The following is a 1,082,690-nucleotide window of genomic DNA, read 5'->3' as shown; positions in this document are numbered from 1 at the left end:
CTTTTTTGCTAGAGTTTAAGTGGGGATGAAAGTTCACCTCCCTATTGGGCCCTGATAACACTGAGGAGGGTGAGAAGCTGATTATTGAGCAGCACTGCTTGGAACCACCTAGTTCAACCTCAGTGCTTTTGGGCCACCATGGAAGTTCATCCTGCTTGATACTACCCTGTTGGTGAAGCAGAGGCAAACTTACCTCACTGGGCTTCCCTGGTGGCACAGTGGTTGAGAGTCCGCCTGCCGATGCAGGGGACGCGGGTTTGTGCCCCAGTCCAGGAAGATCCCACATGCCGCGGAGCGGCTGGGCCCGTGAGCCATGGCCGCTGAGCCTGCGCGTCCGGAGGCTGTGCTCCGCAGTGGGAGAGGCCACAACAGTGAGAGGCCCACGTACCGCCAAAAAAACAAACAAACAAAAACTTACCTCACTGCCACTGGGTGTGGCCCTAATGGATAATTAATTTTTTATTTTTAGTGTTATATTCTGTATACAAACCATTTGTCAAATATTTGCATTATTAAAATATTGGTTTTTTGGATGCACAAAAATTTTAAAGTTTTAATGTGGATATTACCTAATCTATGATATATTTTAAGTTAATTTGTATAAGGTATAGGATTTAGGTCAAGGTTCATTTTTTTTGCTTATGATGTCTAATTGTTCCAACACTATTTGTTGGAAAAAATTATCCTTTGTCTATTCAATTGTTTTGCACTTTTGTAAAAGATCAGGTGGCCTACTCATGTGAGTCTATTTCTGAACTCTTTTCTGTTCCATTGATTTATGTATCTGTCACCCTACCAACACCACACTGTCTTGATTACTGTAGCAAAATAGTGATTCTTCTCCCTTTATCCTTCTTTTTCAAAACTGCTTTATCCTAATTCATTTGCTTTTCCTTATAACTTTAGATTCACTGGTTTTTTTTCCAAAAATGCTTAGATTTTGATAAGAATTGTAGTACACCTTTATATTACATGGGAGAAAATTGAAATTTTTACTGTGTTGAGACTTCCAATCCATAAGCACAATATGTCTCTTCACTTATTTAGATCTTTGATTTTTTTCATCGGTGTCTTCTGGTTTTCAACTCCTGTACATATATTGTTAGATATAAACTTAACTGTTTCATTGGCAGGAGAGGGATATTTTTGTTTTGTAGATTCCTTTCCATTCTTTATATAGAAAACAACGTCATCTGCAAATAGAGAATTTTGTTGTTGCTGCTGTTCTTTCCAATCTGTATGCCTTCTATTTACTTTTCTGGTCTTATTTCACTGGCTGGGCCTTCCAGATACACTGGTGAGAGAAGACATCCTTGCCTTTTTCCTAATCTTTGGATGTTTTCCATTTTTCTTTGGGATAAATGGCCAGTTAACTTCTGGAATGGGATTTTAAAACTGAATACTGGAAAAAGTTAAGTGATCAACAAAGCCCAAAATACAAAAGGCAACAAAAAAAGATGCAGAGCTAATATTTAAGAGATGAGACTAGCCTATTACTAGAGTAATTGTCACCTTTACAGAGAAAACTCCACTATTCTTTTCCTTGAAGTGACTTGCGTTTCAAATAACCTAATTGAGAAGGTAATTTAGATGAAGCTTTGCTCCTACCAGCAGGAAGAATCTTGATAAATACTGTGGGATCTAACTAGAGCTTCCTTCCTGGAACCACGGTTGAAAAACTATTGAGCAGGATGAGACCAAGTAATGAAGATCCCTATCAGTTCTAGCTATTTTCTCATTAACCATGTGCACCATCGAAGGTGTCCCTTGCTCATGAAGGTCTCACCATTATTAGGGATACTAAGACACATATCCAAACTGACCACTGAAGTCAGCCTTGTGATTTTTGATGGTCTAACCCATCGAGTATGCAGAGAAACAGGAATTGAGGCAGTCGGGGATAAGGTAGGAATCAGTTTTAGGCCTAATCTACAGTATGAAAAGAACATATGGAATTCCAAGAAAAATCTGACAGTATAATAGAGTGGTAGTGTGTGTGCATGCACACACACACTTAATTGTAATAGACCACAAGCAAGCAGAGTTGTGTTAGGATTTCTGTCTCTTCAAGAGAAGATACAAATGGCCAACAGGTACATGATTTACAAACATTTTCTTCTATATGTTATGTTTTCACTTTCTTGATAAGGTCTTTTTGTAGAAAAAGTTTATAGTTTTGTGAATTTCAATTTATCTTTTCTTTTGATTCCTGTGTTTTTTATGTCAAATCTAAAAATTAATTGTCAAATTCAAGATCAGGAAGATCTACCCCTATGTTTCTTCTAAGAATCTGATAATTGAACTCTTAAATTTAGGTCATTGTTCAATTTCAAGTTAATTTTTGTAAATGGAGTGAGGCAGGAGTTCACCTTGATTCTTGTGCATGTAGTTAACCAGTAGTCCCAGCAGATTTCTTAAAGAAACTATTTGTACCCCATTGAATTTTCTTGGCACCCTTGCCAAAAATCAATTGGCTATGGATATTTGGGTTTATTTCTAGACTCAACTCTATCCCATTGATCTATATGTCTGCCCTTATGTAAGTACCACATTGTTTTGATTACTCTAGCTTTGAAGCAGTTTTTGAAATTGGAAAGTGTGAGTCTTCCAATTTTTTCTTTTTCAGTGTTGTTTTGACTATTTGGGGACCCTTGAAATTTCATATAAATTGGAGGATCAGCTTTCCCAATCTGAAAAAAAAGTATTAGAATTTTGATAGGGATTACACTGAATCTGTAAATTGCTTCGAGGATTACTGCCATCTTACTAGTTGTTATGGACTGAATTGTGTCCCCAAATTCCTGCGTTGAAGCCCTAACCCACAATGGGACTATATTTGGAGATAGGGCCTTTAAGGAGCCAGTTAAGGTTAAATGATGCCATAAGAGTGGGACCCTAATCCAATACGAATTTTGTTCTTTAAGAAGAGGAAGAAATACCAGGAATGTGCATGTACAGAGAAAAGGCCATCTGCAGGTCAAGGAGAGAGGCCTCAGGAGACGTCAAATCTGCAAACAGCTTGATCTTGAATATCCAGCCTCCAGAACTGTGAGAAATAAATTTCTGTTGTTTAAGCCATCCAGTCTGTGGTACTAGGCAGACCTAGTAGAGTAATACAACACTATTACATTTTCCAATTGATGAAAATGGAATGTCCTTCCATTTAATAATGTCTTTAATTTTGCTCAGCAATGTTTTGTAGTTTTCAGTGTACAGGTCTTTCACTCCCATGGTTAAATTTATTCCCACATATTTTATTCTTTTTGACGCTATTATAAATAGAATTTTCTTACTTCCTTTTGTATTGTTGATTGCTAGTATATAGAAAAACAGTTTTTTTGGTGCTGATCCTGTACCCTATAATTTTACTAAATTTATTAGCTCCAGTTTTTTCCTGTGGACATTTTGGGATTTTCTATGTATAGAATCATGTCATCTGCAAATAGAGATAGTTTAGTTCTTCCTTTAGAATTTGGATGCCTTTTATTTTTCTTGACTAATTTCTCTGGCTAGGACTTCCAGTACAATGTTGAATACCAATGGTGAAATCAGATATTCTTGTCTTGTTCCTGGTGTTAAGGAAAAAGATTTCAGATGTTCACCATTGGGGATGATGTTAGCTGTGTGTTTTTCATAAATGCCCTTTATCATGTTAAGGAAATTCCCTTCTATTCCTAGTTTGCTGAGCATTTTTAACCTGAAAGTCTGTTTAATTTTTTCAAGTGCCTTTTCTGCATCAATTGAGATGATCATATTGGGTTTTTTTGGCCTTTGCTTTATTAATGAAGTGTATTAACTTCATTTATTTTCTTATGTTGAAGCACCTTTGTATTCCTGGATAAATCCCACTTAGTCAAGCTGTGCAATCCTTTTAATGTACGGTTAGATTTGGTTTGATAATATTTTGTTGAAGATTTTTGTACCTATATCCATGAGAGGTATTTATATGTGGTTTTCATTTCTAGTGGTATTTTTGTCTGGCTTTATATTAGGATAATGCTGGCTTCATAGAATGTGTTAGGGATAATTCTCTCCTATTTTTCAGAAGAGTTTGAATAGGATTGGTGTTAATCCTTCTTTAAAAGTTTAAATTCACTGGTGAAGCCACCTGGACCTGGACTTTTCTTTCTTGAAGGTCTTGAACTACTGATTCAACCTCCTTACCCGTTACAGGTCTGTTGCAATTCTCAATTTCTTATTGAGTCAATTTCAGTAATTTGTGTCTATAGATTTTGCATTTTATCTACATTATTTAATTTGTTGGTGTACAATTATTTGTAGTATTCTTTTATAATTCTTTAAATTTCTGTAAGGTTTGTAATGTCCCCACTTTTAGACAAAGCTAAAGGTTTGTCAATTTTGGTCTATTCAAATAACCAACTTCTGGTTTCACTGATTCTATTTTTAAATTTCATTTATTCTTTGTATCTGCTTTTGTCTATATTTTCTTCCTTCTGCTGGTTTTGGGTTTAGTGTGCTCCTCTTTTCTAGTTCCTTAAGATGTAAAGTTAGGTTAAGATTTTCTTCCTTTTTAATATAGGTATTTATAGCTGTACACTTCCCTCTGAGAACTGCTTTCATTGAATCTCATAAGTTTTGGTATGTTGTGTTTTTATTTTCCTTCAACTCATAGTATTTGCTAATTTCACCAGTGATTTCTTCTTTGACCAGTCGGTCATTTAAAGAGTATGTTGTTTAATTCCCACATATTTGCAAATTTTTCAATTTTCTTTCTAACATTGACTTCTAACCTTGTTTCATATTAGTTAGATACTTGGTATGCTTTCAGTTGTTTAAAATGAGAATTACTTTATGATCCTGGAGAATGTTCCATGTGCACTTCAGAAAAATGTGTATCTGCTGTTGTTGGGTGGAATGTTCCAAATATGTCTGTTAGGGCTAGTTGGTTTTTGTGTTGTCCAAGTCCACTTACTTATTGATCTTCTATCTAGATATACTTTTCATTATTGAAAATAAGGAACTTAAGTCCCCAAGTATTGTAGAACTATTTCTCCCAACAATTCTGTCCATGTTTGCTACATATATTTTGAGGCTCTGATGTTGAGTGCAAGTACGTTTATCTTCTAAATGCATTGACACCTTTATCAATAGATAATTTCCTCTTTGTTTTGTAACAATTTAGACCTAAAACCCATTTTGTGTTTTAATCTATCTACACAAGATCACTTTTTTAGTTCCTCTAGTGGATACTTTTATATCTTTAAAGATTACAACTAACTTTTAAACCTTTAAAAATTGAAATATAGTTGATTTACAATATTGTGTTCATCTCAGGTGTACAGAAAAGTGAGTTACATATATATGTATTTTTTCATATTATTTTCAATTATGTTATTATAAGATATTGAACACAATCTCCTGTGCTATACAGTAAATCCTTATTGCTTATCTATTTTATGTATAGTAGTTTGTTACTCCCATACGCCTAATTTATCCCTTCCCCCCTCTCCTTTTCATTTGGTAACCATAAGTTTGTTTTCTGTACCTGTGAATCCATTTCTCTTTTGTATATTCATTTGTATTATTTTTTAGATTTCACATATAAGTGATATATATTTGTCTGTCTGACTTGCTTCACTAAGTATAATATTCCTTAGGTCCATCCATGTTGCTGCAAATGGCAATATTTCATTCTTTTTTATGACTAATATTCCATTACACACACACACACACACACACACACACATATCATGTCTTCTTAAGCCAGTCGGACATTTGGGTTGTTTCCGTCTTGGCTATTGTAAATAGCGCTGCTACATGAACACTGAGGCACATGTATCTTTTGGAATTAGAGTTTTCATCTTTTCCAAATATTTACCAAGAAGTGGGGTTGCCAGATTACATGGTAGCTCTATTTTTTGTTTTTTAAGGAACCTCCATACTGTTTTACATAGTGGCTGCACCAATTTACATTCCCACCAACAGTGTAGGAGGGTTCCCTTTTCTCCACACACTCTCTGGCATTTATTATTTATAGTTTTGGTGATGGCCATTCTGAATAATGTGAGATGATATCTCATTGTGGTTTTGATTTGCATTTCTCTAATAATTAGCAATGTTAAGCATATTTTCATGTGCCTGTTGACCATCTGTATGTCTTCTTTAGAGTAATGTCTATTTAGGTCTTCTGCTCATTTTTAAATTATGTTGTTTTTTAATATTGAGTTGTATCAGCTGTTTGTATATTTTGAATATTAACCCCTTGTTGGTTTGCATTGTTTGCAAATACTTTCTCCCATTCAGTAGGTTGTCTTTATGTTTTGTTGATAGTTTCCTCTGCTGTGCAAGAGTTTTAAAGTTTGATTAGGTCCCGTTTGTTTATTTTTGCTTTTATTTGTTTTGCCTTGGGGAACTGATCTAAGAAAATATTGCTGTGATTTATGCCCAAGAATGCTCTTTGACTTGTTCTCTTCTGGGAGTTTTATGGTGTCATGTCTTAAATTTAGGTCTTTAAACAATTTTTAGTTAACTTTTGTATATGGTATGTTTTAATTTCATTGATTTGCATGTAGCTGTCCAACTATCCCAACAACACTTATTGAAGAAATTGTCTTTTCATTGTGTATTCTTGCCTCCTTTCTTGTAGATTCATTGACTGTAGGTGTCTGGGTTTACTCCGGGTTCTCTATTCTTTTACATTGATCTATATGTCTGTTTTTATGTCAATAACATGTTGTTGTGATTACTGTAGCTTTGTAGTTCTGTTTGAGGTCTGGACGGGTTATGCCACCACCTTTCATCTTTTTCCTCAGGATGGCTTTGGCAATTCTGGGTCTTCTGTGACTCCATATAAATTTTAGGATTATGTTTTCTAGTCTGTGAAAAACATCATGGGTGTTTTGATAGGAATCACACTAAATCTGTAGATTGCTTTGGGTAGTATGACTATTTCTTTTTATATATATATAAATTCCTTCCTCCCTCCCTCCCTTCATTTCTTTATTTTTTGTCAGTTGCTGTAAGACTGAGGGACAAGTCCTGAGAGCAGGTGAGGGGATTAAGAAGAGACAGGGTCAGGAGGGTGGTGTATAAACACACACACTTTATTTCTCATCAAACCTCTTTTTATATATTGCAGTAGACAATACATGTTTTTGTTAAAATCACCAAACTGAATCATCAGACAGCATTTCCTTAGTGTTGAAGTTATAGTACAAAACATTCTGCGAACCAGGATATAAACATGCATGAGAACAGACTGTGACTACCAAAGCATGCCAAGGACAAACTATAGTTAGAAAAACTGCAAGCAACTTCACGGGCCAAGACTCATATCTTCTCTAATAACTCTTTCGGGTCCTGTCAATGATTAAGCAGGACTTTGCCATGCTTTAAGCTGCAAGAACTGTGTCAGCTTGCAGCTGGTTCCTGACATGTCCCCCTTCTTTATTTTTTAATGTGAGGTAGTAGAGTCCGACTTGGAGTTCTGCAATTGCTCATAAGCCAATTCGCAGGAGGACTGGAAAACAACAAATACACAATAATATTAAAATACCAATAACAATTATAGGATAAAGAGGTTAATAAGAGAACTTGGGGCAAAAGTACGTGTAATCTGGGTAAATATGTCTCAAGCAATTTCCACTGGATTTACATCTAGGGGAGCTGCATGCTGGATATTTGTGATATCCCCATGTAAGCCAGCAATATCAAGGGATAGATTGGAATGAGACCAAATTCCCAATAAATGATTCTTAATCTGAGGCCAAGGCCACTGTGAATCGTTATATGGCTTAACAGATTGCAGAAAATTCTGCATGACAACGCATAGAACAGGCAGTTTTTAAAGCAGCTAATTGGTCTCCAAGAATAAGAACAACTTCTTCCAATGCATTAACATGACTTTCTAATTTTCTATCAATAATTTCTTGAGTTCCCAAAGCATTAGAGACATTAGCAGCTAAATTATTCACAAACGTGGCAGTATGAATACTTTTGAGTCAGCGCAGTATCAGAAGCAGCTACAGAAGCAATGACTGCAATGAGTACTGTAATTCCAGCTATAAGTAACCCCCAAAATCGCTTGGGCCATTGTAAAAGAGGGGAAAGTTCATGCCTGACCTGCAAACCTGAATTAGAATACCAAGGACCTGTAACATTTACAGGGAGCATAACAAAGGGAGGCTGATGAACAAGAAGAAATCCCCGGTTTGGTTCCCCCATGGTTATACAATTTGTCAAATTACAATTATCACAATGTATGTCATAAAACCCTTCTTTTTGAAAAACGTAGACAGAACCAGTAAGAATAGCATAGGGTGATGGAACACAAGCCATAACAAAAGCGGTTAAGTTCCTAACAGGATGTTGTTGATGTGAAAGGACAACAGGCCCCACAGCAGCCATCAACTTCCAGATATTATTTTGTGCATTTCCTAAATTGGTGGAGAGGACACCCTCCACCCATCCCCCTGGAGATTCAATCTTATTAATAAGAAGTTCAGCAAAAGGTTGAGGGAAAGACCAGTCCAAAACAGCTTCAGTAGTATGAGGAATTCGATGCCACAATGGTGTAGAATATTGGCATCGATGCCACGGAGGATATGACCATAAAGGTTCTGAGGGGTTAGAAAAGGGGGACAATATTTGTTGAATGCAGGGAGGCAAGTCCTTAGGAGGATCCTCTATAGCCTTAAAATAAGGAGTGGAGAGCCTCATAATATTCAAAATCCACTCCCTGTGAGACCATGTTTCATTCCAATACTGGAACTGATATGTATAAGAAGGCCTGGGTCCTACCGAAAGACATCCATGCCGGTATTGTTCATGTTGGTGATACCAAAATGCAGGAATGGAAAAACAGATAGGGGCACGCAAAGAAAAGGCAGTATATGAAAAACAAGTTACAGTGAGAGGGGTAATAAAATCACTGCTTGGATAGCCAAGAAGGGAAGTATCGTTAACATAAACAGGAATTGAGGGATCATTTCATTCTACAGGGTGAAGTAATGGAGGATCAGGGACATATGCCCATTAATTATCAGTATTACCCAAAACTACCTGACAAGAGGTAATAGCGAACATAGCCACAAACAACGTTTGTGGGGACTTAGTCACTTGCTGCTGCATCAACATCTCCTCTGCCTTCTGGGTCAGTCATTTCAATTGACCCCATGTTGGAGGGTTGGCCATCCACGTGGCACAGGAGAGACAACACTGATGAGCTTGGAGAGCTGGTTTCTCAGGAGGATTGGAAGTGTCGTCGAGCCGCATTCTCTTCATATGGTAGAGGAGAGAGTTCACCATCCGGTCCGGATCCATATTGCAGGGGAGGGAATTCACCATCCATCTGGTCCGGATCAACAGAATCTCATGAGGCGCTCAGGTAACCAACGAGGATCCTTAGTGTCCCTAGGAAACATACAAACATGCCCTCATCCCCATATTAGTATAGGATCCTGGACCATTCCATTGATTAGTAAGAGGATCCTGCCAACGGACTTCAGCAAAAGGCAAGGCATGAGGATGCCAAAATCCTTCTGCAGCTGTCTGTCCTTGCTTATCTACGTTCAAAAAATTTAAAGTATATAAAGAATGTCACAATAAATTGTGCGGGGTTGTGGTATATTCCCCCTTCTTTATTTTAAACCCCAAAGAAGATATATCTTCCCCCTGCTTAGAAGCTTGAAATAAAGCAGTTTGGAGTGGAGAAGAAAGACTCACAGGCAGAGAGGAAGTAGAAGAAACAGAAATAGACCCCTGATTTACTGAAGGGGACTCATCAGGAGCTTTTGCTGGCAAGGAAGAGCCAGAAGAATGCGCAATAGGGGCTAGGGAAGCATCTTGAGTAACATCGTGTAAATGTTTTACCCAAGTTAAAGCTTGGGCTAAAGCAGTAAATGAAGTTTTATCTAATATAGGAAAGTTTTCAGATTCCACAGGCACATTCTTAAGAGCTGCAAAAATGCCATCATCAAAATCAGGATTTTGATATCGTGCAGCCTCTTCCTGCAATTCAGTCTCATCCTCTGGGGATAGTTCATCATCCTCCTCCAGGGACTCTGAAGATGGCATGGTCGCCAACAAGGGAGGTGCAGTAGGAGAAACAGGTTCCTCAGGCAAATTTTGTAACTGAGGAGCAGAAGGGAAGCAGCATAAAAACGCTGCTTTGAATAATTTCTGAAGCTCATGAGTTGGGTCAAGAGTCATGAGTTGGGTCAATCTCTTATCAAATTCCAAAGTGAAAAAGTATCTACAGGAACCTTAGAAGGTCCATAAAGGGAATTGAAAGTTTTCAATTGTTGACCTATTTTTTCCCATGTTTGAATATTAACAGTTCCTCCCTCCGGGAACCATGGACAAAGTTCCTGCACAAAATGAAGAAAACGATCAAGCTGTTTATGCGTAACCTTAACGCCCTGAGCAGATAACATAGAGTACAGTAGCTGAATGAAAAGTTGTCGTTCCTTAGATTCAGTCTGCCCCATTTTTACTCCTGATGAGAACAAAACAGAAAGAAAGGTTACATCTAAAATATCCCCCAGTACAATCCAACTTACCCTGTATATGTCTGCGCGTGAAATATTTCCGGGGTCCCTCTCAACAGCCCACGTACTCAGGTCCCTGTTTGGGCGCCACTTGTCAGTCACTGTAAGACTGAGGAACAAGTCCTGAGAGCAGGTGAGGGGATTAAGAAGAGACAGGGTCAGGAGGGTGGTGTATAAACACACACACTTTATTTCTCATCAAACCTCTTTATATATTGCAGTAGACAATGCATGTTTTTTGTGAAAATCACCAAACTGAATCATCAGACAGTATTTCCTTAGTGTTGAAGTTATAGTACAAAACATTCTGCGAACCAGGATATAAACATGCATGAGAACAGACTGTGACTACCAAAGCATGCCAAGGAAAAATTATAGTTAGAGAAACCGCAAGCAACCTCATGGGCAACATCATGGGCCACCTCTTCTCTAATAACTCTTCCGGGTCCTGTCAATGATTAAGCAGGACTTTGCCATGCTTTAAGCTGCAAGAACTGTGTCAGCTTGCAGCTGGTTCCCGACAATTTTTGGCTGAGTTGGGTCTTTGTTTCTGGGCATGGGCTGTCTCTAGTTGTGGTGAGTGAGGGCTACTCTTCGTTGTGGTGCACAGGCTTCTCAACGTGGTGGCTTCTCTTGTTGCAGAGCACACGATCTAGGTGTGCAGACTTCAGTAGTTGTGGCTCATGGGCTCTAGAGCGCAGGCTCAGTAGTTGTGGCACACAGGCTTAGTTGCTCTGTGGCATGTGGGATCTTCCTGAACCAGGGCTCGAACCCATGTCCCCTGCATTGGCAGGTGGATTCTTAACGACTGTGCCACCAGGGAAGCCCCAGTATGACCATTTTAACAATATTAATTCTTCCAATCCAAGAGCATGGGGTATCTTTCCATTTCTTTGAATCATTTTCAGTTTTCCTTCAGTTTTATAGTTTTCAGCATATAGGTCTCTAACCTCCTTGGTTGTTTATTCCTAGGTATTTCTTTTTGATGTGATTTTAAAAGAGATTTTTTTTTACATACTCTGATATTTCACTGTTAGTGTAAAGAAATGCAACAAATTTCTGTATATTAATCTTGTATCCTGCTACCTTGCTAAATTGATTTATTAGTTATAATAGTTTTGGTGTGGAGTCTTTACGGTTCTGTATACAGAGTATCATGTCATCTGCAAATAGTGACAATTTTACCTCTTCTCTTCCAATCTGGATATCTTTTACTTCTTTTTCTTGTCTGATTGCTGTGGCTATGAGTTCGAATACTATGTTGAATAGAAGTGGGGAGAGTGGGCATCTTTGTCTTGTTCCTGAATTTAGCAGGAAGGCTTTCACTTTTTACTGTTGAGTATTTTGTTGCTTGTGGGTTTGTCATAAATGGTTTTCATCATGTTGAAGTATTTTCACTCTATACCCACGTTGATAAGAGATAATTTTTTTATCATGAATGGATGTTGAATTTTGTCAAATGCATTTTCTGCATCTATTAAGATGATCATGTGGTTTATGTCTTTCCTTTTGTTAATGTGGTGTATAACACTGATTGATTTGCATATGTTGAACCATCCTAGAATGATCCAACTTGATCATGGTGTATGATCCTTCTTATGTATTGTTAGATTTGGTTTGCTAATGTTTTGTTGAGTATTTCTGCATCTATATCAAAAATATTGGCCTGAAATTTTCTTTTTTGTAGTGCCTTTGTCTGGTTTTAGTATCAGGGTGATGGTGGCTTCATAAAATGAATTTGGGAGTGTTCCCTCCTCTTCAGTCTTTTGGATGAGTTTGAGAAGGATAGGTATAAGTTCTTCTTTGTATGTTTGGTAGAATTCCTCAGTGAGGCCATCTGGCCCTGGACCTTTGTTTAGAGGAAGGTTGGTTCTTTTTTAAAAATTTTTTTTTAATTCTAGATATGATTTCACTTCTAGTCATCAGTCTTGTTCAAATTATCTGTTTCTTCTTGACTCTGTTTTGGCAGGCTCTGTGTTCTAGAAACTTGTCCATTTCTTCTATCATGCCCAATTTGTTGGCATATGACTGTTCATAGTATTCTCTTATGATTTTTTGTATTCCTATGACATCATTTATTTCTCCTCTTTCATTTCCTATTTTGTTTATTGATGTCCTCTCTATTTTGTTTTTGGTGAGCCTGCCTAGAGGTTTGTTCATTTTATCTTTAAAAAAAAACAGCTCCCGGTTTTATTGATCTTTTCTATTTTTGCTGATCTCCATTTTATTTATTTCCTCTCTAATTTTTATTATTTCCTTCCTTCTACTGACTTTGGGTTTCATTGACTTTTCTAATTCTTTTCGTGGTAGGGAGGTTGTTTGAGACTTTTTTATTTCTTGAGGAAGGCCTGTATCTCTTTGAACTTCCTTCTTATAACTACTTTTGCTATATCCCATACATTTTGTAAAGTTGTGTTTTCATTTTCATTTCTCTGAAGGTATTTTGATTTCATTGTTGACCCATTCGTTTTTTTAGTAGCATGTTGTTTAGTCTCCATCAGTTCATTATTTTCCTGTTTTTCTTTCTGTGGTTGATTTCTAGTTTCATACTGTTGTGGTCAGAAAAGGTGCTTGAAATAATTTCTATCCTCTTTAAATTTGTTGAGGCTTATTTTGTGACCTAGTATGTGGTCTATCCTAGAGAATGTTCCAAGTGCACTTGAAAAGAACATGTATTCTGCTGTTCTTGGATGGAATGTCCTACAGATATCTGTTAAGTCCAACTGGTCTATTATGTCATTTAGGACCTCTGTTGCCTCTGATTTTTTTTTAAGGGAGGGAGGAAGAGAGGGAGGATGGATGGATACATGGATGGATAGAGGGATGGTGAGTGAGTGAATAGAGGGATGGATGGATGGGTGATAGATAATAACAGTGAACTTTTAAAATTAATATATGGCTGCATTGGGTCTTCATTGCTGCACACGGCTTTCTCTAGTTGTGGCGAGCAGGGGCTACTCTTCATTGTGGTGCACAGCCTTCTCATTGTGGTGGATTCTCTTGTTGTGGAGCAAAGGCTCTAGGCACATGGGCTCAGTAGTTGTGGTTCGTGGGCTCTAGAGCGCAGGCTCAGTAGTTGTGGTGCATGGGCTTAGTTGCTCCACGGCATGTGGGATAGTCCTGGATCAGGGATTGACCTGTGTCCCCTTCACTGGCAGGCAGATTCTTAACCACTGCTCTGCCAAGGAAGTCCCTACTATATGTTTTTGATTTGTGGTAACTGTGGAGCTCAAGTATGTTGGCCCATAACTATATCTACTTGTGTTAAATTGATAGTCATACAAGTTCATGTTCTAAAATATCTACATTTTAAACTCCCCTCCCCCACATTTTGTGATTTTAATGTCGTATTTTACATATTTATGTTTATCCTTTTGCTGTTACTTGTAGTTATCGCTTTTACAAAATTTTCTGACTTTTAAAATCTATCTACTGGCTCATTTAAGTGGTCTTCAATCCTTTTATATATCTGCCTTTCTTATTGTGGTTTTCCCTTTCCTATATATTCTTGCTTCTTGTCTATTTAGAGAAGACCCTTCAATATGTCTTACAGGGTAGGTTTAGTATTGTTGAATTCTTTTAGTTTTTGCTTGTCTAAGAAATTCTTTCTCTCTCCTTCTATTCTAAATGATAATCTTGCTGGGTAGAGTATCCTAGATTGCAGGGTTTTTTCTCTCAGAACTTTGAATATATCATGCCCTTCCTTTCTGACCTGCAAAATTTCTACAGAGAAATCAGCTAATTTCCTATGGGTGTTCCCTTGTAACTGTTTTTCTCTTGCTGCCTTTAGAATCCTCTCTTTAACTTTTGGAATTTTAATTATGATATGTCTTGGTATTGGTCTGTTTCGGTTGTTTCGGACCCTCTGTGCTTCCTGTACCTGGATATCTGTTTCCTTCTTTAGGTTTGGGAAGTTTTCAGCCATAATTTCTTCAAATACATTTTCAACTCCCTTTTCTCTCCCTTCTCTTTCTGGAAACCCTATTATGCATAGGTTGGCAGGTTTTATATTATCCCATAAGTCCTGTATGTTACTTTAATTTTTTTAAATGTATCTTTCTGTCTGCTGTTCTGGATTGGGTGACTTCCATTATTCTATCTTCCAGATCACTTATTCGTTCTTCTGTGTCATTTAGTCTGCTATTCATTGCTTCTAGACTGTTTTTTATCTCAGCAATTAAATTGTCTATTTTTGATTGATTCATCTTTATAGTTTTTAGTTCCTTATTACAGTGATTTGACTTTATATTGGTAATCTTTCTTAATTCCTTTAGCATTTTTATTACCTCCATTTTGAAGTCAGGGTCTAGTAGACTAGTGAGGTCTGTTTCATTATTTGTTTTTTTCAGGGGATTTCTCTTATTCTTTTAACTAAGATTAATCCCTATGCTCTTTCACTTTACTTAACTTTCTCTGTTCTATGAATTTAGAAGAAAAAGTTATCCACTGTGCTCTTGAAGGGCTGTTTTTATGTGGGAGCATCCCTGTGTAGGCTGTGTGTCCAATATTTTTGGTGTGAGGGCTGTTTTTGGCATGGATGCCAGCCATGTGTTTCCTCAGAGTGTGGTGGCCATTATCCCCTTGATAGGGGGTGTGATTTGCATTGTGGTGCCTTGAGCTTGTTCTGGATGTGAGGTGGGACTTCCTCTTTACCCTGTGGCTGTCATCACCCTCTCCAGGGCTGGGTCTGCTCTCCAGTTGTTAGGGTAGAAGCCCTGAGGTCAAGTTCAATCAGGTTCCATTGCCCTTGAGTTCATGTCTTGCCCCAAAGGAAGTGATTGCTAAATCAGGTGAGGCCTGTGTGGTCACAGAGAACCTATGCATGCACTGCCTGAGTAGGCATCTGCTCACAAGCAGCCCATGGTCGTGTCTTTCTGTTTTGTTCATCCCAGATGTAGTGCAAGGCTGTGGGGTGCAGTAGACTGGGGCTGGGTGTCAGGGTGTTGTGGCTGCAGGAATTGAGGTGGCTGTGTTGCTACCTGGCATCTGGTCTGACTCTGTGGCAGACTTCTCCCAGGATCTGTCTGCCCCAGATCTGGCACTAGGTGCAGTGTGCAGTCGGCAGAGCCGGGGCACCCTCACTGGGAAATGAATTGCTGGGTACTCTTGCCCAGGGCCAGTTTGCCTCAGTTTCAGCACTTAGCTGCTGTGTGTTCTTGTGGCAATGCCCAGTGAGTGTGCTGACAGTGTCTGATGCAGTTGGACCTGCTGCCGCCATTTGCATGCTTACAATAGGCTCTGCCACTAGAGCTGCCACTTCCTTCTACACACCGATAATGGGTTCCATAGCTCCCCCTGGATCACACCCCAGGCCCTTCTGGCTGCTTCATTATAGCTAGATTGAGTCCTCACCCAGGGCGAGGTGAGGATTCAATGCTTAGCCACTCCTGTGGCCACCTGGTCTGCACATTGCAATGTCTGCCCAGCTAGCCCTGCTGCTCCCCTGTGCATGCAGTAACAATGGTCTCCATGGTTCTGCCTGGATCATGTCCTAGGCACCCTGATCTATCTCTGCATAGTTAGACTGAATCTTTGCCCTGACCTCATGCCAGGCTGTAGTAAGGAGTGAGCAGGTCCAAGGTATTTGCCACTTCAGATTGGGAAGTGTGGCAAGGCAGCACACAACTACTGCAAGTCTCTCTCTGCATGGATTGTTAGTGAGCCAGAACACACACACCACTCCTTGGGAGTAGAGTCTAGGCTTCTTCAATCCTTCTGTCTGTCTCAGTGGATTTCCCAGTAGGCAAGGTGACTTGTCTCCTCTGTTCAGGACCCTAGGACTGGGATGCCCAGATTGTGAGTCAATATAATATGCTCCCTTTCCAGGGCAAGGGTCTACCCGTGTGGACCTTCTCTTCCTTACAAATCCCTCCCAGGGTGCCAGTCCTGACCTGATGCCTTTTTTCCCCCATCCTACCCAGTTACATGTTGATCTTTCTTGCCGCTTTGGTTGTATAGGAGATCTTTTGCCTGTTTCCAGTTAGTTTTCTGTGACAACTGTTCCACATGTGTAGATGTATTCTTGATGTGTTTGTGGGAGGAGGTGAGCTCCACATCCTACTACTCTGCCATCTTGACCCTCCTTCCAGATCTCTTTTGGTTGCTCTTCATTTGCTTAGAATATCTTTTCCCATCATTTATCTTTGAGCCTATTTGTGACTTGGGTATAAAATGAATCACTTGTGAGCAGCATACAGTTGCATCAAGTTATCAAAAAATCCATACTGCTTTGTTTTTAAATTGTAAGTTTATCTATATTTAAAGTGATTACTGATAACATAGTTCTTCTGTTTTGCTATGTTTTCTATATGTCTGATATGATTTTTATTCAGCTCTTCTTTTTTTTTTTTTTAACATCTTTATTGGAGTATAATTGCTTTACAATGGTATGTTAGTTTCAGCTTCACAACAAAATGAATCAGTTATATATACACATACATTCCCATATCTCTTCCCGCTTGCGTCTCCCTCCCTCCCACCCTCCCTATCCCACCCCTCCAGGCGGTCACAAAGCACCGAGCTGATCTCCCTGTGCTATGCGGCTGCTTCCCACTAGCTAACTACCTTACTTTTGGTAGTGTATATATGTCCATGCCTCTTTATCGCTTTGTCACCGTTTACCCTTCCCCCTCCCCATAGCCTCAAGTCCATTCTCTAGTAAGTCTGTGTCTTTATTCCTGTTTCACCCCTAGGTTTTTCATGACATTTTTTTTTTAAATTCCATATATATGTGTTAGCATACGGTATTTGTCTCTCTCTTTCTGACTTACTTCACTCTGTATGACAGACTCTAGGTCTATCCACCTCATTACAAATAGCTCAATTTCGTCTCTTTTTATGGCTGAGTAATATTCCATTGTATATATGTGCCACATCTTCTTTATCCATTCATCCGATGTTGGACACTTAGGTTGTTTCCATCTCTGGGCTATTGTAAATAGAGCTGCAATGAACATTTTGGTACATGACTCTTTTTGAATTATGGTTTTCTCAGGGTATATGCCCAGTAGTGGGATTGCTGGGTCATATGGTAGTTCTATTTGTAGCTTTTTAAGGAACCTCCATACTGTTCTCCACAGTGGCTGTATCAATTTACATTCCCACCAACAGTGTAAGAGGGTTCCCTTTTCTCCACACCCTCTCCAGCATTTATTGTTTCTAGATTTTTTGATGATGGCCATTCTGACTGGTGTGAGATGATATCTCATTGTAGTTTTGATTTGCATTTCTCTAATGATTAGTGATGTTGAGCATTCTTTCATGTGTTTGTTGGCACTCTGTATATCTTCTTTGGAGAAATGTCTATTTAGGTCTTCTGCCCATTTTTGGATTGGGTTGTTTGTTTTTTTGTTATTAAGCTGCATGAGCTGCTTATAAATTTTGGAGATTAATCCTTTGTCCATTGCTTCATTTGCAAATATTTTCTCCCATTCTGAGGGTTGTCTTTTGGTCTTGTTTATGGTTTCCTTTGCTGCGCAAAAGCTTTTAAGTTTCATTAGGTCCCATTTGTTTACTCTTGTTTTTATTTCCATTTCTCTAGGAGGTGGGTCAAAAAGGACCTTGCTGTGATTTATGTCATAGAGTGTTCTGCCTATGTTTTCCTCTAAGAGTTTGATAGTTTCTGGCCTTACATTTAGGTCTTTAATCCATTTTGAGCTTATTTTTGTGTATGGTGTTAGGGAGTGATCTAATCTCATACTTTTACATGTAGCTGTCCAGTTTTCCCAGCACCACTTATTGAATAGGCTGTCCTTTCTCCACTGTACATTTCTGCCTCCTTTGTCAAAGATAAGGTGACCATATGTGCGTGGGTTTATCTCTGGGCTTTCTATCCTGTTCCATTGATCTATCTTTCTGTTTTTGTGCCAGTACCATACCGTCTTGATAACTGTAGCTTTGTAGTATAGTCTGAAGTCTGGGAGCCTGATTCCTCCAGTTCCTTCTTTCGTTCTCAAGATTGCTTTGGCTATTCGGGGTCTTTTGTGTTTCCATACAAATTGCAAAATTTTTTGTTCTAGTTCTGTGAAAAATGCCAGTGGTAGTTTGATAGGGATTGCATTGAATCTATAGATTGCTTTGGGTAGTAGAGTCATTTTCACAATGTTGATTCTTCCAATCCAAGAACATGGTATATCTCTCCATCTATTTGTATCATCTTTAATTTCTTTCATCAGTGTCTTATAATTTTCTGCATACAGATCTTTTGTCTCCTTAGGTAGGTTTATTCCTAGATATTTTATTCTTTTTGTTGCAATGGTAAATGGGAGTGTTTTCTTGATTTCACTTTCAGATTTTTCATCATTAGTATATAGGAATGCCAGAGATTTCTGTGCATTAATTTTGTATCCTGCCACTTTACCAAATTCATTGATTAGCTCTAGTAGTTTTCTGGTAGCATCTTTAGGGTTCTCTATGTATAGGATCATGTCATCTGCAAACAGTGACAGCTTTACTTCTTCTTTTCCGATTTGGATTCCTTTTATTTCCTTTTCTTCTCTGATTGCTGTGGCTAAAACTTCCAAAACTATGTTGAATAAGAGTGGTGAGAGTGGGCAACCTTGTCTTGTTCCTGATCTTAGTGGAAATGCTTTCAGTTTTTCACCATTGAGGATGATGTTTGCTGTGGGCTTGTCATATATGGCCTTTATTATGTTGAGGAAAGTTCCCTCTATGCCTACTTTCTGCAGGGTTTTTATCATAAATGGGTGTTGAATTTTGTCAAAAGCTTTCTCTGCATCTATTGAGATGATCATATGGTTTTTCTCCTTCAGTTTGTTAATATGGTTTATCATATTCAGTTCTTCTAATAATGCCTTTTCCAATGTAATTCTTATTTCCCCTTTCTTTTTCAGTATGTTTTTAAGGTAATTTATTGGTTGCAATTTGGGAATTAATAGTTAATGCCCTAAATTTATACCAATCTGTGAATTGATACCAAGTGTGAATTGATACCAACTTAGTTTAACGACACGTTAACTCTGCTGTTATCCAACTCCATCCCAAACTTTTATGTTGTAATTTCACGAATTACATCTTTATACATCATGTGCCCACTGACATAGATTTATAATTATTGTTGTATGCATTTGTCTTTTTAGTCATGTAGAAAACAAAAAGAGAGTTACAAACCTGAAAAACAATGGTGATAGCTTTAATGTATACATCTATGTATTACCTTTGTCAATGATCATTATTTTTTTGTATTGCTTTGAGTTACTGTCTCATGTCCTTTTGTTTCAGCCTTAAGAACTCCCTTTAGCATTTCTTGCAGTGCAGGTGTAGTAGACATAAGCTCTCTTAGCATTTGTTTATCTGGAAATATATTAATTTTTCCTTTTTTTTTTTTTTTTTTTTTGTGGTACACGGGCCTCTCACTGTTGTGGCCTCTCCCATTGTGGAGCACAGGCTCCGGACGTGCAGGCTCAGCGGCCATGGCTCACAGGCCTAGCCGCTCCGCGGCATCTTCCAGGACCGGGGCACGAACCCATGTCCCCTGCATCAGCAGGCGGACTCTCAACCACTGCACCACGAGGGAAGCCCTTTCCTTCATTTTTGAAGGAGTGGTTTGCCAATATAGAATTCCTGGTTGACAGTTTTGGTTGTTGTTTTTTGTTCCACACACCCCCCCCCAGCATTTAAAATATTTCCTCCCACTGCCTTCTGACCCCCATGGTTTCTGATGAGAAATCAGCTGTTAATCTTACTAAGGATCCCTTGTTTGTGACAAGTCTCTATCTTGGCTGCTTTCAAGACTTTTCTCTTTGTTTTTTGAGAATTTTAGTATACTGCATCTCAGTGGGGATCTGAGTTTACCTTGCTTGGAGTTCATTAAGCTTCTTGGAGCTGTAGTTTCATGTCTTTCATCTAATTTGGGACATCCACTTTGGCTCACTGGTTGTTGACTAGGAGCTCACCTGAGGCAGTTGCCAGGAACATCTATATACAGCCTCTGTGTGGCTCCAATTTCTCACAGTATGGTGGCTGGGTTCCAATATGAAGCATCCCAAGAGTGAGTATTCCAAGATAACTAGGCAGAAGCACCAGCTTCTTATGACCTAGGCTTAGAAGGCACAGAACATTACTTCTGCCATATTCAATTGGTCAAGCTAACCACTAAGATCATCCTAGATTCAAGAAGTGAGGAATCAGATATCTCCCCACAATGGGAAAACATTGAATGATTTATGGCCCATTTTTAATCCACCATAAATATCCTGTTGATTACAAAAGAAAGAGTCAAGTTTCCAGAGCAAGCAAATGACAGAGAAGAGCTGTCAAGGATAGGTCTCCCATTTCCTGCATGGGAAGGGCAGGGATTTGGGAGTGTCCCACTTGTATCAGTAGAAGGAAAAGCCCTACATTAAAGACAGAGATACAAGGAACTCAGAAGTGAAAAGGAATAAAGACCCTGCCTCCTCAGGATAAGAGAAAAGGGTGCTCCCTCAATGATGTTCCTTGGAATGCGAATGGTACAGAAACGTAATTTGATTGAATTCAAGGACTAGTCATTGGGGCGAAAGAAACCTCCAATAAAGTAGGACTAAATGGGACCTTTCTTAATTATATGTAACATACACAGCAAAACCCCATGGCAAAATGTAGTTCATAATGAAGAAACTAGTCAATCCTTTTAAACATAGGTTACAGGAAAAGAATGACTGGTACCACTTCCATTGTTTAACATATTACTGGAATTCCTAAACAATGATTAACATATTACTGGAATTCCTAAACAATGATCTAAGATGACAAAAATAAGATGTGTGAGGACTGAAAAGGAAGGAATAAAACTCAATATTTGAGGACATTAAGATTCATTTACTTAGAAAATCCACCCAAGTGAACATGTAAACTATTGGACAACTATGACAGTTTGGCTAGTCTGCTAGATTCAAGATCATTTTATTAGAAACAATAAAATTTCTCCACACTAGCAATGACTATTTAAGAATTAACACAGAACACACAAGACCACTATGGAAAAACCTTTAAATTCTTAAAGGGGAAGTTTTGAATAAATGTAAAGATATTCCATGTTCTTGGATCAGATGACTTAGCAAAATGAAAATATCAAATTTCTCCAAATTTATATATAAATTCAATGAGATTCCAAATAAAATCCCAGTGGGATTTTTTGAGCTACCTCATAATCTTATTCTAAAATCTACTTAAGGACTTCCCTGGTGGCGCAGTGGTTAAGAATCTGCCTGCCATGCAGGGGACAGGTTTTTGATCCCTGGTGTGGGAAGATCACACATGCCACAGAGCAATTAAGCCCATGCGCCACAACTACTGAGCCTGCACTCTAGAGCCCGTGAGTCACAACTACTGAGCCCATGCACCTAGAGCCCATGCTCCGCAACAAGAGAAGCCACCACAATGAGAAGCATGTGCACCGCAATGAAGAGTAGCCCCCACTCGCTGCAACTAGAGAAAGCCTGTATGCAGCAACAAAGACCCAATGCAGCCAAAAATAAAGAAATAAAATGAATTTTAAAAAACAACAACTTAAGGTAGTTTTGGGAACCCCTCAGACTTGGAATTGGTGTCAGAAGTGAGAGCAATTTTGTGTGGACTCTTCCCTCTAGTTTTTAACTTTCCCATAGACCAATGGAAGTAAGTAGAGAAATACATACACACACACACACACACACACACACACACACACACACACACACATATATACACTCTTTAGTAGTGAGGAAATGATAAACTATTAGAAAATTATATTAGGAAAGTAGCTCATTACATGAGAAAAATGTAAGTGGGTTCTGACCATAACTCCTATACAAATAAGGATTCTAGGTGGAATAAAAACCTAATTGTGAAAGATAACTGGGAGAAAAATCCTGTAGAATATATTTGTGACTTCAGTTGGGGAGACCTTAAAACAAAATCCAAGGAAGCACAAATTATAGGTAAAAAAGAATTTCAAAGATGTCTTACACTATACCAAAATTAATGTTTATTAAGCAAAGGACCCCAAAGTTACCAGAAAAAAATGATAGGCTGAAAGAAGATATTTGCAACATCTAGCACTAACATGCAACTATCATCTAGACTATCAACTAGAATATGCTACTAAACTATACAAATCAAAAAGAAAAAAGTATATACCTCCAAGAAAAAAATATGAAGTCATTTTACCGACTGGGAAAACCAAATATTTAACAAGTCAAAGAAACAATGTTCAAACTTTTCAATAGTCAGATAAACAAAATTTAGACAAGATACCAATTTATACATAGCTGACTGTGAAAATCAGAAAGCTGGATAATGTCAAGTGTTGGTAGTGGTGTGGTGAAAGAGGAACTCTTACACACTACTAGCAGGAATATACAGTTGTAGTGGAGAGTGACCTGGCAGTTCTTAGTCAAATTAAGTATGAGTGAACCCTATGATACACCAATCTCATTCTCTGGGGTATATATCTCAGAGAAAATTTCACATTTCTGTAAGATATGTATAAGAATTTTAATCATAGTCTTTTTTGTTATGCTGTTGGAGGGGTGGAGTTTGTTGGAGGAATTAGAGGCAATCTAGTATTGCTCACTCAGGGAATGGCCAAATAAAATCAGGTGGAATATTATGGAGCAGTACAAACAAAAGAACTAGCCATGGTTTTGCTGAGTGAAAAAAGTTTTAAAGAGTCTATTGCGCCACATTGCTTATGTAAATTAAAAATAAAAGCAACAAAAAATGGGGCTTCCCTGGTGGCACAGCAGTTAAGAATCTGCCTGCCAATGCAGGGGACACATGCTTGATCCCTGGTCTGGGAAGATCCCACATGCCGTGGAGCAACTAAGCCCCTGCACAACTACTGAGCCTGCGCTCTAGAGCCCGTGAGCCACAACCACTGAAGCCCATGCGCCCTACAGCCCATGCTGTGCAACAAGAGAAGCCACCACAATGAGAAGCCCGTGCACCACAACGAAGAGTAGCCCCCACTCGCTGCAATTAGACCCAACACAGCCAAAAATAAATAAAATTTAAAAAATTAAAAAGCAACAAAAACCAATAACATTTGTCTTTTATTTTTTCACAAGGAGACAAACTTAAGGACGTGGTGAGTTTGAACAGATTAGAGATAGGGATAAAAGGGAGTTATGTAAAAATTACATTAAAATAATTGTAGTAAAAGTTACACCTGTGTATTTTTTTTAATATGTTACAAACAGCATGTATAATTTCAAAGAAGTTATTTTAAATGGAAAAAGTCACTCTGATAAATGTTTTAAAGACAACAGAAGGCTTTGGGAGAGCAGAAGAAAGTACGTGACATAGCCCTGGGGCGGGCATGAAGCCTTCCCTGAATAAATATAGACAGATTAAATAAACCCCATAAAAACTGGGAATACAGTAACAGATATTTTGATTTTAGGTAAAGGGAACCTCATGTGTAGTATCATAGAAGTGGCAGAATGAGTGGGGATTATGCAGACTGCAAGAAAATCATATGGAGTCCAGAGAGATTAGTTTAGGTAATCAGAGGCCAGATGATGAAGCATTTCATGCAGAAAAGATCAGGCATTTTCCACTGGATAAAGGGAAACAATAATAGGTTTAAGCTGGAAAGTGACTGTTGTGGATAGATTTTGGCACCATGAGGTAGGAATGCTGCTGTAACAAATGCCAAAAAAAAAAAAAAAAGTGGTTATGGCTTTGGAACTGGGTGATGGGTAGAGGCTGGAGGAGTTTTGAGGTGTATGTATGAAAAAGCCTACGGACTTCCCTGACGGCACAGAGGTTAAGAATCCGCCTGCCAATGCAGGGGACATGGGTTTGAGCCCTGGTCTCTGAAAATCCCACATGCTGAGGAGCAACTAAGCCCGTGCACCACAACTACTGAGCCTGCGCTCTAGAGCCCATAAGCCACAACTGAGCCCGTGTGCCACAGCCACTGAAGCCCGTGGGCCTAGGGCCCATGCTCCGCAACAAAGAGAAGCCACGGCAATGAGAAGCCCGCGCACGGCAACGAAGAGTAGCCCCTGCTCGCCACAACTAGAGAAAGCCCATGCGCAGCAATGAAGACCCAATGCAGCCAAAAATAAATAAATAAATAAATAAATTTAGAAAAGAAAAAAGCCTAGATTGCATTAATGGGACTGTTCGTAGAAATACAGATGTTAAAGGTGATTCTGGTGAGCTCACAGATGGAAATTATGAACATGCTCTTGGAAACTGGAAGAAAAGTGATCCTTGTTAGAAAGTGACAAAGAACTTGGCAGAACTGTGTTCTAGTGTTTTGTGGAAATTAGTGACAACTTTGGATTAAGCTAGGGAGATTTCTAAGCAAAGTGTTGAAGGTGTAGCCTGGTTTCTTAATGTTTATTATAAAATGAGGGAGGAGAGGAAGATAAATTGAAGGAACTTTTTTTTTTTTTTTTTTTTGCGGTACGCGGGCCTCTCACAGCTGTGGCCGCTCCCGTTGCGGAGCACAGGCTCAGGACGCGCAGGCTCAGCGGCCATGGCTTACGGGCCCAGCCGCTCCACAGCATGTGGGATATTCCCGGACCGGGACATGAACCCGTGTCCCTTGCATCGGCAGGCGGACTCCCAACCACTGCGCCACCAGGGAAGTCCCTTGAAGGAACTTTTAAGCAAAAATGAACCAGATCTTGAAGATTTGGAAAATTCTCAGCCTATTCACGTTGGAGAAAATGTGCTCTGGAGAGAACACCAAGAGTGTGGCTGGACAGTCACTCCATAAAGAGATTACCAATGAGTTTAATCAGCCATCTCAGCTGGAGCCAGGAAGAGAGATGAGATTATAGCAGCAGAAAAAGTGCCAGCTGGGACTAAAGGGGGACAGAAAATAGGATAGAATGAAGTCTGTTTTACTTCTAAGATTTCACAGGACAGACGGGTCAACAGAGCTGAATTTGGACATGCATTATCCCTCAAGAAAAGGGTGGAGTGAGGATCTAGTTTGAGATGGCAACATAGAAGAATCCTGAACTCATCACCTTCTCCCGCAGACACAATGAATCTACAGCTACATACAGAACAATTCCCTCTGAAAGAAATCCAAAAATTAGTTGAGGAACTCCCATGTATTGGGTAAACAAGGAAAAAATCCCCATCAAAACAGGTAGGAGATAGAGGGGTGGGATAGGGAGGGTGGGTAGGAGGGAGACACAAGAGGGAAGAGATATGGGGATATATGTATATGTATAGCTGATTCACTTTGTTATAAAGCAGAAACTAACACACGATTGTAAAGCAATTATACTCCAATAAAGATGTTAAATAAATAAATAAAATTTAAAAGACCAAACCGGTAGGGAGAGGCTGAGAGGCAGTCTCACCGTAAACCCCACCCTTGGCACGGCAACCTACAATTGGGAGGAAACTCACAACTCTGAGCTTCTCCCTGAGGAGCAAAGGATTTGAACCCCACATCTGGAACCGCAACTTTTAAGACCTGTACCTGAGATGAGCCACCAAAACCCCTGGCTTTGGAAGCCAATAGTATTTGCATCCACAAGACCCACAGGATAGGACAAACTGAGAAACAGTTCTTAAAGGGCTCCAGCAGACTCACCTGGCTATCCTCCCAGGGCCCAGCACAGAGGCAGCCTAATTGAGACAGGAGGGAAAGGGGTAGGACACAAATGCTAGATAATGAAGAAGGGGCACGGCTGTTGGGATGCGATAAAGACTATCTGGAACCAGCTGAAACCAAGATGGCTTTGAGAATAGCCCGGTCATTGACCTTTAGCTCATTATACCTTCATTGTAAAACTAAAAATCACTCCCTCTTACGCCAGCTCCGAGGAGGACCGTAAAAGACCAAAACGTGAACAGTGGCCCAATTCCTGGGATATCCCCACCCTACACCAAAATAGCAAAAATATTCCTCCCACTCATTAGCCTACGAAATTAACCCATAAAAACCTACGACCCCATGCCCAAGGGCCACTCTCACTTTCTGAGACAGTCTACATTCTGCCTATGGAATGTGTATCTCTCTAAATAAACCTGCTTTCCCTTTACTCTGACTTGCTCTTGAATTCTTTCCTGTGTGAAGCCAAGGACTCTCACTTTCTGGTCTGTCCTAAGGACTCCTGAAGGTCCCATGTCATGACATTTCCCTCTCCTGCAACATAATGAGCACCCAACTATCTATGAAAGAAGTGAATTTGCAAAGTTTTAGCCTGAGGAGCAGGTACCTAATTTAACACACATCTAGGTGCCTACTGAAATACTCTCCAAAAACCAGAGCCCAGCAGGTGCCATCTTTGCATTCTTCCTCCATCTTGCTCCAGGTCACCAGTATCTCCTGGAAAGGAGTTTATGCTCATGCCTGGGAGCCCAGTTTTTGTGGGTGCCACCCAGGGCACATCCCTTGGTTGCCTGGCTCTGGTGACCAGCAGGGCTTATGTTCCCAGGTCCCACAGGACTGTAATAAATGGAGAAAGAGGGTTTTTGTTTTTGTTTTTTTTTTTACTAGCTACCCATCCCAGGGCTCAGCAGAGAGGTAGCAGACTGAAATGCCCAGTCTTCCTGTGAAAGAGGCCTATTAGCTTATCTTCACAGCTGTGGGCTGAGGGCCCAGCTTCTAATTAAACACATATCTAAGGGCTGAGTGTAATCCTCTCCAGAGATCTGGGAAGGCAGGCACGATCTTCATGCTCTCCCTCAGTCTCCCTCCAGGTTGCCTGTATCTCCCAGAATGGAGCTTGTGCACACATCTGGTGCTCTGATTTTTGATGGCTGCAGCACAGGGTACACCCCTTGATTGCCTGGCTCTCGTGGCCAGCACGGCTTAAGTTTGCCAATCGGACTGGACTGTAACAAACAGAGAAATGTAACCGGGCAGGACCCTGTGAGGCCTTCCCAGAATAGACCCCCGCCCATGTCATCCTCCTGCCTTTTGCCTACAGAAAAACTTCAGTCAAAGAATAAATTTAATCAAAGAAGTGAGAAAATGCAGAAAGGAAAACAGTCAAGCAAGACAAAAATAATACTTTAGCCATTAAAGTCAAGGACCTTTAGTTCTTCCTCAAGGGCTATAAATGATATTCTGAGCCATGTCCTTTGAGCTGTTTTGCAGATACTGAAACCCCCATCACGTGGAAGAAATTAACTGTATGCTGCCCACAAGCATGTAGACCCCAGACTGGTTGGAACCAGAAGGTTGATGATGCTGACTCCCAATTACCTCACCACCAACCAGTCAGAAGAATGTCCATGAGTTGATCACACACACCACAAACCCCCTCCCTCACCCTGTCTTTATAAACCTTTCCCTGAAAGCCCTCAGGGAGTTCAGGTCTTTTAAGTATTAGCTGCCCTGGACTCCTTGCTTGGCGCCCTGCAATAAATGCTGCACTTTCCTTCAGCACAACCCAGTGTCAGCAGATTGGCTTCACCACACACAAGCAAGCAGACCCAAGTTTGGTTCGGTAACAGAAACAGTTCTTACCTGGCTGCTCTTAAAAGAAACAGCACAGATGTAGCAGCATGAAACACACCCCCAGGCTTTCTGTGAAAGAGGCCTATTTGCTTATCTTAAAGCTTCAGCCTGAGGGGCAGGCTTCTAACTTAACACATATCTAGAGGTCTACTGAAATACTCTCCAAAGATCAGAAAGGCTGGCAGGTACCAACTTTGCACTATCCCTCTGCCTCACTCCATGTCGCTGGTATCTCCCAGAAGGGAGCCTGTGCACACGTCTGGAGTCCCAGATTTTGTGGCTGCTGCCCAGGGGATGCCCCTTGATTACCTGGCTCTGGTGGCCAGCAGGGCTTATATTCACAGGTTGTATAGGATTGTAGCAAAAGAAGAAAATGTTCATAACAAGCTACACCCTGCTCCTCCCAACAATGGAGAGGTAGCTGACTGAAAAAGCCCAGTCTTTCTGTGAAAGAGAAACCATAAATTACTCAGCAATGCATTCACTGTAGGGCACTGATTTAGGGCAAGATTATTGCAAACACCTTTGCCAGTTCTTATAGTCTTGGGATTCTAGTCCAGGGGTTCTTGAGACTTTGGGAGTTGTTATGGACTGAATGTTTGTGTCTTCCCAAAATTCTTATGTTGAAATCTAACCCTCAATATGATGGTATTTGGAGGTGGGACCTTTGGGAGATTATTAGGTCATCAGGATAGAGACCTCATAAATGGGATGAAGGCGATGAAGGGACCAGAGCGCCCTCTTTGGGCCACATGAGAATACAAGGAGAAGCTAATAGTCTGTAACCTGGAAGATGGTTCTCACCAGAACTCAACCATGCTAGCTAGCACCCTGATGTGACTTCCAACCTCCAGAACTAAGAAATGTTTTTGTAAGCCACCTAGTTTATGGTATTTTATTATACCAGCCTGAGCTAGGACACGGGTTATTTCTCTGGGAATTAAGTCAAATTTTTAAAATCTGATCCCTAGAAAAATACACCTAGGCCCCAATATGCAACTCCATACATACAACTTCTGAGAGTTCAAGGACCTCTGGGAACCTGTCCAAGAATCCCCAAATTTCAGGTAAGGAGATCAGCTCCTTACTTGTAACAGTCCATTGGGCCACACTACACCCTGATGACAGAGAGCTGGTAAAGCTGACTCAGAGTTCCACATACACAGTCATTACTCAAACTGCATCAACTTTAAACTGGACACTTTAGGAATAACAATGACCCTGTGCTTCATCTCTTATCATTTTCCTGCCCAAACCCCTACCCCGTTGACCCACATCTCTGTGTTAAAGTCCTCCATCACAAACCTTCTTTTAAAGTCCTCCTAAAGAAGGTGGTCCCCATCAGGTCTCTCAGGACTATCTCCTCTTTGGCCTTAAAAACTACTATTTATGAGGTAGGTAATGTTACTGTATTTCACCAAACTGAAGACGCCATTGGTTGAAAAAAAGGCATCCCCAATTCAGAAATGTTAAAATGCAAAGAGAATGTATCAGTCTTAAGAGTTTTACATATTCATCTGTTGGTAAACAGCTGCTGCACAAACTACCTTCCAAAATGACCTATTCAAAACCTGGGACACCCGCCCTTCCCCAGTTTCCTCCAATCTTGAAATGAAAGGGTTCGTTTCAGATTTAAAAGGGTCCTTCTAATGCCTTGCTCCATCCCTGGCCTATGTCTTTCTGGCAGTGCCTGTGCCTCATGTGCTGGTAAATATTCCACATGACAACGTAAGTTACAAAGGTTTTCAGTTCTCTCCAAGATGTGTATTTCTGCATCATCAGGGTTGTGGGGAGCACAAAGTTCCCTGGATGGGTGGAATTAGTTTCCTGAATAAATACATGAAGAGAGGGTGGGGGGAGCAGGGATGATAAGAGTAAGAATTGGGTAAATTGAGAACATATCTTCAGCCCTCTCATCCCTAGGGATGCAAGGAACTGAGGACCAATTGCTCATAGAAACCTGTTAGGATAGCAAACTTTAGACAAAATGTCATGCATAAGTCATGATAAACAAGATGGTGTTAGAAGAAAGAGGGAAGATACCAACTCATCTGGGCCATGGCTTTAAGGCTTAAATGGTACAAACTTCTCCGTTCAGGCTCTTCTGGTGGGGAGTACAGAGTCCTGTAGGTCTGGAGGAGGAAAAAGGAGATAGAAGGCTGCAGGCCTGTCTTGCAGCTTCCAAGCACACAATTTGAAACTCACCCCACTTCCTTCTCTGGCCCCTGATAACACATGAAGATTCTTCAACCCCCCAAAACCCTCAAAAGCTGGAGTTGAGTCCCTTAGACACCAAGGTGCAGCCTGCATCCTTGACAAAATGGCTGCATTTTGCCACAGAACTTCCCTTAGGTTCAATGGGATGGAGTTCACAACTTTCTCTCCTGAACAGGGCAAGTACACACCAGAGATGTTCAAACGATGTGTTTAAATCACCTTAATAATTCTAATAGCAATAATGATATCAACAATACTAGCAACTAGGTAAGAACTTGTATATATTATCTCATTTGATTCTCAAAAAAGGAAAGAATAAAAAACAAAAGTGCAATGTTAAGTATTTCCCCCCATTTTACAGATGATGGAAACCAGGTTAACATAACTCATCCAAAATGACATGGTTTGGAGGTGATGGAGCCCAGAGTAGAATATAGGTTTCTCTGACTCCCAAACTAGCCCTCTTTAGGTAAGAGACAGTGCGGCCTTGAGGAGCATAAACTCCAGCCGTCTTCTCTTGGCTATGTGGGGCCACATCTGTGAATTCACATTACAAGACCGAGTCTGCAACTCAGGAGAATCTCTGTGCTTGGAAGCTTCAAACTGAAACTCAAATTCCTGCCTTCTCTCCTAGAGGTCATTTTCTCAGGGATTCTCTAAGGCTATTGCGGAAAAGGAGGAAGAAGCAGGAGGGATTCACAGCTGTAGGCATCAGAGACCCTAGAAAAGACCCATGGCCCGGGAGAACCATGATCGTGCTTCATGAATTGGTACTCATATCTCCGCTTGAGCCCACTTTTAGGCGAGGCACTACAGGGAAGAGGAATGCAGAAAGGCAAGGCTCAGGCCTTTCCTCCAAGGAAGCCAGATTCTCAGTCACTCACCCTATCTGTTTTGGTAGAGGCAGCCATATCTGAGGCAGAGAGAAAGGAAACGCTTCACGAACTTCACGAACACCGAGGAATCACTGGGTTACTAAGGGTTACCCTCGGCGGCAGCCACACAAAAGCTGTCGCACGCTCACACTGGCACTGCCACTGCCACACAGGGTCACAGAGTCTCACCAACGTGGTGACACAGCGCCAGAGTCACACAGGCTGCAACAATCTCCCCTTAATCACAGACCCATGGTAACGCCCTACACCAGATCATGCGTAGGCCCCACAAACACGCTATTATGGCATCACACACGCAACCCTAGTAGCAACACAAGACAAAAAGACACACACTGACACACACACTCGAAGGAGCAGCCTGGTAGACACACCGACGAACGCACGCCAACAAACCGGACGTACACGTCTCGCCCGGACAAAGACCGAGAGACAGCACCTCCTCGGCCCGCACAGGCTGGCCCCTCTGGAGCTTCAAGTCGCACCGCTTAGCGCCCCAGAGCCGGACGGAAACACACTTACCTGCCTCACGCTGAGAAACGCTAGCCACCGAAGCCGCTACGTCACCAGACTGAATCGGGCCGCAGTGGCCCCTGGGAAATGTAGTTGGAGCGGGGTGGGGGGGAAGAAGGCTGGAAACGCTCAGGTGCGAAGGGCTCTGGGGCTTGTAGTTTAGGAGGGAGACGCCGGTGCTTGGAGAGCTGTAACGCGCGCGAGGGGCGGCCCCGGATACGCCCCAGAGCCAAAGAAAGCCCCGACCCGTCCTCTGATCCGCTGGAAGAACTAGGGCTGGGGTCCCAAGTGGTGCCCTTGCACAGACAAGGGGCATTGCAGGGAGGGGTGGGACGGAAGGGACCGAAATCAGAAGTGGAAAGGAATAAGCTCCGTTCGGGGGAGTGGAGGAGGTGAGGGGAGGGTGAGTAGGGGTGAGACCGGAAGGAAGGGGTCAAGCCCCAGAGGTGGGAGGATTTTCCTAGGGGAGGAGCGCTCAGGTGCTGCTTGTCCAGGGGGACTAACAGGCCAAGGAGCTAGCAGCTCACGTTAATTTTGGTAGCTCACTGCATTATAACCGGGCTCAGAGTTGAAAGATACACTTTGAGAGGCTCGTTTTTCCTGGTATCGTTGTTTGTCTCAGGCCAAGCAGAGCAGGAGAAAAAGACTTGTGAGGGCTGCGGAAACAACGAGAATGTCTTCTTGGGTGAGGCGGCTCTTGTCTCCCAAATAGGAAGGAAACACTTGAGGAAACACTATGCCAGGGCAACCCATAATGTAGGTACAGTCTTTCATGGGTGCTGGACTCCTGGGGGGTTGGTGGAGGGGGGCTTCCAGCACCAGGGCCTGGGGGCTTCCAGCAACAGGGCCCACCAACCTTTATTTACCCCAGGTGCCTCCCAAGGCAAGGCAATATCTTCCTTTGGCCAACACCCATTATATGCTCAACTTTTCTACAAGAATTAAAGGTATTCAGTGTATATCTTGGGGCCAGAATAAGCTAAATACCTGGATGGATAGGAGAGAAAGGATTTTCCCCTTTATGACACTGAAGAGGAGGGGCTAGCAAAAGGGACCAAGAAGAAATGGTGCAGATCATTGTGCCTCCCAACCTTTATCATGGCACAAACAGAAGATGGTAATATTTGTATGGCACACTGGAGTTGTATAAGTTAGGGTGTAGATTATGCTGATATAATAAAGACCCCAAAATACTGTGACCTAAATATCATACATTTCTCCCTCATGTAAGAGTCTAAGGGTGAGCAGTCCAGGACTGGTGGGATAGCTCTGCCTTCCTGAACAAGTAGTTTCCATCTTTGCGGCAAAGGTGAGTATTAAAATTCTCAGTATCTCCCAGCAAATAGGGTAGAGGAAGGGCAGATAAAGCAGGCACAGAAATGATAATCATCCCTTTTGCTCACATCTCATTGGTTGGGTAAGATGGACTTCTTAAAAATAAAAATTAACTTTTGTGCATCAAAAGACATTATCAAGAAAGTGAAAAGATAACCGACAGAAAGGGAGAATATTTGCAAATTATGTATAGGATAAGGGTCTAGTATCCAATATATATAAATAACTTTTTATGACTCAACAACAAAAAGACAAACAACCCAATTAAAATTTGGGCAAAAGACTTGAATAGACATTTCTCCAAAGAAGATATACAAATGGCCAACAAGCACACAAAACGATGCTTAACATCATTAGTCATTAGGGAAATGCAAATCAAAACCACACGAAGTGCCACTTCACATCCACTACGATGGCTATAATTCTTAAAAAAGGAAAATAAGTGTTAGTGAGGATGTGTAAAAACTGGAAACCTTTTATACTGCTGGTGGGAATGTAAAATGCTTCAGCTACTGTAGACAGCAATTTGGCAGTTCCTCCAAAAGTTAAGCACAGAATTACCATATGATTCAACAGTTCCACTTCTAGGTATATACCCAAAGAACTGAAAACAAGTACAAGTACACACATGTTCACAGCAGCACTATTCACAATAGCCAAAAGGTGTAAATATACCAAACATCCAACAATGCACAGATAAACAAAATGTGGTACATACATACAGTGGAATATTAGTCAACCATAAAAAACTGAAGTACAAATAATGCTTACACGGATGAACCTGCAAAACATTATGCTAAGGAAGCCATATACAAAATGTCACATATTGCATGATTCCATTTATGTGAAATATCCAAAACAAATAAATCCATAGAGATAGAATGCAGATTAGTGGTTGCCTTAGTGGGGCTGAGGGCAGAATGAGGAGAAACTGCTTAATGGGTAAGGGGTTTACTTTGGAATGATGAAAATGTTTTGGAACTAGACAGGTGGTGGATGAATAGCATTGTGAATGTACTAACTACTACTAAATTGTTCACTTAAAAATGGCTATTTTCATATTATGTAAATTTCACTTCAACAATTTTTTAAATGTGAATGGTGTAAACACTGCAATTAAACAGCAGAGACTTGCAGACTGAGTTTTAAAAACAATACCCAATTGTATGCTCTTCACGAGAAACGCATTTTAAATAGAAAGACACAAATAGATTAAAAGTAAAAGGATGGGAAAAGATATGCTATGCTAAGACTAATTAAAAGAAAGCTAGAGTGGGCATATTAATACCAGATAAAGTAGGTTTGGGAGCAAAGAATATTGCCAGGGACTAAGAAGTTCATTTTGTAATGATACGGGGATATATTAGTTAAGAGTACATAATCCCAAAAGTTTAGGCATTTAACACAAGAACTTCAAAACACATAAAGCAAAAGCTTATAGAACCAAAAAAGAAAAACAGACAAATTCACAATTATAGCCAGAGATGGCAAAACCCCCTTTCTGAAAACAATTGACAAGAGATAGTAGACTTAATATAACAGGTATTAAAAGAATAGAAAATACATAAATGTACCAAACTACATCTGTTTATTTAGTATATGCTTGAGTTGACATTTACAATAAGTGGGAAAGGTGGATTATTTGTAAATGATGCTGAGAAATGGGGTAGCCATATGGGGGTAAAATGAGATTCTTACAAAAAACTTACAATGTAAAAAAAATGAAAGCACAGAAGTAAAGGAGAAATCATGTGAAACATTTTAAATTGTCTCAAGATGTAGGCCTTTTAAATATGAATCTAAACTTAAGAGCCTTAAAAGAAAATATTGGCAAATTAAAAATCAATTTTGCATGGCAAAGGAGGACTGTAAGCAAATTCAAAATACAAATACTACACTGGAAAAAAATTGCAAATCACATCATAAGGAGCTAACTTCCCTACTATATAAGTAAAAGGTCACTTTCCAATTGAATATTGGGCAAGAAATATAGACAACTCACAGAAAAGAAGCTCAAACCCATTCATAATAAGAAAAAAGCAAATAAAAACTACACTGGGATATGATTTCCCACTTATCAGATTGATAAAGATCTAGTAGTTTAATGGTTTGCCCTAACAGATGAGAAATTTATACTCAAAAGCTCAAAATACATATACTTTCTGAATATACATGTAACAGTTATAAAAATTGATTACATATGAGGCTATAAAGGAAGACTCATTCAATTCCAAACAATTAATATAAACCTCTAATGTAATAGCATTAGAAACAAATAACAAAAATATAGCCAATAATTGTGAGTTAAAGAGGAACCCCTAAAATAAATTACAAAACGTGGAAATGCATATGCAACAGGGTAGGACAGAATACAACAATGAAAACGCTAAATGCCAAAACTATAGGACACAACTTATGTAGTAGAGGGAAACATACAACTTAAGTACATTTTCAGAGAAAACAACTAAATTTTCAATTCAAAAATGTAGATTTGGAATATACAATGGAATATTACTCAGCCATAAAAAGAAATTAAATTGAGTTATTTGTAGTGAGGTGGGTGGACCTAGAGTCTGTCATACAGAGTGAAGTGAGAGAGAGAAAAACAAATATCGTATGCTAACACACATATATATATATACGGAATCTAAAAAAAAAATGCTTCTGAAGAAGCTAGGGGCAGGACAGGAATAAAGATGCAAATGTAGAGAATGGACTTGAGGACATAGGGAGTGGGAAGGGTAAGCTGGGACGAAGTGAGAAGGTGGCATGGACATATATACACTACCAAATGTAAAACAGATAGCTAGTGGGAAGCAGCCGCATAGCACAGGGAGATCAGCTTGGTGCTTTGTGACCACGTAGAGGGGTGGGATAGGGAGGGTGGCAGGGAGACATAAGAGGGAGGAGATATGGGGATATATATATATATATATTTATATAGCTGATTCACTTTGTTATAAAGCAGAAACTAACACACCATTGTAAAGCAATTATACTCCAATAAAGATTTTTTTTAAAACCACAAAAATGTAGATTAAGAGGACAGAGCACACTCAAAAAAGAATTAAATGACAAACATAAAGGGCAGAAGAAATCAATAAAGAATTAGGAAAAATAAGAGAAAAGGATAATAAAACCAAGAGATAGGTTTTTTGAAAATCAATGATCAATAAGTTAGGTAAACCTCTGTCAAAGCTGATAAAAATAAAAGAGCAAAGATGTAAATGAAAAAATGAGTAAGAATCCAAATGAAGTTAGAATAATTATAAAAGAATCTTATGAATGACTACTTGCAAACAGGTTTGACAACCTAAACAAAATTAATACATTTCTAGAAAATATAAAATACCAAAGTTGGCACAAGAAACAAAATTTGAATAAATCTGACACACTGAAATCCCCTCAGCGGAAGAGTAAGACGCGGATATCACCTTCCTCCCCACAGATACACCAGAAATACATCTACGCGTGGAACAACTCCTACGGAGCACCTACTGAACGCTGGCAGAAGACCTCAGACCTCCCAAAAGGCAAGGAACCCCCCACGTACCTGGTTAGGGCAAAAGAAAAAACTAAACAGAGACAAAAGGATAGGGACGGGTCCTGCACCAGCGGGAGAGAGCTGTGAAGGAGGAAAAGTGTCCACACACTAGGAAGCCCCTTCGCGGGTGGAGACTTCGGGAGGCGGAGTGGGGGAGCTTGGGAGCCGCGGAGGAGAGCACAGCAACAGGGGTGCGGAGGGCAAAGCGGACAGATTCCAGCGCAGAGGATCGGGCCGACCGGAACTCACCAGCCGAGAGGCTTTTCTGCTCGCCCGCCGGGGCGGGCGGGACTGGGAGCTGAGGCTCCGGCTTTTGTCAGAGCGCCGGGAGAGGACTGAGGTTGGCGGCGTGAACACAGCCTGCAGGGCGTTAGTGCACCGCGGCTAGCCGGGAGAGAGTCCGGGGAAAAGTCTGGACCTGCCGAAGAGGCAAGAGACTTTTACGTCCCTCTTTGTTTCCTGGTGCACGAGGAGAGGGGATTAAGAACGCTGCTTGAGAGAGCTCCAGGGACGGGCGCGAGCCGCGGCTAAAAGTGCGGAGCCCAGAGACAGACATGAGACGCTAAGGCCGCTGCTGCCGCCACCAGGAGGCCTGTGTGCGAACACAGGTCACTAGCCACACGCCCTTCCGGGGAGCCTGTGCAGCCCGCCACTGCCAGGGTCCCGGGATCCAGGGACAACTCGCCCGGGAGATCGCACGGCGCGCCTCAGGCTGCAACGTCACGCCGGCCTCTGCCGCTGCAGGCCCGCCCCACACTCCGTGACCCTCCCTACCCCCCGGCCTGAGTGAGCCAGAGCCTCCGAATCAGCGGCTCCTTTAACCCCGTCCTGTCTGAGCAAAGAACAGACGCCCTCCGGCGACCTACACGCACAGGCGGGGCCAAATCCAAAGCTGAGCCCCTGGGAGCTGTGAGAACAAAGAAGAGAAAGGGAAATCTCTCCCAGCAGCCTCAGAAGCAGCGGATTAAAGCTCCACAATCAACTTGATATACCCTGCATCTGTGGAATACCTGAATAGTCAACGAATCATCCCAAATTAAGGAGCCCTGTGGATGAAAGGCTCTTGGTGCTGCAGCCAGGAGTCAGTGCTGTGCCTCTGAGGTGGGAGAGCCAACTTCAGGACACTGGTCCACAAGAGGCCTCCCAGCTGCACATAATATCAAACAGCAAAAATCTCGGAGAGATCTCCATCTCAACGCCAGCACCCAGCTTCACTCAACGACCAGCAAGCTACAGTGCTGGACATCCTATGCCAAACAACTAGCAAGACAGGAACACAACCCCACCCATTAGCAGAGAGGCTGCCCAAAATCATAATAAGTCTACAGACACCCCAAAACACACCACCAGACGTGGACCTGCCCACCAGAAAGACAAGATCCAGCCTCATCCACCAGAACACAGGCACTAGTACCCTCCACCAGGAAGCCTACACAACCCACTGAACCAACCTTAGCCACTGGGGACAGACACAAAAAACAACAGGAACTACGAACCTTCAGCCTGCAAAAAAGGAGACCACAAACACAGTAAGATAAGCAAAATGAAAAGACAGAAAAACACACAGCAGATGAAGGAGCAAGATAAAAACCCACCAGACCTAACAAATGAAGAGGAAATAGGCAGTCTACCGGAAAAAGAATTCAGAATAATGATAGTAAGGTTGATCCGAAATCTTGGAGATAGAATGGACAATAGAATGGACAAAATGCAAGAATCAGTTAACAAGGACCTAGAAGAACTAAAGATGAAACAAGCAACGATGAACAACACAATAAATGAAATTAAAAGTACTCTAGATGGGATCAATAGCAGAATAACTGAGGCAGAAGAACGGATAAGTGACCTGGAAGATAAAATAGTGGAAATAACTACTGCAGAGCAGAATAAAGAAAAAAGAATGAAAAGAACTGAGGACAGTCTCAGAGACCTCTGGGACAACATTAAACGCACCAACATTCGAATTATAGGGGTTCCAGAAGAAGAAGAGAAAAAGAAAGGGACTGAGAAAATATTTGAAGAGATTATAGTTGAAAACTTCCCTAATATGGGAAAGGAAATAGTTAATCAAGTCCAGGAAGCACAGAGAGTCCCATACAGGATAAATCCAAGGAGAAATACGCCAAGACACATATTAATCAAACTGTCAAAAATTAAATACAAAGAAAACATATTAAAAGCAGCAAGGGAAAAACAACAAATAACACACAAGGGAATCCCCATAAGGTTAACAGCTGATCTTTCAGCAGAAACTCTGCAAGCCAGAAGGGAGTGGCAGGACATATTGAAAGTGTTGAAGGAGAAAAACCTGCAACCAAGATTACTCTACCCAGCAAGGATCTCATTCAGATTTGATGGAGAAATTAAAACCTTTACAGACAAGCAAAAGCTGAGAGAGTTCAGCACCACCAAACCAGCTCTACAACAACTGCTAAAGGAACTTCTCTAGGCAAGAAACACAAAAGAAGGAAAAGACCTACAATAACAAACCCCAAACAATTAAGAAAATGGGAATGGGAACACACATATCGATAATTACCTTAAATGTAAATGGACTAAATGCTCCCACCAAAAGACACAGATTGGCTGAATGGATACAAAAACAAGACCCATATATTTGCTGTCTACAAGAGACCCACTTCAGACCTAGAGACACATACAGACTGAAAGTTAAGGGGATGGAAAAAGGTATTTCATGCAAATGGAAACCAAAAGAAAGCTGGAGTAGCAATTCTCATATAAGTTATATATATATATATATATATATATATATATATATATATATGTAGTTTGCTTGAGTGCAGTGTTTTTTGTTTTCTGTACTGAATTCATTAGCATGGGTCGGTATAAAATTTAGCATAGGTCAATATGTAATTTGTAAACTAATAAGGTCTTAAAAGTGAGGAATTAAGTCTTTTAAATTTAATTATTTATTGTAAAGAGCAGAATAGCATACATAAACAGGTGCCTAAGGAAAACTTGTATTCTAATATGGAACTCTCATGAACACCTTTTTTTTTTTTTTTTTTTTTCTTCTTCTAACGGTATGATAGTAGGCCATTTGATTATTTTTATGGCTTTAACTTTACAACAATGAAATATTCGTAAATTTTAAAAAGTATTTTTCTTTATTTGATGCGGGTGGGATACTGGAGAAATGAAAGGTCAAACATCTATTGAGGAATCCATACTTGTCTATATATTGTGTACTTTTATTTCAAGAACTGATTTAAAATTCCTAAAAGGATGCTATAATAAGTTATTATGCCATTTTACAGACTGAATTAAGTGAATTTCAGGGAGGTATGAAACTTGCCTAAGGCTATCCAGCTACCAAGCGGTAGAAGTGAGAATTAAATCCAGGTATACCTATAAAAAAAAAAAAAAAAAAAAGAAGGCGAGGGCAGCACCAGGGTATGGGGTTGTTAGTTTTATAGGGGTGAGTAATTTCATACGCTGATGAGTGGGAGGAGTATTCCAGCTATTTTGGGGAAGGGGTGGGGATTTCTAGGAATTGAGCCACCGCCCACTTTTTGACCTTTATGGTCATCCTTGGAACTGTCGTGGCACCTGTGGGTGTGTCGCTTAGCTTGCTGATGTGTTACAATGAGTGTATACTGAGGCTCAAGGTCTAGTGGAAGTAGACTCGTCCGCCATCTTGGACCTATTTTGTTCTAATCAGTTTATGTTGTGTCCTCGGGCTATGTAATTCTTTTAAAGGTTGTGCCCTGCCCCCTTTCCTCCTGTTTCATATTGAATATATAATATTTACCAGAGTATGTTTTAATAATTAATACATGATATATTGTATAATTAATTTATATATCATATATATAATGATATCTATAGGTATTTGTTCTAATAAGTCATTAAAAATAAATGAATATTCTTTTTCTTTCATAAAAAAAATATATATAAACATTTTTCTATGTCAATAAATATCCCCCTCCATAAAAAAAAAAAAAGAAAGAAACATCCCCTCAAAAGAAGAAAAAGCCTAAAGCCCAGATGGACTTACAAGTACATTTTAACTAAACTTTTGTAAATAGATTTGATGGCCTATTTGATAAGAGATAAACATGGCTAAAAAAATAAAGACCCACTTGATAGAAGGTCCAAATGCTGAGGAAGTATAGAGATATAAGCTTCAACTCACCAGTAGTCAATAACAATAATGCAAACTAAAACATTCAAGGAAGATAAAACTTATCAAGTGTTTACAAGGACACAGAGGTGCTCTTGGGGAGAATGTAAATAGTTGCAGCCATTTTAGAAAGTAATCTGGTTGTACCTTATAACATTGTGCAAAAAAATCCTTTGCACAATATTCTACAGCAAGTAGTCTAACCTAGTTCAGGTCCACAAGGGGACACATACCAGGATGTTCTTTGTGCCAGCCAGGAGTTGTATGCAGAAATGAATAAATTAAAAGTAGTAAACATTTACTATGAATTACTATGCAAATGTTAGAAGCACTGAATAGCATAACAGCACTGTGCACAGAACACGATCAATCCAAAATATGGTACTGAGTAGAAAAAAGTGACACTTTTATAGCATAACACCAATAATATAAATTTCAAACATACAACATGACTTATTTGATAGGGGATATATACACATTTAAGGATGCATACCAAACACAGCTGTGTATGTGCCCATGGGGGAGATTAGGAATTGGGAACGACAGGGGGAAGAACCAAGAAATGAGTGTTAGACTAAACAATTTTGGTAATATACTAGGAATTGAGGTCCAAAAATATAAATGCAAAATTTAAAAACCAAGAGCCATACACTTCCTGGCCTCTATTTTAATAGAAGGCAGAGTCCTAACAGCCCCATATATCCCAACAGGGAGCTCCGAAGAGACTCTGGAACTGCAGTTCCCTCTCCAGGATCAGAAAGAAGGGCTAGGAGCACGGCTGTCTGAGACTCCATACACTGGGAAACAGGACACAGGGGCAGAATTTGCAATTCTGTCTCATATAAGCAGCTGGCTCTCAGGCATGCAATTCAACTTCCTACTTAATTTCATCATTAATAATTGCCATGTTAACTGTTTACATATATTACAGTCAAGTAATCCTCACAAAAACATGGAAGGCTGTAATTATTTTAACTTTACAGATAACCAAACTGAGTCTGAAAGAAGTATAATCACCTTTTCAGGTTCTCCCAACTAAAAGACCTGACATCCATGTGAAGGTCTAATGCCAACAACTATACATGTGCCAATAATCAAGAGTGGATACTTCCACTACTCTTTCTGGAAGAACATGTGAGAAATTCCCCCACAAAAATGCCTTAAGAAAGCTGACCAGGAAAGTGACTCATTCTTCTGTCACTAAAGTAGCCTCAACTCATGGCTTCAAGCAATCTGCTTTTCTCTATTATTGTCTCCCTGTCCTGAGCTCTGTGAATAAAGTAGGGTACGGCAAATAGTCTAAGAACTAGAATCAATATGAAATGATGCTCTAAAAAGGAAACATTTTTTCCAGCTGTCTCTAAAAGGGACCCAGTCACAATAGCAGCAAATTTGCCCCCAATTCATGTGCAGTCCTAGCATCCAAATACAGTAACTGCTAAAAGGGTACAGGACTCCATGGAAAATTTACTTCTATCAATATATCACAAAAACTTTTGCATTTGCTCAGGAAGAGATGTCTGAAATACTTTTAAAAAGAAAGAAAACCTTGTATTAGGAGGAAGAGAGCAAGTGGAATTTTAACACACCTGAAGAAGCTTAGCCACATTTCCTTTCGACTCATTTACATCAATCGAGGCAATTTTAAATTATCAAGTTTCAAATGGTTGTTTTTTAACAATGTTATTGAAACAATATTCACAAATCCTAAAACAACTTCAAGTTTTATAGAGTAATTAATATATATTTCTTATTAAAATGAGCTCTACTGTGGGTCATCTTTTTCTTCTTGGGCAAGAGGAACAATAGAAAATATAGTATATAAGGAAAATGCAATCTTACTTTACACTCTTTCTCAGGCCCCCAAATCCATCTAGCAAGACCTTTTGCTGAGGAAAATTATTTGAAAACTTCTATTTCTGATTTCATAACCTCTTTCTGTTCCTGACCAAGGTTCTTGGACTCCTTAATCAATAGAAATTGCTATGAGGCCAGATGAGAAATTCAGGCAGGTCTTTATTGGGACTCATGCTGCAGCACAAGGGAGCGAAAACAAGTAACAGATGCCCTTGCTCACTCTTGGTGTGTGCGTGGGGGTGTGAGCTGATCCCTAAATGGGGTGAGGGTCAGGCTGGAAGGGTGGCTTAGGTGGTCGGCCCACCTCCTTGGCGGTGCTGTGTGCAGGGATTATATGCAGTACCCTGATTTTGCCCTCGACACCTCAAAAGTGGCACTTGGGTTTTTGGTCTTTTTGTATCTTGTTCATAATTTGCCCCAACTGCGCATGCATGCAGTTATTTTTAGTCCTATATAGTTTTTTTGTATTCTGTTTCTCCAAGAGACATTTGTCCAGGTGCACGCACTGTAGCAAAGGGTGCCAGGTTCCAGGTCCCAGCCTGTCTCATTTCAAAAGTATATGCCTGTTTTCTCCCTCCCTAAATTCCTTGGAAGGTGGCTAACTTCATGACTTCGGACAGAAAACATTTAGGATGGGTCTGGAATATCCTTTTATTGCCAGAAAGTAAAGTTGCTTGCAGAGATGTCAGGGCAGCAGTGCTGAAGGGAGCAAGGAGTTAGCTTAAAGTGGCCCCAATGGCTAAATTCTGATAATTTGCGCATCAAAATATATATATACATTATAATTAAAATGTGTTAAGACTGTAGAAGGCCATGAGTTCATGACTAAAAGGAAAAATGTTAAAATGCAATACACAAATACAAAGGCATAATAAAATGAGAAAGAATTTAGTAAGAACAAAGTATAAAACATATATATACACACACATACATATACATATATGCATTTCCTTTCCGTTAGGTAGATAAGGGCTATACATGTGTATATGTGTGTACGTGTATGTGTGTATATATGTAGCATGAATAGACAGATCTCTTATCTCTCCCAGGTCTTTAATCAAAAGTTAACTTCAAAAGAGGCCTTCACTGGCCACACAATCTAAAATATCAACCTGGTCACCCAGCTCTTCCTTCATCTTTTTCTCTTTAGAAGTTACTCTTACATAGTATATGTTTTACTTATATATATTTTTTATTGTCTATCTTCTTCACTAGAAATTAGCTCTATGAAGGCAAGGATTTTTGTCTGTTTAACTCACAACTGTTACCTCCAAAGCCTGGATTAGAACAAAGCCTGCAACAGAGTAGGTGCTCAATACAAAAATTTTAAACAAAACACATACACATAAACACACAAATACAAACCTTCTACTTAAGCAAGAGTAAATAAAGAAAACTCTTCTGTATGACAAGCAAAAACTGCATAAACTGTAACAAGGCAGAAAGATACGTTCAGCACAATAACCAGATTAAAAAAGAAATCCAAAAATTCATTGCCATTGATCACACTCAACCAAGTGGAAAAGGTTTAACCAGTGAGTCCTAAATGGATTAGTTCATGTCCTAAAGATAATTAACTAAACAGACTCAAACTCTTATCTCTTAGGATAGGAAATCTCTAGCTGGTCCTAATATCTATAACATACTAATAAAGCATGAGTTATAATGCTAAAAGATCAAGTCAATATATCACAATAAGACAATGGATTGTATAGTTGCAGATAAACAAAATTTAGGTACCTCATTATGAGGAGAAACATCAGATTGTAAAGTACAAACACCTGTGCTAAAGGCATGGGTGTAACAGGTTTCATCAACATTAGAAGTTAAGTTTAACTGTAAAAACAGAATCAGTGGCTTGGGTTTATATCACCTTGGAGGAAGAAATCAGGTGCCATACTTAGATCAAGAATCAATTAGTGAACAACTCAGACTCATCACTGGTCTGAGTCATTATTTTTCTTCCTTTAAGCTTAGTAAGTTCAGAGTAATCCTGAGGAGCTTTCTGATGTAAGTTGTAACTAAACCCTTAGAACATATTCAAATAAGTGTTCCTATACCTCCAGAAAATATGAGAATAAAGAGATGATTACATGAATTTAGCTTACGATTATTAATATATTTTAGATTAGATATAATGCAAGTTTGGCAGTGTTTTAAAACCATTATATTTGTTTCTGCTCAAGGTTTGAAGTATTCAATTATACTAGGTCTGTAATTTAAGTTGTTCAAAGGGAATTTGTCTTAATATTTAAGAAAAATAATTTTCAGATTTTTATTAGATATAAGTATAAATTGACTATTAAAGAAATTATATTAGTAGTCATTGTTTTGCTCCACGCACATATATACACATGTAAATCCTTCACTTTTTCATAATTCATTTGTCCTGATCTGTTTTTATAGATGCTCTCCAGACAATGCCCAAGATTATAACTGGTTCTAACTGTTCAAAGTGGCAACGTCTCCATATTAAAGTTTACCTTCGTATATACACTCAGATAAAACAGGAACATACTGCCCCACACCCTCCTGTTCCTCATTACTCTGAATAGTAATGAGTTATACTCTAAAAATTTTAGGCTCCAACTGCTTTACTTTAACCATTAGTTGAAAATGGCTCATTCTTTTTGTCTGCCAGCAATGTCTTGTCTAATATGTCTCGTTCCAAAGAAGTTATCTATAAACTTCTTAAACCAAGTTTACAACCCACCCACAAAAGACCTCATTTACAATTCTATCTTATTCTATCACATGATATGTTTAAACCCACGCTGAAAGTAGAAAATCAAATAATTCCTTTAAGATGAAGAGCCATTCATTAAACTGATGGATCCATTATTCTCTTAGCTGGCCAATCTTTCTTTAAAGGTCTATAGTGAGTCACTGCCACAAATGATTTTAATTCCCTATGAGAAAGCCTGGTAATAAGTTTCACTAAGTGAATTTTTAAAAATTCTTCCTTATTGTGAAACAGACTAATGAATATTAAATTAGTTTTTATCAACAAATAAAATGTAACAATTCTTTCAGCTTTATGAAGGCTGTGTATTTAACTTTCATATACTTGTTATGAGGCTTATCCTCAGGATAAACAATTACGCCATATAAAAGATTAAGGCTTTCTCACATGTGTAGCCAACATGGGGTGTATGAGTCAGGACTCTGATTCCAAGAGGCAAAAACCCAAGTCAAATTAACATAAGCAGAAAAAAGAAAATTTATTGGATCACAAAAATGAAAAAGTAAAAGATGGTGTAAACTTCAGACATGATTGGATCCAGAAGATCAAACATCCTCAGATTTCTGTCTCTGACCTCAGTTTTCCTTTGTGTTAGATTTATCCTGGGAAGGCTTTCTTCATGTGGTGGCAAAAAGGCTACTGGTGAGTTTTTAACCTTACTAAATCCTTGAAATTTGCAATTCTGGGGTGGGGAAAAAAAATCTTTTCTTACTACCCATAACAATGACCCCCTAGGACTCTACTGGTCTAGACATGGCCATTTGTAAATCCCTTATCTATCATGAGGTTGAAGAAAATAATTGGCCTGCCTATGACCAATCTACTGCTCTTCCTGATTAAACAATTTCATCAGAATGATATGCATTGAGGGTGAGATAAGTCTCAAATAGGGTACAGAACAGATCCAAAAGTAACAGATGTCTACTACTCAGGCTATTTCAAATAAGGGATGCTCATGAACTGAAGGCTTCTCCATAGGTACTATGTTCATAGAATTACTAACTGAAGAACTCACTGATATTTATTTAATAAGGACTGAATGGTGACTAAATGTTTTCTTTCTTATACTTGTTATACATAATCAGAGAGCTTCTCTATTATGAATTTTCTGATGTCGTCGAAGAGCTGAAGCACAGCTAAAATTGTTCCCACATTCATTGCAGTTATAGGGTTTTTCTCCAGCATGAATTCTCTGGTGTAGCCTAAGGGACAAGATCTGATGGAAAGCCTTCCCACATTCATTACATTCATAAGGTTTCTCTCCAGTATGAATTCTCTGATGTTGATTAAGGTATGAGCCACAACTGAAGGCCTTCCCACATTTGTTACATTCATAGGGTTTCTCTCCTGCATGACTTCTCTTATGATGAATTAGAACTAAAGCATCACTGAAGGCTTTCCCACATTTACTGCATTCAAAAGGTCTCTCTCCAGTATGAATTCTATGATGTCGATTAAGTTGTGAGTCAGTCCTAAAAAACTTCCCACATTTGATGCACTCATAGGGCTTTTCACCAGTGTGAATTCTCTGATGTTGATTAAGGTGTGAGCGATAGCCAAAGGTCTTTCCACATTCATTACATTTAAAGGGTTTCTCTCCTGTGTGAATTCTTTGATGCAGAGTAAGGGCTATGCGTCTGCTGAAGGCTTTTCCACATTGATTACATTCATAGGGTTTCTCTCCAGTGTGAATTCTCTGATGTTGATTAAGGTGTGCACTCTGTCTGAAGGCTTTGTTACATTCCTTACATTCATATGGTTTCTCTCCTGTGTGAATTCTCTGATGTTCCACAAGGAAGGCATAACGGCTAAAGGCCTTCCCACATTCATTGCATGCAAAGGGTTTCTCTCCAGTGTGAATTCTCTGATGTTGAGCAAGGTGTGCACTCTGTCTGAAAGCTTTGTTACATTCCTTACATTCATATGGTTTCTCCCCAGTATGAGCTCTCTGATGCTCACTGAGAAAGAAGTCATGGCTAAAGGCTTTTCCACAGTCATTGCATGCATATGGTTTCTCTCTACTGTGAATTCTCTGAGGTTGAGTAAAGAATGAATAACAGCTAAAGGCAGCACCACATTCAACGTATCCATGGGATAATTTTCCAAGATGAGTTGTGTGATGTTGAGTAAGTAATGAGTGGAAACTTAAGAGATCTGAAAAATCATTACTTTCGTAATGTTTCTCCCCAGGAGGAATTTCTGCATCTTTACTAAGGTATGTATTCTGGTTGAATTCTTCACATTCATTACCTATCAAAGATTCCTTCTCAGCATGTAGTCCTTTATGTTCAGTTAGAACTGAATTTGGGGGGAACATTTTATCATAAATATCAAATTTATGTACTTGTTCTACTGTGGGAACTCTCTGTTGTGTTAAAAGTACTGAGTTCAAGAGAACATTTATCTCAGAATTATTATATTCATTGTCTCTTTTCATGGCAGAGATTTCCTTAAGAGTTGTCACTTGCCTGAAATGACTCTCCTGATTTCCCTGATGCTGCTCAAATTCACCCTTATATTTCCAGGCTTCTCTGAAACTGGAGGATTCAAGGCCATAACTTGTAAGTCTTTCCATTATCATCCCCTGGGATATTTCCTCTTCATCAATGTACCATTTTGGAGATAATGCCTTGATTTCATACAAAGAGTCCCATTCTGAAAAATATCAAGAAAGCAAATGTCTCCTTTTTACCCTTCCAAGGAGAAAGAAAACTGTTATAGAAGAAATTAAAGAATTTACTTGGAGGAAAGAGGGGAGAAAGTCATGGTTCTGACTTTTTTTTATCAATTTACATTCCTGTTAGCAACATGAAATATGTCTTCGAACCCATTCACACTGGTTAACATCATTCTAAAAATATTTGCCCTTACAAGTAAAGAGTACCTCATTATTGTTTTAATTTGCAATTCTATGATTATAAAATTGAGCATTTTCATATATATTTATGTACCTTTTATATATTTTGTGGTTTCTTCTTTGGTGAATTCCTTATTCAGGTACTTTGCATATATTTTAATTACACTGGCATTTCTTTTAAGTGGTTTATAGAAGTCATTATAAATTTAAGACATTAAGGCTTTTGAGCATTTTTCTCCCTCAAATCACATGTCATCTTCATTGATAATTTTATTGTCACGTCATCTTGATTTATAATGCTTCTGATAAAATTTTTTAAAAATTTGTATGAACTCAAATCTTCCAATTTTTTCATTATAGAGCCTGGCCTTTATGTCATTTTAAGAAAGACTTTCCAAAACCCAATATTATACAAATATTATCCATAACTTTTAAGAAAATCTTTTTACACCACTAATTTGAAAAACTACCTTTATCTAATACTAAATTCTCATATATACATGGGTGTATTTTTGTACATTCTTCACTGTTCCACTGATCTATTTCACTGTTCTTATATCAGACCAATCTCATGGATAACAGGCAAAATTCTTAAATATTAAAAATTGAATCAAGCAGTATATTAAATAAATAATACACATGATGAAGTATGCAATTCAGAAATACAAAAATTGTTCATCAATAGGAAATCCTTTACTATATTATTATATTATTATCTATACTTTCCTATATTTTTAACTTCATCAGTAAAAAAAGAAAAAAATATTTCCAGAAATAAAAACTTGACTCTCCATCCTGATAGAGAACATATCTACCAGGAAAAAGTGACCCAAAATGGTCAAGGCTAAAACATGTCCTGATAAAATGACTTTAAAATGAAAGGTTAGGCCCGTGAGCCATGGCTGCTGAGCCTGTGCGTCCGGAGCCCATGCTCTGCAACGGGAGAGGCCACAACAGTGAGAGGCCTGCGTACCGCAAAAAACAAAACAAACAAAAAACTGTGAGAGCTAAATCTGTTTTTATACAGTGAGAAACATGATGTTCCAGATGTATAGAACACCTGGATAAAATAAGAAAGCTACACATTTATGCTGGTCGTTTCAGGGAGTGGGAAAGAATGGCAAGTGGTAAAATATTATCTTTTCCTTTAATCTTTTTAAATTTCACTTGTTACAAAGAATTTGAATTACAATTGTACTTTAAAAAAGTAACAATGGAAATTTAAAAGAAAAAAAATATTGTGTGTTTAATTACATTTCATAGAATTATTATCCCTGAATCATAATTCTGTTAGTACACCAGTATAGAGATTATTGCTTAATATTTAGGTGAGAACCATTTCCTTTTGTTTTTGAGAATAATTCTGTAAAATCATTTCCAGTAATGGCACTGTTCCCCAAATCAAAGGTTTAACAAGGGAGATGCAAGCAGAATAATCACGAAAACACAAAGCAATACAACAGTAACAAAAAATTTCTAACTTCCAATAACAGCTCAATTTAGAAGAGGGTTTATGTCTTCAGAACAAAAGCATTCCTCCTTGACTTTCTAACCAGTCAAAATCTGTGTATTCTACAGAAAATCTGTGATGTTATTCCCATAAAACTACCCTTTACTGCTTCTGCCTCCATTAGATTTCCTAAGCACTAGTGTTTTAATGTACAGGTTTGAAACAAAATCCTAATGTGATTTATTTATAATGTGTGTGTTCTTTCTCTTATCCTAGTGTCTAAAGTCTTCTCCATGGCTGGACCCCGAATAATATACCTTTACATGCTAAGTGATATCTGGAGAGTGGGAGAGGTTTAATAAATACCCTAACCCTAAAGCGTACGCTAACCCTAACCCATACCCTAACTGATACCCTAACCGTAACCCGTACCCTAACCATAAACCATACCCTAACCCATACCCTAACCCTAACCCTAACCCATAGACATACCCTAACCTGTACCCATCTAGGAGATCAGAACAAAATATAAAGACACTTATACATAAAGGGAAAATATCAAGCTGGCATCAGACTTCTTTGTAACAACATTTAACACCAATACTATGCTATAAGCAACTTAAGGAAAGAATGGCCAATTATGAACAAGGTAGAGCTTAGGGGGACATTGTTTGCATGAACTCTTTTTGAGGAAACTGCTAGAGAGCAGATTTCAGCCAATCCAGAGATGTCCAGAGAAATTTCAGCAAAATGACCTAGTGGAAAACACTAAATATATATAACTACAGAATTAAGACAAAAGGAAAGGTTGGGATAAATGTGACACAAGAGCATGTAAATATAATATGCCTGGACAATGTAAAAAGCATACAAGTAACAAAATTTGGGAAAACAAGGTGGGGAGTATAATAAGGCTACTTATTGACACATCTGTAACAGGTAAAAAAAATCAAAGGCTAGTTTTTAAAGCTGACCAATCAAGTAATAGAAGGAGTAAATACTGTCTAAAGAAACAGAGCACTATAACCGTGAAGGCTCTAGAACAAAAGAAGAATCTTTCTAATTATTATAAAAACTATAGTATTACACGACCAAAAAAAAGCCTAGGAAAACAGACAAGCTAAAGTCTTTTTTAAAAACTGTAAAAATCAGAAAATATAACACAAAACAATGTACAGAACTAAGCCCAAACATATTAAAAACATGGTTGGACTTTCACCTATTAAATTGAAATGATATCCAGACTGGTTCACAAAGCAAAACTCAATTCTATACTACATATAAAGCTCACGTTTAAAACAAGGTGATTTTACAAAGTTGAAAATAAACAGATGATAAAAGCCCTAAAGAAAGCATAAAAAGGCAAGAAACAGATTCTCCCCGAGGGCCTTCAGAAGGAAGGCAGGCTGCCAACATCTTGATTTTTAGCCCTGTAAGACCCATTTTGAACTTCTGACCTGGATCCAGAGCTGTATGATAATATTTTTGTGTTGTTTTCAGCCACTAAATTTGTGGTAATTTGTTACAGCAGCCATAAGAAACTAATACAAAAAGCAGACAGGTACAACATTTTTGGGGAGGAATTTGGCAATTCCTAAACTACATATGCACTTACTTAGCAATCCTACATCTACAAAACAACCCTGAAAATAAAGCCTCAACAACAGGAACATACATATTTACAAGGTTATTTATGGCAGCATTGTCTGTAATTGTAAACTACTGCAAACATCCTAAATGTTCACACATTATAGATTCAATAAATTACCATAACATCCACAGAATGGAGTATTCTGCAGCTGTCAGAAAAATGAGGAAGCTCTCCAAGAACTCATATGGAGTGATTTCCTGTACAGCTGACCCCCGAAAAATGCAGGGGCTATGGGTATAACTTTACAGTCAGCCCTCCGAATCTGCAGTTCAGCATCCATGGATTCAACCTACCTCGGATCGTGTAGTAAGTATTTATTGAAAAAATTCGCATGTAAGTGGACCCTCTCAGTTCAAACCATGTCGTTATAGCTAAGTGAAAAGAGCAAATGCAAATCTACAGGTATATCTGCTCATTTGTGCAAAAGAAACATAAAAAGGACAAACCTGAAAATAAAGACTGGTGATCTACAAGGGGTGGGTAAGAAAGGGGCAGGAAGAAGTAGGGAACAGAAACAAGACAGTAAGGATGAGGAGGGAGCGACACTTTTCTGAGGATACATTCTTGTAAAGGTCTGATTCTTAGGAGCATAGTAATGTTTCAGATACAAAAAAAAAAAAAGTAAAATCAACCAGGATGTAGTAGGAATCAACAGAAACAAATGAACCTAGAAGAACTAACCTAAGTAACTCTGGAAAATAGTTTTTGACTGAATACTTAAGACTAAAAAAGTACATTTGTACCTAAATACAAATAATGTAATCTACTTAGTAAATTTATTTCTCACAGAGGAATAGGTTAGAAATTCTGAAACTACTTTGTGTGTACACTTAAATGGAGGAAATAGTTAAATACACTGCTTCTCACTGTCAGAAGAAGAAATTACAAATAAGTAAAGGAGAAAGGCTATGATAAACCCTGTGGAGGGTAGGACTAAAATCAAGGTATCAATATAAACCAATAATTTAATGTATTAAAAAAAATAAAGACGGAAATAAATATAAAAGTGTGTGTCTGTCTAAAAGTGTGTGTTGGTATACATACATATATTTTCCAGCTCAGTCTGCTGTGAGGGCCTAGAAGAAATCACTTCCAGTAGCAATAAGTACACCTAGTACCCAGACCTTGGTTTCTAAAGATCATTTCCCAATAAAAGGAACCAGGGCTCCTTAGAGAAGTGGTTGATTCAAGGCTGGGGAAAGGAAAACAAGATGAACCTGGAACACCTGGAACCATGAAGTGGGGCATGTTAAAAGGTCATAGGAACCAACTTGAAGAAGATCTAAATGGTCAAAGCTGGAACACTTTGAGCAACAAAATAATGATACAGTAGTTTTAACTCATAGGAAAAAAAAACCCCTCATTCCATAAATATGAAGAAATATTTTAATATATAAACAAATGGGAGAGATGAAACAGCTCTTCCAGACAGAACAATCCTAGTTAATATGTATAAATAAAAGAAGGAAATAAAAATGTCAACATTAGGTCAATACCACAACAGCGGTAACTGTTGCAGACAAGATCCAACAGGGCTGTGGATGCTAAAATTAGTGGGCAAAAGTTTCAGAAGAAACTGAATAGTATCAAGTATCTTCCCCAAATATTTATTAATTATAAATAGAAAAATAGTAACTTTACAATGGAGAAACCAGGCAGATACCACCTTCACCAAGTGATGAAAATTAACATCACTGATAATAAGATATATCAATATTATCAATCCTTTGGTATGATGCACTCACTGCGAAGGATACAACATTATTTCTGTGGCACTCTTTTCAAAAATGCACTACCTCAATCTAATCATGAGAAAACGTTAGATAAACCGAAATAGAATGCAAGCAAATGTAATGAGCCATTTGTCTAGAGTGAAGCATATCTGAAGACTCTGGAGAGATTTCTCCAAGAAGGTAAAATCACTAGATAACCTAATGTGTCTGAGTGTCTTAAGAGATTTAAACAATTGATCGGGAGTTAAGAATTGAGTTAGGAATATGTATATAGAAAACTAAGGAAAAAAAATAGACAAAACCCCAGATAATTATTAATGCCAAGAAAAAGAAAAAGTACAGAAAAAGTAACCTTGGTATATGCACAGCACAGCTACGACTAGCACTTAATAGCCATAATAATGTAAACACTGAACAGTGGTTCAATAAAAATTAAGATATTGGTATGGGACCTAATCAAACTTACAAGCTTTTGCACAGCAAAGGAAACCATTAAAAAAAACCCAAAAGACAACCCATGGAATGGGAGAAAATGTTTGCAAATGATGCGACAAGGGCTTAATCTCCAAAATATACAAACAGCTCATGCAATTCAACAACAGAAAAACAAACAACTCAATCGAAAAATGGGCAGAAGACCTTAATAGACATTTCTCCAAAGAAGACATACAGATGGCAAGCAGGCCCATGAAAAGATGCTCAACATCACTAATTATTAGAGAAATGCAAATCAAAACTACAGTGAGGTACCACCTCACAACAGTCAGAATGGCCATGATTAAAAAGTCTACAAATAACAAATGCTGGAGAAGGTGTGGAGAAAAGGGAACCCTCCTACACTGCTGGTGGGAATATAAGTTGGTGCAGTCACTATGGAAAACATTATGGAGGTTCCTCAGAAAACTACAAATAGAATTACCATATGATCGAGCAATCCCATTCCTGAGCATATACCTGGGCAAAACTATAATTCAAAAAGATAAATGCACCCTTATATTCATAGAAGCACTATTCACAATAGCCAAGACATGGAAACAACATAAATGTCCATCTACAGATGAAAGGATAAAGAAGATGTGGTACACACACACACACACACACACACACACACACACACAAAATGGAATACTACGCAGCCATAAAAAGAACGAAATAATGTTATTTGCAGCAACATGGATGCAACTAAGAGATTACCATAATAATTCATAAAGAGAAAGACAAATACCATATTATATCACTTATATATGGAATCTAAAAATATGGCACAAATGAACCTACCTACAAAACAGAAACAGACTCATAGACATAGAGAACAGACTTGTGGTTGCCAAGAGGGAGGGGGTGGGGGAGGGAAGAACTGGGAGTGTGGGATTAGCAGATGTAAACTATTACATATAGGATGGATAAACAACAAGGTCCTACTTATAGCACAGGGAACTATATTCAATATCCTGTGATAAACCATAATGGAAAAGATATTAAAAAAAAGAATGTCCATATGTGTATAACTGAGTCACTTTGCTGTACAGCAGAGACTGGCACAACGTGGTAAATCAACTACACTTCAATTAAAAAAATAAAACTTTAAAAATTACGATATCAGTGAGATAGGAAGACAGAAATTGTGTGTGTGCGCGTGCATGCTCACACACATGTTGGATTCAGGATAAGAAAGTACTAAATTCTTATTTTCTTAATGAAGATATTGGATGAGGACTAAACCTGAAAAAAACAATCAAGAAATAGCAACATAAACATATTTATTAGAGACGTGAAGGAGACACCAAAAGAAGCTGCCAAAGTAAAGAAAGTGGATCCCTCTAGGGAGAGAGAAACTGGGAAGCGGGCAAGAGACCTCCTTTTTTAAAGGAATAAGCCTTATAAAACAACTTGTCTCTTCAACCAATGTGCATGCATAACTTTGATAAAATTAAAACTCTAAAAAGAAATCTAGAAATGTATATAACTCTATCCATAAAGGGGAAAGAACTTAAAAGGAACAAGATTCAGGGTATAGGTAGAAATATTATTGAGAATATAACTTGATAGAAATAGAGAGGAAATGACCCCCTGAAGCCCAGGACAGCCTCCTCAAATGCAGGGCAGTCTTCTTATGACCACTTGTGCTGTCACCTTACAACAGCCCTCCCTGTTCCCCGTCACTCACCTGCATATTGACCATCTGACATCTCTCTCTCCACCATGCAAGGATCCTTCCCTTGCTCCAATAAGGAGATCATGTTGGGCTTAGAAATGGAAAGTCCTGTTTACAGGAGAAGAAAAATGAGAGCCAGCAAGACAGACAGATAGATAAACAAATCAACTTGCTATTGCTGTTCCAGACTCAGACTCAATCTCTTGGTCATTAGGCAAGAAAGGACATTAGAGGAAGGACCAGAGAATGGAAAGATGCTTGAATGGAGAATGAGACAGACAAAGCTTCTTTCATAGCAGCAGTTCTCAAAGTACTAGAGCAGAAGAACCATCACCTAGGAACTTATTAGAAATGCAAATTCTCAGGCTGCCCCAACCAGACCTACTGAATCAGAAGCCACAGTGGTTCTCAAATTTTAATGGGTATCAGAACCACTTGGAGGGCTCATTAAAACCCAGACTATTAGGCCTATTCCCAGATTCTGTAGGTCTATAGTGGGACCCCATAATTTGCAATTTAAAAAATTTCCACGCCATACTAATGCTGCTATCCCAAACCATCATTCTAGAGCAAAGGGAACTATACTCATTTATAACTCTATGAAACTACTTTGAATAATTTCCTGGGAACACGAAGTAGAAATCCAGCTAAGCATTTAAGATGCCCTAGATATTCCCAATGGAGGAAGCATAAACACCTCATAGGGAAGATTTGAATTATGGGGGATACATATCCTTACCAAGCCATACCAAGTTCCTGTAGTTCTCCAACATGACATCTCTGTACAAATCCTTCTGAGATGAGTCCAGCCATTCCCACTCTTCTTGGGAAAAATTTAGAGCCACATCCCTGAAGGTCACCAAACCCTGAAATTTTTTAAAAAATGCTGTTTGCCAAGTACTCCCATATGGTCCTAGCATCTTCCTCAGTCTCTCTCAGAAGAATTTAACTCAGTTGATCATCTCCTTGAAATGCTTTCTACTATTGACTCACGGGACCCACACTCTCCTGGTTTTCCTTCTACATCAGTCCTTCTTAGTCTCTTTTGCTGGTTCCTCCTCTTCTTGTCAGCCTCTTATATTGAATGCCTTAAGCTCAGTCCTTGGACCTCTTTCCTATCTACATTCGCCACAATCCTACCCTCAAGATAATCTCATCCTGTCCCATGGCTTTAAATACACTAATGACTCTCAAATTCACATCTCCAGTCCTGAACTCTAGATATATAATCAATACTTTACTTGGATATCCAACAGGTCTCTCGAATTTAATATATCTAGAACTCAATTCTTGATTCTTATCTCATCCCACCCTGTCTTCCCATCTCAGTAAATGGCATGACCATTTACACAATTGCCCAGGTCAAAAATCTTTGTAGTCATTCATGATTTCTTTCTTCCTCTCATACTCCACAACCAATCCCTGATCAAATCCCATATTTTATATCTCCAATATACACCCAGAATCTCACCAGCTCCAATGCCACCACCATGGTCCAGGAAGCTATCACCTCCCACCTGGATTATTGCAGCAGTCTCCTGACTGGCCTCCCTGCTTCCACTGTTACTTCTCTGCTATTTATTTTCCTTTTAAAACATAAATCAAATCACATCACAAATACCCCAATGTTTCTCCTTCACCTTTAGAACAAAAGTCAAAGTTCTGGTCATGACTTTTAAGGGCCTGCATAATTTGGTTCCCAGCTACTGCTCTAATCTCACAGTGCACATTTCTGTCTGAGGATACTGGCTTATTGCTATCCCTGGAACACATCAAACATGCTCCCAACACAGTAACTTTGTACTTGCTATTCCTTCTACTTTTTTAAAGCTCTTCCCAGATCGCCACAAAACTTACTCCCTACTTTCACTCAGGTTTTTCTTTGCTCAACTGTCACTTTCTCAGAAAAACCATCCTTGACCTCCCTATTTGATAATCACACTCCATCCTTTATTTCACTTGCATTCATCTCCAACACAACAAATCGTGATTCATCTAAAGAGGAAAAGTTCTGTTCCATCATACATTTAAGCACAACACTGAGTAAAAATAGCAACTAAATGTTTTGTAGAAGGATTATATGAACAAATAGTGGAGAGAGAGAAGTGAAGAATGTGCTCACTGGGCTACTTGTGACTCTCTCTGAGGTCCCAAAGTCCTGAAAAATGATGTGGAATTTCTGGAAACAAAGTGAAAACATCAACTTACCTGGGACATGGATTTACATAGTCCAACAGCCATTCTTCCTTCCTTCTTCAATTTTCTCTTTTGGAGAACAAAGTCCTGAGAAGGGAGAGTTAAACAAGAAAAAAAAATGGCAGAGCAGCCCTATGTTGCTGATCTGAGACTCACAGAGTTTTTTGGCCCTTTATGGTCGCTAGTTTCTTTACATGGACCAGCCCTACCCTGTTCCAAGATCTGACAAAAAAGGCCAAAGATGAACTTAACCCCTGAACTCCTGACTGATATTAAGGACACACAGCCTGAACTCAACAAAATCTAAAGTCCATCCTATCACCAATAAGACAATTTATGATCTAGCCCTGGCTGCCCCTTAGACCTCATTTCCCACTCTTCTCCCCCTTATTCACCCTACTCCAGGCATACAGATTTCCTTATAGCTCCTCAAACATTGTCCACACTCCTTTTTCAAGGCTGTGGCCTGGCTTTTCCTTCTGCCTGAACACGGCATATTCCCTCTCTTCATTCTTATCTGTGCTCAATTGTTAACAACATTGGAGGGACCTCCCTATTCTACCTAAAGGGAATCTCCCTCCCAGTTATTATTTTTCCTTATCTTGATTTATTTTTCTTCTTAGCATTTAACATCATTGGACATGATACTTTTTTTTTTTTCTGTTAACTGTTGTCTTCCCAAACAACAGTATAAGATTTAAGACAGCCAGGATTTGTTGGGTTCACTGGTATATCTCTAGTGCTAGAATAATGCCAGAACCACTGTAAGTGCTAAAAACATATTTGATAAACAAATAAATAAATCTTACTGTGGCTCCTGTAATATAAATAGCAATGTTACACATGTTGTGTATGTCATTATCTTATTTAATCTTCACAAAACTGCAAAGGTAGGTATTATTATCCCCATTTTACCACCAACTGAAATTGAGGTTCAAAAAGCTTAAACAGCTAACTCAAAGTCATAAGAGTCAAACTGCAGTGTGGCTCAAAAACTGGTCCTCTTTCAAGAGACCACAATGTTTGTATGGGAAATATTCAGCATAACCTGAGAAATCAATGCTATATGTTTTTCAGTGAAGCATATTCAGAGGTGGCAGGTGTTACCTCTGTTACTCCACAGAAATTCAGCCTGAGGCAAACATTGACAAATTTCAATACCAAACCAACAAGAAACTGCACAGCCTGAAACAAGTTCCTTGTCTTCTCAGAGCCAACATTTCTTCACTCTGAAAACAAAGATAGTTGTGTTTGACTTAGAATTTAAGATATACAATCCCCTAATTCTGGGCTACTCTGCACTAACCAACTCAATCTGTAAGAAAATTATTTCCTTAGTGTAATGCAGCTTGAATTTGTTTATAAAAGCCTTTGCAACCCAAGAGGAGAATCAGTGAAGTCTTCTCAGCACCTGGGAGCTCTAAGTAGCACCTGCATAAAAAAAATAGCTTTTAAATTGCTGTTTCAAATCGCTGTGTATCATTTGAATAATACTTTTCAAGTTTGAGATGAACCATCAGTCACTGAAAGGTGCTGTGAAAGACTTGTGCTTTATATAGACCCCCAGACACACACTGACTCTCCATTCCTTTCCTCATTGGCTACGTGACCTTGGGCAAATCAACCCAACTGTCAGAACCTTTCCTCACTGTCAAGATGCTTGAGCCAACTCCTGGCATAGAGAAGTGCCACCCTTATTGCCACTTAGATTTTACACACACAGTTGAAAAGGAAATGAGAGCATTTTTCTTTATTACGTGAAGTCAGAACCAAACACTTAGTTCACTTGGTATGTGAGAAAAAGAGCCATGGATCAGCCTCTCTCAGCACCAAACATGGAAGAGTTTTGACAAGGACAAACCTAAAATCTCAAACTCCATGGCCTAAGGAGAGGAAGACTGGGCTTTCAGGTTGGGCTTTCCTCCCCCAAAGGCAGCCAATATGAGGATGGTTTCACCACAGTGTCTTTAGATTGGGTTCTGTTACTCACAAGGGGACCAAACAAAGAGACCCAGGTTAAGTTCTATGTCCAGAAGGGTCCTAGTCCAAGACCACAGACAATACTCTCCAACACCCTCAGAACTCAGGGCCCCCATTTTTCACCCTCACAGCGTGGGAAAGATCAAGCGAGTTTAGCAATTAAAAGCAAGGCCTCTGGAGCCAAATTGCCTGGGCTTAAGTCCTGATTCTGTCATTTAGTAACTGTGTGAATGTGGGTGAGTAATTTTAATCTTTCTGTGTCTCACAATCACACACTAGGTCTGACATACACATACAAATTCTCACCCAATCACACACATATATATGGTCACATAATTGCGACTGTAATGTCACATACATACACAGTGGTATTAACACAAAGATAGAGATGACGATACACAGTTACTCCAACAGAGAGACAGTCACACACAATCTCATGCATAGTGACATACCATACAAAGTCACACATCCTGTCACAGTTACTCACACAAAATTATACCTGCAGATATAGATGGTCATGGGCACGTAATGACACCTTCTGTCACACACATTCAAACGCAGTTATATCCACAGGGACAAGGGGTCAAACACAGTCACACACACACCCACACAGCGACACACACACACACAAAGTCACACCCGCAATCTCTCACAAACCCATACACAATAACACAGTTACACCTGCGGAGACAGTCACGCACAAACACACATAGACTCGGAGTTTTATACCGGAGACAGACGGTCACAGTCGCACACAATTACATACACGGTGACACACAAGATCACACCCTGTCACACCCGCAGCCTGTCACACAGTCTCCTCGGCGGCGCCCTCCTTGTTCCTACCCCGTTCCCTGCCGGTCCACCCCAAGCCCGGCCCTGCCCTCTGGCTCTCGCGCGTAGCAAGGCCCTACTCACCTCCCAGCCCCGCTGGCTCTGGAAACACGCCCAACGACCCAAGACCGGCGATGTCGCCTCCCAGAATCCCCTGCGGGGCGGAGCGGGGCGGGGACTGAGGCGCGCGGGACACCGAGCTCCGCTGGGTAAACTCCAGCTGCGGGAACCTGGACTAGCGACTCGGCTTTTCCTTCCGACCCCGCGGACCACGAGCCCCAGAACGCTTTGCGCCTCGGCCTCTTTGCGGAAAGAACAACATTTCCCACAGGGCCCCGAGACATCGCGCCTGCGCTACAGGTGACCGCGGCCGCAGGTGCGGGTACACGGAACGCTGTGTGCGACCCTGGGCGATCTTGGGCACTCAAATGACTCTGGGCTACTGTGTGTGAGGGAGTGGTGAAGCTGTGCACGTCCGTGACTGTTATTGAATGCTCAGGTGGGGCGGTTTGTGTGTGCGACTGTCGCTGCACACTTTTGTGCTTGCTCACTACGGGGCAACGGGTTCTGTCGGTGTAGTGAGCTTCTGTATTTTCAGTCACGCCCATGAGTGTGGGTCGTTGTGTGACAGATTGTGGGTCTGTCACGCCAAGAATGAGAGAGTGATTGTGGGTGTGTGAAGAACTGTGGCTGACTTTGGGCATGACGTTTCTGTAACTGTGTTCTTATCCCAGAGATCGCAGGAGTTTACCCATAATGGGCGGTGTTTCTGGGCTTTTCTTTAGGGTTGAGTACGTGGGAGAAGAGTGTTTGTGTGTCTGTGTGTGTGCCTGTCTCCAGGTCTAACTGTTCTCCCACCCCCACCCAACCCCTCACCTCCGGCCATGGGTGGGGTCAGTGTTATGCTCATTTTTACTATCCCTTCTCTGATTGCCCCATATGTGATGCCAGACACAGAGGGTAATTATATTCCAGTTGTAGGAAGATGCTCATTTGCACCAAAGCCATTTATAATGTTGTAGCCAACAGCTCTGGAGTTTATTGCTGTTTCTCCTTTTCACTTTAAAACTTTAATTAGGGCCCAGCTTTAAGAAAAACTGTCCACAGTCAGGAGGAGAAGAATGTGAACCCCTGAGTGATGTTAAAGAAAACCAGAGCTGAACAGTAGTTGAGGGGTTTTTGTTTTGTTTTGTTTTTTTAATTCAGGAAATATTGCAATAGGGGGAAAGAGACTTCAGTATAGAACTGGGCTCAATTCCAAATATAGCAAGAACAAGTGGGGATTTATAGGCAAGGAGCAAGTTGGGGTTGGGGGGTGGTCAGTTCATGGGAAATTACAAAGAGGAGACATAAAGGGTAGGGGGGAATTCTCACTATACTGACCAACAGGATTCTTGCTGAGGGCTGGCCAGAGTGATCAGATACCACCTGGGTGGATGAGGAATTTAATTAGATATTGAGACTGATCAGATATCAAGAACTCAAGCTAAACTGACATGACAGAATTCTTGCTAAAAGTGGGTGTTGCAAAGACAAACATTGAAGCCCAAAGGTTGAAGCCTAGTTAAGAAGAGGGTTCAGAGGAGTCTGACTAAAAGTTTGGTCAAGGAGATAGTCTTTGTCAGTGAAGGTTCCAAACAAACCAACATTCTTCCCCAGACCTTGGAAGATCTGGAAGGTGCACCCAAGTCAAGATCTCGGTAAGTGGGGGTGTGTGGAAGCAAAGGGAAGTTCTTGAAATAAGAACACATCCTTGGAGATTCCCTCCAATCCCCTCCCGAGAAAGAGCCCTCTAATAGCTAAAGCCCCAGAGTCTTGGACAAAGGGAGTCTGGCTACTAGGACTAAAGTGATTTGCACTTTACTCTGTGAAACTGTTGTTACATTGCATTGTTACATTCAGAAGAAAGCAAGCAATTATTTTTTAAGGCTCCACAAACATTTAATAGTTGGGTTGCTTTAATGGGAAATTTACCCTTTAGGAATTCTTTGGATGATGGGACTTCCCTGGTGGTCCAGTGGTAAAGAATCCGCCTTCCAATTCAGGGGACGCAGGTTTGATCCCTGGTCAGGGAACTAACACCCCACATGCTGTGGGGCAACTAAGCCTGCCCGCCACAACTGCTGAGCTGGGGTGCCTCAACGAGAGAGCCCACGTGCCTCAAACTACAAAGTCCACATGCTCTGGAGCCCGAGCACCACAACTACAGAGCCCATGTGCCCTGGAACCCATGTGCCACAACTAGAGAGAGAAAATCTGCATGCCACAACTAGAGAGAAGCCCTCATGTCACAAGAGCCCACGCTGCAATGAAAAATCGCACATGCCTCAACGAAGATCCTACATGCCACAACTAAGACCCGACACAGCCAAAAAAAAAAAAAAAAGAATTCTTTGGATGATAATTGTGGTTTGGTGCTTGACAAATGCATCACACAGCTCTTCCCTGGACTTAACTATCACGCAGGTTAGAGATCTTCTTGGATGTTTCATTCTAAAGTGCTAGAAATTTAAGATACTTCCTGACTGGTAAGGTGTACCTTCAGAGAAACTGTATGTATGACTATCTCTTCATATGTCAGTAATTGATCATAAGAAGACTTTTTGTCCTTTATTTTTCTTGTCTCATACCACCAAGTCCAACACTGGTTTGAGCCCAGTCATCTCCAGTAGAGTACAGCAGTGGTCCTCAAAGTATGTCAACTAAGTGTTTGTACTGCTCAAAGAAATTGTTGTAGGACTCTGTTTATCAGGGTCTAATCAAGAAAGCAGAACTATGCTGGGAATTTCAAACAGAAGATTTAATTACAGGAAATTGATTACACAATTTTGAAGGAAGGCCTCAAAGAGCAAAAAGGGGAGAGATTTGTAACTTCAGGAAGCAGCTAAACCCTAGAGCTTGGGGAACAAAGGGGAAGAGATGGGTTTACTAGAACCTAAAAGCTCTGAAGAGGGGTGTCAGGCTGGCTGTTAACTAGGTTTGGTACTGGTGCTGGGAAAGCAGAAAGATTCTACAGGCAAGCTAGAGAGATTCTCCTAGAGATATACTAGATATATCTAGATGCTGCTAGAGAGATACTAAAAAATCTGGAAAATAGGAAGCGGGTTCCTTCTCCCTTTCTGTCTCCCAAAATCCCTTTAATGCCTCCATTGGCAAACTATAACAGGAAGCCAACTAGCAAGGGAGAATAGGAAATGTCTTTGTCAAGAGTCCCAGCCCTAGCATCACAGAATAAGAGAAAGACATGCTTGGAGCTGAAACAACAACAGGGAAGTAATCAGCATATGAGCGTTTTAAAATTTGCTGGAAAATAAATTCATATAACTTTCCAAGTTATATTTCTTCCCAGGAACTTTTCTTAACAATGTTTCTACTTCCTTATAAAGGAATCTTAGTAGGTAACAAAAACTGGCTCATATTTAGTAATGGTGTCTTAATAACAAAGCAATACAAATTGTGAAATAGTTTACATCTAGTTTAATATGTAGTTATTTCGATGCACTGATGTTTTTACCTATTTTGTTGTAATTTTTATAATGAATATATATTTCCCCAACTTTACTTATTATCGAATATAAATATTTCATGGTAAACCACTAATTGCCCTCATGATGTCACAGTCCTCAGTATCCTAACAAGTGTGAGAATCATGGTATGTGATTTGTTTTGTAGACTATTATGTATATTAGTTATTGATGTATAATTGACTTTTACATTTGTTTCAGGTACACAATGGAATGATTTGATATTTGTAAGTATTGCAAAGTGATCACTTCAGTAAGTCTAGTTAACATCCATCACCATACATAGTTACAAAAAAATTTTTTTTCTTATGGTAAGAACTTTTAAGATCTACTCTCTTAGCAATTTTCAAATATGCAATACGGTATTATTAACTATAGTTACCATGCTGTACATGTACATCCCCATGATTTATTTTATAACGGATCCCCTTCACCCATTTTGCCCAACCCCCGCACCCTGCCCCTGACAACCACCAAACTGTACTCTGTATTTATAAGCTCTGTTTTTTTAGTTGTTTCTTATTTGAAGGCAGTAGTTCTTCTTTGTATTGAGAATGAAGTAAAATTGAGAGTGAAGAAACCAAGAACAACTTCTTGTCTTAGTTATTTTAATTGACCATCCGTATTCTTTGCCCTAGAATGTTTTTATATAACCCTGTGGACTGAAGAATAAAGCACGATTTTACCAGGGCTTACTAGACACGGCTTATTGAGATGTTTGGAAAGCATTCATACCCTAACATTAACGCTAGTGAAGAACCTCCCACACCAAAATTTGTGATTGTCAAATCCAGATACATATAAAACCCACTACTAATTTCTAGGGAAGAGAATTTAAATTTAATGGGTAACTTCTAAGAGCCAAGAACTGTGTAATTTCCTTTGTATCAGAAGTGTGACAACTTATGAAAGTTCAGATAGCTGGTTTGGTACAGGGGTCAACCTTATTTACTTCTCAATAGCATACATGTCTGTGATGGTATACCTTGACACATCATTTACTAAGCTTGATCTTCCTTTATCAGAGCAGTGGTCTTTCATATATTTTGTTACATTCCCCTTGAAACAATTTTTAAAAATAATGTACTCCCTTTTACATTTTTAAGTTGACACCTACAATGTTTTCATAAGTTTAAATAATGCAAAGATATAATTTCTAGCATGTTTTCAATAGGCTAGATATCTTCATCATTCATTAAACACACACGAGCAAGCTCTTTTTTTTTTTTTTTTTTTTTTTTTTGCGGAATGCGGGCCTCTCACTGCTGTGGCCTCTCTCGCTGCGGAGCACAGGCTCCGGACGCGCAGGCTCAGCGGCCACGGCTCACGGGCTCAGCCGCTCCACGGCACGTGGGATCCTCCCGGACCAGGGCACAAACCCACGCCCCCTGCATTGGCAGGTGGACTCTCAACCACTGCGCCACCAGGGAAGACCTCTTTTTTAACATTTAGAAATTTTACATGGTACCTTTTACTTGAAATCATTTCCACTCCACTTTCATCACTCAATTTTATCTTAATGTAACAACTGCTTATCCTCAAAAATCTTTTATTAAATCTTGTTTTACTTCTCTGCAACAAAAATGAAATTTTAATTCTTATCCTGTGACCAAAATGCTCTGTGTCAAAGTTTCCTTAAAGATTTAGTTATTATAATTATTAGTACCCAGTTGATTAAAATAACAAATACCTCTAACATTTTAATAATTATTAACATACAAAGAGTCACACCGGGACTTCCCTAGTGGTCCAGTGGTTAAGACCCCACGCTCCCAAAGCAGGGGGCCCAGGTTCGATCCCTGGTCAGGGAACTAGATCCCACACGCACCTAAGAGCCCGCATGCCACAACTAAAAAAATAAAAAATCCTGCATGCCACAACTAAAAAGATCCCACAAGGGACTTCCCTGGTGGTGCAGTGGTTAAGAATCCGCCTGCCAATGCAGGGGACATGGGTTTGATCCCTGGTCTGGGAAGATCCCACATGCTGCGGGGCAGCTAAGCCCGTGCGCCACAACTACTGAGCCTGCATGCCATAACCACTTAAGTCCGTGCGCCTAGAGCCCTTGCTCCACAACAAGAGAAGCCACTGCAATGAGAGGCCCACGCACCGCAATGGAGAGTAGCCCCCACTCGCCGCAACTAGAGAAAGCCCACATGCAGCAACGGAGACCCAATGCAGCCAAAAATTAATTAATTAATTGATTAAAAAAAAAAAAAGATCCCACATGGCAACAAAAATCTCGCACTCAGCAACGAAAATCCTGCATGCTGCAACTAAGACCCGGCACAGCCAAATAAATAAATATATTTCAAAAAAACAAAAAGCTACAATTTGGCCCTCCTTTGGCCAAGACCTTTCCTTCCTGATGAGAAGTCCATATGCAAAGAGACATGCATGTCCAGAGCTCACAAACCCCTTCAGACCATGCTTTGGGTATCTGAGAATTCCTCACTCAAGTAGCATCAAGCTTGCTTCCAGAGCCTGTACACCTCTTCTGTGTCCAAAGCTCCATCCCTTGATCTGTCCTACAAAAGGTGAAAGTGTTGCCTATGTGTACATGGTGGTCAAGTGGAAGCTATTTGGTAAGATTAGACAGAGCTTAGACATGCAAGCTGGAGTGTCCAAACCTAAGGCTCCTTATGGCATGGGACAGGGATGGGGGTGGGAAGAGAAGGGCCTGGCTGGGGACTTCCACTTGTCCTGTTGACTCAGGTCTCTAATTGTCAGTGGGCAGTTTTGCTTCTATATGATTTATTTTGGAGACCACTGGTCTTAAGATATGAATGTGGTTTGAATTAGGGTAGTAAATGGTAAAGTCAATGAAAAATGGTCAAATTGGGATGCAGTTTAAGTGTAGAACTAACAGGAATGGCTGATGCTTGGATGTGCATATGAAGAAAAGAATAAGTTAGATATAATGCCTAAATTTTTGTCCTGAACATCTGGATGAATGGTAGTGTCATTTGCCAAGACAGAAAACAACAAGTATGTAGCAGGTGTCTAGGATGGGGGTGGGGGTCATGTTCACTTTGAGATGCTTGTTGGGTATCAAAGAGGTGATATCAAGTAGGCATTTAGATATATGTGTGTATAGCTCAGTGGAAAGGTTGGTACAAGAATAATAATTTAGGAATTTCAATTAAGATGGAAGTTATATAATGACCAACAGGAACTGGCTTTTACAATGAAGGTATTTGTTTCTCCACTTAGCAAGAAGTTCATCTGGCTTATCAGCTGAACAGTTATATCAAATGTATTTTATATCATTTATTTTCATAGTGGATACCTTTTATCAAGTGCAATCAGTTGATTAATTACAGAAGCTTGGTTTTAGTGGGAAATCATGTAAAATGATACACACTAAAACATTTAAATTTTATCCTACATTTACCATTGCAACAAAAAGAATAAAATATCTAGGAATAAACCTACCTAAGGAGACAAAAGACCTGTATGCAGAAAATTATAAGACACTGATGAAAGAAATTAAAGATGATAAAAATAGATGGAGAGATATACCATGTTCTTGGATTGGAAGAATCAACATTGTGAAAATGGCTCTACTACCCAAAGCAATCTACAGATTCAATGCAATCCCTAACAAACTACCACTGGCATTTTTCACAGAACTAGAACAAAAAATTTCACAATTTGTATGGAAAAACAAAAAACCCCGAATAGCCAAAGCAATCTTGAGAATGAAAAACGGAGCTGGAGGAATCAGGCTCCCATACTTCAGACTATACTACAAAGCTACAGCAATCAAGACAGTATGGTACTGGCACAGAAACAGAAAGATAGATCAATGGAACAGGATAGAAAGCCCAGAGATAAACCCACGCACATATGGTCACCTTATCTTTGATAAAGGAGGCAGGAATGTACAGTGGAGAAAGGACAGCCTCTTCAATAAGTGGTGCTGGGAAAACTGGACAGGTACATGTAAAAGTAGGAGATTAGATCACTCCCTAACACCATACACAAAAATAAGCTCAAAATGGATTAAAGGTCTAAATGTAAGGCCAGAAACTATCAAACTCTTAGAGGAAAACATAGGCAGAACACTCTATGACATAAATCACAACAAAATCCTTTTTGACCCACCTCCTAGAGAAATGGAAATAAAAGCAAAAATAAACAAATGGGACCTAATGAAACTTCAAAACTTTTGCACAGCAAAGGAAACCATAAACAAGACCAAAAGACAACCCTCAGAATGGGAGAAAATATTTGCCAATGAAGCAACTGACAAAGGATTAATTTCCAAAATTTACAAGCAGCTCATGCAGCTCAATAACAAAAAAACAAACAACCCAATCCAAAAATGGGCAGAAGACCTAAATAGACATTTCTCCAAAGAAGATATACAGACTGCCAACAAACACATGAAAGAATGCTCAACATCATTAGAGAAATGCAAATCAAAACTACAATGAAATATCATCTCACATCAGTCAGAATCAAAAAATCTAGAAACAATAAATGTTGGAGAGGGTGTGGAGAAAAGGGAACACTCTTGCACTGTTGGTGGGAATGTGAATTGGTGCAACCACTATGGAGAACAGTATGGAGGTTCCTTAAAAAACTAAAAATAGAACTACCATATGACCCAGCAATCCCACTACTGGGCATATACCCTGAGAAAACCATAATTCAAAAAGAGTCATGTACCAAAATGTTCATTGCAGCTCTATTTACAATAGCCCGGAGATGGAAACAACCTAAGTGTCCATCATCGGATGAATGGATAAAGATGATGTGGCACATATATACAATGGAATATTACTCAGCCATAAAAAGAAACAAAATTGAGCTATTTGTAATGAGGTGGATAGACCTAGAGTCTGTCATACAGAGTGAAGTAAGTCAGAAAGAGAAAGACAAATACCGTATGCTAACACATATATATGGAATTTAAGGAAAAAAAATTTCATGAAGAACCTAGGTGTAAGACAGGAATAAAGACACAGACCTACCAGAGAACGGACTTGAGGATATGGGAAGGGGGAAGGGTGAGCTGTGACAAAGCAAGAGAGAGGCATGGACATATATACACTACCAAACGTAAGGTAGATAGCTAGTGGGAAGCAGCCGCATAGCACAGGGAGATCAGCTCGGTACTTTGTGACCGCCTGGAGGGGTGGGATAGGGAGGGTGGGAGGGAGGGAGATGCAAGAGGGAAGAGATATGGGAACATATGTATATGTATAACTGATTCACTTTGTTATAAAGCAGAAACTAACACACCATTGTAAAGCAATTATACCCCAATAAAGATGTTAAAAAAAAAACCCACATAAAACCCCAACAAAGCAATAAGTGATGTTGACCAAAAGTGAAATGAATTTAAGCAATACGGGTATGTATATGTGCACTGGCAAACTTATATCGTGTGTGGACAGAATGGACAGATATGGACAGTCTATAACTGGTCATATACTCAACAGTACATTATGGACACATTCCAATGGAAATTGATTATAGATCAGCATCACTGTATTTAAAGGATATAGCATTGCATTATTGGAATTTACTTTGATTGACTGATTCTATAAAAACACTTTGGACAAAAACACTGTGTCATATATTTATGCATGATGATGATTTGTCTAAGAGAACTTTTTAGACATGAGATTGCCAGCTTAAAGGGAATGCCTATTAAAAGTGTGAATGTTGGGCTTCCCTGGTGGTGCAGTGGTTGAGAGTCTGCCTGCCGATGCAGGGGACACAGGTTCGTGCCCTTGTCCGGGAAGATCCCGCATGCCGCGGAGCGGCTAGGTCCGTAAGCCATGGCCGCTGAGCCTGCGTGTCTGGAGCCTGTGCTCCGCAACGGGAGAGGCCAAAACAGTGAGAGGCCTGCGTACCACAGAAAAAAAAAAAGTGTGCATGTGTGTATAAAAGTCACACATATATGCATTGTTCCCAAAACAATGAAAAATTTAAACTCACCAACAGCCACAAGTTTTCATCACAGTCACATAAACCTGTTTTCATCCCATTCCTTATGTCAGCAACCTGTGACATTGCTGATCACTTCCTTATTCCAGAGAGCAGAAATGTGATTTCAGGAACCTATCATGCTCTTTCTCCTATTTTTTTTTTTTTGTTTGCTCCATCTTCTAAACTGAGACAGTCATATCATCTTTACCATTTTTCTTTTGTGATCCTATGCTACATCAACTCTAAGGATCCCATCTATGTGTGCCAGGGTAATATCACAATATATTAAGCAGTATGATTTTATCACTACCATTTTCTCAGACTTAATGAGACTTTGCCTCTCGGACAAAATGCCAGGGGTCTTAGAGCACATCAAGAACGTATTCTTATAAAAGAACCAGGGGAACACAATCCAAAAGGCTCAACTTTAGATTTACAAATGTAATTTCTCCCTGCTGCATCCCAAGGCATTAAGAGAACGGGTATCTGGCAGAGTCAGTCTTTCCTGCTCACCCTTGACTGAATGAAGCTATGTACTTGATGAGTGAACAGAAATCTGAGTGAAGCATGGGGGTTAAACGTACACAACTATAACCATCAAGGTAAGTACCTTAAGTCAATAATAAAACAGCCACATAGTGTTTGGGGTTTAAATAGGAGATATTTTCTTCCCCAGGAATGGATAATGACGTGCCTAGAATCTCCCCAACTCATAAAGTGAACAATTCAGTAGAGAAGACATAGCTATGGACATGTCTAGGCAGGGAAGGCCTGACGTTATAGGTCTGCAGAGATCCTACATGCATTAGGCCAGAGGCCAGTTTTTCTCATGCTCCTGATAATGTTTGAGAAGTACAGTAGAAACAGAGCTAATAAAAGTCCTAGATTTAGGAACAAGGGATATAGCTGTGATGATTGAAGACTGATAAATAAGGATCAGACGGCTCCTACATAAGTCATCAGAGAGCAATGTGAATGGATTACATTAAAATAATAGCCCGACAAATTAAGTGCATGTTATTACATTTTATGAGCTCAATCTAGGTAAATTCAGAGCCTAACTGTGTGGGGAAGGGAGTGGTGAAAAGACCCTGAATTGGCTAAAGAAATACTGAATTTCTTAGGTTTTTCCAGATGTGACAGAAATTCAGTTTCTGTCATCTAACAGGTTGAGGAGCCAAAAAATTAATGCATTATTTAAACTAATTTTTGTTTGCTGAAATTTTGACACTGAAATTCCTAATTGAAACATATGGGTGAAATAGATAAAGTAAATAATGCTGAAGTATAAAAATTCACCTCTTCGGGACTTCCCTGGTGGCGCAGTGGTTAGGAATCTGCCTGCCAATGCAGGGGACACAGGTTCGGGCCCTGGTCCGGGAGGATCCCACATGCTGTGGAGCAAATAAGCCCGAGCACCACAGCTACTGAAGCCCGCGCCTAGAGCCCGTGCTCTTCAACAAGAGAAGCCACCACAGTGCAAAGCCCACGCACTGCAACAAAGAGTAGCCCCCGCTCACTGCAACTAGAGAAAACCCATGCGCAGCAACAAAGACCCAACGCAGCCAAAAATAAACTAATTTTTTAAAAATTCACCTCTTATACTACATAGTTTTCTGTGGAGCATTTTTAAAAAAACTTTTTAAATTTAGCTACTGGAATAGTACACAGTAATGCCTTTGTGAGACACCAAAAATAAAGAATATTGCTTTACATAGCAAAGAGATTACCAGAAAAGGAATATGAAGACTGTAATTTGGAGATAAGAACCACCTAAGAGAAGAATTTCTCCAAAGATGTTAACAGTAAGATTCCTTTAGATGGTCAAAAAATATAAGCTGACATTTCACCTCAGGTCTCCTCTCTGATCAGCTGATGTGTTACTCCTGCCTCACTCCTTTTCACTTACCTAAGCTTGTGGCTCCTGTCACCATTCTCTCTTCCAGCCGTGGCTCTTTCCCATTCTCAAGTAAGGAGATTACAGATGGTTTAGGCCTTCTGGTTCCTGCTTGAGAGAAGAAAAAGAACCTATCAATGCTATGAACTTCCCAGAATTGGGAAGCAATGCTTTGATAACCCAGAATAAGGAGAGTTATAGCTACCCTAGAATTCTTTTTCACACAATACTATCCCCAGCCAACTCTATCAGAATGCAGATTCCAGGGACCCATGTCCAACGTTCTCAAAATGAATCACCACGAGATGGATGTTCAAAATCAGAATTTTTACCATGCTTAAGGAGACTTAATATAAATAGAAATTTTAAAACTAATGGCCAAATAAGGATAAGAAAATCATCCGAAGAATAGGTAAGATCAACGTCCCAGCATTCTGAACATTATGAAACAGGCAACATGAACCTGCCCATTTCTAATTCCACAAAGCACCTAAAGCTTCAGAGTATAGGAAACATACTGGCATACCAATCATAATTTCCCCCAGAGTCATAACGTAGCAAACAAAGGAATATGGAACTCTTATTTTGAGTTCAGAAAGAATGATATACTTACCCAGTGAAACCAGGTTGCTTTAGTACTCCAACATCACACCTTTGTACAAGTCCCTCTGAGCAGGGTCCAGGAATTCCCACTCCTCCTGAGAGAAGTCAATGGAAACATCCCTGAAATTCACCAACCTCTAAAATGAGAAACCCTTTATGAGTATGATTGTGTATGCCACTTTTATCACAGAGAAAACTTTTTATTAAGGGCATTAATAAAAAGTCTTAATTTAAGGATTGTCTATGGTAGTGTTTCTGGTTTAGCTCCAAGAAAGGTAATTTTGAGTGTCTGCAATAATCCTAGTTTTTTAAACTCTACCTTAGCTACTTCAGATTTTACTATATTTTAAAGAACAAAGAGTTTTTACGCATAAGAAAAAATAGCAAACAACAAACAAAACTGAAGATTCAATCAAAAATAAAAGTGTATATGATACACACTGAATGCTTTAAAATCCTTACACATGAGAGATGAGGGTGGGCTATAGTACAGACCTGCATGCAGTCTTCTATAAATTGTAGGGTCAAATCCCATCATTCCTCAAAGAAAATAGTTCCTGGCTCACTGTCATTTACTCCAACTCAACTCTTGTCTTAATTCATGGGGATTTCATATAGGTTAAAGATCTATATGCTGAAAACTATAAAACACTGATAAGGAAAACGGAATATGATTCAAAGAATGATATCCCATGCTCTTGGATTGAAAGAATTAATATTTTTAAAATGACCATACTACCCAAAGCAATCTACAGATTTAATGTGATCCCTATCAAAATACCCATGACATTTTTCACAGAACTAGAACAAATACTCCTAAAATTTACATGGAACCACAAAAGACCCAGAATTCCCAAAGCAATCCTGAGGAAAAAGAACAAAGCTGGAGGCATAACCCTTCCATACTTCAAACTATATTACTAAGCTACAGTAATCAAAACTGTAGTACTGGCACAAAAACAGATATGTAGATCAATGGAAAAGAATAGACAGCCCAGAAATAAACCCACACACCTTGTCAGTTAATCTGTGAAAAAGGAGGCAAGAATATACAATGGAGAAAAGACAGTCTCTTCAAGAAGTGGTGTTGGGAAAGGTGGAGAGCTACATCTAAATCAATGAAATTAAAACACTCTAACACCATATACAAAAATAAACTCAAAATCGTTTAAAGACCTAAATATAAGACATGATACCATAAAACCCCTAGAAGAGAACACAGGCACAACATTCTGTGACATCATAAATCATAGCAATATTTTCTTAGATCAGTCTTCCAAGGCAAAAGAAATAAAAGCAAAAATACAGACGAGATCCAGCACATTCAGGGTGGTATGGCTGTAGACGGGAATAAAGACACAGACCTACTAGAGAATGGACTTGAGGATACGGGGAGGGGGAAGGGTAAGCTGGGACAAAGTGAGAGAGTGTCATGGACGTATATACACTACCAAACTTAAAATAGATAGCTAGTGGGAAGCAGCCACATAGCACAGGGAGATCAGCTCCGTGCTTTGTAGCCACCTAGAGGGGTGGGATAGGGAGGGTGGGAGGGAGGGAGATGCAGGAGGGAAGAAATATGAGGACATATGTATATGTATAACTGGCTCACTTTGTTATAAAGCAGAAACTAACACATAATTGTAAAGCAATTATACTCCAATAAAGATGTTTAAAAAGAAAAAAAAGCAAAACTACACAAATGGAACCTCATCAAACTTAAAAGCTTTTGCACAGCAAAGAAAACCATCAACAAAATGAAAAGACAGCCTACAACATGGGAAAAAATATCTGCAAATGATGTGACAGACAAGGGCTTAATATCCAAAATATACAAACAGCTCACACAACTCATTATCAAAAAACAAACAAACAACCGAATAAAAAAATGGGCAAAAGACATAAACAGACATTTCTCCAAAGAAGACATACAGATGGCAACAAGCACATGAAAAGATTTTCAACATCGTTAATCATTAGAGAAATGTAAATCAAAATTACAATGAGGTATCACCTCACATGGGTCAGAATGGCCATCATTCAAAAGTCTACAAATAATAAATGCTGGAGAGGGTGTGGAGAAAAGGGAACCCTCTTACACTGTTGGTGGGAAAGTAAACTGGTGCAGCCACTATGGGAAACAGTATGGAGGTTCCTTAAAAAAACTAAAAGTGGAGCTATCTTATGATCCAGCAATCCCACTCCTAGGTAAATATCTGGAAAAGATGAAAACTCTAACTTGAAAACATACATGCACCCCAATGTTCATTGCAGCACTATTTACAATAGTCAGGTCATGGAAACAACCTAAATGCCCATCGACAGACAAATGGATAAAGAAGATGTGGTACATATATACAATGGAATATTACTCAGCCATAAAAAGGAACAAAATTGGGTCATTTGTAGAGATGTGGATGAATCTAGAGACTGTCATACAGAATGAAGTAAGTCAGAAAGAGAAAAACAAATATCGCATATTAACGCATATATTTGGAACCTAGAAAAGTGGTATAGATGAACCGTTTGCAGGGCAGAAATTGAGACACAGATGTAGAGAACAAATGTATGGACACCAAGGGGGGAAAGTGGCAGAATGGTTGTGGTGGTGGTAGTGTGATGAATTGCAAGATTGGGATTGACATGTATACAATGATGTGTATAATATGGATGACTAATAAGAAACTGCTGTATAAAAAAATAAATTAAATAAAATTCAAAAAAAGGGAGTGTTTCCTTAATAACTCTTTCAGATTTTTCATCGTTAGTGTATAGGAATGCAAGAGATTTCTGTGCATTAATTTTGTATCCTGCTACTTTACCAAACTCATTGATTAGCTCTAGTAGTTTTCTGGTAGCATCTTTAGGATTCTCTATGTATAGTATCATGTCATCTGCAAACAGTGACAGTTTTACTTCTTCTTTTCCGATTTGGATTCCTTTTATTTCTTTTTCTTCTCTGATTGCCATGGCTAAAAGGATTAATCTCCAAAATATACAAGCAGCTCATGCAGCTCAATACCAAAAAAAACAAACAATCCAATCAAAAAATGGGCAGAATATCTAAATAGACATTTCTCCAAAGAAGATATACAGATTGACAACAAACACATGAAAGGATGCTCAACATCACCAATCATTAGAGAAATGCAAATCAAAACCACAGTGAGGTATCATCTCACACCAGTCAGAATGGCCATCATCAGAAAATCTACAAACAATAAATGCTGGAGAGAGTGTGGAGAAAAGGGAACCCTCTTGCACTGTTGGTGGGAATGTAAATTGATACAGCCACTATGGAGAACAGTATGGAGGTTTCTTAAAAAACTAAAAATAGAACTACCATATGACCCAGCAATCCCACTACTGGGCATATACCCTGAGAAAACCATAGTTCAAAAAGAGTCATGTACCACAATGTTCATTGCAGCTCTATTTACAATAGTCAGGACACGGAAGCAACCTAAGTGTCCATCGACAGGTGAATGGATAAAGGAGATGTGGCACATATATACAATGGAATATTACTCAGCCATAAAAAAATGAAACTGAGTTATTTGTAGTGAGGTGGATGGACCTAGAGTCTGTCATGCAGAGTGAAGTAAGTCAAAAAGAGAAAAACAAATACTGTATGCTAACACATATATATGGAATCTAAAAAAAAAAAAGCTTCTGAAGAAGCTAGGGGCAGGACAGGAATAAAGACACAGACGTAGATGTGGAGAATGGACTTGAGGACCCGGGGAGGGGGAAGGATAAGCTGGAAGAAGTGAGAGAGTGGCATGGACATATATACACTACCAAATGTAAAATAGATAGCTAGCGGGAAGCAGCCGCATAGCACAGGGAGGTCAGCTTGGTGCTTTGTGACCACCTAGAGGGGTGGGATAGGGAGGGAGGGAGGGAGGCACAAAAGGGAGGGGATATGGGGATATATGTATACATATAGCTCATTCACTTTGTTATACAGCAGGAACTAACACAACATTTTAAAGCAATTATACTCCAATAAAGATGTTAAAAAAAAAGAAAACAAATGTATGGTTGGTTACCAAAGGGGAGAGGGAGCGGGGAGGCATAAATTAGGAGCATGGGATTAACAGATACAAACTACTATACATAAAATAGATAAGAAACAATCACAGGGACTTATATGCAATATCTTATAATAACCTATAATAAAAAATAATATGAAAAATGTATATAGAGAGATATACAGATATATAAAAAACTGAATCACTTTGCTGTACACCTGAAACTAATACAATATTGTACATCAACTATACTTCAATTAAAAAAGAAAAATGAAATATCATACAAATGAGGAACTCTGAGCTATAAGTGTTGGCTGACATCTAAACTGTTTCCTTTGAACCTGTCTAAAAACATGTAAATCTCCACCACAGACAGCAAATTAGAATCAAGTGAAGAGCGCTTTCTCTGCAAAATATCTGAACAGAGTATAATCAAGGGAGATATGAGTAGTAAACCACTCCACATCAAAACCACAGTGCATCTTTTCTGGAGATAATCAGTACAAAAGTGCTTAGCATGCTATCTATGTACTTGTTCAGTAAATGTTAAATGCATCCAGGTAAGTTAATTTCATCAAACCAATTCCAAGGGTAAGACAGTTTGTCCTTTGGCCCCTTTATTATCTTTACCCAAATCATGGATTTAAGCATATCAAAGCCTTTATCACAAACCTTCAAAACACAGCTTACTCCAAGGTACAGTCCCCACTCCAGCCTGGCATTCAGCCTCTGGCTGACCTGTGCCCACCTAAGCTAAGAGGTGGTGAATCCAAAAAGAACTTCCCAGGCCAGGCAGGGGAAAGTCAAGGAGTGAGGCAAGGAGGGAGTGATTTGGTCAGTGGTTTCCACCTCAGTGTCCAGTGGAGCAAAGGGAAAGGTAGGAAGTGGAACTTGCTACCACTTGTGGACTTGGCAGGCCACGTCTAATTGGAAACTTCGCCAACCCAGAATGTGGACCAAGCACAGTAAGAATGACCTGTTGACAGAGAAACAGATTATCCAGATTTTTAGGTGAAAATTCCCTAGTATTAATGCTGAAAACTCATTCTAACTTAATAACTGTTTTCAATAAACCAAGTCCCTCCCTGGTGGACATGTGTACAGCTATTGTATCTTCAGCTGGTCTGCTTAAAAAAAAAAAATCAACCTTAAATAAGCTCATAGGCCATGACACTCTCCAAAACTTTGGCAAGGGCAGTGTATTTCCTGCCTCCCTCTTTCCCCCTGGCATGTCTTCTCTAGCCTACCAAATCCTGGAAGGCAGTCTGCCCATTCCCCCTGGAAGTCCTCCCACACTTCTCCAGCCCACGGGAGTCTCTGATACCTCTGCCCTCCTCCTACATCAACCACCACTGGCATTTAAGCACTGACATCCCTATTTTTTTGTTTGTGTGTTTGTTTATCATTTAACTTAGATTTATTATACTTTAAAAGAAATTTTATTGGAGTATAGTTGATTTACAATATTGTGTTAGTTTCAGGCATACAGTAAAGTGAATCAGTTATACATATATGTATATCCACTCCTCTTTTATCTTTTCCCATATAAACCATTATAGAGTACTGAGTAGAGTTCCCTGTGCTATGTAGTAGGTCCTTATTAGTTACCTACCTGTTTTTTCTTTAAATGCTCCACCTGTGCTGTTCAAAGGAAACCACTTTGTGAAATGCCACACGGATGGAGCAGAGAGAGCTGCCCCAGCAGGCTCCAAGATCAGTGCAGTTCAGACTGACCACAAGGTAGTGTCCAGGGCAGGAGAAGGAAATGGATGTACCAAAGGACAGTGAGGGTGAAATTTCAGTAAATACCCACCTTTCTTCTAATTCTCCTGAGCCTATCAGCCATTTTCACGTTTCCCTGAGAGCTTTCCCAGAGATGAGCATAGCCTCCAAAACGCAGATCTGAGGAACTGAAAAGAAATGAGAGGTGCTGAGAGAAAGGCCCTCTGTACCAGGTGAAGAGGGGCCTGTCCAAGGCCGCAAAATGAAGGCGAGGATTGCAGAAGACGCTGGCACTTCCCAGACCTCAGCTGATGGAAAAACGAGAGTCGAGAGGGGCCACAAGGCCAGTGGCACTAACTTCCAGTACTCCAGTCAGAGGAAGAGCCTCCAGCACCCACATGAGTTTAAAATGCCTCTGAGGGCTTCCCTGGTGGTGCAATGGTTAAGAATCCACCTGCCAATGCAGGGGACACGGGTTTGAGCCCTGGTTGGGGAAGATCCCACATGCCACAGAGCAACTAAGCCCATGCCCCACAACTGCTGAGCCTGCGCTCTAGAGCCCGCGAGCCACAACTACTGAGCCCACGTGCCACAACTATTGAAGCCCGCGTGCCTAGAGCCTGTGCTCCACAACAAGAGAAGCCACCACAATGAGAGGCCCGCGCACCGCAACGAAGAGTAGCCCCTGCTCGCCACAACTAGAGAAAGCCCACGCACAGCAACGAAGACCCAATGCAGCCAAAAATAAAAATAAATAAAATAAATAATAAGCTGCCTCTGAGCCCCCCCAGCTGCAGGAAAGGCTGGTTTCGAAACCCCTTTCCGGCAGCTAGTTCCAAGTAGGCGAGGCGCATGCGCAAGTGCATCACGTGGGCTGCTGTGCTTCAGGCTGGTTGGTGGGTTGATGGAGGGCGGGTGGACTGCAGGCTCCCCGGAAGCGAAAGTGGGGAGCTAGGACCTTGACGGGAGGTAGGCCTTTGAGGCAGAGAGGTATGAATATGTTTTTCTTTCGTATGCCTCAGATTAGGGTCCCGATATCTGGGGCTCACTTAGAATTCAGGATTAGGTCACACAGAAACTGTCTTAGTTTGCAGCAAGTCCATTTCACGAAGAAATTTGTTAAATGGTGAGGTCAGAACAGTGCTAAATCAAAAAGACTTAAGAGACAATTCATACCTGAAATACCATGTGTGGGCTTTAACTGGGTTCTGGTTTGCACAAGTCAACTGCAAAAGACATTTTGAGAAACATTATGTATATTTTAACCTAAACTGAAAATTAGATTTTGTTGGGGCATTATTGTTAGTTTTGTTAGGTAACCAGGGAAGCGGCCAAGGAGGAAAAATAATTCTAATTTTCAGAGACACATGCTGAAGTATTAACCGGCTAATGATGTTTGGAATTTGTTTCAGAATATTTAAACTTTTGCTAAACCAAGGATATGGAGTAAAATGGAAGGAGAGGAACTGTTATGGAAGAAACAAACCCAAAATACTTAGGACCATGTGAACTGAATGCAATAGATGGACCTTGCTTGGATCAGTATTTTTCTCTGTGAGAAAGCAGTTATCACAATTGGGGAAATTTGAACATTGACTTTTTATTATACAACATTAAAAACAATCTTATTATTAGGTGTATTAGGCTGCTTAGCTAGGTATTTTTAAGTTTTTACATATTAGATAGATACATGGGAGAATTTATCATTAACAATGTTATCTGGGATTTGCTTTAAACTCTTCCAGGAAAAATGTTGGTGGGGAAATAGATAACACAAGATTGGAAGTATTTATAATTGCTAAAACTGAGAAATAGGTACATGGGCAGGCTTATTATAGTATTCTCAAATATTTTCATATGTTTGAAATTTTCATAATGAATGTTTGAAGTGTACAATTTTCAATAGTGTAGTTTAGATAAAAAACAAACACTGTAGAGAGAACACTGTTTTAGTACCTGAAGCTGTTCATGCAAATAATCAATACATAATCTATAATAAGAATAGAAGAGAGTTTTGATTGCACCAAACTGAGGACTGTAGCCCAGGAATGCTGCCTCCACCAAGGAAGAAATTTCTCCAGAGAAGCATGGTTTTCAGCCCAGCTTCATATCTTATCAGAACAAATATCAAAATGACAGGGTTACACTCCTTCAAGTTTTCCAAAGAGACAGATTAGCACATACATAGTGAGTCAGCATGACCTTGGTGTCTGGGAAGGGAGCCTTATCTTCAAAGGAGTACTAGCATTGACATCATGGAGGGGGGTGGGCATTTATCCCTATCTTCAAAGTGGACCTTCTAAGCAATCTGGTAAATGTATTCTTTTCTTTAACGGTTAAAGGAGATGTACAAAATGCATGTTTGACAGGCCATGAGACAGGCTGTTCTCGTTAGCATAAAGTTCAAGCCATATCGTGTATAAGCCAGCATGACTTCCCCATACTTTAACATGTAAAAATTTCTTCCATCAAAGCAATAACTGTGAAAATTATTACTGTGGCTATCATGCGGAAATTGGAGGACAAAAGTTAGCCCAGGATACAAATTATTAATTTTGAAATATTGAAGTCCACCTTTTTAAGTTAAACCAGGGTTCAGCAAACGACAGCCTCTGAGCCAAATTCAGTCCACTGCTTGATTTTGTAAATAAAGTGTTACTGGAACAAAGCTGTGCACATTTGTTTATGTATTTTCTATGGTTGCTTTCCTGCAAGAACAGAGTTGTATGGTAGAGATTGTATGGCCAACAGAGCCTAAAATTTTATTAAAAGGCCCTTTATAGAAAAAACTTTCCAACACCAGGGTTAAATGAAAGAATATAGTTGGTAAGGGAAGTGATTACAGAGGAAAAAGAATGAAATTGAAAACTGTATCAATTATCCTTTGCTGTGTAACAAACCTGTCAAAACTTAGAGGCTTGAAACAACAGTGATTGATTAGCTATCACCTGAATGGTTTTCCTGCTGGTCTCACCTGGACTCAACCTTAAAATTCAGTTAGGGCCAGGTGGTTTGGGATGGCCTAGGAATGCATTACTTACATGACACCTGATAAGCTGGTTGGTGAAGGGAGCCTCAGCTGGGAAGGCTCATCTCTACTTCATATCCAAAGAATGTGTGCCCATTTGCAATTTACCACAAACATCTTCCATAAGGACAGCAAAAGGCATTTTTGTTTTTAATGGGTTTTTCCCCAACATATTTGACATACAATTACCTGCACATATTTAAAGTACATAATTTTGATATTACCTGGCTTGTGTAAATATAGAATAATAGAAAAATATATTCAATATAATTAGAAATATATATTATATAGTATATATAATCACTAGTAGCAAGGTAGTGAATATATATTCTGTCACTGTAGATTAGTTTTCATTTTCTAGAGCTTTCTATAAATGGAATCATATAGCATATACTCCTTTTTTGTCTGTCGTCTTACACTCAGCATAATTATTTTGAGATGCATCTGTTGGTGGATATTTGGGTTGTTTCCACTTTGGGGGTATTACAAATAAAGCTCCTAGGAGCATACCTGTAAAACTCTTTTTCTAGATGTATGTTTTAATTACTCTCAGGTGAATATCTATGAGTAGAATGGCTGGATCATTTGGTTAGTGTATGTTTAATTTTTTTTATTTTTTGAGGTACGCGGGCCTCTCACTGTGGTGGCCTCTCCCGTTGTGGAGCGCAGGCTCCGGACGCGCAGGCTCAGCGGCCATGGCTCACGGGCCCAGCCGCTCCGCAGCATGTGGGATCTTCCCGGACCGGGGCACGAACCCGTGTCCCCTGCATCGGCAGGCGGACTCTCAACCACTGCGCCACCAGGGAAGCCCTGTATGTTTAATTTTTAAAGAAACTGCCAAACTATTCCCCAAAGTAGTTGTACCATTTTACATTCTCACAAGCAGTGTGTGAGAGTTCCAAATCCTCCAGATCCTTGCTAACCCTTGGTATGGGCAGGCTGTCTAATTTTAGTTACTATAATTAATTAATATTTTATGGCTGGGCAGAATCCAGAGGATGCAAAAGAGTATAAAGTCAAAAGTCAGATTTCCCTCAGTACTCCTTACCAAGTCAATCTCTTCCCCAAGGGTAATCTCTGTTAACTATTTAGTGAGCATCTTCAATTCTGTGCATTTGTACACACACACACACACACACACACACACACACATACACTTGCATAGGTAGTTTATTTCCATAAGTGGGAAACATGAGCAATGCTCTAAGGTTCACTTTCTTAATTTACTCTCTTGGTAATATTCCACACACAGAGCTGAACTATAAGTGTGGGTATACTTTATTTGGGAGTATCATATCTTTTTAAAAAATTCCCGGGCTTCCCTGGTGGCGCAGTGGTTGAGAGTCTGCCTGCCGATGCAGGGGACACGGGTTCGTGCCCCGGTCCGGGAAGATCCCACATGCCGCGAAGCGGCTGTGCCCGTGAGCCATGGCCACTGAGCCTGCGCGTCCGGAGCCTGTGCTCCGCAACGGGAGAGGCCACAGCAGTGAGACGCCCGCGTATCGCAAAAAAAAAAAAAAAAAAAAAAATTCCCTGATACTTGAGTATGAGGATATTCCAGGAATTCTCTATTATAGACAATGCTCCAATCAGCAGTCACACGTATTATACTTGTACATATGAGCAAGAGTTTCCTTATGAGAGATAAGGAAAAAGATTCTCTGAATACATTTTAAATACTTTAGATCTTGCCAAATTGCCCTTCAGAAAGACTATACTAACTTAATTGCACCAACAAAGCTTGACAATGCCTCTTGCTCAGGATTGCCATATACTCCGAGTTTCAATACTTGGGATATACTGACAAATTAGTCACTGTTTATCACAAATTCAAATTAAACTGAGCATCCTGCATTTTTATTTGCTAAATCTGGCAATGCTTCTTTTTCCTGACATCTTACTGATACTCAATATTTTACATTTGTAAAAATCTGAAGGGAAAAATATTACACTACTGTTTTGATTTGTGTTCAGATCATATAAATAGGAGAACAACATAATGAAACTAATGAAAAAGTAATATATAAAAGAACAGAAATAAATGAAATTTAAAACTGTAGCATAAATATATCAATCCAAAATCTGGCGTTAGAAAATAAAATAAAATAGATAAATCACCTACTAATATTATCAAAGAGAATAGAAGAAGCACAAACACAAAAATAAAAAAAAGGGGGGGGGAATAACCAGAAATACAAAAGGTGTTACAAGAGTTATTACTCATATATAAATCTGTATAAGTGTATAAAAATAAATATGAATATCTGCTAGAAATAGATGTTATGCTTGTATTATAAAAGTTGACTCTAAATGTATGAACAAACTAAAAGGCTAATAACTATGGAAGAAATCAAAATGCTTAACTCCCAGAAGCTACCAGGTTCGGAGAGTTCACTGGTGAACTCGTTTCAAATTTTCAAGGAAAAAAATTACCAGTATAATTTTAAATTTCTAATGCTTTAAAGACAGAAATTTTCATGATTTAAAAAAACGGACTAATTTTTGGAACAGTTTTAGGTTCACAGCAAAACTGAGCGCCAAGTACAAGAGAGTTCCCCTATACTCCCTGTTCCAAAATGTGTACAACCTCCCCCACTACCACATTCCAAATCTCAGTGGTACGTTTGTTACAATTGGTGAACCTACATTGACACATCATTATCACCCAAAGTCCGTAATTTACATTACAATTCACTTTTAGTGTTGTACAGTCTATGGGTTTTGACAAATATATAATGATATGTATCCACAATTGTAGTATCATGCAGAATGGTTTGACTACCCTAAAAATCCTCTGCGTCCTGTCTATTCAGCCCTCCTCCCTAACCCCTAGCAACAACTCATCTTTTTGCTGTCTCCATAGTTTTGCCTCTTCTGAAATGTCATGTGGTTGGAAGTACATGGCCTTTTCAGATTTTCATCTAGTAATATACATTTAAATTTCTCCATGCCTTTTTGTGACTTGGTAACTTATTTCTTTTTAATGCTGAAAAATACTCCACTGTCTGGATGTACTAGAGTTTATCTAGCCATTCATCTACTGAAGGACATTTTGGTTGCTTCCAAATTTTGGCAATTTTGAATAAAGTTGCTATAAACATACCTATGCAGGTTTTTGTGTGGACCTAAGTTTTCAACTCCTTTGGGTAAATATGAAGAAGCATGATTGCTAGATCATATGGTAAGAGTATTAGTTTTATAAGAAACTGTCAAACTGTCTTTCAAAGTAGCTATACCATTTGGATGGGTGTGGCTCCCATCAGGTCCCTGGAAGGGCTGCTACTTAGTCACTGGATGGGCCCCTGGGTGGTAAGGACGGGCTCTGGACTGTGGCTGAGAGGGGCTACAACCAAGCCCCAGGGCTGTTTCACTTTCCACAGCTAAAATTGAGGTCTACAAACCTGGCTGTGGAGGTACAGATGGGTGTTTCTCCTGCCAGGTCCGTGGATTAGCTGGACTGCTCCCTGACTGTGGCTAGAGAGGCTGGAGCCAAGCATAGGGCCATTTCAGGATCTCCTGAGATGCAGATGTGTCTCCCATAGGGTCCCTGTGCCAGCAGGGCTGCTCATGGACTGTGGCTGGAAGGAGCTGGAGCCAAGTATAGGGCCTTTTCAGGATCTCTGGGGATGGAAATGAAGTGTCTCCTACTGGGAACCTGGACCCTCAGGACTGTTGACAGACTGTAGCTGCTGAGGGCCCTTTCAGGATCTACAGGGTCAGAGATGGGAATGTCTCCTGCAAAGTCCCTGTGCCAACAAGACTTCATGGACTGTGGCTGTGATGGCCTGGAGCCCAGTTATAAGTCTTTCAGAATCTATAATCTGACTGAGCTCAGATTGCTTTGGTGGGCTTACCTCCAGGGACTCCTGAACCCTGGCTGAAAAGGAATAGAACTTGTTCACATACCAATTCAGGGTCTACAGCTGGGACTGAGGTCTATTACCCAATGCATAGGTGCACGTTCATCCTTCCAGGTTCCTTAGTGTATGGTACTGGTGACAGAACCAAAGTCAAATGGGACTGTAGCTGAATTCTTGGGGGTACAGAGCCATTTCTTGGTCTGTAGCCAGGACCATGGTTGGTGGGTCAGTTGCCTGTGTATGAACAAACCTTATCAAAATGGCTCCTCAGCCTTGGACTCCAATGGGGTTTCACTGGATCACAAAGACCCCACAAAGTCACTTTTGTTCATGGGTGGATGCCAAATTATTGCTGAAGGGGGCATATAAGTGAGGGACATCTTATTTGGCCCTTGTTGGTGTCACTTCGTAGATTCAATTTCTTTAATATTTATAGGAATATTCATATTATGTTCATCTCATGGGTTTTGGTAAGAGAGTTTTTGTTTTGTTGTTTTTTTTTTAAAGAATTGGTCCATTTTATGTAAGTTATTGAATTTATGGGTGGAGAGTGGTTCATAGTATTTATGTATCCTGTTAATGTTTGCAAGGTCCCCTTTCTCATTTCCAAGTGGTTTGAGAGTTTTCTATTATTTGTTACTAATTTCTAGTTTGATTCCACTGTGGTTGGAGAGGAAACTCTGTATGATTTCAAGTATTTAAACAATTTTGAGGTTTATCATATAGCCGAGGATATGGTTGATTTTGTTATAGATTCTGTTGGTACTTGAAAAGTACATGCATTCTGCTGTGGTTGAGTGGAGTGTTCTGTCAATTGGATCCTGTTGACTGCTATTTATTCTAAATCTTTGATAATTTTCTGTATAGTCATTATTTCAAGTACTCAAAGAGGGGGATTAAAGCCCCCAAGTATAATTCTGGATTTGTCTATTTCTCATTTCAGTTGTTAGGTTTTACTTCATGTATTTTGAAGCTCTATTATTTGGTGCATACATATTTAGGTTTGGTATCGTCTTTCTCGTTTTTCTTTTATCAGTATGTAGTGTCTCTCTCTCTCTCTGGAAAATCTCTTTGCTCTGAAGTCTACTTTATTCTGGTATATCTTTTTCCATCCATTTACTTTTTGTTTTCAGGTGAAATTCAAAATTAACATAAAATTAGGGCTTCCCTGGTGGCGCAGTGGTTGAGAGTCCGCCTGCCGATGCAGGGGACGCGGGTTTGTGCCCCGGTCCGGGAAGAATCCACATGCTGTGGAGCGGCTGGGCCCGTGAGCCATGGCCGCTGAGCCTGCGCGTCCGGAGCCTGTGCTCTGCAACGGGAGAGGCCACAACAGTGAGAGGCCCGCGTACCGAAAAAAAAGAAAAAAAAAAATTAACATAAAATTAGCCATTTTAAAAAGTACAATTTGGTGGCATTTAATGAATTCACATTATGAAACGATCTTAGTTTCAAATTTTTCATCACCTCAGAATACCCCATACCCACTAAGTAATCACTATCCATTCCCCCTCTCCCATTCCCAGGTAGACTTTAATCTGTTTTCTGTCTATGGATTTGCTTATTTTGGATATTTCATATAAAAGGAATCATACAATATGTAACCTTTTCTTTTGGCTTCTTTCACTTAGCAAAATGTTTTTGAAATTCATTTAAGTTGTAGCACGTATCAGTACAGTACTTCACTCCACTTTGTGGCTGAATAATATTCCATTGTATGTATCTACTATAACTTCTTTATCCATTCATCTGTTGATGGACATTTGGGCTCTCTCCACCTTTTGGCTATTGTGTATAGTGCTCCTATAAATATTCATGAACAAGTATTTTTTGAGTACTTGTTTCCATTCTTTTGGGTATGTACCTAGGAATGGATTTGCTGGGTAATATAGTTATATGTTTCATTTTTGAGGAATTGCCGAACTGTTTTCCATATAGCCACACGATTTTACATTGTGCCACCAACAATGTATGAAGGTTCCCAATTTTCCACATCCTTGCCAACATCTTTTGTTTATTACAGCTATCCTAATAAGTGTGAAGCGGTATCTTACTGTGGTTTTGATTTGCCTTTCCTTAATGACCAATGATGATGAATGTTTTTAAATGCTTTTTGGCCATTGGTATGTATTCTTTGGAGAAGTGTCTTCCCAAGACCTTTGCCCATTTTAAAATTGTGGGGTTTTGTTGTTGTTGTTGTTCTGAGCTGTAAGAATTCTTTGTATACTCTGGATACTAAATCCTTATCAGATATATGATTTGCAGATATTTTCTACCATTCTGTAGGTTGTCCTTTCACTTTCTTAATATCCTCTGATGCAAAAAGGTTTTAATTTTTATGAAGTCCAATTTACTTTTTTTTTTTTGCTCATATGTTTGGTGTCAAATCCAAGAATCTACTGCCAAATAGAAGGTCATAAAGATTTATTCTTGTTTTCTTCTAATAATTTTACAACTTAGCTCTTATATTTAAGTTGTTGATCTATTTTGAATTAATTTTTGTATGTAGACTAAGGTAGGGGTTCAACTTCATTTTTCTGCATTAGGTTATCCATTTGTCCCATCATGCGTGTAACAGACGGTTCTTTCCCCATTAAATGGCCTTGGCACATTTATCAAAATTCTATTGGCCATGGCAGTTTAGGTTTATTAATGGGGCTCTCAATCCTATTCTGTTTGTCTATATGTTTATGTTTATGCCAGTACCGCACTCTTGATTACTGTACCTTTGTAATTAGTTTTGATATCAGGAAGCGGGAGTCCTACAACTTTGCTTTTCTTTTCCAGTATTGTTTTGGCTACTTCAGTCCCCTTTCAATTCCATAAATATGGGGACTAGCTTTTCTATTTTAGTCAAAAAGGCCATCAGAATCTTGACAGGAATTGAAGTGAATATGTAGATCTCTTTGGGTAGTACTGACATCTTACCAGTTTTAAGTCTTCCAATCCATGGACATGGCATATGTTTACATTTATTGAGGTCTTCTCAAATTATATAGTTTTATAGGTTTTTTTTCTTTTATGTTTTATAGTTTTCAGTGTACAAGTCTTTTCACATCTTTCATTATATTTATTCTTAGGTATTTTATTCTTTTTGATTCTGTTGTAAATGGGATGTTTTTCTCAATTTCCTTTTCTGATGGTTCATTGGTGGCATATGAAAATACTTTTTTAAGTATAGTTGGTTTACAATGTTGTGTTAGTTTCTCGTATACAGCAAAGTTGTTCATTTATATATATATGTAAAATACAACTGATTTTTGTGTGTTCATCTTGTATTCTGTAGTTTTGCTGAACTTATTAGGCTTAGTAGTTTCTTTGTGGATTCACCTGGATTTTCTTTGTATAGAATGATGTTTGCAAACAGAGGTAGTTTTACTTCTTCCTTTCCAATTTAGATGCCTTTTATTTCTCTTTTGTACCTAATTGTTTCTGACTATGGCTTCCAGCACTATGTTGAATAGGACACTCTATTCACAAAATAAGAGTATCAAGATGAAAACAAAGAATTGAGAAAAGTAAATACTACCAAAAAAGGCAAGTGCAACAATATTGAGAGCAGACTAATTAGAAGCACTGAATGGGTTTTTAAAGGGAAAAATTCATCAGGAAGAAATGTTATTAATTTCTACAGGTCTAAATAAAACAGCTTTGAAATATGTTAAGCAAAATTTGATTGAAATACATGAAGAAATGCTTCCTAACATGATCATAAATTTATTTATTATATCACTTACAGAAATGGAAGTACTAAGTTTTTAAAAATAATTAAGGCTTATTTCTTCTGCTGGCGTGAACATAATGGCATTTGTTCTATTAATAATCTTTATACCTACATTTATATCACAGATTTAATTTTACATGTGTTAAACATATAATATAAATTAATAAATAAAAATACAGATCATTAATATAAAACAACAGGAGAATAAAATAACTAGAAAAATATCAAATTTTATAACCGTTTGTATTAATTTTGGCATATTACTAAAATAGATATACACACACTCACACATTAAATACTTGCTTTACGTTACAGAGCTTGATCACATTCAAAACTGAACTTTATGAATTAAAATGGAAGAAATCACAAAATACACTGATTACAATGTTACAAAATAAAAAGCTAAATACTAGGATATTGTAAAAATGAATACGTCCATCTAGCCATTTGTAAGCACTCTTTGAAACAGTAATTCTTGTCTAAAAGAGAAAATAAAAATGAAAATTATATGCCACTTAGAAATGAAATGAATTTCAGAACAGTAAAAAGATAAATAAATCAAATTATGATTAAATAAGCTTGAAAAATCAATACAATAAAAAGAAATTAGCTTGAGATTAGTAAACAGTAACAGAAATTAACAAAATATAAAAGACACACTGAAGAAATGATTAAAAGCATAAAGCTGCTTCTTTGATTTAAAAAATAGAAAAAAATAATTGCCAAGTATAATCAGAAAGAGACATAGCCAAAAGCATGAAGGAGATTAATTATATCATTTAGTTCTAGAAGTGAAAATGCCCCAAGTTTGTGTTCTGTCTAGATAGATCAGCATACATCAGATTGTAGGTTTATATCTGTCAGTAGGTGTTAAGTATTTTCTTTGCATTTGTTTCTTCTATGCCTAGTTTAAATTATATAAAGCATAGATGTTAATAGTATGTTAGGTATTATAACATGTAACTTTTTTTCTGATGTGTGTGTGTGTGTGTGTGTGTGTAGTATTTTCAGTGTGGGTTACAGACCATAAACATCTAGAAACAACACACATAAAGGGGAAAAGTAAAGTGTTTCACTTTCACTTGGGTGTGAACATTTTCCACCATAAAAAAAAAAAGTGAGAAGAGTGACATTGTTTTATATTTTTGCAAATCTCCTTAATGTCCAGTTTAATAGAATATAGCTGGTATTTTATATGTGCTCCTGCACTTAACCTGTTGACATAAATAAAATCTGGCCTGACTCAGATATAGTTAGAAAATAGAGGAGTGTTTTAATAGCCTTTTCAGGTAATTGTCAACATTATCCTTTGATAATACACCAAAAATCAACAAGTAGTAATTTCTTAAAGGTTACTTATAATGTGGAATCTGGCTTTTATCTCTTGAAATCCATTTGTCTGTCTTATACTTTAATATACCCACAGATGATTTTGCAGCATTATGTACTAATTGGAAAATATTGGTTCAGTGAATTAGGCAGATCTTCCATCAACATATTTCATTATATGGTATTATAAAATCACATTCATTAAAATCATCACCAATCTCATCATAAAGGTGTAAGTATTGGGAAACTGTCAAGTTCTTGGTGGCAGAAAACTTGTTTTTCAATATTCTAATTTTTTTGCTTGAAAGTCAAATTAACAAAATTACTGTCAGCTTTCTTTACTGTTTTAAAAAATCACTTCATTTTTTTTTACAAATGTCTACCAAATATCCAAGTCTGAGTCACCTTATTCAAAATTCGTCAACTACTCTTTCAAATAAAATTGGTGTCCATAAAAACATAGCTGGTTCAGCTCGCAAATCAATCATTGAAGTGCACTTCCTTGAAACAACTTCATACATGAAGGACTTTATGTGTATTTCTCTTTTCATCACGTATAGTTTTTAAAAGATGTGTACATATCAATTTTAGTATCGTGGTTGTGATATTATAGTATCATTTTGTAAGACATTACCATTGAAGTAAAGTGAGTAAAGAGTACATGGGATCTCCCTATATAATTTCCTGCAACCCTGTGTGAATCTACAGTTATCTCAAAATTAACAGTATAATTTTATTATTATTTTTTATTTTTTTGCGGTACGCAGGCCTCTCACAGTTGTGGCCTCTCCCATTGTGGAGCACAGGCTCCGGATGCGCAGGCTCATTGGCCATGGCTCACGGGTCCAGCCGCTCTGCGGCATGTGGGATCTTCCCGGACCAGGGCACGAACCCGTGTCCCCTGCATCAGCAGGCGGACTCTCAACCACTGCACCACCAGGGAAGCCCTAACAGTATAATTTTAAAATGTTGTACCCAAAGGTCAAGATTTAACAAAATTAATTTTTCCTTTTCTATGAAGAACATTCTTAAGTGGAACTTGCATTTTTTTTTTTACCACAGTAGGGGGTGGTAAAAAATACAATAATACTAGTAGTACAGTTTGGTGACACTGCCTTGATTCATGCTAGAAGCCCAGCAGTTTTATCCATGATTGTTTCTGCACCATCAATGCAAATTTCAGCACAACAGAAAAAAGTAAGTAATGTCTTAGTGTTATAATGAAACTTGTTTTGACCATGCAGATCACTTGAAAGGGCCCCCAAACATCCTCTGACCATACTTAGGGAATCACTGATCCATAATAATAAATTAGAATTAAATGAAACAATTACATTAAAATTTACTGCTACTCCTTTTAAAATGGAACATCTCAATGGTGACCATAACAGGCTTAACGGATTTGAAGCAATATTCATTGTTTCATACTGTTCATCATCTTTTCTTCAAAATTTTCTGCAGTATAGTCTACTACTTACCATAGGATTGGTAGGATGGGCAGTGGTTGCTCTGGGGCACATTTTCTGTCTGTTTTAAACATCCAGAACTGTCACCTCAGGTTATGAAATATGGGGCAATAGTGGATGGATAGTCCAGACACAGATTGAAAGACAAAACCAAAAAAACCCTCCAAGACTGAGAGGATTCACATATCTGAATACCACGTGGTGTTTGCCTCCTAATTAGTTTCCAAATTTGCACACAGATTTTAATGCTAGGCCCTGGCAGACAACTCAGGTTACCTGTCCTAATTCTGTCTCTTCTGAGAGGTTCTAAGCAGAAGGCCTGATGTGGGTTTAAGAATCAGTAGAGGTGGGCTTGGGCAGGGTCAAAGGATGGGACTTCTTTCTACCTATTTCTCAGAACATTTCCAGATCTTTCTGTTTGGTTGCTGCTCCATAGGAATGTTTCCCAGAGTTTAAATCTCTTTGAATCTATTTAAATCTTCATATACCAGCAGTGCTCTATTTTTTCCTGTTGAGAGTTTTAAATAATTTAAGGCAAAATCTTTTATTTTTATGAGGCAATTACACTAAAAACTGAAATATTCCTTCCGAAAGCTAAAAAACTGGTGAAAGGTACATGTTTAATTTTGGAATCTTTATTTTTGTGACACTATTTTATGGAAAAGAGTAATTAAGTTCTAAGGCTTAAAGAGATTAAAACTCAAAAGGTATTTTTCTGTTGAGAAAATGTAAGAGCATGAGGCCAGGATTTACCATGGGGAGGGCTAAGAAGGGCAGGTCATGCCAGCTGCTCCATTTAAGATAGTATTTCATAATTTTTCACCAGGTTCTGCTCACTCCACTCAAACTTAGATTTTGAACAAAAATTATGACTCTTACACCTCATATTATTTGAGATAGTGATTCCCTAACTCTAACTCCTTTGGATATCGAAACTTTGGGACCTATGTTTATTTTTTCCCTAACTGAAAGCCAATGACCCAACCACTGAGTATTGTACTTTAAACCCTACATCACCACTTTCTAAATACTCATACACTTTCTCTTATGTTTTCAAATTTATTCTAAATACCTGTACAGAGATAAAAAAGATAAGTTATTACACAATTTCTACATTTTCCTGCCTGTTGTTAGAAAACTTATTTTCCAAAGAAAATTCACAGTCATTTAGTCAAGTTTCATGAAAAAAAACTGGGCCTTGGGACACGACTCTAAATGAATTTGTGGGATACTGCCATTTTCAAAAAGAGTATTCTCAACCAAAAAAGTAGTATATTTTACAATGGTTGGGAAAATTTAAACCAAATAATTACTAATGGGATGCTGTATGGTAACTCAAAGAATAGAAAGTAATTTCATTTTGTATTTCTGTATATGTGTGTATATATTTTCTTCATAACACTACATAGTACATTTCTAGTCTAAAAACACTAGTCAATAAAAACATTTTCAGTATGGATTCAACCTGAAAACCAGAGACAGACCCAGGAAGCAAGCAAAGACATGATATTTCCAAAAATGGACACCTCTTCCCAAACTCAGAGCTAGGATACCTACAATCTTTCTTACCTGTCAGCCTTTTGTATAATAAAACCTTCTACCCAAGCACTATCTCTGTCCCCATGAGTTGACCATTTTCCAAACTCTCCCTGAAGCTGACTCTGCTGGGTCATGCTCTGTGGAACCAAGATTAAATCAGCCATGGTTTCTGTCTCTTGTTCTCAGAAGGTAAGACAGACATCAAGAGATGGACTCTAGAATTGCTGTTTTTGTAACATCCAGGTTACTGTGGAAGGAGTGTTCAAGTATACTTGGGAAATGATATTGGAATAGTATCAATTCTCTAATTTCAACCTACTTAATAAGTACTCTCTCCATCAAGTTACCTGAGAGACCTTCCACAACCTACCATCCCCACTAGGGAAAGCCAGAGCCCCTGAAAATGGGCCAGCAATTCTCCTTCAGGTGGATTGGAGATGTTGACCCTTACCATTAGTCTCGTGAACACTCCCATCACACATAAGATGTTTCTACTTTAGAGTCTGGCAATGGCTGACTTATTACTAAAGTTACAGCCCTGGGTGGGACTTCTGGTGTCTCATGCCGTGTGACTATTGGCTAAAGGTTTCACTACTTGTCCACACAAGGTTTCTATCCTGAGTGTGTCCTCTGATGTCTGATGAGGTTTGATTTCCGACTAAAGCCTTGCCCACACTTCCTACAAATATAAGGCTTCTCTCCTGAATGGATCCTCTGATGTCTAATAAGGTGCGACTGCCGGCTAAAGCCTTGCCCACACTCCCTGCATACATGAGGCTTCCCCCCCGAGTGTGCCCTCTGGTGTGTAATGAGAGTTAACTTATCACAAAAGCCTTGTCCACACTCCCTGCACACAAAGGGTATACTCCCTGAATGTGCCCTCTTGTGCCTAAACAGGTTTGGCTTCTGGCTAAACTTTCTACCACACTCCCTGCATACGAAAGGCTTTTCCCCTGAATGTGTCCTCTGGTGTGAGATGAGGGTTGACTTATCATTAAAGCCTCGCCCACACTCTGTGCATACAAATGGCTTCTCTCCTGAGTGTGTCCTCTGGTGTGTGATGAGGGTTGATTTCCGGGTAAAGGCTCTCCCACACTCGCTGCATACAAATGGCTTCTCCCCTGTGTGTGACCTCTGGTGTTTGTTGAGGTTTGACTTCAGGCTAAAGCACTGTCCACATTCCAGGCACACATAAGGTTTAACCCCTGAGTGTGTCCTCTGGTGTGTCTTGAGGTTTGATTTCCAGCTAAAGTGACGCCCACATTCTGTGCACACATAAGGTTTCTCTCCTGTGTGTGTCCTTAAGTGTCTAATGAGGTGTGACTTCTGGCTAAAGCCTTGCTCACACTCCCTGCAAACATAAGGCTTCTCTCCTGAATGTGTCCTCTTATGTCTGATGAGGTGTGAATGCTGGCGAAAGCCATGTCCACATTCCTTGCAAATGTAAGGCTTCTCCCCAGAGTGTGCCCTCTGGTGTGTGACGAGGTTTGACTTCAGGCTAAAGCTCTGCCCACATTCCTTGCACACATAAGGCTTGATCCCTGAGTGTGTCCTCTGATGTGTGAAGAGGTTTGATTTCCAAGTAAAGCCTCGTCCACACTCCTTGCACACATACGGCTTCTCCCCTGAGTGTGTCCTCTGGTGTGTGATGAGGTTTGACTTCCAAGTAAAGCCTCGTCCACATTCCCTGCACACAAAAGGCTTTTCCCCAGAGTGTGCCCTCTGGTTTTTGATGAGGACTGACATACTGCTAAAGCTTTCTCCCCACCCAGTGTACATGTAAGGGGTCTCCCCTGTGTGTGTCTTCTGGAGGCTGAGCTGGTTTGACTCCTTGATAAAGCCTAGCCCAAACTCTCCATATTTGATTGCTCCAAATCCTGAGACTTCTAAACCATGTAATGTTTTGTCTGTTTCCTCAAGGTTTGTCCTCTGGGTAGGGCTGGGCACTATGTCCACAACTGTGTTGTCTTCCTTGGACCTTACTGGCTGTTCTTCCAGGGTTCTGGAGAATGCCTTTGAAGTGCTGCTTTTACTTACTCTCCCAAACAAAAGCTTGGAATCTTCTTCGCTCTCTTGAATTTCTGCTTTGTTGCTTGAGCAGGTTTGATCAAAGACTTGCTCCTGCTGCTGTTTCTGATCTTCTGAATATTGTTTCCCTGAATGGAGATGATTTCCTGCACGTAAACTTGAGAAAAACTGAGGGAGATGACTGAGCCACACATGTTGGCTGAGGGCTTGCTGACTAGAGAATGCCAGAGGACAGGAGGGACAAGGTTGAATTTCTAGCTTTGATCCTGCTGAATAAAGAATGTTTTCAGTCAAAGCAATCATAGGTAGGGCTGCCTAGGCCATTTTGCTTTGCCTACTGGTCATTCATATGTTCACATCACAAGCTGTCTCCCATTCAGCCATACTTCCCAAAATCTATTTTTTATTTCACATTTTATGCTTTACATTTTTATTGTAGGAAACAGTAAACCTGCTCAGTGGGCCAAATCCAGCCTGCAACCTGTTTATTTTATGGCTACAATATAATATCTAAAATATCCAGTTTTCAAAGAAACAGGAAAGAGTGAGTGACACATACCTAGGGAAAAAATTGCAGCCAATAGAAACTGTTGATGAGTGGGCCCAGATGCTGATACAGGGGAAAAAAAAAAAAAAGACTTCAAAGCAGATACTATGAATATATTCAAAGAACTAAAGAAAACAATGTGTGAAAAATTAAAGGTAAGTATGATAACAACTTAAAATGGAGAATCTCAACAAAGAATAAAAACTATTAATAAGAAACAAAAGGAAATTGTGAAATTAAAAAGTAAAATAACTAAAATTACAAAGTTACTAGAGAGATACCACAACATATTTGACTTTGTAACAGAACCAGTGAACCTGAAGATAAATCAATAGAAATTACCTAAAACAGAAGAACAGAGTTAAAGGAAGACTGAAGAAAAACAAAGAGCCCAGAAACCTGTAAGACACCATCAGGTAAACCAAACCTATGTGTAATGGTAACTCAGGAAGGAGAAGACAGATAGAAAAGAGCAGAAAAAAAATCTGAAGAAATTATGGCTTAAAAAGTTCCAAATTAAAAAAAAAAACAAAAAACTTCCAAATTAGATGAAAAACAATCGACAGATCCAAGAAGCTCAACAAACCCCAAAATAAACACAAAGAGATCCTAGCTAGACACATCATAGCCAAAATGTTGACTATCAGAAAAAAAAAGACAAAAAGGAAATCTTGAAAACAGCAAAGGAAAAATGACTCAACATGTACAAGGGGAAAAACCATATGACTAGTGCTAACTTCTCATCAGAGACAATGGAGACCAGAAGGCAGTGGAATAATGTATTTAAGGTGCTGGAATAAAAGAGAAAAGACTTCTATCTATGAAGAATTCTATTCTCACAAAATTATGCTTCAAAAATGAAATTGAGGGAATTCCCTGGAGGTCCAGTGATTAGGACTCCAAGCTCTCACTGCTGAGGGCCCAGGTTCAATCCCTGGTCAGGGAACTAAAATCTCACAATCCCACAAGCCACATGATTCAGCCAAAAAAAAAGAGAAATCGATATAAAGATATTCTCAGATTAACAAGTACTCAGAGTATCTGTTGATAGCAAACATGCCTTATAAGAAATACTCAGTAAGTCCTTCAGGTTGAAAAGAAATGACACGAGACACTAACTCAAATCCACAAGAAGAAATGAGGGCCACCGAGGGATGTCCCTGGCAGTGCAGTGGTTAAGACTCCGTGCTTCCACTGTGGGGGGGCGCGGGACTGATCCCTGGTCAGGGAACTAAGATCCCGCATGCCACGCAGCAGGATCAAAAGAAAAGAAAAGAAAAGAAAGAAATGAAGGCCACTGAAACTGGCAAATATGTGGGTAAATATAAAAGATAACATGTATATTTTCCTCTAAATTTCTCTAAAATACAAAAAACTATTATAAAAGTCAGTAAATATAACACAATATTGTGGGCTTTATAATATATGTATAAATATTTTACTGGAACTAAGTTAGTATTAATTAGAGGTAGACTGTGATAAATTAAGGTGCATATTTTATTTCCTAGAGCAGCATTAAGAAATAATTCCAAAACAAATTTAAAATCAAGAGTGATATGAAAATAGTACACTTAAATAAAAAAAACCCAACAATATGCCATAAAAGAGGCTAGAGAAATAAAGACATGAGACATATTAAAAATAAATAGCAAAATGGCAGATTTAAACCATATCAATAATTATATTAAATATGAACAAACTTAACACTCCAAACAAAAGGCAGAGATTATCCCACTAGATTAAAAAAGCAATATCAAACAATGTGCTATTTACAAGGGACACATTCTGGATCCAAAAACACAAGTAGGTTAAAAGTTAAAAGGATGAAAAAAGATATACCATGCAAACAGTAATCACATAATCACAAGGGAATTGGAATGGCCACTATATTAATAGTAGACAAAATAGATTTCAAGACAAGGATTATTGCTAGACAAAAAGAGAGGTATTTCATAAAGACAAAAGGGCAATAAATCAGAAAAGTAAAACAATTATAAAGGTATCCACAACTAAAAACAGAGCCCCAAAATACATGAGACAAAAACTTACAGAACTAAAAGAAGAATTAGATAATTCAACAATAATTGGAAATTTCACTATTCTATTCTCAATAATAGAAACAACTAGACAGAAAATCTCCAGGGATACAGAAAACTTAATAAACCAACTTGACCAAACTGATATGTGTGGAACATTCCATCCAATGACTGCAGAATGCATATTCTTTTTAAGTGCACATAGACCATTCTTCAGAACAGATCATATGCTACGCCAAAAAACAAATAACCGTTAAAGCTATATAAAGCATGTTTTTCTACCACAAAGGAGTGAAATTAGAAATCAACAAATGAAAGAAAGATGGAAAATCCACAAATATGTAGAAATTAAACAAGATACCTCTAAGTAACTCAGGGACAGAGAAGAAATCAGAAGAGAAATTGAAACATATTTTGAACAGAATGAAAACAAAACCCAGCATAATAAAATTTATGGGATGAAAAAAAAATTTATGGGATGTAGCTAAAGAAGTGATCAGAGAGAGATTTATAGGTTTAAATGCCTGCATTAAGGAAGAAGAATGGTTTCAAATCAACTGTCTAAGCTTCTATCTTAAGAAATTACAAAAAGAGCAAATTAATAAATAAGCAGAAGGAAAGAAATAATACATTTATAAAAAATTAATCAAATAGAAAACCAGAATGAGTAGAGAAAATCAATGAAATTAAAAGTTGATTTTTGAAGAGATCAACAAAATTGAACAATCTTTAGCTAGAATGAACAAGAAAAAATAGAGAAGACAGAAATTACCAAATCAAGAAAGAAAGAGGGAACATCATTACTGACCTCACAGAAATTAGAAGGATTAAAAGTAGTATAAACAACTTTATGCCAACAACTGGACAACAAAGGCAAAACAGAAAAATTCCAGAAAAACACAAACTACCAAAACTAACTCAATAAAAACTAGAGTATCTGAATAGACCTGTAATAAGTAACAAGATTGAATTAGTAATTAAAAGTCTTCACACAAAGACAAGCCCTTGTTCAAGTGTCTTCACTGGGGGATTCTAACCAATACTTAAAGAAGAAATGATACAAATTCTTCACAAGTTCTTACAGAAAATAGAGGAGAGAAAATTTCACCACTCATTATATGGAGTCATTACCCTGATACCAGAGCAGACAAAGATATCAAAAAGAAAGTAAAATACAGATAAATACCCTTCATGAACAGAGATGAAAAAATCCTTAACAAAATATTAGCAAACTAAATCCAGCAGCAAGTCAAAAAGAATTACACATTATAATAAAGTAGGATTTATTCCAGGAATGCAAAGCTCATTTAACATCTGCAAATCAATTAATGAAATACACCGCACTAACAAAATAAAGACAAAAACTACATGAACATCTCAACAGATGCAGAAACATCTAACAAAATCCAATACCCATTCTTAAAAAATACTCCACAAACTAGGAATTGAATGGAACTTCCTCAACCTGATAAAGGGCATCTATATAAAACCTACAGCTAACATCATATTTAATGATAAAAGACTGAATATTTTCCTCTAAGTTGAGAAACCAGACAAGAATGTCTGTTATCAACAACTCCATTCTGCACTGCACTGGAAGTTCTAGCCAAAAGGCTAAAGGAGGGGAGTAGCAGAACAAGGAAGAGGAGAAGTTAAAGATATTTAAATTGGAAAGGAAGAAGTAAACCTTTCTTTTTTTGTTCACAGATTATATGAGCCAGGACATACAAAATTCCAAGGAATCCTCAAGAAAGAGACAATAATTAATCATTGTATTTAATAAGGTAATATGATAAAAGCTCAAAATACAAAAATCAATTGTATTTCTACATACTAGCAATGAACATTCCACAAATGAAATTAAGAAAACAATACCATTCACAATAACATAGATAATAATAAAATATCGAGGAATAAATTTGACACAAGTATTACAAGACATGTAAGGTGAACATTTTAAAACATTGCTGAGAAAAATTAAAGTCCTAAATAGACAACCATAAATTAGAAGACTCAATATTATTAAAACAGTGATTCTCCCTAAATTGATTGATAAATTCAATGCAAACCCTATCAAAACGAGAGTAAGCTTGTTTTGTTTTGTAGAAATTGACAATCTGACCCCCAAATTTATGTGCCAATTCAAAAAACATAGAATAGCCAAAATAATTTTGAAAAAGTTAGAGTATTTACACTCCTCAACCTCAAAACTTAATATAAGACCCCAGTAATGAAGATAGTGTGCTATTGTCATATGAAGAAACACAGAGATCGATGGAACAAAATTAGGAGTCCAGAAATGAATCATTTACAGTCAACTGATTTTCGACAAAGGAGCCACGGCAATTGAATGAGGGAAAGCATACTATTTTTTTTTTTCTTAACACCCTCATTGGAGCACAATTGTCCCACAATGGTGTGTTAGTTTCTGCTCTATAACAAAGTGAATCAGCCACACATATACACACATCCCCACATCTCCTCCCTCTTGCGTCTCCCTCCTTCCCTCCCTATCCCACCCCTCCAGGTGGTCACAAAGCACTGAGGTGATTCCCTGTGCTATGTGGCCACTTCCCACTAGCTATTTATTTTACATTTGGTAGTGTATATATGTCCATGCTACTCTCTCACTTCATCCCAGCTTACCCTTCCCCCTCCCCGTGTCCTCAAGTCCATTCTCTATGTCAAGCATACTACTTTTAACAAATACTGCCAGGACAATTGAATATTCTTATGCAAGAAAATGAATTTAGACTTTCACCACACATGACACATAAAAATTAACTAAAAATGGATCACAGCCTTAAGTGTAAAAGCTAAAAATATAAAACTTCTAGAAGAAACCAAAGAAGAAAATCTATGTGGCCTCGAGTTAAGCAAACTTCATAGTTACACCACAAAAAGCACAATCCATTAGAAAACTGTTAAATTGAACATCATCGAAATTTAAAACATTTATGCTTGAAAAGACACCATTAAGAGAATGAAAAGACAATCCACAGACTTGTCTTTTTTCTGAAACTTCATTTCATAGTTGAAAATAATTGAAAATCCTGTATGTGATATAGGACTTGTGTCTTGAATATATGAAAAATTCTTACAACTCAAAAAGAAGACAAACAATCCAACTTAAAAATGGGCAAAAGAACTGAGTAGCTATTTCACCAAAGAAGATATGCAAATGGTTAATAAGCACATTAAAAGATTAACATTATCAGTCATTAGGGAAATGCAAATTAAACCGCAATGCAATACCACTACACACCCACTAGAATGTCTGTAATCAAAATTAGAGACAATTCCAAGTGCTGGCAAGGATGTAGAGAAACTGACACTCTAAAACACTGCTACTAGAAAATGCAAAAACAGAAAATATAAACATAATAGAAATGTAAAACATAAATGCTAATAGAAATGTACAGCCACTTGGGAAAATAATTATGCAGTTTCTTAAAAGGTTAAACATAAACATACCATACAATCCAGAAATTCTAGTCTTAGTTATCTACCCAAGAGAAATGAAAACATATGTCCACATCAAGACTGGTACATGACTATTCCTAGCAGCACTATTCACAATAACCAAAAAGTGGACAATCCAATTCACATCAACCTGTGAATAGCTAGACAAAATGTGGTATATCAATACAATGGAATATTATATGGCAATAAAAAGGAATGAATTACCAGTACATGCTGCAACATGGATGAACCTCAAAAACATTATGCTGAACCTCAAACATTATGTATTGAAGCCAGATACAAAGACAAATATATATTTTATGATACCATTTATATAAAATGTCCAGAAACAGCAAATCTATAGAGACAGCATATCATTGGTTTCCTGGAGCTCAAATGGGAGGAGAAATAGATGCAAATGGGCACAAGGTAACTTTTTAGAGTGATGGAATGTTTACTCAAAATAATTGAACTGTACACTTACAGTAAGTAGATTATGGTATTTAAGTTATAACTCAATGAAGCTGTTAAAAAAGGAGCTGTGGAACTGTATACTTCTAAAGAGAGGTTATTGAAATGGTCTATATTAAGAGAGACTAAATAGATATGCCACGTAAATGCACTACTGGGCCATGTTCTGGAGAGGAAAAAATATTACTGTGTCTACTGATGATTATGAGAGGTAGATGATAGGTATTAGATAAAATTATTGTGTTGAAGTTAAGTTTACTGAAGTTGATAACTGTACTGTGGTTATATGAGAATATCACCATTCTTAGAAAATCTTTTAACATACATCCACATATGAGCCTACATATATAGGTACACACAAATATATATACATAAACATATACATAAATACATACACATACGTATGGTGGAGGGAGAAGGGAGAGCATGCACACAAGAGACACACAAGCCAATGATAAAGCAAACTGGGTGAAATATTAGTAGGTGATTTTATGATACCATTTTATAAAAATATATATGCCATATATATTTATACATATTTGTGTATGTGTAGAGGACATAAGAATGTTCTTTGTACTATTTTTATTTTTGCAAATTTTCTGTAATTTTGAAGTAATTTCCAAATATCAAGTCAAAAATAAATAGGATGAAGCCCACTTCTGAAAATGGCAGCAGACTGAACTGGTCACAAGTATCCTCCGCAGAAAACAATGCGAAGTGAGAGGAAGGGAGGCTTCCTGGTGGAGGGATGCGACAAAGAAACCAGGAAAGTCCCTCCCTTAACTGAAGATGATATTCTGGAAAAGAGGTCATGCCAGGCAGCCTTACCAGGTATCTAGGGGCCTAGAAAAGAGCTTCCTCCCAGTACCTGAGAGATGCCTCATCCTTCCCTACCTGCCATGCTGCAGACGGTTCCAACTACCCTGTGTCACACTCACCTGGACAGAGACTCAGCGGACGTTGCCTCTCCTCTATCCAGGGCTCTTCCCCTCGCTCCAGCTGAGAAATGAGTTTTGGTTTGCAAAATGGAATTTCTGCTCATAAGGAAAGAAAAAAAGGAGACTCTTGGTTATGAGCTCAAGGGGCCATTCCAGAACTCAGAGACAAAATGGAGAGGGAAACCCAGAGGGTGATACAGAGGACCTATGAATAGTGAACTCTCTGCAGTAGAAGGGTTGAGTAAGAAAAGGTGACTCCAATCAGAAAAACAGCATATTAACACAGTGAATGAAAATCTCCTGGGTTTGGGGCAAGATAAAGTAAGAAAAAAAATGCAGAGTGGCATACACAATATGAATAAATCTACCTGCTTTCAACTCTACTGAATCCAGATCCACCTGAGGAAAAAGGTAAATTTTTGTTTTGAAGCCCAACCCTAAGACAAAGCTGCTTTGTGAGTAGCCTTTCTTTGTGACATATAGAAAATACCGTGAGCCAGACTTTAAGTGCTATGGGAAGCCATTCTTACCTAGTGAGACCAAGTGGTTATAAGTCTCCAGCATCACCTCCCTGTGCAAGGTCCTCTGAGCGGGGCTCAACAGCCTCCACTCCTCCTGGGTGAAGTCCACAGCCACATCCCCGAATGCCATGAATGCCTTTTAACACAAAACACACCTCTGCTCATCCAGGAGTCTGCCTTGTCCACACCTCAGGATTAGAGATCAAAAGGCATCCCTGAGGAGGTAGAGAAGATTTCTAGACCTTACTATGGATGATGAATAAAGGGTAACAGAATATACCACTCTAAAATATGCCACTTTGGCATAAGGATTATTTTGAGCTGAAGGCAATTAATAAGCAGACACAAGAAAAGCTCTCTGCCCTCTCCCATTTGCCTAAAAGCAGAACATAAATTTGCAAAGGTGTCCCCCTTCCCCTCTCTACCAGGAGGACAGAAATTAATCACCAGATACAACTCTAGACCCTTATCAGCCCAGGGATAGGCACCAGAGAAATCTACATAGCAAACCTTCACTAACTAGCCCTTATCTTCCATTAGTTCCCCCATATATTATTAACCTTCCCACAATTTGCTGCCTAGAAACTCAAAGTCCTTTTCCTTTGTCTTGTCACTTCTCTATAGTTATTGCTATTTTGTTAAGATGCTATATAAGCTCAAGTTCTAACCACCCCTTTTGAGTTACCCATCACTGAGTACTCCCATGTGTATGCATGATGCACATGTTAATAAATTTCCGATTGTTTTTCTCTTGTGAATATGTCTTGTGTCTAATTTATAGCCAATGAAAAAAAGAATTTTTCTCCTCCCATACATGACCTTCGTGCCAATAGTTCAAAGACCATTACTCTCCCATCTCTATCCAGCCAGCATCATTGTGCACCTATCACTGTCAACATGCTAGGCTCACTGCTATGGGGGATAAAAGCAAAAGTTCTTTCCCATTGGGAGCTTTAAATCTAAGCAGGAAGACATCATGCACACTACATTAAAAGAATAATTCTCTTGCTGAGTTCGAAGAATTTCAGAGACTACTTGGTCTAAGCATTTATGTTCTACATGAAGCAGCTCAGCCTCTGGGGCAGGGGATGAATAACCCACCACTATGTATACTTCAGGCAGGGCTCACTCCTTCCCCTCCCTCACACTGCCACTTGCACTGCTCAGGCCTGAGGAATGGAAGTGGATGGTGGTGAAGAGCCTGGATTCAAAACACTCTGCCTGGATTTGGAACCTATCTGTCCCCAGCTAGTGTACCCTTAGGCAAATTAGTTAACCTCTCAGCACCTCAGTTTCTTCTTCTCTGAACTAAGAATAACAGTGTTTATCTCCCAGGTTGTGCTGAGGATCACATGAGTTGATAAATGTAAGGACTCAGACAACTGACTGCTCCACACAGTAAGTGTGTGGTGAGGGGTTTTTTTTTGTTTGTTTTTTGGGTTTTTGTTTTGTTTTTGTCCGTGCCACGCAGCTTTCAGGATCTTAGTTCCCCAACCAGGGGCTGAACCCACGCCCTCGGCAGTGAAAATGCCAAGTCCTAACCACTGGACTGCCAGGGAATTCTCTGTGTGGTGTTTTTTTGTGTTTTTTTTTTTTTTTTTTTTTTGCGGTACGCGGGCCTCTCACTGTTGTGGCCTCTCCCGTCGCGGAGCACAGGCTCCGGACGCGCAAGCTCAGCGGCCATGGCTCACAGGCACAGCCGATCCGCAGCATGTGGGATCTTCCCGGACAGGGGCACGAACCCGCGTGCCCCGCATCGGCAGGCGGACTCTCAACCACTGCACCACCAGGGAAGCCCTCTGTGTGGTGTTTTAAATTACGGATTCTTGGGTCCCACCACAAATCAATAAAATCAGACTCTTCAGGGATAAGGCTTTTATACTTTTAAGGGCTCCTGTGTATAGTCATCGTTGCAAATCACTGGGTCAGAGGAATCTGGAGAGGGAGAGGTCACTGTAGGATACAGAGATCAGAAATGGTTTCATGAGAGGGCAGTATGATCTTGGTCTTAAAGGCTAGGCAGGATTCAAAGGATGAAGGAGCGTGGAAGGCTAGGTACTCCAGACAAGGCATGTGAGATGGGAGGGAATAAAGAATGAAAAGTGGCTAGTTGGGAAAGAGAGCAGGCAGGTTGTAGCAGCCTACAGAAAGTCTGAAAGGTCAAAGGAATATAAAACTCTGTCCTCTATTGTGCATTTAAGGCAATATTTGAATACTACCCTTGAACTGATGGTAGAGGACTACACATGTGAATAGACAGGTGGTAAAGCACATGTTGCAAAATACTCATCATTGAATCTAGGTGGTGGGTATGTGAATGTCAATGTACAAGTCTTTGTATTTTTTTCTTTATGTTTGAAGCTGTTCATAATTAAATGTTAGAGAGAAAGACTATTCACTCATTCAAGTTCCTGCCCAGTCCCTGTAGTGATATGATCTTATAGATCCTCCTCAGAATAAACACACACACACATACCTTGAAAATCTCTGACAAAGGAGCTACATTACAGACCAACCTACATCATTTCAACAAGTTTAATACAACTGGTATTCCTGCAGCTCTAGAAAGATTCATGGTTTCTTTGTCTGAGACCCATGCATGTAGGGAGGGTATGGTAAACACTAACTGGATGATCCATTTCAAAGCTCTCCCACTGAGTAGCAACATAGCTAGCAGTCTGGGGGACTAATTTAGAATAAAGAAAAAATACCTAATGAATTTTCACATCTGACTAAACAGATCTCCTGAAAGCCTGTTAAAAGCTTCAGTCGGATGCTTCTACCTAGCTTCTATACATGATAATGTATAGAAAGAGAAGAGTTAAAGAAACAACTAAGCAGTTCACAAGCATAATTTAGAGGAAATACAGACAAGCCAGGACTTGCTGGGTTGGAAAATAAAACTGTTTTACCTCTCCAGCCAACAAGAGTCTCAAAATAAGAAATGGCCTCAGGGTAAAGATCAAGAGTTTGGCTAAAAGACCCAAATGTTATGACCTCTGAAATTGTTAAGGTGATACCTAGTAGACAAAAGGGCTTCTGAGATTCTTACAGGTATTGTCCCATAGCACTGGCACCCTGCCCAAAGATTAGAGGCCTATCTGGAAAGGAAATGTGATTGTAGCTTTTTGTTTAATAGAGTAATATAATCTGATACATGGGAAACCCAAAGAGTTTTTAAAGAAGTTATATCAGGGCTTTCCTGGTGGCACAGTGGTTAAGACTCTACCTGCCAATGCAGGGGACATGGGTTCGAGCCCTGGTCCGGGAAGATCCCACATGCCACGGAGCAACTAAGCCCGAAAGCCACAACTACTGAGGGTGTGCTCTAGAGCCCATGAGCCACAACTACTGAGCCTGTGCCCCACAACTACTGAAGACCACGTGCCTAGAGCCCATGCTCTGCAACAAGAGAAGACACTGCAATGAGAAGCCCGCGCACTGCAACAAAGAGCAGCCTCTGCTCGCCACAACTAGGGAAAGACCACGCACAGCAACAAAGGCCCAACGCAGCCAAAAATATATAAATAAAAAATAAATTAATTAAAATATATATATATATATACTCTAAAGAAGTCATATCAGCTTTACTAAAAGGGATGGAGAGAGTTCAAAATGAAGAGGCCTCCTATGTGCCTCCAACTCCTTCCCTTTTTGAATGGGAGTGTATATTGCAGTTTTCCTGTCCATGTCTCACCACTGTGTGCTAGGTGGGTAGTTGGGGGTAGAGGGAAACAAATAAATTGTCTTTTTAGTATACATCTCTGACTCAAAAAGAGTTTCACTGAAGAAGCCTTAGCCACATCCAGACTGATATGCATATGATACTGGACTTTGAGGATGAAACTTCTGGGGATCCTGGGAGGGGGTGAGTTTATCTTGCACAAGGGAAGGACGTGGATCACTGGGACCAGAGGGTAGTTACAGTAATGAACCCCACTGTATAACATCTCCCTATATCTACACCCTTGTGTTAGTCCCTTCCACAACTCTGCACTTTGATCAAAGGGACATTAGCAAACATAACACGAGCTGAGGCTTAAAATGTGCTTGTCCATTGGGGTTGTCCTCTCTCTTGCTGTGTAGGGAAACCCAAGACCATCATTTGATCAAGCCTAAGCAGAGTCTCTAGAACAAACCCAAGCCTACATGGAAAAGAACCAAGAAAAACCAACACACCTGAGACAACCAGCTTGGTAACTGTCATGCATGGATAGTCACCCAGCCCCAGTCAAACCACCAGCAGACTGCAGCAACAAGAGCACAAGTGAAACCTGCAAAACATCCATCTGTGCCCAGCTCAAAATGCTGACCTATCAAATTGTCTGCTAATAAATTATTTTTTCTTTTTAAATATTTATTTAGTTATTTGGCTATACAGGGTCTTAGTCGCAGCACTCGGGACCTTCGTTGCAGCATGTGGGATCTTTTAGCTGCGATATGCGGGAACTTTTATTGCAGCATGCGGGATCTAGTTCCCTGACCAGGAATGGAACCCAGGCCCCCTGCATTGGGAGCACGGAGTCTTAACCACTGGACCACCAGGTAAGTCCCTAAATTATTTTGTTTTAAGTCAGTAAGTTTTGGGTAGTTTTTTATGAAGCAAAGGCTAACCTATACATTGATAAAGGAGTCATGTTATATGAAAAATACTTTGCAAGTAATATTAACCTTGAGATCAAGGTTAATTGATTGCCAAGATGCTCATGCTGTCACAAACGCCTAAGAGAGATTCACACAGCAACAGATTCAGTCCTCCCATTTCTCACTGCCTCCCAGGCATGAAGTCATTAGGTGATAGAGGAGATTTATTTGAATGACTTGAATAGTTATTTTTCTCTCTTTTTCCAGCCAAGTGCCTAAAAAGTGAATTTAATCTAAATTAAAGGTGTATATGAGATTACTCCACTGTGCTGGCAATAAACACATTTTCAGAATGAATAGTCAGAACATGATGTCATAAACAGAACACATTTGAAGTGAAGACTGCCCTGAATATCTAAGACACTGTTGTTGAGACACTGAAGGAAGACTTCTGAACAGAAAAGTGATGTTACTGTAATGTTTGGGGGACGTGAGGATTACAGATGCAATGGGTAGCAAAGGAACATATCAACATGGGGAAACAAATCAGGACATTATTGTGAACATTCACATGAGAGAAGAAGATCTGCACTGGTAGGTCTACCCTGGGAATGTAACACTGCACAGTGTAACAAAAACAAAAAAACTGCACAATGTAAAGTGAAACATGGTGATGGAAGAAAGGAATCTCAAAAAAGGAAGAAATAATGGATAGGATCACATGTTTTAGAACAAGCAGGGTTCCAAAGCTCCAACCGGTGTGAGTGCTCATTGCTTCAAAATATTTATTTCTACTCACTTTGTCATATTTTAGTTTTGACAATAAATACAAATCTATAAAAGAATTTCATGCACAAAGCTGACCACAGAAGCATTATTTGCAACAGTTAAATATTGGGAACAAGTTAAATGTTCCCCCAAATTGAGAATTAGTGGATTGGATCATTCAGTCAAAGCACTATTATAGGATAAAGAAGATGTGGCACATATATACAATGGAATATTACTCAGCCATAAAAAGAAACGAAATTGAGCTATTTGTAATGAAGTGGATAGACCTAGAGTCTGTCATACAGAGTGAAGTAAGTCAGAAAGAGAAAGACAAATACCGTATGCTAACACATATATATGGAATTTAAGAAAAAAAAAATGTCATGAAGAACCTAGGGGTAAGGCAGGAATAAAGACGCAGACCTCCTAGAGAACAGACTTGAGGTTATGGGGAGGGGGAAGGGTGAGCTGTGACAGGGCGAGAGAGAGTCATGGACATATACACACTAACAAACGTAGTAAGGTAGATAGCTAGTGGGAAGCAGCCGCATGGCACAGGGATATTGGCTCGGTGCTTTGTGACAGCCTGGAGGGGTGGGATAGGGAGGGTGGGAGGGAGGGAGACACAAGAGGGAAGACATATGGGAACATATGTTTATGTATGACTGATTCACTTTGTTATAAAGCAGAAACTAACACACCATTGTAAAGCAATTATACCCCAATAAAGATGTTAAAAAAAAAAAAAGCACTATTATAGAAATCGCTTTCAGTTGGATAAATGTTGGTTGTTCCTTCATCTATTAAAAAATGGGTCTGAGTAGATATAATGTCACTAGCTTTAATACAATACGATCTTATCATTAAGGTCTATCAAAATGTATGTATGTAGGGGTGTGTGTGTGTATGTATATAAAATTGACCAAATCCCAATGATAGAGAAATCTAAAAATAAAATGCAAGACTCATAAGTGTGCAGGCTGTGCTTTACACATCACTGAATGTAGTCTATCAAGAGTTCTGCAAACAGTAAACATTCAGCAAATTTGTTCAATGGAATCAAGGAGAAAATACTAAGAATTAGTAACATCATGTTCCTGCCAGCCCAACTCATTTGTTACAAATTCTACTTTACCCTCTCAGGCAGTGATAGCTAATATCCTACTGTATATTTGCTTAAATTGTTGCATGTAATTCAGAGGTCATGCATATTAGAGTACCTGGAAATCCTCCTCAAACCCCCTGAAATATGTGGTTAATTACATGCCCCAAATAACATATCAAAACAAACAGAAACTCCCTTGTTACTTATTAGTTCCTTCAAATTAATTTCTTTAAGGTGTGGTTCCTCCATGCACCAAACATATCATGTGTGCCAGGTACTCCTCTAGGCACACAGGTTTCATCTTAAACAACTTACACAATTCAAATGCTTGTGCACTTTCGTCAAGTTTTCATAATGCTTTTTCTTCTTTTTTCTTTTTTAAAGTATTAAGAGCAGGAAATGTCAGCTCACACAAATTTCTGGCTTTTCCCAGAAAATCAGAAAGCTTCCCTAGTAACATTATAAGTGGGGAAGAAAGTACACACAAAAGATTCAATGTTACCTTAGGAAATGCCCCAGATTTCCCATGCATTCTTGGTACTAACACTTTTCAGATGAATATAATATTTTACAAATAAGAAATGCAGAACTCTCAAAGTTGTTCTGATAATGCCTAGGAAATTGTAAATCTCTAACATGGAGACCAGGATTAAGAATAAACCAAGAAGGCTTCCCTGGTGGTGCAGTGGTTAAGAATCCGCCTGCCAGTGAAGGGGACACGGGTTCGATCCCTGGTCCGGGAGGATCCCACGTGCCGCCGAGCAACTAAGCCCGTGCACCACAACTACTGAGCCTGCACTCTAGAGCCCATGCTCCGCAACAAGAGAAGCCACCACAGTGAGGGGCCCGTGCACCATGGGGAGGAGCAGCCCCCGCTCACCGCAACTAGAGAGGGCCCGTGCACAGCAATGAGGACCCAACTCAGCCAAAAATAAATAATTAAAATAAATAAATTTATTTAAAAAAACAAGAAATCAAGACAACGAAGGCAGATCTGAAATAACAAAGTTAGTGCATATCAAAATGATAGTAAACAAGCCTGGCAACTGTGTTGGTGCTCAATAAATATCAGTCCTATTCAATTAAGTCAAACTCATCATAGTCACCATTCTCAGGGGTTAGAAAATTTCCCCTTAAGTTCCTATGTGCCTATAGCTCTGATTTCCTATGTCAAATCCCTTCTCAACATCCTTCAAAATCCATCTTACTTGACTTCCCTGGTGGCGCGGTGGTTGAGAGTCCGCCTGCCGATGCAGGGGACACGGGTTCGTGCCCCGGTGCGGGAAGATCCCACACGCCGCGGAGCGGTTGGGCCCGTGAGCCATGGCCGCTGAGCCTGCGCGCCCGGAGCCTGTGCTCCGTAACGGGAGAGGTCACAACAGTGAGAGGCCCGCGTACCGCAAAAAAAAAAAAAAAAAAAATCCATCTTACTCAAAGACAAAGTCTACACTCCTCAGCCTGGCACTTGACCTGGCCACCCAGACTCAGAGAGGTGGAAAATAAAAATCCTTCTGGGGCCAGGCAGGTAATAAAAATTACAGAGACAGGCAAAACGTTAGATTTCAATGGTTTCAACCTCAGTATGGAGGATACTATGGAAACTACAGCAAATAGACTGTGCAGGACCTGTCCAAATGATGCAGACACTGTTCAGCTCAAATTCCCTGACGCCAAAGTAGAGTGCAGTTTATTTTCTGAGAGGCAAGCAATCCAGAATTTTTGGTGAAATCTCCCCATTGCCAGATGCTGAAAATGCTCTCAAATGTAAAATTCAGGTTAGACTATATCATGTACTGGTGAAGATAGTCTGTATCTTCACCAGTACATTATTTAAAAATCAACCTAAAATACGATCTTCCCACACTGTGTTAAGGGCAGTGTGCCCAGTGGCCCAGCCTCAGACTAACCATTCTTCTTGCCCTCCCACTGGTATGTCTTCACCAATTCTCCAATGTACCAGACTCGCAGGGGTAGTTCAAACAGCCCTACTTCTCCTGGAAGTCCTCCCTAGCCACTTCAGGCCGCAGTCTACTCTGCTGTCCCTGCCTTTCATCCTTATCACTGGACAATTAAGCCTGGATGTCCCTGTATTTTTATTTAAATTGCTCCATGTGTGTTGTTCACAATTAACTACTTTGAGGATGACTGAAGTATGGATGGAGCAGAAAGAAATGTTGAGGGAAACTCCATGTAAGCCACTCCTCCAGGACCAGGAAAGAGCTTTGCCCAATACCAACAAGGCAGCCTCCAGAGCAAGAAAGGGGAATGGATTCATCCTCTTGACAGCCAAGATGGAATTTTCCGGAAATTCTCACCTCTTTTTTGGCTTTCAGGAGCCCCGTGGCCATTTTCCTGATCTCCTGAGTGCTCTCCCTGAAGAAGGGCAAAGTCTCAGAAGGCAGATCTGAGGATGTGAAGAGAAAAAAGAGCATGCCTAGTTGGAAAACCCCTCCCATGTGCAGGCGGGGTGTGCTCCAGAGCCCCACTACTGGGGATTGGGAGTGTCACAGAATTCACCACCACAAGCCAATTCCCATCTAGCCTCCTGGAGAAAGGGCCCAGGGTGACGGAGCACCCTCAAGCTCAGCCCCAAGCTCTGGCCAGAGAGTGAAGCCCATATCCTCCAGCAGTGGAGTAAGGGTTTGTCCCTAAGGCAGACTGTGTCCTCGTGAATAAAACCGGGACAAGCATGGGGACATGCTGAGTGGACGAGGCAGTGACTGTTGGGCACTCACGGAACGCGGGGTGCACGTTACCGATTCTGAGGCTGAAGCTCGGGAACCAAGAGCAGAGGTGTGAGAAGGACCCGAATACAGTCGTCTACACCGTTGCCAACCAGCCTAATGGGCGGACTCCACCGGCCGGAAGTGTTCCTGTTACGCCAACTCCTCACGCTCAGGGGCGAACGGAAGAGAGGGCGGAAGTGGCCGCAGAGGCCTCTGGAGAGTGTAGTCTTGGGGTGGAGAGGAGGAGGGCGTGGGCTTCTCCATGGCAGGGTGACTCTCACATCTGCACCTCTTTTACAGCCAAATTTAGGAGCTCGTTGTTAAGGTGCCCAGACCGCGAGGTTCACCAGTTTCTCCGCCGAGGGCCAATGAGATCTGCAGGCCACGAGAGCGTCGCGGACACCGCCGAGAAATCTAGGAAATGTGGTCCTGGAGCCCGGTGTTGCAGCGGCGGGTGACCAGACTGTGCGCACTGACCTTCAGCGGCGCGAGGGAGCTAAGCTTCCCCACCCAAGTCTCCACTGGTGTCCCCTTCCCGGAGCTGAAACCAGGGTCGGCACGGGCTGGACCAGAGGCGGGCCGATGTGGGCGCGGCTCAGAGTAAAGCACTTGGAGGGTGGGGAAGCGGGGTGATGCTCTGTTGGGACGCCCAGATAGGAGCGACACCGGCTCTACGTCCCCGAGGTTGGGAGGGGGCGCCACTATAGACAGGGAACACCAAGGCTGTTTTCGGAGAGAGCGGGATTGGCTTGGGCCAACTTGGAATGGCGGTGGGAGTGGCTTTCGTCTTGTGTGACCGGGATTTTGAGGAGTGGAGAGGCTGGACTTGGGTGAAGAGCAAAAGGTTCCCTGGTGGTAGTAGTATAATGAAGCCCCACGGCTCGAGCCAGCAAACCCTGGTACAGGCATCGCTTGGAGGAAACTTTCCGAGCTTGTGGTGGTGGTGGTGATGGTGAGGGAGACAGGGGTGAAGAGGAGGCATAATTTGACAGTTTTGTTCATCATGGATTGGGGGGAGGGGGAGATTTGGTTCATCATTTTTATTTTTAAGATAATACATTAAAATATTTACCTTGATTACTGAGTGTTTTTGGTGCTTCCTTAAATTCTGTACCCCAAATCCCCACATTAAGGAAAGGCATAGATAGATCTGATGCTACATGAACCTCATTGGCACCTAGTGGCCTATAGCTTTGATAAGAGGTGAGGGGTTGGCTTCTGGGCATTAAGTAGCCAGAAAGAGTCCTCTAGGAGCTTACCCTGAATTGTTGAATTGTCAGTGATCTCTTCTTTCCTGACTTCCTTAAAATCCACAATTTCCTGATAACTACTCCACTCAAAGCACCACCCTCAAGGCACCTCCAAGGCCCATCATGGTGCAAATATTCAAAGAATACTCTTAAATCTTAACACTCTACTCCAGAATCTTTCCCAATATCCCTTTGCCTGGAGAAGTAAAAAAGAAAAAGGTTTGCATGTTAGCATCAGCCTCCCCGACTGCACAGGGGTTCAGGAAGGAGGATCAGCCCAGCACCCTATTCCAATCCTTGACAGACCTCACCAAGGATTTCATATCCCTGAATGTGGAATGTTTCTAAAAGAACTCAGTGGGCACCAAAGTCAGGCATGGGGCTGAGAGGAGCACAAATGAAATGGAGGGACTGAAAAGTGTCAGAGAAGGGATGGAGGGTTGTGGGGGGGGGGAGAGCAGAGGAGGTGGGATCCTGAGATAATCCAGATCCTTATGTGTAGATATGTGTACACAGTCTGTGAAGAGAGATCCAGGCTGACAGGTTATCTATAATAAATCAAACATAACAGCAGATTGGGTGATGATGGGGCCCTGAGAACTTTCTCCCCTTTCTCCCTTCCACGGAGGGGAAAGGGACTGGAGATTGAATCAATCGCCAAAGACCAATGATTTAATCCATCACACCTATGTAATGAAGCCTCCATAAAACCCCAAAAGGTTGGGGTTTGGAGAGCTTCCAGGTTGGTAGAGATTCAGGGAGAGTAGCGTGTTCAGAGAGCATGAGAGCTCTGCACCCCTCCCTGATACCTTGCCCTATGCATCTCTTCCATCTGGCTGTTCCTGAGTTATAATCTTTTATGATAAACTGGTAATCTAGTAAGTAAAATGATTCTCTGGATTCTGTGAGCCACTCCAGCAAATTAAATGAGGAGGGGGTTGTTGGAACCTCCAGTCTATAGCCAGTTGGTCAGAAGCCCAGGTGACAACCTGGACTTATGCCTGGTACCTTGGGTGGGTGGAGTGGGGAACAGTCTTGCAGGACTGAGCCCCTCACCTGTGGAATCTGATGCTATCTCTGGGTAAACAGTGTCAGAATTGAGTTGAATTGTAGGACACTCATTTGGTGTCCCAGAATTGCTTGGATGTGTGGAGGAAAAAAACCCCACACATTGGAATTGGGGGTACAGAACCCTTTTACCCTGGACCTGAGTTTGCTTAATAAATCTAAGAGCTTTGAGATTTAATCTCTGTCCTTTGAGGAGTCCTATTTCCCACACTCCTATCTGGGCTCTCAGGCTCAAAGATGTGAAAATCCATTTAAATTATAAACACAATGGAAAAAAATCTAGTCATGCCTATCTAGGGAACATATCTGGTTACAATTAACATCAGATAAAAATCAGTTAAAAAGAAAAAAAGTGAAAAAATATTCTTTGAAATTAAAAGCCATATAAACTACTGTGTCACTGATAAGTTGAATAAGAAATTGACCTGCAATCTACAAAATCATTAGAAGAAACAATAGTGAAAATAACTTCAGATCGAAATCTGTGGAGTGAGGTTACCTGAGTACCCAGAGATACCACCTTAAACACAGTGCCAAAAAAAACAGGGCAAAAACTTCAGCTCTATATACATTTTTGGACGGAAGTTCTAGTTTCAGTAAGGTCAAATGTTTAAATAAAAATGACCACAAAAGGGAAAAACAAAACTACAGAACTGGGGAAGAAGGGCTAGTATAAATCACTGATGAGTCAAATTATTAAAAATTGATTTAATTTCCAATGAATGGTGAGGAATAAAACAGTGGTTAGAAGGAAACTTTTAGCCTGAAAGTAATCTATGACTTAGAAATTAAGGCAGAAAACTAAGAAGCTAGCAGTCAACTTTCAGGGCAGAAAACTAACAGAACAATAGGATATGAGAGAGGGAAGAAATAATTAGATGGGGGCAGAGAGAGGTGCTCATGGGGATACAGGAGGCAGGAAGAACATATGGAGTTTTTGCATAAAATCACTATAAAGAAACAGTCCTTGGGACTTCCCTGGTGGCGCAGTGGTTAAGAATCTGCCTGCCAATGCAGGGAGCACAGGTTCGAGCCCTGGTCTGGGAAGATCCCACATGCCACGGAGCAACTAAGCCCGTGCGCCACAACTACTGAGCCTGTGCTCTAGAGCCTGCGAGCCACAACTACTAAGCCCGTGTGCCACAACTACTGAAGCCCGCGTGCCGAGAGCCCGTGCTCCACAACAAGAGAAGCCACCACAATGAGAAGCCCGCGCACCACAACGAAGAGTAGCCCCCTCTCGCTGCAACTACAGAAAGCCTGCGCGCAGAAACGAAGACACACGCAGCCATAAATAAATAAATTTTTTTAAAATATATATTAAAAAAAAGAAACAGTCCTTAGGGAGGTGGATACACAAGGATTGTGCTAGATGTGGAACGAAGAAGACAGATACCCCTGGAGGGTATATTCAGGGAGTAACATTGGATGAAAAACAAGAGACAGTCAAGTGTGGAGGCTTTCCCATCTTACACAGAGATAGAGGGCAGCATGGATAACATTAGCAAGTGATGGGCACAAACGAGGACTCAATAAACACGGGAAACAGCCCCTCAAGAGGAGATGAGGAAAATGAGCACAATCCCTTCCTCAGAAAGACAGTTGCTTAAATCCATGCATGTGGGAACTCAGGTTCAGAGGCGAGACTAGGAATCAGTCAAGAGACAGCTGCCCACACCTCTGCTGTGTCACCTGCGGCCATAGGGTGGCAGGCAAGACCTTCTGTTCCAGCAGAGCTGGCCAGAGAGAGCAGTTATAACAGGAGAGGTGAGAGAGGATTCAGGAGAAGCCAGGACCTCCCAAAGGACCTTGAGTCCTGCGGGTCTCACAGTGAAGCCCCAGCAGAGGGAAGGCTCCACCGTGAAAGAGAAAACACAAAGGAAACATAATCTTTGTCTATTTTCAAAATAAAATATTTACTACATGTTCAGGTAGAGATGGGTACAGAGACAGAAGTAAGGTAGAGGAATCAGCTAGACACCACAGATATGTAATGATGGATAAATAAATGATATGTATGGGGAGATTACCCACATATGCAGACTTTATATGTTCACATAAATACTTATATTTATGCATCTCCCAGTAGAGATGTTTACATAAACTGCATTTATTACACTGTGAAGTTGACAAGGAGATAAAGTAAAAATAAAACAGCTATAGAGAGTGTCAGTCTCTCTGTTTAGTGGGAAACACATGAGCACAGCTTCTCCCTTCCCTTCTGAACACCCTAATGCCTGCAGCAGTAGGTGGCAAATCACAGCCTGGGCCACACCTCCCAGAATGTCACAAACATGGACATACATACCACAGAACTCACTAGAAACCAAAGCCAGGAAGCGTAGGGGCTGTGGAAGACAGCCTTCAAGTAGCAGGGACTAGAAAATTCCAGGATGGGGCACTGGGGAGTAGAGATTCCAAGAGGATCCAGATGCCTGTGCAAGGGCCAGGTAGAGAGCAGACGTGTGTCAGTAACTCAAATTTGGTACAGCAGACCCACCCAAAGGGCTTCTTAAAGACAGATTGCTGGGCCCCACCTCCAGAGTTTCTGATTCAGCAGGGCCTGAGAATCTGCTTTTCTAACACGTTTCCAGGAGACACTGATGCTACTGGTCCAAGGATCACACTATTAACTAATCTAACACTAGGTCTAGGGGAGGTACCGAAGAGCAAAGAAGCAGAAGGGACCTGAAGCCTTTGCTAGGGGTTTCTCTGTAAACTTCTCAAATATAAAAACTTTCAAGACGCTGAAAGAGCATTTTCAGCATCATGTCTACAAATACAAGGTACCAGTCAGGGAGTGTTCCATCAGGTAGTGATGGGCCCAACCAGGGTCCCCATGTAAACCTTTCAGAAAAATCTGTGACCCTGGCACTCTGAGAACCCCTACTTTCCACCTTCCCTCCTGGGGGAGTGGCGGGGTGGGGGGGGTCTGACACCTTGTTTCCTGAAAACACTCCATTATAGCACAGGAAAGAACTTCTTCAAGACACCCATTTTTATGTACTTTCCTAGGTAAAAGTCACTCCCATTCAAGTAGGAATTTTTTTAAATAAGTTATTCTGATATAATTCTATATCAGTTTAATTCTACATCAGTTTAATGGAAACCCTAAAATATATAGAAAAGATATAAAAATAATTATCAAAAATATTCAGTGAGGTAAAGCAATACTTAGAGTGAGATATTATAATCCTAAAATACATATACCTATATGTGCTATTTTTAAAATCAAGGCAGAAACATAAGGGACTCTATACAAACCTCTAAATTTATGATTTCTAGTTTAACTCTAAAATTAATTTAGAGATCTGTCAAGAAAGATACATTTTTTTAAATAAGAAACGTATCTAAGTCAACTAATGGGTCAAAGAAAATAATCATTAGGAGGTAATTGCAAGCAAATGCCCAACCAAGACAAAAGGGTGTGTCACCCCCTGAAATGGGGGTTAGAGGAATGTAAGACAGAAGAAATCAGGCCAGAATTTTAAGAAAGGAAATGATTTTCCATGTTAAAAAAAGATCATGACAAATGGAAAGAAAGGAGAGAGGGAGGCAATAGTCACAGACTCTGGGGGGTGTTGGGGCAAATGAGAATAAAGGAGGCAGGAAGAGAGATGGAGAGTGTACATAAAATCATTCTCTAGAGCTGTACTGTCCAATAAGGTAGCCATCTCATGTGGCCATGGAGCACTTGAAATACATCTAGTCCAAACTGAGAACACCTACGTGTAAAATACACTCCAGATTTTGAAGACACAGTGTGAAAAAAAAAGAATGCAAATTAACTCATTAATAAGTTTTAGACTGATTGAAGGTTGAAATCATGATATTTTGGATATACTGGGTTAACTAAGTATATTATTAAAATTAATTTCACTTGTTTCTTTTTAATTTCTCTAAAGCAGGTGCTAGAAAACTTTAAATTACAGGGCTTCCCTGGTGGCGCAGTGGTTGAGAGTCCGCCTGCCGATGCAAGGGACACGGGTTCATGCCCCAGTCCGGGAAGATCCCACATGCCGCGGAGCAGCTGGGCCCGTGAGCCATGGTCGCTGAGCCTGTGCATCCGGAGCCTGTGTTCCGCAACAGGAGAGGCCACAGCGGTGAGAAGCCCACGTACCGCAAAAAAAAAAAAAAAAAAAAAAAAATTAAAATTACGTATGTGGCTTGCATTATATTTCTCTTGAAAACCGCTGCTCTGGAAAGAAATGGTCTCTAGGGAGGCAGGAACATGGGGACCACAGTAGAGGTGAACAGAAGGGGATGGCAGACTCCCCTGGTGAGTACATTTGGCTGTTGACAGTGGGGGACACAGGAGAGATTCAGGTGCAGACATGCCGCCATCTGCACATAGCAGATGGGTAGCATGGGTGACACTAGTGGATACTGGGCTGACACACAAAACTACTTAGTTTTATAAAAAGTTTTAAAAGATACTGTTAAATCACTGACAGCTCCCAAAACAAATTGTAATAGAAATGAGAAGAGACTTAGGAAGAAATGATACATAAATACCCAATATCAAAATGGCTGGCTGAAGAGTGTCTCCTTCCCCCTGACTCCCATCCAAGTACAAACTGTAAGAGAACTGAAGCTCCAAATCAGTAAGCTGAGATTGTGAGGATGTTTCTTTTTGGAATAGGAACTTCATTTCCATGCTGGGGTTGAAGGCACCCTCTCGTCATCTCTATGCTATGCCCTTTTTGATTTAAAGTTACCTCTAATTTCTTTTGTTTTTTTAAATAAATTTATTTATTTTATTTTTGGCTGTGTTGGGTCTTTGTTGCTGTGCGCGGGCTCTCTAGTTGCAGAGAGCGGGGGCTACTCTTCATCGCGGTGTGCGGGCTTCTCATTGCAGTGGCTTTTCTTGTTGCCGAGCACAGGCTCTAGAGCGCAGGCTCAGTAGTTGTGGCGCAGGGGCTTAGTTGCTCCACGGCATGTGGGATCTTCCCAGACCAGGGATTGAACCCATGTCCCCTGCAATGGCAGGCGGATTCTTAACCACTGCGCCACCAGGGAAGCCCACCTCTAAGGTTAAGTTAGACATCAATAACAGAGAAAACTAAAGGAAAACCTAATTTGGATGTTTAAGAAAACAAAGTTCAAAATTCACTGCTAAGGACAATGAATCTTCATGGGAAATAAAAAATACCTCTTCATGAACATTAAAGAAAATTCTAACAGCCAAAATTTTTGAAATTAGGGTAACCCAAATGAGAGTTGAATCCTCTTAGAGGAATTTTAATTTCCCACCAAAAGTGCTTTACAGCTAAGGGTAGAAAATTATCTTTACAGCTTTTCATAAAGGATTGAAACTAAATATCCAAGATCATGTCTTCCCACTCTGACAGGAACTATTTCTGAGAACAGAAGAGGGATACAGGACCTGGACCTGGAAACTACTCAGGGAATCTGGAATATTCTCTGAGGGGATATCTACCTTCGAAACCTGGCGGTAATAATAAAACAATTACACAAACAAAACCAGACAACTCTTGTAATATGTTTGGAGCCTGAGGTCTTCAGATGGGTCATTTTCTATCCTGGGGTCTGAATAAGCCAACTACAACCCCGTAAAATGATGTGAACATAATGAAAGAGAAGGATTTGGGTTCTTTTGTAAGTCACTTACAAAAAAATTCAGCTGATCCCAGATTCTACCACAGCAAACACAGGGAAAAATGAAGGAATATCAGTACAATGTGAAGGGGGAGTTCTGTGACCCAAGAATTTTTTGCCTAGCCCAGATGCTGTTCATGTGCCAAGGAAAGGAAAGATAATGTGAGATATGTAATGCCACCTATCTGTTACTGATGCACCTCTCCTGAAAACCTTAACCAAAGCTACAATACCTAAACCTAGCAGACGAAACAAAATTAAGGTCTCAAGGTCTGAAAAGTTATAAAATGAAGCACTGCCACCATTAACCAGAGATTGTCTAAATAATTGACATAAATATAAGTAAATGAATGTCCAAGTCTAAAGGGATTCCTGGAAAACAGGTTATCAATTGTAAACAATGTCAACATTAATAAACATGTGTCCCACAATGTACCCCAGATGATATTGGCATGGCCTAGAAAGTTGAGCAGGGAAAGTTAAAATACATCGTGAATTCCTCATTTTAAAATGAGGAGTCCAAAGTTCTTGTATTATTGTTGAATTGAATAATTATAGAAAATGTGCCAGGAAAGATGTTTTTGAAAAGTATAAAATTAACCAGTTATTAAAACTAAATATTGGCTGTATGCTATCAACTATCACAAGAGAAAATAAAAGCAAAGAAAACATGGTCCAGGGGACTTCCCTGGTGGTCCCATGGTAAAGAATCTGCCTTCCAGTGCAGGTGGCACGGGTTCGATCCCTGTTCGGGGAACTAAGACCCCACATGCTGCGGCACAACTACTGAGCACGGGCGCCTCAACTAGAGAGCCTGCATGCCACAAACTATAGAGTCCATGCACTCTGGAGCCTGCACCACAACTAGAGAAGAGAAAACCCTCAGGCCACAACTAGAGAAGCCCCGCGCCACACAAAGAGCGCAGCAACAAAAGATCCCATGTGCTGCAACGGAGACCCAACACAGCCAAATAAATAAATAAATATATTTTTAAATGGTCCATAAGACAAAATAATGTAATGTGAATGAGTGAATGTATGAAATAGTATGATAAAAATAGAACTGAACATATTAGTTACAGTAATAAGCAAAAATGGCCTAAGGGACTTCCCTGGTGATCCAGTGGGTAAGACTCCTTGCTCCCAATGCAGGGGGCCAGGGTTCAATCCCTGGTTGGAGAACTAGATCCCACATGCATGCCGCAACTAAGAGTTTGCATGCCGCAACTAAGAAGTCCGCATGCCGCAACTAGGAAGTCTGCATGTCACAATTAAGAAGTCTGCATGCCACAGCAAAGATCCCGTGTGCTGCAACTAAGACCTGGCACAGCAAAAATAATAAATATATATATATATATATATATATATATATTTTAAAATGTGCTAAATTCACCAATGAAAACAGTACAAATCCAGTTTAATTACCACCATGCTATAAGTCCCCAAGTACTTAAGAATATGTGCATTAAAAAATAAATAAACAAGAAGAAGAAAGAGAAGAAATGGGGAGAAAAAAAAACAGATGAGAGATTTAAAGGGATGTACTTGCCTTTTTACTCTGGCCTTCAGGGCTCCTTGCTGCTGGGATGTCCAGTCCTAACTCTAGACCAAGAAACAGGAGGATTTTAGAGTGATTAGTAGTTTCTCTATTATCTATAATTATTAAACCATTCTCAACAGTGTATGTGAAAAATTAAAAAACCATCACAGGTGACTAAGACAGAGACTACAATACTTACACTATCTATCTCCCAGTTACCTACCCACAGGCTGAAGGGTCATTAAACTCTTAGGGTCACTGTCTCTATTATCACTATGATACTATGATATCACTATGATATCACTATGATACCAACTATTATCACTATGATATCACTATGATATCACTATGGTCACAACCAAACCACCAGGTACTACACAGACTGCATGTCTCAGCTGAAATATGCTGGGCCTGGAGAAGCACTTATCCAGTGGGGGGACACCAGGAGGTGACACACATGTATCTGGGTGTGAGTTTGAATGAGTGATCAAATTCTCACGCCCACAGCTCCTCTGTCCCTCACTAGCACTGCAGTGTGTGGCCTCATGTCTTTTTGGGGGTGGAACAGGGAAGGGAATACACATTCCAGCTATACCATGGGGAAAGAGGGAGACACTTTGGGATTTTTTTCCCTGATTTCTGAGGGTCTTTTCTCGTTTCCCTCTGGGTTATGTTTAGACTTTCCTACTATCCACAGTTTTGCCGCCCCAAACTGTGGCCCAAGTCACCTCCTGGGCCTTTCTCAGTGTGAATGTTGAAAGCTTAGCCTTACCTCTTCAACCTCTAGCAAGATATGTTCAAAATTCAGACCTAAAAGAATAAAAAACAAGATTTGCCTGAGAAGGTTCAGCCTTTCCCTTCTGAGGGGAAGCCCTTAAGTAATATCAGCCCCGTCTCGCCCCTGTTCAACAACAACTCATGAGCCTTCTTCAGGAGCAGAAGGCAAATTCTTACCCAGGCCCAACTGCTTCCATGAAGTGTAGCACAGCACAGATACACAGAGAACAATAACCCAATATAATTTAATATAATACAATGTCAGGAAGAAATGCCCACCATGAAATGTTTAAACAATAAAGTTGCAGTTGGCAGGTGGCAGGTGGGTAGGAGACTCTAAGGATGGGCTGGGGAGTAGGTCCTGAGAAACTCCGTATACTGGTAGAGGTCAGGAGTGGGCAATCAGGCTTTGAAGAGACATATAAGCCAAAAATTACATCTGTGCAAACACACACAATTAAGATCACACCAGGTTGAGTGAGGTGGTTTAGGAATGACAGAAAGCAGAGGAAGAGGCTGAAAATGTGAAGGAGCTTTTCTGTAAACTGTTTCAAGAATAAATGCCAGCCACACCTCCAGGAAGTGTTCATAGCAGCATTTCTTCAATTAACGGGCAAAGGTTCGAGGAGCAAGGACCAGATGAAGACCAGGCACTTCTTCTGGGTCATTAATGTGAACCTGGCAACTCTGGATACCACCACTTTTCTCATGATGAATCAAAGGCACAGAGAGGTTCATTGCTGGGTTCAAGGTCAGATAGCTAACAAAGACTGGATCTGGGATTTAAATGAGGCCTTTGGCCTCCCAGGCCTGTGCCTAATGCTCAATTACTAAAAATCAACCTATTTGGTGATAAGTGAAATGAAAGTTATCTCTCCACATCCCTCAAGTTATTCTTTTTGTTTGGTATTTGCTCTGGGAGCTAGACATGACAGAAGAAAAATAAGAAAATGAAAACTCAGGAAAGCAAACACACTTCTAAACTGATGAATGGTCATAAAAGAAAATGCAATATACACGAGGATGAAAATGCCATTTGGCAAAACCAGTAAGATGAGTCTAAAGACTGGCTTCAAATGCATCTGACACAGAAGAACAGGGCTGCAAAAGAATCTCCTAATCTCTATTGAGGTGAGAAAAACAGAAAAAAATTAAACCAGAAAAAAAGAAAGGTCACAGACTGATTTCTAAATCACCGCTGAGTCCAAGACAAATGAGAAAGTCCGGCCCTGACCAATAAACCAGGGCTGAAACTGTGCACTTCAAATCTTGGGAAGGAGCCTGAGCCGTTCTATGTCCTAGACCCTTCTTACATCTGAGAAAGTCCTTGAATCCTTCTCAGAATAATGCTGTAAAATGCATGCCATAAAATTCATAGGATTTCAAACAACTACATAGAAATGCAGCTATCACAATATTTAATTTTTTTTGATATATTAATAGATGTGTCAGTATAAAAGTTTTTCTTTAAATGGCTACACATTGCTTGACACTCCTTCCATTGAGAGGTGGGGTCCACCATCTGTCTCCTTGATTCTGAGTGGACTTGTTTGAAACTAACAGAGCACAGAAGTAATTCTCTGTAACTTACAAAGCTGTCATAAAAGACCATGCAGCTTCCACCTTGATCACTGCAACACCCGCCTTTGGAGCCCTGTGCCTTGTAGTAAGTCTGACTACCACGAGACTGCCAGGCTCTGAGGAAGCCAAGGCCATATGGAGAAGTCATGTGCAGGCACTCCACTGGATAGTCACAGCTGAGCCCAGGCTTCCAAACATCCCAGCCCAGGCACCAGACACAAGGGAATGAGCCTTCAGATGGTTCCAGCCCCTAGTTCTTGTGTCTTCCCTGCTGAGGCCACAGACATTGTAGAATAGAGAAAAGCTGGCCATGCTTGTGTCCTGTCTTCATTCTTGATCCCTACAGAACCCATGAGCATAATATTTTGTTTGATCCACTAAATTTGGGTGTAACTTCTTATGCAACATAGTCCCTGGACCAACCATTTTAACACAGGAGTAACAACAGTGAGTGGCAGGTTGTCATTAGGAACCATCATTGGGAAGCAGTGATAACCATAAAGGCTACTTGGAGATGCTGTATTATGACATAAAAACTGCTATGGACTCTACTGCTAACAAAGTTCCATACCCAGGGAGCCTACATTTAGGACAGAAGGAAACACTCCATTTCAGTTAGATGGGACTCCCAAAATTTAGATGGGACTTTCTCATGGTCCTCTAAAATTTGGCTCATGGAACTGGGAGTAAGGACTCCTGAGTTAGAGGGAGCTAAAGGCATCAAAATGCTAGTCATAAAGGAGCTGAGAGTCACAAACTCAAGTTTGGACAAGAAAAGAGAGAGAAGAGAAAAGAATGATAACTCAGCAGGGAGGTCAGAGGCTACACAATCATGGTTTCCAGGCATCCAAGAAAAGGGACACCCATTTGAGTAATGGATTCAGTACAAAGATGTGGAGAAATATCAGGGGGAGACAGTGGTTAGTGCTGGATATTTCTGCAACTCTCACATAACAACAAAAACTCAATTTAGTTTTAGGTACAATGTCAGGAGCAGAGGGATGCTGAGGATTAAGGACAAGGCCTATAAAGAGTGTAAGGGCTGCTTTTTAAAAAGCCCACATTAGGTCTCTCATCCAAACGTATGAAATAAGTCCTATGAAAATAAGGGATCTACCAAGTAATGTTTTAAAAGAGCTGGGAAGGTGGTGTTATTACCATTATTAAAAGAGTCAAAACCAGGATTACATTTTTTTTATTGAAACATAGTTGATTTACAATGTTCTGTTGCTTTCTGCTGTACAGCAAAGTGGTTAAGTCACATATATACATACATATATATTCTTTTTTATATTATTTTCCATTATGGTTTATCTCAGGATATTGAATATAGTCCCCTATGCTATACAGTAGGACCTTGTTATTTACAGGGTTACATTCTTTAAACAAAACAAAATCCCCAAACCTCCTTAGCTGGCTGTACCTTTCACAAAAGCCATTCTCTATATATCTGCCAAAAAATAAGATTTTAAAGAAACTGGGAATCATTACTAACAATAAAATACCCAAATCGGAAATTTATTTTCCTTTAAAAGAAAAAAATTCCAAAGTAACTTGCTGTGATTTTCACAGCCATTTCTCAAATTAAGATTTTATGAACCCTGAGAAGTTGCCGTTAGGACAGCCAAAACTAAAATTTTGTTTCAGTGACGACAACAACAGCAACAAAATCCCAAAGCCACGGTAATCCGCTGTCCTTATCACAAGACATCCCACTAAGTAATACAACTAGCAAGAATGGAATTTTTTAAAGGTTGGGGCGCTACAGTATTAACACACTCTAAACCAGGAATTAATTTTATTTAATAAACCTGAACCCGTCGGCCAACCACCGCCCCCCCGCCCCCGCAGGGCGTTCTGAAACAACCTTTAACAAACCAACCAACCCTGCGAAAAAATAAAAAGGCGTTTTACCCGGGTGTGCTTTAAAAAAAATCCCCGTGTTTACTTTTAATCCCGAGACCCTGAGAGTCGGAGGTTGGGAAACCAAGTAGATTAGCCCAAGCGGTAGGCCGCCCACCAAGTTCTGTCGGAAAGGGGAAGGGCCCGGCCGCAGCTCGGAGTTTACCACTCAGATTCCGAGCCGGAGTCCCGGTTCCCCCCTTGAGAGCCGACTTCCCAGGCGCGCTGCATGGACCCGGAAGACTTCCCGCCGCGCGGCACCTCCCGCCCAGCCGGGCCCCTTGTCCAGCAGTCCCCTGCCAGGACAACCACAGCTTCGCTACCACGTTTAGTACAGTCCGCCAGGACTGCTTTTATTGGCCCGGCGCTCGCTGGGGCTTCTTGTGAGGGCGGGCTTCCGAAGGAAACGGTAGCCAATGGGAAACACGATCAACTGTTAATAGACAGAACACCGTTTCCAGGCAACGCAAAGGAGGAAGGCAAGAATGCAGGTATCCTCAAATATGTATAAACAGAGCTCTTAGCCAATGGATGTGCAAAGGAGGGGAGGTTTCGCTCACGCTGGCCAATAAGAAGCGTTTGCGGGCTTCCCTGGTGGCGCAGTGGCTGGGGGTCCGCCTGCCGATGCAGGGGAATCGGGTTCGTGCCCCGGTCCGGGAGGGTCCCGAATGCCGCGGAGCGGCTGGGCCCGTGGGCCATGGCCGCTGGGCCTGCGCGTAAAAAAGAAGTGTTTGCGGCCGACCCGCCTACAAACATTAACAAAAGGTGTCCTGGGAGTCTCAGCTTCAGAATTCCTGCGCTGGGCACCCCACCCGGACTTTACAATCAACCCTTCGCGCTGTTTGCTCCTTCTCTGAGATTTACACCCGGCGCTGGAGACCCTCCAGCCTTGTCCAGGTGCTACGACCCCGTTAACTCCGAGACCTGACTTTGCACACAGCCGGTCTCATAAGTAATAAAATTAAGGAAATGGACAAGGGGAGACATTAATGCAAGAAATCCAACAGACGCTTTCTATGAAGCTGCCCTATGCAAAATCGAGCCCAGGGGCAGGTTGCACGTTTCTAACCAGCAATCAATACAGAGTGGGCAGGCAGCAGACATTGCATTTAATTCAAATTACAGCCATTTCAGTGTTCTACAGCTTACCTCAGGTTCTGAGCGGAACGCTGCGCTTATAAGCAACAACCGACTGGTTTAATTTCAGCAAATTCCTTTTCGTGTGCGTATTTAACATTTTTCCATTTCAAAGGGGTCGTTGGCCTTGCTGCATTTTTTTTTCTTGGTCGCTTCAGAGACCCACGGTGCTCCTCGACTTTAATCTCCACCCACAGAGTCCAGGGCCCCATTCTTCCACTTGGAGACTGTTCCCAAAATAGTATTATTATAGTATATATAGTTTAGTATTATGCAGAAAATATGCATAAAAACCTTGCCATTCTTCGATATAGAACCCTACATTACAAGCTGGTGAAAACTGAGAATTTTAACCAGAATATGTTTTTCTTCTACTTGAATCCAAACATTTCTATCTCCTTTACAATTGTTGGGTAGAGTTTCAAAATCAAGCAATAAACTCCCTTAAGTTTATCCTTATGTACAGTGCCCCCTCCACATATGTAGGATCAAATGCAGGCCACATCCTTCGTAGCACCGAGGATTGGGAGACTTACATCCCAGATTATCCACCTCAGTGCCTTCCAAGGTGTTAAAATCAAACTGCTCACGACAGAAAATGGATGCCTCAAGAAGTGACAGTGACCCAGCAATTCCACTTTTAGGTATATACTCAAGAGAAATGAAAACATACGTCCACACAAAATCTTGTACCTGAATGTTGTTAGCATTCATAATAGCCCCAAAGTGGAAACAACCCAATATCCATCAACCGATGAATATATAAATAAAGTGTGGTATGTCCAGACAAATGAATAATAGTCAGCAATAAAAAGGAATGAAGTACTGATACATGCTACTGTGAAACAGAATAAAGGAAATCTCATTTAAAATGGAGGCGGAAGGGGGAGACCTCACACACTACCATTTGATTTCAATTACACACCCCAAGAGGAAGTGGTACAGACCTGAAGGGGAAGAATTCTCCTTGCCCAGCAACAAGCCCAGCCAATGAGAAACGCTGCACCATGAACTCTTTCATCCAATGGTTTAGTTCAAAACAGCCCCTCCCAGCCTCCTCCTTTTTCTGTTCCTCTCATTTGCCAGTTGTACTTGCCTATAGTTTTTCCTATAACATGCTTGTCCTGAAATGCAGTTCTTCGCTTCTCCTGAATAAGCCCATTTTGCTCATAAAATAACTGGCCATTTTATTTTTAAGGTCGACACTACACCATGGATGAACTTAGAAAACACTGTGCTAAGTAAAAGAAGCCAGTCACAAAGACCACATATCACGTGATTCCACTTACATGAAATGTCCAGACTAGACCAATGTATAGAGACAGAAAGTAGATTAGTGGTTGTCCAGGAGTAGGGGAGTTGGGAGGAAATAGAAGAGTGGATTTGGGATTTCTTTGGGGGTAATGAAAATGTTCTAAAATTGTGGTGATGTTTGCATGACTTTGTGAATATACTAAAAGCCATTTAATTTTTTTTGTAACCTACTTGTTTTTTATTTGAGATATAGTTCATATTCCACAAAACTTACCATTCACCAATTTTAAAGTGTACAACTCAGTGGTTTTTAATATATTCACAGGGTTGTGGAAATACCATCACTTACTCCTGGGCATTTTCATGACCCCATAAAGAAACTCCATGCCATTAGTAGCCACTCCCCATTCCCTTTTTCCTAGCCCTGGAGACCAGTGATCTACCTTCTGTCTCTATGGATTTGCCTATTCTGAACACTGCATATAAATGCATATATGCAGTATCTGGATATTACATATATGCATGCATATGATTTGCATACATATGCAGCCTTGTGTTTTGGCTTCTGAGCAATAATGTTTTCAAGGTTCATCCATGTTGTAGTGTGTCGTCAGTGCTCATTCCTCTCTATGGCCAAGAAAGATTCCACTGTATGGAGAGACACATATTGTTTATCCATTCATCAGTTGATGGATATTTGTTCTCTTTTTTGTCTGTTAGGAATCATGCTGCTCTTAATAGTCAGGTACACATTTTTGTGAACATATGTTTTCAGCTCTCTTGGGTATAAACCTGGCTGGTCATACGGTAACTCTACGTTTACTTTTTTGAGGAACTGCCAAACTATTTTCCAAATCTGCTGCGTCATTTTACATTCCCACCGGCAGTGTATGAGAGTTCTGATTTCTTGATATCCTGGACAATGCTTGTTATTGCCCATTTTTCTTTTCCTGTACTCATCCTAGTGGGTGTGAAGTGGTTTCGCATTGTGGGTTTGATTTGCATTTTCCTAGTGACTAATGAAATTGTGTATATTTTCACGTGCTTATTGAACTTTTGTATACCCTCTCTGGAGAAACATCCGTTCAAATCCTTTGTCCATTTTTCAATTGGGTTGTCTTCTTATTATTGAGTTGTAAGTGTTTTTTTATATATTCTGGTTAATACATCCTTAGCAGATATATGACTTGCAAATATTTCCTTCCATTCTGTGGATTTTTTCACTTTCTTGAGAGTGTTCTTTGACGCATGAAAGTTTTAAAATTTGATGAAGTCCCATTAATTTTTTTCCTTGGTTGCTTGTGGTTTAGATGTCATAGCTAAGAAATCACTGTGTACTCTAAGGTCATAAATATTTACATCTATGTTTTCTTCTTTGTTTTGTTTTGTTGGCTGTGCAGCTTGCAGGATCCCAGCTCCCCGACCAGGGACTGAACCCCAGGCCCTCAGCAGTGAAAGCGTGGAGTCCCAACCACTGGACTGCCAGGGAATTCTCACATTTTCTTCTAAAAGTTTTACAGGTTACATTTGGGTCTTTGATCAATTTGAATTAACTTTTGTATATGGTATTGTTAGGGATCCAACTTCATTGTTTTGCAGTGGTCCCGGTACCATTTGTTGAAAAGAATATTCTGATCCCATTAAATGAGCTTGTCACCCTAATTGAAATCAATTGCCTATAGGTGTATGGGTTTATTTCTGGACTCTCTAATCTGTTCCATGAATCCACATGTCTATCCTGATGCCAGTACCACATTGCCTGGATTACTGTTACTTTGCAGTAAGTTCTGAAATTGGGGAGTGTGAGGTCCTCCAACTTTGTCCTTATTCCAAGGTTGTTTTGATTATTCTGGGTCCCTTGCATTTCCTAGTGAATATTAGGATCAGCTTGTCAGTGTGTTTTTCCTCACTTTGCTTTCTCTCACTCAGTGTCTCCTGTGGGTGGGTCCACATTACTGTAGGAACCGTCCTGCGGTTTCTAGCGATGGCAGTTCACTCCTCTGAAAGGAGGGACTAACTCATGTCACGTGGTTATTCTTGGTTTCGTGGTCAAGACAAGAAGGTCTACCTTCGTGTCCACGAGAGGCAGCTGAGGGTACCAGCGCCCCTCCCTAAATGGCAGAGGGAAGCCCTAACTTGGCCGCGGGGCATTGTCAACCCAAAGCCGAGTCCGGGAAGGGCCGGGTGCCCCAGAGGCCGCCCCACGGAGCACCGCAACCGAGCAAGAGCGCCCTAAAAGCCATTTAATTTTACACTTTCAGTGGCTGATTTGTACGGTATGTGAATTATATCTCAATAAAACAGTGTCTATCTTTTTATATAGTATTTCCTCCAAAGTCCACAATTTTTTTTGTAATTGACAAAGAAATGAAGATTTAGTTCGTGTCATTTCAGATGCCCTAGGACCATTTTATTCTACCATTATTTCTAAAACATCTCCGTGGAGTTTTCCCACTAGTTCCTAAAGAATTTTACTCTTTTTAAGGTTTCATCAGAATATTTTTAAGGAAACAAAGTATATATTTAGTGATCTGAGACAAGTGAATGAACTTATGATCTGCAGAAGCCAAAAACAGATAATATTTTTAAAACCCTCATTCTTATATCTGCATCTTTAGTGTCCTTGAATTATATACAAGAATTGTGACTTCTATGATTAAAAATAAATGCGTATGACAAGGATTCAATAAAGGATAGGCACTAATAAACTGTACTCCATACTTACTGGGGTGAGGTCTTTAAAGTTGCTACTACAGTAAGAAAAAAGAAAAAGAAAAGGCAGAGAAACTGCATTGGCCAACAAGATGCTAAAATCTACCTAAGTCAGTTATTCAGCACACACACACTAAATGGATGTATAAAATGGTCAACACAGTCTCCTTGAATATAACCCCTTATTAATAGGTCCGTGGAGTAAGAGATGGTGTTCTACGGAGTCAGGGATGGGAGAATATGCATTATCAGTGATGGGGTGTCTGTGAAATCAGTGAAGGGGCTACGTGAAGGCCAGACCTGTGGGGTTATTGATCAGGATCTGTGTGTCAGTGGTGGGGAGTGTGTAAGGTCAGTGAGTCAGTATGTGTTCGGGGTCCGGCCAAGTGCACCGATACCACCCACCACTGGGTGCGGTCTGGAAGGACAGTGACACCTCGGAGTGAAGGGCGGGGTTGGTGGTGGTTTTTTAGAGACGGCAGACATCCGAACACCGGAGGCTTTTAGGAAGCAGTTTTTGTCTGGGTCGCATCAGGGTCCAATGGGAGACCTGGTGGGAGGTACTACCGGGCTGTAAATAACTGGTGAAGGCGGGGCCTCTCAACAACAAAGGAGCCAATTGGAGGCCTGGGATGCTAGGCCATTGCTGTGAGTGACCGGAAGGACAAGCCCTCCCCAAAACAAAGGGCCCCTGGGAAAGAAATCTGTGAACCAGCGGACACTGAGACATTGCTATGGGAACAAAGGGCCTTTCAGGTCCAGGATCAGATCCTCTCTCTGACGATTTCTCTTTGTCTAACTGGCGAACTTTCGTCCAGCGCGTCCCCATGAGGGTCCAGTGTGCCGTCTCCCGCCGTTTTCTCTAATCTGGGGGCTATGTGTTTTCCTACGTCACTGCGCGAGTCTCACTCGTCTCCTACCCCAGGCATTTGCCGCGTGTTGCTAGACATGCCCTCTCTCGCTCTACCCAAGAGAGCAGTTGGGATTTGGGGGAAGGGGGCAGGTGCGGGGTAGCTATGGCGGGGTGGGGTTGGGGGAGGGGAAGAGAACAGAGTCCTTTACCACACCGTAGCCCACTTAGATTCCCCTGTCTGTGACAGGAGAATCATCTTTTCGCAGGGTTTTAAATCTGAGGCACTTGGGGAGAGGGCAGAGTTGCAGCATGGCAAAGTTGGGGATTGGAACGGTGGAAGATGTGTCAATGTGAGTCGGTATCATTATTCCTGGCACCCTATATTTGCCTGCTCAGGTTTCCCAGTCTGTACCAGGTGCACCGCTGACCCGCAGGGGTCTGAGGGGAAGTCAGTCCCAAGTCTCTGCTCCCCTGGGCTGGACTGGAATTTGGTCCCAGAGGCTTCAATCTCAACGTACACATCCTGGGTGGAGGGGATAGTGTCTTCCGACTTTTAAATATTCAGTTTTTGCATAGTTACATTTATCAGTCTCTTCCTTTATGGATCCTGGGTTCTCTTTCTTATATGCAAAGATATCCTCGTGCTTAGATTTTTTAAAAAAACTTTATGTTCACCTAATTCTGTTATAGTTTTGATTTTTTAATTTCCCTTGGAATTTATTTTGGGGTACGGTGTAAGGTAGAGATGTAACTATTTTTTTCCCAGATGGATAAACAATTGTCCAAACACCATTTACTGAAGAGTCATCTTTTCCCCCTCTCTTCCATGTTTGTTACTCTCCCAATAACACAATGAAGTTCTGCAGACTATCTGACTTCTGATAGGGCAAGTCCTTCCATTATGTAATTATCTTCCAAAACTTTTCTGGCTCTTCTGGCCCATTTTGTCTTGCAAATGAGTATCAGGATGGGCTACTCAAATTCTACTAAAGAAACGATGCTGGGATTCTGATTGAAATGGCCTAGAATTTATAGAATATTTTAGAAAGAACTGACATTTTAACATTAAATCTACCTATTGGGAATTATGGTATCTGTTTCCTTTTATTCAAGTCTTCTATGTCTTTCAGTAAAATCTTATACTTTTATTCAAGTAGATCTTCCATAATTCTTTTTAGACCTATTCTGGCTTTATTCTAAGACCTATTCTTAGACCTATCCTAAGTTTTTATTTAGTTTTATAATGATATATATTGTGATTATTACATTTTCTAAGTAATTGTTACCTGTGTGTATTTTTTAGTGTTGATCTTTTTTAAAATTAATTTTTATTTATTTATTTGGCTGTGCCGGGTCTCGGCTGCAGCATGCGGGATCTTCGTTGCGGCATGCAGGATCCTTAGTTGCGCGTGCGGGATCTTTAGTTGCGGCATGCATGTGGACTCTCAGTTGTGACATGCTAACTCTTAGTTGTGGCATGTGGGGTCTAGTTCCCTGACCAGGGATTGAACTGGACCCCCTGCTTTGGGAGCTCATAGTCTTAGCTACTGGACCACCAGAGAAGTCCCTAGTGTTGATCTTATTTGTTTTAAGAATATAAAACATATACAGAAATAGTTTCGTTTTGTGTATATAAATTATACATATTGTTTTATATCTGGTTTGATTAGTTAACATTATCTCTTGGGAATTTTTCCATCTTGGTACATATAGATATTATATTTCTGGTTTCTTTTAAGCTGCATATTGTTTCATAGTAAAAATGAGCCATGGGATTGGCTGGGCCTCTGCCGCGGTAGGTGGCTCCGAGAGGTAGGGAGGTAGGTGGGCCGCATCGCGCCGCCTCCACCTCCAGTCGGTAGCTTTGCCTCCCTCTCCTGTTCTGCCGCGGGCCCACGATGCCGCAGTACCAGACCTGGGAGGAGTTCAGTCGCGCAGCAGAGAAACTCTACCTCGCAGACCCTATGAAGGCACGTGTGGTTCTCAAATATAGGCATTCTGATGGGAGTTTGTACATTAAAGTAACAGATGATTTAGTTTGGTGTATAGAACAGGCCAAGCTCAAGATGTAAAGAAGATTGAGAAATTCCACAGCCAACTAATGCAACTTATGGTGGCCAAGGAATCCACAGTGTTGCCATGGAAACGGACTGAATGGTTTGAAATGAAGACTGTCATGTTCTTAGGAAGTAGATATCTTTTGAATTTGAGAAAGTGTTGGGACAGAAAATACTTTATGTAACTAAGTGGGCTATTCAGAAGCCAAGAGATCATTTTTTGTACTTTGTTTTTAATGTTTACTTTAGAGAGCTAGGAATGTAAATGCTTTCAGTTAGAAAACCTTTATTTTTGGAAATGGAACAAGGAATGCCTCTATCTTTTGCAGATCGTTTGATGTTAGGCAAAATAAATAATTACTCTCTGGTAAGTTTGTATCAGTAATTTGAAAATGAGCTTTCAAGAAAAGCCAATTCTTCCTTAAATTTAATTAATCTGTCTTTAAAATAAAATTAAATGTAACCATTTTGCTGGATTGATATATTTCTTTTGGAGCATGAATTGTGTGCTGTTGATGATCAGCAAATATAAAATATGGTAACTGGAATTAACTGTGCACAGCAGTATAGCTGATTATATATGGTAGTGTAGTCTCAATTATATCTAAAAATAACTATGAAAACAAGTATGCTTTACCTTAAACTTTACAAATTTAAACTACATATTTTGTTGTTGTTGTTTTTTAACATCTTTATTGGAGTGTAGTTGCTTTGCAATGGTGTGTTGGTTTCTGCTGTATGGCAAGGTGAATCATCTATACATAAACATGTGGCCCCGTATCTCCTCCCTCTTGCATCTCCCTCCCACCCTCCCTATCCCACCCCTCTGGGTGGACACAGAGCACCAAGCTGATTTCCCTGTGCTATGCGGCTGCTTCCCACTAACTATCTATTTTACGTTTGGTAGTGTATGTGTGTCCATGCCACTCTCTCACTTTGTCCTAGCTTGCCCTTCCCCCTCCCCGTGTCCCCAGGTCCATTCTCTACGTCTGTGTCTTTGTTCCTGTCCTGCCCCTGGGTTCTTCAGAACCTTTTTTTTTTTTTAAGATTCCATAAACTATATTTTTAAATACAAGGGATTCATAGTATCATTAACTTGTTGAGCAAAGACTTAACTTTGAATCTAATTTTCAGTGCTCAGAAACATCTGCCATTACTTTAAATGCATGAACAGAACACTCACTAATGGACTGAAACCACCATATTACAGAAATATCTGCCACCTATATTTTCTCAGAAGGGCTAAGGATCACTTGAACTGTTAAATTTTTGCATACCTCTATGACACCCCAACCCATTTCTCTCATTACTTAACCAAGGTGTTAAGCATGACTGTCACAACTGTTCTCCATTAAACCAGAAGTATGATATTATTTGATATTTATCTTATATTTGTAACCTGAATTTTATCACCTAAATATAATGTTCACATGTTGATTCCTATATTAAAATATTTTTTGTTAGGAAAAAAAATGAGCCATGGTTATTTACCCATTCTTGTACTGGTGGATATTTAAATTATTTTCAATGCTTTGTTTTCACTGAAAACACTGTACTGGGCATTTGTTCTAGGTGGAATTGCTCACTGAAGAGTCTGTGAATTTCAGCTTTTAATGGGCACTGAGACTGTCTGGATAAATGTTCTTTCCCAGAAGCCACCCATGAGGGTGCCTTTTTCTACCACAGCTGCCAACACATGACCACTCAGAACCATTTGTGGCCCCTTGGACCATTAGTCTGCAGCTTCAGGGTATAGACTATGTTTTCCTCCCCTTCTTCTTGGCTGCTCTTTCCTTTTAGAATTTCTATGAGATGAGAATACAATAGACCTTCAGATTCCTCCATGACCTTCAGCTGTTGCTTCATACTTGTCATTTGCACTGCATCCTGGCAAATTCCTCAGCTCTATCTTCCTGTTTAACATGTCCAACTTAAACTGTATTTATTCTTCCATCCAGCCCACTTACTATACTGTTTTTATTTCAGTGATTTCACTTTTTATTTCCAAGTTATTTTGCTGATCAGTTTTAAAGAAGTAATAACCTCTCACATCTCTCTGAGTAATTAGACTCATTCTAACATTCTGCCCTATTTGCTTTATTAGCCCTATCCCCTGGTTCTATAATTGTTTAACTTTTTAACTACAAGCTACGCTGAATGTTGCAAAAATAGTACAGAGAGTTTCTGCGTGGTAGCATCTTCCCCCAAATGTTAACATAGGAAATAATTATAGCACAATTATCAAAACCAAAATATTAACATTATACAATACAAAGTGGTTTTCTCCTAATAGGATATTTATACTTAACATATCTGTGTACTTATGATTTAAACTCACTACTCCCTTCATTTTCAAGGATCCTATCTATTTTGTTTTCCTCTTCTTTTCTTTCCTGCCTTTGGTTCTACTCATTTGTTTAGTTTTTTTCTCCTCTAGTGGTATAGAATTTTAATCTCCTTTTGCCCTATTTATTTATTTATTTATTAACATCTTTCTTGGAGGATAATTGCATTACAGTGGGCTGTTAGTTTCTGCTTTATAACAAAGTGAATCACCTATGCCATATTTAACATTATTCCTTGCTTTCTATTTGTTTGATATTTTAATATTGCTATACCTGAATCTTTTAACATTTTCCTGTGATATCTTTTTAAAAAATCCCTGTATTTGCAACCTGTACAAGTCTGTTTTAGTTGTTCCTTAAAAACAGCATGTAGCTCAAAATTTCTTTTCCAATCTTAGAATCTTTGTCTTTCCATCCAATAACTCAACACATTATTTTATTGAATTAATAATAATAGTAACATTAATTTGAACAATTATGATGTGTCAGGACTATGTGTAGTATTTTACATTGGTTATAACAATGGATTATACCATTTCATCCTAAGAAATGTACAATTATTCATATTTTTTAGATGTGAAAAGTAAGACCAGAAAAGACTAGAAAGCTTTGCCCAATGTTACACAGAAAGTGGAAAGCAAGAATTTGTACCCACAAAGACTGGCTTCCAAGTCCACAAGCTTAGTCACTGTGATATATTGCTACTTTTGGACTCATTTTTTAAAAATTCTGCTTTTCTTTTTCCCTATGCCTTCAGGCATTTTTGATCAGTTTTCTTCCTCCATTTATTTAATTCTATATGGAAAAGTCAGTATTCCCCCTCAAGCTACATCCTCCGACCCAGTTCAAATATTGAATATTGGGCTTCCCTCGTGGCGCAGTGGTTAAGAATGTGCCTGCCAATGCAGGGGACATGGGTTTGAGCCTTGGTCCGGGAAGATCCCACATGCCAAGGAGCAACTAAGCCCATGCATGTGCCACAACTACTGAGCCTGCGCTCTAGAGCCCGTGAGCCACAACTAATGAGCCCGAGTGCCACGACTACCAAAGCTCGCGTGCCTAAAGCCTGTGCTCCGCAACAAGAGAAGCCACCACAATGAGAAGCCCATGCACAATAAAGAGTAGTCCCCGCTCACCACAACTAGAGAAAAACCCATGCGCAGCAACGAAGACCCAACACAGCCATAAATAAATAAATAAATAAATAAATAAATAAATAAAATAAATGAATAAAAAGAAAGTACAGTTCATCCACCGGGGAAGGTGGGAAGGAAATTAATAGAAACTGTCCCTGGAAAAGCTCAGACAGACAAAGACTTTCTAGACAAAGACCTAATAGGCAAAGACTTTAAATCAATTACTTTATATATGTTCAAAGAGTGAAAGGAAACCACAAGAACAATGTTTCACCAAATAGAAAATATCAATAAAGAAAAAGAATTTACAAAAATGAACTACATAGAAATTCTGGAGCAGAAAAGTACAATAGTTGGTATGAAAAATTCACTAGAAGATTCAATAGCGGATTTGAACAGGCAGAAGAAACAATTGACAAACTTGAAGATAAATCAAATGAAATTATCCAGTCTGAGGAGCAAAAAGAAAAAGAAAAAGAAAAAGAAAAATGAATAAGAGAACTGTGGGACGTTTTCAAGCATACAAACATACATAAAATGGTAGTCTCAAACTGGGTAGGGGAGAGGAAGAAAGAATATTTGAAAGTAATGGCCAAAAACTTTCCAAATTTGATGAAAAACATGGATCTATACATCTAAGAAGCTCAAGAAACTCGAAATAGGACAAATTGAAAAAGATTCACAGGCAGACACGTTATAATCAAATTGTTGAAAGCCAAAGATAAAGAGAGAATACTTAAAGCAGTAAGAGAGAAGCCATTCATCATGTATACGGAATCATTAACAAAATTAACAGCTGATTTCTCATTAGAAACCATGAAGGCCAGAGGCAATAAGATGACATATTCAAACTGCTGAAAAAGAAAAACCAAAATTGTCAGTCAAGATTTCTATAACCAGTTAAACTATCCATCAGAAATAAAGAAGAAATTAAGATGGTCCCAGATGAAAGTTCATCAGTATTGACCTGCCCTTCAGGGAATGCTAAAGAGAGCCCCTCAGGCTGAAACAAAATGACACTAGACAATAACCCAAATCCACATGAAGAAATAAAGAATGCCAGTAAAATAACTACATAGGTAAATACAGAAGTCAGTATTAGTGTATATTTGGTCTATAACTCATTTTGACCCCTATATGAATTAAAAGACAACTGCGTGGGGACTTCCCTGGTGGTTCAGTGGTTAAGACTCCATGCTCCCAACACAGGGGGCCTGGGTTCAATCCCTGGTCAGGGAACTAGATCCTGCATGCTGTAACTAAGAGCTCACATGCCGCAACTAAAGATCCCACATGCTGCAACAAAGGTCCCACACGCAGCATCAAGGATCCCGTGTGCCACAACTAAGACCTGGCACAGCCAAATAAATAAATAAATAGTTTTTTAAAAAGCCAACTGCATGAAAAATAATTATAAATCTATATTGATGGGCACACCTGTAAAAAGATGTAATTTGTGACAATAATAAAAAGAGGGCATAGAGCTGTAAAGGAGCAGAGTTTTTGTATACTACCGAGGCAAAGTTGGTATTAATTCAAACTAGATTGTTATAAGTTTAAAATGTCAATTGTAGGGAATTCCCTGGTGGTCTAGTGGTTAGGACTCAGCACTTTCACTGCTGGGGCCCAGGTTCAACCATAGCTGGGGAACTAAGAGCCTGCAAGCCACACTGCACGGCCAAAAAATAATAATAATAAATAAAATAAAATGTCAATTGTAATCCCAAGAAATCACTAAGAAAAAAAAATATATATATACAGAAAGAGAAATGAAGAGGGAATCAGAATGGTACACTACAAAAAAATTCGATTAAAAATAAAAAATGGCAATAATGAAGGAATTTGAGGAACAAAACATGTATAACATATGAAACAAATAGCAAATTGGCAGAAGTCCTGTCTTATAATTATTTAAATGAAAACAGATTAAACTCTCCAATTAAAAGGCAGAGATTGGCAGACAAGATTTTTTAAAAGATCTAATTATATGCTGTCTACAAAAGACTCACTTTAGATGCAATGACAGTTTCAAAGTGAAAAGATGGAAAAAGACATTTTATGCAATTAATAATTCAAAGAGATTTGGAATTGTTATAATATTAGCCAAAATAGACTTTAAACCAGAAAACATTATAAAAGACAAGGACATTATATATTAATTAAAGTGTCAACCTATCAAAAGATATAACAATTGCAAACATACATGCAACTAACAACAGAACCCCAAAATATATGAAGTAAAACTGACAAGATTGAAAGGAGAAATAGTTCAATAATAATGGCTGAAGACTTCAATACCCCACATCCTTTAATGGACACACGAGATAGAAGATCAACAAGGAAATAGAAGAATTGAATAACACTATAAACCAACTAGACTGAACAGACATATATAAAACACTCCATCCAACATCAGAATAAACAGTTTTCTCAAGTGTACATGAAATATTCTTCAGGACAGACAATACATTATATCACAAAACAAACTTCAATAAATGTATAAACTCTGAAACCATACATAGTATCTTCTCTGACCAAAATGGAATGAAATTAGAAATCAACAGCAGAAGAAAATATGAATATTCACAATACATGGAAATTAATTCACATTCTTAATCAAAGAAAAAAATCACAACAAATTTAGAAAATACTTTGAGGTAAATGAAGACAAAAACACAACACACTAAAATTTATGGGCTACAGCTAATGCAGTACTCAGAGGGAAATTCATACCTATAAACTGCTACATTAAAAGGAAGAAAAATTTCGAATCAATAACCTAAACTTCCACCTTAAGGAACTAGAAAAAGAAGAGCAAAGAAATGTAAAGTAGGAAGCAGAAGGAAGGCAATGATAAATACTAGAAAGGATATAAACAAAAAATAGAAAAACAGTAGAGAATCAACAAAATCAAAAGTTAGTTCCTTGAAAATATCAACAAAATTGGTAATCACAGACTAAGAAAAAAAGGGAGAAGATTCAAGTTACTAATATCATGAATGAAAGAGGAGACATTACTACTGAACTTACAGAAATAAAAAGGATTATAAAATAATATTATGAACAATTTTATGGTAACAAATTAGATGACCTAGATGAAATGGGAAAATTCCTAGAAACACACAAACTATCAAAACCTATTCAAGAGAAGTATGCCTTTCTATGACAAGAGATTGAATCAGTAAACAAATAACTTCTGTTATGGACTAAACGTTTGTGTCTCCCACAAAATTAATATTGAAGCCCTAACCTCCAACATGATGGATGATATTTGGATGTGGAGTCTTTGGGAGATAATTAGGTTTAGATGAAGTCATGATGGCAGGGTGCCCATGATTGGACTAGTTAGAAGAAGAAACCAGAGACTGCACCCTGTCTCTCCCTCTCTCTCTCTCTCTGTCTCTCTTCTCTGCCATGTGAGGATACAGCAAGAACAGACACCATATCTGCTGGCCCCTTGATCTTGGACTCCCCAGCTTCCAGAACTGTGAGAAGTAAATGTTTTTTGTTTAAGCCACCCAGTTTATGGTATTTTGTTATAGCACCTTGAATTGACTGAGACAACTTCTAACAAAGAAAAGTTAAGAATCAGATGGCTTCACCAGTGAATTCTACCAAACATTTAAAGAAAAATTAACAATACTTCTCAAATTTTCCCCTCAAAAAGATAAGGAGGGAACACTTCCTAACTCATTCTATGAGGCCAATATTACCCTCATATCAAAGCCACTTATATACATCACAGAAGAGAAAAACTACAGACCAATATTGTTTATGAATATAGATGCAAAAATCCTCAACAAAATACTAGCAAATTGAATCAAGCAGCTTATTAAAAGAATTACTGTATGCACCATGACTAAATGGAATGTATCCCAGAAATGCAAGGCTGGTTCAATACTGGAAAATCCATTAATGGAATACATTATATTAACAGAATGAAGGAAAAAGGGCATGTATGGAAATACCTATAACTAATATCACACTTAATGGTGAAAGCTTTCCCTTCTAAGACAAGAAACAATACAAGAATATCTGCTCTCAACAGGTCTCTTAAACATTGTCCTGGAAGTTCTAGCCAGGGCAACTGGGCAAGAAAAAGAAATAAATGGTATCCAAATTGAAAAGGAAAAAATAAAACTATCTATTCACAGATAATGTGATCTTATAGAAAACTCTAAAGAATCCACTAAAAAACCATTAGAGCTAATAAACGAGTTCAGCAAAATTGCAGGATACAAAATTGATATACAAAACTGAGTTGTATTTCCATACACCAGCAATGAACCCAAAAATGAAATTAAGAAAACAATTCCATTTACAATAACATTAATAAGGTACTTAAGAATAAGTTGAACTAATGAGGTATAAGACTTGTACACTGAAAACTACAAAACATATTGTTGAAAGAAATTAAAGAAAACCAAATAAACAGAAAAGCATCCTGTGTTCATGGACTGGAAGACTTAATGTTGGTAAGATGGCAATACTCCCCAAAGTTACTGCAGAGTCAGTGCAATCCATATCATAATCCCAATAGCCTTTTTTGCAGAAATGGACAAGCTGACTCTAAAAGTCATATTGTTATTGCAAAGGAATAGCCAAAAATATCTTTTTTCTTGAAGAACAAAATTGGAGGACTCACATTTCTTGTTTTCAAAACTTACTACAATGCTACAGTAATCAAACCAGTATGGTACTGGCACAAAGACAGACATATAGATCAATGGAATTGATGTTGATTTTTTTTTTTTTGGCCATGGTGTATGGCAGGCAGGATCCTAGTTCCCTGACCAGGGATTGAACCCGGCCCCTGCTGTGGAAGTGCAGAGTCCCAACCACTGGACTGCCAGGGAAGTCCCAGCTTAGTGGAATTGACTTTAGAGTCCAGAAATAAACCCATACATATGGTCAACTGATTTTCAGGAAGGGTTCAAGACTAGTCAATGGGGAAAGAATAGTCTTTTCAACAAATGGTGCTGGGACAATGGGTATCAACATGGAAAAGAACTAATATGGACTTCTACCTCATACTATATACAAAAATTGATTAAAATGGATCAAACATAAATGTAGGAGCTAAAACTATAAAACTCTTAAAAGGAAAAATAGGTATAACTTTTTGTGACTTTGCATTATGTAACTATTTCTTAAATATGACAGCAAAAGCACAAGCATCAAGAGAAAAGAATAAATTGGACTTCATCAAAATTAAAAACTTTTACACATCAAAGGACACCAACAAGAAAACGAAAACACAATCCAAAGAATGGGACAAAATCTTTCCAAATAATATATTCATAAGGGCCTGGGATTATATAAATAACTATTGCAACTCAAACGCAAGAAGATAAACAATCCAATTTAAAAATGGGCAAAGCACTTGAATAGACATTTCTCTAAAGAAGATATACAAATGGCCAGTAAACACATAAAGAGAAGTTCAACATCATTAGTAATTAGGGAAACGTAAATCAAAAGCACAGTAAGATACCACTTCACAGCCACTAGCATGGCTATGATTAAAAACAAAATAAACAAACAAACAAAATATGGGAAATGACAAGTGTTGCTGAGGATGTGGAGCAAGTGGAGCAAGTGGGACCCAAATACATTGCTGATGGCAAGATTAAATGGATCTGTGGAAAACAGTTCAGCAGTTCCTCAAACAGTAAAACAGAATGATCATATGACCCACTAATTCCACTCCTCCATATATACCCAAAAGAATTAAAAGCATATGCTCAATGAAAAACTCGTATATGAATGTTTATGGTAGCATTATTCATAAAACCCCAAAACTGGAAAAAATCCAAATGTCCGTCAACTTAAAAATGGATTTTAAAATGTTGTATATCCATACAATGAAATATTATTTGGCCATAAAAAGAATGAAGTACTAATATATGCTACAACATAAATGAACCTTGAAAACATTATTCTAAGTGAAAGAAGCCAGACATAAAAGGGCACATATTGTCTGACTCCTTTTATATGAAGTGTCCAGAATAGGCAAATCTATAGCAACAGAAAGTACATTAGTGGTTGCCAGAGGCTGGGGGAGGGGGAAAATGAAAAGTGACTGCTTAATAGTAATGGGGTTTCTTTCTGGCCTGATGAAAATATTCTAGAATCAGACAGTGGTGATGATTGTACAACATTGTGAATATATTAAAAACTATTGAATACTATACTCTGAAATGGTTAAAATGGTGAATTTTGTTTTCTGAATTTTACCTTAATAAAAAAAATTTTTAAACAGAGTGATTCTTTGGAAAAACATTTTAAACAAATCTTTATTTTTTGAAGGTATAAAGATGACACAATATCCTAGTCTAGGATTTACTTTAAAATACTTCAGGACTGTGTGTGAGGGAGCAGGGTGGAATAGAATAAACAAAATTCATCATGAATTGATTACTGAAGCTAGATGATGGGGACATGAGTGTTTGTTACACTGTTCCATTTCTGTATTTGTTTGAAATTTTCCAAGTACATGTAAAAATCCAATGTACAAGACAATTAAGCCCAGTGTTTTACAAGTTTTAAAATACCCATCAAGGGACTTTCCTGGTGGTCCAGTGGTTAAAACTTTGCCTTCCGGGCTTCCCTGGTGGCGCAGTGGTTGAGAGTCCGCCTGCCGATGCAGGGGACACGGGTTCGTGCCCCGGTCCGGGAAGATCCCACATGCCGCGGAGCGGCTGGGCCCGTGAGCCATGGCCGCTGGGCCTGCGCGTCCGGAGCCTGTGCTCCGCAACGGGAGAGGCCACAGCAGTGAGGGGCTCGCGTACCGCAAAAAAAAAAAAAAAAACTTTGCCTTCCAATGCAGGGGGTGCAGGTTCAATCCCTGGTTGGGGAACTAAGATCCCACATGTCTCGCGGCCAAAAAACCAAAACATAAAACAGAAGCAATTTTGTAATAAATTCAATAAAGACTTTTAAAAAAATGGTCCACATTGAAAAAATCTTAAAAAATAAATAATTAAAAAAAATACCCATCAATTCTACTCCAAAGTATATACCCAAGAGAAATTAAAGGATATGTCCACACAAAGGTGTGTACCCAAATGCTCACAGCAGCTTTATTCATAACGAACAAAACCTGGAAAACCTGGAAATAACCCAAATGTAAACGTCCATCAACAGGTGAATGGACAAACTGTGGTTCATTCAAATAATGGAATACTACTCAGTAATAAAATGAATGAACCTCTGAATACATGCAACAACATGGATGCAGACATTGAGTGAATAAAGTTCTATATGAAAGATTACATATTGCGTAATTCCACTTATATGATATTCTATAACTTGCAAAATCAATCTATGGTTTTAGAAGTCAGGATAGCGACTCCCTTTGTGGGGTAGTGAGTGGAAAGAAGCATGCAGAGGTCTTTTGGGAGGGCTGAAAATGTTCTATTTCTCCATCTAAGTGCTGTTGATCTGTCCTCTTTTCTGTATAAATACTAATAAATGCCATACATCATTAAGCCTGATCCATGTTGTGCACCTCAGCACCCATGCCCTGGCACTCTCCCTGGCTGTGGAAGGCACCTGCATGTGCAGAGCCCAATCCTGGAAGCCTCTCCCTACAGTGCACTTTCTGGTGCGTCTGCAGGTGGACTCTCTGACTGAAGCCCTTCCCACACACAGCACAGGGGTAGGGCTTCTCCCCTGTGTGCACCCTCTGGTGCCTCTTGAGGGCCGAGCGATGCCTGAAGTCCCTCCCACAAGCCTCACACCTGTAGGGCCGCTCTCCCGTGTGGACCCTCTGGTGGATACCCAGGTCCTTGCTCCAGCTGAAGCACTTCCCACAGGCCTCGCACCGGAATGGCCTCTCCCCAGTGTGAACACGCTGGTGCAGGTAGAGGCTGGCTCTCTGGCTGAAGCCCCGGCCACATGTGTCACACACATAGGCCTTGTCTCCTGCGTGGTCCTGCTGGTGTCGTGCCAGCGTAGAGCGAGAGGTGAAGCCCCGGTCACATACCTTACAGGCATGGGGCTTCCTTCCTGTGTGGACACTCTGGTGGATCTGCAGGGCTGCCCTGCGGCTGAAGTCCTTGCCACAGTCAGAGCACCTGAAGCGTTTCTCACCTGTGTGGATGCGCTGGTGGATAGAGAGGTTGGAGCTGCGGCTGAAGTCCTTCCCACACACACCACATCTGTAGGGCTTCTCGCCTGTGTGTATTCGCCGATGGATGGACAGGTTGGAGCTACGGCTGAAGTCCTTCCCACATTCCTCACATGTGTGAGGTTTCTTTCCCATGTGGTCCTTCCTGTGCCTTCTCAGAGCAAATTCTGAGTTGAAGACTCTGGAACACTCCATGCAGCGGTAGGGCTTGCCTCCTGGAAGGAGCACAGGAAGGTTAAGGTCTGTTGTCCTTTCACTGAAGGCTCTTCCACCCCCGTCATATGGAGAGGGCTTCTCTCCCTTACGGGTTCACGGGTGAATTAGAAGGTTTCTGAGCTGGCTGAAGTCTTGGCCACACTGGGGATAGCTATAGGATTTTTCTCCTGGAGATACTGGCCAAGAGAGAATCCCATCATTCTCATCCCTGACTCCTGGGACAAAGAAAATTAGATGACGAAAGTGAGCAGAGGTTTTGTCTGAGGCTGCACGGTACTCCTGGACATACTTCGGCAGTACTGGTAAAGCAAAGAAGCTTCACTGAGTGAAGAAGTGTTGCTGCTGGTCTCTGTCCTCCTGACATTAGGTTTTTCATTTTTGCTTCAAGGGGAATGGGACGATACTGGGGACCTTTTCCTTAGTCAAGGAAACTAAATGTTACTAGAAACACCAAGTCAAATTCTATGAGCTACAAATGGGTTAATGTTGTCAAAATATGATTATCAAAAAGTTAAAAATATAACTTTCATACAATTATGGAGTGAACAACTGTCAAAATTTTAATGAGGAACTAAGAAAATGGTAATGCTGGTTCCAAGTGAATTTGAGGAGCTTGGGCATTTAATGCTTTCATAAAAAAAGATATGTGGGGGGACCTTCAAGATGGCAGAGGAGTAAGACGTGGAGATCACCTTCCTCCCCACAAATACATCAAAAATACATCTACATGTGGAACAACTCCTACAAAACACCTACTGAACACTGGCAGAAGACCTCAGGCTTCCCAAAAGGCAAGAAAATCCTCATGTACCTGGGCAGGCCAAAAGAAAAAAAGCAAAACCAGAGACAAAAGAATAGGGATGGGACCTGCACCTCTGGAAGGGAGCTGTGAAGGAGGAAAAGTTTCCACACACTAGGAAGCCCCTTCACTGGTGGAGATGGGGGGTGGGCATGGGGGGGAACCTTCGGAGCCACAGAGGAGAGAGCACCAACAGGGGTGTAGAGGGCAAAGCAGAGAGATTCCCGCACAGAGGACTGGTTCCGAAAAGCACTCACCAGCCCAAGAGGCTTGTCTGCTCACCCACCGGGGCAGGTGGGGGCTGGGAACTGAGGCTCAGGCTTCAGAGGTCAGACCCCAGGGAGAGGACTGGGGTTGGCTGCGTGAACACAGCCTGAAGGGGGCTAGTGCGCCACAGCTAGCCGGGAGGGGGTCCGGGAAAAACTCTGGACCTGGCTAAGAGGAAAGAAACCATTGTTTCAGGGTGTGCAAGGAGAGGAGATTCCTTCCTTGTCTGTCCACAGAAGGCAGAAAACCGCCTAAACAAGCTCCAGAGACGGGTGCGAGCCACGGCTAACAGCTCGGACACCAAAGACGGGCATGAAATGCTAACGCTGCTACTGCAGCCACCAAGAATCCTGTGTGCAAGCACAGGTCACTATCCACAACCCCCTGGGAGCCAGGCTGCTGCACTGTCAATTCCAATTATAACTACCGTACCCCTCCCTCCCCACCCCTTGCCCCCTGCCCTCCCCCTCCCCAGCATGAGTGAGCCAGAGCCCCCTAATCAGCTGTTGCTTTAACCGCATGCATCCTGTCTGGGCGGGAACAGATGGCTGAGGGCAACCTACACACAGAGGTGGGGCCAAAACCAAAGCTGAACCCCAGGAGCTGTGCAAACAAAGAAGAGAAAGGGAAATTTCTCTGTGCAGCCTCAGAAGCAGTGGATTAAATCCCCACAGTCAACTTGAGGTACCCTGCATCTGTGGCATACCTGAATAGACAGCAAATCAACCCAAACTTGAGGCGGCAGACTTTGGGAGCAACTGTAGACTTGGGGTTTGCGGTCTGCGACTGACTTGTTTCTGATTTTCACGTTTATCTTAGTATAGTTTTTAGCACTTCTTATAATCGGTGGATTAGTTTACTGGTTTGGCTGCTCTCTCTTTTTTTTATTACTCTTTTTATTTTTTAATTTTAATAATTAAAAAAAATTAAATATTTTATTTAATTTTCTTTCTTTTTTTCTCCCTTTTCTTCTGAGCTGTGTGGCTGACAGGGTCTTGATGTCCCGGCCGGGTGTCAGGCCTGAGCCTCTGAGGTGGGAGACCCGAGTTCAGAACACTGGACCACCAGAGACCTCCTGGCCCCACATAATATCAATCAGCGAGAGCTCTCCTAGAGATTTCCGTCTCAATGCTAAGACCCAGCTCCACCCAACGGCCAGCAAGCTCCAGTGCTGGACGCCCCATACCAAACAACTATCAAGACAGGAACACAACCCCACCCATTAGCAGAGAGGCTGACTAAACTCATACTAAGTTCACAGACACCCCAAAACACACCAGCGGACGCAGCCCTGCCCACCAGAAAGACAAGATACAGCCCCACCCACCAGAACACAGGTACCAGTCCCCTCCACCAGGAAGCCTACACAAGCCACTGAACCAATCTTACCCACAGGGGGCAGACACCAAAAATAACAGGAACTACGAACATGCAGCCTTTGAAAAGGAGACCCCAAACACAGAAAGTTAAGCAAAATGAGAAGACAGAGAAATATGCAGCAGATGAAGAAGCAAGGTAAAAACTCACCAGACTGAACAAATGAAGAGGAAATAAGCAGTCTACCTGAAAACGAATTCAGAGTAATGATAGTAAAGATGATCCAAAATCTTGGAAAAAGAATGGAGAAAATATAAGAAACGTTTAACAAGGACCTAGAAGAACTAAAGAGCAAACAATGATGAACAACACAATAAATGAAATTTAAAATTCTCTAGAAGGAATCAATAGCAGAATAACTGAGGCAGAAGAACGGATAAGTGACCTGGAAGATAAAATAGTGGAAATAACTACCGCACAGCAGAATAAAGAAAAAAGAATGAAAAGAATTGAGGATAGTCTCAGAGAAGTCTGAGACAACATTAAATGCACCAATATTCGAATTATAGGGGTCCCAGAAGAAGAAGAGAAAAAGAAAGGGTCTGAGAAAATATTTGAAGAGATTATAGTTGAAAACTTCCCTAACATGGGAAAGGAAATAGTCAATCGAGTCCAGGAAGCACAGAGACTCCCAAACAGGATAAATCCAAGGAGAAACATGCCAAGACACATATTAATCCAACTGCTAAAAATTAAATACAAAGAAATAATATTAAAAGTAGCAAGGGAAAAGCAACAAATAACATACAAGGGAATCCCCATAAGGTTAACAGCTGATCTATCAGCAGAAACTCTGCAAGCCAGAAGGGAGTGGCAGGACATATTTAAAGTGATGAAAGGGAAAAACCTACAACCAAGATTACTCTACCCAGCACGGATCTCATTCAAATTCGAAGGAGAAATTAAAACCTTTACAGACAAGCACAAATTAAGAGAATTCAACACTACCAAACCAGCTTTACAACAAATGCTAAAGTAATTTCTCTAGGCAGGAAACACAAGAGAAGGAAAAAACCTACAAAAACAAACCCAAAACAACTAAGAAAATGGTAATAGGAACATACATATCAATAATTGCCTTAGGGGCTTCCCTGGTGGCGCAGTGGTTGAGAGTCCACCTGCTGACGCAGGGGACACAGGTTCGTTCCCCGGTCCGGGAGGATCCCGCATGCCGCGGAGCAGCTGGGCCCGTGAGCCATGGCCGCTGGGCCTGCGTGTCCAGGGCCTGTGCTCCGCAGCGGGAGAGGCCACAACAATGAGAGGCCTGCGTACCACAAAAAAAAAAAAAAAAAGAAAATTGCCTTAAATGTGAATGGATTAAATGCTCCAACTGAAAGACTGGCTGAATGCATACAAAAACAAGACCCGTACATATGCCGTCTACAAGAGACCCACTTCAGATCTAGGGACACATACAGACTGACAGTGAGGGGATGGAAGAAGATATTCCATGCAAATGGAAATCAAAAGAAAGCTGGAGTAGCAATTCTCATATCAGACAAAACAGACTTTAAAATAAAGATTACTATAAGAGACAAAGAAGTACACTACATAATGATCAAAGGATCAATCCAAGAAGAAGATATAACAATTGTAAATATTTATGCATCCAACATAGGTGCACCTCAATACAAAAGGCAAATGCTGACAGCCATAAAAGGGGAAATGAACAGTAAATAATAGTAGTGGACTTTAACACCCTGCTTTCACCAATGGACACATCAGCCAAAATGAACATAAATAAGGAAACACAAGCTTTAAATGACACATTAAACAAGATGGAGTTAACTGATATTTATAGGACATTCCATCCAAAAACAACAGAATACACTTTCTTCTCAAGTGCTGATGGAACACTCTCCAGGATAGATCATATCTTGGGCCACAAATCAAGCCTTGGTAAATTTAAGAAAACTGAAATCATATCAAGTATCTTTTCCAACCACAACACTATGAGACTAGATATCAATTACAGGAAAAAAACCGTAAAAAATACAAACATGTGGAGGCTAGACAATATGCTGCTAAATAACCAAGAATCACTGAAGAAATCAAAGAGGAAATCAAAAAATACCTAGAAACAAATGACAATGAAAACACGATGACCCAAAACCTATGGGATGCAGCAAAAGCAGTTCTAAGAGGGAAGTTTATAGCAATACAATCCTACCTCAAGAAACAAGAAACATCTCAAATAAACAACCTAAACTTACACCTAAAGCAATTAGAGAAAGATGAACAAAAAAACCCCAAAGTTAGCAGAAGGAAAGAAATCATAAAGATCAGATCAGAAATAAATGAAAAAGAAATGAAGGAAACAAGGGCAAAGATCAATAAAACTAAAAGCTGGTTGTTTGAGAAGATAAACAAAATTGATAAACCACTAGCCAGACTCACCAAGAAAAAAAGGGAGAAGACTCAAATCAACAGAATTAGAAATGAAAAAGGAGAAGTAACAACTGACACCGCAGAAATACAAAGGATCATGAGAGATTACTACAAGCAACTCTATGCCAATAAAATGGACAACCTGGAAGAAATGGACAAATTCTTAGAAAAGCACAACCTCCGAGACTGAACCAGGAAGAAATGGAAAATATAAACAGACCAATCACAAGCACTGAAATTGAAACTGTGATTAAAAATCTTCCAAAAAACAAAAGCCCAGGACCAGATGGCTGCACAGGCGAATTCTATCAAACATTTAGAGAAGACCTAACACCTATCCTTCTCAAATTCTTCTAAAGTATAGCAGAGGGAGGAACACTCCCAAACTCATTCTGCGAGGCCACCATCACCCTGATACCAAAACCAGACAAAGACGTCACAAAAAAAGAAAACTACAGACCATTATCACTGAAGAACACAGATGCAAAAATCCTCAACAAAATACTAGCAAACAGAATCCAAGAGCACATTAAAAGGATCATACGCCATGATCGAGTGGGGTTTATCACAGGAATACAAGGATTCTTCAATATACACAAATCAGTCAATCAGTTTGTTAATACATCATATTAACAAACGGAAGGATAAAAAACATATGATAATCTCAATAGATGCAGAAAAAGCTTTCAACAAAATTCAACAACCATTTATGATAAAAACTCTCCAGAAAGTAGGCATAGAGGGAACTTACCTCAACGTAATAAAGACCATTTATGACAAACCCACAGCCAACATCGTTCTCAATGGTGAAAAACTAAAACCATTTCTTCTAACATCAGGAAAAAGACAAGGATCCCCACTCTCACTACTATTATTCAACATAGTTTTGGAAGTTTTAGCCACAGCAATCAGAGAAGAAAAAAAAAATAAAAGGAATCTAAATCAGAAAAGAAGTACAACTGTCACTGTTTGCAGATGACATGACACCATATATAGAGAATCCTAAAGATGCCATCAGAAAACTAGAGCTAATCAATGAATTTGGTAAAGTAGCAGGATACAAAATTAATGCACAGAAATCTTTTGCATTCCTATACACTAATGATGAAAAATCTGAAAGAGAAATTAAGGAAACACTCCCATTTACCACTGCAACAAAAAGAATAAAATATATAGGAATAAACCTACCCAAGGAGACAAAAGACCTTTATGCAGAAAACTATAAGACACTGATGAAAGAAATTAAAGATGATGCAAAGAGATGGAGAGACATACTATGTTCTTGGATTGGAAGAATCAACATTGTGAAAATGACTATACTACTCAAAGCAATCTACAGATTCAATGCAATCCCTATCAAACTACCAATGGCACTTTTCACAGAACTAGAACAAAAAATTTCACAATTTGTATGGAAACACAAAAGACCCTGAATAGCCAAAGCAATCTTGAGAAAGAAAAATGGAGCTGGAGGAATCAGGCTCCCTGACTTCAAACTATACTACAAAGCTACAGTAATCAAGACAGCATGGTACTGGCACAAAAACAGAAATATAGATCAATGGAACAGGATAGAAAGCCCAGAGATAAACCCACATATATATGGCCACCGTATCTTTGATAAAGGATGCAAGAATATACAATGGAGAAAAGACAGCCTCTTCAATAATTGGTTCCGGGAAAACTGGACAGCTACATGTAAAGGAATGAAATTAGGACACTCCCTAACACCATACACAAAAATAAACTCAAAATGGATTAAAGACCTAAATATAAGGCCAGACACTATAAAACTCTTAGAGGAAAACATAGGAAGAACACTCTTTGACATAAATCACAGCAAGATCCTTTTTGACCCACCTCCTAGAGTAATGGAAATAAAAACAAAAATAAACAAATGGGACCTAATGAAACTTAAAAGCTTTTGCACAGCAAAGGAAACCATAAACAAGACGAAAAGAGAACCCCCAGAATGGGAGAAAATATTTGCAAATGAAGAAACTGATGAAGATTAATCTCCAAAATATACAAGCAGCTCATGCAGCTCAATATCAAAAAAACAAACAACTCAATCCAAAAATGGGTAGAAGATCTAAATAGACATTTCTCCAAAGAAGATATACAGATTGCCAACAAACACATGAAAGGATGCTCAACATCACTAACCATTAGAGAAATGCAAATCAAAACTACAATGAGGTACCACCTCATACCGGTCAGAACGGCTATCATCAAAAAATCTACAAACAATAACTGCTGGAGAGGGTGTGGAGAAAAGGGAACCCTTTTGCACTGTTGGTGGGAATGTAAATTGATACAGCCACTATGGAGAACAGTATGGATATTCCTTAAAAAACTAAAAATAGAACTACCATATGACCCAGCAATCCCATTACTGGCATATACCCTGAGAAAACCGTAATTCAAAAGGAGTCATGGGGCTTCCCTGGTGGCGCAGTGGTTAAGAATCTGCCTGCTAATGCAGGGGACACAGATCCAGGAAGATCCCACGTGCCGCAGAGCAACTAAGCCCATGCGCCACAACTACAAAGCCTGCCTTCTAGAGCCCGCAAGCCACAACTACTGAACCCATGTACCACAACTACTGAAGCCTGCGCACCTAGAGCCCGTGCTCCGCAACAAGAGAAGCCACCACAATGAGAAGCCTGTGCACGTCAACGAAGAGTAGCCCCCACTCACTGCAACTAGAGAAAGCCCACATGCAGCAACAAAGACCCAACACAGCCCAAAGTAAAGAAATAAAATAAATTAAAAAAAAAAAGAATCATGTACCACAATGTTCATTGCAGCACTGTTTACAATAGCCATGACATGGAAGCAGCCTAAGTGTCCACTGACAGATGAATGGATAAAGAAGATGTGGCACATGTATACAATGGAATACTACTCAGCCATAAAAAGAAACAAAACTGAGTTATTTGTAGTTAGGTGGATGGACCTAGAGTCTGTCATACAGAGTGAAGTAAGTCAGAAAGAGAAAAACAAATACTGTATGCTAACACATATATATGGAATCTAAAAAAAAAAAAAATGGTTCTCATGAACCTAGGGGCAGGACAGGAATAAAGACACAGACATAGAGAATGGACCTGAGGACACAGGGAGAGGGAAGGGTAAGCTGGGACAAAGTGAGAGAGCAGCATTGACATATATACACTACCAAATGTAAAATAGATAGCTAGTGGGAAGCAGCTGCATCACACAGGGAGATCAGCTCAGTGCTTTGTGACCACCTAGAGGGGTGGGATAGGGAGGGTGGGAGGGAGACACAAGAGGGAGGGAATATGGGGATATATGTATACATACAGCTGATTCACTTTGTTATACGGCAGAAACTAACACAACATTGTAATGCAATTACACTCCAATGAAGATGTTAAAAAAAAAAGATATTTGCCTCCAATCAAATAAATATTTAAATATTTTCAATTAAATTATCAGCATAAAAAGTCAAATAATATATATTTTTGAAGTTGCTACCCATCCCTTCATGGATTCATAGGGTTATTAATGGCATTTTCTCCTGGCTGGCTGGTTCTCACCTGAATAGGAGCTTCTTGGTATTTTTTTCTCCATCCACACATCATCTTCTTGTTCAAAATGGGAAATCATTTCTGGTTTGGACAGCAGATGTCCTGCTTGAGGGGAAAGACTGGTGGATTAGGGCAATATGATGTGGCCAAGGACCCTGCCACAAGTCAATCTTATCACTTGGTATTCGTGAAGGTCCTATGAAGACTGGGAAAGGTGAATAAAACCACTGTGCATCAAAATCACATTTTATATTTATATATATGTAGACACACACACACACACACACACACACACACACACACACACACACACACATAAATAAAAAAACAAACAAATATTTTCTTCCCCAGAGAAAAAAATGGTTCCAGGAATTTCAGGAATTTCAGTGAAGAGGCCTATTTGCAATATACAACAGTAATAATTCTCAGTGGGGTGAACAGGCAGTAATGATTGTGTGTCCACCAGAGAAGCACTGCCCAAAGTGTGGTTTGTAGAGACTTATCAAAAATGCAGACTCCATCCCAAATCCACTGAATCAGCAGCCCTGGTGATAGAACCTAGGGACGTAGGTTTTTCGGATAACATTTTATTTTAGAGAAAGATAGCAAGAGTGATACACAGAACAGAATGCCTGTAGAATCCTAACCCATAGTCACCAATTGTTAATATTTGGCCCATTTACTTTATTATTCTCTCTCACACAATTCTTTTTTAAACCACTTAAGAGAAAGTTACAGGCCCCATGGCTCTCTATGACTAAATTCTTTCAGTACACATTTCCTAAGAACAGGGACATTTTTTTCCATAACCACAGTACAGCCATCAAAATCAGGAAACTTAACATTGATGCAGTATTAGTATCTAGTTCACAGTTAATTTGTAAATGATGCCAATTGTCTCAAATATGTTCCGTTTAGCACTATTTTCCATATTTTCTATCTAGAATAAGACACTGCATTTAGTTGTCTTATCTCTTTAGTCTCCTTTAATTTGGACAGGAACTGGCATTTCTTGCCTTCACCTCAGGTATTTCTATGCACTCTCAAATCTGATACCCACTACCATTAAGGGATCTGGAATATGTGGACCCCCAAATGCAAATCCCCTCAGGATTTACTCTATACAACTGAACCCGAGAGAAAGCAGATGGGTTCAGGAAGATGCTGTTCTCACCCAAGGAGATGAGATTCCCATAGTTCTCCAACATCACTTCTCTGTACAGGTGCCTCTGAGAGGGATCCAGATGCTCCCACTCCTCCTGGGTAAAGTCCACAGCCACATCCTGGAACGTCACCAGTTCCTAAAACAACAAACAAAGTCACCCTCACACATACCCATTCCCACAGAGGAATGCAGCTGACAATCAACAGTGACATCCATAAGTGGTCCTGAGAGTTTCCAGGGTCCTGAGTTAGACTAACTTAGGCACACATCCATGCACTTGATTGTGTCATATCATGTAGAAGATTGAAAAGATGCATGAGGTACATTTTTTTTTAACGCTTCAGCCCTTAAAGTCTCTTCGGGTGATAAGACTCAAACTTCAACCACAGTACACCAAAAGCTACACAATTTCAGAGGTGTCATCCACACAACATTCTATGAATCAGAATAAGCTTGAGATTTACTTGGGGAAGGGTCCAGAGAAGGACTCCAAGGTGGGTTGGGGCCATGAGGGCAGGTACCATGGAGAAAGCCAGGTACCAGCCTTGTGGGATGGTTAAAATGTGAATAGAGGGAAGGGAGGTGGGGAATTCCAGTTGGCAAGAAAAGTGAGTGGATAGTTGTGTGGGAAGGAACAAGACATAGATCAACAATAAGGACTCTGGTTAATAAGAAATGCTATATAGGAAACATCCCTCTGATAATTATATATTAACAATGTTTATTATGGGCCCCAAATCCCCACTCACACATTCACAATAGAAAGGATATATGAACACTGGCAGAATCACATGAAGGACTAATATTCAGTACCAATTCCCAAACTGTGGTTCAGGGACCCATGAGGTTCCCCAAGACCCTGTCAGGGGGGTCTGTAAAGTCAATATCATTTTCATAATAATTCTCAAGGCTTATACACTCTCATTCTCTTACAACAGTATGGAGGCTACATGTCGTGTGATCTTGCAACTGAGAAAATGTTGAAGCAGATGTGAGATTCCAGCTGTTTTCTATTAGGCCAGACATTAAAGAGATTAGCAAAAATATAAAACATTTCCATTCTTCTTTTTTATCTTTTTTTTGTTTTGGAAAATTAAGTATTTTTCATAAAATGTGACATTAACTGTAATGGATTAATTTTTGAATGGATTAATAAATATTTTAAATTTTTGTTAGCTTGAACCGCCAATCTGGTAATATTGATAACACACATAATGAAAGCCATTTTTTAAAGTGTAAAGGGGTCCTGAAACAAAAAGTTTTAGAAACTACTGCTATACTGAAATGAAAGTAAACAAACTACATATACATGAAACAATATACATCAATCTCACAACATAATATTGAAAAAAAACAAGCACAAAAGAGTACTGTATGTACTCTTGATTCTATTTAAAAAGTTCAAAATCAGACTAAACTAATCTACAGTACTAGAAGTCAGAATAGTGGCTACCACTGTGGGGATGACGGGGTTCTCTACTAGGAGGGGTTTGTTCAGAGCTGAAGCGAGAGGAGAAGGCACAGAACAGCTATAGATTAATTTAGCCTGTTCTAGAGCTTCATATTAATGGAATTGATACCAACTGGGGTTCTTCCCCAATCAATAGAAATTGACTAGAGGCCAGATAAGAAATTCAGGCTAGGCTTTATTGGGGCCCCTGCTGCAGCAAGGAGGAGCAAAAACAAACAACAGTTTCCCTTGCTCCCAGAGCGGGGGAAGGCGAGCTGGTTCCTTATATGGGGTGAGGGTAAGGGTGTGTCCAGGGGTCGGGCCAGAGGGGTGGCTTAGGTGTTTTGCCCAACCCTTTGGTGGTGCTGAGTGCAGGGCGCATGTGCAGTACCCAGCTTTTGCTCCCAGCTCTTCAGAAGTGGCAGATGAGTTTTTTTGGTCTTTTTGTATCTTTTGTCCAGAATTTGCCCCAACTGCACATGCATGCAGTTATTTTTAGTCCCTTATAGTTCTTTGTATTTTGTTGCTCAAGGAGACGTTTGTCCAGGTACAAGCACTGCAGCAAAAGGTCGAGGGCCCAGCCTGTCTCAGTCACATAGTATGTACTCTTTTGTGTCTGGCTTATTTTTTTTCAGCATAATGCTTTTGAGATTCATTCACGTTGTTATATGTATCAGCAGTTGTTTCCTTTTTTTTTTTTTTTTAATGAGTAGTTCTTAATTATATGGATTAACACATTTTATCCATTTATCAGTGGATGGACATTTGGGTTGTTTTTAGTTCAGGGCTATTATAAACAAAGCTGCTAATAGTCACATACAGATTTTTGTGTGGACATCTATTTTCATTTCTTCTGGGTAAATACAGTGGGATTTCTGGGTCAATGGTAAGTGTGTGCTTAATTATATAAGAAACTCTAAAACTGTTTTCCAAAGTATATTGCACCATTTTGTCACTCCTACCAGCAATGTTCAGACTTTGTTGAGAAACTGGAGTAACATATGTCTAGCCCAGGGCCAGCACAATATACATGTTATATTGCTCTCCTTCCCCAATCCCCAAAATGAGGTATGTGGGTGATATTTTGAGGGAGAGAAGGTGGACTCTAATTTACCTGTAATTTGGGCATTTCCTCCTCTTCCTGAAGAAGGGCAGAAACCTCAGAAGGCAGTGCTGGGTAAGAAGAAAGAAGCAGTGAAAAATGAACTTGGCTCACTGAAGCAGACCAGTATCTTAGTTACCAAGAAGGGAGAAGGGGCACATTGTATTCAGCTGGTAACACTGGTCCTTGTTTACCATTACCTGACTTTTCTAGGCCCTCCCCTAGAAAGCCTTTTCCTCTCTTTCTACTTTTACAGATGGCCCTTCGACCCAGACACTTTCTCCCTCCCTCCTTGCAAAAACCTACTGAATACCTACTGTGTGCCTTGGTAATGATTTAACTCTCACCTTTCTCCTTACTCTTTGAGGTCACACCAGCTTCTACATGGTCCCACATCTTGCCCTCCCTGTTAGGAGGGGAATCCCCTCAGTACCAGCAGCTCTGCTGAGGGAATCTCTCTTCAGCCTCTCCAAACTCCACCTGGAACATCCAGAGGGAGTTTCAGGAGATGTTGTCTCCACCAAAGATGGAACTCCTGCATGTGGGGAACCTCCTGCAGCCTTCATGCTCAGGTAGCTGTTTTGTTCCTGTAGGCAGGAGAGGAGATGTCCCAGCAGCCCGGACTTCAGGCTGGGTCCTGGACTTCTCTATTTAAGTGAGAGCACAGTTAATAAACTAAAGCACAGTTAAGGTGATAAACGTTTACTAAGCATCCACTGTGTACAAGGCATAACCCTACTTCCTAGGGGTACCCAGCTCTGACTTTCTCAGGACTGTAGCTTCACAGGTTGATCAAGTCACAGGGCAGCAAATTCTGCCTCCTCTGTGAAGATTTCCTGGAAACCTCCCACTTTGGGGATACAAATCCACAATTCTCAAAAGGTGAACTGGTGAAATACTTGAATTTCTCTTTTTAGCTATCAGATCAGTAAATGTTTTAAAATTTGAAAACCTTAACACTAGTGAGGCTGTAGGAAAATGATCAGTCTCATATGCTGTTAGAACATAAATAGGTACAGTCTTCTGGGGGGGAGCAATTTGATTGTATCCTTCAAATTGAGGGGGCAGGGAGGGTCAGGAAGCAGGGGTTACAAAAGTGAACCAGGAAACTTTGGGAGGTGATAAGATACATTGATTATCTTGATTGAGATGATGGTTTTATGAGTGTATAAAAATGTCAAAATTGAATATATTCATATATATTCATGAATATATATATGAATATAAAATTGAACACTTTATGTGCAGTTTATCATGCGTCAATTAATCCTCAATACAAAAAATTCAGTTCACTAAAAAAAAGTTTTTTAATGTACAGAACACCTTTGGTCCCACACTTGCAATTCTAAATGTCAGACTTGCACAAGAGCATGAAGATATGAGTGCAGAGATATTTATTGTAGTTACATTTGTAATATTGAAGAACTTTCAGTTATCTGAAAGTACACCCACACTGGACCACATAATACTGAATATCTGCTGAAGAATGAGGCAGCTCTGTATATACTGACAAAGAAAGGCAACTTTAGTGTAACTTTACAGAGAAAGCAGCCAAACTGTGTTAAGATTTACTTCTGTAAATTTTTTTTTTAAAGTATGAGTATTTTACATAGATGTAAATGATTCTCAATGCATTGGATGGGAAATTGGACACAGGATAATTCCACGTTCAACTCTATATCCAATTGTACTCTTCTATTTACAACAAGCAATATGTTTAACAAGCAAAATATTAAGCTATTTTCTTTTTAAACAAATATAAACTATGGAATAAGAAGTGACATAACAAAATGTTAAGGTGACAGCTGGATGAATTTCAGAGAGATTACGCTGAGTGAAGGGAGTACAAACTGTATTTATGCAGTTATAGAACTGGCAAAACTAATCAGAAATAATGGTTGCCTATGGGGGAAACTGGGAGGGAGCACAAAGGGAACTTTATAAGGTGACAGACATATTCTGTATATTTACTTGGGTGGTGATTGCACTGCTGTGTATATATATATGTAAAAATTCACCAAGATGTACTTAAGATTTGTGCAATTTATTGCATGTAATTTACATCTCACTTTTTAAAGTTTTTGCAAAAATTTAATAAGGTATGGTGATTCTAAAAAACTCTAATTAGCAAAGTCATGCAATAACACCCAGTTTTTTGTTGTTTTTTTTTGTTTTTTGTGGTACGCGGGACTCTCACTGTTGTGGCCTCTCCCGTTGTGGAGCACAGGCTCCAGACGCGCAGGCTCAGCGGCCATGGCTCACGGGCCTAGCCACTCTGCGGCATGTGGGATCTTCCAGGACCGGGGCACGAACCCGTGTCCCCTGCATCGGCAGGCAGACTCTCAACCACTGCACCACCAGGGAAGCCCTTGAATATTTTTGTTTCATTCCATCTTCACTGTGATCACCCCGATCCAGGACACAATCAGCTCTTATCTGGACCACTGTGGCCATCTTCTATATAAGATTCTATTCCCTCCCTGTCCCCATTTTGATATGCCTTCCACATGATAGTGACATCCAGCTTAAGAGATCTGTTCCCTTCCTCTCCAATCCTCAAATAGAAAAGTTACAGTGGAGAAACCTGGCAGACTCAACATTAATTAAGTGATCAAAGTTAGTATCATAATGAAACAAATCAATATTCTGTGCCAACTGATATGACAAATTGAGGACACATCACTTCTGTGTTACTCCTGCCAGAAGTGTGTAATCTTAATCTAATCATGAAGAACCAAAAGACAAATCCAATTTGAGGAACATTTAAAATAACAAGGCTGTACTTTTCAAAAATGTTAAGATCAATAAAGACAGAAATGTTAAGAAAGTATTCCAGATTAAAGAAGACTAAAGACATGTAAGGGCAGGGGGTGTGGGGCATAAAGAAACTTATTAGGACAACTGGCAAATGTTTATTATTATAAATTGGAGATTAGACAATAGTACTGTATCAATGTTAAATTCCCTGAATTATACTATGGCTATTTAAGGGACTGTCTTTGTCTTTAGGAGATGCATGCTGAAATAATTAGGGGTAAAAGACGATGTCTGCAACTTACTCTCAAATGATTCAGAAAATGACAAATACACATATAGAGATGGAATGATAAAGTAACTGGCAAAAAGTTGACAATTGATGAATGTGAATGAAGGGTATACAGGTGTAATTTGTACTATTCTTGCAATTCTTGTTAATTTAATACCACTTAAATTTTAAAATCCATTGCAGTAAGGAAAACAAACAAACCAACCACCTCAACAAGGCCTACAAGTCCTCAAGAAAAGATAATACTTCCCAATGTACACAGTGCACACCAGGGCATGTGCAAGAGAGGGTGAACCATTTGTGGACTAAATTAATGGAAAGTAGGGGCAAAGGTTAAGGTGTGCCAAGAGCTCTGATACCGATGGGGTCAAAGGGGGAGGTAAATTGAGGAGAGAGAGTGGGCTTTCCTCTAGAGTTTCCCAAAGCTGTGCCACGTTTCATGTTTGTCTTAGAGCCTTGGTGGGCACTTCGAGGCAGTGAACAAACATGTCATCTAACTGGGGACAGGGATTACTGCATGAAAGAGGTTAAAAATCACTCACTGAGGGTCTTGCTGCCAGGAATCCTGGGGCCATTTTCTCCTCTTTTCACAGATCTCTCAGGGCCAGCAGATTCCAAAGGGGGCAGAATGGGGAGCCAGGAGCAATGAGGACTGAGTCACATGCCAGAAATCTTCATACTTAGTCTCTGCAGATCCACCCTTACCTAAAGGAAAATAAAAGAGCCATGAGCCAACCTTGACCTGAAAGACCAAGGAAAATGTAGAGCATGTTCATCCCGCAACCTCTGCACTCAGAGAGGCTTTGCAGAGTTACAGCCAGGCCTGTAACGTACGAGTCACCTGTGATACCAAATTCACAACTGGGACACCTCCACCTTTAAAACCTGGAACTATAACTTCCAAAGAGACAACAAAGGAAATACAACTCCCCTACAGCCCTCACTGGCCAACAGTGTGGAGAATTCTCTTTTGCAGATAACTGTGGAGGTGATTATAGGTGTGATATTCCTGGCTTTGCTACCCCAGAGGCAAGTACCCAGGGGGAGGTCATTTAACTCCACAGCACCTGGGAAGCTTACAGAAGCTGCTGACCACTTTAAGCTCTGCGGTTTCTCAGATGCAAAGTGGCAGCAGGCCTTTGGCAATTCATAGAGGGCCTGGCTGGGGGAAGAGCCCACCCTGGTGGCTAGCACAATCTGTCCATCCCTCTGATAACACACCCCTTGGCTCACTTATAGAAAAAGCCCTCTGAGTCAGAGGTGACGGTGGCCTCACAGGAGCATCTACAACAAAAGGGGGGATCCAAGACTCTGGCCCCCCTCCTCAAAGTCCAAGTCACCTCCAAACTAAGGGATGTCAAAACATATTGTCACCATAAAGACCAAGACTCATGACCCTCACTATATCCCAAACCCAGGGGCACCCACTTCCTAATTCCTCCCCACATCTCCCAAACCCAAGCATGCACAGATCTAGTTGCCCAGACAAACACCTCAGAACATACAGCCCCAATATGCTCCCCCAGTGGACTAAGAATGCCGCCTGCCATATCAGTAAACAAAGGATGTTGTGGCCAGCAAGCCAGTACCCACTGCAGCCACCCCCAACTGTGAACCCTGAAGGGATTCAGGATGGAGAAAAGCAGGATACTGGCCCTAGATAGCTAAGGTGCATATCAAAGGAATGATTTCAATGAGCCCAGACTCTCGCATCTTCCCATACATAGAAAAGTGCTAAATTCATTAACTTGAGATGTCTGGTTTTTTCCTAATTAACAGTAATCTTTTGATGTTCCGACTGCCTGGTTTTTGTTGCAAACCTCCCCCCCTTACCTCTTCAGAGCAGTCCCTCAGAGCAGCGGTCCCCAACCTTTTTGGCACCAGGGACCACTTTCGTGGAAGACAATTTTTCCACGGGGTGGTGGGAGGGTACGGACATGGTTCGGGCGGTAATGCGGGTGATGGGGAGCGATGGGGAGCGGCATACAAAGCTTCTCTCCCTCGCCGGCTGTTCACCTCCTGCTGTGCGGCCTGGTTCCTAACAGGCTGCGGACCGGTACCCGGTGGCGGCCGGGGGGTTGGGGACCCCTGCCTTAGAGATAAAAGGCTGGGTCCTGGTCTTAAGTCCTCAGAAAGCTCACCAAATAAAACATAATTCTCAACTTTTAGGCTGTGCTTTTTTTTTTCAGTCGACACCCCCAAATCCCTGGACCCTGCCTCACTGTCCTGTCCCCACCAACCTGGGGTTGCAATGCACCAGAGGAGCCTCCCAAACCAAAATGCCCGTCATGGGCTGTCGGACCCCGCGACTCCCGGACCTTCGGTTTTCACGTTCCCCCTTCGCAGGACCCGGGGACCCCTGGCTATTCCTGCTGTCCTCAGCCAGCGAGGGGACTCACCTCTCTAGGCCCGGAGGTCTTGGGCATGGAGGTCGCCACGGGGTCTTCACGAGCCGCTGTTTCACGGAAGCAGCGCGACCTACCCGCGCCGCGCACCCAGAAGGCCCAGCCGGTGGTGCCCGTGCGCAAGCAGAAGACGCGGCCAGGCGGCGGAACCACATCTCCCAGAAGACCTTGCGCAGGTTGGGGCGCTCTCCAAGCCCCTCCCCAAGGCGCGATGGGGGCGTGGCGAGGCCGTCACAGGTGAACTGGAGGTCTCACGTGGAATCATCCACCTTGCTAGGACTGGACATGCAAAACCACACGGGTGCCTTCGCCCACCGTCTATAACCAGGAATGAATAAATAAATAAAGAAGCAAACAGTAATTTCTGTATTTAGGCATAGCTATATTTAAACTAATATCCTTTCACATAAATATTTGTATTTTCTTAACCTACTTTTTAAATCAGATGTATATTGAACATTAAGGGGTTTTCCAGAATATTCTGTAAATTCTACATGCCACTTATGTAATTAATGTTTCTCTTTATCGTTAGGTTGTTTCCAATGACTGGTATTACAGGCCACAGTCACTTGTGTTTGGCAGAGACTCAAAGGCAGGCAGGGGAGTGGCAAAACTTCATAGTGAAAAAAGAGTAGGCTTCAGGTATATTCTGAATGGAGGTTATTGGCATAGAGAAGCTGGAGGTGGGCCAACTACAAGCAGTGCAACTTATGTGATTGGTTTGGGGGTAATGGTTTGGCTTTCTCTGGTTGGTTCTGAGTTGGAAGCAGAGGCAAAAAATAGGGAAGCTGGTATTGACCAAGTTCTGACTGTTCTGGGCTGATTGCTGCCAAAGTTGTAGTTTGGTTTTCTGGTTGGAAACCAGTTGTTTACTGCAGAGTTTGTGGGTCAGAGTTCTGTTGTCGTATGCAATCTGGTATTGTTTTTGTATAACCAGTCTCTCAAGTTTAGTGGTTTCAAACAACAGCAACCATTTATTATCTTTCATGGTTTCTCTGGGTCAGGAATTCAGAAACAGCCTATCTGGACAGCTCTGGCTCCACTGAACGTGGAACAGTGTGAAGTTCCAGGAGCAACTGGGAGCTGGCTGGACATCTCTTGTTTCATGTAATCTCAGGGTTTCTCCAGGTGGTATTTCTGTGTAGGCTAGTTTAAGCTTCTTAATAGCATGGTAGCCTCAGACATCTTACATTGCAGCTCAAGGTTCTCAAGGCAAGAGTCCCAAGAAAGATCCAGATGGAAGTTGTAACACCTTTTATGTCCAGCCTCAGAATCACATAACATCATTTCCACTTACTCACAGTTTTAAAAGCCCATCCAGATTCAAAGGGAGGGGACATGGACTCCACTTCCTGATGGGAAAGTGGCAAGGTTCTGGAAGACCATGTGGAAACAAAAATATAGTCATAGCCATTTTTGGAAAATACGATTTGCCATAAACTGCAAGCAGATCAAAGCAGAAGAAGAAGTTTTAATTTTCAATCTGCCATGAAGACCACATATTTATATTACTGAGCTGAAGCCATTTGTAGTAAGTAGGAGTGATCAGAAAAATCATGATCTCTCATGATTAAATTTTAAGAGGATCAAAGAAGATCTAGCTCCACTGAGCATGTTTAAAGAGACAATGAGAGACAAAAATGAAGCTGTTTTCTTTTTAGCCTCTTGAGTATTGGGTCCAAAGTGATAATAATTGATAAAGATTATTCTGCACAATTAGGGTATTATGGCTAACTGGGGTCAATCAAAAAAGCCACAAAGAACTTCCTTATGTTCTCCATGAAAAAGAGATCTGGGACTTCCCTGGTGGTCCAGTGGTTAAGACTCTGCACTCCCAATGCAGGGGGCCTGGATTCCATCCCTGGTCAGGGAACTAGATCCCTCATGCCGCAACTAAAGATACCACATGCTACAACTAAAGATCCCGCATGTGGAAATGAAGATCCCGCGTACCGCAAATAAGACCAAGCACAGCCAAACAATAAATTAATTAATTAAAAAAAAAGAAATGTGAGAAAGTTGGTTTAAAACAACAAGCATTTATAGTCATTCACACATCTGCAGGTTGACTGGGGGTTAGCTTTTCCTCGCTGGGTTAAGCTGAGGTGATTTGACTGGGGCAGCTCTCATTGTCTCTGGACAGTAAGGTAGCCAGGGCACATATTTCTCATGGCAGTGGCTAAAAATGAAGAGGGAAAGTGGAAATATACAAAACCTCTTAAGGCCTAGGCTCAGAATGTGCACATTGTCCAAAGCAACTCACATGGCCAAATCCAAAATAAAGGGTAGGGAAACTATATCTCACATATAGTGCACTCAAGGCAAGAGTGTTGTGACTGATTGGTTTTTTTTTTTTCAAATAGTCGCAATAAGATCTCCTTATCTCACATATTCTTTCAATATGACTTTGAGAAGAAGGGAAATTCAGTGGTCCCTCTCCTTGAACTAGTTGAGCCTGTGGTTGGAAATGATAGTATATGACTTCCAAGGGTAGGTCACAAAAGGCAATATAGGTGGGCACCCACTCTGGAGCCCCTGACGTGATATGGCCACTCTGCTGTGCCCAGGGCAGGTGGATGGGGATTCAACATGAGAGACCAGTGCCAGACCCCAGGCCCATGTGCCTGGGCTGTGGCTGTGACCTAGAGACACTGCCAGTTCATGGGACCCTCCAGTTTTTGAAGCTGCTACTCTGCTTGAGTTAGATCTCACCCAGCACTCTATCTTTCTCTATGTACTTTGTGCGAATATGTTTTGGAGCATCAGTTAGGAGTCTATGGGTGAAATCTAGCTTTCATTCATTGATGAGGACTTATTCTTGACACAAGTATTTTAAAAGAAAAATCTTTACATTCTTGACACAAGTATTTTAAAAGAAAAGTCTTTTACAATAGCCTCGGTGGTAGTTAGTTCTGTTCCCACTACTGCTTCTTTTGGCGGTACGCGGGCCCCTCACTGCTGTGGTCTCTCCCGGTGCGGAGCACAGGCTCCGGACGCGCAGGCCCAGCGGCCATGGCTCACGCGCCCAGCCGCTCCGCGGCATGTGGGATCCTCCCGGACCGGGGCACGAACCCGTGTCCCCGGCATCGGCAGGCAGACTCTCAACCGCTGCACCACCAGGGAAGGTCCTCCACTACTGCTTCTTGTTTTGCCCTGTTACAAGTAGAGAGTGACAGTGCTTCTAATTCTGAGCCTGGAAAAGGTAAAGATTGGAATACTAGAAAGGATCACCTCAATGTGGCAGGGAGAGCTCATGTATGGGTTGATCTGACCATGAGCTCTGTAAGTCCTGCACCGCATCTTGGGGGGCTTTGTTCACCTGGATGTGCTCAATGACCAGAGAATCTACATCTAAGCCCTTAAGTTCAGCATTACTCTCTGCATTTTTGAGCATGTGCAGTAAAAATTCAGCACTCTTTTTGGGCCACCGACCCTGCATTCAGCCCCAGTGTTGGGCCTGGGCACACCTACCACCTCCAACTTTGTAACGGTGGAATAGCACACATTGCTTCTTTAAAGTGACATCCTTCAGATACTTGGTGGCTTTTCAGATATGCATACCCTTAATGGCCTGGGCAGTTTCACGAGTGTTCTTAAAGTGAACACAAGATTTGAACCTCTTGACTTGCATGATTTTGTGGCGTTTTCTGGGCCAAGTGAATAGTGAGCCATTTTTAGAGGTCAGGTCATCTCAGGCCACTTCCCGGAAAAGTCTAGTATTTTAATGTATGCATGCACACTGGGTTATAAAACTTCCAATACAACTTTGGCTGCCACTCACAGGTTTGTTTTTTTTTAATATTTATTCATTTTGGCTGGGCCAGGTCTTAGCTGTGGCACACAGGATCTTCATTGCGGCATGCGAGATCTTTAGTTGCGGCACAGACTCTTAGTTGTGGCATGTGGACTCTTAGTTGCAGCATGCATGTGGGATCTAGTTCCCTGACCAGGAATTGAACCCTGGGCCCCTGCATTGGGAGCACGGAGTCTTACCCACTGGACACCAGGGAAGTCCCACAGGTTTTTCAATTGTGTTCTCATATTCATTCACGTTTAAATAATGTGTATATTAAGGTTTTAGTTCCTTAACCCATGTTAACCAAGAGGGGACACTAAATTAATATTCAGATATTTGCTGGCCTTCCTTTTGTTACTGTTTCCCCCATTCTGGTCAAATAATGTGCCCTGTATATTTTCTTTTTTGGAAACTAATTATTAGGAAAAATATTCTTATCTCTTCCTGCTTATTTGACTGTGCTTTCAACTACCCATCATTGTATCAACAGGGTATTAGTCTTTGTGCAGCATAGAAAATAAAGTCTGAATGTAGATTACCCACGCAAACTTTTTTTTCCCCTTTTGAAATTTCATGCAGAATAATGAGTGATGGGGAAAGCTTTCCTATGTTCATTACACTTATTTCTCTTTTTTCATTATTAATTCTTGGATTTAGACAAAAGTAAACAACATGGTTAAAATCCTTTCCACAAATAATAATGACGATAATTATGAAAATGGGTGTATCAATGATAATAGTGGACTTTTACTAAACATTTACTACATGATAGGAAAAGTTCTAAATACTTTATTAACTCATTGAATCCTCACAACAAACCAATACATAGAATGTGATTATATTTACTAATACATAAAAAATAAAATGTCACTAACATATATAAGTAAAAAGTTTAAAAAACCTGGAAGCCTAAATAATACTGGTAACAGTAGTTAATTACCTTTCTAGTATGAACTTAGGGTTAGGGTTGATGAAAAGGAACAAAACAGTTTATAAAGGAGAAAATATGGATAATTTCAGCAACTAAAATAGATGCTTTAAAAGGAAAAAAACAAGCATCCAAAGATAAATTTTGGGTCATATTAGGGAAGATTTTATAACTGAAAACAATTAGATGCAACCATAACATGAATAATAAATAAGGTCATTTTAAAAAGTCATTAAGTACATCGATAAAGATAAAAATCTATATTTACTGAAATGGCAATCATATTTTATAGCATTATAAAAGCCAACACATGTGTATCAGGTGAAGGTGCAACATGTGTACCATGACTACATTTTCTTTAAAAACAAAGTCTGGTAGGATTTGCTCTACCAACTTGAGAGTCATCATCTATAGTTCGTATAATTACAATTAATCTTGGCTTTTTTAATTTCTAGTTTTCTGATATTCTGTTTTATAATAAAAAATATAAATTTGTGAAATGAAACAAAAAGACTAACAGTGACTTCAAAGAAAGGTTATATTGTAATTAATTCTACAAGGAATTACAAAATACAAGGTCACACAATTTAAACAGTGTGATGTTGGTATAAGCACAAATATATATATCAGAGAAGAAAGCATAGACTTAAGACTCAAGCAAATATAAACAGGAATATAATCTATCTCCAAGAAGGTAGAACAAAATAATAGGAAAGGAAAAAATTGTTGAACTGCTATTAGTACAAGATGGGGTTGGGGAAGTAAGGGGGAGAGACAGGCAAATGTCAATTTAGAACCCAAATTCATAACTTAGAGTAAAATATATTTGGATTAAAAAGAAATATAAAATAAAATTAAGAAACAAAAAATAGTGAAAGAGGGTAACTATCACACATGAATTTTTGTTGTTGTTGTTTAAAATATCAGGAAGGTGACAAGAGCTTTAGTCTTTATTATTCATCAGTATGAATTCCCTGATGACGTATGAGATCTGAGCCACTACTAAATGCCTTTCCACATTCCTTACAGTTATAGGGCTTTTCACCAGTATGAATTCTGAGGTGTCGAGTAAGGTTTGAGCATTTATTAAAGGCCTTTCCACATTCATTACATTCATATGGTTTTTCATCTGTATGAATTCTCTGGTGTTGAAAAAGCTGTGAGTTCTGAGTAAAGGCCTTCCCACATTCAAGACATTCAAAAGGTTTCTCACCAGCATGAATTCTCTGATGCTGACGAAGTTGTGAGCTCTGAGTAAAAGCCTTCCCACATTCCTTACAATCATAGGGTTTCTCCCCAGTGTGAATTCTCTGATGATTAGTAAGTGCTGAGCCACTACTAAAGGCTTTGCCACATTCTTTGCACTCATAGGGTTTCTCACCTGTATGAATTCTCTGATGCTGTACAAGCTTTGAGCTCTGAGTAAAAGCTTTGCCACATTCCTTACATTCATAGGGTTTCTCACCTGTATGAATTCTCACATGTTGAAAAAGCTGTGAGCTCTTAGTAAAGGCTTTCCCACATACTTTACATTCATACGGTTTTTCACCAGTGTGAATTCTCTGATGGTCAATAAGATTTGAGCAATAACTAAAGGCCTTCCCGCATTCCTTACATTCATAGGGTTTCTTACCGGTATGAATTCTCTGATGTTGAGAAAGGTATGAGCTACAGCTGAAGGCCTTTCCACATTCTTTACATTCAAAGGGTTTTTCACCGGTATGAATTTTCAGATGTCGAGTAACATGTGAGCCACAACTAAAGAATTTCCCACACTCCTTACATTCATAAGATTTTTCGCCAATATGAATTCTCTGATGTTGAAGAAATTGTGAATTCTGACTAAAGATCTTTCCACATTTCTTACATTCATATGGTTTCTCTTCACTGTTAATTATTTGATGTAGAGTAAAGAATGTCTGTTGAATAGATGTGGGCATGTATTCATGAGTGAATATTTCTTGGCTGAAATGCCCATTTTGATATCCCACTTGTCTTTCAAAGTGGTTTCTATATTCCAAAACATCTCTAAAACTGGAGTATTCAAGGCCATGCTTTGTAAGTCCCATCATCTCCCTCTGGCATGATTCTATTTCATAAACTTCCTTCTTTAGTGATAATAACTTGGTTTCACACATTGATTCCAGATCTGAAAGAAAATAAAATGGTAAATATTCTTCCCCCACCTCATTTGTGAAAAGTTAAACTTTTATAATAGAAATGGAAAAACTAAAGTGAAAATAATATCTGGTAGTGAATGACATAGAGTTCTCAAGTATATCTGTTTAATCTGAAAAATGGACAAGAAATGCACAAAATTAAGGAGATATAATGCAGGAAGCAGCAGGAGGAGACTATGGAAATAGGAAACCACAATGATTCTCAAATACTGATGTGGATCAGAATCATCTGAAAAGTTGATAAATATAGAATGCTTGGGCATATTAAAAGATGACTAGTTTTATATACATCTCTATAAGCTTGTATGTATGTGTATGTAAGAAACAGAGTACATCATCATACTATATATATTATAAAAAGTGGACAATTTGTTACCTCCATTAAAGGTCTACTGAGAGGAATAAACGCATATAGGGGGAGATTCTTGGGCTCTGTAGTATAATAAAGTATGAATTTGGTCTTTGTCCCCAGTTCCTAACACAGAGCTTGAAAAACCCTTTGAATTTCCTGAGTGATAGCAGTGTTTTCATTATGCTAATGAGGTGACTCATGGTGGACCCCTAGATAGTTTTAGGATGGGGAATGGTCACTAGAAAGACCCAGCATATGATTAGAGGATTGGGACTTTCAGCTTCTTGACCTCTGGGGTGGAGAGAGAGGCTAGAGATTGAGTGGCCAATGCCTTAATCAATCATGCCAATGTAATTAAGCCCTGATAAAAACTCTGGACACCGAAGCTCAATGGAGATTTTTGGTTGGTGAACACACTGAGGCGCTTCACCAGGAGGGTGACACACTTTGACTTCACAGGGAGAGGTTATGGAACCTCTGCCTCCAGAAGCCTACCCTAACTCATCTGATATGTATCCTTTACAGTAAAACTGCAATTGTTTTACTGTAAGTACAGTAAGTACAGAGCTTTCCTAAATTCTGTGAGTCATTCTAGCAAAGCCTGCAGGGGCCATGGAAATCCCAAATTTATAGCCAGTTGGTCAGAAGTGTGGGTGGTCTGAGGAACCCCTGAGACTTGCAGCTGGTGTCAGAAGTGAGGGCAGTCTTGTGTAAGACTGGCTGTTAACCTATGGGGTCTAAGCTAACTCTGGGTAGTTAGTGTCAGCATTAAACTGCAGTACAGCCAGTTGGGGATAAAACAGAATAGGGTCCATAATAAAGGGCATACTAGATGCAACTTAAAAGCGATTACAGAGGGTCAGCCAGATGGGGGAACAGCCTAAGATAAGTCAATGAACTGATTTGATGTGAGTGGCAGATAGGGAAGACTCAGAGCATGCTATGTTCTGGGGATTCAGTGAAAATACTGTTTGCCTTGGAATTCTGTGATGCTGATCTTAGGACAAGGGAGAGACTTGCTCATGTACCACTGCAGTGACTGAGAGGGGAGACTCCTGAAGTTTAAGGCAGACAGAGAGAAAAAAGACACAGTGCAACAGCAAAGGAAACAATAAACAAAATGAAAAGACAACCTATGGAATGGGTGAAAATATTTGTAAACAACACCACCAACAAGAGCTTAATTTCCAAAATATACAAATAGCTCATACAGCTCAATATCAAAAAATCAACCCAATCGGGACTTCCCTCGTTGTCCAGTGGATAAGACTCTGTGCTCCCAATGCAGGGGGCCCGAGTTTGATCCCTGGTCAGGGAACTAGATCCCACATGCTGCAACTAAGAGTTCTCATGCAGCAATGAAGATCCCACATGCTGCAACTAAGACCCTGTGCAACCAAATAAATAGATAAATATTTTTTTAAAAAATCAACCCAATCAAAAATGGGCAGAAGATCTAAATAGACATTTCTCCAAAGAAGACATTCAGGGGACTTCCCTGGTGGCGCAGTGGTTAAGAATCCGCCTGCCAATGCAGGGGACACATGTTCGATTCCTGGTCCAGGAAGATCTCACATGCCGTGGAGCAACTAAGCCTGTGCTCCACAACTACTGAGCCTGTGCTCTACAGCTTGCAAGCCACAACTACTAAGCCTGTGCACCACAACTACTGAAGCCCGCACACCCTAGAGTCCGCATGCCACAACTACTGAGCCCATTAGCTGCGACTACTGAAGCCCACACGCCCCAGAGCCCATGTGCTGCAATAAACTGAGCCCGCATGCTACAACTGCTGAAACCATGCACCTAGAGCTCTTGCTCTGCAACAAGAGAAGCCACTGCAATGAGAAGCCCGTGCACCTCAATGAAGAGTAGCCCCCACTCGCCATAACTAGAGAGAAAGCCCATACAGAGCAATGAAGACCCAACACAGCCAGAAAAAAAACAAAGAAGACATTCAGATGGCCAACAGGCACATGAAAATATGCTCAACATTGCTAATCATCAGGGAAATGCAAATCAAAACCACAATAAGATATTACCTCACAACTGTCAGAATGGCCATCATCCAAAAGTCTACAAATAATAAATACTAGAGAGGGTGTGGAGAAAGGGAGCCCTTATACACTATTGGTGGGAATGTAAATTGGTGCAGCCACTAGGGAGAATAGTATGGTGGTTCCTTAAAAAACTAAAAATAGAGTTACCATATGATCCAGCAATCCCACTCCAGGCATATATCCAGAAAAGATGAAAACTATAATTTGAAAAGATACATGCCCCCCAATGTTCATAACAGCACTATTTATAATAGCCAAGACATAGAAGCAAGCTAAATGTCCACTGACAGATGAATGGATAAAGAAGATGTGGTATATATATACACACACACACATACATACATACACACACAATGGAATATTACTCAGCCACAAAAAAGAATGAAACAATGCCATTTGCAGCAACATGGATGGACCTAGAGATGATCATACTAAGTGAAGTAAGTTAGACAAATACTGTATGATATCACTTATATGTGGAATTTAAAAAAATGATACAAATGAACTTATTTACAAAACAGAAACAGACTCACAGACCTAGAAAACAAACTATGGTTACCAAAGAGGAAATATGGGGGAGGGAATAAATGAGAAGTTTGGGATTAGCAGATACAAACTACTATACATAAAATAAACAACTAGGTCCTACTGTATGGCACAGGGAACTATATTCAATATCTTACAATAAACTATAATGAAAAAGAATCTGAAAAAATATATATATATGTATAACTGAATCACTTTGCTGTATACCAGAAACTAACACAACATTGTAAATCAACTATACTTCAATTTAAAAAAAGAACAATATAAGGGAAAAATAATTCTCAGGAGTTTCATCCAAGGATTGTAAAAAATAATAATAATAAGACACAGTGCAAGATACTACCATGGAAAGATGACAGGAGTCAGAAGCAGATTGATGAGAGCTGAGTCCCATCACTGAGAGTTACTTACTATAGGTTCCTAGGCAATTATTTAACCTTTCTAGTCCCCATTTCACCTGTAAAAGGGAGATAATCCTTAATTCATGATTACTAAGAGTGTGAGGAAAAGTGTAAGTGAATGTCTTTGAGTAAAGTGTTCAGTATTTGATAACTATTATTATAAAGCAATTTCTTACCCAAAATGGAGATTTTAGGCAAATTAAACAGTGTGAAGATATCAAAATGGAGCCTATTAGAACATCTCAAGCCAGAAACAGGGAATTCATTTCAGCATGTTCTTCTTCCTCCTAACTCCATAGGATCTTTCAGCAACTTTCATCTAGTTAAGCTCTTCAGTAGCTTTTCTATCTCCACTGCCAATACCCTATTCCAAACCAGAATCATCTGTTACTCAGACCACTCAAGTAGCCTCCTAACCCAGATCCCCACCAAGTTTTCACAGTCTTTAATCTCTTCAGGCACAAAAATGACATTTGGCCTGGCCTTCCACTGCTCAAAATCCAAACTCCTCATAACCACTGGCAAAGGCTGAATAATGTGGTTCCTACTTGTCTCTCCAATCTCGACTCACACTCCACTCATGCTTGCTCTTGGGCCCCAACAACGCTAGCTTTCTTTCAGTTCTTCAAACACACCAAGTTTTCCCCTCCTAGAAGGGCCTTCACAGGGGTTCTTCCCTCTGCCTGGAGTTTTCTTCTTTATAAACACATTAAAGAGTAAGACCTAGCAGTGAGCCTAATACTATAGTAATTCTGAAATAGTGATGAGCATAAATAGCATTTCAATACGTCAAAGCAACAATAAAATGATATGAAAATATCTGTGATTTCCATTCATGTCAAAGTCACAGGAACTACTAACACTACTACGGTTTGTTGCATATACCATAACAGGAAGAAATGCTAAATTTCAATTAGAGGATACTAAATATAAAGATGCTTTTTTTCTTTTCATCCAAGTTCATGAACTCCCTCAATTCTATCCAAAGGAACCCAAATCATTGGCCAGCAGCTATAAGGAAGACTAGTACTTGGAAGGGAGGGGCAGTGCAGATACATGCAGACATGCGCCCACGCGCGCACACACACATATACTATTTTGGGAGTTGTAACAGAAAACATTTAGATGAGTCGAAGAGGAAGAAAAGCTAGCAAGGAACTGAATCTAAAATATGGGTAAAAGAGTTTTCTTTGTGGGGGATGTGAAGGGCACCTTCTACTTGAAATTAAGAGGGGGAGTGGAAAAAAGTAGTAGAAAGCAGTAAGTGAGGGAAGGAATGAAACAGGTCATTTGTAAACTCGTGCTAAAAAGACTTAGTTTTTCCCACAGGCCTATGGTTTTATGGGAGCTTCCAAGATAACATCTCAAAGGTGCTGTTCCTTCACTGATCAACTGAGTTATTGCCTGTAGTGCCCTGCTTCTGTCCAATCATTTCTCACTCACCTGAACACAGGCCTCTTGTCAGCTCTCTGCCAATCATCCAGGGCTCTTTCCCCTGTTCCAATAAGGAGATAACTTGAGGCTTAGGAATGTAAAGTCCTGCTCACAAGAAAAGATATGGAACATGGTTACGCTGTGGGTAAATCTGATCCAGAAGTAAGATCCAGTCCCTTGATGATCAAGGAAGAGATGCCACTACAGGAACAGTCAAGCAAAGAGGATGAAGCTCAGCTACAGCCAATTGGAGCTGCCCATTTCCCACTCTTCCTTTTCATTTCAGTTCAAACCATTTACTTGGGAACAGGGAGCAGAAATTCAGCGGGTAGCTCGAAAAGCAGCTGAGAAATTCACTGTGGAAGAAACAGACATTCCAGAGAACTCAAAATTACTGGGATAGATGCCCTTACCCACTGACACCAGATTGCTATAGTTCTCCAACATCACATCTCTGTACAAGTCCCTCTGAGCAGGGTCCAGGAATTCCCACTCCTCTTGAGAGAAGTCTACAGACACATCACTGAACATCACTGATCCCTGAAACAACAGACACGTGTATTATTTGTGTAACAAAAAGAAATATTTCAGAGACTACTGTGCTTATATTTGGGAGTAAAGCAAAGAGCAATTATATGGGTGTCACTAAGAACCAGAATCTTTAGATCCTAGAAATAGGTGCAAGAGTTGTCAGTTTATTTTGTATTAAAAAAAAAATTCCTCACTCAGTCCATAGAAAAGGCCTAGAAACAATAATTAACCCAGTAGTGATGAGCATCCCTAGTGTCTAGATTGTAGTCTCTAAGTATCGTATTCAAATAAAAGTAACCAAAGTTGGGAAGGAGACAATTTCAGAATTGAGTCAAATGCACAGGATGAGTCTGAACATTCTGTTGTATCAGAAAACAAGAGAGCTATCAAAAACTACTAGAATCATGTTAAAAGGGCGCAGGAGCCTACTTGAAAAGCCTCCCATTGGCCAAAGACAGCATAATTTGAGGACCAAATGTAATGGACTGATGAGATCAAAAATGTTTAAATCCATGAGCTCATAACAATATTGAACAAAAAATTACTAGCCATCTTTGTAGGATTCTAAGAAACCAACTCATTATTTTAAAAACTGGTAAATAAGGGGTAAGAATCAAACATTCTTTTCCATACAAACTGTCCTTTAGGGTAATCAAACAGTTGATGAGACATTTTACTTTACAGAGAGTACTCTACCTAATCTATGAAGAAGGAATGACAGAATTTAGATATCATTTTGCAACCTCTAATGAATTAATAAATCTAGACAATAATCATCACTGGTGGCTAACATTACAAAAGGAAAGAGAACCAGAAATAATACGCCCCCTAATGGAATCACACATCACCACCTAGGAAATATTCCTGACAAAAAAATCCCAACTGAACCTGACCATGTTTCTAGACCTAACTACTGACTCTCAGGAAACACTTAAATGATACCAGAGAGAAGAAATCAGCAAAATCCAAACAGTGGACAAATGAATCTGTTTTTCTTTCCCAACAAAAACTGCACAGAAAGAAAAGAGATGGAAGGGGTACCTACAAAGTAAGAGACTGGAGAGACATATTAACCAATTGCAGTGCACAGTCCTTCTCTGGATTCTAATTCAAATAAATTATTAAAAAAGTAGACAGTTATGAAAATTTGAACACTGACTGGATATTGATATTAACAAATGATTTTTAACTTTTTCAGATGCAATAATGGGATAATGATTGTTTTTTTTTTAAAAAATAAACCTTATCCTTGAGAGATACATACCAATTTGAATTTGCTTCAAAAAAATCCTGTGTGTGGGAGTGAGGTTAAGGGAGTGTGCATGGAAGAAACAAGTAGAGGTATGGATGAAACAAGATTGACTGTGAGTTGATAATAATTGAAACTTAATGGTGAGCATATGGTAGTTCACAAGACTACTTTTCTGTGTCTGGAATTTATTATAACAAAGCTTTCTAAAGAAGGTTCTTCTGAGACCTCTGATCTCAACAATTTAGGAAGTGGCTGAACTCACTATAATCATCCATCATCCTTATCCTTATTTCTGAGATAAAGAAAACTGATGATTCATTTGGAAATTCCTCATGACTCACACTTCCTGTTCAAACTTAAATTCGACTTCTTCATGGATACCCTAAAAGAGTCATAGAGATCTGCCTGTATCAGCTACCAACCCAACAATCCTCCAAGCCCCATAAACCAGGAGACCTTGCAACACTCTAATATTTGGAGCTACCAATACCACCTCCCGTCCTATTTTACTGGAGAGTACTGATCTGTAGAGATAATCTTGGCTTTTCCATGTTTGTCTCAGCTAAGCAACTCATACCTCCACCTTGTCAAATCACTGCCCAGACAGGACAAGTTTATTCTACAAATCTACTCTTGTTTCCTTTAAGAAAATGCATTTCTTCTCCATCATAGTCCCTGGGAAAGGGTTGAGAAAAGAGATGCTCAATTATTTACTGAATGAAAATATTAAAACTGAGTCAAAAGAATAGGAGCACTTAGGAATGATAATAGGATTATCTGACTAGAATGAGAGGAAATAGGGACCAGGACCTGAAGGAACCCTCATAGCCAGAAATGTCAGGAGAAAGAAAGCAAATGCTCACATGCCCTTTAAAAAAAAATTTTTTTTTTTTCTTAGAAAGAACTGAATGTGAGGAAGGTAAGAAAGAGCATCAACTAACTCACCTGGGCCATGGCTTTCAGTATTACAGGAGATGATCACTCCTCCTTGGGGCTGTTCTCCTGGAAAAGGATAGTGTTCTGAGAAGGCAGGCCTGGGGAAGCAAAGAAATGCTCTAGAAACAACACTGGCTTTACAGTTTTCAGACTCTCCAGGCAAAACTACCTCTACTTCCCTTGGTCTTAGTATATAACTCTAGTGAGTGGGCGTATGGAATAAATCCCCCTCCTAACTCAGCTCCAGAAACCTCAGGCTTTAGCTGCAGTAAGATGGATCCTGGCTAGTTGATCCAAAGAAACACAGACTCCTATTGCCTCTCCTTCACCCAAGCAACCCAAGTTCCTGTCTCAGCCAGTGATTCAAGCAAGACCTTGCCCCATCTCAGTGCTGTTGTTGCTCTGAACCCAAGACAGCGCTGCTATGACTTGCCCTGAGCAGATCCCTCCTCTGCAGCCCTCAGGTCCCCAAGCCAGACTCACCTAAATGGTGCTTTTGGCCAGGAACACAGTTCAATCTAATTAGAAGGACTAAAGACTTCCCTAATCAAGTCTCATTTCCCAAGCCTGAGAAAGTCAAATTCCCCCACCACACCCCTGCACCCATACCCACACTGAGGCACTCCTCATCCTTATGTTCTAGCTCTAATTTGTTAAAAAACAAAACAAACAAACAAAAACTTTGCTTATGTGTTTTACCCACACAAAACAGTCAAAATGTCAACTTTTCTAGCTCTGGGGTAAGATCTTTCTTACCTATACATATTTATATAAATTTCTCTTTTTTAATTTTAATGCTTTCATTTGTTACATTTAAATCTTTAATCAATTATTATTTTATTTTGGTATAATATTATTTGGTAAAAGACAATGGAATAAGATTAGCAATTATAATTTTATTTTAGTATAAGAAATGAGTTAAGAATCCTACTTCATTTCCTCCCAGAGAGGGCTACCCTGGTGCACCTAAAACACATGCGAATAATATTTCATAAGACATAAAATGCACCATTATTTTATATGCCACTAAGAAAGAAAGAAACTATTTAAGATATAACCTGATTTCAGGTATGCTGAAATGAGGAAAAAAAGTGAGCCTTAGAATAGATGACTATGGAATGTATTTTGTCTACTGATTTAAATGCTACCCTTATCATAGATGATACATGTTTAGATTTATTTGTGATTCTATTTTGATTCAGTGATCTCTTTATTATTTTGCCAGTACCACATTCTCTATATAATTTAAAAATATGTTTTAATGTCTTAATAAAAGCTCCCTCCACTACATACCAATTAGAATGGCCAAAATCCAGAACACTGATAACACCAAATGCTGGCCAGGATGTGGAGCAGCAGGAACTCTCATTCATTGCTGGTGAGAATGCAAAATGGTACAGCCACTTTGGAAGACAGCTTGGCAGCTTCGTACAAAATCAAACATACTCTTACCATATGGAGTTGAGAATACCTAGTGGGATGGAGAAAAAGTTCAGGAAAAGGAAAGAGAAGCAATCATCAAAGCTATCTCACTGCAAACTCCTAGCTCAAGGAGTAGAAGGTTAAACTTTTTCTTTAAAGTTTATGGTATTGATTAGTTCAGTGAAATGGACACTGTTTATTATCTAACACTGACTGAAAAGCTTATCCATGGGCAAGAAATCAAATGGCCCACAGAGAAGCTTGATAGTAGAAGTTATGGGAAAGAACAAAGCAATTGTTTTCTAGTTGTTTCCTATGGAGTACTGCTTTTCTAATAGATTTAGGGAAAAAAATGTTAAATAATACTGTTGATAGTGCCTTCTCCCTGATATTACTATGAAGGCTTCTAGTATTTCACTATTAGGTATTAGGTTAGTTTTTTTTTAACTTTTTAATACAGAAATTTCCAAACATACATAAAAGTAGAATTTAAATAGTATAAAAAACCTTCCATGTACCCACTAAATGGCTTCAACAATTATAAAGTCACAGACAATATTGTTTTATCTAGATTCTAATCCACTAATTTTTATTGAGATATACCTCACACACCATGTAAGTTACTCATTTAAAGTATATAATTCAATGTTTTTTAGTATATCATCACAAACCAATTTTAGAACATTTTCATCTCCCGTAAAAGAAACCCCATTAAGAGTCAATCCCAGGACTTCCCTGGTGGCACAGTAGTTAAGAATTCACCTGCCAATGCAGAGGACACGGGTTCGATCCCTGGTCCAGGAAGATCCTACATGCCACGGAGCAACTGAGCCCGCAAGCCACAACTACTAAGCCCACGTGTCACAATTACTGAAGCCCGTGCACCTAGAGCCCATGATCTACAAAGAGAAGCCACTGCAATGAGAAGCCCGCACACCACAACAAAGAGTAGCCACACTTGCCACAACTAGAGAAAAGCCTGTGTGCAGCAACGAAGAGCCAATGCAGCCAAAAATAAATAAATAATTTTTAAAAAAAGAAACTGAGTTACAAAATTAAAAATCTATACTAAAAACAGAAATCAACATGTCTGATGAAGTTGAAAAGGTACTCAGCTTAATGATCACCAGCTCAGGTTCTAATGCTCTTATACTGTACAACCTAGTCCCAGGTACTGACCAAAAACTGGGAGCTCAGCTTTAAATCTATCCTGTAGTGTTTTTTCTTTCCTCATATCTAATTTGGTAATTTGTGTCTTATCTCCCCTTTTTTCTTTAAGTTTTTATAGAGGTTTATCAATTTTTATTGATTCCCCAAAATAAACTTTTGGAGTTATTAATTTTCTCAATTATATATTTACTTTATATTTCAATATACATAAATTTATATTGAGCTCTTATTCTTATTATTTTTTGTTTTCTTTGGGTTTAATTTAGTATTCAGTTTTATTTCCTTAACTTCTTTAGATGAAAACATAGATCATTAATTTTTCAACATTCTTCTTTACTAGAGTATGCATTTACAGCTATATATTTTCTTTAGGTTTAGCTTTAGCAACACCTCACATTTTGATGTTATATTTTCATTATCTTTCAGTTCAAAATATTTTTAATTTCCATTGCAATTTCTTCTTTGATTCACCAGTTATTTATAAATACAATTGCTTAAATCCCAAACATTGGGATATTTCTAAATATCATTCTGTTATTGACTTCTGCTGAATTCCACTGTGGACAGAAAACATACAGTATTATTTCAATCCTTTGAAAGTTACTGAGATTTCTTTTATGGTCCAGCACATGATCAATTTGGATAAATGTCTCATATGCATCTGAAAAGGATATATACTGTAGTTGTAAGGTACACTGTTCTACATATATTTAAGTCAAGTTTGTCAATCACACTGCCCAAATATTACATAGCTTTACTCAGTTTCTACTGATTATTCTATCAGCTATTGAAACAAGTGCTAAAAATCCCCCACTATGATTGTGATTTGTCTACTACTTCTTTTACTTCCGTCAAATATACTTGAAGTTGGGCTTCCCTGGTGGCGCAGTGGTTGAGAGTCCGCCTGCCGATGCAGGGGACACGGGTTCATGCCCCGGTCAGGGAAGATCCCACATGCCGTGGAGCGGCAGGGCCCATGAGCCATGGCTGCTGGGCCTGTGCGTCCGGAGCCTGTGCTCCGCAAGGGGAGAGGCCACAACAGTGAGAGGCCGCGTACCGAAAAAAAAAAAAAAAAATATATATATATACTTGAAGTCATTTTATGAAGGTCTATGTATTTAGAACTGTAATATCTTACTAGTAGTCTAACCTTTTTATTATGAACTATTGTTCTTTATCTCTAGTAAAGCTTCTTTTCCCACAGTCTAATTCCCATACAATGAGAGTGAGTCAGGAGTGTAAATTGATACAACTATTTAGAAAAACTGTCAGTATATATTAAAGCTGAATATTTGCATAACCTATGCCACAGAAATTTCACTCCTAGGGATATACCCAACAGAAATGCATTCATATGTGCACCAAAAGACATGTGCAAGAATATTCATAGCAGCCTTGCTCATAATAGGTCCAATCTGAAAACAGCTTAAATACCAATAGATAATGGAAAGGATAAATAAATTGTGGTATGTTCATACAATGGAATTTTAAGCAACAACAATAATAAATGACCTATACTACATGAAGCAACATGGATGAGTCTCACATATTCATACTACATAATATTATTAAGTAGTACATTCATATTACATGTAAAATGTAATGATGAATAAAAAGAAGTCAAGCACAAAAGAGTGGATATTGTGTGATTCTACTTATATAAAATTCAAGAACAGGTAAAATTAATCTATGGCTATAGAAAACAGAATAATTGTTATCTTTGGGAGAGGTGGATAGTGAGTGGATGGAACAAGAATCGGGCTTCTAGAATGCTGGTAATGTTCTACTTCCTGATCTGATTTGAGCTCTGGTTAAGCAAATATGCTCATTTTCTAAAATTCATCAAGTCATATACTTTCATTTCTGTACTTTTTGGAATGTATGTTATACTTTTAAAACCACGTGATATATGAGAAGAGTCATCAAAAATTAAAATACCAAGTGACCAAGTATTAGAATACAGGATGACTATGCTTATAATCTGCTGGTAAGAATTTAACTGGTACAACCATATTGAAAATCAGTCCGGCATTATCTAGGAAATTTGAAAATACACACGTATCTTATGGCCCAGCAATTCCATTGGTATGTTTATACCCTAGGAAAGCATGCATAGGTGCACCAGGGTACTTATAAAGCAACAAGGAAACCCCAGCGCACCTTGTATTTGGCTTGGTCAACAGCCATTCCTCCTTCTCCTCTGGGGACCTCTCTGAGAAAAGCAGAGCTGAGGAAGGAGAAGGGAATCATGAAATGCCAGGCCCTTCTCGTGGCTCAGACTGATCAGATCAGAGGTTACCCTGGACCCACACCTGCCACCCATGGAGAGGAAGGATGGAGAAAGGTCAGAGGAGTCTAGGCTGTCCTGAGCATTCCTGGTTTCAGAAGGGGAAAAGTCTGCGGCCCACGACCAAAATCTGTCCTGACCTAACACATCAACCACTGGGACATACACACTGTTAGCCTGGCACAATTACAGGCACCCTCCAACCGCACACTCAGTGCCACAAAAAGTTACATGATCACACTCACACATCCTCACACAGTCAGACATCAGTACACTTAGTACTGCTAACATTCATAAAACCACAATCACACGCAGCCCTCTGATAACACAGCCATAGCAACATAATCACAGATTGTCAGCACTCCCCACCGCCCCAACACACACAATGATACAAAGTTGTATGGACACACACAATCTCAGTCCCACTACGGAGGCACAGTCACACCTACACACACAGAGCCGCACACTTTCACAGTCACACACCACAACGAGGATATCCACAGTCACACCTGCACACAGAGCTCTGCGCGCATGGTCAGTCACAGTGACACACCCACCACAGGGATATACAATCACACGCGCACAGAGCGCGCACAGTCACATAAGGTCACAATCGCACACATGGAATCCCACACTTCACCCTCCCCCAGTCTTATCAAATCATACAGGCCCGAGACTCCGGACCCGCCTGGACCGTCCCTTCAGACTACTAGGGGTGCACCTCCGGAACCTAGTCGAGCCCCCGGGACCTAGGCTGCTCACCTTGCACTTCCCCTTCCCCGGAGGCCTAGGGTCCCGCAGGCGAGTGAAGGGTCAGCCCTATACCCGCCAGGGTGTCTGGGAAATGTAGTCCGGAGCCGGATCCGCTCGAACAAGATGTCACTCGACCCTCGGATTTTCTGCACAGCCTGGGCCAAGCCACACTTCTTCTCGCCTCTCGGAATTGCTGCCAGAGGCTGGAGATCCAGATACAGTCCCCACACCCCGGAGACAAGCTTCCTCCTAGGGCCCGGCCAATCTCAGGGAGCCATAAATTCCCTGAGAAATAGAAAAATGTCGCTGGATTCGCGCCGGAAGTTGATTGGAGCCGCAAGAGCTTCTGGGAAATGTAGTCTAGAGCTGGAATGGTGAGGCGCTCGCCCACGTGAGAAGATTGTCTTGGTTGGCTGCTTGCACAGAGCTTTCCGCAGTGAAGGACAGAGTGGCGGCCAGGACTATTCTAAGAGTTGTAGCTCACTCTGAGAATATTCCGCACTGAGGAAGGCGTCATTTTTGCCTTCCTCCGTGGATTACCGTGGTGTGGGACCTATGCTGATCGGGCAGCGGTAACCTAGGGGTCTCAGACCCGAACCGCACCAGGGAAACTAAAGGAGAGTAATCAGACAGCCTGGAATGGGGCTGATGGGGACGGGTTATCAGGAGCGTCCAGCAGTGTGTTTGCTGGGGATGGTAGTGTTGACTCTGATGATGGCCCCACTGTGTTAAGTCCATAGGTGAAATTGGATGAGTTACCTCATTTTCTTCATCTGGAAAACAGTGGTACTTCAGGGTGCATGTTCTGGTACCATCAGTTTTATTTGCCTTTTGGAAAAGCAAACCAATTCGTCTGACACAGTTTCAAACTTGTGTTTTATAAATCATATCTCTGTTCCTTGTATGGCTGTGGACCCCACACCCTTCCATGCCTTAGGGATCTTGTTTTCATGGGTACAGTTTGTCTTCCAAGAAAACGCAGAAGGCTGCAAATAAGAAAAGAGTTTATTTGGTGGGGTGTTAGGAATTGCACTTCTGGAGACAGATTTGGGTAAAACCGAAAGAGTGTTCCGGAAGAGAGTCAGGGGCTTATGAAGGCAAACCCCACAAAGTTATTAAAGTTGTCTGGAAGGAATTATGATTAACTCTAACCGCAGGGAAGGAAATATTTGTCCTTAAGGGATAGGCTGTCACTGAGTTATTTTAGGGGAAGTGTCTTCCAAGCATCTTGAGTTTCTGGAAGTTGAGATTCCATCTAGGCTGAGGCATGCATGTCATACTTCCTCCATGGCCTCCCAGCTACGTTTTAGAGAGCTCTCTTCATAATACCGACTCCATTTTGATTTTCCTTTCACAAATTTCTACCTCCCTTTGCAGAGTTTAGAGTTATATTTTATTCCTCTCCAGTCTTCCATGGTTTGATCCCTGACTCCCCAAACTCGGGGGGGGCGGGAGGGAGGGGGAGGAAGGGTTCATTACATAATGCAACAGCTTAGATATGATTTTTTTTTTTTTGCGGTATGCGGGCCTCTCACTGTTGTGGTCTCTCCCATTACGGAGCACAGGCTCCGGACGCGCAGGCTCAGCGGCCATGGCTCACGGGCCCAGCCACTCCGCGGCATGTGGGATCTTCCCGTACTGGGGCATGAACCCGCGTCCCCTGCATCGGCAGGCGGACTCTCAACCACTGCGCCACCAGGGAAGCCCTTAGATATGAATCTTATCCCTTTCACCTCTTGGAAACAATTAAAAGTCACAAAAAGGGACCAAAACAGAAAACTCCAGTTTCTGTGAAGTTTGGAGAAAGGAAAAGCCCATGAACTCCAAAATACACATGAGCACTTCCCAATACAGTTGATATTAGGTAAAAGCACGCTGAAGAATGAGGACTGGTGAACAGAAGTGAGAGTGATGCTTAGGAGCTAGTAAATCCTATTAGAGAAGACTCCAGACATAGGGGGAAAAATCATTTCAGGAAGACTAGGTGCTTATCTTGAAAGATAAACTTTGGAGAGGGAACTGCCATGAAGAGAGTAGAGGGCAAGCAGAGTAACAGATGGAAGCCATGTGCCAAGATCAGGAGTCAAGTTTAAGGGAAATTGATCCAGAAAACTAAAATATGTCTCAGTTTTGACTGAAGTTATTGGTCTGTAAGCTAGAAGAAAACTCCAGTATCAGAGAAAACCTACAGTTGCTTAAAGGAGAGAAACTTAAATTAGTGTCAAGTTTCTACTCAATAATATTTAGCACCAGAAATCAGTGGAACAAAGCCAAAAGGATAATCAAGAGAGTGAATGCCAATTATTTTTGTTCACAAGCTGCAATTCAGGTATAGATATAATTTAGGGTCACTCTAAAATGAGGATGTGAATTAGGGTGACTTGAGAGCCAGGGACAGTAATATAAAGGATAGGGTGGTTTATTTTAGTAGAATAAACAGGATGATGATTAATATGTAAAAATAGCTAAAAACAAAACAAATGAATAAAAAAGACATTAAAATGTTATGAGTGGAAGAAGATGGAGGAAGTAGATAGAATGAGTAGGACCTGATGGAGCAAAGTTTGCAGGAGAAATTCTTAGACAAGAAAGAAAAGTATGGATGCAGCAATTACAGAGGTGAGGGAAGAAAAGAACTGTGGGGAACAGAGTAAAATGTGAGATAAAATGGCTTGTTAGGAAGATTGTATGCTTCAGATTATGACAGGCCTGAGATTCAAATCCCAGTTCTGAAAATTAACTATTTGTGACCTTGAGCAAATGACATGTGTTCTATGCACAACATCATCAAAAATCTTGATAAAAGTATCTTTTTCTCATGAACATCATATGGATCAGGGAAAACGTGTGGATTAGTTTATACAAAATAATTGCTCAAAAGCTATTGAACACTTCTCAACTAATTCTTTGAAGCCAGTATCACCCTGATGCCAAAATCAGACAAAGAAATTAGGAGAAAAGAAAACTAGAGGCAAATATACTTTATGAAGACAGACACAAAAATTCTCAAAAATTACTAGTAAATGGAATCTAGCAACATATAAAAAAGATTATATGCCATAGGGCTTCCCTGGTTCCACAGTGGCTAAGAATCTGCCTACCAATGCAGGGGACACAGGTTCGAGCCCTGGTCTGGGAAGATCCCACATGCCATGGAGCAACTAAGCCCATGTGCCACAACTACAGAGCCTGTGCTCTAGAGCCCTCATGCCACAACTACTGAAGCCCACTCACCTAGAGCCTGTGCTCTACAACAAGAGAAGCCAACGCAATGAGAAGCCCGTGCACCACAACGAAGAGTAGCCCCCACTCGCTGCAACTAGAGAAAAGCCTGCATGCAGCAACAAAGACCCAACACAGCCAAAAATAAAATTTAAAAAATAAAATAAATTAATTTGTAAAAGATTATATGCCATAAATAACCAACTAGCATTTATTCCAGGAATACAATGATGGTCCAATATATGAAGACCAATCAAAATAATACATCATATTAACAGAATAAAAACAAAAGCCATATGATCATCTCAGTAGATCCAGAAAAGCATTTGATAAACCCAATAACATTTCATGATAAAAAACAAAACAACTCAACAAACTGGGAATAGAAGAGAACTTCTTCAAACTAATAATGACACCTGTGAAAAATGCACAGCTAACATCATAGTTGATGGTAAAGGGCAGAAATTTTTCTCTTGTGCTAAGTGCGATACATTGAATGTGTCCCCCCAGAATTCATATGTTGAAACCTAATCCTCGTGTGGTGGTATGTGGAGGTGGGTCCTTTAGGGTTAATTAGATTATGAGAATAGAACCATCATGAATGGGATTGGTGCCCTTAAGAAAGAGACTTCAGGGATCTCCCTTGCCCCCCTACCATGTGAGGACACAGCAAGAAGATAGCTGTCTGTGAACCAGGAAGTGGGCTCTCACCAGATGTGGAATTTGACAGCACCTTAATCTTGGACTTCCCAGCTTCCAGAACTGTGAGAAATAAATGTTTGCTGTTTGGGTCACCCAGTCTATGGTATTTTTGTTATAGCAGTCCAAAAGGACTAAGACAATCAGGAACAAGCCTATTCAAGAATGTCCATTCTCCGCATTTCTTTCTTTCTTTCTTTCTTTTTTTTTTTGCAGTATGCGGCCTCTCACTGTTGTGGCCTCTCCTGTTGCGGAGCACAGGCTCCGGACGCGCAGGCTCAGCGGCCATGGCTCACGGGCCCAGCCACTCTGCGGCATGTGGGATCTTCCCGGACCGGGGCACGAACCCGTGTCACCTGCATCGGCAGGCGGACTCTCAACCACTGCGCCACCAGGGAAGCCCCCACTCTCCCCATTTCTACTCAACGTTGTACTAGCGATTTTAGACAGGGCAATTAGGCAAGAAAAAGAAATAAAACGAATCCAGATTGGGAAGGAAGAAGTAAAACTCTGTTCACAGATGCCATGGTCTTATTCATAGAGAATCTTAAGGGATCCACACAAGTGAATGCACCAAGGTTTCAGGTTACACGATCAATATTCAAAAATCAATTGTGTTTCTATATGCAAACAATGAACAATCCAAAAATGAAATTAAGAATACAATTTCCTTTTATTCAAAAACTAATTACGGATAAACTTAGTAGAAGAAGTGCAAGATGGTGTTTACTAGAAACTGTAAAACTTAGTTGAAGGAAATTAAAGAAGACCTTAAAATGAGAAAGCTTTCCCATATTGATATATTGGAAGATTGAATATTGTTAAGAAAGCAATACTCCCCAAACTGACATACAAATTCAGCACATTATCAAAATCCCAGCCTGATTTTGGTAAGAATTGATAAGCTGACCCTAACATTCCTATGGATTGAAAGGGACCCAGAAAAGCAAAACAAAGTTGAAGGACTCACATTTTCTGATTTCAAAACTTACTACAAAGCTACAGTAATCAAGACAGCATATTCTTGGCACAAAATATAGACATCTAGCATTGAGAATGCAGAAACAAGCCCTTATATTTACAGTCAACTGATTTTTCAACAAGAGTGCCAAAACAATTTAATGGGGGAAAGAACAGTCTTTTCAACAAATGATGCTGGGACAACTGGATAGGCACACACAAAAGAATGAAGACTTTTACCTCACACCATGTATAAAAATGGACTCAAATGGATCACGGATCATAGATCGAAATGTCAGAGCTAAATCTATAAAACTCCCAGAAGAAAACATAGGACTAAATCTTTGTAACCTTTGGGTTGTACATGGCTTCTTTTATATGCAGCCAAAAGCACACATGACAAACAAAAACAGGTAAATTGATTTCATCAAACTCAAACAATATTGTACTTCAAAGGACACCAGTAAGAAAGTGAAAAGACAACCCACAGAAAATATTTTCAAATCATATATCTGATAAGTAATTTTTATTCATGATATATGAAGAATAGTTACAACTCAATAAAAAAACAAATAACCCCAATTTTTAAATGGTCAAAGTATTTGAATAGTCAAACATGCAAATGACCAATCACCACATTAAAAGATGCTCAACACCGTTAGGTGTTATTTGTATTAGGAAAATGCAAATCAAAACCAAAATGAGGCAGTATCTCACCCACACTCAGATGACTAAAAATAAAAAGTTTGTAAAACTCTAGAGATTCATCAGCATCAAACCTAGTATTTGGACGTCTTTTTGTTGCCAGTCGTCATTTTAACCCTTCCACCATCCTGAAAAGGTTTACAGAATATCTGAAGAGTCAAATGAATTAACAATGTAATTTTTAAAAAGGGCTCCCACATAGAAAGGATAAACTTTTCTCATTTTCAACAGCTTTTCCCCACATTGTGGGGACAATTAGGACAGCCCTTAACCACCTTGAACTTTTTGGAACTCATCAATCATGCCTGATAAATTCTCAGCGTTCTTTTTTTTTTTCTTACCTCTTGAGCTATACCAAGAAGGTGAGGGAGCAAGACTTTGGGGTTATCAAGTGGTCACCTGGGAAGCAATAAAGATGGTCTGGTGGAAAGATGCCCTGTCAGACCCCAAAGTTTATGGATTTGGAATCTAGCCTTGGAGAAAAGAAACATTTAAAAAAAAGTCAATAAATAAAATCCCAGAGAATACTGATCAATTGACAAGAATACAAGGAAAAATAACTGAGAATGACAAATGGCTGCAGCCTTAGCTGTGTTGAAGGCAACCCAGGGACCATTCAATTTTTTTACCTCCTACAGAAGTGAGGAAACTGACAAGAGTACAGAATTTCTGTACTTGTTGGAGCCTAATCTTGGTTTTTCAGTTGCTTATAGACATGAAGAGCCCCAAGACCTAAAAAGAGACTGTGTGAATAATAGCAGGCTTTTGAGACAGAAATTCACACTCTGGTGAGACAGCCATGTCTTCCACACATGTCCGTATATAATCTAGCCAAACAAAACATTTATTACAAATAAATTGCCTTCTTATCAAGCAACATAACATACTTTTTATCTTAAACATTTTTACTTTTTATCTTAAACATTTACTTTTTATCTTAAACATTTTTAGACATACACAAAATTAGACTGAATAGTATGAACATCCCCCTCTCACCCACCCAACCCATGTACCATTCAGCTTTAACAGTTATCAAACTTTTGCCAACCTTGTTTCAACTAGTCCTGTCTGAATTTTTTTTTCTGTAGTATTTTTAAAGCATATTCCAGACACTACAAATAAGTTTTTAAGTACAAACAATGTTTCAATGACAATGTAATTAAAGCTTTAAAACTCTAGTTTTTAATAATAAATTCATCTTATTGAATTTTTGTATTTGTAAATATTTATTTTACCATCACGGTTGTAGAGTTATACATAGATAGAAATAAATAAGTACTGACACAGCTGAGGTGTTGTTTTTTTTTTTGGTACGCGGGCCTCTCACGGTTGTGGCCTCTCCCGTTGCGGAGCACAGGCTCCAGGCGCGCAGGCTCTGCAGCCATGGCTCATGGCTCATGGATCATGGATCCAGCCGCTCCGCAGCATGTGGGATCCTCCCAGACCGGGGCACGAACCCATGTCCCCTGCATCGGCAGGCGGACTCTCAACCACTGAGCCACCAGGGAGGCCTGGCAGCTGAGGTCTTTGTGGTAACTATCTCCTCTCTCTGAATTTTAATTTCTCTAGAACTCAATATTGTATTAGTCTAACATCCCAAAGATAATTAGAAATTTTTGAAAATATATTTAGGATATCACAGTAAAGAACACAGTCATTGTTGATATAAGAATATATCAAAGAAAATGGCACTTTAAAACTTAGATACATAGATAGTGTAACTATAACTCTATAGATTCATATAATTTGCACTATTGTCTGAGGTTTACAAGAATCAATTTATAAAGATGAATTATTTCAACCACAACTCAGTCTAGTTGTATACCCACACTTATGCATATCTACACTTATGTAATCCTCAATATTAGTGCTTGTAATAACTTTTCTGTTGATAAGGCAAATGAGTGGTAAGCATGTTCCATTTAATTTAGGCTTTTCTGTTGCAACAGTGTAGTCTTCTATGAACTAAAATATTATTTTATCTCCCTGCCTCTGGGAGAAGAGCTTAAAGAGAATGAATGGAACTATAATTATCAGGGCATAACATTATTAAAGCAGTGAATCAGAAACATAAACGTTTTAGCGGTTATAGGTAACATCCAGAGGATATAGCAATGATCTCAGAAGGTAAGACCCAATGTCCTTTAGGACTCACTTGTGAAAACTAACAATGGCCAAGACTGTTTTATGGCTTAAAAGGCTATTGATGTTCTCTACAGCTGCAGCAGAGGACGGTCATGGGTTTTTCATAATCTTTAAGCATTTATCCAAGGATTTACTTTTATTATCAACTTGAAAAAACATGTTGGAAAAAACCGAAGTTTTTAGCATATGTGCTCAGATACTCTCACCAGCCATTCTCTATTTTTATTAGAACATGGTCACATTTGTTTGAAAGTTAATTTTAATAAATTATTTTCTTGAAATAGCATACGGTATGAGGTTAGTCCAAATTGCCTTCTTGGGACTTCCCTGGTGGTCCAGTGGTTAAGAATCCGTCTTCCAATGCAGGGGACACGAGTTCGATCCCTGGTCGGGGAACTAAGATCCCACTGCCTCGGGGCACAGCAACGAAGACCCAGCGCAGCCAAAAAAAAAGCAAAATAAAACAAATTGCCTTCTTATCAAGCAACATTTATAGACTAATTCTTCTTTTACCATTATTATGGACTAGTGCTTTAAGCATTTATTCTTAAACAGATTAACTTTTCAGAGTCAAGTTTCCTGTTCCTCTGGTTTGTTAGCTTTTACCTTTCCTCTCTGCCCGCAAAAAAAAATTCTGTTCTTTTTTACCATCAGTTAATTTGGTAGAAGTAAATCCCTGTTCTTTACGGAAATACTATGCATTATTCTTTTTTACTTTTAAAATTAATAAATACTTAGTAAAATATAAGAAAATGCAAACTTGTACCAACTAGAGAAAATTGCAGGTTTGCAATGTGCATACTTTACTGTATCATGGACAACTTTTCTTGTTTGTAACTATAAGTCTGGATCACAAATTTTTAGTTTCATAGTATTCTGTTGTATGGATTTGCTATCATTTATTTAACCAAAATCCCAATGATAAACATCGAGATTGTCTCAAAAAATTTTTGCTATTAAGAATAAAACCTCACCACTTCACACCCACTAGGATGGCTATAATAAAGAAGATAATAGCAAGTGTTGGCAAGGACATGGAAAAGTTGGAAACCTTATACACTGCTGGTGAGTATGTCAAGTGGGGCAGTTTTTTTAGAAATCTGTTTGACAGAACTCAAAAGTTTAAACATAGAATTACTATTTTAGGCCCGTGGCAGACTAAAGTCTCAAAATAACCATCTTATTGGGGTTTGGGTGCCAGTTTCTTTTATAGCACAGAGAGGAGGAAGTAAAGTAAAAAGGCCATACGTTTTGCAAATATCACCCAGAATGGCCAGAATGGCCAGCCTCGGGGAGGGGATGTGTTAATTTCTTCTTTCTTGTAGCCATCCACAGGTGGAACAGGTTCCGGATGTTTCCCTGAACAAAGGCAGTGTTCCCCAGGGCAGGCCATTATGCACAGACAGTATCCTTTTAGTGAACAAAAGCAGCAGAAAGCAAAGATTAAAGCAAAAGAAACAGAACCAACGTGTAGTCCAACTCTTCCTTGTTACAATCTCTGAGCCCTCTTCTGGAGTAGACCTTATCCTTGGCCTTCTGTCCTTGGCCGACTGCCAAACCAGTTTAACAAGAATCTCCCCAACTCTTGATACCTAACCAAGTTCCTCTTAGTAATTTTCCATCCACTGACTCCCTCGACCTGCCTATTGGCTATAAATCCCAAGCTGTCCCTATTGTATTTGGAGTTGAGTTCATTCTCTCTCCTACTAGAATAGACTCGACCCCTATTGCAATAGTCTGGATAAAGTCTTCCTTGCCTGTTTAAATTGTTCAGTGCAATTTTTCTTTGACCTTTCCATCCTCAAGGTCACTTCATGATCTGAAATGCCTACTGCCACTACAGCAAACACATACGCATTCTGGGAAGGAGGAAGGAAGAAAAAGGTTGTAGAGGATAAAAAGTGTTGACCTCTCACTTGGATCCCCTCTCTTCAAGCAGTCTTCTCAGGAAATATCACAGAAAGTAGTACACAACACTTTTGCTTCCATCTCAGGGACCCAAACTTAATCACATGGACACACCCAGCTTCAAGAGAGGCAGGATAATCCTTCAGCTGAGCACATTGCTGCTTCAATTAAAATCTGAATTCTGTTATTTAAGATAAAAAAGATAGTATATTGGGTAGCATGTAGCTGTCTCTGCCACAGGTGGTGGGATTGAAATTAAGTAAACCATATAGGAGTTATTATAATTCAGATAATTTATGTATTTTTTCCAGCCTTATTGAGATATAATTGACATATAACATTGTGTAAATTTAAGATGTACAACGTGATGATTTGATACATGGATATATTGAGAAATGATTTCCATGATAAGGTTAGTTAACACATCCATCACCTCACATAATTACCTTTTTTTTAATGTGTGTGTGGTAAGAATATTTAAGATCTACTCTCTTAGCAAATTACAAGTATACGATACAGTATTGTTAACTACTGTCTTTACAACTCCCACCCATAGTCCCCCAAAAGCAGGGGATGGGGGTGGGGATGTAATACAGTGCTGAAGTGTGCAGCCCTCTGTTACCCCGCACCCCATTACCAGGCAACAGTTACCCCGAGACCAAAAATGCAGAAGGTTAGAGCACCATAAGAGGTCCTGCTCAGCCACTGGTCGGCGCCGCAGTGGGCCCCTCCCCCAAGCAAGGAACTGTCCACAGGTGACCATAGAGGGGCACTGAGCCAAACGTTGCGGGAATCGGGGTCGTCAGGTGGAGAGTGAGGTAAGAGGGAAATCCAGGTCCTCTGCCGGGCGCCTTCCAGCTCATCCGGCCTCGAGCTGGCGGGTGAGTTGGGGGCCCAGGGAACAGGCTGGGGCTGTGTCCTACAGGGCTCCAGAGCCCTTGCCAAGACCACCCACTGGCCGGGCCCAGACCCTGAGGTGGTGGCGAACCTCTCCTGCGTCCCTGCCTCTGCGACCTAATGGCACAGGCAGTCTGCATGGGAGACGGTCTGTGGGACCTAGCCCCCACTGTTAGGGCGGCCTGAGGAGCCTGAGGGCCAGCTGGGTCCTGGGGACCTGGCTCCCTCAGCGATGACAGCAGCTAGACAGGGTCTGAGGAGCTCGCCCTGACGGAGCCACCAACTGAGAACTGCCTTTTCAGCCAGGCCTGGGCACTGGCGGGAGGACCCAGACTGGGTGCTGGCGAACACTCCAGGGCAGGGTAATTTCCCCCACACACACACACAGGGACCCCCTTCTCTTAGCCAGGCCTGGACCCCGAAGGCTGAAAGTTGTGCCTTGGGACCTTTCCCTTTCTTGTCAGAACAGAGAGTAACATTTGTTTGGTGGAGATTTACAGGAACATCGTTACCTGACTTTGACCTCATCTCAAGAATAGAGGATCTGACACCAAGAAGCTTCCAACAACTAAGCATGCCCCTCCTTCACCTATCCTATAAAAGGGCTTTGCTGAAAGCTTTTAGAGAGTTTGGGGTGTTTTTAAAGGCATGAGCCACCTATCTCCTTGCACGGCCCTGCAGTAACCTTTTCTCTGTTCCAAACTCTGACGTTTTGGTATTATGTGGCCTCACGGTGCGTCAGCACACGACTTGTGCTATGGTAACAGGGAGAGTGTTAGCTGCTCCAGAATTTCCATATAGGAGAAGCTAAGGGAGCAGTCAGACTGGACTTAAGGCTTCATTTATATAGTAAGGACATTGTTATTACTTAGATTTTAATTTACAAATAAAAATAGCAGTTTTCCTTAAGTGCTTTTAGTCACATGTTGACCATCTTAAAAACCGTTATTATTTTTTATTATTGCTGCCTACTATTGTTTTACTTGCAGTAGTTAAGGTGAAGGCTAACGAAGATTAATGGGGATTTATCAAGTCTCCATTCGCCCCACCAGCCCTTTAGAAGGTGACAACTTCCTATGGCTGTATCTCTCTGGAAAGGATAGGACTACTCTGAGTTCTACCCTATTTCCCCCAGTTCTTTCTCAAGTTAAGGGCTGTACCACCTTTCCTGCAGCTAATTGCCCGTTCTGACATTTCTCTGTTGCCAAGTGTTTTTGTCCAGGGGCAGACCTCTCCATTCTCCGAAAAGTGGATTGTAGCACCCTGACTTTCCCCGCCTCGTCTCCTGGTGGTTTCTCCCAGGATCCAGCCTTGGTACGTAAGACATTTGTCCTTCTCCCTTGGTGACATTTTTCTTTCAGGCCCTCCACATTCCTGGTGGTTTCTCCAAGCAGGTAATTGCTCTCTGCGTGGTGCTGATTCCTGAGGGGCAATTTAGGTTTTTCTAAACATAACATGGAGCTCGGGACCCCATCTCCAATACCTTCCTCCTCCCGGAAGCCCACCTAGTCCAGGGCCACACTCCCACATGCTCTGTGGCAACCCCTGCCTCGCTCTAAAAACCCGCAGGAGGCCTCTTCCTTCGCTGTACGGAACGGATACGCTTCCAAGATGGCGGCCCGCGCGCAGAAGCACACTGGGTGCAGCCATGTTCTCTGCCCAACAGCGCCTCTCAGGGAAACCGCGCAAGGTCCCTAACAAAGTCTGTTCGCCGTGTTGACTGTTGGCGGAATGCGGCTTCCAGGGTAATTCAGAGCATGCGCAATACCAACAGTCCGTATGGTGCTAGAGGCCCGACTGGAAGCGGAAGTGGCTCTCGGAGGCGTTTTTGCGGCTTGTGTCAGGAGCATCTTCATACGTTAATGCCGAGAGGTCTCTGAGGTGATTTTGGTTGCTCTTAATTAGGAATTCTGTGGGGTCAATGATGGAAGGCTTGTCCGTGGAGTTAGTGATGGTGGTTTGGGGATTCAGTGGTGGGGGGTGGGGTCTGTGGCATCCGTTATTGGGTGTCAGAGAGAGGTCAGTGATGGGGTCCTGGGCAATGGTGAATATCTTTGAGATGAGTGATTGGGATTTGGGGGCCCAGTGATGGGAGTCTGTGGTCAGTGATAGGGCCTGGGGCGTCAGCATGGGGAATCTATGGGGTCTGTGATGAGCTTGCTTTTTAAATACAAGCATTTTCTTTATTGCTCCCATTTCAGTGTTTGGGTTTTTGTTTTTTGAATTTCAGTTAATGTTTTCTTTGACCCATGAATTATTTAGAAGGGCATTCTCTATTTCAAATAATGCCTCTGGGAGACGCTCGAGTGTAAAAATTGCTTATGGCCCAGTTCAGGGTCAGTTTTCATAAATGTCATATCTATTACATAAAAACAATTGTATTCTTTATTAATTGTATTGTATTGTTTCATATAGATTGCATTATATATATTATTTTGTCTGCTTAATTAATTACCGAGAAAGGTAAACTCACACTGGAAAGGTTATTTATCCTCTTGCCCTTCCTTCAACCAGTTTCTGCTTTATATATTTGGAACTATTATTAGGAGCAGTTATGTGTATTTTCAATAATAGGTATAACTAAATAACTCAAAAGATATTATAGCAATTTAAGCACCCACCAGCAATTTATAAAAGAGCTCATTTTCCAAAATGCTTTCCAGCATTTAAAAAAAAGTTTTTACAGTTCTGAGGGAAAATTATATCTGATTGGTCTAATGCACTTTCCCGTCAGTAATGTTGGCACCTTTTGGGTTAATTGCCATCTAAATTTACTTTTCTGTGAATTTTCATGTCCTTTGTCTTTTTTTTCCCCTGGGCTTTTATTTGTTTTCCACTTGATTGCTAGATTTTTTTTTTTTTTAACAATAAGGATAACCTGTCATCACATATTGAAACTTTTGTGTATATATATCTTCATTTTTATTTTTATTAGGTGTATTTTAACATATAATTAGGAAATATCGAATCAGAAATATTTGGTTTTTCTTTTATAGTTTCTGGGTTTTCTCTCACGTACAATAAGATCACTCTGACTCCAACAGAGTGTTATACAAACGTATACTCCTAAAATTTATTTTAATATTCTTTGAGATTTTTAAAATACATATACTTAAAATATTTACTCATGTTGGAATTCAGTCTAATGTATAGTGTGCAATGGAGATCTAGTTTGTTTTGTTCCAGGTGGAAGGCCAGTTATGTCAGCAGCATTTATGCATTGAATGTCTTGTGTACACTCAATTGAATGTCACTTTTTTTTTTTTCCGGTACGCAGGCCTCTCACTGCTGTGGCCTCTCCCGTCGCGGAGCACAGGCTCCGGACGCGCAGGCTCAGCGGCCACGGCTCACAGGCCCAGCCGCTCCGTGGCATGTGGGATCCTCCCAGACCGGGGCACGATCCCGCGTCCCCTGCATCGGCAGGCGGACTCTCAACCACTGCGCCACCAGGGAAGCCCTGAATGTCACTTTTGTCACATACCTAAATCAGTATTGTCTGTTGTTTTACTTGCTTTGATTATATTGTTTTTTATATTAACTTTTAATATCTAATAGTGCATAGTAATTGCAGATATTTATTGAATGCTTTTTGTATTCCAGGGAAGTGTTGAGTATTTTGTAAGCATCATCTCATTTCATTTTCGTAACTCTATGAGGTAGGCACTTTCATTCTCATTTTTGAAACTGAAGCTAAAAATAACTTATTCATTTTCTCATAGCCAAAAAGTAGCAGAGCTGCAATTCAGATCTTCAGTAATGTCACTCCATAGCTCATGTTTTTTTCCCATATTTTACCATGACTAATAACCTATCACAGGTTTTGTTAAACTTCATGTTCTCCACAGCACTGGTTCTCAAAGTATGGTTCCTGGAACAGTAGCATTAGCATCACCTGGGTACTAGTTAGAAATGCACATTCTTGGGCCCTGCTATGATCTTAATGTTTGTTCCCCCCAAATTCATATGTTGAAATTCTAATACCCAAAAGTATGGTATTAGAAGATGGGGCCTTTGGGGGATGATTAGGTCATGAAAGTAGAAACCTGATGAATGGGATTAGTGCTCTTATAAAAGATACCCCACAAAGCTTCATAGCCCCTTCCACCATGTGAAGACACAGCTAGAAGGTGCTGGCTATGAACCAGGAAGAGAGCCTTCATCAAAACGTGATCATGGACTTGATCTTGGACTTCCTAGCTTCCAGAGCTGTGAGCAATAAATTTCTGTTGTTTATAAGCTGCCCAGTCTGTGGTATTTTGTTAGAGCAACCCGAATAGTCTGAGACAGGCCCTACCCTAGACCTACTGAATCAGAAACGGTGGGAGTGTGGGGATTTTTAACTGTATTTTAACAAATCTTCCAGGTGATTCGAATGCACACCCAAGCTTGAGAACCACTGTCCTGTGGTGTCTAGCTCAGGAAACTACACCTTGGAGTTCACTGGAGATGTTTATGTGATGACTGACCATGTGGACATTATCTTTCCAGGGAGCCCCTGGGTCAGATCTTCCTCCAGATTCCACCTCACCTCTTCTTAGCAGCTCTGCTTGAGTTTACAGATGTCCACCAAACTTTAGGCTCCTGAGAGAATAAAGGTTGAGACCCAGCATGACCATGCCAGCTAATTGGACCTCTCACCAGAAATCCCTGGGCCTGGCCCCAGAGGAACATGGCAGCTCATGTGAGGTGAGGAGGAGGAATTCCAGGGGGTGGAAATTCATTCTGGGAGTAGTTTGATCTTTACAACAAAGTTTTGTGTAAAGATATCTAAAATTATTCCCAATGTTGTTTTTGGTGTTTGTTTTGTTTTGTTTACCATATTAACCTTGATGTCTAAACCCATCGATGACAGTAAAAGAACTGAAAATTATGAACATAGATTCAGACATCAAATGTATTAACTACTCACAGCAAAACAATGTTCAAAAATAATCTAGAAAAATAACTTATCTCAATTTAAAATCTAGATGAAAGGGTGGATTTCTAGGAACATACTAAATTTCCCATCAAATCTTTAATTACCATTTACCATGTTTTCACTTGTAGTTGTTAAGATTTTTACTTAAAAAATTCTCCTTTTAATAAAATTAGGATTGCACCTTTGGAGAGATTTGTTTGCATTGATTTTATTCTGCTTTTGGAATGTTAACTTTGTGTATGTGTGCAAATTTTATGTTTAATATTTCTAAATGTTACAGAGTCACTTGAAAAGAATATTTCCAGATATGGACTTTGTTATCAATAAAATATGTAGTTAGGAGGTTTTTACAATGTGGCTTGTTTTTTCCTCTTTATCTCCTGGAGCTGAGAGATATTATTTAAAGTTTCCCACCATGAGTATATTTCTATCTGTATTGCCTATAGTTTCTGTTTATAAATTTTGATGCTATGTAATTTGTTGCAGTGATAGTAATGACATATCAAGTTCATTTTGGATTGTGTCCTTGTCCTGTTTAATATCTTTTCTTAGAATTCAGCTTTGTCTGATATTAAGATGGAGGCTGTTATTTCCTTTATGTTGGCATATCCAAATATGCCTTTTGCTTATCCTTTTACTGTCAGCCTTTGGAGTCCTTGTGCAATTTCTCTGTACAGCAGTGGAAAGATGCTTTTTATGTTACACTTCTGATGTGGATGTTTCTTTTACGTATCTTTCACTGTATACTCTGTATTTTTTGCTTTTGTTTCTGTGTCAGTCTGGTAATTAGGAGGGTTTAGATTCTTTTTTGTTTGGTTAGTTCTCTTAGTGTCACACTTATCGCATTAACTTTTTGAACTAAATCTTTTACTCTTTTAGACAATATCTATTAAATTTGTACTGTGAATAATGATAAGAGTTCTATACTACTACTTCAAGGATTCTTTTGTTTGTTGGATATTTTTATTAAACTCTATTTTTGTTTTTTTTTCTATTTTACTTTAAAAGTCCTTATTTCCATTTCATGTTGCTTACTTGTCTTAATCTGCTCTTGCCACTTTTTGTGTTTTCATAGAATGTTTTTATTGCTTTCAGAGAGAACTTCATTTCTGTGCTACTTTTTCTTTCTTTTTTACTTCTTTACTGAGTTCTGCCTTTTTTTTTTTCAAAAATTCAAATAACCATTTTCTTAACCTGTTTTTTCATTATTTCTTCTTTGGACTCATATCCCTATTTATTTCATTAAGTAGTTGATTGTTTTAGTGAATTCCTTGAATTCATGGTGAATGTGTTTTATTGTGTGGCAATTTATTTCTAGCATGTTCCTTTTAATCTCTCTCTTTTTTTTTCATTCTTTTTGCTTATAGTATCTTTGTACATTAGGAGATTTTTATTGTTATTTTTGAGTAAGGAGATTTTTCCTGGACAGATTGTTTATAAGAACCTCATTTGGTGCGGAGTCAAAGCTACGAATATGACATCTTCTTGATTCCCCATTTAATTCTTGATGACATAGGGTTTAGGGGCCAGGGTTTTGATGTGAGTAGGTTGTGAATATGCAAGTGTATGAAAGAGAAAAATTAGAGTATATGTATTCTTTTCAAGTATATAAGGAACATTTTCAAAGAAATGGCAATGTTCTAAGCCCCATAAACAGAATCAACACATCACAAAGAAGCAAACTGTAATCTCTGAACATAGTTAAATGAAGAAATAAAAAAGACAGCTTTTGGGCTTCCCTGGTGCTGCAGTGGTTGAGAGTCCGCCTGCTGATGTAGGGGACACGGATTCATGTCCCAGTCGGGGAAGATGCCACATGCCGCAGAGCGGCTGGGCCTGTGAGCCATGGCCGCTGAGCCTGCGCGTCCGGAGCCTGTGCTCCGCAACAGGAGAGGCCACAACAATGAGAGGCTGGCGTACCGCAAAAAAAAAAAAAAAAAAAAAAAAAAAAAGATAGCTTTCAAGCATCAAAATTTTAGACATTAAAAACACAAGTATCTTTAATACTTATCCTTAATACTTTCTCTGTCCTGTCCTTCCTGCATGCTCATTCCCTACCCTGAATTCAGTGACCTGCTCTGTATATTCAACTCCTGAATCATCATCTCCCTACTAGCTCTCTATCCACCTGCCTAGAGTCCATCCTTGTATATGTTTTATCACTTAAATCTTAGTATGTACAAAATATATTATTTATCTTTTTCCCCCAGCCCCCTCCTCTAGTCCTTAAATTCATCTGTGACCTCAGAATCTACAGCAACACAAAACTGATGACTGAGAGTTATCTGAGTCCTTTTTTCTCACCTTCACACTCGGTATCACTTTTATCTCCTTAATAATTAGTATCAATCTCTTCTATAGCCTTACTACAGCCTTACTTTAGATAAGTAAGAAATTTGTATTCTCTCACCTGAATTGTGCAGTGGTTCTCGTGACTTATTTTCTGGTCTTGCCCATTTCAAAATGCTCTGTTACGAGAATAAATAAACTTTCTTCAATATATTTTTTCAACGTTTTATTTATTTTGAAATAATTATAGATTCAAAGAGCATGCAGAATATAGTACGGAGAATTCTCCGATAAATTCCAGTTTATTGTGATGCATGATTCTTTTTATTCATTGCTGGATCCAATTTGGCAATATTTCATTTAGGATGTTTGCATCTAAGTTCTCAAGAGATATTGGTCTGTAGTTTTCTTTTTGGTACTGTCTTTGTAGTGCTTTGGTATCAGCGTAATAATACTGGCCCCAAAAAATTAGTTGGGAAGTGTTTCCTCTTCTTTTAATTTCTGGATGGGATTGTGTAAAAATGAGACTAACTCTTCTTTAGAAGTTTAGTAGAATTCTCTAGTAAAACTATCTCGGGACTTCCCTGGTGATCCAGTGGTTAAGACTCTGCTTCCACTGCAAGGGGCACGGGTTTGACCCCTAGTTGGGGAGCTAAGATCCTGCATGCTACACGGCGCAGCAAAAAAAAAAAAACCAAACTATCTGGGCCTGGAGACTTTTTTTTCCAGGAGCTTTTAAATTATTAATTTAATTTAATGGTTTATGGGATTATCAACTTATGTATTTCATAATGTTGAGTTTTGGTAGTTGTGGTTTTTGAGGAATCGGTGCATTTCTTCTAAGTTGCTGACTCTTAGCATAGAAGTTTTGTATTCCCTTATTTTTCTTTTAATGGCTGCCATATCTGTAACAATATTCATTCCTGACATTGGTAATTTGTATCTTTTTATCTTTGTCAGTCTGGTTGACTACTAGGTCAGTCAGCAAGATTTATCAATTTTATTGATTTTTTTCAAAATAATTACATTGTGTTTTATTGATTTTTCTCTAGTTTTTTTTTATTTTGTTTTCAATTTCCTTGATACCTGTTTTCTATTATTTTCTTCTTTCTGCTTGCTTTGGGTTTATTTTGCTTTTCTTTTTCTAGTTTCTTGAGGTAGGAATTTAGATTATTGACTTGAGACCTTTCCCCTTTCCTTTTTTAAAAAATTGATGTGTACTTGACGTATAACATATTATTTTCAGGTATACAACATTATTCAATATTTGTATATATTGTGAAATTATCACCATGATAAATCTAGTTCTCATTCATCACTACACATAGTTACAAATATTTTCTCTTGTGTTGAGAACCTTCAAGATCTCTCTTAGCAACTTTCAAATATACAATCCAGTATTAACTATAGTTATAGTTACCATGCTGTGCATTACGTCCCCATGACTTATTTTATACCTGGAAGTTTATACTTTTGACCACCTTCACCCATTTTACCCATCACCCGCCCCCTGCTTCTGGCAACCACCAGTCTATTCTCTGTATCTATGACTTCAGTTGCTGGTTTTTTTACATTCCACATAAAGTGAGATCATGAGGTATTTGTCCTTCTTTGTCTGACTTATTTCACTTAGCATAATGCCCTCAAGGTCCATCCATGCTGTTGAGAATGGCAAGATTTCCTTCTTTTTTATGGCTGAATAATGTTCCAGTGCATATATAAATACCACATTTTCTTTATCCATTCACCTATCATTGGACACAGGTCGCTTTCATGTCTTGGCCATTGTGGATAATGCTGCAGTGAACGTGGGGGTGTGTATATTTATTCAAGTTAACATTTTCATTTCTTTTGGATAAATACTTAGATATAGAATTGCTGGATCATATGGCAGTTCTATTTTTAATTTTTTGAAGAGCCTCCATAGTATTTTCCATAGTGGTTGCACCAATTGACATTCTTCCAGTAGTGCACAAGGATTCCCTTTTCTCCACATCTTTTCCAGCACTTATTATTTCTTGGGTTTGTGGGATTTTTTTTGTTGTTGTTACATTCTGACAGGTGTAAGGTGATATCTCATTGTGAATTTGACTTGTATTACCCTGATCGTTAGTGACGTTGAGCACGTTTTCATTATCTGTTGGCAATCTGTATATTTTCTTTGGAAAAATGTCTTATTCAGATTCTCTGCCCATTTTTTACTTGGATCATTTGTTTCCCCTTTTCTATAAATTTCCCTTTCAGCATCCCACAGATTTTGATACATTGTATTTTCACTTTTTTACAGTTCTATGTATTTTGTAGATTTCTTTTGAGGATTCCTCTTTGACTTATAGGTTATTTAGAAGTGTGTTGATTAATTTCCAGGTATTTCCAGACTTTCCAGATAGCTTTTGTTACTGTTTTCTAATATAATTCCTTTGGAGATTTTTCTGTTGTCTTTCTGTTATTGAGTTTTAGTTTGATTCCATTATTTTCAGAGAATATACTTCATATTATTTCATTTCTTTCCAGTTGAGATTTATTTCACAGCCTAGGATATGGTCTGTCTTGGTCATTGTTCTATGGATGCCTGAAAAGAATGTGTATTCTGCTGTTGTTGGTTGGAGTATTCTATAAATATTGATTAGATCCTGTTGTTTGTTTTTCTATATCATTGATAATACCCTGTCTATTATTTCTATAATTTACTGAGTGTGGGCTGTTCAGGTCCCTATAGATCCCTTTTTTAAGTGTTTGACTTCAGGTGGAAATAGCCATTCCTTTAATTATGCATTTCCAGATTAGATTTTTTTAATATGGAAGATCATGTTTTTTAAAAAACATTTTGCTATGAAAAAAATGTAAATGTATTGAAGAGTAAAGAGAATAGTATAAGGAGCCCATGTATCTATTGTACCTATCACTCAGCTTTATTAGTGATCAACATTCTGTCATTCTTATATTGTCTAAAACTACCCTCCTTCCCAGCTGCTAGATTATTTTAAAGTAAATCCCGAAAACCATTTTATCTGTGACTACTTTGATGTATATCTCTAAGAGATGAGAATTCTTTTTTTCTTCCTTTTTGTTTGACATAACCATTAAGCCATTATCACACCTAAAACATAATATCAATAATTCCTAGGTATCATCTGATACCCAGTTATTATTTGAATTTGAAACATGCCATAAATATCTTTTTAATGTTGGTTTGCTTTAATTAAGAGCCAGACACGGTCCACAAGTTGCATTTGGTTAGTATGACTCTGAAGTCTCTTTTAATAAAGATTCTCCTCCATATTTTTTCTGTTGTAATTTATTTTTTGAAGAAACAGGTCATTTTCTGCCTTCTGGATTTAGCTCATGTTTTGGTCTTGATATTGTTCAACATATTCCTCTATACTGCATATTACCTATGAATGATTTGTTGGATCTGGAGGCTTAATGAGATTCAGGTTGTATTTTTCTTTATATTTTGTAAAAGTACTTAATGGGTGGTATGAAATTAATTACTAGATCATGTCAGGAGGCACATAATACATGGTTATCTCTCTTTTTGTGATGTTAAAATTGATGAGTGGATGCCATTGTTACTAGCTGACTCATCCATTTTAAACTTCTTTTCAGCCTTTCACCTGAAACAGTTGAGCAACCCTTAATGATTATTGTCTAAACTCATTATTTCATTAGGAGTTATGAGATGATAGTATTCTAATTCTATCCTAACTTCTTCATTTTTTAGCCAGAAATCATTTTGTAAGGAACTGTTCCTCATCATTTATTTGGTTATTCTGCAATACAGATCTTATACAAAAAAATGTTTAATATAAATCTGACTACCTTAATTACCTTTACTTAAAATGGAAAATTCATACTTGTTCTATGAGCAAACTGTTTTTCCCATAACCACCTTCCTGGCTTGTCATGCAGACTTCTCTTCATTTACATAGAGCTATTTGCTATTCTCCAAACTCATCATGTATTTTCCTATAGCCACACCTTTGCTTGTCTTTTCTGGGAAATGACCTTCCTCACCTCCCCATTCTGTGTTATACTTCTCATCTTCCAACTTAAATTCCTTAACTAATAATAAACTTACACCCCCATGTGGAATGTATTTTTCCTTTTTGGGGACCTCAGTGTGTTCCACATAGAGATTTACTTTTTGACACTTTAGTGAACTTGTGTCTTCTTTTACTTTTCTTTTAAAACATAGGTCTTGTTTATTTTCCAAGTCTTTTAAGTTGCTAGAAGATTAGAAACATAAATAATTCATATTTGTGTTCCCAGGGCTAGCATAATGGCTGGTCCTAAATTGCTCAGAAATTGTATCACAGGTCATTCATCCAGTTGCTAGAAAACTACAAGAGAGCCTATTTCAATCTTCAGTTTTGAAAAACGAGTAATTGACTGACCATAGTATAGAACAATAGCAGAAATTCTTTACTGGCTTTCTTTCTTCCATAAAATATTATGTAAAACTAGATATTTAATATACACCCTATATGCAATACCATTTTTTAAAAAGTTCCTGGATTACACAGGTGTATACACTTGTCAAAACTTCAAATGGTACTCTGAGGACTTGTGCATTTCATTGTATGAAAAGCTTACCTAAAAAAGGTAAAAAAATGTTATACTCTACTTAATGATTTGCATTCTGAAGTATTTAAGAGGAAGTGTACTGGCATCTATAGTTTACTTTGAAATGCACAAAAAAGTAATATGGATTGATGGATGGGTAAAAGGATGGGTAAATGTGTGGTAAAACAACTAGAGTAAATTGTTAGGGATAGATTCTAAGTGGTGGTTATATAGGTTTTCACTACACAATTATTTTAAATTTTCTGTATGTTTGTAAAATTTCATAATAAAATGTTAGGGAAATGGGGGGTGAGTTTTTAAACAGAGGAGGTAAATTAATAACAACAAAACCTAAGTTCCATATTCCTAAATATAGTCTCTCCATCCCCCAAAACTAACTATTCATGCTGAACAGGAATGTGCCCTTACAGGGATCAGTGTCCTTCAGGGATGTGGCTGTAGATTTCAGCAGAGAGGAGTGGCAGCAGCTAGACCTTGATCAGAAAAACCTGTACCGGGATGTGATGCTGGAGACCTATAGCCACCTGCTCTCAGTAGGTAAGCACAGTTACCTGAGTGTCTGAAAGAAGGGCCCCACTGAGAGTGTTTTTATTCTCAGTTGCTGAATGCTGTGAGACACCTGACTTATATGATGGTTTTGTCCTTGATTTGTCCAGGATTCTTTATCCCTTTTGGGCACTCTGAATTTTACAGTTGACCCTTGAACAACACAAGGGTTAGTGGTGCAGATCTGGCACAGTTGAAAATTCACATACAACTTTTTTTTTTTTTTTTTGCGGTACGCGGGCCTCTCACTGTTGTGGCCTCTCCCGTTGCGGAGCACAGGCTCCGGGCGCGCAGGCTCAGCAGCCATGGCTCACGGGCCCAGCCGCTCCATGGCATGTGGGATCTTCCTGGACCGGGGCATGAACCCGTGTCCCCTGCATCGGCAGGCGGGCTCTCAACCACTGTGCCACCAGGGAAGCCCCACATACAACTTTTGACTTGCCAACACTTAACTCCTAATAGTCTACTGTTGACTGAAAGGCTTACCAATAACATAAAGTCAATTAACGTATATTTTGTGTGTTATACGTATTATATACTGTATTATTACAATAAAGCAAGCTAGAGAAAAGGTTATTAAGAAGATCATAAGGAAGAGAAAATACATTTACTGTACTGTATTTATCAATACTGTAAGTTTATGTCATCTATTTATAAGGCGAATCGTCTGTCAATGCCTACATCAATATTGTCTTAAATGATACAAAGCACTATAGATGTTATATATATTACAACACTAGACATCAAAAATGAAAAGGTAATGTGAAAAAGAAATTCATATTTATTTATAGGTGTAATGAATGATTCATGTATTGATAATGAAGAAGTAGCAATATGATTGCTTTATGGTAGCCTAGTGTAATTGATATGATGATTTCATGGTAGCCTAGCCTATACAGTAATGAATAAAGTGTTATAAAATTTTTATGGCATACAGTATTATAGTCATATTCATAATGCAGTATTGGAAACATTGTTACATTAAGAAAAAAAACACTTACCTGTGATGATAGGCTGATACCCAGTTTCTCCAATTACAAGAGAGGCATACTGTACAATAATGCACTTCTTGGAAAGCAGAGTTATAAAACAGTAAGAAAACTAACACTTATTAATTTTATATTAAATGGCACTCACCTTATGCCTATGTAAGGATAGGCTGTCCACCTCAATACAAGTCTTGTACATGGTGTTCTACGTGATGAATACTTAGTCAATGATGATGACGATGACACACAAACTCCTCATACAGTCCTTGCCGTACAGTTATTAGATTTTTACAGGAAGACACATGTATATACAACAGATAAGTTTATTAACTGTACAGCATGATGATTCTTTACTCCTTTTTAAGTGAAAGTGGATCATCATAAAGGTCTTCATCCTCGTTGTCTTCACATTGAATGGGCTGAGGAGGAGAAGGAAGAGGAGGAGTTGGTTTTGCTGTCTCGGGGATGGCAGAGGTGGAAGAAGTGGGGGAGGTGGAAGAGGGGAGGCAGGAGATACAGGCACACTCGATGTAACATTATGGAAATACATCATAATTTCTAACTTTTTTGCTTTTTCATTTCTCTAAAAATATTTCTATATTTTTATACCAACTCTTCTTCCACCATTTGCTTTAGTTTCAGTGCCCATATCATAGAAAGGTCCATGTGGTAAAAGAAGTCAAAAGCAGTCTTAAGTAAATCTGAACCCTTCTGCCAGACTGTCTAATGTCAACTTGTTTTCTGGCACTGCTTCTTCATGTTTTCTTTCTAATCATCTGGCATTGGTTTGAAAGCCCTCAGATTCATCAAACCTCTGCTGTGATGTCTATTAGCTCTTAAATTTCTCCAAGATAATCCTCCACACCCTCACCCCCACCTTTTTTGCCTTATTCACAATGTCTTTCTTGATTTCCCTTATTTGCTCTGTTGTAAATCCTATGCAGTCATACACAACATCTGGACACAGCTTTTCTGGCAGGAATTTATTGTTTCAGGCTTGATGGCTTTCATGGCTTTTTCTATAACAACGATGGCATCGTCAGTGGTGTAATCCTTCCAGCCTTTTATGATGTTCTCTCTATCAAGTTTCTCTTCCACAGTGTTGACAATCCTTTCCATAGACTACCATGTGTAATAAGCCTTAATGGTCCTTGTGACCCCTGATCTAGGGGCTGAATTAGAGATGTTGTGTTTGGGGGCAGGTAGACCATTTCAATGCCTTTGGTGTTGAACTCATGGGGTTCTGGGTGACCAGCGACATTGTCCAATATCAAAAGGCAGTTCCTTACTGGCTGGGTACTTACTGACTCCAGGGACAAAGCATCAATGGAACCAATTCAGAAAGAAAGTTCTTGTTGTTCAGGCCTTCTTGTTTTACAACCAAAAGACTGGCAGCTGGTGTTTATCTTTTCCTTTCAAGGCTTAGGGGTTAGCAGCTTTATAGATAAGGGTTGTCCTAATCATAAACTTGACTGCACTTGCACGAAACAGGGGAGTTAGTTAGGATTTAGGTTCCTGTCCTGGTGCTCGCTTCTCTTCCTTAGTCCTTTGTGGCATTTTTTCCAGAATATGGCACTTTCATCTGCATTAAAAACAAGTTCAGGCAGATATCTTTTTTCTCCTGAATGATTTTCTTTATGGCATCTAGGAACTTATCTGCTGCCTTTTGGTCATCAGAAGCTGCTTCTCTTATCTCTTTTTAAAGTCAAACCTCTTTCTAAAATTATCAAACCATCCTTTACTGGCATTAAATTCTCTAGCTTTAAGCCCTTCACCTTCCTTTTGCTTTAAGTTACCATATAATGACTTTGCTTTTTCTCAAATCATATTAGAATCTATAGATATGCTTTTTTAAAAATATATTTATTTATTTATTTGGCTGTGCCAGGTCTTATTCGCAGCATGCAGGATCTTCGTTGTGACATGCGGGGTCTTTAGTTGCACATGTGAACTCTTAGTTGTGGCATGTGGGATCTAGTTCCCTGCCCAGGGATCGAACCCAGGCCCCCTGCATTGGGAGTGTGGAGTCTTAGCCACTGGATCACCAGCAAAGTCCTGGAATGCTTTTCTTATAACAATCCTGTACCCACATAAAAACTACATTTTTAATACAAGATAAAAAAAAGTGTTTCTTAAAAAGTGCATGGTGGGAATTCCCTGGCAGTCCAATGGTTAGGACTCTACTCTCTCACTGCTCAGGGCCTGGATTCAGTGCTCCCTAGTTGGGGAACTAGGATCCCACAAGACATGCAGTGCAGTCAAAAAAAAAAAAAAAAAGAAAAGCAGGGTTTTTGTGTCTGCTGGTATATGCTTCATGTATTTCTTTTTTTTTTACAATGGTTTTTACACTTAATTCATTTATCTTGAAATGGCTGGCAACAACAGCTGCAGACCTCAATCAAGCAATTCAGCTTTTTCTTGTAACGTCATGAATTTTCTCTGTTCTTGGGAGCATTTCCAGCATCGCTAGTGGCACTTAGTATGTTAGTATAGGTCCCGTGATATTATTCAAGGTTTATGGTATTGCAATAAACATGAAACATATGTGAGAACCCAGAGAGATTACTTTTTACTGCTATACACAATTTACTGGAGAGAGGGACTGCTCATGAGGCAATGATTAGGGCATTTTAAGTGGATATTTACAGCACTGAGCTCACTGCAATAGCAATAGGAGGTGGCTACAAAATTCATGACATACCTAACTTTTTTAATACATTTTTTGATATTTCTAGGCTATGAAGTTTGTCTGAGTTTTTTCAAATTGTCACAGATCTCCAAAAGATTTTCCAATATTTTTGGTAAAATCCACTTATAAGTTGGACCCATGTGGTTCAAAGCCCTGTTGTTCAAGGGTTAACTGTACTCTGTTCTCAGAGATACACTGTTACTTTCCTGTAGAACAAAGCCTCATTGAACAAGACTATTGGTTGGGCTCTGTAACACAATTAGCTGGACCCACACCCTTTATCATTTCTCATCAACAGGGTATCAAGTTCCTGAAACAGAGGTTTTCATGTTGGAGCAAGGAAAGGAGCCATGGGCACTGCAGGGTGAGAGCCCACATCAGAGCTGTCCAGGTGAGTGAGTGTGACCCAGACTGATGGGAGACAGGGAAGTAAATCTCAGCCATCTTGAGAAAGACTGGCATCTTTGAAATGCTATTAAGCTGACTCTTCTGGAAGGTTCTGATTTTTTTGTATTATTTGAGGACCCTTGATATCGGCCTTTCAAATAACTAAATGCCTTTGTCATTTCTAACTGTCTTCTTCCTTGGCTTTTTGGCGTCTGGATCACATGCCAACCTGCCTCAATGAATATTTTCTTTTTTTCTTGGTTATGCTCCTTTTCTCTAACATTCTTTTTTTCTTTCTGCCTTTCGCATTGTCCAAGATTCATTCTTTATGTATTCAGCTATTCATGGATTTGCTTTCTTTAAAAGTTACTATATGTCACACACTCCCACTCCTGCTAGTCCTCTTTCATTTCTTTCTTTCTCATTGTGAGATGCTTTGGAACTTTATCTCCAATCATGCTCTCTTCCTTTTTTCTCCATAGTCACTGACTTAAGATTTCTCACTTTCCCATTCCCCATGTCTTTCATCCAACTGATGACTTAGAGGTCACTGTTGCTTAACCTTTAGGAGTACCTTTCTGACTTCCTTCCAAGGTTGATTGAGACTTCACACTGACTGGGGGCTGTCTACCTGGTTGGCTGATTTTTGAAATTGCTTTATTTCTGTACTTCACATGATGAGGTTTGAGTTTAATCATGTCTTCATTCAGGACACACTATCATCATCAGTATGGGTAAGGATTCTCTATTATTTTATTTTTTCAATTTATTCATTATTCCTTCTTTTCCCCATACTCATCTCACTTCCCATCATAGGCAGTTGTTTTATATGATAGAAACATATTTTTAAGTTCATATTTAAAGTGACTTGGGGTATGTATTATTAGTTTATATAAATATTATTGTGCTATATATCTTGTTCTTTGCCTTTTTTCACTTCCTGGCACAGTGCATTGAGTTCATAAAGTTTATTTTCTAAATAAACTGAATTGTATCCCAGAATGTTTCCTATCACCACTATCACCAAGTCTTCTCAGCCAATGATCCACCCTCACCGTTTTCACTGTGTTCAACCTGGATGAACCATATGACCCTCTTCTCTTGCCTCTGCTAGCTGCTCTTTGAGCTAAAATCATCTCATTCTCCTTTGAGAAGGAGAGTTTCGGTTTCAAACCTCACAGAGAATTTCTGAAAAACTTCTTTCTACATTGAGAGGAAAGGTGATGCTACAAGTGACGTTTTGTTGTATTTTATTCTAGAAGAATTGTGGCAGATTGATGACCAGATAGAGAGCTATCAACAAAGAGAAAAATCTTTAAGAGATGTTGCTTTCATCAAGAAAATATTGACTATAAAGAGGGATTATGAATATAAAGACAGAAAAATAATTCATGTGAGCCAAAACATTCCTTTCCCAAAGAGACCTCATCAGTGTGACTTATATGGAAGTGCTTTAAGCCATAATTTAGATTTACACAGTCATAATAGAAACAGTGGATCAAAGAACATTAATAAGATTACTGAATATGGTAAAATTTCTTCCTGTACTAAACATGAGTGTACTCCAACAGGAGAGAAATTATGGGGCCATAATCAATGTGGAAAAATCCTCAGCTATAAACAAGTACCCTGTCAACATCAGAAAAGTCATACTGGGGCAAAATCTTATGAATGTGCTGAATTTGGAAATATCTTCACCCAGAAGTCACAACTCAAGGTACATCTGAAAGTGCATACAGGAGAAAAACTGTATGTATGTATTGACTGTGGGAAGGCTTTTGTACAGAAGCCAGAATTCATTACACATCAGAGAACTCATACTAGAGAGAAGCCCTATAAGTGCAGTGAATGTGGGAAAGCCTTTTTCCAAGTATCTTCTCTTTTCAGGCATCAAAGAATTCATACTGGAGAAAAACTCTATGAATGCAGTGAATGTGGGAAAGGCTTCTCTTATAACTCAGATCTTAGTATACATCAGAAAATTCATACTGGAGAGAGACACCATGAGTGCAGTGATTGTGGCAAAGCATTCACGCAGAAGTCCACACTCAAGATGCATCAGAAAATTCATACAGGCGAGAGATCCTATATATGTATTGAATGTGGACAGGCCTTCATCCAGAAGACACACTTGATTGCGCACCGAAGAATTCATACTGGAGAAAAACCATATGAATGCAGTAACTGTGGGAAGTCCTTCATTTCCAAGTCACAACTGCAGGTACACCAACGAACTCACACAAGAATGAAACCGTCTATATGCAACGAATATGGGAAGGTTTTCAACAATAGTTCCAATCTCAATACACATAAGAAAGTACAAATGAGAGAGAAATCTTCCATATGTACTGAATGTGGTAAGGCCTTTACGTACAGGTCAGAGTTGATTATACATCAGAGAATTCACACCGGAGAGAAACCTTATGAATGCAGTGATTGTGGAAAAGCCTTCACTCAGAAGTCAGCACTCACAGTGCATCAGAGAATTCATACAGGAGAAAAATCATATATATGCATGAAATGTGGGCTAGCCTTCATCCAGAAGGCACACTTGATTGCCCATCAAATAATTCATACAGGAGAGAAACCTTATAAATGTGGTAATTGTGGGAAATCCTTTACTTCCAAGTCACAACTTCACGTGCATAAACGAATTCACACAGGAGAGAAACCTTATATGTGCACTAAATGTGGGAAGGCATTTACCAACAGGTCAAATCTCATTACACATCAGAAAACTCATACAGGAGAGAAATCCTATATATGTCCTAAATGTGGCAAGGCCTTCACACAAAGGTCAGACTTGATTACACATCAGAGAATTCATACTGGGGAGAAACCTTATGAATGCAATACCTGTGGAAAAGCCTTCACCCAGAAGTCACACCTCAATATACACCAGAAAATTCACACTGGAGAGAGACAATATGAATGCCATGAATGTGGGAAAGCCTTCAACCAGAAATCAATACTCATTGTGCATCAGAAAATTCATACAGGAGAGAAACCCTATGTGTGCACTGAGTGTGGAAGAGCCTTCATCCGGAAGTCAAACTTTATTACTCATCAGAGAATTCATACTGGGGAGAAACCTTATGAATGCAATGATTGTGGGAAATCTTTCACCTCCAAGTCTCAGCTCCTGGTGCATCGACCAATTCACACAGGAGAAAAACCATATGTGTGTGCTATATGTGGGAAAGCCTTTAGTGGCAGGTCAAATCTCAGTAAACATCAGAAAACTCATACCGGAGAAAAGCCCTACATTTGTTCTGAATGTGGAAAGACTTTCAGACAAAAGTCAGAACTGATTATACATCATAGGATTCATACCGGAGAGAAACCTTATGAATGCAGTGACTGTGGTAAATCGTTCACTAAGAAATCACAGCTCCAAGTGCATCAACGAATTCACACAGGAGAGAAGCCTTATGTGTGTGCTGAGTGTGGGAAGGCCTTCACTGACAGATCAAATTTGAACAAACACCAGACAACACACACTGGAGACAAACCCTATAAGTGTGTAGTCTGTGGGAAAGGCTTTGTTCAGAAATCAGTTCTCAGCATGCATCAGAGTATTCACACTTGAGAGAAACATTCTGAGAAAACCTCAGTGAGATCAGATTTTATTTTACATTATGGAATTTGTGCAACAGAAAAATATGCATATTATCGTAACTAGAAATGCTTCATCAGAATGTCATACATTACTATACAGAAGAGGACCTCTGAAAGGACCCTGAATGGGAGGACCCCTTCCCATATTGTCACCAGCCTCAGTAAACCTTGGGGCATTCATACTGAGAAGGAACTTTGTCAGTTTGGTACATTAGAAGAAGCCTTCTCATGAAAACTGTAACCGAACACTGTTAGCAAATTGTGCACTGGAAACATTATGTGAAGTCATGCTAATGATAATCCTGCTTACTGTGGAATAGATAATATGCCAACAAGTTGAATGGTAGAACAGCATAATATATACGATAACGATAAACCCTAAGTTCTGTGAGATGTTTGTTGCAGAACACATTGCCTAACAGAATTTTGTGTGTCATTCTTCTGTTGAATCAAACATGGTCTGCGTATCTAATCCCCCATTGCATATTTTTATCAAGAAAGGGATGCCACAATAAAAAAATTATTTATGTATACAGATATAAACCTCAGAGTGTATGTTGACTCCCCCATTATCCTCTAGCACCATGAATGGTACCCCCCCCCTTATTAGCCACCAGTAGAGTGTTTTCAACTTTCACACAGCACATTGTCTTCTGACCCCTATAATTGCATTATGACTGCCTATTCGTGTTGACTACCATTATCTCCCAGACTTACTGACCCTTAATTAGCCCCCAGTATAGTGTCCTGTGAGCTCCCATTACCTTCAGGAAAGCTTCTGAAGTAAGAATGTTCAGGTCACCTCAGTCAACTCTTCACCTCGGTCTCCCTTTTGCTGTTACAGTTTTATAGTGCTTCCAGCTCATTTGCCTTCCTTAATGACTTGACCTTTATAATGACAATAATGAATCAATAACTCATTAAAACAAACCCCAACATACCTTCACTGTCTCCTCTCTACCCATCTTCATTCCATGCACTCTTCAAGGACCTTCTCCCCCATGTGCCTCAAACGCATCAGGTTAGGTCCTGCCTCAGGGCCTTTGCATTTGCAGTGCCCTCTTCAAAGAGAACAGTTCCTCATTATATCTCTGTGGTTTACTCCATTGTGTCTTTCTTCCAATGGCATATCTTCACAGAGGCCTGCCCTGCCCTCCCCTGCCTGTCTGGCTTAAAATTCCATCATCCTCCCCTTCCTCCTTTATCCTCTCCATAGCACTTATTACCATGATGCCCTGTATATTTCACTTATTTGTCTATGGTTCCCACTCTAGAATGTTTTTCCCCATTTTGTTCATCACTGTGAGCCTAGACCCATGCCTGACATACAACAGTCCTTCTATGAGTGCACGTTGTGGAGTGTTGACCATGCTCATCCCATGACTTCCCTTTGATCCTTTCTGTATTGCAGCATAAGATGCTCCGATGGGGAGAACCAACTTGTCTAAAACACACAAGGCTTTTTCACCCCCAGTCTTTACCTGGGCTGTGCCTCCTTCCTGTTCTAAAAGTTGTAACATCATTGTAAACCTTTTGCTCTGATGCCAGCCCATTTAAAGAAGGGACTGAGGCACAGGAACTCAGTCCCACATAGATGGGACTTGATGCTTGATGTTTCAGGATTCCCTTCAATGATTCTGAAATACCACAGTCAGCTCCAAAGTGATCACAAAAGAGCCCACTCACTCTGCCCGAGCATGCACAGTCCTGCCTTACCCCAATTGCACCTTGATGGGGCCTTGTCTACCCCGTAACCTGACCTACAGACCTGCTTATCATGCCCTGACAGGTATGCCCAAAGCTAATAATATGGAGAGGCCAAGAGCAGAGAAGGGTTGACCTTCCTTAGAAGTTAGGTGTGCAACCTAAGACTGGGGCAGCAGTGGTGCATGCAGAGGGTCTGATTGAAAGCTCAGCTGCTGGGTGGCCAAATGAACCAGCAAAATGTTTCCTTCAAGTCAGTCCATTGGCAACGCTGAGAGTGGGAAACAGTTGGGTTGTACAGAAATGTTCTCACCTTTGTGAATAGCAGCATGAGGGTTGAGAATGGGGACAGAACCTGGTTAAGGGGACAGGTCTAAGGATTTTCCTGTAATCCCCTCACCCAAATTGGGCAGTGATTAGTGACATATCCCATTACCACACCTTAGATCCATGTCTAATCCATCATTAGCTCCCCTTTATCTCACCCCTTCACAGTATCTGATGAGCCACTGTACACCCTTCTCTATGTTAGAACAGTATCTGGTGACCCACTACCCCCTTTTACCTCATTCAGCACTACTTCTGGGGCTTCACTCAGTGTTTTACGACCCACCATTTTCCCCCAACTTAGGACAGTGTTTGCTGATCCCACAGGAGAGTGTCTGGAGATCTCTCCATTACCCCCTTCTTAACCTACCCCAGCACAATGTCTGGACACCCTCCATTATCCCCCTTTGACTTTACTCCATCACTGTGTTTGTCACCTCTTATTACAGGAAATAGTGTCTGGAGATCTTCTCATTACCTCTTCCAGTTACCTCCAGCATAATGTGTATTACTTCACCACATTTGTGAAACAGTCTGGTAACCTCCATACTCCCTATTTATCCCCACTTTCACCAAATAGTAACTGATGACCGCTTATTACAATCCTCAGAGTAGGAAACCATGATATACCCCACCTAATCCAACTTTTAACATTATCTCCTGATTCTTTCATTACACCTCTATCAGGATGGCTTGTGTTTCCCTCCATTTGTTGTCCATCACAATGATGGTGACCAGTTATCTTCCATTACTCCACCTAACAGTGTTTGTAACCATCCCCAACACAGTATGTGGTGATGCCCCCTATACTCTGAACACTGGTGTGTGCCATTAACCTGCTTCCCTCTCCCCAGATAAGGGCAATGACTGATAAGGCACCATAAACTTCACATTAGCCATCTCTGTAGGACCCCCATTAACAACTGGCACAAAGTCTGTTGGTGCCCATTACCCACTAATACAGTATCTGTGACTCTTCCATTAAATCCTGGTAATATCTGCTCGTTCCCTATTGGCCCTCAGTAACACAGTGTCTACTGATTCCCCATTGCCCACATTGCTTCATGAAGCCACTTAGTGTGGCTACTGCAAGTCCCCCAGTATTGCTTCTCCAAGTCCCCACTGTTTGCCTGGACAGGAACCCTGGGGGATGGAGAAGGGATGAGGATCAGGTCCTAGCCTCATAGACACCCTCCAGGGAATTGTTGGTCTGGAGTAGGCTGGGGAGGCTCTGGGAGACCCAGGAGATCACAAACAGCTTCCCATTTACTACAAGAGGAATGAAACAAGCAGAATAGTGAAAGCTGTCGATGTGGATTAATATCCAGGTGCCAACCCTGATGCCCAGTAACCTCCCCTGAGCCTCAGTTGCCTCACCTGTAAAATAGAGTTATGGAGGATGAATTGACTTAATATGGGTCACTTGAGGGGAGTAGGGCTAGTGGAGACAAATGAGAGGGTCCCTGTTGTTAATGATATTACTAGTTATAAGTTGACACAAGATCAACCTCTGTATGGCTGTACCAAAACCTCACAGAGGGAAATGTATGTTATTTTATTGTAAATTACTTTCAATTATTTCTCTTTTATATTTACTGTAACATAATATTATAGTACTGAGATATTTTTAAATTCAGCTTTATTGGGGTATAATTTACACACAGTAATAGTCACCCTTAAAAGTGTACAGTTCTGACAAATGTGTACAAATGTAATCAACATCACAACCAAGAGAACTGTTCCTTCACTCCCCTAAATTCCCTCCTATCCCTTTTTAATCAATCTCTCTATCCACTCCCATCCCCTCGAAATCACTGATCCGTTTCCTGTTTCTATAGTTTTGCCTTTTTTACATGTCATATAAATGTGTGTGTATACATATATATGTAAAAATGTGTCTCCTTTGGAGTCTGACATCTTTCATTTAGTGTATTTGAGATTCATCCATATGGTTGTATGAGATACAAATGGAAGTATGCTGATGAAAAGACATTCAACATCATTAGTCATCAGGAAAATGCAAATTAAAACCATAATGACATACTACTACACACTTATCAGAATGGCAATAAATAACAGTACAAAAGTTGGCAAGGATGTAAAGCAATAGACACTTGCATGCATTGCTGATGGGAATGATATACAATGGTATCTCCACTCTGGACAAAAGTTTCACAAGTTCTTATAAAGTTAACGATATACTTATCCTATGACCCAGCAATCCCACTCCTAGGTATTTATCCTAGAGAAATGAGAAATTATGTACTCGAATGTTCACAGAAACTGCATTCATAATCACCAAAAAATTAGAAACAATCCAAATGTCCATCAGTGGGTGAATAAACACAATGTAGTATATCTGTACAATGGAATACTACTCAGGCATAAAAAGGGTGATTTATGACACCAGAGAAAGGAATGATTCATTGACACAAGTTACAACGTGGATGAATCTCAAAAGTATTATGTTTTACCGTGTGATAATTTAAATTATGCTTGATAAAAGACTTATTAGAAATTAGATTATAAATATCTATACATAATTAGATTTGTACATTAGTTATAATTTTATACTGCATATCATTATATACTATAATAATGTATATTTGTAATATAGTGCACTGTAATACCATTTATTATTGTATATTCCTTATTACAATAAAAATGTTTATTTTATATGAATGTAATATGTACTGTATGATTATATATTGGAGTATGTAATTTTTTTCTATTTTGTATATCAATCTTTCACATAAAGTTTCAGTTATTTGTATTTTTACATGTTTACATTTAATGTAAAGTTATAACTATAATAAAAGAGGCCATAGGGTCTGAAGAACCTGCAGTTGTAGCTGGTCAACGTTTTTACTATCTGTCAACACGCCCATTCTGGCTGTTCTTAACATGGCTGAAGCCTTGTTTCTCTTTGGGCCTTTGCCTGGCTGTGTTCTCTGAGAGTACTCTGCTTCCCCAGTGTTCATACAGTTTGCTGTCCTCTCCTGTTTGGAGAGTTCACACATACACACACCATTGTATATGAAGTAACACACTTCTTGGGGTCACTTCCTATTTTGTACTATCTTTGTGCTGCAAGTACCACCGTCTGACCTAATATTAAATGTTTCTTTTTTTTGATTTATCATTCCTCCCTCCCCACTGGACCATCACCCTCATTATGTCAGGACTTTGTCTTTCTCCTGCTGTGTCCAAGGCAGCCAGCATGGTTCTAGCACAAAGTAGAAACTCAGTACAAATTTGTTAAATGGATGAATGAATGATAACAATAGCAGTGAGGTTGACCAAGTGCTCCACACAGTGAGCTAAATTTGTGGGGAGGATGGAGGGGGTAGGAGGGTGGGTTGGTTATAGGTCCTCTAATTTGAGATTTAGTTCCCCTCCTTATGCCCCGGCACAACCACGCCCTTTCTCCCCTGGCCATCCCATCCTTCCCCTCCCCAGCGTATCTGACCTGCATCCTCCCCCAGCATCCACAAGTTAGCGCTGTGTCTCCTTACTAAGCCTCCTCCAGGTTGTGGTGGGTAGGCTATGTAGAGCAGGGAGGACAATAGTGGGGGACACACAGGCAGGGGGCCATCCTGGCAGCATCCACCCCAGCACTTTCAATCTCGTAACCCATCATTCAGTCCAGTCTGTCCTGCCTGCTCTGTCAGAGGAGCCACCAGTGGATATGAAACCCAGGGGACAAGGGGAAGGTGGCAGGGCGGAGGATTCCAGGCCTAGTGTGGCAGGTGTGGACCCTGTGGCTAAGGTCTGGTTAAAGCCAATGTTGTCATGGGCACTTGCCCTAATGTCAGGGTGAGCTGAGACCTGCATCCTCAGCATTCAATAGGGCTACTTGTGCTGGAGTGACTGTTATCTATATTATATCCTACCCCACCTGAGCTCACCCCACTTTCCATACCATATGCCGTACCATACCATACACCATACCATACCACTTATTAACTATTTTACTTAATTCTACAATTATATTCTTATTGAAGTATAATTAATAGTTATAATTTATAACTAATATCAGAATCCTTGTCATTATTGTATGCCTCTAATTATTAAGATACCATGAATAACATCAACTCAGATACTAAGAAATCCCATGTCCCTTCTGCTTTCTGCTACCTTCTGGTTGTTGTTTGCATTATATTAACACAACAATAGCCCCACCCTTGGGGCAATGTTTTTTCTCCTTTGTGAAATAGGCACAATTAATTTACTCCTTTATTGATATTATTGTGCTATTTTAATATTATAATATTGGACATTGCTACTAAAACAAAAACTGGTGTTCTCTGTTCCCATCTAAGAAAGAGGACAATGTAAGCACAACATTAATACAATCATTTGAATTATATTAAGGTTATGATTATTATTAATGCCAATTCTGAGAACCCATGGTGGGTTCCATTGCACTCTGGAAAGTGGCACATTTATAATGCATTGCTGAGTAGGTTAGCTAACTATTTATTGCTATGTAACAAAGTACCCAAAACTTAATGGCTTAAAACAACAGTAAACATTTATTCTCTTACAGTTTCTGAGAGCCAGGAATCTGGGAACAGCTTAGCTTTTGGTGGTTCTGGCTCAGGAACTGTCCTGAGGTTGTAGTCAAGATGTTGGCCAGATGTTGCAGTAATCTGAAGGCTTACTGGGGTTTGTGGGCTCTGATTTCAAGCTAGCTTACATGACTATTGGCAGAAGGCTTTAATACCTCACCACATGGATCCCACGTCTTCTTGAATGTATTCACAATATGGTGGTTGGATTGGTTACATTGGTCAACCTTATTCATTGTAGAAGAGGACTACACAGAAGTTTGAATACCAGGAGGCAAGATTCATTAAGGGAAATCTTGCAGGCTGGCTACCATGCTGGCAGTGTGATTATTTGCATTTATGTTAATATTATCATAATAATTGATACCACTATTAAGAATGATGACAATCTTGTAAACCAAAGGGAGATGGTCCACACTACAAGGTCTCTGTGAGGTTTAAGTAACATGGAACTCAGTACACAGTGCTAATGATGATGATGATGATGATGATGGCAGCAAATTTTACTATTTGAGTGCACTTGTCCCTGCTCCAGGCAATTTAGATCTATAAGCTCAATCCAGTCCACACAACAGTGCTTAAGATAGGCTCAATTATTATTCCTATTTCACAGATGAGGTATCCGACTCCTTAAGAGTTGAGGAGCTTGCTCAAGGTCACAAAGCTAGTAAATAGCACAGGGGGAATTCAAACCCAGGCCAGCTGGCTACAAGGTCCATTGTATTAACCCCCATGCAATGTGACTCTGAAAGGTCATTGTTAGTATGGTCACTCATAGTGTTGTATACAATTATACTCTAGTTATAATGGAGTAGTTATAGTGTGGTTGTAATACTTCTATCTGAAAAGGCTGGTTATTCCTCTACCCCTGTCCCTCACTCACTCTATAGAAACAGTAAATTACTAACATCATTATTATAACTATGCCTATTATAAGAATGATTAACATTTCAATCTTTGTATGATTTGGCTTCATTTTAAAATTTATTTTTACCTGGGAGTCTTTTCCTACCTGAGCTTTATATCAGCATTTAGTGGTGCATGAAGCCAATAAAGAGTAGCTCCATGGAGTCCTATCTAATCCAAGTCCCACCTGTCTTAGCTTGGGCTGCCTAGATGAATACCATAGACTGGGTGGCTTACACAACAGAAATTAATTTTCTTACAGTCTGGGGCCTGGCAAGTTCAAGATCAAGGTGCCAGCCTGGGTGGGTTCTGACGAGGACTTGCTTCCTACCTGGCCACTTCTTACTGTGTTTTCACATGGCCTTTCCTAGGTGTACATGCCTGGAGAGAGCGCGATCTTCCTCTATTCTCTTCTTATAAGGCTACCAATCCTATTGGATTAGGACCCCACCCTTATGACCTCATTTAACCATAATTACTTCCTAAAAAATCCTTATGTCCAAATATAGTCACATTGAAGCATCAGGGCTTCAACTTGTGAATTTTGGGATGACACAGTTCAGTCCATAGCACCCTCCAAAGGACATTATTCTTTGAAATCTGTGGTGTTAACTACAGTCATCAAGGGATAGGCAGTGTCTCTGACTGTACAGCTTCAGCATCAGAGAGTTTGGAGTTTTCCTTGGTTCAGAGAGCCCCATGGTTCTCATGGGTGCAAGCTCCACTGGCTTTCAGAGCTAGAGGTTTTGGAACCTCATCTTTCATGTACAGGTCTTAAAAGTTGGGGTGCTAGATGTGGGGTTCAAACCCTTTGCACCTCAGGGAGAAGCTCAGGTTTGTGAGTTCCCTCCTCATTGTGGGTCACTGTGGCAGGGGTGGTCTTTATGGCAAGACTGTGTCTCAGCCTCTCCTACCTGTTTCAACGTGGGTTTTTACTCATTCACCCAATGTGTAGGAGCCACTCAGCTAGTTATGGGGGTTCTTTCATTGGAAATTGTTCTGTATGTAGCTGTAGGTTTGATGTGTCCATGGGAGGAGGTGGGTTCATGATCCTCCTAAGTGGCCATCTTGAACCCTACTACTCTAGTTATCTTTTCCTGTGATGTCTTTGTCTGACTTTGGTATCAGGGTAATGCTGGCCACATAAAATGAGTTTAGAAGTTTACCCTCCTCTTCAAATTTTGGAATAATTTGAGAATTATTGGCATTAATTCTTCTGTAAATGTTTGATAGAATTCACCAGTGGAGCCATCTGTTACTTGGCATTTTCCTTCTTGGGAGGATTCGGATTATTAATTCAAACTCCTTAGTACTTATAACTCCATTCAAACTTTCTATTTCTTGATTCTGTCCTGGTAGGTTGTATATTTTTAGGAATTCATTCATTTCTTGTAGTTTAACCAGTTTGTTGGTATGTAATTTTTTATAGTAATCTCTTATGATCCCTTTTATTTCTATGGCATCAGTTATGTCTCCTCTTTCCTTTGTAATTTTATTTAGTTTCATTATTAATCTGTCAAAAGTTTTGTCAACTTTATCTTTTGAAAAAGCCAACTTTTAATTTCTTTGATTTTTCTATTTCTATTTCTAGTAAAAAATATCTCTGCTCTAATCTTTACTATATCCATCCTTCTTCTAGCTTTGGGTTTTGTTCTTCATTGTCTCGTTCCTTGAAGTGTAAATCTAGTTTGGGTTTTGTGGGGTTTTTTTTGAGATAGTTCCTCTTTTTTAGGCATTTATTGCTATAAACCTCCCTCTCAGTACTGCTTTCGGTATTTGGTATTTTTGTTTTGTGTTTGTCTTGAGATCGCTTCTAATTTCCATTTTGATTTCTTCTTTGAATCTCTGGTTTTTCAAAAGTGTGTTTTAAAATTTCTACATAGTGAATTTCCATTTTCCTTCTGTTATTGATTTCTTTTAATCTATTGTCAGAAAGAAAAAACTTACCAAACCATAGTGCAAACATCATGTACAGGAAAGTAACTGAGACAACCTTCTTAACTAAACTGCAGACCTTATGGCAAATTCACCATTTTTTCACTAATGTCCTGTTCTCTGTTCCTGGATTGGCATACAAGTAGGAAGTAATATCTCCTCAGCTGCCTCCAGCCTCTAAAATTTCCTCAGTATTTCCTTGTCCTTCATGACCTCAAATTGTGTTGATTTGGTGTTAAGAAGAAAGGCTTCCTAATGAAAGAATGCCAAAATTCTATGGTGTCCGTTACATCAGTTTTCCTTATCAGCATGTATTTCTGAATGACTAGCCAGGTGTCCCAGTTGATATTCTTACCTCATATAAAGGAACTCGGCTTCCATACCAAATCAAAGGTCTATATATAAATCATGAGATGTATATGCTACACCTAGACTGTCCTTCACCTTCTACTTCATCATTATTTCTTTTTTTTTTTTTTGGCTGCATCAGGTCTTAGTTGCGGCACACGGGATCTTCATTGAGGCATGCGGGATCTTTCATTGAAGCGCACAGGCTTCTCTCTAGTTGTAGTGTGCGGGTTTTCTCTCTCTAGTTGTGGCGCACAGGCTCCAGGGTGCATGGGCTCTGTAGTTGTGGCACGTGGGCTTAGTTGCCCCGCAGCATGTGGGATCTTAGTTCCTTGACTAGGGATCGAACCTGTGTCCCCTGCATTGTAAGGTGGATTCTTTACCACTGGACCACCAGGGAAGTCCCCTGAGTATTTCATTTGCAATTTCCTTTCCATTCCTCAGTGGTAGAGTTACAATTCCACTTCACCTGTGTGTTCTTGTTCATGAACACTTAATCTTTTGGCTTCAGCTGATCTCACTGAGAAGTTAAAATTCAGAGATCCTTGAGATGAGGTTTGCTCCTTTGAAATCACTCTTATTGCTTTTTCTCCTCACACACATCCCCTCCCCAAGCCGCTCACATATTGGGTTGGCCTTCAGAGCATTTCCTCTGTGGTCCTGGTTATGGTTTTCATTCATGACAATTGTTGGGGTCTTAGGGGGATTCAAAGCATGGCTTGGGGTCATGGTTGGTCCAAGGATCCTCAAAGCTGTGTCTGAAGCACACTTGTTCCTCTCCATTGTCCATTCCTTCTAGGATCCCAGTTGGGCATGTAAGGCTGACATTTCTGTACCTCTTGCATGTATTCCTCTTCACTGTGTTCCCATTGCCCCGGTCCAAGGAGGAAGGTGCTAGAAAACTGGTGTGCCTGACCGGCAGGAAGTAATGCCCTCCATGGCCAGATCCCCCACAATCATGCCCAGGTGGTGGTAGTGGTGGTGGGGGGGTGTGTTGGGGACAGGTGAGGAGGGGGAACTTTGAACATTCTCTTGGAAGGCATTGAAAGAGGCAGGGAACCGTCCCCTGGGGTATGGCGCTAAGTCAGGGGCCTCCTCGGCCCACAACTAGGGGAGGTACTGGTAACAGGGAAAACGGATTTTCGGTGGATACCATCACTTTCACTGGAGACTCAGGGAACTTAATTGCCCCCATCTCACCATATTCCAGCCCTCCCCATTCCACTATCTGACAGCATTCCCACCCACCCCGACCCGAAAGTGCATCCACAGAGGTGCCTGGTGTGTCCTTGTCTAGCCACTGAGGCCAGCCGCCACCACGGTGGCTGTGGTGCTGGTGGTGGTGGCAGCAGCGATTCAGATATGTGAGATCTCGGTAACCTGAGTAGAGGAAGGTGAGCACACCCTCCCTATCTACTCGCCATCCGCCGCCCCTCCCCCGCACTACTCCACCCAGCCTCCCAGAGTTGCACCGACCCTTGAACTGCGCATGTGCGAGCAAGGAGTGCTGTGAGCATCGCAATGACCACCAAGGTTACTAAGCTAGAGTCCTCCAGGCTGTGTGGGAGCAGGATTGCCCTCTGGCAGAGGCCAGGTGCAGGCGCAGGCTGTGAAAGTTTCTCCAATGGGTGCCAGTGGCCTATGTCCTCCAGTGGGTCCAGCGAATGAATGGAGGGAAGGACAGATATATGGATGGAGGTATAGAAGGATGGATGGATATTTAGGACTCTTGAGAGTGGAGGAAGGCAAGGCCAGGTTGACCAAGGGGATCAGAGGCCTAGCAATGGTAGCGTTTCCTCATGATGGTGTTGAGGGTATACCTGGGACTGTCTTAGAGAGGTACTGCTCTCACAGTCAATGGATTTGGGGTTGACACTACCATCACATTAGTGGGGAATCAGGGATCTTCGTTTCCCCCATCTCACCAGATTTCATCACCCCCTCCCCCATTAGACTCCATTCCCACCCACCCCAATCTGGATTTGGCCATACCCTATTTCCATTTCTTTGGTTTGCTCCATTTTGTCTTTAACCTCATCAAAGAGACTCCACTCCCTGTCCAGACTGAGCATTTCCCTTCTGTGTCTTACCTATGATGAATGTATGTTCTTACCTCCCTGCACCTATCAATGAACTGTCTTTCATCATGATCCACATCAAATGAAAGGCACTGCTTTTCCCTTTGGTGTGTGATGAATTTTAGCAGATGTACCAGCGGGGGGTGTACTGCCACCACCAGAACTTTGAACATGGGAGGGGATAGAGCCCAGAAAGCCTTTGAAAGAGCTGATGGTGAAAATCACTGGGGCCTGGAAGAAACTGCTTATTCCTCACTGTGGTTCCTTCAGGAACCATTAGCAACCTTTTCTTATGATCACCATTGTGGAGGTGACGATGGCCTGACACAGAATTTCAGTCAGTGACCCAAGTACCCACCAGTGTACATGTCTGAGCCAGGATTCAAACAGCTGTCTTCAAAGTCTGGAGTCCTGGCACATCACCACCAAGTTCTTCTGTCCATCTTAAGACACACCTAAGACTAAGATGCCTTGCCCTGAAATAAACACAGTAGGTCAACCTCCAAACACACTTAGTTCTTACTATAGTGTTAGACTCATATCTTGCCTCCAGATACCCCTGCCCATCTCCCTTAACACTGGGCCCCCAGACACAGCCAGTTACCATGTGTGCCCACCTCTCCAAATGATGCCCAGGTCACTTCCTGACAGAAATAAGTGGCTGCAACAAGGCCCTGTTTGCCAACTCTGGTCTGGGGAGGAGGACCAAGGGTATCTCTCTGCTGGCTGGTTCAAGCCAGGCCACCCTTCTTCCTCGGCAAAACACAGCCTCACATCACAGCTTGGAGTTTTCCCTCCAGGAGGAGGAATATCCTTGCCAGGACAGAAGACCAAGAAAGGCTTGCCTAGGGACTTCTCTGGTGGTCCAGTGGTTAAGAGTCTGGGCTCCCAATTCAGGGAGCACGGGTTCAATCCCCAGTCAGGGAACTAAGATCCCGCATGCCGCAGGGCACAGACATAAAACAAACAAACAAAAAAATTGAGAATAGTATAATAAGCCTGCCCATGTACCTATTTCTCAGCTTTAGCAATTATCAATCTTGTTTCGTCTATTCCCCCACCGACATTTTTCCTGGAATAGTTTAAAGCAAATCCCAGATAACATTTTTAAGATAAATTCTTCCATGTATCTATCTAATATGTAAAAACTTAAAAATACGTAACTAAGAAACCTTAATACACCTAATAAAATGACTTTTTAAATGTTGTATAATCCCTTCCTTTCCTCCCATTTGACACTATTCCCATTCACCATGATCCAGATTTAGGTCCACAGAGGTACCTGGCGTGACTGCGTCTGGCCACCATGTCTAGTCACTGATGTGGTAGAGATCTGGGTAACCTGAGGAGAGGAAGACTGGCGCACCCTCTCTACCTCCCACCATCTCCCTTAAGTCCTCTCTCTCCTCTCCTCCGACAACCCAGCTTGTCAGAATTGAAGCCCACCCTCCAACAGCCCATATGTGGGATGTAAGCCAGATTGCAGCTGGCTTCACAATGATAAGCACTATTGTTGCTATGCCCCCAGTCCCCTATGCTCTGGGCGTGTGCTAGGTGCAGACAAAGGCTGTGTCTTGTGCTCTATTAAGGGCCTGTGACCTGTGTCTTCCAATGGTCCAGCGGATAGATGGAAGGATAAATGATGGATAAATGGAAAGATAGATGAATCGATGGATGTCCTGGGATGTCAGTAACCTGAGGAGAAGGCCAGCACACCTTCCCTACTTCCCACCATATCTTCCTTCTGTCCTCTCTCTCCTCCCTACTGACAACCCACCTTGCCACAGTTGAACCCGCCCTCCAACTGCGCAAAAGGGACCAAGCGCCGCTGGCTTCACAATGACAATCGCCACTGCAATGCGAAGCTCCGATAAGCTCCGATGGAGCGAGAGCGCCGTTTGACGGTTGGCAGGGTTAGTGTTCCGTGCTCTTTTTTTTTTTTTTTTTTTTTTTTCCGTGCTCTTTTAAAGGGCCCGTGGCCTGCGTCTGCCAGTTGTCCAGTGCATAGATGGAGGGATAAATGGATGGATCGATGAATAGAAAGATGGATCGTTGGGCTCCCGAGAGTGGAGGAAAGCCCTGCTTTCCAAGGCTTTCCAGGCTTACCAAGTAGGATTAAAGTGGGTGGAAGAGGTTGGGGCTGGAGAGGAAGAATGGCACTGCGAGAGGCAGGGACCCTTGCCCCGTGTGGCGCCAAGACGTGGACCTTTTCTGTCCATGTCTAGGAGAGATGCAGCTCTTGAGGGTCAATGAATTTTCGGGCGACAAGGACCAACACTTCAAGCGGGGACTAGGGATCCTCATCGCTTTCTGCCGCAACAGATTTCATTCGCCCCACCCCCCCGCCTCGTTCCTTCCATTTGACACTATAACCGCCCACTCCAGTCCGGATCTGGGTCCACAGAGCGTCTCACCACCAAGTCCAGCCACCACCCTCCCTCCCACCACCTCCCCTCTGTCCTCTCCCTGCTACCCTCTGCAAATGAGTTGTTGAAACTCAAGGGTCTTCATCTCTGTCTGCCGATGAGATTTCATCTCCCCTTCTTTTTTCATTTGACTCCATTACCACCCACTTAGATTCAGATTTGGGTCCACAGAGCCTCTCCTCACAAGGTCCAGCCGTCACCGTGGCATCGGCTTCGTGGAAGATGACGGCACAGACTCAGAGATCTGAGATGTCGGTAACCTAAGGAGAGGAAGGCTGGCACACCCTCCCTACTTCCCACCACGTCCCATCTGTCCTCTCACCCTTACCCTCTGACAAACCAGCTTGCAAGTGTTGAAGCCCGTTCTCCCACTGCGCATGCGCGGGACATGAACGTGGCCGGCTTCACAATGACAAGCAGTTGCTATTGAACTGGTCCACTAGGCTCTGGGGGAGGGTGAGCGCCTTTTGGCTGTTGGCAGGTGCAGGGGAAGGTTGTGTCCGTGCTCTGTTAAGAGCCTGTGGCCTATGTCTTCTAGTGGTCCAGCAGATAGATGGAAGGATAAATGGATGGATGGATAAATGGAAAGATGGATGGATGAATAGATGGATAGATTGTTGAGGCTCCCGCCCAGGCCAGGCTTACCAAGCAGGATGAAAGAGGGTGGGGGAGAGATGTTGAGGGGTGGGGGAGGAAGAACGGCTGGGAGGAGGGGCTTTCAACAGATTCCTGGAAGGTACTGGGAAAGGCAGGGACTCCTGCCCCGTGTGGTACAAAGGCATAGGCCTCCTCTGCGTATGTCTGGGGGAGGTACCGCTCTCAGGGTCAATAGATTTTTGGGCGACAGGGGCCATCACTTCGAGCGGGGACATGGGGATCTTTTTTTGCCGTCCTCAGTACTAGATTTCATGACAACTCCCCCCCCACACACACTTCCGCCCATCTGACAGCATTCCCACCAACCTGGATCTGGATTTGGGTCTACACAGCATCTCGCCACCAGGTGCAGCTGCCATTGTGGCGGTGGCAATGCCAGCGCAGGCAGCGTCAGAGATGGCAACATAGATACAGAGATCTGGGATGTCGGTAACGTGGGAAGAGGAAGGCTGGCATACATTCCCTACCTCCCACCAACTCCCCTAATTTCTCCTGTCTCCTCTCGCCTCAGACTACCCAGATTGCTAGAGTTGAAGACCGCCTTCCAACCGCTGGTGCCGGGGACAGAAACACAACAAGGCCGGTTGCTATGCAACAGGTTGGCTAGGCTCTGGGAGAGCGCCACCGTGGCTTCGTGGAACAGACTCAGAGATCTCGGCAATTGGCAGGCCTAGGCGAAGGCTGTGTCTGGTGCTCTATGAAGGGCCTGTGGCCTATGTCTTCCAGTGGTCCAGGGCACGGATGGATGGATAAATGGAAAGGTGGATGGATCGACGGATGGATGAATAGATGGATGGATTGTTGGGCCTCCTGAGAGTGGAGGAAAGCCAGGTCAGGCTTATCAAGCAGGATTAAAAGAGTGCAGCAATGAAGTTGGGGGGCTGGGGAGGAAGAATGGCGGGGAGAAGGGGCTTTCAACAGACTCCTAGAAGGCACTGGGAGAGGCAGAGTCCCGCGCCCCATTTGGTGCTAGGGCATGGGCATCCTCTGCCCACGTCTAGTGGAGGGAACCACTCTCGAGGTCAACGGATTTTCAGGCGACACGACCATAATTTTGAGGAGGGACTTGGGGATCTTTATCGCCGCCCGCCACACCAGATTTCATCCTCCCTCTCTCCAACCCCAACTGACTTCATTATCATTCATCTAGATCCGGAATTAGGTAGACTTTGCGTCTCGCCACCAGGTCCAGCAGCTACCGCGGTGGCGGCGGCGTCAAAGATGGCAGCACATACTCAGAGATCCGGGATATTGGTAACCCAAGGAGAGAAAGGCTGGCACACCCTCCCTACCTCCTATGATCTCCCTTATGTCCTCTCCCTCTTACTCTCTGACAACCCGGCTTGCCAGGGTTGAAGCCCGCCCTCCCACTGCGCATGCGCGGGACACGATGACAGCTATCTTCGGAAGGACAGGCACAGTTGTCATTGGAAGGGTAAGCTAGGCTGTCGGGAAGCCGACGCGCCGTTAGGCTGTTGACAGGGCCAGGTGAAGGCTGTGGCCTGTGCTTTCTCAAGGGCCTGTGGCCTGTGTCTTCTAGTGGTCCAGCGGATAGATGGAAGGATATGGATGGATAGAAAAATGGATGGATAAATGGAAAGTTGGATGGATGAATAGATTTTATGGATTGTTGGGACCCCGGAGAGCGGAGGAAAGCCCGGCCAGGCTAGGCTTACCAAGCAGGATTAAAGGGGGTGGGAGAGAGAGGTTGGGGGAGGGGCTGGGGAGGAAGAATGGCGGGGAGAAGGGGCTTTTAACAGATTCCTAGAAGGCACTGCGAAAGGCAGGACATCGGCTTCCTCTGCCCATGGGGACGTGCTGCCTTTGAGGTCGATGGATTTTCGCCTTACAAGACTTTTGCACTAATGTCTTTTTTAATTTCTGATCCAGGATCCACTTTGCATTCAGCTGTTACTTCTCCTTAGCCTTTTGCCATCTTCCACATTTCCTCAATCTCTCCTTATCTTTCATGACCTTTATGCATGTTTATTTTGTGTAAGTTGTAGAAAAAATAAAATGAAATTATAATAGAATTCTTTATTGTCATTTAAATCATTTTTTCTCACCAACATATATTTGTTTCTTCTGGGACATGCTATTGTCATATACGTCTCTGTTGACATGCTGTCTTTGTACAGAATTAATTTTTGTTTTGATGCAAAATCCTATTTCAGCTTGCTTCACATATCAATACAATGGGATGAAGCCATGAATTCATGGTTCTTCTTGGCCTTTTTATTCCTGTTGTCCAGTGATTTCATTTTCAATACGACCATTTTTCATTCTTAGATATATCCAATTGTGTTTAACTCTTTGCTTTTTCTTATTAGCACTTTATCTCATGGCTTCTACTATTTTTCATTAAGCCCATCCTAGGGAATTCCCTGGCAGTCCAGTGGTTAAGACTCGGTGCTTTCACTGCCGGGTTCAATACCTGGTAGGGGAACTAAGATGTGGCAAGGCAAAAAAAAAAAGTCCAATGCAATGGATTTGGTGCAATGTTTGCTCCTTTGAAGGCCATTCTTATTTTTCTGGAAGCTTCTAAGATCTTGTTTTTTGCCTTCAGCAAATTTCCTTTTTACGATCCTAGTTAGGAGTTTTGTTGTTGTTAGTCCTCTTGGGGTTCTAAGTGCATCTTAAAATTGTGCCTTGGTGTCATCTGTCAATTTTGGAATCTCCAAAAGTCTGAACTTTCTCTGTCTTGTTACCTTCTAGTATCCCAATTTCAAAAATGTGAGACTTTTACAAGGTACTGTATACCTTGTGCTTGTATTAGGTCTTAATTCTCTATCATTTTCTCCTCATACTCTATTCTGGAATTCATGTCATCTCTTCCACTTGGCTAACATTTTCCTCCCCCATGTCTAATCTCTGTTCAACCTATCTGTTGAGTCCTTTCTTTCAGTTATTTGAATGTCATGAAAATCCTCATTTGGATAATTTTTCTTCTATAACAGCTTCCTTTGCCAAAACTCAAATCGTCTATATCTTTTTATATACTAGGTGTAGTTACTTTTGTATCCAGGCTGTATGCTTTAAATTAGCTTTATTGTGGTAAGACTTGCATAAAATAAAAAAAAATACACTCATTTTAAGTATGAAGTGTGATGATTTGGGATAAACATAACTGGAAGTGGGGTATGGCCATAATAAAAACTTAAAATGTGGGAGTGGGCAGCCTTTAAGGATCTTTCTTTTTCATTTTGTTAACATACTTAATAACTATGTCAATTTAATTATTATAACCATTTTAAAGATGAAGAAACTGTGGCACAGAAAATTTAAGATGATTCCCATGTGCTCAAATAGTTTGTTTTTTAAAAAATATTTATTTATTTATTTTGGCTGCGCCGGATTTTAGTTGCAGCACACGGGGTCTTCATGCGGTATGTGGGATCTTTAGTTATGGCACGTAGGATCTTTATTTGCAGCACACAGACTTCTTAGTTGCGGCATGCACATGGGATCTAGTTCCCTAACCAGGGATCGAACCCACGCCCACTGCATTGGGAGTGCGGAGTCTTACCCACTGGACCACGAGGGAAGTCCCTCAAATAGTTTCTTATTTACTGTTTCCTGGGCCCTTGGCCATATGGATGGAACCTGAGAGTGGCCTCTAGCTGCTGAGAGTGGCTGCTGGCTGACAGCCAGCAAGGAAACAGAGATCTCTGTCCTGCAACCATAAGGACTAAATTCTGTCTACAACAAGAATGAGTTTGGAAGTGGGTTTTCCCTCAGACCCTTCAAAATGGGAACTCAGCCTGGCCACCACCTTGATTTCAGCCTTTTTTTTTTGCAGTCCGTACGCGGGCCTCTCACTGTTGCGGTCTCTCCTGTTGCGGAGCACAGGCTCCGGACACGCAGGCTCAGCGGCCACGGCTCACGGGCCCAGCCGCTCCGCGGCATGTGGAATCTTCCCAGACCGGGGCACGAACCCGTGTCCCCTGCATCGGCAGGCGGACTCTCAACCACTGTGCCACCAGGGAAGCCCCTGATTTCAGCCTTTTGATACCCAGAGCAGAGAACCAAGCATGCCATGCCAAACTTCTGACCTACAGAATTGTGAGCTAATATATGGATATGCTCTTGACCTGTTAAGTTTGTGGTCGGTTATGCAGCAATAAAAAGCAAATACAGCTTTTGGTGGTGGCTTGCCTTCCAGTTAATTAATTATGCCTTGGCTCCCATTTGATCAAAGAGATGCCATTTTTCATTGGTTTGGTCCAATCAGTTATCATCTAATTGTTCCCTAAGATAATTTTGTTTCAGAATCATGTAATTTCATTTTTAAAATTTTTATTTTTTTATTTAAGTGTAGTTGATTTACAATGTATTCGTTTCAGGCGTACATCAAAGTAATTCAGTTTTTCATATATATATATGTATACACACACACATACATACATATACACTCATACATATAGATAGATGTTCTTTTTCAGATTCCTTTCCCATATAGGTTATTACAAAATATTGAATATATTTCCCTGTGCTATACAGTAGATCCTTGTTTATTTTATATATAGTAGTGTATATCTGTTAACCCCAAACTTCTAATTTATCCCTCCCCCTCTTCCCCTTTGGTAACCATAAGATTGTTTTCTATGTCTGTGAGTTGTTTCTGTTTTATAGATACTTTTATTTGTATCATTTTTTTAGATTCCACATATAAGTGATATCATATGATATTTGTCTTTCTCTATCCGACTTACTTCATTTAGCATTGTAATAGGGGCAGGGCGGGCGCACAGCCTAGAGTAGATGGAACTGTTTATACTGACTACTGTTTCTGCAGGGTCTCACTCATGTGGTTCTGTTCCCTTGCATGACTGATTATCTGTGACAGCTGGCTGGTCACTGTCCCTGAAAACATTATGTGTGGAGGCATAGGTGTAATATAGGTATGCCCTCCCTCAGAGTGTATTCTCATTTGCCCTGCAAGATACTACCCATCAAGCCCACATCAAACCAGGTTCATAGTGTGAAGTTCCTGAATTGACTGATTCAGGTTGTGAGTCCATAATGTCCCATATCTGATAAACTTCACAAAGGAAAAAAAAAAGAATAAAGAAAAAAAGAAACTTACCCCAGGAAAAGCACGCCAGAATTGCTGAGAGTGGATCCCAATCATTAGAATTTTAAAAATCTGGGTGAATTTAAGATGTAGCTAGAATTGACAGCCCCTGGACTTGGGAGATGCGCAGGGTAAAGGAACCAAGTCGTAAAAGAGAAACATATTTAAACTTAAATATTATGTCTAAACATGAGCTTTAGCTGTGGTCACTGGTACATGGCACTGACCATAAGCAAAAGACCAGAATCTACTGTTTTTTTCTTTTTACCTTTTAATATAGAAAAGAAAAATGAGAAGCAAACATACACAAAAATAGAGAGAAAAGATTAATCACCATGTATTCATTACTCAGATCCAACAATTATCAACATTTCCCCAATTTTGTGTTAAGAAAAATTATCAAAGGAAAATATCCTGTGTGCCTTTTCAAAGTCATGCTAGAGCATGGTCTAACAAACCCACCCGAAGTCTAACAAATCATTTTAGAGAAAAGTTCCCTAAACTCAGCACTGTTCACATTTTGGGCCAGATAACTCTTTTTGTGCAAGGTTGTCCTCTGTATGGTGGAAAACATCCCTGGCCTCTATCCACCACATGACAGTAGCACCTCCCCTCCCCCTAAGTCATCTCCAGAGATTGCCTAATGTGCCCTGGGGATTAAAACTGCAACAGTTTGAGAACCCACTGCTCTAGCAGAATGTAACGTTGTTTGATGGGCTTTTTACTACTAATTAGAATGCAGACTATATAGATAAATGTTAACTTGGAGACAATTGGTACATTTCATATATTTGTCTGTTATAGATGCAAACTGATTCTGTGAAGAGAAGATAACCTTAAAGGTTATGGTTTTACTGCCGTGTAGGACATTAGTTTTGTATCTAACATTGCAATCTTATTCCAAGATTCTTTACTCCACTGACTAAATACCTATTTACTTTGAACCAAATTTCCAATCCTGCTAGTTCCCTCATTAGTAAGTTAAGTGTATCTCTGAATATCTGTAAGAACTCTAATTTTCAACTTTTTGAAAATTATACTTTGAGACTTGTATCGCCAGTTACCACCAGCACCACCATCCCTGGCTCCAGACAAGACAGGATGGGGTGCAGCCTCAGCTCATGCCAGGCTACTCTCAAGATCTTGATCCAGGGGACAGTCACATCCGTCACATCCTATCTAGATCCGGAACAGTCTTCACTCATGCAAGGGCAGAGCCCTATTCCTACTCAGGTCAGGGCACAGTCCTTTCTGCTCCAGAACAGGGAAGAGCTATGCCTCCTTTTAGGCCACATTTGGGGCCCGGTATCCCTTTAAATGATGACAGTGTAGAGGGCCACCACATCTGGTTCAACAAGCTGAGACCTATCAGCTGAGGGAATAAGTAAGAGCTGATGGTCAGTGCAGGCTGGGTTAGCCCAGAGCCTTTAATTTGCCAAACCACAAATCCTTGGAGGCTCCTTTCTCTAATTCCTCTGCCTAGAGGGGGCACTGCCAAAAGCCATAAGTGTTCATGATGGCCTTGCCAGGGTCTCATCTTTCCACAGACTATAGTAAAGTGCTGTCAGTTCTTCCATTCCTCTCTCTTTTCCCTAGACCACACGATCACTCAATACCCTGAACACTCTTTTTCTTCAAAAATTTAAGGTACAATTTACATATAATAAATGCACAAATCATTAAGTGTTTACTTTGATGAGTCTTGACAACTCTTGAAACCACCACCCAAAACAACATATAGAACACTTTCTTCACCCCAGGGAATTCTCTTCAGAGAATTCAACAGTCACTAGAATCAACTGCGTTCTGATTTATAACTCAACAGATTTGTTTTGCCTGTTCTTGACCTTCACATAAATTGAATCCTACAGTGTATACTCTTTTGTAAACACTCTTCTTTTTCCCATTTTCTCTTTCCTTGTGTACTCCGCCCCCCACCAGACCTCAACATCTTGAGTATCCTTTATTTTTATTGGAGACCTCAGTCTTCTCTTTGTTCCCTAATTCAGTGTCTTAAATATACTGAAGTAAAAAATTTAACAATAATGGTAATAATCCTTTACCTTCGTATAAAATAGACATACCTGGCTCAGAGTCCTTCTTTTTTACTTACTAGCTGAGTGATTATGGATTGGACACCTCACCTCTATAGTGCATTTTCTTTAGGATGGTGATGATAACATTGTTCTCATAGTGTTTGTGGACGTCTTTAAAGTTGTTCCTTAAATATTTCTAGCTCTCCCCATTCCAAGCTTATGGTAAGATTGTATTTCTATCATGTGGTTGGGTGACTACTCAGTGAGCAGTGAGAGGAAATGATATGTGTCATTTCTGAAACAGAGCATTTATTTCCCAGCATAAGACATTCCAAGGCTCTCTTTCCTTCTGCCTTTATGACTGGTGCTAGAATGAGGGTAGCCCTTGAAGTGAGAAGGCCAGCAACAGGCCAGGCATGTAACGGGCACTCTCTAAATGGTCATTTTTGTTAATTACTACAATCACTTCAAACCACTGTCACATAAACCACTTGTATTAATTCAAGTGAAGCAAGACTCTTAAACTCTTTGCTAAATTTTAAGTATGTAGCAGAGCCATAGGCCTTTAATTTCTCTATCATGCAGGAGAAGAGGAAATTGCTAATAATCCCCTCTGATTTGATAGAACAATCTCACAAGTTTAGGAACTTGTTTAAGGAATCCAGAGATGTCAATTATAGCATTTTTATCACAGCATCCAAGTTACCGATTGCTGCATAACAAGTTACTCCCAAACTCAGCAGCTAAAAACAAATATTTAATAGCTTACACATTATATGAAGGTCAAGGATCTGCTAGCTGGGTGGTTCTGAGTCCCTCATGTGGTTGCAGTCATCTTAAGGTTTAACTAGGGTACAGGATCTGCTTTCAAGATGACCCCTTGATACAAGAATGCATCAGTTCCTCCCTGGCTGTTGGCAGGAGATCTCAGTTCCTTGCTACATGGGCCTCTTCATAGGCTATCTCAGTGTCCTCAATGACATGGCAACAAACTTTTCCAGAGTAAGTTATTTGAGAGAAAGAGCATGAGCACCTCCAAGACAGAAGCTGAGGTGTCATTTTAATCTCAGCAGTTATAAGACATCACTTCTACTGTATACTATTAGTCTCACAAATCTGCCTTGGTACAAAGTGGAAGGGGACTACACAAGGGTGTGACTACCAGGAGGTAGGAATTGTTGAGCGTTATTTTACAGGTCAGCTATTATACCACTTGGTAAGACCACGAAATAGAATTTTTTTTTAAAGCTATTTTCATAGGACAAGGCAATCATTTCCAGAGATGTTCCAAAACAATGCCTGTGATGTGCAGAGCACTGCTTTGGATGCATTAAAATCAGGACTCTGGTGAATGCTGTCTCTACCCCACCACTTTGCCTGGGCACTCACCATGCCCATATGCTGATGGCTGGCTTCTTCCCAACTACAGACTCTGCCTCAGATCTGCGCATGAGGCAGGCTGAAAACGCTACAGCTTTAAGGCCCTTACAATAGCCCTCAACATTGAGGAACCAGAGATGACATATAACTATCTCAGCTTCATCAGCCCTTGAGTGGGACAGTTTGGAGGTGATTTCTACACAATCTCCCAGAGTTCCCCACAGGACTGAGCCACCATTGCTCACAGGGGTACTCTGGCTCATGGATGCACTCTGTGTTGGTTTCCATCCCTGCCCTGTCTCACTTACCCATCCTCTACCTGTCAAATTAACTGCTTGCACTCACACCAATATTTCAGGTCGTCTTCTGGAGCGTGAAAATAAAGGAAAACCTCACTCAAATGGAGTAGGGCGGCCTGAAAGGGGAGCTCTCAGGCAGTACCACTCCGTGTCAATTACAGGAAAAACTGACCCCAACAGAAGAATCGACAGGAAAGAATCATCAATCACAGGCCTCAACAAGAAGAGATGTGCATTGCATCTCCTACCAGAAATCCACTACCCCAGCAACTCAGCCAATGAGAAACTCTCATCGCTCTGAGCTTTCACTTTTCTCCAAAGGACTTTTCTTCAAAACAATCCCTCCCAACTACCTCCTTTTCCTCTATAAAATAACTGTTCCTCTCCTTTGTTTGGTGGACTTGCCTATGATTTTTGCTGTAGCTTGCCCGTCCGGAATTGCAATTCTCTGCTATTCCAGAATAAACCCATTTTCTGGTATTTCATTTTTAATGTCAAAAAGCGTCAATCCACCTAAGATAAAGACTCGGCTTTCGACGTATTCTTTCAGTAGCCGGCTAAGAACCTCCTACTTGCCCTCTCTTGCAGCTCCGCCCCCTCCGTAAAGTATCGCGGGGGCCTCAGCCTCCCCAACAGAAGAGCCTCTCTTCTTCGCTGTTCTCCAAATCCTAGAGCTAGCCCAGAAAAAGGTGTCACCTAGCTTTACAGACGTTCCTCCTGAGAGATGGCCGCGCCCATTGCACGTAAAAAGCGGTATAAACGGACGCGGCCATCTTACCTCACTGCCTGCGCAGCTGGAGACAAAGAAAACTCAATTTCCAGGTCAGGGAGCCTCTATATTGGTCTCAGGAGGTTTGGGCTTCTGAGACGCTAAAAGCAGCAGTGACGTCTGTGTTTAGGGACCCCGGAACACTTGCCTCTCCCCGCCCTAAAATAGCCTAATCGTCTAACAAATGGCCTAGTCATTCGCCGTACGGCACAGATTTAAACATGGCCGGCCCCAGCAAGAGGTTGTCAAGCAGGCGCGGCCATCATACCTGCCATTAAAATTCGGAAACCCAGAATCCTGTTCTCTGGAAGGTTGCCAGGTGGCGGCCGACAGCCTCAAAGTTGCGACTGAGTCTGCGCACGGCCACTCCGGATGGGAAATGCTCATACCGCGGAGAGGCGGCGTGGTGCGGCAGTTTCAGGTTATGGGCGCGGATGCGGGGAAAATGGGAAAGGTCAGTGTGAGAAACAGTCCAAATTCAGGACCTGTGTAGGAGGGCGACCAGACGGCTACGGTGGCCCAACTGGGTCAGTCATGGGAACCTGTAAGGCTCAGAGACTGAGGGTACTGAAGGGTTAAGTGATTGGGCGTCCGAGCCTCTTGGGGGAGGGAGTCTGGGGTGGCGGGTTTGTGTGAGTCAGTGTCAGAGTCTGTGAAGAAGATGGATTGGGAGTATATGGAAATCAATAAACGAGGGTTCTTGATTGAGAGAGTGCGTGGGGGTCAGTTTATGGTGGTCTTCAAGGGTCTGAGGCCAAGTGGGTTTCTTCGAAAACACTGATTTGGGCGTTAGGGCTCAGTGATCAGAAGCCTGAGGGGTCAGTGATTGGAGGTTCTAAGTTCTGTTTGGGTACCTGGAACTGGTGATTGTGGAAACTTCGGGGTTCAGTTCTGAGGGTGGTCAGTGAGGATCAGTGTTTGGAGAAATCTTTAGGCCATCAGTGATGAAGATTTCCTTTAGATCATCCATGGGGGTATCTGAGGGCATCAGTGACTGGACTTTTGTATATCAGGGAATGGGGAATAGAGGGATCAATGTGGGGGGGAGGTGTCAGTGATTGGGACTGTTAGTAATTGTGGGGGGAGGTAGGACAGTGGGAGTCCGCGATTGATCCCCAGTCTTTGGGATAGCATTGGAGATCAGTGTGGGTTCGCCATCAGGAATCTGTGTAATTCACTGTTTCACTGTTCGGCAACCAGAATGGATCAGTGAGTTTTGTAGTCACTGACTAAGTGGCCTTTGATGGTCAAGTTTGGCATTCCGGGATATCTGTGACTACAAGGACCTCTGGGAGTTAATAGATTGGAGACACCGCGTGTGTCTGTGATTAGGAGGCTTAATAGGGGTTGGTGTTGAGGCTTGCAAAATGCAGACGTTGGGGATGAGAGAGTCAAGGATTTGAGACTGCAACCCTGCACAGTGGGAACACACTTCACCCATGTGACATGCCCCAGCTGATGAGCAACCAGTTCCGTTCAGTTCGTTAGGGTGAAAGCCCACTTCAAAACTCTTTTTGAAACCTCCCTCTCTGGGAATTCCCTGGCGGTCCAGTGGTTAGGACTGTGTGCTTTGACTCCTGAGGGCCCAGGTTCAATCCCTGGTCAGAGAACTAAGATCCTGCAAGCCACGGGGAGCAACCAAAAAAAAAAAAAAAAGAAACCTTCTTCTCCCTTTTTTACTGTTCCCCACATGAATGAAAGTGCTTTGAAAGGATCAAGTGTTAGAATTCTCTAAAGTAACATCTTGTTAAAAATGCATATTTCTCCTAATATTTCCTTTAAGGTTCTTTCTGGAAAATGTAATGACATGTCCATCTGTGACAGCATCCCAAGAGTCAGCCTGGTTTCTGGAAATCTATTCTGACTCCATGGCAGCTAGGATGGATGTAACTTTGCCTGTGGTTAGAAAACGAAGGGTTTACTGAGTAAGTATCTAAACTGATGTAAAAGATTTTGCTGAAGGAGCAAACCTTGAGAGCATTCGGAAAATACTTTTATCTAGGCTTAACTTAAAAATAATGTTCCCACCACACACACACACACACACACACACACAGAAAGAAAAAAAAGTTATTACGTGAGATGATGGAGATGTTAACTAACCCTGTTGTGGTAATCATTTTGCAATGTATACATGTATCATGTCAGGGCATTGTATACCTTAAACTTGCAGAGTGTTATATGTCAATTATATCTCTATAAGACTGGGGAAAAAAGATGAATTATGGAAGGAAAAGAAACTGGATCTAGAAGTTACTGTGTTCTAAGAATTTTTTTGCTTCATTCTGTGTTTTTTAGGCATGGTACGTTTGACCTCCGTGAATCTGTGCCATATAAAATCCTGGTAGAACAATTCAATAAACGTAAAACCACAATAACAAGCGCAAAAACAAAAGTTAAAGCTACTTTTAGAAACTGTTCTTCACTGAAATTAAAGTCAAACTAATGGTGATTAAGATGGACTGAGACAAAATTACAAATGAAATGCAAATATGATTTTGACCATTAGCTTAATAAAAGGGTGAAATGCTGAAACAGTATTTTAATTGTTTTTATAAATATTATGTTCAATCCTTATGTAGTCTTTAGACAAAACACAATGAGTATATCACCTTAAGGAGCAAAGGAAGTTGAGAGTAAGGCAGGTAACATCTTTCAGAAGCCATACATGTCAAGCTTTCATTTTTAGAGCAGACAGTCTGTGATTTTTCCTTCCACAGAATCAAAGATACAGACCACATATGCAAGGGTAAGGAGTTAGGGCATTTTCTTTTTCTTGTAGCTCTTTTCCTTCATCACCTACACTGTGCTCAATGCCAGGTGTGGGAGCAAATACTTCTTCTTTTTTAAGTTTTTAACATAAATCTTTTATTGAGGTATAAAATGCATAGAAAAATATACATACAGCTCAATGAATTGTCACAAAGAGAACACCCCTGGGTGTTCAGATCACAAAACAATGTTCTAGCACCCTGAAATTCTCATGATACCCCCTCCCAGTTACTACCCTGCCACGGGGAACCATTCTCCTAATTCTAACATTACAGATTAATTTTGTCTGTTCTTGAACTTTAATTAAATGGAATATCTATACCTGATGGGGTGGCAGTATGTGGCTCTATGTGAAACATTTTTTTAAGTTTGAATACAGATTGTTTCATTTTATTTATGCAAGAAACATTTTTCCAGATCGTTTCCAGATCTGGACACAGATACACAGACAGTCAAATGTTCTTATGTTAAGGCTACAGCTCAGTGAATTTTTACATTGCAGAGAACTGTGTAAACACAACGTAGATCACGATATACATCATTTCTAGCATGCCGAAGCCTTCCTTATCAGTCAATACCCACTGCTGCCCCTGGGTCTAATTCAATGGATTAATTTTGCCTGTTTTTGAACTTGACTTAAATGGAATCATAGAAATAATCTGAAGCCAAAACATTCATACAATGTGGAAGTTTTGTCTGAAATACTGAAACCAGACACACACCAGGACAAAATTCTGTTCTATAGCCCTGGCTTGGCCATTTGAGATTGCCTGTTTTCTGTTATTCCCTCTGGAATCCAAAAACATAAACATTTAAGTGAACCCTGCAGTTTGGGGTGAATTTGGAGTCAGGATCCTGTTAATGAAGTTAACAAGTTAAGGCTGATTCTTCTTTGTAGGTAATTTGGAGGGGGACCTCAGAGCCCCCTGGTCAAAATCTCTTAGCCTTTGGAGACTGACCATTGGCTGCAGAGACTGAATAAGGCAGCTTGAAAAAGAGCCTGCAGGGAATTCCCTGGCGGTTCAGTGGATAGGACTCGGCACTTTCACTGCCGTGGCCCGGGTTTGATCCCTGGTCAGGAAACTAAGATACTGCAAGCAGCGGGGCATGGCCAAAAAAAAAAACCTCCATGTGGTTGCCTGCCTCCATTTGACAGTAAGTTGTAGACATGATAGCCCTTTTTACCCCTAATGTGAATTTCCTGAGTACAAGAACATTTTCTTATGTGACCACAATATAATTATCAAAAGCAGGGACGTTAACATTGCAACACTATTATTATTTAAAAATTTTTTTTCACATCTTTATTGGAGTATAAATGCTTTACAATGTTGTGTTAGTTTCTGCTGTACAACAAAGTGAACCAGGTATATGTATACAAATATCCCCATATCCCCTCCCTCTCAGGCCTCCCTCCCACCCTCCCTATCCCACCCCTCTAGGTCGTCACAGAGCACCAAGCTGATCTCCCTGTGCTACGCAGCAGCTTCCCACTAGCCATCCATTTTATATTTGATTGTGTATATACATCAATGCTACTCTCTTACTTCATCCCAACTTCCCCTTCCCCCTCTGTGCCCTCAAGTCTGTTCTCTACGTCTGCGTCTTTATTCCTGCCCTGCCACTAGGTTCATCAGTCCTGCTTTTTTAAATTCCATACATATGCGTTAGCATACTGTATTTGTTTCTGACTTACTTCACTCTGTATGACAGATTCTAGGTCCATCCATCTCACTCCAAATAACTTGATTTCGTTCCTTTTTCTGGCTGAGTAATATTCCATTGTATATATGTACCACATCGTCTTTATCCAGTCATCTGTTGACGGACATTTAGGTTGCTTCCATGTCCTGGCTATTATAAATAGTGCTGCAGTGAACATTGTGGTACATGTCTCTTTTTGAATTATGGTTTTCTCAGGGTATATGCCCAGTAGTGGGATTGCTGGGTCATATGGTCGTTCTGTTTTTAGTTTTTTAAGGAACCTCCATACTGTTCTCCATAGTGGCTGTACCAGTTTACATTCCCACCAACAGTACAGGAGGGTCCCTTTTTCTCCACACCCTCTCCAGCATTTATCGTTTGTAGATTTTTTGCTGATGGCCATTCTGATACCTTGTTGTAGTTTTGATTTGCATTTCTCTAATGATTAGTGATATTGAACATCTTTTCATGCATTTGTTGGCCATCTGTATGTCTTCTTTGGAGAAATGTCTATTTAGGTCTTCTGCCCATTTTTGGATTGGGTTGTTTGTTTTTGTGATATTGAGCTGCATGAGCTGCTTGTACATTTTGGAGATTAATCCTTTGTCAGTTGCTTCATTTGCAAATATTTTCTCCCTTTCTGAGGGTTGTCTTTTCTTCTTTTTTTAAATTTTTATATTTTTTTGCGGTACGCAGGCCTCTCACTGCTGTGGTTTCTCCCGTTGCAGAGCACAGGCTCCAGATGCGCAGGCTCAGCGGCCATGGCTCACGGGCCTAGCCGCTCTGTGGCATGTGGGATCTTCCCGGACCGGGGCATGAACCCGTGTCCCCTGCATCGGCAGGCAGACTCCCAACCACTGTGCTACCAGGGAAGCCCCCTGTCTTTTCTTCTTGTTTATGGTTTCCCTTGTTGTGCAAAAGCTTTTAAGTTTCATTAGGTCCCATTTGAAACAGTATTATTATTGTTATCATAGTAGCATCAAGTGAAAAAAAAATAAAAAACAAAACACACAACGTAAGAGCTGTGAGTTGAGTTTTATTCAGTGTCTTACTGAGAACTATAGCCCAGGAGACAACCTCTCAGCTCTGAGGAATTGCTACGAAGAGGCAGGGGAGAAGCCAGTATGTATATGATTTTTTTTGACTGGGAAATACATGTAGTCAAGCGTAAAAAGATTATTGCTAGTCACAAAGAATAGACATCTCAAGTTAATGATTTTAGTGCTTTTCTGTGTATGGAAGAATTTGGGGTGATTGAAATTCTTCCTTAGATATGCATCTTAACTATCTAGGTGCCCTTCTATCCAAAGCACAGAGTGCCTCCTGTCTTTTCCATTCTCAATTTCCCTCAGGGCACACTGTCAGTAGGCACCCACAGTGGCTAATGACTTGATACTTGTAGAACTGGAATGGTGAGCAACATTTTTTGTTTACAGCTGTCTCATCCACAGACCTTATTTAGATTTCTTGAACTGTCCCAATAATGTCCTTTATAACAATTATGTTTTTCTGGTCCAGGAATCTAATCCAGGATTACATGTTGCATTTATTGTCATGTCTCTTTAGAGTCCTTTAATTGGGAATATTTTCTCAGTCACTTTTTGCCTCTTTTGACCTTGATGTTTTGAGGAATACAAGCTAGTTATTTTTATAGGATGTCCTTCAATCGAGTTTTTCTGATTTTCCTTATGAAATATGTACATTTCTGATTGCTAGTTGGAATTATGGTGTGTCCTCAATGTCCCATATCAGGAGATGCATGATGTTGGTTTGTCATATTGCTGATAATGTTAACTCTGATCATTTGGTTAAGGTTATCCACTGTAACCTTAATAGTGGGTTGTCTACCATAAAGTTATGTTAATAAGTATCTTATGGGGGCATTTTTTGAGACCATGTAAATAACCTCAAACTTTCATTCACTAGTGTTAATATTATCCTTTAATGATTGTTGCCTGAGTCAATCACTACTGTTATGGTTGCCAAACGATGATTTTCTAATTGTATCATTCCCTTATATTGATTAGTTGGAGCTTTCCCTTATCCCCCATGTATTTATCAGTATAAATATAATAGTGCATCCTAGTTACATACAAAACAGGAGCTACACATTAGAAACTTACAAGCTGTTTACACTGTTGAGTTAGATCATGAGCCAGAGCTCAAACCTTCTAAATCTCAAAGAAAGCATCTTGGGAGATTGACTAGTTTACAGAGAAAGAGTTGTCAGATCATGTGACAAATAACCCACATAGACAGGAAACCTCTAGGGTCCCACTCTGGCCAGATAGATTTCTAAAGTGCTGTCACAATGAGGGATTTGGGAGCTAGAGAAGGAAAAGAAACAGACTGTCAGAAATGTAGCAGAACTGTCAAAACCTGATGAAATGATCCATACATATTGTAAAACCCAAGTCATGGTTTTGTTGATTCTGTGACAGTATATCATATTGTATTTTTAAAAACTCATGGTGGAAAAGGTCAGATGAGATTATGTGGGATAGTTTCTTCAATTGAGTTATACCAAACTGTGGGTAGTTTTCTGTGGTTTTATTTTCTGTCTTGATTAAATGTTTAATCAAAGAAGTTAGAAGATATATATGAAAAGTGGAAGGAATCATATCATCTCACACCGATCAGAATGGCCATCATCAAAAAATCTAGAAACTCCTGGGTTTGGTTTTGTTTTTTTTCTCAGTTCCCTGGCCAGGGATTGAATCCGCACCCTCAGCTGTGAAAGCCCGGAATCCTAACCACTAGGCCACCAGGGAACTCCCCTGGGTTTTGTTAAAGGAGGTAACTTTTGGAAAGCCCCTAAGGATGGGCTTTTTAAAATTACCATTTATCATTCCTCTTTTCACAGATGAGGAAAATGAGGCCCAGTGAAGTGAATTGTCTGGACTAGATCCCTTCGGTCAGTTAAAGGAATCACTGGCTTCAGACTTCTGTCTGAGTAACTCTCAGGCTCAAGTTCTTTCCAGAAGTTCCCCCTGCCCCAAACCCGGGGCACAGCCATCATTCAGATATGTCTACTGCCCAGTCTTCTGCAGGCTTCTTCCTCTTAGGCCTCAGAAAGTATTTGGGGAGGGTCTGTTTGATGACTCTCACCATGGGCTCTGCTTATCTTCAGGTTTCCTGAGTGCCCTGTATACCTTTGGGTCCCACCACCTCGCTGGACAGCAGGGCTCTCCGTGGGGCCCACAGGACCTTGGACACGTCTACAGAACGCCCTGTCAGCAGCTGCAGCTGAGGGTGAGTTACTGTTTTTTAAAAATATTTATTTATTATTTGCCATGCCACAGACGTGCAGGATCTTAGTTCCCCGACCAGGGATTGAACCCTCGCCCCCTGCGTTAGAAGTATGTAGTCTTAACCACTGGAACCCCAGGGAAGTCCCAGAGGATGAGTTACTGTTGAGAAATAGAGCTGTGAGAGCCTAGCAGACCAGGTAAAAGACTCTCTGGTCCAGGAGATGGGAATTTGGGACAAAAATCCCCTTCTGAAGGAGTCACCTAGGATCCAGACCTCTTGTGAGAGCAAAGATTCCTACATAACAGGAAATATCATCATCCCTGAGCCAGAAGTTTAGCAAGACTCAAACTGTTGTCTCTCCTTCCAGGGACCCTCCATGGCTACATGGTGGGAGAAGGGTTGGCCCAAAGATTCAGAGAGACAGGCAGAAGTGAAAGGAGAGGCAGGGAAGGCTATGTTCTCTCATGTGATAGGCATGTTCTCTCAGGGGAAGGGGACATTTGTCCAGCCCAGTGCATTCTGCCATCTTGTAGTGTGGCATGTGGCCAACCCACTCCCCTATTTTTTCTGGCCCTGTCTGGACTCTTAGCTGCGTAGCCATGGAGACCAGGCTGAGGCTGAGTAGCCAAGTCCAGGCAGGTGAGGGAGGGAGCGTAGTGGCCCAAAGCTGGATTAACTGCCCCAGGCCTTTCCTGCCAGCTCAATTCCTAATGGACAGTTCAGTTCTCTCAGAGAACCCCGTCCCCTTTTCGAACCCTCCTGTGACTTCCCTCATAATGAAAAAAGGCAGTGGGAAAATGAATGAAATATGTAATCAATGAAATGCATATGTGTTACAGTTACAGATTAGAGTAGGAAACATCTGCCACCCAAATCGAGCCACTGATAATATTTTATTGTATTTCATACCTAAAGTTTTTCTACATATATATTTCTTAAATAACGGGATTGTGGGATTTTTTTGTTTTTTAAAACTTGAGATGTAACTTACATAGAGAATAACATGTAGCTTTATGAATTTTTCCATATATGCACCTTCATGTACTCACAGCCCAGATCATGATAGAGAATATTTCCAGCTCCTCAAAGGCTTCCCCACTTCTCCCAAGCAGTGCCTGCCCAAAGCCATCACTTAGGTCAGGGTTGCCTGTTTCTGAACTTCATATAAATGAAATTGAAACAAGTTGATCATACCTTGTTTTTTAACTGCTTTTTTGACTTACAGATATAACTTGATTAATATATTATTTAAGCAAAGAAGTATCTGTATTTAACATTCAAGAAAATCACTTTTTATTTCTTCTGTAGAAGAGACAGGAATCTAAATAGTTCATCTTAATACCATTGAGACAAATTTGTTATATCTTGTGAACAGGATGTTCCTTAACAAAAGACACATAAGGGAGCTTTCTGGGTGATGGAAATGTTCCATATCCTGATTGTGTGGTGATTACATGAGTGAATAATTTGTCAAAACTTGTCGAACTGTACAGTTAGGATGGGTTCATTTATTATGTGTAAATTATACCTCAGTAAAGAAAAATCATTTTTTTAAGACACAGTAAGCTCATTGCTCAGTCTCTTCCGCTGCTGATACGATAGTTAAATGCCACTTTCACACTAACCATGCTTTATGACTTATGCTTTATGACCTGTACAGTATTTCAGTGCATTTAATGGATATTTATTGTCCATTAAATAAATGATATTTATTGTCCATTAAGAGAAAAGTAAAACATTAACTCACTTAGCACTGTAGTGTTAGGAATTTTTCCATATATGTACCCTCATGTACCCACCACCCAGATCATGATAGAGAATATTTCCTGCACTTTAGAATTATTCTCTTTTTCAAAAGATGATATGTCAGTAGTTCATGAGAAAGAACTTCTGTAAAACAAAGCAAGGAAAATGTATTCATTTGGAAACAATTTTTTCCCTTAAAACTAGTGTCTTCTGCCAATCACTAAACTAATTGGAAGCTGTTCACTTTCCTTAAAAGGAGAAACTCATAATTTTATTTACATTCTTTCAGAGGTTCAGAAGTGCTTCTAGAATTTCCTCTCAGAGAATCTTTATTTTTTCTTAGTAACAACTTGAACAGTTCCTCATCAACACTATTGGAATATATAAGTAACGCAAACAACAATTTTTACCAACATTATTAAGATATTGTATAAAATTCTTCCTAGCTTTTGAATAATTAGTAGGTCTGGACCTTAGGTGACCTTGAGGCCTCAGTCTTCATCCTGAGGTAGTTTGACCCAATGAACCCTCTGTATTATTAACATTTGGCATGCCTGGGCTATTTTACAAAGAAAGTTTACCTCCACTTGTCCAATTAGGACGAGTATTATCTCAGTTCGAGGATGATGATATTATAGGAATTTCACCTTCAGTGCTAAGCTCACCATGTGGGCAAGCTTAATATTTAGGGACACTGAAGTCCTTTTATACTTATATGACATTTGGAATAACTCATTTTTAAATTCTCAGGCTTACTTGACACATAAAAGTATAAAATTAAATAAAATCTGTTCTTCCAGCCGTGGCCAGTTCTTCTCAGTCTTCTCTGGTTAATTTTCTTTGATCTCAGAATTGACCAACTGTAAGAATAGGGCAGTCACTGATTAGTGTTGGAGGGATTATTCATGATTATGTAAAGAAACCTCAGGACAGTAATTTGCTAGACGTGTTTTTACAGGAGAGAACATCAGGATAGTCAAATGGTGTGAATGTCACTATACTCAGGAAAAGCTCTTCTCTGTCCTGTAGGAAAATTAGTCTCTTCTTTTTGCAAAGGAGAGATACTAGTTGCTCTGTTTTAAAGGTTGTCCCTAGACTGTTTCTCAGTGGGCAAAGCCTGGATCTGGGGGGAATCAGCTGTGGGGTTGACAAAGTTGGAGTTGTCAGCCATCAGGGCCACAACTCAAGAATGCCAATCAGGAGACAAACTCTTGTAGCCCCACAATGGTGGGATGGTTTTCCTGCCCTCAAAGGCGTGAATCAGTTCTGGTGGATGTAAAACTTATTTCATCTGAGCCTTGCCTTTTGCTTTTTGCCTTTCTTTTCCTTTTCTCTTTTACTGAGGTATAAAATACATAGAGCAAAATGTACAAATCATAAATATACAACTTGATGAATTTTTAAAATACATATACACACTCATTTAACCACCACTTAGATCAACATTTCCATCACCTTAGAGCTGGGGTTGGCAAACTCTAACCCACTAGCCAAATAGGGCCTGCCATCTGTGTTTGTAATTAGTTTTATTGGAATATAGCCACACTCATTCATTTACATATTATTATCTACAGCTGCTTTCGTGCTACAACAGCAGAATTGAGTAGTTGTGGAAAACTCCATATGACCCCCAAAGCCTAAAATATTTACTGTCTGGTCCTTTAAATGAAAAGTTTGCTGACCTACCTTAGAAGGCTCCTTTCTGCCCCATCTCAGTGACTCATTCCCTTCCCCCATTCTGACTCTGTCACCATATTATTCGTCTTACCCATTCTGGAACTTTCCAGAAATGGAATTATACAGTATATTCTCTCCTATGTTTGACATCTTTCATTTGGCATAATGCCTGTGAGATTTATGTTGCATGGATGTCAGCAGTTCATTCCTTTTTATTATTGAATAGTATTTCATTGTATGGATGCATCACAATTTATCTCGTTCTCCTGGGCAGTTTCTAGTTTTGACTCACTATGATCAAAGCTGCTATGAACATTCTTACATTAATACAAGTCTTAGTTGAACAATATTCATGTATTTCTCTAGTATATATCCAGGAATGGAACTGTGTTCAGCTTCAGTAGATATGGCCAAATGGTTTTCTAAAATGGTTGAACCAAATTACAGTCCCCTCAGTCATGTGTGAGAGCTCTTGTTGCTTCTGGATGTGGATTTTCAATTTCAGGCTGTAGATTATTGGCAAAGTATATTCAGGCCTATTTATAAGGTTTCTCACTACTGTGAGTGAAAAACTTAAAACATTCTTAACCAATGTTTGGTACAAATTTAGTTCCATATTTCCTAATATGGTGGATGTTTGTTCTCATCTGTTAAAAATTATTTTTTAGGGAATTCCCTGGGGTCCAGTGGTTAGGACTCAGCGCTTTCACTGCAGTGGCCCAGGTTCAATCCCTGGTCAGAGAACTAAGGTCCAGCAAGCTGCACAATGCGGCCGAAAAAAAAATATTTTTTAATGACAATACTTAATATAACTGCTGGGTGAATAACAAGGTTTAGCCTTTCAGTAATTATTTGTACCATACTTTAAGTAACCATTAGTTTTATTAATGTTACGCAGTTATTTTACTTCGCTTTGAGTTTTTTGTAATATTTTCATTACAGATATAGAAGCCCCTTTTCCAGAATATACTTGGGGCCAGTTATTTAAGTTTTAAGGATTTTGTTTTTTAATAACTTTCAGTTCTTACTTGGTAGCAACTTTCGTTTCCTGGTAAGTCTCCTCTGTGCATCCACATTCTGAATTGAATGGCAACATTTTTTTCTTCTACCCCAGTGATCTAAAGCATGGGTTTTTGTCCAAGATTTACAGGGAATTTGCAAGTTCTAAAACAAGCCTGGTCCCTCACAGCTCTGTTCTCTTTCTCCATCCTCCTCCCCACCCCCCCATCTCTGTCTTCACAGGCCGCAGATCTTTTTCCAAGAACAACAGAAAATGATCGAGTACCAGGTAAGTGTGACATTAACGAGCCAACTTTCGGGACTTCCTTGGCGGTCCAGTGGTTAAGACTCCATGCTTCCAATGCAGGGAGTGCGGGTTCGATCCCTGGTCGGGGAACTAAGATCCCACATGCCGCACGGCATGGCCAAAAAACAAACAAAATGAGCCTACTTTCCCTTCTTGGGGAAACTGTTCTAGAAAAAAATATATGCATTTCAACCACATATGCCTTGTCATAGGCTGGGTTCTCAGGAAAACAAACTTGGGGATGGAAATTTGCACACAGAAGGTTTACTAGGGAGGCTCTTGGAACACCTGTAAGTCAGTGAAGGAAGCAAGGTGGACAGAGGGAGTTGTTGAACAGAGGCATCAGCTGATCTTATAAGATGCTCTGGAGCTGGGATGGTCCTCAATGTTGTCCTGAATGGAGGCAAGGAGGCCTTTGTATTCTGAAATCAACCAGTCATTGGTTGTAGGCTGCCCCAGGGAGGGGACATAAACTTGGGTGGGGTCGCTTCCTTTGGCCAAGGGAAATTCTCTAAAGGTTTCACGCCGGCAACAGCCAGCCATCTCCTAGCAGCTGGGAGAAGTACCTCGGTACTGCAGGGAGATTTGGGTGGAATACCACAGCCTCTCTATACACATAGACACAATGGCCAGATACTTATTATACATACTACTCTACCCTTTTTTCCCAATTAAAATATCCTAGAGATTGTACCATATTAGTACTAAGAACCATGCCTTTTTTTTTTAAATAATGTACATAATGCTCCATCATATGCATGGAATACTTAACCCATCCCCCATATTATGGACATTCCGGTAGTTTCCAAATTTGATATTTTAAGCAATGATGCAAGGAACATTCTTTGTTGGAATACAGATGTACAAGGGGAGAGTCCAGTGAGAGTCAACTGTGGACTTCCTGGTAGCCCAGCAAAAAGGCAAACACAGCCCATGACTTGCATTGGCCATAAGGAAGAAGTGTATTGTTATTTCCAAGAGAAAACTAGCTTTCCAGGGCACTTCTTTTTTAAGAAGTGTCTTAGACATTGATGTTCCTGTGGGTTTGAACCTTCTCTGGGGCCTCTGGGGGTGGTTTCGTCCACTCTTAGGTTGATGCTGGTGCGTCTGCAAGTGACTCCCACATCCATACCTAAGCTGAGGCCTCCTCTGAGAGCTTCAGACCCCTTTGCCCAACATCTGCACCTGGCTGCCCCAGAGCACTTCAGATTTAATGTGTACAAAGTTGAACTCTTGATTTCTGTCTCCTCTTCCCTGTTTCTCATCTCAGGAGATGGTACCATCCCACCAGGCAAGCCAAGACCCTGAGATTTTCCCTTGACTTCTCCCCACCTTCCACCTCTCACACTCAGTCCCCAAGTCTTGCTGATTTTACAGCCTCAGTGTTTCTTCCATCTCTCTCCTCTTCATCCCTGTGTTTGGTGAAAAAGACATGGCCTTTTAGGTGCAGGATTACGTCTTTTCTGCTTTGCTCTGTTCTATTCCCTCCCATTCTGTTTCATCCTATCCTATCCCACTCCACCCCATCCCATCCCATTCCAGTTAGCTCTTTTTGGGAAATACTGCCCAGAACCTGTCGCTGAGCCAGGTCCTGTGCTCTGTGATGAAGCCTGACTGCTGCTCACGCACTACCACAGTACGTTGTTCTGGCATCAGAGAGGGAGTCTAGTTGGTACCTCCTTTGCGTGGGTCTTCGGGTCTCACGTGCCAGCTTCCATGGCCTCCACCCTAGTTTTGGTCCTGCCTTCAGATCCATCTGCCTGGGCCACTACTCAAGTGCTACTGTTGCAGGAAAAAAGAGTGGGGTACGAGAGGGTGGTCACATCCCAGGTCTCAGGTGAGTCCCTGGGACGGCTGTCAAGTGTGGGTTCTTGGCTTCACGCAGGAAAGAATTCAAGAGCAAGCCACAGTAAATTGAAAGGAGGTTTATTCAGGGAAAAACACACTCCACAGACAGAGTGTGGGCCATCTCAGAAGGCGAGAAGCGCCAGGGTATGCACGGGGACTGTCAGTTTTTATAGGGGTGAGTAATCTCATAGGCTAGTAAGTGGGCAGATTATTCCAACTATTTTAGGGGAGGGGCAGAGATTACCAGGAATTGGGCCACCACTCACTTTTTGGCCTTTTATGGTCCACCTTGGAACTGTTATGGCACCTATGGGTGTGTCATTTAGCTTGCTGATGTATTACAATAAGGTATACTGAGGCTCAAGGTCTAGTGGAAGTCAGTCATCCACCATCTTGGACCTAGTTGGTTCTAACCAGTTTATGTCGTGTCCTCAATAGCTGTCATTCTTTTAAAGGTTGTGCCCTGCCCCCTTCCTGTCTCACCACCTTAGGACCCAGCATTCTTCAAGGAAACCTACAGCCTCCTGAGAGTGGAGAGTGGCTGCTCTCAGCCCTTTCACCTCTGTGGGGCCCTATCAATGCTTCTTCTCTCCGGCCACTCCCAGAGATAGTGGGCCAGTGCCACTGGCACTGTGCGGTGCACTAGGGCTCTCCACCCCACTGACACCCAGGCACAGGTCCTGGGTGCCCCTCCCCACCTTTTTTTCTGTCCTTTAGAATTGTTTTCCCATTCTTAACAGATTTTTAAATAATGATTTACAATCTTTTTCTACTTAAAATAGGTACTTTTATATTGTGCTGCCATATGCCAGGCAAAGTTTATAAAGGCTTTACACATGTTAACTCATTTAAACCTCATAATATAATAACTAAGAGACACACACTGTTATTATCTCCATTTAACAGATGAGAAAACTGAGGCACAGAGAGGTTAAAGAGCTTTCCCAGGGTCGCTCATTTAGTGGCTGAGCCTGTATTTGAACTCGAGCAGTCCTGCCCCAAAGTTCATACTTTTAACTGATCTGCTCCATTGCCTCTTGCGTCTGTCAGTGACTGTAAAGCAGTGGACAGCAGTCCACAAAACCACCCTCACTTCTGACAGCAACTGTAAGTTTAGAGGTTCCCAAGACCCTCGGGTTTGATAATTCGCTAGGAAGACTCACAGAATGTTATATTCACAGTTAGGGTTCATTACAGCAGACGTATATGGATTAGAATCAGCCGAGAAAAGAGACACTTGGGGCAGAGTCCAGGAGAGCTCCACACACAGGACTTCCATGTGTCCTCTCCCAGTGAGTGTGGACAGTGCAAAATTCTCTCAGCAACCATGTGTGACAATACAGAGTATTGCCAACCAGGGAAGCTCACCTAAGCCTTGGTGTCCAGAGTTTCCTTTGGGGGTTGGTAAACTAGACATGACTGACTGCTGACTTCAGTTTCCAGCCCCTCTGGAGGTTGAGCTGATTGATGTCTGTGAGCCAAAGCTTCCCCCCAAAATCATGTTGTTAGACTATCTGGTGTGGCCCAAGGCCCCCAGGTAAACAGAGACACTCTTACCTAGGAGGATGTTACAGGGGCTTAAAGATTAACTTCTAGGAACTGAGGGCAAAGGTCAGACCTCTCCTTGGGCAAGGTTAAATTCTCTACTATACAGTCACTTGAAGATAATATCTTAGGTACTAAAGAAAAAAGTGTTTACTTACAGGAGTAGAAGTTTTTTCCCCACACCAAACAATTCTCCAATTCTATTTAGACCATACAAGTTAGGGGGTCAGTCTTACAAGACTGCCTCCCACTTCAGATGCCTATTTGATAACCCAGGTGGTCACCTGAACTTCTGAGTAGCCAGCTATAAATTGGCGGTTCACATGACCCCTCCTCAGTTTTGATAATTTGCTATAACTCACAGAACTCAGGGAAATACTTTACTTACTATTATAGGTTTATTATAAAGGATATTATAGAGGATACAAATGAACAACCAGATAAAGAGGTACGTAGGGTAAGGTACAGAAGGGGCCTGAACACAGGAGCTTCTGTCCCCATGGAGTTTGGGGTGCACACCCTCCTGGCTGTGTTCACGAACCTGGAAGCTCTCCAGGGTTTTTATGGAGATTCCATTATTTAGGCAAAATTGATTAAATTATTGGCCTTTGGTGATTAGCTCAATCTCAAATCCCTCTCCCCTCCCCAGAGATTGGGCGGTGTATGGCTACAGGTTCCAACCATCTAATACCTGGGTGGTTCCTCTGGCAACCAGCCCCCATCCTCAAAGAGTTATATCATTAGTATAAACTCTGAGATGATTGACACGGGCTTGTTACTACTAATAAAAGACACTCCTATTATTACTTCTGTCGCTCTGTAAGTTACAAAGGTTTAAGAAGCTCTGCGCCAGGAATCAGGCAAGAAGATCAAATATATATATATATATATATATATCTTTATTTATTTATTATTTTTGGCTGAGTTGGGTCTTCATTGCTGCGCACGGGCTTTTCTCTAGTTGCGGCCAGCGGGGGCTACTCTTCGTTGCGGTGCACAGGCTTCTCATTGTGGTGGCTTCTTTTGCGGAGCACGGGCTCTAGAGCACGGGGGCTTCAGTAGTTGTGCCACGTAGGCTCAGTAGTTGTGGCTCATGGGCTCTAGATCACAGGCGCAGTAGTTGTGGTGCATAGGCTTAGTTGCTCCGTGACATGTGGGATCTTCCCGGACCAGGGATCAAACCTGTGTCCCCTGCATTGTTGGCAGGCAGATTCTTAACTACTGCGCCACAAGGGAAGCCCTAATATATATATATATTTATATATATATATATATATATATATTTCTTAATATATATATTTCTTAATATATCACAATATCACAGATGCCTTCTTAGGTTAGTACCTGTGGGTCTTTCAGCAGCTATCTGGTTCCGGGGCACTGGGCTCTTTGGAGAATTTGTTCTCTGTGCCCTAAACCAGAGGACTGACTGCCCGGACAGTGTAATCTGAGGCTTGCCAGGCTTTGGAGCCTCCTTTCCAAACTTCCTCCTCTGGGTCTCCAGCTGGACTCTTCTGCCATTGGCCTCTTGTGTTTTAGTGTCCCTTGGGGCTCTGGCCTGAGTATCTGCTCATCCTGTCTCCTTGCTGAGAGAGACCACACTGTGTGACAACTTTAGCTACCACTTCTGTGCTGGTGGCTCACACAGCTTTAGCTCCGTTCCTGTTCTTGTTCCTGACATGACTCATGTCCATCCTGCTGCCTGCCGAGTGTCTCCCCCTTTGTGTCCCCAACACACCATGTCCTCTTTACTTTTGCAGTTTTTCTCAGCTGCAATTGACATTGGTGACCAGTGTCACCCAGTTGCCTTTGAGATACCACAAAGGTAAGGGTGTTACCCTTACGCCTTCTTCACACTGCACAACCAGTTAAGGTACAGGTTCTGCTCTTCTTTACGTTGGTCCTTCTCTATCTCACTGTTTCCGTCTTACTTGTGAGCATCATCTTCCACCTAGGTTAGTACAGAGTCTTTCCTTTCTTCTCGCTCCAGGTCACCCACCACATTTCTCTTTCCATCCATTCACTTTCAAACTATCTGTGAGTTCTGTATCTCTTGTAGGCAGTATTACTTTTTTTTGTTTTGCAGTACGTGGGCCTCTCACTGCTGTGGCCTCTCCCGTTGCGGAGCACAGGCTCCGGACGTGCAGGCTCAGCGGCCATGGCTCACGGGCCCAGCCGCTCCACGGTATGTGGTATCTTCCCGGACCGGGACACGAACCCGTGTCCCCTGCACTGGCAGGCGGACTCTCAACCACTGCGCCACCAGGGAAGCCCGGCAGTATTACTTTTTTATCCAGTCTAACAATCTCTGCCTTTTTGGAGTGTTTAATCATGTATTAAATAACCTTATAATTTAATATAGTTTAATGTAATTATTGGTAGGATTGGATCTATATCTTTTTAGCATTTAGTTTTCTATTTGTCCCATCTGCTTTTGCTTTGTTTCTTTTCTCTTGTGTGTGTATTTTTGTGCGGATTAACTGAATAGTTTTTAGAATTTTATTTACTTCAGTACACCTCTTTGCACTGAGTTTAGTGATTACTCTAGGGAGCAATGTCCCTCCTTAACTTTTCACAGTCTGCTTAGAGTTACCATTGTACAGCTTGACACGGAATGTAAGAAGCTCACCACATGCCTTCTAGAGTGTGCTTTCTACACACCCCACTCCCTTGATAGATTTCTCATTGTCTTAAAGTCCATCATTTCATCACTCACAGGCCTCTGTACTCTCTACTGTAACTAGTGATTTGCCATCCTTAAAATCACTGTTTGGCCCCCGTGCCTTTGTTCGTGCTGTTCCCTCTGCAACGAAGGCAGTTTTTCCATCTCTGCAGAGAAGATTCAGCTGCACAGATCCCTTAGCTCTGAAGCCTAACTAGACCCTGATAATTTTAGTGGACCATTCACTTCTCTGTGTGCCATAGCCCAGATGTCCTGCTGTCACAGCTCTTGCCCTTTCACCCTGAGGGCCTTACATATTGCTCTCCCTGCCAGGCTGTGAGCTCCTTGAGGTCAGGTGCCACCCATGACTGTGTCCCCAGCAACCAGGACTGGGTCAGACACAGTCTTCAGTCAATATGTGTTGACCCAAATATAAATGACGGTGGCTTCCAATCCCATCATATATAGTCCAAAGCCAGGAATATAAAAGGCATCCTAGATATATGATCATAATAAGCTCTGACCTATGAACATTATAAAAAGTCAGAACCATCCACCTCTGCCTACACTTTCCCCACATGACTCAATGTCATTTCATCTTCAGCAGAGACCTGTGTCATTCAAGGATGTGGTCGTGGGCTTCACTCAAGAGGAGTGGCATAGGCTGAATCCTGCTCAGAGGGCCCTATACCGGGATGTGATGCTGGAGACCTACAGCAACCTCGTCTCAGTGGGTAAGAACAGCTCTGCCACACAATCTAGATTATGCTTGAATGACCACCTTTCCTTTTTCAGTTGCTAAAAGTAACTGAAGTACCTAGAACCTCTGAAGTACCAAATACTTTCTATGTCTCAGACACTGTTTTAGCCACTTTTAAAATATTAGCTCATGTAATCCTCATAAGAGCCTTATGAGGTAGGTACTGTTAGTACCACTATTTTACACATTTGGGAACTGAGGCAGAGAAGGTGAAGTAACTTGCTCAGTGCCACCCATGCAGTACATAGCAGAGCCAGAGCAGGATTTGAACCCCAGCAGTCTGGCTGCACAGTGTGTATTCCTAACCCTTATACTGTGTGCTTCAGTGAGCTTGGCTTGAGTTTCAGTGGTCCTGGATTACTGCTTCCTTTTGAGTTCTGGACAAAGTGTGTGTACAGTCTCCTCCCAAGTACAGTGTCTGTTGTATAGCCTTTAATGCTGCCTGAGAAGACCAAGGAGCTCAGTCCAAGGCCTGGATCATTTCCTGGAACAGGTTATGAAGGCACCAAACCATATGTGATCCTCAGGCTGGAGCAGGAAGAAGCACCATGGATTTGTGAGGCATCATGCTCGGGCTGCCACTGTTGGGGTAAGTATGATAAATCCAGCAAAAGACATACTAAGGGAGGCTGGCACCTTTGGGATTTTGTTCAGGGTCCAGCTTTTAAAAGCCTTAGAGCTTTGAAAGCCGCTGGAGACATTTCTCTGAGAGCTTCAGCCTTCTTGGTGACCCTTCAGCCTCCATACATCCCACCTCCCTGTGTACTTGCTCCATCTCCTTTTCTCCAGAATCCTTGGCCTCTCTCTTGAGGTTATCAGTACACTTTCTCTTTCACATTCAGGCATTCTTACAAATAAGCTTCTGTGATTCTCTTGTTCTTGCCGATTCCTTCCTATTCTCTATTCTAACAGTTTTTGGGTAAAATGCCCCAGACCTGCCTGCCATACTCAGAGTCTCACTTCCTATCCTTTCCTTAATCCCTTAAGTTATCCCTGAGTCCCTTAATTTCCTAAGTCACAGACAAGGAAGCAGTGAATTCCAGGAAGTGAACAGGGACAGTTGGGTAGTGAAGGAGATGCCTGAGTTTGGTCTGTCTTAACCACTTCTATTTAATTTTCAGAATAACTGCCCCTCTCCCGTCAGCTCTATAAAATATCTCAACAATAATCCGTGGTATCCTGAGTGTTGGTAACCTACTCTTTAGAATGCCTCTGGACTTCTGCTTCTCCAATAGAGTTATGAGTTTAGCAAGAAGAGTCAGTGCCATCTGTTTCTGGATCTCTTTATGCCATTTGTACTTAGTGTTATAATCACATGATTGAATTAAATATTATATAAACCCCAAAAACATTCAAGTCATTTCATGCTTCTCCCCAAAATAATGTCTTTGAGATTACCACCATCCAGCTTTCACTGGTTGTAGTAGTAGCAGCAATAGCATTAGAATTTCTGGCCAACACTCAGTGTGTGCTCACTTTGTGCCAGGTCTGTTCTCAGTCCTTTACATATATCAACTCATTCAACCCTTACAATACCTGTGAGGTGTTTATTACCAGCCTTTATTCCCCCATTTACAAATGAGCAAACAATCACAGAAAGGTTAAGAAACTTGTCTAAGACCATATAACAAAGTAAGGGACCAAATGGGGATTTGAACCCAGGTGGTCAGGCTCTAGAACCAGTATTCTTTTTTTGTAATTTTTTAGCCATGCCGCGCGGCATGTGGGATCTTAGTTCCCCGACCAGGGATCGAACCCGCTCCCCCTGCAGTGGAAATGCAGAGTCTTAACCACTGGACTGCCAGGGAAGTCCCTAGAACCAGTATTCTTAACCATCACACTCTGATGCCCTCTGAGGTGAATTTTGCTTCATGAAACTGCTCGTCAACCTTCCTGAAACCATTGTAACCTGGCTATCAACTGCTTTTCTTTTCCCTCTTTCAAGAATTTTATATAATAACTGCCAAAAAATAGTATCCAGTCAGCCCTCCTTTCTAAGTTCTCTGTATCCTCTATTTCCCTGGCTGCAGCCCAGCCTTTTCCTTCCAAGGGACTACTGCATTTTCTGTTTTCCAAACTTGATTCTCTTCTCAATGGTGTAACTCCCTAAAGAAGTCATCCGTTCTGAGACCATATGATGCTCACAACCGGCCTCTTTGACATTTTGCCACTTTTGTCCGCCTTGTACCACCTAGGATCCCCTACCCCCCATTTTACCAGTCTGGATCATCTCCACAGTTATGTCCACTTATTCCTGTTTTTTGTCGAGCAAGAACTGAAGTCATCCTCTTTTTTGCTTGCTACCTCCCCTCCACCCCACATGCACGCAAGTGCATGCATATATATACCTCACCTTACTTTTCATTCCAGAGTTTTGCTACCATGAGCTCATTTTGAAGCTTCTGTCTCTGTCACCCTAATTGTTCTATGCTTATGTGCTAGTTTTGTTGGTTTTCCTTTGAGAAATTACTTTAAATCTTCCTGTCTACTTTTCATTTCCCACTGATATCTCCTAAAATTGGACCCAAATTACCTCATGCCTGAATGTCTTAAGTTAGGGGTTCTTAATCATTTTTGTGCCATGGAACTCTTAACCATTCTGGTGAAGCCTAATAGACCCCTTTTTTACATATTAAAAAATAATAAAACCCATAAGATTACATGAGATACAAATTACTAAAATACAGTAATTACTAAAATAAAGTTAGAGAATGCAATATCAAAACACTAATGATGTTAGTGATATTAATGATAATAGTAGATATACTTCCTTATTTATATATTAAATTATGAGATCTCCCGTCAGGTCAAATAATTGTCATGATCTCAAAGTAGAGATGATTGTAAACATATTTTGAGAAATCTGTGACAACTATAGTGTGACATGAAAATACCTTATTCACAAACTAGGACAGTTACAGGAGCTAATACTAATGTTTTGTTGTTCACATTCATAATCAAAGGAAATGCTCAGTTGTAGTTAGAACAGATTTCTATATACCAAGTTAAGAGCTCCTACTTTAAATTCTAGTTAGCTTCATTGATTCCTTCTTTTATCTAGTTCATCTTAGAGCCATTGCCATTTATATTATTACTAACATAAACTCTCTGACTGCTGTAACAGTGCTTGTCAAACTCTTAATATGATAACGAAGCATCTGGGCAACTTGTTAAAATACAGATTCTGATTCTGTAGGTTTGGGGGTGGGGCCCAAGATTCTGCATATCTGCCTACATATCAGTTCCCAGATGAGGGTGATGCTGACCATTGAGAACCATGCATTGGGTAACAAGGTGCTTTATGACATTTAAACCCCTTTCCTCTGTAACAGGGATCAGCAAACTTTGGCCTATAGGTCAGCCACCTAATTTTGTGCATAAACTTTTATTGGAACACAGCTGCACCATCCTTACATTTACATACTGGCTGTGTTCTCACCATACAATGCAAGAGTTAAGTAATTGTGACCGAGACCATATATCCCACAAAGCCTAAACTAGTCGCTGGTCCTTTAAGAACATGTTTGCCAACCACTGCTCTATAATATCTTCTCATCTTCAAAATTATTTCTCTCTATCATCTATGACATGTTTCATTACATTTGTGCCAGTTTCTGAATCTTCTATACTCGTATTGGTACCTTTAGTTATGATTCATGCTCTCTATTCATATACTGTGCACCCTTTAAACTTTTAGGGCATTTCTCAAATAGTTTTATTCCAGGTCATAATAACAGATTCATAAGGAAAGGTTTGCTGTACCTTCTCCAGAAAACATTTGGCAAGGTAACGTCCAGAAGAAAAGACGGCAAGACATGCTTTTGAGGCAAGGTACATTCATCAGCAAGAAAACGTTGCCCAAGGAAAGAAGCCATGAATGTAATAAGTTTGGGAAAATATCATATCTGAGCACTGATCTTTTTCCTTCAATTCAAAACCCTAATAACTGGGACTCTTGTGGAAAGAGTGTGAACCATAATTTAGACTTGAATGGTTTTAAGAGAAACTATTCAAAAAAGCAAGATGAGTGCTATGGATATGGGAAATTATTACAACATACAAAGCATGATAGAAGACCTAATGGAGAAAAATTCTGGGAATGCAGTCACTGTGAGAAAGCTTTCAGCCATAACCCAGCACTTATGTATAAACCAGCAGTAACCAATTCTCTTGTGTACAAACGGAAGAGGGTTCCACCTACAGAGAAACCCCATGTTTGTACTGAGTGTGGGAAAGCCTTCTGCTACAAGTCTGAATTCATTAGGCATCAAAGAAGTCACACTGGGGAGAAGCCGTATGGATGCACCGACTGTGGAAAAGCCTTTTCACATAAGTCAACCCTCATTAAACACCAGAGAATACACACTGGGATAAGACCCTTTGAGTGTTTTTTTTGTGGGAAAGCCTTCACCCAGAAGTCACACCGCAGAGAACATCAGAGGACACATACAGGAGAGAGACCCTTTGTGTGCAATGAATGTGGGAAGTCATTTGGTGAGAAGTCATACCTCAATGTACATCAAAAAATACACACAGGAGAAAGACCCTATCGTTGCAGAGAATGTGGAAAATCCTTCAGTCAAAAGTCATGCCTCAATAAACATTGGAGAACTCATACTGGAGAAAAACCCTATGGATGCAACGAATGTGGCAAAGCTTTCTACCAGAAGCCAAACCTCAGCAGACATCAGAAAGTTCATGCTCGGAAGAATGCTTATAGGAATGAAAACCTAAAAATTGTAGAAAAACCTTGAGCAAGATATCCTATTTCATTATATGTGGAGGAATTCATCCTTAGGAGAAGTCTCATTGATCTAATGACCAAGTGTTTTATCATAAGGCAAGTCATGCTCCAATTGTGACAGAAAATTTTATACTAAAGATTATAGAAAATATTTTATAAAACATAAACCTGTTCATTCTGGCTTATGAAAGTTTAAATGATAACAGAATACAAAATACATGTGAAGAAAATTAGAGGTATATTATGGTATGTCCCACAGTGAGCCACATAATAAGCACTATTTATATTTTAGAATTATAAATGTGAATTTAATAAATTATGAATATCAAGCACATATGTAGAATGCCATTCACCAAACTTTTTCACTCTAAATATCACCATTGTCTTTTGGTGTCTAACAATGCAAAAAACAATAATAGTAATAATAATAATATGGCCAACTATTTTTTAAAAAAGCTTGAACATATTAAACCAGCACATTTTCTCCATCTTTTCTAGCACAACTGGCTTTTTAATTAGGAAGAAAGTAAAGTTGAACCAACAGCACAAACCATACCAAAAAAAAATTGGAGGCGGACTTAAGATTTAAAATTTTAAAATAACAATAAAATTCTTGAAAGAAAATGAAAGGAGACTACATGTACAATCTAGGAATTGGGGGAGATTAACTTTACCAACCCAGGACACTCAAAAGCTGTTAAAAAATAAATACTTGACTACATAAAAATTGCAATCTTTTGCGTGGCAAAAGATGCCATCAACAGTCAATAAACAACGATTTTGGGGAAAATATTTGCAGAGCCAGTCAGAGAAAGAGTGGTCTTTGTACTGACAGGAAAAAAATAACCCAATAGCAAAACATGGGAAAGAATGAATAGACAGTTGAGAGAAGAGCAAATCCAGGTGGCTGATGGGCTTATCAAAAAAATGGTTAGCCTCAGTAGTTGTTGGAGAATGCAGATTAAAGTTATAATGAGATAACAGTATGCAATCAAGCTGACGAAAAAGAGCAGGAATGCTTTTTGCTGTCAGGACAAACGGTGTTCTTAAGACACTGCTGGTAGAAACATAAATTGTTACAGCTCTTTTGAAAAGCAATCTGACATCTATTATAACTTAAAATACTTATGCCACTTTGTGCAATCTTCTCTTAGAAGTAAAACCCCAATACATAAGGGACATGTACATTTATTGTGAATTGTTCCTAGTGGCAAAAAACACTAGAATCAAAATAGATGTCCATCAGCAGGGAAATTAGAAGAGGGAAGGAACTATAGTATATCCATTCCATAGGATGTTTATATAGCCGTTAAGGTGAACAAGTTAAAACTATGCTAGTGAACCTGAATGGAATTCCACAATGTTTCCTTGAGAGAAAAAAGCAAGGTAGAAGTGTGTAAAATGACTCTGTTTTTGTAAATCAGTTACAAAATGCTTCTAGGTGCTTATGAGTGATAAACATGTATCATATATGTTTGTGTAAGATTTTATATGCATGGAGAAAAATATAGAAGAGTATACATTGGGTTCGGGGAAGGTGGGTGATGCAGGTGGACAATGGGGTAGTCAAGAGAAGGAAAATGAAAGCCCCAAAGAAAAATTATGTAAATAACTGAACCAAGTATGATATGTCAAATATGTGATTAAGAAATTTGAGGGGGAAGCTAGAACTCTACTAATTTGTGGAGATATTTGTGGTATATTGTTAAGTGAAAAGAGAAAATTTCAGAATAATGTATACGAATCTATTTTTTTAATTAAAACACGTATATGTGTATTTATGCATGTGTGTGTTTATATGAACAAAGAGAAAAGTGTGGAGGGACAGATATAAAACAAGATATTAACATTGGTTACCCTGGTGGGGAATGGAAATGTAAGTAGTTTTTAAATTTATATATCTTTGTATTGTTTTACTTGTTAACAAACATATATTACTTTTGTAATTTGAAAAACAAAATAAAGGGGGGAAGAGTGTTTTGAAATACATGGCCTTGCAAATGTTTTTATTTTCTGACAAGATGGCACTCTGGCCTGGTCTATTGCCTCTCCCCTAGCTCAGTCCTTGGGATATCACCAGAGTAAAAGAAAATGTGTAGATCTAAAGAGCAAAAGGCAATACTTTGAGAACCCCTCAAGTAGAAATTTTTTTGATTTTATTTTGAAATAATTTTTGACTTATAAAAAAGTTGCAAAACAGTTCCCAAATATTCTTCACACAGCTTCCCCTAATGTTAACATCTAATATAACCATAATATAATTATCAAAACCAGGAAATTAACATTGATATAATACTGGTAATTAAACTATAGCCCTTCCCACTGATGTCTTCATCTAGCCCAAGATCCAGTCCAGATCCCACATTGCATTTACCTGTTATTTCTCTTTAGTCTCCTCCAGACTATGATAGCTCCCCAGTCTTTTCTTGTCTTTCATGACTTAGACACTTTTGAACAATACTGGCCAGTTATTTTGTAAAATATCCCTCAATTGGGGTTTGATTAACTGGGTTATGCATTAATATTACAGAAGTGATGCATTTTCAGTGCATCATATCAGAGGGTACATGATGGTGATAAATCTTATTGGTGATGTCAACCTTGATCATTTGGTCAAGGTGCTCAATGTCAGATTTCCCCACTCTAAATCTGCCATTTCTGCCTTTGTAGTTAATAAATATCTTGGGCAAGACACTTTGCAGAGAATTTTTTTAAAAAACATATTGGCCCCAGAGATTCTGTTTGATTAGCTCTGGCAGAGGGTTCAAGCATCCTCAGTAATTCTGATGGTCAGACAAGGGTGGAGCTGTGGTATGGATCACACACCTAATCATTAGCCCTGAAACAGCATCCTCCTCACAGAACAGATAGTAATGAGAAAAAATTATGATATCTGTTAACACTGGTCTCTAGCTTTGGTAATCTAAGTGTGTTAGTTACCTAGTGCTACCTAACAAATTATCACAAATTTAGTAGCTTAAGCCAACCCACATTTGTTATCTCACAGTTTCTGTCAGTCCAGACACAGCTTAGCTGGGTCCTCTGGTTCAAGTCTCACAAGGCTACAGTCATGGTGTTGCCAAGAACAGTGGTTTCATCTGATCCTCAGCAAGAGAAGGAGCTGCTTCCAAGATCACATGGTTGTTGGCAGAATTCAATTCCTTGTGAATTGTTGGACTGAGGGCCTCCATTTCATGCTGGCTGTGGGCCAGAGGCTACCCTCAGTACCTTGTCACATGGGCATCTCCAAAGTCCAGCTCACAACACAGCAGCTTGCTTCAAATAAGGAGTCTGCTACCAATACAGAAGTTACACTCTTATGTAATATTATCATGCAAGTGACATCCTGTCACGTTTGCTGTATTCTGTTGGTTAGATGCAAGTCACAGTTCCCAGCCACATTCAAGGGGGAGAAATTACACAAGGGGGATTCCTCTTTCCAGACTTCCAGGAGGTAGAAGTCATTGCAGGCCATCTTAGAACCTACCCACCTCACCAGGGAAATAGATTTGAAAAGTAAGAAGGAGTCAGGAAAGCTAGTGCTGGAGCAGAGATCTGAGTGAGCCACAGATTCTGGATGTGCTTGTTGGGAGTTCTTGAACTCTAAATAGAAGTAATATATCCCTTTACCCACAAGTGCATTCTGAGTGCTTACCGTGAACCAGGCACTGTTCTTGGCATTGGGGATACATCAAACAGAAAGGGAAACTGATAACTGTCAATGAGCAAAAAGTAAATAGGGAAAGGGTATATAAAATAGTAGGAGCGTTGGGACTTCCCTGGTGGTCGAGTGGTTAAGACTCCGCACTTCCACTGCACGGGGCGCAGGTTTGATACCTGGTCAGGGAACTAAGATCCCACATGCCATGCGGTGCAGCCAGAAAACCCAAAAACTAACTAACTAAATTAATTAATTAAATAGTAGGAGTGTTACAGAGCCCAAGCTCACTCTGCTCACTGCAGGACAGGCCAGTAAATCAGGAGATAAATTGTTCTGGCAAGGAATAACGACTTTAATTGGAAAGCTAGCAGACCAAGAAGATGGCAGACTAGAGTCTCAAAAAACCATCTTCCCTCAGTCCAAATTCGGTCTCCTTTTATACAGAGGAGGGGGAGGGGGAGAGGCCCACTGCGGTGCTGACTAATGGCTGAGCAGGACTGCTATAGGTCGTGCCTGCGCCTCCCCTATTACAGGAGGGGAGTGAAATTTTAGATACAGTAGCCAAGAAAGGCCTCCAAAGGGACCTCTGCATAAAGACCTGAAAGAAATGAGTGACCTAATAATGCACGTGTCCAAAAAAAAAACTATTCCGGGCAGAGGGAACAGCAAATGCAAAGACCCTAAAATAGGCAGTGTGCCTGGAATGTTGGAGACCAGCAAGGAAGGTGTACTCTCTATTGCCGAAAAACAAACTATCCCCAAAATTTACTGACTTAAACCAACAATAAACACTGTCTCACATAGTGACTATGGGTCAGGTTGGAAGCGCCATTGGAGCTGCACTCCCCCTTACTGCGGCTTCTTTCCCCTTGCCCTGCCCTTTCCCAAACCTTTGTCCACCCAGGGCCTCTTTCCCAACCCCATCAAGCCAGAGCCCAAGCGCCTTTTGCACTTATTGGAAGGTACCCCCTTGCCATGGCCTCTTCTGTGTAGGGACCCAGAAGCAGAATGTAAGATGCCTGGCACCTCCTCCAAAATGGTGGCGCCCAGGATGCCCTACCTTAACGCTAATAAAAACTGGTTGCAGGGCGCTGCCATCTTTTTATGAGCGACAACAGGTTGATTAAGAAGAGACGCTGACTGTTGTATTGATGCAGAAGTGGCAGCGCCAGAGCTGGAGTCCCTGAAGAAGGGATGGGAGCAGGTTGGTATCAGTCGCCTATCCTCCCTACAAGCAAAAACTGGGCCAGAAAAAGATTGGGGAATTGCCAGAAATGTACTTGATAATGGTTGCCCCCAGGGAGCCAATGGGCGCAGCTACCTGCTTCACCACCATAGACCCACCTGCAAAGACTGTACACAAATGTCTATAGCAGCTTTATTTGTTATAGCCCAAAACAGGAAATAATCCAGTGTCCATCAATAGATGAATGAATAAACAAAGTATGGTATACAATGGAATGCTACTCAGCAATAAAAAGGAATAACTATTCATACAACAATATGGATGTCTCAAACTATGCTGAGCGAAAGAAGCCAGATTTTTTTTTTCCTCCGCAGGGCGCAGCTTGCAGGATCTTAGTTCCCTGACCAGGGATCGAACCTTTGCCCCCAGCAGTGGAAGTGATGAGTCTTAACCACTGGACGGCCAGGGAAGTCCCAAAAAGCGTACATTCTGTATGATTCCGTTTATATGAAACTCTATATAGAAAGCAGATCAGTGGTTGTTTGGGGGATGGAGTTTTGCCCGGTGTGGGAGGGAGAGTTACAAAGTAGCACAGGTAACCTTTTGGGGTGATGGGTATGATCAAATATTGGTTGTGATGGTTATACGTGTGTATGTATATGTTGAAACTTATTACACTGTACACTTTAAATATGTGCAGTTTATTGTATGTCAATAACATCTCAATAAGTAACAGGGTAAGAAATAAATCTTTAAAACAATTATTTTACAATGAAATAAACAATTGTTATTTTAATATTTTATTTTAATTTTTAATATCTATATATTTGAATATTCGAAAGTATCCATGCATTTTACATACCTTAATTTGTGTAAAAAACCTGATCTTCAAAAAAAGTCCTATCACACATGTGAAGCATTAATGTGAAAATCGTCCCCCTGAATTTATTTAAAAACCATGTCTGCTTTCAAACTCTAAGTATAACCTATTACTGGCATATTTTAATGGTCTGAGAGGCTTTTTCATCATGAGCCATCCTGATGTGGGACTTCAGATGCACTGTTTTTTCAGATATGTCTGGTAGGTGGGAAGGAGAGAGTTGGGGCAGGACCAGTTACATAATTTGTGGACCTAGGGCAAAATGAAAACGTGGGGCTTCTTGTTCAAAAATTACCACAAATTTCAAGACAGCAACAGCAGAGTGTTAAACCAAGTGTGGGACCTTCTGAGTGTGGGGCTGTCTGCAGCTATACAGGTTGCATGCCCATGAAGCCAGCCCTGGGTAGAGGGGAGTGTCCTGGGTAATCTGTTAAGACCTGAGTGAGTTGCCTTGCCATGGCAGTCACTGTGTGTGTTGATGCTTAAAATTCCCTGGGTCTCTTAGTGCAGGAGCAATGGAAGCGGAGGTCCTCCATTGGAAGTCAGTAAAAATGTCTTACACAAGAGTCAGTTCCTCAGAAGTTACCCCAAGATCATCCCCTTTGTAACCTCCTTCATGTTCTCTTCCCCTGTTACCCCTCTAACTTTGTATTATGAAAACTTTCAAATATACAGAAAAGTTGGAAGAATTGTCGAGTGAACACTCATATACCACCATTAACATTTTACCCTATTTGCTTTTTTATCTTTCCATCTATCCATTCATCAGTCCATCTCAATTTTTCATTCATTTCCAAGTAAGCTGAAGAAATCGGAATATTTTATAAGTGTACATTTGCTGAATTTAAACAAATGCACTTGTATAACCCAAACCCTTCTGTAAAGCCCTTTTAATCTCAAGAAACTTTTACCTCCTGGTTCTTTATTCACCTTCTCTGTCCTTTCTCCTCAAAACCTTGTTTCCTCTTCTTTCTGACAGACTTTGCAAATCTGTTAAACCCAGAACCAGAAGGAACTCAACAGCTAATCCCCCTTTCTCCCTAGGAAGTGTTAATCATCTCTGAAACAGCAGATTTAGTGCTTTAGAGCTTGGTGAAGAGCCAGACAGTATTTTCAGCTTTGCAGGCCTGGCCTTACAGTCTGTCACAACTACTCAACTCTGCCCTTGTAGTGTAAAACCAACCACAGACATTACATAAACAAATGAGCATGGCTGTGTTCTAATAACCTTATTTACAGACACTGAAATTTGTGTTTCATGTAATTTTCACATATCACAAAATATTTATTCTTTTTGATTTTATCTTAACTACTTAAAATTATGAAATCTTGGGCTTCTCTGGCCGTGCAGTGGTTAAGACTCTGCACTTCCACTGCAGGGGGCATGGGTTCAGTCTCTGGTCAGGGAACTAAGATTCCACATGCCGCCAGTGTGGCCAAAAAAGTAAATAAATAAAATAGAATTATGAAATCTATTCTTAGCCATAAAAAACAAAGGGATTTCCCTGGTGGTCCAGTGGTTAAGACCCCATGCTCCCAATGCCGGGGGCCCAGGGTTGATCCCTGGTCAGGGAACTAGATCCTGCGTGCCACAACTAAAGATCCCGTGTGCCACAACTAAAGATCCCGTGTGCCACAACTAAGAACTGGCACAGCCAAGTAAATAAATAATATTAAAACAAAACAAAACCAAGCAGCAGGCTGATTTAGTCTGTGGGCTGTAATTTATTAATTCCTGCTTTAGAACCTCACTTCTCCTAAGGTGTCCTCAGACTAGCCCTATGGCAGCTTATTTGAAAGAGATTCTCTGGTCCCACCCCAGACCTCCTAAATCAGAACCTGTATTTTCACTGATTCCTGGATGATTCTTGTTCACATGAAAATTTGAGAAGCACTACCCCATAGCTTGGGTTTGGAGACCAGAATGCCAGAGGTTGAATTCATCCACTCTTACTGGATGAGTGACTGATGGTAAGTTACCATAATTGCAGGTTTAAAAATAGAATTCTACTTATTAGTAATTATGAGACAAATTAACAATTACTGATACAGATTGTGCACCTAAAAAATTGTGAAGGAAAAAACCCTAGCACAATATGGGAAAATGAAAGAGTTGTGAAATGAATGTTATATCTGATTGTTCACTTTATGTGTGGAATAAACTCTTAGAAGATATATACTGGCAAAAACTCCTAAATATTTATATACTTTAAAGAGACAAACAAACCTGATCTTACTAACAATTTAAAATATTATAGTGGTACAATTTGTTTTTAATGTGATATTGAATAAAGTATAGTGAATACTGAGGTGTGCCACCCATCTCTCTCCCTTTCAGGGCCAAAGCACCCATCCCCCTAGTTGCTGGGATTGTTGGCTGCTGACAACTCACAGCTGAGTCCCTCTTCAGCAATTGCAAAGGTACAAACAACCCACCTCCTTGCCATTTTTCGGGAAATCACTGACAGCCATCTTAGTTTTACACCACACCTGAATATCCATTTGGTGTCAAGGAACCCAGGATCCGACACAGATCAACAGGATATAGAAAGGACATCAGCAAAAGCAATACTACTGCAGTAGTGAAGACGCTCTTGTCTGAAAGCTAAAGAAACCAACTCTGGCTACCTTCAGCAGAAAAGGCAGTTAACCAGAATACTAGGGTAAGGAGTGGGTTGAAGAAAACCCTGGACAGCAAGAATTATCTAATAATCAGCTAGGGCTGTTTGGGGAATGCTTGAACCTTCCATATTGTGGCAGCTCCCAGGCTAGGCATGTCTCCCTTCCAGATTTCAGACTGCCAGGAGAGGGAAGGTGACTGGCTGAGCTTGGGGTGAGGGCAGCTCTGGCAGGGTCGGGAAGTAGGGGAAAGGGGAGGTGGTGGACAAGACGTAGTCAAGACTACTTATAGGGTGACCAACTGTCCTGGTTTTCCCAGGACTATCCCGGTTTTAGCACTGAAACACCTGCTTCCCGGGAAACCCCTCCTCAGGACATGCAAAGGTCCCAGTTTTTGCAATGGGTGCAAAGGTTGTGGGTAAAGTAGAAAACTGATAGGGTGGCCCCCAAAATAGGAACTGCTGAAAGCAACAGATTTTAGTGTCAAATGATACAGCAGAGGTTTTTTTGCCTTCCATACTGCCCCTGACTGCTGATGTTGATAACCATGATTGGTAGTTCACAATAAGGAATCATTCATTGTTGCATTGCTCTGAGTAACGCAACTTAAGTGTATTGTAATTAGGAGCCGTAACTGTCTTGGCCTGTGCCTGTGGATTAACTCATGCTTTGTATCAAGTAGTGCTAGTTTTAACTTCTGACATTGTGAATACTGTGATAATGTTTTCTAAGATTTTAGATAATGAAAAGAATGGCTACGATACCAACACCAGCATAACCCAGACCAAAAAAAGGCTAAGTGAATGTGTTCTTTTTTTTTTTTTTTGCGGTACGTGGGCCTCTCACTGCCGTGGCCTCTCCCATTGCAGAGCACAGGCTCTGGACGCGCAGGCTCAGCGGCCACGGCTCACGGGCCCAGCCGCTCCGCGGCAGGCAGGATCCTCCTGGACCGGGGCACGAACCCGCGTCCCCTGCATTGGCAGGCAGACTCTTAACCACTGCGCCACCAGGGAAGCCCGAATGTGTTCTTTTAATGACAAATGGAAGGACACATGGATTAGGGAGATAAATAACCAAAACAGAGACTACTGAACAATATGGAGAAAATTCAGGATTGAGTATTCGGGAGAAAGGTATGTAAAAGTACACACGGTGGCAATCTCACAAGTCTGGGAAAAGACAGGTAAGTACTTTTAACTTTGTCAAGGTTTTTCAGCTCCCCCAAAGACACCAATAAAAATAGTGGTGGTGAATTGGCTTAGGTATACCAAACACACATCATCATCATTCCTTTGACTGCTCTGTGAAACCAGGTACAGTTCAGGTGCAGTTAATTTTCCGAACTCAGAGCTTGCAGCTAAAACGTCCCGTGGGCAAGCTAAAGGGGAAATTTTGACAAGATATGTTGGTCCCTTACAGTCTAAAGCCTATTTTGTCAGATCTTGCCAGCCATCATGATCAGCTTTCTACAGTTTATCAAGTGGTGTGTGGAGTCATGGTAACAAAAATTTCCCCCTAGTTCTTAGGTACTCGAAAAATGGAGTTTCAAATCATCTTCTTGATTTCTATGAAGATTTTAATGAAACCACACCCACACAAACATAAAACGAAAGGGTGTTGATATCTTGTTCAATTAATAACTAGATTTTGTTCATCTATCTGCACATTTGGCAGACAATGTAGATGTAATTTTTGTAAATTCCATTCAGTCCCTAAACTTTTCACCGAAGAAAATAAGAAGATATTAGGGACTTCCCTGGCGGTCCAGTGGTTAAGACTTCACCTTCCAATGCAGGTGGTGTGGGTTTGATCCCTGGTCGGGGAGCTAAGATCCCACATGCCTCGTGGCCAAAAAACCAAAACGGAAAATAGAAGCAATATTGTAACAAAGTCAATAAAGGCTTTAAAAATGGTCCACATCAAAAAATCTTTATAAAAAAAGAAAATTAAAAGATTTCATCTGCACCACTGCAAAAAAAGGGGATGTGATTTGCTTATCTGAATACTGAGGCTTTCATAATGAAAGGTTTTGGTTATTTCTCGATTTCTTCAAAACATGCAGAAGCACTTGGTAAGATTTTAAGCTTTAAAGAAATGGACAGAGATGGCCTCCTTAGACATATGTGTACCAGATTGCTATTGATGCTAGCCATAGAAAAGATGTTAAACTGTCTTACTGTAAAATTATATTTTCCAAGTGTGGAACAAGCATGTCCTTCTCTAATTTGGAGAATGAGGATGAGAATGGAGAAAATGATTATAGTAAAACAAAAGATAAATGCTGTTTCTCCAGAATTGTTTGATGATCTGGTTACATAGAACTTTCTCAATTTCTTGGCTGAAACTGTTAACTTCAACTTCACAAGTTCAAATTACCTTTCTCATTTTCCCTGAGAGGGGTTAATTTAAAGTGACATTCAAACACTGAAGTGCTTAAAAATTGTGGACATTTTAGACATGGATAGCCTCTGATGAATTTATAGATCCAAGACCCAGCAAACAGCTGCTTTACTAACATAAGCCTTTTAGATACAAAGTGGATAGACATTTTTAGAGAGCTGGAAATGAATTCATCCAAATCTAAAAACCTGCTGTTGCTAGTAGATAAAATCATTAAGTATCCCACGCTCATATGCTTTTGTTTAGAAGATATTTGGCTTGCTGTCATCAAATTGGGGTGACACCAGGAACTAGCATAACGTGGGCTTGATAGGAGCAGAGCTCCAAGTCAAAGTGAATTTTGTATGTAGTCAGTTTTACCACTACTGTTCATACAAGAAAAGAAGTATGTCTTGAAGGCCACAGGCAGTTCAGAGAAATATTGACAAAGAAAACAGAGTAGGGCTTCCCTGGTGGCGCAGTGGTTGGGAGTCCGCCTGCCAATGCAGGGGACGCGGGTTCGTGCCCCGGTCCGGGAAGATCCCACATGCCGCGGAGTGGCTGGGCCCGTGAGCCATGGCCGCTGAGCCTGCGCGTCCGGAGCCTGTGCTCCGCAACGGGAGAGGCCACAACAGTGACAGGCCCACGTACCGCAAAAAAAAAAAAAAAAGAAAGAAAACAGAGTAAAAACATCCCACTATATCATGAGACAGAAATATTTCCTTTTTAAAATTAAATATAAGTATTATCTTTTCCATTAGGTCTATTGCATTTAAGTTCTCCTTTTAAAGCCTTAAACTTGGGGCTTCCCTGGTGGCGCAGTGGTTGAGAGTCCGCCTGCCGATGCAGGGGACACGGGTTCGTGCCCCGCTCTGCCGTGGAGGCGCTGGGCGCGTAAGTCATGGTCGCTTAGCCTGCACGTCCGGAGCCTGTGCTCCGCAACGGGATTATATACTGTAGATTATACATTAACATAGCCCACAGATTTTAAATATCCAATGGAGAGTTTTTAAAAAGTTAAACTGTTGTATCAGAGGAAAAAAAGAAACATAAAATATTGGGGTTTCTTCCTTGCATAAAGTATGTTTAATTTGTTCTACTATTAATTACTACTAATTATCACAATTAACTGATTCTATTGTTTTACTCAGACCATTGCATGATTTGCCCCTGCATCCCTCACCCTATCTCTCTCCATCCCTTTATACTGTCTTTTCATTAGAGCACTCACCTGTGTTTTAAATGTTTAACGTTGTCTATTGCTCAACTAGAACATAAGCTATTGAGACCCATCTGTCCTGTTCACTGCTGTGTGCCCCGCTTCTAGAAGTGTCCAGCACTCAGCAGGGACTCAGGCAGTATTTCCTGAATGAATTAAGTGATGTGCACAAGGCCACATTCTGAGCCACAGGAGAAGCCAAGAGTTAACAAGCTCAAGCTCTAGTCCTTTTTCTTGGTATAAATAGGTGTCATGAATCATGCACTCATTTTGTACTCAGAGGAGGTAAGATTTAGTTGTAAAGGGTAGAGTAAAATGAGATACAGTTGGGATTTAAAAAGAGCTGCTTACAAGTTCTGGGATCCCAGGGCAGGCCTCAGTTTTTTTTTTTTTTGCGGTACGCGGGCCTCTCACTGTTGTGGTCTCTCCCATTGCGGAGCACAGGCTCTGGACGCGCAGGCTCAGCAGCCATGGCTCACGGGCCCAGCCGCTCCGCGGCATGTGGGATCTTCCCGGACCGGGACACGAACCCGTGTCCCCTGCATCGGCAGGCAGACTCTCAACCACTGCGCCACCAGGGAAGCCCAGGCCTCAGTTTTATGGCATGTAAAATGGGGACAATAGACGCCTCCAGAACTGGAGCCCCAGGATGTAACATGGAAGCCTCAACCCCTGTCTTATTTATTTTTATTTTTATTTTTTGGCTGCGTTGGGTCTTCGTTGCTGCACATGGGCTTCCTCTAGTTGCTGCGAGCAGGGACTACTCTTCATTGCGTTGCAGGGGCTTCTCATTGTGGTGGCTTTTCTTGTTGCAAAGCACAGGCTTTAGGTGCACGGGCCTCAGCAGTTGTGGCATGTGGGCTCAGTGGTTGTGGCTCGCGGGCTCCCGGGCTTAGTTGCTCTGTGGTATGTGGGATCTTCCTGGACCAGGGCTCGAACAAGTGTCCCCTGCATTGGCAGGTGGATTCTTAGCCACTGCGCCACCAGGGAAGCCCTCTTCTTTACTAATATGTATATTCAATGCTATAAATTTCCTTCTAAGATCTGCTTTCACTGTATCCCACAAATTTTGATAAGCTGTATTTTTATTTATTTTAAGATATTTTAATATTTCTGAGATTTCTTGGACTTGTGTGATATTTAGAAGTGTGTTGTTTAATCTCCAGGTATTTTGGGGTTTTTCAGCTATCTTTCTGTTGTTAATTTCTAGTTCAGTTCCACTGCAGTGTGAGAACATACATTTTATTGTTTCTGTTTTTTTAAGTTTGTTAAGGTATGTTTTAAGGCCACAGATGCTTGCTGTGTTTATCTTGGTGAGTGTTCCTTGTAAAATTGAGAAGAATGTGTATTCTACTGTTGTTGGAAGAAGTAGTCTGTAGGTGTCAATTATATCCAGTTGATTGATGGGGCTAGAAGTCAACTGTGTCCTTACCGATTTTCCATTATTAAAAAAAGGGTGTTGAAGGAATCCAATTATAATAGTGGCTTTATTTATTTCTCCTTGTAGTTCTAAAAGTTTTTCCCTCACATATTTGGATGGTCCATTGTTAGGTACATATAAAGATTACTACTGTTTTGTTACACACCTGTATCATTATGTAATGGCCCTCTTTATCCTTGATAATTTTCCCTGATCTGAAGTCAGCTTCCTCTAAAATTACTACGGCTGCTCCAGCTTTTTTTTTTTTTTTTTAATAATACATGGTCTTCTCAGTCCATCCCCTCCCCCGACTCAATTTTGAATGAAGACGTGGATTTTGAAAGCTAATACCTTGTACTCTTACTTGGCGTCACTTTGACATTGTTTTGTTTTTGTTTATTTTGCGGTACGCAGGCCTCTCACTGCTGTGGCCTCTCCCGTTGCGGAGCACAGGCTCCGGACACGCAGGCTCAGCGGCCATGGCTCACGGGCCCAGCCACTCCGCAGCATGTGGGATCCCCCCGGACCGGGGCACGGACCTGCGTCCCCTGCATTGGCAGGTGGACTCTCAACCACTGCGCCAACAGGGAAGCCCCCAGCTTTCTTTTGATTAGTGTTAGCATGCTATACTTTTCTCTATTTTTTTTTAAAATCAGGGTTGAAACCTTGCTTCCTTTCTGTTAGGAGGTGCCATGTCATTTATTGAAACAAAACAAAAACAAAACAAGACAAACACATTTCTTAATAAGTGCAGTTTGTTAAAGTCCTGTTAAAACATATGGGTCAAGGGGAAGTAAAAATAATCAGAGGATCACTGTAGGAAAAACCTTTAGGTCTGGCACCTGGGAGACCTCTGGAGAGGAGGCAGTGAGAAACTTCATGTTCTGAAAGGAAGGAGCCCCCCAACTCCCTTCTTCCCTCTCATCCGATTAGTCCCACCAGAAACCACCAAGGTGCCCGGAATAGAAGGTTTCAAGTTCAATAGTCACACTCTTTCCAAATACAAAAGGCAGGTACAATTCAACTCAACACAGAAGGTTTTGTGCAAAGTTACGGGAAACTGAGACATTGTATAAAAAGTTAGGTTAAAGATGATTCTCTGGTTTTGTTTTGTGTGTGTTTTGTTTTGAGGGTGTGGCTCTTCCTCCATCACCTGAACTCAGCAAAGAAATGGTTATCCTGATGAAATATCAACAGCTCACCCACAGTAAAAAGGGACAAAGTCTAAAAATTAAAAAAAAAGCATAATTACCAAAAAAATATCTGTCACTTCTTCCTCCTGCTGCATTTTGCTTTTTTAAACTTGTGTGTTTTTAAGTTTTTGATTTTTTTTTAAATCCTGAAAAGTAGACAGTAAAACAGCTCCTGGAAGAATTTACAACCAACTGCATGAGAATCTGGGAAGCTGAGGGGCTGGAGCAGGGCTGGGACCAGAGGACAGGAAGGGGCCTTCCCCCCAGCCCTGTAGCCTCACTGTACGACCAAGGGAAGGGTCGTCTTTAGTCTAAAAGGAGGAAGGGAGGAAGAGGAAGAGGAGTGGGGTGGGGGGACAAACAAAATAAAAGGTCTGGGCTTCCCTGGTGGCGCAGTTGCCTGTTTGAATCCAGAGGAAAATGCCGGCCCTGTGTGGGGCAAGAGCCCCTTGGAGGGGAGGCAGCCCTGGGAGGACCCGTCCCCCAGCACCACATGACCTGGTGGGGTGGACAAGGGGAGCCAAGGTGGGCGCTGGTGGAGGAAGCCGGCAGGGGCTTCCAGGACACACTGGCTACTGTGTGCTTATGCCCCCCTGTGTGTTCCCGGAGTAGCTCCCGTAGTCACAGTTACCGTAGTACAGAGGCCACTGGCCCTGGTTCTGATTGTACTGGTTCCACTCCTGGGCATACTGTTGGTACTGGTTATAGCTGGGCTGAGGGTAGGTCTGTGCGGTGGGGGGCGGCGGAGGGGTGTAAGGGGCTGGGTTGTAGCTGCTGTAGCTCCCATAGGTGTAGGCAGGTGGTGGCGGAGGTGGAGATGGTGGAGCTGTGTAGCCCTGGCTGTAAGCTCCCTGGTTGTAGGGAGGTGGCTGGCTGTAACTCGGCTGTGGAGGGCTGTGGCTGCTGACAGTAGGGGTGCTGGTATTGGCGCTCGAGCCAGGGATGTTGCTGTTCTTAGCGTAGCTGCCGGCCCCTGGGGGGTTCCGAGCAGGGCTGTAGCTGGGTGGTGGTGGAGGCTGCTGTGGCGGTGGCTGTTGCTGGGGAGCCTGGTTGTAGCTGCCTCAGGTGTTGGAGTTGTTGTTATCCCGGCTGTTGTTACCCCAGCGGTTCTGGTTGTAGCCACCACCTCCACTGCGGTTGAAACCTCCTCGGTAGCTGCCTCCTCCGCTGCCTCCTCCCCGATTCTGGAAGCCTCCTCGGTTGCCCCCCGGGGGGACCTCGGTTGTCATAGCGCTGGAAACCGCCGCCACCCCCACAGCCCCGGAAGCTGCCACCACCTCTGTTGTCAAAGCGCTTTTCAGGGGGTGGCCCAGCCTTGCGGCCTTCCTCATTGTATTGCCTCACCAGCTTGTCTGCTTCCTCTCGCTGCAGCTCAATGAACAGCACCTCGTCCAGGAAGTCCCCAACATCTGGCAACGTGAAGTTGGCTTTCATTTCTAAGACCGCATGATCTGGGACATCCTTCGCTTCTTCGTTGTTTTGCTTTATCGTTTGGTCTTTTAGGTCCTCATCAGTGGGACAAATAGCAATAGCTTTGCGCTGGAAGCCTTCAAATGGTCTCATTTTTCGTCTCTGGGCTGACCCATAAACATTTGTCTGATCTAGGATATAGCTGCGTTTCTTTCGGGCAGCGATCTGCATGAGGCGGTTGAGGAACTGGGTGGCCTTCTGGATCAGGATGTCCCAGCGGCCGGCGTAGTTCCTCTGACGGTGTAGGCCCATCACCTGCATCTTATCCATGATGGCATTTGTACCCAGGATGTTGTACTTCTTGGAGGGGTTGGAGGCTGCATGTTTGATGGCCCATGTGGTCTTACCGGTGGCAGGCAGGCCCACCATCATCAGAATCTCACACTCTGCCTTGCTCTTTGGTCCGACAGTGCCCCGGATTCGCTCACTCAGGGGAAGGTGCTGGATGAAGGTGTAGCCTGGGAGGACGTAACAGTAGGGCTCTGCCCTCTGCCCGAAGTTGAACTCCACTGCACAATTCTTCACCAGGACATGAGGGTAGAGGGTCTGACCCCCTAAGGCTCCCTTCTGGATTCGGAAGGCAGTGCCCATCCAATTCCCATTTTTGGTGAAGGAAATTTCCACATCATTTCCACATTCAAAGTCCTCAAAGCAGCCAATCACATCATTCTCTGCAAACTTGTCTCCGTAGTTTTCAAACCAGCTGTTGATGGACTTCTTCCCAGTGCCTCCATAGCCATAGGATAAAGGCTCTTCGCCTAGCTGAGTGCTGCAGGAGTCCAGGGACCAACCAATACGGACAACGTGTGGGTCGGGCTCTGTAGATGGAAGGTGCTTCACAGAGACTTCCTCATTGATCTTTATCTCAAAGCACACACGGCCCCTTCTGACCCCATAGCTGGCACGGGCTGCTGACCACAGGTATGCAAAACCTTCAGTTGTGAGTGGGCAGCCACTACTCCGGTCTCAGTCCACCTTGAAGCGGAGGTCGCAGTTATATGTGTCGATGGCAGCAAGGGTGTTGTCAAAGTCATCTTCATCCTCTTCAGCGAGAGGCTGAGGAAAGCGGCCCCTCCTATCTTCCCGGTGCTCGAAACACCCCCGTTCCTGGTTTTCTTCATAAGGCCTCTTGCGACTCTGGAACTGCTGTCTGTCTGGTCTGGGTTGAGATGATTCGGGTGGGAGGAAGCTGGTGGGTGCTTCTTGCTTCATCTCTGTCTTCACTTCTACTGGGCGATAGGCCTGCTGCTCCTGGTCCATTTCCAGCGTTCTCCTCTCGTAGCCTGACTCATTCTCTTTCTTGATGACCTGCATCTCATAGAATTGGTTCTGCATGATAATATTGTCCATGACATCTCCTCGTTGTTGTGCCCGGGTTGCCCCAGTTCGTCGTCGGCCTCGAGCTCCCCGCTCGTCGTCGGGCTCCTCGGCCTCCAGCACTGCCTGCAGCCGCTCAGCAAGCTCGGCCTTGAGGCCACGAGTGTCCAGGCCGCGGCGCTGCAGCTCCTCGTGAAGTTCGTTCACCTTCAGTCGGCGTACATCCATGGCCCGGGCCCCCGGGGCGGCCCCCAAGCCCAGCCCGGCCTCCCAGGGCTCAGTCCCCCTTAAACCTTTCCTGTCAGGCGGCAAAGGGGGAAAGGGGAGGCCCTCACTCCACTCTATTTTTTAAATTTTATTTTTTATTTTTGGCTGTGTTGGGTCTTTGTTGCTGTGTGTGGGCTTTCTCTGGCTGTGGCGAGCGGGGGCTACTCTTCGTTGCGGTGCGCAGGTTTCTCATTGCAGTGGCTTCTCTTGTTGTGGAGCATGGGCTCTAGGCGCCTGGGCTTCAGTAGTTGTGGCACGTGGGCTCAGTAGTTGTGGCACGTGAGCTCTAGAGTGCAGGCTCAGTAGCTGTGATGCACGGGCTTAGTTGCTCTGTGGCATGTGGGATCTTCCCAGGCCAGGGCTCGAACACGTTTCCTGCATTGGCAGGCGGATTCTTAACCACTGTGCCACCAGGGAAGCCCCACTTTTCTCTATTTTTGATTTTATCTTTGATATGTAAAGTGGTTATTGATATAATTGGATTAATACCTATCATATTTGTTACTGTTTTCTATTAATTGTCTCTGTTGTTGTTTTGTTTGTTTTTGTTTAAACCTAGACTTCATGTGCTGGGTAAAAGGAACACTGGTAAGACCTTTAGTGATGTGGTGATAAGGTGTAGGGGGAGGGGTTATGTTCTATAGTCCTGTGATTAAGCTTCAGTCTTGGTGAAACTGCGACTGGACTGTGAACTTTGCCAGTGCCTCTCAGTCTACTTCCCTCCCTCAGGTGGGACAGGATGGCTAGAGTGGGCTGGAGCTGAGCATTTCTTTTCCCTCAGGTTGGTTAGACACTAATGAAACCTCAGTAGGTTATAGGCTCTGGTACAATAGTTTCCCTTTGCGGCATGCCTTATTAAGAACAGAATGCTTTGAGAATATTTCAAAATAGTGACTTTCCCCCTCTCTCTGCCAGAAACACAATGGAGATTTTTCTCCAGTCTTAGTGAGGACTTAGTGAGGAATTGATTGGGCTCCTGGAGGTAAAGCTCATAAAAGTGCAGGGACTTCTTAAAGACTCGGACCCCCTTGGAGCATTTAACTCTCAGATTTGTCCACAGTGAACCTCCTGCAATTTTTCCATTACAGTTTAGGTTTTCCATCTTCTGTACTGGTTCCCACAGAGGTTTCTGCTAATGTGCCTATGCTCTGGTAAGTTTTGATTCTCTGTATCCACCTGTCTGTGGGCAGCAGTTTACCCTGTGACCTTAATTCTCTGATGGATCTATGGAAGAGTTGATTTTCAGTTCATTCTGCTTTTTACTTGTTGTTATAATGGATTGATGACTCCCAAGCTCATTATGGACTAGAAACTGGAAGTCTTATCTCTAGTTGATTTTTTGTAGTGACACGTTTTGATTCCCTCCTCATTTCCTTTTTTGTGTATTCTATAAATATTTTCTTTTTGGTTAACAGAGGGATTACATATAACATCCTAAAGTTACAACAATCTATTTAAAATTGATACCAACTTCAATTGCATACTAAAGCTCTATTCCTTTACAGTTGGCTCCTTCTCTTTATGTTATTGATATCACAAACTGAATCTTTATATATTGTGTATACTTTAACCTAGATTTACAATTATTTTTATGCATTTGTTTTTTAAATCTTGTTTTAAAAATCCCCAAATTTTTCAAATCAAAATTACATTAATACTGTTTTTATATTTATCCATGTATTTACCTTTATCAGCGATCTTAATACTTTTGATGGCTTACAGTTTTGTCCGGCATCCTGTAGTGCCTGATATTAGGGAGATGGAAAATACTCCATCCCCAAATTCCTAGCTTACCTGTAATGATTTCTTTAATTTCATCCTTTGATTCATGATTTTAGCCAAAAAAAGAAATAAAAACCCAAACAGTTCCCAAACATATACACTTCCCAAAAATGTTATGAGCGATTAGGAGCAAATAGGATTTCATGTTCAAATTAGTTTGGATCACACTTGGATAAACCACTTAAGTGGGAGTTCTGTCTCTTTTTTTTAACTGCACAGTTAATATGCTGCTGTGCATTATAGGATGTGGGATTATAAGGCTATTGCTAAGATGCAGACATAGTATGTGGAGGTAACTCCTAAAGTCACGCATTATATCCACATTCATTTTATTATAGAATGTAACATACTGTTTTGTTTTTAACAAAATATTTTGCAAAGTGCATGGCAATGGTGAGATGCATTAAACTATAGGTGACTGGTGTTTTCTGGATCGCTAAATATTTGGAATGTGGACAGAATGGTAATGATGATAGCAGTGACATCACAGCAGATGGGGTAACAACTCATTTTGAGATCAGGTTGCATGTATGTTGACATATGTAAAATGGTGAATATATAAGAATATATTAAAAATCCAATTCTAGGGACTTCTCTGGTGGTGCGGTGGTTAAGAATCCGCCTGCCAATGAAGGGGACACGGGTTCGTGCCCCGGTCCAGGAGGATCCCACATGCCACGGAGCGGCTAGGCCTGTGAGCCATGGTCGCTGAGCCTGTGCGTCCAGAGCCTGTGCTCCACAGCGGGAGAGGCCACAACAGCGAGAGGCCCACGTACCGCAATAATAAAAAAAAAAAAAATTATAGGCTTTGCAAACCACTTAGTCTGTCACAGGTACTCAACTCTGTTTTAGTGTGAATGCAGCCAAAGACAATATGTAAGTGAATACATGTGGCTCTGTATTAAAAACTTTACTTATGAACAATGAAATGAATTTCATATAATTTTACAATATATTGTTTTTCTTTTCATTTTATTTCAACCACTTAAAAATGTAAAAACCATTCTTAGCTTGCGGGCCATACGAAAACAGGCAATGATCTGAATTAGTTTACTGACCCCTTAGAGTTTGATGGTAAGTTTTTTGTTTGTTTGTTTTTTGCGGTACGCGGGTCTCTCACTGTTGTGGCCTCTCCCGTTGCGGAGCACAGGCTCTGGACGCGCAGGCTCAGCGGCCATGGCTCACGGGCCTAGCCGCTCCGCGGTATGTGGGATCTTCCCAGACTGGGGCACGAACCCGTGTCCCCTGCATCGGCAGGCGGACTCTCAACCACTGCGCCACCAGGGAAGCCCTGATGGTAAGTTTTTATCGAAAGTATTTGATTTCTGAGTTTAGGTAATGGATTCAGATTATGATGAGTATCTGTATTCTTTTAATAGACTGCTAGAATAAATTTTCATGTTTGCAGACTTAGTACTATATGACACTCAAATTATTATATTTTTTACATCAGGATTATGTGAAACTCACAGAACAAGTTTTTTATCTCATTTGATTTGTAAATTCCTTGAATATTTGATAGATTTTGCCCATAAAATGATCTGGCTTGGTGATCTCTTTAGAGATTACATCAAAACATTATTTCTGTGTTATTTGGGTCTATTAAGGGTTTACGTCTTTTGGAGTTAATTCTGTCATTACATTTTCCTACAAATATCACATATTTTGCTTGATTTCCAGTTATTAATAAATATATTAATCTCTCTAAACATCATCATGTCCATATATAATTTATGTATTCATCTGTCTTCTATTTTTTCCATCAGAATTAGTAATGCTTGTATCTATATGTATTTTTTCTGACAAAGAAATAATTTTACTTTTTCCTTGAAGTATTTTTGCCTTTTATTTTTTACTGATACCTTTTCTTCTATATTTGGATTTAGTTTGCTTTTATTTTTCTAGCATTTTGTCTTGTACATTTAGTTCACTTATTAATAATTTTTTTTCTTTTGGCTGTTACACGGAGCTTGTGGGGTCTTAGTTCCCTGACCAAGGATTGAACCCCAGCCCTCAGCAGTGAGAGCGTGGACTCCTAACCACTGGACTGCAGAGAATTCCCTATTAATAATTTCTTCATGTTTTAATATCCACATGCCTATTAAGCTATACATTTTAATCTAAATACAGATCTGGCTGCCTGTCAACCCTCAACATTTTTCTACATAATGTGCTTATTTTCATATATACATAATTCAGGGATTGATTTCCTTCTTAACTAATATTTGGAGGGGTGTTATCAATATTCAGATATTGTTGGCTATCATATTTTTTTTCCCATTCTGGAAAAGAATGTGACCTACATGTGTTCTGCTTTGAGGGGGAAGTGATTATTGATATTTCATGTTTTGCTCTTTTTTGACAAATGTGTTTTCAACTACTATAAATGGGTTTTTTTGATGGGCATGAAATTGTGCAGCATGAAATATGAGGTGTGAATGTAGGCTTATTCACCCATTCTTTGTCTTTGAGTTTTCTTAGGATTTTAATTTTCTTTTTAAACTTCATGCTGAATAAGGAGTGTTGGTGAGATTCTTTTCTACAAACATTATACCCACTGGTCTTTCTTCATTATAAATTCTTTGATATAAATTGAGGTGTGAACATGATGAAACATGGTAAAAGTCCTTTCCACAAATAATAACAGTGAAAATATTACTGCTAACGTTGGATAACTATCAGCTAGTTACTATATATTAGTAAGAGTCCCAACCATTTTACACTTAACTCATTTATCCTTACAGCAATCCAAGACACACATCATCAGTATATATTTATACAAAAAAAATTATAAAGCAGCACTTTTTCTACAAGCATTTACTTATTTGGTTGCGTGTGCATGCATGTAAAAAAGTTTTTTTAAAAGGTCTCAAAGGATAGGGCTTCCCTGGTGGCTCAGTGGTTAAGAATCCGCCTGCCAATGCAGGGGACATGGGTTTGAGCCCTGGTCCAGAAAGATCCCACATGCCGTGGAGCAACAAAGACCGTGCGCCACAACTACTGAAGCCCGTGCACCTGAAGCCCATGCTCCGCAACAAGAGAAGCCACTGCAATGAGAAGCCCGCATTCCGCAATGAAGAGTAGACCCCGCTCACTGCAACCAGAGAAAAAGCCCGCATGCAGCAAAAAAGGCCCAACACAGCCAAAAATAAAATAAAATTTTTAAAAATGTCTCAAAGGATAAAAACAAATCTGTAATAGTGATTATGAGGGAATTGGGAGTTATTGGCAATTTTTTATAGGAAGAAAATGTTCATCAGTTATTTCAGCACTGATATTTAATGTTTTTAAGTTTCAAACAAAAAAAGTACTAAAGTTGCATTTAGAAGGCAACTTTTATAACTGCAAAGTTTAAACAGGCACCAAAATGTTTATTGGTAGTTATTTAGCAAAATGATAGTCAACCACAGAAAAGATTATTATGATACCATTAAAAGGAATGATACATAAACATCTATACTTGCTGAAATAATAGCATGATAAAAGCAGGTTATGGTACAGCATGCATGTCACAATTACACTAAATAAAGCCTGTAAGGATATGTTGTGATAATTTGAAGTAGTCATCTCTGTTTGATAGGCTTACAAATAATCTTTATTTTTTTCTTGGTGTCCTCTTTTTTTTTTTTACAATAAGAAAATATTAATTTTACAAAAGGTAAAAAGAATACAGCTGCCTTCAAAAACAAAGTTATAATTCCACCATGAATTCAAAGATAGCCTATGTAACACAATTTACAGTGTAATTTGGTAGGCCACAGATACAGAAAAGACGGCCCTAAAACATAGGTTAATACAAACTATATAATCAAAGCAGAGACTAATTGGGAAGGAATTATGGAATAAGTAGTTTTGGGATAGAATCTTTTTTTGGGGGAAAAGAGAGTTTAATTTAGACCTTGAATTCACATTTTAAAATACATTTGATTAACTTTATGTATAAAATTACAAATACTTTAGAAAAAATAGTGTTAACAGAGTGTAACGGGTTATGCTGAGGTCCTAACACCTGGTATCTGTGAATGTGATCTTACATGGAAATAAGGTCTTTGCACATATAATCAAGTTAAGATGAGGTCCTTAGGGTGATCCCTAATGCAATATGACCAGTGTCCATATGAGAGAAGAGACACAGAGAGAACACAGTGTGGAGATGGAGGCAGAGATTGGAGCAATGCGTCTACAAGCCAAGGTATGTCAAAAATCACTGTTACAAGAAGCTAGGAGAAGGGCATGGAACAGATTCTTCCTCAGAGCCCCAGAAGGAACCAACCTTGCCAACAACTTTGATTGTGGTTTTCAAGGCTCAAAAACTGAGAGAATAAGTTTCTGTTGTTTTAAGCCACCTAGTTTTGTGGTACTTGGTACTTTGTTATAGTAGCCCTAGAAAACTACTACAGAGAGGAACTTTGATCATGCATTATCTGGGATTTTTTGTTTATTTTTTGCATTACCTGTTTTAAAATATATTATTATAAAGGTTATCAAAAGGGTCTATCATTTATCCAATATGAATTCCTTCATGGTGGATGAGGTCACAGCAACTACCAAAGGCCTTTCCACACTCCTTACAGTCATAAGGGCCTATCATTTATCCAATATGAATTCCTTCATGGCGGATGAGGTCAGAGCGACTACCAAAGGCTTTTCCACATTCCTTGCAGTCATAAGGTTTCTCACCAGTGTGAATTCTTTGATGTCGAGTAAGGTTTGAGCCTTTATTAAAAGCCTTTCCACATTCATTACATTCATATGGTTTTTCATCTGTATGAATTCTCTGATGTTGAATAAGTTCTGAGCTCTGAATAAAGGCCTTTCCACATTCTTTACATTCATAGAGTTTCTTGCCGGCATGAATTCTGTGATGGTTAGTAAGTGTCGAGGCACTACTAAAGGCCTTCTCACATTCCTTACACTTATAAGGTTTCTCACCAGTATGCATCCTGTGGTGCTGAATAAGCCTTGAATGTTGAGTAAAGGCTTTCCCACATTCCTTACATTCATAAGGTTTCTCACCGGTATGAATTCTCAGATGTGGAAAAAGTTGTGAACTCTTAGTAAAGGCTTTTCCACATACTTTACATTCATAGGGTTTTTCACCAGTGTGAATTCTCTGATGATCATTAAGGTTTGAGCAATAATTAAAGGCTTTTCCACATTCCTTACATTCATAGGGTTTCTCACCAGTGTGAATCCTCTGATGTTGAGAAAAATATGAACTACAGCTAAAAGCCTTGCCACATTCTTTACACTCATAGGGTTTTTCACCAGTGTGAATCCTCTGATGTCGAGCAACAAGTGAGCCACGACTAAAGGATTTCCCACACTCCTTACATTCATAGTTTTTTTCAGCAGAATGAATTCTCTGATGTTGAACAAAGTGTGAGTTTTGATTAAAGGCCTTTCCACATATTTTACATTCACAGGGCTTCTCTTCATTAATAGTTTTTTGATGTGGAATAAGAAACGTGGGCTGAATAAAAGTGGGTATGTCTTCATGGGTAAACATCACTTGACTAAAATGTCTCTTCTTTAGAGAGAGTAACTTGGTCTCACACATGGATTCCAGATCTGGAAGAAAATAAAAAGGCATATGCTCATTTTTCCTATGCTGGGAAAGGTTAAACTTCTGAAAAAGAAATGCAAAGATTAAGCTGAAAATATTCGGGAAAGTAAATGCTTAGACAGTTCTCAAATATGGCTAGGCAATTTGTAAAATTGATAAGAAAAGCACAGACATTAAGGAGAAGCAACAGAGGAAGTTGAAGAGGGTTAATTAGGGAAATAGATGACTCTATAATCCTGGTGTGGATCAGAATCACCTGCAACTTCAATGAATCCACACTATTCAGGGCCATCCTCCACATTATACAGTGATTCTAATCATATATACATTTATATAAGCATATACTCACACACAGAGCGTCATACTATATGTTTTGTTATTTGTGGATAACTGTCATACCTATAGGACTACTGAGGAATAAATGTGTTGAAATGTACAAATGGGGGTGGGAGAGGGTCAGCAACTCTAAGCAAAGGGTATGTTGTTGGCAAATTCACACTGGGGGACAGCCCTCAACAAGTCTAGGGTGCTGAATGAAACTGGTGAGAATGGAGGACACGTAAATTTCTTCTGTGAATAGAGCCTCATGTATGTTGGGGATTCACTGAAAATAGTTTGCCTTGGAATTCTGTGATGCTGATGCTGGGAAAGAGAAACGGAATCTTCAAGTCATGGCAGTTACTAAGAAGGGAGGAACCTTGAGTGTTAGAAAGAAGAGAATAAGAATGAAACATTTTCTGTGAGAAAATAGGAACTCCATGTCAACATTTTCTGCCGCTCTGCATATGTCTGCTAATTACCATGAAAACACTATAAGTATTGATTTGGGGCTTACAAATAAATCTTAGGGAGTAAGTGAATTCATAAATAATCTGTGAGTAATGAGGGTCAACTGTATTTTTAATAAAAGGGGGGCATAATTTCTGTTAAAAATGGCAGACAGTATATATAAATTTACCAATTCTTGTTCAGAAATCCACAGGAAAATTATAATAAAAGCTTAACAAGGGGAAAGGAAAACCCCACTAGGACAAAAGATACTGGAGAAGAAACAGTAGCAATAAAACTTGGAAACTGGAAAGCCAATGGATGAGTGATAAGTGACTGCAGACTGGAGAATATCAAATTGAGCCAACAGTGGGTAAATTCCACAGTACTGATTCATGGTGCAAATCCCTACAAATGCACAAGAACTGGAGGCATCAGGCATTTCTAATAGTGGAGTGCAGAGAACAGTAAAAGCTGAAGGATGAATTCAAAGACTGTATCTCCTCCCCATCCCACAGGACAGGATGATTATAGTTGTTCATTCTCACAGAAAACTAGAAATCTAGAAAAATGGAACCAGAGAAAATCTGGACTCGGGAACATCCAGCATAGCTGTGGGCATGGGTACTGAACCGAGAAGAAAGAATTAACAGAAAATATACATACTTCTGATACAAAAAATACATCTGGTTTTTGTTTCCAGTTCCTGGCAGAGCTTCAAAAACCACTGGAACTTCAAAAACCACTAGACTGTCTTTTGTTATTCACAACAAGTGCCTTTTGATCATACCTGAATTTATGATAAGAAAGTGATTCACAATGGACCCTTAGTTTCAAGGGATGGGACTGGTCACTACTCCCCACATAATGACACCCCCAGTAAAAAACTTGGCAAGGATTGGGGGGAAGCTTCCTGGTTGGTGAACATATCTATGTACCAGAAGAGTACAATGGCAATAACACAAAGTGTGGGTAGTGAGAAGTAAAAGTGTTTTTGTATGTGATTGAAGTTAAATTGTTATCAACTTAAAACATACTGTTATATTTTTGAAAGCCCAATGATAACCACAAAGAAGATAACTTATAGAGATTACAGAAAAGAAAAATAAAAAGGATTCAAAGCATATCAATACAAAAAATCAAAGAAACAAAAGGAAGGCAGCAAGAGAGGAAAAGCGGGACAAAAGAACTACAAAAAGAACAGAAAACAACGAACAAAACGGCAATAGTAAATCCTTCAATAATAACTTTAAATGTAAATGGATTAAACTCTCAAATCAAAAGAGACTGGCTGAATGGAGAAAACAACAATATCCAATTATATGATGTCCTCCAGAGACCCACTTTAGATTTAAGAACACAGATAATGGCTGAAAGTGAAGGGATGGGAAAAGATAATCCATGCAAATGGTAACCTAAAGAGAGCAAGGGTGGCTATACTTACATCAGATAAAATGGACTTTAAGCTAAAACAGACTTTAACCTAAAGCTGTCACAAAAAACAAACAAGGATATTATACAATAATAAAATGGTCAATTCACCAGGAAGCTATAACAATTATAAACATACCTGCACCCAATATAAGAGCACTTAAGTATATTAAGCAAACATTGTCAAAATTGAAGGGAGACATAGACAAAAATACAACAGTAGACACTTCAATAGCCTACTTTCAATAATAGATAGAACAATCAGACAATCAAGAAAGAAACAATCAAGAAAGAAAAGTGACTTGAACAATACCATAGGGCAAATGAACCTAAATGACATATATAGAATATTCCATTCAACAGCAGCAGAATATATTCTTATCAAGCATACACGGAACATTCCCTAGGATAGATGACATGTTAGTTCACAAAATAAGTCTTAAGAAATTTAAGATGGAAATCATATCAAGTATCTTTCTGACTACAATGGAACAAAACTAGAAATCAACAGCAAAAGGAAAACTGGAAAATTCACAAATATGTGGAAATTAAAAACACACTTTTGAACAACCAATGGCCCAAAGAATTAGAAAATATCTTTAGACAAACAAAAACACTTATGGGATGCAGAAAAAGCAGTATGAAAATGGAATTTTATAGTTCCTACATTGAAAAAGAAGAATTGCAAATATACAACCTAACTTTACATTTCAAGGAACAAACTAAACCCGAAGTTAGAAGGAAGGAAATAATAAAGATTAGGGCAGAGATAAATGAAATAGAGAGTAGAAAAACAACAGAAAAGTTCAATGGAACTAATAGTTGGTTTACTGAAAAGATAAATTGACAAACTTTTAGCTAGATTAAGAAAAAAAGAGAGGAGACGCAAATAAAATCAGAAATAAAAGAGACATTATAACTGATGTAACAGAAATAAAAACCGTCATAAGAGAATACTATGAACAATTATACACCAAGAAACTGGATAAACTGGAGGAAATGGAAAAATTCCTAGAAACATACAACCTACCAAGACTGAATCATGAAGAAATAGAAAGGCATGAAGAAACAGAAAGTCTAAATAGAAAGTCTATAACTAGTAAGGAGACTGAATTAGTAATAAAAAGCCTAGGCTCTTCTTTGCTGGGAGGTTCACTAGTGAATTCTACCACACATTATGCCAATCCTTCTCAAACTCTTCCAAAAAAACTGAAGAGCAGGGAAGACTTCCAAACTCATTTTATGAAGCCAGAATTACCCTCAGACCAAACCCAGACAAGGAAGTCACAGAAAAGAAAATTACAGGCCAACACCCCTGATGAATATAAATGCAAAAATTCTCAACAGCACACTAAAAGGATCATACATCATGACCAACTACGATTTATCTGTAGGATGCAAAGATGGTTCAACATACAAAAATCAATGTGATATACCACATTAACAGAATAAAGGATAAAAATCACACAATCATCTCAATAGATAAGAAGCATTTCATAAAATTCAACATCCTTTCATGATTAAAAACTCTCAACAAACTTAGAAGTAAAATTGTCCCTATTTGAAAATGACATAGAAAAAACCCTAAAGGCTCCACATAAAAACTGTCAGAATTAAACAAATTTAGTTTTCAGTTGCAGGATACAAAACTACAGTGTTTCTATACACTAACAATAAACAATCTGAAAGGAAATCAGGAAAACAATTCCATTTATAATAGCATCAAAAGGAATTAAATACTTAGGAATAAACTTAACTAGGGAGATGAAAGACTTGTACAGTGAAAACTATAAAACATTGAAGAAATTAAAGATGACACTAAATGGAAAGCGATCGCGTGCTTGTGGACTGGAAGAGTTCCTACTGTTAAAATGTAATCTACAGATTCAACGCAATCCCTATAAAAATCCCAATGGCATTTTTTACAGAAATATTAATAGAAAAAAATTGGAAGAGCTAAAAATAATCTTTAGGAAGTGTAAGAAAGCTAATGGTATCACACTTTCTGATTTCAATGTATACAACAAAGCTACAGCAGTTAAAACAGTATGGTACTGGCATAAAAACAACCACATAAACCAATGAAACAGAATATGCTAAACATGTTTTAAAGATTTATTTAACTCATTAATGAGAGGGCCAGAGGAATAATCAAGCTAGTTCCAATTATCTAGGAGAGATTGAGTTCATATGGTACCCTAAAGAATGCAGGAATAACATCACTAAGTTGGATACAAAAACGAGTTACTGTGTTATAGGATAATAAAACCATACCCTTCAGCTACCTTTTCCACCAGACGAATCATTCGCAACTTATCAATCTTTTTAAATTTAACATCTAATTTTTAAGAGAACCTGGTCCCTAATGAGTAGTAAATAGTGAGACAATGATACATTTCCCAAGATAATTAAATAATCCTCGAATGGACCTGATAGATGATACACTGGTATGACATTTGAAAGACATGAAGTATTTATCCTTTTGCATTATTTTCAATTTTAGATATATACCCCAAAGTGGGGCATATGTATACCTGTTTAAGTAGTACCAGATGGCTGTAGAGAAAGGCAACACCACTGTATACTTTCACCAAAAGTGCATAAGAATTTCTTTGTCCCCACCCACAGTTGTCATTACCCAGCTTTCTACTTTCCTAGCCTAATAAGTGATATTTCATTATTGCCTTCATTTGCATTTCTAATTATTAATAAGTATGAACATCTGGTAGGCTTATTAGCATTTTAGTCTTGTTAACCTTTATTGGTATTTTTATTGGGGTCACTAACTTCTTCCTCTTAATTAGCAAGTATCTTCTAGTCTACTGTGCATTAAATTTATCTATTGTGTCCTTCATTTAGCAGAAATCCTTAATTCTGATGTATTTCCAGTTCATGTTTTTGCTGTATGGTTTGTACTTTTGGAGTTTTATTTATTTATTTTAAACAATATTTACTTAAAAGAAAAAGGGAAAAAGAAAAGCTTCAAAACCAGAGCGTGATGCCCTGTTAAGTATGTCTAATATGCATTCAAAGTACTGGAAAGCAATTTTACCAAAGGGCAATGTCACTAGGACATGTGGACCATAATTACAAAAGAAACTTTGAAACATAAAGGTGCCCATGGAAAAGAATAGAGAGGGAACAACGGCAAGGACACAGAACAATGAGCAGGTGCTTTGAGAGTAAGGCTTTAAGAAATGACTTGGACATTGGCCCAGGGCTGAGGTGGATATCTGGCCAACAGTCTGGGTTCCGAAGGGTAAGAGTACAATTAGCAGGATTAGAGAAGGCACTGCTTCAACCTCCAAACAAGTCTCTAGTTCTCATTCCCAAGTGGATATGCTTTCCAGATTTCAACAAGGTCTCCTTGGGAGGATTAGCTCTCTGCTGTGTAGTAATGATACAGAATACCTAAGAGAACATGGCCTATGATGGGGAAGATCAAATACGACCAGCAGCTTTTGCACGTGTTGCTTTTTGGAGGGTCCTTGCTACCACTTTCACATTTCTTTGTTTGTTTTTAAAATATTTATTTATTTTGGCTGCACCAGGTCTTAGTTGCAGCACATGGGTTCTTTAGTTATGGCATGCATGAGGGCTTCTCAGTTGCAGCACATGGACTCTTAGTTGAGGCATCCATGTGGGATCTAGTTCCCCAACCAGAGATTGAACCCGGGCCCCCTGCATTGGGAGCACAGAGTCTTACCCACTGGAGCACCAGGGAAGTCCCCCACTTCCAGGTTTAATGTAATTCAGAGGCACATCACCAATATAGTACTGCTTGAGCACTTCTCTGGCCTCAGACGAGTGGCCTACATCTTCAAAGCTTTCAGTTGCGTCTCCACGAGCTTGTTCCAGCAGAACCTCTTCTCCACCAGGATGCTCGTTAAGGAGGCAGGTGACATCACAGACTTGCCCGTGGATCACCAGCCATATCTCCTTCAGGGAGTTGCGCTTTGCCACCTCCTCCAATCGGTAAAAGGTAACTGAGGTCTCGACCTTCTTGCCCTTTCCCATTGCTGCTGCTTGCTTTCACAGTCGCCATTGGGCCTAAGCTCTTCTCCACCGCTATCCAGGTTTCCGCTGACAACTTCCTTGCGGTAGACTTCGTGCTCCTACTTTTGGAGTTTAAGGTAAGTTATCTTTCTTTGTCTATTTTTCACAAAGATTTTCTCTTTAAAAAGTTTAAATATTAAAAAATTTCCTTTTTAAACAATAGTTTTACCTTTCACGTTATATATTTAATACTATTTAATTAATTATAAAAAAGTGGAAAAAGAATAAACAGAGATCATGTGGAAAAGTATGGGGTCAAGGAAAGATAGAGAAGGGAGTGAGTAAGCAAGTTGGTAGGGAGGAAAAGCAATAAGTGAGACACAGGAAAATAAAAACAAAAAAAGCAAAAATACTCCAGAGGCTAAGTAAACCTTTGATCTGAAAAATAAGGTGATATTAGATATTAAAAAATACAAGCCAAAGAAATAAAGACACTCGTACTGGCATTATACCATAACAAGACAATAGAGTGCTGAGAAAGACTCATATATGCGAATTTATTATCCAATAAAGATGGCACCAGAAATCAATGAAGAAAGCTCAATTCTCTTACAGATGATAGAGAGGAAAATGATTCAATTTATGGAGGAAAAAAATTCTGGATCCCTGCTTATAAAATATTTAAGGCTAGCTGAGACCTATGGAGGGCAAGGAAGGAGATTCACAAACTCTTGCCTAGGTTCCTAGAGCTTTGTTGAATCCAGAATTCTCTCTCAATGGAAGCATGGTCTAATTCTATCACTATCTCGATAGGTTACATCTACTTCCAAGGATCCAACCATTAATTTCTATTGAATCAATACCACTTCCGTATTTTTTGACTGTTTTATAACTTTTTTCTGAGCTTCCTATTTGTTCTTCTTGTTTGCTGAATTCTACTTTGTAGAAATTATTTACAGAAATGTTCTAGCTCCCACATTAAACAATGAATTTCTTAATAAGTCTACATATTTTTTAAACTATGTAGCACCTAGCAGACTACTTGCACAAATTAAAAAATCAAACTTTTTTAGAAGACTGTTCCAAAATGTTAATTCTCCAGAAACTGATGTATAACTTTATTTTAACCTTAATCAAAATGTCAGCAGTTATTTTTATGTGTGTGTGAATATTAACAAGCTGATTCTAAAATTTATATAAGGACTTCCCTGGTGGCACATGGTTAAGAATTCGCCTGCCAATGCAGGGGACATGGGTTTGAGCCCTGGTCTGGGAAGATCCCACATGCCGCAGAGATACTAAGCCCGTGTGCCACAACTACTGAGCCTGCGCTCTACAGCCCATAAGCCACAGATACTGAAGCCCGTGTACCTGGAGCCTGGGCTCTGCAACAAGAGAAGCCACCACAATGAGGAGCCCGTGCACAGCAACAAAGACACAACGCAGCCAGAAATTTAAAAATAAATTTATGAAAAATAATTATAATAAAATAAATTAAATTTATATGAAAATTATCAAGAAGAAGCAGGAGAGCTTGCTCTGCCAAATAAGCCTTATTATAGACTACAGTACTATTATAGTGTGGTATTGGGACAAAGGTAGACAAGCCAATGGAACAGAATAAAGTTCAGAGACAGACTCACAGATATGGCAACACATGATTTATGACAAAGGTAGCATTATAGAGAAAGGGAAAAAGTCTTTTCAGTAAACATTGCCTGGTCAATTGGATATTTACATGGAAAAATAATGAAATTTGACCCCTACCTCATACTATAAACAAATATCAGCTCCAGGAAATTGGAGATCTAAATGTAAAAGGTAAAACAAAAAAGCTACTAGAATATAACACGGGAAGCATCTTCATGACTTTGGGGTAGGCAATGAGTCCTACACAGAACACAAAAAGCAACAACTATAAAGGAAAACATAGATAAGCCTGACTACTTAAAATTAATAAAATCAAAAGACAGCACTAAAAGGATAAGAAAGTAAGCTATAAGGTGGTAGATGATATTTACAAAGACTCATATACAGAATATACAAAAAACTCCTTCAAATCACTAAGAAAAATTAAGACAACCTAATGAATAGAAGCAAGAAACTTAAACGGGCAAGTCACAGAACACACACACACACATACACCTGCAGAATGTCTAAAATTAAAAGGTCTAGCAATATCAAGAACTGGCAAGGGCTTCCCTGGTGGCGCAGTGGTTAAGAATCCGCCTGCTAATGCAGGGAACACAGGTTCGAGCCCTGCTCCGGAAGGATCCCACATGCCACGGAGCAACTAAGCCCGTGGGCCACAACTACTGAGCCTGCTCTCTGGAGCCTGAGAGCCACAACTGCTGAGGTCCACACGCCTAGAGCCTGTGCTCCGCAACAAGAGAAGCCACTGCATTGAGAAGCCCATGCACTGCAACAAAGAGTAGCCGCCGCTTGCAGCAACTAGAGAAAGCCCACACGCAGCAACGAAGACCCAACGCAGCCATAAATAAATAAATAAAATTAAAAAAAAAAAAGAACTGGCAAGAATGCAGAGGAATAGCAACTTTCACACTGCTAGTGGAAGTATAAATTGGTATAACCACTTTGGAAAACTGGCATTATCTTTTAAAACTGAACCAACACATATCCTATTACCAGTAATTCCACTCCTGGGTATACACCCAAAAGAAATATGTACATATATGCACCAAAGGAATGTTTACATAGCTAAAAACTGGAAAACAACCCAACGGTCAATAGTAGAAAGGACTTATTTATAATAATTAGCAATATATAATACACACTATAAAATATATTCATAGAATGGAATACAGCATAGCACTGAGAATGAACATCAGCTATATGCAATAACATGGGTGATGTGTCCCATAAACATAAAGTTGAGAAAAAACAAAGGCAAAAGTATAAATACTGTATGATTCCACTTATATTCAGCTCAGAAAAAGGCAAAATTATTTCACGGAGTTAGAAGTCAAGAGGAGGACAAAGAGGCTAGTGATTGGGAAAGGGCAGAAAGGATTCTAAGGTGCTAGTAATTTTCTATTACTTGTCTGAAGTGGTGGTTACATGGATGCATTCACTTGTAATTCTTCACACTATACAATCACTCATGTAGTTTCCATATGTATGTTATATCTGAATTTTTTTTAATGGAAAAAAAAATCAAATGTTTGATAAATGAAACAATGAATTACTATCCAGGACAACCTGGTTAATGAAGTTAACAAATACTTAGAAAGTCAATAAAATGAAAACCAGTATTGAAACACATACACACAACACACACACACTTCTTAGGGTGGGAATATCTACTGTTAATACAAGTCTAAATGCAGCAGATGCTATGAAGGAATGAAATCTAAAAGGTGGGTAGAATAACTCTTAGAAATGACAAAGGAAGGTACTTGCTACATTGGACTGGGAATAAAGTATAAGAGAAAAAAAGCAAGATACCTCTTTTATGGAAGAGGGCTTGGGTTTTTGAGGGGAGTTTTCTGATAACATCTTATATAGGTAATACCTCCTCAGGCTCTGCTCCTGCTCTATCACCTCTCACTTACCTGAACAAAGGCCTCTCGTCAGCTCTCTGTCAACCATCCAGGGCTCTTTTCCTTGTTCCAATAAGGAGATCACAGTTGGCTTAGAACTGGAAAGTCCTGATCACAAGAAAAGACATGGGACATGGTTATGCTGTTGGTGTCCCAGAAATCAGATCCGGTCCCTTGGTGATCAAGAAACAGATGCCCCTATAGGGAAGGACCAGAGAAAGATGAAGATGAAGCTTCAGCCACAGCCCAGTGGAGCTGCCCATTTCCAACTCTTGCATTCCATTCCAACTCAACCATTCCTTGGGGAACAGAGTGCAGCAATTTTGCTGGTTACTTGAAATGTGTAATTCACAATGGAGAAAGGACACATTCCCAAGGGCAGACTCTGAATTTGGGGGGATAGTTATCCTTACCCACTGAAACCAGGTTGCTGAAATTCTCCAACATCACTTCTTTGTATAAATTCATCTGACCAGAGTCCAAGCACTCCCATTCCTCCTGAGAGAAGTTTATAGACACATCCCTGAACATCACTGACCCCTGAAACAACAAACATGCTTTCACAATGGAAAGAGAGAAGAAAAGATGATAGTAGATGAAGTGGTAGAGGGCGCTACATAAAAGGACAGAGATTATTAATCAAATCGAAGGAGATGGAATCGATTAAATCAATATAAGACATATCTCCTATATACAGAGGGGTATGTCTAGGAATGTGCAAACAGAGTGGACTTTTCCAATGAGATGAAATAGCAAGCATGCAGTTCAGTGCCTGGCCACAGTAAAGTCTGCATAAATGAGAATTCCTTCCCATGTTCTCTTTAAGCCCCAAGAGAGGGAAAAATGTGATGGACTTAAAAAAAAAACCTTATATTTTGGAGTAAAATTTCAGACTATCAGGGAAAAACAGAACTTTCTAAAAGCTTCTGTGGATCACATAAAAAATTTCAGGAATCAGAATGGCAATGGATTTCTCAACAGCACCATTTAAAACAAGAAAATGAAGTGATTCCTTTAATATTACAAAAGACAAAAAATTCTGGCCGAGAATTCCACACACAGCCAAAGCTAGTATGAAGATTATATACAAAGCAAGACTAAATACCAAAATTGGTTTGCAATAGTAAGTCATGCTTTTCCACTAAAAGGGGACGGAAGGGTGGTAATCCACGAGATAAGCTAAATTCTTAGAAGAATTCCTTGATCGGAAATTATGGCTTTGCATTTTGTTGTTCTATTTCCTGAAAATAACTTGGAGATGCTCCTGATTTGTCCACCTACTGCTTTGATTCCTTGGATAACACTCATTCTTTCACTTTAAGCACAAACAAGTAATTGTTGCAGACGTCTCTGTATTTTGCAGCTGCCCTCTTGTAAGGCGCACTTTTCCCAAATAAAACAATTTTTAAAACCCATTTAAAAAAAAAAGAAAGATTAAATACCAAGTTAGTGTGACGATTAAATCAAGACAATTCTAGGGACTTCCGTGGCGATCCAGTGGTTAAGACTCCACACTTCCAATGTAGGGGGCGTGGGCTCGATCCCCGGTTGGGGAACTAAGATCCCACAAGTCATGTGGTGCGGCAAAAAAAAAAAAAAGACAATTGTAGAACCATAGAGAATGAATGTTAAATTATCTCCTGTCTAGTTTTTCTTAGGAAGCTACTGGCCTAAGTGTTCCATCAAAACTAGAGAGTAAATTAAGAAAATGAAAGGTATTATACTCTGAAACTAGAAAACTAACATGAGAATGGTGAACTAAGTCCAGTATAATTGTAAAAGGCCAGTCCCCGAACAATATCTAGACCTAGAGAGCAGACCTAGAGAGCAACACCTAGAAGAGGAGGATAGAGGACTATAGTAAAGAAACTGACTATTGAGCGAAGAGGAGTTCAGATTAAAGAAACAAAGCAGCTTAGTAGGTCCCCCTTTTCACACTGTAAGCTTCTAGCTTGGAGCAAACCTGAGCTCAGAGAAAAGGCTTTAAATGAAATTTGCACATTATTATACTCAACTAGAGGTTGTAATTAGTAAAATGAGACTGATCTTGTGACTGAAAATAACCAAAGAATACCAAAGAGTGATCAAAACAATTATAGGGACTACACAAGCTTTCATTCAGGGCAACGAAAACATTAGCCATAGAGTTGAGAGTGGAAATTATAGGGGAAAGAAAATCCTTTTACTTGGTCCCTATGGAGTCCTGCTTATTTCAAAGTGTTGGTTATAAGTTGATTTGATTTTCCAGGTACACAGTCATAGCATCTGCAGAAAGTAATAATCTTACACTCTCTTTTCTAATTTTTAACCTAATTTTTCCTCTTGTCTAAGTGCTTTGGTTAATACCTACAAAACAATGTTAAATAACATTGGTAATGCTGTATACCCTTGTCTTTTTCTGATTTTACCTGGAATGTTTCAGATATTTCCTGATTAAACATTAGGTTAGCTTCTAAGAACAAAATTCATTTTATTCCTTTTAAAATTTATTTTCCACTACAGTATACTACCTCCCTAGAGTTACTCCCATTAATATTGGGCAATAATCTTCATTACAGAGATGGTGAGTGTAATTAGAGGTTGATGGGGGAGGGGAACCAGATGCTCTGTTTGGGCTTCGGCAAAGGAGAATGGATTAGGAAAGACTCAGACCTTTTCCGAAGAAATTCAGATAGAAAGGCCTTACACTGAACAGACTTGGGGAGACTGATTCTCATCCTGGTTTTCTTTGGCTCTGTACCAAACACACATTTTTAAAATTGAGAGTTCCAAATTTAGTTTCAGCTCCCAATTTATACCTTCAGAAAACACAATCCCTATTCTGAGTCCTCTACCTTGGTACACTCTAATTTTCAGATATGAGAATCATAAAGTGAACTGAGAGCCTTATGATTTGGTGAGCTCCCCAAGATTAGAAGTGTTGAAACATAACTGAATAAAGATTTTTTTTCTACCAGTTAGAGGAAGAACCCCAAAACTCTAGCTACCTGCCATGCCCTCCACTCCTGTCCTGAAACAAGGCAAAGTTCTTTTCCCTAATATTGCTTTGATTTTAGCTACAAGTATTAACTCTAAAAACCAAAAAGAGAGTAAGAGACCAAAAAAAAAAGGGGGGGAGAAATTATAACCTATGTATAATTAGAGCCTAAGAAGAAGAGAGAGAATGAGGCAGGGCAATCTTTTAAGATGGCTGAGGATATTCCTGAATACCTATCCACAAATTAAAAAAGCTTAACAAATTCCAAGCAGATAAATAAAAAGAAATGCACATTTAGGCACATCATACTTGAGTTACAGAAAGCCAAAAACAGAGTGAGTCTTAAAAAGAGCCAGAGGAAGAAAAGTCAAATTACCTCAAATAAGGAGCTAGAATAATTAAAAATAGGTTAAGTAAATAAACGGGATTATCGCTTTAAATATAAATATAGAATATTTACATAACCTTGGGACAGGGAAGGATTTCCTAAATAAGATACAAAAAGATACCACCAAGGGAAAAAAAATTGATAAAAAATTAGGGGGACTTCCCTGGTGGTGCAGTGGTTAAAAACCCGCCTGCCAATGCAGTAGACACGGTTCGAGCCCTGGTCCAGGAAGATCCCACATGCTGCAGAGCAACTAAGCCTGTGCACCACAACTACTGAGCCTGCGCACCACAACTACCGAAGCCTGTATGTCCTAGAGCCCACGCTGTTAACTACTGAAGCCCGCGCGCCTAGAGCCCGTGCTCTGCAACGAGAGAAGCCACAGCAATGAGAAGCTGTGCACCGCAATAAAGACTCAACGCAGCCAAAAATAAAAAAATATATAATAAAAGTCAGATTTTATTCGTAAAACTACCTTAAGGGAAGTGATAAAACAATCCAGATAGTAGAAAAATATAATCAATAAAGGATCCATATCCAGAAAATATAAAGAATTCCCATGAATCAATAAGAGATAATCCAGGGACTTCCCTGGTGGTGCAGTGGCTAAGAATCCCCCTGCCAATGCAGGGGACACAGGTTCCTGGTCCGGAAAGATCCCACATGCCACGGAGCAACTAAGCCCATCAGCCACAATTACTGAGGCCTGAGCTCTAGAGCCTGCGAGCCAGAATTACTGAGCCCGCATGCCACAACTACTGAAGCCTGCCCGCTTAGAGTCTGTGCTCTGTAACAAAGAGAAGCCACCGCAATGAGAAGCCCGTGCACCACAACGAAGAGTAGCTCTCTGCAACTAGAGAAAGCCTGTGCGCAGCAATGAAGACCCAACACAGCCAAAAATAAAATAAATAAATAATTTATATATTAAAAAAAAGATAATCAAAGAGCAAAATAAAAGGTTTCAACAGGTGTCACAAAAGAAGAAACCCTGATAACCAATAAACATATGAAGTGCTGTTCAATCTCTTTATTAATCATGGAAATCGCAACTCAAACCTACATGTATCTGTGTATATGTGTGTTTGTACAAATAAATATTTTAAATAAGTGTTAAAAGATTTCATGTCTGAAACAGCTCATCTGACGAATAAACCATAACTCATTCACAAAAAATAGTGTATCTTTGAAAAATGGTATTTACAAAGATCATTTGACAACACAGGAGAATGATACTTTTTAGTGAAAATGTAGGATATAAAATGATAAATGAAGCATAATCTGATTTCGGAAAAATAATGAAAATACACCAAAATGTTAACACTAGTTATTTGAGTGGTCTCATTTCATTTTTTCTTGGTAATCTGTGTTTTTAAAATCTCTAAAATAGTCGTGCTTTTATTTTAAAGTCATAATAAATATTGCATTTAAAAAGAAGAAAATTTGGGACTTCCCTAGCGGTCCAGTGGTTGGGACTTCGCCTTCCAACGTAGGGGGTGCGGGTTCGACCCCTGGTGGGGAAGCTGGGATGCCACATGCCTTGCAGCCAAAAAACCAAAGCATAAAACAGAAGAATATTGTAACAAATTCAATAAAGACTTTGAAAATGGTCCACATCAAAAAAAAAATCTAAAAAAATTAAAAATATAAAATATAAAAATAAAAAGAAGAAAACATGGCAAACTGAAGTGGAGCCATTTTCCAAATAAGTAAACATTAGGTATATGGGAGTTATTGTGCTTCAGTAGCAGGCTCAACTATCCTTTTCTCCAGTGGGAAAATTATAGGAACCTATAATCAAACGGCATCTTTATTAAGCATTAACTTTCAGAAGAACGAAAGAAAAGAGGAAACCCCAACATACCCTGAAAACTGCTTGTATAAGTTCAGCATGCATTGTTTCCTTCTCTTCTGCGCCTCACCTGGAGAAGGATAGAACTTGGAAAGTAGAAAGTCATCGTAAGACACCAGGTTCTTCTTGTTGCTCAAACTGGTCAGGTCACAGGTCAGCCCCATCCCCATCCCCCAGCACAAAAGCGAATGAGATCAGAGGAATGGGGCGTCCCTTCCAATCCCAGTGTCTCAGGAGAAAGCTGAGGTTACTGCTGTTGAGGTCAATAATCTAACAAAACCTCGCAGAGATTTCCTAAGGACAGAGTTCTGGAGTAACAATCGCACAGCTGACAGGAGCCTCATACCCATACACACAGTGCCACATACCTTAAGCAGTCATTCTTAAAACAAGGGAACACGCACTCCACATCCGCACACAGAGCCAAACATGGTATCACAGATACAATCGCAAATTCAACACGGAATACATACACTCGCACAGTCGCAGGTACCCCAGTGTCGCGGGGTCACAAGCACACACCACCATAGGGGGACACAGTCACAATTCCACAATGATAGGCATCCTATATCTGCACACGGGTCGCATAACCTCCCCCTTCTCACGCCGCTCCGCCCGCACAGGCCCAAGTACCGAGCTCCATATCGGCCTCCGGTCTCCTCAACTTAGGCCTTTCGGGTCCCCGGGGGTCCGAACCTGCAGAGCTGAACCAGTTCCCCCGGGGCCCACGATCTCACCTCAAGGATCTAACGCTCCCGCCAGGCGTGATGAAAAGTTCGAGTTCCCGCGAGAAAAGCGACGGGCTGCCGAGCCCTCTGGGAAATGTGGTCCACAGCGAGCCCCACGGCCGATTCCTCTCAGTGCCCTCGCTGCGTCCACCCGAAATGACTGCTCCTGCAACTTTCAGAGTTTAGCCAGGTCTCAGAGTTGCAGTTCGCGGCAACTCGGCACGCTCGGGCTCAGCCACCAGAACAGACCTAGCCCACCCGCCTCCTCCACACAGGAAACTCCGTCTCCGTTCTGGCCGGAAGTTGAGTCGGGTCGTGAGGGCTTCTGGGAGGTGTTGTGTAGTGGAACTTCCTTTGGGAGGCGGGCGCGGAGGGTTGGTTCGGCATTACCGGCACCTGGCCCGGGCCATCGTGCGTGTCACCTTCACCCAGCCTCCCAGAAACTGCGCGCTAGATGCGCACTCGGGCGTTTCCGGCAGGTGACGCTACCGCGTCCCCGGAGCGGGACTTGAAGGAGGGCCTCAAGCAATCTGGGCTGAACCAGCGCGCGCTGCTGACGGGGCGGAGCCTTTAAGCAGGCCCCGGGGATCTGGAGTAGTGGCAGTGCAGAGTGCTCGGGGTGGGAGTACGCTCCTGGAGCGTGGCTGGAGTTGTTAGAACAAGAAGCTGGTGGAGAGTTAGTGTGTGTGTGATTATGATGGTCTGTGAGGTTGTGATCCTGTGTGTATGTGATTGTGATGATGCGACAGTGATGGGGGTGTGGTTGTGTTGAGTGTGGTGGAGTAATTGTGATGGGATATTTTTGTCATGGTGATGTTTGTAATTGTCTGTGATTTATGATAACGTGTGTGGTGTTGTCTCTGATTGTCAGGTAGATGTGCAGTGTGTGTGAGTGTGGAGGTGTTTGCAATTGTGATATGTGTAGTGGTTCTTGTCTTACCACATTTGACTTTTGTGTAGCCTTTGGCATAATTGGTAACCGCTTGAAAAAATTTTCTGTATTTGGTTTCACGTGGTCTTTCCTCCCCACTGGCTACTCTTTCTTAGTCCCCTTTGCTGCCCTTTTTTCCCCTCAGCAGTTCTTGGCCCGCTTCTGTTGCTCTCCAGTTTCCCTTGGTGATCTTTTCCAGTTTTATTATTTATCTTCCTGTGTCTTCTTTTATTATATGTATTAGTTATTGTAATCATAATAATGCTGCCTAAGAAACCACTCTTAAACTCAGTGGCATGAAACAGCAAACATTTATTCTCCTGTTCACAGATTTGCAGGTTCTGTGTTCAGCTTATCTAGGCTGGGCTTGCCTGGGTGGCTGGACTGCAGAATCGATTGAAACCTGCTCCACGTGTGTTCTTTCTGCAGCTCAGGCTAAAAGGACAGTGGTTACCAGGACGTGTTCTTCTCCTGGTAGATCACCAGAGTGCAAGACTGATCATAAAAACACCCTTAAAAACCTCTGCTCCCAAGTATACTAATATTAGGTTAGCCAGAGCTATTCAGGTGCCTAAGTGTAACATTAATTATACGCAGTCAGAAGGCAAGGCAGAGTTAAATGGCAAAAAGTGTGAATATGTAATCCTCTTAGAAGGGGGTGAAACATTGGGACCAAGATTCCAATCTACGACAATAAGAAACATGCCTCTTTATCCTGGTGAATATCCTGGTGAATCCTGGTCCATATTCTCTTTTGTCTGATAATATTGCTTTTCGTGTTTTGTTATTGTATTTTCCAGGAATTTCATTTTACAACCCCTTCCCTTTATGTCTTTATACTTCAGGTCTGTCTCTTGTTAAGAGCATATTGCTGGGCTTTTCCTCTTTTTATCCTGTTTGACTGTTATTTTAATAGGTGAGTTTAATTCATTTACATTTATTGTGATTGCTGATAAAAATTTGTTTTATGTTCTATTATGCCTTATTTTTTATTGTGCAGGTTTACCTTATCCCCATTTCTTTCTCCAATGCTTTGGTTTCTTATCCTTGAATTTAAAAAAAAATAATTAATTAATTAATTAATTTTTGGCTGTGTTGGGTCTTTGTTCCTGCGCGTGGGCTTTCTCTAGTTGTGGTGAGCGGGGGCTACTCTTCGTTGTGTGGTGCGCGGGCTTCTCATTGCAGTGGCTTCTCTTGTCTCAGAGAACGGGCTCTAGGCCATGCGGGCTTCAGTAGTTTTGGCTTGTGGGCTGTAGAGCGCAGGCTCAGTAGTTGTGGTGCATGGGCCTAGTTTTTCCGTGACGTGTGGGATCTTCCTGGACCAGGGCTCGAACCCGTGTCCCCTGCATTGTCAGGCGGATTCTTAACCACTGTGCCACCAGTGAAGCCCTCTTATCCTTGAATTTTTAACATGCATGTTTAACAAAACCCTAACTTAAGATTTTAGAACACTTGCCAACTCCAAACTACCCACCCATTTCTATGTTATTCTTATCTGATATTTTGCTTTCTTCTAATTTTAATTACCCCAAATTAGTATTTATTCATTTGCTCAATATGTACAGCTGACCTTTGAACAACGTGGGGGTCCGATTCCCTCCTCACCCCTTGCAGTCAAAAATCTAAGTAGAACTTTACAGTTGGCCCTCTGTATCCTAGGTTCTGCAGCTGCAGATTCAACCAACCTCAAATCGTGTAGTAGTACTGTAGTATGTATTTACTGAAAAAGAAATCTGCCTGTAAGTGGACCCACACTGTTCAAACCCATGTTGTTCAAGGGTACACTCTGTGTGTGTGTATTTTTTTAATTGTGGTAAAATAGAGATAACATCACATGACATAAAATTTGCTATCATAATATCTGTACCCCTATGTTCATTGCAACAATATTCACAGTAGCCAAGATATGGAAACATCTATCCATTAACAGATGAGTGGGTAGAGAAAATGTGGCATGTATGTACATTGGAATATTATTCAGCCTTAAGAAAGAAGGAAATCCTGCCATTTGTGACAACATGGATGAACCTTTAGGACATTATGCTAAATGAAATAAGCCAGTTAGAGGACAAATACGTGATTCTTTTACATGGGGTATTGAAAATAATCAGACTCAAAGAAACAGAGAGTAGAATGGTGGTTGCCAGGGGCTGGGAGAGAGGGAAATGGGGAATTGTTTTCCAATGCGTACAAAGTTTCTGTTATGTAAGATGAATAAGTTCTAGAGCCCTGTACAACATAGTACCTATATTAACAAAGTGGTATTATGCACTTTAAAATACGTTGAGAGTAGATCTCGTGTTAGCTGTTCTTACTGGAAAAAAACCACAAAACACAAGGAAGTTTTTGGAGGTGATGTATATGTTTAGTACCTTGGTTATGGTACTGGTATTAACAGATGTATGCATATATCCAAACTGATCAGGATATATACATTAGATTTGTGCAGTTTTTTGTGTATCAGATATACCTCAATAAAGGCAAAAAAAATACACAAAAATTTTACCATCTTACCAACCATTTTTAAGTGTTCAGTTCAGTGGCATTACATCCATCATGGCTGTGCCACCATCACCATCTGTTTATCCATAGAACTCTTTTTATCTTGCAAAACAGAAACTGTACCCATTAAACAATAACTCCCCGTTCCTTCAGTCCCCCAGCTCCAGACAACCACCATTCTACTTTCTGTCCCTACAAATTTGACTTTACCTCATTATGTACTCCGTGTACCAGATCTTACAGTATTTGTCCTTTTGTGACTGGCTTATTTAACGTAGCATAATGTCCTCAAGGTTCATCCATGTTAAAGCATGTGTCAGAATTTTCTTCCTTGTTAAGGCTGAATAATATTTCATTGATTGTATATACCACATTTTGTTTATCCATTTATCTGTCAATGGACAATTGGATTGTTTGTTTCTTTTGACTATTGCAAATAATGCTGCTACAAATGTGTGTACAGATACCTGTTTGAGTCCTTGCTTTCAGTTCTTTTAGGTATATATCCACAAGTGGAATTTATGGATCATATAGTAATTCTATTCTTAATTTTTTGACTGCCATACTGTTTTCCCTAGTGGGTATACCAGTTTATCCACATATTTTTTGGGCACCTACTATCAGTGGCAAAAAGACAAAAATAAATCCCTGTTTTCATGTATTTTATATGAGGGGGTGGAAAGACAATAAGCATGATAAATTATATGGTTTGTTAGTGATAATTGCCATTCAAAAAAAAATAGAAACTGTGTGAGGGACAGTAGGAGTATATCCCAAGCATAACACTTCTCAAAATTTATTATAATTGAATGTTTTCTGTTTTATTATTTCTTTTCTATCATTCAGAGTAAGGATTAGTCTACTCTCTTGTGTATCATTTTTTTCACCATAGATGATAAATTAATGTCATGTGACAATGTCACTGTGACATGAGTATAATTCTCATTTCAAATGATGAGTATGGGAGTTCTGTGTTACAACTCTCGTTTATCTCAGTTGTCAAGATAGATAGGAAATGGAATAGCTGGACTTTTAATGCACCTCTCTTTCATACTAGATCTGGGGTTGATGAAAATCTGAATGTTTTTTGACTCAGCTTTATATCTGACACTGCATCAGGCCTACATCTTTATGCTCACAAAAGATATTTGAGGAGCAGATATTATGTGAACATCACTATTGTATTCACTTTGTTTCTAGACTCTTGATGTTTCTATTGGTTCAACCTGAGTTGCTGAGTCTTTGAGTTTTCTTCCAGACTCCTGCTGTCTCAGCATCTCTGGTCAGTGACTCCAGGGACTGTGAATTACAAGCAAGGAAGCTAATTGTTTGGGACTGTATTAATTATCTATTACTGTGTAATAAGGTACCTCAAAATTTAGTGGCTTAAACAACAATAAACATATATTAAACAACAATAAACATTTATTATCTCAGTTTTTGGGGAGTGGAGAGTGACTTAGCTGGGTATTCTGGCTCAGATATTTCATGAAGTTTCAGTCAATTGCTGGCAGGGCTGCAGTCATCAGAAGGCTAATGGGGACTGGAGGATTTGCTTCCAAGATGGCTGGCAAATTGGTGTTGGCTGCTGGCACAAGCCTCTTCCTAAGGCTTGTTGAGTGTCTTTGTGGCATGGTGGCTGGCTTCCTTCAAAGTGCGTGATTCAAAAATGTGCAAGACAGAAACCATATCTTTTATGATCTAACCTTGGAAGTCACACACTGTCATTTCTGCAAGATCCTATTGGTTATGCAGCTCAACTCTATTCAGTGTGGGAGGGGTGTATGAAAGACATGAATACCAGAAGACAACAATCATTGGGGGCCACCTTGGAGGCTGGTTCCCATAGGGATCCAGTGAGAAGACATCAGGTAAATTGGATTTATATCATAAGCCCACAGGTCCTGGCTCCACAAAGATAAGACAGATCTGTGATGTGAGGATAAAGAACAGTGAAGAGCAGGTATCTATCATGGAAGGAGACCTCCTGATCTGAGACCTTCCCTGGAAGCTGGGGAGTCCTGAGATAGAGTGGACCCTGAAATTGCTAGACGTGCACCCTATCTTAACCCCTCTGTTTAGAGTGGGAAAGGCCTGAATGACATCTCAACCTTCAGAGATCAGCAGTAGCTGTGTGACAACGGAGCATTTGACCCAGATGATGGAAGGAACAGGGGAGGTGGCTCAGAGATGGGCAGAATTTAGGAGAGAGTCTGTAAAAAGAGTTAGGAAGTTCAGTACTCCTACCAAGAAAGTTCACAAGTTATTGACTGTGTTGACCTTTGTTTTTTATTTTATTCACTTGACAACTGTTTTTTAAAATAAATTTTTAATATAATTCCTATTTTTCTTATATACATTTAGATTTTTTAAAAAGTGCTGTTAAATATATAATTGTAAACAAAAGTTTCCTGTTCCATTCCTTCCCATACCCTGTTCCCACTACCCATAGGCAATTACTTGGAACATTTTTTTCTGGATATTCTGGTATTCAGCTCTGCTTTCCTGAATAACATCCTCATACTGCTAATGTTTGATTTCAGTTTTAGATATTTCCTATTGACTTTTGACAGTAGAAATAAAGATTTATCTCTCTTTTCTATCTAACCCCTTCCTCATCACCCTCACCCCACCCCAACTCCCACCCACTCTTCTCCTTGCCCTTCTTTCTAATATGGTGTTTTGTTCGAGGTTGAAGGTTGACCAAATGTCAGGATCTGTATGCATTTTCTTTTGAGCTAGTCAGTTTTCCCAGCAAGAAGTCCTAGATTGTTTGAGGAGTATAAGCCAGGATTCCTGCTTTTGGGAGGCAAAGAAAGGAAAAAAAATTGAGGGGAACACTTCGTCTTTCAATCTGACAGCTTTTACTTAATTCCCTTATTTTCTCTACATTGCTTCAACCCCACCTTGTGTGTAGTTCCCTGTTTTTCAGCCCCACCCCAAACTCCTGCCTGTAAAATTACCTAATACCTCCATTCCTGAGCCTTTCAAGTGTTCTGCCATGGTTTCCCCACCCTCGCTTAAGCTTCATCTTTCTCTAAGTTAGAAACCAGTCATTTGCTCTCTATCTTTCAGAATTTTGTTGACATCTCTTTTCCGCTAAAATCTTCTGTATTCTTTGTCCTTGTGAGATTGTTTCTTTCGTTTTGGTTGTGTTTCAGAGAGAGCAGAAATAAATGCAAGTATTCAGTCTTCCATTTTTAATCTGAAGGCCCTGAATTTTTTAGGGTAAAAAATAAGTCAATTAAGTTATTTTAAAATGTCTTTAGAATTATAACTGCATTTCATTCCATCATACGAATGTTCCACAATGCCTGTAACCTGTCTCTGATTAAAGTTTTTTCCAAATTCTTTACAGTGCTTCATAAATAATTTAATCTTAAATCTTTGTGGTATTTATTATTATGTACTTAAAAAATCTCCTATTAGGAATAAAATAGCAGGAAACTAGGGAAATAGATTCATTGGGCACCCTAGACTTAGCCCTCCAGAAATTCCCATAGAACTCTATATGATTAAATTACAAGCCATCTTTGTACATTTCAGTGTCTCTGTAGCCTGATGGTGGTTAATATTTCTCAAAGCTCTGAGGATCATTATAGGTGATCTTACAACTGATGCTGAAGATTTCTCTAGTCCTTTATCTGGGGCTCTGAAGTAAACAGATTTTTATTTCTCTTTCCTCAGCTTGGTGTTCTCCAGATTCTGCCCTTTTCAAGGAAGAAGAGGATATGACCAGTTCTCTTGTACGTTGTGGGTTTTTTTTAATTTATTTATTTTTGGCTGTGTTGGATCTTCGTTGCTGTGTGCAGGCTTTTTCTAGTTGCAGCGAGCAGGGGCTACTCTTCGTTGCGGTGCACGGGCTTCTCATTGCAGTGGCTTCTCTTGTTGCGTAGCACAGCCTCTAGGCGTGCAGGATTCAGTAGTTGCAGCACACAGGCTCAGTAATTGTGGTGCACGGGCTTAGTTGCTCCACGGCATGTGGGATCCTCCCAGACCAGGGCTCCAACCCGTCTCCCCTGCATTGGCAGGCAGATTCTTAACCACTGTGCCACCATGGAAGTCACTTCTTGTATGTTTTAAGCATTTATTTGTTTCCTGCATTATTTTACAATGCAGATGCAGTGGGTTACTTTAACCTACCAGTAAGTTGGAAAAAACTAAATCAAAAATCAAGGTGAGGAAAAATACAGCCAGAAGGTCAGAACCTGGGGAAATTTGACATGTGGCTATGCAGAAACAGGTCCATACAGGATTATAAAACTTGAGTTCAAATTTGAGGGACTTCCCTGGCAGTCCAGTGGTTAAGACTTTGCCTTCCAATGCAGGGGGTGAGGGTTCAATCCCTGGTCAGGGAGCTGAGATCCCACATTTCTCACGGCCAAAATACCAAAACATAAAACAGAAGTAATATTGTAACAAATTTACTAAAGACTTTAAAAATGGTCCACATAAAAAAAAATCTTTAAAAAAATTTTTTTGAATACGATCTGGAGAAGCAAAAGCAAACTGAGACATAAAGTTCATCCCATAACTTGCACTACTTATGAGGAAAAAGCTTATAATTCAGGAAAGAAAAAAGCTTTTCATTGGCACTTAGGTCAAAAAGAAATCCAAAATAATTCCGTAATTCTTATGATTTTAAGCTCAGTTTATTAAAAGTCCTTCTTGGCCATAGATTAAAAACTAGAATTATTGGGAAGAGTAAATCGAGTACTTCTTTCAAACGATCCTCCATATATATTTCTTTCAGTTGAGACTTTTTAAGTTGAGCTAAAATATATACTAAAATTCTGTGGCAGAATTTTTTATAGTTCTGGTATCTATAACTCTCCACGTCTTTTTTTATGGTCTCAAAATATACAGTATTCTTCATCTTCTTACAAAATGACTCATCTTCCTCTGCTGTTGATTCTTTTCGTTTCCAACACTGGAATCCCTCACACTCCTGTATTTTAAATATTTTCCACTACCTCTTTTTCCTCAGCTCATACCTTTTCCATCCTGAAGCACACACACATTTCTATTGACCACATGATTGTGTGGCTTATCCAGTTATTTCTCTTTTGGCAGAGTGGTTTTCTGGGCCTAGACAGACTTGGGTTCAAATCTTGGCTCAGTGAGAGTAAGTGCATGATTATGGGCAAGTTTCTTAATCTCTTTGTCCTTAGTTACATCATCTGTAAATGGGGATAATAATAATACTTACCCCATAGGAATATTGGGAGGGTTAAATGCACATAGTAAGTGCTCCATAAATGATAAATATTGTTAATAATTATTAGCTATATAAATCTTTCTACCTGAAAAGGTCTTTGAATGTGTTCGCTGTATTCATTGACCTACTTTTTTAGTTTAACATATGAAACTGATAAGATAAAAGAGTAGATGCCTCATTTGTGTTCACAAAATTAATCCTTCTCTTCAATGAAACTACCATAAACACTGTAATAAGGCAAAACTGGGAACAGTTTTTGTAATACATATGCAGAAATATACTAACAATTCTTAAAAACCAACAATTAAGAAAATAGAAAATTGGGTGGAGAACATGAGCAAGCAGTTGGAAAAAATGGAAGTGGCAATAAATATTTTAAAATAAAAATGTCACAAAGAAACAGATATTCAGATTTGTAGATACATTTTTTAGGTGTATTTTGAATTAGTGGGTAATGACCATCTTTTATGAGAGGATTCCAAATAATTAGTTCACATGTGAATTTTCCTTATAAAGTAAAAAGCTGGAGATAAGGAGTTGTGATCTACAAATAGGACACTCTGTTAGCTTTCAAAAACTTCATTCAGTTCCTTTCAGACACCAGAGCCAGACATCTTGGTCTGGACTATCAAACAGAAATGGACTGCCTATGTTTCTGGGCATTCATTCTAGAATATGGATGTAAATATATTACATGGCAGCTTTTATTTATATTTGAATAGACTACATAGCAGCTAGAAAAATCTTCTACAGCAATAAGTATAATAGCTTTATTGAGTACCTATTATGTGCCAGGTATATTGTGCTATAAGCTTAACGTAGCTTATTTCATGTAATCGTTATCAGAAGTTTGTAAAGTAGATATTATTTTCATTTTTATAGAGAAAGGAAGTGAAGCACAGAGATTAAGAAACTTACATAAATTCATGCATCAAGTGTGCAGTAAAGCCAGGATTCAAACCCATACAACCTGACTCTAGGACCACACTCTTATGATACTGTACAAATGGAAATCCACTCATGAGTGAAGAAATGCAAATTTTGCCAATTGACTGTTCATATTATTTGTCCATTTTATGCCGTTAGTCCTTTTTCTACTTGAAATTAAGGGATTTTAAGAATGCCTGCTTCAGCATTAGGATTTATGCAGATATCTTCTTCTAATTTGTCACTTATATGTTATCATGTATCTTTTGTTGTATATAAACTTTAAATTTGGGTAGTTTCATCTAGCATATGATAAGTTTGTGCATACAGTAATAATTCAGTCAAAATTAATATGCAACATTAATTTTTATTGTTGTTGTTAAACTTGGGAAACATTTATTTTTACTTTCCCGTATCAGCAATCATGGATATAAGTGGTTAAATCTTGTATCTCCTCAGGAAGACATAGCACTGTTGAGTGACTATTACATCCCGTGGAGAACTTCAGTCTTTGGTCACAGCATTAAGAGCTCCTGGTTTTGGTCCCATAAGCCCTCTTTGAAATGACATATGCAACATTAATGTTTAATAGTCTTCTTTCATGAGTTTCTAATGTTGGTATTTTATAAGATATCTTTCCAATTATTATGTTATAGTTCCTTTTCAAAGATTTGCTTTTCATATTTAGTTTTTGATCCAACTGGAATTCAATTTTGTAATTGGTCCAAGGTAGGAATTTGCTAATTATATCAGTAAAATTATTTTTGCATGTAGGCGACCAGTGTTCCAATACCATTTGTTAAATAGATCTTTACTTTGTGATGCCACCTTTATAATATACATGCTTAATTGTTTCTAGGCTCTTTGTTCTGTTTCTTTAATCTGTTTGTCTACATCTATACCAGTACTATGCTCTGTGTGTGTGTGTGTGTGTGTGCGTGTGTGTGTATATGTGTTTACGTTGTCTTAACTACTTTAACTTTATAATAACCCTGTTTGCTTGGCAGGCATTTCCCCACTTCCCACTACACAAGTGTTCTAGTTTTAAAAAATTTCCTCAGCTACTTTGGGACCTCTATGCTTTCATTTGAATTTTAGAATCAGTTTATCTAGCTCTAAGGAAAAAACGCTGTTGGGATTTTAATTGGAATTGCAAAGAATTGTAGAGTACAGACCTTCCTGACTTACGTCCTGATAAAACCATCATAATTTGAAAATATCATAAATTGAAAATACATTTAATACACCTAACCTACCAAACATCATAGCTTAGTTTAGCCTACCTTAAATATGCTCAGAACACTTACATTAGCCTTCAGTCATCTAGCACAAAGCCTATTTGATAATAAAGTGTTGAATATCTCATGTGATTTATTGACTACTGTACTGAAAGTGAAAAACAGAACAGTTGAATGAATATAGAATGGTTGTAAGGGTGTATTGGTTGTTTACGCATGACATCACATGGCTGACTGGGAGCTATGGCTTGCTGCCACTGCCTGGCATCACCAGAGAGTATCATACCACATAAAGCTAGCCTGAGAAAAGATCAAAATTTAAAATTCAAGGTATCTATGTTTTCTGTGTGTATCACTTTTGCACCATTGTAAAGTCGAAAATTCATAAGTCAAACTGCCTTAGGTTGGGGACTGTCTGTAATTGGAGAAGAATTGAGTGAAACATTTTTTTTCTGTCTATCAGAAAGATGTTTCAATTTGAGGAAATCCATTAATATAATTTATCATATTCAAAAAAATATATAATCAGGGCTTCCCTGGTGGCACAGTGGTTGAGAGTCCACCTGCCGATGCAGGGGACACAGGTTCGTGCCCCGGTCCGGGAAGATCCCACATGTCGTGGAGCAGCTGGGCCCGTGAGCCATGGCTGCTGAGCCTGCGCATCCGGAGCCTGTGCTCCACGACGGGAGAGGCCACAACAGTGAGAGGCCCGCATACCGCAAAAAAAAAAAAAAATATATATATATATGTGTATATATATATATATATATATATATATATATATATATATAAAATCAGCTCCACAAAGCTACTAATTTTTTTAAAATCAGAATTTGAGATTTTTAAAAGAGGATCTATTTATAAAATAGAAGTAAAAGGACACTTCCTTAACATGATATTTAAAAAGTTATTCTACAAAAAAAAAAAAAAAATTATTCTACACACATACTAAGCTAAAGGCCAGAACCATGTTTCCTGCAGGAAATGATACATATTCCTACTAAAGTCAGGAACATGACCAGATTACTCATGGTACCACATTTATTTACTATAATTCTATATGCATATAGAAAAGAAAAAAAAGATAAACATTGGGAAGGTGCATACAAAATTATATCTAGGATACAATTATGTATGTGGGCAGTTGAAGAGGAAACAAGAGAATTCAATACAGTGTGGACACAAAATTAATATACAGAAATCAACAACATTTCTATATACAAACCACCAACCAGTTCAAAAGTAAAATGGAAGGTGGGAATCCCTGGTGGTCCAGTGGTTAGGACTCGGTGCTTTCACTGCCATGGCCCAGGTTCAATCCCTGGTCGGGGAACTAAGATACTGCAAACCTCACGATGCAGCCAAAAAAAATTAAAATTAAAAAGTAAATAAAATGGAAGGAAAATGTTAAGAGTAGAAAAAAATCCTAAAGGAAAAAGATTGTATCTGATGTATATGGGAGAAAGAAACCTTTAAAGCATTACTGAGACCTAAAAGAGGATTTGAATAGATTTTTAATACATACTTTTTTTGGAAAAGATCATCATTATTAAATCAATATAAATTCTCTTTAATCTTGAGATTTATTGGAATCTCACATATTCTAAATATTATTTTTAAGGAAAGTCTATTCAAGCTGACTGTAGAAGACATTTGAAAAATAAGTGTGTAAAATATCCAAGAAAAAATATGAAAAATGTGTGTTATGCTCTAAGTTTTAAAAAGAATATTCGTTTAATGTTTGTGTAACTTTAAGGAAAAAAAAACTTTTACAAAAAGTTGCCAGTCAGCATATATACCATAGAACTGACGTGTAATTATCTTTATGCCTTCACTGTAAACTTTGTTATTTTTTAAAAAAAGATTTATCATATTAAGTATTTTAAAAATAAAGCAGAGGAAACTTCTGTGATACCAGCAGGACCTCTGGAAATGTTAAGGCTTCCTTCCAGGGCCCAGGAGATACTCATCTTTTTCTTGGTTCTGTCTGACAGGAGGAGGAATAAAATTTAATGACAAGAAATGTGAATTTGTGTTTTTTAACAATCCTCTTTGTTCCTTGCTCCTAATATGGAATTCTTGACAAATGTATGTAAAGAGAGTCAACATCTTAGGAAAATACACTATTTGTTCTAAAGCACTGATTCATCATTTTATATAGTTAGAAATTAATCGATATTTACTTTTGTTACTTGTTTTATAATTTTTGTCAGGAGTACAGTTTTTTTTTGTATGAAATTTATGCTAATTTACTAGTTAGTGGGAAAGATGTTTTAATGCTAATTTACTAGCACTAGTAGAAAATATATTTTCTTTGTTGTTGTTCCCTATTTTTTTTAGTGGTTCATATTCCATAGGGGTTATCTATTCCTAAAACATTTATTGAATGATTATTGGGTGCCAACCTCAGTTCTGAGTGCTTCACAGTTTTTGGCCTCATTTAGTCCTCATAACAGCCCTTGGAGGAAAATGCTACTTTACAGATGAAGCTCAAATTTGGCCATTTGTCGAGTTTAGTTTAAAAAAACACTTTTTTGTTTTTGGCTGCGCCGCGAGGCTTATGGGATCTTAGTTCCCAACCAGGGATTGAACCTGAGCCATGGCAGTGAAAGTGCCGAGTCCTAACCACTGGACTGGCAGGGAATTCCCACACGATTAAATTTTGAAGCCAGGATTTGAACTCATGATGTCAGACTCTACAGCCTGTTAACCAGTAAAAATATCTAAATCCACCTCCATTTTGAGAGCCTAATTCTTTGAAAAATTTTCAATCAGGTATCTCTTCAGCTTTTCTGCTTCTTTTATGAGACCTTTATTCTCATGCAGGTTGACTATGTGGGCTTTGGGCTCTGCTTTGGGCTGCAGATCACCTGGCCCTGACTCAGGCTGTGGCATGGGCTCACATCTCCTCCACGTGTGTTCATTCAGGTGAAAGAGCAGCAGCTTTCTGGGGCAGGCTCTTCACTTGCCAGATCACTGGAGTACATGAACCAAGTCAAGGGTGTGTTTAAAAACAAAATTCAACTGATTACATTTTGAAGATCTTATTGGCTTTATTCAATGATTCATGAGTCAGGGAACATCCAATCTAGGAGATACATAGGAACTCTGAGGAGCTGTACCAAGTCAAAGATTTTTATAGGCAGAAGGGAGTGGGAATAAGGAAGTTATAGTAGCAGAAAGTGGATTGGTTCTGGCCAGGTTACTTTCCTTTAGGGGATGATAGGGTCTATCAGACAGATTACCTCACTAATGCTGATCAGGTGATTCCTGCTTGACTAGTTTAAGATTTTATTTCTAGGAGAGGCTGAAACTGTAGGTAAGTCTCAGTTTGGTGACATGAGGCTTAGCATAAGTGGCTCCATTTTGGGCCTGTTGTCTTGTTTTTAACAGGTGTAAGTGCATTTCAGGCCTCTACTCACATCATGTTCACTGACATTCCTTTAGCTCTAACAAATGGCTCACTCAAGGCCCACACTGGGGGATGGGACATTAGCTAGAGACACAAATGAATATTTGTGGAATAATAATCAAGTTAATCAGTAATATTTTCTGATGGAACTATTTTTATTGGAATTTTTTTTAAAACTTGAAATACATTGGAACAGTCTCACAACCTAAGAAAACTTTGTTGACATATAAGTCACATACCATAAAATTGACACATTTAAAGTATATAATGCAATGATTTTTAGTATATTTATGAGTTGCCATTACCACAATCAATGTTAGAACATTTCATCACCCTAAAAAGGAACTCTGTACCCATGAGCTATCACTTCCCATTTCCCCCCAAGTCTCCTTTGTACTTTCTGTTTCTATGGATTTGCCTATTCTGGACATTCATATAAATGGAATCATATAATATATGGTCCTTTTTGACTGTCTTCTTTCACTCAGCATAACGTTTTCAAGGCTCATCCATTTTGTAGCTTGTATCAGTACTTTGTTTCTTTTTATTTCCAAACAGTATTCTCTTGTATGAATATGACATATTTTTTAATAAATGTATTTATTTATTTCTATTTTATTTTTTTGGCTGTGTTGGGTCTTCGTTGTGGCAAGTGGGGGCTACTCTTCGTTGCGGTGTGTGGGCTTCCCATTGCAGTGGTTTCTGTTGTTGTGGAGCATGGGCTCTAGGCACGTGGGCTTCCGTAACTGTGGCGCAGGGGCTCAGTAGTTGTCGCCCACGGGCTCTAGAGCTCAGGCTCAGTAGTTGCGGCGCATGGCTTAGTTGCTCCACAGCATGTGGGATCTTCCTGGACCAGGGCTCAAACCCATGTCCCCTGCATTGGCAGGCAGATTCTTAACCACTGCACCACTAGGAAAGTCCTGAATATGACATTTTATTTATCTTTTTATCAGTTAATGGACATTTGAATTATTTCCACTTTTTGGCTATTATGAATAATGTAGCTAAGAATATTTGTGTACAAGTTTTTATGTGGACATATATTTTTAGTTCTCATTATATGTAGTGGAATTGCTAGCTTATACGGTAACTGTACATTTAACCTTTTAAGGAACTGCCCCACTGTTTTACACAACAGTTGTAAAATCTTACGTTTCCACCAGCAGTGGATGAGAATTCTAGTCTCTCCACATCCTCATCACACTTATTATTATCTGTCCTTTTGATTATAGCCATCTAGTGGTTGTGAAGTGATATTTCATTGTGACTTTAATTTACGTGTACCTGGTAATTAGTGATGTTGAGCATCTTTTCATGTGCTTTTCATGTGCTTATCTTCTTTGAAGAAATGTTTATTTAGATCCTTTGCCCTTTTTTTTTTTTTTTTTTTTTTTTTGCGGTACGCGGGCCTCTCACTGTTGTGGCCTCTCCCGTTGCGGAGCACAGGCTCCGGACGCGCAGGCTCAGCGGCTATGGCTCACGGGCCTCAGCCACTCCGCGGCATGTGGGATCTTCCCGGACCAGGGCACGAACCCATGTCCCCTGCATCGGCAGGCGGACTCTCAACCACTGCGCCACCAGGGAAGCCCTTTGCCCATTTTTTAATTGGTTTGTCTTTTTATTATTGAATTGTAAGAGATCTTCATATATATTCTAGATATGTTTCTTATCTGGTATATGATCTGTAAATATTTTCTCCCAGCCTATGGGTTGTCTTTTCACTTTCTTGATGATGTCCTTGAAAGCACAAGATTTTTACATTTTTCTGATGTCCATTTTTATTTAATTTTCTTTTTTTTGCTTGTGCTTTTGGTGTCATATATAAAAAAAACCATTGCCTATCCACAGTTACAATTTACCCTTTTTTTCATTATTTTTTCCTTTTCACATAGTCATAATATCTCAATTTTATTTCAACTCCTAGTTGTTTTTTTCCCATTTGTGTTATTAGGTTTTCTTTTATTCTGGTTCCTTGGCAATATATATAGCCTTTAGATTAGATCTTCATTCTCCATCCCTCATGCTTGTATCATCTCTCAACATTTTCATCTCTGGTGTGTGGGGCTGGGTCCTGGGCCCCCTGGTGGACAGGGTCATGTCACGGGTGGCTGTAGGCTCAGAGAATCTTAAGGCAGCCTGCTTGCTGATGGATGGGTCTGTGTCCCTGCCTGGCTAATTGGTGGGCCTGAGGAATCAGAGTACTTTTGCCTACAAACTGGTGGAGGGGGTGGAGCTGAGTCCCAAGGCTAATAAGCTAGAGAGAAGATTCCAAAATGGCACTTGCCAGCACCAACGTCCATGTGGTTGAACGAACTCTCCAAAGTGGCTGCTGCCAGTTTCTGTGTCCCCAGGGTGAGCTCAAGTTGCCTCCTGCCTCTCCAGAAGACTCTCCAAGGTCAGCAGTGGGGTCTGAACCAGGCTCCTTTCAAATTCCTGCTGCTCTCCTGAGTCCCAGAGCATGTGAGATTTTGTGTACGCCCTCTAAGAGTGGAGTCTCTATTTCCTACAATCCTCTGGGTCTCCTGAAAGTAAGCCCCACTGGCCTTCAAAGCCAAATGCTCTGGGGGCTTGTCTTCCCCTGTGCAGGATCCTCAGGCTCTAGAGCCCGATGTGGGGCTCAGACCCCTCGCTCCCTGTGGAAAACCTCTGCAATTGTAATTATTCTCCCATTTGTGTGTTTCCCATCCAGGAGTATGGGTCTTGACTATACATTGACTCTACAACTCCTACCCATCTTGTTGTGGTTCGTTCTCTTTATAGGTTCCAGTCTTTCTCATCAACAGTTGCTCCGTAAATAGTTGTAATTTTGGTGTGCCCATGAGAGGATGTGAGCTCAGGGTCTTTCTACTCCATCATCTTGAGCAGTATTTTATTTTTTCTGATGTTATTGTAAATGGGATTGTTTTCCTTGATTTCATTTTTGGATGTTCACTGCAAATGTCTAGTTATACAATTGGTTTTTTACTATTGATCTTATATTCTGCAACCTTGCTGAAGTTGTTTATTAGTTCTAATAAAATGTTAGTGGATTTCTTATGTTTTCTGAAAATCATGTCATCTGAAAATAGAGATAGTTGTATTTTCTCCTTCCCAATCTGGATACCTTTTGTTTTCTTGCCTAATTGCTCTGTTTAGAAACTTCACTGCAATGTTAATAGAAATCGTAAGAATATATATCCTTGTCTTGTTCCTGACCACAAGGGGAAAGCATCTAGTCTTTCACTTTTAGTATGATGTTAGCTGTGGGGTGTTTGTAGATGTCTTATAACACGTTGAGGAAGTTCCTCTTTTTTGCTAGTATGTTGAGTGTTTTTCCCATGAAAAGGTATTGAGTTTTGTCAAGTGCTTTTTCTGCATCTGTTGAGATGATCATATGGATTTGTTCTTTATTCTATCGGCATCGAGTATTACATTAGTTTATTTTCAGATGTTAAATCAGTATTGCATTCCTGGTATAAATCCCACTTGGTGATGGCACATAATCCTTTATATATTTGTTTGTTTGTTTGTTTTGCGGTATGCGGGCCTCTCACCGTTGTGGCCTCTCCCGTTGCGGAGCACAGGCTCCGGACGCACAGGTTCAGTGGCCATGGCTCACGGGCCCAGCCGCTCCGCGGCATGTGGGATCTTCCTGGACCAGGGCACGAACCCGTGTCCCCTGCATTGGCAGGCGGACTCTCAACCACTGCGCTACCAGGGAAGCCCTGTTTGTTTTTAAAGAGCAATTTCAGGTTCATGGCAAAGTTGAGAGGAAGGTACAGGGATTCCCCGTATACCCTTTGCCCCCACACATGCATAGCCTCCCCCATTATCAGCATCCCCCATCAGGGTGGTACATTGTTATAATTGATGGACCTATACTGACACATCATAATCACCCAAAGTCTAATAGTTTATGTTGAGGCTCACTCTTGGTGTTGTATAATCTATGGATTTGGACAAATGTATATACATGTGTCTGTCATTATAGTATCATACAGAGTGTTTTCACTGACCTAAAAATCCTCTCTGCTCTGTCTAGTCATTGCTCTCCTCTCCTCCAGCCCCTGGTATCCACTAATCTTTTTACTGTCTCTATAGTTTTGCCTTTTCCAGAATGTCATATAGTGGAATCATACTGTATATAGCCTTTTCAAGTCAGCTTCTTTTTTTTTGTTTTCAAGTCAGCTTCTTTCACTTAGTTATATGCATTTAAGGTTCCTCCATGTGTTTTCCTGGCTTGATAGCACATTCCTTTTTAGCATTGAGTAATATTCCTTTATCTGGATGTACCACAATTTATTTATCCATTCACCTACTAAGGGACATCTTGATTGCTTCCAGGTGTTGGCAATTATGAATTAAAGCTGTTATAAACATCTGTGTTCCCTTTTTATATATTGTTAGATTAAATTTGTTAGTATTTTGTTGAGGACTTTTACCTCTGTATTAATAAGAGATAGTGGTCGGTAGTTTTCTTTTTTTTTGTCTTTGGTATATCAGGGTAATACTGGCCTCATAGAAGGAGCATTCACTCCTCTTCTATTTTGGGAGATATTGTGAAGTATTGGTATTAACTGTTCTTTGGTGTTTGGTAGAATTTACCAGTGAAGCCATCTAGCCCTGAGCTTTTTTTTGTGGGTAGTTTTTTGATTACTAATTGAATCTCTTTACTTGATACAGTTTTATTCAGATTTTCTTTTTTTCTGTCCTTGAGCAGTTTCATTACTTTGTGTCTTTCTAGGAATTTGTCCATTTCATCTAAATCATCTAATTTGTTACCATACTGTTCTTCATAATATTTCACTATAATCCTTTTTAATCCTGTAAGGTTAGTAGTAATGTCTCCTCTTCCATTTCTGAGTTTAATGTTTTGAGCATTCTCTCTTTTTCTTGGTCAGTCAACTTAAAGTTTGTCAATTTTGTTGATCTTTTCAGGGAACCAATTTTTGGCCTTATCGATTCTTTCTATTATTTTTCTGTTCTCTATTTTATTGATTTCCTTTTTTAAATATTCATTTATTTATTTGGCTGTGTCAGTTCTTGGTTGCAGCACATGGGCTCTTTGTTGTGGCACACAGGCTCCAGAGCACGTGGACCCTGTTGTTGTGGCACATGGGCTGTAGCTGCAGCATGCGGGCTCACTAGTTGTGGTGTGCGGGCTCAGTAGTTGCGACGCACAGGCTCATTTGCCCCGCAGCATGTGGGATCTTAGCTCCCTGACCAGGGATCAAACCCATGTCCCCTGCATTGGAAGGTGGATTCTTAACCACAGGACCACCAGGGAAGTCTCCAGTTTTTGTATTAAAGTCTATTTTGTCTAATATTAGTATATTCACTCCAGTTTTTTATGGTTATTTTTTGCATGATATATTTTTTCCCGTCAATTTATTTCAGTTGACTTTTATGTTTGAACCTAAAGTATGTCTCCTATAGACGGCATATAGTTTGATCTTGTTTTTCTATCCAGTCTGACAGTCTCTGCCTTTTTGATTGTTCAATCCATTTACCACTAATGTTGACACTAATTTATGTCTGCCATTTTCCTTTCTCTTCTCCATGTCTCATGTCTTTTTTTTTACATTAAAAAAGGCACTCCTCATGTATTTAATTTAATTTAATTTATTTGTTAACATCTTTATTGGAGTATAATTGCTTTACAATGTTGTGTTAGTTTCTGCTGTATAACAAAGTGAATCAGCTATATGTATACATATATCCCCATATCCCCTCCCTCTTGCACCTCCCTCCCTCCCACCCTCCCTATCCCACCCCTCTAGGTGGTCACAAAGCACTGAGCTGATCTCCCTGTGCTATGCAGCTGCTTCCCACTAGCTGTCTGTTTTACATTTGGTAGTGTATATATGCCCATGCTACTCTCTCACTTCATCCCAGCTTACCCTTCCCCCTCCCTGTGTCCTCAAGTCCATTCTCTACGTCTGAATCTTTATTCCTGTCCTGCCCCTAGGTTCATCAGAACCTTTTTTTTTTTGATTCCATATATGTGTTAGCATACAGCATTTGTTTTTCTCTTTCTGACTTACTTCACTCTGTATGACAGACTCTAGGTCCATCCACCTCACTACAAATAACTCAGTTTCGTTTCTTTTTATGGCTGAGTAATATTCCATTGTATATATATGCCACATCTTCTTTATCCGTTCATCTGTTGATGGACATTTAGGTTGCTTCCATGTCCTGGCTGTTGTAAATAGTAAAATTTTTTGTTCTAATTCTTTGAAGAATGCCATTGGTATTTTGATAGGGCTTGTATTGAATCTGTAGATTGTTTTGGGTAGTATAGTCTTTTCACAATATTGATTCTTCCAATCCAAGAACATGGTATATTTCTCCATCTATTTATGTCATCTTTGATTTCTTTCATCAGTGTCTTATAGTTTTCTGAATACAAATCTTTCACCTCCTTAGGCAGGTTTATTCCTAGGTGTTTTATTCTTTTGTTGCAATCGTGAATGGGATTGTTTCCTTAATTTCTCTTTCTGATTTTTCATTGTTGGTGTATAGAAATGCCAGCGATTTCTGTGCCTTAATTTTGCATCCTGCATCCTTACCAAATTCATTGATTAGTTCTAGTAGTTTTCTGGTGGCATCTTTAGGATTTTCTATGTATAGTATCATGTCATTGGCAAACAGTGACAGTCTTACTTCTTCTTTTCCAATTTGTATTTCTTTCATTTCTTTTTCTTCTCTGATTGCTGTGGATAGGACTTCCAAAACTATGTTGAATAAGAGTGGTGAGAATGGACATCCTTGTCTTCTTCCTGATCTTAGTGGAAATGCTTTCAGTTTTTCACCATTGGGTATGATGCTTGCTGTGGGTTTGTCATATATGGCCTTTATTATGTTGAGGTAGGTTCCCTCTATGCCCACTCTCTGGAGAGTTTTTATCATAAATGGATGTTGAATTTTGTCAAAAGCTTTTTCTGCATCTATTGAGATGATCATATGGTTTTATTCCTTAATTTGTTAATGTGGTATATCACATTGATTGATTTACGTATATTGAAGAATCCTTGCATCCCTGGGATAAATCCCACTTGATCATGGTATATGGTCCTTTTAATGTGCTGTTGGATTCTGTTTGCTAGTATTTTGTTGAGGATTTTTGCATCTATGTTCATCAGTGATATTGGTCTATAATTTTCTTTTTTTATGATATCTTTTTCTGGTTTTGGTATCAGGGTGATGATGGCTTTGTAGAATGAATTTGGGAGTGTTCCTCCCTCTGCAATTTTTGGAAGAGTTTGAGAAGGATGGGTGTTAGCTCTTCTCTAAATGTTTGATAGAACTCGCCTGTGAAGCCATCTGGTCCTGGACTTTTGTTTGTTGGAAGATTTTTAATTACGGTTTCAATTTCATTACTTGTGATAGGTCTGTTTATGTTTTCTAATTCTTCCTGGCTCAGTCTTGGAAAATTGTACCTTTCCAAGAATTTGTCCATTTCTTCATGGTTGTCCATTTTATTGGCATATGGTTGTTTGTAGTCGTCTCTTATAATCCTTTGTATTTCTGCAGTTTCAATTGTGATTTCTCCTTTTTCATTTCCAATTTTATTGATTTGCGTCCTCTCCCTTTTTTTCTTGATGAGTCTGGCTAAGGGTTTATCAATTTTGTTTATCTTCTCAAAGAACCAGCTTTTAGTTTTATTGATCTTTGCTATTTTCTTCATTTCTATTTCATTTATTTGTGCTCTGATCTTTATGATTTCTTTCCTTCTACTGACTTTGGGTTTTGTTTGTTCTTCTTTCTCTAGTTATTTCAAGTGTAGGGTTAGATTGTTTATTTGAGATTTTTCTTGTTTCTTGAGGCGAGATTGTATTGCTATAAACTTCCCTCTTAGAACTGCTTTTGTGTCCCATAGGTATTGGGTTGCTGTGTTTTCATTGTCATTTATTTCTATGTATTTTTTAAATTTTTTCTTTGATTTCTTCAGTGATCTCTTGGTTATCTAGTAGTGCACTGTTTAGCCTCCATGTATTTGTGTTTTTTACAGTTTTTTTTTCTGTAATTGATTTCCAATCTCATAGCGTTGTGGTCAGAAAAGACGCTTGGTACAATTTCAATTTTCTTAAATTTTCTGAAGCTTGATTTGTGACCCAATATGTGATCTATCCTGGAGAATGTTCCATGTGCACTTGAGAAGAAAGTGTATTCTGCTACTTTTGGGTGGAATGTTCTATAAATATCAGTTAGATCTATCTGGTCTGTTGTGTCATTTAAAGCTTGTGTTTCCTTACTTATTTTGTGTTTGGATGATCTGTCCATTGGTGTAAGTGGGGTATTAAAGTCCCCTATTATTATTGTGTTACTGTCAACTTCACCTTTCATAGTTGTTAGCATTTGCCTTATGTATTGAGGTGCTCCTGTGTTGTGCATAAACATTTATAATTGTTGTATCTTCCTCTTGGATTGATCCTTTCATCATTATGTAGTGTCCCTCCTTATCTCTTGTAACAGTCTTTATTTTAAAGTCTATTTTATCTGATACGAGTATTGCTACTCCAGCTTTCTTTTGATGTGCATTTGCATGGAGTATCTTTTTCCCTCCCTTCACATGCAGTCTATATGTATCCCTAGGTCTGAAGTGGGTCTCTTGTAGACAGCATATATATGGGTCTTGTTTTTGTATCCATTCAGCCAGTCTGTGTCTTTTGGTTAGGTCATGTAGTCCATTTACATTCAAGGTTATTATCGATATGTATGTTCCTATTACTGTTTTCTTAATTGTTTTGGGTTTGTTTTTGTCAGTCTGTTTCTTCTCTTGTGTTTCCCACTTAGAGAAGTTCCTTTAGCATTTGTTTTAAACCTGGTTTGTTGGTGCTGAATTCTCTTAGCTTTTGCTTGTCTGAAAAGCTTTTGACTTCTCCCTCGAATCTGAATGAGATCCTTGCTGGGTAGAGTAATCTTGGTTGTAGGTTTTTCTCTTTCATCACATTAAGTATATCCTGTCATTCCCTTCTGGCCTGCAGAGTTTCTGCTGAAAAATCAGCTGATAACCTTATGGGGATTCCTTTGTGTGTTATTTTTTGTTTTTCCCTTGCTGCTTTTAATATTTTTTCTTTGAATTTCATTTTTGTTAGTTTGATTAAGGTGTGTCTTGGTGTGTTTTTCCTACGGTTTATCCCGTATGGGACTCTCTGTGCTTCCTATACTTGGGTGACTATTTCTTTTCCCATGTGAGGGAAGTTTTCAACTATAATCTCTTCAAATATTTTCTCAGACCCTTTCTTTTTCTCTTCTTCTTCTGGGACCCCTATAATTCGAATGCTGGTGTGTTTATTGTTGTCCCAGAGGTCTCTGAGATTGTCTTCAATTCTTTTCATTCTTTTTTCTTTATTCTGCTCCTCGGCAGTTATTTCCACCATTTTGTCTTCCAGCTCACTTATTTGTTCTTCTGCCTTAGTTATTCTATTATTGATTCCTTCTAGTGTATTTTTCACTTCAGTTATTGTGTTGTTCATCTCTGTTTGTTCTTTAGTTCTTCTAGATCTTTGTTAAACATTTCTTGTATTTTCTCAATCCATGCCTCCATTCTATTTCCGAGATTCTGGATCATCTTTACTCTCATTACTCTGAATTCTTTTTCAGGTAGATGGCCTATTTCCTCTTCATTTATTTGGTCTTGTAGCTTGCTCGTTCATCTGTGACATATTTTTTTGCTGTCTCTTTTTTTTTTCTTTTTTATGAGTGGGATATTATTCCTGTGTTACTGGTTGTTTGGCCTGAGGCTTCCAACACTGGAGTTTGTAGGTTATTGGGTAGAGCTGGGTCTTGGTGCTGAGATGAGGAACTCTGTGAGACCTCACTGTGTTGAGTATTCCCTGGGGTCTGAGGTTCTCTGTTATTCCAGTGGTTCAGACTCAGAGCTCCCACTGCAGGAGCTACAGCCTGACCCCGTGCTCATGAACCAATATCCTGAAAGCCACCTGGGACAGCAAAAAAAAAAAAGAACAATAGCAAAGTAAAAAATAAAATTAGACTAGGAAACTAACAGATATGTTAGGAAGAATATAAAATTTTAAATATAGATGTATAAACAACCGGAAGGTACATCTGTACCACAATAATAAAAAAGAGGAGTGAAAAGAAATAGATAAAAAAGGAGGGGGGGAAAGGCCTTGGCTGTGGAGGGCAGGGCCTAAGCAAGGGTGAGGTTTGGGTGGTTGGTGCGGCAAATGCTCAAGACCCACAGGGCTGGAAAAGGCCCTGGGGGCTGTGGGGGGTGAGGCTTAGGCTAAAGGAACAGAAGAGGCCCAGGTGTGCCCCCCACCCCTGGTCTCAGAGGGCAGCAGACTCTCTTGTGTTTCCAATTGTCTATCTTGAATTGGGGAATATTTTTGGGATTCTGAGACTTCCTGCTGACTTGGAGAAGTATAATATGATGGATAAAAACATGGGCTCTGCAGCTACACTGCTTGGGTTGGAATCTCAGCTCTACCACATAGTAGCTTTATGACCCTAGGAAAGTTAACTCTTAGTACTGGTTTCCTTACCTTTCAAATGGATAATAACAGTAGCTACTTCATAACCTTATTAGGGGAATTTTGGAAGTTAATATATCTAAAGAAATTCTAACAATGCTTGGCATATAAGTACTCAATAGATGACAGTGATGATGATATTGATGGTAGTAATGATCATAGAGATAGTTTCTGAGAAACATTAATTGTGATTCAGCTTTGGGTAATTTCCATTTGTATTTCCCATTTTTCTATCTTATTTATACTGTTTCTTGAATATTCTCCCAAATATGGGATATATATTTCTTTCTTAGAGCCTTTGCAGGTAAAGATTTTTCCTTATTTGGATACTGAAGTTTTTAAATGGAGAGGAAGAGTTGGTTTTTGTGATCAAGTAACATTCTTTTCTAAAAATTTATCATTTGTTTTTTAGTTTCTGTCACAGCACTCTCATAGTTTTGATTCTCATCCCACGACTGTAAATATAAGCAAGAAACAAAAACCTAAGACCTTTCTTTGATGCTTAATGGTTGATTCTGACCTTGGCCCTTTACCTACCATGTATGTTCTTTTTTTTTGAATTTTATTTTATTATTTTTTTAATACAGCAGGTTCTTATTAGTTATCTCTTTTATGCATATTAATGTATATATGTCAATCCCAATCTCCCAATTAATCCCAACAACAACAACAACACAACTCTGCCCCCAGTTTCCCCCCTTGGTGTCCATACGTTTGTTCTCTACATCTGTCTCTCTATTCCAGCTTTGCACACAGGTTCATCTGTACCATTTTTCTAGGTTCCACCTATATGCGTTAATATATGATATTTGGTTTTCTCTTTCTGACTTACTTCACTCTGTATGACAGTCTCTAGATCCATCCACGTCTCAACAAATGACCCAGTTTCCTTCCTTTTTATGGCTGAGTAATATTCCATTGTATATATGTACCACATCTTCTTTATCCATTCATCTGTCGATGGGCATTTAGGTTGCTTCCATGACCTGGCTATTGTAAATAGTGCTGCAGTGAACATTGGGGTGCATGTGTCTTTTTGAATTATGGTTTTCTCTGGGTATATGCTCAGTAGTGGGATTGCTGGATCATATGGTAATTCTATTTTTAGTTTTTTAAGGAAGCTCCGTACTGTTCTCCATAGTGGCTGTATCAATTTACATTCCCACCAACAGTGCAAGAGGGTTCCCTTTTCTCCACACCCTCTCCAGCATTTATTGTTTGTAGATTTTCTGATGATGCCCATTCTAACTGGTGTGAGGTGATAACCTCATTGTAGTTTTGATTTGCATTTCTTTAATTAGTGATGTTGGCAGCTTTTCATGTGTTTCTTGGCCATCTGTGTGTCTTCTTTGGAGAAATGTCTATTTAGGTCTTCTGCCCATTTTTGGATTGGGTTGTTTGTTTTTTTTAATATTGAGCTGCATGAGCTGTTTATATATTTTGGAGATTAGTCCTGTGTCCATTGATTCATTTGCAAATATTTTCTCCCATTCTGAGGGTTGTCTTTTCGTCTTGTTTACAGTTTCCTTTGCTGTGCAAAAGCTTTTAAGTTTCATTAGGCCCCATTTGTTTATTTTTGTTTTCATTTCCATTACTCTAGGAGGTGGGTCAAAAAAGATCTTGCTGTGATTTATGCCAAAGCGTGTTCTTCCTATGTTTTCCTCTGAGAGTTTTACAGTGTCTGGTTTACATTTAGGTCTTTAATCCATTTTGACTTTATTTTTGTGTATGGTTTTAGGGAGTGTTCAAATTTCATTCTTTTACATGTAGCTGTCCAGTTTTCCCAGCATCACTTATTGAAAGGCTGTCTTTTCTCCATTGTATATCTTTGCCTCCTATGTCATAGATTAGTTGACCATAGGTGCATCGGTTTATCTCTGGGCTTTCTATCCTCTTCCATTGGTCTATATTTCTGTTTTTGTGCCAGTACCATATTGTCTTGATCACTGTAGCTTTGTAGTATAGTCTGCAGTCAGGGAGTCTGATTCCTCCAGCTCTGTTTTTTCCCCTCTAGATTGCTTTGGCTATTCCGGGTCTTTTGTGTCTCCATACAAATTTTAAGATTTTTTGTTCTAGTTTTGTAAAAAATGCCATTGGTAGTTTGATAGGGATTGCATTGAATCTGTAGATTGCTTTGGGTAGTATAGTCGTTTTCACAATGTTGATTCTTCCAATCCAAGAACATGGTATATTTCTCCATCTGTGTCATCTTTGATTTCTTTCATCAGTGTCTTATGGTTTTCTGAGTACAGGTCTTTTACCTCCTTAGGTAGGTTTATTCCAGGTATTTTATTCTTTTTGTAGCAATGGTGAATGGGATTGTTTCTTTAATTTCTCTTTCTGATCATTTGTTGTTAGTATATATGAATGAAAGACATTTTTGTGCATTCATTTTGTATGCAGCAACTTTACCAGATTCATTGATTAGCTCTAGTAGTGTTCTGGTGGCATCTTTAGGATTATCTATGCATAGTATCATGTCATCTGCAAATAGTGACAGTTTTATTTCTTTTCCAATTTGTATTCCTTTTATTTCTTTTTCTTCTCTGATTGCCATGGCTAAGACTTCCAAAACTATATTGAATAATAGTGGCAAGAATGGACATCCTTGTCTTGTTCCTGATCTTAGAGGACATACTTTCAGTTTTTCACTATTGAGAATGATGTTTGCTGTGGGTTTGTCATATATGGCCTTTATTATGTTGAGATAGGTTCCCTCTATGCCCACTTTCTGGACAGTTTTTATCATAAATTGGTGTTGAATTTTGTCAAAAACTTTTCCTGCATCTGTTGAAATGATCATATGGTTTTTATTCTTCAATTTGTTAATATGGTTTGTGTATATTGAAGAATCCTTGCATCCCTGGGATAAAACCCACTTGGTCATGGTGTATTTTCCTTTTAATGTGCTGTTGGATTCTGTTTGCTATCATTTTGTTGAGGATTTTTGCATCTATTTTCATCTGTTATATTGGTCTGTAATTTTCATTTTTGGAGTATCTTTGTCTGGTTTTGGTATCTGGGTGATGGTGGCCTCATAGAATGAGTTTGGGAGTGTTCCTCTGCAATTTTTTGGAAGAGTTTGAGAAGGATGGGTGTTAGCTCTTCTCTACATGTTTGATAGAATTCACCTGTGAAGCCATCTGATCCTGCACTTTTGTTTGTTGGGAGATTTTTAATCACAGTTTCAGTTCCATTACTTGTGATTGGTCTGTTCATATTTTCTATTTCTTCCTGGTTCAGTCTTGGAAGGTAACACCTTTCTAAGAATTTGTCCATTGCTCATGTTGTCCATTTTATTGGCACAGAGTTGCTTGTCGTAGTCTCTTATGATGCTTTGTATTTCTGTGGTGTCCATTGTAACTTCTCCTTTTTCATTTCTAACTCTATTGGTTTGAGTCTGCTCTTTCTTTTTCTTGATGAGTCTGGCTAAAGGTTTATCAATTTTGTTTATCTTCTCAATGAACCAGCTTTTCGTTTTATTGAACTTTGCTATTGTTTTGTTTCTATTTCATTTATTTCTGCTCTGTTCTTTATGATTTCTTTCCTTCGTCTAAGTTTGGGTTTTGTTTGTTCTTCTTTCTCTAGTTCTTTTAGGTGTAAGGTTAGATTGTTTATTTGAGATTTTTTTTGTTTCTTGAGGTAGGATTCTATTGCTATAAACTTCCCTCTTAGAACTACTTTTGCTGCATTCCATCAGTTTTGGATCATCGTATATTCGTTGTCATTTTGTCTCTAGGTATTTGTTGATTTCGTCTTTGATTTCTTCAGTAATCTCTTGGTTACTTAGTAACGTATTGTTTACCTTTCATGTGTTTGTGCTTTTTTCTTTTTTCCTTGTAATTTATTTCTAATTTCATAGCGTTGTGGTCAGAAAAGATGCTTGATGTGATATCAATTTTCTTAAATATACCGAGGCTTGATTTGTGACCTAAGATGTGATCTATCCTGTAGAACGTTCCGTGTGCACTTGAGAAGAAAGTGTAATCTGCAGCTTTTGAATGGAATGTCCTATAAATATGAATTAAATCTATCTTGTCTATTATGTCACTTAAAGCTTGTGTTTCCTTATGAATTTTCTGTCTGGATGATCTGTCCATTGGTGTAAGTGAGAGTTAAAGTCCGCCACTATTATTGTGTCACTGTTGATTTCCTCTTTTATGGCTGTTAGCATTTGCCTTATGTATTTAGGTGCTCCTATGTTGGGTGCATATATATTTATAATTGTTATGTCTTCTTCTTGGACTGCTCCCTTGATCATTATGTAATGTCCTTCCTTGTCTCTTGTAACATCCTTTATTTTAAAGTCTATTTATCTGATATGAGTATTGCTACTCCAGCTTTCTTTTGATTCCTATTTGCATGGAATATCTTTTTCCATCCCCTCACTTTCAGTCTCTATGTGTCCCTAGGTCTGAAATGGGTCTCTTGTAGACAGCATATATATGGGTCTTGTTTTTGTATCCATTCAGCAAGCCCATGTCTTTTGGTTGGAGCATTTAATTCATTTACGTTTAGTGTAATTATTGATATCTTTGTTCCTATTACCATTTTCTTAATTGTTATGCGTTTGTTTTTGTAGGTCTTTTTTTTTTTTTTTTTTGCCATACGCAGGCCTCTCATTGTTGTGGCCTCTCCCATTGAGGAGCACAGGCTCCGGACATGCAGGCTCAGTGGCCATGGCTCACGGGCCTAGCCACTCCACGGCATGCGGGATCTTCCCGGACTCGGGCACGAACCTGTGTCCCCTGAATAGGCAGGCAGACTCTCAACCACTACGCCACCAGGGAAGCCCTGTAGGTCCTTTTCTTCTCTTGTGTTTCCCACTTAGAGAAGTTCCTTTAGCATTTGTTGTAGAGCTGGTTTGGTGGTGCTGAATTCTCTTATCTTTTGCTTGTCTGTAAAGCTTTTGATTTCTCCATTGAATCTGAATGAAATCCTTGCTGGATAGAGTAATCTTGGTTGTAGATTCTTCCCTTTTATCACTTTTAATATATCATGTCACTGCCTTCTGCCTTGCAGAGTTTCTGCTGAAAAATCAGCTGTTAACCTTATGGTAGTTCCCTTGTATGTTATTTGTCATTTTTCCCTTGTTGCTTTTAATAATTTTTCTTTATCTTTAATTTTTGTCAATTTAATTACTATGTGTATTGGTGTGTTTCTCCTTGCATTTATCCTGCCTGGGACTCTGCACTTCCTGGACTTGGGTGGCTATTTCCTTTCCCATGTTAGGGATGTTTTTGTCTATAATCTCTTCAAATATATTCTTGGGTCCTTTCTCTCTTTTTTTTCCTTCTGGGACCCCTCTAATGTGAATGTTTTTGCATTTAATTGTTGTCCCAGAGGTCTCTTAGGCTGTCTTCATTTCTTTTCATTATTTTTTTCTTTTTTCTTCACATCTTTATTGGAGTATAAATGCTTTACAATGTTGTGTTAGTTTCTGCTGTATAACAAAGTGAATCAGCTATATGTATACATATATCCCCATATCCCCACCCTCTTGAGCCTCCCTTCCACCCTCCCTATCCCATCCCTCTGGGTCGTCACAAAGCACTGAGCTGATCTCCTTGTGCTATGCAGCTGCTTCCCTCTAGCCATCCGTTTTACATTTGGTAGTGTATATATGTCAATGCTACTCTCACACTTCATCCCAGCTTTCCCTCTCTGCCATGCCCTCAAGTCCATTCTCTACATGTGCATCTTTATTCCTGACCTGCCACTAGGTTCATCAGTACTGCTCTTTAAAATTCCTTATATATGCATTAGCATACAGTATTTGTTTTTCTCTTTCTGACTTACTTCACTCTGTATGACAGATTCTAGGTCCATCCACCTCACTACAGATAACTCAATTTTGTTCCTTTATATGGCTGAGTAATAATCTATTTCATTCTTTTTTCTTTATTCTGTTCTGCGGCAGTGAATTCCACCATTCTCTCTTCCAGTTCACTTATCCATTCTTCTGCCTCCGTTATTCTGCTATTCATTTCTTCTAGTGTATTTTTCTTTTCAGTTATTGTATTGTTCATCTCTGTTTTTTGGTTCTTTAATTCTTCTAGGTCTTTGTTAAACATTTCTTGCATCTTCTCGATCTTTGCCTCCATTGTTTTTCCAAGGTCCTGGATCATCGTCACTATCATTATTCTGAATCCTTTTTCTGGAAGGTTGCCTATCTCCATTTCATTTAGTTGTTTTTCTGGGGTTTTATCTTGTTCCTTCATCTGGTACATAGTCCCCTACCTTTTCATTTTGTCTATCTTTCCGTGAATGTGGTTTTTGTTCCACAGCCTGCAGGATTGTAGTTCTTTTTGCTTCTGCTGTCTGCCCTCTGGTGGATGAGTCTATATAAGAGGCTTGTGTAAGCTTCCTGATGGGAGAGACTGGTAGTAGGTAGAGCTGGTGTTGCCCTGGTGGGCAGTGCTCAGTAAAACTTTAATCCACTTGTCTGCTGATAGGTAGGGCTGAGTTCCCTCCCTGTTGGTTGTTTGGCCTGAGGTGACCCAGCACTGGAGGCTACATGTTCTTTGGTGGGGCTAATGGTGGACTCCGGGAGGGCTCCTGCCAAGGAGTGCTTCCCAGAACTTCTGCTGCCAGTGTCCTTGTCCCCGTGGTGAGCCACAGCCACCCCCTGCCTCTGCAGGAGACCCTCCAACACTAGCAGGTAGGTCTGGTTCTCCTATGGGGTCACTGATCCTTCCCCCTGGGTCCTGATGTGCACACTGGTTTGTGTGTGCTCTCCAGGAGTGGAGTCTCTGTTTCCCCCAGTCCTGTCTATTTCCTGATATCAAATCCTGCCAGCCTTCAAAGTCTGCCTCTCTGGGAATTCCCCCTCCTGTTGCCAGACCCCCAGGTTGGCAATCATGACATGGGGCTCAGAACCCTCACTCCAGTGGGTGGTATAATTGTGAGTCACCCACCCAGCGGTTATAGGATTTGATTTTATTGTGATTGCACCCCTCCAACCATTTCATTGCAGCTTCTCCTTTGTCTTTAGATGTGGGGCATCTTTTTTGGTGAGTTCCAGTGTCTTCCTGTCAATGATTTTCAGCAGTTAGTTGTGATTCCGGTACTCTTGCAAGAGGGAGTGAGCACACGTCCTTCTACTCCACCATCTTGAACCAATCTACCATATATGTTCTTTACAACCACTCATATCCTTCTGCCATGGATTCAGCTCCCAATTTTCAGTTGATGGCTAACAAATTCTCATCTCCTTTCTTCATACCTCCTGCTGCATAGTGGACATTTCCATCTGGAAGTCCTAGAAATATCAAATTTTGCATGTTCAAATTTTCATACCTCTCCTCCTTCCTCCAGCTTTATTTCTCCTCCTTCCCCACTATTTCCAAGTCCTCTTTCTTACTAGATTACATAATTGCTTGGACAGGTTCTGAGCCAGTTACCTATGAATCATGTCTGTGTCATCTCTGTCACAGCCTAGTATAAATCAGTGACCACTATTTCCAGCTTCCTGAATAATAGATAATGAATTCATCAGTTTGCTGATTCAGTAATTAACATACTTCTACAGGATATTTCTATTACGGTATATTTTTTCCGTATAGTATAAATACAAAATTACGTAAATATGCAAGCCTGATATATGGTATCTGATCAGCTAAATGGGTTCTTAGATGTTTTGACCGCAGTGTTTAGTTTTGATGACTTCAAACTGTCTTTTTACAGGGAACAGTAACATTTAAGGATGTGGCTGTGGACCTCACCCAGGAGGAATGGCAGCAAATGAAACCTGCTCAGAGGGACTTGTACCGTGATGTGATGCTGGAGAACTATAGCAACCTAGTCACAGTGGGTAAGGGTAACTTTGCAATTTTACACAGAATTCTTTTCTATCTTTGAAATCTGTGACAACTTCAACTTGCCAGATGTCTTTAACTAGCCTTCCCTTTCTTCATTTCATTGTATGTGCTTGTCTTTAGGGTAAAGGCTAATTACTTTGTCTCACTGTGGAAGTTCCTCCATCCTCATCTTTCATAGGCCCTCAAGTCCTCAGGACTCAACCCAAGGTCTGGATGGTTGTCTCCAGCATTAATATCCAAGTCCTTTGTTGTCTTTCATAATAGGCTGCCAAGTCACCAAACCAGATGTGATCTTCAAGTTGGAGCAGGAAGAGGAGCCATGGGTGATAGAAGAAGAAATGCTTGGGAGGCCCTGTCCAGGTGAATAAGTGAAAATGCAGGTCTGAATGAGAAAGACACATGACAGTTGTTCAGGGGGTTGATACCATTTCACATTTTCCAAGATTTGCTTAAGTCTTCTACAGTGACAAAAGGTATGAATGCCTTGGATTATGGTGACACTTCCAAATACTGTATTGGAGCTATCTTCCTTTTTTCAAATTTTAGATACCAAAACTTCCCTAGTTCATTTACAGCGTTACTTTCAGGATTAGTGTCCCTCTCTATGATCCTTAAGCTCTCTCTTTGCTTTGTGTTCATAGGGTTTTTTCTTATGCATTCAGTATTTGGTAGATGTATAGTATTTTAAAAACACATTTGTTTCAGAGTTAGATTCCTTTTCTTTCTATTTTGAAAAGCCTCAGATTTGTTTTGTAACAATACTCACACTTTCCATTGTACTTCACAACTCTCACAATCCCACATAGGTTTAAAAGTTTCTGGCTTACAAACTGTTACCTCCTTCCTGCTTATTTACACCTTTCATTCCTTTAATTTTTTTGAAATATAATGTATGCACACTTAGTTAAAAAATATAAACAGTCCAAAAGATAACATTGAAAAGTGAGGGTCTCTTACCCTTGACACTCAGTCCCTTTCTTTTCCCAGTTGAGTACACTTTTTTTTTTAGAGTTGTGCTGGCTATTCTTTTTTTTGTTTTGTTAATTTTATTTACTTATTTGTGTCTGCATTGGGTCTTTGTTGCTGCACATGGGCTTTCTCTAGTTGCAGCGAGCAGGGGCTACTCTTCATTATGGTGCACGGGCTTCTCATTGCGGTTGCTTCTTGTTGCAGAGCACGGGCTCTAGGTGCATGGGCTTCAGTGGTCGTGGCACACAGTCTCAGTAGTTGTGGCTCGTGGGCTCTAGAGCACAGGCTCAGTAGTTGTGGCGCATGGGCTTAGTTGCTCTGCAGCATGTGGGATCTTCCCAGACCAGGGCTCGAACCAGTGTCCCCTGCATCGGCAGGCGGATTCTTAACCACTGTGCCACCACAGAGGCCCTGTGCTATCTATTCTTGATTGTTTATTTCACCATAAGAATTTTACATTCAACTATCTCTTTCCAGAGAAAAACGTGTTGGATTTTTTGGTGGGAATGTGTTAGAAGCATAAATTAACTTTCGGAGTGCTGACATCTTTATAACGTCGAGGTTTTCTATCCAAGAACGTGTTCTCTGTCTTTGTTCAGATCTATCTATTTTTATGTCCTTCAGAAATGCTTTCCAAGATTTCCTTTATACCTTTTGTAAATTTCTTACTAAGTTTATACCTAAGTAACAGACAAGAGAAAAAAATCAGTACTAGAAGAATTGGAAAGGGCCCTGTAAAACCATCTTTATTTATAGATGATAAGATTATATCCCTTAAAACACAAGAGAATCAACTGCAACAAATAGTAAGAGAATCCAGTGATATGGTAGGGTATCAAATTAACAAATAAAAATCAGTAGTTTTCATGTATACTTCAACAACCGAGTAGAAGATATAAGGAAAAGGAAACCACATTTATAGTCATAACAATATAGATAAAATACTATTCTGGGCATGGGCTCATGGAGCTTATAATTTAGTGGGAACTGGAGTCCCTGAGGTTTTGCAAACAAGCAAATATCTGTTTTTTAAAAACCTTTATATTTAGTTGATAGTTGGCTGTGTATACAATTCTTGAGCCATACTGTCTTTCCTAGAGGTTTTGTAGACAGTTCCCTGAAGACTTTAGATAGTCCTCTGCTGCCTCTTGGCTTTGAATTGTTGCTTGGAGAAATCTGAAGCCTGATTGTTTTCCCTCATAGGTGACTTGATTTATTTGCCTAGATGCCCATAGGTTTGTTTTTCTTGAAAGCTTTAGAACTTTATGAGCCTTATTGATCAGTTAGTATCAGTTTTTCCTGTAAGCTTGTATATTCATGTTTTTTGATTCTTGTAGTGTGGTATAGATCTGAATACTGGTTCCTTTTATAACTACATTCCTCATCTTTTTTTTTTTTTTTTTTTTTGCGGTACACGGGCCTCTCGCTGTTGTGGCCTCTCCCGTTGCAGAGCACAGGCTCCGGATGCGCAGGCTCAGCGGCCATGGCTCATGGGCCCAGCCGCTCCGCGGCATGTGGGATCTTCCCAGACTGGGGCACGAACCCGTGTACCCTGCATGGGCAGGCAGACTCTCAACCACTGCACCACCAGGGAAGCCCCATTCCTCATCTTTGAATAAGGTTATTTCCTGCTGGACCCACTATTTACAGAAGGAGAGTGCTGGAGATTGTCTAGAAAAATACTCTTGAGCTAGTAGGAAGCCTCTGTTGCTCTGTTGACTTCCTCTGTCATACAAGTTTTGGTGTTAAGAGTTGGTTTGCCCTTTACTTCTTCTGAATCAGAGATTATTAATTGCATGCTTCCTCTAGCACTCAGTATCTCTTCTACCCTCCTATGCCAGCATCCTGCTTATACAAGAATAATGGCTATTTGCATCTCCTTGTATAGCTCTGCCTTCCCTACCATTTGACAGGGCCAGAAGAAGACCATTATGTTCCTGCCACCATGCAGTCTTAACACATCTGGATTCCACTGTTGTAAAAAATGACTCATTCATTCTGTCCACAGGGTGTTCCATCTGTTTTGGAGAACTCTGTTCACCATGCTTTCTGTCTAAGATAAGAAAGAACAGCCAGTGTCTGGGTTTCTTCCCTACCTGGTTCAGTGTACCCTCTGGTCTTTCCTTATACTCTGGAATTGGAGTTTAGCTGTCTTTTAGTTTTATTGAGGATATATTTTCTTTTTTGTTTCTTCTTCATGTTTGCAGAGAGGAGAGGACACAGAGGTGTTTAATTCCACCATATTGAAACAGGAATTCCTCTTCTATATTTGATCCTGTGGATCACCCTTCCTGGAAATGTCTTCTTTTCTCTAAAGGATTCTGATTTCTCCTCAGTTCCTGTTTATTTTTTCTTATTCCTTTATGAACTGTGTTTTACATGACTCCTTTTCTCCAGCCCTTACTGAGCATTATCCAAAATAGTTCTAAATTACATATAGACTCCTTTTTCCTTTATGTACCTTCATGATATAGATGTATTCATGCCTTCAAATCAGTATATAACTCCAGGCTTTAAATTAATCCTCTGTTTTTAAAGCCCCACTCTTATCCCTGCCTTTTAAGTACCTAAATCCTCCAATTTTTGAGCTTTTCTAGTGTTTTGTTGTCAAATCACTTTGTTGTTGGACGTTTGCATCTTCGTAGCTCAAAACTTGAATTTCTTAACTAAGCTATCAGTTGACAGTTTTCTTACCCTTTTGCCTTCCAGTATTTCGTTGAAATGTCTTGTTTACCCTTATTTTTACTCCTATTTCCTTTGTTCTTATGGGTTTAAATCTTTATTTTTTACTGTCATTTCAATGGAATTTTAAGAAGTGGGAGAAATAAACATATACATTCGATCTGTTTTGTTTAACCACAAGTGTTAATTTTATCCTCTAGTCATTTGACTTGCTATCCAGTCATTTATGTGTTTGCCCTTTCATCTTAATTATTCTATTCATTTTGCTGATATCTGCATTGTATGTTTTTTAAATCAATCAGAGCAGCTTGGGCCTATTAATGGCAGTTTTCTCTCCATAATCTTATCTATAGGAGTTAACTTCTCAAATCTTAGAAACTAGGGACATTTGCACTTTGGATTTCTTTCATATTGGGAGACTAGAGCCAATATCAAAGATCAACCCCACTTTGACAAATTTCGAAATGTTATCAATAATGCAGTAGGAGAAAAATTCAAAAGTTATAATTTTTGGTCCTCCATTTTAGAAGTTTGGGAAGATGATGAACAGATCAAGGAGCAGCAGGAAACACTTGTGAGGAAAGTCACATCCATCTCCAAGAAAACTCTAATTAAGGAAAATGTCATTGAATGTAAAAAAGTTGCAAAAGTATTTTCTCTGGGCTCAGACATTGTTACTTCAAGACAAAACTTCTATGAATATGACTCATTTGATAAGGGTTTTGAACATAATTTAGACTTACTTAGTTATGAGAAAGGCTGTATAAGAGAGAAAAATTATGAGTGTAATAAGTATGGGAAACCATTTTACCATTGCTCATCACATGTTGTATCCCCCTTTAAGTGTAATCAGTGTGGACAAGACTTTAATCATAAATTTGACCTCATCAGACATGAGAGAATTCATGCTGGAGAGAAACTGTATGAATGTAAGGAATGTGGAAAAGCTTTCAGTAGGAAGGAAAATCTTATTACGCATCAAAAAATTCATACTGGGGAAAAACCATATAAGTGTAATGAATGTGGAAAAGCTTTCATTCAAATGTCAAACCTTATTAGACACCAGAGAATTCATACCGGAGAAAAACCTTATGCATGTAAGGATTGTTGGAAGGCCTTCAGTCAGAAATCAAATCTCATTGAACATGAGAGAATTCATACTGGAGAAAAACCCTATGAATGTAAGGAATGTGGAAAAGCCTTTAGCCAGAAGCAAAATCTTATTGAGCATGAGAAAATTCATACTGGCGAGAAACCTTATGCATGTAATGAATGTGGTAGAGCTTTTTCTCGAATGTCATCTGTTAATCTGCATATGAGAAGTCACACAGGGGAGAAACCCTATAAATGTAATAAATGTGGAAAAGCCTTCTCTCAATGCTCAGTATTTATTATACATATGAGAAGTCATACAGGGGAGAAACCCTATGTATGCAGTGAATGTGGGAAAGCCTTCTCTCAAAGTTCATCCCTTACTGTACATATGAGAAATCATACAGCTGAGAAACCCTATGAATGTAATGAATGTGGAAAAGCCTTCAGCCGGAAAGAAAATCTCATTACACATCAAAAAATTCATACTGGAGAGAAACCTTATGAATGTAATGAATGTGGGAAAGCTTTTATTCAGATGTCAAACCTCATCCGACACCAGAGAATTCATACTGGTGAAAAACCCTATGCATGTACAGTATGTGGGAAAGCCTTTAGTCAGAAATCAAATCTCACTGAACATGAGAAAATTCATACTGGAGAGAAACCCTATCATTGTAATCAATGTGGAAAAGCTTTCAGTCAGAGACAAAATCTCCTTGAACATGAAAAAATTCATACTGGAGAGAAACCATTTAAATGTAATGAATGCGGTAAAGCCTTCTCTCGAATCTCATCCCTTACTCTTCACGTTAGAAGTCATACAGGGGAGAAACCGTATGAATGTAATAAATGTGGAAAAGCCTTCTCTCAATGCTCATTACTTATAATACATATGAGAATTCACACCGGTGAGAAACCTTTTGAATGTAATGAATGCGGGAAAGCATTCTCTCAAAGAGCATCCCTTTCTATACATAAGAGAGGTCATACAGGTGAGAAACGCCGAGTGTACTAAATGAATAAAGGCCTTCTCTTAAATTCAATCCATGCTTTACTTAACTTTAAAATATCTTGGCATAGTCTCAAAAAATGAAAAAGATCTTTATGAAAAAATTGTAAAGCTTTGTTGAAGGGCAAAAGACTTGAGTAAATGGAGGGAAATACGATGGATGTAGATGGAAAAACCCAATATCATAAAATGTCTTTTCTCCCCAAATTAATCTATGGACCTAATATAGTTCCAAACATCTAACAAGAATTTTCTAGGGTCTTTACCAAATGATTCTAAAATCCATATGAAATAAAAGTCTATGGATTGCTGAGACAATATTGAATAAGAACAGAGAGGACACACCTTCTACCATATACTACACGTATTATGAAGTTATGGTCATATAATAGTGTGTGGTATTAGAACATTAATGGATAAGTAAAAAGGATTTACAGAATAGAATGCCTAGAAGTAAATGAATGAATATATGCAAACTTGTTATATATATATATGTTAGACATGACATTGTGAATCAGTAGAAGAATGACGGCCTAGTCAATAAATACAGTTGGGAGTATTTGAATCTCCATATTGGGGAAAATAAAATTACATACAACCTTACAACATATAAAGAAAAAGAATTCCAAAGGATTTGAACACTGAAATGTGAAAAGCCAAACTCTGAACTTCTTGAAAGGAAATAACAGGATATTGTCTATGACTTTGAGGCAGGGAAATATTTTTTAAAAGGACCCTGCCATTCCACTTCTGGATATACATCCTAAAGAAATTCATAAATATGAATAAAATATATATATATATATCTGAATTGAAAACAACATATATATTGAAGGGATAATGGATGAATAAAATGTGACATATTCAAATAATGGAATGGTATACAGCAGTTAAAAGAAATGAGCTTGGTCTGTATTGTGTAACATGGTTGTTATCTAAAATAATGTTGAGTGAAAAAAAAAAAGATCCAGATGAAACATACCATATAATAACATTCATGTAAATTGGAGTGAAATCATTCACGAAGAATAGAATTGTTTTTATTATTGAAATATGTATGTAAAACTATTTAAAATGGATTAAAAAGGACACATACCAAATTATTGATAGTGTTGTCTCTGGCAGGAGATTAGGATTGAGGGTGTTGGTCAAAGGGGGCTTTTAGCTTTACTTGTAATTTTTATGCCTTAAAAAAAGATGGGTAGCATATAAAATAAATCTTAAAAGTTAATGATACACAATGGTGATATGGATGTCTTAATAGTGTTTTTGTACTTATTTCTCAGGATTTATGGGCTAGGGGAAGCCTATACCCAGAGAATAAAATGTTACAATGGATTCATATGCCCTATCAGGTGCTGAACTATTTTTTGAAAAATATTTCCAGAAAAGTAGTAATTAAAAGTGATAGTTCTGTTTACTATATAATATGAAGTTAACATGTTTTATCAATCCCATGATGCTTTTTTCCCCCACATTTTCACATTCTGAATTTAGAACTCAGTTTTCAACCAAGTATATCTTAGATTCAAGGAAGTATATAATTATTTATTAAAAATTTGAAAATCAGAGGGCAGTGTGACAAATCAAATGTGATTTTATTTACTATTTTAGGGCATCATCAAGGTCTAATGATACCTACTCTTTTAATGTGTCTTGCTGACGTCTTTTGAATTTTCTGGTCGATTTACGACCCCAGGATTCTTTTTGACGGCAGGTGTCATTTACAGGCCTGCAATTATTTTGAATATTAAGTGACCAGTAGCGCTGGGTTTAAAGCTGCTGTTGTGTGAAACGGCCAGAAGGCGGCAGCATTTCTCCTTACCAAATCTGGTTACTAGGGCAACAGAGCCATAATGGAAGTTGTGCTGTAAGTTGTAAATTAGGACGGAAAGTGCCAGGAAAAGCCCCTTAAGATTATGTCTCATTACTTCTTGTTCGTTTTTTAATTTAATTTTTTATCACAGCCAAATCTGATTACAATGTTTTGTTTGTTCTAGGTGTGCAAGATGTGGTTCTTTACTATTTTAGGGCATCATCAAGGTCTAATGATCCCTACTCTCTCAATGTGTCTTGCATTATTTGGCAACTGACTTGTTGGATTCATAGCTAATAAGTTAGTAATATGCTTAGAGTCATTGTGGAGAAAAAAAGATTTTCCTGAGAAATTAACTCTACAATATTAGTCTTGCACTGTAAGTTTCCATACAACCAGCATAGGCATTAATATCATTGTTAATTATTACAATATTTTGAAACAAGAAAGCCTTTTATAGGCCATTTTTAAATATTTATTTATTTATTTATTTACTTGGCTGCATCGGGTCTTAGTTGCGACACACAGGATCTTCATTGAGGCATGTGGGATCTTTTGTTGCAGTGAGCAGGCTCCAGAGCACATGGGCTCTCTAGTTGTGGCACACGGGGTCTCTAGTTGTGGCACACAGGCTCTAGAGTGCGTCCTTAGTAGTTGTGGTGCACGCCTTGTGGGATCTTAGTTCCCCAACCAGGGATTGAACCGAACCCACATCCCCTGCATTGGAAGGCAGATTCTTAACCACTGGACCACCAGTCCCAAGAAAGACTTTTATTTTCTTGAGGTGGCCATAAGCAATTATGTAAAATTGCTTCACTCTTCTACAACCCTTGTTTTATGTACCTATCTAGTTTTGGTTGGAAGCAGTGGTGGTCTAAGACCCTGAGCAGTAATAAGAGTTTCGCTCAAAGGATCTCATTCTCTGTAACAATACATGAATCACCCCTTCAGGTAATTTCTTTTTTTAATTATACCACCTCTACAATATTACTTGACATGCAGAAAACCATTAGTGCCTTTTTAAAAACATGATTAGGATTGGTGATGTTGTTCAAAAGGAATCTTTAGCTTTGAATGTTTGAATGTCAGCCACATTTATTTTAAAGCTGATTTCACAAAACTAAATCTTTCTCAAACTAAATTTATGAAGTACAAGCATGAGTAATGTCAATTTTACTTTTATTAGCTATTTCTGAAGACTGACAGTGACTTATAATTGTAAATAGCAGGTGCTGATTTTTATGAAATCAATTTACCAAAACTTAAGTATCTAAATGAGTGTTGTAATTTCTAATCTCTTCTTTCATAGATTTTGTGCTAAGTCCAATTTTGCCAGCACACTTTTTTGTAGACTTCTTTTTTTAAAAAAATAGTTTTCAAAGTTCATGTGTTATATACATAACAAGATCTGTATATTTTTAGTTGCAAAACTTTTTTTTTTTGGTCTAAACTGTCATTTTTCACTCTGATTTTCTTCTTTTTAAAAATAATTAATTAATTTTAATTTTTGGCTGCGTTGGGTCTTTGTTGCTGCGTGCCAGCTTTCTCTAGTTGGGGCAAGCAGGGGCTACTCTTCATTGCAGTGCACAGGCTTCTTATTGTGGTGGTTCTCTTGCTGCAGAGCACGGGCTCTAGGTGCACGGGCTTCAGTAGTTGTGGCACATGGGCTCAGTAGTTGTGGCTCACAGGCTCTAGAGTACAGGCTCAGTAGTTGTGGCACACAGGCTTAGTTGCTCCACAGCCTGTGGGATCTTCCCGGACCTGGGCTCGAACCTGTGTCCCCTGCGTTGGCAGGTGCATTCTTAACCACTGTGCCACCAGGGAAGTCTCCTGATTTTCTCCTTCATGTTTTTTATTTTCATTTTTGTTTGTTCGTTTTTTGCTGCATCATGCAGCTTGCGAGATCTTAGTTCCCCGGCAGTGAAAGCACAGAGTCCTAACCACTGGACTGCCAGGGAATTCCCAATTCTTCATGTTTCTTTATTTGGCTCATATCTCATTTAAATCTTCTGCCCCTTTACATAGCTTTGGAGTCAACAGAAAATTTTAAAATTTCACCTGCAGTCCATAAGGACTACCTTAGGGGCCTCTTTTAGCCTCTCCCACTAAGAGTGGCTGTGCTTATTGGGTGAGATAAAGTGCCTGAGAGTAAACCTGAATCTCAAGTCTAGGAAGGCTGTTCTGCTGACTATATGTCAACAAGAAAGTGATCTGGTCTCTTAAGTTTTTTCCCTGTCCTAAGGAATAGAAATAAGGTCTAAGTGACTGAGATAACATCTGGAAAAAAATCATTAATCAAATTACGATAAATCCCTCTCCACTTGGACGCATGTGAACTGCTGCCTGGAGAATTTCCATTCTAGGTTTCAGACTTGATTTGAAGTTTGCTGATATGAAAGATGAGGAAAAGAGAGATAAAGGATAGCTCTTACATTTTTGTGGAGAGCAACAGCTGGATGGTCGCCATTTGCTAAAAATGCAGCAGACTAGGGAGAAACATTTTGGGGTAAAGATTGGAGGATGGAATCGAGTTCTATTGTGGACATTCTTTTACCTTGTATCTGCCAGAAGCAGACCTTAAGATGAGGATTCCTATGCAAGTGGTTTATTAAGGAAGTTCTCCCAGTAAGAATGGTAAGGGCATGAAGAAGCAGGACAGTAAAATGGAAGTTAAGGGTGTGATCTCAACTGTAGTCCTGCCATGGGTCGTTTCAGCCCGATCACTAAGGAAACTCTAGAATGTAAGTTATGCCTTAGACTTGTCAAGATTCCCCCCTCATTGTACTGCCAGCTGCTGAGGATCTTGACTGCCGACAACTCACAGCTAAATTCCTCTATAGGAGTTGCTCTTGCACAAAGAGAGCTGGGTCGTGCACGGTTAACACTGCCTCCCCAAGGGCAATTTAGAGCAAGTCCAAAGAGCCAATCCAGTCCTAGAGCTCCCCAACAGATTGCAACCCTATCACAGATCAACTTAACCTTCCACCCAATCTGCTTCCTCTCAGATTCTGTTTCCCAGGCAACCTGACTTAAGACAGGCAGACATTTTACAACAGCAAGTCTCAAACTGAAATAAAAATTTTAAATTCATTTAAAAATGAATAAACTCATCACATGTTAACATGATAACATTTTATGAATAGTAATTATTTTCCAAAACAAAAATAATGAGAGTGGCATCATTATATAATTTTTTAGATACCTTTAATAATTTAATGGAAAACAGCTGGTTTCTCCTATCTGCATTCATTCTTTAGCAATGTCACATGTTACATAGACTGGGAGACTCTACACTCATGAGAGAATGAAAGTGAAGAAGGAAAATAAAGTCTTGGAATTACTATGGAAATATTTTGACCTAAGGGACCCCTAGGGATTCTCCAACCACTCTTTAAGAACTGCTGTTTTGACATCTGCCCTGGTTTCTTCAAAAACTCTTTGTTAATGGACTAAAAAGTTGTGAAGGGAGGGGAACTGAGGAGAGGTGTTGGCATGCTATTTAAATATATAAGTGGTTCTAGATAGAGGATTTGAGAAACAAGAATAGTGGGCAAAGAAAATGTTAAAATGTGAATAAATAGAACAAATATTGACAGTGGAACAGAATAGCAGAATTGACTTATGGCATTAAAAATGACAGTGAAATTACTGGAAAACACTGGCATATGATTCACAGGATTGGTGTGGGTTTGATTTAAAGTATTTTAGGCCCCTTTATTGTTAAAGCTAATGTTTTGACTTACAGATTTAGAATGTAAGAGACCTCAAATAACAGTGCCTTAAAATAAAATTAAAAACTGATTTTTTTTATCCTTACTTCAGTAGTCTGAAGTTAGGTAGTACAGAACTGGTACGACTTCTCTTTCTTGTTTTCCAACACTCCTAGGGTGGTGACCTTACTCACACAGCCCAAGATGGCACACTGTCATATTCACATCCCAAGGAACCAAGTGGAAAAGGGAGCAGAGAGGCACATCAGTTTACTCTAAGGACAGGTATCTAAAGTTGGAGACATTACTTTCCTTCACATTTTACTGGCTAGCACTTAGTAACAAGAACAGAAATAGCTGCAGAGCCAGCTGGGAAATTACAAAGACATAACATCCAGCACTGATGATTATGCAAGTAAGTGAATGGTAATGAAGTGAAATATATGACTCTTTTGGAAATTAAAGTTTTCATACTGATTAAAAAATTCAGGATTTCTGGTTTCAGCTCTGACTTGGAAGTCATTGCTCCCATCCTTACAACAAGGAAGAAAAAAACCTGAACAAACTGAAAGTCAATGACTTCCCCCCACCTCTGAACTCTGGGAACCAACAATTATTACTATTATTTTTTTAAGATTTTTTTTTTTTTTTTGGTGGTACGCGGGCCTCTCACTGTTGTGGCCTCTCCCGTTTTGGAGTACAGGCTCCGGACGCGCAGGCCCAGCGGCCATGGCTCACGGGCCCAGCCGCTCCGTGGCATGTGGGATCTTCCTGGACCAGGGCATGAACCCGTGTCCCCTGCATTGGCAGGTGGACTCTCAACAACTGCGCCACCAGGGAAGCCCTAAAGATTTTTTTTAAGGGAAGTTTTCAGTTAACAGGAAAACTGAGGGGAAGGTACAGTGATTTCCCATATGCCCCCTGCCCCCACACATGCCTAGCCACCCCATTACTAACATCCCCCACCAGAGTGGTACATTTGTTACAATTGATGGACCTACTTTGACACATCATAATCACCCAAAGTTCATAGTTAACATCAGGGTTCACTCTTGGTGTTGTACATTCTATGGGTTTGGACAAATGTATCCACATATATCCACCATTATAGTATCATACAGAATATTTTCACTGCCCTTAAAATCCTTTCTGCTATTCATTCCTCCCTCACCCCAACCCTTGGCAACCACTGATCTTTTTGTCTGCATAGTCTTGCCTTTTCCATATAGTTGGAATCATGTAGTATGTAGCCTTTTCAGATTGGTTTCTTTTACTTAATAATATGCATTTAAAGTTCCTCCATGTCTTTTCATGGCTTAATAGCTTATTTCTTTTCAGCACTGAATTGTCTGGATATGCCACAGTTTATTCATTCACCTGCTGAAGGACATCTTGGTTGCTTCCAGGCTTAGGCATGTATGGATAAAGCTGCTGTAAACATCCGTGTGCAGGTTTTTGTGCAGACAGAAGTGTTCATCTCTTTTGGGTAAATATCAATACCAAGGAGTGTGATTGCTGGAATATTTGATTAGAGTATGTTTAGTTTTATAAGAAACTGCCAAACTCTCCTCCAAAGTGGCTGTATTGGCTTCCCTGGTGGCACAGTGGTTAAGAATCCTCCTGCCAATTCAGGGGACACGGGTTCGATCTCTGGTCCAGGAATATCCCACATGCCATGGAGCAACTAAGCCCGTGTGCCAAAACTACTGAGCCTGTGCCCTAGAGCCTGCGAGCCACAACTACCGAAGCCCATACACCTAGAGTCCGTGCTTTGCAACAGGAGAAGCCACTGCAGTGAGAAGCCCAAGCACCGCAACAAAGAGTAGCCCCTGCTCACTGCAACTAGAGAAATCCTGTGCACAGCAACACAGCCAAAAATAAATAAATAAATTCATTAAAAAAAAAAAAGTGGCTGTATCATTTTGCATCCCAACAGTGAATGAGAGTTCCTGTTGCTCCACATCCTTGTCAGCATTTGGTGTTGTCAACTTTCCAAATTTTGGCCATTCTAATAGGTATGTATAGTTGGTATCTCATGGTTGTTTTAATATTAATTTCCCTGCTGACATATGATATGGAGAATTTTTTTAATTTTATTGAAGTATAGTTGATTTACAGTGTTGTGTTCATTTCTACTATACAACAAAGTGACTCAGTTATATATATATATATTGCTTTTCATATTCTTTTCCATTATGGTTTGTCACAGGATGTTGAATATAGTTGCCTGTGCTATACAGTAGGACCTTGTTGTTTATCCATTCTATATATAATAGTTTGCCTCTGCTAATCCCAAACTCCCATTCCTTCCCTCCCCTACCTCTCCTCCCCCTTGGCAACCACAAGTCTGTTCTCTATATCTGTGAGTCTGTTTTTGTTTTGTAGATATGTCGATTTGAATCATATTTTAGATTCCACATATAAGTGATATCATATGGTATTTGTCTTTCTCTTTCTGACTTACTTCATGAAAACAATGACTTTTCTTAAACCCATCAGAGAATTGAGGTCACAGGGAAAACCACCACTCTGAATTGTGGAGAGATGGAAAATTATAGATAACAACCAAAATCAGCTTACCCGGAGCAAAAGCCACAGGAGCCACAAACTGTTAAGAACACTTAAATGATAGTTTTGATGAATTGCTGAAGGGTGAGTGTGGATTAGCTTGAGTGTGAGAAGCTCTGGGGGCCCAGCCTTAGGGAACCCCCACACTTTCATGTGTTTTATCTCTTGAGAACCCACCAGGTTCTCAAGGTAAATATCTAAGAAACACCCTCCCCTCATTTTTGGGACTAGGAAAGGGCAGCCTTTTTGAAATACACTTAGAGTGTTCTACATAATAAATTCCTGCTCTCCTAGGCAAATGGTGTTACCAGAGCCCTATCTCCTGGAGGGAAGGGCAGCTAGCCAGTGCCAGCCCCCTTTAACCTTCCTGTCTCACTGAAACGGAGAAGGGAAAAAAAGGCTGAAAAATACTTCCAAAATATTATAAGAGTATAGAATGCTTCCCTTCCCCCACACCTTAGCACCACATTGATAGGGCTTCTGTATAATAACAGTGGATTGCAATGGAAAGAGCCACAGGATACAGACTTGATTTAAGAAGGAGATCTTAGGGAAACCCAAAGACAACAGAGGAGGAAGGAAAGATGACACCAGAGAAAACTGAAGCCTCTGTCACTTACAGCTGTAGCAAACATTAAACATGGTCCAGCTACTGGCCAGATTTACATAAAATCTCACACTAAGGCATATTACTTCCCTTTATATTACCCAATACATCATATCCAGTTTTCAACAAACAATTACAAGCTATGGTAAAAGGCAAGAAAAAACTGAAGTGATGATGCAAGCATTAGAACCAGGCTCAGATATGACCCAGGTTTTGGAATTATCAGGTAGGAAATTCAAAATAACTGTGATTAATATGCTAAAGGACTCTAAGGGAAAATGTAGGCACTATGCAAGACAGTTGGATAGTGTAAGAAAAGAGATGAAAACTCTAAGAAAAGATCAAAAGAGAATGCTAGAAATCAAAAAATACCTTTGATAAGTTCATCAGTAGAATGAATATGGTCAAAGAATCGATGAGCTTGGAGCTATGTCAGGAGAAATTTGCCAAACTGAAATGTAAAGAGAAAAAACTGGTTTAAAAACAACTCCAAAACAAAACAAAACAAAAAGCCAGAACAAAATATCCAAGAACTTTGGGTAAATAACAAAAGTGTTACATACATGTAATTAAGATGCCAGAAGGAGGAGAAAAAGATAAAGGAGAAATATTTGAAATAATAATGGAGGAGAGTTTTCCAAAATTAATAACACCAAATGACAGATCCAGGAGGCTCAGGAAACACCAAGCAGGTGAAATACCAAGAAATCTACACATATGTACAGTTGATCCTTGAACAATGCAGGGATTAGGGGTGCTGACCCTCAGAACAGTCAAAAATCCACATACTGCTATCTCTGTCTCAAAAACAAAAGAATTGATAAATGACTCACCCAAGGACAGGAGGCTGAAACAGTTTGGATAGAATCAGGACTCAAACCCTAGTTCTTTTGATCCCACGTATTGTGATTTCTAATTGAACACAAACCTTTCCCCACACATAAAGATCTGTAAAATGAAAATATACGTACTGTATTTATTGAAAGTAATCCATGTATAAGTGCACCCGCGTAGTTCAAACCCGTGTTGTTCAAGCAGCAACTGTATATCATATTGAAACTGGAGAAAACCAAAGACAAAGAGAAAAATCTTGAAAGAAGCTAGGTTTTGTGGTGGGGGGAACACCTGAAGTCTGGAGAACAAGGATAAGAATTACATTGGGCTTCTCTCTAGAAACCATGTAAGCATGAAGAGAATGGAGTGAAATATGTAAAGTGTTGGGGAAAAAAACCCTAACATTCTATAAAGCTATAGTAATCAAAATGGTATGGTGCTGGCACAAAAACAGACACATAGATAAATGGAACAAAATAGAGAGCCCAGAAGTAAACCCACACATATCTGGTCAATTAATCTATGACATAGGAGGCAAGAGTATACAATGAAGAGAAAGCCTCTTCCATAAGTGATGTTGGGAAAACTGGACAGCTACATGTAAAAGGATGAAATTAGAACATTTTCTCACACCATATACAAAAATAAACTCAAAATTAATCAAAGACCTACTGTAAGACCTGAAATCATAATACTCCTAGAAGAAAACATAGTACACTCTTTACAGGTCTTAGCAATTTTTTTTTTTTTTGGATCTGTCTCCTTAGGCAAGGGAAACAAGAGCAAAAATAAATCAAACTTAAAAGCTTTTGCACAGCTAATGAAACCATCAACAAAACGAAAAAAGCAGCTTGCTGAATGGGAGAAGATATTTGCAAATGATATGTCTGATAAGAGGTTAATATCCAAAATATATTAGGAACTCATACAGCTCAGTAGCAAAAACAAACAACCTGATTTAATAATGGCCAAAGAACCTGAATAGGCAGTTTTCCAAGAAGACATATGGATGACCAACAGACACATGAAAAGATGTGCAACATTACTAATCATCAAGGAAATGCAAGTCAAAACCATTGTGAGATATTACTTCACACTTGTCAGAATGGCTACTGTCAAAAAGACAAGAAATAAAAAGTGTTGGCGAGGATGTGGAGAAAAGGGAACACTAGTACATTATTAGTGGGAGTGTAAATTGGTATAGCCACTATGGAAAACAGTATGGAGGTTCCTCAAAACATTAAAAATAGAACTACCATATGATCCAGCAATTCCACTCCTAGTTATATATCCAAAAAAAATGAAAACACTGATTCAAAGATACATGCATTCCCATATTTACTGCAGCATTATTTACAACAGAACAAGGAAAATTATCAGGGGAAAAGAGGGCATCAAATAATCATAAAGAGATCAATTGCTCAAGAAGTCATAATAATCATTAAAGTGTATAGACCTAAGAGCAGAGCATCAAAATGCATGAGGCAAAAACTGATTGAACTATATTCATAATAGCCAAAAGGTAGAAATAATGAAAATGTCCACTACCAGATGAATGGATAAACAAGATATGCAGGGGCTTCTCTGGTGGGGCAGTGCTTGAGAATCCGCCTGCCAATGCAGGGGATACGGGTTCAATCCCTGGTCTGGGAAGATCCCACATGCCCTGGAGGAACTAACCCCATGTGCCACAACTACTGAGCCTGTGCTCTAGAGCCCATGAGCCACAACTACTGAGCCTGCATGCCACAACTACTGAAGCCTGCGTGCCTAGAACCCGTGCTCCACAACGAGAGAAGCCACTGCAATGAGAAACACACACACCACAACAAAGAATAGCCCCCACTCGCCGCAACTAGAGAAAGCCCGCGCGCAGCAACAAAGACCCAACACACCCCAAAACAAATAAAATAAATAAGTTTTTTTTAAAATGCTGTATCCATTTAACAGAATATTATTTGGCCATAAAAAGGAATGCAGTACTGATACATGTTACAGTATAGATGAACCTCAAAAACATTATGCTACATGAAAGAAGCCAGAAGCAAAAGACCACATATTATATGATTATTCCATTTATGTGAATTATACAGAATAGGCAAATCCATAGAAACAGAAAGCAGATTAATGGTTTCCAGGGACACTGGGGAACGAGGGATTGGGGAGTGACTGGTTAATGGGCATGGGGTTTCCATTTGGGGTGATGAAAATTTTCTGGAATTAGTGGTGACAATTGCACACCGCTGTTAATGCACTAAATGCCACTGAATTGTACACTTTTTAAATGGATAAAATGTGAATTTTATCATCATATAAATGACTGATAGAACTGTAAGGAGACTACTACACCCCACTTTCAATAATTGATAAGTCCATGAGGCAGAAAATCAGTAAGGACATAGTTGAACTGAATAGCAGCATTGATCAGCTGAATTTAATTGATGCTTATAGGCTGTTTCATCCAAAAACAGCTGAGTACACATTCTTCTCAACTCAGTTCAAACATTCACCAAAATAGACCACATTCTGGCCATAAAACACACTTAACACATTTTGAAGACTAGAAATCATATAAAGTATGGCCTCAGGCCACAATGAGAAATAAACTAGAAATCAGTAATAAAAAGCTGAAAAAAATCACAAAATGTTTGGAGATTAAACAACAGATTTATAAATAACACATGGGTTAAACAATTATCAAGAGAAATTCAAATATGTTTTCAACCAAATGAAAATACAATTTATCAAAATTGTGGAGTGCAGTGAAATGAGTACTTGGAGAGAAATTATAGCCTTGAAGTACTATATTAGAAAAGAAGAAATATCTAAAATCAATAACTTAAGCTCCCACCTTAGCAAATGAGATAAAGAGGAGCAATTTAAACCTAAACCAAGCAGAAAGAAAGCAATAATAAAAACTAGAAATCATTGAAATTGAAAACAGGAAATTAATGGAGAAAATCAGTGGAAACAAAAGCTAATTCTTTGAAAAGATCAATAAATTGATAAAACCCTAATGAGTCTAACCAAGAAAAAAGATGACAAAACTATAAATCTCTTAGAAAAAAAATTTAGGGGACAACTGACATTGGATTGGTAATGATTTCTTGGCTATGACACCAAAAGCACAGACAATGAAAGAAAAAGTAGATATATTGGACTTAATCAAAATTAAAAACTGTGCATAAAAGTATACTATCAAGAGAGCAAAAAGACAACTCACAGAATGGGAGAAAAAATCATATTTCTAATAAGTGATTAACATCCAGAATATATGAAGAATTCCTAACAACAAATAACAATCCAGTTCAAAAATTGGCAAGTGCCTTTTATAGACATTTTTCCAGTGAAGATACACAGATGGCTAACAAGCACATGAAAAGATACTCAACTTCAATTGTCATTATGAAAATGAAAAATCAAGACCATAATGAGATATGACTCCACACCCATTAGGATGACTATTATTTTAAAAATGGAAAATAATAAGGTTTGGCAAGGATGTGAAGAAATTGGAACCCTTGTGAATTGTTGGTGGGAAAGTAAAATAGTGCAACTGCTGAGGAAAACTGTTTGGCATTTCTTCAAAAAAGTTAATCTTAAAGGGCTTCCCTGGTAGCGCAGTGGTTGAGAGTCCGCCTGCCAATGCAGGGGACACGGATTCGTGCCCCGGTCCGGGAAGATCCCACGTGCCGCGGAGCGGCTGGGCCCGTGAGCCATGGCCGCTGAGCCTGCGCGTCCGGAGCCTGTGCTCTGCAACGGGAGAGGGCACAACAGTGAGAGGCCCACGTACCGCAAAAAAAAAAAAAAAAAAAAAGTTAGAATTACCATATGATTCTGTATTTCCACACCTATGTATATATCCAAAAGAATTGAAAGCAGTAATTCAAATTGATATTTGTAAACCAATGTTCATAACAGCATATTGACAATAGCCCCAAAATGGCCATCAGTGGATGAATGGGTAACCAAAATGTGGTATATATATATACAATAGAATATTATTCAGCCATGCAAAAGAATGAAATTCTGATATACACTACAATATAGATGTAACTTGAAGACAGTGATGACTTTTGTCCTGAAAAACAGTTACCTTGGCTGGATTATTTTTTAATAAGAATCTTGATAGATGGAATTTTTTTTGATATTTATTTTATTTATTTGGTTGCACTGGGTCTTAGTTGCAGCAGGTGGGCTTCTTAGTTGTGGCTCACTGGCTCCTTAGTTGCAGCTCACCAGCTTCTTAGTTGTGGCAGTCAGGCCCCTTAGTTGTGGCTCATGGGCTCCTTAGTTGTGGCATGCAAACTCTCAGTTTGGGCATGCATGTGGGATCTAGTTCCCTGACCAGGGATCGAATCCAGGCCCCTTGCATTGGGAGCATGGAGTCTTAACCACTGCACCACCAGGGAATCCCTTGGCTGGATTTAAAATACAATCTGTCTCCCATGAATAAGCAGTAACTGAAATATCTGCTCCATTTTTCCAGTCTTCTAGTTGTTGATTTCCCTAGGCTCTTTGGAGTTTCCTTTTACTTGTAAGTTTCAGGCATCAGTCAAAGATTTGGGCAGAATTTGTATGTAGATCTTGAGTCTCTTTCTCTGTAGCTCCCTCCTTACTGGAATTTAACTATTCATTATTAAACCATTTCATGAAACTTCAAACGTCATCCTCCAACTTCTCAAGCCAGTATGATTGTGGCTTTCTACTTGTGTTCAGCTACCTCTTGCCACAGAGGCTGTAAAGTGCTCTTAGGTGATAATCTATATAAATGTTAATGTGTCACAGTGCATTTTTTGTTTTTCAAGGTTCAACTCCCCTTCAATTTTTGCCTACTTTTATTTGTTCCCCAATGCCTTCACATTGTGTGTGTGTGTGTGTGTAAAAACATAGTCCAGAGTTTATAGTTATTATCTTTGTGTGGATTAGTCTGAAATAAGCAAGTCTGCCACTACTGAAAGTGGAACTAGACAATGACATTTGAGCAAAGAATTGAAGGAGGTGTGGGAATGAGTCATGGAAATTTTTGAATAAAGAACATTTAGCTTTAGAGAACAGAAATTTCAAAGACCCTGCAGAGAGCATACATGACATGTTCAAGGAATGGTAAGAAGCAGGACATTATGGTCAGAGAAAAGAGAGGTAAGAAGGGACTAGTAAGTGATGAAGTTTAGAAAGAGATTGAAGGCCAGATTAAGTTGTGTCTTGAAGATGAGTCTAGGAAGGGATTGGCTTTTGTTTTGTAAGGAGTGGGAAACCATTGGAAGGCCATAAGTAGAGGACTAACACAATATGACTTATGTTTTAAAGGGATTGTCTTATAGGACCTATTAATATTAGAGGGCAGAGGAGCTAATGTGGAACCAGAGATACAAATTGAGAAGCTCAAGGTAATAAGGGCTTGGATCTGGGTGATAATGGTTGATGTATTGAGAAGTAGTCAGTTTTTTGAGGTATTTTCAAGGTAGAGCTATAAAGATTGGCTGATAGATTTGGTGTGGCTCATTAGAGAAAGAGAAAAATCAAGATGATGCCCAGATTTTTGGCCTGATCAACTTAAAAGATGCAATTTCTATCTGTTGACATGGAAAAGCTACAGGACAAGCTTGTTTGAGGGTCTGGATGGACAGGTTGCTAGGGAGAGGCCTAGATTTCCAAGCACAGAAGTCTACTAGACAACTAGATATGTGGATCTGGAATCCAGGAGGGACGTCTGACTAGAGATATACTTTCATGGGTTGTTAGAATAATAATTGTGTTTAAAGCTATGAGACTGGATGACAAGAGATCTAAGGACTGATCTTTGGGGGGAACTCTATCATTTAGAGGGCAGAGAAATGAAAAGCAAGCAGCATAGGAGATAAGAAAGTGGAGCCAGGGAGTTAGAACAAAAACCTAGGGAGGAAAATGTACTGGGAGCAAAGTGAAGAAAGAGTTTTTAAAAGGAGGGAATGATGAACTTTATCAAATTTTCCTAATTGGCCAAGTAAAAAGAAGACTGAGGGAAAAAAAAAGAAGACTGAGGGACTTCCCTGGTGGTGCAGTGGTTAAGACTCTGCACTCCCAATGCAGGGGGCCCGGATTCGATCCCTGGTCAGGGAACTAGATCCCACACTCATGCTGCAATTAAGAGTTCGCATGCCACAACTAAGGAGCCCTCAAGCTACAACTAAAGGAGCCCGCCTGCCTCAACTAAGACGTTGTGCAACCAAATAAATAAATAAATATTTTTTAAAAAGAAGAAGATGGGATACTGACCACTGAATTCTTTAGCAACAGTAAAGTTATTGGTGACCATGACAAGATCAGTTTCAGTAAAGTGGTGGTAAGTAAAACTCTGAAAGTAGATAGAATATGTAGTTAAAATGACTATAGTGATGGGAGATTTTACAGTCTCTCTAATTGACTGATCAAGCAGACAAAATGTTTTTAGGCTTATAGATAATCTAAGCAGCACACTTAACAAATTTGACCTGCTGGACATATCTAGAGCATGCATCTGACAACTTCAGAATATACATTCTTTCCAAGCAAACATGGAACATTTATAGAAGTTGACCATAAAGAAACTATCAAGCAAATATCAGTAGATTAATATCTTAAGCTGCAATCTCATCACATTGCAGTTAAACCAGATATCAGTTACAAAAAGCCTGGAACCTTTCAGTATATCAGAAAGCAAGAAAGTTACCAGATTACTGGGGTCATTTCAAAGGACACAGGAGCCAACTTGAAGGGACTCTCACTGGCCAAAGATGATTTTAACAAGGAAAAGATTAATGACTACAGAGGACTGAAATATAACAATTTGTGAAAATCCATAGGATCAAATTATGCTGGAAAAATAGCAAGAAATCAAAACTTATTTTTCACCAGTGGCTGGTGCACCAACTCCTTATATTGAAAATGTGATAATTAAAGAGTTCTCTGTATGAACTGTATTTCATAGTACACAAATAGTCCTAATAGTGATTGCAAATAGCTAAGTAGTTTAAAAAGAAAAGTCTGTACAGAGTAATTCTAGTTAATAAGTCTAATAAGTATGCTAGAAAAAAAGTATGCTAGAATTAGAAAAATTAACATTTTACAACCTTAAATGAAATAACTGATTCAAGCAATCATCATCAATCTATGCTAAAACCCTAAATAAATGGTTGATTGAGAAGTGGATATTTTTAGGATTCCAAAGTGTCACCCTACGTAAAAGGCAACTTAACTTTAAAGTGGAAAGATCACTGGTCAATCTCAGACTCAAAGTAGGACAACTAAATACTAGGTACCGATTGGTGTTATACAATACAAAGACAGGGCCAGTAATGTTTCATTGGAATCTAATTGAACGTTTAACTTATAATTTACATAAAGAGTAGAGGAAAATTAAGTAATGCCAAAAAGAAGCAATCAGGCAAATCCCAAATGTTGCATATTCTGTTGGACAATTGATCTATTCAGTTTCAGTAAGTCAATGGCATGAAAACAAAGGAACATTCTAGATTAAAAGAGACTTGAACCTCAAAATTCAGATAATTTAAATCCAATAAAAGTAAACCAAATTTTAAAATAAATAAATAGACTTGAGAGACATAACAGCCAAACACAATGTGTAGACTCTGTTTGGATCCTTTTTTTTTTTTTTAATTTATTTTTGGCTGCATTGAGTTTTCGTTGCTATGCGTGGGCTTTCTAGTTGCGGCGAGCGGGGGCTACTCTTTGTCGCGGTGCACGGGCTTCTCATTGCAGTGGCTTCTCTTGTTGCAGAGCATGGGTTCTAGGCACACAGGCTTCAGTAGTTGTGGCACGTGGGCTCTAGAGCGCAGGCTCAGTAGTTGTGGCGCATGGGCTTAGTTGCTCTGTGGCATGTGGGATCTTCCTGGACCAGGGATCGAACCCGCGTCCCCCGCATTGGCAGATGGATTCTTAACCACTCTGCCACCAGAGAAGTCCATGTTTGGATCCTTTTTTGATGAAACCAGTGGCAAAAGGATATTTGTGAGTATAGTGGTATTTTATTGCAGTACCTTTTTGTATATTATTGGCCATTTAGATTTGCTAAATGCCTGTTGTAGTCTATTGCCCATATATTTATTGAATTGTCCATCTTTATTAATTTGTGGATATATATTCTGGATATGTATCCTTTGTCAGATGTACACATTATCTTCTCTCAGTGGCTTGGTTTTTGACTCTCTTAATGATATCTCTTAATGAACAGAATTTCTTAAATTTGAGTGACATCAATATTTTTTCTTTTATGATTAGTGCTTTCTGTGTCCAATTTTAAAAATCTTTGCCTATAGGAGTATCATAGATATATTTCCCTTTAGTTTATTCTAGATGCCTTAATGTTTTATATTCCACACTTAAGTGTATTATCAATTTTGAATTATTATGTATAGTTTGAATTAAGGATCAAGGTTTATTTTTTTTCCTCACATGAATATCCAATTGATCAAGCACTATGAATTGAAAAGACCATTCTTTTCCCGTTGAATTTCAATGGCTTCTTTTTCATAAATCAGGTATGTAAATATGCTCAGTCTGTTTCTGGAGTTTCTATTCTGTTCTATTGATCTATTTATCTATCCTTGCACCAAACCACAGTCTTATTGGCTGTGACTTTAGCACAAGTCTTGGTAGATGGTAATTAAGTCCTTCAGCTTCTTCATATTTTCTTGGTTATAATAGAGCCTTTGCATTTCCATATCATTTTGGAATTAGCCTGCCAATTTCCACAAAAATTGTGCTGAGATTTTGATTGAGACTACATTGAATTTATAGATCAATTTGAATGAAAATTGACATAGTAACAACAATCTTGCAGTCAATGAACATGGTATATCTGGGCCACCATTCAATCAGTATAGATGGAGACAGCCTGTCAGGCCAGTGAGGAAAGAAGGGACAGTTGAATCAAAGGAGCAGGAAAAAATTGGTTTTTTATTTGGCAAAAGATGAAGTTCGGCCTTCAATAATACACAAGATCAACTCCACAAAGATGAAGGATTTTCATGTTAAACATAAAACTTTAAAACACTGGTTAAAAAAATATAGTTGCATGTCTTTTAGACATTGGGGTAGGGAAATATTTCTTAAATAAAACACCAAGGAGTTGATTAACAAAGAAAGAATTAATGTATTTGGCCATTTTAAGTGGTCATTCATCAAATGATATCTTAAACCAAAAAAAGAAGTTATAAATTAGGAAAAGACATTTGCCATACACATAGCTGACAAAGAATTGATATCAAGAAAACCCTCTACAAATCAAGGAGAAAAGCAAAACAACCCAGTAGGAATATTGACAGGAAACGTAAGCATTTCAAGAAAAAAATACATGAGATCAATAAATACATTAAGAGATGTTCAATGTAATTAGGAGTAGAGGAAATGCAAGTTCAAAACCACAGCAAAATATTATTTAACACCCATTGGATCAGCAAAAGTTAGAGTCTAACAATAATGTATCAATCCAGGCCTTGCAGGAAATAGGTAGTCATTCAAATTGGGTGCATTGAGTAGAGGTAATTAAAGGAACTATTTATAAAAATGTGGATAGAGTGTAGAGAAACCACAGTATCCTGAGGCAGAGATCCATTATCACCCTAAACCTGAGAGGTGTCCGGGAAAAAGAGTACCAGAACCCCCAAATAGAGAGGGCCATGTGGAGAGGGAATGTTTGTCAAAACCTGAGAACTTTAGTTGAGGGTAACAGCCAACATCATGCTTCCGCAGGGAAAGAATGGGGAAGGGATAAATGCCTCATCCACTTTCCTTTCTCCCTCTATCTCCTGGTAGGGCTCCCATTGAAGGAATGCAATTAGAGAAAACAAGTTACAGCTGGTCCGAAGGTAGTGCATTATCTCAATAGATTGTTCACAGTCAGTTACAGATCGCACTCCTCATTCTACTCTTCCCCCCCTTCTCACTACTGCACTTGACTAGTCTTTAAAAAAAAGTTACAAATTAGGAAAATATATTTGCTATACACATAACTGACATTGATGCCAGTCAGCCTCTCCTGCACAGAATAGGGTGAAAAATGATAGAGAATTGATCAGGGGAGGCAAAAGAAAGCTATTCAGTGCAAATCCCAAATGTTGGAGAGGATGTGTTTCCAAGTTCTGTCATTCGTTGCTGGTAGTAACATAAATTAGTGAGCCAGTTGTGAAGAGTTTGGCAGTTTAGTTTTTTTGTGTTGTTTTTTTTTTGCCGTACACGGGCCTCTCACTGTTGTAGCCTCTCCCGTTGCGGAGCACAGGCTCCAGATGGGCAGGCTCCGGATGCGCAGGCTCAGCAGCCATGGCTCACGGGCCCAGCAGCCGCTCCGCGGCATGTGGGATCTTCCCGGACCGGAGCACGAACCCGTGTGCCCTGCATCTGCAGGCAGACTCTCAACCACTGCGCCACCAGGGAAGCCCGGCCGTTTAGTTTTTATCTTCTATGGTTGAACATTTACATGCCCAGGAACTGTACTCCTAGGAGTATACCCAAGATAAGCTGTTACACATGTACACCAGGAGACACGCACAAGAATGTTCATCACTGCACCATTCTCAATAGCCAAAACATAGAAACAACCCAGATGTCCATCAACAGGAAAAAGTGCTTTACTCTCACAGTGGACTACTTATTAGATAGCAGTCAAAATGAATGAACTGCAATGACACAACAGTACAGAAAGTCTTAGTGATATAATAATATTAGAAGAAAAAGTAAATTCCAAAGGTTACATATAATGAAGTAGCTTTTATTAATCAAGTAAAAAATAATTAATAATATACTTTTTAGCAAAACATATGCAGTAAAACTGCATAAAAGCAAACGAAGGGACTGATGAACACAGGATTCAGGATGGTGATTACCGGGAGAGGAAGGGGGTTGGAGAGAGTTAACATATAGTTACATATAGGCTATTATCGAGGTTATATTTATTATGCTGGGTGGTGGGTTCATGAGTGCTTATAACATTATTTAAAATAACAAACTTCATTGATCAGTTTAGAATGAATTACCATGTTGTAACGAGTGAGTCTGAGATCTTAGTGACAAACAGCAAAGAATTATTTCTCACTCATTCATGTCCATTGTAAGTTGGCAGCTGGTCTGTTCCATGTTATCTTTATTCCAAGACCTAGATTGCAGAAGCAGCACTTATATAAAATGTGGCAGTCTCATGGCAGAGGGGAAAGAGAGATGGTGAAACCAAGCAACTACGCTTAAAGCTCCTGCTCTGAACTGGCACATGTCACTTTCACACATTACCAAGCCTGATATCAATGGGCAGGAAGTATAATCCTCTTCTAAGGAGGGGCCCAGAGAAAAGTGGTAAAAAGTATGGTATAATATCAAAGTCTACCACACTAGCCAACTAAAAAACCTAATGTGGGCCCTGAATGGACAAAGGCTGTTATTAATATAACTATGTGCACCTGAGGTAAAAATATCAGACAGGGACTTCCCTGGTGGCACAGTGGTTAAGAATCTGCCTGCCAATGCAGGGAACGTGGGCTTGAGCCTTAGTCCGGGAAGATCCGACATGCCGCAGAGCAACTAAGCCCGTGCACCACAACTACTGAACCTGCGCTCTAGAGCCCGCGAGCCACAACTACTGAGCCTGCAAGCCACAACTACTGAAGCCCGCGTACCTAGAGCCCATGCTCTGCAACAAGAGAAGCCACCGCAAGGAGAAGCCCACGCACCTCAACGAAGAGTAGCCCCTGCTCACTGCAACTGGAGAAAGCCTGCACGCAGCAACGAAGATCCAACGCAGCCATAAATAAATAAATAAATTGAAAAATATATATATATCAGACAAAACCCAGCAAAACCAAAGATAAAGTTAGGAGACATGGATCTGGTATCTACATTTCTTCTCAGTAGAATTACATTCCTTACAATTCTGAAGTCCAAATAATGTCTTCAAAATTGACAGAAAGACTTCAAAAAGAAACATCTCTGAAAAAAAATAAATAACCACCTACTTCCCAAGTCTGTGATTAAGATATAATGTCTGTAAAGTCGAAGTTTTCAGATGAAATTCTGATGGAAGTTAGTTGCCTTATGATTTTCAAAGGATTTGTTGGAAGTCTCTATTTCCATTGGACTGTGTCTCAAGAATTACTAGGAAGGGTGTGTAAGCATTTTGCTAAAGTAAGAAGGAGGGGTACTTGATTTATTTAATCATGTTTCATTGGCCTTTCTCTTTTGATTTAGTGCAATGGGCTTCAAACTTTGCCCAAAGGTACCCGAGATTTTGGTTCGTTTTGTTTGTGGGAAAATTGGATGGTTTTGGGTCCTGTAGAGGAAATGGGTTCAAGAAGATCTCTAATAAGAGAGAATTCCATGTCCTATTGATCTGCACTGGGCCTAGTGAAAAGTCCTTTCACCAGGAGTTGAATGGGAACTGGGTGTGTTGAACCAAGTTGAAATGTAGAAGGCAAAGGCCAAGATCCTTGGGGTAGAAGATTATTTCCAACTCAGAAGTGTGGGAATAAGGGAGACAAAATACAGAGGGGAGAGAGGAAATGAAGAAAGAGTCACTGCTACTTTAAGATTGCAATAAACTTAAAGGACTTATGAAGGCTTCAGTACACTTAAAATCAAATAAATGCAGTAAAAAAACCCACATGTAGCCTACATTAAAATTATTTTTATGTAGCTCAATAGAATTGTGTTGAATATTAAACCTGTCAAATTGAATTTTAGAGACATTTGACTACACATGGTAATTTTTATATCGTAGGTCTCATGTTTTAAAGCCTACACATAGGTCTGAAATATTTGTAGGCCCTAGAATAGTCCACAGGGGTCAGGTGGTTTGCCCATCATTACTTCATCCTTTACTCTATCCCTGACCCATGTCTCTAAAACTTCCCCACCTACTTCCTTAATGACTAAAGGTCTTTTAATGTCTTTTTTCCACTCTTTCCCTTTTAAAAAATTGAGGTATAATTTACATATAATAAAATATAAAAATATTAAGTATGCATCATGTGCATATAACTGTGTGTCCCTCACCCAGATCAAGAAATAGAATATTTTCCATTCCCTCAGAAAGTTCCCTTGGCTCCTTCCCAGACAACAGCTACCATCCTCTTCTGAGGTAATCACTCTTCTGACCTCCATTTCCATAGATTAGTTTTGCTTGCTTTAGAACTGCATATAAGTGGAATCATACAATGTCTTTGGTATCTGCTTCATTTGCTCAGATGTGAGATTCATCTATGTTGTTGTGTGTAGCAGTTTCTTTCTTTTCATTGCTGAGTAAGGGTACCACAGTTTGTTTATCAAATCACCTGTTGGTGAATAGTTGGGTTGTTTCCAGTTTGGGACTATTACAAATAAAGCTACCATGAACATTTGTATACAAGTCTTTGTATAGATCTATGCTTCCATTTCTCTTGGATAAATACCTAGGAGTGGATTGACTGGGTTCTATAGAAGGTATATGTATGAAGATTCTTAATTTTTGATACTGTTAATTCAGTCTCAGCAGTTTCATTTTCTTAGCTTGGCAACCCATGGAAATATTAGCCAGAGTGGCAATTTCGACTGATAATTTTGGACCAACAGATAGAGGTGAACATCAGCTGCACCAGGCTTTGGGCAGAGCGCCAGTGGAAAAGCCAAGGCAAAGCTTCAGCAGCTGTTTCTGGGGCATAATTAATGACTGTTTTAGTGTTCCCAGATAACCAGCTGCTAGTTCTTCTCTAACTAAATTTGACAACCAAGAGCAACATGAGCAGCCATTTTATGCAATGCTCCCGATAGAGTCTCTGTTAAATGAACTTGGCAGAGAGCTATACTATGACTGCTGCCCCATCCCAAAGTGGTTTCAAGCCACATGAATTTAAATTGGCCTCAACCTTCGTGAAATATTACTTTCTTGTTGCATGTTGGACAATACCTTTCTAAGATCTCCTGGTGTCTAGCGTGCAGGCGTGGTTTCTGCTGTCTGGGAGTTCCTTCAAGGGACAAATACTGAAGGCACAGAGTAAGTCATAAGTGTTATTTAAAATCTGAGGCACTCAAACTGATCTGATCTTTAAATAAAAACAGTGAAGTGAAGGTAGACATAAGAGGTGGTTGAGCTTGCAGCAGAAGACAAATAAGGTATGTCCCATGGGCTGACTGATGCCCCCAGTGTTAGAGGTAGAAGAGGGGTACCTCTGAATAAAAGAATTTATCTTTTGCACTGTCTTAATTAGGACACTAGTTTGGTCTTTAGTTATTTGGGGACATACAAATGTTACAGGAGGGAGATTACGGCTGGCCTTGAAATTTTCATTAAGGATATAAATGAGATTTTATTTCTTTGGTCATATTGACTAGAATACAGAAAACTATTAGCTATCTGTTCAAAAAACACTAAGTAAATATCCCATCCCATCCTTTGTCTTTTAAAGTAGTGCTTCTCAAATTGTGGTGAAAGACAAAATCTTTTTCCTTATTTAAAATTTTCAAACTGTTGTGGACCAAGACTTTTGGAAAATATAATAAACATAAATTTAATGAAAAATAAAAAAGACATACATAACACAGCCCCAATTTTTTTCATTTTTAGATTCAACAAACATAAAATTAGATTTTCATAAATATAATCAGAACAAACATAACAGGGAAAAAGAAAATAATATTAAACACTTCACATTGTTCATTAAAGTGTGCATAGGGGTGATACAAAATTACTGTTATACTCATAGCTTTTGTAGTTCCATAATCCTAACCAAAGAAAATATGAAGGAAATAGCAATTCTCCATACTGTGTCTATACACACACTTTGAATGAACACTGTGCATAACACGTTTTTTAGTTTCTGTGACAAATGAGCTATTTAAATTGTTGAGTAGGAACTTACCTCTTCTGTGCTACCCAGTTGCCATCTGCCTGTCACTATTACCTCTATCCACAGGCCTCAGAGTGTACACTCTTTCATCTACCCTGGTAATAAATGCTCCATCCAAAGCATCACCAGCGTCTGCCACTTCCAGGAGAGTCTCACCTTGGCCATTCCTCAAAGGTTTTACCAGGGGTTACTCTCAGGAGTGATGATTTCTGTTTCTAAGGCCAAGTTCTCTTATTTCCCTCCAAAGAATCTGATTTGCAGGTATCTCTAGTTCTAACAGTGTGATTTTTGCCCAAGTCTTAAGCTCAGAAACATTGTCTCTTTACCCAGAATCTTCACTCTGGGCCCAAGTTTTATCTTTCCTGCAAGAAACCAGTTCTCTTCTGGTGGGTGCTTGATGTTTGACAGACATAATAGACAGCCTCAGACCACCTTTACTTTGCTGATTTCCATTACAGATTTTGGAGGAATTCAGTATTTTATTTTCTAACCTACCTTGTGACTAAGGGCAACCATGTGCCATAAATCTGGCCAGTGATATATAAGCAGATATATTTGGGGGTCAGGGTGTCAGCATTTTCTTTCTTAATAGAAGGGGAACAGTTATCTAGCAAAGTCTTTCCCCTTAATTTTTGCCAACAGCAGAGACCAACCTTGAGTCCCTGATAAGGCACCATTCCCTGTGACGACCAGCCTCGTAGAAGGTCGATTACATTAGACATTTCCATCATGGATGAGGCAGAGATTCATCCTCACAAGTATAGACACATATTATCTTAGATTTCCTTTCCCTCCCTTTAATGCTTCTGCCAGCATCACTAACCACAGACTCATAGAATGCTTTATCTACCATTATGGCATCCTGCACAAATTTTTGTCTGAACAAGAAACTCATTTCACAGCAAAGGAAGTGCAGCAGTGCATTAATGCCCAGGGAATTAACTGGTCTTATCACATGCTGTATCACCTGGAATCAGCTTGCCCCGTTGAAAGATGGAATGGCTTACTGAAGATTCAGTTACAGAACCAGTTGGAGACATCACCCTGAATGGTTGGAGTTCTGTTTTACAGGATGCAGTATATATTTTGAATTGGAGACCATTATGGCCTACCCTATAGGCAAAACACATGCTCCAGAAATGAAGGAGTGAAGTGGGAGTAGCTTCTCTCACTATGACACCTAATAACCCACTCATGGAATTTGAGCTTTGCTGCTGTGGAGAGAATAGTTCCCAAGAGGGCAATTCTTCCACCTGGAGACACACCAATGGCACTTGGTCTGTGGAATTGGAAGATGAGACTTACCTCTTGAACATTTTGGGTTCCTTATACCACTGTACCAACGGGGGAAAAAAGTTAATCTGCTGGCTGGAATGATTGACCCTAATTACCAAGGAGAAATCATGTTACTGTTATACAATGGAGGTAAAGAGGGACATATCTGGACATCTCTGGCATTCCTCTTAGTACTTCTACGCCTCAAAGTAAAAATTAATGGAAAATGTAGGTAATAAAAAGAAAAAAATACAGAATGATTGAGGATACTGAATCTTCAGGAATGAAGGTTTGGGTAAATCTACCAGGTAAAGAATCTAGAACATCTGAGGTTCTTGTCGAAGGCAATGGAAATACAGAATGGATTGTTGAAGAAGGAAGTCATAGACATCAACTATGACCTCATATCTAGTTAGACATGAGGACTGTAGTAGCTTTACATATTTTCTCTTTGCTTGTTGTATTAGTTTATTTGTATGTACTAACTACTTTTTCTTCTTTCTTCTCATTTTTATTTTATATACAAGAAGTTGTTGGAGGTTAACTTTACAATTTATTCTCTAGGCAACAGAATATTCAGTGGGGCTATTACTGAATCCGACTTTGGCTTGAGGAATAATTAATATAGCCAAAAATTAATTAATTAGTAATCAATATAGCTAGCTCTTGGGATTGTACATTTTCTTGTTTGGATAGTTGTACCTAGCTAGGCAGATGTGTAGAGTTGTTTTGTTATTGTATGGGAGCTCAAATGTGTGTAGAAAGTTATTTAGAAACAGAGTAGCCAAAGGGGTTGACTGTGCCCAGTTATTGCCTCTCAGCTCCAAATTCACCCTTCAATACCTACTCTGTGACTATGGACTGGATTTTTAAAAAATATTTATTTATTTATTTTAGGCTGCATTGGGTCTTAGTTGCGGTATGAGGGATTTTTCGTTGTGGCGCACGGGCTTCTCTCTAGTTGTGGCATGCGGGCTCCAGAGTGCATGGGCTCGAGTTATGGTGCACAGGCTCAGTAGTTGCAGTGCAGGGGTTAGTTGCCCCAGGGCATGTGGGATCTTAGTTCCTACCAGGGATCGAACCAGCATCCCCTGCATTGGAAAGCAGATTCTTTTTTTTTTTTTTGAATTTTATTTTATTTTTTTATACATCAGGTTCTTATCAGTCATCAATTTTATACACATCAGTGCATACATGTCAATCTCAGTCGCCTAATTCAGCACATCACCACCCTCACCACCCCGCCGCTTTCCCCCCTTGGTGGCCATATGTTTGTTCTCTACATCTGTGTCTCAATTTCTGCCCTGCAAACCGGTTCATCTGTACCATTTTTCTAGGTTCCACATATATGCGTTAATATATGATATTTGGTTTTCTCTTTCTGACTTACTTCACTCTGTATGACAGTCTCTAGATCCATCCACGTCTCAACAAATGACCCAGTTTCCTTTCTTTTTATGGCTGAGTAATATTCCATTGTATATATGTACAACTTCTTCTTTATCCATTCGTCTGTCGATGGGCATTTAGGTTGCTTCCATGACCTGGCTATTGTAAATAGTGCTGCAATGAACATTGGGGTGCATATGTCTTTTTGAATTATGGTTTTCTCTGGGTATATGCTCAGTAGTGGGATTGCTGGATCATATGGTAATTCTATTTTTAGTTTTTTAAGGAAGCTCCGTACTGTTCTCCATAGTGGCTGTATCAATTTACATTCCCACCAACAGTGCAAGAGGGTTCCCTTTTCTCCACACCCTCTCCAGCATTTGTTGTTTGTAGATTTTCTGATGATGCCCATTCTAACTGGTGTGAGCTGATACCTTATTGTAGTTTTGATTTGCATTTCTCCAATAATTAGTGATGTTGAGCAGCTTTTCATCTGCTTCTTGGCCATCTGTATGTCTTCTTTGGAGAAATGTCTATTCAGGTCTTCTGCCCATTTTTGGATTGGGTTGTTTGTTTTTTTAATATTGAGCTCCATGAGCTGTTTATATATTTTGGAGATTAATCCTTTGTCCGTTGATTCGTTTGCAAATATTTTCTCCCATTCTGAGGGTTGTCTTTTCGTCTTGTTTATGGTTTCCTTTGCTGTGCAAAAGCTTTGAAGTTTCATTAGGTCCCATTTGTTTATTTTTGTTTTTATTTCCATTACTCTAGGAGGTGGATCAAAAAAGATCTTGCTGTGATTTATGTCAAAGAGTGTTCTCCCTATGTTTTCCTCTAAGAGTTTTATAGTGTCCAGTCTTACATTTAGATCTCTAATCCATTTTGAGTTTATTTTTGTATATGGTGTTAGGGAGTGTTCTAATTTCATTCTTTTACATGTAGCTGTCTAGTTTTCCCAGCACCACTTATTGGCGAGACTGTCTTTTCTCCATTGAATATCCTTGCCTCCTTTGTCATAGATTAGTTGACCATAGGTGCATGGGTGTATCTCTGGGCTTTCTATCTTGTTCCATTGATCTATGTTTCTGTTTTTGTGCCAGTACCATATTGTCTTGATTACTGTAGCTTTACAGTATAGTCTGAAGTCAGGGAGTCTGATTCCTCCAGCTCCGTTTTTTTCCCTCAAGACTGCTTTGGCTATTCAGGGTCTTTTGTGTCTCCATACAAATTTTAAGATTTTTTTGTTCTAGCTCCATAAAAAATGCCATTGGAAATTTGATAGGGATTGCATTGAATCTGTAGATTGCTTCGGGTAGTATAGTCATTTTCACAAAGTTGATTCCTCCAATCCAAGAACATGGTATATCTCTCCATCTGTTGGTATCATCTTTAATTTCTTTCATCAGTGTCTTATAGTTTTCTGCATACAGGTCTTTTGTCTCACTTGGTAGGTTTATTCCTAGGTATTTTATTCTTTTTGTTGCAGTGGTAAATGGGAGTCTTTCCTTAATTTCTCTTTCAGATTTTTCATCATTAGTGTATAGGAATGCAAGAGATTTCTGTGCATTAATTTTGTATCCTGCAACTTTACCAAATTCATTGATTAGCTCTAGTAGTTTTCTGGTGGCATCTTTAAGATTCTCTATGTATAGTATCATGTCATCTGCAAAGAGTGAGAGTTTTACTTCTTCTTTTCCAATTTGTATTCCTTTTATTTCTTTTTCTTCTCTGATTGCCATGGCTATATTGAATAATAGTGGTGAGAGTGGACATCCTTGTCTTGTTCCTGATCTTAGAGGAAATGCTTTCAGTTTTTCACCATTGAGAATGATGTTTGCTGTGGGTTTGTCGTATATGGCCTTTATTATGTTGAGATAGGTTCCCTCTATGCCCACTTTCTGGACAGTTTTTATGATAAATAGTGTTGAATTTTGTCAAAAGCTTTTTCTGCATCTATTGAGATGATCATATGGTTTTTATTCTTCAATTTGTTAACATGGTGTATCACATTGATTCATTTGTGTATATTAAAGAATCCTTGCATCCCTGGGAAAAATCCCACTTGATCATGGTGTATGATCCTTTCAATGTATTGTTGGATTCTGTTTGCTAGTATTTTGTTGAGGATTTTTGCATCTATATTCATCAGTGATATTGGTCTGTAACTTTCTTTTTTTGTAGTATCTTTGTCTGGTTTTGGTATCAGGGTGATGGTGGCCTCATAGAATGAGTTTGGGAGTGTTCCTTCCACTGCAATTTTTTGGAAGCATTTGAGAAGGATTGATGTTAGCTCTTCTCTAAATGTTTGATAGAATTCACCTGTGAAGCCATCTGGTCCTGAACTTTTGTTTGTTAGAAGATTTTTAATCACAGTTTCAATTTCATTACTTGTGATTGGTCTGTTCATATTTTTCCTATTTATTCCTGGTTCAGTCTTGGAAGGTTATACCTTTCTAAGAATTTGTCCATTTCTTCCAGGTTGTCCATTTTATTGGCATAGAGTTGCTTGTAGTAGTCTCTTAGGATACTTTGTATTTCTGCGGTGTCTGTTGTAACTTCTGCTCTTTCATTTCTAACTTTATGGATTTGAGTCCTCTCCCTCTTTTTCTTGATGAGTCTGGCTAATGGTTTATCAATTTTGTTTATCTTCTCAAAGAACCAGCTTTTAGTTTTATTGATCTTTGCTATTGTTTTCTTTGTTTCTATTTCATTTATTTCTGCTCTGATCTTTATGATTTCTTTCCTTCTGCTAATTTTGGGTTTTGTTTGTTCTTCTTTCTCTAGTTCCTTTAGGTGTAAGGTTAGATTGTTTATTTGAGATTTTTCTTGTTTCTTGAGGTAGGCTTTTATAGCTATAATCTTCCCTCTTAGAACTGCTTTTGCTGCATCCCATAGGTTTTGGATCGTCGTGTTTTCATTGTCATTTGTCTCTAGGTATTTTTTGATTTCCTCTTTGATTTCTTCAGTGATCTCTTGGTTGTTTAGTAACGTATTGTTTAGCCTCTATGTGTTTGTGTTTTTTACGTTTCTTTCCCTGTAATTGAGTTCTAATCTCATAGTGTTGTGGTCAGAAAAGATGCTTGATGTGATTTCAATTTTCTTAAATTTACTGAGGCTTGATTTGTGACCCAAGATGTGGTCTATCCTGGAGAATGTTCCGTGCACACTTTAGAAGAAAGTGTAATCTGCTGTTTTTCGATGGAATGTCTTATAAATATCAATTAAATCTATCTGGTCTATTGTGTCATTTAAAGCTTCTGTTTCCTTATTTATTTTCATTTTGGATGATCTGTCCATTGGTGTAAGTGAGGTGTTAAAGTCCCCCACTATTATAGTGTTACTGTTGATTTCCTCTTTTATAGCTGTCAGCAGTTGCCTTATGTATTGAGGTGCTCCTATGTTTTGCGCATATATATTTATAATTGTTATATTTTCTCCTTGGATTGAGCCCTTGATCATTATGTAGTTTCATTCCTTGTCTCTTGTAACATTCTTTATTTTAAAGTCTATTTTTTCTGATATGAGTATTGCTACTCCAGCTTTCTTTTGATTTCCATTTGCATGGAATATCTTTTTCCATCCCCTCACTTTCAGTCTCTATGTGTCCGTAGGTCTGAAGTGGGTCTCTTGTATACAGCATATATATGGGTCTTGCATTTGTATCCATTCAGCAAGCCGTCGTGTCATTTGGTTGGAGCATTTAATCCATTCACGTTTAAGGTAATTATCAATATGTATGTTCCAATGACCATTTTCTTAATTGTTTTGGGTTTGTTTTTGTAGGTCCTTTTCTTCTCTTGTGTTTCCCACTTAGAGAAGTTCCTTTAGCATTTGTTGTAGAGCTGGTTTGGTGGTGCTGAATTCTCTTAGCTTTTGCTTGTCTGTAAAGCTTTTGAATTCTCCATCGAATCTGAATGAGATCCTTGCTGGGTAGAGTAATCTTGGTTGTAGGTTCTTCCCTTTCATCACTTTAAGTATATCATGCCACTCCCTTCTGGCTTGTAGAGTTTCTGCTAAGAAATCAGCTGTTAACCTTATGGGAGTTCCCCTGTATGTTATTTGGCATTTTTCCCTTGCTGCTTTCAATAATTTTTCTTTGTCTTTAATTTTTGCCAATTTGATTACTATGTGTCTTGGCATGTTTCTCCTTGGGTTTACCCTGTATGAGACTCTCTGCACTTCCTGGACTTGTATGGCTATTTCCTTTCCCATGTTAGGGAAGTTTTTGACTATAATCTCTTCAGATATTTTCTCGGGTCGTTTCTCTCTCTCTTCTCCTTCTGGGACCCCTATAATGCGAATTTTGTTGTGTTTAATGTTGTCCCAGAGGTCTCTTAGGCTGTCTTCATTTCTTTTCATTCTTTTTTCTTTATTCTGTTCCACAGTTGTGAATTCCACCATTCTGTCTTCCAGGTCACTTATCTGTTCTTCTGCCTCAGTCATTCTGCTATTGATTCCTTCTAGTGTATTTTTCATTTCAATTATTGTACTGTTCATCTCTGCTTGTTTGTTCTTTAATTCTTCTAGGTCTTTGTTAAACATTTTTTCATCTTCTCGATCTTTGCCTCCGTTCTTTTTCTGCAGTCCTGTATCATCTTCACTATCATTATTCTAAATTCTTTTTCTGGAAGGTTGCCTATCTCCACTTCATTTAGTTGTTTTTCTGGTGTTTTATCTTGTTCCTTCATCTGGTACATAGCCCTCTGCCTTTTCATTTTGTCTATATTTCTGTGAATGTGGTTTTTGTTCCACAGGCTGCAGGATTGTAGTTCTTGCTTCTGCTGTCTGCCCTCAGGAAGCATATTCTTAACAACTGGACCACCAGGGAAGTCCCTGGACTGGATTCTTTAAGCATATCTTTACAGTGAATATGATGTGAAGCTTTGTCAGTAGAGGGCACTGGAGGAGGAAGGGGGCATCTCTTCCTGGTTCTGGTCACTGTATTTTGCTTTTTCTTGCTCTTGCTTCATGGTCTATGAGGTGTGTGTGTGTATGTGTGTGTGGTGTGTGTGTGTGAACCCTCAGTGATGCTCAGCACCAGCTGTGCTCCAGAGCATGCAGTCTCTTGGAGGTCTTGCAGACTTGAACTGGACCCAGTGACCACATTGCTGAGGCCCTCCTGATGAGACACTGTGTGCTCCAGACCTCATGCCCATAGTGGCACACCAACTCTCTCTGCATGCCTGCCCATCAGCTTTGGCTTGTATGTGCCTTGGAGGGCTGTTTCCTGGAACTCTCCTGATGTGGGTACCATGCATCTCAGGCCTCATACCTGTAGTGCTATTCTAACTTTCTTTGAGTACTTGGCATCCCAGCAAATTTCTTTGCCATCCAATGGGCTGCAACCACATTTTATCAAATGAGGTCTGAAACCCAGCTTCTGGGAGGGACCCTCCTTCCAAGTTTGTCCTTCCTCAGCCATAAAGGACCCTTTCAAATTCTCTGATGTCTTTATAGTTACTCTCCTATAATTGCTTTATAATTCTTTATATTAAACTTCTGTTTAAATTCTGGTACAATTTTTGTTTTGTGAATGAACCCAAACTGATACAAACTGACTATAGGAATTGGCTACTGGTACAAAAACTTCTCATTCATTTTTGGCAAAAACCCACGATTATTCACCAAGACCTTCACACTTAAGTTCTCTATGATACACAACTATTAAAAGTCTTCAGGCTTCCCTGGTGGCGCAGTGGTTGAGAATCTGCCTGCTAATGCAGGGGACACAGGTTCGTGCCCTGGTCTGGGAGGATCCCACATGCCGCGGAGCAACTAGGCCCGTGAGCCAAAACTACCGAGCCTGCGCGTCTGGAGCCTGTGCTCCGCAACAAGAGAGGCCGCGATAGTGAGAGGCCCGCGCACCGCGATGAAGAGTGGCCCCCGCTTGCCACAACTAGAGAAAGCCCTCGCACAGAAACGAAGACTCAACACAGCAAAAATAAATTAATTAATTAATAAAACTCCTACCCCCAACATCTTCTTTTTAAAAAAGAAAAAGTCTTGTAAGGCAGGATAGTTTTTGCCATATTCCTCCTTGACAGATCATTATCTCCACAATAAAGACCCTCAACTTTCTCTTCAAGATATGTGTTTCTGCCAATCAGTGTTCTTAACAGAACACTGAGCATGATGGAGAAGCTCAACAATCTGAAAGTGAATATTTGTTTACAGTGATGTTATATTTTTATGGGGGTTAAATTCAAAAGTCAGGAACAGAATAAAAAATTGGTTATAGTCTAAATTATACTATAAAATATCTTAAATGGTTCACAAGGCATATAACATGGATTGATTACCTAACACTGAGGAATAATGTATATATATATATGTGTTAATAATATATCATTAATACACATATAGAAAGTCCATATACAAAATACAATTTCATGGTTCATATTTACATGAAATATTAACACATATATTAATTTATGTAACATGTACCTTATAGTAAATATGCATATGATTGTTGAGAAATAGGATATTCATGTGGTCCTAAGTTATCAGCCCTCAGGTTACTCACTAGTTAGAGAGGAAAAAATATAACTTTACAATTAAGATATCTGGCCATTACCACCTTAACCAAATGATCAAATTTAGCATCACCAATAGTGACATGACCTGACTTCATGTTTCTCCTGATGTGATACAACAAGAGGACACAACACTGTCTACGTAGTATCCTTACCAAATATGTTTAACCTGGATTTTACCATGAGGAAATAACCAGATAAACCTAGAATGTAAGACATTCTGCAGAATAACTAAGCTAGAATCTTTTTTCTTTTTTAGTTTTTTGGTGACGCCGCGCAGCATGTGGGATCTTAGTTCCCCAACCAGGGATCGAACCCGCGCCCCTTGCATTGGAAGTGCAGAGTCTTAAAAACTGGACCTCCAGGGAAGTCCCTTTTTTTAAAAAAAATCAATGTTTAAAGAAAACAAAAAGGTGGAGGGACTGTTCTAGATTAAAAGAGACTAAAGAGACATAACCTCAAATATAATGCATAAACTTTGTGTCCTGATTAAAGAAAAACCTGTACAAGACATTTTGGGGACATTTGGGGGAAATTGCAAGTGAATTGTGGAATTATTAATTTCCTTGGCTCTGATCATGGTGTTGTGGTTAGAGATACATGGGATGTGCTACTGTGTTTACTGATGTGAGTGTGAGTGGTTTTTGTGGTATGTTTTTTGTGGTACCAAAACAGTTGAGTGTTTTTTGCGGTATGTGGTGATATATGTGTGAGACACTGTGTTTAGTGGTGTGTGGTAAGAAAATGTCCTTGTTTTTAAGATACGTGCTGACATATTTAGTAGTGAAGCATCATGATACTTGAATTTATTTTCAAATGGGAAATAAAGTTTATCAAAAGTGGCAAGTTGTTAACAACTGATGAATCCAGGGGATAGGCATGTATAAGAGTACTTTGTACTATTCTTTGAGTGCTTCTGGAGATTTGAAAATTTTCAAAATAAAAAATTGAAGAAAATGTGCCTGTTGAGTGATTCCACTCTACCGTATGAGAGAAATAAATGTGGGAGGACACTGAGATGCTTAAGGATGTACCCAAAGACCCCACTGGAACAGGAGAACTAGGGAGCCAGTTCCCCAATTTGTTTCCATAAAAGAAGTTTCTGGAGAAGGATTGCAGAATATCCTGGTTGGGCCAAGGGGTGGGGGGGAGGTGAAGTATCTCAGGAAGTAAGGCAGAAGGACTTGGCTTTCTGATGAATTGATAGGTCATTCCATTCCTCCTCCTGCTCTGAAGGAAGATTTACTCATCCAGACAGAGGTTAGAAGACTGAAATTGATCTTATGGGCTAAAATCAAGGTGTTGGCAGAGCAACATTCCTCCTAAAGGCTCTAGGGGAGCTTTTTAAATTTATTTTATTTTATTTTATTTTTTGGCTGCAGAGCTTGCGGGATCTTAGTTCCCCAACCAGAGATCAAAGCCGCGGGCCCCTACAGTGGAAGCGCAGAGTCTTAACCACTGGACCGCAAGAAAAGTCCAAAGGGGAGCATATTTTCTCTTGCCTTTTCCAGCTTCTAGAATCACCTGTACTCCTGGTTCATGGCCCCTTACTCCCTCTTCAGAGCACATCATTCTAACCTCCCCTTCTTTCCTCACTTCTCCTTTCTGACTCTGACCCTCCTGCCTTCCTCTTAAAAAGAACTGTATGATTACTTTGGGGCTACTCAGATGATCCAGGATAATCTTCTTATTTCAAAAGATCCTTAATTTTTTTTTTTTTTTTTTTTTTTTTTTGCGGTATGCGGGCCTCTCACTGCTGTGGCCTCTCCCGTTGCGGAGCACAGGCTCCGGATGCGCAGGCTCAGCGGCCATGGCTCACGGGCCCAGCCATTACGTGGCATGTGGGATCCTCCCGGACCGGGGGATGAACCGTGTCCCCTGCATCGGCAGGTGGACTCTCAACCACTACGCCACCAGGGAAGCCCCAAAAGATCCTTAATTTAAGCATATCTGCAAAGTCTCTTTTGCTATGTAATATAACATAGTCATTCACAGGTTCTGAAGCTTAGGACTTAGACATATTATGGGAGAAGGGGCATTATTCTGTCTATCACATCTTATTGGCATCATTTGAGATATATATATATATACTTTTTTCTCCTTTAATTTGTTCATGCAATACGTTTTGTCATTTTGTTGTTCTTTCTACATTAGCAAATTTTTTGACAAAATTAATTGTACAAATTTTATACTACATTATTGAAATCAGCCTTTTATTTGGAATTTTTGCATCTATAATCACAAATGTTAAAGTAATTAAAGAAGGAGGCTATTAGACTGAGGTGACTATAATGCCTTGGTAGCTTATGTAAGCAAACCAAAACCTAACCCAGAGTCAGTGCACTCAAATCAGAGAAAATAAACCTTAGGGACAACCAATCACAAACAGCCAACTCAGCTTTCCCAAATAAAATGACTGCTTAAGGTATAGCCAATCAAATAACTTCCTTGCTTTGCTTTGGGGTCTTCTCCTTAAAAACCTCTCCACTAGCAAATAGGATATTTGTTGAATGCTCCTAACCACTTTTGACTTGATGCTGCCTGATTCAAATTGATGTATGCACAAGTAAACTTAAAAAATTCTGTGTCTCAGTTTATCTTTTAACACAAATGAAACTGATTAATAACTTTTCTTTTGGCCTGTCATTATCAGGTTTTATGCTAGTTAAACAAAGTTAATTAGAGAGCATTCCTTCTTTTCCTAGGATCTGAATAAACTGAACAATCATTATTAGTTCAAAAATTAGCTAAAACTCAATTATAACCATCTGGTACCTTTTTAATAGTACATATTTTAAGATATATTTAAATTTCATTATAGCTAGTGTTCTGTTCAGGTTTTCTACTTCTTAGTAGAAATTAGTAATTTAAATTTTACTAGAAAATCTACAGTTACCTCTACTGTGGTTATAAAGTTGCACATAGCCTCAAAATTATTTTAAACATTATGTCTATGGTTTAAACTTCCACACTTCTAATGTTTTTGTTTTGATTTAATGTTTTGTTTTGTTATTGTTTATCGATATTGTGTTTATCTTTTAGAACCAAGTTGTGAATTTTAAAACTCCAGCCCACTTTTTTGTTTTCTAGTTCATCATTTTCAGAATCTATACTGATAGAAGAAAATTTCATATATTGAGGTATGGGGAAATCATTCTGGTTTATACATAATTTGGCCTGAACTTTATGTTCCTGGAACAGCCTTGTGTCCTGTTTATCATACATTACACATCTGCTTTAACCTTTAAAGAAAAAAATGCATGATCCAGAAGTAAAGAATGTCCACTTTGAAGATAAGGATAAATGCCTCCCTTCCTATAAGCCCATACCAGTTCTCCTTTAAAGATAGTGTTCCTTTCCCAGACGCCAAGCCTATACTGACTCACTGTGTACGTGCTAATCTGTCTCTTGAAAGCTTGAAGGAAAGTACCCATGTCATGTTTGATGTATGTTCTTTGTTCTGACAAGATATAAAACTATGCTGAAAGCCATGCTTCTCTGGAGCAGTTTCTCAGAACTACTGAGAGGCTATATCCCCTACTATAGTCCTCAGCACAGCTGGAATAAAACTCTCTTCTATTCCTTATTGTAGATGGTTTATTGATTATTTGCATCCACAATATTCATTTTATATTTGACAAAATTTAATAAGTAATGTTTTATAAGAAGGACATGAAAATGGCCAAAATATAAGGTGATACTCGTGTGTGTGTGTGTGTGTGTGGTACGTGGGCCTCTCACTGCTGCTGCTTCTCCCGTTGCGGAGCACAGGCTCCGGACGCGCAGGCCCAGGAGCCATGGCTCACGGGCCCAGCCGCTCCGCGGCACGTGGGATCCTCGCGGACCCGGAACCCGTGTCCCCTGCATCGGCAGGCGGACTCTCAACCACTGCGCCACCAGGGAAGCCCAAGGTGATACTCTTAAAGTAAAAAGAAAAAAACTCACACATCCTAGAAATTAACTACTGTTAACAAATGTTAGTGTGACTTTCCAGCGATCTTATTACCTGTGTCTTTTAATCTATATTTATGTACTTATAAAATGTTTGAAAACAGTATTACATAGTATACAGAGTTTAGTATTGGTATTCCATTCCGGACTCAGGGTTGTCCTTCCTGAACCTCCCCGGGCCCTTCTCAGACTCCGCCACCCTGAACTCTACTGCTTCCCTTCAGACTCTCCCCGCCACGTCCCCAACACGCAGGCTGGTACTACATTTCCCAGACGCCTTCAGGGTGGGCCCAGCCCCTACCGGGCGTCCCTGGGGCCCCGCCCAAATCGTGCTGAAAAGCCGGGACGGCAGGCTGCAGCTTTCCAGCGTTCCGGAGTGAGGACTGCACTTCCCGGCGGCGCCCGGGACCTGGGAATGAATTCTCAGCGGAAACTTGAGCATCCCCTTTCCCCGCCTGTGGGCTACATTTCCCAGAAGCCTCCACGGACCACAACCCTTTCTTACCCCTCCGCAGCCACCTATTGCTACCTCGACCTGTGAGTTCGCCCAGGTTCTTGGAGGATGTTCGCGTGCGGCTGGGCGGTCAGGACTGGGCTTCATTGAAGCTTGGAACACGACGCGACTTGGGGAGGAGAAGACTTGTGCCGGTTCAGGCTCTATTTGGATTTTTTCCCTCTCTGGACTACATTTCCCCGAGGGCTCCGCGGTGTATGCGGATTCCGGCCGAAGTTCGCTGGCCGGTGTGAGTTGCCGGGAGTTCGGACGCAAAGGATCGGGGCATTCCAGGTTGCCTCGCTCACTGGTTTGGGGCGGATTCAATCAGACTGGAGTGAGAGGACCCCGGAGAAGTGGACGGTGAGGAGGCTCGGGTCAGGGCTGGGGTCCTTCGGGAGTTTTAAATATGGGTGGCTGTCGGGCATGTCCAAGCTGCGTGCACGCGCTTGGAAAATAAAGGACGACGGGGAGGGTGGTGCTCTCCAGGCCGCTTGTCCACACTCGGGGGTGGGAGGTATGGGCCGCGCGCCATCACGGGAGGGTGTGGCTTCAGGCTGGCGCGGGGGCGGGCTGGGGATGTCTGGAGGTCAGGGGTCCCGTAGCTGTGTGGCCTCCTGCCTGGGGAAAGTCCGTGAGATACTCCCTGGTGTTGGTTTGTGCGCCAGACGACCGGTGCTCGGCAACCAGTGCCTCGCGGTGCTGTGGTGGGTACTCTATCAAAGCGGGACTCCCTGTGGCTCGGTGTGCGCGCGCCCAATGTGGCCACGTCGCAGACTCTGCCCTTTGGAGCTGGGAATGGCGCCTTCTTTGTACATTTTTGGTGGGCGCTGAGTGGGTTGCGCGGGTGGGTGTGTTCCGGGCGTCTACCTCAGGCCGGGACTGCGCTCCCATTGCACTCTCCAGCCCAAGAAGTGGCACAGCTGCAGCCGCTCGCTCTCCAGCGCAGTGAATGGCGCTTCTGGGGCTGTTTATGGTGGTGTCGGGGGGTTTCTAGAACTTTGGGCTGGGACGCCCTCCTACTTCCGCTTCTCTGTTCTTTCACCGTGTGGCCACCAAGGCCCAGGCAGGTGCCGCCAGCCTAAAGGACAGGAATGTGGGATTCTTTAACAGGTGAATCCAATTAGGATGTTTCTTGGAGCCACAGATCTGGGCTCAGTGTACGATACTGGGGTCTGAAAATACCCAAAGTCAGGTTCTTATGGAGGAAAGAGGCCACAGTCTGGGAGTCTTTCCCAAGACTCCCATCAGGGCCCCTAAGGTCGCCTGCTCTTCTTTTTGAAGATGAGACAGGGTGGTGGGGTTGCAGGCTTCTTTGGTTTTGGGCTGCCTCTCAGTGCCTGGGGTGGGGTAGGGATTTGTTCTGACTCGGCCTCCTCTGGGCTCCAGGAAGGAACTGCTGTCTCTTAGTTTCTTAACCATTTTCTACCTTTTTCCTTCTCTAAGAATCCAGAAGAGGAGGAGAAAAGAGCTGCTGTTCATCAAAAGTCATGGCGGAGGTAAGTTGTATTTGCAATTTTCTTCTTGGAAAGGGCTTCTCTGTTTTCAGGACACTATCCTATTTCAGGATTCTAGCCAAGAGATTTACAGTAGTGATTTGGAGAAAGGGGAAGAGATGGTTTCCTCCTAAACAAGCCAGGAACCTAAACCTGGGCTGTCTGCCTTGCATACATTGTCTTATCTAATCTGGATTTTCCATTTCCCTGGATTTTGTTCAGTGCTATAACAGTCTTGACAGGATGTGCCTCCGTGATTTGGCAGGGAAGTTGAAGAACAGAATAAGTTTAGTTAAGTCTCACTAATTTCTTTGTTGTCCCCTCCAGAGTCACATGCAGTAGCCTATTTGCTTCCAGATTTCTAACAGCCTGGAATGCCTGCCTGCCCCTTTCAGATTTAGATATCCCCCCCTCCAAATAGAAATAACCTAATTGCTCTCTTTCTAACGATTAAAGTTATATAGGATTTTTGCAAAAATTTCAAAATTTGAGTAAGTTATTAAAGTTTATGGCCCATGGTCCCATCACCTAGAGGTTAATCACTATTAATGTTTTTAAATTATTTTGTCTGCACGTATGTGTGGGTATGTAATTTTGTTCACAGAATGGGATCATATTACTAATAGAAGCAACTAACTTATTGGGTGTTTACTTTGAGCCACTTGTAGTTTGAAGCTCTTGATATGTGTTATCTTGTTGAATCCACATAACAACCCAATGAGTCAGTTATGACTGTTTTTCATTAATTCAGTGATGCTTTTTTCCCCCACATTTTAACTTCTCTGAAATCAGGATGGGTTTGTCAATTCCCTTTAAGTTATAGTTTCATTGATTGCATTTTTTTTCTTTCGTGGTATATAAAGTAATGGTGGCTTTACAGTCAGTGGCATCTCAGATTTTATGAAATATATTATTATTCTAAGTTGACAGATGAGAAAATAGATTCTGTTAAGTCACTTGGTCCAAAATTACAGTTAATAAATGGTACAGTTGGGATTTCTAAATTGCCTACTGATTTCTTTTGCCCATTTGTCAGTTTATACGTTAAGCATATTTTCTCTGTCATTTACAGGTTGTTTTAGAAATATTTTTTCACGGTTAATGTATCTTTTGTGTGTTTTTAAGATTCAGAGTTTTCAAAAAATGTTCTCTTTATGTCATGCCAGAAGGTCTTCTCTACAAAAATAGAAAGTCACTCATTTTTCTAAAGTACTTTTGTCTAAACAATTTAATCCTTAAGGTATCTGGTTTGAGATATAACTAGAGAATGTTGGCTGTAAAATTTCTAGTTGATTTTAAAGAATGGCATGGTATTTGTAGTATGTGAGATTCGGAGTTTTTTTTTCCTGGATGTGTCTGAGTGAAGGTCTTCCTTTATTAATTCTGTCCACTTGCTTTTCAAGGATTCTTTTCACCCTAAAGACTAAAGAAATATTCTTTCTTTTCTGGATGAATCTGTTTCTTCCTTTCTCTTTGACTTTTCTGAATGCTGTGAGAACTTATTGAATTTGTCTCCCAATTTCCATTCTGGCCAGACCCTTCCTAAGATTCTCAGAAGAGGACTACATTCTCCCCGTCAATTCTCAGCATATTTGGGTGAGGAAGAAAGTCTAGCTCCCCTTTGCCCTTCAACCTTCGACTGTCCATTTCTCCCTGTTTCCTCCTCTCCTCAGAGTGATCATTGTCCTTTCACTGTATTAATAAGAGGCTCTGCACGGCATAAAAGCGTAGAGTCTTACCCAATATCCACCATTTATTAGCTCTCAGACCATGGCTTCCTCATAACTTATTCTATATAATGTAGTCTACAGGGTTTGGGGAATATGGTGGTAATGGAAATTTACCTGAATGTGCGCTTACACCAGCAACCGGGAGGTCCCCAGCTCCTACTTCCTGATCTCCCCAACATTCAGAGTGGTGGCAGATCCCTTTGCATCTGTCCCTTTCCTGCTCCTTTTCGGTCTCGTGCCCTGTGACCTCACTCCACTGTCTCTGTGCCAGATGAGACTTTTGTGGAAGTGGGTGATACGTTGATTTAATCGTACTCCCTGGCTCTAGGTTATTCCTCAAAAATAAAATAGTCCAGTTATGTCACTTCCTTTATTCAGTGAATCCCTGTTACTTTCAGGATAAAGCTCTAGCTCTTTCACATTCATTGTTTATTTACTGAAAAGCACATTCTATATTTACTAGAGCACCAATCCTAGTATTGGAGTAAAGTGGTGAGTAAAGATGGTATGTTGAGTCCTGGCAGAGGTGACTGTCACCCAAGACCTTTCTGTTCTGATCCCTTTGGACTTCTTCAGCATCGCTTCTATCTACTCCTTGCCCAGAATCCCTCACCAGTTACCCCAGTGAACTGTCTGCTCCTCAGACACACAGGATTCAATTAGTCTCCCTCTCTACCTCCAACTTACCACGTTCACTCTGCTTGGAATGCTGCTTGGTCTGTTTTTGTTTGCTGGAGTTCTGTTCCTTTTCAGGGCCCCAGTTAATCTTCTTCTTGTTACAGGAAATTCTCCACATACCTCTCAACCTAAGTAAGTCATTGTACCTCGTTTCCCATAGGAAGTTTCTTCTACTTGTAATCGGAGCTCATGTATCCTGCTTAAAATCCCTGACCTGTGAGGGAATTCCCTGGTGGTCCAGTGGTTAGGACTCCACACTTTCACTGCCCAGGGCGCGGGTTCAATCCCTGCTCGGGGAACTAAGATCCCGCAACCCACGTGGCACGGCAAAAAAAAAAAAAAAATCCCTGACCTGTGAGAACCTCTAAAGGTCTCGCGAGCTGATACTTGTTTTCAGTCTCATTGCTCTGCTCCCTCTCTGACTTGACTTTAGCCTTTCTCAGAATGCCCAGTGATATCTCTGGCCTCCATGGCACAAGAAGCACAAGAGGGGAGCTTATCCCTCACCACCACTTTCTCAGGGTTCTGTGAAGCCTACTTCACTTTCCTGATTATGCTTGCTGCCTCTGAGTGACTGCATTCCCCTCTGTTGCATCTGTTCTTATCACACTGTATTGTAACTCTCGTTAAAAACTGCTTTTATTAAATATTGAATAGTAAAAAATGTTTATGGTGCGGTGAATGAGTGAACACCCATATTTAAGAAGTAGAGCATTAAGCATTGTTAAAAACCCCATGTGAGCTGTGAATCATCCCAATCCAATTCCCTTTTCTGCCCTTCACAGGTAACTGTTATTCTGAATTTTATGTTTTTCTTTCCCTTGCTTTTCTTTACAGTTTTAATCATATGTGTTTATTGTCATTTTAAAATTTGATATAAATAAAATCAAACTGTTTGGAATCTTCTGCAACTTCATTATTTGTCTCTCAACGTATATTCATGAGATTCATTCACATTGTGAATTTATCCTACTGTATAGCCATCCACTGTATAAATATATATTTTTTTTCTTTCATATTACAGTCATTATTCCTGTGAACATCCTTGAATTTGTCTCTTGGTATCATGCACAAGAATTTCTCTAGTTATATAACTGGAAATGGAATTGTTGGGTCATAGAGTATGTGCATCTTTAATCTCACTAGACATTGCCCAGTTGTTCTAGTGTTTATACCCAGTAATAAATCCTGTTACTTCATATCCTCACCAAATACTTGGTACTGTCAGACTTCAGTTTTTACCCATTTGGTAGGCATGAGTTGCTATGTTATTCTGAATTTAAATGTGCGTATCTTGGTTTTAAATGAGGTTGAGCCCCCTTTCATGCTTTCTCTTCTCTGAAGTACCATTTCATCTCATTTTCTAATTTTTCTATTGAGCTTTATATTTCCAGTTTTTCGTTCCCTTTAATGCTTTGTAAGCATCCCTTAAATATTGTGGATTGTCAGTCATATGTGCTGTACATGCTTTCTGTCATTTTTTGTCTTGACTTCTAACCTTTAGATAGTAGAAATTCTCAATTTTAATGCCATCAAATTTAACACTGTTTTCCTTTACTAATTTATGTATGTCTTGTTTAAGAAATCTCTTTTCTCCTAAGAGTAAAGATATTTTCCCATAATGTTTTCTATAAATGGTTTTGTTTTGCCTTTTGTGTTTAAGCTTTTAATTCACTTGGGGTTGATTTTTACCATGGTGTATGGCAAGGGTCCAGTTTTACTTCTTCCATTTGGATAAATTCTCCAACCACCCTCAGGTTCAACAGCTTATTAGAAAGACCCGCAGAACTCACTGAAAGCTATTAATTCATGGTCACATTTATTACAGGGAAAGGATACATTAAAATTAGCCAAGGGATCACTATATTGTACACCTGTAACATATAATATTGTACATCAACTATACTTAGATTAAAAAAAAACTTGCAGTCTTACTGGACAGATAGAACAACAACAGCAACAAAATTAGCCAAGGGAAAAGATGCGTAGGATAGAATCTGAGAGGGTTCCAAACTTGAAGTTTACCTTCCCAATATTGATATGTGACAACATGCAGGGAAGCTCACCTGAGCTCAGTGCCTAGAGTTTTTATTGACGCTTCATTGCATAGGCAAGATTGAATCATTTTCACGTGGTTAAATGCAATCTCCAGCATCTCCCTTCCCTACTTGCCTGGAAGTCAAGCTGCTATCACATAACCCAAAGCCCCAAGGTTCTGATTACATGGTTGGTCTTTCTTGCATGGCCAGCCCCTACCCTACATCGTTTCGTTAGCATAAACTAACATATGTGGTCTTGGGGGCCCACCATAAATAATAAAGACATTCCTGTCACTTGGGGAATTCCAAGTGTTTAGAGGTTGTCCTATTAGCTAGACAAAGGCAAGAATCTCTCTTTGGAGGCCAAATTTCTTACTCCACAATCATCCTTTCCTCTCTGTAATTCAGTGGCAATTCTGTCATAAATTAAGTTTATATATATATATATATATATATATATACGTTTTGGTCTATTCTGTCCTTTCTAATCCACTGGTGTGTTTGTTTTTCCCAGCTGGCCAATTTGTCTATCCCTCCAGCAAAACCACATTGTCTTAATTAAGACAGCTTGGTATTAATATTTGATATTTGGTAAGTCATGTTCCTCTACCATCATAGTCTTGTCCTCGAAGAGTGACTTAGCTGTTTCTGGCCTTTGGATTCTCCATATAAATTTTAGAGTTGGCTGATCAAGTTACATAGAGATCCAGTTGGGATATCAATTCGTACAACATTGAATCTTTGATCGTTTTGTGGAATGTTGACATTTTTACAGTATTGAGTTTTCCTCTCACTCTATGTGGTATAACTCTGCTGATTTCAGTCTTGTATAATGGTTTCTAATAAAGGTTTTTAACTGGAGTCTTACACGCCTTTTGTTAATTTTATTCCTAGGTATTTTAATATTTTGTGTTTTTTGTGAATGGTATTAATTTTTAGACTAATTTTCTCATTGTTTCTTGTATACAGACATGAAATTGATTTTTAGATAATGATTTTATATCCATCCAACTTGCTGAACTCTCATTTATTGTAATATCTTGTAGGTTCTTTTGGATTTGGGGTCATCTAACTTAGATAATCATATCATTGATGAATAAGGACACTTTTTGTGTGTAAATAATTGTGTTATCTGTAAATATTGATGTTTTCCATTTTTCAGTCTTCATCTGGTGCTAATTCTTGTCTTATCACACTGGCTCCATCTCCCAGAACAGTATTGACTGGTGAGAATGTGGGCACATTTTCTTAGTCCCAGTTTTAGAGAGGATTCCTTTGATGTTTCACTTCTATTTATGATGCTTTCTCTTGGATTTTTGTTTTTTTTCAAGATGTCCTTTATCAGGTTAGAGACATTACTTTTTATTCCTAATTTGCTCTGAATTTTTAATCACGAATGAATATTGAATTCTTTGAAACACATTTCTACATCTCTTGAGGTGATCTTATGGATTTTCTCTTTTAATTTGCTAATGTGCTTAGTAACTTTAATTGATTTCTAAAATCATTTATACTATGTTATACCAGGAGAAACCTAACTTGGCCATGATGTATTATGATTCTTTTTCATATTGCTGAATTCAGTTTGCTAATAATTTATTTAGAATTTTTACATCTGGGCTTCCCTGGTGGTGCAGTGGTTGGGAGTCCGCCTGCCGATGCAGGGGACACGGGTTCGTGCCCCGGTCCGGGAAGATCCCACATGCCGCAGAGCGGCTGGGCCCGTGAGCCATGGCCACTGAGCCTGTGCGTCCGGAGCCTGTGCTCCACAACGGGAGAGGCTGCAACAGTGAGAGGCCCGCGTACCACAAAAAAAAAAAAAAAGAAAAGAATTTTTACATCTGTAGCATGTGTAAGCTTGGCCTATAATTTCCATTTTTCATAAAATCTTTATGCAAGTTATGTTGTCAAGGTTACTCTAGTCCAAGAGTCAGCAAACTGTGGCCCTGGCCTGTAAGCCAAGAATGTTTTCTACATTTTTAAATGGTTAGAAAAAAAATTAAAAGAAGAATAATATTTTATGACATATGAAAATGGTATAATTTAGATTTCAGTCTCCATAAGTAAGGCTTTATTGGAACATAGCCACACTCATTCATTCATATAATGTCTACGGCTACTTCCATGCCCCTGTGAGAGTAGAGTAGTTACAAGAGACAGTAATGACCCACAGACTTTAAAATATTTACTTGGGCTTCCCTGGTGGCGCACTGGTTAAGAATCTGTCTGCCAATGCAGGGGACATGGGTTTGAGCCCTGGTCCGGGAAGATCCCACTCGCTGCGGAGCAGCTAAGCCCGTGCACCACAATCCTGTGCTCAAGAGCCCGCGAGCCACAACTACTGAAGCCCGCGCGCCTAGAGCTCGTGCTCCGCAACAAGAGAAGCCACCGCAATGAGAAGCCTGCGCGCAGCATCAAAGACCCAATGCAGCAAAAATAAATAAATAAATAAGTAAAATTTTAAACATAAAATATTTACTTTCTGTCCCTTTATAGAAAAAGTTTGCTGACTTCTGGTCTAGCCTCATAAAATATGTCATAGTGTTCCCTTCTTTTCTTTTTTCTTTTTCCCTTGGTTGGATGGGGGGAGGCTTTGAGTGCAGTGTTAATCATAATCTTCACTTCATGGCACATTGTTATTGGTCTGGGCAAGGTTGTTCACTTGTTCTGATTATTTATTTACTTCTCTTCCATTCCATTTCCCACCCACCCCCCATAGGCAATCCTATTAAGGTGCATCTTTTCATTAGTATGTATTCATGAAAAATGTTTCTGTCTTGTCTTAAAGTCCAGTGTGGTCAGTTTTTCTGAATCTTCCAGATATGATTGAGATGATTATTATTTGAGTTGGGTGCATTTTTCTGTATGTGGCCAATAAATCAAGCTCACTAGTTTTATTATTTAAGTGTTCTCTATTTTTACTGACTTTTTATCTGTGTTATCTATCAGTTATTTTGAGAGGTATGTTAAATCTCCCATAATGATGAGGGTTTATCTGTCATAATTCTGTTCCTTTTTGTTTTGTGTGTATGTACTATATATATTTATTATTTGTTAGGTGTGTACACGTTATCTACTAGCCTTTTACTTCCAGTCTTTCTGGATGTTTATGTTTTGGATGTGTCTCTTACAAACAACATATAACTGGGCTTTGGTTTTTGACCAACTGTATCTTTTAATGAGAGCATATAGTCTATACAGTAGTTGTAATTACTGACATAATTGAAAGTATCTTTGTTGACTTAGTTTGTGCTTTTTATTCTACCTTTTCTGTATTTTATTATCTCATTCCCTTTTCCCTTCTGTGAGTTTGAAAGTTATGAACTGTGTTTGTTTATTTATTGGTTACCTTAGACATTTTAACATACTTTTCTTACCAGTGTCTGAAACTAAAGAACATCTTTATGCTCTTGCTGAATAGTATAAGGAAGTAGATATTCCAGCTGATCAAGCAACTTATATTGTAGTCAGGTATTTTTCTTTCATTGTTTTTTTTTAGTCCATAAAACATTTTTATTATTTTATATATTGAATGTTAGCTTAGTTTATCCACATTTTTGCCATTTTAAAGAACGGCACCATTCACCATTCTTACATCTCAAACCCTCTATCTGGGAACACTTTCCTTTAGTTGGAAGTACATACATTAATGAATTTCTGTTCTTTTGGCTTTTTGAAAATGTTTTTATTTGTCCTCCCTTGTGAGAGAGAATTTTTATTCTGTCATCTCTGATTTACATTGTTGCTGTTGAATAGACATCTGTCAATCAGACTGTTATTCTTTTGTAGACAATGTCTTTAATATCAAATTACTTTTAACATAGTCTCTGTTTTTAATGCTCTTCAGTTTTTATATAATTGCCCTGGATTTCTTTTTATTTATTGTTTGAGACTCATTTGGCTTCTGAATAATGCTTTCTTTCGCCAGTTGTGAAAATTTCTTAGACACTATGTCTTCAATTACTACCTTTTTCAGTCCTTTCTCCTTTTTTCTTCTAGAACTCTAGTTAGATATCTGTTAAACCTTCTTGCTTTATCTTCTTAACCTCTTATACTTTCCCCCATTGTCTTTGATAGCATTCTGCGTAATTTCTTTTTAAATATTTCAGCCCAGTAATTTTTCTCTTCAGAGATATTTATTCCAGCCATTGTATGATTTAATTTTAGGTATTGTGTTTTTTATTCTAGAAGTTTTAAATTTTTTTCTTTTAAATCTACCTGTTATCTCTGTGGAGTTTTGTTTCTTAATACCTTACTCCCTTTTTAAAAATCATATACCTGTGTTATCTGCATAATATGTAAATTTTTACAGGTGTGATATTTTCCCTCCAACATTTTATTATGGAAATTTTCAAATATAATGAAAGTTGAAACAGTTGATTTTCCTGCCTCTTGGATCATGGAATTATGCCTCTTTGCATGTTTCATTTTTATTTAATTTTTTATTTAGGTGAAATTCACATAGCATACAATTAATCATTTTAAAGTGTACAGTTCAGTGGCATTTAGTTCATTCACAGTGTTGTGTTGTTTTATTATTTTTGACTCCTTGGTCATTTTCCTTGGAATTCTACCCATGGATTCTTGAGGTCTGGGTGAATGTTGTTCCTCTAGGACACATCTGGGCTTGCTTCTTCCAGGAGCACCGCCAAACCAGAACCACATTAAAGTAGATTCATAGATGGTAGGTTTTTTAGATTCATTTTAGTAATAGGAATATGAGCTGAGACCTGTGTGAGGGCTAATTTGTGGTTACAGTTCCTCAGGGGAGAATATTTTCCTTCCACCAGTAGCCAGAGTTCAAGTCAGGCAGTTTTCCTTGTAGCCCCTGAGAATGGGAGTGCTGCTTCTACTTTTTCCTTACTCTGAGGGCCTGGTCCTAGAGGTCCCAGGTCTTTGCAGTGCAGAACCAATACATTATGGACAGTTGGATTCCCTGGGATTCAGGGAAAGCAAAGGTTTGTTATTCTCCTTCAAGTCAAGAAAGAGAAAGAGAGTCTGTGCGTGTGTGTGTACACACTGGGTTGCCAAAAGCAGGAAGATAGGAACAGAGGAGGAAAGAGCAAAATTCATTTTCAGTCCTTTGGGAACTCTGAGGTCAGTCTGGTAACTCAGGGCTGCTCTTGCTTTTTCTTCCTTTGCCTTTTTAAGCTTTCTTTTCTCTTAGATGAGCCCAGGATATAAATGATCTGGTTTTGCAACCCTAAAAGCCATTGTTTATATGAACTGATGTTTCTTCTATCCTTCTTTGAAAGCATTTTTTATTCTGGAAGATTTCAACAGTGGATTTCTTTTTCCTGAAACTGCCTGCCTCCCTGAGCCTTTCCAAGGGACTTGTTCCCCACTTCTTCCTATTCCAATGAGTGATGCTACCAAAGGCTGCTGTCCCATAAGTGTCTCTCTGTTCTCTAACAAATGTTTAGCTATTTATTCAGAAAACCCCTTAGCATTCCATAAGTGCTTATCCTTCCACCAGGAGTACTGATGGAATGGGGAAATCAACCCTTGCTGAAAATTTTGTACCTCCCTTGTTCGAGCTGTGCTTTGATGAAGTGGAGGTGATTCATTAAGTGAGATTCCATGTTGCAAACCTGGGTTTTCCAGATAAACAAGAAGGTAATTGACACTGATTTGTTGCATTCTCAGTATTTGCCCGTGTCTTTAGCTTTGAGATTTTTTTTGACTGGGAATATGATAGATTCAGTATATGAAGTTATGTGATATTCCAAGGAGTCCGTGGGTCCATTTTGAACTTGTGTGGTGTATACTCATCTTGGGTCACATCAATGTGAGTCTGGATCTTACTTCATCAGTCCTGGTAGTTCTGGACCAAGGAGAGTATAGTTAGGGACAACTTATTGTAACAGGAACAGTTTAACCAGATGCATAAATTATTGAGAAGTAACGACTCTTGTAACCGCAAGAGAACTTGTTTAAGCTAGTGCTGCAAAATGAGAACATTGAACACATAAGATGGGGCATCATACAGCCAATGAAAATTATGTCTATTTATAGTGACAAGTAAAACAGCTAGAATTGAATATGAGCCTGAGTTTTTAAGAAATTAATTCACATAAATTATATCCAAATCCTATGTTCAGAGAGAGAGATTTTTAAAGATATCTATGAATTCTTCAGACTTTTTTTTTTTTTTTTTCTGTTCGCGTGGCTTGTGGGATCTTAGTTCCCCTATTAGAGATTGAACCCAGGCCCTTGGCAGTGAGAGCGCTGAGTCCTAACCACTGGACAGCCAGGAAATTCCTGAATTCTTCAGACTTCTAAACAAATTTTAAAAATGAGAGAATGGAAGGAGATGGTCACAGTGTTATGTGCTGAACATAGCATGTGCTATGTACATGTACGTACAGCTTCATTTAATAACCAATTATCTGGACTCTATCCACCCAGGCCTGGGAATAAACAGTGGAAGAGGATAATGCTGAGAGGTTATATCTGTAGTAGCAAGCATGTTTAAGAATGATTTGTACAACACAAGGAATGTAACTAATATTTTATAATAACTATAAATGGAATATAACTTTTAAAAATTGTGGATCACTGTTATATACGTGAAACATAATTTGTACATCAACTGTATTTCAATTAAAAAAAAAAATGATGTGTGCACCAAGAACGTGTGCTGTGATCATCCTTGTTTCCACACTGACCTATCCATGTTTTCTTTCTTTTTTTTCCCTAATAGAAGTATAATCAATTTATTGATACAATGTTGTGTTAGTTTCAGGTGTACAGCAAAGTGATTCAGTTATACGTATATTTTTTTCAGATACTTTTCCCTTATAGGTTATTATAAAATATTGAGTGTAGTTCTTTGTTCTATACAGTAGGTACTTATTGATTATCTATTTTATGAAGCGTAGTGTATATATGTTAATCCCAAACTCCTAATTTATCTCTCCCCCACCCACCTTTCCCCTTTGGTAACCATAAGTTTGTATTCTATATCTGTGGGTCTATTTCTGTTTTGTATATAAGTTCATTTGTATCTTTTAAAAAAATCTATTTATTTATTTTTATAAATTTATTTTATTTTTGGCTGTGTTGGGTCTTTCGTGCTGCGTGCGGGCTTTTCCTACTTGCGGTGAGCGGGGGCTACTCTTTGTTGCAGTGCGCGGGCTTCTCATTGTGGTGGCTTCTCTTGTTGCAGAGCATGGGTTCTAGGCGTGCAGGCTTCAGTAGTTGCAGCATGTGGGCTCAGTAGTTGTGGCTCGCAGGCTCTAGAGTGCACGCTCAGTAGTTGTAGCGCACGGGCTTAGTTGCTCCACGGCATGTGGGATCTTCCCGGCCCAGGGTTTGAACCCGTGTCCCCTGCATTGGCAGGTGGATTCTTAACCACTGCGCCACCAGGGAAGCCTGTATCCTTTTTTTTTTAGATTCCACATATAAGCAGTATCATATGATATTTGTCTTTCTCTGCCTGGCTTACTTCACTTAGTATGATAATCTCTAGGTCCATCCATGTTGCTACAAATGGCATTATTTCATTCCTCTTTTATGGCTGCATAATAGTCCATTGTATAAATGTACCACATCATTTTTATCCATTTATCTGTAGATGGACATTTAGGTTGCTTCCATGTCTTGGCTATTGTCAGTAGTGCTGCAGTGAACACTGGGGTGCATGTATCTTTTCGAATTATGGTTGTCTCTGGATATATGCCCAGGAGGGGCTTGCAGGATCATATGGTAGCTCTGTTTTTAGTTTTTTAAGGAACCTCCATGCTGTTTTCCATAGTGGCTGTATCAATTTACATTCCCACCAACAGTGTAGGAGGGTTCCCTTTTCTCCACACCCTATCCAGCATTTATTCTTTGTAGACTTTTTTTTTTTTCGGTACACGGGCCTCTCACTGTTGTGGCCTCTCCCGTTGCGGAACACAGGCTCCGGACGTGCAGGCTCAGCGGCCATCGCTCACGGGCCTAGCCACTCCACGGCATGTGGGATCTTCCCGGACCGGACCACGAACCTGTTTCCCCTGCATCGGCAGGCGGACTCTCAACCATTGCGCTACCAGGGAAGCCCTCTTTGTAGACTTTTTGATGATGGCCATTGTGACCGGTGTGAGGTGATCCCTCATTGTAGTTTTGATTTGCATTTTTCTAATAATTAGCGATGTTGAGCATCTTTTCATGTACCTTTTGGCCAGCTGTATGTCTTCTTTGGAGAAATGTCTATTTAGGTCTTCGGCCCATTTTTGGATTGGGTTGTTTGTTTTTGATATTGAGCTGTTGACTTACTCATGTTGAAAGGTCCAGCACATCCTGTTTTCCCAACGGTGTTCCCCTATTGAATTGCTTTTTCAAAATTTCTTTTATTTTATTGTAAAGATTTTGCCCGTTAATTTCTGTGTATTTTTATCTGTGGTTTCAGGACTTGAAGTTCAAAGATGTGGCCATTTACTTCACTCAAAAGGAGTGGGAGTGCTTGCACTCTGCTCAAAAGGATTTGTACCGAGATGTGATGTTGGAGAATTATAATACCCTGATCTCACTGGGTAAGTTTACCTGCCCTCCAGAATTCAGAATTGGCCTTCTGGAATTTTTGTGTTTATTGTTATAAATTTCTTGTGAGTGCCTCCCAAGTGCTTGACTGAATTAATGATTCTTGCTTACCAAAGAACGCTTTTTGTGCCTTGTGAAGTTAGAAATTGGCTGCTCCATCAGACTTTATCTTCTTCATCCTTTCCTCTGACCCTTAATTTACTTACTCCTCTCTCCTGATAATCATGGACTGATTTTAATTTTGGGACACTCACAACATAACTTGGTCCTTTTTTTCTTTCTTGAACAGGATTTTCTGATTCTAAGCCAGATGTGATCTCCTTATTGGAGCAGGGGAAGGAACCTTGGATGGTTAACAGCAACGAGACAAAAGAATGGTGCCCAGGTGAGTAATGGTTACTCATATGGGAAAGACCATGGCAGGTGGTCACCCACCTGGCCTGTGAGAAGGCAGGCAGCACTTCTGAGATGTTGGTAGGAAAGCTCCCTGAAAAGCCTGAGATCTGGAGAAGAAAGTAAGGATGTTTCGGCATGAGCCCCCAAATTTTCATTCCACTTACCACTTTCATGCTACCCTTGCTCTTATTCCTTCTGATTTCAGGAAGGAAGTGCCTTCCTCTTCCCCACGAGACAACCATTTACCCTGCACTTTGGGTCCAGTTTTGTTCTGACTTAAAAGTAGCTCTTTTGAGATATAATTGGCATATCATAGAATTCATTCATTTAAAGATACAGTTCAGTGGCTTTTAGTATATTCAGAGTTTTGCAACCATGACAACAATCTAATTTTAAAACATTTTCCTTTACCCCAAAATGAAATCCCATACCCATTAGTGGTCACTCCCCACACCCAGCCCTACGCAACGACTAATCTGCTTTCTGTCTATAGAGCTGGCTGTTCTAGACATTTCATATTAATGAAATCGCACAGTACGTAGTCTTTGTGACTGGCTTCTTACAATTAGCAGAATGTTTGTTTTCAAGGTTCATACATGCTGTAGCATATACTACTACTTCATTTCTTTATATTGCCAAATAGTATTCCATGTTGTGACTATAGCACATTTTGTTTATCCATTCATCAAATGATGGACATTTGGATGGTTTTCCACTTTTAGGCTACTATGAATAATGCTTCACTTTTCCTAGTTTGTCAAATGTGTTTATCATGAAAGGGTTTTAGAATACTTTTGTTAACTGCTTTTTCTACATATATTGAGATATGTGGTCTGTATCCTTTGTTCTATTAATATGGTATATTGCATTGATGCATTTTTGGGTATTAAACCAACTTTGCATTGCCCAGGTAAATCACACTTGGTCATGATGTATTACCCTTTCTATTTGTTGGTGGATTTAGTTTGGTTTTATTTGTTGAGGATTTTTGTGTCTATATTAAGTAAGGGATATTGATCTATAGTTTTCTTGTGATGCCTTTTTCTGGTTTTGATACCAGGGTAGTAGTGGCCTGAGAATTCATTGGAAAGTATTCCCTCCTCTTCTGTTTTTTTTGAAGTGTTTGTGAGGGATTTGTATTTGAAGTGTTTGTGAACGATTTGTATTAAGTTTTCTTTAAGTGTTTAGTAGAATTCAGCAGTGAAGCCATCTGGTCCTGGGTTTTTCTTTGTGGGAAGGTTTTTTTTAGTATTTTTTATTTTATTTATTTTTTTGGCTGTGTTGGGTCTTCGTTGCTGTGCGCAGGCCCCCTCTAGTTGTAGCCAGCAGGGGCCACCCCTCTCTGGGGTGTGCTGGCTTCTCCCTGCGGTGGCCTCTCCCGTTGCGGAGCATGGGCTCTAGGCGCACGGGCTGGGAAGATTTTTAAATTACTGTTCAATCTCTTTGTAGGCCTATTCATATGTTCTCTTTCCTCTTGAGTTAGTTTTGGTAGTGTCTTTCTAGGAATTTGTCCATTTCATCTAAGTGATCTAATTTGTTGCATATAGTTGTTCATAGTATTCCCTAGAAATTCTTTTAATTTCTGTAATGTTGGTAGTAATATCCCCACTTTCATTCCTGGTATTATTATGAATCTTCTTTTTTCCTTGGTCATTCTAGCTAAAGTTTGTCAGTTTGTTGTTTTCAAAGAACCAACTTATAGTTATGTTGATTTTCTCTATTTTTTTTCTATTTTATTTATCTTCTCTCTTTATTTCCTTCCTTCTGGTATCTTTGGGTTTAGTTTGCTCTTCTTTTTCTAGTTCCTTAGGTGTATAAGTTAGATTATGGATTTGAGATCTTTTGTGGTTTTAATATAGGCAGTTTAAGCTGTACATTTCCCTTTAAGACCTGTTTTAACCATATCCCATGAGTTTTGGTATGTTGAGTTTTCATTTCATTCATACTGAAAAGTATTTTCTAATTTCTCTTGTAATTTCTTCTTTGTTTCATTGGCTTTTTAAGAGTATGTTGTTTTCTGTTTCCTTGTTGATCTGGCAAGTTGACCTATCTATTATTGAAAATAGAGCATTAAAGTCTTCAATTTGTTGAATTGCCACTTTTTCCCTTTAATTCTGTAGGTTTTTGCTTCCATGTATTTTCGGGCTCTATTATTAGGTGCATATATACTTATAACTGATACATAATTTCCTGATGGATTGACCTTCTTATCATTATATAGTAATTATAAAATTATAAGATTGTCATTATAAAATGGTCAATTATAAAATTTCCTTTGTCTCTAGTTATAATTTTTGTCTTAAAGTCTGTTTTGTCTGATAATAGTAGTTATTGAAGCTCACTTTTTTAATTGAAGTATAGTTGATTTACAATGTTGTGTTAACTTCTACTGTACAGCAGAGTGATTCAGTTATACATATATATACATATTCTTTTTCATACTCTTTCCATTATGGTTTATCACAGGATATTGAATATAGTTCCCTGTGCTGTACAGTAGGACCTTGTTGTTTATCCATTCTCTGTATAATAAGTTTGCATCTGCTAATCCCAAACTCCCAATCCATCCCTTCCCACACCCACCCCCTTTGGCAGCCACAAGTCTGTTCTCTATGTCTGTGAGTCTGTTTCATATATAAGTTCATTTGTGTCATATTTTAGATTCCACATATAAGTGATACATATGATATATGTTTTTCTCTTTCTGACTTACTTCATTTAGTATGATAATGTCTAGGCCCATCCATATTGCTGCAACAACATGGATGGACATTATTTCATTCTTTTTTTATGGCTGAGTAGTAGTCCATTGTATATGTACCACATCTTCTTTACCCATTCCTCTGTCAATGGACATTTAGGTTGCTTCCATGTCTTGGCTATTGTAAATAGTGCTGCAGTGAACATTGGGGTACATGTATCTTTTCAAAGTATTGTTTTCTCCAGATATATGCCCAGGAGATGATGGCCTTTTTGATGATGGCCATTCTGACCAGGATGAGGTGGTACCTCATTGTAGTTTTGATTTGCATTTCTCTAATAATTAACAGTGTTGAACATCTTTTCATGTACTTGTTGGCCATCTGTATGATCTATTTAGGTCTTCTGCCTATTTTTTGATTAGGCTGTTATTGAGTAGGATTACATAGATTTTTATTGTTGTGTAAAACTGTCAATATTCTAGGACACTGGTGTACGCACATGAACAGATTTGCTCTAATGGCACAGGGTTGCTTCTGTGTTAACTGCCATATGCATCAGAAGTGATGTAGGGAGAGCATTTTGAAGCTGGGCAGGAATCAGGAGCAGGAAGACACCTCTATCACCTGTTAAATAATTAGAAGCATGGAGTGATAAGTGAATCTCAAGTCACTCTCCTAATCTCATTATCTTTAGCTTATTTCTCTTTATTTCCATTTAAATACGCTTAATCTACTGATTAGTTTATTTAACATTAATTGAACTGTATGCTGGGGTTGGTTATATCATGGAGCATACAATAAGTATTATGTTAGTTCTAGGCCACTTAGGGAGAAATTATACCAGTAGATAAACTGATGAACAAATATGTAATTCCAGAACTGAGAAAAAGATTGAGGGCAAAGAACAGGATACATGACAGAAAATTAAGATATTTAGAATGAGAGAAACTGGCCATGGAGAGATCCTGGAACACAAAACATTCATGGAATATGAAACATTTCCTGAAAGGGTCTAAGATGAGAAAGTAATTGGCATGATATGGGAGTCAAATGGATGCCAGTATAGTGAGCTCATGGTGAGTCAAGGTGAGAGCACCTCAAAATGAAGGTGAATAGGGAAGCAGGAACCAGATACTATAGAATTTTGCAGGTCTGGTAGGGAATTCTGTATTTTTTTTGAAGTGCACTGGGAAAGGCACTGTATTTAAACATTGAGTGTCACACTTTGCCTCAATCAGTGAGGGAGATTAAAAAAAAAAAAAACGAATGGCCATTCATTCACCAAACAGTCATTGAGTATTTACTCTGTATAGGTACAGTGAAGGGTGAGCAGACAATACAGAAATAAACAAGTTAAAATATAATCTGTTGAGTTTAGAGGTGAAGTATACTAATGTCTGCAAGATGGATTGATGGATGGAGGGGTAGATAGATGTGTGAAAACGCAAATATAGCCAAATGTTTATTGTAGAATCTAGCTAGTGGGAATATGGGGGTTCCCTGTCTGATTCTTTTCATTTTTCTTTATGTTTGAAAGTTTTCGTAATAATGTTGGAGAAATAGATTAAATGACATGTGTACTGCAGAAAAATGCAGTAAGTAGAGGGATGAGCGTCCTGTTTTGTAAAGTGTGGTCTCTTGGGGAATCCCCAGGTGGCCCAGTGGTTAGGACTCGGTGCTTTCATTGCCAGGGCCCAGGTTCAATCCGTGGTTGGGGAACTGAGATGCCGTGGGACATGGCCAAAAAAAAAAAAAAAAATAGTGGTCTCTTAAGTCAGCGTTTGCATAGAGGTCAGAATGAAGTAATTGAATGAGCCGTATTGATATCTAAGGGAAGATATTTGCAGGCAGAGATTCTGAAGGAGAGGTGTGCTTGGCAAGTTTGACCATCCAGTTGGTCAGGGAGCTGGAACAGAGTCAGCTGAGGGGAGGAGATAGCCAGTGAGGTTAGAATGAGGTAGTGCAGGACAAGTTCAGGGAAGGCCCTGTAGATCACAGGAGGATTTTGACTTTTACTCTGCATGAGAGGGAAATACAGTGGAGAATTTTGAGCAGAAGAATGGCATGATCTAGCTTATTTTAAGAAGAACAGTACAGCCACTGTGTTGGGCGTGGAATATAAGGAGGAAGTAGGGAGATACTCCAGGATAGTGTTTTGTTAATCTTGATGAGAGATGGCTTTGGACAACATGATCGCCACTAGAGATACTAGTAGAAGTAGTCAAAACCTGGATATATTTGAGGCTAGAGATGAGAGGATTTGCTGTTAGATAATGTCCTACTCCTTTAGATTCTCATTTAGTTGGTTGGGTCCTGGACATTATATTTTTAACAGGTTCCCCAGCTGATTCTGATTCTTACCAGAGGCAAAGAATCACCTCCTTCACAAGCTCCCCTCATTTTCTCTGTTCTTATTCCCCCCAACCCTTTTTTCAAGTTGCAATGCAGTGTTAAACGTTTACATTATTCACTATTTTTAGTTTGTCATTTCTACCTTAGAACTTTCCTTTCTCCTGCAACATGAAAATACCCACTATTTTCTTTGTTATCTTACAGATTGGGAGTCTAGAAGAGAAACCAAGATGCTAAAGGAGGACAGTTATGAAGTTCAGTCATTTCAACCAGAGATAACAAAAAGACTTACAAACTCTACCCTTGAGTACACTAGGGTCAGAAGTAACAGAGAAATCAGATGCCACTTGGAGAGGCTACAGGAAGGACGTTTCAGACAAGCCACAATAACCTCTGAAAAAAGATCCACTTCCATTCAGTGCACAGATCGTAGAACACCTCAGACAACTCATAATGGAGCAAAATCCTGTGAATCCAAGGAATGTAAGACTTTCAGGTACCAATCACACCATAGTCAACGTGAAGGAAGTCATAATAAGGAAAAAGAATCTAAATGTGGAGAATGTGGGAAAGCCTTTAATAGTAGGTCAGACTTGATTAAGCATCAGAGAATTCATGAAAGCAAAAAAAGTGATGAAAATAAGAAATGTGCCTTTATTCGTGATGCTCAGATTACTAAATCTCAGAGCATTAATACTGCCGAGAAACCTCATAAATGTAAGGAATGTGGGAAAGCCTTTCATTCTAACTCGCAACTTAGTAAACATCAAAGGATTCATATAGATGAGAAACCCTATAAGTGTACAGAGTGTGGAAAGCCATTTCCATCTACCTCACAACTTAATTTACATCAGAGAATTCATACTGATGAGAAATACTATGAATGTAAGGAGTGTGGGAAAGCCTTTACCCGTCCCTCACACCTTATTCGACATCAGAGAATCCATACTGGTGAGAAACCCTATAAGTGTAAGGAATGTGGGAAAGCTTTTCGTTATGACACACAACTTAGTCTTCATCAGATAATTCATACTGGTGAAAGACGCTATGAATGTAAGGAATGTGGGAAGGTCTATAGTTGTGCCTCACAACTGAATCTACATCAAAGAACTCATACTGGTGAGAAACCTCATAAATGTAAGGAATGTGGGAAAGCTTTTATCTCTGATTCACATCTTGTCCGACATCAGAGTGTTCATACTGGTGAGAAACCATATAAATGTAAGCAATGTGGGAAGTCTTTTCGTCGTGGCTCAGAACTTACCAGACATCAGAGAGCTCACACGGGTGAGAAACCTTATAAATGTCAGGAATGTGAAATGGCCTTTACTTGTAGCACAGAACTTATCCGACATCAAAAAGTTCACACTGGTGAGAGACCCCATAAATGTAAGGAATGTGGGAAGGCTTTTATTCGAAGGTCAGAACTTACTCATCACAAGAGGAGTCATAGTGGTGAAAAACCCTATGAGTGTAAAGAATGTGGGAAGGGCTTTGGTCGTGGCTCAGAACTTAGTCGACACCAGAAGATTCATACTGGTGAGAAACCCTATGAATGTAAGGAATGTGGGAAAGCCTTTATTCGTGGCTCACACCTTAGTCAACATCAAAGAATTCATACAGGACAGAGGAGTGAATGAAGGCATGTGGGAAGCTTGGAATTTAATTGACACCTGGAAATTCATACTAGTAAAACACAAACAAAACCCCCTCTAATTGTAAGGAATATGGGAAAGCATTTAAGGATAACAACTTAATATCAGAGTTCATACTGTGGATGTGAGGGAGTCCGGAATTGATATTTGTTACTGATTTAAAACCTTATAAATGTTATGAATTGCGAGGGTGTATTTGTGTTTCAGAATTTATTAGACATCAATCAATTGGTAAAAAAGTGAAAAACTCCATGAATATAAAGAAAGTGGAAAGGCTTATTAGAAAAGCAGTGTTAGAGACATTAATCATTCTAACTTTTTTCAACATCAAGGGTCAATTAGCCCTTATGGGAAATCAGAAGTCATAATATAAATATTTATATGGAGCACCAATTTGCTTTAGCTAACTAATTATTCATCTGATAATTCATACTAGAGGAAGGCTACATTGTTAAAAATGCAGCAGATTCTTCCATTCCATTCAACTCTTGTTAAATGTTTGCAAGCTCTGAACTGAATCAGAGTGGGAAAGGATTTAACCAATATTTAGTGTTTACTTGGCTTCACCATTATTACTCATTTCTTATAGGGCTAATGACTTAACCAAATTCTCTCATTTATCTATTAGTAATATTAGAACCATATTTCTTAGTAGCATTGTGTACATTGTATCCCTTAGAATAGTGTCTGGTTCATATTGAAAGTGTGTTAAATAAGAGGGGCTTTATTCTTTTTTTTTTTTTTGCGGTACGTGGACCTCTCACTGTTGTGGCCTCTCCCGTTGTGGAGCACAGGCTCCAGACGCGCAGGCTTAGCGGCCATGGCTCACGGGCGCAGCCGCTCCGTGGCATGTGGGATCTTCCCGGACCGGGGCACGAACCCATGTCCCCTACATTGGCAGGTGGACTCTCAACCACTGCGCCACCAGGGAAGCCCTAGAGGGGCTTTATTCTTAATTTTGTTTTCCTAATTGTGTATTAGAGATCATATGAGAGGAAGGCCTTATGTGTGCAGTGACTATATGAAGATCTTACATCATCTTTCTTCATGGAATGTTAGATATTTCCTTCTGGAGAAAAATTTTAAAACAAGCTTTTCATAGGTTGCCCTTTTCCCCATTAGGGGGTTCATAATGTAAAGAACCCCAGTAGAATAAAAGTGGGGTGCTGTGAGGTCAGAGGGAAGACTTAGATAATTTATTTTAAGACCTTCTAAAAAACAAGAGACATATGCCATGATCTCTGGTCTCTGTTTTAGTGAATTAGAAGATAAAGCCTCAGCCAAAATCCATTTCTCCACAAGGAAATTTAAGATAATTGTATAAATAATTTTTACATTAAAAAGGAAATCAAGGCAGGGCTTCCCTCATGGCTCAGTGGTTAAGAATCCACCTGCCAATGCAAGGGACACGGGTTCCTGCCCTGCTCTGGGAAGATCCCACAAACCGCTGAGCAACTAAGCCCGTGCGCCACAACTACTGAGCCTGCGCTCTAGAGCCCGCGAGCCACAAATACTGAGCCCGAGAGCGCCTAGAGCCCATGCTCTTCAACAAGAGAAGCCACCCAATGAGAAGCCCGGGCACTGCAACGAAGAGTAGCCCCTGCTCACCGCTTAGCCCATGCACAGCAACAAAGACCCAACGCAGCCAAAAATAAAAATAAATAAATTTTTTTTTTTAGAAAAGAAATCAAAGCAAATTATCATTAGGCAGATTGTCATTCAAATGAAGGACAAAGAGACAACTTCATGTTAAAATTTGTAGGATGCAACCAAAGCTTTACTGAGGGAATTTAACTTCTTTCAGTATATGTAGAAAACAGGGAAAATTCAAAGCAGGGGTTCATTCTCACTTCCTTATACTTAGTGTACTGCCTATTCCTGGTAGGTTCCCATTAAACATCTGTTGATCAGAGGAATAAGAGAGTGAATGAATAAGCATCCAACTCTAGTATGTTGAGGTGCTCTAACAAAATAAGTGCAAAGCCCCAAAAAACACCTTAAACTTTTTGAAGTGAAAAAGATTGCACCCTAGAAAGAAAAAACTCAAGCATCATAAGTGAGAAAGGATGTGTAACTACAGAAATGAAGGAGATGAAGAAATAAGCCAATATTGTTTGGCTGACACTGTTGGTTGCCTGTCCATTGGTATTAACCATTCTCCCTTTGCCAGGATTGCCTGCTGCCCACCTAAGTCTAAATGCCAGATGCTTGCCCTCCTAATTGCTTTGCAGCTGGGCATGTGTGTAACAGTCCCGGCCATAGAAGATCTAAGCAAAAAGTCTGCAGGTGAGCTTCAGTTAAATATTGTTTACTAACAAAATAGGAGGAAATGGTCTTCCTATATACAGGATGCATGTCTCTGTGTCTGTGTGATACCTGGAATTATGGCCATTTTACAACCAGGGGAGGCGAGAAACTGAGATTGGCACAGGAATAACTTGTGTCTTTGACATTATTGAGATGATGAAACAATTCAGAACTGCCCTGTGCCCGGACGGGTGTGAACTAAGAAATTCTGTGCCTATATGTTATAAGTTTATATTCAACTTTATATATCCGAGTCTTAGAAAAATATATTTTCCTATACATACACGTTTATTCCACTTTAGTAACATGAGAAAATGTTTATATTCAGCTTTTTATAGTGTATGTGAAATGATAGAAAAAGCATTATTTTCTTAAACGTATATGTGTGTGTATATATATACAACTTTGATTTGTTAAGATGTAGGAAATGTCTGTTTGCATTTAGCGTCTCACAGTATATGTTTATATGCAGCTTTTTTTAGTATGTCTGAAATCCAGGAAAAGTAGTAGTTTCCTGAATATAGTAAGAACCAAGAAAAAACTAATTAAAGAGCTACACCATATAATTCCTCTAGTACTAGAGTAGATAAAATCTAAGTCTTTAAGATATAAAGAGTATCAGCTATGAGGCTAACACAACCCTTATACCAAATTTGGAAAAGGCCAGCATCCAGCTCAAATCAGCTATAAAAATAATCCATTGTACTCAATGGTATATGAGTATTCCAATTAAAATAGCAAGTCAAATCTAGCAGCCTATTAAAAGAAAACAGAGGGGTTGTTTTGTCTAGAATAAAATGGTTCATGACCTGATCTGTCAGATTGTAAAAAATGTGATGTATAAATGTAGTGTTTGCACGTTGAAAACTAGACACTAAAACAACTTATCCACTGAAAGTAGTAAACTGTTAGCAGCATATGCATATTCAACTGCTGTGAGGTCACTGCATTGCCCTCTTAATCACACCTCATGGGGTGTAATCAGTCACAGTATTTGGAATAATCACCATCCAGTGTATTCCACCTTTGCCCCACACTTTAGAAAAATATTACGTACTAAGTTTAATGTAAACATGTATTATGTGACAGATTAAATCGGTCATAGCTAAATATCAATCAACCCATTGGAGGACAATTTATAACAAAAATTTGAGCATTTTTTTTAAAGAGGGAAATGATTACTAAATTTTATCTATACTTTCTCTACAATTTCTAACTTTTTGAGTTATAAATGTTATAATGAATGTCAAGAAATGATTCTCTGTAGACTGGAGGTTGCCAAGGGGGAGGGGGTTGGGAGAGGGTTGGATTGGAAGTTCGGGATTAGCAGATGCAAACTGGTATATATAGAATGGATAACAACAAGGTCCTACTGTATAGCACAGGGAATTATATTCAATATCCTGTGATAAACCATAATGGAAAAGAATATGAAAAAATATATGTATAACTGAGTCACTTTACAGCATTAATTAACACAACATTGTAATTGAACTATACTTCAATAAATTTTAAAAAGAAATGATTCTGATTTTTTGCCCATGTATACATATTTCTATTTTCAAGATTTGAGAGTTCTAGTCCAAATTTATGTAACATGTTTTGCCAAAAATGAGATATACTGCAAAGGTTTAAACAACACAGAAAAAAGAGCTATCTGTACCTATTTTCTGAAGTGCCAACATCAAAAGCCTTTCATCCTTTTCTCCATACCCTCTCATACCCACATTGGAGCTTTATTTTCGTAATGGAGGTTATGGCTGGGAGTGGTGTAGTTTGACTGGGATTGTGCTGACACATTGAAGTATAGCCTCCTTTTCTCACTTGATAACATACCAGTGGATTTCCTTCCAATCAAAACCTACAGATGTAACTAGTTAGCTTTAAATGATTACATAGAAAAAGCACATTAAAAAATGCCCAACATCGCTAATTATTAGAGAAATGCAAATCAAAACCACAAGTACCATCTCACACCATTCAGAATGGCCATCATCAGAAAGTCTACAAACAGTGCTGGAGAGGGTGTGGAGAAAAGGGAACCCTCCTACGCTGTTGGTGGGAATGTAAATTGGTACAACCATGGTGGAGAACAGTATGGAGGTTCCTTAAAAAACTAAAAATAGGGGCTTCCCTAGTGGCGCAGTGGTTGAGAGTCCACCTGCCGATGCAGGGGACATGGGTTCGTGCCCCAGTCCGGGAGGATCCCACATGCTGCGGAGCGGCTGGGCCCGTGAGCCATGGCCGCTGGGCCTGCGCGTCCGGAGCCTGTGCTCTGCAAGGGGAGAGGTCACAGCAGTGAGACCCCGCGTACCACAAAAAACAAACAAACAAACAAAAAACACCTAAAAATAAAACTACCATATGATCCATCAAGCCCACTCCTGGGCATGTATCTGGAGAAAACCATAATTTGGAAAATTACATGCACCCCAGTGTTCATTGCAGCGCTACTTATAATAGCCAGGACATGGAAACAACCTAAATGTCCATCAACAGAGGAATGGAGGAAAAAGATGTGGCATATTTATACAATGGGATAATACTCAGCCATAGAAAAGAATGAAATTGGGCTTCCCCGGTGGCGCAGTGGTTGAGAGTCCGCCTGCCGATGCAGGGGACATGGGTTCGTGACCCAGTCTGAGAAGATCCCACATGCCGCGGAGCGGCTGGGCCCGTGAGCCATGGCCGCTGAGCCTGCGCGTCTGGAGCCTGTGCTCCGCAACGGGAGAGGCCACAGCAGTGAGAGGCCCGTGTACCGCAAAAAAAAAAAAGAATGAAATTATGCCATTTGCAGCAACATGGATGAGATCATACTAAGTGAAGTCAGAGAAAGATAAATATATGATATCACATATGTGGAATCTAAAAAAACATGATACAAATGAACTTATTTACAAAACAGAAATAGACTCAGACTTCAAAAACAAACTTATAGTTACCAAAGGGGAAATGGGGGGGATAAATCAGGAGTTTGGGATTAACATATACACATTATATAAAATAAACAGCAAGGACCCACTGTATAGCACAAAGAACTATACTCAATATTCTGTAATAACCTTTATGGGAAAATGAAAAAGAATGGATATGTATATGTATAACTGAATCACTTTGCTGTACACCTGAAACTGACACATTGTTAATCAACTGTACTCCAATATAAAATTAAAAAAATTTTAAATGATTACATAATAAAGACAAACCCTATTCTACCAATGAAATTTCAGGTTTCTTATTTTTACAAATGATTGTACAATTTACTGCACATGTATTGTTTCATGTTGCTTTTTTAATTTCTGGAAGTGGGTAGATTCCTATCAGTTGGATTCCTTGCCTGACAACATAGATATTTAAAATGTAGTTAATGCCTTATTTTTTTTAATTTTTTTTATTTTTGGTGAAACTTGCCATTAAACTCTACAGGAATTTATATCTATTTCCAACCTAATTGCAACCAGGACTGAACCTTTTTTGTTAAATTGGATGAAGAAAAATAATGTGCCTTCAGTTTGCATTTTCTTAACTGCCAATGAGGTTGAGCATCTACCATGCCTGAGTTATTTGAATTTTATTTCTGTGAATTGTTTTTTTTAATCTATTCCTTTTAATTAGACTAGCTTTTAAAGCAATTTGTAGAAATTTTGTTAAGATTGTTTTGTCATATATTTTAGTGGGTTTCTTTTTTGGTTTTTTTGGGTTTTTTTGTTTTTTTTTTTTTGCAGTACGCGGGCTTCTCACTGTTGTGGCCTCTTCCGTTGCGGAGCACAGCCTCCGGACACACAGGCTCAGCGGCCATGGCTCACGGGCCCAGCCGCTCCACGGCATGTGGGATCCTCCCAGACTGGGTCACGAACCCGTGTCCCCTGCATCGGCAGGCGGACTCTCAACCACTGCGCCACCAGGGAAGCCCTGTCATATATTTTATAGTTTGTTTTCTTAGTCTAGCATGTATCTTCCTTTTTGTGACAAAAATTCAAACTTTTGTGAAGGGCCAGCCAGTAAATATTTTAGGCTTTGTGGTCGTACAGACTCTACTGCCTTTGTAATATGAAAACACGTAATAAACCAGTGGTTCTCAATCAGAGGTAGTTTTGCCTTCCCTACCCCCAAACCCCAGAGACATTTGGCAATTAAAGAGACATTTTTTGGTTATTGCTATGAAGGGGAGTGCCGCTGGCATCTCGGATGCGCTAAACATTCTACCCACCCTCCCCGCTGCCCACCCCCGCAACAGAATTATCTGGTCCAGAAAGTCAGTGGTGCTGAAGCTGAGAAATCCTGACCTGTAAGCAAGTGGGCATGGCTGTGTTCCAATAAAATTGTATTCAGAAAAACAACGGGCCACATTTGGCCTACAGGTTGTCATTTGTTGATGCCTGTTTTAAATTATCTTTTTGCTATATGAGATCTTGTTTTCTGGTTTTGTTCCTGAATTGTCTTTCATCTCATTTTTTCCAAATTTTCTTCCATTTTATTTTATGCTTTTAAATCTTCTTGACTAAATAAAATACAAAACAATAGCAACTACTGCCTAGTAATTAGGCCTCTTATTGTTTTGTTTTAAAAATGTTTTTATCTATTTTTGGCTGTGTTGGGTCTTCGCTGCACAGGCTTTCTCTAGTTGAGGCGAGTGGGGGCTACTCTTCGTTGTGGTGCACGGGCTTCTCTTTGCAGTGGCTTCTCTTGTTGCGGAGCACAGGCTATAGGCTCACAGGCTTCAGTAGTTGCGGCACGCGGGCTCAGTTGTTGTGGCTCGCGGGCTCTAGAGCACAGGCTCAGTAGTTGTGGCACACGGGCTTAGTTGCTCTGCGGCATGTGGGATCTTCCCGGACCAGGGCTCGAACCCCTCTCCCCTGCATTGGCAGGCAGATTCTTAACCACTGCACCATCAGGGAAGTCCCCCTCATTGTTTCTGATTAAAATTTTATAAATCATCTCAGAAATAGGTCAAGTCTTTTCCCTTTGGTCCTCCTTTTCTCCCTGGGTCTGTAGAAGCAATAGCAAACCAACACTTGGTGTACACATAGAAACGCATGGTATGAGGTACCACCTAAGTAACACAAGCAGTGATACATCTGTAATTTTCTTTAACAGTATTTTAGTAGGATCTAAAACTATTGAAAAATACTGATCTAATTCTTTTACTTGCTATTGTATTTTTATGCATTTATCAGTCTCTTTACCGATAAAATATAGAAAAAAAATTGCAGATAAAAATCCATTCTATTCTAAGCAGCAATGGATTTAATAAGAGGTATTTTGTAACTTGAAGAATTTTCAGGAAGCCAAGGAATCGGGCCTTTGGAGTGCACCATCCAGAAAAAAGTAGTAAGAATGAGGCCCAAATATAGCACAGATGCGCTGATAAAGGCTCAGATACACTGTTCCTTGAACAGTACTTGGATGGTACTGTGTTTAAGGAAAACTGCTGCTGCTACTTACTGCATATCACCTATTGTTCTATGGAATGGATGCTAGAAACTTCCATAGCTGCCTCAGGAGAACCAGTCACTCCTGCCACTGTGGGTCCTACCCCTGGATATGCTGCCACCACCTCATTATACTCATGTCTTCCATCTCCAGTGTTCAGGTAGTGCCTGTTAGAAGCCGGGGAGTTGCATGCCGGCTCCCAGCTACAGTGGGGTCCAGGTGAAGCCTGTGAATTGTAATGAGTAATCACAACTTGGGGGATGACAAGGCAGATTCATTCTTATTTAACACTGTCCCTTTAAATTTGGTAGAACAAGTACTTTCTCCGACCCCAGATAAAATCATGGGCAGACCACGTATAGAAAGCAAAACCTTTGCTTTTAATTAATTTATTATTATTATTTTTAACAGTAGGTCCTTGTTGGTTATCTATTTTAAACATAGCAGTGTGTATATGTTAATCCCAAACTCCCAATCTATCCCTCCTCCCCACCCTTTCTCTGACTTACTTAAGCATCGTTTACAGGTGGGCTTCTCCCTTCCCTTACCTCAGGCATGTTGGAGGGTGGGTAAGATGGCAGCTGAGAAAGAGACTGGAAAGGCAGAAGCCATCCATGTCGTTTTTTTCCTCATCTCCCAGCTGTCCTAGTTTCTGATTGTTTCCTTTATGGAGCTTAAGTATTGGAGAGAGAGTCAAGTTCCTATTTGCATGATAATGGTGATCCTGCCACACTGCTCCCTGCACTTGCTGGCTTTCTGCTGGAGTGCTTTAAGTTCTTTGCAGGCCCTCAGCATATAAAACTGATGACCTATTCAATACTCTTTTTGCATTCCTTTTTTTAAAAGAAATACACCTTTATTTTATTTCTTGGCCGTGCTGTGTGGCATGCAGGATCTTAGTTCCCCTACCAGGGATCGAACCAGTGCCCCCTGTGCAGAGTCTTAACCACTGGACACCCAGGGAAGTCCTGCATTCCTTTTCTGATTTGTGTCTACTTTAGTATTCTCAAGTTTATCTTTTTCTAAATATTTTTTCTTAGCTGTTAATGTGATGGATTACTAATTTGAGTCTGTTAAGGGTTCCCTCATGATTAAGTTCAGAATATGCATCTTTGCTTTTATGAATTTTTGACGAACACTAATCTCTCTTCAGACATTTGTGAAGGAATACATGATGCGACTATCTTATTATTGGTGATGGTAACTTAATCACCTGATTAAGATGATGTTTTCCAGGTTTCTCCACTGGAAAGAATATCTTTCTCTTTGTAGTTAATATGTAATATGTGGGGAGATGCTTTTAGATTATTAAAATAATTGTTTTCCATTAAAGGTTTAATATCCATTGATGATTCTTCATTGAATCATTACTATGATGGTCATATCCTATGATTCTAATCCTTTTGAGATTTGTTGAAATTTGTTTTAAGGCTCAGAATATTCTCAATTTGTATAAAAGTTCTGTGCTTGCTTTAAAAAATGCCCATCCATCGAATCACTATTTATGAGCTTCTCAGGCTGCTTCCAAAAGTTTGTACCAAGAATCATCAGTTCAACAAATTAAAGTGCAAGGTGTTTAGAACAGATCCTAATTGACCTGTTAACTGTTGATGAAGATAATACACATACTGTTATATAAATATTAGCTGCAATTTATTACTAACTTCAACAGTTGTAAATTTTCTATTATTTTATAGTAAATTCATATAATTTCAGCAGTGTTTTATTGTGGAATTGAGTCTTGGTTTCAGACCTGCTCTCCTAGGAGAGAAATCCAAAGTGGAAATGTGTTCTGTTGGTTAACATTTGAGAGGGAAGCTCCTTCGAGTATGGGTAGAAACCAACAATAACAGTTATCCATAGCCTTGATTGCTTTTAAAGATAACTTAGCACATTGCAGAAAACATTGTGACAATTACAGTGAAAGTGTGGCATAAAACTAGGAGGGTCCACATAGGATAACTAAACAAGGAACAGAATGACCAGAGAAGAGACAGACTTGTGATTACATACAGTGCTTATTTCTGCTTTCTCCCTTAAAATGACAGTCAAGTGTAAAATCAAAAGAACAGGGAATACCCTGGAGGTCCAGTAGTTAGGACTCAGTGCTTTCACTGCGATAGCCTGGGTTCAATTCTTGGTCAGGGAATTAAGATCCTGCAAGCCAGGCGGCACAGCCAAAAAAAAAAAAAAAAAGAGGATGGATGAAAGGGGAATTAACAGAAAAAATGACAGATTTTTAGAAGATGGAAAGCATATGAGGACTTCCCTGGTGGCACAGTGGTTAAGAATCCGCCTGCCAATGCAGGGGACACTGGTTCGAGTCCTGGTCTGGGAAGATCCCACATGCCGCAGAGCAACTAAGCCTGTGCACCACAACTACTGAGCCTGTGCTCTAGAGCCTGCGAGCCACAGCTACTGAGCCCACGTGCTACAACTACTGAAGCCCGCATGCCTAGAGCCTGTGCTCCGCAACAAGAGAAGCCACCACAGTGAGAAGCCTGCGCACCGCAACGAAGACCCAATGCAGCCAAAAATAAATAAATTTATTTTAAAAAAAAAGAAAACATAGGAGAATATCAACTGATACCACAAGCTTGGGAGCTTAATGAAGAAGTCTTGAAGAGAAATTTGAAGTGAGATTTTGTACCACAAAATACCAGAAAGGCCTGCAGCAGTCCCGTGGCAGCAATAGTGGTGACAGCAGAGGCAGTTGGGACAATGCCAAAAATTTGAAGGGAGGAAAACCTTTCTCTCTGACCAGAGGAACTGTGTTTCCAAAAACATGTGGGGGATCCTGTTGCTTTCTTTATATCTGTTTACTGCATGGCCCTAGAGGTTCACAAGAAATGCATGGTAGAACAGAAAAGCAAGTTGTCTCACCTACCAGAGGACAGGGAGGAGGGAGGGGGTCTCTGGGTAAAAAATATCCAAATGAAAATTTTAGAACTGAAAAATATAACTCATAGTTCACCATATGGGCTCAATATCAGAATGAAGGTGATAGAGGAAAGATTAAGTGAAGTTGATTAACAAAACTAATCTGTTTAACAGAAAAAAAAAATCAGGAACTTCTGGTTTTGGTGCTGAGATTTAAAGTGCTTGGAATTCATCACTCCCATCTCAAAACAAGAAAAAGCTGGACAAATTAAAAAACAAAACTTCTCTTGGGCACATCAGAAAACAGGTTGCAGGGCAATCCACTATCCTGAAATCTAGAGAGACGGGCAAACTCAGACACGGTCAAGATCCGTTTATACCTGCATCAGAGCAGACTTCAGAACAAACATTATCAGGATTAAAGAGGGGCACAACATAATGATAAAGAGGCAATTTCCAAGAAGATAATCCTAAATGTATGTACTTGACAACAGAACATGAAAGTACATGAGGCAAAAACTGATAGAACTGAAAGGAGAAATAGACAAATCCACTAGTTACAGTTGTAGACTTCACTCTCCTGTCAGCAACTGATAGATCAAACAGGTAGAAAATCAGTAACGATACGGTTGACTTTAACAGCATTACTGTCAATCCAGCATGATTGAATTCATTTTTTTAGTTTTGAGTTTTTTGTTTTATTGAGCTGACATACAGCACAAGTTTAAGGTGTACAACGTAGTGACTTGACATACTATCCTGTGCAATGATTAACCCAATAAGGTCAGTTAAATTCATCACCTCGTATAGGTATCAAAATTTTTTCCTTGTGAACACTTTTAAGATTTACTCTTAGCAATTTCCAAATGTACAAGACAGCAATGTTAACTATAATCATGTCGTACATTACATGCCCAATGTATTTATCTTATAATTGGAAGTTTGTACCTTTATAGTATACTCCATCCAACAATAGAATATACAATCCTGTGCTCCCATGGAACATTCACCAAGTTAGACTACATTACTGGCCATAAGACACACCTTAACAAATTTAAAGTAGAAATCATACAAATATATTTTCAGACCTCAATGGAATTAAACTAGGAATTGGAAAGATAGCTGGAAAAATCTCCAAATACAAGGAAATTTAACACAGTTCTTTATAACAGATGGAAGAAAAGTCTCGAGACATTTTTAATATTTTAAACTAAAAAAAAATAAATAAAACTGTAACAGGCTCAAAAATGTACTCCCCTCAATAATATCCACATCCTAATCCCTAAACCTGAGATTGTTACATTATTTGGGAAAAGTGTCTTTGTAGATATAATTAAGTTACAGATCTTGAAATGGAGAGATTATTCTGGTTTACCTGATTGGGCCCTAAAAAGGAGGAAGAGGGAGATTTGACACACACAGAAGAAAAGGTAATGTGAAGACACAGCCAAGGTATATTTGAAGATGTCAGTTCTGAGGGCTAAAGTGAAATCACCCAAAGGAATTACAGCAATTACCAGAAGCTTGAAAAGGCAAGGAATGGATCTTCTCCTAGAACCCCGGGAGGAAGCATGACACATGAATCCTTGATTTCAGCCCAGTTATTCTGATTTCAGACTTCTAGCCTCCAGAACTGAGAGAGAATAAGTTACTGTTGTTTTAAGCCATTGAGTGCGTGGTAATAAGTGAAAACGGTGCTTAGAGGGAAATTTATAGCATCACATGCATATGTTAGAGAAGAAGAAAGATATAGACTCAAGAACCTAAGCTTCTACCATAGGAAAGTAGAGAAGAGTAACTTCAGCCTAAAGCAAGTAAGAGAAAAAAAAAAAGTTTACAGCAGAAATCATTGAAATTGAAAACAGAATAGAGGAAATCAATGAAAGCAAAATTTTAGAAAAGATTAATAGAATTGATAAATCTCTAGCCAAGGTAAAAGAAAAAGAAAATGCCAATCACCAATATCAGAAATGAAAGAGGGGTCATCAGTACTGATCCCATATACATTAAAAGAATAATATGGGGGGTTTCCCTGGTGGCACAGTGATTGAGAGTCCGCCTGCCGATGCAGGGGACACGGGTTCGTGCCCCGGACTGGGAAGATCCCACATGCCGCGGAGCGGCTGGGCCCGTGAGCCATGGCCTCTGAGCCTGCGCGTCCAGAGCCTGTGCTCCGCAACAGGAGAGGCCACAGCAATGAGAGGCCTGCGTACCGCAAAAAAAAAAAAAAAAAAAAAAAAAAAAAAAAGAATAATATGGGAATATTATAAACAATTCTACAACTTTGATAATTTAGATGAAATGGACCAATCCCTTGAAGACACAAACTACTAAAACTCACACAAGGAGAAATAGATAACCAAGTAGCCCTTTATTTTGAAGAAATTGAATCAATAATTAATAACCCCCCAAGAAGAAAGACCAGGCACAGATGGTTTCAACAGTGAGTGCTATTAAACATTTAAGGAAGAAATGAAACCAGTTTCCACAATCTCTTCCAGATAATGGAAGCAAGAGAGAACACTAATAATTCATTCTATGAGGCCAGCATTATCTTAATACCAAAACCAGATAAAATTTATAAGAAAACTACAGACCAATCTTTCTCATCAATACAGATGCAAAAATTCTCACAAAAATATTAGCAAATCAAATTCAACAATATATTAAAAGAATTATACACCACGATCAAGTGGGATTTATTCCAGCTATTCGAGGCTATCAACATTAAAAAAAAGAAAAAAAATTAATGTAATCCACCATATCAGACAAAAGAGAGAGCATGTGATTATATCAGTGACACAAAAAGCTTTTGACAAAATCCAAAATCCATTCATGATAAAATAATTCCCAGATAATTAGGAGAAGAGGAGAACTTCCTCATCATGATGAAGAGCATCTACAAAAAACCTACAGCTAACATCATACTTAATGGTGAAAAACTGGATGCTTTCCTCCTAAGATCAGGAACAAAGCCAGCATAGCCTCTTTCACTATTCCTATTCAATATTAGACTGGAAGTCCTAACTAGTTCAGTAAGAAAACGAAATAAAATGTATACAGATTGGAAGGAGGAAATAAAACTTTCTTTGGTCATAGATGACACAATAGTCTATGTAATCCCAAAGGATCAAGAAAAACTCCCTGGAACTAACATGCAAGTATAACAAGGTCACAGGATACCAAGTCAACTGCTTTCCTATATACCAGTAATGAACAATAGGAATGTGAAATTTAAAGATGCAGCACCATTTATATTAGCATGAAAATAAATAATTAGGTATAAATCTGTCGAGAGTTTAGGTAAGCTACCCATAGTACTGCTGTCTTCGCATCCATTTTGTTTGGCCAAGCAGCCTGCAGAGACCTTCAACTGACACTAGCCCCCTCATGCTAGCTCATGCCCTAGATAACAGTCTGCAGAGTCACTAGCAAATGTAAGTTCCTGATATGACCTCCTCAATACCTTTGTGATCAACAATCTCCCCTGCCTCCCAGCACTTTCTTGTGCACCCCTTAGTCTTCTGCAGCCCCTGTGGGCCTTGTCAAAGCTCTCTTTTGATTTGAATTGGCCAATCCAGCCTTAGCCCAGGAACCCCGAAGCCTTCCTTCATGACCCTAATAAAGGTATGTGCCCCAGGTCCTACTCTCTGTCTGCACTCTGCCTTGACCTCCCCCAATGTCCCCTTGATGCATGCTGGGTACTTTCTCCAGGACCTGTGAGTAAACTTCCCTATTTCAATTTCTCTTGTGGTCTATTGTTGAATCATAGCTATCTGGCCCTGTGCTCCACTTAACAAGTATTAATTTGACAGACTCATAGCAAAATGTAAGTGTGTGTACATATATATATGTATTTATTTATATATAGGATCTATATGTGAAAGACTATAAAACTCTGATGAAATAAATCAAAGATCTAAATAAATGGAGAGAATCAAGTTCATAAATTTGAATACTCAAGGGGGGAAAGTGGCGGGTGGTGGTGGTGGTGTGATGAATTAGGAGATTGGGATTGACATATATACAGTAATATTTATAAAAGGGATAACTAATAAGAACCTGCTGTATAAAAAAATAAATAAAATAAAATTCAAAAAAAAATTTTTATACTCAATATTGTGAAGAAGTCAACTGTTCCAGACTTGATCTGTAGATTCACTCCAATTCTCAATCAAAATGCCAGAAATTTTATAGATATCAAAATTATTCTAAAGTTTATGAGGAAAAGTAAAATCCTCAGAATAACCAACACAATGCTAAAGAGGAAGAACAAATTTGTATGACTCACATTACATATTTAAGACTTATTCTAGGGGCTTCCCTGGTGGTGCGGTGGTTAAGACTCCGCCTGCCAATGCAGGGGACACAGGGTCGATCCCTGGTCCGGCAAGATCCCACATGCCGTGCAGCAACTAAGTCCATGTGCTACAACTACTGAGCCTGTTCTCTAGAGCCAGTGAGCCACAACTACTGAGCCCGTGTGCCACAACTACTGAAGTCCGCATGCCTAGAGCCCATGCTCTGCAACAAGAGAAGCCACCACAGTGAGAAGACCGTTCATTGCAAGGAATAGTAGCCCCCATTCACTGCAACTAGAGAAAGCTCACACACAGCAATGAAGACCCAATGCAGCCAAAAATAAATAAACTAATTAATTAATTTTTAAAATTCTTAAATATTTAAGGAGTCAGTTGATCCCAAGATGGAATGCATAATGTGATAAAATCTAAATGTGTTGTATAGTATTGTGATTAATTTTAGCAAGTCCATTATAACAAACATTATAGTATAGTATTTCAGCATTTATGTTGTTTGAACTGATTAAGGAATTTGTGGTTTTGTTGACATTTAGTGTTCTACAGTTCTCACATTCAAAAACATATTGGGTCTCTTGACAAATGAAATAAAACCAGAAACAAACAATCAGACCTCAAACTTAAAAGCTTTTGCACAACGAAGGAAACTGTAAACCAAATGAAAAAACAACCTACAGAACGGGAGAAAATATTTGCAAACGATGCTACTGACAAGGGGTTAATTTCCAATATATACAAACAGCTCATATCAAAACAACCTAACCAACAAACTGGGCAGAAGACCTAAGGAGACATTTCTCTAAAGAAGACATACAGCTGGCAAACAGGCACATGAAAAGATGCTCAACATCGCTAATTATTAGAGGAATAAAAATCAAAACCATGAGTACCACATTGCACCAGTCAGAATGGCTATGAAAAGTCTACAAATAATAAATGCTGGAGAGGGTATGGAGAAAAGGGAATGCTCCTACACTGTCTGTGGGAATGTAAATTGGTACAGCCACTATGGAGAACAGTATGGGAGTTCCTTAAAAGACTAAAAATAGAGTTGCCATATGCTCTAGCCATCCCACTCCTGGGCATATATCTGGAAAAGATGAAAACTAACTCGAAAATTTACAGGAACCCCACATTCATATCAGCACTATTTACAATAGCCAAGACATGGAAGCAACATTTATATCCATTCAACAGATGAATGGATATAAAGATGTGGTGTATATTCACGATAGATTACTACTTAGCCATAAAAATAAAAAAAGAAATATTGCCATTTGTAGCAACATGGATGGATGTATAGAATATCACACTAAGTCAGAGAAAGATTATTATATGATATCACTTTTATGTGGAATCTACAAGATACAAATGAATTTATCTACAAAACAGAAAAACATTCACAGACATAGAAAACAAACTTATGGTTACCAAAGAGGAAAATGGAAGGGAGAAAAGGCATAAATTAGGAGTATGGGATTAACAGATACATATATCAATACATATAAAATAGATAAGCAACAAGGATTTACTGTATAGCACAGGGAACTATACTCAGTATCGTGTAATAACCTATAATGGAAAATGTGAATATACATAACTGAATCACTTTGCTGTACACATGAAACTAACACAGTATTGTAAGAAATATATTGCATATTGTAACAAATGCAGTTGAGAGAATCCTTAATTTATCTGAAGCATTAAAATCACACTTTAAAGAAAAGGGCCTCCCAAGTTTGTTGACTTTTTTTTTTTTTTTTTTGCCGTACGCGGGCCTCTCACTGTTGTGGCCTCTCCCGTTGTCCTGGAGCACAGGCTCCGGACGCGCAGGCCCAGCGGCCACGGCCCATGGGCCCAGCTGTTCCACGGCATGTGGGATCCTCCTGGACGGGGGCACGAACCCGCGTCCCCTGCATTGGCAGGCGGACTCTCAACCGCTGCACCACCAGGAAAGCCCTATTTTGGATATTTTAAATTTATTTTATTTATTTATTTTTGGCTGCATTGGGTCTTCATTGCTGCATGCGGACATTCTCTAGTGTCGAGCAGGGGCTACTCTTCGATATGGTGTGCAGGCTTCTTATTGTGGTGGCTTCTCTTGTGGAGCATCAGCTCTAGGTACACAGGCTTCAGTACTTGTGGCATGTGGGCTCAGTAGTTGTGGCTCGTGGGCTCTAGAATGCAGCATCAGTAGCTGTGGCACATGAGTTTAGTTGCTCCGCGGCATGTAGGATCTTCCCAGACCAGGGATTGAACTGGTGTCCCCCTGCACTGGCAGGCAGATTCTTAACCACTGCACCACCAGGGAAGTCCCTGTTGACTTTTAAAATAACCTACTGAATGAAGCTTACTTGTTTATAGTTTTTAATATCTTTGTGATAGTTAATTTTGTGTGTCAATATGGCTGGACCATGGTGCCAAGATATTTTGTCAAACATTCTGGGTCTGCTGGATCATATGGTCCACGTGACAGAGCAGCTTGCATGGCAGCCTGGACCTGTTGCAGAGCCTTCTCTTGTTCTGGGCCCCACTTAAAATCACCAGATTTTCAGGTCACCTGGTAAATGGGCCAGAGTAGCACACTGTTGGGCTGCAAGCCTTGTAGTTGCCCAGCCTAGAGACCAAAGAAAGCCTGGAGACAGCAAGAGACGTCAATAGTTTTTTGGACAGGGGATCTTACAGACAGTGGGCAGGACACTGCAGCAGTCTTCACTACTCAGGGGAGAAGGAGGCTACCATTTATAGGGGGATTGATGTCAGCTTGGCTCATCAGTTACCAGGGAAACCAGCAGCTGGGGCACATCACTCACAGCCCCTCAGATTCACAAGCATCACTAGGGCAGATGTTTCCCTTTAGTAAACTAGGAGGTGGAGCCATTCCAGCCTGAGGATTAGAACCATTCGTAGCTAGGGCAAGGGGCAAAGACGTTCACGTGAGTAGGGTACAGGTAAAGAAAGGACTGATCGAGGGCTTCCCTGGTGGTGCAGTGGTTGAGAGTCCGCCTGCCAATGCAGGGGACACAGGTTTGAGCCCTGGTCCGGGTAGATCCCACATGCCACGGAGCAACTAAGCCCGTGCACCACAACTACTGAGCCTGCGTGCCTAGAGCCCGTGCACCGCAACAAGAGAATCCACCGCACTGAGAAGTCCGTGCACCACAACGAAAAGTAGCCCCCGCTCGCCACAACTAGAGAAAGCCTGTGCGCAGCAACGAAGACCCAATGCAGCCAAAAATAAATAAATTTATTTTTTTAAAAAAAAAAAAAAGGACTGATCGAGCAGGGGATGCACAGAGCAAGAGACAGCCACCTTGGGTGACCTGACCAAACACTCCACCCCTACATACCCTGCACGACCCTTACAATTTTGGTCCACCCCTCTTCCGAGATATCCCTGGGGTCAGGTATGTAGAGGCGCACTGCAATCGAATACCACAAATGCAATACGGACAACAGCATCTAAAGGATATCGAGAGTCCAAGAGGTGGAAAAACTTTGTAGCCAGATGCTTATCAGGTCAAGTTTTCATAGAAATCCAGAGGACACCAACAGCTTCTCACTGTAGACCCAGCAATCAGACTCATTTCACAGTGAGGCCTCCATTGTGGCCCAGTCCACGAACAAATTCCCTCCCCTCACACTAGGGACAAAATGTAAGATGTTTAACAGGCACAACACAGGGAAGGTCATGACCATTAAGCAAAATACAAGCAGTAATCACATTCTGAGATAATACCACCTCTGCCTGTGGTCCTGGCCTGCAGTACCATTCCGCCAGTCCACCCTTAGCCCCACAGCTTGCGCCGAATACTGGAGAGGCAGTGTAACAACCCACCACAGGGTTAATGTAATGGCGCCTTTCTCTAGTAAGGGGCCCGGAGTAATTACCTTAGTAGTCTCAGGTGGGCTGAGTAGGATACAGGTGAAGTCTGTCAGTCCCTTTCTAATCCTGTCCCCCATGGGGCGGCAAACTCCAAACACCCGGGACTTACCTGCCAGTCCCAGGGCCATTTTATAACGTGTTCCCCTGGAGGTAGACCCTGTGGCAAGGGCCAGAGTGAGTTACTGTCCTGACCAGTAGTTGGCAACCGTCCTTCGGTGGGCAACCGTTGAACTCGCATTGTGTTGACTAGTTGTCTCTGGGTTAATATGGCTTGGTCATTGGGAAAACTGCTCCTGAGATGTTCAGTTATAGTCCTTAGGGCTTGAGTTAGCCTCTGGTCCGCATATCGAGAGCATGGGTTTTCAACATCAGTTGTTAAGGAGTCCATTTATTCTTTCCATTAGCCCGGGAGCAGTGAGGTTGGAGGGCAGGTGGAAATGCCAGCGTATGTCATTTTTAATCAGCCCATTCCTGAACATCGTGGCTGGTAAAGTAGTTTCCTTGTTCACTGTTGATGTCCATGGGGGTCCTATATGTTGCACACAGGCGTTCTAGACCCCAAATAGTAGGGTTTTCTTGCATTGTTAGATGACTCAGGTAGGTCTTTGGTAATGTCTTCCGCCTTTGCAATGCACCGTAGATGCATATCGCTGTCATTCCATCACACTAGATTGTTGCTCTGCCCTCTGCCATAGCTGGGACCAGAAGGTTACTATTATTTTGCCATTGCCACAGGCCCCAACCAAACCCTTCCGGGTAACTGGCCACGTCCAATTCACAAGCCTATCCCTGAGGTAATATCCCTAAAGCTTGTGTATGTAATTGTTTAGGGGTGAGGGGTCGGAGGCTGAGGCTTGTCTTTTGTAGATAATCCAGGTCCTTGTGTGTTTTATTCATCAGCCATCCATGTGCATTCAGATAAGCCATAAGCATTTGGCTGCTACTTTTTAAAAGTTACTTATTTATTTATTTTGCGGTATGCGGGCCTCTCACTGTTGTGGCCTCTCCCGCTGCGGAGCACAGGCTCCGGACGCGCAGGCTCAGCGGCCATGGCTCACGGGCCCAGCCGCTCTGCGGCATGTGGGATCTTCCCGGACCGGGGCACGAACCCGTGTCCCCTGCATCGGCAGGCGGACTCTCAGCCACTGCGCCACCAGGGAAGCCCAAGTAAATATTTTAAAGTCTGTGGGTCATTACTGTCTCTTGTAACTACTCTACTCTCACAGGGGCATGGAAGTAGCTGTAGACATTATATGAATGAATGAGTGTGGCTATGTTCCAATAAAGCCTTACTTATGGAGACTGAAATCTAAATTATACCATTTTCATATGTCATAAAATATTATTCTTCTTTTAATTTTTTTTCTAACCATTTAAAAATGTAGAAAACATTCTTGGCTTACAGGCCAGGGCCACAGTTTGCTGACTCTTGGACTAGAGTAACCTTGACAACATAACTTGCATAAAGATTTTATGAAAAATGGAAATTATAGGCCAAGCTTACACATGCTACAGATGTAAAAATTCTTTTCTTTTTTTTTTTTTTTTTTGTGGTACGCGGGCCTCTCACTGTTGCAGCCTCTCCCGTTGTGGAGCACAGGCTCTGGACGCACAGGCTCAGTGGCCATGGCTCACGGGCCCAGCCGCTCCGCGGCATGTGGGATCTTCCCGGACCGGGGCACGAACCCGTGTCCCCTGCATCGGCAGGCGGACTCTCAGCCACTGCGCCACCAGGGAAGCCCCTGGGCTGCTACTTTTAAACTGGAAAGAGACTCTGAGGTTAACAGGATATCATTGATATAATGGAAGAGAAAGACATGCCTCATGGTAGTCAGCTGCCACAGGGCCCCACATGCTAGTGGACAGCCACCTCGGGATCACCCCCATAACTTTCTGTCCCCCATCTTTATATCCTGACCTCATGGCACTTGTGGGAGTTTCCTCGGCCTCCTGGCTGGCCAACTATTGCGCTGTACCCCACAGAACTGCAAGCCTTGTAGTTGCCCAGCCTCAAGACCGAAGAAAGAGCCCAGAGATGGCAACAGAGATATCAGTGGTTTATCGGGTGAGAGGATCTTACATACCTGAAGCAAGGTCCTGGAGTGACACCCCACAGTGTGCATCAGACAGCGAATAAGACACGGCAACAGTCTTCACTACTCAAGGGAGAAGGAGCCTACAATTTATAGGGGAAATGACGTCAGCTTGGCTCATCAGTTACCAGGGAAACCAGCAGCTGGGGCACGTCCCTCACAGCCCCTCAGATTAACATGCATCATGAGGGCAGATATTTCCCTTTAATAAAGTAGCAGGTGGGGCCATTCTGGCCGGAGGATTAGAACCATCACTAGCTGGGGCAGGAGGCAAAGACATTCACGTGAGTAGGTTACAGGTGAAGGAGGAACTGGTCGAGTAGGGGATTCACAAAGAGCAAGAGAACAGCCATCTTGAATGACCTGATCATTCTGACAGCTGTCAGAATGGCTATTATCAAAAAGCTGACAAACAATAAGTGTTGGCAAGAATGTCGAGAAAAGGGAACCCTGTGGGTGGGAATGTAAATTGGTGCAACCATTCTGGAAAACCATATGGAGATTCCTGAAAAAGTTAAAAATAGAACTACCATATGATCCATCAATTCCACTCCTTGTTATGTATCTGAAGAAAATGAAAACACTGATTTGAAAAGATACATGCACCCCAATGTTCATTGCAGCATTATTTACAATAGCCAAGACATAGAAGCAACCTAAATACCCCTCAACAGATGAATGGATAAAGAAGATGTGGTATTTATTATAATGGAATATTACTCCGCCATTAAAAAGAATGAAATGATGCCATTTGCGGCAACATGGATGGACCTAGAGGGTATTATGTTAAGTGAAATAAGTCTGACAGAGAAAGACAAATACTCTATGACTTCACTTATATGTGGAGCCTAAAAAACAAAACAGATGAACAAGCATAACAAAACAGAAACAGATTGATAGATACAGAGATGAAACAAGCCAGAGGGGAGGGGTTGGGGGAAGTAGAGAAATAGGTGAGGGAGATTAAGAGGCACAAACTTCCAGTTGCACAGTAAGTGAGTCATGGATATGAAATGTACCTTGTAGGAAATACAGTCAATAACTATGTAATATCTTTGTATAGTGACATATCATAACTAGACTTATTGTGGTAATAATTTTGAAATATATAGAAATATCAGGGCTTCCCTGCTGGTGCAGTGGTTGAGAGTCAGCCTGCCGATGCAGGGGACACGGGTTCGTGCCCTGGTCCGGGAAGATCCCACATGCCGCGGAGCGGCTGGGCCCATGAGCCATGGCCGCTGAGCCTGCGCATCCGGAGCCTGTGCTCCGCAGTGGGAGAGGCCACAACAGTGAGAGGCCCGCGTCCGCAAAAAAAAAAAAAAAAAAAAAAGTCTTTTTAAAAAAGAGAATGGAAATGTAATAGGACCAATTAAACAGATGTTACCTATATAAAATAAACAATAACATGTTTCTCTCCATCCCTTGGTATAGTAGAGTATTTTTACTCTTCTTTCCTTTTCCAATAATACTTCTGAACTACCTGCACCCTTTAAGACATCGTGTTATTCTTGTATATTGGTAAAATAGAATATAGGTAAACATGAAATTCACTTTGACATGCAGCTCTGCTCTTACTAAGCCCACATTACAAAGATTCTCGTCGTCAGCCTAATGTGATGACATCAAGTTAAATACAAAGCATTTGAGCATTCGTGGGATATACGTATAGAATTTTACTTACAGGCAGCATGTCCTTAGACTTGTAAGTAATCTCTAGGCCCGTAGAATGTCCTGCCTGATAGGAGTGTCTTTGTTTGCTTGGGGGCCCAAGCCACCAGTCTAACAATGTGATTTATGATAGAGGTTTTGGGACACACCATATCAGTTCTGACCACTGGAAGAACTGGAGACTTGAAACTTCGATGCTCATACTTGAAAGGTGTGAGCTTGAACCTTCTGAAGGAGTTGAAGGCTAAAGATCAGCCTAACCTCATGGACAGAATGTGAGCACCAACAAAAAATCTGGAGACCACAGACTTGGGCAAGCTTTCTTGTGCATATTGTCACAACTCATGGCCAAGAGGAGATAATAACATCCTTGTGTTCAAGGAGAAGATGACCAGAAGCTCCACATTTGGATCCCTCCCACACTTTGTCCTAGGCATCCATCTCTCCCTTTAGCTGATTCTAATTTGTATCTTTTCACTGTAATAAAACTAATCATAACTGCACTACATTCCTGAGTTGGGTCAGTTGTTGTAGTAAACTACTCAACCTAAGAATGGTTGTAGGAACCCCTGAATTTGTCAAGAAATCTGCATAATTCATCACATCAGAAAATTAAAGGAGAAAAAACAGGTTCACACCAACAGATGATAAAATAGCTCCCAACAAAATCTAACAGGCATTAAGTAGAACAGGGACTGAATGAAACTACTTACATATAACAGACTATTTACTCTAAGTCAATAAGCATTATACTAAATGTTTAAATAGATATGTGATTTCCATTAAATTGGAAAAATGAGGGAAGTTATTCCCACTAGTATTCAACTTTATTCTGAAAACTCCAGCTACTGCAATAAGAAACAGAAATAAAATAAATAATAAAAAATATTGAGGGAACTTATTTCTATTTGCAGATACATGGCAGAAAACATAAAATATAAAAAAGAAAAAAGAATACAATTATTTGGTATGGCTTAAAATGAAAACTGTATGCAAAACAATAAACACCATAACACAGTGAAAACACAAGCCACCTTGAGAGAAAATAAGTCCAACATTTATAAATGTGTAATACCTGGAATTATCAATACCTGGATTATTTTAAAAATCCTAAAAAAATCAGTGAGATAACCCAGAAAGAAAGAGAGAAAATGCATGAATAAAAAAAGTACTAAGGGGGTTTCCCTGGTGGCGCAGTGGTTGAGAGTCTGCCTGCCAATGCAGGGGACACGGGTTCGTGCCCGGTCCGGGAAGATCCCACATGCTGCGGAGCGGCTGGGCCCCTGGGCCATGGCCACTGAGCCTGCGCGTTTGGAGCCTGTGCTCCGCAAAGGGAGAGGCCACAACAGTGAGAGGTCCGCGTACCGCAAAAAAAAAAAAAAAAAAAAAAAAAAGCACTAAGGGAAACATAATTGGCCAATAAACACATATGAAAAAATGTGCTCAATTCACTTGCAATCAGGGAAGTACAGACACTCATATTCAATAACTGAAGGGATTCAGTAGTGGTGCAATGATGGAGCAATAATCTAGCAATATGTGAAACACAGTATACACAGCACTTCTAGATATGCACCTTTGAGTCTCAACTCTTCAAAGAAATAAGAAAACGGCTTTCAGCGACTGTGAAGCTGGGGAGGTCCCGGCTGGGAGAAGGACATCGGATCTCATTGTCCTCCCAGCCTTTCGACTCTCCCCCAAAGCCCCTCAATAAACTGGCTTGATTCCAAAAACTAAAAATAAGAAAAAAAACCCCGCACAAAATGGTATTCAATATAGCATTTTTATTACAATGAAAAATCATTTTGTCCTAATCACTGTTTAATAGAATATTTAAGCATGTTTAATACATACATTATCAAGCACCAGGCTGGAATCTTTTCCATTCTATAGAAAATCACTAGCCTTCCATTCAAGCAGGAAGCTGCTTTCAGAGTATAATGTGAGCTGCAAAAGAAAAGTGCCCTTCCTCACCCCTTCCCAACACAATCACTCACCATGTCTGAAATGACATCCTTGAAGACATTCATTGTGGTTATGGTAGCATCTACCAAAGTGGTTCACATTCTAAAGGTGTTAAAAGGTATTTGGAGTGAGAAGTGCACAATGAAGTAAATTTGAGATACACTATGTTAAATGAAAATTTCTTTAATACATCTTTCGACAAGCTGATAATGTGTACTCGGATTTCCCCCAGAAGTAGATACTTTATCCTTTGTTTCATTTACAGTTTTTCCCCAGATATATTTTTTAAAATATCATCAAGGACTAGTATTCTCTGAAGCAAACTTGTGGAGAATGTTGGTTAAACACTGGTCTTCTGGAGCTACTTTGTACTTGGGAAAGGCAAAACACTGGCCTATTAGTGAAGACTGATTTTGTAAGAAATTCTAAATATAACTATTTAGAATTATGAAGAATAGAATTTTCATAAGTGAAGTTGGTCTAGATTTTGCTCTTTATCTTCATCTAGTTTTGTATCAGATTATTTCACCTGTGTAAAATTAATTAGTAAAATCTTGTTAAGGATTATCTATTCTTAAGGTTTTTACCTACACAACTATCAGATTTTTTCCTTAAACAGGAACTTCGTACACACACACATTTATTTGTTGGTCTGTGGGTTCTAGAGCACAGTCAATTGTGATAACATACTTATAGAGAAGAAAATGTAATCCACCTGTATTTTTACATATATTGGAATACATATAGTACATACAGTGTTACCTTATAATTAAAAGGAAAATTTATTGATAATCTGTAATCACTTTTATCATAATGCTGAATGTTTATATTTCATTTTCTTTTCCTTGATTAGACCTGCCAAGATACAGTCATTAACATTGGAAGTCTACTAGTGTCTAATCTCTTAATTTCTACTTTCAATTGTACTTTGCTTCTCTTGTGTTGGTTTGACTTTGTTCTGTTTCTTGTTTCTTGACATAAATGCTTATTCATTCCTTTAATACATTTATCTACATGACAGGCCCAGCACTGATTGCTGCAGGTAAGTGAAGAAGATGAAGACTGGGCCCACAAACGAAGTTTCCTTAATGCATTCGGGGGCACACATTTCTCACTGAATAGAACTTTGGTTACATCTGACAAATTTAGATATGCAGGCATCTCATTAACAATCATTTCTTAAGTAGTGTATAATTTCAGCTTTGATTTTAAATATTACTTCAAATACATAAAAAGGTAAAAATGTTAAAACAATGAACCCTCCATAAACAGCTACTCTACTTCAGTAATTATCAACATTTTGCTAATCTACTTTCTAGCTCTTTGCCAATTTGCTTTCTTTTTCTTTTGCTGGAGTTATTTTAATGCAAATCTGGGTATCTTATTTCATATATATGTATCTCTAACACATAGGATGTTCTATCTTTTAATAACCACATTGACATTATCATCCCTAACAAACAAATCTAATATTTCTAAAAATCATTTAATACTCAGTGCATGTCCAGATTTCCCCCAGTCTCCAAAATGTTGTTTTACATTTTGTTCAATCTGGGTCCAAATAATACCCACATATTGAATTTAGTTGATATGCCTCATCTTTTTTAATCTGTTAACAGTGCCCTTCTTTTCTTTTTCATGCCACTCATTAGTTGAAGAAATCAGGTCATTTGTTTTGTAGAATTTTACACATTCTGGATCTGCTTGGCTGCTTCCTTGCGGTGCCATTTACTTTTTCATCTATTCCCCAAATTCTTGGCTTTAAAATTTTTGATTTAAAGGTTTGATTCCTTCAGTTCATTATTCTGGCAATAAGACTTCATAGGTAGTGGTATGTACTTCCTAATTGCATTGTATCAGGAGGTGCCTATTGTCTGATAGTCCCACCTTTATAGACGTTAAAATTGAATAAAGGGCTCAGAGGTGGTCAGCTTGATAAATCCAATGTAACGTTCTCACTATAAACTTTTTCCCAAATAGTTTTAATATCCACTGAAGATCATTTTCTGGACCCATTATTCCATTAGGAACTAGAAAATTTTTCTAATCCTATCAATTTTTCTGTATTTACTGGTGAGATTTCTTAAATTAAAAAAAAATTAATTTGATGAGTTTTGGGTGACTCTGAAACTTGATTCACATGGGAAAAGCAAAATAAATACTTATTTTTCCATTTATTTATTGGTTTTCAGAATAATGAGTTGGTACCCAAGCATTTCCCATAGCAGCCATAACTGAGCAAATTATCAAACTGCTATTGGGATCATGTGAAAAGACCCAACTCCCACTGGCTGAAGATGGGGCAATTTGAGCATCAAAAAGTATATTGACTGTAATGGAATGTTTTCTTTCTTTTATACAAGAGTATCATACACACACACACACACACACACACACACACACAATTAAATTTCCAAGTGGTTAGTTCCTTTATGCCACCTTTTTGATAATTTCTAATTAATTGAATGGTGGTCAGAGATGAGAGATTATAAAACATTTACTCTTTGGAATTTATTATGGGAAAATAATTTCGTATTTCTCTTTGATTCTTCCAATAGTTATACTCTTAACAACCTCATATTCGTAAAATTCATAAGGTTTCTTTTCAGCATGAAATTTTGGATGCAGCTCAAGTGATGAAGAACTTCTCACATTCAGTATAACCTCCTAGATTTTATCCAGAATAAATTATCTTAAGTTTAGTAAGTGCTGAGCAGTGACAGGAGGCATTTCTACATTTATTACTTCTATAGGATATTCCTCTCATATGAATTCACTAATACTAATGATGTTAATAACAACTATAGGTAATATTTACAGAAAACATGCTATGTGGCTGCTATTTTTCCAAGTATTAACTACTCACTCCTCACAACAATTCTATTACATGATGTAGCAGGCTGACTCTGAATTGGCCCCAGTGGTCCCTTCCTCCTGGCATTCATACTCTTGTGTAAGCCTGTTCCCTTGAGTGTAGGGTGGCCTAGTTCCTTGCTTCTAACCAAAAGAAGATAGAAAAGGTGATGAAATAATGTCATTTCAATGATTAGATTACACAAGACGATAGCTTCTTTGATGCTAGCAGCCTCTTGCTTCCTTGGCTTGCACACTCTGATGAAGTAAGCAGCCACCTTGAAGAGGCCCATGTAGCAAGGAATTGAAGTCAGCATTTAGCCAACAGCCAGCTAGAAACTGAGGACCTCAGCGCAACAGCCCTCAGTGAATTAATTCAGTCAACAACCACATGAGGTTGGAAGTGCATCCCTTCCCCAGTTGAGCCTTCCAATGAGACTCAGCCATGATTGAAATCTTGATTTTAGCCTTGTGAGAGGCCCTGAAGCAGAGAACCCAACTAAGTTATGCCTAGATTCCTGACCCACAGAAACTGAGATAATGTGTATTATTTTAAGCTACTAAGTTTGTGGTAATTTATTACACAGCAATAAATAACTAATATACATAGGTACTACTATCACCATTTTACAAGTGAGCAAAATGAGGCACAGAAATTTAAGTACCTTATCTAATAACACACTGGTAATAAAGGGGTGAAATGGTGATAATGATAGATAACGCTAAAGGTTTTCCTGCATTCATTATATTATTTCCTCATATAAATTTGCTGAAGATATACAATGTCTGAATGGTGGTGGAAGGTTTTAAAGCAACAATTTTTTCTGAAATATAAACTTCTTAATGCTTAGTTATGAGCATGAAACAAATTTTCTCAAAAATGAATTTTCTGATGTTCTGTAACATGTACATTTGAAAGCCTTCTTGTATTAAATTCCATTATGAATTTTCTGATGCTGAGTAAGGTGTGAATGTTGTCTAAAGGCCTTCTTACATTCCTTACATTTGTAGGGTTTCTCACCAGTATGAATTCTCTGGTGTTGAGTAAGAAAAGAATAAAGTCTAAAAGCTTTACCACATTCCTTACATTCATAAGGTTTCTCTCCAGTATGAATACTCTGATGTTGAGTAAGTTGTGAGAGCAATCTAAAAGGCTTTCTACATTCCTTACATTCATAAGGTTTCTCACCAGTATGAATACTCTGATGTTGAGTAAGTTGTGAGAGTAGTCTAAAGGCCTTCCCACATTCTTCACATTCATAAGGTCTCTCACCAATATGAATGCTCTGATGGGAAATAAGTTGTGAGTAACTACTAAAGGTCTTCCAACATTCCATACATTCATAGGGTTTCTCACGAGTATGAATTCTCTGATGGCGAACAAGTTGTTGCCTTAATCTAAAAGTCTTCCCACACTCTTTACATTCATAGGGTTTCTCACCAGTATGAATACTCTGATGGACAGTAAGCTGTTGGCATATTCTAAAAGCCTTTCCACATTCCTTACATTCATAGGGCTTCTCCCCAAAATGAATTTTCTGATGTATTCTAAGGTCTGGACCACATACGAAGGCCTTCCCACATTCCTTACATTCATAGAGCTTCTCAGAAGTATGAAGTCTCTGATGTCGAGTAAGGTGTGTACACTGCCTAAAAGTCTTCCCACATGCCTTACATTCATAGGGCTTCTCACCAGTGTGAATTCTCTGATGTCGAGCAAGCTGCTGATGTACTCTAAAGGCCTTCCCACATTCCTTACATTCATAGGGCTTTTCACCAGTATGAAGTCTCTGATGTTGAGTAAGTTCTTGGAGGACTGTAAAGGCCTTCCCACATTCCTTACATTCATAGGGTTTCTCACCAGTATGAAGTTTGTGATGTCTAATAAGGTGTGCACGCTGTCTAAAGGCCTGCCCACATTCTTTACATTTGTAAGGTTTTTCACCAGTATGAATTCTCAGGTGTTGACTAAGTGTTGAGCGACGAATAAAGGTCTTCCTACATTCCTTACATTCATATAACTTTTCTCCATTATGAATTCTCTGATACTCAGCAAGAAGATTATGCCTTTTGTAAGTGGACATTTTTTCAGAAGCAATTTTCACTTGCCCAAAATATCGCTCTTGTGGTTCCTTTTGCCCCTCAATCTTGCTTTTGCATTCCCAATCATTTCTAAAAAAGGAGTCTTGAAGGCCATAGCTTTTAATTCTTTCCATTATCTCCCACTGGAATGAATATATTTCATAAATGTCCTTTTCTGGAGATAAAGTGTTGGTCCTGTATCTGGACTCCAAATCTGAAAGAAAACAAGAAAGCAAACACACGCTGTTTTCCGGTTCCAGAAGAAAGAAAACTATACAGAAATAAAAAGCACCTAAAATAATGCCTATTACTGAAACTGAGCAGGACTCTGTGGGGCTCCTGGGCACGGAAGCCTTTCTGTGTTCCCCATTTCTTTGTTTGCAGGGAACAGACTCCAGCCTCCATGACCTTCCCTGAGTCCCAAAGGGCAAATTTGAACAGTTGCTCATCAGGGAAGGGAGGGGATGCAGAAACAAGGAAGGAGTAGTCAAGAAACAACAGTACAGCCTTGGGGTGTCCTGGTTCTACCTCAAGGGATACACATAACAGTATCTTTGAGTTCTTCTGCAGAACTAAAACCCGCACCAAACAGAAGATGTTCCAGAGAGAAAGTCACAGTTTGATAACCTCGAGACGCTCATCAGGAGACCACCTGAGGCCAGATTAAAGGAATACAGGCCCTGCACACAACCTGATCCTTATCAGCAACCCCGTCCTTGAACCACTGCTATAAAACTCACCAAATCCTCCTGGGTTGGGACACACAGTTCTTGAGGCACTAGGCTGCTGTGTCCCCGTTTGCCTGGCAAAGCAATAAAGCTATTCTTTTCTACTTCACCCAAACCTCTGTCTCCAAGATTCGATATGGCACTGGTGCACAAAGGCTGAATTTTCAGCATCATTACCAGTGAATGGATTAGACATCTCTAGAAGATAGGCATTCTTGCTACAATAACACATATGTGTACCTAAAAAAACCTATCTTCTGTAAAATTACACACCAAAAATTAGAGTTTATGGGGAAAACAGGGCTGGAGAAGAACACTCAAATCTATGCAACTTTATTGGCAGAGCACTAACAAATATAATAATTGATATCTCAAGAGATAACCTGAAAGGCAGCTCAACACAGCTGAAGGCTGCATCATGGATATTAAAATGCACACAAAAAATTGAAAACACTGGATTTCAGGTGCTGAGACATTGTACATGAAAATAAAGCCCTGAGCCAGTGAGGCTACCATTAAGATGGAAATAGGATGAAGTGAAACCTGTTATCAGCTAGGAGACATGCAAGGTTGATGGTATCCATGTCTGGGGAGGGAGCCTGAATGTAGGCATTTATTATTAATTTTCTTAATATGGAGGTGTAAGGGCTCTTAACAATAAAGTATCAAATTAAAGGCTTTTGCCTTTCCTGCTGAATGTTATAAATCTATTTCTACCATTCTGGCACTATTCAACCAGGAAAATTACCTGTGAAACAACTAAGTTCCACATTATACTGATATCATTCCCTACTTCATATCATTACTAAGCTAATTTGTATTACGGATTATTAACTGTATTATGGAACAGACTATATTCTCATACATTTCAAAACAAGGCAAAGGAAACAGAGAATAAAGAAAGTTCAGGAATGGAGGTGAGGTTGGTGATTAGGCAAACAAGGTAAATCAGTGGAGGCCTGATTTAAGTGTGTGTAAGAATCACCTAAAGGTCTGTTCAAACTATACAGAGATGTTTGACTGAAACAAGATCTACAGGACTAGTTCCTGCACATGTTTTTGTTTTGTTCTTTTTTATATCTGACAATAAATGACCCTGTTGCTGATCAATGTTTGAGTCTCTCTACTTAAACGTTTTCAATGATTTCTCTTTACAATTAGAATAAAACAGAAATACCTGAGCATGAATAATAAGGCTTCTGCTTATCAACTCCTCTCCCATTTACTTTCTCTGTTCATGCCATAAAGGCCTCTTTTCAGCTCACAAAATGCACTGTTTAATGTTTAATGCAACTGTTGCCATTAAATAGGGCTCTTGACAGGTTGCTCCTTCTTTGAGAAATCCTCTGATTTTGTGTGCTTGACTTCTCTTCATCCTCAGATCTCAAATCAAAAATCACTTCTTCAGAAAAGATATTCCTGCTGATCCTATTTAAGTCTAAGCACTTTATGCTCTATCCCAGAAACATGTTGCTCATCTCTATAACATTGCAATAACATATTTATTAATTTTCTCACTTGTTATTCCATTAGTCTCTTACCCCTAAGTTTTCCCAGTGGCAGAAACGATTCTAAGTTCACTTACTATTGAATAAGCAACCCCAAATTCACAATAGATGTTACTCATTTAATTCCCACAATTATGTAATCACTAACAAATATATACATCCGTCTCTAACCTTTTTTTTTATTTATTTTATTTCTGGCTGTGTTGGGTCTTTGTTGCTGTGCGCAGGCTTTATCTAGTTGCAGTGAGCAGGGGCTACTCTTCATTGCAGTGCGCGGGCTTCTCATTGAGGTGGCTTCTCTTGTTGTGGAGCACGGGCTCTAGGTGCTCAGGCTTCAGTAGTTGTGTCATGCAGGCTTCAGGAGTTGTGGCATGCAGGCATCAGTAGTTGTGGCACGTGGGCTCAGTAGTTGTGGCTTGTGGGCTCTAGAGTGCAGGCTCAGTAGTTGTGGTGCACGGGTCTAGCTGCTCCGCAGCATGTGAGATCTTCCCAGACCAGGGCTCAAACTGGTGTCCCCTGCACTAGCAGGTGGATTTGTGACCACTGCACCACCAGGGAGGCCCTGCCTCTAATCTTTTATACTGTACTACAATGACTTGCTTATCTCCACCAGAGTTCATACAATTACTACATCAGTGCTACATTTACTCAAACACTTGTTCCTCCATATCTTCCCTAGGTGCTCCTCTCCAATCCTACATAGCCGCAGAAACTTTCGTACTTCCCAGAGAATGATCTCAAATATTTTTCAATCATGCTAATATTGACAGGCTTATGAAATCCTGAGCAAAAAGGCATGTGTAGATATTGAGTACAGAAGAATGGCTGTCAACTATGGAATGGGATTTGGTATCACCTGAGTACAAGAGAGTACAAATAAAGGCTATGTTAGATGTGGGCTTGAAGACAGTGACCCAGATGGGGGACTTGAGTGAAGAATATCTAAATGCAAATGAAGTAAGAAAAGAGATGGGAGAAGATGGGATAGGAGAGATAGGAAAGTATTTTTCTGTGACTACCGTATAAATGTATAAAACTGTTGAAATGACTCAAATCATTGCTTGATCACTGTGAAACAAAATGAGAAATAAAATCTTAAAACCAAGAGACATCTTCACTTCAAAAATTTAAAACTATTTACTAAATTTAAAAAAATTGACGAATTTCTAGAATACTGAAAACACCACATTATCAAGAATCTATGAAATACAGCTACAGATCTTAGAAGAAAATTCATCAATACATTTAAATAGAGCAATAGAAATGAAAGAAAAAAATATATGAGTATCCCACTCAAAACTTAAGAAAAGAACAACAAAGTATACTGAGGAACCCAGGAGAAAATAAATTAAAATAAATGCAGAATTCCATTAATTAGATAACAGTAAAATAATGAAATTAATATGCAAGTGAAAAACCCAGGTTGTTTGAAAAAATTAAATGAAATATATTAACCAACTGCTAAGATAATAAGAAAAAACAGGAGGGACTTCCCTGGTGGCACAGCAGTTAAGAATCTGCCTGCCAATGCAGGGGACACAGGTTCAATCCCTGATCCAGGAAGATCCCTCATGCCATGGAGCGACTAAGCCCGTGCACCAAAACTACTGAGCCTGGGCTCTGGAGCCCATAAGTCACAACTACTGAGCCTGCGTTCCTAGAGTTCGTGCTCTGCAACAAGAGAAGCCACCGCAATGAGAAGCACATGCACCGCAACGAAGAGCAGCCCCCGCTCGCCACAACTAGAGAAAGCCCGTGCACAGCTACAAAGACCCAACACAGCCAAAAATAATAAATTAAAAAAATATATTTTTTTTAAGGAAAAAAAGGAAAGCATTCAAACAAAATAAAAAACAGCAACTAGGTATCAGAGCATATCTTGCAAGCAGAAACACTGACTACCTTTTTTCTGGACTATCATTTTGAGAATGTTTGTATAACAAATACCCTTGGAAGGCAGAGATACTCTCTCTCTCTAAATCAACCTACAGGTTTGCTAACTGTTCAATATAATAAAGGTAGTATCTCCCTCAAAGCAAAGGTCATGCATGTGTATTACCCATTATGAAAGATTTGGGTTCTCTAAACTCCGGGTCCTCTCCCATAATGCAGCTCACTGAATGCTCACGTATCTACCTGGACCATCCGCATCACCCCCATGGAACTTGTGCGCAGAGAGGAACAAGGCAAATATGTTGATGTTCATGCTGCTTGTTGTGCTTTGAGCAATAAAATCCTCTGCCTTTGGATTAGGAGTCTTGTGTCTTCTGCCAGCATCCATGACACTGCTGTAGGCTACTTGTTAGCTTGCAAGTAGGGTAAAATTTCAGACCCTTTACACTTCTTGACACTAACAAATTATTAATAAAACAGAATATTTTGAAAATCGTAAGGAACTACTGTGGCAATAAAGGGTAATTTTCTAAGAAAATATAGAGAAAGTAGTCAAAGACCTTCTCCAAAAACTATCTTGAAGATTATCAAAACTTTAGAAAGCATGTAGCACAATATTTAAAGTAGCCCAGCACATTAAAAATAAGAAAATAATTCCAAGTTATTTTTTTTCCAAGTTATTTTTTAAAGTTTATTTTATTTTTGGCTGCGTTTGGTCTTCGTTGTTGCACGTGGGCTTTCTCTAGCTGCAGCGAGCAGGGGCTACTCTTGGTTGCAGTGTGCAGGCTTCTCATTGCTCTTGTTGCAGAGCATGGGCTCTAGGCACTTAGGCTTCAGTAGTTGTGGCGCACAGGCTTAGTAGTTGTGGCGCATGGGCTTAGTTGCTCCATGGCATGAGGGATCTTCCTGGACCAGGGATCGAACCCATGTCCCCTGCACAGGCAAGCGGATTCTTAACCACTGCGCCACCAGGGAAGCCCCCCAAATTATTTTTAAGTGAGTTTAAAAATGAAATCTAAACCTAGTAAAGGAAAGCTATATGCCAATATCACTTATAAAATTTCATGCCAAAACTCATAGCACACTAAAAGAAAATATATCATAACTAACCGAGGCTTACCCTGAGAATGGAAGGACAGTTCAACATTAGTAAATCTTCTAAAAAATTTATAATATTAATTATTCTTTTTTAAAATTTATTTTTATTTTATTTTATTTTTTTGGCCACACAGCATGTGGAATCTTAGTTACCTGACCAGGGACTGAACCCATGCCCCCTGCATTGGAAGCACGGAGTCTTCACCACTGGACTGCCAAGGAAATCCCTATAATATTAATTATTCTAAGGATTAAAATTATACACTTATTTCTAAAGACACTGGAAAGCCATCTGACATTAACTCAGCACTCATTATTTATTAAAAAAAGCACTCAAAATAATAGGAATATACAGTTACTTCCTTAACATGATAAAAAGTGTATTTCTTAGCCCAAAAGCTAGATTTAACTTAGTGAAGAAACACTTGGGAGCATGAGGAGACTTAGGAACTGTTCTAAAAATTGATTGTAGTGGTAGTTACATAACTATATATGTTTATTAAAATGCCTAAAACTGGATACTAAAAAGAGTGAATTTTAATGTATGTAAATTATATATTCATCAATAAACTGAATTTTTTAAAGTATAAAAATGTAAACACAAAAAACATGTAGATTCCCACTAACTTATAAAAATAATGCAATCCTCAGGGAGTATGTGGAAAATTTCTGTACCTTCCATTCAATTTTGCTGTGAATGGAGACTATGAATGAAGTCTATTTAAAAAAAAAATGAATGTAAAGTGTCTTGTCCCTCTAACTCACCTATATTCTACTTCTTTTTATTTGTTCTGAAATATTTAATTATGAACTCTAAAAGTCATTTTTCTTTTTGCCCAAACTCTGTTCCAAAAATTAATTTGTAATGGCTTACTTTAGTCACCAGATTATCACCTAGAATGGAAAAAGCCTGTAGGTCAGAGATATAAGTGGCCTAATGCAATGCAATAATGCTACACTGATTCGAATTAAGGATCAACACTACACTTTAAATCCATTTGTGTAAATGGCTTTTAAGTATATGTTTTATTATTTTTAAAAATTTTTTAATTAATTTATTTTTGCCTGCATTGGGTCTTCATTGCTGTGAGCGGGCTTTCTCTAGTTGCAGTAAGTGGGGGGTACTCTTTGTTGTGCTGCGCAGACTCCTCATTATGGTGGCTTCTCTTGTTGTGGACCATGGGCTCTAGGCATGTTGGCTTCAGAAGTTGTGGCATGTGGGCTCAGTAGTTGTGGCACACGGTCTTAGTTGCTCCGTGGCATGTGGGATCTTCCCGGACCAGGGCTCGAACCCGTGTCCCCTGCATTGGCAGATGAATTCTAAACCACTGAGCCATCAGGGAAGCCCTTAAGTATATGTTTTAAAAGGATTAGCAAAATATTTTTGTTTGGGGTTTTCTACACAAATATATAGCTACTACTGAAAAACTGGGGTAACTGACACCCTAAATCCAGGTAAACCTCCACGAGATTACACTACACAGTCCCTATTTCTTAGGGTGACACAAGCAGACCCCAAAACATGGGAAGTCTGGAGGATGTCTCAGCAGGGCAACCAAAGAGATCAGGATATGACTCCACCTGAGCTGCAAAATTCTGAGACCTCCTGGATGAAGTGCTGCTCCTGCTTTGGAGAAAGCAGCTTTCAGAGAAATCAGCACCATGTGGTTCCTTCCTGAGAGATCCCAAAAGCATAAGAGGGGTGGCCATAAGGTGGCTTGCAGTTTTAACTGATACTCTGTGATTCTGAATCCCAGTGGAAAATTCTACTCAACAAGCGGAAGAAGAAAATAATTTCTCTTCTAGAACTAGAAAGTTAGTCTTTTAACAGAAATAATATGACAGTCAAATGATTTATTTCTTTCTTATAATGCTCCTTAGAAAAGCAATCTTGCTGTAAGATCCAACAGATGCATTTTATGCAAACAGAGAGGTAGAATAAAATTAACACAATCCAAATTAAAAATACCAATGAATTTATTTTTTCCTAGAATTAGACATGTTAATTCAAGAATCTATATGGAGAAATAACCAATAATTTTTTAAAAACTGGAAAAGAAGACTAATAAGAAGGGAATACTCCAAAGGTTAGTAGAGGCACACTAAAAAGCTCCAGTAATCATACAGGGACTTCCCTGGTGGTCCAGTGGTAAACAATCCACCTTCCAATGCAGGGGACGCAGGTTTGATCCCTGGTCAGAGAACTAAGATCTCACATGCCACGGGACAACTAAGCCTGTGCACGACAACTACTGAGCTCGTGCGCCTCAAATAGAGAGGCTGTGTGTCACTAACTACAGAGCCCACGTGCCCTGGAGCCTGCACACCACAACTAGAGAGAAGCCCAAGTGACGCAACAAAGAGCCTGCGAGCCACAACAAAAAGATCCCACATGCCTTAACGAAGATCCTGTGTGCCTGCAACTAACACCTGAAGCAATCAAAATAAATTACAATACATACTTTAAAAAAAATAAAAAATAACAAAAATAATATTGACATTGATGACAAAAAACTGCATTAAAATATTAAAAAATTTTCAGGTTAAACATATTGTTGAGAAGCAAGAAGAACTATAATCCTGCAGCCTGTGGAACAAAAACCACATTCACAGAAAGATAGACAAAATGAAAAGGCAGAGGGCTATGTACCAGATGAAGGAACAAGATAAAACATCAGAAAAACAACTAAATGAAGTGGAGATAGGCAACCTTCCAGCAAAAGAATTCAGAATAATGATAGTGAAGATGATGCAGGACCTTGGAAAAAGAATGGAGGCAAAGATCGAGAAGATACAAGAAATGTTTAACAAAGATTTAGAAGAATTAAAGAACAAACAAACAGAGATGAACAATACAATAATTGAAATGAAAGATATACTAGAAGGAATCAATAGCAGAACAACTGAAGCAGAAGAACGGATAAGTGAGCTGGAAGACAGAATGGAAGAATTCACTGCTGTGGAACAGAATAAAGAGAAAAGAATGAAAAGAAATGAAGACAGCCTAAGAGACCTCGAGGACACCATTAAATGCAACAACATTCGCATTATAGGGGTCCCAGAAGGAGAAGAGAGAGAGAAAGGACCCAAGAAAATATTTGAAGAGATTATAGTCAAAAACTTCCCTAACATGGGAAAGGAAATGGCCACCCAATTCCGGGAAGTGCAGAGAGTCCCATACAGGATAAACCCAAGGAGAAATACGCCGAGACACATAGTAATCAAATTGGCAAAAATTAAAGACAAAGAAAACTTACTGAAAGCAGCAAGGGAAAAATGACAAATAACATACAAGGGAACTCCCATAAGGTTAACAGCTGATTTCTCAGCAGAAACTCTACAAGCCAGAAGGGAGTGGCATGATACACTTAAAGTGATGAAACCTACAACCAAGATTACTCTACCCAGCAATGATCTCATTCAGATTCGGTGGAGAAAACAAAAGTTTTACAGACAAGCAAAAGCTAAGAGAATTCAGCACCACCAAACCAGCTCTACAACAAATGCTAAAGGAACTTCTCTAAGTGGGAAACACAAGAGAAGAAAAGGACCTACAAAAACAAACCCAAAACAATTAAGAAAATGGTCATAGGTACATATCGATAATTACCTTAAACGTGAATGGATTAAATGCTACAACCAAAAGACACAGGCTTGCTGAATGGATACAAATGCAAGACCCATATATATGCTGTATACAAGAGACCCACTTCAGACCTACGGACACATAGAGACTGAAAGTGAGGGGATGGAAAAAGATATTCCATGCAAATGGAAATCAAAAGAAAGCTAGCAATACTCGTAACAGAGAAAATAGACTTTAAAATAAAGAATGTTACAAGAGACAAGGAAGGACACTACGTAATGATCAAGGGATCAATCCAATAAGAAGATATAACAATTATTAATATATATGCATCCAACATAGGAGCACCTCAATACATAAGGCAACTGCTAACAGCTATAAAAGAGGAAATCGACAGTAACACAATAAGAGTGGGGGACTTTAACACCTCACTTACACCAATGGGCAGATCATCCAAAATGAAAATAAATAAGGAAACAGAAGCTTTAAATGACACAATAGACCAGATAGATTTAATTGATATTTATAAGACATTCCATCGAAAAACAGCAGATTACACTTTCTTCTAAAGTGTGCACGGAACATTCTCCAGGATAGATCACGTCATGGGTCACAAATCAAGCCTCAGTAAATTTAAGAAAATTGAAATCATATCAAGCATCTTTTCTAACCACAACGCTATGCGATTAGAAATCTATTACAGGGAAAAAAACGTAAAAAACACAAACACATGGAGGCTAAACAATACGTTACTAAATAACCAGGAGATCACTGAAGAAATCAAAGAGGAAATCAAAAAATACCTAGAGACAAATGACAATGAAAACACGATCCAAAACCTATGGGATGCGGCAAAAGCAGTTCTAAGAGGGAAGATTATAGCTATACAAGCCTACCTCAAGAAACAAGAAAAATCTCAAATAAACAATCTAACCTTACACCTAAAGGAACTAGAGAAAGAAGAACAAAACAACCCAAAGTTAGCAGAAGGAAAGAAATCATAAAGATCAGACCAGAAATAAATGAAATAGAAACAAAGAAAACAGTAGCAAGGATCAATAAAACTAACAGCTGGTTTTTTGAGAAGATAAACAAAATTGATAAACCATTAGCCAGACTCATCAAGAAAAAGAGGAAGAGGACTCAAATCAGTAAAATTAGAAATGAAAAAGGAGAAGTTAAACAGACACCACAGAAATACAAAGCATCCTAAGAGACTACTACAAGCAACTCTATGCCAATAAAATGGACAACCTGGAAGAAATGGACAAATTCTTAGAAAGGTATAACCTTCCAAGACTGAACCAGGAATAAATAGAAAAAATATGAACAGACCAATCACAAGTAATGAAATTGAAACTGTGATTAAAAATCTTCTAACAAACAAAAGTCCAGGACCAGATGGCTTCACAGATGAATTCTATCAAACATTTAGAAAAGAGCTAACACCCATCCTTCTCAAACTCTTCCAAAAATTGCAGTGGAAGGAACACTCCCAAACTCATTCTATGAGGCCACCACCACCCTGATACCAAAACCAGACAAAGATACTACAAGAAAAGAAAGTTACAGACCAATATCACTGATGGATATAGACATAAAAATCCTCAACAAAATACTAGCAAACAGAATCCAACAACACATTAAAAGGATCATACACCATGATCAAGTGGGATTTATCCCAGGGATGCAAGAATTCTTCAGTATATGCAAATCAATCAATGTGATACACCATATTAACAAATTGAAGAACGAAAACCATATGATCATCTCAACAGATGCAGAAAATGCTTTTGACAAAATTCAACACCCATTTATGATAAAAACTCTCCAGAAAGTGAGTATAGAGGGAACCTACCTCAACATAATAAAGGCCATATATGACAAACCCACAGCAAACATCATTCTCCATGGGGAAAAACTGAAAGCATTTCCTCTAAGAGCAGGAACAAGACAAAGATGTCCACTCTCACCATTACTATTCAACATAGTTTTGGAAGTCCTACCCATGGCAATCAGAGAAGAAAAAGAAATAAAAGGAATACAAATTGGAAAAGAAGTAGTAAAACTCTCACTCTTTGCAGATGACATGATACTATACATAGAGAATCCTAAAGATGCTACCAGAAAACTACTAGAGCTAATCAATGAATCTGGTAAAGTTGCAGGATACAAAATTAATGCACAGTAATCTCTTGCATTCCTATACACTAATGATGAAAAATCTGAAAGAGAAATGAAGGAAACAGTCCCATTTACCACCGCAACAAAAAGAATAAACTGCCTAGGAATAAACCTACTGAGGGAGACAAAAGACCTGCATGCAGAAAACTATAAGACACTGATGAAAGAAATTAAAGATGATACCAACAGATGGAGAGATATACCATGTTCTTGGATTGGAAGAATCAACATTGTGAAAATGACTGTACTACCCAAAGCAATCTACAGATTCAAAGCAATCCCTAACAAATTATCAATGGCATTTTTGCGGAACTAGAACAAAAAATCTTTAAATTTGCATGGAGACACAAAAGACCCCGAAGAGCCAAAGCAGTCTTGAGGGAAAAAAACGGAGCTGGAGGAATCAGACTCCCTGACTTCAGACTATACTACAAAGCTAGAGTAATCAAAACAATATGGTACTAGCACAAAAACAGAAATACAGATCAATGGAACATGATAGAAAGCACAGAGATAAACCCACTCACCTATGGTCAACTAATCTATGACAAAGTCGGCAAGGATATACAAAGGAGACAAGGATATACAATGGAGAAAAGACAGTCTCTTCAATAAGTGGTGCTGATAAAACTGGACAGGTACATTTAAAAGAATGAAATTAGAACACTCCCTAACACCATACACAAAAATAAACTCAAAATGGATTACAGACCTAAATCTAAGATCGAACAGTATAAAACTCTTAGAGGAAAACACAGGAAGAACACTCTTTGACATAAATCACAACAAGATTTTTTTTGATCCACCTCTTAGAGTAATGGAAATAAATACAAAAATAAACAAATGGGACCTAATGAAACTTCAAAGCTTTTGCACAGCAAAGGAAACAATAAACAAGATGAAAAGACAACCCTCAAAATTGGAGAAGATATTTGCAAATGAATCAATGGACAAAGGATTAATCTCCAAAATACATAAACAGCTCATGCAGCTCAACAATAAAAAAACAAACAACCCAATCCAAAACTCGGCAGAAGACCTAAATAGACATTTCTCCAAAGAAGATATACAGATGGCCAAGAGACACATGAAAAGCTGCTCAACATCACTATTATTAGAGAAATGCAAATCAAAACTACAATGAGGTATCACCTCACACCAGTTGGAATGGACATCATCAGAAAACCTACAAACAAGAAATGCTGGAGAGGGTGTGGAGAAAAGGGAACCCTCTTGCACTGTTGGTGGGAATGTAAATTGATACAGCCACTATGGAGAACAGTATGGAGGTTCTTTTAAAAACTAAAAATAGAATTACCATATGATCCAGCAATCCCACTACTGAGCATATACCCAGAGAAAACCATAATTCAAAAAGACATGTGCACCCCAATGTTCATTGCAGCACTATTTACAATAGCCAGGTCATGGAAGCAACCTAAATGCTCATCAACAGACAAATGGATAAAAAAGATGTGGTACATATATACAATGGAATATTACTCAGCCATAAAAAGAAAGGAAACTGGGTCATCTATTGAGACGTGGATGGATCTAGAGACTGTCATAGAGTGAAGTAAGTCAGAAAGAGAAAACCAAATATAATATATTAACGCATGTATGTGGAACCTAGAAAAATGGTACAGATGAACTGGTTTGAAGGGCAGAAATTGAGACACAAATGTAGAGAACAAATGTATGGACACCAAGGGGGGAAGTGGCGGGGTGTGGTGGTGGTGGTGTGATGAATTGGGAGATTGGGATTGACATGTATACACTGATGTGTATAAAATGGATGACTAATAAGAACCTACTGTATAAAAAAAATAAAATAAAATTCAATAATTCAAAATAAAATGATAAAGAAACATTGTTGATAACAATATTATGTACTTGAATGAAGTAAAGTAGAAGATATGTAAATTTCATTAGGACCCATCAGCCTTTCTTGAGGAATTCAGTAAAGAATAAATTAAGAAAAGAAAGAGAGATCTGGAAAGAAGGAAAATCAAAACTATGTCATAACAATTGGTATGAGTATTGAAACTTTTTAACTCTATGACTAATTTTAACAAAGTGTGTTAATAATGTGAGGATTAGGGTTACAGAACATAATTTACATGTTATTTACTCTAAAATATAGAAATACTATAAAAAGAGGTGGGAAAGGAGACTTCTGTTTCTGACTATGACAGAGAAGCTAGTTTTAGACTAACCCACCCAAGACAACTGAAATGGTTAATTAAAATAATTGTTTGATGATACTAATGAACAACCAAAGCAGCCAGGACTGGACAGCCAACGTCCTGGAGAGAAAGCAAACATGTTGAATTCAGACAACACTCTGCATGGAATTTCCCCTGAGGTATTTGCTGACCCTCAAACTGAGCATCAATCAAGGCCATGAAGTTAAGCAGAAAGTAACTTCTAAAAGGCTAAAAGTCCAAGCAGAGATTTTGGCAGTCTCCAAGTGCTAGGGAGACAGAAATTGGAGTCCAGATCCCTCTAAAGAGGAAGTTTCCTAATAATCATCCCAGACTTTCAGCTGAGACCCCAGAAGAGCTACCATCAGGCAGTAAACAGACTATTCTTAAATGGATGAAGTTGATCAGCCCATGCTCTGTATGCCTACCAGAGGCAAATTAAATCATCTCTGAAGAAAGACAACATATTGTTCAGAAACTTTCAGAGCCTCTAAAAATTTTCAAACACAATGTCCAGAATTTGACCATAAATAATCAGGTATAAAAGACTGGAGAAAAATGACTAAAAAACCAAGAGGTTAAGCAGACAACAGAAACAGACCCAAGCTATTACAAAACTGTGATTAATATTCCAAAACAACAGGGGCTTCCCTGGTGGCACAGTGGCTAAGACTCCGCACTCCCAATGCAGGGGGCCTGGGTTCAATCCCCAGCCAGGGAACTAGATCCCACATGCATGCCACAACTAAGAGTTCACATGCCAAACTGAGGAGCCTGTGTGCCACAACTAATGAGCTGGTGAGCCACAACTAAGGAGCCCACATGCCACAACTAAGGAGCTGGGGAGCCGCAAGTAAGGAGCCCTAGAGCCACAACTAAGGAGCCCTGGAGCTGCAACTAAGGAGCCCGCCTGCCGCAACTAAGGAGCCCACATGCTGCAACTAAGGAGCCCACGAGCCACAACTAAGGAGCCCACCTGCCACAACCAAGGCCCCACACAACCAAATAAATAATATTTTTCAAAAATTCCAAGAAAACAGCTAGAAGATGGAGAATTTAACCAGAGGTAGAATTCATTAAAAATATCCAAATAGAATTTTTATAACTTAAAATTACAATAAGTAAAATTAAAAATTTAACAGATAGCTTTATGGGAATTCCCTGGCAGTCCAGTGGTTAGGACTCCATGCTTTCACTGCCAAGGGTGCAGGTTCAATCCCTGGTTAGGGAACTAAGATCCTGCAAGCTGCACAGAGCAGCCAAAAAAAAAAAATTTTTTTTTAAAAATCCCTTTGCCTGACAACAGAGCCTAAAGATTAAAAAAAAAAAATTTTAACAGATAGCTTTAACAGGGCTTCCCTGGTGGCACAGTGGTTGAGAGCCTGCCTGCTGATGCAGGGGACACGGGTTTGTGCCCCGGTCTGGGAAGATCCCACATGCTGCGGAGCGGCTGGGCCCGTGAGCCATGGCCGCTGAGCCTGCGCGTCCGGAGCCTGTGCTCTGCAATGGGAGAGGCCACAACAGTGAGAGGCCCGCATACCGCAAAAAAAAAAAAAAGAAAAATACTTGATTAATCCAAAAATAGGCAGGAGATGGAAAAAAGGAAGAAAGGACATGTTGAATAAACAGAAAAAACTAGGAAGACAGTAGATTTAAGCCCAAATATATAAGAAAATTACTTAAATGTAGATGGATAAAATATACCAATTAAAAGACAAAGATGCTCCTTATCTACATAGGGGGGAGGAGGCTGTGTGAGGAGTCCAATCTGGGTAAAGAGGACATCCACTTGTGGGGGCAGCCTTGTATAGGTTGTTCGGGAGTTCCAGTGAGAAGAGGAGAGGATCCAGACAGAGAAGCAGCCCAGTATCTTCTGGACAAACCCACCATGAACCTAATATCTGTCATTCCACCAGTACCATTCAAATCAAAAACATTATCAGGGACTTCCCTGGTGGCACAGTGGTTAAGAATCCACCTGCCAATGCAGGGGACACGGGTTCGAGCCCTGGTCTGGGAAGATCCCACATGCCACGGAGCAACTAAGCCCATGGGTCACAACTACTGAGCCTGCGCTCTAAAGCCTACGAGCCACTTCTACTGAGCCCTCGTGCCACAACTACTGAAGCCCCCGTGCCTGGAGCCCATGCTTCACAACAGGAGAGGCCACTGCAATGAGAAGCCTGTGCACCGCAACAAGGAGTAGCCCCCACTCGCTGCAACTAGAGAAAGCCCACATGCAACAACAAAGACCCAACGCAGCCATAAATATAAATTAATTAATTAATTAAAAACCACTACCATATTCCACTGGGACAAATGAAATAGCCTCCTAATTGGTCTTCCTACTATCCATTTTGCCCCCATTCGATCTATTCTCCATAGAGTGATAATTATAAAATAAACCAGCTCATGTCATTCCCCTGCTCAGAAACCTCCAATGCCTTTCTATCACACTTCAAAATCACATGCCAGGAGTTCCCTGGTGGCCTAGGGGTTAGGATTTCAGGCTTTCACTGCTGTGGCCCGGGTTCAATCCCTGGTTGGGGAACTGAGATCTGGCAAGCGGTGCAACAGGGCAAAAAATAAAAATAAAGTCACATGCCTTCCCCTATGACATACAAACGTTTACAAGATTTAGCCCTTGCCTAACTTACTGACTTCATCTTGTCACTCTACTTTTCACTTACCTTTTGAGTAATCATCCTGGTCTTCTTGCTGTTCCTCAAACATCAAAGCCTTTTTTCCTCCGACCCAAGACCTCTGCATTTACTGTTCCATTAGGACTGCTCTTGCTTCTTGCTTTAGATATTCATATGGTTTGAGCTCTTTTTTCATGTTTCCACTCGAATATCACCTTCTCAAAAAGCCCCAACCACCCTAAAACAAACCTGTTTACACCTGCCAATTTCTATCCCTCTTCTTCTCACTTTTCTTAATAACACTTGTCAGTATATAATATTGTTTATTCATTTACTTGTTTACTTAATGTCCTTTCTCCTATTAAAATGTAAACAGCAAGACTGCTGGGAACTACCACTCTTGCTCACAATGGTCCTACTGGTGTCTAGGACAGTGCTTGGTTCAGACTGGGCACACAATTATTTGCCGAATAAATGAACCAACATATTTTTAGGCAAGCAAATACATATATATTAGTCAGACTGGAAAGAAACTTGATCCCATATAGATATTGCTATGGACCAAATTGTGTCCCTCCAAAATTATACATTTAAGCCATGACACCCAATGTGACTGTATTTGGAGAAAGTGCTTTTAGGAGGCAATTAAGGTTAAATGAAGTAATAAGGATGGAGTCCTAATTCACAGGACTGGTGGGTAGAATAGGATAGGACTGGTGGTCTTACAGGAGGAAGAGAGAGATTGTGCTCTCTCTCTTCACCATGTGAGGACAGTGTGAGAACAGGGCCATCTGCAAGCCAGGAAGAGAGCCCTCATCAGGCACAAAATGTTAATCTCAGACTTCTAGCGACCAGAATTAGGAGGAAATACATTTCTGTTGTCTAAGTCACTCAGTCCATGGTATTTTTTTATGGCAGCCTGAGCTGCCTAATACAGATTTAGATATAGATGAATTGTAGTCATTGATCAAGAAAAAAGAGTAGCTCCTCTCTTTGTCAAATCTTTTACCTATCACTCCCAACAGGACATTTTTATTTACTTTTTATTTTGAAATAACTGTAGATTCACAGGAGGTTGCAAAGAAATGTACAGGAAAGTCTCATGCAGGCTTCACCCAGCCCCTTTCAATGTTAACATCTTACAAACTATAGTACAATATTCAAACCAAGAAATTACCCTTGGTATAATCCATAGGGCTTACTTAGATTTCACCAGTTATACATGCCATCGCGTATGTGTATGTATATAGTTCCATGCAATTTTATCACATGTATAGCCTTACATAACCACTACCACAATGAACATACTCAACTATATCATAACCACAAGACTCCCTTGTGTTATTCCTTTATAGCCCAACCATCTCCTCCCCTCCCTATGTTCCTAACCCCTGGCAACCACTAATCCATTTCCCATCTCTATAATTTTATTATTTCATAAATATTAGACAATTAGAGTCATACAGTATATAACCTTCTGTGATTGGTTTTTCTCACTCAGCATAATTTCCTTGAGGTTCATCCAAGTCGTTGTGTGTATTAATAATGTATTCCTTTTTGTTGGTGAGTATTATTCCATGGTATGGATGTACCTTTTACCCATTTTTTAATTGGGTTGTTCATCATTATACTGTTGAGTTGTAGTGTAGAGGCTGGATACTGGTCCTTTGTTTTACTACTATTTTCTCTCAGTCTGTGACTCACCTATTCATTTTTTTATTAGTATATTTTGATGAGACAAAGTTTTTAATTTAGATAAATTGTGACATCAATTTTTAATTTTTATGGTTATTGCTTTCTCCTAAGAAACCTTTGCCTACTACCAAGTCATTCCCCTATGTTTTCCTCTAAAAGCTTTATATTTCTTATATATAAAATGTATACTTAGTTCTTAAATTTTCATTTTATTTTTTATACTTAGCTTTTATATTTGGCTTTTAAGATTTTTTAATGTTTAGTTTTTATATTTATGTTTAAAATACATCTCAAATTAATTTTGGAATGAGACAGAGTTCAAGATTTTTTTCCAGCTATTCCAGCATCAGTTGTTGAAGTCTTTCCTTTCTCCACTAGAATGCTTTGATGCCTTTGTCAATAAGTAAATGACCCTTTAAGCGCATGTGAGGTCTACATCTAGGGTCTCTGTTCTGTTTGTTGATCCTTAGCCAACACCATAATGTCTTGATTATTAGAGTTTTATAATATATCTTGAAGTATCTTGAAGTCATGTAGTCTAAGTTCTATAATATGCTCTTCCTTTTTCAAGATTGTTTTAGACATGCTAAGTCCACTGCTTTTCCATATAAATTCTAGAATCAGCTTGTTAATGTCTACAAAAAAAAAAAAAAGTTCCTAGGATTATGACTGGAATTGTGTTGAATCTATACAATAGACATTTTTACAATACCGAGTCCCCATCCCAAAAATGGTATCTTTCTATTCATTAGGTCTTCTTTTATTTCTCTTAGCAATGTTCCATCATTTTTATTATAGAGGTTTTACACATTTTGTCAAATTTATTCCTTAGTATTTTGTTTTTTTGACACTACTGTAAATTGACTTAATTGACTTTAAGTTTTCTTAATTGACTTTAATTTTCTAATTTTTTTCACTCTTAGTTTATAATAACACAATTGATTTTTGTAGCTCAACCTTGTATCCTGTGATCTTACTGTGATCTTCAAGTATTGCTTTGAGTATCTGTTATTTTGATTCCTTACAATTTTCTAAGTATATAATTATGCCATCTCCAAATAGTTTTACTTCTTCATTTCTGATCTTTACAATATCTCTTATCTCTTTTTCTTGCCTTATTGCAATGCTAGAACCTTCAATACAATGTTAAGTAGAATTGGGGAGACTGGGCATCCTTGCCTTGCTCACAATCTTGGGGGAAACTCTTCAATCAAGTATGATGAAGTTTATGATGTAGTATTTTTTCAGCAGATGTCCCTTATCAGATTGAGGAAGCTCCCCTCAGTTTCTAGTTTCCTGAGAATTTTTATTATGAATGGATGTTGAATTTTGTCATATGCTATTTTTACATCTATGGAGATGATCACATGGTTTCTCACATTTCTGTTAATATGTTAAATTACACTGATTAATTTTTTAATGTTAAACCAAGATAGGGTTTTCCTGGGATAAACCCTACTTGGTCATCATTTTTATATATTGCTGGATTTAATTTCCTGATATTTTTTAAACATTTTACATCTACATTCACAAAGGATAGAAATTACCAAAGGGAAAAAAATTATAGACTTATATCCTTCATGAACTTAGTAAAAGAGTTATAGTAGTCTCATAAAATGAATTGGAAGGAGTTCTTTCTTTTTCTGAAGGAATTTGTGTAATACTGTAATATTTCTTCCTTAAATATTTAATAGAATTCACCAGTGAAACCATTTGGGCCTAGCATTTTCTTTCTGGAAAGACTTCTGATAATGGATTCAATTATTTCAGCAGATATGAAGTTATTCATATTTTCTTTTTTCTCTTGTGTCAGGTCTGGTAAGCTATATTTTTCACGGATTTTTTCCATTTCATTAAATTTGTCAAATTTACTGACATAAAGTTATTCATGGTATCCTCTTTTTTTTTTTTTTTTTTTTTTTTGCAGTACACGGGCCTCTCACTGTTGTGGCCTCTCCCGTTGCAGAGCACAGGGTCCGGATGCGCAGGCTCAGTGGCCATGGCTCACAGGCCCAGCAGCTCCGTGGCATCTCCAGGACCGGGGCACGAACCCGTGTCCCCTGCATCGGCAGGCGGACTCTCAACCGCTGTGCTATCAGGGAAGCCTCTCTTATTTTTTTAATGGCTGTAAAAATGTGAAGTGAAAACCTCTCTTTCATTCCTGGTATTAGTAATTTATATTGCCTCTCTTTCTTTCTTGATTAGTCAAGCTGGTGTTTATCAATTTTGTTGATCTTTTCAAGAAATCAACTCTAAGCTTTATTAATTTTCACTTTTTTTCTTTTTCTATTTTGTTGATTTTAACTCATATTTATTATCATTTTTTTCCTTCTACTGAGAACAGTTTCTCTCTTTGAAGTGGGAGAGAAACATGAGACAAGAAACAGAGAGTTGTAATCGAGGCCAGTAGGAAGTTCCTTTGCTAGCCCAAAGATTAAAGATTAATTTGCTAGCCCAAAGGTTAAAGATTTTAATTTGCTTCCTAGGTCTCAGGGCTTTTCTCCACAGGCTATGTGCTTTTGAAGAGAGATGTGTAACATCTCGAGGGTATGTCTCTACTCTAACATACTTGGCTATTACATACAGTAATGACTTCCCCATGCCTGCTAAGCCCTCACTCACCAGGGTGATGTCTTCTTGTCCCTTCCCTTACAACCATCCAGGGCTCCTTCCCTTCATCCAATAAGGTAGTCACATCTGGTTTAGAAATGGAAGGTCCTGCTTAAAAGATAATGTGACATGAAATTATAAGCCCCAAAGTCCTTAGGTTCAGATTTGGTTAAATTTATAATAAACGATAGATCAAAATGGTACTTTATAAAGCCTAAGAGCAAAGAAATGCCAGGTAGTTGAAGAACACTCATACTAGGGTAACCTCAGGACCACAAGGAGTAGACACCAGATGCGTAAGAACAGGCCTTAAAACAATTTAAACTCATACCTCATACAAGCTCTGTTGAGAGGCAGTCTTTTGTAATAGTTGAAAACACAGAATATGGATCCAGACTGCATGGGTTCATATCCTGCCTTTGTTGCTATGTTACCTCTGCAAATTATTAACATTTTGTGCCTAAATTTTCTCATCTGAAATAAGGATAATAATAGCATATTTCTCATAGAGTTGTTGTGAGGATTAATTAATAACATACAATGCTCAGAATAGTATGTAAGTATATGCAGTTATATGTATATATACACATAATATGTGTGTATACTAGCTATTAACTTTTATTGTTATCAATTTGCTGAGAGAATAAGAAGCTTCCTCAGACATCCTCAGATTCTTATTAAGATATTCATTTAATGTTGAATGCAAAGTTCTTAGACTTTAACTTTCTACGACAAAGCAAGTAGAACTGAATATGTCTGTTATAGGAAACAGAATGCACTTACTTGAGTTTTAGATGAACTTTGTGGATCCACCTCATACTATGTAAGTTCTACAGGCTCCTCTGATTTTTAAAGAGACTCAGAATCCCTGAGTCTAGGTATTCTCTTTGCAGGTGGATTATAAAGGAGGGTTAAGCATCTACATCAATTCCGAGCCTGGTTTCTTGGAGAATGCGTCTGTTGTAAAAAACCCAGAATTCAAACCCAGCCCCTTGAATACTAAGGAAACATGGAAACAACAGAGCCTGGAAAGTCTGAAGGACCTAGCCTGCTGAACCTGAGAGTGATGAAGTGTTAAAAGGAGGGGCCTACTTCCAACCTAAAAAAGCTTGCACCATTCCTTTGGAACAGAGAGAAAAATTTTATCTAGTTTCTCAAAACATAGTCCTGATATTGACAGAAGAGAAAGCCAGTATAATTGGGGATAAATAGCCTTACCTAGTGAGATGAAGTTGCTATAATTCTCCCACATGACATCCCTATATAAGTCCCTCTGAGCTGAGTCCAGGAATTCCCATTCTTCCTGTGAGAAGTCTATGGCCACATCTCTGAATGTCACTGAACCCTGAAAAAATAAAACTCATGGATAACTTGTGAAAATAAATGAAATATTTTTTAAATGGAAAGAGGGATCAATGATTGCATTGCAGAGAGGGAGGGAGCACACAGCAAGCAAATTTATGACATGTGTAAGGACAGTAAGAAAATTAGTATCACTGAAGCATAGTGCTACATGCCTTGAACAGTCCTGTGAGTGCAAATAAGATTAAATTTTTACCCAAAAATATCTGGAAAGGAATAAAATAACCAAAAGAAGTTCCAATTAAATGAAACAGTGCACACAAACCCTCTGCAAGCTGTATCTCCACCACAAATTCTTATGAAATATGAGGTCTTCTACCTTCTTTCCCCTTTACTGATCATGAAAAAACATTGATAAAAATGAAATGTACTATGAAATCTCTAAGAAAATAGACTCAAGTTCACCATAAAGTCACATTTTATTATAAGCATCTTCCCTGTTACGACCAATTCTTTAGTAAATTTTTAAAAATTTGCTACATGGCAGTCCACATTTCAAATGTATTAAATCCAATCTTTTTTTCCTCTCTCTTTAGATGTCTGGATTCAATACAGTCTCAAAAATCTTCCTCAACTCTCACATTCTACTTTATCTATTACTTATGCATCTGGATGATCTTCTTACTATTTATCATCCATCATCCCTCACTGAACATCTTTCCTCATTCCTGAGTTAGAGGATACCGAATGGTAAAGGTATCACCCTGGACCAGTGGTTTTCAATGATGAGTGATTTTACTTCCCAGAAGACATCTGGCCATGTCTGGAGACAATTTTGATAGGCACAACTAGGGTGAAGGGGTGTGAGTGTTAGAAGTGTCTAACTGGTAGAGGCCAGGGATACTGTTAAACATCCTACAATGCAGAGGACAATCCCCCACAATAAAATATTCTCTGGCTCAAAATATTAATACAGTTGAAACTTGAACAACACAGATTTGAACTGCGTGGTACCAGTTATATGTATATTTTTTTCAATAGTAAATACTACAGTATTATGCAATTCTTGATTGGTTGAATCTGTGGATGCAGAACTGCATATGATGAGGAATTCCAGATATGGAGGAACGGCATATACAGAGGGCCAGATTTTCAACTGCACAAAGGATCAGCGTCCCTAATCCCTGCGTTGTTCAAAGGTCAAGTGTAGTTCCAAGGTTGAGAAACCCTGCTCTAAACCAGCACATCCTGTAAAACTACACGATGGACTCTGCTCCTATTATCCTTCTCTCAGGGGTTCCTGGAGATGATTCTTCCTCTCTGTTTGCAGTTCTGTTCCAATCACCTCCTACTCACCCCATTGCTGAAGGAGGGATCCCTCACCCTAAATGGTATGAGATGACTGAATATCCGACACCTGACAGATGAGACTGACAGCAGGTTATTAGTCACATATACTCACAGCCCGGGAGAGGAAGACACCACACATCATGCAGGGCCACACAGGGGTTGCACTCAGGAATAAGGTGAACAAGCAGGATCTGTGGGAGGCAGGCTTTATAGTAAAAAGAGGATGAGGGGTCCCTGGCCAATGCAGGAGGATGTGATGAGCTTGTTTGAATAATTCTGTGGGCTGGCAAGGAGGTGAAACCTATTAGGTTGAAGACTAAGAGGGGTTTAGCTGGTCTAGCTGATAGGGAAACTAGCCAGGTAAAGAGTCTTTTCCATCGCATGGGGGCCACATCTGGGGAGAGCAGCGTACTCTTGGTTAGGTCTGATAATATATCAAGGCAGCATATGAACTTTTAGGCCTCACAATACAAGGTCGCAATCATCTCCCTACCTTATCCACCCAATCCTAAAAGCCTTACATACCATAAGATCTCAACGCATACAAGGACTAAGACCAGCCAATACTAAATCTCATCTTATGTACTTAAAAAATTCAGGTCTGTGGAGAAGTTTGGAGTTTTCCCTATAAGCAGTCAAATAAGACCAAATTCTCTCTTTCATCAAACCACAAGATCATCAAGGAGTGTTCAAAACAGGGATCTCCCATTTAATATTAATAATCCATTCTTGAAAATCAAGACATTCTAACACTATTTTCCCACCATTTTGTGTGGGTGCCTATTTTCCCATCATTTTAAAGCAAAGAATTATACTGCATTATATATCAATTCCAACCCTCCAACTAGCTTCACATTTCCCACAGGACAGAATTAGAGTACACGTGGGTCAGTGCACACATGATATCTCTGGCTTTAGTACTTTCACTGTCTCTTACCAAATTTTTTTTTCTCACTTGCTTTGCTTCTTTCTCTACAAGTTTCTTCAATACTTTTCCAACTTCTTAGGAACTCATTTTACAAAATGACAAAAACAGGGGTTACATGTGAAGTGCACTTTGCAAATGTGCTTCCAAGGAGAACATAATGGCAGGCCTGGCTCACACTCTGTATGATGCTCTGAGGCCTCCCTTATCACCAGCAGTACCACTTATACACATCCCCTTTAATGATATCTGCATGCATTTCAAAACATCTGCAGATGGTTCTGATGATCCAGCAATTGTATTTGGAATATAGCAAGACTTCCTACACATTGTTTTCTGTTTTAAAAAAAGTTACATTGAACTATAAAATTTCACTTACATAAAGTTCTAAAAATAGGCAACATTATTGTATGGTTTTCAAAGTCAGGATTACATTTGGTTACATTTGGACTGGGTAGGTAGAAAGTGACTGAAAGGGGGACACGTGAATGCTAGTAATATTCTCTTTCTTGACCTGAGTGCTGATAGCATAGATATACTCAATTTATGAAAATTCATTCAGCTGCACACTTCTGATTTGTGCACTATTCTCTATGTACGTTATACAGCAATACAAAGTTAAAAACACTTTTAAAAGATGTCAAATTGTGTATCGGGGATGTCAATTTTTCCCATATAAAACTAGGCCCCAAATCACTGTAATTCAGAGAAATATGCTTTCTCTGAAGTTTAGGTATTAAAATCAAAAGCTAAAATCAAAAATGTTAACGGGGGGACATTCTGCAGAGAATACCCACATTCTTCTCAAGGCATTTCACTTTTGCTCCTTGATGACTCTTGACAGAAGATTCTGTAGATAGGAGATGGTCCACATTAGTGGAAAAAAGGGAAGGGGGCACATAGGGGACACTGGGCTATTTGTCCCTAACTCTGACAGGAATGAGAGGAACTAGAGTGGGTTCTTGGATGGAATTCTGTTAAATAGGAAGTTTCAGGATAATATTCCTTATCCTGAAACATGGCCTAGAAATTGGCAATATTTCAAAAATGAAGAAGAAACACCAACTTACATGGGCCATTGTTTCCAACTGCAAGAACCGGTCAGTCCTTTTCAAGATTTCTCTGTTGGAGAACTAGAGTCCAGATAAGCCAGATCTGGAAGAAGAAAAAGCAGCCATGAAACCAGATGTGCCTCAGAGCTCCCAAAATGACTTATGTTAGTATGAGCTTTTTTTCTCTTCCATTCCTGCTTCCAAACTACTCTTCACCGTTATACCCACATTGCTCTGATACCCAACTGGAGGAGAGTATAGGGAGTCTGAAGAAATCCAAGCCCTGACAAAACTCAGCTAAACAATAATGATCTTTGTACAGAGCCCAGATACTTTAGCGGGAGGATTTCTATCCAGTTCCCCATCTGGCAGTGTGGATCTGGTCCTGACACTGGATTCCTCAGACTTGTCCTGAGCAGCATCTCCCCTTTCCAGTACAATTTTTTCAGGGCTGAGAAAGGGCCACACCATCCACACAGAGCCTCCTATGAGCCCCAGGATCCTGCCTGAACCTCCTAAACACAAAGACTGAAAACCACACAGATCGGGCCTGGCAGCTCCTGACACTGTAAAGCTGCACTGGTCTTTCCCTAGCCCGGACAACTCACTACTCTGTTTCCCAGTCAGAACCTCTCACACCATGACGTCCTTTTCCACCCCCTCTTTCAGTAGAGGATTCATGATTGTTGCAGTTAGTCAACAACAAACATTCATTGAGAAATTTCTTGTGATGGCTGCTTTAGGTACATCACTCAGCATTGTTCTGCAAAGTAGTTCCTCTCTCCTTTCCATAGTTCAGAAAACTGATGCTCAGGGGTCAGATCATTTGCCCAGATTCAGTTATTAAGTGGCAGAGCTTTGTTTTGAGTCCACATTTCTCTAACTAAAAAGCCATCTTTCAACTTTGGTTTTTGCCTCTGAAGGGTAGAATTTCTACTTCACTGAGAGAAACCTGAGCAAGGGCAATTCACTAAAAAATAGAAATAACCTTTCAAAAGATACTAAACCTCACTCTAATTAACGAAATGTGTTTAAAGCAACCAAAAAATACCTCTTTACAGCGACTGGATTGGGAGATCTAAAAGATCTAAAGACTGATGATATTAGCAAGGTCACAGCACACTAGGTTGGTCCAAATTTAGAACTGTGTGAAACAGCATTTAAACCCCATAACGCTGTAAACCAGAAACTCCACTTCTGGGACTAAAGGAACTATTTGCACATGTACATAGAGATGTTTGCAGAGATGTGTGAACAGATTTGGTTTATAATGAATAAAAGCTGAAAATAATTAAACTGGGGAATGATTAAATAAACTGTAGTGTGGCCTCTTGCCTTCCAAGATGGCCCACACTCTGTCTATGAAGTGTGTATCTCCCTGAATAAACCTTCTTTCACTTTACTATGTCTTGCTCTTGAATTCTTGCCTGCACAAAGCCAAGAACACACACTTGGCGGCCATCCCAGGGACTCAGACATGACTTGGGATGTGACCATCCTCTCGCACCCCACTCTCTTTCCTGCAACATCTTTTCTGGCACCCAATGCAGGGCCTCAAAGGCCATAATCTTGATCCGCCTACTGGGCTATGGCTCCCCTCTGAAGGGTGGCTGGGACTCATCCTGAGCCATGTAGATTCAAGTAGCCCGTTAAGTGGCAGCTGACGTCGACTGCAGGATCTGGCAGAGACCAGTTCTCTGGCCGTGAAGAAGCGCACTGAGGCCAAGGCTTTTCCCCCTCAGTCTTTCTCATTCTCCTATTGCTCTATCTCTTTGGACTTGAAAAGATCCACCCAGACGACCACCAAACATCCAAATTAAGACTGCGTGGCAAGTAACTGACAACTTGGTTGGGTCTAAAGAACTCCTGCCAGGGGGCTAACCTGGTGGTGCAGTGGTTGAGAATCTGCCTGCTAATGCAGGGAACACGGGTTCGAGCCCTGGTCTGGGAGGATCCCACATGCCGCGGAGCAACTAGGCCCGTGAGCCACAACTACTGAGCCTGCGCGTCTGGAGCCTGTGCTTAAGGCCGCGATAGTGAGAGGCCCGCGCACCGCGATGAAGAGGGGCCCCCGCTTGCCGCAACTAGAGAAAGCCCTCGCACAGAAACGAAGACCCAACACAGCAAAAATAAAAAAATAAATTAAAAAAAAAAACACAAAAAAACTGTAGTGCATCTATACCACTGAAAACCATGCAAAGAGTAAAAAGTGATGATGTTGCCCTAACTTTGATGAAATGGGTAAAGCCAATATGTTAAATACAAAAAATCCCAGCATGTGTGGCCTTAAACTATTTTGACAGAAAAAAAAAAATCACATGTATGCCTAGAAGGACCAGTTAAAATGTTTACAGTGGTAGCTCACAACACTCACCACCATATTAAAAACAGTGTGACCCTAAAGTATGCAAATACTCCAAAGAAGGGAAAGACTTTCCCAATTCAAGTTTTCTTCCAGTCTTCTATTGAAGAAAAAAGTTCAGGATACTCTAAAAACAGCTGTTGTTTTTCCTGAGTGGCTCTTCTTCTTTACTTCAGCGTCTAATTCATGATTTAATCATGAACCAACTCCATGATTTAATTTACCCATATGTTAGAGTACTACCTAGAAAAGGATGACGAAGTCTCTCATATCTTTTAGGCACTGATGGCAGTCTCATGGCTGCTTCCTTTCACAGCGTCCTGACAAATGGGTTTCTTTTGCTTCTGAACCAATCCTTTGGGCTAAGATGCCTATGAAGCCCTCCAACTGCTATTAGATCTTCTTGTCCTATTTTTCTAACCTTGCATGTAACATCATTAAAATAAAAATTGTAAGGCATAAATCTTACTGTATGAAATCCTCCGTTTACAGAGACCTCAAAGCTATAATCTGGACATAACTTGACAGTGCTTGCTGTCATCATCTTAATATCACCCCCCTCATGATGGATTACTGAGTAAGGTGGGAAGGATTTGTTCAAGTAGATGTGATGATGAGATTTGGTATACTGTTGTAATTACTAACATAGGCTTTTCTGTCAAACTTCCAAGATATAAATCTCAGCTCTGACAGTTATTAAGTGTGTTACCTTGGATATGTTACTTAACTTTTCAGCCTTAGATTCCTCCCATATAAAATGGTGATAACTATAGATTCTATCCCAAAGCATTGTTATGAATATTAAATAAGACACTACATATAATAACACACTAAAGTAGCAAATAAACATTTAATAAACGTCAGCTATATCACTGAAGATGAAGAATACTACATACTTCTTCCCACAGTTATTAAAGAAAATTCTCTTCTGAGCTTTCTTTTTTCTTCCACAAAAAGTTTGAGCTTCTCAGCCCCGCTCTTCCTGAGAATGCTAATAAATTTCAGAGCTTCAGACTGATAGGCAATTCCTCTTGATTAACAACAATTTACAAAGGGAGGGTATGTGGATGAAGCATACATGGCAAAATCCTCATAATTTTTGGATCTGGGTGATGAGGAAAAACATGGATCACACTTTAATAATATCAACGAAATCTACTGAGTACTTATGTATCAAGCATTATCTGAGGACCTTACATATATTAATTCACCTATTCTTAGCAACCCTACACAGTAGGTTCTATTATTATCCTCTTTTTACAGATGAAGGAACTGTGGCACAAAGAGATGAAATAAATTGCCCCAACTTCACCCAGCTCTAAGGGTGAAGGATTAGGATTAGCACCCTGATAATTTGGCTCCATAACCCATATTGCAACTATACTAAACTGCCTGTCATAAGACCACATAAATATGTGGCCTGAAACAAACTCATGCCGTCAAAAACCTCAAACCAATTTTCAAATTTCTACTGATGTTTCCCTTCCCTCCCACTAGTAATCCCTTGTCTTGTTAACACAGAGCTCTCTGTTAAAAATCTATCAACTTACCACTCCTAAAAGCTTCAAAAGCATAAGACCCTGTCACCAATCAAACCATCTCCTATCTTTCCCTGCTTTTGACCTCAGGGCAGTGGAAAAGATCAAAACACCTAGTGTATGATTCCAACTAAACTGTAATAAATAAATCATAATAAATCACAGCCTAAAATAAAGCTCTGGGCTTCCCTGATGGCGCGGTGGTTGGGGGTCCGCCTGCCGATGCTGGGGACACGGGTTCGTGCCCCAGTCCGGGAGGATCCCGCGTGCCGTGGAGCGGCTGTGACCGTGAGCCGTGGCCGCTGAGCCTTCACGTTCGGAGCCTGTGCTCCGCAGCGGGAGAGGCCACAGCAGTGAGAGGCCCGCGTACCATACACACACAAAAAATAAATAAAGCTCTACAGTTAGCCTCCCTGCATGAGGTTTACCTGCAGACCATTCAAACTATTAGAAAGCAGCAGCTCACAGGTGGAATTAGACTGCCAAATGTTCATCTGAATAGCCACTGGAGAGGAGAGGATACCCTTGGTGGAGGTGGGGGGGACTCTACCCTCATCCTCTCCACCATTCACTGGGAAGGAAGAACAAAGTACCACGCCAATGGATAGGATATTCCGGTATTAAAGCCTAACCAACTGAAGACTACCTGTAACAATTCTGTACAGTCCAACAAAATAAGATTTATTGACTCAAGAGAGGGAGGAAATTCTACAGGAATGGCTGGAATGTGATGGAGGAGAGGGATAAGAAAAGCTCTTTTGTAAAGAGCTGAATTCCAGCTGAAGGATTCTGAAGAAGTGGGGAACCATACTTCAGTGACTGCTGCTTCTGAGGTGAGAATAGGAGCGGCAGGGATTAATTGGAGATTAAGTGCTAGAAAGTGAAGTGAGGGTAATTTAGTAACTGGGTATCCCCAGTGATAAAATAAAATCAGCAAGGCAGGTCTGGGGCAACACTGGTAAGAAAGCTATAAGCTCTCAAAAAGGGAGTCTTTATGGCATTTTACAACTGCTGCATGACCTGGGCAGAAATAATGTTTTCTATTAACTCTGCAGCTTGCTTTATCTGTCTATCCTCTCCCATCCAGATTAATGGCAGGGCCGCTTTATCTTTTTTCAGTCCGACCTGATTTTTCACTCTTTCACAGGAGAAGCAAACGTCCCCACGTCTAGAAAAAAATAAAAATTACATTTCATGGAACAAAGAGGAAACATAAACATATATATAATTATATACATATATATACACACACACATATATAATTGTATATACATAATTATTTTCTCCTTTCTGACTCCATTCCTAAAGATCAGCAGGTTGGGGGACGGAGACGGGAATCTGGACACATTGCGCCTTTTTCGGAGCTCAGCCTGTCCAGATTAAGGACACACCCCCGCTACCACATTTGCTCCCGCCATCCACCACACACATAACCCGATGGAAGTAAGAGGGAGCCTGGGGAGAAGCTGACCCTTCTGGGTGAGAATGGCCAGAGTACAAAGACCAGGGCTGGAATACGTCTCTGAGTTCTCAAAAGCTGCCTTGGGAGGGAGCTCTGGCTAAGCTGTGGTTCTGAGAGCTGTTGTTCTGCGTCTTTTTGTTAGGGGCCTTCACTGTGAGGTTCATAAATCTAACTCGGAGCCATTCTGGGCCGCTGCATCTGTGCGGCCCTGAAGCAGGAGGACAGAGGACGCACCAGGGTGCCCAGTGTCCAGTCAGCGTCACAAACTACACAGTCACTTCAGCCCAGTGCACACAGAGGGCCGCGCCGCCCCCGCGCCGCCCCCGCGCCCATTTCCTCAATGCACAAGACCAACTCACCTCTCCGAGCCGACACCAGCAAGGAAGCCGGAAGGAAACTAGGTGCAGAGGCTTGTGGGAAATGTAGTCCCGGTAGGGAGGGCCTGGTCCTCGCCCCAACGGGCTGAGAGGAATGCGCAAGCGCAGGCGCGAGCGATTGGGGCGGGAGCGGGCGGTGGACCTCCGGACTTGGATTTTATGTATTAGTTCATAGATGGAAGGATTTTTCTCCTCTCAAAAAACTTTAGAAGTTATCTGAAAATATCTAGGCTAATCTTAAATCTCATTTTTCGAACAGCAAAATATGTATGAAGTAGGAGATACATGAAAACTGCGATTGTGGATTTGTCTGTTTCTACCTTTAGTTCATTCAGTTTTTGCATCATGTATTTTGAAGCTGTTATTATAGCATACGCACATTTATGATTGTTTCTCCCCAATGAATTGACCCTTCTATTATGAAACATTTCTCTGTCTCTTGTCTTTTTTTTTTTTTTAACATCTTTATTGGGGTATAATTTCTTTACAATGGTGTTAGTTTCTGCTTTATAACAAAGTGAATCAGTTATACATATGTTCCCATATCTCTTCCCTCTTGCGTCTCCCTCCCTCCCACCCTACCTATGCCACCCCTCCAGGCGGTCACAAAGCACCGAGCCGATATCCCTGTGCCTCTGTCTCTTGTCTTGACATCTGTTTTATCTAATATTAGTAGAGTCACTCTAGTTTGCTTGTGCTTACTGTGTGCACAAGTATATCTTGTTCTACCTTTTTCCCTTGAACCTATCTGTGATTACATTTTTTTTTTTTTTTTTTTTTTTTTGCGGGACGCGGGCCTCTCACTGTTGTGGCCTCTTCCGTTGCGGAGCACAGGCTCCGGACGCGCAGGCTCAGCGGCCATGGCTCACGGGCCTAGCCGCTCCGCGGCACGTGGGATCCTCCCGGACTGGGGCACGAACCCGTGTCCCCTGCATCGGCAGGCGGACTCTCAACCACTGCGCCACCAGGTAAGCCCCTGTGATTACATTTAATATACATTTCTGGCAGATAGCATGTAGTTTGGGTTTCACATTTTTTATCCAGTGTGGCAGTCTTGGGGCTTTTCACTGAAATATGTAATCAATTTATATTGATGTAATTATTAATTTGTTTGGATTTATGTTTACTGTTTTGTTGATTTCTATTTGCCACATTTAAAAAAATTAACTATTTCTCCTTTCCTGCTTTTTTTTGAGGGGGTTGATTAATTTTTTCTGGTATATTTGAATTCTGTTGGCTCTTCAGCTATACCTCTATGCATCTTGTTAGAGGTTGCTCCAGGGATTAAATATGCATCTTTAATATAGTTTACACTAGAATTAATATCATACCACTTCATGTAAAATATAAGAACCTGTAACAATATCATTTCATTTGCACTCCTCATTCTTTTTATTTTTTTGGCCACACTATGGGGCATGACGATCTTAGTTCCCCAACCAGGGATTGAACCCACACCCCATAGGGGAAGCATGGAGTCTCAACCACTGGATCACCAGGGAAGCCCCTGAACTTTTTATTCTTTGTCCTACTGTTGTCATTTCAACTACATACCTTATAAAATTCACCGTACCATGTTACATTATTTTGCTTTAAACAGTCATATATTTTAATAACATTTAGGAAAGAAAACAAATTTTATAGTTACCCACATATTTTCCATTTCTGATACTCTTCTTTCCTACCTGTTGGTCTTTCCTTTCTGTATAATCCAATGTCAATTCCCTTCAACCTGAAGAACTCCCTCTAGTGTTTTCTATACTACAGTTCTACTGGTTATGATATAAATCTTCATTTATCTGAAAATATCTTCATTTCATCTTCATTTTAAAAGGATATTTTTCTCTGGGGATAGAATTCTGAATTCACATTTTTTTCTTTAATACTTTAAAGATGTTATTCCATTGTCTTTTGGCTTTTATTGTTTCTGATTAAGTCAGCATTATTCATATTTTTGTTTCCCAATATGTTATGTATTGTTTTTTTCTATCTGCTTACAGGATTTTCTATTTATTAGATTTGGGGGATTTTGGTCATAGTTTTTGTTCTACCACATTCTATCAATCCTCTCATTCTAGGACTCTATTTACAAGTACAGTAGGTCACTTAATACTGTTCCATAAATATCTTTCTTTTTTCAATCTTTTTCCTTTTCGTACTTAGGATTGAATAATTATTACTGATCTATCATGGAGATTACTGACCATTTCTTCTGATGCCCCCCATCTGTTCTTATGCTCATTCAGTGAAATTTTTGTTTGTTTTTTCAGCTATAAAACTCTCATTCCCAATTCTATTTTATCCTTTCCATTTTTCTGCTGAAGATCCTGTCCATTTATTCATTATGACTGTATTTTCCATTAAGTCAATAAACATATTTATACTGTCTCCTAATTAATTCCAATATCTGGGTAATCTCATGTTCTATTTCCATTGGTTGCTTTTTTCCTGCTTAGGGATCACATTTTCCTGCTTTTTTGAATGAGTAGTCATTTTTGATTGTATGTTGTACATTGTGGATGCTATGTTGTTGAGAGTTCAGATTTTGTTATCTTTCTTTAAAGATTATTGATTTTTTTTATAGCAGCCAGTTAATTTACTGGCAGAACAGTCTGATCTCTTCAAGACCTATTTTAAAACTTTCTTCCCTTAGATCTAGAGTAGCCTTTGCTTAGGGCTAGCATAACCGTACTCTAAAGGTGTGGCCTTTTTAGGGTGTGAGCTGACTACTACGGTGTCCAGAAGTGTCTGTCCACTCTGAATGTTTGGAATTTCCTTTTTCCCAGCACTTCTAGAATCTTTGTGAAGCTCATAACTCCCCAGAAGCTGTTCTCTGCTAGGCTTTGTGGAGTCTCTCCCTGTACATGCACAGATTAGTATTAATTAAAAATGTAAGAAGATCCCTATGCACAGTTCTGGGACTCCTTCTTTGCAGAAAATTATTCTCTTGACTCTACCCCACTAATTCCAGCCACTTAGCATCCCCAAACTCTTAGTCTTAGGCCAAATTCTTAGCCTACTCCGCTCAGTGAGGCTCTGAGTTTACTTGAGCTATACCTCTCCATACCATACTCCAGAAAGTAGCCCCAGGCAGAAAGCAGAGACAATCATGGGCTTACTTCATGTTTTTCTCCTCTATCAGTGATCACAGTCTTGCACTGCGTATTGTCCAAAGTTTGAAAACCATTGCCTCATATATTTTGCCTAGTTTTATGATTGTTTTTGGCAAGAAACCTAGTTTGATATCAGTTACTCCATCATGGTCAGAAGGCTTTAAAATTTTTTAAATTCCTGGAATCCATACCTCTCTTGTATTTCTAGTTCACTAGGATTGTTGGTTGGAGGCTGAACCAACATTCTTTGCTAGTTCACAACCTTAAGTAAGTTAATTAATTAATCTTTTAGTACATTTGACCTATCTAGCACTTAGGAATATATTGCTTTTATTACAGTGTTCATGATGTACTTGATTGGATTCAAGAAAAAGAATCTGCAGTTTCAGGCATCTCAGTGGAAAAATGAAACCGTGTCCTGCAGTGATTGTATTTTATTTTTTTAAATCTAAGATAACTGCATTTTTCTTTTACTTTAATGAGACAATTAGGCTTTTGATACCACCCTGTGTTTAGGTGTGATTTTTAAAATGTTAATACTTTCTCTTACTCACATTTAACTGAAAGAAAGTCCTTCATAATTTATTCACCAAATACTTATCATACACATAGACCAGGCTTTTTTTTTTTTTGGCCATGCTGTGTGGCGCAGCATGTGGGATCTTAGTTCCTAAGCCAGGGATCAAACCCGTGCCCCTTGCATTGGAAGCACAGAGTCTTAACCACTGGACTGCCAGGGAGATCCCAACCAGGCATTATTATGCATCAGATACATTAATTAATTAATAAGTAAAATCACACAAAAAGGCCCAGTTTCTACCCTCAATGAGCTCACAACGAAGAACTAAAAAATTACCATTTTATATTTATTTATTTTTATTTTTGCCTGCATCAGGTTTTAGTTTTGGCATGCAGGATCTTCCATTGTGGCACGAGGGCTCTTCATTGTGGTGTGTGTGCTTCTTTCTAGTTGTGGTGCACAGGCTCAGTAGTTGCGGTGTGTGGGCTCTCTAGTTGTGGCACACAGGCTCTAGAGTGCATGGGCTCTATGGTTGCAGCACGTGGGCTTATTTGCCCTGCAGTATGTGGGATCTTAGTTCCCTGATCAGGGATCGAACCTACATACCCTGCATTGGAAGGCAGATTCTTAACCACTGGACCACCAGGGAAGTCCCTGAAAAATGACCATTTTAACACAATATGTTAAGTACAAAATTAATCTGACAAGACTGGCTTGATCAGGACTCTTATTCACCATTTCATCAACAGCATCTCACCTAGTTCCTGGCAAATATCAAGTGCTTAAACATATGAAAAATGAACACATGGAGACACTAGGGTATAAAAGTCTCCTTTTAAGATTTGAATATATAGTATAGCCAATTATTGGGTGAGAATGTTTACATACACAATTCAGATATCAGTTTGTTCCATTGAGAACAGTAGCTATTTCTTGACTATTGAGTTTGGTAACACTGGTAGATTCTGGGCATAAAAATTATAGAAGGAGATTATAAACATAATGTCTAGAAACCAGTTACCCATCATTTGAATTCACAGGATGCAATGAGAATTCAAATGATGGGTAAATGGTTTCTAGACCTTATGTTTGAACTGAATCTTAAAGCACAAGTATGATTTTTTTCAAGAAATATATATGTTCCAACCAAAAGCATGGAGTTATATAAAAAGATAATGTTTGGAGAACTCATATTACTGATTTCAAGATTTTCTATAATGTAACAGCAGTTAAAACAGCATAGTATCAGTAAAAGAATAGATTAAAATATCAGTGGTGCCAAAGAGAGAGCTCAGCAATAGATCCACATAAATATAGTCAACTAATCTTTGACAATGGAGCAAAGGAAATTCAATGGAGAAAGGATAATCTTTTCAACAAATGGTGCAAAACAACTGGATGCCCATATGCAAAAAGAACAAAAAGCAAAATAACACAAAACCTTGGTACTCAAAATGGATCATAGCCCTAAATATACAACACAAAACTATAAAACTTTTAGAAAAAAAATAAGAGAAAATCTGTGTGACCTTGGGATGGTTGATGAATTTTTAGGTACAACAACAAAAGCATGAGCCATGAAAGAAAAGATCAATAAGTTAGACCTTATTAAAAATCAAAAACATTTGTTGTGTGAAAGACACTAAGAGAATGAAAAGACAAGCCATAGACTGAAAGAAAATATTTGCAAATACATATCTAATAAAAGATTTGTATCCAGAATATATTTTTAAAATCTTAAAACTCAACAATAAGAAAATAACCCATTTGAAAAATGGGCAAAAGCTTTGAGCATATACCTCACCAAAGAAGATATACAGGTGGCAAATAAGCATATGAAAATATTCTCAATATCATTTGTCATTAGGGAATTGCAAATTAAAACAACGAGATATCACCACTATCTTAATTTGGGCTGCTATAACAAATTAGGATAGGGACTTCCCTGGTGGTCCAGTGGCTAAGACTCCACGCTTACAATGCAGGGGGCCCGGGTTCAATCCCTGGTCAGGGAACTAGATCCCACATGCCACAACTAAGAGTTCTCATGCCACAACTAAACATCCCACATGCCACAATGAAGATCCCGCACGCGGCAACGAAGATATCGCAGGCCGCAACTAAGACCTGGCTCAGCCAAATAAATAAATAAATATATTTTTTTAAAATAAGGGGCTTCCCTGGTGGCATGGTGGTTAAGAATCCGCCTGCCAATGCAGAGGACACGGGTTCGAGCCCTGGTCCGGGAAGATCCCACATGACGTGGAGCAACTAAGCCCGTGCGCCACAACTACTGAGCCTGCACTCTAGAACCCATGAGCCACAACTACTGAGCCCGTGTGCCACAACTACTGAAGCCCACGTGCCTAGAGCCCGTGCTCTGCAACAAGAGAAGCCACCGCAATGAGAAGCCCACGCACCACAACGAAAAGTAGCCCCTGCTCGCCGCAACTGGAGAAAGCCCATGCACAGCAATGAAGACCCAATGCAGCCAAAAATAAATTAATTAATTTTTTAAAAAATTCTTAAAATAAATAAATAAAACAGCTGCTCCATATAAAATAATAAACAAAAACCAAATTAGGATGGACTGGGTGGCCAAAGCAACAAACACTTATTTCTCACAGTTCTGGAGGCTAGCCAGCAGATCAAGATCAAGGCATAGGCAGATTTAGTGTCTAGTGAGGGCTTGCTTCCTGGTTTGCAGATGGTTATCTTCTTGTTTCATCTTCACATGGCAGAAAGAAGAAAGAGCTTAAGCAAGCTCTCCTGTCTTCTTATAAGGGTACTAGTCTGAAAAGGCTACATACATACATACATACATTTTATATGACATTCTGAAAAAGGCAAACTATTAAGACATTAAACAGTTCACTGATTGCCAGAGGTTTAGGGATTTGGAAGAGTTGAACATGTGAAGCACAGGGAATTTTTTAGAATGGTGAAACTATTCTGTATGTTACTGTGGTAGTGGATATATAACACTATGCATTTGTCCAAATCCGTAGAACATAACAGCACAAATAGTGAAACTTAATGCTTACTCACAAAAAAAATAAATTAGGAAGTTGATTCTGAGGGATCCCAGGATGAAATTCAGACAATGACAAAAAATCCAATTCAATCCAATTGAATCCAGTTGTATTAAAAATGTATGATAGGGCTTCCCTGGTGGCGCAGTGGTTGAGAGTCCGCCTGCCGATGCAGGGGACACGGATTCGTGCCCCGGTCCGGGAAGATCCCACAAGCCGTGGAGCGGCTGGGCCCGTGAGCCATGGCCGCTGAGCCTGCGCGTCCGGAGCCTGTGCTCCGCAAAGGGAGAGGCCACAACAGTGAGAGGCTCGCGTACCGCAAAAAAAAAAAAAGTATGATAAACCTCATTGAAGAATATGGGGGGTGGGGAAAGCTGACTTAAGTAACTTTGGGAATGAGTAGAAACTGTAAGTCTAAAGACAAGTGTACGTAAACGGTGTATGGGTAAACAATTCTGAAACCACTACATGTAAACAAATAAATAAATGGATGAAAGACAATGAAAGCCAGGTTCCTCAGTCTTGGAGTGGGAAGTTCCAGACCACCCAAGGTGGGGAGATAAGAGGGTTCCAGTCACCAATTACAATGTGTGCCACCAAGCAATTTTCGGACACCAGCTGGATGTCCTACAATTCAACCCAATTCTGACACCATTTTCCCAGAGATAGCATCAAATTCCACAGGCTGAGGGCTCAGTCTTATAAGACTGCCCACTCCTCACCACTTCAGATGCCAATTGTAAGCCCAGATTGTTACCTGTGCTTCTGACCAATTGGAAGCTAGGTTGTTACCTGTTCCTGACCAATTGGTTATGGTCTCACAACCCCTTCTTCAGGTTTGATTAATTTGCTAGAATGGCTCATAGACCTAAGGAAACCCATTTACTTACTAGATTACCGATTTATTATGAAGGATATTAAAGGATATGAATGAACAGCCAAGTGAAGAGATATGGAGGGGAACATCCCAAAGGAGCATCTATTCTCATGGAGTTTGGGGCCGGGAACAGTGGCACATGGAAGCATTCTGGTTCCCTAACTTAGAAGCTCTCTGAACTCCCTCCTTTTGGGTTTTTATGGAGGCTTCATTATATAGGCATGATTGAACTCAATCTCCAGCTCCTCTCCCCTCCCCAGAGGTGGAACGGTAGTGAAGGAGAGGAAAAGGGGGACTGAAAGTTTCAATTTCTAATCACACGGTTAGCTCCACTGGCTACCAGATCTCATCCTTAGGTGCTTTCCAAAAGTCACTTCCTTAACACAACAAAAGACACCTTTATCACTCTCATCACGTAGGAAATTTCAAGGGTTTTAGGAGCTCTGTGCCAGGAATGAGGTATAAGACCAAATATATATTTCTTATTATAACACAATATCACAGAAGGCAGAATGAACTATTTGTTACTGGATTAGAGTCAGAGAAATCAATATGAATTCATATTTAGCTTAATACATACACATATATAAATAATATAGATTTGTATATATACCTGCATTAGTATACACAAATATGTTCTCCAGCTCTGTCTGCTGAGAGGGCCTAGAAGCAATCCCAGGAAAAATGAGCAATTCCTATGCCCAGCATTTGGTTTCTAATATCATTCAACAATGAAAGAAGTGTGAAATATGAAATAAAATGGAGTCACTAATGTCAAGGGGTTTTAAAATGGAGCCAGAAGGCCATTAGAAGGTGGACCTTATGCACGTCCTCACCAGGTGGAGCCAGGTGAGGCCAAACCACAGATATTCCAAGGACTCTGCAAGAACACCTGCAACTTGTCACAGTAACGGACTTTTACCTCACTGCAGTGGTAGCCTTAGTACCCAATCATGTTTAGCCGAAACTAGCTTCTGCCTCCAACTCCAGTTAAGAGTCTGTAATGCAAACTTCCTTTCTTCGCCTTTGAAAGTCCCTGACTTTTACTCCCTAGCGGGACACTGGGTTGTTACTAGAATCTATGTGCCTCAAATTGCAATTCTTCGATCCCAAATAAATGTTTTTTTGCTTGATTATTGCCTCTTAGGTTTATTTAGGTTGACAGGAACCAGAACTCCTTGGAGAAATGGCTGATTCTAAGGCTGGGCAGGAAATATACAAGATGAGCCTGCAATGTCTTGTAGCACCAGAAAATAAAGGAAGTGCTTCAAAAAACAAAATGATGGGGTATGTCAAAGGGACACAGGAGCTAACTGAAAGAGCTCACAATAGCCAAAGCTGGAACAATTTGAGAAAAACAAACAAAAACAAAAACAAAAATACATAATATTGAATTATAACCCAAAGTATAAAATAAATATCAGTGAGTCCATCCTGACATAAATAAATAGTTGAATAAATAAATGGGGGAGATTGACCAAATCTACCACATAGAAGAATTCTAAATAATTTGTGTGGATTACCCCTCCTCGAGTAGTTGAAGCATTACTCCCCACCCCTTAAGTGTGGGCTGTGCATAGTGACTTCCTTCCAAAGAGCATAGCCTGGGAAGAGGGATAAAATAACTGTACAGTGGAGAAATCTGGCAAACACTACCTTGGCTAGGAATTCAAGGCTAATATCATCAGTGATAAGTTATGTTGATAGCATATACCTCTAATATGATGTTGTAACAGTGGCAGTTAGTGTGGTCTACCTCCCCCAAATTCAAACTCCCAGTCTAACTAGGAAAAAAACATTAGACAGTCACAACTTCAGGGACATTTTATAAAACAACTGACCAGTACTCCTCAAAACTGTCAAGGACATCAAAAGCAAGGAAACTCTGAGAAACTGTCACAGTCTTGAGGAGCATAAGGACACAGAGGAATAAATGTAATATGGTATCCTGGATAGGATTCTGGAACAGAAGGACATTAGGTAAAAACTAAGGAAATTTGACTGGAGTATGGGCTTCAGTTAATAAGGATATACAAATGTACCATAGTAGTATAAGATGTTAACAAAAGGGGAAACTGGGTGCTCATTATTTGGGAACTCTGAACTATTTTTGCAACTTTTCTGTAAATCTAAAACCATTCTAAAAGAAAACCTTATTTAAAATAATGTAGGGACTTCCCTGGTGGTCCAGTGGTTAAGAATCTGTCTTGCAAATGCAGGGGATGCCGGTTCGATCCCTGCTTGGGGAATTAAGATCCCACATGCTGCAGGGCAACTAAGCTCGTACACCGCAACTACTGAGCATGCGAACCACAACTAGAGAGCCCACGCACCACAGGTACTGAGCCCACGTGCTCTGGAGCCTGCGCACAGCAATGAAAGATTCCTGAGTGTCACAACTAAGACCTGACACAGCCCATAAATAAATAAATAAATAAATAAATAAATAAATATTTTTTAAAATAAAATAAAGTATGAGACTATAGAACAAGACAATGGGTGCAGGAAACTTGCATTAGACCTTTTAAATTAAGGAGTAACAGTGAAAAGTGAGATTTATATAACTATACTAGAGTGTTTTAAGGATTCCAATGGCAAAAAAGTGGCTGGACCTCAAGAATTTGGAACAGAACTTTAAAAACTCAATTAAGCCTCTGCCTTGCCCCCCACCACTGCCCTCCACCTCACTCCTTACATTCTGAAACACCAGAAAAGAAAGAGTATGCATAAACCCAGATTAGGCTTTTTTAAAACCAATCTATTTTCTTGGAGATTAAACACATGAAGTAAATAACTCAACAGCTTGGCTGAATAGTAGAATTGGAGATATGTGGAAGAGTAGCTATAAGAATAGAAAAATCATGCTCAGAGTTTCTCCCAAAATTCTGTACAAAAGGATAAAAGTGGAAAACATGAGAGAAAATGACATGTGAAAGGCAGTGCCAGAAATTCTAATGTCTAATAGGAATTCTACAAGGAGAAACCAATAATAAGGAAGAAAAGGGAATTTTAAGAAAGAAAGGAAGACAGAGAAAACTTTTTGGAGGTGAAGAAAGACAAATTTTCAAGTAAAAATTATAAAAGCTAAAATTTAAGTGCTCTTTCTTTTCTTTTCTTTTCTTTTTTGCAGTACGCGGGCCTCTCATTGCTGTGGCCTCTCCCGTTGCGGAGCACAGCCTCCGGACGCGCAGGCCCAATGGCCATGGCTCACGGGCCTAGCCGCTCCATGGCATGTGGGATCTTCCCGGACCGGGGCACGAACCCGTGTCCCTTGCCTCGGCAGGTGGATTCTCAACCACTGCACCACCAGGGAAGCCCTAAAGTGCTCTTTCTTTTACCAGGCCTAGTTTTAAGAATGTTACATGCATTAATTATTTTTCATAACAATCCCATCACGTGGGTACTATTTCGATCCTCATGTAACAGACACAGAAACACAGAGAGGTGAAGCGACCTGTTCAACATCACAGAGCAATTAATGGAGAAGGCAGAATGCAAACCTGCTTTCTTTGTTAATGAAACTTTTTATTTTGACATAATATCAAATGTACAGAAAAGTTGCAAGAATAGCACAAAGAATTCCTGTATACCCTTCACACAGATTCTGTAAATGCTGACATTTACTGCATTTACTTTACGATCCTATTTTTTTCTGAACACTTGGAATTTCATTCAGAAAGTCAGTTACCCACGTAAGGCTCCTTTATCCCTAAATGCTTCAGTGTATACATCCTAAAAGCAAAGACATTCTCTCCCATAATCTCCATAATTACAATGATCAAAATTATGAAATTTACATGGATATAATACTTTTATTTTAATATTTACCTTATTCAAATTCACAATTGTTCCAATAAAGCCTTTACAGAAAAAAAAAATTTCTGTTCCAGGGTTATATATTACACTTGTCATGTCTCTTTAGTCTCCTTTAACCTGAAACAATTCTTCAAGCTTTGTCCTTCTTGACCTTGACATTTTTGAAGAGCAAAGGCCAGTTATTTTGTAGAGCATTGCTCAATTTGCATTTTTCTGTGATTTCCTTATGATTAAATTCTGGTTATGCCTTTTGGCAGGAATATCACAGGAGTCACTCTGTTCTGGAGGTACAGGATGTCATTTTGTGCCACACTGGTTATGTTAACTTTGATAACTGGTCAAGATGCTGTCTGCCAGGTTTCTTCACTGTAATGTTACTACTTTTCCCTTTGTAATTAATATTTGTGGAGAGAGACTTTACAATGGCATCAAATTCTGTTTCTCATCAAATTTTCACCCATTGGTTTTGGCATACATTGATGATTTTTACCAGAATCAATGATTACTGTGATGGTTGATTGATGGTGATTTTCTAATTTCGCCATTCCTTCTACATTTGTAAGTTGGCATTCTAATATAAAGCATGTTTCATGGATTCTTCTTTTAGTCACTGTGTTAGTCAATGGTTTTACTCAATCTGCTACTATTATGACCTGTTTTGATGCTCAGATTGTCCAGATTTGGCCAGTGAGAACTCCTTGAGATACTGTGACTTTTTGACATATTTCAACCATTTTTTGAGCGCTTCCCTACTTTCTACCACCTCAGAATGTTCCAATCTCACCTTGTGTTTTCTCTGCTCAGTGTCTTATGCTATTTCTCCAAGGAGCCCTTGTTCCTGGGATCTGGGTGCTGGATATTCTCATTGCTATGGCGGTGTAATTGCTTCTATGTCCTCTCTGCTAGGGGGACATACATACACACACCTTTATATGAATTTCTAATTTTTTTTTTTTTAAAGCATGACTTTGTAGTGATACCTCCAATTGCAATCCAACACCACAGGGTTCATCCTAGCCTCCTGCTCTCCCTATTGCAACGCCCTTCTCCAGCAACAACAAACTTGGCTCCCATTATATTTACTTACTCCCAAGTACAGTTACTTTTTTGCTTGATTCTAGAATACATGAAATAGTTCCAGAATTACTAATCTATATCACTATGTAAATCAATCCTACTAACAAGAGTTAATTACTTGTTTACGGGTTTTTTTTTTTTCTTCTTCTGTTTTTATCCTGAGGGAATATGGTCAAATTGTCTTCAAAAGTTGCTTGCCAGGCTTCCCTGGTGGCGCAGTGGTTGACAGTCCGCCTGCCGATGCAGGGGACACAGGTTCGTGCCCCAGTCCGGGAAGATCCCACATGCCGCGGAGCGGCTAGGCCCGTGAGCCATGGCCGCTGAGCCTGCACGTCCGGAGGCTGTGCTCCACGACAGGAGAGGCCACAACAGAGGCCCACGTACCGAAAAAAAAAAAAAAGTTGCTTGCCTAAGTCTTTTTTCCCCTTTAGTGTGAAGGAAACTTTATTTTTTTTTTTTGCTTATATTTCAACTTAGGTTCTCTTCTCTGTTATTCACTTTAAAAAAAAATTGAACTATAGTTAATTTACAATATTGTGTTAGTTTCAAGTGTACAGCAAAGGGATTCAGTTATACATATATATTCTTTTTCAGATTATTTTTCGTTAGAGGTTATTATAAGATATTGAGTATAGGGACTTCCCTGGTGGTGCAGTGGTTAAAAATTCGCCTGCCAATGCAGGGGACACTGGTTTGATCCCTGGTCTGGGAAGATCCCACATGCCGTGGAGTAACTAAGCCCACGAGCCACAACTACTGAGCCTGCATGCCACAACTACTGAAGCCCACGTGCCTAGAGCCTGTACTCCACAGCAAGAGAAGCCACCACAATGAGAAGCCCACACACCACAACTAAGAGTAGACCCCGCTTGCTGCAACTAGAGAAAGCCTGCGCGCAGCAATGAAGACCCAACGCAGTCAAAAATAAATAAATAAAATAAATTTATTTTTAAAAAAGATATTGAGTATAGTTCCCTGTGCTATACAGTAAATCCTTGTTGTTTATGTGTTTTATATATAGCTGTATGTTAATCCATACTCTTAATTTATCCCTCCCCACTTTCCCCTTTGGTTGTTATTGACTTTTAAAAATATTTATTTATTTATTGGCTGTGTCAGGTCTTAGTTGCAGCACGCTGGATCTTTTGCTTCAGCGCGTGGGCTGTTTGTTGCGGTGCGCGGTCTTCTTTCTAGTTGTGGCATGCGGGTTCAGCTGCCCCGCAGCATGTGGGATCTTAGTTCCCCAACCAGGGATCGAACCAGTGTCCTCTGCATTGCGAGACGGATTCTTAACCACTGGACCACCAGGGAAGTCCCTGTTACTGACTTTAGAAATTTGTAAAACATTAATATGGTCCCTAAAGTAAAAAAACACAAAAAACAAAAAATAGAATGTGTCACGTCCCTGTCCCTTTATGTACTAAAATCCCCTATGTATTTGGGTCTACTTATGGAATTCTGTTCTATTCCACTGGTCTGTTCATGCATGAGTACCACATCGTTTCGATTATAGGGACTTTTTAGTATTTTTAATTATCTGGTTGGACTAGTACCACTTTGTAGCTTTTCTTTTTCAGTGTTAGCCTGGCTATACTTACATAAAACCTGTATTGCTACCACTATAGATACTGTATACACTTCAGGCGAAAAGATTAACTGAATTGTCCCCCTCCAGTAATTCTCCTTCCCAGTATCTTTCTCTTCATGACCCTTATCAATATGTGAAGTTTTCTTAGTTACGTACTCACTGGTTGTCTGCTTTCCAGATTTTCCTGGAGATTGGGGATCTTGTCTTTAATATCCACTAGCATATTGAAATAGCCAGAGCACACCATGGCACCCTCCAGGTATGCATTATGCACAAGCATTTGCACGCATTTTTTTTATTAGCTATTCTGGTGGGTGTACAGCCATATCACATTGTGATTTTAATTTTTCCATTTTCTTGATAATTAACGAACATGAGCACGGTCTGATATCTTTATTGGCCATTTGGATATCCATTTTTTGGAAGTGTTTATTTTATTTTTGGCCATGCTGCACGGCCTCCAATGGAAGCACGGAGTCTTAACCACTGGACCGCCAGGGAAGTACCCCCATTTCTTATTTGGTTGTCTGTCACTTAGATTTGTAGTGGTTCTTTATATATTCTTGGTCAAATTTATGTATTGTGAATATAGTCTCCCAGTCTGTGGCTTGCCTTTTCACTTTAATGGTGTCTTTTGATGAAAATAGATTTTTTAATTTAATATAGTAAAATTTACCTTTTTTTCTCTATATGGTTAGTGCTTTTTGTGTTCTGTTTAAGAAATCTTTGCTATCCCAAGGCTAGAAAGATATTCTATGTTTTCTTCTAAAGTCCTTATCTTATCTTCTACAATTACATCATTAACACATCTGGAATTGGTTTGTGTGAAGTGTAAGATAAGAGCCAAGGTTAATTTCTTATCGATATGGATATGCAATTGATCCAGTGCTACTTATTGAAAAGAACATCACTTCCTCTGCAACCACACTGCAGAGGAACCTTTGTCATAAATCAGATGACCACATGTATGTAGGTCTGTTTCAGGGCTCTTTATTTTATTCTGTTGGTCTACTTGTTCGTTTTGCATCAGTATCATGTTGCCTTAATGACCAAAGTACACCTTATCACATTAACAAATTCAAGAAGGAAAATATATCTGTGCCAAAAAGGCATCTGACAATATTCAGCAGGCATTTTTTTTTTTTTTTTTTTTTTTTTGCGGTATGCGGGCCTCTCACTGTTGTGGCCTCTCCCGTTGCAGAGCACAGGCTCCGGACACGCAGGCCCAGCGGCCATGGCTCACGGGCCCAGCCGCTCTGCGGCATGTGGGATCTTCCTGGACCGGGGCACGAACCCGCGTCCCCTGCCTTGGCAGGTGGACTCTCAACCACTGCGCCACCAGGAAAGCCCCAGCAGGCATTTTTAATTAAAAAAAAAAAAAGTTAAATAGGGACTGAAGGAAACAAGTGAACCACACAAGGTCTGTTTACCTCAAACACAGAGCAAACATTACACTAAGTGATTTCCATTATGTTGGGAAAAACAACTAGATGCCCTCTATCACCACTAATCCTAAGTCTTGTTCTGGAAATTATTTCTGTTAGAGTAAGAATAATAAAATAATCACTATATTCAGGAAAAAATCATATCTATTTGTAGTTGACATAACTGATTACCTAAAAAATCAAGAGTCTAGTAAAAAATGAATTTTAAAGGTTATTGGGTAATAATGAAAGCAATGATTGTATCCATATTTAAAATTTTAATATGACAATATCACAATAAAAACAAATAAGCCACAGTCTGGGAGAAGGTGAGTCCATCATAATACTAGGTAAAGGATTACTATCTAGAATGTTATTTTTAAGAATCCCACTATTTTTATATGAATGTTTTTAAAAAAAGGAACATGGGCAATACATATGAATTGGCAAGCTATAGTATTTAGCAATAAACATATGTGAAAAGATGCTCAACTCATTATTTACCAGGAAAATATTAAAGCACATACCAGAAGTGGGGATATAAGGAAATAATATTTCACTGGTTGAAGGGGTTGTAAATTGGTACCATAAGGATGTTCTCCTTTTCTACAGCAATATCTAGCGAGGTTGAACATGAACATAACCTCTGACTTACCAATCTCACCTTTTGATAAATACCTCAGGGAAACCCTTGTTATGTATAGCAAGAAACTCAGATATTCAACAAGATATTTTTCAGTGAGAAATTATATATAACCTAAATATTGACCAATAAAAGGCCTCAATACATATGGTGTACTTATATAAAGAAAAGGACTGGGGGTTTTCTATTCTACTGAAAAGAACCATGTTAAATCCAAAAAAAAGCAAGCAGCTGGTTGGACAGCATGCTGAGTTGCTTGCCTTGCTAGATAACCATACACCTGCCACAATGCTGACATTTCCATCCTTGAAGCCTCTCCTTTTGGTTAGGGCAACATCTGCCAAAGTGGAATTACACCTACAATAGTATTGGGAATGGGAGTTCTATAGCAAAGTATGAGATACACTGAGTTAGATAAAATGAAACATTTTTGATAGTCTTTTGATAGGCACTTAATGTGATTTTTTTCTTCCAAGAAATATAGAATATAGAGCTTGCATGCTTGTTTGACCACAAAATCATTTTCTTCAAGAACCATTAAGTACTGGTGTTTTGTGGAACATATTTTAAGAAATTTTGAGTTAATGTACTGTCCCCAAAAGACTTCAGTTAACAAGAAAATGTTACCAGGGTGAAGAAACACCTAATAGCACTTAAAATGCTCATTGTGTATGTTACATATTTGTGTAAACACTGTGTAATGTCCACAAATTAAAAGCAATTTGAAATCATGAGTGGAAGAGATTTATTATTCTAGATGGTGACTGATTATTCAATGACATCTGCCCAATCTGCCCACTCTGAGCAAAATGGACTTAGAGGTACAAGTCAGTGTATGACAGTGACATTCATTTGGTTGAAAATAAAGTGCTGTGGCAATACTTGTTTTTCTTTTGTAGAAGGCAATAACTTTTAAGTATTGAATGCCTATTTTTCAAATAATCTTTCATTCCTTTTATAAAATTGATGAAGCTAAAATAAACGAGAAAAAGAAGAGAAACAAATGAAAGAAATTATTGGGGCAGGATCACATCATTTTTCCCAACACTGTTACACCGCTCAAGTTAGAAAACCTAAATGCCTAACTAAATCACAAAAGGTAAGGCCCTGGGTATTCCTGGTAAATCATTTTATGTTTTATAACTGTTTATTAGACTACTGAGTTCAACTTACTGAACTTTACTTGGAATGTCTGCACGTATCTTAAATGATATTGGTCTAGATTTTGCTTTTTAGGGATTACCCTCGTCTAAAATTTTATTATTGGGATATCTGCCTTATAGAATGATCCTGCAAAATTTTGTTAGAAGTTATCTAATCTTTAAAATTTTATTGCCTGAAAAACTATCGATTCTAGTTTTTATAAAAACAAGAACATAACTCCATTTAAATTTCCTTTGTTTACAGATCTCATACATTATAAAACTATAAAATCTATAAATTATAAATTGTTTCAAATATAAAATAAAATATAAAATCTATAGATTGTTCAGGCTTTCTATAGTCTCTTGAGTCAACTTTGATCATTTTGGTTTCTCTAGATAGCTCATTCTCTATATTTTTATACATACTGAAATATATGTATATAGTAACGCATAAATTTTAAAACTTTTAAATCTCTTTGATATATGTACCTATTTCACCATTCCCATACATAAAGCTGTAATTGAATCAACTTTTGTCCTTCAATAATAACTGCTGATTCTATATTAATGGTCTTTTCAAAGAGAATATTCTTGGATAAAATCTACTACTTTATTAACTATTCTTTTACTTTTTTAAAAAAAATTTATTTTTTAATTTATTTTTGGCTGCATTGGGTCTTCGTTGCTGCATGTGGGCTTTCTCTAGTTGCAGTGAGCAGGGGCCACTCTTCGTTGCAGTGTGTGGGCTTCTCATTGTAGTGGCTTCTCTTGTTGCGGAGCACAGGCTCTATGTATGCAGGCTTCAGTAGTTGCGGCACACGGGCTCAGTAGTTGTGGCTTGTGGGCTCTAGAGTGCAAGCTCAGTAGTTGTGGCTAAGTAGTTGGGCTTAGTTGCTCCGCAGCATGTGGGATATTCCCAGACCAGGGCTCAAAGCCGTGTCCCCTGCACTGGCAGGTGGATTCTTAACCACTGCACCACCAGGGAAGTCCCTCTTCTACTTTTTAAAAATTGTACTTTTACTTTTATGAATTAAAATGAATTACTTCCTGCTATTTACCTTAATTAAAAAAAAACGGGGCTTCGCTGGTGGCGCAGAGGTTAAGAATCCGCCTGGCAATGCAGGGAACAGGGGTTTGAGCCCTGGTCCGGGAAGATCCCACATGCCAGGGAGCAACGAAGCCCATGCGCCACAACTACTGAGCCTGCACTCTAGAGCCATCGAGCCACAACTACTGAAGCCCACATGCCTAGAGCCCATGATCCACAACAAGAGAAGCCACCGCAATGAGAGACCCGCACACCACAACAAAGAGTGGGTCCCACTCGCCGAAACTAGAAAGAGCCCGCGCGCAGCAACAAGACCCAATGCAGCCAAAAATAAATTAAATAAATAAATAAATGTTTTCTGGGAATTCCCTGGCAGTCCAGTAGTTAGGACTTCATGCTTTCACTGCTGAGAGCCCTTGTAAAAAACATGTTTTCTGGCTTATGTTAATGCTTTTTTTCCCCAACACTTTTGCCAACTGCCTGCTATGTGACAGGCACGGTATGTGTGGTAACAGAGTCGTGAACTAACTGCTCAATCCAGGTTTTCTAAATGCATTAAGGTTGTTAATTTCCTACAACGTAGAGCTTTGGTGGCTTCCCACAAATTTTTTTTTAATTTATTTATTTAATTATTTTTGGCTGCATTGGGTCTTTGTTGCTATGCACGGGCTTTCTCTAGTTGCGGTGAGCAGGGGCTTCTCATTGCAGTGGCTTCTCTTGTTGCAGAGCACAGAGTCTAGGCACCCAGGCTTCAGGAGTTGTGGCTCATGGGCTCTGGCACGCAGGCTCAGTAGTTGTGGCGCATGGGCTTAGTTGCTCTGCGGCATGTGGGATCTTCCTGGACCAGGGCTTGAACCCGAGTTCCCTGCATTGGCAGGTGGATTCTTAACCACTGCGCCACCAGGGAAGCCCTTCCCACAAATTTTTATCTGTAGGGATCAAATTATCATTTATCACTAAGTAGTCTAAAATTTCAGATTTTCCACTTAAACAAAAACTTTATTATGGAAGTTTTCAAATATATGCAAAGTAGTAAGAATAGCACAGTGAACCCTATATACCCATTACCCGGCTTCAACGATTTACAGCATTTTTCTGATCTTGTTTCATCTATCCTTCCCATTTTTTCTTTAGTATTATAAAGCAAATCATACATATAATTTCATCCTTGAATACTTCAGTATGGCTCTCTAATGCATAAGGATTTATACACACATACACACACGCACTCCCATGCCATCATCATGCCTAACAAATGAATAATAATTATTTAATATAATTTAATACCCACTCCAGGTTTACTTTTTCACAATAATGTAAAAAGTTGTCTTTTTTTTATTTGTCCAAATCAGGATTGTATTGCCTGTATTTTCTTATTTTCTGTATTCTTGATGCTCTGGCATTTGGGGACTTGATATTGGAGAGACTACTGCTTCTAGGGCTAGCAAATTCCTTGACAAACGACCCTCCTGGCAAGCATGCCGTTGATATACAAACCAACCAATCCAAAGTCCACACCCCTTTATCAAACATCTCCTTTATCAAACTCTCATACACCAAGCCATTATTTCTCCTGCCCTAAATCACCCCAGGGCCAGGTACTGGACAACTGAGGACCACCACTGGAGTTCAGAGCCCACAAAATTATTCAATCTACCCAGTCTTAAACTTGCTCAGTGTACCTACCTGGCATCACGTCACCCATTCCTTCCTGGGAAAACTCCAGTAAAGGTTCTGAGTCATGCTCTGCCCTCTTCCGCCTTCTGCCTCCTAACAGGACTAGGTGCTCCTTCCATGTTCTCCTACGTATACTCGGTTCCTCCTGTTTGCAGAAATCTCTGCATATAAGCGTCTTCCTTCAATGATAATCATTTCCATGTCTTCGTGACTTATCAAACCTGATTAAAGCAAATCCTGGGTACATTTTAACACAAGCATCTCAATATATTCCATACACTGTATTTAATTAATATGTCTCAAGTCTCTTTTAATTTGTAAAATTCTGTTTTTATTAACATATATTGGTTAAGAAACTAGGCCTTAAAAAAAAAAAAAAAAGAAACTAAGCCTTTTATTTTGTGGAATTTCCCACATTCTGGATTTGGCTGTTTGCTTCTTTGTGTCATGAATTTGTTCATTTATTTCCCAAGTTTCCTGTAAACTGGTATGTTTAGAGACTAAATTACACTTGTTTTTTTTTTTGTGGTACGCGGGCCTTTCACTGTTGTGGCCTCTCCCGTTGTGGAGCACAGGCTCCGGACGCGCAGGCTCAGCAGCCATGGCTCACGGGCCCAGCGGCTCCACGGCATGTGGGATCCTCCCGGACCGGGGCACGAACCCGTGCCCCTGCATCGGCAGGCGGACTCTCAACCACTGCGCCACCAGGGAAGCCCTAAATTACACTTCTGAATCAATATTTTGGACAAGAATACTCCACAGGTAGTATACATCCATTGCATTACATCAAGAAGCACACAGCCTTGCTGATTTAATTTAGAGATGTTACTATAGGTTAGCGGGTTGTCATTCTGCTCTGTCCTTTAAAACCTTCGATAATCTCTCACCTAATGGTTTTCACATCCACTGATACCATCAAGATCCATTATTTCATAAAAAAAAGTGTCACTTTTTGGATTCTATTATTCCTTTGACCTTTATTAGCTAGAATTCTCTAATAATAAAGAACTTTCCTTCACCAAGTTTTGGTTGTCTTGAAATATAGTTCATAGAGGAAAGGCAGGATAAATGCTCCATTTTCCCCCTTTATTTATTAATAAATGCCCTAATGTGCTCTGTATCTGACGAATGCATCTTGTTAGAAAAAAAAGAAGCTATCACAGGCTACAGTAATCATGATAAAAGGACACAGGATCCAAATTGAGGGGATTCCCACTGGCCAAATATAGGACAATTTGAGCATTTTTAAAAAAGGCTACAATGGATTTTTAAAAATTGATTCTGGACTTATAATATAGGTGATTTTTAATTTCCAAATAGTTTCTTTTTATCTTATTCTTTGTTAATTTTATTTACTTAACTGAAGTATAGTTGATTTACAATATTTTGTTAGTTTTAGGTGTACAGCACAGTGATTTGGTTACATATACACATGTATATGTATATACAAACATACGGTGTATATATATATATATATATATACACATTCATACATACAGTGAATATATATACATATATTCTTTAAAAAAATTATTTTCCATTATAGGTTATTACAAGATATTGAATATAGTGCCCAATGCTATACAGTAAATCCTTATTGTTTATCTATGTTATATATGGTAGCATGTTATCTGTTAATACCATACTCCTAATTTAAATTATCCCCCCCTCTTCCCCTTTCATAACCATGTTTGTTTTCTATGTCTGTGAGTCTGTTTCTGTTTTGTATATAAGTTCATTGGTACTATTTTTAGTTTCCACATACAAGTGATACAATATTCGTCTTACTCTGTCTGACTTACTTCACTTAGTATGACAATCTCTAGGTCCATCCATCCTCTGTTAATTTTAAATCAAATTTATACAGAGGCCAGAGAGTATAGATTGTAGAATATATTTTTTTATGAAAAAATTGAAAAAGGATTTCTCACTTTCACTATTTTAATAAGAGTAAGTTATCTGACATTCAATAATGGATGAGTGTTGGTGGAAGGCATTTCTATATTCACTATGCCCATAGTCATTTATATGGATTTTCAAGAAAGCAGTATTAATGATGATAATAGTAAAACAATAGTTAGTAGCTTAAAACAACAACCATTTAATTGTATCTCATGATTTTGTGGGTCAAGAATTTGGGCAGGGGCTCAGTTGGTGGATTTTTCTGTTCTACATGGCATCAACTGAGGTTATTCACTGGTATTGAGTTGATGGCTGGTTTGGAGGATCCAAAACTATTTCACTCAGATGTCTGCTGTTTTCATGGGCAATCTGGAAGACTGGGCACAGCAGAGTGCCTCTCCTTCTCTATGTAGTCTCAGGGCCTTTCCATATGGTCTCTTCAGCAGAGTAGCCAGACTTTTTAACATAACAGTTCAGGTCTGAACGTGAGAGAGTATTCCAAGAGATGAGGCAAAATCTACCAGTAAAATCTGGGTCCAGAAACTAGCACAGCAGTACTTCTGCTATTCTACTGATCAAAGTAGTCACAGTCTGCCCAGGTTCAAAGGGAAAGGATGTGGATTCCACATCTTGATGGGTGGAGTACCAAAGAATCTGCAGTAATCTTTATTCTGCCACAGTATTATAATTTTATAAATCAAGAACTTATAGCATCAAGCAGTTAAACATCCTGTTCAATATAACACAGGTAGGAAAGTGATGGGCTAGAAATGATGATAAGTGTCCTTCCCACATTTGTTATACTAATAGGATTAGTTTCTAGAATGAATGTGAAGATTCTCAGGTCTGAGTGATGGTGGAATATATTAAATTAACACATTCTTTATGATATAAACCCCGTTATGCCAAGTCAGGTGCATGGAGGAAGCAAAAGGAACTAATTACTACATTCATAGACTAAAAAGTCTTTCTTATATTTTTACATTATGAATTTTCAGATGATGGGTAAGGTGTGAATGTTGTCTAAAGGCCTTCTTACATTCCTTACATTCATAGGGTTTCTCACCAGAATGAATTCTCAGATGCTGAATAAGAGATGAATTAAGCCTAAAGGCCTTCCTACATTCCTTACATTCAAAGGGCTTTTCACCAGTGTGAATGCTCTGATGTAGAGTAAGTTTTTGGCGCAATCTAAAGGCCTTCCCGCATTCCTTACATTTATAAGGTTTCTCACCAATATGAATACTCTGATGTTGTGTAAGTTGTGAGAGTAGTCTAAAGGCCTTACCACATTCCTTACAGTCATAGGGTTTAACACCAATATGAATACTCTGGTGTGAAATAAGTTGTGAGTAACGACTAAAGGCCTTCCAGCATTCCTTACATTCATACGGTTTCTCACCAGTATGAATTCTGTGATGTAGAATAAGATGATAACCACGACTAAAAGTCTTTCCACATTCCTTACATTCATAGGGTTTCTCACCAGTATGAATTCTCTGGTGGAGTGTCAGTTGCTGTCGTACTCTAAAGGCCTTCCCACATTCTTTACATTCATAGGGTTTCTCACCCGTATGAAGTTTGTGATGTACCCTAAGGCCAGAGCCACACAAAAAGGCCTTCCCACATTCTTTACATTCATAGAGTTTGTCAGCAATATTAAGCTTCTGATGTCGAGTAAGGTGTGCATACTGTCTAAAGGCCTTCCCACATTCTGTACATACATAGGGTTTCTCACCAGTATGAATCCTCTGATGTAGAGTAAGTTGTCCACGAACTCTGAAGGCTTTCCCACATTCTTTACATTCATAAGGTTTCTCACCAATATGAATTTTTTGATGTACTCTAAGGTCTGGGCCACATATGAAAGATTCTCCACATTCCTTACATTCATAGAGTTTTTCACCAGAATGAAGTCTCTGATGTCGAGTAAGATGTGCTGTCTGTCTAAAGGCCATCCCACACTCCTTACATTCATAAGGTTTCTCACCAGTATGAATTCTGTGATGAAAGGTAAGTTGTTGGCGTACTCTAAAGGCCTTCCCACATTCCTTACATTCATAGGGTTTCTCGACAAAATGAAGTCTCTGATGTGAAGAAAAAGATGAGTATTTTTGGTAAGAGGACACTTTTTGAGATGTAATTTTCACTTGATTGAAATATTCCTCTTGTCCTTCAAATTTTCTTCTGGACTCCCAATCATTTTTTAAAATGAGTCTGTTAAGGCCATGGTTTTTAATTCTCTCCATTACCTTCCACTGGGATAAGTTTATTTCATGAATGTCATTTTCTGAAGATAACTTCTTGGTCTCATAGTTGGTCTCCAAAGCTGAAAGAAAACAAGAGAGCAAACATGTAGTTCTCTTTTTCTAAAAGAAGTAAAATTTCTACAGTAGAAGTAAAAGACAACCAAAGTACTACCCAATGAAATTCTAAAAATAGTTACATAATTTAAAAAGGCAACACCAGGAAAATGAGAGTTCATGAAGGAAAATGAGATTAGTGACTAAGTAAATATTTTAAGTCAGTGGTTCTCAAACTGAAACGTGAATCAGAATCACAAGGGAGCTTGTTACAAATACTATGATTTAGATACCACCTAAACCACTTGGATCAGATTCTACAGTCCTGGGCAGTCCTATATTTAATATCCTCCATATGATGATTTTGATGGAAATGAAAGGTTGGGAATTCATGCTTAAATTCTTTCAACAATTTCTCTTTATTCTTAGAATAAAATCAAACTTGTTAAAAGGCCTCTGCTTACCTATAACACATCATCTCAAACCACTGTTCTCTTTACTGCTACTTGGAGAGGCCTCTTTTCAGATATTAGAACATGTTCCCACTTACTTCCATTGGACTTTTCAGTCTGCTCTATTTCCCCACAAATCTGTTTGGGCTCTTTGCGTGGCTGGCTCCTTCTCACTCTGAGGTCTTATATTAAGTTACTTACTCTACAGCTGAATCTACTGACAGTACTTAAAGCTATGTGCTTATTATACAGTTGACCCTTGAACAACATGGGTTTGAACTGTGCAGATCCACTATATATGGACTCTTTTCAATAAATATACAAACATATATGTGTAGAACATCGTGTGCAAGACTTGTATTGAAGTGGATAACCTATCCTTACATAGGCATAAGGTGAGTGATATTTAGTATAAAATTAATAATGTGTTAGCTTTCTTACTGTTTTACAACTTTGCTTTCAAAGAATTACATTACTATGTAGTGTGCTTCTGTCTCTTGTGACTGGATAAACTGCATATCAGCCTATCATCACAGGTAAGTGGTTTTTAAAAACATGTAACAATGTTTCCAATACTGTTTTATAAATGTGACTGTAATATTGTATGCCATAAAAGTTTTATGCTGATTCACTCATTACTGTATAGGCTAGGCTACCGTGAAGCATTCATATCAATTACACTAGGTTACCGTAAAGCAATCATATTGCTGCTTCTTCATTACCAATGCATAAGTCATTATATCTGTAAATAAATATAAAATTTTTTCACATTATCTTTTCATTTCTGATGTCCAGTGTTAGTAATACATATAATATGTAATGTGTTTATCATATAGGACAATACTGATGTAGGTACTGACAGAAAATTTATCTTATAAACAGACAACATAAACTTATGGTATCAATAAATACAGTACAGTACTGTAAATGTATTTTCTCTTCCCTGTGATTTTCTTAATAACATTTTCTTTTCTCTAGCTAACTTTATTATAAGAATACAGTATATAATATATATAACATATGTGTTAATCGACTATTTATGTTATTGGTAAGGCTTCCAGGTCAACAATAGGCTAATAAGTAGCTAAGTGTTGGGGGAGTCAAAAATTATATGTGGGGACTTCCCTGGTGGTCCAGTGGTAAAGAATCTGCCTTCCAACGCAGGGGACACAGGTTCAATCCCTGGTCAGGGAACTAAGATCCCACATGCCACGTGGCAATTAAGCCCATGTGCCACAACTACTGAGCTCATGCACCTCAAAAAGAGAGCCTGCATGCCACAAACTACAGAGCCCACGTGCTCTGGAGCCCACGCGCCACAACTAGAGAGAGAAAACCCCCATGCCACAGCTAGAGAGAAGCCCGCATGCCACAAAGAACACCCAATGAAGCCAAAAAAATAGAAATAAAATAAATAAATAAAATAAATAAATATATTTTTTAAAGTTATATGTGGATTTTTGCATACGCTGGGGGGGCAACACCTTAAACCCTGTGTTGTTCAAGGGTTAACTGTATATCTGCATAGTTATTATACATATATTACATACAACATAGAGCTATGCTGAAATTATCTATTTATTAATTTTTCCAATTGTTATTCTGCTTATTTTCTTACCCCTGAACCTCATTAAGGGCAGAAACAATCCCTGCTTTATTCTCCATTCAATAATAAATCCAGAGCACAAAATAGATTTCACTCATTTAATTCCTATACTTATATATTTATTCTGAATATATTTCTCGGCCTCTAACCTCTCACATCTTACTACAATGATTAAATATCTCCTTTATTCATTCAAGCTAGCCCAGCTGACTATATAAATGAAAAATGGTGGTTGTATTTTCCTGTACATCCTTCCGTTGTTTATACCCTTATTTATGCAGTATTCTCTACATTGCCATTCCCTCCTTCACATAGCTATGGGTTGCTCTTTGTCTCCACATCACAACAAAGACACTGAGAAACTCTTACGTACTTCAGCTCCCTTTAAGCTTATTCTACTACTCATCCATTTTGCAAATGCTCAGTGAGTTTTGTTCCTTCATCCCCTTATTCTGGTCTCCTCCCTTCCATCCCCTCAGAGGCAAGACCATTCCTTATTTCCTAGAAATGTGACTTTCAGACAGGAAAATATGTTTATACCTTATTGAAGTTTATGAAATCCTTAGCAAAAAAAAAAAAAAAAAAAGATGTAATTTGTAAGTAACTCACTAATAGGGTCAAAGGGTTTTGCAGTAACTTGAGTGTGAAGAACTTGCTAACAAAGGTCATGATAGATGTAAACCAGAGGATGGTAAGCCAGGAGGAGAAATAGCCAGAGGGGAATTTAAGTGCTGAATGAGCTGTGTATGAGAGAGAGAAATGATGATGTTTTCAAGTATTATAATATAGTCTGTATAAGAAAACTGAAATCATATAGGTTCTACTAAAACTGGGAATTAATAATAACAACAAAAAAGTAAATTCACTTGGAATTTTAGAAGTCTATCTTAAATAACTCTTAGATCAATAGAGAAATAAGATCCCAAACGGTATTTGTTTAAAAAAAACAATAGTAACAATAAAAAAAAAACTACATTAAATTACCTGTAAAACTATAACCACAGTGCGTAGAAGAAAATTCAAAAACTTAAATACATGGGACTTCCCTGGTGGCACAGTGGTTAAGAATCCACGTGACAATGCAGGGGACACGGGATCGATCCCTGGTCCGGGAAGATCCCACATGCCACAGAGCAACTAAGCCCATGCGCCACAACTACTGAGCCTGCACTCTGGAGCCTGAGAGCCACAACTACTAAAGCCTGCGTGCCTAGAATCCGTGCTCTGCAACAAGAGAAGCCACTGCAATGAGAAGCCTGTGCACCGCAATGAAGAGTAGCCCCCTCTCACCGCAACTAGAGAAAGCCTGTGCACAGCAATGAAGACCCAATGCAGCCAAAAATAAATAAATAAATAAATTTATTTTAAAAAATATCTTAATACATACAGCAAAAAAATGAAAGAAAAAATTAACTAAAAATTCCACTCAAAAATATTAGAAAAGCAAGCTGAAGCAAAGCAGAAAAAAGAAATTAACTATATAAAAGCAGAATTAGAATAGTTAGAAAACAGAAAAAAAGAACTAACACACAAAGTAAAACCAGATTCTTTTTTTATAAATGAATCAGCAAAACAGATAACCATTAGTTAATATAGTAAAAATAGCAATAAATAAATAAATAAAAATAGCAAGAATGCACAGACGTAGAAATTTAAAAATGGCAAAGTGAAAATAATCATGATTAAATACAGAACATAGTTGGAAGAAAGATTACTTTGCCAATAAGTTTTAAAACACAGCTAAAATGAATAATTTTCTAAGAAAATATAATTTACCAAAACTGACCACAAAAGAGATACAATGTTTCAACAGATTAATTTCCATAAGGCAAACAGAGATTGTAGTCAGACTTACCATCTCCTTCTTCAAGGAAAAAGCTTAAAAAGGTTATTAAAGCTTTAAAGAACAGGCCATACAAATTCTGTTTAGACTGAGAACTAGGAAAAAGGAGGACTTCCAAACTATTTTCATGATGTAATAATATCATACTAAATCCTGCTCATAAAAAGAAAACTACACACCAGTTTTCTGAAAACTGATGTAAAAATTCTAAGCATCTAATAAAACAGTGTGTCAAAAGACCCAGTGTTGTTTATTCAAAGAATGTTAAAGAGGTCCAGTATGGGGAAATCTATCAAGATAATTCAACTCATTTAATACAGCTGAGGAAAGGGAAAAATAAAAATCACATGATCGGGGACTTCCCTGGTGGTCCAGTGGCTAAGACTCTGCGCTTCTTATGCAGGGGGCCCAGGTTCTATCCCTGGTCAAGGAACTAGATCCCACATGCTGCAACTAAAGATCCTGCACGTGTCAACGAAGATCCTGCATGCCGCAACTAGGACCTGGCACAGCCAAATAAATATATTTTTAAAAATATTTATTTGGCTGTGCTGGGTCTTAGTTGTGGCTCACTGGCTCCTTACTTGAGGCATGTGAACTCTTAGTTGTGCCATGCATGTGGAATCTAGTTCCCAAACCAGGAATCAAACCTGGGACCCCTGCATTGGGAGCTTGGAGTCTTAACCATTGCACCGCCAGGGAAGTCCCAATATATTTTTTTTAATTCACATGATCAACTCCATAGACGCTGAAAAGGCAACTAAAAAAGGGAAACATAACTGATTTTTCAAAAAAGCTCAATAAAGGAGGAATAATTACCTCCCTAAAATGATAAAATATATAATACCTTAACAAAAAGACAGCTCTGGAGTTATTAGTCAAGACACTTAAATATCAGAAAAAAATGAGCGATAGTCTTAAGAATTTAAAAGAAGAGATAAAACTGTATTTTCAGATGATAATTCATAATTGGAAAACTTAAGAGGTTTAAATAATATAAATAACAGAATTTAATAAGGTAGGAGGATATAAAAAATAAAAACTAATAGCCTTTATACATATATTTAATAATAAAATATGATGGAGAAAAAAAAGATTCCAGTCACAACAGTTTCAAGAGTAAACTTAAAATATATATATAACGTTTATGAAGAAAACACTGAAACACTCATGAAGCATCTGGCATTAGATTTTCTAAAGATATCACACACGAAATCACAAGAGGGAGATTACTCTGCACAAGGGGACAGCGGTCTATCAAGGGTGTTCATGCTGATAAGCTGAGCAGGTACGGAGACAATGGCAAACAACAGGGCAAATTCTGTATTCAAAGTAGCCAGGTATATCGAATCCTGCAGATTATCACCCCTGGGCCAGATAGCAACTTCTGCTGTCTGCCTGCAGAGTAGGCAACAGATATGCGGGCTAGGGCATGAGAGACAGGCCAGTGGCTTGTCACGTCCAGGGGATATGGCCCCCTCCACAGGCCCAGTTGACAAAGCACTCCTATCTTACAAGAGTTAACTGTGTTTGTTCCAAACAAGTTTAGGCCAGTCTCACGTTTTCCTGAAAGTACCCAATTTAATTAAACAATATGTAAACTTATAAGTAACTATGAGAAGAGATTGGTTCTATGAAAGTGAAATTGAATACTTTGGAAAAACTGGTTGTAAATACATTGTTAAAAATCATGGCTAACAGGGATATCCCTGGCGGTCCACTGGTTAAGACTCCGTGCTCACAATGCAGGGAGTACAGATTTAATTCCTGATCGGGGAACTAAGATCCTGCATGCCACATAGCACAGCCAGAAAAACAAAAAACAAAACATGGCTAACAAAAACTAAGTGTGGGAGGGACAACAGTAAAAGATGGGGAAAACATAATAATCAAGAAGTGTTCTGTACTTGTTGTAAATTTTGTTCTTGTTCTACTTAAAAAATTTTTAACTAGAAATAGTAATAGACTATAAATTGTGTGGTTTAGATGAAAAATTAAATAAGAGACACAATGGAAAGAAAGCCTTAGACACGTCGAAAGTATTGACAAAGAGCTATATTTTAATCTTGAGAGTAAAAATATTACTTTTATGGTATGTACATAAAATATCTAACCCTTTTTTATGAATAAACAAACCAAATACCAGTCCCAATTCTGTTGGATCAAAGGATTTCTATTCTATTACACAATGCTGATGAGAATATAGAAAAATATAAGCCCTTTCTTTGATCAGTTAAAAATATATAAATATAAAAAATCACAAATGTGATTCCCTCGTTTCAGAGAACCAGCTTTAATTAAATGGAAAATGTCACATAAATTACCTGAATTTAGTATTTAGTCTGTTTAGGCATTTTATTATTAACCACCTTGCTTTGTTGATACAAGACTAGGATATAGAAGATTTGGTTCCAAGGTAATCCTATTTGCATTTCAACACTGTGGACAGAGTACAAAGATCTGAAAATAATAAAACCTAACATCCGAGGAACTGTACTTCTGAAGTATCAATTTTAGTCACATCCTGAATAAGGCCATAGTGAATGCTACCACTGAATAATCCTCATTCTATTCATGATCATCTTTCTGATTTCACTGAGGAAATAACAATAGAAGAATATGCTGTCCTCTCTCCACTACCCAGACCAACTTACTTACATTCATAACTACATTGTTTTCCCTTTAATTCTCCCTTGTTCCCTAGATCCTATCCCCTTCCTCCACTCTCACCTCAAGGACACTGCTTCCAAATTTATGCTCTCTCTACTGCATCAATTTCCCCCACTTACAGAATCATTCCCATGGGCACACAAACATGGTCTATAATTGCACACCATAAACTACACTGCTTATAACCCAAATCCCCAGTGTAACTACCAACTCTATTTCCCAGCTTCCCTTCATACATACTTCTTCCAGAGTTGTCTTACACCCATCTCATCACTGCCTTACCTACTCTTTTTTTTTTTTTTGCGGTACGCGGGCCTCTCACTGTTGTGGCCTCTCCCGTTGCGGAGCACAGGCTCCGGATGCGCAGGCTCAGCGGCCATGGCTCACGGGCCCAGCCGCTCTGCGGCATGTGGGATCTTCCCAGACCGGGGCACGAACCCGTGTCCCCTGCATCGGCAGGCGGACTCTCAACCACTGCGCCACCAGGGAAGCCCTACCTACTCTTATTAAGTCACTCCAATCAGGTTTTCACCCTGACTCCACTAAAATCACTCTTGACAAGGTCACCAGCATTCTCCATCTTGCCAGAATCTGGGGTCAATTCTCATCCTCATTCTCTACTCCTTCCATTTTGAAACATTTTCTTTTGTTTTTATCAGTGCCTGCTCCTTCTGCATGTCCTTTGCGGCCCCCTCTTTCTAACGTCTGAATAGGGGAGTATCCCATGAATCAGTCTTTAGGGCTCTTCTCTTTATCTGCTTTCTTCTACCTGCATGTGTTCCTTATATGAACACATTCAGACCCATGGATTTCAATTTTAACCATAAAGTGAAGACACCCAGATGGACATCAGGCTGTACCTCTCCCTGAGCTCCATGTGTATATACATATTCAGCTGCCTACTCAGCATCTAAAACTGGAAAAATAAAAGACAATTCAAATTTAAAATATCCAAAACAGAAACTCTCAACATCTACCTGCCAACCTGCTCTTCCTATCTTCCCTACCTCAGTAAATTGTGCTTCCATTCACCTAGCTTTTCAAGCTAACACCCTTATCTCCTCCTTTGATATGTCTTTCTTACTTACTGCATTTATAAGTCCATCAGCATGTTCTTTTGGGACTCCCTTCATACATAACCTGAGTCTAACAGCTTCTTACTACCTCCTACGGCTGCCAGCTTTATCCAAACCACCATTACTTCCAGTCTGAACTGAAACTGCTTCCACACTGGTCCTTCCTACTTTTGCACTTGACCAGAGGGATCATTTTAAAACAGAAAGCAGACTATAGCTTCCAATTTCTCTTAATGATTATATTATATGGCCCTTGACTAACTCTGATCTCATCTCTTATTACTTTACCTTCCTCTCCATGTTCTAGCCATAATGGCTTTCAAACATGCAAAGCTAACTTCTTCCTTAGGCCTTTTCTATCTGTGCAGAATGCTCTTCCTCTAGAGTCAAATGGCTTGAGCCCTTACTTCACATCTCTCCTCAAATACCGTCTCCTCAAAAAAACCTTCCTTCATTTGTCCACTTTTCTATATGCATTTATACTTCAATAAAACTTAACTAAAAAGAAGAAAGAAACAAAGAAAGAAAAGGAAAGGAAAAAAATAATGACCTTGTTTAAGATGTCTAACTTTGAATCAACAGTTGTTATTTTGGCTAAATATTTCCTGACTAAACTGATATTATCTTATTCACTTGGAGCCACTGTATTTCATTATTTTTGTAGTATTAACAGTTGTAAATATCATTTAATCAGATGATAGAAAATAAGTTAGGATTGGGAAAAACAGCATATTTTTCTTTCCTTTGGTAGAAGGTGAATCAGAAGACATAACCTTATAAACATTATGGGCACTGAAATGGCTCTGGTGTTACAAAAGAACTTTTAGCCTAAAATGAGTCTCCTCTGTCAGACCTGAATATAACACAGAGCAAAATATAAAGTGACAACATATATCTCTATATCAAGAGTTTTAAGGATCTTTCTTTAACAAAAGGTCCAAAGAGAGATGAAAATAGCACAGAGGTAGAAGCTAAACCAAGGGATCATTTTCCATATAGTCTATTACATTCATGTTTCTTCCTGATGTGAAGGTAGATATAAACATACATGGAAAAAGGTGAATAAAAATGATATTCTGTAAACTAAGGATCTATCTTCTAGAGTAATTCACATGAAACTTCAGTTGCTGATAAAACATATGATATTATTACCACGTCAAGAACACTCATCTCCATAGTCTTCTATTTCCCATTTTTAATTTTATGAGAAAAGTTAGGGAAGAAAGGCTTTCCTGACCATAACTAAAACAATTTTCCCATCCCATACCATTCTCTATTCCCTTACTGTGCTTACCTTTATTCATAGTACTCCCTTATTACCTAACATTATATTTTCTATTTACTTACTATGTTTCTGTAAATCAGGGTAAATCCTCATAGGGACAGGGATTCTAGTGGTTATATTTACCATTGTATTGATGGTGTCCAGCATAGTGCCCGGCTCAGAGCCCAGTTGGTCGATCGATCTATCTGTCTGTCTGCCTATCTATCTATACATGCAAAAGAAGAAATCAAAATATAGATAGAATAATATTGGGAAGAGAGAGCACCTTTCCATACCTTATGCCCCCTTCAAAGGGGAGGAAAATTAGAGAGAACAACAACAATGAAAAAAGGAGAGTGGTAAATAGGATACAGTAGTACTATGAGTAACCCCAGCTAAGTCCTTAATTTGCTCCCAGGGTCTCAGACCTTTTCTCCTTAGGCCATGGTCTTTCAAAGTGGGTTTTCGAAACAACATCAGAAGGGTGTTCCTCTTCCTTAACTAGCAGGGAAGTTTTCTCTGGTGATGGTTTCCCCTACCCTATTGGCCCTCACTTACCTGGATATCGTCTTCTTCCTTTCCTCACTACTTTCCAGGGCTCTTTTCCTTGCTCCAATAAGAAAATCACATCTGGTTTAGAAACAAAGCATCCTGGACAGAAGAAAAGAAATGTAAGGTAACGTGGAAATAAAAAATAAATTCACAATTACTTTGATTCAGTTTTGGTTAAATTTTTAATAAACTATAGGTCAAATGGTAATTAAGACTTTAGAACAAAGAAAAGTGAGGTGATTAAAAAACATCATGTTAATATTACATAAGAAATGGAGATTGCAGAGGGAGGGAAAAGGTCTTATTTTCATTTATATTTACACAAGTACTCCTTTTCTTGAGAGCAATAGTGGTTGACAGACGTCTGGGTTCAAATTTTGCCTTTGCCATAACCCAGTAGTGTGACCTTGGACAAGTTACCACTCTGCTTTATTTTCCTCACCTATAAAATAGGGATAATTATAGTACCTATAATACATGATTGTTATGCAGGTTATATTAATATATATCCATATCTAAACATTGCCTAGAATATACACTAAGCGCTACATATATTTTATTAGCTATTATTTATTATAATTGCTTTTTTTTTTTTTTTTTTGCGTTATGCGGGTCTCTCACTGTTGTAGCCTCTCCCATTGCGGAGCACAGGCTCCGGACGTGCAGGCTTCAGACGCGCAGGCTCTGGACGCGCAGGCTCAGCGGCCCAGCAGCTCCACATGTGGGATCCTCCCGGACCGGGACACGAACCCACGTCCCCTGCATTGGCAGGCGGACTCTCAACCACTGCGCCACCAGGGAAGCCCCTATAATTGCTTTTTTTAACATCTTTATTGGAGTATAATTGTTTTACATTGTTGTGTTAGTTTCTCCTGTATAACAAAGTGAATCAGCTATACGTATACTTATATCCCCATATCCCCTCCCTCTTGTGTCTCCCTCCCACCCTCCCTATCCCACCCCTCTAGGTGGTCACAAAGCACCGAGCTGATCTCCCTATGCTATGCAGCTGCTTCCCACTAGCTATCTAATTTACATTTGGTAGTGTATATATGTCCATGTCACTCTCTCACTTCGTCCCAGATTACCCTTCCCCCTCCCTGTGTCCTCAAGTCCATTCTCTATGTCTGCATCTTTATCCCTGTCCTGCCCCTGGGTTCATGAGAACCTTTTTTTTTTTTTTTTTAGATGCCATATATATGTGTTAGCATACGGTATTTGTTTTTCTCTTTCTGACTTACTCTGTATGACAGACTCTAAGTCCATCCACTTCACTACAAATAACTCAATTTCATTTCATTTTATGGCTGAGTAATATTCCATTGTATATATGTGCCACATCTTCTTTATCCATTCATCTGGCGATGGACACTTAGGTTGCTTCCATGTCCTGGCTATTGCAAATAGTGTTGCAATGAACATTGTGGTGCATGACTCTTTTTGAATTATGGTTTTCTCAGGGTATATGCCCAGTAATGGGATTGCTGGGTCATATGGTAGTTCTATTTTTAGTTTTTTAAGGAACCTCCATACTGTTCTCCATAGTGGCTGTATCATATAATTGCTATTTTAATGAGAGGAAAATAAGAAGTTTCCTGAGGCATTTACTGTTTTTTCTTAGGATATTCATACAATGTTACATGCAAAGTTCTTGGATTTTTAACTTTTAATCATAAAAGTAGGTTGGAGTGAATATGTTTGTTTATTAATATAAGACATGAGTTCTCTTGAACTGTAAATAAATCCGGTTGATACCACTTACCACTAAAAAAATTATGTGTTCATTTGAGAGTCAGAGAAAAACCAAGATATAAGGTCTAGCTATTTTCCTTATAGGTACACCAACAAATAACAAAACACCTATAGCAATTCTGAGTTCAGATACAAAGTGAAGCCTGCTTTCTTTGACACTGGTAAGGTTGTAAATCACCCAGATTTCAAACCCAGTCCTTTCATCATTAAGGAAGACCTGAAGGCCACATAAGGATGGCCAAGATGAATATGCTTAGTGAAGGTGCTCACTTCCAAACAAAAAGAGCTCAAACCATTCCCTTGAGAACAGGGAGCAAAAATTTGGATCGTTTCTTGAAAGATATTCCTGAAATTTCTAGAGAAGAAAGCTAATTTTGCAGAGAACAGAGTCTAAATTTCTAGAGGCAGATAACCTTACCCAATGAGACCAAGTTGCTGTAGTTCTCCAACATTACATCTCTATACAAATCTCTCTGTTCCAAGTCCAGGTAGTCCCACTCCTCCTGAGAGAAATCTATGGACACATCACTGAACATCACTGATCCCTGAAATGACAAACCATACAACTGAAATTAAAGAATATTTGTTTTAAGATGGGAGAATAAAATGGAAGAGATACTGTAGGAAATGGATCATAGAGCAAGCAAACAGGCTTGGGCTGGAAGCCCGTAACACAGTAGTTAGGAAATGAGTGTGCTTGAAGCAGGATGCCTATATGTTCCTGAAGGATCCTGTTGCTACAGATACAGCCTCTTGTATACTCTAGCATATCTTAACTATCCAAACACATCTGGGAAAAAAATAATCAGTATGTATGCATGTATTTATGTATGTATGTATGTATGTATTTATTTATTTATGCTGTGCCAGGTCTTAGATGTGGCATGCAGGATCTTTAGTTGCAGTATGCAGACTTCTTAGTTGCAGCATGCGGACTCTTAGTTGCGGCATGCATGTGGGACCTAGTTCCCTGACCAGGGCGCAAACCCGGACCCCTTGCACTGGGAGCGTGGAATCTTACCCATTGGACCACCAGGGAAGTCCCTCAGTTTTCTAATTAAATGAAATACTGTGTATAAGCCTTCTGTCTGTTGTATGTCTCCCTCACAAATTCTCAAAAAATGTGTTCTTCCACCCTTTCCCCTTAAAGAACAAGATTTTTTTTTAAAAGTTTTCCTATGATATCTCTATGTTGGAAAAGGATCTGAATACAATTAAAACTTTCTTCCAAGTTCACCATTGAATCAGATCATAAACATTTCCCCATTTATGATAAATTCTTTTATGAAATTTTAAAAATTGGTTGTATAATAGTCTATGCAATAGATATCTGCATGATCTTATCTATCATTTTCCATCCCTCACTGTATGCATTCATTATGCCTGAGTTAGAGGATACTGATGTAGATTCTGGATACTGGTGATCCAGAATCACAAAGATGTCATTCTAGTCTAGCTCATCCAGTTCCAATATAAATGGTATACAACTCTTAGGGATTTCCAGAGAAGATACTTGAGCTCCCTTTATGCAAGACCCAACCATAATCCTACCTAGTCCTAAAAGCCTCATAAAGCATGAGATCTCACCATGTACTGAGGCTGAGGTCAACCAACAGCAAATCTTACCTACTTGGAAAACTCAAGTTTGGAAAAATTTAGCGATTTCCCATGAGCAGTCAAATGGGCCCATACTCTCAACTACTCAAAAGAGATGGTGAAACGTCTCCCTAAAGGGATTTCATTTCTGCTCCACTGCAGCTTTTAGCAGAAGACTGAGCACATATAACAGATGCTGAATGATTTGTTCAATGAATACATGAACAATGACTGGAAAAAAGAGGACTCACAAGGAGGGCATTGTACTATTTATTTGGTCTCATCTCTCACTGGATTTGGAGGAAATGGGCCCTTAGATGGGGCTCTGATAAGTAAGAAGTTTCAGGATAAAGAAAAGTTTATAGGAACTTAACTTCCAGAAGGTGAAAGAAATAGCAACTTACATGGGCCATGGTTTAGAAATTCAAGAACTGGTCAGTCCTCCTTGGGGTTTACTTGCCTGGAGAAGCACAGTTCACAGAGGCCAGAGCTAGGGGGAGAAAAAGGGGGCCATGAGATAGGCCTTAGAACTCTCAAAATGACTCAGTTTAATATATTCTTTCCCCTCCCTGGACCTCCCCACCACACACACACACACACACACATGGAAATTTGAGGAAGTATGGACAAATCTAATCCCTACTTATAAATTTCAGGGCTGATAAGGGACATCATCTAAACCAGAATCTCTTTCAAAACCTCACAAGCCTGCTTAAATTAAACAGATACAAAGAGAGAAATCCATAGGACCAATGCTAGCAGCCGTTACCACTGAGAAATTACTCACTGGCAGCCCTGCCTGCCTGCAGTCAGAACAGTAACTTCCAGAATCCTCTGAGCTCATCACTATTTTCAATCAGAATCATCCACATTGCTTTCCTGGATGACTTCATCTGTCATTCTGTTTCTTACAACCTAGGCTGAAGAGGTGTGAATTCATGTTGTCAGCAGTTAGACAATAACATATATCTATTTATCAAGACTTTTCACAAGAAAATGAAATAAAAGGCATCTAAACTGGAAAGGAAGAAGTAAAACTATCTCTATATTATATATAGAAAATCCTAAGGACCCCACAGGAAAACTGTTAAAATAAAAGAATTCAGTAAAGTTGCAGGATACAAAATCAATTTACAAAAATCAGGTGCATTTATATCTACTAATAATGAACTATAAGAAAGAGAAATTAAGAAAACAATCCCATTTATAATTGCATCAAAAGAATAAAATAACTAGGAATATATTTAACCAAGGAGGTTAAATAGACCTGTACACTGAAAACTAAAAGACACTGATGAAAGAAACTGAAGATGACACAAAGAAATAGAAAGATATTCAATGTTCATAAATTAGACGAATTAATATTGTTAAAATGTCCATACTGCCCAGAGCAATCTACAGATTAAATGCAATCTCTATCAAAATTCCACTGGAATATTCCACAGAACTAGAACAAACAACCCTAAAAGTTGTATGGAACCACAAAAGGCCCCAAATAGCCAAAGCAATCTTGAGAAAGAAGAAAAAATCTGGAGGCATCATGCTTCCTGATTTCAAACTATATTACAAAGCTACAGTAATCAAAACAATATGATATTGCCCCCCCTGCAAAAAAAAAAAAACAGCTATATAGGTCAATGGAACAGAATAGAGAGCCCAGAAATAAAACCCATGTGTACATGACCAATTAATTTACAAAAAGGAGCCAAGAATATACAGTGGGAAAAGGACAGTCTCTTCAATAAATGGTGTTGGGAAAACCAGACAGCCACATGCAAAAGAATGAAACTGGACCACTATTTCATACCATGCACAAAAATGAGCTCAAAATGGATTAAAGAATTGAATGTTTAAGATCTGAAACCATAAAACTCCTAGAAGAAAACACAGGAGGTAAGTGTCTAGACATAGGTCTTGGTGATGATTTTTTGACACTAAAAGTAAAGGCAACAAAAGCAAAAATAAACAAGTGGGACTACATCAAACTAAAAATCTTCTGCACAGCAAAGGAATCATCAACAAAATGAAAAGGCAACCTACTGAATAGGAGAAAATATTTGCAAATCATATATCTGATAAGGAATCAATTCCAAAATATATAAAGAACCCATACAATAGCAAAAAAAAAAATCTTGATTAAAAAATGGGCAGATCTAAATAGACATTTTTCCAAAGAAGTCATAACAGATGGCCAACAGGTACATGAAAAGATGCTCAACATCACAATTGTCAGGGAAATGCAAACCAAAACCACAATGAGATATCATCATACACCTGTTAGAATGGCTATTATCAAAAAGACAAGAAATAACAAATGTTGGCAATAATGTGGAGAAAAGGGAACCTTTGTGCACTGTTGGCAGGAATGTAAATTGGTACAGCCATTATGGAAAACAGTATGGAGGTTTCTCAAAAAATTAAAAATAGACCTACCATATGATCCAGCAATTGCACTACTAGGTATTTTCTGAAGAAAATGAAAACACTAATTTGAAAAGATTTATGCATCCCCATGTTCACTGCAACATTATTTACAACAGCCAAATTATGGAAACAACCTAAATGTCAATCGATGGATTAATGGATAAAGAAAATGTGAAACACACACACACAGGAATATTATTCAGCCATAAAAAGAATAAAATTTTGGCGTGGTTGGGGTTGGTGGCTGACTTCGCGGGCGCACGCCCTGGCCCACCAGCCGGATGGATTTGGACCCCCTGCGAAGGAAGGTCGGCTGGGGACGTGTCTCCCGCCGGGCGGAAGGGGCGGGGGTGAGGCGTGCACATTGCCGCTTCTGCCCCCCACCCCTGATTTTATTTATTCAAGAAATAAGGGAATAAAGGGAAATTTGACAAAATACCCTGGCCGTTTTCAGAGTTGAAGGCATCCACCAGGGATACTTCTGTCCCCAGCATCTACCCGGGCGGCACAAGTGGCACTGGCTGGAGCCCACCTCGACTCCAGGGGATTATCCCTCGCGCTGGATCAACACCAGCCTCAGGCCTCACCCCTATGTCCCAGCTCCGCCCGTCCCCTGGTCAGCAGTTTGGGTCACCGGCCGTGCTCCTTGACCCGTCTCTGCAGAGGTCACTGAGCGACCTTGGGGCGAGACGGGCGGGCTTATTTTTCAAGGCGGAAGAATACTAAGCGGTTTCAAGATTGCAACTTTTTCAAGAAGGGGAAAGTCCCTTCTACTTTGGCCCGTTAAGTTTTTTCTTCTTTTTCAGTAAAATTTATGGTAAGAAAAAAAAAAAAGAATAAAATTTTGCCATTTTCAGCAACACAGACGGACCTTGAGTGCATCATGCTAAGCGGAATAAGTCAGACACAGAAAAACAAATACTGTATAATCTTGCTTATATGTAAAATTAAAAAAACACAAACAAACAAACTCTAACCAAGCTCACAGGTACAAAGAACAGATTAGTAGCTTCCAGAGGTGGGGGGATGGGAGGGGTGGAGAGGGTGATACGGTTGAAGTGGGGGGGCAAAGGGACAAAATTCTAGTTTTAAAATTAATGTCATGGGTTGTAATGTATAGCATGGTGATATAGTTTATATATATAATATAGTATTGCATATTTGAAAGTTTCTAAGAGAGTAGGTCTTATCACAAGAAAAAGAAAATTGTAACTATGTATGTCTACAGATGTTAACTAGATTTACTGTGATCATTTTGCAATATATGCAAATATCAAATCATTATGTTGTACACTTGAAACTAAAACAGTGTTCTATGTCAATTATACATCAATTAAAAAAAAGAAGGGAAAAAAAGGACTTCTATATGATAGGTATTTTATATGTTAATTGTATCTGCAGGATTGCTATGTAGTATCGTAATTATCCTATCTATGCAATGGATCAGAAAATTCACACTAAAAGAAGTGAAATCACTTGCAGAAATTCAGTTAATAAGTAGCAAAGCTGCATTTGGAATCCTTATTTTTCTAACCACAAAGTCAGCTCTCTTTCACCTCTAGCTCTTGCCCCTGAAACCCAGAATCTCTTGTCCCAGTGAGAGAAACATGAGGAGGTATGACTCACTAAAACATAGAAATAACACATCAAATTACCTAAAGATATTAAACCTCATTTTAAGAGTACTGATGCCCATATTAGCAAGCTTGTAAGGATATGAACATTCTAACCTGTAGACTGCACAAAATTTAAAGTAGGTACAAGGAGCATTTAAACCATGAAAACCCTTTGATGCAGAAATTCTAACTTATGGGATTAAAGAAAATATTAAATAATTGTATATATGGACAAAAATGTAAAAGTGTGCTGACAGACATTATTCCTAGGGGAAAAAAGCTTTCCAGAACTGAAGCATCCTTCAGTAGAAATAGATTTAATAAATTATAAAGCATCCATAGAGTGAAAAAACTTTCCATTTAAAAATTATGATGTAGGGCTTCCCTAGTGGCGCAGTGGTTAAGAATCCACCTGCCAATGCAGGGGACACGGGTTCAAGCCCTGGTCCGGGAAGATCCCACATGCCGCAGAACAACTAAGCCCGTGCGCCACAACTACTGAGCCTGCATGCCTAGAGCCCGCGAGCTACACAACAAGAAAAGTCCCCGCAATGAGAAGCCTGCGCACCACAATGAAGAGTAGCCCCCACTCGCCACAACCAGAGAAAAGCCCACATGCAGCAACGAAGACCCAATGCAGGCAATATAAAATAAATAAATCTTTAAAAAAATTTTAATAAATAAAAATTAAAAAATTAAAATTATGATGTAGATCTTTAATAGGAAAGATGGAAATATGTTTACTACATGTTGCTGAGTGAAGAATGCAGGTAACAACAGTTGTGAGTACTGTGATCCTGTCATGGCAGGTAAAAACACCTATATGTATCTATATATTCATGTATGTGCAAAGTAATCACTAAATGCTAACCTTCACTATTAAAATTTTTTTTCGATTGAGGCATAGTTGATGGAAAATATTATATAAGTTTAAGCTTTAGAAAGTACACAGACATACAAAATATTCAAGATATGCAGTCTTTAGAAAAATAAAATGAAATGGTTATTATATTTGTAAAGTATACATATATATTGGCATAAAGAGGTACTAACAGGCATCAACAGACAGAAAAAAATCTGCAAAGATTGTTATTTCTACATTTTTTCTTCTTTTTGCTTACATGTACTAATTTTCTTCTTTTTGCTTACATGTACTTCATAATTTTCTTTTTTGCTTACATGTACTTCATAATTTTCTTCTTTTTGCTTACATGTACTTCATAATTTTATATGGCCATATATACCCTTGAAATATATATATATTTTAAAATTTTATAAACAGGAACTTCTTCTTCAAGTAGGTGAAAGAGATTTTTTAAAGCAGTCATCCCTTGAACCTGGAGGAAAAAAGCTGCTATTTTTTGATTTATTTCAGCTCCCAATATCTGAACCAACTCTATGATTTCTAAGTTTCTGCTGCCTCTCATAACTTTTTGACTGATGAATTTATCTTGGTTCTGAATTAGTCATTTTAGTCACGATGCCCTCCAAAGAGCTAATGCATTGTCTTTCTTCTGTTGGTCTCGCCCTGCATCAACATCATGAGGAAAAAATAAACTGTGAGACAAAGCTTATTACATAAAATCCAATGACCTCCACAGAAATCTGATGGGTTTGGTACTATTTGGTCACAACATGATAGTGCTTGCTATAATCAGATGATGTCTCCTTTCCAGGAACTCCCAAGCCATGCCATCAGACTTCTTCATTGACTTTATTTTAGTCTTATTCCTGTAGAGGTTTATCTACCTTGATAGATAAAAAGCAACTTAAGGATTTTAGTTACTGTATTTTCCCCAAGCACTAGCACAGGATCTGGCATGATATGAGTTCTTTTTAAATGTCTGATAATTTAACCTAGAAATTCCAATTCTAGGAATTTATCCTTAGGGAATATTTGTAAAAGTATACACAAAGAAGTATATGCAAGGAAGTTCTTCAAAGAATAATTTATAACCAAAAGAATACCTAACAATAGTCAACAAGCTAAATAAATTATGTTCCACTGTATGATGGCATATTATACAATTATTAATAATGATGATACTGGTTCATATTAATTAATGAAGAAAGATATCCATGATAAACTGTCAAGTACACTAGGCAGACTAAAAAGAATATGCACAATGTTGGGAGGTGATTGACTCTCACATATGAAAAACACAGGCTTTGTTCTCAGGATCCAGTATGTGAATCTAAGCTCTGACAGTTATCAACTAGGAGGCTTTGGACACGTTACTAATTTTCAGTGCCTCTGTTCCCTCATAGAAAAACTGGAGAATAATAACAATATCTAGGGGACTTCCCTGGTGGTCCAGTGGTTAAGACTTCGCCTCCCAATGCAGGGGGTACAGGTTCGATCCCTGGTCGGGGAGCTAAGATCCCACGTGCCTGGAAGCCAAAAAATGAAAACATAAAAACAGAAGCAATACTGTAACAAATTCAATAAAGACTTTAAAAATGGACCACATCAAAAAAATACAGTATCTATCTTATAGGGTTGTTGTGAACCATTAATATAATACATATAAAGAACTTAAGGCAGCTTATTATAAGCACTGAATAAAATGAAAAACATGACATGTCCATTCTATTTATTAAAGAAAATTATCTTTAACAATTTTTAATTAAAAATTTTTAATTTTTGATAAATCATCTCGAATAATTTTTTTTTAAGGAATATTTATTTTTTGGCCGCATTGGGTCTTCGTTGCTACGTGCAGGTTTTCTCTAGTTGCGGTGAGCGGGGACTACTCTTCGTTGCGGTGCGTGGGTTTCTCATTGCGGTGGCTTCTCATGTTGCGGAGCATGGGCTCCAGGCGCGCGGGCTTCAGTAGTTGTGGCACGCAGCCTCAGTAGCTGTGGCTCATGGGCTTGGTAGTTGTGGCTCACGGGCTCTAGAATGCAGGCTCAGCAGCTGTGGCGCACGGGCCTAGTTGCTCCACGGCACGTGGGATCCTCCAGGAGCAGGGTTCAAACCCGTGTCCCTTGCACTGGCAGGTGGATTCTCAACCCACTGAGCCACCAGGGAAGCCCTCTAATAATTTTAATAGTAGCATGCCCTTTCTCTTTTTTCTTAACAGTAAATTTTTTGAGATTTTCACAACTGGCCTTTCTTAACAGCATCAATAAATTTTAGAACTAGGCTTAAGAAAGTAATTAACAAAAATCAATGCCTCCATAACTAAAAAGTGTAAATTCTTGAAAAGTTTTTCAAATTAGAGGGGAACCATTGCACTCCCCTTTACCCTTCATAGGCATAACAATATAATAAATCTTATGACTGCACTGGATTGCTTTTTCATAGTGTTGGAGAGTCTTTCTCTTTTTAAATAACCAATTTTTATGATTCTGTTTTGCAAACCAAACATATATACACAAGTGCACAAAAAAATATTTGGAAAAACAAACATCAGAATTGTAATATTCATTAACTCTGGATGATGGGACTAAGGGCATTTAAAATTTTCTTCTTAAAACTTCCTTAGGTTCCTGCATTTTTTTTCTTTTTAAAATAAACCTGCATGAATTCTATCATCAGAAACAAAAATTAAATTACTATCTCCATATAAATAAAATAGAGTTGGGAGAGGGAGTACCTTCCAGTTGTTAAGAGAAATGTGAGTCATAGGCCTGTGACATGAGAGGGTTCTACACACACACACACACACACACACACAAACATGCACACACAAATTAGTATGGCAGAAATAAATAACTGTTTTTACTGTTCATCAAAACGATAAGCTATCTTCACAATCCTTCTCCTGTAACTGAACACAATGAAGGTAAACAGCATTCCCAAATTTAGAAAGAGTATACCAAAGCAGACAAAACAGTATTTGGTATACAACGGATGCTTTACCTCCTCCTTTCTCCACTGAATAACTATTAAATTTTCATATTAGATATATCATTGCAAAATGTCACACAAATCCCTAGTTTATTAAAAAGAATTCATACATAACTAAAAATGTCTTGAGTCATCTTGTTCAAAACTGTAACTATTGCTTAAAATTGATCATTTTACTTCTTTTCCTTCTCATGAGTCAATACCAATGGCATAAAATCGCATCACATGGATGGAATGTGATTTATTTAATAATGTCCTATAATTAGACACATTTTAATTGATCTTATCTTACCTCATTTTATTTATTTTTGGCTGCACCACGCAGCTTACAGAATCTTAGTTCCCTGACCTGGGATTGAACCCAGTGGCCCACGGCAGTGAAAGCGTGGAGTCTTAACCACTGGACCCCCAGGGAATTCCCATAGATACTAATTTTATATAGTTCTTATTTCAAAGAACATTCTCAGACATTAGCCTTTGATTCTAGGCCAATGGATCTGAATCTTTTTGGGTCATGTTTGATAATCTCATTAAATTATGGACTTCCTTCCCAGAAAAATAGCATATTATCAACTATTATAATTTCATATACAATCTCAAGGGGTTTCTGGTAAAGTGAAAGCCCCAAATGGATTTAAATTACCACTAGTTAAGAATTCCTATTCAAACCATTTGAGTACATCATTTTTTAAAAAAATTTTTATTTGAGTATAGTTGCTTTACAATGTTGTGTTAGTTTCTACTGTACAGCAAAGTGAATCAACTATACCTATACATATAGCCCCTCTTTTTTGGATTTCCTCCACATTTAGGTCACTGCAGAGCATTGAGTAGAGTTCCCTGGAGCACCTCAATTTTTTAAACTAGGAAATGTTCAACACAATTAGCATGGTATTTCCATTTTTCCTGATCTATTGGAGGCCGATGGGGAATTGCTCCAAATCACCACTTAACAACAAATAGCTAATGTTTATTAAGTACTTATGAAGTATCAGGCACTGTTATAAGACCTTTACACATAGTTAAAAAAAAGAAAGCTCTCAGAAGTAAGGGGAAGTATCTGCCACATGGATAATGCATATAGGCACTAGGGAGGGGAACTACATATCAAATTAATGGACAGGTCATACTAAGCAGAAGGAAGCAAATGTTTACAGGTTCTAAAAAATAAAAATGCATTTCACAGAACAAGTGGAAATACCCACTCGTCTTGACTTTGACTTTTAAGTGGGCAATAGCAATTCATTCCTCCTCCTCATCAGAGCCCTTTTCTTAGTTTGACAAGACTGAGGAAGAAGGGAATCTTAAAACAATATAAGCCTTTCTTGGAGCCCTGCCCACGCCGGCTAAATTAGGGCACGCCACGACCGCATCTGTCCCCACCACCCACCACCCACGCACGCCCAGAGTAAGGAAGAGGAATGGTACTGACTCTTCCCAGTAATAGAGAAAAGCCAGGGTCACGGTTGTGCGGAGAGGGAATTCCGTGGCTCCGAAACCTGCAGGTGGAAAGTGCGGAGCTGTGTGAGCAACCGTGCGTGTGTCCGCGCGCGCCCGCCGGAGAATGTAGTGCGCTGGGAATACTCCCAGGAGCCAGCCTGGGGGGCACCTTCAATTCTAACATTCTTATCCCAAGACGGGTCTAAGTCTTTTTGCTGGGAGTCTTTTCTCTGGCTCTCAGTTACCTGACTGGGGGCCATTTCTCTGTGGCTGGCAGAAGATTCAGCCGTGACGCTAGGGTCGGAGTCACCCAGTCCACGGCAACCGACGGTCACACAAGAGGCTCTGCACCCCATTCAGTCACACAAACGCCATCACCCACTAGTTCCGGCCTCACAACAGCACATAGTCCCGATGCCATACCCCGGTGCAGTCACGCCCACAGACACACCACACCGTTACACCTCCGCGGTTCTCACGCCCACTCGGGGCTGAGATGCTGGGCTCCCAACACTCTGAGGTGCTGCAGTGCTTCCCTTCCCTCTCCCTCAACCCCGGGCCGCAACGCCTTTCCTACCGATGGCCAGAACAAATGTTCCGAGCCAGGACTGCTCACCTGGGGCACCGAACCCGTCTCACGGTGATGCCCAGTGGAAGAGAGCGCGCGGCACCTCAAGTAAGTCCACAGCCCCCGGAGCCTAACGGGCCGCGCGCGGGGCTTGTTGGGAGCGCAGGCTGCACGCACTGAGTGCGCAGGTGCGGCCGAGCCCCAGGGGGCGGAGCGTCAGTGAGTGAGCTGCTTTGCGTGGGATGTGTCGAGTGAGCCCGAGATCCAGTCGCTCCGCAGTGGGGCGGGGTTCTCGGCTCTTTGTCCTGAGGAAGTCGCGGCTGGGCCGGAGCGGGGCGGGGACGGACTACAGGCGCATTAAAGAGGGATGTGTATGCGAAAATAGGACTCTCCGCGGGGCCAACCGGAGAGGTCCATGACCAAGGACAGCGCTTGTGTATCTGTCTTTGGAGTGGTTCCGGATGCGATTTTTTTCATTGAATGTGGCTGGTTGTGTTTGAGATGGTGCGACTGCTGGGATTGGAATGCGGTTTATGAAGATTTTATGACTGGAATTGTGTCGGGCTGTGTCGGACTGAGAATGTTGTGAGGGCCTGTGAGATAGTGGAGCTGACTGTGAGTGCATGAGGTTGCGTTTCTGTGAACGTGTCTGTAATTAAGCATTTATGTGGCTCGGTTTTGATAGATTTGTTTTCCTTGGGCCTTCTCTGCAGACCCTGGATGTGAGTCACTCAATGTGTGTCTTAGAAACGACCTGCCTGATTGTGTGGCGAGTGTGTGTGCTTCTGGTATGTTCCTGCAGAACTGAGGAGGTGGCTATCTGGATGATTGGATGTGACCAGGAGCCTCATTCTCCTCAGCACTGAAGAGGGAAAGGAATATTGCATCTTCAAGGAGCATCAACTTTACTGAAGGATTTAGTGAAAAAACGGATTTTTCTGGGAAATTATTTCACATTTAATCACAGGTTTCTTATGGAGAAAAATGCAAATAAGCATTACTTTAAAAATAAGATTTCAAAGGAAATTTCTGCATAGAGTAGTTGATTTGCTTCTGCCCCAAATTCCCATGAGTGGGCTTTCCCTCTCATGGGAAAGGGGGTTTTGTTAGGAAGATTTAAGAAGCCCTAGTCTATGCAAAAACATCTTTACACAAAAGAGAAGCAGTATGGCCAGAGCAGACAGTCCAGGATTAGGAAGTCAGATATCTTGAGTCCTGGATTAGACACTATTTTCCCTATGTTCAAGGAGGGCAAGAAAGACTCAAAGCATGAGTCCATACTGACATTACTAATTCAAATTTAACATTACAGTTTTATTCTTACTTTTTATTTTATATTTCTGCTTCTTTTCTCTAACAGAAATCCTAGTTCCTAGTAATATTAACATATTTATTTATTTCCCTTAGCCTAGAATTGCTATAAAATAGTTTAAAATTGTAATACCAATATTATTACTAACAATCAAGCCAGTAAATATAATTTTAGACTGTAGTTCTTTTAAAGCAGGGGTTGGCAAGCTATAGCCTGCAGGCCAAATCTGGCCTGCCACCTGTTGTATAGCTAGTGAGTGTCTATGGTGTTTGTGTTTTTTTAATGGTTTAAAAAATCAACGATAATAATCAAGAATATTTCATGAGGTGTGAAAATTATATATTTCAATTTGTGTCCTATACAAAGTTTTATTGGGACATAGCCATCCTCCTTTATGTATTGTCTATGGCTACATTTGAACTACAAGGGCAGAATTGAGAAGTTAGTGTAGACTGAATGGCCTGTGGATTCTCATTATTCATGGTAGTTATATTCTATAAAGTTGTTGCAAACACTGAATTAGTGAACTGTTGCTCCTAGCAGAGAAACAAAGTTAGTTTCCTAGAAACATCTGGTCACAACATTTTCCTCAACCAGTCAATACATAACATTGTTTTATGTGTTTCTATTTAAAGACACTTTTTATATGTTATTGATTTATTGACACTGAACTCAAGGCCAACAACAGCATAACTCATTCCTGAATGAAGTTTATCTAACACATGTATTGTCTCTGTAAGGCACATCTCTGTAATCCTTCTTGCCCTCAGGAACACTAGACAGCACTTCAGTGTAAACTTGGGGACCATTTTAAACAGCAAAATCACCAACAAAAAGCACAAAGATGAGGGACTTCCCTGGTAGTCCAGGGGGTAAGACTCTGTGCTCCCAATGCAGGGGGCCAGGGTTCAATCCCTGATTGGGGAACTAGATCCTGCATGCATGCCACAACTAAAGATCCCACATACCACAACTAAGACCCAGCACAGCCAATAATAATAATAATAAACAAATAAATTTTTTTAAAAGCACAAAAATGAGAGGAATAAAGTAATACTAACCACACTGAGAAAAAGATACTTGTTTATGGTATAAGAACAGAAACAAGGGCTTCCCTGGTGGCACAGTGGTTAAGAATCCACCTGCCAATGCAGGGGACACAGGTTCCAGCCCTGGTTTGGGAAGATCCCACATGCCATGGAGCAACTAAGCCCATGCGCCGCAACTACTGAGTCTGTGCTCTAGACCCCGCAAGCCACAACTACTGAGCCCGTGTGCCACAACTACTGAAGCCCGCGCGCCTACAGCCCATGCTCCACAAAAAGAGAAGCCACCGCAATGAAAAGCCCGCACACCGCAATGAAGAGTAGCCCCCATTCGCTGCAACCAGAGAAAAGCCCGTGCTCAGCAACGAAGCCCCAACGCAGCCAAAAATAAAATAAATAAAATAAAATAAATTAATTAGAAAAAAGAACCAAAACAAGAAGGCAGAGGGTCCACTATTTGACTTCAGCTGAGAACATGTGTGTCGGGAGACTCATTGGTCATCAATTTTCACATGCCAACGAATGACCAAAAAGGTTCTGGGAGTATTGACTCTGGGGTTACAAATGAATTTTAGCAAGTAGGTTAGTTTGCAAATATGGAATCTGCAAATAATAAGGATAGACTGCATTTACTATCTGGCCTTTTACAGAAAAAGCTTGCTGTCTCCTGTTTTAGAGTATATCCTTCTTAATTATAGAGTGTTTAAAAACTACTTGAAATAATTCTTTTCCTGTGCCATCAATAAATTCCGTAATTAATTATAACCCATTAAATAAATTAAAATCCATAAACAAGAGAAAAAGAAGAATGCCAGCTAATAAGTTTGTTTTACATGGCTGTGAACTCTGCTTCAAGTACATTTACAATATTTGGATTTGATGAAGATTTTTGTATAGAATGATGTTTTCCTTTAAGTTCACATTCATTTCTATTGTCTTCTCTCATGTCACCTATCATCTGCAGTTAGGTAAGATAGTGACATTGTTAAAATGGATACATCTTCATGGCATGAAGGCTAGCCATTGGTAGGATAATATTATAACACAATATATCAGGCAATACTGAGTTTTCTTTGAAGTCAGTCTCTATCTGATTTTTCCCAATGCTTAATGTTTGCCTTGCCTGCTGCTGACCAGCACTTCTGCTTCTTTACAGAGTCTTGACACTCATAGTGCCACTTGCATTGGTAGAAACAAGGTGCCCAGAGAATAGCTTTTCCAAAGCTGGGCAATAGCTGGGTGAATGAGTTCTAATTACAGAAGATGTGCTGGTAGTTTGTGTGCATCCTCAAATGTGTTTCTACTGGTCACTCTCCAGGGAGGGAGGGCACTGTTGCACTGCTCACTCCTTAGGTGTAGATTGCCTAGACTAAACCACATATTTGCTTACTAAAGAGTTCTGCATCCAATTTCAGTGTGTGTGTGTGTGTGTCTCTGTGTGTGTGCGCACGCGCGTGTGTGTGTGTTCCCCACACTGCCAAGCAATTCTCGGACACCAGCTGGGTATCCTGCAATTGGACTCAATTCTGATTCTGTGTACCTGGAGATAGTGTCAGATCCCAGAGGTTAAGGACCAAGTCCTACACCTCCCCACCCCCAACTTCAGATGCCAGTTGCAGGCATCTGGCATCCAGGTTATCACCTGTGCCTCTGACCAACGGGTTATAGATTGGAGGTTCGAACAACCCCCTCCTTGGGTTTGATTAATTTGCTAGATCAGCTAACAAAACTCGCAGGAACATTTTACTTACTGGATTACTGGTTTATTATAAAACGATATAACTTAGGAACAGCCAGATGAAGGAGATGCATAGGGAAAGGGCACATAGCTTCCATGCCCTCTCTGAATCTCCATGTGTTCTTGCACCACTATCCCTGAATCTCCACGTTTTCACCAAATCAGAAGCTCTCTGAACCCCATCCTTTTGGGTTTTTATGGAAGTTTCATTACATAGGCATGATTGGTTAAATCATTGGCCATTGGTGATTGATCCAACCTCCAGCCCTCCTCCCCTCCCTGGAGGTCAGGGGTGTGGGACTGAAAGTTCTGACCCACTAATCACATGGTTGGTTCTTCTGGCAACCAGCCTGCAGCCTTAGGTGTGGTCCATAAGTTACCTCATTAACATACCAAGAGACATCTTGATCACTTTCAGCACAGGATATTCCAAGGGTTTTAGGAGCTCTGGTGCCAGAAACAGGAAAAAGACCAAATATTTGTTTCTTATTATAAATCACAATATCACACTTACTCTCCAACATCATTGTTGCCATGAGCAGGTATGTTTCTGAGTGTGAAGTGCTACTCAGAACCGGCAGGACAAGGCATTCTCTTAGTGACTTCAAAGCCTATGAGAAATTGCAGGGAATTCCCATTGCGGTCCAGTGGTTAGGACTCTGCATTTTCATGCCGAGGGCGCAGGTGGATCCCTGGTTGGGGAACTAAGATCCCTCAAGCCACAATGCGCAGCCAAAAAAAAAAAGAGAGAGAAATTGCAAATGTATTCGTATCTTTACTGCAAATTTTCACATATTATTTAATGCAATGAAAGAAAGCAATAACAAACAGTTGAACATAGCAATGGAAAACGGATATGAATAGGCAACTAATAAAAGAAAAAATGCTGCTAATAAACACACATATTTAATCAAGTTAGTGAGAAGAAATATCTCAAAAGAAATAGTTAAAATGAATTTTTTTCAATTAGGAAGAGAAAATTTTAAAAGATGTAGAATACCAAGGTAGGCATAGAAGTGGAAAACAGCCATACTCATGAGCATTGTTTAGTAACATGTCTCAAAGGCCAGTGATTCAACTTTTAAGAAGTTATCCTAAGGAAAATTGGGACAAATGAACAAAAATATGTGTGAATGCTTGTTCACCACAGCATTGTTTATAATACTGGAAGTAATACCTGATCAGGGAAGTAGTTAACTTTGGGGGTCCCAATATAAACTATTAATCTAGACAAAAGATACTATATATAGATTTGTCTGGAGCTGAATGATGTATAAGTATATATTATTTCCAGATTAAATTAGATTGTGCAAATCACCTAGACGAGAATGACCTTTATTATGTTCTCAGGGAAAAATTTACTTCCTAGATATCCACAATAAAAGAAAAGAGTAATGAATCTATTTGGTATATTATAAAATCTATTCATGTAATCAGTGTTTAAATGTCACTTGAAATTTTCTTATATATTATGAATAACACACTTAAAATAACATAATGAACATTTAATTGATTGCATACCCTTAAGAAATATGCAATTTAATGGATAAATAATTTTTTTGTACTGATGTGGCTCTTTATTTTATACCTACATATTGATACATTTTCCCTTGATAGGGAAGTGGTGTCATTCTTTCTACTGTAAGGAAAAGTTAGATATTTGACATTGTTCATAGTCCCTGGAAAAGAAAATGTGACTCCATCTTCTGCTTGGTTTTTTTAGGTTTTGAATTATATCCTGGCCTGAAATTCATTTCATACAGAAAATGACTGCAAAGGTTCATTTTCCAAATAGATGATGCCTTCAGTGCATTCTTTCTCTAGCCCATGTGCTGGAAAAGGGACCAAGGAGGAGGTTACCAAAGCAAAATTAAGGTATCGGGAAGATGAGCTTCCTAGCATTTTAGAATAAACCTGGGCTACAGGCAGAATTTTTGGCTTCTTGCAAGTAGAAAATACACTTGTGTTCTCTTGTGAGCCTAGAAGATGAGTCCAACTTACCTTATTAGAGATTTTTCCCATTTCTCTGTTCAGGAAACCACCTGCTTTCTTGTCTGTATTTCTCCTTTAATGGAGATATACCAGTATAAAGAAAAATTAAAGTGATTTGACTTGATGCCTCTGCTGCAATTTGGACATTATTTTTCCTCTGATACAACAGTTTTCTCAGCCTAAATACCATTTCAGGCCAAGTGATTCATAAACAAATCATAATCTCAAACTACGTAGGAATATGAGTACAGAGTAAAGTTGTACATACGCTGTTTAGGCCAAGGCAGTGAGATACAACAGAGAGAGAGAGAGAGAAAGCTCTTCGGTTTGGGACTGTGGATTTCAGGTTGGTGGTCATGGTGGGAGATTTCAGCAATTGGTTTCTGAGCTAATATAGCATATTGTTCATCTATAGCTATTTGAGAATCCTTGGAGATTTGCTGGAGAGGGATGACAAGTGGCCATTCATTGTGTTCAAGTACAAATAATTGTTACCACTCTGCTTCCTTTAGATTTTAGTACTTAGAAAAGCAAACCGCATCTTTTATCTTGTAGACAAATCTATGACCAAAATTCCAGTGTCCCTCCTATGCATTGCGGAGCACTGGCTCTAGGCACTTGGGCTTCAGTAGTTGCAGCATGCAGGCTCAGTAGTTGCAGCACATGGGCTTAGTTGCTCCGCGGCATGTGGGATCTTCCCAGACCAGGGATCATACCCGTGTCCCCTCCATTGGCAGGTGGATTCTTAACCACTGTGTCACCAGGAAAGTCCCTTTTTTATTTTATTATTATATTTTATTTTGGCTGCACTGCACAGCTTGTGGGATCTTAGCTCCCTGACCATGAACTGAACCCCGGCCCTCAACAGTGAAAGAGCCACATCCTAACCACTGGACCGCCAGGGAAATCCCCGTTTTAACTATTTTAAAGTGTAACATTAAGTGGCATTCACAATGTTGTGCTTCCATCACCAACATCTAGCTCCAGGACATTTCATCATCACCCCCACCCCACCCCAAACAAAAAAATCCCATATACCCATTACATAGTCACTTCCCATTTGCTGCTTCCCTCCAACCACTGGCAACCACTAACATATATTCTGTGTCTATGGATTTCTTTTGATGGTGTTCCATTAAGTGCCAGACTGGATAATTTCAAACGAGGTGTCTTCTACAATAGTTCACTGATTCTTTCTTTTTATTGGTCTACTCTGCTATTGAAGATCTCTATTAAATTCTTTTTTTTTTTTTTTTTTTTTTTTTTGCGGTATGCGGTCCTCTCACTGTTGTGGCCTCTCCCGTTGCAAAGCACAGGCTCCGGACGCACAGGCTCAGCGGCCATGGCTCACGGGCCCAGCCGCTCCGCGGCATGTGGGATCTTCCCAGACCGGGGCACGAACCCGTGTCCTCTGCATCGGCAGGCGGACTCTCAACCACTGCGCCACCAGGGAAGCCCTCTATTAAATTCTTAAGTTCAGACATTGTATGCTTTAGCTCTAGGATTTTTTTTTTTTTATGATTTCTGTTTCTTTGTTGAACTTCTCATTTTGTTCATACATTGTTTTCCTAATTTAGTTTAGTTGTCTGTCTGTTCTTGTAGTTTGCTGAACTTCTTTAAGACGATTATTTTGAATTCATTGTCAGAGTTCATAGATCTCCATTTCTTTAGGGTCAGTTATTGGAGCTTTATTAGTTTCCTTTAGTGGTGTTATGTTTACCTGATTTTTTGTGATCCTTGTATCCTTGAGTTGGTAACTGCACATTTGATTAAATGGTCTTCTCTTCCAGACTTTACATCTTTGCTTCAGCAAGGAAAGAACTTCACTAGTTTACTCAGCTTGGGGTACTGGATTGGTGAGCTGGTAGCACCCATGAGCAGCTGGGGTTTGCAATCAGGGTCTCTAGATGGGTGAGGCCACTGCCCATGCTCTGAGGTCAGGAGTTGCCACTGCCTAGGCTCTGCTGTTGGGTGGAGTCACTAGCTGGGCTCTGCAATCACTTCTGGTCACATGGGGGTATCAGGCTGTGTTCCCTGACAGGGCAGTGCCACTGGTTGTCTTCTGTGATTGGGCAGGGTGGCAGGCTGTGCTCTGAACTGATCTTGGTTGGCTGGGCCTCAGGCTGTGCTTCCTGACTAGATGCTGCCACTGGCTGGAGTCTAAGTTCAGGTAGGGCCATAGACTGGGCTTCATGGTAGGTTGGGGCCTCAGGCTGTACTCTGCAATCAGCAGGAGCTGCAGGTTGTGCCCCAAAGTTGGGTGGGGCTTCAGGATGGGCTTTGTGACTAGGTACACCATTGGCTGTGCTCCACTATTGGGCATGGTCACTGGACAGGCTCTCCTGGACAGGGACTCCTGTTGTACCCCACAGTTGGGTGGGTCTGGAAACTGTGCTCCATGGTTAGGCTGGGTCATTGTTCAGGCTCCGTGACTGGGTGGGGCCACAGCCTATGCTGTGCAATTGGGTGGCGTCACTGGCTGAGTTCCCTGCCTAGGCAAGGACCCAGGCTGTTTTCAGTAATTGGGCAGGGTTGTGGTCCGGGATCTGCTACTGGGCGGAGATGTAGGCTGGGCTCTGTGGTTGGGCCATAGGATGTGCTCTGCAGCTGCTGAGCATCTGTGGCTATACTCCCCAGAGGAATGGAACTAGATGCTATGCTCAGCTGTTTGGTGGTACTGTTAGTTTGCAACCCTGCCTAGGTAGGCCAAAGGATATGCTCTGTGGGTCCTAGGTGTCTGCAGTCAGGCTTCCTGGTGGGGTTAGACTGGTAACTATGCTTAGCAGTTCCTCTCCTGCCTGAGTGGAGCCACAGAATGGGCTCCATGGCCAATACAGCTCATTGGCCGGGAATCCAAATCAGGTAGAACTGCCGACTGAGCTCCCTGGCCATGGGACCACTAGCTCAGTTTTACAGGTGGGCAAAGCTACTAGCTAGGATCTTTGCTCAGGCACTGCTGTAAGCAGGAATACAGTCTGTAAAGATCTAAATGCTGGTTGCTTCTTTGTCCACCTCCCTTCTTCATCTCTATCTGATCACTTGTGGTAGAACTCTATAGGCTTCCCCAGTGAATCCCATGAGGTAAGACCTGAGTGGGTTTCCTGGAAAGTGTCCCACAATGCTGGGGAAGCTACATGTCCACCTTGGGTCCTCTTTTTCCCAATGGAATAACTGTAGGCCTGGGGGGCCCTTCTTGGTACAGTGTTCTGCTGGCCTGGGAGAGGGGCAATGTGGTCAAAAGGAAGCCACTCTTCTTACCCTTCTATTGTGGTTCTTCTCATTCCTTGTGATCAAGCAGGGGTGCTTCAGCTCAACCCTGGGTTCTGGGATTTTCAAAATAGGGTCTTGTCTATGGATAGTTTCTGGTTGGTCTTCTTGTGAGGGGGATTGAAGTTGGGAATGATCGATGATGCCATCTTATGTGCCCAGTCTCTAAAATGTTCAGTTTCCAAGAAAAAATTGTGACACATGCAGAGAAACAAGAAAGTGTGACCCATACACAGGAAAAAAGCAAAAAACAGAAAATTTCACTAATAAGGTTCAGACGAAAACTTCAAAGTAGCCATTAGAAATATCTCAAAAGAACTAAGTTAAACCATACTTAAAGAAGTAAAGGAAGTTATGACGAAAATGTCTTACAAAAATAGACAACCCTCAGAATGCAGAAAATATTTGCAAATGAAGCAACTGACAAAGGATTAATCTCCAAAATTTACAAGCAGGTCATGTAGCTCAATATCAAAAAAACAAACAACCCAATCCAAAAATGAGCAAAAGACCTAAATAGACATTTCTCCAAAGAAGATATACAGATTGCCAACAAACACATTAAAAGAATGCTCAACATCACTAATCATTAGAGAAATGCAAATCAAAACTACAATGAGGTATCACCTCACACCAGTCAGAATGGTCATCATCAAAAAATCTACAAACAATAAATGCTAGAGAGAGTGTGGAGAAAAGGGAACCCTCTTGCACTGTTGGTGGGAATGTAAATTGATACAGCCACTATGGAGAACAGTATGGAGGTTCCTTAAAATACCAAAAATAGAACTACAATATGACCCAGCAATCCCACTGCTGGGCATATACCCTGAGAAAACGATAATTCAAAAGAGTCATGTACCAGAATGTTCACTGCAGCTCTATTTACAATAGCCCGGAGATGGAAGCAACCTAAGTGTCCATTGACAGATGAATGGATAAAGAAGATGTGGCACATATATACAATGGAATATTACTCAGCCATAAAAAGAAATGAAATTGAGCTATTTGTAATGAGGTGGATGGACCTAGAGCCTGTCATACAGAGTGAAGTAAGTCAGAAAGAGAAAGACAAATACCGTATGCTAACACATATATATGGAATTTAAGAAGGAAAAAAAATGTCATGAAGAACCTAGGGGTAAGACAGGAATAAAGACAGAGACCTACTAGAGAATGGACTTGAGGATATGGGGAGGGGGAAGGGTAAGCTGTGACAAAGTGAGAGAGTGGCATGGACATATATACACTACCTAATGTAAAATAGATAGCTAGTGGGAAGCAGCTGCATAGCACAGGGAGATCAGCTCGGTGCTTTGTGACCACCTAGAGGGGTGGGATAGGGAGGGTCGGAGGGAGGGAGATGCAAGACGGAAGAGATATGGGAACATATGTATATGTATAACTGATTGACTTTGTTATAAAGCAGAAACTAACACACCATTGTAAAGCAATTATACTCCAATAAAGATGTAAAAAAAAAAGATGTGGCACATATATACAATGGAATATTACTCAGCCATAAAAAGGAACGAAGTTGAGTTATTTGTAGTGAGGTGGATGGACCTAGAGTCTGTCATACAGAGTGAAGTAAGTCAGAAAGAGAAAAATAAACGCCATATGCTAACACACATATATGGAATCTAAAAAAAAAGTTCTGAAGAACCTAGGGGCAGGACAGGAATAAAGATGCAGACGTAGAGAATGGACTTGAGGACACAGGGAGGGTGAAGGGTAAGCTGGGACGAAGTGAGAGAGTGGCATGGACTTACATATACTGCCAAATGTAAAATAGATAGCTACTGGGAAGCAGCCGCATAGTACAGGGAGATCAGCTTGGTGCTCTGTGACCACCTAGAGGGGTGGGATAGGGAGGGTGGGAGGGAGATGCAAGAGGGAGGAGATATGGGGATATATGTATATGTATAGCTGATTCACTTTGTTATAAAGCAGAAACTACCACACCATTGTAAAGCAATTATACTCCAATAAAGTTGTTTAAAAATAGATAATATAAATAAAGAGAAAGAAATAAGAAAGCCAAATGGAAATTCTGGAGTTGAAAATAACAATAATCAAAATTTAAAATTTACTAGAGTGGCTCAGTAATAGATTTGAATTGGTGAAGAAGGAATTAGCAAACTTGTAGATTGAGAGAGATCTAACAATCCAAAGAACAGAGAGAGAAATGAAGAAAAGTAGACAGCGCCTCAGAGAAATATGGGACACCAGTAAGAGCACCAAAATATGCATAATGTGAGTAACAGAAGGAAAGGAGAGAAGTAAAAGAGCAGAAAAATATTCAAAGAAATCACAGAAGAAAAATTCCTAAATTTGATGAAAAACATGAATTTACACAGCCAAGAAACTTAATGAACTGCAAGATGGTTAATCACAAAGATATCGACACATAGAAACATCATAATAGAAACACTGAAAGCTAAACACAAAGAAATCTATTGAAAGCAACAGAGCAAACCAAATTGTAATGTATAAGAGAACACCAATAAAATGAATAGCTGACTTTTCAATAGAACAAATGGAGAAAAGATAAAAACTGAGAGATTTATTTACTAGCAGATACACGTTATAAGAAATACTACAGGGGGACTTCCCTAGTGATCCAGTGGTTAGGACTCCGTGCTCCCAATGCAAGGGGCCCGGGTTCGATCCCTTGTCAGGGAACTAGATCTCGCATGCTGCAACTAAGAGCCCACATGCCGCAAGTAAAAGATCCTGCCCACGTGCCACAACTAAAAAGATCCCACATGCTGCAACGAATATCCCACATGCACCAACTAAGACTCGGCACAGCCACATAAATAAATAAATATTTTTTAAAAGATAAGAAATACTACAGGAAGCTTTTCAGGTTAAAAGCAAGTGACCTCATACAGTAATTCAAATCCACATGAAAAAAACAAAGAGTACCAGTAAAGATAATTACATAATTATAAAAGTATATAAATGCATATTTCTTTTCTATTCTTCTCTTTACTCATTTAAAAAATAATTGAATAAAACAATATGTATATAATAGTATATAGGACCTATAACATATAGAAATATATTTGCCAGTAACAGCACAAAGAAGGTGAATGGGAGCAAAGATGTACAAGGCTAAGGAAACAACACCCAATAAACGGTGGAAACTCAAATCCACAGGAACAAATGAGACCCATAAATGGTCAACAAGGTTACTATAGCAAACTCTATAAATATATACTTCTCCTTTCTTACCTCAGCTTCTTTAATAACCATAAAATCATGTAAAGCAATAGTTAAAATAATGTATTGTGGGTTATGTAGCATATATAAGTATAATATGTATAACAATATAGCAAAAAAAGCGGGAGAGGGAGGGACTTCCCTGATGGCGCAGGTGTTAATAATCCACCTGCCAGTGCAGTGGACACGGGTTCGATCCCTTGTCTGGGAAGATCCCACATGCTGTGGAGCAACTAAGCCTGTGTGCCACAACTGCTGAGCCTGTGCTCTAGAGCCCGTGAGCCACAACTTCTGAAGCCTGCACACCCTAGAGCCCATGCTCCGCAACAAGAGAGGCCACCACAATGAAAAGTCCATACACCGAACGAAGAGAAGTCCCCACTCGCCGCAACTAGAGAAAGCCCACTCGCAGCAACAAAGATCCAATGCAGCCAAAAATAAATAAAATAAAGTAAATAAATTTACACAAAAAAAGAGGGAGAGGGAATAGAGCTATATAGGAGTAACATAACTATATCTCTAAATATGAAATAGATTCTGATAATGTAAGATATGTATGGTAAGCCCTAGAGCGACCACCAAGAAAATAACTTTTAAAATACTGTAAAAAAAAAAATCATTAAAAGAGGGCTTCCCTGGTGGCGCAGTGGTTGAGAGTCCACCTGCCGATGCAGGGAACACAGGCTTGTGCCCCGGTCCAGGAAGATCCCACATGCCACGGAGTGGCTGGGCCTGTGAGCCACGGCCGCTGAGCCTGCGCGTCCAGAGCCTGTGCTCTGCAAAGGGAGAGGCCACAACAGTGAGAGGCCCGCATACCGCAAAAAAAAAAAAAAAAAAAATCATTAAAAGAATTTAAATGTTATGTTAGAAAATATTCACTTAATGCAAAAGAAAGAATAATAATAGAGGAACAAAAAGGGCATAAGACATAGAAAACAAGGCAGCAGTAAATGCAACAATATCAATAACATTAGATGTGAATGAATTAAACAATCCAATCAAAAAGCTGAGATTGTCAGACGGTATTTATTTTTTAAAGATCCAACTATATGCTGTCTACCTGAGCTACACTTTTGATTTAAAGATACAAAAAAGTTAGTTGTAAAACAACCATAACAAAGCTAGATTGGCTATACTAATACCAGTCAAAGATAGAGTAAAACATGGGAATTCCCTGTTGGTCCAGTGGTTAAGACTCTGCGCTTTCACTGCCATGGGCCAAGGGTTTGATCCCTGGTCGGGGAACTAAGATCCCACAGGCCCCACGCATGGGGAAAAAAAAAAAAAAAAAATGTTACTAGAGATAAAGAGGGACCATTTATTATGATGAAAGGGGGCTTCCCTGATGGCACAGTGGTTAAGAATCTGCCTGCCAATGCAGGGTACACAGGTTTGAGCCCTGGTCTGGGAAAATCCCACATGCCGCAGAGCAACTAAGCCTGTGCACCACAACTACTGAGCCTGCAAGCCACAACTACTGAAGCCTGTGGTGCTCTGTAACAAGAGAAGCCACCACAATGAGAAGCCCACGCACTGCAACGAAGAGTAGCCCCCACTCACCGCAACTAGAGAAAGTCCGCGTGCAGCAACAAAGACCCAACGCAGCCAAAAATAAATAAAATAAATATTTAAAAAATTTTTATCTATGTTAAATGGGTCAATCCATCAGGAAGATATAACAATTTGAAACGCATAAGCACCTAATAATAGAGTCCCTAAATACCTGACTTAAAAATTAGAAAAAATGAAAAGAGAAATACACAATTCAACAATAACAGTTGGAGAATGCAATACCCCATTTTCAATAATGGATAGAAAAACTAAGTAGAAGATCAGCAAGGAAATGGAGGACTTGCACAACACTGTACACTGACTAGACCTAACAGACATCTATAGAATACACCATACAACAATTCTGGAATACATATTCTCCCCAAGTACACATGGAATTTTCTACAGGGTAGACCACATGCTGGGTTATAAAATAAACCTCAATAAATTTAAAAGGATTGAAATCATGTGCATCATGTTCTCTGATTACAATGGAATGAAATTTAAAATGAATAACAGAAGAAAATTTGGGAAATTCACAAATATGTGGAAATTAAAGAACACACTCCTAAAGGATCAATGGACCAAAGAAAAAAACTCACAAGGGAAATTAGCAAGTACTTTGAAATAAATGAAAATGAAGACACAGCCTACCAAACTTACAGGAAGCAGCTAAAGCTAATAGCATTAAAATGCATATATTTAAAAAAAAAGATCTGAAATCAGTAATCTAAAGTTCTGGACTTCCCTGGTGGTTAAGAATCCACCTGCCAATGCAGGGAAAAAGGGTTCGAGTCCTGGTCCATGAAGATCCCACATGCCATGGAGCAACTAAGCCCATGCACCACAACTACTAGAGCCTGCCCTCTAGAACCTGTGAGCCACAACTCCTTAGCCCGTGTGCCACAACTACTGAAGCGCACGCACCTAGAGCCCCTGCTCCACAACAAGAGAAGCCATTGCAATGAGAAGCCTGCGCACCACAACGAAGAGCAGCTCCCACTCGCCGCAACTAGAGAAAGTCCGTGCGCAGAAACGAAGACCCAACACAGCCTAAATTAAAAAAAAAAAAAATAAAGTTCTACCTTATGACACTGGAAAAAGAAGAGCAAACTAAATGTACAAGAAACAAAAGAAAGGAAATAAAGATTAGAGTGGAAATTAATGAAATAGAGAATAGATAAACAAAAGTGAAAATCAACAAAAATAAAATGTTGGTGGGCTTCCCTGGTGGCACAGTTGTTGAGAGTCCGCCTGCCTATGCAGGGGACGCGGGTTCGTGCCCCGGTCCGGGAAGATCCCACATGCCGCGGAGCAGTTAGGCCTGTGAGCCATGGCCGCTGAGCCTGCGTGTCCGGAGCCTGTGCTCCGCAACAGGAGAGGCCACAACAGTGAGAGGCCTGTGTACCACAAAAATAAATAAATAAATAAATAATAAAAAATAAAATGTTGGTTCTTTGAAAAGATCAACCAAATTAATGAACTTTTACCTACATTGACTAAGAAAAAGGAAAGACTCAAATTACCAAAATCAGGAATGAAAAAGAGGACATCATTATTAACCATACAAAAAGTTTTTTAAATTATAAAGGAATACTATGAACAATTATATAGCAATATATTAAATAACTGAGGTGAAATGGGAACATACTTAGAAAGACATAAAGTACTGACTGAAGAAGAAACAGAAAGTCTGAATAGATTCATAAAAAATAAAGAGATTGAATTAGTAATTTAACCACTACCCAAAGAGAAAAGACTGGGCTGAGATGCCTTCACTGGTGAATTCTACCAAACTTGTAGAAAATTACAACCAATTCTTCACAAACTCTTCCAAAAAATAGAAGGGGAGGTTATACTTCCCAACTTTGCTTTAAGTCCAATATTAGCCTAATTTCAAACCAGAAAAAGACATCACAAGGAACAAATTCTACAAATCAATATCTGTTATGAATATGATGCAAAACTCCTCAACAAAGTATTACCAAACCAAATCCAGCTATACATATACACCATGACCAAGTGGGATTTATCCTGGGAATGCAAGATTGGTTTAACATTCAAAAATCCATTAATGTAGTACACCATATCAATGAAATAAAGGACAAAAAAGTCCCAATCATCTCAATAGATGCACAAAAAGCATTTGACAAAATCCAGTTCCCCTTCATGACAAAACTACTAAACAAACCAGGAATAGAAGGGATTTTTTTTCAACCTGATAATGTTCTTCTACAAAAAATTCACAGATAACATCATATTTAATGCCAAAAGACTGGATGCTTTCCTCCTAAAATTAAGAACAAGATAAGGATGTCTATTCTCACCACTTCTGTTTGACATTGTACTGGAGGTTATAGGTACAGCAATTAGGCAAGAGAAAATAAAATAAAAAGCTTCAAGAATAAAAGGGAAGAAGTAAAACTATCTGTTTGAAGATGGCATGGTCTTGTGTGTAGAAAATCCTAAGGAATCCACTAAAAAACTGTTAGAACTAATAAATGAGTTTAAAGAAGTTGCAGGGTACATGATCAATATACAAAGATTAATTGTATTTCCATAGACTTGCAATGAGTTTCAGAATTGAAAATAAGAAAAAATTCCATTTGTAATAGCATCAAAAATTAAATATTTAGGAATAACTTCAACAAAATAAGTGTAAAACTTATACTGTTTAAACTATAAAGCATTGATGAAAGAAATTAAAGAAAATCTAAATAAATGGAAAGGCATTTCATGTTCATGAGTCAGAACACTTAATATTGTTAAAGTGGCAATAGTTCCTAAATTGATCTATAGGTTCAGTGCAATCCCTATAAAAATCCCACCTGGCTTCCTTGATAAGTTGACAAGCTGATCTGAACATTCATATTTGAATACAAGGGACCTAGAATAGTCAAAACAATCTTGAAAAAGAACAAAGATGGAGGACTCACATTTCCTAAATACAAAACAGTACACTACAGTAGTCAAGATAGTATGATAGTGGTATAAGGATCAATGGATCAATGGAATAGAACTGAGAATTCAGAAATAAACCCTCAGATTACAATCAATTGATTTTTTAAAAATAAATTTATTTATTTTTGGCTACACTGCGTCTTTGTAGCTGCATGTTCTTTTTCTAGCTACGGCAAGTGGGGGCTGCTCTTCGTTGCAGTGTGCGGTGTTCTCATTGTGGTGGCTTCTCTTGTTGCAGAGCATGTGGTCTAGGCACGTGGGGTTCAGTAGTTGTGGCATGCAGGCTCAGTAGTTGTGGCTCACAGGTTCTAGAGCGCAGGCTCAGTTGTTGTGGTGCATGGGATTAGTTGTTCCACGACATGTGGGATCTTCCCGGACCAGGGCTCAAACCCATGTGCCCTGCAGTGGCAGGTGGATTCTTAACAACTGCTCCACCAGGGAAGCCCTACAGTCAACTGATTTTTGAGAAGGGTGTCAAAACGATTCCATAGGGGAAGTAATAGTCTTTCAACAAATCATCTTGAGACCACATTTTCACATGGAAATGAATGAAGTTAGACCCCTACATCACACCATAAACATAAAGAAACTCAAAATTGATCAAATACTTAAATATAAGGGCTAAAAAGTATAGAACATCTAAAAGAAAACATGGCTGTAAATCTGTGAAACTTTGGATTAGGCAATGATTTAGATATGAAACTAAAAGCACAAGTAATAAAAGAAAAAATATATGAATTGTTCTTTATCAAATTTAAAAAACAATTTTGTGCTTCAAAAGACACTGGTGAAAGAAAGTGAAAAGAGGACTTCCCTGGTGGCGCAGTGGTTAAGAATCTGCCTGTCAATGCAGGGGACACGGGTTCGATCCCTGGTTTGGGAAGATCCCACATGCCGCAGAGTAACTAAGCCCATGTGCCACAACTACTGAGCCTGTGCTCTAGAGCCTGCAAGCCATAACTACTAAGCCTGTGCACCACAACTACTGAAGCCCACGTGCCCTAGAGCCCACATGCCACAACTACTGAGCCCACATGCCTAAAGCCCATGCTCTGCAATGAGAGAAGCCACCACAATGAGAAGCCCACGCACCACAACGAAGAGTAGCCCCCACTCACCACAACTAGAGAAAGCCCATGTGCAGCAACAAAGACCCAATGCAGCCAAAAAATTTTTTTAATTAAAAAAATAAAAATAAATAAACGAAAAATAGAAAGTGAAAAGACATCTCATGGAATGGGAAAAAATTTTGCAAGTCATATATCTGATAAGGAACTTTCATCTAGAATTATATAAAGACCTCTTACAACTTAACAGTAAAAAGACAACCCAACTTAAAAATGGACAATATATCTGAATAGACGTTTCTGCAAAGAAGATATATACAGGCCAATAAGCACATGAAAATATGCTCAACATCACTAGTCACCAGGGAAATGCAAGTCAAAACTATGAGATACCCCTTCATGTATTAGGATAGTTGTAATAAAAAAGACAGATAATAACAATTGTTGACAAGGCTGTGAAGAAATCAGTACACTCATACAATCCTGGTGGAAATATAAAATTGTGCAGCCTCTTTGGAAAACAGTCGGGAAGTTCCTCGAACTGTTAAAGCCATATAACCATACAACCCAGCAATTCCACTCTTAGATATATATACCCAAGAGAAATGAAACTATATGTCCACAGAAAAATTTCATGAATGTTCATAGCATTATTAATCATAACCAAAAAGTGAAAACAACCTAGATGTCCAACAACTAATGAATGAAGGAATGAAATGTAGTATACATACAACAGGATACTATTCAGCCATAAAAAGAATGAAGTACTGACACAGCTACAACATGGATGAACCTTGAAAACATGCTCTGTGAAAGAATGCAGACACAAAAGACAGCATATTATATGATTGCATTTACATTAAACATATTGAATAGGCAAATCTATAAAGACAGAAAATAGATTAGTGGTTGCCTAGTGTTGGAAGGTATGGGGGAAGCAACCCCAAGTAATTAAAGAATTGTGTTTGAAGTCTCAAAAAAATGTGGGCAAATGAATTTTGATATGCTCATACCATAGACTATTATTATAGAGTAGTCTTCCCTGACTCCCATATTTTTATTATAATTGATATATTACTTAAACTTATGACTTGAGCTTCTTTTTTATTCACTGCCCAAACCTGAATTCTTTCAATCCATTTAAAAATAAAAGTGATAAATCTTAGTTACCCTGGTTTAGGAAATATTTCTTAGATAGGATGTAAAAAGCATGAACCATGAAAGAAAAAAGAATGATAAATTGATTTCATCAAAACTAAAAACGTTTTCTCTTCAAAATCCACTGTTAAGTAAATGAAAAAGCAAGCTACAGATTGACAGAAAATAGTTGCTGACCATATGTCTAATAAAGGACTTGTATCTTGAATATACAAATAATTCATGACACAATAAGAAGGCAAATAACCCAATAAGGACTGGTAAAAGATTTAACAGATACTACACCAAAAATTATATGTGAATGGCATAACAAAACAAAATAGAACAAAAACCCACATGAAGAGATGCTCAACATCACTAGTAGATTAAAACAGTGAGATGTAAATTAAAATATAAATAAAATGTAAATTAAAACGAGATGATACTACACACTTATTAAAATGGTTAAAATTTTTAACTGAAAATATTAAGTGTTGGCAAGTTTATGGAACAACTGGAACTCTCAAACATTGATGGTACATATCAATGTTCTTATAAAGTTAAAGATATACTCAGCATATGACCCAGATATGACTTTATTTACCCAAGAGAAATGAATACCTGCTTATACAAAGAGTTGCACTTGAATGTTCATAGTAGCTTTATTCATACTGCCAAAAAATGGAAACCACCCAATGTGCATCAATTGGTGAAGGGATAAACAAATCAGAGTATTTCCGTACAATGCTGTATTACTCAGAAAGAAAAAAAGAATTAGATAATCTACTGCTACACAGAACAACATGAATGAATCTCTAAAGAATTATGTTAAATACAAGAAGTCTTACGTAATACATTATGTACTGTATGATTCCATTTATATTAAATTCTAGAAAAGTTGAAATTTTTGTGGACAGAAAGTAGATTAGTGGCTACCAGAGGCCAGGGCCAGGGATTGGGGAAGGGGTTGATGACAAAAAGGCATGAAGGAACTTTTTTTTTTTTTGGCTGTGCCACACGGCATGTGGGATCTTAGTTCCCCAACCAGTGATCGAACCTGCATCCCCTACATTGGAAGCATGGAGTCTTAACAACTAGACCACCAGGGAAGTCCCTGAAGGAACTTTTTGAAGTGAAGGAAACATTCTAAATCAGCTTGTGGTAACAATTACATGATTGTATACATTTTTCAAAAGTCATCAAATTGTACACTTAAAATTGGTGAATTTTACTGCATGTAAATTGTACCTCAATAAAGCTGATTAAACAACGCCAATAAAAATTTAAAAAGATTCTAGAAAAATAGGAGTTACATTAGCAAAGTTTTTAAATCGTCTCAAATCCCCACATAAATATAGAGCAAGCAGCCAGTAAAACCAAAAACCTATTGGCAACATTTAAGTAAAACTGGATGAAACAATTTTATGGGCTCAATTGCACCTCCCCTCAAATTCATATGTTGAAACCCTAACTCCCAGTACCTCAGAATGTGACCATATTTGAAGACAGGGGCTTTAAAGAGATGATTAAATTAAGATGATTAGTGTGGGCCCTAATCCAGTATCTTCTTATAAGAAGAGGAAATTTGGATACTCTGAGAAACACTAGGGAAGTGCTGGCCCAGTGGAAAGGCTATGTGGGGACACAGTGAGAAGAGGTGGCCATCTGCAAGCCAAGGAGAGAGGCAGGAAAAGACTTCCTGAACATCTTGATCTTGGACTAATAGCAACCAGAACTGTGAGAAAATAAATTTCTGTTGCTTAAGCCACCCAGCCTGTGGTAATTTGTTATGACAGCCCCAGAAAACTAATACAGATAACATACCCATTAATCCCCAAATAAAAGCAGATAGGGAAAAATCATAATGCAATACCTGCATGGTGAATCTGTGCATCTATGAAGAAGGAAGCCAAGCAAAGTAATTGGACATCTGAAGTAACCTGAAAGCAAGAGAACACCAAAACATACTCACTGGAAAGCAGAGTGGGCCAAGTTGAGAACAACAGCTGAAATGGGATGCAGTTTTGCACACACCAATGGGAGAGGAGTGCAAGTTGTCCACGACGGAAGATCTGAAGGGGCTTGTGAAGCTTTGTCTGTGTCAACTTTCAAAGTAGACAGCCCAAATTTCTTTCCAGGAGAAAGTTCCTCCCTGAGGAGAAAATGCAAAGAATGGGGAATCATAATTGAGCTGGACAGGGAAAACAGAATCGAAGTCAAGGTCCAGATAAAAGTGGGAGGGAAGAAGAGAGCAATTAAGTGTCAGAAAGGCCATATATGTGTGTGTGTGTGTGTGTGTGTGTATTTCTTTTTCAACACTGTGTGAAGCCTACAGAAACAGCTCTGTAGGTATAAAAAATTACCCTGAATCAAGCCTCCTTCTAAAGTGGTTCAGGGAAACTAGTATATAAAAATAAGTAACAGAAAGGTATCAGACCAACTCCATAAAAGTTACTATTTTAAAAGAGAGAGAGAGAATAAGGAATACAATAACATCCTTACAGACAATGAAAGCATATCAGAAAGATCAAAATTGGAACCGACTATTTCAAAATGAGCTAATACTGCATTTAGAAAATGATACAAAATATGAAAGAACAATATAAATTAGAACCAAAAAAATTCAGAAATGGGTACTAACTCAGAAAAGAATTAGAAATAAAAGTCATTTCAGAAATAAAGACTCTCCTTAAAAAGCTAAAAATAGAACTACCATATGACCCAGCAATCCCACTCCTAGGCATATACCCAGAGAAAACCATAATTTGAAAAGATACATGCACCCCAATGTTCATTGCAGCACTATTTACAATAGCCAGGACATGGAAGCAAACTAAATGTCCATCAATAGAAGAATGGGTAAAGAAGATGTGGTACATATATACAATGGAATATTACTCAGCCATAAAAAGAACAAAATAATGCCATTTGCAGCAACATGTGGATGGATCTAGAGATTGCCATACTGAGTGAAGTAAGTCAGACAGAGAAAGACAAATATCATATAATATCACATATGTAGAATCTAAAAAAAGGGTACAAATGAACTTATTTACAAAACAGAAAGAGAGTCACAGATGTATAAAGCAAAACTTATGGTTACCAGGGGATGGGGGGCGAGGGATAAACTGGGAAATTGGGATTGATATATCACACTACTATATATAAAATAGATAACTAATATGGACCTAGTGTATAGCACAGGGAGCTCAATACTCTGTAATGGCCTATATGGAAAAAGAATCTAAAAAAAGAGTGGATTTATGTATATGTATAACTAATTCACTTTGCTCTACATCTGAAACTAACACAACATTGTAAATCAACTATACTCTAATAAAAATTTTTTTTAAAAAAGGAAATAAAGACTCAACCAGAAGGAATACAACAATGACTAAACCAAGAAATACCTAAGAGAAATAGAAGGTAAAAATTAGGAAAATTTCTAAAATTGGAAAGAAATGAAGAAAGAAATTTAAAAAGACTTGAGAGACAGAGAAAAATATTGGAGACAGGAAAAGAAGATCAAACATATTAACAGAAGTTCCTGAAGAAGAAAACAAAAGCAAAGGAACAGAATACTAAAAACTTAGAGTAATAATAATAATACTGATATAAAAAAGATTTGCAACTGCATATTGAAAAAGTAGATGGTGTACCTGAGAATATCAATTCAGAACAACAAACTACAAGTCATATTAGTAAAATTACTTTAAAGAAAAGAAAAAAATTATTTGGGCACCTAGGGAGAAATAAATATAAGTGACTTTTTTTTTTTTTTTTGGCTGCACTGCTTGGCATGTGGAACTTCCCCAACCAGGGATCAAACCCATGCCCCCTGCATTGGAAGCATGGAGTCTTAACCACTGCACCATCAGGGAAGTCCATAAGTGACTTTTAAAAGGAAAAAAAAATGTCAGGTTATCATCAGACATTTTGACAGTAAATACAGTATATTTAGAAATATAAAATGGATTAGCATATTTTAAATACTCAATGAAAGAAAATATGAGCCAAATATTTTATACCCAGCAAAACTAAAAAACAGTTATTAACAGATGAGTATGGAGAAATATTGTAGGTTAAAAGAAACTTAAAAGACGTGTCAAATTAAAAAAAGCAGTAAGGTAAAACATAGTGTTTAGAGATGTACAAATGGATAAATTATAAAGAAACACAAGGAAGAAAAGTTAGAAGAGTGGTAGTGGTTACTTTTGGAGACAGGGCAAGGTAATGATTGGGACAGAACATATGGAGGAATTTCTGACTTATCTGGTAAATTTCTATTTTTTGACCTGAATGATGGTTACAGGGGTATTTGTCTTATAACAATTCATTTGGGTGTATTTTTGTGGTTTTTCTGTGTGTGTTTTATTTTTGCACTAAAAAGAGATTAAAAAAAACAACAACGATGAACAACAGAGTCTCAGGAATTATAACTTTTCTCCTCCTTCACAGCATGAAAACATGGAGGGGAAAAGTCCATGCTGTTGAAAGCCACTCAAGCCTGAAAACATTTGTATTTGCTGGAAAACTGTTCCAGTTACACAGAGAATGAACAAACACTGGAATTCTAAAAGCACAAGATATCATGCCTACTAGCCCTCAAGCATATTTAGAGTCTGAGTAGACAAAGCCTGTATGGGACAGGAATTCAAGCCCTGAACATGGTTTAAGGTAATCTCCAACAGGTACCCCTATCTTCCTGGCGGAAGTAATATTAATTGTTTCTTGATCTCAGGGAATCTTCACAAATAATTATTTTCAAGGTCAATGAGAAGCATGTGGTAAAAGAAACTAAGCCCTCAGTGAAACAAGGTATTATGAAAGAGAACCAGCAGAAACACAAGATAGTGACAATAGGCCTTCATTTGAATCATAGATACAAGTTACCAAAGAACTTTGCTTATGTTTAAACCTCGATTTTATTTCTTTAAAATATGTGTAGGGAACTATAAAAATTACAGATTTGAAAAAGAACAAAGTAAAACTTTCATATGGGAAAAGTACAATAACCGAAATTAGATACTTATTGTACAGGTTGGGCACAAAATTGGACAAAACAGAAAAGAGAATTACTTAACTGGAAGAAAGATAAAAATACACAGAATCTATCACAGAGAGACAAAATGAGGCTATATATAAAAGAGAGTTTAAAGATATGCCAGATAGAGTTGGAGTTGCAACTACAATATTAGAAGAAACAATAAATGAACAATTTCCAAAGATGATGACAGTCTCTAAACCATTGACTCAAATCCTTCAACTTAGACCCATTTTGGAGAAACTGCGTGAAATCAAAGACAATGAGAAAATCTTAAAACAGCAAACAAGAAAGGATAAATTACCTTCAAATTAGCCATTAGACTGACAGCTGACTTTTCACAGTAGCAATGAAAGTTAGGAGAGTGGAATGTTAGCTGAAATAAAATACTATCCACTGAAATAAAATAATAATGAGACATAGGGAAAATGATCCCCAATGGAAGTGTTGAGAAACAAGAATAAATGAAAAGCAATATAGGAATTATGGGGGCAAATGTAAATGAACATTGACTATAAAAAATTATGTCTATGAGGTTAAAAAAAGATAATAAATATGCAAGAAAACAATAATCTACATTGGTATATGGGTGGATAAATGTAGCTAAAGTACTCTAAGTATGTTCTATTGTCGTGGGAGCGAATAAAGATGTGAACTGTTTTAGACCTTGATAGGTTTTAGTATTCATGATATTTTCTGAAGTAACCCTTAAAGCATAGAAATAGTATGTAGAATTTCCAATAATAGAGGTAAAAACAAAATGACAATTTTTAAAATCATGAAGAAAACAAAGAGGAAAAAAGAATATAGAATTGGCAAAATAAACAAAAGATTAAAGATGGTAGATTTAAAGCTAAATATATCAGTAATTACATTGAATAAATTAGATCTAATACTCTATTTAAAAGACAAAGAATGTCATATTGAATTTAAAAAATGCAACTATATTATGTTTAGAAAACACATCTATAACTTAAGGATAAAAAAATTGAAATTTAATTAATTGAAATTAAATTATATCATACAAACAATAAGAAATTCATGTAACTATACTACTAGCAGACAACCTAAACTTTAAGCCAAGATGCATTAATAGAGATACCTGTTTGAAGATCTTGTCTGATGTAGTTATCTTGCAATAGTGTTACTTTTCTCATGCTCCCCTCCCCTTATATCGAGACCATAAATTATAATCAAATCTCAGCATATTCTGAAAGTCAAACCTAAGTATCAAAAACATTGTCTAAGGATAATGTAGAGAATATATGAAGAAATACTTTCACCAGTGGACACAACAGTGATTCCAATACAATGTAAAGTGAGCCTATAACTTGGCTATTTAGAGTTCCTTGTGACCCTGGACAACAGACCAAAGGCTGGGTGGAAGAAGAAGAAGGGTGTAAGCTGGCGTTTGCCAGGCTGATTGATCCTGGCTCTCAAGGGAAAGATAGATTTGAAATTTCCAAATGGAACATGGATAGAACACAAAGATTCCCCTGGGTCAACTCCTACTTCTAAATCATTTCCAGTAGTAAAAGTTAATAGAAAACTATAATAAGCAACAAGGATTCAGATCCTTTTTTCATAAAGGTTTAGGTCACTTTACCTATAAAAACTCCCCAATCTACTAAATTAAAAGGGAGTGTGTCACAACTGTCATTTACAGAGAAGAAGACTGGAGCATCTATCTAATTTATATATACCTATATATTATGATTACATTTCTTTTTACTCGTTTTCTTCTATGTAGGTTGTTACCACTTAAGACAAAGTTTACGGAATGTCTACAAAGGATCCTGACAGATAGAGAAGAGGTATAGACATTACCCAGCACATTTTCAGTTGAGTGGGGGAATGGCCATATTATTTTAAGTGAGGTTTTCATTTTCAGCTGTGGGAAGAATTATGTATGATTAATGGGATGCCATCTTAGAAACGCTGGCCATTCATTTGGCTGCCCAGTTCATGTGTACCCTTGCTATGGTGGGAAACATCTGTCTTTAAGAAGCAGAGGCTGGGGGCTTTCCTGGTGGTGCAGTGGTTAAGAATCCACCTGCCAATGCAGGGGACACGGGTTTGAGCCCTGGTCCGGGAAGATCCCACATGCTGAGGAGCAACTAAGCCCGTGCGCCACAACTACTGAGCCTGTGCTCTAGAGCCCGCGAACCACAAGTACTGGAGCCCACCTGCCACAGCTACTGAAGCCCGCATACCTAGAGTCCGTGCTCTGCCACAAGAGAAGCCACTGCAATGAGAAGCCCGCGCACCGCAACAAAGAGTAGACGCCACTTGCCACAACTAGAGAAAGCCCACGCACAGCAACAAAGACCCAACACAGCCAAAAATAAATAAATAAATAAATAAATAAATAAATATATATATATATATATATATATATGTAAAAGCAGCAGAAGCTGATCCTCACTAATCTGAAAATGTATCTGTCTCCCCAGCAGCTAATGCACAGGGATGGAACCTAGGCTTCAGCACTCAAACACACTCCTCTCCAAACAGCAAGCTGATAGTACAAAGGAACAAGGACTGTGGAAATTCCATCTGGGTGATGGGTAACCCCAGGTACACAGGTGGCAGTAGCAGGAACATCCAGAGCCCAGCACCCATGGTGTCAGTAGTGTAAGTTGGGGATTCTGTGTACAGCAGCAGCAGTGGTGATCTCACCACACAAGCTCTATGTCATCATTTGGAGCATTGTTTCTGGTTCTGTATCTTTGTTCTTCAGCACATTACGATTTTCCATGAGCAACTCAAAACCATTTGAATGAATTCTTTATCCACTCAATTTAATAAAATGTAAAACATATTGACTGTAATTAATGTGTTTTCATTAAAATTAGAAATAAAACAAAAATGGCTATAGAAAATTTTTTGTGGGTGATAATTAGCTATAACTCTCTCATCCTGATTTCTGGACTGATTGAGAAATAGGTCATTTTTTTGGTAATGCTTTATTGAAAGAGGCAGCTTGAACCTGGAGTTAAAATGCATAACCTAATACTTCATTCAAACTCTAGATATTGGGACATATACCAGAAGAGGAATGGGTCTGCAGAGTCAGCATAGAGAATCATAGCCTGCCTCAGGAAACATGAGAAATTCAGGGTCAAATAAAGGGAGGTAATTTAGTGTTTTAATACATTTCACCAAGGTAATAAATCATTTCTCTTATGACACACAAACAAGAGTAGGGATGAAAACAGGAAGCAGAAATTATCCTCAAAATCCAACTCTTCAGCCTGTAAAAATGGGGAAAATCTGTTAAAAAAGAAGTCCTGCTCAAAATCCACTGTCATCAGGTCTACAACATGAAATAAGACAAGAAAATAGGTGTAATACTGTGAGATGGGTATATCTTTTATCTGCACATTATAAAAGATCAAAAGAATCTATCTCTTTATAATCAATACCCTAATAAAATATGTTAAACTTTCAATTATTACTAGCATATCTTAAGGACTATATATATTTTATGTACATTATAAAGATATTAGAGAGTAAGGAGGATGAAGAGCTCTCAAAGAAATTTCAAGACATACATACATATTAATGAATATCCAGTCAGTGTCAATGATGCATTCATTTGGGATACTCTATATTTAAACTTAATAATTCAAAATATAATCCCAATGAGGAATTTTACTGGAACTGGATTAAAAAAAATTTTAATTCTAATGAAGACACATTTGTCTTTATTTTCAAATAAACACTATGTAATTATATGTATTTTTATTTACAAGTAATAAGTTACTGAAAAGTATAAATCAAAGATTGCTGGCAAATAGGTCTGAGGATATGAGCATTTAATATATGATAGATAGTATTTTAATTCAGTAGAAAATGAATAGTTTAATAGTTCAATACTTTAATAATTGTTTCTGGCATAATTGGCTTTATTTCTGGATGAGAACAAGCCAACATACTATATCACACCATATATAATAATCAATCCAGATGGATTAAGTGTTAAATCTGTGTGTGTACACACCCACATAAACACATATATGAAAACCTGCACTTTTTTCCTTTATCCTCTTGTCCTCTGAAATTTTCTATAAGCAATACTTTTCTAAGAAACATGGAAAACATTGGAAATGTTTTGGGAAACCTATTTTATAGAAATAAAATAAATAGACAAGAATATAATATATGAATGTTTATTGCAGCACTAATTTTAAATGGCAAAGGAGATAATATGAAATATCACAACTGGGGAAATACTGTAGTTGAGTAGGTATTGGTATAAGCATACTGTGGAATATACTGTAAGCATTAAAACAACTAAGTTCAATCATCATTTACTGACTTGAAAGAAACTCCAAAATGTACTGTTGAATGTAAAAAAGCAAATTACAGAGAAATGTATAAAGTATCATCCATTTGGGGGGGTAAAAAATACTAAAATAATTTATTTGTGTTACTGTTTAAGCTTGAAGAAGTATATGGGGGAGATACACGAGGTTTAGACATTACTCAGAAGGAAATAGACAAAGGGGAAGGGAGTGAGGAATGGAGAGGAGCAGAGATAATGTTTTTTTCTTTTTACTGGCATTGTTTCATTGGTTCAAGTGCAAATGCATTATTTCTGTAATTTTAGATGAGGAACTCAATAAATGACTTTAAAATGACAAAAGAATATAAAATTTCACTTAGTTCTCATTTTAGTGTAATGCAGAATATTAGAATAAAACAGCCTCGTCTTTACTAATTCTACCATCTGCAGATATGTTGCTCACTCTACTTATCTCAAATTGATTATTAAATATTTTACTTCTTCATGCCTCATAAAAAATAAAGTAGCTCAATGTTTTGTTTTGTTTTTTAAAGTCCTCTAATATGGGATCTAAGAAAAAAGAAAGTGGAGCATAGAAGGACAGATCTATAGTAACTTTGGATATATGGATTTTCCTTCCACAGAATGGTACCATTCAATGTAGCAAGCTGCTTGCTGAGCATGAAAATTGAGGCACAGTAAAGGCCCATCTCAAACACTAACCTAAACCTAAACAAAGCTAAGCTGTGGGACTTTTTTTTTAAACTTCAGGATTTCTTAAGAAATTTTAGTAGGCTTCCACACTATAATGGCAGAGGTGAGTAGTTGCAACAGAAATAGTATGACATACAGAGGGTAAAATATTTATTTTCCGGCCCTTTACAGAAAGTTTGCTGACCCTTGGTCTAAAACAGAATGCATAATTCCAGTGACATATTTGCTGCTAGAGTGATGGTCTGGCTAACCTATTTTTCTCAATAGGTTAACTCTTTATTCTTATTTTCAGCTGAGTGTGTATAGTTATATAGCTCAAGAATGGGATTACAACATATAAAATATACCCTAGTTTTTAAATGACATGATGCTAAGAATAAAAAACTGCATGTAGAAAATATGGGACTGGATCAAGTCCTTAAAAAAAAAAACAAACTGTATTTGGAGCTTAGCTACTTTATCTCTGAAAATACTTTTCACATCTAAGAAATTCCAGGTAAATTATCTTGTATTTCACTATTCCCCTGCCACCCTTAAGTCTCCTTGGGGCTAAGGGATTTGCACTATTAAAAACTCCTCCTGTGAGCCTTTTGCACACTCACTGCTCTAGTGTCCAGAACAAAAGTAAGCTATGGGTCACTTGCTACTTGCAGCGTCAATATATCTTTGGTCCATACCATGTTTAAAAAAAAACCAAACAAAACCCTAGCTGCCATTTAAAAAATCAAGGGCTATCACACACTGAAAAAAATGTAGATTTCTGGATTTTCCCAAAAGTCAGAAGAGCTGGCAAAAGAAGGCCTGCATTTTCTCATAGCACTCATTAGCTGGAACTGGGCACTGGGGATCCTCTTCAGTTACTGTCCCAATGCAGGTTCATTTCTGTTCATTTAATAGATACCTACAGTTTGCTATTTTCTTTAGTATGCTTGTATATATCTTCATGGATGACCCTGAAAAATAGCTTCCTGTTTGTGTTCTCCTAATCCTTATCTAACATCAGGATTATGTTAGAGTATGTTACGAGATGTCTACTTCTATATAACTAATAGTTCCTTGAATACTTGATAAAGTCTTTCCTGTTCTCATCACAAGAAAAAACATTCTGTAAGTATGCATGGTGGTGGATGTTAACTAGACTTATTATGCTGGTCATTTTCCAATGTATACAAACATCAGATTATTATGTTGTGCACCTGAAACTAATATAATGTTGGTATCAATAATACCCCAATTTTTTTAAAAAAGAGTTCTGCCTGAAAAGAAATTGGGTTTGATGCTTCATTAGTAATAGCTACTATATCTCACGCTAAATTTCCCCTTTTACCTGTGTTTATGAGTCTCCCAAGAGTTTAATTCTCTTTGAGTCAATACTGTAATTTTTATTTTCCTACAAAATAATTTTGTTTAGGTTTTCAAATGTATTGGAAGTACTGTATTCAGTATAACATTTAAAATCAGTCACTATAAAGTTTCTCTTTATGTACATATGCATATTCATTTTCAAACATAATGCTGTTTGTCTTTTCATACTTTTTAATCAGTGTCACCAATGTCTTGTCTATATTATCATCTGTCTTTATATTAGGTATTATATGATGTAGTGAAAAGGATACCAGTCTGAATACAGCCTTTCCTACTCATTACACACATTACTTTCCCCACCAACACCCAGGATTACTTCATGTTCCATAGGAAGTAAGTGATAATGGAAAATTTCTTAATTCATTACCTTCAATGGGTCTTTCTTCAATTATCTATCCTGTCTGATGTTGAGTAAGGTCTGTAGAAACAGTTGCTTTTCAACAAATAATACTAATAATGACAACGATGAATACAATTAACAATGACCAACATTCTGTGGGTATCTATTTATTATATGACAGGCACAATTCTAAGCACTTTGTGTCTCTTTATTTGATCCTCACACAAAATTATGAGGTAGGTATTATAATTATCCCCATTTTATAATTTCTACCAAAACATATATGTATAAAAACATAGAAAAATGCTCAGGAAGGATAAATACTAAACAAGGAGGGATATGGGTACAAGGATAGTTGTCAAAGACCTTACTTGTAATGTTTAAACCTATTATAAGGAAAATATATATTGAGGCATTATTTCTGTAATTAAAATAAAAGACATGACACAAAGATATACCTAGGGAGAATGCCCATCAGGGCACTGTGTATAATGGCAAAAACACTGGAGGAAACTACAATGTCTATCAATAGGGATTTGATGAAATGATATTACAGCAACACAAGGAAAACACCATGAAGATAGTAAAGGATCTCTATTTACTGAGTGGTAAGTCATTACACGAACGTTTCTACAACAAGAAAGTCTAAATTTTGTAAAGAGCAAAAGGAATAAGCTATCTTCAAAAATAAAGAGGTCACTGCTCTTGGGTATTAAAGGTATCTTAAAAATAAAGATATTTTATAAACCATGATATACACAGATGGACTTTACAGTTATATAAATTTAAATGGATTAAAAGCTTAAGAATATTACAACTATAGACAAATTGGGGGGAAAATAAAATGAAAATCACAGGATTACATTTCAGCATGTATTCTCCGATGTTTAAGATAAGGTTAGAAAGGTGCCAGAAGTGCTGTTGTCATTTTGAGTATTTACTAGACTGAATTACCTGATGGCAAGGGAAATAGGGGCTTTTATTAAATGGCTTCCAAAACGTATTCTACTCATAGGGTGTTTCTCCTACATGATTTTTCTTGGGCTGAACAAGCTGTAGTCAGCAAATAAGATGTTTCTACCTTATTCTATTTAGAGGGATTAATATAGAGATAAATTCTCTTTTGTTAAATAGTTGATGTTAATAGTTTTGAGCTGTAAATAAAAGCATTTGCACACATTTCATATATTCTATGTTTTATCACCAGTACAAATTTTGATGTTGAATCAGCTGTGAGTCATAATTAAAGGTCTTCCCACATTCCCTATATTCATAGGGTTTCTCACTAGTATGAATTCTATGATGACTAATAAGTTGTGAACTCTGAGAATAGGCTTTCCCACATATCTTACATTCATAGGGCTTCTCACCAGTATGAATTCTCTGATGTCGAGTAAGGTCTGAACCAGAACGAAAAGCCTTTTCACATTCCTTACATTCATAGGGTTTCTCACCTGTGTGGATTCTCTGATGTTTAATAAGTTGTGAGCTCTGACTAAAGGCATTGCCACATTCCTTACATTCATAGGGTTTCTCCCCTGTATGAATTCTCTGATGTTGAGTAAAGTTTGAGCCACTACTAAAGGCCTTCCCACATTCTTTACATTCATAGGGCTTTTCACCAGTGTGAATTCTCTGATGTCGAGTGAAGTTGGAGCCACTACTAAAGGCCTTTCCACATTCCTTACATTCATAGGGTTTCTCACCAGTGTGAATTCGGTGATGTCGAGTAAGGTCTGAGCCACAAATAAAGGTTTTTCCACATTCCTTACATTCAAAGGGTTTCTTGCCAGTATGAATTTTCTGATGATGACTGAGTCTTGAGGGATGTCTAAAGGCCTTTCCACATTCCTTACATTCATAGGGTTTCTCAACAGTATGAATTATCTGATGGGTGGTAAGCTGTGAGTCATGTCTAAAGGTTTTCCTATATTCCTTAGTTGCACAGTATTTCTCTTTATTACTAATGATTTGCTGTAATGTAAAGGATGGATGTTGACTAAAAGTGGGCATGCCTTCATGGGTGAATATCAGTTGACTGAAATGTCCCTCCTGAGAGCCATGTTGTTTCTCAAACTGGCCATTACATTCCCAATCATCTCTGAAACTAGAGCACTGAAGGTCATGTCTTGTAAGTCTTTCCATTATCTCCCACTGGGCTGACTCTATTTCATAAATTTCCTTCTTCAGAAATAATTTCTTGGTCTCACATCTTGACTCCAGGACTGAAAGAAAATATGAAAGCAATCACTCACATTTTTCTTGTTTGGGAGAAATAAAACTTCAATTAAAATGGGAGAATTAAACTGAAATTTTTAAAAATGGACAAGAAAAGAAGAGTGAAGAGAGATGACATAGTAAGGTGAGGACAGTAAGTAAGCCACTGGTTTCTAAACGTTGCTATAAATCAGAATTACTTATGGGAGCTTGCTAAATATACAGATGCCTTAGACTCCCTTGTTACAGGATGGCTCTAATCATACATACACACACACAAAATCTCACATCATATGCAAACACACATATAAAAGCGGCGCACAGCATGAACTGTAAAATAAGGGGAATGATCATACCACTTAATAGGGTGGTTGTCAGGATTAAATGAATATGTCTAAGGAAGAATGTTCAGGCGTTGGCAAACTATGTACTGCAGCCCTGCAGTAATTTTTATAAGTAAAGTTTTATTGGAACACAGCCACATTTATTCACTTATGTATTGTCTATGGCTGTTTTTGAGCTACAGTTGCAACAGAGACCACATTGACTGCAAGCCTAAAATATTTACTATCTGGCCTGTTGAAAAGTTTGCCAGGCCCTGGTGAGATCTGTATTGTCCATTACAGTAGCTACTAGCATATATGTCTATTTGAATTTAACATAATTAAGATTAAATAAAAATTCAAATTCAGTTCCTCAGTGACAATATCCACATTTCTAGTGTTAGAAATAGCCAAATATGGCTAGTGTCTACCATACTGGAAATCACAAATATCGGACATTTCCATCATTGCTGAAAATTCTAGATTAAGTAACTAGAGGCTTAGGTTCTCTTCAACCAATGACAGAGAAATAGAAGGTGGCAATCCAGATGGGAGAGTACCTTAAGAAAAGTCAGGTGCTGAATGAACCTAGCATGAGTGTTATATAGGGAGGATTTTCTGTGGCTCGATATGGTATATGCTTGGGGTTTGATGAAAATACTATGCCTTGGAATTCTGTAATTCTGAACTTAGGAAAAAAGAGGAGAGAACTTAACAAGTGCACAAGCACTGTGGTAGTGATGACCAACAGACAGGAAGGGCATTTGTAGGTTCAAAGAGAAGTGAAAAGAATATAATGGGAGGCAGTGTATTGCTATTGAAAGATCAGAGGTACAAGATTCAGTTGTATGAGTTTTGAACTAAAACTCAGTTAATTACAAGCTTTGTTTCCTTGGGCAAATTAGTTCATCTTTCTGAGCCCCCAACTGTCTGTCTATATGACAGGAATGATAACTAACTCTTATAATCATTGTGAGGACTGGGAATACTACATGAAAAAATACTTGGTATTAAATAATTATTTAGTATTTGGGAGATAATATTATGGAAGAATTTCCATATAAAAATACGGATGTTAGGCAAGTGAAGTGTTTTGAAGACCACTATGGACCCAGAGGAAAAACCTCAAGCCAAAAAAGTGAAGATCATTCTAGTACCATCTTATTCATCTTACTCTCATATAATTATTTAGCAAATACTGTTTAATATTGTTCCTAAATATATCCTGACACTCTTCCCTTTATGTTCAATATAATACCTAATATGAAATATCTCTCCCTTGGAATACTGGAATAGCCTCCAACCTAGTTTCTCCACTTGAGGTTTGTAGTCTTGAGTCCATGTCACTAGAATGGCATTAGCCTGCCAATGCTCTGCTTAAAATCCGTTGGTGGTTTCCTTTTATTGCTCTTACAATAAAAACCAAACTCCTGAATGTGGTCTACAAAACTCTGAATGATCTTGTTTCTGCCTGCCTTTCAACCAAATCTCACACTATGCTCCATTTTGGTTTCTAAGCTCCATCCACGTTGGTCCTATTTTATAGTTCTTCAAATGCTCCTAATTATTAGTCCCTGTTTAGATCTTTCTAGGTACTTTTCCTTATGTATAGAAGGTATTTTCTTTTACTCTTGGCCTTGGTAACTATTACTCATTTTCCAAATCTCTACATAAAGATCATACTTTTTGAGGTCTTCTCTGATCCTATGACCAAATTACACCCTCCTTGTAATTATATATTTAGCACTCTGTTCTCTTCCTTAACAGGATTTTCATAATTTGTAATTACATACTTATTTAGGTTCATTTACTATCTTTTCCTTCAATAGGTCTTAAGTTCTGTGAAGGCAAGGAAAATGTCTATTGTCTTCATCAATGTGTATCCAACTCTGAGCATGGTACATTGTACATATTGGAAGATCAAGTATTTACTGACTGACTCAATAAGAAAGTATTTAAATACATACTCCTTAATGAAAAATGTCTAAAAATTTCCTCTAGGGAAAAAGGACAGGGACTTCCCTGGTGGCGCAATGGTTAAGAATCCACATACCAATGCAGGGGACACAGGTTCAATCCCTGGTCCGGGAAGATCCCACATGCCACGGAGCAACTAAGCCCATGTGCCACAACTACTGAGCCTGTGCTCTAGAGCCCGTTGAGCCACAACTACTGAGCTCAGGTGCCACAACTACTGAAGCCCACACATCTAGACCCTGTGCTCTGCAACAACAGAAGCCACTGCAATGAGAAGCCCACACACCGCAACGAACAGCAGCCCCCGCTCGCTGCAACTAGAGAAAGACTGCGCACACCAACAAAGACCCAACGCGGCCCAAAAATTAATTGATTAAAAATAAAAAGGACACACTTTTTGCAAATATGGCACATTGAATATATGCATTTATTACTGCTCTTTCATGAAGTGCCACTAAAGATAGTAATGAGATTCAACAAAAGAAGAAACTCCATGAGGACAATGAGAGTGGGGAAAAAAGCATCAACAAAAATTTGGAAACTAGAGAATAGATGGAATAGTAATAAATGATGTATTAACCTTGAGCCTTGAAACCTAAGTCACAGATTAGTCTTACTGTAGAATACCAGATATTTTCAAGAATGCAAACACCAGGTACCCTTGAAACTAGGGTGCATAAGGGTTGCAAAAAGGATAATTACTTGAAAATCTGTAAGAAATAGACAGACTTCACATTCTCAAACCTACTCCATATAGCAGGCTGATTCCACAGTCCACTATACCCAGTAAACTCTCAAGAATCGGGCAGCCACGCTTATTTTATTAATTCCAGAAAGAAAGTAGAGGATCCCATTCTGGAGAAAATCAGCCCAAGAGAAAAGACCTGATAGGTGGTGTCAGCCAATGAACTGTTCTAGGCAGATCACTCTACAGTAACTACCACCAATAAATCTACAAATCCTGTCACAAACAAGCTCAAATCAGCTTTTTAATGCCACAGTTTTATATGAGCAAATAGCTTTGAGTCACTAGCTATTTCCGGAAAACATTAAATATAAGAGCTTAAGGGACTTCCCTGGTGGTGCAGTGGTTAAGAATCTGCCTGCCAATGCAGGGGACACAGGTTCGTGCCCTGGTCTGGAAAGATCCCACATGCCACGGAGCAACGAAGCCCATGTGTCACAACTACTGAGCCTGCACTCTAGAGCCCATGAGCCACACTACTGAGCCTGCATGCCACAACTACTGGAGCCCGTGTGCCTAGAGCCTGTGCTCGGCAACAAGAGAAGCCACCGCAATGAGAAGCCTGTGCGCCACAACGAAGAGTAACCCACACTCGCCGCAACTAGAAAAAGTCAGTGTGCAGCAACGAAGACCCAACACAGCCAAAAATAAATTAATTAATTAAAAACAAAAACAAAAAATAAGAGCTTAAAATACACAAACAGAAACAGGAGAGACAATGGAGGGAAAAAACCCAAAATTCAAAAGAAGAATGCTTCTAAAAAAAAAAAAAGAAAAGAAAATGCTTCTAAAAACAATGTTATATAGCAATTCCATAGAGAATGATGTCAGAAAAAGAAATACTGAAAATGTTTTTTTAAATAAAAATACGAAGATGAGAACCTAATAAAACCTCACAGAAAGTACAACATAAAAAGAGAGATGGAGGGCTTCCCTGATGGCGCAGTGGTTGAGAGTCTGCCTGACGATGCAGGGGACACAGGTTTGGGCCCCGGTCCGGCAAGATCCCACATGCTGCGGAGCGGCTGGACCCGTGAGCCATGGCCACTGAGCCTGCGCGTCCGGAGCCTGTGCTCTGCAACGGGAGAGGCCACAACAGTGAGAGGCCGGCGAACCGCAAAAAAAAAAAAAAAAAAAAAAAAAAGAGAGAGAGAGAGAGATGGAAACTAGAAAAAAGAAAAAAGAGCAGATACAAACTACTATATATAAAATAGATAAACAACAATAGATAAACAAGGTCCTACTGTATAACACAGAGAACTATATGAAAAAAATCTGTATATATACACGTATAACTGAATCACTTCACTATACACCAGAAACTAACACAACATTGTAAATCAACTATACTTCAATTTAAAAAAAAGAAAAAGAAATTCTAGAGGTAGCACAAAAAATTTAAGATCTGAATTATGAGTGTTCAATCATTCAAAAAATTTAATGAGCTCTTACTATGTGTCAGACATGGTGCCAAGCACTGGACATAAAAAATGATCAATAAACATTGAAACATAGAGAACAGAGAAAAAGAGAAAACAATGTGGAACAAATGATCAACAAAATTACAGAAGAAAATTTCAGAGATTTTTAGTTTCTGGAATAAGTGAGTGCCCTGGTACATGAAAGAATAAAATCAACATCATGATACCTCAACATGAAATATTAGAACATCATAAATAAATAACAAATGCTAAAAGCTTCCAAAGAGATTAAACAGGTCACTTAAAAGAATTAAGAACTGAATGGGTTTTGGACTTCTCTACAACACTAGATAACAGAAGATTTTAGAAATCCTCAGAGCAATGCCTTTAAAAAGTTGAAGTAAGTTTTTCCACCTAAAATGACATCTCCAGTCAAATTATCAATCAAATTAGGAGAGTGAAATGAAAACATTTTTATTCATGAAAGGATTCACAAAATATACTTTCTATTTACTTCTTTTGCATCCTTCCCTTGGTTGCTTTTGAAAGATGTGCTTCAGAACAATAAGGAAACAAATCAAGAAAGAGGAAGGCAAGAGATCCAACAGTCTAGGTATACAAAAGTATCCAAGGCATGCAAATACAGAAGAGAATCAAAACGAATTCAAAGGGAAGGAGTTAAGAGAATCAAAAGGATGATCTTAAGGGAATCCACTGGATGATAATAAAGGAAAATTCTAAAATAAAGCTATGTTACAATCACACCTGGGGAGGAAGAACAGAGGGTTAGAGGAGGGATATCTCAGTTAAAAAACAAACCACAGGAGAAAATATTTGCAAATGAAGCAACTGACAAGGGATTAATCTCCAAAATATACAAACAGCTCATACAGCTCAATATCAAAAAAACAAACAACCCAACAAAAACTGGGTACAAGATCTAAATAGACATTTCTCCAAAGAAGACATATAGATGGGCAAAAAACAAATGAAAAGACGCTCAATATCACTAATTACTAGAGAAATGCAAATCAAAACTATAATGAGGTATCACCTCACACTGGTCAGAATGGCCATCATCAAAAAATCTATAAATGGTAAATGCTGGAGAGGGTGTGGAGAAAAAGGAACACCCCTACACTGTTGGTGGGGATGTAAATTGGTACAGCCACTATGGAGAACAGTATGGAGGTCCCTTAAAAAACTAAAAATAGAGCTGCCATATGACCCAGCAATCCCACTCCTGGGCATATATCCAGAGAAAACCATAATTCAGAAGGATGCATGCACCCAATGTTCATTGCAGCACTATGTACAATAGCCAGGACATGGTAGGAACCTAAATATCCATCGACAGGAATGGATAAAGGAGATGTGGTACATATATACAATGGAATATTACTCAGCCATAAAAAGAAACCAAGTAATGCCATTTGCAGTGACATGGATGGACCTAGACATTGTCATATAGAAAGTAAGCCAGAAAGAGAAAGACAAATATCATATAATATCACTTATATGTGGAGTCTAGAAAAATGGTACAGATGGACTTATTTGCAAAGCACAGTTATTTCTTGGCTCTCTTTTGTTCCATTGATCTATGTGTTTGTTTTTATGCCAATACCATACTATTTTTACTACAGCTTTGTAATCTAGTTTGAAATCAAGAGGCATGATGCCTCCAGCTTTATTCTTCTTTCTCAAGATTACTTTGACAATTTAGGGTCTTTTGTAGGTTTCATACAAATTTTAGAATTGTTTGTTCTATTTCTCTGAAAGATGCCTTGGAATTTTGATAGGGAGTGCACTGAATCTGTAGACTACTTTGGGTTGTATGAACATTTTAACAATATTAATTCTTCCAATCCATGAAAATGGAGTAGCCTTCCATTTATTTGTGAATTCTTCAACTTCTTTCATCAGTGTCTTATAGTTTTCAATGTACAGGTCTTTTCACCTCCTTAAATTTATTTCTAGGTATTTAATCTTTTTTTTTTTTTGATGCACTTGTAAATGAGATTTTTTTTAAAAATTTCTCTGAGTGTTCATTACTAGTGTATAGACATGCAACTCATTTTTGTACGTGGATTTTGTATCCTGCAACTTTACTGAATTCATTTATTAATTCTAACAGTTTTTCTAAAAACAGAATTACCATATGATCCAGCAATCCCACTCCTGGGCATTTGGATTAGACAAAACTCTAATCCAAAATGATACATGCACCCCTATGTTCACAGCAGCACTATTCACAACAGCCAAGACATGGCAACAATCTAAGTTTCCACTGACAGAGGAATGGATAAAGAAGATGTGGTAAATATATACAATGGGATACTACTCAGCCATAAAAAAGAACGAAATAATGCCATTTGCAGCAACATAGGTGAAACTAGAGATTATCATACTAAGTGAAATCAGAAAAGGAAAGACAAATACCACATGATATCACTTATATGTGGAATCTAAAATATGACACAAATGAACCTATCTATGAAACAGAAACACACTCACGGACATAGAGAACAGACTTGTGGTTGCCAAGGGGGAGGGGATTTGGGAACGGATGGAGTGGGAGGTTGGGGTTAGCAGATGTAAGCTATTATATATGGAATGGATAAACGACAAGGTCCTGCTGTATAGCACAGAGAACTATATTCAGTATCCTATGATAAACCATAATGGAAAAGAATAGTAAAATAATGTATATATAGGACCTCCCTGGTTGCACAGTGGTTAAGAATCTACCTGCCAATGCAGGGGACACAGGTTCAAGCCCTGGTCCAGGAAGATCCCATGTGCCGCGGAGCAACTAAGCCCATGTACCACAACTACTGAGCCTGTGCTCTAGAGCCCGTGAGCCACAACAGCTGAGCCCGCGTGCCACAACTACTGAAGCCCACGTGCCTAGAGCCTGTGCTCCACAACGAGAAGCCACTGCAATGAGAAGCCTGCACACCGCAATGAAGAGTAACCCCCACTTGGCGCAACTATAGAAAGCCCGCGCACAGCAATGAAGACCCAACACAGCCAAACAAAATAAATAAATAAAAGAAAATATTTTAAAAAAGAAAACATTAAGAAGAAATAGTGCTTTTAAAAATGTATATATGTATAACTGAACCACTTTGCTGTACAGCAGAAATTAACACCACATTGTAAATCAACTATACTTCAATAAAATTAAATAAATAATTCTAACTTTTTTTAGTGGACTCTTTGGGATTTTCTATATATAATATCATGTTATCTGCAAATAGTAACAGTTTTACTTCTTCCTTTCTGATTTGGATTACTTATATTTCTTTTTCTTCCGTAGTTGCTCTGGCTTAGACTTCCAGTACTATGTTGAATAAAAGTGGTGAGAGTGGGGATCCGTGTCTCATTCCTGATCTTAAAGGAAAAACTTTCAATTTTTTACCGCTGAGTATGATGCTAGCTGTGGGCTTGTCACAAATGGACTTTAGTATGTTGAGATATGTTCCCCCTTTGTTCAGAGTTTTTATCATGAATGGATGTTGACAAAAAAACAACATAAATGAAATTTTACTTAATGTAATTTTAAAATTTATATGGAAGACCAAAAAGACAAGTATAATCAAATACTTCTGAAGAAAAAGGTGGAGGGACCTATCCCATCAGAGACCAGGACTTTTGATAAAAGCAAGAGAAATTAGGACAGGTACAGATAAAAAGGCCAATGGAATAAGAGTGACCTATGTATACATGGAATTTTAATATGTGACCGTGGATCAGTGGAAAACAAATGGACTCTTCATTCAGTGGGGCAAAAATAATTTGTTTTCTCTACGGGGAAAAAATTATAACTGATCTCATACCATTTGTGAAAATCAACTCCAGGTACCTTAACAGGGCTTTAATAAGAAAGTAAAAACATAAACATTCTTGGAAGAAAAAATAGGAGAAAATGGGGCTAGGAAAAGGTTTCTTATGACCCCAAAGGTGTGAAGCCTGTGAAGGAAAAAAGCAGAATTTTTAAATAAACTTATATAATTATAATTATGTATAATTATATAAAAATATATAATTATATATAATTTAACTATTAAATATATAATGTAACCATAATAACACAAAGGATTACTGTTCATCAAAAGATGTCATAAAGAAAATGAATAAATAAGCTACAACAGGAAAAGATGTCTATAAAACATGCTACTGACAAAAAATTAGTACCTAGAAAATATATAAGGAATTCCTATAAATTTTAGGAAAAAGACAAATAGTCTAATAAAAAAATGATCAAAATGGCATTATAGGGACTTCTGTAGTGGTCCAGTCGTAGAGAATCCATCTTATAGTGTGGGGGACGTGGGTTCGACCCCTGGTTGGGGAACTGGGACCCCACATGCTACGGGGCAGCTGGGCCCGCACGCCACAACTGCTGAGCTCGCGTGCCACAACAGCAGAGCCCATGTGCTCTGGAGCCTGCATGCCACAACTAGAGAGGAGAAGGCCTGCACACCACAACTGGAGAAAAGCATGCGTGCCACAGTGAGGAGGCTGTGCACCACAGTGAAGGATGCTGCATGCCTCAACGAGGATCCGGTGTGCTGCACCTAAGACCCGACACAGCCAAAAATAAATAAAATAAATAATAAATAAATCTTTTAAAAAAAAGTGCAGATTATCAAATCAGATGAAGTGGAGCATAGGGTCAGCTACTGCAATCAAGAGAAGGGAGAGATAGCAGTTTAAAAAAAAATGGTAACACACAGAAGAGACACTATTGGCCAAACATGTGGAAAAATAATCATCTTCAACAGTAACCAGGAAAACTCAATTTAAAACAATGAAATAAGATTTTTTTTTTTGGCTGCGTTGGGTCTTCATTGCTGCACACGGCAAGCAGGGGCTACTCTTCGTTGCAGTGCACGGTCTTCTCATTGAGGTGGCTTTTCTTGCTGCGGAGCATGCGCTCTAGGCGTGTGGGCCTTAGTAGTTGTGGCACATGGCCTTAGTTGCTCCGTGGCACGTGGGATGTTCCCGGACCAGGGCTCGAACCCATGTCCCCTGCACTGGCAGGCAGATTCTATTCTATTTATTTATGGCTGCATTGTGTCTTTGTTGCTGTGCACGGGCTTCTCATTGCAGTGCCTTCTCTTGTTGTGGAGCATGGACTCTAGGCGTGCAGGCTTCAGCAGTTGTGGCACACAGGCTTAGTAGTTGTGGCACATGGGCTTAGTTGCTCCGCGGCACGTGGGATCTTCCCAGACCAGGGATCGAACCCGTGTCCCCTGCATTGGCAGGCGGATTCTTAACCGCTGTGCTACCAGGGAAGTCCCAGCAGGCGGATGCTTTTTGTTTTACATCTTTATTGGAGTATAATTGCTTTACAATGGTGTGTTAGTTTCTGCTGTATAACAAAGTGAATCAGCTCTACATATACACATATCCCCATATCCCCTCCCTCTTGCGTCTCCCTTCCACCCTCCCTATCCCACCCCTCTAGGTGGTCACAGAGCACCGAGCTGATCTCCCTGTGCTATGCGGCTGCGGCAGGCAGATTCTTAACAACTGTGCCACCAGGGAAGCCCCAAAATGAGATTTTATACTCACCAATCAGACTGTTAAAAAATGAAAAAAATCTTACAATATCAGTTACAGGGAAAGATGGTGATACAGACACTTGGAAAACAGTTTGGTATTACCTGGTAAAGCTGAATAAGAAAGTATGCCTATTTAAAGTCAACTGGGCCACACAGCCTGTCTGGTGTGTTTTAATGTCCACTAAATTCTCCGACAAAGCCCCAGAAGACTTTACCCTCTTTTTTGGCTATATGTCTATACAAGCTAAGTGAAATAGAGACTTGAAGTGACTATCTAGAGATATCAGGATCAAACAGGTTAACTGATTTTTTAAAGCAAATTTAAGAAGTTTAATAAAAATCACCTTTAAAGGTGGGGGAAAAAAAAAAAGAATGTATGCCAAGACCCAGCAATTATATTCCTAGGTGTATTTCCTAGCAAATCTCTTGTATATGCAAATCTAGAGATTTACATGTTATTATCTTATAATTTTATGTTAGTTAAATGTTATGTATATCCTATTGTGCATGTACTATATTTTATAAATAACTATACTAATTAAAAAAAAACAGTGGATAAGCTGAAGAGCCAAAAGGTCACACATAACTGAATATATTAGTGAATCAATACAAATCGAGGCAAGGAATTCTATGTAAAGGCAGTATAAATGGAAAAAGAGATGAAGAGTTTAAGCCATTGGAGGTGATCCAGATGTTCTAATGTCTGTTTAATAGGAGCTTAAGGGAGAAAAGAGGAAATGGTAGCAAGGTAATGTTTGAAGAGATGACCGCCAAGGATTTCCTATCCCAAGAAACAGATATAACTCCTCAGATTTAAACATACAACCAGAAGCAAAATATGGCAGAATAAAGGTAACCACACCTGAATATTACAGTAAAAATTTAGCCCCTTAGAAGAAAAGTTTATAAAGGAACAACAATCATACATCGAGAAGAAAACATTGGAGAATATCTTTATGGTCTTATGGTAAGCAAAGGTTTCTTAAACAGGACTAAAAGTACAGATAGCATGATCTGTTTATATAAGATTCAAATATAGGCCAAGGAAGAATTTCTTACATAAGTCCTAATAAGTGTGAAGCACAAAAGGAAAGATTGATAAATTTGACCAAAATTAAGAACTTCTGTTCACAAAAAGAAACCATAAAGAGAGCTAAAAAACAATTCAGAGTAGAAGAAGATATTAGCAATTTTTAGAACATGGAATATACTCATAAGCAAAACATATAAAGAACTCTTACACATCACTAAGAAAAATACAGGCAATCTAACAGAAAAACAGGTAAAAAAGACGAACAGGCAATTGACTAAAGAAGAATTTCAAAAGATGAATAATGATATGAAAACGTGTTCAAACTCATCAGTAAAAAGCGAAATGCAAATTAAACCACACTGAAGTATCACTATATGCTCAGCAATTGGTAAAAATCTAAGTTTGACAATACCATACATTAGGAAGCATGTGCAACAATGGGAGCTCCTATATACTGCTGGTGGGATTGTAAACTAGTATACGCATTAAAGAAAAGTTTAAAAATGGACAGCTAAAGATATGATGTCTTATGATCCATTCACTTCTATCCTTTTCAAATAACATAGAAAATGTTCATAGTAGTGATTTATAACTGTCAAAAACTGGAAACAACATAACTGCCTATGAAAAGTAGAACTGAAAAATAAACTGTGGTATATTCATATAATCAAATGAATCAACTCTGACTATAAAAAATTGTGTGGCTCTCTTAGGTGGTAAAAGTATAAAGGGACACAAAGATACTATGGACAAAGAGAGATCTGTGCTGATAGTGTTGTAGTTCTTGACCTGGGTGATGGTTCCACGAGAATTCATTCTATAACTGTTTGAATATCTGCCTATAGTTTGTTACTTTTCTATAATTGAGATAATTTCCAATAAAAAGAATTAAAATATATTAAACTGTCTCCTGGGCCTGTCTATCTCTGCAGGTACAAGTGGATAGATGGATAAAAGAAATAGAAAAAGAGGCCCTGAAATACAAACTAACATAAATCAGAACTTATAACTGAACAGGCAGATAAAACAATGATGATATAAGCAGCTGTTCAGTAAATGGTGCTAAAATAAGGTATGGGGGCACGGGTGGGGGGATTGATTTGGACTCTCAATTTACAGCTTATTGTAAAAGAACTTTAAAAGGGATTTAAATGCTATTGAAAATAGCAGAAAAATGTTTTAAAAAGAACAAAATATCTATGAAGTTTGTAGAAGTCAGTTAATTTTCTAAAATTAGAAACTGTAATAACCACAAAAGAGCTGACTACAGACACATTAAAGCATACACTTAAAGATGCCAATCCAAATTAAAGTTTAAAAAGTAAAAAGCACCCTGTGGAAATGGGTATATAATGTTTTTATTTCATAAAGTCCATAAAAATTGACTGAAAAAAATTAGGACAGTAATAGATAAAAAGTGTAAAATATAGCACAAACAAGTTAAAAACAGTAGCACCATTACGGTGAAAATGTTCACTCTCACTAGTACTCAGTAGAATGACACTAAAACAATCCAGTGTACCAAGAAATCAGTGTAAAAGTTATTAGGGATGATAAAGCATTGAAGTTATATAAGGGAGAAAATTTCCATATTTTTTAGAATTACATATTGAGGTTATACAAGGGTGAAATGACATGAAGTCTTGGATTTGAAAATACTTTAATAATAACAACTGGGATAGATGAAGCACTGGCTTCCTGGCTGCTCCTCACACACAGCCAATGCATACCTGCCTCAGGCCCTTGAATGTTTGTTTGGCTTCCTCTCTCTGGAATGTTCTTCCTCCCAGTAATCACATACAATGATTTACAGCTATACTTCTTCAGGTCTCTGTCCCAATGTCATCTTATTGGAAAAAGTTTCTCGTACCATGTCACATAAAATAGCACCCCCCCATCCCCTTTCTCCACCTTGTTTGTCTTTTCAGCACTCACCATTGTATATTATATATTCATTTATTTGTGTATCTCTCCCTGCACCAGAGGGTAAACTCGGAAATAGAGAGTCTGCACATTCTATTCACTGCTGTAACCTCAGGTTGACAGTAGTGCTGGGCATACAACAGGTAGTCAATAAACATATACTGATCTATCAACAGATGAATGGATAAAGAAGATGTGGTACATATATACAATGGAATATTACTCAGCCATTAAAAAGAATGAAATAATGCCATTTGCGGCAACATGGATGGACCTGAAGATTATCATACTAAGTGAAGTCAGACAAAGACAAATAACATATGCTATCGCTTATACGTGGAATTTAAAAAAATAATAATACAAATGAACTTATTACAAAACAGAAACAGACTCACAGACTTAGAGAATGAACGTATGGTTACCGGGGGAAGGGTGGGGGGGGAGGGATAAATTGGGAGTTTGGGAATGACACGTACACACTGCTATATTTAAAACAGGTAACCAACAAGGACCTACTGTATAGCACAGGGAACTCTGCTCAATATTCTGTAATAACCTAAATGGGAAAAGAATTTGAAAAACAATAGATACATGTATATGTATAAATGAATCAATTTGTTGTATACCTGAAACTAACACAACATTGTTAATCAACTGTTCTTCAATATAAAATAAAAATTAAAAAAAATATATACTGAATTAAGAAATGTGCTGTCCTGGTTTTTCCTTTTTTAAAAAAATTTATCTTTGCTAGCACTAAGCTCTCAATGGAGGCACAGAGCCTTTTTTCCTTTTTTCCATTAAAGTCAATGACATGCATGCTCAAATCTCCCTCTATGATATCTATGTGATCAACTCCTCTTCTACCTCTTTAGCCCTCACTTTCTGCAGGGCTCCCTATTTTAACCTCACTTATGGTGCTTCTACATTTTAGGAGTTATATATAATATCCCTATTAAGCTATAAATTCTGAAATTGCTTATTCATTTTTTGCTTTTCAGTTTTGGCTGCACCATGCAGCTTAAGGGATCTTAGTTCCCCGACCAGGGATCGAACCCGTGCCCCCTTCAGTGGAAGCGTGGAGTCCTAACCACTGGACCACCAGGGAATTCCTGCTTATTTGTTTTTTAATCTCTTCAGTACCTAGTAGAGTACCTCACACACATTAGAAAATCAGTAAATGAATGAATCAATGAGTGTATGAGCTACTGTATCTTAAAAATCCTAAAGGAAATAAGTCTTTGGTAATGTAGAAAAAAAATATTTCAGGAAACAATGATGCTTTTTAAAGACTAAATACAAAAGAGGATGAGAAGCTGATAAGGAAGTAGATCCAAATTTGGAAAGAAAGGAATATTATTGGAGAATGTGGAGGAGGGCACCAGCTGTTTAGAATTGGGACAGAAGTACACGAGGAGAAGAGCAGGTGGAGTGTGTTAAGGGGAAAAGGTAAGATCATTTGAAAGGTCATGCTGAAAAGGCTTACTTTTGCACAACAGGCCTAAAGTTTTTAAGGGGAGCTTCCCAGATTTCATCTCAAAGGTGCAGTCTCTCCACTGACCAATTGGGTCATTACCTGCCATGCCTCACTTACCTGGCCACTGGTCTCTTGTTAGTTCTCTGTCAACCAACCAGGGTTCCTTCCCTTGCTCCAAGAAGGAGATCACATCTGGTTTAGAAATAGAATGTCCTGCTTACAAAAGAAGTAATGAGATAAGTTTATGATGAGAATGTCCCAGAATTCAAATCCAGTCCCTTCATTATTAAGAAAGAGTCAAAGAAAGATACATCAGATTTATGAAACATAACAGAGGACTTGAAACTTCCCTCATAACTCAATGCAGCTTCCTCTTTCTAACTCTACAGTATTAAAATTATTCCTCTGGAAACAAGCTGTAGAAATCCAAATGGTTACTTGAAAGGTAGGTGAGTGTAACACCAGAAGAAGTAGACCTTCTCAAGGCAGAATCTGAATTATTATGGACATCCTTACCCATTGAAACCAGGTTGCTGTAATTCTCCAACATCACCTCTCTGTATAAATCTCTCTGATCATCATTCAGGTACTCCCACTCCTCCTGAGAGAAGTCTATGGACACATCACTGAACATCACTGACTCCTGGAACAACAACCATGTTAAATTGTTAAAAATTAGATTGGATTAATAAACATAAGTGTTTTTGTGATGGAAAGAGAGAAGAAAAAAATAAAGCTAGAAGAGGGAATTCCCTGGTGGCACAGTGGTTAAGAATCTGCCTGCCAATGCAGGGGACACAGGTTCGAGCCCTGGTCCGGGAAGATCACACATGCTGTGGAGCAACAAAGCCAGTGCACCACAACTACTGAGCCTGCACCCTAGAGCCTGCGAGCCACAATTACTGAGCTCACGTGCCACAACTACTGAAGCCCACGTGCCTAGAGCCTGTGCTCTGCAACAAGAGAAACCACCGCAGTGAGAAGCCCGGGCTCTGCAAGGAAGAGTAGCCCCAGCTCACCGCAACTAAAGAAAGCCTGCGCGCAGCAACGAAGACCTAACACAGCCAAAAATAAATAAATTTATTTATTAAAATAAATGAATTAATTAAAATAAAGCTAGAAGAAGTGAAAACCAGCAAGCATACAGAGTGGGGTTGAATGTCTGGGATGCATCTGGAAGACTGTAAACAAATAAGCAGGACTGAATCACTGAGCTTCCACGTCATCTGTTTCCTCCAAGGAAATTGCCTGTGTATAATGGGACACTTCCATTATCCAAGTAAGTCTGGGAAGGTACAAAATCCAGCCAAGACGAGTTTCCTAATTAAATGAAATAGTATACACAAACAACTAGCAAATGCTTGTCATGTAATATGTTATGAATATATGTGACTGTCTTTTCCAAAATAGCTATAAGTAAAATTTCAGAATAAGGGATAAAAAGAAGACATTAAAAGCAGGTTGGACAAAAGCCATCAAGAATCAGAGAGGTGGGGCTTCCCTGGTGGCGCAGTGGTTAAGAATCCTCCTGCCAAGGCAGGGGACACGGGTTTGAGCCCTGGGCCAGGAAGATCCCACATGCCACAGAGCAACTAAGCTTGTGAGCCACAACTACTGAGCCCATGTGCCACAACTACTGATGCCTGCACGCCTAGATCCCGTGCTCTGCAACAGAGAAGCCACTGCAACGAGAAGCCCCCGCACTGCAATGAAGAGTAGCCCCTGCTCGCCGCAACTACAGAAAGCCTGCGCACAGCAACGAAGACCCAACGCAGCCAAAAAAATAATTTAAAATAAATTAAAAAAAAAAAAAAGAACCAGAGAGGCAATGGGGTTCTTAAGAAAACCTCTAAAAACAAGAAATGGTAAGAACAATTCAATATGCTGATGAAGAAAAGAAATTCTGATCTAGAAATCTATAACCAAATTTTCATTCTGTTGTGACAATTGAAAAAAGAAATTCCTAGATATGGAACGACTCAGCACAATTTCTTAGGAAACTACCAGAGGCTGTGCTCCACCAAAATCAGAGAGTAAACTAGAAAAGAGGAAGACATGGGATTCAAGAAATAACTGAATTAACATGGGAGAACAGTGAAGGAAAATCCCGGGGGGGGGGGGAAGGGAAATCTTTGGGAAACAGACCTAGAGAGCAACTAGATGGGAACAGGGTGAAAAAGGGAATAGGGATGCATGTTCAAAAGGAATTGATGTGTTTGACCAGATGGAAAACATATTGATTGGCATGTGGCAGTGATTCTGGAGATTTTGGATATAAATACATGGACAACTAAGAAAATGGGGGGAAGAAAGCAGTTAACCCCAGGAAAAATGAAAGGTTGTAACAGAAAAAAGCCATGAGCTGGCTCAGCAGTGAGTGATATTTGCAGTCCTAAGAATGTGTACACTATTGATTTAACCAAAAATTGTGATATAATAACAGAATCAGAGGAAATGAAGGGTGCAATATGTAAGTATAATGTCCTTTCCACTCTGCAGTAAGTCAGGAGATAATGAGTAAAACTGATTATCAATATTCAAGAGTTGAGGGCAGCTACCTTTTGGGAGTGGAACTGGTAGTGGAGCCAAATTGAAATAGCACTACTTTACTTCTGAACATGTATAATATGACTTTAAAAAATATTTTAAATTTGCATATAATTCAAGACTGATCCATTCTAATGTCACACTACTGTATAATAAGTTATTCCTTGTTAAATTCTTTCCATAAGCATATTTTTTTTCACTGAATAATATTCTATAATATGAACATAAATGACAACTTCTCCTTTGCTTTCAGACGTTGAGGCTGAAGGTGATCTTTAAAGACCTTTCCAACATTGGCCCAATCTCACCTAAAACCGCCCATTGCTCAACTGTAAATTTCCTTTGTTCCTGAACTACAGGAAATTGGCAGAATGTGATCCAGTTCCACACAATGGCATTACTGATGTCTATCATGGATGATCTCGTGGGGTGTCAGAGCTTTGTACCAACCACCAGTCATACCTTCAAACCTGAAAGTCTCATACATAGGAGATATTTTTGTGTGTTAAGAATGAAATCAAACAAAACCATTCCACATACTTTCTTACTGGAAAACCTAGGTCTGTGGAGATGATCAGGGGTTTTCCGTATGAGGTGCCCCTAATTACCCATCTCCATCCTATCAAATCACTGTCCAAAGCAAATTAGATTGACAAATGGAAAAAACATTTCTGTTCTACCAAGATTTCTGACACAACTCTGAGAGAAGGTGCTGAAGGACTTACTAAATGGATTTGTAAACACGGTTTAAAAGAAGAAGGGGGGACTGTGAGGGCACTGGGTTGTTTAGGAGGAAATAGGGGTCAGGTTCCTGAAGGGGGACCATGTTAACCAGTGAAAAAAACTTTCTTCCAAACCTGGTCTCAGTCAGACTGTTTTTACATTATGTAATTAACAATTTGTGGGAACAAATAAAGATACTTGATGAACTCCATAAGCAATTTTCTAATGGATTTTACTCTGATTAAGACCCCTTCAGAGAAACTTGTTAGCTACCCCTCAGCCCTCTAACAGTTATCTGTAATTTAAGAATATAAAGATCTTTAACCAGACATTCCTTCTTTTTTTCCAACAATGATTATCTAACCACTTATTTTTTCTATAAATATTTCCACCAAGAGAGAAATTTTTGAATTGGCTTATTAGAGACCTTTTCTTTAGAGCAAGAGGAAGAGAACTTTGGCATTGCTTATAACTAAACTGTCTGAAAGTTGTTTTTTTAAAACACCTAAAAGCTCATGATGAGGAAAGCAAATATTTACACGTATTGGGTAAAAATGACTCTATTTGAGCAAAAAGAAACAGTATCTCACCTGAGCCATGGCTTTGATATTTGCAGAAAAGGACCAGTCTTCCTCTGGGTTCCTCTTCTGGAAAAAGGCAGAGCTGGAGGAGATGAAAAGAAGCTATATAAGATCCCACTTGCCTCATAGCTCCCAGAATGATCATTTCCCCTCTGTTCACTCCACACAAACAGTTGAGGGATATCAGTGAGAAGAATGGGCAAATCTCTCATTATCCCCTACTCCAGAAACCTCAAGCTTTGACTAGAGCCAGATAGATCTGGACAACTTGACATGGCTTAGAGAACATAGCTTGTATATATACACATATGCACACAAAGATGTACTTTTTAAAAGTACAAATTATAGCATATTATACACACTGTTACTATTTTACTTAATATATCTTGGACCAGATCCCAACTAGTACATTCAGAGGTACATAATTCTCTTAGCTACATTGGATTATACTAAATGGATACATGTTAATTTATTCAACCAATTTGCTGCCAATGATCATTTGGGTTGTTTCCAGTCTTTCACTATAACAAACAATGCTGTGATATATATTCTTGTACATATATCATTTTACCTGTATATAAATTCTGAATGATTAATTCCTAAAAGTTGATCATATGCATTTTAATTTGGATATACATTGGTCAAACCAATTTTCAATGATCTTGGATTGTACAATCAGGTCCCAAGTCCTGACCAAGAAACAGCTAGTTGATAAACCAGATCCTCTAATCTTGCCTAGTTGAGAAGACTTTTGGGGTTAATGAGCCTTGACTTAAGAAAACTGAAATCCAGAAAAGCAAACAAAGTAATTTTACAGAATTTACAGTAATTTGAGGAAGATATTAAAATTAGCATAACAATATAAAGGAGTTAAAAACTACAGAAATAACATAGAAATGGACTAAACCCACATCACTGATGCTTTAGAATAGCTTTTGACTATAAGTATAGTAATAAAATTCATAATAATTGTGTATATTCTGTGTGCTTCTATACTAATAGAAGTCTAAAACTGTTTAAGGGGAGTAACTGAATTTGTCATCGATGTTTAAATGTTCAAGAAAATCTGTGGTTTTTTGTTTATTGGATATAGGAATGTAATAAACTGAGCATTATAAAAGTGTAAAGGGCAGTGAGCATCCTCTATATATACCAAGCTCCTTGATCATCAAACAATTTATCAATAATTTCATGTAAAACCACTCAGGAAGTAACACCATGGTATCATGTTATGAATTATTTAATGGCTACTTCTACCCCTAGTTACTCACTGCATTCCCCCACAGGTAAACACATTCCAGGAAATGAAAACCAAAGTAATCCACAAATGCCTCTTCCGTAAAACCTGAAAGCATTCCTTTAAATAACTATTATTACTACTTACTAAGTTCTTAGTATTTTTAAAAACCACATAGCCTCTTACATGCCAGGTATTGTGCTAAAAGAAGAAGGGGGGACTGTGGCGGGCACTGTTGATACTAAAGAATCAACAGTAATCCTGAAAGACTTGAAAAGAGTTCCTTCTGCTATACGCCTCATTTTTTTTTTTTTTTTTTGCGTTACACGGGCCTCTCACTGTTGTGGCCTCTCCCGTTGCGGAGCACAGGCTCCGGACGCGCAGGCTCAGCGGCCATGGCTCACGGGCCCAGCCGCTCCGCGGCATGTGGGATCTTCCCGGACCGGGGCACGAACCCGTGTCCCCTGCATTGGCAGGCGGACTCTCAACCACTGCGCCACCAGGGAAGCCCACGCCTCACTTTTAAGTCCCCCTTTCTGGTCTCTCTTCCTGGCTTTTCCCTGATTTTAAAGGGACTTCCTCAAGTGCTGTACCTTCCAAGCAGAATGGGCAGGAAACATCTCACTTCAATAACTCCATACTATGTTTGTCACATTCCCAACCCTCTTCATCTTTGCCCCAGATGGTATCCTCCCAGGCTGAATTCTTGCATCTGGAGGATCTGCTCCTCCCTTTTAAAGCCAACAATCTCTGTGGCCAAGACCATCGTATATTTGCAACGTGACCACACCTGGGGCATGGAACACTGCCAAAAGATACCACTACACAGAAGAGAGTCTTACAATCTAATAAGTAATTTAAAATTTTTGAGAATTTTGCACTCTTCTAAATAACACACCTCTTTTAATTTAAAAAGAATGTAATGTATTAAATATTTCCAGTATTACCCTGAAAATTTCCTGTATGCTAGGAACTGTAGTTGTCTGTTAGTAACAGAGAGCTGAAAAGCAGTTTAATTTTTCTTATATAATGAGAAGGCTAGAAGTAGGTAGTGGCTGGCTTTGGTCCCCATGGTTGTTTTAGACACAACATCTATCATACAATTAAAGATTACTAGACATGCAAGGAGATAAAAACAGAAAACAGCAGCAGAACCAAAGACAATTTAGATACTGGAGTTGGCAAACAAATAATTTTAAATGGCTATAATTAAAATGTTAAAGGCAACCAAGGAAAAGATAGGCAAATGGACGATAAGACAAACTAAACAGAATTGAAATCCATAAAATTTTGGCAAATTAAGAAACAAAGAAGTCATTGCATGGTTTTGAGATCAGACAAGCAGAAGACAGGATCACTGAACTCAAAGACAAGCCAACAAAAAATATCCACATGAAGTGCAGGAGAAAAAAAAATAACAGGAGTATAAAAGACACACAAGACACAGTTAAAAGATCTACCATAAACATTAAGTGGAGTCTCAGAAGGAGAAGAGATTGGAGAGGAATTAATATTTGAATAGAAGTATACACTGATGCGTATAAAATTGATGACTAATAAGAACCTGCTGTATAAAAAAAAATAAAATTAAAATAAAAAATTAAACAACAACAAAAGAGCCTATGGGGGAGACTGATCTGAAAAAAATTTTTTTAATTTAAAAAACATTTTTTAAAAATTTGAATAGATTAATTGATTAAAAGCTCAACAAGAGTTTCAAGAAGCTCAGCAAACCTGAAGAATAATAGATAAGAAGGTAAACAAAATAAACACACAAAACAAAAGCAAAACCACAACCAAGTATATCAGAGTCAAACTGCTGAAAACCAAGGAAAAAATTATTGATAGTACCCAGAGGAATGAAAGATCTATTACCAACAGCACTGATAAAAAAGAAAGGGTTAGGGCTTCCCTGGTGGCGCAGTGGTTGAGAGTCCGCCTGCCGATGCAGGGGACGCGGGTTCGTGCCCCGGTCCGGGAAGATCCCACATGCTGCGGAGCGGCTGGGCCCGTGAGCCATGGCCGCTGGGCCTGCGCGTCCGGAGCCTGTGCTCCGCAACGGGAGAGGCCACAGCACTGAGAGGTCCGCGTACCGCAAAAAAAAAAAAAAAAAAAAAAAAAAGAAAGGGTTAACATGAACAAAATCAGGAATGAAAAAGGAAACATTATTAAAGATAGTATTGACGTTAAAAAGATAATAAGAGAATACTAATAACTTTATATTCTTAAGTTTGAAAGCTTATATGAAATGGACAAATTCCTGGAAAAAATGCCAAAACTGACAAAACAATCAGAAACAACAGAATAGCTGAAAAGTTAAATTGATTCCATAATTTAAAATTTACCTATCAAGAAAATTTCAGGCCCAGATAGCTTCATTAGTGAATTGTTCCAAAGTTAAGGTTTAACTGTAGTCTTACAATGTAGTGAAAAGAGAACATAAGGAATTCTTCCCAACTCATACGAGGCTAATGTAAGCCTGACACCAAAACTTAATGAAGACATTAGAAGAAAAGAAAATTATAGGCCAATATTTCTCATGAACACACATGCAGAAATTCTACAAAAAGTATTAGCAAATCTAACCCACTGGGGGAAAAATGTAATACATTATGGCTAAGTAGGGTTTATTTCAGGAATAAAAGGTTGGTTCAACTTTTGAAAATCAACATAATTTACCAGATTAATAATAAACAATACCACATTTGATCCTTTCATAGACACAGGAAACGCATTTAACTAAATTCAGCCCTCATTAATGTAAAAATGTCTTAGCAAATGAGAAAGAGAACTCCCTCAACCTGATAAATAACATCTACAATAGGTGTTTTTGTAGATGCTAAATACAAGGACAAATACAAAAAGCAATTGTACCTTTAGCAGCAATTGGAAATTTTTCAAAATTAAATGCTGTATACAATTTCAACAATAAATGTCAAATAACCAGGTATAAATCTACAAAAGATGTGCACTGAAAACCATAGCTAACTGATGAGAGAAATTAAAGACCTTAACAAATGTAGATATAAGCCATATTTAATACTTGGAAGATGCAATATTGATGTCAATTCTTCCCATATTAACAAATAGATACACAAACAAAATCCCAGCAACGATTTTTCTTTTTTGGTGAGAATTAACAAGTTGATTCTAACATCTACAGGAAATTGATTTCTTGAAAAAGAAAAAAAGTCAGAGGATTAATACTACAGATTTCAAGACAGTGGTAATGCCAAAAGACAAAAAGTAAAAAAGAATACAGTTCAGAAAGAGAGCCACATATATAATACCACCTGATTTATGATAAAATCTCCTTTCAATTCAGATGGGTAAGGATGGTATGTTCAACAAAATAGTGGTGGAACAACTGGGTACTTGAATGGAAAAAAAAATAACCTTTATCCTTACCTCTCACCATACACAAAAATTAATTCAATATGAATCATAGTCTTAAATGTGAATGATAAATTTATAAAGCTTCTAAAAGAAAACATAGGAGTGTATCTTCAAGACCTTGGGAATAATCGAAGATTTCTTTTCAAGATATTAAAAAAACACTAACCCTAAAAGACAAAGCGCTAAAAAACTGCTAGAAAAATGGGGAAAGATATAAATAGGCAATCACAAAAAAAGATTTTAAAATGTTCAAGCACATTCATAATTAAAGAAATTAGAAAACAACACCGAGATACTATGTTTCATGTATTAGATTGGTAAAAACAAAAGGCATGCATGAGGACACATTCTGCTCCTAGGCTGTGGGGAGAAAGAGGCACTCTTACACACTGCAAGTGGGAATGAAAACTGGTACAACAGCTCTAAAGGAGAATTTAGCAATACCTAACAAAACTGCATACACACCTACCTTTTGACCCAGCAATCCCACTTCTAGGACTCTACTCTGAAGATACACCTCCAGCAATACAAAAATACATATATACAAAGTATTCATTGCAGCACTATTTCTAGTAGTAAAATATTGACCTAAATGCCCAAAATAGGAAAGTGGTTGAATAAACTATGATTAAATCCATATACTGGAATATTATGTAGCTGTAAAAAAGAATTATTAGTATCTCTTTGAATTGCAGTAGAATAATGTCCAGGATATGTCATTAAGTGAAAGAAGCAATGTTCAAAAGAGTACCTAGAATATGTTATCTTTAATGCAAAAAAAAGAGGTCATTCAAAAGAGTACCTGTATCTGCTCATTTGTGCAAAGGAAATACCAGAAGGATAAAAACAGAAACTAACGAGACTGATTATGTACAAGAAGTGGGCAGGAACCATGTTAATGTTTTCATACTCAAAATATTATGACATGTTACAATCAACCAGGATGTGAAGGAACCCAAAGTGTAACACACAAAGCTAAGTGTAGGAAAAATGAGTAACAAAACTATACTGAAGAGGGTAGTGAAGAAAACTAAATTGAGTAACTTTGGAAACAGTTTTGACTATATAAGTTTAAGTTAAAGAACAAAAAAGTTGCACACAAATACTTTACTGTACTTAGTACATTTATTTTTTACACAAGTATGGGTTAGCAATTCTGCAACTACTTTATATACATTCTAGGATATGTGTAAAAAAATTATTGATACTAAGAAGCAGGTTTCTCACTGTTGGAGAAAAGAGTTACAAATAAGGAAATGGCCAAACCTCAAGGAAGACAATTCTCCATGAGCCTTGCATGTTTCTGCACATGTTGCCAGATCAGAGACTAAGTGCTATTATTCTGGATAATTTCTGCAAGATGTTTACATAATGAACAGTCTTGGAGGACAGAGATAGTCTCTCTCTAGAGCAAAAGCCAGGCATGCTTATTACCCATTATAAAAGATTCAGGTTCCCTAAATTCAAGGGAACACATAAATACCTGTGTATTGTGCATCACCCTATGGGTGCAAGTGAACCAGTGCAAGGAAAATACTGATACTTTGGCTACTTCTACCACAATGAGCAGCAAACTTTCATCTCTGACTCAAAATCTCATGTCTTCTACCAGCATCCATGAAGCTGCCCAAGCTAACTTTTAACTTATAAGTAGGGTAAAATCTCAGATACTTCACAGTTCTTGACAGAATCCCATGGTATTGAACTGGAATTGAAAGTATGAGTATGAACTGGTGGTTTTTAAATATATACAAATAAAGATAGATAGATAGATAGATAGATAGATAGATAGAGATGTGTGTATATACATTTGCTTATTTTCTAGCTCTGTCTGTTGCCAGGAACTACAGGAATTACACCCAGGTAGAAATGAGCACACCAAGTGCCCAGAGCTTGGTTTATAAATCCACTCTCCAATAAAAGAAACCAGGGCTCCTTGGAGAAATTGCTGATTCCAGGGCTAGAGGAGAGAAAAATACAAGCCTGGAACATATTGGTGCAAGAAAGTAAGACAGTGCTCAAGAAAATAATGGCATGTTGAAAGGACACAGAAGTCAAACTGAAGGAGTTCCTAGTGGCCAAATCTGGGACAATTTGAGCAACAAAATATGTAACAATAATAGATTACGAACTCATAGAATAATATATATATATATATACATATATATGAGTTCATAAATAAATAATTGAACAAACATATGAGGAATAAGGGACAACTCTTCTTTACACTAGAATTTAAATTAATAAATGTAGAAGGAATGATGGAAAGGGAAAATCACCACTAGGCAAACATCACAGTAATAATTGTTACAGATAAGAATTATCAGTGGGGCTTCCCTGGTGGCGCAGTGGTTGAGAGTCCGCCTGCCGATGCGGGGTACGCGGGTTCGTGCCCCGGTCCGGGAGGATCCCACATGCCGCGGAGCGAATGGGCCCGTGAGCCACGGCCGCTGAGCCTGCGCGTCTGGAGCCTGTGCTCCGCAACGGGAGAGGCCACAGCAGTGAGAGGCCCGCGTACCGCAAAAAAAAAAAAAGAATTATCAATGGATATTAAAATTGATGAGTGAAAGTATAATGAGAAACAGTAGTTTTGCATAGTCCCAAAGCACCTCCCCACAAGATACTTATTAATTAAAAAGAGGAATACAGTAATTTTACAAAGGAGGAACCAGGCAGACACCACCTTTAACAAAGTGATCAAAGTTAACATTACCAGTAATGAGATATACTGATATAACTCCTGATATGACACATTGAGAAGAACACAACATCATTTCTGTGATCTTTTTGCCAAAAATGCATAGTCTAAATTTAGTCACGAGGAAACAGCAGACAAATCCAAATGAAAGATATTCTACAAAATAACTGGCCAGTGCTCCTCAAAAGTGTCAAGGTCATAAAAGATAAAAAGGACTAAAGAACTATGTCAGATGGGAGGAGACTAACAAAACAAGACAACTAAATCAATCTGGGAACTTAGATTGGATTCTGGAACAGAACAAGGCACTGATAAGACAATTAGCAAAATTTAAATAAGGTTTGTAAATTAGCAAACGTCTTGTATCAGGGTAAATTTCCTGGTTTTCATAATTGTACTGTGGACACCTGAATGAAGAGTATATTGGAATTCTTTGTACTATGTTTACAATATGAAAATAAAAAGTTTTTTTAATGAAAAAAATTAAAAGGACAAGAGAACTCTTTTAAAAATTGGATATTCAAATGGCCAATAAAGATATGAAAATGTGCTGAACATAATTACACACCAGGGAAATGCAAATTAAAACTGTGATGAAATTCCACTACACATCCACCAGAATAGTTAAAAGATTGATAATTTCAAATAATGGAGACGATGGGGAACACCTGAAACTCTCATACATTACTGGATGGAATGTAAATTGGTACAACATGAGATATTGGTAGTATCCATTAAACATGCCTGCCTAATGATCTAGCAATTCCACTCCTAAATATTTACTCAAGAGAAGAGCATTTACGTGTTCACCAAAACCACAGTAGAATGTTCATAGCAGCAACACAATTCGTAATAGCCCCAAATTAGAAAATATCAAATGTCCCTGAACAGTGTAATCAATTAATAAATTGCAGTACACCCCGAAATGTAACGAGAACTAAGTACAATTACACTCAACAACATAGATGAATCTCATAGACATAATGTGGAACAAAAGAAGCCAGGCATAAAAGAACACATGCCATATAATTCCATTTATATATGAAATTCAGGAATGGGTAAAATTAATTAATGGTTATAGAATTCTGAATACTGATTCTGGGAGAGGAATAACTGGGAAGGGGCATGAGGGAAACTTCTGGGGTGCTGGCAAAGTTCTTTATGTTGATCTAGGAAACTGTTTTATTGCTGTATACTGAAGATATGTGTACTTTACTGTATATGTGCTATATGTCATAAAAATGTTTTTTAAAACTATCAGAACCATGTTTTGGTAGGGACATGGAGCAATGAGATATTTCAAACACTGCTGTGCAAATATAAATCTGGCACCCTCTTTTGTAAATATTTTGGCACTATTTGGTTAAGTGGAAGATATATGACCTAGCAACTCGATTGGTAGGTAAACTCATGCATGTGTACCCTATGTAAAGAATGCTCCTGGCAGCATAGCCTATAAAGCCAAAAACTAGAAATAACTCAAATGTCCATCATTACTAGAAGGGATGAATAATAGTAGTATACTTTAAAGGATGGAATACAATATAGCAAGGAAAACAAATGAACCACTATTAGATCTAATATGCATAATTCTCAAAAACATAGTTGTACAAATAAGCAAAGTAAGAGATAAAAGACAGTATGGCAGCATTCATATAAAGTTTAAAAACGGGGGTAAACTACAGTATAATGCTTAAAGAGGTAAACATAAGCGAAAAAACTTCATACATTTAGCCAGTCACACAAACATAATCACACACAAACTTAAATCACCATGGTGACATACAGCTAGAGATAACCCACAACCCAACAACAGGGTCGCATACTCAGGGCCTCAAATGGTCACATAAGCACAATCACACATTTACCAAGAGGACAGTCATTCACAACCGGCACTGTCACAGGCACTGCACACCTGCACATGGTCGCACAGTCACAATCACACTAACCACAGATTAAAACCACACAGTATCCACAGGTATCCCCACGTGTACTCTGCAGCCCACAGTCACACCCCTCTACGGGGACAAATGCTATCACATCCACCGAGTCACAAGCTCCTCACACCCCCACATACAATGCCGCACGTGATTACACGCACATCACTGGGTCGCATCCCATCACACCAGCACAGTCACAGGCTCTCAGATTGTGCTGCACACGATTATCACTGGAATCACACACACGCTCACTACAGGAACAGCAAGACACAATCACGCGTTCATTCATCACATACCACTACACAGACACAATCACACAATTTCAAACTCACCCCCTCAGCGGTACAAAGCCGAGGCTCCTGTCCCGCCCTCTCCTCTGGTTCCGCCCTTCAGGTCTTCCAAGCTTCCAAAGCAGCACAACCTTCCACAGGACTGGAACAGTCACCCGTGCAGACCTGAGGGTCCCGCCAGCGCGTGACTATGAGGCTGAATTCAAGCGAGAATAACGTTCTTGCCGATAAGTCCTCTGGGAAGTGTAGTCAGAGACGTCCCAGTGGTGAGCAAGATGACCGCCGGCCGCCCGGATTCCTGTCAGAGCTCAGCTGAGACCCAGCCGAAAGGATTGCATTCCGTCATCAAACCGCGCATCGGAGGCCTCACGGAGCCTGGCTCAGCCTCGGGCCGTGACTCCCAAAGAAGCTCACTCTGAAGCGTTTGAAAATGGACTTTCCGGACCCGCCCTACTATCCCCTGGAGTTGAACAGGCTCTGGAAGAAAAGAACTAGTCCGCAAAGGGAGATAATTTGCACAGGCGAGCCTTCTGGGAAATGTAGTTAGGGAGCAGGAAAAGCGGTGGATGGGTCGTTTGAAATTCGTCTTGATTCTTCACAGCCTGCGCTTGGTCACACCCCGGAGACTTCTGGGAGTGTCACTGCGCCCAAGGAGTGCGCAGGCATCCTGGGTCGCCGTTTTGGCTTTTCGGGCATGAGTTTGGTTTGTGGGTTCCTCAGTGCAGAGGGGACCTGAGCTTCTGAGACCCAAATCTAGTCAGGGAGGACAAAGGGGAGGAAACCAGGAACCTGCAAAGATATTGGGGAGGTTGAAGGGGGAGGAATCGCTAAACGTGAAACAGGGAGGGGTAAACAAAACGGGATGCGTTTCCGATGCTGCGAAGGGGGTTGATGCTGTTCTGTGCTACTTACTGATTTCTCTGTGTAGTCGGGGAGTGAGGAGAATGAGGGGGCGGTGAGGCAGGTTGTGCAGGAGGCAAGTAACGAAAGCCCGGATGTGTGTGACTTAGGGTGTTGGGGGTAGTAGAGAGGGGCAGGAACAGAATTGTATGTGTGTGCCTGTGTCATTGATAATTTAAATGAGTATCACCGTATGTATGACTGGGATTGTATATTGGAAAATAATCCCTGAGACTCATTGTAAAACAATAACAAGAAGGATAGATCTGGAAGCATTTTCTTTCTCTCTCTTTTTTTTTAGATTTGATGGGAGAAAGGTTACGTAGTAGTAGTAGTGTCTGGTGAATGGGGCATCTCAAATCAGTTGGAAAAAATGAACTTTTCAATAATGGTAATAGGAACAATTTGGTAGCCTTTCTGGAAAAAAGAAAATAGATTATGCCATGTACTGAATCCAGAGTTAACTCCAAATGGGTCAAAACTTAAAACTTAAACAAAAAAATAAATAACTTACAAAGACTGAAAACTTAAATTAATTTATAACCATGGAATGAGGAAGGCCTTCCCAACTTCAAAATCCCAAAACCAAGATGTAAAAGATTGATCATTGCTACTACATGAAAAAAAAAAAAGTTAAAGTGACAAGCTGGAAAAAATTTGCATTTTTTGTTACAAATAGCTAATCTCCCTAGTATATAAGGAGCACTCAAAAAATTGATTAAACAAAAAAGACTAACAACCCAATAAAAACAGAACGAGATTAACAAAAAATACTCAGAACAGAGTCTACATATTGTTCTCAAGTATACAAAAATACACTCAACCTCATTCATAAGAAGATAAATGCCATTAAAACTATGTAGAGATACTGTTTCTTACAGACTTGAATGGCAAATATTCCCAAAATTTGAAAACTTACCTTGTTAGAGGGACTGCCGATTGGTACAAACTATTTGGAAGGCAATTTGGCAGCATCTTTCAAAATTCCATTTGCATTTATCCTTTGAGCAATCCCACCTCTGGGATTTTATCCTACAGATCTAGTTATGATGATGCATATCCAAGATCTTTGTGTTCATCACATTTCTTTTCAGAAAGGTATCACAACCCCATTCCTGACAATTTCCTTGACTTCCTTCAAAATTCTCTTTCATTTTTCTAATTCTAATCCTCTGATCACTAAAACAAATAATAACAGCAACAAAAACATTAGTGAATTGTTTTCCACTTGCCTTCTTAAAGTCAGGATTCTGTTATTGACCATCTTCTCTTAATCTGTAATTTTTTTCTTTTTGAGCAACTACATCCCACTACGATGGCTTCAGCAACATTTACTGACTCATGACCAACAGATTTGTTTCCATGCTAGGCCTATCTTTTTTGTGTATGTGATAAATTATGCATAAGATAAAATTTACCATTTTAATCATTTTTAAATGTATAGTTTAGTGGCATTAGTACATTCACATTGTTGTCCAACCACCACCACTATCCATCTCCAGAACTTTTTCATCATCCTAACCTGAAACTCTGTACACACGAAACAATAATTAGATAATTAGTGATCACCCCTCCCTTCTGGTAACCACTATACTACTTTCTGTCTCTATGAATCTGACTATTCTAGGTACCTCATGTAAGTAGAACCATATAATATTTGTTCTTTTGTGCCTGGCTTATTTAACTTAGTATATAATGCTTTCATGGTTCACCCATGTTGTAGCCTGTATCAGAATTTCATTCCTTTTGAAGGCTGAATAATATTTCATTGTATGTTTATACCATATTTTGTTTATCCGTTTATCTCTTGAAGGACATGTGGGTTGTTTCCATCTTCTGGTTGTTGTGAGTAATACTGCTGTGAACATGGTATACAAACATCTCTTTGAAACCCTGCTTTCAATTAATTGGTGGATATACCTAGAAGTGGAATTACTGGATCATATGGTAATTAAATGTTTAAGTTTTTTGATGAACCACCATACTGTGTTCCACAGTATGCTGCTTCTGTTTCTGCTGCTTCTTCTCCTTCTCCTTCTTCATATTGTTATCATTATCATTATTATTATTATTGGAGTATAATTGCTTGACAATGTTGTGTTAGTTTCTGTTGTACAATGAAGTGAATCAGCTATATATATGCATATATCCCCTCCCTCTTAGACCTCTGTCCCACCCCCCCATCCCACCCATCTAGGTCATCACAGAGCACCAAATTGAGCTTCCTGTGCTTTATAGCAGGTTCCCACTAGCTATCTATTTACACATGGTAGTGTATATATGTCAATCCTAATCTCCCAATTCGTCCCACCCTCCCTTTCCCCCCTGTGTCCACATGTCCATTCTCTACTTCTGCGTCTCTATTCCTGCCCTGAAAGTAGGTTCATCTGTACCATGTTTCTAGATTCCACATATATGTGTTAATATACAATATTTGTTTTTCTCTTTCTGACTTACTTCACTCTGTATGACAGACTCTCGGTCCACCCACATCTCTACAAATGACCCAATTTTGTTCCTTTTTGTGGCTGAGTAATATTCCATTGTATATATGTATCACATCATCTTTATCCATTCCTCTGTTGATGGACATCTAGGTTGTTTCCATGTCCTGGCTATTGTAAATAGTGCTGCAGTGAACAGTGGGGTATTATTATTATTTCACTGGCTAGGACATCCAGTATGATGTTGAATAGGAGCAATGAGAGCGGACATCATTGTCTTATCCCTGATCTGGGACAGAAGGCATTCAATCTTTAACCACTAGTGTTAGGTCCTCTATTAGGTTAAGAAAAGTCATTTCTACTCCTAGGTTGCTGAGAGTTTCTATTATGAATAGACCTTAAATTTTGTCAAATGCTTTTTCTGCATAAGTTGATATGATCATATGGTTTTTCTTTTTTTTAGTTTAATATGGTGGATTACATTAATTGATTTCTGAATATTAAACCAGCTTTGCATTCCTGGGATAAACCCAACTTGCTTGTGATACATACTGTATTGCTGGTTGTGATTTGCTAACTTTTTGTTGAGCAGATTTGTGTCTATGTTAACAAGGGTATTGGTCTGTACTTTTACTTTTTTTTTTTTTGGTGCTGTCTTTGTCTGGTTTTGGTATCAGAGTAATGCTAGCCTCATAAAATGAGTTAGGACATTTTCCCTTCTGTTTTTTTGGAAGAGATTATGCAGAATTCCCATTATGTATTCTTTAACTATTTGATGGACTTCAATAGCAAAACCATCTGGGTTGGAATTTTCTCTTTTTGGAATTTTTAAACTATGAATTTAATTTCTTTTTTACATTGAATTATATTTGATAGATAACATTGTGTAAGTTTAAGGTACACAACATGATGATTTGATACATTCATATATTGCAATATGATTGCCATTGTTGCATTAGCTAGCACCTCTATCATGTCACATAATTATCATTTCGTTTTTGTGGTGGGAATTATTAAGAGCTAGTCTGTTAGCTGGTGTGATGTTTATAATACAAATTTGTTGCATATAATCACTGTACTGTGCTATGTACTGTGCTAATGGTGATCCAGTGATCACCAGGACTTATTTATCTACTAGTTGCAAGTTTGTATCCTTAATGTCTCTCCTATGCCCCCAGCCCCTGGTAACCACCATTTTACTCTTTGTTCTTATGAATTTGGCTTTTTTTAGATTCCATATATAAGTGATAACATACAGTATTTGTCTTTTTCTCTCTGATTTTTCTCGCTTAGCATAAAGTCCTCAAGGTCCATCCATGTTGTGAAAATGGTAGGATTTCCTTCTTTCTCATGGCTGAATAATATTCCACTGTGTGTGTGTGTTTATGTATGTATATATACATATATATATATACATACATACATATATCACATCTTTCTTATCCATTCACTGTTGAAGAGAAATTAGGTTGTTTCTGTACCTTGGCTATTGTGAATAATGACGCAATAAACATGGGAGTGTATATATCTCTTCAGTATCCTGTTTCCATTATCTTTGGGTATATACCCAGAAGTGGGATTGTTGGATCATATAGTAGTTCTATTTTTAACTTTTTGTTGTTGTTGTTGCGGTTCGTGGGCCTCTCACTGTTGTGGCCTCTCCCGCTGCGGAGCACAGGCTCCGGATGCACAGGCTCAGCGGCCATGGCTCACGGGCCCAGCCGCTCCGCGGCATGTGGGATCTTCCCGGACCGGGGCACAAACCTGTGTCCCCTGCGTCGGCAGGCGGACTCTCAACCACTGCGCCACAAGGGAAGCCCTATTTTTAACTTTTTGAGGAACTTCCATATTGTTTTCCTTAGTGGCTGAACAAATTTACATTCCTACCAACAGTGTGTAAGAGGTTCCTTTCTCCACATCCTTGTCAACACTTGTTATCTCTTGTCTTCTTTATGATAGCCATTGTAACAGGTGTGAGGTGATGTGTCAATGTGGTTTTCATTTGCATTTTCCTGATGTTTAGTAGTGTTGAGCATCTTTTCAGGTACCTGTTAACCATTTGGATTCCTTCTTTAGAAAAATGTCTATGTAGTTCCTCTGCCCATTTCTTTAATCAGATGGTTTGTTTTATTTGCTATTGAGTAGTATGAATTCCTTATATATTTTGGATATTAACCCCTTATCAGATATATGATTTGCAGATATTTTCTCCCATTCTTTAGGTTGCTGTTCATTTTGTTTGTTTCTTTTGCTCTGCAGAAGCTTTTAAATTTGATGTGGTCCCACCTGTTGGTTTTTGCTTGTTGCCTTTGCTTTTGGTGTCCTATCCAAAATACTGATTACCAAGACCAGTGTTGAGGAGCCTCTTCTACATGTTTTCTTCTAGGCACTTTATTGTATCAAGTCTTATGTTTAAGTCTTCCATTCATTTCTAGTTAATTTTTGTTAGTAATGTATGACAGAGATCCAATTTCATTTTTCCACATGTGGTTATCTAGTTTTCCCGATACCATCTGTTGAAGACACTATCCTTTTCCCCATTCCAAACCAAGGGTGCTTGGCTCCCTTGTTGAATATTAGTTGACCATATATGTTGGGGTTTAATTCTGTGCTCTCTATTCTGTTCCACTGGGCTATGTATCTCTCTTTATGTCACTAGCATAACTGTTTTATACTATAGCTTTGTAGTATAGTTTGAAATCAGGGGGTATGATGCCTCTGGATTTGTTCTTCTTTCTTGTATTGTGTTGACAATTTGGGGTCTTTTGTGATTCCCTACAAAATTTAGGATTGTTTTTTCTATTTCTGTGAAAGATGCCACTGGAATTTTGATATGGATTGCATTGAATCTATATATGGCTTTGGGTAGTATGGACATTTTAACAATATTAATTTTTCAAATCTATGAATACAAGATGTCTTTCCATTTGTTTGTGTCTTCTTCAATTTCTTTCAACAAAGTCTTATAGTTTTTATTGTAGAGATCTTTCACTTCCTTGGTTAAATTTACTTCTAGGTATTTATTGGTTTTGATACTATTGTGAATGGGATATTTCTTTTTCAAATGTTTCATGGATATTGTATAGAAATGCAACTGATTTCTGTTTGTTGATTTTATACCCTGCAACTTTATTGAATTTGTTGATTAGTACCAACAGTTTTTTTGGTTGAGTCTGGGATTTTCTATATATAGAAATCATATAATCTACAAATAAACCCTTTTACTACTTTTTTTCTGAATTGTATGCCTTTTATTTCTTTGTCTTACCTAATTGCTCTAGCTAGGACTTCCAGTACTGTATTGAATAGAAGTCGTGAGAGTGGGCATCCTTGTCTTGTTCCTGATCATAGGGGAAAACTTTGAATTTTTCACTGTGTAGTATGATGTTAGCTGTGGTTTTGTCATATATGTCCTTTATTATGTTGAGGTATAGTCCCTCTATACCCAATCTCTTGAGGGTTTTAACATATTTTTTAAATTTTATTTATTTATTTATTTATTTATTTTTGGCTGCGTTGGGTCTTCATTGCTGCCCGTGGGCGTTCTCTAGTTGTGGCGAGTGGGGGCTACTCTTTGGTGCTGTGAGAGGGCTTTTCATTGTGGTGGCTTCTCTTGTTGCAGAGTACAGGGTCTAGGCATGCAGGCTTCAGTAGTTGTGGCACGCAGGCTTCAGTAGTTGTGGCTCATGGGCTCTAGAGCCCAGGCTCAGTAGTTGTGGCACACGGGCTTAGTTGCTCTGCGGCATGTGGGATCTTCCTGGACCAGAACCTGTGTCCCCTGCATTGGCAGGCGGATTCTTAACCACTGCGCAACTAGGGAAGCCCCCCAGTACAGTCTGGGTAGGTTGTGTGTTTCTAGGAATTTGTTCACTTCTTCTAGATTATCTCACTTGTTGGCATATTCATAGCAGTCTCTTATGATCCTATGTATTTCTGTAGTATCAGTTGTAACATCTCTATTATTATTTATTTATTTGAGTCTTCTCTCTTTTTTTCTTTGTATAGCTAAAGTTTTGTCAATTTTGGTTATGTTTTTGAAAAATCAGCTATTGGTTTTGTTGATATTTCCTATTGTTTTTCTGGTCTTTATTTATTTACTCTGATCTTTATTATTTCCTTCTTTCTGTTAACTTTGGGCTTAATTTGTTCTTCTTCTTCTGGTTTCTTGAGGTGTGAAGTTAGGTTGTTTATTTGAAACTCCAGTCTTTCAGTGAAAGAGGTTTATTTGCTCATCTTAAAAGCTGCGGCCTGAGGGGTATGCTTCTAATTTAACACATATATAGGGACTAACTGCAATTCTCCCCAGAGACCAGGACACCAGTTGGCCCCATCTTTATGCTCTCCCTCTGTGCCTGCATGCTGGAGTCTTCATGAAAGGAGCTTGTGCACAAGTCTGGCACCCCGGTTATGGTGGCTGCTGTCCAGAGGACACATTCCTTATAGCCTGACTCTGGTGGCCAGTGGTACTTGTGTTCATGGGTTCAATGGGATGGTAGCAAAAAAACAAAACAAAACTAAGCAGTTCTTAACTGGCTATTCCTCCAGGGGCTAATACAGAGGGAGCAGACAGAAACAGACATCTCCTAGTCTTCCCCAGAAGAGATATATCTGCATACTTTTTTTTTTATTTTAATTTTTTGGCCATACCACGGGGCATGCGGGGTCTTTAGTTCCCTGACCAGGGATTGAACCCATGCCCCCTGCAATGGAAGCACAGAGTCTTAACCAGTGGCCACCAGGGAAGTTTATATTTGTATACTTTAAAAGCTGCTGTCTGACCAACTTCTTTAAGATGAAAGAAAGGGTGCTAATTAGTAACAGGAAAACATATGAAAGTATAAATCTCACTGGTAAAGGTAACTATTTAGTTAAGTCCAGAATAATCTAGTGTTGTAATGGTGGTGGGTTAATCACTTATAAATCTAGTATGAAGGTTAAAAGACAAAATTAGTCTGCTGCTTCTGCGCCAAGCCCTGGGAGAATAGCCACAGTGATTCTTCACAAGACTGTTAAGAACTGTTTCTTAGTTCACTATAGCCTTGTGAGTCTTGTGGACACATCTCATTGGCTTACAGAGCTAGATATTTTGGGGGTCTGTCTCTCAGGTGGAATTCTTAAAAGTTAGGGTGCCAGATATGTGGTCCAAACCTTTTACCCCTCAGGGAGAAGCTGGGAGTTGGGTTCTCTCTTGACTGTGTGTCACTGTGCCAGCAGTGGGTTTTATGGCGAGTTTGTGTCTCAGACTTTTCTACCTGTTTCACTGTGGATTTTTTCTCATTTTCCTGATATGTAGGAGTCACTCAGCTCGTTTCTGGATTTCTTTCAGAGGGAATTATTCCATAGGTGGCTGTAGATTTGGTGTGTCTGTGGGAGGTGGAATATTAAGGAGCCTCTTATGTCAACATCTTGAACTCAAACCTCCACTGGCTTCTTAATCTGAGTCTACCTTTTGAGGGGGCTGAGTGAGTGAGCAAAATGTGGGTGTGACAACCAGACTGGAGGCTTGAGTATAGTAGGAAATGCTCACTAATCATTTTCAGTCCTCTCTCTTAACACTTCCAGTTCTGTCCATCCCACTGCTGCCTAATAGAAACTTTTCTTCCATGGTTTCAACTATCTTGGGTCCAAGTATTAAGTCCCCTTGGTCTGGAAAGTGAGCATGGGGCTTTCTCATTCATTCTTATAGATCATGTTGTGGCAAGTCTGGATTTTTCTCCTCCCAAGAGCTATTTATGGAAATTACTATAAGCAAGATCATAAAAGCATGGGATAGTCTGTAACATTTTTATATCATGTGACATTGTGTGCTGGGGCTTCTGAAGAGGCCAAGTATATATCAACCCATTTCCTCCCATGAATTTTATTCGACTGAGATTTGGGACAAATTGTTAAGACATATGGAAGCTAAATATTGCCTTTATTGTAGATAAAGGCAAATTGGAGGATGGTTTATGTGGGAGTCCAATGAGATTCATGACTGGACTCCAGAAATAAATAGACTGGCTTAGGAAATCATGGCAGTGGAAAAAACAGACTCTTAATACCCAGTCCCAAGGCGTGGCCTAGGGAATGCATGCTTTGTGCTCTATGCAGACAGGCAGATTCCACAGCAGAAGAGAAAAGAAGTAGGGCCAGGGCAGTCTAGGTTTAATCAGAAGACAGGAAACTACACAGTAACTGAAACAGGGAAGTTTAATATAAAGAATTATTAAGCAATAATAGTAATTATATAGAGCTCTTTTTATATACTGTTGAGATGGAAAGGGACTCAAGGGTCTCTGGGGCTGAGGCAGTGTACCTAAGGAAGGACCAACTTGGAAGGAGAGGGGTTCATACTTCATGAAAGACCAACTATAGCAGAGAAGTTTGCTGAGTCGCTCAGACCCCAGATATGATTTACACCAGGCAGTGAGATGAGCAGAAGCTGATAGATAGACATGTAGAGGGAGTTGGGGTATCACTATGGACACTACTGGAATGTGGAGCTATAGAGGCCTCCCTTTGTAGGTACCTAGCATATATCCATGAAAGGCTTGGGCCAGGACAGCTCCTGGTAGCTGTCAGCTGATAAAGGCCAGGTACTGGCTTACTAGATGGCTGGGTGCATGAGGTCCCCCAAGTGTGCATTTGTAGGGCTTTAGAAAGGGAGTAGAGCCCTGGCTGGGACACAGACACATTTGTTTGAAGAGCTCTGCTATGATGTCTGTGACTGAGTAAAGAAAACATGGTGGCCAAATGCTGGAGAAAGCTGTGCCAGAAAGGCACTTTGTACTGGAGAAAACTATGGAACCAAGCAGTAGAGAAGAGAGCCTATTTTCAGGAACTTGGAGAGAGAGCCACACTCGAACCAAGAACTCCTTCCTGCTGCATTGTTTCTCCAACACTCTCTAACGACGAAACTAAACGTCATGCTAGCTGGTGAAAGAAAAAATGTTTAAAAAGAAATCTCTTCTCACAGATCAGGCAACAAAGGGTTAATTTGGAGCTAAGCAGCAATAAATTCTCTAATCAGCTATTTTGCTCCACCTTTCCAGGAGAGAAATAAGAGGTAAGGCAAGAAGCCAAGAATATTTAGGGAAAATCTCTCCTCTTGAAAAATGGATTAGTGGGAAAGAAGCATTATTCACTAACGTTCCCCAGGTTTTGTTCTGTTAACTCAACGGATATGGCCAAAACCCTCTGGAGTCAATAATTTATTAGTATAGCCTTGCTTGCATCTTCGTGAGACCACTGCTCCACTACCAACCCTTGTTACTTGGGGCATCCTTTTGGACTGCTAATGAAAATGTATAATTTGCCTCCAGAAGTCTCTGAATTGGGTCATTCATAGCACATTAGTTTAATTAACCCCAAGGTCTTGCTTTGCCCAAAGGCCAACAATCCTGTGACAAAGATTCTTTGCCTGACCAAACTTTAGTCAGATTGTTGAACCATCTCCTAGGTCTATCTGTGCACTTATTATGAAATCTAGATGTAGCAAGAACTCTGCTAAGTCAGTTGAACTAGAACCCTCCACCCTTGACATCTGATCACTCTTGATATCTGATCAGGTTCCTCATCATCCACCATCCCCCAAGTGATGACAGATCATGCTGGCCTGCCTTCAGCAAGAATCCTGTTAGGTTGATTTAGCCAGAACCACCCTTACCCCTGATGTTTCCTCTGAGAATTTTTCATCCACTGACCCTGGCTATAAATTTCCACTTGTCCATGCTGTATTCAGAATTGAGCCTGAGGTCTCTTTTCCCCTATTGATATAGTCCTGAATAAAATGTATTTTTACTATCTTAGCTACTGTTCAGCTCTGGCTTTTCACATCAGTCTATAATTTTTTTCCATCCCAAATTATGCTTAGTTCTACTGTCTAATAAAGCCTATCACAGAGATTCTGCAATAAGGAATAATGAAATACCCAATGTAAGATGTACCAAATTTGAGAAAATTTTCCTTCCACTCATATTTCCTGTTTAAAGTCTAAAAACTAAAACCACTCAAAAGTTAAAGTCCAAAGTAGTGAACATTCAAAAGAGTTGAATCTGAAAACTAATCCTGTTGCTCCTTTGAAATAAAGTCCCATGGCTGAAAAATATTCCATTGTATATACACCACGTCTTTTTATTCCATTCATCCACTGACAGACACTTAAGTTGTTTTCATATCTTGGCTATTGTGAATAATTCTGCAATGAACATGGGAGTGCGGATATCTCTTTGAAATCCTGTTTTCATTTCCTTTGGATATACAGTTGACCCTTGAACAATGCAGGGGTTAGGGGCACAAATTCCCAATGCAGTTGAAAACCGAGTATAATTTTACAGCCAGCCCTCTGGATCTGCGGTTCTGCATCTGAGGATTCAACTAACTATGGATCTTGTAGTACTGTAGTATGTATTTACTGAAAACATCCATATATAAATGGACCCAGGCAGTTCAAACCCATGTTGTTCAGGGTCAACTGTATACCAGAAGTGGGATTGCTGGATTATATGGTAGTTCTATTTTTAATATTTTGAGAAACCTCCAAACTGTTTTCTAGTGTGGCTCCACCAACTTACATTCCCACCAGCGGTGCACAAGGGTTCCCTTTTCTCCACATCTTCACCAACATTTGTTATCTCTTGTCTTTTTGATGACAGCCGGTCTAACAGGTGTGAAGGGATAGCTCATGGTTTTGATTTTCATTTCCCTGATGATTAATGATGTTTAGCACCTTTTCATATACCTGTTGGCCATCTGTATATCTTCTATATACAATGGAATATTATTCAGCTACAAAAAGGAAGGAAATCTCATTTGTGACAAAACTAATGGACCTTGAGGGCATTATGCTAAGTGAAATGAGTCATACAGAAGACAAATGCCATATGATCTCACCTATATGTGGAAAGAAAAAAAAATCCAAAAACTAAACTCACAGATACAGAGGACAGATTGGTCGTTGCCAGAGGTGTGGAGTGAGTGGGGGTGGGTGGGTGAAATGGATGAACGTTATTAAGAGGTACAGACTTCCAGTTATAAAATAAATAAATCCTGGGGATGTAATGTACAGCGTGGTGACTATAGTTAATAATATTGTATTGTATATCTGAAAGTCTCAAAGAAAGTAAATCTTAAAAGTTCTCATCACAAGAAAAGAAAAATTGTAACTGTGTGGTGATGGATGTTAGAGTTATTATGATCATTTCACACTATATACAAATTTCAAATGATTATGTTGCATTCCTGAAATTAATATAATGTTACATATCAATTATAGGGGGAAAAGAGAAAGAACTATGAAAAGCAAATCTGTTAAACTCTTGAAAGAAAATATAGTACAATAGCTTTGATACCATGGAGTAGGAAATAATTCATAAGCAAGATCCCAAATGCAAACATAAAAGAGTAAGGTGATTATATTAAAATTTAAAACTGTTGGGCATCCAAAAATATCATAAAGTGAAAAAAGAAGTTGTAGTCTGAGAGTAGATATTTGCAACATGTATAACCGACAAAAGATTAGTATTCAGATTATATACACAATTCATACATAATTATTTGTAAATGCAAAAAAAAAAGTGGGTGAAGGGTATACATGAACAGAAAATCCACAGAAGAGGAAACTAGATGGACAAGAAACATTTGAAAAGAAGCTTATCCTCACAAATAACCAAAGAAATGCCAATTATAGCCATAGTGAGCTACCATTCCACAATCAATATGTTTGGGAAAATTAGTGTGAAAACAGGGGTTGGTGAGGATGTGGATCAGTGGGGATTCTCATACATTGTTAAGCGACTATAAATTGGTACAACAATTTTAATGCAATTTGGAAATATTTAATAAATATAGAAATATAGATACCATTTGTCCTAGTATTCCATTCGCAAATCACCATGAATCACTTGTGTGAAGGGAGTAAAAAAGCACAGTAGAAGTCATTCCCATTTTATCCAGGGCAGATAATGGAAATATTTGTCAAATCTGAGATCTCATCTCACAGTTCCCTGAGAGGTGGAATAATGTGAATATCAGTACCCAAAAGAGAAAGAAATCACTGCTTCCAAAGTCTGTGACCTTTCAAGGTCATTTGAGAGCCCTTGGAGATGACCACAAAAAAGAATGGTACAGCGGTTTAAGAAGAAGATAACTTTGTCTTTATATTGATGGAAAATGCTGAATTTCAAAATATCTACAAAATGTTTCCCTAACCCAGGGCTTTTTGTTATTGAAAAGAGCCCTGGCCAGAAATCAGGAATCCTGGGGATTTGTCTTTGTCTTCTATTTATCAGTCATAGGCAACTCACTTGTCATGTCTTGAGGGGGTTTATTCACTTCATTCATTCATTAATTCCTCAGATATTTATTGAGCACCTTCTGTGGTCCAGAAACTGTGCTAAGACTGTGCCTGAGTCTTGCAGCATAGATAGGGAGACAGATATTTATCAGTCATAAAAAAATGGAAATTCTCAGCAGTTTTAAGTGTTACAACAAGGATTTATATTGTTTGATGACCAGTAAAAATAGCAGTTTTGCCCTAATCAGGTATCTCAGAGGCTACTTGCCTGAGAAACTAACCACTGAGCTGATGAGTCAGAACCAGTCAGGTAAAGTGGGTGGGAAGCTGCTTCTAGCTTGGGGACAGCATATTTACAATTTCTGTAATATAGCTCTTGACCAATTGTACATAGGTTATCCTTTGCCTAGGAATGATCTTTTCTCCCTTCTCTGCCCAGTGATGTCACTCTCACCCTTCAAGACTCAGTTTAAATGTTACCTTCTCTGAGAAGCCTCCCCAGACCCAGCTTCAAAATTTGTCACAGGCTCTTCTTTACTCTTGCATATCTTTCACATGCTTCTATTCCACAACATTTATGATTATTTAACCCTATATCTGTTTCCTGTACTACACTATGTGAGCCTCAGGGAGCAAACTGTATATTACATATCCATTAGCCAACAGCAGGACCTGATTCAATGATGGGATCAATAAATAACTGAATGAAAAATAGATTTGACTTTTTGCACTTCATACTTAGGCCATTTGGTAAAGTATATGACTGAGGCTTTTCTAGAAACACATAGCTCCTCAATGGCCTGGGCTATAGTAGATGTTCAACAAATGTCTCTATGTTTACAAGATGGGAAAAATGTTGCCTGACATACCCTTCCTTTTCACATTTGAGGGATCACTTCAAATAGTTTCCGTTCATGACCCAGGTTGTCTATGGAGACTATGCCAAATGATTGCATTTTGGGTCACAGAATCTGGATTCAAAACCTTCAAGGGCTTGAGGTACTAGAGAGGAAAATCAATTATACTGGAGTTGGCAAGATTTACTCTTCCTGTACTCCATTTCAAGTTTTTCACATTGTATTCTTCCCTACATCTGCCTATTTTATTATATGCTCTATCCATATAAAAACCTCCTCTGATGTTAATTTTGCATTCCTACCTGAGATGAAAAAACTCTTTCAATTAGCATTGGTCTCTACCTTCTCTGAACAAATATTATTCTTTTAATCATAGCTTAGACCAATATTGTAGATTTATTATTTTTTAACTTACTGATGTGAGACTACTCATTTAAATACTAGATAATAATTATGATTAACATTTACTCATTGCATACTTATTACCAGGAAAGAGATTTTTTATTGTAGTAAAGTATACATAACACAACATTTACCATTTTAACAATTTTAAAAATTGAAGTATAGTTGATTTATAATATTGTTTAGTTTCAGGTGTACAGCAAGTGATTCAGTTATATATATATTTTTTTTCAGATTATTTTTCATTATAGGTTATAAGATACTGAATATAATTCCCTGTACTGTAGGGTAAATCTTTGTAATTTATCTATTTTGTGTATAATAGGTTGTATCTGTTAATCCCATTTTTTACCCCCCCCTTCCCTCTCCCCTTTGGTAATCATAAGTTTGTTTTCTATGTCTGTGAGTCTCTTTCTGTTTTGTATATAGACTCATTTGTATTATTTTTTAGATATAAGTGATATAAAGCATTTGTCTTTCCTCTGACTTACATCAATAACTATAACATTTTCCAAGTCCATCCATGTTGCCTCAAATTGCGATATTTCATTCTTTTTTATGGCTGAGTAATATTCCATTGTGTATATATACCACATCTTCTTAGGCCACTTATCTTGTTGATGGGCACTTGGGATATTTTGATGTCTTGGCTATTGTAAACAGTGCTGCTATGAACATTGGGGTGCATGCATCTTTTTGAATTAGAGTTTTCATTTTTCCTGGATATACACCCAGGAGTGGAATTGCTGGATCATATGGTAGCTCTATTTTTAGTTTTTTAAGGAACCTCCATACAGTTTTCCATAGTGGCTGCACCAATTTACATTCCCACCAACAGTGTAGGAGGATTCCCTTTTCTCCGTACCCTCTTGAGCATTTATTATTTATAGACCTTACAGATGGCCATTTACAGATGGCCATTCTGACTGGTGTGAGGTGGTACTCATTGTGGTTTTGATTTACATTTCTCTAATAATTAGCAATGTTGAGCATCTTCCCATGTCCCTTTTCATGTGGCCTTTAATTAGGCCATCTGTATGTCTTCTTTAGGGAAATGTCTATTTAAGTCTTCTCCGCATTTTTTGTTTGGGTTGTTTGTTTTTTCAATATTGGGTTGTATAAGCTCTTTATATAATTTGGATATTAACCCCTTATCAGTCTCATTGTCTGCAAATATTTTCTCCCAGTCCATAGGTTGTCTTTTCATTTTGTTGATAGTTTCCTTTGCTGTGCAAAAGCTTTTAAGTTTGATTAGGTCCCATTTGTTTATTTTGCCTTTATTTCTTTTACTTTGGAAGACTGATCTAAGAAAATATTGCTATGATTTAGGTCAGAGAATGTTTTGCCTATGTTTTCTTCTAGGAGTTTTATGGTATCACATCTTATGTTTAGGTCTTTAAACCATTTTGAGTTTATTTTTATATGTGCTGTGAGGGAGTGTTCTAATTTCATTGATTTACATGTAGCTGTCCAGCTTTCCCAGCACCACTTGTTGAAGAGACTGTCTTTTCTCCATTATATATTTTTGCCTTCTTTGTCATAGATTGACTGTAGGTATGTGGGTTTATTTCTGGGCTCTCTATTCTGTTCCATTTACCTATGTGTCTCTTTCTGTGCCAGTACCATGCTGTTTTGATTACCATAGTTGAGTAGTATTGTCTGAAGTCTGGCAGGGTTATGCCTCCAGCTTTGTTCTTTTTACCTCAGGATTGCTTTGGCAATTCTGGGTCTTTTGTGGTTCCATATAAATTTTAGAATTATTTGCTCTAGATATGTGGAAAATGTCTTGGGTATTTTGATAGGGATCACATTAAATCTGTAGATTGCTTTGGGTAGTATGGCCACTTTAACAATATTAATTCTTCCAATCCAAGAGCATGGGATATTATTTCCATTTCTTTGAATCATCTCCAATTTCCTTTATCAAAGTTTTATAGTTTTCAGTGTATAGGTCTTTCACTTCCTTGATTATGTTTATTCCTAGGTATTTTTTTATGTGATTTTAAACGGAATTTTTTTTTAACTTTCTCCTTCTGATATTTCACTATTAATGTAAAGAAACGCAACAGATTTCTGTATGTTAATCTTGTGTCCTGCTGCCTTGCTGAATTCATTTATTAGTTCTAATAGTTTTTGTGTGGAGACTTTAGGGTTCTCTATATAGAGTATCAAGTCATCTGCAAATAGTGACAGTTTTACCTCTTCCTTTCTAATTTGGATAACTTTTATTTCTTTTTCTTATCTGATTGCTGTAGCATCCTTGTATTTTTCCTGAATTTAGCAGGAAGGCTTTCAGTTTTCATTCTTGAGTATTATACTTGCTGTGGGTTTGTCATAAATGGCTTTTATTATATTGAGATATGTTCCCTTTACCCACTTTAGTGAGAGTTTTTTAGTGAGAGTTTTTATTGTGAATGGATGTTTAATTTTGTCAAATGCTTTTTCTTTGTCTACTGAGATGATCAGGTGGTTTTTGTCTTTCCTTTTGTTAATGCAGTATATCACACTGATTGATTTGCATATGTTGAACCAGCCTTGTGACCATGGAGTGAATCCAACTTGATCATGGTGTATGATCCTTTTTATATATTGTTGGATTCGGTTTACTAATATTTTGTTGAGGATTTTTGCAACTATATTCAACAAAGATACTGGCCTGTAATTTTCTTTTTTGATAGTGTCTTTATCTGGTTTGGGTATCAGGTTGATGGTGGCTTCATAGAATGACTTAGGAGTGTTCCCTCCTCTTCAATCTTTTGGAATAGTTTGAGGATAGGCATAAATTCTTCTTTGTATGTTTGTTTTTGTTGTTGAGTTGTAGGAATTCTTTATATATTGTGGATACTAATGTGTGTGTTGCAAATATTTTCTCCAATTCTTTTCTTTTCACTCTCTCTCTCTCTCTCGTTTTTTTTTTTTTGGCTGTATCAGGTCTTAGTTGCGGCATGTGGGATCTTCACTGTGGCATGTGGGATCTTTTGTTGTGGTGCACGGGCTTGTCTTTAGTTGTGGCATGCAGGCTCTAGAGTGCGTGGGCTTAGTTGCCCTGCAGCATGTGGGATCTTAGTTCCTCGACCAGGGATCAAACCTGCGTCCTCTGCATTGGAAGGCAGATTCTTAACCACTGGACCACCAAGGAAGTCCCTCTTTTCACCCTCTTGATAGTGACCTTTAATAAACAAGTTTTAAATTTTGATTTAGTCCAATTTATCTATTTTTTCTTTTGTTTGCCTGTGCTTTTGGTATCATGTCCAATAACCTATCACCAAATCTATTGTCACGAAGCTTTCCCCCTATGTTTTCTTGTAAGAGTTTTATGGTTTTAGGTCTTAAGTTTAGGTCTTTTTTCCATTTTGAGTTAATTTTTGTATATGGTTTTTGGTAAGGGCTCAACTTCATTACAACTTGAGCCAGTTTTCCTAGCAACATCTGTTGAAAAGATTGTCTTTTCCCCATTAAATGGTCTTGGCACTTTTGTTAAAAATCAGTTGACAATATACACAAAGGTTTGTTTCTGGGGTCGCTATTATATTCTGTTTGCTATTTGTCTGTCCAGTGCTGCACTGTTTTGATTACTGTAGCTTTGTAGTAAGTTTTGAAATCAAGATCAGCAAACCCTCTAACTTTGTTCTCTTTTTCAAGATTTCTTTGGCTGTTCAGGCCACTGAAATTTCATATGAATTTTAGGATACGTCTTTCTATTTCCACCAAAGCACCCCTGGGATTTTGATAGGGATTGTATTTAATCTGTATATCACTTGGAGTGGTACTGTCATCTTAACATTATCATCTTCTATTGATGAACATGAGATGTCTTTCCATTTGTTTATGTTTTCTTTAATTTCTTTCAGAAATATTATGTAGCTTTCACCATACAAACCTTTGATCTCCTTGGTTAATTTATTCCTAAGTAGTTTATTCTTTTTGATGCAAAATAGTTGCAAGTGGAATGGATGCTATTGTAAATGGAATTGTTTTTATAATTTGCATGGGGAGGGGTTTTCTCATTGTTAATGTATAGGAATGAAATTGATTTTTTGCATGTTGATTTTGTATCCAGCAACTTTGCTGAATTCATTTATTAGCTCTAATATTTTTTGTGGAATCCTTAGGGTTTTCTACGTAAAAGAGTGTGTCAGAGAATAGAGATAACCTTACTTCTTCCTTTCCAATTTAAATGCATTTTCTTTTTCTTGCCTAAGTGGTCTGTGTAGACCTTCCAATACTATGTTGAACAGAAATGGTGAATGCAGACTTCCTTCTCTTGTTGCTGATCTTAAGGGAAAAATTTTCAGTCTTTCAACATTGTATCATGTTATCTATGGGTTTTTCATATATGGCTTTATCATGTTGAGGAGGTTTCTTCTATTATTAATTTGTTGAGTGTTTTTTTTATCATGAGTGGGTGTTGGATTTTGTTAAATGCAGTGTGTTACATTAATTGATGTGTGCTGAACTATCCTTGAACATGCTGAATCATCCAGGAATACATCCCACTTGGTCATGGTGTATAATCCTTTTCATATGTTGTTGATTTAATATGTTATAGATATATCCTTATGGTTACCATGGGTATTACATATAACATCCTAAATGTTATAACAATCTAACTTGAATTAATACCAACTTATTTACAGCCACATAACAAAATTCTTCTCCTATACAGTTCTGTTCTCCCTTTGTTATTAATGTCAAAATGTGGCATCTGGGGGCTTCCCTGGTGGCGCAGTTGTTGGGAGTCTGCCTGCCAATGCAGGGGACATGGGCTCGCACCCTGGTCTGGGAAGATCCCACATGCCGCGGAGCAATTGGGTCCGTGAGCCACAATTACTGAGCCTGCGCATCTGGAGCCTGTGCTCCGCAACAAGAGAGGCCGCGATAGTGAGAAGCCCGTGCCCTGCGATGAAGAGTGGACCCCGATTGCCACAACTAGAGAAAGCCCTCGCACAGAAACAAAGACCCAACACAGCCATAAATTAATTAATTAATTTAAAAAAATGTTGCATCTGTATATAATGTGTGCCCAATAACATAGATTTGTAAATATTTTTATCTATTTGTCTTGTAAATTCTGTAGAAAATAAAAAGTGGAGTTACAAACCAAAATTATGAAAATATTTGCCCATGTATTTTACTCTACTGGAGTAGAGTTTCTTCATATACTGTATATCTTCAACCTGAAGGACTCCCTTTAGCATTTATCATAGGCCATCTGGCCTCTAAGGTTTTGGTGAGAAATTGAGTGACAGTCTTATTCAGGATCTGTTGTATTCAATGAGTCACTTTTCTCTTGTTGCTTTCAAGTGTCTCTGTCTTTGGCTTTTGAAAATTTGACTACATTATGTCTCAGTCTGGGTCTCTTTGGGTTTATCCTACCTGGGGATTGTTAAGCTTCTTGTAAATTCATGTCTTTTTAAAAAAATATTTATTTATTTATTTATTTATTTATTTATTTATTTATTTATTTATGGCTGCATTGGGTCTTCGTTGCTGTGCGTGGGCTTTCTCTAGTTGTGGCAAGTGGGGGCTACTCTTCATTGTGGTATGCGGGCTTCTCATTGCAGTGGCTTCTCTTGTTGTGGAGCATGGGCTCTTGGCACATGGGCTTCAATAGCTGTGGCTTGTGGGCTCTAGAGCGCAGGCTCAGTAGTTGTGGCACATGGGCTTAGTTGCTCTGAGGCATGTGGGATCTTCCTGGACCATGGCTTGAACCCATGTCCCCTTCATTGGCAGGTGGATTCTTAACCACTGTGCCACCAGGGAAGCCCCAGATTCATGTCTTTTATCAAATTTTTAAAGTCTGGGGCCACTATTCATTCAAATAACCTCTCTACCCCTTCTCTATCTCTTCTGTTTCTGGGACTCCGTAATGCATATGTTGATCTGCTGCAAGTCCCTTATGCACTTTTCTTCACTTGGGTTTCTATTTGCCTCTTACACTGAATATAAAATAATATATTATTTAATATATTCAAGTTTGCTGATTTTTTTTTTGTCTAATCATGTCCACTGTTGAACCCCTCTAGTAAATTTTTCACATCAATTATTGTATATTGTAGCTCCAGAATTTGTTTGGTTCCATTTTATAATTTCTGATTGTTGATATTCTCATTTTATTCATGTGATTTTCCTGGTTTCCTTCAGTTATTTGTCCATATTGTCACTTAGCTCTTTGACCATATTTAAGACAATTGTTTAAAAATCTTCGTCTAGTAAGTCCATGACTGGGCTTCCTCAAGGACAGTTCCTGTCAATTAACTTTGTTCCTTTTCATGAGTTATGTTTCCTGTTTCTTCATGTGCTTTATGTTTTGTATTGTAAATTGGACACTATTAAAAAGTGTTAATTCTGGAAATCAGATTTTCCCCCTTCCCCAGTTTCAATGTTTTTGATTGTTAAAGGCTGTGGTAATCTGATACTTTTTCTAATTATTTTTGCATAGACTGTTTCTTACATGCATGATAACTTAAAAGTCATTTTCTGTTTTTTAAAAATATTTATTTATTTATTTGCCTGTGCTGAGTCTTTGTTGTGGCATGTGGGATCTTTAGTTGTGGCATGTGGAATCATTTTTTTTAAGTTGCGACATGCGGACTCTTAGAGTCTTAACCACTAGACCACCAGGCAAATCCCTAAAAGCCTTTTTCTTTAGTTCATTTTGTGTATATCTGCTTTTAACTGTTTTGACAGAGATTTTCTTGAATGCCAGAAGCTGAAACAAACAACACACGAACACACACACACAAGAGAACAGCCACCTTCCCTAGTCTTTGCAGGTTGGTTCTGTGCTGGGGCATTCCTTCACCATTTAGCTAGAGTTGCTCTGAGCCTAGGTATCACTCCAAGGTGAAATCTTGACTTCTCAAGATTAAGTAAGACTTCTTGGCATGCTTCTTGTGTGGACATGTATATATCTTTTTTTTTTTTTTTTTGCTGCACCATGTGGCATATGGGGACATAGTTCCCTGAACAGGGAGCAAACCCGCACCCCCTGCAGTGGAAGCGGAGTCTTAACCACTGGATCACCAGGGAAGTCCCTGTGTGGACATGTGTATGTCTTAGTAAAGTCCCCCCTATATACATCTGCTTTTGAATGTCTTAATTTCCCAGAGTTTTACCCTAGCTTTTCCTCCAGGCCATAGTTTGTGTCCCCACCAATATCTCTTGCCCCAGGCATTCCACCTTGAAGGTTTTATGAGCAGTGCATGCTCATTTCCCCACCTGCATTCTGAGTAATGTGAAACAGTAATGTGCCTTGCATCAGTCCTTCAAGTATCCTCAAGATAGGTTAGAACAGAGATATACAATAATTTGCAAACATGGTCTGCTCTGCTCCCTCAAGTTTGAGGAGAAACTGGGTTGCCACCAGGTCAAGACCGAGATCACTGTTGTGCTGGGGAGGGGTGGGGAAAGAGTAAACATGCCACAAAACATTACTAACATTTTGAAGATGGCTTTTCTTAATTGAGCATTTTCTTGTTTCAAAAAACCCTTGACTGTTTCTCAGAGGTACTACAAAGTTGGTTCAGAAAGCTTCTGGGTTTTTTTTGTTGTTGTTTTTCAGTTTCTATGGGAAAACAATAGCTTGGAGCTTCCTAGTTCAACATTTTGGTAACGTCATTTGCAGGAACTGTATTTTTCACATATTTCCCATTCCAACAATTTTTATTTTAAAATGAAGAAATTGGGACTTAGGAAGTTTTACAAATTGCCAAAAATTACAGAGCTTTTTAATGGAGTTGGGATTATACTCTTCTAATGAGAAGTGGCTTTGTCTTATTTACCATATATCGGGAGCTCATAGCATCTGACAAGATGTTTACCTTATATTTAACTGGCTGGGGTAGAATTAAGCAGGAAGGGGACTGTCTTAGCTTGAGCTACTATAACAAAATACCATAGACTGAGTGGCTTAAACAACAGAGATTTATTTCTCACAGTTCTAGAGGCTAAGAAGTCCCAATAGCAAAGTGCTGGAAGATTTGGTGAAGGTCCATTTCCTGGGTTGTAGACAGCTGCTGTCTCACTGTGTGCTTGGTGCATACACGAGACATTCCTTATAAGGGCAATACTCCCATCATAAGTGTGCCACCTAATCTAAAACTAATTAATCTCCCTAAGGCCCCATCTCCAAATACCATCACATTGCAGATTAGGGCTTCCACACATGAATTCTGGGCTGGGGTGGAGGGGGAATTTCCTTATTCACCGAAAAGAAACTTTAATATAATGGTACTAAGCAGTGATGGGCTTCAAATTACTTTGTTCAGAATCCTCATGCTGAAGGACGTGAATCACAATTTGAACAAATGCAAAGGCATACTATGTTTTGGGACAGAAAGACAGTATCATAAATGTCATTTCTCCCAAAGTAAGTGTATAAATTTAGTGTAATTCCAATTAGAATATCAAAGCGTTTTTGTAATTTGAGAAAACTATCTTAATTTATATAGAAAGAAAATTAACTTAGATTAGCCAATAAAACTGAAAAACAGTGAGTGGGGGACTTGCTGTAATACTCAGTATCAAAATACAATAAGGCTAATATGTTATCAATTAATATGGTGTTAGTATAGGAATAGAAAAACAGATTAATGAAGCAAGAGAATATAGAAATAGGTCTTGGTATAAATCAAAATATAAGGCAGTTTAAGTTGAATGAAAAAAAGATCATATGGTTAAAGGATTACATAGCAAAGTTTTAGTTGAGTAGGAAAAGTGTGGTTATCAGTAAAGGATTAAGAACAGGTCTTTCCCACTGATTCATCTCTGGAAAAATGACTTTAGATTTGCCTTTCTACCAGTTTCCTTGAAGAAAACACCACTGTAAATCTCTCATCTGTAGCCTGTATCTGGATGGGGCGAACTGTTAACTGGCATGTAGACATTGACAGCCTATATAAGTAAGGCATCACAAGTCCTGGGAAACCAAGGCAGTGGCTTCTCTGTGCTTAAATGATTATCATTGTTACAAGTGGGTGTGCCCCATGTGATGGTGGCACACCGTGCAGATGCCCTGGTTGATTATTATAAAATATGCTGGATGAGAATGTTAATGTTTCCCAGTGCTGAGGTGAACCACGCCCATTTTGATCTTTTCTCCTCTGTGCAGTGCTGAAGCAGTGGAAGCTGTGCTTGCTTGGATAGTTGCAGGACTGTCGATGAACATGCTGTGAAGACATTTTTTTGTCAGGACAAATCTAATAATAAACTTAATGCCAGGTTAAAGCTTATTCTGTTCTCCCTCTCTCTTTTTGATTGCTAGTTCAAATCTGTGATTGCTTCTGGTGGACATGCAGGTGTCAGAGCTGTGTGACTTGCTGATAAACTGGCTGCTGGATTATTTTAACAAATTGTGCTTGTATAACTGGCAACCCATCTGGAAGAAAAGAAAATGAACCCTCATATATGACATTAAAAATTCAATTCTAGATGGATTAAATATTAATATATTGCAAAAAGGAAATAGACAATTTATAAGAAAACCTAAGAAATAACATATATAATCTAGAGATTAAAATATCTCTATAACCAATCCATAAACTTCCTAATGTCTAATACATGTAGAAGTCTTCAAAACTGACAAAAAGATAAATAATCCTATAGGAAAATAGGCTAATATGAAAATTTACAAAGAAGCAAATCTAGGAAAAGATGAAGTTTATACTCATCAAACATGAATTTTAGTATAATACCGCCTATTGCATGGCTGGAGAAAACTTGTCTTTTTGAAAATAACTGATTGCATCTTAAAATTTTAAAATAACACATACCCTTTGATCTAGCAGTCTGTTGCCTATAAACTATCCCCCAGAAATAAAAATAAAAGGTAAGGGCCAATATAAGGGTGTTTACTATAGTGTTGTTTGTGATGGCAAATAACTAGCAACAAGTTGAATTAGTAGGGGGGATGGCTGAATAAATTTATAGCACACAATATCACTGAATACTGTGCAGCAACTGCTTATCTTACTCTATCTGACCATTATAATCATTATTGTTGCTAGGCCTTGGCACTGACCAGCTATAGGCACCAAAAGGTAATCCTCCTTATTTGGTCTGGATTAGAGTTCCTAGTTGCTCTGGTGATTTCAAAGCTGCACCAGCACAAAGGGATAACACTTAAGGAATATGAGAGAATGCTTAATGAGAAATGGAAGAAAAGAGAGGATAATTTAGATTCACATAGATATACATGTATCTTATTTGGATACATTACCTCACAAAGTCAACCTATGGCATTTATAATCTTATCTCAAGACCAACCTTCAAATATGCTAATAATAAGCCATGCAGTGCTATAGTTATAGTAGCATAGTATTATTCTGGGTTTAAAAGAAATTGATATATTTGAAAGCAGCCTAAGTTTTCTGTTACATACTCATTTTTTATCACTATTCAAAAAGAGCACTAAATGCTTTCTATATGTCAAGTTATTGTGGAAAGGAATCAAAAATCCTCATAAAGATTTGCTTTTAATAAAAGAATTCTGTTTAGGTCTGAGATCTCCCTTTTCAGTGCCATTTTCCTGAAGGAAACAAACAAACTAGAGGTGGGGGAAATTGATTGACTGTGGCAGGTTAGAGAAAAAGAATAGTCTGAGTTTAAAACTCAAGCTGAAATGCAAGAGTTGATGTTTTACTCAATGGCATACAAAAAAATGTAAGAGTGACATGTTTTCCTCATTTAAAAAATGTCAAATTTCTAATGCCAATATTGGTTATGTGGACTATTAAAATTTCTGATAAATGTTTCTGAAAAACTAATTATCTCCAACAAGTTTGTGCATGTATTACTAAGTGATATGATCCTTAAATGTATGTGATTCAATCACCTGTTGCAAAATCATGCTATAATCTACTGTGGTCTCAGTAGAGACCACACAGAGATTAATGATATGATATTTGAGAGTAAATTTAAATAACTAGATTTGTTACCATTCCAATTTTTAAAATTCATATTTTATAGTAAAGTTATGATTGTAGAAATATCTTCTGTAAAATATCTGCATCTAACTGGGAATGTGAATCCACTATAACATGTACTCCATATAGTTTCCCTACTCCTATCCCTATCTTTTTTAATTTTCAGAAGTTTAAAAGAAACAGCATAAACAACAGAATAAACTCATATACTATTACAATTCAGATTTAACTAATATTTTGTTTTATTTACTTGGAATCTTTATTTCTTTTTAATGAGATAGATATTTAGATACAAAACTGAAGTATCCTTTAACTACCATGTTTGGCCCCATTTCCCTTCTACTGCCTTTCTTTTTAGAGACAACCACTTTTGGGAATTGAGTGTGTATTCTTCCAATCCATTCTTCATAGTTTTACATAAAAATGTTCACCATAACCAATGCTTTAATACTAGTGTTGATTTAATTCAAATTCATACAGGTATAATTATAATATATTCACTTCATTTGTTTTCACTCTACATGATTTTCATATCTTTCTCTATTAATACATATAGATTTAATTTGTTAAACTTAACTACTAGAGAATATTATACAGTGTGACTGTATCACATTTTATTCATCCATTTCAAAAGTGACAGATATTTGTTTCCAATATTTTGCTAATATAACTCATGCTGCAATGAACATAAAGGTACAGGACTCCCTGGGTACATGTATCAGTTTCTTCACTATATGTGTGTATACTCAAGAGTGGGTATTCTGGAATCTGTTTTCGAAATTCTTTCCTACCCTGAGGTTTGAAAAAATTCTCCTATAAAATTCTTATATTACTAAGTTTTGCTCTTTGCATTCTAATCTTCACAACACTTTTGGATTTTTAAATAAATACTTTAATGTATAACAACAGCAAAGATCTAATATTTTTCCATATGAAGAGTCAATTACCCTGAGACCATTTTTTAAATCATCCAGATTTTCCTACCAACTTGTGATTACCACCTCTATCAATTGCTAATTCCCCATAAAGATATGCATATGTTTCTGGATATAATATTCTGTCACAATCTTTGTTTTCTATTACTGCATCAAGAGCAAATAATTTTGATGACTATACATGTAGCAAAACATGTAACAAAAAAATGACAATTTTGGGCTTCCCTGGTGGCACAGTGGTTGAGAGTCCGCCTGCCGAGGCAGGGGACATGGGTTCGTGCCCCGGTCTGGGGAGATCCCACATACCGCGGAGCGGCTAGGCCCGTGAGCCATGGCCGTTGAGCCTGCGCGTCCAGAGCCTGTGTTCTGCAACAGGAGAGGCCCACATACCGGAAAAAAAAAAAAGACAATTTTGTCTCTTAATTTCACATCTTAATACCTCGCATATCTTTGTCTGAATGCATCAAGTAGGCCTTCCAGAACCATGTTGATTAGTGTCCATGACTGGATCCTTACTTTAATGAGAATGCTCCTAAAAGTACAGCAGGAACAATGTTTGTTGTGGGGGTCTTGGGGTGTAGGTTTTCATGATACTGTGATAGTTATTAAATTCTCAGTATATTACATTTTGAGCTGTTGCTGAAGGATTTTCCACATTCATGTGACTTTACTGTAAAATGAATTTTCTGATATACTGTTTAATACGAATTCTCTTGAAGGTGTTCCCAAATTCAAGGCATTCATAGAGTTTTAATTAGTATGAATTCTCTGGTGTCTAATATGATGTGACTTCTGGCTAAAAGCTTTTCCACATTCATTACACTGATAAGGTTTTTCTCCAGTGTGGATTCTCATATGCAGAGCAAGAGTTGAGAACTGAGAGAAGGCTTTCCCACATTCATTACAACCATAGGGCTTCTCACCTGTATGGCTTCTCATATGCACAGTAAGAGATGAGCTTTGACAGAAGGCCTTCCCGCATATTTTACATTCATAAGGCTTATCACCTGTATGAATTCTCACATGTACAATGAGAGATGTGATTCGAGAGAAGGCTTTTCCACATTTATTACATTCATAGGGTTTCTCTCCTGTATGAATATTGTGATGTTTAATGAGGTACTGCTTCTGCCTAAAGATTGTTCCACATTCATTACATTTATAGGGTTTCTCTCCAATATGAATTTTCTCATGCTCAGTGAGGTTTGATTTCCCACTGAAGGCTTTTCCACATTCCTTACATATATAAGGTTTCTCTCCTGTATGACTTCTCTGGTGTCTAATGAGGCTTGACTTCTGAATGAAAGCTTTCCCACACCCTTTACATTCATAAGGTTTCTCGCCAGTATGAATTCTTTGATGGATAATGAGGTTTTCCTTCTGGCTAAAGGCTTTTCCACACTCATTACATTTAAAGGGTTTCTTTCCACTATGGATATTCTGATGTTTAACGAGGTATTGCTTCTGGCTGAAGGCTCTTCCACATTGATTACATTCAAATGGTTTCTCTCCTGTATGAATTTTCTCATGCTCAGAGAGATATGATTTTCCATTGAAGGCTTTGCCACATTCCTTACATACATAGGGTTTGTTTCCAATATGATTTCTCTGGTGTTTAATAAGGCTTGGCATCTGAATAGAAGCTTTCCCACATTCATAATTTTTCTCTCCAGTATGATGTTTTTGATGAGTAAGCAAGTTTCCCTTCTGGCTGAAGGCTTTTCCACATTTATTACATTTATATGGTTTCTTTCCTGTATGACTTCTCAAATGTAGAGTAAGGGATGAGACTCGAGAGAATTCTTTACCACATTCATTACATTCATGTGATTTCTCTCCAGTATGCATTTTCTTATGCTCTATGAGGTTTTGCTTCAGGTTAAATGTTTTTCCACAGTCATTACATTCATAAGGTTTCTCTCCAGCATGAATTTGATCATGCTGAAGGAGATCTGACTCAGGCTGAAGGCTTTCCAACATTCTTATCATGCACAGATACCTTCTCCAACAAGAATTCCTTAGTATCTCTTGACATGTGACATGGATGAAAGCTTTTCCACATTCAGTAAATTCATATGGTTTCTCTCCAATAGTAATTCTCAGCTATCTAACAAAGTTGAATATATGATGAAAAACTTTTCACATTGGTTATCCTGTGATTAGCTGATTACAAATTGGGATGAAATATAGCATCCTCATTATATTCTTAATGGTTCTTGCTTAGACAGCTTCTCTCATATTTAAGTGTAAATTAAATGTTCCAAACTCGTTTAAACTGAGTCCCATACACAGAGGAGTTGTCTTAAAGAATCAATGTCTGTGCTCAGAAGAAATACTTTTCTGCTACCTAGGTTTTCTGAGTTTTTCTTTAGCTGTGCTTTCACGGAGAAGGATGAGACTTAACCCACAAGTCTTTCCTGTTGTGTCTTTATTTACTTATAAATTTCCCAGGCCTTTTCTAAAAAGGAGTACAAAAAAATCATCATTGAAAAGAGTTAATAACTGTAAAATATTTAATGCCTGGCATGTAGTAAACATTCAATAAAGTAGCTATCATCAGCATCAATATCACACTTGTAAATTTTCCCACTATTTTTAATAAAATTTCAAAAATATGCAATTTAAAAATAGACTTTATTTCAAACCTAACCTACCAGTATAAAAGAAAGCTCAAATGCAAATAACATCCATGGGTGCATGTAGCTTAAACTGCTTTTAAATGAAACAATGTATACTTTATAAATCAGTAAAGTAAGGGAAAACATAAAGAACAGGTGACAAACAGGACGAAAGACAAACACGTAACATTTGGAAAGCCTAGGATGAAGGGATAAAAAATAAAATGAATAGGAGTATTAATAAGGGCTATGTGGTTAAATAAGACATTTATTTCTACATTTTCCTGAAACTCCATTAAAATGACAATAGGGGATGAAGGGCATTACTCATAAAATCTAAAATGTTGAGGAGACAACAGTGAATGAAAGTATTAGGAAATTTTGAAAGGAAAGCAAATAAAGGACTGTAAATTAACAGCAGAACTGAGTGACTTAAATAAAATGCTAGCAGATGAGGATGCCACTTAGAAGCAAGGTAATCTGTGACACAGCTGTCAACAGAAAGGCACTATAACTGGAGACATTGCATGAGAGTGGAAGGGGGGGGCTTATAAAATGAAAGGAGCAGCTGATACACCCAATTCTCCTAACTGGAAAGAAATAGGAATTTATTATCCAGACAAAGTACAACTGCGAAACTCCAAATTTAGTGATGACAGGGAAAGTAGATGAGAGTACCATACTGAAAGAAGTGGATGAGTAAAACTTTATATATAGTATAGGCTCCCAACTTCTTTCTTCTGCTAGACTCTAAGAATGCTGGTAGTTGTTAGATAATGGAAGCGTTCTTGTTTGAAAAAATGAGATCATGAGAACACCTACAGATACTGACATTTGGAGTCATATAAAAGAAAGACTTAAATATCTGACTGAATGCTGCACAGTGAAGCCCACCATTTTACAAGACCCACCCATGGACACAGAGGTTACAATAATCTTTCTGGTACCTCAATGTATTAATGTAGAGTTAAAGATCACAAAAATTGGACAAAAGCCATAATGTGAAAGATCAAACAAATAGGAAAAAACAAGGCAAGGAACAGAAGAGCACATACATACAACATATAATTAGTATCACAGAAAGCTAAGAGATTATATAGCAATGAAATATTAACAGGATTCTATAAATAAGTGCTTTTGGAAATAAACAGTATGATGCTAACCTTAAAAATTCAATAGGTTGGGAAACAAAATACAGAATATCTCCCAGAATAAAAAAATTAAAAAAAAAAAAAAGGAAGGAAGGGAGAAAGGAATAAAGAAAGAGTAATGACTGGGAAATTAGTAGTTTAGTGGAGGAATCCAGGAGGTTCAAGAGAAAATATGAAGCACCAGAGAAAGGAGTTTCAGAGAAAATATGAAGAAAAATGAATGCAGGAAATTTTCTGAACCCCATCTTTCATATTAACATGTTGATAATGATTAAATTGATTACATTTAAAATAGGTAAAATAGCTGTATAAAATATGGGAATAAACACCAACAGACACAAGTCAAATGAGTTGAAAGTGGCTGTCTATGTGGAACAAAAACTGTGGGTGAGGAAGAATGGAGCAAGCATAGTTATAATCCTATTTGACTTTTAAAAGCCTCTATTTGTTATACTTACAGAGATCTTGAAGACTTGAGCCTTTTAACTTGACTCAGTCTATAATTGTATAATAACTATAGACAGTGCTCTTTTTATCTTCTTAAAACTGAGTTTCACATGGGCTAAACAGCAAAGTACACATATATTTAATGGGAAAGAAAATATGCCAGAAAATAGCCATTTTTACTTCCAAATCTGATTTTGATTTCTATTTTGATTATTGACACTATCGTTTCTTGATACAGAAACTGTCATTGCCATCAAATTCAATTTTCATTTATTTTTCTCCTTTCATTATGCCTGATATACTGGCACCCAAGCCCTTTTCTTGTCAAGAGCCCTTTCCTTGGCCTCTCTCTAAATCCTTTCTTTTATAACTGTTTTCCATCCACTCACTGCAAACCTTGGACATTATCCTGATCTATCTGTCTTAAAATTATATCCTCATTTTCTTATAAATCATTTCAAGAACTGATTAGTAATATGCTGCCACTCATATCAGTGCTATAATTTCCATAACTAGAAAAAATACCTCAACCTTCACTGCATACCATAAGCAAAAATTCACTCAAAATCAATTATAGACCTCAGCATAAGCATTAAAACTATTAATTAAAAAACTATTAATATAAAAGAAAAAGTGGTAGACTTCATCAAAATTTAAAACTAATTAATGCCCTTCAAAAAACACAGTTAAGGACTTCCCTGGTGGCACACTGGTTAAGAATCCACTTCCCAATGCAGGGGACACGGGTTCAAGCCCTAGTCCAGGAAGCTCCCACATGCCATGGAGCAACTAAGCCCGTGCACCACAACTACTGAGCCTGCGTGCCACAACTACTGAAGTCTGCGCACCTAGAGCCTGTGCTCTGCAATGAGAAGCTACCGCATTGAGAAGCCCGCACACTGTGATGAAGAGTAGCCCCTGCTCGATGCAACTAAAGAAAGCCTGCATACAGCAAGGAAGACCCAACGCAGCCAAAAAAATTTTAATTAATTAATTAATTAAAGAAAAGAAAAAAAAAAAACACAGTTAAGAAAACAAAAAGGAAAGCCATAGACTGGGAGAAACTAATAAAGGGCTTGTATCCAGAATATATAGAACTCTTGAAACACAATAATAAAAAGATAAACAATTTAGTTTTTTAAATGGGAGAAAGACTAGGGTAGACATTTCACAAAATAAAACATTTGTGCTCAAGAATGCAGACCAGAAGGATAGAAAACTGGCCTTTCTGCCAATAAGCTTCAATGTATGTCTCAGACATCAAAGCAAAAAATACAAATCTAACAGAGTATATACTTAAGATCCAAGTTGCTCTGGAAGCTACAATATAAGATGGAGATACAGAGATTAGAGAGATTGGGATAGAAGTGAGAGACAGTTTAATAAAAATGAAGTTCAAAGTTGAACAGTGGATAGGATTTTGATAGATGGATCACTGCACAATCAACGGCAAAGATGCAAAGAATTTCATACTATGAAGGGGGAGGTGAGAACAGTGCAACTGTTACTATTTAAAGCTAGAATAACAATCATAATCACCAACTGTGCAGTAAAGGGAAGAGGGAGACTGAAAATATTTATTGTAAAATGTATAAAATATACATCACTCCTGGTAACAGACAGTAAATAGATATGATCTCAAATCAAAGATGAAGACTAAGAAAATTATGAATATAAAGGCAACCATAAGAAAAAAATATAAACTTTCCAAATTTTCGGGAAAAAAGACATATATTCAAAACAAAGTAAGATCCTATAGCAAAAGATACAAAAGATAAAAGATGAGGCAGAATTTAAAACAGTTGGGAATTCCCTGGAGGTCCAGTGGTTAGGACTCCGTGCTTTCACTGCCAAGGGCATGGGTTCAATCCCTGGTCAGGGAACTAAGATCCCACAAGCTGTGCCACATGACCCAAAAAAAAAAAAAAAAAAAATTAAAACAGTATATAAAATAAAATCAGAGAATCAATACCAACCATATTGTTCCTGTCAATAAGTGCAACTAGAATAAAAATAACTATTAAAAGAGCTATGATAGGATCATACAGAAAATTCTCAGGCCTCAAACCAGACCTCCAGAATCAAAAAACCTGTGGGTAGGGCCCAGCAATCTGTATTTCACAAGCCCTTCAGGTGATTTTGATTCATGCTAAAGTTTAACAACTGATATAGCAAAACCCCCCTAAACTATATATATATATATATATATATACAAGATATGCATGTAAAACAATATATAAGAAATGGTGAAAATAAAGACTAAAGATAAAATAAAGAAGATAATCATGAATATATAAAATACAGAAATCCAAGATACAAAAACACATTAGCAACTGAGAAGACTACCTCTCAACCTAGGAGATCAAATCCATGAAATATGCAAACATATAAAAAATGGGAACATGAAATAAAAATATGCACTTATTTATAATACAGAGCTAACTAGTTTATTCTGCATCTTGAAAATAGATAGTGAACCATCTTTTAAAATGCTCAGAGAACATTCTCAAAATCAGTCCACATAGTAGGCCTATAAAATCTCAGGGCTTCCCTGGTGGCGCAGTGGTTGGGAGTCCGCCTGCCGATGCAGGGGACGCGGGTTCGTGCCCCAGTCCGGGAAGATCCCACATGCCGCGGAGCGGCTGGGCCCGTGAGCCATGGCCGCTGAGCCTGCGCATCCAGAGCCTGTGCTCCGCACGGGAGAGGCCACAACAGTGAGAGGCCCGCGTACCGCAAAAAATAAATAAATAAATAAAAAATAAAATAAAATAAAATCTCAAATATTCCACAAAGTAGAAAAGGACAGATAAAATTCTGACTAAAAAAAAAAAAGTCATAAATTAGAAAAATGAAAATCTTTCACGTGTAAATTCCAAAATCTACTGGCTTGAACAAACTCTTTGGTCAAAGAGGAAATTAAAATAAATTGTGTAATGTTCAGAATGTTATTCAGAACACATTGTATATCAGAACCCAGAACCCATAGAACACATTTGAAAATAATGCGTGGAGAAGTTTTAGCATAAATGTTTACATTATTTTTAAAAGAAATAATCATAATAAACATTCCAACTAAGGAATTACAATAAGGAAAAGTAAATAAAAGAAAAACAGAAAAATTAGTAAAGATAAGAAAAGAAATTAATTATTACAAACAAAAATAGAAGTAATAATAGATTCATGAGTTGATTCCTAGGGAAAAACTAAAAGGGAATAAAAGCAAAATTACAAAAATAAAAAATGATTATTTGGGAATAAGGATTGTAGAGATTATTTTGCTCAACCCTATGCAAATAAATTTGAAAACCTAGCAAATATAACCTCTGAAAACTGAGACCAGAAAAGACAGAAAATCTAAACAGAAAAATAAACATAGGAAAAAAAGAGATAATCATTCAGACATTTTATCACCCCAAAGTCCCAGGTATACATGGCTTAAGATGTGAATTTTACTAAACTTTTAATAAAGTACAGTAATACTATATATTTAAAATTTTCCAATTCTTAAATTCATTAAATTTGCAAAAGCATGATGCTCAACAGATCAGGACTAAGTTCTGTATTACTAATAAGCCAAAAGAAAACACAGAAATTATATCTCCTTGGTAATTAAAGCCGCTTGTATTTTTACAGGGATTATATCAACATCCTTCACACATACTTATCAAAACTGAATTTTTTAATACACCTTTAATGGAGTATAATTGCTTCACAATGCTGTGTTACTTTCTGTTGCACAACAAAGTGAATCAGCCATATGCATACATATATCCCCCAATCCCCTCCCTCATGAGCCTCCCTCCCCCCCTCCCAAAACTGAATTTTTTATACTGTGAAATGACAGTCCTGAACTGAACTAGGCAACATTGTCTGAATACCAGGCAAAATGGTCCTTTCAACAGCATTTATCTTGTGGTTTAAAAAGTATTTTCAAAGTATAAATCAAAATGCTCTAATGCCAAGCAAACTAACTGTGCTATAATGCCTGAGTTGAGTAGTTGCAACAGAGATCCTATGGCTTACAAAGCCTAAAAAACTTACTACCTGGCCCTTTACAAAATAATTTATTGACCCCCCCCCCAAACACACACACCCTAGAGTGGTGATTCCTCTCTCCTCTACCAGGCTGGAACAAGGATGCATTGCTGATCCAGCTTCAACCACAGCTAAATGATAAAGAGACACCTGGAAGAAATCTGGATCTTAAAGTACCACAAAGACCAAAGCTACCACGCAAATTTTGACTATTCAACACATAACTGATATGTGACCAAGAAATGAATTCCTACATTCCTTAAACCAGCACATTTTGGGGTTTATTATAGTCACTTAGCTTTACCATGATTGATAACACTTTTTAGTCCAGTTTCATTGCTTTACATATCACGTATCTGCAGATGCCAACTCAACTCAGGCATTATAGTTTGAAAGTAGTCTCAGACCCTAAGAAAATGAATGAACTTTTTACAAAAACACATAGCAGGGTATAGTTGCCAACCTCTGCTCTTAACAGGTCACCATTTAAACAGAATACATTGAGTTTGCTTAACATTTGAGCATTTTGATATATGTTACAACTCTTCTCAACATAGCAATCACAGTAATCTTGTCACAGTCAAATCATGTCACTGCTCTGCCTGAAAGTCTCCTTGTATACTCATAAAACATTTAGAAGCATACAATGTTAATAATTGCTGCTTCCAGGGAGCAGAAATGGAGAACTGAGAGCCAGGAATAAGGAGACATATCTATTCTTTTAATTTCTATCAAGTATATGTATTAGAGTTTAAAAATAATAGTACTATTTCCCTTTAAAGTAACAGGGAATTAAACTAGTAGGAAGTCAGCACTCATTTCCAAGCCTGCATTATTGTTAAAAAGCAGGAGGTGGAGAAGAGTTATACTATGATATCTGGAGGTAAGAAGACAATAAGGAATAAGGATAAAGGGGTAAAATTCAACTCTGAGGTATATAACGATAGAAGGAGGGAGAAATGATAGTTAAATTTTAAAGAAAAGAATCTACGTGCTAGTTTTTGAAAGATTACAGATCTATAATCCTTGGCAAGAAGGACTGAATGAGGAGTCTAGGCATATAGGAGTCTATAAAGGCATAAAGGAGTCTAGGCATATAGGGAGAAGTAAAAAATGGAGAATGTTAGTGAGAGGGAGAAGCACAAAATTTAGGCTGTAGAAGTCATAAAATTGAGACTGCAAATGAGGTAGAGAGGCTGGCGTCCGGAATAGAGGTTAGAGAGGCACCCAGTCCTCCAGAATCTGAGAAAAGAGCACCAATCCAGGAAGAACAGGTGGAAATGTTACCTAGGTATCTAAAGAATTCCTAGCAATTTTCACTCCAAAGGATGGGGGCTGATAAGAAAATCTCCTCAAAAAAAGTTTCAGGGAATTCCCTGGTGGCGCAGTGGCTGAGAGTATGCCTGCCGATGCAGGGGACACGAGTTCGTGCCCCGGTTCGGGAAGATCCCACATGCCGCGGAGTGGCTGGGCCCATGAGCCATGGCCGCTGAGCCTGCGCGTCCGGAGCCTGTGCTCCGCAACGGGAGAGGCCACAACAGTGAGAGGCCCGCGTACCGCAAAGAAAAAAAAAAAAAAGTTTCAGATGTTGTAAACTCACTGAATAACTGTAATGAGCTTTTATTCCATTCATACCTGCTGGGTTCTTCCTAACTCACCTGGAGAACACCTCCTTTACATTTCTTCCTCAATCATCCATTGCTCTTCTTGTTTGAACTGGTGACTTTAAAATTCGAAATACTAACATAGGACTTGGATGTTACTGCTGAAGGTCAAAGCAGCATCCCAGAATTCAGGCTGAGCCCTTAGACCCTCAAAGGAGTTGAAGGATAAGGAAAGTTCAGCTCCTGGGGATACAAAAGGAAGCTGGCTCGTGAAAAAGAATAAAGTAACGCTGACCCTTTGGCTTAAAAACTGGAGCACATACATACATGTGAGCACATGGAAAAAAGAGTATTTGTAATTTGCATCTCAGGCCAAACTCATTAAGCCATTTAAAGGCTCCATACATTTCAAAAAATGGGAAACAGAAGCTATCGTATTTTCAGAATTCAGGTTATACAGAGAAACTACAAGACTGAGTTGCTAGAGTTCTCTAGAATCACAACCTGTACGGGTACCTTTGAGCAGGTGTCACTTGTAGCCTTGCTCCTGATTGAACAGTCACAGTCACACTTTTGAGTATCATAATGACACTTTTCTCATAATTCTGAAGTCACCAACCTTGAGTGATATGGATAAAATATAAAGGGAATGACTGTGAAATAATTCATGAATCAGAGCTCTTAAAATTTTTAGAAGCCTAATATTTTACCTAGGTTATGTTACTCTAGGAGAAATTAAATATTTTAAGCGTCCTATAATTATATGGTCATTCAATTCATTGGTTCAGCAAACATATATATATATTTCTCACTTATTATATGTATTGAAAAGACCATGGTCTCCAATTTGTAATGGGGTATGATAGCTAAAAGGATCATACTTCCTCACAAGCTTGATCCAATGTAGTATGCTTAGAATCTGCCTGGACAGTGCTATTAATTGATGAAAACAGGTAATACAGAAGTGGGAAAGGATGGAGGCAAACTGCAGGAGGAAAGACATAAGTATAACATTCTGGACATAAAGAGTTTGAAGTTCCTATGCAACCTCCAGATAGTGCTGTCTATTAGGCAGTTGGATATATGCATGAGGAGCTCAGGACAAGCCTCAAAGAGGAATGATCATTTGTTAGTCCTGTGTCAGGTGAAGCCATAGCAGTGGAATTTTGTTGCTCATAGAGTTCTTAGAGGTGAAAAAAAATGATCGAAGTCAGAAACTTAAGAACACTAATATTTAAGGGAAAAACAGAAACGTTAAGTCACTAATGGAGGATTTTTCTTTTTTTTTTTCTTGGGGGGGGTTGTTGTTCCTTGGTTTTGACCGGAATTATAAAAATGAGAGAAGTATTATGGAAATCAAGGAAACGTTCAAGAATGAGGCAGTGATAAACACCTGTAAAGGAATGGAGTGAACACACAAATCTAATTCCTCCATCCCAATTAAAAACGGAAGTGTACAAAACATGCAAGCAAAAATGTGATTCTTATCCGTGCCCTAGCTGCTGCATCCCCTCACAGCTATTTTTATTTTCTGTGTAACTACAAATATACATTCCTATCCCCACTTACTAAAAAAAGTAGTGTATTACACCAAATATACACTTTACTTTCTTCATGTAACAAAATACATTGCAGACTTTTAAAATCTATCTAACATATTGTATATATTTCCATTTGCTCAAGTCTTCTTTTGGGTCTTTCATTAACATTTAAAAATAATCTTCATAAAGGTTTTATACATTTACTGTTTATCCCTAGGTGTTTTATCTGACTTGTTGCTATTGTAAATAAAGTAGTCTTCTTTATAACTATTACTGATTATTTTCTGTACGTATCAAAGCTATTATTTCTATACATGAATTTTTGTACTGCGGTACTTTTCTTTTTCGTTTTATTGAAAAATATGTTAAGTGTGATAAAATACTGGAAGAAATTCTCTTTGTAGATAAAAGAAAAATTTGTTTCTTTACATTTATAAAGGCCATTTCGTTTGGGGAAAACCTGGTCAAATTAGGAGTCAGACTGCCATGCTCACTGACAAACCAGGGAGTCTTAAATCCGTTACTTGATTTCTGCACCAAAGACAGGACAACTTGCTTCCCAATTCCGTCTGTGCTGTGTGCACTAGTGGAAACTACCTCTTAAAGCTATTCCTTAGTCCAGAACTTCTCAAAGCAGCCTTACCAAAATTCCTTCAAAGAATTAAGAAAATTCAATACCTACAGGGAGTCTAGACAACCAATAACAAGTTTCCCGGAAATCTTTCCTCTTTAAAAAGAAACAAAAAAACGAATGCTGATTTTGTTTTCTACTCTACAATGAGTCTACTTTTAGCCTTCTCCCTTTCTCATCTTTCACAGATACGGATGCTCCAGAGAGATGCATTCTTATCATTATTTTAGAAACTAGAAAAGTGAGGTTTACATGGTACTACCCCACTAAGTTCACAATGCCACCCAAACTCACAAACCTGGAACCATACAGGTTGCAACTCTATAACCCTCTCACACTCCCTCACAACCTTTGTCACCCCCCCGGAGAACCCGCCCGTTTCCTTCTGTACCCCTGCCCCCATCCACAGAAGCTTTGAACACTGCACGTCACAGGAGGCGATTCCTCCCCTTCAGTTTCCCCAGCCCGGTAGTAGGCTCCACAAAACCTCCCTTACAGCCTCCCCGACCGGATTCTAAACCCAGAAACCCAGGTCCCGCAACAAGATCTGCGCTTCGCAGAGCCAAAATCAAACTCACCCGCAGACAAAGACGACGAAGCCGAGCCGGAAAGCCTGCGCCTGCGCTTGCGCCTGCGCACTCCAGGCTGGTGAGCATTCCCAGAGGTCTCCTGGGTTCCACCAAGCCTGGGCTCAGTACCGGACAGAAGCAGTTGATGTCGGCCCGTTGTCCTTTTTTTTTTTTTTTTTTACTGTGGACTACATTTCCCAGAAGTTTCAGTGGTTCGAGTCGGCTTTTCGAGTCAGCTTTCGTGCTTTCTCAGCTCCACCGTAGTTTGTGGGACTGTCTTCCTGGTTGGGGGAGTAGTGTACGTAGGCCGAGCCTCAGGACTTAGGTAACACTCTACCCTTGCTAACTACATCTGGAAGAGGGCAGTGATGTGCCTTGGGTTATAATAAGCTCAGTTGAAGCACGCCAGGGTGACTCCAACTAGGAGCCACGGTGCAAGGCTACGCCAGGAGCGCCAGAAGACTCCAGGGCGCGATTCGAGGCTGGGGTGGAGTAGGGGTGAGGCAGGGAGTGATTGTGGGGATCTCTTTGGCAGGGCTCAAGCCCAGCGCCATCTTGTCCCTCGCGAGTGCGGCTCTGAACTACATTTCCCAGAGGCCGCCGCGTTCTCCGGCCGGCGGCTCTGAGCAGAGCTGTACGCGAGCCAGGTGTTAGTCTCTGAACTGTTGGCTGGCGCCGCGCACGGCAGATTGGAGGTGAAACGTACAGAGCTCGGGGCGGGGGTGGAGACTGAGTATTAAGTCTGTTCAGGCGGAACGGACGGGGTTGGGGAGGGGAGTGTCGGTTACGAAATTGTGTGTGGCTATGTGTCCCAGTGATGTGTGTGTTATTCTGTGTGTGATACCGTGTGTGTGTAGCTTTCTGTGGATGAATCTCCGTGGTATGATTGTTAATATGTGACCGTGTGTAATACTGTGTGCTGGTGTGGGCTACCTGTGACTGTGTGTCCCTGTGGTGGGTGTGTGGATTGTTTCTGTGGGATCGTGTATTCCTCTTCTGTGCAGGCATAGGGAGCTTTGTTATTGTGCCTCTGTGACTGCGCCCTAGTGGGGATTGTGACTGTGTAGCACTGTGTGCGGAAGGAAGGGGGAGTCTGAGACTGAGGCTGTTAACTTTGTGTCTACTGGTGGTGTGTGACTATGCAGCACTGGATGTGTGAATTTGGGGAGACTGTGTCAGTTACTGTGTCACATGTAGTCATGTATGAGATACAGGATGGCTCTGCCCCTGTAAAAACCCTGATTATTCTCTATGACGTTGAGGTTGAGATGGAAGCCCGGGTCTCCTCTGATAGCCTTCCCTGGTCAGGGAGGGGCAAGTGAGCAAGGTGACCTTGTCATCTGGACCTCAAGAAAGGTTTGTTGTCTCCTTGCCCCATCTCTGTTACCGGGCTCAATGGGTCTGTCCCTTGTGGTGCATAGCCAGTGCACACACCAAGTACTTTTGAGTAAAGCAGAAGCATTTATTACTTGTGACAAGTAAGGAGACAGAGAGCTAGCTCTCAAAGTACTGTCTCTCCAAAGCTGGACGGGGAAGTTTTAAACCTGGGGGGCATGCATAGTCCTGAAAGGGCAGGCATGGTAAAGAGATAGAGGTTACTCTAGGTTGCCAAAAACTGCAAGCAAGCAGGTGTTTTGGTTGTTTGTTTGCACTCTAACCTTTTTGAAACATCTGGGGGTTGGAACTTTCTGCAATTTAACAGTTTCTGCAAAACAAAGCACACTTTGGTGTGCTTTAACCCCATCCTTTCCCTACTGCTGCTTAGCTAACATATCCTTCTCCAAGAGAGATCTCCAAGGAGGAGAAAATAATGGTTGTGACATCTAAAAGTCGTACATAAGGTGGCTTGGTATTTTCTCTTTGTTTGTAAAATGCTTTATTTTTTCAGGAGGTGATTTTTTTTCTTTCTTGGCTAACTCCTAACAAAGACCCATGAAGTAAACCGGAACCTACTGTTTCTCTTTGGAAATATCTTCCTTGCATTTGTAATTTTAAAAATTAATATGTATGCTGAGTATTCTGATTTTACATATGTACATATATGGAACCATGTACATATATGTACACACGTATATATACACACATGTGTATACATATATATTTTTTAAATACTTTCATTTAAATGACGTTGTAACTTCCCACATAATTGAAAGTTATTTGAGAATATTTTTAATATTAGACAGTGTTGTTTTTTCATGTGTGACTAACCCAATATCCATTCTCTCCTTTATTGCTATAAAAATCCGGATTTTTGTTTGAAGGGGCAGTGTGCTCAGCTTAACAAAAAACAAATAGGAAGGGAATTCCCTGGTGGTCCAGTGGTTAGGACTCCCACGCTTCCACTGCAGGGGGCATGGGTTCGATCCCTGGTCAGGGAACTAAGATCCTGCAAGCTGCACAGCATGGCCAAAAACAAACAAACAAAAAACATGTTTTAGTTTCCCTTATAGTTGTAAACAAAAGCTGTTAGATTGGATTTCTTAGTTCTTTAAAGGGGTGGGGATGCGGCAGGCTCAGTGGGTATGTATTCTTTTGGCCTTCCTCCTTTCTCCTTCCTGCCTGGAAAGTGGATATAGAGCTGCATATGGAGCAGCCATCTTATAACCATGTACTTACTAGGAAAGGAAGCATAAGAAAATTTACGGTATTATATTAAATGAAAATAGGATTTTAAATGGTATATATTGTATGAAAGTTTTTGGTAAACAAAACAAAATTTACCTATAGGTGCATGAAATGTATAGTAGCATTTTAATTCTTTTCATTGTAATGTGGACTGAAATAAAAACACACGTGAGAACTGTGAGTTTCAGTTTTATTTGGGGACTTACTGAGCACTATACCTTGGGAGACAACCTCTCAGATAGCTCTGAGAAATTACTCTGAAGAGGTGAAGGGGTACACGCAGTTAAGGATACATCTCGGTAGAAGGTTACTGCTAGTCATGAGGAACAAATATCTCAAGTAATGATTTTACTGCTTTTCTAAGTTTGGGAAGATGCAAGAATCCAAGTTCATTTAAAAATTCTCCTGAAATAATTCTAAATATCTAAAGGCCCATTTTTGCAGAGCACAGAGTGACTCATCCTGAATTCCTTTCAGGATGTAAGTCAGTGAGTATAGTGGCTAAAGGCTTGATTCTTGTAGAACTGGATGGTGTACAACACTTTTTGTTTTACAGTTTCCCCCTTTTGGTCATAAGTTCAACCAAGGTTTGGGAGACATTTTGTGACCAATTTGTCCCATAGTGCTAGGAAGGCTCATTCCTAGGTATGGCGAGGATTTCATTGATGGGCCACTCAGTGTGCTGTTACTGGACTAGGCATTGTTAATGGTAGTCATAAAAGTTTCTGTACCATCTGTCTTACTAATCTGTTATGGTCTAGGAAATGATTCCCTCTTGCTGCTTCTTCCCATATCTCGGGTTACACTACTACAATCATTTTGATCTTATATGTATATTTAAAACTATATTTAGTTAATTGTTTCAGGTTGCTTAGTCATCATTATCTTTATTGGAGGCTCAGTCACATTTGGTAATGCAAAAAACAATAATTTTATAAAATAGGCAGAGTATAAGTAATACAGCTAGTAGCATTGATAAGATCATAAGTAAGAATTTAAACCAAGAGCTTCCATTAGGTATGGCCCAGTATATCCCCAGTCATCTGACCCAGTCTGTTCCTTACCAATCGCTATCTTTAAAGGTAATGATATATAAGCATTGTTCATAAGGCACTCAGCCCAATTTCCTAGTGTTATTAGGATGGTTACCTTTAGTATGATTTAATTGTTCCCAGCAAACAAATTGTTCCCTTAAACTTAAACAACCATAGCCTGGTATTAGCCATATAAATCCATCCCATGACTGAGGGAGGGTCCCTCCTAATAATCAGGAGTATATATTCTTTCACTGAAATTAGCTCATTTCTCTGAGCTTGAGTAACTTTAAAATTCGTATTTATGTCCAGGGTCAGAGCAAGTATGATTGGTTGGCCAACTGAGGGGGTCCCATCTAGTAATATCAATAGTGGCCCAAAGAGAACTATAACTTCTTTCTTCTATAATAAATTTCCTAAGGACTATCCAATCATTGTCTTGGAGAGGAGAAATCCACCAAGGTAACCCAAAAGTACCGGACATAGGTAAGTGACCATAAGCCCAACAATTAGATTAAGTTTTAAACTCTGTGTAGAATTTTGCCTGTAATAGAAAACATTTGATTCATATGCAGAAGTCCAAGAGATCACTATAAATAATCATACAAGTCAGGTCTAGCATCTTGGGATAGCTATTTCTGATGTTGTCTTCTTGTCCTGGTGTGTCATTTCCTCTCTGTTTGAGCATTGCTTTAAGGTGAGTTTGAGGTCAGCAGTCCTCTATATAGACCAGTACAGTGTAGGGGCCCATTTTAAGTGGGAAATATGATTCTAAGAGTGAATTTCTTCACTTTTGCTGCACATCAACTAGTTTAAGGGTCCTTTCATCTAGGTTGGAGACAGTCCTTTAAATCAGGGGTCCCCAACCCCTGGGCTGCGGACCTGTACTGGTCCGTGGCCTGTTAGGAACTGGGCCGCACAGCAGGAGGTGAGTGGCTGGCGGGTGAGTGAAGCTTCATCTGCTGCTCCCCATTGCTCCCCACTGCTCTCATTACTGCCTGAACCATCCCCCTCCCCCTTCCCACCCCATCCGTGGAAAAACTGTCTTCCACAAAACCAGTCCCTGGTGCCAAAAGTGTTAGGGACTGCTGCTTTAAATGATGCTTCTTCATATGTATATAATCTCCTGGTTGTAGGTCACAGGGCATCTGATCTTCATCTAAAGATAGACTACTGTGATAAGCTTCAGAAACAAACCTAGAATGTCTTTTAATAATTCAATTAAACTTTTGTAATAACACAACGTAGTAACAAGGAGTCATCCAGGAAGTGAGTCTTAGGTAGTAAACACAAACCCTCAGAAGCAATTAACAACACTAGAACTTAACATACATAAAGTAATATCACTAAACCATAATATTTCTCTCTAAAATTATGCTGATTTCTACCAAAGATAGTCAAATTAAGGCTAATTGTTTGCAAAATAAGTTTGGTTTCAATAAACTTAGCCTGATTATTCACATAAGTGTAATTCATCCTACAGGCTCTTTTAAATTGGCTGTGCTGGAACTTTTTATAAGGAATCTCAGATTGAACTTTTAAAAGGCCTCTTAAGGCCAGGAAAGCCCTGCCAAGGACTTGCCACCTGTGATGGGTATAGATTTGGATGAATTCCTCCCTTCTCAGTGTCCCCAAAATAACTCAAAATTCCTGTACCCGTCAGGAGGTGGCCTTCCTTATTTACCTGGTAAGGCTGCTGGGAACCTAGGAGTTTCCAATTTCTGGAGGGATCAGGTAGAAAAGATAAATGTTTCTACTCTGCTTACAAAAGTATAGTTTACCAAATTGCTGTCAGTTATAATTAGCTTAAGGGGGAGTGTTTCCTTATATCTGGAAAACAAAGATTAAAAGCCAGTAATATTTCAGACAAAAAAGTCATAAAAACTATCATTCAGCCCTATGTAGCTAATTCTTTTTGATCTTGCTCTTTTGTTAACAGTTTTATGAAGCCATCAGGGTTTCCATTAGAATTCTTTAATTTCTTACCCAGTTCAGTGGTATGATGTAAAAATTATCAGAAACCTGTACTGGTCAAAAGGTCCTTTCTATGGATCTTCTTGAAGATGAAGCATTTTTATAAAAGCATCAGAGTACAATAACTGCCTATAAATGACAAAAGACTTAAAAACGCATGGTCAAAGATCTGATTACAATGCAATTGGCAAAGAAACTTGGTTACTTCTGTGACATAGAACAATTAAAGATAATAACTAGAATTATGACTGATAACATTATACTAGAACATACCAGACTTTTAGGAATTCCATGTAATTTCTAGAATAGCTATATTAATAACATTTATCCATACAGTATATCCTAAGAGGGTTTATCACCATTCATTTGATAATGCTTCCCATGTTCTTTAATATACCAAATAAGCCTAATTAGTTTAATATCTTTCTGTGGTAAGGAGAGAAAACAAATCTCTTGAGATGTTCCAGGGGACCTCTGGAAAATGTCAAGTTTATTTCAGGTCAATAACACTTCATTTAGAGGTTGATTTTTGGAAAGTTTGTCAAAAACATCAAATAGGATTATAGGTGCTGTGAAACAATACTTTTTCACTTAACTAAAGCGAAAATAAAAGACTTCAAAGGCAAATACAGATAGTTACAACAGATTACTTAAAAGGTAAAGAAACTTTTATAATCTGTTATTAAAGCAGATCATTATTCCAGGAAAACTTTGTCCTCTTAACAGAGAGGGAAACAAATTCTAGTTTTGCACCACCTTACCTTTAATATTAAAATTCACTTACTCAATTAAATTTATTCTAATCTTAGTCCTGATCACACATTAAACTCTTTGCCCAGGGTTTCTTCTCCATTACCTTCTATAATTTCCTTTTTATCTCCAGATTTTTTCCATTTCTCTTCTATCTGACCTCTCTTTCAGACAAAATTACTTTCTTTTCCCTTAACAAAATGTATTTCAATTGCTTATACCTTCTTTTTCCCTGCTTACAAGGATATTTCCTAATTAATTTTTTTAAAATTTATTTTTGGCTGTTGGGTCTTCGTTGCTGCGTGTGGGCTTTCTCTAGTTGTGGCGAGTGGGGGCAACTCTTTGGTGCGATGTGCGGGCTTCTCATTGTGGTGGCTTTTCTTGTTGCAGAGCACGGGCTCTAGGCGCATGGGCTTCAGTAGTTGCAGCACGTGGGCTCAGTAGTTGTGGCATGCGGGCTCTAGAGCGCAGGCTCAGTAGTTGTGGCTCATGGAATTAGTTGCTCCGTGGCATGTGGGATCTTCCCGGACCAGGGTTCGAACCCATGTCCCCGGCATTGGCAGGCGGATTCTTAACCACTGTGCCACCAGGGAAGCCCCAGAAGTTTTTAATTTTAATGACATCTGACTTATCAAGTTTTATTTTTCAGGGACCATACTTTTGGTGTTTCTAGGAAAAATCATTGCCAAACCCAAAGTCACCTAGATTTTCTCCCATGTTATCTTCTAGAAGTTTTTGTGTTTTTGTTTTTTTTAGTTTTACACTGTAAAGTTAGGCCCATGATTTATTTTGAATTTTTTTTAAGTCGTAAATCCTGGTCCAGATTCATTTTCTTAATGTGGCTATCAAGTTGTTCCAGCAGTATTTGTTGATTGTTACATTTCTCTGTTGATTTGTCTTTGCTGTCTTGTCAAAAATCAGTTGGCTCTATTAGTTTGGATCTATTTCTGAGCTCTCTGTTCTATTCCATTTATCTACTTGTCTGTTCTTTTGCCAGTACACACTGTCTTGATTACTGTGTCTTTATAGTAAATCTTGAAGTTGATAGTGTTAGTCCTCCAACTTCTTCATCTTCAGTATTGTTTGACTATTCTGGGTCCTTTGTCTTTTCATATAATCTTTAGAATCAGTTTGTCAATATCTACAAAATAACTTGTAATTTTAATATAGCATTGACTCTATAGGTCAAGTTTGGAATACCTGTCATATTAACAATATTGGGTTATGAACATAGAATTTTTTAATATTTATGAACATAGAATATTAATTTATTTAGTTCTTTGATTTCTTTCATCAGAGTTTTCTAGTTCTTCTCATATATCTCTTGTAGATATCTTTGTTAGATTTATTCCTCAGTACTTTTTTGGTTCTAATTAAATAATTATGTTTTTAATTTCAAATTCCTATTTTTCATTGCTGGTGTATAGGAAAGTACTTGACTTTTGTACATTAACCTTATGTTTTGCAACCTTGGCTATAATCACTTATTAGTCCCATGAGTTTTTTGAGCATCCTTCAGGATTTTTACACATTCAACCATGTCATCTGCAAATAGCTTTGTTTCTTACTTCCCAATCTGTATACGGTTTCTTTTTCTTGTTGCATTAGATAGGACTTCCAGTACAATACTGAATATGAGTGGTGAGAGAAGATATCCTTCCCTTGTTCCTGCTCTTAGAGGGAAAGTCTTTAGTTCCTCACCATTAAATATGATGTTACCTGTTAGTTTTTGGTAAATGTTCTTATCAAATTGAAGAAGTTTCCTCTATTTCCAGTTTCCTGAGAGGGTTTTAATAATGAATGAGTATGGAATCTTTTCATATGCTTTTTCTGCATCTATTGATATGATCATATGATTTTTCTTCTTTAGCCTGTTGATATGATAGATTAATTGCTTGATTTTGAAATATTGAGCCAGTCTTGCATGCATGGGAGAAATCCCACTTGACTGTGGTATGTAATTACTTTTCTACATTTGTTGGATTTGATTTTCTAATAATTTGTTGAGGATGTTTGCTTTTATATTCATGAGAGATATTGGTATGTAATTTTCCTTCCTTACAATGTCTTTATCTGATTTTGGTATTAGGGTAATGACAACATCATAGAATGAGTTAGGACATCATTCTATTTTCTGGAATAGATCACAGATAATTAGTATTTCTACCTTAGACATTTGGTAGAATTCACCAGTGAAATCATCTGTGCCCGATGCTTTCTGTTTTGAAGGTTGTTATTCATTTCCTCTAACAAATATGGACATATTCAGATTATCCATTTTTGTGTGTGTGTTTTGGTAGATTTTGTCTTTTTTGGAATTTGTTTTGTAACTCATCTAATTTGCTGGGATACAGGTATTCATAGCATTTCCTTATTATACTTTGTATTTCTGTGAGGTTGGTAGTTAAGCCCTCTTTTTCATTCTGGATTTTAGTACCTTCTCCCTTTTTATTTTCATGGTGGTTTTAGCCAAATATTTGTCATTTTGTTGATCTTTTACTTGATCTTTAAAAATTTTTTGACTGTGCTATGTGGCATGTGGGATCTTAGTTCCCCAACCAGGGATCAAACCCACGCCCCCTGCACAGAGTCTAAACAACTGGATCACCAGGGAAGTCCCTTGTTGATCTTTTAAAGAAACAAATTTTGGTTTCATTTATATATTTTTTCTATTATCTCTTCCATTTATTTCTCATCTATTCCTTATTATTTCCTTCCTCTTCTTGTTTTAGGTTTTTCCCCCTAGCTTCTTAAGCTGCAAAGTTAGGTTACTGATTTGAGATTTTTTTTTCTTTTTTAAAATATAAGCATTTACAGCTATAAATTTACCTCTATGTGCTGCTTTATATGCATCTCATTAGGTTCATTTTCATCTGAAAATATTTTTTAAATTTTCCTTATTTTTTGTTTGACCCTTAGGGTTAATTAGTAATGTATTTAATTTCCAAATATCTGTGAATTTTTCAAATTTCTTGGATTTCTAATTTAATATGTGACTGAAGGATATACTTTGTATGACTTTAATCCTTTTAAATTTATTAAGATTTGTTTCATGTCTCAGTGTGTTTTATCCTGGAGAATGTTTTATATGTATATGCTTGAGAACAATGTGTATTTTGCTCTTATGGGGTGGAGTTTCTATTGATGCCTATTATCTAAGTGATTCATAGTTTGTTCAAGTCTTCTATTTTCTTGTTGACCATCTACCTAGTTGTTCTAGCTGATATTGAAACTGACTTTGAAGGCTCTACCTATTGTGAAATTGTCAATTTTTGCTTCATGTATTTTGGAGCTCTGTTTTTATGTGCATTCCATGTTTATTTGGGCATTTTTATATAGTAACTTTAAAATCCTTATAATTCCAACATCTTTGTCATCTTGGTTTGTTTTGGTCTTTTTTCATTCAAGTTGAATATTCCTTGTTCTTGCTAGGATGAGTAAGTTTTGACTGTACCCCAATGATTTGGGTTATAATCTTATGACACTCTGGTTTCTGTGTAAATCTTGCTACTTGTTGATAAGCAGGAATTTAGTCATGGCTCTGTTTACACACATAGTATTTGGAGCCCCCACTGGCTGGAAAGGGAAAGGACCTTTGTTACTGCTTCATTGGAGTGATAATTCACATATTGCCCCTGTAAATGCCTGTCAGTGCCAAGTCGCAACAGTAGTCAATGCCCCAGTTGTACTTACACCCTCCCAATGCATCTGCCAGCCAGGAAATGAGGTGTGCTTCATGGTTCTTGGGCTAGGTTGGCAGTCAATGCTCTAATCACATACATGATCTTTATAGATGCCCATTATTGATGGGCCAGGATGGCAGTCAGGTCTCTGCTCACACACACAGCGCCTGCATATGCCCATTGCTTGGGAGAAGAGGCATTACTGCTGGGCTGGGATCTTAGGCTGTGCACACACAAGGCCTCTGCAGATGCTTACTGGCAAGAAGGGAGGATGGTGCTGCTAGCTGTTTGCATAATAGTGTGAAAGATTGGCATTTTTAAAGTATTCAGCTAATGCAGAGTTGGCATTGTCAATAGGGTATTGTTCTGCAGGGCAGCAACCTTCTCAGCCCTTTGGATAGGAAAAGCAAGCATACCTTGTGTGTTTTATTTTTTTGTTATTGTTTGGTGTTTTGGTAGTTGTTTGCACCTGCTGGTATTTCTAATTTCAAGTCTCTGGTGCTCAGATAGGAATATATGGGGAGACAAAAACAACAAAACACCCAGTCTTCTGCCAGGGAACTCACCACTGGGCTGGGTTGTTATTCGAATCCCAAGGTCAATAGAGTTGGCCTTCATTACTCCAACTTTCAGATTCTTAAGTTTATTTCATGTATTTTTTCCATGGATTTTAAGTCTAATAAGTGGAGAGTAATAGGGCAAAATGTGTTTACTCCATCATGTCCAGAAGTATGGTTTCTTATCTTTGCTCTTTTGCACATACAGGATATTTCTCCCCCTCCCTGCTTCTAAGATTTTCTCTTTGGCATGGATTTTAATCAATTTCGTTATGATTCCCTTGGAGTAATACCCCCTGTCCCCCATGTTTCTTGTGATTGGGATAGGTTGAACTTCATGGACCTGTGGGTTTATAATTTTCATGAAATTTGGAAAGTTTTCAGCCATTATTTTAATTAATTGATTGATTGATTTTTGGCTGCATTGGGTCTTTGTTGCTGTGCGTGGGCTTTCTCTAGTTGTGGTGACTGGGGGCTGCTCTTCATTGTGGTGCACGGACTTCTCATTGCAGTGGCTTCTCGTTTCAGAGCATGGGCTCTAGGGTGCATGAGCTTCAGTAGTTATGGCATGCAGGCTCAGTAGTTGTGGCTCACAAGTTCCAAAGCACAGGCTCAGTAGTTCTGGTGCATGGGCTTAGTTGCTCCACCGCATGTGGGATCTTCCCAGACCAGGGCTTGAACCCGTCTCTCCTGCATTGGCAGGTGGATTCTTAACCACTGCACCACCAGGGAAGTCCCTCAGCCATTATTTCTTCAATTATTTTTTCGTCCCCTGCCCATTCTTTTTCCTCTCTTCTAGGGATCTCAATTACACATAATTAGGCTAGCTGAAGTTGTCGTACAGCTCTCTGATACTCTTATTTTCTCAGTCTGTTTTTCTGTTTCAATTTATATAGTTTTTATTGCTATGCCTTCCAGTTTACTAATGCTTGCTTTTGCAATGTTTAATCTATTAATCCTAGCAACTGTATTTTTATGTCTCAGACATTGTTGTTTTTACCTCTAGATTTGTTTGGGTCTTTTAAATATTTTCCACATTGGTACTTAACATGATCAATCTCTCTTCCTTGTTGGATATATAGAATATAGTTATGACTTTTGTATTGTCAGTATCTATTATTAAATACAAAATCTATTTTTGTCATTTTTAGTTCTGGTTGTGGTTCTATTGATTTTTTGCATTATAGTCATGTATGCCTGCTTATTTACACTTCTGGTAAAATTTATTTACTACAGACATTATGAAAGTTACCTTCAATGTGCTTGGTATTTTTGCATTTCTATAAATATACTCAAACTTTGTTCTGTAATATACTTATGTTACCTGGAAACAATTTGTTCAAGATTTGCTTTAAGCTCTGCTAGGTGGGACTAGGAAAGCCTTAATCTAGTGCTAACTCGCCTATCTACTGAGGCAATAGCTTTTTGAGTAATCTAACCAGTGCCCTATAAATTATGAGGTTTACCACTCTTGCTGATGGGGACACAAACTATTCCTGGCTCTGTGTGAGCTCCAAGGATTACCTGTGCTCTTAAGCATTTCTTTTGCTGGCCTCAGGTGGTTTCCTTGATCCCATGCACTGATGAGAACTTGGCTCAATACTCTGCCCTGCAGACTCTAGCCATCACTGCCTCTCTGGACTCTCAGCTCCATCTTGTCTACTTAGGGAGATTACAAAGCGCCCCTTGTATTCCCCCTCACAGTGCTGAGGTGTGGAAATGCTCTCTAGGCAGTAGGCTGGGTCAAATGTGTGGATCACATTTGTTTATACTTTCTTAGGCATTACCATTGTGTTGCCTGGTGTCCAATGTCTGAAAACCTTTATTTCTCATATTTTATCTAGTGTTTTGTTATTTTAGGCAGGAAGGTAAATCCTGCCTCTATTATTCCCATTTTGACTGGAAACAGAGTATTAAAAAAATAAATTCTGTTCTTAAGAATTGAAAGAAGAAAAAAAAAAAAAGAATTGCAAGAGGACTACAGAGTTTCCATATGCCCTTCTCCCAGTTTGCCTAATACTAACATTTTACACTACTGTAGTATAATGATCAAAACCAGGACATTAACATTGGGAACAATACTATCATCAAATGACAGGTTTGATTGAATTTCATCAAGTTTTCTCTGCTAATGTTCCAAAAATTGAATCCACAATCCAGCATTGTATTTAGTTCCCTTGCCTTTTATGACCTAGAAAAGTTATGAACTTTTGGAGTATTGGGCAAGTTATTTTACAAAAGGGTATTCATTTTGGGTCTACCTGCAGTTCCTTCATTATTAGAACATAGTTACGCATGTTTTGGTGAGAATACTACCCAAGTGTTTGCCCTTCTTAGTGCATCACCTTGATGCCAGTGTCTCATTGTTGGTGATTATTTGGTTAAAGGTGTGTGTGCAATGTTTTATCTTTGTAATTAAATACTTGGGAGAGATACTTTGAAACAATTCTAATATCCCATTTTTTCCTTATACTTTCACCTTCAACTCTTACCATCCATCAATGGATTTTGTATATAATTACCACTATTATTATGGTGATATCCTATTTCCCTCATTCCCTTTACATTTATTAATTAGAATTCTTCACCATTAAATTGAACCAGAATCCTTTCCTTGCAGTAGCTAATTTTATGGTTCAGGACAGCAATAAACAGGATAGGTCTGGAACATCCCCTTGTATTTGGCGAAAGAACCCAAAGCTTCCAAGTAGGCTAGGGAAAATGTGGAAAGGATAAAGGAACAAATGAAAATGGAAAGGAATAAATTTTATCAATTTGAGCACCAAGAAAAAGTACCAAATGTTACATTTTGGTTTATCAGATTAGCAGTCTGTGAAATGACAGGAGTTCATAACAAAATTCAAAGGAAAATGTTAATGTAATGTGACCAAAATATTAATGTAATGTGAACAAAATGTAGCTGTAATTACAAATAAGGGAGACAATAAGGATGTGTTGTATTTTTTTTTCATTTATTCATTAATGATTCAAAAAATAAGTGTCAAGCCACATGGTTATTTTATTTCTGTCATTAATTTTAAGTCCGTATATAAGGTTTGGATAGCTCATTGTTTTAGTTTGTTCGAGCAAGCAAAAAATATTAAAAACACACAAAGAAGAGTAGGGCAAGTAGCTCTGGAGTACTGTGCAAGAAGAGGGAAATTAATCAGCATTGATGGTAACTCAGAATAACCAGGTAGAGTAGGATATAAGAGCAAATCAGCAGTGTGGTCACATGACAGCTCAGTAAATAGAGTGAGCTATTAATAACAACATTAATAATTATAATACAATTGAACTATTTCAAAGATATGAAATAGCAAGTATCCTAATAAGGGTAACAACAGAGACCCATTCTTTTACTCTGTAGGACATGAATGATCTATCTGTTACATACTTTTAATAACTGCTAACTTAAGTAAATTACTAATAAGGAATATGTAAAGAAAACATAGCTCAGTATACCCAATGAGAAAACCTTACTTACTATTGCTGATCATGCAAAACTGGGCAAGATACCAATCTCAAAAGTTAAAATCTAATGAATGACAGTGATGTAAATGTATGTAAATATAACAGGTAAATTTTCTTATAAAAATCAATAACCAGTGGCTTTTGATCACTTTGATTATATAACCAGGTCAACTGTCATAAGAAAGAGGTGATGAGTAGCTAAGATTTGCAACCTTATTAACTGTCTCATTTTTTTGTTGTTGTCTTTTCGTTTTTCCTGAGTCAGGGGAGATTGCTAAAATCAAAGGTCTACTGATTTTCCAACTGCCAAAACACAGTAAGACAACCCTGAACGGAATAAAAAGGAAAATTATAAATAGATACAAAACCCAATTGAAGCCATGGTAAATAGCAGCGTTGTAAACCCTCTTGATTTTAGTGACCAGTTTATAATCATTGCAATAGCTGTAGGTTTTCTCCTACTTTTAAAGCTGCCTAACAAATTTAAGAGATGTAAGATTGGGTTAGAATATTTTATGAAATATTTTAAATGCTCATTTCATTTGGATGCCTACTGGTACTGCCTAGAGGTGAAAAGACTCCTTAAAGGAATTGTGTTGCAAAAGGTATTTAGGGAAATCTGTTGTGTCAAAACAAAATAGAAATTCAGAAAGAATTCAAACATTTGATGACAATGGAAAAGTTAAAACATCTACCATTAAAACAAAATCAAGAGAAAACAAAACAAATCTACACAAACACCTTGCAGGACCACAAAACTTTAAAACCACATAGTGTCTGGGGGTTCTAACTCCCTGGAGAAGATAAGTATGCCATATAAAACAGGCAAAAAATTAGAATGCAAAAGATATATTTGAGCAATATTACAAATCACTAAGCCAAAAACAATAAATAGCCAAAAACACAAACACCAAAAGTAACTGTAAGCAAAACATCCCTGGACAAGAAACTCATATGAGGGCTTCCCTGGTGGCGCAGTGGTTGACAGTCCGCCTGCTGATGCAAGGGACACGGGTTTGTGCCCCGGTCCGGGAGGATCCCACATGCCATGGAGCGGCTGGGCCCGTGAGCCATGGCCACTGAGCCTGCGCATCTGGAGCCTGTGCTTCACAACAGGAGAGGCCACAACAGTGAGAGGCCCGCGTACCACAAAAAAAAAAAACTCGTATGAAAATAACTCAAATAATTAATAATTAGGGAAATACATTTCCCATTTAAGAAACGGATTGATAGGCATCATCCTACATAAACGGATATTCAGAATGTTAATTGATATAAAAAGGAGAAATATTTGGTGATATTGAACAAAGCTGAAAGTATATCTCACTTATGAATGAATAATTCTAGTTCTAGAGTGGCCATAAAGTCTGGAAATAGATTTAATTGAGGTAGAATCTCTGCGATAACTTCTACTTAAATACACATATTTTTCCAATGAAACTCAGAAACAAATGGGCTTTATATATGTCTTTCATTCAAAAATCTTCTCACCAGTACAACTTGTTCAATGTCAAGTAAGTTGCCTGCCCACTCTAAAGGCATTCCCACATTCCTTACATTCATAGGGTTTCTTACTATTATGAATTCTCTGATGTTTTGTAAAGGATGAACTATGTCTAAAGGCCTTCCCACATGCCTTGCATTCGTAAGGTTTCTCTCCAGTATGAATTCTCTGATGTTCAGTAAGGGCTGAACTGTGTCTAAAGGCCTTCCCACATACCTTACATTCATAAGGTTTCTCACCACTATGAATTCTCTGATGTTGAATAAGGGCTGAAGTAAGTCTAAAGAACTTTCCACACACTTTACATTCATAAGGTTTCTGACCACTGTGAATTCTCTGATGTCGAGTAAGTTCACTACCTACTCCAAAAGCTTTCCCACATTCCTTACATTTATATGGTTTCTCACCAGTATGAATTCTCTGATGTCTAGTCAGGGATGAACTGTTTCTAAAGACCTTTCCACATGCTTTGCATTCATAGGGTTTCTTACCACTATGAATTCTCTGATGTCGAGCAAGTTCTCGACAGACTCCAAAAGTCTTCCCACATTCTTTACATGCATAAGGTTTCTCACCAGTATGAATTCTCTGATGTTCAATAAGCTGTGAACGAATTCTAAAGACCTTCTCACATTGTATACATTTGTATGGCTTCTCACCAGTATGAATTCTCTGATGTTCAGTTAGTTGTGAATGAAATCTAAAGTCCTTGCCACATTCCATACATTTGTAAGGTTTCTCATCAGTATGGATTTTCTGATGTCTAGTAAGTTGTGCATGCACTCTAAACGATTTCCTACAGGAAGTGCATTCATAGGGTTTCTCACCATCATGAATTCTTTGAAGTGCAGTGATTTTTTCAATTCTCCTAAAAGTCCTTCCATATTGCTTACATTTATAGCAGTTCTGATCATCACAGTGTACACTATGGTCTTCGCAAAAACTAAATGCATTCCCACATTCCATACATTTACAAGGTTTCACACCAGTATGAATATTCAGTTGTAGGGTATGTGGGTCATCTACTCCAAAGGTTTTCCAATATCTACTACGTTCAGAGGTTTTCTCAGTATATATTTTCTCATATTCATCAAAGTTTAAGTCACAACTAAGGACCTTCCCATATTCCTTACAGGGCTTCTCACTATCATGAATTCTCTGATGTAATGTAAGAGATTTATGATTTTTGTAATTGGGTACTTTTTCAGAGATGATTTTCATTTGACTGAAATATCCCACTTCAGGTCTTTGCACTTCAGTCTTCCTTTTGCTTTGCCAATCATTTCTGACAATGGAGTTCTCAAGGCCAACTAATTTACTACTTTCTATTACTTCCCACTGAGAATCATTTTTTTCAATAATGTCCTTCTCTGTAGATAAAGTCTTTTTGTCACACTTGGATTCCAAGTCTGAAAGAAAGGGAAAAAACAATTTCTTTTTTCATGTGTAACAAAGATAAAATAGTTATAAAATGCACAGGAAAAAAACTGAAAATAATTCACAGTATAAGTGAATGATTAAAATACTGTTATGAAGTTTGAGGAAAGGTAAAGAGAACTCAGAGAATGTTAAGAGTATAACATAAGGTTGTGAGGTTTGTGCTAAGAGAAATGGATTAAGTCAGTGGGTCTGAAATTTTGGTGTTGATCATCACCTAGTAAGCTTGTCAAGTACTGATGTTCATGAACTAATCCAGATAAACTGAATCAACACCTATAGATGTGGAATTTAGTCATCAGTATCTTGTAGAGATACTGCAAATACAGATCACAATTTGATTACTGATACATACTAACAATTTTCTGATACTTTTCTTCTTTTACAATATAATCCCAATACTTTATCATCGATAACAGGGTGCTGCTTGTAAAACAACATTTTAATCCATTATCCCCTTTCACCTAATCATTTTCACCTTCTGCATCAAACCACATTTCCTATCATTTAGAGATACCCACAAGATATTTCATTTCTCAGAAATGGAATCCTTATATACTACTTCCTTTTCATTGTCTGGGTCTAAAAGTTACTACCCTCTGAAATTATGTACTAGCTGACTCTAAGTAAGTTCATATCTATGTCTCTATTCCAATATCTAGTTCCTTGCCCTCACACCCATTTTTCCAATTGTGTAATCTGTAATTTTCTCTGTTATCATACTGTTTATTTCCTTATTAAACTCCAAAAGGACAAATAAAGTCATTCTATGTGCCACTGAATAGCAAGCCCCAAGGTCATAGTAATTTATAATTACAGGAAAAGCAAATCACTGGTTGAAAGCAATGTGAGAATAAAAGCCAATATTACAAAAAGAAGTCACTTTTTGGTAACACAATTCTGGTAACACAATTACCAGAATAATTATATAACTATAAGAATCTCCATGCCTTTAAAACCTCACACTACACTACAGTGATTTTATATATATAAATTTATATACATGAAAATTATAATATAGTAAGATATGTTCATATATATAATAGTGTTTATAAATGATTGTTTTCCAATTGCCTCTCCACCTATGCATACTGTCTCGATCACTGCTGTTAATTTCCTCCTATGCAAAACCATGAGTTTCTTCATCCCAATAAAGATGGTGTTTTATTTACCTCTCTTCAGTAACATTTTCACTATTATTCATCTATCCTCCTGAAATCCTAGTCTATATTTAAGTGTTTTCCTTCATGCTCTTTCCCAGGTATTCCTTTCCATTTTCTTATTCTCAAAGCTATACTGCCTAAAATAGTATCAGAATGTTTTAGATATTATAATAGGTATTTCCCATATTGTAAAGCTTATGCAATTCTGAGTAAACCTGCGGCTGAAAAGGAGAATTTGGTAACAGAATGATATGTAAAATGTGATGGAGGTGGGCAAGAGTGTAAGGCACTTTGTAACAAAAGATCTCTTGGACCTAGCTGGAGATTGGCAATCAGATGAGGGAACAACCTAAGGAAAATCCAAAGTGACTGATATACATTGCATGATAAAAGGCAAAAATAATTTCTTGTGACTGAATTATGTATAATTAAGGTGAAATAATGCAAACACCATTATTTGACTGAAACAATAAAATCATAAATGAATGCCAATATCAGTAAATTAAAAGTACTTCCACTTAGAAATGAAGACACTTTCTATCAAATAACTGTTTAGTTATCGTGGAAATGTAACTGAAATTACAAAACTTTCAGGGAATGGTGGCGTTGAAAATATTGCACATTAAAAATCTGTGAAACTCAATATTAGTCACATAGAAAGTAAGAATTTAGACACTTATATTGATAAAACTGAAAGAATGAAAACCAATGTATACATTCCATTCAAGAAGACAGAAAAGAACAAAGTGACCTAAAGAAAAGGTGAGAGGAGAATTCAATAAATATAGAATCAGAATGTGATGAGTTAGAGAACATATAAAGAATATAATCAACAAATATAAAAAGTGAAAGAAATCAAAGATGACATAAACAGATGGAGAAATATACCATGTCCTTGGATTGGAAGAATCAATACTGTGAAAATGACTATACTACCCAAAGCAATCTACAGATTTAATGCAATCCCCATCAAACTCCTAGTGGTATTCCTCACAGAATTAGAACAAAAAATTTTACAATTCGTATGGAAACACAAAAGACCCAAATAGCCAAAGCAATCTTGAGAAAGAAAAACGGAGACGGAGGAATCAGGCTCCCTGACTTCAAACTATACCACAAAGCTTCAGTAATCAAGACAGTATGGTACTGGCACAAAAACAGAAAAGTAGATCAATGGAACAGGATAGAATGCCCAGAGATAAACCCACGCACATATTGTCATCTAATTTATGAGAAGGGAGGCAAGAACATACAATGGAGAAAGGAGAGCCTCTTCAATAAGTGGTGCTGGGAAAACTGGACAGCTACATGTAAAAGAATGAAATTAGAACACTCCCTAACACCATACACAAAAATAAACTCCAAATGGATTAAAGACCTAAATGTAAGACCAGACACTATAAAACTCTTAGAGGAAAACATAGGAAAAACACTCTGACACAAACCACAGGAAGATCTTTTTTGACCCACCTCCTAGAGTAAAGGAAATAAAAATAAAAATAAACAAATGGAACTTAAAGAAAAAATCCAATTAAAAATGGATGGAAAAAAAAAAAAGGGTGGAAGGGGCTTCCCTGGTGGCACAGTGGTTGGGAGTCTGGCTGCCGATGCAGGAGACACGGGTTTGTGCCCCGGTCTGGGAGGATCCCACATGCTGTGGAGCAGCTAGGCCCGTGAGCCATGGCCACTGAGCCTGCGTGTCTGGAGCATTTGCTCCACAGCAGGAGAGGCCACAATGGTGAGAGGCCCGTGTAACGCAAAAAAAAAAAAAAAAAAAAAAAAAAAAAAAGGATGGAAGACCTAAATAGACATTTCACCAAGGAAGACATACAGATGGCCAAGAAGCACATGAAAAGATGCTCAACATCACTAATTATTAGAGGAATGCGAATCAAAACTACAATGAGGTATCACCTCATGCCAGTCAGAATGGCTATTATCAAACAATCTAGAAACAATAAATGCTGGAAAGGGTTTGGTGAAAAGAGAACCCTGCTGCACTGTTGGTGGGAATGTAAATTGAAACAACCACTATGGAAAACAGTATGGAGGTTCCTTAAAAAACTAAAAATAGAACTACCATATGACCCAGCAATCCCACTACTAGGCATATACCCTGAGAAAAGTATAATTCAAAAAGAGACATGTACCACAATGTTCACTGCAGCACTATTTACAATAGCCAGGACATGGAACCAACCTAAATGTCCATCGACAAACAAATGGATAAAGAAGATGTGGCACACATATACAATGGAATATTACTCAACCATAAAAAGAAACGAAATTGAGTTATTTGTAGTGAGGTTGATGGACCTAGAGTCTGTTATACAGAGTGAAGTAAGTCAGAAAGAGAAAAACAAATACCATATTCTAACACATATACATGGAGTCTAAAAAAAAAAAAAAGGTACTGATGAACCTAGTTGCAGGGCAGGAATAAAGATGCAGACATAGAGAATGGACTTGAGGACATGGGGTGGGAGGGGTAAGCTGGGGCGAAGTGAGAGAGTAGCATCGACATATATACACGACCGAATGTAAAGTAGTTAGCTAGTGGGAAGCAGCAGCATAGCACAGAGAGATCAGCTCTGTGCTTTGCAATGACCTAGAGGGGTGGGATAGGGAGGATGGGAAGGAGGCTCATGAGGGAGGGGATATAGGGACATATGTATGCATACGGCTGATTCACTTTGGTGTACAACAGAAACTAACACAGTATTGTGAAGCAATTATACTCCAATAAAGATCTATTAAAAAAAAAAGTAAATGACAAACGAAAGAACCATCACAGAGGGTATTTTTTAAATGTTATAAGGCTCATATGCCAACCAATTTGAAAATGTTGACTTATGAATTATTTTCTAGGTAAATAAATACTGAAAACCCTAGAAGCCATAAAAGTTGAAAAATGAACAATTTGCTAGAAAGAGATAAAATTGTCAAAGACTTACCTCCCATGAAACAAAAAATCATAAGAATGCCTATTGCCCAGGTTGTGGCAATAAACCAGGTAATGAACCATGGCTCCTAAAATAAAGATCTGAGTCACGAACCTGGAGCAGGTAAGGTAGAAAATGTGCCCTTGACTGTTGTGACAGAAGCAAGAATGTTTTATAATATTAATGAACTATAACAAAAAGACACAAATCATCAAAGGAGACCACCATTTTGACAATACAATAATCAAAAGAGGGTAAAAAGTACTTTGTGTACCTAAACATGTTAACTAAACAACTAAAAATTTATAGCTAGAATTAATTTTTTAAAAAGGAACAAAACACATAAAACATGGAAGACCAGAAGAACTCACTTTTAACCAATTCAGGTGTTTGGTCTGGGATAGGGAAGGTATAGGGTGAGCCTGGGAAAGCTTCAGAAAGCAATAGTAAATTCAAAGAATAAAGAATCAAGTCAAAGGTACACAAAAATCCATAAGGAATTAGTATTTATACAGCTAGGCATCAACAAAGACTGTGATGGGCTAAAGTATACTAAACAATGAAAATCAACAAATCCATAATGATATGTAAATAAGAGGTCAGAAAATTTCAAGTGCACCATTTGAGGTGGCTAATTAGTTACAATCATATAAAGAGTATAATCAAACACTTGCTGCCTTTTCCATTAGATTTCAAGTTTATCAAGTAGCATGAGGGTAACTAATTAAATGTATTAGAAGGAATGACGGACTTAGTACAACACTGATTTAAATGAAGGTTTTCAATTGTAAAAAGCATTAAGTGAATTGTTGATGAGGAACTGTGTATTCATAGAATGCTAAAGTAGGACCAGAGAGATCCCTTTCTGACCATAATATCTGAATTAGCTCCATTATTCTTCATCCCTTTATTTTGCTTACTTTTCTTCATAGCCCATATCACTATCCATGATATATTTTCTAATCATTTATTTACCTATTTATTATATATCTCACTTACTAGTATGTTAGTTCCATGACATTAAGATCTGTATTGATCTTTCTTACCATTGTACTTATAGGGCTAACACAATATCTGTCTTACTGTACACACTGATTAAGTGTTGATTATAAAAATGACCAAGATTTTTTGTCAGTGAAGACATTTATGTAAGTCTAAATACAAGAGGAACTAGGGGAAATGTTGGTTGAATTGGGGAAGATCTTAATTTACTTCCCCAAGTATCAGGCTCTTTTCCCATAGGGGTTTAAAGGGAGTTTCCCCAAAACATCACAGGGGCCAACCTCCTCTTGGACAGGCTGGGCTTTTTACTCTGGTGATGGCTTTCCTTGCTTCATCAAGTCCTCACTCACCTAGCCCCGTTTACTTGTCACATTCCTCGTAACCCTCCAGGACAACTTCCCTTCCACTAATAAGGCAGTCAAAACTGGCTTAGAAATGGAACACTCTGTTTACAACAAAGAAATGTAACATAATATATAGAAATATATAAGAATCATAACCAATTCTAAAAAACACTTTTGAGAATTGGTTAAGTTTTTAATAAATGAGGTTGAAATGAAAGACTTCAGAGAAGATAAATATGAGAAGATTGAAAGAACATTCACCTTAGAGTGACCATAGAATTACAAAGTATAAAGAGAGTAAAAATTTTCTGACCTCTTATTTATGTATCATTATGGATTTGTTGATTTTCATTGGTTTAGTATACTTTAGCCCATCATAGTTTTTGATTGTTAATGGCTAGCTGTATAAATACTTTACCAGACAGGTAAAGAAATGTCTTCTTTTATTTAAACCCATGCTATCTCTTTGCCTTGAGAGGCAGTATGTTGTAACAGCTAAGAATATCAACTTTGGCGTCAGACTGCTTGGGTAAGAAAACCTGCGTCTGACACTAACTAGCTAAGTAACCCTGGAGGGGTAGCCTAAATACTCTTTGTCTTAGCAATCTCTTCAAAGAACAATAATGCAAGTAGTATTTATGCCATAGGGTTGTAGAATTAGATAACTCAGTATATTAAAAGGGCTTAAATCGGGGCCTGGTACAAGGCAAGAACTATGTGAGCTGAGAGGAAAACAAGGAGTTTTCTAAAACATTAAAAGGTCCTTGCTGCAATACTGACTTAACGTTAAATGCAAAGTTCTTTAACCCCATAGCAGGTGTAACACAACACTTGTGTCAGGCAATGAATATGATTTCTATTTGCCAATGTAACAATATAAATTATACAAATTCTTTTAATAATCATAACAACTCAGGACACAGTATCTCAGCTGTTCTCCCAGAAGGTGGGTAAGAAAATAATAAAGAAATTTTAGCAATTCTGGGCTCAAAAAAATATAATAGATATCTCAAAGGATACAGTGTATGTATCCTACAAGTCAAATCCAAGGACTTCCCTGGTGGCACAGTGGTTAAGAATCCACCTACCAATGCAGGAGACATGGGTTCAAGCCCTGGTTTAGGAAGATCCCACATGCCATGGAGCAAATAAACCCATGCGCTGGGGAGAAGGAGGGGAAATTGGCAGAAGAGTAAGACGTGGAGATCACCTTCCTCCCCACAGATATACCAGAAATACATCTACATGGGGAACAACTCCTACAGAACTCCTACTGAACGCTGGCAGAAGACCCCAGACCTGCCAAAAGGCAAGAAACTACCCCCGTACCTGGGTAGGGCAAAAGAAAAAATAATAAACAGAGACAAAAGGATAGGGACGGGACCTGCACCACTGGGAGGGAGCTGTGAAGGAGGAAAGGTTTCCACACACTAGGAAGCCCCTTCGCGGGCGGAGACTGTGGGTGGCAGAGGGGGAAAGCTTTGGAGCTGCAGAGGAGAGCAGAGCAACAGGGGTGTGGAGGGCAAAGCAGAGAGATTCCCGCACAGAGGATTGGTGCCAACCGGCACTCACCAGCCCGAGAGGCCTGTCTGCTCACCCGCCGGGGCAGGCGGGGCTGGGAGCTGAGGCTTGGGCTTCAGTCGGAGCGCAGGGAGAGGACTGGGGTTGGTGGCATGAACACAGCCTGCAGAGGGTTAGTGCACCATGGCTAGCTGGGAAGGAGTCGGGGGAAAAGTCGGGAGCTGCCGAAGAGGCAAGAAACTTTTTCTTCCCTCTTTGTTTCGTGGTGCGTGAGGTGAGGGGATTAAGAGCACTGCTTAAAGGTGCTCCAGAGATGGGCGCGAGCCACGGCTAAAAGCGCGGACCCCAGAGACGCGCATGAGATGCTAAGGCTGCTGCTGCCGCCACCAAGAAGCCTGTGTGCGAGCACAGGTCACTATCCACACTCCCTTTCTGGGGAGCCTGTGCAGCCCGCCACTGCCAGGGTCCCGGGATCCAGGGACAACTTCCCTGGGAGAACGAACGGCACGCCTCAGGCTGGTGCAAGTCACGTCGGCCTCTGCCGCTGCAGGCTCACCCCGCACTCCGTACCCCTCCCTCCCCCCAGCCTGAGTGAGCCAGAGCCCCCAAAGCAGCTGCTCCTTTAACCCCATCCTATCTGAGCGAAGAACAGATGCCCTCCAGCGACCTACACGCAGAGGCGGGGCCAAATCCAAAGCTGAACCCCGGGAGCTGTGCAAACAAAGAAGAGAAAGGGAAATCTCTCCCAGCAGACTCAGAAGCAGTGGATTAAAGCTCCACAATCAACTTGATGTACCTGCATCTGTGGAATACATGAATAGACAACGAATCATCCCAAATTGAGGAGGTGGACTTTGAGAGCAAGATTTATGATTTTTTTCCCCTTTTCCTCTTTATCCGTGTGGATGAAAGGCTCTTGGTGCTGCAGCCAGGAATCAGTGCTGTGCCTCTGAGATGGGAGAGCCAAGTTCAGGACACTGGTCCACAAGAGACCTCCTAGCTCCAAGTAATATCAAACAGAGAAAATCTCCCAGAGATCTCCATCTCAACGCCAAGACCCAGCTCCACTCAACGACCAGCAAGCTACAGTGCAGGACAACCTATACCAAACAGCTAGCAACACAGGAACACAACCCCACCCATTAGCAGAGAGGCTGCCTAAAATCATAATAAGTCCACAGGCACCCCAAAACACACCACCAGACGTGGACCTGCCCACCAGAAAGACAAGATCCAGCCTCAACCACCAGAACACAGGCACTAGTCCCCTCCACCAGGAAGCCTACAAAACCCACTGAACCAACCTTAGCCACTGGGGACAGACAACAAAAACAACGGGAACTACGAACCTGCAGCCTGCAAAAAGGAGACCCCAAACACAGTAAGATAAGCAAAATGAGAAGACAGAGAAACACACAGCAGATGAAGGAGCAAGATAAAAACCCACCAGACCTAACAAATGAAGAGGAAATAGGCAGTCTACCTGAAAAAAATTGAGAATAATGATAGTAAAGATGATCCAAAATCTTGGAAATAGAATAGACAAAATGCAAGAAACATTAAACAAGGACTTAGAAAAACTAAAGATGAAACAAGCAAGGATGAACAACACAATAAATGAAATTAAAAATACTCTAGATGGGATCAATAGCAGAATAACTGAGGCAGAAGAACGGATAAGTGACCTGGAAGATAAAATAGTGGAAATAACTACTACAGAGCAGAATAAAGAAAAAAGAGTGAAAAGAACTGAGGACAGTCTCAGAGACCTCTGGGACAACATTAAACGCACCAACATTCGAATTATAGGGGTTCCAGAAGAAGAAGAGAAAAAGAAAGGGACTGAGAAAATATTTGAAGAGATTATAGTTGAAAACTTCCCTAATATGGGAAAGGAAATAGTTAATCAAGTCCAGGAAGCACAGAGAGTCCCATACAGGATAAATTCAAGGAGAAATATGCCAACACACATAGTAATCAAACTGTCAAAAATTAAATACAAAGAAAACATATTAAAAGCAGCAAGGGATAAACAACAAATAACACACAAGGGAATACCCATAAGCTTAACAGCTGATCTTTCAGCAGAAACTCTGCAAGCCAGAAGGGAGTGGCAGGACATATTTAAAGTGATGAAGGAGAAAAACCTGCAACCAAGATTACTCTACCCAGCAAGGATCTCATTCAGATTTGATGGAGAAATTAAAATCTTTACAGACAAGCAAAAGCTGAGAGAGTTCAGCACCACCAAACCAGCTTTACAACAAATGCTAAAGGAACTTCTCTAGGCAAGAAACACAAGAGAAGGAAAAGATCTACAATAACGAACCCAAAACAATTAAGAAAATGGGAATAGGAACATACATATCGATAATTACCTTAAATGTAAATGGACTAAATGCTCCCACCAAAAGACACAGACTGGCTGAATGGATACAAAAACAAGACCCATATATATGCTGTCTACAAGAGACCCAGTTCAGACCTAGAGGCACATACAGACTGAAAGTAAGGGGATGAAAAAAGATATTCCATGCAAATGGAAACCAAAAGAAAGCTGGAGTAGCAATTCTCATATGACACAAAATAGACTTTAAAATAAAGTCTATTAGAAGAGACAAAGAAGGACACTACCTAATGATCAAGGGATCGATCCAAGACGAAGATATAACAATTGTAAATATTTATGCACCCAACATAGGAGCACCTCAATACATAAGGCAAATACTAACAGCCATAAAAGGGGAAATCGACAGTAACACATTCATAGTAGGGGACTTTAACACCCCACTTTCCCCAATGGACAGATCATCCAAAATGAAAATAAATAAGGAAACACAAGCTTTAACTGATACATTAAACAAGATGGACTTAATTGATATTTATAGGACAGTCCATCCAAAAACAACAGAATACACATTTTTCTCTAGTGCTCATGGAACATTCTCCAGGATAGATCATATCTTGGGTCACAAATCAAGCCCTGGTAAATTTTAGAAAATTGAAATTGTATCAAGTATCTTTTCTGACCACAACACTATGAGACTAGATATCAATTACAGGAAAAGATCTGTAAAAAATACAAACACATGGAGGCTAAACAATACACTACTTAATAACGAAATGATCACTGAAGAAATCAAAGAGGAAATCAAAAAATACCTAGAAACAAATGACAATGGAGACACGACAACACAAAACCTATGGGATGCAGCAAAAGCAGTTCTAAGAGGGAAATTTATAGCAGTACAATCCTACCTTAAGAAACAGGAAACATCTCAAATAAACAATCTAACCTTGCACCTAAAACAATTAGGGAAAGAAGAACAAAAAAACCCCAAAGTTAGCAGAAGGAAAGAAATCATAAAAATCAGATCAGAAATAAATGAAAAAGAAATGAAGGAAACGATAGCAAAGATCAATAAAACTAAAAGCTGGTTCTTTGAGAAGACAAACAAAATTGATAAACCACTAGCCAGACTCATCAAGAAAAAAAGGGAGCAGACTCAAATCAATAGAATTAGAAATGAAAAAGGAGAAGTAACAACTGACACCACAGAAATACAAAAGATCATGAGGGATTACTACAAGCAACTCTATGCCAATAAAATGGACAACCTGGAAGAAATGGACAAATTCTTAGAAATGCACAATGTGCCAAAACTGAATCAGGAAGAAATAGGAAATATGAACAGACCAATCACAAGCACTGAAATTGAAACTGTGATTAAAAATCTTCCAACAAACAAAAGCCCAGGACCAGATGGCTTCACAGGTGAATTCTATCAAACATTTAGAGAAGAGCTAACACCTATCCTTCTCAAACTCTTCCAAAATATAGCAGAGGGAGGAACACTCCCAAACTCATTCTATGAGGCCACCATCACCTTGATACCAAAACCAGACAAGGATGCCACAAAGAAAGAAAACTACAGGCCAATATCACTGATGAACATAGATGCAAACATCCTCAACAAAATACTAGCAAACAGAATCCAACAGCACATTAAAAGGATGATACACCATGATCAAGTGGGGTTTATTCCAGGAATGCAAGGATTCTTCAATATATGCAAATCAATCAATGTGATAAACCATATTAACAAATTGAAGGAGAAAAACCATATGATCATCTCAATAGATGCAGAGAAAGCTTTCGACAAAATTCAACACCCATTTATGATAAAAACCCTGCAGAAAGTAGGCATAGAGGGAACTTTTCTCAACATAATAAAGGCCATATATGACAAACCCACAGCCAACAGCATCCTCAATGGTGAAAAACTGAAACCATTTCCACTAAGATCAGGAAAAAGACAAGGTTGCCCACTCTCACCACTCTTATTCAACATAGTTTTGTAAGTTTTAGCCACAGCAATCAGAGAAGAAAAGGAAATAAAAGGAATCCAAATTGGAAAAGGAGAAGTAAAGCTGTCACTGTTTGCAAATGACATGATACTATACATAGAGAATCCTAAAGATGCTACCAGAGAACTACTAGAGCTAATCAATGAATTTGGTAAAGTAGCAGGATACAAAATTAATGCACAGAAATCTCTGGCATTCCTATACACTAATGATGAAAAATCTTAAAGTGAAATCAAGAAATCACTCCCATTTACCACTGCAACAAAAAGAATAAAATACCTAGGAATAAACCTACCTAAGGAGACAAAAGACCTGTATGCAGAAAATTATAAGACACTGATGAAAGAAATTAAGGATGATACAAATAGATGGAGAGATATACCATGTTCTTGGATTGGAAGAATCAACATTGTGAAAATGACTCTACTACCCAAAGCAATCTACAGATTCAATGCAATCCCCATCAAACTACCACTGGCATTTTTCCCAGAACTAGAACAAAAAATTTCACAATTTGTATGGGAACACTAAAGATCCTGCATAGCCAAAGCAATCTTGAGAACGAAAAATGGAGCTGGAGGAATCAGGCTCCCTGACTTCAGACTATACTACAAAGCTACAGTAATCAAGAGAGTATGGTACTGGCACAAAAACAGAAAGATAGATGAATGGAACAGGATAGAAAGCCCAGAGATAAACCCACGCACGTATGGTCACCTTATCTTTGATAAAGGAGGCAGGAATGTACAGTGGAGAAAGGACAGCATCTTCAATAACTGGTGCTGGGAAAACTGGACAGGTACATGTAAAAGTATGAGATTATATCACTCCCTAACACCATACACAAAAACAAGCTCAAAATGGATTAAAGACCTAAATGTAAGGCCAGAAACTATCAAACTCTTAGATGAAAACATAGGCAAAACCCTCTATGACATAAATCACAGCAAGACCCTTTTTTACCCACCTCCTAGAGAAATGGAAATAAAAACAAAAATAAACAAATGGGACCTAATGAAACTTACAAGCTTTTGCACAGCAAAGGAAACCATAAACAAGACCAAAAGACAACCCTCAGAATGGGAGAAAATATTTGCAAATGAAGCAACTGACAAAGGATTAATCTCCAAAATTTATAAGCAGCTCATGCAGCTCAAACACAATAAAACAAACAACCCAATCCAAAAATGGGCAGAAGACCTAAATAGACATTTCTCCAAAGAAGATATACAGACTGCCAACAAACACATGAAAGCACGCTCAACATCATTAATCATTAGAGAAATGCAAATCAAAACTACAATGAGATATCATCTCACACCGGTCAGAATGGCCATCATCAAAAAATCTGCAAACAATAAATGCTGGAGATGGTGTGGAGAAAAGGGAACACTCTTGCACTGTTGGTGGAATTGTGAATTGGTACAGCCACTACGGAGAACAGTATGGAGGTGCCTTAAAAAACTAAAAATAGAACTACCATACGACCCAGCAATCCCACTACTGGGCATATACCCTGAGAAAACCATAATTCAAAAAGAGTCATGTACCAAAATGTTCATTGCAGCTCTATTTACAATAGCCCGAGATGGAAACAACCTCAGTGTCCATCATCGGATGAATGGATAAAGAAGATGTGGCACATATATACAATGAAATATTACTGAGCCATAAAAAGAAACGAAATTGAGCTATTTGTAATGAGGTGGATGGACCTAGAGTCTGTCATACAGAGTGAAGTAAGTCAGAAAGAGAAAGACAAATATCGTATGCTAACACATATATATGGAAGTGAAGAAAAAGAAAATGTCATGAAGAACCTAGGGGTAAGACAGGAATAAAGACACAGACCTACTAGAGAATGGACTTGAGGATATGGGGAGGGGGAAGGGTGAGCTGTGACAAAGCGAGAGAGAGGAATGGACATATATACACTACCAAATGTAAGGCAGATAGCTAGTGGAAAGCAGCCGCATAGCACAGGGAGATCAGCTTGGTGCTTTATGACCACCTAGAGGGGTGGGATAGGGAGGGTGGGAGGGAGGGAGACACAAGAGGGAAGAGATATGGGAACATATGTATGTGTATAACTGATTCACTTTGTTATAAAGCAGAAACTAACACACCATTTTAAAGCAATCATACTAATAAAGATGTAAAAAAAAACCCAAAAAACCCGTGTGCCACAACTACTGAGCCTGTGCTCTACAGCCTGCAAGCCACAACTACTGAGCCCTCGTGCCACAACTACTGAAGCCTGCGTGCCTAGAGCCCATGCTCCACAATGAGAAGCCACAGCAATGGGAAGCATGCGCACTGCACTGAAAAGTAGTTCCCCACTCAATGCAACTAGAGAAAGCCTACACGCAGCAACAAAGTCCCAACACAGCCAAAAATAAATGAAGGTAGAAATTATAAGAGACTGAGAAGGGACTTCATAGAAATTACATGAAGTTTCTTAAAAGATAGCTTTGAGTTCACTGAATGTCAACTGATATTCTATAGAACATATTCTAAATTATGTAAACAGCTAAATTTACCCAGTGAGACCAAGTTGCTGTAATTTTCCATCATCACGTCCCAGTACAAGTCCCTCTGAGCAGAATCCAGATACTCCCATTCCTCCTGAGAGAAGCTGATGACCACATCCCTGAATGTCACCAATTCCTGAAACAACGAACCACATAAGTAAAATTGAAGGAAACATTTTTGAGTAAAAGATAAGAAATAAAGAATTGAATTAAACTATTTTATATAGAATGGATAAACAATAAGGGACTACTGTATAGCACAGGGAACTATATTCAATATCCTATAATAAACCATAATGGAAAAGAATATGAAAAAGAATATATATCTATATAACTGAATCACTTTGCTGTACAACAGAAATTAACACAACATTGTAAATCAACTATACTTCAATAATATAAATTTAAAAAAAAAGAAAAAGAATTGCATTACAGGAAGGGGTCTAATAGTAAGTACATCGGCCAGGGGTAGAAGCCTATGGTATGGGAAGTAAGGAAATTAATGCTTCCAAACCAGACTATCTACAGGTCTTTAAAGAATCCTTTTGATTCAGAGAAATCTTCCTGCATGCTATGGGATTTCTTAGCTAAGCACGTCTGGAAATAAACAAAATAATCAATTTACAAATTAAAAGAAATAGTGTATACATGAACGCTGCATGCTACATGCCTGCTGAATGTATTATCAATAATAGTGAATTTCTACATCCTCGTTCCTCTGTAAAGGAAAAATATCTAGCTTAGAAAATGGGATATGAACAATATTTAAAATTTTCTTACAACCCCAAGTTCATCACTGTTAATCACCATTTCACATTATATAAGAATTATAACTTCTAATGAAAAATTATTTATTAAATGCTTTTTAGTGGCTACAGAGTAGTCTGCTTGGTGGAAATATATCAGCCTTAATTATATTTAGACATATAAGTTGGATAAGATCTCCTCCAATTCTGAAATCTATAGTAATCTATTTATGTCTGACTGAGACTAGTCAACATCAAATCCAGTCTACCTGGAAAAATAGGTCTGTTCAGAAGTACAGACTTTGCCCATATGTCATCAAATGGATCCATTTGCTCTTTCTCTCTACCCAAGAGTATGAAAAAGGCTGGTAAATGCCTCCATCTAGGGATTCCATTTCTACCCTATAGCTGCTCTGAACAAAACACTGAACACACATAGGAATGTTGAACATTATTTGGAGAATAGATAGGCACATAGGAGGTACTGTGTGCTGTTTGAATCCAACTCTCACTAGAAAGTGAAAATGGGGATTTTTATGGGGATGTGGGGTAGGCTCTTAGGGCTGCTTTCTGGGAAGATTCAGACAAATGAAATGTTCACAAAGGAGAGAGAAATAGCAACTTACATGGTCCATGGTTAGAACTGTAAAGAATTGATCAGGGAATTCCACTTCTGGTATGACAGCATGAGGAGCTCCACCGACATGCTCCCCATTGAAACTGGTAAAAATTATATATAAAAACATAGAGCAAATGAAGAAACATTTGTAAATCTACTAAAACTTATTAAGAACTGTGAAAGTCTGCAGTATCTTAATCTAACCTGCACCCTTCCTTGTCCATCCCATCCTAGTGAGAAAAAGATTCCACTGCAAACTAGTACAGTCAAGGACACAAACTTCCTCACCACTCATGCCCTGTTCCCAGTCAGATAACTATCTTCCTGGGAGGAGTAGAACATCAGCATTTCTCATTCTGCCCCCAGCTACCTGTTGCTCAGGCAAATGCAACAAAGGAATGGAGATTTTCTTCTGCCTAGTAGCCACACAAGAATTGTATGTTGTACCATGGGTGTGGCACTGCTGAGAATACTGGGGTTCCAACTGTCTTTGCCTTGGCTCATAGGGCAGGAGTTCCATGCCACGAGAGGCAAGTTGAGACCTAGGACTGCTGCCCAATCCCCTCCAGAGCCCTCTCCAAAGGAACTGCCTTCATTTGCAACAGAGTGTGAAGAAGTTCAAGGGTAAGGACATTCTCAAAAACACTGGAAATTTTGGTGAAAGGCTATTGCAAGAAGATTGAAAAATTCATTGGAGTTAAATGCTAAACTGTAGGCTGGCTAGTTTGTCAGAAAGGATCAGAGAAAGATACTTGGGGAGCCCTTCCTATTGTCAGAACAAATCTCAGACACTGACTTTATTTCATTAGTCTGCGAAGCAGTGTAACCCCACAGCATTACTGAAGACAATAGTGCTATCAGTCACAATCAGTGGATCCTAACAGCTTGGTGTGGTCAGGTAAAGAGACACTCGAAGACAGCCCTGTCAAAACCACTGTCATCCAAGGGTAACTGTGGTAATAGCAAAGTCTATACCCCAAGGAGCAACATCAGAGATTTACACTATGGGTGAGATAGATTTCACTTCATTAATCTAGCCAGTCACTAAATAAGAAAGCAAATAACAATAACAGGCCTGGGGAGAAGAAGTAGACAAAAGTACCAGAGTTACAACTATCTAAAATATCTACTTTCCACAAACAAGAGACAGGTGAAGAAATAGGAAAATATAACCCATAAACCAAAAACACTAAAGCCAAAACCAAACAGACAACAGAAACTGCCTGTGAGAAAGCAACCAGATTTAACAAAGACTTCAAAGTAGCCATTATAAATATGTTCAATAAACAAAGGAACCCATGCTTAAAGTAAATGAAGGTATGATCACAATGTCATATCAAATAAAGAATCAGTGAAGAGATAGAAGTTATTTAATATCACCAGATGGAAATTCTGGAGTTGAAAAGTATTAACTGAAATGAAAATTTCACTAGAGTAACTCAACTGTAGATGTGAACTGGGCAGAAAAAAAAGTACTAGAAAACTTAAAGATAACATGATAGAGATCATGCAATCTGAAGAACAAAGGAAGAAAACACAAGGAAGAAAAATGAAAAGAGCATCAGAGAAATGTTGGACACCATTAAGCATATGCATGTAATAAGTGTAACAGAAAAGAGGAAAGGCGCATTTTAATATATTCAAATAAATAATGGATGAAAAGTTTCCAGGACTTCTCTGGTGGTCCAGTGGTAAAGAATCTGCCTTCCAATACAGGGGACACGGGTGTGAGCCCTGGTCTGGGAAGATCTCACATGCCGTGGAGCAACTAAGCCCGTACGCCACAACAACTGAGCCTGTGCTCTAGAGCCCGCGAGCCACAACTACTGAAGCCCGCACACCTAGAACTCGTGCTCTGCAACAAGAGAAGCCACCGCAATGAGAAGGCTGCGCACTGCAACGAAGAGTAGCCCCTGCTCGCCGCAACTAGAGAAAGCCTGCACGCAGCAACAAAAGACCAAGTGCAACCAAAAATAAATTAAAAATTTTTAAAAAATCAACTGTATAAAGTAATTCATATATATGTATACACATACATAAGTATTATATACATGGGCTTCCCTGGTGGCGCAGTGGTTGAGAGTCCGCCTGCCGATGCAGGGGACACGGATTCGTGCCCCGGTCTGGGAAGATTCCACGTGCCGCGGAGAGGCTGGGCCCGTGAGCCATGGCCACTGAGCCTGTGCGTCCGGATCCTGTGCTCCGCAGCGGGAGAGGCCACAACAGTGAGAGCCCCGCGTACCGCAAAAAATATATATATATATATTATATACATATATATACACACACATAACAGGTATTATTGGGCCTGCAACATATATAAATGTAGTATGTTCGACAATAATAACACAAAGGAGATAGGTAGAAGAAAAGCTTCATTGGGCAAAGGAAACGAATCCAGATGGTAATCTGAATCCACAGGTTCAAATAAACAGAATGAAAAGTGATAAACAGGATTAATATAACAAAGCTACATATCATCTATAGCTGTTTATGTGCTACAATGGTAGAGTTGAGTAGGTGTGACAGAGACTGTGTAATCCACAAAGCCTAAAATATTTAATATCTGTCCTTTACAGAAAAAAAAAAAACTTGTTAACCCCTACTGTAGAAGTTAGTTTATGCATTTTTCACCTGTTACAACTGTAAACCCCTTGTTGTTGAGTGTAAACTATTTCGGTTACTTTGGGCAACTATTTGACACAATCTACTAAAAAAAACATATATACTGTGACTTAGCAATTCCACTCTTGTGTATATGCCCAACAGAAATTAGTTTTTCCATCCAAAAAGTATGTAAAAGAATTATTTTAGCTGCATTTCTTTATACTGTCCTGAAACTGTTAACAACCCAAACATCCATCAACAGAAGTAGGGAAAAATTAAATGAGATACATTCCTATAGTGGAAGATTACTTAAGAATAAAACTGAACAAACAGCAGATGATTTTCATAAACATGAGGTTGAGCAAAAGAGGGCAGAAAAAAATGTACATAATGGGGGACTTCCCTGGCTGTCCAGTAGTTAAGACTCTGTGCTTCCACTGCAGGGGGTGCAGGTTCGATCCCTAGTTGGGAAACCAAGATCCCACATGCCACACAGCACGGCAAAAAAAAAAAAAAAGTACATAATGTACGATTCTATTTATATGAACTTCCAAATTAGTTAAAACTTATCTATTGTAATAGTGAAAAGAATATTGGTTACCTTTGTTGGGGGTAAAGGCAAGTTGGTAATGACTGGAAGGAAACAGAAGGGAGCATCCTGGAGTGTTGGAAATATGCTGTATCTTAGCTGTGTAATGGCTTCATAGATATACATAAATGTTAAAAACAATCCAGTTTTAGAATATGGTTTGTATAGTTTACACTAAGTTACATCTCAGAAAAAAACCAAACCCACAAAGTGGCAGAGCTGAGTTTTGAACTCATATTCCTCTTACTACAAAGCCAGTTCTAACTCTCATTCTTGTCTCTTTAGTTCAGAATTTCTTCTTTATGGATTGAAATCTGAGCATGGGTAGTAGTTCACTGGCAAGTTAGAAACAATCTATAACCTACCAAAATTTACTAAAGCATGAAAGTTATTAAATAAATCCATTCATGTTCATGGATATCTCATGGGTGCAGTAAACAATGAACTCAATGGGTCTGGAGTACCCAAACCCTGCTCTTTCCAAAGAAAGGAATGGCCCTTGAACAGCTCCTGGGAGACAACCTCTGAGCCCTTACAATATCCTGCTTGATAAGAGCATATCTGGGCTATGCCAGAGAGATAATTTATGCTATAAATGCGATTTATGGTAAACACCTATTTTTGTTGGCCAGGGGTCCTGGGATGCACTGTATCAATTTGACCTCTGTAGCAGCTAAGCCTAGTCACACAGTTACTCCATGACTGTGTGACTCACTCTCAATAAAGAGTCTGGACATCAAGGCTCAGGTGAGTTTCCCTGACCTACTTCACATGTGTTGTTACAAAATGGTGCTGGCAGAATTTAGTGCTGTCTATATGACTCCACTGGAAGCTCACATCTAGTTTCTCCTGGATTTTTCTCTTTGCTGATCTTAATCTGTATCCTTTGACTGTAATAAACCATGAACACAAGCACAACAGTTTTTCTGGATTTTGTGAGTCCTAGCAAATCATCAATCTGAGGATGGTTTTGGTAAACCCTGACAATCCATGGCTTTAGTATATGTTGGTAAAAACCTAACAGCCTTGGGTTTGTCTCCATGACATCTCTCCTCATCAACTTCAAATGCATGTCATCCAATTTCTTTAATGATCATTATCATACCCTACTATAGTTTTAGTCCTATTCGCAGTTTATATTATGTGATCAGTTATAAACAAGTTAAGGGACAGCAACTATGTCTCTTTAATGCTAATATCCACACCAATAACATGAATAAAATTGGCATATTATAGGCATTTAATAAATATTTAATCTGTAAATGCAACTTCTGGAAATTTTTCCTTAAGTAACATAAAAAAGTAGACAAAATTCTATGACAATGACCTACATCAGTGTAGTTTATGATAATTCTAAATATCTATGGATAGACAACAGGTTAAAGTGTGGTGAGCTATATGTTAGCAATATCTATGCAGTATTTAACAATGATAACATTGATTCATATTAAATGTTGGGGGAAAATATTTTGATGAATTACTCATCAAACAATCAGATTTTTAAAATCATTGGAGGTTGTGTACTATCATGATAAAGAACATAAAATCTATCATCCAAAATTCAGTTTGCAAATCTTATCTTTGGCTGTTACTGTGTAACCTTTTACTAAGTTACTTAACTGCCTTAATTTCCTCATCAGTAAAATGGAAATAACAATATGACCTACCTCAAAGTGTTGCTGTCTGGACCAAATTAAATAAAAGACATAAAGCATTTTCAGTGCCATATAAAAAGCACCTAATGATACCTAATAAAAGCTGTCTGCTAATTTATGAAATGGTAAAGAATATTTCACATCCCTTGTTTCATTATTTTTTAAAAATTCCCGCTATGCTTCACCTTTGTGCTACAGTGAAATTTGAGATTTTCAGGTCTGTTCTTTCCTATAATGTTAACTCATTTCAGAGTCCAGCCTTGAGATTACAATTTTTCCTCAATAATATTTGTCACAAAGATTCTCAAAAATGAAAGGACATATCTCCTTGACCTCTACACAAAGCTGCAGACATATAACTAGAATCTAATATGTGACAATTTGAGCATAAAAGGCTTAATCTTGTTCCCCTGTCCAACACAGAGAGTTACATGCATATTTATTTCTGTTTCTACAAAACTGTCCTTTCAAGTGTAATTTGTATAATGAGGTCTTGTATGATACCTGGATTTCCCAGATCATTCCTATGTCCTCTGAAAGAAACCACCACTTCTTAAAAAACCATGAATCTCTGATCAGCAGTCTTGATTCATGATTTGTTCTCCTGGTAATTGTTTATTTGATATCTATGTAATCTCCAAAGCTTTGAAAAGTTAGATATGTCAAATCACATGGTGACCACTGGCACTCTCTACTTATGCCTACATGCCTAGAAGTGTGATAAAACTGTGACTTTGTCTCACTTATGTAGCAAATTTATGTAATTCTTTTTGCAGAAACAAAAGAAGAAATACATACACAGGTTCAAAAATTCTCAACAAAATATTAGCAAACTGAATTCAACAATACATTAAAAGGATCATACACCATGACCAAGTGGGATTTATTCCATGGATGCAAGAATGGTTCACCATCCCCAAAACAATTAATGTGATACATCATATTAACAAAATGAGGGATAAAACACATATGATCATCTCAATAGATGCATAAAAAGCATCTGACAAAATTACACATCCATTTATGATAAAAATTCTCAGTAAACTGGATATAGAGGGAACATACCTCAGCATAATAAAGGTCATATATAACAAGTCCACAGCAAATATCATACTTAATGATGAAAAGCTGAAAGCTTTTCCTCCAAGAACAGGAACAAGACAAGGATACCCACTCTTGCCCCTTTCATTCAACACAGTATTAGAAGTCTTAGCCAGAGCAATTACATGTTAAAAAAAAAAAAGAGAGAGAGAACAGAAAAAAGAAATAAAAGACATCTAAATGAGAAAAGAAGCAAAACTGTCACTATTTGCAGATGTGATATTAGATACAAGAAAAGCCTAATGATTCCACCAAAAAACTATTATAAGTAATAAACAAATATAATAAAGTTGCAGGATACAAAATCAATATACAAAAAATCAGTTGTATTTCTATGGACTAATAATGAACACTCAGAAAGAAAAATTATGAGAACAATCCCGTTTACAAGTGCATCAAAAAGAATAAAATACCTAGGAATAAATTGAGCCATGGAGGTGAAAGACCTGTACACCAAAAAATATAAGACACTGATGAAAGAAAGTGAAGACGAAATAAATAAATGGAAAGGTAATTCCATGTTCATGGATTGGAAGAATGCTACCCAAAACAACCTACAGATTCAGGGTAATCCCTATCAAAATTCCCATCCAATGGCATCTTTCAGAGAAATAGAAAAAAACAATCCTAAAATTTGTATGGAATCACAAAAGGCCCCAAATAGCCAAAGAAATTTTGAGAGAGAAAAATAAAGCTGGAGGCATCATGCTTCCTGATTCCAAATTATATTACAAAGCTATAGTAATTGAACCAATGTGGTATTGGTTTTTTAAAAAACACACACACAGAGAAAGGAACAGAATAGACAGCCCAGAAATAAACTCAAGTACTTATGGTCAATTTATGACAATGGAGCCAAGAATATACAATGTAGTAAGGACAGTCTCTTCAATAGATAGTGTTGGGAAAATGGACAGCCACATGCAAAAGCATGAAACTAGACCACTATTTTGCACCATACACAAAACTCAAAATGGATTAAAGACTTGAACATAAAACCTGAAAACATAAAACTCCTAGAAGATAATACAGTGGGTAAGCAACTTGATATCCTTCTTGGCAGTGATTTTTTTTTTGGATTTAGCACAAAAAAGCAAAAGCAACAAAAGCAGAAAACAAAACAAAACAAACAAGTGGGACTACATCAAACAAAAAAACCATCAGCAAAATGAAAAGGCAACCTTCTAATGGAGAAAATGTTTGCAAATCATATTACTGATAAGGGGTTAATATCCAAAACATACAAAGAACTCATACAACTCAATAGCAAAAAAACAAACAATTCGATTTTAAAAATGGGCAGAGGGTTTGAATAGACATTTTTCCAAGGAAAACATAGATTTCCATCAGATACATGAAAAGGTGCTCAACATCATTAATCATCAGGGAAATGCAAATCAAAACCACAATGAAGGGCTTCTCTGGTGGCACAGTGGTTGAGAGTCTGCCTGCCGTTGCAGGGGACACGGGTTCGTGCCTCGGCCCGGGAGGATCCCATGTGCTGCAGAGCGGCTGGGCCCGTGAGCCATGGCCGCTGGGCCTGCGCGTCCGGAGCCTGTGCTCCGCGACGGGAGAGGCCACAACAGTGAGAGGCCCGCGTACCGCAAAAAAAAAAAAAAAAAAAAAAAACCCACAATGGAACATCACCTCAACTGTTAGAATTGCTATCATCAAAAAGACAGATAACAAATGCTGGTGAGGATGTGGAGAAAAAGAAATCCTTGTGCACTGTTCGTGGGAATGTAAATTGGTACAGCCACTACAGAAAACAGAATGGAGATTCCTTAAAAAAATTAAAAACAGAAATACCATATGATCCTGCAATTCCACTTCTGGGTATTTATCTTAAGGAAACTAAAACACTAACTCAGAAAGACTTATGTACCCCCCATGCTCATGCAGCATTATTTACAATAGCAGGCATGGAAACAACCTAAGTGTCCACAGATGGATGAATGGGTAAAGAAAATGTCACACACACACACACACACACACACGGAATATTATTCAGCCACTAAAAAAAGAATGAAATCTTGTCGTTTGTGACAACATGGATGAACCCTGAAGGCATTATGCTAAGTGAAATAAGTAAGAGCAAGACAAATACTGTATGATATTACTTGTATGTGGAATCGAAAAAACCAAAAACCAAAAGACAAACTCCTAGACACTGAAAACAGATAGATGGTTGCCAGAGATGGTGGGTAAGGGGTGGACAAAATGGGTGAAGGTGGTCAAAAGGTACAAACTTTTAGTTATAAAATAAATAAATCATGGGGATCAATGTACAGCACGATGACTATAGTTAATAATACTGTACTGTATATTTGAATGTTGCTAAGAGTGTATCTTAAAAGTTCTTATCACAAGGAAAAAAACAACTCATAATTATGTATAATGATGAATGTTAACTAGATTTATTGTGGTATTTTTGCAATATACACAAATATCGAATCATTATGTTATTCACTTGAAACTAATACAATGTTATATGTCAATTGTATCTCCAAAAAAATAAAACAAAACAACAAAAAGCCCCACATACCTAGAGAGAAAAATTTTGGAAGAATGTACATTATGTTATTACAAGTGATTATTCTGGATGGTGGGACTATGAGTAATTATTGACTTTATACTTTCCAAGTTCCTTAAAAACTGAATAGTTTACAACAAACCTGCATTAATTCCATCATCAGAAATATATGAGAGGTATTTCTGCATAACAGATTTAACAGAGTTGGAGGCAAGTTTTCCTTCTGTTTAATAACATTATGAATAAAAAGATCTTCAAAATGAGTGGGAACATGAAGGAAATTTGTGACTGAAATAAATTACTTCTACAAACTTATGAACATCATTTAGTTGTATCACACCAGTGCAGTAGGGTACATTCACTATTCACGTACTTGAATTAACAAAATTCAAGATGGTAGCATTTTCAGACTAAATAAGAAAATGTGTGTAAAGAAGGCAGAAATGTGTTTGGTACAGCGTACACGCTTATTACATATGGCTTAATTTTTAACTTCATTATTCAAAAACTAATATTTTAGATATATAAAATTGCTTACAAATGCAATCTTAGTAAAACAGATTCATATACAATACTGACAATTTGGAATGTTCTTTTTCCTATGTAAAAATACTGCATAATATTACATATTAATCATTTTTCTTTTTATGACTAACTCCATAGTTTCTCTTATCTGCATGGTATTATCATCACATTTACGTAATGTGATTAACTTAGTTTTTAAGATTATATACACTTATATAACCCCATGAAGTTACAGACATTCTGCAAACAAAACCAAACATACCAAAAAAAAACAGTTAGGAACTATATAATAGAATAATTTGGAACATAATTTCAACAGATTTGTGGTCCTTTGTGAGCACCAAAATGTAATCAAATTGCCTTAGGTTAAGAATTTCTATTTTAGGACTTTTGCAATTCTGGCTGTTAAAAATTCCTTTTAAGTGCTCATCAAAATTAACTTTATATTTTCATTACTCTTCATTTATAGAAATTTATAAGGAATATTTAGAATCTTCACATAATAACAACTATTTTTTTTCTTGAGGACTTATTAAGTACAAGGTACTCATTAAGTGGTCTAGGGCTATGCTCAGATTAATGTATCCAATTCTCATAAAATCCATAAAGCACTGATGTGATTATTATGTACATTTTATAAAAAGAAATTATAAAACATAGACTAATAAATATTGACCTCATTGAAATATGACTAGTGTGAACAAAGAACTGAATTTTCAATTTAGTTTTAATTAAAATACAAAAGCAATATAAAATGTTTTTCAATTAAACAAAATTTTATTGTTTTGGTGTGAATATATTTCACCTTAACCACTGAAAATTTAGCATCCAAATTGAGAAGTGCTATAACAATAAAATATGCACGAAATTTTGAAAACTTAGTATGAAGATATGAATGTAAAATACTTCAATTTATTTGTTATTGTATGTTGAAATAATATTTTAGAGATATTGGTTCAAATAAGATGCATTATCAAAATTAATTTCAACTATTTCTTCCTACTTTTTAAAATGTGTTCAATAGAAATTGTAAAATTATCTAAGTGGCTTTCATTATATTTCCATTAGTATTGCTTTAGACTCAAATACCACTATACCACACTGCCTATCACAGTCTACACCAATATGTGGTCTGAAACAAAGTCTACTGCCAAATCTCAAACAAGACTTGGTTGTCACCACTCAAAACTCCCCATGGATTCTCTGGAAAAACTCCCTGCCCTTGTACACACATACCTCTCTTCACGAAACTCCAATCATATACCCACTCTTAAATGTCAAAGTCAACTTTGTCACTTACTGATTGAAATCAAACCACTTCCTATCTTGCCTTGTTTGGAAACCAAAGGTATCTGCTATGTTATTCTACCTAACCTTAACAAAGCATATTCTAAAACAAGCCCTTAATTTATCCTCCATGAGTTGTATTTCTGTGCTATCCTTTGGAAAGAAGAGCATGTGCGGTAATTGAATGATTTACCCAATGGGTAAATTAACTGGAAGGGAAAAGGGTATTTGGAAAGGCACTGGGAGAGAAGGGGACCCATCTCTATGGCCCTGTTATTAACTGGGAAGGGAAGTCCTATGAACCAGGAAAATTGATAAGTCACAATTAGGTAGGGAAATTTAAAAGAAGGAAAGCAAATATTCTATGCTCTGTAAAACAAAAATGTATGATAACAAAAAGCAAACACGAACTGACCTTGTATGGGCCATTAAGTTAGTAGCAATGCTCTCCACTTCAGAACTTGCAGAGCTACAGGACCAAGAAGAAGGGACTTGTGAGACTCAGGACTGGCTAAGAGTCGTGGTGAACACACTGTCCACCATCAGACATGACCCATCACCCACCACAAATACAAGCGGATGGAAGTAAGAGTGAAACTAGAATGCTGACTTTTACCAGTATCAGAGAAAAAGGTAAGCATCACCTATGCCCAGAGCTGGAATCTAAGTTCACAGCAGTTTCTACAGGACACAGCTCAGGGAATGCTGTGGTTGTGAAAGGTGTAAATGGCCTCCATAATGCATCCAAGGGAGTTTAACCCACGAAGGGATTCTACACCTGTGCCCTCCTCCTCATGTCTTCCCAGAAGCCTGTCTTGAAGGCAAGTGCAGGCCTAAATGCTAATCCAAGGATTCAGTATGTACTTTTCTATTGGGAACTTTCATTATAGGAGTGAAATTCATGACTTTCACTCTGATGGCCATCCCTCTACAGCTAGACCCAACTGGCTACATGGTGTGAGGACAGAAGAGAATCCAGGGAAACACATTCCAAGAAGCGATGGAACCTACAATTGTACCTGGATGGGCAACACTCACTTCACCAATGCCCCCTCTGTGTAAAGTACGAGGCTGGGTACTGGGGACATGGTGTTAATAGCTTATACACACACACGTACAAAAAAAATTTACACACTCCTAGATGAAAAAAACAAAACTCCAAACTTCAACAAGCTCATTGAAAACAAAATTTTAAAACTCCACTTCGTGCACACTTATAGTCAGTCACAACAGAGATGTTACAGGATCACTCGGTCACTGTGTCAGTCAGACACCCTCGTCGCCACGTCCATGTTAACCATGATCACACAGTAGGCTCCGCCCCCGCTGACAGTCTCACCAACCCAATCAGATACCAGTAACGCCAACCCAGGGCCCCGTCACACGCACTCTAGCCCTCGCTCTCACGCACGCACAGGCGCGAACTAACACTCAACAAGGACGCCGTCACAAACAGTAGCACCCGCAACCATGGTCGTCCGCGGCTCACGCATACACAAGCTCCTGGCTCCACAAGCCCCATCCACGCTCTGCGAGCTTCAGGCCTCCTCACCGCCAGCCCCTCCCGCAGCTTAACCTGCGTCACCTCAACTCACCAGGTATAACCCAATAATGACCACGACACCGGAAGGTGAACCAAAGGTCGAAGGTCATTGGCGGCTCTGGGGCCTGTGGGAAACGTAGTCCAACACCGAAAAAGTCCAGACTTTCGAGCGGAGCGTGGAGCCCATCAGCTGCAGAGACACTCCCCTCCCCGCCCCGAGACTACCGGGAATTCCAGGGCGCAATGGTCGCACGACTTTGGTGGAGGGGTTGCATCTGGTTGTCCTTCCAGATGCCGAAGAGCCGGGTGATGGTTCTCTGAGAGCGAGGTGAGGTCGCGGAAGGAAGGAGAGCCCAAGCCGAGGAAGTAATCGCAAACCTGGGCCGGGAAGGGCAGAAAAGGGAACTGGAAGCCGGGTGCGGGCCGAGGAGGCAAACGGAAGAATCCTGGCTCGGGTAGGGCTGGCTGAGAATTGGAAGCGCCGGGCCTAGGAGGGAAGAGGGAGTTGGGAACCCGGCAGAGGAGGGCCGGGGCGGGAATCGTGAATCTCTCCCGAGGGAGGCCGGGCTAAGAAGGGCTGAAGCCGTGCGGAGGGACTTCGGGCAGGAGAGAGACCAGGCGAGAAGTTCACTCAGGCCTGTACGTGCGGGACCCCAGGTCCGTGATCGTGAACCAGAGGGTCAAGGGTTTTGTTGTTTTTGTCAGTTTTGGCCCTTGAGAAAGCCCCAACACCCATGGCACATAGCAGACGCGCAGTGAGTGTATGCACGCCCTTGGCGTGTTTAATATCGTCACCGCCAGGAAGTTCGCTGGTGTCCTTTTCCTTTAGTTTCATAGCAGAGACAGCCATGGTTCTGATACATGTCATCGTAGTTTAGCTTTGTCAGTTCTACAATTCCAATTGTCTCCTTTAGCTCATCCTAGTATTGTAAGATTTATTAATGTTGTTTAGTTCATTCCTTTTGTTTCTGGACAGCATTCCATTGTGCAAATGTGCCACAATTTGTGTTTCCATTTTTCTCTGTATGAACATTTAGTGTATTTCCAGGTTTTATGTATTTTGATAACGCTGGCATGTTTCCATTTCTCCTGGGGAGATACCTAGTGGAAGAAAATGCTGATAATAGGTTAAGTTTCTATTTAACTTTCTAAGAAGCTGACAAACCTTGTAGGATGATTAGTTACAATTTCTGTTTGAGACTGTATGTGACTGTGAAGTAAGTGGTTTCTGAGTTTGATTTGGTATTCTTCTATGGAATTAGGAGATGGGCTCAGTGGAGTTAGGAATATCACGTAGAGTCCATGGAATTGTGGTTTTGTGAAGTGGGTGAGATTATAGGAAACAAGGTGTCTGTACCAACTCTTATCATGATTTTGTGTGTTCATTATAATGTGACTGTGAAAGTGGATCACTACATAGGTGATATTAATGAATGACTGTGAAAGTGGATCACTACATAGGTGATATTAATGAATGACTGCGAAACTGTGTCTAGTTAGGTGTGTTTCATTTTGGTTCTGCTTGCAGAATTATGACTGTTTCTAATCAAGTAAAATAGCAGTATAAGATTATCCAAAGGAAATGAAAACAGGATATTAAAGAGATACCTGACTCCTTCCTATCTTCACTGCAGCAATATTCACAATAGCCAAGACATGGAAATAGCCTAAGTGTCCACTGACAGATGAATGGATAAAGAAAATGTGTGTTTACACCCATGCACTCACTCACACACACAGTCATTCACACACATACACACACACACACACACTGGAGTATTATTTGGCCTTAAAGAAGGAAATCCCGCCATTTGTGACAACATGGAAGGACACTGAGGGCATTATGCTAAGTGAAATAAGTCAGACAGAGAAAGGCAAATACTATGTTCTCACTGTATGTGGTTGCCTGAGGGTGGGAGAAAGGGAGAGATGTTGGTCAAAGGTTATAAGATGAATAAGTTCTGGGGATCTAATGTACAGCATGGTGACTATTATTAATAATACTCTGTATTATATACTTGGAGGTTGTTAAGTGATTAGATCTTAAATGTTATCACCACACACAAAAAAGCATAATTATATGAGGTAACTAACCTTATCGTGGTGATCTTTTCCCAGTATATACATGTATCAAATCATCACATTGTACACCTTGAATTTAAGTATGTTACTTTAAAAAAAAAAAGAATTGGAAAGTAGGAGGTAAAATCAATTTCTAGATGACTGGATTGTATACTTGGAACATCATCTGAACTAATTCTAATATGTTGAAATGACTAGGGTTCAGTAAGTAGTTCACAAGAAAATACTTTTTTTACCTCTATGTACTACTTTTAACAGATTTGAGTGAGTTTTTTTTCCCCTGTTCCTGGATGAAATTATGGGTAATTTAATAACTTTTTCAGTCGCTCTAAGCTAAGGAAAAGTATCTGAAATACTTTGAATCACAAGGTCAGTCTCATAGCAATTAAATTAGTCATTTTCTAATAAAAACGTTTACTGTAAAAATCAATATTTAAACTTCATTTAAAGGAAAAATTTCTTCCATCTGACTGAAACCTGCAGTGTGGAAAAGTATATAATCGGTTTCTTCTCTATTTCCCTAACCTGTATTACTGAATAGTTAATATTTAGCATAATGAATATTAATATTTAATAGTAACTGTTTACTATGTAAGTAGGCAGATTTAATCAAGTTGTTGTGGAAACTCTAAGGTAAGTGCAGTTTCACATGGTTTCTTATGCCTCCCTTCTCTCTTCCTTGTTCATTTTTCTAAAAAAGAATCGAAAAGAGCAAAGGTCCTCTCTTGCAAATCTTAAAGCCATGGCTCCAATTAGATGATGTTTCTTTTCTCCTTTCTGCAATAGTCTTTTTCCCCTAGGATATATGAGCAGTTTCCCATTTTGAAACTTCCTGGAGATAGGATTCCCTTTCATGAAACTGGTCCACATTTCCTTTTGTTCTCTCCAGATAAACCTGTACCTTATTCAACATCTTCTTCTAATTTTAACTAATGTTCACTTACTAATTGCATGTTTCGCTCAGCATCTCCTTTCTCATGCCCACAAATGGAAATACATTCTCTTGAATTAAATAAGCATATATTCCTTGAATGAACCTTTCTTGTCTAGACAGTGATTTGATGTCTAAGTATTGAGTGCTTAGGAGAGCCCATACAAGAAGACTTTATTATGTCCACAGACCTTGGTTTTCTAGTGAGTAAACACAGACGTAAAATCAATAGATTATAATATTACTATATGGCAAGAAGGGAGATCCCCGTGTTATACTGTGTCCTTTCTTCCATCTCCAGCTCACCCTTATGGATCATATTTCTCCATCTCTCCCTCGTAGTCATATCCCAGGAGTGCTTTGTCCCATATACACGTCTCCATTCTGTAACAAGCACCAAAGGCATGGAGGTAATCTATGGTTGAAAGAGCAGATATAAAAGCCTACTTTCTATACACACTAAAGCACTGGAGAAGAGAAAGGTCAAGAGAAGCAGGTCCTTGGTGACAGGAGCCTAGGAATAGAGCAGGCTTTGAACCTCAGTAAAATTAGAAAAGCTGCCCTAAGCCTTCCTTTGGTCATTAATTCAATACTACCCACTCTTTTTTCTTCTCCATGCCTCCCGTACATTTTTTTGAAAATGAGGAAATCATTCCATTTTTTTCCTCTCCTCTAGGTAAGAGGTAAGAACAAAGTATAGTAGAAATTTTAAAAATTATTTATTTTTTTTTTTAAATTTATTTTTGGCTGCGTTGGGTCTTTGTTGATGCGCACAGGCTTTCTCTAGTTGCAGTGAGTGGGGACTACTCTTAGTTGCAGTGCATGGGCTTCTCATTGCAGTGGCTTCTCTTGTTGCAGAGCATGGGCTCTAGGTGCACAGGATTCAGTTGTTGTGGCACATGGGCTCAGTAGTTGTGGCACACGGGCTTAGTTGCTCCACGGCATGTGGGATCTTCCTGAACCGGGGATCAAACCCATGTCCCCTGCATTGGCAGGTGGATTCTTAACCACTGTGCCACCAGAGAAGTCCCAGAAATTTTTTTTAAAGAGAGACGTAACAAGTGGATACCTGTCCCTACTCCCCCTATAAACACAGAGAAATGCCATCTAAACTATGACAGAATGTCTTAAAAATGGTCAAGTTCAAAAGAAAAGAAAAGGAAAAAGGAAAATTCTGCATCCAGAAACAAAGAGATGAATCACAACAGTAAATATAAAGGTAACTGAGCTGACACCTCATAGAGATCTTTGATCCCATATATAATGCTTTAGAGTACTAACTGGGGTCTGGGGTTCTAATTTTTACACAGGAACAGGGGGCAGAGAGCTGGAACTAAGACTCTGCTTAGTCCTATAAAATATTTCTAGGAAAATACTACTCACTGGCCCAAAGAGATGAGGGAACTTGCAATCTCTGAGACTTTTTTAGGGGATTGGGGGCAAAAAATAAAAATACGGTATTACTCCACTTATATGAAGTATCTAGAGTAGTCAGACATATAGAAACAGATAGCAGGATGGTGTTTGCCAGGGGCTGGGGAAGAGGAAATGGAGAGATATTGTTTAATGGATACAGTTTCAGTTTTGCAAGATGAAAAGTTCCAGAGAGAATATTTAAATTATTTGAGGCAGTCTTACCCAGTAAGACTAAGTTGCTGTTTTCCATCATCACATCCCAGTACAGTTCCCTCAGAGCAGAACCCCAGATATTCCACTCCTCCTGAGTGAACTCTAGGGCCGCTTTCCTGAATGTTCCCCATTCCTAAAAGCACAAACCCATGCATTACTGGTGAAATTCAAGAAATATTTTCAAAATAGAAAGAGAGTAGATAAAGGTTTGAAGTCCAAGAAGGGGGCTATATAGCAAGCAAATAGGCTGTGGCTGGAAGTCTATGGTAAGAGAAGTTAAGGAAATCAGTGTTTCAGAAACAGATTATACACATATTTTTAAGTAATCTAGTTGATTTAGTTCATGCCTGTTATGTGATTCCTCAGATAAAAACATGTCTAGAAACATGGCTAGAAATGAATAAAAGAATCACAATTTACCAATTAACTGAAATAGTGAATATGAGCATACTGCATGCCACATGCCTACCTCATAAGTTATTAATAAATGTTAATTTTTACATTCTCTTTTTTCATTATAGACTAAGAAAATATAATTCATGGAATTTCTTTTCCTATATAGATAGAGAGATAATAGTTTGCATAAATTTAAAGAATTTCTTCAAGCCTCAGGTTCATCATTATGTTATATACCATTTTTTTTTCTAGTTGTCATTTTTTTAATGGTTTCATATTTCACACTAAATTGTTCTCTAACTTGTTTCGGTTTGGGTGTAAGACCATTATTTAAAAATATGTAATAAGCACTAAACTTTCTTATGCCAAAGTATTTAGTAAATTTTTTAACAGCTACAGTTAATCTAGTAGATATATCACTCTTAATTATTCTTTTATACTACCAAGTTTAGGGTGGGGAAAAAAATCTCTAACATCTTTTCTACTGATGGGAGTCTGTAGTTAGCTACTTCTTTTAAATCTAGCTGAGCCACCATCCCTCACTGAATACTTTCCTTGATCCTGAGTTAGTGGATATAAAACACAGAATGGTCCATAATCACATAGAAAATCATCTTAAACCAGCACAAACTTTTCAAGTACACAATAAATCTTCCTCCTGATAATCATCTTTCCATGACTGATTCCCAAGGTAGATCCCTGATCTCTCTGTATGCAAGTCCCAATTTTACTCCTACCCAATCCTAAAAGCCTCATAAAACATGTAATCTCAACACATACCAACACTGGGGCCAATCAACTGCCAATCATATATTTTCCTAGAAAATGCAAAGAATTTCTAAGTTTTTCCATGAGTAATCAAATGGGACTAACTTCTCTTAATCATCTCTCCACCATTCTTTGGATGGTGAAATACCTCCTCCTCAAGCGATTTAATTTTACTCCATAATTCTTCTTGAAATAAGGCTGAACTTATAGGAGATGCTACACATTAATGGAAGAACAGGGAGACCCATCAGGAGGACCCTGGGCTGGTTGGCATCATACTTCACTGGTATGGGAGGAACTGGGGACAGCTTCTTAGAGATCTCTGTTACACAGGACATTTCTAAATAAAGAAATGTTCACATGATCTAATATAACTATGTTCAAGAACTAGGGAGAAACAGAAACTTACCAAAGCCATGGTTTAAAATGGTTGAGAACCTGTCAGTACTCTTTGGGGTTTCCCTCCTGGAGAAGCACAGAGACTACAGAGGTGAGAACTGGGAAAAGAAAAGTTGCTCTGACACCAGATGTACTTCTCATCTCCCCAAATGATACACATTAATATGTGCTTTTTTCTTTTGTCTTCCTGCCTGTAAACAGTACCTTATCAACATACATAGAAAATAACAGGTAAGATGGGTTCTGGACAAATCTAAACAGTCCACACACAAAGAATCCAGTAAACAGGCACAGATATCAAGCAGAGGTCCTCCTGTCTGAAAGTAGGATCCAGACACTTCAGCAGGAGGGTTCTGGCTCGTCCTCCACTCTGCTAATACTGGCCTGGGCCTGAGATTGGGCACATCTCGAGCAGATACTCCTCCCGCTATTCTACTTTGCAGGGCTGCAAAGGGAAGACACCATCCACACCTAGACCTCATCTTTGGCCTCAGAGATTGACACATACTGTAAATTCCAGTAAGGCCCACAACAATATTTCAGGTCCTGCATGTCCTTCCAGAATTTTGCCATTCACCTACATCATCAAGAAGTGGGATTTAGGGGCTTCCCTGGTGGCGCAGTGGTTAAGAATCTGTCTGCCAATGCAGTGGACACGGGTTTGAGCCCTGGTCCAGGAAGATCCCACATGCCGTGGAGCAACTAAGCCCGTGCAGCACAATTACTGACCCTGCGCTGTAGAGCCCACGAGCCACAACTACTGAACTCCGGGCACCCTAGAGCCCATGCTCCACAAGAGAAGCCACCACAATGAGAAGCCTGCGCACCACAACAAAGAGTAGCCCCCACTCACTGCAACTAGAGAAAGACCACATGCAGCAACGAAGACCCAACGCACCCAAAAATAAATTAATTTTTTTTAAAGTGGAGTTTATTTCCCTTCCTTTGAAACAGAACAGGCCTTTGTGATTCTCTTGATGAATAGAGTGCAGTGGAAATGACACTGTCTATTTTCCGTGGCTAGATTAGGAAAGGCAATAGAGCTTCCTACTAACTCACTCTCAAGACGCTCACCCTGAAACCCACCCATTTTGCTGTGAGGAATCCAAGCAGCTACACAAGAAGGCCACAGCTAGATATTCCAACCACAGTCCAGCTGAGGTTCCAGCTGACTGCCAGCATCAACCACCAAATACGTAAGTGAGCAAGCCTTCCGATGATTCCAGTCCCCAATCTTAAAACCACCCCAGCTGAAGCCAAGTAGAGCAGAGACTAGCTGTCTCCACAAAGTTCTGCCCAATGAACAAATTAATGATTAAAACAAATGATATCATTGTTCTAAGCCACTAATTTGGGGATGGTTTTTTAGGTAGAAACTGGGAATGCGTGATCACCCCACACACAAAAACAGAAAACAGTGCCATTGCAAAACAACATTGGCTCACATGGAGTCCTACCCCCAAGCCAACACAAGTCCCAGAATCCAACAGCTTAGCACTTCCCATTTCTTTCTTTCTTTTTTTTTTTTTTTTTTGTGGTACACAGGCCTCTCACTGTTGTGGCCTCTCCCGCTGCAGAGCACAGGCTCCAGACGCGCAGGCTCAGCGGCCATGGCTCACGGGCCCAGCCACTCCACGGCATATGGGATCTTCCCGGACCGGGGCACGAACCCGCATCCCCTGCATTGGCAGGCGGACTCTCAAACACTGTGCCACCAGGGAAGCCCCTATTTTTGTTAATCTTTGATTTGTTTATCCTGAAGCTGTTATTAGGTATATTCAAATTCATGACCACCATATCTTCTTTTTAGGTTTAAACTTTTATCATTTTGAAACGTCCCCGTTATCTCTTGTAAGTCCTTTTTTTTTTCTGATCTTAATAGAGAGACACCAATTTTCCTTTAGTATTCGTATTATACCTCTTTCAGATTTCGTTTTCTGTCATTATACTTAATACGTGTCAGCTGCTAAAAGCATATGGTTGATTTTGTTCAACGATTTTCTTTTTATTGGAGTGTTTAATCCACTTTCATGAAATTTAATTACTAATAATGTTGGGTACACCAACGTTTGCTTTTATGTGTCCCCTCTGTTTCTTTGTTCTTCTATTCCACCATTCTTACCTTCTGTTGTATTAGTCAAATACTTTTATTATTCTAGTTTTCCCCATTAATTTATACTGTCATACATTATTCTTAGTGGTTATCATAAAGATTGCAGTATTATGCTTAACTTATTACAACTAGAACTCTCATGCAGTGGCTGTTAGAGCATAGCATACTGGAAATATGTTCATTGGTGTCTACAAAACTAAACATAGATGTATTACATAACCCAGCAATCCTTTCCCTGTGCATCTCCACAGCAGAAATGAATGCTTAAGTCCACAAAACACATGTACAATAATGTTCACAGCAGTAGTATCTCTTCAAGAAAAATTAGAAACAACTCAAATTTCCAACAACGGAATAACAGAAAAATAATCTGTACAACATCCTATAATGGAATACATAGCAAAAGAAAAGGTGCCTGCTATATGCAGCAACATGGATGAATCACACAAAGATGTTGAAAAAGAAAAAGATCTATCTTTGGGCTTCTCTGGTGGTGCAGTGGTTAAGAATCCGCCTGCCAATGCAAGGGACATGGGTTTGAGCCCTGGCCCGGGAAGATCCCACATGCCGCGGAGCAGCTAAGCCTGTGCACCACAATTACTGAGCCTGCACTCTAGAGCCTGTGAGCCACAACTACTGAGCATGTGTGCTGCAACTACTGAATCCTGTGTGCCTAGCCCGTGCTCTGCAACGAGAAGCCACTGCAATGAGAAGCCCGCGCATTGCAACGAAGAGTAGCCCCCGTTTGCCGCAACTAGAGAAAGCCCGTGTGCAGCAACGAAGACCCAACACAGCTAAAAATATAAATTAATTAATTATTTTTAAAAAAGATCTATCATTATGTGAAGTTCAAAACAAGTACATTTTGACTGGGAAGGTACATAGATATTTGTATTCAGTGAGACCCAGATAAAAGGGTAAACTGTTCAGTTCCTATATTATTCCCCTGAATAAATACACCTGAGCAAGTTACTATCATCTGCATTCCACCCAGCAGGAGCCAATGTGACACTGCAGAACATGTCTACACTTGAAATGACACAAATATTCCCAGAGGGTCCTAGATGGGGAGGTAAAGTTGGCCAAGACATGGGAGCTGCAGAGCAAGTAGAAGCAAATGCCCAGGTAAGATTCAGCTTTAGCAATAACTGATTGGTTTAAAATAAATTATAGAACATCCATTCATGACTACTAAGGTGGTCATTAAATGCATGGTTATAAAAAAATTTGTAGTTAACATGTTCAATCATATCTCAATAAAGGTTGGAAAAAGTATGAAAATATTCAAAACATATTCAATAGTTTTTTTTAAATAAATATATAAATGTAATGTCATTTTGCCTGTAAAATGTATATATATAAACAGAAAGAAAAATATCTGGAAAGTTATGAAACCTTATGTTAGCATTGCTTCTCTATGCCGTCTGTGATTTTTTTATTTAAAACTACTTCTTAAGAGTGGCCATGTATTAATATTAATATATTTTTGAAGAATAGCTTTCTTTTTAAAGACTTTTAAAGTGCATATTTATATTAATACATGGCCACTCTTAAATTAAGAAGTAGTCTTAAACAGTCTTCCCTGAACTTTGAGAAGATGCTCAGGATAAATAGATGCCAACTCTGAATGGCTTTTGTTTCTTTCTGCTCCCAACACCTGATTTAACACTTTGATTTTTACATATGGCAAAGGAAGTTGGAGTTTTGCCTAGAAAAGAACGGTTAAAGGTCCCTGAGAGAAGTCTCATAAGTTTTGATGTTCTAAATGCTGCCTTCATGTCTTCCTGATGTATGGGTTTAATTCACTTCTAATTCATTCCTTTTAGCCCTGATGACAACCAAACACCTGTTTAATCTTGTTCTGTTAGTCTCATTTTTACATCTAATCTCACGAAAATTTTCTTGAATAAAACCTATTTACCTCCCCAGAGCTTTTATGTCTTCCAATATAACTGGTCATAACCTAAGAATGCTGTCATCAGAATGTCTCTTCCATATGCATTCCCAACATGTGTCATCTGACTTAAGAGCCTTTATCACAGTCTACCTTATATTTATTCCCACATATATTTGACCTTTGCTTAATAATGAGCAACTTACCTCTTTTTAGTGCTGGTGTCCCGTCAAGTACTAGAATAAGTTCTGGCATATTGTGAGCAGGAAACATATAAAAGTAGATGAAGATATATCTTAAGGATATTCATCACAGTTTTGATAATCATAAATATCTCAGGGTAGAAAAGAGGTTAAATAAATTATTGATGGGAGTTCCCTGGTGGTCTAGTGGTTAGGATTTGGCACTTTCACTGCTGGGGTCTGGGTTCAATCCCTGGTCAGGGAACTGAGATCCCACAAGCCACATGGGGCAGCCAAAAAAAAATTATTGGTAGCTATTATTAATATGTACATTAGTTTTTAAAGGTGATTACTCTAATTCATAGTAAATGTTGAGGAAAGATATTTGTAATGAATTAATAAGTAAGACAGGCAGGTTAAAAACTTATCGAGAGATTATGTGCAGTTGTAAATAAGAACAAGCTCTGTGGTTAAACTTCCAGAATGTCAACCTTAGCTCTAAAAGTTATTGTGTGTGTTCATAAGTATCTTATCTGTACTGCCTAGATTTCCTTATCAATAAAGTGAGAAAAACAATAGTACCTAGTACCTCAAAGAGTTGTCAGGATTAAGTGAAAATTTAAAAACCAACAAAATATTATCTATTTTTTATTGATGACGAAGAGACTATTTCATATCCTGTAATTACCATTAAAGGAAATTCTCTTCTTTGCTTACCATTTTTTCTGAAAGTGAAATTCGAGCTTCTTAGGCCTGCTCTTCCTTATAATGCTAATATATTGCAGAGCACAGCTTACAAATATAATTTGTTTTCACCAGCAACATTACTCACAAAGAATGGGAGAAAGAAGAGGACAGCAGCTACAGGTAGACACCATTCTGCCTCATAAAGCTAGCTAAGAGAATCTGACCCACTTAAGTAACAAATTGAAAATACTAACAAAAAATCAATCTTGTTTGCTGCCTAACCCAGGCTTTTATGCTGGGTTATTTATAAGTATGCATATTTATAACTACTAACATCTAATTCTGTTATCTGAAATTATAAACTCATCCTTGTCAGCATAATTTATATAATGGAGTCTCCTAAGATATTTGGTCTTGAGATATTAGTGCTATTTTCTGAAAGTAACTATGCAAAAAAAGAAAATTAAATACTTAATTGAGTAGCTTTACTTGATAATTTGTTCCCCTGGAATTATGCATAAATTGTTATCTGTAAAATTGCAAAAGGTCTGTCAAATCAGTTGGAGGTCATTGTTACTTCCTTATCCCCACTGATAAAGTTAATTTGTGTATCAGGATCCACACAATGGGGGCCACCCCAGTGGTCCAGCCCACGTCACAAATGTAAACTTAAGTCAGCTTACATTTACAGGAAACACCTCAACTCAGCTTTGGCTAGCTTACCTTACCCTAGAAAACTGGACCAGCTAGCCTTATAAGAAAATCCCTGACCTCCTAGCCAATTATGCCATTTCCCTGTTGCCTCTTCTAACAGTCTATAAGATTCTCTCTTGCCCAAAACCCCTTGGGAGAGTGCTCTACTGCTTGTGAGGCACTGTACTCCCCCAATCCATGGATTGTTTCCCTTGAATTAAAGATATCAAACTCGTTGCCAAATTGTTTTAGTTTTTGTCATTTGACACTACATACAAGGAAGTATAACAAACCATTGATTGGGTTGAATTCCTTTTTCAAACTAAGAGCTAGAGAGGTCTTTATTCATTTAAATGATTAATTCACGTGATTTTTTTCCCTGAAAAAACCAAAATCATATAAACATAAGGAAAAATTTAAAATGTACACCAAAATGTTAATAGTGATTATTTCTAGATGCTAAGATTATAAGTACTTTTGATTTTTTTTTTTAGTACTTTTGATTTTATAAGTGCAATTTGGATTACTAATTTTTTTCAACAAGACTACATTCATTTTGATCATCAGGAATTAACACCTATTTCCATATAAAGCATTTTTCTAAAAAGCGTTGTAGGGAGGGGTATCTTCTACTTCTTATGAAAACTGTGAGCAAACAGACTGGCAAAATGACAGGTAAAAGCACTAAAAAACCAGTGTGACTAAAATAAATAAACCTACCAAGTATTGTATCTTCTCTTACTGTATTTCATAAACATAGTGAGACACTTTCTATGTTAAGATTCACCTGTGAATGCTGCTGAGTATTCTGTAATAACCTAAATGGGAAAATAATTTGAAAAAGAATAGATACATGTATATGTATAACTGAATCACTTTGCTGTACACCTGAAACTAACACAACATTGTTAATCAACTATGCTCCAATATAAAATAAAAATTAAAAGAAAAATCTTCAGTCCTAAAAAAAAAAGATTCACCTGTGAATGTGCAAAATTCAGGTAAGTGACACTTTCAATATTTGGTTCATAGTAGAGGATTAATAAATGTGGCTTTATCATTGCCTTTCTCTACTGAACGACCAGTTAATGTACCATATTGGATACAATCCTTGAAAAATTGGTAAGAAATGCCATTATAATAATTAAACTGATTTATAATTTAGCAATTTGAGTAATTTTGTTCATAAACATGAATACTGCATAGCATTACACTTTGTATTTTTCATACTAGAATCTCTTTTTGTATCTATATAATATTAATCACTTGAATGTAATGTGATTAACCTTATATTTACATGATACAGGAAATTATTTTGGGACAAACTCCTCTTAAAGTTCACTTCCAGGTGTAAATTATTGGTTCCAGGTCAGTGATTCAAACCCTGTTTGGTTCCTGTACACCTTTGACAGTCTCCAAATTATAGACTTTTTCCCCAAGAAAAATATACATTAATAAAATAAATATACAATAATTTGGTATTCAATTCCAGGGCAAATCATTTAAGGTGAAGGATACCTGTTATAGACCATCTAAGCATATACCTTGTTTTCTTAAAAATGCCCATTACAATTAACTTTATATTTTCATTGCTCCTCATTCATGAATGTGGGATGACTTAGGATATCCACATAATAACAACAGGGTTCTTTTTAATTTTAATATTTTTAACTTATTTATTTATTTTGGCTGTGCGGGGTCTCAGTTGCGGCACACATACTTCTTAGTTGCAGCATGTGAACTCTTTAGTTGCGGCATGGAGGATCTAGTTCCCCGACCAGGGATTGAACCTGGGTCCACTGCATTGGGAGCGCAGAGTCTTACCCACTGGACCACCAGGGAAGTCCCAATAACAGGTTTTTAGGTTTCTTTTCCCTTTTTTTTCCTATAAATTTATGCATTTATGTATTTCTTTATTTTATTTTTGGCTGCACTGGGTCTTTGTTGCTGTGCACGGGCTTTTCTCTAGTTGTGACGAGCAGGGGCTACTCTTCATTGCGGTGCACAGGCTTCTCATTGCGGTGGCTTCTCCTGTTGCGGAGCACAGGCTCTAGGTGCACAGGCTCAGTAGTTGTGGCGCACGGGCTTAGCTGCTCCGTGGCATGTGGGATCTTCACAGACCAGGGCTCGAACCCGTGTCCCCTGCACTGGCAGGCGGATTCTTAACCACTCTGCCACCAGGGAAGTCCCCGAATAACAGGTTTTAATTTAAGCACTTATTATTGCTAGCCACTGTTCTAGTGCTGTTAATATTAACTCTCCTAATCCTCATAAAAACTGTTTGAAATTGGTACTATTATTTGTGTTTTACAAACAATAAACTCTGGAACAGAAAGACACTGAATATATTGCCCAAATTCACCAATACTTACAAGACCAAGATTTTAATCCAGATACTCTAGATTAGGGGTCAGTTAATTTTTCTGTAAAGGACCAGGTATAAATATGTTGGGCTTTGTGGGCAAAAGAGAAAATCAAGGATATTATGCAGGTGCTAATATAACAAGAGAGAAAACAAATTTCCATAGAAGTTTTTGACAAAATTCAAAACTTTATTTATGAATACTGAAATTTGAATTTCATATAATTTTCACATCATGAAATGTTGTTCTCCTTTTGATATGCTGTCAATTGTAGAAAAATGTTAAAACCAGTCTTAGTTCACAGGCCATAAAAAAAATTGGCTACAAGCTGGATTTGGCCTGCAGGGTCATGGTTTGCTGACCTCTGCTCAAGACTCAGAGACCATTATACATTGCTGACTCAGTCTACACAATTATGTGACTTGAAAAAAACTGATGCTGCCTAATCTTATTCAATAACTGGTTGGTACCACATAAATCTCCTAATTCCTTGGGAAAAAATTTCTGCCCTTCTTGAAGGAGATGCCTCTGTACATACCCCTAATAATATTCTTAAAGGTCTCCAAAACAGAAGACCGTTTTTACTGAAGACTGTTACTGAAATCAATCAAACCTTATCCTACCTTGCCATTTTCCCACTCATGTCTTTGAAGAAAATCTGAAGTATCTAATGTGTAATTCTACCTAAGCATTAACAAATCACCATGTAAAGGAGGACTGTTTCTGTGTCATGGGACTGCTTAGACAAAAACAGCACAAGGGGAAAGTGTTGCCAAGTGGTTATACAAAAATTAACTGTAGGAAGGGCATTTGATAAGGACCTGGGAAAGAAGGGGATCCATCCTAATGGTACTATCATTAACTGGGAATAGAAGGCTTGGCCAGGTAAATGGATTAGCCACTATTTGGCAGAGCATTTAAGATGAAGTTATTCTATATCCTGAGAAACAAAAATTCATTCCATGAAACAAAAACCTCAAAATGACTTCTAGGAAAGGGGAGCCCTCTTGCACTGTTGGTGGGAATGTAAATTGATACAGCCACTATGGAGAACAGTATGGAGGTTCCTTAAAAAACTAAAAATAGAACTACCATATGACCCAGCAATCCCACTACTGGGCATATACACTGAGAAAACCATAATTTAAAAAGAGTCATGTACCCCAGTGTTCATTGCAGCTCTATTTACAATAGCCAGGACATGGAAGCAACCTAAGTGTCTATTGACAGATGAATGGCTAAAGAAGATGTGGCACATATATACAATGGAATATTACTCAGCCATAAAAAGAAATGAAACTGAGTTATTTGTAGTGAGGTGGATGGACCTAGAGTCTGTCATACATTGTGAAGTAAGTCAGAAAGAGAAAAACAAATACTGTATGCTAACACATATATATGAAATCTTAAAAAATGGTTCTGATGAACCCAGGGGCGGGACAGGAATAGACGCAGACATAGAGAATGGACTTGAGGACATGGGGAGGGGGAAGGGTAATCTGGGACGAAGTGAGAGAGGAGAATTCACATATATACACTACCAAATGTAAAATAGGTAGCTAGTGGAAAGCAGCTGCGTAGCACAGGGAGATCAGCTCGGTGCTTTGTGACCACCTAGAGGGGTGGGATAGGGAGGGTGGGAGGGAGATGGAAGAGGGAGGGGATATGGGGATATATGTATACATATAGCTGATTCACTTGGTTATACAGTAGAAACTAACACAACATTGTAAAGCAACTATACTCCAATAAAGATGTTAAAAAAAAAATGACCTCTAGCTTGGCTTTGAGATGTGCAGCTGCAACACTTCTCCTTTCATGGCCCTTCTTTTGGGATACGGCAAAACTTGGAAGGAAAAGGGGATCATGACATACTAGGCCTTTCATACCAAGACAGGCTAAATAAGAACACATTCTTCATCACTAGCAAGCCTCCATCATCCATGTTAAATACACCCAATGGAAGTAAGAGAAAGACTGGAATACTCTTGACCTGTATCATTAAAAAAAAGTCAGGTTGACTGAAGCCTAGGAGCAGAATCAGTTTCTGTGTTCACAGCAGTTTCCTGTCAACAAAGCTATGAAAATGCTGTAGATCTGCAATATGCAGCTTGCCCCCACAGAGCTTCCAAGAGGACTCTTTGGAGGAAGAACTCCTACTCTTGGTGCCTTAATATCATGTCTTCCCAGGACCCTGCCTCGAGGGCAATTCCAGCTCTAAAATCCCTGTAATAAACATGGAACTCTGATTTTTTTAGTTGGAACCTTCATTCTAGGTCTCAAATATTCAACTTCCCTTTGAATATTTGAGACCTAGAATGCTAGCCATTTTTGTGCAGCTAGCATTTCTGCGCAGTGTGGCTATAACAGGTGAAAACATAGAGGCAGTGAAAGAAAGCCCAGTGCAACAAATTCCAAGAAACCATGGAATTGACAATTAGCTCCCAAACAGGTAACACTTAATGTACTGCATGCCTGTGTATTAAGCACTAGGCTAGACAATAGACACAGGGTGCAATGATGAAGGCAACCGGGGCCATGCTTTAGAACTGGGGACCTCTGTGGTTAACAAGGGGCTCGCAGCCTTTGACAGGCACAGGCTGAGTCACACAGGGATCTTGTCCACTGATTCCTCAATGCTAGAACTGCAAAAATGAAACCACCCTCCTAAAAGTAAAAAAAGTCACACTAGGCCAGTTTTGATCTGTCGCTAGTCGGTCACAATAGTCACAGGATCACTTGGTCACAGTGTAACACCTCACAGTCGCCGCTGATCACAGTCATTAATAAGGCCCCGCCCCCTCTCAGTCCTAGGAAGCTGATCTGGGCCAGTCAGAGCCTTCCCACCACGCACACAACCCCGACCCCATACTCACACACACGCCCTCGCTTGCTCGCTATCGCCCTTTCTGATACACACATACACTCATATGTGTGTATCTTACACTGATGCAGTCACACAATCACACATGCCCACCCACAATCACCTTCTTCAGCAGCTGACTCACAAAGGCCCGAGGCTCCTGCCTCCACCTGCCGCATCCGTGTCTGGGAAACTCCGGGACTCCTGCAGTGAGCTCCTCCCTCACCCAGACCCGGGTCACCTCAACTCACCGCACGGAAATCGATGACCACAAGGCTAGCGGAAAAAGAACCAGAAACCGAAGTTCATGAATCCCCCCAAGGCCTGTGAGAAACGGAGTCCAACCCGGAAAAGTGCGGACGCCGACACTAACACACCCGAGCGTCCGCAGCTGGGACCTTGCGGTTCCTAACCCGCCGCCCCGCAGACTCCTGGGAGCGCCTGCCCGCGCGGGAGTGCGCAGGCGCAGAGAACTGAGCCTTGGCGGGGTGAGGTTGGTAGGTCCTAGGGCCTCTGAGGAGGAGGCGGGAATTGGGAGCTCCGGTCCCGGAGGGCAGACTAGGGAAGCGGGACCTGGTGGGCAGTCTGGGGAGGAAACCGGGAGCCCAAACCCGGCCTGGTAATTATGAGGAGGGAACCGGAACCGGGCCGTGGTAACCAGACACTCAGATCTGTGCTACCCGGGCCTCGGGCGTGGTCCGTGGGCGTGACCCTGAAGGTGACAATCGAGTGTGACCTGGAGCGAGTTTTGCGAGGAGAGATTTTGTCTGTTTTGACCCCGAGGAATCTCCATCGCAGGGAGCAGGGCCTCACACAGAGGATGCTCTGTGTGTGTGTGTGTGTGTGTGTGTGTGTGTGTGTGTGTGTGTGTGTGTGTACCAAATGGAAGCGGCCTCCTGTTTCCAACCTGCTGCGTTTTGGATGCGTGCTGCTCTGTGGGATGTTGCGGCTGACTGTGTGCGAAACTGGATGAGTCTTGTTGCGTGGGGACTCCTCTGCATATGTCTCTCTTCGGATTAGGTGTGAGTCGTGTTTGAGACCGCAGGTGACTATGGAGAAGCGAAATGATTTGTGATGTGATTTTGTGACTTTGCCTGGAATTAGTAATGTGCTGTCTGAGATTGTGAATGACATGGGTGTGCCGTGAGACGGTGCTTTTCTGAAGTAAGTGATCGAATGTAACTTTGCATGTGTTTGTAACCTACTGTTACTATTTGTGATTGAGAGACTCTGTATGACCACTAGTTAGGTACTTAAGATTTGATTATCTGAATAGTGGTCATTAAGCCTGCCTGCAAAATTGTAACTCAGTAGCTATTTAGCAAATAAAATAGAGGTATGAGTATTGGAAAGGAAGAGGTAAGATTTCATAATTCCCAGATGGTAAGGTTCATTACAGGGAAGTATTATATGAACTAAAACCAATGTGTTAAAATAATTAGTGTTCCATGGGTAGCATGCAGGAAAAAAACAATTTTTACCCATAACTAGCACTTTCAACACTGATATATGAGTAAGTTTTCCTGCTTCTGGATGAAATCTATGGCAGGGTCAATAGCCTCTTCAGGCATTCCATGATATAAAAGTATTAGGTATACTTTTAATCATAAGACCAGTCTCATTTTAGTAATTAAAATATTATTTTGCTATTTAAAATATTCACAGTAGCAGTCAATACTTCAGACTTCATTTAGCAAACTATTCTCTCTGCCTGAAAGCCTACAGTGTGGAAAGATCAATTTCTTTTCTATTTCCATACCTGTACTACTAAAAAGAGTTGTTCAGTAGTTAATACTTAAATTACTATTAATAAATTAATAATGAATAATGGTTAATTTTCAATAATTAACTATGCTAATTAGTAGTACACACAGGTGAATCAATAGAGATGAAGTAGAGAAATTAAATAGAAAGTCCAAATATTCTCAAGTATATAGCGATGTGTAATGATGATAGAGATGGCATTTCACATCAACTGAGAACATAGTATTGCTAAACAATAAAACATGCCGGGAAAAAAACCTTCACAAGGCATAAACACTTTAATAGTTACATGAACAGCTAAGAAAAATCACTTTCAACTTAAAATAGATAAAGGTTTAATTTATTAAATTGAAAAAGAAGATAATGTCAACCAATTAGAAAATAAACACCTATGAGAAAAACAGACATACTATAAGATGTCATCACAGAAAAGAAATAAAAACTTATTCTCATAATAAGAAATGTGTAAATTAGAACATATATATATCTGGTAGGCAGAGATTAAAGTTATTTTCAACTGCATTCATTAGGATGTGGGGAGGTATTCTCATGCACTGCTGGAGACAGTGTAAATTGGTAGGAAATCCATGAAGAACGATTTGGAAATATATGATAAATCTGTCTTCCATGGCAGATGGAAGGTAGAGCTGCAGAGGGAAACACACAATGTTCCCTCTCTCCAAGCTACAACAGATTCCCCAGAATCTATTCTACCTCACCAGAAGATTAGGTTTCTGGCATTGATAAGGCAACAGGATTTGTCCATTTCCCTACTAATCTCTGTCCTGGATTTGTGTGGGGTACACAGAGTGGGCAAGTGCTGAAACTGAAAATAGATGTAGATTTAACTGAGTTATTCTGGGTGATCTCAGTCAAATATGGTTTCACATGGCTCCTTGTATCTTCCCATCTCTGCCTTCTCAGGACTCTTCCCTTTTCCAAAAGAAGAGCTCATAAGAGAAGTTTCATCTCTTGCAAATATCAAAGCCATGCCTCAGGTGAGATGATGTTTCCTCTCTTTCTGAAGTAACTTGTTTTTAGGTTATATGAACAGTTGCTTCCCTATCCTTAAATTTTCTGGATATTGGGATTTGCTTCCATCAAACTTGTCTCCAGTAGGGCAAGCAAGTGGCCTAGATACAAAATTTAAGAAGGACCCTCAGGGCTGTCCAGCTCTAACTTTTGTACCCTACGTGTCTTACCTGCCTCACCCTTGCGGCAGTCCTGTTCCCAGTTTCTCTCATTCCAACAGAATAAACTTAAGTCTTCCCCAAATGCACCTTCTAGTTGTAGCCAATGTTTGCATATTGATTGGGTGTATCATTCATCATCTCCTTTCTCAGTCCTCTCATAAAAGTACTGCTGGAACAGAAATGTATTATCTTCATTTAAATGGGAATATATTACTTGAATGAATCTATCTTGTCTAGACACTGATTTGAGATCTAAATTTGTGAGGAGTCAGGGAGCAGACATGCAAAAACCTTGATCATCTCCACTGACCTAGGTTTAGTGGGAGGTAGAAATTGGTAGATCACATTATTATTTTGGATTAGATTTCCTGTGTTGTGAGGTTTTTAGGATAGAGATTTGCTTGCAAGCTTGTACAGAAAACTGAAATTTTACATTGCTCTCTGATATATTTTATCCATATCTGCCAGCAATTCCTATAAACTGTGGCCCACCAGTGAAAACCTTTCCAGTGTTTCAGTGCTATTATAGATTTATTCTTACATTTATAGTTTCTTCTAATCTTTATATGAGCATGAAAGAGAAGGAGATGCATTTGCTAATCCACTCTTGAGATATTCTATTCTTGAATCAAAGGTGGTACTTACTCCTGTTTCCATATCTTTCTTTCAGAAAATTCCTCTTCATCTACCAATCTTTGAAATACCAATCTGGGTTTTCCCCAAATGGTAATTGGTTCTCTTCTCCTCTCTGTCTCTTTTTCTGTATGCACAATCATATTTACTCCAGAGGTTATACTGATCTGATTCTAGTGACTCTCAGATACCTCTCTCCATCCTAGACCTCTAACCAGAGTGTCAGAACCATATATCCAACCTCCAACAGCTATCACTACCTGTATGTTTCATAGACATTTCAAGTACATGTCCAAGGTGTACCTCATTACCTCCTTTGGTCCAGCTTATTATTTCTCCTGCTTCCCATTTCCATTTTCTAGTCTCAGCACCCACCCACTTGCTGTGCAGATGACCTAAGAGCTGTGCCTCTCTTTTTTCCACTCTACAACCAATTTATGACCAGTTCTGTTGAAACTCATCATGAAGCAACCAATTGTCTCCTGTCCAGACCACTAATACCATTTTAATCTTGGACACATCTCTAACAGTGGTTACTTAATTGTCTTTCCCACCTAACACACCTCAAGCCTTCTCTAGTGTTCGAGAGTATTGCCTCTAAAGTACAAATTTTTTCACATAACATATGTGATGACTTAACATTTCTTCATGTTTTTTTATACTCCATAAAGCAGCAGACCTAAAGTGGGGTATGCATTACAATGGAATGTACAAGACAGTATACTGAAAAGGAGGAAAATACTAATAGTTTATGTTCCAGAACAGTAATTGTTAACAATGTGGATTGCTATTAATGCCAACTGATGATTTATAAATAAATACAAATATGTTGGAAGTGTGCTCAGTACATTTTTAAGACCATTGCTCTGTCTTAAAACAGAGTATTAAAAAATCCAGTATTATTACATAAATATGCCTACTGCCTACCTCCATATACCTTTTTCTTCTTACAGCTCAAAGACTCTTTCCTAACATACTGTACCTTTTGCTATTTCCTGAATTTACTAACTGGTTTTACTCTCCCCATGAATCTCAAAAGCCATTGACATGTAGTTCTACAAAAAATATTCATTGTGAGTACAAAATTTTTATGTCCTCAATGAAGTCTTAGAATACAAAATGAAATTTTCTTTACTTTGTAGTATGTTCCCTTGTACATATTTCTGTCATTGCATCTGAAATATCTATTGAGTGTATGTATTTACACATATGCCCTTCCTTTAGCCTGTAACTTCTTATGAGCAAGGTCAGGGTTTTATCTGTTTTCGTGCACCAAGCAACCAATCACATTCAAGGCAAAGAGTATGATCTCATGTATTTTTAGCATGAGATAATAAGTAAATACTGATGAATGTATTTTCAGAGAGAATTTTCTACAGTATAAAACACAAAGTAAGAAAACCAGTTTGACCACTGAACATGGTCTCCAATGTCTAGTTCTCACTAGTTTCAATTACTTTAGGATGAACTAGACTATGCCCTTACAGGGATCAGTGTCATTCAAGGATGTGACTGTGGACTTCACCCAGGAGGAGTGGCAGCAACTGGATCCTGCTCAGAAGGCCCTCTACAGGGATGTCATGTTGGAAAACTATTTTCACCTCATCTCTGTAGGTAAGGAAAATTCCTTGAATCTTTCAGTGTCATGCATCTCCTTTCAAGAATTTCTGAAACATATAGAACTTTGACTTTCAAAGATCAGAGGTGATGAATCCCTTTCTGTTAGTAGAAAGCGTGATTGTGTCCACACTTGGCCTAGTACAAGGTATTAACTTTGGTAGGACGTTAATGTGTACCTTGTCTGCCGTCTTGAAGCTGTATCTTTCTCTTCCTTCAATAGTTTTGAAGCCCAACAGCTTACACCAAGTCTCATTTTTTATTATCAGGATTTCACATGACTAAGCCTGATATGATCCACAAGTTGGAACAAGGAAAAGAACTATGGACAACAGAGAAAATTTTTCCAAGTCAGAGTTACCTCGGTGAGTCTGTATAGATAAAGTCCAGTGGGCTCAGGTAGTTGATGTCTTTGAATATTTTCAGAGATCTATTTTTTTTAATTTTTATTTATTTATTTTTATTTTTTTAATTTTGGTAAAATAAACATAAAATTTATCATCTTAACCATTTTTAAGCATATAGTTCCATGGCATTAAGTACTTTTACATAGTTGTGCCACTATCACCACCATCCATCTCCAGAACCCTTCATCTGTCAGAAGTAAAACTCTGTACCCATTAAACAATAACTCCCCATTACCACCCCCAAGTATCCCCTGGCAACCAGTATTCTACTTTCTGTCTCTATGAATATGACTACTGGTAGGTACCTCATATAAGTGGAATCATATGGTATTTGTCCTTTTTGTGACTGGTTTATTTCACTTAACATAATGTCTTCAAGCTTTACCCATGTTGTAGTATGTATCAAAATTTTCTTCCTTTTGAAGGCTGAATAATATTCCATTATATGTCCATGCCACATTTTGCTTACCCATTCATCTCTCAGTGGACACTTTGGTTGCTTCCACCTTTTGGCTACTGTGAATAATGCTACTATGTATATGGGTGTACAAATACATATCTGAGTCATTGCTTTCTTTTGGGTATATACCCAAAAGTAGAATTGCTGGATCATATAGTAATTCTATGTTTAATGTTTTGAGGAACTGCTATACTGTTTTCCATAGTGGCTACACCATTTTACATTCTCACCAACAATGCACAAGGGTTCCAGTTTCTCCACATCCTTACCAACAACTGTTATTTTCTTTTTTTCTTCTTTTTTTTCAGACAGTAACTGTCTTATTAGGGATATATTTTTAAAGGCCTGAGATCTTTGAAGTGTCTATACATGACTGATTTAAATACCTCTAAAATCTAAATTTTATTTTGAATATCACTCCCCACATAAATCCTTTCCTTGTGTGCCTTATGCTTATAGAGCTATTGGCTGCTATTACTTTACCAAGAATCCACTCCATGCTTTGTCGGTATAACGTCCAGAGAGATCTTAAGTGTAAAGTTCTTTGAGTTCTGACAGAAGTATAAACCCACGTATCTCACACTCTAGTCAAGATAAAGGACACTTCCATTAACCCATTAAGTTCCATCAGGCCTCTTCCAAGTCAATCCCTCCCTAAGACGATCACCACTGTGATTTCTACCAACATAGATTAGTTTTGTCTATTCTGGACCTTTTTCATGTCTACTTTCTTTCACTCAGCTTAACGTCTGAGAGATTTATACATGTTTTTGCATATATAAATAGTTTATTTTAATTAAACAGAATAGTATTCAATTGAATGGAGATACCAGTTTATTATGCATCTCCTATTGATAGACATTTGAAATGTTTCAGTTTGGGGCTATTATTATTATTATTATTACTATTATCATTATTTTGGCCACACTGCACGGCATGTGGGGTCTTAGTTCCCTGACCAGGGATCAAACCCAAGCCCCCTGCCGTGGAAGCACAGAGTCTTAACCACTGGACCGCCAGGGAAGTCCCTGGGGCTATTATGAATAAAGCTGCGGTGAACATTCTTGTAAAGATCTTTTTGTGGACACACGTTTTTATTTCTCCTCAGTAAATACCTATCAGATGGTAGGTATTCCATCATTCATAAGTCAGGTTTATAGTTCACATTTTAGAAGCTGCCAGTTTTTAAAAGTTACCATAGCATTTTAAACTTTTACAAGCAATGTATGAGAATTTTGATTGCCTCCCACATTCTCTTCCACATTTGATGTTATCAATATTTTCATTTTGGTCATTGTGAAGTACTATTCTGAAGAATGGTAGCATATCTTAGCAGTTTCAGTTTAGATTTCTTTTATGACTAATGATGTTGAGAACTTTTTCATGTGCTTTTTATATCTTCTTCAGAGGTATCTGTTCAAATGTTTTACCTATTTTTTATTGGGTAATATATTTTTTTCCTTGAATAGTAGGAATTCCTTACATTTTCTGAATAGAAGTCTTTTGTTTGATATAGGTATTGCATATATTTCCTCTAGTCTGTGGCTTGCCTACTCGTTTTAATGGTGTCTTTAAAAAATCACAAGTTTTTGAAGTCCAGTTTATCATTTTTATCTTTTATCATTATTTCTTTGACTTCTCAAACAAATATTTGCCTTAGGTTGTAAAGATAGTTTCCTGTATTTTTTTCTAAAAATGTTATGTATATTTTGCTTTTTTAAAATTAGTTCTATGATCCATCTCATGTTAAGTTTTATTTATGGTATGAGGTAAGTGTTAAGAGTCTGTTTTCATCCATATAGATATCAATTTGTCCCATCACTTGTTGAATTGAATTAAATTGCTCTGATGATCTTATCAAAAATTGTTTGATTGCTTCCCTGGTGGCGCAGTTGTTGAGAGTCCGCCTGCCGATGCAGGGGACACGGGTTCATGCCCCGGTCTGGAAAGATCCCACATGCCACGGAGCGGCTGGGCCCGTGAGCCATGGCCGCTGAGCCTGCGCGTCCAGAGCGTGTGCTCCGCAACGGGAGAGGCCACAACAGTGAAAGGCCCGCGTACCGCAAAAAAAAAGAAAATTGTTTGATTGTATTTGTGTCAGTCTATTTCTAGAGTATTCTTTCCTTTGATATAATTTAAGTCCCATTACTAATACCACCTGGTCTTTGATTATTGTGGCTTTATAATAAGTCTTGATGCCAGAGTAAGTCCTCTTAACTTTCTTCTTTTTAAAAAATTGTTTTGGCTATTCCAGGTCATTTTCATTTTCTTTTTCAAATACATTTTAGAATCAACTTCTTGATTTCTTGATTTTATTTTATTTTTTAACATCTTTTATTGGAGTATAATTGCTTTACAATGGTGTGTTAGTTTCTGCTTTATAACAAAGTGAATCAGTTATACATATATATATGTCCCCATATCTCTTCCCTCTTGTGTCTCCCTCCCTCCCACCCTCCCTATCCCACCCCTCTAGGTGGTTACAAAGCACCGAGCTGATCTCCCTGTGCTATGTGGCTGCTTCCCACTAGCTAACTATTTTACGTTTGGTAGTGTATATATGTCCGTGCCACTCTCTCACTTCGTCCCAGCTTACCCTTCCCCCTCCCTGTATCCTCAAGTCCATTCTCTAGTAGGTCTGTGTCTTTATGCCCATCTTGCCCCTAGGTTCTTCATGACCACTTTTTTTTTTTTAGATTCCATATATATGTGTTAACATACGGTATTTGTTTTTTTCTTTCTGACTTACTTCACTCTGTATGACAGATTCTAGGTCCATACACCTCACTACAGATAACTCAATTTCGTTTCTTTTTATGGCTGAGTAATGTTCCATTGTATATATGTGCCACAGTTTCTTTATCCATTCATCTGTCGATGGACACTTAGGTTGCTTCCATGTCCTGGCTATTGTAAATACAGCTGCAATGAACATTTTGGTACGTGACTCTTTTTTTTTTTAAATTCATTTATTTTTGGCTGCGTTGGGTCTATGTTGCTGCACGCGGGCTTTCTCTAGTTGTGGCGCAAGGGGGCTACTCTTCATTGCGATGTGCGGGCTCCTCATTGCAGTGGCTTCTCTTCTTGTGGAGCACAGGCTCTAGGCATGCGGGCTTCAGTAGTTGTGGCATGCAGGCTCAGTAGTTGTGGTTCGCAGGCTCTAGAGCACAGGCTCAGTAGCTGTGGCGCACGGGCTTAGTTGCTCCGTGGCATGTGGGATATTCCTGGACCAGGGATTGAACCCATGTCCCCTGCATTGTCAGGCGGATTCTCCACCACTGCACCACCAGGGAAGCGCCCATGACTCTTTTTGAATTATGGTTTTCTCAGGGTATATGCCCAGTAGTGGGATTGCTGGGTCGTATGGTAGTTTTATTTTTAGTTTTTTAAGGAACCTCCATACTGTTCTCCATAGTGGCTGTATCAATTTACATTCCCACCAACAGTGCAAGAGGGTTCCTTTTTCTCCACACCCTCTCCAGCATTTATTGTTTGTAGATTTTTTGATGATGGCCATTCTGACCGGTGTGAGATGATATCTCATTGTAGTTTTGATTTGCTTTTCTCTAATGATTAATGATGTTGAGCATTCTTTCATGTGTTTGTTGGCAGTCTGTATATCTTCTTTGGAGAAATGTCTATTTAGGTCTTCTGCCCATTTTTGGATTGGGTTGTTTGTTTTTCTGACATTGAGGTGCATGAGCTGCTTATAAATTTTGGAGATTAATCCTTTGTCAGTTGCTTCATTTGCAAATATTTTCTCCCATTCTGAGGGTTGTCTTTTCATCTTATTTATGGTTTCCTTTGCTGTGCAAAAGCTTGTAAGTTTCATTAGGTCCCATTTGTTTATTTTTGTTTTTACTTCCATTTCTCTAGGAGGTGTGTCAAAAAGGATCTCGCTGTGATTCATGTCATAGAGTGTTCTGCCTATGTTTTCCTCTAAGAGTTTGATAGTATCTGGCCTTACATTTAGGTCTTTAATCCATTTTGAGTTTATTTTTGTGTATGGTATTAGGGAGTGTTCTAATTTCATTCTTTTACATGTAGCTGTCCAGTTTTCCCAGCACCACTTATTGAAGAGGCTATCTTTTCTCCACTGTATATTCTTGCCTCCTTTATCAAAGATAAGGTGACCATATGTGTGTGGGTTTATCTTTGGGCTTTCTATCCTGTTCCATTGATCTATATTTCTGTTTTTGTGCCAGTACCATCTTGGTTTCTCTAAATAAATATGCTGGGATTTTTATTGGTGAGAAATAACATCTCAGTAATATTGAGTCTTTTGGTCCATGGCTATACTATATCTTAACATTTTAGTTAGCTTCTGTAATTCCCATAAGCAGTGTTTTATTATTTTTAGTATAGAGGTCTTATACATATTTTATTAAGTTTATCTCTAAGCTTTTAATAATTTTGTTGCTATTGTAAATAATTAGATTTTTAAAATTTCTTTTTCCAGCTTGTTCTTAATATGTGTAGCCACAATTGACTTTTAGATATTGACTTTGCATATTTCTTTTGATGGTATTAAATTTTGTTGTTGTTACTCTTGTTCTTTATTTGTTTTGTTATTTTTTTAAGATTTTCTATACATAAAACAGGCCTTCTTGAAATAAGATATTTCACGTCTACATTTGCATACTTTATTGCTTTCATTTCTTTTTCTTACCCTGTTATACTGACCAGGATCTACAGTACAACGTTGAATAGAGGTAGTGAGAGTGAGCATCCTTAGCAGTTCACTAAATTTAGAAGGTAGACATTTAATATTTCATTCTTTAGCTTAATATTGACTGTAGATTTTTCATAAGTGCTCTTTGTTAGATTCTGGAAATTCTCTTTTTTCCCTAGTTTTTGGACAATTTTAATTATGAATGGATGTTGATCTTAAATGCTTTTTCAGCATCTGTTGAGATGATCATATGATATTTCTTTTTTAATCTGTTACTGTATGTATTACATTGATTTATTTTATTTTATTTTATTTTTTAAATTTTTTTTGTGGTACGCGGGCCTCTCACTGTTGTGGCCTCTCCCGTTGCGGAGCACAGGCTCCGGACGCGCAGGCCCAGCAGCCATGGCTCACGGGCCCAGCCGCTCCGTGGCATGTGGGATCCTCCCGGACTGGGGCACGAACCCGTGTCCCCTACATCAGCAGGCGGACTCTCAACCACTACGCCACCAGGGAAGCCCGATTAATTTGTATTTTAAACCAACCTTGGGCTCCTGGGATGAACCCCAGTTGGACAAGATGCATTATCTCTCTTATAGATTGATGAAATTGGTTTGCTAATATTTTAGTAAGCTAAATGCATGATTTTACCAAGGATAGTCGTTTGTAGTTTTCTTGTAATGTCATTGAAAAGTTTTTGTATCCAGAATTGTGTCAGCCATATCGAACTGGGGGTGTTTCCTTTTCATCTACTTTCTTATGGAATTTCTGTAAGATTGGCATTGTTGCTTCCTTAAATGTTTGAAGAAAATCATTATTAAGCCATTTGGGCCTGCATTTTTATAATTCAAAACTTCTGCTTCCAGCCCTGAGGAAGTAACAGAGTCTAGAATTATACTACTACAGGAAACAACTAGAAAACTGGACAAAACTATTTTCAGATATTGCACAACAGGCAGCACAGGCCTGGATTCCTGAGAGAAGAGAAATAAATGAGATGCACCCTACCTCATTCCAGGCTTTCATTTGAAGGCAACTTCCAGACTGCAGTGCAGAGAGAGGAATCCAGAAAGAAGTTTTACTGACTTTAGGGGACCAACACTGGCATTCAAGGAAATTGAGGTGACTAGAATTTGCAGGTCACACTTTCCAAAAGAGGGAGTTATGCAGAGAAAGAGTTCCCCAAATCTTGAAAATGTTCCCTTTGAGTCTTGGCTAAAGATAAGTCTGCACGTGGGTAGGTGAAACCCCATGAGACCAGTCAAGGACATGTTCTAAGAAAAATACAACAGTGTTGTGAGACAAACAATTCTCATAGCCTGCTGCACCAGGAATCATTTTATTTCCCTTCAGCCAGAGTGGAGAGAACTTGTTAATACATAGGACATTAGATAGACACCCTAGAAATGTCATACCTAATAAATGGGGCAATAGATTAAAGACTGCAAGATTTGTCATAAAAGGGCTTAAATTAAAGCATCAAAAGGATTAAACTAATCCAAAAATAACTTCTGTGTACCTGTTGGGTCCTCCAAGGAGATGCTGAGTTGGAGTTGGGAGTATAATAGATTTCTTAGAGGTGACATCTATGAAAGATAAAGGAAGAAGTAAGATCAGAAAGCCATCAGACCATGATACAGATATGTGGAAGAAAAGGGGATTGGGCAGGGAGAGCCTTAGACCATTATGCATATCTGACAAAGTCTCAACCAACCTAACTCCTCTGAAGCAAAGACTGTTCATCAGAGGAGTCCTAATGGACAGAAATGGCCACCCTCTAGTACCCACTCAGTGTTCAGTCATTTGGTGGGGATTCCCTCGGGAGACCCTGGCTTGGTTCAAAATCTTAAGAGCATCCTGAAGATGCTAACAGTTCTTGCACATGAATGGTAAGTTCTTTTTGAAGGGAGGTCCTAGTGGTGCAACTCTGGCTGCCACAGAATGCCAAAAAAAAAAAAAAAAGACTAATATTCTTTATGAAAATACAACCATATCTTAAACTCAACAACATTAAATTGATAATGTCTGATGTCCAGTCAAAAATTATTAAACATATGAAGAAGCAGGAAAATATGACCCATAAACAGGAAAAAAATCATTCAATAGGAAAAAATGCAGTTAATAAAAACAGACCTAAAAAAGGTAGAGGTGATGGAATTCGCTCACAAGTATGTTAAAACCCATTATAAATGACTTGAGTATCATCAAGGATGTAAACTGAAAGTGATCATAATGAGACAAGATAGCAAAGATCGAAAAAAAAACCAAAAGAAGCTTCTAAAGATGACTATTCAGTATCTGAAATGAAAAGAAAGACCCAACCATGTCCTATGTATTAAAATATAAAGACACAGGTAGGTGAAACATAAAATGATGAAAAAATATGTACCATACTGTCTTGTGATTGCCCTATGTGGGGATGAGATCATCCCCCACTCCACTCACCCAAAATTTGGGACAGATGTCAAGACTGAAATCTCACATAATGAGGCTTTCTAGGGAGAGCAGGGAAGATTCCCAAGCTAGTCCTAAAATGGCTTGAGAGAGCAAGGAGGGGTGTCTGGCTTTGGTGTTTATTGTGTTTTGGTGAGGGGTAAGGTCAGGTCTCTACACATAGGCTAGGGCTTGCGTGGTTTAAACTTCCTGCCAGCACCAACAGAGAGAACATTCAAGGTTTCTGATTGGCTTGCCCAGGTGTGGGGCAAGAGAGGAAAAAAAGGGAGTGGGTCTAGGAAGGTGTCAGCAGTAAGACATCAAAAATAGAATCTGACTCTATTACACATGGAAACACTAAGAAGAAAATGGGAGTGGCCATATATCAAAGTAGATTTCAGAAAATAGAATATTACAGTGATAAAGAGGGACAGTTCATTGAGAGGTCATAACAACTGTAACAGCTTCAAAATACTTCAGTGTTTCTCAGCTTTTTATCATTTTCACTACCCTAAAAGTATTTTTAGAGATTTTCTTTCTAATTGCCCCCCCATGAAATTTTAATACAATAATCTATGTTCTGTTGCCCTTTGGAGGGCCACAAACGATAGTAATATGTAAGATTTTCTTTTTTCATTTTCTTCAGAACCAATTTTGCTCCCTGAAAGAAGCAATATAATTATAGCTTAAGATATAAATACTTTTCCCTCAGTAATTGAGAGAACAAAGAGAAAGAAAATCAATAAGGCTATGGAAGGGTTGAAACACAATCAATTGTACCTAGTTAATCTTTATAGACTATTTTACATGGAACATTCACCAAGATAGACTCTATATGCTGGGCCATATGTATCAATAAATTAAAAACAAGTATCAATAAATTAAAAAGAATTGAAATCATAATGTATAGTTTCTGACCACAGTAGAATTAATTTAGAAATCAAAAACGTATCTCTAAATTCCCCAAATTTTTGGAAATTAATCACATTTCCAAATAACCCATGAAGCAAGGAAGAAATCCTAAGGTAAATTAGAAGGTATTTTGAACTGAATGATAATTAAGACAACATATCAAAATGTGTGGGATGCAACCATAGCAGCATTAAAAAACTTTATTTCTTTAAATCAGGGCCTAAAACAGGGGTTAAACTGTCACCCTAAGTAACTAGAAAAAGAAAAGTAAATTAAACTCAAAAGTTAGTAAGAGGAAAAATTGACTAAAGCAGAAATCAATGAAATACATAACAGAAGAAGAATAAATGAGTGAAGCCAAAAGCTGATACATTAAAATAATAAAATTAATAAACCATAGCTATATTACTAATAAAAAATAGAAGACACATCACCAATATCAAAAATTAAAGAGGCTACATCACTACAGATCCTACAGATATTAAAAGGACCATTAGCGAATATACAAACAATTTTATACCAACCAATAAGAGTAGGAGAGAACACTTCCCAACTCATTTTATAAGACCAGCATTATCCACAATCAAAGGCACTATAAGAATAGAAAACTACACAGCAACAACCTTCATGAAGCTAGATATAAAAATCCTTAATAAAATATTATAAAACTGAATCTAAAAAAATAACTGAATCTAGCAGTATTTTAAAAGGATGATACCACATGGCCGAAAGGAGTTTATCCCAGGAAAGCAAAGTTGATTTGGAATTCAAAAATCAAGCTAGGGCTTCCCCGGTGGTGCAGTGGTTGAGAGTCTGCCTGCCGATGCAGGGGACACGGGTTCGCGCCCCGGTCCGGGAAGATCCCACATGCCGCGGAGCGGCTGGGCCCGTGAGCCATGGCCGCTGAGCCTGCGCGTCTGGAGCCTGTGTTCCGCAACGGGAGAGGCCACAGCAGTGAGAGGCCCGCGTACCGCTAAAAAAAAAAAAAAATCAAGCTATAGGGACTTACCTGGTGGCACAGTGGTTAGGAATCTGCCTGCCAATGCAGGGGACATGGGTTCGAGCCCTGGTCTGGGAAGATCCTACACGCTGCGGAGCAACTAAGCCTGTGTGTTGCAACTACTGAGCCTGCGCTCTAGAGCCCGTACTCTAGAGCCCACGCACTGCAACTATGGAGCCTGTGCTCTAGAGCCCATGCGCCACAACTACTGAGCCTGTATTCTACAACTGCTGAAGCCCGCACGCCTAGAGCCCCTCCTCTGCAACAAGAAAGAGAAGCCACTGCAATGAGAAGCCCGCTCACCGCAATAAAGAGTAGTCTCCGCTCACCACAACTAGAGAAAGCCCGTATGCAGCAACAAAGACCCAACACAGCCAAAATAAATTAATTAATTAATTAAATTAAAAATAAAAAGCTATATAATTCACCATGTAAAGATAAAAAGAGGTCGAAACTCAAGGATATAAGCTACCACTTAAAGTATAGAAAAATAAAAAGGAGAGAAGACCACAATCATCTCGGTAAATGCAGGAAAATAATTAAATTCAACTTATATTTATTATAAATCTATTTATTAGCAATCCAGGGGAATTTCCTCAACCTCCTAAAGAATATCTTTGAAAAACATAGCCACCATCACATTCAGTGGTGAAAGCTTGAATGCTTTTCCTCTAAGAACAAAAACAAAGAAAGGATGTCCATTATCACCACTTCTATTAAATATTATACAGAACATATGTCAGTACAATAAGGCAAGAAAAAGAAGTTAAAAGGCTTCAGATTAGAAAGGGAACTATCTTCATTTGTAAGTGACATGATTGTGTACATAGTAAATCCTCAGGAATCTAAAAGAAAAGAACTGTTAGAACTAATAAGTGAATTTAGCAAGTTCACAGAGTTCTTGTTTTAGATAAAATTTGGGGAAATTTTCGTCTGTACTTGTACAGTTTTTTTCCTGCTCTTTTCTCAATTATATCTTAAATCATTTCATCCCACCCTGTAGTTCACTAAGGATTTTAAAAGTTCTTTTAGTTTGGGTAGTTTCTGTGAACCTGACTTCAAGTTTACTGATTCTTTATTCTCTTATGTTTATTTGCTGTTAAACCCATCCAGTGAATTTTATATTTCAGCTATTGGGTTTTTTTTCAGTTTGCATTTCTTTATGCCTCCTGACTACTCCATCTCTTCACCCATATTTCCATCTTTTCTTGTAGATTTGTAAACATATTTATCATAGTTCTAATTTCAACATAGGGACATATATCAGTCTGTTTCTGTTGAATGGTTTTTATCTTCCCTATTGGTCACATTTTCCTGTTTCTTCTCAGGAAGACTTTATATAACATGTTGTGAAGTTGCTGGATCCTTTTTCTTCCTCTGAAGATTGCTGAGTTTTAATCTTACAGAAGGTTAAGTTACTGGAGGTTCATGTCGATTCTTTTGTCAGGTTGCTTTTAAGTTGTTCAGATTATTTCTATTTCGGTTTCAGTTTTGCCTTTAGTTTTATGGTATTCCTCTAAGTCCTGGGATGCAGCCTTTACTCCTAATACATGCCCCTTCTGGGATTTCAGTAGAAAGACCAAAGTTTTAACCAGATTCTTCTAACTTGGCACAGGACTGGAACTAAAAACTGTTTTTGCAGATTTAAGTAGCTGCTGAAATCTCTGCTGAGTTCTTTCAGTGTTCCAGCTTTCTTTTTCCTTTATGCTCCTTCTAGTCTTACCCTGTAGAAATGAAGTTAACCAAAGTTTTGAGGAGGGGTTTATGCTAACGTTGGGGCTTTCCTTCTATGCTTTCTTCATCCTTGGATTCTGTCCTCAATTTACAGCCACTCTGGTACTCCTGAACTCTGATCTCTGATTCTTCTGCACAGGATGACTCCTGCTTTCTCCTTGAGATCTATCCCCTGTGTGCTGCATGAACTACCAGGGCACACATTGGAAGACCTGGATAAAAGTAGATCTTATTGCAGTATGGTTTCTTTCTTTCAAAGGTTGTATCCATTCCAGTTTCTGCCTGCTTTTGATCATTCTTTAGTGTCTTCAAACAAGTTGGTCTTCTATAATTGGTCCATAGTTATCATTGTTATCAGTTGGAAGGTTGTTCTGATACAAACTTCTTTGCTATTACCAGAATTTTGAATGTCTAAATCAGCAGTTCTCAAACTTTTTAGTCTCAGGACTTAAAAAAATTTTTTTTATTTAAGTATAGTTGATTTATAATGTTGTGCCAATCTCTGCTGTACAGGAAAGTGACTCAGTTATACACCTACAGACATTCTTTTTTTATATTCTTTTCCATTATGGTTTTTCACAGGATATTCAATATAGTTCTCTGTGCTATATAGTAGGATCTTGTTGTTTATCCATTCTCAATGTAATAGTTTTTATCTACCAACCCCAAACTCCCACTCCATCCCTCTTCCTCCTCCTCCCTTGGCAACCGCAAGTCTGTTCTCTATGTCTGTGAGTCTGTTTCTATCTTGTAGACAGGTTCATTTGTGCCATATTTTAGATTCCACATATAAGTGATGTCATATGATATTTGTCTTTCTCTTTCTGACTTATTTCACTTAGTATGATAATCTCTAGTTGCATCCATGTTGTTGCAAATGGCATTATTTCTTTCTTTGTTATGGCTGAGTAATATTCCATTGTATACATGTACCACATCTTCTTTATCCATTTATCTGTCGATGGACATTTAGGTTGTTTCCATGTTTTGGCTATTGTGAACAGTGCTGCTATGAACATAGGGGTGCATGTATCTTTTTGAATTATAGTTTTGTCCAGGTATATTCCCAGGAGTGGGATTGCTGGATCATATGGTAATTCTATTTTTAGTTTTCTGAGGAACCTTCATACTGTTTTCCATAGTGGCTGTACCAACTTACACCAATGGTGTAGGAGGGTTCGCTTTTCTCTACATCCTCTCCAGCATTTGTTATTTGTAGACTTTATAATGATGTCCATTTTGGCTGGTGTGAGGTGGTACCTCACTGTAGTTTTTTTTTTTTTTTTTTTTGTGGTACACGGGCCTCTCACTGTTGTGGCCTCTCCCATTGTGGAGCACAGGCTCCGGACGCACAGGCTCAGCGGCCATGGCTCATGGGCCCAGCCGCTCCGCGGCATGTGGGATCCTCCCAGACCGGGGCACGAACCCACGTCCCCCGCATCAGCAGGCGGACTCTCAGCCACTGCGCCACCAGGGAGGCCCCTCACTGTAGTTTTGATTTGCATTTCTCTTAATAATTAGTGATGTTGAACATCTGTTCAAGTGCCTACTGGCCATCTGTATGCCTTCTTTGGAGAAATGTCTATTAAGTTCTTCTGCCCATTTTTCAATTGGGTCGTTTGTTTTTTTGCTGTTGATTTGCATGGGTTGTTTGTATATTTTGGAGATTAAGCCACTGTCTGTTGCATCATTTGCAAATATTTTATCCCACTCCGTAGGTTGTCTTTTCGTTGTTTTTTTTTTTTTTAATGGTTTCCTTTGCTGTGCAAAAGCTTGTAAGTTTGATTAGGTTCCACTTGTTTATTTTTGTTTTTATTTCTATTGCCTTGGGAGACTGACCTAAGAAAACATTGGTATCATTTATGTCAGAGAATGTTTTGCCTATGCTCTCTTCTAGGAGTTTTATGGTGTATTGTTTTATGTTTAAGTCTTTAAGCCACTTTGAGTTTATTTTTGTGCATGGTGTGAGGGTGTGTTCTAACTTCATTGATTCACATGCAGCTGCAAGACTTATTTATACTCTTAAAATTATTAAGAATCAAAAGAACTTTGTGAATGTGTATATATCCTATTCAAAATTAAAACACATTTAAAAATATTCATTTATTTCATTTAAAAAGAACAATATAAACATAATAAAGTCATTACATGTTGACATAAAAATCATATTTTTACCAACAAAAACTATTTTTCAAAAGAGAAAAGTGAGTAAAGGGGCATTGTTACATGATTGAAGTTTATTTAATGTCTTGCTGAATAAAAGATAGCTGATTTTCACATCTGATTCTACATTTAATCTGTTGCAATATGTTGTTTTAATTGAAATATATGGAGAAAATCTTCCTTCATGCGTATATGTAGTTTGAAAGAGAAGTATTTTAAAAGCCTTTTTAGACTGTCATGGATATTCTTCATTAATACTACACCCAAACTTAACAATTGGTAGTTCCTAAGTATTTAGTTGCCACTTAACAATTGGTTATTTCTAAACAGTTAGTTGCAATATAAAATCTGAAATCATAACAATGAACTTTTGTAGATTATTACATAAAATCCAATGGTCTATTTAAATATTTTACCCATGCATTGTTTTGTAATATGTATTGGTCATTTGGAAAGTAACAATTCACTGGTGCATACAGGTCTGCCAAATTTTGACACATTTCCATATCAATATTTTTTTAAAAAACCCAAACCCACATGTGTTAATATCACCAGCAATCTCATTATAAAAGTCTTTTAAGTATTGGGAAGTTGACAAACTCACTGTAGCAAATACAAGCTTTCTAACATAATGACTTATACTTCTTTTATCGTAGGTAACAAGTATTGGCAGATGTTTTCTTTGAATAGACAGGTTCACATTGTTCAAGAAAATGTTTACCAGATACCCACATCTGAATAATAGTGTTTTTTCAAGTAAAACTGCTGTTCCACAAAATGTAGATATTTAGTTCTCAACTCACATAATTACACCAGCACTTTTCCTCACAAAATACATTATATGATTGGCCCTTGAACAACATGCATTTGAACTGTGCAGGTCCACTTATATGCAAATTTTCTCAATAGCAAATATTACAATACTACACGATCCACAGTTGGTTAAAGCCACAGATGTGGAACTGTGGATATGGAGGAACTGAGGGCCAACTGGAAGTTATATGCAGATTTTTGACTGTGCAGAGGGTTGGCACCACTAACTCCCCATGTTATTTAAAGATCAACTGTACTCTGATATGCAAAAGAAGTGCTGTATGCATAATTCTTTAACAATCACACAGAATATTGAAAATATATGTACTCAAGGGTGGAGATCTAATAAAATTAATGAATTTTTTCTGCTCTATCAAAAAGTCTTAAGTGAAACTTTTTTCCTGCGAGTGTGTGGTAGTTAGAAATGCAGCGATTACTATTATAGATTGGTGCCAGTGCTTTGATACATGTTAATGTGCCAGCATTTTACCCACCGTATCAATCATTTTTAAATTTTCTATATTTTATGTTTTGACATCTTTGGGGAGCCCTACTGGCTGAAGAGAGATTACCCTTCCCAGAGCTAGCCAATTTCTAGAGATAGTAAACAAACAACTTGTTGGTGAGCCCATCTTTCATATACAAATCAACCAATCCCCACTCCATATCCTCAACCACCTCCTTTATCTAACTCACAGACACCAAGCCAATATTTACCCTGCCCTAAATCACCCAGGACCAGGTACCAGACAACTGGAGAGCTCCCCTATAACCCATAACCTGCCAACACTCTTCAAACTAGCCAATCCTAAGCTGTTTCCCCTGCCCTGCCTTGCCTTTCCCATGCAAGCAAGCCCGAGTAAAGGCTCTGGCCTACACTTTCCCCTTGCTTCTTTCTGCCTCCTGACCAAAGCTGGTGCTTCCCCATGTAACCCTGCATGGCATGGCATGGCCCCTCCTCTCAGGAAAGGTAAGTAATAAAAAATTTTCTTTTAATAGCATTAGCCTCCCTGTGTCATCACTCAGTCACCTCTATAAATTAAAATTTCATGAGACACTCACCAGTGCTTTTGCCCCACTAATGCAAATAAGAACACAGTTTAAAATACTATTATTTTTGTTAATAATGAAGTGTTGTTATTTTTATTATTATTTTGACAGCACTGTGCGGCATACGGGATCTTAATTCCCTGACCAGGGATTGAACCCGTGCCGCCTGCATTGGGAGCACGGAGTCTTAACCACTGGACAGCCAGGGAAGTCCCAATGAAGTGTTATTATTATCTTTTTTTTTAAAGATTTTTTGATGTGGACCATTTTTAAAGTCTTTATTGAATTTGTTACAATATTGCTTCTGTGTTATATTTTGGTTTTTTGGCCACAAGACATGTGGGATCTTAGCTCCCCGACCAGGTATTAAACCTGCACCCCCTGCACTGGAAGGTGAAGTCCTAACCACTGGACCACCAGGGAAGTCCCCCTGAAGTGTTATTACTAACAAAAATATTTTTGACTTATTGCACCTCCCATAAGGGTCTCTTGGAAACTGTTAGTTTAGGCCTTTCTTCTTGCTTTTCATCTCTTTCTTTAACATTTCAGCTCTTTATCTTTCTTCTTTTATTATAGTCTCCTATTTATATGCATTCTTAAATCTATCCAAAATATAAAAGGGTAATCATTGATAATATTAATCTTCCTCTTAGTTTTCATTTCCTTTCCTCTTCTACTTGTTTTCTGCACTCAGTCTCACATCCCATTCTCACTGTGAGACCAACTGTCGGATTTCAAAATCCATATGCCTTGGACTAAAGTGATAATTTCAGTATCACTTCTTTCAGTAAATTTCTTCCCAATAAATCTCCGTGTTTCATAACATAGTGCTCAGATTCCTGATAAGTACCCACCTTGATTTGGGTGAAAAACTTATCCTACGTTCCTGAGTGCCTTTTTCATCTTGGTTGCTTTTCTTCCCTCTGAAAAAATAAATATTTGTTGAATAAATGGATTTTATTTCAGTAGGCTCTCATCGGTATCCTTAAAGAATCTTTCTTCATCCTCAGTTCTTGTCTTTATAAAAGCCATGTAAACTGTAATAATCTGATCCATTCTCAAGTTGTGATTTCCTTATTTTATGTGAATGGCTTTCAAATAGCCATTTTCAGCCCATTTCTCCCACTTGTACTCTACTGGTATATATATATATATATATATATTTGGTTTTTCTTTTTTTCTTTCTTTTTTTTTTTTTTTTTTGCAGTACACGGGCCTCTCACTGTTGTGGCCTCTCCCGTTGTGGAGCACAGGCTCCGGACGCACAGGCTCAGCGGCCATGGCTTACAGGCCTAGCCGCTCCGCGGCATGTGGGATCTTCCAGGACCGGGCCATGAACCCGTGTCCCCTGCATCAGCAGGCAGACTCTCAAAAACTGCGCCACCAGGGAAGCCCTCTACTGGTATATTTTAATCTGCCTACCGCAATATAGGGTCACTTGTCTCATCCTTTTGGTTATTGATATTTCAGAAATAATAGTCATTAACTTTATCTTATCTTTGTATTTCCTTTGTTCCTGTAGTCAGTTTCTTGTAACATCAGGTTGATTCCATCATCTCTGCAATATTTTAAAAATTATCTCTCCACAATTTGTGTTTTATTTCACTCCATGAAATATCCTTACATCCTCTCATATTCTCGTTTGCCACTGACATCTTCAAAAGTGAGAGCCATGTTATTTCATGTTATTTCAGGTGTGGGCTGCTGTAATTACTATTTGAATTTGCCATGATTTATTTTCCAGTTCTTTCAGTTTTCTTTCAGTCAATATGCAAAAAAGATATCACTTATTATATGAAATTTAAATCCCTTCTATTTCAAGGGCTGACACAATAATATCCCATCTTGTCATTCCACATGTATTTCTCTTTTTGACGAAGAATTCCTGCTAACGTCTGTTCGAGTCTCCCAAATGTACTCAATAGAATTGATTTTATTCTTCACAACTGGACCTTTCATTATGTGAGAGCTGCCATATAACCATAGGGATACTTGCAAAGTTAGCCAACTACAAAGTAAGAGAGTACAGTAGTACACACAAGGCCACCCTCACTTCTGATACCAACTGTAAGTTCAAGGGTCCCCATGACTACTGTTAGGATCAATAGTTTTCTATAAGGACTTACAAAACTTACTGAAAGCTATAATACTCACAGTTATGGTTTGTAAGAGAAGAATACAGATTAAAATTAGCCAAGGGGAGAAGCACATAAGGCAGAGTCCAGGAAAGTACCAAACACAGAGCTTCTAGTAGTCCTCTCTCTGGAGTCACGGACAGCATTACTTCCCTGTGACAATACATATAGAATACTGCCAGCCAGGGAAGATTCACCCAAGGCTATTATCCAAAGCTTATATTAGGGCTCCATCACATAGGCATGCTTCACTGCCCATGTGGCTGACCTAAGTTTCTAGCCCCTTAAGAGACTGAGCTAATATTCTGTGACCCAAAGCCCCCTGCTCTCAATCACATTGTTGGTGTGACTCAAAGACCACCCCCCCCAAATCACATTGTTACTTTCTGGTTGGCCAAAGGCTCCCAGGCAATTAATACTCCTCTCAGGCATGACATTCCAAGGACTTAGAGATTACCTCCCAGAATCCAAAGGCAAATGTCAGACTTCTCTTTGGGCAAGATTATATATTCTTTACCACACAATACTACATATCCTTTGATTAAAATATCAAATTTCACTTCCCCATGAAATGTTCCTTGATGACTCCAAAGCATGTCAGTTCCTTTTTTTCTGCATTCACATTATACTTAGTGTCTATAAACATGCAAAGAGACAAATCCTCTGATATGATCTAGTAATTTCCTACCTGATTCAACATTGTTTTATCTGAGGCCTCTCTTCCCACCTGATTAACAGTTCCCTCAAAATAAGGTCCTCTCTTTTACTTTTACTTACTGTGGCTTGTAGCAGAGGCTAGATATTCAATAGTTACTTGATTGATGGCCTGTGGTAGCATGCAAAGAAAACATCTTTCTCATCCATTCAAAAATCATTTAATGGTAAGTTCCTTTTAGATATACATGTCAAGATCATATCTCTTTACCACTGATAAGTGTGTTAATGTATACTCAGAAGGTTTCGGAAAAGATAGTCAATAAAATGTTGATGTCCAAGAGCATAAGTGTTAGTTGGGAAGGCATTATTATCAAATTGAGCATTTTACGTATAATTTTATATGAAAATAGCAGGTTGTTGAAAGATTGCTTGAAATGGATGGTCCAGACTATAATTATATACTAATTTCAGACAAAATAGACATTGAAGGGTAGAAAGAATATGTGAAGGCTTTTGGATAAATTGGATTGTAGCATATCCCTGCAGGTGGTTGAATTCTCAGGAAGGCAGTATAATTACAATTATTGATACAGATTAGTTTTGTGTGTCCTAGAACTACAAATAAATGGAATTGTACGACGTGTACTCTTTTGTATAAAGCTTTAAATCTGAAAAATGTTTGAGATTCATCCCTTTTGTCATTATGTATCAGTAGGCTTTTTCCTTTTTATTGCTGAATGGTATTCCATTGTATAAATTTCACTGAAGTATTCCATTTTATAAATACATATACAGTATTACCTGTTTACCTTTCAATGTCTAGTTTGATGGGATAAAAGGGCTGTTTTAAATAAGATGCAAGTCGTGAGTAAGATGAATCCATCTTTAAAATTGCCCCACCAGATATGGAAGGTGGTAAGGCAACAGTAGTAAGATATAGTTTTTAAGGCCAATCAGTGCTGTACATATACACTGAAGAATTCAATCTTTCACAGCCCCAATAGGAAATAGCAGAGTTAAGGTATGTTACTCCACTGGGAGGAAAACTTGAACCCATCCTTCCCTAAAACTGAAAAAGTAATTTAACAAATTGAAAGGAGGAAAAGTTGTAATTGACAGTCAAGAGAATTTAGTTATTGATCATTTCTGGAAGAATACATTGATGGTAGCAGCAGTCAGAACATAACAGGGATTATATTCATGTTGCAGATATACTTTGTCCTCTGGTTTATTTCACAATTCCTAATGGAATTATGTTTTCTCAATTCTTCCCTTTCAAGAGAAAAAAATTACAGTGATATGCAGAGTTAGGGTCTAGACAATAGACTAGTGTGTCTGTTTGCACTAGGAAATGAGTCCTGAGAAAGTTCATTTGCTATGGGTGGGCTAAATACAATTGAGGAAGAAACACATGGAAGTATTTTATAACACTTATTTAGTCATTAGGGAATAAATATATAGTCTTTCATCTTCACCTGAACATTTTCATTGCTTACTGTTTAGTACCCTTGATAGACTCCCTCCATTATCTCTGAATCTGCCCATTCCAACAGCAATCCCACTTTCACCATCCTTTATCTTCTGCTTACTTGCCCTTGTGTTTATTACACCTGCTCAATGTAGCTTATACTTACAACATCCCAAAGATATGTGTTATTTACTTATGGCAATTTTTCCTCATTTTAATGTTATATACATTTTCCCTCCAAGAGGTAATTTATTTTGGCCTTTCTGTAGACTACAGTAGTGAGATAGACAGTCCCACCATGGGTTGTTTGTATATATATCTTATCCATAACGTTTATGTGAAGACTTACTGGTGTTAATTGTATTTTTTCTAGAAGAAGATTGGAAAGCTGAAGATGTTTTAGTGAAGTTCAAAGAATACCAAGAAAGGCATTCTAGATCAGTTGTATCCATCAACCACAAAAGGCTAATGAAGGAGAGAACTAATATTTTGGGGAAAACATTTACTGTTGTCAAGAACCATATTATTTCAAAAACAACACTACATGAATATAAACCTGATGGAAAGATTTTTAAAAATATTTCAGAATTAGTCATTAGAAATATAAGTCCTGTAAGAGAGAAGTTTGGTGAGAGTAATGGATGGGAGAAATCACTCCTTAATACTAAACATGAGAAAATTCATACTGCAGTGAATCTCTATAAACAAACAGAGCGGAGTCTGAGTGGTAAACAAGAGCTTATTCAACATCAGAAGGTTCAAACTCCAGAGCAATCATTTGAACATAATGAATGTGAAAAACCCTTCCTTATAAAAGGAATGTTATTTACACATACTAGAGCTCACAGAGGAGAAAGACCCTTTGAATACAATAAAGATGGAACAGGCTTCATCGAAAAGTCAAATCTCAATGTTCACCAACAAAATATGGAGAAGAAGGCCCACGCATACAGCAAATATGGGAAGTTCCTCTGTAGGAAGTCCATTTTTATCATGCATCAGAGATCTCAAATAGAAGATAAACCCTTTCAGTGTCCTTACTGTGGGAATAGCTTTAGAAGGAAGTCATATCTCATTGAACATCAGCGAATCCACACAGGTGAGAAACCTTATGTTTGTAGTCAATGTGGAAAAGCCTTCCGTCAAAAGACAGCCCTCACTCTTCACGAGAAAACACATATAGAGGGGAAACCCTACATTTGTATGGATTGTGGGAAGTCCTTCCGCCAGAAGGCAACCCTTACTAGACATCACAAAACACATACAGGAGAGAAGGCCTATGAATGTACTCAATGTGGAAGTGCTTTTAGAAAGAAGTCATACCTCATTGATCATCAGAGAACACACACAGGAGAGAAACCATATCAATGTAATGAATGTGGGAAGGCATTTATCCAGAAGACAACCCTCACTGTACATCAGAGAACTCACACAGGAGAGAAACCCTATATTTGCAATGAATGTGGGAAGTCCTTCTGCCAAAAGACAACCCTCACTCTCCATCAAAGAATTCACACAGGAGAAAAACCCTATATTTGTAATGAATGTGGGAAGTCCTTCCGCCAGAAGGCAATCCTCACTGTTCATCAGAGAATACATACAGGAGAGAAATCCAATGGATGTCCTCAGTGTGGGAAAGCCTTTAGTAGGAAATCAAACCTCATTCGCCATCAGAAAACTCACACAGGAGAGAAACCATATGAATGTAAAGAATGTGGAAAGTTCTTCAGTTGTAAGTCAAACCTCATTGTCCATCAGAAAACTCACAAGATAGAAATCATGGGAATTCACTAAAATCTGTGACTTTTTTGGTGAAAACTTTTAAAGTCATAGTAAACCCTGTACATGATGTTGCTTGCAAGTGTAATAATATTAAACAGTTTAAGGTACTGTACCACATATTTACCTACTATTTGCTAGCCTATAAAACACACAAAAGGAATTACTGGACAAATTAAATGATAAAAGTCATTGAAAATACAAGCTTAAAATTTTTATTAGATTCACCAGACATAAATTCCTCTATCAAATTGCTACAAACATTTTAAATTGCTTATTTTAAATTTTAATATATACCTTGTTGTGACCCAGTAATAAACAGTAGGCTGCCTGGCAGTGGTCCATGGACCACACTGTGAACAGAACTGCTTTAAAAGAAAGGTGGTGTGACTGTATTTCTCATTGCAAATATGGTATAAAACTTGTTACCTCCTCAGAGTTAACCACAGTTCTAACTTCTAACATTATAGTTTTTGCATATAATAAACCTTTATATAAATTATACATGTATTCTTTCATATATGGCTTGTTTCATCCATCACTCTGTCTTTAAAACTCATCATTAGTGCATGTGGCAGAAGCTTATTTATTTTCATTCTGTATAAAATTCCATTATATGATTATATTTCAATTTATCCAATCTACTGTTTATGGACTTTTTTTTATTGTTTACAGCTTAGGGTCATAATAAATAATGCTTGTTGAATGTATTTATATTTTGGTGTACATATATTCATTTCTCTCGTGTATATACTTAGGAGTGGAATTGCTGGGTCCTGGGGTATATGTATGTTGATACTATCAAATGACTCATAACTTTCATAACATGAGATAATTCACTCTGAAGGAAGACAGCTGTAAATAGTATCAATATGGTGATGGTTCAAACCAAGAATTCATACTACAGGGAAACTCTATGAATGTTGTGAAAACTGGGAATCCAAATATAATGCATGTCCAAAGGCTTTTAGCCACAGCTCAAATCCTAAATACCAGACACATGTAATAAATGTGAGACTGCCTTTACCCATAAGAATGCCTATTTGAAATCAAAGTCATACTAGAGAAAGGGAGGCATCTAGTATCTTCCTTGCTCAACATTAGAGAATTCTAGCTGGATAAAATACTATCTTACTGGTCATATAAAAATGATAAATATGGAAAAGCTTATAGCCATAGCTCAAATCCTTACAACACCAGGGAATTCACAATGGATGGGAACACTTCAAATGAAATGACTGTAAGAATGATTAGTTATAACTCACTCTATACAACAGCAAAGAATTCATACTAAAGAAAGGAAGGTTGACAAGGGAACAGATGAGGCTTCAACTCTTAACTCTGGGGAAAGCTGTTTCCATGAAAGAAGTCCAACCATACCGAGATCATGATGCTAGAGAGCCTATGCGTAGGCACCCTAGTCAATAGCCCCAGCTAAGCACCAAGCCGTTATCCAGTATCATCTGCCAACTATATGAATGGGCCATCTGGGGCAAGTCAAGTCTTTAGATGACTGTAGCTGCTCTGACATCCAACTGGAACCACATGAGAGATCCACTCCCCTCTTCCCAAGCAGGAACTGCTCAGCTGAGGCTGCCTCAAATTTCTGACCCTCAAAATTAAATGGTCACATTTTAAAATTAAATTTGATGGATTAAAAGAAGGGGAAAATAATCTCTTTGTATCTGTATTATAAAAATGAAGGTAAGAATATTTGGATTCCAGGGTCAATGAGCAAAAGTGTGGTGACTATGAGGTGATCAAGGCATGAGCAAAAACTGGCCCTGAAATACAGTTGAAGTTTGGACTGTAATTTTTGTTTACAATTACATATCTAAATAACAATTCAGTGAGGAGTCCATATACATATCTTTTTTTCATCCTTATCTTTTTTTTTTTTTTCTCCTGTTCTGGTAGTAAGTTACACTCATCAACTTGATTACCAATGCAAATGTATACTTCCCAATTTTGTGAAAAAAATTAAAATAGCCCCAAAATACCAGCTGTGGACAGTGCAGAGAGAAGTAAGTCTATCTTTGAAAGATCCTGTGCAGAGTCATTTCATGAACTAAGGTGAAGATAGAAATCAAGATATAGAATCCAATGGACATAAGTACAGCCATATCCTTGTAGGAGGTACCTTTGAATGCCTTGAAGAAAGCCTAAGTGAAGTTTAGCTTTCTAACAAACGTTCAGGAAAATTAGGTCCAATAGATTTATTTTGGTATGAAACAGGATTGGGCTATATTCCAGACTCCTGTGTTAAGATTTATTTTGAAGAAGTTGAAAATGTTCTTTTTCTTTAATTTTTATGGGTCCTTATTTTATGAATTGATAAATATATGAAATGAGGATTTTCATCTAACTGATCTTTTGGTCAGTGAAGTTTGTGCAGCTCTGAGGAGTGGACATGGTTTTGGAATCCAAGTCCACTTATTCCTAAATATATACAACAAGATAGAAATTAATTTGAAAATTCATATTTTGTAGACATAACTGCAAGGTCATAGGACACAAGAGAATTAACATGGGCAAAGATTTCATCAGTTCAAAAGAACTAACAAAACTCCACAGAGTATATACGTGTAATGCTTTCCTTTAAAAGCAAAGGACGGGGCTTCCCTGGTGGCGCAATGGTTGAGAGTCCGCCTGCCGATACAGGGGACGCGGGTTCGTGCCCCGGTCCGGGAAGATACCACATGCCGTGAAGCGGCCAGGCCCATGAGCCATGGCCGCTGAGCCTGTGCATCCGGAGCCTGTGCTCTGCAATGGGAGAGGCCACAACAGTGAGAGGCCCACGTACCACAAAACAATAAATAAATAATAAAAGCAAAGGATGCAGCTTACCAAGAGAAAGGGTAGGCAAGCATTTGGTTGGGGGGAGTCCAGTTGCAAGCTCCCCAGTGTCCTTATTCACACAGAGACTGCACTCTTACCTCCTGACTGAACCACTAAGATCTGTGTGAATCTTGGCTCTGGGAGAGCTCAAGGCAGAAGTTCCCCACAAGGGCTTTTATGCCCCTCTGTTCACTGGTCACACAGTCAAGCCGGGTTATCTAATCGTTTTTGTGAGTAAACAAATCGACTCTGGGCTGTCTCTGAGGAAGTTTTCAACTTTAAACAGCACCTTATATATCCCTCTGCCCTTATCTCAATCAAAGTCAACATCAGACATTCAAGCATCATGGAGATAATGTTAGAGATTTTCCAGTCCAACTATAAATCAATTCCATCCTATAAACATGGTTCCTACAACTCCTATGTATTTTCTGATAATCTGTGCATGCAAATAAGCATGTCGCCTCACTTCTTGTGTCCCCAGTATCATATTGTGCATAGTGCATCTCAAACCTGAAACATTTTTGCCAGGTAATACTTGAATATCTTCACTTAATTTGTGGTCCAGAAATAGTGCCAGACTTGTCATGCCCTGCCTTATAAGTAATATACAACAGCCAAAACACAGATATCAACACTGGTCTCTATAAACTGGGGCTTCTCAGAATCATAGATGTGTGACAGTACCAAGCAGTGAAGAGGATGTGAAACAAATGGAACTCTCATACACTGCTAATGGGAATGCAAAGTGGTAAAACCACTATGGAAAACAATTTGGTCATTCTTAAAAAGTTAAACATACACTTCCCATGTGACCTAGCAATCCCACTTATATTTAGCCTAGAGAAATGAAAACTTATGTTCACACAAAAACCTATTCATGAATGTCTATAGTATTATTATTTATAATCACTAAAAACTGGAAACAATCCAAATGTTTTTCAATGGATAAATGGATACACCATGGTACATCCATAAAATGGAATATTACTCAACAATAAAAATAATGAACCATTGACACATGCAACATCATGGATAAAACTAGTCTCAAAAAGTTACATACTGGGAGAAGCTTCAAGATGGCGGAAGAGTAAGACACTTCCTCCCCACAAATACACCAGAAATACATATACATGTGGAACAACTCCTACAGAACACCTACTGAACCCTGGCAGAAGACCTCAGACCTCCCAAAAGGCAAGAAACTCCCCACGTAGCTGGGTAGGGTAAAAGAAAAAAGAAAAAACAGAGACAAAGAATAGGGATGGGACCTGCACCAGTGGGAGGGAGCTGTGAAGGAGGAAAGGTTTCCACACACTAGAAGCCCCTTTGCGGGCAGAGACTGCGGGTGGCGGAGCGGGGGAGCTTCAGAGTCACTGACGAGAGCACAGCAACAGGGGTGCGGCGGGCAAAGCAGAGAGATTCCCGCACAGAGGATCGCTGCCGACCAGCATTCACCTGCCCGAGAGGCTTGTCTGCTCACCTGCTGGGACGGGTGGGGCCTGGGAACTGAGGCTTCGGTCGGATCCCAGGGAGAGGACTGGGGTTGGCTGTGTGAACACAGCATGAAGGGAGCTAGTGTGCCACAGCTAGTCGGGGGGAGTCTGGGAAAAAGTCTGGAGCTGCCGAAGAGACAAGAGACTTTTTCTTGCCTCTTTGTTTCCTGGTGCACGAGGAGAGGGCATTAAGAGTGCCGCTTAAAGGAGCTCCAGAGACAGGCGTGAGCTGCGGCTATCAGCGTGGACCACAGAGATGGGCGTGAGACGCTAAGGCTGCTGCTGCAGCCACCAAGAAGCCTGTGTGCAAGCAAAGGTCACTATCCACACCACCCCTCCTGGGAGCCCGTGCAGCCCGCCACTGCCAGGGTCCCGTGATCCAGGGACAACTTCCCTGGGAAAATGCACAGCACACCTCAGGCTGGTGCAACATCATGCCAGCCTATGCCACTGTAGGCATGCCCCGCATCCGTACCCCTCCCTCCCCCCAGCCTGAGTGAGCCAGAGCCCCCGAAGCAGCTTCTTTAACCCCGTCCTTTCTGAGAGAAGAACAGACGGCCTCAGGCAACCTACACGCAAAGGCGGGTCCAAATCCAAAGCTGAAACACTGGGAGCTGTGCAAACAAAGAAGAGAAAGGGAAGTCTCTCCCAACAGACTCAGGAGCAGCGGATTAAATCTCCACAATCAACTTGATGTACCCTGCATCTGTGGAATACGTGAATAGACAACGAATCATCCCAAATTAACGAGGTGGACTTTGGGAGGAACTATATATTTTTTTTTCCTTTTTTCTCTTTTTGTGAGTGTGTATTTTTATGCTTCTGTGTGTGATTTTGTCTGTATAGCTTTGCTTTTACCATTTGTCCTAGGGTTCTGTCTGTCCATTATTTTCTTTTTTCATTTTTTTAATACTTAAAATTTTTTTCTTAATTATTTTTATTTTAATAAATTTATTTTATTTTATTTTATATTCTTCTTTTTTTCTTTCTTTTCTCCCTTTTATTCTGAGCCATGTGGAGGACAGGCTCTGGGTGCTCCAGCCAGGTGTCAGGGCTGTGCCACTGAAGTGGGAGAGCCAAGTTCAGGACACTGGTCCACAAGAGACCTCCTAGCTCCAAGTAATATCAAACAGAGAAAATCTCCCAGAGATCTCCATCTCAACGCCAAGACCCAGCTCCACTCAACGACCAGCAAGCTACAGTGCAGGACAACCTATGCCAAACAACTAGCAAGACAGGAACACAACCCTACCCATTAGCACGGAGGCTGCCTAAAATCATAATAAGGCCACAGACACCCCAAAACACACCACCAGATGTGGACCTGCCCACCAGAAAGACAAGATCCAGCCTCAACCACCAGAACACAGGCACTAGTCCCCTCCACCAGGAAGCCTACACAACCCACTGAACCAACCTTAGCCACTGGGGAAAGACACCAAAAACAACAGGAACTACAAACCTGCAGCCTGCAAAAAGGAGACCCCAAACACAGTAAGATAAGCAAAATGAGAAGACAGAGAAACACACAGCAGATGAAGGAGCAAGGCAAAAACCCACCAGACCTAACAAATGAAGAGGAAATAGGCAATCTACCTGAAAAAGAATTCAGAGTAATGACAGTAAAGATGATCCAAACTCTTGGATATAGAATGGAGAAAATACAAGAAACGTTTAACAAGGACCTAGAAGAACTAAAAAACAAACAAACAGAGATGAACAGCACAATACATGAAAATAAAAATTCTCTAGAAGGGATCAATAGCAGAATAACTGAAGCAGAAAAACGGATAAGTGACCTGGAAGATAAAATAGAGGAAATAACTACTGCAGAGCAGAGTAAAGAAAAAAGAATGAAAAGAATTGAGGACAGTCTCAGAGACCTCTGGGACAACATTAAATGCACCAACATTCGAATTATAGGGGTCCCAGAAGAAGAAGAGAAAAAGAAAGGGACTGAGAAAATATTTGAAGAGATTATAGTTGAAAACTTCCCTAATATGGGAAAGGAAATAGTTAATCAAGTCCAGGAAGCACAGAGAGTCCCATACAGGATAAATCCAAGGAGAAACACACCAAGACACACATTACTCAAACTATCAAAAATTAAATACAAAGAACAAATATTAAAAGCAGCAATGGAAAAACAATAAGTAACACATAAGGGAATCCCCATAAGTTTAACAGCTGATCTTTCAGCAGAAACTCTGCAAGCCAGAAGGGAGTGGCAGGACATATTTAAAGTGATGAAAGAGAAAAACCTACAACCAAGATTCCTCTACCCAGGACATATTTAAAGTGATGAAAGAGAAAAACCTACAACCAAGATTACTCTACCCAGCAAAGATCTCATTCAGATTTGACGGAGAAATTAAAAGCATTACAGATAAGCAAAAGCTAAGAGAATTCAGCACCACCAAACCAGCTTTACAACAAATGCTAAAGGAATTTCTCTAGGCAGGAAACACAAGAAAAGGAAAAGACCTACAATAATAAACCCAAAACAATTAAGAAAATGGGAATAGGAACATACATATTGATAATTACCTTAAATGTAAATGGATTAAATACTCCAACCAAAAGACATAGACTGGGGCTTCCCTCGTGGCGCAGTGGTTGAGAGTCCGCCTGCCGATGCAGGGGACACGGGTTTGTGCCCCAGTCTGGGAGGATCCCATATGCCATGGAGCGGCTGGGCCCGTGAGCCATGGCCGCTGAGCCTGCGCGTCTGGAGCCTGTGCTCCACAAATGGAGAGGCCGCAACAGTGAGAGGCCCGCGTACTGCCAAAAAAAAAAAAAAAAAAAGACATAGACTGGCTGAATGGATACAAAAACAAGACCCATATATATGCTGTCTACAAGAGACCCACTTCAGACCTAGGGACACATACAAACTGAAAGTGAGGGGACGGAAAAAGATATTCCATGCAAATGGAAATCAAAAGAAAGCTGGAGTAGCAATTCTCATATCAGACAAAATAGACTTTAAAATAAAGACTATTACAAGAGACAAAGAAGGACACTACATAATGATCAAGGGATCGATCCAAGAAGAAGATATAACAATTGTAAATATTTATGCACCCAACATAGGAGCACCTCAATACATAAGGCAAATACTAACAGCCATAAAAGGGGAAATTGACAGTAACACAATCATAGTAGGGGACTTTAACACCCCACTTTCACCAATGGACAGATCATCCAAAATGAAAATAAATAAGGGAACACAAGCTTTAACTGATACATTAAACAAGATGGACTTAATTGATATTTATAGGACATTCCATCCAAAAACAACAGAATACACATTCTTCTCAAGTGCTCATGGAACATACTACAGCATAGATCATATCTTGCGTCACAAATCAAACCTTGGTAAATTTAAGAAAGCTGAAATCATATCAAGTACCTTTTCCGACCACAATGGTATGAGACTAGATATCAATTACAGGAAAAAATCTGTAAGAAATACAAATACATGGAGGCTAAACAACACACTACTTAATATCCAAGAGATCACTGAAGAAATCAAAGAGGAAATCGAAAAATACCTAGAAACAAATGACAATGAAAACACAACGACCCAAAACCTATGGGATGCAGCAAAAGCAGTTCTAAGAGGGAAGTTTACACCTATACAAGCCTATCTTAAGAAACAAGAAACATCTCAAATAAACAACCTAACCTTACACCTAAAGCAATTAGAGAAAGAAGGAAAAAAATCCAAAGTTAGCAGAAGGAAAGAAATCATAAAGATCAGATAAGGAGATGGAAGCAACCTAAGGGTCCATCATAGGATGAATGGATAAAGAAGATGTGGCACATATATACAATGGAATATTACTCATCCATAAAAAGAAACGAAATTGAGTTATTTGTAGTGAGGTGGATGGACCTAGAGTCTGTCATACAGAGTGAAGTAAGTCAGAAAGAGAAAGACAAATACCGTATGCTAACACACATATATGGAATCTAAGAAAAAAAAAATATCATGAAGAACCTAGGGGTAAAACAGGAATAAAGACACAGACCTACTAGAGAATGGACTTGAGGATATGGGGAGGGGGAAGGGTAAGCTGTGACAAAGTGAGAGAGTGGCATGGACATATATACACTATCAAACGTAAAATAGATAGCTAGTGGGAAGCAGCCACATAGCACAGAGAGATCAGCTCCATGCTTTGTGACCACCTAGAGAGGTAGGATAGGGAGGGTGGGAGGGAGGGAGACGCAAGAGGGAAGAGATATGGGAACATATGTATATGTATAACTGATTCAGTTTGTTATAAAGCAGAAACTAACACACCATTGTAAAGCAATTATACTCCAATAAAGATATAAAAAAGAAAGAAGTAAATGAAAGAGTAATGAAGGAAATGATAGCAAAGATCAATAAAACTAAAAGCTGGTTCTTTGAGAAGATAAACAAAATTGACAAACAATTAGCCAGATATATCAAGAAAAAAAGGGAGAAGACTCAAATCAATAGAATTAGAAATGAAAAAGGAGAAATAACAACTGACACTGCAGAAATACAAAGGATCATGAGAGATTATTACAAGCAAATATATGCCAATAAAATTGACAACTTGGAAGAAATGGACAAATTCTTAGAAATGCACAACTTCCGAGACTGAACCAGGAAGAAATAGAAAATATGAACAGACCAATCACAAGTACTGAAATTGAAGCTGTGATGAAAAATCTTCCAACAAACAAAAGCCCAGGACCAGATGGCTTCACAGGTGAATTCTATCAAACATTTAGAGAAGAGCTAACACCTATCCTCTCAAACTCTTCCAAAATATAGCAGAGGGAGGAACACTCCCAAACTCATTCTACGAGGCCACCATCACTCTGATACCAAAACCAGACAAACATGTCACAAAGAAAGAAAACTACAGGCCAATATCACTGATGAACATAGATGCAAAAATCCTCAACAAAATACTAGCAAACAGAATCCAACAGCACATTAAACAGACCATACACTATGATCAAATGGGGTTTATTCCAGGAATGTAAGGATTCTTCAATATACGCAAATCAATCAACGTGATACACCATATTAACAAGTTGAAGGAGAACAACCATATGATCATCTGAATATATGCAGAGAAAGCTTTCGACAAAATTCAACACCCATTTATGATAAAAACCCTGCAGAAAGTAGGCACAGAGGGAACTTTCCTCAACATAATAAAAGCCATATATGACAAACCCACAGCCAACAGCATCCTCAATGGTGAAAAACTGAAACCATTTCCACTAAGATCAGGAAAAAGACAAGGTTGCCCACTCTCACCACTATTATTCAACATAGTTTTAGCCACAGCAATCAGAGAAGAAAAAGAAATAAAAGTAATCCAAATTGGAAAAGAAGTAAAGCTGTCACTGTTTGCAGATGACATGATACTATACATAGAGAATCCTAAAGATGCTACCAGAAAACTACTAGAACTAATCAATGAATTTGGTAAAGTAGCAGGATACAAAATTAATGCACAGAAATCTCTTGTATTCCTATACACTAATCATGAAAAATCTGAAAGTGAAATTAAGAAAACACTCCCATTTACCATTGCAACAAAAAGAATAAAATACCTAGGAATAAACCTACCTAAGGAGACAAAAGACCTGTATGCAGAAAATTATAAGACACTGATGAAAGAAATAAAGATGATACAAATAGATGGAGAGATATACCATGTTCTTGGATTGGAAGAATCAACATTGTGAAAACGACTCTACTACCCAAAGCAATCTATAGATTCAATGCAATCCCTATCAAACTACCACTGGCATTTTTCACAGAACTAGAACAAAAAATTTTGCAATTTGTATGGAAACACAAAAGACCCCGAATAGCCAAAGCAATCTTGAGAACGAAAAATGGAGCTGGAGGAATCAGGCTCCCTGACTTCAGACTATACTACAAAGCTACAGTAATCAAGAGAGTATGGTACTGGCACAAAAACAGAAAGATAGATGAATGGAACAGGATAGAAAGCCCAGAGATAAACCCATGCACATATGGACACCTTATCTTTGATAAAGGTGGCAGGAATGTACAGTGGAGAAAGGACAGCCTCTTCAATAAGTGGTGCTGGGAAAACTGGACAGGTACATGTAAAAGTATGAGATTAGATCACTCCCTAACACCATACACAAAAATAAGCTCAAAATGGATTAAAGACCTAAATGTAAGGCCAGAAACTATCAAACTCTTAGAGGAAAACATAGGCAGAACACTCTATGACATAAATCACAGCAAGATCCTTTCTGACCCACCTCCTAGAGTAATGGAAATAAAAACAAAAATAAACAAATGGGACCTAATGAAACTTACAAGCTTTTGCACAGCAAAGGAAACCATAAACAAGACCAAAAGACAACCCTCAGAATGGGAGAAAATATTTGCAAATGAAGCAACCGACAAAGGATTAATCTCCAAAATTTACAAGCAGCTCATGCAGCTCAATAACAAAAAAACAAACAACCCAATCCAAAAATGGGCAGAAGACCTAAATAGACATTTCTCCAAAGAAGATATACAGACTGACAACAAACACATGAAAGAATGCTCAACATCATTAATCATTAGAGAAATGCAAATCAAAACTACAATGAGATATCATCTCACACCAGTCAGAATGGCCATCATCAAAAAATCTAGAAACAATAAATGCTGGAGAGGGTGTGGAGAAAAGGGAACACTCTTGCACTGCTGGTGGGAATGTGAATTGGTTCAGCCACTATGGAGAACAGTATGGAGGTTCCTTAGAAAACTAAAAATAGAACTACCATATGACCCAGCAATCCCACTACTGGGCATATACCCTGAGAAAACCAAAATTCAAAAAGAGTCATGTACCAAAATGTTCACTGCAGCTCTATTTACAATAGCCCGGAGATGGAAACAACCTAAGTGCCCATCATCGGATGAATGGATAAAGAAGATGTGGCACATATATACAATGGAATATTACTCAGCCATAAAAAGAAACGAAATTGAGCTATTTGTAATGAGGTGGATAGACCTAGAGTCTGTCATACAGAGTGAAGTAAGTCAGAAAGAAAAGACAAATACCGTATGCTAACACATATATATGGAATTAAGAAAAAAAGGATGTCATGAGGAACCTAGGGGTAAGGCAGGAATAGAGGTGCAGACCTCCTAGAGAGCGGACTTGAGGTTATGGGGAGGGGGAAGGGTGAGCTGTGACAGGGCGAGAGACGGTCATCTAATCCCTGGACATGTACACACTAACAAACGTAGTAAGGTAGATAGCTAGTGGGAAGCAGCCGCATGGCACATGGGATATTGGCTTGGTGCTTTGTGACAGCCTGGAGGGGTGGGATGGGGAGGGTGGGAGGGAGGGAGACGCAGGAGGGAGGACATATGGGAACATGTGTTTGTGTGTGACTGATTCACTTTGTTGTAAAGCAGAGGCTGGCACACCATTGTAAAGCAATTATACCCCAATAAAGATGTTTAAAAAAAAAAAAAGCATCAACTTATAAAGGAAGATAGCAAAGAAAGGAAAAAAGGGACACACAAAAAATGAAAACAATGAACAAAATGTCAATAAAAAGACCTTACCTATCAATAATTACTTTAAATGTAAATGAAATAAATTATTTAATCCAAAGATAGTAGAGTAGCTGAATCAATCAGTAGTGTAGTTGAAGGGATTGAAAAAGAGATCCAACTTTTTGCTACCAACAAGAGACTCACTTTAAGGATATCCAAAGGCTGAAAGTGAAAGGATGGAAAGAGATATCCTATGCAAATGGTAACCAAAAGAGAGCTGGGATGGCTATACTTATATCAGACAAAATAGACTTTCAGATGGAATCTGTCACAGAGAATAAAAAAGGTCACTATTATGATGTGGCCAATTCATAAAGAAGATATAATAATTGTAAATATATATGCACCAAACATCTGGGCACTTAAATATATAAGGCAAATATTAACAGAACTGAACGGAGAAATAAACAGTAATACAGTATTAGTAGGGAACTTCAATACCCCATTATCAACAATGGATAGTTCATCCAGACAGAAAACACTACAGAACAAATGAATATAATGGACATACATAGAACATTCCATCCAACAGCAGCAGAATACATATTTTTTGTCAAGCACACACGGAACATTCTCCAGGATAGATCATATGTTATGGCACAAGTCTTAACACATTTAAGAAGACTGAAATCATATCAAGTATCCTTTTGACCACAATATTATGAAAATAAAAATCATTAACAGGAGGAAAATTGGAAAATTCACAAATACATGAAAATTAAACACACTCTTTAACAAGCAATGGATCAGAAATCAAAAGGGAAATCAAAAAGTATCTTGAGAAAAATGAAAATAGAAGCAAAACATACAAAAGCAGATGGGCTAAAGCAAATGCAGTTTCAAGAGGGAAGTTTATAGAGATAAAAGCCTATATTTTTTTTAAAAAAAGAAAGATCTTAAGTAAACTACCTAACTTAATGCCTTAAGAAACTAGAAAAAAGAAGAATGAAGGCCAAAATCTGCAGGTGGAAAAAAGATAACATTAGAGCAGATATAAATGACACAAAGACTAGAAAGACAATAGAAAAGATCAATAAAACTTTTCCTTTGAAAAGATGAAGTTGAAAAACTTTTAGCTAGTCTAATCAAGTAAAAAAAGAAAGATAGGGCTTCCCTGGTGGCGCAGTGGTTGAGTGTCCGCCTGCTGATGCAGGGGACACGGGTTCGTGCCCAGGTCCGGGAAGATCCCACATGCTGCGGAGCGGCTGGGCCTGTGAGCCTTGGCCACTGAGCCTGTGCTCCGCAACGGGAGAGGCCACAACAATGAGAGGCCCGCATACCGCAAAAAAAAAAATAAAAAGATAGGAGTCAAATAATGTTATAAACAAGAGAGAAGAGTTCCAATATTGCAGAGCAGGCAATGAAGAATTTGGAGCAGAAAGGCAGTAAATAGTTGGTACAGTATTTATAAATCCCTCTAATACATTAAAATTAAATAAAAGTAGGCTAAAATGTGGACTGATTAGAACATCATGAATCATGGATTATGATTAATCCACTTTTGTCCGAAGAATTTTTAAAATTTAATTCCTGGAAGAATACAAAAGAAGTGACAGCTATAGTTACCCCTGTGTAGGGAAAGCAGATGGTTATAGGACTAGATATTAGGGAAGATTTTATTTTCACGTTATTTTGGGTAATTTTTGAACTTTTATAGTATCTGCTTTTATTTCCCATTTTTTTAAACTACAAAATTAATGTAACAACAGAACAGACACACACTTTCATGGTTGGGAATCTACCAATAGAAACATAAGAATGACAATCTAAGAATGTTTATTGCACGATCATTTCTGGTGAAAAAGAAGTAGAAACAATTTGAATGTCTACAGTAGGGAATGGCTCAAAATACTGGCATACATCCCATAGTAGAAATATTCTGAAACTTTAGAAAGAATGAGTCAGATTTACAGTATTGGCCTGGGAAAATGTCCATGATTATTTAAATGTAAAGGGCAAAATACCACGAAATATGTCACTATAGGGGGTAAATCCTTTCACAGACATGCAATAAAGCCTTCATATGTGCAGATATGTTCGAGCACGAAGAAAGAAGCAACACACATACATATTGGTTATTTCAGGGATTTGTGGGAGGGGAAGAAATTGTTTTCATTTTATTTCTGCCCCACTTCACTGGTTTCAGTGAAAACAAATAGTTTTATAAAATTTATTTCCAGTATTGATCATTACAATAATTCAGAAATAGCACTGATACCAGAGCAATTTTTTCCTTTTAATAACTTTTCCATTTTCCCACTTGAAAAAAAAAAGAGTTCAAAGATTACTAAAATAAATTAATACTAATGAAACCCAGTATTTTACCAACATTTTCCTTAAAGAAGAAAAAAGTATATCCCCCAAAATAATTTCATGATACTAGACTAGGATGGGGAGAGAGGAAAACTTACTGAAGTCTCAACAGTATGAAGTGTCTGATGTACATTAAATTGTAAGCCATGGTTAATGGCCTTCCCACATTCATATGGTTTCTTCCCAGAATGAATTCTCTGATGGTGTGAGAAGCTTGAATGATAGCTAAAGGTCTTTCCACATTCCTTACATTCAAACGGCTTCTCACCAGTATGAATTCTCTGATGTTGAATAAGGTGTGAATGAAGTCTAAAGGCCTTACCACATATACATTCATGAGGTTTCTCACCAGTGTGAATTCTCTGATGTCTTTTGAGGTGTGAGCACTGCCTAAAAGCCTTCCCACATTCCTTACACTCATAGGGTTTCTCACCAGTATGAATCCTCCGATGTACAGTAAGTTGTAAGCCATCACAAAAGGCCTTCCCACATTCACTACATTCATAAGGTTTTTTGCCGGAATGAATTTTCTGATGGTGAGAGAAGCTTGAGTGATAGCTAAAGGCCTTTCCACATTCTCTACATTCATAGGGTTTCTCACCAGTGTGAATTCTCTGGTGTATTGTAAGGTGTGATCGATGTCTGAAAGTCTTTCCACATTCTTTACATTCATAGGGTTTCTCACCAGTATGGAGTCGCAGATGTTCAGTAAGTTGAAAGCCACGAATAAAAGCCTTCCCACATTGCTTACATTCATAGGGTTTTTCACCAGTATGAAGTCTCTGATGTTGAGTAAGCTGTGATCGCTGCCTAAATGCCTTCCCACATTCCTTACATTCATAAGGTTTCTCACCAGTGTGAATTCTCTGATGTAGAATAAGTTCTGAGCCATAATTAAAGGTCTTCCCACATTCTTTACACTCATAGGGTTTCTCATGACTATGAAGTCTCTGACTTATGGTAGGGGATGATTGATGCCTGAAAGTCTTTCCACATTCTTTATTTTCAAAGGGTTTCTCACCAGTATGGAGGTGCAGATGTTCAGTAAATTGAAAGCCACAAATAAAAGCCTTCCCACATTGCTTATATTCATAGGGTTTTTCACCAGTATGAAGTCTCTGATGTTGAGTAAATTGTGATAGCTGCATAAAGGCCTTCCCACATTCCTTACATTCATTGGGTTTCTCACCAGTGTGAATTCTCTGATGTAGAATAAGTTCTGAGCCATAATAAAAGGCCTTGCCACATTCTTTACATTCATAGTGTTTTTCACCTTTATGAATTCTCAAATGTTGTTTAAGTTGTGAGCAATGAATAAAGGACTTCCAACATTCCTTACATTCATTGCACTTGTTACTATTTTGAATTCTCTGTTGTTTAGTAAGGTATGATGTATCAACAGTTTCTGCACATACCTTACATTCAGAAAGTTTTTCTTTAGAATGAGTTTTGTGAGGACTAAAGAATAAATTGTAACTGAAGTTTTTTCTACATTCTTTACATTCAAAGATTTTCTGTCTATTATAAAATTCCTGAGTGAACAAAATATGTTGGCTAAAAATGGGCATGCGTTCATGGTTGATAATAAACTGCCTGAAATAGCCCTTCTGTTTTCCCTGTTGTCTCTCAAACTGACTTTTGCATGCCCAAATATCTCTGAAAATGGATTTCTCAGGACTATGGCTTTTAAATGGTCCCATGATAGCCCATTGGGATGATTCTGTCTCATAAATGTTTCTTTTTGGAGATAACTTCTTGGCCTCACACTTGGACACCAAGTCTGAAAGATAAGAAACACATTTTAATTGCTAGTTTTGTGTTACAAGAGAATTGAAATACCTCTGGTAGAAAAGAGAGAGAATTGAAAATAAATACCATCATGCAATTGAATGAAAATAGAGTAAGGAGAATGCAAAGAAATGAAAGCTCATGAAAGAAAAGTGAGGGAGTTAATTAACAAGTCAAGTCAGTGGTTCTGAAATTTTGATCCACATCAGAATCGCCTTGGGAATTTGTTGCAATTATGGATGTTTACAAAACATTCTAGATCACCTGAATCAGAGTCTACGAGAGTCTACGAGAGTCTGTATATTTTAACACTCTCCACCAGGCCAAAGGATTATGTGATATCTGCTAGTTGTCCCCAAACATCTATTATTCCCCTTTTGTACACTGATTGAACCCTTGGTTTTTAGTTGAGAACAGGCTGCCCAATATAAACATTGCACTTCCCAGGACCCTTTGCAGCAGAATATGCCATGTAACTGGATTCTGCCAAAAGAAATGCAGAAGTATTATGTAGTAGCTTCTGAGAAGTTTTTTAATTTTTAAAAAATTTTATTTATTTATTTTTGACTGCCTTGGTCTTTGTTACTGCCATGGGCTTTTTCTAGTTGTGGTGAGCAGGGCCTACTCTTTGTTGCAGTGCACAGACTTCTCATTTCGGTGGCTTCTCTTGTTGCAGAGCACAGGCTCTAGGTGTGTGGGCTTCAGTAGTTGTGGAATGCGGGCTCAGCAGTTGTGGCTCGCGGGCTCTAGAGCGCAGGCTCAGTAGCTGTGGCGCACGGGCTCAGCTGCTCTGCGGCATGTGGGATCTTCCCAGACCAGGGATCGAACCCGTGTACCCTGCATCGGCAGGTGGATTCTTAACCACTGCACCACCAGGGAAGTCCTGAGAACTTTAAGAGTAAGCTTGCCCACACCCTATATCTGTTATTCTTCTGATTCCTCAGCAAAGCCAGCTGCAATGTGCATTTGATGTCATGTCTGTCACAGATGATTTTGCAGAACAGAGTTGCCACTCCAGCCTGGACTTTAATGAAAGAGAAAATTAACCCTCTAAATAGTTTAAACTACAATTATTTGGGGGTCTCTGTCACATACAGCCAAACCTATATCCAAACTAATACAGCCTTCCATTGAACTGTTTGAGACCAACAGCTACATAAAGCATTCTATGCTAACGCAATTTATTTTTCCATTTTCCTAATGATGATCATTTGGGTTGTTTCCAGTTGTTGGCTATTATGGTTAGTACTGCTATCAACATCCATGCACATTTCTTTTGGTGGAAACAGGACTCCTTTCTTCTAGGTGTGAAATTACTGCATCAGATGATATGCATTTGTTCAGCTTCAGTTGACACTATGCAACAGTTTTCTAATTTACAATTCCATCACACTCTAAAAGAGTTCCTGTTCTTCATATCCTCAGCAACACTTGTAATTGTCAATCTTCTTTTAAGCATCCTGGCAGATGTGTTGTGATATTGGATTGTGGTTTAATTTGTAATTTTGCAGGCTGAATACTTTGCCATATGTTTATTGGCCAACTGGATATCTTCTTTAATAAATTGCCTATGCAGGTGTTTTGTCCATTTTTATTAATTTTGGGGGCAATAAAATACATACAAAATCCACCATTTTAATCATTTTGAAGCATACAATTCAGTAACTTATAGTACATTCCCACTGTTGTGCAACCATCCAATCCCTAATTCCAGAATATTTTCATCATGCCAGAAAGAAACCTCACACCCATGATCATGTTCTATTCTCCTCTCTGCCCTGACCCCAGCAACAACCAATCTGCTTTATGTCTCTGAAATTGTCAAGAAATTTCATAAACACGAAATCATACAATATGTGACCTTTTGTGTCTGTTCTCACTATGTTTTCAAGGTTCAGTGATGCTGTAGCACATATCAGTACTTCATTTCTTTTTATGGCTGAGTTATATTTTATTGTACAGATAACCATATTTTGTTTATCCATTCTCCAGTTGAGGGACATCTGGGTAGTTTCTGGGTTGTATTTTTCTTTTTGATTTGTAGGAATTCTTAATTTATTCTGGATATAACCAACTACATAATGCGAGTATCTTTTCCCACTCTGGGGCTGGCCCTTTCTCTCTCCTAATACTATGTTTTGATAAAAAGAAATTCTTAATTTTAAGATAGTCTAATCCCAAGTTCATAAAAATATACTCATATAATCTTCCAGAAGCTTTTACTATTTTACCTTTCATATTTAGATCTATAGTCCACCTAGTGGATTATAGAAATCACTATGAGGTAGAAATCAAGTGAGGTAGAAATCAAGACTCTTATTTTTCAATAGATATCAGCACCACTTACTGAAAAGACCATCCTTTCCTTGACTCTGTGTTATATCAAATGACTCTGTATGTTAGTCATTTTCTCTGTAATCCACTCCAATAAATATTTCAACTCCCATAGCTCTGTTGAAACATTTCTAGCTAAAGTAACTAACAAAATTACTTTACCAAAATCAGTGCTCAAATGCCAGTCAACACTCTATTTGACTCATTAGTAGCATCTGACACAACTGATTAATCCCTTTGCTTCCTGTATACCATATTCTCCTGGTTATCCTCCTACCTCTCTACTTATATTCAGTTCCCCTTAATGAATTCTCCTCCACTTCCTGACCTCTAAATGTTGGAATGTCCCAGAACTCAGGCTCTGGCCAGCCCTCAATCTACACTCTTTCCCTTAATAGCAGTCTGGCTTAAATACCAATAATATAATGCTAAGTCTTAAATTTATACCTCTAAAAAAATTTTTTTAATTATGATAAAATACACATAACATAAAATTTACTATCTTACCCACTTTTAAGTGTTTAGTGCAGTAGTGTTAATTATGTGCATACTGTTGTGCAACAAATCTCCAGAACTTTTTCACCTTGCAGAACTGAAACTCTGTACCCATTAATAACTCCCCATTCTTCCCTCTTCCAGTTCCTGGCAACCACCATTCTACTTTCTGTTTCTATGGATTTGACTACTCTAGATACCTCATATCACTGGAGTCATACAGTATTTGTTGTTTTTCTGAATGTGACTGACTTATTTCACTTAGCATAATGTCCTCAAGGTTCATTCATGTTGCAGCCTGTGTCAGGATTACACACACACACACACACACACACACACACACACACACGACCACCACACCACATTTTGTTTCTTCATTTGTTTGTTGATGAAACCTAGATTGCTTCCACCTTTTGGCTACTGTATGTAATGTTGCTAAGAACATGTGTGTACAAGTATCTGTTTAAGTTGGTAATTCTAGTTATAATTTTTTGAGGAACCACCATACTCTTTTCCCACAGTGGCTGAACTATGTTACACTCCCACCAGCACAAGGGTTTCAGTTTCTCCACTGCCTCACCAATACTTGTTATACTTGTTTTTTGACTGTAACCATCCTAATGGGTGTGAGGTGATATTTCACTGTGGTTTGGATTTGCATTTCCCCAGTGGCTAGTGATGTTGAGCATAGTTTCATGTGTTTGCTGGTCATTTACATATCTTTTTTGAAGAAATATCTATTCAAATCCTTTTCTCATTTTTAAAATTGAGTTGTTTGTTTTTCTTGTTTTTGGTAGGAGTTCTTTATATATTCTGGATATTAACCCCTTATCAGATACGTGACTTACAAAATATTTTTTCCTATTCCATAGGTTGCATTTTCACTTTATTGTGTCCTTTGATGTCTATACTTCTAGCTTTTATCTTACCCCTAAGCTCCATATTTATCACCTAATTGCCTAGTTGAAATCTTCATGTAAATATATAATAAGTACCTCAACCATAACATGTCCAAAGAGAACTTGCAAATCCCTTTTTTAGATTCATTCATACTCCAGCTTAACCCATCTTAGTAAATGCAACCATCTTTTACCAATAGGTTAAGCCAAAAGCCTAGTTTTTTTCTTCTTACTCAACTTACAGTCTATTAGCAAGCATGGTCAACTTGTTCTTTAATATATATATAATGACATAATCATTTATCAGCACCACTTCTATTACAGTCTAAGCTACCATTGTTATACTACTGCAGTAACTCTCAAATTGGTCTCCTGCTCTCTTTCTTGTTCCACTAAACACATCATATCTTAGTGACAACACATAACTTTTGCTCTCAAATGCCTCTAATAGTTTCCCATCACATTTAGGAAAAAAATATAATGCTCTATAAGGTCCCCTCTTACCAAAACGTGTAGGATGCAACTAAAGCCACATTTAGAGGAAAATCTATGGCCTTAAATGCAAATAGAAAAAAGAAATTCTTAAAGTCAATCACCTAAACATCTATTTCAAGAAGTTAGAAGAAGAATAGCAAACTGAGACCTCAAAAAGTAGAATAAAGTAAAAAACAAAGATAGGCAGAATAAATAAAACAGAAACAAATATATAATAGGATTTCTGGCAAGACTGGCCAAGAAAAATAGACTACCTTACAGATTAAATGTTAATTACAAAGAAAAAAAATACAATGGAGTAACCTGGCAAACACCACCCAAACCAAGTGATCAAAGGTAACAACACTAATAATGGGACAGAATGACATTATGTGCCTCCGTAAATAATACACTGAGAAAGATAGGTCACCAATGCAATAATCCTACCAAAAATGTATAGCCTGAGTTTAATCTGGAAGAACCTACAAATATTCTCTAATTGAAGGACATTCTATAAAAGTGGCCAGTATTCTTCAAAAATACCAGCCATAAAATCCAAAGAAAGGCTGAGGAACTTTTCAGATTAAAGTAAAGAGAAATGTAATGTGAGATCCTGAGTCAAGTGAAAAGGACAATATTTGGAAAATTAGTGGAATATAATACAGACAATAAATGAGATAATAGATTTAGATAAATGTAAAATTTCCTGAATTTATGAAATGTAAGAGAATATCCTTGCTCTTAGGGAAGATAACTATTTAAGGTAAAGAGACTTAAATGAAATAATAAGGAAAATATGACAAAAATATTACCAGCTGGTGAATCTAGGTGAACAGCATATGGGAGTTTTTTTAGGTTATTTTGCACCTCTTCCATAAGTTTAAAATTAATCCAAAATAAATTTTTATTTCATAAAAGAGAGAAAAGGTACAAATAACCAATCTTAGGAATGAAAAGGGAAATATCATTACAAACAAATGCATCCTCTTATAGAGTTACATTCTACTGGGATAACATCTAATAAATGATTAGTAAATGAATTAGTAAGTCAGATGGGAAAAAAATGCTATAGAAAAATAAAGAGGAAAAGAGATACAAGGTTATAATGGAAGGTTTGAGATATATGGCAAAAATTTTCCTCCAAAAAGAATCGAGACTAAAGGTATCAGCTTTACCTTCTGAGGGGCTGGAAACTAAAGGTCAGCCACATGGGTAGCCAACAAGGAGCCCCAATACAAATTCTGGACAGTAAGGCTCAGGTGAGTTTCTCTATTTGGCAATATGCCCAAATGCATATTGTTACACATAGTTGATGGGAAAAGTTAGCACTGTCCATGACTCCACTGGGAGAGGACAATGGGTAGCTCCACACTTGGCACTCTCCTAGGCTCTGCCCTATGTACTTCTTCCTTTGGCTAATTTTAATCTGTATCCTTTTGCTGTAATAAACTGTAACTGTGAGGATGATAGCTTTCAGTGAGTTCTATGAGTCCTTTTAGTGAATTATCAAACACAAGGGTGGTCTCAGAAACCATTGAAATTGCAATTGATGTCAGAAGTGAGGGAAGACTCCTGTAGACAGCTCCCTCTAATTTTCACATGAGACCATAATAAAATCAAATTATAAAAGAAAGACAACAAGAAAATCTCCAAACACCTCCAAATAACACACTTCTAAATAATCTATGGGTGAAATTACAAGTCTCAAAGAAAAAAAATTTTTGAAGGATTATAAGGACATGTATATCCTTTATATACATGGATATATATATATATATATATAATTATATATAGATAATCCATCATAATGATACTAAGAACACCACATATAACTTTACACTCATAACTTTGACTTAGAAGAAATATACCAATTCCTTGAAAATCACAAACTACCAAAACTCAGCCAAGATGAAGTAGGTAATCTGAATAGTCCTATAACTATTATAGAAATGGAATTTATAATTTAAAATAGATCCTGAAAAAGAAATATCCAGGTCCAGATGGTTTCACTGGTAAATTTTACCAAACATTCACCTCAATTTCTTCCACGAAAGGATGAAAAGGGAACACTTCCCAACTTACTTTATGAGGCCATTATTATTCTTATACCAAAAGCAGGCAAAGGCAGCATGCACACGCACATGTGTGCACGCACGCACACACACACACACACACACACACACACACACACACAAAGAGAAAACTACAGGCCAGTATCTCCCATAAACTTAGATGAAAAAATCCTGAATTAAATTTTACCAATCAAATTCAGAAGTGAATAAAAGGAATAATATATCATGACTAAGTGGAATTTTTACAGGTGTGAAAGGCTGGTTCTGCATTCAAAAATCAATGTAATCCATCATACCAAAAACTAAGAAGAAAAATCACATGATCATATTAACATTCATTAAAAAAAACCTCAGGGCATTAAAAAGAGAGGGGACCTTCCTCAACCTCATAAACATCATATACAAAAAATCTACTGCTAACATCATACTTAATGGCAAAAGACCTTACCCCTGAATGCTTTCCCTCTAAAATTAAGAAAAGAGGCAAGGATGTCCACTATTACCACTCTTATCCAACACAGAACATATTTCTAGCTAACAAAAAGGCAAGAAAAAGAAAGGGCATAGGTTGGAAAAGGAAAAAAAAAAAGACTCTGCAGATTATATGATTGTCTACAAGAATGAATCTACAAGGAAAAATTAGTACTAGTTAGTATTAGTACTAACTAGTACTAATAAGTGCATTGAGTAACGTCATAGAATACAAGATTAACATACAAAATTGGCCGAATTTCTGTACACTGACAATGACCAAATAGAAACCAAAACAAAAATGCAATACCACTTACAAATGCTCCAAGATTAAAATAAAGAAATACTTAGGTAAAAAATTAACAAAACATGTACAGAAAATATATGATGAAAATTATAAAATGCTAATAAAAGAAATCAAAGGAAAAAATCTTGGAGAAATGCTGTGTTCATGGATTGGAAGACTCAACAGAGTAAAGATGTTAATTCTCTAATTTCATCTATAGGTTTAACATAATTCCTATTTAAATCTCAGCAAGTTTTTTTGTACATAGATACAAGCTTATTCTAAAATTTATATGCAAAGAAAAAGGCCCCAAGGATAGCCAAAATTTTTTTTGGAAAATAGTATAGTGGGAAGAATCACTCTTTCCAATATTAAGGCTTACTATATAACTGCTGTAATCAAAAGTATGGTACTAGCAGAGGAGTAGTTACAAAGATCAATGGTACAGAACATAGATCTCAGAAATGGAGCCACACAAATGTGCTCAACTAATTTCTGATAACGGTGAAAAAGCAACTCAATGGAGGACGGATAACTTGTTGAAAAAAATGGTGATGGAGAACTAGACATCCATAGGTAAAAAGTTAAACCTTGACCTGAAGTCTCACATCTTCTACAAAAAGGTACTCAAAACGGATTACAGATTTAAATGGAAAATGTAAAACTATAAAAGTTCTAGAAAAAAACATAGAAAACCTTTAGGACCTAGGACTAGGTGGTGTTCTTAGACTTAACACCAAAAAACAAAACCAAACAAAAAAACAACAAAACCCCCTAACAATTCATAAGATTTAAAAGATGAATAAAGGCTAGACTTCATCAAAATTAAACTTTTCTCTGCAAAAGACAATGTTAAAAGGATTAAAACACAAATTATAGACTTGGAGAAATTATTTCTTTAAGTCACATATCCAACAAAGGCCTATCTATTGGGTTGGCCAAAAAGTTCCTTAGGTTTTTAAGTAAAAATAAAAGACACAGTTTTCATTTTCATCAAGAACTTTATTGAACAACGTATTCACCGTTTTGTTCCACTACCTTCTGCCATTTTCAGGCAACTTCCTAATTCCATCTTCCCAAAACTTTTTATCTTTTTGAGCAAAGAACTGTTCCAAGTACCTTTTACAGTCTTCCAGGCATTGAAATTTTTTCCATTAAGGGAATTTTGTAAAGACTGAAATCAATGGAAATCCGAAGGTGCAATGTCTGGTGAATACGGTGGATGAATCAGAACTTCCCAGCCAAGCTGTAACAGTTTTTGTCTGGTCATCAAAGAAACGTGCAGGGCTTCCCTGATGGCGCAGTGGTTGAGAGTCCACCTGCCGATGCAGGGGACACGGGTTCATGCCCCGGTCCGGGAAGATCCCACATGCCGCGGAGCGGCTGGGCCCGTGAGCCATGGCCGCTGAGCCTGCGCGTCTGGAGCCTGTGCTCCGCAACGGGAGAGGCCACAGCAGTGAGAGGCCCGCGTACCGCAAAAAAAAAAAAAAAGAAAAGAAACATGCAGTCTTGCGTTATCCTGATGAAAGATTATACGTTTTCTGTTGACTAATTCCAGACGGTTTTCATTGAGTGATGCTTTCAGTTGGTCTAATTGGGAGCAGCACTTGTTGGAATTAATCGTTTGGTTTTCCGGAAGGAGCTCATAATAGAGGACTCCCTTCCAATCCCACCATATACACAACATCACCTTTTTGGATAAAGACCGGCCTTTGGTGGTTCACTCTGCTTGCCTCATGATCTCTTCCATTCCACATTATTGTGCAGTATATATTTTCCATTGCCCGACACAATTTGTTTTAAAAACAAAGTTTTCATTACGTTTAAGTAGAGAATCGCATGCGGAAATACGGTCAAGAAGGTTTTTTTCGCTATGTGGAACCCAAATATCAAAATGATTAACATACCAAGCTGGTGCAAATGATTTTCAACGCTTGATTTGGATATTTTGAATATGTCGGCTATCTCCCATGTGGTGTAACATTGATTGTTCTCAATTAATGTCTCGATTTGATTGCTATCAATTTTAACTGATCTACCCGACTGTGGAGCATCATCCAGTGTGAAATCTCCAGCACGAAACTTCGCAAACCACTTTTGTCATGTTCGATCAGTCACAGCACCTTCTCTATACACTGCACAAACCTATTTTTGCATTTCAGCTGTGTTTTTACTTTTCTGGAAATAATAAGGCATAATATGCCGAAAATGTTGCTTCTTTTCTTCCATCTTCAGTATCAAAATAGCTACACAAAAATTCACCAATTTTGATTTTTTTAAAAAATGTACTCTGATATGACAGGTATCACAATACAATCTAATAAAACTGTTTTGAATGAAGTTAAAGACAACTAAGTGCACTAGAACCATCTTACAGAAAAAACCGAACTGTTTGGCCAACCCAAAAGAATACATAAAGAACTTTGAAAACTCAACAGCAAAAAAACCCAAACAATCAAATCATAAAATGGGCAAAAGACATGAACAGACATTCACTGAAGAGGATACACAGATGGCAAATAAACATGATTTTCTATTAAGGAAATTCAAATAAAAACTATAATGAAATATCATTACCCACCTATCAGAATGGTTAAAATGGAAAACTGATAACACCAAGTGCTAACTAGGATTCAGTGAAATGCATCATTCATACACTGCTAGTGTTTGGCAGTTCCTTTCAAAACTAAAAATGAGCTTACCTTACAACCCAGAAATTGCATACTTGAGCTTTATCCCAGACTTATTTTCAAGTACAAACTTCTACATGAATGTAAGGAACACACACACACACACACACACACACATATATATATATACACACATATGTGTGTATATATATATATATTCCTTACATTCATGTTATACATATATATGTGTATGTATATATATATATAAGAAAAAAACCAATCTCAAAGGGATACACTTCAGGATTCCATTTATGTAACTTCATGAAATAACATAGTTATATAGATGTAGAATAGATTAATGGTTACCAAGATTTAGGAATAAGGGAGAAAGGGATGGGTGTAGCTATAAAGAGATAATAGGAGGGAGTCTTGTGGTGATGGTACTATCTATTTCGATTGTTGGAATGGTGATACAAGGCTATATGTGATAAAACTACACAGAGCTATACATACGCACAGAAACACACATACAAATAAGTGTGTATATAAGTAGTGAAATCTGAGTAACTTCTATGGATTACACCAATGTCAATTTTTCAGTATGATATTGTACTATAGTTGTGTAAGATGTTAACACTGGGAGAGGCTGGAGGAAGGGTACATGGAACTTCCCTGTACATTTCTTTGCAACCTCCTGTGAATCTATAACTATTTCAAGGTAAAAGACTTTTAAAAAGAAATCACCACACCATACATGCAAAAGGAAAGGCCTGGCCAGGTATCAAAAATTAGTAAAAAGAATAACATCTTACATGAAAGCAAAACATTTAGGAAAGTATATATCATTTTTCCATGTTTCACCTCTGTATTAGTTTCTTAGAGTCAATGTAACAGTGTACCACAAACTAGGTAGCTTAAAACAACAGAAATATACTCTTTTCATAGCTCTGGAGTACTATGAGTTACAGACATCATCAAAGACCTCTAATTCAGCGGTCCCCAAACTTCTTGGCACCAGAGACTGATTTTGTGGAAGACAATTTTTCCCCGGGGGCGGTGGGGGATGGTTCAGGCAGTAATGCAAGCAATGGGGAGCGGCAGATGAAGCTTTGCTCACTCTCCCGCTGCTCACCTCCTGCTGTGCAGCCTGGTTCCTAACAGGCCGTGGACCAGTACCGGTCCATCAAAAGATGCAATCAACAGAGCTCAACCCCCGCAGCCCAGGGGTTGGGGATCCCTGCTCTAACTTGTGGAATGAACCTGCTCTTAGCCTTCAGGACCCTATACTTTCCTAGGGTCCTACTCCTTCCTTTCTAATCATCCCTCTACCATCTCCATCTCCTCAATGTAGTCATTTGCTTTAATTTTCACAATTTCTAATCAATTAATTTTTCCTAAATATTTTATTAGAAAATATATTCATATGTTCTCGATCCACTACTAGATTAAAAATGTCTTTATAACATTTAAAAAATGTATTCTCATCACCTAGCAAAGCAACTTGTATGAATTTTTTTAAAAAATTAATACTCTGGGCTTCCCTGGTGGCGCAGTGGTTGAGAGCCTGCCTGCCAATGCAGGGGACACAGGTTCGTGCCCCGGTCCGGGAAGATCCCACACGCCGCAGAGCGGCTGGGCCCGTGAGCCATGGCCGCTGAGCCTGTGCGTCCAGAGCCTGTGCTCCTCAACAGGAGGTAGTTAGAGGCCTGCGTACCGCAAAAAAAAAAAAAAAAAAAAAAAAAAAAATTAACACTCTGTTGACTGCATCTTTTTTTTTTTTTTTTTTTTGCGGTACTCGGGCCTCTCACTGTTGTGGCCTCTCCGGCTGCGGAGCACAGGCTCCGGACGCGCAGGCTCAGCGGCCATGGCTCACGGGCCCAGCCGCTCCGCGGCATGTGGGATCTTCCCGGACCGGGGCACGAACCCGTGTCCCCTGCATCGGCAGGCGGACTCTCAACCACTGCGCCACCAGGGAAGCCCTGATTGCATCTTTTGATGAACAGAAGTTTTTTAAGTTTGATGTACTCCTATTTGTCTATTTTTGCTGTGCCTTGGTATCATAGCCCAGAAATTACTGCCAAATCCAATGTCATGAAGTTTTTCCCCTATATTTTCTTCTAGGCATCTTATAGTTTTGGGTCTTAGATTTAGTTCTTTGATCCACTTTGAGTTAATTTTTGTATATGGCATAAGGAATTTTATTCCTTTGCATGTGGGTATCCAGTTTCCCCAACACCATTTGTTAAGAGTACAGTCCTTTCCCCCATAGAATGGTCTTGGCACTCTTATCTAAAATCATTTTGTCATATATCTGAGGGTTTATTTCTAGACTCTCTATTCTATTCCACTCATCTATATGTCTGTCTTTATGCCAGTACCACATTGTTTGATTACTGTAACACTGCAATAAGTTTTGAATTCAGATTTTCCCTAATTATTCAGTCTAATACAACCTTACATTAACCTTATAACCTTAATATAACCAACATTCTTACCAGTTGGCCTACTCCTCACAACAACTTTCTGCTTCCTGATTATAGCTCACTCACCTGGGAACTGTTCTCCTATCACTTCCCTCATAACCATCCAGGGCTCCTTCCCTTGCTCCAATGAGGAGATCACAGCTGGCTTAGAAATAGAAAGTCCTGGTTATAAGAAAAGAAATGGAGATGAGGTGGAAATGAATGTATTCAAATACTGTGTTTCAGAATTTATTTTAAAAAACCTATAGGATAAGATGGTACTCGATAAGGTCTAGAGAAGAAAGAAAAGTGAAATTCTCATATACAGGTAAACTCAGGATCATAAGAAACAAAACAAACAAATAGATGGTAAAATGCTATTTAAGTTATATAAGCTTTCACTCCTTATTTTCCTTTGAGAAAAAAAGGAATTTCCTGAAATACTTATTCTCAGATACTTTTCCATGTTAAAGGTAAAGTTCTTAGAATGTAACTTCCAAATGCAAATTGTTTACATTTGTTGCAGTAAATAGAACAGTGTTCATTTGAGCTGTAAATGTCTCAGTCCATTACTACACTAATTGGGAAGGCTAAAGAGCTTTGCACCCAGGACCCATGTGCTTAGTTTTATCTACACTAGTGCATCTGCACATTTAGCACAGTGCGAGTGAAACAAAAGACAAAGCCTGGTTTCTTTGACTATGCTATGCTTTAATGGTACAGAATTTCAATTCTGCTCCTTAATTTTCAAGGAAGAAAGTCAATTATAAGAAAGGACCAGGGCCTCCCTGGTGGCGCAGTGGTTGAGAGTCCACCTGCCGATGCGGGGGACACGGGTTTGTGCCCCGGTCCGGGGGGATCCCACATGCCGCGGAGCGGCTGGGCCCGTGAGCCATGGCCGCTGGGCCTGCGCGTCCGGAGCCTGTGCTCCGCGGCGGGAGAGGCCGCAACAGTGAGAGGCCCGTGTACCTCAAAAAAAAAAAAAAGAAAAAAAAAAAAAGAAAGGACCAGAGTAAGATGTGAGGATAGAGAAAATGAAGGTGCAACTCCACTGGGCTGTGCTCATTTCTACACAAAGAGAAAATCCATCTAGTTATTTGAAAGGTAGCCCTAAAATTCATAGTGGAGAAAGCAGAAATTCCAAGAAACAGATTCTGAATTATTAGAGGCAGATAACTTTACCCAGTGAAACCAAGTTGCTATAGTTCTCCAACATCACATCTTTGTACAAATTCCGCTGTGCAGGGTTCAGGCATTCCCATTCCTCCTGAGAGACATCTATAGCCACATCTTTGAACATCACCAACGCCTAAAATGACAAATCACAGTACTGTTTTTGAAATTATAAGAAACATTTTTCAAAAGGAAGAAGCACTGCTAAAAGAAGGCACTGCAGGAAAGGGATGGTACAGTGAGTATATAGGCTAAGGCTGGAAGCTTGTATGGGTCAAAAATAAATTTAGTGAGACTAAAGCAGAGTGCCCACATACTCTTAAACAATTCAATTTCTGCACACACATCCGCTAGCATAGGGTGGAAAACTTCTGTTAATCACTCATCTAGAAATTTAGAAAATAAATAGAGGTTCCCAACTAAGTTAAATAGTTGTAAATTTTTCCAAAATTTCTTATGAAAGTCTCCAACTTCAGAAAAAGGACCTGATGATTTTTCTTCCTCATTATGACTAAGCATTTTTACTTTTAATGCAAATTCTTTAGTAAACACCCAGTGCAGACTATATTTTCCAAAGATGGACAGAGCACATCTCCCTTTCATAACCTTGATATGCCCACTCACTAGCAGGCCAGTAGCAGCGTTCAGCCCTGCAGCAAACCATGTCAGGAACTGGTCCCATCCACCAGCATGCCGACACCAGATATGGGACCCTCAGCCCCACAACCACCCACTCCAGAACCTGGCTCCACCCACCAGTGGACCCCACTGCCAGCAGTCTCGTGATCCAGCTCTGCCAACCAGTGCCCATCAGCCTCTGCATAAGACAGGGCCTGGCAGACAACTGGACCAGGAGCCAGCCACACCAACCAGACTGCCCACAGTAGTCAGCCCACCACAACAGAAGGACCCACGCAGCCCAAATATGGGGCACCCCTAGACTATATAGCTCTAGTGCCCAGAGGGGAGAGTGCTGCTGGGACACAGAGGACGTCTCCTATAAAAGGCCACTTCTCCAAGGTTGGGAAAGGTAACCAATCTATCAGAAACACAGAAATAAAAACAGCCAACTGGGCAAAATGAGGTGACAGAGAAACATCTTCCAAATGAAGGAATAAGATAAAACCCCAGAAGAGGAACTAAGTGAAGTGGAGATAGGCAATCTACCCTATAGAGAGTTCAAGGTAACAATTGTAAAGATGTTCAAAGAATTCAGGAGAAGATTGGATAAACAGTGATAAGCAATAAGTTACATACAAGGGAACTCCCATAAGGCTATCAGCTGACTTTTCAGCAGAAACTCTGCAGTCCAGAAGGGAGTGGCATGATATATTTAAAGTGATGAAAGGAAAAATCTTAACCAAGAGTACTCTACCTGGCAAGGCTTTCATTCAGTTTGATGGAGAGATTAAAAGCTTTACAAACAAAAGCTAAAAGAGTTCGGCACCACCAAACCAGCTTTACAAGAAATGTTTCTCCAAGTGAAAAAGAAAAGGCCACAACTAGAAACATGAAAATTACAGAAGGAAAAATCTCATCTGTAAAGGCAAATATACAGTAAAGGTAGTAAATTAGCCATGAAGCTAGTAGGAAGGTTAAAAGACAAAAGTAGGAAAATAATCTATATCTGCATTAAGTAGTTAAGGGATATATATGCAAAACAAAAAGATGTAAAATATGATAAAAACAGGAAAAGTTGGGGAGGGTGCAAAATATGCAGAGTTGTTAAAATGCATTTGAACTTGAGAGATGAGTAACCTAAAATAATGAGAGAAAGAGAGAGAGAGAGAGAGAGAGAGAGATGGAGGAAGAAAGAAAGACTGCTATGTACAGTGTGGGGAATATAGTAGATAACTCTGTAATATTCTTCTATGGTGACATACCATAACTAGACTTATCATGGTGATCATTTTGAAATGTATAAAAATATGAAGTCACTATGTTGTGTAACAGAAGCTAACAGTGATGTTAGGTCAGTTATACTTCAAAAACAAACAAATTCATAGAGAAAGAGATCAGATTTGCAGTTAACAGAGGCAGGGGGTGGGGAGGGGGATTGGATAAAGGTGGTTAAAAGATACAAACTTCCAGTTATAAGATAAATAGGTACTAGGGATGTAATGTACAACATGATAAATATAATTAGCACTGCTGAACGTTATTTATGAAAGTTGTTAAGAGAGTGAATCCTAAGAGTTCCCACAAGAAAAAGAATTTTTTTCTATTTCTTTATTTTTGTATCTACATGAGATGAAGGATTTTACTAACTATTGTGATAATCATTTCATGATGTATGTATGTCAAATCATTATGTTGTACACCTTAAACTTAAACAGTGCTGTATGTAAATTATATCTCAATAAAACTGGAAGAAAAAATGCTGAAAGAAAGCTGTCAGGCTATAATTCTATTTCCAATTAAAATCCCTCAAAATGAAGGTGAAATAAAGCTTGGAGTTTTATTTTTGCTGCTGTTGGGTTTTTTTGTTGTTGTTGTTTTTGCGGTATGCGGGCCTTTCACTGTTGTGGCCTCTCCCGTTGAGGAGCACAGGCTCCGGACGCGCAGGCTCAGCAGCCATGGCTCACAGGCCTAGCTGCTCCGCAGTATGTGGGATCTTCCCGGACGGGGGCACGAACCCGTGTCCCTTGCATCGGCAGGCAGACGCTCAACCACTGCGCCACCAGGGAAGCCCGGTTTGTTTTTTTTAGAGTAACAAACGTTGCTACAAAAAATGTTAAAGGAAGTTTTTCAAGGTGGAAAAAATTTATACTAAGTAAAAACTTCTATCCACAGAGAAATGAAGAGTGCCAGAAATGATAAATTCGGAGGTAAATAAGAAAGATATTGTTTTCATCTCATAATTTCTTTAAAAGATAATTGACCATTTAAAGAAAAAAAAAACTGGGAATTCCCTGGTTGCCTAGTGGTTAGGATTCTGGGCTTTCACTGCCATGGCCCAGGTTCAATTCCTGGTCAGGGAACTGAGATCCTATAAGCTGAGTGGCACACCACACCCCCACAAAAAAATGCAAGAAAGAAAAAAAGAAAAAAAGCATGTGTAGTTTAAAAGTATTTAGAAATAAAATATATGATAGCAGTAGTAAAAATGATGGGAAGGGGAAATGGAAATATCCAGTTTTAAGATTTTTGAGTTATGTATGAAGTTGTATAAAATTATTGGAAGATCTAGTAAGATTTTTTTGTTTTTAAAATCACATTGGAAATCTTAGAACAACCCCCAAAACAATAAACAAAACAAAACAAAACAAAAATGGTACAGCTAATAATCCTATAATGGAGATAAATGGAATACAAAAAAATACAGGATCAGTCCAAGAGAAGGCAGGAAAATAGGAAAAAAAAAAAAAGGAAGAAAGGATAGATGATAAGATGATAGATTAAAACATAATCATTACATTTAATTTACATGGTCTATCTAGAAGTCAGCAAAACTTTTCTGAATAGGGTCAGGTAGTAAATATTTTAGGCTCTGTGGATCACATATAGTCCCTATAACATATTCTTTTTTCTTTACTTATTTATAACCCTTCTGAAATGCAAAACCATTCTTAGGTTGAGGGCCAGAGGAAAACAGGTTGTGGGCTGGATTTAGCCAGCATGCCATAGCTTGCTAAACCCTGTGTAGACACTTGAAGGCAGCGACTGTCAGACTGGGTAAAAAAGTAGAACCAAAGTATATGCTGTTATATGAGATACACTTAAAATAGGTTAAAATAAAAGGATGGGGCTTCCCTGGTGGCACAGTGGTTGAGAGTCCGCCTGCCGATGCAGGGGACACGGGTTCATGCCCCGGTCCGGGAGGACCCCACATGCCATGGAGCGGCTGGGCCCATGAGCCATGGGCGCTGGGGCTGCGCGTCCAGAGCCTGTGCTCTGCAACGGAAGAGGCCACAGCAGTGAGAGGCCCGCGTACCGCAAAAAATTAAAATTAAAATTAAAAAAAATAAAAGGATGGAAAAAAGATATGCCATGAAGAAAACGGTAAAAGAAAGCTGAATCAGTTATGTTAATAAAGAGAACAGAATTCAAGACAAAGAATATTACCAAAAGGAACATTTCATGATCAAGGGGTCAATTTGTCAAGAGGATATAGCAATCCTAAATATGTATGCACCTAATAACACAGCTTCAATACCATAAAGCAAAAACTGACAGAACTGTAACAGATCTACCATTGTATCTGGAACTTTCAACTGTCCTCTCTCAGTAATTGATAGACCAAGTGACAAAAAAAAATTAGTAAAGATATAGAAATGTTGATCACCACTACAAACATTTGACCTAACTGATAAACACTCTACCCAACAGTATAATGCCCTTTTTTTTTAATTGCACATTGAGTATTCACCAAATTGTCCACATTTTGGACCATAAGACAAATCTCAATAAATTTAAAAGGATAGAAATTACAGAGTATGTTCCTCGACCATCACAGAATTAAATTAAAAATGAACTATCAGAAAGATCTGGAAAAGCTCCCAAATATTTGGAAGTTAAAGAGCACTCTTCTAAATAACCCACGGGTGAAAGAAGAAAGGGAATTTTAAGCTAGAAAAATAAGAGAAAATTAAATCTAAAATATACAGAACAAAGGAAAGAATAAATAAGATCAGTAATCAGTGAAACAGCAAGGGCAAACTAGAGAGAAAAACCAGTAAAACTAAAAGCTGGTTCTTTGAAAAGACCAATAAGATTGACAGGCTGCTAGTATACTGATCAAGAAAAGAAGACATAAATTATCAATAACAGGAATTTAAAAGTGTGCATTACTGTAGATCTGACAGGCATTAAAATGATAATAAGGGAATATTATGAACAACTTTCTGCCAATAAATTTGACATCTAAGTTGAAATAAACTAATTCCCTGAAAGGCACAAATTACTAAACTAATTCAAGAAAAGAAAAAAAAACCAAAGCCCTTTATCTATTAAAGAAATTAAAGTCTCCTCATGAAGAAAACTCTAAACTCAGATGGTGTATTAGTTTTCTACTGATGCTGCACATATCACCACAAATGCAGTAGCTTAAAACAACAAATTTATGATCTGTTGGTTAGAAGTCCAACAAGGGTTTTACTAGACTAAATCAAGGTGTTGGCAGGGCTGTGCACCTTTCTGGTAGCTCTAGGAAAGAGTCCATTTCCTCACCTTTTCTAGCTTCTAGAGGTTACTTACGTTCCTTGGCTCATGGCCCACTTCCTCCATCTTCAAAGCCAGTAATGTTGCATTTTTTTAACCGAAGTATGCATATTCCATACGCACATCCTCTTTGGGTTATCTTCAGATAACCCAAGATAATCTCCCCATCTCAAAAGCATTAATTTGGGGGACTTCCCTGGTGGCACAGTGGTTAAGAATCCACCTGCCGGATTCAATGCTGGACACAGGTTCAATCCCTGGTCCAGGAAGATCCCACATGCCGCAGAACAGCTAAGCCCGTGTGCCACAACTACTGAACCTGTGCTCTAGAGCCCGCAAGCCACAACTACTGAGCCCACATGCCACAACTACTGAAGCCTGTGTACCTAGAGCCCGTGCTCTGCAACAAGAGAAGCCACCGCAGTGAGCAGCCCGTGCACCGCAACGAAGAGCAGCCACCGCTCGCTTGCTGCAACTAGAGAAAGCCTGCATGCAGCAACGAAGACCCAACACAGCCAAAAATAAATAGATAAATAAATAAATTTATTTTTTAAAGCATTAATTTAATCATATTTGCAAAGTCTCTTTTGCCACGTAAGGTAACCTATTCACAGGTTCTAGGATTAGCACGTAGACAGTTTTTTTTTGAGGGGGGCTCATTATTCTGCCTACCACAGATGCTTTTTGCTGGTGAGCTCTATCAGACAATTAAGGAATAAATAATACTAATTCTATAAAAAAAACTCTTCCAGAAAATAGAGGAGGATGCAAGTCCTGACTTATTTTATAAATAAAGGAGGAATAAAGACATTTTCACATAAAGAAAGCTTAGAGGATTTGTCACTAGAAGATACAAACTACAGGAAATGCTAAGGAAATGTCTTCAGGCCAAAAAGAAATGATATCAAACAGAAATTCAGATCTCAAGAAGAGAGAGCAATTGAAAATGGTGTATATGTGAATAAATAAAATGTATTTGCAAAGAATCAAATACAGTATTTTTTTCAAGAGTCTATTGAATTTCCTTTGTTTCTGTGGATTTTCCCCTTTTCATTTTGTATATTTGTGCTTTCTCCCTTTTCATTCATGATTCAAAGGTTAGTGATTTAACTTATTGATTTATCTTATTAGTTATAATTTTTTCCTGTTTTGTAACACATGTAATTTTTATCTTTGTAAATCCCTTCCAGATTTCTTTCTACTTATTTTTAACTTACAAATTTTCATTATTTTTTGTTAGAAGCATTTAAATCTATGACTTTTCCCTTAGAGTCCTGCTTTAACTAAATTCCATGGGTTCCAATATGTAGTGCTATCACTGACATGAGAAATTTTTCACTTTTTAGATTATATTTCTTCTTTGATTCAGCAGTTACTAAGACAGATTTTATAAACTTCTGGTAAGAATAACAATTTTTCTGATTCTGTAATTAAATTCTAGTTGTATTTCACTGTGTTCAGAGAATACTGTCTACCATTTGTACTTTTTGGGCTTTACTACAGCCTAATATTTTGTCATTTTCTTCTGAATGGTCCATGGATACCTAAAAAATGCATATTCACTACTATTAGCATTTCATGTATATCAATAAGATAGATTTGATGGAGTATGTGATTTAGTACTTCAATATCCTTAACTAAATTTTGTCCACTTGTCTTGACTTTGACTAAGACGGTTAACTAATATCTCCTACTGCTGGCAAGTATCTATTTCTTCTTCTATCTGCTTTTCTATTTGTTTTAGGAAAGTTGCTGCTGTAATATTTTATATGTAGGTAATTCATAAGTATTTTAGCTTCACTTTGAAATTTACACTTTAGAATTATGTAGTGTCCTTCTTTGCCATGTTTTTTAAAAAAATATATTTATTTATTTATTTTCAACTGTGTCAGGTCTTAGTTGCAGCACGTGGGATCTTTCCTTGCAGCGGATGGGCTCCAGAGTGCATGGGCTCTGTAGTTGTGGTGTGCAGGCTGCAGAGAGCATGGGCTCTGTAGTTGCAGCACACGAGCTCTCTAGTTGTGGCATGGGCTTAGTTGCCCCACAGCATGTGGGATCTTAGTTCCCCAACCAGGGATGGAACGCGCATCCCCTGCATTGGAAGACGGATTCTTAACCACTGGACCACCAGGGAAGTCCCTCTTTGCCATGTTTAATTGTGTGATGTGGCCTAAAGTTTAGTATGTTTTCCTTTAGTTTTCATTTGCCTGGTATAATTTGTCCATCCTTTTATTAAACTTTCTGAATCACTGAATCACTTAAGCATCTGATGCAGAGAGTTGAATTTTTCTTTGTGACTCAATCTGAAAGACTTTTTCTCTTAATAGGTATGTTAAAACTCATATCCAGGGACTTCCCTGGTGGTGCAGTGGTTAAGAATCCGCCTGCCAATGAAGGGGACATGGGTTTGAGCCCTGGTCTGGGAAGATCCCACATGCCATGGAGCAACTAAGCCCATGAGCCACAACTACTGAGCCTGCACTCTAGAGCCCATGAGCCACAACTGCTGAGCTCACGTGCCACAACTACTGAAGCCCACGTGCCTAGAGCCCATGTTCCACAACAAGAGAAGCCACTGCAGTGAGAAGCCCGTGCACTGCAATGGAGACTAGCGCCACTTGCTGCAACTAGAGAAAGCCTGAGTGCAGCAACAAAGACCCAACGCACCCAAAAATTAAAATTAAAACAAACAAACAAAGAGAACTCATATACAGTCACTGATTGATAAGACATATATTTGCTCTTTCGTCTTAGTTTTACCATACAATTATTTTGTTCACTACATATACACAGTCATCCCTTGGTATCCACAGGGGATTAGTTCCAGGACCCCCGCAGATACCAAAAGCTGCAGATGCTCAAGTCCCATGTAAAATGGCATAGTATTTGCGTATAACCTACACACATCCTCCCACATGCTTTAACTCATCTCTAGATTACTTATAATACCTAATATAATGGAAATGCTATGTAAATAGTTGCTTGCATGAAGCAAATTCAAGTTTTGCTTTATGGAACTTTCTGGAATTTTTTTTCCTGAAGATTTTCAATCTACAGTTGGTTGAATCCATAGATGTGGGACCCACAGATATGGAGAGTTGACCATATATATATATATATATATAATGTATATACATACATACATATGCACATATATATGTGTGTCTTAAGTCTTGTACTATATAAGCTGATTATTTACTGTCTGTCTCTTTCATTACAAGTCAAGTTCCACAAGGAATGATTTGTATGTGTCTGATTTTTACCCCCCACTGATTTATTCCTAGTTCTCTAAAAGAATGCCTATCACATAGTAGATATTCAATAAATATTTGTTAAATCAGTTCATCAAACCAAAGTTCTGACAAGAAGAACATCAATATTTCCCTCAAAAGGATACTATTTCTGTTCTTTCCTTATTCTGGCAGAAGACTCAGCATATGGGAAATAAGTAATGATTTACTGAATGAGTATATAAACTGGTTAGAGAGATGAGCAAAAAAGGAGGATCCTATATTTTTGGCACAATCACTTACTCACTCACTGGCAAGTTACTGTGTGATATTCAGTTAGGTAACAATATCAGGATGAAGAATGCAAATATTCACATGACCTATAGGAAAAAAAGAGGACTACTTCAATGAGGAACAAGAAAACAACAACTTACATGGGCCATGGCTTTTTTTTTAGAATTCAATGTATTTATTAGTTGTCTTCTTAGTTCCACTTTAGAAGAAATTCACAGTCCAAAGAAAGTGTTGCTGAATGAGAGGGGTTTAAAAATAAACAAAAACAAACATGAGATGATCTTGCCTCTGAGCTCCCAATGTGCTAACTTAGAATGACATTTCCCCCACTTCACATCTCTTACTCCCAGACCCCATACACACATACATAAAAGATCAGAGAAAAGATGAACCAATCCCAACCTTACTCAAAGCAAGGAGGGAATCCAGCTATGGATTCAAGAAAGACTGGGCCCAGGCTCTTTAGCAGGAGTGATCTAGAGAGGCAAATCAGTGTCCCAACACTATGATAAAATCAAGCCAACTGGCCTGCTCAGACCTACCCTGAACAGATTCTCACTGAATTAAGAGGAAAAAGAAAAGGAAATGGACCTTATGAAAAGGTCAGGGAAAGAGAAAATGACTCAAAAGATGTAACAGATCTTTGGTTATATCTAACATTCTTGTGTAACAGGAACTTCAAAAATAGACACTAAAGCAACACTGAAAAGAAGAAATAGAACAAAGATGTCCGGAGCAAAATAAATACTTGAGTCTGAAGTACCGGTGAGAATTTAAAAAACCACATCCTGGAAAATCTTCTGAAATTCATCCCTAAATACAGGCAAAAAAGACCTAAATATCTTTTAATAAGGAAATACAAAACAATGTGTATTGTGTTCTAATCTTTGGGGAAAAAATACTCATGAACATAAGCATATATGTATGTACACAGAGGGTGAAAACATTTGCAATAAAATGTTCAGAGTGGTTGAAGAATTATAGATAACTTTTACTTTAAATGAAGTAATATAACAAAGGAATTTTGAAGGTTAATGTGAAAATTTCAGGTAAGATGCAGCACCTAATCATCTTAGACACTGTTTTTGGATGTGCAACAGTGCCATTCTTTCCTCCAATTAGAGGTGTTTCTAAGGGGAATGGCAGAAGTAGTGAGGTAGAGAAAAATTATGAGATACTAGGTTTTTCTAGAAGCTCAAATTTTGTGTGACCTTGAGTGTGGGGTGGAGTAGATGTTGTCTGTGACCATGAAGACTATGTTTCTCTGATTCTTGGTGATGTGTGTGAGCTCTTCAGATAACTGTGGAGGACACCGACTAAGTGGGCATACGGTTAGTTGTTTGTTGTTGTTTCCTTTCTTTTTCTTTTTTTTTTTTTTTTACTATATAAGTCACTTTGAGGTTGTATGATGATGATAAACACGGGGGGGATGGTGGGATTATGTGGCTTTGGCTTTATGACGTGTGTATGAATCTATAGGTGCCTACTGGAATGTCTTCCTAACTACCTGATTACGGTGAGCCTGGGTTTAAATGTTTGTGTAAATGTGCTTTTCTTTATATAAGTAAATGGGGCTTACACAAATAGTCACCCGCAATCATGATCATAAACACATACAAACTCCATTTACACACATGGCCAATGCACAAAATTACAACGGTCACAAAAGCACGAATCCAGTTGCTGTCACAACAAACAGCCAAATACCCTTAGTCATGAGACTAATTTCCGTCACGCACGCACAGACTAACCTACTCTCCCTAGGTCTGCTCCCGCACTAAGAGGCCTAACACTCCAGACACTCCTCTTGCCCGGTCCTGGGGCTACAGGATTCCTCACCTTCAGCATCCTCAGGAGGAGCTCTGGTCCAAGTTCTGATTGGACTTCCCGGCGAAGCCGCACGCCGAGCCCTGCCTACTCTACCCGCAAAGGGAAGCCCTCAACTGCCTCTACGGCCGACCATTCAACCGACGTCCTGACCGGAAGTAGCTTTGGAAAGCCGTGTCCTCTGGGAAACTTAGTCCTAGAGGAAGGAGCCCGGGAGGCTAAAGAGGTAGGTCTTCCGCCCGACTTCCGGCCGCACCTACGCTGTTTCACTCGGGCTTGGAGTGACGACACAACCACCCAGTTTGCGTGGCTCACACCTGGGTTTGGGGGTCTGAATTCGGAACCTCAGATTTCTCTGAGGACGGATTTCAAACCTGACACGGTGGCTGTCCCGACCCTCCCAATGTGCACGTTCGCGGGCTTAAGAGAACTGTTGTCTGGTGCGGAGAGATCCAGCCTCTGGATGGTTCTCTCCGCGGTTGCGATGCGAGATGTATTCTGTGAGTCCGTTACGTATGCGGGGGTGCGTCTCATCGAGAGGCAGATGATTATGTGACACCGACTGTGAGGGTGTCATGCGTGAGGAAATCTGTATGTGAAAGTGGATGTGCTACATATTCGTGTAGGTTCAAGCAGTGAGCTCGGCCACGTGCAGTGATTGTGAGGTGGCATAATGTGATTGATGTGACTTACCTGTGAGTGGTGCTTTGAGACCGTGTGATTGATTACGCATGCTTGCGGGTGGCGTGGCTGGCTATGCTGGCAGTGACCTCACAACGTTCTGTGGAAGGCTGTCTGAGCTGGGTCCACCTATGACTACCGGGAGGGTTTAGGTGTGGCGAGTGTCCGCGGGTTAATTTCACCAGCGAAGGGAGGAAGCTGGTCTGTTGGAACTAGGAGGGACCCAGTGGATGAATCACAGATCCCTGGGGCAGGCGAGCTGGTCCTGGGCCGTTCGTGGGTGGGTGGGGGGGGTGTGAGGTGACATTGTGTGTCTAAGTGTGTGTGACAGGCTGGAATTAATCCAGAGGGGTGGAAACTAGTACGATTATCTGTGATAAGGGACACATCTATGGTAAAGCTTTTTAATCTTGCTGAGGCCAGAAGCTCCATCTCTTAAGTGTGAGGAGATATAGTATCTGTGAGAACATGTGGTTTGTGACTGTACCTTAGATGGTTTGCACTTGAGCCTATCACTGGGAGGGGTGTTGAGTGAAATATATAAAGTATGTGAAAGTGGTTTGTGACTGTACCCAAGTCTCTGCATATGGCAGTAAAAGGGCTGGTGATTATAACGTTGTGACTTTGATGTTTTGAGTATGATTGAGTGGGAGGTCATGCAAGAGATTTGGTAGAGGTGTTTTTGTGTGTGTTAGAATGCAATTTATGCAAGTTAAGATCTGGATGGAAGACAGTGTGTGGTTGTGATCTGAATTTAGAAACTGTGAGAGACTGCAATATTATGTGTGTGAGATTGAGCAGAGGTGATACCTACTCTGAACCTCACATATCTCTAAAAAGATAATAATGGCTAAGCTTCCTGAAGCATCAGAGTTACTTGAAAATTTAAATTTCCAATGGAAATTCTTTTAAATCTAAGAAGAGTTAAAACATGACTTTAAAAATATAAAATAATTTATTGTGATGAAGAATGCAAAATGACCATGAAAGGTTTTTTAGTTGGTTTGTTTTTTAATTTCTGTTATGTGGTTACTGGGAGTATGGTTGATATTCTTTGGTGGAAGTGAAATAGATGGGAAGTCTACTAAATTCTTAACTTGATCTGTATAAGTGGAAGAGTTCTAAGTCAAGAGAACAAAAGCTTAACTTGAATAATAAAAACAGAGAGTCATGGCCGCTCAATTCCCAGACTTGACCCAGTGTGCAAACTTAGAACCCCTTTAATGAGAGACGCTGCTCCATTGCCAAAAATGTATGCTGTTAATTTTTCCCCTAAGCTTTCCCAAAAGAACCTACAGGCTTTACCAGGATAACTGTATGTTGAGGAAAAGGAAATAATCAGACCTTTCAGGGATTACTGGACGATGGCTCTGAATTGACACTAATTTCAGGAGACCCAAAACATCATTGTTGTCCACCAGTCAGAGTAGGCGCTTATGGAAATCAGGTGATCAATGAAGTTTTAGCTCAAGTCAATCTCACAGTGGACCCTGAACCCATCCTGTGGTTTTTCCCCCAAGTTCTGGAATGGATAATTGAGATAGACATACTCAGGAACTGTAAGAATCCCCTCACTGGCTTTCTGCCCTGTTGAGTGAGGGCTATTATGGTGGGAAAGGACAAATGGACGACACTAGAATTGCCTCTACCTAGAAAAATAGTAAACCAAAAGAAACACTGCATTGCAGAGATTAGTGCCACTATTAAGGGCTTGAAAGATGCAAGGGTGGTGATTCCCACCACATCCACATTAAACTTGCTTATTTGGCCTATGCAGAAGACAGATGGATACTGGAGAATGACAATGGATTATCATAAGCTAAACCAGGTAGTGAATCCAATTGTAGCCGCTGTACCAAATGCGGTTTCATTCCTTGAGGGAATTAGCACATTCCCTGGTACCTGGTATGCAACCATTGATCTGGCAAATTTTTTTCCTCTCCATCCCTGTTAATAAAGACAACCAGAAGCAGTTTGCTTTCAGCAGGCAAGGCCAGCATTACATCTTCAGTGTTCTACCTCAGGGCTATATCAACTCTCCAACCCTATGTCGTAATTTAGTTCATAGGGATCTCGATTACCTTTCCCTTCCACAAGATGTCACGCTGGTCCATTTCATTGACGGCAATATGCTGATTGGACCTAGTAGCAAGAAGTGGCAACTACTCCAGACTTACTGGTAAGACATTTATTTGTGTGTCAGAGGGTAGAAAATAAATCCAACAAAAACTCAGGGGCCTTCTACCTCAGTGAAATTCCTAGGGACCCAGTGGTGTGGGGCATGTCAGATACCCCTTCTAAGGTGAAGAAGGATAAGTTGTTCTTATCCTTATCTGGCCCCTCCCATAACCAAAAAAGAGGCGCAAAGCCTAGGAAGCCTCTGGATTTTGGAGGCAACATATTCCTCATTTGGATGTGTTACTTCCATCCCTTTACTGAGTGACCTGAAAAGTTGCTAGTTTTGAGTAGGGCCCAGAACAAGAGAAGGCTCTGTGACCCTGCAACAGGTCCAGACTACTGTGCAAGTTGCTTTGCCATTTGGGCCATATACCCCAGCAGACCCAATGGTGCTTGAGGTATCAGTAGCAGATAGGGATGCTGTCTGGGGCCTTTGGCAGGAACCTATAGGTGAATCACAGCATAGGGCCTTAGGGTTTTTAATCAAAGTACTGCCATCCTCTGCAATTAACTACTCTCCTTTGGCGAAACAGCTTTTGGCCTGTTACTGGGCCTTAGTAGCGACTGAACACTTAACCATGGGCCACCAAGTTAACACGCGATCTGAGCTGCCGATCATGAACTGGTTGTAATCTGACCCACCAAGGCATTAAGTTGGGTGTGCACAGCAGCAATCCATCATGAAATGAAAGTGGTATGTTGATCAGGCCAAGCACACCCTGACAGCACATGTAATCCTCCTACTGGGCAGAATTTCAAGCAGTGCACCTGGTTACTTATTTTTCTTGGAAGGAGAAATGGCCAGGTGTACAATTATATATGGATTCATGGGCTGTGGCCAATGATTTGGCTGGATGGTCAGGGACTTGGAAGGAACATGATTGGAAAATTGGTGAAAAGGAAGTCTGGGAAAGAGGTATGGACCTCTCTGAATGGGAAAAAATGAAGATATTTGTGTCCCATGTGAATGCTCACCAGAGAGTAACCTCAGCAGAGGAGGATTTCAATGAATTGGATAGAATGACCCATTTTGTGGATACCAGTTTCTTTCCTCAGTCATCCTTGTCATCACCCAATGGGCTCATGAACAAAGTGGCCATGGTGGCAGTGATGGAGGTTAGGCATGGGTACAGCAACTTGGTCTTCCATTCACCAAGGCTGACCTGGCTATAGCCACTGCCGAATGCCCAATCAGCAGAAGAGACCAACACGGAGTCCCCAATATGGCACCATTCCCTGGTGGCAGGTTGATTACACTAGACTGTTTCCATCATGGAAGGGGCAGCATTTTGTTCTTACTGGAAGAGACACTTTGGATACAAACTTGCCTTTATTGCACATAATGCTTCTGCCAAAACTACCATCTGTGGACTTGCAGAATGCCTTATCCACTGTCATGGCATTCCACACAGCATTGCTTCTGGTCAAGAAACTCATGTCACAACAAATAAGTGCGGCAATGGTACCATTCCCATGGAATTCACTGGTCTTGCCATGTTCCCCACCATCTTGAAGCAGCTGGCTTGAAAGAACAATGGAATGATGTTTTGAAGACTCAGTTACAATGCCAGCTTGGTGGCAGTATCTTGCAGGGCTGAGGCAAGGTTCTCCTGAAGGCTGTATTTGCTCTGGATCAGTGTCCAATATTTGGTGCTGTTTCTCCCATGGCCAGTATTCACAAGGCCAGGAATCAAGTAATGGGAGTGATACCACTCACTATTATCCCTAGTAACCCAATAGTAAAATTTTTGCTTTCTGTCCCCACAACTTCTGTTCTGCTGCCCAGAGGTCTTAGTTCCAAATGGAGGGATGCTTCCACCAGGAGACACAATGATTCCATTGAACTGGAAGTTAAAGACTGCTACCCAGCCATTTTGGGCTCCTTAACCCTCTGAATCAACAGGCAAATAAGGGAGTTACTGTGTTGACTGGGGTGGTTGATCTTGCCTACCAAGAGGAAGTTGGATTGCTACTCCACAAGGGAGGTAAGGAAAAGTATGTCTCAAGTACAGGGGAGCCTTTCCAGTATCTCTTAGTATTAACAGGCCTGTGATTAAAGTGAATGGAAAGCTACAACACTACTCAGGCAGGACGACTGACGGGCCACATTCTTCAAGAATGAATATTTGGGTCACTCCACCAAGTAAAGAACCATGACAGGCCGAGGTGCTTGCTGAGGGCAAAGGGAATATGGAATGGGTAAGGGAAGAAGGTAGTTATAAAAATGCCAACTATAACTGTGTGATCACTTTCAGAAATGAGGACTGTAGTTCTCATCAGCATTTCTTCCTTATTTTGTTGTATTTGTGTATGTGTGTATAGTAGATATCTTTGTTTTCTTCCCTTTTTTATCCCTTTATCATTGTAACATAAGATGTACTGACCTTTTATCATTGTATTTAAGTATTATTAACTTTACATCATAATATTTAAGTTATGAGATATCAAAGAGAAGAGTAAATATCAACCAAGGACTTTGCAACCTCTCCTGGGCAGAGGATTAATGTGTTTTTTGGTTATCTGCAAGATATTTCTATGATATTAGGTGGAAGTATGACCTTGTTATTGTCTTTATTCGGAGATTAAGGTATGGCTTAAGGAGATGCATATACGTGCCAGGTTGTCACAGGGTAGATTTATGATGGCTAATTTTATGTATCAGTTTGGCTGCGCACAATGCCCAGATATTCGGTCAAACATCATTCTGGATATTTCTGTGAAGATGTTTTTTAGATGAGATTAACATTTAAATCAGTGAACTTTGAGTCGAGCAGATTACCCTCCATAATGTGGGTGGGCCTCATCGAATTAGTTAAAGGTCTCAACAGAACAAAGACTGACCTCTCCCAAAGCAAGAAGGAACTCTGCCAGCAGAGAGCTTTCAGATTTGAACTGCAGTTGTTCCCTGGGTGTTCAACCTGCTGGCCTGGCCTGCCGATTTTGGATTTAACAAGCCTCCACAATCTCATGAGCTGATTGCTTAAAATCTCTCTCTCTCACAACCTTATGAGCCAATTCCTTAAAATCTCTCTTAATCCCCCCCCCACACACACATACACACACATCTTATTGGTTCGGTTTCTCTGGAGAACACTAACTAATACACTAGTCTAAGTATTTTACATATATTGTCTCATTTAATCCTCATGAGAACCCTGTGAGGGAGGTATCCTTATCATTCCCAGTAAACCGATTTTTCAAGTGAGGCACCAAGAGCTGAAATAACTTGTGAAATGTCAGAGTTCCTGAGAGATAGAAGCAGAATTTAAATTCCAAAGTCCTCAGCTTTTAACTGTTTAACTACTAGATTCTACCATTTTCCAACTCTATATCTTCTGCTCTGTATCCTGATTCCATGTCCTAATTATTGTGAATTCACAGGAATTCTGGGTATAAATGAATTTTTTCTAGTCAAGCTTATAGTTTTGAATCTCTTTATATTGGGTCCAAAAGGAAACTAATGGAGCAAGGTGATTTTCTCACAGGATATAGGGAATTATGGCTAATATTTCAGAAGTGAAATAAATCCCCCATCAAGAAAACAAAAAACAAAGCAGCAAGACCAAGCTGTGAGCCTCTTAGCTCTCCTCCTCTAGGCAGAACACCCACAGGCATGCTTAGAAACCACGTTTGTTGGAAGGAAACATAAATCATTCATATCCGACTGTGTTTAGAATACACTGAGCTGTAAATCTAACCTAAAGACTTACAACAGTGAGTTTTTTTCACCTATTTTTGAAGAAGTTCCTTTTAACAAAATTCCTTAAAGCATATATTCTAAAATCAATACATTGTTCTTATAAAGAAATTATACTTAAGTTTAAATTTCTGTAAGTTATCTCATTGTGAGGAAGTTCTGGAATTTATTAAACTAGTATATCCTTGCTGGACTCAGAAAGCTGAACCATGGGAGAGAAATTCCTTGTATATGCTGCCTAGCTCTTGTGTCTGATCCAACCTCCCTTTTTTCCCAGGGTCATGTGGGACTAGGCTTTTTAGATTTGGAGTGTTTTTGTCATTTGCAGGACTGTTGCTTCTGAAGATGTCCATCAAGTTCTCCCAGGTGGAAAGTAAGTGCCTGAACTCTGCTCGGAGGGATGTAACCACAAGGATGTGATGTTGGAGTCTGGTTTTGCCAGTTTAGAGTATTTCCCCTGATTGTTTATAATCTGCCTGCTGGAAGTATTTTCCTTCTGGAGGAAATCTCTGCAGAGCCTTTGAAGAACTGATCTGACATTTGTATAACTGGAAAGAAATAACTGCGTTTTGTTTTTACTGAGGCTTCATTTTCTTGACACCTAAGGTGATCTTATCTTCCTCTGGCCTTTCTCTTCCTCTTCCTTGATTGACATCACCACCACAGACCCAAGTCCCACACCTTTTTCTATAAATAGCACTTTATATCGCTAAGCCAGATGTGATTTCCTCATTGGAAAAAAGGAGATAGCCCTGAATGGTAGAGAAAGCAGTGAGTAAACCAGCTCCAGAAAGAGAGATGCCATTGCAGGTAAAAGTTCAGCTGATGTGAAGAATCAGAACTTTAAGCTGAATCAAATGTTGAATTCCTAATTCCCAGTACTTTAGAAAGTGACTGTATTTGAAGATGGGGCCTTTAAGGAGGTAATTAAGTTAAAATGAGGCTGATAGGATAGGCCCTAATCCAATCTAACTAGTGTCCTTATAAGAGGAGATTAGGACATATAGAGAGACATACCATGGATGGGTGTGTAGGAGAAAAGGCCGTATGAGGACACAGTGAGAAGGTAGCCATCTGCAACCCAAGAAGATACCTCAGGAGAAAGCAGAGCTGCCAACTTGTTGATCTTGGCCCTCCATTCTCTAGAACTGTGAGAAAATTAATTTCCGTTGTTTAAGCCACCCAGTCTGTTGTATTCTGTTTATGGCAGTCCTATTAAACTAATACAGGAGTATTAGCCCTTTATCTGTGATAAAGATATTTATTTGTAATTTGTCTTTTGATTTTATGTGTTTTTAATTATAGTCAAATCTTTGAATATTTCAAAATTTTCAATATTTTCTTTTTTTTTTTTTTGCGGTATGCGGGCTTCTCACTGTTGTGGCCTCTCCCGTTGCGGAGCACAGGCTCCGGGCATGCAGGCTCAGTGGCCATGGCTCACGGGCCCAGCCGCTCCACGGCATGTGGGATCTTCCCGGACTGGGGCACGAACCCGTGTCCCCTGCATCGGCAGGCGGACTCTCAACCACTGCACCACCAGGGAAGCCCCTCAATATTTTCTTTTACTGCATTTATTTTCTGAGTCATAATGAGAAAGTTCTTCCTTACCCGGAGGTTAAACTGGAATTCATCGATGCTTTCTTCTAGGACCTATATTGTTTCATATTTTTATGTTTACCTCCCTGATCTATTTAGAGTTTATTCTTGTGACAGGATGTGAGGTATGGATATAATTTTTTTTCCAAATGGCAAACTGCTTGTCCCAGCTATGTACTTATATTTTAACTTTTTATTTTGAGATCATTGTAGATTTATATGTAGTTGTAAGAAATAATATAGAGAGATCCCACATAAACTTCACCCAGTTTCCCTCAATGTTAACTTCTTGTAAAAAAAAAAAAAAAATCATGACCAGGATATTTATATTGATATAATACACAGTACTTCTTCACATTTTGCCAGTTTTACATGCACTTGTTTGTATCTGTGTTTCTGTGTATATTTGGTTCTATGCAATTTTATCACATATGTAGAGTCATGCTATTATAGACACTATATTGAGTAAAAGAGGCCAGACACAAAAGAACCTACTGTATGATTCCACTTATACAAAGTTCAAAAACCAGACAAAACAGGGCTTCCCTGGTGGCACAGTGGTTGAGAGTCCGCCTGCCGATGCAGGGGACACCGGTTCGTGCCCCGGTCCAGGAGGATCCCACATGCAGCGGAGCGGCTGGGCCCGTGAGCCATGGCCGCTGAGCCAGCGCGTCCGGAGCCTGTGCTCCACAACGGGAGAGGCCACAACAGTGAGAAGCCCACATACCGCAAAAAAAAAAAAAACGAGACAAAACGAATCTACTGTGATAGACATCAAAATAATGTTAACTTTGAGGTATACTGATTGGGAAGAGACATGAAGGGAGCCTTCTGGGATGTTGAAAAGTTTCTTTATCTTTATCAAATGGTGGTTGTATGGGCTTATAAAATAAATCACCAGGCTAGGATTTTAAGGTCTGGGCTCTATATTGTGCAAAAGTCTTATTAAAAAGAGAGGAAAAGAAATCATTCCTGGGACTACCCTGGTGGTCCAGTGGTTAAGAATCCTCCTTCCAATGCAGGGTACGCAGGTTCAATCCCTGGTTGGGGATCCCTGGTCAATCCCACATGCGGTGGGGCAACTAAGCCTGTGTGCCACAACTACTAAGCCCGCCTGCCACAACTAGAGACCCCGCACACTACTACTGAGCCCACACGCTCTGGAGCCCACGCACCACAACTAGAGCGCCTGCGCACCACAACTACAGAGCGCCACAACTAGAGAGAAGACTGCGCACTGCAACGAAGAGCCCACGAACCACAACAAAAGATCCCGCGGGCCACAACTAAGACTTGAAACAACCAAAAATTTAACCATTTTTTAAATTAAAAAAAAACATTCATGTTCAATAAATGGCAGATCTATGTTTTGAATCCACATTTCTTTAACTACAAAACCAGTTCTCTTTCAATTCTGACTTTTATCCAGAAGCCCAGATTTTATTACATTGAGTGAAACCTGAGCATGCATAATTTATTTAAACAATTTCCACTAGATTGGTAGATTTAAAAGACTGACGATGCCCTATATTAGTAGACTAGACACTCTCATACTGTGTTGTATATTGGTGAAAGTTTAAGCAGGGCAATTAATAAAGATATATAAGCAGGTTTTAACTACGAAAGCCTCATTGTCAATATTTCTGAGACTGTCAAAAAGATATAATTACACATGTGCACAAAAAGGAGTGTGCAGTAAAACACTGTATAATAATGAGGAAAAGCTGGAAAGAACTTAAATATCCTACAATAGGGAAACAGTTTAAAAAGTTATAGTATATCCAAACAGCATACTCAAAAAATTATGACACAGTTTGTCATTTGATGACATGAAAAGCTGTTCACTATATTAGGTTAGATGAAGAAGATAGATGACAAAACAGTATTACAGTATAATTCTGTTTTGAATTTCAAAATCCTATATGGCTATATCCATGTGTTAATTCACAGAGGAATAGGTGAGATGATTTGGAACAAATAAGCTGTTTCTAGATGAGCTTTACTTTAAGCTTTTCTGTATTCTTCAAATTTCTGAATTAAGAATCTAATTTTATAATCAGAAAAAAATAATAGAGCTAATCCTTCCCTCTTTGAGAACAAAAGAAATGATAGGAGATATGAATATAATACATGGAGTGTATTGTTGTAGTTGTTTGAATTCTGTCTTAAGAGGCCTGAACTTTCTTCATAGACATGAAGCCTTTCAAATAAGTGACTCAAATACTACCTTAAAGGTCCTAAATCTTGACTCCCAAGATTTTATACACAATGAATTCCTCTTACTGGTTGCCCCTCAACTAGGCTCAGATTTGCTGGCCGACCTCTCCACTAGCCTTAGAAACTAACAAGGAAACCACATTTGCCTTGGAAATAAATAAATTAATTAATAATAAAACCTGCACATAGGAGAAGAAATGGGATTTAGGCCTGATGTGGTTAATTCAGACCATTCCGTTTATCATCAGGCAGAAAAGGAAGTTGAAAAAGTAACCTGAAGTATTAGGAGGATGACGCTTTTGAAACAACACAGCAGAGATGCCCATTTCCATCTCCAGGAATCATACCAATCCTTCAAATAGCTAAGCACCCTAAAGAGTCACATTCCCCAATGAGTCATACTGATGAAAGTTAAGATGACTCCAGAATGCAGATTCTGAATTGGAAAATGGAAAAGAGATATTGTAATCAGGGAGACCCTGTTTATTAGTTAAATAAATGTACATTGGTCCTATATCACACCTATATTGAACAAATTCTTCTGAGTGCGGTGAGTCACCTATACACACTCAGCAGAAGTCAATGCCACATTCTTGAGTCTACATACCCCTGAAATGACAGGAACCCATGTTCCCCTTAAGGTCCTGGAAGGGAATGTAAAGTTGGTGAAGATGTGGGAGTTGGACAGGAAGAAGAAGGAGTTGCTCGGGAAAGTTATTGGTTAAATAAATTATAAAATAACCATGTAATAGAACATTTAGATACACAAATGCAAAGTTGTAGAAAATTTAGGATATGGAATATTTTCAAGGTATAACATCAGTAGAGAAATCACTTAACAAAGCAGGTTGACCAATACAATTGTATCAGTATAGGGTGATAGAAAATGTCTAGAAGTTTAAACAGCAGTTTCAGTTATCTATTGCTATGTAACCACCCCCAAAAGTTTGTGGCTTAAAACAAAACCATTAATTAGCTCATCATTCCGGGGGTTGGCAATTCGGGCTTGGCTTGGCTGAGTGGTGCTTCTGCTGATCTCACTCATGTGACAGCAGCCAGCTGGTGGCTTGGTGGGGGCTGGATGGACCAAATGGTCTCAATGAAACATCTGGCAGTTGTTGTTGTTAGCTTGGCCTCTGTCTCCAAGTGATCTTTTGTCTTCAAGCAAGCTAGTCTTAGCCTTTAGTACCTGGTGGTCTCAAGGCAGGAAGAGGGAAAGAGCAAAAGCTGCAAGACCTCCTAAGGCTTTATCTTGAAAGTCTCACTTCCACCACATTTTATTAGTCAAAGTACATCACAAGGCCCTGCCTAATTGTAACCTAACCATTTCAGGAGAAGGAGAGCAAATACTTCCCTTTTCTGAAAAACTAAAAGAGAATAACAACAACAAAATCCCTGACCTTGAGCTTGGTTTTCAGATATGCTCTGTAACCTTTTCCTTTCCCCAGGGCTTTTCTTTCAGAGAGCTGCACTGCAGGGGAAGGGTGAAGAGAAGGGGAGTAAGGACTCATGAGACACCAGACCTTTCTTAGAGCATGAACTGGCTAAACTGGAAGAAATTCTTCAACACCACCCAAGCTCAGTCATCTACCACACACATACTCAGATGGAAGTAAAGGGGAGATGGGAGTACTACTAACCTTTCTTTAGTATCAAAGGGAAAGGCCAGGGTCACTGATAACCAGAGCTGAAACTTTCTCTAAGTTCACAGCAAGTTTCCTGGGGAGACAGCTTTGGAAATGATGTGGTTCTGAAACATGGAACTTGACCTCAGCTCCCAAAAGAGATCCTCTGAGGAAGGAATCCTACTCCTAGGCTCTCTACAGGTCTTCCTAGGACTCTGCCTAAGGGACACTCCCAGCCCCAAAACTCATTCCAAAAACAGGTTTGTGCTTTCTTGCTTGTATATAACATTTATCCCACCACTCAAATATCTGACTCCCCTTTTTGTGACTATTTCTCTGCAGCTGGTGTCCTGGCTATAAAGTGGGAGAAAAGAGAAAGCAGTGATAAAAGGATACAGATACTAAGAAACAATAGAACCTAAAATTGGCCCCTAGGCAGGCAACACTCACTCCACTGATATCCACTTTTGCGTTAAGCACTGGAGTCTGGGCACTGGAGGTGGAGGTGCTGACAAAAGCAGCTCAGGCCGTGCTTCAGTGCAACTCTGGTTAATACTGGCATCGTCGTCTTGACAGGCACAGATACACTCTCAGGGAGATCTTCAACAGATCGCCTCAGTCCCGACGTTAAACCAGAACTGCAGAAATGAAGCTCTACCCCGTGATACAACCAAACTCCCACCCGGTCACAAAATTAAAAGCCTCTTCCACCATACTAGGTAACAACAGCATCGTCTTCTGAAGGGCGGTGTCAAGCCCCACAGTGTCCCCTACCTCAACATCACAGCCGATCACGGTCACCGAAAGGGTCCCGCATCTTGCACCAGACACGGCCTCATCACCGCACACACACCCCGCCTTGTTACTGCCACAAACGCTCACACACTCTTATACACGCCTACACAGGCCTGAGCTCCAGGCTCCACACGCCCTGTGTGCGCCAGAGGGTGGGGGCTTCCTCACCGTGAGTGCCCGCCGTGCCCAGACTCAGGTTACCACTCGGAGCGCGACGACTGAGAGGACCTCAGAAGGGAATCAGAGATGAACCAAATATCAAAGTTCTTTTCAAAAGCAGCCCAGGGGCTGTGGGAAATGTAGTTCAAGGCCGCAAAAACCCGGATGTCGAGAAGGCGCGCCTGAGACGCAGCGGCGAAGAAGGAGCCGCGGAGCCTCTTGGGAGGTAGAGCCCGCGCTGGAGTGCGCAAGCGCAGATGGCTGGCCAGTAGGCGAAGGTGAGGCTGGTGGGTCCTGCTGGCGCTGGGCAGGCTGGTGATTGTGGTACCCGGTGAGGATTGCCGAGCAGGGAGGTGGGAACCAGAACTGGGAAAAGCGAGGAAAGAAGACAGAACCTGGGCTGAGAGAAGGCGGGGGAGGAAAGCGAGGGGGGAAACAAGAACCTAGGCAGGGGAAGGAACTGGGAGCCAGGGCTGGGAACGCCGAGGCGGGTGTGAGCTCGGCCTGGCACACACAGGCGTTCTGTTTGTGTAGCTTTTTGTGCCTGGTCTTGTGTGTGTGTGTGTGTGTGTGTGTGTGTGGAACGTGTGTTACTTTGTGGAACGTTATGGAACCTATTGTTTGTGAAAGTGAGAGGGTCTCTGCGTGTGTCTAATTTTTAAATTAGGTGCGAGTAGATTTGTGTTTGAGACTGTATGCGACTTTGGAGAGGCAACAGTAAGGGGTTTGTGAGTAAAATTTTGCAGCTTTGTGTAGAATTATGTAATGGGCTCTGAGAGATTATGCATGAATTGTGTCTATGGGATTGGGATTGTGTAGTGGATGATATAACTGTGAATATGTCAAATTTTGAAGTATTTGTGCACACAAGTAATTGCACAATTCACGGTGACTAGGAATGTGTCAGGCTCGTTGTGTGACTGAGATGGAGCATTTGAGATTGAGCATTTGAGAAAGTAGATGCAAGACTAGTTAAGTACTATGTATTGTTTATATTGTCTGAATATTGTCCATTTTATATGCCTGTAGAATTTGACTCTGGCAATTAGACAAGTAGAAAAAAAATAAGAGATTTTAAAATTAAAATAATTTTCAGATGGAACAGTTGTATATTGTGAAACCCCATATTGACTAATGACCAGTATGTTGACATAAGTAGAACATCATTAGGAGAACACAAAAAACTTTCTCCCATAACTGCTACTCTCAGAATTTCTATTTGGGTGAATTCCTGGACAGTAAAGTTTCAATAATTTCTTCAGTCATTATGAAGATAAAAAATCTGTTGAACATTTAAACACAAGATCAGTCTCATTTAGCTGAATAAAGTATTCACTGTAGAAATCAATACTTCTATTTTTTTTTAATTTAATTTTATTTATTTTTTAAAATAAATTTATTTATTTTTGGCTGCATTGGGTCTTCGTCGCTGTGTGTGGGCTTTCTCTAGTTGCGGCGAGCGGGGGCTACTCTTCGTTGCGGTGCGCGGGCTTCTCATTGTGGTGGCTTCTCTGTTGCAGAGCACGGGCTCTAGGCACATGGGCATCAGTAGCTGTGGCACGCCAGCTCAGTCGTGGCGCTAGAGCTTAGTAGCTCTGCGGCATGTGGGATCTTCCTGGACCAGGGCTCAAACCTGTGTCCCCTGCATTGGCAGGTGGATTCTTAACCACTGTGCCACCATGGAAGTCCCACTAACTTGTTTTGTTTTTTGTTTTTTTTTACATCTTTATTGGAGTATAGTTGCTTTACAATGGTGTGTTAGTTTCTGCTTTATAACAAAGTGAATCAGTTATACATATACATATGTTCCCATATCTCTTCCCTCTTGCGTCTCCCTCCCTCCCACACTAACTTGTTTTAAAAGCAAAAACTCTCCCTCCTGTTGGAAGTCTGCTGCGCTAAAGAAAACATGATCAGTTTCTTCTCTAATTCCTCAACCTCTATTTTGTCCCCTCTTTACTCCCTCTAGATTGATAGTCTGCAGCTGGAATGGATTGGGAGCTGGAAAAGAAAAGTCAGGGACAAGAAGAGGCTAACATGACTGGTACCGTTATAATTTAGTGTAAGTCATATTTACCTTCTGAGAGACCCCACTACTGGGAACTTCCAAATACAGTTCCCTTTTCATGGGCATGGCCACTTCTCTAGATGCCTCCTCTTGGCATGCAGTGGCCCACCTACTCTGGTAGGTCTTGTTGTCTCCCATCAGTCCTCTTGGACAGGATCCAAACCAACCTAGGCATGCTCCATCCGTGGGTTCCATCTGGAGCTCAGGTGATAATTAGCCACTTTAGTCACCACCACCCTGCTCCCCCCCACCACCGCCCAAATCCTGGAAACATGTACGTTTCCCCCCCCAAATTCTCTCACCACTTTGATTTATAGTGGCATCAGGGTCTGAGGAGCCCCTTGTTTATTATAAGGGAGTGAGAAGCACCTACTTTTCTTCCCCCTAGAAAACTATGTTCTAAAAATAATTTGCTCTCTTAAAGAGACATTCCCTTTTCTCAGCCTCTCGAAGTAGGAGGTAAATTAATGGTAGCAAAACGTTACAGTCAGCTACTTTACAAGACTTTATCTTAGAATGAGGGACAATTGAAAGATTGTTTTGCCTATCATCTTTGGGACATCTGCTGAGTCTGAGGCAGAAAAATTTCTAAGTTACCATCCTGTTCAAAATAATGACAACAGTTAGAGAACTCAGCTTTGCTAGAAAAGACATTAACAAATCAACAGGTTTCATATATGTGTCTGTGCGTATGTGTATATATGCATCAAAAAACTATGGAAAGTTGCCAGTGGCCATCAAAATATAAGATACAAAAGACAGCATGATGTATAAAAAAATTTTTGATGGGACTCAAAAATTAAAGACTTAAATAAAAGGACCAGGGACACATGATAAATTGTCAAAACTCCCTAACATTTCATGGAGTTTCATTAAAATTTCAGTAAAATTTTTAAACTCTCTGAAGTTCTTAGGAGAAAATGAACAAGACAAAAATTGTTAAAGAAAAATAATGAAGGGGGAAGTAAGCCTACCTGATACTAAAACATGTTTGTTTGCGGTATGCGGACCTCTCACTGTTTTGGCCTGTCCTGTTGCGGAGCACAGGCTCCAGACGTGTAGGCTCAGCGGCCATGGTTCACGGGCCCAGCCACTCCACGGCATGTGGGATCTTCCCAGACCAGGGCATGAACCCGTGTCCCCTGCATTGGCAGGTGGATTCTCAACCACTGCGCCACCAGGGAAGCCCCTAAAATATGTTTTAAAACTGTAATAACTGCAGAGTAATCCTGGCAATTAAGTGAACAGATCAGTGGAACTAAATACAAAGTCCAGATACACTCAAATATATAAAGGAAATAAAGTGTATGATAAAGAAAAACTATAAAAAATATTTTAAGTAATTATAGAATTAATTTCCTTCCTTTAAAAAAGATCTAATATCAATCCAGAAAATAAAAATAAGTTAATAGAAAAGTGAAAAAATTGAGACCTTTCACAGACAAGAAACTAAAGATGGATGGCGGTGGTGGCTGCCGTGGGGAATTTGCTGCCTGGCATGGCCTGGCTTTTATTTAAAAGACAAAAATTAAGGTGCTTTTTAAACATTGTGAATAGAAGCTTATCTTCTCTCATAATAAGAAAAATAAGAACTAGAATCACAGTGTATATACCTTGGTAAGCATCAGGAAGTTTGTATCCGTGGTACTCATGAGGGTGTGGGGTGACAAGAATTTTCACGTATTGCTGGTCATGATGTAAATGGTAGAGCCTTAATGGAGAACAGCTTGGAAGTAGTTAATAATAATAGGCAGGTTAGGAGAGAAAAGATAGTTCTAGAGAGGTGGGGGCTTGCCCAAAATCTAACCCATTACCCCAGGAGCCTGTATCTCTGGCTCTGGGGATAAAATTTTTGTCTAGCTTATTCTTCCCCCATATTGGTGTGGAATATATAGAGTGAACAAGCACCAAAGCAAAGGAAATGGAGTCAATCTTGAGTCGTAAGTCATAAGAGAGCTTAAAAGCATGTGTAGTGGCATGTGGCTTCTTTTCATCTTGCTTTTGCCTTCTTAGGAACCGCCCCTTTTCTAAAGAGGAGCCCAAAGGAAGACTGGTCATCTCTTGCAGATCTCAAAACCATGGCTCAGGTGAGATGATGGTTCCTTTCTCCTTTCTGAAATAGTTTTTTGTTGTTGTTTTTAAGAATATTTGAGCATTTCCCTTTCTTTTTCTAAAATCCTCCTGTTTATCTTCCCCTTCATGAAAGCAGTCCCCACTTGTTCCCATATTGGTCAGATAAGCTTTTACCTTCCACGAGTGCTCCTTCTAATTTTAAGCAGTGTTCACACATTAAGTGGGTATAATCATTCAACATCTTTTCTCAGTGTTCTTCCAGAAGCAGTGCTCGAACAAAAATGTATTTCCTCAAATTAAATGAGAATATATTACTTCATGAACCTGTCTTGCAAAGATAAAAACAGGGGCTTCCCTGGTGGTGCAGTCGTTGGGGGTCCGCCTGCCAATGCAGGGGACGCGGGTTCGTGCCCTGGTCCGGGAGGATCCCACATGGCTCGGAATGGCTGGGACCGTGGGCCATGGCCACTGGGCCTGCGCGTCCGGAGCCTGTGCTCTGCAACGGGAGGGGTCGTGGCGGTGGGAGGCCCGCGTACCGCAAAAAAAAAAAAAAAAAAAAGATAAAAACCGTCAAGATGGAGATGGAATTGATAGATTGCTATTAGTTAAGTGGCAAGAAGTCCTGTCTTGAGGCTTTGAGACTAGAGCTATGCTTTGGCAGATTATGCAAAAACCAAGAATCCTGTATTTCTCCTCTCGGATCCTTGAGTTCTGCTCATAGCTGCTAATAATTCCTAAAAATCTGTGGTATGTGTTATAGATTTATTCCTATTTTTCAGTTTCTTCTAATTTTATGTTCACATGCAAGGAAGTAAATGAATATACTTAGATCACCATACTGAACTAAAAGTGTAACTCATGAAATAGTCTGCTCTTGATTTCAAAGACATTATTCTGGTTCTTTCTTTCAGAAAATTCATCTTTATGCCTGGACCTCTTTTTTTTTTTTTAATTTTTATTGGAGTATAGTTGATTTACAATGTTGTGTTAGTTTCAGGTGTACAGCAAAGTGAATCAGTTATACATATATATGTCCACTCTCTTTTTTTAGATTCTTTTCCCATATAGGCCATTACAGAGTACTGAGTAGAGTTCCCTGTTCTATACAGTAGGTTCTTTTTTTTTTTTTTTTTTTGCGGTACGCGGGCCTCTCACTGTTGTGGCCTCTCCCGTTGCGGAGCACAGGCTCCGGACGCGCAGGCTCAGCAACCATGGCTCACAGGCCCAGCCGCTCCGCGGCATGTGGGATCCTTCCGGACCGGGGCATGAACCCGTGTCCCCTGCATTGGCAGGCGGACTCTCAACAAGTGCGCCACCAGGGAAGCCCCAGTAGGTTCTTATTAGTTATTTTATGTATAGTAGTGTGTATATGTCAGTCCTAATCTCCCAATTTATCCCTCCCCACTTTATCCCCTGGTAACCATAAATTTATTTTCTGTATCTGTGACTCTATTTCTGTTTTATAAATAAGTTCATTTGTACCCTTTTTTTTAGGTTCCACATATAAGCAATATCATATGATACTTGTCTTTCTGTGTCTGACTTCTCTCAGTGTGACAATCTTTAGGTTCATCCATGTTGCTGCAAATGGCATTATTTTGTTCTTTTTTATGGCAGAGTAATATTCCATTGTATATATTGGACCTCTTAAATACTGGTGTTCTCCAGATTCTGTATTGGTTCTCTTCACTGTATAGTCTCCTGTTCTTATTCACAATCTACCACTGTTATTCTAATGATGCTCAAATAATTTTAATGCTAAATCTCTGTTGTGGGTGTCAAAACTGTATCCAATCTCCAACTAGATACCACCTCCTGTGTCTTCCACAGATACTTCAGGCACATGCCCAAGATTTACCTCATGATCTCCTACCATTTTAGTCTTTTTTTTCTTCCCCTCAACCTGCTTATGGGCCCAGCCCCTACCCACCTGCTAACACAGCTAACTTGAGTTAAGTGTCTCTTTTCCACTGCACGACCATTTAGTGGTGAATCTTATTCCTTATATTTCAGTTCCCTTTATCTCCACTGATACCATCATGGGTGTCGCTCTCATACTGGTAACTTATCTTCCCGTTTAACATCTTTGCTCCTTTTCCCATCCTCCAAGTGCTCACCCCAGTGCTCCCTTATGGATGTTTGTGTTGCTTACACTTTTCTGTTTAACTCTGTGTGTGTGTGTGTGTGTGTGTGTGTGTGTGTGTTTTAAAATATACATGAAATAGGGCTTCCCTGGTGGCGCAGTGGTTGAGAGTCCACCTGCCAATGCAGGGGACACGAGTTCGTGCCCCAGTCTGGGAAGATCCCACATGCCACAGAGCAGCTGGGCCCGTGAGCCATGGCCACTGAGCCTGCGCGTCCGGAGCCTATGCTCCGCAACAGGAGAGGCCACAGCAGTGAGAGGCCCGCATACTGAAAAAAAAAAAAATTGTGAGAGCTAAAATATACATGACATAAAATTTTATCATTTTAACCATCATTAAGTATATAATGCAGTTCCATTAAGTACATTCACAATGTTGTATAGCCATCACCAGTGTCTATTTCCAGAACTTTTTCACATCCCAAACAGAAACTCTGTACCAATGACATTAAACAATTAACTCTTATCTTACAGTTTTCATAGAATTAGACCCGAAGCACATTTGAAGAATGTTTAAGACAATCTATTAGGGGAGAGGAAAATATTAAAATATGCATTAATAGTTTAATTCAAGAATAGTAATCAATAATGATAATATAGTTTTCTAATTCATGAATATGAGGCACATCTCCTTTTATTTAGATCTTTAAATTCTCTGAGTAATGTTTTTTTGTTATCAGTGTACCAATCTTGCAAATGTTTGTTATATTAATACCTAGGTTTTATGCTATTGTAAATACTATTCATTTTTATTTCAAATTCCCATTGTTCATTGCTAGTATATGAAAATGCAATTGATTTTTTTATATTAACCTGCATTCTCAACTTATTCTAGTAATTTTTTGGTAGATTCTTTAGGATTTTCTACATAGATAATCATGTCATATGTGAATAGTTACTGTTTTCCTTCTTGCTTTCCAATATGTATTCCTTTTATTTCTGTCTTGCTTTATTTACTACATTGTCTAGAACCTTCAGTGCAATGTTGAATATAAGCGGTGAGAACAAATATTTATGCTTTATTCCTGACTGAGGGGAAAAGCATTTAGTCTTTGACAAAGTGTAACATTAGTGACAATTTTTACTTAGATGCTCTTTATCAGATTTATCAGGTTGAAGAAGTTCTAGTTTGCGGATCATTCTTATCACAAATGGCTGTTGAATTTTGTCAAAAGATTTTTTTGTGTCTGTTGGTTTTTCTGCATTATATGGTTTTTGCCCTTTTTAAATTAACATGGTGAGTTATATTGATTGATTTTGAAGCGCTAAACCAGCTTATCCCTAGGATAAACCCCACTTGGTCATGATAGATTCTTTTTTCATATATTGCTTGATGAATTTACAAGTTTTTCTTGCAATATCTTTGTCTAGTTTCGGTATCAAGGTAATGCTGTCTTACAGAATGAGTTGGGAAGTATTATCTTATTTTCGGAAAGAATTTGTGTAGAGCTGCTATTATTTCTTCCTTCAATGTTTGTTAGAATTCACCAGTGAAGCCATCTGAGCCTGGAGATTTCTTTGTGGGAAGGTGTTTAACTAGCATTTCAATTTCCTTAATACAATTATGGCTATTCATGTTATCAATTTTTTTTCTCTTCAGTGAGCTTTTATAATTTGTGTCTTTCAAGGAATTGTCCATTTCATCCAAGTTATAAAATTTATTGTCACAAAGTTGTTCAAAAATCTACTCTTTTTATCCTCTTGATGTTTGTACAGTTTGTAGCAATGCCATTGATTCATTCCTGTTATTGGTAATTTGTGACTCACCTTTTTCCTTGGTCAGTTGGCTAGAGGTTTATCAATTTCTCTGATTTTTCAAAGTACCAACTTTTGGTTTCATTGATTTCCTCCATTATTTTTCTGTTTCCTGTTTCTTCATTTCTACTCTTATATTTTTATTTCCTTTCCTTTTCATTACTTTGGGTTTAATTAACTCTTCTTATTTTGTATATGGGAGCTTGTATCATTGATATGAGACTTATTTTTTCCAGTAGAACATTTAATGCTATAAATTTCCCTCTAACAAATTTAGACATTTTGTATTTTCATTTTCATTCAGTTGAAAATATTTTCTAATTTCTCTCACGATTTCCTTTTTGACCCATTGGTTGTTTAGAGGAAGTGTGTTTAATTTTCAAATATTTGGGGATTTTCCAGATAGCTTTCTGTCATTGATTTCTAGTTTAATTTTGTTACAATCAGGGAACATGCTGTATATGATTTCATTCTTCTTAAATTTATGGAGACTTTTTTTTGTACCATCTGATGGATGTTCTGTGTGCACTTGTAGAGGATGTATATTCTAGTGTTATTGGATGGAGTATTCTCTAAATAATCAGGTCAAATTGGTTGATTAGTATGGTAAAGTCTTCTGTATCCTTATTGATCTTTCAGTCTATTTGTTATAGCAGTGACAGAGAAGAAAGTCAAAATCTTACATTATAATTGTGGATTTGTCTATTTTTCCTTTTCAGTTCTATCAGTTTTTACTTAATATATTTTGAGGTTCTGTTTTTAGGTGTATTCATATTTAGGATTGTTATATCTTCTCATGAATTGACCCCCTCTATCATTATAAAATACCTTACTTGGGACTTCCTTGACGGTCCGGTGGCTAAGACTCCACGCTTCCAGTGCAGGAGACATGGGTTTGATCCCTGATTGGGGAACTAAGATTCCCACACCCTGCACAGTGCGGCCAAAAATAAATAAGTAAATATAAATAAAATAAAATGCCTTGCGTAATCCCTGATAATATTCTTTGTTCTGAAATCTATTTTGTTTGATACTATTGTAACCATTCTGGCGTTCTTATGATTAGTGTTTATTTTTATTTTTTTGTTGGCTGTGTTGGGTCTTTGTTGCTGCGTGTGGGCTTTCTCTAGTCGCGGCCAGCAGGGGCTACTCTTCATTGCAGTGTGCAGGCTTCTCATTGCAGTGGCTTTGCTTGTTGCAGAGCACAGGCTTTAAGTGTGCATGCTTCAGTAGTTGCAGAACATGGGCTCACTAGTTGCGGCACACAGGCTCTAGAGCTCAGGCTCAATAGTTGGGGCACACGGGCTTAGTTGCTCCATGACATGTGGGATCTTCCCAGACCAGGGATTGAACCTGTGTCCCCTGCATTGGCAGGCAGATGGATTCTAAACCACTGTGCCACCAGAGAAGTCCCTATTTTTAATTTTTAATTTTAATTAATGTAAAATGAATTAATTTTAATTAATTAATTTCAAAAAAAATGTCTTAAATGTCTTTTAATCTAGAGCATCTTCCTCCGTTTCTTTCTTGTTTTTTTTTAGTTGCAGTGTAGTTGATTTTACAACATTACATACATTTCAGGTGTACAACGTGGTGATTCAGTTTTAAAAGGTTAAACTCCATTTATAGTTATTACAAGTATTGGCTATATTCTGTGTGCTATACAATATATCCTTATAGCTTATTTATTTTATACCTAGTAGTTTGTACCTCTTAATCCCCTACCCCTAGCTTGTTCCTCCCTCCTTCCATCTCCCCACTGGTATCCACTAGTTCGTTTTCTGTGTCTGTGAGTCTTGTTTCTGTTTTGTTGTATACATTCATTTTATTTTTTAGATTCTACGTATACATGATAAAGTACAGTGTTTGTCTTTCTCAGTCTGACTTGCTTCACTGAACATAATACTCTCCAAGTCCATCCGTATTGTTGCAAATGGAAAAATTTCATTCTTTTTTATGACTGAGTAATATTCCTCTCTCTGTGTGTGTGTGTGTGTGTGTGTGTGTGTGTGTGTGTGTGTGTGTACACACCACATCTTCCTTATCCATTCATCTGTTGATGGGCACCTAGGTTGCTTCCATATCTTGGTTATTGTAAGTAATGTTGCTGTGAACATTGGGGTGCATGTATCTTTTCAAATTACCATTTTTATTTTTTTCAGATACATACTGAGGAGTGGAATTGCTGGGTCATGTGGTAGTTCTATTGATAGTTTTAGTTTTTGTTTTTCCTAGTGGCTGCACCAATTTACATTCCCACCAATGTAAAGGTTCCCTTTTCTCCACATCCTTGTCAACATTTGTTGTCTGTGGTCATTTTGATGATAGCCATTCTTACAGGTGTGAGGTGATACCTCATTGTGGTTTTGATTTGCATTTCTCTGATGTTAGTGATGGTGAGTATCTTTTCATGTGCCTATTGGCCATTTCTGTGTTTTCTTTGGGAAAATGTCCATTTAATCTAATGCCCATTGTTTAATTGGTTTTGTTTTTGGTTTTTTTTGATATTGAGTTGTATGAGCTGCTTATATTTTGGATATTAACCCCTTATTGGTCATATCATTTGCAAATATTTTCTCCCATTCTATAGGTTGCCTTTTCATTTTGTTGATGGTTTCCTTTGCTGTGCAAAAGCTTTTAAAGTTTAATTACGTCCTATTTGTTTATTTTTACTTTTGTTTCCTTTGACTTAGGAGACAGATCCAAAATAATATTTCTACAAATTATGTCAGAGTGTTTTTCTGCCTTTTTCTTCCAGGAGTTTTATGGTTTTAGTCTTACATGTAGGTCTTTAATCTATTTTGAGTTTATTTGTATATATGGTATTAGAAAATATTCTAATTTTATTCTTTTACACATCCAATTGTCCCAGCAACCCTTATTGAAGAGACTGTCTTTTCTCCATTGTATATTCTTGCCTCCTTTGTCATAGATTAATTGACCATAAGTGCATGGGTTTATTTCTAGGCTCTCTATTCTGTTCCATTGATCTGTGTGTCTGTTCTTATGCCTGTAGCATACTGTTTTGCTTACTGTGTTTTTAGTATAGTCTGAGGTCAGGGAGTGTGATACCTCCAGATCTGTTCTTCTTTCTCAAGATTCTCTTGGCTATTCGAGGTATTTGTGTTTCCATACAGTTTTTAAATTATTTATTCTAGTTCTGTGAAAAATGTCATTGGTATTTTTTTTGTTTTCTTTTGGCTGCACCACACAGCATGTGGGATCTTAGTTCCCTGACCAGGGATCAAACCTGCACCCCCCTGCGTTGGAAGCACAGAGTCTTAACCACTGGACCACCAGAGAAGTCCCACCATTGATATTTTGATAGGGGATTGCATTGAATATGTAGATTGCCTTGGGTAGTATGGTCATTTTAACAATATTAATTCTCCCAGTCCATGAACCTGGTACAGCTTTCAACCTGTTTCTGTTATCTTCGATTTCTTTCATCAGTGTCTTAATACTTTTTCAAATACAGGTCTTTTACCTCAGGTAAGTTTATTCCTAGGTATTTCATTCTTTTTGATGTGATTGTAAGTGGAATTGTTTCCTTAATTTCTCTTTCTGGTAGTTCATTGTTAGTCTATAAAAATGCAACAGATTTCTGTATATTAATTTTATATCCTGCAACTTTACCAAATTCATTGATTAATTCTAGTAGTTTTTTGGTAGCCTCTTCAGGATTTTCTATGTATAGTTATCATGTCATCAGCAGTGACAGTTTTACTTCTTCCTTTCCAATTTGGATTCCTTTTATTTCTCTTTTTGTCTGATTGCTGTGGCTAGGACTTTCAATACCATGTTGAATAAAAGTGGAGAGAGTGGGCACCCTTTTCTTTTTTCTGATCTTAGAGGAAATGCTTTCAACTTTTCACCATTGAGAATGATGTTTGCTGTGGGCTTATCATATATGACTTTATTATGTTGAGGCATGTTCCCTTTATACCCACTTTCTTGAGAGTTTTTTTTTTATCATAAATGGATATTGAATTTTGTCAAAAGCTTTTTTTGCGTCTATTGAAATGATCATATGGTTTTTATTCTTCAGTTTGTTAATGTAGTATATCACATTGATTGATTTACGAATATTGAACCATCCTGGCATCCCTGAGTTAAATCCTAATTGGTTATGGTGTATGATGCTTTTAATGTATTGTTGAATTCAGTTTGCTATTATTTTGTTGAGGATCTTTGTATCTATGTTCATCAGTGTTTTTGGCTTGTAATTTTTTTGTGATGTCTTTGTATAGTTTTGGTATCGGGGTGACACTGCCTTATAGAATCAGTTTGGAAGTGTTCATTCCTTTGCAATTTTTTGAATAGTTTGTGGAGGATACGTGTTAACTCTTCTTTAAATGTTCATTAGAATTCAGTTGTGAAGCCATCTAGTCTTGGAATTTTGTTTGTTGGGAATTTTCTTATTATTGATTCAGTTTCATTACTGGTAATTGGTCTGTTCATATTTTATATTTCCTGGTTCAGTCTTGGGAGATTGTGCATTTCTAAGAATTTTTCCATTTCTTTTAGGTTGTCCATTTTATTGGCATAGAGTTTTTTGTAGTATTCTCTTATGATTCTTTGTATTTCTGTGATGTCAATTGTAACTTCTTTTTCATTTCTGGTTTTATTGATTTAGACCCCCTCTTTTTTCTTGATGAGTCTGTCTAAAGGTTTATCAATTTTGTTTATCTTTTCAAAGAACCAGATCTTAGTTTCATTGATCTTTTCTATTGTTTTTGTTTGTTTGTTTTTAGTGTCTATTTCATTTATTTCTGCTCTGATCTTTATGGTTTTTTTCCTTCTACTAACTTTGGGTTTTGTTTGTTCTTTTTTAGTTCCTTTAGGTGTAAGTTTAGGTTTTTTATTTGAGATTTTTCTTGTTTCCTGAGATAAGCCTGTATTGCTATATACTTCCCACTTAGAACTGTTTTGCTGTGTCCCATAGACTTTGGATCATTGTGTTTTAATTTGTCTCCAGGTATTTTTTTATTTCCTCTTTGATTTTTTTCACTAATCCATTGGTTGTTTAGTAGTATATTGTTTAGTCTCCACGTTTTTGTTTTTTGCAGTTTTTTTTCTTGTAGTTGATTCCTAATGTCATAGCATTGTGGTCAGAAAAGATGCTTGACATGATTTCAGTTTTCTTAAAGTTACCATGACTTGTTTTCTGTCCTATGATGTGGTCTACCCTGGAGAAATGTTCCATGTGCATTTGAAAAGAATGTGTATTCTGCTGCTTTTGGATGGAATGTTCTGTGTATATCTATTAAGTCCATATGGACTAATGTGTCACTTAAAGCCCTTGTTTTCATATTGATTTTCTTTCTTTGTATAGACACATTGATGTATGTTAAAGTACCCTACTATTATTTCGTTACTGTCAGTGTCTCCCTTTATATCTTAATATTTGGTTTATATATTTAGGTCTTCCTATTTGGGTGCATGTACTTTTACAATTATTACATCTTCTTGGATTGATCCCTTGATTATTATGTTTTGTCTCTTATAACACCCGTTGTTTAAAAGTCTATTTTGTCTGATATAAGTATTGCCACTTCAGCTTTCTTTTGATTTCCATTTCCATGAATGCCTTTTTCCATCTCATGTTCAGTCTCTGTCTTTATATCTGAAGTGAGTCTCTTGTAGGCAGCATATACACAGGTCTTGTTTTGTATCCATTCAGCCACTCTGTCTTTTGATTGGAGTATTTAATCCATTTACATTTGAACTAATTATTGATATATTCAATATATGTTCTCGTTGCCATTTTGTTAATTGTTTTGGGGTTGCTTTTGTAGTTCTTTTTTTGTGTGTGTGTGTGGTACGTGGGCCTCTCACTGTTGTGGCCTCTCCCATTGTGGAGCACAGGCTCCGGACGCGCAGGCTCAGCGGCCATGGCTCATGGGCCCAGCTGCTCCACAGCATGTGGGATCTTCCCAGACCGGGGCATGAACCCATGTCCCCTGCATCAGCAGGCAGACTCAACCACTGCACCACCAGGGAAGCCCTGTACTTCTTTTTTGTTCCTTCTTCTTTTGTTATCTTCTCTTGTGACTTGGTGACTATCTTTAATGTTATGTTTGGATTCCTTCCTCTTTTTTGTGTGTGTATCTATTATGGATTTTTGTTCGTGGTTACCATGAGGTTTCTGTATAGCAATATATGTACATGTGTGTGTATATGTATATGTATATATGTATATTGATTGTTTTAAGTTGCTGATCTCTTAATTTCAAATGCATTTTAACAACCTTGCATTTGTTCTCTTCTCCCCTCACAATTACTCGTTTTGACATTATATTTTACATTTTTTTTTGTTTTGGATATCCCTTAACTGCTTATTGTGGATATAGATGATTTTACTACTTTTGTTTTAATCTATTAGCTTTGTGCATGGACGATTTAATACCTTTACTGTATGAGAGTTTTCCTTTCATAATTTTCACGTTTCTAGTTGTGGTCTTTTCTTTTTTGCTTAGAGAAGTCCCTTTAAAATTTCTTGTAAAGCTGTTTTGGTGGTACTGAACTCTTTTATCTTTTCCTTATCTGTAAAACTTTTGCTCTTTTCACTAAATTTGAACAAGAGCCTTGCCAGGTAGAGTATTCTTGGTTTTTTTCCTAGCTTTTTCCTTTTCATCAGTTTAAATATATCGTGCCACTCCCTTCTGGCCTGTAGAGTTTCTGCTAAAAAGTCAGCTGATAGCCTTATGGGAGTTCCCTTGTGTGTAACTTGTTGCTTTTCCCTTGCTGCTTTTAATATTCTCTCTTTATCTTTAATTTTTGCCATTTTCATTACAGTATGTCTTGGTGTGTTCCTCTTTTGGTTGATCCTGTTTGGGAATCTCTGTGCTTCCTTGACTTGGATGTCTATTTCCTTTCCCAAGTTAGGGTAATTTTCAGCTATTATATCTTCAAATATGTTGTTAGCTCCTTTCTCTATTCTCCTTCTGGGATGCCTGTAATGTGAATATTAGTGTCCTGATGTTGTCTCAGGGGCCTCTTAAACTTTCCTCATTGCTTTTCATTCTTTTTTCTTTTTTCTGTTCAGTGGCACTGATTGCGACTACTCTGCTTATAGCTCACTGATCTGTTCCTCTGTATCATTTAGTTTACTGTTGATTCGTTCTACTGTATTTTAGATTTCATTTATCGAATTCATCATCTCTGTTGGGTGGTTCTTTATATTTTCTAGCACTTTGTTAAAGACTTCTAACTTCTCACTCTATGCATCCATTCTTCTCCCGAGTTCTTGATCATCTTTATGATCAGTACTTTGAACTCTTTCTCAGGTAAATTGCCTAACTCCCCTTCACTTAATTCTTCTTTTGGGGTTTTATCTTGTTCCTTCATTTGGAACATGTTCCTCTCTCACCTCATTTTACCCAACTTGCTGTTTTTATTTCTGTGTATCTGGTAGTTTGGTTACCTTTTCCCAACCTTGGAGAAGTGGCCTTTTGTAGATGTCCTTTGTGTCCCAGCAGTGCACTCCCATCTTATCACCAGAGCTGTATGCTCTAGGGTGCCCCCTATTGGGTTGCATGGGTCCTTCTGTCGTGACAGGTTGACTACTGTGGGCGGTCTTGTAGACTTGGTTGGCCTCCGGTTTGGTTGGTTGCTAGGCTTTGCCTTGTGCAGAGACTGCTGGCCGCTGGTTGGTTGGGCAGGTCTTAAGGCAGCTGGCTGGGAAACCCCAGGCGACCCCAGGGCTAGTGCTAGCTCACTGGTAGGCAGAATCCAGGAGAACCTGGGGCTGGTGTCCACTATTGGTGGGTGAAGCCAGGTCCTGGGGTCTGGCAGCTGAGCCCAGGGGTCCCAGAACTGGTGTCTGACCACTGGTGAGAGGGGCCATTTTCTGACACTGCAGCATGAGGCACGTTCCAAAGTTTGTGTTGGCCTGCTAATGGGTGGGGTCAGAGCCCATCCAGTCCCAGGGTAGGTGCTGGCCTGCTGGTGGATGGGCTGAGTCTACAGGCTACAGGGCTGTGGTTGTCCAACTGGTGTCCACCTGCTGGTGGTTGAGACTGGTCCCAACTCTAGAGCAGGCTCGCTGGTGTGTGGGACCATGGATTCTGGGGCTGGTTCCTGCCCACTGGTGAGTGGAGCAGGGTCTGTTTGCAGGGCCCTGGGGGCCCTGATTCTAGTGCCTACACACTGGTGTGTGGGGCCAGGTCCTGGGACCTCTGGTGGGCAGGACCATGTCCAGGGTCGGCTGTGGGGTTAGGAGGTCTTGAGGCAACCTGTCTGCTAGTGGGTGGAGCTTTGTCCCTACCAAGTTAGTTGCTTGTCTTGAGGCGTCTATGTACTAGGACCTTTGGGCTGTTGGGTGGAGGATGGGTCCTGAGGCTGATAAGCTAGAGGGAGGAATCCAAAATGGAGGTTGCTAGCACAGTGTCTACATTGTACAACAAGCTCCCCAAAATGGCTGCCGCCAGTGTCTTGTCCCTAGAGTGAGCTGTAATTGCCTCTGGCCTTTTTGGGAGACTCTCCAAGATGAGCAGATAGGTCTGACCCAGGCTCCTTTCAAATTACACTTCTGCCCTGGTTCCTGGAGCATGTGAGATTTTTGTCTGTGCCTTTAAGAGTGGAGTCTCTATTTCCCCTAGCCCTCTGGTTCTCCTGAAAGTAAGCCCCACTGGCCTTCAAACCCAAATGTTCTAGGAGCTTGTCTTCCTGGCACAAGACCACTGGGGTGGGGGAGTCTGATAATGGGGCTCAGATCCCTCACTCCTTGGGGAGAGCTTCTGCAATTATAATTAGTCTCCCATTCATAGGTTGCCTACCTGGGGGGCTGGAACTTGACTACATCACAACCTCACTCCTACACATCTTGTCATACCTTCTTTATCTGTAGATCTTTTCTTGTAGGTGCCAGTCATTTTCACTGATCATTGTTCTGTAAATAGTTGTAATTTTGGTGTGCTTGTGAGAGGAGGTGAGCTCAATCAGGGTCTTTCTATTCTGCCATATTGGCTGATCTCTTTCAATTAGTATTTACATAGTATACCTGTTCTCCATTCTTTATACTTTAACCTACCTATGTTTTAATATTTATAATGAGTCTGTTACAGAGAGTATATATTTTGGTATTACTTTTGTCTCCAGTCTGATACTCTCTCTTCTGGGGTGGGGGGGGGCGGGGCTGTGCCGCGTGGCTTGTGGGATCTCAGTTCCCCGACCAGGGATTGAACTCAGGCCATGGCAGTGAAAGCCCAGGATCCTAACCAGGTAACTCCTGATACTGTACCTTTTAATTAGAGTTTTTAGTCCATTTTCATTTAATGAGTTATCAATAAGTTGTTTAAATATACCATCTTGCTATTTTTTTGTTTTCCCATTTGTTTTTTGATTTTTGTCCCTGTTTTTCTTTTGTTTGTTTGTTTTTTGGCTGCATTGGGTCTTAGTTGTGGCACGCGGGATCTTTGAGGCATGCAGGATCTTTTCTTGTTGTTGTTGTGGCATGTGGGCTCTTTGTTGTGGCGCATGGGCTCCAGGGTGCGTGGGCTCTCTAGTTGTGGTGCACAGGCTCCAGAGTATGTAGGCTCTGTAGTTTGCAGCACGCAGGCTCTCTCATTGAGGTGCGCAAGCTCAATAGTTGTGGCACACACAGGCTTCGTTGCCCCGCAGCATGTGGGATCTTAGTTCCCCAATCAAGGATCAAACTCATGCCCCCTGCATTGGAAGTGGACTTCACTGGACCACCAGGGAAGTCCCTCAGTATCTTTAATAGTTAAGGGTTTTCAGATTTTTTTTCTTTTGGTAACATGTTTTTTAAGTTAAAATATTTGTCCATTTCATCTACATTGTCTAATTTATTGCCTTTAATTTGTTTATAATTCTCTTATCCATTTAGTATCTGTAGGATCTGCTAATGGCCATGTGTAACATCCCTCTTTATTTCTTAATCCATCTAACTAGAGGTTTTACAGTTTATTGATATTTTCAAGGATTTGGCTTTAGGTTTCATTGATTTTCCCCTATTGCTTATTTATTTTCTATTTTACTGATTTTTCCTTTTTTCCTAACTATTTCCTTTACTTGCTTTGGGGTTAGTTTAACTTATTCTTTTTTAAAGCTTCTTAAGATAAAAGTTTAAATTATTGATATTAAATCTTTCTTGTTTTCTAATATAAGCATTTAAACTTATAACTTTCTCTTTTAGCCTATTCTAATTACATCTTCAAAATTTGATCTATTTGTATTTAGTTTAATATATTTTATGAAAAACAATTTTTTAATTTTCTTTGACCCTAAATTGGTTACTTGGAAGTGTATTGTTTAATTTCCAAACATTTGGGGCTTTTCTAGATATGCCATTTTTATTGATATCTAATTTAGTTCATGTGTGGTCAGAAAACATACTTTGTATGATTTGTCTTAAATCTGTTGAGACTTGTTTGTGTTCTATCTTGGTGCATAGTCCATTTACTCTTGAATAAAATGTGTTGTGAAATTATTGAAAGTGGTGGTCTATAAATATCAAATGCGTTAGGTGTCAGTATTCTTTAGAGATTCTAAATCTCTACAGGTTTTCCCCCTTTGTCTAGTTCTCTCAGTTACTGACAAACATTAACACCAACCATGATTTTAGACTTTTTAAAATCTCATTTTACTTTTGTCAATTTTTGCCTCATGTTTTGAAACTGTTATTTAAGTACATATACATTTGTAGTTGCTATATTTTTCTCATGTATTTACTCTTTTATTATCAGGAAATGTTCTTTTTTGCCTGTAGTGGTAATACTCCTCAGCTTGTTTTACTATAGCCCCATCAGCTTTCCCATGTTTAATGTTTTTATGTTTTTTTCCCATCCTTTTATTTTAAACCTATTTGTGTCTATGGTATTTAAAGTATGTCTCTTGAAGACAGAATATATTTTGAGTCTTGGTTTTTTACACATTTTAATAATCTCAGTCTTTTTGTTGGAGTGTTTAGTCCTGTTGGAGTTAGGGCTGCCATTTCACTCTTTCTTTTCTGATTACCTAACCTGTTTTAATCTTTTAACCATACTTTATATTTTAGTGCAGTTTTAGGTTCAGACAAAATTAAGCAGAAAGTACAGAGAGTTTCCATTTATGCCCTTACCCCCTGACACATGCATAGCTTTCCCTACTATCAATATCTTACACCAGAGTGGTATGTTGTTAAAATCAATGAACCTACAATGATACATCATTATCATCCAAAGTCCATAGTTTACATTAAGGTTCATTCTTGGTGTTATATATTCTATGGATTTTGACAAATATATAGTGACATGTATCTACCATTATAGTATTATACAGACTAATTTCACTGCTCTAAAAATCCTCTGTGCTCTGCCTATTCATCTCTCCCTCTCCTCTATAATATGTGGCAATGGCAACCACTGATTTTTTAAAAAATTTTTTTAATTTTTGGCTGCATTAGGTATTCGTTGCTGAGCTCAGGCTTTCTCTAGTTGCAGCAAGCGGGGCAACTCTTTGTTGTGGTGCATGGGCTTCTCATTGCGGTGGCTTCTCTTGTTGCAGAGCACAGGCTCTAGGTGCGTGGGCTTCAGTAGTTGTGGTGCACGGGCTCAGTAGTTGTGGTGCACGGGCTTAGTTGCTGCACGGCATGTGCGATCTTCCCAGACCAGGGCTTGAACCCATGTCCCCTGCATTGGCAGGCGGATTCTTAACCACTGCACCACCAGGGAAGTCCCACCACTGATCTATCATCTCCATAGTTTTGCCTTTTCCAGAATGTTATATAGTTAAAATCATATATTATGTAGCCTTTTCAGATTGGACTTCTTACATTTAATAATATGCATTTAAAATTACTCCTGGGCTTCCCTGGTGGCGCAGTGGTTGAGAGTCTGCCTGCCGATGCAGGGGACATGGGTTCGTGTCCCGGTCCGGGAAGATCCCACATGCCATGGAGCAGCTGGACCCGTGAGCCATGGCCACTGAGCCTGTGCGTCCGGAGCCTGTGCTCCGCAATGGGAGAGGCCACAACAGTGAGAGGCCCGCGTACCAAAAAAAAAAAAAAAAAAAAAAAAGATTACTCCTTACCTGTTTTTGTGCATCTGTTCCTATATCCTGTTTTATTTTGTGTCAAGCAGTACATTTTCATAATTAATTTTTATTTCTCTTTTGAGTTTGTAGTTATATCAGTTTGCATTATTTTTCTTTTGGTTGCTTTAGGGATTACAGTGTGCATCTTTAACTTAGCATGTTTTACTTAGAGATAGTACTGAATTACTTAAGGTAAAATATGTCAAGTTGCAACATTGTATTTTCATTTATTGGCTTCCCCATGGTTTGTTTTTTTGTTCACCGTGTGTGTGATATTTATATTTGTAATAAATGGTGTTAGAATGCCTACTTTAAACCAAGGGTCTACAGTCCAGAGGCTAAAAACAGTCTGCTATGTGTTTTTGTACAGATTGTGAGTTTAAAATAGTTATACTTTAAATGTTTGAAAAAGTGCAAAATCAAAATATTTCTGACCTACGTAATCAAAATATTTCTCACCTACATAACTTATGAAATTTAAATCTCAGTGTCCATACATGAAGTTTTATTGAAACACAACTTTGCTCATTCATTTTATATACTGTCCATGGTTGCGTTCATACTAAAACAGCAGAAAGTGTTTCAACCCCTGCTTGAAACACTCATGTTTTTTAAATTAGGAAATGAATATTTATAGTCTTTTATATACAATTTTTCTCAACCTCTTCATTCTTTCCTAAAGACCTTGTTTACCATCTGATGTCATTTTTACCTTCAGCCTGAAAACCTTTCTTTACCATTTTTAATAGTACAGTTTTGCTAGTGATGAATTCTCTCAGATTTCTTCTGAAAGTAGCTTTATGTTGACTTTATTTTCAATAGGTAATTTTGCTCAGTACAGGATTCTTGGTTGATGTTCTCTTTGGCTTTTAGCAGTTTGATTAGGATTTACTGAGTGTGGTTTTCTTTTGTTTTTATCCTTTTGGGGTTCATTAAGCTTTTTCAATATGTAAGTTAAGTTTTGCTTACTTTGAATGTGTTAGGCCATTATTTCCTTAAAAATTATTCAGACTCTTTTTTTCCCCCTATTTTTCTGGGACTCCAATTACACCTCTGTTGGATTACTTTGAAATTGACCCACTGCTCTCTGTGTGTCTATTCATTTTTTCTTTTTCTTTCCTTTTCTATTCAGATTGATTAATTTCTGTTGATCTAGTTATATATAGGCATACCTAATTTTATTCTTTTATTTCACTTTGCAGATATTTCACCTTTTACAAATTGAAGGTTTGTAGCAATGCTGAGTTTAACGCAAGTCTATTGGTGCCATTTTTCCAACAGCATTTGCTCACTTCATTTCTGTCACATTGGCTATTCTTCAGTATTTCAAACTTTTTCGTTATATTTGTTATCGTCTGTGATCAGTGATCTTTGATGTTAGTATTGCAAAAAGATTACAACTCACTAAAAGCTCTTGTGATGATTAGCACATTTTAGCCATAAAGTATTTTTTAATTAAGGCATGTTCATTGTTTTTTAGACATAATGTCATTGCATTTAATAGACTACAGTAGAATGTAAATGTAACTTTTATATGCACTGGGTAACCAAAAAATTCGTGCGACTCACTTTATTGCAATAATCGTTTTATTACAGTGGTCTAGAACTGAATCTGCAATATCTCTGAGGTATTCCTGTATTTACAAGGTTACTGATCGCTCCTTTTTCTATTTCTAGTCTGCTACCTACATAGTGAAATTTTCATTTGTTACTGTACTCTAGAATTTTCACTTCATGCTTTTTTAGCAGTTTATGTTTCAAGATTCCATGCCAGGTTTTTCATTACTTCTTTAGATACATTTAGAACAGCTGTTTTGAAGCCTTTGGGGCAAAATCCAATACCTGGGTCCACTAGAAATTAGTTTCCATGAACTTTTTCTGAATATGGGTCATATTCCCTCTCTTCTTTTTCTGTTTTGTTTACATGTCTAATTTTTGCTAGAAACCAGAACGTCATGAGTAATATAGTAATCTGAATTCTGTATGTCTTTCTGAGGATTATTTTTTGTTGTTGTTCTAGCAGACGATTAACTTGCTTGGAATCAAACTTCAAACTCTGCCCTCCCTGCCCCTCCACCTCCACCCCAAGTGTGAAGCAGCTGATAGCTAGGTCCCTTAAGCTCCCACCTGCTGCTTTTTACCCTGGTCCCATGATGGGAGGTAGATTCCCACTGTGTTCATGTACTTTAGCTCTCAAAGAATTTGGTATATATTTATACTTAGATTTGGGGCCTGACTTTCTACATTCTCTTTCTTTCAGTGTTTCACCCCTTATACATCCTGCTGCTTTTTGTTAACTCCAGCTTCTGACACCTCAGTCCATTAAGGCTTCAGTTTTCTTCTGCTTAAGCTATGAGCAGGTTGTGGAATGCTGTTAATCAAAAATGCAGAAATCTCCAAATCTCACTAGGTACACTTCTGTTTTTCAAAACTCTTTGCTGGTGTCTTTCTGTTTGCTCTTTGCTAAGCCTCCTGTTATCTAACAATTGCTTAGTTTAACTATCAACCTGGAGTTATGGCAGAGTTTATACTCAGATTTGGGGTCTCATTTTTCCTGTAGTTCTCTCACTTCCAGAATTTATCGCTAAATCTCCAGCTCATCTACCAGCCCTCAATTCTGTCCCCTGTCACCTTTGAGGAAGCTCTTCACCTGAAGAGCTATGGGCTTTGCGGTACCTTCATGCAAAAAAGCCACAAACCGGGCTTCCCTGGTGGCGCAGTGGTTGAGAGTCCACCTGCCGATGCAGGGGACACGGGTTCGTGCCCCGATTCGGGAAGATCCCACATGCCGCGGAGTGGCTGGGCCCGTGAGCCATGGCCACTGAGCCTGTGCGTCTGGAGCCTGTGCTCTGCAACAGGAGAGGCCACAACAGTGAGAGGCCCACGTAATGCAGAAAGAAAAAAAAAAAGCCACAAACCTAACAATTCTTACTCATTGCTGCCTTTTAAGGATAAACTCTCCTCCAATTTTTGCTTGACCAATTCACTCTATTATTACTGGATGCCCAAAGTCACTCCCATGCATTTTAAAACTATATTCTTCCTGAATAACACATTAATCTTGAAGAGGAAAAAATTTACCTCCTCAGTGAAGCCTGAAAAATTGTTCTGTCCTTGTAATACATTGTTATCTTGTACATACTTCTGTTACAGTACCCATAACACCTTCTTGTAGATTTGTGTTGACACATACTTTCTTGAAGGTATGTGTTACATGCTTTGAGGTTGTAACTTCTTGTGAACAGGGACAGCATTTTGTATATCTTGGCACCCTAGTAAACGAGTCCAATTTGGGGTTACAGAGTGACTTCACAATAAACATTTTTAGAATGAGTTATTAAATAAATTTGGTGGCAAGTACTTCTACCTTGATTTTTGTTTCCCTTACTATTTAAATCACAAAACAAGAAAAATGGTAGGCATTCTTTACAAGTTTTCATAAGAATGCCACAAAGGAACAGGATCAAAACTAGTCTCCAATTTCTCGTCAATTTATTCTGATCACAGTTCCAAACCATTACAGGGATCAGTGTCATTCAAAGATGTGACTGTGGACTTTAGTCAGGAGGAGTGGCAGCACCTGGATCCTGCTCAGAAGATGCTATACATGGATGTGATGTTGGAAAACTATTGCCACCTCGTTTCTGTGGGTAAGAAAAACTCTCTTTGAAACTTTCAGTAGCATGCATTTCCTTTCAAGGTGCCTAAAATATGTGTGATCTTGATTTCAGGGATAAGAGGTGATGCATTCTTTTTGGTTGACAGAAAGGATTATTGTGTCTTCACTTGCATAGTGCAAGGTGTTAAATTTACTGTTACACAAAGGAGTATCTTAATTTGCAGTACTGAAAATTCACCTTATTGATTTTTCAAAGGTATTGACGCCTAAGCAACTTAATCCAAATCTTCCCTTAATCAGGGTGTCACATGACCAAGCCTGACGTGATCCTCAAGTTGGAACGAGGAGAAGAGCCATGGACATCATTTACAGGTCATACCTGTTTAGGTGAGTTTCTGACTTGCAGGCAGATGAAATCTGTGGAAAATAAATTTAAAGTGGTCTTGTGTTGGGTGACACCTTTGAAATATTTTGGTAGTGTCTTTTTAAAGGTTCCTAACCATTGAAATGACTATTGTGCCTGCAAAAAAATTAAATCACTTTCAAATGTCACTCTCCCTATATAATAGACTTCCTTAGTTTGCTTGGTGTTATCAAAGATAGTTGCCACTCTTAATCAAAATTAAGCCTTCCTTCTTTTAGATCTTTTTCCTTCCTTCTTATAGATCTTTTTTCTTGATTCATATCCTTTTTTAGCTTTCTCGGTCCCTTATCTTTTAGCCATTGAATAGATTTCTTTTAGGCATTTTTAAATCTATCTTTAAGAAAGAAAAAATTCTTGGCTAATATTTCTCTTCTTAGTTGCTTTTTCTTTCCCTTTCTTTTATAGTATTTCAGATTTGTTTGCTATGCTAACTCTAAGTTCCCATTCTCACCAAGAGTCTAGCTATTAATTTTAAAGCTCACTCACCTTGGCCCAGACTGATAATTCCATGGTTACCATTTTCTTCCATTAAACTTTCATGGTTCATTGTTATATGGCTGATCATCTTTCCTGAAATCATCCCTTGGTTTGGGTAAAACACTGAATCATTCTTATCCTGATTCTCTAAGTGATTATTTATTTCCAACTCACTCTGTTTTTTTTTTTACCACTCTGGCCATATTGACTGGAACAGTGCCTCATACATAATAGTCACAGAACTTTTTTTTTTAAGGTATATTGTTTCATTGCACTCTCAGTCTTATTTCTCTAATTTGTCCTCAAGAGATCTACCTTTCAATTATATTAGTCTCATCCACTCTCAGAACTTAAGCTCCTTGTTTTATGTGGAGAACCTCTAATACCAACATACTCGGCACAGTCCTCCCACCTTCACTCCAGTCCTTCACAAGTTCTGCACTATGATGCCTCACCCCTTTTGTGACAATAAGTTGAAAATGAAAATCACCAACTTTCCTAGCTCTTAAATTCATTCCCATTTAACTATTTCCAAATTATTTTATTACTGCCATGATACCAGCTTGATTGTCTCTGTCATAATCTCTTGTGGATCTCTTCACAATTTGTGTTTATCAGCCCGTGAAATATATTTACATCCTCCCATATTTTCATTCTTTACTCACATCATACAAAATGACGACTACCTTATTTAATGTCTTGCATATGGTAACTACAATTTGTTTTTGCTATAATTTTTGTCCTAATTTTTTCAATTTATATTGTTAACTTTCCTGACAAGCTATATCATCACTTGTTCCCCACTACTTATTATTATAGGAAATTGAAATTCTCCTTCATACAAGGACTACTATAATAAGCCCTCAACTGGTCTTTTCAACTTTATTTCTCTTTTTTGTGGAAAATTCTTGCTAATTTCCACTTTATCTAGTCTCCTAAATGTTCTCTATACATGTAGGGTCTGTCATGATGTCTGTACTTTTCATTGTGTTCATCCTTCTGTATAGTGTATATCTTTAAAGTCTTGAGATTTCTTCTCCTTTCTATTCCTTGACTACTCCCCAACATATCCACTTTTCCTTTTCCTGAATTTCCATGCTGCTTACTAACTGTAACACACACAGCTCTTGGATGTTATATAATTTGATACCTGATTGTACATTGTTTATGCTTAAGGATTCTTTCTTTCAAAGATAAGATCCTCTGTATCTTCTTTGCCATAGTATACAACATTTTAAGTAGTCAGTAGTTGCTTCATTTTCTGTTTATGGAGCTGTACAGGGGAAATCTCTTTTTCCTCCATTCATAAAGTATGTACTGATAAGTCCTTTCAGAAGTACTTGCTCAGGCCATGGTTCTGTACATTCTGATTCAAATGGTTGGATTCTAACAAACACTACCTATCTATGATATGCAGTGTTAATGTAAACTCAGAAGAGTACAAAGGCGATAACCAATAAAGTATTCCTTTATGAGAAAGGATTACTGTCAAAGTCTGCATTTTTCATGAAATATTTATGACACAGTGTAAGCTTGTAAAAAGATTTGCTAAAATTTTTTTTCTAGACCATAATTATTTTCAAGTTATAAAGAAGTAATGAATAAAGTGGTGGTGGGATATATGTGAAGGGTTTTGATATCATGGAGTAGTAACATTTTCTTGAAGATTATCTAAATATGATTAGAAATAAGACTGGAAGGCAAGTCAACTGATTAAAAGAACATGAGCAAAAGCATGTGATTAGGGATAAGGGAGGTATTTATAGGGCAGTAAATATTAGGCTTTGATTGTTATGGGTGAAATTTTTCAGATATGTGGACAACCCTGAAAACTTGTTTGAATATAAAAAGTAAGTCTAGGTAATGTAAAGTTTTGTTTACAGGAGAAATTCCTTGTATGTTAGTATTGTGGGTAATGGACTCGAGGAAGAAATAGATTTTTGAACCTAGATTTAACATTGTTTCACTAGATGTGGATGATTGCAAAGCAAAAGAGTCAAATATAGTTCTAAATTTATAAGAGAAATAAAGGTTAAGATTAATGAGTGATTTAGAACCAGAGTGAACAATCTTTCTGGTCCCCCATATGGAAAACTGGAGTTAAGAATGTTACTGTATTGGGGAAAGACTTGAATCTTTCTTTAAACCTCTAAGTTAGCACTTAAAAAGAAGAATAGTTATAATTAATGATCATGAGAGTTTTATTATTGAACAATTCTGAAAGAAAATAATAACAACAGCAACCTGAATACACTAGTGAAACATACCCCTAGTCTGTTTTAAAGTTCCTGTTGGAAGTGTTTTCCTAGTATTTCCCTCACAAGAAAAAATGATCCCCAGCTATATAGAGGATTATAAACACTAGGAAAATAGTTGATGCTTAGAAAGATTCATTGGTGGGTGTGTGGAAAGAGGGTGGTGGAACAACTGGAAGTATTTTACCTTACAGTCTAGGGATGAATATTTAAAAGTATAGGCTCAGGGGGATTCCCTGGTAATCCAGTGGTTAGGAATCCATACTTCCACTGCAGGGGGCATGGGTTCAGTCCCTGGTCAGGGAACTAAGATCCCACATGCCACGTGGTGCGGCATAAGGAAATAAAGAAATAAAAGTATAGGCTTTGATCTGTGTCCTCCAAATGCCTTCCTCTAAAATTTTCCCTGAACAAACTTTTCTGCTAGTTTTTCTTGTTCATCCTACTTAAATCTTAATGCTCTTGAAAGGTTCACTTCATTGCCTCTGAATCCACCTATCCAAGCATGAATTCCTCTTCCACTATTCTTTTGTCTCTTCTCCTTACTGCTTCGTGTGTTTGTTTCACTTTCTGTATGAAGTTCTGGTGCAAAATGCAAATGTTACTAGTGTTCATTACTTATTTTTCATCTTTTTCCACACTGAGGCAGAGTTTTTAATTTAGGTTCCATGTCTTTTCCCAGGCAAGGAATAATTTGTCCTTGGTCTTTTTTGGCCTCATGTACTAGACCCTATTACAATTCCTTTCGATAGCAAATATGTGAAGATTCACAAATTGTTATTAATTATATTCTTTCCTAGAAGAAAAGTGGAAAGCTGAAGACTTTTTAGTGAAATTCAAGGAACAACAAGATAAATTTTCTAGATCAGTTGTATTAATCAACCACAAAAAACTGATTAAGGAGAACAGTAGTGCATATGAAAAGACATTTACTTTAAGCAAAAACCCTATTAATTCAAAAAACCTACCTCCTGAATATGACACTCATGGAAAGATTTTTAAAAATGTTTCAGAATTAATCATCAGTAATCTAAGTCCTACAAGAAAGAGACTTAGTGAGCATAATAGATATGGGAAATCACTCCTCAATACTAAGCCAGAGACAGCTCACTCTGGAGGCAAATCCCATAATCAGTGTGGTAGGACTGTCAGTCATAATGAAATGATTATGCAATATCATGAGATAGAAACTTCAGCACAGTCATTTGGATATAATGACTGTGAGAAATCCTTCCTTAAAAAAGGAGGCCTAATTACACATAATAGAGCTTACAGAAGGGAAAAACCATCTGAATATAATAAAAGGAGAAGAACAACCAATATTGAAAAAAAGCATATATGCACTGAATGTGGGAAGTCCTTCTGCAGGAAATCAGTATTGATTCTGCATCAGGGAATTCACACAGAGGAAAAACCCTACCAATGTCATCAATGTGGAAATTCATTTAGAAGGAAATCATATCTCATTGATCATCAGAGAACTCACACTGGAGAGAAACCCTTTGTTTGTAATGAATGTGGTAAGTCCTTCCGCCTAAAGACAGCCCTCACTGATCATCAGAGAACACATACAGGGGAGAAATCATATGAATGTCCACAATGTAGGAATGCTTTCAGATTGAAGTCACACCTCATTCGTCATCAGAGAACTCACACAGGAGAGAAACCATATGAGTGTAATGACTGTGGGAAGTCTTTCCGCCAGAAGACAACACTCTCCCTACATCAGAGAATTCATACAGGAGAGAAACCCTATATTTGTAAAGAATGTGGGAAGTCCTTTCACCAGAAGGCAAATCTTACTGTACATCAGAGAACTCATACAGGGGAAAAGCCCTATATTTGTAATGAATGTGGGAAATCCTTCTCTCAGAAGACAACCCTCGCTCTTCATGAGAAGACTCATAATGAAGACAAACCTTATATTTGTAATGAGTGTGGAAAATCCTTCCGCCAGAAGACAACCCTTGTGGCACATCAGAGAACACATACAGGGGAAAAATCCTATGAATGTCCTCACTGTGGGAAGGCTTTTAGAATGAAGTCATACCTCATTGATCATCACAGAACTCACACAGGAGAGAAACCATATGAATGTAATGAATGTGGGAAATCCTTCAGTCAGAAGACAAATCTCAATCTACATCAGAGAATTCATACAGGAGAGAAACCCTATATTTGTAATGAGTGTGGGAAGTCTTTTCGCCAGAAAGCAACCCTCACTGTACATCAGAAAATACATACAGGGCAGAAATCCTATGAATGCCCTCAGTGTGGGAAAGCCTTTAGCAGGAAGTCATATCTCATTCATCATCAAAGAACTCATACAGGAGAGAAACCATACAAGTGTAATGAATGTGGGAAGTGCTTCCGCCAGAAGACAAATCTCATTGTACATCAGAGAACTCATACAGGGGAGAAGCCTTATATTTGTAATGAGTGTGGTAAGTCCTTCAGTTATAAGAGAAACCTTATTGTCCATCAAAGAACTCACAAGGGAGAAAACATGGTAATGCAGTAATAAATGATGTGATTTCTTTGTGAAGCCTTTCTAAGTTATTGTAAAACTTTAGTTTTTTAAAAAAGCATGCTTAACATGTGAATAAGGTAACTTTAATCACAAATGTAATAATAATTATTAACTTAATGTACTATACCACATAACTATTTATCTACTGTTTACTAGCATATGAAATGGATATGATCATTGATATTGAACTCTTATCAGCAATGAAGCTAATTTTTTACGTTTTCATGTTCTCCTGCTGACTCAGTTTATTTTTTTTAATTCTTATATAATACATGCAGAAGCAAGATACAAAGTGGTTTTAAGTATCAGTCTCCATAAGAGGAAGAAATTATGAAGTATATTTCTCATTGCACTCTGCGGAATAAAAGTTAGTTGTTACTTCCCCAAAGATTACCACTTCCCTGGCTTTTAACATGAAATAGTTTTTGCATGTCTTTAAACTTTATATTTTATTATACATTACAAATTTTTTGTCTTGTTTCACTCAACATTTTAAAGATTCATACATTATTGCATGTGGCAGTAGTGTATTCATTTTCATTCTGTATACTCTTCCATTTTAAGAATATACTGCTATTTATCTATCCTCTTGATGGATATTTGTATTTTTTATAATTTTGTATTGTAGTAAAAATACTACTATAAATATTCTTGTATATGTGTGTGTGTGTATTTCTGTTGATTTTATATGAAGACTGGGATTACTCAGTCCCAGGGTGTACGTAAAGTTTTTTCAGTTATGTTAGATACTGCCAAACATCTCTCAGACCTTTCTCAATGTGAGATGATTCAATTTGGAGAGTAACAGCTCTGTAATTCAAGTGGAGAAATGTCATTCAACTGGAGAATTCCTACTAAAAAGAAATCCTTATAATGTTATAATTGTGAGAAGGCTGTTAGTCATGAATATATGAATGTAATAAATGTAGAAAGACCTTAGCTGTGACTTAAACCTTACACAAAATCAGAGAATTCATATTGGAGGGCATCCTACAGTTGTCGTGATTATAGGGGTACTTTTAGCAATAGCTTATGTCTTATTCACCATCAAAGAATTTATACTAAAGAAAGGTTAAGAAGGAACATAGATGAATAAAATTTGGGAGTATAGGAGTCTATTCCCTTTAATAGAATTATGAAAAATATATATAAGTAAGCCTATGTATAATATAATAAGCCTATGTAAAGTAAGCCTTTTATACCTTGATTTATCTCACAGGAAATGTGGGTCTCGAAAATCCCAAATGAAAAATCACTGGAGATTTTGATGTGTGAGAGTTGGAAATCTAAGATAATACCATCTATAGCATCTTTTCTGTGAAAATAGTAAGCTCAACAGCAATTTGAACAGTGTTACTAAAGGCCCTTCTTGAGGGGGATTATTCATAACCAATATTCATAACCATACATGAAGTTATTGTAATAAAATTCAGTAGAAATTTAAATAAGCTGTTTTTCCCCCCAATTCAGTAGAACTGTAAACTGTATCTAAGTAAGTAGGAAAATAATTGATAGTTCAAGTATCTGACATTAAAAATGTACAACAGGCCGTCTGGCCTATAGAAAGGGGCACCAACTGCCAGTGGATTGTAAATGGAAACATGCTTGTCATTCCTGGTCTTGCAGATGATTTCAGAGCAGAAAAAGAACAGTGGGTGATGAAGCAAATCAGACATGAAAAAAATTTAGACTTGAAAGGGACGTACGATAAAAGATAAAATGCCATGTCTGACTGGACAGAACTTTGAGAAATATAGCCTTAACTAATAGTTATTATTTATGTTTAGAGTTTTTTTTTCTAGTGTGTAGGCAGAATGAACAGAATAAAATAGCTACAACAAGTAAGATTACAGGATCTATATTCAGAGTTATGAGAACCTAGAAATTATTTCATTTGAATAAATCTGTGTTTGTAGATGAGTAAAAATATATGCTAACGATGACGACTACCAAAAGAACTGCATTCACAACCAAGGATGCAAGCCTACCTCTTTTTCCTGAGTATGTAGTGAGTTGGAAGCAAAACCCTCCACCAGCAAAAAGATTTTTGACTCACTGAAGGCTAGGATGATGGTTAGCATTTTTTAGCAATAAAGTATTTTAAAATTAAGGTATGTACATTGCTTTTTTAGACAATGCTATTGCACACTTACTGTAGACTACAGTATAGTATAAACATAACTTTTATAGTATAAACATGACATACTGGGAAACCACAAAATGCATGTGACTCACTTTATTGTGATATTTGCTTTACTGTGGTGGTCTGGAGCCAAACCCACAATATATATGTGTATTATATATGTATATTAAGGCCACATTATGACGGACAGCATATAGTTGGGGTTTTTAAGAAATTCCAGTTGGACAATGTCTTAATACAGGTTTTAAACCATTTGCATTTAATGTATATATACTGATATTGTTGTGCTTTAGCTCTAACATTCTTTCCTGTGTCTCCCCTCTATTTTTAATTCCTCTGTTTCCCTTTCTTGCTTTCTTTTTCATTTGAATATATTTTATTATTCCATTTTAATATATCTATTTAGCTTTTTACTATTTCTTTGTTTATTTTCTTTAGTGGTTCCTCTGGGGATTATAATACACATAATATATATAATTCACAATATACTTTGAGTTAACATTTTAGTACTGCATGTTGAATATGGAAACATTACCACCATATTTGTCCCTTTTAGCCTCCCCTCTTTATATTATGATTATCATATTTACTATATCTACATCCATTACAAACTTCATCAGAAAGTGTTATACTTCTTGCTTTTTATTACAGTAAATATTTAAATTATTTTTAAAAACCAATAATTTTATTATTTATTCAGCAATTTGCCATTTCTGTTGCTCTTTACTTACTTCTGAAGTTTCAGGTTTTTCTTTGTTATCATTTCCCTTGCATCTAAAGAGCTTCATGTGGCATTTCTTTTACAGCAAGCCTGCAAGTAACAAATCCTCTTTGTTTCCCTTTACCTAAGATTATCTTTTATTTACCCTTCATTCCTGATAATTTTCACTGGATAAAGTTTGGGGTTGACATGTCTTTCCTTAAAGCACTTAAAAAATGTTGCTGCACTATCCTTTGGCCTTCATACTTTCTAATGGGAATTAAGGGATTGTTCTCCTATATGTAATGCATCAATGTTCTCTGGAAGCTTTTGAGATTTTTTCCTTTGATTTTCAGCAGTTTGGTTATGATGTGTCTCAGCAAAGGTTTCTTTTAGTTTATCTTTTTTGTGGTATGCTATATTTCTTGAATCTGTAATTTTAAGGTCTTTTACCAAACTAGGTAGGTTTTCAACCATTGATTCTTTAAATATTTTTTTCTTCATGGCACTCCATTTTGTTGCTGAGCCCATCAAGTAAGTTCTAATTTTCACTTTTTCAGTTCTAAAATTTCCTTTTATACATCTGAAAATTATATAATAAAAATTTTAAATGTTTAATTTCCTTTTGGTTCTTTTTTTATAGCTTCTGTTTCTCTGCTTAGATATTCACTCAAGAGTTCACCTTTACTTCTTGGAACATGGTTCTAATTCTAATGTGGATCATGTCAGTATTGGTGTCTTTTTCTTTTCCATTGTGAGTTTTAAAATTGTCCTGTTTGTTTGTATATGGAGTACATTTTTATTGTTTCCTAGACATTTTGAATAATTTGATTCTCTGAGTCTAGTTTAAATCCTATGAGAAACATAATTTAGGTTTGTTTGTCTTAGCAGGCAGTTTATTTAGATTCAATATGCAAGTTCCAAACTACTTTCTGTGCCCTGGGGTTCCAATGTCAATTCAGTTTTCAAAGCATTTGAAAATTGGAATTCAGTGTGCATTATCTTTTATGTGCTTCACCCAGTACCCACTCTGAGACCTGGTTGATGGTCCACCTGGTTCAGTTCTCAAGGCCTTTGGTATGCTGCCTAGTGTCAGATCTACACATGTGCACCCTCGAGTTCATATAATACTTTAAGGGATCCCTAACTTGAGTTGCTCCTCTCCCCTATCTCACTAGAACTCTTTAGTTCCCAGAGGCCCACTTCCTGGATCTAGTTAGAGCAACAGGGCTTTATTTAGCCTTCCCATTCTGCTGTGGCCTTCCCACAGCTAGGTCTTCTTCCAGTGCCAATGAGTGAGAGAATAAAGAGGAAAAAGCAATGGGATTTCCTCCACCTTCTTCAGAACAGACTTCCACTAGTAAGATAGGATTCCCTTTCCTCAGGGTTTAAGTATTTGCTGGCAGCTGCTGCTACCACCACCTACCCAATCCAGGACTGCAGCTTTCAGGACTAGTGTTTGCCTGCAGTGAGACCAGAAAGAAAAGAAAAACAACATGGATTTCTTCCACCTTCTCTGCTCCACAAAAACCCCTTCTCCCACTCTTCCAACTATAGAGAGTTTCTTATGAAGCTCTTTCAATCCAAGTTTGGCTCACAGTTTTGGGATTCAGGTTGTTTCAGTCCAGACCAGCACACCACCAGATCAAACTTCCAACTTCTGGTTTCCTTCTCAGTCTGTCTGCTAACATTTACTTTTCAGTTTCCTCAGCTGCCTCATCCATTCTTCTATGATTTTAGTTGTGTTCAGTGGGAGAGGCAGGGTGGAACATGCTAACTATCTTAACAGGTACTGCTTTTTTTTTTTTTTTTTTCCTTTTAAATTCTTGAGTTTGGATACATCTTGCTTAAAGAGCTGGAAATAGAGTGCAATCATGTGGTACGATTATGTCAATTTCTGAATGGTGACTGATAGGCAAAACAAAAGTTCTGCCTCTCAAGTCATGATTTCCTCCATGTTTGGTTTCATTTTGTTAATATTTTCCTTAGAATATTTGCATTAATATTCATAAGCTCATCTAGATCTTTTAGAAACTATCTTGATCCAGTGTTTAGACTTCTAGTATGAGCTTGTAAAATTTTTAGAGATTATCCTTAGTTTTTACCTGATATTTAAGTATTGTTTTGTGTGTGTGTGTGGTACATGGGCCTCTCACTGTTGTGGCCTCTCCCATTGCGGAGCACAGGCTCCAGACGTGCAGGCTTAGCAGCCATGGCTCACGGGCCCAGCTGCTCCGCGGCATATGGGATCTTCCCGGACCGGGACACAAACCCGTGTCCCCTGCATCGGCAGGCAGACTCTCAACCACTGCGCCACCAGGGAAGCCCTAAGTATTGTTTTAAAGAGAGGTTTTGGACCAGATTTTCATTTTCCTGCTATGTGTATTGGACTATACAGATTTCTACCTCATCTTGAGTCAATCTTAAAGAAAATACTTTCTGTATATAATATTACTGATATTTTTAAACTCTCCATAAATATATGTGTGCTACCTTATTAGTGCTGTCATATTTCTCACCTTTACATTGATCAAATATATAAGTCTAGTTTAGATCAGTGTTTTTTCCACAAAAATAAATTAAGGAGGTTTTATTGCTTCTTCCATTGATTTCCAATTTTAACTGTATGAACTGTTTTCTTCTGTAGTTAGGTTAATTTGTTCTTTTTCTGGTTTCTTAGGTTTGATTACATCATTAGTTTTATCAAGTGTCCACTATGTGACAGACACTGTTTCAGAACTAGGATTATAATAGTGTAGTCACGTGGGGCAGTGATGTTAATGATTGAATGATGATGCAAAAACAGTTCTGGCCCTATGTCTTGATTTCCCACATTTGTTAAAGGGTATTAGTGTTCTTCTAAGATGACTTTGGTCACCTCATACAGGTTTTGTTATGTAGCAACTCATTATCACTCATATCTGAGTGGTATCCTGTTTTAATACTGGTTTTCTCTTTGAATCAAACAAATAAAATATAAATTTCCAAGAGGAGGTTAGAATCACTCCACAGATACTTTCTAATTGTAAGAATAAAAAAGAACCTTTAAAATGGAGAGAGTTGACAGTCACCACCTTAACCATATGATCAAATTTAGCCTCATGTTATCAATAGGTACCTTGATATACAATACAAAATACTTTACATCATTTATGAAATAGTCTTGCAAAATTGTTTGATCCAAACTTAATCTTCTCTCTATACTTAGTTTCCAATGTAAATGGCAGAATTAATTAAATGACAACATTAGGAAATGAGAACAACAATCGAAAATATGGAACATCCTACAAGACAACTGCATGGACTCTAAGAAGAAAAAGTCATGGGAAAAAAAAAAAGTGAAGAACTAAACTAGCCTAAAAGAGACATATCAACTAAATGCAATTTCTGAACCTAGAGTTGACTCTAGATAAAAAACGAAAGCAAACAACTGTAAAATCAATCTTAGGACAGCTGGGAAAACCTGAATGTGTGTCACGTGATATATTTTAGAAGATGTGGTTATAGTATGGTTATGTTGAAAATTATAGGAAGATAAACCAAATATGACAAACTTTTAGCTATTAAACTAGGTGGTGGGGGGCAGGGTGGTAAATACATGTCCATTGTACTTTTCTAACTTTCCTGTTTGTTTGAAAGTTTTCATAATGGCAACTTGGAAGGTTTACTAATGGACGGTTTTCTCTTTGTTATCCTTTTGATAATTTCTAATAAACTTTGAATTGTGAGAGGAGAGTGTAGATTATGGGGTATCTGTTATTAGGAATTTATTAACAGAAAACTGCTTCATACCCTTTTCTACTTAAGCAACTAGCTATATTCTCAGTATATATTTACAGCCACTAGTTCCAGAGTATTTATTCCAGCATTAGTTTCCTGATGCAGCTCTGCAGGAATGAAATTGTCTCACATGTTCTCTGTATTTTACTGGACTTTATTCAAAATCAGTCATCTGAGGTTGAATAGGAGAATGGGGGTGATTGGAGGCTCTTCTAAGTTCATTACCAACATAGTGTCTTTCTCTAAGAATTTGCTAATGATAATGCTATTAATTATCATCAGAACAACAATAGTTAATATATTTGTCAAATAGTCTTATAAGGGTTTACACGTATTAATCCTCACAAAAACACAGGTATTGTCTTCACCATTTTACAACTGAGGCACAGAAGTAATATATTGGTATATTGCTGAATATCTTGAAGATGATGATAGGCTAGGTATGTGATGTGACCAAAGGCTTTCTTTCAGTTCCACAACTGATAGATTAAGAGATTCTCCTCTAGTATAAGTTTTCTGGTATCCAACAGGAATTGAGTGGTTTTGATCTCAGGTGACCTCAGCCTGCAGCGGCTTGAAGCAGGATCTCAGTTCCCCAGCCAGAGACTGAAGTCAGGCCGTGGCAGTGAGAGTGTTGAATCCTAGCCACTAGACCATGAGGACCAGTGGCCAGTGACAAGACCCTGGCTTGTCTGCTTTGTAGAAATGAATTTCAACAAAGAGACGGAAAGTAGTGAAACAAAGTATTTATTCGGGGGGAAAAAAAGTACGTGTGAATAGACACACAGGAGGCCTCAGAAAGAGAGCTGCGCCTTCGTGGTAGTTTAAATCACTTAGGTGGGGCTTCTCTTTCGGGTTTCCTCTGGCCAATCATCTTGCTTTGCCAGGTTCTGAGTCCGTATTTGGTATAATTCAGGGTCCTCCCCTGAGGTGCACATGCAACTCTTAGCCAAGATGGATTCCAGCCCAGAGGTCTATGGATAGGTTGACATCACCTACTGTGGGGTGCCCCCCCCCCTTTTTGGCCTCCACAGAGGCCAAATGTGCACATGTAGTCAGGAAGTTCTTCTTGACCTCAGAATGGAAATATGTGGTCTCTTTATATTTTATTTGGACAGGACTCAGCTCCTCTTCACTTCTGCCATTATCTCTATCTTGGAGTATCTACTCCACAGGGGACAGACTCCAGCTGCTCAGCCTGGGGCCCGTCTATCTCCTGCCTCAGGTTTGGAAGTATTTTATATATTCATTAGATTAAGATACCTGGCAAGAAATCTTTTACGCTAAATAAGTTGTAAAAATGACCAAAAAAAAAAAAAAAAAGGTTTCCTAAACATTTCCCCTAGTGTTAATATTCTATAAAGAGTTGAGTCAAAGAAAAAGTACCTTTGAGTTAACACTATAAGGTTATGAATTCTCAGGTGTTCATAGAGACATGAATATTTGGTCTTCATACATTTCTTACATTTTTAGAGTCTTTTGCCATTATTAATTCTCTGGTGTTCAGTAAAACATGAACAAAATATAAAAGCATTCCCACATTCCTCACATTCAGGGTTTCTACTTAATGTACATTCACTGATGTTCATTCTGTCTAAAGGCCTTCCCACATCATCGTGCACATTCATAGGTTTGGTTTCTCACCATTATGAATTATCTAATGATCTGTAAGGATTAAATGAAGTTCAAAGGCCCTTCCATGAATCTTAAATTCACACAGTTTCTCCTTAGTGTGCATTTTTTGATGTTGAATAAGTGTTGAACTCCATCTATAGGCCTTCCCACATTCCCTGCATTCATAGGGTTTCTCACCAATATGAATTCTTTAATGTTGAATCAGATGTGTCCTCTGCCTAAAGGCCTTCCTACATTCTTGACATTCATAGGTTTCTCATTAGTATGAATACTCTGATGAACTATAAGGTGTGAATGAAGTCTAAAGGTTTTCCCACATTCCTGACATTCATAAGATTTCTCATCTGTATGAATTTTTTTATGTTGACCAACTTGTGCACGTAATCTAAAGGATTTTTCGCATTCCTTACATTCATAGGGTTTTTCATCAGTATGAATTTTCTGGTGTACTCTAAAGTATCTGGAAGAACTGAAAGTCTTCCCACAGGCCTGACAGTCATAGGGTTTCTCCCCAGAATGGATATTCTGGTGTACTTTAAGGTTTTTGCCAAAACAACAGCTTTCCCACATTCTTTACATGTATAGGGTTTCACGCCACTATGAATTTTTAGAGTTGTTGACATATTCTAAATGCCTTCCCACATTCCTTACATTCTTAGGGTTTCTCCCCTGAGTGAATATTTTGGTGTACTCCAAGGTCTCTGCCAAAAAACTAAAAGCCTTCCCACATACAAGACCTTTACACGGTTTCACTCCATTATGAATTTTCAAATGTCAAGTTGGTTGATCACGAATTCTAAAGGCCTTCGCACATCCCTTACATGCATAAGGCTTCTCAGCAGTATGAATTCTCTCATGTTTGATTAGATCTGAGCTATAATTAAAGGTCTTCCCACATTCTTTACATTCATAAATGTTTACTAGGAATTCTGTGATGTAGGGTAAGAGATGTATCTTTTCTGGGAATAGATATATTTTCATAGATGATTTTCATTGGGCTAAAATATTCTTTTTGAGGTTCTTGTTTCTTAATCTTGACTTTGTTCTGCCAGCTATTTTGGATAATGGAACCCTCAAGGTCAAGCATTTCACTTCTTTATCTTACATTTAGATAAATTTATTTCAAAAATGTTTTTGAAATAAATAAAGTCTTTGTATCGTATCTGGCCTCCAAACGTGGAAAAATAAAGCAAGAAAACTAACAAATGTTGTTTTCCTCTACTGGGGTACAGAAGAGGGGCACAGGGGGACAGCAGAGATAAGTGATAAACTGAAAATACATTAGCAATGAATTTCGATAGTTATTATGCAGTTTGAAGAAGGCAAACAGTTTAGAGAATAATGAAAGCATATGTTGTGAGATCTGTAACAATGAAAATAGATTAAATCATTGATTCTAAAATGTAAGTGTTCAATTAGAATCACCTCAGGAGCCTGTTGCAAGTATTAATTTCAGAGACCAACCCAGACCAAGTGAATCAGAATCTATAAGGGTAGGTCTTAGGCATCTATACTTTTAACCACTCCCTCAGATGTATCAGAAGCAGATCAATGTTTGACATTCTCTGTTTTTTGTTTGTTTGTTTGTTTTGGTTTTCTTGGCCACGCTGTGTGACTTATGGGATCTCAGTTCCCCTGACCAGGGATTGAACACAGGCCACGGCAGTGAAGGCCCAGAATCCTAACCACTAGGCCACATTCTCTACTTACAGATTTTTTTCCAGTGGTTTCTCACTGCAGTTAGAACATTATATGACAAGTTAAAGATGGAAAACAAGGCCGTTCTTATAAGAACTCATCTCAACCACTGCCCTTTTAACCTACCTTAAAAATTCCTTGAAGGCACTAAATCTGACACATTATTTCCCATCTTTTGGAACTTCGCATTATGTTGTTTCATCCCCATGAATTCCCCTGACACAGCTCTTTATAGGCCTGACTCCTCATTCTTCAGGCCCCAGATTAAAAGTCGTTTCTTCAGAGAGGCTGTATGATCAGAACCTACCAATTCCATGTTCATTATTCTCTATTCTAATATCTTGTGTTTTGATCTACTTTCACTGTTTTCAATTACATATTCTTTAATTTCTCATTTCTTAATTTATTTCCAGGTATTTCTATAGCCCTAAAACTCATGATGGGTAGATCTAATTCTACTTTATTTACTATTAAGAAACAAGAACTAGGATACAGTAGTTTTTAAATAATTAATTTTAGAATAACGGAACCACTGAATTTAAGAAAGAAAAATAAGAATAAAGGTAAATAATACAAAGATAAGCCATTGGGAAAGATATTTTGATGCCTATCAAAATACACTTTACCATAATTACACAATAGTTACTATATATGACTCATTGCCTATAATCTCTCACATCTTCCATATACTTGTCTCACACTTTTCCTACAGTGATCAAATATATGTTTTCCTTCATCACTTTCCTTTCTGATGGGTGGAAATGAATTTGATCCAAACAAGCTCAGTTAAATGCACAAACAGAAAAGGTGATTCTTTCATCTTTACCCTTAAATATACTTCTATCATCTTTACCCTTAATTCTTCTATCATCTTTACCCTTAAATTCTTCTATCATCTTTTATTCTTCTATCATCTATTCTTCTATCATCTTTACCCTTAAATATACAGGTATCTCACCACAGTCGACCATTCTGCCAGTGGCTACTCTTCTTTGTCCCCCATTTCAGTAAGGCAATAGGATGTTTAACTTACGATTCATTTTTAGTATTACACATCTATCCAAAGGTGATTACTAATCTCTCTTGTTCATTGAAGCTTTCTGTCAGGTCCTCCAATCTATTCCTTCATCGTCAAGGCTAACCAGTAGCATACTTCCCAGCAAAGTATCTCAATGATTATTCAGGTATTATAATAAGTAATATATTATAGTAGGTATATCCAAAATTGGATACTGTGCTAAGATCAAAGTGTTGACAAGGCTGTCTTCCTTCTGGAAGCTGTAGGGGAGAATCTATTTCCGTGTCTTTTCTAGCTTTTAGTGCCTGCCTTCATTTCCTGGCTCATGGCCCCTTCCTATGTCTTCAAAGCCAGAGCATAGCATCTTCAAATCTCCTTCTATGACTCTCCTGCTTCCCTCTTTCTTTTATAGGAACCCTTTGATTACACTGGGCCCACGAGGGTAATGATCTAGGATAATTTCCCCATCTCAGGGTCCTTAATTTAGTCATACCTGCAGAGTCTCTTTTGCATATAAGTTAACATATTCACAGGTTCTGGGGATTAGGACGTGGATATTTTGGGGACATTAGTGTGTCCAGTTGGATTTATTTGAAATGAAGGGATGGTCAATACTAGATAATCTGTTAATATGACTGGTTGTAATATTAGATCTAATGGGGAAATTCACATAATTCTTTCCTTAGAAGCTCAAAAAGCATGTGATAATTCAAAACCCAATCTTGTTTTTCAAAGTTCCATAAAATAAGAATTGATATATAGATATATTGCAGCTTAAAAGCCAGGGACTTAAGGAGGAAACACTGGAGGCATTCCTGCTACATTCAGAAAAAAACAAAGGTACTCACCATCAACCCTACTATTCACTGACACAGAAGGAAATTAGATATGTAAAATTTGGGGAAAAGGGCTAAAAAACTAACAATGTACAGATATGATTGTATCTCTGGGAAACTCAAAAAAATCAAGTAAAAATCTGCCACAAACAACCAGAGAATTCAGTTTGGTAGTGGGATATAAAATTAATATACTGAAATTACTAGTCTTCATATATAAAAATAATAGTTTCATATTAGAATTAGGGAATGTATTTTTAAAGCAAAAACCTTAAGGTGAAATTAGCAAAATTTATGAAGGACACAGTAAACACTCCTAAATGACAAATGCATTTTAACCTTGGGAAACATATCCTATTCTTGGATGAGAACATTCAACAGCATAAAAAGACATCGATAATTCTCTTAATTCAGTACAAACTTCATGTGATCCCCCATAAAAAAGCCAGCATGTTTTTTCTCTCAAGAACTAGACATGTTAAATTTAAAGTTCAGTGCTCGCTTCGGCAGCACATATACTAAAATTGGCATGATACAGAGAAGATTAGCATGGCCCCTGCACAAGGATGACACACAAATTCGTGAAGCATTCCATATTTTTTTAAATTTAAAGTTCATATGGAGGGACATCCCTGGTGGCGCAGTGATTAAGAATCCACCTGCCGATGCAGAGGACATGGGTTCGAGCCCTCGTCTGGGAAGATCCCACATGCCACAGGGCAACTAAGCCCATGCGCTACAACTACTGACCCTGCGCTCAGAGCCCGTGAGCCACAACTACTGAGCCCACATGCCACAACTACTGAAACTCGTGTACCCTAGAGCCCACGCACCGCAACTACTGAAGCCCACGCTCTCTAGGGCCCACGTGCCACAACTACTGAGCCCACGTACTGCAATTACTGAAGCCCACATGCCTATAGCCCATGCTCCACAACAAGTGAAGCCACCACAATGAGAAGCCCGTGCACCACAACGAAGAGTAACCCCCACTCACCACAACTAGAGAAAGTCTGTGCACAGCGACGAAGACCCAATGCAGCCAAAAATAAAATAAAACAAAAAATAAAGTTCATTTGGAAAAATAAGGAAGAATAACATGAAAATGTTTGAAAAAGAACAACAATGGAAGAATAATCATACCAGATGTTGTTTGTGTTATGTTAAAGACTGAATAATGAAAACATTGTAGTACTGGTGAATAATTATACAGGCAATATGAATGGAACAGAATGCAAAGTTCAGAAGCATTGCAGATATTTTACAAAGTGTAGTGTATATTAAAGTGAACTTCAACTCAGTAGGACAAAGAGATTTTTACATATATGGTAAACTGAAACTATTTTACATACACACATGAACAAAAAAAGTTATTACCTAAGGAAACCACAAGCCAAAACACAAAACAGCACTGCTACAAAAGGTGAGAGTGACTCACCAATGGTGTTCCAAGCTCAACATTTGTCAGAATAAGAAGTAGGAAGGAAGACATAATAAACAACTGGTGTTTATTTGTTGGGGGAAGGGTACTAAGCCAAAAGCAGCAAATAGACTGAACCTGCACAGCATGTCTACATGACTACAACTGTTTGTCTTCAGAAGAAAGCAATAGGTGTGGGAACTTGGACATGATTCATAGGCCAGTTGCTGGTAATGCCCAAGAAGGAAAGGAAAGCACCCACATTCACAGTACTAACCAGTAAGGTAACCTGATACCCCATAACACGAAAATATATCTCCCCTTTATCTCTTTCTCTTTTTTTTTTTTTTTTTTTGGCTACAGTGGGTCTTCATTGCTGCACCTGGGCTTTCTCTAATTGTGGCGAGCTGGGGCTACTCTTCATTGCAGTGCACGGGCTTCTCACTGCAGTGGCTTCTCATTGCAGAGCACAGGCTCTAGGCACACGGGCTTCAGTAGTTGCAGCACACAGTCTCAGTAGTTGTGGCACATGGGCCCTAGAGGGCACGGGCTTCAGTAGTTGCAGGGCACAGGTTCAGTAGTTGTGATGCATGGGCTCTAGGGTGCATGGGCTTCAGGAATTGTGGCTCGTGGGCTCTAGAGCACAGGCTCAGGTGTTGTGGTGCATGGGCTTAGTCGCTCCACAGCATGTGGGATCTTCTCAGACCAGGGATTGAACCTGTGTCCCCTGCATTGGCAGGCAGATTTTAACTACTGCGCCACCAGGGAAGCCCTCTCCCCTTTATCTCACAAAAGCAGGTCAGCTGCAAATCCATTTTTCCACTCAAGCTGACTACAAAGAAATCAAGCTGAATGAATGGAAGACTGCCTCCAAAAAATGGTTAGAGAACAAAGAAAACCAGAATTTTAGAATAAGTTTAAATAGCATCCTTAATAGATATAAGGAACTAAAAAATCTAGAAAGTGGAATCACTTAGATTATACAAAATTTTAATTTGTACTCATTGAATTAAAAGTTCAGTAGTTGGCTTGAATAGCAATAAGTACATAGTGAAAAAGTAAATCAGGACACAAAAAATAGAGAAATGAGCACCAGAATGCAGCAGAAAGGAATATAGACGTATAATGTGTATATAAACTTGACATTCAGCAATTTAAAAATTTTTGGAGTGATAGGTCACATATCTATTTGAAGATCATATTCACTATGACCCTTTACTCAGAAAAACGTACACATCTACATATACTCATGTGCTGTTATGGGCAATAGCAGGGACTTACTTAACCTCCAGCAGGACTTACTTAATCTCCAAAATTCACAAATGGACCACACCTCCTGAATGACAATAGCCATCTAACAGAATGTCCAGGAGACAAGAACAGAGAGAATTGTGGGGAGGTCATGTTCTTCACAGGAAGATGGAGATTTCCAAAAATAAAGATGGATAAGAATGCTCAGATTAAATTAGAACCATCATGTGGTTAGCAGGAAAACATCTATATCCCCAGTTTTGAGTTGCACATTTCTTCACATTTTAACATCTCTGAAATTGAGTTTAACAAACTACGTAGTCTAGTTTAATTAGTAGTGATTTTTAAGTGATAAATAAAATAAGTGGAATTACAACCCATGGCTTCTTAAATTCAATCACATGCATTAAATACAAATACAAAAAATAAATAATACCAAGAAAGCTCTTAGAAAAAATTCAGAAACTGAATGATTAACATAAAAATTCTGAATGTTTCAAAGAGAGAAAAAACTGTGTATTTACAAAAGAACAAGAATCATATTACTATCAGACTTTAATCAGTGACAAATATTTCAGGAAAACTGTCTAAATATTTAAATTAAAAGGAAAATAATTTTGTATTTAGAATGCCATACTCTGCAAAACAGAGAAGGAGAGTCTAAGCAGAACAAAGAAATCTCTGTGCTGACAGCAAATGAATATCCAACTTCCAATCAAGAATTATAGACATTTGAAGAAGCAGAAAAACATCAGTTCATAGAAACAGATGCAGAAATGACAGAGACAATAAAAACAGCAAGGATGTTAAAACAGTTATTATAAATAAGATCCAATGCACAGGAAAATATGGACATGATAAGGAGAGAAATTTAAGATAAAAAAAAAAGTGGCCTTTCTGGAGGTGAAACTATAACATCTGAAATGATATTATATGAAATTAACAGCAGGTTAGACATTAGAAAAAGTCTAATGAACTTACGCACATAGCAAAAGAAAGTATCTAGAAAAAAGCTCAGAGGGAAAACAAAATCTGGGGGGAAAAAAACCGAAACACAGCAATAGTGACCTGTGGGATAATACTAAGAGGTCCAACATATGTATAATTGTAGTTCTAAACTACAAGAAGCAAAACCAGATACAACTGAAAAAGAAATAAAGAAATCTATAATTACAGTTGGAGATTTCCATACTTCTCTTTCATTGATAGGACAAGTAGACACAAAATAAAAATAAAGACTTGACCAACTGTTTGTATCAATCAACTTTACATTTATAGAGCACTTCATTCAACAACAGCAGAATACATATTCTTTTCAACTGCATATAAAATATTCATCATAATAGACAATATTTGGGGCCATAAAATAAGTCCCTGTAAATTTGAAAGGCTTGAAATATATGATGTGACCACAATAGAATTAAGCTAGAAATCAAAAGTAAAGATACTTGGAAAATCTGCAAAATAATTAATATTTAAACAGCATATTTCTAAAGAATCCATAAGTCAAGAAGAAATCATGTGGAAAATGTAAAACTTTTAACCTGGTGATAAAGAAAATATACTGAAATTTGTGAGAGGAAGCTGAATAAAACTACACAGAGAGGAGGGAAATTTCTACCTCCAAATACTTGTATTACAAAATAAAAAAGTTATCAAAATCAATGATCTAAGAAACTATTAAAATGTGTAAATTAAACCCAAAGCAAACAAAATAATAAAGAATGGAAATCAATGACAGAGAAAAAGAAAGATATAGAGAAAATTAAAATTTAATAGGTTCTGTGAAAAGATCAATAAAATTGACAAACTTATACCAGAGGTGATCAAGAGAAAAGAGAGAACACACACGTTATCAATACCAGAAATTAAAATTGTGGACATCAAAATCTCAAATAAACAACCTAACCTTACACCTAAAGGAACTAGAAAAAGAACAAACAAAATGAAAAGTTAGTAGAAGGAAAGAAATCATAAAAATCAGACCAGAAATAAAATAGACACTAAAAAAAAAAAACAGAAAAGATCAATGAAACTAAGAGCTGGTTCTTTGAAAATGTAAGCAAAATTCATAAACCTTTAACCAGACTCATCAAAGAAAAAAGAGAGAGACTAAATTAATAAAATCAGAAATAAAAAAGTTAAAACTGACAACACAAAAATATAAAAAGGATCATAAGAGATTACTACAAACAAATATGCAATAAAATGGACAACCTAGAAAAAAATGGGCAAATTCCTAGAAATGAACACTCTCCCAGGACTGAACCAGGAAGAAACAGAAAATATGAACAGACCAATTATCAGTACTGAAATTGAATCAGTTATTTTTAAAAGCTCCCAACAAACAAAAGTCCAGAACCAGACGGCTTCACAGGTAAATTCTAACAAACTTTTAGAGAACAACTAACACCAATCCTTCACAAATTATTCCCAAAAAATTGCAGAGGAAGAAATGCCCCAGACTCCAGGGCCGTCAAGCCCGCAGGAGCACGCACGCACAGCCAGGTGCAGCCTATTGAGCGAGGACGCCAGAGCCTGACCCAGAGCTGCAAAAGCCCAGGAGGAAGCTGGGAGCTTCAGACCTACGTGTGTTGAGCACCTTACTTTTGTTCTGGGTAGGAATGCTGATGTCCACCATGGGTGTGACCTGGAACGATGTCTGGCGGGGGCGGGGGGGGCGTGGCGGATTTTGTGTTTTGTCCCTGGGGAAGCCCAAGCGCCTGGAGCCGGGCCTGGCACGTAGCAGGTGTGACGTGTGTTTGTATGTAGGTGTATGTCCCGAATTGGGATGGCCCTCTTTACCTGACCTGATGCTGGTCACCTCGAGCTACTCTGCAGCCGGTTGTGGAAGTGGGTGGAGTCGTGTTGCCGTGTGGTGTTTCCTCTGGTGTATCTATTTTTGGATTAAGTGTGAGTCGTGTTTGAGCTTGTAAGTGACTGGAAGAGACATTAACAGGAAGTGGTTTGTGAGTGTGATTTTTCTGTGTAGAATTACTTATATGAGGTAGAGAATGATGTGATGCCTTAGGATTTTGGTTTTGTTGAGTGGATGAGATAGTAGGTAACTGAATGTGTCTGTTTTTATAGATGTGTTAGTATTTATATGATGGTTACAGAAGGGATGTTGTTCTCTTGCATATGTTCTATGGTGGCAGACTGCTGAGCGACTCATAAACAGTGCCTGACTGTGACTAGCTGGATATCTGATACCTGCTTTTATTTGAGCCTACAGAATTGTGCTGGCAGTTAGGTAAGTGAAATAATTATAGGTGTAAGAATTGAAAAGGAGATTTGGACTATCATAATTTCCAGATATCATTGTATATCTGGAAACTCAATGTCAACTAATAACAATATATTGAATTGAGTAAGACTCCACGCATTGCTTGCAAACAAAATATTTTATTAACTACTACTTTAAACACTTCTGTGTGTTTTTTCATGCTCTTAAATGAAGTCTTGGCTGATTCAATAGCTTCTTCAGTCACTGTAAGATGATAAAACTGAGGTCACTCTCAATAAGTATAATCATTTTTGCTAATTAAAATATTCTCTGGAAAAATCATTACTTCAAACTTAATTTAAAGCAAAAACTTTCCACCTCCTGCAACTTGGAATTTCTTCTCTAATATCCCAGTCTGTAATTTGACTACTTTACTTTATCTCTCTCTGTACGTGGTCTCTGGCTCTTCTGGGATTGAACCAGGGGACAAGAGAAATAAGGAGCAAGAAAAATATCACTTGATTGGTATTGCAGTAATCTAACTAAGGTTATGTCTTGCCTTGGTGGCATTCAAAGCTGACTTTTAAAAATCTCTTTATTTTACAATATTTTAATTATGAAAAACTTCAAACATACAGCCAACTTGAGGGAGTTTTACACTGAATATTTATATACTCACCACCTAGATTCTATCCTTAACATTTTATTATACTAGCTTTGTCATGTATCTATCCATCTCTCTATACATCCAGTAATCCATCTAATTATTATATGCGCTTCAAAGTAAATTGCAGACATCAGTACACTACCTCCTAAAGACTTCAGGAAGCATATTAATAAGAGTTCAATCTTTGTTTGCCTTTCTGTTTTGATGTACATACAGGAAAAAATGCAGAAATTTTGAGTGTACTTTCTTGGTTTTGACCAATGTGTATATGTAATCCAAACCCTTATCAAGATCTAGAACTTTACAATCACCCGAAGAAGTGCCTTTATGCCTCATGGTGTCAAAACTCACAACCAACCATCCAGAGGCAAATATTGTTCTTTTTGGGGGTAGGGAGCTACAGGTTAACTTTGCCTCTTTCAGAATTTCATATAAATGAAATCTTACAAAATATACTTGTTTGTGTAAGTGTTCTTTCAATGAGAATGTTTTTGAGATTTTGTATATATATTATATATAACATATATATAATATTGTTGGGTCTATCAGTAATTCATTCCTTTTTATTGCTAAGCAGTGTTTTATTGTATGAATAATGTATGGTTTATCAGTTCTTACAGAGATGTACACTTGGGTTGTTTTGGCTAAAAGCTTCTAATAACATTCTTTTACAAGTCTTTCTGTGATTATAGTTTTCATCCTCTTGGGTAAATAGCCAGGAGTGGAATTGTTGAGTCATAGGGTGGGTATATGTTTAGTTTTATAAGAAACTTTCCAGATCTTTCTCCATTGTCAAGCCCCACCAACAATGTCTGAGAGTTCCAGTTGTTCCACAAAATCCAGGTTTAGGAGTTATTAACCTTTTTCACTTTAACCATTCTGGTGAGCGTGCAGTGGTATCTTAGTGGTTTTAATTTGCATTTCCCTGATAATTAATGATGTTGAGTTCTCTTACATAAGATTTTTGGCTATTTGTATATTTTTATAAAATGTCCAAAACTTATTGATTTGCAGAGTTCTCTATGTATCCTGGATACCAGTCCTTTGTCAGATATATGTTTTATGAATATTTTCTCCTACTCTGTTCCTTGCCTGTTTGTTTTTGTAAAGATGTCTTTTGGTGAGAAGTTTTTAATTTTGATGAACTCTGAATTTATCACTTTAACCTTTAATGGTTTTTGTCTTCTGTGACCTAAAAAACATTTGCCTGTCCCTAAATCACAAAATCTTATGTTTTCCAATAATCACTCTTTTGTTTTAGCTTTTATGTTTAGGTGTATGACCAAACTCATTATTATTAATTATTATTATTATTTGGTATGATAGTTAGATAGGGTAAGTAATCATGTCCTCTGCAAAAAGATAGTTTTACTTCTTTCTGATCTATACGCCTTTTAAAAAACAAATAACTCAATCCAAAAATGAGCAGAAGACCTTAATAGACTTTTCTCCAAAGAAGACATACAGATGACCAGTAGGCACATAAAAAGATGCTCAGCATCGCTTATTATTAAAGAAATGCAAATCAAAACCACAATGAGACATCACTCCACACCTGTCAGAACGGCCGTCATTAAAAAGTCTACAAATAACAAATGTTGGAGAGGATGTGCAGAAAAGGGAACCCTCGTACACTGTTGGTGGGAATGTAAGTTGGTACAGCCACTATGCAAAACAGTATGAAGGTTCCTCAGAAAACTAAAAATAGAATTACCATATGATCCAGCAATCCCACTCCTGGGAATATACCCAGACAAAACTATAATTCAGAAAGATACATGCACCCCTATGTTCATAGAAGCACTGTTCACAATATCCAAAACATGGAAACAACCTAAATGTCCATTGACAGATGAATGGATAAAGAAGATGTGGTACATATATACAATGGACTACTACTCAGCCATAAAAAAGAACGAAATAATGCCATTTGCAGCAACATGGATGCAACTAGAGATTATCATACTAAGTGAAATAAGTCAGAAAGAGAAAGACAAATACCATATGATATCACTTATATGTGGAATCTAAAATATGGCACAAGTGAACTTATCTATGAAACAGAAACAGACTCATAGACATAGAGAATAGACTTGTGGTTGCCAAGCAGGGAGGGAGAGAGAGGGAGGACCGGGAGTTTGGGGTTAGTAGCTCCAAACTATGACGTTTAGAATGGATAAATAACAAGGTCCTAATGTATAGCGCAGGGAACTATATTCAATAACCTGTGATAAACCATAATAGAAAAGAATATTTAAAAAAAGAATGCATATATGTGTATAACTGAGTCACTTTGCTGTACAGCAGAGATTGGGCACAACATTGTAAACCAACTATACTTCAATTTTTTAAAAAATTTTAAAAAAGAACATAAGGACACAAATGTGATATGGTTAGACCATCTATTAAATATGCACTTGAAGTCCCAGAAAGAGGACTGAGACAATAGGACAGATGTAATATCTGAAAAGAGAGTAGCTGTTAATTTTCCAAAACTGATTTTTTTTAGAAAATCAAGAAGCCCTACAAATCCCAAACAGGAAAAATCACATATATGCCAAAAAACAAAACAAAATCTAAAAACACTGAGAGAAGAAAGGCTATATTGCTTTCAAAGAAACAAACATAACATAATGGAAGGCAGAAGTAAGGTAACAGAAGTGCTAACCAAAAATAACTGCCTTCCTAGAATTCAAAATCCAGTGAAAATCCTTCAGAAATTAAGATGAAACAATGGTATTTTCATATAAAAGTATTGAGAGAATTTGTCATCAGTGGACCAACACTAAAGGAAACTCTAAAGGATGTTTTTTTAAAAAAAGATTTTTTTTATGTGGTCCATTTTTTAAACTCTTTATTGAATTTGTTACAATATTGCTTCTGTTTTATGCTTTGGGTTTTGGGCCATGAGGCATGTGGGATCTTAACTCCCCAACCAGGGATTGAACCCACACCCCCTGCATTGGAAGGCAAAATCTTAACCACTGGGCCACCAGGGAAGCCCCAGTGTTTTTTAATAGATAGAAGAAAAACAATCTCAGATGGCAGCTTGGAGATGCAGAAAGTAATAAATAGCAACATCAGTGTGTAAAATGGTGTTGAAATTCCAAAATCCATAAACAGCAGTCAGACATATTGGGTCAAATAAGGTGACACCCGCTCCAATAAAAAAAAGTAAATGCCATGAATAACTTGTGGTAGGGAAATTTTTCATAAACAAGACATTAAAAGCACAAAACATAAATAGTTGAAGATGCCATTACATCAAAATTAAGAAATTTTATCAAAAGACTTCATAAAAATAAAAAAACAAGCCATAAACTAGGAAAAATAATTACAACATATCATATAGCGAACAAATGACTAGTATCCAGAATATATTAAAGCTCCTATGAATCAATAACACAAGGAGCAATACCTGAGGAGTGCAGATCTTGGTTAAAAACCTGTGAGTGACTTTTCAGACCTGACTATAGGCTGTTAAAATGGCTTTATGTGTCGCAAAAAAAAAAAAAAAAAAAAAGGCTTTATGTGGCAGGCCTACAGGGGTAAGCTGCCCTCCCCATACGAGACTTGGTACACTGCCAGTGCACTGCAGTTTCTGAAGGGAGTTGCAGTGAAGGACTCAGGCCCCCCTGGACAGTTATGTTCTTCACATATTTGCATTCCTACCCTTGGTGCCTTCTTTCCCAAGTCTCTGTATCTGAGACCTTGAGCAGAGGTCTTCTTCAGATATCTCTGCTGATAATTCCTTGTTAGGAGAAAGCTTGAAAATACTTTTCCCCACTCTGACTCAGTACCCAGTACTTTCCCATTCCTAGGGGAATCCAAGGGGGATCCCTTGTCTGCTCTCTGATCCCAAGGTCCATAAAAGTGCCAGAGCCTTTTGTTCAGGACTCCCTCAACAGTGAGAAGATTCCCACATCTGCACTGATCCACCTGACCCTCAACTGGTGCAATTGATCTCTTCCTGGATCCTAGAAAAGACAGCCCATAGATATTCAGACACCTTCCTAGGCTGGGCTTATTCTCATGGACTGCCACAAGTCATCATAAATGCCAAAACCACATGGAAAAACTGTCCTGCCTGCCAGACCCTGCCCAAGACTAAGAACACTGCCCAGGGATAGATTTCCCAGCCAGTGGGCCAGGATATTCTTGGCAGAGAAACCAAATTGGGCCTCTTCCTATCCAGAGTTTTGCTGGATCCTGACTGCAATTGACACTCTCTGGGTTTGGCCTAGCCATCTACGTGAATTCCACTGACTCAGACCACATAACCCAGGCCCTACAAGACCACATTTGCTTCTTTGGATTTCCTGAACATATTGCTTCTGATGACGGCCCCTGATTTGTGGCCCAAGGCACACATCAGTGTGCCCAATCACAGGGTGTATGGATTCTCCATGCTCCATATCACCCCCAAGCTGAAGGGATGATTGAGCATTTGGACGGACAATTAAAGGACAGGATTAGGGACTTCCCTGGTGGCACAGTGGTTAAGAATCTGCCGGCCAATGCAGGGGACACATGTTCGATCCCTGGTCCAGGAAGATCCCACATGCCGCGGAGCAACTAAGCCTGTGTGCCACAAATACAGAGCCTGCGCTCTAGAGCCTGTGAGCCACAACTGCTGAGCCTGCATGCTGCAACTACTGAAGCCCACGCGCCTACAGCCCGTGCTCTGCAACAGGAGAAACCACAGCAATAAGACACTGCAATGAAGAGTTGCCCCTGCCCACCACAACTAGAGAAAGCTCGCACACAGCAACTAAGACCCAATGCAGCCAAAAATCAATCAATCAATTAAAAATTTAAATAAATAAATAAAGTATACAATTTTAAAAAAAAAAGGACAGTATTAAGTGGCTAATGGGAGGAGACAAGATAACCCCAACATGGACTACACATCTCAGGTAAGCAGTCTGGGGTCTCAATGCAGCAATTTCCCCATAAGGACACTTCTCATTTGTGCCATATGTTTGGTCAGAATGTTGTTACTGAACAACATTCTGCATTTTGGGGAAAATATAACCTTTCGGTCTGTCCCTAAACAAACCTTAAGGGTCCCCTTATCTGCACACAGTTAAGCCAATCTACTGACACCTGGTTGTGGTGAAGGAAAGTGCAGCATTTATTGCAGGGTGCCAAGCAAGGAGCCCATGTAGCTAGTGCCTGAAAGACCCGAACTCCCTGAAGGCTTTCAGGGAAAAGTTTATAAAGACAGGGTGAGGGAGAGGGGTTGTGAGTTATATGATCAGCTTGTGGACATTCTTCTGATTGGTTGGCAGTGAGGTAATCGAGTCAGCATCATCAACCTTCTAGATCCAACCAGCCTGGGGTCTGTGTGCTTGTAGGCAGTATATAGTTAACTTCTTCCACATGGTAGGGGTTTCAGTATCTACAAAATAGCTCTAAAGGATATGGTTCAGAATATTATCTGTAGCCCTTGACTTTCTTAAGTGACTAAACTGTTATTGTCCTGCTTGACTGTTTTCCTTTCTGCAATTTCTCACTTCTCTGATTACTATTGAGAACTCAGGGAAGGCCTAGAAGGCTAAAGTTTTTCTATAGACAAGAGGCAGGCAGAGGACACTGGGGCGGGGCGAGGGGGTGGAATCTGTCTTGGGAAGACCCCATAGGGTCCTGCTCGGTTACCTGGTCTGCTCCCTTCCTTCAATTGTACATCCTTCTTTTATAGTTATTGACACCTTAGTCTCCGTTGGGGACCCTGCAAGGAGCTTCCGTCTCCTTTGACCACTCTCTGGAAAGTCAGATAGATGGAAAATTAAGATGGCTATTAAACAGTAAGGGATGGGGGATTATATAAACCCATTTTGGGGTATTTTAAAAATTCAAATTTTTGTGCTAACCAATTTTTAAACATAATTTGTCGTTCTGGTTAAATTATAAATTCTTTCTATGAAAATGCTTTTGTCCCTCTTGCATGCAACCCTTCCAGAAGAAAGATTTATTGGTATTAAACAAGAAGGCAGAAAGACAGTAACCTGTGTGCAGGGCATGGATTTTTGCCTACAAGGACTTTGAAGATAATAACCATCAATCTGAGGTTTCTAGGTCAATATTTTCCTTAAGGTGACCCTGCTGTTTTGTCCCAGGTAGCTTCCTGGGATGGATATCAATATATAGAATAGAAACTTTTCTTGAGCCACAAGAGAATCTAAGCCCAAAGATTTGGATTCATTTTTCTGGCAGGGGCGGGGGGTGTGGTGGTGGTGGTGGATGAAAGGTGCTATGCTTGCTCATGGTATAGGACACATCACAGTCAATGGGGAAAAATTCTCCTGGTAGGACAGGAGCACCTTTGGCCCAGTGAGCCCAGGAACGGGGGAGGGAGGGAATGGAGATCTAACATCTCTCCTCTCTCTCTTACAGAGTACCCTGTGTGACCTCTACCTGGAAGTGGGGGCCTGTTTGTTTATCCCCATGCAGCAAGAAGTACCATTAAGGGAAAAAATGTCTATTTGGCTGGCCAGTAGATAGCCCAACACTAGGTGGTGGTTTGCAACCATGGCTGCCAGAGAGCACTGCCCTTCTTTTAGGGCTTTGAGGGCTGTTAAATTTTAATTATATATTTGGTTATTGTCTTGGACATTTCCTGATTGGCATCAATTATTTTGTTTTGTTGTATAGTATTGTGGGCTTCTAAGGCAGCACCAGTGACTCCCAAAGTGGCCAGCTAAATAGGGCAGTTGGCAAGAATACAGTACGCTTGGTGCATGGGCGTAAGACTGATGCGGTTTGTTTAGGGACAGACCAAAAGGTTATATTTTCCCCAAAATGCAGATAGCACAAGTCAAATTATTTTGTAATGTTATATTAGGGAGTGGGGCTAGAAGAGCTGAGTTCTGGGAAGCAGAAAGCAAAAGGGTTAAAGGAGAAGGGAGGATAGTTTGTTGTGGCTGCGGCTGAATTGGGAAAGTAAGAGAAGTGGAGAGAGCAGCAAGGGGTCTTGGGGTAGAGGAGACTTTTGACAGCAAGGTATAATGAGGGCTTGGTGTCAGGGAAGATTCCATCTAGGATGAGTCCAGCTGCGGGCCTGAGGTTATCTGATGGTCCATCAGGCTGTCACAGAGTTGGTTAAGGGTGAGGCCATGGCCTTAACTAAGTTTGTAATAATCTTTAGCCAAATTCAGGACCTTGCAGCATAAACTTTGTTGGTTGGGAGCCACAGAAATTTATGTGGTTGGATAATGAGAGGCACAATGAATAGAAAAGAGGTTACTATCTTGGCATCATATTGGGGATATAAAAATCCCCAAGAAGGGACTTCCCTGGTGGCACAGTGATTAAGAATCCACCTGCCAATGCAGGGGACACCGGTTTGAGCCCTGGCCCGGGAAGATCCCACATGCCACAGACCAACTAAGCCCGTGTGCCACAACTACTGAGCCTGCACTCTAGAGCCTGCAAGCCGCAACTACTGAGCCCATGCACCACAACTGCAGAAGCCCACGCACCTAGAGCCCCTGCTCCACAACTAGAAGACTCTGCAGTGGAAAGCCCATGCACCGCAACAAAGAGTAGCCCCCTCTCGTCGCAACTAGAGAAAGCCCGCGCACAGCAACAAAGACCCAAGGCAGCCAAAAAAAGAAGAAAAAAAATCCCAAAGAAGCCTCATTGCATACATCCCCATGTGAAGCTTTCCGTTGCCCTTTCAGTAACAGTCTGACTTGTATTTTGAGAGGCCAGGCCTGGGCATAGGGATATTAATTCAAGAGCCTTAACAGTGGGGGTATGGAACAAGTATAAACGCTGCCTCCTATGTGACTCCCTTGTAAATTTAAAATAGCCAATAGGGGCTGCTTAAAACTAAACTTTTGCCAGCAAGGTGGAAATGGAATTATGGTGCCATCTAGTGGTTGGCTGTGGCAGTGCTGAAGAGCTCTAGTGAGTATGGGTGACAGTATGGGCAGCTCCAAAACCCACTGGCTGTCACATTGCCAGCTGGGGCCTGCTTAATGGCCTGCAGTGTCCCAGGCCCACGTCATTACCCAAAGTAGGAATGCTATGATGTCAGGCAAGTTCTGAGCTGCGAATAAAGGCTTTCCCACATTCTTTGCAATTATAGGGCTTCCTGGCAGTATGAATTCACTGATGTAGAGTAAGTTGTGAGGCACAAATAAAGGTCTTCCCACATTCTTTACATTCATAGTGTTTCACAGCAGGATGAATTCTCTGGTGTTCAGTAAGTTGTGAGCCACGAAGAAAGGCCTTCCCACATTCCCTACATTGATAAGGTTTCTCACCAGTATGAAGTCACTGATGTTGATCAAGTTGTGAATGCAGTCTAAAGGCCTTCCCACATTCCTTATAACCATAGGGTTTCTCACCAGTATGAATTCTCTGACGTCAAGTGAGTTCTGAGCCACAAATAAAAGCTTTCCCACATTCCTTACATTTATAAAAGGTTTGTCACCAGTATGAATTCTCTGATGTCGAGTAAGGTGTGCAGATTGTCTAAAGGCCTTCCCACATTCCTAACATTCATAGGGTTTCTCATCTATATGAATTCTCTGATGTTGAATAAGATGTGAGCCATGAATAAAGGCTTTTCCACGTTCCTTACATTCATAGTGTTTCTCACCAGTATGAGTTCTCTGATGTTCAGTAAGATAGGAAAAATGACTAAAGACCTTCCCACATTCCTTACATTTATAGGGTTTCTCACCAATATGAATTCCATGCCATCCCATAAGTCCTGAGCCATAAATAAAGGCTTTCCCACATTCTTTGAATTTATAGAATTTCTCTCCAGGATAAATTTGCTGATGTAGGATAAGAGAGGTTTGTAGGCTGAAAGTTGGCTTTTTTTTGGTAAGTCATTAATGCTTGCCCCAAATATGCCTCCTGATTTATCTATCGCCTTTCAAATTGGCCTTTGCATTCCCAGACATCTCTGATACTGGAGCCCACAAGTCTCTGACTTGTTTCCATTATCATCCATTGGGATGATGTTACTTCATAAATTTCTTTCTGCAGACACAATTCCTTGGTTTTGCATCTGAACTCCAAGTCTGAAAGATAATCAGAAAGTAAACATACGGTGTTTCCTCCTTGGGGGGAAATAAAATTTCTATGGTAGAAATGGGGGAAAAACTGAAAATAATGTCCTTAAGAAGTGAAGATGGTATACAAGGCCTTCAATTTGAAAAAGAAGTCAAAAGCATAAACACTTAAGAAAGATGAGAGAGGCTGTTAGGAAAACAGGTTAAGTCAGTACTTTCCAAATTCAGGTGTAGATTAGAATCACATAAATAGTCTATTAAAAGATTGGATATCAGTGTACCACCTCAAATCAAGTAAATAAGAATTTACACCAATAGGTCTTAGGTTTCCTATGTTTAATACATTCAACCAGCCAATTCTGATGTTGCACAAAATTTAACAATCCCACCTAGAATTTTTCAATGGTTTCCAACTGCACTTAGAATAAAATCCAAATTCCCTTACCACAGCTTATGAGATCCTCCATAATCTTATCTTTGACATATCTCGACCAAAATCCTATCCAACACCTTCTCAACCCACTTTTCCCCAGTGTTCATTATGTACCAAATATTCATCACTTCTGAGCATCTAAAATAAGTACTTTACCTTTTCAAAAATTTCCACAGACTGTTCAATTTGTTAGAAATTCTCTAAACGTAGCTCTTTTCACAGCTGACTTCAAGTCTCAGGTGAAAAGTCACTTCCTTAGAAAGTTTGAGCTAGACAACCCTATTTAAATTCACTTCTTCATTCTCTATCTCATCATAGTATTTTCTCACTGCAATGTTCTGGATTTTATAATTATACAATCGCTTACTTATTCATATGTAATCTTTTATTTTCTTTATGTTAAAGCTCTTAAGGGGCAGGAACAATGGCTGTTTCACCCAACACAGAATAACCAACATTTCAGTCATAAAAGGTGTTCCATAGATAATTGTTTAATGGATGAATGAAAGGGGATTATTGTAGGGATAAAAGGAAATACTGTGCAGATATGGAAGTAGGGAAGAATTTAAGGATTATAACAATCATTTATACTTATACTTAATTACAGAATAGTTCTAAACATCTGTCCCTGATTTTAATCTCTCTCACATCACTGAAAGGATAATATAAGCTCTTTACTTCATAAGCTCTTTACTTCACTACTTCCCTCAGAAACTAAAACAAAATCACAACCAAAACTAGGTTATTAAATGATGCAAATAGAAAAATGATATTATATATACCTAACCACCTATCTATCCAATTGTTTCTCCCTTTACTTCTACCAGTGCTCATTGCCATTTATGTGTAGTTATGACTATCTATACCATACTATACTGAGGTGCCTTTTCTTTTACCCTTCACTTGAATTTGTAGTATTACTCAACCTTCCATCCAATATACAATCTATTTTGTTCCTCCAGGCCCTTTCTCTGGGCTTCCCTTCCCTCCTTTATGTCCAAAACCACTATATTTTTACTTCCCAGAAAACTATTTCTTCCCAGGCATTATAACAGGTTTGAAGCATATTAAGCAAAGGGACTTGAGAATTTTGGGAGACTAGGATCACTATTTGGTAGAATGAGGTGGGTAGACTGGGCGACTAGAAACTCTATAACAAAGGGTATGCTGAATGTAAACTGAAGGAAATGATGGAGAATGGAAATCTAGATAATGGAACAGACAGAATATTCTAAAATGCTGAGTGAGTATAGAAAGTTTACAACACAAATATTCCTCTGACTACAGTATGGTATGTTTTGTGACTCTAATAAAACTATTATTTGCTGCTAATGCTATAAAGATTGTCCTTGAAATAATATAGAAGAGAACTCAGGCAGTCTCTAGCAATGAGTGATTTGACAGTAAAAGCTGAGAAATAGTTCAGAGTAAAAGAAAGAGTAATAATGAGATTTAGTGAGGATTTAGTGAGAACACAGGATTCAGACAGACCAGGATCTCAGACCCTAGCTCTGCTGGTGATTACCTTTCTGTGTAGACAAAGTACTTTTACCTATCTCAGTCACCATTTCTTCATATAACAATATAGAAATATCTATGCCGTGGGCTTGTAAAGATTAGGAATAATGCATGTAAAGTGCCTGGCATAAAGAGTTCAAGATGTGGTTCTAAGATGAACTGGTTTGCAGGGCAAAAATTGAGACACAGATGTAGGGCACAAACGTATGGACACCAAGGGGGGAAGTGGCGGGGGTAGGGTGGTGGTGGTGGTGGGATGAATTGGGAGATTGGGATTGACATATGTACACGAATATGTATAAAATGGATAACTAATAAGAACCTGCTGTATAAAAAAAATTTTTTTAAGTGGTTCTATCATTCTTATTTCTATGGAAGAAGATTCAGGGGAAAAAAAGGCGGGGGGGGGGCAAGGACTGAGCAAGGAAAATGATATTAAGTTTTCCTGCACCTGAACTATATGCTTTTCATAAAATCAATGTAAATTTCATAATGTGAATGTGGAAAATTTCATTAAAATTTTCTGTCATAAAGGAGACGAATGTGAAAGGGGTGAGACATGAAGACAAACAAAAAGACTTCCAAAACTCAAGCAGTAGGGTGGAAATTATTCTAGATTCACCCTCTTGTTCATGCCCTCAATCATCTGCAATGTTAATTTTCACTATTATATCCCTGATGGCCTTACCTAGCTTAAATTCCACAGTCCATCATTGTAACTATTGTCTTGCATTTATGTCCCCAACCTGATTAAATCCAATTCTGCCTATTGTTCTTCTCTACCTGAGTAGCTGAACATGGCTGGTAAGGAACACACAACCACATTGACTATTCTCACTATACATTTATAACCACACAACTCAAATGGACCCTCAGCATTTCCCCTCACCTCTGCTACATTTCTCATTTTCTCACTCTCTGAGAAAATTTCCCCCACCTCTTTTCTCTCCTAAGATCTCAGAACTATCTCCTGGCTGATGTCCAGATTAATAATTTCACAAAGAAGGCGGGGAAAAAAGTAAGAATGAGAGAATTTTCTCTCATGCAATCAAATCAACCAACCTGTACATAAACTCCAATAATCTGTTTCCCCTGCTGATAAAATGCTTCTGTCCAAGGCCAATACCTTAACTGGATCCTGAAGACTATCTTCTCTGACATAACATTTTCTTGCATATGCTTCTGCAATCCCCATCCTCTCTCCTTCACAAATAGTTTTCCTGCTCTCATATTTTGGTCCTATCAGCACAAAAGACACTCCTTAAAATCTCTTTTAAAGTATGTACACACAAACAACTTCCTTGACTCTAGGACCCCCGGCAGCTACCAATCATTTCCTTGTCCTCTGTTTTACAAAATTTCACACTATCTACACATTGTCTCACCATCCACACATTGTCTCACTTCCTATTTTTTGTGTGTGTTAAAATAGTTTGCCATAGAAAAATGTAAGCTTTTGAAAGTGGAAAAAACCCAATATAACAATCACTCAGCTTCAACAACTGTCAACTTATAGACACTCTTATTTATCCATCCACTTCTCACAGCCAATCCATAAATTAATTTGAAGCAAATTCAGGCATCTTATTATTTCATCTGTAAATATTTCAGCATGAATCTCTAAGACAAGAACATTTTTGCAAAAGCATATTAATATAGTAATCAAACCTAAAGTTTACAGTAATTCTTTAAGATCAAATATCCAGTTAGTCTTCCTATTTCCCCAGTTGTCTAATTATAAATGTGTATTTTTCAGTTTGTTTGAATCAAGATCCATGTGAGGTCTGTAAGTGAGACTGGTTGCTATCTCTAAGTGTCTTTTAGTCTTTAAGATATATAATTAAAGATAAAATATAGCCTGAGTTCAAAATAATCCTTCCAATTCATATTCAGGACTACAGGGTTTCTATTTAATGTTATCAATCTTACATCTGTATTTCCTTTCTCCTGTACTGACAGTCTCAGTTTTCAAAGACTCCAACTAAATTGCTCATTTATTTTATTCCACAGAACCTAACAATATCAGCACTGCTACCACTAGTATGAGTACTAAAAACATTATGGTGGGGTTTTTAGATAGTGTCTTTTCTTCTTAGGGTATATAACCAATGGATACACATTTAGATTGAATTGTTTCCTTTCTCTTTTGGTTTCAGGGGTTTTTCTAAAGTTAATTTTGTTTTATAATTGTGTAAGATGTTTATTATAGTTCCCAACTCAAATCTACAAAATAAAGTATAATGAAAGAAGTTCTCTTCATCCCATTATTTTCCCTCCCCTTGTATAAAGTAACAACTAAAAAACACTTTATTTTTTTCCTCTTTGATCTTTATTATTTCCTTCCTTCTGTTGACTTTAAGTTTTGTTTGTTCTTCTTTTTCTATTCTTTTAGGTGGTAGGTTAGGTTGTTTATTTGAGATTTTTCTTGGTTTTTTTTTTTTTTTTTTTCTTGAGGAAGGCCCGTATCACTATGAACTTCCTTCTTAGGACTGCTTTTGCTGCATCCCATAGATTTTTGTATGGTTGTATCCTCATTGTCATTTGTCTTGAGGTATTTTTTGATTTCCTCTTTGAGTTTCTCATTGACCCATTGGTTTTTTTAGTAGCATGTTGTTTAGTCTCCGTCTAATAGGTGTTTGTTGTTGTTCGTTTTTCATTTTTCTTTCTGTAGTTGATTTCTACTTTCATGACATTGTGGTCAGAAAAGATGCTTGAAATAAGTTATATTCTCTTAACTTTGTTGAGGCTTGTTTTGTGTCATACTAGTGGTCTATCCTAGAGAATGTTCCATGCACGCTTGAAAAGAATGTGTATTCCGGAGGCGGGGGTGGTTTGGATGTAGTGTTCTGTATATATCAATTAAGTCCAACTGTTCTATTGTGTCGTTTGGGATCTCTGTTGTCTTATTCTAAAAAACACTTTAAAAAATACAATATCCTTCCTGTTTTAGATAAATAACAGCATGTTTTAGTATAATCACTGTTTGGCCTTAGTTCTATCATTTTGATTTATGATATACATAAACACTCAAACATGCACACATACATATCTTTTATCTATACAGTCTTTCTCTATGTATACCATTTTACTTATTCTCTATTTTGGGGCATATCTTTTCATATTTAGTCAAGTTTACATTTTTGATACAAAACTTATTTTTATCCTGATAAATTTATATAATAACTGTTGTCCTCCTACTCTCTCTGCTATTACCTACTGGTTTCCTAATACGAGACATATTGAAAATAATTATTAACTTCTTATCCCTTCCCTAGGCTCTGATTTGAAATACTTCCTCTGTTAATATCTATAAGGTAATTTACAAGCTTGTTGTACTTTTCATATACCCCTCACATTCTCACCCTACTTCTTAGATAATTATAACGATATATATCTACTATACCTAAGCAATAATACTATACTCTCTCCCTTAATACCACCACTTAGTATTATATATACAGGTTATTATATACTTAATGCTCAACCCAGTCCTTAGGTTGATGTCTCTCTATTTCTGTTTTCTGAAGTTCATTTTTGGCTTGATCCCTTGGGAAGGGTTTAGAGGAATAATACTCCTTGAACTTCTGCATATATATATATATAACAATTTGACTAGGTAAAAAATTCTTAGCTCAAAATTTATGTCTTTATATAACTTAAATAGAAAAATAGACGTTGTCTTCTGGAATAAAACTTTGCTGTAGAAAGGCCAGATGATAATCTGATTTCCTTTCCTTTTAAGTGACTTGGTCTTTTTGTCTGGATGCCAAAGTTATGATCTTCCTGGATACATGGTGTACTTTTTCAAAACATGGCTTCAGTCCTTTTTTTCTTAATTTTAGTTATCTTGAGTCATTTTTGGCAATTGTTTGTTCCATTAAACTCTTATTGGAACTCTTAATGAAGATGTTAGATTCTCACTGCCTATCTTCTATATCATTTTCTCTCTAATCCTTTTTCTCTCCTTCTTAATTTCTTTATTTTTTAGGAGTTAATTAATTAATTGATTTATTTTTGCTGTGTTGGGTCTTCATTTCTGCACAAGGGCTTCCTCTAGTTGTGGCAAGTGGGGGCCACTCTTCATCGCGGTGCATGGGCCTCTCACTATTGTGGCCTCTCTTGTTACAGGGCACAGGCTCCAGACGTGCAGGCTCAGTAGTTGTGGCTCATGGGCCCAGTTGCTCCGTGGCATGAGGGATCCTCCCAGACCAGGACTCAAACCCGTGTCCCCTGCATTAGCAGGCAGATTCTCAACCACTGCACCACCAGGGAAGCCCTTAATTCCTTCTTGATTTAGAAATTTTTTCTCCTTTCCATCTCCTGTTTCTCCCAAGGCATTATTTGTTGCACATTTTCATTTTTATTTCCCTTCTAGTTTGGTCTTCACCTCTGAAATGATTTTTTATTTCTAATTCTTTCCTGAGTCTGTCACCATCTTTAATTTTTTTTTTCTCCACTTGCCTCATATCTGAATTTTTCTAATTCTGTTTTATTGTTTATCTGTTTTATTGTTCTTTCAGAGTGTCTATCATTTTCTGACATTTTTAGCTAGTTTTGAAACTAGCTATGTACAAACTATGTTTGTACATATGACGTGCTGGTGTGCCTCTCATTGTCTATAGGAATGTTCTTTTATCCTTTAATCCCTTTTATAGCAATTTTATGCAAGGTTAAACCAGAATCTTTTCCTATTGCTTTTATTTAAATTTTTAAAATTTAAATTAACAGAGCAAAGCTTTCTTGTGTATAGTTCTATGAATTTTAATACATCTAGAGGTTCATATAACCACAATAATTATACAGAATAGTTCGATCACCCCTAAAACTCCCTCAAGCTATCACTTTATACTCCCTCCCTCCCCTAGTCCCTAATCTCTGGCAAACACTGATCTGTTCCCATCTCTACGATTTTTTTTCATTTCCAGATTGTTATATAAATGGAATCATACAGTATGTAATGTTTACAGATTTTTTTCCCATTCAGCCTAATGCTGTTGAGATCCATGCAAGTACCTTTATGTACTTAGAGCTCATTCCTTTTTACTGCTGAGTACTATTCCATTGTATGGATGTGTCATTCACATGCTGAAGGACATTTAGGCTGTTTTCAGTTTGGGGCAATTATGAACAGAGCTACTACAAATAACCCTGTATAGGCTTTTGTGTGAATGCAAGTTTCCATTTCTCTAGGGTAAATACTCAGGAGTAGGATTGCTGGGTTGTGTATGTGTAAATTCATAAGAAATTGCTAAACTCTTTTCCAAAGTTACTGTACAATTTTGCATCCCTTCCAGCAAAGTATGAGAGTTCCAGTTGCTCAGTATCCCTGCCAGTACCTAGTAATTGCAATATATTTTATTTTAGCCATTCTAATAGGTGTTTAGTTTCTCATCATGGTTTTAATATGCATTTTCCCAATGGCTAATGATGTTGAACATCTTTTCATGTGTTTATTTGCTATCCATATATCCTCTTTGATGAAGTGTCTGTTCAAGTCTTCCTCTTTGATTCATAGGCTATTTAGAGGTATCTTGTTTCATTTCTAAGTGTTTGGAGGTTTGCCTCTTAACTTTGTTATTGATTTCTCATTTAATCCCATTATGTCAAAGGACATAAGATATATGGTTTCAATTCTTTTAAAGTTTGCTTTATGATCCAAGATATGTTCTATGCACACTTGAAAACAGTGTGTATGCTAATATTGTTGGGTAAAGTATACTATATTCATTTGCATGATTATATTCATGTGCATGATTGCATTATTTAGTTTTTCCATATACTTGCTGATTTTCTGTCTACTAGTTCTATCAATTACTTAGAAAGGCATGTTGGAGTCTATATAAAATTGTGGATTTAATTATTTCTCCTTTCAGTTCTGTCAGTTTTTATTTCATATATTTTGGAGCTCTCTTGTTAGGTATACACATTGAGAATTATTATGTCTTCTCAGTGAATTGACCCTTTTATCATTATATAATGTCCCTCTTTATCCCTGGTGATTTTCTTTGCTCTCTAGTCTTTGTTTCCTGTTAATATTACCATTCCAGTTCTTTTTTATTAGTGTTTGCTTAATGTATCTTTTTCTATCCTTTTAATCTACCTATATTTGAAGTGAGTTTCTCAAAAATAGCACACACTTCAGTCATGAATTTTTATCCATTTGGACATTCTCTGTCTTTTAATTGGTGTATTTAGTCCATTGGCATTTAATGTAATTATTGATGTGTTTGGATTCAGGTCTACTATTTTATTATTTGTCTTCTATGTGCATCCTGTTTTTCATTCCTCTGTTTCCAATTTTATGCCTTCATTTGTATTGACACTTTTTTTGGCCCATCATCCTTTTCTTTTTAATGGTGGTAAAATATACATAACATAAAATTTACCATCTTAACCATTAAGTGTACAGTTCACTAGTGTTAAGTATATTCACATTGTTGTGCAACCAATCTTGAGAATTTTTTTATCTTGCAAAACTGAAACTCTCACATTGTTGTGCAACCAATCTTGAGAATTTTTTTATCTTGCAAAACTGAAACTCTCACATTGTTGTGCAACCAATCTTGATAAATTTTTTATCTTGCAAAACTGAAACTCTGTGCCCACTAAACAAAGTCTCTCTCCAAGTCTGTACTCTAGATACCTTAGAAAATTAAATCAGTTTGTCTTTTTCTTACTGGTTTATTTCACTTAGCATAATGTCCTCAAGCTTCATCCATGTTGTGGTATGTGTCAGTATTCCTTCCTTTTTAAGGCTGAATAATATTTCATTGTCTGTTTATACTACATTTTTGTTTATCCATTCATTTGTTGATGGACATCTTGGTTGCTCCCTCATGTTAGCTATTGTGAATAATGCTGCTATGAACATAGGTGTACAAATATCTGTTTGGGCCCCTCCTTTCAATTCTTTTGGGTATATGCCCAGAAATGGTATTGCTGGATAATATGGTAACTGAATACTTTTTAATATTCCATTTTAATTCTTACTCATTTTTAATTGAGATGGGTGTTATTCTACATTTAGGAGGAAAAATTGGACCAGGGTAGAGTTTATAGCTTTGTAGCATTGAAGGTCCCTCTTCATGGTTTTCTATGAGTGCTCAAAACTGTAGTCTTAAACACTTCCTGAAATATGCCTCCTCTGCTCCCCTCCCCCACTTTTATCTAGACCACCTTCTTCCTTTGCCACTATCATCCCTGTCCTGTTGTTCAATTTGGATTCTACTACCAGAAATGTCTCCTGAGTAGTAGATGTTGTCCTGAAAGGCATCTGTAGTTTGGATTCTAGAGTTTAAGAGGCCCAGACTTTAGCTGTGCTGTATTTACCTTTCACATACCTGCCTATAGAAGGATGACTTCCAGTTTCAGCTGCTGCTGTACTTTCTAGTGAGTAAATTTATGATTTGAGGGTTCTCTTCTTCTCAGAGCTGTCAGATATTCCCTTGCTTTTATTTCTACTTCATCCCATAAAAACTGCAGACACCAAAAGGATCTTAGGGCTGTCAGTTTATTCCCAGTTAATCTTCTTATAGGGTTTGAGGGGGTGACTTGTCACTTAGCTTTGATGTAGATGTTACCTGTGGATTTGTATTTTGCTCTTTTAGTTTCTCTCTTATTTGGTTTGTTTGTTTTGTTTGGTGGGAGATGGGGAGGATTCAAGGAAAGCAAAAACATTACATATTCACAGCCACCATTTTCCCAGAATTCTCTTCCACTTTTTTTAAAGCCATTTCAATCAGGAATGATTTTTGTTTCATAACTCCACTGAAAAAACACTCTTTCTAAGACCACCAAAACCCTCCCTTTTGTTAACTCTAGTGGTCAGTTACTGTTCTTCCAGTAATGTGTGACAGTTTATCTACTGGTACATCCACACTTACCTTGGTCATTTTCTACTTTGCTCACCAGTCTTTCTCATTCTCCTTTTAGATACCATCTAGGGTAATCAACCATCTCAGTTTGCCTGGGATTGTCCTGGTTTTAGCACTGAAAAGTCCCACATTCTGGAAAACTCCATAATTGGGAAGACCAGGACCATCCTCCTTTCCTGACTTCTAAGTGGAAGAATGGCTCAGAGAACAGTCTTTGACACTCTTCTCCTCTCAATATTTCACTCATTTATCAAGTGATCTCTTTCAGTCTTATTGCTTAATAAATTATCCATCTGCTGGTGATTCCCAGCTCTACCCTCTCCACTCTGCCAGAAGCTCACATAGCCAGCTACTATTGATCCTTCTGGCTTAACCTTAAAAAAAAATCCTGAATCTAATCATTTTCTCAACATTTCTACTGTTAACATCATAAGCATCAGCAAATTTTCTCTTTAAGGGCCAGAGAGTAAATATTTTAGGCCTGCAAGCCACAGTCCCATTGCAACTACTCAACTTGGCCACTGTAGTGCAAAAATAGCCAAAGACAACACATAAGTGAATAGCTGTGGCTATGTTCTGATAAAACTTTATTTACAAAAAATAGGCAGCTGGCTCACTGGCCATACATAGTTTGCTGACCCCTAGTCTAACCTATCATCATCTTATGTGTGAATTACTAACACAGCATCCCAATTAGTCACCTTATTCCTCTCCTTTTAGCTTCATTAGTCAGAAAGTATTTTTTGTTAAGAAATACATACAAATGAGAGTGTTTTGTGCATTTGTATATACACATATTTAAAAGGTATGAAGAATAATGAAATGAATACTATGTATCCATTACTAAGCTTAAAAAATAAAACATTACAAATATTATTGATGCTTCTTGAATATCCCTCCCAAAGCAAATTGTTCTCGCTTTCCTGTACCCTACAGGTAACCACTATTTCGAAATTTGTATTTCTCATTCTCTTTCCTTTTATTATTGTTTTACTATATATATGTGAATTCTTATTAAAATACTGTGCAGTATGACAACATTTGAACACTATATATAAATAGCCTCATACTTCTGGTATTCTGTGACTGTTTTTATGATTAACCTGATATATTAGCTATAATTCATTCATTTCATGGCAGTATGGTTTTATTTAGCATACAATAGAAACAGGATGATTTACTGATCTATTCTGATGCTGAGAGACATTTAGATTGTTTCTAGTATTTTGCAAACACTGCAGGTACTGACATTCTTCCTCATCTCTCCCACTGCAACCTCTGCTTTTAGCAGTATGGTACACTTTATCTATCGTGAAAAGTAGTCTTATGTTGCAAAACTGCTAAATGCTGGATATATCAAAATAAAGGTATCTTTAAATTTGTCACTGAGCACTCAAGAAAGTAAAGGAAATTCCTAAAAGGAAAAACAATATAAACATACTAAACACAGAAAAGAAAACTGAAACTGGAGCGGCAAAGCAAACCCGAGAACTGAAACCACCTTGCTGTGGGGCATCCCAACAGAAACCAAGAGCTTTTGTGGATTGATGTCCATGTGAAGGAACAAGGTTAAGTCTCAAACTACGCAAAGTGAAGAACGAAACCTGAGACTACAGCATAAAACGCAGGTCTTCAAAGAAGCCACACCCAGAGTTAAAGTGTGGGCTAGGAAAAAGTCTCCTGCCAGTTAAGGGACTAACAGGTAAATCTGCTCTCCTCCGCTGTGGTTCTAGATTTCACCACCACTACCACCATCAAAAAAAAAAAAGAGAGAGAGCTTCCCTGGTGGCGCAGTGGTTGAGAGTCCGCCTGCCGATGCAGGGGACACGGGTTCGTGCCCCGGTCTGGGAAGATCCCACATGCCGCGGAGCGCCTGGGCCCATAAGCCATGGCCGCTGAGCCTGCGCGTCCGGAGCCTTGCTCCGGAACGGGAGAGGCCACAGCGGTGAGAAGCCCGCATACCGCAAAAGAAAAAAAAAAGAGTCTCACCTGAGAATTAATCATTAACATCCATCCTCACATAAGATTGGAGTTCAAATTTACACTACCTGTCATGGACACCTCAAGCTGAGAAATTAATTAAAGAATAGACCTGGTCTCTGGTATAAACGAGTAAATAATCTCCTAGAGTAATGCTTTGAACCCAGATCCTTCAAGATTCCCACTTTTCAAACTGAGGCGCGTAGGAAGTCACAATCAAAAGTAAGACTAGGGCGGGCTTCCCTGGTGGCGCAGCGGTTGAGAGTCCGCCTGCCGATGCAGGGGACACTGGTTTGTGCCCTGGTCCGGGAAGATCCCACATGGCGCGGAGCGGTTGGGCCCGTGAGCCATGGCCGCTGAGCCTGCGCGTCTGGAGCCTGTGCTCCGCAATGGGAGAGGCCACAACAGTGAGTGGCCCGCGTACCACAAAAAAAAAAAAAAAAAAAAAAAAAAGAATATAACAAGTGTTGTCAAGGATGTAGAGAAAAGGGAGCCCTTGTCATTACTGATGGGAATGTAAATTGATGCAGCCACTATGGAAAACATATGGAGGTTCCTCAAAAAATTAAAAATATAACTACCTATGATCCAACAATTCTTCTTCTGGGTATTTTTCCAAGGCAAAAGGAAAACACTAATTTGAAAAGATATATGTACCCCCACATTCACCGCAGCATTAACCAAGACATGGAAACAGCCTAAGTGTTCATCAATGGATGAATGGATAAAGAAAATGTGTGTGTGTGTGTATGTATACACAAAATTAAACAGACAATTACCATACGATCCAACAATTTCACTTCTGTGTATATACCCAAACAATTGAAAGCAGGGACTCAAACAGGTATTTGTACACCCATGTTCCTAGAAGTATTATTCACAATAGCCAAAAGATGGAAGCAACCCAAATGTCTGCTGATGGATGAATCGATAAACAAAATGTGGTAAATACATACAACAGAATTCAGCCTTAAAAAGGAAATTCTGACACATACCAGAACATGGATGAAACTTGAGGACATGGTACTAAGTGAAATAAGCCATACACAAAAAGACAAACATTGTATGATTCAACTCATATGAGATATCTAGAATAGTGAAATTCATAAAGACAGAAAGTAGAATGGTGGTTGCCAGGCCCTGGTGGGGAAGAGGAATTGGAATTATTATTTAATGAGTACATAGTTTCATTCTGGGAAGATGAAAAAGTTGTGGAAATGAATACAGTGATGGTTGCAAGAGAATGTGAATGTACTTAATGCCACTGAATTTACACTCAAAAAAGGTGAAAATGGAATACATTTGTTATTCATTGTTTTAACACAATTTTAAGTAAATAAATAACTCCTGAAAATTAATTAATTATTAAGAAAATAAACCTAAACAATCTAGTGGAAAAGATGGCAAAATTTTACATAAAAAGAAAGTATATTTATACTTTTATTTATATATTTATAAATAAAAGTATAAATTTATATAAAATTTATATAAATAAAATAAAAAAGTCAGCTTCCCTGGATCATGCATTTCTGTGCTAGAATATCAGGAGCTTTAAAGGGTTTAAACTTTTTTGGCCCAGGAATCTCATATCTGATCATCAAATATGAAAATATCCATCTAAATAAAGATGCATCAGAGTAGTAATTTTAAATAGAAGAAACTGTGAAAAGCAACTTCTATATTTAATAGTATTTAAACGTATTATATCTGGGTCTTGCTTTAAAATACTTCAAGGGTGGGGGATGCAGAGGTCAATGAGGATAGATGAAATAAGATTGAAAACATGTTAATAACTGCTGAAGCTCGGGCACGAATTCATGGGACGTCCATTCCTCTGTCCGTAATAAAGTAAAAAAGAAAAAAATTTAAACACATTTGTAATGTTCTGTGAAAAAAAATGAAATCATCTCTATCTAACAATTAGAACATTATTTTAAGTCAATAAATGTTGATTAAAAGTAAATGAATATCTTTTAATGCATGGAATTCCTGCATCAAAGCAAAACTAGTCAGAGGGGGCTTCCCTGGTGGCGCAGTGGTTGAGAGTCTGCCTGCCGATGCAGGGAACATGGGTTCGTGCCCTGGTCCGGGAAGATCCCACGTGCCGTGGAGCGGCTGGGCCAGTGAGCCATGGCCACTGGGCCTGCGCATCTGGAGCCTGTGTTCCGCAACGGGAGAGGCCACAACAGTGAGAGGCCCGCCTACCGCAAAAAAAAAAAAAAAAAACTAGTCAGAGGGAAAAAAATTCAAAGATCAGTAGGAAAAATGATCAGTAGGGCTTAAAAATGCATTTCAGAAGATTTTTTTCAAAAACACATGAGTTTAAAAAAGGGAAAGAAGTGGATCTAAATTATATGATATAAAATGGCTCTTAAAGAAAAAGGGCTTTAAAATTGGAGGGAATTATGACAGATGAATAGCACAGAGAGCACAGGTGGGGGTAAAAGGGAAGGACTTTACATTTTTCCACGTGTTTTAGGGCTTTTCTTCACAACTCTTGGATAGGCCTTCAAGGAAGAGATTCCTCAATCTATACCTTTAAGGTGCTGCCTCCCTCACCAGCTGGGTTCTTTTTTTTTAATATTTATTTATTTATTTTGGCTGCGCCGGGTCTTAGTTGCACCATGTAGGATCTTCTTGGTGGTATGTGGGATCTTTAGTTGCAGCATGCAAGATTTTTAGTTGCGGCATGCAGACTTCTTAGCTGCGGCATGCATGTGGGATCTAACTCCCCAACCAGGGATCGAACCCGGGCCCCATGCATTGGGAGAGCGGAGTCTTACCCACTGGACCACCAAGGAAGTCCCACCAGCTGGGTTCCTAACTGCAGTGCCTTTCCCTACCTGTTCAATCTAATCACCTGGGCACCATCCTCCCACCATGTTCCTTGAAACCATCCAGGGCTCCTTCCCTTCCTCTAATAAGAAAATCACATCAAGCTTAGGAATAGAGAGTCCTGTTTGTAAGAAAAAATAAGAAGACATAATCATGCTGTTCCTGAATTCAAACCCAGTCCTCAAGAAAACAGGCAACAACATGAAGGACAAGAGGAAGGTGTAAAGCAAGGAGAAGATAAAGGTACCACAAAGTGCTGCTCATCTCCGAATCTACAATGTACAAAATAATTCCCAAGGAAATAGGTAGAAACCCACCCAGACAATTGAAAATACACCCAAAATTCACAAGTTATTTGGGAATAGAAATCCTTACCTAGGACTTCCCTGGTGGCACAGTGGTTGAGAATCCACCTGCCAATGCAGGGGACACGGGTTCGATCCCTGGTCCGGGAAGATCCCACATGCCGCGGGACAACTAAGCCCGTGCACCATAAATACTGAGCCTGTGCTCTAGAGCCCGTGCGCCACAACTACTGAGCCTGCGTGCCACAGCTACTGAAGCCCGCGCACCTAGAGCCCATGCTTCGCAACAAGGGAAGCCACCACAATGAGAAGCCCGTGCACCACAACGAAGAGTAGCCCCCACTCACCACTAGAGAGAGCCCACAACACAGCAACGAAGCCCAGGGCAGCCAAAAGTAAAGTAAAATAAATAAATAAATAAATGAAATCCTTACCTAGTAAGACCAGGTTGCTGTAATTCTCCATCATTACATCTCTATATAAATCCCTCTGCATAGAGTCCAGGCATTCCCACTCCTCCTGAGAGAAGTCTACAGCCACATCCCTGAACATGACCAACCCCTAAAATGACAAAGCCATGTAGTACTGTTAAAATTAAAGGAAATGTCTTTCAGATCAAAGAAGAGATGGAAAAGGACACTGAGGGATGGAGAAAATACACTGAGTAAATGGATTAAGCCAAAGATAGGGCAGAGTAAAAAAATTAGTGTAATTAGAACAAAGTGCCTCCATCTTCTTGAATATTCCTATTGCTGTAGACACACCTCCTTCATACAGTGAGACATTCCCATTATCCCACGGCTAGGGCTAGGAATGAACAAAACACACATTTATTTACAGTTTCCCAAATAATGAAATAGAGTAGAAAAACACACAGCAACCTGTAGGCCTGGAAAATTACTATTTATTTTAATGATCATCCCTGACTTACCAATATTTTTATTGTGGAAACTTTCAAACATACAGAAAGTTGAAAGAACTGTATAGTGAACATCTGACATGCTAATTACTACTTACAATAAACTCTTAAATATGAGCTCCTCCTTTCCCTTTTTTTTTTCTTACTTCTTAAAGGAAAAAGTCAGAATCTTTCTAAAATATTTACCAAACAAACAAGCAAAACCTCTGTTGCACATAATAGGACTTTGATCTAATTAAAGTGTACACCAAATATTAAGAATCATCACTTTCAGAAAGTATCATAAGTATTTTTCCTTATAATGCAAGTTCTTTAATAAACTCTTTTTAACTGGATATATCTTTCATCTTAGGAAGGCAAGACATAACCATTCCATTATTTTGGATATTGAGATCGAACAAGATCTCTAAGTTCCTTTACAGCTTTGAAAGTCTAAAATTCTCAAAAACTTATGCATCTGGCTAGTCTTACTTGTTAAAAAGTTCAAAACTATAGAAAAGCTAACAGTATATTGTTTAGGGATAAATAGTAAAACAATTGTGAAAAGCAAGAGAATGATGACTACAAAATTTTCTTTACAGGTTACACGTTGAGAGGGAGGGCAGGGTACAAAATGGTCTTCAATAGGCCTTCCTATTCTATGTGTTAAGTACATGAGTGTTCTATTATTCTTTTGTAGTAAGAAATACTTCATATTTTTTTAAAGGGCAACTCAAAAATTAACGAAAAATAAACAGGCCTGTAAAGATGAGTTATCCCATTCAACAATCATTTCCACTTCATTAAACCACAATTCTGAATCTGAAAAAAAAAAAAAAAAAACACAATTCTGATATGGGAGGCCCAGTGGAATGTATTTAGGCTCCATCATAGAGTACTGCACACAAATGGGAACACTGTTAGAAAAGAATGGGATGCTAGGACAGAAAAAAGAGTGCACACATTTATGGTCAATTAATCTATGACACAGGAGGCAAGAATATACAATGGAGAAAGGACAGTCTCTTCAATAAATGGTGATGGGAAAACTGGACAGCTCCATGTAAAAGAATGAATTTAGAACATTCTCCTATACTATTTACAAATATAAACTCAAAATGGATTAAGACCTAAATGTAAGACCAAAAACAATAAAACTCCTAGAGGAAAACATAGGCAGAACGCTCTTTGACATAAATCACAGCAGTATTTTTTTGGATCTGTCTCCTAAAGCAAAGGAAATAAAAGCAAAAATAAACAAATGTGACCTAATTAAATTTAAAAGCTTTTGCACAGCAAAGGAAACCATCAACAAAACGAAAAGACAACCTACAGAATGGGAGAAAATATTTGCAAATGATATGAGCAATAAGGAGTAAATATCCAAAATATATAGACAGCTCATAGAACTCAACGTTTAAAAAAAAAAAAAGCCGATTAAAAAATGATCAGAAGAACTGAATAGACGTTTATCCAAAGACGTGAAGATGACCAACAGGCACATGAAAAGATGCTCAACATCGGCTAACCATAGGGGAAATGCAAATCAAAACCACAATGAGATAGAAAATGGCTAAGTCTTAAATATAAGACGAGACACCATAAAACTCCTAGAAGAGAACACAGGCAAAACATTCTCTGACATAAATTGTACCAACGTTTTCTTAGGTCAATCTCCCAAGGCAATAAAAGTAAAAGCAAAAATAAATAAATGGGACCTAATCAAACTTACAAGTTTTTGTACGGTAGAGGAAACCACAAACTAAATGAAAAAACCAGCCTACAGACTGTGAGAAAATATTTGCAAATGATGCAACCAACAAGGGCTTAATTTCCAAAATACACAAACAGCTCACACAACTCAACAACAACAATAACAACAACAAAAACCCAGTCAAAAAATGGACAGAAGACCTAAATAGACATTTTTCCAAAGAAGACATACAGATGGCCAACAGGCACATGAAAAGATGCTCAACATTGCTAATTATTAGAGAAATGCAAATCAAAACTACAATGAGGAATCATCTCACACCATAATTTTAAAAATCTACAAATAACAAATGCTGGAAAGGGTGTGGAGAAAAGGGAACCCTCCTACATTGTTGGTGGGAATGTAAACTGGTGCAGCCACTATGGAAAACAGTATGGAGGTTCCTCAAAAAACTAAAAATAGAGTGGCCATATGATCCAGCAGTCCCACTCCTGGGCATATATCTGGAAAAGATGAAAACTCTAATTCGAAAATATACATGTACCCCAGTGTTCATAGCAACACTATTATATACATATATACACATACCTCATCTTCTTTATCCATTCATCTGTCGTGGACACACACACACACACACACACACACACACACACACACACACAATGGAATACTACTCAGCCATAAAAAAGAATGAAATCTTACCATTTGCAACAACATGGATGAACTTGGAGGGTATTATGCTAAGTGAAATAAGTTGGACAGAGAAAGACAAATACTGTAGGATATCACTCATATGTGGAATCTAAAAAATACAACAAACTAGTGAATATAATTTAAAAAAAAACAGCAGACTTACAGATATAGAGAACAAATTAGTGGTTATCAGTGGGGGAGAGGGAAGGGAGGAAGGATAATATAGGGGTAGGGGATTAAGAGGTACAAACTATTATGTGTAAAATAAGCTACAAGGCTATATTGTACAACACAGGAAATATAGCCAATATTAATAACTATAAATGGAGTATAACCTTTAAAAATTGTGAATCATGTTGTACACCTGTAACTTATATTATACATCAACTATACTTCAATAAAGAAAAAAAAGAAAAGAGTGGGATACTAAGGGACAAGACCCTGCTGCTGGGTGCCATCACTTGCTCCCTGACAGAATGGGAGGACCTGAGATGGGTTCATAGATGAAACTCAGTTGAGCAAGGAAGTTTCTAGATAAAAAAATGTTGGGACTTCCCTAGTGGCACAGTGGTTAAGAATCCACCTGCCAAAGCAGGGGACACGGCTTTGAGCCCTCGTCCGGGAAGATCCCACGTGCCACAGAGCGACTAAGCCCGTGCACCACAACTACTGAGCCTGTGCTCTAGAGCCCGCGAGCCACAACTGCTGAGCCCACGTGCCACAACTACTGAAGCCTACGTGCCTAGAGCCTGTGCTCCGTAACAAGAGAAGCCACTGCAATGAGAAGCCCGCACACCGCAACGAAAAGTAGCCCCCGCTCGCCGCAACTAGAGAAAGCCCGTGCGCAGCAACGAAGACCCAGCACAGCCAAAATAAATAAATAAATTTAAATGCTTTATTTAAAAAAATGAGATTTCACCTCACACACCTATTAGAATGGCTACTGTTAAAAAAACAAAAAATGTTGGTGAGGATGTGGAGAAAAGGGAGCCCTTGTGCATCATTGATGAGAATGTAAATTGGCACAGCCATTATGGAAAACCGTATGGAGGTTCCTCAAAAAAAATTTTTTTTAATTACCATATGATCAAGCAATTCCACTTCTGGGTATTTATTTGAAGAAAACAGAAACACTAACTTGAAAAAATACATGCATCCACATGTTCATAGCAGCATTACTTAGAATAGCCAAGATATGGAAGCAACCTAAGTGTCCATCAGTGAATCAATGGATAAAGAAATTGTGACATATATACACACACACACACGATGGAATGTTATTCAGCCATAAAAAAGAATGAAATTTCACCATTTGCAACAACATGGATGGACCTTGAGGGCATTACGTTAAGTGAAACAAGAGAAAGACAAATACCATATGATTTCACTTATATGTGGAATCTAAAAACAAAACAAAAAACCAAATTCATAGATACAGAGACTAGACTGGTGGTTGCCAGAGATGGGGGGGAAGCAAAAATGGGTGAAAGTGGTCAGAAAGTACAAACTTCCAGTTATAAAATAAGTCCTGGGGATGTAATGTACAACATGGTGACTATAGTTAGTAGTATTAATTATATATTGAAAGTTGCTAAGAGATTAGATATTAAAAGTTCCCATCACAAGAAAAACGTTTGTAACTATCTGCAGTGATGGATGTTAACTAGAATTTTTGAGGTGATCATTTCATAATATATACATATATTGAATCATTATGTTTTACACCTGAAACTAATATGTTTTACGTCAATTATATCTCAGTTAAAAATGGTAATAAGAGCTATGAAAAAATAAAACAGTATAAGGGAGATAGGAAGTGCACTTGTTGAGATGCTATTTTATGTAGGGTGGTCAAAGAAGGGTTCTCCAATTTGGTGACAGGTGAGCAAAGTCTTGAAGAAGTGAAAGAGTAATGATGCAGATATCAGGAGCAAGAAAATGCCAGGCAGGGGAATCAGCAAGTTCAAAAGCAGAGGGGGCAGAATTAAGTTACCTAAAAATATATAGAAAATCAAGTCAGAGAGGCAGCCGAGAGCCAGATTACATTGGGCTGTGTAAGCCATTGTAGAAACTTTGGTTTTTACTCTGAGTGAGATGGGCAGCCACGGAAAGTTTTAAGCCAGGCAGTGATGACTTACATCTTGGAAGAATCACCCTGGCCGCTGTGTTAAGCAGGAATGTAGGCAGGCAATGAAAGAAGTAGGGGGATCAGTTAATAGGCTGTTGCAACATCAAAGGAGAGACGCCTGTGGCCTAGATGAGGACCAGCTGAACTTGTACATGCAAGGCTTTCAAGTTCCGAGTCGCCCTCACTCAGCTGGGCACAGGCCTATCACCTTTCTCTCCACTATGTGGAACTGCCCCCCTTGCTCCCAAGAATAAATTAAGTCTAGCTAGAATTCCAAACTGTGGATGTTTGATAATCTAATTAAGTGCTACGTGAAGTTTAAAATGTCCAGCATTGCCTAAGCAATTTGATACATGCTGTCCACCTACAATGTTTTGATCACCTTATATCCCCTCTTTGCCCCTTCATGGCCACCCCCACCAGGGCACTATGGGGGCACAGGCCTCTGGAAAAGAAAAAAGTTTTTGTCATTTCAAAAGAAGGAAGTATTCATGGATGTGGTCAAATCCATGAGTGGCTGTGGAGGACAAATGGATAAATCCTGTCCAGAGGAACTTCTTCAAGGATGTGATAATAGAGAAGTAAGGAAACATAGTTCTACTAATTGAGAAGTTACCCCTATTATTCATAATCTTCCCTTTAAGACATCTATTTTCCTTCATGTGTATCTCCAGGGAGCTTCTGAAGAGCTTGACTCTAGCTAAGAATTGGTTTGATATTTACTGAGCTTCAACTGACAGCTCTAAATCTTCATTTTGAGGACCTCACATTCCTTTGGCCCTTTTACAAATAACTTCTGTTCCTAAAAAAATAGGGAGGAGATTTAACTATACAATTTCTTGAGTACTTTCTATTTATTTTATTTTTAAATTTTATTTATTTATTTTTGGCTGCGTGGGGTCTTCGTTGCTGTGCGCAGGCTTTCTCTAGTTGCAGCGAGTGGGGGCTACTCTTCATTGCGGTGTGCAGGCTTCTCACTGCGTTGGCTTCTCTTGTTGCGGAGCACGGGCTCTAGGCATGCGGGCTTCAGTAGTTGTGGCTTGCGGGTTCTAGAGTGCAGGCTCAGTAGTTGTGGCACACGGACTTAGTTGCTCCGTGGCATATGGGATCTTCCCAGACCAGGGCTCGAACCCGTGTCCCATGCTTTGGCAGGCGGATTCTTAACCACTGCGCCACCAGGGAAGCCCTTCTATTTATTTTAAATTGCTTAATGTTAGTCATAATAATGAAAATGGATATGTTCTATCTCAAACATATTTTTACTTAGCTGCATAAAATGCCACCTTATATTGGGATTTACTTAAAATTTCCCTATTTGTGAAAAGTAATTTTGGATTTTATTATCTCAAAGGTTGTCCCAAAGTGTTATAGTCTCTGCTTTTAGATCTATCCGTGGTTCTACCATTTTTGTAACCCTTAGTGAATTTCATTCCAGTCCTCCTTCCCTTTAGATATCTGGTGATGGAGTCCATGGATTCCAGATTGAGAACTCCAACGAGGACCATTTGAGAATTTAATTCAAAATAGACCTGGAAACTGGTCCAAGTATTTACTCACAAATTACCTGGCAAATCCCTTGTCCTATTGGTATAGAACTCTTTGATCAAGCCCCCATGTCATTCCTACTCCAAAAATATTGGCAAAGTGAAAGATCTTATCACCTGTTTGGACTGAGGCTAACCAAAACCAACCCATAAGCTGCATGGCTTTTGCTTGGTGTGTGGTATGGTGTGTGCCACATATGCACTCATCTTATTTTCAACAATTCAGTTGTTATGATGAAGCCTCTGTATTTGCCTCACTAGGCCAGCAGAGATCTTAGAGGAGATATGGCAAACAGGAGAAACTGCTGAATTAATACTAAGACGGAGGGGACATATAGGAAACTGGGTCTCTGGGTCTAACCCCAAGGCCTCCATTATGTATCCAAATGGGAAGTACTAAGGACAAGGTCTCTTGAATGGGCTTTTAGTAGTCAGGAATTGTCAGAAGAGGAAAAAATATATATACCTTGAAAAACAAAGATTTCAGGGAAGAAAGAAAAAATCCCAAAGCACTTTGATCTTGACTTTTGGATGTTCAGAAACCATTCTTTCCTCTTAGTGAGGTAACTGAGGAAAAAAGAAGAAACTGATGAGACACTTAGCTTTTCTTGGGATCCCACACTTTCTCCAGCTTTTCTTGGGATCCACACTTTCTCCAGCCCCTCTCCACCCACACACACATACAGAGGAAGGTCAGGGAAGACTGAAGAATCCAGCCCAATGCAGTTACAGGAGAAGAGCTACAATCTATCATGGGCTCACAAATGACTCCTAGGTATGGAGTGGTGAAGCCACACTTGCACCATCACAACCCACTCACCATGGCACACATAGTGCTATACAAGGTCACCCGGTTACATATAATCCCACATACATACCTAGGGGACACACAAGGTCTCTATCGCACAGCCACAGGACTCCCCGCACCCACACACTAAGGTCATATTAGTTGCACCTGCACAGTCACAGGCGCCTGACACCACAGTCTCAGACCTCCAAATCCTAGGCACACGGTGCTGCACACATTCAAACAATCACACACCCATTACCGGGACACACAGTTCCAAATGCACAGTAACCTGCCCTCTACATCCCCCACAATGGCGCACAATGCAGTAACAATCACATACCCTTTCTGGGAACACGTACAGTCACAAGCACCCCACTCCATCACCCAGAGTGATCACCACATACTGTCACCATCACACACTGCGAAGACACACTGTAACAATTACACACACACACACACACACACACACACACACACACACGATCTCCTCTCTTCTGCTCGCTCCAGACACGAAAGGCCGGGGGCCCAACTCCTCACCCTAGTCCTTCCCTAGTTCCGGTCTGGTCCAAAGTAGCTAAGTTGCACCGGGTTCCAAACGCCCCTCAGCAGCTAACTCCGCGGAGCCAACGGCCCCACCACTGTGCAAAACTCAGCAGCGAAATACCGCGGGACATAGCGTGGGCCTGCGGATTTCTCTGGGAAATGTAGTCCAGAGGCTGAAAACGGACCCCGATTCCTCTCAGCGCGGAAGCTAGGTTTGCGCTCATCCACCGCCTCTCTGCACCAATCAGAACCGCAAGGCCCGGACGCCAAGTGGTTCGCAGATGGAGCCGGCATACCTGCTGGAGTTGCCAGTCCTACCCATCTCTGTCAGCTCAGTATCGCCCGTAAGCAAAAGGCGAGACCGCAAATTCGCCTCTTAAGCAGCTTCGAGTCGCAGAGCCTCTGGGAAACGTAGTTCACGCCAGAAAAGCAGCCAATCGGTCAGAATGCAAGCGAACTGATTCTTTTCAGCTGGTCCTGACCCCCGTGACCCAACCCGCCGGGCCCGGGAGATTTCTGGAGGTTCTAGTTCGCCCTCGGAATGCAGAGGGGATGACACACTTTTCATCTTTGTCCGTCGGGTGAGTCCAGGCCTCGGTCCGCGCAGCGCTCAGGGTAAGAGTGAAGGTGGGACCTAATCTTCTCTTTCTGGACTGTATTGAAGAGGCGACAGAGATGAAATCACGATCTTGAAGAGTGTGTGTGCGCGCGTGCGTCTCTGCACTCAGGTGAGGAAGAGGGCGGGGCAGAGCTTGCTGAAGATGCTGAGTTGTGACCGCAGGTGTGACTGGGTGTTGTGTATATGTGAATGTGTGTCACCTGTTTGGGAGACCAGGCTTGTATCTGCGTAACAGAAATTAACCTCTGTTAGGCTTTTGTAAAATGATAAAAGAGGGTATCTTTATGGGGCATCAATTTTATTTGAAGGTTGACAGAATTTTTTTTAATCTACTATATGCTAAACAACATTAACGGGTTATGTTAAAATAGGCACTTTTACTATGGTTTAGAATGCAAGTTCAACATGTTTTTAAAGCAAGAAGGAAGACTGCAAAGTAATTTATTACGAGATGCTTGGTTTTATCTGTCCCAGACCCCCAAGTATAGACACTCTCCTCTACAGTGAAACTACTAAAATATTTGGGTTTAAATCTGCCACCTTACTATTTGTTTTCTGTTTATTCCACCTGTTCACAATCTTAACATTTTCAAAGAGTACAGATTAGTTATTTTGTATAATGTTCTTCAATTTGGGTTTACCTGATGTGTCCTGATCATTTATACATTTTGGGGAGGAAAATCCCATAAATGATGCTACGCTCTTCTTGGTTTATTTTATCAGGAGACACGCAATGCCAATATGTTCCATTACTGGTAATGTTAACTTCCTCCCCCCACCACCCGCCCGCCAGATCTTAGTTCCCGTACCAGGGATGGAACCAGTGCCCCCTGCATTGGGAGCGCAGAGTCTTAAACACTGGACCACCAGGAAAGTCCCAGGTTTTATTACTTATAGTTTAAATGGTGTCCATAAGATTTCTCCACTGTAGAGTTAATTAATGAGTATGTTCGATTTATCAGTGAATAAATAAAAAGAAGCCAGCTGACAAAGGAGCCTGGGAAATGTAGTGTGCAGAGTCCCAATCCCAGCATTACAGAGAACCATATAGAAGGTTCAGTGTGGGACTGAAACACAGTAAATGAATAACCAGCACATGACCATCTTGGGAATTTCCTTCACCTCTTATGTTGGATTATGGGTTTTCTGGAGCTTATGTCTTCTTTTTTTCTTTATTTAGTCTCACATTTTAATTTTTAAAAAAATCCTCCATTAGCACCTTGAGAGAGATTAATTTGGAATAAAATTTTGGGGCCCTTACAAGTCTAAAACATCTTTATTCTAACCTCTTTGGGATGATAGCTTAACTAGGTTTGGAATTTTAGGTTGGATATAATTTTCCCTTAGAATTTTGAGAGAATTATACCATTGTCTTCTAGCTTACAGTTTTTATCTTAAAGTATGATGACAATTTGATTTGTATTTTGTTGTTCTTTCTCTTTAGAAACATTCTTAAATGCTTCTCTTCACACCTAGTTTTCTGAAACTTCACAAAGGTGTGCTCTGGTATGAGTCTTTTTGGTTCATTGTATGGGGTATTCAGTGGACCCCTTTATGTTGAAGAATCGTGACCTATATTTCTAGAAATCTTAAATTTTCTGAAATTTTCCTCCATTCAGTTTTCTACTCTCTCTTTCTGGAACCTTCTCTTTCTGGATGTTGAAATTCCTGATTTTATCTGTTATCTTTCTCATCTTTTATTACCTTATTTTTTAACTTTTTTCCCCCTACAACTGAGTGATTTCCACAACTCTTTCCCATATCTGCCATTAAATCTTTAATAATAGGTATTTTATTTTTAATTTCCAAGAGCAGTTTTTATATACATGTTAATTTTTTCCTGGATATAAGATCTCCTCTTACCTCTTGGTGCTATTGTAGGGGGATTTTGGGTGGCTTTTTCCTGTGTGTATTTTTCTGTTCCTTAACTGTATTCATTTCCTTACTTCTTTTTTTTATTGTTTTCATCTGTCTTTCATATTACTCGGTTTACATTTACATAGTGCTAGGCTTTCCCTAGTTTGTTGATTAATACTGTCCATTCATCATTTATTAATAATGCGCTAAAAAGATGACTGTTGTTGGGCCTCAAAACAGGCCACCCCAAGAAATGCCACAATGGCATATTGATTGTTTTGAATTGAAGTTACTTGAGAAACAGCTAGTGGGGAAAAATGATATAGAAAACACTCTGACCCCCTTCTTTCCCCAGAAAGAAGGAAATAAATCTCCCATGTAAAACTATCCTTCCTATACCAAGAGAATAAAAACCATCTTTATCACCAGAGTTAGGGAATTCAAGGCTAAGAAAGCTGTATAAACGAACTTTTTTACTGCTTCTTTAGTCTGCTCCGCCAAGCACGAGGCCCTTTGTTAAATCTTCACAAATAATTGTTCCTTTGTCAGGGGTTCCATTTCTATGAGACCTTCATGCATATAAATTAAATTGGGTTTTTTTTCTCCTGTTAACCTGTCTTGAGTCAATTAAATTATTAGACCAGCCAAAAGAATTCAAGAGGGGTGGGGGGGGTTTAATGTAATAACAATAGGTAGATAGATAGGGCTTGTCAACTTGTGAACTTCAGTATAGATTTCAGACATTTCTTTGTCAGCCCCAAAATGTTAGCATTATAGCTTTTCTCCTAGGCTATTCCGTTTCTCCAGAGAAGAGCCTTCTCACCTCTTGACTGCCAGAATTTTGAGGGTCCAATAGTGATGAGGTCCCACCATTTATTTTTTATTTATTTATTTTTAAAATTTTATTTATTTTTGTCTGCATTGGGTCTTCGTTGCTTCGCGTGGGCATTCTCTAGTTGCGGCGAGTGGGGGCTACTCTTCATTGCAGTGCTGATGGCTTCTCTTGTTGCGGAGCACAGGCTCTAGGTGCGCAGGCTTCAGTAGTTGTGGCACACGGGCTCAGTAGTTGTGGCTCGCAGGCTCTAGAGTGCAGGCTCAGTAGTTGTGGTGCACCGGCTTAGTTGCTCTGTGAGATCTTCCTGGACCAGGACTCGAACCCGTGTCCCCTGCATTGGCAGGCGGATTCTTAACCATTGCGCCACCAGGGAAGTCCCCCATTTATTTTTTATTATGATTTTTTATTAAAGTATAGTTGATTTACATTCCACTATTTTTTTAATCCCCTGATTTCAGCATGGTGCCTCTGCCATCTGCTTTTCTTCATAGCCTTGTGTCTAAAGCTTCCCTGATTCACTTTCTCTAGGGAATAAATATTCTATTCTTTGCCAGGATGGTGTGATAGTGTATTATCTATTTATGCATAACAAATTGCCTTACAATGTAGCAGCTTAAAACAACAGACATCTATTCTCTGAAACAGTTTCTGAGGGTCACAAATCTGGAAATAGCTTAGCTGGGTGATTCCAGCTCAGGGTCTCTTGTGAGGTTGCAGTCAACCTGCTGGCCAGACTTGACTGGGACTGGGACATTTGCTTCCAAGGTAGATGGCTCATTCACATGGTTTCTAGTAGTTCCTTGCTGGTTATTGTCAGAAAGCTTCAGTTCCTTGTTACCTGGGCCTCACAGGGCTGCGTAAGTGCCCTAACGACTGGCTTAATAGATTACCCCAATGACTGGCTTAATAGATTACCCTAAGAGCAAGTGATACAAGAAAGACCACAGTGCCTTTTATGATCTGGGTTCAGAGGTCTCATCCCATCACTTCCACCATAATCTGTTCATTACAAATCCAAAGTCATGAAGATTTACCCTTATGTTTTCTTCTGGATTTTATAGTTTTAGCTCTTATGTTTAGGTCTTTGATCCATTATGAGCTAATTTTTGTATATGGTGTGAGGCAAAGGTCTGACATCATTCTTTTGCATTGATTTTCCCAGCACAGCACCATTTGTTTAAGAGACTATTCTTTCCCCATTGAATGGCCTTGGCACTCTGGTTGAAAATCAATTGACCATAGATGTATGGGTTTATTTGGGGACTCATTCTATTCCATTGATCTATCTCTATCATTATTCTAGTAACACACTGTTTTCCTTTGTAGTAAATATTGAAATGTATCTCTTCCCCAGTCTCTTGCTTCCTAGGCTTTTCAGTCTGTCTGCTGCTTGCTCTATTATTTTTTTTTCATGGATAGCTGTGTGTAGTATATGCCTTTGAATACTTTTGACAAAAGCCTCCCAGGGGGCCACTCCAACCCTTACAGAGTTCTGAGAGGGGAGAGGAGAAACAAAGGCAAGTCCCTGTGCTGATCACTCAGGGAGCCACCAAACAGGTCAAAATAAGCACAATTCTTTGGGAACAAGTCTGTATTGTCCACTATGGCACCAACAAGCTGCACGAGGAATGCAGGCCACCATACCCACAGCCACCTCTGAGGTGCGAGATAGTAGGTTGGTATGCCAAATGCCACAATTCCTTCTACTGAAATTTAGCAGCTTCTTTCTTCGTTAAGTACTCCCTTCGTTTTTGTAAATTTTAAATTAGATTCAATAGTTATGAAAAGTTGATTCTGACAATTTTTGCCAGCTTAATCATTGCTTCATTGGAGGGATGGATCCATGGAGCCCCCTACTCCACCATTCTCAGTGACATCACACCCATTTCTACAAGTTATGCTTTACATATTCTACAGCTCTGTTGTTTGGTACATACACATTTAGGATTTATACATTTGAATAAACATTCCTAAAGGATATTTTCACTAGGTAGAGAACTCTGGGTTGGACAGTTTTGCTTTTTCTTTCACCACTTGAAAAATGCTGTGCCACTTCCTCCATTTCTGATGAAAAATTTGTTGTCATTCAAATTGTTTCCTCCTATAGATAAGGTGTCATTTCTCTTTTTGCTTTCAAGATTTTTTCTTTAGTTTTCAGAAGTTTGATTATAATGTGTCTTGGCTGGGATCTTTTTTTTTTTTTTTTTAACACTGTTTGAGTTTTTCTCAGTTTCTTGAATCTGTATGTATGTCTTTTGCCATACTGGGGACATTTTCAGCCATTATTTCTTCAACTATTTATTTAACCCTGCCCTCTTTTTCCCCCTCCCTGTGGGACCCCTGTGACACAAATATTAGATCGGTTTTTGTTTTCAGTTCATTTTCTCTTTGCTTTCAAACTGAATGATTTCCATTGTCTGTCTTCAAATTCACTGAGTCTTTCCTCTGTACCTTTCACACTGCTATTGAACCCATCCACTGAGTTTTGTTTTGTTTTTTATATTTTCAATTATTGTATCTTTTTTTTTAGAAGATGTTGGGGGTATGGGTTTATTAATTTATTTTTATTTATTTTTGCTGTGTTGGGTCTTCGTTTCTGTGCAATGGCTTTCTCTAGTTGTGGCAAGCGGGGGCCACTCTTCATTGTGGTGCACAGGCCTCTCACTATTGCGGCCTCTCTTGTTGTGGAGCACAGGCTCCAGACGCACAGACTCAGTAGTTATGGCTCACGGGCCTAGTTGCTCCGCGGCATGTGGGATCCTCCCAGACCAGGGTTCGAACCCATGTCCCCTGCATTAGCAGGCAGACTCTCAACCACTGCGCCACCAGGGAAGCCCTCAATTATTGTATCTTTCAATTCTAAAATTTCCATTTGGTTCTTCTTTATGTTTTCTATTTCTTTTTTTTTTTAAAGGGAATTTTTTTTTTAATAAATGTATTTATTTTATTTATTTATTTTTGGCTGGGTTGGGTCTTCATTGCTGTGTGCAGGCTTTCTCTAGTTGTGGAGAGCGGGGGCTACTCTTTGTTGCAGTGCACGGGCTTAACATTGCGGTGGCTTCTCTTGTTGCAGAGCATGGGTTCTAGGCATACGGGCTTCAGTAGTTGTGGCACCCAGGCTCATTAGTTGTGGCTCGCAGGCTCTAGAGCGCAGGCTCAGTAGTTGTGGTGCACAGGCTTAGTTGCTCCGTGGCACGTGGAATCTTCCAGGACCAGGGCTTGAACCCATGTCCCCTTCATTGGCAGGCGGATTCTTAACCACTACACCACCAGGAAAGCCCCATGTTTTCTATTTCTTGCTCAAACTTTCTATTTCTCATTTGTTTCAAATGTGCTTTTAATTGCTCATTAAAGCATATTTATGATGATTGCTTTACAGTCTTCATCAGATCATTCTAACCTGTCATCTGTGTTGGCATCTATTGATATTTTAATAGAATTTATTTTTTAGAGCAGTTTTAGGTTCAAAGCAAAACATCTTCATTTTATTGGACTTCACTTTATTGTGCTTCACAGATATCACATTCTTTACAAATTGAATGTCTGTAGCAACCCTGCCTTGAGCCAGTCTATCAATGCCATTTTTCCAACAGCATTTGCTCACTTTGAGTCTCTGTGTCACATTTTGATAATTCTTGCAATATTTCAAACATTTGCATTAATATTGTATTTGTTATGATGATCTGTGATCAGTGATCTTTGATGTTACTACTACAACTTGCTGATGGCTCAGATGACAGCATTTTTTAACTAAGGTATGTACATTTTTTAGGCATAATTCTGTTGCACACTTAGCAGACTACAGTATGGTGTAAACATAACTTTTATATGAACTGAGAAACCAAAAAATTCGTGTGACTCACTTTAAAATTCGTGTGACTCAAAAAATTTCGTGTGATATTTGCTTTATTGCGGTGGTCTAGAACTGAACTCACAATATCTCCAAGGGATGCCTATATTGATTTTTATTCAAGTTGAGATTTTCCCCATTTTGTGAAATTTTCTAGTTTTCCTGTAATTTTCTATTGAAGTGTGGACATTTGGGGCATTATGAGACTAGATCTTATTTAAACCTTCAGTTTGGGCTGGCTTCCTCTGATACAGTCATAGCTGAGAGAGCTGGAGACAAGACCTTGTTTCTGCCAGCTGTGGGTAGAAGTCTAGGTTCCCAATTCAGCCTTCTTTGACACCTGAGGAGGGGAAGGCCTCCTTGTTATTGCTGAACAGGGATGGAAGTTCCAACTCCCCTTTAGGCATCCACTGGTAATCACCATTTCTGGGATGGATAAGACTATATATTATAACCGTCCCCCAGGTGGTCTCCACTGACACTACAGGGGTTTGTGTGGTCGCATTAACACTGGGCAGTGGTTAAAGTACTGACTTTCCAGTAGGTCTCCCTGAGACCACCCAGTAGAGAGGTTGAGGGATGCAGGTGCCTCATTACTGCTGGGTAGAAGTCCTAGCTCCCCAAAGGGTCTACACTGACACCATGGGTGGGAGTGCTGTCTCATTACCACCCAGTGGGGATAAAAGTCCCAACTCCTTAGTCGTCCTTTTCTGAAACCACCCCTGTGAAGGAGAGGTAGGGTTGGAGCACCTTTACAGCCTGGTGAGGCTTTACACGGCCTTTGCTGGTATGGGTGGGGCCCCTCTTTTCTGTGGTGTTTGGCTTGAGTAGAGCAGCTATTATCTAAAATTTTTTTGTCTTATTAGGCTGTCCCTTTCCTTGTTCTTTGGTTAGAGAACGGGCTTTTTTCTGAGGCTTTTTCTTTCTACATCAATTGGCATTCCAGGGTTGCCAGCTTCTTCAGCTCCAAGAGTCTCAGATGTACAAGGCAAAAAGAAAACCCAGAAAACTAACCACCATTTTATTCCTTAGGTCCCATGGTTCCAACCATGCCCACCTTTCAAAGTCTTGTTTGTTTTCTGTAAATATTCAGAGTTTTTATTTGTTCTCAGCAAGAGAAATAAGGAAAAGTACACCTACTCAATCTTCCTGAAGCAGAAGGCCCTCTTCTATTATTTTTAAATGACTACTTAATCTTATACTGTTTTTTTTTTTTTTTTCTGGCTGCATTGGTTCTTCATTGCTGTGCGTAGGCTTTCTCTAGTTGCAGCGAGCGGGGGCTACTCTTCATTGCGGTACATGGGCTTCTCATTGTGGTAGTTTCTCTTGTGGAGCACAGGCTCTAGGCGCACAGGCTTCAGTAGTTGTGGCTCGCAGGCTCAGTAGTTGTGGCACACAGGCTTAGTTGCTCTGTGACACGTGGGGTCTCCCCCGACCAGGGCTTGAACCCATGTGCCCTGCACTGGCAGACGAATTTCTAACCACTGCGCCACCAGGGAAGCCCAATATACTGTTCTTTTCTGGCTCTTTTAAATGTCTATTATACATATAGAGCATATTCTGGATGTATTTTTATGTTTTTCCTTTCATAATCTGTGTCATTTTTCTCAGTCCTTATCAAGCTGTTAAGATTGACTGATTTGGTACTCTGCCATATCCATCCTGCTAATTATAGTTGCTGAGTCCAATTGCTTCATTTTATTGGCCTCTGTTCACTTGTAAAGGGATTGGAATAAATAGCCTTTAGCTTCCCAATTTATCTCTAAAGATGCTCTGTTACAATAATGGTTTGAGAACTAATGGTTAATTCCTAACTGTGTAAACTTCTATTTCCTCATCTGTAAAAAAAAAAAAATGAAAATGGTTAACTACTAGCTATGTAAATTCTATTTCCTCATCTGTAAAATGGAAATAAGTGACTACACTTCATAAACTTGATGTGAATATTGACACATTATAAAAGACTCAGTGACTGGTAGTTATTATACAAAAACCTATGATTCCTGAGAGGAAAAAGGCAGAGAAGAATAGGAAAGGCTCAGTGGAAGAGTGACAACTGATCTTTGCCTTTGATGAATGTATTTTGATAGCTGGTAATTGACAATTATAATGGATGGACATTCCAAACAGAGGAAAAGGTACAAGAAATGTTGCTAATGTGGAAAAGAGCAAAGCAAGTTCTGGGACCATTAAGCAATCTATGTTTAGTTGACATATAAAGTACATGCTCTAAATTAGTGAGATCAAATTAGAAAACTAGAAAATAAATAAAATATGAAAGACCTTGAATAATGTGGTAAGGAGCTCAGTTTTCTTTTCAAGAATTGAAGAATGATAGACATTTATTCTTCATATAGCAATGAGATAAACAAAGTTGTCTTTCAGATTTCTCTGGGAGATAAATGGAGATTGCATGTTTACCCAAAGACCACATTCTGCATAGCTCTATCATCTCAAAAAATTTGCTTCTCTGGCAATTTCCTTCCTGGATTATGTATCAGACTGGAATCTCCCAATTAACTCAGCAACCCAGGGAATCATTTCACTGTTTCCACTAAATGAAGTTAGGAAGAATAAAAATTGGTTCTGGTTACATGTGAAAAGGATGGATGACTGTCTGCAATGGTCCAGAGTCCTTACACCAGAAAGCCAAACAGAACTGTGAGACCTCTTAAGCCCCACTTTCCGGTCCTGTCAGCACAACGTTTACAGTCAACCATATTAACCTGCACTTCCGCTGTAATACTGTCTGTGCCTACATTTCATTTTGCCCTTGGAAATGCCAGTTGTATCACAAACACTGCAAATGTGCTAAACCTCAACAGTAAAGGTTTTACCTCCATTTTCTGCCTTAATTTAGCCATACTTTTTCTAAGGATTTCTCTTCCTCTTTAGGCCTCTAGAGTTGATGTTGCTCATTTCCCATGCTTCACATCCGACGGATCCCAGAAAAAGGGTGGGTGTTATTTTTTATTGCCTACACATTTGTATCCCTCATTCTCATATAAAAGTCCTTCAGTGAGAGCTATGTCATATGCTTATATCCCTTCCTGTAAGGTCGGATCTTAACAAACAGCACAGCGAAAGAGGAAAGATTCAAGTGAGCTTTATTAGGGAGCGCTCCCGGGCGAGGTTCACTGGTCCGAGAGAAAGGGGCCAGTCGCACCCGGGGGCGAGGGTCGGGCAAGATTTTACAGGGGAAGAAGGGAAAGGGGTGTGGTGAATCTGGGAGGGCGCAGGGTATTCCTTATTTGGTGGTCTTTTCGGGTATCCTGGGGGACCGTTAGTCCCGCCCCTCGAAAGGCGGTAAGGCTGGGCTGGGTTCCAGGTCAGTTCCTGGAACTGGGTGGTCCGAAATGTCTCCAGGGCAGTTTCTGGAACTGGGTGGTCTTCGGTCTGATGCAACCTGTGAATATTGTGTTCCCCTGCCTCGGGCCAGTTGGCCTTACACTTCCTATACTTCAAACTACTGTAACCTGTTCAAAACTCATTCTGGGAATATAGTTTTGAGAAAAACTTATGGATCTAAGTTTTTTTTTTTTTTTTTTTAAATTGTTGCATTTCAGCTAGACTTGCTGTAACTCATGCTGGTAGTTTTAAGGACTTATGTATCTATGCTTATTTTCACAGAAACTGCTGTTTCAACTAGGTTTACTGATTTCCAGGTTGTGGGTTATATTATGCTTCCCAAAAAGATATGTTTAAGTCCTAACCCCAATACCTGTGAATGTGACTTTATTCGGAAATAGGGTCTTTGCAGATGTAGTCAAGCTAAGATGAGATCACACTGGATTCAGGTGGGCCCTAAATCCAATAATTTGTCATAAAGAGAAGTTTTGGACATACAGAGGAGACAAGGGGAATAGGATCATGTGAAGAGATTGGAGTGATGCAACTACAAGCCAAGGGATGCCTGGGGCTACAAAAGTTGTAAGAGGCAAGGAAGGATTCTTCCCTAGAACCTTCAGAGGGAGCATGGCCCTGATCACACCTGTGGGTTTTGGACTTCTAGCCTCCATAATTGTGAGAGAAGAACAAAATACCACAAACTTGGTGGCTTATCAAAATATCTGGTGGCTTGTTTTAAGCTTTGTGGTACTTTGCTATGGCAGCCCTAAGAAACAAACATTCCTCAGTGACTGAAAACTTCAACAGCAGTTTTTGAATTTTCTCTCTCTCTAGTTCCATTATCATTATCTGCATGGAAAACTTACCCAATTGGCTTGTCCGCCTCTTCTGTCATATACTTTCACAATGGTAGAGAATAGTAACGAAGGAGCACATATCATGTGCATTATAAACTTAAGTTTAAAAAGGGAAAGTATATGTCACTTTCATTTATGCAATCAGATTTGAAAGCTTAAAATACTACCAAACTTATTCCAGTAGGACTCCAAATTGGCCAAACAGGAATTCTACAAGGAATGCCATAAATGGACTTTTGTTGTTCACTTTTGGTACACAATAAAAGATAGAAAAAATAAAGACACATTTTTTAAAAGATAGAAAAAAATAAAAGGAAAAAACTCAAAATCATCCATAATCCCAGCTATTCAGGATTACCACCCTAACATTTGCTAACCATCCTTCTTCATATTTTATTCTGAACGTGTACAGAAAGTATATTTGTATAGAAATGGTTACTTATTTTACATCTTGTTTTGTTGCCTTCCCTATCACACTGTAGAAAATTATGTATTTCTATTGCACTGTAAAAACACGAGGGCAGTGGAGAAAGTGACCTGAGGGTAATAAAATGTGCAACTTACACATAGCCCTCTGAGAAGGCCAGGCCTGAATGGTTATATATAATTGATGGGTGAGGAAATAGTGCCCTGAGTAGGAAAAGCCAGGTCTAGGGCATGACACAATTTGGGCCAGCTCCCATCTCTTTCAAATAACTCCATCTCCCATCATTTTAGGCATTCAATAATAAGGGATTAAAAAATGATGGAAATGATCATGAGTTTCTCTTGCGTTGGCTTTGCTCCTGATAGTTTTAAAATACCTGGTTAATTTGTCAATTTTTCTCTGTAGTTCTTTTAATTTGTTTAATATTCTCAGGCTATATTATTTAGCAACATACATGATTAGAATTATATCTTCCTTAGTGAATTGAAATGTTTACTGTTCTCTAGTGACTTTATCTCTAGTAATGTTTTCCTTCAAGACTACTTTGTCTGTTATTTAAATACGACAGCTTTCTTTTAGATACCATTTGCCTGGCATATCTTTTTCTGTATTTTTCACCTTTCTGTTCTTATCTTTTTAGAGATACACTTTGTAAAATGGCTTATAGCTGCTTTTACAAAAGAATCCTATTTCATGATCTTTACTTTTAACTGAAAAGTTGAGCCTATTTACATTTCCTTGATTAATGATGTACTTAGATTTATTTCTACTATTCATTATATGGTTTCTACTTATCTCCCATTTTTGTTGTTGTTTCCTCCTCATTTTCCTGCCTTTCTTTGGGTTGGTTTTTTTCTCACTCCATTATGTTCTTCTACTTTAGAAGTTTTCTCTCCCTGCCACCCCTCCTTCCCTTTCTTAGTGGCTACCCTGGTTATTTCAGCACGTACACTTAAATCAGTACATCTGCCATCTTCCTGAAATAAAAGGATCTTACAATGCTTTAACCCAGAAACTCATTCACAAAAGTTTGCGTCTCAATACTTTAGTTTTGTTAACGCCACAAAACAGACATTATCATGGTTTTATAGTCACTATTACTTAATAAAAACATTTATATTAAACATCCTTTTGTATAAATATTCAACCCTTGGTATATTTTAGTCTGGTCTCCGGTATTTTCTGTTTTACATATCAACCTATTTTCTACAAAATTCCTGATGTAGCATTGCTAGGAATTCCCTGGCTGCATATGCTAATTAACACAGCTAATGCAGATGTGCCCTAAAGTTCACTCCTCTAACCATCTGCATTTTCAGTTCTGTAGGATGACAATCTCATTATATAGAACTTTCATTCAATAACATACTCTCAAAATTTCATGTGTGATACTCGTATGTGAATAAATGTCTCTCAAGTCTGATATTCATCTTAGGGTAGAAAAATAATCATTAGAGAAAAGCCATCATTAGTATGTTCTGGGTCAATTCCACAATACCCTCCTTCCCTGCCCCAGGGCACGCAGTTCAAATTGGACACATCTTAGGAATGTCTGAAATGAGGGGTGACTGTTGAGGAAAAAGGAATTTTTACTGAAAAGTTCGAGACTTAATTAAGATATATTTCATTGGGGACCTATGAGCATGCTTCAACACTTCAGTATGAGAGACCTCCTTTATCTCCTCAAATCTTGCACATTCCTTCCTCCACTTTCGTTCTAACCAATTTCATCTTTCACTGAGAAAATACAATTAACCAAACAGAAACTTCCTTTTATTCTCCCCACCACCAAATTCTCAGATCTGCTTCCACTGACACTTATATTCTCTTCCCTCCTGTTCAGGGAAAGTAACCCAGTTCCTATCAACCACTAACTGGGTCATCTCTGCAACAGCTCATCTTCTCCCGGCCTCCCAAATACTTTTGTCCTGACGTGTTACCTTACAGTTTACAAATATACTCTACCCAGCTTTAATAACAAACCAAAACCAAAGAATCAAAACTCCCTTCCTTTATCTCACATCTGCCTCAAACTAACTTACCTCTGGGCTTCTAGTGAAACACTTAAAGGGTAGTCTACTCGTGCTGCCACTCTTCCTATCTTTACGTTCACCCTTTAACTCTAAGAATGATAAACATTTATCGAGCACTTAACGTGCTGAGTACTAAGATTTTTTTTAAATGTTAATTATTTCTTAATCCTTACAACTCTATGAGAAGATGATGTACTGGAGATAAGGCAACTGAGGCACAAATGCTACAAAACTTGCAGAAAGCCTCAGAAATAGTGGCAGGAACAGTTTTCAAACCTGAGAGCAGAGCCAAGTTCTTATCAATTTACCCTGTGCTAAAGCAATGTGGTTTATGACCTCCGCAGTCCACCAAAAAGGCTTCTGAACAGGTTTACAGTGGCCTACATACTGCCAAATTTAAAGGACACTGGCTCATCATTTAATTTTGTAGTAAAATCAACAGAATGACCATTTCTATCTTCATATACTTAGTTTCCTTGGCTTCTAAGACACCATACTCTAAATAGGCTCCTGCCTCATTAGCATAGGAGATCAGCTGCTTTTCTTTCCTCTGCGTGATTTCTAAACATTGGAGAGTAACAAGGCTCAAACCTAGGCCTTCTTATTTCCTCTAAAGACTGTACTTTACCTCAGGAATCTTATCCTATCACCTGTCTTTAATACTATCTGAAGGCTTATGATTCCAAATTCTCTGATTCCCACTTAGTGTCAAACAAGCTTTTCAAATCTAACAAACACACCTCAAACCAATTCTTTTTTTTTCTTAAAGGAAACTTCTTTTTTTGATGTGGACCATTTTTTAAGTCTTTATTGAATTTTTGTTACAATATTGGTTCTGTTTTCTGTTTGGTTTCTTGGCCGCGAAGCATGTGGGATCTTAAGCTTCCCGGCTGCATTGGAAGTCTTAACCACTGGACGGCCAGGGAAGTCCCTCTCAAACCAATTCCTGATTCTATTTCCTCCCAAACTGCTTCTCCATGGCCCCTAATATCTTAATCAGCTAGCTGTAGAAGTTAAAAGTTGGCATTGTACTTGATGTCTTCCTGTTGTCATGTACTTCATAAGTCCTGTCAGCTCGCCTCCAAGTAAATCTCACAACTACCCATTTCCATCCATCTCCAATGCAACATCTCTATCCTAACCTCTGTTACCTTGCTTCAGTGATTGATTACTCAGCCTCTAAAATGGCCACTCTGCCTCTCTACTCTTGCTCCCATTTCAACCCACTCTTCACAAAACATCAAATGATCTTGTCAAAATGTCAATCATACTGCCACACTCAAGTCTCCTTTGGCAGATTCTCATGGTGCTTAATAAATCAAGTCTTTGACGCAATGGCCTATGACCCTTACATTATATGCTACATGGCTGTATCTTCAGCCACATCGTACACTTCCCCTGCCTCCCCAGCACACACAAGAGCACTAGTTAGATCTTAAGACGGCAGCAGCATGTTGTTTTGATATTCATTATGTATCTACTAAATGGCATGCAACAGGTAAGTAGGCAAATTATTCGCCGAAGTTTGCAAGCGCCATCTCTCCCATCTATTACACTGAAGTTGTCACAAAAAGCCGTTAACTTGCTTTATAGTCTTAGCTCACCACTAAATAGATATAAAACACTAAGCTTGTCACTTACCTCTCATTTTTTCTAGATATAAAATGGAGAAATGATACTCTACTACCCAGTGGAGCTGCTGTGAAGACCATCAGTTCTCAAAGTGTGGCCCCTGGCACAGCAGCAACCTGGGAACCTGTTAGAAATTCAAATTCTCAGCCCCCATCATGCCAGATTTACTGAATCAGGAACTCTTGAAATGGGACCCAGCAATAAACCCTCTAGATGATTCTAATGTACACTGAAGTTTAAAAATTTAGATGAAAACACTGGGAAAAAAAAAAAAGTAGAGCTAAATAAATGCCAGGTTATGTTGTTATCACTGCCTTGTATGACAATATGGTGTTTGTTATGCACCAGTGGTAAATAGTAAAATTACAAAGTCAGGTTTTTCATAAAATAACTTGTGTTGGCTCTTTTAAACACAGAACACCTTAAACGTGAAATACACATATGCAGTATGTAAGCAAGGAAAGCAGAGATAGTATTGCTTAAATGACAGATATAACTAAGGAATACCTGAAACAGTTGATGAAATGTTATCACTGAAAATTAGGATACTTGAGATTTTGTTGGGCTTGGGGCAAGGATAAAGATGTTTAATGGTCCCTCACATGGTTTGGGTATGATATAAGGTAGCTATTAATATGTATCCTGGCAACGTGGGCAATGTGGGAGTAACCACAATTTATCTTATAAATCTTGACTAATAATGATTCAGGTTTCCAATAATCTGGACACTTGTATCTATTAGGATAGAGTAAGACAGATGTACTTATTAGGAAGTTCAGGTCATCTGCCTCCTGACATATTAAAATGACGATTCTGGGGCTTCCCTGGTGGCGCAGTTGTTGAGAGTCCGCCTGCCGATTCAGGGGACACGGGTTCGTGCCCCGTTCCGGGAAGATCCCACATGCCGCGGAGCGGCTGGGCCCGTGAGCCATGGCCGCTAAGCCTGCGCGTCCGGAGCCTGTGCTCCGCAACGGGAAGAGGCCACAACAGTGAGAGGCCCGCGTACCGCAAAAAAAAAAAAAAAAAGAAAGAAATAATCAAAACCTTTACTTTTAATGCATATGCTGTTCCCATGGAAATTTACAGGACAGGAAAATGGTCATTCCAAAGTCAGTTTATCTGAAAAACACAAATTATATGAAGTCTGTGTGTGTATCCTTATTTAAACTAAATGTTCTTAAAAATTCCTAAGCTCAAATGATGTCACAAAAGTGTTAGAAACGTGTAGACGATATAGTGTACACTATATCATGTAAAAATAAAAAACAGATTTGGATTATGCTGTCATTTTTAATTTTAATAAAATAGATAATTTCATACTACATAGAGAGCAAGTCCATCCACTCATCGATAAAATTTTAGAAATACTTTCTATAAAAAGTTTAGTAGCTGATTGCAAATGAATCCATTAGAACATGATTTCTATAGGTACAGTGTTCCCATCCTCACCCCCATTCTTGTTAATTTTGAGAAAATTTAAAAATACAGAAAAGTACAAAAAATAAGACAAGATATCCATATACCACAATCCAGAATTAACCAGTATTTCAATATATTTTCTTGCAGTCTTTTTTTTTTTTAAAGAGAAATGGACGTTTATATATAAAACTGAAGTCCCCTCTAACCAATCCAATCCCCCCCCTCTCCCACACGCATTCCCTTCCCTTCTCCACTCTTCACAGGCAACCACTATCAAGAGTTTGGTCTGTATCCTTCCAAACCATTTCAAAAACATTTAAAAAACATACATACATATATGTATCCATTACCAATATATAGCACTGAAATTTTGAGGGAAGTTTTATTCAAATTTACAAAACTGTCATCATAATATATGTCATTCTGCAACTTTATCTTTCCCCCTCAACGTGATTTTTGAGATCTTTCTCTGTAATACATATAGATCTCATTTGTTACATTTTACAGATATACAGTATTCCATCATAAGTACTTTCCATTTTGTTGCTGATGGGCATTTAAGTTGTTTCCAATTTATGACTACTACGTATCATGCCACAGTAAATAGCCTGGTACACATTTCCTGAGCATACAAACTCAGACTAGAATTGCTAGGTGTTTTTCAATTTGCTATAAGGAATGTTTCCCAACTCCCAAGGTCATAACCATTTTAGTATATAGCTTTTTCATATTACTATTTTTAACCTAACCCCCCTGGATCTTACCTTTGTGTATAGTTCGTGTTTTTTTTTTTTTTTTTTTTTGTCCCTTGGAGAACAAATTACCTCCAAATCATTTTTTAAATAGTCCCATTATATTCTCATCTCCTGATGCCATTTCTATATTATAAATTCTAATAAATGCATAGGTGTTTCCAGAATCTCTTCTGTTCTGCTAAATCAATACCATAAAGGTCTCTTCCTTTCTAATACTTGCAACCTTTTTTTTTTTTTACATTGGTGAAGATCTCCAGATCCATGCAGACGGCAATGTTAAACATGTTTTCCATTCCCAATTTTAGTGGAAATGCATCTAAAGTTTCAGCATTACCTGTGCTGTATGTTTTTTTTTTTTGCTGGATATTATCATACAAATGTCTTTCTCTTCAGGATGAATTCTCTGGTATCCTTTAAGTTTTTAGCTTTTGTTTCTCTCATTTGTGATGCTTTCCTTCAGAATGATTATTTCTGATATGTTATGAGATGTAAATTCCTGATGAACACCTTTCATGATATCCACAGGTTTTTAATGAGTATGAATTTTCTGGTGTCTAATATGGTGTGATTTCTGGCTGAAAGCTTTCCCACATTCACTACATTGATAAGGCTTCTTACCTGTGTGTATTCTCAAATGTAGAGCAAGGGTTGAGAATTGAGAGAAAGCTTTCCCACACTCATTACAACCATAGGGTTTCTCACCTGTATGGCTTCTCACATGCACCGTAAGAGATGAACTTTGAGAGAAGGCTTTTCCACATACATTGCATTCATAAGGCTTATCACCTGAATGAATTCTCACATGTACAATAAGTGACGTTCGCTGAGAGAAGGCTTTTCCACATTCATTACATTCATAGGGTTTCTCTCCAGTGTGAATATTTTGATGTTTTATGAGGTACTTCTTCTGACCAAAAGCTGTTCCACATTCACTACACTTAAAGGGTTTCTCTCCAATATGAATTTTCTCATGCTCAGTAAGGTTTGATTTGCCACTGAAAGTTTTCCCACACTCCTTACATACAAAGGGCTTCTCTCCTGTGTGAGTTCTCTGGTGTCTGATGAGGTTCGACTTCTGAATGAAAGCTTTCCCACAATCCTTACACTCAAAAGGTTTCTCTCCAGTGTGAATTTTCTGATGGGTAAGAAGGTTTTCCTTCTGGCTGAAGGATTTTCCACATTCATTACATTCAAAAAGCTTCTCTCCAGTATGGGTATTTTGATGTTTAATAACATACTGCTTTTGGCTGAATGCTTTTCCACATTCATTACATTCAAAAGGTTTCTCTCTATTATGAAAATGCTCATGCTCAGTGAGAGTTGATTTGTGGCTGAAGACTTTCCCACATACCTTACAGGCAAAGGGGTTTTCCCCACTACAAATTCTCTGCTGACTGAGGTGTGACATCTGAATGGAAGCTTTCCCACATTCACAAGATTTCTCTCCAGTATGAATTTTTTGATGAATGAGAATTTGCTTTTAGCTGAAGGTATTTCCACATTTCTTACATTTGTAGGGCTTCTCTGTGTATGACCTTTCAAATGCAGAGTAAGAGACAAGGTTCAAGAGAAAACTTTATCATACTTAGTACCTTCAAAGCTTTCTCTTCAACTCTAAATTTTCTAATACTCAAATGAAGTTTTGTTACATTCACTGGTTTCTCTCCAGTATGAATTTTCTTCTACTCAATGAGATTTGTTATCTAGCTAAAGGCTTTTCAATATTCCTTAGAAGCACAGGGTTTCTCTCCAGCCTGACTTCTACATTTATGAGGTGCAACATGTGAGTGAAAGTTTTACCACATTCAGTAAATTCATAGGTTTTCTCTCCAGTATGAATGCTCTGATATCATATGGGGTTCAAAATTTTTTAAATGAAGGCATTTCCACACTGATTTACACCTAAAGGGGGTTATTACCACAAGGAGTAAGCTGTGGCAGGATTTCCAAACTAATTGATGATTCTTTCCTACACAACTAAGTCTAAATTGTGTTTCAAACTCTTTCTAGGTTAAGTTGAAAAAGGTGTTGCCTTAAAAGATATAAGGTTTGAGATCAGAGGAAGTATTTTTCCAATTTTCTTATATTCACTGCTTTTTTCCTCAGTCTGTACTTTACTGGAGCTGGATGCAACTTGCCTCCCAAGTCTTGTTGCCTCTCTATCTGCTCATCTTCTTCTCAGGCTTCTTCTAAAATGGAGTACAAAGAATCATCATTTAAAGGAGTCAATGTGCTTAGAACTGTGGCTGGCACATGGTAAACACTCAATAAATGTTAGCTTTATGTTATCATCATTATGAATTTTCCCATTACTAGTAATAAAATTTCAGATTGTGCTTTTGGGGATGAACTCGGGTAGCCCACCTCAACAGTATGAAACAATCCTCATGACCAATGTCTCCAACTAAATTTTGAGAAGGAAACCTTTATAGAGGACCCCTGGTTGAAAATTAACATTCATACGTACATAAAGCTTAGATTATTCTTTAAAAATAATCTTTCTTATTTCATAATCCAGCAAATTGAATGTAACAAAAAATGAGGAATTAACAAACAGGATAAAGAGGTGACCACATAAAATTAAGAAAGTCTACCTGGGATTCTTAAGAAATGGAAAAAGGAAAAATCAACTGCTTCCTTCTAAAACTCCATTAAAATGACAAGAAAAGGGAAAATAGTACAAACTCACAAGAAAAAAGAATATGATAGGAGACATCAATACACACAGGTATTAACAAAATTTTTGATAACATAAAGTACATGGAAGATTTTCAACACACAGAAGAGCTGAGGAAGTTCGAATAACATAAAGGTATTCCAGAAGAGGATGCCAATGTCAAGCAAGCCAATTTGTGCCACAAAATATCAGAAAGATTCAGGAAATGAAGGGAAATCAAGTATCTCAAAAGAAGGAATGAAGGATTGTTGCTGGGTTAAAAAAAAAAAAAGGTGTGAGTTGCAGCTGGACCTCTACTGTCAGTCAGGAGGACAAAGGACCACTCCTCTGTAAGAAATGGAAGTTATTCTTTGCAGAAATTTAATCAGAGTAGCTCTAGTCTCAGGGACACTCAACAAATGAGATGACAGGTGCTATACTGAAATCAACAGGATCTATATGTAATATGGTGAAACCTCCAGTTCCATTATGCAGCTGATGCCAAAAATTGTTGGCAACCTGTGAGCAGGATATGAAAGGACCTTTTTCTGGACAAACTGAAAGGCCAGTGAAAAACTTAAACAGGATGCCCACCATCTAAGATGATACTTGTTGCTTGTACTCTTTTTTTTTTTTTTTGCTGAAACGAACTACCTGGCCACACCTGAGTTCATGAGAGTAAGGCAGTATAACGCTTCTGCAGGAGGAGACCCTGAGTCCATGAGGCATTCTATTTTTCACCCACTAAAGCCTACCAGATGACTAGAAGCACCCAGGTATGAAAGAGCTTACGTTTTAGTGAATCATTCTTAAGTATGACTGTGCAGCCAGTGTTCCACACACATTAGAGGAACCCCACTAACATGACAGATCAACATTGAGAGAAAAAAGAAAGTCAAAGGAAATAAAGGTAAGGCACAGCAAACAACAAAACCCTAAAAACCAATCAGTTATGAGAAGATATTTTATCAGTGAAACAATAACAGGATTCTGTAAGCAAGAAGCAAAAAGAAAAAGTTCCCTTACAAATTAAGACTGGGGTTGAGGGGGTGGTGAGGGGGAAGGTGGTAAAGTAGACTGTATTACCATTCACCAATAACAGAGTCTCCTAAGCACAGAGGGGTCATACTGTTAATATGAGCACAGGTGACAAGTGTGATTTCCTAGTAGAAGTTTTGTTTGTTTGTTTTTTTGGGGGGGCACGCCTCAGCTTGCAGGATCTTAGTTCCCTAAAACCAGGCATCCAACCCGGCCCCCAGCAGTGAAAACGCTGAATCCTAACCACTGGAATGCCAGGGAATTCCCTCCAGAGACTTCTTTTTTCCCCTTTTTTCTTTCTTTCCTTTTTTTTTTTTGGCCACACCACACAGAATGTAGGATCTTAGTTCCCTGACCAAATATCGAACCTCTGTGCCCTGCAGTGGAAGTGCGGAGTCTCAACCACTGGACCTCCAGGGAAGTCCTCTCTAGAATTCTTAAAAGGCCCACTTGGTACCCCACACAATGAATAATAAAGATGCATACCTAGACACATCACTGTGACATTTCAAAACAGAAAAGAGGCCATAAATGCTCTCAGAAAAAAGAACATATATAATTCAAAGAAAAAGGAATCAGAATAAAATTTCCCAACAGAAAGGAAGCTAGAGAGAAAATTCTGAGAGAAAAATTTTAAGCTTAGCCTATCAATCTAATAAGACAGTCAAATCCATTTTTCAGATATGCAAATGCCCAAAAATGCACCTTTTCTCCCAGGATGGTACTAGAAGATGTGTTCCATCAAAATTAGTAGAGAAGGCAACAGATATAGAATCCAAAAAAGAGGGGATGAATAGGGAAAAAGTGAAAAAAATTTCTATGATAATGGTGATGAAAAGCTATAAGGTAAGAGCTGACTATCAAGTCAGAGTACAGCCAGTCTAGACTGAAGCAGGAAGACAAAAATTCTAAAAGTAATATCTCTAAGGGGAAAAATGGAAGGAGATTTCCCAATGCATCTGACCATGTGGAAACAAGTATTGAGAGGGCTTTGAACTATTCTGAAGAAAGTCCAAGGGAGTCTGTGCTAAATATAGGAAACCAAGCAAGGAAAAGCACTTGGGCAAATCATCTAAGTTGTGAGCTAAACCTAGCCACTTTTCTCATGAAGCACCATTTTTTACTTTATTTTATGGAGCACCACTAATTTGCTTTAAATAAATTAATAAATGCCTTACAAACTATGGTTATTAAGCCTTGGGTATTGTTTGCCAGGAACTTCCTTCAGACAGAACAAAGTAAGACATCATCTCAAGGAAAACAACTGACAGTATATGTTGCCAATGATAGAATTCAAGTTTTCAAACAAAAATTAGAATTTTGGAAAACCACAAATCCTCCACCATGAGACTGATAGCTTTTCAATACTTAAAAAACTTTTCTGGGCTTCCCTGGTGGCGCAGTGGTTGAGAGTCCGCCTGCCAATGCAGGGGACACGGCTTCGTGTCCCGGTTTGGGAAGATCCCACATGCCGCGGAGCGGCTGGGCCCGTGAGCCATGGCCGCTGAGCCTGCGCGTCCGGAGCCTGTGCTCCGCAGTGGGAGAGGCCACAACAGTGAGAGGCCTGCATACCGCAAAAAAAAAAAAAAAAAAAACTTTTCTAATGAGACTGGTGATGTTAACAAACTGTGATGTTTTGATATTGTATAGTGAGATACATCAACATTTTAAAGATCTCCATAATTCAACAGACAAACGCATATTACAAAATCATGCATGGGTAAGAGATCCATTCAAAGTTTAAGACAAACCAATGGATTTTACGTAAGAGAACAAGAAAATGTGTTTCAAATTTCACATTATGGCTAACCTTAAAAAAAATGATCACTTGTCAAGTGTTGGTATAGTACCAAAGAATATTTACAATTATCTGAAAAGGCTACTAAAATACTTCTCCCTTTTCTAACTACATCTGTGTGAAGCCACAATTTTTTAATATACTTCAACCAAAACAACAGGTTACAATAGCAGATTCTGCTATCTCCTATTAAGCCAGACAATAAAGATATTTACAAACATGCAAAACAATGCCACTTTTCTCACTAAATTTTTTTATTTTGGAAAATTGTTATTTTTATTAAGAAACAATGTAAGTTTATATGTAATGGGTTTTTTTTAATTAATAAATGTTTCTAAAAGTTTCAATTTTTTGTTAAATAAAGTAAACATCACAAAAGTCCACATAATAAACCAAAGCTCTTTGCGGGTCCTCAAGTTTTAGGACTGTAAATTTTATTGCTATTGGGTACTGGGTTTCCTTCTGTGGTGATGAAAATGTGATAATGGTGATGACTGCATGACTTTGTGAATATAACTGTATACCCTAAAAGGGTAGATCTGGTTAGCTGAATTATATCTTAATAAAGCTGTTATGTAAGAAAAAAAAAAAAAAATGTGAAGAGTTCCTAAGACCAAAAAACTTTGAGAACCTGATGCTCAAAACATTTCTCATTATTCATTCCACAAATACCTTCTTCTTTCCTACTATGTGCCTGGCACAGTTCTAAGCTCCAGGGATAAACAGTACTGAATAAAACAGACAAAATTTTCTGCACCCATCAAGTTTATATTCTAGTGGACAGAGACAAATAATAACCAAATGAAGGAGATGGTTTGTTAACAAGTTTTAAGTGATATGGGGTAAAATTAGGGAAGGGATAGAGTTTCAATTTCAGATGGAGAGGCCTCTGAGAAGGAAGATTCAAGACATGAAGGAAGAAAGAGTGATCTGGAGGAAGAGCATTCTAAGCAGTAGTTAAGTAAGTTCAGAGGCCCTGAGGAAAAGCCTGCCAAGCATGTTAAATATGCAATCAGTGAGTCACAATTACACATATTATGTTCCTTATATCCTTTGGCTTAGCTTGATCCACTCCTATTTTTTACACTTCTTAGAATTCACAGAACCTCCTGGAAGCAGCTCCAGTAACATGCTCTTAAAAAGACTTCTCCAATCTTGTCTCTTACTTCTAAACATCTTTCCCTTAACTACTAATCACAATCACATTCACTTTTCTTAAAATAAGTGTTTCATATGAAATATTTTTAAACCCAAACTTGTATGTAGCTAAGTCTTAGCATGCTAACTATAATCTGAGATGCTGGATTGCAGTAACAGCTCCACTCTTTTCTTTGGATGGCTGATAGCAAGTATTTTTTAAATATAGGGGGCATTACCAAGGGGGAAAAAAGGAGGGGAGGACAGTTTAGAGTTTAAAGACTAAAAAGACAACAACAAAACCCAAAGTTTAAACCTTGACTGGATTCTGGTATTTAAAAAAAACTATAGAGGGAGCTCCCTGGTCGTCTCGTGGTTAGGATCTGGCGCTTTCACTGCTGTGGCCTGGGTTCAATCCCTGGTCAGGGAACTGAGAACCCACAAGGCTCGAAGAGGCCAAAAAGAAAAAAGAAAAAACCTACAGAAAGTATTTTGGAGATAACTGGGGAATCTGAATATGGACTATTACACAATATTAGCACATTATGACTAATCATCTAACGTGTGGTAACGGTATTTTTGTTATATAGAGGGATGCCAGTATTTTTAGAAAATGCTTACTTAATTTTTTAGGAGTGAAATGTCATGCTGTTTGTGTGCTGTAGTGCACACAATACACATGCACTGGAATACAGATACATCAAACATGGCAAAATACTATTGAATCTGTGTGGTGGGTATAGAGGAAATCACTGTACTCTTCTTTCAGTGTTTTATGGTGTTTGAAGATGTTAAGAATTGATTAAAAAAACAAATCTTCCACAATAATTCAGATTATTTAACAAGTTACCACATGTGTAATCAAAATTGCAAACAGAAAATATAAAACATGGGCCTTCCTTTCAACAAGTTCATAAGATATCCAGACATTAAAAAAAAAAAAAAAAAACACTTAAGATGGTATTTACTAAGGACTTTTGAATTTCTGTGGAAAATGTGAAGCAGGATGGACAAGCAGAGGGGAGATCAAAAGAAGAGGAAGTAACAGGTTTAAATAAGCAGGAACTAAATAGGTAGGTTATTTCATAATCAAAGGCCAAGATTCAAATAATTTTATAGGAAGGAAATATGTTCACATTTATATTCACATGGTTAATATGCCCTCTCTTGATTAGAGCAAAGTATATCTTTTAAAAGGTTTGACTGACCATATCACAAGGACCATAAGAAAAGAAATAATCCAGACCTAATTTGAAAATGGTTTGAAGTAACGTCTGGACCTGAAATAATGAGCTGAAATCTCTAATTTGGGTACGATATTAATGATTTCACGGTCTGACACAATGAAAAAGGAAGTTAATTGGACAGTTGTTTATCCCGTAAACAGGTAAAATCATGGTGGGCAAGACAAAAAGCCTGGAGGTGCCAAAATAAAAATTGATATTTATAGAAAGAGTTACTTCTAACTTCAGAACGAATGAGTCACTTTCTAGGGATCAGTTTATAAAGGGAAGGAGGAAAGGCAGAATACAAAGTTCCAGAAGCCACCTCCAGTAAGAGGATGGGGGGGGGGGCTCAAAAGATAAGGAAACACTTAAGACAGAAAAAGCAACATCTCAGGCCATCAAAGCACCAATCAAGCTGAAGTGGGAGAGAATTCCTAGAGGAGGGACTCAAACATAACATAAATAGATGCTTTCTTCTAAAACGATAAAGACATCTCTGCTCACTTTATGCCTGTGAAGGAGAAAGATAAAGAGGAAAAATAAAAGGGAAAACTGCATTGTTGATAAGAGTAGGAAGTAGCTATCATTCTAATGTCTTATGAGAAAGGATATGAGTGGGCAGCTGCCATTGCTGTTTTTACGAAGAGCTCTCATGCACAATGCTCTCCAAAAACAAAAGGCACAGCTTCAAGGGCCATTATCACTACCTCCTTGTTTCTAACAACAGAATCCAGGAATGTAGGCTGGATGCAGGAGACTTGGTGGACACTCTGGCATCCCTGGGTGGTAAGAAAAGTTAAGACTGAGCAAGGAAATGCAGAGACACCATCACTGAATAAAGCAGCTTATTAGTACAGCAAAACAGAAGTCATCACAAGTTTCTATCTCCCTAAATTCCTGACTTGTGCATCCAACTGTCTACCTGAATATGCACTTAGATGATGGACCAGTAGATATGTCACAATTAACGAGTCCAAAAGAAAACTCTTGATCTCCCAAAATTCCTTAAGTCTTCCTATCTCAGTAAATGGTAACTCATCCTCTTCTAGTTAAAGAGTCATCAACAACTCCTCTTTCTCTCATAACCAACATAAAATAAGTCAATCTTGTCAGCTGTTCCTTTAAAATATCTTAAGAATCTGATTCTGTGTCACTAAGTACAATTACTACCTACTGCAATAGCCTCCCATTAATCCCCTCTACCATGTTTTCTTTATAGCAGCCAAACCGTAATTCTGATCTTTTCACTCCTCACCTCAAACCCCCCTGCTTTTTTCCCCAAATATTTCATTTTTATTAGAGTATTTTTTTTGGGTAGTAGAGCATATTACAATCTCAATTATCCTAACAGGCTTTTAAAGGAAAGCAGCTCTGGGTCGTCCCTGGTGGTGCAGTAGTTAAGACTCCAAGCTCCCAACGCAGGGGGCCTGGGTTCGATCCCTGGTCAGGGAACTAGATCCCACATGCATGCCGCAACTAAGAGTTCACATGCCACAACTAAAGAGCCGGCAAGCTGCCAACTAAGGAGCTCACGAGCAGTGCTGCAACTAAGGAGGACACGAGCTGCAACTAAGGAGCCGGTGAGCCACAACTAAGAACTGGCACAACCAAATAAATAATAAATATTAAAAAAAAAAAAAAGAACCCAGAATTCCTTCAGGTTCACATGCCTGGGAGGAGCAGGGGGAAAAAAAAAAAGGAAAGCAGTTCTATCTGACAAGGAGAGAAGAACCAATGTTTAGAGAATGGTTATTAAGCAGAGAGGAGTAGAGTAACTCTTCCTCCATATGTCAGCAAACTTGAATACACTCAGCTTTGATACCTTGCCAACTTGCAAAGCATCTAATGGTGGCTTGAGCCACAAGGGATAAATGAATTATGGTATTTAACAATATTTACTGCTTGACTACTGGCTTCATACAATTTGGTGATTTACCTCAAAACCCTTTGATGGTCTCCCAAAATCACTCAGAATAAAGGCCAAAGTCTATGATTTGGCCTGTTAACCTAACCAAATCTATTCTTATTTCCTTTGTTCACTCTGCTCCAGCCCACTGCCCTGATCATTATTTCTTGAACAGCACGCTTCAGCCTCAGGGTTTTTAAGATTTTGTTCCTTTTGGCCGAATGCTCTTCCACCAAATACTGCACGTCCCACTCTCATACTCTTAAATGCCATCCTCTTAATGAGACCTTTCCTTGACCAACTTCTTTAAAATTATAACCCCCCAACTTGCCCTCTCTATGCCAGTTTTCCTTGCTTTACTCTTCTGCACAGGACTCACCACCAACTGACAGAATATATCTTTTACCTATTTATTCATAGTCTGTCTTCCCCAATTTGAATATAGGCCTCAAGAGGGAGGAATTTTTGGGCTTCTCTGGTGGCGCAGTGGTTGAGAGTCCGCCTGCCGATGCAGGGGACACGGGTTCGTGCCCCGGTCCGGGAAGATCCCACATGCCACGGAGCGGCTAGGCCCGTGAGCCATGGCCGCTGAGCCTGTGCGTCCAGAGCCTGTGCTCCGCAACGGGAGAGGCCACAACAGTGAGAGGCCTGCGTACCGCCAAAAAAAAAAAAAAAAAAAAGAGAAGAATTTTTTACTGCTTTGATCACTGACATTTCCCTAGTAACTGAACTGGTGCCAAATTCAAATCATTCAGTAAATACTTATTGAATATACGAATATACTACGTTGGTAGAAATGTAAATTGGTTTACTTCTCTTGAGAACAATGTGCCTATTTCTATCAAATCTATAAAAAAACATAACTTTGACCCAGCACTTCCACTTAGAGTAAATTATGATGTAACTATATCTGCACATCTCTGCAAAGCAATATAAACAAGTATATGCACTTACATCTTCAATTGCATAAGCCTGGAAACAACCTAAATGTCCATTAGTACGAGACAGGTTAAACAAATTAAATGTTGATACAGAATAAAAGAAAACTATGTACACAATAGAATACATACCACCATTTACATGAAAAGGAAAACTGAGGGCTTATATATATTCATATTTGCAGCACAGATACATAATATAGGCTGGTTTATTCGTAGACTACCTCAAGAAGGATACATGTGAAACTCTTAAAAGTGACTGCATCTTTGAAAAAGAATTACAGGACTCAGGGTCAGAACAGCAGACTTTTTCACTGTATACCTGATGTTCAAAAATTTTTACAAATTCACGTATTACATTAAAAAACAAATACAGACTCACACATCCATACACACACACACAGCAGACAGGCAGAATTGACTTCTAAGGCAAAAACTTCTGAAAGAGGTACATGGGGGCAGAAGGGAGTGAGGCAGGAGTTTGTTGATGTATAATGGGGGCGCTGGATAAGAAGACAACAGGAAGTGTGATTACAGATGTAAAATATAATGCTGAGGCATTTAACCACTAAAAGAATTAGAGAAATTGGTAAGTAATAAAAAGGAACCTAAATATCAGATAATATATAAAGACTTAAGACATATAAAAGAATGCACAAAGGAGTCTATACACATCAGGGGATATGAGACTGAGGGCATCATGAAAGAGAGAACAATGACACAGAGGCAGTACAAATGACGTGCGAAGTGCTGACATGCAGAATAAAGGTAAGAGGGGAACCTGGTCCTCTAGCATCTGATTAAAGGAGTAGACTACTAAAAGAAAAAATGACTGGAAATATCTTTCAGGTTTCTAAAGAATTCATATCAAGTGATATTCTAAGACTAGGGCCTGTAAGAAAACATCCTTAAAAGCATTTCAGAGGTGGCAATGCCGACTGAACAACTGTGACCTGCCTGGTTGTGATGCACTCACCTGGACAAATTTCCTTTACACTTCTTTCTCCACCATCCACAGTTCGTCTTCTTGCTTCAACAGAGGATCACATACAGCTTGGCCAGCTTATAACCTGCTATTGGGGAAATGACACAGCACTAGAATGTTAATGCTGGAGCCAAAGTTCTGTCCTAGAACTCAGGCTGAGCCCTGGGGCCTCCTGGCCTTCTGAAGGATGAGGAAGGTGCAGTCTCCAGGAATGCACAAGGAAGCAACCCTGTGAAAAAGAACAAAGTAATGACTTTTTGTCTTAGAAATTAAAGCACACACAACTATATGAGCAAAGGGACTATTTGGGTCCTGAATTTCAAAGCCATACACTCACTCAACCTTTTAAGGCTCCACACATCCAGAAATGGAGGAAGAAAGAGGGAATGTATTTTGAAAATTTGACCTACATAGGAAAAGCTGTTCATACCTTACATGACTGGCTGCTACTGTTCTCTAGCACCACATTCCTATGTAGGCTCCTAAGTGGATTTTAACTGTGGCCCTTATTCCTGGATGAAATTCAATACTCATATCTATGACTATAACATACACCTAACATAACTAAGCCACATGGATAAAGTTGTTCTTGACAGTATTCAGGAATAAAAACTGAAGTTTTCCTGGAGTCCTAATATTTACTTTGTTAGCAATATCCTCTGAAAGAAACTATATACTAAAAATGTCCTATAAATATATGTTCATCCACACATTCAAAAAAACGTTTTTAAGAACATTATTGGGACAATGGACAAAATTTGAATATGGATTTTGAATTAAACAATAGTATTGGCATTACATTTTCTGATTTTGATTACTGTACCATGGTTATGTATAAGAATGTCCTTGTTCTTAGAAAATTTATGCTGAAGTATTTGCAGATAAAGGGAGCATGTATACAACTTAGTCTCAAATAGTTCAGAAGAAAAATGTACACACATATTTGGAGAATAAGAGAAGGAAAAATAAAGCAATAAAAAAGTAAATGATTGGTGAATTTCGGTAAAGGGTATATGGGACTTTTCTGCACATATACCCTTCTCTAGAAAAGGTACATGCAACTTTTCTGTAAAGTTGAAATCATTAAAAAAAAAAGCAAAATCCTAAGTTACTACTTATACACTCTATCTACTATGTGTTGAAAAAGCTTGGTCACCAGCTTGTACTGGGGTGTGGCAGATGGAAGGCTTAGAGCCTGCTTTAAAGAGTAATGTACACAGAGATAAACATGAGAGAGCGAGTTGCCTAGAAACAGCCTGCAAAAGGAGATCAAATTTGATCTTCTGGACATTCAGAGTGTCAAGTTTCTGAGGATCATGCAGGCAAGTATATCCATTACACAACTGCATATATAAATTAGGAGCTCAGAACAGCCTAGAATGGAAATGGGAATTTGTCAGTTGTCAGAATATCACTGCTGTTGAAGACAGGTGGAATACTACTGTGAGTGCTTATAGAGAACATACACAGTCCGTGAAGATGGTCAAGGATGGAATCCTAGGAACACCAAAGGTCAAGGACACAAGGAAAGGTTTCACAGGAGCATGGTGGCTGTTTAGTTTCAATCTTTCAAATGCTTTTCCTGAAAACCATATAAAACATCAAAAATAATGGGGTAATGGGGAGGGTGGAACAAGGGGGCAAGAAGCTAATCCATACACTACATCTGTAGTGAAACTATTAGAGAGAATTTATGTTAACTCTAAATTATTTGTAAGTGCGGACCAAAAACCCAAAATAGCCGAAGTGGTACAGGAACCACAATAGTGTAATAGGTGTAGCAAGAAAGACTAGATAATGGTGAGAAGTCTTTGAGGTAACAGATCTCAGAAATAACTAGCAAATATTCATTCTCAGAATGAGGGATTCACCCTGAGTGAGAACTGTTGTAATGAAGTCTAATTATGAACAAAACTAGCCACAAAAGAAAAGACAAACCCCCAAACTCCATGTACCTCTGCCAAAGGGAAAGCCAAACAGGAGGCCTAAAGAAGTTACAAAGAAGCCAGGAAGAACTCAAAACGCTGAGGGAGATTCTCAGGACTTAAATAGTTCAGAAATCTGCAGCTAGTATTTCCTTACAGAACGAGTAGACCTTACCCTAAGACGGAACTAATGAAAGCAAGACCTAGATTAAACAGAAAGAGACTGCAGGGGAAGCAGAAAGAGCAGGCTTAAAAAGTACTTGGGGGCTTCCCTGGTGGTGCAGTGGTTGAGAATCCTCCTGCCAATGCAGGGGATATGGGTTCGAGCCCTGGTCCGGGAAGATCCCACATGCTGCGGAGCAACTAAGCCCATGCGCCACAACTACTGAGCCTGCGCTCTAGAGCCCGCTCGCCACAACTACTGAAGCCCCTGCGCCTAGAGCCCTTGCTCCGCAACAAGAGAAGCCACCATAGTGAGAAGCCTGTGCACCACAACAAAGAGTAGCCCCCGCTCGCCACAACTAGAGAAAGCCCATGCACAGCAACGAAGACCCAACACAGCCAAAAATAAAATAATAAATAAATTTATATATTAAAAAATACAAAGCAGGGCTTCCCTGGTGGTGCAGTGGTTGAGAGTCCGCCTGCCGATGCAAGGGACACGGGTTCGTGCCCCGGTCCGGGAAGATCCCACATGCCGCGGAGCAGCTATGCCCGTGAGCCATGGCCGCTGAGCCTGCGCGTCCGGAGTCTGTGCTCCGCAACGGGAGAGGCCACAACAATGAGAGGCGCGGGTACCGCATTTTTAAAAAAAAAAAAAAAGCAAATGCATCATCCTGGAAGGCAAGTACTATGAAGATTTATGGGAAACAGAGAGATGGAGATAAAAGTCGGCCTCAACCAGGTTATGGTCATCTAGCCAGAGAAGGTGTGGAAGCCCTCTGCTTTTATACACTAGAAGAAGCACATGAGCTTTGAAGTATAGAATGCTACTATGTTTCCTTTTTCCTGGTACTTGTCTATGAATATCTACCTCATACAAACATGAGAAACACAAAATATTTTGTCTGTGTCCATACAAGGATGCTTTAAAGAAAACAGTGGCAATGAACACCATAATTTTCCAACAGTTAAACTCACCTGAAAATACTGCCACAAGTAGATAAAAAATGAAACACAATGTAACAAAATTAATTTTTTAAAAAAGACATAAAAACTTTAAGAAGCAAGAAAAGCTATAAAAAGAACACAAAAGATAAATGGAGAAACTGATTTAAGAAATGGTCACACAAAAGGAGGAAATGGAAAGAAAATAACAGTGGACATCTTATTTTTCTTATATTTGACTTTTTTTAAGACTGCAGCTATCAGAGAGTTTAGAGGGATTTTTATTTCCTTGATTAATGTGATCTTTCCTGGTTGTTGTATCTGAGGCATAACAGTGGTCTCAGCCTTAAACGTTTTGTTTCTACTCACATCCCCAGAGACCCAGGCAGCATGGGTAATTTATACATATATAGGTAATCATAATCTATATCTGACCACGAAAGCCAGCATCTTATCTAATGCAAAAATATTGAAGGCATTTCTATTATTAAACTCTAAATAAAGATAAGGATGCCCACTGCCTCATTTAAAAATATAACTATAAACAATAATTCTGTAAATTAAGCAGGGAATAAAATTAACTTATAGAAATCAACAAACTTTGGGACTTCCCTAGTGGTGCAGTGGTTAAGAATCCGCCTGCCAATGCAGGGGACACGGGTTTGAACCCTGGTCCGGGAAGATCCCACATGCCACGGAGAAACTAAGCCCGTGCACAACTACTGAGCCTGCGCTCTAGAGCCTGCGTGCCTCAACTATTGAAGCCCATGCACCTAGAGGCCATGCTCCGCAACAAGAGAAGCCACCACAATGAGAAGCCCGCGCACCGCAACGAAGAGTAGCCCCCATCACCGCAACTACAGAAAGCCCGCAAACAGTAACGAAGACCCAACACAGCCAAAAATAAATAAATAAATTTATATATATAAAAAAGAAACCAACAAGCTTTATATATAGCGCAATGACTCCATTCATAACAGCAATATAAAAAATAAAGTACTTAGAAATAAACTTAGTAAAAAGTGTCTAAAACCTATATGAAGAAAATATTAAAACACTCTAGGGCTTCCCTGGTGGCACAGTGGTTGAGAGTCCGCCTGCCGATGCAGGGGACACGAGTTCGTGCCCCGGTCTGGGAAGATGCCACATGCCGCGGAGCGGCTAGGCCCATGAGCCATGGCCGCTGAGCCTGCGCGTCTCGAGTCTGTGCTCCGCAACGGGAGAGGCCACGACAGTGAGAGGCCTGCTTACCGCAAAAAAACAAAAAACCACTCTAGAAGACCCAAAAGTAAACTGGAATATATACAACACATATCATGTACATAGACAAGAATATTTAACATTATAAAGATCTAATGTCCCTTCTGCTAAATTATTTTACAAAATTTAATGCAATATCATAAGTTTTTTTCTAGAACCAGACAAGCTGATTTTAAAGTTTACACAGAAAAATAAACAAGAATTAGGAAACTGAAAAAAAAACAAGCAATAAGAGAATAGCTATAATAGATATTAAAACAAAATTATAAAGCATCCATACCAAAAAGATAAATATTGGTACACGAATATAGGCTGGAAGATGGATGAGAATATAAAGTCCAGAAATAGACCAGAAACACGAGAATTTAGTATATGATCAAAATGGAATCTTAAAATAGTAGAGTTAAAAAAAAAAAAAATAGTAGAGTTAAGGCCTTTTAATAAATGGTGTTGGAAGAACTGGGTAGCCTATTGGAAAAACATAAACCTGGATGCAAACCTAAATATCATACACGAGGATATGAAAACCCATAGAAATTATAATCTTTTAAGGATTTGAAAGTATAGGTGAAACTTGGAGTGGGAAAGGCTTTCTATGACCATAAATGGAAAGACTGATAAATCTATTACATAAAAATAAAAACTTCCTGATTCCACATGGTTTAAAAAAACAAACCAATGTGAACAATATCAAAACACAAATTTAAAACTTGGAAAAAAAACTCCAACTCATTTCACATAGGGCTAACCTTTCTAATGTAATTTAACAGCTCCTAGAAGAAAGAGACACCCCATAGTAAAAGGAGAAAAAGGATATGAACAGAGTTCCCAGATAAGTACATGTGGCCCTTAAACATATGGAAGATACTCAACCTCACCCATAATAGAGATGTAAATTAAACCTACACTGAGATACCAATTTTCACTCATTCCTTTGGCAAAAAAAAAAATGCAATTCTACATTGTGATAAGGTTCTAGGAGGAAAGGTGTTCTTGTAGATTGCTAACGGAAATGAAAGTTCTTAGCCCTATGTGCAATTCTACTTGTAGCAATCTACTTTAGAGATAATCTTGCATAAGTACAAAATGACACAGATGAAAAATTACTCATTACTGCAGTAACAGCAAAAGACTGGAAACAACCCAAATGTTCAAGAGCAGAATCAACTACGGTACATGCACACAATGGCATCTTATTTATAAGGCAGTTAAAAAGAAAAATATATATATAATGATTAATAAAGGATATCTCCAGGACGTATTGTTAAGTGAAGAAAGTGAGGAACACAGATGTACATAGTACATCTTTTATGTAAGGACAGTGGGGGATAGGAGGGAAGAATAAACATACACTAATGGCCCAACAAACAAAAAAAATCTACTTGAAGGATAAAGAAACAAAAAAACAAGAAACTATATTTAATTGGGACAGAGAAGAATGTGATGCGGGGGAGCAGAATGAGATATCTCTATGAGATACAGTTTTTGTTGAATCACCGAAATGCATTATTTACTTTTTATATGATGAAATTGATTTTTTGAAAAAGCAATCCCTGAACTTGAAAACAAACTGAAACAAATGAACTCAACTGTACATTAACTTGGTAACATAATTCCTCAAAGAAAGGATTTATTTCAAATGACTTTAGAACAGAGAACTTTGACTACACATCTTTCCTGGGATGCATTCTAAGGACAAAAACAGCTACAAAGAAAATTTTCACATGATACAATATGTTTATGGTTACTACTATCAACATTGTTATTTTTGAAACCATTTTTTTTATAGTGGAGGATAAAGCAAATAATCCTATACTTATATTAACCTGTTCCAAAATTTTTACTATAAAATACAATTAGGGGCTTCCCTGGTGGCACAGTGGTTGAGTCCGCCTGCCGATGCAGGGGACACGGGTTCGTGCCCCAGTCCGGGAGGATCCCACATGCCGCGGAGCGGCTGGGCCCAGGAGCCATGGCCGCTGAGCCTGCGCGTCCGGAGCCTGTGCTCCGCAACGGGAGAGGCCACAGCAGTGAGAGGCCCGCGTACCGGGGAAAAAAAAAACAATTAGGAGCTAAGTATGAGGTAAAAATACTGAACCATTTAAACTGAATTATAAATACTAATATGAACTCATGATTTTTCAAAATGGGTTTTCTAGTTCCATCTCTGAAATGGCCTTGAAACAATTACCTCTGCAGCAATAAAATAACATCCAGGAGCTTCCCTGGGTCTGCCCGCCAGTGCAGGGGACATGGGTTCGATCCCTCGTATGGGAGGATCCCATATGCCGCACAGAGGCTGGGCCTGTGCGCCATAGCTACTGAGCCTGCACTCTGGAGGCCACAAGCCACAACTGCTGAGCCCACACGCCACAACTACTGAGGTCCGCGCGCCTGGAGCCCCTGCTCTGCAACAGGAGAGGTCACCACGATGGGAGGCCCGCGCACCACAGCGAGGAGTGGCCCCCGCTCTCAGCAACTGGAAAAAGCCCACACACAGCAATGAAGCCAGTGAAGCTAAAAGAGGGGAGGGGAGGGGAGGGAGGGGATGGGGGGGAGAACGAACATTCAGCACCCAGATCTTGGTCTCCAATACCACTCTCCAGTAAAAGGAACCAGAGCTCCTTGAAGAAATAGCTAATTCCAAGTCTGGGAGGGAAGGTACAAGATGGGCCTGGAGTGCAAGATCGCTTTCAAAGTTAAATGGGGGCAAGTTAAAATGAGACTGGAGTTAGCATGAAGGAATGTCCACTGACTAAAACTGTGACAATATGACTATCAAAAAGAAAACTAGCTGCAGTTATTAGAGCACAACTTTAAAATGATGCTTAAAGAAAAAGTCAGGATAAATTTGTCACAATTTGAGGTAGCAATCAAATAAATGTAAAAGAAATGAAAAAACTAGAAAATCACTTTGCAACCTTGAAGAAATTATTGATTCAGCTAAGGATTATTTATTGGTGTTAAACCATTCATTAAATGATTGATGGGGAATGGACATTTGTACCGTGCCAAATTATGAAACCATACAGATTACACTTTGGTCATAAAGGGGAAAATACAATCACTAATGGTGGACCAGTCATATATTTCTGTTCTGATGTTATGCAATTTGAAGATCACCTCTGATGTAGTCTGACCCAAAACAGGTCACAATTAGGATTTTTAAAGAACATCATCAGAGGCTCTGAATTAGAACCATGAGAAAGTAACCATCATAGAAATCAAAGAACAAATCTCATGAAGGAGGCAGTGATGAATTTCTAAGGATGAATGTAACCTGAACAAAGAACTCTAACTTCCTCATTCCCATTACAAAAGAAAATGTAAAAAAAAAGCTTAAACATTGAAATTAAAAAAGAGCATCTGCATATCTGAATCTTTCAGAAAATTTTACCAGAAACAGTAAGAATGAATGTACTGTTTCTGAGGAAATTTTTTGTCCCTTTCTGAATTTTCTAAAAATTTTTATTTTATATTGGAATATAGTTGATTAACAATGTGCTAGTTACAGGTGTATGGCAAAGTGATTTAGTTACACCCATGCAAGTATCCACTCTTTTTCAAATTCTTTTCCCATTTAGGTTATTATATTGATCTGAGTTCCCTGTGCTATACAGTAGGTCCTTGTTGGTTATCTATTTTAAATATAGTACTGTGTACATGTCAATCCAATTCCCAATCTACCCCCCCCACACACACACACACACTCTTTCCCTCTGGCAACCATAAATTCATTCTGAGTGTTTGCTTTGCAAATAAGTTCATTTGTATCATTTTTTAAAGATTCTGCCTATCATATATTTGTCTTTCTCTGTCTGACTTAACCTCACTTAGTATGATAATCTCCAGGTCCATCCACCTTGTTGCAAATGGCATTATTTCTGAGGAAGTATTATTCTGTAGATAGTAACAATAGTACTACTTAAAGTTTATCCAGTACTACTAAGTAATAAGGCACTATTTTTTAGAACTCCTCCATCTACACAACTACTCCGTGAATCAGATACTATTATTTTCTCTATAATACTGGATGAGAACCTGAGGCACAAGGGATTACCTGTCTAAGGTCACCAAGGTACAAAGTGGCACAGGAAAGAGTCTGGTTCTATGGCCTACTTTAAAAAAAAAAGTACTTTGACTTTTGAATATATACTAAATTCATATAGTTAGGGGAAAAAAAACAAAACAAAACATAGAAAGCTATTTGCCCTTGTCCTATCTATGCCAGTACCTCTACCCCCAACAGAGGTAGCCACTCTTACTAGTTTCTTGTGGATGTTGTTTCTTAAAGGAAACAAATACAAGTATATATTCTTATCTCTCCCCTTTCTTACTCTAAATGAAGCATACCATATATTCTGCATCTTACATTTTTCACTTAATATATTTCTGGAGTTATTTCAGTGTCAGTATACAGAAAGCTTCCTCCTCATTCTTTTATAGAGCTGCAAATTATTCTGTTGTATACATACATCATAATTTTATTGAACCAATCTCCTACTGATGGGCATGAATTGTTTCTAATCTTTTCCTATGTGAAACACTGCTGCAATGAACAACCTTGTACCTGTACAACTTCATGTAAATTCAGGTACATTTGAAGAATGAATTTCCATCTGTAAAATAAGTCAAAAAGAAAATACATTTGTAGTTATTATACATACTGCTCAATTGCCCTTCATAGGCCTGTTTCCTGCTAATACCAATACTATTTTAATTTCTGAGGATTTAAAATGTTACTGTTGGGGGAATTCCCTGGTGGCCCAGTGGTTAGGACTCTGCGCTTTCACTGCTGAGGGTGCCTGTTCAATACCTGGTTGGGTAACTAACATCACAAAAGCCCAGGGGAGTAGCAAAAAAAAAAGTAAAATGTTACTGTTGGGCTCCCACCTCCCCACACCCCAACTGCTTTCCTTTTTCAGAGTTTTACTAGCTATTCTAGCTTGTCTATTTTTCCATATGAAGTGCAGAATCAGCTTACCTAGGTCCAAAAAAAAAAAACTGGATACTTTTATTGGGATAACATTAAATTAATAAATTTACTTAAATTAAATTTGCACACACTTTTTTAAGACGTCTTCCTATTGAAAAACACTGTATATTTGTTCTCTTATGTTATGCCCTTTAGCAGTATTTTAAAGTTCTTTTCCAATAGTTTTGCACAGTTCTTAAATTTATTCCTCAATTTTTAAAAAACTGTTCTTGTAAATAATGGTTTTCTTCTATTATACCTTCTAACTGGCTGTGGTTTGTCTATTTGAAGGCTACTGATTTGTAGATATTGATTTGGTCCCCAATTATTTACAATCACGTGAAGGATAACTGAAGGTGGATTCCTTACTTTTTCGTTACTTCACAAAATCCATACAACCTGGGAACACCTCCACGCATTTAGGAGTTAGGACAACTACTAGTCCAGACTCATGTATAAACACTGAAAGAACTAAGTTTTTTTCAAAGAACGAGGATAACCGTGCCGAACCTAGAACCCCAAACCCTTGACTCCCCAGTCCTCGGCCTTCTGCACTATTTGACACTGCTTCTCAACATGTAAGACTGATATTTACTCTAAATTAACAGAAGACCTATTAAAGTACCCCAAAGATCAGAATATTTGAGACCGTTTGAAGCAGGCTCCCCATAACAAAAATTTCCTTTGAAATATTTTTGTTAAAAAAAAAACAAAACACGGTGATTTGCATTCTACCCCAATTAAAAACAAACGCGCTTTTATACAAAAGTCCGTTTAAAAAGTATTTACCACTTAGCTTTTATATCACCCTTCAAATCTTCAAGTAAATTAGATGTTCCAGGAAGACGGCACCGTTATTATCAGCACTTTCGACACGGGAAGTGCCGCTCGGATGTTATTTTCTCAATGCTGGTTTCCTACATCTCTCTCTCTTAGAAACAACCATACACAATGCTGCACCCTCAGTTTCTCCCTCAATCTCAAACATCCGATCAAACTTGCGGTCAAACTCAGGGTCATGCACGCCCGAACCCTCCTCAGAGGCCCCCACCCCCACCCTACATGTAGGCCAGAAGCTCTTAAACCCACTCCCCACCCTCGCGCCGCACCCCAATAGATCTAGAATCCTTCTCTTCAACCTCCCAGACCCCATCGGCCCAAGACACCCACATCCCACCTCCTATTTTCGCGCCACGTGGATCCAGGGGCCGGACTGACCCGCGGACAAAGACCAAAATGTCCACTCGGTGCGCTGCGCCTGCGCACTCCGAGGCCGAGTGAGCACTCCCAGAAATCTCCGCGATGCGGCCCGCACGGTCACCGCGGCCAAGCGCAGGCTGGTATCTGATTACCTTCTATCTACAGCAACGCCGATTTTCCGGCCTTGGACTACATTTCCCTTAAGGCTTTGCTGGTCGACATTCTATGTCTCTCCGTCTGTCTTTCCCACGCGAACTTGGCGGCCTCTTCCTGTGATTATGATGCTCTCAGGGTGAGTACTTTTGCCTTGGAGGAAGATCAGCTCAAGCCTGGTGGAAGGTTTGGAGCCGGAACCCCACCTCGTCTTTGAAGCCTCCCGAGGGCAGCGTCAAACGGGCCAAGCCCGTACTCTGAGGTATGAGGACGCCATCTTCTCTGTAGCTGGTCTGGCTCTGGACTACATTTCCCAGAGTCCACAGCGGCCCAGCGTTACGTCTCTCTTGACGTCGTGGCGAGGTCGTTAGCTTCGCAGGGCCCCGGACGCGACCACGGGGAGGCAGAAGGTGAGGGGTCTGGGAGTCCGGGGCGGGGACAGGGCGTGTCCAGAGAGCCTTGGGTTTTTGCGCGCTGGCGTGAGTGGGCTGAAAATGCACAATTCTGCATGTGTCTTTGTGTGTCATGGTGGTGAGTAGATTGTGCGACTGTGTGTGCCTTAGTGGGTGTGAGATTGTGGCTGTGTATAAAGCTGTGGAGGTGTCTATGATCGTGTTTCATTGTGTGTCCTAAGAGTGGATATGTGTTTGTGTGACATTGACCATTTGTTCAGCACCAAGTGTGTGGGTGTGAGGTGCCTCTGACTCCAGTACTCTGACAGATTTTGGCCCTGGACAGTGATAACCTCAGCCTTTCCCTGTAACACCGAAATTGGGCATGATGTCCAGTCTTCTCTGCTCTCCCTCCCCTGTGTGGGAGGGTCGGGCGATGACCCTTTAAAAATGCCCTGGTCCGTCATGATTGCTTTTCCTTGACTCTTCTCCAAGAGACGTATTGAGAAGAGAAGAAAAGAATTATTATTGAACATCCAAAAGCCAAGTTCTCCGTGTATCAGTTTTTCTTCTTTCCCTGAAACCCTTCTTATTATTCGTGATGTGTGTTAAAAAAAAATTTAGCCAAATAAATGTGAAGATTAATTGGCTTTATTCAACAATTCATGAATCAGCCAGCATCCCATCTACCAAGTAGAGAGATACTCCAAGGAGTTGGACAAAATGGAAGGTTTTTATAGGCAGTAGGGAAGTGGTGCAAGGAAGTTATTAGCAAAAGAAAAGAAAGGATTGTTTTAGGCCGGGACATCTTTTAGGGGAAGGGAATGGCAGGGGTCTTATCATGCAGATTACCTCACTAGTGCTAATCAGGAAATTTCAGATTGATTGTTTAAAGAGCACATTTTCTTTTGTTTGTTTGTTTGTTGAGTTTTTATTTAGGAGCACATTTTCTTGAGAGAGATTGAAACTGGAATTGTCTTGTTTGCTGTTATGGGGGCACATGACCCCATTTGGGGCTTTTTTTTTTTAACACGTGCTTTTCCTTCCTTCTTCTGAAACTTCTTGCCTAACAAAGACACACACCACCACCCACCCCCAAGTGAACTGGTGTCCAGTGTTTGCCATGGAGTAAATTACTGAGTGCTATGGAGGTGAACTGAAAGGCCCATACCTTCCATACTCCCTATACACCTAATGTTAATCTAAATGTTTTTAAACTTTTCATTTTTAATTAGCTTTAGACTTAAAACTGTTGCAAAAATAGAATTCCCAAATACTCTTAACCCAGCTTCTCTATCAAAGCCAGGAGATTAACGCTGATAAATAACCAATCTACAAACCTTATTCAGATTTCATCAGTGTCCCTTAGTGTCCTGTTTCTGGACAAGGATCCAATCCAGGATCATATGTTGCAATTAAGTTGGTAACTCTCCTTAGTCTTCTTTTATCTGGAACAGTTACTCAATCTTTGTCTTTCATGACCTTGACACTTTTGAGATGAACTGGCCGTTTATTTTGTAAATTCTGCAATGTAGAATGTTCCTCAATTTGAGGTTGTCTGATACTTCCTCATAATTAAATTTGGATTATGCAGTTGAGGCAAGACTACCCCAGAAGTGATGTATTCTCAGTGCATCTTATCAGGAGACACATGAGATTAATTTGTCTCATTATTGGTGGTGTTAACTTTATTTGCCAGGTTTCTCCACTGCAAAGTCACTCTTTCCATTATAATTAATGTGTCTCAAGGAGAAATACTTTAGGTCTATAAAATTATGCTGTTTTTCATCCTACTTCCACCTACTACATCCATTGATAATTCCTGCCTGAAAATTTATTACCAGGTATTTGCCAAACGTTGATTTTTTTTTTCGGATTCTGTTATTCCTTCTACATTTATTAATTATAATTCTGTCACAAATAGATTTTCCTTCTCCCCATTTAATTGATTTACTAACTTATATAAGTATAGTCTGGATTTTTTAATACTATAGGTTATAATCCATTACTATCACTATTTTATTGCTCGAATTGTCCCATATTTGGCCACTGGGAAACCCTTTGGATTGGTTCCTGTATCCTTTCAACATATCCCATTTATTTATTTATTTAGTACTTCCTTATTTTCCTGCACCACAGGATGTTCCAGGTTGATACTGTACTTTCCCAGCCTTAGTCCTGGAATCAGCAAATTTCCCAGGGATCACTGGCTCCTTTTATTAGAAAATTATATTTAGAAACCGAGATTAGATGTGCTCGTTGCTACTGGGATGTCTTTGCTTCTTGACTTTCTCAGATATGAAATATATGCATCTGTACCCACACATCTGTATCTATCTGTATGTATACCTATACAGATAATCCATGATGTCATATGATATCTCCAATTCCAGTTCAATACCACAGGGCTTCTTCTAGACATCTCCATTTCCTTTTCTGTAACTCCTTTCTCTGACAGTGAAAAACTCGGCTCTCATTAACCACAGTACATTTATTTATTTGCTCAGTCTTGAGTAGAAAGTAGTTCTAACACATATCCCCAAACCCCATATAGTTCTTTTTGTATTTAGTCTTACAGTTCATAGTAAAAATACAGTACCGCCCCCCAAAAAATAAAATAAATAAAAATACAGTTTTCCCTACACCCATCTGTATGGTAATATTACTCATTTGTAATATACATAGGTTCATTTGTTACTGTTTGTATTTTATTTGGGGCTCCCAAACACACATCCTGGTTGATTTTAATTATTTTTTGAGTATGTGAAACATTAACATGGTTCTGAAAGTTAGAATTAGACCAGAAGATCTACTCAGTTACTCCTCCATCATTCCTTCTCTCCCAATTCCATTCCCCCATTCTTTCCACACTGTGCCCAATCACCCATTATAGGTAACCAACCAATCTCAGTTTGTTGGGGGTTTTTATGGTTAAATATACATAACATAAAATTTACCATTTTAATTATGCTGTTCAGTAACATTAACTCCATTTGCCTTGTGCAGCCATCGCCACCATTCATCTCCAGAACTTTTTTCATCTTCAAAGACCGAAACTCTGTACCCATCAAACAATAATTCCCTCCGCCCCTTCCTCCAGCCCCTTGAAACCACCATTCTGCTTTTTATCTCTATGAATTAGAATATTCTAGGTACCTCACATAAGTGGAATCATACAGTGTTTGTCCTTTTATGACCGACTTATTTCACTGAGCACAATATCTTCAGGATTCATCCATGTTGTAGCATATGTCAGAATTTCCTTCCTTTTTAAGTCTGAATAATTTTCCATTGTACATGTATACCACATTCTGTTTATTAATTTATCGGTGGGCACTTGGGTTGCTAACACCTTTTCGCTATTGTGAATAATGCTGCTCTGAACATGGGTTTACGAATATCTGTTCGTGTCCCTGCTTTCACTTCTTTGGAGTATATATCCAGAAGTTGAATTGCTGGATCACATGATATGTTTAATTTTTTGAGGAATCACCATACCATTTTCTACAACAGCTGCACTATTTTACATTCCCACTGGCAGTGAACAAGGGTTCTGATTTCTCTACATCCTTGCCAATGCTTGTTATTTTCTGCTTTTTTTTATAATAGCCATCCTAATGAGTGTGAAGTGGTATCTCATTATGGTTTTGATTTGCATTCCTTTAATTATTAGTGATGTAGGAAATCTTTTCACGTTGTTTGTTGGCCATTTGTATATCTTTGGAGAAATATCCTTTGCCCTCCCCCCCCTTTTCTTTTGGCTGCACTGTGCAGCGTGTAGGATCTCAGTTCCCCGACCAGGGATTGAACCTGGGCCATGGCAGTGAAAGCCTGGAATCCTAACCACGAGGCCACCGGGGTTTGTTTGTTTTTTGTTGTTGTGTTCTAGGAGTTCTTTATATACTCTGAATAGTAATCCCTTATAAAACACATGATTTGCAAATATTCCCATTCCATGGATTGTACTTTCACTCTGTTGACAGTATGCTTTGATGCACAAAAGTTTTTTATTTTGATGAAGTCTACAACACGTTTTTTTCTTTTGTTGCCTGTGCTTTCGTTGTCATATCCAAGAAATAATTGCTAAATCTAGTGTTATGAAGATTTTCCCCTATGTTTTCTTCTAAGAGTTTTATAGTTTTAGCTCTTATGTTTAGATCTTTGATCCATTTTGAGTTAATTTTTTAGTGTAGTATTAGGTACAGGTCCAACTTTATTCTTTTGCATGTGGATATCCAGTTTTCCCAGCACCATTTGTTGAAAAGACTGTCCTTTCCCCTATCAAATAGTCTTGACTCCATTGCTGAAAATTATTTGACCATATATGTGAGGATTTCTATTTCATTGGTCTAGATATCTGTCTTTTTGTTAGTACCACACTGTTTTTTGTTTGTTTGTTTGTTTGTTTTTTGTTTTGTTTTGTTCTTTTGCGGCACGCGGCCTCTCACTGTTGTGGCCTCTCCCGTTGCGGAGCACAGGCTCCGGACACGCAGGCTCAGCAGCCATGGCTCACGGGCCTAGCCGCTCCACGGCATGTGGGATCTTCCCGGACCAGGGGCACGAACCCACGTCCCCTGCATCGGCAGGCGGACTCTCAACCACTCCGCCACCAGGGAAGCCCACCACACTGTTTTGATTACCATCTTTGGTAAGTTTTGTAGTAAGTTTTGAAATCAAGAATTGTGAGAGTAAGATTGTTTTGGCTATTTGGGGTCCCTTGAGATTCTGTGTGAATTTTAGGATGGATTTTTCCATTTTTTCAAAAAATCATTGGGGTTTTCATAAGGATTGCATTGAATCTGTATGTTACTTTAGGTAGTATTGCCATCTGTCTTGGTCAGATCAAGCTTCCATAACAAAATACCATAGACTGGGTGGCTTAAACAACAGAAATTTATTTTCTCACAATTATGGAGGTTGGAAGTCTGAGATCAAGGTGCCACCTTCTCACTGAGTCCTCGCATGGCAGAGAGAGAGTGAGCTGTCTGGTATCTCTTCTTATAGGGACACTACTGCTATCATATCAGGCCCCCACCCTTATGATGTCATTTAAATGTAATTACTTCCATAACTGGCCCTATCTCCAAATACAGTGACATTAGGGGTTAGGGCTTCCAACATATGAATGGGGCGGGGAGGACACACACAATTCTAAGTCCATGACAGCATCTTAACAATATTAAGTATTCCAAGTCTTGAACACAGGATATCTTTCCATTTATTTATGTCTTCTTTCATTTCTTTCAGCAATCTTTGTACTTATCAATGTGTTAAGCCTTTTGCTTCCCTAGTTAAGTTTATTCCTAAGTATTTTGTTCTTTTTGATACTATCATAAATGGATTTGTTTTTTAAAATTTTCTTTTCTGATTGTTCATTGTTAGTCTATATAGAAATTCAGCTGATTTTTGTGTGTTGATTTTGTATCCTGCAACTTTGCTGAATTCATTTTTCAGTTCTAACAGGGTTTGTGTGTGTGTGTGTGTGTGTGTGTGTGTGTGTGTGTGTGTGTGATCTCTAGGGTTTTCTATATATAAGATTATGTCATTTGTGAACAGAGATAAGTTTATTTCTTCCTTTCCAATTTGGATGCCTTTTATTTCTTTTTCTTGTGCAACTGCTCTGGCTAGGACTTCCAGTACTATGTTGATAGACATCTTTGCATACATATCCTTAAGGGCCTTTTTTACATCTTTTTTGTGTGTGAATTGTCCATCTATTTTTCCTGTTTACTTTCATGGGGTTTTTTTGTTTGTTGTTTGTTTTTGTTTTTGGTGTTTTGTCACAATGTTTAAGAATTCTTTACACATTAGGAATATTAGTTCCTCATCTGTGTTGTATGGTGCAAGTATTTTCTTCCAGTTTGACAGTTGTCTTTTGACTTTGTTTATGGTGTGCTTTGTCGTTGAATATTTTTATTTTTATGTAGTCAAATTACCAGTGTTTTCCTTTATTGCTTCTGGAGTTAGAAAGCCTTTCTCAATCTCAGGATTAAAGGGGAATTTACATGTGTTATCTTCTAATAACTGTATGATTTCATCTTTTACATCTAGCACCCTGATCCATTTGGAGTTTAATTTTGTGTATGGAATGGGGTATGGATTTAATTTTATATTTTCTAAATGGCTATCCAGTTTTCCCAGCACCATTTATTAAGAATTTTATCTTTGCCCCACTGATTTGAAATGCCATCTCTATCATATACTAAATGACCATACATATTGATACTTGGTTCTATTTCTAGGCCTTCTGTTCTGTTCCACCGGTTGGTTTGTCTATTTATGCACTACTACCACACTGTTTTAATTATAGAGACTTTACAGTACATTTTAATGTCTAGTACAGCTAGTTTCCTGATGTTCCTTTTTTTATTGTCAAATTATTCAGTTTCTCCTTTATACCATTTATGCAGCAAAGGGTTCTGTTGGCATAGATCTACATCTTTTGGAGGGTTGTGATTTGTTGACTCATGAACAATAGCCCCTGCATAATTGTACACAGATACCCTGGATCATGTAACACTTGTTATTAATATTTTTGATTTTCACAGTCTGGGTTGATGAACAAGGCCTTCTGCTGTTCTGGCTTTTAGGAGTAAGAATGTGATTGGGACCTATATCAGAAGTCTAGATTCACAAATCTGGGATAAAAGTTTGTTTCAGTAACCAGATCTAATTTGATATGGGACATTTTAGGTTTTGGGTCTTAAATTTGTTTCCAGCCAAATCCATGTTGTTCTTTTGATAAGTTATGGAAAAAACAAAAAAAAGAATATTAGCTAGTAGTACTTGGTGTTTGTAAATAAGTGGTTACAGCAGGGTTTTTAAAGAAGGTCCAGGCTCCCACCCTTAGACTTCAGGGCTCTGCAGACGCCATGAAATTTTATGCAGCTTTTGCAGATACTTTTTTTTTTTAATATTTATTTATTTATTTATTTTGGCTGCACTGGGTCTTAGTTGCAGCACGCGGGATCCTCACTGCGGCTTGCAGGCTCATAGTTGTGGCATCTTAGTTATGCCATTCGGGCCTCTTAGTTGTGGCATATGAACTCTTAGTTGTGGCATGCATCCCGGACCAGGGATTGAACCCGGGCCTCCTGCATTGGGAGCACGGAGTCTCAGCCACTGGACCACCAGGGAAGTCCTTGCAGATACTTATTTGATTTTTTTCTTGAAAGAAGTTTTATGATTTCATAAGATTTTCAAAGAGATTCATGACCCTTAAAAATTTAGAACTGCAATCAAAGACAGTAGTGCCTGGTAATAATAACCTTTGAGATGTTGTGCAAAATTTGTGCCCAACAACAGGGAGTTAAAAGAGGAAGTTTCTATCACATATTACATTCATATGATGGAATATTATTCAGCTAATAAACATATGCTTACAGAGAGTTAACCAGAACAAGGAAAATACGGTAATGATACAACACTGAAAATGATGAATAAAAAAGTATTCAGGGCTTCCCTGGTGGCGCAGTGGTTGAGGGTCCGCCTGACGATGCGGGGGACACGGGTTCGTGCCCCGGTCCGGGAGGATCCCGCATGCCGCGGAGTGGCTGGGCCCGTGAGCCATGGCCGCTGAGCCTGCGCGTCCGGAGCCGGTGCTCCGCAACGGGAGAGGCCACAGCAGTGAGAGGCCGCGTACCGCAAAAAAAAAAAAAAAAAAAGTATTCAAATTTTGGAAAGATCCCATCCCCAAATTTTTTAATGGGTAATTGAATGGAGAAGAAACTGGCTACGTATCTGACACCATGCATTCTGCTTTGTGCTCACTGTCTCACTTAAACTGGAAATTGCACTGTCTTGAAAATTGGTCATTCACAGGATGTTTTTGATAATGAAGCTATTTCAGTGCACCAGAGAATATGTTAAAGGACTGATAAAGAACTTTTAGTTGTAATTTGTTTCAATCATACTAATTTCCTTTTTTGTCCCTACTTGTGTTGTAGACATTGGCTCGATTGCTCATAATTTTTCTGCTGCCAGGAAAATAAATGTCAGCTACAACTCTAGTTATTTATTTTTGTTTAAGTGGAAAGTACTGTTATGTTTTTTATTATGAAATATATAAGCTTAATGCAAAAATTAGAAATTTTGCTTAAAATGTAATTCATCTAAAGATAAATATTCTTAATATTTGATGGATATATTTCAGGTATTTTTCTGTGGGATTTTTATTTATTTTTTATTTATTTATTTATTTATTTTTGCGGTACGCGGGCCTCTCACTGTTGTGGCCTCTCCCGTTGCGGAGCACAGGCTCCGGACGCGCAGGCTCAGCGGCCATGGCTCACGGGCCCAGCCGCTCCGCGTCATGTGGGATCTTCCCAGACCGGGGCACGAACCCGTGTTCCCTGCATTGGCAGGCGGACTCTCAACCACTGCGCCACCAGGGAAGCCCTTTCTGTGGGATTTTATAGAGTGGTATCTCTTATATAAATTCTGTAACCTGCCTGCTTCGTTTAATAATGCATTGACTGTGTAACAATTATATTTTAAAGTCACTATGTAGTATTTCATTATCGAGATGCACCTTAATTTATTTGCTTTACTGCCTACTAAAGAGCATTTATATTTCTATATTTTAATTGTGAAATTGTCCCAAAAGTACTCTTGTGCATACAACTTCATGTATTTTTATAATGAATTCCTTTGGATCAGGCATTAGACATTTATTAAGAATTTCCAAATATGCAAAATCCTAATCTAGAACTCAGGGAGACAAAGTACTTTTAAAAAGTGAGAATCTCTGTTTTTAAATTACAAATAATGTAATGGGGAAGATAAAACTTGTATACAAATGTCCGAAGTAAAGGATGAAAAAGGGCATTAGTTTACCCTGATAGTATGCTATGAGAGTTCATAAGAGGAAGATATTTGTATGACCAGAGCTGTCATTGTCATGTCATGTCATACCTAAGTCAAACTGATCCCATAAGAACTCTATGGAGGTGAACTGAGTCACCTATATTTCCTGCAATTTTCATTCTAATCATCAGAAATCCAAAGTATGGGGACTTCCCTGGAAGTCCAGTGGTTAAGACTTCGCCTTCCAATGCAGGGGGTACAAGTTCGATCCCTGGTTGGGGAGCTAAGATCCCACATGCCTCATGGCCAAAAAAGCCAAAACATAAAACAGAAGTACTATTGTAACAAATTCAATAAAGACTTTAAAAATGGTCCACATCAAAAAAGTCTTTAAAAAAAAAAGTGTTCAAAAGAAATACAAAGTATGACCAGTGGAGCAAGATGATTCTATAGCTGTTTAGAGAACACTGAGGCAAAAAGGGCAGGTGCAGAAACATAATAAACCTATCTGGCGAGAAGTGCTGAAAGGAAGCATCACTTATACACAGGACTTGGCCTGAATGACTTTTAGTTCTCTTCCAGGCAGGTCTCCAGCACACATAAATGTAGTTACCAAATCAAGAAGTTTGCAACAATTGGGAGCTGACAAGCAAAAACAACAAAAGCCATTCTGTGAAAAAGAACTGTTTCTAGAATATCCTGAGCTATTATTTCATGTTCAAAGGAAGATTGTTTAAAATAAAGTATTTCCTTTTTCATCTGCCGTTTGGGAGTAGCTTATACTTAACAGAACTTTAAAATATGCATTTAAAAATTAATGCCTGGTTATTGAAAAACTACACTTAAGCAAAACTAAGAAAATTGAAGATCACAACCCAGAAATAACCAAAGTAATCTTTAAGGATAAAACTTCCCAGATATGTTCAGTCTGATTTGTCTGTCTATATTGTCTATGTTAATATATACATGTATTTTACAAATAAGACCATATGATGCCCAGTTGTTTTGTAATCTAACCATATCTTGAACATTTTCTATGTTATTAACTACTTAATTACTACTAAATTTGTGAGTACTGAGAATTGCTGTTTTATAGAAATCTTTAATTTATTTAATATGCTGTTGTCTGACTCAGAATCTTGAACATTGCCTGAGAATGTACATACCTCTCAGTGTATTGATTTTGGGTTGATGTTTAGACTGGATGTTTACATCCATAAAGCTCAATACAACATTTAAAAATATGACATATAGGAAAAGTTTCAAGTTACATCAGAAATTCACTTAGTTAAATATCAGAGTCATGTAAATATTTTGACAAACGTATAGATTGGCCTGTCAACAAAAGGGATGTGCAGATGTTCATGGTGCTAAAGGAGGCCATGTTACTGCACACAAAGCAACTAATTATTAATATCTATAATAACTGGTGATCAGGAAGTGATGTTTTAAGAAATTTTCATCTTTTTTTTTCTTTTTGTCTGCGTTGGGTCTCCATTGCTGCGTGCGGGCCTTCTGTAGTAGGGGCAAGTGGGGGCTACTCTTCGTTGCGGCGTGTAGGCCTCTCATTGCAGCAGCTTCTCCTGTTGTGAAGCACGGGCTCTAGCCTCGCGGGCTTCAGTAGTTGTGGCGCGCAGGCTCAGTAGTTTTGGCTCATGGGCTCTAGAGCGCAGGCTCATTAGTTGCGGTGCACAGGCTTAGTTGCTCCGTGGCATGTGGGATCATCCCAGACTGGGGTTCATACCCGTGTCCCCTGCATTGGCAGGCGGATTCTTAACCACTGCACAACCAGGGAAGTCCCAGAAATTTTCATCTTAATACAATAGTTTATTATTTATATGTAGGTGTTTCTTGTGTTTAATTATGTTTAGGAAATTATTTGGGGGCTTTGTGTTAAAATGTGACTCATTATATTTTTCACATTTAAAATATTGGGAGAGAGGCTCCTGGTTAGAGTTTTTACTCAGAATGATTGCTTTTTCAGGAACAGATTACTAATGTTAAGGTGAAGATATCTATATATATCTACTTCTCATGAGCTGTCAAGTTCTCGCACTCCCCCGGCCCAAGCCTTGTGTGATGTGGGATCCATGCCCTCTGAAGAATAAGAATGTCTGTCAATTTAGGGACAGGGAAAATCCAGGGACGTAACTGCAAGCTTCACTGGGTGGTGTGTAGATGGCTGAACTTTGCTTAGAAGGATTTGTACAAAGATTTGATGATAGAGATCTAAAGGAGCATGATTTTGCTGGATCAAGAACAACTTGTCCCCTAACTCATCATCTGCCTTTTTAGGGCCTTTTGTTTCACATTGTGGGTTTGTGAAAAATCCCTTTGAGATGTATAGAGTTGGAAATGCACAGCTCTGCTCTGTTATTTCTGAAGTTTCCTCTGACTTTTTAAAAATTATTCTTTCTTGTATTGACCAAGGCCGCAAGTCTGAATTTTTATTTAGTCAGAGTATAGCTGAATTAGCATATTAGTTAGGACAGGTTGTTATGCTGTGGTAGCAAACAACCCCCAAATCTCAGTGGTTTACAAAATAACTTTTTAATTTTTGCTCATTATGCATCAGCATAGGCAGGGTCCCAGACTAAAGGAGACTCTGCCATCCTGTAGCTGTACCATCTGAAACACACAGCCTCCTTGGCCACCACATCAGCAATAGAAAGATTAGAGAATTATGTGGTCTGGATTATGTGGAAGACTGGATACTTGAAAAACTGGATAATGGTGAGACATTAGTAATTAAATTAGTAATGTCTACCACACTGACTAAGACCCATTTCTTTTTCTGTGTATAGGAAGTTGCTTCTGTAAATTAGGTGTGAATTCTTTTTGGAGCAAGGAAGACATCCTGGACTGTGGAAAGAGGTTAACAAGAGGCCTGTGCACAGGTGAGTGAGGAGACTAAGGAAACAGAAAGCCTTTTATATGAAAGCTCACCTCCTCTGTGGGAAGTCAGTTACTGTTTGAGAACACACCCCTCAAAGGCTCTAGAACTATGGAGAAGATTAAGCTCCTTCAGCATACAAGTTCCCAGAGGCACTTCACTGTCACTCGTATCACTCCATTCGTATTTTCTTTTATAATCTATCCTGCCCCATGAGGAGGAAGGAATTAATTGTGTTATTTATGATGATAAAACATATGCTTAAGGGAAAACTTGAAAACACAGGAAAACAGGGACTTCCCTGACGGTTCAGTGGTTGAGACCCCATGCTTCCAATGCAGGGGGCGCAGGTTCCATCCCTGGTCAGGGAACTAAGATCCTACATGCAGCGTGGTATGGCCAAAAAAAAAGAAAAGAAAAGAAAAAAAAATACAGGATGGGCTTCCTTGGTGGCGCAGTGGTTGAGAGTCCGCCTGCCGATGCAGGGGACACGGGTTCGTGCCCCGGTCTGGGAAGATCCCACATGCCGCGGAGCGGCTGGGCCTGTGAGCCATTGCCGCTGAGCCTGCGCGTCCAGAGCCTGTGCTCCGCAACGGGAGAGGCCACAACAGTGAGAGGCCCAAGTACCGGAAAAAAAAAAATATATATATATATATATATACAGAAAAACAGATACCCCCATAATTATACACCTAGACACAAATGTAAAACTTTAATTGAAAATTCTTTCAATCCATTTTCTATGCATACACATATGCATGTATATATGCATGTATATATTTTTCCTATAACAATAAGATTACATATACTGTTTTATTACCTACCTTATTCACCCAAAGTTGTTTAACATCTTAACATCAGCAAAGATACGTTTTTATGGCAACAATGTTTCCATTGTATGGATACACTATATTTTGTAGGATATTTAAATTCTCTTCAAGTTGTTTCCATCGTCAGCAGTGTCTCCATCATACACCCCACATTCATCTTTTGGATAGAGTCTCAGATATAGAATTACTTCATCAGAGGATATACATGGTTTAATTTCTGCTAACATTGCCTTGTTGCAAGTTTATACCAGCTATAATCTACTGTGTGTGTCCATTTCCTCACATCATGCTCTTGTGACGTGTCATCAGTCTTTTAAAAATCTGCCAAATTGATAACTGTAAAATGTTATTTCCTTATTGCTTTAACGTACACTCCCTTCATTACTAGTGAAGTTTTAAAACTCTTGATAGGTTGAGGAGCCACTTTATTATCTAGTGAGTTGCCCATGCATATCCTTTGCTCATTTATCTAAAATTATTGCTTTTTTCTGAAAATTTAATTTAAATTTTTAAAAATTTATTTATTTATTTATTTTTGGCTGCGTTGGGTCCTTGTTGCTGCGTGCGGGCTTTCTCTAGTTGCAGTGAGCAGGGGCTACTCTTCGTTGCAGTGCACGGGCTTCTCATTGCAGTGGCTTCTCTTGTTGCGGAACACAGGCTCTAGGCACACGGGCTTCAGTAGTTGTGGCTCGCAGGCTCTAGAGCGCAGGCTAAGTAGTTGTGGTGCACGGGCTTAGTTGCTCTGCGGCATGTGGGATCTTCCCCGCCCAGCGCTCAAACCCATGTCCCCAGCATTGGCAGGCAGATTCTTAACCACTGTGCCACCAGGGAAGCCCTGAAAATTTAATTTTAAAAGCACTATCCAATAAGAATTTTTGTTGTTTATCTGACTTGTGAGTTAAAGTTTTTTTTTTTTCCATTTTATCATTTGCCTTTTCATTTTGATTTTAGTATTTTGGGCTAGAGTTTTTAAAATCTCAAATATAAGTTTTTTCTTTGTATTTTTCTGCCTTGTATGTTATGTGTTCACAAAATATAAATACATTATATTTGAAGTACATTTACAGATATTTTATTTTTATATTAAATATTTTATCAAGTTAGAACTTCTTTTTGGCTTATGGTACAACCACAAAAAATAGGCTGAGAAATTGCTACTTTGATAAGCTCTTAAGGTTTCCATTGTGATCTTGTACATTCATTGGAGAGTTTGAGTGCCTCCCATGTAGTATTTTATGTCCTGAGGAATTAATAATGAACAAAACCAACAAGATCCCTGCTTTTAAGTTTAGTGGGAAAAGTCAAATAATTGACAAGCAAATATATAATGTAATGTATAGTAGCACTGAGAGCTAGAAGGAAAAATAAAGCAGGGAAGGCTAAAGTGAATGACAAAGGGTAATATTTTAATAGTTTGGTCATAGAGGTGAAGTTTAAGCAGAAACCTTCGTGGAGGGAGCAAGTGAGCTCTATGACTATCTTGAGGAGGAGCATTCCGGAAGGAATATACAAAGCCTCCAAAGGGAACATGGCTGGTATTATGTGGTGCATTCTAAATAGTCCATGGACATTTAAGAATAATATCTTATTGGTAAGTGAAAATTTTAGGATTGTTACCAGGATGCATCCACATGGCCCTTTGTGAATTTTTATAAGCTCTCAGGGATTCTTTCTAATATAAAGATTCAAGTATTTTATTTCCTCCAGAAAACACGCTTATTATTAACTTTTATTCACTTTTCCTCCCGCTGTTCTCTTTTATTCTCCACTTTTACGTATATTTTAGGTCTTCTGTATCTCTCTTCCATATCTCTGACCTTTGTTTTCAGAATTCATTTCTTCTGTGTCTTTTTCTCCTCTGAATTCTGAGATGTTCTAGGCTTTTCCCTCCTGATTTCTAATGTATCTGGTGCCTTCTTGTCTAATAATTCTTAAAAGAAACTATTACTTGTCAGAATTGTCTCCTGTGACAAAGCCCTTATAAAAGATTTCAGTTTCCTTCTCCCATTAACCCCTAACTCTCTTAATTGGGCCTTTTCTAACTCTCTTAATTGGGGAATTTATTGTTCATTCCCCTCATTAATGGCAATAACCACAGGGAGACAGTTTATGCTGATGGAAACTTTCATGGGCAATAAAATACAACACTTGGGTTCATATCCCACTCAGTGTGGCCTTGGGTCAATATCATAACCTCTCAGGCCTTCTAGCTTCTCTTATGTATAATGTGAGAAATAAAATCAACTTTATTTAACTAACAGGGTAGTTATAAAATTAAAACTAAATGAAAGTGTATATGAATGGCACTGCATCACCTCACCCTAGAATCCTGGGGATCATTCCTGTACTTATGTACTCTACCTTCCCTAGTTATGAACGAACTACCTGTGATCTTCTGTAATTCAGCCCCCAATACTTGGGTGCTGGTTCCTATCCCCTCTCTCCTGCTCAAGGTCATTGCTCCTGTGCAGTTGTCTCCTATGTCCCTGCATTATTCGTTTTTCTCTACTGGGTTATTCCCATCACTATAAACCATGCTGTAATCTCTCCCACATTCAAAACAAACAACCGTTCCTGGATTCCATATCCATTTCTAGCTCTATTTCTCTGCTCTTTTCAACAGAACTCCTTGAAAGGGATGGCTCTTCTGTCTCCACTTCCTTTCCTTCCATTTTCTCTTATAAATGTATTTATTTATTTATTTTTGGCTGTGCTGGGTCTTCGTTGCTGCGTGCAGGCTTTCCCTCGTTGCAGCAAGTGGGGGCTACTCTTTGTTGCAGTGCTCGGGCTTCTCACTGGGGTGGCTTCTCTTTGTTGCGGGGCACAGGCTCTAGGCGGGCGGGCTTCAGTAGTTGTGGTACGCTGTCAGTAGTTGTGGCTCACCGGCTCTAGAGTGTAGGCTCAGTAGTTGTGGCACACGGGCTTAGTTGCTCCGCGCCATGTGGGATCTTCCCAGACCAGGGCTCCAAACCCATGTCCTCTGCATTGGCAGGTGGATTCTTAACCACTACACCACCAGGGAAGTCCCACCTTCCATTTTCTCTTGAACTCACTCCAGCCAAGGTTTTGTGTCCTCCACTCTAGAGAATCCACTTTTGTTGAGACTTCTAATGATCTCTCTAATGCCAGATCCAATGGACAGTTCTTGTTCCTCATACCACTTGACCTATTGGTAGCATTTGACAGTTGTTCTCACCTTCCTTCTTGGTATACTTTCTTCACTGGGCTTTCAGTGAAGCCCCAATTCTCTTTTTTTCCTTCTATTCCACTGATGTTTCCTTTTCAGACTCCTTTCTTTCTTTTTTCCTTTTCATCTCCCTGTTCTCTAACCGTTGGAGCCCCTCAGGCTCAGGCTTTGGACCGTTTTTCTTCCTTACCTTTAATCACTCTGTAGGCAATCTTACCTAGTATCAGAGCTTCAAATATCAACTGAACATCAGTAACTTCCAGTTTTATATTCCTACATTTGGACTTCCTCTGAACTCCCAGATCTAATGTCTAATGGACATCTGGCATTTCCACTTAGACATATAATAATCAGCTCAAGTATTAAGGTAAAACAGAATTCATAATTGGTCCATCCAAACCCGCTCCTCTCATAGTCCATTGTGTTAAAAAATGGCAACTTCATACCTCTAGTTGCTCAAGCCAAAAACCCTAGCATCATCTTGGCCTCTTTTTTTTTCTTTTATACCTAAAATCAGTAAATCCTGTCAGCTCTTCCTACAGAGAATATCTAGAATCTGATCAGTTCTTGTCACCTCCCCCATAACCATACCACCCTAAGGCAAGCCCCTCAACCCCTTGCCAGGGTTACTGCAGTAACCTTCTCAGTTCCCCCCACTTCCCTGCTTCCCCCCCTTGTCCTCTTAGTCCATTTTCCATGAGTGATCCTTTTAAATGTAAATCAGATTATGCCATTCCTTGGTTTGAAGTGTTTCATTGGCTTCCTGTCTTACTCAAGAGTAAAAACCAATGTTCTTACACAAGGCCCACAAGCCCTGTGTGATCCAGCTTCCATCTACCTCTCTGGCCCTCATTTTCTCACTCACCCCATTCCAGCCACTCTAGTCTCCTTCCTCTTTGTTGTTAAATCCTGCTCTTGCCTAGAGGCCTTTGCATTTGTTGGTCCCTCTGCTAGGACTGTGCTTCCCCTAGATTTCTGTGTCGATGAAAAGCCTTCTTAGACCACCCTTCATTTCCCCATCTCCTTAATCTTTTTATTTTCCTCTATAGAACTTTGACTCCTTTACATATAAATAGGAATATCAATGTCAGTATATCAATATTTGTTATTGTCTCCTTCCATTAGAATGTGAGATCCGCTGGGACAGACTGGATTTGCTATCTTCCTCACACATAGAACCATGCCAACTGAGTTGGGAACTCAGTAAATACGAAAGAATTCCTGACTCCTTTTTCTCTCTGCATCCATATCCAATCAGATGCCAGAACCAGTTGATTTTACTTCTCTGACACCTTGAATTCATCCCCTTCATCCTCATTTCTACTATCACTATCTTGGGTCAGGCCCTTTGTTTGCTTGGGAAAGTACAGGCACCTTTCAGCTGATCTCCCTGACTCCAATTGTACTCCTCTCCACTAAAATAATCTGGCTATATTGGCCCTTTCACTTCCTTTTTTAAATTCTTCAGTAGCCTTCCATTCATTAATGGGTGAAAACCAAACTTGTATATATTCAGTCAGTATTCATTGGTCACCTTTATACTTCAGTCACCGTGGCCCATACCATTTACAGTGATGATGAGACCTGGTCCTCATAGTTAATGTCATAAGCATTATCTTCCTCTAGATTCTAGAATTAATTAGATTTAAATTCAGATTAACTAAAATTAAATTAAAAATTCAGTTCCTCGGTCATACTAGCCACATTTCAAATGCTTAGTAGCCACATGTGGCTAATGGCTACATTATTGACAGTACAAGATGTGACGATTTCCATCATCACAAAGGTTCTATAAGACAGCACTGGTCTAATCCTTGCCCCAAACTGTACAAGTCTTTCCCAGTTATTCTCTGCAATCCAAACACACCGTCTACTTTTGGTCCACTGTTTTTGCCACTGCTCTTCACTTTGCTCAGAATGCTCTTCTGTCCCTTTTCTGCCTATTAATATCCTCTGATTTTAGGCCCCAAATCATATTCTGTAACTTACAGGAAATTTTCCTTGACACCAGCCCCCAATGATTTAACTAGTCTTCCTTCTGACGGCACCCCTCCCCACCATGGGAACTCAGCAAGGCAGTCTGGCTGCTTACTTCACTATTGGAATTATTTCCCGCTGTTGCCAATGGAAATCAAAGAAAATGGATGTGACGTCTCTGCAGGTGGACGGCAGTAAGAGGGGCTTATTTAACTTGCTTCTCAGTGCAACTTGATAGGAGAATACAACATCTTAAAGTTGCATATGTGTAGCACTAGTGTTTCTTTTTAAATAGTTGGGGGAAAATGACCTAGAAAACCAAATTGCAGTTTGGTAGCCAAAATTAACTCTTGGTTTATTTGTCCTTTGTGTGTGAAATGTCCCACTATTCCATGCGTCTGACTTCCTCACGTATCTGTTGATCAGTTTTGGTTCTTCTTAGTACTACTGAGATCTATCCAGTTGATACCAATGGCCTTAGTGGCGGCAGCCTCTGAAGTAACTCCTTACACCTTTCTGGCCTGCATTTCTCTAGACTTCACTCTCCAGGGAGGAGTTTTCTTTTCTTACTTTTTGACTCTCTTGCACACCATATGCACTAAGGATTCTGGAAACTTCTAGCATGACTGCAAAGTGGCCAAGAGAATAAAGTACCTGATGATAAATCACAGTATTAAAAAAAAAAAAGCATGGGTGCTCCTTGCACCTGTAATTAGAACCAACCTTACTACCTTCCTTAAAAAACCCCTGAGTTCTCATTATCTTAAAGTAGGCCGTTCTCCACCAGCCTCAGCAGTTGTCAGCCAGAGAGGAAGTGATGTTCTTCAGGAAAGCAGTAGAGAGGGCTTATGTGGAAAATAAGGATTGCTGGGCCAAGAAGCTTCTAGAAATTGAGTTCCCACTCAGGTAAATACTCTGGATGTGTAGGTATGCTTGTAAGATGCCTGTATTACTGTGGCTTTTTTGCTCCTGTCTGATAAGTCCAGCTGGGGCTGGAGGCTTTGACGAAGCCTCTCAGATGGATGGCGTGGCCCTTTTTGAACTTAGAAGGCGAATGTAGAGCCGGGGAGGTACCCAAGCGGTTTCGCCTGTTGAACCCAGAGAAGCTGGAAAACTTTGTTTAAGGGTTGTCTTTTTAACAAGGTTTGGCCTACACAGGTATGCTCTGCTCCTAGCCTGTAGGTACCGTCCTCATCTTTAAGGGGTAAAGTCTGAGTGAGTCTGAGTTGTGATCCTCCTTGCTGCAGCTGCAAAGGAAGGTCTGCTTGGTACAGCTAGCTGGGAGCTGTCTAGGCCTCATCTAGGGTGTACATTAGCATCAACAAGGTAGGGACTGTCCCAGCCAGAATCCCTCCTGCTAACGTGCTTGGATTCTATGTCAGTGCCGAAGCACATCTGCCTTGAATCCATCTTTCAGTTTCCTTATGGTTTAGGAAGGGGCTGGGTTTTGTTAACTCAATAGTTCTTAGCATTAGTTTTGTGTGGTGGGACAAGGGGAGAGCAAAGGAAGCAGAGCAGGGACCCTGGAAGTACAGTTGTTTTAAGCTCATCTATTTAGGTGTGCTGAGGCAAGCTCGGTTTATGAAATTTGCCCCTTCTCCCCCTACTCTGTTGTTTTTTTTTTTCAGGACTCTGCACTTGTTCAAGAGAAGAATCTAAAGAAATCCAAGCAGGACAGGTAGTTCTAAAAGCCATGACCCAGGTAAGTTGAAGTTTCCTCTATCCTTGAAATAATATCAACATTTGTGTTCTTTATCCTGAGACTTCCCTGTCTGGCTGAGCCCCATTCAGTAACCTGCTCTCAGTTCCTCCATTGCAGAGAATGAGCAATGATGCCTCACCTCCCTTTGTGGCCCTCTCTTCTCCAAGTGTTCACATATGTGCACAATGTTCTTACCAGAGCACCAATGGAGCAGAAATATATTCTCCTGAGAGAAATTTGAGAGCCGTCCTTATCAGAACCATGGTTGAATAGAGCCAAAGATAAGATAACTTTGATCTTTTCCATTAACCCAAGTAGTTTCCTTTTTTCCTTCTATTTTAAAATATCACCCCCCTTTAAAAATCATAAAACATTTCACAGTATTGAAAAATACATACAAAAACGTGTCTATAACATATATATGGTATAAAGAATAATAAAATGAGTTGATATATTTGTTTAATGTACCATCTAAGCAACCCTTATCCCTTCCCACATCCCTTCACATATCGTATTACCACCTCACCAATGTTAATGACTACTTTTAATTTTGCGTTCGTTAGCACTTTGATTCTTATAATTTACCATATATGAATGCCTGCTGAACAGTATACTGTTGAGTTTTTCATTTTTAAATTTGATGTACAGTTGTCATATTCTCTATTTTTTACCATATTTTTTCACTCAACACAATGTGATTTCAAGTTATTCACGTTAAATTGTGTAGCACTAGGTCAGCAGTTCTTAAAGTGTGGTCCAGGAAGACTTTGAGACCCTTTCAGGAGGTCTAGGGGTCAAAATTACTTTTATAATAATAATACTAACACATTATTTGCCTTTTTCACTCACAACTCTAATGAGTGTACAATGGAGTTTCCCAGAAGCTATATGAAATGTGTTATCCCAACAGATTGGGGAGTTCCCTGGTGACCTAGTGGTTAGGATTCCTGGCTTTCCCTGCTGTGGCCTGGGTTCCGTCCCTGGGTGGAGAACTGAGATTCCGCAAGCCGCGTGGTGCAGCCAAAAAGTAAAATTAAATTAAATTAAATTAAATTAAGTTGGCCAACAGATTGAATACAGAAGATGTGAAAATCTAACTCTTTCATTCAGCCAGTCATTAAAGAGATTTGCAAAAATGTAAAACAGTGCTACTAAATTTATTTCATTTTGACAAAGTTATTTTTCATAAAATGTGTTATTTATGTTAACAGGTTTATTATTATTTGAATAAATTAATAATTTTTTAAATTTATCTCTTTTAATTTCTAATGTGGTATATATTGATAGATTTAACCAGCATTAATGAAAGTCTTCAATAACGTTAACAGCTCTATTTATTGTACATATGTATAATTCACATACAATGAAATACACCCATGTAAGTATATAGTTCAGTGCTTTTCTAGTATATTTGCAGAGCTGTGCAACCATAAGCACAAACCATTTTAAAACATTTACATCACTGCCAAAAAAAATCCTGTTTGCATTAGCCATCACTCCCAAATTCCCCTCCTCATCCCCTGGCAACCATTAATTTACTTTGTCTCCATGGAATTGCCTTTTCTGGACTTTTAATATAAATGGAATCATTGAATATTTGATCTTTTGTGTGTGTCTTTTTTCACTTAACATAATGTTTTCAAGCTTCCGTGATGTAGCATGTATCAGTATTTTGTTCATTTTTATACCAAACTATATTCCATGGATATGTATAGACCACATTTGGTTCAGCAATTCATCAGTCTGTGGACATTTGAGTTGCTACTACTTTTTGGCTATCATGAATAATGCTGCTATAAGCATTGGTATATACCAATGTTTTTAGGTAGACATATGTTTTCATTTCTGTACACTTAGGAGTGGAATTTCTGGGTAACATGTTAACCCTGTGTTTAACATTTTGAGGAACTGTCAAAACTGTTTTCCAAAGTGGCTACCCCATTTTACATTCCTACCAGCAACGTAAGAGAGTTCCAGTTTCTCCACATCTTCACCAATATGTGTTTTTTGGGAGTTTTGTTTTTTGTTTTGTTTTGTTTTGTTTTCATAATAGCCACCCCAGTGGATGTGAAATGGCATCTTATTGTGGTTTTGATTTGCATTTCCCTAATGATTAGTGATGTTGAACATCTTTTCATGTGCTTATTGGCCATTTGTATATTTTCTTTGGAGAAATCTCTTCAAATTCTTTGGCTGGTTCATAATTAGGTTGTCTTTTATTACTGAGTTGTGAGAGTTTTTATATATTCTGGATTCAAGTCCCTTATCAGATAAACAATTTGCACATATTTTCTCCCAGTTTTGTGGGTTGGAATTTCACTTTCTTGATGAAATTATTTGCAGAACAAAAGCTTTAAATTTTGATGAAGTTTATTTTATCTTCTTGTTTTTTTTGTTTCTTTTTTGTGTCTGGTGCCATATCTAAGAAACCCCTGCCTGACCAAGGCTGTGAAGATATACTCCTATGTTTTCTTCTAAGAGTTTTATGGTTTTAGCTTTTACATTTAGATCTACAATTATTTTGAGTTAATTTTTATATATAGTGTGATGTGGGGTCCAACTTCATTCTTTGCATATGGATATCTACTTATTCCAGCACTATTTGTTAAAAAGACTAATCTTTTCCCATGAAATTATCTTGGCTGGTTTAATTTAATATGTGGTAGTCCTTAGGGAGCTGGTAGAAGATGCCTTTCTTCAGAGAGGTTTTGCAGCTAGGAGTATTCTCAAATTCATCACACTTTAATTTTTCTCCTGGGGTTTCCCCCAGCTGCATGAATTTCAACCTCACTAAAAATGAGACAACCAGTCATTATGTGCTTCCTAAGGGGATGCTATAGGAAGTACACAGTACGACCTCTGACATATTTATGTCCCCTAAAAAATATGGAAGTAGAGAAATATGTTAAACTATACCATGAAGATATGATCAGCCAAATCCAGAATATGGGAAATGCTACTGATTCAAATGTTTGTTTAATGAATAAACAGCAATAAAAATTTTTAAAGGGTCTGTGGGTGCTGTAAGAGATTTGAGAGACTTTAGGAAATCTATAAACTAATTGCAAGGGGTGGATTTTGTTTGAATCCTGATGAACAAACCTACTGTCAAAAATCACTTTTGAGAAAATTGGGGCAATCTGAAACTTGATCTGGTTATTAGGAAATTATTGTTAATTTTATTAAGTGTGATAGTGATATTCTGGTTATTATGCCTTTTTTAAAAAGCCTAATCTGTTAGATACTAAAGTATTTGTGGGTGAAATACTATAATGTTTGGTATGTGGGATTTGCCTCAAAATATACCAGGGGTAAAAAATGGAAAGGAAGACCTAAAACAAGATTTTCAAGGTCTTGTTAAGTTACTGAAGCAGAGTGATGGATTCATGGGGGCTCATTATACTATTCTCTGTACTTTTGTGTATTTTGAAAATTTTTGTAATCAATTTAAAAACTAAAAGTCATTTCATTTACTAGTAGTGCATGGGTTTATTGTTTCAGGGATTGGTGACATTTAGGGATGTGGCCATAGAGTTCTCTCAGGAAGAATGGAAGTGCCTGGAACCTGCCCAGAAGGACTTGTACAAGGATGTAACTTTGGAGAACTTCAGTAACTTGGTCTCACTAGGTAAGGACATTGTATAATACAGGACCAGCCAGGAAACAAGGCTCCCAGGGACTACAACAGTGGGAGGCTGTTACCATCTTCAGCTGGAGGGGGTAAAGAGAGGAAACACTGCCACTGGAAGATAGTGAGAGCTAGAGCCATGGAGAAGGGCCAGCTGGTAGCCACTGTAGCTACCTCCAGAACTCCTGGGTCAAAGGAGGGAGCGAGAGGGATGAGAAATATCCTGAACTGTCTTCCTGTCCACTGATGCTTTCCATCTACCAAACCCAATGAGATATGATAGGACCAGGGTAATACAGTCCTTACAGGTAAGCTATCTGGGGCACAGCTAGGCACATAGCAGGGCCAAGAGTAGCGAGGAATGGATTGGGGAGAGGGAGAGGGCAAATGGAGAATAAAATTTCTGGTTTCTTCATGGTGAATTTCTGGGAAGACTTACACGTTTCTGGCTAAGTTTCTGTTCTCTGTCTTCAAGGGAATTGTTCTGTGCTTTGTTGAAGTGGAAATGGGTAGTGCCATTGGCACCTCCACCTTCCCATCCTTTGGACAACCTTCACACCTTCTTTTATGTAATTGCCTCTCTTCCTTAGCAACCAAGAGACTGGGTTTGAATTTGGAAACAGCACGATCATGCCCCATTTCTTTTCCTATAAACAGGACTTTCCCTTTCTAAGCCCGATGTCATCTCCTTACTGGAGCAAGGGAAAGAACCCTGGATGGTTGTAAATGATATGACAGGACCATGGTGCCCAGGTGAGTGAGGGCTGATCCAATGGGGGGAGGTCACTGGGAATAATAGCCTAGCAGGTGAGTCAACTCGTAACAGTAACTTGAGTTATTGTCAGGAAACTCCCTCAAAGCCCTACCAAAAACTGAGGAATAAAAGCCTGAGACGTGAAGCCATGAAGAACAAAGACCTTGCCAGCATCAGCTTCCACGAGAACCTTGTCTTTATCCCCATTAATTCCTTTCTGTTCTTTCTTCTCTTATGTTTTCTTCTCATTTCAAAAAGGAATGTGCCCCTTTCCGGTGGCAGCTATTTTACCTGGAGTTTGGATCCTTTTTTCTGCAAGTGTCTTCATTCCTTAAAAAGTATTTATTTTCTTAAAACAGCTTTTCACTTCACCTAATTCAGCAATTCATTTATTCTCTTAACTTTTGAGAGGTAAGGATGTGTAGTGGCTGAGGGAATACTCTGGAATCAGATTTTCTTTTTTTTTTTTTTTAATTTATTTGGCTGCATCGGGTCTTAGTTGCGGCACGTGGGATCTTTCGTTATGGCGCGCAGGCTTCTCCCTAGTTGTGGTGTGTGGGCTGCAGAGTGTGAGGGCTCAGTAGTTGCAGTGCATGGGCTTAGTTGCCACGCAGCATGTGGGATCTTAGTTCCCCAACCAGGGATTGAACCTGCGTCCCCTGCATTGGGAGGCGGATGCTTAACCACTGGACCACCAGGGAAGTCCCTGGAATCAGGTTTTCTGAGTTCAAATCCTGGCTCTGTCACTTACTAGATCTGTGAGTTTAAGTAAGTTACTAAAATTCTCTGTGCTTCAGTTTTCTCCTCTGAAAATGGGATTAAAAATAGTGCCTTCCTGGGGCTTCCCTGGTGGCGCAGTGGTTGAGAGTCCGCCTGCCGATGCAGGGGACACGGGTTCGTGCCCCGGTCCGGGAGGATCCCACATGCCACCGAGCAGCTAGGCCCATGAGCCATGGCCACTGAGCCTGCGCGTCCGGAGCCTGTGCTCTGCAACGGGAGAGGCCACAACAGTGAGAGGCCCGCGTACCGCAAAAAATAAAAAAATAAAAAGTGCCTTCCTCATGTAGTTAGTGTGGCTTTTTTATGAGTTAGTATGTGAAAATGCCCAGAACAATGCCAGGCAATAGTGACCACTAAAAAAATGTTAGTATTTGTAACTGGCTCTTGCTGGACAAAAATGGAGCCTTTGAATACTTAGTTATGTTACTACCTCATGACTTCTCTGTATTGTCATTTATTTTCATCTGGGATCATTTTTTCTCTATCTGAAGAACACCCTTAATATTTCCTTTTGTGTAGGTCTGCTGTTGACAAATTCTGTCAGCTGTTGACCACATGAAAATGTCTTTATTCTACCTTTTTTCTTGTAGGATATTTTCACTGAGTATGGAATTCTGTGTTGGCAAGAATCTTCTCTCAGCCCAAAGAAGAACTCATTCCACTGCCTTTTCTCTTCCAATGTTGTCATTAAGTCAAGTTGTTCCAATTTTGGAAAATGTTCCACATATATTTAAAACTAGTGTCCTTTGGATGGGGCACTCACCTCTTTAACTATAACCCTTTTGATTATGTGATTTAGAGTCTGTATGTCCTTTTAACTTTCTCTGTACTTCCACTGTCAAATTCTGAGAGCTCTTAATTGTATTATATATTTTGCTACTACATATTACATTTTTATAAAGATGAAATATAGATCCTTGTTGCAAATTGTATTTTTATCAGTACAGTCCATTCTTCATTTTGCCACTTAGTGGCATTTAACCTTGAATTCTATTTTTTCTGACATTAGTACAAAATGCCCTGTTTTTGTTAGTTTAAAAAATTATGGTGTATCTTTGCTTATCCTTTTTTAAAAATTATTGCCATTTTAAGTGTGTCCATTATAATCAGAATTAGAGTTTCCTTTTTTAATCAATCTGAGAGTCCTTGACTTTAATAGAATTTAATCCGTTCTCATTTATTGTGATCATTCATGTGTGTGTTCTTACTCCTCCCATTTTATCTTATATTTTCTGTTTCCTCATTCTCTTTATTTCTAGCTATTCCTGTTTTGCTCACATTTTTTTTTCTTTTCTTTCTTTTTTTTTTTTTTGCGGTACACGGGCCTCTCACTGTTGTGGCCCCTCCCGTTGCGGAGCACAGGCTCCGGACGTGCAGGCTCAGTGGCCATGGCTCACGGGCCCAGCTGCTCCGCGGCATGTGGGATCTTCCCTGACCGGGGCACGAACCCGTGTCCCCCGCTTCGGCAGGCGGACTCTCAACCACTGCGCCACTAGGGAAGCCCTTGCTCACATTTTATTACCCTTTCTACCTTTAAGCAATTTTGAAGTTGTACGTCCTATTGCTTTGTAATAGAATAGTCTTTAACTTGACTTTAAGAAATGTGCTTAGGGGGCTTCCCTGGTGGCGCAGTGGTTGAGAGTCCGCCTGCCGATGCAAGGGACACGGGTTCGTGCCCTGGTCTGGGAGGATCCCACATGCCGCGAAGCGGCTGGGCCCGTGAGCGATGGCCTCTGTGCCCGCGTGTCCAGAGCCTGTGCTCCACAATGGGAGAGGCCACAACAGTGAGAGGCCCGTGAACCGCAAAAAAAAAGAAAGCAATGTGCTTATACCTGTGTTTCTCTTCCCACCTCAAGACTGAAATAGAATTTTTTTCTTTTTAGTAAAGTTTTTAAAAAAATATTTTGAAATCATTCTAGATTAGACTTATAGAAAATTTGCAAAATTATTACAGAGAATTCCCATATACCCTTCACTCAGCTTCCAAATGTTAACATTTTATGTAACCATAGTACAGTTATCAAAACCAGGAAATTAACATTGGTGTTATACTATTAACTAATCTACAGATCTTATTAGAATTTTATCAGTTTTTCCCCTGATGTCCTCCTTCTATACCAGGATCCAGTCTGGGATCCCACATTGCATTAAGTTGTTTTGTCTCCTTAGTATCCTCCAATCTGTGACAATTGCTCTGTCTTTCATGACTTGGATCCTTTTGATGAGTACTCTTTTGGAGAATGTCTCTCACTTGTGTTTGCTTGATATTTTCTCACAGTTAGATTGAGATTATGCCTCTTTGACAGGAATACCACAGAAGTGATGTTGTGTCCTTCTCTATGCATCATATCAGGGGTTGCCTGATGTTAATATGGCTTTTTACTGGTAGTGTTAACCTTGATCACCTTGGTTAAGGTGTCTCTCATGTTTCTCTCCTGTAAAGTTAGTACTTTGCGACTGTAAGTGGTAATTATCTTGGAGGGAGATACTTTGCAACTATATGCTGTTTCTCCTCATTTTGCCCACTGGTTTTAGTATCCATTGGTGGATCTTGTCTGTAACAATACAATAGTGTTGCCTTGTGTTGATTTTCTATGTCCCTTATTGCTTCTGCATTTATTAATTGGAATTCTTCTGTAAGGAAGGGCTCTCCCTACTCCCTTTCCCATTCATCTATTTATTCAAAGATTTGTTTCTATCAGTATGGGCTATTTATTTATTTATGTATTCTATGAGTTATAGTCCAAAAATATCATTGTTTATTCTGCTGTTCAAATTGCTTATTGGGAAAGCTTTGGCCATTTGGGAACACCTTCAGGTTGTATATATATTCACAATGTTGTGCAGCCATTATCACTATCCATTTCCAGAACTTATTCATCATCCCAAACAGAAACTCTGTACCTATTAAACAATAACTCTCTACTTTCCCCTCCGCCCTGCCCCTTGTTACATCTTTTCTACTTTGTCTCTATGAATTTGACAATTCTAGGTATCTCATGTAAATGTAGTCATGCAATATGTAGTTTTAGGTTCATTCATTTATCAGAATTTAATTCCTTTTTAAGACTGAATAACATTCCATTGTATGTATATACCACATTTTGTTTATTCATTCCTCTGTTGATGGACACTTGGGTTCTTTCTGTCTTTTGGCTATTGTGAATAATGCTGCTCTGAGCCTTGGTGTACAAGTATCTGTTTGACTCCCTGTTTTCACTTCTTTGGGGTATATACCTAGGAATGAAATTGCTGGATCAGCTGGTAATTGTTATGTTACTTTTCAAGGGCATTTCTTAATTTTTAAGAGTCTTTTATAAATTGTGAAGATCATCCCATTATCTATGATATAAGTTTCAAATATTTTCTCTGTCACTTGTCTTTTGACTTTGCTTTTGGTGTTTTTTGTTCGTGTGCAAGTTTTTTGTTTTGTTTTTCACCTTTACATAATGGAATTTATCAGTCTTTTGATGCTTTTGGATTTTGAGTCATTATTTAGAAGGTTTCCCTATACCTAGATTATAAAGTAATCTACCACATTCCCTTCCAGTTTTTGTATGGTTTCTGTTTTCTTTTAACATTAAAACTGTATTCAGAGTTTATTCTGGTATACGGTGGTATAACATATGGATCTAATTTTATCTTTTTCCAAATGACTAATCCCAACATTATTTATTATAAAAACTATTCTTTTCTCCTTTGAGATACCACCTTTATAATAAATTCAGTTTCCATATAAACTTTAGTCTATTTCTGGCCTTTCTATTGAGTTCCATTGGTCTGTCTCCAGAATCCAATATTTATTCATCAAGCAATCCGTTATTGCTACTATGTGCTAGGATTTGGTGACAACGGCTAGTGAAAAAGGCTTTATTTCTGCCTTTGGGGAGGTAAAAAAACAAATCAACAGATGAGTAAGTAAATGAAACTCTTAAGTACAACTGATGAAAGTGTTATGACAATAGGACACGTTGTGGGAAAGAGAATCAAAGTATACGCTTAGGGTTATCAGGCTGAGAGCTTTTTGAAAGTATGAGTTTTAATCTGAAACCTAAAGAGAAAAGCAGCCATACAAAGGGCCCAGGACAGGATTCCCAATAGATAGAAGAACCTGATGAGAGGTCTAAGATGGAAAAGACCTACATTTATTCTAGATACTCAAAGGAGGGCTGTGGTTTGTTACATAGGGAGGAAAGGGGAGAGTATTCAATATGAAGATGTATTGTCCTTGGTGGAGATAGAGCAACAGAAGGACAACAGAGACAAGCAGGGACCTGCTTTGCCAAGAACCTGTGAACCATGGCATTGAATTTAGAATTTATTCTAAGTGCAGTGGGGAGGCTGTGAAAAAGTTTAAGCAGACATTTTCATTTTGACTGACATCAGCATCATATGGTAGAAAGTGCTAAAAATATAGATGCCTTATTTGTATGAAATGCCCTGAATAGGCAAATTCACAGGGACAGAATTAGTGTTTCTCTGCCATTAGTGATTGCCAGGGGCTGGCAGGAATGAGGAATGGGGAGTGGCTGCTTAATGGGCACAGGGTTTATTTTTTTTTAATTGAAGTATAGTTGATTTACAATATTGTGTTAGTTTCTGCTATACAGCAAAGTGATTTACATATATATATTATATATATATATATATATACACACATATATACATATATATATATACACACACACATTCTTTTTCATATTCTTTTCCATTATGGTTTAATTTCGGATATTGAATATGGTTTGCTGTGCTATACAATAGGACCTTGTTGTTGATGCATTCTATATATAATAGTTTACATCTTCTAGTCCCAAACTCCCAATCCAGCCCTCCCCCGCCCCCCCCCCCCCCTTGGCAACCACAAGTCTGTCCTCTATGTCTGTGAGTCTGTAGCACAGAGTTTCCATTTGGGGTGATGAGAGTGTTCTGGAATTAGAAGATAGTGACAATGATTGCAGGACACTGGGAATGTACTGCAAACCATGGAATTGTACACTTTAAAATGGTTAAATGGGAAATTTTATATTATGTGAATCTTCAATTAAAATATATATATATAACTTTTAAAATATGTGTAGATATGTATGTATACACATGTCTTGGCCCTACTCCTGTAGATTTTGATTCAGTGTGGGGTGCTGTTTGGACATTTGTTTTGTTACAAGGCTTCCTGGATGATTCTGATCTCTATCAAACGTGAGACCCACTGGCTTAATTTGTTTTCTTGCCCCTTTCTGGCACCATATGAGCTCTTATCATATTTGTGCTTTCATGTGCTTTTTAGAAATTGCACAGCAATATTTGAGACTTATAGAAGCAATTCACCTATTATGGTTATTATTTTCATTTTGTCTCTCTAGTCTCCTGTAGAATTCTTAAATTTCTCTTAGAAGAAGAGAACAAGTTGTATTTACTTTTTTTTTATTTTTCAGACTTGGAGTCCAGGTGTGATAAATTTCTACAAAAAGATATCTTTGAAGTAGAGTCATTCGATTGGGAGCTGATGGAAAGCCTTACATGCTGTGCTTTTGAGGGCTCCAGTTTTAGAGATGACTGGGCATACAAAAGCCAGTTTGAAAAACAACAAGTAAATCATGAGTGCTCTTTCAAGCAAGTGAAAATCACCTATGGAAACATGCCCACTTTTGAGCATCATACATCCCTCACCCTACATCCCAGCAATGAGACTGGTGAGAAACTGATTGAATGTAATGAATGTGGGAAAGCATTTAGCCGTGGCTCACACCTTATTCAACATCAGAAAACTCATACGGGTGAAAAGCCCTTTGAATGTAAGGAATGTGGGAAAGCCTTCAGTCGTACCTCTCACCTCGTTCAACATCAGAGAATTCATACAGGGGAGAAACCTTATGACTGTAAGGAGTGTGGGAAGGCCTTTGGTCGTACTTCAGAACTTATTCTACATCAGAGACTTCATACTGGTGTCAAACCCTATGAATGTAAAGAATGTGGAAAGACCTTTAGACAGCACTCACAACTTATTCTGCATCATAGAACTCATACAGGTGAGAAACCCTACGTATGTAAAGACTGTGGCAAGGCTTTTATTCGCGGCTCACAACTTACTGTTCATCGGAGAATTCATACAGGTGCTAGACCCTATCAGTGTAAAGAATGTGGGAAAGCCTTTAGACAGCATTCACAGCTTACTGTGCACCAGAGGATTCATACTGGGGAGAAACCCTATGAATGTAAGGAGTGTGGCAAGGGCTTTATTCATAGCTCAGAAGTTACTCGACATCAAAGAATTCATTCTGGGGAGAAACCCTACGAATGTAAAGAATGCGGGAAGGCCTTTAGACAGCATGCACAGCTTACACGACATCAGAGAGTTCATACAGGTGACAGACCCTATGAGTGTAAAGATTGTGGGAAGGCCTTTAGTCGTAGTTCGTACCTTATTCAGCATCAAAGAATTCATACAGGTGACAAACCCTACGAATGTAAGGAATGTGGGAAAGCCTTTATTCGTGTTTCACAACTGACTCATCATCAGCGGATTCACACTTGTGAGAAACCCTATCAATGTAGGGAATGTGGAATGGCCTTTATTCGTAGTTCACAGCTTACTGAACATCAGAGAATTCATCCTGGTATCAAACCTTATGAATGTAGAGAATGTGGGCAGGCCTTTATTCTTGGCTCACAGCTCATTGAACACTACAGAATTCATACTGGCTAGAAAGCCTTGATGTTAGGGATGTAGGAAAGCCTTTATGTGGAATTCATGCCTGACTCAATATTAGATAATGCATAATGTAATGTAATTATTGTCAGAGAACCTTCATTTGTCACCTCCATTATGGAACATCAGGTAACTCATACCAGAAGAAAATTCAATAAACATGGGAATTCTTTTTGCCTCACACTCACTGTTTACTAAGCATCAGAGATCTTACACTGAAAAAAAATTAATATGAATATAGAAGAGCCTCCTGTTACCACTCAAAATATGTTAAACTTCTGAGAATTCCTAATAGAAAATGACCCTATTAAAACATTTTGTGACTGTGCCTTTCGCCATATACCTTACTTAACATTATCTCACTTCCAGCAATTACTGACTGTATAACATTGGGTAAATTATGCAATGTCTGTGTTCCTCAGTTTACTTATTTTTAAGCAGTGATAATTATATGTACCTAATAGAGTTTATGTGAAGATTGTCAGATATTTTATATAAAGCCTATGCTCAATAAATACTATTGTCATTAATTAATAACAGTATTACTGTTAAGGAGTTCATGTGAGAGGAGGGCCTTATGAATGTATCAAATACCCAAAGCCTTCAAAACCACTTGTTAGGATAATTCATTCTGAAAAACAGTAGTAAAGCATAGTTATTATGAGAAGATCTTCATTTAAAAGGTTGTAAATTTTGAAGAGTAGAAATTAACAGAAGAGCAGCTGAAAGAAATCTGCCCATTTAGGAATCTAAAACCACCTCCAAGTATAACTTCAAGAGAATCAAACTAAAATTACAAACTAGAAATGAATGGCAGTGAATTCTGCATATCAAAACCAGTTCAGTGTAACCAAAGCTGTACTCCTGTCAGAACCCAAGGATTAAAGGTAGGGGCTTTGGGGGCTTCCCTGGTGGTGCAGTGGTTGGGAGTCCGCCTGCTGATGCAGGGGACGTGGGTTCGTGCCCCGGTCCGAGAAGATCCCACGTGCCGCGGAGTGGCTGGGCCCATGAGCCATGGCCACTGACCCTGCGCATCCGGAGCCCGTGCTCTGCAACGGGAGAGGCCACAACAGTGAGAGGCCCACGTACCGCAAAAAAAAAAAAAAAAAAAAAAAGGTAGGGGCTTTGGGACTTTCCTGGTGGCATGGTGGTTGGGAGTTCACCTGCCAATGCAGGGTATACAGGTTCGAGCCCTGATCCGGGAAGATCCCACGTGCCGTGGAGCAACTAAGCCCATGCGCCACAACTACTGAGCCTGTGCTCTAAAGCCCGCATGCCACAACTACTGAGCCCACGTGCTGCAACAACTGAAGCCCGCACACCTAGAGCCTATGCTCTGCAACGAGAAGCCACTGCAATGAGAAGCCCGCACACCGCAACAAAGAGTAGCCCCCAATCACCACAACTAGCAAAAGCCCGCGTGCAGCAGTGAAGATCCAATGCATCCAAAGATAAATGAATAAATTAATTAATTAAAAAATTTTTTTAAAAAAGGTAGGGGCTTTGTTCTCTAAGTAGATCTCCAGCACCTACTCATTGCCAGTCACATACTAAACGCATTAAATGAATGGTCAATCCTAAAAGTTAGGGGAAATTGCCACATAAACCCAAGTCAACAGTAAGAACGATTATTAAAAAGAAAAGAAAAAAATGGGACTTCTCTAGTGGTCCACTGGTTAAGACTTCAAGCTTCCACTGCAGGGGGTGTGGGTTCAATCCCTGCTCAGAGAACTAAGATCCTACATGCCGCATGGCACAGCCAAAAAATATAAAATCAGAAACGACAGTAGACTTAATCTGAAGGTTATTTAACAATATAATAGACAACTCTGATATAGAAAAAAAAACACATTTAGCAGTATGAATGAGGAAGGGGTGGATTTTTTTAAAAAGTAGCAACTATGCATGACTTTAATATATTTAGAAATCTAGAGAGAATGGATTTTTACAAAAATAATCAACATTGGTTCAAGAAGATGTGGGATTTCTGAACAATCGATTGTGGAAGGACATAAAAAGTCATCAAAGCTCTGTCCCTTTAGAGAAAACAATTTTTTTGTTTTGTTTCGTTTTAATTATTTTTGGCTGCGTTGGGTCTTCATTGCTGTGCGCAGGCTTTCTGTAGTTGTGGCGAGCAGGGGCTACTCTTTGTTGCGGTGCACAGGCTTCTCATTGTGGTGACTTCTCGTTGCGGAGCATGGGCTTTAGGCATGCAGGCTTCAGTAGTTGTGGCACACGGGCTTAGTTGCTCCGTGGCATGTGGGATCTTCCCGGACCAGGGCTCGAACCCGTGTCGCCTGCATTGGCAGGCGGATTCTTAACCACTGCGCCACCAGGGAAGTCCCAAGAAAACAGTTTAACATACAAAAACCTTAAAGTACAGATAATCCCTGAGAGAAGCTTTACAATTCATCTTCAAGGCTAAAAAATTTATGATAAAAAACTCAACAAGAATAACTCCTGAAAAACAAATTGTAGATAATAATTATCATTTGTGAAGATAAATATAAATAAAATTCCAGCTAATTTAATCCAGTCTATGAAAATTAATTTTAGATGGAATGTCTGGAACTGCACCTATTCTGGATTAAATATGTTTTTAGAATTTTGATGTTGTAACTCCAGGATATGACAGTGATGGGGAAAAGAGCCTTGATCCAACTCCAGGGACATCCAGATCAGGGCTTGTGAATGACTGAGTAATCTTAAAAAACACATCCCCTCAGCCCTTGGGGTAGCCAGTCAGTGTCTGGGCCAGAGAACCCATTGCACCCTGATGCTATCCATCTTCTCAGTCATCCTGAGTGTTCAGCAAAAGCACCTGCATTTTCTGCATGTGCCACTGCCTACAAAGGGTTACAAAGCAATGTGCTTTATGTCATTTTTCTTTAAGTGGCTTAATGATTAGGATGTACAGTTGGAGGGGCTCAAATCTATGACATTAAAAATTAATCACTTTGAATAGCTAAAACACAGGCACAGGATAAAAATTTTAAAGTTAAATTTTGTATTCACATAAGTGAACCTCCACACATTACCCTGTTGCCCTTTATGTAGCAATCACTGCTATCAAGTTCTTGCATATACTTCCTGATTTCTCCGTTTGCTTAAGTGTAGACATACACATAACACTCTTTATAAGAAATGTTTTACATAAATGGTAGCAAATTTCTATACATTGCTAGTTTTGCTTATCCATACACCTTGGAAGATTGCACCATGTCAATACATATATAATGGCCTTATTTTTTAACAGCTGCATAGTATTCTCTCATGTGTGTTTCATAATTTATTTAACCTTATCAATTTAGTTTATTTTTTGCTCTTTCCAACAATCCTATAATATAATGCACATACATTATTTTGTATATGTAATGTATATCTTTAAGATGAATTTCTAAAAGTGGAAATATTAGATCAAAATAATATACTTTTTTTTTTTACTAGCAAACATCAAAAAAAAATGTATATACTTCTCTCTTTTAAACTTTTTGTCCTCACACTCTTAGAATGTACCTGCAGTACCCCATGACCAGCTTCAATAATTACCAGCTCACGGCCAGGCTTGTTTTATCCATATTTCCACCCACTCCCCCACCTCCATGTTATTTTTGAAGTAAATCCCAGATATATCATTTCATCTATAAAAATTTTAATATGTACCTCTGAAATATATCACAAATTTAAAAAGATTTTCACGCCTTAAAAAAATTGACAGCACTGCCTTAATACTTAACATTGCATATCTGATAGCCAGTGTTCCAATTTCTAATTGTTTCATGAATGTCAATTTTTTGAAAGTTATTAGGATCCAAATAATGTTCACAAATTGCAGTTGATTGTTGTGTTTCTTAAGTCTCAATCTATCCATTCTCCTTCATCCTCCTCCCCCGGACCCCTCCACCCCCACCCCCCGGCAACTTAACTTTTCAAAGAAACTAGTTTGTTTGCCTTGGAGAGTTTCTCAGAGCTTGGTTTCTGCTGGCTCATCCCAATGGGTAGTTAAACCTGCTCCTCTATCCTTGGTATTTCCTGTAAGTTGGTAGTTGTTGTCTAGAGGCATGATCAGATTGAGGTTCCATTTTCGTTGTTGTTGTTAAGACTACTTATAGGTGGTTAATATTGAGAGACATAATATTTAGGTGTCTTTCTTTTTATGATGTTAGCAGCCATTGATGTTCAATTGGTAAATCTATTAATTTATTAGGGATTGCAGAATGATGATATATTATTTTTTCTTCCTTTATCAGCTAGAATATTTTTAAAAAGAGAAACTTCCTTTCAACTACTGTTTGGTTATCCATGTTACAATAAGGAAAGGCAGGGTAGATGCTTCTTTCTTTCTCCTTATTGGTTTGCAAAATAATGAGTTGGTTCCCTAACATTGTGCCATGGTAATCACTGAGTTTAGAGGGGTGTGTATGTGAAGCATATTCAGTATGTTTAAATGTATTTAAGTTGTACTCTCATTGATGCTCAAATTGTTCCACGTGTGGCTTGTGGGATCCTTTTCCATTTGATTCCTGTGTCCTTTTGATATGACCCTGCTAGTCTTTGATCACTTGCTTGCTATCTGCCACAATAGGATGTTCCAGGCTCGTCCTGTTCATTTCCTAGCTCCCACCTTGAAGTAGCCATTTTCCATTTTCCAAGGAATCCTTTTTCCCTTGGGTATTTTGGCACTTTCCAAAATGGTATTTGGAAACTGCAGTCACTAGGTGTGCTTCATTCTCCTGGTTGGACATTTTTTTTAAGTAAATATACATTTCGGCCCGTTTTATACATATTGCTCAAGTGCCTTCAGGAAGATGGTGCATCTATGCGTCTGCCCACTTTAGAAGAGATCCCAAAGCACCACATTCATCTAACCCTAAGAAAACATTTACTGAAAGTTCACCATTTGGTCGGTGAAAAATGGAAAAGTCGCTTTTGTTTTCACTTGCATTCCTTCGATTATGACTAACAGAGATGACCATTTGTTCACATATTTGCTGACCATTGGTATTGCTTCCAGCATGGTACCTAAAATATAGTAGGTGGTCATAAATGTTTGTTAATTGCATAATTGAATGTTCATATCCTTTATTCATTTAATATTGAGGTAGTCATATTTTTCTCCCTTAAAAGAGATGTTTTTGAGAGGAATAAATGTGTATAAAATTCCTAGTACAATGCCTGAAATTCACCGTGTTAGTTCCCTGCCTTGCTGTTTGCCTACATTGTCATTCATGCCTCTGATTTGGCTTATTTTCTACTTTAAGATAAAGAAATTGAGAGTCAGAGAGATTAGGTAGTTTGCCTAAGGCCTCTTAAGTGGAGAATCCTAATTTCAAGGACAAGGGCAAGATAGGGTAGAGTTTCATATGTACAAATTTCAGAATGTATGACTGAAAAGGAAAAAAATCAGTGTTTTTTCAGATAATCTGTAAACTGCAGTCAGTTCATGGCCGTAACACAGAAAGTGGCAATGCTAGGATCAAAAGGATGAAAGAGCTTAGTAAGAATGGGGTTTTGGTTTTTTGTTTCTGTTTTATCCTTATCAAAAAGTAAAAATGCTCAAATAGAATACAGAGAATATAGAAAATGAGAGGGAAAAATATTTTTGTGGTACCTTAAATATAAATATTATCATTTTTGCATATTTTTAGCTTCTAAGTTCTTAAAAATTCATGCTGTCTTTATTATGGAAAACTTCAAACATATACAAAAGTAGAAAATATAGTACAGGGCTTCCCTGGTGGCGCAGTGGTTGAGAGTTCGCCTGCCGATGCAGGGGACACAGGTTTGTGCCCCGGTCCGGGAAGATCCCACATGCCAAGGAGCGGCTAGGCCCGTGAGCCATGGCCGCTGAGCCTGCGTGTCCGGAGGCTGTGCTCCGCAACGGGAGAGGCCACAACAGTGAGAGGCCCGCATACCGCAAAAAAAAAAAGAAAAAAAGAATGCTCACAAATGCTAGTGTAAATTAGCATTTTTCAAAATACAGAATAAGGAAACAAGGAAAAAGTTGAAGGAAACCAAATTTTCACTCTCTTTTCAAAATACGTAAGTAAAAGCAGAAATCCTGCCTTTAGGAAACATTAACATTATCTTGGAAAAGCATCAGAAATGCACACACTATCAGAAATATAGACCTAATTTACAAAATCCTAGCAGGCATTGTGAACATTAGCTATTACAAAATTGCAAGACAGATAGGTCTTTGGTATATATAGCCTAAGACAAAGTGAGAATCTTGAATGCAAAAAAGAGAAGCATGTATAGGGAGGCCTTAGTAAGATAAACAGCTTATTTTTCAACAGAAATCATGAGGATCAGAAGGCAGTGGGATGACATATTCACAGTGCTGAAAGAAGAAAAAGAATCTATGGGTTTCCCTGGTGGCGCAGTGGTTGAGAGTCTGCCTGCTGATGCAGGGGACGTGGGTTCGTGCCCAGGTCCGGGAAGATCCCACATGCCGTGGAGCGGCTAGGCCCGTGAGCCATGGCCGCTGAGCCTGCGCTCCGCAACGGGAGAGGCTAAAATGGTGAGAGGCCCGCATACCACACACACACAAAAAAAGAATCTATATCTGACAAAACTATCCTTCAAAAATAAAGGAGAGGGCTTCCCTGGTGGTACAGTGGTTAAGAATCCGCCTACCAGTGCCAGGGACATGGGTTCAAGCCCTGGTTCAGGAAGATCCCACATGCCTGTGTGCCACAACTACTGTGCCTGTGTTCTAGAGCCTGCTAGCCACAACTACTGAGCCCACGGGCATTAACTACTAAAGCCCATGTGCCCTAGAGCCCATGCGCCGCAACTACTGAGCCCGCATGCTGCAACTACTGAAGCGTGCACACCTAGAGCCCATGCTCTGCAGCAAGCAAAGCCACCGCAATGAAGTCGCCCCTGCTCGCCACAACTAGAGAAAGCTCGCACACAGCAACAAAGATCCAACACAGCCAAAAAAAGTAAAAAATATAAATTAATAAATAAATTTTCTTTTAAATAAAGGAGAAATTAAGATATTCCTATATAAATAAAAACCAAGAGATCATTGCTAGCAGACCTTCCTACAAAAAACACAAAAGAAATGCTTCAAGCTGAAATGAAAAAACACTTGACAGTAACTAAAATCCACAGGAAGAAGTAAAGAACACTGGTAAAGATAACTACAAAGATAAATATAAAATGTATTTTTTTGTTTGTAACTCCTCTTTTTCCATACCTGATTTAAAAGACTACTGCACAGCACTTCCCTGGTGGCACAGTGATTAAGAATCCACCTGCCAATGCAGGGTACACAGGTTCGAGCCGTGGTCCAGGAAAATCCCACATGCCGTGGAGCAACTAAGCCCGTGTGCCACAACTACTGAGCCTGTGCTCTAGAGTCTGCGAGGCGCAACTACTGAGCCCGTGTGCCACAACTACTGAGCCTGCAAGCCACAACTACTGAGCCCGCACACCATAGCTACTGAAGCCCGTGCGTCTGGAGCCCGTGCTCTACAATGAGAAGCCCACGCACCACAACAAAGAGTAGCCCCCTGCTCACCACAGCTAGAGAAAGCCCGTGTGCAGCAACAAACACCCAATGCGGAAAAAAAAAAAAAAATTTTTGGTATATGGTGTGAGGGAGAGTCCAACTTAATTCTTTTGCATGTGGATATCCAGTAGTACCATTTTTAAAAATAAATTTATTTATTTTATTTATTTATATTTTTGGCTGCATTGGGTCTTCGTTGCTGCGCGTGGGCTTTCTCTAGTTGCAGCGAGTGGGGGCTAGTCTTCATTGCAATGCCTGGGCTTCTCACTGCAGTGGATTCCCTTGTTGCGGAGCAGGGGCTCTAGGCTCGCAGGCTTCAGTAGTTGTGGCACATGGGCTCAGTAGTTGTGGCTCGCAGGCTCCAGAGCGCAGGCTAAGTAGTTGTGGCGCACGGGCTTAGTTGCTCTGCGGCATGTGGAATCTTCCTGGACCAGGGCTCGAATCCCTGTCCCCTGCATTGGCAGGTGGATTCTTAACCACTGCGCCACCAGGGAAGCCCACCATTTTTAAAAATACCATTCTTTCCCCCACTGGATGCTCTTGGCACTGCACTTTACTCTATCATCTTATTTTTGACCACAAGGTTCACAGCTATCCCTGGGTATGAGGAGGAAGGGAAGGAGGGAATGGTGACTACTAATATGCTTTTTGGAAATTTGCAGAAAAGTTCACCCCTTTAGTCAAAGTTCTGAGGTTAACTTCATACTGGCACTTCTGCTTAGTTATGAAGTGAAATTTGAGAGAATTTTACCTGCTGCTAGCAAAACAAACGTTCCACTGAGTTTCAGTTACCAACGTTCAGTGCATTTTTTGAAAGGACATTATCAAATGAGACTTCTAAAAAATCCAACTGTACATGTTATTTGAACTGATATTAACTATCCTTAGAATGGATGGTTTTATTATTAGAAGAAAAAGAGTGATGAAATGAAGAGATGTGTTCAAGTTCCACTGCTGGATCTGGAGACATAAATTATGGAAATATTGAGAAAAATGTTGATTCAGCAGACTTCTTGGAGCCACATTATAAAAGGAAATACATGCAAGACTATATAATGAAGATTACTTTTTTAATGGTTTTATCAAATGTATAAATTCAATGAAAATGTCATGCCACAGTATATTTCTCTATAATTATATTCTTGCAAAAAAAATTTTATTTATTATTTATTGATTTGTTTTTGGCTATGCTGCACAGCATGCAGGATCTTAGTTCCCTGACCAGGGCTCAAACCCATGCACCCTGCATTGGGAGCACAGAGTCTTAACCACTGGACCATGAGGGAAGTCCCTACTGCAAAAAGAATTTAATTAAACATACATGGACATACAGCACACCCACCTGATGATATGTCCAGAGGATGGCTGCTTTGATATGCTGCCCAGATCACTGTTTCAGGACCAAGGCACTCAATCCTTCATCTGCTTAGAGCACTGGCTAGCAATGCCTTGCATCTGAGTTCCTCCTAGTGCATGCTCTCAGCTAAAGAAAGGTTTCAATTTATAACTATGTGTAGTGTTGAGGTTAACTAGATTTATTGTGGTGGTCATTTTGCAATATATACAAATACCAAATCATTATGTTGTACACCTAAACTAATCATTATATATCAATTATATCTAAATTTAAAAAAAATTTTTAAAGAAAAACAAAATAAAATAAACGTTTCCATGTAATATCCCCTTCCCAGAGATAGCATGCATACATCAGAGACATTGTGAGCTTGGTTCCAGAGCACCATAATAAAGTAAATACAGCAATAAAGTGAGTCACACCAATTTTTGATTTCCCAGTGCATATGAAAGTTATGTTTAGGGACTTCCCTGGTGGAGCAGTGGTTAAGACTCCACACTCCCAATGCAGGGGGCCTGGATTCGATCCCTGGTCAGGGAACTAGATCCCACATGCGTGACGCAGCTAAGAGTTCACATGCCATAACTAAGGAGCCCGCCTGCTGCAACTAAGACCGGTGCAACCAAATAAATAAATAAATATTGGGCTTCCCTGGTGGTGCAGAAGTTGAGAGTCTGCCTGCCGATGCGGGGGACGCGGGTTCGTGCCCCGGTCCGGGAAGATCCCACATGCCGCGGAGTGGCTAGGCCCGTGAGCCATGGCCGCTGAGCCTGCACGTCCGGAGCCTGTGCTCCGCAACGGGAGAGGCCACAACAGTGAGAGGCCCGTGTACCGCAAAAAAAAAAAAAAAAAAAAAAAAAAAAATTAAAAGAAGAAAGTTATGTTTACACTATACTGTAATTTATTAAGTGTGTGAGAACATTATATCTTTTTTTTTTAGTACATACCTTAATTTAAAGATACTTTATTGCTAAAAAATGCTAACCTTCATCTGACAACACAGGGTTGCCACAAACCTTTACTTAGTAAAAACCACAAAATCTGCAAGGCACAATAAAGTGAAACGCAATAAAACGAGGTATGCCTGTCTCCAATTACTAGTTGATGCTGGGGATTCCAGCCCCATTGTCCCAATTTGGAAAACTCTTAGAGGCCATCCAATTTCCACAGCTCCCCAAGGTCTGATATAGAGCACCCAAGGAAGAGGCCCTCCTGGGGCTGAGATCCAGACCTTGTTGGAGAGGGCGTGGCTATGGCTCACCAAATGGCAGAGAAGTGCTAGTGGATCTTGCTGGCAATCTGCTCTTTGGAACTTGCTGGAAATCCACTCTAGTGTGTTCAAGGGGAAGAGTCTCACCCGAGGCACTCTGCTATAAAACCACCCAAGGGAGGTACTGAAGAAAGCTGCAGGCCACTAGGTGCTGCTTGGCTGCTCTGCGCTGTAGTGCAGGCCCTGGTTCTGGAGAAGCTGAGAACACTGTAGGAACCTGGTGCTGGAGAAACTGCCCACACTATAGGAGCTGGGCACTGGGGAAGCCAAGCACATTGTCAGGAGCCTGGCAATCGAGCACACCAGAACCAGGATGCAGAACACTTTTTCATTCTGCAGTCTCTCTCCATCAACCTCTACTGATGAAGCTTATCATCATGCCAGCTGGCAAAGGAAAAATATTTGTTTAATGGGTCCGTATTTATTTTCACAAAGCAGACAAAAGGGCAAATTTAGGAATATTACTCAGCCATAAAAAAAACGAAATTGAGTTATTTGTAGTGAGGTGGATGGACCTAGAGTCTGTCATACGGAGTGAAGTAAGTCAGAAAGAGAAAAACAAATACCATATGCTAACCCATATATATGGAATCTTTAAAAAAAAAAAGTGGTCATGAAGAACCTAGGGGCAAGATGGGAATAAAGACGCAGACCTACTAGAGAATGGACTTGAGGATATGGGGAGGGGGAAGGGTAAGCTGGGACAAAGTGAGAGAGCGGCATGGACATACATACACTACCAAACGTAAAATAGATAGCTAGTGGGAAGCAGCCGCATAGCACAGGGAGATCAGCTTGGTGCTTTGTGACCACCTAGAGGGGTGGGATAGGGAGGGAGGGAGGAAGACACAAGAGGGAGGGGATATGGGGATATATATATATGTATAACTGATTCACTTTGTTATAAAGCAGAAACTAACACACCATTGTAAAGCAATTATACTCCAATAAAGATGTTAAAAAAAAGGGCAAATTTAGAGCTAAACGGCAATAAATCAATAATCAACACAATCTACCCCTTTGACTAATTACCATCCATATGCACCCTCTACACAGGTGTGAACCTCTATACAACAGCAAAAACAAGAAAAACTTTATGGTTGTATCTAACAAGATACAGCTGTCCTCCTTACAGATGAAGAAATTCTCACCCTTTCCCCCAAATGAGAAGATGCACAGACCCAAGATGCACAGACCCCAAATAAGGAGATGCACAGACCCAGTCATTGTATCCATTGCTGGCTATATTACTACTCAAATTCAGTCACTCTGACTAAACACTAGTTTAAGGCCAAATTGTAAATTAACTTCCAACAACTTGCATATAAAATAAAAATGGATGAAGGAAAGAGAAGAAAACAGTTAGCATATACAAATAATAGGCAAACAGGAAATATGCAAAGTCACTACAATCCTCATTTTTGTAACTGGTCACCAGGTCATAATTGGTATCTTCCTTCTTCCACAACCCATTCTGCATTTCCACTACCCTCAGCCAGAACCTCAGCTAGGTTCTTTACCTGGTGGGGTAATCTGTTTTGATTGCATTGTTTAAGGAGGGTTCTTTTACCTCAGCATTATTTTTATTGTACTTACATTTGGCGTGGCACGGTATCAGTCAAAAACTTATTCTGGGAATCGCCTGATGGGCCAGTGGTTAGGACTTTATGCTTTGACTGCTGAAGGTGCAGGTTCAATCCCTGGTCGGGGGGAACAAGATCCTGCAAGCTGCATGGCATGGCCAAAAAAAAAAAGATAATTTTATGAAAGTTTAGTTTTATTTACTTATTTATTTATTTATTTATTTTTGGCTGCATTGGGTCTTCGTTGCCGTGCGCAGGCTTTCTCTAGTTGCGGTGAGTGCGGGCTTCTTATTGTGGTGGCTTCTCTTGTTGCAGAGCACAAGCTCCAGTAGTTGTGGCACGCAGGCTCAGTAGTTGTGGCACGCAGGCTCAGTAGTTGTGGCTCGTGGGCTCTAGAGCACAGGCTCAGTAGCTGTGTCGCAGGGGCTTTGCTGCTCCGTGGTATGTGGGATCTTCCCCAACCAGGGCTCGAACCTGTGTCCCCTGCACTGGCAGGCATATTCTTAACCACTGCGCTACCAGGGAAGTCCCAGTTTAGTTTTATTTAAATTTAACTTTATACTCACAGGATTGAACATACTAACAGGATTATTAAAATGCATTGTTAATCAGTACACATTAAACTGAAAAATTTGTAAAGGAAGTACAAGCAATGGAGCTACAAGTATGACCAGAAAACATAGTGGAGCTATTAAATTGTTGGAAGAATTATAGGAATAATATCTTATATAACAAAGCTTTGGCACCCAAAGAGATTCTTCTGAATCTTATTAGATGCATTTAAAAATGCAGCAAGAATTGTTAAAACGAAGCTCATCAAAGAGCTGAATTAATGAAATAATATATTTTGTTCAAACACTGGAGCTATGATACTGAAATTTGTTGATTGGTTGGCATCAAGGTGAAGTTCTACACATCGTCAGTCTTCTGGTTTCAACCGGTCTGGGGTCTAAGTTCTTGAGGCCAGCAGTTTTCATCTGGTGGGAGTCTGGTTCCTTACAGGAACAACTTAGGAATGTGTGTCAGACCTTTATGTCTTTCAGGAAACTGGGAGTTCAGTGACTCTGCTACATGGTTGATTTATAGTCTAAATTGTTACCAGTTTCCCAGCCCAACAACTATTTCTTATTTCTACATCTTCACATTTCCTAATCATTTTTTTTATTTTTTGGCGGTACGCGGGCCTCTCACTGTTGCGGCCTCTCCCGTTGCGGAGCACAGGCTCCGGACGCGCAGGCTCAGCGGCCATGGCTCACGGGCCCAGTCGCTCCGCGGCATGTGGGATCCTCCCGGACAGGGGCACGAACCCGTGTCCCCTGCATCAGCAGGCGGACTCTCAACCACTGCGCCACCAGGGAAGCCCTCCTAATCATTTTTAACTCTTGAGTCAGCCTTTTGGGACTCTAGGGAGGACTGAGAGACTAAAGCAAAAGCCTTTTACTTAAAAAATCAGGGACACAGGGGCTTGTATATGGTTTTAAGCTCCATATCGCCCCTAAACAATTAACATTAATTCCTTCATATAATAAAGTTTTCAGGCAGTGTTCACATTTCCCCATTGGGTCATATTATTTTTAAATTTTTTGTTTGTTGAAAACATATACACATTGCTTGTTCAAATCAGGATCAATAAGTATTACTGAATGAATTTGCTGATTTCAGGAACAAATTATCCATTTATGACAGGGGGAGGCTGAGTATATTTTTGTGGTTTTGTTGTTGTATTTGGAGGGTTTATTTATTTATTTTATATGCATAAAATTTCCCTGTAAGGATACACAAGAAACAACACAGAATGGTTCCCCTGGAGAGGAACACAGAGAGTCCTCAGAGGAAAGAAGATTTTTCTTCCTATTCACACTTAACGAATTTTAAACCATCTTGAGCTCATGATCTATTCAGCAACTGGGTGGATAAAAGTAAGAACTTTTTAAAAAGCAAGTCCTAAAACATCATCAAAAAGAATTGGTGTGTGGGAAGGTAGCGGTGGGAGGAGCTGTTTTTCCAGACTTGCCACAAGATGGCAGCAGAGAGATACCAAAGCTTGGTTCTGGACTCTGAAAGGCTGCTTGGCTGGAATCAGTCTCTCTCCCCACTCATGACAGGTAAATCCTGGTGGGTTCCTGCCCACCTCTATCCTGAGCTGTGAGACTGTAGCTGAGCTAAAACACCCTCAGACTCCTGACCAACAGAAACTGTGAAATAATGTTTATTGTTGTTTTAAGCTGCTACATTTGTCACTTGGCATTTATATATTAGAACTCATACCATTCCACCAAAAAATATTTGAGTATGTATTTCTAAAGTGTAGAGACTCATTTTTTAAAAACACAACCACAACAGCTATAAAATTTTAAATTATTTACCATAATAAAATATCCAAGCAGTCTAGTTAAGCACACACTGATATCTGCAATCTACTTTGACATGGATCAAAAAATGATATGGGGGACTTCCCTGGCAGTCCAGTGTTTAAGACTCCGCGCTTCCACTGCAGGGGGCGTGGGTTGGATCCCTGGTCAGGGAACTAAGATCCTACATGCTTACTAGAAGGTTTCTTCACCTTTTCTGTATCTTTGAAATTTTTCATAAAATGTTGAGGCAAAAGTCAATCATTGTCCAAATTTCCAATTGTCTTAAAAATGTTTGGGTTTTTTTTTTTACTGTTTGTTCATATCAAGATCCAAATAAAGTCCACATGTTGAGATTGGTTGGTATATAAGTTCTGTGTTCTTTAAACCACAGAATTTTGGTGGCTTTTTGTTATAGCAGTAAGTGTTCATGCTAACACAGGGCAGCAGAGCTTACATCCCCCAGCTGGTTCTTTATCCTGAAGTTGAGCCCTTTTGTCCTGCAAGTGGATGAACCCATTCCTAAAGGAGACCTGAGTGATGGCAGCAGCAGCTTCTTGCCTAGGGCTTCCTGACCAAGGTCAGTGCTACAGGGTGTGTTCTGGACTCTATCCCTGCAGGGGCAGCATCAGAGAACAGCTTTCCTAGGTCAGTTTTCCTAGGAACTGAGACTCATTCCTACAGGACTAGCCTAAAAGCAAGGCATATGTCCAGTGCAGTTGCACAGAGCCCCACACTCATAAGTGTGGTAGGTTTTTGTTTGTTTGTTCTTTGGCCGAGAGGCTTGCAGTATCTTACTTCCCCAAGCAGGGGATCAAACCCGAGTTCTCAGCAGGGAAAGCGCAGAGTCCTAACCACTGGACCTCCAGGGAATTCCCCTCAGAAGCTTGAGGTTTAATGCTCTGTGGCTGCCATCTTGTAATTCTTCACGTTATCTTTGAATTTGTGTTTTATAAGTGAAGTCGGCTTGGACGATGGAGCAGGCGCCAGGGACTTGGAGCCTGAACCGTGTGCATTCTCTCCTCCCACCACTCTCCACCTCCCTGAGACAGGCTCTTAGCTGCCTGTTCTTCTGCCTCCTGGGGGCCTGGGCGTAGGGAGGGTCAAGGTCCACCACACACATCCCATGGCCTCTGAGGGTAGGGCAGAGTGGCCCCTCCTCAGTTGGCACTCCACGGCACATCTAGCAGGTGACCCGGCAGGGGCGAGGGTCCTGCCCACCTTTGATCCAGGTTTCTGGCTCTTCTTGGAAGGGAAGTTGCATCACCCTGTAGGGAGCAAGCCCGTGGGAAGGAGAGATGCCTTGTTTGACTTCTCCACCTCTGGCCAGGGCACGAGTTGGTCCAGTGGCTGGTGGGGAGAGGAGGAGAACCCAGCAGCCAGCAGCCGTGTGTGTACGCACACACAAAGTTGCAAGGCAGGTCCCCCAGGTGACTGTGAGAGTTTGTACTCACCCCAGGGTATCCCTTACTCTAGGGAGCATGACATTGTATAGCAAATTAAAAACACCATGACAGGTTAAGAGCAATCATGGAAAAAAGAAAAAAAGCTTTATATTTTAGTATTTTTAACAGCAATTTTTTTTCCTGCTGTTTGAACGAGAGATCCCACGTTTTCATTTTGCACAAGGCCCCATAAATTAGGTAGCAGCCCAGCTTAGAAGGCACTCCTTCAGCCTTTCCAAACTTTCTGGTATCCAATTCTCAGAGCAGTTTCTATTTTCTTCCCTGAATACTGATCCTACATGACTGCAGATAACAGGGGACAGCTGGGTAAGTGAGCACATGTGCGGCCACTTCCAGGGATGCCCAGAAATATCTAGATGACTAGAATCTAGGCGAAGCACTGAGGTCCTTCTTTGTTAAGTGGGTGGGAGCGACCAAGTTAGAGAACATTTGGGTTATATTGTATTTCCTTCAACGAATATTTATCAAATCTACCCATGCGGGACTTCCCTGGTGGCGCAGTGGTGAAGAACCTGCCTGCCAACGCAGGGGACACGGGTTCGAGCCCTGGTCCAGGAAGATCCCACGTGCCGCAGAGCAACTAAGCCAGTGCACCACAACTACTGAGCCCATGAGCCACAACTACTGAGCCCATGTGCCTAGAGCCCGTGCTCCGCAACAAGAGAAGCCACCGCAATGAGAAGCCCACGCACCGCAACGAAGCGTAGCCCCCTCTCCGCAACTAGAGAAAGCCCCCGCGCAGCAACAAAGACCCAACGCAGCCAAAAAAAAAAAAAAAAAATCCACCCATGCGCCAGGTGCTGGGGATGCAGTGGAGTCTAAAGTCAACAGATAGATAAATAGAGCAACTACACCGTTTTCCAGGGTGAAGAACTGAGTGCGGAGGTGGGGGTAAGATATGAATGAAGAAGCAAAGATGGTGGCTATGCGGCGGAGTCATTTTGTGTGCATGTTTAACCTCTGCAGAGTCAGCTACATGGATTCACAATAAACCAAGAGAGATAATGAAAAATAACTATTTAAACAAGGAAAATTATCCTGCCTTTCATTCCACTCAGTGAGGAAGCAGCATATGCCCCCGTGAGTATGAGATACGGGCGTAATCTACTACTTCCTTGGTTCCCATCACTCACCTGGATGAGGTGTGAGTTGAGTGCATTTTCCATACTACATGGTCCCTAAACCCAAAATGAATACTGACGTTTAGCCAAAGGCACAGCAATCTGTTTCAACATGGGAGGAAAAAGGACCGCACTTGACATAATGAAAGATGGTATCTTACCTTCCTTTACTCGCTCTCCAACGTCAGTCGGATAGGGAGAGATCCGAGGGACCCGACGGAGGACTTGCACTTGCCCCAGGCCGATATCACCGCAGAAACAACCCAAAAATGAATTCTCTGGAACCGCTTTCCTCTCCACGCGGACCAACAGAATTCCGAGATGAGTAACAGATGGGTGCTCCAACCATTTGGCGCTGGGATGCGGGGATGGGGTTGCAGCGTCTTCTCCGCCCACCTATTGGACGAATCGGAAAGCGGCCGCCGGGACCTCGCTGTCCTGGGGCTCACCGAGGGCGTGGCCTGGGACTCCCCCGGAGGGGAGGGCACCGTCTGTCCTTGGGCGGAGAGGGGAGGTGACTCCGGCCGAAGAGGAGGACGCAGGATGAGGGCCCTGCGGGTGAGGGCCACCATGGGTCGGGCTGGGGCCCCCAACCCGGAAGCCCTCGCCCCTATACGAGACTCCCCAAACATTCCTGGATCTGGGGACTTGGAACGTGAGCCCCCTTCAGGGCTCCAGACTCCCTCCTAATAAGCCTGGGGCCCCCTCCCCCCAGCTCCCAGTCCAAGAGCTTCTGAGACAGCCGGGGACCCGTTAACATGGCCCAAAGCCCCGAGTCTGAACTTCTCCCCTTCATCCAGGGCTCCCGTAATACCTCGGGACTTAGGCACCGGGAACGTAACACCCCTTCCCCGCCGCCGAAGCTCTCGGGCAGCCGGGAAATCCCCCAGGCACTCCAGCTCCACTCCTGACGTTCCCGGCACCTGAGCTCCTCCCATTAACCCAGGAGACTGCAAAAAACCTCTCCGGGACTTGGGCCCGCAGAACATAGTCTCCCTTCTGGGTCCAATCCTCTTCCAATAGTACGCTCTAGACAGCCTGATAACCTCCAAGCCAGACCCTCTAGGCACGAGTCCCCTTCTTCTGGGCCTTTCTTGACAGGACACCCTCCCCCACTCTTGCTGCCAGTTCGGATCTTGCCTTTGAGACGCTCCCAAGGGACAGGACCGTCCCCGAGTCAGAGCCTCGGAAAGTCCGACACCCTCTCCCCAGCGGGACCTCCTCCGGGACACCCCTCCAGGCGCCTCCAATACCCAGCCATCCCCTCTCCACAGGTCTCCCAGGCACTGGTGCGCTCCTTTAGCTCAACCGCCCGGAACCGCTTCGAGAACCGAGTGGCTGAGAAACAGAAACTCTTCCAGGTAGGCGGGGCGGGGGGAGGACCCGGGGCCGTCTGCTTGGTCCTGAAGACGAGTTGGGGGAGGCAGGGGCTTAAGGTCTACCGAGTAGGCAGCGCCTTTCCAATCGTTTACCCCCAACATCCAGGCGGACAATGACCTCCCGGTGCACTTGAAGGGCGGTCTAACCGACAACATCCTGTATCGAGTGACTATGGCTCTGTGCCTGGGAGGTGAGTGCAGGGCCCGGCCCCGCCTGAACTGCGGAAGGGAGCGGGACTCGAGATGGAGAGGGGAAGGGGCTGGTTCCAGCGCTGGGGTTTTGGGAGGGGATTGGGTTCTGAGCTGGTGTGGGACGGTATGGGGCTCTGGGCTGGCAAATAGGAAGCACCCTAGGGCTTGGGCTTCTGTCCCAGGAGGGCGGCTGGGCTAGTGATGGGTCTGGGGAGAAAGCCCAAAGCCTGGTCTGGATCAAGGTCCAGCATTTCCCCAGTTGAAGTGCAGTTTGGGAAGGGAGCTGGAGCCTGAAGTAGGGCTGGGATCCAGGATGGTGACTGGGGAGTCTGCAGGGGGCTCAGGGAGGGAATTAGGGTCTCATTCTGTATCCCCCCACACTCCCTCCCTAGGCACTGCCTACAGCCTGTACTGCCTTGGCTGGGCCTCCTTCCCTCAAAAGAAGTGAAACCAAGAAGTCTGCAGGACCTGAACAAGCATCAATAAATATGCTGGCTTCTTGGGGAAGCCAGCCCGGCTCTGTCCTCCGTGTGTGTACCTCCCAGCCTTCCACCAAGTGATCTCTGCCCTGTGGACAGACCATTGCCCCAGCCCTGAGTCTCCGACGCTAGACCAGGGCTATCCCTAGGATGTCGCTGCCTCTCAGCCCTCCCAGCACCCCTGGGCTGCCCCTCAGGGCCTGGGGACCTGGAATGGGACAGGGGGTTTGTATCCTGGGAGAGCAGCCCCTCTCCCTGCAGAGGCCAGAGGGTGGGAAGGAAGATGCTGAGCATAATGTATGACACACAGAGGCAGAGGCAAGTGAGGACAGACTCACTCAAGCACAGAAGCTGAGAGGGGCAAACATGGCCTTGGGGGACAGAGCCAGGGGTAGCACTAAGACTTCCCACCAGCATGGCTCTTGGAGCAGAAGCAGAGATGGTCCAGGCTTCTAGTCTTGGCCTCCACAGGCTCTGTGAGAGATCTCAGCAAGAATGAGGCTACAGGCACTTCCCTGGTGGTCCAGTGGTTAAGACTCCGCGCTTCCAACGCATGGGGCGCAGGTTCAATCCTGGGTCAGGGAACTAAGATCCCACATGCAGCGGGGCCAAAAAAACCCCAAAAAGAATGAGGTTACAGCTCAACTGGGATCCAGAATTTGAAAAAAGACCAGGACTAGAAGACAGGCAGAGACAGACTCCCTCTGCCCCAAACAGAGCCAGAGACACCCCTCAACTCTCAGAACAGGAGGCAGATCTCAGAGAGAGCAGCAACTAGGGTGCATTTATTTCCTCCTGGACCTGGCAGGCTGGGAGCAGAATACAGACAAAGGCACTGGGGCATGTGGCCTGTTGTGGCCTGGAGTTCAGCTGCCTGGGTGGTAACTGAATGGGTGTGCCAGGGTGTGTAGGGACTGGAGTGATCCTCCCAGAACTGAGAGAAGGGCCCTTGGGGTGTGCAAGCAACACAAACATTGGGCTTGGCACAGAAGCAAGTAGATATGGAGTAGATGTGAGATGGGTGTGCTGGGGCGGGGTGTGTTGAAGCATGTTGGGCCCTGGCTGTTGACTGAGAATCCGGGTGCCAAGGGCTGGGAGAACAGAAAGGCCTGTGGGTCAGCAGGAGCCATGAAGATGTGACTGCAAACAGGATCAACCCTGGGGGAGACTGAAGAGTCCAAGGTGACTCCTACAGCGAGGCGATGAGGGGGCAGGTCTGGGACTCCCGTTCAGGAATACATGGTCAGCTGTAGCCACTGGGGAGAGGAAGGCACCGAGAGTGAGGATCAGGGAACCTAAGAATACCAGCAGCCCTTCTCTGCCCTCACCCAGGGGTCACTGGGAAAATAGGAGGGAGGGAGCCCCAGCCCAGAGCTGGTACAGGGGACTGAGGGGAGGGGGCCCCCTGCTAGGATCCCACATCCCAGGATGGGGTTCTTACCTCCTGGATGTTCACCTGGATTTGTCCAGTGCCATCTTTGTCAAGAGATTTAAAGGCACCTGGAGAAAGGAAGGGTTGGAGGGATTGGCTTTTAGGATAAAAATATATTAATATATGGGATGACAATAATAGTGGCTAGTACTCTGTGCCAAGCACTGTATAAAGCGCTTTCCGTGTATGAACTCATTTAATCCGATTCTGTGAGATAAGTGTCATTTAAAAATAAGGCACAGAGGGATTTCCCTGGTGGTCCAGTGGGTAACACTCCACACTCTCAATGCAGGGGGCCCGGGTTCAATCCCTGGTTCGGGAGCTAGATCCCGCATGCATGCCACAACTAAGAAGTCCACATGCCGCAACTAAAAAAAAAAAAAAAGATCCTGCATGCCACAACAAAGATCCCACGTGCCACAACTAAGACCCAGCGCAGCCAAAATAAATTTTTTTTTTAAAAAAATAAGGCACAGAGAAGTGCAGTTATGTGCCCCATGTCACACAGTGTAAAAGTCAGAAAAATGGGATTGGAACCCAGACTGCTACCCACCTCAGTAATGGGCTCCATATCCTGACCTGCATGCCCCCCATCACCCCTCTGCCCAAGCCCCAGCCTCCCACCGACCGGCTCCACACGGTTCCAGCCTAAGGGGGCTACCGGAAGGAGGCGCTGCACTTCCTGCTCCTACAGCCTCGTGCGGTCCCCACTCCTGCCCTGAAACTCGACTCCACGTTCCTCACTCACAGCCAAACCTGTAGGCAAACAGGCTCCCATACTGTCTTTGTGGCTTCTCTGTCACTCACCACTCAGTTACCACCCTCAAGGGCCCACTCGCCTGGTACCCCGGAAGCTGCACTCACTGCTGGCCCTCTTGCTGGTAAATCCAAGGCCATTTCTTGGGCCCTCTCATACATGACTTTTGGCATCATCTGCCCTATTGTCCTCTCCCACTTTCCCTTCATGTCCCCGACACACCTGCCCCTTTTCCTCTCCCCAGGCTCTTAATGCATTGTCTTCCCTGGGCTCTTGGGACACCGGGAGATCTTCCTAAAGTTAAACCTGAGACCCTGTCATTCCCCTGCCTGGACCCTGTCCGCTGTCCCCAGTAGAGTCTGAGCACCCCTGAACTTGGCATTCACAGCCTGCACAGCCTGACCAGGCCCATTACTCCTGCCTCCTTTTATGCAACTCTCAGACAAATCTGAGTTCAAATTCTAGCTTTGCAACTTCCTAGCTAAGTGTCTGTGAGCAAGAAATTTTGCCTCCTTGAACCCTAGGTTCCTCCTCCAGAAAATGGGGACAATAATTCCCACTTCACAGGGCTGTCTTAAGGATTCAGTGTGTTAATGTTCACAAGAGACCGCATGATCCAGCCCCTACTGACCCCTCCCAGCCTTATGTCTCCCCATCCCACCCCCTTCCTAAAATGTTTAGCACTCTGAACCAAGTCCAACCAAAATCATCCAAAGCACCATCTACTCTTTCCTTTCTAGGCCTTTGCACAGGCTGTTCCCGCTGCAACACTCGTCCCCACCCTCTTGCTGGGGTCACTCCTCCTCATCCATCAGGTCTCAACTCACATGTGCCCTCCCTCCTCCAGGAAGCCCTCCTTGACCCCTTAAGCTGCATCAGGTGCCTTGTTAGGGTTGAATAGCTGTGAGAGCTCCCCCAGTCACAAATCTAAACCCAATCTGCCCTGAGCTTCCCCCTCACAGCCCTCATCACTCTGCCTAGGCTTCCCCGATCCCAGCCGTAACCACTGTGAGTTGTCACTGTCTGGGAATTTGCCTCTCCTCCTCTGGACTGTGAGCAACATGCGGGCAGAAACTAGGGCTATTTCAGTCGCTGCTGTGCCCCTAACATTGCCCACCTCAGGGTCAGGCTCAAAGGAGGCTTGGCGGATGGAAGTTGGACAAATCCCCACCCAGGAAGAGAGCTGGGGTGTCACTCACGGAACATGGCATCCAGTCTGACCAGGCAGCTGATGAAGTTGTCAAAATCCATGTTCCCTTCCTCATCTGAGTAGCGTCGGATGATCATGTTGTAGAGATGCTCATTCAGGTGGAATCCTGAGAATGACTGTCTCTCAGGTGCGGGGGCCACATAGCCCAGCCCTCCCAGCCCCAGGATTCAGGCTCAGCCCAGCTCAGTGGGGGCTGCCTCACCAGTCCCACCCCCAGCCCCATCACGTTCCCGCCAGCCATACCTGCTGCCTCAAAGGCCCCCGGGAGTTCACTGCTGCCAATGGTCCCTGAACAGTCAATGTCAAACTGTTTGTATATGGTCTGTGGGGACAAGGAGGTCAGGGTTCAACTAAGCATCATGGGGCATGGCATCTCCATGGCTTGGGGGTCTTTGTGCTAGGAGTTTCAGAGGCTGCACACACCTGCCACTTCTTGATGTTGTTCCACAAGTACTTGAATTCCTCGAAGCCCAGCTTGCCGGTCGTGTCACTCTGGTGAGAGGGTGTTAAGAATAAATGTACCCAGATACGTGCACTGTGTACACGATGAGGATAATGGCCAAGCAGGGGAACCTGGGCTAAAACCCCAGCTCCCATCCCACCCTAGTCATGTCACCTTGGGTGTGGCTTCATTGTTCATTTTGCCATACTTACTTTAGTCTATATTTCTAAATATAGACTATTTTAGTCTATATTTCAAAATAGAGACACTTTAAACATAACCACGGGGAACTCCTCATTTATAAAATTCTTCAACAGTAATTCAATGTTATAAATGTTAGGACATGTAAAAAACAAGGGTATCTTAGAACTCTAAGGAAATAAGGGATAAGAGTAAATACCTGCTGGGTTTCTGATAAAAAGTGAATGAGGGGCTTCCCTGGTGGCGCAGTTGTTAAGAATCCGCCTGACAATGCAGGGGACATGGCTTCGAGCCCTGGTCTGGGAGGATCCCACACGCCGTAGAGCAACTAAGCCCGTGCGCCACAACTACTGAGCCTGCGCTCTAGAGCCCGCGAGCCACAACTACTGAGCCCGCGTGCCACACTACTGAAGCCCTCGCGCCTAGAGCCCGTGCTCCGCAACAAGAGAAGCCACCACAATGAGAAGCCCATGCACCACAACGAAGAGTAGCCCCCGCTTGCGGCAACTAGAGAAAGCCCACGCGCAGCAACGAAGACCCAACGCAGCCAAAAAATAAATAAGTAAATAAAAATAAATAAATAAAAGTGAATGAGAGGGCTGTATATTGGTATAAAGCCCTTAGCTCAGGGGTTGGCACTTAATAAATTCTCAATAAATAGCAACAATGGCCAAGACTTATCAAATGACCAAGTACACGTCAGATAGTGCTAAGCTTCTCAGGAACATCACTTTTGTCACTAAATCCTCAAGACACCAGTCCCACCAGTATTATACCCCAGTGACAGAGAAACAGATTCAGAGCTGAAAAATCAACCTGGGTGAGATCATGGTAACAGTTAGCATGTACAGACCGCTTATGTGCTATGTACTGTGCTAAACCTTTTGCATGTAACTCCAATTTGTTATCACCATTATCATTCACCCGATTTTACAGAGAGGCAAACTGAGGCACAGAGAGGCTCAGTAACCTTGCTAAGGGCAGAGCTGGATTTGGTTAACCCTATGCAACATGTTATGACAGCTGTTATTATGTATTGCCGCATGTCCAAGGTGGGTGTGTGTTGTGATATATACATGTCTACATCTGTGGATATGAAAGCTACACACTGACCGCCCAAATCATGCTCTCAGAAAATCCCCTCTTGGGAATTCCCTGGCAGTCCAGTGGTTAGGACTCCTTGCTCTCACTGCCGAGGGCCCGGGTTCAATCCCTGGTTGGGGAACCAAGATCCCACAAACCATGCAGCACAGCCAAAAAAAAAAAAAAAAGAAAGAAAAGCAAAAAAGAAAATCCCCTCTTCACCAAGGCCTCCGCCAGACTGCCCTCAAGGATACATCCATAACAGCCACCATGCTGCGACATGTGTCAATGCCAAAACCATCAGTCTTCAGATCAGGATCTGTGGGATGCAGGTTGAAAGTCAGAGGCCAGAGATCACAGCTACCCCAGTCGCCATGCCTCTAAACCTGCCCTGTGTGTTGACCCCAGTCACTCACGTCGGGTCACGACTTTGTTGAGAATGTTCATGAGTTCTGTGGCACTGACCTCCATGTCCTAGGGGGAGAAGTTAGGAATGGGTCAGGGGTGACTGAAAGGGGTCTGGGCATGTCATGAAGGAGGATGGGAACTTTGGGATTGCCATGGTCGAATGTACATGTAAAGGGCATCCAGAGGGAAGGCATGGAAGGGTGAGGACACTTCTGGGGGCCCCAGGTTACTTACCTCTCCAGCCAGCTGGGCAAAGAGCCTCCGGAACTGCCGGACCTCCTCACTCTCATTGGCCTCGATGTTGGAGTAATGGGTGCGAGGGGGCTGCAGAGGGAGGAGATCTCAGAGCAGGTAGGGGGAGGGGTGCCCTGGCCAGGACAGCCTTAGGTGGGAAAGTCAGAGTGGGCTGGGTGGCTGAGTGACTAATGAATGAGAGGTGGCCAATGAATAGGGAGTGGATATAGCTAAGTTTAAGGATATTACAAGGGAGAGACTTAATGAGATAAATTTCATAAGGAGAAGTGTGGGGCTTCTTCAAAGGGACAATGATGGGTCCTTGTCCCTTTGAAGAAGAGGGGTCTCCGATTGTGAAGGGTGGCTTACCGGGGGCTCTGGGTTGTACTGCGCAGCCGCCTCACTGAAGGGAAACAAGGGGCAGTTAGTGCCAGGGGGCGGGGCCTCCAACGGGCAGCACCAGCGCCCACACCCCAAGCCCCCAACCCCCAGCTCGCCGCCCTACCTACCTGTTCCCTCTGCCCGCCTCATCAGGCCTTGTCCTCACCTGTCCCTATCCTCGCTGCCCTGGTTGTGTCCCCACGGTAGGACCCCCTCTTGCCAGGGCACACCCACGCAATGGCAGATTTCTCAAAAGACGGGAGCTCATTTCATAGAAGCTCGGCCCCAGCTTCCCGGGGCCCCACCCTCCTGGGTTCCACCTGTCTAGGAACCTGCTCCATCGCCACGGCTTCTGAACACTTGTGTCTTCCCAAGATCCCACCCCAGCTCCATTAGTTCTCACCCCTTTAAGGGATCACACTCAGTGGCCAAGACTAACGAGGCCCCTACCGACGCCCTGCCCTACCTCCACCAGGACATTTTTCTAATTTAACCAGCCAGTTCCCAGCCAGGCCCTGCCCCTTCAAGGCCATTTCCCCTGTCCCATTACGGTTAGACCTCTTCTGGGCACACCTCATTGACCCACCTACGAGGGCCACGCCGCGCCCATAAGGCTAGCCGTGCCCCCATGAAGTGATACCCGGCCTCACTGGCTCCGCCCCCTTAACGTTTGTCTCCAGGTTAGCGGAAGTAGGCCGCGCCAGCCCCATTAAGCTCCACCTCCCAAAGCCCATCAGATTGTCCCCACAAGACTACCCCCATGTCAAGCCCCGCCCCCATGAACTCATTACGGTCGGCCCCCTCAAGGCCGGTCTCCTAGCCCAGTCCCGGCCCAGCCTAATTAAGGATCCTGGTCAGTGTCCAGGTTACCCCACTCTATTCTGGCTGGACAAGCCTCTTCCTCCAGGCCCCGCCCCTCCTCAGGCCCCGCCTTACCTAATGGCGCTAATGACCCCGCCCAGGATGCGCATGGCAGTTCCGCCACCGCCACCGCCGCCGCCGCCGCCGCCTCCTCCTCCGCCGCCGCCGCCGCTGATCAGGCCTCCGAGCACATTCCCTAGGCCCCCGCCCCCCCCGCCGCCTCCTCCACCCTTCAGGAACGAGTTAACCAGGAACATGGCTGTGACTCAAGATTCCTGAGGAGGGAAAAAGGGGTCAGGTGGCTGTCTCGTCCCTGAGCCCGCCCCTTCCCCCAAAGAAATACGCATTTCTGACTGCTGGACTTGGGGGAGTGATATGAAGCCGCTAGGCGGAGACCTGTCCTCCGGCTGCGGCTTGAGGGTCCATTCGGGATGGGGTCTGGGCTTCTGGGGGAAGGGTCCGCGTCTGGCTTGAAGGACTCTGGGCTGAGTCTACGCATAGGCATCATTAAGCACCAGACAGCGGCCAGGTCAAGTGGGGTTCTCGAGATGGGGGCCCCAAGCTGACTCTCGAATCTGAGATCCAGAGCCCTAAGACTGATTTAGGGGTTTGGGGTGGGTCGGGAGCGTGGATCAGAAATTCTCCGCCTGGAGGCTCCTGGAGCAGAGTTTAGTAAATCCAGAATGTGGGCTTGAGGGTTTAGGTACAACCAGCAGCGGGATTAGTCTCATCGCTGTGTCTATGGGTTCGGGTCTAAGATATTGAGTGTGAGCCCCGGGGCCCGGGATACCGGAGTCCCCGTTAGAATTGAGAGCACGGATCCAGGATCGTAGTCCTGGAGGCCACACCCAGGGCTGAATTTACGGGGTACCTCTCAAATCCATGGGCTTCTATTTTAGATCCTGAGAGGGAGGGTGGAAGAGTCCCCGGGGCGGGATAACTAGGGCCGGACAGATCAGGGGGTTCGAATCCGAGATCGTGGGTGTGGTGGACCCCTGAGGACAAGATTTGAGCATCTTTTCGGGTCTGGAGGCCTCCAGGGCCGGGTTTACAGAGTGCAGGGGGAGTCCGGACTGGGCGCTCACCGCCTCGCTCGCGCGTCGGCCGGTCCGCTAGTCTGTGCTGCTCTGGGGCCTCCTGCTGCGTCCGGCTCCTCAGGGAGGGGCGGGTGACTCAGGCGGAAGAGGCCGGATTAGGCACTTGCGGGGCGGCCCAGCGGCATCCGCATGGTCCTAGAGCCGACATTGAGACTGCGCGTGTGCCTGCGGGCCCCGCCTTTTGTAATGGGGTGCGGCCGCCCAGGCTCAGTCCTGCGTTTCCGGTGCTTAGCGTTCCGACACCGCCCTGACTTAAAAGAGCTGAGATTTTTCCCTGCACTTATTGGTTCCAGGTGCAGGCGCCCGGGGCGAGAACTCCGAGGTGACTTGAGGACTCGTCGTGCCCAAGGTCACCCCCTAGTGTTGTAGTGTGAATGTTCGCCCCAAAATCAGCCTCCACCCAATCACAGATGTGGTTTTCGGTCTCCTCGGAAAGGAACTCTTGGGACTCTTGGCACTTGTCGCCTATCCTAGCCTTGTCGCGACAAGCAGCAGTTGGAGGCCCCGAATTATGTTTGGCCCACAGTACGGGGACAAGCGCCCGCATCTGTGGCGGGGCACAGCCCTGTGTGGCACAGCCCTGATGGCGTTCCAGTTCCGCCTACGAATTGGACGGTCTTGTGCCTTCTCCATCCACACCCCTTGGCCCCCTGAGTCAGGGTCACCAGAATCATTTTTCCTGGACGGGCCCAAAGTGTAGTCTCAGTCTTACAGTCTCTAAAGAGGGGCCCAGACACACGATGAGTCCCCTGGCCACAGCCTGGTTTCTGAGGCTAGATGTTCCCAAGGTCGGGTGGTGGGCAGGGTGTGGAATGCAGCTGAGAGGGAAAATGGCAACTGAAGCCACCTTTGGGTATCTCCCTTGCTCTCTGCTTCCAACGTCCAACCTGTGAGGGCCCAGTACTTTTTCAGGGCTCCTCAGAGGGAGCTAAATCTGGCTCCCCCAGGCAGTCTGACTGTCTAGCCTTTAGCCTCTCCCTGGGAAGCTGGCTCAGCCTGAGTTTGAATCCTGACTTTGCCCTTAATAATTTGGGATCCCAAAACAGTGAGCTGAGCAACGATCTCCTAATCTGTAAAATGCAAACGAAGGTTTCCATGCCCCCACTTTCTAGGCCCCTATCAAAATTAAGCAGTAAATGCTTCGTAAATAGTAGCTATTATCCTCTGTGTCTTGCTCCTGCTTAGGTAATACTGATAAAAAAATAACTGCCAAGCACTCTCCCAAGTACTTTATATCGGGTCATATGTCCTCATAACAGTCCTATGGGATGGATGCTATACATTATCTCCATTTTACGAATAAGTAAACTGATTCTGAGGGTAAACTCCCAAGCCTGTACTCTTGAGCACTACTGAAACCGAGCAGGACCCTGTAGGGCTCCTGGGCACAGAAGCCTTTCTGTGTCCCCTGTTTCTTGTTTGTAGGAAATAGGCTTCAGCCTCCATGACCTTCCTTGAGCTCCAAAGGGCAGGTTCAAACAGCTGCTAATCAGGGAAGGGAGGGGATGCGGAGACAAAGGGAGAAGCAGTCAAGAAAGAGTAGTGCAGCCTTGGAGCCGGGTCCTGGCGCCTCGAGGAATACACATAACAATATCTTTGAGCTCTTCTGCAGAACTAAAACCCCCAACAAATGGAAGATGTTAACTATTTGATGAAGCGTTCTTCATTCCAGAGAAGTGCATCAGGAGACCACCTGAGGCCAGATTAAAGAAGTGCAGGCCCTGCACACACCCTGATCCTTATCACCAACCCTGCCCTTGAACCACTGCTATTAAACTCCTCACCAAATCCCCCGGTTTGGGACACAGTTTTTGAGGCCATGAGCCTGTTGTGTCCCTGTTTGCCTGGCAAAGCAATAAAACTCTTCTTTTCTACTTCACCCAAAACTCCAAGAATTGATTTGGCACCAGTGCACAGAGGCTGAGTTTTCAGCATCGTTACCCTAACGCATTGACTCTTCAATAATATAATTAATATGATAATAGCTCAAATAACAAGCGCAACAGACAAAACCCCAGTCACAGCTGTGCTTCCTGAAGGCTTGCTGGGGCTGCCACGTAAGCCTTGTCTATGAGGCAGGAACTAACAGGAGAGAAAATGGAATCTCTGAAGGCAGGGCCACTCGCCTGAGGTCACAGGGGTGGCAGGACCAGGTCTGAGCCTGGGCTTGGCTGTTGCCCAGAACTTTTGGTGATGACTAATCTGGATTCCCTTCTGACCACACCCCTCCCGGCCAGTCTGAGTAGCTTCCTTCTCTGCCCTCTCCGGAGCTCACTTGCTGACAGGCCTTTGCATGGGCTGTGCCCTCTATCTGGAACACTCCTTCTGCCTTTTTTGCCTGGTTTTTTAGCCACTCAGGTTTTGGTGTCAGCTCAGGAGTCACCTCTTCCAGGAAGCCCTCCCTGTCTAAACCTGAGACTGAAACTGAAGCTTGCAGTTACATGCTTGTAACATACTTTCTCATAACACTCACTGCCAATTACAATCATATTGTCATCTAGGTCTGGCTCCCTGACCTCTTAACCCTGGCCAGCTCTAAATCTTAGTCCTTCTCTCTAGTTTACTCATGCCATCATGGATCTCCCTCACATGCATGGCTAAAATTCTATCTCTAGGCAATTCCCTGGCGGTCCAGTGGTTAGGACTCCAAGCTTTCACTGCCAAGGGCACGGGTTCAATCCCTGGTGGGGAACTAGAATCCCCCAAGGTGTGCGGTGCAGCCAAAAAAAAAGAAATCCATCTCTAGGGTATCAACACCCAAGTTTCTATCTTCAGCCCAGATAGTTCTATCTTCAGGATCCTACATCCTGCATCCTACTCAATATCTCCATGGGGGTCTTAGAGATGTCTCAAGCTTGACACATCTTAAACTGAGCTCCTGACCTTCCTCCCAAACCTGCTCCCCACCTTCCCCATCTAGGTTAATGGCACCTCTATCCTTCCAGTGACTGAGACTAAATACCCTAGGTCCATCCTTGACCTCAGTTTCAGACCCACTCCAACTGTCAGCAAACCCTGGTGACTCTACCTACAGAATCTAAACTCTCCTCCCCTTCCCCTGCCCCCAACCTGGCCCAGCCCCCACCCTCTCCTGCCTGGACAGTTAGAGCAGCCTCCTCCCTGATCCCCCAGCTCCTGAGCCTGCCCTCCCAGTCTTTTCCCCAAACGCAGCCAGAGGGAGCCTGTGAACAGCTGAGGCAGATCAGAAACCTACTGGCTGAGCCCTCCCTTGGCTGCATCTCACCACAGTAAGAGTCAAAATCCTCACAAGGCCACCAAGTCCCTAGTGATCTGCCCTGTCACCTCTCTGCCCTCATCTCCTCCCCCTTAAGAAAGTGAGGCTTCCCTGGTGGCGCAGTGGTTGAGAGTCCGCCTGCCCGATGCAGGTAACGCGGGTTCGTGCCCCGGTCCGGGAGGATCCCACATGCCGCGGAGCTGCATGCTGGGCCCGTGAGCCATGGCTGCTGAACCTGTGCATCCGGAGACTGTGCTCCGCAATGGGAGAGGCCACCACAGTGAGAGGCCTGCGTACCGCAAAAAAAAAAAAAAAGAGAAGAAGCCCTACTGGCAGCTTGACCTGGATGTTCCCAGTTGAACGAAGACAAGACATAGACGAGGAGGCTCTGCAAATGCAGCAATATCCAAAGAGCTGTTTAACAGCCTTATTTTACTTTAATACACTCCATGAAGAATGAGCTCTGTGGTAGACTGATTGCAAAAATAGCTCTATTTTCCACCCTTCCGTGTATCCTTGCCCTGTACAATCTGACTTTGCAGTTTCTCACATCAAGGGGTAGAGTCTATTTCCTAACTCTTTGAAGCCAGATTGGCCTTGTCATTAACCAACAGAATGAGGTGGAAGGACAGTGTAATACTTCCCAGCCCAGGTCTCAAGGGGCCTTATGTTCTTTTCTCTCTCTCCCCGCGTGCTCTCAGACAATGCCATCATAACTGTCCAGGGCCGAGTTGACCCTCTAGCAAATGACAGATGCAAAAGTAAGCCCAACCAAGATCAGCCAAGCCTGTCCAGATCAGCAGAACCATGCAGCTAATCCATACACTTTTTTTTTTAATGCAATGTTTTCTTTCATTAATATTTATTTATTTATTTTTGGCTGTGTTGGGTCTGAGCTGTGGCACGTGGGATCTTCGTTGAGGTGCGCAGGCTTCTCTCTAGTTGTGGCGCATGAGCTCAGTAGTTGTGGCATGCTGGCTTAGTTGCACTCGGGGCATGTCGGATCTTAGTTCCCCGACCAGGGATCAAACTTGTGTCCCCTGCATTACAAGGCGGATTCTTTACCACTGGACCACCAGGGAAGTCCCTAATCCATAGACTTGTGAGAATAATAAATGATTATTTATTATTTTTTTAATTTATTTTTTGCCTGCATTGGGTCTTCCTTGCTGTGTGTGGGCTTTCTCTAGCTGCGGCGAGCGGGGCTGCTCTTCGTTGCGGAGCGTGGGCTCTAGGCGCGCAGGCTTCAGTAATCATGGCATGTGGGCTTAGTAGTTGTGGCTTGCAGGCTCAGTAGTTGTGGCTCACAGGCTTAGTTGCTCCGTGGAATGTGGGATCTTCCCAGGCCAGGGCTCGAACCCATGTCCCCTGCATTGGCAGGCGGATTCCTAACCACTGTGCAACCAGGGAAGCTCAACGACTATATTTTTGAGCCACTAAGTTTTGGTGTGGTTTGTCACATAGCAATAGCTATCTGATACAGGCTCCATGACCAAACAAATTCAGAAAATGATGCCTAGGAGATTCCCTCTTGTAGAGTTATCATGGACTCTAGCACGTTAATGAAAATTCCTGCAATGAAGCAGCTCATCTAACTTTGTTCAAGACAGCAAAGCCCACATATCTTTTATCAAGGAACCCTTTTATCTTTGAGTATTCATTAACATCTCCTGGGAAATTTGTGAAGCTTTTTTTTGCTTTGTTTTTTCTTGTTATAATAATACAAAAAAAAAAAAAAAAAGGTGCCATGACAATCCTTTCACAAGACCTTACCCACTTCCCTGATTATTTCCAGGGGCAAATTCTTAGAAACATTAATGATGGGTCAACAGATGTCCAAATTTTCAGGCTTTGGACTCAGGCTACACAGTCATTCTCCAGAAAGGTGGTTGCCATTCATATCTCAACCATGGTGGATGGGTCCCTTGTTGCCCTGAACGGTCCTCAGCTTTGAGAAACCAAAATTTAAACATCTTTGCTGATATGAGACAAAAGGAGTTATCTCGGTATTTTAAGTGACATTTTTCAAATACTAGTGGGGGTAAACTGGGCTTTCATATTTAGTTGGCCATTAAGCTTTCTTCTATAAATTGTCTTCCTATTCCATGCTCATTTTTATTTATTAGCTTTTCATGTTAATTTCACATTACTTTATTAATATCTTCACTCCTTAAGGGTGTTAATCAAATTTCTATCATTTTTTGTTGCAAATATACTTCTCTAATGCATATTTAATTCAATCTTGGCCATGCCTTTTTAAAAAAATTTATATCCATTATCTTTTTTTTAATTAATTAATTTAATTTTTATTTTATTTTTGGCTGCATTGGGTCTTCATTGCAGAGCATGGGCTTTTCTCTAGTTGCGGCGAGCAGGGGCTACTTTTCGTTGGGGTGCACGGGCTTCTCACTACGGTGGCTTCTCTAGTTGTGGAGCACAGGCTCTAGACCACGGGCTTCAGTAGTTGTGGCACGTGGGCTCAGTAGTTGCGGCGCACAGGCTTAGCTGCTCTGTGGCCTGTGGGATATTCCTGGACCAGGGCTCGAACCCGTGTCCCCTGCATTGGCAGGCGGATTCTTAACCACTGTGCCACCAGGGAAGCCCAGCCATGCCTTTTTTAGACATATAAAACATTCGGCTTTTTATACAGTCAAATTCATCTATCTTTTACTTGGTGGTTTGTTCCCCCACTATACTGAAGCTCTGAAAGTCTTTCCTCATACAGAGGTCATTCACTATTTGCTGGTGAAAATCTTTAGCTTTTCATGGTGTAATCCCCACCACCACCAAATAAAATACCTAAATGATATTTTTCCCTCAAAAGGTGAGGGATCAAACCAATTGGTATGACATGATGCTTCTATTCTATTATAAATTCTTACATTCTCCAGTCTGGCCAATGATTCTTTTATATTACCCAATAGATTGTTCTTACACTGAAACCACACTTTAAATTATGTAAGCTCCATGAAGACAGGAGTTTTGTCTGTTTTGGTCACTGCTGTAGCCACAGAACCCAGAAAGGTGCCTGGCACGTGGCAGGATCTCAATAAATATCTGTTGAATGAGTGAGTGAATGAGTGAGTGGATTGATGGGTGAATGAATACATATTCCAGGCCCCGTGCTGGTATGGTGATTGTTTTTATATTGTGAAAAACATGTTATCCCTTCTTCCGCAAACCCAGAAAACATTTCCTTAATCCTGTATCAGTTAGCTTTTGTTCCATAACAAACCATACCAAAATTAGTAGCCTAAAGGAACAATGATTTTTATTACTTTTCATGATTCTGTGGCTCAGGATTTAAACAGGCACAGCTTGGTCTTTTAGCAATATATAAGACAGGAGCAGGAAGCTATCCGGTTGACAACCAATGTGTACATCAGGAAAGGGTCTGGGCTGGAGATAGGGCTGGGAATTGCATGTAGATGGTGATTAAAGTTACCAGAATAGATCAGAGGAGAATGTGTAGAATGAGGACAGAGAAGGACCCAATGCTTTAAAGAATGTTCTTTACAGCAAGGTGGGACTGTTTGAAAAACGACCACCAGGGCTTTGACATTCCTTGTAGCAAGAATTCAGATCTAGGGGGATTTCCTAGTGGTCCAGTGGTTAAGAATCCACGCTCCCAATGCAGGGGCCCAGGTTCAATCCCTGGTCAGGGAACTAGATGCCGCATGCCGCAACTAGAGATCCTGCACACTGCAACGAAGATCCTGCGTGCGGCAACTGAGACCCGGCGCAGCCAAATAAATAAATTTAAAAAAAAGAATTCAGGTCTATGTGGCCTCCTCTTGAATCTGGGTGGGTTTGTAATCACTTTGATCAATCGACAGCGGCACAAGTGATACTATGTGACTTCTGAGGCTGGGTCAGAAAAGGCCATGCAGTTTTTGCCTGGTTCTCCTAGAACGCTTGCTTTGGAGAAGCCAGCTATCATGTAAAAAGTCCAACTACCCTGGGACAGCCATTATGGAAAGAACATGTGATGTGCTCTAGTTAACGTCCCCACTCAGCTCCCAGCCAATAGCCAGTGTCACTGGCAGTCAAGTTGCTGAGTCACTTTGGAAATCCTGCCTGGTCAAGCCTTGAGATGACTCCAGCCCCAGCCAACTTCTGATTCAAACACAGGAGGGATCTCAAGCCAAGCTCATTCCAAATTCCTGATCTACAAAACAGGAAAACAGGAAAAATAAAGTGGCTGTTTTAACTTGCTGAAGTTTAGATAAAATTTAATGCAGTGGGCTTCCCTGGTGGCGCAATGGTTGAGAGTCCGCCTGCCGATGCAGGGGACACAGGTTCGTGCCCCGGTCCGGGAAGATCCCACATGCCGCGGAGCGGCTGGGCCCGTGAGCCATGGCCGCTGAGCCTGCGCGTCCGGAGCCTGTGCTCCGCAACGGGAGAGGCCACAACAGTGAGAGGCCCGCGTACGGCAAAAAAACAAAAAAACAAAAACAAAAAAACCCATTTAATGCAGTTACAGATAACTGGAACACAGATGCATTAGGTAGTTATTGCTGCTAACAAATTAAAACCAAAATTTAATAGCTTAAAACAATATTTATTGTCTCACATTTTCTATGGGTCGGGAACTCAAGAGTTCCCTATTCCTATTGGCCTACTCCTGGCCTATGCACAGGGCTGTTGGCAGGAGTTCTCAGTCAGTTCCTTGCTGACTTGTGGCAGGACTCAGTTTCTCATCTATAGGGATGCTTGAGTTTTATCACATATGGAAAGCTGCCTTCTTGCAGAGCCAGTGATCCCAGAGAGGAAGCAGGATGATGATACAATGCTTTTTATGACCTGATCTTAGAAGTCCCACACCATTACTTCTGTTATGTTCTATTCCTTAGAAGAAAGACACTAAGTCCAACCCATACACAATGGGAGGGCTCTTAGGGAAGTGTCAAAGAATTTGTGGAAATACTTTATCTTTTATTTATTTATTTGTTTATGTTCTCTTTTTTTAACTGAGTTGATGTACAATATTATGTTAGTTTTGGGTGCGTTGTGGACATATTTTAAAACCACCACCCATAATTCAAAAGGACACAGGTACCTCAATGTTCATTGCAGCACTGTTTACAATATCCAGGACATGGAAACAACCTAAAAGTCCAACGATAGATGAATCGATAAAGAAGATGTGGTACATATATACAATGGAATATTACTCAGCCATAAAAAGGAACGAAATTGGGTCGTTTGTAGAGACCTGGATGGACTTAGAGTCTGTCATACAGAATGAAGTAAGCCAGAAAGAGAAAAACAAATATCGTATATTAACGCATATATGTGGAATCTAGAAAAATGGTACAGATGAACTTATTTGCAGGGCAGGAATAGAGATGCAGACATAGAGAACAGACATGTGGACATGGTGGTGGGGGGAAGGGTAGGGTGGGACGAACTGGGAGATCAGGTTTGACATAAATATACTACCATGTGTGAAATAGATAGCTAGTGGGAACCTGCTGTATAGCACAGGGAGCTCAGCTCATGCTCTGTGATGACCTAGATGGGAGGGGGGGAAGGGGGGAGGGAGGTCCAAGAGGGAGGGGATATAGGCATACATATAGCTGATTCACTTCATTGTACAGCAGAAACTAGCACAACATTGTAAGGCAATTTTACTCCAATAAAAATAAATAAATAAAACAATCACAACAGGGATTACAAAAATTTTTTTTTTAATGTTTTGGGTGCACTTCCCGTGGGATCTTGTTGGCCCCGACCAGGGAAGGAACCCGCGCTCCCTACATTGGAAGTGAGGAGTCTTAACCACTGCACCACCAGGGAAGTCCCAGCGATCACAAATTTAACCTCTAAAACTCTAATCCTAAAGCAGCCAGACATGTCATGTAAATCAGTTAGCAGGGTCGGGTGTCAAACAACAAGCCATGGTGGGAACCCCGGTGCAGAGGGGTACCATGCTGTGCTGCTCTGGGCTGTATATATCCCATCTGTTCCTTGACCTCCCCTTTCTGTTCCAGGCCACAGTTCCCAGTCTCCCCTTCATCTAGACGCACCTGGGGTTCTGCCAATGGGAGATGTGGGCAGGAGACCAGAAAGAGGGAGGAGCTCTAGCAGCTTCCTGCTGATCTAATTTCCCATTGGTTTACTGGCTCCTGTTTGGCCCCTCAGCTCCTCCAACGGCTGTATAACCATCTCCATGTGTTAATGTCCCTGTTTTTTCGTATAGGAGTGGTTTCTGTGTCCCAGTTAGGTCCTGACAGGTACGGCAGATCCAGTAGAGAAGCGGGCTGTGTGTTGTCAGATACCCCAGTGTGGAAGCCAGAAATCAGGATTGTCACGGGGAATGTTTGGATATTTCAAACACTGGGTACACCTGGGTGTCCTTGAGACCTTTTCAGGGGGTCTTTGAAGTTAAAACTACTTTCATAATAATACTATTATTATTATATACTAATATACGTTTTTTCCTTTTCCTTTTCCACTCGAATTCTTTCACGAGTGTACAGAGGAGTTTTCAGAGGTTATATGATAATATTCAATAGTTTGCATGCAAAAGCAGATATGAGAATCCAGCTATCTTCTCTTAAGCCTGACGTTAAAAAGGTTTTGTTTGTTTGACCGCGCGCGGCTTGCTGGATCTTTGTTCCCCCACCTGGCCCTCGGCGGTGAAAGCATGGAGTGCAAACCACTGGACCACCAGGGAATTCCCTAAAAAAGATTTTCAAAATGTAAAACCATGCCGCTCTTCTTGCTAGTTTTTTCAAAAGTTACTTTTTATAAAAAATTAATAGTTAACATGTAATCGTTTACTACTTTTAAAATGAATGTTTAAACATTTTAATTTCCAAAGCGGTAAATAGCTACAGATATAAACCTCATAAACAAAAGCTCTTTTCTTAAAAAAAATTATTTATTTATTTTTGGCTGTGTTGGGTCTTCGTTTCTGTGTGTGGGCTTTCTCTAGTTGCGGCGAGCGGGGGCCACTCTTCATCGCGGTGCGCGGGCCTCTCACTGTCGAGACCTCTCTTGTTGCGGAGCACAAGCTCCAGACACGCAGGCTCAGTAGTTGTGGCTCACGGGCCCAGTTGCTCCGCGGCATGTGGGATCTTCCCAGACCAGGGCTCGAACCCGTGTCCCCTGCATTGGCAGGCAGATTCTCAACCACTGCGCCACCAGGGAAGCCCAACAAAAGCTCTTTGAGGCCTCAACGATTTTTAAGAATGTAAAGAAGTCCTGAGACACAAAAGCTTGAGAACCATAGATCTAAATGTCAGCTGTCATTGCAGGACCAGTAAGTTGAGGTGAAGAGCTGCCTCTTGAGTTTAGCAACAAGGAAGGGCTTTATTTTTTATTTATTTAAAAATTTATTTATTTATTTATGGCTGTGTTGGGTCTTCATTGCTGCGTGCAGGTTTTTCTCTAATTGTGGTGAGCAGGGGCTACTCTTCGTTGCGGTGTGCAGGCTTCTCATTGTTGTGGCTTCTCTTGTTGTGGAGCATGGGCTCTAAGGCACGCAGGCTTCAGTAGTTGTGGCACATACGCTCAGTAGCTGTGGCGCATGGCTTAGTTGCTCCGTGGAATGTGGAATCTTCCCAGATCAGGGCTCAAATCTGTGTCCCCTGCATTGCCAGGCGGATTCTTAACCACTGCACCATCAGGGAAGTCCCAAGGAAGGGCTTTAGCAATAGAAAGAGTTTAGTTTTTGTGGAGTTAGGAGAAGGTTGCAGTAAGGGCCATGTAGACACCTCTTTTCTGAAGTTTGGCTGTGGTTTTATAAGGGATGGATCAGGCCGACAACACAAAATCCAACATTGGATCTTAACATCACAAAAAGAGAGAGAACCTGATGGTATGTGCCTCCTGATGCAAAAACTCAACACCACCCATAAAGTGTATTTATCCTAAAATTGAACCTGGATCTGACCCAGCTTTTGGATCTACCAGTTTGCAGAATACACTGGGATAGAGGAATATATTAAAGGACATCAGGGGGGTACAACCAGCCAAATCAGACAGTGAGAGATCCCACAGGGAAGTTGTAGACTAGAAGACTTAGAGCTCTATCAGCCAAATGCACTGCCTGGACCCTACTTGGATTCTGATTTGAACAAGCCAACAGTAAAAAGACATTTATGAAACAAATGGGGACTTTGTTTCATATATAAAAATATAACACTGACCATATATTAAATCATATTAAAGAATTATTGCAATTAGGTGTGACAAAGACCTCATACCTTTTAGAGACACGTATAGAAACACATTTCTGGATGAGGTGATATGTTGCCTGAGATTTTTTAAATTATTAATTATTTATTTAGGCTGCACTGGGTCGCAGTTGCCACATGCGGGATCTTTTAGTTATGGCACGCTTACGGGATCTAGTTCCCCAACCAGGGATCGAACCCTGGCCCCCTGTATTGGCAGCGGAGTCTTACCCGCTGGACCACCAGGGAAGTCTCTGCTGTCTGAGATTTAATTACGGGAGAAATAGGGGGAGGTCAGAAAAACTGAACATGATTGGCCAAATGCTGACAATTACTGAAGTTGGGTGACAGGTAAGAGGGGAAAAGGGATATTTTTTCCTTTAAGATGGGCGCTCCTTGATCCAGCTTGAGAGTTAACCGAGACCCTTGAGAGTAACCGGTGGAGATGCAGGAAAGCGGGAGGGAAGACATTTGTTCTCGCTCTCTGATTAAACCACGGCCGGCTCGGCAGGCCTCCCGCACCTGCGCAGCCCCGTCCTCCGCGAGGGAGCCAAACCCCACAATTCCCTGCGCCGCAGGGCGGGAGCAAGACCTCCGCTTCCAGACGTGAGCAAGGTTAGGCCGAGGGTGTCGCATGCTTTTCTGGGAAATGTAGTTTGCGTGTTAGGTTGGGAGACACCTGTCAATACCAGCGAGACTACATCCCACAATGCACCGCGCGCACGGTGCGCGGAGCAGTGCGCTGCTGCGCCCACGTGGCGACTGAGAGGTTATTGCCCGAGTCTGGGACAGTTCAGAGATTAGGGTTTCAGAGCCTGCAGGGACTTGGGAGGCGGGCGCTGTCCTGGGAACCCCTTTCGGGGAGGGTGACCCCAGAATTGGGCCAGGAAAGATGGGGTGGGGAGGTGAAAACGGTGAAGAAATTGGGGACATGGCCCACTGTGAGGATTAAATGAAGCCAGCATTGTAACTGTTGACTGTATATAAGCATTTTCATTCCTATGGCTTATACAGCACTTACCTGCGTGCCTGGCTCTGAATTTAAGTGCTTTACATGTGCTAGCTCATTTAATGCTCACAAAATCGTTTGGTAGGTACTATTATCGGCTTCAATTAAGAAATGAGGCTGAGGGCCTCCCTGGTGGCGCAGTGGTTGAGAGTCCGCCTGCCGATGCAGGGGACATGGGTTCGTGCCCCGGTCCGGGAAGATCCCACATGCCGCGGAGCGGCTGGGCCCGTGAGCCATGGATGCTGAGCCTGCGCGTCCGGAGCCTGTGCTCCGCAACGGAAAGAAATGAGGCTGAAACCCAAGGAGAAGGTCTTGTCCAGTGCCCAGCTGGTGACACAGCTGGGGTTTGAACCTAGGCTGTCTAGCTATTCCTAAGGTTGCACCACCTGTTAACCTACTGAATTATTCCAAGTTTGTAACTGGTATGTGAATGAACTCAAGTGGGCTATTAGCATATTGAGTTAGCAATTTAGCTCAGTTCCAGGACAAAGGTATTCAGCCTAAATTTAGCACTGGGATCAAGTTTCTCATCAGCATGAATCACGGAAGGGATTACTTCAAGCCTACAAAGCCCAGTCCCCTTTTGTTCACATGACTCCTATTCAAGTCTTCTCCATCCCATCCCTTCCCTCATACCAGCACCACCTGGCAAATTTAGTGATTTTATTCTCCCTTCCCCTACTGCCAGCAACCTTATTCATAATGAAATATCACAGTCAAAAAAAAAAAGATAAAAAAGAGGAAATGTTTGGTAATTATGTTTGTCTGCCTTCAACTCCCAAGCCAGTACTGTGTTCATTTCATGAGTGTGTTTCCAGCATCAAGCCTGACATACAGTGGGGATTGGGAGGACTCAAAAAATGTGGGGAAAGAGTGCTGGACATTCAGTGTCTTCCATCTGCACTGACCTGAGGATTAAGGGCAGGGTGGTGGATGGTGCAGGTCAGGCACAGGCAGCTGGTTGGGGGACAGGAGGATTTAATGGGCCTGGTGGATCCCATGGCCCTTTCCTGCCGCTTCCCCTGAGGTTATGGATCTGGGGACCTGGTAAAGGGTGGTCAGTGCTGGAGCCGCCAAAACCCACGGTCCATTTTCATAGTAGTGGCTGGGAGGGAGCTGCTCAGCCCAGGAGTATGTTCCAAAGCCCACTCTGCATCTAGGGTGGCTGCATGACTGACACGTACTCTTCAATACAATATGAGCAGAAATGGAACATGTAGAACATGTTTTTAAAGAAAATGGTGAAACATCCCCACACTGTCTTCTCCTATTTGCCACCTGGAAGCAGATAATTCCAGGCACATGAAGATGATGGAGCCCCAGTATGGAGTCTGGGTGTGTGAATCATGGAGATTGCTGTCAATCAACCAGAAACTCTGCACCGGACTGTGTGTGTAGGGGGATATTTGTTACAGCAGCTGGTATTGCCTTAACACATTGACTACTGTCCCCCTTCCTTTCTGGACCCCTTAAAGCTTAAGCACCAGGTCATTCTGTAAAATGTGCCTCCCCAATCCCTAACTGTGGTTGACTTTCACACAGCAAGTGTAGGTTTCCTAATTAGAAATTACCAGCATGATCCCTTCCATTGTCATCAAAAATTTTAATGTTTCCCATGTTCTGATGGGTACAGCTTCTTCCATGCTGAAAGCTGGAAGGCATTAAAGCACACCCTGGAAGTCTGTGCTTAGATCTTCCACTGCAGCTTGACAGATCCTCATATACACTGATGCTGTGACCCTTGCTTGGAGCTTGGAGGTATGACTTTGGGTGATCACTGTGTCCAGGAGAGCACGTGATCGTCTTCCTGCCCTTATTCTTTGGCCTCATCACATGGGGGTGCACACTGGGCCTGATCTTAAAGTGAGCCTCAGGTCCTCAACGCTGAGCTAGTTCTGCTGAGCTCTGGCTGAACTAAGGTTGGTAGATTCTGGTTGAGAATTTGGGGACACGCCCTCTAATGCTCCTCACTCTGACAACTCCCTCATGTGAAAGGGATCTAAGCCTTGGAGTCCTTTTATAAAGTAACCAGTTTTGTTTTGTACATCGACAACTTCATTGATGTGTGTGTGTGCGTGTGTGTAGGTGTATGTCTATCCCAGATGGGTGTTTGATGTGAATCTGAGCGTATCCTGTAAGTGTGACTCCCCTGTGTGTGGGGGACAGAATCTTTGTGCACTGACTGTATTTCTGCACATGTGACCTCTAGTGTCTGTGTTTCCGGTGTGTTTGAGTATGAGTCCAGGTGTGTGTGTGAATGTTCTGTGTATCTGAGTGGGTCCACGTACCTTACAGTGGGCATGAGAGGATGTATGCATCAGGCTGTATGTGCACGTGAGCAGCTTCCCCAAGGACCCCTTCAGCTCTCAAGCATTTCAACCTTATTCTGCTTACTGCGATTGCTCCCACCAGTGCCAACTTCTTCTCCAGAAGCTATAATAAAGTCATTTTAACAATTAAGTAGAACCTCCCGAATAGTCATTCCATCAGGAACCCCTTCAAGGAGCTAATGAGGAGTTACTGCACATGCGGACATACACATGGTGGAACAGCCTCCCTAGAATGCCTGGGCTGCATGCACACGTCACATACCTGAGGGCGCAGACCTCTTTGCCCAGCTCTACGATGCTGTGAGGGGCCTCATGCTACTTCTAAAGACTTGAGATTTCTTTTTTCTTTTAAATATTAAGTGAACGGGTCCCTCACCCACAGGGACAGTGGTAGAACTACTTGTTGACCCCAATATCCCTTTTCCCCAGCTTCTGTAGCTGGAGGAACTTCTGATATTTGGCAAGGAAATGGCCACCCAGTATAAAAACTACATTTCCCAGCCACCTTTGCAACTACAAGTGGCCATGAGACAGAATTCTGGCCAATGAAATAGGAACAAGTTTTGAGTTGCATATACATATTCCTTAAAAACAAGGGGTATCCCCTCTCCCTCCCCTCACCTACCCAGCTGTCCCCAGCCCCCCCATAATCACTGAGTCTTCCAAACACTTCTCAGGTTTCCGGCAAATTTAATACATGTGTCTCTAAAGTCAATGGCGAGGGTCAAGTGAATAAAATAAAAATGGGGTCATGGGGAAAGGGCCATGGACACACACAGGGAAGGGCAATAGGTGAGTTAGCTGGAGCAGGGGGGTGCCCTTCCTTGGGCATCACATCTCGTCCAAACCGTAGTCCTCCTCGGGGAAGTCCCCCACTGTCACAACGGATGGCTTGACGAAGGCGCCGTACTTGGCCTGGCATTCAAAGTAGCGTTTCCCATTCACACTGCAGGGCATGATGGGGAAGGCAGTGTCAGAGGGCTCCTACTCCAGATGCCAGCATGGCTGGGCTCCCCCAGTAGTACATGTATGCACTTACACATAAATGCACACATACGCGCACACAGGCACACACACAGACACTACAGGGGGGATCTCTACCTGCCATCGTTTTTCCCTAGCGGCTCATCATAGCGGACACCGATCCAGTAGCCAGGCTTGAAATCTGTAAGTCCTGCCCAGGGGAGAAATCCCAATGAAACCTCCTTAAGCAGCTCACCCCAGATTCGCACCTGCCCACTGAGTATAAAGCCTGTCCTGGCAAAAACCACTCCTTGCTACCACCCAGGACAACCACCACCTCCTGCCCACATCAATATGGTAGCCCCCTTCACTGGTCTCCCTGTTCCTACCCTGACCCCCATTCACTCAACACCCCCAGCCAAAGGGGTCTCTGTAAAAATCAAAGGGAAACAGCACCACTGCCTTGTCCCAAATTCCTCAAAAGCTGCCCGTCTCGCTCAGCATAAAACCCACACTGCTTATGGCCAAATGATTTCTGACAAGGGTGCCAAGACAGTTCAATGAGGAGAGAACAGTCTTTCCAACAAATCGTATTGGGTCAACTAGATATCCACATGCAAGAGAATGAAGTTGAACTCCTACCTCACACCATAACCAAAAATTAACTCAAAATGGGCCAAAGACCTAAATGTAATATGTAACACTATAAAACCCTTAGAAGAAATCACAGGTTTAAATCTTTGTGACCTTCTATTAGGCACTGACCTCTTACATATAATGCCACATGCATAAGCAAAAAAAGAAAAAAAAAATTGGACTTCATAAAAACCAAAAATGTTTGTGCTTCAAAGGACACTATCAAGACTGTAAAAAGACAACCAACCCACAGAATGGGAGAAAATATTTGCAGATCTTTTATCTGATAAAGGAATTGTATCTAGAATATATAAAGGACTCTTACAACTTGTTATGGGCTGTACTGTGTCCCCCCCAAGTCCACATGTTGAAGCCCTAACCCTCAGTAGCTGAGAATCTGACTGTATTTGGAGACAGGGCCTTTAAAGAGATAACTAAGTTAAAATAAGGCCGTTAGGGTGGGATCTAATCCAGGCTGACTGACATCCTCATAAGAGGTTATCTGGACAAAGACTCCAGGGATGTGCTAGCCCACAGAGGAAAGACCATGTGAGGACACACAGAGAGGGTGGCCATGTGCAAGCCAAGGAGAGAGGCCTAAGAAGAAATCAAACCTGCCAAAGCCTTAATCTTAGACTTCCCGCTTCCAGAACTGTGAGAAACAAATTTCTGTTTTTTAAGCCACCTGGTGTGTGGTACTTTCATATGGCAGCCCTAACACACCAATCAACAACAAAAAGACAAACCACCCAATTAAAAACTGGGCAAAAGATCTGAATAAGCCATCTCTCTAAAGATCTACAAATGGCTGTTAAGCACCTGAAAAGAGGTTCAATAGCATTGGCCATCACAGAAACGCAAATCAAAACCATAATGCTCTACCACTTCATACCCATTAGAATGACTGTAATCAAAAAGACAGGTAATAGTAAGTGCTGATGAGGGCGTGGATTAACTGGAGCCCTCATTCATCGCTGGTGGGAATGTAAAATGGTGCAGCCATTGTGGAAACAGTGTGGCAGCTCCTCAAAAAGTGAAACAGTTACTCTGACCCAGCAATTCCACTCCTAGGTACAAAGAAATAAAAACACATGTCCGCACAAAAACTTAAACAAGGATACTCACAGCAACGTTATTTGTAATAGCCAAAAAGTGGGAAGGACCCAAATGTTCTTCAACTGATGAATGAATAAATAAAATGTGGTGTTGCATACAATGCAATATTATTTGGTAATAAGAAGAAATGAAATACTGCCACATACTACAACATGGATGATCCTTGAAATTATGGTTCTAGTGAAAGAAGCCAGTCTCAAAAGACCACGTATTATATGACTCCATTTAAATGAAACTTCCAGAATAGGCAAGTCTATAGAGACATAACACAGATTAGTAGCCAGCTATGTGGACTGGGGGCGCTGGGGTTTCAGAAATGGGGAGTAGCTGCTAATGGTTATAGCGTTTCCTTTTAGGGTGATGAAAATGTAAAACTGACTCTGGTGATGGTTGCACGATTCCTGTGAACTAAAAGCTAATGAATGATACTCTTTAAATCGGTGATTTTTTTTTTTGGCCGTGTGGCGCAGCTAGGGGGATCTTAGTTCCCCAACCAGAGACTGAATGTGGGCCCTTGGCAGTGTTAGTGTGGAGTCCTAACCACTGGACCGCCAGGGAGTTCCCTAAATGGGTGAATTTTATGGTATGTAAGTTTTATCTCAATAAAACTGTTATTAAAAAACCCAAAAAAACCCCACACTGCTCTCTCCTGTCTCCGAGGCCCAGCACAGTCCAGCCTTGCCCATGGCCCGGGTGTGCCCTGACCACTTCGGTCTGTGCTTCCCCTATCACAGGCCTGATAATTCTGCCTGTTTCCCCATCTCAGCTCTGACCACTGTGCCCCAGGCTTTCACCTCAGAATTGATCCCTCTGGCCTCCACTTCCTCCATCACAATTCAGGTCATGTGGCCTCTGCTTCCCACTTCCCTGCCGTGAACATACCAGGCTGTCAGAGTTAGCCCCTGGGTCCGTCTCCCTTCCTGGACTGAGATCCCCTTGAGGGCTGGCTCCCCAGCACTGCCCACCTCAAGGCAGGACACGAGGCCCCGGTGAGCCACGTACCTACATACATGACGGTGCCCCGGCGAGGGGGCTGCCCAGGCGCCTGCACCTCACAGCGGCTGCCCACGGGGATGGCACTGGCCTGGGCCTCCTCAGTAAGGCGCTGGGAGCTCTCGGCCTCCTGCTGTGCCCGCTCTTCTTCACTGTATCGACCTAGCTTGTTACGCTTCAGGAAGGAGCGGACTGAGTCTGCGGGTGGGGTAGGGGGTGAGGGTCAGACATGGGAGACCACCTGGGAGACCTCTGGCCTAATGAGATAATCTGCCACCCGCACAGGGCCAACACTCCGAGGGAAACGCTTCCGTGCTGGGTGTTGAAGGGCTGTCACCCAAGCCCCCCAAGTCTCCCACCACAGCCCTGGCCTCTCCCCAGGACCCCTGGGCCTCCCCACAATCCCGAAACTAAAGGGAAGGTGCCTGCTTGCAGTCTTTCGCGGCACCCCATCCTCCCGTCCCTTCAGTATCATGCTTGCCTCCACCCAGGCTCGGAAACCTTCATCTTCCCCACCACACATTCTCACCTGTCCCCACGTGCCCGCACCCCATTGTCCTGTCGGTTCCACGTATTCTACCATGCTCTGTCCCCTACACCGTGCCCCCAGTGTGACCCTGACCGCCCCCCCATCTGACCCCACATACACACCCCAGACCTTCCTCTCAGGCCCCCTCTACTTTCTCATGGCCCTGTCTGCCTGCCTGCACTCGGCCACACCCCCCAGCCTCCATTCACACCTCATGCCCATCCACCTGACTGTTCTCCCATGAGCCGTCTGTCCCCACACCAACCTCACCCTGCCCCCTCCACTCCCCCACACTTGCCTGCCCCACTGCCCACACCACCGACTCGCCCTCAGTGTCCCCGTCTATCCTGTCTGCTCCCCACCCCCTCCCCTAGCCCCCACCCCTTCTTGTGCACCCCGTACTTTGCCTCTGGTCGTAGGCTTCTTGTGAGATCTCGTATTTCTCCACCTTGGACATGTCCTCATACTCCCCAAGACGGGCACCGCTGTGGTCAATGACCTGTAGTGAGGGGAGGGAGGTCAGTGGGGATCAGGGTCTGGGCAGAGAGGCCTGGGATGCTGCGGGGGGCGAGTGTGGCTGCACGTTGGAGCGTTCCGTAGATTTAAGTCTCTCCTGTCTCGGAAAAACCACATTACTCTACCCTCACCTTTACCCCAGCCTTCTTGCCTGCCCTGAGCCCAGCTGAAGGGGTGAGAGCAGGTGTCTACAATGGCCATCTCCCTCTCTACCACCCATCCAAGGCCCTGGAGGCTGCATCTGCTTCCAGATGACCCCTACACACTGGCATCCACATCACTGATGGCCCCAGGACACTGGAACCGAAGGGCAGAGCTCGGGCCTTGCTCATGAACCCTCCGGGCAGTGTGTCTATCCTCTCTGGACCTCTGGGACCCTCCTAGGCTGACCCCAACTTCCAGATCCTGGTGCATCTCTTCTGTACCACCCCCAACATTTATTCACTCATCACCTGCTGAGCTCCTCCAAGGCACCCAGCTGGGCCCCGTGCTGGGTACTAGGGACACGGTACAAAAATAGATCAATTCCTGCCCTCAAGGAGTGCTCATTCTGCTGGGAGGCCAACCAGAAACAAATGCACAGAGATGGGTATTAAACACCAGATGACAAGGTTCTATGCAGACAAATACAACAAAGAGGCTTCTGGAAGGAGGGGATGTCTGAGACAGGCCTGAAGGAACAAGCACAAAGTCCCAGATGTAGAAATGTCTTTAGCTCCTTTGAGAAACAGCAGGGCCAGCACGGCGGCAGTGGAGTGAGCCAGGGGGAGAGTGGGAGACACAATAGATCACTGCAGACTTTGGCTTTTACCTAGAATGAGATGCAGCCAGGGAAGGGCTCAGCCAGGAAGGCTCTGATCTGACACAAGTGTTTACACGCTCCCTCAGCTGAGTGTGGGAAGCAGATGGAGGGGCACAGGGATGGGAGCAGGGAGACGGCTTGTGTGATGGTCCAGGAGGGAGAAGATGGAGGCTGGGCCAGGGTGGGGGCAGTGAGGGAGGAGAATCTGGATTCTGGATAGATTTTTGTGGGTGGAGCCCATGGATCTGCGGACAGATTAGATGTGGGTGTGAGGGAAAGACAAGGGTGAGGAACACCCTAAAGCGTTTGGCCTGAGTCACTAGGCAAAACTGAAACGGCCCTTATTTCTGGCTAACGATCACTAAGAATTTCCACTTTCTATATCAGGGGTTTTTCTAAGTTTGAGGTTGCTGTCATTCGTTGTTGCAAGAAATATGTGTGAGGGCTTCCCTGGTGGCACAGGGGTTAAGAATCTGCCTGCCAATGCAGGGGACACGGGTTTGAGCCCTGGTCCGGGAAGATCCCACATGCCGCAGGGCAACTAAGCCTGTGCACCACAACTACTGAGCCTGTGCTCTAGAGCACACGAGCCACAACTACTGAAGCCCGCGCGCCTAGAGCCTGTGCTCCGCAACAAGAGAAACCACCACAATAAGCCTGCTCACTGCAACAAAGAGTAGCCCCCCGCTCGCCATAACTAGAGAAAGCCGCGTGCAGCAACGAAGACCCAACGCAGACAAAAATAAATAAAGAAAGAAAAGAAATATGGGTGATATTTATAAACAGAAAAAGAATTTTAGAAAAAATACAAATTCTCCAGAGGCTCCACCTCTGGGAAACTTTCCTTGTATGGCCTCAGAAGTCAGCACCCTGTCTATACCTGAATCCATGTGTGAAACCCTCCTGTTTGAGGACGCCACTGCCCTGCCTGACCCCCCAGCATCCCAAGGCTGAGACTGCCGAGGTCAGTCCAAAGTCAGTCCTATGGGCTCAGCACAGTCCCGACCTGCTCCCACAATGGTCCAGGACCCATAACCTCAACTGGACTATGGAAGCAGTCTCCTCCTTGGTCTCCCTACTCCTCTGTCCTCCACTGTCTGCTCCCCACATGCAATCAGAGGGAGCCTGTGAACACCTGAGTCAGACCAGGACCCTCCTGGCTCAGAGTCCTCCCCTGGCTTCCACTTCCCACCAAAACAGGACAGGTCACTCTTCAGCCCCTGTACCCCACTCTGCTCCCTCCCACCTCAGAGTGTTTGCACATGTTGTGCCCTCCCCCTGAAGCACGCTTTCCCCTTCTTCAGTTAACTTCAGGTCTCTGTTCAGGCAGCACCTCCTCCAGGAAGTCCTCCTGGATCTCATTGATGGGTCAGGCTCCCCAGTATAGGATCTCCCAGCTCTGTGATCTCCTCCTGCATGGCCCTCATCTCACTGACCCTTTACATTTGTTCCTGTGAATATTTAGCTAATGCCTACCGCACTCACTGGACAGAGCTAAAACACAGACCTTCTCAGACTTGATTCACAGCTATATCCCTGGCATAATGTGGATGCTCAGTGAACAGTTATGAATAATTGAAAGAGACAAAAAAGACCCAGTTCTCTGGGTACACTAACTTCTGGAGCCATGCAGACTGAAGTAAAAATTCTAGCTATGTCTCTCCTCAGGAAAGTAAATTCCATACTGAAACTAAGTTTTCTCTTCCGCAAAATAGGGTTAATTATGCCATTTTCCAAGTATTATTTTATGCATTCAACTCATCATTCAACAATGTTTCACTGAGCATCCTCTCTGTGCCAGGCACTGTTCCAGGTATTGGAGAAAAATACACAGTATGCCACAGGTGATTAGTGAGAAGGACAAAAATCAAAGAAAGTGGGAAAGGGAGGAGGTTTAAATTTTATACTGAGGGCAATGAAGCCCTCACACCCGGAAGGTGACATTTAAGTAAAGACTAGAAGGAAGGAGTGAGCCATGTGGGCATAGAAAAAAGAAACATTCAGGCACAGAGAACAGTACATGCAAAGTTCACCTGGGATGCTAGGACGTCTGCAGAGTTTTGGGGGTGCGGGGAAGACTGAGGACAGAGAGGATGATGTGAGCTGATGCATGCAGAGGTCCTCTGTGTTCTGGCTTCTCCCAATATGTGAGCCTCTTTGCTCACCCTGACCCACCTCACACTCTGTTCCCTCTGCCTAGAATGCCCCTCCCGCCTCTTCTCTTAGGTCATCCTTCAGATCTCAACTCAGGCATCCCTAACTTCAGGAAGTCCCTTCTGATACCCCGAGGTGGGGTCAGGCACCTCTTCTGGAGGCCTCCAGTCCCCTAGGCTTTTCTCAGCCCAGTCCAGACCAATCTGGCTGCCAATGTCTGGTGATGGGTCTGTCTCTCGCACTGCTGGACTGGGAGCTCCATGCGGTTAGGGCCTATTTTGGTTATCACACAGCGCAAAGCACATCAAGCATCTATTGAATAAATAAATGAACGGAGAGAAGGGATCCCAGGTAGGGAGGCCTCACATGGATGCGACAGCCGTCATCTACGGGGTAAGAGCCCAGCAGTGCATCCTCCTGATCCAGCTTGCTGTAGAAGTTGTCGTCAGGTCCATACAGCTCCAATTCCATGCAAGAAGCAGGGCTGCCCACAACCAGCTGTAGTTTACACTGTGGGGATAACAAGATGGGGAGGCGGGGACGAGGTGGAAGGCTGTCAGTGGCCCCACTCTCTGCCCTGAGGCTCCGCCCTTTGTATCAATAACCATCACCCATTCCTCGCTCCTCCAAGAGACCTACCATTTAGGACCCACCTGGTTATCCCTGGCCCCACCTCCTCTGGTCTTGCCCCCACTCCCTGCAACCTCTTTTTTTCTCTGGCCCCGCACCCATTCTCTGGAACCTCAGGTTCCCTCTGGCCCCGCCCCGCTGAGGTCCAGTCCAGAACCTCTGCAACCTCGGCTTATCTCTGGCCCCTTCCCTGCGCGGAGAAGACCCTCCCCGCCCCCTCAACACTAGCCCCGCCCATCAGGACCCCGCCCCCACGGCCACACCTTGAACTCAGCTATGGTGAGGCTGCGACTGTACCGCTTCTGGGAGCGAAAACTGTTGAGTGAGCTGCTGATGAAAACGTTCACTGTAGGCGCCGACAACCCCGTCACCTCCATCTCGCCGCGCCCTGCGGGGTCCAGCAACCCAGTCAGCCGCCTCACACCGGCTCCGCAGCCGCCGCCGCCGCCGCTTCTGGGATATCAGCCCCTCCCCCTGCTCCCGGACCTGGCCAATCCACGCCCTCCCGCCAGGGGGGTCCGCCAATCGCCGCGTCTCTTCGCCGCCGCCAGGAAGAAGTCCTGGGTAGGCCCAGCCAATCCTGAGAAGTCTCTCACGGTGCACAGTTCTTCCAATAGCGTCACGGGAAACGGCCTGGCGGGCGAAGACTGAAGCCGAGAGGAAGGACTGGCAAGAGCTACCCCTGTCCGCGCATGTGCACTGGCCTTCAACCTGCAAAGAGCCAAGGCCTCTCCATTTACACTCAGCACTTTGCGGGTTACGTGACGCATCATTTTTCCCAGTTCTCGTACCACACTATTCTGTAAACTGAGGAAGAAAGGCCCAGAAGTTGGAAGCCATATTCTAGGATATCAAAAGATTGAAGCAAGTAATTAATCAAACCTCCTATCAGCCAGCACAAAGCCACTGGGAGCCATTACATGTGCGCAGCTCCTCCCCTCTTTTGGCGAAGCTAAGAGATCTGACCCTTCCCGCGACCTGTCGCGCGGCTGAGCAAGCGCTGAAGGCTAGGCGGGCAGTGAGTCGCCATGGAACCCGATGGGACCTACGAGCCGGGCTTCGTGGGTATTCGATTCTGCCAGGAATGGTGAGACCCGGCCAGCACTGTGGAAGGGGAGCAAGTAGTGGCCCCTGTACTGACCTCAGACCTCCCCCCTCCCCACAGTAACAACATGCTTTACCCCAAGGAGGACAAGGAGAACCGCATTCTGCTGTACGCGGTGAGCGCGAGCCAGCCGGGCGCCCCGGTGTTCCGTGACCGGCCCACAGGTTCCCAACGTGGCCCGGCCCTACTCCCAGTGCCGCCCCGTCCTGGTCTACCCTCCCAACTGTCCCCCTAGTGAACCCGACTTTCTCGTCTTGCCCATCCGCGAGGTGATTCTCGATTACACCCAATGATCCCAACCTCAAGACTCCATCCCCTAGTCATCCCCTCGGGGGAAGGCCATGCCCTCCCAGTCCCATCGGGGATCTCTCTGTGACCCCCTTCCCGCCACTCTCGCCCTCTCGCAGTGCCGGAATTGTGATTACCAGCAGGAAGCCGACAACAGCTGCATCTACGTCAACAAAATCACGCACGAAGTGGAGTGAGTGGCAGGGCCCGAACTCGGAGACGGGGTTGTTGGCTTGGGAGGCCCGGTCTAAGCATACTTATTCACCCTTTATTCCCTCAGCGAACTGACCCAGATCATCGCTGACGTGTCCCAGGACCCCACGTTGCCGCGGACCGAAGACCACCCTTGCCAAAAGTGAGCGCGCAGCTGGTATTGGGGAGGGAAGGTGGCTCATCCTCACCGGACGGAGAAGGGAGGAGGGAAGGGTATGGCAGACTCTGAGTGGCTGACTGTCCCCTCAGGTGCGGCCACAAGGAGGCGGTGTTCTTCCAGTCACACAGTGCCCGGGCCGAGGTGAGTGGTGAGAGCAAGGCTTTCGGAGTGACCTGGGCCTGGTCCTTCCCAGGGGTGGGGGTACCAATATTGGGGAGATCCTGCCCTTCCAGGCATCTCGAGCTGGACCTTTAGTAGTGGGGAAAGCCCCCTAGTCTGTTCTTTTGGGGTGAGGCTTCTCTGGTTGGAGGTTCGTGTTGTACCCAGCCCTGTGGATCCAGACTCTTCCTAACCGTACATTCTTTCTGCCAGGATGCCATGCGCTTGTATTACGTGTGCACAGCCCCACACTGCGGCCACCGCTGGACCGAGTGAACCACTCTCCCCCTTGTGTAATAAATGCTGTGTTCTATGCGTGCCTTTCCTCTGTTTATTTCCCTCTCACGGGTTGGACACAGGGTTCCCAGTCTCAAGCAGCGTGGTGCAGGGTGCGGTGCTGCGCGTAGGCGTCAGGCCTCGAGCTGGTGAAGCCGCAGTCCTCACACACATGTAACTTCTCACGGCGCTCACGATAAGCGTAGCTGGCCAGCTGTCCATGTGCCTTGGCAAGATGCACTTCAAGTGAGCAGCGCTGCGTGAATGCTTTCCCGCAAGCTCCGCAGCGGAATGGCCAGATCCCTGCGTAGGTGGGCCAGAGGGAGAGAGGACAGACAGGGCAATGGCCCCCAGACCAGCACCCTCCGACCTCGCCCTCCGTGAGCATTCCCCCTTTCCTACTCCAAGTTCGCCAGACCTCGGCCTGCTTCCCACCATCCGCTACCTCCACCCCGTGCAAACGTGGGAGCTGTGTGTCCCCACCCTCCTCACCAGGATGTTCCTTCCCCTGGAGGAGAAGGAGGGAGGATTTCCCTTGCACCCTTCAATACGGGACCTGAATCCTGTAACCAGTACCTGTTTTCTCTTTGTATCCCTCAGCAGGCCCCCACCTTGGCACCACCCCAACACCCACTGGCTGGGAGCTAAGGTGCATGGTATTCCCAGCCTCCTGAAGGCTGAGTCTCTGCCCCACTAACACATGCCCCACTTGTGCACGGAACTCAAGTGCACGGAAACTCCACATCCCATGCACCTCCCTCCATTTCGTTCCATCCCCCCCCAGCAGCGCCTCCCAGTCAGTCCCTGCCGCCGCTTACCCGTGTGAGTCCTCATGTGCCGCTTGAGGTCAGAGGCGTCGTGAAAGCCCTTGCCACAGCAGTGGCACACGTGGTGGTGGGCAGGGCTGTGGCACTTGAGGTGCCGGGTCAGCATGCGCTGCAACGGGAAGCCTTGGGGCAGAGGGGCCAGCCAAGCATCCCAGGGCCCCTAGGAGTGGCAGTCAGTGTGCCCTGGGAGGGCTGTGGGAGGGACATGGGAGTTAGGACCCCACCCCACCCCTCCACTGGACCAAATGGAGCACCTAGAACTGGGAACCAAGGAGGTCTGGGAAGGCTGGAGACTGCAGTTCGTGCGTGCTTATGCCACCCTCTCCCCAAGGCCTTCGCTGACCACCCTGCCCCCCATCGCCCTTTGTTTTCTATTTCTCCATAGTACATACCATCTTCCAACATAATATTTTTTTCCCTAATTTTATTATCTATACCTGCAGCTCCCACCAGATTATAAGCTTCAGGAAGGAATGAGTTTTTGTCTTACTCCTCAACACCCATTGCCTAGGACAGTCCTGGCTCCCAATAAAAACTGAAATAATCTCCAGCACATTTACATCCCGCCTAGGGCTTTCCTTCTTCTGGTGCACGCACAGCTGAGTATCCCTTCTGAGAGCTCCTCCCCCATCCCCCATCCAGCTCCTGTCACCTTGTCTGATTCTCTGACATAATGCAAACCACCATCCATTATTGGTTTGAATCCTGTTCTTCTGCCCCACTGGGCAGAGAATCCCTGGGGGCAGGGGCTGTGGCTGCCCACCCTGGGGAAAGGGTACTTGGGGTGAGGGCTAACAGTGAGCCCACTACTAAAAAAGAAAAGGCATTTCCAGCAGAGAGGACAATGGGTGGGAAGGTCCCGAGGCTGGAGTGGCACGAGGGGGTAAGGGGCAGGCAGGTTCTCTTGCGGCTGAGAGCGGGCAGGGGTGAAACTGAGCAGGGTCTTGTGGGCCAGCTGCAGACTCACCGCTGCCCAAGAGTCCCGGAGGCCAGAAGACTGTGTCAGTGGCACCCCCAGGCTGCTGCAGTCTGAGGAGAGAAGCCAGATGGTGATGCTTTGTGTCTCCCCTGCCCCTCACCTCTAGGCCCAGTGAGGGGCCCACCTGGGACATAGGCATGTCCCCGGAGCTGGTCAGGCAGGTGGCCCCAGTTGGGTGGCTGTGGACGCCGACTCCTGACCAGGAAGGCACGGGGCATCACCACCGGGAACAGCTCCCCCCCCACACAGGGCTGCTTCCTCCACCTGCTGTCAGACCTCAGGCCCAGGAGAACTATTCCAGGTGGGAAGGGAGGGGGAAGTCACAGAGAGGTCTCATTCTCTCCATGCAAATTTTGTGACAGGCCCAGGGGGCAGACTTAGCTGGCTCCAGTTACCTCTGCCTTGGGCCCTGCCATTCCTCCGCCTTCTCCTCTGCCAGGTTCCTGAGGGTACTCTCCAGCCTCCAGGGGAAGACAAGCACTAGGGCCCCCCGGGAGGTCAAGCAAGGGCAAGACTGGAACCTAAGCAGCCCTTGGGGGTGGAGAGAGGAAACAGAGACCCCAGTGGGGCCGAGTGTTTTTCCATATTACCAGCAGACCTGAGGGTCTGTTTGCCAAGCAAATCAGTCACTACCGGACATCCAGCAGCCTGCTTGGTTATTCAAATCACAGCAGCCGTCTGAGGAAGCAGGGGAGGGGGTGACTGTGATTGCTTGCTCCAGAGGGTGGAGAGACAGCAGGGTCCAATTCGTAAGGTCAAAGTGAGGATCCAGCCTGTGCATCTTCAGGCAGGAAACTCTACCTCTCTGATCCGCAGATGCCCAGAGCTGACGTTCAGCCGGAAGCACTGTTCAAGTGTATGGGGTATCACAATACTGGCTTGTTACTAGTGCAGCTCCTAGTAACTCCCTCACTCTCCTACGGTCCAGGAACTATAAGGGGTCACCTGACACAGCCAGGGGCTCCCAGGACCCTTACCCCAGCACTCTGGCCAGGCTCCGTTCTAGATTGGTCATTGGCTTCTTAGCCAGGGGTTAAGGATTTTGAATATTCCCCATGCAGTTACTTTCACTTATTCACCCAACGATTTTCTGATCTCCAACTATAGGCCTAGCCTAGCTCAGCACTGAAAATGACATAAAGGTCCATGGGGGAGACACACCAGTGACAGTCCAGAATGACCAAGGCTGTGATGGGGGAAGCACAGGCAGAGTGACCCAAGCTTCAATGGGGAAAAACCAGGGGGCTCAGGGGACCCAGAAGAGTCTCCTGATCCAGTCTAAGGGTTCAGGGGTGACTTCCTAGGTGTGAGCCTTGAAGGAAGAAGAGGTTTCTGGTAAACAGGGAGTTTTCCAGGCAGAGGAACAGTCTATAAAAGGCTTGATGGTGCAAGAAGCAATACTTACTCATTTCTTCACATCCCCTGAGAGTCAGTCCAGCTAAATTCATTTGCGGAAGCAACAGAGGAAGCGCTGGAAGCCTGCTGGCCCAGAGCTTTGCCACTTTCTCTCTGCAGGACCTGGGGCAAGTCACCTCTTGTCTTGCTGAGCCTGTTTCTTCATCTGGAAATGGGACTGAGTCTTCCTAGTTTGTGTTGAAAATCCATGTAGATCACCCAGGGAGAGGATCTGGCATGCAGCAGACATATAAATGCGGGTTGTTCAAAAGTCTTGAAGGGTGGGGTGGCTAGGCAAACATCTGAGTTTCAATCAGCCCATGTAAAATGGGATTTTTTTTTTTTTTTTTTTGGCTTCACTGCACGGCTTGCGAGATCTTAGTTCCCTGACCAGGGATCGAACCTGTGCGCCCTGCAGTGGAAGGGTGGTGTCTCAACCTCTGGACTGCCAGGGATGTCCCTGTAAAGTGGGATTTTAAGTGTCTCCATCTCCCAATTGTTGGACTTAACGCAGCTGTGACTGGTGTGCCTGGCCTGGGTCGGCAGCCCAGTATCTAGGACCTGACCGACGCAGGGCCAGATGCACTGGGGCCAGATGCACTGAAGAACAAGCCAGTGAGCAGGTTATGGGAGCCATTTTGTTTGTCTCAGGTGCCCAGTTCTCCATGCCCAACACCACATCTCTTGGGACAACTGGTTCCTGAGTTGTTGCTGAAAACACATTAGGGAAAAACCCTGGGGCCGGCTATCTTTACTTGCCCCCAGGTCCCTTTTCTGTCCTGCTCTATGTCCTGGGAAGCTGACCTGGGTGGTCAGTATCATTTGGGCTCCTGGGCCCTCTGGCTTCCAGTGGGGTTTAGACAATGGGGAGCCCGGCAGAAGATGGGGGAGGGGTTCCCCCAACTCCCTCCCTGTGGGGTTGCCAGGAACACAACTCCCCTCAGGGCAGCTGTCTCCAGGATTTGCTCTTCTGGGTTCCACTTTGCTCCCTTGTGCCTTGTGTGGGGAGTAACACCTCTCCTCTGTTACCAGTCTAGGGTCATGCACTGGCCCTGAGGTTTCCCTGTTCCCTGTCCACTTCTCTGCAAATGATCCCTCTGCTAAGCTCTCTTTCAAATATCCCACGTGAGCATGCTGTCCTCTTGCTGCTGGCGCACTGTCACATGCACACACATTCATCAGCTGTGGTTTCTTAACCAGTCGGTTTGTCTGAGGAAAGTCTGGTCCTTCCAGGGCTGAAGAGCTTGGCATTACGAGGTGGAGACTGGCAGACACACTGGATCCTACCAGCCCACCTTCCTTTTGTGCTGAGAGAACCCAATTTTGTTGCAACAGTAACAGGCCCAGGACAGGGGAGGTGGCTGGTCCAAGCAAATTAAAGTCATCTCCAATCCTGTTGCCTGCAACTGCTCTGAAAGCGGAGGCATCTAAGAAGGCTTTGCACTTTTTCCCCACTATCCTGGTGGCTGCCCTGCTTTGTGTCTTTGCTCCTGGTTGGGTGAAGGTGTACTGCTGGGAGCTATGGCAGCCATGTTGCCACGATGAGGGCCTAAGCTGGAGAGTGAAACTCAGACTCACAGAGGGTGAAATACAGCAGGAACAGAATCAAGAGTAACAAATGTCCCTTTAGCTTGGGGCCCCTTAAGCCAGGTGTTTGCTACCTGGAGTTGAAGAGTTAACTATGATACAGGGTGGGAGGAGGGGTAAAATCAATGAGGGACCGAGGCTCAAGGTGGTCCCCTGGGTGTCCAGGGTCCTGGAAACCAAACACCTCAGAGATCTTAGGCACCTGTGGCCGAGGCAGGCAGGGGCAGGTCAAGTGGGTCTCCAGTCTGCAGGGGTGGCCAGTGGGCCGGGGCAGGGAGAGGGAGCCTTGAGAAATAAACAATACTGGGCATCTTCCCAAACACCAAGATCAGGCATTTTATTTAGGGGAAAAAAACTGTATTGTGAATGTGTCTTGGACTTAAATGTCATGAAGCAACAAGGCCCTGCCCAGTGGGACCCATTCTTCCTCCCACCTCCTCTCCTACCCTCGCCCTGAGCTCACTCCATTCCAGCCTCCTGGCTTCACTGCTATTCCCTTCATGTACGTCTGAGCTTGCCATGGGGCCTTTGCACTGGCCTTTGTCTGCCTGGATACTTGCCCGAGTGTCCACACGGCCTGTGCCCTCTATCAAGCCTCAGCTCCAACATCACCTAAGAAAGTCCTGTAACCAGCACAGGGAATGCCCTCAGTTTACCTACAGTTAGACAGTTATTTTAATTTCTGTCGTGTTTCACTTTCTAGAAGGTGAATGCCACGAGGGCAGATGCTTTGCTTGTCCTGTTCCTTGATCTACCCCTACCGTGTAGAGCAGTGACAGCAGCTGGGACCAGCAATTCCTCGGGGCTGGTAGGATTTTTTTCAACAACTGCATGATTGGTTCAGTGTTTACAGGGCCAACAGAGAGCCACGTCCTCATGTTAAAGAGTCTGGCTCTACCACCAGGCAAGCCTCATTTGACTCTCAACTCTATGGGACCCGAGGCAAGGCACTGGATCTCTCTGAGCCTGTTTCTGGTGGGCCGTGATCACCAAACAGAGCAATGAGGAACTCACAGGCAAGTGGGGGTTCAGGCCAAGCAGGCTGCACAGTACGACTGTGCTCTAGGAGGGTTCTGCTCCTGCCGGCTTCCTTTTTACAGACTTGGGACAGTGAGGGCTTTTGTTGTCACAAGAGTGTCCTTCTTAGCAGACATGCCACGTGGCTAGATGCCTGCTGCCTAGGGAAGCTGGTACCAGTGCTGGGAGCTCATGGGATGTTGAAGCTGGACACAGTCTTGCTGGGGAAGAAATTACTGGTCCCAGCTGCTGGGTGGCCTAGGTATGCTCCCTGGATTTGTCCTTCCTCACTTTACCCTGCTGCAAATGGGAACAAAAGCCTGAAGCTCATAGGATCCAGCATGGGACTGGCCCAGGGGCCGTGAGCCAGTGTTGTGGCAGTATGTGAACTGGTGGCCAGGGTCTGGGACATGGTGATCACAGTGGCTCCAGTGGGTTCTTGCGCATCAGTAGGGGGCAGAGAAGAAGGGCTGGTCCCTCCCTAGAGTACAGCTGGGCCCCACTGGGCAAGGACCACACGTGACTCCACAGCAGCTCAGTGGGCTGGGGACAGGTGACGTGGGAGCCAGGTGCTGGGGTCATCATTATTGCAGCTCCCCAACAGTCCTGTGTTGCCCACGACAGAGTCCTGGAACAGGGCCTGGCACTGGGGCATCTGTGAGTTCCCTGGGCTCTCTACCCTCTCTCCCTGCATCCATCTGAAGGGGGCTTTGTGGATGCGCCAGAACAGGCACCAGGAACCACTCCTCCAAGCTGTCAGTTTATTTGCGTAAAGTAACTATTTCTTCAGAAGCAGCAGGGCTGCGGTGGAGGGGGCTGCTGGCTCTCAGTCCCCCCGTGCCTTCCTCCGCACGGCCTGCACCAGCAGCTCTGAGTAGTGTTCCAGTAGGGCACGCAAGTCTGGGCTGGCCAGGGGGCACAGTGTAGGTGGGGAGGGGGGGCCTGGGTTGGGCAGGGCCTGGGCTGGGGCCACATCGGTCCCAACCAGCCAGTCGTTGGCCTCTAACTGGCTGTGGATCCAAAGGAAAGTGGAGGCCAGCTCAGTCCGTGCCTGCTGCTGCTCGGCGCCCACCTCGTCACTGGAGACCATCTGCAAGGGGCGCCCATCTTGTTAGGGGCCACCTGGGCCAGGCAGTGCCAGGGAGCCCCTCAGTCCTTTCCCCTGACCCTGGGGCTTGGCTCACCAGGTGGTAAAGGTCCAGGGCTTCTTGGAAGGTAGTCTGCAGTCTGTGCACGACGGTCCCCACATTGCTCAGCTCAAGGGGATCTGGGGGCAGTACCCTGGCTGGCCCCCTCGGTTCCCCGCAGTGTCCAGGGCAGCCCTGGACTGGACTGAGCGCATCTGGGGGTGGAGGGGACGAAATGAGAAAGACACTTCTACTTTTTAGCTGGTCTAAAGAGGCCAGTGTTGCTGGGCCGACCACAATTGTTGTCCCTCTGCCTGGGATGCTTCCCTCAGTCCCCAAGGCTACCTTCCCACCCCTTCTGCAGGTCTCTGCTCAAATGCCACCTTCTCCCTGAAGCCTTTTCTCATCATCCTGTTTAAAACTAACCACTGCTCCCACCTGTCACTCCCTAAACCCTTTCTTTCTCTTTTTCTCAGCACACATCGCTTTGTGATACACTGAACACTTTCCTTATTAGATTTAGTCTGGGCGTCTCCCCCAGTTAAGGTGTCAATTCTCTGTAGTCTTGTTTACCACCAGGTCCCACGTCCCCAGGGCCCAGAACAAAGCCCAGCACAAACGAGGTACTCACTAAATATGTAGGGCAATGAATGAATGAGTGGCACAGCGCCTGTGGCCAGGTCAAGTGCCCACCTTTGGAGCTGAGCCAGCTGTTACATGGGATGAGCTTAGGGGACAATCCCTTGTCCCAAGGATGATACTCACCAGGGGTGGGCTCCAGGAGGGAGGTGATGCTGCCAGGGACCCCAGGCCTAGCCTCTGGAAGTGGGGGGCTGTTGGGATGGGAAGGGGTATTGAGGGCCTCGGTGGCCAGGAACCTTGGGAGAAAGGTGGCGTTGTGGAGTCTTGGGGCACTCCCATCCACAGGGCTGGGGGCCAGGAAGCTGGCTGTTGTGACCATGACATTGGGCTGGATGGCCACAGGCTCCTGGGACCAGACACACGTGGTGGGAGGCTCCAGTTGGGGTGGGGGCAACACGAGCCTGTCACAGATGCTTGGCAGGGTGAGTTTCAGGCTGGCGCGGGCCTCATGGTTGCCCCGGGAGGGCAGGGCAGCTTCTTGGCCCTCACTGTCAGAACTGGGTGTCACTGTGGTGGTAATGACTTGGAGCTCCTGGCCCAGGGAGGCCAGCTCCCCCAGGGACGAGGACCTGCACAGAGGCCTGGCCAGCTCAGCCAGGACAGGGCCCTCACTGTCCTCAATGGAAATGCTGTGTGGTATCCTGGCACAGGAACTGGCAGTGGCCTCCATGCAGGAGCGGGCGGCGGGGGTGTGGAAACCCTGAGCCAGGCCTGGAGTGGGTAGAGCTGTGGGTGTCGGAGGCTTCTTGTCTGTGGGCAGCACAGAGGAGGGCAGGATGCAGGGCGCCAGGCCTGTGAGGCAGGGGGCTAGAAAGGAAGAGGCAGCTTACTCTCACACCCCAGCTCAGAGCTGATGGACAGGGAGCCCCAGCCAGGGTGGCTGCAGGGTCTGAGTGGATCCTGTCCATCCCCACCATGGCTCAGCTAGGCACCCAGGGCCATTTGCTGAGAAGGCTAGGGCTTTTCACCTGGGGGTGGGGACACTCACTCAGTGGGGACCAGGCTTCCAGGGTCTCGAGGGGCTCCTCAGCCTTTCCCCCAGAGATGACCTGCAAGCATAGCCTTGAGGTGAGGATAAGGCCACCAGGCTCCCAGCCCTATGTCTCGAGGGAAGCGGCCCCAGTACTCACATTGGTCCTGCCTGGGCAGGTGTAGCCAGTACCTGCTCTCAGGGGCTCTGCTCTGGGCGGGCTCCCCCTGAGATCCATGAGTTTGACCTCTGGGGATTTCACGAGGTGCAGGGGCAGCCGGGAAGGGAAGGTGTGGGTGAACCTGTAGGGGGGAAAACAGGTGGTTGTAGCTGCCTTGGGGGCGCCTGAGGGCACACAGCCCCTTCCCGCGGAGAGACAGAGAGCTGGAAGGCGGGATGGGGTTCACTAGTTCACCAGCTCCCACCTGGATGTCTTCTGGAGGCGGGAGAGGAACTGGCCTGAGATGCTCAGCCGGGGATTGAAGAAGTTGTCCTCGGCCTCAGAGGCCTTCAGGTCTCTCAGGGATCCGTGGAAGGGCTCTAGGGTAAGATGCCGAGGGCGCCCTCAGAATCCCTCCAGCCAGCCAGCCCTGGGCCCAGGCAGACCCACAGACCAGCAGACAATCCTCAGAAACCCCCATCAATAGACAACACACACTTTGGGAGCAAATGGAGCAGGCAGAGAAACCATACAGCTGGGCCCCCAAGTAAAACACACGCCATCCCACCACCCTCGCCAGTCCTGCCAGGGAAAGCCTAGCCCCAGAGAAGCCCACACTGAGCTCAGCCCTGGATGCTGCCCAGGCACGGGTCAGAGAGGGGCATGGTCTACCCTCAGGGTGGGCGTCAGTAAGTGTCTCGAAGTGGTGGCGGAGGAACTTCTCTTGCTCAGGGGTCTGGGGCAGGGAGCCGTTGGATATGCTTGGCACCTCGGGCTGGGACAACTCTTCTGTGGTACCTGGGCATCCTGGGGAGAGGAGAAGGGGGTCTGGGAGAGGGAGTGGGCAGGAGAGAACCATCAACACCATGAATCATGGCAGATGCTCTGAAAAAGCCACTGGCCACTTAACAATGGAGAAAGCTGGACTTGCCCATCACACACCCTGTTGCCACCAGGCGGAGAAGGAAGGGCTAATGCGTCTGTCTTCCAGGGGAGGAAACTGGTGCTCAGTGGCCACCAAATGCAGGGTTGATGTTGGGCCAGTGGTTATCTATCGTGACCAGCCCCTGGCCAGGCCCACACACTGCCCTTCCCCACATCTGGCCCCTACTTACCTGGTGTAGGGGGCGTCACATCAAACTGAGGGTCTGGGTCTGGCTGTGGAGGGGAGGAATGGATGGTGGTAAAGCTGCACTCCAAGTCGGCCTCTGACTCCCCTGAGTCTGGAAAACAGGGTGGGAGGGGTCAGGAGTCCAAAGCTGGGCCCTGACTGAGTCAGGTAAGGCGCTCTGGGTCTCAGGGCTTCAGTTTCCTCATCTGCAGAAAGGGGATGATAAGACCGCCCCCTATTTTTATGGACCAGCAAGGCTACACTTCGAGGAAGGTGCAGAGCTGGGCTCCCACTGGTGGGAAGTTGGGCTCCAGAATTCTAGAGTGACAATAGCAGGGACCATGCCTGTCTCTGTGACAGACTCTGGGCTTCAGAAAAGCTTGGTCAAGGTCACCATCAGTGCCCAGAAAGGGACCTGGCCACATGAACAGACTACTGCAGGGTGTACTGCCTGGTGCTCACTCACCCTCAGGTGGCCTCTGGTCCTTCGAGTCGATGGAGGGGGCCCTGAGGTAGGAGTCACCTTGCTGGTCTCCTGGCGCCCTCTCTACTTCTTCCGCACAGTACTTGCTGCAGTGCCCGTGGGCGTGGGGCGAGGGAATGATAATGTACTGGTTAGTAAACAAGTGGCCCCCACCCAGAACGCCTAGACATCTGCACCTGCTCCTGCTGGGAGTACAGCCTCACCTCTCCTGCCGCCTCCAGGGGCCCCTGCACCTTCTCCTGGAACCAGGAAGACAGGCTGCAGCAGAGGCTGCAGGGCTGGGCTCCTGCACCATCCGGGCTTCACCCCCCGCCCGCCTCCCTCCCACAGGCCCACTGGGAGAGTGGTTCTTCCACGGTGTGCCTACCAGCTGAGGCTTCCTCTCTCCAACTAAGGTTCTCATTGGTGCAAAAGACACCCACCTGTCTGTCCCTGTGACTGTCACCTCTGTCTCCAGGGGGTAGATGATGAGCTCGCTGGCCTCAGAAGACTCCCTCTGTAGGGGCGGTAAGGAGGGAGGCCCACAGCCATTGTCCTGGGGACTCTCTGACTGGGGGGGAAGACAGCACAGACATCAGAGGCAGCTGTGGCAACCAGGGCCCTCCCAAGCTGCTGGGTGTTCCGCCAACACCGACGGTAACGGTAAAGATGTAGGTAGTGATGGCAGCCCTCACTGCTGGATGCTCCCTGTGAGCCAGGGCCTGGGCTGGGGCCATGAGGAGCTCACTCTGTGCTGCCCCTGCATTATCATCAGCCCCTTTACAGATAAGGAATAGGTATGGCTCGAACCCACTAAGAGTCTATTCATATGAAATCCAAGAACAGGCAAACCAATCCATGGTGAAAGAGGTCAGAATGCTGGTTACCAGGGCTTCCCTGGTGGCTCAGTGATTAAGAATCCGCCTGTCGGGGGCTTCCCTGGTGGCGCAGTGGTTGGGAGTCCGCCTGCCGACGCGGGGGACCCGGGTTCGTGCCCCGGTCCGGGAAGATCCCGCATGCCGCGGAGCAGTCAGGCCCGTGAGCCATGGCCGCCGAGCCTGCGCGTCCGGAGCCTGTGCTCCGCAACGGGAGTGGCCACGACAGTGAGAGGCCCGCGTACCACAAAAGAAAAAAACAAAAAAAAAAAAAAAAAAAAAAGAATCCGCCTGCCAATGCAGGGGACACGGGTTACAGCCCTGGTCCGGGAAGATCCCCCGTGTCGCGGAGCAACTAAGCTGGGCGCCACAACTACTGAGCCTGCACTTTAGAGGCCGTGAGCCACAACTACTGAAGCCTGCGCGCCTAGAGCCCGTGCTCCGCAACAAGACAATCCACGGCAACGAGAAGCCTGTGCACCGCAACGAGGAGTAGCTCCCACTCGCCGAATCTAGAGAAAGCCCACGTGCAGCAACGAAGACTCAATGCAGCCAAAAAAAAAAAAAAAAAAGAATGCTGGTTACCTCAGTGGGGGTACTGATTGGAAGAGACACAAGGCGGTCCTCCAAGATCCCCTTCCAAGAGGTAGAAAATGCTCTATATTTTGACTTGGGTGGTGGATACATCTGTGTGTACACAGGTAGCAATTCATCAAACTATATATTTATGAGTTATGCACATAACTATTTATATTATGCCACATAAGCAAACTTATATAATAGAATAAAAAAGAATTTTGTTTGAAAAATAATAGAATAAGGGCTAAAGTTGCTTCAGCACCTTTTAGGGCCCAGACCCTGTTTCTAGAACTGGATTACTGTAAAAGGCCCCTGTACACTTTTTTTTTAATGACCATTTTTAAAAATGACCTTTCTGAAATCTTTTCTTAGTCACTGTTTTTTTTTTTTTAAATGGTTTTATTTATTTATTTATTTTTGCGGTACGCGGGCCTCTCACTGTTGTGGCCTCTCCCGTTGCGGAGCACAGGCTCTGGACGCGCAGGCTCAGCGGCCATGGCTCAAGGGCCCAGCCGCTCCACGGCATGTGGGATCCTCCCGGACCGGGACACAAACCCGTGTCCCCTGCATCGGCAGGCGGACTCTCAACCGCTGCGCCACCAGGGAAGCCCCAGTCACCTTTCTTTTTAAAAAATATTTATTTATTTATTTGGCTGCGCCGGGTCTTAGTTGCCGCGTGCAGGATCTGTAGTTGCAGCATGCAGGCTCTTAGTTGCGGCATGACCAGGGATCGAACCCGGGCCCCCTGCATTGGGAGCACGGAGTCTTAACCACTGGACCGTCAGGGAAGTCTCTCTCTCTCTTTTTTGTTTAAATGACCATATTTTTGAAAGTCAAAGCCCAGAGAATCAAGCCTTGCTGCAGGTTACAGAGCCGGGAAGGGGTAGGTCCAGGGCTCCACCTGCTCAATTGCCCCCAACTCAGGCACAGGCCTGCCCTCGGGCCCAAGCTCTTAACCCCCGAGCGACCCCATCTTTCCGCTTTCTGGTCTGCCCCGGGAAGTTTCACTGTGCACCAGGTCCGAGGCTCACCCTCCTGCCCTCTACCATCTCATGTAACCCTTTCGCACCCCCGGAGTGGGACAGTCAGCTTTATCTTTAGAACGAGAGCACTGAGGTCCCAGGTCCTGCGCCGGCAGTCATGGTGCAGGGGCTGTAGGCCGGGCTGGGGCAGGCAGTCTATACCTCGCTCAGCAGGCCCGCCAGTCTCTGCGGCTCCACTGTATCTAGAACAGAATCCTCTAGGCTCTCGGGCTTCATGGGGGTAAAGTAGCAATCCAGGTCCCGGGCATCCAGGATGGTCTTGAGAGGCTCCTGGTCAGCCCGCTCCGCCCAGCGGCCATGTGGCTGGTAGCTGCGCTTGGCGTGGAAGGCCGAGCTGTCTGCCACATCATCATCTCCTAGCTGAGGGTGACAGGGGACGGTCAGGCAGCTAGCCAAGTGCTCACCAACTCCAGTGAGGGCCCGGGACACTGCATGGACCTGCATCCAGGCTCGTGGCTTTAAACATCAATCAGAAACAACTTCCAGATATTTGTTTCCAGCCTGAACCTTGTTCTTAAACTTTGGAAGTGCACATGCAACTGCTCCACATCTCCACATGGATGTTTAGTGATCTTTCAAAGCAAACATGTTGAAGACAACAACTGACCTTCCCCCTAAACCTATTCCTCCTAACGCCTTCCCTGTCTCAGTGATTCTTTGCAGCTGCTCAGGCCCCAAACCTTGAGGTTCTCCTTCATTCCTCTTATTCTGTCCCTCACACTTCCCATTGTATTTCTTCAACTCTGCCACCCAAACACATCCAAGATACGGCCACTTCTCTTGCACGGTCCCTAACCCTAACCCTGGTCCTGCCCACCACTGCCTCCTACCAAGACTTGCTTGAGAGACAGTGGAGGGTGGGTGCTTGACAACTTAGGCTCTGGAGCCAGCCTTCTAGGGTCGACCCCACCTCCCCTAATTCCTAGCTTGACCCCAGATAAGTTACTTAACCTCTCTGGGCCTCAGTTCCCTATCTGTGAAATAACAGGGGATATGAAAAGCCCGTACATCCAGGAGGATTAAACAATACATATAAAAGACTCAATAGAACCTGTACAGAGTAAGTGTTCTGTGAATATTTGTTGGATGTAACTCCAATTGTAATATGCACTGATAAGGGAAAGCTTGGGGGCCTGAGAGAGCACAGCCACATGCCTGACCTGGTCAGCAGTGCAGGGGCTGATAACAGGGAGGATTTCCCTGAAGAGCTGACATTTAGGCTTTGATTTGAGGTCTGACATTGTCCCTGAAATAAACCCTTCAACCTGGGGTTTAGGATTCTGCTGCCAACTTCTAACCCACCAGTGCCTGGCCTGCCCCTCCCTCAATTAATGATCACTCATTCAATCCTACCTTCATCTTGGTCCCTCTCTTTCTCTCACATCCAGTTGTTTGGCTCCACTTTCAAAATCCATCCAGAATCTAACCACTTCTCCCCTCAGGTCCAGCCTCCAACCTCTCCTGCCAGGATTATCACAGCAGTCTCCTCCCTGGTCCCCCTGCTTGCCCCTCAAGGTCTGTTTTGCCCAGGCAGCCATAGGGACCTGTTAACACCTGAGTTAGAACACGACCTTCCTTGGCTCAGAGCTCTCCCTCCTGTCCATCTCACTCAGCGCTACAGGGGAAGAAATAAGTGGAGAAGGACAATAAGGGGTGTTGAGGGGACGCAGCAAGCCCACATGGTTCCTCACCACCTGGCCCCCACTGCCTCTCCGAGCCCTTCTCCCCCATTCTGCCCTCATTCACCCTCGACCCAGGCATCGGGCCTCCCTGCACTTCCTGGAACATGCTAATAAGCATGATCCCGCCTCACGGCCCTCACCCTTGCAGACTGGTCTCTCCGCCTGGGACATTCTTTCCCAGGATCTGTATTTCTCACTTGCTTTAATTCTGCTCAAGTAAGTGAAGTCCTCCTAGTGAAGCCTTTTCTTTTTACCCTAAAACTGTCACCACCCCCAACACTTTGTATTTTCCTTCTCAACTTTTTTGTCCTCCATAGCACTGATTATCAGTTCCCCAAACACTATATAATTTACCTGTTTAATGTGGCTATTGCCCACCTCCCGAAGTAGAGAATGAGCCTGTGAAGGCAGAGATTTCATCTGCCCTGCTGGTTGCTGTATCTAAGGGCCACAGCAAGGCCTAGCCCAGGGTAGGCACTCAGTAAATATGTGTTGCATGAAAGAAGGACTGTCTAAGCGGAGAGTGGAAGGATGACAGGGGTTCTCCAGGGAAAGGAGACATGTGGAGGGGAAAAGTGTTCCCGGAAGAATGAGGAACATGAAGAAGGGCACCCCTTCTTTGTCCGCTCCTAGGCGTCCCACTCTCCGGGCAGACTCACCAGCCGCTTTGCCCAGAGTGGCAGCTTGCCGTTGGTCAGCAGGCACCGAGGATCTGGAGAGACACATGGAAACCATGCAAAGAGAATAAGCAACCCAAGAGACAACGGGTAACATAAACAGCAGTTCTCCAGAGACAACACAGGAAATGACAGACATCCAAAGATGGTCAACCTCACTAACTGTCAGGGAAGTGCGAATTTAAACAATGGGATATAATGTTTTACCCTAAGACTGACCAAAATTAAAATGCTTCAAACTATCAAATGTTGGCAAAAGTGTGGGGAAACGGAGGGCTTAACACTGACCGCTGGGCGGGGCAGTAACTGGATTTGGAGGGCCGCTGGGGTTCTCTTTTAAAATAAAAAGTATATCCGACTTCCCTGGCAGTCCAGTGGTTAAGACTCTGTGCTCCCAATGCAGGAGGCATGGGTTCAATCCCTGGTTGGGGAATAAAAATCCCATATGCCACATGGCACAGCCAAAAAAATAAAACAAATGTTAAAAAAAAAAAAAGTGTATTAACCCCAGGATCTAGCAATGCCAGTCCTCGGCCTGAGGCCGAGGAGTGGTCAGCACAGCCTCATTCACAACAGTGTAAAGTTAGAAAACACACAAGTGCCCACCCAGAGCAAAATCACTGGTTATGCTTCTGGTTAAAAGAGGGAGGCCTCTGTTTTGTATTCACCAACCTACAGGTCAGTAAGATAGTTTTGAGAAGAAAAAGATACAGAATGATATCTGCAGTATAATACAATTTGTGGACACAGATGTTTCCTATGGATATCCACATGTGTATATTAATGTTCAGGAAAAGGCCTATAAGGGTTCACACCAAACTCATCGAAGTGGCCACCTGGGAGAGGACGCTGGATTGGATGTGTGGGTGGTGGCAAAGAGAATGAGCTTACTCTCTATTCGACTGTTTCCCAAGGCTGAATCCTCACACTGCTGCTGCCTACTAGTCAGCCATCCAGTTGGCCCCTGCCTGTTTCCTCCTTCTTGGCAGCCCACTACCCTCGCTAAGAGCACCCAGTGCTGGTCACTGTTCCCAGCCTCTCTCACAGCTGGAGCAATCATGGCCAATGGGACCTGTGAGAAGCCTGCAGGGGCTTCTGGGAAAGAGTTTCCTCTGTACAGGAGATTCCAGGAGGGAATGTCCTCTTTCAACCATGTCTCTGAGGACACAGTGGGGGAAGGGGAAGCTGGGACAAAGTGAGAGAGTAGCACTGACATATATACGCTACCAAATGTAAAATGGATGGCTAGTGGGAAGCTGCTGCGTAGCACAGGGAGATCAGCTCAGTGCTTTGTGACCACCTAGAGGGGTGGGATAGGGAGGGTGGGAGGGAGGCTCAAGAGGGAGGGGATATGGGGATATATGTATACATATAGCTGATTCACTTTGTTGTACAGCAGAAACTAACACAACACTGTAAAGCAATTATACTCCAATAAAGACATGAAAAAAAATGTCTCTGATGCCTGGAACTTAAGCAGCCATCTTGTAACATGGGTCTAAGCCAAGGCGATATGCAGAGGGGCAGAAATTTATAGAGCGCCTGACCTCTCATAAAGTCGCTTAGCTACCACTCTCCCTTCTGCCTGAACAAGAGAATCTGGTCTGTCTTCTGGTGAACATCACCCTGTTCTACCCCTGGGACACCCCCTTACACCCACCCCTCGCCTTTGGTCAGGTGGTTCAAGTGGAGCTGACTAAAGCCTCCTACCCTCAGGGATGACCACATAACTCAGGCCTGGCCAATCACAGTGACTCAGAAATGGGCAGGTGACTCACGGCAGGAACATGAGTCATGAACACAGGACTTTGAGCTATTAGGAAAGAAGTGCTCTCTTTTCTAGAATGTTATAACCTTGAGCTGCTGGGGATACTTTGCCCCTTGTACAGGGAGATTCTGCCTGAGAGCAAAGTCAACATGGAGAAAAGCAGAGCCAGGAGACAGAGATACATCTATTTCTTTAACATCACCTGACTACCTGGATCCAGCCATGCCTGAACCAATACTCTCAAATTTTCATTTACAAGAACCAATAAATTCTCTTTCCAAATTAAGCCAGTGAGAGAGTCTAGGTGCTATTACCCTGAAAAAGTCCTGACTGATATGATTACTGAGCTTCAATATGTGCCAGGCTGTGAAAACAGAGTAGTGGCGAAAACCCAGCAACGATCCCTACACTGAGAGGTCAAAATAGGGCCCCTTTCCCAACCTGGATCCAAACTCTCTTTTGATGGTGTCTTTAGTAACTCTTCAGGTTCACATTCTTCCTCCAGCTTATCCTCCGTCTGCTCTCCAGGGCTTAGGGAGCAAATCTCGTTGGGCATGGATGCATATGTCTCCTGCCTGAAGCCAGGAAAAAGGACAGCAAGGAGAGAAACATAGGTAAATGGGGTGGTAGAGGGGACCTGCCTAGGGCTGGGCCCTGTGCTGGGGTCCATGTGAACATACTCTTGGCTTCTGGTCAAGACGGTGCTGGAAGGTCTCACCTGCCACACCCCCTCTGCTAGACATACTGCCACAAAAAATGAGATGTAACAAAGGCTGGGCTCAAGAAATACGACAAACTCTTCAAGGGCCACAGCAATGGAACAAAAAGCAAAGCAGATGATAGTAGGGCATGAGTCCTGAGCTGCTGGCTTCTGTTCTGGGAAGTGGGGTTAGCAATGAGGTTTTAGCTCCACAAGTCAAAGAGCTGCCCACTCTCTTGGTGCCTAGATCTGCATTACCTCAAGATCACTGCAAAATAGATGGCCCATGTCAGGCCTGGTCCCCGTGGGGAAGCAATGCAAAGCCTCAAGACACAGAGAGAGAGATAGGGACAGCTCCGGAGGCGGAAGAGAAGAAAATTCAAAACCTCCCACTCCAACTGAAACTTCCAAACCAAAATCCCAAATCAAAAACCAGAACAGGAATTCACTCCAAATAAAACTGGTCTTGCAACATAAAGACTTAAGAAATATGTTTAGGAAACTCAAAGACATAAGTGAAGGAATAACTTACATTAAAAGATTAAGAAGGGCTTCCCTGGTGGCGCAGTGGTTGAGAATCTGCCTGCTAATGCAGGGGACACGGGTTCGAGCCCTGGTCTGGGAGGATCCCACATGCTGCGGAGCAACTAGGCCCGTGAGCCACAACTACTGAGCCTGCGTGTCTGGAGCCTGTGCTCCACAACAAGAGAGGCCGCGATAGTGAGAGGCCCGCGTACCACGATGAAGAGTGGCTCCCGCTTGCCACACTAGAGAAAGCCTTTGCACAGAAACGAAGACCCAACACAGCAAAAATAAATAAATTAATTAATAAACTCCTACCCCCAATATCTTAAAAAAAAAAAAAAGATTAAGATAGGACTTCCCTGGTGGCACAGTCGTTAAGAATCTGCCTGCCAATGCTGGGGACACGGGTTCAAGCCCTGGTTCGGGAAGATCCCACATACCGCAGAGCAACTAAGCCCGTGCGCCACAACTACTGAGCCCGTGTGCCACAACTACTGAAGCCCGCACACCGAGAGCCCATGCTGTGCAACGAGAAGCCACCGCAGTGAGAAGCCCGCGCACTGCAACGATCAGTAGCCCCAGCTCGTCGCAACTAGAGAAAGCCCGTATGCGGCAATGAAGACCCAACGCAGCCAAAGATTAAAAACAAACAAAAAAAAATACCTTAAAAAAAAAAGATTAAGAAGACATCTCTGCTCCACTGGACCCTTCTCTGATCTCCTCCCTCCCCACCACGGGCTGGGTGGGCTGGGTCTGGGGCCTCCTCTGGTCCCCACAGACCCCTGGGGCTTCCCACCAGAGTGCTCATGGGCTCTCCAAGCACTTTTGCTTTTACACTTCAAAACCCTTCTCATATGCATTATTGTAACTTCCTATTCAAAGTACATCTCCCCTTCTAGGCCCCGAGGGCACAAAGGGCAGGGCTGGGGGCTGTCTGGGCCATGGTTGCTTCCCTAGCCTCACTCCTCACGGGGCCCAGGGCAGGAAGACATCCCTCTGGTGAATGGACAGGGGATGGACAGGTGGCTGCCAGGACCTGGGGTGGCTGCTCCAGTTCCTGCCCTTCGTGTTCTCCTGCTGCTGCTCACGGTGGTCAATCTCCAGCAAGTGCTGCTTCATGCAGCTGGTGATCTCCGGGCCCAAGTGCCAGATGAACACGCAGCTGCAGAGGCCAAGGAGGGATGTGGAAGAGGGAGGAACAGTGAATATGGAAGCCATCTGACCCCAGAGCCACCTGGTTCATCACTGCCAAGACCTTATTTCCTGGCCCGGAAAACAACCCTCATCAGCTTAGCACAGGGCTCCGGACCAAGTCAGGTCTACACCCTGGGAGGGGTCCAGGGCATCCCAGCAAACCAAGGCTGCTCTGAAGACCCTGAGACCCAAGGAAGGGGGCTGTGAGGAAGGAGTGTAGTATTGATAAACTGAGGAGAGCGTCAAAAGGGACTTCCTTGGATACCAACCATGTGCTAAGGAACTTATGTCATCTCATTTGACTCTCACCATACGATTTTCAAGGTAGATGGGGTCATCTCTCTTTTACAAAGTCAGAGAGGGGAAATATAAGTGGCAGAGCTAGGATTTGAACTCAGGGCTGGGCACACACTATCCGAGGAGAATAAGCTGGCATGCTCAGAGAGCTCTCTGCACAGGCAGGCTGTGGGCATGGGGTTCCGGTGTCTGAGCCCTTGCTCTCCCAGCAGGATAGGTCCCACCCACTCCCAGAGGGAGGCCCAGCTGGGGCAGCCTCCAGGCCTTTCCCACCTGTCTCCGGATACTGTGATCAAGTGACGACAATCGTAGGTGAACTTCATGCCGGTGACGATTTCTGCAAGCAGAGCAGAGAAGCCGTGCTGGCCTTCTGAGCCAGAAGGCTGGGCTGGGGTAGGTGGGGAGGTGCCCCAAGCAAGGAGGCAAACCCACCTGAATGGCCAAACATCTTGGCAACGCACTCCCCGGAGTAAAAATCAATCACCGAGATGCTTTTGTCAGAGCAGCTTGTGGCCAGGAAGGTGCCTGAGGGGTCCACATGGACCTGCCGAGAAGAGGACCCACGTGACACTTGGGCTGCCTCCTTCTGGAATAGGCCTGGGTCTCAACACACAACCCCACTAACTGAGGAACGCCTTGTGCTGGGCGCTTGGCACATGGACTCAGGTAACCCTCACGACACACACCATGGTAGGCAGAAGCTCCTGCTCCCATTTCACAGGTGAAGAAATTACCAACCACAACAATGGTACTAATGGCAGCCAGGCCCTGTGCTAAGAGCTGTACGTGTGTGAACTTATTTCCCCCACAGAACCCTGTGATAGAGGCAATTTTTATTTGCATTTTACACATGATGAAACAGGTTCGAGACGAGATGACATTTGCCCAAGGTCACAGTCAGCCCGAGGCAGAGCTGTAAGAGGGTCTGACCCTGGAGCCTGAGCTCATAACTCCCCTAGTCCAGAGGCTCTTGAGAAGGTCCCCACCTCATCCTGGATAACATAGACAGGGGCAAGCCTGGAGAGGCCTCTCTGATTCCTCCCACCACTCTCTACTGCCACTCACAATGGAAGCCACTTAAATGTCCCCACGTGGGGAAGGATTCAGTAAGTAAAGGTAGAGCAGTCAGGGCCAGCCCTGGCTCCCAAGCACCCTTGGTCAGCCAGGCCTGAGTAGATGCTGGCCGGCATGTGATCCTTTCATCCCTCTGATCAGGTGCCAAGGAGGACCCAGGTCTCAGGAGGCCCAGCAGGGCAGGGGACAGACAGGGGGGCCTCGTGTGTGGGTGTCCGTGTACGGTTTTCACCTGGGGCCCCAGCTCCTCACCTTCAGCAGGGACCCTTCATCACCCTGGGAGCCCTTGTAGCACTTCTTCTGCTTCCCGTTCATGGTGTTGTAGACTCTGGGAAGGTGAGAGCAGAAGTGGCTAACATGGCCCTGCCCACCACCCTCTCTTGCTCCCTTGTTCCAACCTTACCTGCTGCCCTCCTCTCCCCTGGAAGCCCCCAGTACCTCCTGTCCCCCACCCGATGCCTGGACTGAAACCCCGTATCAGGGAATGAGACCCTGTCTTGGGCTGAGGTCACAGAGGTTACGTCTTGGGGTGTCCACTGAGTTAACATCCATCTCCCTGCCACACAGCGAGCTGAGTGCCTGGCACCCAACTTGAGTGAGCAAATGAAGGAGATGGAGAACCTCTCTGCACATGCTTATTCCTCCACATCCTTCCCAGTTTAAGCTTAGATGTCCCTTCCAGCGACCCCAGGTAGGGTCGGATGTCCTCCCAGGGCCCCCCAAAGCCCCTGGGCTCTCTGCATCCCAGCCCTGACCACTCTGTGCTGTCACTGTCTGGTCAGTCTGTCTTCTCCTCCACTGCACTGTGAGCTCCACGAAGGCAGGGCCTGTGACTCCCCCACTGTCCCTCCCAGACAGGAGCTCAGGGAACGAGGATGATTAGTTTATGAGCCACATCAGCAGCTCTCAGTTGCCCCACACAGGCTCCTGAGATCTAGGAGAACCCTCTGTTTGACCTGGAGACTAGGTCTGGGTGAACCCAGTTCCTAAGAAACACCCACTGGGTCCCACCACTCCACCCAGCTTCTCAGGGACCAGGTGAGCAGGGGGAGGAAAGCAGAGCGCTCATGAGAAGACAGACCCAACCAGGCCCCACTTAGTCTGGCTGACTAAGAGTCCAGGGCAGTTCCTCACCTTACGTTGCGGTCCTGGCAGGCCACAGCCACGTACTTCTGGGTAATGTCAATGTCCATGTCATACAAGGTGGTCTTCTCTGCCACGTGGTGGGTACGGACAAAGTGTAGTCCATCTGAGCCCTGGCAGGGCAGGCAGGGCCTTCAGAGGATACCCCTGACAAGCCCCCTACCCAGCTCCCAAGGAGGCTGCCCCACTCTACCTGCTGGGCACTGCGGAAGTAGATGCTCTTGTCTGCCCCACAGCTGATCATCTGGATGTCCTTGTGGCCTGGAGGAGGAAGCAGTGCCTTAGGCAGGGCTGGGCCACTGCTGGGCCCAACTGGGGCTGGGGATCCTAGCTAGGGAACTCTACTATAAGGGCACTCCGCTGGGGGTCAGAGAGGGTTTCCCGGAGGAGGTGAGGTGAGTGCCGGGTGCCGGTAGGACTCTGTAAACTGTGAGCTCTGTGTGAGGGGGGCACAGATGGTGCAGTGGGCAAGGTAGGAATCTGCAGAGCAAGAGCAGACAGGGAAACAGAAGCCAGGGACACAGCAGGGGCACCATGTTTAATTTGGGATTTGGAGAGGTGACTCTGGCCTCACAATGGAGGCGTCAGTGAAGCAGGGAGCAAGAGGAGACAGGGAGACCACTGGGAGGCTCACACCATCAAGAAGGATCAGAGTATCCACACAGGGGCTCCCTGGCGGTCCAATGGTTAGGACTCTGCACTTCCACTGCAGGGGGTACAGGCTCGATCCCTGGTCAGGGAACTAAGATCCCACAAGCCATGCGGTGCAGCCAAAATAAAAAGGAATATGCACACAGACTTCGGGCCAGGTCCTGTGCCACATGTGCCTCCCCTTCCTGACTGTCACCAGCCACTTGTACAAATGTGAACCCAGGGGCTCAGTCACACAGTCCTTGTCCCAGGGTGCAGAGAGTCAAGATGGGGCCAGGGCTGGTCCCAGGCATTCTCTGGTTAAACACTGTGCTCTGAAGCCAGGCTTCCTCTCCGAGCCTCAGCTCCCGTCTGTTCAATAAGCCTGTATCAGCCACTGCCCCGTGGACTGGTATGAAGCCCTTGGGACAGTGGCTGCTACCTGGTAAGCACGATCGATGTTCTTACTTTTATTCTTCTTTCTTTATAGAATAAGAATAATCACAGCACAAATACCTTGCAGAGTTGTGGTGAGGATGAAGAGACAGAACAAATATAAAACATGTACAACCTTGGTACAATAGACACTGCTCCTTCATGACAGGACATTTGAGAGCACCCAGGCCCGACATACAAGTTAAGATGTTACTCGAGCAGAAGTCACTGGTTTATAGAAGGGAACGAGTCCTATGTTGGCGAGGAATCCAGAGAGGGCCTGCAAGTTACTACTGGTAATGTTTTGCTTCTTAACCTGGGGTGTTGAGTCCAAGTATTTAGCAATATTAGGACTAGGACCAATCAGAACAGTTGCTGGCTAGAAACAATGGGTGTGTCTAGTTCAGACCTACTGACTATGAACCTTGATGCGGATATTCATTGTATTATTCTGTGAACTATTCACAGATTTTTCTGTTCACTTTTTTGGATATATGTTTCATAGAAAAGAATTAAGAGACTGATTCATTCTTTAGCTGGATAGCTTCAGACAGTTTCCAACTGGCTGGTGCCCAGTTTATATGAACTATCAATGTTTTGAGTGTAACGCCCAGTTGAGTCAGCCCAGCCAGAGCAGGGCTCACAGGACTGGTTTTAGGATGTGCATCCTCTCAGACCGGCTGGGGCTTTAACAGAGGCCCATGCCTTCAGAAGGTGACCTAAAGGACCGACTCCTGGGCCACCCCCTTGGCCAGTTATCACCTCTCCTGGATCCAGACCATTCATTAAAGGTGAGGTCACTGCTGGCCAAACTGCTAGATTTACCAATCTATTCTAAGTACCTCTACCCTGTGGAATGGGATGGTCTGAACAGTTTTTTACAGGTGTCTGAGAAGTCTGAGCTGATCAGCTTTTGTCAGGTCCTCATCAAGACATAGCAAACGTGTTAACCTGTTTTTGCCCAGCTCCCGACCACCTGAGTTAGACAGAGACAGGGCAGAAAGTGGGGAAGACCAAGGACATTAATACATTCTCAGCCACAAGATTATATGTACAAAACACTTCATAGTCAAGAACTTGGAGTCAGTGGACGTATTCCCTCCATGAATGGATTCTTCTTGAATATAGTTTTGAACATGTTCTTGGGTTCTGATCAGTTAAAACCCCACAGGGCCTACTTCCCCTCCTCTTAGAATCCCTTAGGGCCAGGGATCTCCATACTGGATCTTTCGAGTCTTGGAGGGATCCCTTCAACTGCCTGGTTGAGCGAGGGCTATAAAGAAGGACAGCCTTATGCAAAATACCAGGCCTGCACCTACTGGCTGTGTGACTCTGGCTGTAAAGTACAGTAACTGCTGGGGCAGTGCAAGGATCACATCACCCAGCACAGAATTAGTCTCCAGCAATTGTCACCGTCATCTCTTTTTCAGCCAAGGTCACCCAAACCCATTCCACCTTGGACTGGCATTCTGATTTCTTTCTGCGGACTAGCACTCACCTAATGTCAGTCCTCCTGGATCAGGGGTGGAGGCAGGTGGAGGCTGGGGGCACACGAGTCACACCCAGCCCAAGAGGATACTCCAAAGCTCTGGCACCAAAAACTGTTCTGGAAAGGGCACGTGCCTCAAGCCAGCACAAGGTAAGTCAGCTACCAATTTCTGCCAAAATTGACAGGAAGAGGGGAAATCTCTTTCCAGCGGCACAGTGACCACTGAGATCCTGCCCACGAGAGAAAGGCACAGCTGACAGAGGGAGAGAGTCCAGGTAACTGTAAAAAATTCAACTTTTGGGGACTTCCCTAGTGGTCCAGTGGTTAAGACTCTGTGCTTCCACTGCAGGGGGCACGGGCTCAATCCTTGGTCCGGGAACTAAGATCCTGCATGCCACGTGGAGCAGCCAAAATAAATGATACTCCAAAAGCATTAAAAAAAATTAGTCTAAAAAAGTTTTTTTTAATAAGTAAATAAATAAAAATGCAATCTTTGGATCCAGCTGCGCCTGAATCCAGAGCTTGCCTCTCCCTTTTCTCTCTAAGCTAAAGGTGGCTTTCGCTGTTACGTGCAGTCAAAGGAGCCCATCTAATGAGGCACAGGACGCAGAAGGAAAGGGCTCACCAGCAAACTTGATGGCTGTGATGGAGGAGGAATGGTCATCCAGGGTCTGCTCCAGGTTGTAGTTCTTCTCCACGTTCAGCACGTGGATCAGTCGGTCCCGGCTGGCTGAGGCCAGCAAGCTCAACCCTGTGGATGGAAAGGGTGCCACTGGGTTTCTGGGAGGCTGCTTGATGGCCTGGTCTCCCAGAGAGCAGTGTGACCGAGCTTTCCTGGCCTTGAAGAAGGAGTTCGGTTTCTTAACTGCAGTCAACTTGCCACAAACCCGGAAAGGGGCCACTCCCCCACTCTGTGCAGTCTTTCCCCAGAGCCCCAAACCCTGGCATTTCACATCCCTTGCCACCAGCTCCTGCAGGATGAATCTTGATGCACACGTGGACACTCCTCCACTTGTGCCCACACCAGACATTCCAGCAGAGCCCAGCATTCCTCCCTACCAAGTCCAGCTACTTGGCAGCCACGTGAGACCCTGCCAACTTCTCAACCTCCCCAAAACACTGCCCCCTCACTCTCTGAGCTCTGGCTACACGAGCCTCATCTAGGCCCTACTGACCACATGCTGCCACCTTTCCTTCAGCCACTGGACCTTCGTGCTGGCCCCCTCAGACAGTGCCTAGCCTGGACACCTGCTATGTCTGAGCCCTAACACATGACCTGAGGTGGAGGGGAGCTCGGGAGAGGTGTACTGAATGAAAAGAAATTTAAAGAAAATTTGGTGGGGCAGAGGGTGTGGGGGAAGGAAGAGCATGGGAAAGAACATTAACATTATCAGGACATAACTCCACCTACATTACATTCCTGCCAAAAATGTATCATCGGAATCAAATCATGAGGAGAATAACAAACCCAAATTGAAGGAAATTCTAAAAAATGACTGATCTATATTCTGCAGAAAGCCAAAGTCATAAAGACAAATTAAATAAGGCTGTGGAAATATTCGAAAACAAAGGTGACAAGAGAGCCACAACAACTGAAATGTGAACCTGGACTGGAAAAACAAAGGTGCTGTAAAGGACAGCATTGGGACAACTGGCAAAACGTGAATAAGAACCCAAGACAGATGACAGATTTGATAAGATGCACATTTGATAAGTGCACTGTGGTCATGTAAATAGACGTCCCCATTCCTAGGAAATGCTCACAGAAGCATTTAAGGGTGAAAGCGCAGCATGCCTGCAACTTACTCTCAAGTAGTTCAGCAAATAATAATAATATACACGCTTTAATAATAATAATGCACATGTTATTATTTTATTACAAGTGTATTAAAGGTGCGCAAATACATAGAAATGGAAAGAGGGGAAGCAGATAATTCTGTCACAGGTCAGACAGGATTTAAAAGAAAAAACTTGGGGAGCCTGGGTGAAGAGGCTACAGATATTCATTATAATATTCTTGCAATTTTTCTGTAAGTGTCAAACTTTTTCCAAAGAATATGTTTGACTACTGATCTATCTTTATCTTCTCCAGCAGAGGAGGAGCTCATTCATATATTCACTCATTCAACCTTCACCTCTTTAGCCTGAGCTCTGTTCGGGGCACTGGGGACCAGGGTAAACAAGTCGAGTCTTGCCCTGTCATTTACGGTCCCACCAGACACCAACTACTCCCTGTGGCTCTGCCAGGCAGGCTGCTCCCCTGCCATGGGCTCACCTGTCTCAGGCTTGGAGTACTCCAGGCACAGCACCTCAGCATCATGGGCCTCCACCTTGACCAGCTCGTCCATGAAGTGCAGCTCGTGGATCCTGAGAGATACACACTGCCTGCTGTACCCTGCCTGGCGCCCCCACCCCTCAGCTCCAGGTGCTCTGCCACTACCAGAAAAGGTCAGAGCAGCCAGGTAGGTGACGTGGAGAACACCCTACCCTGGCCAAGTAGTCTACAGGTGCCCAACCAGTTTCTCATCTAAAAACCTGCCAAGCCTGCGAGAACCTCAGCAGGCACCCCGCCCCTTCTGGTTCCATGGGTAACACCTAGGATGGTCTTCTGGGGGAACAAAGGTTAGGATAGGGATATATCAGAGGTGATTCCTGGGGCTGGGGCAGGGGTCAGAGGTCATACTCAAGGATAGGACCCATGGGTGGAACATTTGATTCTAATCTCTCATTCTTTTTTTTTTCTTTTTTCTGGTTGCACTCTGTGGCTTGTAGGATCTTAGTTCCCTGACCAGGAATTGAACCCAGGCCCTCAGCAGTGAAAGCGTGGAGTCCTAACCACTGGACCCCCAGGGAACTCCCTCTCATTCTTAAAAAGTCTCAGATCCAGACTTTCCTCACATTCTTGCCAAATGAAATCAGACAACAGGTCATCCAGGACTGAAATAAGAAACAATAATTCCAGCTTCTCCACTCTCTACCCGTGTGACCTTAGCCAAGCCACTTGGCCTCTCTTTCCTCAGGGAACCCATCTGAAAGTGGAGTGAATAACAGCACCTACGCCAGAGGGTCGGTGAGAGGATTAAATCAGTCAATACCCATGGTACTCAGGCCAGCGGCCAGCCTGGGGGAAGATCGCTATGCCCACGTTACCTCTCCTCACTGTTTTCACCATTCACAGCCAAGTGCTGTCAACGGGAGCAGCCCCCTGACACGTTCAGTTTGCCTCATGCAGTGATTGACATCACAACAGTTGCCAACATTTAAAAACCATGGAACTTCACAGAAAAAGTCTGCACTTTATGTTCTTCTTAGACAATGGGAAGATCTGACAACTTGGAGGCTATACTACTGGTGCTGCGTGGTGGCTGCCCCGTTATGCGGCACATGCTCTCCAGTGCCCAGTCCCTCCCATTCTGCAACAGCTCCACTACCCAGGGGGTCATAGCTGACATTCGCCACCTTAAACCTGATCCCTGTGACAGGACTCATATTCTGTCAGCACCTATTGGGCCTGTCACATCTTGAAAAACCTCTGCAGGGTGGTAAACAGCCCGAGCCCTCAGATGTCCCATCCTCTGGTCCCTCTCTCAGGGCCACCAGAAATGCCAAGCTCCAGCTGGCATCTTCTCTGATGGTTCAGCAGTGGTACCATGTGGCTGAGAAGGTGTCACCATGCCCGAGAGTCATGCAAGTTTGCCTGTCCACCCTGCAGGCAGAGTTCACATGGCCCAGCTGCTGAGGCCCCAGTAGCTACCCTGATCTACCCTGAGCTAGCCCTTCTGGAAGCCCCTTCTCAGCTTATGTTCCCAGGGGTGGCTGGCTACCAGATTGCTACTCACAGTCCCTCATTCCCAACAGGCAGCTGGAGGTGCCAAGGCCAGGGCTCCTCCCCACTGCCCTTAGTACCTGAGCCCAAGCTGGGAGATGTACACTAGACAACGCCAGGGCCCACTTGCCTCAGATTTCCACTTCGGTCGCCTGAAGCCAAGTGTTGGCCATCAGGACTGACCTGCATGACTCGTACCCCAGCTTTCATGTCCACAGGCATCCCATTCTCACTCCCCCGGTCTGGGAAGTGTGACATGTTCTGCAGGTGCTGGATGTCATTCTCCACATACACAACCTTCAGCAGGGTCTGCAAGCGGGAAAGGACTTAGGTCAGTGCTATGAGAAGCTCTGGAGCACCTCTGCAATTTTTTCTCCTGATAGTCTCCCATTCTTCATTAGTAACAGAATTCCAATTTTGACCTGGGAGCTTCACCACTCAGAATAATAACTATGTTTCCCAGACTCCCTTGCATCTAGATGAAGCTGTGTCAATAAATTCTGGTCAATGAGGTGTAAAGCAAGTGAAAACTCTTCTGCTTCTTTCCCACTATCCTGCTGCCTGGAACTTGGATGTGATGACTGGAGCACCAGCAGCCATCCTGGACCACGATGACAAGGGCTCCTTCAAAATGGGCAGAGTGGAGAGCTGGACAGCTCTTGGGTCTCTAAGGGCTTCCTACAGCTGCCAAAACAGCCTGGACTAGTTACCTCTAGACTATTTTTACAAGTCAGAAAATCAAACTTTTACCTCGCTTCGGGTTTTTCTATTGTGTGCAACCAAATATAACATGGTTATCACAGATGCAGAAGAGAAGATGGTAGTATGGCAGGGGGACGTGGGGCGCTGGTGAGGGGAGTCGTAAAGGAGCATTTGCTATACACACCCTGCATTAAGAGCTTTTTTTGTTCCAGCCACACTAACCTCTTTTGGGTTTTCCAACTCATCAAGCTCTTTGCAGCCATAAGGCCTTTGTCCCTTGGTGTAGAACACTCTCTCCTCCCCTCTTTACTCCTCCCAATCCTCCATATCTCAGTTCAGTTATCTCCTCCTCCAGGAGGCTGCCCCTAATGCCACAGATAAAATCAGATGACTGACTTTAGATATATCTTACTCATACCTTACAACTTTCTTTCATGGTGCTTATTATGCTTGTGATTATATCATAATTTGTGCAGTTATTGGCTGGCTGCCTCCCCCTACTAGACTGTAGGTGTCACGGGGCCAGGAGAAGGGTCTGCCTTAGTCACTGATGTGTCCCCAGCATGCAGCACAGCACCTAGCACTGACCTTAATAACTATCTGTAGAATCAGTGAATGCATGATTCAGGCCTCAGCTCCTCAGAGAAGCTCCTTCACTGACCTAGCAACACCAACCATTTCTTCAGTAAAGTGTTTCTCCCCAGCCTCTCATCATGGCTCTCTTTGGGATCCTGCCAGCACCTCCACCTCAGGCTTCACTGCGTGGCAGCTAGCTAGACAGGAGACACCCCTGCCTGGTTTGGCCCATCAGGTGCTCTCCCAGGGAGTTTTAACTCAAGACTTGGGCAGCAATTTCTTCTTTGTTGAGTATGTCGGGTTGCCTGGAGTGGCTGTGTCCACACACACTGAGACAGCAGGAGCTGAGTGGTAAAGAAAAGCAGAGAGGACCACAACCAAGACCCGACACAGCCAAAAATAAAATAAATAAATAAATATATATATATATATATATTTTAAAAAAAGCAGACAGGAAAGACCATGTCACCTAGAAAGAAAGAGAGGGAGAGAGAGAGAAATGAGATAGGAGACAGAGAGTGACCAGCCTTGGTTCCTGGTTCCTGTCCCTAGTGAAGCTTAACACTGAGGTTCCATAAAACTCCCTCCTACCCCCCTATCCTAGATTCAAGTAGGCCTTTGTTCCTCCTAAAAGATGGTTCACAATGAAGCCCCTTACATTACTGAAGATGTTCTTCTGCCAGTGAGAGTCAGGGCTGCCGTCCATGTTCCAGAAGCGGATGGTATTGTCTGAGGAACAAGTCAGAAAAGATCCTGATGGCAGACAAGCTCTCTGATCTTCAAACTCAGGATACACCTACAGTCCCCAGAGAACAAGGCAAAGGAGATTCATTACAAGCACTTCAATGACAGCACTATGATATACTATTGCATGGTGAAATAAAAGTACGTTGCAGATAAACAGCCTTAGTGTAACGCCTTGCAAGAAAAAAAAGACACAAAATGCTACCATATATTACCATGCCCCATCTTCAGTCCAGTCCATAAAACATCCCCACAAATCAATTTCTAAGGAAAATGGGTAGTGCAAATCACTAAGCACAAAAGGAAACAAGGTACCACGAGCAAGAAGCAGCAGAAACAACAGAGTCTAGCTTCAAATACTGGAATTATCTAACAGACTCTAAAATAACTATGTTTACTATGTTTAAAGAAATAAAAGAACTTTGACAAGATTAAAAGTATGAGTAGCCAACCAGAAACTATAAAGAACAACCAAGCAGAGCTGAAAAGGAACAAAATAGAACTACTCCTAGAAATGAAAAATAAAACATATTAAAAACCAAAGATTTGACACAGTTGAAAAGAAAATTAACTGAATTGAAAGATAGAACTAAAGACGTTATTCAGAATGCAACTCAGAGAGACAAAGAGATAACATATAAAGAAATTTCAAAATATGGAAGCCTGGATTCTGAGATGATGATGACAGCAGCATCACAGATTTTTAATTCAGAATTCCCACGTGAAAAAGAGAAACCTGAAAGCAAAACCAAAACCCCATGGACAATATTTATAACAAAAGTAGGTGAACAATATATTCTCATAACTCCCCCAAATACAAGCAGGTAGGAACAAACTACCTCCAGTCATAAGACCTACATGTTCTCAACATGTATATGGGAGAAAGCAGAGAGGAGCAATGAGGTATTCTAACCTCAAAGTAGCCAGCAGGTAGTCACTGGAAAGCACAACTGGCCAAACTGAACAGTAGTTGAACTTGGCAGGGTGGGGGTGGGGGGTCATCCACTCCAATAGTGGTTGAGTGCTGGGCTCAGCAGTAAGGCCTGAAGGGGCTGGAGAAATCAAGGCCTGGTGAGCTCTCAAAACTAACCTACCAGGGCTCCTTTCAGGACAAAGGCCTATACTGAGGAGAAACTGCTGGGAATGGAAACAAAATTGATCAGGATAGGGACAAGAGAGACAAAGTAGAGAAGTACAGATAAAAGTAAGGACATAACAGGGCTTCCCTGGTAGCGCAGTGGTTGAGAGTCCACCTGCCGATGCAGGGGACATGGGTTCGTGCCCCGGTCCGGGAAGATCCCACATGCCGCAGAGTGGCTAGGCCCATGAGCCATGGCCGCTGAGCCTGCGCGTCCGGAGCCTGTGCTCCGCAACGGGAGAGGCCACAGCAGTGAGAGGCCCGTGTACCGCCAAAAAAAAAAAAAAAAAAAATCCAACTATATATTGCCCACAAGAGATTCACTTTACATCCAAATATACATACAGGTTGAAAGTGAAGGTATGGAAAGATATTCCATACAAATAGTAACCAAAAGGGAGCTTTGCATGTCTATAGTAATGCCAGACAAAATAGACTTTAAGTAAAAAATTATTACAAGTGACAAAAAAGGGTCAATTATAAAGAAGATATAACAAATACAAACATACAACTAACATAGAGACCCAAAGTATATGAAGAAAAAGTTGACAGAATTGAAGGAGGAAATATACAGTTCTACATAATTGTTGGGGACTTCAATATTCCATTTTCAATAAAAGATAGATCTAGGGGACTTCCCTGGTGGTCCAGGAGTTAAGAATCCACCTTCCAATGCAGGGGACGTGGGTTCGATCCCTGGTCGGGGAACTAAGATCCCACATGCCATGGGGCAACTAAGCCTGTGTGCTCTAGAGCCTGTGCACCACAACTAGAGAGCCCACACACCACAACTAGAGAGCCCATGTATCGCAACTACTGAGTCCACGTGCCACACCTATAGAGCCCACATGCTACAACTACTAAGCCCGTGCACCACAAGAGAGAAGCCCGTGTGCCACAACAAAGAGCCCACACGCTTCAACACAAGATCCCACGTGCCGCAACTAGGACCCCACACAGCCAAATAATAAATAAATAAATAAATAAAATGAATGACTGCTTCAGCTTAAAAAAAAAAAGATAGATCTAGAGAGATAAAGAACATCCAGTAACAGCAGAACACATTTTTCTCAAATGAACATAGAACATTCTCCAGAATAGACCACATATAGGCCACAACATAAGTCTCAATAAACTTAAAAGGCTTTAATCATATAAACAATCTTCTCCAACCACAGTGGAATGAAATTACAAATGAATAACAGAGGAAATATGGAGAATTAACAAATATGTGGATATTAACACAACCTTACATAACCAATGGGTCAAAGTAGAAATCAAAAAAGAAATTAGAAAATACTTTGAGACCAATGAAAATGAAAATACAGTATACCAAAGCTTATGGGATGCAGCAAAAGCAATGCTCAGAGGGAAATTCACAGTTGTACATGCCTACAAAAAAAGAAGATCTCAAATCAATTAACTTCTCACCTTAAGGAACTAGGAAAAGAAGAGAAAACTAAACCAAAAGCTAGCAGAAGAAAGGAAAATATAAAGATTACAACGGACGTAAACAGTCTTTTTTGCAGAAATGGAAAAGCTGATCCTAAAATTCATATAGAATTGCAAAGGATCCCCAAATAGTCAAACCAAATCACTACAAAACTATAGTAATCAAAGCAATGTGGTACTGGCATAAAGATAGACATGTATCAGTAGAATAAAATTGAGAATCCAAAACTAAACCCATACATCTATGGCCAGTTGATTTTCAACAAGTGTGCCGAGATCACCCAAGGAGGAAAGAACACTCTGCTCAACAAGTGGTGCTGGGATTATCCATCCACATGCAAAATAATGAATTTGGACCCTTACTTCACGATATACAAAAATTAACTCAAAAGAGATCAAATACCTAAGTGGAAGAGCTAAAATAATAAAACTCTTAGAAGAAAACATAGGAGTAAATCTTCATGACTAGGAATTTGGCAATTTTTTTTTTTTTCTTGCGGTACGTGGGCCTCTCACTGTTGTGGCCTCTCCGGTTGGGGAGCACAGGCTCCAGATGCGCAGGCTCAGTGGCCCTGGCTCACGGGCCTAGCCGCTCCACGGCATGTGGGATCTTCCCGGACCAGGGCACGAACCCGTGTCCCCTGCATTGCCAGGCAGACTCTCAACCACTGCGCCACCAGGGAAGTCTGGCAATGGTTTTTTAGATATGACACCAAAGGCACAAGCAACAAAACAAAAAATAGAGAAATTGGACTTCATCAAAATTAAAAACCTTTGTTCATCAAAGGACACTATCAAGAAAGTGAAAAGACGACATAAAGAATGGAAGAAGGGCTTCCCTGGTGGTGCAGTGGTTGAGAATCCACCTGCCAATGCAGGGGACACGGGTTTGAGCCCTGGTCTGGGAGGATTCCACATGCTGTGGAGTGGCTGAGCCCGTGTGCCACAAGTGCTGAAGCCCATGCGCCTGGAGCCCGTGCTCCACAACAGGAGAGGCCATCACAATGAGAGGCCTGTGCACTGCAGCGAAGAGTGGCCCCCGCTTGACGCAACTGGAGAGAACTGGCACACAGCGAAGAAGACCGAACACAGCCATAAATTAAATAAATAAATAAAACTATAAAACTTCTAAAAAAAAAGAATGGAAGAAAATATTTGCAACTTATATACCTGTTAAGGGTCTAGTGTCCAGGATATATAAAGAACTCTTACAACTCAAAAGCAAAAAGACAAACTGCCCAATTAAGAAATAGGGAGGGGGAGGGGATATGGGGATATATGTATACATATTGCTGATTCACTTTGTTATACAGCAGAAACTAACAACACTGTAAAGCAACTATACTCCAATAAAGATGTTAAAAAAACACCAAAAAAAACAGGCAGGAATTCCCTGGTGGCGCAGTGGTTAAGAATCCGCCTGCCAATGCAGGGGACATGGGTTTAATCCCTGGTCCGGGAAGATCCTACATGCTGTGGAGCAACCTAGCCCATGCGCCACAACTACTTAGCCTGCACTCTAGAGCCCATGAGCCACAACTACTGAGCCCAAGCGCCACAACTACTGAAGCCCGTGTTCTCTAGGGCCCACATGCCACAACTACTGAGCTCGTGTGCTGCAACTACTGAAGTCCGTGCGCCTAGAGTCCGTGCTCCACAACAAGAGAAGCCACCGCAAAGAGAAGCCCACACATCACAATGAAGAGTAGCCCCCGCTCGCCACAGCTAGAGAAAGCCCGTGCACAGCAGCGAAGACCCAATGCAGCCAAGAATAAATTTTTAAAAATTAATTAATTAAAATAAAAAAAGCAATAGGCAAAAATCTTGAATAGACATTTCTCCAAAGAGGATATACAAATGACCAACAAGCACATGAAAAGAGGCTCAAAATTATTAATCATTAAGGAAATACAAGTCAAAACCACAATACCTTGCAAATACTAAGATAGTTATAATTTTTAAAAAACCAAACAGAAAAATAACCAGTGCTGGCAAGGATGTGGAGAAATTGGAACCCTCATACATTGCTGGTGGGAAAGTAAAATGATGCAGCTGCCATGGAAAAGTCCGGTGGTGGTTCTTCAAAAACTTAAACATAGAATTACCACATGACCAGTAATTCCACTGCTGGGTATACACCCGAAAGAAGTGAAAACAGGTGTTCAAACAAAGCTTTTACACAATAGCACTATTCACAATAGCCACAATGTTATTTTGGCTATTATTAATAGGGAATAAACCAAAAAGTAACAACTCAAATGTCCATGAACTGATAAATGCATAACAAAATGTATTATCCATATGATGGAATAGTATTATTCAACCTTAAAAAGGAATAAAGTACTGAAACATGCTACAACATAGATGAACCTTGAAAACATTGTTAAATGAAAGATGTCAGACACGAAGTCCACATATTCTGTGATTTCATTTATATGAAACATTCAGAACAAGCAAACCCATAGCAACAGAAAGCAGATTAGCTGTTGCTATGGGCTGGGAAGAGTAGGAATGGAAAGTGATTGCTTAATGGGTACAGAGTTTCCTTTTGGGGTGATGAGAAAGTTCCAGACCTAGACAGTAGTGATGGTTGTACAACACTGTGAATGTCCTAAATAACACTGAATTGTATATTTAAAATGATTTAAGTGGTAAGTTTTATGTTATGTATATTTTACCATAATATATATGTACACTTATACTCCCCTCAAATAAATGGGGTCAAAAAGGAGAGAATATAGTATATAATGACTATATGATCAGATCATATAGATACAGAATAATTAATCTAAAAATTAGGGGAGAATGGGGAGAACATTTGCAAAAAAAATTGTTTTAACTGTTTTCAGAATTGAATTATCATTCTTAGGCTGTTGTATTATAATGTGGGAACAAGGAAATGATTAACTGGGGATACTCTAATTCCATCATCCCCCTATGTCTTTGAGAACTAGGATCCTGGAAGGATCAATCCAACAGCTATAAGCATCCCCAGCACCCAGACTGTGACTCTGACATACCAATTCAAAGTGAAAAAACGAAACAAAACCAAAAACAGGGCTTCTTCAAGAAATGGCTGATTCCAGGTTTGGGGCAAGAAATGCACAAGATGAGGCTAGGACACCTTGTCATCCCTTGTCGTTAGCAAGGTAGCTAATCAAAGACTACTGGCATCATGTCCAAAGGACTCAGGAGCCAACCTGAAGAGGCTTCCACTGGCCAAAGATGGGACAATCTGAGCTCCAATAATGTTAATAATTGCAGTCAATTAAAATATATCCAATATATTCAAATATGTGAATTTATAATGATATTAAATAAAAACAACCAGTTACCTTTAGAGGACAAGGAACCAATTCATTATCTTGAAAACTGGTAGTTAAAGGGAAAGAATTGAGCATTTATCCTGCCTTTCCTATAGGAAGTGTACCACTGGGCGACCAAATGGTAGATGAAGGGAAGTTTCTCTTCATATAAGCAGTACGACTAATAAAAAGAAATGATAGAATTAGAATATCACCATATTGCAACCCCCAATGAATAAAGGGATCTAGGCCTCGAGTGTCAACAGCTGCTAACAATAATCAATCAACTGCACATTTCTTTCGTGTGGTTTTCTAGATCTCTGTTTTATTGAAAAAAAATATGAAGGATAGAAAAAGACAGCAAATTAGAGTAACAGAAGAAGAGAGAATGGGGTAGAGGCAACTCTTAAATCCATATTGGCTGAGAACTTTCCAGAACTGATTAAAAGATCTACCCACAGATATTTCTGTTGAGAATATATATATAAATAACCAGCAGATGCAAAGAAAATGAACTGAAAAAAAAACACATAATCAACTGATAACAAGAGTGAGGGTGAGAGAGACAGCAAGAGTGGGGGCTGGGGAGGTGATCAAAAAAGACTTTAGCTTGATCTGTAATATCTCACCTTTTTTTAAGGATAATATATTTATATATAAATTTCAAAAGTTATTTAAAAAACATTCTTGTTAAGTGAGAAAAGTGCTATCAACAGAAATGTCAGATCCACGAAAGGAGATGTATTCAAGCAAAGGGTTGAATAATGCCTATTCAAAAGGATAAAGTTATTTCTCACAATCCTGAACTGGGCCACTGAAAACATAATTTCTCTAGAACAAACATTCCTAATAATAAGAAATTTTCAGGAAAAAAAAAAAGCAGACTACAATTCTTTCTCTACCTTATCTTATCTACAAGTCTTATCTGCAAGAAGTATTATACTTAGAACAGCTTCAGAATGAAAAATCCGCACAGATTCATTCTCAGAAAATAAAGGCTTCTTCAACACTTAAATAAAAAAGGCCTTCCCTGGTGGCACAGTGGTTAAGAATCCACCTGCCAATGCAGGGGACACGGGTTCTATCCCTGGTCCGGGAAGATCCCACATGCCATGGCGCAACTAAGCCCATGCACCACAACTACTGAGCCCGCGCGCCACAACTACTGAAGCCTGCGCGCCTAGAGCCCGTGCTCCGCAACAAGAGAAACCACCGCAATGAGAAGACTGCGCACTGCAACGAAGAGTAGCCCCCACTCGCCGCAACTAGAGAAAGCCCGCGCGCAGCCATGAAGACCCAACACAGCCAATCAATCAATCAATCAATTAAAAAAAAAAAAGCCGTGAATTACACACGCCCTCGACAGAAAGCTCCCTGGGGTACACACGCTGCTGCTGAAGGACCTTTGCACTTGCCGTACCCACAATGGTGGCGCGCCTCACCCCTGACTTCCTGCAGGTCCCCCACTCGAATGTCACATCTTCAGAGAGGGTGCCCTGACCACTCTCCTTTCTAGAATAGCACTCTTGAACCCCCTTTCCCCTAGGCGGCTTCATTTTTCTTCAGAGAAGTATTGTACTTGGCACGTTCCATATTGATATGTTTACAGGTTTACTCTACCACCCGGATGTGAGCTCCAGGAGATCAGGACTTGTGTCAGTTTCCTGCCCAGCTGTGTCCCCAGCACCCAGAACGGCACCTGGCACATAGTAGGGGTCCATGAGTATCTTTTGCATGTATGGCTGAATGGGCTCCCCAAACTCTGCAGAAGCTTCCTCAGCTGAGCCCCAGCTGGGGGCTAAGCAGGGGGAGGGGGAGGGAGAGAGGGGCTCACCTCCACATTCCAGACGTAGGAGCTGTGGAAGAGCTCTGACCACACCTTGCCTACTTTGTTGATGTCTTTGACATCCCAGATGTAGATGCTGTGGTCCTTATACACACAGGACAGCCACTGGTGGATGGGGTCGAAGATCAGCGCCACTGTATCCGGGTAGATGGCTTCTGCCTTCCTGCTGAAAAGGAAGCTGACAAGGCCACGTGAGTCATCAATGACCATCAATGTCACTGTGAGTAGTAACAGCTGCCTCTGGTGATGCTTGAGCTGCCTCCTGCCTGGCAATGCCATCCCTTATGATCTTTGTGGTGACCCATCTCTCCTACTCCAACTCCACTTCTCACTCCTCCATCTTCTTTCTTTGCTTTGCTTCTAATACAGAGACTGTAAACTGGAAGCTTCTGCCTAGCCCCTAAGAGTGTTTGAATTTTCGACTCCTGTTAACATTTCTCTCCCCTCTTTTCACTCGGCCCAAGCTCCATCCTCTCTCTCTCTGAGCATAGGATAATGGGCACAAAGATCAGGCCCTCTCTCTCTCAGCCTCACAAACACATGATCAAAATTCCCTGTGTAAGGGGGCTGGTGAGCCGTCCCCTGGCTTGGGGCCTTCCTACCAAGGCTACAGTTGACTGAGCACTTACTGTGTGCCGAGCCGAGAGCTGTAGCTGTGCTGAATTCCCACAGTCTCCATGAAAGGTAGGTACTATATTTTACAGACGAGGAAACTGAAGCACTCGTTGATACAGCGACCTGCCCGAGGCCACACAGCACACAGCAGAAGGTGGCAGAGCTGGGCACCCCGGCCACTACAACACACTACTGTCTGTGGGTTGCTCACCCATCTTCTCTTTCCTTTGCGACATCCAGTAAGCCCCTCCACGCGCTCTCTTAGAAAAGGCACACCCAGGAGGTACTGTCCAGCAACCTACGAAGAGGCAGCCCCAGGCACCCCGAACTCTCTGGTTAGGTAGCCCCCCAACCCCCACAAAACAGACTTACTACAAAAGGGAAGATACACCACAGCTCAGCCCCTCCACCCACTCTCAACATGGCAGCCAGAGGAGCTACTACTCAAGGCCTGACCCAGTAACACCAGTGCCTAAGGTCCCAGTGGCTGCCCAGTGACCTCAGAATAGGCTCCAAGCTCCTCTCAGCAGCTTCCATCAATGCTTACGCCTGTCTCCTACCACCCTCCCCACAGCACACTGGGCTCCAGCCACACAGCCCCCAGCCGTTCCTGTGACACACGGAGCCCAGTGTGCTGTCCCCTTAAGGTCTCTGCATTTGCTTTCAGGACCCAGCTCTCCACACAGCTGGCTTGTTCTCACCAGAGAGGCCTCCCCTGGCCACCCAGTCAACAGCCCCACTCCCAGACACTCTCCTTCTTGAGTCCCTGCTTTATTTCACCAAAGCATTTACGACTATCTGAAATGATCTTGTTTATGCACTCATTTACCATCCAGCACCCTCACTAGACTGCAGACTTCACGAGATCCTGCTGCCTCCTTACAGCCTGTATCCTGCTTCCAGCCCAAGGCTGGCCAGTAGGTAGATGGATCTGGAAGCATGGATGGATACCAGCAGACAGACTCTAAGTAGGCCCCTCTCCCTCCCTGTGCCAGGCAGTACCTGGGCTCCAGGCCCTGGGCAACATCCACTCCAAGGTAGTGCGGCTTGGGCAGGTTGGCGAGGTACTGCAGGCTGTGGGCTTGGAATATGCGGACTATCCCATCTGTGCAACCGCAGAAGATGAGCTCCTGGCTGACACAGAGGCAGGAAGACAGCGAGACCTGTGGGGGCAAAGGGGACCCAAGTGGACTTCGTGTTTTGTGTGGCCCATTTCAGGGATATGGGGGCTGACAGAACAGCCTTGGGCCTCCAGAAAAGCCTTACAGCTTTGGGGTCTAAGAAACCCATTTTTGCAAATGTTAAGATTTTTGAAATCAGGATATAGTGCTCAGTCACTATTGAAGGAAAGGGGGCAGCAGGCAGACAGAGGCACAAATTGGGACAGAGTTATCATTGTTATAGAGGAACTCAGCTGTGTGTGGAAAATATCTCAGCCGATTGTGACTTCAGATACGTTGCTTGCAGTAGCAGCGTTGAATTTTAGGCTTAAATTAAATTTTAGGCTTTATTCCTTATTGCTTAAAAATACCTTCATAGAGATTATACTTTAAAGCAGCATAGAAAAAAGTTATTATATATAGGAAGGACTGTCTCTTCTGCCAGGGCATGCAGATAGAAGGGGCAGGAACTGCCAGACCTCTGGATAGAGCTTAGAGGAGCTTTTCCAAATCTAGAGGGACTAAGTTTATGGGTCATTTAAGACACCTGCTCAGGGGCTAAACATCTATCTATCCAAAGCTTCTGACTTGCTTAAAAGCTGCATGAGTTCTAGCAAGAGGATTCAAGTGAGAGAAATAAATGATGTTTAACCAACTAGGAAAGACAGATAAAGCTCGGAATTCTTCCACACACCTCTTGCCATGCCATTAACCCTAAAGCTGAGCTCCAGAGGGGAGTCATAAGAGCAGGAATAGGACAAGGAGGACAACTGTGATGCTCCTGCTAACAGCCAAACAGGCATCCAAGCCCAGAATAGGAAGACAGCTTGGATTCAGACCCTCAGATCCAGAAGAAAAGTGGTTCTGTAATTTATTGATATGTCACCTTTTAGTTTAAAATTTTATGTATTTTATATAGTCTTTAACGATAAAAGTAATATAAAAGTTATTACGTCAATGATACCTTAGATTAAAAAAGAAAAAAAAAGCGGTCCTCCCACCAGCCAAGAGTGCCCAGTGAAGAAAAGAAACGTGAACTGGGTCAAATGGTGATGGGAAAGCAATTGTAACCCTGACCCCCATTATAGGGGAACCAGGCACTGTGCTAAGTGCCTTACATATATTATCTCGCATGACTCCCCTGTCAACTCTGTGAGGTAGGCAGCAGTAATTCCATTTTACAGATAAGAAAACTGAGGCTCAGAGAGGGAAAGTCACTCTCCCAGAGTTGTACAAGCAGAACAGGAAGTCAGACCCAGAGCTGTTGTGACCAACTATCACGCAGGGGGACTGCTGAGTGTCCCTGTAGACACATGTCATGGGGAGTGTTTCCCCCACTGAGAGCAGAGAGGGAGGCTGGGGTACCTTTAGGTTGATCCACTTCTCCAGCACCCTCTTCTCGTTGAACTGGCAGAGGAGGCCCGAGTAGGACACACAGAAAGTACTGCCTGTCATCTGGCCCCGGCCACAAGCCACACCACAGAAGACGTTGTTGTGCAGCTCACCCAGGATGCCTGAGCGCCCCACGAGGGGTACTGTGCTCGTCACCTGGAGGCAGAGCAGGGCACAGTGAGACACTGTCCACATGGCCCAGCCCCCAGCAAGGTCACGGCGGGCCTCTCATGACCAGTGGATACGACACAGCTAAACAGGAGAACTCTCAGAAACTCCTCCGAATGGAGAAGGGAAGAACAAAGAGAACACACACTTCCAGGCACAGTGGCTTGAGGCAGCAGGCCAGGGATGAAGTCTGGCCCCGGGGTCCAGCAGGGGAGGTTACCCAGCAGGGCCTACCAGTCAGTCAGCACCTGGAGAGCAGGCCCAGAAGCAGAAGGCAGACCCCTGAGAGGCTAGACAGCCTCTGAGACCACTGCCCCTGAATCTCAGGTAGAACCAGGAGTCCCTACTGCCCCTGACAGTTCCTCCCCTGGGCCCGGATGAGGTGGCAGGGACAGCAACTCACCTTTGCTTCAGTGGAGACTTCCAAGAACCAGAACCTCACATGCCGATTCCCAACAGTGACAAAATAGCTGCTGTCCTCGGAGAAGGAGAGGGCAATGACCCTGCATGATACCTTGTTGGAGGCCACCACGATGTCTTTCTGGAAGAATCGGTGCAGAGAAGTTCACGCCAGCACCCACCTCATCAGACTCTTTGAGCCTTTGCCCTCAGCCCTGCGTCTTTCCACCCTCCCCTGCTCCAAGTCTGTTTTTCTTGGGCCCTCCTTTTTGGGGAAACCTACGTGTGACACTCTTATCATTCCCAACACAGAGGAGACTGAGGCCTGGAAAGGTTCCCACGTGAGAGTAAGTTCCAGAGCTCTCCTCAAGAGGCCAAGCCCTGCAGCCCACACATGGTGTTGAGGACAGCCACAGCTGGAAGATAAGGACAACACGACCCATGCTGCCGGATATTGGGCTCTTACTCTGGGCCCTGCTGAGCCCTTCACAGGATAACTCGTGGAATCCCCTCAGCAGTCCTACAAGGGAAGTGCATCTCCCCACCACCCTGTCATGCTCAGAGGGGGCTGTCACATGCTCAAGGTCACACAGCAGGTCATGAACAGAGGCAGGACTTGATACCCACTTCTCCCGACTTCAAGTCCTCCCCAAGCTGTTCCAAAGTCCAGCCTTCCAGCACATATCAACTCACTGAATTCTCACAACTCAACAAAGCAGATACTATTATACCCATTTTACAGATGAGGAAACAGACTCACAGAGAGGTTAGGTCCCTTGCTCAAGGTCACAGCTGGTCAATATAAAAAGAATTATATGTTCCCTGGGTTGACAACTTGTCACATGCCCTGCAACAGGTGCCTAGAACCGGCATTGGCATGTAGTAGATGCTCAATAAATATTTGCTGGTTAAACACTTTACCAAGTTACCTTATTTAGTTCTCCCAATGCCCAAGACTCAGGGTGTTCTGGCAGCTGGCTGCCTGTCACACACCTACCAGTCAGCTCTTACCTTCCAGTCCCAGACGTTGAGTACCATGTCGTGCTGGTAGCCCATGGACACAATGTGCTTCATACTGGGGGAGAAGGCCACACAGGCCACACCGTACTTGTGGCCCAGCATCTCCGCCACCTGACTCTTCTCTTCCACGTCCCAGATGCGCACAGCAGGCCTGTGCCCGTTCTGGGGAAGATGGGGCCATTTACTGCTGCCGGGTTCTGCACCCAGGTGGGGCTTGAGGGGCTTGAGGGGCTGAAGTTGGCATTGCTCCAGAGTGTGCCCGAAAGCCACCTCCCCCATCTGTCACGGGGCTTTTCTAGCCCAGGAAGGAGCTATTCCAGGGATTCCTCAGGCCTCCTGGGGGTAGAAGGAATGGCCCCAAGGCCCCTCCCCACCCACTCAGTCATGATCACGACTCACCTCCCCCGTCACTATGTACTTTCCATCAGGGGAGAAGGCCAGGGCACTCAGAGACTTCCTGGAGGCAAGGAAAGGGGTTGATTACTGATTCCACTGAGGGTGGGCAGCCAGACTCCAGCCTGGCTGTGCTCACAGCACTCGGCCCACTCCTCACTCCCAAGAGGCCGGGAGAGGTGAGCGCCTGCAGCTCCCAGAGAGCGAGTGCTATGTCCTTGCCCAGCATAGCACCCAGTGCATTCCTTCCTGCTGGAAGAAGTGGGGGCAGCGGCACAGGGAAATGGGGTTTTGTAAAAGCAAAGGCCCCTTCCTCCCCAAAACCCCAAACCCTGACGGGGTGGATGCTGTATGGAAGCCCTCCTTCCCTCTCCCTCTGACAGGGTGGGCTCCCTAAGACCCGATGGAGGATCCTGGCAGACATCACACTGAGACAGCCTGCAGCCTGTGCTCCACTACTAAACGCTGAAGGTGTCCTGGAAAACCCGTAAACAACCAACACATTTCTCTTCGACACTCCCAGCTAGCCTGCAAGAACCCTGAATGATCAGTCTAGTTTGCATGTTTTGTGGCAGCAAGTTTCACTGTTCCCAGACTGTGTTGTTTTTTCTCTCCTCTCTCTGTTTTAAACCTGCTTTTACCTCTGTTCCTTAGCAGTCTAGTAATTGTCCACCTCGAATGAGTAAACTGCTGTGCAGATAACTAAGTCGAGGCCTCTAAGTGAGTCACTGAAAATCTCATAGAACATTTATCTTCATCAACTCAACCCTCTGCAGCTTCCACTGCTCCTTAAGGTAGCAGCCAAGGTGTGCTGCCCATCCAATATCCACTCGCCTCTCTTTCCTCACGAAGGGAAGCCCAGTTTTCATGGGGATGGCAACGGCCCCAGCTGGAGTACATCGCCTCACCTCTCCCGCAGCCACACAGGCACAGCTACATGACGCAGTCTGGCCAATGAGAGGTAAGCTGAAGTGTTGTGTGGGACTTCCAGAAAAGCTTCTCAAAGGGAACTCTTCGCCCTGCTCCCCACTTGCTCCCACATGACAACCAGAATTTCACCTTGGGCCAGGAGGTGATCTTAAGCCTCCCAATAAGCATGGTGAACAGAAAAACAGAAGGAGTGGGGCCCCTGATGCTGGCAGAGACACCAGCCCCCTAAGTGCCCACTTCCTGGTTTTGTCTGTGCAGGAAGAGCACACCCTTGTGTTTTAAGCCATGCCTGTTGGGGGTGGGGAAGAGGGCAGGTCTGCCGTCTGCAGCTGCCCCAGCCTACTGCACGCCTGAGCCTGCGCCTGGCCCTCTGCCAAATGGGCCCGGGCTACTCTGATTCCTCACGCACACTCCGTGCAGTCAAGACCCTTCCTAGCCAGTTTTGAGATGAGGAGACCTCAACACAAGGAAGTCGTACCAAGGTTACCTAACCAGACAGGGCAGATGAGAATTCCCCAGGGAGCTTTTGAAAAATATCAAAGCCATGCTAAAACTAGTGAGTAAAAGTTTGGTAAGGAACAGGGTAGTATCTGCATAGTTTCAGAGAAGCTCCCCTCAAGATACTCACTAATCACAAAGGGGAAAAGGGAGGCTTCCCAGTGGAGAAGCCTGGCAGACACCACCTTAACCAAGGGCTCGAGGTGATCACCACGAGCCACAGGAGAGAACGACATCACGCACCTCCTGACAGAATGCACTGAGCAGAACGCAGCATTCCTTCGGAGGTGGTCCTGCAGAACCTAACTCTACCTATGAGGAAACAGCACACAAACCCAAACGCTGGGACATTCTACACAACACCCGGCCTGCAATCCTCAAAGGTGTCAAGGTCATGAAAGTCAAGAAAAGATGGAGGAAACCTCTTTAGATTGGAGGAGACTGAAGAGACAACTGAAGGCAATGAGTGATGCTGGACAGAATCCTTTTTGCTGTAAAGGACATTCTTGGGACAAATGGTGAAGGCTGAATGAGGAGCAGATGGTAGTGATGTACCAACTTTAATTTCCTGACTTTGCTCAATCTTTGTGGTTTTGAAAGGTCATACTTTTTTTTTGCAGTAAATTCACACTTAAGTATTTAGAGGTACAGGGGTATCAGGTATGCAACTTACTTTCAGATGGTTCAGAAAAAAATTACTATGTATATAGACAAAGAATCAGAGAATGATACTTTTTTTGGGGGGGGGGGACGCACAGTGCAGCTTGCGAGATCTTAGTTCCCCAACCAGAGATTGAACCTGGGCCCTCGGCAGTGAAAGGACGGAGTCCTAACCACTGGACTGCCAGGGAATTCCCATAGACAGAGAATGATAAAGCAAATGTGGTAAAATGTTAGCATTTGGGAAATACGGGTGAAAGGTGTACAGGTGCTCTTTGTACTATTCTTGTAGGTCTGAAATTATTTCAATATAAAAAGTTTAAAAATTGGCAGTGCTTAGGTCTTACTCCAGACTAACTTATTCAGCCTTCTCTGGGAGTGAAGCCTGGGATCAGGTGACTCTGAAATGCAGCCACAATGAACACCTCTACTCTGACCACACTGCCTCCTAAGACAGACCCATCTGTGACTGAGAGTGGATACTTCTATGCTATCTGCTTCGGATCAAGGTTACCTACTCTACCGCCTACAGGACTCAGGGAGGCAACAGGGAGGATGAGAAGAATTGGGCAAGGGGCATTCTGACAAATGCCACCAAGCTCCAGCCCATCCCTGCCATAGGAGAATGTGCGCCCCAGAGATCTGAATCTCTCACATTTCTAAAACGAGAGAACATCTGAATTTTTGTGTAGAAAACTTTAAACGTTGTCAAGTAAGTCCGATATTTAAAACATACTGTCAGACAAGTCTGTGGGCCCCTAGTTTGTGATTATTGACAAGAAGTATTTCACCTGAGATCACATAGTGAATAAACACTTAAGTCTGGATTGGAACCCATCTCTGCCCTCACCACCAGTGACAGAACCCACAGTCAGAGTCAAGGGTCCAAGAAGCCCCTTCTGAGAGGGAATCTGTATCTACCAAACCGTATCTTAGGGACCTTGCCTTAGGGATCGTAAGGGAAGAAGAAAACCCACAACTTATCCGTCCACCTGGAGAGCCCGGCCAAAGGAGCTAAGCTTGAGCTATTTGTGCAGTATTTGTGGAATAAAAAGTTGCAGTGAGGTGCCTCCCAAAGGTCACAACCCGGTTGGGACCAAAGCCCCAGGAGGACACAGTGTTCAATCAGCCCCAAGGCAGACCCGGGCATCATCCTGGGCCTGCTCAAAGCCAAGGGCCTTCCTCTATAAACTGGCAGCTGGAGAGATCTTTCTAAAACCCAAATCACACTCATTCACTCAGGAAATGATAAGTGTTATCAATGTGCTAGACACTGACCCAAGGTATAGGGACACAGAAATTAACTAAGAGAAAGTCCCTGCCGTCAGAGAGCTCACACTGTGAAAAGAGACAGTAAATATCATCGCTGAGGAAATCAGACAGCATATCAAAAAGGAGTGCATTTTGTGGAAAAAAGTAAAGCAAGGAAGGGAGATAGAGTGTACTGGAGGGCTGGGGTGCGTGAAGTATATCCTTAGCCTGCAAATGCCCTCTCGTGGCTTTTCTTTGCAATCAGCATGAGAGCCAACCCCTCCCAAGGCCCCTGTGATGTGGCTTCTGCTGGTTCCAGCCCCACCTCCCCCTCACCCATGGAACCCTGACTGCTCCTCAAACATCCTGAGATTTTTAACCACTGCAGGTCCTTTGCTCTTGCTGTCCCCTCTGCCTGGAATGCTCTCCCCACACCTTCACATGGGTCACCCCCTCACTTTCTTCAGCTCTCAGCCTCAGGGAGGCTCTGATAAGACTCTGAGGAGAGTCCTTTGCCTGCGAACCTGCCCTAACACATCCTCGTCATTTCCTCCATAGCAACAGTCATGGTCTCATGGTCGGCTAGGAATTGCCAACTAGTTTAGTCTGTCCCTCCCCCCACCACCCAAGCTGTCAGCTCTACGAGAGCAGATTCTCATCTCTTTTGTTAACTTCCATGTCCCCAGCACCTGGAACAGTACCTAGCACTGAGCAGACCCTTGGTGAATGTCACTGAACCACCAGGTGAATGAATGAGTCACCCACCCACAGCACTTCCAGGCAGTGTGGGGAAGGAGGGATGTGCCAGGACCCTGGTCCCACCCCTACCCCATGCCCGCGTCCCAGCTTACCTGGCTGTATTAAAAATGTGCTGCTGCTTGTTCTCCTTGGGGTTCAAAATCACCACCACACAGCTGGGGAGAAAGAGGAAAATGTGCCCAAACTAAGGGGAGTATTGGGGTCCAGGGATGATTCTATTCCCAACACAAGAGCCCACATATAAACAAGGCTCTTTCTGAACAGATGCTTCTCCAGTCTCCTTCTCCCCCATTATCTATGCTGAGGATTCTGGGCACTTAACATTATTATTATTGTTATTATTTTAAACATTTATTTATTTATTTATTTTTGGCTGTGTTGGGTCTTCGTTGCTGCATGCAGGCTTTCTCTAGTTGCAGCGAGCAGGGGCTACTCTTCATTGTGGTGCGTGGGCTTCTCATTGCGGTGGCTTCTCTTGCTGCGGAGTGCAGGCTCTAGGAGCACGGGCTTCAGTAGTTGTGGCACGCAGGCTCAGTAGTTGTGGCTCGTGCGCTCTAGAGCACAGGCTCAATAGCTGTGGCACATGGGCCTAGTTGCTCCGCGGCATGTGGGATCTTCCCGGACCAGGGATTGAACCCGTGTCCCCTGCATTTGCAGGCGGATTCTTAACCACTGCGCCACCAGGGAAGTCCCAACATTATTATTAATATCAATATAATCTTAAATAGAAGCCAACACTTCCTCTGTGGTAACTGTTAGGTTCTGGGCTAATAAAGACATACTGTGCACAATCTCTTTAAATCCTCACAACCGCCAGATGAGGTCAGGAATCTTTGTCGCTTTTCATAGATGATGAAACTGAAGCCCTTTATAGAGAGGGAAGTCCTTTACCCAAGACTCCCCAGCAGGTTGGGGACAGGGTGGGTAAGTGAATCCACACCTGTCAGATTCAAGAGCCCAACCCTGTCCTCTATTCTGGCTGCTTCCCAGAGACTCAGTAACAGATACTGTTCATCAGGAATTACTATGGCCCTGCTCTGCCCTGCCCTGTGGGGGTGAGGGGTCCTTTCGGTGCCTAGAAGAGTGCCAGGTTAGACCAGTATTTGTGGAATAAACAGTTGCAAATGTCCTTCAGTCCTCTCAACTAACTACCCAAGAGGAGGGTATCACTAGCTCTGTTTTACAGAAGCAGAGGCTTGGAGAAGGGCACACACGGTAGAGCTGGGACACAAATCCAGATGGCTGACACCAACCATGGCTTGGATCTTAACCACCTACCTTTCCCAGAATCACTGCCACCTCCCGCCTGCAGTCACAATAAGGCTTTCTTAGCACTCACGCATGCCAGGTACTGTTCTATACACAGAAGGGCCCATGGAATCCTTCCCACAGCCCTCAGAGGTAGGCAGCATTATACATTCTACAGACGGAAAAGGCGAGGCCCAGAGAGATTCATTGAAGACTTTAGGCTCTGAACTCAGGATCAGTGATCAGAGGCCGAGGCCCACCCACTCACTCACCCTGCCAGGTAGGCCACATGGCCTGTGCTGGGGTCACAGGTTAGGCCATTGCTGTTCTGGGCTGTGATGCCAAGCACCTTCTCAAGTGATACCTGCAGGGAAAAGGCCCAAATTAGAAGCAGCTGCCCCAGCAGGCCCCACGTGGCACAGTCACCTCAGCCACCCATTCAATCCCTGTCACTCCAACACATTCACTGAGCATCTAGAGTCATCTACCAGCAACTAAAGCTTGTCCTCCTCAAATGCTGCTTTGATAAATACAGTGCTAGGTGAAGGGCACAGAATGGTAAGGAAGATAGACAAAAAAAATCCCTGTCCTCCTGGAGCTCCCATTCTGGGGGTGATGGGATGGTGGACATCGAAAATGAACAGAACAAATATGTAAAATAGATGTCAGGTGACGATGGGAGCATTAGAGAAAAATTAAGCAAGGAAGGAGATTGAGAGTACAGAGGAAGGGGAGAAGGCCTCACTGAGAAGGTGAATAAGACTCTAAGTATTTTATATGAATGAAAGACTTGACAGCCCACAACACTGCAAAGAAGGTGCTATTATCACCACTATTTTACAGATGAGGACAGAGGCCCAAGGTCCCACCCCCGTGGAGTGGCAAGGTTGGGATACAAACCCAGGTAGTCTCTGGCTTCAAACCCAGCACTTTGTGCAGCACTTTGCTTACAGCAGTGAACAAAAGTGGACACTGTCCATTCCCTCAATAAATTCACAGTCTAGAGGTTCAACGAGTAAAGAAACAAGTGAACTTGAACAATCGCATTTAAAATTTTAAAATTCTCTAAGCAAGATAAGTCAAATAAGCCAGTCCCCATCATGGCTGATTAAACAATTTAGAGGATGAACTAACAAACTGTGGTATTTTCATATTCTGAAGAGACTAGTTTCTAATTATTATAAAGTAAAACATTCTCAAGCAAGGTGGTGGGCCTCAGAAATGAAAGGCAAATATAAGATAGTAATAACTAATATTTATTGAGCATCTAACCAGGAGACAGGCACTGTTTAAATACCTATAACTGTATTAACTTATTTAATGCTCACAACAACCCTGTGATGTGGTCACTATCATCATCATCATCTCTACCTTACAGATGAGGAAACAGAGGCCCATGAGGGTAATCCATCTGGAAGGAGCAGTGCCAGGACTAACCCAGGCAACCAGGCAATGGCAGTCACGTTTTTTTAATCTGTTAATCAGCATTACTGGGCATTAGCATAGCTGGTAATTTTTAGACTAGGTCTTTCGCAAGCTGGATGGACCCCTACACCACCAAACAAGAAAAATAAATGACATCAATCACCCAAAATATTGAATACACAATCACAGCAGTAACTAACACCAAGAGAGTACTTACAGTGTGCCAGCTGTTGTTCTAAGTACTTAAGATATGTGAGCTTACTTAAGATATGTGAGCTTACTTAATCTTCACCAGTACCCTATACGGGAACACTTATATTATTATCCTCATTTTACAGATGAGCAAACTGAGGCACAGAAAAGATCAGGAAAGGAAGAACAGAACTAAGGTTAAAGCCCAGGCAGTCTGGGTTCAGAGGCGGTGCTCTTAACCACCTTGTTATACTGCATCTCTGAAATTACTATTGTTATTCCTCTCCTTTATACACTTTAGAGCCCACAAGGCACTTTCAGGAACATACAAGATAAGGGCTATGAAGTACAGGGTTCTGGGTGAGAGACTTAGGTGGGGGTCTGCTTTAGGCTGGGGTTCAAGAAGGCCTTTCAGGGTAGGGATATTCAGGCTGAGACTCGAGGGATAGGAGCCAGCCAGGTAGACTGCAGCAAAAAGCCCAGAGAGAGGACTCACCAAACACAAAGGCTAAGAGGCGGAAAAGAGATTGGAGCCTCAGGAAAACAGAAAGCAGGCCAGTGTGACTGAACCTTCATGAAAGGGAGGCCAAGGGAAGTATGGTGAGAGAAGTGGGCAGAGGCCACTTGCCTAGCGCCTTGCACCCAGGAGTGGGTGATATAATCAGAGTGTAGCAGAAAGCCACGGAGGAGGAACAAGAGCCACAGCAGCTACCAAGTACTGACCCTCTACCTGGACTTTGTGCCAAGTAGGTCATATTCACAATCTTGTCGCATCTCCCTGCAACACCATGGTTATCGTTATCTCCACTTTATAAAAACAGACTTTGCAGCTCAGGGAGTTGGAAAACGATTTTTTAAATTGCTGCTGTGCTACTGGAATTTCTTCTACCTACTCTAAAATCTTTGTTTCTGTGTCTCAGGATTTAAGGAACTGTTCCACACGCCGTCTCCCTAACTCCGGCAGTGCTGCTGAGATTTTACAAATATTACTCACATCCCGTCCATAATTTAGGGTGGCAATATGGACTAAGAATCCCACCTTGGTAAAGGAGAAGGAAAGAGAAGGCAGCGGATGAAGGAACGCAGGCTAGAGCTGAGGAAGAGTTGGAACAAGTAAGACTCGGGACTGAACCCCGGTAGGGACCCTAAAGACCAAGAGGGGGGTGAGGTCAACAAAAGTGGAAGGATACAAAAGTGGCCCAGAGATACGTCTAAAGGTAACTAAAGGGATAAACAGAACTAGGAGGTGATTAGCAAAACTAAAATGCGATCCAAGGTACAAGGCCAGGGAGGAACCCCGGCAACGCTCCAAGGGCTAAGGGTGGGGCCAGGGTTTGAGAAGTGGGAGTAGGAACGACGGGCACTACCCGAGAGAGGAGGAGACAGGGCAGTGGGATGAGCCTTGGCTAAGGGGGCGGGGTTTAGAGGACTAGTCGGGTCAGAGAGCAACTAGAGGGGGTACCAACCGGGGGCTGAGAGGCGGGGCCAAAGATCTAAGGGCGGGACCAAGGGAGATCCAGGGGAACCTGGAACTGAGATGGGCAAGGCAAGCAGCTCCTCACCCGGTTCTGCACCGTGTCCTCGGGCGCCGCCGAGAGTCTCGTCCGCCGCCGGAGGCAGAGCGGTAGAACGGGGGGCGGGGAGGACTGGGCCCTCCGCGCCGGAACTCCCGCCATGATGGATGGCAACTTCTCGACTGCATCGTTCCGCGCGTAGCCTCCGGGCCCCAAGGCCGCCATCGTCACTCCGGAGCCCGGCGACCGTTACACTCCTCAACTGCCACCGAACAGCGAACGGCCGCGGGAAAGCCGGCGCCGCCGCCCATTGGACGCGGCCGGCTGCCGGTCTGGCCAATCTCAGGGTTTCCAGGCGGCGCTTTTGACCAATAAGAGCTAAGAGTCGGAGCGGAGGGTCTGGCAGGGTGGAGCCACGGCTCCTCAGCTTGATACTTGATCTAGCGTTGTGGAGTTTTTTTTAAATCCCGTCTGTGTTTTCATCTTTCAATAAATATCAGGTTTTAACTTTTACGAAGCTAATGCCAAAGCCTCCTCGCCTCGCTTTTTGCTGCCCCCCCACCCTCACCCAAGGGCGACTATCCGCGCAGTGGCAGTCGCCCGGATGTAAGCGTAGGGTGGAACCGAAAAAGACTGAAGAGTTGGCGCAGACTCAGAAACGCCTTGACGCCACCTCTACCCCATCATGTGATGAGGTCCGGGTGGCTAAGAGCCGGCTTTGCGCAGACATTCTCGCTTGTCTCCATTTGCCACGTGATGAGGGCGTAGCTGTGGTAACACGGCCTGGCGCGCAGTACGCAGGCACGTGATGAGGCCCCTTACGTCAGGCACGCTGCAAGCGTGCGGGCGGGGCGGGGTTCGGCGGCGCCCGGCGAGGACCAAAGTGCGTCTTCAGACCGGGCAAAACCCAGTTGGGTTGGACAGCCATGCCCAAGTACTGCCGGGCTCCGAACTGCTCCAACAATGCGGGCCAACTGGGCGCGGACAACCGCCCGGTGAGCTTCTACAAGTGAGCACAAGCGAGGGGCGGGCCTTGCAGGGAGGCGGGGCCCTGTGGGGGCGGGCCCGAGGGTAAATGCAGCAGTGCGGGGGACCTAGTCCATCTTGCCGGTGTCTGGAAGCAGGGTTAGCAGGTTGAAGAGACCGTGTTCCCAGTGTTTCACTAACAGTAGACACCGCACGTGTAAAGGTGCAGATGTGTGAAACAGCAGGGGTAGACGATAGGTAGTGAACGGGGCGAGCGGAGGAATGGGAGGGCCGTGTAGACAGAAGTGAGGTTGGTCCAGGCTCAGAAAGAGCCTACAGTTGCCCACTCGCCATCCCCACGGATTTGAGGCATCTCAAACTCAAAACATCCGAAACCAAGCTCCTGATTTTGTCTCTCCTAAAACCTCCCATATCCTTTATTATCCTAGTTAATAGCTTTCCATCCTTACCGTCTTTCGGGCTAGAAACCCTTAGAGCCATCTTTACTTCTTCTCTTTTCTCACACTTGAGAAAGTAAAAAATTAACTTGAACTGTAAAACAAAAAAAACCCAATAACAAAAAACCTGCTCTCTTATTTATTTGGCTGGAATGACAGACACGGGAAAAGCTAGCTGAAGAGTTAATAGGAAAAAAAATTTCTATATTTTTCTCAGGGACGTGTTGCAGATGTAAAGTGACAAAACTCCCCTTCTTTTTTTTTTTTTTTGCGGTACGCGGGCCTCTCACTGTTGTGGCCTCTCCCGTTGCGGAGCACAGGCTCCGGACGCGCAGGCTCAGCGGCCATGGCTCACGGGCCCAGCCGCTCCGCAGCATGTGGGATCCTCCCGGACCGGGGCACGAACCCGTGTCCCCTGCATCGGCAGGGGGACTCTCAACCACTGCGCCACCAGGGAAGCCCAAAACTCCCCTTCTTTTGAGTGACTGCTGCTTTCTTACTAGGAAGCTTTGTTCTCTAAAATCGTAGGCCATCACAAATTGCTGTTTGAAATTACATCAGTAAGAATGAAGCATCTTACTTAAGGTTTGGAGAAGTCGAGTCACTTTGACAGAGAAGCAACCTTGATTTACAGTCCAGGTGCAGAGCTTCAGGTAAGGGGTTTCTGGACACAGTATTCCACATCTATCCAAACTTTATTGCTTCCAAGGAGACGGACCCTGGGTCCACTTTGTAATCCAGGTCTGATATTGATCCCTTTACACACAGTTCTGCTTTGCTTTGAGCCTATCCAAACACTGTTTCACTTACATTTCACCTAAATTTCACCTATTCACCAAACCCAAATAATAATTATTTTCCTCTGTTGGATGAAACTCCCCACAGTATCTCTGGTGTACAGTTCCCTTATTGCTGTGGTAAATAAACCTGACTTCCCTAGACTACATGTTTGTCCCTGGTGGCCTTAGTCTAAGTTGGCCAGGACACATTTCCTCATCCAGTCCATTAGCAAATCCTGTTGGCTCTCCCTTCAAAGTCTATCAAGAATTTACCACTTCTAACCCCCTTCCTTGCCCCCACCCTGGTGTTGGCCAGTGTCACCTCCTGACTGCATGACTGCACTATTTTAGTAGCCTCTTCATTTGTCAACCTGCTCCCACAGTCTGTTCAGGGCTCAGATCCCCTCCCCAGCTCCCACCTGACTCTGTAAAGACAAGAAGGTGAGGCTGGAGCAGGCAGAGAACAGGCCTACAAAGCCCTACAGGAGCTGGATCCCCACTCTCTGTCTGACCTCATCTCCTCCCTCCTGCCCCTTACTTAACTCCGCTCCAGTGTCACTGGCTTATTCGATGTTCCTCTAGCATGCCAGGCACAGTGTTGCCCCAGGGCCTTTCCCTGTTCTGAACAGCCTGTGCTGTTCCCTCTGCCTGGAAAGATCTTCCCTTTATGACCACCACTCTGTAAAATGATAACCCTCTCCCGTACGTACATATTCTCCCTATTCGCCTCCTGCTTTATTTTTTCCTTTAACATTTACCACTTTCTGGCATACCACATATTTGATATATTCATTTATTGGCTCCTCCACTAGAATGTCAGCTCCATGAAGGCAGGGATTTTTTTCTGTCTTATTTCCTGTTGTGTCCCCACCACCTAGAACAGTGCCTGGCATGTAGTGGGTGCTCAGTAAATATTTGTTGGATGAATTCGATGAATGCATTTCAGGTGGGCTCCTCAGGAAACTCAGAATGCCATGTCCCAGCTATCCCTTGAGGGACCCTGGTTCAGGGGAGGAGGAGGGCAGAGGAGTTTTTGAACCTAAATCAGTATGTCCAGACTTGCTTTTTAATATATATCACTCTGACATCGTTTATTAAGTCAGCAACTCCGAGTGTCTCCTGTAGTAAGTAAGCTCCTGCTGGACACAAAGGACCCTGACAGATCTTGTTTCTGCCCTGACAGAGCTCATGGATAGGTGCGGGGTCAGTCATTGAAGAACTGAGGACACAAGTTGATCCTTTCTCTTCTTCAGCACCACTGCCCCCAATCTAGTCCATTAATCCATCCTTTGACTCTACCCTCCAAAACAGTCCCATCCTGCAGCAATCACAACAAAAGCCCTAACTCCTTGGCAATACAGTTATAAATGCAAATGGCAGAATCCTCACTAAACTATTAAGAAATAAGGAAAGGAAGAAAACCCACCACATTCCTAGTCTGACCACTTCTTATCACCTCTGCTGTCACAGCATAGCCCAGGCTGCCATCATTTCTTTCTTTCTTTCTTTCTTTTTTAATATTTCTTTCTTTCTTTATTTATTTTGGCTGTGCTGGGTCTTAGTTGCAGCATGCGGGATATTTAGTTGTGGCATGCGGACTTCTTAGTTGCAGCATGTGGACTTCCTAATTGTGGCATGCATGTGGGATCTAGTTCCCTGACCAGGGGTCGAACCCGGCCCCCTGCATTGGGAGCGCGGAGTCTTACCCGTTGGACCGCCAGGGAAGTCCCCATCATTTCTTAATGAGATGCTGTGATAGATGCTTGCTGGTCTCCCTACTTCTACACTTGCTTCCCTTACAGCGATGACAATAATAACTTGGTTAAAGAGCACTTACTGTATGCCAGGTAAGTGTTCTAAGTGCTTCACACATAATAATAAGGAGAACAGTGAGAACTGTGCATAGCAGCCAGGCGACCGTATAAAAATCAGTTCATGCCTGTGTTGTTTAAATCCCACCAGTGGCTGCCGGGCTGTTCCTCACACAGGCTGACCCATTCCCACCTCAAGGTCCATCCCTGAGTCACTCTTGAAGAAGCCATTTAGCTAAGAGTTTGGTGAGGAGCAGTCTCCAAAGGAGATTCAAGAGAGGGCATGGATGCTAGGAAGGAACAAGGTGAAACACTGAGGGAAGTGGCTGCTAGGAAGTAACTCAAAATTCCTGCCTGGGTGCCAAAGGAAACATTCATTAGTTGTGATTTAGGCCCTTTCAGGAACAAATGACAGTCATCTCTCATGGCAGGGGGAGGTGTCTCACAGGTAGGAATTGCATCTGTCTGGCAGTAACAAAGTCCTGAAATAATAGTGGCTTTACCAAATTACGGGGTCTGTAGGAATCAGCGTGGTTAGGTTATGCTACAGTAACAAATTCACAGAATCTCAGTGGCTTACCACAACAAAGGTTTATTCCTCACTCACACTAATGTCCTTTGTCGGCCATTTGTGGCCCTTGTCTACTGTATCTTAATTGGGGATTCAGGCTGAAGGAGCCTCCCCTACCTGGAATATTGGTGGTCTTGTGGGAGGGGGGGAAAGAGAAAGTGGGGAGAATCACCCAATGGCTCCTGGTAAATTGCATACTTAGAAGTGGCCCATATCACTTTTACTTCTTTGGCCACAGCAAGTCTATGGCAAGCGTCAGGTCAGTAGAGTGGAAATGTGTATCTTCGTGTGGGGAAGGGCAGCAAATGTCTTGAACAATAATACAGTCTACCACAAGGTTTATTTTTCTCTCACATGAAGCAAGTATAGAGGTTGGCAGATGAGCACTGGTGTGGCAGTTCCACAGTCATCAGGGATGAGGGTCCCATCTTTCATATCCATCCAGTGGCTGCCAAGTACCTCAGCCATCATGCCCAACCATTTCTGGTAGGGAGAAAAGAGAAGGGATGAAGAGCAAAAGAGACACAACTCTAAACTGAGCTGGTCCCCTTTACAAAGCCTCAGAAATCCCACCCAACGGTAGGTTCTTCATCATTGGTCACCCCTCCAAAAAACTGCAAAGGAGCCTGGGAAATGTAGTCTTTTGATGGGCAGTTAACCACCCTGAAGACATTCTGAGTTATGTTAGTAAGGAAGAAAAGAACTCTTAGCAGTGCTGTAGATAGAATGGCCAACAAGACTAAAATATTCTATAAAAAAAGGAGGACACTGGCTGTGCACTTAAGGTTGAATTTTAGAGAGGGACATTTCCTATCATAAATGTTGCCATCTAGAGGAACAAAAGAGAATAAAACCAAGACCAAATTAGGAAGAGGTTTTCTATGATACTACTTTCCTCCTTTGCGCCTTGAGCTGCTTCTGATTCCATTTGAGAACCCTCTCACATTTAAGGTACCATCCTAGATGTCTCACCCAACATGGCCAGAACTTAGTTACGTGGCCCACCTACTGCAAAGGAACCTGGGAGACAGTTGTCCAACAGGGCACATTATGGCCTCAAAAAAGTTGGAGTTTGTTAGGAAGAAGAAGAGAGTGGACGTGGAGTAATCAGTTGGCAGTCTCTGCCCAGGAGTAGGTGGGAAGTGCTGGTACAAGGGATTTCATGTTCGTGTCCAGGCAGAAGGAGGCTGGTGAGAACATTTGGATCTCAGATTGAGGGTGAAGGAACTGCATCGGCCAGAGTTCCTGGCTCTGTGCCCTGGGGTTCTGCTCTTTGGATGCCACGCTCTCCTCTGAGTCAGCCCTTCTGTCCTCATTCACCAGCTATCCCCCACTTCCCTCTCTGTCTGCCTTTCGCCTGAGAAGCCTTCCTTTGCTCCCCACCAACAACCTCTGTCCATCCCATCCACCTCCTACCCACTGGTGGCCTCTTTACTTTCTTATGTGTCTTTCCCAGTGTTTCTTTATGCAAATGCAAGCAAATCTGAACATATGTTCTTGTTTCCCCCTTTATTACTTTGTTAGTTTCCTATGGCTGCTGTTACAAACTCCTGGTGGCTTAAAACAATAGGAATTATTCTCTCACAATACAGATCGGTTTTACTGGGCCAAAAATCAAGGTGTCAGCAGGGCTGCATTCCCCAGGAGGCTCTAGGAGAAAATCTGTTCCTTGCATCTTCCAGTTTCTGGTGTCCGCAGGCATTCCTTGGCTTTTGGCCACATCACTCCAATCTCTGCTTCTGTCATCACATTGCGTCTCCTCTTTTATCTGTGGTAATATGTTCTTCTGCTTCCCTCTTAAAAGAATACTTGCAACTGCTTTTAGGGCCAACCCGGATGATGTAGAGGATAATTTTACCCATCTCAAGATCCTTAACTTACTCACATCTTTTGTCATGAAATGCAATATTCACAGGCTCCGGGGATTAGGACATGGATGTCTTTTGGGGGACCGTTATTCAGGCTGCCACAGTTACTGAAAGCTGATATACTCTATTTGGAACCTTGCTTTTTTCACATAATGTGTGCCTGACAATAGCATATCAGTTCATACAGTGCCTTCAGCCTATTTTAGAGCTGCATGGTATTCTTCGTGTGCATATGCCTGAGTTTATTTGTCCCGTCTCCTATGGATGGGATTGTCCCCCACCCTCTAACACTCCTTACTCTTCCTTTTTAACAAAGAGAGAGCAGGCCTTATAGCCCTCAGCAAGTAAAGGTATCAGGTGTTTTTATGGTTAACTCCTATTTATGGAATTGATACTGGTATTCCATTTTCAATTGTGGTTTAAAGTTTCTCTTTTAGGTATCTTCATTTAATACTTAAGTTGGTCAATTTTAAGAAAAATATTAAGTTAGTAATGTCACAAGGCTTCCCTGGTGGCGCAGTGGTTGAGAGTCCTCCTGCCGATGCAAGGGACACGGGTTCGTGCCCTGGTCCGGGAAGATCCCACATGCCGCGGCGTGGCTGGGCCCGTGAGCCATGGCCGCTGAGCTTGTGTGTCCGGAGCCTGTGCTCCGCAGCGGGAGAGGCCACAACAGTGAGAGGCCCGCGTACCGCAAAAAAAAAAAAAAAAGTCACAGATATGGAAGACATTGTGAAGGTGGGATGTGGATGACTGACTGTATGAGTTACCAAATGCTCCATAACAAACTATCCCAACATTTAGCAGCTTAAAATAAACCTTTAATGTTTCACAGTTTCTGGCAGCTCCCACAGAACAAACTGGCCAGAACTTAATCATGTGGCCACCTCTAGCTGCAAATGAAGCTGGGAAATGAGGTCTTTATTGTGGACAGTCTTGAACCAAGGTCTAAATAGAAAGTGAATTGCTATAAAAGAGGGCAAAAAGATGTTGGGGACAGTGGCACCAGTTAACGGGTGGCACTACTTCTTATGGACACAGAAGTAGTTGGGCGCCTGTAGAGGGTGCCTCATCAGATAATCCCTATCCACTCCCACTGGGAAAGCTTTTATTTAATTCATTAAAAAAATAACTTTAAAATTAAAAATTTTTTTAATTGTGGTAAAATACACATAACATAAAATCTCCCCTCTTAACCATCTTTAAATTCAGTAGTGTTAAGCATGTTCACATTGTTGAGCAACCAATCTCCAGAACTTTTTCTTTCTTTCTTTTTTTTAATTTATTTATTTATTTTTGGCTGCATTGGGTCTTCATTGCCATGTGCAGGATTTCTCTAGCTGCGGCGAGCAGTGGCTTCTCTTGTTGCAGAGCACGGGCTCTAGGCACACGGACTTCAGTAGTTGTAGCACACAGGCTCAGTAGTTGTGGCTCGTGGGCTCTAGAGTGCAGGCTCAGTAGCTGTGGCGCACGCACTTAGTTGCTCCGTGGCATGTGGGATCTTCCTGGACCAGAGATCGAACCCATGTCCCCTGCGTCGGTAGGCAGATTCTTAACCACTGCACCACCAGGGAAGTCCCTCCAGAACTTCTCCATCTTGCCAAACTGAAACTCTATACCCATTGAACAAGAACTCCCAATTTCCCTCCCCCTCCCCCCAGCCCCTGGCAACCACCATTCTACTTTCTGTTTCTCTGAATTTGACTACTTTAGATACCCCATATAAGTGGAATCATACAGTATTTGGGTTTTTTGTGACTGGTTTATTTCACTTACCGTAATGTACTCAAGATTCATCCATGTTATAGTATGTGTCAGAATTTCTTTCCTTTTTAAGGCTGAATAATATTTCATTGTATGTATATACCGCCTTTTGCTAATCCATTTGTTGATGGACCCTTGGGTTTCTTCCCACTTTTGGCTATTGTAAATAATGCTATTATGCACATGAGTATGCTCATATCTCTTCGAGACTCTGCTTTCAATTTTTAGGGAGTATGTATCCAGAAGAGGGATTGTTGGATCATACGGTAATTCTATTTTCAATTTTTTGAGGAACAGCCATACATAGAGGCTGCTCCATTTTACATTCCCACCAGCTGTGCACAGGGTTCCAGTTTCTGCTCGTCCTTGCCAACACTTGTTATTTTGTGTTTGTTTGTTTTTGTATAGTAGTCATTCTAATGGTTATGAGGTGATATCTTGTGGTTTTGTTTGGCATTTTCCTGATGATAAATGATGTTGAGCATCTTTTCATATGCTGGTTGGCCATTTGTATCTTCTTTGGAGAAATGTCTATTCAAGTCCTTTGCCCATTTTTTAATCGGGTTATTTGTTGTTGTTAAGTTGTTTAAAAACTTTTTAACATGTTTTCAAGCATACACAAAAAATAGAGTTGTTTAAATGAATCCTCGTGCATCTATCACTCATTTACACCAGTTGTCAACATTTTGCTAATGTTTTTCATCCACCTTCCTCCCATGTACACCTTTAATGCAGTATTTTAAAGTAAATTCCAGACATTAGGTCTTTTATCCATAAATATTTCAGAATATTTTTCCAACAGATGACTATTTAGAAGGTTAAACCAATATAATTATCACACCTAGCAAAATTAACTTCTTACAGTCATCTAATACCCAATTCATGCTCAGTTTCCCCCAATTGTATTAAAATGTCTTTTTACAGAATGGCTTGTTGCAGACAAAGTCCACATCTGCCTTTGGACTGATGTTTCTTAAATCTCTTTTAATCTATAATCCCACCCCTACCCCCATGAATATGGGATCTCCCACATTCTAGATTTGTCCAATTCTGTAAACTGCCTCCTGAGATTCATATGGAGGAACAGACTGGAGGGGAAGGGAGAGTGACAGTGGGTAAAGAGACCAGGAAGGAGACTGTTGCAAAAACCCAGCCAGGGGAGGCTGGAGGCTGGATGCGAGGGTCAGCGGAGGTGGGAGAGGTGGGCTGATGCTGGGTGTTTAAAAGGTGGAGCCTGAAGAACTGGATGTGAGTAGGAGGTTGAGAGCCTGGTTGGGAGGCAGGGCCAGATTCTGGCCCAGGGGAGGCAGAGGTTTGGAGCTCAGGGACCTCTGGGTGTGCGTATCCTCATGGAGGGGTGGGGTTGGACCTGATCTCGCTGACCCCGCCCCCCGGCAGGTTCCCCCTGAAGGATGGTCCCCGGCTGCAGGCCTGGCTGAGGCACATGGGGTGTGAGCACTGGGTGCCTAGCTGCCACCAGCACCTGTGCAGCGAGCACTTCGCCCCCTCTTGCTTCCAGTGGCGCTGGGGCGTGCGCTACCTGCGGCCGGATGCTGTGCCCTCCATCTTCTCCGGAGCGCCGCCCGCCAAGGTGAGCTCAGGAGAGTCCCATTGCTGGAGTCTGATCCCCCGCCCTCCCCTCTGAGGGAGGTCCCTCCTGCAGGCTGACTCTCAGCCCTCCACTCCTGAGGAATTTTCCTTGGAGTCCGGCCCTGATGTCCTCGATCCCCCATCCCTTGCCTTGTCTTCCAGAGGCAGACGAATTCCCGAAGCACCGAGAAACCAGTCGTGCCTCCAACTCCGCAGGAGGCCACGTCCCTGTCCCCTGGTCCAGCCGTCCCGGCCCCTGGCCCCGTACAGCTTGTGGTGTTGGGGCCAGCATCCGGGGGCCCCGAGGTCCCAGCCACCGTGTTCCTGACTCCCCTGCCGCGTCCGCCGGTTCCCACGGGGCCGCGCCCTGGAGTGTCGGCCCAGCACCCCTGGCCCGGGCTGGGCGCGGCGCTGGGAGCGCTGCAGCGGCGGGTGCGGAGGCTCCAGCGGCGCCACGAGCGGCACCAGGCGCGGCTGCGGGCTCTGGAACAGCTGGCGAAGCAGCTGCGCGCGGAGAGCCTACTGGCGCCGGCGCACCGGGGCCGGCTGCGCGCGGTGAGTGCCCTGCCTGGCCCACACAGTGGGTGTGCTTTCAGCTAAACTAGAGTCCAGAGTTGAAAGTCAGAACATTTCACCCGTGTTTCCAAATTTCTGGCTTGAAAAAAATCAGTATGGCAATGCCAAGCAACTATCGGTGGGAGCTGAGTAGTGGCTGCTAATATTATTAATAATATTATAATATTTAAGCAGCCCTTACTCTCTTCTAGACACAGAGTAAATAACTTATTGAAAACTCACTATGACCTTGATATTGAAACTGCTCTTGTCCCCATTTTCCATATGAAAAAACTGAAGCACAGAGTGGTCCAGTAACTTGCCCAAAGCCAGGCAGTCAGTAAGTTGCAGAGCCAGGATTCAAACCCAGGTGTCTGGCCCCAGAGGAGGCCTGTGCTCCTCTGTGGGAGAGCTCCCTGCCTGGCCCCTATAGAGCTTGAGTTTGCTACTCTATACTAGAGTCTCCCAGGCCCTATCTAAGGCCCTTTTGCCCCTATGTTTTACTGCTGAGTACTTTCTGGCGTGGGGAGTGGAGGGGATCATGTCTTTTTTTATTTGGCCACACCACGCGGCTTGTGAGGTCTTAGTTCCCCGACCAGGGATCGAATCCATGCCCCCTGCAGTGGAAGCACAGAGTCCTAACCACTGCACCACCAAGGAATTCCCAAGGGGACCATGTCTTTAAAAATCAAAATTTGACCAGGCCTTTTTCCTGCTTAAAACCCCAGGGTCAAGCTTGAGGTCCCAGGGCCCTTGTTCCTGCCTGGACAAGGGAGGTGGGAGGGGGTTTCAGAAAGCCCCTGAGGTACCTCTGTAGCTAAGGTGTCTCAACCTGACAGCCAGTGGGTTGGGCCTGACCCACAGATGTTATTCTTTTGGCCTCAGTAATGCTGTAAAATATTTTCTGGTCTTTCCTGAAGGCTCAGCAAATCTAGCAGCACTGGGTTCGCATCCCCAGATAGTAGCAGTCAGCTAGAGCTGCAGTGGCTGTCCCCGGAGGCTTCATGTTTGAGACTGTGGCCTGAACCATGCGGGAGCACAAGAGGGACATACGAGGGGGTGGGGGTGGGGGCAAGGACATAACTCAGACTCAGGCCTGCGGCTCTTCATGGAGCCTGCCAGGGCCCCTGGGCTGACAGTGTCTCTCTCTGCCTCCCCTGTCCCCATTCTATCCCTGTCTCTCAACCTCTTCCTTTCTCTCCCACATTCATCTTTGTCTTTCTGCCCCCTATGTCTCTGTCATCCCATCTATCTCCCCACTTCCCATGTCTCTCTTCTCTCCCACATTCATCTTTGTCTTTCTGCCCCCATGTCTCTGTCATCACATCTATCTCCCCACTTCCCATGTCTCTCTTCATCTGCATCTTTATCCCCCATATCCATATCCCTGTCTCCCTGCCCCTACATTTCTCCCACCCCCCATATCTGTCTCTCCGTGTCTCTCTTCCCCCACATCTCTCTCCCTGTTTCCCCATACCTCTTTATACCCTCATGAATGTCTCTCTGGTTCTCACATCTCTCTCCTCACATCTCTCTCTGCCCATATCTCTCTCTGTCTCCTGACACCTCCCTCCCACCTCTACCTCCCTGTTCCTCACCATTTCTCCCCCTGCCCCCACTTTTTCCTTCCCTCCTTCCCTCCCCTCACTCCCCTCATTCCCCTGTGTCCTCCATCTCTACTACTTCTTTGCCTTGGACGGCCCAGCTCCCTGGACCTGAGGAGTCCCAAGCCTTCACCATCATCTGTGGAGGGCCTGACATAGCTGTGGTCCTCGCCCAAGGTCCTGCACCTCCCACCCTGGACGCCAAGCCTGAGCTCCTGGACACTCAGACTCCCAGTGCATAAGGACCAGGACAGATGACAGAAGACAGAGGAAGAGAGATGCATCAAACGTGGGCTTGGCCCAGCCCCATGACCCATGCCTGGGGCATAGCAGTGCCTCCCTCAGGGCCCTGGCTCCCACCACCTCCTCCTAGGGACCCCTTGAACCTTAGGGCTGACCTGGGCCCAAGACCCCTGTCAGCAGTGATTACCCTGGGAACCAGGTCCCAACCCCACCTTCAATCTTTGCGGTCAGTAAAACATTCTCAGAGCAGAGCAAGGGTTGTTCGTTTGGAGAGAGTTGTACCTGGTTCTGAAGAGCCCCTTGTACCCTTTGCCAAGGCTGGTGCCAAGCTGGGGATACAGCAGTGAACACAGCTGACAAAAGTCCTGTCCTCGTGGTGCTCACTTTCTGCTTGAGCAGAAGATGAACTAGTAAATTAATAAACAGTATAATTTCAGGTTGTGATAAGTGCCATAAAGACTGAATGAAAATGTAATGGGCTGGGTGGGAGGGAGGACTCTCTAAGGAGACAGTGTTTGAGCAGACACCTGATGATGAGAAGGAGCTGGCCTGGAAGGCACGTGGACTGGATGTTCCAGGGAGAAGAACAGCCTCTGCGCATACCCTACCATCTAAGGTATAAGCCGGAGGAAGACAGTGTTGCTATGGCGAACACTGAAGCAGGGAAGGGAGTGAGTGTTTGTGTGTGAGGAGGGTGGGGTTGGGACGCAATGTTAGATAGAGCAGAAAAGGTCTCATTGGAAAGGTACCAATAAGCGAAAGCCTAAAAGAGAGGAGTAAGGGAACCAGGTATCTGGGGAAAGAGCATTCCAGGCAGAAGGAGCGCCAGTGCAGAGGTCCTGGGGTGAGGAGGAACAAGGAGGCCAGGGTGGTTAGAGTGGAGTGACTGAGGGGGAGAGTGAGAGGAGGTGAGATTGGAGAGATGACAGGGACGTTCACACAGGGACTTGTGGGTTGTGGTTGAGACATTGGCTGTTACCTGCAGTGAGGTGCAGCAAGCAGATGCCTTTAGGAAGGTCCTGATGTGATAGGTGTGGGTTTTTTTTTTTTGTTTTTTTTTTGCGGTACGTGGGCCTCTCACTGTTGTGGCCTCTCCCATTGCGGAGCACAGGCTCTGGACGCACAGGCTCAGCGGCCATGGCTCACGGGTCTAGCCGCTCCACGGCATGTGGGGTCTTCCCGGACCGGGGCACGAACCCGTGTCCCCTGCATCGGCAGGCGGACTCTCAACCACTGCGCCACCAGGGAAGCCCTGATAGGTGTTAATAGGTCCCTCTGGCTGCATATTGGAGTGTTGTGGGGAGCTGCCATAGTCCAGGTGGGAGAGGATGAAGGATGGACCAGGATTAGGGCCTGGGACTGGGGTGAGGGATGAAATTCTGGAAATATCTTAATGGAGCTACTGGGCCTGCACATTAGAAGGATGAGAGGTGGAAGGCAAAGTCAGCTAGCCCTGTTCAGGCTGGGATGATTGTGGACAGTGCAGGCCACAGCCAGTCAGGTGTGACAGCCCAGCCAGGATGATGGGGCCGGGAAGGCCTCATCCCTGGGCTGGCTCCTAGAGGCCTTTCTGGGGGGAGGAGTCCATTGGCAGATCTATCCCCTAGGCACTGCCAAAGCCATGTAGCACGGTGATTAAAAGCCCAGGCGCTATAGCCAGGCCACTGGGATTCAAGTCTTAGCTCCATTACCTGTTTGCTGTATGCCCTTGGGTAAATGGCTTACCTTCTCTGGGTAAATGCTGTGTGCGCACTATGCGATAATGACAATGACAGTGATTAGAGGAGTCTCCACAAAGTCATCCCTCTGAGACATCCCTTGTCTAGGGTGGACGTGGAGTAGAGGTCAGGTCTGATATGTCAGAGAGAGACAACACCCACCACTACCACACATCGAGACCCCTGCCCAGACTGGTCTGGTTTGCAGGCCTTCGCAAAGGCGCCATCACAGCGGGATGGACAAAAATCCATGTGCCCGTTTTCCCATCCCTGTCTTTTTGCCCTTGTCCCTGCTTCATCTCTCTCCTGTCTCCATGCCTCACATCCTTCTTCGTGGCCATTTCTTCTACTCCCCGTCCTCGGTGTCTATACCCTTCCCACCGCTGCCTCCAGCCTTTTCATCAATGCAAGCAGCCTCGCAGTGTCTCCGCCCCCGCGCCTGGTTGGGGGTGACAGCGCATGCGCCGTCAGCGCCCCTCCCTCTCCACCCCCATCCCCCGTCGGCGTCCGGGCCTCGTCCCCTTCTCTCTGTCTTCTTCTCCCCCATCACTTCCCCAGACACTGGCACCCCATTACTCCAGTTTCCCCGGTTTCAGCTTTGGTCTCCAGCCCCAGACACCCGAGGTAAGATGGGTAGAGGGGAGGCCCGCGGAGAAGGGGAGGGGCAAAGCATCCTGCATCCTGAGATAAACAAACCGGGGGAGGGGGCGGCCTAGACTGAGGGCCCTGACGCGGGAGGAGAAGAATGGGGGACTGGCCTGGGGGAAGTGGTAGGCGTTGGGCCCACAAACCAGCGTCCTCTGATGGGTGACTGGCGTCCCTATGATTGCCCAAAATCCAGAGCTGGGGGCGTGGGAGCCACCCGGAGCCCGGTGAGCGTCTGGGGGGCTCAGATTCCAGAGACTGGGGCACCCTCTCTAGCTGACCTCTGCCCCCAGGATTTGCCTGAAGGCCACCTCCAACTCTGCACCTGCCCACTGAGGGCCACCAAGGACCATGACTAAGACAGATCCCGCCCCGATGGCCCCGCCGCTCAGGGCGGAGGGAGATGAGGAGGAGGAGGAGGATGAGCCTGTCCCAGAGCCCCCCAGCCCCACCCAGGAGCGCCGGCAGAAGCCTGTTGTGCACCCCTCGGCACCTGCCCCCCTCCCCAAGGACTACGGTAACCACCCTCCCCACTCAGCAATATGGCCTGGAGCCTTGGGTTGCCAGGGAGGTTTGGCTGAACTCTGCTGGTGGAGATGGTGGGAGGAATCTGGAGGATCTGAAGGTGTTCTGGAGGAGTCGTGGCCCTTGGATTCCCCCCCCCTCATTAATTCATTCACCCATTGGAGAATGGAATTGGGATAATCGTAATATTTGATTCATGACAAATCATTCAGTCATTTAGTCATTAAACAAGCATTTTTGGCAAGCCTGCTATGGACCTAGGAACTGGGGGCACAGCATGGAGCAAGACAGATCTAGTCTTTGCCTAAGAGAACTCACAGGCCTCAATGACAACCACACAAATAAGTATAAAAATATAAGTACATAATTACAAGCCTTGATGAGAATTGTGTTTGCTAAGAACCGAATTCTGCAAGAGCTTTTTAAGATACGCTTTCCCTGAGGAAGGAACATTTGAGGGAGACTCAAGGATGAATTGAGGGTTAACAAGGGAAAAGATTAGGGGAAGGGGGTCCCAGGCAAGGTAACCGCAGGAGTAAAGGCTCTGAGGTAGGAAGATGTGGAGCTGAGAGGGTGGCCTCTTGGAGAAAAGGAAAGTGTCTGCTCATTCACCAAGCACTGTTTATCCATCACTACTACTCTGTGACAAGCCTTGTGCTAGGAGATGAAGATTTAATGGTGAGCAATCCAGGCATGATCCCTGCTCTCAGGAGAGAAGGCAAGACTAAGCAAGTAACAGGTATATAAATCGGATAAGTTCAGATTGGAGTGGATGCTATGAAAGAAATAAAAGATGGAGATATAATAGAGAATGGCTAGGGGGCAGCACCTTGAGACAGAGTGGTCAGGGTGGGTCTTTGACGAGGTGGCATTTAGGCTGAGACCCAGAGCATGAGGAGGAATCAGCCATAGGAGAGCTGGAGAAAGAGTGTTACAGGCTGTAAGCAGCAAGTACAAAAACCCTGAGGCAGGACTGAGCTTGGAGCAGAAGGAAAATCTTGGTGTTGCTGTTAGGGAGTGATTGGAGCTGAGGTGAGAGGTTGGCAATGGCTAGATCTGGAAGGGCCTTAAAGGCTACTGTGAGAACTTTGGATATATTCTAAGTGTGATGGCGGGGGAGAGCAGTTTGTGGGGGGGCAGGTCTGATTTATATTTTTAAAAGCTCCCTCTGGCTACTGGGTAGAGAGGGTGGAGCTCAGCCAGAATTAGATATAGGAGGAGGCTTTTAAAAGATGTTGGCTGGGAATCCCCGGCAGCTGTAAGTTCGGAAATGAGGTTCCAAGTTCAGAGAGTAGGTGTCATCAGGATAGGGCAGGAGGGGTGGCATCTGTGGACATGTCACCCACTAGAGGTGGGTCAGAGAGGCCATAAGTTGCCCTCAGTCTGATAGAAAAATAAGAAAGTTATCTGGGTGTCTAGGGCCGGGTATCCACCCTGGGAAACTGGAAAATCTCCACTGGAAATGTGGCTGGATGTGGCTGGGACCTGTGGCCTGCTGGGAAGTCAGAGAGTCTAGGGTATCTGCCCCCCGTCCCCAGGAATCCTGCCTGTAGAACAAGGAGGGTTTGGTCACAGAATGTGAAGGAATCTGAAAATGCAGTCTAGGACAGAGAGAGGGCTAAGGTGGACTCCAAGAGAAACTCGTGTATTTATTAAATTTGTACATTAATTCAGCTAGACTGACAGAGTGCCTCCTGCATGGATAGGGGAGTGAACAAGGCAGCCTGGAAACGTCCTAGTGAGGGGGACAAGCAAGAAAGGAAGAGAATGAGGAAGAAGAGAAAGAGAGGAAAAGAGGGAGGGAGGAAGGAGTAAACAAGTAATGTTAAGTAGTGATTTTTTTCTTCTTTTTTTTCTTTTGGCCATGCCGCGTGGCATATGGGGATCTTAGTTCCTTGACCAGGGATCGAACCCGGGCCCCCTGCATAGGAAGCACAGTGTCTTAACCGCTGGACCACCAGGGAAGTCCCTAAGTAGTGATATTTTTAAAGAAATGAAAAAGGGCAAGAGATAAAGAAGGGCAGAGGTGCTGATTTAGCCAGGGTGGTCTGGGGAGGCCTCTCTGAAGCCTTAGGAAGATCTCAGGGAAGACGGGCCCAGGCAAGAAGAACAGCAAGCACAAAGCCCTGAGAGAGGAATTTGCCTGGCGAGTTGGAAGGACAGAAGGAGGTCAGTGTGGCTGGAGGGGAGCGAGTGAGGGGGAGAGGGCAGAGAACGGATGAGGCCAGTTTGTTTAGGGCCTGCGGGCCAGGCTGAGGATTTGGGTCTGTACTCTGAGTGTGATGGGAGCCAGGGCAGGCTTAGCCAGGGAGAGCTGTGCTGTGACTGGGGTTTTAAAAAGAGCACACAGGCTGCTTCCGGGAGACACCTTCTATGCGGTACGTCCCTGGGCTCTGTGTCATCTGGTCATTCGTTTGCTCATCCATTCAACATGCACTGGGCTCCTGCCTTGTGCCAGCCCTGTGCTGCGTGCTGACGTTACTACAGGGCAACACTCTAAAGGGGGGAGATGGAAGTTCCTCTGGGCACCCCCTGGCTGGCCACAGGTTGGGTCCTGCCCATGGATCCATTTTATGTGGACTGCACAGTAATTGAAATTCGGGGAGATTTTTCTTAAACACCGTGACTTCTGCCTTTTTAATTTTCTTCACCCTGGAGATTTGGCTAAAGCATGCCCTGACAGGGTGACGTGCGCTAGAGCAGCAGCAGCCCCCTTGGGCATGCAGACTCCTTACCACTCTTGTTTCATGGGGTGGAGTTTGCTGCTATATGATCTTCCAATTTTTCAAGACACACCAGGCATCCACATTTTTATGTGAGGCCTGATTTTGAAACCTCACGCTGGCCACACAGAAAATGCCTGTGGCCCATGTGCCACCAGTTTGAGACTCTGTTTTAGAAGGTTTTAAAGGTCTAGAGCTCCTCTGCCTTAGGATGGAAGGAGGGGGGGTCAGTCCACAGTTTGCCTGGGGTGATCTTGGACCTCTCACCACCCCAGCCTTCACCTTCTTCGACCCCAACGACCCTGCCTGCCAGGAGATTCTGTTTGACCCGCAGACCACCATCCCTGAGCTGTTCGCCATTGTGCGCCAGTGGGTGCCCCAAGTCCAGCACAAGATTGATGTCATTGGCAATGAGGTGAGAGCGCTGGGGAAGCGAGGGAGGAGAGGAAGGGGTTCCTCACGTGTTTGGGTAACCCTCCCTGGTCCCCTGGTACTCCCAGATTCTGCGTCGAGGCTGCCACGTGAATGATCGTGATGGGCTGACCGACATGACACTGCTCCATTATGCGTGCAAGGCGGGGGCCCACGGAGTCGGTGAGGGTCCAAACCCCCAAACCTAACTGCCACGCCCAACACTCTCAGAACCCCGGCCCTCAGACCTCCATCCTGGACCCCACAGCCTAAGATCCCAAAGTGCAGTCCCTAAAGCCCTGGTTCTTCCCCATGCTCTGGGCCCACACTCTGGAGGAGGGAACCCAAGCTGACCTGGGCTGTCACGCAGGGGACCCCGCGGCGGCTGTACGCCTCTCGCAGCAGCTGCTGGCACTGGGCGCAGACGTGACCCTGCGCAGCCGCTGGACCAACATGAACGCGCTTCACTACGCGGCCTATTTTGACGTGCCGGATCTCGTGCGCGTGCTACTGAAGGGTGCACGGCCCCGAGGTGAGGAGGAAGGGCCGGGCTGGGAGGGGCAGGACCTAGGCGAGGAAGGAGGGCTGGAAGCAGAAGGAGGGTACCCAGGTGTGGGGGTAGGAGACGAGTGAGAAGGCAGGGAAGGCGACTGATGGGGCCTGGCATGGGAGGCCAGGGTGGGAGGCGGGAGGTGGGAGGTGCAGGAGAAGGAGTTCAGGGGTCCAAAACGTCAGGGCCTGGCGGGAGCTGGTTGGGATGGGGGTGGCCGAGGAGGGGCGGGGCTCTGTGTCAGAGGCTGCCGTGGGGTGGTGGGGCCTGGGGCCTGCGGGTTAAGAGATGGATGAAGAGGTGGACTTCGGAGGCTGGAAGGCAGCGGGAGGGCTGGGGTGCTGAGGGCGCTCACCCGGAACCCTCCTCTCACCCACTTCCCAGTGGTGAACTCCACGTGCAGTGACTTCAACCATGGCTCAGCCCTGCACATCGCTGCCTCCAACCTGTGCCTGGGCGCGGCCAAATGTTTGCTGGAACACGGTGCCAACCCGGCGCTTCGGGTACTGCCACCCTGGCCCAGTCCTGTTACCTTCCTTCTCCTTCCTCCCCAACCGCTTTCTGGCCAGCAGGCCTCTGCAGAGGATGGGAGCGGGGGAGGGGGCGGGGCAGGACCACTTGAGTTTCTTGAAACTCTCATTCCCCATTGGCCCAGTTGGATCCTTAACCCGGTACCACAGGAGCCCATTTTCACTGTTTGTCCTTCACATGGCCCCATTCCGGGCTTGGGGTCTTGGCCCTGAGGGCATGACCTACAGCACTGAAGTGGGACCTTCATTCCCTATTGGCTCCATACTTGACATCTCCAGCCTGAGGTCTCAGAGGTGGACTTCCCTGGGGATCGTGGGCTGTACCTTAATGCCCCACCCCTTCCTCTTTCCAAGTTGGCCCAGGGTATGACCTACTCCCACCTCTGCCTCACCTCGACCCGGGGTCTCTGGGGGCATGGGCTCAGTGGGAGTGCAGCCTATGCCGCTGAGTCTTTGCTCCCTCTCTTCCTGTTGGCCCCCAGAACCGAAAGGGACAGGTGCCAGCGGAGGTGGTCCCAGACCCCATGGACATGTCCCTGGACAAGGCAGAGGCGGCGCTGGTGGCCAAGGAGCTGCGGACGCTACTGGAGGAGGCTGTGCCGCTCTCCTGCGCCCTCCCCAAGGTTACGCTACCCAACTATGACAACGTCCCAGGCAATCTCATGCTCAGTGCACTGGGCCTGCGCTTGGGAGACCGCGTGCTACTGGATGGCCAGAAGGTCAGGGACTGGAGCAGGGAAGGGCGGGCAGGACTCAGCCCTCATCCCTCAGAGCTGGGTCTTTGGGCAGAGTGCAGACTCTCCCCTTTGCCTGCCCACCCTCCCAGTCATGCACACAGTATTCATTTTGTCTAACAGTTGTTCTGTGAGTGCCTCCTTTGTGCCCCACCCAAGCTGAGCTCTCAGTCCAAGGGGGAAGACAGATCCATCTCCTGACAGTGACAGCCCAGAGCTGTCATGGCTCACGAGGAAGCACATGCAGAGTGATCAGCGCAACTCTGCCCCATTTGGGTCCCCCTGGGCCTTGTGGTTCCCATCCAGGGGCCACTTGTGTTCCCAGAGTGGTCAATACTTTGCTCACTTCAAGATGCTGAGGAATGAGCCAGGAGAAGAAAGGGAGAAGGGGGCCCTAGGGAGGGGGAGCAGGTATAAAGTCCCAGAGGACAGAGAGATCTTTATTCATTCAATCATTCCAAGTTTGATTCATTTACCTGGTGTCCCTCAGGCTCCATGCTGGACCCAGCCTGTCCTTGGGGATAAAGGCCTGTGTTAGCCCCAGACCTGCTCTCATAGAACTCCATTTCTATTGAGGAAGAGACAGTCAATAAAGTATACCCATAGTTAAGATAATTTCCAGTAGCAACAAAGGCTTTGAAAACCATTAAATGCTTGCATTTAATAAATTGGCCCTAGCTGAGGGCCGAGGTGGTTTTAGCTAAGGTCTTCTGAGAAGGCTTCTCTGAGGAGGTGATATCTGAGCTGAGAGGGGAAGGAGCTCACCTTGCAAAAATATGGAGACAGAGGAGACCGCAGGTACAAAGTCCCAGAGGAGGGGAGGGGTAGTGTGACTGGAGGGGAGTTATCTAGGGAGGGTGAAGTGGCGACGTTAGCAGGGGCTGGATCTCACCAGACCTGCAGGCCACTGGAGTGAATTTGAATTTTGTTTCTTTGTACAGTGAGAAGCCATAAAAGTCACATTTTGTTTCGTAATCAAGAGTTTTGCATGCATCAGCCCCACCTGGGAAGTTTCTGTACATGATTTAATCAAATCAGTGTGACAATTTTGAAAGCAGGATGGGTTGATTCTCTCCATTTTACAATATAGAAGACTGTAAGAAGCCCAAGAGGTGAAACTCTTTGTCTGAAGACATGTAATAACAATCTCTGCCTGTAGAGAAGCAGCATAGCACAGTGGTTACGAACTCAGGCTCAGGGATTTGCTCAGGCAAATCTCAGCTTTGCCACTTACCAGCTGTGGGGCCAGTGATTTCACCTCTCTGGGCATCAGATTCTTCATCTGTAAAATGGAGCTGATAGTACCCACTTGAGGGGGGTTGTTTGAGGTTTATTTTATTTTATTTTATTTTTTTAAATTAATTTGTATTGGCATATAGTTGATTTACAATGTTGTGTTAGTTTCTGCTGAACAGCAAAGTGAATCAGTTATGTATATACATATATCCACTCTCTTTTAAGATTATTTTCGAGGTTTAAATTAGTTAAAATGGGTAAAGCCCTTAGAATAGGGCTTGGCTCTGTGTGCCAGGCACTGTTCTGATCCCCACACCAGCTCTCCAAAGTAGGCGCTATTATTTAGCCCATTTTATAGATGAGGAACTGAGGCTTAGAGCAGTGAAGAAGCCTCTCACAAATGATAATAACCACACTCGCTGCAGCTAAGCAGCTTCACATATATTAGAAGTGTTTCCACCGGATGACCAGCCTCTGAGGTGGACTGTGATCCCCATTTTCCAAATGAAACTGAGGCCCCGTGAGGTCCCTTTACCAAAGTTACAGGGTAATAACAGGCAACACTTACTGATCCCTTACTCAGCACCAGGCCCTGTTCTGAGGGCTTTTATGTCTCTATAGCATTCATGTCCAGTAGACCTTTCTGTGAGATTGGAAATGTTCTATGTCTGTGTAGTCCAGTGAACTAGCCATGAGCCACATGTGGATATTAAGCACTTGAAATGTGGCTAGTGGGATTGGAGAAATGCTATTTTAATTTAATTTTAGTTAATTTAAATTGTCACATGTGGCTAGTGGCCGTGTACTGTGTCGGACAGCGCAGCTCTGTAACAGTCCTGTAAGGCGGGTGAGATTTCTGTTCCCATTTCGCAGATGAGGACATCGAGGCACAGTTAAGTTATACAACCAGTGAATGGTGATGTCCAAGCTGAGATTTAAGCCTGGGGCTCCCTCGTCCATCCCACCATGCTACCTGTGTGCCGGTGATCTTATCGGCCTCTCAAGGTGCACCCAAGCCATATCCTCCCTTGTTTCCTCAGACGGGCACACTGCGGTTCTGCGGGACCACGGAGTTCGCCAGCGGCCAGTGGGTGGGCGTGGAACTGGATGAACCTGAGGGCAAGAATGATGGCAGTGTTGGGGGTGTCCGGTACTTCATCTGCCCTCCCAAGCAGGGTCAGTCCCACTGGGGCCCAGAAGGTGATGGTGGGGTCCACTCAATAGTTCTGCTGCTGAGTGCTGGGGTTGGGAGGTGATGAGGGGGGTCAGAGGGCAGAGGCTTGGACAACTCCCAGCCCAGGCTCTGTCCCCCCAGGTCTCTTTGCCTCTGTGTCCAAGATCTCCAAGGCAGTGGATGCACCTCCCTCATCTGTCACCTCCACACCGCGGACTCCCCGGATGGACTTCTCCCGTGTCACAGGCAAAGGCCGCAGGGAACACAAAGGTCAGAGGGGGAGCCCTAGGGGTGAAGAGAGCCATTTTTGAGGATATTCTGTGGATAGCCCAGCTTCTGTGACTCAGTTTCTCCTCAGGCTCAAACTCCCATTTTAGAGGATGACCTCTGAGTTCCTGACTTTTGTGCCTCAGTTTCTCCTTTGACTCAGTACTGGTCCCACCCAGTTCTTGCAAGGACCTGTGTGTTCCCTGCCCCCTATGACTTAGTTTCCCCTTAGACCCAAAGGTTTTCTCCCAGTTTTAGGGAAGAATCTGTGGGGCTCCTGGCTTTAGTGACTTGACTTATCCTCAGACCTAACTCCCCCCTTCATTTTAAAAGGACAGTTTCTGGGTTTCTGACTTCTGAGACTCAGTTTTTCCCTTGGCCCAAATATCTTCAATTTTGAGAAAGAGTTTTGAGGTTCTGTAGGTTCTTGACTTAGTTGTCCCTCAGGCCCAAAGCCCCCACCCCCATTCTCTGGCAGCTGGGATTGTTTCCTTTCAAGCCCACCCCCCCAACCCCATTTCAGGGGAAGGCTCGTCTCATTTGAACCAGGATTCTACCTTGTGGCTTTCTGGGTGACACGGGGCCCCCAGGGCTGGCATCTGGAGGCCTCACCCTCACCCCTTGTCCCCTTCCCGCCAGGTAAGAAGAAGCCCTCATCATCCCCATCTCTGGGCAGCCTGCAGCAGCGTGAAGGAGCTAAGGCTGAGGTTGGAGACCAAGTGCTCGTCGCAGGCCAGAAGCAAGGGATCGTGCGTTTCTATGGGAAGACAGACTTTGCCCCAGGTGAGGATAGCTATCTGGGCTGGGGGCAGGCAGGGCCTTGAGGCATCCTGACACTCTCCTGTTGCAGGTTACTGGTACGGCATAGAGCTAGACCAGCCCACCGGCAAACATGATGGCTCTGTCTTTGGTGTCCGGTACTTCACCTGCCCCCCACGGCATGGAGTCTTTGCACCAGCATCTCGAATTCAGAGGTGAGCCCAAACTCTGGTCACAGCTCAGGGCACCACCCAGAATCCTGATCCCCTGCTTGGATGTCTCCTTCTCTTGGACCAGGAGGACAGTGTGGATATCCACCCCCACACCCTAGCTCTTTCGTTGTAGGCCCCCCGGGGCTCCGCTCCTGGTCAGACCCTGGCCTCTTGTGGCTCTGACTCCTCCCACTCCTCGTGTCTCCCCAGGATTGGTGGATCCACTGACCCCCCTGGGGATAACGTTGGAGCCAAAAAAGTACATCAAGTGACAAGTGAGTTGGGGGCTGGCTGTGGGAGGAGTGTGGATTTGGGGATAGGAAGAAAGGTCTTGGGTCCTCAGGTATATGCTGGTGACAGAATCTCCAGTATTTAATTGGGGACACAGGGTCCAGGAAAATGATGAGACAGGATCCCAAAAAGGATGGGCGCTATAGGGATGGGGATGTTAACGACAAGGCTCTGAGCAGGCACCGGGGACATGGGTAGGTCTTGGAGGACACAGGGAATATTATTGACAAGAGGTCTAGATGGCTATTGGGAATGTAGGATATTGGGGACGTGGATAAATATTAATGAAAAAGAGTCTGGGTAGATATTGAGGACAGAGGTGGGTCTATCATCCCCTCACCTGAGACCTTGCCCTTCCCTTCAGTGACGCAGCCCAAACGCACCTTCACAACAGTCCGGACCCCAAAGGACATCGCATCAGAGAACTCCATCTCCAGGTACGTAGCAACCCTTGGTCCCCCTCTCCTGTGGGATATTCAGGGAGAGGCATCCACCAGGCCATTGGACACAGGGAGTCTGGAGTTCTGGGTTGGGGCTGGAAATAGAAGGTAGGAAAACATACGACTAGTTAGCTTACCCAGAAGCAGTCTTTAGGGAGTGAGGCCCCATAGTGAATTCTGGTGACTTCAACTTTTTTATATATATATATATATATATATATATATATATATATATATATGGCTGCGCCGGGCCTGGGCCCCCTGTGTTGTGAGCACAGAGGCTTAACCACTGGACCGCCAGGGAAATCCCTGGTGACTTCAACTTTTAAGGGGCAGGTAAAAGAGACAGAACACCTTCGGCTCCACGGGAGCCTGAGAGGGCACAGCTGGAGAGACAGAGGCAGAATCCAGAAAGGCCAAATCCCAGACACTCGGGGAAGAGCTGGGTGGTGATGGATCCAGATGCTTCCGCATCCTGCACCAGCGTGTGACACAGTTCTCTTCCCCAGGTTGCTCTTCTGTTGCTGGTTTCCCTGGATGCTGAGGGCGGAGATGCAGTCTTAGAGGCTCTGGACATCTGAGAGAGACACAGAGCCTCCTCTAGCATCTCCTGATACAAGGAGCCCCCGAGTCACCCTGAGATAGAGATTTCCAGTAACACATCCAGAATAGAGACCCCCATTAGCCAGCCCTCGATCACTGAGGCCCCATTATTAACAGATTCCCTCATGATAACCCCCCAAATACAGACCCTATGTTACCCAGAAAGAGATTCCCTAAGTGTAGTACCTTCAGGCTAGTCCCAACCCCTCAGAGGAGACCCCCCCAATAACAGATTTCCACAGCACCCCAAATGACGGTGACTTTCTCTACATAATGCTCCACAGCAGAACATTCCTGAGTCACTAGTCACTGGATCAGAACCCTTCCCTGTTAACAAAGGCCCCCCCCCCACCATCAAGTCCCCTTGAAAGAAACACCTCCAAAGCAACAGTAACAAACCCACATTTAATGTCAGTCCCCTCAAGATGTTGTGACCCCCGTGGTCACCCCAAACCCCCTACACTGCAATCAGAGACTCCCTCCATTAACGAACCCCCCTGCTCTTACCCCTCAAGAAGAGACCCACATTAACCAGCCCACTGTCACCCCCAATTTACAGATACCAAAACAGTACTGGAAGTGCTAATTACAGGACCCCCAAGTCTTCCTATCCTCTGCACCAAGAAACCCCCAGTGCCTTGTACGAAGCCCACCCCATGCGGCCCACAGCACCTGTGCTGGCCAGGCTCCCAGAAAATTCTCTATTTTTAAAGTAATTATTTCCCCCTTTGGGGGCACCCCAAAATTTGGAGGTCCCATTCTGGGACTCTGAGGATCCAAACCCCAGAGTACATGTCCTAAACTCCCCTGTGCCCGCAAGTCCTAGAGCCCCTAGGAGACCCCAAAGCCCTAACTCCCAGGATCCCCAAATCATGGAATCCCCAAATCCCCAGGGAATCCCAAATTTTAAAAATCCAATCCCAAACCCCCAGGAAACCTCAATCATGGAGGTTCTTGTGCCTGGGATGGAGGAGATACGCATCCTGGGCCCCCAGGGCACCTCAAGCCCTATTCATAGGTACCAGAAACCCCAAACAGGAATTCTCATCCCTGGAAACCAGAGGACTTCAATGCCCTGAGTCCATGGATCTCAAGACACCCAAATTCCAAGAGCCCCAGCCCCAAGGGAACCCCAAATCCTCAAGCCTCCATCTCATACATGAGGGGCATCAAGGCCTTGAGGGGATCCCAAATCCTGGAGTCCCCATTTCAATCTACATTCTGGTCACAGGTCCAAAACACCAAATCTAAGTTACTGGCCCTGAAGGACCTCAGAGCACCCTGGCCAGACTAACAGCCCGACGGAGACCCTGAAGGCCCAGGGGTCCAGGGCAGACCTGGGGCCCTGAAAACCAAGGACAGCTCACGACTGCCCCTTCACTGCATGTCCCCAAACTCAGCATGACCCCTACCCCCTTCAATAAAGACGTTTCTACGGCTCTCTGTGTCGGGTCGGTGTTTAGGGAGTTACGGCCCTGCCTCCGTACCCTTGCTGGGTACAGCAATCTCGCATCCCTGCGGCTTTATATAGGATGGCCTAACCTGCGGGGAGTCCTTCCAACCATCGCCTTTTTCCTGTGCCGCCACGGCTGCCCCTCCTTTCTGGGCTCTCCGCAGCGTGGACAGGTTCGATTCTGGAGCTCTGATTGGTCGATGCCAGACGAAGACCCGTCTCTGAAGGGGCCCCAGTGGCTCAGAGGCCGGGAGGCACAGCCTGTCACCGAAGGAGGGCGAGGGGACGGAACAACAGTGTGTGAGAGCACCGATTGGGTGGAAGGAGGAGCCTTAGAGCCTTTGAGAATTCCCATTGGTCTGAGAATTCCTGCGTCGGCCATGTGGGTAGGAAGTGGCTGGGAAGGGAATGGGGGTGTTGAATTTGGATTTTGGAGGGGTCACTGGTGGACGGTCAGTTTGGGGCGCCGAGGGCGGAGATGGGGGTCCAAGAGGGCTGAGAGTGGGGATCCGGGGAAGCTCAGATGGGAGTCCGAGGAAGCTAAAAGTGTGGGGTTCTAGAAGACAGAGTCGGGGGAACCAAGGGGTTCAGGGAGGGAAGGTGTGAGAGGGGTCAGGCTCAGGGTCAAAGGTCCAAGGGGGCTGCAGGGAAGGGGCGCTCGGGAAGAGAAGTCTGAGGGGAGTCTAGAGTGGGGAGGATACAAGGAGACTGAAAATGGATGTGTCTGAGGAAGCTTAGATTGGGGGCACAAGCGTGCTCAGAATGGGGCGTCTGAAAAGGCTTGAGGCGGGAGGAGGGTCTATGAGGACCTCGAATATTGTTAGAGAGCCGGGCTCGGGATTGCAGGTCTGAAGTTTTTAGGATGAGGTCTCAAATGAAGGTGTTTAAAGGGGGTCTGGGGTGCAGCCCTGGGGGATACGTGTGGAGCTCTTAAGAAAGGCTCCCAGTGGAGTCTGAGGCTGTTCTCTGTAGAGGCTTGAGACGGCAGACGTGTGTAATTTGATGGGTATTTGGTGGATGGAGTCTGGGGGGAGTACTGTGGGTGCTCACTGTGTCTGGGCAGGGAGCCTAGGGGTGCACTGAGTGGCTTTTGAGATGCTGAGGACGTCTAGGTTTTCGAAACCAAGTGAGTTTCACTAGAGGGCTGAGGTGAGGCCCTGGCCCATGATGAGACCAGAAAGCTGGATCACAGCCTGCGGGTGGGAGGCTTGGTGATTTCAGCATGTTCTCCCCTCCCCACAGGAATGACCGGGTACACGGACTTGATGTCAATGGAGGATCAGGACGCCAGGGTTCCAGCTCTGGAACCATTCAGGGTGGAGCAGGTTGTCAGCACCGGGGGTGCAGAGGGTGAAGGTGGGAACTAGAGGGCGGGAGATAGAGTGGGGATAGGCAGGCTGACTCCTGGGTTTGTGGGCTGGGACTGCCCCCTCCCTCTCAATTCATCCTTACCCTCAGGGTCTAGCCCTACCCTCACCCCCACCTCCCCATCCCCCAAATAGCCATTGGTCCCTCAACTTAAGGCCCTGGCCTGTCTGGGGACATCCTGAGCTACGCTCCAGAGGAGGGGCTGCTCATGGATGGCAGCATTCCTGTGTGGGTCCAAAGGTCACACCTTCAGGGGGGATCTCTCTATCCTAGGCACCACCTGTAATCTACTATGTCCCCGACTTCATCTCCAAGGAAGAGGAGGAGTATTTGCTTCGACAGGTGACCTGTTTATCCCCTCTTCCCAGAACCCTCTTCAACCCCCAGTTCTCGTAGGAGAGCCCGAAAGGTCACAGTGAGGATTCTTGCAGGAGGGAGAGTGCCACCTGGCACCCATCCCTCACCACCTTCCCTATTCCTTTCTCAGCACCTGCTGGGGCCTGTCAGAAAGGGCTTTTCCCAGGAAGCTTAGGGGAAACCAAACTGATTCTTTTTTTTTTTTTTGGCCACGCCACGCGGCTTGTGGGATCTCATTCCCCTAGGGATTGAACCTGGGCCATGGCAATGAAAGTACCGAATCCTAACCACTAGACCACCAGGGAACTCCCCAAACTGATTCTTAGAAAGGTGGTGGTTATTATGGAGCTCAGACTCCCTGTACTAAGACAGCCCTATCCGGCTACCTTAGAGAGAAGGAGGTTATAACATAGGCTGAGATAGCCCAGTTCACTCCCTTGAGATTTGGGGAATGAAGAAGTTACAGTGTTCAGATTTCTGTGCTGAGATAACCCAGGCCTCAGAATGTTAAACGCTTCCCTGTGCTGATAGCTCAGCATAGACCCAGAGTCCTGGGAACAAGGTTACCAAGCACAGACCACCTGTGTTAGATAGCCCAGTCTGTACTCTATTCTTAAGGTCTGGGGAAAGGAGAATTTTACAAAGCTCAGAGTCTGTGCACTGGGATAGTCCTTTGCAGCCCCAGAGCCTTGGTTATAGAGCACAGATCTTCCCTGTGCTATCCCAACTAGTCCTGTCTAGTTTGAGTCCCAGGAATGAGTTAGCTCCAAAACTCAGACTCTCATACTGAGACAGCCGCTTCCAGCCCCAAAACAATGAAGGAAATAAGGAGATTTCTTAGACTTTTTGAGATAACCCTTTTTAGACCCTTGGGGTCTTGGCAGTGGAGAATTTTCAACGTACTCTCTTGGCTATACTGAATAGCCCAGTTGAGCACGTTTTCTCCCCCAGGCAAGAGGAACAAGGAGGTTCCAGGACTCAGACTGTGCTGAGATAGCCCAGGAATCACGAAATTACAGAGTGCAGACTGTTTGCTGGGCTGAAAGAGCCCAACCCAGCCCAGAGCTCTGAGTAGACTCAGACCCTGATTGTGTAGCTCTGGTTCCCTCCCTCAATCCCTAGACACAGAGGGGCTTTGAGGCCAGCGGCCTCCACAGGGGGAAAGGGCAAGAACAAAATCCTGGGAACACTGTCTCGGAGAATGATCCCACAGACACTGAGATGACCCATTTCCACCCTAGGTGAAAACCCCTATGTTGGCCTGGGTGGGAGAATCAGAGAGGGTGGTCCTGGAAAAGGACTGACCCCCTACCCACCTCCCAGGTCTTCAATGCCCCAAAACCAAAGTGGACCCAGCTCTCCGGGAGGAAGTTACAGAACTGGGGTAAGTGTCTCCGGCTGTGGGCATGGGTGATTTAGGGCTGGGGACTGGGGTAGGCAGCTCAGGTTGGATAGTCTCGGGACATTGAGGCGTCAGGGTGCGGGGGGGAGGTCCTTGAGGGTTCAAGGGGTCCCAAGGGCCAGGAGGATTCTCAGGGGTCAGTGGAGGTCCTGAGGGCTTAGGGATTTCCTGATGAGTTGGAGGGTATCTCTAGGGGTTTGGAGAAGTCAGGAAACCTTTGAAGGGTGGAGTGGTGATCTCCAAAGAGTTAGGGGTCCCCGAGGAGGTCAGAGTGCTACCAACCACTGGGATATCCCTAATGGGGGCTCCACATGCCAGAGCTCCTTGTTGGGTGCCCTCAGCACCCCATTTCCCTCCCCCAGGTGGGCTCCCCCATCCCCGGGGGATGGTTCCTGAGCGGCTGCCACCGTGGCTCCAGCGTTACGTGGACAAAGTGTCTGACCTCAGCCTTTTTGGGGGTCTCCCAGCCAACCACGTCCTTGTGAACCAGTATCTGCCTGGGGAGGGCATCATGGTAACCACACTCTCACCCCGACCCCCAGACCTCGGATCCATCATGGGGCAGGGCATCCTGTCGACCCACATCCACTCTCATTAAGCAGCCACATACCCCAACCAAACACTCACCTCCCTGTCCCCAGCTGGGGAGCCCCGCTTTCACCTGAGGGTGGGGGTGTGTGGACTCCTGCCCTGTCCAGCCCTGGTACCCACTCCCCAGCCCCACGAGGATGGGCCACTGTACTACCCGACTGTCAGCACCATCAGCTTGGGCTCCCACACCATGCTGGACCTCTACGAGCCTCGGCAGCCAGAGGATGATGACCCTACAGAGCAGGTGGGCCCTGAGACATCGCCCCATATCCTCTAAGAGGCCCCATATCCTCTAAGAGGCCCCAATCCCATCTGCCTGCGGGGTACCCCTGATACCCTTCCAGACATCTTCCTCTGTCCCCTCATGGAGGGCACCCACATCCGCCCAGATGCCCAGCCCATCTGCCTGCAGGGTGCCCTAGAAATCATGATATCCACGGGTACCCCAGTACCCCCATCTGCTGAATGAATATCCTGACATCCTACAGATCCTCTGGCTCCATACATTCAGAGCGCTCCAATACCGCATGCAGGGCTCCCCAGTTCTCCAACAGACACTGATATCCTCAGCTACCCCAACACCAGCCACTCAGGGTTGTCGCTGACATCCTGCCAGACACCCTTTCAGTGGCCACTGCACAGGCACCCCAACACTGACTTCCTACCTCCCCCTCCACTAATGTGATCTGTCATGCAGGACACCCCCAGATTCTCCTTGGCACCTCAACACATGACTTGCTGCTCAAGGGCCCCCAGATATCCTGCCTCCCTTCTGTGTTGCTCATGACAGCAGCTTCCCTGACCTCTTTCTTTGTTGTATGTCTGACACCCCCTGGACACCCTGACACCAACTGCTCCTTTCGGCTGCCCTTTTTAATCCTACATGCTCCTAGATGCACTGACACCCCCTCCCACTCTGCTGGTGTCCTCAAAACATCCTGATATCCGCACATCCTCCCAGACCACACCTGTTCATCTCTTCCTCCCTTCCTGGCTTCAGCCAAGTCCTCAGCCCAGTTCCACTCAGTTTCCTGGGACCACTGATCCCTCGGTCCCAGCCCCAGCTCCTTGCAGAGCCCAGCTGCAGTTCCCTTAGGCCCTTAGACACCCCCCATCTGCAGCCTAGTCCCTGCCGAGGGGCTGCTGACACACCACCACCACCCCGTCTCCACTTCCCTGGAAGCCTGGCCCTGGCCCCCGCGGGATTTTCACTCCAAAGCCTCGATCCCTAGGAGCACACTTGCCCCTCAGCCTTTGCCCCTGGGACTCGCTGACCCTCGCCCCTGAACCCCCAAACCCGCTGACCTCTCGCCCACCCCACTCCTAACTTCTGGGGACCCGCTAACCTTCAACCCGCCCCGCAGCCCCGGCCCCCGCCCCGGCCGGCCACCTCGCTGTTGCTTGAACCGCGCAGCCTGCTGGTGCTCCGTGGCGCCGCCTACACGCGCCTGCTCCACGGCATCGCAGCCGCCAGCGTAGACGCGCTCGACGCCGCCTCCCTGCCGCGAAACGCAGCCGCTTGCCCCTCGGCGCAAGCTGGAGCCCGCTTGGTCCGCGGCACCCGCGTCTCGCTGACCATCCGCCGCGTACCCCGCGTGCTGCGCGCTGGCCTCCTGCTCAGCAAGTGACGCCAGGACCCAGGACCCGCTCGGATTCCCGAGCTCTCGCCTGCTCTGGACTGCTGGCTCCCTGTGGGCAGAGGCGGTTCCCCCCGGGTTATTTTCCCAGTACCTGTGAGGGAACCACAGGAAAAGGCCCCATTCCAAATAAACCACCAACAAAACAATCTTACTCTGGTTTTGGACATTTGGGGGTGGGGGGCCAGATGTTTGGGTTCCTGAGGGGCGCTGCGTCCGGGACCTTAGATGGATGGTGTGGGCTGCCGAGGTCAGATGTTCGGGTCACAGAGTGGAGAAGAACCCAGGGCTCTTGAGGGGCAGGGTTATATCTGGAAACCCCTTAGGTGGGTGGGGTGAGCTTGGGAGGTTCAGCTACTGGTCCGCTGGGGAGGAAGGAGTTAAGTGGTGCTACTATCACCTGAGCTGGGCATCAAATTACCTGGGTCCAGGTTCCTCCTAGAAAGAGGTGGAGCTGAGCCTGCCCCTGGGCTTCTGGCTGCCTCAGGCCTGGGTGAGTCCTACTGAGGAAGTCTGGGAGGATAGGAAAAGGGCTTCTACTCACTGACTCTCTGTCCTCAGGCTCCCCAATATGGCCCTGCCCCCACGCCTGGGCCCTACACCCCCCTCAGAGCCCTTCAGCCACCCGCCTGGAGCCCCTAGGGAACTGAACACATCTGGATGCACCATCTGCTCCGCCTCTGGAGAGGAGAGAATCAGGTACGAGCTGGGGCTTTTGAAACTGTGGTCCCCAAAGAGTGGAGGCAGTAGCAGGGGCCTTTTGAGGGTAGAAGGTATTGTAGCTAAGATCACCTGGGGACATGAGAGAGGTAACTGGGGACAGGGGTAGGGTAGGGTGGATAACGGGCACCTAGGCTCACCCAGGGGCCTGTCAATGCCGCCCCCCCCCCACCATCCCAGGTCAGAACAGGCCCAGAAGCTGGGGCAGGACTCCTTGGACCCTCCCGAGCCCTTCCAGGGTGGGCCGAGGGGCACTGAGCTTGCTGCTGGCCTCCCCAGATTGCCAACGCCCCCTTCTCATGAGGACTCGGCTGGGGCCAAACACCGTGAGGTGAGCTGAGGTGAACTAGGCCCCTGTGCCAGCCCCTACTTCCTGTCTGTCTCCCAGGATCTGGCTTCCACACCGGGGATGAGGTGATGATTCTGGAAAAGTGTTGGGCATCTGTGTGGGGAGGGATGCTCTAGACAATGATTCTTTAACTATCACTATTCAGTATTTTACCAACTGAGAGAGAATTCTTTCATCATTGGCCCTGGTGTAGCCCCATTCCTCGTGGGGCTATCCAGCTCCATCACCCTCTCCCTCTCCAGAGCCCCAGGCCCTATACGTACAAGTTTCTAGGAGCCTTGAAAACCTGGAGAATTTGAACTAGAGGTTCTCAGGCCTGGCTCCACTGGGAAGTTTCTCTAGGTGGGAGCAACCCTGGTGCAGACCCAGAGATGGACTCTGCTGCAGAGAAGCACCCAGAGGGCAGGAGCCTGGGTGCAATGGGTGCGGGCCAGGCCTTGGTTGGCTCACTGGCTCTGACTCAGCCCCCTGTGTTCCCCAGCGCCCCATCTCTGGCTGGGGATTAGAGGCTGAGCAGGACAGCCTGCATCTTTGCCTTTTGGGGCTGGGCCTCCGGCTGCAGGACCTGGAGCAAGGCCTGGGGCCCTGGGCATCAGCCCAGAGCAGGATGGTCCAGCTGCAGGTGAGCAGTGGGAAGCCAAGACGTGGGAGGGTGGGCAGGGCCTCAGGAGTGGGTGCCAGCTTCCCAGGGTGGGAAATGGGTTTATTCCATGTTCCAGGTGTCTGGACGGCAGAGGGGGTGGGGATAGTGACTCCAGGTCTCAGGTCTCTGGTGCCCCTGCTGTGTGTGTATGGAGGCGGGGGGTGGGGATGGGCTGGTGTGGTGTTGGTGATGTCCAACCATGTGTACCCAGGCCCTACAGGCAGACCTGCGTGGGGCAGCTGAGCGTTTAGATGCACTGCTGGTGTTCGGTGAGGGGCTGGCACAGCGGAGTGAGCCTCAGGCCCGGGCATCCCTGGAGCAGGTCCTGAGGGCCTTCAGAGCCCACCGAGACAGCATCCTCCGGCAGCTGTGGCGGCTGCAGGCCCAGCTGGTCAGCTACAGCCTGGTATGGCCCACCCTGGCGGTCCCTGGCGCAGGCGCCGATCCCAACCCTCATGACCTCTGTCCTCTGACCAGGTGTTTGAGGAGGCCAGCACACTGGAGCAGGACTTGGAGGTCGAGGGGGACTCAGACGGGCCAGGACCTGGTGGGGTCTGGGGGCCCTGGGCACCCAGTAGCCTCCCCACTCCCGCAGAGTTGGAGTGGGACCCGGCGGGGGACGTTGGGGATCTCGGGCCTTTGGGGCAAAGGACAGCCTGGACACCAGGGACTCCCTGTGAGCTGTGTGGCCGCAGGGGCCCCCAGGGCAGGGGACAAAGCCTTGAGGTGAGAGAAGGTGGGGTCACCTCCCCCCAGGCACCCAAGGGACCCTCTGTGTGTCTCCTAGCAGGGCCCTTTTTCCCTTTCGAGGAGGTCTTCATGGCTCTGTCTCTCCCGGTGTCTCTTTCGCTTTTGGTGTCTCAGTGGTCCCCTCCCTCATCCCTCTGCCTCTCTTGGCCTCCAGGTGTCTCTGTTGTACCTATATTTACTCATTTCCTCTCACTCTCCCCCTCACTTACCCCACCACAGCCACACTAGCCTCCTGGCTCTTCAAATATTCCAAATACACTCCCATCTCGAAGCCCCCAGAGGCACACCGAGCTCACCTCCTCACTTCATTCCATCCAGTCTCTCCTCAAATGTTACCTCTTCAGAGAGGCCTGCCCTGGCCTCCAAACATTATCACTCCTTATCCTCTTATTTTATTTCCTAACAGCACTTACCACATCTTGACATTATACATTTATTAACTTATGGTCTCTCTCTCTCCTACTAGAATATAAACTCAATGGACGCCAGGACTTTGCCTGTTTCCATGCTCACAGTGTCCCCAGCTCCTAGAATAGCACCTGGCATGTAACAGATGCTCATTAAATATTTGTTGAATGAATGAATAAATAATGTCTCTCTTCTCTTGGTTTCTTTGGCTCTGCCCCTCTCTTCCTCTCTCCCTGAGATCTCTCTCTTCCCACAGAATCTAATCTCTGTGACACTTCCCCCCTCTTGGCCCTTCCCCAACTTTGTGTCTCTTTGTCACTGATTCTCCAAGGACCCCACTCCTCTCTCTCCCCACAGGACATGCTCATGTCAGGCCTCAGCCACCGGAAACACTTAACAGGTCACCGAAGACGGTCCCTGCTCCGGAAGTCTCAGGTGAGTTGGTCCTCGGCCAGGTGTATCACTCAGGAATGTTGATGGCAAGTGACAGCAACCCGACCCAAATTGAATTACACACAAAAAAGAGGATGCTGTTTTTTTCATGTAACTGAAAAGTCCAGGTGGTGTTGAATTCAAGACCTCAAATACTGTCAGGGCTCAGTCCCTCCCTGTCTTGGGCTCTACTTCTCCAAGGTGGATTCCTTCTCAGCAAAATGGCTGCCCCAGCAGCTACACACTCACTTCCCACTGGCTTACCCACCCCAGGAGGAGAGAGTGCCACTGACCTACGGCAGCCAAGTCCTAGGGCTGACTTCTGCTTCCCCAGCTTGGGTCATGGCCTACACCCTGAACCGATCACAGTAGCCAAGCTGATGGAGGGCTCTGGTTGGCCAGATCTGGGTCACATGCCTAACCATGGAGGTGGAGTTTTGAGTTCAGGAAAGTAGGGAGGTATGATACCCTTCTCCCCAAATGGAACCACTGTTACCAGGAAAAGGGAGACTGTTTGGAGGGCAGGCACTGACAGACATCCACTATACCTGGAGATATTCCAAGTCCATGTGGGGTCTTGGGGATGGAGGGAGTACTAGGAAAGGAGGAGAAATAAGCCCAGCTCTGTAGGTCTGTGGGAGTAAGGTAAAGACCACATTAAATATCACTTCCACCCATTCTACTGCTGGCTGCTCTCTACCTTTAGGACAAGATGAGGCAAGCATCTCCCAATGTCCAGGATGTGATGCTGGAGGTAGACCCTGGGTGAGATGCCTGGGAGATGGGTCTGGGGGTGTGGGGGTAGGGCTCATGGTGGCAGCCCACCCATACATTGAACACTGCATTTCCCTTTGCAGATCCCCCACTCCTGCATCCAGGCGGCCCCTGACCTTCCTCCTCCTCCTCCTTTTCCTTCTGCTGGTGGGTGCCACATTGCTCCTGCCCATGTCAGGGGGCTCCTGCTGCTCTCCTGCCCGACTGGCCAGGACACCTTACCTGGTGCTCAGCTATGTCAATGGTCCTCCCCCAATCTGACTACACAGTCCAGACATATGTAATAAATGGTCACTGTCAAAGGATGTGTCTTAGTCTGTTCGGGCTGCTATAACAAAATAACATAGACTGGTGGCTTATAAACAATAGAAATTGATTTTTCACAGTTCTGGAGGTTGTAAAGTCCAAGATCAAGGTGCCTGTAGATTCAGTGTCTGATGAGGACCCACTTCCTGTTTCATAGACGGCTGTCTTTTCACTGTATCTGCACATAGAAGAAGGGGCAGAGAATCCTCTGGGGGGGTCTCTTTTATAAGGGCACTAATCCCTTTCATGAGGGCTCCATCCTCATGACCTAATCACCTCCCAAAGGCCTCACCTCCTAATACTATCACTTTGGGGGTCAGGATTTCAACATATGAATTTTGAGGGGACACAAACATTCAGTCTATAGCAGGATATGTGGGGATATTGGGTGCTTGAGTACTGAGAATCTTGGGTATGGCCCTGGTACATCTGGACAGCCCCCTCCACAGATCCCTTTGCCTTGAGCACAGAACATGGAACTGAATCAGCCCATCTTGGGTTGGGTTCCCCCAGACCCTGAGACAAAGATTCAAGCACAGGTAGTTTTTTAGGGAGTTGATCCTAGGCAAATGGATAGGGGAATGGGAAGTGAGCCATGGAAAGGAGTTAATGAGCTGGTTGCTGCTCTGGGCACCTAGAGTGCCATCCCCCTAGGGACCTCTGGGAGACTGTGAGACACACTCAAAATTGTCCCACCCAAGAGGTGAAGAAGTTGTGGCATATATGTACCAGCTCCCATCTTTCATTGGTTAAGGATTATTCCTAGAGATATTAACTCCCCAGCACTTCCAGCCTCTCCTGCCTGTAAACGACCCTCAGGCAAAGAGGCACAGGTGCTTGCTACAGGATGCTAGAGGAGGGGTGCAGGAGGGGTGCAGGTGATGTTGGTGCTGGGTTGCCGACAGCACTTGCTATAGCCCCTGACCTGCATTCATCCACGTGCTCTGTTCAAACACTCCACGTGGTGGGCTCCCAGGCTGGCCATCACTGATGCATGACTGTGAAAGCCCCCTTCTCCCAGGTCATCATGCTGAATTGCCAGGCCTCAGTCCTGAAGTCCAGTCCCCAGCCCCAGGTGTCTAAGCTCATCCTCTCCCCAGAGCTTAAGGTATCAGGACAAGGGGTAGAGCAGAACCGGACTCAAGAACAGAGGCAGAAGCCCTGTGCTAGGCTCCTGGATGTGCACTTAAGACAGATCCCTTCTCCTTTAATTCTCACAACCACCTGATGATGTGGCCCCGCTTAACAGAATGGGAAACTGAGGCTCTAGACGGGAAGCCACCAGCCTGAGGCCACACAGGGAGCAAGTGACTGAAGCCAAATCCGCACTGATTTAAAAAGAAATGGGAATTTGTTTTGTGGGTAACTGAAAAGTTCAGGACTATAAGCACAGCTGGATCCAGAGGCTCAGTTCTTTCCTCTGTTTTGGCTTCACTCTTATGCAAGTGATCGCCAGAGTGCCCCTCAAAACCTCCAAGCCTACATCCCACCAATTTAGCAGCCAATAGGAGAATTACTCTTCCCTCACAGTTCCAGCCAAGGACCCAAAGCCAGTGTCACATACTTCACTGGGGGCTGCAGTCAGCCTTGACTGAACCATGTGTACTGAAAACAGGGGGAGAAGTTGTTCTCCAAAAAAAATCAGGGAGCTGTCACCAGAAGGGGGGATGGACACTGAGGGAAGGGGGCAGGAAGCAGCAGATTCTGGGAGTGACTCCAAGTTCAGGGAGAAGTCAGGATGCAAACGTAGATCTGTTCTGTTTCAAATGCCAGGCCAGGTCCTGTCTCTGAGGAGGCATGGTGTTCCTGGGGTTACCAGCAAATGGGACAGGGAGAGTCTTGGCAATATTGACCCAACCGATTGGGTAATGGAGCAAATCCATGCCATTCATTCATTCATTCATTCATTTAATATTGACTGAGTCTGCTATGAACCAGGTCCTGGTCAAAGAGCAGGGCTATGATCGTGAACAAGTCAGGCTAAAATCCTGGTCCCTGTGGAGCTGACATTCTAGGGGGAGAAAGCAACAGTAAGTAAAAGAAACAGGTAAAATACGTAACAGGTCAGAGAGTGGTTAAGTGCTAAGGAGAAAACTAATGTGGGCAAAGGCAAAGGGGGAGGGGTACAATTAGGATGGTTGAAGAAAGAATCAGGGAGACAATTATATCATTATGCTATAATTAAGTCATTATACCAAATTGCAGTGAGAACACAAACCAGGGGGACTCCTAGAGGGATGCTGTCCAACAGAAATATAATGTGAACCACAAATATAATTTTAAACTTCCTAGCTGTCACAGTAAAACCGTAGAAACAGGTGAAATTAATTTTAATTTAATTTATACTCTAACGCAACATATCCAAAATATTATCATTTTGATATGTAATCAATATAAAAATAATGAGGTATTTTACAATCCTTTTTTCTTACTAAGTCTTTGAAGTCTGGTATGTGTTTTATACTTTATAGCACATCTCAATTCAGATGCTTAATTTTCAACACATAAAATGAAATGTAGTGCTACCAAAACAATACAGCTGTGTTTAATGACAAAATATTTTACACTGCTACAGTTTAAAATTTTAAGTTACTTAAAATTTATAAAGTTAAAAAAAATTCCCCAGTTGCACTAATCACATTTCAAATGCTCAAGTCACAGGTACTTCCCAGATACCATACTGGACAGTACAGGCCTGGAGGAAGAGCATTCTAGGTAGAGGGGACAGCAAGTGCAAAGGCCCTGAGGTAGAAGTGTGCCTGGCGCGTGGGAAAGCCAGTGTGGTTGGAGTGCGAGAATGGAAGGAGGTAAGGTGAGAGAGGCAGTAGGGCCAGATCAGGTGAGGCCTTGTGGACCACAGTGAGGACTTCTAGTTTGAGTAAGATGGGCACTGGAGGGGCTTTTGTTGTGTCAGCTTTCATTCTGATAATTTTTGAACTTGTACAAAAGGAGAAAGAACAGCATTACAAGTCCTTGTGAACTCATCACTGGCTCCAAATATTATCAACTCAGGGCCAATCCCGTTTAATGCTCCCAGGTGCTCACTCCCCTCTTCCTAGATTACTACTTTGAAGTCAATTCTAGACATTGTATCTTTCTATTCACCAGCAATTCATGGACCATCTCCAGAAGATCGATTCAGTTTTAAAATTTAATCACGGAATTCCCTGGCGGTCCAGTGGTTAAGACTCCATGCTTTCATTGCCGAGCTTGCGGGTTCGATCCCTGGTCGGGGAACTTAAGATCCCACAAGCTGTGCTGCGCGTGCCCCCCCCCCCCCACACACCCCCGCAAAAAATCCAATCACAACGCTCTTACTACTATAAAAAAAATTCTAGTCATTCCTCTATATCACTTACACCTAGGATGTCACTATTTGAGGGAGGGAGCTGAGCAGGAGTGCTGGGAATTTGAGAGTGTGGCTGGCTCCTCATCCTCATCAGGTACTGTGAGTTTCCCAGAATTCCCCAAGGCCCCACTGGGCCACCTCATGCACCTGGTCGCCCCTTTGGGACCACTGAGCTTGTGACCCAAGACAGGAACATATTCTAGTGACCCATCACTCCCAATAGGGTGGAGATCAGAATCTGTAAGGGAGAGCAGATGTTATTATTTCAAAGGTCAGAAATTTAATTTAAATTGATTGTTAAATCTGCGAAGAAGGTATGCATGAGAGATTTATAAAGTCTCAGAAGATGCAGGCTTTACTCTTCTCAAATCTCTTGTAAAAATGTATCCTCTGTGTGAAGATCTCTGGTGCCCAAAGAGGAATTACCAGTGATATGACCATTGTCTTTTTTGTAACTTTTTGTTTTGTTTCAAATTACTGAAAAGCTTTAAGACGAGTACAACAAACCCCCATATACCCTTTACCCACATTCACATAAAATGTTAACATTTTACCCCATGGGCTTCACCATTCACACTCTCACTAATACATATGTGCACATAATTTGGAACCATTTGAGAGTAAGTTGTAGACATGATACTTTTAATTCCTAAATATTTCAGTGTATAGTTCTTAAGATCAAAAGTACAGATCTTATACAACTAGAGTACAGTTATTGGAATCAGGAAATTTAAAAACTCAATTCAAGTCTATTATTAACCCACAATCCATATTCCAAGTTATTCCAAGCCCCTTAAGTCCTTTATAGCAATTTTCTTAGATCAGGAGATTCTTTTAACAGACAGGTTGAGAGGCACTGACCCTGTGCCTTAGAAGAGTGAAAAACACAGCAGCAGACACAGAGATTACCAACGGGGGGGCTTTAACGTCAGCACTGAAGTGAGGTGGTTTATTTGGGATGTGATCCCCGGAGGCAGGAGTTAGGGAGTGGGGAGAGTGAGACAGGGCAGGGGAAAATCAAAAAACGTGCTCATGGAGTGATAGCCACTGTGAGCAACTGGGGCTCAGTCCCATGGGGGCATCTTGTAGAATACATTTCATTTGTCCCACCAGACAACAGGCACTTATCCAGTGACTGCTGTCCCCCACAGGCTGTAGTTTGCTCCTAAGGGTATTAACCCACTCCCCATAATTCCCCGAAAGCCCTCAAGCAGAGAAGCAGAGATGCAGGGGCTCAGAGCAGGAAGCTGGCTGCCTCTTGGGAACCCTCCTCTGCAGCTACAAGTGGGGTTGGGACATCGTCACCTGCTGCCACATGTATTTAATTCACTGTATCATTATAACAGCCACAGGAGGGAGGCACTATTAGTATGCCCATTTTGCAGATAAGGGTGTTGAGGCACAAAGAGGTTAAATCACTTGCCTCCGATCATGTAATCAGGAAGTGTTGAAACTGCGATTCAAACCTAGGCATTCCAGTTCCAGGGTCCATGCTCTTAATCACTGCTCACTCACCTACAACCTCCTCCCTCAAATCAGGCAATCCCCTCCCTCATCCTCTCTACCAGACAAACTCCATTCCTCTGTAATACCCGAGTGAATGTCTCCCTTCCTGACCAGGATACCCAGCCCCAGTGAGAACTCAATCATTGCCTGCAGCCCTGCCAGAAGCTCCCATCCTGGAGCTTATTAAGGCTCAAGATCTTGGAGCCAGGAGTGAGCAAGAGGAAGAGGAGGGAGATGCAGGTGGAGATGTAATGGGGGCTGGATAGGTAGGACTTAACCCCTTAAGCCACTTTCAAGACTTTGGCTTTTACTCCAAAATGGAGTCAGGCCAGGATTAACAGCATCACCCTGGCCAAAGAAACTGAGGCAGAGAGACGAACATGGCCGTGGAGGCCAAGCACCAACCAGAGGCAAAGCTGGAGTAGAAGTCACTTGCGTGAACAGCACAGCCTGTGCTCTGGGGCACTCCAGGCCCCAGCATTTCTCCCCTCGCCCTCTCCAGGCCTTTACCCACACTGGTGCCCCTGCTTGGAAGCCTATCCCTACATTCTGGCAAACACTTTATAATTCTTTAAACTGCACCCCAACTTTATTACTATTTGGGTTCCTGCCTCCCCCACTGGGATTGGGGCAGAGACTGTGTTTCTCTTCTGTCCGTACTACCTTTGATCTGAGGTCTGGGCTCCTTTCCTGAGGTCCTCCTCCTCCTCTCAACTGCATTCAACTGCTTTCCACTTATTTAACCGACATCAGTGCAAATACAGCTGAGGGCTGCAAAGTGCAGTACTCCAGAGAATACCTAGGGCAGGTCTATGGGAGGAGGTATGCCTGCGGCCTTTGGGTCCACCTCTCCTCCCCAACCCCTCAGCCTTGCTAACAAAAATCCCAGCTTGTAGCTGAGGCTGGACTCCTCAGCCAGGTTTGAGGGCCCCACTACTACCTCAGGGGTTACCAGCCAGGTCTCCTCAGCTCCACTATTCCTCTCCTGCCTCATTACCCTCCATTAAGGAGTCTACTGGGGCTTCTTTGGGGTCAAGCCAGGCTGGGTCCCCTCCATGGATCTGCCCAGGAGAGAGAACTATGCTGCTCCAACCAACCTGCCATTCTAGAGGGCTCCAGAGGGGAAGAGACAGCTCCCCACACCCATCCCTTGCCAGAGGGTCACTAGTTGGTGTGTGTGTATGTGTGTGTGTGTGCCTCTTCAAAAATCCCCCCAAACATTAAATCTTTAAGACCACCAACAGGGAAGTAAGCACATCCCCAATTTTATTGCCTTTTTGTCCAATAGTCCTGAGCAGGGAAAGGGGCAGGAATCGGGAGTCCCCCTCAGAAGTATCACGTAGAGGTCTTGAGGGGGTCTTTAACTGATTAGCTGGGGTGAGAGACTCCCTACCCGCTTCCTCATCGATCCTAGTTTGTCACAATGGGCGAAAGATTTTTCTAAGGGGATTTCAGGCTTCTCACCGGCCATCAGGGCATCTTCCCAAAGTCCTCAGCAAAAAAGTCTGCTCTCCTCATAGTTACAACGAAGGGAGTCTCCTTGAGGAGCCAGGAGTGGTATGTTCTCCCGGGTCTAGAGAAGGGCGTGTCTGTCTCTTTCTGTCCAACAGCGGGGCGTCCTGGCTCCCCAAGGCCTTCGGGTAAGTAGCTCTCAGCTTGACAGTCCAGCCAGCCAGCGACCCAGGCTGCCCCAAGCCCTCATGGGTAAGTTTGACCCGTTACCATACATCGGACAAAGTCGGGCATCTCTCGCCATCGCACCCTACGTCGCCAGGAGGGCTCTTCAATTCCCCCAATCTGTCGATCTGGTCTCTCAAGACCTCTCACCTTCCATCAGGCCGGTTCCCCGGTCCCCCCACGCAGTCGGGCGGGCCCCCGGTTCCCCTGAGCCACCGGGTGACGGTCACCGTCCATCCGGCGCGGTCTTCGGTACCCCCATGCTGTCCAGCGGTCTCCTTGGGCCGTCACCTTCGTCAGGTGGGGTTCCTGGGGCCCCCGCGCCGGGGGACTCCTCAGTCGGGTCCCGCGTACTCACAAAGGCACCCATGGCCGTGGCGTGACCCGAGCGTAGCAGCTGAAGCTGGCGCCGTCCGCGGCGGTACAGGTACTCGATGCGCAGTACGTCGGAGCGTGGCAGGCGGGCGTGCTGCCGGAACTCGGCCCGCACCCGCGACTCGGCGCCCGGCTTTCCGTGCCCGGCGCGCAGCAACTCGCGGTACAGACTCAGAACTTGTCTCTGAAGCCGGCTGTGCCGGCTCATGGTAGCAGCTGGGCCGCGGGCTCACACAGCGGACGCCCCACCGAGTGGCGCTGCAGCACAGTTGGGCGAAGCGGTGAAACGCGACAACTGACGCTTCCGCCACCCACCCCCAGCTTTGCGGCGCCGTCGCGTCCCATAGGTTGTCGCTGCTGCTACGTCACAATGTTGTGAGTAAGGGGCGGAGCTTCTGGTTCACTGGCCCGCCCCACAGGAAATCAGTGTCCTTTAGAGGACGGTACTTCTGAGGGCCTGGATGAGGAGGGCGCTAGGCGCTGAGGCTCTTAGGTTTGGGGTCGGAAGGGACCAGGGGATCCTGACCTGACTCTTGGGTCCTGCGAGTGGAGAGAGCTAGAGGTTGGAGCCCTTGTGAGCCTCAGGGCTCTGGGGGCACTGGGAGAGAGAAGACAGGCACAGGCATGCTTTTGTCCTCAGTTATTTTTTAAAGCAATCTCGGGAAGCTCCATGCGTTCCCACCCGCAGAGCAGGTGTGCGTCGAGGGTCCCAACCCTGGGGATGGGCAGAGGGACGGGGTCACGCGGTGAAGTGTTGGGTCACAGCCGGCAGGACAAGCTTCTCGGTGCTGAGAAGATGGCGTGAGAGATGGTGTGGGCTGTAAGCCCCCAGACGCAGCCTGTAGCGCAGGGAGTTGGGCTCTTAGCGCCCTCTACCGACATGAGTCGGGTCCGAGGGTAGGAGAGGGAGCGGCCTCCCCAGCTGTTGAAGTCCAGAGTCCAGCCCACATGGCACATTTCGACTAGGCTGGCACCCCGATGTCCAGGGAGTATCAGGTCAGCCTCAATTCCGTTAGAGTCCCCGCAGGCTACGCGGAGGCGTACTCGTAGGGCTGGGAGGCCTGCAATGCCACGACCCCCTCGGACCCTACCAGCACCCGGAGCGTGGGGGGCCGCTGGACAATAACCCGGAACCCTCCGCCCAGCGTGCGACCACGACCCGGCACACCTGGGCGGCGAGCTGCGCTGGGCGTGGGTTCTTATGCTAGAAGGGAGGCGGGTCAGGGACTGGGGAGAGGGTCGGAGTTTGGGAGTCAAACGGGAGATCTGAAACCGCTATGAATCCCCTCGGTGTCTCTATCAGAAATACATATCCAGGTCTTTGCTAGAGGAATAAGGTCTGGGATTTGCTTTAAAATCCTCCAGCACAAACAAAACAAAAAGAGCGAGAGGAGGTGCTTCCCTGGTGGTGCAGTGGTTGAGGGTCCCCCTGCCGATGCAGGGCACAGGGGTTCGTGCCCCGGTCCGGGAGGATCCCACATGCCGCGGAGCGACAAAGAGTGAGAGGAAAAGAAAGCAAGAGTGGCAAAATATTTGTAACTGTAATGGGGTTTCATAACACTATTCTCTCTTCTTTTGTGATGCTTGAAATTTTCCGTAATAAACACTTTCTTAAAAGGGAGATTTAGAGAGAGAAAAAAAAGCCTTTGGATCCTGTCACATCTCTCTCACCTGTGTCTTCATAATCTAGTAACTGTTTACTGAGCACTATTCTGTGCCAGGCACTCTTTCAAGTGCTTTAATATTTTATTTATAAGATAATGTATGACACAGTATGTTAATAAAATATGCAATATAATATGATGCTATTTTAATATCTTGTCACCTAATTTATATTATGTAATACATTTATTTGAAAATAGTGAATATTTAAAACAGTTTATTTTTAAAATAGTGAATATTTAAAACATTTTTTGTTTGTTTTAAGTTTTGGCCGTGCCCGATCAGGGATCAAACCTGCGCTCACTGCATTGGGAGGCAGAGTCTTAACCACTGGACTGCCAGGGAAGTCCCTAAACACTTGATATTTTAAGTAACATTAAATCCTCACCAACACTCTGACAAGGTAGATCTGCAGGACCATATGCCTCTTGCCTCTTAGGAAACCAAGGCCAGAGAAGTAACGTAGCCTGCCCAGGTTCACATAGCTGGTAAGTGGCAGAGCCAGGTTTCAAACCCCAGGGATCTGATTTTTATGGCCTGTGTTTTTAACCACTCTGCTATACATACTGCCTCACCAAAGATAATATAAAAATGGCTGCAAGAGCAATCACAGCTTATACTTACTGGGCACTTACTTATACCAAGCACTTAATTTTTTTAAAAATTTATTTATTTATTTTTGGCTGCGTTGGGTCTTCGTTGCTGGCGCCAGCTTTCTCTGGTTGCGGAGAGTGGGGGCTACGAGTGGGGGCTACTCTTTGTTGCAGTGTGTGGGCTTATCGTGATGGCTTCTCTTGTTGTGGAGCACGGGCTCTAGATGTGTAGGCTTCAGTAGTTGTGGCACGCGGGCTCAGTAGTTGTGGCTCCTGGGCTTAGTTGCTCCATGACATGTGGGATCTTCCCAGACCAGGGATCGAACCCGTGTCCCCCACATTAGCAGGCAGATTCTTATCCACTGCGCCACCACAGAAGTCCCCCAAGCACTTTATATGTATCTTCACAGCTACCCTATGTGGTGGGCACCACTCTTATCACCACTTTTTGTGGATGAGCAAACTGAGGCACAGAGAGAGGTTGAGTCACTTACCCAAAGTTATACTAGAAGTTTAAGAGACATAGTGGGGGTTTCTTGACCCTTTAAGCAAAGGTTCTGGCTTAGTTTACCTGCCAGGTTGTGGCAGATACCCAGCTGTTCTCTTGCTGGCCCATCCTCCCACTCCTACAATTAACCTTGAACTCACTGATGTTTCTATTTCTCATCATGAGATTTCAGGTTTGTTTTCCTCTTACTTAGAAATACTATCCATTTTGCCTGCCCAAATTTCAATTCTCCTGTTGCTCTCCTGCTTCCAAGTTCCTTGGGGAGCCATGCATCCTCCACCCTGGCATCTCTCCCTGCTGGATTTCCATCCTCTCCTTGTCTGGCTTCTTCCCATCAGCACTTAAACATCCCTGAGTTTCTCCCATCTCAAAATCATCATCATCATCATCGTCATCATCATCAATTCTAAGATACCTTTGCCCTCTGGAACTTTCTAGCTGATCTTTATTCTCCCCTTCCTGCATGGACAACTTGTCAAGAGAGGTGTCTATACCTGCTGTCTCCAGCTGTCTCATTCCTCAACCCTGCAATCCAGGAGCTGACCCCTGCTGTGTCGTGTGATAGAAGGAGCCTGTGTTCCTGACTGGGAGGAAACAAACTGGTTATACTTGGATTGTTCATGAGAAATAAGCTTTTATCAAGTTTAAGCCCCTGTAATGTTGAGCCTCTGTTATAGCATTTGGATGTAGAGCCTACTTAATATAGATGCTAACGCAGAAAAAGGAAAAGGCAGGGATGAAAGATGGAAACTTGAGTCCTAGTGACATTATTTGGGTCCCTGAATCCAGCCATGTCTGAAGGCCTCAACTTTACACAAATAAAAGGATATAAATTCCCTGTTGTATTTAAGATAGTTGGCATCATTTTCTGTCAGTTACAGCTGAAAGTCTTACTGATATGGTGTGTTTCAGGGAACATTTTATGATGAGGTACGGGAGACTCTGTGCCTACCCACCCAGGCCTGGAGGCCTCTCTGACAGGGATGTCGCACCCACTGTGGAAGCAGCCATAGTGGTCCTGGGATACACAGTCTGTGCCATCAAAGATGAGACCAGGGTCACACTCACAGCCCTCATGGCATTGGGTAGAACAGTGAGCAGGGCTGAGAGGTGGGACACAGCCCCCATGACAGGTCCATGCACAGATGCTGTAGTGGCTTCAGGTGGACAAGTCAGGGCTGCAGGTGGATGGCAAAGGTGAGTGCTTGGTACTCAAGTTTCCTTTTCCAGTCCTACTGCCTCCTGCATCCAGTCAGGCTAGCTTCCCATTGGTGTTTTCCAACCTCCACAACTTTGCAATTACAGTTTCCTTTCCCTTGGATGCCCCTCCCACACACTCTCCAGCCAATTCCATCTATGTCAGGTCTTCTCTGATCTCTGTCAGGAGAGAGGGCTCTTCCTGCCAGCCCACAACCTGCCCGGCATGCATCCCAGACCCAACCAGAGCACTCACAGCAAAGTTGGGGACCCCTCCAGGGTATCACGGGGATCCCAGCCTCCTGGCGAGCCTGCAGTGTAGGCTGTGGGGCAAAGGGGAGACAGACAGTGAGAAAAAGAGACAGGCACAAAAAACAGAAAGACCTTGTTAAACTGCTGTCCCTCCAGGTCTGGCTGCTTCTTCAAACGTAGTCTTAACTCTTCAAGTCCCACCCTTCTTCACCTGGCCCCCGCTCACCCAGGCTTAAACTTCTCCATTGGTCCTCCAGCGTCCGTCCTCTGGTGGCCCAAATCTGAGTTTCCAGAGCTTTGCCCACTATCTCCAGCCAGCCCCACACACTCACAGCAGAATTCAGGCGTCCTCCAGGGCCCAGGCGCACGCCCAGAGCCTGACAGGTGACAATGTAGGCGACCAGGGCTTGGCCGACTGTGCAGCGGACGCCGTGGGGCACACGCGTAGGGCAGGCATCCCCGGCGGTAGGCGAGGAGGCGGCAGCTGTGAATGAAGGGTGGTGATTCCAGAATTCCAACCACCTCCAGGGGGGGAATGCGGGAGGGGAGAACAGCCAGGGAAGGGGGTAGTGGCTGTCAGCAGACATTCTTGGAAATGTCAATGAAGGATCAGAGAGGGATCAAGGAGAACATTCTGGTTGGTTAACGGGGGTTTAGTCATTAGGGATCAAAAGAGACTACAGTGGGAGGTCAGTTGGAGGCTAAATGGAGGGTCAATAAAGAACCCAATGAGGAATCAATGGTAGAGTGACTAGATCGTCAGAATTAATGAGGGGTCAATGGAAGATCAATGAGGGGTAAAAAGGATAATTAGGGAGTCAGTAGGGAGGGGTCCGTGGGAGATCAAGGGGAGGATCATGAAGAGGGCAAATGGAAGAAGTGGATGGACAAATCCATGCATCACTGAGGGTCAAGAGAAGGCTTAGATGGCTTTGGGTGGCAATGGGAGGACTCAGCTGGTGGGTAAATTCGAGTGGAGTCAGAAGGTGAGTCGATGAATTAATAGGACACTTTGAAAGTCTCAGTGAATGAGACAATGAGTCAAAGAGGCTGAATTAGGATAACAGAAAGGTCCAAGAATTCAATGGAGGAGTCAGTATCACTAGGAAACTCAATGGGGAGCTCCACAGGGGTGTAAATGGGGCCATTAATGGGCCAGTCATGGATCCCTGGGAGTGTCAAATAGATAGCTCAGTACAGATAAATGGGGAAGGGTGTGGGGTGGGGTCAACAGGGCAGTAAGTAGGGTTAATGGGCAAGTGGATATAACAATAGAAGCATCACTTGGGGAGGCAATGGCTTAAGGGGATGTTAAATGGGGAGGTGAAAGGGAGGGTCAAAGGTCAGGGCTGAGCCTGTGGGTTAAAGGGGAGTCAATTAGGGAGTCAAATGAGGACTCAAAGGAGAGTTAATGGGAGGGTAATAGGAGTCTCAAGGGTGGTAAATAATGACAAGTGAGAGTCAGTAGGAAGGAGTCAACAAGCAAGTCAATGAGGAGAGGGGGGTCAGTAGCCATTGGTAGGGGATGAATAGGGCCACTAGGGAATTGGAGTAGATATCTTTCAGGACCAGTGGGAAAGTCAATAATGGGGGCACCAGCAGGAAAAAGGGGTTACTATGGGTTACCTGAGGGTAGTGGGGACAGTGAGGGGTGGTGGGTCAGTGTGGACCTTAGAAACCTCACCCAGATGTGGTTGAGATCTTTCAGACTCATGTCCAGTATCAGACTGGCTGAGAGGGTCTGGCCCTTGGTGCAGCCATGTGGCTGCAGAAAAGGGATCAAATCCAGACTGAAGGGGTCAAGGTTGGCATGGGCTATGCCACAGAGACCCACCAGGCGGTAGACACAGGAGCCCGGGGATTCACAGTGGGCTCCTCCGAATGTGCGCAAGTGGAAGTCTCCAGTAGCAGTGGAGACCAGCGGCTCCTCCAGGACAGTGGGGCTGGGTGGGGACTAGGCTAACAGGCAGGGATACCAGCCACCTGTGGCAGCCTTGCAATGACCACAGCACTTCTCAGGCCGTCACTGGGGCATGTTGCTTACCAGGGCCCCAGTGGCCAGGCAGTGGCCATGCTGAATACAGTTGTCTGTCCAGAAAGTGCAGCCTTGGTGCAGGAAGCAGGAGCGGTGGGCACGGGGCATGCATCAGCCCTCCAAGGCAGCAGATGACCAGACAGGCACAGGCAGGTAAGGGCACGGGGGCAGCTACAATGCTCTGGGGCTGAGGGGTTGATACACGTGGCTGTTCATGCAGAGCCACATGGGACAAAGCGGGAGTTAGCTGGGCACTGGGGACCGGGGCCGGGGAGCAATGGTGGGGAAACCAGCAGTGAGGCCATGGGTCTCAGAGCAGGGGCCAAGGTCGTTGTGGGGGAGAGAGAGGGTCAGGGACCCAAGAGTCCTAGGAGTCTGAGTCACCAGTTCCCTCCTTCCCAAGACCCAGAAGTCATGCCCCAATCTCTGACCCCTCAGACCACAGCCCTGGTCACCTTGCAATTGACAGCCTAGGGGTCCATCTGTGACCCACAAACCTACTTTGTAGGGCAGCTGCAGGTCACACTGTCCCCCAGTTGGCAGGTATAGGAGGGGCAATTCTTTAAGAGGATAGTCTGGCCAGGCTGTGGAGGAAGGGAGGGAGGGTGAAAGGGGACGTGGTACTAAAAGGAAGGGCGTCTAGAGGTTGTGACATGAGCCCCATTCAAGGAAGTGCATCGGAATCAAAGGCAAAGTGGAAGGATCCAAGTGAAACCCTAACAAGAACCCAAGAGGATGTGCTCACAGGGAAGTATTGGCCATTGTGGAGGCAACAACAGTGGTCCACAGGGACGCAGTCAGCCCACGCCTGGAAGAATCCATCATCACACTTGCAGCCCTCAGTTCAGGGAGTGGGAAGCTGCACCTCCTGAACACACGGACAGGCCACGGGGCAGGGGTTCCACACAAGCTGTAGAGGCTGTGTTTGGGGACGGGGGTGGGGGTGGGGGGAGACTGCATGGCTGGGAAGAGGCAGCTTGTCAGACTCAGGCAAGCCAGGGGCCTACCGTCCATCCCACCAGCACCCTGAGGCTGCATCCTTCTTGAGAGACCTCCCCCGTGGATTAATCATATCTGCAATAATAACCAGCAACGACTGAGCAGTGTCTACATACCACGTCGTGTGCTGGCTACTTTAATGGGTCCTAGATACGACTGACATGGCTTCTCTGCTCTTTGTCTTCTGGGGTTTTGCCCCACCCACCACTCCCAGCCCCTACTGAAAGGGTTGACCATCTCTTGAGCCACCAAGTGATCCTACCTCTTATCCACCTGTTTGGGCCTGTGCGGAACCTGTCAGTAAACTCTAGTAGTGGATGTCTTTTTTGTCCTCCCACCCTTCTGATAATGATACCTCCTTTTTGACAGCCACCCATCCTTACTTTCAACATGTAGGTTGAGATGACTCCACATCCAGGCTCCGGGGTGGGTACAGGAATCGGGGCTGGCTAATCAGATTATTCCTCTCTCCTTTGGCCCCAATAATTGGTCAAGCAAAGTCTATGGGTAGGGACTCTAGGACTTTGGCTGGGGCCAGTGGGGAAAGGGTGTTCCATTTTGGAAGAGGGCTTTGAAGCTGGTAGAATTGTCAGCCTGAAGTTGCAGAAGCCTTGCTGCTACCACAAGGGAAGAATCTGCTTGAGAATAAAGCTAACACAGAGAGAGGAGGGAGGGGAAGTCCAAGACACAGAAGAGACACCAAGAGAGAGAAGGAGAGAAACAGATTTCTTCTAACTGCAATTGAAAATTCTTAATCCAGCTAAGCCTGAAAATAGAAATACCCTCTGTCTTTGCAGTTACATGTGCTTCAAGTCCTTTTTTTTCTTTCCCCAGTTTGGGATTCTGACACTGCCACTAAGAGTCCCGCCTGATAGGGCTTCCCTGGCAGTGGTTAAGAATCTGCCTGCCAATGCAGGGGACACAAGCCCTGGTCCGGGAAGATCCCACATGCTACGGAGCAACTAAGCCCGTGCGCCACAACTACTGAGCCTGCACGCCACAAGTACTGAAGCCCATATGCCTAGAGCCCATGCTCCGCAACAAGAGAAGCCACCGCAATGAGGCTGCGCATCACAACAGAGTAGCCCCCACTCACTGCAACTAAAGAAAGCCCGTGTGCAGCAACGAAGACCCAATGCAGCCAAAAATAAATAATAAATAAATTTAAAAAAAAAAAAACCTGCCTGATGGGGCTGTTGCGAGAATCAGTTAAGGTAATAACAAGGCTTATCACTGAGCAAGTACTCAATAAAGTCAGCTGCTCTTTTCATGTTATTACTGGAACTATTTTTACATTATTGTTGGAAAGATACTAAAGCATAGAGGGCCAGGAGGATTCTGGAGCCAGGTGGAAAGGCCAGGTCTGCTGCTTACTGGCTGAGATCTAGGGAAGTACTTAGCTTCTCTGTGCCTCAGTTTCCTCACCGTAGAAAGCAGACAATGATTGTCCTTATCTCCTAGAGCGGTTCAAAGATGGAGTGAGCTGACTTAAAGCAGGTCAAACAGAGGTTCTCAAACCTAGCCTAGCATCCGAATCTCCTGAAGGGCTCATTACAAAACGTTGCTCGGTCCCACACCCTCCAGAGTTTCTGATGCAGTAAATCTGGGGCAGGGCAAGAGTTTGCACTGTAAACAAACCCTGTGTTGCTGATGCTGCCGGTCTAGGGACAATAATTTGAGACCCACTGTCTCAACACAGGGTCTGATATAGAATGGGTGCTCTGTAAATGTAGCTAAGAGATAAGATCTGTTTTCCCAACAAGAATGTGTGCAGGATTCTGTCCTATTTGGCGCTGTATCTCCCTCGTGGGCCTGGCACATGCTGGTCCTCCACTAACACCTGTGGGATGACAGAAGACCAGACATGGTCTTGCACTGCCGACCCCACCGGCAATGACTCACAGCGAAAGCCAGGCGCCCTCCAGGGCTGCACACTGACACCAGCCGTCTGGCAGGCGGCCATGGAGGCCTGCAGGCAGGCACAGAGCACTTTGAGGTTCCTGTGGGCAGGGCCCTTGTCGGCCACACAGACCCAGAAGAAGGGCTCTGGCGGCAGGCATGGGTGGCAGGGTACCAGCAGGTCACTGGGCTCACACAGGAGGCCGCAGGTGCTGAGTCTGCGCCCCTGTCCTCAGTGGCTGCTGGACAGCTGACATCTGGGCAGGAACACAGCGCAGCACAGACCCGGGCCTCGGATGCTGCAGGTCATCTGTCATGTTGCTGTTGAAGTTGCCCCAGAGGCTGCATGGGAAGCTGCAGGAGGTCACAGGCAGCGGCAGGCTCACATGGGAGCTGCACTGGAAGAGCAGCCACTGGCCTCCAAGCCACGGGCACCACAGACGGCGCCCCCGCCACGCGAAGGTGTGCACCCACCTCCGGTCAGTGGGAAGGGCAGGCAGCCAAAGGAGGCCTAGAGTGAGGGGGGATATCAGGGCCTGGGGAGCATCAGGGAGAAGACGGAGTGGTGGTGTGTGTGCAAAGGCTGAGAGAGGTGGTGTGCCAGAACAGGGGAGAGTGCAGAGGGGTGAGAGGGGTGAGCGGACTGACGAGGAGGTGAAGGAAGGGGGAGAGAGGAGTCAAGGGGAGAGGCGTTCAGGGCGGCGCTTGGGAGTGGGTGCTGTGGGCTTGGGAGTGGGTGCTGTGGGCTTGGGAGTGGGTGCTGTGGGCTTGGGAGTGGGTGCTGTGTAGGAGGAAGGCCGGAGGAGGGGGAGGACGCCTGTGGAGACAGGAGGTGGGGGAAGGGAGGGGAGGGAGAGTGGTGGGGTGGGCATGCAGGTGAAGGATGAGAGGGGAGAGGAGGACAGGAGACAGACCTAAAGGGCATCCATGGACTGGGGGATGGGGAGGCAGTGGAGGGCTGTCGAGCCAGGGAAGAGGAGGGAGATGCGGGGGGCAGGAGGCGGAGAGGGGATGAGAGGCCAGAGGAAGGGCAGTGGTGAGAGAGGGGCACGCAGGGAAGGCGTCTGGGCAAGCAGCAACCAGGGTCAGGGGAGGCTGGGTTGGAGTGGGGAAAAGGTGATGGTAGTTGGGGAGCATGGGAAGGTGCAGGGAAACCCAGGCAGAGGAAAAACTACTCGGAGATGAAGACTGGAGGATGGGAGAGACAGGTGGGGTGGGTGTGCTGGGGTGAAGAGGGAATGGGAGGGAAGTGGCAGACACAGGGCAGGAGCTCACCCTGACGCATCCCCATCCTTGCAGCGGGTCGAGGCCGAAGCGGTGGCCTTGTGTGCGGAGCAACACGTGACGGAGTTTGGGCATCCGTGAGCCTATCTCCGGTACCACCTCGAAGGGCCACTCGTGCCTGTGCTCACCAACGAATAGGTGCTGGCGACCAGAAGGTGGAAGGTGACGCCCTCAAAGGTGGGGTAATAGAGCTCGCCCGAGGCGAGGCAGAGGCCTGGGCTGCCCCCGGGCTGCGCGGCAGGGCTTGCAGGCCACCTGGCCGCCAAGGTGGCAGCCGCGGCAGTGGCCGGTTGCCGGGTAAAGGGGCGGCAGCGGCGCACCGGGTGGGAGGTAGCAGCCGGCCAGCGCTTGAGCAGCTGCACTGAGCCGTGAGCACACAGGTGACACCACTCAGCACAAGGCCCGCGTTGCACACGCAGCCCCCGCGACAGCGTCGGTCACCCTCCCAGCCGGGCGGCCCCTCCAGCCCCGCCCAAGTGTCTGGCCGTCCCGGAGTGCACAGCGAGTAGTGTGGGCGTGCAGGGCATAGCCGGCCTGAGGGAAGGAGTAGGAATGGAGGGTTCCTTGGTGGCAAGTGGCTGCTGGAGTCTCACCCCCCACCTCTGGGGCTGGGATGGGGCATCTGGGGCCCTGCCGGGGTAAGGGCTGGAAAGCTTGACTTGGGCAGAGCTGAAGCTAACCCTCAAAGGGATAAATACCAGGTGGCCAACCATGGATCAGAGGCACAGCTGACCCATAAGGGTTTGGGATGGATAAGGCCTTGGAGGCTGGACCATGAACGGCTCTGAGCTCCTGAGAGGTAAGGGTTGAAGAGCTGGACCATAATCAGGACTGAGAAGTGAGAAGGATAAGAGCTGTGGGCTGGACTGCCGTCAGAGCTGGGCTGACACTTTAGGATGGGCAAAGTTTGGACCATAATGGGCCGTGGAGGGGTGGCTGGAGGCTGGCACAGTGGGAAGTACAAGGCCTCAGGGACTAACCTGTGCAGGGAGGGGCTGGCACCCTGAGATGGGCAACAAGGAGCTGAAACTGGGTCAGGAGGGGGGCCCCAGATGAGCAAAGATGGAGAGGCTGGACCGAGGCCCTGGACACCCACTGCACTGGCTCAGTTTCTGCCAGCGGAAGACTTGGCCACCCAGCAACTGGCAGGTTTCACGGTAGACACTTAGCATTGGGCATAGTCCAATGCCCAGGCATACGTCCACCATGCAATCTTGGACACAGGGGTTTGGTGCAAGCAGCTTAGGGCGCAGCTGGAAGGGCCCCGAGGTGAAAGAGGATGTCACACATGTGGGCAAAGTGGGCTGGGGTTCTGGTGGTTGGCAGAGTGACAGCATGGTGGCAGTGACAGCACCTTGCCAGCAGCATCTGGACACTCGCTCAGGGAACCCACCGAGAAGATATGGCTGAAGGCCCAGGCCAAAGCATCCTCAGGTAGCCTGGTGGCCCTAGAGTGGAAGCTTTCCAGCCCCCAGCCCCAGCAAACCCCATCTCACAGAGTAAAGTTTCTGTCTTCAGAAACCAGAAGTCCCTTCTCCAGCACATAAAAGTCAGGCCATGGGACACAGAGCCCTCACTCCAGAGCCTGGAGTCCTCGCTGCCTAGAGGACTTTTTCATGCATCAGGTCCAGGAATCCTGCCTTTTAGAACTGAGTAGTTCTGGACCCCAGGAGCTAGAATTCTCCACCCTCAGGACCCGCAGACCCTGACCCCAAGACTTATGCGTTCCTGACACTGACACCCAGGCGCTGATAGGTGTGCCCATAGACCTGGAGGGCCACGCACAAAGTGCAAGTCGCAAAGCACAAATGGGTAGTTGGGAAGCTGTCTCTTCGTGGCAGATCCAAGCACTGCTGCTGGTCTCTAAAGGTCTAGGTGGCATCAGGTCATGGCAGTGGCTAAAGGGCCCGTTCAGACCTACGAGGACAGCACAGGGCCCTGGGGTCTCTGGTGGGGACACAGGTCTGATGCAGGGCGCAGCCTAGGGGGCTTGGCACGGGGCATCAGGCGGCTGCAGGGCACAATTATGCAAGAAGACACGCAGATCGGGACCTCCCACATCATGGGTCCGGTCCCCGTTGAAGTTTCCACACAGGCCCTACATGTGTGCACGGTAACGTTTGGTCACTTGCAGAGACATCACGAGCTGCCAGTCAAAGACAGTGCAGTGCAGGCGGTTCTTGCCCCAGACCTGCCTCTGCCCGTAGTTCGGAGCTGCGGAAGTACAACCAAAGCCTTGTGATACTCAGGGCTGCCGACAGCTGTAGCCACTGCTGGTTCACCTGGCAACCCAAGAGCCAGGGTCACCAGAAAGGCTGAATTCCTGAGCATTTGAGGAGGGGTGAGGGATGAAAGCTGAGGGGGTTGAAGGTTGGGGTACTGGGGCTTTGCAAGGTCTCACCCTCATCTGCTAACCAGGAGTCTTGTTTCCAATACCCAGTTCCGTCCTCATGCAAAACTCAGAAGTCCTCCTCTGAGGAACCCAGATAAGTTGTCCCACTAAGGAGCTAGGAGTGCCCACCTCCTCTAGTTAATAGGACAGCCTTCAGCCAGGACCCAAAGGTCTTTCCCACAATTACCAAGAGCCTCCTCCAAGATCTTCCAGGTCAGAGAGTGTCTCTCTTCTCCCAACCCATGATTTCTGTTTTTATGCCCCCACACCACCCCCCAGAAGGTTCCCAACCCACCTTTTACTCTCTTTCACTACCTCCACCCTGGTCCAGCCCCCATCATCTCCTGCCTGGAGCATTGCAGCAGGCCTCCTCACTGGTCTTCCTCCACAAGCCCCATAGTCTGTTTCCCACATGGCAGCCACAAGGATCTTATTTACATGCGAGTGATATCTCAACCGTCCTCTGCACAAAATCTTTCCTTGGTTCCCACCTCACACAGAATAAAAGCCAAAGTTACCGCAAGAGCCCACATTGCCGTACACAACCTGACTCCCGTGATCTCTCCCTTTACTCGGCACCACGATCCCACTTCAGCCTGGACCTCTTGCTGCTCCTCTAACATGGGTGGCAGATTTTCACTTTAGGCACTTGTTGTTCCCTCTGCCTGGAATGCTCTTTTCTCAGATACCCACATGGCTCTCTCCCTCACTTCTTTAAGACTTGGCTTACGTTACATCCCTCCTATTTAAAACTGTACTCGCAGAAATCCTGATCTCACTTTCCTTGCTCTATTTTTTTTTCTCTTTAGCACGTAGCATCTTCTAACATACTATGGAATTAACTTATATTTATTGCTTCTCTCTCTCTGCTAGACTATAAGCACCGTGAGAACAAGGGTTTTGTCTGTCTTTGTTGCTGACATGTCCTCAGTTTCTTGAACAAGGTCTGGTACATAAGAATAAAATATTCCTTAATCAAGGAAGGAATTCAGGAGTGTCAGGTCCCTGGGAGATGGGGGCCCAAGTGGTGAGGGTAAAAATCTGGAGCCCTGGGCTTCCCTGGTGGCGCAGTGGTTGAGAGTCCGCCTGCCAACGCAGGGGACACGGGTTCGTGCCCCGGTCCGGGAAGATCCCACATGCCGCGGAGTGGCTGGGCCCGTGAGCCATGGCCGCTGAGCCTGCACGCCCGGAGCCCGTGCTCCGCAACGGGAGAGGCCACCACAGTGAGAGGCCCGCGTACCGCAAAAAAACACAAAAAACTGGAGCCCTGAGAATTTGAGGGTGCTGGATACCTGGAGTGGAGGCTGCTGGATGCTGGGGAGTCATAAGAGCACTTGGGGAACTCCTGACTCCTAAGTGAAAGGGTGAGCTCTTAAGAGATGTGGAGAGGAGTATGGACCATCATGGGCTCACGCATCAGGTCTTAGCAACATACACCTTCTGAGCTTTCCTTATATTATCTCACTTAATCCTCACTACAACCCTATGCGTTAGGTCTTTACGTCATCCCGATTTCACAGATGAAGAAACAGAGGCCCAGAGAGGTTAACTAATTTGCCGAAGATCATATAAATAACAAGTGGTCAAGTTGGGATTTGAACCCAAGCCATCTGGCTCCAGAGTCCATTGTCTTTCTATAGTGATGAAAAGTGCCGAAAGGTGGCTTTGTACATCCATAACCTCCATCAGTTTGCCCCGCTAGCAACCACAGTTAAATATAGTCTAGCTCCCACAGGCTTCCAACCAGAGCAATGTCCCCAAACCTTCCCTGAGGAAAAATGTGGGACGTGCCAGTGGCTGCATGTGGTCCTAGGATATGTCCAAAGCTCAGAGAATTTGGAGGTTCCAGATGCCAGGGTTAGGGGACAATAAACATAGCAAACATTCCTCATATGACACTTACCATGAGCTGGACTCTGTTCCAAGTGCTTTTCATGCGTTAACTCGTTCCCACCTCACAGGAGCCTGACGAGGTAGGTGCTAGGGATCCGCAATCCCTTATCTACAATCCCCCAATGCAAAAGTGGTCTGAAGACTGAGCGATGTTTTGTGTGTTTGATGTTAGAACTAAATTGGCAGCAATAGCTCCTCACATGTGGCTGCTTGTAGTCTTAATTTATCCCATTTGGTATGAATATTCAGACATGTCGCTGCAGAGATGTTAATATTTGTGATTTTGTAACACCAGCTAGGGGTATTATAAAATATGTGGCATTTGCATGGTATGACCCTTTGAAATTCTAAGATCTGAAATGCACCTGGCCCTGATCATTTTAGCTAAGGGACTGTGGACCTGTATAATTGCCTCCATTTTACAGATGACAAAAATGAGGGACAGAGAAGGATGGGGTTTCCCAGGATTCCGTACAGTGTGATTCTTACCCGAAAAAACGGAACTCCTGTTTGACAGCAGTGATGGTGACGTCAGGGATGTGCGTTGCGACAAAACATGAGCTGTCTCCCTCCAGAGCAGGTGACCCACAGCCGGAAGGAAGGGAGGCCTCTGGGTAGGGTCTGAGGGCAGTTGCTCAGGATGTAGGCGCAGCCCCCAGGCAGGGGGAAAGAGTAGCCATCCAGAGTGTAGATGTGTGGTAACCCAGAGGCCCAGCAGGTTCCCCCTGTGATGGTCCCCTGCCCATTACTAGAGACAGCCACTATCTATTTATTTATTTATGGCTGCGTTGGGTCTTCATTGCTGCATGGGCTTTTCTCTAGTTGCGGTGAGCAGGGGCTACTCTTTGCTGTGGTGCGCGGACTTCTCATTGCGGTGGCTTCTTTTGTTGCGGAGCACAGGCTGTAGGCGCGTGGACTTCAGTAGTTGTGGCACTGAAGGGCAACTACTGAGCCCACTGCCTCTCAAGGCAGTGGGCTCAGTAGTTGTGGTGCACGGGCTCTAGAGCGCAGGCTCAGTAGTTGTGGCACACGGGCTTAGCTGCTTCGCGGCATGTGGGATCTTCCCGGACCAGGGCTTGAACTCGTGTCCTCTGCATTGGCAGGCGGATTCTTAACCACTGCGCCACCAGGGAAGTCCCAGCTGCTATCTCTGATTTGGTCACAGACATCATTTTGGACCCAGATACAGTTTCAAGTTCTGGTTTCCCCACAGCCACAGCCTCTAAGCTTGGTTCAGTCACTGCCACAACCTTGAGCCCCGGCTTGGCCACTAAGGCAGTTTCTGACCCAGATCAAGACACTGTCTTGGATTTGGACTCTGGTTCAGCCATGAGCATGGGCAGGGAGACAGGTGTAGGTGCTGGTTCAACTACAGCTACAGATTCAGGCCAGGCTCCATTCACGGCCCCTTGTGCAAGCCCCAGCTAAGCCATGGCCACAGGTAAAAGCCCTGGTTCAGGTGTGCTCTCAGATCCTGGATTGGCCATTACCAGGGTTTGAGAGTTGGACACTGTTTTGGAGTCCCTCAGAGATACCGAGTTGGAACTGGACATGGTCTTGACTCCATATGTGGCCTGTGTGCTAGGCACACACTTAGCCTTGTGCTTTGCAAAGGTGACATGTGGTCCCACTGGAGCATGCATAGTCCTTATAGGAGACTGGGAACTGGAGTAGCATCATTAGGGAAGACGCTAGGAGGGAATGAGATTCCATGGGAGGGTCCACAGCCTCCTCAGTCAGAATATCTGGAGATGAGATGAGGCGAGGATGCCACAGAATTGAATCCTGGCATCTAATCTTATCCCTGACCTGCCTCCATACCCTCGGCATCCAGGCTCCCTGGCATTAAAGACTCAGCATTCAGAAGCTAATAGGGTTCCCAGTCTAAAATGAACTGGGGCCCATATCAGCGGAAAGAGAAGGGTGGGGCTGAGGGACAATACAGAAATGATCAGCACAGCCTGGGTGTAGAATAGGACTTTGATGAGCGGGCGAGCACAGGCTTCATCTAAAAACAGCCATATCAATTATTTAAAAATATCTGTGCCCATAAGTCCAATCACATCTGTAGGTTGATTTTGGTCAGTGAGGACTTGCAACTTGCCCTGTTAAGCAGCCTTAAGAAGTGTGTGTGGGGGGCTTCCCTGGTGGCGCAGTGGTTGAGAGTCCACCTGCCGATGCAGGGGACACGGGTTCATGCCCCAGTCTGGGAAGATCCCACATGCCGCGGAGCGGCTGGGCCTGTGAGCCATGGCCGCTGAGCCTGCGCGTCCAGAGCCTGTGCTCCACAACGGGAGAGGCCACAACAGTGAGAGGCCTGCGTACTGAAAACAAAACAAAACAAAAAAGTGTGTGTGTGTGTGTGTGTGTGTGTGTGTGTGTGTGTGTACATATCCTGTGGGAATTAGAGACCTATATCCCCCCCCCCAATTCCCAGGGAGGGGAGTTATTTTTTCATAGCTGTTAGTTCATGAAGTTAGCCATCTACAAAGTGAACTTTAAAGAAATAACCTTGTTTGTTCTGTAAGGCTTTGCACATTTTCCATCAAGATGGGATATAGAGTATTGGTGTGGATTAGAATATGAGCTTACATGTCAGCTCCCCAGGGTAAGGGTGTTGTCTATGTTGTTCATTGTTGCATCTCCAGTGCTTAGGAAAGGCCTGGCCTGAGGTAAATATTTTTAAACATATTGAAAAATAATAACAGCAAATATTTACTGCATGCCAGGCACTGTTTTATTAACTCATTTTTTAAAATGCCATAAAATCTTATAATGTTGTTGGTGTTATTACCACACTTCACAGAGGAGAAAATAGAGAGTCAGAGGGTGAAGTGATGGGCCCAGGATCACATGACTTTAAGCAGGATTTGAATCCAGGTCTCTTGGCTCCAGAGCCTGGCTCTGAGCCGTTATGAATAAAAGAATTAAAGTCCGTGTCTTTGTTTCTAAGAAACCCCAGCCTTTGAGTATCCCTCATTTTTCTCTCATCTTCCTGTTCTCCTGCTGTTTTTCAGGACAGAAAGAGATTGGATGGTAGCTCCTTATTGCAGCGTTACGGGAAAATCCCGATTCCCATAGCATAATTCAGGACTATGGTCAGCATCCGGTTACACTGAATCTGCGTGGAGGGCTGCGTTCTTGGTGGAGAGGCACATCTTCCTTAGCATCCTGAGCGAATTTTGGGATCACAGCTGTCACCTGCTCCGTGTGCAGATTTGGGTGGTGATTTCTTGACTTCAACCTTCAACCGCTTCCTGTATAAAATGGGAGTAATAGAAAGATCTGCCTCCACGGTGGCCATGAGATTTACATTACATAATGTACATATATATAAAAGCACGTATCACTTAGCTCATAAGTCTTGACTATTTATAAGTCTTTGTGAGGCAGTACAAAAAGCAAAACAAAACAAAAAGGTGGTTAAAACCTTGTGCTCTGGAAGCAAGTGGACTGGGGTTCAAATCCTGGCTCTGCCACTTTCTTTCTGTATGAATTTGGCAAAAGATTTGAATTCCAGCCTTTCCGCCTCCCTTCTCCAGGAAAAAAAAGGAATTATTACAATATTATTATAGCGCCTACCTCAAAAGCTAGCAGGAAGGTTAAACACTCAAAATTAGCTATTATTATTTTATCCCATCTCCCACCCCATTGTTCACATTTCATACTGTAATAAAGAAAAAGAGCGTGTGACCTTCAGCAGTAACTCCCTGTTTGAGCCCAGTGCCTGGAATACAATGTGGTGCACATTTAACAAAGTATAACTATTATTATTGTTATTCATTCCATAAATGTTTAATGAGTGTTGGGCACTTTCATAGGTGCCAGCGATACAACAGTGCAAAACATTTTTGTAAAGATCTGACGTCATGGAGCTATTTGGGGTGACGGAAATGTTCTATAGCTTGATCTAGGTGATGGTTACATGGGTGTGTACGTACATGCGAAAATTCACCAGGCTGGATACTTTAAAACTGTGCAATTAACTGTGTATCATAAAACTATATTACCCTCAAGGAATAATATGTAGCAAAGAAAGAGAATAAGTAAGTATATAGAAGGTTTTATGTGCTATGAAAAAAAGCAGGGAAGGGCTAGAGATTGTAGAGGTTGGGGAATTGAGATTTTAAATTGGGCAGTCAGGTTGGCCTCAGTAGGAAGGTGACGTTTGAGCAAAGACTTGAAGGAGGTGAGGGAGCGACCCATAAAGATATCATGGGGACAGCCAGTGCAAAGGCCCTCAAGCAAGGTGGCCAGTGTGGCTGGAATAGAGTGAGGGAAGGACAAGAGAGGAGATGAGATCAGGGAGGTAATGGGAGCAGATCCTGTGGGGCCTTATAAAACACTTTGGTTTTGCTGGGAGTGAGGTGGAATGATTGCATGGGAGGTACGTAACTTGAATTTAGAAACTCTCTCTCTGGCTGCTATGTGAGCAAGCGAATGTATTGTTATGATTTTCTTCGACCCTCATCCCCAGAAATCCCATCACGTGCCCACCTCCGGACTCTCTTGGGCCCCAGGGTTGCTCACTCACCGCCAGCTACCCACCGGCCTGGATCCGGAAGCCCCCGCCATGGGCGGTGCTTAAGCTGAACACTCAGAAGGACGCCTCGCGCGTCTCCAGGCTGTGCACCGCGCTGTGCCCGCGACCCGGTTCTTAGGCCAGCTCGGTTCAGGCGAAGCCCTGAGCCGGGGCTTGGCTGTGGCCAGAATGCCGCCCGCGATGCGGCTCAGGGCCGGCGGGGATGAAGCTCCAGTGCAGGTTGGGCAGCGGCCGCGGGTTGGGAAAGCCTGGCAGCTCCTTGAGCGCTAAACTTAGACTGAACGCGCCCATTGGGAGCCCGAGAGAAAAGAAAGGATCGTAGGCGACGCCGCCGAGGGCCGCGGCCCCGCCCAGAAAAAGCACCTGCAGACAGACGGGCCGAGGAGCGCAGCACAAGCGGGCGCACCAGGTCCACGTCGAAGTGCAGTGAGGAGACAGGGCGCAGAGCCTGCGCTCCTCCGGCGCCGCCTCCTCCACAAACGTCGGCCGCCGGGGCTGCCAGCCGCCAAGTACACGAGGTCTCGGGGCCCGGGATACGCCAGCGCGAACGGAGGCACGGCGTAGACGGGGCCTCAGAGACCCTGCGACAGCAGTTTGGACACGTGGCCACAGGCCTTGTCTCCCACTTGCAGGCAACTGTGACCAGTCAGCAGCACGACGGGATGAGTGGCCACCACGCAGGTGCTGACAGGTCTTCTGAGCGCTGCAGCTGCAGTGCCTGGAAAGGCTCAAGGTGTACGAGGAGGGGCCGGCGGGCAGCGTGCTTGACGCCGTCCAGCAGGACCCGCACGGGAGGCTTGAGGCTCAGGCACGTTGGCCGAGCGCCTGCCACCATGGCAAACTCCTTGTGCGGGTCGTGGGGCTGCAGCGACGGCGTGACCACGACGTAATGAGTACTCAGCAGGTGGCGCGGAAGAGCCAGTGCCGTGTCCAGGGAGGCGCGCCTACTTGCGGTCATCACTGTCACTCCCATCGGCCGCGACGCCTCTAGGCGCACCTCGCTGCCCGCCGCCTGCCGCGAACCCACGCAGTGGTGCATTGGGTGCGCCCTCACTAGCACCAGGGGCCCCTTGAGCGGTGGCGACACGTACAGCCGGAAGTTGGCCTTCTCAGCGCCGGTACTCCAAGAAAGCCATGATGATGTCACGGCCCTGGAAACCTACAAATGCAGCCCCTGGGCCTGAGGGAACCGGGAGGGGATAGGAAGGAGTCAGCATAATCGGGTGGATTTTGAGGCCAAACACATTATATTGTAATCCTGACTCTACCACTCCCTGGCCATGTGAACTGTGGGCAAGGTATTTAACCTCTTTGGGCCACACTTGCCTCATCTGTAAGAGATAGTGTTTAGCCCACACTTCACAGAGCTATGGGAAGATTAGATGAGATAATATACGTAAAGGCCACGGAAAAATGGTACATAAACATTAACTTAAAGTTGCCTCCATTGGGCCGTCGTCCCAGAAAGGCCTGACTGTTCCCCTTCCCACAAGCAGTTTGGCCAATTCCTTGTCACAGAGTCTGCCCAAATAGTCCTTTGTCCCAGCTGGCCAGGGCCCTGTCCCAAGAAGCTCCACTGTGGCCAATCCCCTGTTGCAGAACTTGCCAGGCAGCCCCCCAACCCCAGACGGCACAACCAGTCCTCTGCTGTAGATCCAGACCAGCTCACCAGCCTTCTGCATCTCCCATGGGTCACTCACCCCATAGGAAACTCAGGGCACCAAGGCACAGCGGGGCAGGTGCTCACACACGGGGCAGCCACGGCTGGAGAGGGAGTGGACAGATCCAGGATAGTCAGTGCAGTCTCTCCTGCCAGTCTGCCCTCCAGCCCTCCTACTGCAGGAGTAGAAGGGGACACAAGAGGAATCCCAGAGAAGGGCTTGCTCCTCCAAGCCCCAGGAAAAAGGCAAGATTGGGGATCTCACCTGCCAGGAGCTAGACTGAGGCCGGGCACATTGTGGGGGCATTTATAGTCCCAGATGCCTGGGCCTGGCCCTCAACACTCTCCCAGGGTCAGCACACTGCGGTCCCCATTAACACTGGCTCCAGCCTGACCTGTGGGCGGGGTCAGGGAGAAGGGGCAGACAGAGAGCGGAGGGAGAGGGATAGAGAGGGAAGAGGGGAGAGACAGAGATGAGCAGAGACACTCAAAGAGGGAGAGGAAAAAATACAAGAAAATTACAGGGAGATGGAGAGATGGGTGTGGGGAGAGAGACAGGCAGAGTAAGGAATGTAGAGAGAGCTGAGCGTGGTGGAGAGATGTAAAGGCCAAGAGAGACAAGAAAGATATTTCTTCAGAGGAGGGCCTTCGGGTGTGCAGGAAGTAGTTGTGTTTGGAGGAGGTGATGGCTCCAAGTTTGAGACAGAGGATTACAAATCAGGGGCTGGAAGGGAGCAAGCAAGAATACCAGGGCTCCTAGGAGGAGAGGAGCAGGGCTCCTGAGCCTGCTGAGGAGGGAGGAGCTTCAGGCTTGGACTTTTGGGATCCTGGGAAGGAGGGCGCCAGGGTGCCAGGAGCCTTGGGGATTCTGCAGAAGGAGGGGGATAGAAACTGGTTTTCTGTGTGTGAGGGAGAAGGACTTGGGGACCTGAAGGTGGGGACTGGGGCCTGGAACCCTAGGACTGGAGCCAGGCGGGAGAGGACACCATGTGCCCTATGTGGAGGTCTGGAAATTGGGGGGTGGAGTTCCCCAAGGGAAGACAATGGTTTCCAGTCACTCCCATCCTCCCAGAAAGTCCTGAGCCGGAGAATAGTGGAGCCGCACTGTCCATGGAGGATCCGGGAGGAATGGCAAGCCTGGGGCTCTAGACAGGGAAAGGCAAGGGACCTTGGATACAGTTTCCAGCCCCTCCCTCCCTCAGGTCCCAGGAGCCTGCACCCCTAGTCCCTTTCCCCCCAGAGCCCTTGCCTTTGGTGGGAGGAGTAGGGGGAGAATTCAAGAAGGAACCGACTTTCTTTCAGTAGCTTCATTTCACACCTGCTTAAGATCCTTCCCAGGCTCTTCATCACAAGCAGAGGAGGTGAGGGAGGGCATAGGGATCAAGGTGAGGGAAGGTGTGGGAGTATAAGGGTGTGGGCCTTTCAGGGAGCAGCGATTCCCTTCCAGCCTGAGGTGGAGAACATATGTGCTAGCCTTTTTTTTTTTTTTCTGGTCACGCCACGCGGCATGTGGGACCTCAGTTTCCAGACCAGGGATGGAAACTGTGCCCCCTGCAGTGGTAGCGTGCAGTCTTAACCACTGGACTGCCAGGGAGGTCCCTGAACACATGTGCTAGAGATGGAGCTAGGCAAGGGAGCAGGGGAGGGGGCAAGGCCTGTGCCGCCAGGCTGAGCAACTGGGACCCTGTCCCGGAAACCCTGGAGAACCATGGAGGGTTCCATGCAGAGGAGGGCCAGGTTTGGCTTTAGGAAGACTCCCTGGACCAGAGAGTGAGACTGAGGCCAGAAGCCCAGGGGGAGGAGATGAGAAGCCCAGAGGGAGGAGATGCAGGGACCCTGGTGGATGAGGCCAGAGCTAGAACAGGATGGGACCTGAGAAGGGAGGAAGGGGAGGTGGGCGGGCTGTTCAGGAGGCTGGGTGGGGGTTGCCCTGAGACAGGACCCGGGAAGAGGGGCAGGTGTGGGAAGCAGCTGAGGCCAGTGTGAGACCCAGTGTGTGTGAGAGGCCTGGGGGATGTCCAGGAAGCCAAGGTAAGCCAGGCTCGGGGTTTAGGAGAGGTGCCAGGGCCGGGGACAGCGATGTGGAGGGCCTCAGCAGAGAGGGAAAACGGGGGCATTGGGGTGTGTTGGGGGTGATGCCCCAGAAAGAGGTGAGTGGAGAAGCAGGAAGGCGGTGAGTTCCCAGCCCTGGGGACCATAGCATTCAGCGCTGTGGATGAAGAGGAAGTTCCCAAAGAGCTGATGTTTCATCCAGAGTGAAGCGTACCCCGGGGGTTCCACAGAGTTGAAGCCAGAATATACCGAGAATAAAGTCCTTTGAAGGCTCACGTTTTATGCTCTAAATTCTCATCAATTTTGCATTCACCTCCATCAGTCTATGCATGTGAGTCCTCATATAAAAAGAGTTTCAAGTACTTACCAGTGACACCCTTTAACCTACCCTTGTGTACTCCCCTCCCACCCTCAACACTGAAAATCTTCAAGTGAAAATGAAGCTCGGGGTTCAGCCTGTGACTGTGGAATCTCCCCAGCCAGTCTCCTGGTACACTGGGGTGTCTGTCACCCAAGCGTTCAAGGCTCTTCAAAAGCCTAACCAGTGGCCAGACACTCCCAACCCCTCCTAAGGCAAATGAGCCTCCCACCCTGACCTTGTTCTGTGCCATGTACCCCTCCCCACCATAGATCTAAGGTCCAAACCAGATCCTGCCCCTCCCGTGGCTCCAGTGCCCCTGGCGTGGAGTCACAGTTCGTAAGCCTGGCAGCAGGCGTCCGCCCACTTCTTAAGCTCGCCTGTCACCGTCCCCCCTTCTCGCACTCTGTGCTCCAGCTACACAGAACTTTGGCCAGCTCTCCAATGCACAATCCTCTCTCTTCCCTTCCTCTCTTTTGCATACGATGTTCTCTCTCTTTGGAAGACCCTCTCTTCTCCCGGCTCTCTTTGTATATCCTTCAAGTGTGCAGGGCCCAGTGCAAAGTGAAAACGTGGAGTCCCTTGTTCAAAACTCATTAAGAATTTCATGATGGTGACCGCAGGGCATCAGCCTAGCACAGCGTCCTTTTAAACACAGGGCACTGGGCGACTACACAGGGCCCGCTGCCATGAAGCCGGCCCTGCCTTCAGGAAATCTTGCATTCTCCCCACCTCCCATTCCAGGCTCAGTTAGGAGCCCCTTCTGGGCTCCCAGAGTCCCTTGGGCTTAAACAGGCCCTAATCATTTTTGCCTGTGCTTCCCCCATCCCAGCCCTGACCACTCTGAGCTGCCACTGTTTGGTGAGTGTTTACTTCCTCCACCAGACTTGAACTCTATAAGGGCAGGATCTGGGGCTATGTTGGTCACCACTGTGTTCCCAGCATCACTCTGCACAGGTCAGGGCAACACTGAGCTTTGATACTTAACCTTGCTTTTGTGAGGCATGATCAGGGAGGAAGCAAAGGCTGGAGCCATGCCCAAGTTCAACCTAGAAAAGAAACATCCCCTTTCTGAGGACCCTTTGTCTGATTCTCCCACATATGTGCCCAGGTAAAGAGCTGTGAAGGCTTGGCATTAGCTGAGGCCTCTCCAGGGATCACAGGTATGTCCGGACACTCAGGGCCTGTGGGGGATTAGCCACACCCAGACACATGGGTTGGATCTGGTAGGACCCAGACAGGGGAGAGTCCTGGTATCAGGACTACAGTGTCTTCAAGAAAATGCTCCAATAGCCTGGAGCTTTGGCCCCAGGAAAGCTGGCCTCAAAAATGTGCAGGGCATCCTCAAAGCCAGATGGAGGAGGGACAGTGGAAAGAGTAGCACTCTCTGAGCTCAGGAAACTGGTGGGCTCAGCCAGGCAATGTCGGACAAGCTACATTTTAACTTTAAATTCCACACACGTCACCATTTGTCCACAGTTGTATTGTTTCTGCCTGGGGGTGGGGGATGGTCCAGGCATCCTGTGCAGGAGGCAGAAGGGGACCACGTTAGAGGGACCAGCCTGCCCCCATGGGCCTCCTCCCACCTCCGACTTCTGAATGTGTCATAAGCTACCACTGGGTGTGTGTCCGCCTTCTGGGCCTGCATTTCCTGTGTCCACATTCCCCCCGACCAGCCATGGCCTCAGTCCTAGCACTTGAACCTAGAAAAGGTCCTTAATTTCTGCACTACAGGGAAGTCAGCTCCCCCTTCTAAGGAATGGGTCCTTGGATATCAGAGACCTAGGCTCTACAACTCTTCTTCCCAGTCTCTGCAATCTAGCCTGAGAACAGGGTAGCTGGACAGTGGTCCACACTGTCCCCTTCTGTGTAGGGGATGGAGGCCTCTGGTGAGGTAGTTTCATATCTCTGAATCCATCCACTTCAGGTCCCAAACTCGTCCGGCCACGTTTCGGCCTGGACCATCACTGTAGCCCCCTCCCTGGTCTCTGCGCTTCACCTTTGTCCTGAACATGCAAACAGAACTGCCAGCTTCCTTGAGATCAGGGAGCACTACTCTCCTCACGGCTCAAAACCCTCCAAAGGCTTCTCGTGCCACTGAGAATAAAACCCAGGCTCCTCCAAGCCACCTACAGGGTCCTGCGTCATCTGCCCCCTTCTGGCTCTCCAGCCTCCACACGGCATCATCCCCTTTATCCTCACCCCACTCCAGCCCCCTGGCCTCCTGCAGTGCTGTTCCATTTGTATGGAATGTCCTTTCCACCCATTGTGTAGTTAACTCCAACCTGAGCATCTCAGCAGAGGCGTTACTTCCTCCAGGAAGCCTCCTTCAACCTTTCTTCCTGGGTCCAGTCCCCTGGTTATAGGGTCTCACCGTTCCAAGGCTCTATCCTGCATGACCTGTCTTGTCACCATACGTGCTTTACACTTGTTAATTTGACCCTTGTTTCCCCCACCAAATGGTGAGATATGGGAGGGCAGGACAGGCCTGTATTTGTTCAGTATTGAATCCCTAGCACGTTGCACACAGTGGGCACACAATAAATTGTTCAGATTTTAAAAGGAGGGTTGAGGGATGGCGCACTCTGGCTCCCCCTCATGGCAGAAACTGGTATTTTGTAGCTTGGCGCTAGGAATCCATCCCATCCTCCCACCCCCTGGGCCCTTTTCCCCAAGACACCTCGCTCTCCCTGATGGCTTCACCTGACCTCAGCCACCGAGGGTAACACACAAGAAGAAGAAGGAGGACTCCGGATGCTGCTGGAGGACTCAGGAGTCCGATCAGGTCCCTGGCACTCAGGTTGTTCCCTTGGCCAACGTAGGATCATTTCCAAGGCCTACACCCATCTAGAAAGCTTCGCCAGAATCTAGGATGTTATCCCACGAGGACAAGTCAAGCAGCCAGATCACGAGAACGGCCCAGCCAGTCTTGGGCTCCCTTCACCATGCCCCTCACACATCACTTCAGAGAAGAATGACAGGACCCGAGTTCCCTCCACATCTCTGCCTCTGGACCACGACAGGTGGGCTGAAGTCAGGGAGCGCTCTCCTCTTACTGCCAATCCCATTCCTGGATCTCCAGTGAGGTTCAACATGTCCAAGGCCCAGGGTTTAGTCCTGCAAACCTCCAAGCCTGGTGTCTGAGTGGAGGAGCCTAGAGCAGACCTAGACTGAGGGACGACCAGCCCTGGAGAGACATGGGGCAGAAAAGCCCAGATCAACCTGAACCAGGCTCTAGACCCCGAGAATCACGGGGTCTCCGCTCCCTGTCTACAGTTTCTTCCCTCCTCCTCTCACATCAGCTGGATGTGGCAACCGCCCAGCTGATCCCCTAACACGGCTCTCGCTGAGGTCACCGCAGCCTTGATATCATTAAACACAAGAGTCACTTGGGTCTGACTTGCCTGGTTTGCTTCAATCCATCCCTTCACCTACTGCTCCTAGTTAGTCTTTGTTTTTTAGTCTAGGGTTTTATTTGCCTGTCCCTTAAATACGGAGAATTTGGTGGCCTCAGTTCCCCATCACAGCTGACAGAGCCTTCATTTCTGTCCCCAGTTCCAGTCTTAGACCAGGGGTCCTAAGGCCTCCTGGCTGCCACGCCTTGGTGGCATGCCGATCCTCTGGGCCCCCCCATAGCCACCGAGTCCCAGAGGCACTGGTGGTACAGTGGTGAGCACAGCTGCCTTCCATATCCACCAAGTCCCACACTGGCCTCAGCATCTTCCCCAAACCTGCCCCTCCTCCCCGGTCCTGTATCAGGGCAGCTCCACTGTCTCTCCCCTGGCCAGAGCCCTGGGCCTTACCCTGGACACTTCTCTCCCCCACAGCCCTTCAGCTCCATAACCCATCCACTCAGCTTCTTGAATGTCTCTCTCACCCACCCCCTAGTGCCCTCCCCCAGGCCGGCTCTGGTCCAGCCTTGTCCTCACCCACCCAGGTCCCTGCCCTGGTTTCCCCCAGGCTCCCAACCTCAGTCTTCTCCTCTGGTCCACCCTCCTCATAATGGCTAGAAGGATCTTCCTAAAGTCCAAACCTGACCCTCTCCCTCCCTTGCAGACTCCTCCGTGGCTCCCCAGTACTATCAGGTTAGAGTCTGAGCTCCTCAGCCTGGAGGTCCTGAACCCTGCCCACCCTTCCTGCCTCACTTCTACCATGGCACCCCCAGTGCCTGGCACTCCCTAAGCCCTTGCTTGGGCTGTCCCTCTGCCTGGAACACCTTTCCCACTGCTCTTTGCCCATTTATCTCCTTCAGACGTCATTCTCAGATCACATCTCCTTCATGAAGCCCTCCCTGACCACACCCTGGGCTGAGACAGGCCCCTTTTCTGGGCTCCTGCAGTCTCCTAGGCTTCCCTCCTCACCACGGCTCTGCTCGCTCTGAGCTCTCACTGTCTGAGGGGCAGGGCTGGGGGCTGCCTGAGGCATTGCAGCATCACCCAGCACAGGGCAGGCCCAGAGAGGACACTCAAGGAATGTCTGTTGGTTAAAGGGATAACCATCCTTGGCCTCATCCAGGGACTTCAGACAGAACTGGGGGGTGGTTCTCTCCCCAGAGGGGGCATCCCAGCTCCAGACCCCTGAACGATCCCCCAGCCCCAACAGACAGAGACAAGGGCAAGGGCCCAGGCCCAAGCTTAGAAAAATAGGACTTTCTTGTTGTGTCCCGGTGCCCGCGACACCCTCCCCATCAGAGTTTTAAAAACCGTGAGCAATTTGGTGAGTCTGAAGCCAGGTCCCACAGGGTGTCCGGGTCCTGCTACCCCTGGAGCCAGAAGGGCCATAGAGGTGGGCGCGAAGCTAGGGTCCCGTGGGTTCATGGCTGGGCCCCCAGGGCTCACAGTCCAGCTGGACCACGGTGTGGGCCCTGGGTGCGGCCGGCTCAGGAGGCGGCGGGGCCAGCGTGGGGCCCAGGGCGCCATTGGTCTGGGAGCAAACGCTGCTGACAGGCGCAGGTGCCTTGGTCTTGCCCGGGGGTTGGCCACCGTGCACCTTGTAGCGCATGAGCAGCACGAAGATGAAGACCAGTACCGAGGCCACGATAACACCACCCAGTGCGATGATCATAGTGCCGCCCAGGAAGGGTGCGTGCGGGGCCCCGCAGGGCCGCAGCGCTGGCTCAGTGGAGAAGCGGTGGCAGCCCACAGGCCGGGTGGCTGTCAGCCCCGTGGCGCCATCCTCGTACACGGCTAGCACACACAGATCGTAGGTGCGGCCTGATGCCAGGTCCGTCAACAGGAAGGAGCTGCTGTCGGCTGGGATCATCCTGGAGGGACAGACAGGTGGGAGTCAGGCCTCCGGCTGCCCAGTACCCACCCTGCACTCTGCCCCAACCCTCCGAGCTGGAGGATTTCCCCCCAGGCCACTGTCTCATTTCACCCTAGCCCCTGAGTTCCCTGTAACCACTACCGGAATTCCCTTTGGTCTGATACCCACCAGCTGCCCAATATCCCTCCGTTCTGTTAGCCTGTTTCACCCGAGCCCACCCTCTCATTTTCCCACTGCTCGAATACCCATGTGATCTCCCTGTGGCCTTAATACCCAAATTCCCTCTAGTGCCGCTGCCCGCTTCCCCTCTGCGCTGCTGCCCAGCTTCCCGCTAGCCCCACGGCCCCCCATGTGGGGTTTCATTTTATACCCCACTGCCTGGTTCCCATCCTGCACTGCCCCCCAATTTCCCACCAGCCTCCAAGTTCCCTCTAGCTCTGCTGCCCAGTTTTTCTCCACTCTCCTGCCTGACTTCACGCTGGTCCCCCCACCCTACTCTCCCCTAGCTCACTGCCCGAGTCCCTCCAGTTTACTACCCCATTTCCCGCCAGCCCACCACCGAGTTCCCTCCAGCCCTGCTGCCAGACATCTCTCCAACTCAGCACCCAGTTTTGTTCTAATGCTGTCTGGTATCCCTCTAACCGGATGCCCATTTCCTTCTAGCCACACACCCCCCCACGCCCATCCAATTTCCCTCTAATCCCACCTCCCAGTCTCCCTCTAGACCTTCACCTAATTTCCCTCTGCTCCTCTGACTTTCCTCCAGCAGGTGCCTGGTTTCCCTTTTCCAGCTGCCTGACCTTCCTCTAGTGTTAAACCTAGAATTCTCTCTAATCTAACCACCCGATCCCCCCATACTGCTGATGCCCGATTTCCTTCTAAGCTGCCAATGAATGTCCCCCAAGCCCCGCTGCCGCTGCTGTGTTATTATTACCATACCCACAGCCTGCTTTCCAGTGAGTCCTGTCATCTGGCTCCATTTTCATTAAACTGATGTGCCTCAGTCATCGCTGCTGAGTTCTTTTCCTCCCTGTTGCCTTATTTCTTTCCACTTCTGTCCCCTGATTCTCTTTTATCTCTCTAGCCTGGTTTCTATTTATCCTTATTTTTCCCATTCCCTTTTACCCTTAGTACCCAATTCCACTATATTTCCTTTTGTAGCGTGGCGCCCTGTTGCAGATTTAACTTGTTTTATAATCTGTTTTATTCTTAAACTGTTTTAATGAGGGAACTCCATGATTATCTCTAGGAGGGTGATGATCTCGGAGAGCATTTGTCCCGTCCCCTGACAGGCAAGGTAGATAGGACTTGTGTGATTTTCAGGGGTGGGCCCTCCATGGAATCTACTGAGTACCGCTGTCTACGAAAGGGAGTGGAAAAAGCTCGTTGGATTTCCGGGACTGAAAAGGAAATCAAGTGACTATCTTTTGAGGTTTGGGCTTCTGGGGAGGCACAGGGAACCCAGGTACTGGGTTTACAAGGTGAAGACCCCAGGCCTTGGGAGGCCCAGTCCTCTGCAGCCAGGTGTCAGGGACTGTACCCTTGGCCCAGCCTGGCAGTGAGAACAGGGAGCCATCCACAGACATCCATGCAAGCCTGGACTTGGGCGGGATGTGTCAGCACATCTGGATGACAGCCCACTAGTGACCACATGTGGCCACAGCAGATGTTCCATGTGCTCTCCGGCTTGGGGGCAGAAGTTATGTAACCCGCCTCTTGGAGTGTGTAAACCCCAAGTTTTGTGTTTGTAACAAGAGAAGGGAGAAGGGAGCCCCCAGCAGTGGTCGACTGAACATTCCTGTTCACCCAGAGGTGGAGCTTGAACTAGGTTTAATTTGATTTAGAAAACCAAAAGTTGAGATGTCACCGCGTTGGAACTCCAAACGCATGGAGCAGGTCGCACCGCACAAACGCAAAGCCTAATCTCTATGTAACATCCTCCCCCGTTTTCCTTTTAGCCTCTGGTCTGAGTTCCTTTGCAGCCAGGCTGCCTCACTGCATTTTTCCCATGATCCGTGTACTCTCCCGCTTGATCTCTTTTTCTTCCTGCAGACTGGCTTGAGTCTAGCCCTGTCATCTGGAAATACCCGGCTTCTCTTTACTACTTAAGTTGGTTTGTATCCCCTCAACTTTGCCCCCACCCCCAATTATCTTTTTACTCTTCTGGCCTGATTAGTATTTATTCTTGCTGCCTTCTTTCTTTTTTACCACTGTTGCCAGATTTCTTTCACTCTCTCTGCCTGAGTTCTTTTACCTCTGCTGTCTGATTGCCTTTGTAACCTTGCAGCCTCATTTCCAGTGCTGCAACCTGGGGTATCAGTAGGTGTTCCTCCAGCCCTCCCTCCACCTCGCTCCCCCACCCAACCTGCCCGCCGCCTGGACCCTGCACCTGTAGACGAGGATGTCGTCGGCTGAGCTGTTGTACTGGATTTGGTACATGCGGATGCCTGGGATAGGCCGCTGATCTGGCCACTGGACTAGAGCAGCTGTGGCCCCGTGCTCAGTCACCTGGACGCCACGGTCGGTAGGGGGCCCGGCGTCAGCCGCCTTGGAGGAGGCAGAGACCGAGGCAGCAGAGGGCGGGGTGAGGGCATCAGGATCCCCGTCCCGCGGGGGGTCGCAGCTTGTGCTGTTGGCTAGCTGGGGGGGCGGCGGGGGGCCCACGGTCAGCTCCACGGCAGCCGTGGCCTCGCCAGCTGCATTGGCCGCGATGCAGGTAAAGATGCCGCCATCGCCCGGCTCGGTGACCAGCAGCTCCAGCGTCCCGTTAGGGAAGGCGCGAGCTCGGCTCGAGTTACCCAGCAGCCGGCCCTGGGGTGACACCCAGCGCACACGGGGCTCGGGGTCGCCCACTGCCCGGCAGCGCAGGGCGGCTGGCCGACCGGCAGGCACGGCCAGGGGCGGCGAACGGTGTGTCACCACAGGGGGCTCGCACACAAACTCCTCCTCACCCACAGCCCAGAAGTAGCGGCCACCCAGGGCCGGCGGGGAGGCGCAGGCCTCGAGGTCGTCCTCCCGCGCCAGCCGCCGGAGCCACACCAGCTCGCAGTTGCAGTGCAGGGGGTTCCCGCCGAAGGCCAGCACCAGGGCGGACGCGGGGGAGCCGCGGGGCCTGGCCAGCAGCGGCAGGCGGGAGAAGAGTGGGTCGGGTGGGATGGTGGTTAGGCGGTTGGAGGTCATGTCCAGCCGTGCCAGCTTGTGCAGGCGGGAAAAGGCGCCGGCGGGCACGGAAGCCAGTAGGTTGTGGTCGAGGCCCAGCGTGTTGACGTTGCCCAGGCGGCCCAACGCCTCCCAGGGCAGCTGTTCGAGGTTGTTGTAGGAGAGGTCGAGGTCCTCGAGTGTCTCAGCGCAGTCGTCCAGGGCCCCAGCCGCCAGCGCTGCCAGCTGGTTGTTGCTCAGGATGAGGTGGCGTAAGTTGACCAGGCCGCGCAGCTGCCCCTCACCCAGTGAGGTCAGCCGGTTGCCGTCCAGGTGCAGAGCGCGCAGGGCGCGAAGGTCAGCGAAGGCGCCGGCGGCCACGTGGCGGATGGTGTTGCGTGACAAGCTCAGGTGCAGCAGGCCCGTCATGTTGGCCAGGTCACGGCGCCGCACGGTCGCGATGAAGTTGTCCGCCAGGCGCAGCTCGGCCGCCCGGCGGTCCAGCGAAGGTGGAACGAACAGAAGGCCTGCCCCCGGGCACAGCACACTTAGGGGCAGGGACTGTGTCTGGCAGCGGCAGCGGCGGGGACACGGGCTGGGTGTGGCTGGCTGGGGTGGAGACGAGGCGGGGGCCAGCGGCAGCAGGCAGAGGAGCAGAGGGAGGACGGCCATCGCGGGCAGGGGCGGCCTGCAGGGAAGAAGGGGGGAGTTAGGGCGGGCTGAGGCCAGAAGTGGGGGGGGGCTAAAGGGGGTTGGGGTGGTCTGAGACCAGAAGAGAAGGTCACAGAACAGAAGACTTGGTCAAAGATGGTCAGAGAGAGGACTGGTCAGACAGATCAAAAGCCAGAGGTGACGGTCAAAGACTCAGAGAGATGTTTCCCAGGGGAACCCAGGGAGCAGACATGTGCAAAGATGGTCAGAGGGAAGGGAGGTGATTAGAAACAGTGAGCGACAGTCAGAGAACAGGATCAGTAGTCAAGGTGGGTATAGAAGGTAAGCCAGAGAGCTTTAGACGTGGTCAGAGAGATACTCAGAGATGGCCAAAGAGACAAGAGTTGGTCAGGGTAGTGGGAATGATTAGAAGTAGCCAGACGTGACCAGAGAAGAGAGGTGGTTAGAGATGGTCAAGAAGATCAGAAGTGGACAGAGAGGGGAAGTGGCCAGGGGTGGTCAGATCCAGGAGAGATGGTCAAAGATGGTCCAAAATGGTCAAAAGGCAGAGAGGCAGTCAGAGAGAGGAGGAGAGGACAGACATGTCAGAGACAGCTGGACATGGGACAGCTGGTTAGGATGATGGGTGTGGGGAGAAGTCATCAGAGAGAGGAAAGGCAACCAGAGATGTTAGAAATGATCAGAGAACACCAATGAACAATAGAGACAGAGAGAAGAGAGGTGGTCAATAAAGGCCAGGATGGTCACAGACTGGCAGCTGGAGTCAGGAGTGGGTGGAGGGCAAGAGAGATGGTGAAAGATGGTCCGAGAGAGGAAAGGCGGATAAAGGAAGTCAGAGAGGAGAGATGGATGGAAGCGGCTGGAGAGAAGAGTGGTAGAAAAAGAGGTCAAAGATGGTCAGAGACAGTCACAGGTCAAGGCTTAGGGTTGGGGTAGACACGGTCACGAGAGCTGCTGAAAGATGATTAGAGAGCGGTACCTTGGACAGCGATGTCAAAGGTGGTCATTGAGTGAAACAGTAGACAGAGGTGGCTGGAGAGAGAAGCTGTGGACAGGGGGGTTAAAGATGATGATCAAAGACAGAAGTGGCAGACAGAGATGGTGACTGAGAGGAGTGGTGGCCAGAGGTAGCCAGAGAGAAGAACAGTGGACAGAAGTGTCAAAGATGATCACAGAGAGGAGAGGTGAATAGAGACGGTCAGTGAGAGGAGAGGCAGAGAAAGGAGACTGGAGAGCGGAATGGTGGACAGGAGAGGCAGCTGGAGATGATCAAATAAGACAGATGGTAGGAAGACGCTGGAGAGCCGGCGGGGGGGGGAGGGGGTGGTGGTGAGTGGGTCACAGACCTGGAGATGCCATCAACTGGGGAAGAGGAGGTTAGAGAGGGGCAGGGCTGGCCAAATGTCCAGAGAGTGTTTGAAGCAGAGCAGGAGCTGGAGGCAGACCCTTGTGAGGGGATATCTGTTTCCTGGGGAAACTCCAAAGGTGCCCAGGGGAACCTGGTAATCCTTACCTCCACCCCCAGTCACAAAGCTCCTCCCAAGTCCCTCCCCACCATGGGGTCTCCCAGTAGTCTTACCTGAGCTGGAAGCAACCCCAGGGAGCAGAGTCCTCAAGCTCCAAGGGGGTCAGGGGTCTGGAGGGGGTGCCTGGTCATTCCTTCCCTGTCCCCAAGGCCTCTGTAGAGGGACCGTCTGTTGTGTCTCAGCTCAGATTTGTGGCCACGGAGTCTTGATACTTTGATAGACCTGGACACTTTGGGTCCTAGATCTCCAAATACTGGGCCCCTAAGGGTCCAGTTTTAGAGACCCAGGCCCCAGTTGGGGTTGCTTGGAGTCATGGTCTCCCAGCTCCAGTCCTGGGATGCTCAACAGTCAAGTGGAGAGTTTAAGATCTGAGTCCCAAGCCCAGTCTTGGGATCCGATACTGGGTTGCTGGGTTCAGATACTGGGGCTCTGAGTCAAGATTTGCCCCAAATTTCACTATTCGGGTTTGCAGCAAGGACTTCAGGCCCAAACTCAGGTTTAGGCCCTTTGGAATGCCAGGTTTCAGATCTTGGGATCTGAGGCCTAAAGTCTCAGGGTTGGGGTCCCAGATAGTGGGTTCCACTGTATAGAAATGAGAATCCAGTCCCAGATTTCAAGGTCCCAGGCACAGAACTCAGAGTTCAGCTCCAGATCTGGGGTTTTAGATGCCAAATCTTGAGGTTCAGGCTACAAATCTTGGGGTCCATATTCCAATTCTTGGGGTTCAGGCTCCAAATCTTGGGGTCCCAGGGACTGATGTTGAGATTTCAGCCCCAGATATTGATGTTCAGGCTCCAGGTCTTGGGGTCCCAGCCCCAAATCAGGCTCCCAGGCTTGGGCTTCCAGATCTCTGGAGCCAATCTCGGGGTGCAGGCCCCAGATTTCGGGGTGCGGGTCCTGGATCTGGGGTGGCGGCGTCCCGACTTGCTTCCCGGGCTGCGGCGGGGGCTGGCCCAGAGGGAGGGGGGCGGCTGCGGTGGGGGCGGGGGGGCGGCCAGGCAGCCCCGGGGGCCGGGGTGGGGCGAGGCCTGGACAGACACGGACACGCGGGGTGGGGGCACCGCAGCACAGGCCGGGGCGCAGGGGGGAGGGGCCGCGCTCAGAGACCCCTCCCCCGCCGGGGCTGGGGCGGGGGCCGGGCAGGTGCGGGGCAGGCGGGCCGGGTCCGGGCGCTCCCGCGGCCTCCTCGCCGGGAACCCAGGGCCGTGCGCGCGCCCGTGCTTAAAGGCGCAGGCCCCGCGCGCGCCCGCACTTAAAGGTGTAGGCAGGTCCCCTTCCTCAAAGGCGCGCCCCTGGCCTCACCTCTCACGGAGTCGTTCTGGCTTTGCTTCGGAGGGAGAATCCTTGGATAAAGAGAGAGTCAGAGAGATAGAGAGAGACACAGAGACTGAGACAGAGAGACACACAGAGATAGAGAAAGACAGATAAAAAGGCAGGCTTAGATTGAGGGACAG

The 1,082,690-nt window shown here is 41.0% G+C and overlaps 30 protein-coding genes, 6 long non-coding RNA genes, 3 other non-coding genes and 1 pseudogene across 173 annotated transcripts; 17 read left to right on the top strand and 23 right to left on the bottom strand.

The window, feature by feature from the left end:
* Positions 1 to 45,626: 45,626 nt before the first annotated feature.
* On the bottom strand, positions 45,627 to 72,156 carry ZNF527 (zinc finger protein 527). 9 transcript variants are annotated; one of them, XM_049702956.1, is made up of 7 exons: positions 72,007 to 72,156; positions 71,406 to 71,501; positions 58,323 to 58,444; positions 57,228 to 57,302; positions 55,759 to 55,885; positions 55,032 to 55,127; positions 45,627 to 47,828 (listed from the first exon to the last, which is right to left on the bottom strand). In XM_049702956.1, exons 4-7 carry the CDS (start codon positions 57,258 to 57,260, stop codon positions 46,255 to 46,257), a joined length of 1,830 nt encoding a protein of 609 aa, XP_049558913.1. In that variant the 5' UTR covers positions 57,261 to 57,302; positions 58,323 to 58,444; positions 71,406 to 71,501; positions 72,007 to 72,156; the 3' UTR covers positions 45,627 to 46,254. The 9 variants fall into 9 exon arrangements, with proteins under 9 accessions (XP_049558913.1, XP_049558914.1, XP_049558917.1 ...); XM_049702957.1 differs by having other exon boundaries at positions 71,406 to 71,504; positions 72,007 to 72,148; XM_049702960.1 differs by lacking the exons at positions 71,406 to 71,501; positions 72,007 to 72,156 and adding exons at positions 56,491 to 56,605; positions 60,114 to 60,249.
* A 4,735-nt stretch (positions 72,157 to 76,891) lies between these two features.
* Positions 76,892 to 78,950, bottom strand: LOC125962679 (uncharacterized). Its single transcript, XR_007474195.1, has 3 exons — positions 78,929 to 78,950; positions 77,844 to 77,940; positions 76,892 to 77,006 (listed from the first exon to the last, which is right to left on the bottom strand). It is a non-coding gene; the product is annotated as an uncharacterized LOC125962679 (long non-coding RNA).
* A 9-nt stretch (positions 78,951 to 78,959) lies between these two features.
* ZNF875 (zinc finger protein 875) lies at positions 78,960 to 116,504 on the bottom strand. 5 transcript variants are annotated; one of them, XM_033413728.2, is made up of 5 exons: positions 111,915 to 116,504; positions 111,474 to 111,562; positions 102,708 to 102,913; positions 102,178 to 102,273; positions 87,637 to 94,992 (listed from the first exon to the last, which is right to left on the bottom strand). In XM_033413728.2, exons 3-5 carry the CDS (start codon positions 102,826 to 102,828, stop codon positions 93,308 to 93,310), a joined length of 1,902 nt encoding a protein of 633 aa, XP_033269619.1. In that variant the 5' UTR covers positions 102,829 to 102,913; positions 111,474 to 111,562; positions 111,915 to 116,504; the 3' UTR covers positions 87,637 to 93,307. The 5 variants fall into 5 exon arrangements, 4 of the variants coding, with proteins under 4 accessions (XP_033269619.1, XP_033269616.1, XP_033269618.1 ...); XM_033413725.2 differs by having other exon boundaries at positions 102,708 to 102,834; XM_033413727.2 differs by having other exon boundaries at positions 87,637 to 94,989; positions 102,708 to 102,834.
* Positions 116,505 to 121,283: 4,779 nt separating this feature from the next.
* Positions 121,284 to 163,166, bottom strand: LOC117198230 (zinc finger protein 239-like). Of its 15 annotated transcripts, XM_049703038.1 has the most exons (10): positions 163,010 to 163,165; positions 161,153 to 161,315; positions 157,998 to 158,211; positions 157,577 to 157,635; positions 155,022 to 155,148; positions 153,857 to 153,952; positions 148,056 to 148,091; positions 145,210 to 145,461; positions 122,134 to 122,171; positions 121,284 to 121,423 (listed from the first exon to the last, which is right to left on the bottom strand). In XM_049703038.1, exons 2-10 carry the CDS (start codon positions 161,183 to 161,185, stop codon positions 121,418 to 121,420), a joined length of 861 nt encoding a protein of 286 aa, XP_049558995.1. In that variant the 5' UTR covers positions 161,186 to 161,315; positions 163,010 to 163,165; the 3' UTR covers positions 121,284 to 121,417. The 15 variants fall into 15 exon arrangements, with proteins under 15 accessions (XP_049558995.1, XP_049558986.1, XP_049558987.1 ...); XM_049703029.1 differs by lacking the exons at positions 121,284 to 121,423; positions 122,134 to 122,171 and having other exon boundaries at positions 144,172 to 145,461; positions 163,010 to 163,164; XM_049703030.1 differs by lacking the exons at positions 121,284 to 121,423; positions 122,134 to 122,171 and having other exon boundaries at positions 144,172 to 145,461; positions 153,857 to 153,949; positions 163,010 to 163,164.
* Positions 163,167 to 194,861: 31,695 nt separating this feature from the next.
* LOC101273502 (zinc finger protein 585A) lies at positions 194,862 to 230,252 on the top strand. 12 transcript variants are annotated; one of them, XM_033413691.2, is made up of 6 exons: positions 195,299 to 195,480; positions 197,200 to 197,255; positions 198,088 to 198,285; positions 205,804 to 205,930; positions 209,916 to 210,008; positions 211,264 to 218,498. In XM_033413691.2, exons 3-6 carry the CDS (start codon positions 198,208 to 198,210, stop codon positions 213,591 to 213,593), a joined length of 2,628 nt encoding a protein of 875 aa, XP_033269582.1. In that variant the 5' UTR covers positions 195,299 to 195,480; positions 197,200 to 197,255; positions 198,088 to 198,207; the 3' UTR covers positions 213,594 to 218,498. The 12 variants fall into 12 exon arrangements, with proteins under 12 accessions (XP_049558866.1, XP_049558867.1, XP_049558868.1 ...); XM_049702907.1 differs by having other exon boundaries at positions 196,877 to 197,255; XM_049702910.1 differs by lacking the exon at positions 211,264 to 218,498 and adding an exon at positions 229,086 to 230,252 and having other exon boundaries at positions 195,291 to 195,480; positions 196,877 to 198,285.
* LOC125962672 (uncharacterized) lies at positions 207,240 to 226,926 on the bottom strand. The gene is made up of 4 exons (XR_007474188.1): positions 226,774 to 226,926; positions 225,850 to 225,967; positions 214,387 to 214,510; positions 207,240 to 207,347 (listed from the first exon to the last, which is right to left on the bottom strand). It is a non-coding gene; the product is annotated as an uncharacterized LOC125962672 (long non-coding RNA).
* Positions 230,253 to 238,455: 8,203 nt separating the features above from the next.
* ZNF793 (zinc finger protein 793) lies at positions 238,456 to 264,137 on the top strand. 5 transcript variants are annotated; one of them, XM_049703051.1, is made up of 7 exons: positions 238,456 to 238,586; positions 239,916 to 240,057; positions 245,739 to 245,860; positions 250,526 to 250,571; positions 257,249 to 257,378; positions 257,898 to 257,993; positions 261,176 to 264,137. In XM_049703051.1, exons 4-7 carry the CDS (start codon positions 250,557 to 250,559, stop codon positions 262,156 to 262,158), a joined length of 1,224 nt encoding a protein of 407 aa, XP_049559008.1. In that variant the 5' UTR covers positions 238,456 to 238,586; positions 239,916 to 240,057; positions 245,739 to 245,860; positions 250,526 to 250,556; the 3' UTR covers positions 262,159 to 264,137. The 5 variants fall into 5 exon arrangements, with proteins under 5 accessions (XP_049559008.1, XP_049559011.1, XP_049559007.1 ...); XM_049703054.1 differs by having other exon boundaries at positions 238,521 to 238,659; positions 257,252 to 257,378; XM_049703050.1 differs by having other exon boundaries at positions 238,521 to 238,659.
* A 13,125-nt stretch (positions 264,138 to 277,262) lies between these two features.
* Positions 277,263 to 279,720, bottom strand: LOC101272569 (heterogeneous nuclear ribonucleoprotein U-like protein 1). The gene is given in 4 exon segments (XM_033413700.2): positions 277,263 to 277,919; positions 277,921 to 279,527; positions 279,530 to 279,581; positions 279,583 to 279,720. Coding segments are annotated over 4 exon segments (2,439 nt in total). The 3' UTR covers positions 277,263 to 277,277.
* Positions 279,721 to 285,155: 5,435 nt separating this feature from the next.
* ZNF829 (zinc finger protein 829) lies at positions 285,156 to 303,068 on the bottom strand. Its single transcript, XM_033413766.2, has 4 exons — positions 302,089 to 303,068; positions 297,276 to 297,402; positions 296,875 to 296,970; positions 285,156 to 287,112 (listed from the first exon to the last, which is right to left on the bottom strand). Exons 1-4 carry the CDS (start codon positions 302,119 to 302,121, stop codon positions 286,133 to 286,135), a joined length of 1,236 nt encoding a protein of 411 aa, XP_033269657.1. The 5' UTR covers positions 302,122 to 303,068; the 3' UTR covers positions 285,156 to 286,132.
* On the bottom strand, positions 292,623 to 294,796 carry LOC105748812 (cytochrome b5 type B-like; annotated as a pseudogene).
* Positions 303,069 to 303,152: 84 nt separating the features above from the next.
* On the top strand, positions 303,153 to 348,483 carry LOC125960265 (zinc finger protein 568-like). The gene is given in 8 exon segments (XM_049702971.1): positions 303,153 to 304,651; positions 309,925 to 309,983; positions 335,200 to 335,326; positions 335,598 to 335,693; positions 339,512 to 340,893; positions 340,895 to 342,443; positions 346,791 to 346,899; positions 347,953 to 348,483. Coding segments are annotated over 5 exon segments (1,692 nt in total). The 5' UTR covers positions 303,153 to 304,651; positions 309,925 to 309,968; the 3' UTR covers positions 340,967 to 342,443; positions 346,791 to 346,899; positions 347,953 to 348,483.
* Positions 312,826 to 312,952, bottom strand: LOC117198262 (small nucleolar RNA SNORA25). The gene has a single exon (XR_004479351.1). It is a non-coding gene; the product is annotated as a small nucleolar RNA SNORA25 (small nucleolar RNA).
* Positions 348,484 to 378,988: 30,505 nt separating the features above from the next.
* Positions 378,989 to 406,434, top strand: LOC125960254 (zinc finger protein 568-like). 2 transcript variants are annotated; one of them, XM_012538366.3, is made up of 5 exons: positions 378,989 to 379,473; positions 380,557 to 380,609; positions 393,446 to 393,569; positions 393,866 to 393,961; positions 399,231 to 406,434. In XM_012538366.3, the coding sequence occupies exons 2-5, from the start codon at positions 380,601 to 380,603 to the stop codon at positions 400,664 to 400,666; spliced, it is 1,665 nt and encodes a 554-aa protein (XP_012393820.2). In that variant the 5' UTR covers positions 378,989 to 379,473; positions 380,557 to 380,600; the 3' UTR covers positions 400,667 to 406,434. The 2 variants fall into 2 exon arrangements, with proteins under 2 accessions (XP_012393820.2, XP_033269589.2); XM_033413698.2 differs by lacking the exon at positions 378,989 to 379,473 and adding an exon at positions 379,689 to 379,817.
* Positions 406,435 to 425,039: 18,605 nt separating this feature from the next.
* Positions 425,040 to 460,733, bottom strand: ZFP14 (ZFP14 zinc finger protein). 24 transcript variants are annotated; one of them, XM_049702989.1, is made up of 9 exons: positions 460,669 to 460,718; positions 459,973 to 460,015; positions 454,966 to 455,050; positions 454,693 to 454,745; positions 451,537 to 451,663; positions 451,102 to 451,275; positions 450,650 to 450,792; positions 450,331 to 450,429; positions 425,040 to 430,384 (listed from the first exon to the last, which is right to left on the bottom strand). In XM_049702989.1, the coding sequence occupies exons 8-9, from the start codon at positions 450,365 to 450,367 to the stop codon at positions 429,018 to 429,020; spliced, it is 1,404 nt and encodes a 467-aa protein (XP_049558946.1). In that variant the 5' UTR covers positions 450,368 to 450,429; positions 450,650 to 450,792; positions 451,102 to 451,275; positions 451,537 to 451,663; positions 454,693 to 454,745; positions 454,966 to 455,050; positions 459,973 to 460,015; positions 460,669 to 460,718; the 3' UTR covers positions 425,040 to 429,017. The 24 variants fall into 24 exon arrangements, 20 of the variants coding, with proteins under 20 accessions (XP_049558946.1, XP_049558948.1, XP_049558950.1 ...); XM_049702991.1 differs by having other exon boundaries at positions 450,331 to 450,426; XR_007474118.1 differs by lacking the exon at positions 425,040 to 430,384 and adding an exon at positions 446,366 to 448,343 and having other exon boundaries at positions 450,331 to 450,426; positions 460,669 to 460,722.
* A 5,202-nt stretch (positions 460,734 to 465,935) lies between these two features.
* Positions 465,936 to 507,747, bottom strand: LOC125962661 (zinc finger protein 82 homolog). 7 transcript variants are annotated; one of them, XM_049703001.1, is made up of 7 exons: positions 507,612 to 507,747; positions 498,067 to 498,152; positions 496,485 to 496,611; positions 494,321 to 494,413; positions 484,287 to 484,877; positions 480,656 to 480,867; positions 465,936 to 479,898 (listed from the first exon to the last, which is right to left on the bottom strand). In XM_049703001.1, the coding sequence occupies exons 2-6, from the start codon at positions 498,073 to 498,075 to the stop codon at positions 480,749 to 480,751; spliced, it is 939 nt and encodes a 312-aa protein (XP_049558958.1). In that variant the 5' UTR covers positions 498,076 to 498,152; positions 507,612 to 507,747; the 3' UTR covers positions 465,936 to 479,898; positions 480,656 to 480,748. The 7 variants fall into 7 exon arrangements, with proteins under 7 accessions (XP_049558958.1, XP_049558959.1, XP_049558957.1 ...); XM_049703002.1 differs by having other exon boundaries at positions 465,936 to 480,883; XM_049703000.1 differs by having other exon boundaries at positions 465,936 to 480,867.
* Positions 507,394 to 534,768, top strand: LOC125962674 (uncharacterized). The gene is made up of 3 exons (XR_007474190.1): positions 507,394 to 507,671; positions 514,067 to 514,129; positions 533,657 to 534,768. It is a non-coding gene; the product is annotated as an uncharacterized LOC125962674 (long non-coding RNA).
* A 4,211-nt stretch (positions 534,769 to 538,979) lies between these two features.
* Positions 538,980 to 605,498, bottom strand: ZNF566 (zinc finger protein 566). 2 transcript variants are annotated; one of them, XM_049703048.1, is made up of 7 exons: positions 605,360 to 605,498; positions 570,531 to 570,790; positions 568,754 to 569,500; positions 559,160 to 559,232; positions 555,816 to 555,942; positions 555,417 to 555,512; positions 538,980 to 540,838 (listed from the first exon to the last, which is right to left on the bottom strand). In XM_049703048.1, the coding sequence occupies exons 4-7, from the start codon at positions 559,166 to 559,168 to the stop codon at positions 539,814 to 539,816; spliced, it is 1,257 nt and encodes a 418-aa protein (XP_049559005.1). In that variant the 5' UTR covers positions 559,169 to 559,232; positions 568,754 to 569,500; positions 570,531 to 570,790; positions 605,360 to 605,498; the 3' UTR covers positions 538,980 to 539,813. The 2 variants fall into 2 exon arrangements, with proteins under 2 accessions (XP_049559005.1, XP_049559004.1); XM_049703047.1 differs by lacking the exon at positions 605,360 to 605,498 and having other exon boundaries at positions 555,417 to 555,515; positions 570,531 to 571,316.
* ZNF260 (zinc finger protein 260) lies at positions 591,523 to 652,341 on the bottom strand. Of its 12 annotated transcripts, XM_049702944.1 has the most exons (7): positions 652,113 to 652,198; positions 651,033 to 651,086; positions 643,529 to 643,626; positions 642,357 to 642,515; positions 640,328 to 640,421; positions 638,965 to 639,091; positions 621,665 to 625,056 (listed from the first exon to the last, which is right to left on the bottom strand). In XM_049702944.1, the coding sequence occupies exons 3-7, from the start codon at positions 643,582 to 643,584 to the stop codon at positions 623,654 to 623,656; spliced, it is 1,839 nt and encodes a 612-aa protein (XP_049558901.1). In that variant the 5' UTR covers positions 643,585 to 643,626; positions 651,033 to 651,086; positions 652,113 to 652,198; the 3' UTR covers positions 621,665 to 623,653. The 12 variants fall into 12 exon arrangements, 11 of the variants coding, with proteins under 11 accessions (XP_049558909.1, XP_049558910.1, XP_049558901.1 ...); XM_049702945.1 differs by lacking the exons at positions 643,529 to 643,626; positions 652,113 to 652,198 and adding an exon at positions 652,213 to 652,341; XM_049702946.1 differs by lacking the exon at positions 643,529 to 643,626 and having other exon boundaries at positions 652,113 to 652,193.
* Positions 652,342 to 652,351: 10 nt separating this feature from the next.
* Positions 652,352 to 696,760, top strand: ZNF382 (zinc finger protein 382). 4 transcript variants are annotated; one of them, XM_033413750.2, is made up of 5 exons: positions 652,352 to 652,488; positions 671,849 to 671,922; positions 674,238 to 674,364; positions 674,637 to 674,732; positions 694,645 to 696,760. In XM_033413750.2, the coding sequence occupies exons 2-5, from the start codon at positions 671,914 to 671,916 to the stop codon at positions 696,063 to 696,065; spliced, it is 1,653 nt and encodes a 550-aa protein (XP_033269641.2). In that variant the 5' UTR covers positions 652,352 to 652,488; positions 671,849 to 671,913; the 3' UTR covers positions 696,066 to 696,760. The 4 variants fall into 4 exon arrangements, with proteins under 4 accessions (XP_033269641.2, XP_033269636.2, XP_033269640.2 ...); XM_033413745.2 differs by having other exon boundaries at positions 674,213 to 674,364; XM_033413749.2 differs by lacking the exon at positions 652,352 to 652,488 and adding an exon at positions 661,482 to 661,603.
* On the bottom strand, positions 655,424 to 748,983 carry LOC101270594 (zinc finger protein 461). 9 transcript variants are annotated; one of them, XM_049702939.1, is made up of 6 exons: positions 735,902 to 736,254; positions 734,203 to 734,296; positions 725,388 to 725,514; positions 724,293 to 724,388; positions 656,812 to 656,935; positions 655,424 to 655,557 (listed from the first exon to the last, which is right to left on the bottom strand). In XM_049702939.1, exons 2-6 carry the CDS (start codon positions 734,209 to 734,211, stop codon positions 655,482 to 655,484), a joined length of 432 nt encoding a protein of 143 aa, XP_049558896.1. In that variant the 5' UTR covers positions 734,212 to 734,296; positions 735,902 to 736,254; the 3' UTR covers positions 655,424 to 655,481. The 9 variants fall into 9 exon arrangements, 5 of the variants coding, with proteins under 5 accessions (XP_049558896.1, XP_049558893.1, XP_033269706.2 ...); XM_049702936.1 differs by lacking the exons at positions 655,424 to 655,557; positions 656,812 to 656,935; positions 735,902 to 736,254 and adding exons at positions 710,053 to 712,074; positions 748,847 to 748,983; XM_033413815.2 differs by lacking the exons at positions 655,424 to 655,557; positions 656,812 to 656,935 and adding an exon at positions 710,053 to 712,074.
* Positions 748,984 to 749,056: 73 nt separating this feature from the next.
* ZNF567 (zinc finger protein 567) lies at positions 749,057 to 803,204 on the top strand. Of its 6 annotated transcripts, none has more exons than XM_049702929.1 (6): positions 749,057 to 749,115; positions 750,807 to 750,899; positions 752,919 to 752,992; positions 772,436 to 772,562; positions 772,832 to 772,918; positions 776,488 to 778,873. In XM_049702929.1, the coding sequence occupies exons 3-6, from the start codon at positions 752,984 to 752,986 to the stop codon at positions 778,206 to 778,208; spliced, it is 1,944 nt and encodes a 647-aa protein (XP_049558886.1). In that variant the 5' UTR covers positions 749,057 to 749,115; positions 750,807 to 750,899; positions 752,919 to 752,983; the 3' UTR covers positions 778,209 to 778,873. The 6 variants fall into 6 exon arrangements, with proteins under 6 accessions (XP_049558886.1, XP_049558887.1, XP_049558888.1 ...); XM_049702930.1 differs by lacking the exon at positions 749,057 to 749,115 and adding an exon at positions 749,169 to 749,190; XM_049702931.1 differs by lacking the exon at positions 749,057 to 749,115 and adding an exon at positions 749,201 to 750,491.
* On the top strand, positions 790,522 to 790,628 carry LOC117198265 (U6 spliceosomal RNA). Its single transcript, XR_004479353.1, has one exon. It is a non-coding gene; the product is annotated as a U6 spliceosomal RNA (small nuclear RNA).
* An 8,550-nt stretch (positions 803,205 to 811,754) lies between the features above and the next one.
* On the bottom strand, positions 811,755 to 829,066 carry LOC101281875 (uncharacterized). Its single transcript, XR_004479286.2, has 4 exons — positions 828,870 to 829,066; positions 828,009 to 828,109; positions 821,000 to 821,126; positions 811,755 to 819,626 (listed from the first exon to the last, which is right to left on the bottom strand). It is a non-coding gene; the product is annotated as an uncharacterized LOC101281875 (transcript).
* A 139-nt stretch (positions 829,067 to 829,205) lies between these two features.
* LOC125962676 (uncharacterized) lies at positions 829,206 to 846,555 on the top strand. The gene is made up of 2 exons (XR_007474192.1): positions 829,206 to 829,603; positions 844,359 to 846,555. It is a non-coding gene; the product is annotated as an uncharacterized LOC125962676 (long non-coding RNA).
* On the bottom strand, positions 846,518 to 868,950 carry ZNF146 (zinc finger protein 146). Of its 6 annotated transcripts, none has more exons than XM_033413966.2 (4): positions 868,811 to 868,950; positions 867,054 to 867,102; positions 858,183 to 858,420; positions 846,518 to 848,696 (listed from the first exon to the last, which is right to left on the bottom strand). In XM_033413966.2, exon 4 carries the CDS (start codon positions 847,913 to 847,915, stop codon positions 847,037 to 847,039), a length of 879 nt encoding a protein of 292 aa, XP_033269857.1. In that variant the 5' UTR covers positions 847,916 to 848,696; positions 858,183 to 858,420; positions 867,054 to 867,102; positions 868,811 to 868,950; the 3' UTR covers positions 846,518 to 847,036. The 6 variants fall into 6 exon arrangements, with proteins under 6 accessions (XP_033269857.1, XP_033269856.1, XP_033269854.1 ...); XM_033413965.2 differs by lacking the exon at positions 868,811 to 868,950 and adding an exon at positions 868,636 to 868,787; XM_033413963.2 differs by lacking the exon at positions 868,811 to 868,950 and adding an exon at positions 868,248 to 868,479.
* An 8-nt stretch (positions 868,951 to 868,958) lies between these two features.
* Positions 868,959 to 901,002, top strand: ZNF565 (zinc finger protein 565). Of its 11 annotated transcripts, none has more exons than XM_049702963.1 (7): positions 869,083 to 869,221; positions 880,813 to 880,905; positions 887,668 to 887,801; positions 888,524 to 888,597; positions 892,099 to 892,225; positions 892,883 to 892,978; positions 899,192 to 901,002. In XM_049702963.1, the coding sequence occupies exons 4-7, from the start codon at positions 888,589 to 888,591 to the stop codon at positions 900,460 to 900,462; spliced, it is 1,503 nt and encodes a 500-aa protein (XP_049558920.1). In that variant the 5' UTR covers positions 869,083 to 869,221; positions 880,813 to 880,905; positions 887,668 to 887,801; positions 888,524 to 888,588; the 3' UTR covers positions 900,463 to 901,002. The 11 variants fall into 11 exon arrangements, with proteins under 11 accessions (XP_049558924.1, XP_049558920.1, XP_049558919.1 ...); XM_049702962.1 differs by having other exon boundaries at positions 887,665 to 887,801; XM_049702968.1 differs by lacking the exons at positions 887,668 to 887,801; positions 899,192 to 901,002 and adding exons at positions 873,682 to 873,851; positions 894,350 to 895,217 and having other exon boundaries at positions 869,148 to 869,221.
* Positions 901,003 to 917,525: 16,523 nt separating this feature from the next.
* On the top strand, positions 917,526 to 919,227 carry LOC101289616 (cytochrome c oxidase subunit 7A1, mitochondrial). Its single transcript, XM_033413666.2, has 4 exons — positions 917,526 to 917,690; positions 918,407 to 918,493; positions 918,618 to 918,702; positions 919,096 to 919,227. Exons 1-4 carry the CDS (start codon positions 917,676 to 917,678, stop codon positions 919,149 to 919,151), a joined length of 243 nt encoding a protein of 80 aa, XP_033269557.2. The 5' UTR covers positions 917,526 to 917,675; the 3' UTR covers positions 919,152 to 919,227.
* A 713-nt stretch (positions 919,228 to 919,940) lies between these two features.
* CAPNS1 (calpain small subunit 1) lies at positions 919,941 to 927,415 on the bottom strand. Of its 2 annotated transcripts, XM_004284180.4 has the most exons (11): positions 927,277 to 927,415; positions 926,267 to 926,466; positions 925,319 to 925,352; positions 924,950 to 925,039; positions 924,724 to 924,781; positions 924,562 to 924,626; positions 923,005 to 923,073; positions 922,825 to 922,903; positions 922,571 to 922,687; positions 920,624 to 920,682; positions 919,941 to 920,438 (listed from the first exon to the last, which is right to left on the bottom strand). In XM_004284180.4, the coding sequence occupies exons 2-11, from the start codon at positions 926,446 to 926,448 to the stop codon at positions 920,412 to 920,414; spliced, it is 780 nt and encodes a 259-aa protein (XP_004284228.1). In that variant the 5' UTR covers positions 926,449 to 926,466; positions 927,277 to 927,415; the 3' UTR covers positions 919,941 to 920,411. The 2 variants fall into 2 exon arrangements, with proteins under 2 accessions (XP_004284228.1, XP_049559017.1); XM_049703060.1 differs by lacking the exon at positions 927,277 to 927,415 and having other exon boundaries at positions 926,267 to 927,168.
* A 15,304-nt stretch (positions 927,416 to 942,719) lies between these two features.
* Positions 942,720 to 951,101, bottom strand: TBCB (tubulin folding cofactor B). The gene is made up of 6 exons (XM_004284183.3): positions 950,648 to 951,101; positions 950,121 to 950,264; positions 946,685 to 946,781; positions 945,763 to 945,951; positions 943,147 to 943,219; positions 942,720 to 942,991 (listed from the first exon to the last, which is right to left on the bottom strand). The coding sequence occupies exons 1-6, from the start codon at positions 950,759 to 950,761 to the stop codon at positions 942,877 to 942,879; spliced, it is 732 nt and encodes a 243-aa protein (XP_004284231.1). The 5' UTR covers positions 950,762 to 951,101; the 3' UTR covers positions 942,720 to 942,876.
* Positions 951,072 to 952,624, top strand: POLR2I (RNA polymerase II subunit I). The gene is made up of 6 exons (XM_004284193.3): positions 951,072 to 951,471; positions 951,550 to 951,604; positions 951,897 to 951,970; positions 952,058 to 952,132; positions 952,240 to 952,291; positions 952,523 to 952,624. Exons 1-6 carry the CDS (start codon positions 951,413 to 951,415, stop codon positions 952,583 to 952,585), a joined length of 378 nt encoding a protein of 125 aa, XP_004284241.1. The 5' UTR covers positions 951,072 to 951,412; the 3' UTR covers positions 952,586 to 952,624.
* A 15-nt stretch (positions 952,625 to 952,639) lies between these two features.
* OVOL3 (ovo like zinc finger 3) lies at positions 952,640 to 958,991 on the bottom strand. Its single transcript, XM_033413999.2, is given in 5 exon segments — positions 952,640 to 952,888; positions 953,404 to 953,535; positions 953,538 to 953,604; positions 954,380 to 954,478; positions 954,481 to 958,991. Coding segments are annotated over 5 exon segments (636 nt in total). The 5' UTR covers positions 954,610 to 958,991; the 3' UTR covers positions 952,640 to 952,679.
* Positions 958,992 to 959,137: 146 nt separating this feature from the next.
* WDR62 (WD repeat domain 62) lies at positions 959,138 to 1,004,731 on the bottom strand. 5 transcript variants are annotated; one of them, XM_004284157.4, is made up of 32 exons: positions 1,004,236 to 1,004,726; positions 1,001,329 to 1,001,420; positions 999,901 to 999,963; positions 995,717 to 995,774; positions 995,309 to 995,479; positions 994,302 to 994,439; positions 993,704 to 993,886; positions 992,181 to 992,341; positions 990,552 to 990,741; positions 982,737 to 982,874; positions 980,931 to 981,109; positions 979,250 to 979,341; positions 977,600 to 977,725; positions 974,614 to 974,681; positions 974,412 to 974,533; positions 973,530 to 973,605; positions 972,636 to 972,747; positions 972,477 to 972,540; positions 971,749 to 971,874; positions 969,929 to 970,062; positions 967,702 to 967,754; positions 965,502 to 965,720; positions 963,307 to 963,434; positions 962,867 to 962,970; positions 962,405 to 962,512; positions 961,962 to 962,096; positions 961,555 to 961,669; positions 961,290 to 961,431; positions 961,148 to 961,208; positions 960,283 to 960,966; positions 959,575 to 959,732; positions 959,138 to 959,480 (listed from the first exon to the last, which is right to left on the bottom strand). In XM_004284157.4, exons 1-32 carry the CDS (start codon positions 1,004,410 to 1,004,412, stop codon positions 959,217 to 959,219), a joined length of 4,641 nt encoding a protein of 1,546 aa, XP_004284205.1. In that variant the 5' UTR covers positions 1,004,413 to 1,004,726; the 3' UTR covers positions 959,138 to 959,216. The 5 variants fall into 5 exon arrangements, with proteins under 5 accessions (XP_004284205.1, XP_033269869.1, XP_033269870.1 ...); XM_033413978.2 differs by having other exon boundaries at positions 961,962 to 962,117; positions 1,004,236 to 1,004,725; XM_033413979.2 differs by having other exon boundaries at positions 961,962 to 962,117; positions 963,307 to 963,380; positions 1,004,236 to 1,004,725.
* On the top strand, positions 975,173 to 977,652 carry LOC117198255 (uncharacterized). Its single transcript, XR_004479340.2, has 3 exons — positions 975,173 to 976,276; positions 977,183 to 977,249; positions 977,521 to 977,652. It is a non-coding gene; the product is annotated as an uncharacterized LOC117198255 (long non-coding RNA).
* A 117-nt stretch (positions 1,004,732 to 1,004,848) lies between the features above and the next one.
* On the top strand, positions 1,004,849 to 1,018,634 carry THAP8 (THAP domain containing 8). Of its 6 annotated transcripts, none has more exons than XM_033413990.2 (5): positions 1,005,012 to 1,005,196; positions 1,013,800 to 1,013,992; positions 1,014,154 to 1,014,546; positions 1,016,328 to 1,016,439; positions 1,016,917 to 1,018,634. In XM_033413990.2, exons 1-4 carry the CDS (start codon positions 1,005,114 to 1,005,116, stop codon positions 1,016,406 to 1,016,408), a joined length of 750 nt encoding a protein of 249 aa, XP_033269881.1. In that variant the 5' UTR covers positions 1,005,012 to 1,005,113; the 3' UTR covers positions 1,016,409 to 1,016,439; positions 1,016,917 to 1,018,634. The 6 variants fall into 6 exon arrangements, with proteins under 6 accessions (XP_033269882.1, XP_033269881.1, XP_049559014.1 ...); XM_033413988.2 differs by having other exon boundaries at positions 1,005,014 to 1,005,196; positions 1,016,252 to 1,016,439; XM_033413991.2 differs by lacking the exons at positions 1,005,012 to 1,005,196; positions 1,016,917 to 1,018,634 and adding an exon at positions 1,004,849 to 1,004,988 and having other exon boundaries at positions 1,016,252 to 1,016,837.
* Positions 1,018,596 to 1,030,650, top strand: CLIP3 (CAP-Gly domain containing linker protein 3). Of its 2 annotated transcripts, XM_004284166.4 has the most exons (14): positions 1,018,596 to 1,018,735; positions 1,019,050 to 1,019,273; positions 1,022,280 to 1,022,419; positions 1,022,505 to 1,022,598; positions 1,022,786 to 1,022,947; positions 1,023,350 to 1,023,468; positions 1,023,978 to 1,024,214; positions 1,026,506 to 1,026,641; positions 1,026,781 to 1,026,909; positions 1,027,546 to 1,027,689; positions 1,027,757 to 1,027,880; positions 1,028,088 to 1,028,152; positions 1,028,533 to 1,028,605; positions 1,029,118 to 1,030,650. In XM_004284166.4, the coding sequence occupies exons 2-14, from the start codon at positions 1,019,108 to 1,019,110 to the stop codon at positions 1,029,170 to 1,029,172; spliced, it is 1,644 nt and encodes a 547-aa protein (XP_004284214.1). In that variant the 5' UTR covers positions 1,018,596 to 1,018,735; positions 1,019,050 to 1,019,107; the 3' UTR covers positions 1,029,173 to 1,030,650. The 2 variants fall into 2 exon arrangements, with proteins under 2 accessions (XP_004284214.1, XP_049558929.1); XM_049702972.1 differs by lacking the exon at positions 1,018,596 to 1,018,735 and having other exon boundaries at positions 1,018,779 to 1,019,273.
* Positions 1,025,559 to 1,030,990, bottom strand: LOC117198254 (uncharacterized). Of its 2 annotated transcripts, none has more exons than XR_004479339.2 (3): positions 1,030,754 to 1,030,990; positions 1,028,552 to 1,028,703; positions 1,025,559 to 1,026,578 (listed from the first exon to the last, which is right to left on the bottom strand). It is a non-coding gene; the product is annotated as an uncharacterized LOC117198254 (long non-coding RNA). The 2 variants fall into 2 exon arrangements; XR_004479338.2 differs by lacking the exon at positions 1,030,754 to 1,030,990 and adding an exon at positions 1,028,963 to 1,029,119.
* Positions 1,030,991 to 1,031,037: 47 nt separating this feature from the next.
* ALKBH6 (alkB homolog 6) lies at positions 1,031,038 to 1,036,173 on the top strand. 6 transcript variants are annotated; one of them, XM_012538404.3, is made up of 7 exons: positions 1,031,038 to 1,031,116; positions 1,031,907 to 1,031,989; positions 1,032,306 to 1,032,374; positions 1,033,713 to 1,033,773; positions 1,034,133 to 1,034,305; positions 1,034,510 to 1,034,626; positions 1,035,747 to 1,036,173. In XM_012538404.3, exons 2-7 carry the CDS (start codon positions 1,031,909 to 1,031,911, stop codon positions 1,036,008 to 1,036,010), a joined length of 765 nt encoding a protein of 254 aa, XP_012393858.1. In that variant the 5' UTR covers positions 1,031,038 to 1,031,116; positions 1,031,907 to 1,031,908; the 3' UTR covers positions 1,036,011 to 1,036,173. The 6 variants fall into 6 exon arrangements, with proteins under 6 accessions (XP_012393858.1, XP_033269884.1, XP_033269883.1 ...); XM_033413993.2 differs by lacking the exon at positions 1,031,038 to 1,031,116 and adding an exon at positions 1,031,123 to 1,031,790 and having other exon boundaries at positions 1,034,154 to 1,034,305; XM_033413992.2 differs by lacking the exon at positions 1,031,038 to 1,031,116 and adding an exon at positions 1,031,123 to 1,031,790.
* Positions 1,036,174 to 1,036,562: 389 nt separating this feature from the next.
* Positions 1,036,563 to 1,040,397, top strand: SYNE4 (spectrin repeat containing nuclear envelope family member 4). 4 transcript variants are annotated; one of them, XM_033413985.2, is made up of 8 exons: positions 1,036,563 to 1,036,718; positions 1,037,019 to 1,037,070; positions 1,037,570 to 1,037,710; positions 1,037,943 to 1,038,137; positions 1,038,209 to 1,038,457; positions 1,039,247 to 1,039,324; positions 1,040,028 to 1,040,086; positions 1,040,179 to 1,040,397. In XM_033413985.2, exons 1-8 carry the CDS (start codon positions 1,036,591 to 1,036,593, stop codon positions 1,040,354 to 1,040,356), a joined length of 1,080 nt encoding a protein of 359 aa, XP_033269876.1. In that variant the 5' UTR covers positions 1,036,563 to 1,036,590; the 3' UTR covers positions 1,040,357 to 1,040,397. The 4 variants fall into 4 exon arrangements, with proteins under 4 accessions (XP_033269876.1, XP_033269874.1, XP_012393850.1 ...); XM_033413983.2 differs by having other exon boundaries at positions 1,036,920 to 1,037,070; positions 1,037,943 to 1,038,122; XM_012538396.3 differs by having other exon boundaries at positions 1,036,920 to 1,037,070.
* A 6,084-nt stretch (positions 1,040,398 to 1,046,481) lies between these two features.
* Positions 1,046,482 to 1,047,630, bottom strand: SDHAF1 (succinate dehydrogenase complex assembly factor 1). The gene has a single exon (XM_033413788.2). The coding sequence runs from the start codon at positions 1,047,514 to 1,047,516 to the stop codon at positions 1,047,160 to 1,047,162; it is 357 nt and encodes a 118-aa protein (XP_033269679.1). The 5' UTR covers positions 1,047,517 to 1,047,630; the 3' UTR covers positions 1,046,482 to 1,047,159.
* A 27,631-nt stretch (positions 1,047,631 to 1,075,261) lies between these two features.
* LRFN3 (leucine rich repeat and fibronectin type III domain containing 3) lies at positions 1,075,262 to 1,082,410 on the bottom strand. The gene is made up of 3 exons (XM_004284205.3): positions 1,081,290 to 1,082,410; positions 1,078,290 to 1,079,726; positions 1,075,262 to 1,075,898 (listed from the first exon to the last, which is right to left on the bottom strand). Exons 2-3 carry the CDS (start codon positions 1,079,708 to 1,079,710, stop codon positions 1,075,433 to 1,075,435), a joined length of 1,887 nt encoding a protein of 628 aa, XP_004284253.1. The 5' UTR covers positions 1,079,711 to 1,079,726; positions 1,081,290 to 1,082,410; the 3' UTR covers positions 1,075,262 to 1,075,432.
* Positions 1,082,411 to 1,082,690: the final 280 nt, after the last annotated feature.

Source organism: Orcinus orca, chromosome 20 (assembly GCF_937001465.1).
Source record: "Orcinus orca chromosome 20, mOrcOrc1.1, whole genome shotgun sequence".
NCBI lineage: Eukaryota > Metazoa > Chordata > Mammalia > Artiodactyla > Delphinidae > Orcinus > Orcinus orca.
The sequence above is the reverse complement of the archived record's forward strand: the minus strand, read 5'-3'. Positions and strand labels throughout refer to the sequence as shown.

Coding starts and splice junctions, on each gene's coding strand:
- CLIP3 (XM_004284166.4), top strand. CDS start 1,019,108: ATGACTAAGACAGATCCCGCCCCGATGGCCCCGCCGCTCAGGGCGGAG. Junction 1,023,469..1,023,977: donor GTGCCAACCCGGCGCTTCGG/GTACTGCCACCC, acceptor GTTGGCCCCCAG/AACCGAAAGGGACAGGTGCC. Junction 1,027,690..1,027,756: donor GAAGACAGACTTTGCCCCAG/GTGAGGATAGCT, acceptor CTCCTGTTGCAG/GTTACTGGTACGGCATAGAG.
- LOC101270594 (XM_049702936.1), bottom strand. Junction 724,389..725,387: donor TAGCAACTTGGTTTCACTGG/GTAAAGTTATCT, acceptor TCTTATAACCAG/GACTTTCTATTTCTAAGCCA. Junction 712,075..724,292: donor GATAGGAGAACAGTTCCCAG/GTGAGTGAGCTA, acceptor CTTATCTTTCAG/ACTTGGTGTCCAAGTGTGAG.
- ZNF829 (XM_033413766.2), bottom strand. CDS start 302,121: ATGCATGCTGAACTTATACAAGCAGTTTTCAGG. Junction 297,403..302,088: donor TTATACAAGCAGTTTTCAGG/GTATGTTGGGGT, acceptor TTGTTGTTTCAG/GGGTCAGTGATGTTCAGGGA. Junction 296,971..297,275: donor CAGCAACCTGGTTTCAGTGG/GTAAGGATAACT, acceptor TCTTGTGATCAG/GACTTTCCAGTTCTAAGCCA.
- ZNF875 (XM_033413725.2), bottom strand. CDS start 111,506: ATGGCCACGGGGCTCCTGAAAGCCAAAAAAGAG. Junction 102,274..102,707: donor TAACCACTTGGTCTCACTAG/GTAAGAATGGCT, acceptor CCTTATGAGCAG/AAATTCCATTTTGCAAACCA. Junction 94,993..102,177: donor TCCGCTGAGTCTCTGTCCAG/GTGAGTGTGACA, acceptor TTCTTTATTCAG/CAGGATCAAAGCTAGAAATT.
- CAPNS1 (XM_004284180.4), bottom strand. CDS start 926,448: ATGTTCCTGGTTAACTCGTTCCTGAAGGGTGGAGGAGGCGGCGGGGGG. Junction 925,353..926,266: donor GGGGTCATTAGCGCCATTAG/GTAAGGCGGGGC, acceptor GTTTCCCTTCAG/TGAGGCGGCTGCGCAGTACA. Junction 925,040..925,318: donor AGTACAACCCAGAGCCCCCG/GTAAGCCACCCT, acceptor CTCCCTCTGCAG/CCCCCTCGCACCCATTACTC.
- TBCB (XM_004284183.3), bottom strand. CDS start 950,761: ATGGAGGTGACGGGGTTGTCGGCGCCTACAGTGAACGTTTTCATCAGC. Junction 950,265..950,647: donor TCACCATAGCTGAGTTCAAG/GTGTGGCCGTGG, acceptor TTATCCCCACAG/TGTAAACTACAGCTGGTTGT. Junction 945,952..946,684: donor AGCCTACGACCAGAGGCAAA/GTACGGGGTGCA, acceptor CCCCACCCGCAG/ACTCAGTCCGCTCCTTCCTG.
- ALKBH6 (XM_033413992.2), top strand. CDS start 1,031,760: ATGCTGAGGACGTCTAGGTTTTCGAAACCAA. Junction 1,031,990..1,032,305: donor AACCATTCAGGGTGGAGCAG/GTTGTCAGCACC, acceptor TCTCTATCCTAG/GCACCACCTGTAATCTACTA. Junction 1,032,375..1,033,712: donor AGGAGTATTTGCTTCGACAG/GTGACCTGTTTA, acceptor CCCACCTCCCAG/GTCTTCAATGCCCCAAAACC.
- ZNF793 (XM_049703051.1), top strand. Junction 257,379..257,897: donor CAGCAACCTCGTCTCAGTGG/GTAAGAACAGCT, acceptor TTCCTGGAACAG/GTTATGAAGGCACCAAACCA. Junction 257,994..261,175: donor CTCGGGCTGCCACTGTTGGG/GTAAGTATGATA, acceptor TACCTTCTCCAG/AAAACATTTGGCAAGGTAAC.
- SDHAF1 (XM_033413788.2), bottom strand. CDS start 1,047,516: ATGAGCCGGCACAGCCGGCTTCAGAGACAAGTTCTGAGTCTGTACCGC.
- ZNF382 (XM_033413745.2), top strand. CDS start 674,226: ATGCCCTTACAGGGATCAGTGTCATTCAAGGATGTGACTGTGGACTTC. Junction 674,365..674,636: donor TTTTCACCTCATCTCTGTAG/GTAAGGAAAATT, acceptor TTTTATTATCAG/GATTTCACATGACTAAGCCT. Junction 674,733..694,644: donor TCCAAGTCAGAGTTACCTCG/GTGAGTCTGTAT, acceptor TATTTTTTCTAG/AAGAAGATTGGAAAGCTGAA.
- ZNF566 (XM_049703047.1), bottom strand. Junction 555,516..555,815: donor CAGCAACCTGGTTTCAATGG/GTAAGGATGTCC, acceptor TTCTTTTGTAAG/CAGGACATTCTATTTCTAAA. Junction 540,839..555,416: donor AACAAGAGACCAGTGGCCAG/GTAAGTGAGGCA, acceptor ATTTTCTTTCAG/TCCTGGAGTCAAGATGTGAG.
- LOC117198230 (XM_049703029.1), bottom strand. CDS start 161,185: ATGGCCCCAGGATTCCTGGCAGCAAGACCCTCA. Junction 158,212..161,152: donor TCCTGGCAGCAAGACCCTCA/GTGAGTGATTTT, acceptor TCACTTAAATAG/AGAAGTCCAGGACCCAGCCT. Junction 157,636..157,997: donor TTCCCTCAGCAGAGCTGCTG/GTACTGAGGGGA, acceptor CTTCTTACCCAG/CACTGCCTTCTGAGGTTTCT.
- LRFN3 (XM_004284205.3), bottom strand. CDS start 1,079,710: ATGGCCGTCCTCCCTCTGCTCCTCTGCCTGCTGCCGCTGGCCCCCGCC. Junction 1,075,899..1,078,289: donor GACGACATCCTCGTCTACAG/GTGCAGGGTCCA, acceptor CTGTCCCTCCAG/GATGATCCCAGCCGACAGCA.
- SYNE4 (XM_012538396.3), top strand. CDS start 1,036,591: ATGGCCCTGCCCCCACGCCTGGGCCCTACACCCCCCTCAGAGCCCTTC. Junction 1,036,719..1,036,919: donor TCTGGAGAGGAGAGAATCAG/GTACGAGCTGGG, acceptor CCACCATCCCAG/GTCAGAACAGGCCCAGAAGC. Junction 1,037,711..1,037,942: donor GCAGGATGGTCCAGCTGCAG/GTGAGCAGTGGG, acceptor ATGTGTACCCAG/GCCCTACAGGCAGACCTGCG.
- ZNF527 (XM_049702958.1), bottom strand. CDS start 57,260: ATGGCTGTTGGACTATGTAAATCCATGTCCCAG. Junction 55,886..57,227: donor TATGTAAATCCATGTCCCAG/GTAAGTTGATGT, acceptor AAAAAATTTCAG/GGTTTGGTGACCTTCAGGGA. Junction 55,128..55,758: donor CAGGAACTTGGTATGGCTTG/GTAAGGATATGT, acceptor TCCTGTAAACAG/GACTTTCCATTTCTAAGCCC.
- ZFP14 (XM_049702973.1), bottom strand. CDS start 453,112: ATGATGTGTGGTGTCTTCCTCTCCCGGGCT. Junction 451,664..453,082: donor GTGTCTTCCTCTCCCGGGCT/GTGAGTATATGT, acceptor TTATTTTTTCAG/GGTTCAGTGACATTCAGAGA. Junction 450,430..451,536: donor TAGCAACTTCATCTCACTAG/GTAAGGCTATTT, acceptor TTATCTTTTAAG/CAGGACCTTCCATTTCTAAA.
- WDR62 (XM_033413978.2), bottom strand. CDS start 1,004,412: ATGGCGGCCTTGGGGCCCGGAGGCTACGCGCGGAACGATGCAGTCGAG. Junction 992,342..993,703: donor AGAAGTGGATCAACCTAAAG/GTACCCCAGCCT, acceptor TTGCCCCCACAG/GTCTCGCTGTCTTCCTGCCT. Junction 979,342..980,930: donor GACCGAAGTGGAAATCTGAG/GCAAGTGGGCCC, acceptor TGTATCTCTCAG/GATCCACGAGCTGCACTTCA.
- ZNF260 (XM_049702944.1), bottom strand. CDS start 643,584: ATGCTCCCTTCTGTTTCCTTCCAGTCATTACCAACTTGCCTTTACCCC. Junction 642,516..643,528: donor TGCCTTTACCCCCAACAAAG/GTAACCAATATT, acceptor TGCGGAGCACAG/GATCCGGACGCACAGGCTCA. Junction 625,057..638,964: donor CAGCAACTTGGTCTCACTGG/GTAAATTTAGCT, acceptor CCTTTCTTTCAG/ACTTGGAATCCAAGTGTGAC.
- ZNF146 (XM_033413966.2), bottom strand. CDS start 847,915: ATGTCACACCTCAGTCAGCAGAGAATTTGTAGTGGGGAAAACCCCTTT.
- ZNF567 (XM_049702929.1), top strand. Junction 772,563..772,831: donor TTGCCACCTCGTTTCTGTGG/GTAAGAAAAACT, acceptor TCCCTTAATCAG/GGTGTCACATGACCAAGCCT. Junction 772,919..776,487: donor TACAGGTCATACCTGTTTAG/GTGAGTTTCTGA, acceptor ATTCTTTCCTAG/AAGAAAAGTGGAAAGCTGAA.
- ZNF565 (XM_033413962.2), top strand. CDS start 873,737: ATGTGGGATCTTCCCGGACCAGGGGCACGAACCCACGTCCCCTGCATC. Junction 873,852..880,812: donor TGTTTTGATTACCATCTTTG/GTAAGTTTTGTA, acceptor TTCTGTGTATAG/GAAGTTGCTTCTGTAAATTA. Junction 888,598..892,098: donor TTCTAAAAGCCATGACCCAG/GTAAGTTGAAGT, acceptor TTATTGTTTCAG/GGATTGGTGACATTTAGGGA.
- LOC101273502 (XM_033413692.2), top strand. CDS start 198,208: ATGACCATGCCAGCTAATTGGACCTCTCACCAGAAATCCCTGGGCCTG. Junction 205,931..209,915: donor TAGCCACCTGCTCTCAGTAG/GTAAGCACAGTT, acceptor TCTCATCAACAG/GGTATCAAGTTCCTGAAACA. Junction 210,009..211,263: donor CCCACATCAGAGCTGTCCAG/GTGAGTGAGTGT, acceptor ATTTTATTCTAG/AAGAATTGTGGCAGATTGAT.
- LOC125960254 (XM_012538366.3), top strand. Junction 393,570..393,865: donor TAATACCCTGATCTCACTGG/GTAAGTTTACCT, acceptor TTTCTTGAACAG/GATTTTCTGATTCTAAGCCA. Junction 393,962..399,230: donor GACAAAAGAATGGTGCCCAG/GTGAGTAATGGT, acceptor GTTATCTTACAG/ATTGGGAGTCTAGAAGAGAA.
- LOC125962661 (XM_049702997.1), bottom strand. Junction 494,414..496,484: donor CAGCAACTTGGTCTCATTGG/GTAAGGTTATCT, acceptor TCTTCTGTCCAG/GATGCTTTGTTTCTAAACCA. Junction 484,878..494,320: donor AGGAAGAAGACGATATCCAG/GTAAGTGAGGGC, acceptor GTTTTCTTTCAG/CTTTGGAGACCAACTATGAG.
- LOC101289616 (XM_033413666.2), top strand. Junction 918,494..918,617: donor AGAAACAGAAACTCTTCCAG/GTAGGCGGGGCG, acceptor CCCAACATCCAG/GCGGACAATGACCTCCCGGT. Junction 918,703..919,095: donor TATGGCTCTGTGCCTGGGAG/GTGAGTGCAGGG, acceptor CTCCCTCCCTAG/GCACTGCCTACAGCCTGTAC.
- POLR2I (XM_004284193.3), top strand. CDS start 951,413: ATGGAACCCGATGGGACCTACGAGCCGGGCTTCGTGGGTATTCGATTC. Junction 951,971..952,057: donor AAAATCACGCACGAAGTGGA/GTGAGTGGCAGG, acceptor TTATTCCCTCAG/CGAACTGACCCAGATCATCG. Junction 952,292..952,522: donor CACACAGTGCCCGGGCCGAG/GTGAGTGGTGAG, acceptor TCTTTCTGCCAG/GATGCCATGCGCTTGTATTA.
- THAP8 (XM_033413988.2), top strand. CDS start 1,005,114: ATGCCCAAGTACTGCCGGGCTCCGAACTGCTCCAACAATGCGGGCCAA. Junction 1,005,197..1,013,799: donor CGCCCGGTGAGCTTCTACAA/GTGAGCACAAGC, acceptor GCCCCCCGGCAG/GTTCCCCCTGAAGGATGGTC. Junction 1,014,547..1,016,251: donor ACCGGGGCCGGCTGCGCGCG/GTGAGTGCCCTG, acceptor TGGACGGCCCAG/CTCCCTGGACCTGAGGAGTC.